The sequence below is a fragment of the Planococcus citri genome, chromosome 4 (assembly GCF_950023065.1).
Source record: "Planococcus citri chromosome 4, ihPlaCitr1.1, whole genome shotgun sequence".
Lineage (NCBI taxonomy): Eukaryota > Metazoa > Arthropoda > Insecta > Hemiptera > Pseudococcidae > Planococcus > Planococcus citri.
In genome coordinates this window covers 55,005,057-56,054,959 of record NC_088680.1, presented here as the reverse complement: position 1 = coordinate 56,054,959, position 1,049,903 = coordinate 55,005,057, and the positions used below count along the sequence as shown (strand labels likewise).

The 1,049,903-nt window shown below is 33.5% G+C and overlaps 54 protein-coding genes, 3 long non-coding RNA genes and 1 other non-coding gene across 87 annotated transcripts; 28 read left to right on the top strand and 30 right to left on the bottom strand.

The window, feature by feature from the left end:
* Nucleotides 1–3,965: 3,965 nt before the first annotated feature.
* Nucleotides 3,966–12,008, bottom strand: LOC135843662 (cytoplasmic dynein 2 intermediate chain 1). 2 transcript variants are annotated; one of them, XM_065361618.1, is made up of 17 exons: nt 11,624–12,008; nt 10,819–11,448; nt 10,531–10,751; nt 10,265–10,400; nt 6,645–6,785; nt 6,430–6,564; nt 6,246–6,347; nt 5,969–6,163; nt 5,706–5,869; nt 5,520–5,620; nt 5,329–5,438; nt 5,107–5,252; nt 4,884–5,026; nt 4,757–4,812; nt 4,505–4,662; nt 4,244–4,367; nt 3,966–4,152 (listed from the first exon to the last, which is right to left on the bottom strand). In XM_065361618.1, the coding sequence occupies exons 1-17, from the start codon at nt 11,663–11,665 to the stop codon at nt 4,069–4,071; spliced, it is 2,688 nt and encodes an 895-aa protein (XP_065217690.1). In that variant the 5' UTR covers nt 11,666–12,008; the 3' UTR covers nt 3,966–4,068. The 2 variants fall into 2 exon arrangements, with proteins under 2 accessions (XP_065217690.1, XP_065217691.1); XM_065361619.1 differs by having other exon boundaries at nt 10,939–11,448.
* A 10,400-nt stretch (nt 12,009–22,408) lies between these two features.
* Nucleotides 22,409–30,227, top strand: LOC135843305 (F-box only protein 6-like). Of its 2 annotated transcripts, XR_010558302.1 has the most exons (6): nt 22,409–22,916; nt 23,015–23,294; nt 23,399–23,537; nt 23,639–23,796; nt 25,706–25,837; nt 28,921–30,227. XR_010558302.1 is itself a non-coding variant. In XM_065361135.1 (5 exons), exons 1-5 carry the CDS (start codon nt 22,595–22,597, stop codon nt 25,734–25,736), a joined length of 930 nt encoding a protein of 309 aa, XP_065217207.1. In that variant the 5' UTR covers nt 22,409–22,594; the 3' UTR covers nt 25,737–30,227. The 2 variants fall into 2 exon arrangements, 1 of the variants encoding a protein (XP_065217207.1); XM_065361135.1 differs by having other exon boundaries at nt 25,706–30,227.
* Nucleotides 30,228–37,736: 7,509 nt separating this feature from the next.
* LOC135845572 (protein couch potato-like) lies at nt 37,737–198,219 on the top strand. 4 transcript variants are annotated; one of them, XM_065364207.1, is made up of 10 exons: nt 37,737–38,791; nt 165,942–166,019; nt 171,073–171,126; nt 171,431–171,493; nt 176,348–176,486; nt 182,629–182,765; nt 186,471–186,688; nt 190,470–190,644; nt 190,917–191,043; nt 195,668–198,219. In XM_065364207.1, the coding sequence occupies exons 1-10, from the start codon at nt 38,693–38,695 to the stop codon at nt 195,727–195,729; spliced, it is 1,152 nt and encodes a 383-aa protein (XP_065220279.1). In that variant the 5' UTR covers nt 37,737–38,692; the 3' UTR covers nt 195,730–198,219. The 4 variants fall into 4 exon arrangements, with proteins under 4 accessions (XP_065220279.1, XP_065220280.1, XP_065220281.1 ...); XM_065364208.1 differs by having other exon boundaries at nt 37,738–38,791; nt 176,351–176,486; XM_065364209.1 differs by having other exon boundaries at nt 37,738–38,791; nt 182,629–182,759.
* Nucleotides 63,402–64,554, bottom strand: LOC135845276 (uncharacterized). The gene is made up of 3 exons (XM_065363746.1): nt 64,405–64,554; nt 64,168–64,275; nt 63,402–63,956 (listed from the first exon to the last, which is right to left on the bottom strand). Exons 1-3 carry the CDS (start codon nt 64,477–64,479, stop codon nt 63,561–63,563), a joined length of 579 nt encoding a protein of 192 aa, XP_065219818.1. The 5' UTR covers nt 64,480–64,554; the 3' UTR covers nt 63,402–63,560.
* Nucleotides 88,274–88,347, top strand: TRNAT-AGU (transfer RNA threonine (anticodon AGU)). Its single transcript has one exon. It is a non-coding gene; the product is annotated as a tRNA-Thr (tRNA).
* Nucleotides 198,220–201,663: 3,444 nt separating the features above from the next.
* Nucleotides 201,664–204,467, top strand: Rpi (Ribose-5-phosphate isomerase). Of its 2 annotated transcripts, none has more exons than XM_065361256.1 (7): nt 201,664–201,968; nt 203,306–203,366; nt 203,452–203,588; nt 203,663–203,799; nt 203,899–204,040; nt 204,110–204,212; nt 204,289–204,467. In XM_065361256.1, exons 1-7 carry the CDS (start codon nt 201,831–201,833, stop codon nt 204,384–204,386), a joined length of 816 nt encoding a protein of 271 aa, XP_065217328.1. In that variant the 5' UTR covers nt 201,664–201,830; the 3' UTR covers nt 204,387–204,467. The 2 variants fall into 2 exon arrangements, with proteins under 2 accessions (XP_065217328.1, XP_065217329.1); XM_065361257.1 differs by lacking the exon at nt 201,664–201,968 and adding an exon at nt 202,916–203,238.
* Nucleotides 204,468–204,520: 53 nt separating this feature from the next.
* On the bottom strand, nt 204,521–206,013 carry LOC135843390 (LIM domain-binding protein 3-like). Of its 3 annotated transcripts, none has more exons than XM_065361259.1 (3): nt 205,809–206,013; nt 204,760–205,066; nt 204,521–204,690 (listed from the first exon to the last, which is right to left on the bottom strand). In XM_065361259.1, the coding sequence occupies exons 1-3, from the start codon at nt 205,818–205,820 to the stop codon at nt 204,656–204,658; spliced, it is 354 nt and encodes a 117-aa protein (XP_065217331.1). In that variant the 5' UTR covers nt 205,821–206,013; the 3' UTR covers nt 204,521–204,655. The 3 variants fall into 3 exon arrangements, with proteins under 3 accessions (XP_065217331.1, XP_065217333.1, XP_065217332.1); XM_065361261.1 differs by lacking the exon at nt 205,809–206,013 and adding an exon at nt 205,502–205,646; XM_065361260.1 differs by lacking the exon at nt 205,809–206,013 and adding an exon at nt 205,135–205,384.
* Nucleotides 206,014–210,326: 4,313 nt separating this feature from the next.
* Pi4KIIalpha (phosphatidylinositol 4-kinase II alpha) lies at nt 210,327–214,041 on the bottom strand. The gene is made up of 8 exons (XM_065364190.1): nt 213,535–214,041; nt 213,342–213,460; nt 213,059–213,259; nt 212,849–212,980; nt 212,480–212,734; nt 212,123–212,350; nt 211,903–212,042; nt 210,327–211,679 (listed from the first exon to the last, which is right to left on the bottom strand). The coding sequence occupies exons 1-8, from the start codon at nt 213,773–213,775 to the stop codon at nt 211,580–211,582; spliced, it is 1,416 nt and encodes a 471-aa protein (XP_065220262.1). The 5' UTR covers nt 213,776–214,041; the 3' UTR covers nt 210,327–211,579.
* A 342-nt stretch (nt 214,042–214,383) lies between these two features.
* LOC135845558 (signal transducer and activator of transcription 5B-like) lies at nt 214,384–251,178 on the top strand. Of its 3 annotated transcripts, none has more exons than XM_065364186.1 (16): nt 214,384–214,685; nt 219,545–219,684; nt 219,869–220,025; nt 237,572–237,661; nt 238,182–238,368; nt 238,460–238,572; nt 238,680–238,861; nt 238,952–239,119; nt 241,041–241,155; nt 241,644–241,789; nt 243,776–244,132; nt 244,220–244,369; nt 244,541–244,668; nt 244,889–245,053; nt 249,341–249,521; nt 250,013–251,178. In XM_065364186.1, the coding sequence occupies exons 2-16, from the start codon at nt 219,557–219,559 to the stop codon at nt 250,110–250,112; spliced, it is 2,367 nt and encodes a 788-aa protein (XP_065220258.1). In that variant the 5' UTR covers nt 214,384–214,685; nt 219,545–219,556; the 3' UTR covers nt 250,113–251,178. The 3 variants fall into 3 exon arrangements, with proteins under 3 accessions (XP_065220258.1, XP_065220260.1, XP_065220261.1); XM_065364188.1 differs by having other exon boundaries at nt 249,341–249,550; XM_065364189.1 differs by lacking the exons at nt 214,384–214,685; nt 219,545–219,684; nt 219,869–220,025 and adding an exon at nt 227,745–228,057.
* A 9,641-nt stretch (nt 251,179–260,819) lies between these two features.
* On the top strand, nt 260,820–284,972 carry LOC135843168 (signal transducer and activator of transcription 5B-like). Its single transcript, XM_065360949.1, has 12 exons — nt 260,820–261,243; nt 261,359–261,474; nt 261,629–261,810; nt 261,891–262,058; nt 267,473–267,581; nt 268,055–268,203; nt 269,269–269,634; nt 269,739–269,918; nt 276,884–277,011; nt 277,116–277,274; nt 277,864–278,107; nt 283,337–284,972. Exons 1-12 carry the CDS (start codon nt 261,042–261,044, stop codon nt 283,455–283,457), a joined length of 2,124 nt encoding a protein of 707 aa, XP_065217021.1. The 5' UTR covers nt 260,820–261,041; the 3' UTR covers nt 283,458–284,972.
* Nucleotides 284,973–305,050: 20,078 nt separating this feature from the next.
* On the top strand, nt 305,051–315,382 carry LOC135844103 (signal transducer and activator of transcription 5B-like). Of its 2 annotated transcripts, XM_065362215.1 has the most exons (12): nt 305,051–305,452; nt 305,577–305,692; nt 305,841–306,022; nt 306,098–306,265; nt 307,486–307,597; nt 308,089–308,198; nt 308,867–309,232; nt 309,338–309,517; nt 310,429–310,556; nt 310,657–310,815; nt 312,664–312,892; nt 314,772–315,382. In XM_065362215.1, the coding sequence occupies exons 1-12, from the start codon at nt 305,305–305,307 to the stop codon at nt 314,887–314,889; spliced, it is 2,016 nt and encodes a 671-aa protein (XP_065218287.1). In that variant the 5' UTR covers nt 305,051–305,304; the 3' UTR covers nt 314,890–315,382. The 2 variants fall into 2 exon arrangements, with proteins under 2 accessions (XP_065218287.1, XP_065218288.1); XM_065362216.1 differs by lacking the exons at nt 312,664–312,892; nt 314,772–315,382 and adding an exon at nt 311,452–312,024.
* A 2,411-nt stretch (nt 315,383–317,793) lies between these two features.
* LOC135844099 (signal transducer and activator of transcription 5A-like) lies at nt 317,794–332,805 on the top strand. The gene is made up of 13 exons (XM_065362208.1): nt 317,794–317,999; nt 323,349–323,583; nt 323,671–323,750; nt 323,907–324,088; nt 324,182–324,346; nt 324,494–324,608; nt 325,460–325,638; nt 327,870–328,217; nt 328,305–328,442; nt 328,602–328,735; nt 328,928–329,086; nt 329,300–329,501; nt 332,042–332,805. The coding sequence occupies exons 2-13, from the start codon at nt 323,391–323,393 to the stop codon at nt 332,223–332,225; spliced, it is 2,079 nt and encodes a 692-aa protein (XP_065218280.1). The 5' UTR covers nt 317,794–317,999; nt 323,349–323,390; the 3' UTR covers nt 332,226–332,805.
* A 5,279-nt stretch (nt 332,806–338,084) lies between these two features.
* Nucleotides 338,085–354,001, top strand: LOC135844100 (signal transducer and activator of transcription 5B-like). Its single transcript, XM_065362209.1, has 12 exons — nt 338,085–338,283; nt 344,028–344,308; nt 344,402–344,595; nt 344,708–344,881; nt 345,850–345,970; nt 348,674–348,831; nt 348,921–349,280; nt 349,379–349,525; nt 349,621–349,751; nt 349,870–350,025; nt 353,285–353,495; nt 353,585–354,001. Exons 2-12 carry the CDS (start codon nt 344,075–344,077, stop codon nt 353,727–353,729), a joined length of 2,031 nt encoding a protein of 676 aa, XP_065218281.1. The 5' UTR covers nt 338,085–338,283; nt 344,028–344,074; the 3' UTR covers nt 353,730–354,001.
* A 1,102-nt stretch (nt 354,002–355,103) lies between these two features.
* On the bottom strand, nt 355,104–375,279 carry LOC135844102 (uncharacterized). 5 transcript variants are annotated; one of them, XM_065362210.1, is made up of 12 exons: nt 375,111–375,269; nt 374,883–375,031; nt 368,924–368,963; nt 368,781–368,834; nt 367,728–367,891; nt 367,536–367,630; nt 367,232–367,441; nt 366,988–367,114; nt 356,520–356,575; nt 355,908–355,998; nt 355,697–355,827; nt 355,104–355,579 (listed from the first exon to the last, which is right to left on the bottom strand). In XM_065362210.1, the coding sequence occupies exons 3-11, from the start codon at nt 368,954–368,956 to the stop codon at nt 355,701–355,703; spliced, it is 957 nt and encodes a 318-aa protein (XP_065218282.1). In that variant the 5' UTR covers nt 368,957–368,963; nt 374,883–375,031; nt 375,111–375,269; the 3' UTR covers nt 355,104–355,579; nt 355,697–355,700. The 5 variants fall into 5 exon arrangements, with proteins under 5 accessions (XP_065218282.1, XP_065218285.1, XP_065218283.1 ...); XM_065362213.1 differs by lacking the exons at nt 374,883–375,031; nt 375,111–375,269 and adding exons at nt 369,151–369,221; nt 369,296–369,350; XM_065362211.1 differs by having other exon boundaries at nt 374,856–375,270.
* Nucleotides 375,280–379,463: 4,184 nt separating this feature from the next.
* LOC135844684 (FHF complex subunit HOOK interacting protein 2A-like) lies at nt 379,464–383,180 on the bottom strand. The gene is made up of 14 exons (XM_065362995.1): nt 382,870–383,180; nt 382,655–382,795; nt 382,362–382,589; nt 382,157–382,282; nt 381,982–382,077; nt 381,712–381,902; nt 381,553–381,640; nt 381,317–381,479; nt 381,097–381,236; nt 380,865–381,009; nt 380,738–380,795; nt 380,427–380,673; nt 379,889–380,136; nt 379,464–379,795 (listed from the first exon to the last, which is right to left on the bottom strand). Exons 1-14 carry the CDS (start codon nt 382,912–382,914, stop codon nt 379,696–379,698), a joined length of 2,016 nt encoding a protein of 671 aa, XP_065219067.1. The 5' UTR covers nt 382,915–383,180; the 3' UTR covers nt 379,464–379,695.
* A 59-nt stretch (nt 383,181–383,239) lies between these two features.
* Nucleotides 383,240–387,196, top strand: LOC135844685 (trichohyalin-like). The gene is made up of 10 exons (XM_065362996.1): nt 383,240–383,508; nt 384,375–384,491; nt 384,642–384,800; nt 384,873–384,950; nt 385,188–385,284; nt 385,379–385,581; nt 385,656–386,085; nt 386,157–386,365; nt 386,438–386,866; nt 386,944–387,196. Exons 1-10 carry the CDS (start codon nt 383,389–383,391, stop codon nt 387,070–387,072), a joined length of 1,971 nt encoding a protein of 656 aa, XP_065219068.1. The 5' UTR covers nt 383,240–383,388; the 3' UTR covers nt 387,073–387,196.
* LOC135844700 (DNA repair protein SWI5 homolog) lies at nt 387,058–387,733 on the bottom strand. Its single transcript, XM_065363015.1, has 2 exons — nt 387,580–387,733; nt 387,058–387,423 (listed from the first exon to the last, which is right to left on the bottom strand). The coding sequence occupies exons 1-2, from the start codon at nt 387,595–387,597 to the stop codon at nt 387,202–387,204; spliced, it is 240 nt and encodes a 79-aa protein (XP_065219087.1). The 5' UTR covers nt 387,598–387,733; the 3' UTR covers nt 387,058–387,201.
* Nucleotides 387,734–387,936: 203 nt separating this feature from the next.
* On the top strand, nt 387,937–395,910 carry LOC135844694 (ras-related protein Rab-8A-like). The gene is made up of 5 exons (XM_065363009.1): nt 387,937–388,533; nt 388,656–388,716; nt 388,963–389,167; nt 389,484–389,624; nt 393,907–395,910. The coding sequence occupies exons 1-5, from the start codon at nt 388,410–388,412 to the stop codon at nt 394,000–394,002; spliced, it is 627 nt and encodes a 208-aa protein (XP_065219081.1). The 5' UTR covers nt 387,937–388,409; the 3' UTR covers nt 394,003–395,910.
* A 3,925-nt stretch (nt 395,911–399,835) lies between these two features.
* LOC135844910 (uncharacterized) lies at nt 399,836–402,872 on the bottom strand. The gene is made up of 2 exons (XM_065363295.1): nt 402,524–402,872; nt 399,836–402,072 (listed from the first exon to the last, which is right to left on the bottom strand). The coding sequence occupies exon 2, from the start codon at nt 402,058–402,060 to the stop codon at nt 400,150–400,152; it is 1,911 nt and encodes a 636-aa protein (XP_065219367.1). The 5' UTR covers nt 402,061–402,072; nt 402,524–402,872; the 3' UTR covers nt 399,836–400,149.
* A 2,311-nt stretch (nt 402,873–405,183) lies between these two features.
* LOC135845350 (uncharacterized) lies at nt 405,184–417,007 on the top strand. The gene is made up of 4 exons (XM_065363840.1): nt 405,184–405,435; nt 409,059–409,223; nt 413,775–413,839; nt 416,873–417,007. Exons 2-4 carry the CDS (start codon nt 409,060–409,062, stop codon nt 416,998–417,000), a joined length of 357 nt encoding a protein of 118 aa, XP_065219912.1. The 5' UTR covers nt 405,184–405,435; nt 409,059; the 3' UTR covers nt 417,001–417,007.
* A 3,485-nt stretch (nt 417,008–420,492) lies between these two features.
* Nucleotides 420,493–421,357, bottom strand: LOC135843786 (RING-box protein 1-like). Its single transcript, XM_065361799.1, has one exon. The coding sequence runs from the start codon at nt 421,097–421,099 to the stop codon at nt 420,761–420,763; it is 339 nt and encodes a 112-aa protein (XP_065217871.1). The 5' UTR covers nt 421,100–421,357; the 3' UTR covers nt 420,493–420,760.
* Nucleotides 421,358–421,703: 346 nt separating this feature from the next.
* On the top strand, nt 421,704–423,535 carry LOC135844689 (mitochondrial ribosome-associated GTPase 2). The gene is made up of 7 exons (XM_065363002.1): nt 421,704–421,940; nt 422,017–422,163; nt 422,250–422,366; nt 422,433–422,654; nt 422,731–422,869; nt 422,938–423,170; nt 423,256–423,535. The coding sequence occupies exons 1-7, from the start codon at nt 421,791–421,793 to the stop codon at nt 423,439–423,441; spliced, it is 1,194 nt and encodes a 397-aa protein (XP_065219074.1). The 5' UTR covers nt 421,704–421,790; the 3' UTR covers nt 423,442–423,535.
* Nucleotides 423,536–423,764: 229 nt separating this feature from the next.
* Nucleotides 423,765–430,663, top strand: LOC135844690 (schwannomin-interacting protein 1-like). 3 transcript variants are annotated; one of them, XM_065363004.1, is made up of 8 exons: nt 423,765–424,064; nt 424,438–424,588; nt 426,643–426,775; nt 426,932–427,053; nt 427,125–427,442; nt 427,779–427,899; nt 428,025–428,124; nt 430,175–430,663. In XM_065363004.1, the coding sequence occupies exons 2-8, from the start codon at nt 424,472–424,474 to the stop codon at nt 430,314–430,316; spliced, it is 1,053 nt and encodes a 350-aa protein (XP_065219076.1). In that variant the 5' UTR covers nt 423,765–424,064; nt 424,438–424,471; the 3' UTR covers nt 430,317–430,663. The 3 variants fall into 3 exon arrangements, 2 of the variants coding, with proteins under 2 accessions (XP_065219076.1, XP_065219075.1); XM_065363003.1 differs by lacking the exons at nt 423,765–424,064; nt 424,438–424,588 and adding an exon at nt 425,297–425,534; XR_010558608.1 differs by lacking the exons at nt 423,765–424,064; nt 424,438–424,588; nt 430,175–430,663 and adding an exon at nt 425,245–425,534 and having other exon boundaries at nt 427,125–427,483.
* Nucleotides 429,804–433,570, bottom strand: mxt (Eukaryotic translation initiation factor mextil). 3 transcript variants are annotated; one of them, XM_065362998.1, is made up of 12 exons: nt 433,129–433,569; nt 432,886–433,050; nt 432,658–432,818; nt 432,413–432,590; nt 432,251–432,322; nt 431,897–431,957; nt 431,715–431,824; nt 431,514–431,635; nt 431,382–431,440; nt 431,217–431,307; nt 430,963–431,146; nt 429,804–430,888 (listed from the first exon to the last, which is right to left on the bottom strand). In XM_065362998.1, exons 1-12 carry the CDS (start codon nt 433,283–433,285, stop codon nt 430,653–430,655), a joined length of 1,596 nt encoding a protein of 531 aa, XP_065219070.1. In that variant the 5' UTR covers nt 433,286–433,569; the 3' UTR covers nt 429,804–430,652. The 3 variants fall into 3 exon arrangements, with proteins under 3 accessions (XP_065219070.1, XP_065219069.1, XP_065219071.1); XM_065362997.1 differs by having other exon boundaries at nt 432,251–432,590; nt 433,129–433,570; XM_065362999.1 differs by lacking the exon at nt 432,251–432,322 and having other exon boundaries at nt 432,497–432,590; nt 433,129–433,568.
* A 412-nt stretch (nt 433,571–433,982) lies between these two features.
* LOC135844701 (uncharacterized) lies at nt 433,983–435,881 on the bottom strand. Of its 2 annotated transcripts, none has more exons than XR_010558613.1 (4): nt 435,757–435,881; nt 435,282–435,430; nt 434,713–434,960; nt 433,983–434,637 (listed from the first exon to the last, which is right to left on the bottom strand). It is a non-coding gene; the product is annotated as an uncharacterized LOC135844701 (long non-coding RNA). The 2 variants fall into 2 exon arrangements; XR_010558612.1 differs by having other exon boundaries at nt 435,592–435,861.
* Nucleotides 435,882–438,615: 2,734 nt separating this feature from the next.
* Sas10 (UTP3 small subunit processome component Sas10) lies at nt 438,616–440,792 on the top strand. Its single transcript, XM_065359656.1, has 10 exons — nt 438,616–438,834; nt 438,926–438,999; nt 439,072–439,264; nt 439,339–439,466; nt 439,541–439,682; nt 439,759–439,876; nt 439,946–440,143; nt 440,217–440,350; nt 440,420–440,571; nt 440,653–440,792. Exons 1-10 carry the CDS (start codon nt 438,753–438,755, stop codon nt 440,743–440,745), a joined length of 1,314 nt encoding a protein of 437 aa, XP_065215728.1. The 5' UTR covers nt 438,616–438,752; the 3' UTR covers nt 440,746–440,792.
* Nucleotides 440,793–440,953: 161 nt separating this feature from the next.
* Arp1 (Actin-related protein 1) lies at nt 440,954–443,642 on the bottom strand. The gene is made up of 8 exons (XM_065359657.1): nt 443,184–443,642; nt 443,008–443,072; nt 442,613–442,939; nt 442,397–442,540; nt 442,150–442,321; nt 441,907–442,080; nt 441,769–441,831; nt 440,954–441,694 (listed from the first exon to the last, which is right to left on the bottom strand). Exons 1-8 carry the CDS (start codon nt 443,229–443,231, stop codon nt 441,551–441,553), a joined length of 1,137 nt encoding a protein of 378 aa, XP_065215729.1. The 5' UTR covers nt 443,232–443,642; the 3' UTR covers nt 440,954–441,550.
* A 135-nt stretch (nt 443,643–443,777) lies between these two features.
* Nucleotides 443,778–445,460, bottom strand: LOC135842280 (ras-related protein Rab-24-like). The gene is made up of 6 exons (XM_065359658.1): nt 445,169–445,460; nt 445,013–445,104; nt 444,818–444,944; nt 444,628–444,733; nt 444,475–444,528; nt 443,778–444,401 (listed from the first exon to the last, which is right to left on the bottom strand). The coding sequence occupies exons 1-6, from the start codon at nt 445,280–445,282 to the stop codon at nt 444,271–444,273; spliced, it is 624 nt and encodes a 207-aa protein (XP_065215730.1). The 5' UTR covers nt 445,283–445,460; the 3' UTR covers nt 443,778–444,270.
* Nucleotides 445,461–445,966: 506 nt separating this feature from the next.
* LOC135845208 (glutamate receptor 2-like) lies at nt 445,967–448,335 on the bottom strand. The gene is made up of 3 exons (XM_065363674.1): nt 447,148–448,335; nt 446,691–447,052; nt 445,967–446,243 (listed from the first exon to the last, which is right to left on the bottom strand). Exons 1-3 carry the CDS (start codon nt 448,333–448,335, stop codon nt 445,967–445,969), a joined length of 1,827 nt encoding a protein of 608 aa, XP_065219746.1.
* A 4,165-nt stretch (nt 448,336–452,500) lies between these two features.
* On the bottom strand, nt 452,501–460,641 carry Sur-8. The gene has a single exon (XM_065363000.1). The coding sequence runs from the start codon at nt 460,380–460,382 to the stop codon at nt 458,724–458,726; it is 1,659 nt and encodes a 552-aa protein (XP_065219072.1). The 5' UTR covers nt 460,383–460,641; the 3' UTR covers nt 452,501–458,723.
* A 163-nt stretch (nt 460,642–460,804) lies between these two features.
* On the top strand, nt 460,805–461,538 carry Sem1 (Suppressor of exocyst mutations 1). Its single transcript, XM_065363014.1, has 3 exons — nt 460,805–461,139; nt 461,213–461,309; nt 461,381–461,538. Exons 1-3 carry the CDS (start codon nt 460,995–460,997, stop codon nt 461,418–461,420), a joined length of 282 nt encoding a protein of 93 aa, XP_065219086.1. The 5' UTR covers nt 460,805–460,994; the 3' UTR covers nt 461,421–461,538.
* A 384-nt stretch (nt 461,539–461,922) lies between these two features.
* LOC135844698 (short neuropeptide F-like) lies at nt 461,923–536,171 on the bottom strand. The gene is made up of 5 exons (XM_065363013.1): nt 536,035–536,171; nt 470,184–470,241; nt 469,991–470,098; nt 463,156–463,301; nt 461,923–462,149 (listed from the first exon to the last, which is right to left on the bottom strand). The coding sequence occupies exons 3-5, from the start codon at nt 470,088–470,090 to the stop codon at nt 462,096–462,098; spliced, it is 300 nt and encodes a 99-aa protein (XP_065219085.1). The 5' UTR covers nt 470,091–470,098; nt 470,184–470,241; nt 536,035–536,171; the 3' UTR covers nt 461,923–462,095.
* On the top strand, nt 506,480–873,290 carry LOC135844693 (LHFPL tetraspan subfamily member 6 protein-like). 2 transcript variants are annotated; one of them, XM_065363007.1, is made up of 6 exons: nt 506,480–506,842; nt 570,790–570,892; nt 726,486–726,601; nt 806,813–806,979; nt 857,998–858,096; nt 864,517–873,290. In XM_065363007.1, coding segments are annotated over exons 1-6 (645 nt in total). In that variant the 5' UTR covers nt 506,480–506,840; the 3' UTR covers nt 864,675–873,290. The 2 variants fall into 2 exon arrangements, with proteins under 2 accessions (XP_065219079.1, XP_065219080.1); XM_065363008.1 differs by lacking the exon at nt 506,480–506,842 and adding an exon at nt 553,565–553,893.
* Nucleotides 546,229–550,115, bottom strand: LOC135843739 (uncharacterized). Of its 2 annotated transcripts, none has more exons than XM_065361716.1 (13): nt 549,797–550,115; nt 549,640–549,727; nt 549,456–549,566; nt 549,199–549,366; nt 549,025–549,113; nt 548,756–548,950; nt 548,475–548,670; nt 548,210–548,406; nt 547,871–548,123; nt 547,529–547,777; nt 547,242–547,456; nt 547,061–547,177; nt 546,229–546,981 (listed from the first exon to the last, which is right to left on the bottom strand). In XM_065361716.1, exons 1-13 carry the CDS (start codon nt 549,914–549,916, stop codon nt 546,670–546,672), a joined length of 2,310 nt encoding a protein of 769 aa, XP_065217788.1. In that variant the 5' UTR covers nt 549,917–550,115; the 3' UTR covers nt 546,229–546,669. The 2 variants fall into 2 exon arrangements, with proteins under 2 accessions (XP_065217788.1, XP_065217789.1); XM_065361717.1 differs by having other exon boundaries at nt 546,234–546,981; nt 548,493–548,670; nt 549,797–550,114.
* LOC135843396 (uncharacterized) lies at nt 708,702–715,298 on the bottom strand. The gene has a single exon (XM_065361267.1). It carries the CDS (start codon nt 714,975–714,977, stop codon nt 708,702–708,704), a length of 6,276 nt encoding a protein of 2,091 aa, XP_065217339.1. The 5' UTR covers nt 714,978–715,298.
* Nucleotides 757,047–763,929, bottom strand: LOC135843856 (uncharacterized). The gene is made up of 2 exons (XM_065361891.1): nt 763,200–763,929; nt 757,047–758,259 (listed from the first exon to the last, which is right to left on the bottom strand). The coding sequence occupies exons 1-2, from the start codon at nt 763,618–763,620 to the stop codon at nt 757,859–757,861; spliced, it is 822 nt and encodes a 273-aa protein (XP_065217963.1). The 5' UTR covers nt 763,621–763,929; the 3' UTR covers nt 757,047–757,858.
* A 16,546-nt stretch (nt 873,291–889,836) lies between the features above and the next one.
* Nucleotides 889,837–893,666, bottom strand: LOC135844691 (uncharacterized). Its single transcript, XM_065363005.1, has 7 exons — nt 893,278–893,666; nt 892,912–893,085; nt 892,638–892,840; nt 892,409–892,562; nt 892,050–892,324; nt 891,658–891,873; nt 889,837–890,574 (listed from the first exon to the last, which is right to left on the bottom strand). Exons 1-7 carry the CDS (start codon nt 893,306–893,308, stop codon nt 890,518–890,520), a joined length of 1,110 nt encoding a protein of 369 aa, XP_065219077.1. The 5' UTR covers nt 893,309–893,666; the 3' UTR covers nt 889,837–890,517.
* A 303-nt stretch (nt 893,667–893,969) lies between these two features.
* On the bottom strand, nt 893,970–896,817 carry LOC135844688 (beta-chimaerin-like). The gene is made up of 7 exons (XM_065363001.1): nt 896,527–896,817; nt 896,331–896,396; nt 896,058–896,256; nt 895,609–895,985; nt 895,284–895,535; nt 894,959–895,202; nt 893,970–894,893 (listed from the first exon to the last, which is right to left on the bottom strand). The coding sequence occupies exons 1-7, from the start codon at nt 896,561–896,563 to the stop codon at nt 894,716–894,718; spliced, it is 1,353 nt and encodes a 450-aa protein (XP_065219073.1). The 5' UTR covers nt 896,564–896,817; the 3' UTR covers nt 893,970–894,715.
* Nucleotides 896,818–896,905: 88 nt separating this feature from the next.
* Nucleotides 896,906–898,246, top strand: vnc (GNAT family N-acetyltransferase vnc). 2 transcript variants are annotated; one of them, XM_065363010.1, is made up of 4 exons: nt 896,906–897,060; nt 897,191–897,303; nt 897,380–897,832; nt 897,922–898,246. In XM_065363010.1, the coding sequence occupies exons 3-4, from the start codon at nt 897,524–897,526 to the stop codon at nt 898,168–898,170; spliced, it is 558 nt and encodes a 185-aa protein (XP_065219082.1). In that variant the 5' UTR covers nt 896,906–897,060; nt 897,191–897,303; nt 897,380–897,523; the 3' UTR covers nt 898,171–898,246. The 2 variants fall into 2 exon arrangements, with proteins under 2 accessions (XP_065219082.1, XP_065219083.1); XM_065363011.1 differs by having other exon boundaries at nt 896,982–897,113.
* A 1,205-nt stretch (nt 898,247–899,451) lies between these two features.
* LOC135844696 (lysozyme 1-like) lies at nt 899,452–901,286 on the top strand. The gene is made up of 4 exons (XM_065363012.1): nt 899,452–899,808; nt 899,996–900,184; nt 900,554–900,627; nt 901,045–901,286. Exons 1-4 carry the CDS (start codon nt 899,739–899,741, stop codon nt 901,177–901,179), a joined length of 468 nt encoding a protein of 155 aa, XP_065219084.1. The 5' UTR covers nt 899,452–899,738; the 3' UTR covers nt 901,180–901,286.
* eEF1beta (elongation factor 1-beta) lies at nt 901,273–902,419 on the bottom strand. The gene is made up of 4 exons (XM_065363006.1): nt 902,232–902,419; nt 901,910–902,153; nt 901,641–901,830; nt 901,273–901,564 (listed from the first exon to the last, which is right to left on the bottom strand). The coding sequence occupies exons 1-4, from the start codon at nt 902,294–902,296 to the stop codon at nt 901,410–901,412; spliced, it is 654 nt and encodes a 217-aa protein (XP_065219078.1). The 5' UTR covers nt 902,297–902,419; the 3' UTR covers nt 901,273–901,409.
* A 725-nt stretch (nt 902,420–903,144) lies between these two features.
* Nucleotides 903,145–906,344, top strand: ND-75 (NADH dehydrogenase (ubiquinone) 75 kDa subunit). Its single transcript, XM_065362994.1, has 13 exons — nt 903,145–903,315; nt 903,386–903,493; nt 903,561–903,784; nt 903,857–903,998; nt 904,067–904,288; nt 904,365–904,535; nt 904,604–904,769; nt 904,840–904,991; nt 905,066–905,251; nt 905,328–905,520; nt 905,591–905,766; nt 905,834–905,968; nt 906,054–906,344. The coding sequence occupies exons 1-13, from the start codon at nt 903,145–903,147 to the stop codon at nt 906,216–906,218; spliced, it is 2,211 nt and encodes a 736-aa protein (XP_065219066.1). The 3' UTR covers nt 906,219–906,344.
* Nucleotides 906,345–907,659: 1,315 nt separating this feature from the next.
* Nucleotides 907,660–910,145, top strand: LOC135842618 (BUD13 homolog). Its single transcript, XM_065360164.1, has 3 exons — nt 907,660–907,896; nt 908,484–908,662; nt 909,706–910,145. Exons 2-3 carry the CDS (start codon nt 908,536–908,538, stop codon nt 909,879–909,881), a joined length of 303 nt encoding a protein of 100 aa, XP_065216236.1. The 5' UTR covers nt 907,660–907,896; nt 908,484–908,535; the 3' UTR covers nt 909,882–910,145.
* A 1,064-nt stretch (nt 910,146–911,209) lies between these two features.
* LOC135842616 (hexokinase-like) lies at nt 911,210–914,056 on the bottom strand. Its single transcript, XM_065360162.1, has 9 exons — nt 913,495–914,056; nt 913,217–913,379; nt 912,999–913,141; nt 912,529–912,744; nt 912,355–912,451; nt 912,091–912,280; nt 911,854–912,009; nt 911,479–911,752; nt 911,210–911,375 (listed from the first exon to the last, which is right to left on the bottom strand). The coding sequence occupies exons 1-9, from the start codon at nt 913,624–913,626 to the stop codon at nt 911,304–911,306; spliced, it is 1,443 nt and encodes a 480-aa protein (XP_065216234.1). The 5' UTR covers nt 913,627–914,056; the 3' UTR covers nt 911,210–911,303.
* A 5-nt stretch (nt 914,057–914,061) lies between these two features.
* On the top strand, nt 914,062–932,812 carry LOC135842615 (protein unc-13 homolog 4B-like). Its single transcript, XM_065360161.1, has 22 exons — nt 914,062–914,373; nt 922,725–922,905; nt 923,089–923,253; nt 923,758–923,824; nt 927,204–927,315; nt 927,411–927,455; nt 927,545–927,629; nt 927,775–927,954; nt 928,061–928,282; nt 928,390–928,511; nt 928,634–928,777; nt 928,869–929,007; nt 929,123–929,170; nt 929,260–929,643; nt 929,933–930,007; nt 930,813–930,905; nt 931,063–931,278; nt 931,369–931,578; nt 931,652–931,973; nt 932,058–932,178; nt 932,271–932,443; nt 932,536–932,812. The coding sequence occupies exons 1-22, from the start codon at nt 914,210–914,212 to the stop codon at nt 932,622–932,624; spliced, it is 3,357 nt and encodes a 1,118-aa protein (XP_065216233.1). The 5' UTR covers nt 914,062–914,209; the 3' UTR covers nt 932,625–932,812.
* A 337-nt stretch (nt 932,813–933,149) lies between these two features.
* On the top strand, nt 933,150–935,658 carry LOC135842617 (uncharacterized). The gene is made up of 4 exons (XM_065360163.1): nt 933,150–933,299; nt 933,831–933,951; nt 934,337–934,465; nt 934,562–935,658. The coding sequence occupies exons 2-4, from the start codon at nt 933,839–933,841 to the stop codon at nt 934,770–934,772; spliced, it is 453 nt and encodes a 150-aa protein (XP_065216235.1). The 5' UTR covers nt 933,150–933,299; nt 933,831–933,838; the 3' UTR covers nt 934,773–935,658.
* Nucleotides 935,659–938,482: 2,824 nt separating this feature from the next.
* LOC135845737 (protein unc-13 homolog 4B-like) lies at nt 938,483–977,823 on the top strand. Of its 4 annotated transcripts, none has more exons than XM_065364535.1 (22): nt 938,483–938,863; nt 954,613–954,802; nt 963,880–964,044; nt 970,785–970,851; nt 970,928–971,039; nt 971,279–971,323; nt 971,503–971,662; nt 971,752–971,931; nt 972,028–972,249; nt 972,349–972,470; nt 972,568–972,711; nt 972,802–972,939; nt 973,126–973,177; nt 975,114–975,491; nt 975,587–975,661; nt 975,748–975,855; nt 975,953–976,168; nt 976,246–976,455; nt 976,537–976,861; nt 976,936–977,056; nt 977,168–977,358; nt 977,453–977,823. In XM_065364535.1, the coding sequence occupies exons 1-22, from the start codon at nt 938,781–938,783 to the stop codon at nt 977,548–977,550; spliced, it is 3,402 nt and encodes a 1,133-aa protein (XP_065220607.1). In that variant the 5' UTR covers nt 938,483–938,780; the 3' UTR covers nt 977,551–977,823. The 4 variants fall into 4 exon arrangements, with proteins under 4 accessions (XP_065220607.1, XP_065220608.1, XP_065220611.1 ...); XM_065364536.1 differs by lacking the exon at nt 938,483–938,863 and adding an exon at nt 947,191–947,349; XM_065364539.1 differs by lacking the exons at nt 938,483–938,863; nt 954,613–954,802 and adding an exon at nt 955,716–955,892.
* A 2,403-nt stretch (nt 977,824–980,226) lies between these two features.
* On the bottom strand, nt 980,227–990,950 carry LOC135843265 (uncharacterized). The gene is made up of 3 exons (XR_010558289.1): nt 990,707–990,950; nt 990,296–990,448; nt 980,227–990,224 (listed from the first exon to the last, which is right to left on the bottom strand). It is a non-coding gene; the product is annotated as an uncharacterized LOC135843265 (long non-coding RNA).
* Nucleotides 990,951–991,684: 734 nt separating this feature from the next.
* LOC135843261 (U11/U12 small nuclear ribonucleoprotein 35 kDa protein-like) lies at nt 991,685–993,011 on the top strand. Its single transcript, XM_065361081.1, has 4 exons — nt 991,685–991,962; nt 992,038–992,244; nt 992,311–992,524; nt 992,615–993,011. The coding sequence occupies exons 1-4, from the start codon at nt 991,942–991,944 to the stop codon at nt 992,749–992,751; spliced, it is 579 nt and encodes a 192-aa protein (XP_065217153.1). The 5' UTR covers nt 991,685–991,941; the 3' UTR covers nt 992,752–993,011.
* On the bottom strand, nt 993,009–1,015,724 carry LOC135843255 (E3 ubiquitin-protein ligase UHRF1-like). Of its 2 annotated transcripts, none has more exons than XM_065361076.1 (11): nt 1,015,524–1,015,724; nt 998,659–998,719; nt 998,425–998,582; nt 998,145–998,319; nt 997,760–997,973; nt 997,347–997,558; nt 997,124–997,267; nt 996,338–996,494; nt 994,418–995,542; nt 994,231–994,335; nt 993,009–994,150 (listed from the first exon to the last, which is right to left on the bottom strand). In XM_065361076.1, the coding sequence occupies exons 3-11, from the start codon at nt 998,567–998,569 to the stop codon at nt 993,989–993,991; spliced, it is 2,439 nt and encodes an 812-aa protein (XP_065217148.1). In that variant the 5' UTR covers nt 998,570–998,582; nt 998,659–998,719; nt 1,015,524–1,015,724; the 3' UTR covers nt 993,009–993,988. The 2 variants fall into 2 exon arrangements, with proteins under 2 accessions (XP_065217148.1, XP_065217147.1); XM_065361075.1 differs by lacking the exon at nt 1,015,524–1,015,724 and adding an exon at nt 999,040–999,468.
* LOC135845262 (uncharacterized) lies at nt 1,005,729–1,007,389 on the top strand. Its single transcript, XR_010558714.1, has 3 exons — nt 1,005,729–1,005,855; nt 1,005,940–1,006,108; nt 1,006,640–1,007,389. It is a non-coding gene; the product is annotated as an uncharacterized LOC135845262 (long non-coding RNA).
* Nucleotides 1,015,725–1,016,461: 737 nt separating the features above from the next.
* On the bottom strand, nt 1,016,462–1,018,087 carry LOC135843258 (ribonuclease H2 subunit A). The gene is made up of 6 exons (XM_065361079.1): nt 1,017,799–1,018,087; nt 1,017,523–1,017,721; nt 1,017,312–1,017,438; nt 1,017,036–1,017,225; nt 1,016,835–1,016,958; nt 1,016,462–1,016,748 (listed from the first exon to the last, which is right to left on the bottom strand). Exons 1-6 carry the CDS (start codon nt 1,017,974–1,017,976, stop codon nt 1,016,622–1,016,624), a joined length of 945 nt encoding a protein of 314 aa, XP_065217151.1. The 5' UTR covers nt 1,017,977–1,018,087; the 3' UTR covers nt 1,016,462–1,016,621.
* A 594-nt stretch (nt 1,018,088–1,018,681) lies between these two features.
* RpL26 (ribosomal protein L26) lies at nt 1,018,682–1,020,951 on the bottom strand. Its single transcript, XM_065361082.1, has 4 exons — nt 1,020,796–1,020,951; nt 1,020,523–1,020,692; nt 1,018,996–1,019,136; nt 1,018,682–1,018,867 (listed from the first exon to the last, which is right to left on the bottom strand). The coding sequence occupies exons 2-4, from the start codon at nt 1,020,688–1,020,690 to the stop codon at nt 1,018,733–1,018,735; spliced, it is 444 nt and encodes a 147-aa protein (XP_065217154.1). The 5' UTR covers nt 1,020,691–1,020,692; nt 1,020,796–1,020,951; the 3' UTR covers nt 1,018,682–1,018,732.
* A 78-nt stretch (nt 1,020,952–1,021,029) lies between these two features.
* Alg13 (Alg13 UDP-N-acetylglucosaminyltransferase subunit) lies at nt 1,021,030–1,021,797 on the top strand. The gene is made up of 2 exons (XM_065361083.1): nt 1,021,030–1,021,307; nt 1,021,374–1,021,797. Exons 1-2 carry the CDS (start codon nt 1,021,221–1,021,223, stop codon nt 1,021,788–1,021,790), a joined length of 504 nt encoding a protein of 167 aa, XP_065217155.1. The 5' UTR covers nt 1,021,030–1,021,220; the 3' UTR covers nt 1,021,791–1,021,797.
* Nucleotides 1,021,771–1,024,814, bottom strand: LOC135843259 (structure-specific endonuclease subunit slx1-like). Its single transcript, XM_065361080.1, has 5 exons — nt 1,024,542–1,024,814; nt 1,022,644–1,022,819; nt 1,022,527–1,022,578; nt 1,022,275–1,022,460; nt 1,021,771–1,022,192 (listed from the first exon to the last, which is right to left on the bottom strand). The coding sequence occupies exons 2-5, from the start codon at nt 1,022,814–1,022,816 to the stop codon at nt 1,021,833–1,021,835; spliced, it is 771 nt and encodes a 256-aa protein (XP_065217152.1). The 5' UTR covers nt 1,022,817–1,022,819; nt 1,024,542–1,024,814; the 3' UTR covers nt 1,021,771–1,021,832.
* On the bottom strand, nt 1,022,859–1,024,542 carry LOC135843257 (putative GTP-binding protein 6). The gene has a single exon (XM_065361078.1). The coding sequence runs from the start codon at nt 1,024,492–1,024,494 to the stop codon at nt 1,022,977–1,022,979; it is 1,518 nt and encodes a 505-aa protein (XP_065217150.1). The 5' UTR covers nt 1,024,495–1,024,542; the 3' UTR covers nt 1,022,859–1,022,976.
* Nucleotides 1,024,815–1,025,066: 252 nt separating the features above from the next.
* Nucleotides 1,025,067–1,037,547, top strand: LOC135843256 (E3 ubiquitin-protein ligase arkadia). The gene is made up of 13 exons (XM_065361077.1): nt 1,025,067–1,025,300; nt 1,025,942–1,026,133; nt 1,026,206–1,026,407; nt 1,026,492–1,026,754; nt 1,026,825–1,027,042; nt 1,027,103–1,027,589; nt 1,027,666–1,027,822; nt 1,027,896–1,028,187; nt 1,028,266–1,028,354; nt 1,028,435–1,028,546; nt 1,028,673–1,028,840; nt 1,032,512–1,032,588; nt 1,032,684–1,037,547. Exons 2-13 carry the CDS (start codon nt 1,025,953–1,025,955, stop codon nt 1,032,874–1,032,876), a joined length of 2,439 nt encoding a protein of 812 aa, XP_065217149.1. The 5' UTR covers nt 1,025,067–1,025,300; nt 1,025,942–1,025,952; the 3' UTR covers nt 1,032,877–1,037,547.
* A 4,278-nt stretch (nt 1,037,548–1,041,825) lies between these two features.
* On the bottom strand, nt 1,041,826–1,049,627 carry LOC135846041 (venom protease-like). 3 transcript variants are annotated; one of them, XM_065364998.1, is made up of 9 exons: nt 1,049,473–1,049,627; nt 1,049,185–1,049,381; nt 1,047,009–1,047,098; nt 1,046,549–1,046,842; nt 1,046,271–1,046,412; nt 1,042,624–1,042,790; nt 1,042,413–1,042,517; nt 1,042,180–1,042,337; nt 1,041,826–1,042,090 (listed from the first exon to the last, which is right to left on the bottom strand). In XM_065364998.1, exons 3-9 carry the CDS (start codon nt 1,047,082–1,047,084, stop codon nt 1,041,929–1,041,931), a joined length of 1,104 nt encoding a protein of 367 aa, XP_065221070.1. In that variant the 5' UTR covers nt 1,047,085–1,047,098; nt 1,049,185–1,049,381; nt 1,049,473–1,049,627; the 3' UTR covers nt 1,041,826–1,041,928. The 3 variants fall into 3 exon arrangements, with proteins under 3 accessions (XP_065221070.1, XP_065221069.1, XP_065221068.1); XM_065364997.1 differs by lacking the exons at nt 1,049,185–1,049,381; nt 1,049,473–1,049,627 and adding an exon at nt 1,047,348–1,047,621; XM_065364996.1 differs by lacking the exons at nt 1,049,185–1,049,381; nt 1,049,473–1,049,627 and adding an exon at nt 1,047,412–1,047,621.
* Between the last annotated feature and the right edge of the window lie 276 nt (nt 1,049,628–1,049,903).

Genomic DNA, 1,049,903 nt, shown 5'->3' with positions numbered 1-1,049,903 from the left:
AGTCATCCATTGCAGTAATTTTGCACTGGAATATAGATAGGAGTTCCATAAACAGCTTTACAAAAAAATAATCAGCAGTCCTATTAAAAAATTAAAGATCTTTACAGAAGTTCAAAGCTGAAAGGTGAGAGGAAAAAAATTTTAAAAATTTTCAAGCAAGAATCAATGAGAATCTCTCCAATAGATATTTGAAATAATACCAGAGACGTAGCAAATCAATTTTACTAGGAGGGAAAATAATCGAGAATTCCAACAACTTAGCATTTTTTCATGCATTCTGGAAAAATTGAAAAATATAGATGACAAAATGATGACATGTAACGTGATTTTGAAGAGTGTTTCGAAATTCAAAAATATTATGACTTTAGGGAATTACATTTAAAAAATAGTGGTTATTTCAGAGTTGATGGTTCATCATTAAACATGTGAAATCGCTAATTTTTGCCAAACTCCCAAAATGCCGGGAGGGGATGGGGGGGAGAGGTAGAACCTTCCTACCCCCCCCCAGTTGCTTCTTTCCTGAATGATGCTCGTAATACTTACTTATTTTTACAATTCTTTGAGCTTCACATATATATAACCTCTTCGATTCGCCAGAAAATCCCAAGTGCGTGGTAAATTTTCAATAATTAGACACACGAGCAGATTCATAGAATTATTATTGATAAAAAGATATTACCTACCCAGTACTAAGTATACCATTTAATATGAACTTGAAATGAGTTATTCGGAAGTGAATTTCTATTCTATTGAAAAAATATAAAAAATACGTTGCCTATCAAAAACGTTTCCAGGAAGAGCAATGATGTGTTTTCTAGTTCACATCTCCTCCCCTCACTCTATACAAGATTTTTATTTTTACCTAATCCCCCCTCTCCAACAGGGACATTAGTATGATGGTTAATGTCATTTGATAGTCTCGTATCATTAGTGCCCCACAATGCATGTAAAAATTTTGGCCAAAACTATACCTACTCAAACTCACCTAGTTAAACATTTTTTTTCAGCTAAAAAATATCTGCGTTGTTGGGCCAATTTTCAACTTTCATTAGATCTGAAATAGGTACAGATTTTTTCATTCAAATCCTCTTCTCCTTCAGCTCGCTCCAAGCCCCTTGTACCCAGAACACGATGAGAGATATCGGGGATAAGCCCCCTCCCTCCCTCTGCTCCTTATCTCTTTTCTAGTCTACTTATCAACATTTTCAAAAGTGAGAAAATAAAAAATATTATAATTTCAAAAACGTTAGACCATTTGAACTTTCCTTGGTCTGTGTTCAAAAATTTCAAAAATTTGGTTTTTGGTGTAGGTACATATTTCTCTCCTGTAGGCCAAATCATTCAAAAAGATTTGAGATCAAAAAATAATTTAGAAAAAAATAATACATATTTTTCCAAAATATTTTTATGCTGATTGAGCATCTCTTCCCCCAAATTGGGGGCTTTGAAAACGAAAATTGGAACTTTGCTATATCTTCAGTCTCAAGAACTCATCGAGACCTCTTGATTGAAAAAACCTTGTTTTTAGCTAGAACGAAATGAAAATTTGGAGAGCATTAAATAAGTGTTGGTTGTATTTCAGTTTTTCAAGATTTTGAAGAAACAGGTGCAAAAAAATCAAAAATTTGGTTTTTGTGGTATATCATCCTTCTCTGTAGGGAAAAATTAGTTCAAAAATGAAGGATTTGATATTCAAAATGATAGGTATAGAGATGTGCGCTTTTCAGAAAAGTAATTTTGGTGAAATGAAAAATGAAAAGTTCATTGAAAAGTGTGAAAAATTGTGAAAAGTGTGAAAAGTAAATCGTGTGAGTCTCATTTTAAAGCTCTCTGTAAGAGCTTCAAATTTATGTATTTTTTGCCTATCTAAAACACTCAAAAAAACAAAATCACTTTTTTTCCACCTATTTAATCAAAAGTGGCAGTTTTGAACATTTCTACAGCCTTTAACATTATTTTGGATTTTTCAGTTTTGAAAAAAATGTTATGAAAAATATCAAAATGCAATTTACGTATGGGTGCTGAATTGTGAAGGTGGAGGAGTTGTGAGAGCGAAACTTGATATTTGAGTTCATCAGTGAGGTCAGTGTTCTCTGATGAGTAAATTGGTTGGTCACTCGATTTTTTTTTTAGTGAAAATTGAAAAGTGAAATGAAAAGTAGGACCTTTTCTTTTCAGCTCTTTTCACTTTTCAGACTGCACATCTCTAGATAGGTAGGAATTCGGGAAAAAATATATTCATGTCGATTTTACCATCTTTACCCCAAACTAATAACTTTTGAAGATTTTCTTTTTTAAATATTAGCCCATCTATGCTTCGCAATAAGCTTCCCAATTCCCACATTAAAAAAAGAATGAAAAAACCGGTGATTTTGTTTACTTAATATTACATACATTGTCTAATTTCAAATTCCGATTTACTTTGTTGATATTAAGCCCTCCGGACCCACGATAAATTTCAAAAATTTTATGAAATTGAAGAAATCGTGTGACCTAAACGAAATTTAGGAGCTCATTGTGTGGTCCATAAGGCTCATGTTGAAAAAATAGGTTGGTAAGTAAATCTAGCAAACTTTTTGAAAAGTTTGGGCCTTAAAAGCAGGGATGGAAGAACGAACAGGAACGAAGAACGAAAGAACAACCAACTTTTGAAAGAACGAACGAACGAACGAACACCTGGAAAAATCAGAATTGAGAACAAAGAACACAAGAACAAGAACCGTTCTTCTGATTTTTTAACTTGTTCCCGTTCTTAATTCTTCTTTTCACTCTGTTTTCATTGTTTTATTTAGTTTTTTTTTTCGATAATTTTGGGATATTTTGGGTCAAAACTTGAGAAAAAAAGTGCCAAAATTTGGCTAATATGCAAAAAAAAATTGGCTTTTTATTTTTTTAAAATCATTTTGAGATATTTTGAGTCAAAATTTGAAAAAAAAAGTACCAAAATTTGGCCCATATGCAAAAAAAGTTTCAAAATTATCAGAACAAAAGAACACTGGGAACGAGAACCAAAGAAAAAAAACAATTTGAAGAAAAGAACGAAAGAACGAACCAAGTTTTGAGTTTTGAGACAGAATGAAAGACAGAACATATTATGAAAAATGAAAATTCATTTCAGGAACAAAAGAACGAAGAACGAAGAACAAAATTCTTTGTTCTTTCATCCCTGCTTAAAAGTACAGCTTTTTTCACTCAGGTTGATAATGAATCTCAAAACCTGGGATAATAAGTATCACAAGAATAGAATATTTCCAGTTTACTCTTTTTGGTACCTCTACCTACTTATTTAACACACTGTTCTTGAAAAATTCAAGTTTCCAAAAACAGTCTTTATTATTCTTCAGAGGGAGGTATCAACATGAGGTTTTGAAACGTACCTACCTATTTAATTGTTAATTTGTTACCTATCAAAATATGACCAAAAACCAAGTTTTCTGATGTAATATTGGCAGTTTAATTTTTTTCATCAACTTGTGCAATTTTTCGAATAAGTACCTATTTTGGAAAATTCAAACCTCTGCAGGACTCTCAATTTTCTAATAGGGTAGTTGGAATTTTTTCTGAAAAATTTTACGAGCTCCATATGCTCAAAAAAAAATACCCAAGTGAAATTTATGTCATGTCATAACTCTTTGAGATTCCAAGTTCGGCTTTCTTGACGTTATCATTACGATGAATTTTTCAAATTGTAGGTATACCTATTCGCATTTTTACAGGTTTAGGTAAGATAAGGAATTCGTGGTATAAGTTTATTTCGATTCGAACGTAAGTCAATGTTCGGATATCACTTTTATCCCAAGTGATTTACAATGATGACGGATAATTAGTACGTGATCTTTTGATCAATTCGGAGTGAGTAAGTAATTTCATTTGTTATGTTTATAGAAACGAGCGTAGTAGGTAAGTACGCTATTTGCGTTAACATTTTGAATCTTTTCTACGAAATCATCGAAAACACACGCTCGTTCTTTGAAAATTGCTGAACCAATATATTGCAGAAATAAACCATTACACAAGTAAAAAAAAAACAAATGCAGTCTTTAGATAGAATAATTATTGTTGCAATTATTATTCGTCGTCATCACTCGTCGTCTTATTTATCATCGCGTTGAATTTTTGGATCTCTATGTTACCTTTGTTTGATACAAGAACCTGTGAAAAAAATTAAAAAATTAAAATTTATTATTAACTTCTAAGTTCTATTATTAGATAGGTATACCTAAAGTCGAATTTCTCAACTTACCAAATATGGATTAGCATCTTTCATGTGTTCGACGAAAGGAGACACAACCACCGAATTGATATCTTCAATTTGAGCACTATACGTCAATGAATAATCCGCCGAAGAAAATCGATAAACGCATAATCTGGGATCAAATATGAGCAATGAATACCGGTATTTCTCAGCTTATTTTACTACCTATCTATAGGTTCTAAGTATAAAGCATAGACGTAGGTATCCAAGCTAGGTTTCGAATACGAGTAAGTATAGAAATTCACATACTTGAAGTTTAAATCTAATGACAATATGTAATTATGTTTATTCCATAGCCATTGTAATGATTGTACGCTGACCGATGAAACATCACGTTGTTCTAAATTTGAAACCGGTTCGCTGTAATTGTAATTGTATAATCGTATGTTGCCGTTACCATATCCAACCTAAAATTAATACAAAAAATTCATTCGTATTATTAGAACTAAAATGTACCTACAGTGATACATGGTAATTGATAAATCTCTCTGTAAGACTAACCGCGAAATAGTTTTCATCATAAGGACAGACTTCCAAGCAGGTAACTTTTGATTGACCTGAGAAAATAAAAATAATTTTTTATGTGATTGAAGTTCAAAAAATGATAGGAATGTGAATAGGTACCTACCTTTTACACTCGCGGATTCATATTTACTGTAAATTTTACATTTTTTATCGTACGAGCTGCATTTGAGAATTAAACCAGTATTCGTACCTAACAAAATTTTACTTTCTGATAAAACGTTCAAAGTTGTAGTTCGAAAAGAGAACCTAAAAAACAAACAAGTTGTAAATTTCAAGAGCACGTAAAAAAATTATCCGGCGATTAGTCGTAGCGTGTTTGTGTTTACTTTGGAAATAATCTAACTATATCGATAATTTGACTCGAAAAAAATTTTATTTTACTCCAAGGAGCTAATCCTATATCGTTAGAGGTGCTGTAGCTTCTCGAAAGACTCCAAATTATCAGATAATTTTCTTCTTCTATGCTGAAAACCTGTGAACAATTTTAATTAGTAAAAGTAAAATTATCTGAATAAGGTGTGCTGTGGTTCGAAGGAATGGGTACTCACAATTTGAGTTTTGAAATCATTCATCATCTTGGTCGAGTCTTCTTTCACAGAAGGAGTACTTTCTACTTTTATTACGCTGCTATTGTGATTAACGTTTTTCAAAATTTCAGCTGCAATATTACGTAAAAATAAATCATTGGACAGATCTTCGCAATGAAGAGACATTTATAAATAGGTAAACAATTACCTACCTGAATTATAAGACGGAGATCGAACTCGAACTTCGACATTACCAAGTTTTATTTTTTCCGAGTACAAGGAATTATCACGAAGATCCCAAACACAAAGAGAACTGTTTCAAATGAATAATCGTCAATCAATTCGATGAATTATTAATTACTTAGTCGTAAACAATGTAAAATCATTCGTAGTATTACCCATCTTTGTGCCCAGCAACTAAGAAAGAAGAATCGCCAGCTACAAAGCAGCAAGTTGTAACAGCTCCGTAGCTTCTCAAGATCATTTTCGGTATCGATGGCTGATGAATGTTCCATATGCATAAAATGCTGCACCTATCGTTATCATCTGGCTGTTGAGAGTACTGAAAAAACGCACAATTTGTTAGATACGGTAATGTAAGTGACTAATGACTAATTGTTTTCGATTTTTCGTGATGAAAATTCAAATCCTAAATACTCACTCCATGTGACGTTAGCAGACGAGATGGATAATGGGGATCAAAAATGGTCAACACGATTGGTCTAGAGTGCAGAAAATCATGAGCATTGCATTTAATACATGAAACTGGATCACTAATTTTAGTCAACGTGGCACTGGAATTTTCTGTTGATGGATCAGGGATAATGGATTCTTCTTCTAGTAGAGCTATTAATTCCTACGACAAAAAAAAAATTAATTAGCCAAGTAGGTATCCATAAATTACCACGATGATGAAGTTATAGCAGCGACAATCTTACCTCACCAACAGTTTTCATAAACTCGTTTAATCTTCTAGCACTAAAATCTGCCATATTTTGTTCAACATTTGAAGCATTTTCATCTCCTACTCCTAACATAACCTTTTTCAAAAACCATAAGTATTTTTGTAAACAAAGTTTCAAGTTTTATTACATGAGTAGTTGAGTAGATAGGTCTAGGTACCTGCTGTAAATTTGTATCTTCATTCAGCATATCTTTAGTCAACTCGACAGGATGTTGAGTCCATTTAGACTGAGACTGGATTTCCTCAGTTTGAATTTCTATCGACATATTATCTTCGTTTGTTTGCACAAAAGCCTGGAAATTATAAAAAATAATGTGTCAATATTTTTCGGGGGAAAAAATCAGCTGATGACGAATAATTACTCGAGACTTACTTGAGAGGTATCTTTACGTGCGTAACATCTCATAAAAATGTCATATGGAACAGGAGACATTTCGTGTAATGTATATTGCATTACGTCTAAGGTAACCATTTGCAGTAGTTTTTGTCCTCTGAATTTTATTCTATTGGAAATCTGAAAAGATCAAATTTACATTTTTTAAATAAAAAGTAATGAGAACAAATTAATATGTACACTAATTTGGTATAATAATCATGTACCTACCTAATTACAAGCACCTCCAAAAAAAAAAAAAAAAATGTACACCAATTTACGAGTATCATTTTTTGTCTACACGTTCTTTAAAGTTTTAGAGACATTGAATCAAAACAAACATGAAAAATTTCAGTGATTTAGACATTCAAATTGGTATAACGTTTGTCTTCGTTGAAGAAAAAGAGTAGAAATAAGGACTCAATGGAAAATTCACTAAATACGTAAATAGGTAGGTATTAAGTATCAAAAAATGAAAAAAAAATTCAAAGTCCAAAAATAAAAAATATGATTTTAAAATGATATGAAAAAGAGAAATTGATTTTTTACCACATTTATTGGGCGAGAGTAGGATTCAAGATCTCTTGAAATTCAAAATTTGGAAAAGGGTCACTTTTGGCATTTTTTCATTTTTTTGGTTTGGATTCTAAAATGAATGAATATCACACTACTTCTTGTCTCAAAAAAAGTGAAAATTTTTTTTTTAAAACTGCATGTATTGAAAATTTGCTACTTTCAGAAAATTTTTGGAACCACCAAATGCATGTTTTAGTACCTATGTAGTTTTTTGTTTTTTGTTTCATTTTTTAAAGCATTGAGTGCTGTTCCAATTTCTATTTATTTTCAACCAAAATATCATTTTATTCGTTTTTTTTTTAAATGAAAAGTTGTTAATAAAGTTGGTTGTCCCTGCAAAAAATTATGGCCAAATGACTTCAACAAGGCGTACAAAAAATTTCATTTTGAATTTTAATAACTTTCTTTGTGAAATGAGCTCAAGTTGATTTTTTGGGTGGGGGGAGGGGTTCAAGCTAGTGGTCTCCTGATGTCTTTAGTATTTTCATATTATATTATCATCGCGTTGAATCATGAGAAAAGCTTAAATTTATTTTTGGCAAGTTTAAAAGTTTAAAGCCCCATTGAAGGAAAAAAATAAAAAAAAGTTTTCAAAACATATGAAAAATTTTTAAAAGAGAAGTTTTTCGACATTGATCTGAAAATTTGAAATTTTTCCTGTCTTGTTGAGATCATTCAGGGTTGTACATGTTTAAAACACGTTTAAAACAAGTAAAAAAAAACAGAACGATGTTTTAAACAAAAAAAAAAGGTTTAAAGCCGTTTAAAACTGTGTTATTTTTTGTTTTAAACGTGTTTTTTTTCAACTCCAATTTCCTAAAAAAAAGTTGAAAAACACGTTTTTTTTAGTTTTTTGTTGAAAAAAAGTGAAATTGAACAAACTGTATTTTTAGAGACAAATTTTGTGTTTTGATTCCAATTTTTCAATATTTCTTGAGCTTTATAGCGTTTTTATGACGTCACATCTCAAAAATTGATGTCTGGTGAACCCAAAACAAGTGAATTTGTGTTTAAAACATATTTTAAACGTGTTTAAAAGTGTTTTAAACACATAGTTTTAAACACGAGAAAAAAACTGTTTTAAAACAAAAAAAAAACGATTTTGTACAACCCTGAGATCATTCGACCATGATTTTTTTCAATGAAAATAAAATTGGAACAAATTTCAGTTTAACTCTACCAAATTTCAAAAAAAAAAAAAAAATGAAAAAGTACTACCTACTCTAGTTGTTAATTTATTTAATGGTGCGCCAAAAATTGATGAACTAACAATTATTTTATAATTTTTTTCATCAACTTGGGTTCAGTGAAATTCACACACTATTTTTTATTCACTGTCCATTTTCTTGATAATTTTAAAATTAATCATAGAGGAGAAGGTACAAATATGGACCCCCTCTAGCTTTTTGGCTTTAAAGGGTAGAAAAAATTATCAAATTTTTTTTTCGAGTATACCATTCGAAAGGCCAAAGACTCTAGTATATTGTGTGAAAAAATTTATTTTTTTTGTTGAAAACTCACGGAGAAATTTGAAATTTAGAAAAGTGACATAAAATGGTACAAATATGGACTCGGGTACAAATATGGACCCCCCTCAAAAAATGAATAAAAAGTTCAGAAAATTGAACAAAAATTTATTTAAAGATGTTTTTCGATGCTTTGGACTTGTCTTCTTTATTTAATAACACTTTTCTCAGTATTCTAAAAACCATTGAATCAAAATTGGATGAAAAAAATTTAGGGGTCCATATTTATACCCATGCAAAAAATTGGCCAAGTTTATGAAAAATGAAAAAATCATGGTTCCATTTTGACACTTTGGACTTGTCTTCTTTGTTAATAACACTTTTCTCAATATTCTAAAAAATATTGAATCAGAATTAGGTAAAAAAATTTAGGGGTCCATATTTATACCCATGCAAAAAATCGGCTCAGTTTATGAAAAATGAAAAAAATTATGAAAATCAGTTGAAGTACAGACAAATATGAAAGTATATTTTGAAAGTACACATTGTAAGCTACTTACTTCGCTAATAATTTTTTTTCCAAACTTTATTTGAAGTTGATTTTTTTTTTTTTTATTTAACAAAGAAACAGCAGAACTGCCGTGAGGCATTCACCACATACAATTAACAGACACAAATTTACAAAAGTGTGAGGAGAAAAGAAAAGTGGACCAATGCCCAATTTTCTACCTATTCGGCATTTAATGAAGAGTTACACGATTGATGAATTACTGAATGAAAAACTTGTAAAATTTTCCATTGGCAAGAAAAAATGCGCAAACAAAAAACAATTGCTGATGAGAGACACCCAAGTTTGCATGGATCCAAAATAAGTACATGGATCATCGATACTACACTACTAGTATAATTTTTAGTACCCAGCATGACCGTAGCGCTAGTGGTTGTACACTAAACCATGGGGGGTCCATATTTGTACCTGGGTCCATAATTGTACCTTCTCCTATACAACTGAATTTTAGTCGTTTTTCAATACTCGTCCTATTCCCATTACAGAAAAAGAACACCTACCTAATTGAAATTTTCATTTTTTAAAAACATAATTTTTCCTTTTGATTTTAAAGATAGGCAACACTTCAATCTAACATTTTTTAAGAGGTTTATTACTTTGAGTGAGAGACTATACAGCAATTTTTTTTTAATTCAATTATTGGTTGCCATTTTTTTCAAAGTGACCCAAATTTGAAGACCCCTGCTTAGTCTCATGCGAGACTAGGGGGCTCAAAACTTTTCTGAGTAGTCTCCCACGTGCTAAAAGTATACTTTCTCACCAATTTTCATCAAAATCCTGGACGTGTATTTTTTTTACTATAACTAACCCTAATTTCTGTATCAAAATCTAATATCCCTCCCTTATCTTTTCAAGTGCAGAGTAGGTAATCTCCCTAGGCTTTTTGATAGTTCAAATTATTCAACAAATATTAGTACAAATGTATCTTCTCAAAATTGATTTTACCTATATGGTGTTAGTGTACAAAATAGGTAAGTACGTAGGTATTTAATCGAATTTCAAAATTATACCTCTAGATCACGTTGCCTCTTCTTAGCACTGGAAAAATTCTGTAAGCTCTTGGTATTAAAGTTGGTCAAAAAGTCGGCATCATCGTTATCGATTATTTTCTCTTCAATTTTCGCTTCACGATTTTGATATAATGGACTATAAATTTTGAAACAGAAAATAAAACACAATAAGTACCTATCTACCTATCTACCTATTAAGAAAATTCTCACCAAAAACGTTTTTCAAGAAGCTACCATCACTAAATTTTCAACAAACTGATAGGTACCTATTTTGACGTTTAACTTCGGTATTCTCTTTCTGCAATGCCTCCTTGATCACCTCGAGTTGATTCTTCTGCCTCTGCTTGTATAAATCATAGCTACCCGAATCCATTTTCTTCTCCTCTTCATTAGGAAATTTCTCATTCTCCAAATCCTGACCGGTTTCCATCTCACGAGACTCGGATTCGTTCGATTCGGAGCAAGATTCAAAATCCGATTCGTAATCCTATACGATAAAAACGAAAAGCATTCGTTAATGATCTCGATTAAATCCAATAATATAATTAAATTACCTCGAAATCATCCTCATATTCGTACTGAATATCTTTATTTTCATCAACTTTCATTTCAGTACGAGTATCCTTAATTTTAATTTCGTTTTCCATCTTCCCTTCAATATTGTTTTGCTTTACCTTGTCTTGCACTAAATTGACGAAGGTAGTAGAACTACGACGTGAACTCGACTCAGAATCTTGTGAAGTTCGTCTAAGTCTATGTTTATAAACATCTTCCATGGTTATTTTACCAATAGAGGTTCCTCGTTTTTCTTCTTGTAAATAAGTCGACGGTTTTGGTTTCGAAGCTCTGGGAGAGTCGAGCTTATTACTACTCGTAGGCTTACTAGTTTTTTGACTCGAGGTGCTGGTGGATGGTTTTGTGGACGGAATAGGTTTTGATTTGAGGACGGTTGTTTTGGATGTATCGTTGGTACTTCTTGGTTTAATGTTTTGTTGAGCTGGTACGGCTGTAACTCGATCATTGTTCGTTGATCTGAGCTTGGAACTAGATCGAGGCGATGTCGTTGAGGTTTTCTTTGGCGAAATTGTTGAAGTTGCGTTTGATTTAATTCGCGTTAGACGATCATCCGACGAAGCAGGTTTATTTGGTAATTTCTTAGGCGACAATTTCGACTTATTGTTCACCTATATAAAAAAAAGGAATAAAATTTTCAATTTATTTCCTCGAGTATATTGGCACAATTACCAAGTATGAGGATATAACAACTCATCGTGAAAGTCAACAAACATTGCTAGTGCGCTTCCTGTTTATGCGTGAAAATTAATCGTGCTATAACTTGAGTAGGTATAGTTTACTTACCGCTATGAAACTATTAATCTCCGTTATGCCTCCTTTCTTCATGCTTACGAGATTTTAAATACGTTTTTATCACAGTAATACGAGCATAATCGTGTCTAGATGAATAAAAAAGCGCCCAATTTGCGCTAAAAACAAATTAAACTGTACGCTCGGTGCAGTGTAATGAAAGCATGTGTTGGAAAAATCAATAATGTGCCGCTATCTGTTTCGGTTGCTAACAACTACATCGATTTTTACACACGTAGGTAACAGTTTTCTCGAACCGGGAGGAAAAGGAAAAACCGCAAAACAAAAGTCGTAAAATATTAAAAAAAACAAAGCTGACACTTGGCTAACTTTAAAAACGTTTTATTACCCTCATCGCCGACTCGCCGAGTAACTAAAATTGTGCAAAATAACCAGCAGCGGTAATAACCACGCTGTCGATATAAAACACACCAGACAACGTAAAATAAAAAAGAATTATTAACGTGTATTTTTGTATGTATAACTTAATGGGGAGCGACACGTAATTAGAAAATTATTCTTTGTTGTAATTTAGCGACGGAAATAAGAAATGGGAACTTTCGATTCCTCCAGAGTATAGTTATGTTTCATTAATGGTTTTAGATTTTCGTCAGAGTTGTTTGCCCAAATTCCCAGATGAGGATCGAGGTTCGAGATTCGAGATCTCAGCACGAAAATGTTTCCTTTTAGCCTTATATAGCCGAATACCTACTTTACACACTAAATTCAGGCGAATTCGTTATAAAATTTTTAGACGATTTCATTGTTTGGTTTTATGTATTCTACCTTCGCGATGACTGCGGGAGGAGGAGGGTTGTTCAAACGGGTTAAAATGTCGAACCAATTGTTTGAGCAATGGAAATTTCGTTACGAGGGCTTTTTTCTTCTTTATTTGATTGAATAAAAGTAAAAACGTGCGTTGAAAGTTGATTTTTTCAAAAAGTTATAGTCAGCTTGATTCTTTGAAAAATTGGGTTACTTACATCGGAGTTCGAGTGAAATGATTATCGAGGAAAAATTAGGTGAAAATTTCCAACTGTGTGGGAGTTATTCTTTTGCAAAGAGGGTGGGGGAGGGGGGTTAATCAGACAGTTATGTATCAAGCCTACTAGCTACACGTAACATGGACTTGAATCAGTTGCATTCGAGTTTTGAAAATTGAATTTTTAACAATTTTTTACTTCTTCAAAAATTATTTGATCCGGATAATTTTTTCGCTCTTATTTTGATAAGTTTCATGATTTTTGATAGATATTATTTTTGCAAAATTTTGAAGTTTATTTGTAGGTGTTTTTAGTGCTTTTTTAATTGTTTTATGGAGCTATTTTGAAATAGGTTAATAGGTAGGTAATTCAACTGTCTTAGGACCCATTCACGTGAATTATGACTACATTTTCATAGGAAGAAAGCCCCCGGGACCAATTCTCAATTCGTTCTCACTCCTCAGTTGTATAACCACTAATTTGAATTTGGTCCCTTTGAAGCTGCTTTCTGACCCAGTTTCTGTGTGACGAACTGACGACGTGAGTTTATTGAGCTCGTTTATTGGCGACATTTTCTCGAGACTGTTTTTTGGACCCTCCAACCTGGACGGCAATGGCGGAATCGAACAGGCTGGATGAAAGTATAGGCAACTGGCCCACAACAAAGACCATTGCTGTGGACTAATTTTGGGTCGTTGATTTCGAAAAATGACGATCGTTTTACACGCTTTTCCTCTGTGGGGCTTTTTGCGTGGTATGATTTTGAAAAATTATTTTTACCTACTCGTTGTAATATTTCTGAACAACTCTTTGTGATAATAATTTCGTGAATTTATTATGCATTTTTTCAACTGACGTCAATTTCTGACGGTTTGAAAACTCATTCATTAAAAGGGGAAAAAAATTGTTTACTTATTCTTGATACATGCTCTCTCATTTGTCAATATTTTATTAATTTAAAACAAAAAAAAAGTTCATCCCATTTCGTGGATTTTCTTACGTATCCAGTGTTTTCAGATGCCAAAGATAATTTCTCTAGTCTTGGAAACTTTTTAATTACCTAGCTTTGCATCAAAAATGAGTTTTAGAGAGTTAAAATTTTACCACCCACCCACCCCCCCCCCACCAGATTGTTAATGGCTTGGTGGAGTAATTTTGAGTAATTTTTGAGCCTATTCAATTTTTTCGAAGTAATGATTCCCACAAAATCTTGCCCTCAGTGAACAAAGGAGGAGTCCCGATAAGGCCATTTTTTGGCCCCCTGACAGTTATCGACTGGACCACTCTTAAAATGATGTAATAAATATCCAAAAAACGAATCGGTGGTTGGTTAACCCAAAATGACCATTTTTTGGGTTCCCAAAGTTGTGCAGATTACAAAAAGAATTTTAGGAACCACTGAGTATTATTTTCAAAACCTTTTTTAGCGTAAAATATATATTTGAACTCGATTATAAACGTTATGCGAGGTGATTTTCCTATTTTCGACCCTCGGGGCAGAAATTGGGGGGGGGGTTGATTTTTGTAAAATTTTGGAACCACCATTTTGAACCTACCTACTTCTTTGCGCCCAGCTAAAAAGCTTTTTACAGTTTATTAGTATCTGAGAGGCCTTCATCCTACCAAATTTTGAGCTCAATAAAATTTTCCGCTGGTACTCATCAAATCCAGTTTTACATTTTTTTGCAATTTCGAAATTTTGGGAACCCCTGGAAAACTAGAAACCTACGATTGGCGCCAAACGTAACGTTTTGAAGTATTCAGTTATCTTGATGAAAAAGTTTAATTAAGCTTCCTGTATAAATTCGTAATTTTGAACTTTTTTTAGAGCCCCCTACTTTAGGCACCCCTAAAAAAGGTGCTTAAGCACATTTTTTCGAATAAATTGAAGAATTTACATTTGAACCACACTGGCAAGTGCTCGATGATTTTTCATTTGATTTTTCCTGTACTTAACTTTCAAAATTAAGCTTTTTTGGGCCAAATTCTGATAGGTATTTTACTCTTAGAAAAAATGTCAAAATCACGTTTTCACGATTTCAACGAAGTAAAATCTCAGAATTTGACCCAAAAAAGCTTAATTTTGAAAGTTACAAGAAAAATCAAATGAAATATCATCGAGCACTTGCCAGTGTGGTTCAAATGTAAGGTCTTTCAGATACTAATAAACTGTAAAAAGCTTTTTAGCGGGGATTAGAGGGGTAGGTTCAAAATGGTGGTTCTAAAATTTTCCAAAATTCACCCCCCCCCTATTTCTGCCCCCGAGGGTCGAAAATAGGAAAATCACCTTGCATAACGTTTATCGAGTTCAAACAGATATTTTACGCTAAAAAAGTTTTTTAAAAAAATACTCAGTGGTTTCTAAAATTCTTTTTACAATCACCATTTGGGAACCCCTGGAGCCCAAAAAATGGTCATTTTGGGTTAATCAACCACCGATTCGTATTTTGAATATTTATTACAACATATTAAAAGTGGTCCAGTCGATAACTGTCAGGGAGCCAAAAAATGACCTTATCGGGACTCCTCCTTTGCGTAAAACTGGTCTTATTGAATTAAATTTTCACTGAGCCGTCCCCTCCTATCGATAGAAGTGTCTTGGGTTCCTTTTGAGTAATTTTGGAGCTTCTAGCAAATGTCTAGAAGTGATAATTCCCCCGAAATCTTGCTCAATTCCAGCAGTTTCATTTTATAGCCCCAGACAAAAAATTTTTAAAACAACAATTCCCACAAAAATTCTTACCAAAGTGAGTTTGGGCGCTGAAATTTTATCTATGTCCTATTTTTGAACCCCTTCTCTCCTCATCCTCCTCTTTGTGTTGATTGAAAGTAGCTTCGAAACGTTTTGAGCAGTTTTGGAGCCTCTTGCAAACTTCAAAAATAACGATTCCTACAAAATGTTGCCAAATTATGAAGCTACATAGAACGCTGAAACTTGGTGTTTTCAACTCTTTCATCCCCTCTCTCATTATCTTTGAATTAGAAGGGAGAGGCTTCAAGTAGTTTTGAAAGGTCTGGGATCCTATACAGCAAATTTTTGGAAGCTATAATCCTCACAAAATGATGCCAAATTGAACCTGATAAACGAAATTTGCAATGTGGGTAGCCTATCCTATTTTTGACCTCTTTTCTATGCCCTCAAAAACGTTTGAAAGCAGTTTTCAAGTCTTTTCGAGCAATTTCGAACCCTTTATAATTTTTTGAAAATGAAAAACTCCTACAAAATCAGCTAGAAGACTGAAATGCTGTACGCAACCAACAAAAACTGACTCTTTGAAGTACAGGATTAGGTTGAGCTTATAAAAACCAGAATTTTAAATGAATTTTCGATAAATAAACACAGTACTTGGAGATGATTTGAAGTCATTCTGAAGTCTCCAGTGCTTTTTTAGAAATTCCAGTTTGGTATAAAAACGTTTCAAAATTGAGAGGGAGTGAAAAATAGGGAATTTCAGTTTTCTAGTTCGATTAGAGGAAATTTCAGATTTTTTTACTTTTGACCCAACTTTGGCTAGATTGGTAGGTAACTAGTAAAATTCCTAAAAATTTGAGAAGTACCTAGATTTTTGCATCTGATATTTTGGCTGTAGGAGGGGGGGGGGGGGAGGTAAATGCTCTCTGAATCCAACTCATTCGGACTGGACATTTTTTTACCATTCCAGTTCAGATAGGTACCTACTTACCTTCTTTATTATCAATCAAAGCGACACAGAAAAACATGTTTGTTTAAAATATTTTTGCGTGATTAAATTCAAAAATCTCTCAAAACAAATCATGTTGGGAAATTTGGTCAAATTTTTGTGGAAATTGTAAAGAAAAAAAAACATTTGATATTAGAGGCATAAAATTAGTTACCTATTAAAATAAATTTTGATTTCAGAATTTCACAAGGGTTGAACCTCATTTTAATTTTTCTAGGTGGCTCTTCTCAGTCGTCATTCTGTCTTCAGAATTCGAGCTTTTTCAAATTATTATGTCAACGTCTTTTTTAAAATACTCACCTGCCAATATTGATGCTTCAAATCAAAAATTATTATTTCGGTAATAACCTACTTCACGTGTGTGAGTATAAATCATCAAAATTCTGTTTACAAGCAAGTGCAAACATTTACTATTTACCAATTTTTTCATGTGACCAAAATTCAACATACATATTTTCCAAATTAAAAATGCAAAAATTAAACAAAAGGTGACATTTATCGATTTAAAAAAATGTACCTAATATTATGTACCTAACCACCTACCTAGGTACCTATTTGATTTAAAACACAATATTAGGTACACAAAAAGCGACGAAATAATACCTTAACGATGAAAATCGTGCGAACGCATCGAAACAAATAATTTTTAATGGTCTTTATTTAAATACAATTTGCGTAATTTTTTATGGAATTAAGGTAAATTTATATAAATATTACAGAAAACGCATTTACCTACAACGACGATTATTATGTTGGCGCAATTCAAATATAGGTACGAGAGAAATTTCGTTCTGAATTATTCACGACATTTAGCCGTGTTATAGTACGTTGTTTCCTGCTGGTTTTATATGTATTATGCTCGTACTTTGTACTCGTGCAAAGAACAGAGGGTATAATTTTGAGAACCCTTTGCATTATGTAGAAAACGATACAATACGTAAACTTACCGCACATACATACGTTAAGCGTTACCGTATTTTTACTCGAAATAAAGAAGAATCATGCGATACCTACGATGTACTTGCTATATAATTATATGGAAATGCAATCACTTATTGTACCGTATATATAATAAAAAAAGGAGGTAACTATATTACCTATCTAGATATAGCTTCGTATATGCGTAGAATATTCCAAATTAACAATTCATACGATATGAATGAGTAAAAAAGTTTTTAGCCCTTTAATTCGTGAAATACGTAAACCAAGTACACGCTATATAGGCTAAGACATGGAAGTGCAAGGGTGAAGTAGAGGTTGATTTTTTAAAAAGATACGCAAGGTGAGATATAATTGATGGCTTTTGAAGATAAAGCACTGGTAAGTATGCCTAATGGCGATTTCGCCATTGCGAGTGAATTACAAAAAACATGTTATTTAATTATTAAGAATAGTAGCACAAATTTAAGTTTCTTTGAAAGTTCAGAAAAAAAATCACGTTAAGCATTTATGTATACTTACGTAGGTACCTACTTTTATTTTATTTTTGGCATAAAATTAATTTTTATGTGGAGGGGGGCAATAAAGTAAGCTCGAGCAAATTTGTGCGAGAATATTTAGTTTGGAATGATGAGTGAAGATTGAGATTTAAATGATACCTACTTGGATGTACCTACTCCTATTATCACCTTGCACCAGGTCCCAGATGCGTGGCAAATTCGCTGGAGGTCACAGCTATGCAGGAAGTAATTGGTGGATTTTAAGGAAATTGTCCAAGATCTAGCGAGGTAGTTTAAGATTTGAGGGGGGAAAAGGTGAATTCATGAGACAATAAGTGACTATTCTAACAAAATGTGATAACATTGGAAAAACTTCCCAATAGTCCGGCACATGACAATAGGAGTAATTGCAACCCCCCCCCCCGCCGATCCTCTGGGACAACTTTTTTCTTAAAGGGGACATCCTAAGGAACATTTTAAAGCAAACTTGCCAAAAAAAAAGTTGGCCTTACTTACAAAATGGCGGCCATTTTGATTGACAGGTCAGCCGAAATCGCAGATTTTGCGTTTTAACATAGGACTTGCACGAACTTTTTCAAACTTCACAAAGGTAGATCGAAAGATCATGCAAAAATTTATCACCTGTCAAAATTTCAAGTGCTAAAGTGCGTTTTTCGATTTTTGGTGAATTTTTGAAAATCGAATTTAGGCCAAAAATGAGGGAAAAAATCAAAATTTTACCAAATTGGCCAAGAAAGCTGAAATTTGGGATATACCCTATTTTCGACATGCCGAATCGATTGGAAACGGTTTCAACCCATTTTGAGCAGTTCTGGAGCCTCCAGAAGATTTTTGAAACTCGAAATTCCCACAAAATTCCATCAAATTGGAGTTCTAAAGCTAAAATTCATTCTAAAAACTCATTTCAATACGCTACGAAGTACTGCGGGTGAATTTCAAGTCGTTTTGGATCCTCCAGCGACTTTTTGAAAATTCCTGAAGCCTCCCGCAGATTTTTGAAACTTTAAATTTTCACAAAATTTCATCAAATGGAGATGGAAATCTGAAATTTACTCTTCACTCCAATTTTAACACCCTCTGAAGACGACTTCAGGCGGGCACAAGTAATTTTAGGGCCTCCAGCGACTTTTTTTGAAAATTACTGGAGCCTCCAGTAGATTTTTTAAGCTTGAAATTTCCCCAAAATATCATCAAACTAAGATGGAGAGTCGAAATTCATTCTACAAACTAATTTCAATACGCTACGAAGTTGACTGCTGGTGAATTTCAAGTCGTTTTGGAGCCTCCAGCAACTTTTTGAAAGGTTGTATGACGTTTTGTTGGAAAATTGAAATTTCCTAAAAGTAGCTGGAAGCTTCAAAACCATTTGAAACCACCATGCAGTCTGCGAAGCAAATTTCAGCTTGCCAACTCCATTTGATAAATTAATGTTGTGGAAATTTCAAGTTTCAAAAATCTACTGGAGGCTCCAGTAATTTTCAAAAAAGTTGCTGGAGGCCCTAAAATGACTTGAACCCACCTGAAGTCGTCTTCAGAGGGTGTTAAAATTGGAGCGTGGAGTAAATTTCAGATTTCCATCTCCATTTGATGAAATTTTGTGAAAATTTAAAGTTTTAAAAATCTGCTTGAGGCTCCAGTAATTTTCAAAAAAAGTCGCTGGAGGCCCTAAAATTACTTGTGCCCGCCTGAAGTCGTCTTCAAAGGGTGTTAAAATTGGAGTGAAGTGTAAATTTCAGATTTCCATCTCCATTTGATGAAATTTTGTGAAAATTTAAAGTTTCAAAAATCTGCTGGAGGCTACAGGAATTTTCAAAAAGTCGCTGGAGGATCCAAAACGACTTGAAATTCACCTGCAGTACTTCGTAGCGTATTGAAATGAGTTTTTAGAATGAATTTTAGCTTTAGAACTCAAATTTGATGGAATTTTGTGGGAATTTCGAGTTTCAAAAATCTGCTGGAAGCTCCAGAACTGCTCAAAATGGGTTGAAACCGTTTCCAATCGATTCGGCATGTTGAAAATAGGGTATATCCCAAATTTCAGCTTTCTTGGTCAATTTGGTAAAATTTTGATTTTTTCCCCTCATTTTTGGCCTAAATTCGATTTTCAAAAATTCACCAAAAATCGAAAAACGCACTTTAGCACTTGAAATTTTGACAGGTGATAAATTTTTGCATGATCTTTCGATCTACCTTTGTGAAGTTTGAAAAAGTTCGTGCAAGTCCTATGTTAAAACGCAAAATCTGCGATTTCGGCTGACCTGTCAATCAAAATGGCCGCCATTTTGTAAGTAAGGCCAACTTTTTTTTGGCAAGTTTGCTTTAAAATGTTCCTTAGGATGTCCCCTTTAAGAAAAAAGTTGTCCCAGAGGATCGGCGGGGGGGGGGGGGTTGCAATTACTCCTATTGTCATATGCCGGACTACAACGAATTCTTGAGTCTTGACATTTTAGACTTTTGAAAATTGAAAAAATGAACAATTTTTAAAATGTCTACTTGCATTAAAAAGACATTTTTATATCAAATCTGACTTTCAAGAACTTGGAAAAAATTATCAAATGCCAATAAAGTTATGCCAAAATCTCAAAAATGACATTCTAGCATTTTGTCAGACTTTTTTTTTTTTTAATTTTGGAACTCTAAACATTGAGTTAACGAGCAATAAAAAGACATATAGGTATTCATAATTCATAACTGACCTGGGAGAGGAGATCTTAATTCTTCTTTATTTTCAAAGCTGGAACATTTAAAAATTTTTAGAGGGTTCCCTCCAAGGCCTAAAAAGAGCACCTTTGCAACTCCGTCAACTCCGATCGGGCTGAAATTCGACTCATTGAAAAGGCATGTCATCCAGACCTCGAAACCAATTCAATTTTTGGCGAATTTTTGAAAATGACGAAATATCTTTTTGGTACCATACTTATTTTATTAATTTTCTACAAAAAGAGCGAATATTGAGATAAAAACCTGAAACTCGGTTTATATACTGGAAGTGACACCCCCCCCCCTTCCCAAGTATTCATCCCGCCAAAAAATTGATTGGCATCAGTTTTTAGCTGCTCTGGAGCCTGCGACGGAAATTGGATTTTCTCTAGCAAATTCGCTCCAGAAACCGTTGTAGGTAATCATAATCAATTTCATCGGCAACTCGAAATTTAATTCTATCATATATGTATTTCGAATTGATTAGGGCCGGCAAATCGAAAATCTCAGGACACGAGTTGTTAAAAATATTTTTTTAGAGTTTAAAAGTCTCTCAAATTTCAAAAAAAAAAACGCCCAAAATCGTCAATTTTTTGTAAAAAATTACTCAAAACTTCATCCATTCTCTAAAATTGACCCCCAAAATCGATTAGCATATTTCTCCATCCGATCTGAAGCCTTCAGCAAAAGTTTAATTTTCTTCAGCAACTGTCTATCGATTTTTTTTTTAGGGGGAGGGGGTCCACTTTAGGATGTGTAGACAAAATTTTGACATGATTAGTGCCCAGAATTGAACATTTTGGAATTTTTTTGTTTCAGATTTTTCAACTTGAAAAAATATGTCTACCTACATTTTTCAACTAGTCGCCTCGAATTTGGGATTCGCCTGTCTTAATCGATTCAAAAAATTGAACTTATATCATAAGATTGAATTTTCAGCAGTCGAAGTTGATTACAACGCCCTCTGGAACAATTTGAAGTTATACTGGAGAAAAGCCAACTTTCGGTGGAGGCTCCAGATCGGCTGGAAAATGATGCTAATCGATGGGGGGAGGGGGTCAACATTGAAGGTGGACAAAGCTTTGAGTGATATATTTGTAGCAAAAATTAACGATTTTGGATTTTTTTTTTTTAATTAAAGATTTTTTAATTCTTGAAGAAACACATTTTTCAACTCATCACTTCGGATTTGTAATTCACCATCCCCGATCGATTTGCAAAGTCGAATTAAAGATAGGATTAAATTTTCAGCTGCAGAAGTCGACTACAACGACTTCTGGAGTAATTTGAATTTGCTGGAGAAAATTCAACTTCTGCTGGAGACTTCAGATCGTCTGGGAAATGGTTCCAATGGATTTGGAGGGTCGACGGCTTTAGTATACATATAAACCGAGTTTCAGATTTTCATCTGTATGTTTGCTCTTTTTGTGGTGTAACTACCAATAGGCTACATTATTCATTTTCAAAAATTTACCAAAAATCGAAAAATCAACTTCGGATTGTGATATTTATTATGCTGTTTCAGTGAGCCAAATTTTAGCTCGATCAGAGTGAACATGGGGTAAAGGTTTCTTTGCTATCCAAATTTCAGCTTTCCACGATTTCAATGGAAGTAGATAGGTATAGATTTTTTCTTCGAAACTGAGAGGAAGATTATTCGAAAAGTCGCTAAAAATGGAGGAAAAATTTCATTGCCGGACACTTACAATTTACATCACTCTTAATCTGCTATGGTTTATGGTTTTCGAATTTCGAACAGAGTCAAGTAGAAACCTGCATTGCAACTCTTGATTACTGACCCGACTGCAAAATCTTATCGCAATACGCCGCCCAACGCCGGACAATCTTTTACCAGGTACTGATTAAATTTATCTCACTGATGGGGCCATGTCTGCGTCTGTACACACTTTGTATTTTCGTTTTATCAACGCGAACCGATGCGAAATGGAAATGACTCATGTATTCGTGGAAAATAATAGCTTAGGTGCTGCATCAAAACAAAAAGATAAAAACGTGATTGTGTATCTTATTTTGCATCGAGTTTTTAATTGATGGTCTGCTCTCGCGAAGTACAAATTTCGTGTTCATTTTTTAATTATATTTTTGTTCGTATTATTCAAAATGACTTTACCTAGTGCAGACAGTGATCGCGATTTAAATGGATTAATACTGAGTAATATTCCGGAAGAAGTGCTCGGTCTTATATTGAGTTACGTTGATCCAGATTCGTTAGTTTTTCTTTGCCGGCCAGTATGTAAATTGTGGAAAAATTTGATCGATGAAGATGTATGGAAAATTCGTATTCGGACATCTAAACAACGAAGTTTTTCCAAATTATCTCACGCAGAACGAATGACACTGAAGCTGCCCTGGTATATTTACTATTCTATTTTCACTGGCGATCCGTTTGAAAGAAATTTGATGAAAAATCATTGTGGACAAGGTAAGCAATTATATACAAGTATACCTAATCTTACATAGCTATTCCAATATTTATAAATTCTAGGATCTTTCTGAATACCTATTAAATATCAATTTCAGATAAAATGAACCATTGGTTTGAATTTAAGGAACGTTCCATACCGCAGCAGCCCATAGTTATGCGGCAACCCAGACTGGGTAATGCATTTTGGAAAATTGAAACTGTTCCTGAGGGTGGTTCTGATCCTCTACCTGAACACAACGATTTTGGAAATTGCACCACATGTTTTGTCAATTCCTTCCGGTTAGAAGGTAAATATCAAATCATTGACTTGAAAAGTCATCGTATTTCGCAAAAAATAATGGACAAATTTCAGCCGACTATCACCGCCAGTGAATGGTAAGTTGGTTATTTCAACCTTTCATGATTATAATTTCTATTTTTCATTATGCTCCTCAAAAAAAAAATGACGCGATATACAATGTTGTTGTTTTTTTTTTTAGGAATGCTGGTAAATCGGATTATGAGTACGAGTACCAGCTCACTGTAAGACTTCTAGATGAGCACAAAAACGTACTGCTGGAGAAACAGAGTCCAGTTAAAGTATTAATCGAACAATGGAAAGGTAAAGCTTGGAAAAAGGTGAGTAGATACCTAAGTAGATAATTTTTACTCAAAATTTCAGTACCATAAAGCATGCAGTCGATCAGATATTTATTAAATTGCGATTTGAAATGTTGCAGGTTGAACTTATCTTTGATAATTACGGTCCTGGTGTGAGATATATCAAATTTATACACGAAGGAAGAGATACACAATGCTGGAGTGGTCATTACGGTAGTAAAATGTCTGGAGCAGTAGTGAAAATTTCGTTGCCAGCGCCGAAAACTTCTGATTTTTGGTAAATAACTTAATCCTGTTGTGATATTTCATGTGTATTTGTGACTTTTTTTGTACTTTTCGGTTCATTAATTGATTATTAGTTCTAGATAATTTATCATTTGCTACCATTTTATACAAATTGAAGGCATGCAAGTTGTTATAGAACATACGAACATAGGCAAAATTTCGGACACCAATATTAAGGGCATTTTTCGACTTTTGGTAAACTTTCATTAAAACTACAGATCCAAAAAAAGGAAAAAAATTAAAAATTTTTAAAACTAACCTATAAAGCTAAAATTGTGCATACTATGAATCCTATATTCAACTTTTTAAATCTGTTGTAATGGTTTCGAACCATTTTGAGCAGTTCATGAACTCTTCAGAAGAGTTTTGAAAGTAGAAATTTCCATGACATTTTACTTGATGAAGTTGAGCAGCTAAAATTTATTTTAAAGCCTAATTTAAACTTGATAGGTTGATTGTAGGTGGTTTTAATCTATTCTGGAACCTCTAGTCGTGTTTTGGAAATTCCATATTTTCAAAAAAGTCCAACAAAAACCATTGGAATCAACTTCAGAACGTATAGATGAATCGTGATTGGTGGTGCGGGTTCAAAACCGTAGGTATATTTCTCCAGACATTCTGCTGTGACACTTTTTGAAAATCTGGAATTTCAAAAATATGGCTGGAGGCTCTAAGCACGAGTTGAAATACCTCTAATCGACCTGGCATGTTAAAATTAGGGTATAGATAAACTATCAAGTAAATTTCAGCTTTCCAACTTCATTAAATATAATTTTCTGGAAATTTTAATTTTCAACAATTTTCATTTTGATTTTTTCTCATTTTTGGCCAAAATTTTGTTTCGAAAAATTCACCAAAACTCGAAGCAATACACTTCAGCGTCTGAAATTTTGGCTGGAAATGTGACCTTGGGGTGTCAGACAGATGGGTCATTGACCTTAAGAGGCCAGACAGGCTGTCAGATGACCTCGATAATATTTGAAGAGCTCTATTCCAAAGTGGGTTAAGTCATGGTGCACATTTCGTTTCTTTGGACATAGAACCATTGCTTGTTGAAAAATTCACTTTGAAAAATCGATGACAACTCACTTTTGAAGTAAAAATCTCCGTAAAACGTGCATTTTTTTAAAATGACTTAACCCACTTTGGAACAGAGCTCTTCATTTCATCTCTCGAGGTTACCCGCAAGAAATACTGTGGTCTGTGGTATTGCGTGAAAATTATTTTCAAGTGTAAAGAATCAATTATTCTGTGTAGATACAAATGTGAAAATCTCCAAGTGGTTTTTTGATTATCCATAAACTCTCAAAAAATGTCAAATGAATTGATTTTAAAAAATAAGCAGGAATTTCTAAAATGCTCAGCTAAGGTTACAAAAATGCTAAAAATCACCTGTTGGTATCCCAGGAGGTCGAAAATAAAAAATAGGTCGAATTTTAGTTTCTATCTTGGTCTTATCTACCTACTGAATATCATTTAAATAAAAATGGAGCTTTGAATTTTTTTCAAATTATCCGAAACTCATGAAATGAAATCAGCTTCAAAAAATTTATCAAGGCGTGATTTTTCAGTGTTTTATTCCATCCGCCCAATTTTTTCCGTTTTTATTGGATGATTTATCTCAAAATAAACCTCATCTGTAAAATTCATTCAAAACAGCGAATATAGAATTTTTTCTGCCTACACTGGCATGTACGAGTATCTTCAGGAAATGACATATCATCGCATAATGCATACATAATACCTATAAATACCAACTTACATAGCATTCCATCTCAATTTACGTCTTATATTCTCGTATTTATAGAGAGCTCATTTACTCAAACTACATGCCTATACTTATGTAATGGAATATTCGAATATATTCATCACATTCCATATATCACTTTTCTTTTTTTTAGTCAAACGCTGAAAATATTTCAACGAACGTGAAATCACGAAGACAATTCCCTTTCTGCACTTTTCACCACATAATTTATACTTTCAATGGCATAGGTACTCGTACATTTGCATTCCCACACCTCGGAAATGAAGTAAGTCGGTCTCACTTTAAACGTGTTAATAGTAAGCATACATTGAGAAGAAAAAAACAAAAATTATTTGTGTGTTTCGTACATCTCATCTCCCGTTAAATATTTAAAACAAAACAAAACGAAAAAAAGAGCACAGAAAGTGCTTGTCAATGAGAGACCAGTATGTAAGTATAACACAGTAAAAAGTGGCGATATACTCGTTCTTTTATTCCCTGAGGAATACGCTGGCCGCGGTACCTACCTAATTCAGAAAAGCAAACATTTTAGGCACCTAATTTTCGAGTATTGTGTTCTCGAAATGCTGGAGTAAAAAAAAAAAAGTGGCGTTGAGATGTGTAACGTACATGCGGATGCTGAAAAAGCTACGTGGAAATAAATGATGTTTGTTCTTTGTGAATGATACAATGGCCGACACGACACGATGCAGTGGGCAGTGAGTTTCCTTGTGGCCGGTGTAAAGATAACTGGTGTGTTGGTAATTTCGCTAATATGGTAACAACGGTAGACGTTTCGAATTACACTTTACAGTGATCTTGAAATGTTACATGGTGCATATTGCATGTGGTTATTTGAAATTGCAAAATATCAATTGCTCTAGCTGTCATGCTACTGCGAGTCGTATAAACAGACGTAGTATGTGCAATATGCATTGATACACCTCTAAACAGGTCAATGAATTGTGTTAGAATGTTATCGAGTTGATTGACAGAAAAAATTGATTTATTTTTGAATATCTATAATTTCAATGACTAAGTCTTTGTACCTTACCCAAAACCTACAGTGATTGATTCCAAAAAATGTGCATCATTGAGGGTTAGTGATCAGGCTTTTGTTTGAAATTGACTAGAAAGAAATTCGAATAATTAGACTTAAAAAAATACAACGTACACAAAAATTAAAAATTTAAAAACTTGAATAGTAATTTTCTATTTTTGGGAGGAATGATAAAAAAATGTTGAATCTTTCACAGAAAATAGTCACCAGCAAGGAAGATAGGTAAGAATCTCAACTGGCAGAAATTTTTTTGAACTGGACAAAGCTACCTACCTCGAAAGAGCATTCAAAAGTGTCTGTCTCCCCTGTGAGCCATGTGTGAGCCCTTAAAGGTCATTCACCTGTTCTGGCTTCTCTATGTTATATGACCACGTGTCTGACCTCTCAAGGTCATTGACCCATCTGCCCGGCTTCTCAATGTTGTCTATCTGCCTGATTGACCTTCTCAAGGTTAGTGATGACCAGTCTGTCTGGCTTCTCAAGATCGTCTGTCCTCCTGTCTGACCTCCTAAGGTCATTGACCTGTTCGGCCAGCTCATCAAGGTCATCTGTCTGGCCTCTCAAGGTCATTGACCTATCTATACGGCTTCTCAAGATTGTATGTCTAGCTTCTTAAGGTCAATGGTTTGTCTGACTGACATCTCAAGATCGCCTGTCTTCCTTGTCAGTCTCTAAAGGTCATTGACCTGCCTGTCTGGCTTTTCAAGGTTATATGTCCACGCGTCTGGCCTCTCAAAGTCTCATTGACCCATCCGTTCGGCTTCTCGAGGTTGTCTGTGTGCCTGACTGACCTCTTGACTCTGGAGGTTATTGATGACCTGTCTGTCTGGTTTCTCAAGATCGTATGTCTTTGTCTACCGGGCTGACCTCCTAAGGTTATTGACCTGTTCGGTCAGCTCCTCGCAAGTTCATCTTTCTGGTCTCTCAAGGTCATTAACCTATCTGTCTGGCTTCTCAAGATTGTCTGTCCGTTTGTCCAGATTCCCAAGGTCAATGACCCATCTGACTTGCATATAAGGACCGTTTGTCTTCTTGTCTGGCCTCCTAAGGTTATTGACCTGTTTGTCTGGCTCCTCAAATGTCATTTGTCTGGCTTCTCAAGACTGTCTGTCCGTTTGTCTAGATTCTTAAGGTCGATGACCTATCTGACTAGCATCTAAGGACCGTCTGTCTTCTAGTCTAGCATCCTAAGGTCATTGACCTGTTTGTCTGGCTCTTCAAATGACATATGTCTGGCCTTTCAAGGTCATTGACCTGTCTGTCTGGCTTCTCAAGATTGTCTGTCCGTTTGTCTAGATTCTTAAGGTCAATGACCCGTCTGTCTGGCATCTCAGGATTGTCCTGCTCTTCAAGGTCACCCGTCTGTCTGCCTGGCTTCTCAAGGTCATTCACCCGGCTCTCTCGCCGCTCAAGGTTGTCTATCTGCCTGTCTGGATTCCCAAAGTCGTCCGTGCGGTCCGTTTACTTGTCTGGCTTTCCAAAGCTCCAAACTGCAAATTTAAATTTTGAAAATTTGAGACTATGCACTATATGCAGGCTCAAAAAATCAATAATTATATAAATTTTGTAATTTGGGAATTCCAAAAAATAATGTCCAATTTAATCATTTGGAGGCCATGATAGTTCCAACAATGAAATTGAAATTTCGTTATTTGGAGGCCATGCAAACTTTAAAGAATGTTGAATTTGAATAATAATCATTAATTGAGCAAGAAAGTTCTTCGAAAAGTGAAAACGTTCATTTCTTAGAACATCGCACTGATTCAATGCCCAAGAAAAACGACAAATTAAAATCGATTGCAATTCCAAACATTTGTACAAATTCAAATTATGCATTTTTCAAAATCAATCGAATCACTTATCATTACGAATGACAGTCTACGTAGGTAGCTATTCTCGGAACTATAAATTTCTCATGTAAGTACATCGCTGAACGTACTTATTCATCGCATCCTCCATCATAATATACGTATAACTGATAGGTACAATTAAAAAGAAGACACTCTATCGACACCTCATAATACGTATAAAGCAAACATCACACCATCGAACAATTAACTTCCACTGTCAGGTACACCTACCAAACATTAAGTACATTTGCACAAAACGCTTTGAATTAAACACCTAAACCGAATCTCGCTGCACAAAAGTCCATTCATATTATACGCACCTCACACAAAGGTTATTAAGTACATAAGTAAGTAAATCGATAAACGAATTTTCCAACCTTATAATACGCGGGTTAATGCACCGTAATATTAGTTTTGAGCTTATTAATGATATTTTAATCGTTAATTTCACCCCACCAGGTGCATTTTTAAAGCGCATTTTCAGTTATATCAACCTGGTGTTTATAATGTTCCAGTCCATAGACCAAAGTACCTAGCTGGCCATTTGTAAGGTAGGTAATACGTTATAATTTATATAACGCAGCTGTTTTTCATATCACACACGTGAACCGGATTACACCCAGACTTATAATAGCAGAACACGCATCGAGAATTTTCTCAACACAACATTTGTCAAAAAAATAGATACCTACCAACTGGAAAGGAAAAAATTCCCCATTCGAAAGCAATTTTAAAATAAAACTTGTGGGATGAAAAAAAATGGATGAAAATTTAAAAACATAATTCAAAAAAAAATTCAACGTACATATAAACAAGGTCGCCATAATAAATTAACAGAATTTCACCATCGCGTGTTACTTTAGCTTGGAATAATTGATGTCTATCAGGTAACATGCCTATCAGTAACTATAGTAACTAAAATAACAACAAAAGTAATCGAATTAATATCGCATATTGCCCCATCAAGTATTGAAATCAAGTCGCTAAATAGGTATTATTATTAGTTCTTGGGACGATATATGTACCTATTCATAATACCTTTTCTTATTATTTTATTGTTAACAATTTATAGGGATCAAAGCTCTGGTTTGCCCATTAAGTCGATAATATGGCTCCTAAAGCATTAATATAGCAATCGCCATCTTAATCTTGGCTCTTTCAATTCGTAAGTTCGGTAAAAAGTAATTTACCTATAGTCGAATTTTGATCGTTTTTTCAGTTTAATTTACGCACCATTATGGTCAGAAATTTATTTCAATTTGATTACATCTTCAAGTTGCGTTCACCCCTTCAATTTTCAAGGTATGCAACATGTTTAACCAGTTCAACTGATGATTCTTTCAAAAAAAAAAAAAAAAAAAAAAAATAGCATAGGTTCAAGGATCAAAAAATCGTTTGAATCGGTTTAAAATGACTTTGTAGGGTTTTGTCATACGAAAACGAACGAAAGGATTTAAAGAGTTGATTGTAATTATCTACGCATTCGTATACTTACCTATGTATGCCTGTATTTTGAATAAAACCTATAGTGACGACATTTATCTACGTTGCACATTATAATGCTCATTATGCAAGATGTGCTTATTTAAAAATAGATAGGTATCCTTTATTATTGTGTATCATTTGCCATTATGGCTGTCTATTTGTATCACAGATAATATAAGATAAGTATAATTAAGCAGCTATCGTTTCAATCTTGTTTCGGATAGTTGACTCTGTTAACCAGATTATCCTATGATGAGGAAATAAAAACCATGGTGGCTTGATCTGTTGTCGTTATACTTTCTCGTAACCTAGTAACTTGAAAATTGTAGTGATTTGTTGAAACACAGATACATTATTTTAAATATGAGATGTACTGCTACCGTTGTGCTTATACTGCCCATTGTACAGCTATAAGTCATGGTACTGATTTTTTTAATCATCCGATAGGATGATAAATTAATGCTATGGATTGGTGAGAAAATGACCAGTGTAAACCTTTTTTTTTTTTTTTTTTTTTTTTTACTATTAAATGAGGTACTTAGTTGAGACTTAGTGATGGAAAATCTTAAGCTCTGATTTTTTCAAACACACTAATTCTAAACGTCAGTCAATTACTTCATTTTCTTTTTTTTCTTTGGTCTTGAAAACGGTACCTAAGTAAGTTTTAGAAAATACGTAGCAGAGAAAAATAGTCGAATTCAAGATTTTAACTAATGTACAGTAGGCTTAAAATTACCTGATGAAACTTTACTGTTGTTATTTCAACTTCAACACACGATGAGCAAACTTACTGAAATACGAAAACATCTCTTATAGAATTACCAAATTGATGCCAACATCGCCTCGTATGAAATTTTATGGAAACAAAAATATAGCAATAGTAAAAGGCAATTTGAAGCGAGAGATGAATGTTTTTTGTGTTTTGTTTTTTTTTTTTTTTTTTCATTGAAAGTGCTGTCAATGGAATATCGGATAAAAATAGTGCTCCCTGAGCGTTTGTAAATGTAGTAGATGCGAGTGTTAATGTATTTACCAAACATTAAACCACGTGTTTTGAAATACGATGCAATAGTTTACGATGCACGAGTATAAGTGTGTAATGTGTGGCTATTTTTGAATAATTGAGCGTTGAACGAAGGAGATTTTGTTGGCGAATTTTTAGTTTTGAGGTAAGAAACTTGCCACGAGTAGGGTCGGGTAAAATCACGAAAAATATAATATACCTATTCCCAGCCAAAATTTTAGATGCTGAAATTCATTTTTAGATTTTTAGCGAATTTTTAAAAATTCAAAGGACCAAAATTGACAATGAGAAAAAATAAAAATTTTATTGAATCAACTTAGGAAGCTAAAATTTGGTTTGTACCGTATTTTTGACCTCTGGAGTCGATTGGTGATGATTTCGAACTGTTCTGAAGCGTCCAGTGAATTTTCGGATTCATTCAGTTTTCGAAAAAAAATGCTGTAAAAGTAGCTAGTGAAAATGAAACTCAGAACTTATAAACTTATATTTGCCATCTTTATAGTTTGTACCCCATTCAAACGATTCAAGCACATATTTTCAAAACATTTTTGTGCCGGTTCAAATCCAGAATTTTATCCAGTAAGTAGGTAGCCTTATTTATGTATTTAAAAAAAAAAAAAAAAAAAAAAAAAAAAAATGGAAAAAACAAAATCTACTGCAGGCTTCTTCAGAATTGTTTGAAACCATCACCAATTGATTCCGAAGGTCGAAAATTAATTTTAAAGCTTTTTTTCGTTGAAGGGTTCGGGAACGATGATTTTTTCATTTTTGTCAAAAGTAGGTATCTAAATAAGTACCTACTTATAATCATAGAGAAAATTTAGAATTTGAGCCTACTCAAAAATAGTTTGAAAATATGTGCCTAAATTGATTGGAAGGGTTACAAAAATTGTAAATTACAAGTTTACAGGTGGTGAATTTCATTTTCTCCCTACTTACTGCGTTTTTTTTTTGTTTTTTTTTAAGAACTGAGAAATATTAAAATTCATCGGAAGCTCCAGAACGATTCGAAACCATTGCCAATCAACTCGAGAGATCGAAAATAGACACAAACCAAATTTCATCTTCTTAGGCCAATTCAGTGAAATTTTGATTTTTTTTCTCCTTATTTTTGACCAAATTTGAATTTTCTACAAATTCAACAAAAATCGAAAAATGAACTTTCAGCAACTAAGAACTTAAAATATGTGAAAAAAAAAAGAGAAATGGAATTCTGTATAAATCGTCTAGATTATTCTCGGAAATCACCAAAAGTTGGTGAAATTATAAAACTGTTGAATTGACCTCGCAGTTCTTGAAAACTACCACACCTAATATTGCATAAAACTTTGTTCAAATGTCATTAATACAGTCGAAATCAACTAAAAATTGATGAAACGATTTCAGAAATTGAGAAAAAGATTGCAAAAATGCTAAAAACTAAAAAAATTATCGAAAATTATGAAAAATTGTTTAAATAATTATTCAAATAAATGAGATTGTGAAAAAAAAACATAAATTATCTCAAAAACTATAAAATTAGCATAAAAATCTTCTAGAAAATTGCTAAAAATTGATGAATTTTCAGAGAAGTTATTTGAAACTTTGCAACACAATGGCTTAATAAAACATCATAATATAAAAATGACAAAAACTTGATGATGGGTTCATTTTCAAATGGATTAAATATTGAAAAAATTAAATTATAAATGTCGTCCAGTGAATAGGACGATTCAATTTTTGGGAGAATATTTTCGATATGGAGATGGAGAAAGATGGGTAAAACTTGAGAATTCTCCAAATGAAATGTCAAATAAGTTGCATATCCAGTTTCTGAAGGGGCAGTGGCACATATTCGCGAATAAGAAAACGTACCTATGCTGTCTATAATAATAATGATCGCATAAGTATCGTGAAATTGAATTCCCAGGAAGGACGACAGAGATTATTTTAAATATGAAAATTCACCGAGAATAGTTTCGAAAACGACGCTTCTTTGGGAGCTGTCAGCGAATTGAAAATTTGATGATGCAAACAATCTAAATTGTCTCCAGAGAGTGAAACATCAAAGTTGAACGATTAAGTACCTACATACGTAGGTAGGTACGTATATCCTAAAGGTTTAGAACAACTTCACGTAAAAAGAAAAAAAAAAAAAAACTTGGTAGGTATATATGTAGAATAACGAGAGAATAAATATAAAGAAGAGATGCCGTTCTCGTTACTGGTGAAGCTAACGTGTGTAACGATATATTTTTAAAGCTCAAAGAACAACAACGCGACTTGACCTAGGTGATAAGTATTTTAGTTACGCTAATTTCATGTCGAATAAAATGGACGAGCGTTGTTGAGCATTATTCATCAAACGGCGTATTAAAACTTTTTACATTTCCGTACTGTGTTGTGTCTGAACTCATGAACAACTCTGAAATGATGAAAAACCATAAAGACGGAAAACCATCCACTTTATCATGTTGGTAAATTCTGTCACAATGTGTACCATAATTTTCGATGCACTTGGGGAAACGACGAAACAAGATGAATGCACCGCAAACAGCGACAAATGGTGAAAAAGTAGTAATTGGATGTAATTTCGCTTCGAAGTGGCTAAATTTCATTAATCTTGGCGATTTTCTAACGTTATACTGCTTCGATGGTTGTTTGGGTTGGGGTGAAGAGAAGGGAGGGGAGTAAAATTTATGGTCTTAGATTTTGTTATTTTTTCATACGTTAGACTCATATTCTCTTGCTGAAACTTTTTCATAAAAGTGTTTCAATTTTTATCTGGATCACTTTGAGATTAAGAAATAATTTCTAAGTGACGTCAGTTTTGAAGAATAAATAAACATTTTTTGCGTTTTAGATTAGGTATTTTCTCTTATTATTTCTATCCTAATGATTTTATATCAATTTCGATATATTTCTGCCAAGATCTCGAGCAAATTTGTCTACATTCAGATCAACTTGTACTTACCTATTATTGTGCAACATTTCACGTACAAAATTTCAATATTTTTGTCACCTTTAATTAACGATTTCTATGCCTCACTACTTAGCTATTTTTTTATGTTTTCCTATTCATATTCAGCCATTTTCATTAACGTTTTGTGTGAATTTTCAATTGTTCTTCACAAGGGAACCTCTTGATCGAGATGATCATTTTCTACAGAGGCGTAGCCAGGGGGGTCTGGGGTGGTCTAAATCCCCCATGGGCGCAGGATCGCTGTTAAAATTTGACAATTAAAATTTCTCCATTGCACATGCATAATATTACGACAAACCATATAGGTGGGTACAGTAATGAATAAATAGGTAACAATAATAAGTCAATAGCTCTGAACTACGATCAATTCGTATCACATTCATATCTTCTGGCTACTAAAATTCTCAAATGTTACGTTTTTTGTTTATTTTAGCTATTCCTAGGTACCTATTTTAAAATTTTCAGTCTTAAGAAAGAGACTTATTTACTGACTTTTTTGAAACTTGATAGCACATTTTTGAAATAGTTTGCTCTCACTTTGCTCTAGCTGAGTACAGTTTTTCTATTTCTAAATTTCTGCACCTGTTCAAGGTAGAGCAACCTAACTCTTGAAAATGTCGAATGAAATTACGAAATTGACTTCTTGTAAAAACATCATAATTTATTAGGTAGGTATTCAAACTCAAAAAAATGTGCATGTAAATCCAAAAATAAACTGCTCACATTAAAATAAATGTTTTTTACTTCTCAAAACACGACATTTCAAGAGCTTTTGCCCTCACTTTGTTTGGGCTTTTTTAATTTTCATTTCTGGACCTGAAATTTTTATTAAAAAATCGTTCAAAATCTGAAATTCTGAAGCATAAAATAATGAATCTCCTCCTATAAAAAAACATTTGTTCTTTTACATATCAAAACCATACTTTTCAAAAGCTTTGGCACTCGCTACGCTCGGGCTAGTTGTTTTTTCTCTCATCATGCAAAAAAATTGGACCTTTCTCCAACAACCAAACCCCTCCCCCCTCCAGATATGCTCTGGCTACGCCACCGATTTTCTAAGTATTCGAACAGGACCGGCATTTTTTCAAAAGAGTATGATCTCTTGAAACTTTTATAACCAAATTTTCAGCTGCTCAAATTGATAACCCGATTTTTTTAAACTTTCAAAAATCCAAAATTCAATATTTTTAGGGTTTTATTTTTTTTCTTTGCCATTATTAAGTGACGCCGCGTACGAAAAGGTTACCCCGAGAAAAAACGTAGTTTTTGAGAAAAACGCGTTTAAAAGTTTTTGAAACATTTTTTCCATTTTTCAAAAAGTATTTTCATCAGCAATATTTCAACGTATATTGAAAAAAAAAAACAAAAAAAAAATTTTTTTGCCGATTTTTTTTTGGAGCTACCTCACTTCAGAGCCATTTTTCACAGGTTAAACGTCAAGATAGCGAACTGGCGATGGTTTTATCGGATTGTACGGCTAATTTTACATAAAAATAGTAAATAAACCAAAAATCAATTTTTTTGCTCGGGGTCACCTTTTCGTACGCGGCGTCACATTAGTAAAAAATAGTCCAGAAACAAATATCAACTGCTTCGAACCAAATTTTACCATTTTCGGAAATTCTGGAACCTCCAGCGCGATTTTCGATTTTTTCTGAATTTTCGGATTTTTCCAGAGGGTGAGAGAATTGATTTGAGTAGCTATAAATCAGATTGTGGCTCAGATAGTCTCCCATTCTCGACTTGTTCTAGTTTTCTACATTTGAGCCAATTTTCAGGCGGACACCTCAATTGTGTTTTCTTTTTTGACCAGTATTTATTCACGAAGAAAAAAATGAAATAAAAATTTATAATTACCTATTCATCTGTTCGTAAAAACTTTTTTTGAAATTTGAACGAATTTCTACACCTAGCATGTCTAAAACTAACCTCTCGAATTTGAATTTTACAATTTTGATGTATTTTGGAGCCTCCAGCCTGATTTTCGATTTCTACAGAAGACGTGAAAAGTGATTCAGGCAGCTTCAAATCGATTTGTGGCTCATTTTCGACCAATTTAATAAAAAATTATTTTTGTTTACTTTTCAACAATTACCTATTGGCTATTAGCTTATTATTTTAATTTAGAAAATTTTATGTAAAATTTTTTGCAATTTTCCCACTTACAATTTGACACTTAATACCTACATTTCATTTTGAACTATTTTTTAAAGAATTTTTTAACATTTTTGAGATTTTTTTTACCATTTTCCATCATTTCTGTAAATTTCAGATTTTTTTTCGTTGTAATTATGTTTCTGATTATTTTATGTTTTTTTTTTTAACCATCTTCAATAATTTTGAATGTTTGAGTTTGGCTATCATTAAGTATGTCTATATCAGAAAATTTTAAATATCAAAAATCAGCATTGTCTTACAATTTGGCGGAGGATTTCAATTTTTTTTCAATTTTAATGATTTTTTGACCAATACCTACTTTCATTTCTTCAACAAAAAGTTTTATAGGTTCCTACCTATTACCTAGATAATGAAATAATTCTAATTTCCACTAGTGAATCTTTCGAACTGTAACTCGACAATTTGAACGAATCCCAGCTAGATCGAAATTGCATGTGCTAAAACTTCCAATAATTGAAATTTCAGATCTCGAAGTTCATTTTTGATTTTTGGTGAATTTTTTAAAATTCTGTTTTGAGAGCACATTTCAAACTTTTCCCTTGAAATATGATTTTTTCAAGCAAACTGAACCGAGGTGAATGATTTCAACAATTAAGTTCCCACAACATTAATAACTTTCTAGTTTTGGGTCATTCAGAGCCTCCCTCTATTTTATTTTTTATTTTTACCAAGATAATATATTTTTCCAGAATTTTAAATAACTCTAGAAAGGCAAAAAATGAAGTTCAGGATCTACAATTTTGATCGATGCTTATTGAGCACTCTCTCAGCCGTTTTACGTCGTTACTAGGAAATTCTAGGGGTGCCAATTCAAAAGTGAATTTTTGATCAATTTTTAAATTTCAGAAAAAGTAGAAAAAATCAAATTTTCAAAGAAAAGTATACAACGAACGATTTTTTCGACATGATATCGTCTGGTGTGACCACACAATCATTCGAATCGAAAGCAATCGTACTTTGTCCTTTTTGAAGGCCTCCAGCGAGTTCTAAAATTTCTCCAAAAATTTCAAATTGCTCCGGAGAGGCCAAAAATGAGCTTTAGGACCTATAACTTTGAGCAGTGATTATTTAGCAAATGTGCACCCTATAAATCTGCTCGTTATCCCTTCTATGAAAATTTGAATTTTTTCACTTTTTCTGGAATTCACAAATTGGTCAAAAACTGGCACTTGTGTTCTTTTCTGACACCTTTCGTGTACGAATCATGACGAGGATTTTCAGTATAATGATGGAAAAATGAGACGAGGGGCTAAAAACGAGCCCCAAAAAAGCTCCAACTCAAAACACAAATAAACGCGAATCCCAAGGCCACAAATATTTCCCGTTGCACCGGAAAATCGGTAACACTGTGAAAGTTTTCCACACGACTTGAGACAACGGTATTGTAGTTGTTGTATGTTGTGGAAAAGCGTTACAACAATGTTTATGAAAACTTTGCAGCTATGTTTTCATTGGGAAAACGCACACTGCAGTCTTGCGGTGCTGCTGTACGTGCTGCCATCTAATGTACAAGCACCTGCATGTAAGTAAGTCTCAAAGGGAACATGCGCATTGCCCAAAATTTGCTTTGGCGGAATACGGTGCGGTCGTAGCTCGGTGACGCGATCAACGACGACGGCGACTTTGAAAAATCCCTCAAGTCCAAAATACCGTCGTCGCTCTCTCAGTACCAATCGCGCTCTTTAACATTTCGGAACTGCCTTGAAAAACATATCAGATTTGTGATAACGTTTTTATTTCTCTCGTTTTCTATCCAACTGTGATAAAAGAAAATTTTCCTATCGCGGAGGCGTTTAGTTTCGTCTTACGATGTATATTTTTTTTAAAGAGACGGTATTGTATGAGTACTCGTAGTACGTACATACTTTAGTAGAACGAAAGAAGAATAAAAAAAAAATTAGAAAAAAGTAAAAAAAAAAAAATATAGTAATAAACCTGACAAAACCGCATTACCTAGATAACCATCGGTTTCTTGTACGTTGCGTGTCTTCGAAGGATTCCCCCTACCAATTCGGTTTCTATGTAAACGGTGCCCCGCGTGTTCCCCCACCTTTTTATTTCCTCTTCCGGTCCCATTGTCCACGAGGCCGTGACGTTTCGAAGTAACGAATTAAGTCACTCTTCAAGTGAGCAATAAGTCAGTATAGCGGGATCCAGTCCAATCGTAGTGTTAGTCTCGTAGCGATCGAGTTTGGCGCGTAAATTTTTGTTTATACCGGTATCGCGAGTCGCGACCACGCTGATAAGAATAAAGTCGCGTTTTTTTTCGACCGCTCTCTGTGATGAACAAAACACCAAGAAGAATTTTTTTTACTCTATTACCGTGTTAGGTAGTTGTTCGGTATATTCGTGTGAATTTTTTTCAATTTTTTTATTCCAAAAAATTGCGATCGAAGCGGTTTCGAAATCATCGTGATTTAATTCTACGTTATTCATAATTGTGATCGTTTTAATCATGAAAATCGATAAAATTTCGTCATTTTGAGTATATTTATTGATCTTAATTTCGAATACGTTGCATATTGAATGCACAGTTTAATCGAGTGATATTTTTCGGCTTTGTAAAAAGTAATCAACTCGTCATGAATATAGCCAGTTCTTCTCCATCCGTCACGGAACAAAACCAGATCGCTCTTTGTCAGAACATGGATTCGGTGGGAAATTTACCCAGCGAAGAAGAGGTAAGCGAGCGTTTTTTATCCATGAATAATGTCGAAAAAATCCCAACATGTTTGGAGAATTTTTATATATTAACCGTGTAATGTCTGGAAATAAAGAGCATTGGGATGGGTACGATTCGAATCGCTTTGCTCGTCTTTGGGTTAGTGATCGCAAATTTGTCTGCAATTCGACGTGTTGACTGACTTGTCCAGCCGTGGCATGTCAATCACATGTCTGAATAATGTGGATGTTCACGAAATTGCAGTGTTTTGAGACTCGATAGTTGATTCTATTTTTTCATTTTTGATGATGATTGTGGACATTTTTCATTTTGGTGAAAAAATTTCCATGAGTTTTCCTTCAGAAATAGCTAGTGGGTGGAATTTGCTATCTACTGAACCGTCATTACGTCTTTTGTGGTCACTTATTATTCAACAAAGATTACCTTTTGTGAGATTACTCGTTTCAAAATAGCTAATGCCAAGATAGAAAAGATGTACATACATCTACATATTTAATGTGAAAAAATTGAAGGCAAAAATAGCAGATGAAAAATCTCTAAACCTCAATACTTAGATGAATTTCTCGAAACATCCTCCTCTAAATTTTTTTCAATTTAGTTTTTATCCAAAATGAGCATTGAGCACGTAGAGAAAATCCAACAGGAACCTCATGAAATGTCCCCAAAGATTTGGATGGAAAGTGGTATCATTGGTAGCCCTTGGTCCAAGCATATAGTCGGTTTTTGAGTTTGAATCCCACAGTAAAATTTTGAATTTGAAAATTTTTGAAAAACCACCACCCCGACGCTCAGGTTTTTCCCACGGCGTTGTCGTGGGAAAATTTCGACCCACGCGCTTAACCAAGAGGCATGTTTTATTTTCCATTTCTATTAAATTTTTTGTATTATATTTTTCGAAGATGATTCAAATTCTTTATTTTCGATGAAAATTTGAATAATACTTGAAAGATGTTGTATGAAAAATTTAGTTGAACTGGAGAATGAAAAAAGTCCCTTGTGCGAGCACGTGAGTCGGAATTTTCCCACGACAACACCGTGGGAAAAATCTGAGCATCGGGGTAGTGGTTTTTTAAAATTTTCAAGTTCAAAAATTCACTCAAAACTGGCTACTAAAATTTTAATGGTGTGGTATTTGGGCCAAGGGCTACCACAGAGACCACTTTCCATCAAAATTTAGGGAGACGCTTCATGAGGACTCGTTGTTTTGAAAATATTTATAATTCATTTTGTAAATCGAAAATTCAATTTTTCCAAGTTTGCCATACCTAATCAGAATAAAAAATTTTCATTTTTTATTTTTTCCTATTTCCACCCAAAATACATACGAATTTAATAGAAAAATGAGTACAACTAAAACTGAAACTGAAAAAAAACTGAAATGTGTAGTTCATTCCTCTTTTTCCTAAAAAATTATGTAGTTTAATTAGATTATTAGTTAGTTTCTTTAAATGCTTCTTGAGGAGTTAAAATCCTGGCTCATTTTTATTCCTCTCCCCCTCCCTCCCAAAAAAGTAGGAATCAATAGCAGGAAAAGAATAATTTGAATCAAGTGTGCAGACTCTTCACAAAAAAAAAAGAGAGATGGGTCTTTTCAAGCTCGATTTTTTTTTATAAAAAAGTTAGACGTTGATCTCTATTTCAACTCTTTTATAAGAAGAATAAAACTCTCAAATACATCTCTTCTCCAAAAAGAGTCAAAACTCACTTGTAACCCTTTTTCCATCAAAAGAGTTCAAATTCTTGTAAATTCGTCTGAAAAAGTTTGAAACACTTTTTCATTATTTCCTTTTTTGAACTCATTTTTGAAAGGTCAAGGTGATATCATGCTTACCAACATCACGAAATCAGAACGCAAAAATTCTCCCAATATTTTTGAAGTTTTAACAAGTACCTACAATAAAATTTTAGCAAGGTACTTAGCTTGAGCAAATAATAATAAGTAAGCCCAATTGACGTCAAATAGAGTTTTCAGAAGAGTTTTTTTGAAATCTTCAGAACTTCAGAGCTCTTTTGTGAAAGAGTTTGAACTCTTTGACTCTTTCAAAATTTTTTTGAAAAAGTGGCCCAAAGTTTATTGAAAAGTTGGAGTCTCCAAAAACTGTTTCCATTCCTGGATTGAAAAATATGACCGCAGTTGCATCATTTTGAGCACTATTACGAGTATGTACTTGAATCATAATAGATTTTCTATAGGTTTGCTTGCTGAATAGTTGACAATTTCTCTCTCACGACTTCACAAGGGAGGAAAGTTGTGTCAACTAGCTTCTGAAAAGAAGGTAACTGATATTTTTTCGAATTACAAGAGTACTTCTTGGCCTCTCAGGTATTGATTTCGCTTAATTTTTGAAAAAAAAATAATAATAATAAGTGGAATGGAAGACTTAATACCCAATAATTTGAACCAAAAAATAATAAAATCAGCTGCCCAAACAGGAAATTCAAATTAAGAAGTCCTCTGAGGCTTTAATTTTCGAAAATAATTGTTGAAAAAATCGAATGTTCTGTTGTCATCTTGAAAACCCTCATTTCCAGTCACATAAATAACAATCTCATTTAGAAAAATAGTGGCTCACTTACTTACCTGTTTTTAGAAGCATTTTTTTTTTTTTTAAATAAGTAAAGTGCTGAAAAGTGTTTTTTTTGACATGTTGAATGATCCTCAGAATTTCTTGATTATTTGGGATGTAACCTGAGAAAGATACCTTGGAGCTTTTTTTTATAAAAAATTTGAGCTAAAACAGTTCAATTTTCTCTCACTTATGACGAAAGGGACTATCAAAACGTGGTGGGAGATGGTTCAGATATTGAGATCATGTTTTGATCTCTCAATAGCGATTTCAATAAAATAAATCAAATGAAGCAGTGCTTGGTGTAGTATATTTTCAAAATCTGAAGTAAAATTCCCAAAAATTCAATTTGGGAAGGAAGAGGAGGAGCTATTTTTTTTAATTTCAAAAAAATAATGATTTTAGAGATTTTTGGGAGGATTTTGATGAAAATACGTACTTATGAATGTTTTCAAAGTTTTCGAATCATTGAAAAAAACTCATTTTATTTGATGAATGGACCAAATAGTTGGACAAACAACTATTTTGGAAAATTGATTCCTTTTTTATTCATTTTTTTTTGTATCACAATTTTCTCAGCTGTAGGTATGTATTTTTCCTATCAAAAGATTTCCATTTTGATAGTTCTTAAATTAGTTTCTTCCAGTTTATAAAACACTAAAATTTTTAAATCTTAATATTTAATTTTACTTCACTTGTAATTCATTAACAATTCAATTTACAATGTACAGTTCTTCAAACTTCCCTCGTGTGCATTCCCAAAGTAATTGTAATCCTTCCAATATTTCATCATTGCTATTGCCTCAAAATTTCATCTCATATAGGTATATTTTCGTATATGTAGGTATTATGTAGGTTAGGTATAATGTAGGATTTTTTTTTTGGAATGGGTACCTTACCTTGGAAAAGTAGAAGTACAAGTGTTCGCCTCGTCCCTCCCTGCCCTATAATATGGTCTACATAATACACCCGAGTAGGTAAGCGAGGGGTGATAATATGAATAAAGTAAACGACGACACCCTATGTAAATAAGTATAACAGGTCAAGTTATAAATGATGTGTGTGTGGTAAAACGTTTTTCAGGTAGACACGTGCAAGTTGATTCAAAATAGTATACCTATACGAGTATATAATCGACTTTTGAACGATTCCAGCTCTCGCAGTCAAGATCTTAAGAACGTGTGTGGGATGCGTCATCTACAACATACTTACCTATGCAATATGTAATTTCCCAGAATCGACGATATTGTAGTGTGAAAATTTTTATCGTTCGCGTATTTTCTTTCCTACGTATGTTTAGAAATTGTTATCTTATCATTTACCTGGGTCTGTTTCGCGAAGGTATGCTGATTACTTTTTTTTTTCATTTAGGAACAGTGCTAAATGTATTGACATTATATGCTCTTATCTAAAATTTCATGAATCATCAAACATCAATATAGGTAATTCGAATACGGTAGAAATGGCGAGTGGGAGGAAGTGGATCAATTTTTGAGATTTTTTTGAGATTACGTGCTTTGGAAGGATTCATTTTGTGGACTCGATAGATCGAAGATCTATTTCGATCTATCTTGATAATTTTAGAAATTTTCAAAGGCTCTTTCTTGAAAATAATTTTTTTTAATTTGAATATTTCGATCTTAAATGATATTTCAAAAAGTGCAAAATTCCATCAAAATTATAATTGGCTCTTGGGTGAGAAAAATCTGATCCCCTTGTTTATAGAATAATCTCACGTTCTCGATACCTGATACTTTGGCAGTATATGACGAGATATTTTTATAGCCTATTTTTGTTTTTCTACGAGATTACGCAAAAATTACAAAAATTTATAAAACTTATCGCCCTGCAGTATCACCTGCGTAATTTTAAACGTTTCAAGTTTCAAAATAGGTTCAAAATAACAATATATTTCAGCCAGAATACCTAATATAAAAAATCTTCTCTCGTAGTCTCGTAGTAGAAAAAAAAAAGAAATCAGACCTCAAATCGAGTTGGTAACGGTTTTGAAAATGAATTTGATAGGATTATCGAACCTACGTAAGATACTCGACGTCGTTGGTACCGAAGACAACAGGTCTTTTCTCGTTATACACGAGAAGAAAATATCCTTTTAAAATTAGATTACGAGCTCTGCGGGTGAAATAACGTCTTAAGCAGTACTGAGAAAATGGATGCAGAAAAAGGCGAATTTAATTTTTACTATTTTTAACGTGCGAGCGACACAACAACGTGAGTCGCGAGTTTTTCCCCAGTAACCGAAATGTGTTTTTAAAGAAAATAATAAAAATACTTTGTATTCAATTATTTTCTTTTGCATAATTGACGCTCCCGTGGGCTTAACACAGCATAACACTTGTCCAATTTATTTTACGTAAATGTTGTTTGTGACACGTTAATCTTAATTTTATTTGACATTTTTTTCCTTTTTTTTTATTTTTATCAAATGTCACATCTACCTGTACCTATAAATTGAAATCTTTAACGAGGTGGTTTTTTTTCTTTTTCTCGAAAAGAGTTTCGAGATATCGATAATCGTGTTCGTGTGAGCTAAAAATTTGGTTGGAAAAAATCATGTGTTTTTTTAGATTTTTTCCTTTTTTTATTTGTTTTGTTGGAAAATTGATTCGTTCGATCGTGCCATTGTTAGTTGAAGTGCATATATTTGAAATATTATACCGGTGCCTTCTCTATCGTGGAAACGTGATACTACGTATCATTTACCAAACGAATATCACGCTTCAATTAAATTCTGACTTTGCGTTGTTTGAAATTTTATGAAATAAAAACGCGACTTTTATTCATGTCGTAGATAACGAATATGTAATGAAAATGGTATGATTTTCTGCTCGGTCGTGACGAGTAAACTTGGCGTTGGAGGTGATAAATGATCGAGGTGGGAATCGAACAACTGATGGTTGTGTTATCAGGTGAAGGATAGATTTTGATCTAGTTTTGCATAAACATCTCGAAGAATGATGCGAGGCTCGTGTCATTTACTGGAGTAATTTTTTGATTTGAAATTGGAGAACAAATTTTTCATCTGAAAAATTTCTTTCTCACTAGCTTCAAATTCTTGAAAAAATGCTTCGAGAATTCAAAAAACCTCAGTTCCCTCTAAAGGATCAAATAGATCACGATCAAAACTGCCGAATTTATCACTCCTATTTGTTTCTGTTTCGTTTTAAATTAATACAATAGACCATCGGTCTACTTGAATTAGTGCTGAAAAAAAATTTACACACGTAACCTTGTACTCGACACAGACCGCGTTACAAACGTCCAAATCATCTAGAAAATAAAAAAGTCGACTCCGTTTTGTATAAAACGCATATTAGACCCGTCCTTGAAAAGTGTTCGCAATGTACACCAGCAAAATTTCCATTAATCACTTTACAGCTAAATTAAAACTTTTTTGCCACCTGTAATCGTACCAGGTGGTCTGGTGGAAATTCTCACAGTGTATACCTATCCTATTCTAGTGTTTATTCTTTGGTATACGAGGATAGTCTAAATGTGTTTTGTAAGTGCGACATTACGGTATATCTACTGTAAGGATTGCCGGAAAAGCATTAGCCAACAAACGTACATTGGATTAGATTTGTTTACATGTGTATAGATATGGAAGTTATTTCGTCGTTGGTATAATAAGTGTATAAGGTGAAGATTTTATATCTACTCGTTTGTGTGTGTGTTCGAAGTGTGAATTAAAAAATGATCCAAGAAGTATGTTAAATGTAAACACTTTGTGAGCTTAATTCACAAATTATGTTTCTGAATTCCGATGGATTATTTTTTACTAACAAATTTTTTTGGTAAAGCAAGAAAAGTACCTGTAGTGCCCTGTCTTTGCCTATACCTTCCTACTTGTGCGGTGTTGCCAAGTTGTCCGGTTTACTCAATTATCACAATTTGAACAAAATTTACTTTCCTGATCGTGAACAATTATACTTGTGCATGAATTTCTGTAGCAAGCTATAAGAATTCCTTCAAAAAAGCTTCAAACTGTTTTGATTCCTAAGGACAGGGATTTTTTCAAAATGATCCCAATTGAAATTTGTCACAATTCGTTCACTTTCGAACCACAGTATAGCAAAAGTTGCCCTGGAAATTGTAAGAAAAAAAGGTATAGAAAAAGAAGTCATCGACATTTATGTAGATAATAATATAACAGGGTGTCCAATAAATCCTGATCCTGCAAGTTCAAAAACTGGCGAAAAATCCAGCATTTGACAAAATGGTGTTGAAAAACAGAAGATGGGAAGGGTAGAAAAGTTCTGGTAATTTTTTTTATTAGTGTCATTTTGTATCTACCAATTCAGTAATCAAAACAGAAAAAATTCTGATTTAGGGCTGAGAAAAATGTTCAGCTGGGCAAACCAGTTAAAATTCAAACAAAATTGTTGTTTTTATCTTCAGGAATCGCAATCAATTTAAGAATTCTCCATAAATGTGGATATTGAAAATAAAAAGCAAATACAAAGTTAATTATATCAAGGAAGTTGAAAATTATTTTTCTTAATGAAAAAAAAATGACTAGGTAATTTATTTTGTTTGAAATTTTGTAAAATGTCAGTTTTTCTGGTGGTTGGTGAAAAATTGAAAAATTGATTGGAGAGGGGATTCAATCTAAGGTAATATTCAAATTCAAAGGCATTTTTGTTGAGTATTTTGTCGATTGATTTTTTCCTCATTTTTTAAAATTACAGTTCTGTAAAAAGAAATGACTTTTTGATCTAGAAAATTTTTGACCTGAAATAATTTCAACTCCTCTCTTTTGTTATCCTACCTCTTGTTTTTTTTTATCAACACCTTGTATGAAAAAAAAAAGACAAAAACAGGCAAAAAATCGTTTTAAAATTTGAAAAAAAATGCATCACCTTCCAGAAAAGGACCTCACCAGATCTAATCAGATCGAGGTTTTGATCGGATTAAACCTTTTCAGACCTGATCAAATGTAATCATCTTCCTCTGGGATGAAATCTGGTTAGGTCAAATTACAGGTCCATGGAATGCTTGGATTTGAACAGATCCAATCGTTTTTCCATACACCTGGTAAAATAATATTTCGTTCGGGATATTTTGTAGGCCCTTTTTTAGAATTTTATGGTAAATGGTAAAAAAAATTGATAATTGAAAAAAAAAGCAAAAAATTTACAAGCATTGAAAATATATGAACACAAAGCAATTTTTTGATAGAGCATTATTTCTATATAAAAATGTCGTTTTTTTACAGAAACTTGTAAAAGTTGATACATTTTTCTGGTAGCTCTAGACACCTAAATGCTGATAAAAAAAAGAACACAGATAACCGCACACAATTTGCTGGAAACTTCTTTTTTAAAATTTGAAATTGGAAAAAAACCTGAGAAAAAAAATTTGAGGAGTAGGTACTCTTTTTTTCAAAAATACCTCACCAGGTGAAATATCAAGAGCTCAATTTCATCAATTTATTTATTTTTTTTCGGTGAATTTTTAAAAATAATTCAAAGGGCATCATTTCTTTTGAAAAAAGTTGAAATTTATTCAATTTGATGAAGTCTAAAATCTGATATTTGGTTTTGCAATCTTATATGTTCCTCTCTCATGATCGATTGATGGTTATTTGGAGCCATTCTAGAGTCTAAAATTGTTTTTTTGGTTTTTCAGTTCTCTAAAAATCTGAGAAAAAAATTGACGAGTAGGTAACCTTTTTTTCAAAAATACCTCACCTGGTGAAATATGAAGAGCTCAATTTCATCGATTTATTGATTTTTTTAATTTGTGGCGAATTTTTAAAAATCCAAAGGCCACATTTCTTTTGAAAAAAAAAATCAAAGTTTATTCAATTTGATGAAGTCTAAAATCTGATAAGTATTTGGTTTTGCAATTTTATTTTCCTCTCTCCATATCAATTGATGGTTATTTGGAGCCATTCTAGAGTTTGAAATGGATTTTCTCGTTTTGCAGTTCTCTAAAAATCTGAGAAAAAAATTTGAGGAGTAGGTACCTAAGTACCCTTTTTTTTCAAAAATAAATACCTCGCCAGGTGAAATATCAAGAGCTCAATCTCATCGATTTATTGATTTGTTTGATCAATTTTTAAAAATCCAAAGGCCACATTTCTTCTGAAAAAAATCGAAATTTTATTCAGTTTGATGCGGTCTGAAATCTGATATTTGGTTTTGCACTCTTGTTTTCCTCTCTTCATATCAATTAATGGTCATTTGGTGTCATTCTAGAGTCTCAAATGGATTTTCAGGTTTTCCAGTTCTCTGAAAATGCCATTAAGGATCGATTTGATTCTACAGAAATTAATTTTAATCGATTAAATAAAAAATGGACCTTTTTTGAGAAACTTTTTGTTAGCTGTAAAATCAAAAAAATTGCGAGGAATTCCAAAAATTGGCTAAAACAATCCCCAATAATAATTCAAAGGTCCGAAAACAAGGTATATATACGAGTATAACCAGCTTTCCAACTCAACTTGATAATCAAATTTCAATCTTTTTAAAAATGGAACGAAAAAATTTAATTTTTAAAAATTGAACCAAAAATTAAAAAATGAAATTCAACGATTTCTAAATTGTTCTTTCAATTTTTTACTTCTCGATTCAAACCTTTTTTTTGCTTGTTTGGATACTTCCTTTCTCACTATCAGTTGAAAAAATTGGAATCTATAAACTCGAGATTCCACTCGATTATCCCTCTTCCAAGTTTCCTTTCCAAGAGTACCTACCAAACTTCACCCCAGTCCATTTTGGACATGCAAGAACGAGGAATATTCCACTCGCACCAATCAAATGCTGCACTGCTCTTAGTGCTCTTACACTTCGTCAGCAATCACGTTTACCCATACACAACTATACAGACATGTCACATTCAACACTCCACGTTACAACAAGCTTCCAGTAGAACTAAATTTCACCCAAACCCTGCCCCATCATGTTTATCTCTTCCACTCACATGCAAACAGGTCAAAACGATAAATGTTCCAATACTCCTCCCTTCTCCTCCTCTCTTCTGAACACTGCACTTTGAAAATTTTGTTGGTTTATCCGCGAGAGTCGAGTCGCGGTGATTCACGATATTATGTACTATTGTTTTATGGCTATTTTAAATCGCAATAACGCGTCCTCGCACAAAATAGCGTTGGTAATTAAACGTTTTCAAAAGCCATTAACGTTGCAAGGTTTATGACGATAGCGATGTCACATATACGTACGCATATACGAAGAATGTACCGAAAGCACTGTGTGTTGTCGTGTACAATCCGCGGGTATAAAAACGTAAGAAAATTACTTTTAAAAATGCACCTAAGTATATTACATTTAACGGAAACCTCTAGATACGGTTAGCGTTATATGTTGGAAGTTTTGAAAAAACTAGCAATGGCTAATCCGTAATTGGATACACACAGCGTTTATATATTTACGATATGGAAACACCTAAATTACGTGCTTTGTCGAAAAGTACATACAAGATAAACATACGACGACGACGACGACACGAATACATACGGTATACTGTGCAATGAGCACCGAGCAGTATGGTATATAAGGTACCTATGTATGTAGAAGTACATAGTCCATCGGCCACATGAAACACACAGTACACACAGAAGTACTTGTAAGAAAAACTTTGAACGCAGAATAGACCTAGGTACCTAAGAACTATAAGCAGGCAAACAATAGTCTGAACGGTGACGTTAATATCCGTGCAGACCTTCCCACTACAATCCGGCTGGTTTATAAAGGCGATAACATTACATAACGCCGTGCATGGTTCAGCGATTTAGCTAAATAGCTCAAAGCCGATAGCAGGTTTGTACTGATTCGTTGTTGTTCGATGGTACCTCGCGATCCAAGAGTTTACCATCGCAGTCGCGAACGCCATCGACTTCGACGCAGTGTCCGTGAAAGCTCTCAAGTCAGCAAATGCGTAAAGTGTTAGACGTTATAGAGAAGCTGCGACCACGACTATGACTACGAGTATTTTATTTTGAAGTTTATCGACGACCATCGAACAGTGCACTGCTTGCACAGAGCACAGAGCAGAGCAAAGACCACAGCACAGGTTGCTCTATCGTTAAGGGACATCGTCTATATTATCGCGTTAATTATCGCGCAGTCGTGAGAACCAACTCGGATGAAATTTTTTTATCGTGTCGTTTTACGTTTTGACTTGGCGAATCAGTTTCCCTCTTGCTTCGCTTTACCTTTTTGAATTGTATCGAGCTGTGAGCTGTGGTGGGGTAGGGGCTAATAGGTCATCTTGGTCTGAGCTTACAGTCACAGCTACAGCTAATCTTCTTAATGAGTTAACGCATACTTTGTGAATTGTAGGTACAAAAGGGATGAGAACTAAAATGGTCAACAGAAGGTACCTATACCTACATACTCGTATCTGCGAGTACGAAACGAAGAGATCGAGGGTTTGATTATTGTGCTCCTATAACAGATCAGAATTTGCGATAAAGCTCATACAAATTCTGTGCTGTGTAATGTGTATCCGGATGGAATCGATTATTTGTTGACGTTTCTGTTATCATACATTCATCTCTTCCTCAGTGTTTGCTATGCTTCATTCTTGTATCATTTATTGTTTGTCAAGTGTGAAACATAACGACTGGGAACATTACATTTGAACTGAAGCCAGAGTTACAAGGAAGCAAAATTCTTCAAGTTTTGTTGACTCGCTAGAAGCTGTTTCTGCAATTTTGAAATGCTATGCTCTGTTAGGTAGTGTCCTATTTGCTATTGCACGATTGTCCCCCTCCCCACCCGCCAAAAATTGATGTGTAACTGTCAATTTTCTTGTATATTCTACCTATTGGATGCCTCATAACCAAATTTTGAGCAACAAAAGTTGATTTTTCGAATTCTGGTGCATTTTTGAAAATGAAGAAAATGTTCTCAAAAAAAAGAGTAGGGCTTAAATATTGAAACAAATCGAGGTTAAGTCTCCTTCTTGAAGAAATTTGAAAAATCATGGATGTTTTTTGCTTGAAACTTTATCATAAAATTAATAGGAACTTTTTGTAGAGAATTTTTTCCAAGTTTCCAAAAATCGTGACACAATTCTAGGAACTGAACAGGACTTCTTCTTCTGAACTTTCAAAAGCCTGCTAAAAAATTTGATCAGGGGTCTGAACAGATTCAATCCCATCAAAACTTTGATTTCAACCAGGTCAAATTAGATCCATGGAATGTCTGGATTTAATCAGATCCAATCATTTTCCGCAGGGATGGATTTTATCATTCGACGTTATAGCCATTTTGATGGCAACAGATTTTCTGAAAATTGGCTCAAGATAAAATCCAGCAACTACTATAAATTTGGTTTATTGTTTCCATGACCCTATATTCTATTGATCCAATGATGAATAATGTTCAAAATTCCTTTTTCCCAGTTCAAATTCAAAACTTTTTTCGGCAATTAAGGGTATTTTTGGAGCAAAAAAATAGACTAAAATTTAGTGTACACTAAAGGAAGAAGTTGTTTGAAATCTTGAGGCAAATCAAAGTGAATGAACAAATGTAGTATGCTTAATTGAAGAAATATATGTACACGGATAATGCAATAAGAGTAAGATCTGGAAACATGTCGGAAGCAAAGCAGATAGGAAGAGGAGTAAGACAGGGATGCCCAATTCGGACCGGGCACTCACACAGGGGCGCTAGTGAGCTGGCCAGAATGTTTATATTTTTCAGACAGGGCTTTCTTATCAGCGTTTACGAAAGCAATAATTTCAAGGGTTAAAACTGAAAAATTAATTCGATGTACATTATTTTTACGATTATTATTGCATATTAATCATGACCAAATCATATTTTCATTTTTAACTCGTAAATCCAACGTTTTGGTAAAATACGACTGATAAGAAAGGGTTAAGAAAAAAGCCCCGTCTGAACTCTAGAACAATGGGCACACTAGCGCCATCTACGTGAGAGACCGGTCCGAATGTCGTATAGCCTGTTCAAAATCTAATTCGACGACATGATTAAAGAATGGCTGAAAACCAAGCCAAAAGGGCTAGACATCAATGACACGCATGTTGATTGTTGATACCCTGTTATTCGCTGATGATCAGGTGGTGTTTGCTGACAACAAAGATGACTTGCAGAGAGCAATGTACTACCTTCAGAAAGTAGCAGATAAATACGGAATAAGAATCTTGTCGTCAAAAACAAAGGTGTTGGCCTTTGAGGGGAAAGAGCCAATACGCAGCAAAATTGTTGTAAATGGACTGCCAGTGGAACAAGTCAGAAGCTTTAAATATCTAGGATGAGAGCTATCTTATGAAGGAGAGGTTGATGCACAACTTAAGACCAACAAATTCCTGAGAGTAAGCGGGGCAATAAACTGAGCCAACCCTTTCAAGAAAAGTCAGAGCCAATACTTGAATAAAAATCTACAATACACTGGCAAGACTAATGTTGCTGTCAGGCCCGGACTCACCCACCAAGTTACCAAGTTCGGCCAATGAGGTAAAAACTAGGCCACTTGAAAAATTTCTGAATGAAAATTTATGCTCAGTGTCAAATCAAATCAAATCAAAAAACTTTTATTGGCACGTAATATACAGGTAAACAGTTACATATACAAATGTTCATCTCCGATGCCAAGCCCCCTGTCGAGCAAAAGTCTCCTTCAACCGAGCCCATTCGACCCGATTATCCGCTACTCTTTCGAAAAATTTATGTTTTAGAAGGTCAGTGATATCATCCGTCCACCTCGCCTTCTGCCTTCCAGGCCTTCTTATACCAGTCTGGAACCAGTGTAACAGTTTGTACCCCCATCTCCCATCCTTTACCCTACTAATATGGCCTGCCCATTCCCACTTTTTTCTTTTACAATCAAACACTATATCAGTTAGACCCCTAATTTTATTATAAATTTCTGATGTTCTAATTCTTTCCCTTCTCGACACCCCTAGCATTGACCTGACCATGGCATTCTGTGTTGTCTTTAGTTTTGAGATTAGACTATTTGTGAGTGTCCAAGTCTGAGATCCGTAGGTTATAGTTGGTGCAACACAGCTGTTAAAAATTTCTTTTTTATTTTTTGTAGAAAATTGACCCTTCAGAATATGTTTTAAGGACCAAAATTTACCCCAACCCCTTGCTATTCTATTGTTGATTTCTTTTTCCATACTGTTTTCTAATGATATGACTTGGCCGAGGTAAACAATTTCATCAACTTTTTCAATATGTTGTCCCTCAATTTTAACTTCTTCCAGGGAAGTGCATTTGGACATAATTTTTGTTTTTCCAAAGTTAATCATCAACCCTGCCTCCCTACTTGTCTTTGCTAGGTCCGATAACATTATAATCAACTCTTCAGGCTTTTCAGAAACTAAGACTATATCATCCGCAAATCGTAAATTATTTAGAAATACCCCATTAATTTTGACCCCCATACCTTCCCAAGATAGATTCCTAAAGATTTGATCCAGAGCTGCACTGAATAGAATGGGAGATAGAGGGTCCCCCTGTTTTACTCCTTTTTTAATGTCAAATAAATCACCCATTATATCAGTCTTAATTTTTGCTTTCAATTGTGTGTACATTTCTTGAATTAATTTAACATAGATAGGATGTATACCTTGATTTTTAATGGCATTTATCAAAAACTGGTGTTCCAAGGAGTCAAAGGCTTTTCTGAAGTCAATAAAGGCGAGGTGGAGGCTTGTTTGATATTCTGCACCTTTTTCAATCAGTTGGTTGATCGTGAAAAGATGATCCGACGTTGAGAAGCCCTTCCGAAAGCCCGCTTGTTCACAGGGTTGTTGCTGTAGAAGAGCCCCCCTGATGCGATTCTCCAGTAGTTTTGAGAAAACTTTGGCCAAAGTGGGGCTCAAACTTATTGGTCGATAATTGTCAATTTTGTGCTTATCCCCTTTTTTGTAAATTAAGATGATCTCTGATTCTTTCCATTTTTTTGGAATTGTTTGAGTATAAAGAATTTTATTAAAGAATTTTGTCAAAAAGCCTATCAGTATTGGTCCCTTCCCAAATTTTAAATGTTCGTTCGTGATATTATCAATCCCAGAGGCCTTGTTGTTTTTCAAGTTTGTTAATACCTCCTCCACCTCTGAGCTGAGGAAAGGAGCTGGTGTTTCCAGATGGTCAGTTTCTAGAATCGTTATGTTGTTATTTGATGAATCGTAAATTTCTTTGTAAAATTTGGTAGCCACTTCATTTATTTCTTTTCTGGAGTATTTTCTATTACCTTCCTGGTCACACATATATGTAATCCATTGGGTCCCAAGTGATCTCACCTTGTTTATTTTTTTTGTGCTTTTTGAAGACTCTAAAATTTTCGTAATTAGATTATGTTCCTTTTCTTTATTTTTATTTGGCTGATTAATTAAGAAGCCCAAAATTAGGGGCGCTAAAATGGGATATCTCAGTGGGCCACGTGTTCTTGGGTCTGGCCCTGGCTGCTGTATGGAAGCAAAACATGGGCAATGAGAAAAGATATAAAAAGCAGAGTAACCGCAGCGGAAATGAGATTCATGCTAGCCATGGCAGGATATACGAGATGTGATAGGAAAAGAAATGAAGACATCCTGAAGGAGCTAGGAGCTGAGCCAATCATCAGACAGATGAAAGATTACAGAAAGAAATGGGGAAGACATGTTGATAGAATGCCTGATGAATAGTCCCCTCGAAAAGTCAAAGAATAAACTCCCACTGGCAGGAGGAGCAGAGGAAGACTGAGAAAAAAATTGATGACACATTGGCGAGCAAATAGCAATTCTTCAACAGTTTCCCAGACAGACTGAACAGCCCACAGGGCCAAAGTTCAATGATTATGACTTTATTTGACGATTTTCAAAGTCAAATGTCAATTAGTACAGCCTTTTTGAGAAATCTGAAGCTTTCAGTGTGTTCACAGATTTTTCAGTTTAAAAAAAAATACTTCCCTAAATATGTATTATCTCCTAAAAATTTGAGCCAAAATTTATCTGAGAAGATGTAAAGACGATCAATCCCTCAGAGTTTATAGGTCATAATTGTCATAAGAATTTCACTTTGGCTCTTTTCATGACAAGTTTTCCCAAAACTGAAAAATCTCGTTGGAGACTGCGGAGCAATTTGAAAGCATCCTCAGTTTTCCATCTCAGTTTGATCAAATTTTGATTTTTTCATAAAAATTAAACCTTCGATTTTTTTAAAAGCAAAAATCAAAAAATGAAATGAAATTTCACCTTGCGGTGCCCTTTTTTGGATGCTCTTTCAATTTTTGTTGGTGTAAGGTTCATATAATTTTGTGGTCGATAGAATGTCTTTTTTGGAGGGAGGGAGGGAGGGGGAGGGTGTTATGAGGAAAATGTAATCAAAACATGAGCCTGCAAATAACCCACTCGTGAAAACGAAAGCTCAAAAATCAAAAAAACAAAAAAAGCACGTCTATTAAATGACTTCTTCTCCTCCTCGCCGAGGACTTACAACTCTACTCCCTTTAAAAGTACGGGGGGGCAGTAGCCCTACCATGCACAAATAGGTCTTATCATTTGGATCAAAAATTTTGGCAAGCCTAACCTTAGTATTAAAGGCGTTACTCGACTTTGAAGGTTTATAGCAGCGCTATCGTCACCATTGATTTCCAACGAAGGTGTAATACCGTTAAATGGACTGTTTGGCGGGTTCATACTCGACCGTTTATTAGATCAGAACACGCATCAATTCTTGATTAGATTTCTTATCGTTTCGTAACATCACCGTTATCCCCCAACAGGCCCCTGCTGGCCCTGCTTCATCGTTCTAATAATTCGATCTCCATCTGTTGGACGATGATGGTCAACTTTTATCACTTCTGCGATGACATCTCAGTCATACTCGAAGGTCTGCCATGCCAATGCTACATCCCTAATAATTCTGCAAACCAAAGTACCTATAGGTAGATAGAGATACCATACAAATTCCTATTTGCTGAAAAATGAAAAAATTCAGCTTGTTTTCCAGCACAAAGTATACGGCGACGGTGGATTTAACGCTTGAAAAATTTTACAAAACTGGTTATGGTTTTGACGACGAAGACGCCTGCTGTTCTTTGTGTACAAAGAAACGTTCCAATTGCTGAACATGAACTGAACAGATCAAAATGAAATAATATCATGCAATACGCTCCAAAACCAACGAATGGGAATGACTAAAAGCTTGTTAAAAAATTTATACATCAAGTTGAAACGCAGTTATTATAGTACATCTATAATGGCAGAAGTTCTATGTGTGCAAAAATTGCACGAATCGAAAACACTTGCATCTCAAGTCTACATGTACCATGTGCGGCGCGACTACTATAAAAACACAAAACTATAGCACTTATCAATTTACGATCTGGGTAAAAAGAAATACTTGATCTAAATCAACCGAAATAAAGTTATAACTCGAGACTCGCACGCAAAATACATTAAAGAAAAGATGCCTTGCCTTAGTAGCGGTTTGTTGTCGTCGAATAGTAAAAAAAATATAAATTGCTATGCGATGAGGGACGGGATTAAGAAAAAGCTAACACTATTCATGCCGGAACTAAAATTAGAATCATCAATTAAAAATAGCGTCATTGTAAACGTATTTTTTTTCTACCAATGTTAAAGGCTGGGTGCGTAGTAACAAAACCTATCTTAAACTATACAGTGATGTTAGAGCTGTCATTCTCTTATTCTTCTTATACTCTGGTAGATATCTGGACCATGTGCGGCTGTGAACTGTATGAATCTGTGTGTGTCTGTGTTCATCTACAATATAGGTAGGCTGCAGGTAACTTATATATGTAGATCTCTGCCATTACTAAATACAAGACGAGGAGCGCCGCGTGAACTGCGCTGCTACACAGAAGAAAGTTCTTTTTTTGAATTGTTTTGCACGGAGTTTAATTTCATTAAAGGAAAAGATCTCGTAATTTTGTACTGCGATGAGACGCGCGAGGCTCAACAAAATGAACAGTTAAATCTTTTAAATTTGTACAGGGCAGATAGCCAACTCACGGAAGTGTAGTGTACGCTAAAAGAGCACCTGCGAATCGTATATCTATATAGGTTTTTTTTCCTTCTTCTTTTTTCTTCAACCGAACAACTTCTGCTTTAAACGCATCGTTTAATACACTGCTTGTTCGTTGACCTTTATATACCATACTATACTTTCATAGTATATACTACGTACACTGGCGTACAAACCGTGAACGAATGCAAAAACAAAACAAACGGTAACGATATGCAGATGATTAGTTTTCAACCAACCTCGAGTACATCGTACAGTGAGTACTTTACTCGAAAAGTTGGAGTTGCGAACACTCAGCCGAGCCGGGGCGTTTTAATTTATTCGCAGATCATACCGTAGCATACGGTGTCAGTCATTAAATACTATTTGTTCGAGGCGCGAAATTATATCTACAAGAGTATTACCTACCTACCGAGACTAAGCAATGATGCGGTTGCCTCCGCTCCGCTCCGCGCCATATTTTCAAGTGGTCAGTAGATATAATTGGATGCAAGAAGTCTCTCATCACAAACCATACTCATCCATGTCTTACTCTTACGACTTACGAGTTTGGTTATACATGGCTGAAGGGGTTCGTTGCTTAATAACTGGCGTACGGGTTATGACGCAATGCCAATGAAATTCATCGATGAAAAAATATTGACATTCAAATGCCATCGTTTTTTTTTTATACACAGTAAATATTTACGTTTAATTGAGTTGCTGTTGCTGGTATGGTGTTTGTCGTATAGGTACCTTTGCTTCTACAATTTGGTAATGTTTCTAGCTAAAAATATCCTATTTCGATTCGCCTACAACATATCGGTTTCGAAAAAATAATACCAAGTACATCTCGTATCGTCAATTAGGATCATAGAAGGTGTATTTGTTTTGCGTGAAGGAGGTTTCCAAGACGAGCCTTATAGCATCAGTACTCTTCATGTCTATCAAGTTATACCTACCTACTATAGCAACTCGAGTACTTGCAATTCGTTCACAGACTGAGTACTTATACACTTGATACCTACACTTTGCTCCGATAAATAACAAAAACATCCGACAAATCTTCTAATTAATCGAGTCATTGTGGGAAATGAAGAGAAATCTAGCTCGCAAGAGATTTGGCAACGTTGCAATTTAGTATTGTTTTATCGAAAAATCTACAAATTACGCGAGAAGTACATAATAGAAAACACTTTGTCTGGGTATATTTTATGTCCAAATGTAGACCAGAAGGTTGTAGTTTTATCTGCGAAACAAATAGTAAGTAATTCGTTCACATGAGGTTGCCAATTTTTCAGTTTTTTTTTCTTTTCTGATAGTGTTACTGCTCTGGTTTGGGTGTCATAGCTTACTTTACAATGTTTGCCATATTATTCGATGCTGAATTAGTCAATTTTGTTATCGAGGAGCCCGCATAAGGATCTATTGCACCCCCCCCCCACCGTCGATCCTCCGGGACAACTTTTTTCTTAAAGGGGGAGTCCTAAGGAACATTTCTAGCCCTTGTACTCAAAAAAAAGGTGGCCCTACTTACAAAATGGCAGCCATTTTGATTGACAGGTCAGCCGAAATCGCAGATTTTGCGTTCCAAAGTAGGACTTGCATGAAATTTTTTAAAACGTACGAAAGTAGATCGAAAGATCAGGAAAAAATTTATCACCTGTCAAAATTTTAAATGCTAAAGTGCCTGTTTCGATTTTTGGTGAATTTTTGAAAATCAAATTTAGGCCAAAAATGAGGGGAAAAATCACAATTTTACCAAATTGACCAAGAAAGCTGAAATTTAGGATATACCCTATTTTCGATCTGCCAAATCGATTGGAAACTGTTTCAAACCGTTTTGAGCAGTTCTGGAGCCTACAGCAGATTTTCGAAACTCGAAATTCCCACAAAATTTTATCAAATGGAGTTGGAAAGTCAAAATTCATTCTGCAAACTAATTTCAATACGCTACAAAGTCAACTTCAGGCGGATTTTAAGTCGTTCTGGAGCCTCCAGCGAGTCTTTGAAAAATTACTGTAGCCTCCAACAGATTTTTGAAATTTAAAATTTTCACAAAATTTCATCAAACAGAGATGGAAAGCCGAAATTTACTCTGCACTCCAATTTTAACACCCTCTAAAGATGACTTTAGGTGGGTTCAAGTCATTTTGGAGCCTCCAGCGACTTTTTGAAAATTACTGGAGTCTCCACCAAATTTTTTAAACTTGAAATTCCCACATTTTATCAAATAGAGTTAGCAGGCTGAAATTTACTTCGCAAACTAATTTCAATTCAAATGGTTTTGAAGCTTTCAATTTTCCAAAAAACGCATTACAACCTTTCAAAAAGTCACTGGAGGCTCCAAAACGACTTGAAATCCTCCAGAAGTCGACTTGGTAGTGTACTGAAATTAGTTTGCAGAATGAATTTTGGCTTTTCATCTCCATTTGATGAAATTTCCAGTTTCAAAAACCTACTGGAGGCTCCAGTAATTTTCAAAAAGTTGCTGAATGCTCCAAAACGACTTCAAATCCGACCGAAGTTTTAAATATTTATTTATTGTAGCTGACAGTTTTCGCTGTATTACTTTGTAGCATATTGAAATTATGTACCTAGTTTGCAGAATGAATTTCGGCTTTCCAACTCCATTTGATAAAATGTTGTGGAAAATTCGAGTTTCGAAAATCTTCTGGAGGCTCCAGAACTGCTCAAAGCGGTTTGAAATACGTAGTTCCCAATCGATTTGGAAGGTCAAAATTAGGATAGTTATGTCCCAAATTGGGTAAAATGACCAATTTCTGACACTTCGAGTAACCTGAACATTCAACTCTTGATCTAATTTGATCTAATCAGATTGAAGTTTTGATCGGATTAGATTTGTTCAGATCTGATCATATCCAATAATTTTTCGTTGAGCAACTCCTTCCAATTGATAACCATCGTTATACCATTACTATTTTTTCAGATTTTTAAATCGTAGCATTCAACTTTTCATCTTGAAAGTTTGGATTTGAGCTTTCTAAATTTTGATTTAGTAGGTTCTGCGAGTTTTCTACCTTTCAATTTTGTTTAAAATCTCGCTAGCTGAGAAAAACTTGTGAAAAAAATGTGAACAAAATTCGAGTAGGTACCTAAACTTCTTTTTTTGATTTTGGTTCTTTATATCTATAAAATACGAGTAGGTACCTACCTAAATCAGATGTGGTCATTTTTAAAACAGAATTTGATATATGCCATGATGTTATTGAGTCAGTATACCTACATGTTGTTAAATCTAGCAGAAACAAGCAGCAAATGCACCGAAGTACATTTCATGTGCACTATATGGTATTAAAAAAGTAATTATGTATTAATCTACTCAATACTTGGAAATTTTTTTCAACTTCGTCGTACTGTAAAATTTTTATTTTCGAGTCACGAGCACATTACACACGTTATATTATTTTTGCGGCCAACCATGTGTTTTTATTGTTTCTGTGATGTGTGGATATTGCGCCATAAAAGTGACATTTCCATCAAAACTCGTCTTATCGATCAATGAAATAATACTGTAAAAACCATAATGACCGTCTCGTTGAGTTGGCCAAACCAAAAATATGAACTACTAGAAAGAGTGTACCTATAGGCCAGTTCTTTGCCTCCAGACAACCCTTCATAATATCTCAGGTTGTTTATCAATAATCAAAACTCTTTACCCTGCTAAAATCATAATAAAATACCTTCAAGGTAAAAAATGGTCATAGAGTCATGGTAGGCACTTGAAACGTTGAAAATAATTTTTTTTTAATACAGGTGAGCTGTGGAACGTTCTACATAAATAACGGAATCGTAGGTACAAAATGTTGACAATTTCGAGAGTTAAAACACGTCGAAGACATTATGCTGAATCATTTTTCCTTCGGTAGTTTCATTTTCGGTGACCTCTGTGTTCTCTCAAGTAGTAATGTCGTTCTTGTATTGTAATCGTTCGATGTCGCCGCGAGTTTATTATCAATTAAATAAAAAATCGTCGACTTTTTTTTTATCGCTTCGAGTAAGACTTGGCAGCAACGTGCGCTGCGTCGTTCTCTTTTTACTATTATTTCTTCAGGTGTAATTAAAAGAAATATTTTACGTGACAATGTGGAGTATTTTCTTTTAAAAATAATTTTGCTTTGCGTCGTTACTCAACCATTATTGTAGAAAAATTACTATATAACCGACGAGATGATAAGGGTCAAGTTGATTTCAAAACGTTTGTCGATAACAGATCATTGTGCAATGAGTAATTCGACTGAAGCTTGTACGTACACGTTTAAGAAATTCTTGTTGGTGGTGGTCACTTGTTGAAAAATTCTGCAAAATATTATCAATTGTGGTTGAAAATATATTGAAGATTGCATAGTAATTTTTCGAGGGGTTCCTCGCATTTGAATCTTTCCTCTGCTCGGAAGCATTGATCTGAACTATTGTTGTTGTTGTTGTTGTTGTTCAGATCAAAAAATACTCGTATTTAGGGTGGTTGGCCTCTAGTATCTCTTCTTTTATGCCAAGTTTTAAGTAAATTGGTCGAATACAGTCTGAGATGGCCTCAAAAATAGACTCCCTGTTTAAAAAATTGATCGTGATCAAAAATCGATCAATCGATCTCAAAAAATCGATCAATCAATCTCTAAAAATCGATCAATCGATCTCAAAAAATCGATCAATCAATCTCTAAATTTTCACCTCAAAAAATGGACATTTCGATCAAAAATCGATTAATCAAACTCCGAAAATCGATCTATCGAACTTCAAAAATCGAATAATTTGCGATTTTAGATTCCATGTGATCAATCATGTTCGAAATGAGGATTCAATATTGTAGTTTAAAAATAATGACTCCTGATCGAAATTTGATTATTATTAAAAATCGATCAATCGAACTCCAAAAATCGATTAATTTTGCGATTTTTGATTACTTATGAAATGATATTCTATTCAGAATGAAAATTCTGCAGTCCTAACCCTATAGATCTCCTGATCGAAAAATGATTATGATCGAAAATCGATTAATCAAACTCTGAAAATCGATTTATCGAACTTTAAAAATCGATTAATTTGCGATTTTCGATTCCATGTGATCAATCGTGTCCGAAATGAGGAATCAATTGTAGCTTAAAAATAATGACTCCGGATCGAAATTTGATTAAAATTGAAAATCGATCAATCGAACTCCAAAAATCGATTAATTTTGCGATTTTGCGATTTTCGATTACTTATGATCCTATTCAAAATGAAAATTCTGTAGTCCTAAACCTTTAGATCTCCTGATCGAAAAATGATTATGATCGAAAATCGATTAATCGAACTCCTAAAATCGATCATTTCTGATTTTCGATTTTTTATGATCGATCATGCTGGAAATTATCATTTGTTACGTTATATCTAAAAATTGACCAATATTGGGTATTTTTTTTGAAAATCGTTCCATTTTCGATTTCGATTACGAGGAGTGATCGAACTTTTCCCAGCTGATTGGGAGGACTACAGCTGCTCTACTAGCGCCTGGTGCCTTTGGATATTATTTTTTCCAATTTCTCTCCCCCCCTCACCCATCCTTCTATCAAAAGTCGAAACCATATCGATAATGTATTAAAAACTGATGAAATCATTTCAGCTTTTTTCCAATACTACTTCGAACTTACCTTAGTAAGTAAAGCTAAAAAGAAAAAAGATGGATTGAAAAAAAAAACACATTTCACGAACCAGCCTCGCCGCTGGTTTTGTTCGAAAAGCATTATGCATATATACGGGTAGATCTAGTAACTATGCATCCATCGTCCATTCCATACACCTTCATGATGCGTGCGAACCAAATCGCCGAACATGCTGATCCGCTATTGTTTGAAACGCAATCGCTTGATTTAATTACGGAAAATCACCTGGAATGGTTTTACGAAACTGAGAGCCGAGAAGAGCCGATACAACCGTAACTGTATATTTTACCAAGGTACTGAGAGTCGAGAGATACTGCATGCTGAAGTATAAGAAAACACATCGAACGATGAACAAGAAGAAAGATCGGCGTTATTACAGTTAATTCTCCGAGCAGCAAACGGTTCTAGCCGAGAAGATTTTTTTATTAAACCAGATTGCGAGCGTATAAGTATAAGTGCGTACCAGCAGCGTAGGAGGAGTTGGTAACGTCAATGCGTTCGCGGCTCATGAACCACGCATTTGTACTACGTCACAAGAAGAATATTTAGAGAATACCGACACGACGATGCCCAAGCCCGAGATGTGTACTCACTTATACTCAGACTTGATTCTGCTCTCAGTTCTGTTCTGTATCTGCGTTTGTGATTCGAATGTAACAATTTTTCGACATCGCTTCCACCAATTAAAAACCACGAATACGGTCAAGAACGCGAGTCGCGGACTTGAGCTCTATACAGTTCATAAACATCATGAAATGTTGCATCTGTGTTTACCATTACATATGTGCATCTCTCCTGTTGCACTCTGCACTTTTATCTGAGTCTACCTGCATCTACTTGTGGCTTATTACACATTTCGTAAATATCATCTTTATTCATCGGTGTGAAATTTTTCGTCTGCCAGTGAATTGAACGCGTGTACTTTAATTGAACCACAGTCGTGTGTTCCCTAAAAGGCCTTCGAAGGCTAAATATGCAGCGATGAAAACCATCCTCGCGACAAACACACCGAACGTAACGTACTAGGTTTGCGAAAAATTACGTGTAGGAATTTATCGTCTTCGATGGGTAATCGCTTGCGTAATGTATTTGTGTGCTCGTGTGATGTGATTTTGCGATGAATTCTAATTTGTTTTTGTGTATTTTCATGATGATACGTTCGAGTAAGTATGACTACATCAGGTTTGTAAATGAGATGATGAGGGATTTAGGAGTAGAAAGGGAGGATGCGAAAGTGAAGATGATGCAGTGCGTGAGGTTATTTGGGAGCTCTGATTAATCATGAGATCTGATTGGAGTATCTTTACGTTCCTTTTTTATTGGGCATTTAAAACTTTTTTTAAATGGAAATTTGACCAAAAAAATCAAAAGATATCGTTTTGTAATTTTTCATATTTCAAACAAAGGGATATGCTTTAAGAACGAATTTATTCTCCAAGTGACATCGGCTACCTACTTAATGAGCCAACAATTTATTGATTTAAACTTATAGTATATACTTAGATAATTCAAATATTTTTATAAAAATGTGCCTGCATTAGAATTATAGGTACTTAGTAGACAAAAGTCTAGTAGTAATAGTCTCTAAGCGCAAGCGCAGTTCGTAAACGATCGGTATCTGGATATTCTGAATTGAGAATATTTTCCATTTCCTCATCGCCATATCTGTACAGCCCAGGTATGTTGACGCCCAAAGTTTCACCGTAAAAGTTCTCAATTTTTGAACAAAACGAAAGTTCATCGATTTCATAACGTTCTAGAATAGAAATTAATTTCGGAACTTCGCGATAATCTGTTCTTCGCAATATTTTTCGACAATTTCCCTCATATCCTGTACCCCATTCAAGTACGGTAAGGCTTGTGGGTTCGTCGGTATCTGGTCTGAAGTGTTGCCAGAGTCCATCAATTTTCGATATGATTGCGAAAAGAAGTTTCACTGATTTCAAATCAGATTCAGTTTCTACCTGCGAGTATGCAAAAGAAAAGGCATTCAAAATGAGCAGTTTTAAAGTGGAAAGAATCTATTCTATGTACATGAGCTCAAATGTTTTTTAGTAGAATCAATACGATATTATTGATGCGAAAATTTGTATAGCTTTTTCTTTTTCTCTAGGTAATTGATCTTCATTGGCAGAGAAATAATAATCGTATAGGTAGAGGTAGGTAGGTACTTACAAATCGTTCTGCCAGAAGTCCAAAACTTCTTTCCCAATTAACAGAACTACGATTAAGTTCCAATAACTCTAACGCATGATCTACAGCTTCCACATCAATTGAATGATCCTAAAATAAACGAGTAAATAAAAAATATAAATTTGAATAAAATTTCGTCACACTTATTGTAGGTAGGTACCTAAACCTATTAAGAGGTGATAAGAATGATAAGTACTTATGTTGCTACTCCGTACTTACCTCGTCAAGGGTTGACAGATGAAATATCGACACGATTACATCAAAAAATAATAAAATTTTCATGTGCTTTTTCATCTTGAGCTCTTGCTAGTGAATATTGTTCGAATTGATCAGATTGATCATAGTCTGTCTGTATTGAGCAATGAAATATTAGATTTTTGAAATGATATTTTTATCTTTAAATTATAATTATACCTAGAAATGTTAAATTGGGCACGCGTTGCTAGTATTATAACATCTTATCTCATTCGTATTTATCTCTAAATCAATTATGATGTTTGCTAGTTTAATTTTGAACAGTGGGTAGGTCCACTTAATTTTCAACTCTTCAAAAAACCTATTAAAGTTAAGTTGCGATAATGGACTTTAATATATGCACCTATATACTTACCTTGAATCAAAATAAAATTGAATACTAGTAATCCAAAAAAAATTCTGACTTCAATCATTCCATTTTCGCTTGAAATATTCATTGGTTCTGATTTTTTAAACCATTATTACGAATTTCAAAACAAAAAGAAACAATTCGATAAGTTTTTGACAATTTTTCTTGGTTTTTTGAAATTTGCAATAATGACAAAAAAATTGGCATCGCTGCATTTCAAAATGTTTCCCCAGTTTCACAAATATAAACACCCCCCCCCCCCCAATCATGTTTTAATTTTTAATATTATGGAGGGTATTTTTCATTTCCTCGTCTTTATATGTACAATGATAGGGCAAAAACTGATTTCGAAAAAAATAATCTGTAATGCTAACTTGGACAGTTTTTTGACAATATGAAAATAGGTACCTAATGGCTTAAAATTTCTTGTAATCTACTCTCATGTTAAAATTATGATACACATATATCATGCTAAAATTTTATGGAAATTTCAACTCTTAAAAATTTGCTGGAGGTTCCAAATTTGCTCGAAATGGTTTGAAAGTGTTTCCAATCTATTAGAAAGATCGATAATAGGGTATATATCTACCAAAGTTCAGCTTTCTTGGTCAGTTTGGTGAAATTTTGATTTCTTCGTTTTTTTGGACCCAAATTTGATTTTCAAAAATTCTACAAAAATGCACTTTGGTGCCTAAAATTTTGGCTGTTATTTATTTTTGCTTCTTTTTTCGATTTAGCTTCGTTTAGTTCGAAACTCCTTCTGTCGGTTAGGCCTGTTTTCAAACATTATTTTTTGGCCATCTTATATCAAAGAATCTCTCGGTCACTCAATCATCAATTCCGATTTTTTTTTGGGGGGGGAGTCCCATCCGGTTGTATGAAGAGAGATCATCAACCCAATTGAAAAATTCAGATCCTACGAAGGCTTGAATTTTTCTTAGCCATTGAAAAATTGCATCAGGAGATCAAAAAGGTCTAATATGACCAGTAATATTCCGAGAAAATGTCATTTCTGATCAAATCGCACTGCAACCATGTTTCAAGGTTCAGTTTTGATTCCGGTGATGAAAATGGTGTTGGGGGGGGGGCAGATTGGCATATTTGTTGAGAAATAATTTAAAATATCAAAAAGTCTAATGGGGAGATTGCAGCATTGGAAATCACTCTAAAAATGTTTTGGTCATGTTTCAATCATCACTTTTTGTGACCTCCTTTTGACACATGATTGAGAAAAAGTATTTTTTGGAGTCGTAATCCCCTCCCTCCCTCCCTCCCTCCCTCCCTCCCTCCCTCCCTCCCAAAAAAAGGTAAATCTCGAAAAAGTGCAATTGGGTAGCTGTAACTTTCGAAATCTTATTTATTGTGGTCAAATTCTGATAGCTAATAATGTTTTGAGGCTCATTTTTAATTTATGGCAGAAAAATGATTTTTTCTCACACAGAGTTGCAAGAGATTATTCAACTTATAGGTAGGTAGCTAGGTACCTACCTGTTTTTTTTAAATTTCTTCCTTTGCTCGTTTATACAATTTTCGAGCTGTTTTAGAAAAATTCAAGCCCTTGTAGAACCATGAATTTTTTGACTGACCTTACCTGAATTGTTTTTGTGACATCTTGTGGATTCCTCACCGTCATCAAAATGTCGATCCTAGTTCCCATACTCCAGTTAAAAAATTAAACGAAATTTATGACCAGACTAAGCGACCGAAAAGTTCCCATGTTTGCCATTTTTCTCTCTTCCTTTAATCAAATGTACCCATCATTCCAAACTAAAAACTTCAGAACTGGACCTGCATGCGGAATATCACTGCAAACAAATATTTTATCTAAACATTGCTATCAGTATCAGCAAAAAGTACCGATATACACCGACACACGTATCTAAATATTCTCCTTGTGATAGTTGTGCAACTTCCCCAGCATGTGTCTTATGACTAAGGAAAACCCTGCCTTGTGGCTTGTACATCATCTGGCTACTTATTAAATTCTAATCACGAAATCGCAACGTTGCCAACTTGTGGGTATTATTCACCCGGAGATTTCCGGCTGAAATTCAAATCCACGGTTTCCGGATGAGATGTCAAGTCGCCCGATAAAGTCACAAGTCAGGGAGACTCATCTACAAGTTCTACAACGTGGTTAAAAGTGAGATAGAAGTAAGCTCTATCATTTACTCGTACCCTTTTAGAACATCCGATTTTTCAACAGTGAAATTTACTATAGGTGGCGACTATTCGATTAAATTGTGTTATTTTTACCTATTCAGAATACTGACGTACTTTGCAAAAAAAAAAAATCATCTTAATTTTGTCTACCTTAATCTCCTCCTGGCTCCTTGACCTTGCCGACTGTAAGCTTAGGTGTGCATTTTTTTCAACGATGAATATCAATTTATCAAGAATCCAGTAATCTACTCTATTGTTTCCATAAAATTCATGATGGGACGTGGGTTTTATGTAGATCATTGTTTAGAACACTAACTCTATAACCATTCAAGACGATGAGCGATTGTTATTGAACGGTTCATATTTCGACTTCCTTGTATGTGTACAAAGTATATGGTAGTATAGTATTTAGCTTATGTCATAAATGATAGCACACGCGTTTCGTCGCATCGTGCAAATAAAATACCGGACATAGGGCCAAGGGGGCAGAGGAGGGTAAAGCATTATTTAGCAATACTTCGCGCACAGACATCCGTATTATTTGAAAAAAATCACGCGTTCCGCCGTTATACCTACCAAATATTTACACAATTTCCCGAATTACTTACTACTTATAATACAGTACGACTCGGGTTTTTTTACACGGACGCAGAGAATTAATTGCAAAAGATATTCGACAAATCCTTGAATATTCCAACAAACTGCCAGAATATTTCATCGCTCACTGGAATGAAACGTACAAGAAAAAAAATACCTATCTCCCAACGCACCAGCATAATGCTTAATGCATATGATAGGTACCTAATATAGTTAACTATTCGAATGGTAAATGAACTTCGTGCTCTATCGAATATATAGGTAAAGAATATGTCATTCACCCGCGATCATGATAAATAATTATTATAGTAATTACACTATTGAATCGGGTTTATTCGGTATAGCGATGTGGAAAAAAAACACAGAGAAAGAATACCTACCTACTGAAAAAAAAATATATCTATAATGAGTTTGGCTGCTGGAACTGGTATATGAAACACTTGTTCGTTCACGCCGTAGACAATTGCACATCAGTGTCGTTTCACTTACTGTGTGTAAGATGACAATTGTAAACAGAAACTGAATAAATAGAACGTATAGAAATAGAATGCTCCCAAGTTTTGTAATACTTACATCTTGGTCCTATACTTACAGCACCTTTTGTATAATATGGTGACATGTACCATTATTGATTTTAACTTATGTAGCTCGTATTTTGGATGTTTTTTTCTCTCAGCTCATGTTTTTTCTTTAATCATCCCACAGGCCACATCCCATGTCTTTGATTAGAAAAAAAGTAGATAATGAAAGTCTATGAAAATCATGAAAAGTAGGGAAGGTACTAACGTTTTTTATGATATCGAAAAAATTTACAGGTATTCAAGCAAGGAGGCGATTAGGTTAGGCTATCAGGTCGATTTCAAATTTATAATTATTTTCTGAAAAAACATAACTGGCTAAAATATATCCAATTTGATCCCGTCCCGAATTTTGAAACTAACCAGTGGAACTGATTCTTCATGGTCCAGTAAAACAAACCGCTCCAAAGCTCCATTAGGGGTGAATAATTGCAATTTGACTTGAAAAGTACCTACTGGCCAGAAATTACTAGTAGGTAATTTACCAAAAAACACCAGGATTTTACCAAACAATTACTTGTAATTTACCAAAAAATTACTTGTAATTTACCCAAAAAATTATCTGTAATTTACCAAGAAATTACCTGTTATTTACCAAGAAATTATCTGTAATTTACCAAATTTACCAAGAAATTACCTGTAATTTACCAAGAAATTACCTGTAATTTACCAAAAAATTGCCTGTAATATATCAAAAAAATTACTTATAATTTACCAAATATTACCTGTAAATTGCTATTTAAGTAAAAATTAAATGACTAATAATTTACCATCAAATACCAGTAATTTACCAAAAATTCTCTCTGCATTGTGATTCAACAAAAATTGCACGTAAATTGTTATTTATCAAAATTACCTACCCAAATCGTTATTTATCAAAAAATACTTGGAATTGTAATTTACCAAAAAATTACCAAAAACATACCTATAATTTACCAACAAATTACCTGTAATTTACCAAAAAATTACCTGTAATTTACCAAAAAATTACCTGTAATTTACCAAAAAATTACCTGTAATTTACCAAAAAATTACCTGAAATTTACCAAAAAATTACCTGTAATTTACCCAAAAAATTATCTGTAATTTACCCAAAAAATTATCTGTAATTTACCAAAAAATTACCTGTAATTTACCAAAAAATTACCTGTAATTTACCAAAAAATTATCTGTAATTTACCAAAAAATTACCTGTAATTTACCAAAAAATTACCTGTAATTTACCAAAAAATTACCTGTAATTTACCAAAAAATTACCTGTAATTTACCAAAAAATTACCTGTAATTTACCAAAAAATTACCTGTAATTTACCAAAAAATGACTTGTAATTCACCACAAAAATAACTTGTATTTTACCAAAAAAATTGCCAGCAATTTACCGAAAATCACCAGTAATTTACCGAAAATTACCAGTAAATTACCAAAAGTCACCAGTAATTTACCAAAAATTACCAGTAATTTACCAAAAAAAAAATTTTTTATCAATTTATATCCGGTCAACATTTATACAGCAAATTCAGCGACATTTGTTTTTTTTTTTAGTCACAAAAATATTGTAGGTACATGTGTAGTTAGGTAGCCCAATTTACTTTTCAACAAGGTACCTACCTGAATACGTCTTATTGGTAATTTTCTCAGGACATTGCCTGCCTACTTACCAGAATGTGGTTATTAAATTGAGCTAGTTGTATTTGAGTAGGTAAATATCATTAAGTAGAAATGTTTAATGAGTGTGTTAAGGCAGGGCTTTGGTAATGTTACAACTTTAGAAGTAAGTAATAAAACTCCATATAATATTTGCGGTTATTCGCGATATTTTAAAACGTGTGACATCTTCATACCGATAACTACGAAAACATGGAAGTAAAATTTTCCCATTTGGCCTTGGTCAACAGAAAATTTAATCAGTTTAGAAACCGAAATTTAGTCGAGTGCAAAACATCGCCGGTACTATAATATTTTTCAAAGAAACCATATGTAACGTAGGTAATGGAAAGTGAACGAACGTACGAGCGGACGTTTGCTGTGTCGAAACTAAAAATGGTCAAGATCATGGCACGATTTCATTCCACGCTATATTTTATATAAAAACAGAAAAGTAAAACGAAAAAATTGAGCGAATGAAAGAATTACACACGGTGACATGTGTATGTACTTAGAGATACAAGTTGAAAAAATATAAAAATCATCTATATGTACCTACCGAGTAAAAAGATACTACTGGTATAATACCCTTTGTGGGGTAATTTGTCATAATGGCAACGGTTGAAACCGTTATTAATAAATACTTAATGAATTGGCTCTGCCTACGGTTAGTATTAATTTTACTTTTCGCGACATTATAGGAGTGACCGTTTAGTTTTCAGAATAAACAATAACTAGACATCTTCATGTGCGATATTGGAGCATATCCAAACAGAGTATGTGCAAGGTTTTAAATCTATGTTTCGGCGTTATTATCAAAGCTCCGGTGTTCCTTATGGTGTGACGTAATGGTATATAGCGCGCCGAGTCTTAACACATTCTACCAAATTAGCAACTTTAGCCAAGACATTCATTAAATCTTTCTGATTTAATTATATTACCGCTTAATCGCGCCGCTGACTGTATTTTGTATGCGTAATTTACCACAAGCTAACTTAGCAAAATGTCACAATTTGTATAGATATTATTCGTTAGAGAATAGAATAGAGATAGGTAGGCGAATATTAGACTTTGTGAACTTTTTTCGTCATTTTCAAAAGACAACGAATAACGATCGTGATACATACGTGCCATCGGATTAAAAAGACTCACACAGATGAACGTTGTCGTCGTCGTCGAGAGAGATCATTATATTTTTATCGGTTCCGGACAATATGATTTAACTTCGTGTAGTCTACCAGACTAATAAACCATGAATAGGATTTTTTTTACTCTGGAATGCGTGACACAGTGTATGATATTGTGGCTTTTGTTATACTCGTAATGTAGCAGTTTAGCTCAAGGATTTTGATTTTAGTTCGTATATACGAGTATTTTAAAACAATGTAGGGTAATGTAGGTAATTACCCGTAAGAAAATGTGGTTGAGTTGTGACTCTGATTTCTGATATCAATTCGTATACCAATAAGGAACCAGAGAAAGGCGAAAATTGGTGGTGGAAATGACCATCAATGAGATTAGGTACTAGATACCTATCTATTATGATATGTTTGTGTGATATTTTTTTTTATATATATATGTGTATGTTGTACCTACTTGGAAACTAATTTTTTGTTTTGTTTATGTTTCAGGTAAGTGAAGATGAAGATCATTCTAACATTATGATAAATTGATGTGTGAAAATGGACAATGAAAAATTTACAACAGTGAGTAATTAGTCAACAAACATAGTTGCTAACTTGCTAAGTTGAATTCTTGCGCTTCCTTCCTATTGTTTACACCTTGTTTTAATGCATTTCTATGGTTGCTAATAATTTTGTCCTTTAAAAAAATGAAAAACAAGACGTTGAAATGTAGGTAGGTACTAGGTACTAAATCCAACGTATGCGAATCGTATTTCGTTTTAAAAGTTAATCCTCTAACTGCTTGTTATGACATTTATTTAGGTACAGTCTGTTGAAAATTTATATAAAAATCTTTAAAATTAGGGTGCTCAAAAAATGATGATGCATAATGAAAAATCATGAAAAAATCATGAAGGCTTAATCAGCTCAATAACTCTGAAAATCGACGAGACTGGTTTTATAAGATTGGAATTTTTTCGATAGGTAATTAAATGATAATTTTTGTTTAAATAGGCAATTTTGCAAAATTCTTTTTGTGTTCAATTTTCACGAAAGACATGGTTTTTTTGCATTGAAAATGGTTTGAATCGGATGGTCTCAAGAAATTGCGAACCATAGAACTGATAATAATAATAAGGAATCATCTCTGTCATCAGTCGTGCGCAGGTGCCAATCTTTCTGTCTATAATATTTTTTAAAAATCCTTTGATGATGAAAAAGCTATTGGAAGAAATTTCTTCATCAGGTGGTATCAAAATCAGTATTAGAATAGATTCAGTGTTATTAAACCCACAAAAAGTGAAATCCAACCCTATTTTTTTGAAATTTTGATTTTTCATTCCCCAAAAATGGAAACCGTTTAAAAATTTTGAACATGGAGAAAAAAACCACAGAATAAAATGATTTCCAGGGCCGTATTTATGGGAAGGAATCATTGGCACGTGCCTAGAGTAAGTACGTTCAAAGTTTAAAACTTGATTTTTTGTGACTTATTCAAATTTTTCAAAAATCGATCAATTTTTTTAAAAAAATCAATCAAAAATTGATTATTTAATTGATTTTACCAAAGAAATCGTTGAAAAATTGTTAATCGATTAATTTGTCAACATTTTCTTATGCATGATTTTTTACAATCAGCAAAAATGAATTTTTTCCCCTTTTTTCAGGTTAAATAAATTGAGAGCAAAACACACAAAAATCTAAATCCAAACACATTTTATTGCAAGTTAGGAACACTCAAAAAAATTTCAATCTTTGTAATACCAATTTTCACTGTTTATTTTCCATCCATTTCAAGGACATTTTGTTACTTCTGTTTGATAAATTGTGATGTATTTTTTTACTTATTTTATTAATTGATACGTTTCCATTAAAACATTACGTTTTTATGAATGGCTCATTTTTTAAAATGAAAAGCCAGAGAAATCGGGATGGAAAAAAGGGAGGAGGGGGCAAATTTCTAACTGCCTAGGGGTGCGAAAATGTTGAATCCGGCCCTGATGATTTCAAAAAAATTTAGAAACTTTTTATTACCGATTGAGCTTTTGAGGAAAAAAACAACCATCACAAGAACCAGAACAAGATATTTTAATAAGAAGAACAATCAAAATCTCTTTTCAATTGAATTGGTTCTGTTTCGTTCTCTGATCATTGACATTCCTTTTTTTACCAAACTGAAATAAAAATTCAAATTTTTTAAAAGCAAAATGAGCGAATTAAATGAATTCTTTTCAAATTTTCAATTTTTTGCTGTATTTTGGATCATGGAATCATTTTTGAAACCGTTTTTCTGATCGGTGTAACCATCAGCAGGACACCAGAAGAAAAATAGAGGTCCAACAATCAGAACAACCAAAACCGTTTGAATTTTTATAAAAGATGAGAACCAATTGGGAAGAATAACCTGAAAGTTATACGTTTTGGAACCAGAACGGAATCATTTCAAAGCCACTACTGAGAACCTTTTGGGAACTGAAACCGGGAACCATTTATTTTCAAAAGTTCTGAAAACCACCACCATCACAACCAATTCAAATTCAAACGGTTTTCAACCCTGAGTAAAAATTAGCTCAAAAATGAATTCAGCGTTAGGACTCATGAAAAACATGCATTTTGATACCGAACACGATATTTTTCAAATAGATACCTATTTTGAATTTTGATCCCTCCCTCCTACCTCAGAAGGGGAATTCCCCCTGAGATGAAAATAAGTTCAAAAATGAATTTTTCACACCAAAAAACTCACATATTGACAATTCATTCTTGGCAATCTCAAAAATTGGATTTTGTGTGTGCTATAAATTCTCAGATCTACTACTGTATGCCACATCAGCTTGACATTTTGGTCTTCGTTGTTTTCTGATGCACTCAATCTCCTGTAGAGGAGAAGAGACATCTTCACAACGACCAAAATTTCAATATTTTAATCACTCTCTTCCTTCTAGCTCCCTCCTTCATTGTGTACTCTTTCGCAATGTCGTCTATATCACAGCCAAAATTACTTTTGAATTAGAAATTTTTCGAATATACTTTCCAATTTCAAATAAATTCAAGGTTATTGAAAATTTCATTACCTATCATTTGAAAAAATTCAAAATGAGCTGAATGTATTGACCAAACTGGAGAATTCTGTTGTATTTTATGCATTTTCTCCCCCAGTATTTTTACATATTTATGAACTTTCGTCCAAAACATATTTTTTTCGATTCCCTGTAAACTTTTTAAAAAACTTTCTTCAAAAAAATGGTATATTTGCACGATTTTGCAAACACTTTCAATGATTTTCTAGGGGGGGGGGGGGGGAATGAAACTTCATGCTATATTATTAATATTTTGTTTAAAATGCTAAAACAGAATTCAAGCCCATCTGAGAAGTTGAGAAAAAAATTGAAAGCGTAAATGTCATTATTCAATTGGGTACATTTTTTAAACTGTTACTAGTTTAACTGCTGACAACACTGATTGTACCTCTTAGGTAGGTACTTTACACCCATAAATACTCGACCCTATTACATCGTAGGCAAGTAAACGATTGTAAACAATTTTGAAAACTTCACAACAATGACACCAAAGAGCAACGAAAAGAAAGTCGTCAATGAAAGCAACAACGAAACCAAACGATTCTCATATGTTAAAGAAAGTACATACTTAATACACATCGGTCAACGGGGGGTAAACAATTAATACGAATACGATTTTCGCGCACATCTTCGACCATACATAAATAGAACCTATTACCTACCTATAGCTATACGATTACGAAACCTGTGCTTATTTAAAATGCATACATATACGTTCGTGTATCTCTAACTCTATAGCTCATAGTAATACCTTTCAAAGACTCACAATAATTTCTAATCATCGGATAATGGAGTCGTGGGGTTTATTCAAAGTAAGCATAGGTATACTCCGGTACCTACTATATCTCCGCGCTATTGAATGGGAAACGTTTAGGTGTACTTAGTATATCAGTATGAATTGTTAATTACCACAGGTATTGACTTTTTTGTAAATTAATATTGTCGGCCGTTTGAGTATTGAGTATACATGTAAAGCTCGTATGGAATACAACACACATATACTTAGATTTACATATATACAAATGATTAATCATCGTACATGTTACGTTACAAGTAGGTATACACTTAGTAACCCATGAGAACTAGATCACCTTCGTGATGACGGTGCTTTCGAGTACGAATGTACCTATTTTTTATGCACATATGAGGGGATCTGCTGAAACGGTACAAATTTCACTACGACAACCATCACCAGCAGTCTTCGAACACGTATAAAAAATTGTCGAGTTATCGTAAATAAACGTAGACAAATTCTACGATCGTTGGCACGTTTTTTTTTTTACTCTTTCACACCAATAACACTGATTCTTTGAAAGCATAATGTAATTACGTTGGTACTTGCAAGTATAAAATTTTCATCACGATTATAACATGACTCATTCGGTGATAGGCTACTCGAACATATTACGTAATCAACCACCATAGGTACATATTTAGTATACTCGAGAACAAATCCATCGTTTTGTAAAATTTTTCGCCAATCGAAACAATTCGTCATTCGACGAAATAATTTTCGGAATGTTGAATAACTCGTAATAAAGTAAATTTTATAAACCACTAGAGTATTTTTTTTCTTATTTTAACGAGATAATACTAACTCACGTAGGTACTCGTAATACCTTACATGCTTCGGAATTTGATAAGAGGTATTGCAGTGCGGATTATTCGTACCTACAATATACTCGTTGAAAACTTATCGCCAAGTATCCGCGTTTTCTACGAAGGAAAAATTCGCATCAGCGAATTAGTTGGTAACCGGTAACCTGAGAAAATTCTACGATTTACAGTAATAATATTCTCGTATTCATCAAAGCAGAAGCTAAGTTGCTAAGCCATAGTTTTTTAACGAGTGAAAAAAAAATTAGAGATGTCTGCTCGCGTTCGATGCAGTGATCAAACCCACTATTATTTTGCTCGCGTCCAATTAATTATAATATAAGTTACCAATGAGAGGTCTGTAATCAATGAAGACATTATCGAATCTATTTTAAAAATCCATCCAACCTGAATGAAAAACCTCCGCAAAAAAGTTAATTACAATTTGATTATTTTCTACGCCATTGTTCGAGTTGAAAATTTTTTTCAACCGATGCTAATTACCCGGCGTACATTTGTATACGACTCGACTCTGCAACGATAACAACAACTTATTGAAATTGACGTTATAATTCGAAATACCTACTTTTCCCATGTTCGTTTTCAATACACATCTATGCGTACAGACCACAATTACCTTTTGAAATTTAAATACCTAATTATGCATTTAGGTTACCTATAGAGTACCAGTAATGGAGTAATGGCGATACTACGCATGTATTTGTAACGATTAGTCGACTTCGAAATCAATTGTCAATTTTAATTCAACTGCTTTCTTTTTATAAAAAAAAAAAAAAAAAAAAAAAAAAAAAACGAAGGAAAAGCCACAAAAATGTACCCAGAGAGTTTCAATTAACAATTCACGAAATAAAATGACTTCATGTATGTACTTAGTTCGGTGCATAGGTAACGATTGAAGCAAAAAAAAGCCTCCAAGTATGTATAATTGCTGTTATACAATAGGTATTTATCCATCTCGTATAACAATATGCTATTTGCATACGTTTCCTATTAATTAAATTTAACAATGGAAATAAAGGAGTATTTTATTGATGTTTTGATTTCTTTATTCAAGGCGCAACATAATATGTAAACGGGCACGCGGTTCGATATGATTTTTATAGTATACACATACCTACTCTTATATACTCCTATTTTACTACTCTTACATTACAAAACTGTTCGGCTTTGTCGCATTATAAGTCGAAGAAAAGCTGAGTAGCCGGCCGTGGTAAAATAATAATAATAAAAATTGTAAAAAAAAACAATGATTTCGATAAATTAAATATTATAAGTGTACGTCGTATAGCCTACGATTAAGCTAATTGTTTATTACGGTGAAAAAAAAATCCTCTCAACGGGCAGTAAACCTACTAGACGGGGAGCTAGCTTAAGTGCCGTATGCACTTTGAGGTGCCCGCGGTTTGATGGCTGATTATTGTAGAGGACCTCTCCCTTGATTTAAAAAATGATGTTGTCGCTCCCCTACGTGGTCCACATTTTTGCTAGGGGGCTAAAACCCCCCCATTTTTCAGTTTTTCGCAATTTTCTCAAAAATGGTTGTATTTAGAGATGAAATACCTCAGAGAAAAAATGTAGAGTATCGAATTTCCTACCAAAAATGTCTTATGCATCTTTTCCTTATGTCTGATAGTTTTCGAGGTATTGTTGATTGAAGTTACGCGGCGAGCGCATACACGTTTACATGTATTAGGTAATGGTTACGCTATATGCGTAGTACAGCAAAGTGGCCATTCCATCTCAAACAAATTGCAGTACAAGTTTTATTTTAGTTTCATTTCTTACAAGAAAGCCCATTGTAATCATATTGGGAATTCTACACAATCCGCCCCCTTCCCCCTGAAGCCACTTTTTTAAGAACTCAGCTCTTGAAATCAAGTTTTTTGCATTCAGTGCATCGAAATTGTTACCTTGATACAAAGTTTATCTACTTACATGAAAAATTCCTATAAATAGCTGTTTACAATTTTTTCAAATGTCCAATAGGAGGACAGTGGTGGGGGTCTGTGAAGAGGCGATCTCACGAAGGGTGTTTGAATACATGTACCCATGTAATTATTTTGGTGTGCCAAGATCCTTACAAGCTTATAAATCTCAAAGCTTACGTGCTATGTATTCATGTTTGTACCTGATGACCAAAGAGTCCTCTCAGGGGACTGGTACCTCTCCCCTACAATCTTCTATTCCATTACAAAAACGAAAAAGAGCAATACTTTTCTCCTTTTTCTTGTACAAATACATGAATTAATGTTGTCCACAGGGCAGAGAGGCTGAGAGAAAAGTTTTAAAATTTGTAGCTCTTTTGCAGAAATCTTGGAATTCTTGGAAGAAGTTTCGTACAAAAAAACACATCTCACAAATCCCATATGATTCATTGAAACCAGTGGCGTAGCCAGGATTTTCTCAAGGAGGGGGCAAAACCAGATTTTTAGACATGAAAAATCGAAATGAGGGGTAATTTTCTGGAGATCTATCGTGATGTGTGGTGATTTCATGAAAATGAAGACAAAATTGGCTGCTCGAACGAAGCGAGAGCGACAATTTTTAGAAAAAATGGGTCTGAACAACGAAAAAACGTCCATTTTTGCATGTTTTCTTTCAAATTTTCGCTCGCAAGGGGGGGCATGGCCCCCTTCGCCCCCCTTGGTTACGCCACTGGTTGAAACATATTTCTCTAGCTATAGAATTCATTAAAAATGAATGAAACGGATTTTAAGGGGGTTTTTATTACGTAAAAATTTCAAAAGAAAGAAATTAAAAATCAAGAATTTTCGAATAAAATCGCAAATGGGAGGGGGGGTAAATGTACCAGCCTCTTGAGAGGACTCTTTGGTCACCAAGTACAAACATGAATACATAGCACGGAAGCTTTGAGATTCATAAGCTTGTGAGTGTCTAGGTGCACTAGGTATGTACATATATACATAGGTACATGTATTCAAACACCCTTCGTGAGATCCCCTCTTCCCAGGCCCCCACCACTGCCCTCCTATGGGACATTTGAAAAAATTGTAAACAGCTATTTATAGGAATTTTTCATGTAAGTAGATAAACTTTGTATTAAGGTAACAATTCCGATGCACTGAATGCAAAAAACTTGATTTCAAGAGCTGAGTTCTTAGAAAAGTGGCTTCAGGGGGAAGGGGGTGGATTGTGTAGAATTCCCAATATGATTACAATGGGCTTTCTTGTAAGAAATGAAACTAAAATAAAACTTGTACTGCAATTTGTTTGAGATGGAATGGCCACTTTGCTGTACTACGCATATAGCGTAACCATTACCTAATACATGTAAACGTGTATGCGCTCGCCGCGTAACTTCAATCAACAATACCTCGAAAACTATCAGACATACGGAAAAGATGCATAAGACATTTTTGGTAGGAAATTCGATACTCTACATTTTTTCTCTGAGGTATTTCATCGCTAAATACAACCATTTTTGAGAAAATTGCGAAAAACTGAAAAATGGGGGGGTTTTAGCCCCCAAGCAAAAATGTGGACCACGTAGGGGAGCGACAACATCATTTTTTAAATCAAGGGAGATGTCCTCTACAATAATCAGCCATCAAACCGCGGGCACCTCAAAGTGCATACGGCACGTAAGCTAGCGCCTGTACTATACACTCGAAGAAAACATGCATCTCTTATTAGAATGTAATTCTCATTCGTATGAGAGCACGTAACTGGTATCAACAGGTTATATTTTCATATCGCACAATGCAATACGACTAAAATTACAGTAAATTTCTCAATAAATATACGAAGGAATATTTTCATACTCGAGTATTTGTCCTATTTTTATTCAATTATTCTCTAGAATGAAATAGGTATAATGAGGCAATGAAATCTCTCCTATGATTGAGGAAATCGAATTGATGAAATAATCTTGAAACAGTTTTTAGAATCAATCGTCGTAGAAAATAGGTTTTTGCAAATTTACTCGAATTTTCCATTTAAAAAAAAAAAAAAAAAAATGAAATGTGCAGGTTTTTGTTGTAAAATTTTTTCAAATCGCATCGGTACCATTAAGTAATATTTTTGCTGGCATTCTTATTTTATTTAACGAGATCTCTATAAAATCAGGCAAAAATTTGTGTTCTGACTCCAGTATAAGTCTGGCAAAAATTCCTGACATTTTTGTAATAATTTCTCCATCGAATAAAAATGTTTCGACTCTCAATATCATAACCACTGACCAAGGTCATGGTAATATTTAACATTTTTGATTACTAATTTAATTGACATTTTTTTTAAATAAAAAAAATATTGATTTAAATTTATTCATATTAATTTTTATTTTTTTTTTATTTTTGTAGATTACAAAATAAATTGACACGTTCAATCGAAAAATTGAGACTATAAATATTGATGACAAATGATGGCAATTTATTTTAAGATCCAAAAAATAATTATGTTAATTAAATTTATATTTTAAAATTGATTTTTAATAAAAACAAATTAAAAACTTTTGATTACTAATTTAATTTATTTTTTTTAAATAAAAAATAAAAAAATATTGATTTAAATTTATTTATATTAATTTTTTTTCATTTTTTAATTTGTAGATTACAAAATAAATTGACACGTTCAATCGAAAAATTGAATATCTTGCAGGGGTCTAAATTTTCCAAAATCAGCGACGAAAAGCCTTAAAATGAAACTTCAGCTTTTGGCTTTTAGCTTGAAATTTCAAAATTAAAACTTTTGGCTTTAGCTTTCGGCTATCTCGATTTTTAAGGCTTGCTTTAGCCAAACTTTCAGCTTCCAATGACTTTCCCTTATATTTTCAATTTAATAGCTTTCAGCTATATTTCATTAAGCTTTTAGCTTCAAACTTTTGGCTTTGCGCTTTTGACTTTGAATTTTTAATCAATTCATAAAAAAAAGGGAATTAAAAATTAAATCAGCTGCATTCATTTCATAATTAGTGATAATGGAAAATATTCATTGCTAGAATTATTTTCTTTTTTTTTCATTTCATTAAATCGCATTAAAATAAAATTGAATGAAATTTTTTTCATTTTTTTGTTTCTTCTGAATTTAGAGAATTCAATTCTGCAAAAAAGCCTTTGAAAAAGCCAAAAAAATGAAACTTTTGGCTTGGAAAACATGAAACTTGCAAACTTTTAGCTTTTGACTGTTGTGCAAATCTGCTCGGCTTTCAGCTTTCGGCTTTAAGCTTTCGGCTAGCTTTTCATCCCTGTCCAAAATAACCCACCAATTGCATTAAATGGATGAAAAACCTATTGACAAGTGTTTTGAACCGAATAAGTCGTTTCTGGTCACATTCCAATCGCAATCACGTCTTGAAACTCTGTTCTGATATCAGTTAGGAAAATTAGCATGTCTTAAGGCCCAAATTTTTGAAAAAATTTACATTCATAGGTACTTCGGATTGCATCATTGCCATCTTGAAAATCTCCTATATATAAACCATATATATCGTGTTTTGAGACCAACTTTTCGACATGGATGAGGAAAATGAAAAATGTACTTTAAGGGAGCTGATTTTTTGAAAAAAGAATTTAAATGACTCTCAAAACTTACAATATGCTCAAAGAAAAGAATTCCTAAAACTGCAGCTCCACCATCGCATTTTTCAGGAGTTCATTATTTTGGGGGGGGGGGGCAAATTTAGCTAAAATTGTACCTCAAAACGTTTGTAAATGATGTGTGACAAAAATAAAATATTTTCAGATTTCTAGCTGCCTATCACATCATTTTTTTTTGATACTTCACACTTGTAGAAAAATTCAGAACCCCACCCACCCCCCTCCTTCCCAAAAATATCACCATTCTATTTCTAAGCTGAAATTAAAATTGAGCCTTAGAATACGTGATCATAGTAAAAATATGAACAGAAATGTAGTATTCTGAAGTAATGACGTCATTTGATTTTTTTTCATCTATCGTGCAATTTTTTAGCTATTTTGAGAAATTTAAACTCTTGCGAGCCTTTAAATTTTTCAACTGGAAGCTGAATTTTTTGTAAGATGTCCCCCATAAGTGACCATGCTGTGGTTAAAAAATAGCAAATTAAACAGTTTCCTTATTTTTTTTTTCATTTTTAACAGTAAGAAGGTATAACTCTAAAAGTTGATTTTCTGAGTGAACCATGCATTCTGCATTCACAAAATAAACTTGCAATGTGCAAAATCAATTGAAGAAGGTTTCGAGTTTCGAAAATATCCCTCCCCCCATAATTGATTTTCTCCTCAAAATTGAATTTTTGGGTGAAAGAAGGGCCTCCTTGAAACACTAAAATTCATATTTTTGGTACGATGCTATCTTCAGCCTCAATTTTAAAGAGAATCCCATAAACAATAAACAGGCAGATCATTCGTCAGCCCAAAAACATAATAAATAATTTCAGGGACGTAGCGAAGTGGTTTTGCAGGGGGGCAAAGATCCTAAGATTCCCAACTAATTTGACTGAAAATTCCCAAGTTGGATGAAAAAAGAGGGTATTCAAGTTACAAGTAGTGAGGGGATTGTATCACGACATTTTGTAGCCAAAAATTGTAACTTTGCCGACTATAATCAAAATTTTAACGTGCTGAACACTCTGGTATTAAAAATTTTGAAAAGCTATAGTGGTTCTGTTCCGAAAGAAATGAAAAATTTGAATTTTTTATAAGCTTTGAATATTATGAGTATTTCTGGAACTTTTCTGTTTAATCTTCATATTTTTAAAATCGTTTAAAGCAGGCCCGAGCGAAGCGAGGGCAAAAGTTTTGGAAAATTTATGATTCGAAAAGTAGAATAACATCAATTTTAATAAAAGAATTCGGTTTTTGTAATCTCAACATTTTTCAAATTCAATCATAGATTTTTTAAAATATTGTAACTTTGTAGATGAGAATCAAAATTTGGGCCGAGCGAAGCGAGGCCGAAAGCTTTAAAAAGTTTGTAGTTCGCAATGTAGAACAACATCAATTTTAATATAAGAATTCGGTTTTTCTGACCTCAACTTTCTTTTAATTTATCAATGGTTTTGTGAAATTCTTAGTGTGAAAAAAAGAACTAAATTGGCCCGAGTAAAGCAATGGCAAAAGTTTTGGAAAATATGCGACTTGAAATAGAAAAGTAGAACATCAATTTTAATAAAAGAATCAAGTTATTCTGGTCTCAATATTTTTCAAATTCAATCATACGTTTCTTGAAATTGTAACTTAGTAGAAGAGAATCAAATTGGCACAAGCGAATCAAGGCTAAAAACTTTGGAAAAATTGTAATTCAAAGAAAAAATTCGGTTTTTCTCATCTCAACTTTTTAAGAAATTCATTAATAGTTTCTTGAAATTTTCAAGTGTGAAAAAAAAAACAAATTGGCCCGAGCGAAGCGAGGGCAAAAATTTTTGAAAAAATGTGAATTTTAGTTGGTAAAATTATAAATTTAGAAACTGGTTTGGCTTCAAAAGTTGGGAAAGTTTTCAACTTTGATGATTGTAAAAAATTTTAATATTTGAAAACTCCAAAACTAAAATACTTACTGTCGGAATTTTTGTATTTTCCCAACTTTCTTGCATTTCTCACAATTTCCCAACTTTTCCCAACTTTCGCGAAACACTGGGGGGGCAGGCTGCCCCCCTAGCCCCCCCTTCGCTACGCCCCTGAATAATTTTGGAATCTTCGAAAAAATCTGCCTCATATTTTTGAACTTGTCATAAAAAATCCCTACGACTGGTAACACTGAATGAATGATCCTCTTTCCTCTCTCACGTGTATTATCCCACCTGTACCTCAAAGTTTACCTGTATAGGTACCTGTTGTGGTTCTATTGGAAATTTTCATTTTTATAGTTTTTTTCTCTCTTCGCGATCCTTAAGAAGATTTATTTTATTCGAAAATATTCTTCGAATATATCGTATCGGGTTGTAAATAATTTTCGACTATTTAATCGACTTTTGATGAGATTTTTTTTCATTCGTTATTGACGGTTTATTTGATTTTTTATACTCGAATGTATAAAACCGGTTTGGTAACCAACGTGTACCGAGAGATGTATTCGCTGAAATCGATTCACACTTCCTTTCAAGGTGTAAGTTCTTTTCTTTTGTTTGAGAATTGAATTTTACTTAGATAGTCGTATAGCCCTACGACGAAAGAGTTGGTGTTAGGTGTAAATGGAATACACACGTAGAGATGGAGTGTAGACAGACGTACATTCGAGTCAATGTTACCACATCGTCGTTGGACTGACTATATGAATGTGTATAGAGCCTCGTGTAAAAAAATTCAGAACTCTAGCGTTGAAATAGAAAGCGAGAGTAAACATGTTTGCTACAAGTGTAAAATATTTTTCAAATCGAAGCACATGTGGTAAAACGTTTACGCACTTGGTCGATAAGGTAAACCAAAAATAACTCCCGCTTTTGTTCGTACTACTACTAATATATGTATGATGGATATTGGATGGTGAATCGGATGAAAAAATTTTCAACCGAGATGTAATATATGATGGTTAGTTATTTTTGGTTTCTCATCTCAGTGTACGTGCTTTGCTATAGTACATCGACATACTACTCGTATGTATTCTTACCACTATTGGGTATCTCTCTAGGTACTTTTACAATTAGGTAGGCTACTATAGTACGTTCATAATCTTTGAAATAGATTATGTTCTACTTTTTACTCTATCTCTTTTTTTTTAAAAAAAAAGAACTCTCTAATGGTGTTTGATCTGAGCGCGGCAATTTAACTAATACAAGATTTATTAAAAATATATACCATGATGGAAAGAAAATAGCTAAGGTAATTGCCATATGTGAAATATCCTTGAATGTTACGTTGCTCTGTGCTAATTATGTGGGTAAAGATTCGATCAGTTGAGACGATGTTGCCACGTTGACTGACGACTTGGATACTTATGAGACTTGATGCGATTCGTGTTTATTTTTTTCCCATTTTTTTTTTTTTTTTTTACTCTGTGAACCCGCGTGTGTATTTTTCAACGTTTGTGTTCTCTCTCTCGTCAAGTGTATATGCCACGTGATTGCTCAAGGTGATTTGTATCTTTGTTATGTCAATTTCAGAGAGTTGAATTTTGTCATTTGCTCGAGACTTCTGTGTTTATATTGTGTAGGTATGTGAACTGCCCTGCCATGCGAGTCGAGTTGGAAATTGTCATAATAAATCGTTAATCGTTTGTAGAGAGTTCTTCTACGAGAGAAAACTGTTTCTAAGTTGACGAATTTGAATTGAAACAGAAGTACCTATCTACGCTTTGTATTCAAAATTGAATGTTTGGCAACACTGCTTGTTGATATTTTTGATTGTTTTTATGGGAATTGAAAAATTTGAATGGAATCTTCCCATAAATCATAATTTTTATAAACTTTGATCATTAAAGATTACTTTTACAATGTGTGTTAGAACAAATTCATTCCCAATTTAGATATTTTTGGCAACGTGTAAATTGATATTTTCAATTGATCTGTGAATTAGTTTAATTGTGTGTGATTTTAAATGTTGGAAAATAAGGAATTTATTTGAATGAACTTCATATACTTAAATCATATTTTTGTGTTTTGAAGATGGAAAACAGAGAATTTGATTAGATATGTGTCAAAAATCCATTCATATTGTACATTTGGCAACGTCTAATGATTTTATATCTTGAATTTTCCGGAATTTCCATGTTTTATTCCATCCAGACTCTGATTCAAGGACTATGAGAAGGGTGGAAGGGGTTTACAAAGAGTGTATTTCGAATTTTACCACATAATCACTTTCTCATGGGGCACTAATGAGCCAAGTGTTTTGGTTCAGAGGGACCAAAAAAAGGCCAGCATCTATCCTCAAAAGCAAAATGAACTTTCTACTGAAAAGATACAGTTCACGGGTATTAATTACTAGTAGGTAACGTAACAGTCCCTGGATTAAATCTATTCAGACTCAAACCTTATAAGATTCAGCTGGAGAGACCTGATTAAATCTGGTCAAATTAAAATTTTGATTATAGGTATGTATCAGATCTGTTCAGGCCAAATCAGACCTGATCAGAATCAGATCTGAAGATTCTTCTGATGCAATCAAATCTAACCGAGATGTAATCAGATAAAACTTGGAGCTGACCAGATCTGAAGAAATTTGATCAGACCTGATCAAATTCAGACATTCCCCGGATTCACTTAGGTCTGACTACATTTGGTCAAATTAAAGATTTCTTCGGATTAGATCTGCTCAGAACTCCAGACCAGATCAGGCCTGATCAGATCTGAACATTCTCTCGGATTCAATTAGAACTAACCAGTTTGGCCAGATTGAAATTTTGATCGGATCAGATCTGTTCAGACCCGATCAGTCGTGATCAGCTCTGAACATTCCTCAGAATCAGATCTATCCAAGATGTAGTCAGATCAGAGGATTGATTTGATTGGATCTGTTTAAACCTCAATGTATGAAATATAGGGAAGATCCAATTTTATCAGACCAAGTCCGAATGGATCTGATCAGACGTGATCAAATCAGGACATTCTCCAGATCCAATTTTAGATTTGACCTGGTGTAATCAGATCAGAATGTTGACCTCTAATTAACTCCTCTAGGATATGGGGCCTTTGAGTTTGGGAAAAAAGTGAAGGTGGCTTTTTTTATTGCTTTTGACATGTACAAATGTACTACCAGAATTATTACTCAGTTTTTTAAATTAAAATCTGATGTAAAATTATTTTTGCCCCTTCAAAAAAACGGATCGGCAACTTATAATGAAATACGAGCATGACTGACGGAGTAATCAGCATTGCATAAGGAGTAAGATTATGCAAAAACCTGGGGACTCCCTCAGATGATACCAACAACACAGTTTCTCTTTGTGTTATATTTTGAGCATTTGGCAACATCGCATCTAAAAATGTCCCATTCATGTGTTAATTTTCTGCTGATAATTTGTAGATTGTTCAAATTGTCTCATTTGCAGTTTTCATTGCTTCCCATATCAATTATTTAATTGCTGTTCTGAAGCTCATCAGATGTCTTCCATCACCCAGCTGTTCAAAATTCCTCAATTATGTGAACTCTTTATTCCCAAAATGAGTAAAAAAATTCCCTCGTTACATTTTAGGAATCCTTAATGAAGCGATTTTAGCCACACCTGAGCGTGTAATTTTGCCATCGTATAAAAAACGATTAAATTAGTTCACCGAATAAGTCTTTATAAAACGACGGCAATCGAATGATAATTTCAAAGCAAACGTAATCCATTCCATTTGATGAGTAGAGAAAAAAATTGACGAAAAAGCGTCGATTCGAACAACATTTTAACCATACAGCAACACAAAATTACATCACTGGAATTACCTAACTAATCGTTAAAATAATATAGGTATTTGAGTGTAAAAAGGTAAAGATTACCATAGTCGATAATTAGTTAGTTAAAAATCAAACCCAAAAAAAAGAGAGAACCGAGAGGAAACGAATCGAAAATAATCTAGCTCGAGCGAAAAAAAATCTTATAATACCGCAGCTAATCAAATAGAAAAGGTAAAAAAAAAATGGCTCGAACAAACAAAACTGCTGCGAAACTCATTAACTCTACGTGCTGTGGTAATTGATCGTGAATGAATTCAAATTCACATCCGTGCTGGAGTCGAAGAGTCACAGTCTCAGTCGTCCTCGTCGCTGCTGCAATAGTAGGAATGGCAGTCGGCAGTGAAGGGTTGAACCGGAGAGCGACGGACGCGATGGTGTAAAAGGACGAAATTGATACGAAATTACTAATAATCATGCATGTGTGAGTTGAGAAACGGTTGACGACACCGTGGAAAGGTACGAGTAGTTTGCACCTGTTTCCTTCCGGTTTTCGATACTCGTTCTGTGTGCATGGATCGGGTACCTACCTGTGTACCGTGTGTACCTGTAGTACCTATACGATGAAGCTATACGGACCAGTATATATGTGTGTATACAAATACATAAGTGTAATGGTTGATACAGGATGTATTATTGTTAACCGACATCAGCTGTCGCAGACAAAGCTCGATTCTCGTGGTAGTTAGATGATGATGGCGACAACGACGACGTGTACGTACCTACAACAACGGAAATCATGAAACATAGGTACTCCGAGTCAAGTACTCTCTCTGTACTATGCCGGAGTACTCGAAGCAGAACACCCCTTTGGGAGTGATTTGGAAATTACATTTTGATTTTATCATCGGATCGTATATACTGCTCAGTGCTCGTATATGTAGTGTGTTCGAGTAGGTAGGTATATTTTTTGGACGATGAATGTAGCAGATAGCCTTGATGCGTATTCTCATCACGCGTCTCCTATTATAAAATTATTTCGGTCGTGAGTCAACTTTTGACCGCGTAAATCGCGCCGGAATTTCGGTATCTTGAATCGCGCGCCAGTCGCCAGTCGACCAATCTCAACAGTACAGAGCTGAGTACCAATATATCGAGAATCCAGCTCATTACTCTGGTCAGTTCAGTGTTCAGTGAGCAAATTGAATGTCATCAGAAAATCGACGTGAATCGACTTGCATCTACATAATAGTTACTTATATCGTGAGAGGGGGGGCAAGGGGTAAAATTGATCTGATCCTAGATTTTTCTCAAAGGCTCATCCGAATAAAGACTCCCAAAAATAATATGTGGACGAGAACAGCTACGAGCTAATTGAAGACATTTAAAATCGGCGAAAAAACCGTTTTAGTGGGATGGGCGAGAGGAGGCGCCGTGGCTTAGTTGGTTAAAGCGCCTGTCTAGTAAACAGGAGATCGAGGGTTCGAATCCCTCCGGAGCCTAGGTTCAAAAATTTTTTTTTTAATTTTCCGATTGTATTATACGTAGATAGTATTAATTTTTGAAAAAAAATATTTTTAAGCAATTTTTGAATTATTCAAACACCAAGCACTAAAAAGGAAAAATCGAAAATGGGTGTAATTTTTCTTAAAATACGAGTTGAAATGATTTTTAAAAAGTTTCAAGTTCACAGTAAGAACCTTTCGTTATCCATTTCATATTGTAAGTATCAAGTCCAATTAAAAAAATTAAAAAAAAATTAAAAAAATAAAAATAAAAAAAAAACAATAAAACCTTAAAACATGCTATGATAAATAATTGATAATATTTATTTAGAAGCCCAAAATTACTTTCTATTTTTCCAGAGTTGTAGTAGCTACTCTTTCTCATTTTTAGACTTCTACAGTTTCTTAAAGAATTTGGATCCTAAAAAAATATGAAATTTCAGTTTCTAGTTCAAATGAATAAAATCTCTTTTTTCTTTTTTTTTTCATTTTCAGTCTGATTTGGTTTTCTGAAAATTCACCAAAAATTCAAGAAATGAACTCAAAGACTTGAAAGTGTAGCTGCTTGGATTATTTTGCATGTTCTTTTGATTTAGTTTTGTTTGGTTCGGGTTATACCTACGTACCTATCTTGTTAGATGCCTACAGTGTTGTCAAAAAATTGAACCTTTGCTCAAAAAAAAATTCTGAGAAAAGAGAACAAAAGCTGGATATTTTTTCGATTATTTAATTTTAGAGGGGCTGCAATGGTCAGCATTTTTTCAGATTTTTTTCATTTCTTGAAAAAAATTTATTTTGGAATTTTCTTGTTTTATGGAAAATTATTAAATTTTCAGATTATTACTTATCTTTTCAGGATTTTTTTTTAATAATACGAATTTCTAAAAAAAAAGTGAAAATAATTATAAAATCCCAAAGTTTGATTTAAAAGATGAAAAAGCAGTTTATTTCCCCATATATTCTAGTCTTTTTTAAAAGAGGAGGAGGTTAACATTTTTGGCAATAGTTTTCTTTCAATTCTATCCCCTCCTCCTCCCCCCAAAAAATATCAAAATTTAAAAAAATTGGAGAATTTGGAAAATGAAAAAGCAACACAATTTTCTCAGACTTTTAATTTTTAAGAATGAGGATGGGTGTTTAATTTTTTTTCAGATTCGTGTCTCTTAATTTTATAGCTGAAGATGGATTTTTTCGTAACCAAATTTTTAAGAAGTTTGAAAATTTACAAAAGGATGGACAAAATTTCATACAAACAGAACAACATGAAAAATTAGGAAAAAAAAACAAAACATTTGGAAAAGGCCTTTTTCTAATAAGTATATTTTTTTCAATTTCTTGAGACGTGGAAAGGGCTATGAAAAATTTTCAAACAAAAAATTTTAGGCCAAAATGTTTTAATTTTTATGGATTGGGAAGAATAAATTCAAATTGAAATTTCATAAATGCTAAAAAAATAACTTGGTATTTTTTTTCAAAAAAAAAAAAAAAAAAAAAAAAAAAAAAAAAAAAACAGAGAAGCTGGATTAAAACAAGATAACAAGACACATTAGCAAAAAACAAAACAAAAATTCTATGATTCCCATTTCTACGCAAATATTCAGCTTCTAAAAAAATTCTATCCCAAGTTTTATACCTATAATTTTCAGAATTTATTCCTTGATTTTTAATTTCAGTCACCAAACGGAAAAAATTGAGAACGCTGTGTGTATTTTTTGGGCTCAATTTTTGCAAAAAAAAAACAACTGAAATCTCAAAATGTGTGATCGGGTAGCTAAAACTGTAGAAATCTTTCTTTGTAATATTTCAACTCGATTTTTGGATCTCTTCTGAAGTGAGCTGAAAAAAAGTGATTCTGCTGGGCTCATTTTTTTCAAAAAAAAAATTACCTACCTGAAATCTCGAAATGTGAGTTGGACAGTTACAAATCAAAGTTGAGGGCCACTTCTGGAATATCATTGTTTTTTGAAAAATTTTGGGCCGCAGAAATACAAATTTCCCTGTTTGTGTCAAATATGGGTCTAATTGTAAGTAATTGCAATTTAAAGATAAGTATCTATAAACGAGGTTTTTTCGGGATAATAACTGACCATCAGATTTTTTTCATCGATTTATTCAATTTTTCGAATGCAGATTTTTGAATATTCAAACCCTGCAGGATTCTTAATATTCTGTTTGGGCAACTGAAATTTTTGGGAGAATTTTATCGAAAAAATAATTGTAATTTCATCTCATTAAATTGAAGCTCATTGAATGATGAAAAGTTACCAACTATCATTCTCAAAACGCACCTCACCCTGAAAATTGGACTGCAAAAAAAAATTAATAAGAAAATACAGAAAGCAAAACAAGAAATTTATCCTAGTTGAAAATTGTATTCATTACTTTTACCTATTTACTTCATCAGTCACCCACATTTTTAGCTTTCAGTAAATTTTCTTTGTATGTACTTCTCAATCTTTCATTTCAAAAATTAGTCACCCATTTCTGAAATATGTACCTACCCATTTTGAAGACAGAAATCTCGAGAAGGGAGTGGAGCTGCAACAGCTGTTTGCAGTAAATTTTCTTGAGCAGCTAAAACTCTGGAAATCTTCCTTTGTAATGTTTCAACTCGATTTTTTGGGTCTCTTCCGAAGTTAGTGAAAAAAAGGAATTTTTCTAGTCTCAATTTTTTCAAAAAAAAAAAAAAAAATGATCTGAAATCTCAAAATATGAAATTGGAGTGTTACAAATCGTGAAAATTTTGAGCCCCAAAAATACAAATTTCCCCGTTTGTGTCAAAGTGGAGTTTAATCGTAATTGCAATTTAAAGATTACTTCGAACGAGGTTTTTTCGGAATCATAATTGACCAATCAGAGTTTTTAATCGGTTTATTCAATTCGTGGACAGCACATGTTGTAATATTCAAATTTCAAAGCCTTTATCTTCTGTTTGGGCAATTGAAATTTTTGGGAAAATTTTATCGAAAAAATAATTGTCATTTCATCTCATTAAATTGAAGTGAGTGGAGCTCCAACAGCTGCTTGCTGTAAATTTTCTTCATCCCCAATTTTAAGGATCTCATTTCTCCCAGTTTTCCAGAGAAAGCTCCCTTCTTCTAGTCAACTCAGATAATAACACGATCTTCTGTTATGGTTCCACTGAACCATCGATAAGATAAGGTGATCTATGCGAATCCACTCGGCTGACCTTTAAATTAAATATGAACCATTTCCAACGGCATTATCCATTATTCTACCTCTCAACCTGTGCATTTTTTTTGGACATCGCCATCCATCGATCGCCGCACGCTCAACGGCCAGTTTAATTAGCGAATTGTTGTGGGACGCGCGGGCTTAGCGGATTAATTCATAACCGTCTTTAGAACCGGTTTACCGAGCCTCGGCTTAAACGCCCGACGATTCCGTATAGCATATTTGCTATAATAAAACTTATTTTCTTACATAATTCTTAAATGGTATTCACGACGAAGCGCAACTTTTGTATACCGCTGGTATACCTATAAGTAAGTGACGGAAACCAGTATTTAAATTGATAATTTCATTATCAACGGATGCAAATTTTCAATCCTGTCTCGAACTGGTTTGCTATTTGGAATACGTTTACGCACGACAATAATGAATGAACTATTGAGTCATTGACCCAGTTAAACGGTTGTATAGTAACTTTGCAGTAGTAAGTTTTGACCACTTTCTCAATGACCTTGAATGATGTTTTATAGGCATGTGGGACTAGTACATATTGTCGAATACCGTTTTCACTGGACTGGACTAGTATACAACAAGTACCTACATGCGATGATACCAGAATAGTGTTTGTTTTTGTAGGAAGGTATTTGGCGAAAAAAAAAAAGAAGAAGGAAGGAAAAAAAATACAACGATGGTATTTTAGCGTGAGAAACATGGTATTCTTTTCACCAAAGTACATTAGGTATACGAAGAGCTTAATGCTGTTGTCGAAACGAGTAGCTAAACATTTCATTTAATTAACTCATTTCTTTGTTTCCTCGAACACTCACCTTTCGGTTTTACTTTGCTGTAATCGTTTTCACGTATCTTATTACACACGGCGGCGGCGAAATGTCGAGTTAAAATTCAAACACGTTTGAAAAATTTGTATAATTTATGCGTACATTGTGTTCCCTTCGAAGAACATTTTTTACTCTTTTTCGATAACAAAAATAAGAGTAAAAGATGAAACATTTAATACACAACGATACCCTGCCAACCGTGAATCCGGTACAATTGACCATGATACGATATGTGTACGTTGTATACTCGTGTATCCTATTCCATTCCTCGTTGTACCTATCTCATTTGTTCTAGACCGTTTTTTTTCCTTTCTTTCAGCGCTTCTTGTAACTCCACCGATGACCCTATCTATAAGCTCGGTAATGCGTTCATTTAAATTCAATACTTACTCGTAAATTGTTTTATTACACCTTCTTTTTTCCCCTATCACGTGTAATTCTCGAATAAGTGTATACTAACCTGGGATGTTCATGTTCACGAAAATTAGTGTAAGTCGTGGTACTTTTTTTTTTCAAACCAACGAGCGTTGAATTACTTTTTTTTTTCATCATTCAGTCTGCCATCGAATCGTCCCATCGAGCTACCTAGTAATTAGAATGATGCGAAATGTTGATTCGATTCGACCATATGTTCGTTTGCGTAAATTATCCAGTGCCAGCGTACTAATGCTCCAAAGGATACAAGGTGACATTTTCACGGCGTTTCGGTTATGCAATTTTATTAACGTGTTTTGAGAAATACCAACCGCAGGATACGGTTCAATAGAAGCACAACACTGCAGCGTTGGTGAGATCTAGTAGTCCGTTTGTCGAGTGGTATTGGTAATAATTCTTTGGAGGCAGAGAGATGGTTTTAATTTAATGAGTTATGGGCTGCGTTTGTTGTTGTTGGACTGAATGCGAGGATGATGTTCGTTTACATGTTAGAATTTTTATACTTTTATATTATTGTTTCTGTGCGAATGTTTCTACAATTTTTTACTCTCCTGTAACGGTTTTCTAAAAATGTTGTTTAACATTTATAGAGATTTCGTTGTAAATATTTTCAAATACTCGAATTGTTTTGAAACAGATTGAGATATTGTTTGAAAATTGAATTAGGAATTTCGAAAATTTAAGGAAAATTGTCAAACAAATTACATCTTTGGGTTTGTGTAAACAGACACAGAGGTTGAACTGCTTAGTCGGTTCACGGTTGTGAAAGAGGTTTTTGCCCTGGAGCAATTTTAATTTTAACCTGGTTGAAGATGAATGATTTGAGAATTGGACGAATTTTACTGCTGTGATGAGAAAATTTTATCTAGGATGAATTTGAGCCTGTAATAAACATCTCTGACTTACCCTACCATCTTATCTACCCATTTACCTAAAAGTGTACGAACTGTGACTCTTTTGTACCAATTTTTCTATCAAATTTTTGTCTTCATTTTGTGAATGACATTATTGATTGAATAAAATAAACTAATTCGAATTTTATATTTTGTTTCAGGTGAGTACGAATTATTGCCATAAGAAAAATAGAATGGTCACTTATTTGAGTGTGAAGATATGAGTAAGTCAAATTAATGATTTATGCTACTAGAGAAATGACACGAAAGTAAAAATATCCAAGAAGATATGATTTGGACTCGAAGGGAACGGAATTATTATTTTTAGGAGCAAGAAAAGGGAATAACCTTGATTAAAATTTACCCAGTAAAAGAAATTTGGTCACCAACTTACTAAAAATTGAGAAATTTCTGATACCTAGTTTGAAAATTTGAAAATAGGTAGGATTTGATTAATTAGGATTTGTGAGTTTAAAAAAAATATATTTTTCCTCGTGCTTTCAATAATTTTAACAATTTTTTAGCTTTTATTATAATTCCAATAATTTTTTTGCAAAAATTGGAAAATTTTAAACCGATTAGGTATAGTATGTTTTTTTTTTGCAATTACTTTGTAATGATTTTCTTTCAAGTTACTCATACAAAAAAAGTACATATTATCTAAACTGGCAGAAAGATTTTTAATTTTGAACTAATAAAACAAATCAGCTAAATTTTCAGATGCTCAAATTGATTTTTTCAACTTATTTGACAACCTTTTTAAAATTCTTGGGAGAAAGGTAAGAGAATCAAATTTTTACCCAGCTATAATGCTGAAATTTGGAATGTAGCACCATTTTTATTTCTCCAATCAATTCGTAAAACAGTTTTGGAGCCATTTCAAGCAATTCTGGAGTCTCCAGCGACACGCGACAGTTTGAAAATTTTTGATTTTTTTCAAAATCTCATTTTTCCAGTAATTTTGTAATTGAAAAGTTGCATGCATTAAAATGTCGTTGGAGGCTTCAGAACAACGTGAAACTTCCTCCGATCGATTTGAGAAATTATTGAAAGTCTAGTTCCCACCAAATTTCAATTTTTCAACTTGAAATTTTGTGGAAATTGTGATTTCCAAAAATGTACTGGATGCTCTAGAACTGTTCAAAACGGCTGGAAACCGCTTCTGATCGATTACATGAGGGGGGGTGAGGGGTATTGAAAATATTATTTTTATATCATCAAACTCTAATTTTCTTGCTCAAGTGGGCAAATTTTTTTTGAGCTTTTGGCTGAAATTTGATTTTAAAATTTTTTCCACAGTTCGAAAAGTGAACTCCAGGGTCTGAAATTTTGGCTGACTGGGGTATTTTTTAATTCTCTTTCGATCTACTTAGTTTTGTTTGTACACGAAATTTTTCTGTTGGTTGGATGTTGGATACTTCCCTTGTCAGTATTATCACCATTTCATCTAAAATGCATCAAATTGTGCGACGAACCTTTTTTTTTTTTTTTTCAAAATTTAATCCCATTCATGATCCAACCAAACTTTCAGAAGTTTCCACTTTTCTGGGTGAAATTTTTTTTTTGTCTTTGGCTCAAATTATTTTGATTCTTAAAAATTTCCCGAAGTTCGAAAAATGAACTCAAGTATCTGAAATTTTTGCATAGTGAGGTATTTTTCTGTGCTTTTTCGACTTACTGTATAGTTATTTGTACCCAAAATTTTTGTTGGTTTGGATTCTTCCTCGTAAGTTTTTTTAAATCTTTTCTTCTAAAATAGATCAAATTGAGTGATCAACTTATTTTTTAAAATGTAATTTCATTTACAATCTAACCAAACCATCAGAACTATCAGACCTTATCATTTCCCAAGGATCTCAAAAAATTATAATTTTGCATGAAACTTTGAAGAAAAAAAAACTGTAGTAAAAACCGCATCTGATATTATAGTCTGATAGTTTGATGGGTTATTATTGGAATAATTTTTTTCGGTAGTAAATGCATTAAAAATGGGATTGGGTGCATTGGAATTCTGAGCAATTTTTCTAAAATTTTGATCAGTTACTTAATCCACCTAAATTCTATCCTTACTTTGTTTGAAAATTCTGGAGTTTTTACAGTTTTTTATGTGAAATTGATCAAGTATCAGTGCTGGGAGCGTTAAATCGTGATTCCTGGTTTTCCAAGCTACTTTGAATTTTTTTTACCAAATTTTTCATGTTGCACAATGTTTTGAGTGTAAAGGTCGAGATCAAGAATTTGCCAATAAAACGTCCTGCTTTAGCATTTTGCTATTCAAATTTTCTAAAAAAATTATTTTTATGGGACTTTTTAAATTTTTTTCTACTAAATACAGTGGTAAAGAAAGCAAGTCATTGAGGGTCTTCTTTCGAATGTTTTTTTTTTTTTCAACAAGATTTTTTGACTATTTTTAGAATATATTTATGGTAGGGAGGGGTCGTTATAGTTCAATGTTCGAAGTAATCGTCATCGATAATTTGGAAATTTTCATCAATATTAAGTGACTCAAAAGCTTGCCCAAATTACAGGGTGACATGAGAACATTCACCTTTTATTGTTAAAAAATTAATGCAAATTATTTTTCATCGCTTTTGAAGGTTTAATCGATTCAAATCCATTCATAATTTTTTACATCGACGAATTCATCATCGTCCCTCTCTTCCTCTTTTTGATGTCAATTTCTCGAGACTTTTTTTTCGCGTACAGATTGTATCTCAACATCGCTCAAAATCGTACAAACTCGTCGACAAGTGAAAAAAATCACTTCTCTTTCGTATAGAAGATTTCAAAATAAGCTATCGTATTTCACCGCAATACGACATTTGCGGTACGACCGGATGAGAATTACACGAATGGTTACAACATAACACAGCGTTGTGTATCTCAATCAATGTTACGTGTATACAAAATACTCGTACATGGTTTACACATAGAAGAATTGTACTGAGCGAAAACGAGAGATGAGGCTTAGCAAGACCAGTACCTACTAAATCTAACGAGATGAAGAGCTGTGTGAGATGCTGGCTATGGAGATGTGGAGATGTGTGTGTGTGTGAGGGGTTGTATAGACATTTATGCGAACAAGAGTAGCTGGTAGTTGGTAATACACAAACACACAAGAACACGAGAGCGACTAGCGAGCAAAGGGGATGATGAAAGACGAGACACGAGACTGTGTACGACTCCGAGGTCGGTAGTATAGTAGCGGCGATTTATCAAACCACCCTTTTTACTCGGCGCACGAGCCCGGCAATGACTTAACTATCGAAGACATTTAGTGGTAAATATTAACAAGGGTCAAAGGACGCGTGTTAACATAATTTGACAGTGGTGTGGTGTTGTGTTATGGTTACACAGACGATACGATACGATGGGATGGGATGGGATGCGATGGTGTTACGCACACAGCACGTGAGTCGAATTATTTCCAGATAAACGCTTATTAAGATGGTGAATACGAGGATGACATTCGAAGACACGAACAAGAAGGTAATGTAAAGTCAAAAAGGTCACCGTCGAGTTAATTGGTAATTAACCGCGTTTATAGGATTTAATGAATAAATTGTTTCTTATAGCGTTTGTATGTGGGAAGTGTAAGAAATCATTAATCATACCTTTTATTAAACGTAGGCAGTAGATAATTTCAAAAGATGGAATGGTTTTTTTTTCTCTTCTTCTACTTCGGTGTCTGAAACGACGAACGAACTGAGAACTACGCGAAGATGTGACTAAGCGTATTAGAAAATAAAGAATAAGAATAGCATAATAATATAATGGGAATTCGCGTAATTCGAAAAATAATTTTTCAACCTTCGCAGTATGGTTATTTGTTGGTCCGGCGCTTGCAATTTGTTTAGCTGCCATACTGGAACATGTACAAAAACCTATTATCGAGTAATTAATTCGGCTCGTCAAAATTCTTACTATATTCTATATAACAACGTATACCATTATTAGAAAGAGAATTGGACTAACTCGCTATACAAGTCGAGCTACAGATGCTGACGTTTGAGATGTTACAAGTACCATATCATCTGCATTACGCACGAGGCAACGCAAGAGCCAATAAAACGTACTTCTTGTATGTACCATTGAAAAAGATGCAAAAATAGTTCAACGTTGTGCTCCAATTTTCATACTAGTGATATAGGTAGGAATCGTTGGTAAGATGTACTACATCAATTAAAATTTTTATCATTCGCCTACGCTTTCGCTTTATTATAAAATTCATCATAGTTGGTCACAATGTGACTAATAATAAGCGGGTGTTACATCACGATGCGATGGCTCGAGCACTATACAATTTAAATTACACAAGGTCTTAAATAATTATTTGATGAGCTCGATGTCAATCGAAACATACTCTACTGTCTGTGTACAAGTTTGCTCTCGTTTTGAAATTTTCCTTTTCGTGTGAATTTCGTATGCACAAATTACCTCTCGTTATATATACATAATTTTGTGAATTTTACACAAACAGATGAGACGATTTCGTTGCGTAGACTTGTTTGCAAAATGTGGGTAATTTTTCATCAAAGAAATAGATTCCATTTGGACGACGATGACACAAGTACAAAATGTTGGCTCAGTTGTTCTCCGCGAGTCCGAAACACTATAATAATATGAATGCACATTATTTTTAAACACTTTTTTTTTGTACTTGTATGTTTCACCATTGTACATACATTTGCATCGACCAAGTTGAAACTCTCAAACCATTGTCGGTTTCTATAAAAGAATTTTTTATATTTTTTTTTAAAATGATTCATCGTGTGATTTGAATTTGTATAAAGTAGCACCTGAGACTGTGACATTCCCAATCCCTTCGTCATCAGAATTGAAAAAAAAAATCAAAATGAAACGGAAATACAAACAAGAGTGAACTCGCAGAGAACACTGTGATCTCAACGCCATATTATGATTATATAACATTCGGACATCATCGATAGAGATAATCGTATTGGCAATCTGATTATCGCGAGATAATCACACCTTAATCCTATCGTTGAATTAAAACTGGTTTCAATCGGTTTGTGAATAAACGAAAGTGATAAAAATGTACTATGGTATGTAGGTTGCCGGCTGCTTGCCCTGCCGATGCCGCATGGTGCATATGTAGATGTACCTACTACACTGCTGCTGCTGGTGTTGAGATGTAGGAGCTGGTAAACTTCATGTAGGAGGCTTTCTATATGGTCAAGTTGAAGAATTTGAAAATGGTGAACCGCTTTGTACATACTGTACAGTATATACAATATTCTGACGTATATGCTATGAAATTGTTAATGAACAAAATGAAAAACGTTTGCGGTTACGCTTTTCGACTTTGAGAGTAGGTTGATCATTAGAAGTATACCGAATCGTTAGAATATGCTTCTGGTTTTTAGATGTGATTTTTTTTTTCTTCTTCTCGGACTCGGACGATTTGAACGAACGCGTCAAGAAAAATGTAGGTATATGTGAAAGGCGAATAATAGATACGTATTCTTTTAGTCTTAATTAATATTCGGTTCGAATAACGTTTCTAGCTCGTTTTGTGATGGGGCGTTTGAAAATTACTCGAAAGGTGGGTGGCTGTATTTTTATATTTTTTTTCGAAAAGAGGTTGGTAATTGGGGCTTTAGTGCTTCGAGGGAACTTCATACGTTGTAGGCTCTCCTGGATGTGATTAAAGAAATAATTCTGTTCCAATTTCTAGACGCACACAAGAAAGAAGTAAACGATGAAAAGTAAAGAATGATAGGTACCTAGTTAGTCGGGGAGCCCGCGCAAGGATCTATTGCACCCCCCCCCCCCGGTCGATCCTCCGGGACAACTTCTTTCTTAAAGAGGTAGTAGTCCTAAGGAATATTTTTAGCCCTTCTACTCAGAAAAAAAGAGGCCCTACTTACAAAATGGCGGCCATTTTGTAAGTAAGGCCACTTTTTTTGAGTACAAGGGCTAGAAATGATCATTTGGACTCCCTCTTTAAGAAAAAAGTTGTCCCGGAGGATCGACTGGGGGGGTGCAATAGATCCTTAAGCGGGCTCCCCGACTAAGTTGAAGATTTAATAACAGCAGCATAGCTCAATTCTTCAAGGAAAAATTATTGGATCTGACCAGGTCTCATCAGATCTGGTTTGATTCAATCAGGTTTTTCGTATTGGACCTGATCAGGTCTAAACATATCTAATATGGGATCTAGGAAATGCCCGGATCTGATCAAATTTGTTCAGGTCTAATCCTTTAAAACATTTTTTGACGATTTTTTTTTAACTCTCGTTAATTTTTAGGAACTTTTAATGTACCTATGTATTTATTGCTTTTTTGAGTAGGTAATTTTTCTTATCATTTTAGCGCGTTTTTAACACGTTTTCATGAATTTTAAACAAATTTTACTAAAACTTCATGACTTTTTGGCCTACACTAACACGAACAATCAATACTAAACACCTACCCCGTAACTTTGCCCCTTCAATTCACAGAATCAGCAAATAAATTTACACTTATATAGTTCGGATTGCAGCGTTACAGACAGACCTCTCAAGTACAGAACACCCAGTACATATGTACTCTATTTTGTCTTTTAAAAATTTATATCCTCAAAGTTACTGTTTCTCTTGACCTCCAGACCGTTGAAAAAACACAAAACAGAGATACTCAACTACAAGTTTAATTATCTTCAACTTCGCGAAAATTTTGTTTCTTATCGTATTTCTATTGCCTTCTCGAAGAGCTGACAAAAAATATCAAGAAAAACTCAAATTCAGCCCCAGAGATCACTTCATTTAATTGCTACAACTTTTGGTAAACTTTTGATTAGAAAACTACTGCCATGAAAAATTCGTACCGGATGCTCCCAGTTTGAATTTGTTTCAATGATGACTGTTTTTTTTTGTTAAATTATTCTCATAATGCTTTTCGGTGAAAAAATAACCAAAATAACTTTCCATTTGTTGGTAGGTTTCCCACAATTATTAATGTCGAAAGTGCCGAATGTGAGCAGTAACACGTCACACAATGCGTATTATGTAGGTAGTATAAAATATACCATGGTTGCGACTGCGATTACCTACTCTATACTATGCAATCGTAGATTTATTTGAACATTTTATATATAATTGAAATTCATGTTCTATTTAACTCGATAATTATTTTATTTAATCGTACTGGAATCTAGTTAAGGTTACCTGTCTTGAAACATATATTTTAACTCGTTATCGTGTTGGTATAGGTCTAGGTGCTTCGATAATAATTTTCTTCTAACGATAACGCTGCACTAATGTACACGTGCTTGTAAAATGCGAAAAAGAAAAAAAAAACAATTATATCTTCGGGACGCGATTTCGCCGTTATAAAAAATGACGATAATGCGATCGAAGTGCATGATTTTAACATCGGAGGAGTGGCTGCCGGTGGAGGGAAATAGGAAGGAAGGTATAGGATATTGTAGATGCCATCAGCTAAGTTTTCAGAGCATCGTAGTACGTTAAGCGATATAACATTAACCCATATTAGTTTACATTGAGAGTATGGTGGGTCTGGGATGTAATGGGATTTTCGCCTGTGTGCCATTCAAGTGCACAATTTCTAACAAAATGCGTATTATTTGATAATTACACATTCAGTAGTCTCTAAGAAAGTTTTAACGTTTGTCAACAAGCCAAGTAAATTATTGTCCGGCAGCCAACTGCTAATGATACTTGCCGGCTTTCATACATCATTCCGGAGCACATGTACGATTAAACAGGCGAACGAGGGGCATTTTGTTATGTCGGTGATTTATATTATTTGTCGAAGGCGCGATTATAGCAATATAACTTTGTTGTTGAATTTATTTATGCATCGTACCTTTCGATAAATTCGTCCAATCGAATTCCTCATCGGTTGCAGGCGCTTTTACCTATCATAAACAACGCTCTCTGTGGCTGTTCGCCGTGTTCCTGTTCGGAGTCGAGAGCCATCAACCGGCGTGATGTTGGATAATTCACACAACACAACGTGTCTTAGCACGTGTAAAATTTGTTCCAAGGTTTTTGATAGCATGCCCGCGACCATTACAGCCTGCTGTTACAATATAGCTAAACTTCAACTCTCTCGTCGTCGTATTCTTTCGCGAATTTCTTTTCATTTTTCGTCGCCGCTCGCCGGCTTCTATTTTAAAAAGAAAAATGGTACCGTGTAAACTTCATTTTCATTTGTCGTAGAGAGTAATAGAGGCGAGAAGCCGGTCGTTTTAATGATCGCTTACGTAATGAGCTTTTGTAAAGGATTCGAGTCGTCTGTACTATTTTATATCGAATAGCTCGCGAGCCAAAAAAATTTATAAACGTAAATAATACACACTGGTCATTAAATGTGAAAAAGTCTTGTAAGGCAAGGTTATAAAACTTGTTAAGTGGACAATTAGCATTATCGTGTTTTTTCTCGAGTACGTTACGATGTAAACGTTTTTCTTACTCACCCATTATTTCCTAGAACTGAATCTTTCGAGTTTAAACAATACAATTCGTCGTGAGCTTTCGGCAGGGAATTCTTCAAATTTTGTAAGCTCGCGAGTGGAAACTTGAAGCGATGAATGATGATAGATGTCATGGAAAGTTTTCAGAGAGGTGACACGTTGTCATTTCGTATACTACTAACATTTGATTTATTTCAATGCACTTTTTAGACTCGAGTTATTCTTTATGACGATTTCTTAGAAAATGACTCGTGTGATTTACGAATTGCTGGGAGCTTTTATCTATAAGACCCACTTTTTGCTACTTCTTTGTCGGTTTTTACATTGTTTTTTTTCAATTTTTTCATCAACTGTGCTGACCCCCTCCTGCTGGCTTTCTCTCTTTTGAAATATATCCACGTTAACACCTGTGTTACCTCTTGAAACTCCGTGAAAACAAAGGTCACTAAATTATTTTATGAGTCATGGTTCTCTATCCAGCTAATGTTATTTTTCAAAAAAACATCCCATTCAACTTTGTGTGGGCGCGGACTCGAAAAACCACCTTATGAGATATGATTCTTCATCTAGCTATAATGCTGGTTTTCATAAAATACCCCATTCTTACTTCTACATCCAAAAAACCACTTTATGAGTCATGATTCTCGATCCAGATAACGTTGTTTTTCAAAAAAATTCGCATTCAAACTTGTGTGGATGTCAACTTGAAAAACCACTTTATGAGATATAATTCTCCATCCAGCTAATGCTATTTTTCAAAAAATACCCCATTCTTACTTCTGCAGCTGAAAAACCACTTTATGAGTCATGATTCTCTGTACAAGCTAACATTGTTTTTCAATAAGGTAAAGTACCAGTTGCGGATATCGACACCAGTTATGGATAATCATTTTGTGGCGCTCTATGTGACCAAAAAAAAAAAAAAAAAATGATATCTTTTTCTTTGTCATCAGGTTAGCATGTGTACAGCTTTACATCGTGATTCTCAACTCCGAAGTCCTAATAAAAAAATTCTGAAATAAAAGTGCAAAATTTTCGGTGATTTTCGAGGTGTTTCATTTTGTAAAATTTTGAAAAAATGGAAAAAGGTAAATAAATTTGTTATTTTTTGCGGTTGATGGACTATTCTGATAGCAAATAAGTCAAAGAATCCGTTTTTGAGGGTTTCAAAATTTTTCGCGAATGTTTAGTCACATTGGTACATACTTATTTGATGAGGTATAAAATGTGTGATAATTGAGCATGTTTTCAAATTTGGAAAACTAGTGTGGCTTAAACATTACTTATTTATGGTGTAGACTGTAGACTGTATTTCGGGTAATTTTTTTTCTAAATTTGAAAAAAAATTTCTATCCTCAAGCGGGACCTATCCGCAACCGGGCCCCAAATTTTTTAGTTCAGACCTATCCTCAACCGGGCATTCATTTTATCGATCAATTTAGAGAAAATAGACGCATTTGGGCGCTATGGCCAGTTGAAATTTGATGTTCATCATAGAGTATGCTGATTTACTCACTTACTTAAGTGTTCTAAAAACAATTTTTTCTTGATTTTTTTTTTTTTTACGTTTTCATAGCCTTGATTGTTCTTAATTACAATAAAACACGTTTTATAGCAAAATAGAACCAAATTTGAACTTATTCCAGATGGGGCCCGGTTGCGGATAATGGATTTTTCTATCCTCAATTGGTACTTTTTTTTTCTTGAAAAACTTGGAACCAAAAAATTTTTTTTCTGTTCGGACAAGATAGCATGATAGTTTAGGGTGTATTCAACGCGTGTATTTTTTTTTCATAAGAAATGGTTGAACTATCCGCAACCGGGCCCGAAGTCCGGTTGCGGATAATTTGAGGGTTTTTTGGATGGCTCTGTAAAATAGAGGTTTCGATAAAAAAAATTGTTTTTCATATATTTTGTGCAGAAAGCTTCACTTTACACATACAAACCATCAGATTGGAAAAAGGTTCAAAATTGGGCCCAAAAAAAATTGTTGAAAAAACCTATCCATAACTGGTACTTTACCTTAACTACCTCATTCAAATTTGTGTGGATGTAGACTTGAAAAGCCATCTTATGTGAGATATGATTCTCCTCCCAGCTTAAGTATGCTATTTTTTAAAGAAATTTCCCATTCATACTTCTACATCTAAAAAACCACTTTATGAGTCATGGTTCTCTATCCAACTAACGTTGTTTTTCAAAAAATTCTGCATTTAAACTTGTGTGGATGTAAACTTGAAAAACCACCTTATGAGATATGATTCTCCATCCAGCTAATGCTATTTTTCATAAAATAACCCATTCTTAAGTCTACATCTGAAAAACCATTCATGAGTCATGGTCCTCTATCCAGCTAACGTTGTTTTTCAAAAAATGCCACATTCAAACTTATGTGGATGTAAATTTGAAAAACCACCTTATGAGATATGGTTCTCCATCCAGCTAATGCTATTTTTCAAAAAATATCCCATTCATATTTTTACATCTAAAAACCCTTTTTATGAGTAATGAATCACATGAATGTCATGATTCTGTATACAGCTAACATTGTTTTTCAAAAAATACATTCAAATTTCTGTGGATGTAGATTTGAAAAACCACTTTATAAGTTTTGATTCTCCATCCAGTTAATGCTATTTTTCACAAAATATCCCATTCATACTTCTGCATTTGAAAAACCACTTAATGAGTTCTGATTCTCCATCCAGCTAACATTGTTTCTTTGGTTGGAGTAAAGGCCACAAAGTTGAAAGACAAAGAGGTGTTCAAGTCACTCCTCTTGTGCTGAGCATTGATAAATGGCTAGAAAGAACCTCAAAATCACCATCTGATTAGGAGGGTGATTGACTGATGTTTAAAAGTGGTATTTACTGTTATTTGCCACATATCGTCGTCTTAATATGCAAAGTGGCCAACTCCATTTTTGTGAATTGTTCAGGAAATGCGAAAAACAGCGTTATCAACTATTGATAGGTGTTACATTAAAAAATTTTTTCACTTGACACATTTTAAGCCACTTCGAGTGGAGTTAGATATTTTTCCCAACTTCAAACGCGGATACTACACCAATGAATTCATCTGAGGTAATTTTCAATGTCAGAAGTTGTTTATGAAGTGTTCACCTTTCAGATGGTGTACATAACTCATTTTCATGTAACGTAAAAATGAAACCATTTCGAGTAGCTAAATACACAGTGTGTTATCCTTTGGTGGAGTTAGATCATTTTCCCGACTTCAGCCACAGATAATAGACAAATGGACCTGCAAAAGCGTGTTTTTAAGATTTCCACTTATGAAATAAGTGAAGAAAAATCAGATGACGCTCATAACTCATTTTAGTCAAAACTTGGAGTTAGTCACTTTGCGTATTAAGACGACGATATGTAGTGAGGAATAAATTGCAATATTACAAATTGTGTGCCTTATGGGGTGGACACTAATTTTTAGATTAATAAAAAGCAAAGAGATGCTCAGAAAAATAAACTTTTGAAATTTGAAGTCTTCAAAAACGCCAAAGGAGAGAAAATTCTTCTGAGAAAATTGGAAAGCGGTTTGAAAGTTCCATACCTGCCTAATGAGCTATTTTACGACACTATCAACTACCTACATTGCGCATAAGGCCATGTAAGATCTACCAAACTTGACGTAATATTTCGCAGAATATTCTATCACACTGGCGTACATTCTCAAGATATCTTAAAACGTAGGTACGCCAAGATATGTGACAAAATGTATTAATCTATCAAGTAAGTAATTATTTCAGATTGTCAAAAAATAGGTAGCTGAAAGAATGTAGATTCCGAAAATATATTATATAGTTTTTTACATTATCTTGTTTCATCATTGAGAGAAAAAATATAGGGAATCTTAGTTTGTACTTATAATATGACTCTTGTACTATGATCACTTTTTCATAATTTTTCTGTAATTTGAGGCATTTATTGAGGAAATTTTGATGATTTTTGCACGATTTGTCATTTTTTCCCCATTTTGTGATATGTAGCTATAGGTAGCCCAAATTCCAATATAGGTACTTTTAATATAAATTCAATGGTTTTCGACACTTTGTGTAATTTTTGTGAAATTTCATCACTATCAGCACTTCTTTAAAATTAATTTCTGTATTTTTGAGATAACTTTGCTCAAATTTTGCAATGTTTCATCAACTTTCAACCACATTTAACTGCGTTCACAATATTCTAAATAGGTAAGTAGGTATTTTTCAAATAGGTAAGTTTCTGGTCCAATTGAATCTGTACAGGGTGAAGTTGGTTTTAGCTCAAGTTTTCTTCTGAATGGCCTTAGATGACACCCCTTGAATAGAAGATATTTCTCAAAAGTTTCTGACACCCAACCTCCACCCTTTCTTGAATTTTAGATCATTTCATTAAGGTCAGTTCACTATTTACCCAGGAACCAATGCTTTTTTAAGCAGCAGCAGGCTACGATCAATTATGTGTTTAAAAAAGATAGACCACTTGTTAGTATATTTAGTTTCCTGTATTACCATAGGTAATATCATCACATTATCGATCCATCACACTACACCAGTAATTTCAAAGAGCAATAAACTCATAAAATCCATTGTCCATCTTGTAGCAAATTGTTTACCTCGATCGAAAGCAGAATACTTTGATTTAATTATGCATTAAAAAATATCCTCATTAGTTTGATATTAAAAAAAAAAAAAAAATAAGTACACCAAATAGTTCTCCTAACTGACAACGATGAGGGACAGAGGGAACATTGTGCCATCATTATACGACTAGATATAATTTGTACAGTTCATAATTACACGTGGAATATACTTATCTACCGATTTCGAGGTAAAAAAGCACCCAGCTTGCAGATACCTAGTCTACTAGTAGGTACGTGTGAAAAAGGTCACTGTGGAATACATACTCACATCTAACTTAAGATGAAACAAAAAACCCAAGTTGAACTCGTGAAATCAAACCACGCGTAGTTCATCAAAATACTAGCTCTCTTTTCGTCACGTTCGTAAGACAAAATTTCTCCGGTAGGAAGTAATCTTTGTGGTACCTGCGAACGAACAGATGTTCTGTACGCAAAAGGTAGTTGAACTCATTAAGAATTACGTTAGTTGACCATGAAACAGCAGAAAATCGTATAACAACGAAATGATATAACGATTCAAAAGTAAAAAAATAAAACACCGAGTGAAATGTACCTACCTATCCAACCTAAAGCATAAGATCTACATATTGATTCTATAATAGTCGTACCTACCAATCGTTTGGATCAATTCTCATACATATAAACGATCGTGATTCGGCGACAATTAAAAAAATCTTAATCTTTAAATTTTAACTGTAACGTAGGTAACGTTTCAACATTATAGATTACACATCAGTATATGAAAGAAGAAAACAAAATAAAATTTGCCAACAGAGATATTCCCAAGGGAGGAATCAACGGCCATGTCTCCTACTGGGCGATATACACAAGCAAAGGTGAAGAAAGTCATCGAACAAGAATTCTTTTACACAGACTTACACTGCACGCAGACACGTTAACAAATCAATTTTTTAATATTTCAGCCATGTTAGAGAGGTACTAAATGCTTCGAGAATACAAATTAGTAATCGATAATACTCGCATGTATCATTTTACAAGCGGAGGAATTAAGTCGACATTTTTATTTTCTCTAGTGACAACATTTTTGAGGCTTCGGTGTTGTGTAACATCATCGCATCGTCGCTGTCGTCCAAATAATATTCGTCATACCTATCTTTACTACCTTTATCCTCGTGTACAAGTTATACTAAGTATAACGGATTCGTATTTAAATTCTTTTCCTCGGTCGTCTTTTTTTTTTTGCAATATTATAATGAAATTCGTTAGAATTCGAAATTACTACTACTACTACGACGTTGCCACAACAACAAAGGATCATTTTGATAATTTATTTTCGTTAAGGTTCGTTAATTCTGCATGTTGCGCTGTTACATTTTATGGTTGCATTGTTCGTCTGGTTCAAAAGTAACAACTAATTGAGATATTACGATTTTTTTTTCTCCACGTATTTTCCAATTCGAATACTCATATCCTCTGAGTGACTTTAAAAGCATATAAATTGTAATGACTGCAGGATGTTCGTAAATTTTGCACATGCTTATATATGATACCGATGCACACCTTTATTTCTAACAATTGCAGGGTGTTTTACATAGTAAATAGGCTAACATCATGCCCATATTTCACATCATGATATAGCCGAGTCAGGAACTTGCGAAAAAAATGCTGATAAAGCTGGAAAAGTCGAAAACATATCAGCGTGAGAGCATTGCTGATTAGTATACCTACCTCATGTCGTGCTGAGCTCGCTAACACCGTTATTAATGAGACGATTCCGTATTTATTGCAGCAGATTTTTACTGCCGAAAGTTTAAACGTAGACATTAACAGCTTAACACAACAACAATGATTCATAACGTACTCGAAATGAAATAAAAATCGACCATTTTGATCGAAGCCTAATTATTACAACACGTAGCTTAAGTACATATAAGACTGTGCAAGAGAGAGTAAAAACAACAACGTTCCATCTCATTGTACGAGTATACCAAAGTACCATAGATAGGAGGCATGATACTTGCGAGCAAAACGCCCTCAACAAATTAAACCCATTACACGCAGCGAGCCATCATTATTTACAAAACCTGTAATCGAATCGCGAGTACTGCACACCACACCGACAACCGAATAAAACTCGAAGAATATAAGTAAAATTGGCATCTGTATACAATTTGGCAACATAGCGACGCGATACGCTTCCATAGGAAAAATTCAACGTAGCGTTTAATTTAAAAATCGAATCATGACCAGGGTTTTAGAAAAACACGGTGAATTAAATATTTCGCTTTTTTTCCCTGTATCTTTACTCTTTTTATACTTACGTCTTGTAGTAAGAGAGTGCCATCATGTCTGCCAAACAGAGTTCAACGATACCTACCTCTAGCTCTTAGCTCATCAACGCGTATACATATATACAAAACCACACGTTTAATCAACGTTGCAAATCAGACATCGTATAATTTACATCCCTGACGAAACGTCTTCTCTTAGTTGACCGAGAAAATGAATTTTGCTTATTTATACTTAGGTATATAGTAAATATAGCAGAAGAAACAGCGTTGTCGCAAAATTATGTACACAAACACGAATGTACAATATATAAGTAGATGGATACCTAACCTACGCATGTAAATATTAAATTTAGAAACATGCACGTGAAAAATTTTAGAAATTATTTCCCCAACTAACGACGTTACGATAAATACTCGTATTTCTTTCTTTGTTCTGACTAAATCTGAACTGAAAGTGAATGTGATTCTATTTTGGATTTGCTTATACCTACCTACTTACTGTCCACAACATAGCAACTAGCAAAGAATTCATCGAGGAAATCATGAAGGGGAGGGGGAGAAGGAGGGAAGAATCGAACACTGCCAGCAACATATCTTCATCTTTGAGCTAAAAGTTCAATTTTTTAAACTTTTTAAAATCTATACTCAAAAATGACAATTTAAAAATTCTCAAAGTGGAATGTACCTACATTTATGCTTTTCGTGACTTTTGCAGAACTTTTCCAAGAGTTTGGCTTCACTTTTTACAAGATGGAACTTTGCAATGATCTCTATCTCGTAGAACTTCTTGCTCGTCACAAAAAGCAACTCCAAAAACCAGTACTTAATTTTAAAAAAATGAATCCAAGTTTACAAATTAAATTCCTCTGCCCCCCCCCCCCCATCGAAGTGAATAGGATTTAGAAAAATTGATTATCAAGTTCAATGTTTATACAGGGTGTCCGGTAAGTATACTATAGTGGTACAAACTTCAGATTTGGATTCAACCGGGTACGACTAAGAAAAAAGGTTATGTAAAGATGTGGTCTATCTTCAAAATTGAAGGGGCAAAATGACGTTTTCAAAATCTAAGAGCCGAGATCCAATTTTGACCATGGGGTTGCTAGTACATACTTTGAAAAATGAACAAAATTACCTAAGTATTATGACTTTCTGCTCAACTTGCAGATTGAAGGAGCTGCAAATGATTTTTAATTTCAAAAAATATGTGATGAAAAAAATGAATGCAGAACTGAATACTACGTAAAAAAAAACAAATTTTGTTATTATCATTTTTTTCCCTTACTCTAAAATTTAATAAGTTTTTGAAGCTCTAAAATTTTCGACTTGCTGAAAATTTCATAAAATTTACAATTTTTGAGCTTCAAAAACTTCTTAAATTTTAGAGTAAGAAAAAAAATGATATCAACAAAATTTGTTTATTTTTTGACGTAGTATTCATTTCTGCATTCATTTTTTTTCATCGGGTTTTTTTGAAATTGAAAATCATTTGTAGCCCCTTCAATTTGCAAGTTAGGCAAAAAGTCATACTAGGTAATTTTGTTCATTTTTCAAAGTACATACTACCGACCCCCATGGTAAAAATTGGATTTTGGCTCTTAGATTTTGAAAACGTAATTTTGCCCCTTCAATTTTGAAGATAGGCCAGTGGCCACACCTTCATAACCTTTTTTCTTAATCGAACCCGGTTATATCCAAACCAAATCTGAAGTTTGTACACATCACTTACCGGACACCCTGTATAATTATGTACTTACCGTGTGCTCAGTAACAGTTCATCGACCTAACAAAATTGTGTGAGTATTGATTTATGAAGGGACAATTTCGAGTTATTCAAAGTCAAATATTTTCATTTTGATTTGTTTTTTGAAAATTCGAAATTTTGCTTTGGTGGATTTTCTTTTATACAGAGACCAGAAGCAGAACAATAAAGCTTACAGTTAGCTTTAAGCTTTAGCTTCTGATAAAAATTATTCAAATTTTGGCTTTCAAATTATAAAACTTGCAAGAGAACCTCACGAGTGTGCAGTAACCGATTTGACCAGATTTTTTTTAAAAGTAAGAGAACCCCAAGGTTAGTTCACCATAAAATTTAAGCTGCTTAATCGCTAAACAACGGGCTTAAAATTTCAATTTTTTTTGGATAATTCTGCCAACAAAAAAATAGAGAATATAACAAAAAAAATTGAACATTGATCTTCATAATATATATCAAGTGTCAAAGTGTTCATTCATGTGTTTTTTAAAGTCCATAAATTTCGAAAAATTTTCCAAAAATGTTTAAAAAATTCGATAGGGCAGCTACAACTTTGGAAATCGTCTTTTCTAGCCATAAGTAGAGTTTCGTGAAGTTTGGGTGCAATTTCGAGTCTGGACATTCAAAAAAGTATTTTTTGGGCCCAAAATTTTCGAAAAATTTCCCAAAAAAGGGTTGAAAAATACGATTGGGGTGGTACAGCTTTGGAAATCATTTTTTCTAATCACAAGACGAGTTCATTAATGTTTCGGCACGATTTTGAGTCTGGGCATTCAAAAAAATATTTTAAGGGTCCAAAATTTTCAAAGAGAAATTCTCAAAAATGGTCAAAAAATGTGATTGATCAACTGTAACTCTAAAAATCGTCCTTTCTAATCAAAAGTCGAGTTTCGTGTAGTTTGGGTGCAATTTCAAGTCTGCACATTCAAAAATGTATTTTTTGAGCCCAAAATTTTCAAAAAATTCCTCAAAAAAGGGTTGAAAAATGTGAAGTGGGGTGGTACAACTTTGGAAATCATATTTCTAATCACAAGACGAGTTCCTTAATGTTTGGGCACGATTTCCAATCAGGGCATTCAAAAAAATATTTTTGGGATCCAAAATTTCCAAAAAAAAGTTCTCGAAAATGGTCAAAAAAATGTGATTGGGCAAGTGCAACTCTGGAAGTCGTCTTTTCTACTCAAAAGTCGAGTTTCAAACAATTAAAAAAGTTGTAGCTGCCCAATCGCGGGTTTCGGTCATTTTTGGGAACTTTTTCGAAATTCTTGGACCCCGAAAAATAATTTATGGGCTCGATGACTTTTTTGATGCTCGATATGCCATGCCATGAGGATCACTATTTTACTTTATTGGCACATTTCTCCTTTTTTTTTGGCGGAATTGTCCGAAAAATCAAAATTTTGAGACCTTTGGATCGCTGTAGGGTTCACGATTTTCACATTTTCCCTTCCAAAATCATCTTTTCTAATCACAAGACGAGTTCCTTAAAATTTAGGCACGATTTAGAGTCTGGGCATTCAAAAGGGAATTTTTTGGTGTCCAAAATTTCTGAAAGAAAAAGTTTCCAAAAATGGTGAAAAAATTAAATTGGGCAACTGCAACTTTGGGAGCTGTTTTTTCTAATCAATATGTAGTCGAGTTTCAAACAATTACAAATGCGTTTTTTGGTCATTTTTGGAAACTTTTTCAAAATTTTTGGACCCCAAAAAATATTTTATGGACCCTATGACTTTTTTATGCTCAATCACGTGTTTCCATTTTTTTTTTTTTTTTTGAGGAATTGTACGAAAAATGGAATCTCGAGACCTTTTGGATCCCTTCGGGATTCGTCATTTTCACATTTTCCCTTCCAAAACCATCTTTCGAATCATTTTAGCCACGAAGAAAAAAATTACCAACGAAAGAATCAAATTATTTAAGGACTCGTCGCTCCCAAAAATTCAATTTCAAGGGCTCCGTTCTTGAATATTTCAAGCTGTAAAATGATACTCTTACAAAATTAATTAGTTACAAAACATGCGAGGAAAAAAAAAGAAGAAGATAAATCATACATACGTATCGTATACACAGTCGATATTTCGTGATCGATAAATAACGCCTCAAGATGTATGGGTTCATATACTGACTTATTCGTAAGCCTAGCAGGGGATAATTGTCGACCTCCAGATGAAAGTGAAGGTATGATAATTGCTACCGTTGATTATCCGCTTTTTCCTGGAGGCTTCCATCGAAAGGGAACGCTGCAGCGGATCGCGAATTAAATCTTGTATATTTGGTGATCGATTTCGAATTCGATTTATCTCACAGTTATTAGCGTGTGTAATTGGAATGAAAAGTGTGATTTCTAAAACCGACTCATTTTTTAACCAAAATCTGCGGCCTTAATTTAATTTAGTGGTGGCGTTTTTATGTACTTCTAGGTATGAGCAATCTGTGTAATAGAATAAGTAAGGATGAAGTTGAAATGCGAATTTAATATCTATAAATCAACCTTAGCAACTTGTTTCCGATTCCGCTACCTATGACATAATTTTACCGTTGTGCAAGTAGACGTATCTACCTAGTACCTATCTACCTTGTCGATGGTCGTTTCGAAATGCGAAAAAGTAAATAAATCAGCGTGTACGTGTACGCGAGGCAAACTCGATGAAGTACTCGTATCTAACCAAAAAAAACCAAAACTCGAGATAATTACGTGCGAAAAAATTCGTCGATAAAATTCTTCAACATTTAAGTAAAATGACGTCATGACTTTTCGAGTAATTAGTTCCCGTGGGAAGAGTGTATGAAATGGAAGCTGTTGTTTTACAATACATAAGTATACGTAGATATGCAACGTATAGGTACCTACATAAGACAGTATACGATTCTTATTCATGTTTGAAATATACTCCGAATGATATATAAACTATCCTTAATTAGTATACGGTGTATATTGAAATACAATTATGTAGGTTTATTACACGTACGAGTATGTAGTATAATATAATCTCGTTCACATACGTCTATATCGTATCATATCGTACGAGATACTTCATTCATCTCGTCGTATGTATCAGATTGCAAATAATACCTCATACCATACCACACAGGTAAACAAGTTACGATACAAGACGATGGCAACAATGAATTCCATAATTTCACTTGTTTTTTTATTATCATTATTTACGATCCTGGACGTTTGGTTTTTCGAGCGGAGGCGCCGCGTATTATCCTTTTAAAGAAAAAAAGAAATTTGCATTTGTTTATGTAATAAAAATTACCATCTTCGTATAGGACGGTATAAAGGAGTTATGCGTTGTTTATAAATTCCGCAAGGTTATGACATACCGTACTTATTGAAAAATATTGAGTAATTAAACACCATCCACATATTCATTATTTTTTCTCTTTTCTTATTTGTTTCAGGTAAGCATTGATTATCATCATTTGAGAAAAAATCTCGTACGTGAAAATTCAAAAAAACAAAAAAAAAAAACAGACAAGTAAGAAGAAAAAAAACGCACTAATTTGCTTGAATAGGCTTGGAACTAACAAACTGAAAAGTCGAATAGGAGGACGTGAAAGATGTTTTTCAATACCTCGTCGTTCGAGTGTACGAGATCCGAGACCCTTCTTTTTTTTTGCGAACTCTCATTGTTAAAAATCCTGTTTACTTAACAAAGCGTAAGGAAAAACAAACTATGTAAGCCCTTTAACGACTGAGCAACCACTTAACACGCGTCAATATATCATCCCTTATTTTCTTTAAAAAATTTTATTGCTTTTTTATCATTTTTTTTCTTTGAAGGTTTTTGAAGAATTAATCCGACTGGGTTTTTTTGTTTTCATTTCTTTTATTTTACCGCTTGCATTAAGTGTTGTTTAATGGTGTCGCGAATTGTTATTATTATTATTTTGTCTTCTATGTAAAGATGCACCTGCATTGGTAAACATTTTCAACGTTTTGATTGTTGTTGATTTTTTCAAAAATTGCGAAAGGTGTTAATTTTTAGGATTTTTTCTTTCGAAATGAAGAGCTAAATAACCAAGTAGCCAATTGATTTTTTTTTTCAAGTTCTGAAGAGTTAAACTTGATATATGTTTACGTTTAGAAGTTTGACATAATTATCTTAGTTTGTTATTCATTGACTTTTTGTAAATTTCTGGTAATTTAAAACTTTTGGTAAATTTTTGGTAATTTTTTGGTAATTTTTGGTAAATTACTGGTAATTTTTTGGTAAATTACTGGTAATTTCTTGGTAAATTACTGGTAATTTTTTGGTAAATTACTGGTAATTTTTTGGTAAATTACTGCTAATTTTTTGGTAAATTACTGCTAATTTTTTGGTAAATTACTGCTAATTTTTTGGTAAATTACTGCTAATTTTTTGGTAAATTACTGGTAATTGAAACTTTTGGTAAATTACTGGACATTTTTTGGTAAATTACTGGTAATTTCTTGGTAAATTACTGGTAATTTTTTGGTAAATTACTGCTAATTTTTTGGTAAATTACTGCTAATTTTTTGGTAAATTACTGCTAATTTTTTGGTAAATTACTGCTAATTTTTTGGTAAATTACTGGTAATTGAAACTTTTGGTAAATTACTGGACATTTTTTGGTAAATTACTATTTACTGGTAATTTTTGGTAAATTACAGGTAATTTCTGGTAAATTACAGGTAATTTCTGGTAAATTACAGGTAATTTCTGGTAAATTACAGGTAATTTCTGGTAAATTACAGGTAATTTCTGGTAAATTACAGGTAATTTCTGGTAAATTACAGGTAATTTCTGGTAAATTACAGGTAATTTCTGGTAAATTACAGGTAATTTCTGGTAAATTACAGGTAATTTCTGGTAAATTACAGGTAATTTCTGGTAAATTACAGGTAATTTCTGGTAAATTACAGGTAATTTCTGGTAAATTACAGGTAATTTCTGGTAAATTAAAATTATTTTCTTTTTCTGGTGAATTACGGGTAATTTTGGCAAATTGCAAATTACATGTGATTTCTTTTTCTGGTGAATTACGGGCAATTTTGGTGAATTACGAGTAATTTCTTTTTCTGGTAAATTACTGGTAATTTCTTGTAAATTAAAATTACTGTTAATATTTGGTGAATTTTGGCAAATTTCTGGCTTGGAATTTTATTGGTAATTTATGGTAAAATACTCAGAATTTAGTTTTTTTTGGTAAATTACCGATAGTTTGGTAATTTCAAGTAAAATACTGGCAACTTTTGGAAAATCAACAAATTACAATTGCTATGTCAAACCATTGATGTGTTCATGAGGAAAACTGAGGATTGTGCAAAATTTGGACTTGGAAGTATTTCCAAACATTCCAAAAATATAATGTAACATCGATAAACTTATTAAAAATGCTAAGTGGCCAATTGAGTTTATCGTTTCGCTGTATTTTCATAAATTACCAGTAATTACCGTCAACGAAGGTTTAATCGATTTGGTATCTTTGAAATTACCTTGAACAATTGATATTTCCGTTCGGTGTATTTTCATCGGGCGGTGACAAGTCGCGCGTGATGAATTGTGATTATATACAGAAGACAATCATTCATGTTTCGAAATCATATTACTCAAATTTTCCGAGAAAGTTTTGCGTTATTTACGCAGCTATCTCCTCTACGACCTTCTTCTTATCGGTTTCTCTTCCGATGCTCCGGATTCTCCCCCCCCCCTCCCTCCTCACCTAATGGGCTTAATTTGCTCAATTTGATTTGTCGTAATGTTTTTGGAAAATTATGTTGATCTAATGACGATTTATACATATTTGTTGAAGTCCGGCTTAAATGACGCGTGTCGAAAAAATTGCCTACAGCTTCGTGTCTCCTTCATACTGTTCTAGATCCGAGGCAAATACGCCATCGCCATTGGAAAATATTTGAATTTTTTTATGTATTTATCGGCCGGATTTCCCGTCGTAAATACGAATAAGTCAAATTACTGCATTCAAATTCAATTCGCATAGCTCAATTTTTGAGAAATGAGGGGGTAAAGATGTTTTTTTACTTCTTTTTTTTGGAATTTCGAGATCTACGTCATATGTACGAGTACGAGCAAATGTGAATGGTTTGGTGATTTTTTTACGATGTCGTGAGGAATGACGATGAAAAAATTAAGCTATAGTGGGATTAGGGGATCATCAGTATACTTACGAGTAAGTACATATTTCACATTAATGTGGATGAATTTGGGCATTTCTTTTTGCTGATAAGAAATTACTTTCATATGTTTTTAATTATGAGATTTCGTATGATTATCAGTATGTTGTATACAATTTAGTCGTAATGTTTGCACCCATCTTCAGATATAATGGACTTTAATGTCACTCTCTAGAACAAAAAAGTGATAAAATGAAGATTATTATACTTGGGAAAAACTACTAGGAAGAAAATAAGATAAGGATTTAAATGTGTAAAAATTTTTATGTGAGTCAGTAAATTGTGTATGTGCTATTTTTTAAAGTAGTTTTCACTATTTTCAACACTGAACATTCATTTTCAATTTTTCCTGATGATTTCTGTACGAAATTTTGTATCGAAAGATATAATTTCTGAAACTGGAGGAATATTTTGGAACGCAGTGGTGCTAATTGTTTTCAATCATTGTGACTATAATTTCAAAAAAATTGTAAAATTTGATATTTTTATTTTTTAGTTATTTTTTTTCAATTCTTTGAAATTAGAAATAATGGCCAAAATATTATTAGGAAAAAAAAATTCAAAAACGAATTTCAACTGCTCAGTAGAACTGTAAAAGTGGTTTTGGATTTCGATGGCCATGGCTTTAGTTGACGCAGAATCTCAAATATTATTTTTCGAAACTAGGTCATTTTTTCCAAAGCAGGTTGGCTGGAGCTGGAGCGAAAAAAACAAGATTTTTTCGAAAATGACCTTTTTTTTGAGGATCCATGTTTTCCCTCCACAAACACTTCCGGAGCTAAAATTTTTTCTGAAAAATTTTCAATACAAAATAAAGATTTTTGCTAAATTTAGTCAACATTCTGCGACGTTTTGTTCCCACGGTCCTATCTTACCTAATAAAATTCATGTCAGGCAGGATTTTAAGCTTTTCCATGCTCTTCCTTCTAAAAAATTATTTTAAAAAAAATCAGTTTCTCAAAATTTTTTCAATGCTTTACTTTTAAAGCGAAGGTGAAATCTCGTGTAATTTTTTGAAATAACCAAAAGTTGATGAAATTTTGAAGCACTTTCTGAATATTAATTTGCCCATAGATACCACTTTCAGTTTCAAAAATGAAATATTTTGTAAAGAACTTTTTTAGAGTTCCATGAGGTGTCATTGTGGATACCTGAGGGCTTGCTTGGTCAATAGCAAGCCATAGATTCGTACCTTGAATTAACGATTTTGAATCCGATGTTGTTATTTTAGCTTCAGAGTGTGAAGCTCGATCAGCTCGATGATACATACTTACACTTAGTTAATTTGCTTAATGTATTTTGGGTGCAGGAAAGAGACAGGCAGAAGATGATTGACATACATTAAAGGTATTCATGACCTCTTGTTAAGATCGTGGTTTTCGTATTGTTTTTTCGAAGTAATTTTACAATGTCATAAATAAATTACTCATATCTTTCCCCCCTTACTTTACAAAAAGTGACGTAATAAATGGAATGATTTCAGCACATGTGTGTTAGTATTATTTGTGTTATGATATGAAGAGGAGTTGTACCTCCTTTGAAGGAAAATTTGTGTAGTGTTACGAGCTGATACTTGACTGTACGTATAACATCGATGATTACTCGTATGGTTCCTGGTATCGTTTGTACTTATGTTACTTTCTGTCATTGTGTGGGAAATGGGAACCAGGTTTACTTGGAAATTATGCATATTTACAATATTATTACATATATGCTTACTTAATAATACCAAATGTGGTAGTTTTCATATGTAAACAATTTACTTGGAACTAAAATAAGGGGGAAAAATCACGCGTCAGTTTATTTTGTATATGGATATTGTTTCGTGAAGAGTGTTTTTTTATTTGCAAAAATATTGTTGGTTGATTAACACCAAGTATTTGGTTATACATATTACCTTCTTCTTCTTTAAATAATTTTTTAAAATGAATTCAATTGAAGAGTAACACATATGAAAGTATGAGGTAGGCTGAATTTGTCGAATAGTTTACCTAACAAATAGGAATGATTTTTAAAAATATGGTAAATCGCCTTGGCCTGCAGATGACCATGCGAGTGATCTAATGCTTAAGTAATTTTGGCTAAACTAGATCATTAGGTACATAGTTATGAGTACCTACCTGAAAGAACACCTATATAAGTATTTATTCCAACCAATACGCACTTAGAGTAAAAACTCGGATACTCTGGGTAAATTCAAGGTCTCTGAGGAGGAGTGAAGAGCACACCAGTATACGATTAATACTACAAAAGACCAAAGCTGTAGAAGAATTCAAATCACAATGAAGTCATCCTCGTGTACTTCCATTTATTTTAGTCGTGACGTGGTCGCTTTTCAATCCAAACCAAATCGTCCAAGCCCAAGCCCCGTTCCTTTGAAATAGTTCACGTCTCACACATCGTGTCGAAGAATTTCTAAAATAATTTTTTTTCATTTATTATGTAAATTACTTACAATGTAAGCTGTATAGTGGGCTGGTTGAGGTATATTACAAACGTCGAAAATATTTATACCCAAAAATTGACCTTGGTTTGTACCTATCTCTGTAGGTAGGTACTCGGGAAAAACAAAAATTCTCGTATTCAAAGTACGCATATTGGAAGCAATTTGCGTTCTTTTTCTTTTCAAATTCTTGGGTTTTTTATCGTACATTTTTAAACCGAATTGGTATTTTTACCAACATCTAGCTTTATTTTACGACGAAACCGAAGGTAAATTTTCAAACCATCTGTTTCACCCGTCCCCCATATGCCCGTTTCAAAACTGGTTTATTTTTCGAAAGCAGTTGCTCGATATTTGTACCACTTTGCGAGGTTTTATTACTCTCGAAGAACTCGTACGTTGGTTTGGTACTTTTTTTCGGATCTTTTGCATATGTTGCGAAAAAAAAGTGTTGGAAAAATTCTCACTCGAGTTTGTCACCTCACAGTAGCCTACAGTTTGAGTTACACAAACTTGTATTAGATCAGGGTTAATATTACTCGTATAATATAAGTCTTTATTATTTAGTTAAACAATCGTTTTAACGAATACTTTTATATACACTTACATGGCGTAACGAATGAGCTATTAAAGAAAAAAAAACCTACTATCTCGACACCTATACTATATGTAGATTACGTAACCCTGTTAAAATATTTGGCCAGCGGGATCGAATCGCACTCCCAAATATGAAAATCGCAGCATCGTGACTTCTGAGGCGAGCGACAGGCGACCTGAACCTGGCTCTATAGATGGGGCTAATTTTCGATCAGGTATATTAATTTGTTGCAACATTTTTCTACCTTATTAAAAGGTAATAAAAATCAAACTAGGGTGTTATCGATATCAGCTGTTTTTGAAGCTGTGTGCGGAGGAGATATCGTGTTGATAACTCGGAACACAATCGTTTGTTTGGAAGACTCTTTCACTCCTTCTCTCTCTCACACACACCTATACAGACCATAGGGAATGAAGGAGGTATACTTACCTATAGTATAGGCCAGGTGACTGTACGTAATAGGCATTGACGGCAGGTGGTTACCGTCTTGTCTGGGCCTGGCACACGCCACATATAACACACTACAGCAATTGTACGTATATTATCTACGTAAAAAACACAACAACTACACAATACCTATTACGCTAACGCGTTATTACGACATCTGCTTTCCGCGGCACCGTTAAATTCTGTATCGCGAACGGCAGCCGCATCTTTAACGGCGGCGCCTCTGCCTCTCATACTCTCTGCTTTGATGATGTTTTAGGTTCCTCGTGCGAAGAAAAAATTTTTTTATATCGATAATTTGCGCGATATTAGTTCGTATAGTGATAGATATGTGTTACGAAATATTCTATGTATTTGTATAGATAGTATATAGCTAGGCGTTTGTTTATGTAAACCAGACGTTTCTATTCATAGATCGTTCAATGACTTTGTTTACTTTTTGTTCGATGCTTTTATTTATACATATGATTTTTCGGTTTGCTAGACTTGATATATGTACGTGATATATTGGTGTTTCTTGTCGAATGGTAAACAAGAAGTGTAATGAATGGGGAGGAGAGAGAGGAGGAATTTTTGTATTTTCAATAAGGGGATGAAGGAATCGATGAGCGTGCAAAAATACACTATTAGCCAAAATTTAAGGGACTGAAGTGCGTTTTTTGTTTTTTTTTGGTGAATTTAAAAAAATCAAATTTGGTCCAAAAATAGTGAAAAAATCAAAATTTTATCAAATTGACCTAGAAAGCTGAAATTTGGTATGTACTCTATTTTTGACCCACCAAATCTATTGGAAATGATTTTGAACCGTTTTGAGAAGTTCTGAAGCTTCCAGTATATTTTTGAAAGCTTAAATTTCCATAAAATTTCACCCATTGAAATTTGGAATACTAAAATTTACATTATACCCTGATTTCAAGCTGCTGGGTCAATTGAAGGTGTTTTCAAGCTGTTCTGGAGCCTCCAGCTGTATTTCAAAAATGATAAATTGACCAAAAAAATGTCACAAAAACCATAGAAATTGACTTTGGCACGTATATAAACCTGATTGGAGCTAAAATTTTGATTTTTTTCTCCATTTTTAATTTTCTGGAATTTCCAAAAAAAAAATCAAAAAAATTTTTTTGGCTGCAGATAAATGCTCTTTCCTTTGTCTGATTCAAAAAAAAAATCGCCAGTTGTCAAGTGGTTTTTTTTTGCAAATTTTTAGAACTTCTAAAAATTTGAAAAGGCTATTTTTACAATTTGGCATTTTGTTTTGGTGTTTTATGCAATTTTTCAATTTTTGAACTTGAAAATTGGAGCAGTTGAAATTTCTAGAAAAATTGAAATCTCATTAAGGGCTTTAGAAGGGTTTGGAGATTATTTTTTTCACGCTGGACATCAGCATAGATTCCACAGATGATAAAAGTTTCGAGTAGTTTATTACATTTAAAAAAATCAAATTTACATTTTGGTTCTCCAAGTTATTGATTCAATAATTCTAATAAAACGCTAGAGTTTTTTCAGTGGGGTTAATGATTTAATACTTATAAATGATTCCCCTGAAATTGTGTGATAAGGGCTAAAAACGTTCTGGAGATCTAGAGAGACCCCAGTAAACTCCAATTAAAGTAATGGACGCTCGAGTTCACTTTTGGTCTTTCTAGAGCAATTTGAAATTCCTGAAAAAATTGAGAAGAGCCCAAAAGAGGTTGTTTTTTAATCAAATAGAGTTGAAATGCAGAATTGTTCACGCTGCCAAGTTTCCTTCAAAAAATATAATGACATAAAAAAGTTGAAAAATTTATACCTATTTTTTTTAAATTTTCCAATTTTTAAAAAAATTACCAAAAATCCGAAATTAAACTTTCACTTTCTAAAATTTTATAGTCATTTTTACAACTTACAAGTGTTTTAGGAGTGCTTGTTTTTGTTCAAATCTAGGAATGTATCAGTTAAAGTAGTTTTTCCTTTTTTTTTTTTGAACATTTACCTATCTAATTTGTGGACAATTTTCGTGATTTTTGATTTTCAAATTTTCTTGACTGCGATTTGATAAAATAAGATTGAACTCATTTCTAAAAATACCTACTACTGAACGACCATAAAATATTGCGATTTTTTTTTTTTTTGTTGAAATGTCTGAGAAATCGACGAAATTGTGTTTTTTCTCCCCTAATTTAAAGATGGTAATTTTTTGTAAAAACATTCCCATTATGGTAATATGGAAACTTATTTTGAAATGTTTTTCATTTCGATCAACACGAAGATACGCGTATATTATTAGAAAGTTTTCGTGGTAATGAGACCTTTTTGTTCGGCGCTTTATAGCCTCATTGAAAGGCAAATGGTGTGAAATAAGTCTTTATTTCACGTTTGCTTGGTCGATAAAGGGTTTTGCAAATGTTCTTTTGTCACGAAATTCATTCAATCAGATTTTTATGTACGAGGTAAGGATTACGACCTTTTGTAATTTTGACCAAAAGTGAAAGTACTTTTTTCGCTATTTTTAGTTTTAAAATTTCTCAAGTTTTTGCAGAAAAAAATTGAGATATTCTGTTTCGAAATTGAATGAAAAATCAATTATAATTAAAGTTGATAATCGATTAATGCACCTATCCTAATTTTTTTATAGTAATCTTTCTCAAGTAATTATGTACTTAGTTTGTTACGAATATTTTTTTTTTGAATTTTCTTTTTTTTTTACATTCACGATATTTTATCGTCTATCTACTTATCAATATTTTTCAGAGTTTCAGCCCTTATAACATGTTTTGAACATATCTATATTCGAATGAAACTTCTGACAGCAAATAGAAAAGCTTCGACGAAAATTACATTATAAAGAATGACAGGTGATTGAATTTTAAAAATTCGAAAAACACGTACTTTTATTCGAATTTGATTTCATTTTCATCGAGATTTTTTCTTCTTTATATTCTGAAACCGAATAAGTAAGCTATTTATAATAAAAGTTTTTGTAACAACTTGAACAGGTAGGTATGATGATGATGATGTTGATGATAGTAAAAAGGTGTAAATAAAACACTCAATGCCTATCTTTCATTTTAAAGGAGCTGCCATATTACTTTGAAGTTATAAAGAAAAGAAATTCATTATTTTTATTACCTAGAGTAGACCCATTCATAGCCATTGTGATGTACCAGCTTTTTCGATATAAGTACTTGTAAAAAGATAGACATTTAAATGCATGTGACTTTTTTAGGTCATATCATGAACTTTATTATAATATCGAAACGCTTGAGAATTTCTACAAAGTGTAGCAATTTCCCAGCTATTTTCAAAACTCTATAACCTACCTACCAGCTGTCACGTTTTCAGTTCTAAATATGTATGGACTAATGGAGTTTTCAGTACTTTTCCATAATTTAAGGTGAATTTGAAAATTTTAAAAAATTATGTCAACTGAAAAGATAACGTTTTTATGAAAATGTTCAAATGCATTTTAGACATTGCTTTAATAAATGGACACGAACTATTTCCTTGATTACACAATAAACGTACATTACCGTTCGCAAATTTTTCAAGTTTTTGTTTTTTTTTTTGGACATTTTATTTGTCCACTATACATTTACTTGACGAAAAATTCAAATTATTTCGTCGAAAAAATGTGATAAAGAAAGACTTGAAATTTTTCAAAAAATGCAAAGCATGTTTTAACGTTTCAATGTTGGTATTTTAATTGAATTTCTTTATGAATAAATTCATGTAACTTACCATTGTAATAAAAGGAATTAAAACAAATGAATAATGAAAAAAGAAAAATGTACTTCAAAAAATCCCAAGCTGATATTTGATTTTCTATGTATCTCTCTTTCCCTTTGGCAATCCATTCATTTAGAAAATTTTCCATCATGCAAGTCGATAAATATGACTAAGTGTATGATCAACGGTGCAAATTTCTGTGAAGGAAAAGCAGTAACACTTTTCATTTCTTTTCAAGTCGTTAAATGTACATACAATTTTTCTGAGAAATTACCTCATTTAAACTTTTAAGAATTTGAAAAGATGCTTTTGTTCGAAGGAAATTTTAAAACCGGATTCGCCAGTAAAGTGCCTAATTAAGAATAGAGCCCGCTTTATTATTTTATTTTTGGTAATTTATGCAATAGATAAATATAAGGGTAGGTATAGGGTAGGCAGGTAAATTAGGCTCTTTTATTTTGCAACATCTGCAACAATCTCGTCTCTCGATGTCTCAATGTACCTATTGTATTTTCATTTAAATATATACATATTTTTTAATATTTGGTGATTTGTTATTTGAGTTTTTGAACGTGATACTAGAAAACTTATTTTAAAAAATTAAAAAAAAAACTTTCAAATTATGAATATTTTTTTGAGTTTGATTGAACAAGGAAATGAATACGTAAAAGTACGTATGATAAAAATTAATAATAGAGACTTGAATTTGATGAAAACTTTTTTTTATTTTTGGGAAATGTTGGAAAATTTTTGGATAGAAAAAAATTGTTGACATGAAATTATATATTCATCAATAAATTTTTTTAATAGAGAAAAAATCTATAGAGGTAACTTGAATATCAAAACATTACGATGAGATTTTTAAAAAAAAATAAAGGACCTGAAGCATTGAATCAAAACTTGAGTCATGAGTGAGAAAAATCAAGTCACTTGTTACGTTTTGTCTTTTGATTTTCGAAGATAATTTGAAAACGTTGTGAGAAAAGTTGAAAAATTTGAACAAATAATTTCCTTGCGATCAAAATATTTGGAAAATTTAGAGAAATTGTGCAACAATGGTACGAAAGCTCAGAGAAATTGTGACGAATGCGTATGAACTTCATTAAAAATGTAGAGATAGAAACAAAATTCAGCATAGGTATTTTTAACTGAGCACAGATGAGAACTTGAATTTTTAGTGTATTTTTTTAATGTAATTTTTCACAGCTTTGCTTCGTCTCATCATTTTTGTCGTACAGAACTTTTCATTCAATCTGCAGAGTGCCTCAAAATTTTCAGTTTTTCATTTCTCGAATTTTCCCATAGTCGAAATTCGCATTTTTTTGCCAAATAATTTTTTTTTTTAATTTGATGATTGTATTACAAATTTGGAAAAAAGTAGGTAATACATCTCAAAAAAATAAAGTTTCACAAAAGAACGATTTCCTTTTTTCTGAAAAAATAGGTTAGGAAGTACTTTTAGTTCATTATTTTCATCACTTTGTAATTTTTTCTGTTCAATCCAAAAAGAAAAAAAATATTTATTTCAACTGAGAAACTACATTTTGAGTTATTCTATAATTCAAATTAATTCGAAGGTGAAACGAAGCATTTCAGCTTTCAAGTGAAAAATGCATGTGCAAAGTTGTAAGTGAATGAAATATTCAACGTTCAACATTCCATTTTTCTAAACAGAGTGTTCAATTGTGTAGGTACGTTTTTTTAAATTTTTTTAAAATTATATTTTGAAAAATGCTTCTCGGAGGTATTAAAATTCACTAAAAATTTAAGATGCTGGTTTCATTGTTAAAAATGATCATCAGGATTCCGTCAAAATACAATTTCGTATTTTGTAAAAATTTTCCTTCGTTTCTATGGTCATAATTATTATAAATTTCAATATGCAGCTCCTTGAATTTCACAAGCATACAAAAATATTTACACAAATTGATTTCTGTTCATTTTACTTGATAGGTATTTCTATAAAATTAAAAATGGATTTACTTAATTTATACCTTTTTTTTTTTTTTTTTTTTTGTCGAACTCAATTTGTTTGAGAGATTTTAGACTCGTTTACCCCTTCAACACAACTATTAGACAAATGTTTCTACCACTTATCATAGCCCAAAATCAGTACCATATTTCTCAGTTTATTTAAATTTCGAACTTGCTTTCTGCGATTTCTTCGAAATAAGATCCGTAAATAGAAAAATAAAAATGGATTGCATACAATTTCGGTAAACTACAATAAACATTGTAACTCCATTTCGAAGAAGATCTGTCTGTGATCAGCAGTTCAGCACGACTTATGTACCTACAACTCAGCGATGCTGCATTATTTATTCTTTTGTTGGCGGATACCGCGAAACGGTAATTAAAAATGCTAAAAATCTCAAAACTATGCTTCGTCATTTCAAACAGCGACTTCACAAGAATAAATCACAATCTACGTACATCTATATTGTTTGTGAAATTCGTGTGGAATACAGAAGGGCTACGATGTAACGATTATCTAGTAGCATATTTTCGTCTAGTTGGTCTTGGTAGGTACTAGGTAGCTCTGCATATGCTCACAGAGGTACCTAGAACTTGCATTATAGTGATGAGTCATCGATGATTAAATATAAATTTATTTATCTTCGTATACATATCATCAGGTACCTATAAACCAACTATTTTACACGTCTTCTATATCGAAAAGAAAACTAACCACGAGTGATATTTTTTCGCGGTTTTGCATCCTCGATAACAGAAATTATTCGAGTTTATAGTGCAAATACGAAATCAATAATGTACCATTGCGGTGTAGGTATAGTAAGTGAATTACCTGCACCAGAGAGGTATATTACTCGAATCTAGGTAATTATAACGACGATTAACCTACAAAATGAAAAATAAAGGAAAAAGCGTAATTTTTTTATTCGTATACTTATTTGCATTACATTACAGCGATAGGAATCGTATAAAAAAAAATATACATAAAACCTGTTGGTAGGTAAATAGAACGAAGTAATTTTATTAAGTATTTTTCAATGAGTTTCTCAGAGCGATTTAAAATTCATTTAGAATTTTCCATACAATGGTTTGTTTTTCTTCCATATTTATCATTTTTGTTCGGTTTGTATTCGTTTTTTTTTTTATTTCGTAATAGGAAGGAACGTTAATTTAAATAATTCTTTATCAAAGAGATGCGTATACGTTTATAAGAATAAATATGAAAATGGAACACGTAAATTATGGTAAAACGTGAGGAATTCGCACGAAAATAAATATAATTTTTAATTCGAAAATTACTGCGACTCGATTGTACAGTTTTTAATTCGATTTACGAGCCAGATAATTGAGGAACTAAACTGACTGCGTTTTTGAAATTTCAATGTTGATTTATTAGCTTTCTTTGTGTCTCTGTCTTTGGTTGGGCACGTCTTCGTCGTCGTCATCAGTTGGTCTGTTTAGTGTCAGAATCATCACGTAGGTACTTACGTATATTTCAGCGACCAACAACGATTCGAGTCTTGAAAGCTGTTAAATGATGACGATCCGCGTAGATGACCAAGATCAATCGTTTATTTTGCTCGTTTTTCACAATTTACGTCAAAAATGTTGCGGTTATGACGAGTTTGGCCGAGTCGAATGAGTATCACAACTTACACAAGACATCAAGGCGGATAACGTTACTTAGATACAGACGATTGGTTTATCAAAGTACACCAACATAGAACTAGTTTGAAGGTTTTTTATTGTTCTTTTTGCTTTTTTTTTCTTCTTTCGAACCCGAGATGAAATCTCGGTTAAGGTAAAATTAAACCCGGCTTTAACACCTAGGATTACACTTTTTTTCCTCTAATAAAAATTTATTTCTAGCAGAGTCGACATAATCTGTGTTTTAATTTTACCTACCTAAACGTTTCGATCAATTTTATTACGTCGGCATGACTAATCACTAAAAGGGTGATTTTTCACAAATTCTCTTCCTATTCTTGATTTCCTTGATCGACGTGTTGTTGTGTACATTTTATGTATGGAATTGGTAGGATAGTCTGAATGTTGTAAAATTTTCAATGTGTGCTCTGGTCTCCAGTATGTATTAGGTAATTTATATGAATTATAGGTTATTTAACGATATTTGATGACGTGATGATTACCTTATCAAAAGCAACAACCAACGAGTTTTCTATACATAATGAGATATATTGTATTATGAAACTCGACGTAGGTACAGAATAAGAGATTTTTTTCTCTCTCATATCGAAGTTTTTGTACCATTCGCGTGTGATTTTGTGAAAAAAATTTCGCTAACGAGATACTTCACAGTGTTACAACTCGAATTTCGTTTTTTTTTTTTTTTTTTTTCGTAAGTATAATCGCTCTAATAAAGGCACAATTGCATGGGAATATCAATTTACCAGTGTTGTAAATATAAATGTAGGCAGTAGCTGTTGTCTGTTGTACCTCTATACTCGTGTATTGTAGGTAGATATACAATTCTCGGTGTGTTTTCAAGAGGAAGTTTACTTTTACATTTTTATCATGTTCACTCGAATTATGACAAGGTTAGGTACTAAGGGTTTTTGATGGGAGTACGTTTTTGTATCAAGTATAAATACGTTTTACCTTGTTTAACGATATGTATTTTAACGCATTTCTTTGCCGAATTGATGTGATTATTTAATTTGGAAACGAAACGTAGGTAGGAAAAATGTAAAATGTAATTATTGTTGAGATAGATTTTCTCACCGACCAAGGACGAGTTTGAAAATGATTATTTTACGAATTGAGTAAACCTAATGTTGTAAATGCTGCTACTGGTTTTATCGTTTGGTGCCCTGATGAATGGTGGATGAAATTTAAAACTTTTTTAGAATGTTTGTAAGGGTTTTATGCAATTATAGAGTGAAATTAGTTTTTTTATTTTTTTTATTTTCAAGAACTTGATGTACAGAAATCAGTAAAAAAATCCACTCTCAACAGGTCATACAAGTTCAATATTTTTGTTATTTTCTGTATTTTTTCTTCAATCAGGGGAGGGGGGTAGAAGAGAAAGGCGTCGTACGTATTCACGAAAACACCCTCGAAATCTATAGAAAAAAATCGCCAAAAGTTATTTGAAAATTTTGATCATTGTTTGGAATTAATAATTCAGCTAAATAGGCTCAATTTTTGACTTGACCTCTCAAAAATAGTCCTTGGCTGATTTTTCGAAAATTTCTGTGCTTAATGGTGTGGTGATCCCTTAAACGACATGCAGAAGGCTCCACCCTCCTGGGGTTGAACTTTTCTTGGGAGTAGGGAGTCAAACCGTCTCAAAAAGGGGGTTTCACTTGTATTTTCGCAGGGGTGCATTCTACGAAAAAATTGGTTAGATGTTCAAAAATATTTCTGACTGAATTTCCCATCCAGAGAGTTCAACATTTTTTCAAAAAAAAAAAAAAAAAATGCTGAATTGAGAACAAAAAATGTGAGGTTTTGTAATTTTTCAATTCTGAATTTTTTCATTCATTTTCATCTTTCGAAAAAATTGATGAGAACCAAAAATGCTCCTCTTGAAATTTATCATTAGGTGAGTTGAATAGAAAAAATTGGTTAGATGCTCAAAAATATTTCTGACTGAATTTCTCATTCAAAAAGTTCAACATTTAAAAAAAAATGCTGATTTGAGAACGAAAAAATGTCAGGTTTTGAAATTTTTCGATTCTGAATTTCATTCATTTTCATCTTTTGAAAATATTGATGAGAATCAAAAATGCTCCTCTTTAAATTTACTCCTGTGTGAGTTGAGTTGGATGCTCAAAAATATTTCTGACTGAATTTCCCATTTTATCGAGAACGAAAAAATTGTCAGGTTTTGAAATTTTTCAGTTCTGAATTTCATTCATTTTCATCTCTCGAAAAATTGATGAGGACCAAAAATGCTCCTCTTTAAATTTACTCCTGGGTGAGTTGAATAGAAAAAATTGGTTAGATGCTCAAAAATATTTCTGACTGAATGTCTCATTCAAAAAGTTCAACATTTAAAAAAAAAATGCTGAATTGAGAACGAAAAAATGTCAGGTTTTGAAATTTTTCAATTCTGAATTTCATTCATTTTCATCTTTTGAAAATATTGATGAGAACCAAAAATGCTCCTCTTAAAATTTACTACTAGGTGAGTTGAAAAATTTATTCAAATTGACCCCAAAAAGGAGGCTGTTCTGAGTTTCTGTTTTTCGTGATATTTTTAAAAACTTACTCTTCTTTCCAGGTTTAGAAAATTTTAGAACAAAGTGAATTTTTTCTTGGGATACATCCCTGCAAAGATATGGATTAAAATAGAGATGAAAATGAATAAAATTCAGAACTCTTGAAGATTTTAAAAGCTACAATTTTCTTCTTCTCCGAATTAGACGAATTAGCCTTTTTTTGAAAAAGTTTTGAACTATTTGGATTAAAAACCATTTTACTGAACTGAGAGGCACTGATGAGTGCATATGGCTGAGCATTATGAAGGAAAAGCAAAGGAATTGGATTAAAAAAAAAAAAAAAAAAAAAAAAAACATTCCCATCAAAATTGAGGATTTTTGTATCCAAAGATCAGTTTACGAAATTTTATAGAGGAAAAAAAAGAAATTCAAAATTAGTAATTCAAATTTGAATACGTACCTTGAAACTGAACTTTTTGAAGGTGTAAATCTCAGCTAAAAATTGAACTCTAAAATCTAGAATTTAAAAAAATTTCTGATAGAATCTATCACCTTTTTTTACAGCAAGCTTATTCATAAGATGGTTCCTCAACAGTCTTAGGAGCACTAAGGCCCTCAATTCTGACCATTCAAAATTATTATTCAAGAATAAAGTGCCTAGCGTGTGATTATGGGAAAATAATTTGCGTACAGCTCCTATGATTTAGTTGATAGGCAATTTTTATATCTTCAAAGCGATGCCTGCATTTCCCTGTATCTAAATCTGATATCGAATGACTTTTTCTCTCTTTTTTTGAAGTATCAATTAAGTAGGTACTGTTTGAAGAGTGTTTCCATTGTTTTATTTTCTTTTTTTCCAGAAAATTATTTTGTTCGCAATAAAATGGCTTTGATTTTCAAAATATGAAATTTTGTGAATCAATCTTCATGTCAGGAAGGTTCATATAGCTCTGCCCTTTCAAATGAAAATTAATTATTTAAATTTTACAAATTTTAGGCTCTCAAAAGAGAAAAACTTTTTTCGCAGTAGGTAACCTATCTTTACCAACGACCCATCTCATGTTGATTCTTTCACAAGTGAAAAAATAAATATTCGAGTGCCCAAAATGATCCCTCAAATGGATAATATTGTAAAGAAAGAAAAAATACGTAGGTAGTAGGTATAGGTACCTTACCTTTTTTCACAATTTTCTTTCTCACCTATGTAAGGTTGACATTCGAGTTGAATAATTATTCATGAGAAATATTCGCCATATCGTTTCGTTTGTGAAATATTTTTCTTTGCTCTTACAAAGATTAGTTTTATTACACGAGAAGGTATATTTTGACTTTGTAATAATTTACATTGCCATCAGAATGGTCGAAAAGAAAGTTCGAATGTGTTATATTTGATATTCGTGCTTTTTTTTTCTTTTTTGATGTGAGCAATTTTCGTTCCATAAAAATTGTAGGTATTATTTGAACAGAAAGTTGGCACGAGTTTGCTCTAAATTTTCATAGGTACCTATTTGGCCAACAAAAAAAAGTTGATTTACGAAATGGGGAGTATAAAGATATGAACTATGAAGTACGTACACGTTTCTTTTATTCATTTTTGCAGCGTGATGAACTTTAGAAAAGGTCATTTTTGATTTTTTTTCTGCCCTATTCTCTTTTTGATAATGGATGATAAATTAAAATCCATCTGTATTAAAGTCGTACGTAGGGTCTCTAAACACATTTTATTCAAAATTATTTCGATATTTTCGAATATTAGACTCGATACTGGTTGAATCTTTTGGACTTTTGTGCAAATTCAATCGTTAAAATTGATATACGACGAGACGTAGCCTTCGTATAATTCGAGTTATGAATCATTAAAAGCTGTTTTGATTCGATAAATCAAACGAATGATCGAATACACAACTCTAGGTACTGATGTTTATTCGTAGACCATGACATCATTATAGCCTATCTATGCCTAGAAATTCGCAAATTATTCGAACACATGACGAAGTTCCCTAAGTAACCCGTGCTTAGCTTAGATTGCTAATTCTATTCCTACTAAACGCAATTTTCGAATAACTAATGGTAAAGAGTAAGCAGTATAAGCGTAATAAGCGAAAACAAAACACGTTGTTTTTGAATCGTCGATGTAAAATTCAACTCCTCATCGTACAGCACGTAGAATAGAATTGTGTAGTTTTTTGAGAAATTACGTTATTCGGTACCGTAGTACGCGGTATACTGTGACGTCATCGATAATAATGTTAACGCCATTAGGAAGATTCTCGCGTTTGTACCTACCAATCCAAAAACGCCCTTAAGAACGTCCAACCCACGTTACTGGTGTTTTTGCCGCTTGCGCAATTTTATATATGGCAATTTTAGCTTTTTAAAACCTTACCAGTAGTATATGTAACGTATATTACTCCTTATACGACTAAGTATTTTTTTATTTCGCACATTTTACGGGGACCGAGTACATTTGCGAAAATATTTACCGGCTAATTTTCCTCACTAGGTATGGGAATATAGGCGCAGAGCCGCAGACGAGCCTTTAGCTGCGGAAAAGACGCGTGCACGTGTAGTCTTGTCGTAAAAGCGTGTTTGGACAATTTATTGATCGGTGTGCGTTTTACCCTACGACAATGTAGATGGTGAAAAGTTTAAAAGCAGGTTTGTGGGTTGCATGTAAACCGAGCTGGGAATGTTTTTTTTTCGATGAAGAGGATTTTAGGTGGAATTATTTTAAATATTGTCGATTGTTGAGTTGGATAGATCGTCGTTCATCGTTGGGTACATTTATCGAAGAATCTGGTTAGTAAATAGATTAGGTGTGAAAGTGAATAAGGGCGTAGCTGGTAAGCTGATGGTTTATAGGTGCCGGATTTTTTCGGTGTGAGAATGTTTTAAATGTTTCAACTCTACATAAGCCGTAGATGAGAGAAAATGAATGATCTAGGAGCTTAAAATATTGGGACGATTTTGTATTTTTCAGAAAATCAGAAAATTATGTGAAAAATAATTGAAGTTGGGTAATAAACTAGAAATTTAAACTCAAATGAAAAAAAAAAATTATACCTACTTATTAATAAATTAACTTGAACCTTCGTTTATTGATAATTCCAACTTCCTCACACTAAATTCAAATGAATGCCGGAACTGCAAAGGGTGCTATGTGCCAAAACGAAAATTTTACAGGAGAGCGAAAAACAGGTTTGCAATGTGTATTTTATCAAGTTAGAATTGTACTGTTTCATCGAAAGTGGTCTGGGTGATATTTTTGGTAACACTGCAGCACTCACAAAAGGTGCTAAGTGCCAAACGAAGTCTGGAACGCATTTTTTATGTCATTTTCATCTCGAATCGTCTTATTGTTATTACCAACACCATTTTCTCCGAACCTACAAATTTTTTTCTGAAAATATACTAAAATAAATCAACAGCAATTGAAATACGAGATTTATTCACGAAATTAAACATTACTCTTGCAATTAAACTTGGAAAATAACAACATTTTCGGACTTCGGCTAGTAATAAAAAAAATCAATCACTATTAACACTATCGCTCAGATCAGCTGTTTCATGTAAATTGGCTTGCTCAGTGAAAAGCTCTTCATAAAATTTTCGTTTCTCTTCCGGCAAATATTCGACATATTTCATCAAATCTTTCAATTTTTCGGCACTTATCTTCGGAATCTCAGTAACAGCAGTGATATTCAACAAGTTCTTCTTGAAGTACTCATCAGTTAGGCCCTATTTCAAAATTCGAACTTTCAAAAACGATTCTTTTAAATCATAAGTTTTTTTCGTTAATACAGAGGTAAAATCTGAATTTTGAACCATTTACTCTGATTTTTTTCGAGACAGCTCTTCGATTTCCACCTCGACGCTCAACGAACATGGATTCACTTCGCTTTTTCATAGTTACCAGATTCTGTACTAATTTATGAGCGAGTAAATTGTGTTTAACTATAAAAAAATACGAAAAAGCAAATTTTTTCAGGAGTTGTACAACTTTGACCTTTTATAACTTTTTTTCTATAGCGCGGAAAATTTTAAAACCAACTCTTTCTTCCCTAACAACCAAACGATATCGTTCCATGTCTTATGCAGAACGATGTCATGTCGCTCCTATATCTATACAATGGCAAAATGTCCGCCTATATCGCTAAATCTCTGTAAATCTGTCTATATCTGAACTATATTCAGAGACATTCAGAAATCTGATGAGCTATTTCTACCAGACATCGTACTGCTTTACTATATACCACATAGATATCTGAGGGATATAGTTTTGATATCCAGGGTATATCATTTGATATATCGCAGGATATCTAGCCTATGTCTGTAGATTTCGTCAGATTTCTAGTTGATGTCCATAAAATATATCGTATGTATATCTTTCTTGTGAATTTTTGTATAGAATTTTTAAAATCACATTGGTAATAGAATGTAAGTCTCAAAGAGAATACAGTGAGTTACAAAGAGTAATGTTTGATTTATGAAAAGTTTTTTACACTAGTGATATAACAGATAATTATTCACTTCAGTAGCTTTTCTTTTAAACAAAATTATTCTCTATAACTCACTGTATTAGCTGAAAGACTTGCATTCTACACCAATACAATTTTAATAATTCTACACAAGAAATTTACAAGAAAAAAGTACATACATACAAATTATTTCAAGAAAATCATATCATTTTTGAAATCAACAACCTCTCTCAAGCCTCTCACACTCGCTTCACATTACTATAGCCAAAAGGTTGCAGAAATCCAGCTCACTAAAAACCTAAAAATCAAAAGCCCACTAGCCAGGGACCCTCACTTAGGGGCACCACCGGCCCAGAGAGGAGGTGCCGGCGATGAATTATTTATTTCTTGTGCCAAGTGGGGTATTATGAAATAATTAGTTAAAGTAAAATAAAGTACCTCAATGAAATCAAAATTGTAGTCTAATTGGAATTCACATTAGTAACTTCATTTGGTTCCAAAATTCATGATTTTCACATTTTTAGTTACACAATCAAACACAAACACACATACACTAATTTAGAAAACACATCTTAAAAATTCCAACATCTTTAAAAAACAAAAAACGGACACACTCATGAAACACCCAGGTGAACAGTTTGAAAATAAAAAACCATCTTTGTCACTTTTCAGCCATCTTTGATAATAATTTATCTCTACACAAGGCACAAGTTACAGAAAACAAAAACAAAATTATAGAAGAAATCGTTCTATATCTTGGGAAATCTATAGGATGACCCTACTTTTACACAGAATCATCACAATATAGCAACAATAACCTGGAGATATTGCAAAACATATATCCTTTTCTAGATATCCAAACGATACCTACAGAAATCATGATAGAGAAAAAGGTGTTGAGGATATCAATAGATATACCTGCGACATAATCGATATAGGCAGACATACATACGATGTCATTGTACAAAACAGAATTTCATAAATCGTTTGTAAATCGTGAAATGCTATTCAGATATCCTAGTGACATAAAAACGCCAAGTTTGGTTTGTTAGGGTTGTAGAGAATTTAACGTAGATCATTTTCCTTAGATCAAATACCTATGTCCTCGATCGAATTTTCGAGTAAATTGCATTCAAACACGAGAACACAATATTTTTCCAAGGGTTTTACAATTTTGCACTTTCATAAACATTTTTCTATAGCGCGGCAAACTTTCAAACCAACTCCATCTTAACGAGAATTTAACGTAGATCATTTTTCTTAGATACCTCAAATACCTATGTCCTCGATCAAAATTTCGAGTAAATTGCGTTTAACTATAAAAAAATACGAAAAAGCAAATTTTTTCAAGAGTTTTACAACTTTGAACTTTCATAAATATTTTTCTATAGCGCGGCAACAGTTTAAACCAACTCCATCTTGTAGAGAATTTAACGTAGATCATTTTCCTTACCTCAAATACCTATGTCCTCGATCAAATTTTCGAGTAAATTGCATTTAAACACGAAGAAAACAATTTTTTCCAAGGGTTTTCGGAATGGCACTTAGCACCTTTTGATGAAATTAAAAATCATGGACATACACGCAGCGCTATCTTTGAGGCTAAAATTGAACTACTTGGAGGTGGTTTGGGAAACAGCTGATTTGCTGTGTGGATGGGCAAGTGGACATAGCACCTTTTGAGCCAAAAAAACGATTTTCAATTTTTTGGCACTTAGCACCCTTTGCAGTTCCGGCATTCAAATCTATTTTTCAGACTCCAGAGTGGATCTTTTCAATATTTCTAAAAGTTCAAAACGATAAAATTTGAGATAAAAATAAATTCTTTTTGAAAATATGTGACATCTTATTGAAAAACATCAAAAATTACCCAGCTCAACGGGTCCAAAATTTCTTCTCAACCTTGATACATCGTGTAGCCAAATTTTTCATCTAAAACCCCCAACTTCATTCTATCAATTAAGTAAAAACTAGCGCAGCTGTAGCAGTGTGCGTAGCCTATGTTGTTAGGGAAGCACAACATGATTTTGAAAAAAAAAACAATGCTATCTTGGAAAAAGCACAACACAATTTTGAAAAAACAGCACAACACGATTTTGAAACAGAAGCACAACACAATTTTGAAAAAAGCACAATGCGATTTTGGAAAAAGCAATCTGGATTTTGAAAGCAGAACGCGATTTTGATTTTGAAAGAACGAGACTTCAAAAAAAGCACAACGCGATTTTGAAAAAAAGCACAACACGATTTTGAAAAAAAAGCACAACACGATTTTGAAAAAAAAGCACAACACAATTTTGAAAAAAAAGCACAACGAGATTTTGAAAAAAAGCACACAACGCAATTTTGAAAAAGAAGCACAACCCAAATGAGACAGATAAGGGAATACAGTGGATCATTGAAAATTAATTTATTTTTCTAAAGGTTGTAAATCAATCAAACTGACGTCAGCTTTGCTTTTGATATGGCCCTTTCCCCTTTGAAATTTTTGAAATTGAACAATGCAAAAGATAACACTGTAGATAAGAAATTATATTTCTATTGCGCATTGTGTTTGCCGATCTACCTCTTTTATAAGTGTAACACCACAGGGGCCACATAACAAATTTTCAAATTTTATGTAAAAGTTTTCTATGGCCTATTGTGTTTGCCGATCGGCATCTTTTATAAATATAACACCACAGGGTCATGTTTTTCATTGTACAATTTTGAAAAATAAATTCAAAAATTGAACAATGGAAAAGATTTTACAACCCCCATAATGTTATATAAATTTTGAAATTTAACTGAAGTCGGCTTCACTTTTGATAAAATCTTTTCCATTGTTTAATTTTGAAAAATAAAATCAAAAATTAAACAATAGAAAAGATTTTACAACCCTTGTAGTGTTACATAAATTTTGAAATTTAACTGACATCGGCTTCGCTTTTGATAAAATCTTTTCCAGTGTTCAATTTTTAAAAATAAATTCGAAAATTGAACAATATCAATTTTTAAAAATAAATTCAAAAATTGAACAATAGAAAAGATTTTAACTCCTGTGGTGTTACATAAATTTTGAAATTTAACTGACGTCGGCTTCGCTTTTGATATGACCTTTTCCTTTTTTTATTGTTTTTTTAGTACAAATTTTCGTAATTAATTGCGATTACTCAAGAAGCTACTTGAATAATTACACTTAAAATTTTGACATTCCCTGCCTCAAGTCAAGTTAACCTTATTGACAAAATTATGCTTAAAAGCATGCGTAACAATGCGTGATTTTGGACTGGTGTAAAAGGCGAGCATTATCGTGTTATGCGCATTTTCGTGTTATGTGCATTTTCGTGTGCTAAACAGAAGCAATCTAGCAAACAAGTATTTTCTAAAATGCACCAGTGAGTAAACATTTTTATAAGTCCAAAAATTGATAACATTTATGCAAAAATAAACTCTAATCTAATAAGCTGCGAGGTGGCCAAGTGGGAGATCAATCCCGGCACGAGGCGGAAATTTTTCATTTTTTTGAAAAAATTATCTATTGGAATGTCTTAAAATTCACAATTAATCGGTAGATAGTATTGCCTGTGAGTTATGAGCAATTTTTCTACTAAAATTTCCGCACTTTTTGTACATACTTTTAGTTTACCTAGGTACTTTTAAGCATGCTATTCACCGGCTGAAAAGCATGTAATTTTTTGAAAAAATCCAAATTCACGCATGCGTGTGATATGCAAAAAAGCATGCATTTCAGCATGTTGTACGCCCAATTTTTGTCAATAGGGAAGCCTCACCTACGTATGAAAGATTCAAAAAAATTGACCCATTTATCTAAGAGAACATTCGAGCCAAAGAATTTTTCAACTTTCAGAACGAAAGTAGGTAATAGTGTGCTACACACACTAAAAAGACTGCATTTATGCAGGCAACTTTACTCATACAATCCCAAAGATCAGAGCCAGAGCACTTGAGAGAACCACAACAAATTGAAATATTGAGTAATACCTCGTACTACGCCTATGTGAGCATTGTAATCATTAGTCAATAGTACTTGTATAACCTATAAAAATACCCATACATTCCATGGTTAAATGATTCCTCCTCCGTTGAACCGATGAACGTTGTATAGTATGATTGTGCAGTTGCCTCCGTATATGTTATAAGCAAAATAACCTTGCTTCGAGAAGAAAAAAAAAATTATTCGAATTATCAACAACTGTCGCGTATACACACAATTATAAAATAATGCAACAGTCCGCGCCTCGTTCATGATCTTGTGATGCTTATACTCGTAGAGTGTGTGCCTCTGCCTACCTACGCGGATCAGGACCAATAATTCCAAACCAACCATACGTGTTTCTATTGATTAATTATGAAATTAATTTAGCGTTAAACGTTTCATTTAAAACATCGCTGGCAACAGGAAAAGCCACAGACGCGTTGCAGACTGCAGTAGCCATTCTAAATGAGAGTGTTCTCGTTACTTAAACGAAAGTTCGTTTTTCAAACACCGTGTACAATTTTTCAAAAAAAAAAAAGAGAAAAAAGTCAAGTTGTGAGTTAGTTTTATTTGGATCTTGCCTTATGCTAGGATAGCTGTTATCTGACGTACGAATCTATTAATCTGAGGCAGAAATTTTGGACGATGCGACCGTATAGGTGTCAGCTTCATCGTGGATTATATCCGAGTCTAATTATCGTTGGCAAATTAATTATAGTGTGAAATGATTTTTTGGCTTTTTCATTTCACGTGTGCTGTATGATTAATATCCAACTCGGCGTTTTTTATTTTCTATGATTATATAAATTTTTTATTTTCTATGATTATATAAATTGATAGCGTTTAACCTTATTAGCGACACATTTTGACGAATTGAACGGTATGTACTTATCGAATTTTAGACGATTTTACGTTTTTTTGATATTATCTTCTCGAATATAGGTACAGTATTCGGTAATGATGCCATTTTCATCGATGTATGTGGATTTTTTCAATGAGAGTTCTATCAGTGATTTGTTTTTCTGATCGAGAATGGCCTTACTAAAATAAATTTGAAGGAAAGCGGATCCTCGATTTTGACTTTGGAAATGGTTTCCTGGTTAGAAATTCACTCTAAATCTCGTATTTTAAAAAATTTTTAAAATAAATTCTAAATACTGTGAGACATAAAGAATTCTGCCTTCATTGTGTGAGAGAAAGGATAGGAAATGAGAAAATTTTTGTGTGGAATTTTTTTGATATCTAGCTCTTCAAATAGTCAAGACATTCTAACTGATTTGTTGAGTAATTAATAAAGCTCTAGTGAGAAGGAATTTTATGCAAAAAATTCTCGGATTTTGATCTTCAAACCGAGATGATGAAGGATGCAATAAACATTTAACACAGTCATTTGATAAAGAATGTAGACCTAATTAAAGTTACCTCAAAAAGTCGAAGAGAAAAAAATTATTTGATGAAAGCGACTCCAATTTTTGTTCTTTATAGTTTCAATTTTCCTAAAATTTCGAATCCTCTTCCCAATTTTCCTCTCATTTTAAACCTTTAAAATTGAGCGAGCATATTTTACAAGGGAAACTCTCAAAGTGTTTACTTCCAATCTTAACGAAGCCGCAATTTTCAGAAAGCGTATGGTCAGAAACCCCCTTCACTAAAATTTCAGTGGCCTGAAGTGATTTTTTGATTTTTGGTGAATTTTTAAAAATTCAAAATTGCCCATAATTATGATTTTTTTGTTGAAAAAACGCATATATTTTGTTATAATTATATTCGGTAGAAATTATGAAAATCAGTCCCGACATGAAACTAATTTTAACTCACTCGAACCAAATTTCAACATTTTCAGTCATTCTGGAGCCTCCAGCGAAATTTTCTATTTCTCCAGAAGACGTGAAAATCAATTTAGGGTGCTAAAAATCGAGTTGTGGGTTATCCTCGAACTGTTCAAAGAATTTATTCACATTAGAATTGATTTCCAGACAGACACCTCACGTGCGTTTTTTTGACCATAAATATTTTTTTGAGGAAAAAAATTCAAAAAATCAAAAACTTGTCTGTTTATAGGAAAATTTTTGAAATTCGCACGAATGGCTATATCTTGTCTGAAACTAACCTCTCTGATCCGAATTTTGCAATTTCGAGCCATTCCGGAGCCTCCAGCGCAATTTTTGATTTCTCCAGAATCGTGGAAATCAATTTAGGTTGCTAAAAATCGAGTTGTAGTTTATCCTAGACCTGTTCAAAGAATTTATCCACATTTGAGTCGATTTCTGGATGGACACCTCAAGTGCATTTTTTTTTACCAAAACATTTATTTCTTATGAGGAAAAAATTTCAAGAAATCAAAACTTTTCTGTTTGTAGGAAAATTTTTGAAATTTGCACGAATGGCTGTATCTTGCCTAAAACCATCCACTCTAAATCCTAATTTCGCAATTTCGAGCCATTCTGAAGGCTCCAGCATGATTTTTGATTTTTCCAGAATTCCACAATTTCTCCAAAAGGCGTAGAAATCAACTTAGACTGCTAAAAATTGAGTTGTGGCTTATCCTCGACCCGTTTAGAGGTTTTATCCCCATTTGAGTCGATTTCCAGGTAGACACTTCAAGTGCTTTTTGTTTTTTACCAAAATATTTTTTATGAGGAAAAAATTCAAAAAATCAAAACTTTTCTGTTCGTAGGAAAATTTTTGAAATTCGCACGAATGGTTGTATCTCGTCTAAAACTAACCTCCCTGATCCGCATTTTGCAGCTTCGAGCCATTCTGGAGCCTTCGGTGTGCGATTTTTGATTTTTCCAGAATTCAAAAATTTATCCAGAAGGCGTGGAAATTAATTTGGGTTACTTATCCTCGATCTGTTTAAAGAATTTATCCAAGAAACAGTGAAATTTTACTGTTTTAAGAAGACAATGTCGTCACTGAGATAAACAGTAAAAAAGTACTGCTAAAGTCAGTCATTAAAAATTTTTTACTGATCGATACACCAAAATATGATTCATTTTTACCTGATTAGTGATTACCTACCTAATTCAGTAAATAATGCACTTTTAGCTGATCAGTTCACTAAAATTATTATTTACTGAAAATCCAGCCAAAAATTACTGTTTTTTAAAATTCAGAATGTCGTCAAATCCTACTTTGAAGGAGTGAAATTTGACTGTTTCTTTAGAGAGTATCAGGAAAAAATTCAAAAAATTAAAACTTTTTTGTTTGTATAGGAAAATTTGTGAAATTTGCACGAATGGCTCCATCTTGGCTAAAATCAACTCTTCTAATCCAAATTTCTCATTTTTTTCCTGTACAAAAATTTCTTGAATCATCACTAATACCTATTGCGATTACACCCAGGCACAAAATCTCATCAATGATGCAATCAGCTCACCACACACCACGTGTAACTACAGCTCGACGTTCGTACATTTGAATGAAAATAAATTCAAATAAGCGCATCCGTTTGTTCAAAAAACTCTTTACATTTACATCAGAAAAACAAAAATAATTAATAATTTATTCCCTCAAAAAAAACACGCCACCCATTCAACCGTACGTACATATAATAGGTAGTTGGAATTTTCCAAACCATTTTGGAAGGTCGCAACTACGTTAATTTTTTCCTACATTAGCAAAAATCATAAAAAGATCTTTTCATTTAATTTGCTCCGCAAATTTATTCTAATTAGCAAGAGAGTACGAGCTTAATATACTCGTATCATATTAGACAGGTAACAATAATACATTATTTTCAACGTGGATGGCGTTTAATTTCATAATGGAAGACCCAAAAATGAGACAATTTTTTCGCACACACGAGACATACACTACCTATTTGAAAGTTCACGACTCATTTTCAACACGTCATTGTCATCAAATGTAGGTACTCGTAAGACCAGTACAGAGATAGATCTACCAACGCAACGTGAAAAAATACACGTAGGTTGATAAAATAATTTTCGAAAAAAATGAATAAATATACAGGAAAACTCGAACGAAATAATATATCGCACGTTTTAATCAATTAATCCAAGGTTTTCACGGACGAGATTGTGTATATTCAAGCATACAGATAGATAGACTCTATCTTCAATATAATATTAGGTACACTGCTAGTATAATGTACAGTGTGAGGTAACTTATCATTACATACGCCATGCCCATCGATCTTGATACTTTATATAGTATGAGCTATGAGTGTTAAACTTGGATGATTAGAAAAGTTTCGCGTTATTAGGCTTCCTACACACGTGCGTTCAAGTAGCATATCGTATTAGATGGGCTCGACATGGTGCGAATTTTGTATTTAAAAACCCGCACTAATATCGCAGGATCCTATATAAGTACTACATTTATACTACATATATAGGTTGAACACTATCTCGCAGCACAGGATACACTTTAATACGAGAAAATAACCTGGAGAAAATAATTAATGCCATGTTAAAGGCAAATCGAGTAATTAATTATTTATACACTTGCTTTTGTAGTATGAATGAGCTCAGTTCATTGAACATTCTGTACCATAAAAAGGGTATCATACAAAAAAAAAGGGGAGGGTGCGTATAGCAAAATAAGGGGATGTATTTAAAGTGGTGACAAGTGTACCTTGACACGATAAAGGCTAAGGCCGCTATTCAACTATAGACTACACCCTGTCATACCGTCAAACTGGCGAAAAATTATATACGAAATCTCCCTTCATCCTAATCCAAAGAATATACTTACGCATACGTCGACACGTACCTACCATTCCATTCCTTATAGTTCGGTGTGTTTGGCTCGCCATCGAGTATTCTTCATTGTTGTACTCGCGAACTCGTTAATAAATTAAGAATTTCCAACGATTCGGTAGCTTTTAGAGAGCCAGGCAAGTGGCAAGGTAGATGTGGGCATAACCATAATCCATAAACTCTACAAGCATGCAAAAGCGTTGGCGATACACATGTTGCTGGTACATTTAGCAAGGTGAAATAATCTCTAACGAGTGGTTCTTTTTTTTCACCGATGAACTTTAATAATGACAACCAACAATTCGCCGTTGATTAAAGAGAGATATACCCTGTCAACCAGTTCGAACGTCAGGCCGAGCTGATTTTATTCCGAATTCACCGAAGCGAAACTCCTCGCTGACGAATTCTAATTATACACAAGTAACAAATAAAAATTTATTTTAACAATAGACATCCATTTCCTGCATCCCGGATGTTACCTCCTAAAATGTTATTGCGTTGTAAAATGGAAAATGGGCGCAGAGTTTCCAATTATCGCGGCCAAACTTTGAAATTTCATTACATCATAGGTATGGCTGCGGCTCTCAGGGACTGTAGAGTTTTTCTTTTCATCGCCCAAATTGACACACCAAAAAACACACCAAGGTATATAGATTTCTCTAGCTATACAAATCATAACCTATGTACGACTTGTATGTGCTCTGCTCACGTCAACGATCCACACCCAATAGGTGTTTTTTTCCTTTTCAAATGACCAATCGATCGAGCAAACTGCCAAATGTAATTTTCTAATTTCACCGCATCTATTTCACGTTATACAAACGTGTATAAACGTTACAAGCGTGAATATTAAACCCTTAAAAGGTCACAAAAGTCGTAATCGTAGTCGAGCCCAAACACTTCTGACAAAAGTTATAAAGGCTACCACGACGACGACGACGACGACGACGTCAACCTGCGAAACTATATTAAGCTCGAACGTTAAACGAGTGAAAGCAATTAAGTTAATTAACAACGTTAAAAATTACATAGTTGGAAGAATTTTTACCATATCTGGTTTTACTATCAAACGTATACCATACCTATACAGTATTTGACTGTATGAGTAAGTACGAGTATTTTTGAAAAAAAAAACTTACGCGCCATTGTCGTCGACTGTCTCTCTTAGAACGTTAATAAATTTTATGACGCTTTTTGCACGAAGACGACGACGACGATACCGACGTAGAGGTAATGAAATTAACGTCGTCTTTCAGTCTGCACATAATTTTTAAGGTGTATGAAAAAACATCGCTAACGTTTTTCAAATTAATTTTGATTTACCGTTTGTAATTTTTTTTGATCAGCTTGGCGTCACGATGTCGTTCGAGTTTTAGGTCGAGGTGTACTCTTAATAGTTTGGTTTCATGCGATAGGTACCTATACTTAAGTATACACGGGTTTAAATTACGTCGCGAGTTCAACATAAAGGTGTAGGTAGAGTAAAATACGTAATGCTGAAAAAAAAAACGTCAAAAAGCACGACTTTTGCGTGACATTTGAGAAATGAATTCATCACGCTTAGTTATGGGTCTTTTTTTTTAAAAAAAATCAGAGTTCTTTATTGTGCCTTGTGTTAGCTCATTTCAGAAGTACGTGTGCCCCTAGTTACGTATTTACATGCATACAAATATTGCTGGGGAAGTAGGTAAATATTTTTGAAAGATTACAATCCATCAAAATAAGAAATTAATTAATTTCGTGCCGAATTTGTTTTAAAAACTGGATCAAAGTTATCATTTTTGTGAAAACGTTGATAGAATTTGAGCTAAAATTCAATTTTCAGGATCTACAGTAGGCTGAATTGTGAATTTTGATCGACTTGATTAATTGAGGGGTTCCATGGGAAAGGGGCTTTAGTCAATTTTTTTTGTTTTTCTAATTTTTATTATTCTGAATACATACTTACATTTAAAATTATTTTTTAAATTAATTTCACCATATTCAGTGACATTGAAGTGTTCTTCTGTGGGAAAAAAACGAATTGGGAAATGTTTGCTAATAAAAAAAAATTCAATTTTCAAGTCTATTTGAACTTGTAAAAATCAGTAAAAAAAATTGACAAAGGCCTCTTTTCTTTTCTATAAAGCCCCTCAATTATTTTCAAAATTTTTGAGCTAAACCCCATTTTTTTTTTTTTTTTTTTTTTGAAGTCATTAAGCTATAAACAAGACTTTTATATCACCTTTTTTTGAATCCTTATTCGAACTAAAATTTAGCCATTTTAATCTTCCAGCTGAAAATTGACATGTTTCGGTTCAAATGTATCCATGGGAGGAGGGAGAGGGGCGAGGATCAACAAGTCATTTTCTTAGCTTGCAGATTTGAAAAGTCATTCTTCAGCTTGAGACAAGTAACAAGAAATTGAGAAACAACTTTTTAAATCCTCGAACTAAAAACGTGACTTGGTGGTCTTTCCCCCTTTGAATATCTCTTCACTAAAACACAAATCACAATTTTTAAATCTTCAATCCAAGCCCATGATAACAGAATTCGTGTTACTTTTTTTTGAGTCAAGAAGAAGAAAATTCTTAAAGCTTCAGGTTAAAAACATGGTTTGCTGATTTTTTTCCTCCGGATGAGTAAGTATAATCATTTGAATCAAACAATTGAATTCAATCTAGGTAATTTTGATAAAAAACATGAATTTTTGCAACAAAAAAAAAATTCGTTGGTACCTAATTTGGGGGAAAATCTATTTTTTTTGTAGTTTTGATGAAAAAAAAAGGACACAGATTTTTTGCAATGAAAGACTTTCTAGAAATTCTGACTGAAAAATGAGTTTATTGTTCTACGATTTCAGCAAAAAAACAAACACGTAATTTTGATTTAAAAAAACAGGTCTTTTTGGAAGATTTTGACCAAAAATTCATCTTTTTTACAGTACGTATATTTACTAAAAAGAGTGATTTTTTGGTAATTTGGACAAATAAAGCAGATTTTTTGTGAAAAAAAACTTGAATAAAGCAAGACCTCTTTGAAAATGTGGACTAGAAATTTTCAAAATTTTGGCAAAAAAACGACTTTTTGTCAATTTTGACAAAACGAGGGTCTTTTTTACAATTTTCACAAAAATGCGGAACTTTTGCAATTTGGAAAAAATTTTTGGTAATTTTGGTAAAAACAAATTTTTTGCAATTTTGATTTAAAAAACAAGTTTTTGACGTGGAAAGACTTTCTGAAAATTTTGAACTTACAAAGAGCTGGGATTCCACAAACTTGACAAAAAACAACACTTGACCGCAATTTTGATTTTTAAAAAAAAATTGGAAATTTTGACCAATAAAAAATCTTTTTTCATGCTTTATAAACAAGTTTGATTTTTGGGAATTTTTGGCGAAAAAAGTAAAATTTTTTGGCTGGTAATTTTGATACTTAGTTGAAAAACTGATTTTTTTGCAATTTTGACGAATAAGTACTTACCTAATTAAAGCAGATTCTGTTGCGACAAGAAAATAAATTCTAGTTTTGACTAAAAAACATCAATTTTTAGCAATTTTGGCAAAACGTGGGTCTTTTTAAAATTTTTATTTTCTGCACTTTTGGCGTAAAAAAGACTTTTTGTAATTTTTCTGAATAATTATAGAACCAGTAATTTCAATAATTTTGGCAACAAAAATATTTTTCTTAAAAATTCTGATCAAAAAAGTGTTTTTTTTCAATTTTAGCAAAAAATGAAACTTTTTGGAAAATTTGACAAAAAACTATTTTTTGCAATTGATGTTTGAAAAAAAACAACAACAAAATCTCGTTCATTTTTATGTACCTAATTAGGGTAATGAAGCTCGGGAAAAATAAAATTTGAGAAATGATCATTCAGAAAAATGGCAATTCGAGATTTTTCCTTTCGGGGGAATGTCCGAAAAAAACTCCTCTGTATTTGATGATTTTTATATTTTTCATGATTTAGAAGAATTCTGACATCGCTGACGTTCAATTTTCATGGAATAATCATTGTATTGTTGAAGAATTTTTAGAAAATTTTCTTAAATTTCAATTTTTTTGTACTTAAAACTTCCTTTCCGTCTTCAGAGATCATATTTTGCTCCTTCTTTGGATAAATCCTGGCTCGCCACTGCACTATGTTGAATACCCTCCCCCCTCTCCCCATTAAGAAAAAATGATGACAAGAGGGCGTCTTTTTTTAATATATAGCTGAGGGGTGAAATTTTTAACGCGCCTCTGATTGAAGAAGCTGAAACAGTATGAAAAAATAAATAGAAAAGAAGCCAGCAGAAGAAATTAAAAACAAATCATTCAAATAAGCACATAAAAATATTGCCCTTTTGATTAGAATCTAATTTCAATAGGTAGGTACAACCCACAAATACCCTACAAGTGCCCGAAATTATCCGCTCAATTGCACCTTATGTATATATCGCTATCGCTTCTCCATCATCCACGAAAAAACCCACCCCTTATCGTATGTAGGTACTATAAATGGCAAAAGGTTCATACGCTTATCTCCTCGCGAGACTATTGCGAAAGGTCGGAACACGGAATTAAAACGTGAATAGAAAAAGGATGAGCAACATTAGAAAAATTACATTCGTAATGAAATTAGAATATAATGGGTGTAAAAATCCTTCCGTTGCGGATCCTTGCTTCCTGTCTACCCATAAAATGTGTATACGTAAACTACTTCAAAGGTTCAACCTAGCTGATAATTTACATAGTTTCGTGCTATCTCTATAAGGAAACGCTGGCGTGTAACGCGTAAAATTAATATAATTTTTTCTTTTGTTTCAGGTAAGAAAAGCAATGAGTTACAGACTACAGTTCTTGAAAAGTTGTTGCCTTGTGCTTGTAGTATTTTGTATCGTCCTACAAATTGAAGTGCATATGGTGAGATGATGAAGGCGAAATTCGTGAGTATTTTAGCGGCTGTATTAATTTAACGTCGTTATTTTCGTAGGTAAGTCGAGCTTTTAAAAATATAAGCCCGAGGGGATTAGGTAGGTAAAATAACTCTGGCTACTTTGAGCAGCGAGTACCTAGACCTGTGTACTTGAAGTACCTAATCATCGAGTAGGTACATACTTGAGTGTGAGTCATTGGAAATCGTTATCGTGCAAAGTGTCTACTGGTACCTGAAAACCAGTTAGATTGCGAAATGCTTCAATTTTGGGGGGGGGGGTCTTATTTCCTCCATTAGGAGCGTCCATTTTAAAAATGGAATAGTTTCAAAATAAGTAAATTTTTGTTGGTACTTGCATGTTTTTTTTTTAACACTGCAAAAGCATTTTTATCCATTACAAATTACAATAATGTACTTAGGTATTTAGTTTGAAATTTTAATACGAAATTACCCATTTAAATTAATCCTTTGTGGATTAGGTTTGACAATCTTTTAAAAAATAAAATAACAAAGTTAGATTTATATCTTCGATGGTAGGACGACGTAGGAATATGGTAAAACCTCTTATGAAGTTATAGTAAGTCGAGTCATACGTCGTCGTCAAGGTATACTCTGTTTGTCGTGCATTTACTAACGTGACTTCAGTCACAATTATTTAAGAAAAAAAGCCAGGTGGTTGGTGAGGGAGGGATGAGAAGGGCATCTGAAGAAATATTTTACCTTATATATTTTTTTTTGTGTGATATAGTTTTCGTGTCATATTCCATTTTTTAAAAACCCAACGTCGACTGCACGCTTGTGTTTTTTCTTCGTATATACTGGTACCTAAGGTATATACTTTATTGATCAAACGGTAGCGTGCTCCTCGCAACCGACGTCAAAATGACCTTTAATAAATTATTTTCAATTTGTTGGTATGGGGGTTTCCATGGTTATAAGACCGACAACAATTCAAATTCAAAAGGTTATAAAACGCGAAACGAACTATTAGCTCGGAGAAAATTTCAACTTTCCTTAATTTTAAATGCCTTTAAATTGATTAATGCCGCCCAACGATGTAAAAAGTGGAACAATAAAGGCGAGTAAGTGTAAACAAATGATTCGGCAAATAGTGCTCGAGCATCGACGATGCGGCGTGTTTGTTTATCATCGATGATGATAAAAAAAATATGGCGACATTGTAGAGTGTAGACTCGAAGTGATGCGGCGGTTGCCTTTCAGGTAGGTATAGATAAAGAGCTTTCGATAAAACTTTATGGTCGATGTGTAGGTGACTAAGTATATAAGAAAACGATACTTTGGCGGACAAACGTATTCGTGTGATAGGGTAGGTGGGTAATTATTCGGTGTTTGTAATTTCGAATAGGAAACAAAGCTGGTAAAAATATATATATGAGATTAAAAAGGTCACCGCGCGAAATATGTAGCTAATGAATTTTAGCTTCATATAGGAACGCGTCTAACACACAAAACCGAACCCTTAATGGTAATTGTGTTTCTTCGATATTCGCGCAATGAGGGTAGTGAGCAGGAGCACGAGAAGCATTGAAATAATATACTTATTAAACCCTTATACTTATCTGATTACGACTTCGAATTCCTTTGTGGTTCGAATTTCCTTTGTGATTCTAGCTGCTATATGGCGCGATGCCGATATATGTATGTACTTGAAAATGTCATCGTTTACGAGCAGGCACCTTAGGGATACTTTTTTTGACCGGATTTTTCTGCACTTGTGCAGCTTTCCTTTATGTACATATGTATGTATTTGATGGGTTAAATCGTTTCAATGCTCGCCATGGTTTTTTTTTATGAATGATGAGCGATGACGAGTCGTTCAAATTGGCGAAATCCGATTAAAACAACACGTCTTTTTGTGAGGGATTTGCGAAACTTCAATGCGTCTATGATATATAAGAGCATATGTTTGCTTTGTAAACTGTGTTTTTGAATTTAGTATATATCGTGCTAATAGAGTATAGCTATTTATAATTTAGGGGAAGAGTAAGAGGATTGGAAAAGGGGGTGTTTGTATGGTAAATGTCTGGTTTACGTTAGTATAACGAAAGTGAGAGTGTGATGTGTGAAATTTTCAGCTTATGTATGAGACGTGGGTAATTACGCGTAAATCTCTTTCTACAGGTCGTAAAAAATTACTTTATTAGTGGTAATTTCAACTTCTTAAGAGCTGAGAATAATAAAAACTTTTGAAATCCATTCGTGTGATGCAGATATTAAAATATTGTCATTGCCCTCTTATTCGGGTGTTCTCAAGTTCACTCATTAGTCATCGGAGTGGATTGAGATTTTTTTGGCTATTTTTTTTGTTTTCCTACTTAGTTTGAGGCTTGAAAAGGAAGAAAGTTTGATTTTCAAATGTTAAAATGTATTTTTCGATTTTAGGTGAATTTTTGAAAATCTTTGGGTCAAAAATGATGAAAAATCAGAGTTTTACCAAATTGAACTAGAAAGCTGAAATTTGAAGTATACCCTATTTTAGACCCCCTAAATTGATTGGAAACGATTTCGAACCGTTTTGAGCAATTCTGACGCCTCCAGCAGATTTTTGAAACTTGCAATTTCCACAGCATTTTACCAAATGAAGTTGGAAAGCCAAAATTCACACTGCACCTTAATTTCAACATTTTGAGTCGACTGGAGGTGACTTTAAGACATTAAAGAGCCTCCGTAGACTTTTTGGAAATTCCAGTTTTTCAAAAAAAAAAAAATTGATAAAATCTGTTCAAGTATTTTCAAGAAGATTTGGCACTTGTTTGTGACCTACTTGCCTGATTACAGACCATTTTGCCAAAATTGATGCGTTTCAGTTCGAAGCCATATTTTTGTTCAGCGGTTTTATAATTGAAAATTTCAGAAATTCACCCATTTCTCCAGGGTTTGACGTGTGAATTGCAGGTGCTTTTAAATCAGCCTCCAGTGACTTTTTAGAAATTTTAGTGTTTCAAAAAAAGCCAGAAAATCTGTCCTTTCTATAAGTGCTGGTTGGTGACCTATCCTTAAGAATAAATACTTATACGTGCTCAAGTTAATTTGGACAAATTTTATTTAATTTTTTGGAAAACTGGAATTCCAAAAAATGTTGCTGGAGGCTCCAAAACGGCTTGAAACCACCTTCAGTTGACTCAGCAAGTTGACATTGAGATGTAAAGTGAATTTAGTCTTCCCAATTGGAAATTTCAAGTTTGAAAAATTTGCTGGAGGCTCCAAAATTGCTCGAAATGGTTCGAAACAATTTTCGATCGATTTGGCGGGTCAGAAATGAGGCATGTCCTAAATTTCATCCTTCTAGATCAATTTCGTAAAATTTGAATTTTTTCTCGTTTTCTGGCTCAAATTTGATTCTCAAAAATTCTCCAAAAATCGAAAAATGCACTTTAGCCCTGAAATTTTGGCTGGTTAAAATCTAGCCTTTTCCGGTTAAAAAATTGTTGAGCTAGTTTGGATAGCTTTTTTGTTGGAAGAAAACTACTTCATCCAAATAATCTCAACTGAACTTTACCTATCTAATGAAAATTTATCACGTTTTGGAAATTTTTTGTTGAATTTTATAAAAATAGTAGGTAGGTATATGATAAATAGATTGTTTGGATACTTACTGATGAAATATCTGTTCAAATTATAAATAACTAATTTCTCATGAAAATGAAAAAAAAAATAGTAGAATTTGCTCAGTTTTGTAAAAATTGAAAAAATATCATTAAAGTTGTGAAAAAACTTCCAAATTTTCTTTAAATATCACAACGATAATTCAAAATTGTTATAAAAAGAATAAAATTTGAATAATTCGTATAACTTTCGAAAACTACGCAAAACTTGTAGACAGCCCAAAAAATTGATGAAAATCTCATTAAAATAGGTACTCACCATACTTTAAGAGTTCATAAAGAATTTCAAGAAATTAATTATTTCCCAGAATATTTTAAACAATTTCTTCAACTCTTTTTTTGTCTAAATTTTTTTTTCATTTTTTTTTCAATTTTAGCAGAATCCTGTTAATTTTTAAAATTATTTTCTGGTGTTTTCAATTATTTTCAAAAAATAATGAAGAATTTTAAATGTTTTCTTTTCAGAATGATTTGATAAAATTTAATGTTAATTTACTTAACTGTTTTTTATGAATATTCCACCGATTTCAGTGAATATATAACTTCAACTTATGATATTTTTTTCCAAAGTTTTGGCAATTTTTATGTTTATTTTCACACGAACATTTTTGTCAACTTTTTCTGTAATTTAAACAAATTTCGTCAAATAAAACATTTTCTGGGCATTTAGTTTTTTTTTTTTTTTTACAAATTTATTATCTATTTTTACAGCATTTGAAACAATTTTAATTCAGCTTACCAACTCTCAAACTTTTTGGAAAATCTTTTATGCAACTCTAAAAGAAGTTTCATTTAATTTTGCAAATTTTTTTGGAACTTTCAGAAACTTTCTTGAGGTTTTTTAGAATAATTTCAGTGAAATTCGCTCTATTTATATGTTTTTTTGAATATTTTTTTGCAATTTCTGTACATCATTCGAAACAAATTTCATACATTTTTTCAAAATTTTTGTTCAATTTTATCAGATTTTAATATGGCATTTTGAACAATTTTAACAGGATTTTGTAATGTTTCATGCTGTTTTGAACTAGGTTACTAGGTACTTCAGTAATTCAAGCAAAATTTCACATAGGTACTTTTTGAAACTTTTTTTTTGCAATTTTATGAATTTTTACACTATTTTTAATAATTTTAATATGTAGAATTTTATCCACTGTTAAAATATATTTCTTACAATTTCATTCAGTCTTACAAAATTTTGATACTTTTTACAAGATTTTGATTTACCTGGGCCTCTGCACTTTATATTTTTTAAAAATGGGTTTCAAATGGTTTTTGTGACAAATTTAGATAAATTTTTCAATTACTGTATTTTTTAAATGTTTGCTTAGGTATTTTTAGTGATTTTTTACAGAGTTTTGACAATACATACTCTCTGCCACTTCCACACATTTTATCCCCATTTTTTTTTTTTTTTTTTTGAAATTTCAATCATTTTAATTTTTTTTTGCAATGTATAACAAAAATTGAAGTTTGAAAATTGTTGCCATAGACACTTTCCTGTTCATTTTCAAATTTTTAAACCAAAAATATTCCGTTTTCCTTTTAAATTCCTACTCCTTGCAAACCTGGCGAAATGCAACTTTCAAGGTACAAACGCAAATCGAGCTGCGTATGGTGTACGCTACGCAAATTAGATTTACACAAAATCGAATAACACGGGCAGACGATTTAGCATGTTAAATAGATAATGACTCACACCATGCGCTGTTCGGTTGTCCTTGAAAGAAAAATAAAATCTCGCTCTCGTATCCAGTTTTGAAAACACGTGTATAGTAATTTCATTTGCATGGTAGCGGTGGAAATTAATTATTAAAATACGAATAATCCGAACGTCGAGAAATTCCGGCATTGTATTTAAATAAATACGATAATTAGATTATACAGAGTAAAAGTAAACTGAAATCGACGTGGTATAAGGGTCTTCACCCTTTAATGGTATTATATTTTATTAAACCGCGTATATATTCTACATGTACGTAGAGACGTACGTGTAGTATACATTTATACGATTTAGGTGCCATACAATGTTGTATGAATGTATGATGACGGTGATGGTGGCGGCGATGACGCCTGTACAGTTCCAAAAAGTGGAATTTTTTTCATATTGTTGTACACTATACCGTGTATAAGTGTAGTAAGCCTAAAGGATGTATAAAAAGTTACTATGTGATGTGGTGACGATGGATGCCGCAAAAAAGACGCGTATTTAGATTTTTTTTTTTTTTTATTAGTATGTTCATAAAGCGTTTCAACTAGGCAACCCTCTTGTACATAAGCTACCTTATACTCTATGGTGAGATGGTACACATCAAATAGAGTCACCCCTTTTTGAAAATACTCGTTCTCTCGATGTTTTACACTAGGAACATCTTCGACCACCCGTAAATTCGAGTTGAATAATGTTGTATCAACAACGCGGGGGTTACGAACAATACCAGCCGAGTGGTATATATTTTTAATTTACCGTGGCCCATTTTTCTTTTGTCTCAAGTGGCGACTTTTTTTTTCTTCTTTCCTATGCTGTGATTTAATTGATGCGCAGATTTAAACACGAATAGATCTATGTTTTCGGGCTATAATCGTCTGTGGTGTGTGAACCGACGACGCTGGAATTATGGTGGAGTATTCCCATCTTAAGTTGGCAAATGATGAACGAAAAAGTGATGTTAATTTGCTTGATGGGTGAACTTATTCGTGTGAGTGAATAATCTCTCGTAAGGTCAAAATTGTTCTTTGAAGTTCGATTTTATGTTTTTCGTCTGTTTTTTGGGGTCGAAGATGTCTGAAGGATGCTAAAATGGCTAAAAATTACTAAAATGGGGTACTAATGTTCAAAATTTTCAGGCATTTTACTCCTTTTCCTTTGGGTTTGTCTCAAAAGTCGGGATTCTGATGGATTTACTTTGAAATAGGTGCACATTATTCAAAATATAAAATTCGATAAATTCGCTAATCGACCAAGATTTTTTATTGACTAATAAATCGATAATTTATCTTCACTCCTTCAGCTTGAATTTGATCGATTATCGATCAATTGATCCTGATCACTAAACCGTTCAATATTTGCAATACTACTCGAGGTGCTGGCTGCTTATCAAATGAAATATTTCGCCTACTGAGTATGAGATTGTATCACTCGAAATGCACCTGTACATACGATTGCGATAAATCATGCTTACCTGTATCGCTCGTTCGTACTCGTATTATATCGACTATAGACAATGATAAATTGAAATTCCGTCCGGTACATCCGTCCTGCGTCGTTGATCGTCGTGAAAGTAAACACTACATATTATAAACAACGCACGGTGCGGTGGAATTTCGACGAGTATGAAATTATAACCTTGCTGCGTTGAAAATAAGATCGAATTTCTACGAGGTTTCGAATGTGGGACTATTCCCAGGTGTTAATTAGTTGCGGAGGTGTTTATGGCGCGGTTATACCAACGGTATTATGTCATAACATTGTAGTGCACGAGTATTATAAAGTCGCCGAAACCGAACTCGAAGGTTACTACATATTATCATCGTGTGCGACTCGACATTATAGATGCCTATGTATTTTTTTCAGTTTTCTTTCTACGAGTAGGTCTAGGTATGTCTTTAAACGTACGAAAATTTAACCATAATTGAGTCGAGTCGCGTGCAAATTTACCTATATTATTTCAAGTTAATATGGTTGCCTAAAGGTGGTTAGGAAGGAGCAAGGCGACGAGTATAGGTATGAGAATGGCGATGAAAGACGCTACGCACGATGAAGGTACCACCGGCACCATCCATCGACGACGTCAACGTGTGCGATGAAATTTGAGCCATGTAGAGGGAATATAGCTTGGAAACCACTCAAACGTCATCATTTATTATTAAGAGAAAATATAACGAAAATGGAGGGTATAAGAGTAACGAGAATTTATAAGCATAAAACAATCAAAAATGTAAAGAAAACCGTTACCGAAGGGTGATATTTTCAATTTATTTTGATGAGTTTATGTTACAGTTAGAATATTATACGTACCTACCTATAAAAAGGTAATCGTTATCGTGTAGGTAGGTACCTATTCGATTATTTGTCAGTTATTGAGTTATACCTATACGTGTGTTATTTCGGTATTATTATAACTTATGCATGACAAATTATTTTTTTAACGATTGGGTATACAATAAATAAGTTACAGAGGTATTTACTTGAGTACTTAAGTAGATATGTGATTAACTCGATATTTTGATTTTCTTGTTTTATGTTTAAAGTTGATCAAAATTTTATAAAATTTACTTTATGTGCTGATTTTTTTCAATTTGAATTCTACTATCAATTTCTTACAAGTTCTCACGGTAAATTACTAGGAATTTTCAGTTGATTACTGGAAATTTTTGGTAAATTGCTGGTAATTCTTTTGGTAAATTACTGCCAATTTTTTGGTAAATTACTGCTAATTTTTTGGTAAATTACTGGAAATTTTTGGTTGCTGACCACTGGACACTAAAATCTAATTTTTTGGTAAATTGTTGGTAATTTTTTTGGTAAATTATTATCTAGTAATTTTTTGGTAAATCACTGGTAATTTTTTGGTAAATCACTGGTAATTTTTTGGTAAATTACTGGTAATTTTTTGGTAAATTACTGGTAATTTTTTGGTAAATTACTGGTAATTTTTTGGTAAATTACTGGTAATTTTTTGGTAAATTACTGGTAATTTTTTGGTAAATTACTGGTAATTTTTTGGTAAATTACTGGTAATTTTTTGGTGAATTAATGGTAAATTTTGGGTAAACTATTGGTAATTTTTTGGTAAATTACTGGAAATTTTTGAATAACCACTGGTAATTTTTTGGTAAATTGTTGGTAATTTTTTTTTGACAAATTATTGATATTTTTTTAGTAGATTATTGGTAATTTTTTGGTAAATTACTGGTAACTTTTTGTTAAACTACTGGTAATTTTCAAATTCAAATTTATTTCATTTTTTCATTTTAAGAATACACAGTAACTCATACACAAATTAATGAGACCCCTATGCTTGGGCGAGCGGGGCCCAATAAACTACAGTAAACAATTGGCGAATTACTGGTAATTCTTTGATAAATTGTTGGTAATTTTTTGGTATATTACCGGTAACTTATTGGTAAATTACCGGTAACTTTTTGGTAAATTACCGGTAACTTTTTGATAAATTACCGGTAACTTTTTGGTAAACTACTGGTAATTTTTTGGTAAATTACTGCTGATTTTTTGGTAAATTACTGTTAATTTTTTGATAAATTGAAATTACTGGTAAGTACCTAATTTTTCTGGTAAATTATTGGTAATTTTTTTGGTAAATTATTGGTAATTTTTTTGGTAAATTACTGGTAATTTTTTGGTAAATTACTGGTAATTTTTTGGTAAATTACTGGTAATTTTTTGGTAAATTACTGGTAATTTTTTGGTAAATTACGGGTAACTTTTTGGTAAACTACTGGTAATTTCTTGGTAAATTACTGTCAAGTTTTTGATAAATTGAAATTACTCGTAAGTACCTAATTTTTCTGGTAAATTATTGGTAATTTTTTTGGTAAATTATTGGTAATTTTTTTGGTAAATTACTGGTAACTTTTTGGTAAACTACTGGTAATTTTTTGGTAAATCACTGGTAATTTTTTGGTAAATTACTGGTAATTTTTTGGTAAATTACTGGTAATTTTTTAGTAAATTGTTGGTAATTTTTTGATAAATTGAAATTACTGGTACTTAATTATTTTGATAAATTACTGGTAATTTTCTTGTAAATTCGGTACCGATAATTTTTTTGTAAATTACTGGTAATTTTTGATGTTTAATTAATAAATTTTTGATAACTTGTAATTTTTTGTGAATAACTGATAATTTCTAGTAAATTACAATTTTTCTGGTAATGTTTGGTAAATTATTGGTATGCTTTGATAGAAGAAAAAACAACATTTTCTGAAAGAAATAATTTTTTAAAATAAAGAATTGTGATTTTTTTATTATTTTTGAGAAATTTTTTAAAAAATGATTATTTTAAAATAGAATTTTGATTTCTAAATCAAATGAGAGAAGTAGTAATTCCAAGCAAAAGTATACAATAATTAGCATCTTCTGGATCAAATTTTCACTCTTACCTACTCCTTCTTCTTCTGATGTAATTTCAATACGTTATAGACTTAGGTATTTTAATGTTCGAAAAATTTCAATTCTTACAGTCCCCCAAAAATGTAGTTGTTTGTGGGTTTGTGTGATATACGAGTATATTGCAAATAACTTGATGATAATTTTAGTTATTGGAAATATTTTGAATGAAAAGAGAAAGGAAGAAGTAATGAGAAGATCCTAATTTTTCCTGCTTTTTTTTGGAAAAACTGTTCTAAAAAAATGGAAAAAGATTTTGAAAAAGTTCTGCACTCATTTGATTAAAAAATTCTACATTTTCCTTAAAACTAGTACAAAATAACGAAATCGAGTTTTTGTAAAAATTCTACATTATGATTTGATAATATGTATTTGTTGCATACAAAAGATTGATGAAGGGATGAGTTGAAAAACGAAAATTATTCTTGAATTTTTGCAACTTGGGATTCATTTCTCGATTTTTTCCACCGAAGAAGCGATTTCACATTAATTTTCAAAATAGATTTCAGTTTTTACGTTTTTCAAAGTAGATTAATTCCGTTCAAATTTTTTCAACATTGAATCCAATTGCTTTGAATCTGATATCTTGTGAGAAAAAAAATCAAAATTGAAATTCTTAATACGTATGCTAGCAATAATGAGATGAAAAAAATTATCAAAAATTTCACTTTGAGACAAAAAATTAGGAGAGAAAATGGTAGCTGTATTTCAAGTTGAAAATTCAAAATTTGAATTTTGCAAAATGTAGGTATCTTCAATCATTTTCTGTCGACTTGCCTCCGTTGAAAAGGCACATTATTGATTTTATTTCTAACGTCACAATTAACTGTGTACGTATTTTATGCGTTCAAAATTAAAAATCACATCAATATTATTGGAGATGGAGGAGGAGAAAAATACTTTTACTTACATTTTAAAATTTTCAAGAGGGAGGTTCCAGTGCAATAGAAATTTAGTTCCTCGATCATTCCCTGTAACTCTCGTGGAAAGTTTTTATAGTAATTGAGTTAAAAATTTATCGTTGGGCCGATTTCAAGTTCCTAAAATTTAATTTCAAACACCTACTTGAAAACACTCTTATTTTATTCGTATTATTCGAGTCTGAAATTTTACAAATTTTCAAGTCATCCATTGAAAAGGTTTTAGGTATGTAAGCATCCAAGCATCCATTAAAAATTTTCTATCTTTCGTGTTTTTCCTCCGCCTTTGTTATAAATTTACATCTTTTCTGTGTCCTAATTAGTTTATAGGCTTCTTTTTTATTTAAAAATTCCGGAAATTCGTAACACGAAACATGAAAATTTCCAAATTTGTGTACCCAGCTCTTTGCTATGCTTTTAACCTGAAAAAAAATAACGAAATTTTTTTTCGGCCTTACAAGAGTGTTTCTCTCCGCCTCTCCACCCCTCTGCCCAAATTGGTAAAAAAATAACGCTGGAAAATACTCTTGTAAAAAAATAAAACCCTTTTCCAGGTGTACATAATAAATTTTCTTTTTTTGAACCGTAGTAGTCGTATTTATATTTCAAGACGTATACGGCGGTAAAATACGCAATTTTCTTCGTGTTCGATAAATTGCGAAAAAACATACTGCAGAGAAGACGACGGACGTTTTGCTCGAGAGACGAGCTTTATGAACGATTTACAAACAGCGGCGCATGCATGCTACTGAAATGTTTGGAAAAGTCGTTTAAAAAGGATGATAACGTAGCGAGCGAAAACAACAGTGTTGCCGTATTTGATTCGTTCAAAAAATACGGATGTATAAGATTGGGAAAGTGTCAGGATTTTGAACGAGTGTATGTATTTATTTAAGTAGATGTCACATGAGGAAATCATTTTGAAAAATTTTCACGTTGATTGTTTCTCGTTATACGAATAGAAAAAAAATAATAATTTAACAATGGTAGATGAAAATTTTATAATATGAATATAATGTATTAAAATATATAAGATGAAGTTTTTTAATTAGATTATAACGGATAGAAAAATATTCCAGGTATCGTGTCTCTGATAGAGTAATCATAATGGTATTTTATCTGCGCCAAAAACGAGATATATATTTTTTTTACAACGTCGGTTATAAATTTAGCTTTTAATTTACTAAAACGAGTAAAAGTTGATAAATTTTAATACCCGGTTATTTAGGGAATTCGAGGAGGGCCTGCTACGAGGATATAAATTCACTCCAGACTGTTCGGCGCGATCGTGACGCGAAAGCTGAAAATTTGACCGGCCTAACTACCTACCAAAGGCTGGAGGAAAAATTCTCGTACGATAGGTATAATTTAAAAGGCACACGTAAATTAGGCTCGTGAAGATATTCGATATGTTTGATAATAGGTAAAAAGATATATAAACGTGGAGGAATAAATGGTGATGCGAAACGTGCGGTTGTAACGTTAAACCGACATATTATCTCGTAACGATGAAGAAGAAATAGCAAATTGATAAATTACTTTCGGTGTATGGTAAACAACGACCCTCGATCGGTTGGATTTTCTTGATGGGGTGAGCGTCAGAGTTGGTCAAAAAGTCTGCCTAAACGATCGACAGGGTATGTAGGAGGATGGCGCCCAATTTTCCGAAAAATCGTAATAATAATTTGAGATGGATGTGAAAGATGACGAGTACCTACGATTATTCGTGTATTGAGCCAATAATACGATACTGAGATACACCTCGAAAAGAAAGGTAGGTACGACTAGAAAGAAAGAAATATATAATGATGATGGGAGTTGGAGGTGACTAAGTTTTTACCTTTATTGATATTAGATTGATTGACCAGATAACACAGGGCTGGCAAGTTACTGTTTTTACCCGATGAATAATGTAATGAAAGTCGCTCGCCGGCTGTCAGTGTTGCCGTGTGCTGGTGTGTACTTTTAATACAGGTTATGGATATTATTAGAGGGGTAGTGGCGTAAGAGACGAGGTCCCTAGGTGGGCTCCGTATCGATCGGTTCCAGAAACTTTCCTGCAGGTCACAGGCGCCTAACCGTCGTACAACTGCGACTCCGCACTTCGTATCTTCGCCCTCTTTTGGAAAATTTACCGTACCGTATACTGCACGTAACGTATATACGAGCATTTTGGCCCGCACGTGATTCTCACGCGCAAACATACGCGATAGAAGAAGAATTTGTTGCAGCAAAATGTTAATTTACCTTACGCATTTGCCGGCTCTGGTTCTATATCTATGTACTCGTATACCACCAACAACGTCTAAATATATAGTATTCCTATCTACTTACTTGCCCATCTACCTACCTACCTTCCTTCCTTCCTATCTGTAAACTGCTATGGTTAAAATATAAACGAATATGTGCACATGTACGTACAATTTTAGGCCAAAAAATAGCGTTACATTTTATATAGATATACTCATACCATGTGCGCGTCTACAAAGTTCAGCTTCAGCAGCCCTCGCTTGTCGCGAAATTACCGCTTTAATATTTCAAAGTACACACTACCGTGCGAATACCTATTATGAGTATTTTATCGCTATATTTATATTCGCTTTAGAGTTAAAATAATGAAATTTTTTGCTCGAATTGTACACCGAGCACGTGCATGCCGGGTCATGGAGGGGGGGAGGGGGCTTGAGGGAAAAAATTCTAGTTGGTTGTTGGGTTAGAATTTCGTTGTGTTTTAACGACGACGATGCGATTTTACCTACCTATGTAAACGAGCGACGAGCGATGATTAAAAAATTCAACATGTTTCTCGGCGATCGTGTAAGTGGTACTGAAAATTCATATCTCTTAATGAACGTTTTCCTCATGGGTGCGTAATACTGTACCGAGACGGTCGTAATTCGAAAAACGAGCTCGTGTTTCTGAAATTTTCATACGTTTACTATATTATAATACGGCGAATGTCCCAATTTGGATTCGTTAATTCGGAAAGTTAAATGTCACAGGAGAGAAACAGTCTTATGAGAGTGTTTTTTTTTGGGATGAATCGATTTTGATATTTTTTTGGGCCATTGTTGGAGCTCATGGTGTAAAAAGTAGATAATGACGTACCTAAAAATAACGTGTGGTGCACATTCAAGACCTTGATGGGTTTGGTCCTCAAGTTATTTAATTTATGTACTTGAAGAGAGTTTGAAGTTTTTCTTCCTTTTTAAAAATTCAAATGATTTCAGAATAATAAATAAATGAAATAATTTCAAAAAAAAAACATTCTTAAAGGGAGTCTGGAGAGAAAGTGAAAATCTGAAAATTTGTATTATGATTGAGACCAACATCGAGTGTCCTTAAAAATAATTTCAGGCGAATTAACCTATTATTTAAAAATACATGAAAAGATGAAAATTTTTTAAAATTTGAAAATATCAATTTTTATGAAATGGTAGTACTCATGGTCCGTCATTATTTTCAGAGATCAAATTTTTCTCTCTCACAATATCGAAACTAAAATTTTGAAAAATTCATGTATTCATGAAATCTTGTCTCGTTGACTGTTTGAGGATCCTAAAACTTGAGAAATTATTGGAGATTAACATCAGAATGTATCAATGTATATTCATTGTTTTTTCTTTTACATAAAATTTGATTGACTGCAACAAAAAAAAATTATTGAAATTGAATTAAGAATTACTTACCTACCCACTAAATAAAATTTTAATTTAAAAAAATTGAAAAGAAATATTTTTTTGACTTTCCTAATTTTTTATTAGGTACTTTTAATGCTATTTTTTTTATTCATTTTTCTTTTCAAAAAATGATGGCTAGTTAAATGCATAATAGGTAAATAGGAAAAATCTCAATTTTTCGACAGTTGGTTTTTAAATTTTCAAATTTATTCGACATTTTTTTTTTTTTTTTTTTTTTAATTCAGATGATTATGAATTTATGATCCTTTAATGTCTTTAGTATGTAGATAGGTACTTGCATATTATCACCACATGTAGGCCAATTAGAAAAGCTCAAAGCTCTAAGCTCAAAGCTCATTTTTGTCAGTTCAGGAGTTCTCAAAATGATTCTAAATTTTTTCTTAAATGACAAGATAATTTTGTGATTATTTTCTCAAATTATGGTAAAGTTAAAATTGAATATCCAATTTACTTTCATTATACCTACACCTAGCCTACAGATGGACAATAAAATATCATTCCAAATAACAAAAAAATAAGAAACAAATTCAAAACATGTAAAAAATATTCAAATTCTTGAAAATTTTGAGCTTTCATGAAGAGAAAACGCAATTTTAGGAGAGCCGAACATTAACTCAGAAATTTAATTTTTTTTCCACATTTTACTGAGGGAATTTGACTATAATTCTAAACGATTTTTAATTGAAAAAAAATTAACTTTTAATTTTTGGTATTAGATATGCATTATCGACATCACAAAAAAAAACTTCTCAGGTGAGGAGTTACGTGCCCCAAAAATGTTAGGGGGTTCTGCGCCAGGAGCATAAGACTCCTGGAATCTCAGAAACTATTGAATTGAAAGGATTTTTACGCCCTTCCTGTTTTCAGAACAGTACGAGTTGGACTGAATTTCCCGCAGTGAAATTTCTAAGGAGCCCCATGTTGAACATAATTTGTATTTCATTAGGTATCAGATGCATTAAGCGAACCTCAGACAATAATCTTCACTTCGGTTGGAGATTTTTTAGGCGAGAAGTTATATGCCTCAAACATTTTTTTAAGTGGGGGTTCTGCGCCAGGAGCATATTATGTGATCATCGACAGGTGGCAGGAATCTCAGAAACTATTGAAAGTTTTTTTTGCGCTTTCCTCGTTTTCAGAACTGTACGAATTGGACCGAATTTCCCTTTCTGAGAGGCTTCATGTGTTGAAGATCAATTTTATTGTCTTAAAACACATTTAAAGAAACCTTGGACAATAATCTTGGCTTCATTGGAGCTTTTTATGCAATGAGATATTCTCCAAAAAAGTTTAAAAGGGAGGGGGGTTTCTGCGCCAGGAGCATATCAAGTAATTATCGATAGGTGCCTGGAATCTCAGGAACCACTGAGACGATTTTTTTGGATAAATTGGTTACATCAACCACAGATTGAAGGTAAACTTGGCCATTTGAAGAATTCATATTTTATTTTCAAACAATTTTTCCACGTTTACGTGTGCTTTCCTCTTCGAGTCACCTCGGGTTTTTCATGCTCTAATTCTGTTTCTAAAGTACCTTTTGAGTTTAATTTTTAAGGTAAAAAAATCTCATACATATTTCACAATACACTATTTTTATAAATTTTAGGACACCTAATGCCTCCTAAATCAGGCTCAATGAGGTTTAAATTATGCTCAAAGGTTTGCTTTTCATGTATTTTATGATTTTAGGTTCAAAAAATATCAAAGAAACATAAAATGTGCGAAAAATGGTTGAAATACTAACTCTTCAAATTTTGGGGATTTTTAACCCTTCCCCCTTCCCCTTTGATGGTCCCAAGACTCTCATGCTTCAATGTACAAGTAATTGAGAAATTAAGAAATTAATTTCATAGTTTAATCAACATTCTTCAAGAAAATTTTGGAGTTCGTGAACCCCTCTCCCCCCTCTTTGTAAATTGTCTCTTGAATGAAGTCAAATATTTCCTGATGTTCACCTCGAAGAAATTCTCAAGTGTGGAGTTACAAAAATCAACGAGACCACAATTTATCCATGAATGATTTTTTCCCATCTTATTATCACAGAAGTGGGGGGGGGGGAGAGGAAGTAAATCCTATAAAATTTTCATCTATTTGTAATTCGATGAACTTTCTTGAGAAAATGCGAGAATTCGGAAATCATAATTCATCATGCTCAATATACTCGTATGTTGAACTTTGAGGGCATTTTTTTCAACGAATTTTTTTCCAAATTAGTCTGGTCTAAAGTTTACAAAGGGTTTTCTAACAGTTGCCAGTTTGTCATCTATTCTAAAATAAGGACACCCTGCTGGTATTTAGCTAGTCTCGCTTGCTCTTTAATGCATGTAGGTAACATGCAAAAGTTCTTGCCTGGATATACGTAATAAAACAAACAACCAAGCAACTTTTTCTTTTTTTTTCTTTTAAAAAAAAAATAGATAAAAAAAAGTAGGGAAAAAACATTACAAAAACCACGCAATATGAATTACTCGCGAGTATAAAACTAAAAGTTAATTTCTAAAATCGATTTGAAAAGTGGCATTTAAAATTTTTACTCTTTACGAAATGGCAACTTAGGTAGCTCCTAGCTCCTAGTTCGTATAGTTATAGTAGTGAATCTATATAAGAGAAAAGTGCTCTATATATTACACGAATTGGTACCATAAATCATGAATCCATTTTTAAACCAACGTCCCAAAGTACTTTGGTTACGTTTACCACATCGAGTAAAACCGAATTCGTGTATAAATCGATTTATAAAAATGGAAAAAACATTTTCTAAGGTAAAATTGGATCAAACACTTAGCACGGCAGACTAACGTTAAACATTTTTCTTCGCATCTTATATAGGTACTACTATCTATATGTGTATGGTTCTCTATACAAGCAAACGTGTATTTGACTTTTTTCCTCTTTTTTTTTCTATCTACGAACTAGCACCGTGTGATGTGGACGAGAGAGAGAAAAAAAAAGGGAAAAAACTTGGGTAATATGTATACTCAGAGGAGACATAATGCAGTTAGCTTTTCCTCTATATGTTGAATATTTTGGTAGATTCGCCGTTCGTACCTACGAGTACGACTAAAATAAAGCAACGGTGTTGCGAGAAATTACGACTACCCAATGACGAATAAGATAACGCTGTACTGGATTTTAATTGTGATTGAAATGCTTAATGTGGTTTTTTTTCCTTTGCAGGTTAGAACGTTATTCGTTAGCGGACTCCCAATGGATGCAAAACCACGTGAATTATATTTGTTATTTCGAGCATACGAAGTGAGTATTCGATCGCCTTTTATTTTTTTTTAAATGTGGGGTTTTGTGCTGGAAAAATAGGCTTGTGTTTTGGTTGTTTTACTGATTTTTTTACGTGGCTGGAATCGTGCATATTTTTATGTTGACTGAATTGAAATCACTGTTGTTTATTTTTCCAGCAATCGAATCTTTTGATAGAATATAGAATTTATGTGTTAAATACTAATAATCTCTGTAGATCTGTCTGTTGATCTATATGGAAAGGTAGGGGTGAGAGGAGGATAGGAGAAGGATTTGCCTTTTGAAAATCTTAAATGCAAAAAACTTTACACCAGCTTGTTGAGGCACATATTTTATTTTTTTGAAAATTTTAGATATTTTTTTCATTGTTACTTTTTATAAATTTTGGAGAAATATACCTCCATTTAAAAATTTTAGCTTTTCTTTTTCCCATTGGTTTGTTTTTTAAAAAAATCCTACGGAATTGAAAGAATTCGTCAAAGATGAGCAACAAATTTGAATGAGAAAACATGTTTGAAGTGGCTTAAAAGTACTGAAATGACATTAAAATCATTAACTAAAAAATTAGGCACAAAAATACTTTAAAATCATTAAAATTATTGAAAATTACAAAAAAAGATAAAATTTTAGTAAAATTTGGTAAAAATCTAATGAAATAAGGAACAAAACATTAAAAATTTGTAAAAAGACATTAGAACACTCAAAAAGCATTTGAATAATTAAAAATTACCAAAAATTGATAAAAGTTTATCAAAATTTGTCAACATTATCAAAATGTTTGTACATGTAATAAACACCCCCCCCCCCCCAAAAAAAAAAAAAATCATGAAAACATGCTCAAAATGACATCAAAATTAAAAACACTCAGAAAAATTGAAATCCTTGAAAATTTTACAAAACTGATGAAATTTTAGTCCAATTGGGTAAAATTTAAGTATGTAGTTTTTAAAAATGCATTAAATTCGTTAATGAAAAATGTCTTTAAAAAAATTATAAGACCCTTGAAAATTACCAAAAATTGATAAAATTTCATCAAAAGTTGTCAAAATTGAGAAAATTATGCTTGAAACATTCTTTTTAATGTTTAAAATTGCTTAAAAACATTTTAAAATTCTTTAAAATAATCAGAAATTAAGTATAAAAAATTGACGAAATTTGGCCAAAATCAGCAAAAATTGCATACAATTTTATAACGATCTATTTTTTTGTCATTTAAACACAATTTTTACTAAATTTGGCAAATTCATCAGTTATTGATCATTTTTATTGATTTTAATACCTACATTTTAAATATATTTTTGGGTGTATTTTCAATTTTTAAAATAATTTTACAATTTTTTCATTTTTAACAAATTTCAGCAATGTTTTGTACTTTTTTTCTAAATTTCGCCGAGTATAAAATTTTTGGTGATTTTGAATGATTTTGATTTTTTTGCATAAAAATGTTTTAATGTTATTTTTGCATGTTTTGATCACGTTTTAGGAAATTTTATGCAACTTTTGATAAAATTTCCATTTGTTTTTTCGCAATTTTCAATGCTTTTAATATCTAATATTTTCGTGTTCAATTATCACTTTCATTGGATTTTAACCATTTTTTATACAATTCTGTGAAGTTTTTCCAAAATTTACTGAAATATCATCAGATTTTGGTGATTTGAATGATTGCAGTGCTTCTCTGAAAGTGTTTTTTTTTTTATGTCGTTTTCAACATGCTTTAATGTTTGATGCAATTTTCATTGAATTTTGACAAATTTTGCCAAATCTTTTGTAGTTCAAATTGAACATATTCACTCTCTGAGAAAGTGTGGCTATTTTAAAGCTGTATTATGCACATGTAATACAGCAGTTAAACTTTGCTTACTGCACTAAACAGTTTTATAATGAAATTGAACATCATTTTTTTTTTAATTTCTGCAAAATCAGTTCAATAAAACCTAGTAAAAATTGATAAAAATTACCAAATTTAAAAAAAAAACAATCTGATTAAGTTACTTACTATCAAAAATGTGGTTGGTAGGTATTGAAAATTTTATACATATTTTTCTATTTTGAAATCAACAAAAACAAAAATTCAAGTTGCTGATCATTTTTTATGATTTCAATATTTTTTTAATTGAACATGAAGCAATGTATAAAATTTTCTGACTTCCCACTGAGAAATTATTATTTTTTAATTTTTAATCGAGAAAAAACTTACGACGTAGCCATATTATTTTTAATCAATTTCAGGGTGTCTAACACTCCTATTTATCCTACAGAAGTCCTTTTTTTTGTCTATGAGACCTTTTTGTCCTTTTAGTGTCCTTTTTTTCAACAATTTTATCCACAAGTCCTTTTTTTTCCTAAATGACTTTTTCACATTTTCAATTTTTTCCCTTTTTTTCCGGAATTTTGAACTTGTAGAAATGGGCTCATTCGTTGACCTTTTTTAGAACTTGAAGACACACATTTTTGTGAGCTTCTGCCCTCGCTTCGCTCGGGCTGTTTGCTCTTCTTTTTCCGATTCAGTGACTTATTGTTCAAATTAAAGAAATGTTCAAAAATAATTTTCTCCTTCCTTACAGATTTTTTTTATTTGTACTTCTCAGCAAAACATTTTTCCAGTTTTAAATTTTCAAAAAAAAATCATAATTCAAATTTTAAAATTTTGATGCAAAACACGAATAATTCGTCACACATACAAAGATCGTTTTTGTATCTCTTGAACTCGAAATGATGATTTTAGAAGGCTTTTGCCCTCGCTTTGCTTGGGTCCGTTAGATTTTATTTTTCGGATTTTAAATTTTCAAAAAAAATAATTATTCGAATTTCAAAATTTTGAAGCAAAATAATATACCTACTTAGTAACTCATTACACAAGATAGCATAATTTTTTATATCTCCCAAAATACCTTCTAATTTTTGAGAGCTTTTGCCCTCGCTTCGCCAGGGCCAGTTTGTTTCTCTTTTCCTTAATTAATAAATCTGAACTTGACGGAGAAATCTCGCCCACTCCCACCCCCTCATAAAAAATCCCAAGTGTTCAAAAACTGTCCTGTTAAAATTCCTTTGGCTAAAAACTTGAATGAAAATTTTGAACCTCCTACCTTGAAAAAAAATGTTCGACAACCCCCCCCCCCCCCCCTACACCTCAAAAAATTCCATATGTGCTCGAAAAATGACCCACTAAAAGTCCTTTTTTTCATTTTGAAATAATGTTGGACACCCTGAATTTACTCTCATGAAGGATCCAAATTATCGAAAAATTTAAACTAAAATTTTCATAAAATGCATGAAAACTCCTATTGTCGTGGCTTTAAAAATATTTCTTAGAAATTTATTTTCATGACTTCACTTCCCTAATGCCAAACTAATATTTTAAAAATCAACTATCAAGTATTTATTGGCGGCTTGCTTCTATATTCAACCCATCCAAAACGCACCACATATGTAAATGAAAAAAAATATATAGGTATATTAAAAATTCACAAACAAATACAACAGTTACGATAAGCTGGTAATTTGAATTAAAAATTTTCCTCTCGCAAGTCGTAACCGCAAAAGAAACGAATTCAATTTCTTATCTATTGTACATCCATCGTGTCATTTTACACAAAAGCAAATTTAATCCCAAAAGGCGGAAAAATGCTGTAAAAATGTTTCCAAGATAACAAAACCCTAAAACAAAACAGTGCAAAAAAAAAGGTGAAATATTTTCCAATTCATCTACATAACAGATATTGCTTACCAGACCGGCTCCTAAGTGGTATCACGTAGCCGACTCACCCGCATATCTTCATTATCCGTTTGGCTTTACTCTAAAACGATATTTTCTTTCATTGAAAATAATTCTTTCGCTAACTAAAGAGCGTCGTACTTAATCCTGCTTTTTTTCGCATCTTTTAACCCTTTTTCTTTTTTTTTTCGCTCTATGCTTACTTATGCTTGGTGCTGCTGATGAGGAAGCACGTGGTTAGGTGGTAAAATAATAGGAACCCCAACAAGCCCTTTTTGTCACGACTGTGTGCTACACCGCGAGCAGAAGACCATGGTAACAAGGCGCGTTCATTAAAGCCCAATAAAAAAAAATACGTATAAAAAGGCGAAAAAAGAAAACTTTGCGTCGCATTAATTGAGTAATTCCTTTGTATTACACGCAGCATTATGCGTATTGACTAGGGTTGTCCACATTTACACAGCAAAACTTTTTTTGTTAGATATTCACTGTCTCACCCACTCATTTTTTTCCTTTAGGTGTAGGTAGTTCACAAAAAAAATTTCAGCCAAATCCGTGAAGATTAACCCGTGCCCCGGGGCCACTCAATGTCCTTATGGGAATTAACATAGGATTGTACCTGTAAAAAACACAAAACTTCAGTTTTGACCGATTTTCTTTGAAATTGATGGTTTGGACCTTAAAAAGCAATAGTGTAAACAACTTTAAAGTGTTTTGACGAATTTTCATTTCCGAGGGGTCCATTATTGAGGAGCCACAAACCCCCAAAAAACGCCAAAAACCGCAATTTTCACAATATTTGGGGGTTTGTGGCTCCTCAATAATGGACCCCTCGGAAATGAAAATTCGTCAAAACACTTTAAAGTTGTTTACACTATTGCTTTTTAAGGTCCAAACCATCAATTTCAAAGAAAATCGGTCAAAACTGAAGTTTTGTGTTTTTTACAGGTACAATCCTATGTTAATTCCCATAAGGACATTGAGTGGCCCCGGGGCACGGGTTAATCTTCACGGATTTGGCTGAAATTTTTTTTGTGAACTACCTACACCTAAAGGAAAAAAATGAGTGGGTGAGACAGTGAATATCTAACAAAAAAAGTTTTGCTGTGTAAATGTGGACAACCCTAGTATTGACATTAGGAAAAAATATGCTGCTGTAACGTGCCGAACCTAATTAACAATCATAATAGCGTGTAAAATATGTCGAATGTAGAATAATGCCTACCACCCTCACTCTCTACCTATCTGTATAGAAAAATATGGTCGTATAGAGTATATAAGAGAACGCATACCAAAGGATGTATAATAATTCGAATTTGTTTATTTTTTTGACAGGGTTATGAAGGTTCCTTATTAAAAGTTACGAGTAAAAATGGAAAAACAGCTTCGGTGAGTATGTAATTTATTCAAACGAACCGTTCTTCGCGTATTTTTTCTCATTCATTTACATACTAAGGTGGTCTTCCGAGTCGTTTCGTGACTCGCAACAACAATGCAATTATTGCATCGAAAAATAAGAATACTTTTACAAATTAGTATTGAAATGGCAGCGGCGAATAGGTACTCTTGGAAGTAAAAAAAAAATCACAATTGTACGACGCTGGCCATTGATATAGTTTTACTCTAATAGATGGAGTATCACGATCGAGGAAATAATTACGTAATTACGTTTTTCTTTTTTTTTTCCATTTAGCCGGTCGGATTTGTGACGTTCCAAACAAGGGCAGGAGCTGAAGCAGCTAAACAAGATTTACAGGTGTGTTATCGTTATTGTTACACGCTGTCAAGTGAATATAGCGCGGCGTGTACAGAAATGTACGCGCGGCGCTGTGGCGATTACTCCCACAGCGAATTTTTAATATTTTAAGGTTACGTAGTACTTTTCTACATTTGGTAATATTTGAAGGTCGCCACTCCAGTAACGTCGTCGTTCGTCCGTTCTCCCCTCATTCGATTCGTTTTCATATAATCGAGGTATACATACAAATATACGCTGCGAGTTCGCGTGTAGTGTATGATAAATTGAAATTAAATATAGATAAGGTGGGTTTACGTAGAACGATGGCGATGGCGAGCACGAGTGCTACCAAAATCAAGTACTAAGCAATGTTCATATGCCATCCGGCGAACGTCGCGGCGTATTAAAAACATGGAGTAGCCACTCGCATGATTGGCAGTTACGCGGAAATACACTCGCGGTCGAGGTACAAAATGCATTACTTAATCGTGGCTCACCTATATGACCTAGTATTGTATTTCCATGTACTGTACTGGTAACTGGTGATCGCCTAAAGTAATCGTAGTTGACGAGAAAAGTACTATGTATTGCGAAGAATGACTAACCCAACGTGCGTCTTCAGGGTCAAGGGGAAAATTTAGCTTTGAAAGGCCGCGGTAGCTTTAGTATAATGGTGATTTACTGACTCTTCGACTGAGTAGAATTTTCAACTGGTGATCCTCGGTCAGTATAGATGAGTTTGGTGCTGATTGAGGATGCTGAAATTATAGGACCGATTTTTCATCTCGACCTTGCGGGCGGGAAGATTAAGTACTGGGTGACATTAGTTGATGATTGTCAATTATTAGAGTACAACTTGAAGGGGATTTTGAGATGTTCGCTTTTGAACGCTATTAATTTTTTTTTCAAAATTCATCAATATTCAAAAGGGTGCCTTAAAAGAGTTCATCTTTGAACTTGAAGTTTTTTTCAAGTTGAAGAATTCATAGCTCAGAAGAAATCAATAGGATCTGATCACGTGATCAGGTTCAAGTTCAACAGTTTTGATCCGATCAAAACTCTGCTGATTAAATGTGTGGTCAGATGTATTTAAATCTAGTCAGATTCAATCAGGTCTCCCTATTAGGTCTGAACAGATCTAATCCGATCAAAATGCTGATCTGATTATGTCTGGTCTGATCCTAGCAGGTCCTCTTTCATCGGATGTTATCAAGTCTGAACAGATTTAATCTGATCAAAATGTTGATATGATCCGTTCTAATTCAGGTCAGGTCATAATGAATCCATGAAATGTCTAGATCTGATCAAATTCGATCAGATTCAATCATTTTTCACTTGAATGTCTGGATTTGGTCAGATCCGGATATTCCATGCGTCCAATTAGATCTGATCAGATCCTATAGGGGCTCCCTAATAGGGGAGGTCTGATTGGATTTGACCCGATCTGATGGAACCTGATTGATAATTCCTGATCAGATCTGATCAGAACGAAAAATTTTCCAGATTTAATTTTAGATCTGACCACATCTGATAGGAACCACGTTTTGGTTGAATTGGATCTGTGTTGACCTGATGCACTCCAATGAAGGAGACCAGATTTGATTCAACCAAATCTGATGAGATCTGATCAGACCCGATCACACCTGATTGTGTTCAAACATTCTTCAGTCTAATCTGATCTGACTAGTTAATGGTCTGATTAATTAAGTCTAATTTGGTCTGATTTGGTCTGATTAATCAAGTGTAATATGATCTGATCAGATCTGAAGATTCTCCTGATGCAATCTTAGATTTGACCCTATCTAATTAGATCAACGTTTTGATAAGATTAGATCTGTACTGACCTCATGACTCATGAGATCCTATAGAGGTGATCTGATTGGATAATTAACCACATTTGATGAGATCTGATCAGACCCGATCGGATCTGATTGTGTTCAAACATTCTTCAGTCTAATCTGATCTGACTAATTAATGGTCTGATTAATCAAGTGTAATATGATCTGATCAGATCTGAAGATTCTCCTGATGCAATTTTAGATCTGACCCTATCTATTTAGATCGACGTTTTGATAAGATTAGATCTGTACTGACCTCATGAGATCCAATAGAGGTGATCTGATTGGATAATTAACCACATTTGATGAGATCTGATCAGACCAGATCGGATCTGATTGTGTTCAAATATTTTTCAATCTAATCTGATCTGATCTGACCTTAATGGTCTGATTAATTAAGTCTAATGTGGTCTGATTTGGTCTGATAAATCAAGTGTAATGTTGTCTGATAAGATCTGATCAGATCTGATCAGAACTAGAGATTCTCCTGATGCAATCTTAGATCTGACCCTATCTAATTAGATCGACGTTTTGATAAGATTAGATCTGTACTGACCTTATGAGATTCAATAGAGGTGATCTGATTGGATAATTAACCACATTTGATGAGACCTGATCAGACCCGATCGGATCTGATTATGTTCAAACATTCTTCAGTCTAATCTGATCTGACTAATTAATGGTCTGATTAATTAAGTCTAATGTGGTCTGATTAATCAAGTGTAATGTGGTCTGATTAGATCTGATCAGATCTGAAGATTCTCCTGATGCAATCTCAGATCTGGCCCTATATAATTAGATCGACGTTTTGATAAGATTAGATCTGTACTGACCTCCTGAGATCCAATAGAGGTGGATCAATTGGATAGTTAACCACATTTGATGAGATCTAATCAGACCAGATCGGATATGATTGCGTTCAAACATTCTTCAGTCTAATCTGATCTGACCTTAATGGTATGATTAATTAAGTTTAATGTGGTCTGATTTGGTCTGATTAATCAAGTGTAATGTGGTCTAATAAGATCTGATTAGATCTGGAGATTCTCCTGATGCAATCTTAGATCTGACCCTATCTAATTAGATCGACGTTTTGATATTGACCTCATGAGATCCAATATGAGGTGATCTGATTGGATAATTAACCACATTTGATGAGATCTGATCAGATCAGATCTGAACATTATTCCCACAATCCAATGAGATCTGATCAAAATTTTGATAGGATCCGACTTTGTACTGATCTGATGAAATCCAACGGATGAGTCCTCATTGGATGTGATCAGATCGAAACAAACCGGATGAAACTTTATTGGTTAGATAGAATCAGAATTTAGATATGTTCACTCAAGGTGTCTGATCAGGTCAGACCAGATCTACTTAAATTGGATCAGTGAAATGTACTTACCTGGTCAGATACATTCCGGTCTGGTCAGATCCAATAAAATTTTCCCTATGGGATCTGATCATTTCTGAACAGATCTCAAAACATTTGATCTTACTAGATCTGATCTAGTCAAACTGGATCCATGGAATGTTTTGATCTGATCAGACGTGATCAGGTCCAACAATTTTCTCCTGGACAGATCTGATTGAATTTGACCAGATCTTAATAGACTTTTGATCTGATTTGATTGACCAGGACAGATCAGATCTGATCAGATATTCAGATTAGTATAGAATTAAATACCTATCTCTTCAGACGTAATCAAATTCAATCTTTTTCCTCCATGAAAATGAACTAGGTACATATTTTATTTGGCAGGCTCTAATTTGACAGAAATCAAGTTCGATCAAACGATTGAAGGAAATTAAAGCCTCCGTAGGTAGATAAAAATTTTTGGGTGCTGAAGTTCATCTTTGGATTTTGGGTGAAAATACAAAAAAAAATTGCTGAAATTTATTTAAGGTGAATTTTGGAAATTTTCATTGATGAATAACTTATTTTATTTTTATGAAACGAACCAATAGGAATAATTATTCAATTTCAAACTTACCATCTCAAAAACAAATCAGTTTTGAACCATTTCAGAACCCCAGAGAGTTTCAAAATAAACTTTGGTCTCCTGGTTCGTTACTTTAGGAAAAAAAAAATCCATGAAAAGTTGACCGTTTTGCCATCAACACAAGGATATCGAAAAAATTATCAAATTCTCATCCACCCCCCCCCCCCTCCCTTCAAATACTTCGAAGCACCTACACTTTTGGTTATGGGGAATTCGAGCATGCCTTTAATTCAGATTAGTTTCATTGGGACAGGAGTGCGGCAATTTTGTTCTGGAAGGTGTTAATAGTCAATTTTCTCATGCTCCAAGAGACTGAGAGTGATTGTATCAGTCAAATTTTTGAAGTTTTTTGAAATCCTCCTCTTCTGAAATCTGATTATCTGTTTATTTCTAATTTTTTTCAAAATTCATTATTGTAGGTTGAAATTTTCAAATTTTAGTCAATTGAATGAAAAATTAATTTTATTTGAATGCACGAATTGAGATTAATACACACCTGCTTACTAAAAAAATTGTGAATTTCGTGAAAAAAATTTCAATTGCAGAAAATATTAAATCATACGAGTAATCAAAGTTTAAGATTTTTGAACTTTTTTGAAGAATCCACATTAATTTTCAATGACTGACGTCTCTTTTCCTTAATGATTGCTTCGATCATTCAAGAGAGTAGATACTTACTTGGTCAGAAACTAGCAGGAAAAAAATTTCAAATCACGTTTAGAAATTTTTTTTCAAATATCCTTCCCACGATTCCACGTAAATCAATCAAACGCTGATAAAGAATCTTAAAACCCACTCTATCCACTATAACTGCCTAGATCGAGGACCACCGTTAAATTGAAAATTCCAGTCAAAGGTCAAATCACCTTACGTACTTATCTCACAATAGTATTTCGTTATAGCCATAACCTTGGCGGTAAAAAAAAATTGTAAATATTGTCTTCCTAACCAACCTATAAAGCCGAACTGAGGTGTTAACGCGAAAATAATGTTTGTTCTATTGTTGATCTGTGGTGTTTTGTTGACAGCAGGGAGTGCGATTTGATCCAGATATGCCGCAGACAATTAGACTGGAATTTGCCAAAAGCAACACCAAGGTTAGCAAGCCTAAACCTACAACAAACTTGAACAACACTCACCCAACTTTAATGCACCCTCTCACAGGACGTAAGTATATTGCTCACACTCCCCACACATTACCCTCACATCCTACTTCGCTTTGTATTTAACGTGGTGTACCTAATTTCCAATCTCTCCCAATTTGAGAGAAACAAAAAAAAATTTCTCTCAAACATCTCAGGCTATAAACTTTCGACTTGTTATCGATATGACGAGTCGGCATGTTCTCTTAGTACCCCTTACTCTTACCCAGCTAACTCGCGTCTAATACATGGTTTACTAAAAAGGGGTGATGGTAGCCGTAGATATGACACGTTCGCTCTAACCCCTGTCTTGAGTAATTCGTCATAGATACGGTGGGCTTGGGCTAAGTATATATGGCCACAAACGTCTAGATCGGTTCGCAAATACGATTACATTATGTTTTGACTAATTCTTCCTCCTCTTCTTCTTCGTGTGGCTATTCTCGCGATTAATACTTACCCGTTATACCAAGGTAATTAGACGAGTGAAAAATTACCTACCAGATCAGAAGTCACTAGCTGAGTGGCTGCGTCCTTCACGGTGACAGTTTACATAGGACTAAGTACCTTACCTATATACATAATAGGTACACCAAGTCGCTCATTTTCAACGTTAATATTATACGGATCCAATTACTTCATTACCAGATTATAGTATGTATTTGTATTAAACTTATACAATCTGCGAAGGCGAGAACTCGAAACCTTGAACCGATACACTTTAGATTCGCAGCCCTATTTTTTTGAATTACCATTTTAAGATTATTCGTGTAATTAGTTTTTTTTTCTCCTATTCGATTTGTATAGTATCGGAATTGATGCGGGGATTTCATTTTAGGCTGTGGCTGCCTCGTAGACTAATTCGTATTTTATTAATGATTTACTCGCGCGATATTGCCAAATAAACGTGGGTTTTTGAATGATTTCGTTTTCTCGATCGATTATTTTGCAAAGTGTTGTATATTTTTTTTTCTTAATGGAATTTTTTGCTCGAATTAGAACGCGGAGGTTATTTTTGGTATTGTGGTTTTGAAAATTATATGTAGTAGACTGAGACGAGTGTGTTGGATTAGGAATTAGGTAAATTGTTGTTCGAAAATTTAACGCGAATTGCTTGGATTTTGATTTGATGAGGGTGCAGATTTTTCAAAGTGTTTAAATTTCTGAACAGGGTGTCGTTAAATATGGAAGTGATGAAAATCATTGCTAAAATTATAGGCTATAAATTCATTTAAAAAATAATGATTACTAAAAAATAGTTTTTACCCCCCCCCCCCATCACTTGAAACATCTTTTTGCCAATTTTTTGTGAAAAAATTTTGGAGATCGAGCACAAAAAAAATTTTATTCAAGAAAATAAGGTTGCGTTTTTGAAGTCAATATTTAAACCTCCATTCCTCCCTCACCCTCCCCCTCTTCTGGTGAAAAAAAACACAACGTCTCAAAATTATCAGTTATTTTTTCAATTTTAAAAAATGTTATATTAAAAAGCAAAATTACCGCCAACCAAAAAAAAAAAAAAAAAAAAAAAACTTGCAAAAGGAATTGTCAACAAAAATTTGTTCATTAAGTAACTTTAATGAAAAAATTCATGATATCAAAACATCGCCAAGCAATTTTCATTCAGCAGTTGTGATCAGGAATTGATATGGAATTTCAAATTAATTTGGTACTTACTGAAATAAAATATCCATAAGTTTGAGAACTGAATTGAAAAACCGGACCGATAAATTCCGCCGGCGCTTGGCCCGGTTTTTCAATTCAGTTCTCAAACTTATGGATATTTTATTTCAGTAAGTACCAAATTAATTTGAAATTCCATATCAATTCCTGATCACAACTGCTGAATGAAAATTGCTTGGCGATGTTTTGATATCATGAATTTTTTCATTAAAGTTACTTAATGAACAAATTTTTGTTGACAATTCCTTTTGCAAGTTTTTTTTTTTTTTTTTTAATGTGTATATATTGTAAATTGTACTCCAAGAAGTTTAGAATATCAGATTTTTGTTGACAATTCTTTTTGTTTTTTTGTAAGTTTTTTTTTTTGGTTGGCGGAATTTTTGCTTTTTAAAAGTATTTTCGATTGATATCACGACTTTTTTTTTTTTTTAATAATGTACATTATCATAAATTATTTTTTTTAAATAATGTACATTATCATAAATTATTAATGGGAATTCGGGTACACTCCAAGAATTTTAGAATATTTTGTTAATTAAATCACAAAGTTTCTCACTAGAAGAACACTACCGAACCGATATGAGTCAAATTTCGTACATTGATTTAAATTAGGGTATTATTTCAAAATATAACGTTGGTTATTTAAAAAAATCATTTTTGACTCCCTTTTTCACAATTTTAAAATTGCTTTCCCCCATAAAACCCCCCAAAATTGAAAATTTCTCGTTTTACCGTAGAAAAGGGTCATCTACATTATATTCGGTATCATTTTGCAAAATTTCCAGCAAATCGGTTCATTTGGAGAAGCTGTAGCCTTGTCAACGGAAATTTAAGCATCAAATTTCATGAATATTTTCATTTTTCACTCTCAATCACCCTAAAAATAAAAATTGTTTGCTGTACCATAAAAAAGGGTCATCTGCATCATATTTAATACTACTGTGCAAAATTTCAAGCAAATCGGTTCAATTGGAGGAGCTGTAGCCTTGTCAACAGAAATTTTCATGAATTTTCATGCTGAAATTTCCGTTGACAAGGCTACAGCCTCTCTTAATGAACCGATTTGCTTGAGATTTTGCACATTGATAGTGAATATGATGTAGATGACCCTTTTTTATGGTACAGCAAACAATTTTTATTTTTTGCGTGGTTTAGAATGAAAAATGGAAATAGTCATCACGAAATTTCATGCTTAAATTTCCGTTGACAAGGCTACAGCCTTTCCAAATGAACCGATTTGCTTGAAATTTTGCACAGTGATGGCGAATATAATGTAGATGACCCTTTTCTACGGTACCGCGAAAAATTTTCATTTTGGGGGTGTTTTAGGGGGGAAAGAAATTCTAAAATTAAGAAAAAGGGGGTCAAAAATAATTTTTTTTCAAAACTGACGTTGTATCTAGAAATAACTCATTAATTTACACCAGTGTACGAAATTTGACTTGAATTGGTTCAGTAGTTTTCTCTTGACACGAAGATTAGTGATTTCAAAAATTACCCCAAAATGCTAACTTTGGGTATTTCAATCTACATCATTTTTTACCGTAGAAAGTTTGTAAGTATACCAAATTAAAGCTCTCGTTGATGTCAACAACATATCAAAAAATCAGATTCGTGCGTTTTTTTATTCGCGAGAAATTCATCATCGAAAATACGCTTAGTTGTTCAGGGAATGTAAGCAGTAAGTGGCCGGACTGTCATCGCGTTTGGTATTATCGTTTTTGGTTTTTTTTTTGTGTTCGTTTTTTTTTCTTGCTTGGCGGGGCAGTCCGACCGGACTGCTTGATTTTGAAAGACTCAAATGTTTTTCAAATTTCGATAATTTTCTATTTATTCAATTTTTGGAGGGGAGGGGGGGACAGGGTCTTTAAAAATGTAACTGTTTAGTGCTGATTTTTAAGATTACTAAAGTAAAGAATGAATTCATTTTAGTTCATCAGAAAACATTTTAAAATTTTTTATGAACAGCTTGAAAATAAAAATGTGAAAAATATGAAGTGTATAAATTTTTAAATTTTTTCCACGAATTTGGAATCTTGGAACTTTTGTGGAAAATAAAAAGGATAAATTTTCAAATTTTTTTCTCATCGTTTTGGGATTATTCAACAAAAATCGTACTCCCTTCAAATTCCATCCTTCATTCTACGATTTTTTAAAATTGTTGTCCAAATTTCGATCTTCTATCTCAAAATTTTGAGTGATGAAATAAAGGGGAGAGTGAGGAGGACTAATAGTTCCTTTTTCTTTAATTTTGTACTTGGTGAAAATGTTCAATCTCATCAATTTTGAACGCCTTCAATGAGCTTCTTTTGAAAAATCGAATTTCAATGTTTACTTTTCCCTACTTCCCCTACTCTTCTCACTGTTCCCTCTCTCTCCCCCTCCCTCCCACTCCCTCAAAATAATTTTAAACAAAGTTTTACTTTTTTTTTAAATTTTAGGTAAAAAATATGCCAATATTTGGCAGTTTAGCACAACTAAATATTTTCTTACAGAATTGCCATATTTTGGTTCTTTTATTCTGGTCGGATTAAAAAAAAAATAATGTAGAAAGAATTTGAAATTTTTCAAATTTGATTAAAATGATTCAAATTTTTGAAATCAATGTAATAAATACGGTCATAAAATATCAATATGAGTAAAAATTATTTTTTTTAATTGAAATATTTCTGAAAAATGATTCCAATGTTCCAAGCTTTGATTTTTACTTACTTACTCCCCCCTCCAATCTTAAAAAAAATCAAAAATCCTAACCTATGAAAATTAATCTTTGATTTCAGCAATTTTTAAATAGCCTAAGTATGTCAAAACATGCTCGTCAATTTTTTTTTTTTTTGATACCAAAAATTTGTGATATTTTAGCTAAAATTAGCAATTAATGAAGGGAGAGAGGAGAAAGGAGAGTGAAAAAATTCAATTTCAATTCACCAGGAAATAAAATTGGTCTTTTTTCAGATTGTAATTTTTCACAATTGCTCTTCTCAACTTTGCTGTATAATTTTATCCAATTTTTCAGAATTTTCAAAAATAAGTTACTTAATCGAGAAGAAGAGGAGAAAACTGAATTATTTTTAAATTGTCACCTTCCCTATCTCGTTCACCCTCATTCCAACTAAGCTACCTAATCCAAGCCCTGGTATTTTTAAAAAAGTAAAAAATTTACAAATTGAAAAAAAAATACATGTTTTTATTAATATAATAATCAACGATGTCCGTATTTTAATTACCTTTCCGTATTCAGAGAAAAAAAATCAAAAAATTAAGCAGCATTTTTGAAGATTGATTTGAGAAAAAGAGATGGAATTAATAATGGAACAATGCCTTTGTATTTGTATAATAAGCTATTTAGGTACCTACCTACTTAGCATTCCTTATAAAAAATATAAACGAAAAACAAAACTAAAAAAAAAAAAAAAAAAAAAAAAGGAAACTAACTGAACCGAAAAATATGAACTTTACCATCGTAAAAAATATGCTTTAAAATGGCAGGAAAAAAGGGTTCGTTTGGTTTAAATTTTCATTAGAATTAATACCTACAGCATAGGTCATTAACTATTCAAATGACTTCTTCCCGGCAGTGTGATTTTTTCGCTGGATAATTTTCGCATTTTGTTTAATAATACATACTTACCTAGCTAACTGATTAGAGGATTAAAATCCGACGATACCTACGTACTTATATAGTTTTAAGCGCTTATAATTAAACATTAACCAAATAGGCCTACTAACATTGTAAGTATAATAATAAGGTATAATGCTTGGAGACAAACTAACATATAGTTAACCTTCGATTTAATTTAGATTTAGCTGGAACGATGAAAATAATGGAATACGTAGAGCTATAAGCTAAAAGAATACGAAATGAAAAATGCACATGTGTAATCGGCTCACATTACCATGCATTAACTTTCATGGTAATACGATGTATTGTTGAAAATGAACTCTGGGACGCTGACATTATATTGTATTCGTATATTTTCGTTCGAATGATTTATTTATAATTTTTCAAAAGTATTGAAAGGTTACCTATAATACTGATCACCGTTGATGTGTTATGTGTGCTTTTTCACATTCTGGTCTGATATAGTCTACCTACAATCTACATAAACTCACGTTAAAAAAAGAAAACGAGTAAAAAAAAATTGCACTTAGCGTACTACGATGAAAGAGATAGCGCAATAAGATGGGTAGGACTTGAGGTGTAGTGTACGAGAGATGTTGTTAGATATGATAAAAATCGGTGTGTGAGAAATAATACGTAAAAACGACGCCTGCTTATCACACGAAAAATCTTTGTTGGAATATCAATATTGAAATTTTTCTGCATGCACGTGTACATTCTGTCTTCCAAACACTATCACGGTTTTTACAAATGAAAATTCTCGCTATAATAGTTGTACCTACACTATGACTACCTATATACTTATACTCAAATGTGATATGGTTTATTACGATCGAGTAATTGTGAATTTTTTTCTTTGCAGATCTGGGAGCTCCTTTCTTTCCTAGTGGTCCAGAGCTTTGGCATCATCCTTTGGCATACGCTACGGCTGCGCAGATACCAGAATCAGCATTACAGCATGCGACGCTAGTCCATCCAGCTCTACATCCACAGGTCCCCGTACGTTCCTATCTTTGACTATCTGCAGAAAAACCAGATACCATCGTGCCTCTTTCCTACAACCACCATGTAATTACGCAACTTGCTTTAATCGCCACTGTCTTTTTCCTTTTTCATCCTGCCTCTTTGGTTCAGCACATTGGAATGTTTTCTAAAACAAAAAAAAGCAAAAAAAAAAAGAAGAAAAAATTAAATCACGCGACGGCGACGATTCTTGAAATCGTGAACGTTGTTACGGCTACGTTTCGGTTTTACGGTTTTTTATGTGTAATCACGATGCTTTCAAGTTCAAGAATCGTCGTCTTGGTTTTTTGATCTCTTTTTATGGCATATTAATGTTGTACTTATATTACGAAAGAATCGAGGCAGTGAAGCAGTATCACTATTGTAGTGTTATTTTTTTTATATACGTATCGAAATACTAGACTAATACGCTTTAGCAAGCACGCTGTTTGTGTTGACGTATTTGCTTTTGAAAATGCCTTGATTTTAGCTTATTTAATTTTTTTTCTCTTTTTCTCTCTCTCTCTTTCTGTTCTCGTTCTACAAGTGGCAGTGGCGTAACCTGGTTCACTTGCAGTCGTGTCTGCGTTGTACTGTTTTTACAACATCGACGTGAACATAATATAATACTAAATACGAGTATTAATTGCACATTTGTGGGAGTTTTAGTTATCTACGTCGAAACGCTGAATTTTATAAATACTCTACCTATAGTTGATTCTACTTCAGAGTGTTACATTCGTAAAATTTATTTTTAGCCGGGTAAAATCATGAGAATGAGATTTGTAGCCTAGTGGAGAGGGCTCATAATTTTCATTCATTTGTGTTTTTTCTGTAAAATTGTCAGAAGTTGAAGGCTCGTATAGTTCTAGATCTAGATTGGTTGAACTCAAAGCATTTGACAGATTTTTAAGAAAATGAACAAAAAAAATTGAAATCAGTCTCCTACCTATGCAAGTTTTAAATCTCAAAAGTGACATTTTTAATAAAAGCTCAAATTTCACATTGAGCTCAAATTGAAAGTCAACATATTATATTTGATAAAATTACCTCCTGACATGGCCTTTTTTACTTCATGATTAATAAATTAATTCTCAAAATAGGTAGGGTTTCACGGTACTCTTGAGGATACAATGGCCAAATGGCCTCCAATCCCTCTATAGATACACCTACATGTCAAATTTCACCCTCCTACATCAATTTGGAAACTGGAAAGGTTCCAGAAATGAAACAAAATTGGAACCTTACAAAAAATTGCAATATCCACTTTTTTGTAGTTGTGATGGGATGAGGTGGGTGAGGGGTGAGGGGGGGGGTTAAAAATAGAAATCCTTAAAAAGCACATCTAGAACATCCTCCAGATGTAGTATGCCAAATTTCAACCTCCTACCCTACTTCTAAATCAATTGGAAAAGGTTCCAGTGATAAAACAAAAACAAAACCCGATGAAAAAATGCATGTGCAATATCCACTTTTTTGTATCTGTAATCAGGGGGAAGGGTTGAAAAGTAGAAACCATTAAAAGACACGTCTAAAACAGCCTCCAGGTGTACAATGCCAAATTTCATTCTCCTACCCTACTCCTAAATCATTTTGAAAAGGCTCCTCCAGTGATAACACAAAATCAAAACATGGTGAAAAAATGTACCTATGTACAATATCCACTTTTTTGTATCTTTAATCAGGGGGGAGGGTTGAAGAATAGAAACCCTCCAGATGTACTGGCCAAATTTCATCCTCCTACCCTACTCCTAAATCAATTTGAAAAGGCTCCAGTAATAGCACAAAATCAAAACCCGATAAAAAAAATTGTTTGTGCAATATCCACTTTTTTGTATCTGTAATCAGGGGGATGGGTTGAAGAGTAGAAACCATCAAAAGGCACATCTAGAACACCCTCCAGATGTACAGGCCAAATTACAGTCCATTTAGTTCAATTTGGGAAAGCTTCAGAGGTGAGGTGACATGGAATCAAAAACCGTTTAAAAAAATATATTATGAAAATCCACTTTTTTGCAGTTGTAACAGGGAGGGGAGGGATTGTAAGTTCTCCTCTCAAAAATGACATTTAGGACACCCTTCAGATGTGCTTGGCAAATTTTCAGCCTCCTTGGTCAATGTGGAGAAGCTCGAGTGATAACTGAAAATTGAAACCCGGTAAAAAAAAAGACGCAATATCCACTTTTTTGTAACCAAAAGGGGTAGGATAGGGTTGAAAAGTAGAAACCCCCTAAAAGCCCATCCAGGACACCCTTGACCCTCCAAGCAATGTACATGCCAAATTTCAGCCTTCTAGGTCAATTTGGGAAGGCTCCTGCAGCGATGGTACAAAATTAAAACCCGTTAAATAAGATGCAAAAATTCACCTTTTTATAGTGTGTAAAGTGGTGGGGAGGGTTAAAAAGGTGAAACCTCCAAAAGGCACATTTTGGGCAGCCTCTGGATGTATGTGACAAATTTCAGCCTCCTGTGTCAATTTGGTGGGGTGGAGGGTGTGGTTTAAAACCGGTTTTTCAAGGTCAAAAATATTTGAAAAAACCGGTTTTCTCCCCTCCAAATTGCTATGAGAGGCTTATTTTTGGATACGTAAGGCAACTTTTGATTTATTATTAATCAATTCCTATTTTGTCCTTTTTTAACCCTCTTCACCCTCTTCAGCTTCTCCTGAAAATTTAGACACTTGTGATTGTCAAGTAAAGGTCATCGCTCTCCATTAAGGCCCTTTCAATCCATCGCCTAACGAAAGCAAAAAATTATACTGAAAACGAAATTAAAAGTGAAATAGAATATCAAATTGTTATTAATTTGAAGATGATAATTTTAGAAAGTGACTTAATTTTTTGATAAATAGCCCCTTTATAAACCTAGTTTCTCACCCAATCAATCCAGTTGATTAGTTTCGATTTCAAAATATTTCCAATTTGAATATTTTGAGGGATTATGAGAATGAACAATGAACATTATTTTAAAAACCAAGTAAATTTTCACTCTGATGAATTTTTACATTTTTGAAAAAAAAGTTATATATCTCAATATTTAATTGTAAAATATTCCTTCTTATGTCCATTTCATGTGGAGAATTACATTTGAGGCAGGAGTAAAGAAGTATAGAGGGATTTTACTCTGAATTGGAATCAACTGTAGGTATTTTCAAATGAATAGGTAGGAGGTTTTTACAACATGTAAAATTATAACATTAAGGTGGTTGTGTTGGAAAATCACATATTGTAACATTTTAAAAAGAAAAGAAAAAAATGTTCGGGATATTTAAAAGCTTGTCGAAGAACATGATACATGAGTGAAAAGTTCACATGTTGAAGTATAATTTATTTTGTAGATATTCCAAATAGGTAATTCGTACCTTTCACTGTGGAAATTTTATATTACCAAATGACACGCATTGTGAAAACTCCCTTTTTTAGTCAAAAAAAAAAAAAGAGGCAAAAAATTCGTATTATAACCATAAATAAACTGTATAATATTTCCATAAAAGCTCGAGCTAAATTATAATATACAGTTGTGTCCTTGACGTAAGGATATAAAAATTTTCAAATCCTGATCCTTGAAATCCTTAAAATTTGCAGTAATCTGGTGTTCTCGTAGTTTTTCAAAGCACTTTGTATATTTTTCTTCACACGAAAAATATTCTCACTCGAATACTACGTACGTATTTATTTACCCGTATGTGTGTTTTTTTTACAGCCTCCCTTATCGATGCAGCATCCTACGGCAGCATTGACGGCGATGCATGCCGCCTCATTACCACATTTTATGCCATCACCAGCGTTAGCATCTCCGGTTGGATCGACTCCTCCATCGCAACCAACTGTGAGCATCAGTGCCGCGCCGTGTTCGACGTTATTTGTAGCAAATCTCGGGCAATTTGTTTCCGAACAAGAATTAAAGGAAATATTTAACAGGTATGTAGATCCGTCTACATGTAATGATCAACTTAGTATGTTAAGAATATCTATAATTTTTACACCTTGTGACTGTTTTGTACCATGTACAAATGAGCACGGCTTCTTCAGGAAGAAAGGGAACAACGAGCACGGTTTGCGTTGCATTTGCACACGTTCTGCAGGTGGTGATGGGAGTAAATTTCTTTTCACTAAGTGCCGGTTAAAAACTCCAATCTTGTGTATTTAAATAATAATGGGTTTCGGTATTAACATATGTGAAAATAACGTGCCAAAAATTCTTCCAATTGGGAATTACCTATACGAATGCATTGTTATTTAAATTTTTAAAAACTGCGTTGTGAAATTCGAAATGATTTTTTTTTTCGAGTGTTGGATTTCTTTTTAGATTTTTTTTTTTTTGAGAAGAGAATTGCGTTTTATGGTGTTACGAAATAAGTACCTATCTTATTATTACGTGAGGTGGAATAGCTGAGGAGGTGTTTCGTTTGAAATAATAGCTGGTCTGATTAGTCTTGAGCATAAAGTGTTGCTTATTAGATTTACTTAGACGATGATGATCTAAATACCTACAGCAGTATACCCGATTTACTCATCAAAAAGCTAGGTCATTTCATTTGCTAGGTGAATAGTTCTCTTTACAGCTTCTGCATTAAAAGGGTTCATCATTCGTACAATTTACTGCAAAGATTTCATCAGATCTGGTCAGAAAAAATTTTTGATCGGATTAAATCTGTTCAGACGCAATAGGAGACGATACATTGAATCTGAGTAGATCTGAATATAGACTTGATCAGGCTGGACCTCTCGATAATCTTTGAAAAAAGCGATCACTCCTCAAGATCGAAATCGAAAATGTGTTTTCAAAAGATCGACTTTAGGAAAAAAAGGTAGGTACTTTCCTAATTTTGATCAAATTTTTTCAAACTAAAATTAAAGACAAATTTGAAGAAATCGATCACTCTTCATGATGAAAATCAATTATTAAAAAATCGATTTTCAAGTAATTGAGGATTGAGAAGAAAATCCTGTAAGCATTTTGGTCAATTTTTTCAAACAAAAACATTCATTTTCTGGATTCTATAGATGAATTTATTTTCGATCATGATCAATAATTTTTGGCTAAGAAATCTATTTTTGAGCCCATTTCTCTTTCATTTTGAACATGATTGTGATTGATCATATAGGATCAAAAATCGAAAATAAATCGATTTTAGGGGTCAATTAATCGATTTTTAGATATGACAGAATTTTGGTCGGGAAGTTCATCTTTGATGCTGAAAATTGATTCTTCATTATGAGCATGATCCACCATATTATAGGGTCGAAAATCGAAAATAAATCGATTTTAGAGTTCGATTAATCGATTTTCGGGCATGAAAGGTTTTTGGTCAGGAATTCCATTTTTCACGCTGAAAATTGATTTTTCATAATGAGCATGATCGATCATATTATGGGGTCGAAAATCGAAAATAAATCGATTTTAGAGTTCGATTAATCGATTTTCGGGGACAAAAGGTTTTTGATCAGGAGGTTCATTTTTCACGCTGAAAATTGATTTTTCATTATGAGCATGATCGATCATATGTATTATGGGGTCGATAGTCGAAAATAAATCGATTTTAGAGTTCGATTAATCGATTTTCGGGGACAAAAGGTTTTTGATCAGGAGGTTCATTTTTCACGGTGAAAATTGATTTTTCATTATGAGCATGATCGATCATATTATGGGGTCGATAGTCGAAAATAAATCGATTTTAGAGTTCGATTAATCGATTCTCGGGCATGAAAGGTTTTTGGTCAGGAATTCAATTTTTCACGCTGAAAATTGATTTTTCATTATGAGCATGATCGATCACATGGAGTCGAAAATCAAAAATAAATCGATTTTGGGATTCGATCAATCGATTTTCTGTGACTAGAAATCGAGGTCTTGATCGGATTAGACCTGATCAGTGATCAGATCTGATTATATCTAATCATTTTTCTTTTGGAGTGTTAATCAAAATTAATAATGCAGCTTTTCTACCTTTTTTCCAAAAATTTTTCAACCATTGCCACTCTTTTCATTTTTTTGTGCAAAAAAACATGCACATTTGAAAATTTGTTCAGCTAGAACCTCATTTTCTCAACCTGAAGATCAATTTGCTTGCAAATTTTTCTAGTTTTTTTCATCGAGTGGAATTTTTTTGAGGCAGTCCTTGAATAAATTGAAAATTCTCTTCGGAAAATGATCGGATCTGATCCGGTTTTGACAGATCCAATCTGCCCAAAATTCTGATATACCTAATTGGATCTGGTCAGGTTATAGATCCATCGAATGTCTAAATCTGATCAAATCTTATCAGATCCAATCATTTTCCAGTGAGTTGTTCAGTTTTTACTTTTTTTTTTTTTTTTTTTTTCATCTTATACAATTGGTGCCTAATTTTTCTGAACTAAAAATAAAATAGAGAACCGTATTCATCTTAGTTACCTTCCTCGATAATGTTTCAATTTTTAAATCCTCCCATTTGAAATTCATCAACTAATACATTAAGCACAGAGACTAACTAAATTACCGAAATCATCTTGCAGAAATTTTTCTCACAATATCTTACATCCATTTCACACGAAATCATCGTCTTCCAGAGCATCTCTGCCTTCCAAGACCACCATTATGCAAACCTAAATACACTCTCGTCGGTTATATTGCCACAATCAGAACAGCTACGACGCTATCGTAACACAATGAAAATTACGATTTCATCATAATCAAAAGGGACGCGTAATACAACGCGATGAAAATTTATCTCGTCGTAAATTACTAATAATTTGTAGTAAATTATCACGAAGCTCGACATCGTAAATTTATTCCAGTCTCTTGTGGGAGAAACTATGAAAGTTTAGTTTGTTAGCCAAAGTTCGGCTCTATGGTACCAGCCTATAAGAAAATCATACACTCGTTCGTATAGTTCTCTATACGCAGATACTCTTGAAAATTCAATTTCGTCGAGTCTACGAAGTACCAAAAAAGCTCGATAAATTTTTAACTACAAATGCGTTAAAATCGAAACCCATTTTAGAAAATTTTCAAATCAAAATTAACTTACTCGTATAATTTTATTCCCCAAATGGGACGTTTTCTTTCGAATAACCGATCGTTAAAAAATTACAAAATTTCGGCATGAATTTGATGGTGCGTAAATTATACATAGAAAAAAAATGTAAGCTGGAAAGCTGTATTAATATTTATAAGCTGATCTTGAGTTACCTATCGAATAAACTTACGCTCTTCTTTATTCTTTATAACTACCTATTGTGTTACCACTTAGCACTTTAATATGCATTTTTTTCCATTGCTGCTTCGATTAACTGCGTAATTTTTTTTACACTAACCGAATATCTGTTCTGTATGCTTTTACGACTAATATGGATGTGATGAAGGGGGGAGAGGGGGGAATCTGACAACGAGAAAACTGACTCAAAAATTGATTTTGTTCACTCTATATTACTAAAGCTTTTGTGAGAAAAAAACCTAACCCAATTAAACGTACCTGTACTTTCACTTATATCAATGATACATATAATAATGTTGTATAATTTTCAGCAAAATATGCCCCTATGTGTAATTATAGGAGTATTTTTGAAATTTAATTTCTGTGCTCATGGCGATGAGAATGATCGCGCATGTGAAAATTATAGCAGGATCGCAGCAGCAAAGCACTAGGGACCAACTAACGTCTTCGAAGGCATTTGGTGTAGTTGCACAAATTTAGCACACTTTGTTAAATATGCACAGTTTCCCAGGCTTCTCTCGCCTACACATGTACTCCAAAGGTGGTTATCCTGTAGCGTTTGTAGAATTCACGGACGCCGCATCCGCTATTCGAGCGATGAACAGTCTTCAAGGATCTGTGTTGTTTACGTCTGACCGCGGTGGTATTCGTATTGAACAGGCCAAAAGCCACACAGAGGTTCGAAATAAATTAATCGTTCTTTCTATATTATATTTTATAAGGAATGATTATTTTTTTTTTAGTATTGTTTCCTTGGTTTTTATTATACATCTATATGCCATATTATATACCAACCAAGGGAAGAAACAGAGTTACTATAATTAGCCCATGTAGAATTTTTGTTTATTATTTTTGTTTTTTGATTAATTTTTTCCCATATTTTTTTTTTTTTTTTTGAAATTTTAATTCGAACGAGGCTTAATTTTCTACGTGTTTTGAATTATTTAAAGGTATGCGTCAAACTTATGAAAATCGATTTATGGTACATTGCAATATTCATTCATTTTTATGTATGGTGCGAATGCGCAAAATATGCATTCATCTTATTACAGTTGCATCGTAGAATATCCATTATAGGTAAAAATGTTGGCGGTAAACACTGATACAATTAAATACGGCACAGTTTTTGCATCACTGAATTTGTAGTTAGAATCACATGATCCACTGATTTTTTTTTTCATTATTTTTTTATTTTTTTTATTTTTTTTTTTGTACTAATATACTTACTCACTTTTTTTATACGATTGTATTTTTTTTTTTTTTTTACTAAGAGCAGGTTTTTTTCTGTGTCATTATTTGGTATATCGTATTTTTGTTTTGTTTTTTTTTTCACGGAATTACGTGTATTTGTGTTTGTTGACGAGTATGACGATGTATCTATATGTACTCAATTCACGGCGTAGATAACTAGATATGGTCTAGATTTTTATTAGATTAGAATCTATCGTGTTTGGCAGCACCTTAAAAACACGACTGATCGAATAATATAAGAGAAGTTTGGTCGCGATGGTCACACGTAGACACCATTAATGATGAAAATGGAGGGTTTTTTTTCATACTGTAAGGGTGTTTTGATAAGGGTAGGTACGTGGAAGGTTTATATATACAGGCGCCGTAAGTCATAAAGGTATTACATCCTGAAGGCCATACGTGGATTAATCTCTTTGCTCGAGCCCTTCATAATTCAAAAAGGATATTAAGTTGATAATTTGATATGGTGAGGTTGCTATGCCTGCTAACTGCTGTCAACCAAAATGTAAAAAATTTATGGTTTAGTTCCGCAGCTGGATAAAGTTCCACGAGTTGGTGGTGAGAGGTGAGGGGGGGTGAGGCAAAAAGCATTAAAGTTGTGTTGGCGTTGGTTTTTTTTTATGTTTGATTGTTTAGAATTACCTTATAGTAAGGCTGTGCGAAGTGTGAGACGCCAGGGTATACCTGGAAGATTTAAAAGCAGTCTAGCCCCCCTATTTAATAAAAGCTGAATAGGTAAATTTTTACTTTTAATTTATTTTATAGGTGTTGGAATCGCCTATAAAAAGGAAAAAGTTATGTATGGATGGATAAGTGCGAATTGCATATTGAGTTGAGGGTGTTTTTCATTGATTGGGATTTTTAAACGTTATCAGGCATGTTTGATACGTCGTCGTGATGAGCATGAGCAATATTAATGTGTTGATACATAGAATTTTGAGGTAAGGTACTCTTATTGGTCTCTGATTATAATTTAATGATTTGAATTTGTGAATCAAGAACTAAAAAAGGTATTTAGCTGTTGGTCGATTCATTTTAGGTGGTGACACCTTCTTCAGTGTGCCAAAGAGATGAATGTTTGCTCCATTTCGGACTATTTCAAAAATAAAGTGTGATTTTTTGAAGAAAAAATTGATACCAACTTATTTCACTTCAAAAACAAAAAAAAACAAAAAAAAACAATTTTTATTATAAATTTTGAAATTTGAAACCGTAGTGAGGGTTTGAGGGGATCCAACATTTCTTCTACAATCTTTTGATATCTGCCTGCAACTCTTTTTCGAATTCTTCCTTTAAATTTTAGAAAAACGACGAAAGACGACAGTCTGGTTTATTTGAAAAAAAATTAGGGAAAGCGTAGATTCGTAATTTGATTGAATTTATCGATCATTTTAAATAAATTTTATTGCATCAATATTCGAGGTAGAGTGAAAAATCGTTCAGGCTTGTTTTTCTGGTAAAAATTGTTTTCCGTCTAAATATTCATTTTTGAGCTTAATTATTTTTTTTTTAATTTCTCAAATATATTTTTTTTTTGACAGTTCTTAATTTTACGATTAATGAGATGAGTGAAATCTTTTTAAACAGTTTAACAGACGACTGACATACTCTTAGCTCTGAAAATTTTTTGAGTTCTCAATTAGAAAATAAAACTATCAAGTTTCAAAAGTTAACTGAAATTCTTCAGAATCATCGTAAATTTTTCTTGCAAGGAAATGGGGTATAACTTTTAAAAAAATCAAGTTTGCTGAATATTTCAACAAAAAAACCTACGAATGGATAAAATAAAAATATGGTAAAAAAAATGAAATCCATAAATTTCAAAAAAAAAAAAAAAAAAAAAAAATGAAAAACATTGTATCTATACCTGCATATTAATCTGTTCTTTATGAATTATGGACATTGGTCTCCTTCTTCCGAAAATGGTCACGAAACAATAAAAATGTCTAGCAAGCCAAATTAGAAGACAAAAAACTTCAAGTTGCTCAAGATTTTTCAAAAAAAAAAAAAAAAAAAAAAAAAATGAGAAAATTGTCAGAATTTAAAATAATTTAATTTTGGTTTTTTTCGGATTTTTCAACAAAAAATAACTTTTTCAAAGAAATGAAAAGCTCCAAAATAACTGAAATGTTTCATCAATAACAAGATAGAAGTAGATACTTGAAAAAATATTAATGAAATGATGAAAATTTCCATTTCAAATTTTCTGTCTTTACTGAAAAAACCTTTAGGTAGGTATTAAAGATCATAAAATGTTTAGGTAACCTGATTTTTTAATTTAAAAAAAAAATGGCTGGTGATCAGAGATGAAGGTCAGGGTTTTACACGTTTAAAACAAATGAAAAAAAAAAACAGAACAATATTTTAAACAAAAAAAAAAAACAGTTTGAAACCGTTTAAAACAGTGTTTTTTTAGTTTTAAAAGTGTTTTTTTTCCAACTCCAATTTCCTAAAAAAAACACGTTTTTTTTTTAGTTTCTTGTTGAAAAAAAGTGAAATTGAACAAACTGTATTTTTAGAGACAAATTTTGTGTTTTGATTCCAATTTTTCAATATTTCTTGAACTTTATAGCTATTTTATGACGTCACATCTTAAAAATTGATGTCTGTTGAATCCAAAACAAATGAATTTGTGTTTAAAACATATTTTAAACGTGTTTTAAACAAGAAAAAAAGCTGTTTTAAAACAAATTTTTTTTAAAAACACGTTTTTTTTGTTTTTTTTTTTGAAAACACGTTTTTTTTTGTTTTTTTTTTAAAAAAAACACGTTTTTGTACAACCCTGATGAAGGTAAAATGTGTAAATTTTTCAATAAAATTTAAAAAATTGAATTATTATAGCCGTTATAGGTACCTAAAGTATTTGAATTTTTGAACTATGATTTCATTTTAAAGAAAAATTTAACTTGATTTTGTCAAAAAATGAATTCATAAAAATACAAGTATTTTACTTTCATGAATTAAAAAAAAAAATAATAAAAAAAATAGGCAAATAGTTGAAATTTCTGATTTTAATAAAAAGTTGAAAATGATAAATTGTTTATTCTGATCTCAGTATATTTCTCCCTAGAAAATTCATATGAATAATTTTCAGCCCATGTAAAGAAGAGGAAAGAGGGGAAAATGGAACCTCAAGGGAAAAATGATTAGTTTGATCAAGTCCGAACAGAAATTTTCATGAAGCATTTTGTTTGTCAATATAGTTGGACTTTTTAATGCATATAGAATATGGATATTTGTTTAAAAAATTGAAAATTTCACACCCTGTCTTCAATTTTTTTATTTTATTTTTTTTCTATATCTGACCTCTTACTTGCCTCTTTTCAAACTACTGATCTATCGATAACGATAATAGTGTTTTTTTTTATACGTAAGTAGGTGCCTGTCTTGATAAAACGATCATAATCAACGTAATACGTATTAATCTTTATCATCTTTCAATATCAGTAAACAACATTCACAAATAGACGTAATTTCGATTTAAAAAATTCAGCCATTAGAAAATTTCCAACCGCGAATGATTTGCAACTGAACTGCAAAGACGTTAAAACACAAAGGCACATATTGACGCACTGTTTGATTGAGAGATGAATCACACGCTTATGATTTTTTTGTATTATTATACGTTTCCAGATGTGTAAAAATTTCGCACCTTTGCAACGAAGCTACAGAATGAAGAATCACCTTTTACATACCTATTACCTACATAGATAAACTACATACTTAAATAGGCTACTAGATAATACACGCACAAAATCAACCACAATGTATAGAATTATAAGATCTCGGATCAATTTATTTAATCGTAATAATTTATACGTACGAAAATCTATATATATGTGAGATGTATGAGATAAATACAAACGTACGAGTAGGTGCGTTATTTAATATCTTTGTACATCTTATATATACTTATTACTTATCCTACTTACTAGGATCAGCGTATTGGCCAGAATTACGCTGCGTTCCACTCTGTGCACTCGCTTTATACATTTTATTAACATTACGGAGCTTGGCGTTGATATGAGAATATGATTACATTGCACTATATTTTTTAATAACCATAGAATGACTAATATTTTTGCAAGCACCGAACGCACAGTTTACGCACCAGTCAGTTATACATTAAATTTTACTCGCAAAATATATATTTCTTATCGACACCGTGTGTGTGAAGTATAACCATCACTGCACTATCGTACAACACCGAATCGAATTTTTGATTTTTATTTTTCGCAAATTCGGGGACTGGGTTAGGAATTGTAAACAAGGTTGGAGATTTAACTCGAACGCTTTCTTAATCCGGTCCTATCGATGAAATCAGAATACCAAATAGTGAACGATAACGATAGCTTGATTTTTTTTTTCATTAAAAAATTACACTGCTTGAATTTGTGTATTTTTCATTCGAATTTACTAAAGTAATTTTTTATTCTCTTTTTCTCTACAGGGAATGCCAAGGACAGAAGAAACCAGAAAATGTTAACTTTACCTATACGCATATGCAGTTGAATAACACCTGACAAAGTCCGCTTCTAGTCAAAGTGGCCGAAACTTAGCCCTATATTTTTCTACTACCAAAGGATTAACAAATATATATAAGTTTACTAATTTAATTGTTATACGCGAGTTGATTTTTATGAAAATCATCCATCATCCCAAGAGGAGAAAAAAAGTATTGGCGTAGTTAGCGAACCTATTACAAGAGATACCTAAGTATTATGTTTGAAAAAAAAATGAATTTAGTTAATTTTTTTTTTTTACTGTGTAAAACCAAAGCGTGTACTTTTTATCAACTACTTATAATGCTAATAGTTGAAAAATGTTGTTATTTAGAAATACTATATATTTTACTTGTTAATACGATGTTATGTAGAATTATTATTGGCGTAGTGTTTGAAAATTTTATGTCTTCGCAAAAACACCTCGAATATTTTCGGGTGCTTTGGTGAAAATTTTTTCGGCGATTTGTTAAACGTTACCAGTTTAGACGTATTTAAATGCTGTATTTCCGATCATGTTGCGAAGAATCTCATAGATATTAATTTTAGTCATTGTTCGTTTTCTTTTTCTCTCTCTCTCTCTCTCATCTGTTTATTTTACCCCTTTTATCTTACATACCCGATCCCTTTCCTTGATCCCGGTTTTACCCTCAGATTTGTAATGTTTTTTAGAACGTGTTAGACAATCTTGTTTCTTGCTTTCTCGGACGAATCGGTGATTATATACCTATACTTTTTGTAAGCTCATTTTTCTAAGTGTCTTTCAATGAGCGAATTTTGTTTCTTTTTTTCTTCTTTTTTTTTCACTAAAAATAGGTATACTGTTTTGATTATATATTCTAGCTTGATAATGGATTACATTCCAATTTACGCGAACATATTACAATCTGCCATGAGGGTGTAAAATATTCATTCCAAAAATCACTATACGAGGGATGTGTAGTGTAATCGCAATATTGTTTTTATTTATTTTATATAATAAAAGTCAAGAGGCAGTAATCACAAATTGAAATGAGCTTATGTATTCTATAAAGATAATTTAAGATTTTTCGTTGACTGATTTATTTTTCGTTGTTTCAAAAAAACAAAAAAGTTACTGTTTAATTTTGATTCGGACGATTGTGTTATTTGGAAAGATTATATTATTGTATTACTTATACTTTAACGTAGCAATAATTTCAGATATTTTGAAATCAAGCAATATAACGACGCTCGTTTCAAAAAGGTATCGGTGTACCGAAGGGACCAAGATTATAATCGGAATACCTTGGAGTAGTCAAAAAAATACATATCAATTTGAAAATTTATATCGTTTTTATTATAATTATTATAGAAATCCATACAAGTTACTCTGGTACCTTTGAAACGATGCGAAAGTATGTAAAAAAAAAATGAATTACGATTTAAATGTTTGAATTTTTATGTAATCGAACAACACAGGTGATAATGATTTTAATCAGTTTTCATACTTACCATAAATTTTTAAAAAATGGGTATTTTCAATTTCAAGTACATATCAACAGAAAAAACAACATATCAGATCAATGCTTACATTTTTACTACTATTTTTACCTTTTTTTTTTTTTTTTTTTTTCTATTAGATAATTTACGTTTTTGAAATTTTTGGATTAGATTTTAAGTATACTTTTTGTATCTTGAATGATTTGAGCTTATACCAAAAATTTTTTATCATTAGGATTTTCTTGTTTAGAAAAATCTTTTAAAATTATTGATTATTTTAGTAAAATTTATGTTATAATTTGTAAAGAGAAAAATATTGCTTATTCGTATGTGAAATTTTATTATCAGTATTTTCCTTCTTTAATTTATTGTTTGGAATAGACAAGGTATTGTTTGTTGTAAGCTTTACTGTTATTTATTATAAATTAATATCTAATCATTGTTTTTAATTCTTAAGGCTATTTATTAGGTGCTGTATGAACTAAATTAATCGTAAGCAAGTTTTTTTTTCTCGATAGTTCTGCGAATGAACAAATGAAATAAACTAAAAAAAAAGTTCTATAAAACGAATAAAAAAAAATCTATATAAGAAGCAAAATACAAAACAAAATACCTAATTGGCTGCTTTTAAACTTTCAATTTTCAAAATATCGAAAAGTATTTACAAACTCACCTTATTATGAAAATTCGTCGTTGAAAGCGAATTTTAATATTTTTTATTGTTTTTTTTCTTTTTTTGTTTTTGTTTTGTGTTGTGTAGATACTTAATATAAATATTTTTTTTGCCCGTATATAATTTATTGCGATATTTTTTTTTTATTTTTTAGTTATTTTTTTTTCAAATTGCTTGTGACAATTTATATGATGTTTGTTAATTTGTTTAATTTTTTTTAAAACATATTTTCATTTTTTTTTCTTTGCTTGTATCATAATTCCGTTGTATCATTGTACCTATTTAAAATATTGTACGTTTTAAGTTTTATTCTCTAGCTTTATCGTTACTGTAAAATTTAATTACAAATAAAATTGTCATATTGAATGGGTAGTTTTTTACTTTGTTGATGGTATAAGTAAGTACGAGTAAAGTTGGAGGAGGATTATTCTGATCCATTGCAAATATGAAAATAATAACACGAATTAACGTTCAAAAAATCCGAGCCGAGCATACTTCGTCGAGTGATAGTTCCTGGTTTTATGCAAGTTGTGTGAAAAATATGTTAATAGATTTGCATAACCAGTTTGCCGTAAATACGAAGGGGACTCACTACGAGATCTGCTCTACACGTCAACTTGAACTAAAAAATGAAGACTGGTTGTTCGTTTCAGCTCAATTTTTCTCGAATGGATCTTCATGTGGTTTTGTAAAATAACCACTTTTTCCATTCTGAACCTCAACGGGGTTGGGGGGGCTCGTAATTAACCCGCATTGTTTGTGATATCTTGCAAAAATGTCAACCTTTGAAGACTTTATACTTCGGAATTGATCACATTTAGAGCAAATCTGTTTGCGGAGCTTTAAAGAAAATGGAGAGGAGATTCAAAATCAGTAATTTAAATTTTGAAAAAATCGAAATTGAAATTTTAATGATAAATACCGAAAACAAAAATTGTAGACCACCATTTAAATATTCAAAAAATTACATTTTAGACACTTTTTTATCCTTTTTTTTTCTCACAAACTAATTTTAAAAATAGAATCTTTGCGCCCCATGGGAGTCAAATGGTCCACATTTTTGGTCAAAATTGAAAAAAACTTTAAAAATGAAGTGACATATTGAGATTCTGGATTATCTAATTCATTTTAATAAGACATCTGCCTTTTTCTCAACATTTTGTGGCTAGGTAGTAGGTACCTACTTAGTCGGGGAGCCCGCATAAGGATCTATTGCACCCCTGTCGATCCTCCGGGACAACTTTTTTCTTAAAGGAATAGTCCTAAGGAACATTTCTAGCCCTTGTACTCAAAAAAAAAGTGACCCTACTTACAAGATGGCGGCCATTTTGATTGACAGGTCAGCCGAAATCGCAGATTTTGCATTCCAGCATGAGAGACTTGAACGAAATTTTTTAAACCGTACAGAGGTAGATCGAAAGATCAGGCAAAAATTTATTAGCTGTCAAATTTTCAAGCACTAATAGTGCTTTTTTCAATTTTTGGTGAATTTTTGAAAATCAAATTAAGCCAAAAATGAGGGAAAAATCAAAATATTGTCAAATTGACCAAGAAAGCTGGAATCTGGGACATACCCTATTTTCGACATGCCAAATCGATTGGAAACTGTTTCAAACCATTTTGAGCAGTTCTGGAGCCTCCAGCAGATTTTTGAAACTCTAAATTCCCACAAAATTTCATCAAATTAAGTTGAAAACAACTAATGTCTTTTGGAGCCTCCAGCAACTTTTTGAAAATTACTGGAGCCTCCAGTAGATTTTTAAAACCTGAGATTTCCACAAAATTTCATCAAAAACATTTGGAAAGCCAAAATACATTTTGTGAACTCATTTTAATAAACTATGAAGTCGACAGCAGGTGGATTTCAAGTCATTCTGGAGCCTCCAGTAAATTTTTAAAACTGTAAGTTTTCACAAAATTTCATCAAATGTTGTTGGAAAGCCGAAATTTATTCTGTAAACTAATTTCAATACGCCATTAAGGCAACTGCAGGTAGATTTCAAGTTATTTTGGAGCCTCTAGGGAATTTTAGGAAATTACTGGAGCCTCCAGTAGATTTTTGAAAATTGAAATTTCTACAAAACTTCAACAAATTTTGGCGTCTCCAGCGACTTTTTGAAAATTCTTGGAGCCTTCAGTAAATTTTTGAAACTTAAAATTTCCTAAAATTTCATCAAACGGAGATGGAAAGTCAAAATTTACTCTGCACTCCAATTTTAACACCCTCTAAAGACGACTTCAGGTGGATTCAAGTCATTTTGGAGCCTCCAGCGACTTTTTGAAAATTACTGGAGTCTTTCCAGATTTTTGAAACTTGAAATTCCCATAACATTTTATCAAATGAAGTTATGCATGATGGTTTCAATGGTTTTGAAGCTCCCAGCAACTTTTTGGAAATTTCGAATTTTCCAAAAATCGCCATACAACTTTTCAGAAAGTCACTGGAGGCTACAAAACGACTTGAAATCTACCAGCAGTCGACTTCGTAGGGTATTGAAATTAGTTTGCAGAATGAATTTCAGCTTTCCAACTCCATTTGAAGAAATTTTGTGGGAATTTCGAGTTTCAAAAATCTGCTGGAGGCTCCAGAACTGCTCAAAACTGTTTGAAGCAGTTTCCAATCGATTTGGCATGTCGTAAATAGGGTATATCCCAAATTTCAGCTTTCTTGGTCAATTTGGTAAAATTTTGATATTCACCTCATTTTTGGCTTAATTTGATTTTTTAAAATTCACCAAAAATCGAAAAAAGCGCGTGAGTACTTGAAAATTTGACAGCTAATAAACTTTTGCCTGATCTTTCGATCTACTTCTAAAAATTTCGTTCAAGTCTCATGCTGGAATGCAAAATCTGCGATTTCGGCTGTCCTGTCAATCAAAATGGCCGCCATTTTGTAAGTAGGGCCACTTTTATTTTTGAGTACAAGGTCTAGAAATGTTCCTTAGGACTATCCCTTTTAGAAAAAAGTTGTCCCGGAGGATCGACAGGGGGTGCAATAGATCCTTATGCGGGCTCCCCGACTAACTAGAAAAAATTATAAAATGCAACTGCAAAGAACAATATTTTAAAATTTTCTTGCAAATAATTTTTTGTTTTGAGTAGTCTTCTCAAAAGTCTGAAAAAAAACGTCGAAGAAATATCAACCTTTTTAACATCTATGGTTTGGAGATTAGGAAGACATTATTATATACAAATCACAAATATTGGAAACATTTTCATCAATATTTTTTGAAAAGTTTTAAATTCAGTTGATTTTGGAGCAAATTATTTTTAAAAAAATGTTGATCTCAATTTTAATCACCATGAGTGAAATTGTATACGCAGCATATGCTCAATTAATATAAATAAAAAGGAAACCTGAAAAAATTCAACAACCTATCCATTCTACAGAAACATTTAAATACCATAATAGGATTTAATAAACAGAAAAACGGGCAATGTTTCCATTGAAAACTATGCGTGAAAATTACTAAAATAAAGTGGTTAGCTGGTTACTCGATCCATTTCCTCGGAATTTCTTCATCAATTTACGTAGCATCTTGAAAATCCCGAACCATATTCCATTATAGAAACTTCGTTAATTTTTTGATTAATTTTCTCAATCGGATATATAAAATCTTGATTAAAAGTTCACTTACACATATTTGGACAGATTTCTAACATGATACGAATAGATGTTAATCGATTTACTACTGATATAACATCTCCACATCTCAAGATGAAGAGATAAGTTACGATTCGAGATAACGATCTACAAGTATATAATTTAAAACGTTTATCGTACAATTAGGTATACCTTTTCAAGTCATTGTGCGAAAATCATGTACGTCGTAAAGCTCCTAAAATTAAAGAATCTAACCAAAACCATATTTTTTTGTCGGTTAAAGTTGAAGACTTAGAAACGTTTTATAATTTTTTTTACCAATTTGTATTTTTCGTATTATTTATTTTTGTGTAATTTTTTAAATTTTTTTACAATGGAAGTAAACGTGATAGTATTGTTTATTATTAATGTTTTATTATTCATAAGCTATGGAAGAACTTTCAGTTTAAATTATTTAGAAAGAAATAAAAAAATTGCTGCTGAAAAGGCTGTTAGGGAAAGACAATTTGAGGTAAGCGGAAATAGAATTATTTACGTAAAATTAAGTAGATAGGTACCTATAGTTACGTATAATTAAGAAATGCATACTGCATAGTTTTCCTCTAGCTCATAGTGAAATTTGCTTGACATTAATTTACAATAGAATTTTGAATTTCATTTTCATAATTGCACAATGTGTCGAAAATAACTCATTATTTCGACTCGTCATTAATGAAATGAAATGAGGGCTTAAAAAATTGATAAAAAATGTGATAAGAGTTGCGATTTTTCTCGTAATTTGCTCCCAGTCTCCCACTTCATTATTTTAATGATCTCAACATCGATTTGATAATCGTTTTTCAAAAACGTTAGGTATAAATAATTTTAGTGACCAAAAAAGCGAAAAAAAATTTGGAAATTATCCAGAAATTGACCAGTAGTTCAATAAATATGTTTTTTTTTTAAATTTCGAAGTTGGGTACGGGAAGATCAATTTATTGAATTTCAAAAAACGTTTCTTTTCTAATCCTAAATTTCTAGAAAAAATTGTTTTCAATTAAATTAATACTCCTTGAATTTTGGAATTTTCGCCATTTTCGGAAAAAAAGTGAAATGAAATTTTAAACTCCAGCAATCAGAAAATTCAAACTTTCACCTTCAAAAATTAATTAAATAAAAATTTTAATTTAAATTAAAATCAAAATTCAAAACCAAAACTCGAAAAAATACAAATTTTCTTTAATAAGATTTTTCAAAAAAAAAGTTCCTTAGAAAAAATAACACGTTTGATTAGTAAATTCAAATTCCCATTTTTCGAAAAAATTGAAAATGAAATTTGGAAAAAAAATGGGCGCCAAAAATTTCAATTTCAAATTCCATTATCCAATCAAATTCATTAATCGCATCTCTTCCAAATTTCATCACCCACAGCGCTAGTATCGCATACCAATGCCATACGTGTAAAAGCGCCTTCCCTTATCAATCGAAACTCGAAAGTTGAAACCTGTCAAATCAAAAGCTGAAAGCTCTAATCAAGATAAAATGATCAAAGTTATCTAATTAACATTGCAAAAACAAGTTTAACAAGTCGAGAACTTCATAAGCACTCATTTAGCTATCTTTTCTCTTTAATGTTAAACGAAATGTGCGCTTTACACGATTTTCTCACCGATTTTTGATACGTGTTTGTGAAGTTGGTAAATTGGGTCCGATCAAAAATGGCTAGTGAAATAAATAAAGAAGATTTAGAAAAGGGTAAAAAATATGCCGCTGAAGCTGCAATCAAAGATAGACAATTTAAAGTAAGAAATTTACCGAATATTAGGAAACTTTGTGATAACAACAAATTTCATTTGTTTATTTCCACAGGGCAAAATGGTCATTGGAATTGGTAGTGGATCAACCGTAGTCTACGCCGTCGAATATATCGGTGAGTTTATCGAAATATTCTCCTAAATTGCATCAATAATTTTCACCTACCTGTATTACATCTAGAGGTGACCTTATTTTCACAGCTAATACTTTGAAAGCTCTCAAAAGTAGTGGCGAAAACAACGATCTCGAAGTAGTATTTGTTCCTAGTTCTTATCAAGCCAGACAGCTCATCGAAGAGCACAATTTAACTTTAGCTGAAGTAAATTCGGTGTCCAAGGTGAATATCACATTTTACAAATTTGTCATTTTATCGTTTATCTTCACCTGTGATTAATTCCTTGGTGTGTTTAGATCCAATGGACAATCGACGGTGCTGATGAAGTAGCTAAAGAAGATAATTTATTAATCAAAGGCGGAGGCGGTTGTCTTACGCAAGAAAAGGTTCTGGCGTGGATGTCTAATGAACTGTACATCATTGCTGATTACACGTACGTTTGATTATGAGAAATTTTACGTAATATGATTTTCAAACGATAACTATAAACGTTAATACATTTATAACTGTTGCGTATCATTTGTTTTAACAGGAAAGCGAGTGATAAACTTGGCCAATCGTGGAAAAAAGGTATTCCTATTGAAGTATTGTCTTTCTGTTATTCCGCCGTGAAACGAGAAATCGAAGAGAAATTCGGAGGTGAAACCGTTCTACGGATTGGAGTGAAAAAAGCTGTAAGTTCTTTATCTCTCGAGCTAAATCGATTACATAGCTAATATCTAATTAATCGTGTATATCTGTAGGGTCCTGTGATCACCGATAACGGTAATTTCATACTCGATTGGAAATTCCCTGAGGATATCAATGATTGGAAAAATGTAGAGGTTACGATCAAAATGATGCCTGGTAATTCAAAGTTCCTTACTTTTATTCTTTGTCGTAATAAAAACATTTTATTAATTTTATTTTTTTCAATTCGTAGGAGTCGTCGAAGTTGGTTTATTTTTCAAAATGGCTAACGCAGTATATCTAGGAAAACCCGACGGTGGTGTTGAAAAATTGGAGTATTCCGCTCGTTGAATTATCATGTTTTTTTTTTACCTTTTTTAAATCAAACATTTTATTTATTTTTTTCTAATAAATATTTTTATTTAAATCGTTCGTTACTCTTGATTTATTCCGATTAAAAAAAGAGAGAAAAAATGATAAATAAATACTGATCGCATCTATATTTAAAAAATAAACTTACACCTTAAAAGTACACAAGACAAATTGAATCATTCAAAAATTTTGAATAAATTTTTCCAAACTGGTTTATAATTTGCTGGCAAACGACATCTCGAATTTGACTACACAAGGACGTACGGATAATTAACAGCGTAGCCTGAAAAAATGAACATTTTAAGAATCTGTTCCGATCATTGGTTAATTTAGAATTTTGAGGATTACTCACCAACTGCCGGAGCTGCTTGAGCTTGTAACGAGTACAGACTGGGTACAGCTGCAACGGAGGGAAGTGCTGAGACAGAAGGTATTACAGCTGGTGCACTTTTAATGACTATTTGAGAAGGATGAGTTTGTAAGCTGGAGAAAGCGTTGTAACTGACAGCTACCGGAGGAGTGTAGACTACTGGGGTGAATCCTGGTTTAGGATTTGGATCTGCTGCTGGTGCTGGGGCCGGTGCTGGAGCAGGAGCTGGCTCTGGGCTAGGAGCTGGAGCTGAGATTGTCATTCCGATGGCGAGTGCCAAAACGATTGTCTGTAAAGATAATAGGTATCTTCGTAAATGATAGAAATAGGTACTAATTTTGAAGGGAAAAAAATCACCTGCATGGTAAAAGTGATTGCATAATATTGGGAAAATCGTTTCCTTTTCCATTTATTAATTTCGTTATCATTATTTTTCTATCGTAGAAAATTTCTCATCTGCGGTATTAATGTACCTATTAATACCTTTTTGATATAATCAACCTTTCTACAGTATGCAAATTATTTTTCATATTTTATCTCAAAATCTAAACTCAAATTTAATCGAAGTATAAGATCAAGATATTCAAATGGAACCTTATTACGCAATATGGTTTTATTTTTATCAAAAAAAAAAAAAAAAAAAAATTGTCGAGAAATAACTTCAACATTTCCTACGTTCGTATAGGTATTTTCCTACGATGAATTATGTAAGCAGATATCCTACTTTAAATTGTTTGTGTAATGTTGATATTAAATTTAAAGCAAACAAAATTACTCAATCTCTATATGAAAACACATCACAATGCAATTAAACACCGACTGATTCATCATCAGAAAAATATTTCTCACCAAATTAAACCATTATCAATTCAGAAAAACAATAATAAAATTAAAACTGAAAATAAATTATCTGCATAATAATCTCCAATAAAGCATAAGGTAATAACCGATAAGCTTTGAAAGAAACCGTTAGTATTATTGACGAAGCGAAGAAACAGATAGAAAAATAAAATTAATAAAAACAAACTTACGTGCGCAAACATTTTGATCTGTATAGAAAGATGATTTGAGAAGAAATATTCGCGATGCACTTGACACACGATACAACCAAAATGAGACGATTCTGTCAGGTCTGAGGTCTTTATAATAAAATTTTAGTATAAAAACCCCACCGGTAATTGGGAGTTCATTGTACAATGACTCTTTTGGATTTTTAGACAAAAGCATGGTTAGCATTATTGTATAACAGGTAGATATGTATTATTGCTTCTAAAACAATACTATATGCTGATTAATTAAAGCTATGTGCGCTTGTTTCTAAGGTGATTAAACCCGTACGTCTATTTAAAATTAAATTACAAAAATGTTGATGGATGTTGATAAGAAAAGTGATTCTTTTCAATCTTTTCGAGTTCTTGAACTCGTTTTTTTAAAAGTCATTTCGTATTGGAAAAGGCAATTTTTTTTAGGTTCGTTCACTCGTCGAAGATTGCATATCTGAAGATGGCTTAAGATGAATCGACAAATATGAGTTTATGCGAATTGCGAATTGGCAAATTTTTGTTAATTTATACATTTAAAAAAGTGATTTATGTTTCAAAAAAAAAAAAAAAAAAAAAAAAAGGAAATTAAAATCATTTTTGAAAAGGGAATACTTGACGAGCTTAGCTACCTCATGAGTAATCGAAGCAACTCTGTTCGAAATAAGTTCAGTGTACTTACCTATAATAATGAATTTTTTTGAGTGATGAGAAAAATTTTGTCGATTTTATTTTAATTGTGTTTTTTTTTAATTATTTCTTACATCGTTGAAGCCTTCGAAGTGGGTCTTTCAACCTCCTTTTTCCTCTTGGTCAACAGGCTCTTGAATTAACAGCATTAATTTAATTAACTAGAGGAATTTGCACATCGCATGTTTTCAAAATAGGCTGAATACCCTTTCATAAAATACCTACACATTCTGGCAAACCTGATGAGAAAATAGAAGAAAATATGTACCTATATTTCTTTCTAAGTTTAGTACCTAACATTAAATTCGTGTTACTCGATTTGAAAAATGACTTACCTATTTGATAGGTAGGCCTATCGGGAAAAAATGAGGCTGTCAGTGCAGGTATCAATAAAATATCACTCTGTTCACTCCTTTTTCCCCGATTCAAACCTTACCTAAAAAATTCGATAGACCTACACTTGTAACCTTCATTCTTCGTTTTCGTATTTATGGAGTACCTATTCACTCTCCAAGCTACCAACATACGAGTATAAATCATATGATCACCAGCTGTGATTGAAACACTGAAGACAACTCGATAGAAAAAATCAATCAAATGCTTCTGACTGGTTCTTGAACTTGATTAAGGTCGTTATTTTGCTGCAAGCTTTTTGCATTTCTGAGCACCTGCTGACAAACGAACTTCGAACGCATAATTCCACGTCGTCGTTCTCGTTACCTAACAGTTCATTAACCAAGTTTATTGTTTATGATTACATGAGATTTGATTGGAAAACAATTCATTGGTGCGGGAATTAAATCTAGAGATTCGTTGCGCTGTAATGAGCAGAGTGTGATGCATTTTGCGTAGTTTTCTAGGTACGAAAATTCGTGTTACATGAAACGAAAGAATTGAAAATAGGAAGCTAAATGAGTGAGAGTGAGAAAATATTGATAAAAAAATTAGATGTAAGTTTTTATTAAATATAAATTACGAGATAGGTACCTACCTATCAAATCAAGGAGATCGATGATTATCTGAAGATCTTCAGGCAGATACTTACTTTTCATATCTTTATGGTAATCTTTATAATCTGGACTTCTGCACCATTTTGCGTTGCTGATCATGTGAATGATAAGCTCTACAAAATTGGTTCTAATTCCAAGTTGATAATGGGACGTACAGTCACGTACCTACATATTTGATTGGAATTTTTTTCTGTTAACTTGGTTAGGCATTTGCAGTAGCAAAAGAACATTAAATTTTTCTTCAAAAAAATGACGAAGGAATTAAACACGCGTTTTTCCAGACTGAAGCGGTTAATTTTGTCGAGTTTTTCCCCCTCAAATTATACTCGTATCATCAAAGACACCGAAATACACCATCTACTTAAATTCGAACCAAATTCGTCAATTTTTCTATGTTTTATGATTTTTATCAAAGAAATTGGATTATTGCACCTGCGTCATTTTGGGAACTCTTGACACCCCATCCGAATGAACCACACTCCACAGGGCTAAAATTCATGTCCACACTAATTATCTACTCAAAATACTACACGTATTTCAATTTTAGTAAAATTATAAAATCTTCTATTTTTTTCTACTCATTTTCATTTATGAAATTATTTTCTCATTTTGAACCCATCAAAAATGTAGGAGAAAATCAAAGATTACTAGTTTTGTTTTTTTTTTGAAATTGAAATACCTATAAATGATGTATTTCGAGTTCATAGACATGAATTTCAGCCCTATAGTCACTCAAAAAGGATGCTAGGAGTTCCCAAAATGACGCAATGCCCAATTTTTCAGAATAAAAATTATGAAACATGGAAAAATTTCATGAATTTGGTATAAATTCATGTTGATAATGTTGCTCGATGAGTTTGATAATGAATTACGAGTGAAAAAAATTTTCGACCAAAACTGACCATTTTTAATGGAGCAATGGCCACAATTCGAAAAATTCTGAAAAAGTTACCAATGGTGGAAAATTGTCTAAAAAAAAATGTAAAAATAATTTTTTTGACTTTTTTCCAGGTTTTAGATTCCTTTTTATATTGATACGAAATTGTCAAAGTAGATTTTGAGGTCGTTACTTACTTGTATTTGGGTCGAAAAAATTGAAAAAATTCAGAGCCATTACTCTCAAATATCTTTACCTGCATACCAAGTTTCAAATCACGAAATCAATTGTATTATAACAGCCAGAGATCAGCACCGCCTAAAATCCATGAAAATTATTTTTTGGGTTAGAGGGGGGGGGGGTACCACCTCCTTGAGTGCGGATAGACTTTTTATCAATCTTAAGGAATTGTTTATTAAAATGAAAAAGTAACTTGGAAGCTACCTACTTCTGGTATTTTCCACTTGGAGATTTTTGAATCTTTAATTCGAAATTCTACAGGAAAAGGGGGAGAGAAATTTTCAAACTGATTTAATCACCGAAGTTGACACCAAATAATTTTCACATGCCCTGCCCCCTCAATTCTTGAATTTACCTTTAGCTAATTAATAATTTGTGCAACATAAAGAACTATTCAGAGAACGAGTATCAAGCTTCATAATTTGGGTAGATCTACATGCACCAATTTATGCAAACAAGTTGTATGGGAGCTTGTTTTTAGTGGGGCGATAAGACTGTTTGAAAAAATGGTTTTTGACAATTTTCAGCCATGAAAAATAAATGTAAATTTTAATCTAGAAATTTTAATATTTTTGAATAAATTTCGTCGAGATAATTTTTTATTGAGCAACAAAATTTGTAGGTGCTAATAACATTTTTTTAAAAAAATGAATTTTGCAATACTTACTGCACTCTATTTTAAATGTATGAGGCCCTTCTCAACTGGAGCACTTTTAATTTAATGTTGAATAAAGAAACAAAATTATGTAATTAAAAATTTCTTCCCAATAGTTAAAGCTCATGAGAAAAGTCTTGGCCGATTTTCTTTCAAATTTCAACGTGCAGAATGTTCCTTCACTTTTACAATAGGCAACATATTCATCCCTGGCTTCATTCCTAGTAGCATGGCACCCTAAACACGAACGCTGGGCAGAATCTCACAAAAAATCTGAGCCCTTTTCTGTTTTCAATAAAAGCTTGAAGCTCCATAATATTCAATTTTTTTTTTAAATCAAAGAAATAAAATCTTTTAAAAATGAATTTAATCATTAATGTTGATGCTTCCATCCAAATTAAGAATACATTTTTTTGAGCGAGGTGTACCCATGAATTTTTTTTTTTTTTCAAGATTCATAAAATAAGTACTTACCTACTCGATGAAAAATTATTTTAGTTGAGGAAATTTCATTCATTCGGCGAGATTGCACAAAGATATTACATATTTCGTTCACCTAATAATCTTCAGGTTTTTTGGGATAATTTTCCACTCATCCTTTTTTCAAAAGTATCCAGAGGCTGTGAAAACTAGAAAAAATGGTATTTTTCTCATTCCTTTAAAATAAAAATACGAAGGATGATGTCAATTCAACTAGAATTGAGTATTGGGTTTTAAAACCCTTTGGTGTCAATGGCAATGTTAAGTCATTATTTTCTTTCAAAATTTCAACTTTTTATGGCAGGAGTGGGAGTTGAAGCAATTTACTAATTAAATTCATTTTTTCAAATTGTCATACATGTAAAATTCTACCAACATGATCAAATTCTCAGAAATTTTTCAGCGGTCATGAAACATTCCGTTTCATTCGAGCATATTCAGTTCAACATTCAAAAACGTAGGTAGCTTGTCATCAATTTTCCAGAACTCCCAATTACCCAATGATCCAGTCGTCGGTTTTTCCCTAGAAAATTAGTGAAAATAAAAACTCAATCAAAATCAAAATCGAGTATCAACTCATCGAATTTATTTTAAAATTATATAACAAATACATAAAACGATATTAATTACAAATTACATACAAAGCTACCGTTTGTACACGATTACTTTCTTATGATGTCGGTTAAAATTCGAAAAAAAAAATTAAAACAGTGTGTGAAAGACATAAATTACGTTACTACAGGAATACAAAAATATTTTCAAGAGCCCGACAGGAATTACACGGTGCAATTATACACATATTATGTACACGAAAGGGAAAAAAATCAAGAAATCAAAATTCAAGAAACAAAAAATGCGCATAATGGTGCTCGAAAAAAAAATGAAACAGAAATACATTGGGATTTGAATACAAATGCTAATTATTTTTTGATTTGGAATTTCGATAAAATACAACAATGATACAATATGTACGAGGGTAACAACATGGGAATGTAATTTAAATCAACATTCGATAAGAAAACATAAATTGACCCAACTTTTGTAAAACATTTATTTTAAATTTAAATGAAAACAAAATCAATAAATAAATAAACTTTGAAATAATATGAATGAAAATGAGGGTTATATGGCATGAAGTCTGTACTCATTCACACGCATTACAATTATCCGTATAATAGACATAGACAAGACGTATTAATAATATTTGCAGAACAATCTGGAATCATTTCCCTTCATGTATGAATAATTCTATTCGATACGTATTATTATTTTCTTTAATAAAATAATTCGAAATAACCCAAAGTTTTCACAAGTGCTAGTTCATCAAGGTGAATAATAAGTTCACTGGTACCACACTAAAAAGTCTCATCGCGACCCAATCAGAATGTATAGGAATAATTACACCGAATAACTAGCATTTAAAAAAAATAAATTATCAAATAAAAAAGCAAAAAAAGAAAAACAAACGAAATAACAAACAGATAGAGAGAGGAAATTCAACAGAAAACTCATTATGGTAAAATGTAAATGTAATGAATACTCTTAATTTTAGGATGTCACGCTCTTAAAATATTTTGACTAGTACTTGACAAGAAAAACAATTCAAGAACGAAGTTTTAAATCGATAGCAATTTTTTCAAAACGTAGAATATATTTTTATGGTAGACAAACGAAACGATCGATAAGTCGTTCATCACATAACCCTCTGAATCGGAGATATTATAGTTAGATTAACTACCAATTTCGTTATAAAATAAGTAATTCATTTTCATTCGTATAACGATGCTGAAACCTTACATATAATACAAAATCAACACCACGAAAATACCGGGCTTTTATATTGGAAGCGCTGCGTGAATGTGTCGCTGAATGATGGAAAACGTGATGTTGTACCGACATGGCCTTTCGATCTGTAATATTAATTAATCTCGGATTAGTTGGAATTGGAAATACAGCAAAGTACAATGTATTTTAAAATCTATAAATAGTACGAAATCGAAGTCGTCACGATAATATTCCAAATACATGTGGCAACACTCGAGGTAATCATATCATTATCGCGACCAGTGATTTCTAAATTGCGATTATCTTGCCATAATATGAAAACAATCGGACAGAAATGATTTGAATTACCTTTCGACGATGACAGCAGGCATTTGAACAAGCTGCAAAGGACTCCTGCCATCTTTGAGAGCTTGAGTTAAATTTAGAATTTGTCCCCTCATAACGCTCATTTGACGTTCAAATAAATGACGATCGAAGCCTTTATCTTGCTGCGAACACATCAATAGCAACTTATAAAACCCTATATCAAAAATATACCCAGATTTGCGTGGAATATTTCATTCTTTACCTTGAATAATTGATATAAATCATCACACAGCTCTTGAACGAAGTTCATGTCTGATAATAATGGTAATACATGCGCACGTATCTCCTCACTAAACGGTATCTTGGCTAAAGGCAGCCAAGCCCAATGATAAGGATAAGCCCTCCAAGAATCCGGATGCTTGAATGGGAACGCTAAACCATTATCTATTGCAGCTATTTGAATATCCGGTCGTTCGATCACATTCCAGTCCTAAATTTGAGAACAAGAAAAAAAGCATCGGATTCAGCTCATATTACCTGGCCTTGGCGAATAATGAATAATTACGTAAACAATGCATCGTCGTGTTGTCGGTGCAACTCGACTTATCATATTACTCACAGAAACATTTTCCAATTCGTTTTCCTGTAACGACGAAGAACTGGCAATAGGAGAAACATCAGGTTGAACGTATTTAATCAACCAATTATCATTTCCTCGATCGGTATTACGAATTATGTAATCTAGGACTACTAAACGTTCGAAATATTGTTGGAATTTCTTTTGCAACGGCTGCGAAAGAGGTTGAACTTCAAAACGTCTAATCCAATACTCAGCGTCTTTGAATCCTTCGACGAATAATTGAAACGAACCGATCTAATTAACATATAAGATAAAGACGTATCACGATAGGTAAACGTGTAAAGAGATAATGAGTATTACGTCATAGACAAATAATGTATCTATCTAACAAAAAATAACGTTCATTACTTTAGGTTTTAAACCTAATCTATTAAAACGACGTCCCAGTTTTGGAAAATGCTCGTTAATATGTTGTTTCATTTTAGTTTTTCCTCGATCTATCTTAGGGTAATTGAACGTTTCGCTGACTAACTTGACCACCTGTAAACATTCGTTCATTAATGTAGATGGGATTTATAAACAATTATACTTATTATTTATGCGATTCGAAATACGTACTTTCGTTTTAGGAACAATATTTAAATCGAGTTTCGTATCGACGAGACTAGCACCAGCTTCTGATAAATAACCTTGATTCGGTATAAGACACGATCGTCCGAAACAGCACGGACAACATAATTTATGCATCCATTTAGTCCATTTAGGATTCAAACGACCATATGGTTCTTCGTTTTTCGGTTTGAAAACTCCTATTATTTTCTATTACAAAATAAACGAATACATTACACACACACATTATGCAATAAGTAAACATATACTGAGTAACAAAGAAGATACTTACACCAGAGGGATTTTTAACGAAATAGCTTCCACTCGAACCTTGATAAATTCGTTCAGGGTAAATGCCATTATCAATGGCAATTTCCGCTTGTTTGACAATCTCTGAAAACTCAGGATCATCTGAAACACGAATACGCAATTATTAATACGACAGCAAAACACAATGATTTCTACGAATTGACAGTGATACTCACCAGGAAACATATTACACATCATTTCGCACGGCATCCTGCCCAGAAGTGGTTGGTTTTCGCAATTTCTAGGTGAATCTACACCCGAATCGTTACCAGAAACAGATGCGAATTCTACTTCTGGAACGAAGAATGAATTTTCAGACGCGCTAGATGTCGACGCACAAGATGGTACCTTTTTATGGACTAATATTTCAGAACACGATTTAACCGATTTATTAAATTGTGTTTGCTCTTCAGGCATCGAGGCAAACGCCAGAGTTTAACAGATGTTGAAGTGATGAAATTGCTTAAAGTGCAGGATTGTATCACTTTCGCGTAACATGTAATGGGTAATATCGCGATTGGTTTTAATGCCACCATATAAAACTCGACCCGAAAATAGCTCAATTACCAGAAATTATTACTATATCGCACTAATTACTTTTATTCATCAAGTTTTCATAACAATCTCGATCACATCACAGGTTCACAGCCAACGAAAACAAATGGCGAAATTACCAACCAGACGAAGAAGAAGAACACGGACAGATAACACAATGCATGGCAGTGTTGCCATCGTAAGATTCGAAAATTTCGAAAATTCCGCTAGGAGCGCTACGTGAAGATTGGTAATTCGATGTGGCAACGTCCCATTTTCATAGGTTGCTTGTTCATATTTTCACAACATTGGAATCGAATCACGAACGATTCGTTCAGATACGATTGATCATTCGATTTTTACGTATTTAAATTTTCAAAGAAGAACGAAATTCGACATTCAAACTTTATCAGAACATTGCGAATAAGGATGCCGAAGACCAGTTGATAGGAATGGAGGAGAGAAGAGAGAGGTGTGTGAGAGTGAGGTGAATGAGAAACAACAGTGAGTTAATCATTCCGAAATTGTGATTCAACCACTAAAAATTCGTGTTAGCATTAAATTCTAATCGTTAAATTGCTGAATGTGACATAAGATCTTTCTTTAATTAACTCGAATTTATTGACATTAAAAGGGTATGTGAATGTAAATATTGACAACAATTCGAAGATCGGATGGTTAGCCCGCGAAGCGATGGAAATTATTTATCAATTTGTCCTTTAGTCGATCAAATTGAATTTTGAAGAATAAGTGACATTTGCGGAATATTATCTCTACATCGATCGTTTTACAGGTAAGATTAATCAACATTTAATGTAGTTTTTTAGCTAATAACGTTATCTTGAATTAACTTTACGTTCTCGAGTACGTGCCGATCTTGTGTCAGGTACTGATATCAAGCTAGTATTTTCAGGTGTTTCTTTTACAATATTGCTCAAAAATCGTGACAATACTGTCGCATATTTCACCTGATGTCTGGTTTATGCGGAATTTTAACCGGGTAATTAAACCCTAGAGGGAGTTTGAACGGGAATATGCACCGCGTGTATTGTTTTAAATAGCTGTGTACTTGAATGGTAACTACGAATTCCAAGAATTGTTAAAGGGGCATTGTGTAGGATGATCGCTTACAGGTTGTGCGGTAGTGGCATGTTTGCAAGCAGAAATGACTTGTTTATCGTGACGTTATCGTTGTGTCGCTGTCGTGGTTTTGTAATGTATTACATGATCATGTAATGGTTGAACTTTCCAAGTTTCAATGTAAAAAAATTACCCACCTTTTTGTGTTTGGCAAAATTATCTCACGTTGCGAATATTTTTTGCGATCCAAGACCCATCTTTACCTACTTGTACTAGTTGGGTGGCACTTTCAATCGAATTTTTTAGGCTCCTGTCAGTCTGGCTGACGAATGGGCGATGTTTTATGCTTGTGCCTACGTATTTTTGGGTATCTTGTAAAAGAAAGAGGTACCTACTTTGTGAAAAATACCATTATCAGCGAGCAATATTACTCGCTGTGAACATACACTACACACCACACAATCGGTATTCTGCTTCAAACGAACGATATAATACTTGGAATTGGTGTAGGTAAAGTGTTACCTGCACACTTCATTCGACTCATCAAAAGTAATACGTAAAAGAGAAAACTTATCTGTTTGGTCCTTTGTACGTAGACTTTGCTTCCTGGTGTTCTTATATATGAGTCTTCTTTTATGTGTTCGTCAATAATCAAAGGCATGTGTAGTTTGTCCTGGTGGTATTCGTTCGTGTTTCTTGTTGTATAATGGTTATTGGTTAATGGCCTTTGCCTTTTATTCGAGTCTTACAAAACCTCGGGTGGTCTGGTTTTTGCTTTTCTCGCAGGTATTTCCGGTAGCTCGAGTTGTTTGTAATGTGGTATACTCCTGAATTAGAAAGTTTTCTACCAAAAGTCGTGGTGTGATTTGAGACACTCTTGATGGTATTTTTTTTAGCTCTTACATATTATGCAACACCCTCGAAATCTATTTTGGGAACCCTTGGATACCCAAAATTTACAGTTCTTTCGTAAAACTGGCTGATGTGAGAATTAATTGAGAAATTGGTTTGCCTTACAACGAGGGATTCATTTTGAGAAGTGATTTTTATGAGACTTTTAGGAGTCATTTTATTTTTATTCAAGTTTTTCGAAATATGCGAGGTCACTGATCAGATTTCATTAATTTAGGTTTTGAATTCGATTTGAACATTCTTGGTTTTAGGCTTAGTTTTAGGCTGCAATGGTAAAATTCCATCCATATGCCTAGCTGCCTGGCTTTTAATTTTATTTTTTAGAATTGAAACAAATCAAATTCTGAAACAACCCAAGGTCAAAGGTGTGTGGATTACATATAAATATTTCAATGAAATCAGCCACGCTCTGCTACCACTTCAAGCCTCCGTATTTTCTTCTCAGTTTTCAGTAACGTGGTCGCACATTATATCTACTGGATTTGAGTGAACCACATGCTCTGCTACCATTTTACATCTTGAATACCTATGGTTCCTTTTCATTTTCATCAATATAACTATTGCGTTCCAGCATTTCAATCAAACCACGTGCTCTGCTACCCTTCACACTTCGTGTAACTGTCATTATCATGATTTGTTTTCACTTGTCATGCTTTGCTACCATGTTTCTTGATTTTCATCATCTGCTACCATTTCACACTTTAAGCAGACATGATTTTCTTTTCATCAGCATGTAGCTATCATGTTCTAGAATTATGACCAAACCACATGCTCTGCTACCATTTCACACTATTAGTACTCAAAATAACTTTGTTTCATATCAATGGATAGCTATCTTGTGTATTGGAGATAAATAAACCACGCTACATGCTCACCTATAGTTCCTTTTCATCTTTATGATGGCTATCTTGTTCCAGCCTTTTGATCAAACCTTATGCTCTGCTACCATTTTACACTTGGGCAACTATGGTTGTTTTTTTCATCATCATGTAGACCTAGGCTATTGACTCAGGCCTGTTGACCCAAAATAAACCATAAACCAAAACCGCTTGAAAACTTGCTCGAATTACACTCTAAATGAACTGAAACCCAAACTGAAATACAACCTGAATCCAATATTACTCTCAACCCACAACTGGAACCAACACCAATTCAAATCATTTCACTTTTGAGTTTTTGAAATTCACTATCTTAGTTGTTAATAATTAGTCCAGATGTTCAATTGTTCAGACATGAATTTTAGTTTGGTGGGGTGGTGCCCTGGGTTGGTCGTATTAAAAAGGAACTTGCTCAGGTATTCCTAAATTGTGCTAACCTTCATTTTTCAATGAATACTATAAAGCATCCGAAAAATTGGCAAATATGATCCCAAGAACCCAACTTGAAACCAAAATCCCACCAAAAACAACACAATTTTGTGTGAAACCGAAATAAATTTCCACCTGTTTCAAATCCACACTCTAAACTGAAACCAAAATCCAAAACATTTCAGGATAACAGCCCTAGCTATCGCATTCCAGAATTTTTTATTTACTTCATGCTCTGCTACCATTTCACGCTTTCAGTGCTCGTTATAGTTTCTTTTCACCAATAGGGCATTGAATTGTTATAGCCCAGTCAAAATGCAATTTGATCCAAACATAATTGGGATCAAAAGTTTTTTTTTGGTGAATATTGTCTAGGGTGGTATGCTGAACAACATACTAAAAGTACCCGCCCCTACCCCATGAGCTAACCCCCCCCCCCTCCCACAGTGGATGAAAGCCCCCCAAAATCAGTTTTTCATCAAGAACTCCTGAAATATTGAATTTTGAGTAAAATGAGCTCAGTGATCATTTCATCTCGCATCTCCTCTCCAATACCTATCAAATGAGCTATAGACCAACTCCCTAGCCTCAAGGGGGGGGCGCTCCGACCCCTCAAAGTGGCGTGATTTTAATAATTTTACATCTTATGACTTGGGACTTGTAACCTGTTCTAATTCATAAAATGAAGTCAAACTTGGGGAATGGGATTCTCTTCGGGAGCTAGAGTTGAACTCTGGAGTGGGGAGGGTCAAAGTTGAAAATTGCAGAAAGGTCATTAGTTGAACTCTGGAGTGGGGAGGGTCAAAGTTGAAAATTGCAGAAAGGTCATTTTTTTGGAGGGGCATAACATGACCCCAAATGGATGAAAAGGGTCCAAAATCATACCATCGGACAGTATTCCCATTGTGATCAACATATCCAAATTTCAGCTTCCTAGGTCATCCCCACCCCATTTAAAGCGGAATTAAGTTGAAAATCCCATTATTTTGCCCCTATTTTCGTTTTTTTTTTCATCTTGAAAAAAGTGGGGATGATCTAGGAAGCTGAAATTTGGATATGTTGATCACAATGGGAATACTGTCCGATGGTATGATTTTGGACCTTTTTCATCCATTTGGGGTCATGTTATGCCCCTCCAAAAAAATGACCTTTCTACAATTTTCAACTTTGACCCTCCCCAAGTTTGACTTCATTTTATGAATTAGAACAGGTTACAGGTCCCAAGTCATAAGATGTAAAATTATTAAAATCACGTCACTTTGAGGGGGTCGTAGCGCCACCCCCTTGAGGCTAGGGAGTTGGTCTATAGCTCATTTGATAGGTATTGGAGAGGAGATGAAATGATCACTGAGCTTATTTTACTCAAAATTCAATATTTTCAGGAGTTCTTGACGAAAAACTGATTTTGGGGGGCTTTGATCCACTGTGCGGGGGGTTAGCTCGTGGGGTAGGGGCGTGGACTTTTAGTATGTTGTTCAGCATACCACCCTAGACAATATTCACCAAAAAAACCTTTGATCGCAATTTTTTTCTGCTATTTGACTGGGCTATTATCGCGTGTACACTGTACAGAATTTAAAAACCACGTGCTTTGCTTTACCATTTTACAACTTGAACTTATCAATGCTTCCTTTTCATCTTTATGCGCAATGTTACACACATAGGATAGCTATTGTGTTTGTGTTCTTGCATTTTATCAATCCACCTGCTCCGTTACCATTCTATTTATCAACAGATAGCTATCGCATATTATATGTACAATGATTTTGTTATTTCTTTTGAAGAGTTTTATCTACTTCCACTTTTGAAATTTTATCAAATTTCTTTTATGTAGGATTGTAGGCCTAGTTGAAGCCATGGAGATTAAAATGCTCTATTCACTGTCAGGCATTCAGGAGCTAGTTTTTATCTACGTTTGAAAGTTCAGTTTTCCGGTGGAACTTTTATGATAAAATTTTTAAATACCTACCTATGACTCAGAGTCAGCATTACCTACTCATTTTTCCCATTCGAATTGAACTTGAGTTTTATAAAAATGATGGCAATCTTCAGGAAAACAGCAAGTGGACCAAGTGGTTGAATTTTCATACGCTTCTTTTTAGTTTCAAAAATATCTTCCATTTTTTTCTGAGTTTTACGTTGATAAATTGACATTTGTCGATATCTGTGGCTCGGCACAACTTCCATATTGCTAATGCAGACCTCAACATATCAACGAACTAATACTCTTGAATTTTAGTCAAATCTTACATAATTTGTATTACACATTTATGAGTAAATTTTTAAGCGTTAGAATTTATTTAGTATCCGGATATCATAAATTAATAAAAATTTGTATATATCTTTTATTCAGCAACCATCATTCATGGCTCTGTGGCAAAAAGCTCAACACCTTCTGCCCGAAGCTTTACCACAAGTGCATGGCATTTACGGCGAACACTTCCCAGTCGAAGTGAGACATTTTCTGGCTCCGTGGATTGAGGAAAAAATATGGTGAGTAGTATTTTAGGAACTCAACTCCTATCTAATCGCATATCCGCGTCACTTTAAAAAAAAATCACTCTAGTGAAAAAATTTTACGCGGTAATTAATTTTCTGGCTCAATATCAACTTATGGTATTGAAGCAGTGTTTGGCTTCCTAACAAAAAAATGCTAACAAATTTTTATTCTTCTTAGGTCGGACTTTGATCCAGACAATCCGCAAAATGAAAAATACGCTCTCGAATTGTTTACATCTTTCCTTCAAGAGATTGAGACCAAAGCCAACTCTATGGTAGGAACCGAATCTTTTCCTGCCAAATTGAAATTATTAGAAGCGGTCAACTCTTTTAAGGTAATTACATCGGCACGTGTTTGATTATTTATCTATACTACTTTGATTGCTCGGGTAATCTAGATAACTGCGCTAATTGATTTTCAATTTCTATTCGGGATGGTGTTATCTCTGCGAGATGAATCTTTGCACATGTATCTTCATACTTTGTTTACTATAGCACGCGAATGCGATTTATCTGATCGATTTTGTATTCCTCGAAATAATTCGAAATTCAATTTGAAATTACGTTTGAAATGAAATAATTTATCGATACTAGTCTACCGTGTGGTGGCGAGTATTTCTGCTTCGATGTGGAAAAATTAGCATTCAAATGAGCGAGTAGCTGGAAAGGTAATCTTGGAGGTGATATTATTCGGTAGTATGTATCTATGGCTGTACCTCGAGCCATGTACGTTCTCGTCTCGTACTTCCCAAACCTGATTTGAATATTCTGAATCATATCTACTTCTATGAATTCGTACCAGTCGTCGAGGGCCTTCTATTTTTAATAATATAATTTTATCAATTAAATGCAACTCAGCTTCGCTGTTAATTTTCCATCACGATCTGATAAGGAATTTTCGGCGAACATTTCGTCCAATTCTGTAATTTTATCGATAAGATAGGATACATAGTACGAGTACATACTCGTATGTGATGATGATTTTTTTTTTTTTTTTGAATCTCCCGAAGTTTATTAGATAAGAATTCGGATGACGTGAGCAGATATACGAATTGCTAACTTGATACCGGAACTGACGTCCAGACAGAGAAACTGATTAAATTCGGTTCGCCTGATAATATATTGAAATAAAGGTCGTCCCTCGAATTAATTAATCGCACGTACTTCAAAAAAAAATTCAATTTATGGTGTTTTATGGCATTAATTTTATACTTTTTTCTTTCACGATTTTTTCGAAAATTTCATTTTTCAGAACACCTATTTTTGGAGAAAAAATTACAAAGTTCTAAGTTCTGCGTAAAAATTGTCTAGTTTTGAAAATTATCACATTTTTTGCTGGTCAAAATAATTTTCCCTTCACATCAGAACGTGAGTTTGACTTGAGAAAAATAGAAATGATTCCAAACTTTTTCAATGCTTTTCTCATTACAAGGTGTAAAAATTATCATTTTTTGGTATGTTTCGAGGTTTTTTTTAGATGTTTTAATATTTTGATAAAATCTCTGGAAATTGGCAATGAGGAATCCTTGAACCGGTTCCTGAAATGCGTATCTCGTTCCAAGTACATCAATTTTTTTTTTTGAAAAACAGGTTTTGTGCTATTTTTAGCACTTATTGTATGGCGCAGTCAACCAATTGACTAAATTCGTAATAGGCATCCAAGTCCTATAGGTATTTGACCTAAGGTTCAGTTTTCAAATTTTTATACAATTCTGAATTGAAAAAAAATATTGCAGAATGTTTCCAAGAAAAAAGTAATGAAAAATTGAGTTTGAAAATTCGGATTAATATTGAATTGAATCGAATTAGTTTCATTTCATTGTAGTTTTATCTGTGAATTAAGATACATTATTGCTCATAATCTTTTCAAAAATATTAATTAATCACAGGTTGAATGAGTCATTTTGATCTGGAACATTTTTAATAATTCTAGTGCTCTCTCGTTTATTTCTATTTATCTTATCGAAGTTTCGAAAGCAGTTTCGTGTGTACCACTTTGAGATTATTTAGAGATTTTTTTTGGCCTTTTTTACGTAGAATTACCTATTATTTTACCTATATCTAAACTTCTTTTTTACTTGGAAAACTCCTCAGTTATCCAATAAAGGTCAATGATTTCATTAAGAATTGATCGAAATGATGCGTATAGGTTATTGCGAAATGCGAAATTCAATATTAATTAATCCGCGACCCACAGACCACAGTATCGGTTTTTCCGAATTGATATGAAGAAAAAATACAATGTATACTTCGTAATTGTTCGCATTTAGAAATTTAATGAGCCGACGTAACGCATGTTGATAAACTGTTGATACCGTTAATCAAACGTTATCGTATAATTTTCTCACCCCGCTCAGCTCTCCTATCAATCTCTCTTCGATCATCTTTTATTTATGGATTACGATTGAGTAATTTTTCGTCAAGTGTTTCACACACTACAGTATGATGTCTTGAAGTGGCTGGAATTATTGTATGGCTTATGATGGCTCTAGCATACGTATAATATGTATAGCGTTGAATTGTTGGCATTATTTTTCAATCGTGTTTGTATAGGAAGGGTAAGAGGAAGTTTGGATAATAGGAGTTTCTTTGTTACCGTCTACTGCATATATACTGCCGTACCTACTCTTGAATTTATTAATTAGTACACGTTCGATTTAGTTGAAATAGATGCTTCGTGTAGAGATACAATAGGTACTGCAGGTAGCTTAGGTATCTCATTTGTTGTTGGATGTAACTTGGAGAAATTCATCTCGAGGGATAGGTATTTATTATATGTACTTAGTAAATGAGGTAAAAAAAAAGATTTGTCTGTGGAAATTTTCGTATTGATGGATAGGCTTCAATTTTTGGCTGAAAAGTTGTTGTTAAACCCATCAACGAAGTACCTTTCTTTCTCTGCTAAAATAGAGAATTGCCAAATTGTTGTTACCTGTTCACCTTGACCTTCTCACTTTTCTTCTACCATATTGCTGTTTGTTATATAACTTTATACTATGACGCTGTGGCTGTATTATTAAAAGAACAGCAGTAAATATTTAAGAATACCTGCGTTGAATTTTTATGGGAGTAAAAAATTTAGCCTTTTTTATGCATGTACATACTAGTTTTGGACCATTTTTATTTTTGAAAGAATATTAAGTATGCGAAAGCCACGTAGGTAGATAAAGGTATAGATACAATGTATTTCGTTATTTTTCCAAAAATTACTTAACCTTGAAGTCGTTTTAGGAGAGGGGATTTAATGTACCTACCTATTGAATTAATCAGGAAGTTTTTCATTTTCATGTTTTATTGCCAACATATGCACATTTTCAACAATTTTTTTGTTTTAGCTGCTGAAGAAGGGGAAAGGCATACACGATGTGCCTTTTTATATTGCAAAAAATTTATAAATATGAAATAGCTTTTAGTTTCGGAATGGGCAAAAGTGATGGTTTATCGCTTGATTGGAGGGAGGGGGTGGGGGGTCATGACTTGTATTTAGATTCTCCTGTTTTTAAAAATTGGAAGTTTATTTTTTTTTGAAAAATTCGGGCGTTTCGGATTTTTTTAGCGTTTTTTGAGTATTATTTTCAATGTAAGTAGGTAACCAAAATAAATATTAAAAAAATTTTTTTTTTTTGAAAAAATATTTAAAAAATCAGAAAGCTTTGCTGTGAAATGTTATCTCTCTGCTTTAAGGCTCCCTATCAATATAAGTCACCAAACGTATATTTTTAAATTTTTTGCAATCTCATCAAAAAATTTCATTTTGAAAATGACTCGTATTGAAAGTACAGGTTTCAAAATACTAAATGATTGAAAATGTGATCAGATGAGACTTGAGACGATTCGCAAAATTAGAGTTGCTATTGCAGGCATCGTATCGGGTCACTTTTAAAGTAACTTAGTCACTTTTTTCACGAAGTCACTTCTGGTTACTTTTTTCACCAAAAGGTCACTATTGAGTACTTTTCTTCCAAAAAGTCTATTTATTTTATTTTATTTTTTTTCAAATAAAAAAATCGTTTTTCATCCTAATCATCTTTTTGTTCTCATTTTCAAAGGATTTTATGCGATTTTTTTTCATTGAACGATTTCAAAATTTTAAAAACACAAATTTTTACTTTTTGAAACACCAATTTTTGAAAGCTTTTGCCCTCCAAAATCAAGATGGAAATTTATTTTTTTTTAAATCCAAGTTAATTTTCAAGAGCTTTTGACCTCGCTTAGGCCTGTTCTGTTTTCATTTTTAAAATCAACTTCCTTCAAAAAAACATCATTCAAATTCTAAAATTTTAAAAGTAAAAAAATGAACCACTACTTGTTCTCACATTTGAAAAAAAACGGATTTTCCTGCGGGGCCTTTTGTTTTTCGATTTTTTGCCCTCCTAAAAAAAAGTTGATCACTTTTTTGGTTACTTTTTTCACTGCTGAAAATCACTAAAGATACTTTTTTTTTTGAAAATTTTGGCTATACGATGCCTGCTACTGCTCATTAAAACTTTTCGTCAAAATGCATGTTTTTAACAAAAAAAAAAAAATAGTTCAGAAAATATTCTGTTAGTCACTCAAGTTGAAGGTGGGCCTTAAACCTTCGGAATAATTCGGAGTCGAATAAAATTGCTCGAGACTGCTGAAATATGGAAAAATATGTTGGTGTCATTTTAAGAGTACCTATACATATAAATCCAGAGGAGTATCAAAAAAATTTTTCTAAAATTTTCAAAAATTCAAGGTTGAGCTTTTTTTGAAAGCTGATTTTTCAAAAGATTGCTTAATTTTAAAGCTACCCATATTTTTAAAATTTGAAAAAAAAAAATGCTGGGGACATATATTTTTATGTTAATTAGATTTATGAACTTTTCAATATAGGATTTGTTAAATCATGAGGTGTGTGGAGCCCCAAACTCAGATCTTGGTCAAAATGAAGTGCTGAAATGTTTTCGAAAATTCTAAATACGAATATTAGTTTAGTTTTTTGTTTTTGCCTCTTCTACTTCCCTAAACCCTCACTGACTTCTAAAAATTCCTCAAAATTGAAACAATTCGCAAGATACATATGGTTTATTGGATTTTTGGGAGTGTTGAATATACACTACTCGCAGATATAAGCTTGTTTTTTAATTTTCTAAATAAAAGAAACGAGGCATTTTGAGAGTTTCAGTTACCAGTATGTTGACTTTCGTCTAGCCAAAAGAAGATTGTTCATACTTCATAACATTTTGAAATCGATAGTAAATTCTTATGCTTAGATGCTTCGCGTTACCTTAATGCCAAATCCGAGTATGTCCATTCAAAAAAAGTACGATTTTACGCATCACTGATAAGGTTCGGATATGTTCGGAAGGGTTCGTTGAGTTCTGATTGAACATCGGTCATCTTCGTGCATCTTTTGTGGTGCACTTTTACTGCACTCGGATGCAAATTTTTCAATTCAGGGCATCCCAGAGTCTTATCAGTGACGCAAAAAGACGATTTTTTTTTTTTTTTTTGAATGGACATACTCGGATTTGGCATTAAGGTAAGTAACGCTTCGTGTATAATTTCGTTGAATTTTTTTCAAAAATTTTCAGATTATTTTGTTTATGACAATCAGTGTTGCTGAAGTACCTAAAACCTGCATGTAACCCAATTTTTTCAATTTTCGTAAAAAGTTCGAGGTCGGTGTGGGCGTTGAAAATGGTTGAATCCGAAAAATGTGTTGATTTTCGTATTCAGCGCTCCCATGACCTAAATAAACCATATGTTACACGATTTTTTCAATTTTCTGAAAAATATGTTGAGGATCAGTATGTGGGTTAGAGAAGTTTAGTCCAAAAAATAAGTTGATATTCGTATTCAGTGCTTTCAAAAACGTATGAAACGATATGTCACTCGATATTTGAAATTTTTTTACATTTTGACCAACATTTTAGGATTTTGCCCTTCCCATTGTTTTGCGAATCCCATTACGATATGTTCATCGTTGTAAATAGGTATCATTTTTTTTTCAAAATGTTTAATTATAGCCTTGAAATTCTGTAAGATTTTAAAAAACGAGATTATTATCCCAACTACTAGAAAAAAATCGCATCCCAGTTGCCCCAAGTATGAGGAACCTGCCTATAAATTTTGAGCAAAATTGACTGATTTGTATGAAATGACCCCCCCCCCCTCCTACCTAGATTATCTCAATTGCTAAAAATAATCGCACCCAGTTGCCCCAAGGAAGGGTTGGGGACTGGGGAGCCAACGGAAGTCCCAATATGAGGAACCTGCCTATAAATTTTGAGCAAACTGGATTGATTTGATATGAAATGACCCCCCCCCCTCCTCTCCCCCTCACCATGAAAAAATGATCAGCGGGTGTCCAAATACCCTTCCAGGACTTGAAGGTTTCCAAAGGTACTAAATACAAATATGACCTTATTTTTTTGAACTATCTTACCCCCCCCCCCCCCTTCTTTGTTCTCAATTTACGTTAAATCTCGAAAATGTTGAGAATATCGTGCCATTCGTCTCCAATATTTCATTTTGGAAGGTTCTAAAAACGTAAATTAAGACTTTATTTTTCGACTCGATTTTTTACAAGCTCTCTCCCTCCCCTATTCCTCCCCTCCATTCAAGTCAAATTCTGAAAATGTTGAAAAAAACATGTGCCACGTATCGAATATCATGTTTTTGATGGTGCTGAACACAAATATGACCTTATTTTTTCAATCCGACATCTTCCACACTCCTCTACATCTGGAATATTGAAAAAAAACTCCTGAAAATATTGAAAAAATATCGAATATTATGTTTTCGAAGGTGCTGAACACCATTACGACCTCATTTTTTCAATTCGACCGACTCCTACCACGTTCCCTAATGTGTCCAGGCAATGTCCCCAGCAGTCAGACCTGGAGACTTATTTACGTTGATAAAAATAGATTGAATCCACCTACTGGAAACTGATTTTCAAATTATTTACATTCTCAATTTATTTTCCTCGGGCTTACTACTTGGTTACTAAACTCGCCAATTTTTTCAAGGAGAATTAGTTGTCATGCAGTCTCGTGTCTCGTTTCATTCGATCTCGATTTTGTATCACAATTCGCCGAACTAACGAGACGAATAGACGAAATATGCTTCGTTGAGATTAATTTCCATATATTTTTCTAATTTAATTCAATTTTTTTCTTCATCTTCCTGGTACTGAGCAAAGTACTCGTATGATATCGGAGAAAGATTCTGAAGAAATTCCCATCGTACGATAACTTCGGTATTTCTGTTTCTATTACGTAATGATAACCTCGCTCAATCCCTGGGCAAATCATCCGCTCGAGTAGACTTGTTACTTGAGTCAATTTCGCCGAAAAAATTTCACGTGTTCTGATCAACTGCAGCATCGTGACAGAAACCACAAATTGTGTATGTGCATACTTCTCATACATATAGTGCATGGGTTAGATGAAGTATTCGTCAATCGTCATTCGTCAGGATAGGATGGCGGCTATAACACCTTAATGTGCTGTACTGTACACGGTGTACGTATGAAAATCACATTATAACCCACATTATCATGCTACGGTGATACGAATGGAGTAAACGTATGTACAGTCCTTGAACTCGCGGTATGTATGTGTATATATTTTGTATGTGGAGAGTAAAGCCAGAAAAAAAAACCTGCCAACCAAAAATAAAAATCCACCTTGTTAGTAGTCCACACTAATGATTTTTGCCATCTATTTGCATATACTCGCGAGCGCAATTATTTGGGTTTTATTGTTAAAAACGGTGCTGATGGACTGGTTCAGGAGTTCAGGTATATCAATACGTATAACAAAAGACGACCTTTTTTATCTTCTAACGAGCCTTACCCCCAATTCAGTACTCCTTTCATTGGCTTTGAAACAAAATATGCGTATGATTGTGTATGTATTATTTAGTCAATGTGAAAGCAACCTTTTTATCTGGCTACCTTTCTCTCTCTCTCGCCCCCCTCTTGTCTTGTACGGGGTAAAGTACAAAATTTTTCGTTTCAGTGGTCGATTCGCGCTGGTCGTTGGAAAAAATATACCTATTTGCCAGTTTAGCATTGGTCGTTTCAGAGACCGCAGTGAGCTTTAGGCTGGTGGCATCGTGTTACCGTAACATTTTTCCTAGAACAGAGGAAAATCACGCTTTCCTCTGGATCTGCAGATTGCTGATGGTCGTGTCGATAGAGAGACTCGCGTTCGGTGTGTTTCATTTCCTAGAATGTTCGCGTGATTAATTCGATCGAGTTTTTTTTTTTTTTCGTTTAGCAGTTTTGTTTTTTTTTTTCGAACGTCGTCGTCGTCGTCGTGATTCTTCTGGCTGCTGAATGTATTTGCATAATATTTTTTCGTCTACGATTACGATGTATTGAGCTTGGCTTGGGTAAGTAATTGGCAAACCTAACCTAACCTGTAATTAACGTCTCGGATATAAGTTTTTAAACATGTTATGATAGGTTTCGCGTTGTTGAACAATTTCTTGTGAGCATCGAGTATCTAGTGGTCACTTGTGATCACGTACGTGGTGGATGACAAATTGATTGATACTGATACGTTATTTGGGCGCGATAGCGAGCTTTCTCGAGGTCTCTTCTCTTCGCGTGTGATCAAAACAATTATTACACTGTTGAGCTTTGGCGTCGTCGCTCGTTAAAAATACCTTGTTTCGCGGATAGATAACTTCTTAATCGACTCGACGTGTTTTAATGTAATTACTGTTTTTTTTAACTCTGCTGCGTACTACAAATACTGAGACTGACTGACTGTGTTTAATATGTTGTATGTACATACATACTACAAACGTGATTCGTGAATTTTCAAAGATTAGGCTACTTGTTTAACCGAAACGAGTCGAGATATGTTTATTTTATCGATAAACATTGCAGGCGTTTGGTGTGTACTTGATACTTGTATACAAGCTCATAAATACCGCCGCCGTTCTTTTCTTATTCTCTGTTTTCCTCGCGTTTTTCTTTGTTTCTCGTCGCGGTGATTTACACCACCGCTGTCGAGTCGAATGCCCAAACCACCTACATCGACGACCTTGAAATTTTCGCACCAAAAAAAAAAAAAAAAAAACAGAAAAATCAACGAGACGATAGGTACATAAACGTAAACAGTCGAGATTGAAAATATCCATGTATCCGTTCTATCGTCGTCGTGGCGTTCCCGATCATAATATTATACGTACTTACATATTGGAACGAAAGCTCTTCAGAAATTTGTGTGAGAGGTGCTTGAGAAGGTCGAGTAGAAAGTTGACGTATCTTGAGTAGATACGACGGAAAGCTTGAAGGAAAAAAGATAATTTTTTATTTCAATACGCGTAATTTCGTTTTTTTGATGAGGAAGTGGGGGGAGGGGGACGCAGAAGTGTCTGAAAATTGATCTAGTTGAAGCGAGCCAAAATATATGTTGACAAAAAATGATTTTGATTGAAAATTTTTAGGCATAGTTCTTTCTCTGCTTAAAATATTATGCACTTGGATTTGATTACAAAGAGTGACTCAAGTGTAAGTTTCGCCTATAAAAATTTCTCATCAAAATTAATTTTTTCGATGTATGTTGAAAGTATTTGAAAAATGAGTCTTTCTCGAAGACAATAAATCACACTTCTCCCTAGTAAAAATTGATAAGGTTCCCCAAAAAGTCTCTTTTTTTCAAAAAATATCTTGAAAAATCTCGCTTTTTTTGCTACAGGAATTGTCTAGAATGGCCAAAAACAGAAAAAAATGATCGCTTTTCGACAAAAATTGCGGGAAAATGCCATTTTTTTGGCAATCATTGCCAAGAAGTCTTGCTTTTTCTAATAGGTAATTGACTGAAAAAATTCTTGAATTTTTTTTCAAAAATTGAGTACTTACACAAAGGTTAGCTTTTTTGCCAAAAATTACCAAAATTTTCCAATTTGGATCAAAAAGAAGCAAAATATTTATAGTTCAACTTTTTTGACAAAAATTCTTGCTTTTTAGCACGATTAGTTCCTACGTATAAAATTTTACTTTTTTCCTAAAATTATTTTGTTAATAATTCCCAAAAACTCCTGATTTTCGAAAAAATTATCGAAGTCTTGCATTGCGTCAATTCATTGCCCAAAATTGCTAAGAAACCCTGCCTCTTGCTGAAATTATTGTCAAAAGTTTCATTTTCTGTCAAAAGTAGCAAAAAAATCTCGTATTTTGTCCAAATTTCAAAGCTAAAGGTACATACTTCTTTTTTTTTTTTTTTTTTTTTTTGAAAAAAATTAGCATGAGTCTTTAAAATTTTATGCTTTATACTCGTACTTATCTACTCAGCCATTTCCCAAGTAATTTTTTTCGCAGAAAGAACCCTTGATTTTCCTCGAGGCAATTCTTTAGAAAAATTGGAAGCCTTAGGGGAAAAATGAAAAAAACAAAATTGTGAAACATGGAATTTTCCTCATCATTGCTAGTTTTCCATTTTCTGGAAACTCCAGAGAAGCTAAGGAATGTCTCCTTTGAAAAAAATCAGGAACAAAAATAAATGGTGTTGAAAAAGAAAAAAATTCCAAAATAAGTAAATTTTATAGAATAATTTAGCACACCACATTTTTGAGGATTTTCAGGTACCCCTACTCTCTTTCGGGGCTCAGTTTTGAATTTGGAGTAAAATCGACTTGAAAAACTGAATTAACGACTCAGAATATCAAACACCAATTTTCAAAATTTTGGTCAGCTTGATTTTATCAGCTCCCACTGTACGTCCTTTCCTCATAAACCTGAAATCCCTTCTTTTTCATCTCCCAGGGTACTTATCTAACAGGTAGTGGAAGTAGTGAAAAAAATAGTGAATTTTGTCAAAAAAGTGGTGAAAAAATGAAAAAATTCAAACAAGCGACACAAACCTTCAAATTATTGAAAAAAAGATTATTTTTGATGAAATTGGCAACATTGTTGGAATAAGTATGTGACGTCAATTTAGCCGGTAAATTTTCTGCCAATTTTAATTTTTTTGAAAATTTTCTTGTGAAAAATTTAAATTTATTTTTGTGTGCGTGTGTGGGGGGCAGTGGTGTAGCCGGGGGGAAGGGGGCCATTGCCACCCCTCTTTGCGAGCGTAAATTTGAAATAAATCATGCAAAAATGAACGTTTTTTTCATTTTTTGGACCCATTTTTCAAAAAATGTTCGCTCTTGCTTCGCTCGAGCAGTAATTTTATCTTCATTTTTATAAAATCATCACGTATCAAGAAGGGTATTCTGAAAATTACCTCTAATTTTGTTTTTTTTATGCCTAAAAATCTGGTTTTTCCTCCTCTTTGATAAAATTCTGGGTATGCCAGTGTGAAGAAGTGGAGGGGGGGGGGGGGGGGTAGAGTGGAGAGCTTTCTGAAAATTTGATTGAAAAAAGGTATTGAAAAAGGTAGTGGAAAAGTGGTGATTTTTTTCACAAAAAAATCCGTTAGAAACCATGTCTCCTTTTTCTTGCCATTTTAGTTCCTGAATAATCTAGTTTGTACTCATTTTGGACCTATTTCAACGCCAGAATTCTAAATATTGGGGGTTTCGTCCCATATTTTCAACTTTTTTGACAAATTGGATTGGAAAATGGCCTCATTTCGTCATGCCTTGTTATTTCTATCAAACGTTGTGAGTTTGAAAGAATGTGTGCGTATCGAAATGGGCTAAACGTTGTGGTCTTATCAGGTTGTAAAAAGAGTCGACAATCGATGACCATAAATTTTCTGTCGAAAACGAAAAAAGGTTTTCAGATTAGAGTTGCGTTTTTGAGGTTTTGATAAAGAGAAAAATCTGCAACGTAGCTTATTGATGGACACTCGTGGGAAAATATGTAATAACTTGGAAAGTCAGTAGGAGGAAGGTAAAATCGCGTGGATCTTTCGTAGCTTTATTTTCTACGTTTGTAGATTTTAAATTTTTTCTCGTTTCAGGTGCGAAATAAATCAAAATTGGGGATATGTTGGTTTTGATAAAGTTATTCTAGAAGTCATGCATTTTCCATTGAAACTTGATTTTTTTCGATTTATTTTTCAAAAAAGAAAAAAAGATCCTGTCAAGTCAGTTAATCAGTTATGATTTGATCAGGACATCAAGAGCATCGGTTCTTTTCTGAAAAAATTGAAGAGTGGCGAAAAACTGCTCCCAAATTTTGAGAGTGCATTTTTGAATAGGTGGTGGCTGGTGGTAAAGGTCAAAAAATAATATTTCTGTTAAATACTTCTCAGATTTTTGTAGTGCATTTAGTGGTGTCAGAGAGGGAAGAAGAGGGGAGAATTATTTTTCAACCTGTTGATTAGGGAAGAAGAAATACATTTTCGTACTCCTACTCGTGCATATAAATATGGTTTTAGAAAAATGTATATCTATTTCCTTTATGATAATTGATAAAATATCAGATGCCCACGCTGATGAAAACCGTTTTGACCAAAATCAGGATATGATAAAAGCTGATTAAATATAATGGGAATAACCCGATCACTATGAAGGATTCAAATTCCAGGATTTCCCTGCAAGGTACACGACAGGTTATCATTTTTTTCAGCGATTTTATCATTTGAATTTCGCGAATGTGTAGGTAGATGCGGATGTAACGATGCTACAATGTTGAAAAAAAAAAATGCTCGAATAATCAAATGAAAAATGAGTCAAATTGGCGTGGGTTTGTGTGCTGCATCGAACGTTTTCTACATTCTGTAGATATTTTTTCATTGAAAAAAATACACAGACATGTATGGCGTCGATGCATGATGAATTTCATGTAAAAACGTCTCGTATTGCGCTGATTTAACGTATTTCGGATTTTTTCCACGCATTGAACGGAACATAATTGGAGATTGTCTCGAATGTGAGCGTAGTTAGCGTATAATCAATTTATAGGGTTGATCATTAGTTTCAAGTGTCGAAGTTGATTGCTATTGTTATCTAGTGCCACTAGTGCCACTGCCAGGTGCATTCAAGACTCAAGTGACCAGAATGCGAATTGTGTGTGCGTGCGTCTGTCTGTCTGCGTTGTTCGTACATTATTGCAACTACCGTTAATTAATGAATACGAAATTTCCAGCCAGTTAACTTTTTCGCGAACTTGATCCTTTACCTCTTGTCAGTACAATACGTACCTAGATCTGTCTATTGTTGCAATACAAAAGAAATTAATACAGCGTCCTTAGAGCGTGTTTTCCTTTTCGTTCTATTATAGACACAACAAACCAGCTACACATGAGTTTGAACCCAGTGTTTTCTTCCCATCACGTCCATTTTCATTTCTAAAATTGAATATTTGGTGTTAAAAATGTCATTAACGTTGACACAGTTAAATTGGAAATATTGTGAGATGATTTGAAAAATGATCTATGAAAATACCTACAATATGTCCCAAAAGTTTGGATCGATCAGAGAGAATTGTGAAATAATTCCTTCTGATGAAGTTTTTTTTTTCTTATGAAAGACTGTTTAAATATTAGCCTTAAAAATTTCAAGACTATTGTCCTGAATGTCTTAAAAGAGCAGATAATGAAATTTTTGGGTAAAAAATCCGAAAATTTTACATTTCAAGATGTAACCTATGTATCGTGTTCTTTAAATACTTCTCATTTTCTAGTGGCCATGTTGGGTTAAAATAGGTATTTTTGTTGGGGAAGATTTATAAATAGATTTTTTAAATCTTTACTTACATGAATATTTACTTTAAATGGGATTTACTGTGCTTTCTGTTACGATTAGTACACATTCGTATTTCATTAGAACCAAGCAAAGTTGTGGTCTCGGTTTCATTTTTTGATGTAAAAGACAACCTTCTTCAACATCTTAATTTAATTATTAATTTAATTTTAAAATTCAAATTAGTCTACTCATCGATAACCGGTGTTGTAGGAACTGAATTGTTTTCTCAACCGCAATAGTTTACTCATCCAACGTTATCTATGTAATTATGCATATTACACATTACACGTTGGAATATTATAATCTATACTAATATACGAGTATTTGAAAATATTCTCAATTACACCATTTCTCTATCTCATTCATCTCGAATTCTTCTACGCACCTTTGTAGTCGCAGTTCCGATAAATACCTATAGACTATCATTTTTCATCTTCACTTCATGAGTCATCTCACCGATCGTACGTTGTTTTTACTCGTATTTCTTTCACAAACGCGTTATAACTATCGTCACGTGGTCATGAACAAGGTTGTAATAACGTAGTTAGTTGTTTCAATTTCGAAGAAATAGCCTACGTGAAAGGTGTTCGAGTCTGTGTTGTGGATGCTGCAGGATGAATGAATTAGTGGATTAGGTCATCGTGGGTTTTTTCCAATTTTTCGACTGTACTCGTGCTTTCTGTAGAGCGTGATGGTTGTAAGTTTAATTGTATTGTTTTTAGGGTTTCACGTGTAGAGTGTGCGAATGTTTGTACCATTTTTAGAATGTTATAAATGAAGAGTGTTTCGGTTTAATATTATCTTCAAATTTACAGATTTGCTAGAAACTTATCAAATAATTTGATAATTATGGCCTCATTTCGCCTGTTTTTATATCATATTCGAGTAAATTTACTGAAAATGAAATTTGAAGTCTATTAATTATTATCCACAGTTTGATTATCGATTCTGTTAAATAAATAATTATTTTTTTGAAAAATTATCGATCTAAAAATTAGTTAAAGAATCGATTGATCCTTCAACTTCGAGTAATTATTAATCACGAATACCTCTCTTTGAGTATAGACAATATTTCTACCAGTCGGTTCAGACTAGAATCATTTTCCAGCATTTTTTCAAGTACTAAACCCATTTTTAAACAGAAAAGTACTTAATTTCACTCGTACCAGGCACTCGCTACCTGTCCTGCTGCGAATCTATCAATACCTGTCCATGTTTTCGAATTAATGACCCTTCATGTGCAAGTGCAAAGCTTACCTACCACACTCTCAGTACAAACTACGAGTACATTCTAACTACAAAGTGCATTAAATGTGTTCAAATGAGCTCTTAGTGCATGAAGCATTGAAGCTTATTCAAAGTTTAAGGGTGGGAAACTTTTGGTCATCTTTCTGAGTAGGTATTTTAATTAAAGGTGTACGCCTACGTACCGATTTGAAATATTTACTCACTTTTTAAAAAATGTTTACCCTTTATTGGAATTTTTTGAAAGTTTCGAAACTTATGGTCTCTTTTTAAACTATCTATGTATCCTTTTTGGAACTTGATGAGCACTTTCGAGTTTTCTTTTGGTTACTTTCTTTAGTTCTAATAACTTTTCAGGGTTTTTGGTTACTTCTTGAGATTCTTGGGTTCTTATGATTTTCTAGTTTTGAGAGGATTTGGCCTTTTTGAAATTTTTTAGCCACCTTTTTGTTGTGTTTTAATCACATTTTCAAGTTTTTTGGGCACTACTAGAAATGTTTGGCTTTTTATGATTTTCTAGTGTTAAGATGATTGGACTTTTTGGAATTTTTTGGCCACTTTCTGTAGTTCTAATAACTTTTCAGGGGTTTTAGCCCCTTCTTGAAATTTTTGACTTTTTCTGGTTTTGAGATAATTGGCCTTTTTGGAATTTTTTAGCCCCTGTTTGAAATTTTAGTCACATTTTCAAGTATTTTGGCCCCTTCCCTAAATTTTTGGCTTTTTATGATTTTCTAGTTGGAGATTGAACTTTTTGAAATTTTTTGGTCACTTTTTGTAGTTTTTATCACTTTTTAAAATTTTTAGACTCTAAAATTTTTAGTCATTTTTTAGACCCTTGGTCATATTTGAAATTTGTGTATGTACAGTTTTGAGTTTTCATTACTTTTAAAGGTTTAGAGTTTTTTGGTACCTACTTTTTGTAAATTTTTCTGAATGTTTTGGTCACTTTTTGAAATAAGTGGAGTTTGTTTTTTTTTTTTCGTCAACTTTTGGTAGTTATAGTCACTTTTCAGGATTTTTGATCATGTTGAAACTTTTTTGGGGGAGTTTTGGTTGCTCTCTAAAGATTAACTTTTTTTTTAATCATCATTTTTCAAAATTTTTTTTTTGAAAAATGAGAAACAATTGAAAAAACGAATTACAAGTATGAAAAACTAAGTTGGAAGAAAATAGAAATAATTTTTATTAATTTTTTTAGTAAACTTGTGATCGATTTTCAAATTTTGTTCTACTGTTATTTTCTTATCGTTTTTCGGGGAAAGTATTTGGACTTTTTTGGGGACCGGGGGGGGGGGTGTTTGTAATGTCTTTTTGAAATGTTTGTACTCTTGGGAATTTTTAGTCACTCTCTGTATTCATAATTCTGGTCACTTTTCAGATTATTCAATTAATTCTGATCACTTTTCAGATTTTTCAATCACTTTTTTGAAACTTATGGTGATTTTAGAATTAGATCTTTAGACACTTTTTGGAGGTATTTTTTTTTTTTTTTTAGTTTTGGTCACTTTTAATTTGGGGGGGGGGGGGGTTGAAAAGTCTGTGGTGAAATTTTTGTTTCGTTTTTCAAATTGTCAGTCACTTTGAAATCTTTTTATAAGAGTAATAATTTTAGTCACTTTTGAGGATTTTGGTCGTATTTGAAATTTTAGTGACCTTTTAAGGTACTTCTTTTCGCCACGTTTGAAAGTATGGTGTTTTTTTTTTTTGGTACTTCGTAATTTTTTTTCAGAAGTTTTGACCACTTTTTAAGATAATTTCTGGCTTTTTTGGAATTTTTTTACCATTTTGAGTTTTTTTCGAGCCACTGCCGGAGTCATTTTTCCAGGATTTTTGGTCACTTCATGAAATTTTAGGTCATTTTAAAACTTATGGGAGTTTTGGTTGCCTACTTCTTGGAGATTCAGTCTTTTTTGAAACATCTGGTCACTTTTATAATTTTTTTGTCATTTTTTGAGATAAGTAGCCCTGTTTAGCCTCTTTAAAATTTTTAGTTGCTTTGTAAAATTCTAGTCAGTTGTCTAGTTTTTTGATCATTGTTACAAACTTGTGATAATTAGAATTTTGAGCAGTTTATGTCACTTTGTGGTGGTTTATGTTTTCTCTTAAAATTTTTGGTTATATAGTTTTTGTATTTTTTTTCAAACTTTTCTATTCGTTTATAAAAATTTCCTGTCATTTTTAAAAATTTTGATCATAGAATCTTGTCATTTTTTGAGAATTTTTGACTTTTTTTTAGAATTTTGATCTGTTTTTTTGAGATTTTTGGTCACTTTTAGATTTTTTGATTTTTTGTCTTGTTCGAGTTTTTTTTTCAAGTCGTTTCAAAAAATTTCCCATTATTTTTGTCACTTTTTGAGATTTTTTGACTTTTTTTAGAATTTTGATTTTTTTTTTTGAGATTTGTGGTCATTTTTAGATTTTTTGATTTTTGTCTTATTCGAGTTTTTTTTCAAGTCGTTTCTAAAAATTTCTTATCATTTTTGTCACTTTTTGAGATTTTTTGACTTTTTTTAGAATTTTGATATTTTTTTGAGATTTGTGGTCACTTTTAGAATTTTCAATTTTTTGTTTCGTTCGAGTTTTTTTTTTTTTGGACGAAAATTAATTTATTTTCCGTTTTACGAACAAATGGGTTGAATTGTGATATGATCGTTAATTTTTGTCCAAGTTCTCTTTTCAGTAGGTAATAGGTACATAAACGAGCTGACGCAATTCATTGCATAGCCCCCTAATAACTAGGCCTAATTTTCATAAACTTACATATTTTGCATCGAGTACTTAATGAAGTTTAATATCTTATCTAATTAGACCCACCGAGTATTCAGCCAATTTTCTACTCAACTTACGTAGTTATTTTATTACACTCGTACTTGTACATATTTACGATTTACATAAATTTTCCCACCAACAGCGAATATTATCAATTCTCCTTCTTCGTTAGTGTTATTTTTTATTTCGATATTTTGTTCGCTGCAGTACTTATTTAATTTTTCGTTTTTTCTTACATTTTCAGCAACGGTTCAGTTACAATCCAGCCGAGCTGTTTCGTCTGATAAGAAATTGCCTGCTGAGTGAAATGAGATTGGTTGAACAAGCTGAATCGGTGAGTTGACAATTGACATTTTTTGCGTTGGCGCGGGCGGTAGGTATCTTCGCCTGGTTCGATACGCTGCCGTTAATGTATGTTTTAGCAGTTTAGTTTATATATGTAAATGGTCGCGACTCGAGAGATAAGAATATATAAGTTGGTATACATTACATACTGTGTAGTGTGATGCATACGTTGACGTACACAATCATGTAAAATATACCACATAAATGGAAAGAGTGAGAGAGTGAGACAGAGACAGAGAGAGAGAAGAGCATATCAGAAGTGCGTACCTCTACCTACCTATTCGTTCATGTTCGCGGCTCGCGTTCGTTCGCTTCCGCTCATTTTATTCTATACACCGAGTACCTCTGGCTCTAACCTAACCAACTATACAATATCATCGCAACGACCAGGACGATATGACGTTAATTTGCTAATTGAGCTGGAAAATACGTACTTGTATAAGACTGTACGTACGTGTGTGTCCGACAGTGTTTGATTGATACATGCGTTGGTTTTTACTGTTACACAGATGTCACAACCTAACGGAATGGACCAAAAAAGGACTTATTTCATGGGTACGCCGAATTTCGCCCAGCTGAACACCAGCATAGATACGGCCCGAGCTCAAACCCAAGAAATATCCAGCAATATCAAAGCTCTCGACTCGGAACAGGAATCTTTCTCGTTAAATTTTCACGAATATCAGAAAATTAAAGGTAAGTTTTCTTTCGTCTTCGTGTAATCAAAATACCAGTACCACCTATCGTCTCATAGATGTCTAATTTTGTTATTTTGAAATATTCGCAGATAATTTGAAAAATATAGAAACCGTGCCAGAGTATCGAACGCCGGCTTATCTAGCCGCAGTACCAAAATTTAGAGCAACTAAACAGCAATTAGAAGTGATGCTTCAACAAAAGGTGAGTTCATTTTGTAAAATAATCAGTCGAGTATTCGAGATGTCTTGAATATTAACTAAGAATGTATGTGACTAATTTGTTTCTCGGTATGTTTGTATATTTTGCAGGAAAGGATATTAAAACAGTACCAAGTTCACATCATGGAGAAACTAAAATCCACCTATCTACACGTTAGCAATCTAATTCACGAAGTACACAACACAGAACTGGTAGCCTGGAAACGAAACCAGCAACTGCACGGAAATGGATCCGATTTCGATCCTGGACATTTAGATATTATACAATCTTGGTAACCATCCTATCCTGTACCCTGTTTGTAAATGTTTTTGAAAAAAATCATGTACTGTTTATTAATTTGCGATGTGTTTTTGTTTCGAAGGTGTGACAGCTTGGCCGAAATATCTTGGGCTAACCAGAACCAATATAAAGAGATGAAAAGATTGGCTCAAATGATCGGACAATTTATCGGTGAAACTAAACTAGTGACAAATGCTATTATTGAATTAGACGGAAAGTTCACCGAACTTTTATCTTCTCTGGTTACAAAGTAAGTAATTTTTTTTCAATATTGAAAATTTTTCTTATTTAATTATTATTTAGTTGCTTAAAATATATAGGGGGAATAATTTAACATTTTGGTTGCAAAAGTTACTTTTTTGAATCTTCAAAAATAATAGAATTTTTCCTAATCTTGCTTCTACTTCTGGTTTAAAAAGAGGAAAAAATGTTAATTAAATCAAAAAAATCAAGAGTCGAATTACATTGCCAAAGAAGTCTTATTTCTTGCCAAAAATTTCTAAAATGTCGCTTCTTTGCAAAAAATTCCAAATTTCTCACCGTTTTCCCAAAAATTGTCCAAAAATGTTGCTTTTGCCAACATTTTTCAAAAAAAGTCACTTTTTACCAGAAAATTGCAATTTTTTAAAAATTAACTAATCTTATTTTTTTTACCTAAAAATACCTAAAATTGCCAAAAGTCGTCGCTTTTTGACAAAAATTCAAAAAATTACTCAAAATTTTCGCTTTTTTATCAAAACTTACAAAAAAATCTCACTTTCTGCTGAAAAGTAAAAATTGCCAAAAAGTTTTGTTTTTTACCAAAGTTGCTAAAAATTATCGCTTTCTGAGAAAAATTTCAAAAATACTCGGAAGTTTCGATTTTTTGTCAAAATCTACCAAAAAATGTCAATTTTTGTAAAAGGTTTTGTTTTTTTTTTACCAAAAATTTCCAAACAAGTGCTGTCTATCGTTAAAGTTTTCAATAGAGTTTCATTGTTGGATTTTAATTAGAACGTTTATTATTTCGTATTTTTGTTTTTTTTTTTGTTTTTCATTTTTTTAATTGAGAGTTTGTTTTGTTATTGCTATGTTTTTTTTTTAAATTTTTTTTCTGCGTTAAAATACTCGCACTTTGCCCATGTCTTGTATTTTTTTTTTGGTTTATTTTTCGACCTTTTTTTTGGAAAAAATTGAGTGCAAGCCTTGTGAATTAATTTTTCGATTTCTTGGGGATTTTTGAAAATTTAAAAATGGCAATTTTCTTGCGATAGATGTGGTGTTTTAAAGCGTAGTATTTTACTGATGGGATTGACAAAGATTTTAAAAACCATTTCAACCATTCTGAAGTCTTCTGCAAAATTTTTTTTTTCGTTTTCTGTTTTTTTTTTTTTTTTGAAAATTGCACTAAAATTAAAAAATTAATCTGACCGGCTGAAATTTCATTACAAAAATAATTTTGAATCATGCTACTCTTTCCAAAAATGCATCTTTGGGTAAAATCAGAGATTCATTCATTTGGATTAAAATACCGATGACTACTTAATTCATGTAATTTATTTCTCATTATTTGCAATTTTTGCATATTCTGTGATACGCTCGAATAAGGAGGGGAGTTGAAATCTTATTTGTAAATTTTTTGGAACCAAAATTTCGAGAAAAAGGTGCATTTTTTACAATCTTTGGTAGGTTGTTACTTGGTGTCTCATTATGTTGGTGAGACATCTCGAACACGCGATTTTCTCCCCCATTAAAATCATTCAAAACGTATTTCCAATTTTATCAAAATGATTTATCCTATTTCTAAATGATGAGTAAAGTTGGTTAGACGTAAAAAAAAAAACACGAGATCCTGAAAGGAAATTATTAAGTGTAGAAAAATCCCCTGAGTTATGCAAATGTTCCGTGAAATCATACTTATATCTCTCCATATTATTACATCCGCTGTCGCTCGTGTGATACCTACATACGAATGATGTATCCTTTTTGGGTGTATGAATGTGATAATTTATGATGAATTTTCACCTAGGGGGTTTTTCAATTTTAATTTATCAAACGAACGATCGTTCGAATGGAATGAAATCATACATATTTTGCGGAAATATGTAGGCTACATCCTTTCAATGTATGAAAAATTGATTTTTTTGTCGATATACATATTGCTTACTAATTATTTACGTTTTTTTTCGCAGCACGTTTGTGATAGAAAAACAGCCTCCTCAGGTTATGAAAACCAATACCAGGTTTTCAGCCAAAGTGCGTTTATTGGTCGGTGGGAAGCTGAATTTGTATATGAATCCTCCTCAGGTACGTTGATCGTGAGAATATAAAATGTAGAAAATAGTGCATGGAAGCGTTTGGAGAGACTTTTACTTTGAATTGACGTATTATAAAATTTCTGGTATTCCAAATTCTTGTAATTTTTCAGCTTGAATTTTCAATGCAAACTATTTTATGAGACCCCCTCCTCTTATTTAATAACAAAAAATAAATAAAACAGCTATAATTCAAATGTGAACCTTCACAGGTTTTCATATACCATTATTTCACCCAATAAAATCCGTTCAAATTTAAAAAAAATTAAATCAAGTGTTTGAAAATTTACAGAAATGAAATTTTAATTTGAGATGACTCGATTCAACTTTTTTGATGAAGAAAAAAATTCTTCCATCAAAAATGAACCCATATTTTTTCAAAATTAAAAGTTTTTCCATGGTGTTTATTTTATTGAAAGATGCTTTTACATATTCAAGAAATAACTAATCTAATAAAATATTCCATGTTTTGTTGCACAGGTCAAAGTTTCCATCATCAGCGAACAACAAGCAAACATACTGCTTACCGAAAACATAATTAAAGGCGATGTCAGCGGTGAAATTTTAAACAATACTGGGACGATGGAATACGAACAAGCCACAAAACAGTTATCAATTACGTTTCGGTAAGTAAATATATTTTTCCTATTTTTCCATTGTGTTGAGAAAAAAGCGAATTACGTATTTTCCTGCACAAAATGGTTTGTATGAAAATCGTTCAGTGAAGGTAGGGTTTTCAGGGCTCGTTTTACGTTACTTTTTCAACATTTTGGTTACTAAAGTTACTGTCTTTTTTTTTACAATTTTCAAAAGTTTGATAAGTGATAATTATTTTGAGAGGTGGATAATTTGCGAAAGTATTCACTTTTATCATTTCCCAACTGGCTGCATTGCCTTTTCAGAGAAAGTTTCAAAAAATTGTCAAAGTATCTCGCTTTCTGTTGAAAATTGTCGATTTTTCGCCCTCCAAGAAGTTATTTTTATTTCAAAAATTATTCAGAAGTTTCGCTTTTTTTGTCAAAAAATGTCGAAAAATCTTATTTTTAAAATTAAAAAAGTTTTGTTTTTTTAAATCTTGCTTTTTAACATAATTGCTAAAAAAAAATATTTTTTCGAAAAATTATACTCAAAAGCCTTTTTTCTTGTGAGAAATTGCCTGAAGGTATATTTTTTCTGTCGATTCACGAGAAGTCCTACTTTTTGCTGGAATTGCCAGTCTTGCTTTTTGACAAAAATTCTCGCTTTTTCAAAAATTGACAGAAATTTGTCGTTTGTTGCCAAGAAATCTGAAAAGTCTCACTTTTTTCCAATAATTGTCCAAAAGTCTTGTTTATTTTCTATAAATTGCTAAGACTTCTTCCTTGAAATAAAATGATCACACGCTACAAGTGGGAAATTTCATACTCTGCACTTTTTTTTTTCATTTTCATAGTAGGGCCTTCGTTTTTCGCAAAAAAAAATTGTATTGAAAAGATGAAGAATACGCATTTGAATTTCTTTCATCTTTGCCTTGACTCAAAGAATCACAAAAACTAATCTGAAAAAACTAATCATACTTCAATTCTAGAATTTCTCCAAAAATTTAATATTAATTTCCAACTAAAAAGCAATTTTTGTCAAAAAATCGTGAAATTTGGCTAATTTTTGAAGAAGTAAACAACTTTATAAATTACGCAATTTTGCTAAAAAATTGAGAATTTTTGTCAATTACCTACTGACAAAAAGCGAAATTTTGACAATTAGCAAAATAAAAGACTTTTTGACAATTATTGGCAAAAAAAGATGCTTTTTGTAATTTTTCATCAAAAAAAGAGATTTTTTACTAAAATTATTGAAGTCTTGCTTTTTGATAAAAATTCTCCTTTTTTCAAAAATTGACCAAAATTTGTCGTTTTTTGTGAAAAAAAACCTAAAAGTCACACTTTTCCAAAAATTGTTCAAAAGTCTTATATATAGGAACACATATTATTATTTTTAAAAAAATTATTATTAATAATAAAAATAGCTCGTCTATTTTCCCAAAATTGCCAATAATTGTCAAAAAGTCCTTTATTTTGCTAATTGTCAAAATTTCGCTTTTTGTCAGTAGGTAATTGAGAAAAATTCTCAATTTTTTAGCAAAATTGCGTAATTTATAAAGTTGTTTACTTCTTCAAAAATTAGCCAAATTTCACGATTTTTTGGCAAAAATTGCTTTTTAGTTGGAAATTAATATTAAATTTTTGGAGAAATTCTAGAATTGAAGTATGATTAGTTTTTTCATATTAGTTTTTGTGATTCTTTGAGTCAAGCCAAAGATGAAAGAAATTCAAATGCGTATTCTTCATCTTCTTTTCATTACAATTTTTTTTTTGCGAAAAACGAAGGCCCTACTGTGAAAATGAAAAAAAAAGTGCAGAGTATGAAATTTCCCACGTGTAGCGTGTGATCATTTTATTTCAAGGAAGAAGTCTAAAAATGTTGGTAAAATAAAAAAGCTCTTCTTCATCGAACGATTTTTTGCGATCATTTATATCAACCGCCTCAATTACATATTTTTGTTAGTTTTTTCTGATTTATTGTAGGTACTCGTATTATTGTGTTGATTATTAATTTATGTGTTTTTCTTTTAGAAACATGCAATTGAAAAAAATCAAACGAGCTGAAAAGAAAGGTTCAGAATCAGTCGTCGACGAAAAATTCTCGCTCTTGTTTACCTCAAAATTCAAGGTGGGAGGTGAAATCGATGCTCACGTGTATACCTTATCGTTACCTGTAACCGTGATTGTCCACGGCAACCAAGAACCTCATGCCTGGGCCACCATTACGTGGGATAATGCGTTCGCCGAACCCGCTCGTAAACCTTTCATTGTACCTGATAAAGTGAGCTGGGGTAAAGTAGCCATTGCCCTGAACATGAAGTTCGCATCTGTGACCGGTAAACATTTATCCAACGATAATCTGAAATACTTGGCGGAAAAATTGTTCAGGTGTGTATTTTCATTGTTCTTCTATTGGTATAATAAATTTTCAACTCGATAATAATTCATGAAATGGACGATTTTTCCTATTTACAGAGTTCAAAGCGATGATTACGATTCGATGACACTCTCTTGGTCACAATTCTGTAAAGAAAATTTACCAGATAGAAACTTCACGTTCTGGGATTGGTTTTACGCAATCATGAAACTGACCAAAGAGCACCTGAAAACATTATGGGTCGATGGGTGAGTGTTGAAAAAATTCGAGTTTGTTATCCTTTTATAGTATTTCTTTTATTTTTATCTTCGCATCTGTAGTTAAGATTATTGTCTTGTGCTGAAGTACTCGTAGCTGTGTTGGTAGTAGTATCCTATAGTGAAGGTGTTTTTTTTCTTCTGTTTTAATGCATGTTGTAGTACGATTCATGGATTTGTACGTAAAAGGCAAGCCGAAGAAATGCTTAGCATGTGCCCTAATGGGACATTCCTGCTAAGATATTCCGATTCCGAATTAGGCGGTATTACTATCGCTTGGGTCGGAGCAGGTAATGCGATTGTTTTGTTTTTTCCTTCTTACCTATCTAGTTAGTTTAGCTAGGTATCGAATTCTTTTAGATTTTAGTTTTGTATGGTTTTTTTTCTATTTGGTATTCTTTTTTTTCATGAATATTTCGAAGCATGATTATGAAAATTTTGTAGTGTATAAAGTCTCCTTGGAGAATTATTTCGAGGATGTTTGATTGAATTTTTTTCGTATCTTTGCAGGCAATGGTGAACAAAAACAAGTCACAATGGTACATCCCTTCACGTCCAAAGATTTCGCAATCCGTACGTTGCCTGATAGATTGAACGATTTAGCTCATTTGGTTTACTTGTATCCGGAGATACCTAAGGAGAAGGCATTCGGCAAATATTATACGCCGTTTATTGGTAAGATTTTCTTATAGTCTATTTTATTTTATTTTTTTATTTTTTATTTTTTCCTACGTTTCATATACAAATATTCCGATAAATATTCTCCTTTTCTCCACTCCTTGCTTCCTTTCTAGTTGAAGTAAGTATTTGATGCAGTTTTTTCAATTTTTGGAAAATGGAACACGTAGAATTTTTTTTTCAATAATTATCTTTCCTGTGGTATTTTTTAGAAATACTTAGTTCTAAAAAAATTCCATCATTTCGGTGCTGAAATTTAATTACATATTTCATTAATGAAGTTTTTAATTTTAGGCGTTCTAAAATTTTTTGAATAATTTTGTGTGAATTTTTTTTTGACATTTTTAATACTCATTAAGTCATTATTGACGAAGGGGAGGAGTTCTGCATTATTTTCAGAGCCACTTTCCACTCTAAAAAGAAACTATGAAGGGTATTAAAATGGACATCATTTATATTCGAAGCAATTTACTATTTTTATAAGGGGGGGGGGGGGATAGAAGGCTTGACTTTAGAAGGAAAAGGGATCAAGTATAAAGCGTGCGTTGGAAATGATCGTTATTTTTGTGATTCGGTCATTTTTTTTGTCGTTTCTGTTAGAAATTTCAAAGTTTAAGTACTTTATTTTTTTAAAAAAAGAAATGTTGAAGATTTTTTTTTTTTGATTTTCAACACAAGGTGTCTTCCAGATCATCGAGGTCATCAAAAACTATATTCGTAAAGTCATACTTTTGGTTAAAAATTGAATGATAATTTGACACAAATGTAAAAATTAGTATAAAAATATTGTTTATAAAAATTACCCTAATTTGGTAAAAAAATTGGCATAATCGAGAGATATTTTTTGGGAACGTTGCTTGCAAATTTGCTGAAATGCCATAAAAATTGTCGATTGGGTGAAAATTGATGAAACGTTGTAAAAAAAAATGAGCAAAATATCGCGAAAATGCTCAGTTCTGAGAAAAATGAAGCAAAATCACAAAAAATTGTGAAAAAATCCACAAAAATCATAAAATTATCATCGAAATGACTTGAAAATTACCTAAAATTGATAGAATTTCGGTGATGATGATGAAACTCGTAGTGTCATCAACTCCGAAAATGTGAAAAATTCTGACGTAATGGAATTTTTTCATTATATTTTTCCAATGATGAGCGCGAAAAATTCTATAAGTCACCCATCAACATTGAATTTGAAACCTACCTGCGTAATTTTTAAAAAGGTCGTCCAAAAGTGAAATTTTAGTCATCTAAAAGTGATAAAAAAATCCTTTTTTATTTTTTCAATTTAGTATGTAGGTACCTTGAAAAATGTTTCTTTTGAATACGGATGTAATTTTGGCAGCAGGAAAAAAGTTGGAAAAAACTTGATGGTATCTTTTAAATATTGAGAAAGGGTTCAATTTTTTTCAAAACTGTTTTTCATCTTATTATTATGGAAAGATTTTTACTGCTTTTTCTCTTCAACTTGTTTCAATTTTAGATTCACATACTCGTAATTTAAAGAATGAGTTATTTGAAAACATTTTATGTAAGTCATGAAAATCATTAAAAAGTAAGGAATTTTGGTAGCTGGTCATGAGAGTCACGAAAAGTCATGAAAAAGTCATGAACTTTGCTTGAAAGTTGAAACACGCTTGAAATTTTTTTTAAAAACCCATAAAATGAAAAAAAATAAAAAAATGAAAAAAATTTGTTCAAAAAATCAGAAAAAAAGAAAAAATTGAAACACCTACTTACTTACAAATTTTAAAATATTTTCTCCCAGTTTCAAGTTATTTTATATTCTTTTCGGAGGGGGGGGGGAGCGAGGGTATTTTTATACGGTGAAAATGTGAAAAATAGGTCATGAAAAAGTCATGATCATTTTGTCTGGGAGTTTAGACACCCTGGGTTTGTACAGGTAGGTCAACATTGCTTGGAGGCTGGATAATTTTTTTCTTTTGGAAAATAGTGGTAGGGTTGGAAAGAATTTTGACGCAAAAATTAAAATATTTTTGATAAAATTTAGTTTGTAGTTTTTTTAATTTAGTTTTTTCATTTTTTTCAACCTTGAAGGGCGTCGCTCATATAGGGGGACTAATAATACTTGCAAAGGAGCCTCTTGAGGTGTCACACTCCGATTTGAACGGAACCGCGACTTTTGGAAAGAGCATGGTCTAAAACCCCAAAACAAAATTTTCAGCTGCTTAAGTTCATTTTTCGATTTTTGGCGAATTTTTGAAAATTCAAAATTGACTGTTTTTTGGCGATTTATGCTTTTTTTTTAAAAAGTACGTACTTGATCAGTAAAAATGGTCAAAATAAGTCCCAAAACTAATATCAATTACCCATGTCCAAATTTCACCATTTCTAGCCATTCTGGAGCCTCCAGAACGATTTTTCAATTTCTCCAGAATTTTGAATTTGCTCCAGAAGGCGTGAATATGAAGTTGGGCAGCTAAAAATCGAGTTGTATATTACACTCAACCTGTTTAACGAGTTTATCCACATTTGAGCCGATTTTGGGAGTGACACCTGAAAATGGTTTTTTGACCAGCTTTTTTCAAAATTGAAAAATTCAAAAGATAACCGTTTGTGAGGAAAGAAATTTGCACGAATCGCTGTATTTTGTTCGTAACTAACCCCCCAAATCAAAATTTTTCAATTTCCAGCCATTCTGGAGCCTCCAGCGCGATTTTTCAATTTCTCCAGAATTTTGAATTTGCTCCAGAGGGCGTGAATATGAAGTTAGGCAGCTAAAAATCGAGTTGAACATAATATATTACACTCGACCTGTTAAACGTGTTTATCTACATTTGAGCCGATTTTGAGAGTGACACCTCAAGAGTGGTTTTTTGAGGTGTCACTCTCGCTCCAAAACGGTTGGAAATTGTAGAATTTGCGCTCCGGGGGTTAGTTCTTGAAGAAATACAGCGATTCGCACAAATTTCAAAAATTTCCTCACAAACGGTCATCTTTTGATTTTTTGGATTTTTGAATTTCGAAAAAAGCTGATCAAAAAACCACTCTTGAGGTGTCACTCCCAAAATCGGCTCTAATGTAGATAAACTCGTTGAACAGGTCGGGTATAATACACAACTCGATTTTTAGCTGCCCAACTTCATATTCACGCCTTCTGGTGCGAATTCAAAATTCTGAAGAAATTGAAAAATCGCGCTGGAGGCTCCAGAATGGCTGGAAATCGTAAAATTTGGATTTGGGGGGTTAGTTTTGGACAAAATACAGTGATTCGCGTGAATTTCGAAAATTTCCACACAAACGGGAAACTTTTGATGTTTTGGATTTTTTAATTTTGAAAAAAGCTGGTCAAAAAGCCACTTTTGAGGTGTCACTCTCAAAATCGGCTCAAATGTGGATAAACTCGTTAAACAGGTTGAGTGTAATATACAATTCGATTTTTAGCTGCCCAACTTCATATTCACGCCTTTCTGGAGCAAATTCAAAATTCTGGAGAAATTAAAAAATCGTGCTGGAGGCTCCAGAATGGCTGGAAATGGTGAAATTTGGACTTGGGTAATTAATATTAGTTTTGGGGCTTATTTTGACCATTTTTACTGATCAAGTACGTACTTTTTAAAAAAAGCATAAATCGCCAAAAACAATCAATTTTGAATTTTCAAAAATTCGCCAAAAATCGAAAAATGAACTTGAGCAGCTGAAAATCTGGTTTTGGGGGGTTTAGACTATGCTCTTTCCAAAATTCGCGGTCCCGTTCAAATCGGAGTGTGACACCTCAAGAGGTTCCCTTGTTAGAATATTGGCTCAGAAATTGAGAATGTTATATGGAATTTTTTTTCATTACTTTTTTTGATCAGGAAAAATGTTGATTTTTTTAAAAATAATTATCTATTAATTTCCTTATTTTGGAGAAGTTTTAATTGGGCTGCTTTTTCTTTTATCCCACGTTTTTATTTATTTATTTATTTATTTATTTATTTATTTATTTCAACCTTGAGGGGCTTTCTACAGGGAGAGTATTATTATTACTTGGAGAAGTGTATTAAGATTGAAAAAGCTGTTATCTGAAGGATTATTGGTGTAAAAATTGAATTTCAAAAAAAAAAATTTTTAACACGGGGAAAATAAAAAGAAAAAAATATTGGAACTGCTGATAAGTTGTATTCCCACGATAATATAATTTTATTCCTTCTACGTTTTTCATTTTTTCCCCTTTATGTTCCTGTTTTTTTTTTTTTTTTTTTTTTTTTTTTTTGTTTAATAGATTTTTAGATAACGACTCAATTTTCTAACTAAATAATTCTGTTTTTTTTTTTTTTTCAGATTCGCCGAGTCCTTCTACCAATGGCTACGTGAAACCTATATTGATTACTCATCTACCCGGTTTTTCGCTCAATATTCAACCGTTGGGCATACACAGCGCTCCACAAACACCACAATCGATGTTCCAACCGAACTCTCCCAGTGACGTCGCATCCATCATCGGTGCTGATCTAAATCATAGGTATTGAGACGTTCAAAGCGCTTGTATAGGTATACTAAATAACACATTTCACCTAATGGCTGTTATTCCTAAACCTAAACTAACTATCGCTATATTCCTCATCGTTGATCGAATGTCATCTACTTATTCGTAATTTAAGCCTAATATCCCATATAAAAGTATTAATCATTCCTTAACATAAAGTATTATTAACATAGCTAACTAAATAAGTTGTATTATGCAAAAAATTCAACTCACTTTCGAGCTTCATCTTGGCGTGCTTTTAAAATTACAATAAGCTTAAGCATTTTTCTTCCTTAGACAGACACAGCATTCCATTTTTTTAGAATGCTATTTTACAATCGCTGTATTGCTTTTTTAGGCTGTTATTTTTATTTCTTTTTTTTTCCTATTAGTTATACGGGTTTGTTATGCTTATGCTAACGTAAGCAGATTATTTTAACTATTATTCTAGATTAATCTAATGAATGGTTTGTTGTGTCTGTCTTTAGTGTCAGCGACGTGAATGGTTCTGATGATTTCGCATCACTGATGGATAATAATATGGATTTCTCCTCGTATAACGAACTGGGATTCAACGGCATGCAATAGACCCGACGCCGACTTGTGAAATTATTTTGTACAGTTTTTTGTATTTTTTTTTTTTTTTTTTTTGTTTTGTTAATTTCATGTCTGCTTTTAAAAGTTTCAAAAACATAATATTGAGGAAATTGTCGATGACTCGAAATTCGATTAAAAGTAATTAAAAACAACATTTTACTTCTGCAACGAGTCCTCTGCGCGTTTTATTTACCTACCGCTCGAGCTTAATATTTAATGTGATGTTTAATTTTTTGCAATTTTTTATACTTGTATTTTTTTTTTTTTTGAATTATTAATTTTTAAAAATGTTTTAAGTTATTGATCTCCTCAATAGGGCCATGAAAGCTCGTTTATGTTAACACATTGTTTTTAACGCGCTGATTCTAATTTAGTGGAACAAAATGTGAATTTGATGTTTTTTTTTGCATTTAATTAAGTGTCGTTTTAGCATTTATTTTTGTTTTTTTTCTCTCTATTTCATTTTTCTGTTTGCATAGTATTAAGATACCTAATTTTATAAGTCGTGTGTGGTCGTGAATTTTACGTGCTTTTTAATGATTTTTAACAACGCTATTTCGCACAAAAGTACCAATATTTTGTAACGTTAGTGCCTTGGAATTTTATATTACCTGAAGTATTGTTAAATCGTTGTTGTGGTGTTTGCTCCGTATAGTTTCATTCGATGAGCATTTTTTTTTATCGTGTATGCGTTCGTCATTTTTAATGTTTTGGTTTGTCGTATCGTTGATTTTTATTGAAGAAGTGAGGAGGTCTTTGATGAAGGATTTGCGAGGATTTCTTTTTATACGCGAATTAATTTTCAAATGGTGAGAAAATCGTGATTTTTGTTTAAATGATGAAAATATTATTGACGGTGTGATGGAAATTTGATTTGACGATAACGAACACCTAACGAAACCCTTGTCAGGAGATGTTTACGAATTTATCAGGGTATACCAACCACGCTTTTTTGCGAATTTTATGTATTAAGAGTTTTTTTATGATCATGAGATTATTACTTAATTTATAGTATGAACCGTAAGCTATTTTGAAAATAAATCAGAATGTTTTCATATGTTTGTTTTGTTTTTATTTAAGTAATGTATTTTAGATCTTCTGGAATTGACGATTTACCTATGTTGAAGACGAGTAAATTGTTAGATAGGTAATCTATTATGGAATTTGAAGAGCAGGTTTTTTAAAATTTTGTGAAAATGACTGAAAATTACATTTTAAAATGGATTTTCATGACCTTGTTAAGGAAAACGTATTCATTTATTTTTTTAAATCTGCCTCCAGCTTGAGTTAGGTACTTGGACTTGGCTATTTTTCTCTACCAATAAAACATCAATCGAATCAGACGAATTCGCTTGGTTCGAAATTTAATTGAAAGTTTCTTCGAATGTGTTCAATGATTTTCATTTTTCATCGTCGCAAAAAAAAAAATTCGTCGTAGAAGATATGAAAAAACAATCGAATAACTTGGTGACCGTCGAAGTAATAAAAAGTAACGTGGCAGTTATAAGTAGGTACCTAATTTGTATCTACATAGTACATACATTTTTATTGTTTAAGTAGATGAATTTATATGTAGATTAACAAATCTAAAATTACTCTTTTTTTTTTACTTGAAATCGCCAACAATTGCAAAAAAAGTGTCGTTCTTTAATTATAATTTACTTGAAAAAATGCAAAAAATTCTCACTTTTCGATAAAAATTACGAAAAAGTGTCATTCCTTTGCCAATAATTCTCAAAATTGTCACATTTTTGCTTTTTGAATAAATTCTCGCAATTGCTAAAGATTTTCACTTTTTTCCAAAAATTATCAAAAGCCTGGCATATTTTTCAGACATTGCCGAAAAGTAAGTACCATTTTTTTGCCAATAAAGTTCCATTTTTTGCTAAAATTGTCATCTTGCTTTTCGCCAAAAATTTTCCACCTTTTTATACGTTTTTAGGTACCTACCATTATTATTATGTGCAATAAATCGTCTTTTTTTAATTTTTCGTTTTTCGGAATAATTCGGTTAGTAGAATAGCAACCACTCGAATCCGTCCCAACCCGATCACATTAAGCGACACCTACTGTAGTGATAAAGTATTTTGGAATCACCTAATGTTTGCTAATGGATAAAGAACCAACATTCTTGAATTCCAAACACTGAATTATCTAAATTCCAAACCAATCATGATCACAGGTACATTATGTTTTCCTCGAAATTCGAATATGGTGCCCAGAAATATCGAGTACCCCTAAAAAAGTTTTCTACCAAAATATTTTGGTTGGTCACAGTGAGAGTGAATGATATTAATGATAGCACCTCCCCGTAGAGTATAATGAGTCATATTGAAGTTTTAATATACGTAAATATATGTACTACAAATACATAATCTCATCTTAAAACGGAAATGTAATTATTAAATTGTGATTGTAGGTAGGTAAGTAGATTAATCAGAAACATTACAAGATAAGTTGAAAAACGTCCGAAGATAATGAGATGTATGTATATACATAAATGTATAGGTACCTACTTATCTAAATAATAATAATAATGTACTTTTAAAACAGTTCAATAATTTTTACATTATGTAGATTGGGACTTGGTTTTTCATTGACTACTTAGATACCTACCTATATTAATAATCAAAAAAACAAAATTAAGATTCATCGCAAGTTCCTTTGTTTTATTTTTACTAATTTTATTCAAGATTGTTTGATCAAAATCATATCAAATATCAACTAATATTTTTGAATTTGCTCTACTGTGAGAATGAGAGGAGTATACGTATCCTATTCGATCAACCGATTCAAAAATTCACCCACTCGGACCAAAGGGAACTTATACCAATAAAAGGTTGAGATGGTCGAATCGTTTTGATTTACTCCGCAAATACTGTATTTACGAGAAAAACTACCATGACAAGAAATGCTCGATAATTTGATACTACGTCCGATACCCATCCCTCAAAGGGGGTGTCTAAAAAATGGGGTGGAAAAAGTAGGTGTTTCAAAAAAGGTCGACACAATAAACTAATCAAAGTTACTACTTAATATCATTCGTTTTCGCTCAATTTTTTTTTTTTACAAACTCTACTCACCCAACTACTAATCAAACCACCGTTGATTGGTCTTCAACCATCCTCAGGTGTTGGTGGGGGGGTGCTTGATTTTTCAAGTAACACACAACTGAATCATGTATTTGAAAAACGAATCTGGACGTGCGATATATAAAATAGTACATATGTTTTCGAGGTCGCTGAATACGAATATGGACCTATTTTTTTGGTACAACCCCTCAAAGCCCCTCTGTGTCCCAAAAATGGGGTCAAAATTGTGAAAAATCGTGAAAAGTCGAGTGATATATCGAATGGTACGTTTTTGAGGTCGCTAAGTACGAATTTGAACTTATTTTTCCTTTCCAACCCCTCAATGTTCTTAAATGCCCCAAAAAGGGGCCCAAAATTTCGAAAAATCTTGAAAAAGTCGAGTGATACCTATATCGAATGGTATGTTTTCGAGGTCGCTGAGTATACAAATAGGAACGTATTTTTTGCCCCCCCCCCCCCCGAAGCTCATAACTACCTCCATAAAAGGGTAAAAATTTTGAAAAATTGTGAAAGGTCGTGAGGTATATCAAATGGTATGTTTTCGAGATTTCATTTTGAAATATTTGACGAATGTACGAATATTTATAACAAAAAAAACATTATAAATAGGTAATTCGTTTTTAGGCAATCTTAATTAATTTGACGTTTCGTCGTTCTTTACTATGAAAGAAATACTAGATAGGTTTTTTTTCAAGAGATTTCTTGATTAATAGATGAGTGATGAGTATCGTTTATCAGGTCTTAAGACTTTTATTTTATTTTATTTTTTTTTTGGAGAGAAGATGGAGTCTTATAAAGAAATTATGCCTCCTGAAAAAAATAACTCCAGTGACACAGTACCTTGACAAAATTGAAAAATATGCATAAACCAATTTGATGGTTGTATACAATGTACATCTTATTTCGATGATATTCAACAAAATGGTAAAAATCCTAGTTCCATCTTATTTTATATTTAAAAAAAAGTCAAAAACTGATAGGTGGGTAAACGTTTTAAAAAAATATGGTAGTGTAATATGTTTTTTTTTGGTTTTTTGTGAACAGAGCCCTCAAACTTTCTGAATAGCCAATCAACGGTGGTTTGATTAGTAGTTGGGTCGAAAACGAATGATATTAAGTAGTAACTTTGATTAGTTTATTGTGCTGACCTTTTTTGAAACACCTACTCTTTCCACCCCATTTTTTAGACACCCCCTTTGAGGGATGGGTATCGAACGTAGTATCAAATTATCGAAAATTTGAAGGGGAGCATTTTTTGTCATGGTAGTTTTTCTCGTAAATACAGTATTTGCGGAGTAAATCGTAAAAAACGTAAATCGGAACCGGTTTTAGCCCCCTAAAAAATTTTCTTCCAGGGGTAGGAAGGTCGGTTTTTTTCTGGTAGTTCAGAGGGTCCATCTGAACACATTCCCGAAGGAAAATTGATGTGCCAATTTTTTTCCTTTTTATAACCGCTATTTGCCTGCTCTATCAGTTTTATTTCACATTTCTTGTTAATTAGAGTACTAAGTAGGTAAGTACATTATAAATTTATTTGATTTTTTTGAGGTTTGAAAAAAAAATTCTCATTTATTAGACGTTTTCTTTTTTTCTTGATCTTTCATTTAAATTACGCCTCAACTTTTTTTACGAAAATGCCATGCCATGTTTAGAAATTGTACTTTACATTTTATTGTATTTGCGAATTTTACCATTTTTGACCCATCTAATCGATTTTAAATACGTAGTTTTGATCCATTTTGAGCAGTTCTTTTTATCCAACGAAGTTGGAAAAATAAAATGTACTTCATTGATAACACAGGTATGGTACTAGGTAATTATCATGGTCGTTGTGATCCGGGTCATTTTCTGCAGTAAGAATCGTGATCCGTGATCCTCTGAGGACGCTGAATTAAATTTTTTTGGTCATTTCACTTTTAAACTCAAACAAGATGAGGAGAAGTAAAAATCGGAAGTTTTGGTAAAATCATCAAAATGATGAAAAATGAAAACAAGAAATCTATGAACATGTTAGGTAGATAAGTATTGAAGAATCTTTTCATTAGAATTCCTAAAGATAAGGTTTATAAACGCGTCTTACAAAAAAGAACATTGGTCGATAACATGCAGGTAACTCGACTCATTTTCAATAATTAGAATTGTTTGATTAAATTACCTAGTACCTACGTCCGATTCGACGAAACAGGTACTTCATAGGTAATTTTATCGTCATTAACTTATAGGTAATTATGAGGGTTGTTACGAATCACGGAAATTTCATCCGAATCATAAATCACTCCAGAAAAAAATGACCCGGATCAAGTTTATCTACGGTTCATTTTTCGGATCATTACAAGGAAACTGTATGCTGTATAGTGTACTGATTGGTTTTTTTAGTTTCAACATCGAACAAAAACGAATAGTTCCCATTTAATTTTCAAAAAACTGCAATAACACATCATTTTAAAGTAGGTACCATCAGGTACCTTATTTTACGGTCCCATTAGCCTAGTTTTTTTTTGGTTTGCATTCCTAATATTAAAAACAAAAATTTTATTTCTTATCATTACATCAATATCCAAACAAATTAAGTTTCAAACTTTCAACTCTATTAATTTTCAATAAATTTAAATTTTCAAAGCAAAACATGCTGCAATGCAGCATTAATGGTGAAAAAAATGAACCTTATTGAAAAAATGATCTACGCAAAATTTTTAATCGGATCATAAATCACGAATCGTTGTGGTATAATGATCCGCAACGTAGGTTTTGAAATCTTACTCGATATTTTTTTTACAGATTTTGAAAGCATGAATCACTATAATTTGAAATTATCACAAGAAAATTAATTTGCAATCAGTTCCCAGAAAAATTATTGGAGTTCAACTCTGAAAATGAAAACACGCATGTCATTTGAAATCCGAAATCATTGCCGAAAAATTTATTTATAATTTCCACTACAAAAAAATTGATCGGTAAATCACTAGGGGAAAACGAAGGTACCTATTCTAAAACCACCTGAATAATTTATTAAAAATTACCGAAAAAATGTTCTTGTGATAACTTGCAAAAAATCTATCAGTTCATCACAAAAAAAAAAAAAAAAAAAAAAAAAAAAACAGATTGAAATCGCCACGAAAAATTCCAAGATGAATAAGTTAAGAGCGTCATCTGACGCGTTCATAAATCTTGTTTCGATTTTCTCAAGTGACCTACTCAAATCGATAATATACAAGTACTACATGCAATATGCCCCAAATCAGGGATAAAATTGCGAAATAATCCTTTCAATAAGTAAGTAGTGAGTACCTCTACCTACCATGAGTTGAGTTTTGTTTTTTTTTGCGAATCATGCGAATGTGATTCATCTTTTTGGAGATTTAATTTGTTTTTTTTTTTTTTTAATGGTTTCATCTGATGATTCTTATTAGATATGGGTGATAAGCAATTTAAAATGTGTTCTTATCGATGTACTCGTACATTGTAGAAAAAAAATCGAAACTTTGTACTTACAATTAGGTACGCGTATTGTTGTACAAAATTCATGTTATCGTTATAGGTACCCATTCTTCGAATTCAATTCGTTAATCGTCATAATTTCATTGAAATATGCAATAATTTTCAAGTATGAATATATGAAATTTCCAGGCATTGAAGGAATAATTTCACTGATAATTTCATTTCCTGTTCATGTAGATCGACTATCGACTAAAAATTGAAGTCTGGCTGATCAAAACTTTAATACCTAGATACTGCTTCTTTTATTATTTTGTTTTGAACATATTTTTTGGCAAATTTATGTGCAGTGAAATGGGCAAAATAATGTCAATACCGGAAATGTATTATTGCTGTAGAAAATGTTTTCGGTTTACCTATTCGGTAATAGATGGTCTGTGTTATTGAAATTCTACAAATTCGCAGCTACGAGTATATATTTTCAATATTTTGCTCAGTTTTTCGGTATCCCACCAATTCACTGGTAATGAAGATAGAGAAATGGTTGATATCTCATACGAGTGTCTGCCTGTATGGATGATTTATCTAATTACGTACAAGGAAACCTTTCGAGGTGTCTGCTTCCGATTTGAACGTGACCACGATTTTTGGAAAAAGTATGGTCTGAAACACCCATAACCAAAATTTCAGCTGCTCAAACGACCATTATTGCTAATTTCAAAAAATCGAGAAAAATATTCCAAAACTTTACTAAGTTTTTTCAGTTTTTTCAAATTGACAATAATGACCAACTGCGTTTCAAAATACTTCCACCGTGCAGTACTCACAAGGGAACCTCTTGAGGTGTCCACCTCCGATTTGAACGGGACCGCGATTTTTAGAAATAGCATGTTCTAAAACCCCTAAAACCAAATTTTCAGCTGCCCAAGTTCATTTTTCGATTTTTGGCGAATTTTTGAAAATCCAAAATTGACTATTTTGGTGATTTATGTTTTTTTTTAAAAGTACGTACTTGATCAGTAAAAATGTTCAAAATAAGTCCTAAAACTGATATTAACCCCACAAATCCAAATTTCCCCATTTCCAGCCATTCTGGAGCCTCCAGCGCGATTTTTCAATTTCTCCAGAATTTTAAATTGGCTCCAGAAAATGTGAATATGAAGTTGGGCAGCTGAAAATCGAGTTGTGTGTCATACTCGACCTGTTTAACGAATTTATCCACATTTCAGCCTATTCTGGAGGAGACACCTCAAGAGTGGTTTTTTGACCAGCTTTTTTTCAAAATAAAAATATCCAAAAATCAAAAATTTCCCGTTTACGAGAAAATTTTTGAAATTTGCGCGAATCGCAGTATTTCATCATGAACTAACCCCACGAGGGCAAATTTCGCCATTTCCTGCCATTCTGGAATCTCCAGCGCGATGTTTCAATTTCTCCAGAATTTCTAATTTGCTCCAGAAGACGTGAATATGAAGTTGGGCAGCTAAAAATCGAGTTGTGTGTCATACTCAACCTGTTTAACGAATTTGTTCACATTTGAGCCGATTCCGGAGGGGACACCTCAAGAGTGGTTTTTTGACCAGGTTTTTTCAAATAAAAAATCCAAAAAAATCAAAAGTTTCCCGTTTGCGAGGAAATTTTCGAAATTTGCGCGAATCGCTGTATTTCGTCCACAACAAACCCCCCGAGGCCGAGGTCCGCCATTTCCAGCCATTCTGGAGCCTCCAGCGCTACTTTTCAATTTCTCCAGAATTTTAAATTTGCTCCAGAAGACGTGAATATGAAATTGGGCAGCTGAAAATCGAGTTGTGTGTCATACTCGACCAGTTTAACGAATTTATCTACATTTCAGCCGATTCTGGAGGAGACACCTCAAGAGTGGTTTCTACCAGCTTTTTTTCAAAATAAAAATATACAAAAACCAAAAATTTGGGCGAATCGCAGTATTTCGTCCACAACAAACCCCACGAGGGCGAATGTCGTCATTTCCAGCAATTCTGCAGCCTCCAGCGCGATTTTTCAATTTCTCCAGGGGCTCCAGAAAGGCTGGAAATGAGGAAATTCACCCTCGTGGGGCTTGATTAATGACGAAATACAGCAATTCGTGCATTTTTCGATAATTTTCTCGCAAACGAGAAATTTTTGATTTTTGGATAAGTATATCTACATGAAAAAAGCTGGTCAAAAAACCACTCTTGAGGTGTCCCCTCCAGAATCGGCTCAAATGTGGACTAATTCGTTAAGCAGGTTGAGTATGACACACAACTCGATTTTTAGCTGCCCAACTTCATATTAACGCCTTCTGGAGCAAATTAAAAATGCTGGAGAAATTAAAAAATGGTTCTGGAGGCTCCGGAATGGCTGGAAATGGCGAAATTTGCCATCGTGGGGTTAGTTCATGACAAAATACTGCGATTCGCGCAAATTTCAAACATTTTCTCGCAAACGGGAAATTTTTGATTTTTGGATATTTTTATTTTGAAAAAAAGCTGGTCAAAAAACCACGCTTGAGGTGTCCCCTCCAGAATAGGCTGAAATGTGTATGAATTCGTTAAACAGGTCGAGTATGACACACAACTCGATTTTCAGCTGCCCAAATTCATATTCACGTCTTCTGGAGCAAATTTAAAATTCTGGAGAAATTGAAAAGTAGCGCTGGAGGCTCCAGAATGGCAGGAAATGGCGAAATTTGCCCTCGTGGGGTTAGTTCATGATGAAATACAGCGATTCGCGCGAATTTCGAAAATTTCCTCGTAAACGGGAAATTTTTGATTTGTGGATATTTTTATTTTGAAAAAAAGCTGGTCAAAAAACCACTCTTGAGGTGTCCGCTCCAGAATCTGCTCAAATGTGGATAAATTCGTCAAACAGGTCGAGTGTAACACACAACTCGATTTTTAGCTGCCCAACATTATATTCACACCTTCTGGAGCAAATTCAAAATTCTGGAGAAATTGAAAAATAGCGCTGGAGGCTTCAGAATGGCTGGAAATGGCGAAATTTGGATTTGGGGGGTTAATATCAGTTTTAGGACTTAATTTGAACATTTTTACTGATCAAGTACGTACTTTTTAAAAAAAAGCATAAATCACCAAAACAGTCAATTTTGGATTTTCAAAAATTCGCCAAAAATCGAAAAATGAACTTGGGCAGCTGAAAATTTGTGTTTGTGGGTTTTAGAACATGCTCTTTCCAAAAATTGCGGTCCCGTTCAAATCGGAGGCGGACACCTCAAGAGGTTCTCTTGTCAGAAAGTAGAACCCTAAAAGTGGTTTTGGATTTTGATGACAATAGCATACATAAATCGACATAGGATTTAAAATAAGTAGGTACCTGCTTTCACTTTCATTTGGGACTGAACTATTTTTCCCAGAGCAGGTTAGCTTATATCACCCCTACAAGAGCATTCTAGGGCTAAATTTTTTTGTAGTCAACGCGTTTAAACTCAAATAATGAAAGCCCCCGCTGAATTTGGTAAAAATCTACTGACCTCTTTTTTTCGTGATTCACCCTAATGTAAAATATTTTCAAATTAGAATATGTTGAGAAGTGATTAATAAAATGTCCCTTAATGGATTTTCCCCCAACAAATCCCATTGATATTTTGATAGATGTTTCACCGGGCAGGTAACTATAGGAACTTGACAGAGGTGCGCCGCGCTAGTGTCGCCTTGTTTATGATTGGCTGATGAAAGGTCCCAGTATAAACATTGGAATGTAATGTTGTGAAAATTGAAGGAAAATTGTTGAAAATTGTTGATAACAACGGGACCTTTCGTTAGTTCCAGTGTTTTTGACTACAATTTCCTAGAGCGCGACAGTTGTCTTGTCAAATCCCTATCGTTGAAACAATTCTGACAAATGATTAGCATTTCTGATTTTCTTTAGGGCAGATTAGTTTTCAAGAACAGATTGCAATAAATTTGATCTCTCGAATTTTTGTAATAATGCCATAAAATTATTGCGACAGTCATTTTCTTATTTTCCGATGAAAAGCCTTATTTTTTCAACAACCGATGATCTTTTCTGAAATGGAGTGATACGAGATTCAAAATCAAAGAGGGGAGCACTGCCCACAAGGAGCTAGAGAAGGGTACTACAGTAGGAGGGACCACTGCCTAATACCTGCACGCTGTAGGTAGGTACTTTTTAACTTGTAGGTATTCGGTATTCATATTTTCATTCATTCGTTTATAACCGCAGCTCGCGTTTGTTCGCTTAGTTCGCTTCCACAATCTCTACCGAGTATACGAGTAATAACCTAGTCGCCGCGAAAATGATATGAATGACGTCACTTTGCCAATTCAGTTGAAAAATTGGATTGTACCTGTAAGACTGAACGTTAGGCTGATAGTGTTTAATACAAGTGTTAGTTTTTTCTGCTGTTACAAAAATGTCACATCAAAACGGGATGGACCAGGAATGCTCTGCTTTCATATTGTACACGTATGCACCGAATCGCGACCAGTGGTACAACAACATAGAGTATGCCCGATTCTGGATCCAACAATTATGGAACCACATCAAATCTTTCAATTCGGATTGGATTAATAAATACTTGGTTTATTTTCAAAAATATTATCAGGAAATTATAGGTATGTTCTCTTGATAGGCATTATTAGGTCTAGTAATATGTACATATTAAAATACCATCTATCTATTATCTGCCATGTATCTATAATATTGTACCTACTTTTGAAATTTCCACAGCACCCGAACTAGCAACCAGCGCGTGGGATCATCTAATTCAAGATTATTACGCTCAAATAAATAACTCCCAACAAGCTCAGCAGCGTTCAGATCAAGATCAACAGTTTTTTTACAAGGTGAGTACTGAGTAACTACCTACTGAGTTGTATAGTAGGTAAAATATAGCGCAGTAGGTACCTATTTAAGATGTATTGAACAGGGTAATAGTAATATTACAAACAGGTAAACGTGTGTGGTTAATTATTGTTCTGGTATCTCTGTGTATTGTAGAGTGAAGAATTAAAGCAATACCTGGGTTTCATCATGGAGAACCTAGAAGGCGCCCATCTGTACGTTAGTAAGTTAATTCACGAATTATATAACACGGAACTGGGCAATTGGAAAAGGAATCAGCAAGCGCACGGAAATGGATACAATTTGGATTGTAGATGTTTAGATTTAATACAATCTTGGTAATTTTCTAACATTTTTGCGATTGTTTTTTTTCTTTTAATGACCATGTATTAATGAAGGATGTATTTTTGTCTCAAAGGTGCAAAGACCTAGTCGAAATATTATCGGAGAATAAGAAGCAGTTCAAGGAAATGAAGCTAGTGGCTGACACGATTGCTCGATATATTGGTGCAATAGAAGTCGTTAATAATGTTATCATCGAATTGGATGGCCAATTCACCAAATTGACACATTCTCTAATGAAAAAGTGAGCGAATTTTTTTAAGTCGATACTCAGGTATTGAGAAATTTTACGAATTTTATTGATAGTTGATCGCTTTAAAGTACATTATATGGTGAATGATTTACATTTATCGGAAAATTATACCAACCTATCTGGGTGTACCTGTAGAGAATTTCGTTCGTCAAATTTTCACTGACTAAATCTTATTGATTTTTCAGAATTTTCGATTTTTTTTTCATGCTTGAATTTTGAGCTCGTACAAAGTGCTCGTGAAAACTTTATTGAAATTACTTCTTCGTCAAAAACCGTATAATTTAAAAGTAAAAGTGAGCTTTTTTTCATCTTGCACTACACAAAGGTTGCCACCGCTGCTCCAAATATAGAAAAAATTAATCTGACCTGAAATTTATTTGATTTTGTTTTGGAACACAATGTGGTCAAAATTGCAACATTGGTTAAAATCGGAGCCAGTTGTATTTCATTTTGCAAGTAGGAAATTCCCTGTTTAGAATATTGACGTAAGAAAGCATCTCTCTTTTCGAACTTTACCCTTCAGGTGACGTAAAAATAAGATTCAATCGTTGGGATTACGATATCGATGACTGCGCTGTCTGCGCTAAAGAATAAGAATCATAAAAATTGTTTCTATATGATTCTATAATTGATAACAAAAAAATAATAATAATCTGTGTATTGCTAGTTCACTTCAAAAGCCAGATTCTTTTTGAAATAGGCAAATTTTTGTCAAAGAGTAAGAAAATCTCAGTAAAGTGCGCTTGAAGTACGATAAACTGGATATTCTTTGATTAATACAAAGTACAAAATTACAAAAATAGCACAAAACGTCATAGGAAAATTTGTTTTTTCAATTACCTACCCGTTTGAAACTTTTTCCTCCTTTGATTTTACGAGTATGTATGAGTAAGATTTCTCGATAAGAGAGAAAAAAATATTTTATTCAAGGGCTCAAGTTTAGACCTGATTGCCTGTTTTTTTCGAACATTCGTTCATTATCTTTCCATCATTTTCATGAAAATAATTACGATTTTAACAAAATTATTTGACCCATATTTTTGAATGATGAGTTTGTTTGGAAAAAAGATCATGGAAGGAGATAATTACTTACTCAAGTGTGGAAAATTTCTCGAGTAAATGTTCAACGAATACCTAGTCAAAGCTACCTACCTACTTACTTATGTTTCTCCATTTACATATTGCATAAACTTACATTCAAATGAGGTACCTACTACCTAAGTACCTACCTATCCCTTTTGAGTGTACGTGATATAAAGCGGGCAAATAGCGGTTTTAAAAAGGAAAAAAATTGGCACATCAATTTTTTCTTCGGAAATTTGTTCGGATGGACCCTCTGAACCACCAAAAAAAAACCGACTCTCCTACCCTTGGAGGAAAATTTTGTAGAGGGCTGAAACCGGTTCCGATTCACGTTTTTTGCATTTTACTATTTTTACTCCGTAAATATTAGGTTTTTGAGAAAAACTACCATGACGAAAAATGTTCCCCTTCAAATTCTCGACAATTTGATACTACGCTCGATACCCATTTCTCAAGGGGGGTGTCCAAAACAAGCGGTGGAAATAGTAGGTGTTTCAAAAAAGGTCAGTCCAATAAATTAATCAAAATTACCACTTAAATCATTCGTTTTCGCTCAAATTTTTTTTACAAAGTCTACACACCCAACTACTAATCAAACTACTATTGGTTTGTCTTCAACCCTCCTCGGGGGTTCGTGAGGGTTGCTTGATTTTTCAAGTAACACACTACTGAATCATATACAGGGTGATTCGGATAAGACCTGAAAAATTAAAACCACGTATTCTACTCATAAATTGGAGTAAAAAATGTTATATACACCACGGACCAAAACCTCTTCATTTCGGAGTTATTGACCTTTGAAGGGGGCCAGCTGTTTTCTTAAAATTGGGCATTTTGGCGTCTCTATCGAAAATTTTTGGGGGGTAGGTGGTGGAAAAAGTGAAGTGAGATCTCAGAAATGTAGAGTATCATTCTTTTCTGTTTTGGTCCATAACTTGATGTTTTGAAGTCAGAAATGTGTTTTATTAGATGAAAAACAATCAAAACTTGAAGTTAAATTAAATTATTTCGAATTTTATTAATTAATGTGGTAGTACTTCTCATTCTACACTCATTAAACTTTAATTTCTCTTTTTTGGTCCATTGGATGCTGAATAATCAAATTTTTCAATTTTGACAAACTCTCCGATTTTTTATAAACAAATGTTTTTGAAGGTTTCCTGTACTCAATTTTCAATTTTAAATACTTTTATGAAAAAAAAAAAAAAAAAAAAAATGCTATTCCTCAATAAAACATGATTTATCTCAACCAATATGCTCACTTTGGCAACATCGCAAAATTTGTCACGATAAATTACGATTTTGTTTCCTAAAAACAATAGAAATTGTTGGCTGGTAAATGATTGCACTTCAAATCAAAGTAGGAAATCGTAACTATGGAGCACTTTTTGATAACACTCTGATGTAACAATGCGTAACACATGAGCGAAATGTAAATGCGGTGTTGCCATATTTTACACAACTTTGATTGCGAATTCTTATTAAGGGTTGGTTTTTTAAAATTTTTGCAAAGGAAATTTTTTCTTAATTCGACGAGTAGAATATGTGGTTTCAATTTTTCAGGTCTTATCCGAATCACCATGTATTTGAAAAACAATTCTGGACGTGCGATATATCGAATACAGTGGAAATCGCTTACAACGAGATTCAAGGGACCGGACATTTTGCTCGTTGTATCCGGTCTCTCGTACTAAAAGATTTTGCATTTATAACGAGTATCTTGTAATAACCGGATATAAAGATCTTCTCATTATAAATGATGCTCGTAACACATGTAGCAAAAAAAATTGCCAATTTTACTACTATTTTTGACTTGTCAAATCGATTGGAAACAGTTTCGAATCATTTTTGAGCAGTTCTAAGAGCCTCCAGCAGCTTTTTAGAAAGTTATGTTTTTCAAAAAATGCCACGAAATCTGTCATGAATTTCAAAATGTTACCAAATTAACCTACGAAGCTGAAATTTGGGATCTAAAGAATGTTTTCTGCATGAACACTCGTTATAAGTGAAAGAAAAAACAATAAAACGAACCAAATTTCAAGAATTTCAGCTCGTACTATCCGGATTCCTCGTTATAAATGAGCTCGTTCTAACAGGTACCATATTGTACATGTTTAAATGGCGTTGTGCTCGGGACCGAGCATTTTGCTCGTTGTATCCAAAATCTCGTACTAACCGATCTCATTATAAGCGATTTCCACTGTAGTATGTTTTAGAGGTCGCTGAAAACGAATATGAACTTATTTTTTGCATACAACCCCTCAAAGCCCCTCTGTGCCTCAAAATAGGGGTGAAAATTTTGAAAAATCGTGAAAAGTCGAGTAATATAGCGAATTGTATGTTTTCAAAGTCGCTGAGCACGAATATGACCTTATTTTTTGGGCCCAACCCCGAACAGCTCCCAACTGCCCCAAAAAAAGACCAAAATTTTGAAAAAATGAGAAAAGTCGAGTGACATATTGAATGGTATGTTTTCGAAATCGCTGAGTACGAATATAAACTTATTTTTTGCATACAACCCCCCAAAGCCTCCTGTGCTCCAAAATGAGGGTCAAAATTTTGAAAAATTGCGAAAAATCGACTGATATATCGAATGGTATGTTTTTTTTTAAAAAACACGAACAACGAACTACAAATTTTCGATGTTTTCTTCCATCAAAAAAAAATTATTTCATTTTGTTTTCGATTGGTAGCCAATAATAAATGAAATCGAAAACTTTACAGGAAAACAATCGAAATGAAAACACTGAGAGAGAAGAAGATTATCTTACCTACTAAAGAAATTGAGGATAATTTTGGAGCGTTAGTAGGACGTTTGAATAGTAAAATGAGTGAAATATTAAAAGTGAGTGTACAGTCGTATTCAGCGATCTTGAAAACATACTATTCGACGTATTACACGTTTTTTGGTGACTTTTCGAAATCTTATCCTATTTAGGGGGCGTAAGGGGATTTTGAGGGATCGTAAGTAAGTGGAGCAGGAAAAAAGTGCATATTCCAGTTCAGTGTTTCGAAAACATACAAATCGATATATCAGTCGACTTTTTACAATTTTTCAAAATTTTGACCCTCATTTTGGGGCACAGAGGGGCTTTGAAGGGCTGTATGCAAAAAATAAGCTCATATTCGTACTCAGCGATTTCGAAAACATACCATTCAATATGTCACTCGACTTTTCACATTTTTTCAAAATTTTGGTCTCTTTTTGGGGTAGTTGGGAGCTGTGCGGGGTTGGGCCCAAAAAATAAGGCCATATTCGTGCTCAGCTACTTTGAAAACATACAATTTGCTATCATTCGACTTTTCACGATTTTTCAAAATTTTGACCCCTATTTTGGGGCACAGAGGGATATTGGAGGGTGGGACCCAAAAAATAAGTTCTTATTCGCACTCGGCGGCCTCGAAAACCTACCATTCGATATATCACTCGATTTTTCACGATTTTTCAAAATGTTGACCCCCTTTTTGGGCACAGAGGGGCTTTGAGGGGTTGTATGCAAAAAATAAGTTCATATTCGTATTCAGCGACCTCGAAAACATACTATTCGATATTGTTTTTCAAATATATGATTCAGTAGTGTGTTACTTGAAAAATCAAGCAACCCTCACGAACCCCCGAGGAGGGTTGAAGACAAACCAATAGTAGTTTGATTAGTAGTTGGATGAGTAGACTTTGTAAAAAAAATTTGAGCGAAAACGAATGATTTTAAGAGGTAATTTTGATTAATTTATTGGACTGACCTTTTTTGAAACACCTACTCTTTCCACCGCTTTTTTTGTACAGCCCCCCCCCCCTGGAGCAATGGGTATCGAGCGTAGTATCAAATTGTCGAGAATTTGAAGGGGAACATTTTTCGTCATGGTAATTTTTCTCAAAAACCTAATATTTACGGATTAAAATGCAAAAAACGTGAATCGGAACCGGTTTCAGCCCTCTAAAAAATTTTCCTCCAGGGGTAGGAGAGTCGGATTTTTTTTGGTGGTTCAGAGGGTCCATCCGAACACATTCCCGAAGAAAAAATGTATGTCTTTTTGCCACTGCTTTTATACGTTATTTTTCCCGCTCTAATACGTCTTTACAATGAATTTTTATCTTTGGGGTTTTCAATTTTTTGAAAATTTTAATTCATCGAATGAACGATTGTTCAAATGAGTGAAATTCATACATACGAGTACGTCAGGTACCATAGGCAAGATATTTTATCGAAAGTTGTAGCCTACATCGTCTCAAAATATGTTAGATTTGATCTACGAATAGGTATGTGTCGATATAGAATTATACATTGCTAACTCATAATTTTCATCTTTTCATTTTTTCGTAGTACTTTTGTACTGGAACTACAGCCACCCCAGGTGTTGAAAACAGGCCACAGATTTTCAGCCAAGATACGTTTATTGAGTTTTGAGGGCATAAAAATGAGTTCTTTACGGGTAAGTTGATCCTGAGAACAATTTGTAAATGTTTAAATATTGCATAGGTAACTTATAAAGAGACTTTTATTTTGAGTGAAGCATTTGAGAATTTTTTTTAAATGATGAAATTTAAAATCCGTGAAATGCTATATACTTTGACATTTTCTAGGAAGTTATAGATAGTGTTACCTATCTGAAAAAAGTCACTCGACTGTAACTCTTTTGGTTTTTTATAAAAATCCATCAAATACTCATTTCGTAGAATTTCATTTTATAAACATTTTCTACTTTTTAAAATTAGTAGGTACTTTAGGCATAGGCATGTTTCAAAATTCTAGATCCACTAAGTCACTATTTATTATCAAGTACATAGGTACATTTATTTTTACATACAACTTTGTTTTGAGATCTTAAAAACTTCCTCACCGACGCTTCTCACTTCTGTAGACATTTTAAAAAATAACCTGATTATTCCTCGTCTCGTTACGCAGGTCAAAGTGTCCATCCTCAATGCACAACAAGGTAATAAACTGCATACTCAAAACGAAATTGAAAAAAATGACGTCAGTGGGGTAATTTTGAATAATACTGGAACGATGAAATACGACCAAGCCAAAAACGAAGTATCTCTCACGTTTGAGTAAGTATAATTATACTTGATTAATTTTTCATTTTATCAATTCGGTTGAGAAAGGAGGCGCGAGGCGTTATAGCCCAACGAATATTATTATGCACCGTGCAGAATGGTTCATTCGAAAAGGTCGCATGAAAATTATTCAATCAAGTCAAGCTTTATACACGTTTATTCCAAATACAGTAAAAGCTCGATAAGGTGTCCGGACGTCCGGAGAGTGGTGATACACACTTCAGATTTGAAAGCAACCGGATACGACTAAAAAAACCGGTTATGTGAAGGTGTGGCCTATCTTGTGGATTGAAGGGGCTACAAATGATTTTTAATTTCGAAAAAATTGCGATGAAAAGATGAATGCGGAAATGAATACTAAGTCGAAAAATAAACAAATTTTGTTATGATCATTTTTTTTTTACTTAAAAATTTAAAAAGTTTTTAAAGCTCAACAATTTTTGATTTGCTAAAAACTTTACAATTTTCGAGCTTTGAAAACTTCTTAAATCAGACAAATTAGTTTTTTTCAGAAAAAATATTTCTGAGGTACCTACATAGGTAGTAGGTACTTATTTTAAGTCAGAGTTCAGAAAAATGTGTACCTACCTGTATTTTTTATCAATATCTTCTCATCACAGAAAACAAATTTTTCGGTTAAAACTTGAAACCAATGTAAGCAGATACTTTCAATACAAAACAGAAATGAATAGAAAAAAATAGCAGAGAATTTAATTTTCTATGTGAATAGGTAGTAGGTACTTGTGGGGTATGATGACTTATTTTTAGTAAGATTTTTTCTACTACCTATTTTGGTGAAAATTGAAAAACCAGAAAAACTCATCTTTATTGGACAATCTCCTGGTGATCTTTCAAACCGACCGGCCCCTCTATTTGTAATTTGGTTTATTCTGATTCGGTGTGTTATTATCATTATTATTATAGGCTCCTCGCCTCGCCTCTGGGCATAGAGGGGTCGACATGTACCAGAGATGATTGTATTAGCTATTGAATCAATAAATTTCAATTTCAATTTCAATTTAGTAGGTACCTAAAGATTTTTCATTTTTTTTTTTTTAGAAAAATGCAATTACAGAGTGTAAAACGATCGGAAAAGACAGATTTAGAATCAGTGACGGACGAAAAATTTACACTCAATTTTACTACGGAATTCGAGATAGAAGGCGAAAGTGGAAACGAAACTGCAAAAGCCTACACTCTATCATTACCTGTAACGGTGGTTGTCCACGGCAACCAAGAACCTAATGCCTGGGCCACCATCTTTTGGGACAATGCTTTTGCTGTGTATCCTCGTGAACTTTTTACTGTACCAAATGAAGTAAACTGGGGAAAATTAGGTACCATGCTAAACATGAAGTTTGCATCTGTCACCGGTAAAGGATTATCAGCCAATAACTTGAAGTACTTGGCTGAAAAATTACTTGGGTGTGTATTTAACGTGTTGCTTTTATTACTCTTCTATTGCTATTGATAAGTAAGTAGGTAGCATCGCAATAATTTGTGAATTGTGTGATTTCTCTACTCTGCAGGGTTCAAGGTAACGGCACTGATGACTACAATTCGATGACAATCTCCTGGAAAAAGTTCTACAAGGAGAAGTCAGTGATATTATTAGAAAACGGAAAGCACAAGTTGATCACGTTTTGGGAATGGCTTTATGCCATCATGAAACTGACCAAAGATCACTTGGAACCGTTTTGGAAAGCTGGGTGAGTGCCAAAATTAGAGTTTATCCTTTTTACTCGTAGTACCTACCTAGCTTCCGAGATGTGCGTGATGCTAACTTTTGAAAACTTGGAAAAAAATTCAGTTGATTTTTTAACCTAATGTCAAACTTTCAAAAAGTTGAGAAAAAAAATTGTCAAGATCCAAAATTTGAAGTAGGTAAAGTTAGGTGTAGTGTATCAATAATTATACCGTATTTTGTCTATAACTTTTAAGAACTTGGAAAAAATCACGATTAAATTCTGACTTGGAATTTGAAAGAAACGAACAATTGGTAGGTAATCATTTTTATGTCGTCAGATTCTTGAAAAATTGGAAGGAGAAAAGTTGGTTAGTTTCAATCAGATTTCACTATAATATTTTCTCTGGCCTTTTTTTGGATGGAGGGGGTGTTTTTACTTTTTATTTGCTATAGATTACACCTTAAAAAAATTTATGGATTTCTGACATTGGAGATGTCAGACAATTGGAAACTTTGAAAAAAGTAGGTAGTATAATTTTCTGAAGATATCAAGTTTTAAACTTGTAAAAAAATTAAAAAATTTGCTGACATTATCTCAAAATTTTAGAAATAACATAGGTACTGATACTTGGCCAGACTTTTCTGTTTAGCTATTTAGAAATCCAAACATTTTCTACATCTACATACATTTTTAATTTAGTAGCATTGTACCTACATCTGTACCCGGGTAATTCTCAAAAAAAAAAGTCATTTTCGATATGCGTAATTTTGAAAAACAAAAATAATTTTTTTTGGAAAATTTCAAGTGGGAATCATTTGTATAGGTGTCCCAGATCCATTTTCTAGTGTTGGCCTCAATTCAATCCCCCCACTGTGGGTCCTGACCCTCTTAAAACAGCGATAATTAGGATTCGACCCTCACAGATGACAGATGTGTAATATCAAATACATACCTATGTCGTTTAATATGTTTTCGAGGTCGTAGAATATTCGAATCTGGACTTTTTTTTGTAGAGGTGGAGGATGAGGCGTGGGGAGGGGGAAAATGTCAAATTTTGCTTATATTAAGTATGGTGTAGTATAGTCTATAGTATGGAGTAATATGGATCGATATGTTTTCGAGGCCGCAAAGTTTGAATCTGGACTTATTTTTTTGGTAGGGGTGGAGGTGAGGCGTGGGGAGCGAGATGCGAGGAAATGTCAAATTTTGCTTGTACTATCGTGTAATATCTCTACTAGCGTGATAAAAGTACACCTGTCTGAAATTTGGCCAGGTCACAAAGGACAAATGAGCATTGGACAAGCCGAAGGACAATCTCAACGTTTTTTTCGTTTCTAGCCTTACATACTGGACATTATTTGATTTTTAACACATAATAAATTTCTACTTATCATGTAGAATAAGGAACTGTCAACACTCTCACTCCACTCCTTACTCCCATCGTCGTTGTGGTTCCTTATCCTTTACAGGACATTGGAAATCGCATTTTTGTGGTACTCTAATAGGGTGAGGCGTATGCCTATTGCCACTGCGATTATTCTAGGGAATCGATGTTGTTTCGAGCTTCCACTAGTAGTTTCCCGTTGCTTTCTAGTGACATCTACACAAGCACCTTGGAGCTAGCCGGGTAGTTTAGAGACCCTGAGCTCCTCAGTGTTGACCTCTATAAACGCTCGAACCAGTTTCAGCTTTTTGATTCTGCTAACAGATGGCGTGCATTATCTGTTAGCTCGGCTAAACTGGTAGTCCCAGGGTACTTGGCGTGTAATGTTGATAATTGCACGAAAGATTTTTTAATTACACGCACAAGCTTGCCTCTGTAGCTGGGTTTGAACCGGGTACCTCGTGAACGGAGGTCCGCGGCTGTACCTACTACGCCACTGAGGGACTTACTCCCATCATTTTTCATCATTTTTCAGGAATTTTGACTCTACAGATATTGAGTGATTGATTATATCCATAAACTAAAGGTGTAAGATGGTAAAAGACGTAAAAGTATATCAGTAATTGATAAAATAGCCTAATATCATTGGCGATAATTATAATGAGAAAAACAGTAAAATAAACAAATAAAAGAATTGAAAATACGTGAGGAACAGCAACATTTTGAAGATGTAATTAGTCACAAAATTAGAAAAAAAAGAGGAGTAAGGAGTTTTGATTTGGCCCTACGATTGGGAAGTCAGCAAAAATCATTAAAAATTGCTCTAAAATTGGCGCAAAAACTGTGAGACAGTTTTCAAATGTGGAAATGTGAAATGTGAGCTTTCTATGAACTTGATATGGTGCAATATGCCTTCACCATTTTGGTGGTTATTATTGGCGAGTTCTCACCAAAGGTACGCGCTCTACAGTCTATTGAGGGAACTGGATGATTATATGATCGGAACTATTATGGCTATTGCTTTACCATGACGAAAATGGTTTTGGTTCAATATTTTTAGTTATTTTTTCCATAAAAATCACTGAAATGAGTAATATTGTAACAAAGGTGCTTATTTATGTGTTCAAAAAATTTTCAGAAAGGAAAAATTATTTGAGGGTACCTATCTTTGAGGATGAAGAACAACCATAGTGAAATTTTTAAATTCTATGTATAGAAGAAAATCCTAAATGACAATCATGTTTGAAGATGAAAATTAGATTCAGATGAAATTGACAATTTCCCAAATTTGCTAAGTAGGTAATCAAAAATTCAAAAAAATGCAAAAAATGTTGAAATTACATTGAAAAAATTATTAATTTTGGACTGAAGATATTTTTAAAATCGACGCCTCATTTTGAAGAATTTCAGAAACGTAATTATTAAATCAATTGAAAAATTCAAATTTTTTAAATATTAGGTAAATTGCCAATTTTGGAAAAATCTTCCCCCAAAGATTCTTCTTGCAAGATTTTTTTGCATATTCTTCTTATCTACAACTTTTTGTAGGGAATTCATTTCCATGTAAAATCAGTAAAATTCTTTCTCATGCAATGTTTTGGAGAACTTAATTAGCATTACTGAATGTATGATCCAAATTCCAAATTGTTTTCATACAATCTTTATTACATGAAAATATTCTTTGAAATCGAAAATGATTTTAGCTTACAAAAATTAAAAATTAAAAATTTTTAAAGAAACAAACAAAAATTAAAAATTAAAAATTTTCTTTGAAAAAAAAATTTGATACCTATTTAGATTTAAACTCGTAATTTTTAATTTAATAATTTGCTATTCAAGTTTAGAATTCTTGTAGTTCTAATTATTTTCCTAAGAAGTGAAAATTAATGATAAAATTTTACAGACAGATTAATTATGAGGGATAGCGAAAACACTGGAAGAGTGAGTACAACTTGCCACAAATGTACTTTACTTACTAATTTCATCGTCATTTTTATCCATGTAGTTGATTGAAGAACAAAATTACCTTTCCTTCTATAAAAGGGTGAACAGCATTGTGGAAATAATTTGACATCAAAGGCATAAGGTGCACCGGGGCAAGTCAGAATGATTTTTCGCAATTTCAACTTTGACGAGCTGTTACTCCCCTTCTAATGAACCGATATGGATCAAATTTATTATGTAGGTTCCCATAAGGGTTCTTAACCTATGGTAAAAATTTGAGCGCGATTGACACAGTAGTTTTTGCTCAGTGGAATAAAATATAAACTGTCCTGACTTACCCCAATTGGGGAGAAGTCAGAACAGGCTAAACTTTGCAGAGGCGTAGATCACAAACCGAGCGTCCTAAAAAAATTGCACAGAAACAAAAATGTAGAGAATTTAATTCTCTTTGAGATCACTCTCATCAGATTTTCACTAGGATGCACGGTTCGTCCGCTATATGCGAAAAACTAAGAAATAGAAAGTCTGTATTTTAGACCAAATTCAAAATAAGTTCAAAACAGCAACAAAATACAATTGAACCAAAGACATCTAAAATGAAACTGAATCGCGAAAATTTTTATGCTGTGATGAAGTAGGGGTAGTACCCTCAAGTCACCTTTAGTGGCACTTTGCCAGATATAAACCTCTAGGCGCTAGAGCAAGTTTTCTAACTTACCCCGAATTCCAACTTCCCTAGGTGCACCTTACAAATTAACATTTATTTCTTCATCAGTTCATCACTTTCATCACTCATTTTGGCGAATTCTTCCAAAAAATGCTTAAAAAACTTGAACCACAATGGTAAAGCAATAGCCATAATCAACTCCGATCATATAATCATCCGTATCTACAAGGTTGACACTAGCGCTCCAAGTTAAAGAGAACTCGCCAATTAGAATGATGTTATGGAAATGTGAAGTCTCATATGATGGAATGATACACATACACTAGAGAGAACTTCTAATAACATGGGAATTATAATAGGTATTAGAGCTGAAAACAGTACTCGCTGACAGCAGGTAACTACTGTACCTGTAATGTAAAGTCTCGCTCCTCGCTAGTAGCTGGTAGCGAGTTGAAAAAATGTTGCACCGGTTCACGATATCATTGTCATCAATCATGTCCAACGTCAATCACACATACAAACGACAGGTGTTGAAGCGTAACTCCTCCCACTTACGCATTATCAAATTTTTTGGGGTGCGTGCGCAGAGCACGTGCAAAAACATTCGGGTTGTACTCGCTATACGCTACTATCTGTATCGGAATCAACCTGATATAACCACTAGCGGGTTTAGCCAGTGTTTTAACCAGATACCAGTTAGCGGGTAGCGTAACCGTTTTCAGCTCTAATAGCCTAATAGGTATGTCTTGAAGGATGTTCTAAGGTCTCTTGGCATCACGCTAAAGGGATTTAGCCGCGATTCTCACTTCCCTATTGACAAAATGATGCTGAAAAGCATGCATAACAGTGCATGATTTTGGACTGGTGTAAAAGCATGCATTACCGTGTTAAAAATATACATTTTCGCATGCTAAACAGAAGCAGTCTAGCAACCAAGTATTTTCTAAAATGCACCACGGAGTAAAAAATTTTTTAAGTCCAAAAATTGATAACATTTATGCAAAAATAACCTCTAGTCTATTTAGCTGCGAGGTGGTCAAGTGAGTTAAACAGTCACACATTGCAGGAACCTGAGATCAATCCCCGCACGCGCCGGAAATTTTTTAATTTTTTTTTATTTTTTCGAAAAAATTATCTATTAAAATGTCTTAAAATTCACAATTAATCAGTAGATAGTATTGCCTGTGAGTTTGAGCAATTTTCCTGCTAAAGTTTCCGCACTTTTTGTACATACTTTTGGTTTACTTTTAAGCATGCTATTCACTGGCTGAATATCATGCGATTTTTTGAAAAAGTCCAAATTCACGCATGAGTGTGATATGCAAAAAAGAATGCATTTTAGCATGTTGTACGCACAATTTTTGTCAATAGGGTTGGTGCCTTGGATTACATTGGGAAGGTACTGAGTGTTAGATGCATTGCGCTATGTATATGCGAGTACGTAGTAAATACTTTTGTCATTCCTACTCCCTTTGGGTAGGTGATGTGTTTTAAATAACTACAGTAATTAATATAGGGATTGATCCCCCACCCCCATATAATGTTACTGTGTTTTGGTCTTTTTGGCTAATTTGGGGTATGCCCGGGTATCCTGAATTAGAGGGTGTGTTTATATTAAGTACCTTGGTTTTAGTAAAAGCAGCCATCATAGCCACTATTATTGGTGTAGGCAACAGAAAGGAGATGGTGAGATGGTCAGCAGTTGGTAAGTAAAGACTTACATGTTGGTGCCTCCACTAAATTAATTATATTATAACTTAATTAATTGATGAAGACTACATCTATAGGTAAATGGACAAAGATCCGCTACCTACCTGACTGGCTTGTGAGTATGCATTTTTGCCTATCTTAAATCATACAGATAATTTAATATTAGTCGTAATGCTGTGTAGTTATATTTTACAGAATTCTGCATGAATTATGGGTCGCGAAAACCATCAATTCAACCTACTTGAGGTATCATATTGGGACGAAGGATAATAAACTTATTATTTATATGACTCGTATGTAAACGTATTCCTCAATAAATATACTTATTTACCACGATAAGAACTGTAACTTGTGTACGACTTTTAATACAGTTTGACCTAGGAAATGGTAACATTTCCACGTTAATGTGTACTGTTAGGCAGGAGCATCATATTAGTCTAATGTCTCTGAGCAATTTTGGTATACGCTAAATCTCCTCCCTAAGGCATTGTTGATGGAAACTCCCTTCATTAGGATGAGTACACTGACACCTACACTCCTCAATGACTTATTCGATGCCTCGTAATTTAACCGTAACAAACTTATAGAGATTGTAATTTGCACAATAATACATGTACATTAGTGTTCTATGATAATGAGAATGTGTCAATTTTTCCAAAAAAAAAATAAATAAAAAAAATAAGGATTTCAGAACACTTTATAACATTCATTTTCAAAAACATGGTGTGAGACAGGCAAGTCGAAGGACATTTGGGGTATAAAATCAAATGTACGCCAATGAAAGGAGAGGCTGAACAGCTCAATATCAAGTGTAAAATGTGAGGGAGGTGATGCTTGTAAGTATGAACCAAAAAAAAATCATGCTAAAACCATTGAGAAATTTGCTGTGGACACAAAATTTACCACTTTTTGAGAATTACCCACCCATAAACGTTACTTTTAGGGATTTTTTGACTTGGTAGCGAATTTTTCTTCAATTTTTTCAGAAAACGAGTGACATTTTTTGTATTTCTGAAATGATAAAATACTATCAATATGTACTTGAGGGTCCAATTTTTCATAATCATAAACAATCTTGCTTTTAGAAATCACTTCAAAATACATTTCTTAATTAATCGAGCAATTCCTAAGTAGCATTTATTTATAAATGGCTCCAACAGTTTTGTAGTTAAATTGATGTCTCGTGGTGAAGTGCCTACAGTCTTGTTAGCTGTGCACTCAGTGGTTTCCTATACTGAAAAGGAGATTTTTCTTGTTTTAATGTGTGTTACTGTGTTACAGGAGAATTCATGGATTTTTGGATAAAAACCAAGTCGAAGGCATGCTTAAAACGTGCCCCAATGGTACATTCGTGTTGAGGTATTCCAATTCTGTTTTAGGGGCGGTACACGTTGCCTGGGTCGGAAAAGGTAATACATTTTGTATTGTTTCTTCTCATCCTATCCTATCCACTTTCATCATATTGTTGAGTAAAACACAATGTGTTGATGGATTTTTTCTCATAACTTTGCAGATACTAATGGGCAGAAACAGGTCACAATGGTGAATCCCTTTAAGTCTAAAGATCTTGAAATTCGTTCGCTATCTGATATATTAGGGAATATGGGATACTTAACTCACCTGTATCCTAATATACCGAAATGCGAAGCATTCAATTGTACGCCAGCTCCTGGTAAGATCTATTTTTCTAGTTTCAGGAATAGGCACATGAAGACCTTGAAAAAAAAATTCAATTGACATTTTTGATATTATGCTAAACTCAGATTTCCTTTCTGCTCAAAAGCTATTGATGTTTTTGTAGGATGCTTCGATCAAAAAGTTTTTGCGTATAAAACGTGTTTTTTTTTCAATTTCCTGAAAAATTCAAATATTAGCGTTGCAATTTTCACTGAAAACTGAGGGTGCGCTTACTTTCAAGTACAAAACACATTATCATGTTGCGTATGTAAATCGAATAAGTAGGTATGTATGTAGAATGAAGTACAAATTCTGAATTGGAATGAAATGAAATATTGAATAGAGTTGTATGGTTGAAATGAAATAGGAACATGGACGTGAACATGAAATTTAGAATTGAAAATTTGAATACTCCCTTGCTGTTTATTGTAAGCGTACCTCGAATTCTAAATGATGGCCTCGATTGCATGCAAATATATTGGCCGCAAACAGAAAATTTTCTGTTCAACTTCGGTGAACAGCATGTGAATGAACAGACTATAATAAATACCTATTACCTAATTTGTAATTTTGTTTGTTTTCAGATTTACCTATCAAAACCCCCCAAGGCTACTGGGGGTTTGATGTAATAATTCGCGTTCGTGGTGTTTCATCTACACCACCGCAAAGCCCACACAGTCTTTCGCCAACACCTGCGCAATTGGTGGAAAATCTAGGGTCAAGTACTTGGCCAGAAGTTGAACCGTCGAACTCACACATCGCCCCATCAACGCAATTGATGTCCGATTTTATATTCACATCAACACTGTCACCAGAATCAAATATTAGGTATTGAAACAGTATGTAGAATGTACCTAACTACCATGTAGCAACTCTTGAGGAAAAAATTAAATTCAGAAGGGTCGAATGATTGAAAAATTGACAAATAAAACCCCCCAACCAAAAAACCTGGATTTTGATACACTACTCGAATTTTTGTGACTTTTTCAAAATTTGATTTCAGTAGCATCTACCTTAGGGGCTGAGTGAAAAAATGACTTATGATTCGTGTTTCTTGACCCAAAAAACCTATATTTTGACATATCACTCGATTTTTTTAAATTTTACAAAATTTCGTTCTGGTGGCACCTCCCCAAGGGCCTCCAAGGGGTCTGTGGGAAAAAAGGACCTCAGATTCGTATTTCTCGACTCGAAAAACCAATATTTTGACATATATCACTCGATTTCTTTCATTTTTTCATACTTTGATTTCCGTCACACCCCACTCCCCCCTCCCCCAAGGGGTCGGCAAAAAAAAGGACATCGGATTCAAATTCCTCGTTGAAAATTACTATAAAATCACTACTTTCAACTCTTGATATGGGTCATAGTTTTGTTGTAGAACGGCATTGTGCGCCTTTTTTTGCCATCCAAGTCGAGTGGTGGGCCGGCCTCACCAACTTCATATGGCTGCTGTTTGTGAAAAACACCGCATGGCGCGCTGCAGTTTACGCCATCGTGCCTAGCAAATGTCAGAGATTGAAATTTTCATAAACTCCTCAAAAATGGCCTATCGCCATCGGTCGATAAACTGTTTCAAACTTTACAAAGGTAGATCGAAAGATCATGCAAACATTTATCACCTGTCAAAATTTCAAGTGCAAAGGGCGTTTTTCGATTTTTGGTGAATTTTTGAAAATCCAATTTAGGCCAAAAATGAGGGAAAAAATCAAAATTTTACCAAATTGACCAAGAAAGCTGAAATTTGGGATATACCCTATTTTCGACATGCCAAATCGATTGGAAACGGTTTCAACCCGTTTTGAGCAGTTCTGGAGCCTCCAGCAAATTTTTGAAACTCGAAATTTCCACAAAATTCCATCAAATTGGAGTTGTAAAGCTAAAATTTATTCTAAAAATTAATTTCAATTGGCTGCGAAGTACTGCAAGTGAATTTCAAGTCGTTTTGGATCCTCCAGCGACTTTTTGAAAATTCCTGAAGCCTCTAGCACCATATTTTAACACCCTCTGAAAACGACTTCTGATGGATTTCAAGTCATTTTAGAGCCTCCGACGACTTTTTTTGAAAAATACTGGAGCCTCCAGTAGATTTTTGAAACTTGAAATTTCCCCAACATTTTATCAAACCAAGATGGAGAGTCGAAATTCATTCTGAAAACTAATTTCAATACGCTACGAAGTTGACTGCTGGTGAATTTCAAGTCGTTTTGGAGCCTCCAGCAACTTTTTGAAAGGTTGTATGACTTTTTTTTTTTGAAAAATTGAAATTTCCTAAAAGTAGCTGGAAGCTTCAAAATCATTTGAAACCACCATGTAGTCCGCGAAGTAAATTTCAGCTTGCCAACTACATTTGATAAATTAATGATGGGGAAATTTCAAGTTTCAAAAATCTACTGGAGGCTCCAGTAATTTTCAAAAAAAGTCGCTGGAGGCCCTAAAATTACTTGATCCCACCTGGAGTCGTCTTCAGAGGATGTTAAAATATGGAGTGTAGAGTTAATTTCAGCTTTCGATCTCCATTTTGATGAAATTTTGTGAAAATTTAAAGTTTCAAAAATTTGCTGGAGGCTTTAGGAATTTTCAAAAAGTCGCTACAGGATCCAAAACCACCTGAAATTCCCCTGCAGTACTTCGTGGCGTATTGAAATTAGTTTTTAGAATAAATTTTAGCTTTACAACTCCAATTTGAAGAAATTTTGTGGGAATTTTCGATTTTCGAAAATCTGCTGGAGGCTCCAGAACTGCTCAAAACGGGTTGAAACCGTTTCCAATCGATTTGGCATGTCAAAAATAGGGTATATCCCAAATTTCAGCTTTCTTTGTAAAGGGTATTCCCGGATAAGATAGGTGAAATGCCCCTGTCCTCGGATTTTTGAAATTTCGATGAAACATTGTTGGGTGCCTTTAAAAAACATGTTGGAGCCAAAAAAATTTCTCCCACCCCACCCCCTTGCCCCCTGGGGCCAAATAACGCTTTTTTCGGGGAAAAAATCATACTTCAACGAGTTTTGAATGAAAATTTTTGAATTTACCCAAAATATGTACGGGACACATGGGTCTATCCACATGAATTTTTTCGAAATTTTTCAGCCCCTCGGGGGGGGGAGATATTGACAAAAGAAAATTTAAAACCGCCGTATCTCCGAACCTAATTCTTGCACACAAAATTTTTTTTCTGTCAAAAATATATCTGCATGAGTACTATGATTGGTATTTTTTTCAAATTTTTTCTCCAGGTGGGTCATCTTCAAAAATTCAAAAAACACTCAAAAATGCATTTTTTGTGTCATGGAACCACCAAAAAAAGCGATATTGCCAGTGATATAATTCTGAAATGTTGCATGCGAGCCTCTAAAAACAATATAAAACCAACCAACCTCTTGAAAACTTGATTTTGGGGCCATAGGCACCCCCTCCCCCCAATTTTGGGGCGAAAGAAGATCGACAATATGGGTATCGTTTTCATATGAATCGAACTTGCTGAACACGAATATGAAGTTAGATTTGCAGTTGGACCCTCCTGAGGGTCACATTGGGGGAGGGGGTTGCCTAAAAATTCGATTTTTCGTGAAAACATGCTTCAAAAAAAAGGTTGATTTTTACCAAATTTAGCAGAAATCGTCATTTTGAGTAGAAAGGTGTCCTAAAAGGAAGATATGGGCCCTCATAGATGGGCCATTATCGAAAAAATCGTGTTTTTCCACTACAGCCTCTAAGTACTCAATTAATTTGAGGAGCAATATTCTAAAACGCCCTATGTCCATTTTCAAAAATTTCATTTCTGATCTGGTAAATTGGCTATTTAGGTGAGTTTAAAACTTTATTTAGGTGGATTTATGATGTAGGAGTGTAGCTATACATTTCATCCACCAGATACCGCTAAAAAAATTCAATAAAAATGGACAAAGTGCGTTTTGGAACACTTTTTATTTTTTGAAAACGCAATTTGAAAAAATGGACTAAGGGCGTTTTGGAATATCGCTCCTCATTTGAAAAAAATAGCCCAGTCCCAAATGAAAGTATTTAAGATTCTGCGTTGATCTATGATATTGCCGTCAAAATCCAAGACCACTTTTAGCGTTCATTGAAAACGTCTAATCTTTGCGCAACCCCCTCCCCTAATGTGACCCTTAGGAGGGTCCAACTGCAAATCTAACTTCATATTCGTGTTCAGCAAGTTCGATTCATATGAAAACGATACCCATATTGTCGATCTTCTTTCGCCCCAAAATTGGGGGGAGGGGGTGCCTATGGCCCCAAAATCAAGTTTTCAAGAGGTTGGTTGGTTTTATATTGTTTTTAGAGGCTCGCATGCAACATTTCAGAATTATATCACTGGCAATATCGCTTTTTTTGGTGGTTCCATGACACAAAAAATGCATTTTTGAGTGTTTTTTGAATTTTTGAAGATGACCCACCTGGAGAAAAAATTTGAAAAAAATACCAATCATAGTACTCATGCAGATATATTTTTGACAGAAAAAAAATTTTGTGTGCAAGAATTAGGTTCGGAGATACGGCGGTTTTAAATTTTCTTTTGTCAATATCTCCCCCCCCCGAGGGGCTGAAAAATTTCGAAAAAATTCATGTGGATAGACCCATGTGTCCCGTACATATTTTGGGTAAATTCAAAAATTTTCATTCAAAACTCGTTGAAGTATGATTTTTTCCCCGAAAAAAGCGTTATTTGGCCCCAGGGGGCAAGGGGGTGGGGTGGGAGAAATTTTTTTGGCTCCAACATGTTTTTTAAAGGCACCCAACAATGTTTCATCGAAATTTCAAAAATCCGAGGACAGGGGCATTTCATCTATCTTATCCGGGAATACCCTTTGGTAAAATTTTGATTTTTTCCCACGATTTTGGCCTAAATTCGATTTTCAAAAATTCACCAAAAATCGAAAAACGCACTTTAGCACTTGAAATTTTGACAGGTGATAAGTTTTTGCATGATCTTTCGACCTACCTTTGTAAAGTTTGAAAAAGTTTGTGCAAGTTCTATGTTAAAACACAAAATCTGCGATTTCGGCTGACCGGTCAATCAAAATGGCCGCCATTTTGTAAGTGAGGCCAACTTTTTTTTTTGGCAAGTTAGCTTTAAAATGTTCCTTAGGATGTCCCCTTTAAGAAAAAAGTTGTGCCGGATGATCGGCGGTGGGGGATGCAATTACTCCTATAGTCATATGCCGGACTAATATATGTAACTTAGTATACACCCCTCGCTCTTGCTGTATTCACCAACATTAGAGTCTAACAACTATAGTACCTAGCTAAGTACATTCTTTGTCGATCGAATTTCAACTTCTGACTCAAAATTTGAGCTTAATAGGTACCTACCTATTAATCATACGTATTTGTGTATCAAGCATTATTAAAAAAAAAATCAACTTGGGAACGTATTTTCCAATTCCTCATCGCGTTAATAAAGTTATTTCTCCTGAACGAGGGTCGAAGCTCGAAAGTGCCTATTTCTAAACGCGAGGGTGGCAAAAGTAGCACTTTCAACCTGAAATTAAGGAAGCATTATTAAAACGTGTTTTTAGGCAGAACAGCTATCCATTTTTTTCGGCAGGCTGTTTTATATTGCTGTAATGCTTCTTTTGACTGTTATTTTCACCAGATTAATCTGTACAGATAGGTTTGTTGCGTCTTTCTGTTTAATATTTTCTTCTCAAAATATCACCAATTTTGAAAACACGAATTTTTGAAATCGGTAAGTGATATTGGCCGAAAAATAATCGGCACCACTTTATTCCTGAATATGCCCCCGGTGGTACTACAGCGAAAAAAAAACGTACTTACTCGTACCTACATACGATATGTAATTTTTTTCAAACCCCCTTTCTCTTTGCGGACCCATATGAGGCACCTCCGGAGCTGATATTTTTTTTTGCAAAATTGCAAGTGAATAAAAAATCAAAATGAAAGTCTCGTCCAATACAATATCTTCCGATACCACCCCCCCCCCCAAACACCTTGATGCTCATGCTAAGCGGGCTATTTTATGTATTTGATTATTTTAGATTAAACTAATGATTGGTTTGTTGTGTTTGTTTGAAGTGCTGGTGTTTGGAATTGCACTGATAATAACGTCATGGATGTCTCGGACGAAACCGGAATAGAAGATGGTACTGTAATGCAACCACCCCTCCACTTTGCGCCAAATCATTTCGACTGCTAGGTAGTTGCACCAGCCAGAGACACTCATAAGTGCACCGCGATCAGAAAAATCTTCATACAGCGATTCTTCTAGCGACTAAACCGGCGCTACTAATCAGTTGAACAGAAGCTATTAACAACCCGTAATCCCTACCTATATGAGGGAGGTAGCAGGTACATACGAGGTGTGATCAACTAGTTCTTGGACAATTGCTCCTATGTCGCGACTATTATAGTTAGGGATTTGCGCGAGGTGGCATTCGATAGCTTAATCCTTCCTCTTTCCAACGAGCTACTGGCGACCTTGTTTGGATGTTTAGTTTACAGTTATACAGGCGGTTGAATGAGGCAGTGACAGTATAGTTTTCGATTTTTTTTTTTTCGTAGTAAACATGGTGATTTTCGAAGAACGCGCAATTTTGTTTTTTGCTCAGGAAATCTTTCACCCAGTGTCTTGAAATGATGAGATTGGCTCCATTGTGATTCAGTGATGAGGGCTACTGTCCATTTTTGGTACCAGAAATTCGCAAAAGGCCACGATTTGATTGCAGATGATGCCATTAGGGGGTGACCTCAAAATGCCCGCTCTCCAGAGCAAATTTCTCGAGTAGGCACTTTAATTCGTTCGAATAGATGTTTAACAATTCGAGAATCATGTTCTTCCGTCAATTTGAGCTATGGGACAGTTCAAAAAATTCTCAAAGACAATTTAGAAACGACCAGGATTTGCATGAAAATGGTTCCGCGGAAACACCTGTTTACAGATGCGCGACCCCACACCCCACGAATACGCGAAGTGCTTCGAAAAATGGATTGTACGATGGAAGAAGGCGGTTGCATCGGAGGGGGAGTATTTTGAGGGTGATCTTAATGTATCAGATAATGTATCTCGTGATATTTTAGAATAAAAACTATTTTTTTGTGTGTTTATAGTTGTTTTTATAAAAATCGAAAAACTTTCCTGAGGTGACCTAATTAAAAGCTCATTAGTTTGGGAACCACTGCATGAAATTGGTTCGTTAACCGCTTGTTGGAAAGAGGAAGGATTAAGCTATCGAATGCCACCTCGCGCAAATCCCTAACTATAATAGTCGCGACATAGGAGCAATTGTCCAAGAACTAGTTGATCACACTTCGTATACAGGGTGCCCAGAAATATCGTGAACTCCAAGCAGATTCTTGTGGATTTATAAATCTGCCAAAATCCGTGTAAAAAGAACACATCTATTGACTATTGAGACCGAAAAAGGAAAATTTGAGGCTCGAATTTTGAAGGAAAAAAAATGAGGGGAGGTACTAATGCTACGTTTAGGGAGGCGCTACTCATTGACCTAGGGGGATCACCGCGCCCCTGATTAGGGTTTTCAAAAAAATTACAAGAGTTTTCCGAAACATTGGAAATATGTACTTTTGTAACTTCAGTGTGTCGAAACATTTTTGTGTGCATATGTAAATAATACTGGTACGTTAATTTCCAACTTTTGGATGTTATTTTTAATGATTCATTCAGTTATAAATATAAATGATTTCATTGTTACCTATGTGTTGGCTTGTTTCATTTTTTTAAAATCGAGTAAGGTAATGTTCATGTGATCTTCAATTCTTCATATATCGTAGGATCTAGAATTTGTTTCATGATTAGAACAGTTGTCTCTAAAACCATTCGAAACCATGTTATTGAAAACTATTTTCACGAAATTCTTCTCAAATAAATTTTATGCCTCGAGTTTTAGCTCAAAAATAGGCTACCTAATTACCAAAAGATTGGATCAGTTTGATGAATCTATAGGAATGAATTGTCCATGCCAAAAACTCCGTATCTGAAATTCCTACCTACTCAGTCTAATTTTTGTTCCTTTTTCTCAATCTTCATTCCATAGAAAAGAGCTCATTTGTTGACTTATTTAGAGCTTGAATTACACATTTTTGAGACCTGAGAACCTTATTGTTCAAATTCAAGAAATGTTCAAAGTTTGAATCAGAAAAATGGATTCCTCCCTGCATGAAGAAACTTTTTTTTTCACTTGTACTTCTCAAAACATGAATTTTTGAAAGCTTTTTGCCCCCGCTTTGCTCAGGCTCGTTTGTTTTTTTTTCAATTTTGAGTTTTTTAAAATACCTCTCAAAATACTGATTTTTGAGAGCTTTTGCCCTCGCTTCGTCAGGACCGATTAATCGAAATTCGAACATGCAAACACAGCAACAGTGTAATTTCAAGTTCGCAAGTTACGAATCTGCGAACAAGGTATGGTTAGTATTCGTAACACTATGAACCTGTATATGAAGCGTTCGCAGGTGCGCAAATTGGCCAGTAAAAATTTTTACTTCGTAACTTGTAAAAATTTTCACTGGCCAATTTGCGAACCTGCGAACGCTTCATATACAGGTTCGAGTGTTGCAACTTGCGACCCTACGAATATAGTACTACCCTCGTTCGCAGGTTCGTAACTTGCGAACTTGAAATTACACCGTTGCTGTGTTCGCATTATCGTACTTTGGACTCCTAAAAATTTTCACTCGCCAATTTGCGAACCTATGAATATAGTACTACCCTTGTTCGCAGGTTCGTAACTTGCGAACTTGAAATTACACTGTTGTTGTGTTCGTTTGTTCGTAACTTAGACTTGTAAAAATTTTTACTCGCCAATTTGCGAATCTGCGGACGCTTCATATTTCGTAGTGTCGCAACTTGCGAACCTACGAATTAAGTAACTTTAGTAACTAAAAAAGCGGCAGGAACTTTTTGACAGTTTTTGGCAATCGAGTGTAGTCCAGTAAAATTAGCATCGAATAGTGAAAATCCGAGGTTGCAAGCTGATTTTTGGTATACTGGTCCTTTTTGATGTCCTGAAAACGAATCTGAGGAGTCCTACTGTCCCGGGTTTGCTTTCCCCCAAATTGTGGATCTTAGCCCCCAAAATCAGTTTTTGGTCAATCTGGAGTCTTCACCAGATTTTTCAGTGCTCGAAAATTTCCATAAAATTTTTACCAAACAGAGATGGGAATCCAAAATTCACCCAGCACTCCAATTTAAACGCGTTATCAAGTCTACTGTAGGTGGGTTCAAGTCATTTTGGAGCCTCCAGCGACTTTTTGAAAAAAATTCCCAAAGCCTCCGGCAGATTTTAGAAACTTGAAAATTTCGTCAAATGGAGTTATATAACCGAAATTCACTCTATAACATAATTTCAACACGCCATGAAGTCTACTGCAGGCGGATTTCAAGTCGTTTTGAAACTTTCAGATATTTTTTTGAACCTTCATGGCAGATAAGGTTCCCGTTATTTGTTTCAAAATTGGTGTATTCCAGTCTCAAATATATTTTTGTCCATCAGTTTCATACTTCTTTGAAAATTTGAAAAATTATTCTTCAGCCTCTGCTTGAGAAAAGACAAAAATTCAGTTAACATTCCATTTGTAACATTTATCCAAAGTGAATTGCAGGCCATTTCAATCCGATTTGCTTCTGTTTTTTTTTTTTAAATGTCGCATTTTGCACCAAAACTTCATTTCTAGTCAGCAGTAGGTAGCAAAAATAACAAAAATTGAATCACGAATCACGATTTTTGAATCAGTCCATTGAATCCGATTCCGAATCGGATTCATTTGAAAACTGAATCGCAGATTTTGAATCAGATTCAATTGTTTGGGAGAATCGCCCCAATTGAACCCAATTCATTTTTTTTGTTAATCACCCCATCTCTGCTCTCATGGAATCAAAAAAACTTTGCTGAATGCTGCGTTGTGATTGGCCGAAATGGTTTCTCAAGCTTTTTGAACATTTAGCCAAATTTTTTGAACTTTCAATAATAGCCTGCATATCTATCTACACTTCACAAGCTTTCTATTGAGGGGTCTTTTTCGAAAATCGGTTGAGTACATACTGAGGTCTCCTGGGGAACAAAAAACCCAACATCATTCTAATCGCCAAATGCTGCGTTGTGATTGGCTGAAATGATTTATCGAGGTTTTTGAGCTTTTGGCCATCTGAGATCTCGTGGGAATCATACCCATAATTATGCCGAATGCTGCGTTGTGATTGGCCGAAATGATTACTCAAGGTTTTTGAGCGTTTAACCAAACTTTTCAAACTTTCAAGAATATCATGCAAATCTACACTTTACAAGCTTTCTATTGAGAGGTCTTTTATGGAAATCGGTTAAGTAGGTACTTTCTGAGATCTCGTGAGAATTATACCTATAGGCTATAATAATATGCCGAATGCACGTTGTGATTGACCAAAATGATTTCGTGAGCTTTTTGAGCTTTTGGACAAACTTTTCGAACTTTCAAGAACAGCCTGCAAATCTACACTTCACAAGCTTTCTATTGAGGGGTCTTTTATGAAAATCGGTTGAGTACTCACTGAGATCTCGTGGGAACAAAAAAAACGACATCATTTTAACATAGGCCTACGGTATGACACAAAAGTAGTGTTCGCTGGCATTTATTTCTAAGTGGAAAGAGCTAGAGAGATAAATGAAGCGGCGTTGAGTAGGAAAAAATAAGGACTTTCAAAAGCAATCTTGAAAATTTCAGGCCTATGCACAGGGTGTCCACAAATTGAAAAACCGGTTTGGTCAAAAAATTCAAACTGGTTTTTATTGGCGCAATGTATTCTACACACTAAGGCGACAAAAACGTGATATGAATTTTTTGAAACCGGTTCGTTGATTTGCAACCGGTTAACAAAAAATACCCAAAAATTGTAGATAGAGAAAAAAGTTTGAAACAAAAGTTGTAGAGCGTGAAAAATTACACAATTCTGACTAATCACATTTTGAAACCGGTTTATTGGTTCGCATTTAGCAACCACTTTTTGGCAATCACCTAAAAATTGAAGATAGAGAAAAATGCTTGGAACAAAAGTTGTAGAGCGTGAAAAATTGAACCATTTTCGCTGATCGGATTTTGAAACCGGTTCATTAATTTGCAACCAGTTATCAAAATTACCTAAAAATTGGAGATCGAGAAAAGGTTGAAACAAAAGTTGTAGAGTGTGAAAAATTACACAATTCTGTCTAATCACATTATGAAACCGGTTTATTGGTTTGCATTTAGCAACCAGTTTTTGACAATCACTTAAAAATTGAAGATAGAGAAAAATGCTTGAAACAAAAGTTGTAGAGCGTGAAAAATTGAACCATTTTCGCTGATCGGATTTTGAAACCGGTTCATTAATTTGCAACCAGTTATCAAAATTACCTAAAAATTGGAGATCGAGAAAAGGTTGAAACAAAAGTTGTAGAGTGTGAAAAATTACACAATTCTGTCTAATCACATTATGAAACCGGTTTATTGGTTTGCATTTAGCAACCAGTTTTTGACAATCACTTAAAAATTGAAGATAGAGAAAAATGCTTGAAACAAAAGTTGTAGAGCGTGAAAAATTGAACCATTTTCGCTGATTGGATTTTGAAACCAGTTCATTAAATCGCAGCAAACCATCAAAAGTTACCTGATTGTAAGTTAGTCATTTTCAAAATGCGGTCTGCACAAATGGTTCAATTTTTCACGCTCTACACCTTTTATTTCAAGCGTTTTTCTCTACCTTCACTTTTCAGATGATTGTCTAAAACTGGTTGCTAAATGCGAACCAATGAACCGGTTTCAAAATGTGATTGAATTGAATTGTTCAATTTTTCATTCCCCACAACTTTTGTTCCAAACTTTTTTCTCTATCTACAATTTTTGGGTATTTTTTGTTAACCGGTTCCAAATCAACGAACCGGTTTCGAAAAATTCATATCACGTTTTTGTCGCCTTAGTGTGTAGAATACATTGCGCCAATAAAAACCAGTTTGAATTTTTTGACCAAACCGGTTTTTCAATTTGTGGACACCCTGTGCATAGGCCTGAAATTTTCAAGGTTGCTTTTGAAAGCACTTATTTTTTCCTACTCAACGCCGCTTCATTGATCTCTCTAGCTCTTTCCACTTAGAAATAAATGCCACCGAACACTACTTTTGTGTCATACTGTACGTATAAGAGGATACCTTATAGGGTTAAGTTTAAGTTCAGTGTTGCCGTTCCTAAATACACGAAGGCTCGTTTATCTAACGAAACGGTGTCCGTGGCCATCATAAACGATTACATTACAATTCCAGCACTTTGTGCGGAAAGTTTTCGTGGAAGACGAAAATCTGCATAGATTAAATCCGTCCCATGTTTTGACTATCACTATAGCAAGTTTACACAAACATAGAATCACATACAATATACCATTAATAAAATCAACCATCATAAGATCATAACATTATTGGTATAGCCATACGTATATTAATAACGATCACAAATGAGGACAATTCATTTTTCAATGATGATATTACATGATAGCTGCCATTTTGAAATTCATGAGAGTGCACGGTGACATATATGTATACCTACCTATTGGACACTGATGAAGCAGGAGTCACTGGTGGGACGAAAGTAGGTACGTAGTTTTTTTTTTTTGCATTAGAGATTTGAGAATTTTCGTCTTCCTCTATACTGTCTTATAATTTACGGTCTCGTTCCGCGGCCAATATAGAAGAGGGATAGCCGTGATACGACGATATGTACCGAGTAATTCAGATGAGTATATAGGTACATGTAGGTGAAAAAAAAAACACTTATGAGTGAGGTTCGCTTATTGATGGGTAATGGATATACGCCAGAGATGGTACATTACTATGTACCATCGTCGTCGTTGTAGTCGCCTTCCTTTGTGGCTATTATACACTCCTATTTTCTTTAAATTCTAAAAAAATGTAGTACCCCTATGTAGTAAAGTAAGTGGAGTCTTTAAAAACAAAATTTGTCGTCAATACATCCACCTCAAATACATATATGATTGTCAGTTTTCTTCGACAAGAATGACTAGATGAACGTTTACGTAAGATAATTCGTAAAGGCAGCAGAACGCGCTTTTATCAGTACGAACGCGCGCGTACCTACAGCAAAAGACCCGCGACCCGCGACCCGCGTGTTAAAGAATTCTAAGTGCATCCGCATCGCGTATCGTAGTGATATATTTTCGAATGAGAAGAAAACGTGTTGAACTTGTCATACTTCCAGCAGTTTTTCTTCTTGCATTTGTTGTTGTTTTTTTTTCAATTTTATTTTCATTTTGAGCTCTGCGTTTTTTTTTCAAATTTGTTTTTCTGAGTCGATATTCGCGTCAAAACGTTCATTTCGTCAGTGTATAACTCAACTTCTGTTCTTACGTTGAAATTTTCAAGGATTTGGCCCGTCTCCAGATTGACAGAAAATTTCCCTCTGTACCCTATCTCCATTCCTTTTCGACGATAAAACCGTTGCAGATCAACAACAAGAACCACCGCAAAAGCAATAAGCAACGCCGGTATAGTTGATCGAGTATCTAGGCGAATAGCTAGAACCAAGCTGCAAGTGGTAGTTCGTACTTTTTTATTTGTGCATACAGAAAGATGATGGAACAAGCTCATGTTACCGAAATCAACGAGTCGAAAGATGCTAGAAAATTTATCGACGAATTATTTGATCCAACAGGCTGCTATTGCCGTTTAAAAATAGGCAGCCAACAGTATACATGTCTAGTCGATTCTGGGGCTCAAGTCTCAGTGGTGAAGAAGAAGTTTTTGGAAAAAATCATGCGCGAGAATAACAGCGATGTTGTGGAAAAAAAATCGTTAAGCTGTACTCCGCAAATAAGTGGCGCAGGCGGACAAAAAATTGGAAATTTGCATTTTGCGGTTGACTTAAAAGTTTCAATTGAACCAAATAAAAGCATTTGGCTTCATTTTTATGAGGTCGATGATTTGGCGGAGGAAATCATCATCGGGTCAGATTTGATGAAACGATTGCAAGGAGGTATACTTTGGAATACTCGGCAGTTCTATTTAACAGATCCATACACAAGTGTAACACACACTGGTAGCATATACACGTACAAAGCGCGAAATTTAGATAATTAGTAATCACCTCAATAGATCATGACCATGAGGGGTTGACTTGTACCGATGTATTGTACCAATTTTATCCATTTATATATTCATCATCATTTTAATCCTATCACCCCGCGCGGGGGTATCGTGAACATTTGAATTATGCAATCCTGCGAGTAAGCTCGCGCCACTGCTCCCTATACTGCGCGCTTCTCACGCATTCGGCAAAGCTGCAGCCCGTCGCTTTGCAAATAGAGTCAGTCCACTGAGTCGAAGATCTTCCTCTGGCTCTATCGCCTCCATGGCATACGCTCTCATCAGCCGTCCGAATTACTTAAGTATCCAACCAAGTACCACAGCTGATAGTCGTTTGGTCACACCAATTTCTGCGAGTATGGAGGCGTTCGTTCTTTCAGCCGTCCAAGGAACTCTGAGCAGCCGCCTCCATCACCACATTTCCATCGCATCGATCCGTCTCCAATCACATTTGCGAATGGTCCAAGTCTCCGACGCGTACAGGAAGACAGAGAAGACCAGCGCGTTGACGAGTCGAATTTTAAGGCTAGTAGGCCATATTTTGCGCTGACTTCTTCCAAGCACTTGAGCAACACTGACATGAACTCAATACTTGAGGCCACCAAAGTGGTGTCATCAGCGTACCGGAGGTTGGTGATCTGTCAGCTGCCTGTTAGGACACCTCCAGGCCATTCATTGGTTCCATCCAAGTTGTCCGTGATCTTCTGCAGTGTTTCCCGGATTATGTATTCTCCATAGATGTTGAATAGAAGCGGAGACAGTATGCAGCCTTGGCGAATATGTATAGACAAATATGTGTTTTATGAATAGGTATACCTACTTGCATACCCTAACGACAAAAATTGTGTGTACAACATGCTGAAATGCATGCTTTTTAGTTTTTTGCATATCACACACATGCGTAAATTTAGACTTTTTCAAAAAATCGCATGCTATTCAGCTAGTGAATAGCATGCTTAAAAGTAAACCAGAAGTATGTACAAAAAGTGCGGAAATTTTAGCAGAGAAATTGCTCAAACTCATAGGCAATACTATCTACCAATTAATTATGAATTTTAAGATATTCCAATGATAATTTTTCAAAAAAATTGAATAATTTCTGGCGCGTGCGGCCCGGTGGTGGCAACCTAGATTTCGCCTGGGTGTAGCGAAACTGGGGTTGTTTGAAAGAAAAAAGTGTTGATTTTTTCTGGGTGTAGCAATAATTTTTGAGGTTCTTAAACTGATTGAAAAATAACAAAAAAGAGAGCTTTTTCACTGTTTATCAACTTTTACCACAAAAATTGTGTCTGTGTTGGTAGCCAACAAGCAAAAAAGGAACAAAACGAATAGTTATTGCTAAAAATTTGAGTTATAACTATGTAAAATTGAAGAATAATTTTTTTCTGGGTGTAGCGAACTACTTTATGGGTGTAGCGAGCTGCTACATCCGCTATACAAAGGCTGCCACCGCTGCCGGTGCGGGGATCGAACCATGATCCCTGCGTTGTGGGGCCGCTCAACTCACTCGGCCACCTCGCAGCTTATTAGCCTAGAGGTTATTTTTGCATAAATGTTATCAATTTTTGGACTTGAAAAAATGTTTACTCACTGGTGCATTTCAGAAATGTACTTGGTTGCTAGATTGCTTCTGTTTAGCATGCGAAAATGCACATTTTTAACGCGATAATGCACGCTTTTATACCAGTCCAAAATCACGCATTGTTATGCATGCTTTTAAGCATAATTTTGTCAATAGGGTAAGTGATATGTATATTCTCCAGGGTGTGCAGAAATGATAAATATCGAGTACTCACCATCAAAACTAAAAATGCTAGATAGGTAATGCAAGCGAAGGGAAGTATTCAAAATTTCATGCTCTGTAAAATGGTGTGAACTGTTTAGCAAAAAATTGATTAAGTTACATCATGAGATTTTGATTGTTTTTCTGCCTTCGTTGTCCATGTTCTCTGAAGTGGGCTTGACTATGGCCTGTACTTCTGTTTGTTGTTTAGAGAGTTCTGAGTTCAGATTGTCGCGAATTCTTGATGCGAATGTACGTTAAAAATTCAAATTGAAAGGGAAGGAATATTTTTCAATTGCGTCAGTGAGAATTGTTACCTATTTTCGTGTTTTCAGGGGTTGGGGATTTTAGAAAACGTATGTTGAATTGTTGAAAAAATTATTTGGCAGGCGAGGAAAAGTTGGGTTCAGAGAACAGCCCGAGTGAAGCGAGAGCGTGATCCGGGGCCGGGGTTTGGGCTCTTATACATATACAGGGTGTTAAATAAAGCAACAATTTCAAAATTCAAATTTGGGGCACTCAAAATTTGGAAATTTTGAATCAGGTTTGCCTCTTCAATTTTGAAGATAGGCAATTGGACATAATAACTTTTTTTGTTTGTCCACTCGAGTACTATGAGTTCATTTTACAAGATAGGCAACTTATCATAATAACGTTTTTTGTTTGTCTACTCGAGTTGCATCTATTGTGAAATTATTGCCCACGCTTTATTTAACACCCTGTATAGATATACATATAGGCGATAGGTACATTACAATTTGCAAAATTATGAAAAAAATTCGTACTTTTTGCAATTTTGAAGGTCATTGCACGAATTAAGTTCCCAATCTGCAAAGATAGCGACTAGCGTTATGAACCCAGCGGTTACCTACACCTAGTTTAGGTTTCGAAAATTAGGCAAAGTTTCAAAAATTTTGGGGAATGGTTTTTGAATGCATAGTGAAATTATTACATTTTTGATTGTTTAATTCGTTTTATTTGCAGAAATGTTTTCAAAAATGCACTTATTCTACACTACCTATTCGTTACAAATAAGTAACTCAATTTCTAGGTTGGTTAGGTTAGTTTGATTAATAATTTATTTTATTGCATTTTATGCCATAAGTAATTTTATTGCACTTTCATCTTTTTTCTTCGTTTTTCATTTACATACGACATACGTAGGTATTTTTTTCTTTCGATTTAAGTTTATTTCGTTTTTAGGTTATCTTTTTTTCGGTTTCTTGTTATTTTTATTTTTTTTATTTGTCATTGAGGTTTTTTTTTTCATTTTTTCAAAATTATTTTTCATTGACTCTGTTTTTTTGTAGGTTCATATGTACCTCCCTATTTCATTTTCGTTTTTAATTTTCGTTAACGTCGTTTTTATTTATGTTGTTTTCGTTTTTCAAAAAAAATATTTTTTTCGTTTTTCGTTCAGATGTGCGTTTTTTTCTTGTTTTGCTGTCACTGAGTATTTTTTTCATCCCTGTTGTCATATTATTTAGTAGTAGGTATAGGTACCTACATACGGGGTGCCCAGAAATATCGTAACGTCGTTTTTGTATGTTGTTTTCGTTTTTCTAAAAAAAAATTTTTCGTTTTTCGTTCACATGTGCGTTTTTTTTGTTTTGCTGTCACTGAGTATTTTTTTCATCCCTGTTGTCATATTATTTAGTAGGTTTAGGTAATAGGTACATACGTACGGGGTGCCCAGAAATATCGTGAACCCTTAAAAAAGTTTTCTGCTAAATGTTTCGGGTGATCACAGTGAATGATAGTAATGATAGCGCATGATTGGTTGTTAGACTGAAATGATAAGGTTATACTGATATCATACCACCAATCATATGTACTTATCTATGTCACGTTGCCAACCTATATTTTTTAATAAAAAACGTTCTCTGGGGTTCACGATATTTCTGGGCACCCTGTACATATTTAAAATGAAATAAGTAGGTAGGTACCTACTAAAATGAATTGACTTTGTAGAAATCGTTGAAAAATGAACATTACGAACATAGTATCAAAACGGTTTCCGTATTTTGTTTTGCGTATTGAGCGCCTACATTGACAGCGAGCTTCTGCTATTTTAAATCACAAATCGTGGGTTTCTAGAAAATCTTATTAGTATATTGCTACATACGAGTATTAAAGTTGCCTAGGTGTGGTTTGCAGAAGTTTTTAACTTTTCCAAAATAACTTCTGATTTAGGTATCTTTTATGCTATTTGCATTCGCGTTGAATTATTGTATAATCGTAGGCAATACGAATTGCAGGTATGTATGACGAGTCCTCCGCGCGTTTTTTTACTGTTCGAGCTTATTTAATGTGATGTTTTTAATGTAATGTTAATTTTTTGTAATTTTTATATTTGTATTTTTTTTTTTAATTATTAATTTTTATAAATGTTTCGAGTTATTATCTCTTCAATAAGACCATGAAAGCGCGTTTATATTAACATATTGTTTTTGACGCGTTGATTCTAATTTAGAACAAAATGTGAATTTGATGTTTTTTTTGCATTTAATTAAGTACCTAAGTGTCGTTTTAGGGTCATTCCATGTCAACTCAACCAAAAAAAGGCGATTTTGAAAGTCATGTCTTTCGATTTCACTCAAATTTTTTTTACAATATGTACCCACCCAGTAAGTAAGAAAGCCGCAATCAGTTTGGTCCCAGCCCCCTCAGGGGGCGGGTGGGGGGGCTTCCATTATTTGCACATTGTCTCGAGGTACTCAACTTCAGCAGCCTATTTCTCCAGAACTATGATACTTTGATCAAAACTGATTTCACAGTTCGAAAGGGCATTGAATTTTGAACTTTTTAAGCATTCTGAAATTTTCAAAAGTTGAAAGTTGAACTTTCAATTTGAAAGTTCAAATTTCAAAATGGCGCTGTAAGTGGGAGCTACCATTTAAAATTTTGAAAAAATTTCCATAGATGTATATTTTGATACTTTTTTGAAATATTGAGGTTTCGAGATGGAACTCTTTGACGGAGGGGGAGCACCCCCACCCCCAATTTTGGGCGAAATTTTCGAAAGAAAATCTTGGGCATGTGATACATCAAATTCTATGTTTTTGGGGACGCTGAACACGAATATGACGTCAGATTTTTGATAGGACCCCATCCACGGCCCCCAGCACCTCCCCAAAGGGGGTAAAAGTTTAAAAAAGGGTTTTATTGTTCGTGTGACACATGGAATAATATGTTTTTGGTGACGCTGAACACGAATATGACGTCAGATTTTGGATTTGACCCGTCCACAGCCCCCAGAACCTCCCCAAAGGGGATGACCCCCCCAAAAAAATGGTCACATTCGTGTGACACATGAAATAGTATGTTTTCGATATCGCTGAACACGAATATTGCCTTAGTTTTTCGAATCGACTTCACCCAGGGCCCCCAGAACCTCCACCAATAGGTAAAATTCCAAAAAAAATGTTGGGGCCCCCTGGATGGGTCCAATCACAAATCTAACGTCATATTCGTGTTCAGCGTCACCAAAAACATACTATTCCATGTGTCACACGAACAAAACGCTTTTTTGAACTTTTACCCCCTTTGGGGAGGTGCTGGGGGCCGTGGATGGGGTCCTATCAAAAATCTGACGTCATATTCGTGTTCAGCGTCCCCAAAAACATAGAATTTGATGTATCACATGCCCAAGATTTTCTTTCGAAAATTTCGCCCAAAATTGGGGGTGGGGGTGCTCCCCCTCCGTCAAAGAGTTCCATCTCGAAACCTCAATATTTCAAAAAAGTATCAAAATGTACATCTATGGAAATTTTTTCAAAATTTTAAATGGTAGCTCCCATTTACAGCGCCATTTTGAAATTTGAACTTTCAAATTGAAAGTTCAACTTTCAACTTTTGAAAATTTCAGAATGCTTAAAAAGTTCAAAATTCAATGCCCTTTCGAACTGTGAAATCAGTTTTGATCAAAGTATCATAGTTCTGGAGAAATAGGCTGCTGAAGTTGAGTACCTCGAGACAATGTGCAAATAATGGAAGCCCCCCCACCCGCCCCCTGAGGGGGCTGGGACCAAACTGATTGCGGCTTTCTTACTTACTGGGTGGGTACATATTGTAAAAAAAATTTGAGCGAAATCGAAAGACATGACCCAAAAACGTTGGTTGAGTTGACATGGAATGACCCTTTAGCATTAATTTTTGTTTTTTTTCTCTATTGCATTTTTTCTGTTTGCATAGTTTTAAGATAATTTCATCATGCTTTTCAATGATTTTTAACAGCGCTATTTCGCACAAAAGTATGTACCAATTTTTATATTAAGTACATGAAGTAGATAAGTATTGTTAAATCGTTGTTGTGTATGCTCCGTTGTTACATTAGATGAGCATTTTTTTGTGTACATGCCTTTGTATGCCTTTGTCATTTTCCAAGTTAAACAAATCAGAATGTTATCATTATACGCGTTTGTTTTGTTTTTAATCGAGTATTGTATTGTTTGGTATGGAAAGTAAAGAGCAGGTTCTTCAAAATTCGAGATTCGAGAATGATTGGATATTACATTTTCAAATTAGATTTTCAAACTGAAATTTCTGCTGAAGAGTGTTTGTTTCAATATCTCATCGATCAACTCAAACTCAAGTATTGGCCGGATGTGAAATTCGAGTCGGAAACATTGAAATTTTTCATGTGAATTCGCGGAAGTTGTAGGTACATACGTACCTACATATTTAATACCTCGGCCTATGTAACATGAAAATACGTAAGTAGGTGAGTATTATTCTTAAAAACGTATCTAAGTATCAGTGAGTCAGTGAGTACCCCAGTACGCGAATAAGAGCCGCAAATAGCGCGTAAATTAAGCAAGTACATACATTATCCTTTCATCGCTGCAGACAGGCGCAGCAAGCATCGAATCCGCGCGTACGTAATATGTTCACTGTTCAGACTACGAACTTATGTAATTGGCTGAAATGGCCAGGAAAAACGGGCGGATTTAGCATTTTCGCACTCTTGGACAAACTGAAAATTTCCGCCCTCCAGAAAAAGTGCACCTGTTATCTGATTTTTTTTCCAATTCAGAATGCACCGAATTTCATTTTTTCAAGTTTGGAAAATTGAAAATTTCAATTTGACTCATTAATAGGTATCTATCGAAATCTGATACAATCGAGATAGAAAAGTGTTGGAGAGCAGGGTTCAGTAGTCGTGAAGCATGTAGTAAACTTCTGAGTTGAAATGTTATACTAATTCCAGCTCTTTCAATAATCAATTTCAAAGTTGCACAATATCACGAAATACTCAATATTTTTTGCTCGTCTTGAAAAGTCACATAAGAATGGACCTTTAAAACTGACAAAGATTCAACTTTCGAAAAATTTGAAAAACACTACAAAATTTTATTCTATTTGAAAAATATAATTATCCGTAGCGCCTTCAGTTTTATATAATATAGGTAATTTTATCATAAAACTTTTTTGTTCGTCTCAAAAAATTATGCCAGAATCCATGGTCAAGCATTAGATTTTCGAAAATCAACAATTTACTTGATTTTGCGAAAATTTCAAGAAAATGAAAAAAATGAGTTTTGATTTACCAGTCACAAAAATACAGCTTGGTTTTCATCAAAAGTCCTTTTACGAAGAAGCAATATTAAATTTTTCATTTTTCTTTTTCTTTTTTTTTATTTTGCAAATAAAAATGAACGTCAAAAAATTCAACAAAATAGCATAATTGAAGCGAAAATGAATCAATAAAACAGCAACGTAACATTCAAAACGCAGACGAGACGAGCATAACCAAGTGACGTTATTATAACAAGTTGAAAAAATACAAAAATTTTAACAATATTTTAGTTTCAGGTTTTCAAAAATTCAATTTTTTACACTCATGTAAGTACAAACCTATTTGATTATTGTTCATTTGCCGACAAAATCGCTGATTTATTCTCAAAATGCTTATTTTCAAAAAAAATCACAATTTCTCAGAAGCGAAATAAAAGTATAATTTTTGATAAGAAGTTTTGCATTTGAACGGTGGTGTTTTTTTAATTCTTCAATTTGTGCACGCGCGATTGAAATAAACAGAAAGTAGTAAGAATACAAGATGGCACATTCGTTTTTATAATTAGGTAGGTATACCTATCTTATAATTACCTCATAATTTCCCTGAATGAATGCTCATTTTTCAACATAAAATGTCTATTAGTATTCCAAGAATCGCTCGTAACAACATTCAACTCAACACCACGTGTTGGATCTTATTATCAAGCTATACCTAAACATCAATGTTAGATTGGTTGCATACTCAAAATGAGCCCTGTAATGAAATAGGGAGTAGGTATATGTTTTATGCTTTTTCTCGAAACTTACTTTTGTGACTTATTACATTTTGGAAAACCACGCTTCATATTACCTACATACATTTTTTTTAAATTCTGAAACAATATTTTTAACGCAAATAAACGAATAATATAGGCATTTTGGGTACCCAACTAAAATCATATTATGTCACGTAAAAAAAAATATATGATTGTACTTATATACCTATGCTCCTGGTAATCTGCATTTATGGCTCCCCACCCCCACAGAAATTTGACCTCAGGTGCGCCTATGAATCTATCTGAAGCAATTTCCCAATAGAGCTGTTGAATTTTTTACTTTCAAAGTGAGAAAGTACGTAGGACCGTAGGTATATAGCATAGCTAACATGAGTACAGGGTGCCCAGAAATATCGAGTACCTCAAAGAAAGTTTTTCATTAAAAATATAGGTGAAATAGATGCATATGATTGGTGGAATGTTATCTCTCCAGTCCAACAACCAATCATGTGCTATCATTATTATCATTCACTGTGACCAACCAAAGTATTTTAGTAGAATACTTTTTTAGGGGTACTCGATATTTCTGGGCACCCTGTACATGTACCTACATACTTGTATTACACAATGAGAAAGGTACCTATCAAATTAATTATAATTTACAACCTCCTAAAAGTAACACCGCAAGGGTTGTAAAATATTTTCTATTGTTCAATTTTGAAAAATAAATTTTTCAATTTTTCGAAAATTAAACAATGGCCAAAATGTTTTTACAACCCTTGCGGTGTTACATTTATACAAGTTTAGTACCAACCTATGCAACATAAGCAGGTGGCTATGCTTGAAGAATCAAATCCCACCAGTCATTTGTGATTTGGCTGTGCTCCAGAGAGGTGCTATCAGTGTCACATTATACTTTCAAGCTTTCGGTATTGTGCATGTGCATTGGATGTTGCATAGTGCTTTCGAGCTTTCGTTTTCGCGTTGTGCTTTCAATATTGCGTTGTGCTTTCAAGCTTTGGAACTTTCAGTATCGCATTGTGCTTTTTTTCAAAATCGCGTTGTGATTTTTTTCAAAATCACGTTGTGCTTTTTTGAAATTTTGTTGTGCTTTCAAAATCAAAATCGTGTTCTGTTTTTTTTTGAAACTGTGTTGTGCTTTTTTCAAACTTGTAGGTATTGTGCTTTTTTTTCAAAATCGTGTTGTGCTTTTTTTCAAAATTGTATTGTGCTTTTTTTTTCAAAATTGCATTGCGCTTTTTTCGAAGTTCTGCTTTTTTTCAAAATTGCATTGTGCTTCTATTTCGAAATCGCATTGTGCTTTTTTTTGAAGTTGTGTTGTGCTTTTTTTGAAATTTCATTGTGCTTTCAAAATCAAAATCCCGTTCTGCTTTAGAAATCCAAATCACGTTTTTTCAAAATCTTGTTGTGCTTTTTTTCAGAATCACATTGTGCTTATTTTTCAAAGTCGTGTTCTTTTTTTGATGTTGTACTTTTTTTCAAAATCGCATTCTATGTATTTTCAAAATGGTGTTGTGCTTCTTTTTCAAAATTGCCTTGTGTGCTTTTTTTAAAAATCGCGTTGTTCTTTTGTTCAAAATCACGTTGTGCTTATTTTTTTTAAATTGTGTTGTGCTTATTTTTTCAAAATTGTGTTGTGCTTTTTTGGAATTGGTCCTTTATTTCAAAATCGTGTGGTGCTTCTTTTTCAAAATCGCGGTCCGCAGTTCTTTCAGAATCGTGTTGTGCTTTTTTTCCAAAATTGGGCATTTTTTTGAAATTGTGTTGTGCCTATTTTTTCAAAATCATGTTGTGTTTTTTTATAAATTTCGTTGTACTTTTTTTTCAAAATTGCGTTGTGCTTTTTTTCAAAATTGTGTTGTGCTTTTTTTCAAAATCGCGTTGTGCTTTTTTTCAAAATCGCATTGTTCTTATTATTTCAAAGTCGCGTTGTGCTTTTTTTCAAAGTTGTGCTTTTTTTTGAAATTTTGTTGTGCTTTCAAAATTAAAAATCGCGTTCTAATTTCAAAATCCTATTCGCTTTTTTTCAAAATAGTTTTTTTTTTACAGTTTTGGACTAGTAGGTAAGAAAAACCTCTTTCATAACACCAGGGGATCACTTTTGGTAAATGTTAATTTTGACTCTAACCTAGCTCAACATGTGCTTACTTTTTTTTGTACCTATATACAGAAAATTTCATTGAACAAAACTTTTTGTAGCTATAAAAAAAGTACATGTTGGAATCAAAACTCACATTTGCTAACCCTCGCGGTCATGTGTAGCGCCATAACGCCAAAGCTCCAAATTTTTTCCATGAATCTTTCTTACCATCACCACAACCGCTAAGGTGTGATTTGGTTTGCATACTCGGTTGTAGCAAGGAAATAGTCGTAACAGTTTTTTGCATTTTATGTAAACAAAAGATTTTGGCAAAAATGTGAGTTTTTGAATCGATTCTAGGCCCTTTAATGTCTGTGCAATTTTTTGATAGGTATGTTATTCTACATAAAAAGGACTAAAACTGAGAATTTTTGAAGGTTCCAGAATGGCTCAAAATGGTGAAATTCGGATTCGGTGGGTTGGATTTAGGCAGAGTATACAGACATGCATGCAAATTTCAAAAATTTCCGTACAAATAGAAAATGTTTGATTTTTTTGAATGTGTTCCATGTCTACCTATGGTAGTTTTAAAAAAATTCACTCAAGAGGGTGTAATTCGCTTCAAGAAAGTTGGTATTATTTTTAGAACTAATTTTCACCATTCTTACAGGTAGGTATTTATGTATTTTCTTTAAAAAGCATAAATCCTCAGAAAGGTCGGTTAATTTTGAATTTTCAAAAATTCTTAGAAAATCTACAAATCAAATTGGGCAGCTGGAATTTTGATTATGGAGGACGCCTCGAGAGGTTCTCATGGAAGTAGGTAAATAATCAGTACCAATGTATTTTTGAACTATGTAAGTACTTAGTTCAATTATAGGCAGAATTGGATTGTAATTGACACGTTACAGAAAGGTGACCTACTCAGTGTGTCTTTGTTTTACACGAATAAATTTTTGAAAAATAAAATCTGTGAAAATGCATTTTACTCAAGTACCTACAATAAAATTACAATACCTATTCCCCAAATCAGGGAGAAGGTTGGGAAATAATCCTTCCTATGAGTACGTATAGTGAGCACTGAGCACCTGCTACCATGAGTTCAGTTTTGTTTCTTTTGAATCAAGTTGATATTCAAACAGAAATTTGCTGTTGATATACTGTTGCTCTACTTAGTAGAACACAGGCATTTTTTGTTATTTATTTTTTTGGTGATTAATTTGTTTTTTTACAATGTTTTCACGTGATAATTCGTATCTTAGGTAGGCGATAAGTACCTAATTAAATGTTCGTATGGATATAATTTTATCGATTAATATGCTATCAGGATTTTCGTCGAATACATACAATTAGATATCTAATCAATTGAAATACCACCTGAGTCAAATTTCTTCTAAATATGAATTGTTTTTTAAGTACGAAATTTCGTGGTATTGAAAAAAAAAACTTTCACTAATAATTTCATTTTCTATTCAAGTAAATGGACTAGAAATTGAATTCTGATTGATCAAAACGTACGTTAATACCTACACCTAGATATACTGCTTGTTTTAAGATGGTTTGCTTTATTGAAATTCTATACGAATTTGCAGGCTATGAGTATATTTTCAATGTTTTGCTCAGTTTTAGAGTTTTCTTGAAAAACCGCCTTTTTTTGGGCCCCTCACTCATCCACCCCTAATTAAGATAGAGAAATACATTCACAATGCAGTTAATTTTTTTCGACTCGAACTCCGAAGTTTTTTTTACAGTTTTATTCCAGATCATAGGTACCTATCACCTATATCAATTTTTTTTAAAATAAGTATTAGGTAGGTAGTAGGTACCTACTTATTCAACGAATGACTGATCTAGTTACGTACAAGGGAACTTTTCGAAGTGTCTGCTTCCGATTTGAACGTGACCGCGATTTTTGGAAAGAGGATGGTCACGAAAAAAACTTCAGCTGCTCAAATTAATTTTTTCGAATTCTGGCGAATTTTTGTTACCTAGTTCAAAGTTGACCATTTTGGACGATTATTTTTTTTAAAAAAAGATTTATTCGGATAACAACTCCTTTCACGATTTTTGGTTGCTCTATTGAGCCTCCAGAACGATTTTCGATTTCTTCAGAATTGTTAGATTTCCCTAGAAGGTGCGAAAATTAATCTAGGCGGCTAAAAGTTAATTTGTGGATTATTCTTTCTTTATTCTAAGTTCATGTTGAAATATATCCCAAGTTTCAAGAATGGTATCTTTTAATATTTTGGCATAAGCTAAATATTTGCGAAGACAAAAAGTTCAAAGTACGAATTTATCCAAAAATAAGCAATTTTCAAATTTTCAACCACTCAGTAGAATCCTAAAGTGGTCTTGGATTCCCACGGAAACAGCATAGATTGACGCAGAATCTCAAATACTATCATTTGGGACTGGAAAATTTTTCACAAAACAGGTTGGGTACTGACAGGAGCGAAAAAACCACGACTTTTTCAACAACGCCCTTCTTTCAGGCCTCATATCTTCCCTCCAGGAACACCTTGGCGGATCAAAATTTTTTATGGGTGACTCGACTAAAAATAAAGGTCTTTGCTGAATTTGTCAAAATCGGAGGATTTTTGAAGAGGGAGGTGTGGTTCACTTTAATGTAAGTATACATTATACTTAAACTACGAACTTAGTGAACCAGGTTCCAGGTACCTAATCATCGCAAACGAGATTTAGTGACGATCTCTTTGCTATTTTTTTGGGCATTAAGCCTATTACCAATTTGAAAAAAAATCGAGAAAAACAGCCAAAAACTTACCAAACTTTTTCGATTTTTTCAAATTGGCAATAATGACCGAAAAATTGGCACAATTGCGTTTGAAAATACTTCAACCGCGCAGTAGAACTCTAAAAGTGGTTTTGGATTTTCGACGCAGAATCTCAAATACCTACCATCATTTGGAACTGCTGTACCATTTTTTCCTGCGTAGGTTGGATAGCGACGATAGGAGCCGAAAAAAAAAACGATTTTTTCGAAAATTCTTCCTCTTTAAGGGCTTATATATTCCCTACAGAGCACTTTGGGGCTAAAATTTGTTTGTGGTCAACTTTCAACTCAAAATGTCCTTAATGGATTTTTTCTCACAACGAATCCTTGATATTTTTATAGCCTAGATAATGTTTCACCGGACAGGTACCTAACTATCATTGAAACAATTCTGGCAAATTATTAAGGCATTTTTGATTTTCTTTAGGGCAGATTAGTTTTCATGGACAGATTGCAAAAATTGATAAAATCTTTCGAATTTTTGTAATCCAATGTCATAAAATTATTGCGACAGTCATCTTCATATTATTTCCGGTGAAAATCGTATTTTTTCAACAACCGATGATCAAATGGAGCGGTATACACGCGCGTTTCCCCCAATTGTGGGGCAAGGTTCAAAATCTGAGACGGTGGCACGGTCCACAAGGAATGAAGGGGGGGTAATACAGTAGGGGGGACCACTGCCACCGGCAGACTGTAGGTCTAGGTACTTTTCAGCTTAGGTAATTCAATTCCATTCGTTCGTTCATATTCGCAACTCGCGTTTGTTCGCTTAATTAGTTCGCTTCCATTATTCTCTACCGAGTATACCTATTACCTACATATTACCTAGTCGAGCCGCCGAGAGTGATATTATGAATGACGTTACTTTGCCAATTCAGTTGAAAAATTAGATCTGTTAGACTGAACAATATCCTGATAGTGGTTAATACAAGTGTTAGTTTGTTCTGTTCTTACATAAATATCACATCAAACCGGGATGGACCAGGAATATTCTGCTATCATATATGTACCGAACCGCGACCAGTGGCGCAACGACATAGAATATGCCCGACTCTGGACCCACTTGAATTCAGATTGGGTTAATAAATACTTAGTTCATTTCCGAAAATATCAGAGAATTATAGGTTTGTTGTCATCTTGATGGACATTATTAGGCCTAGTAATACGTATTAAAATATGTACTACCTACTTATTGTCTGACATGTACCTATATAATATTGTACCTATGTACTTTTGAAATGTCCACAGCACCCGAACTAGAAACCAGCCCGTGGGATTATTCAATTCAAGATTATTGCGCTCAACTGAATAACTGCCAACAAACTCAGCAGCGTTCAGATCAAGATCAACAGTTTCTTTACCAGGTGAGTACTGAGTTATATGGTAAAATATAGTGCAGTATTCAAGATGTATCGAACAGAGACGGGGAACAGGGTAATAGTAATGTTACAAACAGGTAAACGTAGTCGTATGTGGTTAATTTGTTCTGGTATCTCTATGTTTTATACATAGAAAGAAGAATTAAAACAATACCAAGATTTCATCATGGAGAAGCTAGAAGGCGCCCATCTGTACGTTAATAATTTAATCCACAAATTATACAACACAGAACTGTACAATTGGGAGAGGAATCAGCAAGCGCACGGAAATGGATACGATTTGGATTATGGATGTTTAGATTTAATACAATCTTGGTAATTTTCTAACATCATTGCGATTGTTTTTGAAAAAAATGACCTATTAATGAAGGATGTATTTTTGTCTCAAAGGTGTAAAGATCTAGTCAAAATATCTTCGGATAATAAGAAGCAGTTCGAAGATATGAAGCTATTGGCTTTCACGATTGCCCGATATATTGGTGTAACAGAAGTTGTAAATAACGTTATCATCGAATTAGATGGCCAATTCACCAAATTGACACATTGTCTGATGAAAAAGTGAGTGCATTTTTTCAAGTACCTACTCAGGTACTAAGAAATTTTACGAATTTTAGTGTTAGTTGATCGCTTTAAGTATAGGTAATTATGGGTAAAGAGAATGGTTTACATTTATCGGAAAATTACCAACCTATCTAGGTGCACTTGTACAAAATTTCGCTCGTTCTGTTTTAAATTAAGAACCAAATTTTCGCTGACTAAATCTTATTGATTTTTCGGAATTCTCGAATTTTTTTTTCTAATATGTTTGAATTTTAAGCTACAAAGTGCTCGTGAAAACTTTATCGAAATTACTTTTCTTCGCCAAAAACCGTAATTTAAAAGTAAAAGGGAGCTTTTTTTTCATCTTGCTCTACACAATAAGGTTGCCACCGCTGCTCCAAATATCGAAAAAATTAATCTGACCCGTTTATATAATGCATTTGTTTTGGAACACATACGTATTTTCATAATTGCAACATTGGTTAAGATCGGAGCTAGTTGTATTTCAACTTGCAAGTAGCAAATTCCCTGTTTAGAATATTAACGTGAGAAAGCATCTCTCTTTTCGAACTTTACCCTTCCGGTTACGTAAAAATAAGATTCATTCGCTGCGCTAAAGAATAAGAATCATAAAAATTAAATCTATGATTCTATAATTGATGAAAAGAAATTAATCTGTGTATTGCTAGTTGGTACCTACTTCAGAAACCAGATTCTTTTTGAGATAGTCAAATTTTCGTCAAAAAGTAAGAAAATCTCAGTAAAGTGCGCTCGAAGTGCGATAAACTGGATATTCTTTAATTAATACAAAGTACAAAATTACAAAAATAGCACAAAACGTCACAGGAAAATTTGTTTTTTCAATTACCCGTTTGAAACTTTTCCCTCGTTTGATTTTACGAGTATGTAAGACTTCTCGATAAGGGAGAAAAAAATATTGCGCGGCTCTTAGCAAAAATATTTTTTTCAAGGGCTCAAGTGCTTGTGATTTTGAAAAATTAATCAAACGCCATGATATATTTATCAATGGAGAAAGCAGAAAAAAGTTTGGCCTGTATTTAAAAATAAAAATTTCCTATTTCTGAAATCGTGCGATTTTTCTCTTTTTTCTTGATTGTGTTTTCCGTGAAAAAACGTGAAAAAATTCTTCTTTTTTCGCTTCTTTTTTTTGCTTGGTATTTGAAAACAATTATACATTGCTGCTAACTCATAATTTTCATGTTTTCTTTTTTTCGTAGTACTTTTGTAATAGAACAACAACCACCCCAGGTGCTAAAAATCGGCAATAGATTTTCAGCCAAGATACGTTTATTGAGTTTTGAGGGCATAATAATGAAGAGTCCTTTTCGGGTAAGTAGATCATGAGAACAATTGTAAATATTTAAATATCGCATAACTAGCTATAAAGAGGCTTTTATTTCGAGTGAAGCATTTGGCCATTTGAAGATTTTTTTAAAATGATGAAATTTTGTTGCAAAGTTTTCCATCACATTTAAAATCTGCGAAATTTTACAAACTTTGAAATTTTCTAGAAAGTTATATGTAGATAGTTACCTATGTGAAAAAGTTTACTAGTTTGACTGTAACTCTTTTGTTTTGTTTTTTTTTTAAATCTATCAAAAACCCATTTCGTAGAATTTCATTTTATAAAAAATTTTATACTTTTTAAAATTAATTAGGCATATTTCAAAACTCCAGATCCACTAAGTCACTAAGAACATAGGTACATTTATTTTTACATGCAACTTTGTTTTGAGATCTTAAAAACTTCCTTACCGACGCTTTTCACTTCTGTAGAAATTTTAAAAAGTAACCTGATTATTCCTCGTCTCGTTACGCAGGTCAAAGTGTCCATCCTCAATGCACAACAAGCAGTCAGCGGGGTAATTTTGAATAATACCGGAATGATGGAATATAACCAAGTCAAAAACGAAGTATCGCTCACGTTTGAGTAAGTATATACTTAATCAATTTTTCATTTCATCAATTCGGGTTGAGAAAGGAGGCATTATAGTCCAACGAATTATTATGCACCATGCGCAATGGTTGATTCGAAAAGGTCATGAAAATCGTTCAATAAAGTCAAGCTTTATAGACTTCTATTCCAAATACAGTAAAAGTTCGATAGGGTGTCCGGAGAGTGGTGATACAAACTTCAGATTAGATACAACCGGATACGACTAAAAAAAACGGTTATGTGAAAATGTGGCCTATCTTGCGAATTGAACGGGCTACAAATGATTTTTAATTTCAAAAAATCGCGAAGAAAAAATAAATGCGAAAATTAATACTACGTCAAAAAATAAATAAATTTTGTCATGATCATTATTTTCTTACTCTAAAATTTAAAACGTTTTTAAAGCTCAACAATTTCCGATTTGCTGAAAAAATTTACAATTTTCGAGCTTCAAAAACTTCTTAAATGAGATAGATTAGTTTGTTTCAAAAGAAATGTTTTTGAGGTACCTACATAAGTATACTTATTCTGAGTCAAAATTCAAAAAAATGCGTACCTACCTGTATTCTATATCAATATCTTTTCATCGTAATGTTATTATTATTATTATCATTACTACGATTACTCAAGTATTACCTAATGATTTTTCATTTTTCTTTTAGCAAAATGCAATTACAAAGTGTAAATCGAGCGGAAAGGAGAGGTTTAGAATCAGTCACGAACGAAAAATTTACACTCAATTTTACTACAGCATTCGAGATAGAAGGCGAAAGTGGAAACGAAACTGTAAAAGTCCACACTCTATCATTACCTGTAACGGTGGCTGTCCATGGAATCCAAGAGCCAGATGCTTGGGGCACCATCATGTGGGACAATGCTTTTGCTGAGTATCCTCGCAACCTTTTTACTGTACCAGATGAAGTAAACTGGGAAAAATTAGGTACCATGCTAAACATGAAGTTTGCATCTGTCACCGGTAAAGGATTATCAGCCAATCATTTGAAGAACTTGGCTGAAAAATTACTTGGGTGTGTATTTTTAACGTGTTGCTTTTATTACTCTTCTATTGCTATTGGTATTAATTTTAGCACCACAATATAATTTACGAATTGTGTGATTTCTCTACTCTACAGGTTTCGAGATGACGTCACTGATGACTACAATTCGATGACAATCTCCTGGAAAAAATTCAACAAGGACAAGTCAGCGATATTGGAAAACGGAAAGGAGAAGAAGCTGATCACGTTTTGGGAATGGTTTTATGCGATCATGAAACTGACCAAACAGCACTTGGAACCGTTTTGGAAAGCTGGGTGAGTGCTGAAATTAGAGTTTATTACCCTTTTATAGTAAGAAGTAGGCACCTATATTTATTGACATGGGTATGTTTTTCACGCCGGGGGTCTTTCCGAAATTTGCATGACACTGATCCATGTAATGCTGACTTTTGAAAACGGAAAAAAATTTAAGTGACTTTCTAACATAATGTCAGACTTTTAAAAACTTGGAAAAAATTTAAATTTTGATCAAACAATGAGTATCTGTTTAAAATATAACTAGGAAAAAAATTCAGTCGATTTTCTGACACGATTTCAGGCTTTCAAAAGCTTGGGGGAAAATTTCAATATGAAGTATCCGACATTTAAAGTAAAGTTATCTGACTTTTAAGAACTTGGAAAAAGTCACAGTTAAATTCTTGAAATTATGATCAACTTGGAATTTGGCAGAAAGGAACAATTTCCAACATTTAGATATAGGTATGTCGTCAGATTCTTGAAAAATTGTAGGAAAAGTTTCAATCAGATTTCACAATATTTTCTCCGACTTTTAAGAACGGAAAAATTGATGAATTTTTAATATTATGTATGTTCAGGCAATTAAAAACTTTGGGGGAAAATGCAAATTTCAAAAAATTAATGAATTTGTTACAATTACCTCAACATTTTAGAAGTAACATTTTTATTTGAGGGTGCGATCTCTCATTTTAATCATAAATAATTTTGCTTTTAGAAATTGTTTCAAGATTAATTCCTTAATTAATCAAGCAATTCCTAAGTAGCGTTTATAAAATAGGGCCTTTGCATCAGTTTTGTATAGGTAGTTAATTATTGATGTCTCATTGTGTCTCGTAATGAAGTATCTATTATGGGTACTCTTGTTAGCTGTGTACCCAGTAGTTTTCTATACTGAAGGTGTTTTTCTTCTGTTTTAATGCATGTTGCAGGAAAATCCATGGATTTGTGGACAAAGAACAAGTCGAAAAGATGCTTAGCACATGTCCCGATGGTACATTCGTACTAAGGTATTCCAATACCGTTTTAGGGGCAGTACACGTTGCCTGGGTTGGACCGGGTAATACATTTTGTTTTAATTGTTCTCATTCTATCCACTTTCAGCTCGTATGTTGAGTAAAACACGATGTTTGATGGATTTTTTTCTCGTAACTTTGCAGATACTAACGGGCAGAAAGCGGTCAAAATGCTGAATCCGGTTACCGCCAAAGATCTTGAAATTCGTTCGCTAGCTGATAGATTAGAGGATATTGGGTACTTAACTCACTTGTATCCTGATATACCGAAGCGCGAAGCATTTAATTGTACCCCACTTCCTGGTAAGATTTATTTTTCTAGTTCAAGTAGGTAACGCAGTAAAACCTTAAATTTTTTGAAAATAGGAAAGGTTGGGATTCTGACATGGATATGTTTCCACGCCCAAAGTCTGTCCAAAATTTTTAGGACTAAAATCCGCGAAACGCTGACCCATATGCTACTCTAAAATCCGCAGGATACTTAATACTTACTGATTTGTTTGACGCTAAGTTTTGAAAACTTGAAAAAAAATCAGTTGACATTTTTTTGAATCGGTGAGAACAGAAAGGGGTTAAGTCCATCCATTTTTGCATTTTTTAGGAATAACAAAAAAACTGATTTATTTGAAAATCAAAAATTTTTGGTAAACATGCTTAAGGTCATTGAAAGAAGACCCCAAGACACAATTTTTATTTTTAACACTGTTTAGAAAAAAAAAATATTCACGTGCGCCGGCGCTGTTGCTGCCTAAACAAATGGGACTTACACCCTTTCTGCACTCAATCGCCAAAATTTCTCTTGAAATTGCTCGTGCACGAATGGGGCTTGATTCTACATCCAACTACATCACTTATACTGTTACTCCTTTAAATTGACCAAAAACCCCTTGAGGTATAAGACTTTTTGCCGAAGTTTTTATTTTTTTCGTCTTTTTTCAGTACAGAGATGAACTTGAATTTCAAGAAATGGTCTTCTCGAAAATGTTAGTTATTTTTCAAGGAATTCAAAAAATTTAACAAAAAAGTCATCAATGCGGATCCGGCCTTTTTCTGCACCCAAATACCACTTTCCCGGCAGTTTTACAGAAATCTGACATCACCAGTCGATCCGCCGTACTTTGAAACCCCCACATCCGTGAAAAAAAATGTCCGAAAATGTGACTCGGTCCCTTTCTGTTCTCACCGATTCATTTCCTTTCTTCTCAAAAGCTATTAATTTTTTTGTAGGATGCTCAAAAAAGATTTTTAAATTTTAAACTTTTAAAAATGTATTAGATACTTACTTAATTTTGTATTTTTTTTTTCAAATTAAAATTAAAACTTTCCGTTAAATACAAACTATAATTACAAAATATATATTTTTTTTAACAAGAATTTTAAATCTGAATTGGAAATTTTTTAAAATTTTATTCTAAAAGTAGATAATTATATGGTATACACATTATTTCTATATGTAAGTATATTTTCTGGCTGAAGTATTTCAAAATACACAATGTTTTTTTTTTTTTTTAATTCTCAAGGATCCTTCAGATAAATTATCTGTAGAAGTGCAAACTATACAAAATTCCTGTACCTCTACCTACTGCAACAATGTCAATAATTTTTGAACATTTTCAAAAATATTAAGTAGGTATCTAAAGTATGTAAATCACGCGAGCATCGTCCGAAGACATTAGCTGCCAAAATTCTGCTAAACTGTAGATGAAGCTCGTCACAACTTACATTACCTACCTAGTGAATGTACCTAAGTAGGTAGGTACCTAAAACATGCTAAAAACGGTTCGAAGCTATTTCTAATTTGGGGGGGGGGTGATGGTTGAAAATAGGGTACATATACATACCTATGACACATTAATTTCAACTTTGTAGGTCGGTTTTGAATACTTATGAAATTTTGATTTTTTATCCATTTGCTGGCATGTGACTTTCAAAAATTCACTAAAAATCGATGAACGCACTAATAGCGCATGGAATTTTAGATGGCGATAATGCATTATACCTAATCTTGTTAGAATTACCTACCTACTTTCAAATAGGAACCAAAAAATCGATAGATTTTACCATAGGTCATTTTTGTGACAGATTTCAGTGAACGAGTAACCTATACCTAATAAAAACTTATTTATTAATTTCAATTCTGTTTGTTTTCAGATGTACCTATTACTTCCCCCTATGGCTACGTGCAGATTAAATTAATAACTTTTGTGCCTGGGTTTCAAGGCATATTCAGTCTTTCGCTAGCACTTGCGCAATGGTTGGAAAATCCAAACTTCAATAAGCTGCCGAAAATTGGACCGTCAAACTCATACATTGCCCCATCAACGCAATCGACGTCCAATTTGGGATCTACATTAACGCTGCCACCGGAATCAAATATTAGGTATTGAAACAGTTAATAAAATTTATGTACAATTGCTTGTACATATGAAGAGCTCAATTCCAAAATGTGCTTTGTCCCAGATTTTTGTTTTTGGCAAATCAAAAACAAAATTTGTGAACACACAAAGATGTTTTAATGTCAATTTTCAATATCAGACAGTGTAGTGTAAAGTATTTCGAATATTTTCCCTGCAATTTTTTTTTTTCAAAATGACACCTATTTGTTCAATCTGTGTACGAAGTCGCCAAAAATGGGACTAAGCACGTTTTGGCACTGCATACAGATTATTTTCCAAAATTATCACGATGAAATGTAGTATTTAGCGCGTTTTGGGCTGGTACAATGTTTTGTTAGGTAACAGACTACTGCACCCAGTTGGACTTGGCACATTTTGGAGTGGTAGGTTGGTTCAATAGTGTTGAATAAAACAAATTTTACATAAAATTCTGCATTCAATGTACTGGATAGCGCGTTTAAAAACGAATTTTCGGCTATCTGACGTCCTACCTAACTGCGTAACAGTCCCATCTAACGGAATTCACTGAAAACGCATTTTTGAAAAAATTGGACAAAGCACATTTTGGAATTGAGCTCTTCATATATATTAAATAGGACACTACACCCCTACTATTTAGCTGCTATTCTATTCCCCAAAATTAGAATCTAACGACTGTCGCTGTATATTCTTCGTCGATCGAATTTCAACTTCTTACTCATAATTTGAGCTTAATAGCATCTTTGTGCATTAAGCATTATTGGCAAAAGATTCTACTTACCTACGTATTTTCCAACTCCTTAAATCTCGTTTTAATTAAAGTTACTTTTTCCTGAACGAGCCTCACTTTGTAGGTGAGATAGATTCTCAAAAATGGGACATTCTCGAAAAAGATGACTTTTTTTTTTGTAACAGCTAGTACCTGCCCAACCATTTGAAAATATTTTCTCCTCAAATATATCGCCAAATTTTAAAAACACATATTTTTTGAAATAGACGATATTGGCCGAAAGGTCTCTATGGAATACTAGGGGGCTCCGCCCCCTGGCCGCATTGCGGCCTCAACCCCGTACTCGTTCTTGAAACCCCCCTTTTCCCTCCTTTTCTGTCTCAGAACTCGTTATTTCAAGGTTGACCCCAAGTCCCTTTCCTTATACAACTTATCAAGCAAAATGAAAGAAATACTTACTCGGCTGAGAATTATAAGTTGGCTGTTGTATACTATTTTGATGATTTAAAAAAATTGCTTAGCAAATTGGAAATATTCGGCTGAGAAATTTGAAGTTCAAAGTTAAAATTGTTCAAAATAATGCTTTTTTGATTTTTAATTTTTCATGCTTAAACTAAAAAATTTTCAATTCAAAATGTTTTATAACATATCTACACGTCATAAGGAACATTTTAAAACAAAAATGAGCAAAATGGGTTCAGTTTTCATAAATTTAGAGAAGGGGGCCCAAAAATTGGTTTTTGGGGCATATCTCGCCCCCTATGGTACCAAATCGATGCAAATTTTGGAATTCGGTTCAAAATGAAATTTGGAAGAAAGTGTATTTCCAAAATTTTTTATGTTGATTTTAGCCCTCTTTCTCCGAAATTTGGGGCCCTTAAAATCAAAATTGGGCCTTCGCAATAGTTTTCGCATCAAGTACTCGTTGAGAGCTTTCTATTGAAAAAAAAATTAGCTTCCTAGCTACCATTGGGGCTGAATAAGAGCCTACTGAACTTTTTTGCTTGTAGATTTATATAGAGATAATCAATCTCAATACAATATCCACTATTATTTTTCCCTCACAATGCACCCTAATGCTTATGCTAAGCATTGCCATTTTACTTAATTGTTATTTTAGATTAAACTAATGATTGGTTTTTTGTCATGAATAGCCCTGATAATAACGCCATGGATACGTCAGACGAACCACCCGTAAACAACTACGAGTATGTGCCATTATTTCGGCAACTAGATAATTGCACCAGAGATACTTTGAATTGCGTCCAGTAGACAAATTTTCATAGGTACCCGGATATACACCGACAATGTACGAGTACATACCAAATTTGGCTATTCATAGATGCTAAGCTCAAATAAATGTGTTACCTAGGAAACTGATGTATTTTGATTTGAAGTTGGTAGATATAATTATTTGAAAAAGTGTTTTACTTTTAGGGCTACGCCGAGTCCTCTATTTCGTAATTTTGTTTTCAATTTTTTGCAGTTTTGATATACTTACCTACTAACTTGTAGGTATTTTTTAAGTAAGTTGTTTTTTTTTTTGAATTAATAATATTTATTCTAGATATTATAATTTTCTATTTGTATATATGTATAGTAGATACTTATAAGATGATTTAATATAAAACTCATATTTCTTCCTGAATTTTAGATGCGTTTTAACAACGATGTTTCGTAAAAAAAAAAAAAAACAATACTTTTGTAACTTTGGTGTCTGGAATATTTTCTGGGCTAAATATTTGTGGTTGTGATTTTCAATTTTGTACCTATTATACCTTACGTTATTTTTAATCAGTTATTTCTAAAATAAATAGGTACCTACTTATGAAATATGTTTTCATTACCTATGTGCTTGTTTGTTTTATTTTTTCAAATCAAGTATCATCTCTGAAACGAAGTTTTTGAAAACTATTTTCACGAATTCTTCTCAAATAAATTTTCTGCCTCGAATTTTAACTCAAAAATAGGCTACCTAATTTCCAAAAAATCGGATCAATTGGCCGTGCCAAAAACTTCGTATCTGAAATTTCTACCTACTCGATTTGCTATTAAAAAGTTTTCTTCTCAAAAAAAAGTGAGTATAGTTCTTTTTACCCTTCGATCGTTTTTGATATTTTCAAGTTTTCAAAAAAATCAGTATCGTATCAACGTGTTTTTTTCACGAATTCGATGCCACTGAGTACAATTTCGGGGTAAATTTTTAGCATTTGTTACTCCTTCATTAAAAATAGACAAACGTTTTCGGGAAAATCCAATTTTCTGAAAACCTATCAAAATTGAATTTGAAACATTACCTGCGTAATTTTAAAAAAGATCTTCTAAAAGTCATCAAAAGATCATCCTTCTTTAATTTTTTCGATTTACTCATAGTAAACAACTTTAACAGTTTTTCATTTTAACATTAATGTACAAATATGTACGTAATTTTGGCAGCAGGAAAAAGTTCGAAAAAAACATGGTGATATCTTTTGAATATTGGAGAAGGGTTTTAGTTTTATTTTCAAACTGTTTTTCATCTTGTTATGCGAAGATTTTTATTGCCTTTTCTTTCTTCCATGTAACTTTTTCTAAGTTGAGGTGCTTTGTAGTCTGTACAGGTAGATTAACAATTAAAAAATAGGTAAGTTATTTGAAGGAATTTTGGCATCATTAAAAATTGAAAATGTACTAAAAATGGTCTCTGGATTCTATTTTATTCATTGTATTCAACCTTGGGGGGGGGGGGGTTGTACAGGAAAGTCATCATTGCTCAGAGGCTGAAGAATTTTTTTGTTTTGGAAAAGAGTGTTAGGATTAGGAAGAATTTCGGCGCAGAAATAATGGAGAATATTTTTACTGATTTTTTTAAAAAAGTTTCTTTAATTTTTTCAACCTTGAAGGGCTGTGTTCAGGAAAATTGGCTCAATCATTGGAATTTTTATTTGGAAGGGCTTTGTTCAGAGAGCCTAATAATACCTACATACTTGGAAGATTGGCTCAGTAATTGGAATTTTTTATCTGGATTTTCTTTTTACATTAGTACTTTTTTTGATTGGGAAAAATGATTTTTTCAAAATAAATCTCCTTTTCCTTATTTTGGAAAAATTTTTATTGCTTTTTCTTTTATTTCATGTTTTTAAACCTTGAGGGGATCTGTACAGGAAGATTAGACCTACCATTATTACTTGGAGTAGTGGGAGATTAAAAAGTCTGATATCTGAAGAATTATTGGTGTAAAAATAATTGAATTTCAATCAAAAGAACCGCTTTTTTTAAACGCAGGGCAAAATGAAAAAAAATGGAATTATTTTCTCATAAATAAGTAAATAACTTTTGAAAAAAAGTTGAATTACATGATCGTCAAGTAGTGTGGAAAATCTGTTTGACCTAAAATATGCTTTATTTTGATGATGATTTGCTAACTTTAAATTAGTTATGTAGAATTGGAGTTTTAGATTGGTTTACGTAGGTACCTAATAAAGTTTGCAATCTCAATCCATTTTTTTTTTCTTTTTTTCAAGTTTTTCAAAAAAAAAAGATTTTTGTGATTAGAAAATGGAAAAAACTGTTATACCTACATAAAAAATCAACATTTGGAACAAGGGGCATTTTATCAATAAGAAAAAAATATCAATAGATACCTGGGACATACAAGATAATCTCTCACTGAAAAGCATCTTTGTGAAATAAATTGTACTTCGGGAAAAGTTGAAAAATTGAAACATGTTCTATTTTTATAATAAAAATTTCAACGCGTCATCGTCATTTCGGATTTGCAATTCAATTGCTCTAATCGATTCGGAACATCCAACTTCTGACAACTGGCACGAATAATTTTCAGCTAATTTGAAACTGCTGGAGAAAAGTAGATCTTTTCTGGAGGCTCCAGAACGGCTCGAAAGTAGTGGCAATCAATTTCAACCAGAATTTTATGCGTGTGGTTAAACTATGTAGTACCGAACCATGTGTACGATTTTCGATTTAAATTTTAATTATTAAGTATGATGCAAAGAAAATTTTTTTTTAAATCTAAGGACTATAGTTCAGAAGAGCAAAAAAACACCACAATCATTTTAATTTTAAAAACTGAATAGATAGCGCATTAAAATTCGGTATATAAGTGTTCAAATCAGTGGCAACATTGGGAGGGATTACATCATCATACGTAGATGCTACCAGTACAAAATTACTGCGGCCAGTTACAAAACAATATCCACTTGTATGGTGGATGACCTAAACAATCGGGATAATTTAAGATTGCTTAGGTTTTCTTCTCAATCGATGGTTGGGAGTGAAAACGTGTCGTTAGTGAAGTGATTACTTGATGGTTTCCATTAATTAGTTATTAATTTTTTTTTTAAATTTCGGTGCTCGTATTTACTGCATAAGATTGTCATAAGGTAATGAAGTGTTTCTCTTATATGGTAATTGCGTACTTGATAGGTAGGTACGTAATTAGATATCATACGATGAATATCTCAACTTAGTTTTAGTAGGTAGGTACCTACATATATTACCTACGAATAATTTTTTGGCTGAGAAGTTTTTCGATTTTTCTTTATTCGATCTTAAAATTCGGTAAGTCGCATGTCGTATTTTTACTTTTTGACGGAAGAAATGTCAAAATTAGCCTATTCTATTGCAGGTGGAATACAGAATTTTTTTTTTGTACAATACAGCTGAACTGGCTGAATTCAAATCAGTTCGCACCAAAAATGGAGGAAGTCGAAGAAAGTTTTACATTTTTTATAATGAGTAGTAAAAAAATTTTTGAAAAATTACATCGATAATGGATACTCTATAATTCTTAACGTTGAGCAATACTCGTAAAAAATGAGTTTTCAGTTTAATTTACTTACATAGGTATGTATAGGTATTTTTCTTCGAAAATGAATCGTCGACTTGAACGGTAGAAAACGTGTTATTTCTAATACCTAATGATCAAATCCTAAAAAGTCGCTATTCTTGAATTTCTTCAAAGGTCAGCAAACAACTTTTTTTTCTGCCTATCAACGAAGTGAAAAATTGATGACCAAAATGAGAGTGTTTGTTATCTACTTTGCCGAGCTGGCGTTTTTCACTCCTTCTTTTTCCTCTATTCATGAGGGAACGTTCACAATAAATTAATGTGTTGAGAGAAATAGAAAACGTCATTCTACGTATCTAATCGACTGAATTACTCATTTTGATACGTGAATTTTCACATCGGATCTGACCAGAACAATAGTATGTACATAATTATGTTATACTTAATAACAAGTACCTATGATAGACCAAATTTGATGCATCAATTAAGTATAGGTATTGGTACTGCATAGGTAAATATTCTGGTCGCGTGCAAAAGCAGAAAGCTTATAACTATTAAGCTACCTAGTACCTACCATCGTAAACTTAAAAGCTTTAAAATTGCGTTAGTAGGTACCTATAATGTAAAAAAGCCTCTGACTTTCAAAGCAGATATAAAGTGGTTTTGTTTTTTGCAAATGATGATTCATTTTGATTGCGATGAAATTATTACCTACCTACTTTGTTGAATTCAGAGTAAATTTATTTTTAAAAAATTCGTCTAAACGAGACTCTCATTATAGTGAAAACAAGTGCTCTCATTTATGATAAAACCTCTTTAGTTAATAAAATGGAAAGATTTTTTGAAAACATGTACATAGGTAGATAAACCTACATTGATTTCATTATCGCAAAAAGAGAACTTTGATATCGAGGCGATGGGAAAACCTTACAACACCTATAATATATATCTATATATATTGTACCTGTCATTTTTCAAAAAAAAAAAAAACAAAGAATCGAATGGTTTAGTGACCATTGAAAGTAACCACGTGTAGTAAAATACCACTCATGACGTGACAATAAATTTGTACACAAATACTTACAAAATTTTTTTAGCAAGTAAGCGATTAAAAAATTACATATTACGTATAGACAAACATTCGCCGAATTTGCCTATTAATTTTTCATCTTCGTTATCTCTTTAATGAGTTTGATTTCTTTCATGAATAAGTATTTTTACGTAGGTAGGTATAAAACGTACGGATATGTTCGTTGTTACCTATACCGTAGGTAGGTATAAAACGTACGGATATGTTCGTTGTTACCTATACCTCTATCTGCAGTTTACTACATACCTACATACATTATCAGTAATATGTACTTTCTTATAATAATGCCAATTAACTAATTTAAATTTCATCTTTACCAAACTTCGTTGAAATTGTATTGATTTTTAAAGATGAAATTATCGCTAGATTACGAAACAAAATTCAACGCTGCCACTGAAGAGCATTCAGTGAGAATAAATGATAACTTTCATTTAATTTATTCATGTTTAAGATTGACTGAAAATTGAAGTCAAGTTGACAGTTTGATTACCTATTGATTGTTTTGATTTTTTTTATGGCAAATCATTCATCACAAAAGTTGTTTCAGAATTGATTGCAACACTTTCAGTACAATAAGTATACAAAGTACATGAATATTAGCATAGAGGGGGGGGTCATTCGATGTCAAATCGCCATTGACGAGGGTTAACTTGAAAACTACTAATCGTATATAGGTACGTAATTTTTTAAATTTTTACCAGTTTGTGGGCCTATAAAAGAGATTTTTGGAGATGTGATGAAAATCAGTGCTACGACCTTTTTGAGCAGCAACTATTTTTTAATCTTGAAAAGATAATCTCTTCGTACAAACCAGTTTCCGAGTATCTGGCCCATATTTTCTCAGGTCCGAATTTCTTTACATTTCAGTACCTACTCGAGTTTTCACTTCTTTTTACTCAAATTATTTTAGCAGATAGGTACCTACCTATTAGGTCAATTATTTTTCTCATTAGAAATGTTTATTACGTTGAATTTTTTCTTCTAAATTTCTTCGTCTCATATTTTATTAAAACTTGAAAAATTACACCTTAATTTTCTTCAATTTCCATTTTTCTTTTTAGACGACAATTTTTATTTGTGCAGTAGGCCAAAATAAAATGACTTATCTACCTAGGTAATTCCATCAGATTCAGTGGTGAAAATTTGATTTTGGGACTGTATTTGAGTCAACATTTAAAAACTGCAAAAAATGCACTTTTTGGAATTTTTACTATGTATATAAGAATCTTCGAGTATGGCTGTTTTTTAAGCAACTAAAATGTGTATTTTTAAAAAGGAAAACTTTGATTGAACGACAGATTAAGTGAATTGCACGACAGGAATATCCCACGACGAAATCATAGTTTTTGAACGACAGCGATTTAACGACAGTTTTGGTCATTAAAACGACAGCATTGAACGACGGACCTCGAACGACAAACGTAGAAAATTCACAAAATACAAACAACTAATTTGGTGACTTCTGGTGAATCTGGCACTGAAAAGTCACCAGAATTCACCGAGGAGTCATCAGACATTCAGAAAAAATGTCTAGGGCAATGAGGACATTCTGATGATTTCTTCACCAACAATTTCGCCATAAAAATGACAAAACCCCCATTTGGTGACTCCTGATGAATCTGTCACCACGAGGAAGAGGGAGAGGCCAAGCGAGGTGAAAATCACTTCTCAAACCCAATTAATAATTTTTCATACTCTTCTTATGTAACGTTGGCATTTTTGATATTTAATAATTTTTCAAACGTTTAATTTTGTGAATAAATTCGTCGTTTTTATCTGAATTTCGTCTTTTATTTATCAAATTCGTCGATGCATTTCTTTCAATTCGTCGGGCATACTCCAGCGTGCACTTGATTTTTTTGGCGTGCAATGGTCAAAAACTCTTTCTGTCGTTGAAAAAGTGGTTTTAAGACGTTAGCATCTGTCGTGCAAATCACTTATTTTTTGTCGTTCAAATCATTTAATCTGCAATGCCGATAAATGGCACCCTTTTTAAAATTTTAAAAAATTAAAGAAAATATGATTTTTTTAAAAACTGATTTCGTTGTTATTTTTTTCACATTTTCTTCAAAAATGGAAGTGAAGATTTGTTTTGTATTTATGACATTAAAAATTTTTTAAACCAGCACCCTCAATTCATAGGTAGGTACTAACAATGTTTTTGGGTCATCACTAAAAATATATGAATTGAAACATCTGAAAAGCAGTGTTACTTTTAAGATTACCACCCGTCAAAATTCTATTTTTTTGTACTGAATTTTCTATAGGCTTGCTCATACCATTTGTAGTAAGTACAGTCTTACTTGAGTTAGAAGAAGATAATTGTCATTTGAAAAAAAAAAAATAATAATAATACTTAAGACAAAAACGTAAAAATAACACAAAAATAATTGAAAACAAAATTTTTAAATGAAAATTCGAAAGTTGACAGAGGGCAGATTGGCCCCACTGCCGAAGGTAGTGCTGAAGTAACATATTCCCTATAATACATAAATGTAGGTAACGTGTATAAATATCTTAAAAGAAGTAGGCTAAGTACACTATGTACTCGCGCATACAAGGTGGCACCCTTCTCGAAGAGAAAGGGTTCGCGAGCCGTTCACAGTTATGACTTGAGATAGGGATTCTTGGTGACATTTATAGCTCGAGATAGGATTTTTGGGCATAAATTAACAAAATCACATAAATTCTTCAGATTTATGTGTACTTAGCAATTACGCTATTGGTACCCCACTAATAGGGGTGGAGACTTGACCATCTCAAGTCTCTTTATAATACCGATCTTCGCACCGAATTCTTCAGAACGTTTTTGTCTCTTGTCTAGGTGATTCGCGGTCGTCGGTTCTTTAGCAGGACGTTGATAAAATTTATGCCATGGGAGCGCCTCTTACAAGGAGACCATGGCAAAGTTCTTTTGTTTTCTCCATCTCACTTGATGGTAAATAGCCTGCGCAAATTGTGTTAAGATTAATTGAGCATGTGTTCGATTAATAATTAGTGTACCTTTTTGATATCTTGGGATGTATCCGGACATCACCAAGATAGGCAAAGAATTAAAGCGCACCTCTTTTAGTTAAGTTCCATCGAACGCCTTAGTATTGGTTAGGCACCCAAAAGAGATGGAAAACGTGTACAGTTTGTCGTAAGTGGTGAGATACACTTATTTGTTTAATATTTTTACCTTTCGCATGGATTTCGAGCAAGGTGTTGTAATCCATGAAGATTAAATTATATGTTGTTTTCTCATGTAAATATTACCAAAAACTACTTATTTTCGCATATCCTATTCCTATTCTTCACAGGTGTTTAGGGTAAAATCTCATGTTAGATTATTGTCTCGATTTTTATGATCTACGCCAACACACGCATGGCGAGATCATCTCAAATTAAATTCATTTGTTTCATGTACTTTCTACTAAAGATTAGAGAATATTTTGTATGTCAATGAATTTGTGTGTAAAATGTAAATATACCTTGTAAATTGAGCAGAGACTTATTTATTAGGTATTCTTTTTAAATGATGTATAGAGCAGAATAGAAAAACTACACCCTTCTGAGCTATCTAGGTATTGGCAAATATTCCCTGCCGAAGGAATATTTCTATTTTTCACCACCATAGGTACCTTATAGGATCTTTTCCCACCTATATCTTGTAGTCCCTCTATTCCGCACTATAACAAAGTACTTAATAACATCGGTGGAATAAGCTAAGTCGTGCTAATGCACTCTATCATCGGTTACTTAGAAAATAAGTAACTATTAATAACATCGGTGGAATAAGCTAAGTCGTGCTAATGCACTCTATCATCGGTTACTTAGAAAATAAGTAACTATCTTAAAATTCTGTTTTAGGATATCAGGCTGAACTGCGCGCTCGCATTTAGTGCCATTGATATGTCACATCAGAGCGGAATGAATCAGGATCAAGAAAGGACTTTCTACGTGCCGAATGAGGCCCATGTGCAGATAAACCTTGGCATAGAAAGTGCTCGAACTCTGACTCAAGATATTTTCAAAAAAATTGAAATTTCAGACTTGGAACGGGAATCTTGCTCGATGAATTTTCATGAATATAAGCAAATTTTAGGTGAGCCGTCGGCATTAATATTAAAATACTACCTTACTTATTGAACATCTGGCAGGTGCCTAATTTGTTCTATTAAAATCTTCACAGACCCGATGTCGAAATATCGAACGCAGAATTATATCGATGAACAATATAAGAGAAATTTAGAAACAGCGCTTGCACAAAACGTGAGTTATTACACGTAGAATATCGTTAATGAAGTATTCAAAATGTCTTGAAGCAGAGCAGTGTGCCTCATGCTGTCCGTTCAGCGTCTTTTTTGCAGATACATCGCCGTAAAATGCTACTAATTTGATCTGGTACTTATCTCTATGTTTTTGCAGAAATTGAAATTACAAAAGTACCAAAGTTCTATCATGGATAGCTTGAAAAACGCCTACCTACAGGTTTACAATTTAACCAACTATGTACTATTCACAGAACTGCCAACTTGGAAAAGAACCCAGCAATTGCACGGAATTGGGTACCATTTCAATCCAGGATATTTGAATATCATACAATCTTGGTAGGTACCTATACCTAATTATTCCACATTTTTGCGATTGTTTTTGTGAAAAAGTACCTGCTTATTAATGACGGGTGTATTTTCATCTCTTAGGTATGCAAGTTTAGCCGAATTGTCTTTGGCTAATCAGAATTGCTGCAAAAAGATGAAGAATTTGGTCGACTCGATCGCCCACTGTATCGACGAAACGACAATCACTACACCTCTCACCGAACTGGATGGCAACTTTGACGAATTATTAAATTCTCTAGTCATAAAGTGAGTACCATAGGTAATTTTTTTAAATGGGCATTGAAAATGATTTGATCTACTTACTAGCTAGCATGTGTCGATATTTCCGAGGTATCTACCTACCTCTACCTTCCCATTACCCACTCATGATTTTACGTTTTCTTTTTTTCACAGCGCATTCGTGATAGAAAAACAACCTCCTCAGGTCATGAAAAAAGGCAACCAATTTTCAGTCAAGTTCCGCTCATTGCTTGGTGGGAAGCTGAATTTGATTATGGATTTTCCCAAGGTACGTTGATTATAAGAATAACACAAATTGTAAATGTTCAAATATTGTATAAAAGAGCTCAGAAGAGGATTTTACTTTAAATGGATCATTTGAAATCCATAAAGTAGCCTTTGATGAATATTTCTGCTATTTCTATACAAAATTCTGGATCTTGGAGGGTTTTGAAGGAGTTTACGTGATCGATTTTGACTACTCTTATCCAAAGTAAACTCTACCCAATGAAATTTTTCCACTTGCTGAAAAACATTTTTCAAAAAGTTCTGTTTCTGAGAATGCTGTTTTGGTTACAGCAAGGCTAGAAAAATTTAAAAATGACGGAAAAAAACGTCTTCGGTATTTCAGATGGCAAACAAATTTCTGAGAGCCTGAATTTTTTTCATTTCTAAGCTCAAATTTTCGGTGTGAAGTAGGTATCCTATGACCCCTCTTCACGCCATAATTTAATAATAGGTAATAAAAAAATGCAAAATTCAAATACCTACCAACATTCGTGAATTTTCGTATTCGTAAGTACATATCTGATGATTCATGAGATGAAATCCATTCATTTTTTTTTCAACACCAAATGTTTTAAAATTCAAATTGAATCCACTTTGATTAAACTTTTTCAGATGAAGAAAATAGGTTCTTCTACATAAAAACGAATCCATATCATTTTCCGAAAAAGCTCCAAATTCACTCCCTTTTCGTAACTATAACTTTGTTTTAGAATCCTAAAAAACGTTATCGCGTCATGACGAATTTTAAATTAGCACTGCTTTGTGTCGAAAGATGCTTCTGTTAGTTCTGTTTATATAGGTATTTAAGAAATAATTAAATAGGTAAGTAATATTCCTCGTCTCGTTACACAGGTCACAATTCACATCATCAGCGAACTCCAAGCCAAGAAACTGTTCAATGAAAAAAATTTAGATCGCATCATCAGAAGACAAAACGCCAACCACGAAGTTTCCTGTAGTGGGGAAATTTTGAATAATTCTGGGACAATGGAATATGATCAAGCCACAGGACAATTGTCCATCACGTTTCAGTAAATATTTTTTCAATTACTTTAGCACTTCGGTTTAAAGGGGAAACAAGCAATTCAACAGATTATCACATAGTAATACCTATATTACCTACCTATCCTACACAGGGTGTCTAGTGATTGAATGTCAAAACTTCAGATTTAAAAACGTTATGGACAAGTTGCCTACCTTTGAAATTTAAGGGCCAACTGAGCTTCGAAAAAAACTTGAGAAAAACGTATTTTTGACCTTGGGAATGAGTAGCACTTAGAAAAATAAACGAATTTTGTCACCATGAATTTTTGCCTAACTTTGAAATTGAAGGAGCTGGAAATATTTTAAAAGAAAAAATTCAGAAAAACGTGTTTTTGACCTTGGGAATGTTTAGCAGGTACCTTGGAAAATAAATAAATTTTGTCATTATGAATTTTTGCTTAACTTTGAAATTGAAGAGGTTAGCATTTTTTTAAATTCAGAAAAACGTGTTTCTGGTCATAAGAATGGGTAGTACCTACTTCGGAAAATAAATAAATTATTTTGTCATTTTGAATTTTTGCCTTACCCACTTTAAAATTGAAGAGGCTGGAAATATTTTAAAAGAAACAAATGTTTCTGGCTCCTTCAATTTCAAAGTTGTGCAAAAATTCATGATGACAAAATAATTTATCTATTTTCCAGACTACTAAGTACCCATATTTTCCAAGGTCAAAACACGTTTTTCTTAATTTTTTCCTTGAAATTCTATTATCTTTCAATATCGAAGATAGACAATTTGTTCATATAACGGGTTTTTTTTTCAAGTCGAACCCGGTGATATCCAAATCTGAAGTTTTGACATCCACTCACCAGAGGGTCATTCCACGTCAATGGACTAAGAAGTGATAGGGGGGTTCGGCGATTTTTTTGAAATTTTTCCTGTGGAAAGACCTTCCGAAGGGATGACCAATGGCTCAAATCGCAGCCCTCTAGCCCATTTTTAAAGGCAGCCAGGGGATGTCAAAGTTGTCAGTGATCCTAAATATCATCCATTTCAGCAGTGGATTACTCGATAACCGCGATACCTACAAAAATGAAACTTTTTCTCATAGTTAGGGGTTTTGAAAATCTTTTTGGTGAAAAATCATAAAAATCAGTGTTGCCACTATTTTTCGTACAAAAAATTAGCTCAAAAAGTTTCAAAACGTAGTTTTCATGTCGTTCCGACTCTCAAAAATTCTGAAAAAAATATGTTATGGACAACTTTTCATGCTGAACAACATGTTAAAAAATTGGGATGGTAACATGTTGCAAAGTCGATTTAACAAAAATTTTAAGTTTGCAAAAAAATGCTATTTTTTGATTTAAAACTTGAAAAAAAGTTTTGATAGGTGAAGTTGACCCATTTAACCCCTATTTTTACGTATCTGTCGAAAAAGTTGAAAAAACCCTTTCACTCGATGAAATGACTTCTTCACAAAAAAATCAAAATTCGAAAAGATTCAAAAAATGAACAAATTTTTATTGTTTTGTTTCGAGTGTAATTTTTATCAACTTTTTCATGAAATACGCCAGAAAGAGGTCAAAATAAGACAACTGATTAAATTTATAACTTTTTTTGATGATTGAAACTGAAAATTGAATTTTTTCGAATTTTGATTTTTTTGTGAGGAGTTTATTTCATCGAGTGAAAGCGTTTTTTCAACTTTTTCGACAGATACGTTGGGAATTTTGCCTACTTTTTTATTTTAAGGAGCAAACATTTTAGAAAAAAATTCGTATTTTCCATATTTATTGATATTTTATTTTTTTCAAGTTGAAGTTAGGTGGAATCATTTTGACTCCTCACTGACAATTGTTTGTCCATGTCCAACTTGCTCGTACACAGCAATTTGCCTATCCTTCTAATTTAAGGGGCAAAAAATTTCAAGCTTCTGGTCTGTACAAAAATTGTTCAAAAATTCCTGCCCCTTAAAATAAAAAAGTAGGCACTAGGCAACGTTCTGAACACGGCAAATGACCGGCAGGCGGCAGAATATACACCCATATGTACCAGGAGTCGTTACTACACTGTCACTCGGGAAGAAACCGGTTCGTGACAATTGTCACCATGTTGAGGGTGGTGGGTTAAGGAGAAAAGAAATTGCAGAGAATTCAATTTTTTATCTGTTGTTGATAAAAATTGAAAAAAATTGTTCTTTATATTTTTTAATCGAGTTTATTGCTACAATGATTACTTAATTGATTATCTGTGATTTACCTATCTTCTTTCTTTTAGAAATATTTTTTTGAAAAACATCACCCGGTCGGATAAGAGAGGAGTCGCGGACGAAAAATTCTCACTCTTATTTGTCACCAAATTCACGCTGAGAGACAAAATCGATGCCCAAATGTATACTCTGTCGTCACCCATATCCGTGACTGTTCACGGCAATCAAGATCCTGATGCTTGGGCCACCATTTTTTGGGATTCTGCTTTCGCAGAACCTGCTCGTATACCTTTTTTTGTACGTGATAAGGTGAGTTGGAGTGAAGCAGCCACTGCCCTGAGTATGAAATTCGCATCGGTGACCGATAAACCTTTATCCGCCGATCATCTTACGTATCTAGCTGAAAAATTATTCGGGTGCGTGTTTCGTAAGCTGTTTTGTATTGTAAATTTTAGCACCGTAATAATTCACGAATTGTAATGGTTGATTTCTCTCTTTCTCAGGGTTCGAAGTGATTACGATTCGATGACACTATCTTGGTCTCAATTCTGTAAAGAAGGTCAAAACGTCAAGTTCTGGCAGTGGTTTTTTTCCATAATGAAACTGATCGAAAAACACTTGAAAACACTATGGAACGAAGAGTGAGTGTCAAAATTCGAGTTTATATTTGTACTTAGATATTTTGCACCTGTATAGTTATAATTTTTTTGTCATTGTGCTGAAGTACCTACTCGTAGCTCTGTACTTCATGCGTTTCTTGAAGTGATTTCTTCATTTATGGATTTTAATGCATGTTGTAGAAATACTAAGATTCATGGATTTTTAAAAAGAAGCAAAGCAGAAGAAATGCTTTGGGAGTGCCCCAATGGGACATTCCTCCTTCGTTTTAGCGACTCTGAATTGGGCGGTATTTGTATCGCTTGGGTCGGAATAGGTAATATAATTTCTATTGTTTTTTCCCTGCTTATCTAAGTTTCTCTATAGAATATTTCTACACATTAGATTCCTGTACTTTTTAATCAATTTTTTAAAGCACAATAATATGATTATGAGGTTTTTGTAGTCTGAGAAATGTCGATTCGACTGCGATATTTGATAGATTATTTTTTTACCTGTAACTTGGCAGTTGAAGGACGGAGACAAGTCACAATGGTGCGTCCCTTAACCTGCAGAGACCTGACTATCCGTGCGTTGCCTGATGTATTGGACGATTTATCTTACTTGCGCTATTTGTACCCACAAGTACCGAAAGAGGAAGCATTTGGCAAATATTATGCGCCAATTGGTGAGATTCATTATTGTTGTTTACTTTTATTTTTTCTTAAAATTGATTCAAATACCATTTAAACAGAAAAAGGTCTGTTTTTAATTTAATTCGTCTACCTGCGATGACCTTTTCGGGATACCTATTTTTGTTAGAGTTACAGAAACCAAGAAATTGATTGGTTTTATCGTATTCGGTAGATATTTTTACAAAATAAGTTCTTTTTGTTTTCAGTTTCACCGAGTGTTTCCCCGAATGGCTACGTAAAACCTGGATTGAAAGCTTGTGTTCCCGGTTTAGACGGTTGTTCGTCAACTATTGAATCACCTAGAGCACAAAGTGCTCCTCAAACACCGATACCGATGTTCGATCAGAACTATTCTGGTGGCGTCGCATCCCCTTATGGTGCGAATGCAGTTGCAGATCCACAACCTAGGTACCTATTGAGAATTGCGAAGCGCTCTAGTATTCTAAGTTACTCGTCTCGTTACTAGATGTGATTCCTGAAGTTCTCTACTACCGCTATAAATTCCTCGTTGATTAAATTTCATCACATTCTCTCTCCGGAGGAGGGGCATAGATTTTAAAATATGGGGATTTTTGAAAAAGATCTAGTTTTTTCGCTCTAGCTAGTCCCTGCCCAATTTGTTTTGGGAAGAATGGCCCAATTCTAAAACGTGCTCGTGGTATTTTATATTCTGCGTCGACCTGACAAGGGAACCTCTTGAGGTGTGCGCCTCCGATTTGAACGGGACCGCGATTTTTGGAAAGAGCATGTTCTAAAACCCCCAAATCCAAATTTTCAGCTTCCCAAGTTAATTTTTCAATTTTTGGCGAATTTTTGAAAAAATCCAAAATTGACTATTTTGGTGATTTATGCTTTTTTTTAAGGGTACGTACTTGATCAGTAAAAATGTTCAAAATAAATCCTAAAACTGATATTAAACCCCCAAATCCAAATTACCCCATTTCCAGCCATTTTGGAGACTCCAGCGTTATTTTACAATTTCTCCAGAATTTTGAATTTGCTCCAGAAGGCGTGAATATGAAGTTAGGCAGATAAAAATCGAGTTGTGTGTTATACTCGATCTTGTTTAACGAGTTTATCCACATTTTAGTCGGTTTCGGAAGGGACACCTCAAGAGTGATTTTTTGACCAGTTTTTTTCAAAAAATAAAAAATCCAAAAAAATCAAAAGTTTCCCGTTTGCGAGGAAATTTTTGAAATTTGCGCGAATCGCTGTATTTCGTCCATAACTAACCTCTCGATGCAGAATTCCGCTATTTCCAGAAATTCTGGAGCCTCCAGCGCTACTTTTAAATTTCTCCAGAATTTTGAATTTGCTCCAGAAGGCGTGAATATGAAGTTGGGCAACTAAAAATCGAGTTGTGTGTTATGCTCGATCTGTTTAACAAGTTTATCCACATTTCAGTTGGCTTCGGGAAGACCTCAAGAGTGATTTTTTGACCACCTTTGTAAGAAAAAATCCAAGGAAATCAAAATTTCACCGTTTGTGAGGAAAGTTTTGAAATTTGCGCGAATCGGTGTATTTCGTTCACAACCCCCCCCCCCCCCCCCGAGGCTGAGTTCCACCATTTCCAGCCATTCTGGAGCCTCCAGCGCGTATTTTTAAATTTCTCCAGAATTTTTAATTTGCTCCAGAAGGCATGAATATGAAATTGGGCAGCTAAAAATCGAGTTGTGTGTTATACTCGATCTGTTCAACGAGTTTATCTACGTTTGAGCCGATTTTGAGAGGAACACCTCAAGAGTGGTTTTTTGACCGTCTATTTTCAAAATTGGTCAACAAATCACTCTTGAGGTGCCCTTCCCAAAACCGACTCAAATGTGGATAAACTTGTTAAACAGATCGAGTATAATACACAACTCCATTTTTAGTTGCCCAACTTCTTATTCACGCCTTCTGGAGCAAATTCAAAGTTCTGGAGAAATCGAAAAGTAGCGCTGGAGTCTCCAGATCGGTGGGACATGGTGGAATTCGGTTTCAGGAGGTTAGTTATGTACGAAATACAGCGATTTGCTCAAATTCCAAAAAAAAACTGGTCAAAAAATCACTCTTGAGGTGTCCCTTCCAAGACCGACTCAAATGTGGATAAACTCGTTAAACAGATCGAGTATAACACACAACTCGATTTTTAGCTGCCCAACTTCATATTCACGCCTTCTGGAGCAAATTCAAAATTCAGGAGAAATTGTAAAATAGCGCTGGAGGTTCCAGAATGGCTGGAAATGGCGAAATTTTGATTTGGGGGGGGGGTTAATATTAGTTTTAGGATTTATTTTGAACATTTTTACTGATCAAGTATGTACTTTTTTTTTAAAAAAAAAGCATAAATCACCAAAATAGTCAATTTTGGATTTTCAAAAATTCGCCAATAATCGAAAAATGAACTTGGGCAGCTGAAAATTTGGATTTGGGGGTTTTAGAACATGCTCTTTCCAGAAATCGCGGTCTCGTTCAAATCGGAGGCGGACATCTCAAGAGGTTCCCTTGTGAGCTACTGTCGTCAAAATTCAGGATCACTTTAGGAGTTCTGCTGAACAGTTGAAAATTTGCGAATCATTTATTTTTGGGTAAATTGGTGCTTGGAAAATATTTCCTTCTCAAATGTATTTTTTGAAACAGACAACGCTGGCTGAAAAATTAATCCCGATGTATTTCAGAATATTCCCCAAGCGAAAAAAGCACGATTTTTTCGAAAATTCTTCCTCGTTGAGGACCCATATCTCCCCTCCAGAGGGACCTCCGGATCTGATTTTTTTTTCAAGTGACTTAAAATTCAAAATAAAGGTTTCTACTTTCTACGGTATACAAAATGGTCAATATCTTTCAAGATTTTTTCCCCCACAATTCACCCTAATGCTTATTATATTTATGCTAAGCTAAGCAGGTTATTTTCCTCAATTTGTTATTTTTGACCGAACTAATGATTGGTTTGTTGTGTTTGTTTGAAGTGTCGGCTACATGAATACCTTTGATAATTGCACTGTTACGGAAAACACTATGGATGTCTCGAATTTCCAGTATGTGCCGGATTTCTCAAGTGTCTCGGATTTACTGCAGGCCCCGTATGACAACTCAATGCAATTTTCTTCGTCGAACAGCTGGATGACTACCTTCGAAGAAGATCACTTCTAGTGTTTTTTAAACCGATTTGAAGCAATTATCTAGAAATACGTTTTATGTATACTTTTACACCGAGTCCTCTGCTTCGTGCATTGCGCATGAGTTTACTGTTCAAATTTAATATTTTATCTGATATGTAATTTTTTGTAGTTTTTGTACTTGTATTTTTTTTATATCATTAATTTTTATGAATTTTTTAAGTTACTGATCTCCTCAAGGGACCATGAAATCTCGTTAATTTTGACACATTCATTTTAATTGAGAACAAAATGTGAATTTGGTTTGGTGCATTTTTGTATTAAATTGGGTGTAGTTTTAGCATGAATTTTTATTTTTTCATTCTAAGTACATATTTTATTTTTCTGTTTGCATTCATAGTACATATTTATAAGATTGTTTTTATAAATCGTGCGTTCTCCTTAATTTTACGTGTTCATTCAAAAGTACCCATACTTTTGTAACTCTAATGCCTTGAAACATTTTGCTGTGTACGTATATTTCTACGTGTTAGTCATATTAAATTTTGTTTATCATTTTCAATCAGTCATTTTAAAAATAAATTACGTCTAAATGTTTTCATTATAACTATGCACTTGTGTGTTCCATTTTTTTAAAAATCGAGTAAGTATAGGTACTGTTCATGCTTAATTTTCAATAGAATCTAAAGTTTATTTCATATACCTAGTTTGAAAAGTTATTCTTAAACTATTTTCATGAATTTTTCTGTCTCGAATTTCGGCTCGAAAATGGGCTAATTCCAAAAGATGAACGGATCAGTTTGATGAATATATGTTTATCTTGGGAAATGAATTATTTCCCTTTTCAAAACCCCGTATCCAAAATTTCTACCAACTCGAATTTCCTATTAAAAAGTTTTCTTCTCAAATACCTAATGTGAAATGTGAGCCTTGTTTTTTTTTCACCTTTTTTATTAGGTAATCATCTTTTCAGTTTTTAAAAAAGTCAATACGAACGTGTTTTTTTACAAACTCGAGGTCGTTGAGTTACTTACAATTTTTAGCACCTGTCACTCCTTCATTGAAAATAGCCAGAGTGTGTTCTGAAAAATCTCAATTGAGCCCCTATCTGAAGCTGACTTTTCTTTCTAATTTCCAATCTTCGGCAACGAGTTCGATGATGTGTTTTTCCTTGCAAGTTGAAATTACAAAAACATTTCTGAAACTCATTTCAGCTCAATTGGAGTTGATGAAATGTAAAAGTTCCCTCGTAATATGTATTTAATGATAGGTAAACTTAGGAACTATCGCTGTTGGCCACCGTCTTAGAGTTAGTCACCGTGTTACACGTTAAGGATACCTATACCTAAGCTATTTTCGATTGTAAGTTACCTATGTGAAAAGAATTCCCAAAATAAATATTACGCGTTATTTGAAAGATCGGTAGGCTAAGTGCAACGTTTTCACAGCCATTTCCTAATTGCATGCCAATCGAGCTCATGTAGAAGGCATGTTTTTGTTGTCAGCTTCGCTTCGATATTTACATAATTTTCAGCGAGAATGTAAAAAAAAACCAAATAGGTAACAAGAGATGCGATCTTGCGCTAGTAGGTACCTTTTTGTAAGCGAATAATCGATTCAAATATTGTACTTACGTCTTTCGCTTCTTTGATTCATGAAATTAAAAAGTAGGGATCTACTTACGTAAGTAAATAATGTGTAGATAACGTATTGTGTACGATGAATGATGCTTATTAATCGAAGAATTATAATTCTCAATGGGAATTTGAATGAGTTTGTGAATTACCATCACTTGCAGCTTTTATCAGAATTACTTACTGTCTGAACATAGTAAGTATACTTCTCAGGATTTATATAGATAAGGGAAACAATGTCCATTTTTTACTGAGGAAGATGATCAATTAAGATAGCAATTCCTCTAACTTGTAGTTTTTAACAAAAAAATGAATCATAATGCTAGCTCCGTAACTTTTTTCAACTTTATTAATTTTAATTCAATTTGTAAATTGAACTATCTGAACCCATGATTTGATAAGGCATCAATTTTTTTTAAGCTTCAACTTTTCAAATGTTCTATCTAATTGAAGGGGAAAAAAGGATAATATAGATTTTTTGGGTCCCAGTTCACAATTGTTCAAAGACATTTTCCAAAATCTCAAAATATGTAATGTAAGTACTATTTTGTATGATTGGGCAGCTACATTAACGAGAAGTATGTCTATCGCTTTTCAGTTTTCAAAGACCACTTTTAGTAGGTATGATTGAGCAAAACAATAGACTCCAATTTTTTCAAAAAAAATTTCCCGTGATCTTTAAATGTTCAATTGGGCTGCTAAATCTATAAGAATTTCTTTCCAGATCATATTTCCAACCATCTACCATCAGATACCTTTTCTATTCTGTTTTTCAAAGAAATGCTCCTAGACCAAGCAGAATTACTTACACTTTTTAAAAGCAAATAAGTACAAATGGGTCTAAAAAAAACGATAAATGGAATAAGTACATTTATGACAAAAATGAAAAATACTTATCGTTCTATCCTGCAGCAGTTCAATAGCAATTTTTGGCATTTCGAATAATTTTATGAAAAAATTTCCCACTCCTCGAAATAAATGCAATTTTAAAGCGCTGCTATTGATCAAATTTTAGTTAACTTGAATGTGAACTTTTTCAAAAATTTAGGTAATTTTTTATCCACTTTTTTTGGTTGGAAATTTAAACTCTATGTAGTACCTAGGTAGGATTCTCCTGCAACTTTTCGGTTGGGCAGTTGAAGTTTTTGTGACCCATCCTATGGGTTCCCATGCTTCAAAAAAAAAGTGATAGAATATTCCATGAATGAAGAGACGAGAGGTCAGCTTAGGTAGCTAAATAAACCATTCATTGAACGGAAGTAAGTAGGTATCTATACTTGTTTACGATATTTTCTTTTAATGAAATAGACCAATTAAAAAGTTTTCTAATAGGTTATTGAAAAGTTACGCGTGTTGGAATTATTCGTATAAAAAATCACTAATTATAAGCAGGGCTCGGATTTTTATGCTGGAGCATATTTTTTGTATGCATAGAGGATAGGGAATTTTTCAATTATCTCCAGGATTCATGAAATTTCAAGTAAAATGAGCCTAATTTGTTAGAGCATATTTTGGCATATTTCACCATAAAAGCATCTAAAAGCATATTTTGGCATTTTTTTAGGGAATATTTTGCGTTTTTAGAGCATATTTTACGTTTTTAGCGATTTTTAGGGAATATTTTGCTCAATTTCAAATTTTTGCATAAAATTAGTATTTGGCTATTTTTTATTTTTTCCCCTCAAAATTTGTGAAACTGGCAATAGCCCTCTTGTACCTTCTTATATTTTTTTTGTTCATTTTATTTGTTTTTTATTTCTTTAATAATGGAATCAGAATTACCTTTTTGTGATCTTAAAATGCTCTGTTTTGCATTCATGATTGTGAATTCTTGGTACATATTACACAACAAGATTAGAAAAATTGTATAGGAATTGATTTTTCCTGTAAAACAATTCCCATATCGTTAGGGAATATTTTTACTTTTTAGAGCATATTTTGGCCTTTTTTATGGAATATTTAAGCGCATATTTTGGGTTTTTTAGGGAAAGAATATCCGAGCCCTGATTATAAGTATGAAAAATCAAAAAAAATTAAACTTATTTCATAGTAAAACTAGTGAGTCATTATTAATTCTAAGTACCTAATCTATGTACTTACATAGGTATCTAAACTCGTCCGGTATTCGACACACCATGCCCTAGCCATGCTTATTTCATTTTAGGCAGAAATGTGTTGAAGAAATTATGGAACGTTTCTTCGAAGAATTCAAGGACTGAAATACCTACCTAATCGTTTTAGATGTGACTGTTTACGATCTGATCGGGACCGGAATTCTCAAAAAGCCTATAATCTGAAACCCCTATAAAGAAAATTTATTTTCAGGTTGATTTTTGGTGAATTTTTGAAAATTTTAGAATTGGCCATTTTCGCGATTACTGGTAATAAGTATGCTTTAAAAAAATCAATATTATTTCACCTTAAAATAGTTGGAAATTAGTCCTGATTAATACTCGTATCAACTCCCCCAAACTGAATTTCACAATTTCTAGTCATTCTGGAGCCTCCAGCAGCAAGATTTTCAATTTCTCCAGAATTTTAAAATTTAATTATAATTACCAACCATACACCTATCTAAAAAACGTTGAAAATAATTTGGACACCCAAAAATAAAATTTTTGACTTATTCTCGATCTTTAGGAGCTCAAATTAATGTTCGTCAGTCGTCTCACAGTGACTCGGATGACGAAAAAAGGCGCGCATGGCGTTTTACAACAAAACTATGACCACATCAAGAGTTGAAAGTGGTAATCTTGTAGTAATTTTCAACGAGAAATTCGAATCCGATGCATTTTTTTTTCGTCAGACTCCTTAAAGGAGTGGTACATACCAGAATCAAATTTTGTAAAAATGAAAAAAAATCGAGTGATATGTCAAAATATAGGTTTTTTGGGGTCGAGAAACACGAATCTGAGGTCCTTTTTCCCTCAGACCCCTTGGAGGCCCTTGGGGAAGTGCTACCAAAATCAAATTTTCAAAAATGAAAAACATTGAGTGATATGTCAAAATACAGGTTTTTTGGGTCGAGAAACACAAATCTGAGGTCTTTTTTTTCTCTCAGACCCCTTGGGGGCCCTTGGGGAGGTGCTACCAAAATCAAATTTTGTAACAATAAAAAAAAATCGAGTTATATGTTAAAATATAGGTTTTTTGGATCGAGAAACGCGAATCTGAGGTACTTTTTTTCTTCAGTCCCCTCGAAGGCCCTTGGGGAGGTGCTACCGAAATCAAATTTTGAAAAATCAAAATCTAGATTTTTGGTTGAGGGGTTTTATTAGTCAGTTTTTCAATCATTCGACCCGATATCGTCGGTTATTTTATATTATAACTTGAAAAATCGCACCTAATCGCAAAGTAACTAACCACGCCCAAATTCTACACACTTCAACACACATTTTCACGCAATCACGGTTTTGAAGGTAGTTGAATGAAAAAACTTATGCCTTATTCACTTACAATTACTTCACGTTAATTTAGTTAAAATGTATTCGCGTTTGAGACGAGATACCTCAAGAATGGTAGCACCTCTCCAAAGGCCCCCGAGGGGTCTGAGAGAAAAAAGGACCTCAGATTCGTGTACCTCAACCCAAAACACCTATATTTTAACATATCACTCGATTTTTTTCATTTTTACAAAATTTGATTTTGGTAGCACCTTCCCATGGGGTCTGAGGGACAAAAAGATCTCAGATTCGTGTTTCTCGATCCAAAAAACCTACATTTTAACATATCACGTTCGATTTTTTTTTTCATTTTTACAAAATTTAATTTTGGTACCACCCCCCTAAGGGATCTGGCGAAAAAAAAGGCATCGAATTCGGATTCCTCGTTGAAAATTACTACGAAATCACTACTTTCAACTCTTGATATGGTCATAGTTTTGTTGCGAGACGCCAAGCGCGCCTTTTTTCGCCATCCGAGTCACTGTGCGTCTTCTGAAGGAATTTTAAAGTTCTGGACAGATCGAAAATCTGGCTGGTCGAGGCTTCAGAATTGCTCCAAAAATGGTAAAATTTTGATTATTGGAGGGTTGGTTCTAAGCTGTGCAAATTTCAAATATTTCCCTACGAACAGACAATTTCCGAATTTTTCCCCTTACTTATAGATGAATACGTAGCTCAAACCAGGCATATGTATAATATGTTAGTTACAAAAACACACTCAGGTGCTACTATAGGCTACTGCTACATCATTCGAATAGTATTCGATCATCTCGAGTGGGATTCTCTTTACTATTGGTCGAGACTCGATAGTAAATTGCAAACGGTTAATTACACGAGCAGAGTACTTGAACTGCGCATGATCTATCCATTCGTATATAAAATATAATAGCCAATTTTTTTCTTCTCAATTTGTGGTTAAAAGTGAAGTCGTATCGGTAGTGATTACTCGAAAGCTTCGGTTTTTGAAAATTTCTGTGCTTGTATTTTTACATTCGAAGGTTGGCCTATTAGAACGGTGAGCATTTTTTTGTATAGCAAAGTACTCGTAGATAATTTGTAATTAGATATTATGTGATAAATATTCGTCACTTAGTTTAATTAATTAGGTAGGTATCGTTATTGTGAACTACCTACGCATAAATGGAAAATTTTCAAGTACTCGCCTATAACAGGTACCTACACTAATTTCTATCAATCTCGAGTACATAAACTATACGTAAGTATAAAGATGAACAGAGGTTTAATGAGCAGCTGACAAATTTTTAAGTCACACAGAGATTAAGTATCGATAGAGCATACAAAAATACGCTGACAAGCCAAACTTCTAATGCTGAATTTCATTTTTCAATATTTAATAATTTTTTGTAATTTAAACTTGACCTGCAGTTATTGTTCATCAGAAAATCAGAATGTGACGTAGGTAGGTAATCGAAGTATATAAAGATCAAATTTAGGTACCTATACCTTATGAATAGGCCAATCCTTTTTTTAATTTTCCAAAATCAATTTTTTGTAGCTTTGAGCAGTTCTAATTCTAGAACTTTTTACAGATTTATGGATTTTTTTAGTTTTGAAGAAAAAATGCTCAATTTTTTGGGGAGGGAGGAATAAAAATTTCAACGTAAAAAAATTTAAATTTTGAATCAATCAAAAAACTGCTGGAGACTTCAGAACAGCTCGAAACACCATCAATCGGTTTGGGATATCGAATACATAGTACATAGATACAAACTACATTTTGATTTATATTTCAATTTGACCAAATTTTAAATTTTTTATAGAAAAGAAAATGAGCAAAGTTTGAGTTTCAAAACGTTTATTAAAAATTGAAAGATGAATTGAGATTGATGTTGCATTTTTGATTGGTTTATCGATTTTTCTTCGTCCCCAAAAATTTAAGATGGAAGAAGCTTGAAACTCTCATTTTAACTTTCTGCATGACCGTCCAGCTTTTTATAATAGGTAAGTGTTGAGTACCTTGGTACATACAGAAAATGAAGGCCAATATTTGAAAAAATTACATCGATGTCATCCTTTTTAAATCTTCCTTACAACAATCTAATTTTTGAAATGGAATTTTAATTGGTACCTCAACCTTTTGAAGGCAAGGGAATTGTAACAGAAAGTTTCTTCGGATGGTAATCAACGATTGAAAATCAAACGCGGTTTAGCAACCATCAAAGCTATAAAATAACGTGGCAATTAATTTGCAAACAAATGCACTTTGTTCATAAATTTTCCTTCAGTCAAGATAAGAATTGATTGAATAGGTACCTACCTATACTTAATTTGAGTTTTTTTGGCTAATTTTCAAATTGGTTCAGTAACTTATCGAAATATGGATTTTCCCTCAATGTTTTATTTATTTTTCCTTGGAAACAAATCGCAATATGAATATTTTTTTGACGTCGATATCAAATAAAGTCTTATACAAATCAGCGTAATCGTTTGCTATTATAGATAAACACTCTAGCGAATATATACTCAATGATCTAATGATTCAAAGTCATACTGAATCATTTATATAAACTAATCTTTTTCAAAATATATATGATCATGATTTTCTCGAGAATAAAAAATAATAAGAGACTAACATTTGTAAGATTAGATAGGTGAATAGTGAAATTTGTTTGGAAAGTGAACGATTATTTGATACGTAGTTGATCGCTGAATATATGTACCTACCTATTAGTTAATAATTATAAATTATAATATTAATTTGGAATGATTAGACAAATTAATCAGGCACATGACGTAACTTGAAAAACGTCTAAATTGAAGATAGGTAGTAACACGTAGGTAGGTAGGTACCTAGTACCTACCTACCTATCTGGGTTGGTATGGATTTTTTAACCAGTTTAAACTTTAATTAGACATGGTTGGATAGTTTTTTTTATTGACGATGACGTCGATGACCTATGACTACCGCAAAAAGAAATATGATTCTCAGTTCTCTACCTGGAATAGGTTCCTATTTATATCTACTTTTAATATTCACCCACTGATTTTTCTAACCTTTGCTCTGACTGACTCTAAATATTCTTACTCTCATGATTTTAATCTGATGGTGATTTTTACAACTAGGTACCGAAAGAAATAGGTAGCTTCAAAAATAAGTTCCATCTCAATGAAACGATTTATCAACTTTGTTCCTAATTTTCTCAGGTAGCCTATACTCACTTGCTAGGTGTCTATTACCTACACTAGGATACGATTTTGAACTTTTTGGGTGTGTTTGAGTTGAAAATGGGCTTAATCGATAATTTAGACCCTAAAACAAAAAACAGAGTGGAGTTTTTCAATTCGAGTTGTTTTTGTGGTCAGGAGAGATGATCAAAGTTGCAAAAAAGGCCATTTTTGCCCTACTTCAAGAGTTTGTAGCGACATCAGTATTGTTTTGCGGAAAAAACCAATGCCATTTTCGGATTCTACGCACTTTTTTAAGTAAACTACTTTCCCCGATTTTTGATTCTCGAAGTTTCAAGCACATAAGACCAATTTTTCTAAATACAAAAAAGTCAATTTGAACTTCGGGTGAACACAGTTCCGCGCCACGATTACGTGGTGGAAAAACGCCAGCATCGCGCGCTCTGAGTTTTAAAATATTATGCAAATAAAAATCTTCCGTATGCCCTTGAAACTTCAAAAATCAAAAATCTGGGAAAGTAGTTTACTTGAAAAAGTGCGTAGAATCCGAAAATGAACTTGGTTTTTTTCGCAAAACAATACTGATGTCGCTACAAACTCTTGAACTAAGACAAAAACGGTCATTTTTGCAACTTTGGTCATCTCTCCTGACCACAAAAACAAGTCAAACAACTTAATTGAAAAACCCCACTCTGCTTTTTGTTTTAGGGTCTAAAGTATCGATTAAGTCCATATCAATAAAACATCGAATAATGCATCATGGAGGCAAATTCTAGGGTAGCTACAGCTTAATTCTATTTTTTGATTTTCGGTGAATTTTTAAAATTTTGGCTCATTTTGCAAGAAAAAAAATCAAAATTTGATCGAAATTATAGTAGAAAGTTTAAATTTGATTTGTATCCTACTTTCGACTCCCGAAATCAATTGGTGGTGAGATAGAGCTATTTTAGGTGAATTTCTCCAGTCAGGGAAAAAGTATTGAAGTAATCTTTTTGCCATTTGGCCTCAAGTTCCTATTTTTCGAGTGAATGTGTGAGAATATGGCAAAGGAGGAAAGGAGGAAAATCACCCACGTGACTGGCGCCCATTTCCTGTAGGAGAGTAGGTTCGAATACGAGAAATAAAGAGCTCTAAATTCTGAAAAAAATGCATTAGATAATTTTTTCACGAGTTAATTTTCAAGAAGGAGAGGAAGGTTAAAAATATATTTTCCTGGGCCTCGTGACGACTATCTGAGTTTCTGATACTTATTGAGTCAAGACTATTCAAAAAACTGGAAACAAATTATCAATTCTCAATGCTTATACTCATCTCTAGTAAATTCTAACGTTTAAAAACGAGAAAAATAGATGAATTGCTAAACTTAGGTAGGTACCTACGTCAAACTATCAAAAATTTAGGATAAAATGATGAATTCTGGAAATTATACGAAATACATTATTTAAAATGGGTTTTACAATTTTACCTATCATATTTTTTCTAGCATTGGAAAAAATCCTACCTATTGACTTTTCTGATATCACGTCAGATTTTAAAAACTGATGATCTGTTCTCGAAACTGAAATTTCACTATTAAAAAACTGTCAACAAAAAAAAGGTGGGTATATCCATGATTTAATTTTTCGAGAACTAAAAAAATTCATCAAATTTCAGTTTTTTATCTCAATCCTCAAATTTTGAGGTTTTCATTAAAAATAATCCAAATATGAATTTTCGAAATTTGGCTAAAAATATCTAAAAATTAAAGCCAAAGTTTATGAAACTGAAAGGAGGAGTATCGTAAGGCCATTTTTTGGGCCTGGACAGTTATCGACTCAACCTGTCTTAAAATGTTGTAATAAATGTCCCAAATACGAATCCGTGGTTAATTGACCCAAAATGACCACTTTTTGGGCTCCAGGGGTTCCCAAAGTTGTGAATAAATAAAGAATTTTAGGAACCACTGAGTATTATTTTCAAAAACTTTTTCAGCGTAATATATCTGTTTGAACCTGATAAACGTTATGCGAGGTGATTTTTCTATTTTCGACCCTCGGGGGCAAAAATAAGGGGGGGGGTTTGATTTTTTGAAAATTTTGGAACCACCATTTTGGACCTACCCCTTTGAGCCCCACTAAAAAGCTTTTTACCGTTGATTAGTATCTAAAAGTCGTCCATCTTACCAAATTTTGTACTCAAAAATCCATTTTTCCAATTTTTCGTCATTTCGATATTTTGGGAACCCCTGGAAAACTAGAAACCTGCGATTTGCGCCAAACGTAACTTTTTAAGGTACACATTCAATAATCTCGATGAAAAAGTAAAATTAGGCTCCCTGTATATTCGTAATTTTGAACCCCTTTTTTAGAACCCCACACTTTAGGCACCCCTAAAAAAGGCGTTTATGCATATTTTTTCAAATAAATTGAAGAATTTATTTTTGAAACACACTAGCAAGTGCTCGATAATTCTTCATATGATTTTTTCCTGTAACATTCAAAATTCAGCGATTTTGGGTCAAATTCTGAGATTTAACTCTTCGAAAAGACGTGAAAATAACGTTTTCACAATTTCAACGAAGTAAAAATGTCAGAATTTGACCCCAAATAGCTCAATTTTGAATGTTATAGGAAAAAATCATATGAAAAACTATCGAGTACTTTTGCTAGTGTGTTCCAAATGTAAATTCTTCAAATTATTTGAAAAAATATGCATAAAAGCCTTTTTTAGGGGTGCCTAAAGTGGGGGGATCTAAAATAAGGGTTCAAAATTACGAATATGCAGGGAGCTTAATTAAACTTTTTCATTTGGATAGTTGAATATATACCTAAAAGCGTTACGTTCGGCGCAAATCGCAGGTTTCTAGTTTTCCAGGGGTTCCAAAAATATCGAAATTGCAAAAAATTGGAGAATTGGATTTTTGAGTACCAACGTAAAATTTTATTGAGCTCAAAATTTTTGGTAAGATGGACGCCTTTTAGATACTAATTAACTGTCAAAAGCTTTTTAGTGGGGCTCAAAGGGGTAGGTCCAAAATTGTGGTTCCAAAATTTTCAAAAAATCAAAACCTCCCAATTTCTGCCCCCGAAGGTCAAAATTATAAAAATCATCTCGCATGACGTTTATCAGGTTCAAACAGATATATTACGCTAAAAAAGTTTTTGAAAATAATACTCAGTGGTCAGTGGTTCCTAAAATTATTTCTTTATTCGCAACTTTGGGAACCCCCGGAGCCCAAAAAGTGGTCATTTTGGATCAACTAACTACGGATTCGTATTTGGTATATTTATTACAACATTTTAAGAGTGGTCGAGTCGATAACTGTCCGGGCCCAAAAAATGGCCTTATCGATACTCCTCAGCTTTGAGCAGTCGATTTTTTTCTGCAAAAATTTTCCAAATTTTAAAAACATAATCCTCCTCATCCTTCCACTCCACATTTTTTCGACTAATTGGGAATCTCCCATCCGAACGGATATCCTCATTTGTTGGTAAAATGATGTGATATGGACTGATAAGTGATAAGCTATGACCGGATGAATAATTCATTCTAAGAAAAGCGTCCTACGGGAAACACCTCACGCGTTTTCATTATTCTATATTTTAATGAACGAATATCGATATTTTGTTTTAGTTGTGAATGTAATTTAATCACCGAAGCAGCCTTATAGTTTTATTAAAATGAGCCAGACAACGCCAGGTGAGCCGCAGCCGGAGCCACCCTTCCACAGCATAGCGGATTATGGGCATCATGATCGATGCGTTTATGCAGCTGATGACGCTTTACTTCGGACAAAATCTGCTCTTGAAAACTCGTACTGTGATTGGGAGGAGTTCCGTAGGTTACTGCCATATATGCAGGGATATGCAACTACTCCAGAATTGGCTCAAATGAATATAGAAATGTTACAAGTGGTATGTTTCAACATTTTTTATGGTAGGCTATAGGTAGGTATGCAGATAGTTACCGACATAAGTAGTTGTAATATTCATTGATGAAATTCTCAGATATCCAATTTGATCCAACACTTGTCGAACGTCACCGAAGAATTAACGCGTACTGTTAGCTTATGCGCCGATGTTATTGATACCCTTATCATTGAACTGAACAAAGATCTTAGCATATGGAAGAGAAGCCAGCAGTTGGCCGGTAATGGATACAGACAATTTAGCGTTAAACATTTGGACATCATACAATTAAGGTAAGTTACTATGATTTGCATTGCATTGAACCAGTGTTTGCTATAAGGATGTGTAGGTAAATCAGGTTCTTATAATATGAATGCTAAAGTGCTATACTTATTATTTTTGTAGATGTGATAGCGCAGGCAGGATAGTTGGTATGACTTCGAGATATATTAAAGAAACGGAAAGTATCATTGTTCATTTGACCAAGCACTATGGACAAGAGCCATTATTCAATGTTATCAACGTTTTACGTGAATTGTCTGCACACTTTAAAGCGAAATTATCTTTATTATTTGGAACGTAAGTTGATTGGATTTTATATTAGTACGTACTTCTATAATTATTTTACTTCTATACCAAATTTCTTAAGATCATAGGCATTTTTTTTTGCATGGAACAATCTCCGAAAACGAGGGAACCTTTGAAACTCGCAGTTTCCGATTTGGACGAAACCAAGCTAGATGGAAAAAGAATGTCCTAAAATTTCGAACGGTGAATTTCAGTTTTGAATTTTTGACAATTTTTTGACGATTATTTAAAAAAAAAAAAAAAAAACCGTTTTAAAGGTGATTTTCTAACTTTTATAAAGTAGGTACCTACAGGTTTTTTTTTTAGTAAAAAGAACCAATACCAAGTGTTTAAAAATCCCCCTTGAAACAGCTTTTTAAAATTTTTAAAAATTTGTTGTAAAATCCAAAAATGAATTTCAGTACTGTTTGCAGTTTTGGTGAGATTCAGAATCTGGCCTTTCGTTCAAATCGAAGAGAGTGAGCTCAAAAAGGATCTCTTAATGTAAGATTTTTTTCATCATTTGCCAGAATTTTCTGCTAATTGACAAATTTCTCCTACAATTTTGAGGTTGACTATTATGAAAAACAAAAAAAGCAATCTTGAATTTGGTTGATTTTGTAAGAATTTTCATCAAGACATTGATAATGTTTGGGTTTTATCAATGAAATTAAAAAGTACATCTTTGGGATTCATCAAATAAATTCTTGGTACTTATTAAAAAATGATGAATGGATTCAACATCCAACATCATCATTCAAAGAATTGAAAAAAAACCTTAATCAGAGAAAAAAACGAACCAGATCATTAATCACTATAGATTCAATAGTGTAATACGAGTATTAATTCTAAGAAATTACGTGCATTTATTGTAAGTAGACACGTCTTTTGATTCGGATGTATTTTTATAATCACATCCGGTATCACTTACTCATTGAATGATTCACACTAATCAGATATTTATTTCCATTTATATACAGCACGTTTCTCATCGAGGAGCAACCTCCTCAGATAATGAAGACGAATACTAGGTTCTCACCCCAATTGAAAGTACGTTGGTTGATTGGAAATAAGATACATGAGTATTTCAAGATGTCAGAGGTAGGTAAAATATTACTAGCTGACAGTTTAAAATAATTGCAGAAAAGATTTTAAAAAATTCAAGGTTTTACTTTTTTTTTTTTTTTGAACGCAAACTCTAGACCTTAATAATTTGTTATATCGCCGAGAAAGATGGAATAAGTATGTCTTAATACCCCCTTCCCCCATAGACAAAATTTCGAGTGCGATAGTTCTTTTATATGGATTTTTAAATATTGAAAAAAAAAATCGGAAAAGCTGCCATTAGAGCTGATTTTTAAACATTTTTATAAAATATTTGTGAATTCAATCAAAAAGCTCCTGTATCAATAATTAAATAGGTACCTAGCTTGTTTTGACCCTCCAATTCAAAAACTACCATTTTCAATCATTTTGAAGCAGGATGCAGGAATCTGGCGAATTTTTAATTTTCTTCTGAGTTTAAGATCAATTTTGAGAAATAGTGAGCATATTAATAATCAGAAAAGGTGAAAATATGCAACAAAAATATAGAGTACCAAATCCAACAGGAAAAAACGTCATTTAAAAAAAAAAAATGTGGATGAAAATAGTCGGGGAGCCCACTTAAGGATAAATTGCACCCCCCCCCCGTCGATCCCCCGGGACAACTTTTTTCTTAAAGGGGGAGTCCTAAGGAACATTTCTAGCCCTTGTACTCAAAAAAAAAAGTGGCCCTACATACAAAATGGCGGCCATTTTGATTGACAGGTCAGCCGAAATCGCAGATTTTGCGTTCCAACATAGGACTTGCACAAAATTTTTCAAACTGTACAAAGGTAGATCGAAAGATCAAGCAAAAATGTATCACCTGTCAAAATTTCAAGTGCTAAAGTGCATTTTCGATTTTTGGTGAATTTTTGAAAATCAAATTTAGGCCAAAAATGAAGGAAAAAATCAAAATTTTACCAAATTGACTAAGAAAGCTGAAATTTGGGATACACCCTATTTTCGACATGCCAAATCGATTGGAAACTGTTTCAACCCGTTTTGAGCAGTTCTGGAGCCTCCAGCAGATTTTCTAAACTCGAAATTCCCACAAAATTTCACCAAAATGGAGTTGGAAAGTTGAAATTTATTCTGCAAACTAATTTCAATACGGTACGAAGTCAACTGCAAGGGGATTTCAAGTCCTTTTGTGGCATCCAGCGATTTTTTGAAAATTACTGGAGACTCCAGTAGATTTTTGAAACTTCAAATTTCCTAAAAATTTCACCAAACCGAGATGGAAAGTCAAAATTCATTCTGCAATTTAATTTTAATACACTACGAAGTCGTCTGCTGGTGGATTTCAAGTGGTTTTGGAGCCTCCAGCCGCTTTTTGAAAGGTCGTATGGTGTTTTTTGGAAAATTCAAATTTCCAAGAAGTAGCTGGAAGCTTCAAAACCATTTAAAACCATTTAAAACCACCATGTAGTCGACTTCATATCGTATTGAAATCAGTTTGCGAAGTAAATTTCAGGTTGCCAACTCCATTTGGTAAAATGTTGAGGAAATTTCAAGTTTCGAAAATCTACTGTAGGTTCCAGTAATTTTCAATAAGACGCCGGAGGCTCCAAAATGGTTTGAACGCACCTGAAGTCGTCTTCAGAGGGTGTTAAAATTGGAGTGTATAGTAAATTTCAGCTTTCCATCTCCATTTGATGAAATTTTTAGGAAATTTGAAGTCTCAAAAATCTACTGGAGGCTCCAGTAATTTTCAAAAAATCGCTGGATGCCACAAAATGACTTGAAATCCCCTTGCAGTTGACTTCGTACCGTATTGAAATTAGTTTGCAGAATAAATTTCAACTTTCCAACTCCATTTTGGTGAAATTTTGTGGGAATTTCGAGTTTAGAAAATCTGCTGGAGGCTCCAGAACTGCTCAAAACGGTTTGAAACCGTTTCCAATCGATTTGGCATGTCGAAAATAGGGTGTATCCCAAATTTCAGCTTTCTTGGTCAATTTGGTAAAATTTTGATTTTTTCCTTCATTTTTGGCCTAAATTTGATTTTCAAAAATTCACCAAAAATCAAAAAACGCACTTTAGCACTTGAAATTTTGACAGGTGATAAATTTTTGCTAGATCTTTCGATCTACCTTTGTACAGTTTGAAAAATTTTGTGCAAGTCCTATGTTGGAACACAAAATCTGCGATTTCGGCTGACCTGTCAATCAAAATGGCCGCCATTTTGTATGTAGGGCCACTTTTTTTTTGAGTACAAGGGCTAGAAATGTTCCTTAGGACTCCCCCTTTAAGAAAAAAGTTGTCCCGGAGGATCGACGGGGGGGGGGGTGCAATTTATCCTTAAGCGGGCTCCCCGACTAAAATGGGTAAGTATGAAAATAAATTATGAAAAAAGTAGGTACTCACAGGTAATTAAACTGATCCAGAAAAGTTTTTTTTTTTTATCACTTATCCATTCTTTTGATTACTTTTAAAATTGGGATTTTTTAAACATTCATCCAAATTCTTTACAATTTACTTACAGGATATACAAATGAACTCATCTGATGAATATTGTTGCTAACTTTTTGATGTAGGTAGAGGTACCAGGTACTCAACCTACATCTAAATGCACAGTATCCTTCAATAATCATAATTTCAACTTTTCTCCCTTTAAAAGGCACCAACTCTTTGTTTTTCCCGTTATCCTAATTTCTTTTAATTTCGATTTAAAAAAACATAATTATCATAATTCATCTCGATTTAACGTTGTTATAGCCAAAAGTGTCGGTAATCATTATAAACGAAAATCAAGCTAATAATTTCGTAAGGACGAATAAAATACCATCACCAAATCTTTACATCGGTGAAATATCTGGCGAATTTGGAACATTGAGCTGTGATTTGAAAACAAATCAGTGTTCGTTGATATTCAAGTAAGTGCAGCAGAATTTTTCAAAATGAAAAGCACTGCACGAATCGTTTCTAACGAACTATCGTGAATTTTGTTCTTATTATATTACAGAAACATGCTATTGAAAAAGATTAAACGAGCTGAGAAAAAAGGCTGCGAATCAGTAGTCGATGAAAAATTCGCTCTATTGGTTTTTCTGCGCTGCAAAGTCGACGACAGCATAGATGTATTCGCGAGCGCGATGTCGTTACCGGTCACTGTTATTGTGCATGGAAATCAAGAAGCTCATGCTTGCGCCACGATTACGTGGGATAATGGAACGGCCGATCTGAACCGGCAAAAATTTTTTGATGTACCGGATGAAGTACCTTGGCCACTGGTGGCATCCTTTTTAAACATGAAGATGTACTCGGCTGTCGGTAGAGAATTAACTGAACAAAATATCAGTTATTTAGCGGAAAAATTGTTTGGGTAAGTGTTTCAACGGCTCGTTATTCTTGAACTGGGTATCTTTCCGAATTGAAATTTGTTTGTAGATATTTAAAACTGAATTTTTTTTCTCTGCCTAGGTGGAAACAAGATTACCGTTCGTCGACTCTAACGTGGAATAGATTCGCTAAAGAAGTGTTGCCCGGACGTAGTTTCACGTTCTGGGATTGGTTTTACTCCAAAATGAAATTAACAAAAGACCATTTGAAAGAGTTATGGAAGGAAGAGTAAGCGTTATGATTTCCTAGATTAATTTTAATTGTAGATATCTTCATAATGAAACTATTTTTTTAAATTAAATTTTCTGAACCGATTGTTACAGTAAAATAGTAGGATTTATAGGGAAACAACACGCCGAAGAACTGCTGCAAAGATGCTGCGTTGGCACGTTTATGTTGCGATTTTCAGATTCCGAATTAGGAGGTATTTCGATATCCTGTGTTACAACAGCTGGTATGCAATCATTTAAATATATTTTCAATCTCGTCTCCCTCTTATTATTAGATGGAGATTTTTCAACACATCAAATCGATAATTTACAAATTATTTACCTACCTATTTTTATTTGTAGAAAACGGGTTCGCAAAAGTCAAATCGGTGCTTCCTTATACCAACAAAGATTTAGTCATGAAATCTTTACCGAATAGGTTAAACGATCTCGATAATTTATCCTACTTGTATCCTGATATACCGAAACATAACGCTTTCAGCGATCACTATACTAAAGGTAAGTATCTGATAGACATTTGCCAGAAAATTTGACTGCCTAATTTTTGATATCTGCCAATCTGATTGAATTGATTTGCACCAAATTTCAATCCGATCAGGATCAGAACGATTAAGAACAAAAACAAGCTCTCAGCAAACTACCTTAACTACCCTTCTTCCCAACAATAAAAATAAACGCACAAAACAGTTATTATTATTACTACATTCGAAATGGGAAATTCTTATTTAAAAACTGGAGTTCTTCATCTAATTTTGAACATTGAATTAAAAATTTTTACGATTGAAATTTCATTGTTTCTAATCCATCAAGCAATCTGGGCTCCTTCTTCGTCCCTCGTTCCATGTTCAAAAAATGAAACATAGAACTCAAAAAAAAAATTTAAATGCAATAAAAGCCCAAAATATTGAGAAAGGTTCCATTTAGCAAAATCGTAATTTTTTCAAGTATTCAAAATAAAAGAAAACTTTAAATAGCTAGGTACCTATTGACTGGAAAAAATATATCGATGAAATTATATTGATGTGGTGTTTGAAAAAAGAGAAAAGTGAAATCAAAAAAATTCGTAAATTTCAAGTAGCTACAGTTAATTTTGAAATGGAAATTGAATTTTTGTTTCGTTATTTATTTAAAAAATAAATCAAAAGTGCAACGAAATACATAATACTATACGAGTACTTATCTAATATCTACTTGAAAAATATTATAAAAAAGAAGGAAAAATAACATGTAGGTAGGTAGGTAATTTAAAAATACAACCAAATACCACTAAAAAAAAAAAAAATGTTGAATAGATGAAAGTGTTGCCTACCTTTAAATTTGAAGGGGAAAATTACATTTTTCAAAATCAACGGTTAAATGTTGAAATTCATTTTTGTTTTCAGGGGTGGGTAGAACATCGAAAATTGTACAAAATTGTCCATTATGTATATCTTTTTGCCCAAGTTGTAAATTGCAGGGGCTATAAATGAATTTAAATTTCAAGAAATCGAAATAAAAATAATAATTGTGAAAATGTGTATCTAGTGCGTTGAAAAATCAATAAATGTGACGCGGCCAGCGATACCATACCATATGTCGGAAAACTTTTTTTTGAGATAATCGCGTTTTCATGGAAAAAGTCAGAAAATATCAAAAAAATTTTTTTGTCGATTCATATACTATGAAGCCTATACTTTGGAATGGGTGTACCCACCGATCTCAAACACGTCGTTTTAGTGGTGAAAAACCGGTTTTACAAAAGTGCTTTTCATAAAAAAATGTCAAAAAAAAAAAAAAAATTATGATGTAAAACCATTAAAAGATGAAGAAAATCAAAAAAAAAAAAAAAAAAAAAAATTTAAAAATGTTACAAAAATAACCCAAACTTTTAAACACGTTTTTCTCAGAATTTTGGTTTTTGAATTTCAAAAAATACGCAACTTTGAAATTTTGAAAATTTGTCAGATTTTAATATTTTGAAAATCTGTTTGCACCATTGAAAAGAGGAAGAAAAACACTACCAGAAACCACAATAAAACAAAAAAAATTTTTGCCGACATATGGTATGGTATCGCTGGCCGCGTCACAAATTTTGTTATGATCAATTTTTTTCTTACTCTGAAACTTGAAAAGTTTTCAGAATTAAAAAACTGCCAATTTAATCAAATTTTAGAGTGAGAAAAATTGATTATAGGTAGCTAAATTTTGTTTATTTTTGGACGCACTATTCATTTTCACATTTATTATTTTTCATCGCGGTTTCTTGAAAGTGAAAATTATCATTCATCAGTAGTCCCTTTTCAATTTGCAAAATGCAAATTAGGCGAAAAATAATAATTGTTCATTTGTTCGAAAAATAAAATCAGTAGGTACCTACTGATTATATTTATTAATTTTAATTTCAAACATTTTACTATAACTTTCGAATTTGAAGCTCTATAACTTAATCAGAAAAAATGAAGAACTCTCCAAAAATGTTGAAGAAGCATTGAAGTCCTTTTCACTAGCCCATTTCAACTTTCGAGTGCATAATAGTCTAAATAAAAAAGTACTGAATTACTAATCAATTGTTTCGTAATTTCGATATTTTGGGAACCCCTGAAAAAATGAAAACCTGCGATTTGCGCCAAACGTAACGTTTTGAAGTATATATTCAATTATCTAGATGAAAAAGTTCAATTAAGCTCCCTGTATATTCGTAATTTTGAACCCTTTTTTTGGAGCCCCACACTTTAGGCACCCCTAAAAAAGGCATTTTACCCATATTTTTTCAAATAATTTGAAGAAATTACATTTAAAACACCATAGCAAGTGTTCGATAATTTTACGTTTAATTTTTCCTGTAACATTCAAAATTGAGCTATTTGGGGTCAAATTTATCTGACATTATTACTTCGTTGAAATCGTGAAAACGTTATTTTCACGTCTTTTCAAAGAGTTAAAAATCTCAGAATTTGACCCAAAATAGCTCAATTTCGAATGTTACAGGAAAAAATCATATGAAAAATTATCGAGCACTTGCTAGTGTGTTTCAAAAATAAATTCTTCAATTTATTTGAAAAAATATGCATAAACGCCTTTTTTAGGGGTGCCTAAAGTGGAGGGTTCTAAAAAAGGGGTTCAAAATTACGAATATACAGAGAGCCTAATTTTACTTTTTCATCGAGATTATTGAATATATACCTTAAAACGTTACGTTTGGCGCAAATCGCAGGTTTCTAGTTTTCCAGGGGTTCCCAAAATTTTGAAATTGTGAAAAAATGGAAAACTGGATTTTTGAGTACCAGCGGAAAATTTTATTGAGCTCAAAATTTGGTAGGATGAAGGCCTTTTAGATACTAATAAACTGTAAAAAGTTTTGTAGGGGGGCTCAAAGGGGTAGGTTCAAAGTGGTGGTTCCAAAATTATCCAAAAATCAAAACCCCCCAATTTCTGCCCACAAGGGTCGAAAATAGGAAAATCACCCCGCATAACGTTAATCAAGTTCAAACAAATATTTTACGCTAAAAAAGTTTTTGAAAATAATACTCAGTGGTTCCTAAAATCGTTTTTTTATTCGCAACTTTGGGGACCCCTGGAGCCCAAAAAATGGTCATTTTGGGTTAACTAACCACGGATTCGTATTTGGGACATTTATTACACCATTTTTAGAGTGATCGAGTCGAAAACATAGGTGGCCTTATTGGGACCCCTCCTTTCTCAATTTTCCAAAAACTTTACACCCTGTTAGTTTTTTTTTTTAAATATAATACGTTAAATGTTATCTTGATAATTTCAGATCCACGTCGTACATCGTCAAATGGATATTACGGAACCGTACTGCACGATAAGATTGTTGAAGCAGGTAGTACTAATACAAACGCATTGAACCCTCCTATGCCCAACTTTGGAGGAAGTTCTCCTTATGGAGGTTCAAATGCATCGTATTCTGGTTCTCAGCCAAGCTCTCCCAGTGAAACAGTATCAGCGCCAGTAAGCAATCGAAATAGGTACGTACCTACATAATAGAAAATACTGAAAGCACGTTGCATTGCAACTTTAGAGAAAAAGTGTCCAATTATCTGATACGTGTTTTCAGCTACAATAGTATAACGTCAACTTCAACCCAAGAAGACCAACTCGCAGATCTCATGGATGTGCAGCCGAATTATACGATCAATGTCAGTCCACAGCAGTTAGAAACATTGATACAAGAGAGTATGAATATCGCAGATGGAATATAATACGATGAAGAAGTGGTTCAAATTATTCTTATCTCAATTTTCCTCCATTTCATTTAAATTATTTTACTGTCGAAGAAACAGTGCTCTCAAATAATATGTACATTCCCGTCAATTTACTTAATGGATAATATAAGTTTCCTGATATGTAATAGATATTGTTATTTTTTAATATTTGTACGCTGACGATTATTTGGATTATTTTATTACTAAGTTTTCTGATTCCTTCTATTCAACGTTTTTGTACCTACATAAAGTGTTTTTAAAATTTTAAAGCATTATATTATATTTAAAAAAAATTAAAATGTCGACAATTTTTTTCAAATTAGATCACGAACATTTACAAATTGCAAGGAATATCAATATATAAATAATCATGTAATGCAAATTTTCGATATTTGCATCATATGTAAAATTGAAAAGGTAAGCACAGATGACTGTTAGAAATTTTAACTGAACATTTTCGGGTAAAATTTACGACTTGGAGTTTTAAAATTTGCTTTTACTGGGAAAAATTAAAGATAGAAATACATATACAATAATACACAATTTTCTAAGATCCGGCCAAATAAATTTTAAATTCAGTTTTCATTCAAAAGAAAAAACTTCCAAATTTTAGGTGTGGTTTTGGAACCAGAATTCCAGAAATTTGATAATAGGTATTTTTTTTAAAGTATCAAATACATTATATTCTTTCATTACTTTTTAAATCTGAACTAAGTACGTAGTTATAAAAAAAAAAATCCATAAAAATTACCGTAACGTCCATCTCTTGAAACTGAAATATTAAAATTCGCGAAATTTCAAAAAAACACCCACACACGGAAATACGTCAACTTGAAAATTGAAGCCACATCACAATAAAACCATAAAATGAAAAACGAACTCATACAACACCAAAATTTCAATTAAAAAAAAACACGAAAAAACACGGGAAAAAACGCAACATTTCACACTTGGCATTCGACAATTTCATTTCAATCGAGATGAAGATGAATTGAAGAATTTTTTCCGACGCAACCCGAACTTCTTGTACTTTCATAACCATCTTTTGAAGTACAGTGACACGTGTAAGTATTCAGTATTCAACGAGTGAAAAAAAATCAATTTCATCTACCATGTTCTGTGAAACTAATTAAATTAAAAGATTTCTGAAAAAATAATTATAATTTGCCAAATTCTGAGAGCAAGGAGTGATTAAATTATGAACGTTTAATTATTTTATCGTTTTCCACGAATCGAACTCTATATTAAGCCTATCTGTTCATATCAATAATAAGTGAAGAAATTGATAAAATTTTCATTTAAAATAATCCATTTTTTAAAGTGAGGTAGATACTTTTAAAATTACATAATATTAATAAAAAAAAACGTACGACTCGCAAAAAAATAATTTATTCAAAATACGTCGAGACCGGAGAAATTACAAAAAATTATCCAAGTTGTTCGTAGCTTTGCTACCCATTTTTATCCTTAAATACGTATAAATCCGTTTAAAAAGGTACGAAAACACTGAGTCGAAATACATATAAAACGCTTTAAAAAATAAGTAGGTAATTAAATCTAAAGTTTCAAACATTTGAACAGGATACAAGAATACGCTCGCAAGCAGAGAAATATAAAATAAAACTAAAAAAAGAACACAATAAATTTTTAAAATGGCGAACAGCCGATATAAATAATAATAAAAAAAAACGAGGAAAAACGAGTAAAAAAATATTTACAGCGAAACGAACGAAATTTTTACAGATTAAATCTAGAATCAATAAAATTATATATACATCGTAGGTATTCGTAAAAAGTCAATTAGTCTTCTTCATGTATCCGGATTACGTTACGTCGAGATCATTGGTCTGTAAACAATAGAAAAAAAATCAAATTACGAATCCAATATAACCATAATACAAGATACACAAAATGATGATTCGATATGATCGTGTTGAACAAGTTTTCCATAAGTAGGTACTTACTCCATTAAGCATCGTTCAGTTGTTTCGGTTCTTCGTTAGTTTTTCGTCGCTTGTTTGCAGGGCTGTTTTTTTCTTGTTCCTCTTTTTGGGCGCCACCCGCACTGTCCGTTTCATCGGAATTTGCAGTCATTCTGTAAAATGCAAATATCTTATTAATGAAATGCTGAATTCAAGTCATAGATAAGTGATATCGTTGAATGTGAAATATTACAGGTAGGATGTCCCTGGAGACCACATGCTTGGCTGTGTGGACTCGTCGTGAATATTAAAATTCGGATTTTGGACGTTCTGGTAATCGGTTTCTGAAAGAAGATAGAAATTAAAATGAGATATTTTCAATTTATTTAAAATTATTCCTATTGAGAGGGGCTGATTTGGCAACGTAGTATCGGATCACAATTCATTTCACATCTTCTCTTCAATGAGTATAGGCACTTAAATAGAACTCGCGGAGAGTTCATAAATTTGGCAACCTCAGACTATTCTGTTGATGAAGGTTTTCAGTTCTCACTTTGTTTTTTTTTTTACGGTATGGTCCTAAACTTGACCTTGATCAACAGCGAAAAAAAGTACTTCTGTTCTCAGCCATAAATTTGGCAACCTTTCACACAGGTACCCAACTGTTTGTCTTTCTATTGATGAAGGTCTCTTTTCGCTCTTCAGGGTTCAGAATTAAGTAGGGGATCTTAGGCTTGACCTTGATCAACAGCGTGAGATCCTGGTACGCGAAAGATCGATCAGCATCTCACCAAATCGGTTGGAATAGGGTGCTTAAGAATTTAGCCTATCGTTATAGAATTAGAATTTTTGTTGTAAAATTTACCTGACTCTTCAACTGGGACATTGGAATGATTCTCATTTACTGTAGCAGTGGCAGTGCTGAAACACACATAAAAATAAATAATTAAAATTACGCAATGTTCACATTATTTTTAAACATATTAGGTACACTGAATGATTAATTATGAAACAAAACAGGTAAATAAAAAACTGAAAAGATTATATGCAGTTCTAAAACGCTCAAACATATTGGGGTGAAACAAAGAGAGGAGGGAGGATTGAGGAGGAGGGGGGGGGGTAAATGATAAAAAATATCAAATATTTCGAACCATCTTAAAGGAGTTTGAAAACGCGAATAAAACGGAGCAAAATGAATAATTCAAAAAATTCAGGGCAAACCGAAACGAAAAGAAAATACATATTAGATAGGAAGACCCAATTTCAAAGTTCATAATAACTGAACTGATGTATTTGAAAATGAAGAATCGGAATAAGAATCAAAATTTGATCAATTTCAGTAAGAGAAAAGAAATAAAACCGAATGTCAAAATCATTTTCATTATGAAACCTTTAAACGATGTCGAGACAATTTTTAAGCGATTACCCATTTTATTATTTTTTTTTTTTTAAATTACATAATTATATCAAAATTCAAAAATGTACAATAATTGCAACTTTCAATTTAGATTTGTCATTTGCACGTTTACGAACGAATAATACGAGGGTTTAAATTTCTATGAATAATGGGGGAGGGGGGATTTTCTAAAGCTGAATAAAAAATTATTTTCGGGGTTATAATTATTCGAGTATGGTTAATGCTTGAGTTTGTAAGTTGAATCAGCAAGATTCTCAAACATACAAAATTACACAGAAGTGGAAATAAGAGATATCAATGTAACCTGAGTAAGCACGATTTTAAAAAAAGCGCGAACTTCGACTCGATCCATAAACCATTCCACTAAATACTCGTAGGTAGCAATAAAATTTCAATTTTCTGGAAACTTTTGAAATATTTGAAGAAACTTAAGTATTTCCACCGTCAGAATTTTTGGACAGGACAAAAAAATTGAAACTGGAAAGAACATCTATAATACGAGATGTACTATCAGGCTAAATTTCAAGCGCAGAATACCATTTGTCGATTTTGAAAATTTAATGCAAAAATTCTAAGACCCACATTTTCCGAAAAAAAAATAATTAAAATTTGATCAAATAAAGGTGGAAAACTGAGATTTGGTTTATATTCTAATTTGTACTTTCAAAATCGAAAGATGGTGGTTTCGAGCATTTCTAGAGGCTCCAGCAGGGTTTAGATCTTCCATTTTTTGAGAAATGATCACTGCCAAAATGGAATTCAAAACCAATGGATTTGGATTCATCTTTTGTCGTTGAATCGTTTCTTGCTGCTCAAATTCATATTTATTTTTATTTAATCACTTTTCAAAATTAATTTTTTTTTGGAAATTAAAAATTTAAAAATCTTGTGAAAGCTTCAGTACAGCTCAAAAGAGCCACCAATCGATTCGAGAAGTAGGAAATAAAAAATACATCAAATTTCAACCAGCTTCTGCAAATGGATGACATTTTTCATTTTAAATGCAAAATATTCCAAAATTTGAATTTCTAAAAATTCACCAAAAATGAAAAATAGAATTTATCACCTGAAATTTGATTTGAAAGTGTAGGTACTTTTGTATAATCTTTCGATTTTTCTACGCCCAGTCTAAAAAAATTTCTGATTGTTGGGATACCCTTCTTCATTTTGAATGTTTTTCAAATTATTTTTTGAAGCTAGAGCTTTCAGAAAATAATTCTTTTTGGTGGTCGAAGTATTTAAAATGAACAAGATTCAAATGAAAATCGCACAGTTGAAAAAAAAATCGAATAAGTAATGAAAAATATTCTCTAATCGAAGATACAAAGAATTATCAAGTACCTTTAGAGATCTTTTCAATGTTTTAAAATTATACACTACCGAAGAGGTGAAAAATGGGATTGAGCGTAAGATGGCGCTTTTTAAAAACAAAATGAGTTATTAGGTAGATATTTAAAAAAGAAAAACATTCTACTTTTTTTCTACGTATCAATTACCGATGAACATAGATAAATTCATAGGTATTCAAACATGCGTAAAATCTCATCAATCTTTCACAAGCTTATGAGAATAATTAGTATTTTGCCTAACACTTACATACTCTTACAGAAAATACTTATTCTAAAAAATAGATACTACATGAACTCGTATCGTCTACGCTACGCCTACAAAAATAGGTACTCAAAGCTACTCGTATTTTTACTCTACAAAAAAAATCCTTAATAACTGAAACAGAAGATGAAAATAATTAGGTCTATGATTTAATATGTAAAAGTAGGTAGGTAATTAGGTATTTATAATATAAATTATTGACAAAATAATTATTTCATTATAAAATACTTGAACGTTTAGCCACACTGATCCAGGAAACGTCTAAAACGTTTTGGTCGGCCAATCTCAACACCGCCAAAAGTAAAAGGCAAATTGGAAATAGGGATACGCCCTATGAGCGCGCAAAAGCACAACTTTAGATGCTTTTGCTACCACTGACTTTATAAAGAGAGTGGTGATTCCCGCCTTTTTACTCGTCATAATGGCGGTATAGGTACTCGTAGGAGTTATATACCGGAGAATAAGTTTGCGTTTTTTACGAATTTCCATTTTTCAACGGAAAATATGAATTCTCGTTCTCCCAATAGAGGGATTAGTCGTAGAGTTAAACTGTGTCTGTGTTATGAAGCGTATAAAATTATCTGCGAATGTATTAAAATAAGTTATTAAGACGTATTGACGTATGGAATAAATACCTATATTATGTAGTTATATTTTGTATTAAAGGATAAGCGAAAAAAACTCAAGATGTTGATTGTTGAAGTTGAACAGGTATTTGGAATGAACACCATGATTCAATTCAGAAATGAAGTATAAGTAAAGTACTCGTAGTAGAAAAACTATGCACCTAATCAAGTAAATAAAATTAAAAGAAAGCTGAAGAAATGAAAAAAAAAAATCATTTAGATTGATTTATCTTAAGAGTTTCATTCATTTGAAGAAAAAAAATTATACAAATCACGTCATAAATTATTTTTTGTCAACATCTTTTTATTCGCAGTTGGATCAGCGCATTTAAACAAAAAAATGTTAAAATTACTCGTAAGTCGTACTTTAATTACCCACTGTTTCTAATTGGTATATTTTCGTTCCGTTTTTTTTTATTTTTTTAGTTTCAAAAAAGTATTTACTTATTGCAAGTTTTTTGATGTTTTAATAAAATATCATAATACCATGTTTACTAAATGCTACCTACATATTATCGCAAAAAAAAAAATTATATACTCATCAAATGACATTTTAAAGGTTTTTATTTTTAAATTATGTAGGTAGGACTGACTATTAATGGCTTTGAAAAAAAAATAATAATTAAAAAAATGAAATGATTTACAGTTTGAAAACATTGCCAATTTTTTTTTTAAATCTATTTTTATTTACTTAATTAGGTTAGGTATTAGGACTGCACACTAATAAGACGTAATTACCTTCAGACACAGAAATGATCACATTTTACTCCTCTTATCCTATGATTCAATTCTCCTATGATCTTCTGCTTATTTTTTATGCTGAGGATTCTATTCATAGTTTTTTTTTCTTCACACAAGTACACCTTACCTACAACTCTTCCACAAAATCTATTCTCAAGGTTCTCAACTGCATCGCATCGGGTTCTGACAACTTGTATGTACATATGTAGGTAAGGTACCTTCACAGACCTAATAGCTTCGCAATCGCTCTTGTTCGTGTTCCAACTTTATTCTCTTTCGTTCCACAGTCTCTTCAACGATATAACACACCTCTGATTCAATCCCATCAGAAAATAAAAAACAGGTATTTCTTCTTTGTGTTTTCACTCCGTTCTCCTCGTTCAATAGATGCATGCAGCTGTAGCATCGTTGCATCGTAGCATCAGGTGGTAGCTCGAGCCATCGATCTGTTATATTAACATCATTCACCTTATATGGTAATGAAAGCAGTATGAATCATTCTATTCGCTGTGATTCTGTTTGTTCTTCATCTCTCGCTGCACAAGCCTACTCAACGTACCTATTAGTCTCAGTTTTATATGTACTCATCTCTATCAAATTAATATTTGTATATAGAAAGTCAAATGTTATAATAATGGGATTATTTAGTCTGTATTTTATACTGACGTTCAATAACAAAAAATTATGGAATGAGAATGTTTCCAACGACGAAATGTCAAAATTGACATTAGGCTACTTGATATTCAATGTTTTAATTTAACATACGAGTATGATGGTTGGAGATTTCAAAATGACTTTTTCAGGAGGAAATAGTGATGTCATTTTGACATCAAGGGGTGATTTTCATCATTTCATTAAAAAAGATATTACGGAGTTCTTGAATGTGCAATAATTTATAACCTGATGCTAACATAAAATCTTTGATACACATAAAAAAAAATAAGGTAGGTAAAAACTCTCAAATTTTTTTTTTGTTTAGAGACCAAGGGAGGATGTGATATGCGAAGTTCAACGAATGTTATTGCGTTTTTGGAACATTCCTCCACAGTGTCGGAATTTTCAATATGGCGTTTCTTTTTCTCTCCAGTCTCCACATAAGCATACGTATTAACGTGCGTGAAATAACGAACCAACCTTCATCTCTCGTGCTTTTGTGAGAAATAGTCACTCATCATTTTTTTAAAACCAAGGTTATCGAATGTTTGAAAACATGGTCAATTAGTAGGTAAATATAGGTAAAAATGTAAGAATTTTTTATAGCGATGAAAAATGAAGTAAAACCATTCAATCAACGTTAAAATTTATTAGGTATAGGTAGTTATTGAATTTGGTTAGGTATTCAGAAAATTAAACGTCAAGATTATTAATTTTTTAAAATCACTGAAATTCAAAGAACATGGAAACTCGTAATTGGGAAAAAATATGATTGAAATAGAATTTTTCAAACGAGTTTTTTGGAATAAAAAAAGCTAATTCTCGAAAGTTGTTTTTTTCATTTACATTCATAAAATTATTTTTTATTAAAACTGGAAAAATTGTGAAATTAAACAAAAATCAAGTCCAGCTAGTTAATCATTCATTTTTTTCAATTTCTTGACTTTGATAGAAACGTTAATCGGCTTGCTCTCAAATTTTCTAGATAGATAAAAAATGTCTACATAAATTTCAAAATAATGAAAATTCAGGTGGACTTTATTAGCAGGACTATTGATAGAACATTTTTCAAACACTTTAAAACTTCTTTAGATGGGAGGAGGGTCCACACGTCATTTTTTTTGAAGGGGGGATGTCAAAAAAACACTTTTATTGTTTCAATTTTTCATTAGAAGGACTTTTGCAAACACTTTCAATATAGGTACCCATTTATTTATTTATTTTTTTTTTGAGAAGAAAGAGGTAAAAATTTTACACGTAAATTTTTTGATTTTTCAATCGTCTCCGAAAGAAGAACAAATTCGGTATTGACAATACTTTTACTAATTCAATTTTTCGTTTTATAAATTTTCAGACTTCTTCGAGCGTTTTTAATAAATTTTCCATACTTTTCCGATTCGTTTTTTCACTTTTTTCTAAAAAAAAGTGAATTATGAAATTTTTTGAAAATTGGAAATGGAGGAGAACATGACAAATTGTGGTTTCATAGCATTTTTGGAAAATTTTTTACAAGGGCAAAATGAGAAATTTTTTTTAAAAAAAGGACAAAAGCAGGACTTGTAGGATTAACAGGACTCTTAGACACCATGATTTATGTAACTTGCGTGGAATAAGAATTTCACTGACCTCGAGCATTTGAATAATTTCTTTTGTTTTTGTTTTGTTTTTTGTTTTGTTAATTGTGCCAGCTTTTGTTCACTGAATAGTTCTTCAAACACAGTAATTTGATATCTTTGATGTTCAATTTAGAATTCCTGATTAACGAGTTTCCATGCAGTTTTCGAATTTTATGTTATAGGTACACATTTGATCAAAAAACGTTAATATCATTTTTAGAACTCAGCCAATTAAAAATATGCTTGATTCACGACTTCGATATGATAAAAAATGGGGGGAAAAACACGCCTATTTAATACACATAAATCCCTATTCCCATTTTCCTGGATCATTACATCGAAAATGCAACTATAGGCCTACCTACACCCATACTATGGCTGATTTGATCCAAATCTTCAATCCAACACTGTATCTTCGGCCCGCGTCGCGTCTCACCCGTAATCGTTGACGAATTTCACCAATCCAAACGTCATCAATTGCGGAACAGGCTTCGCGTTTTCCAAAAACCAATTTTCTATACCTAATCATGCCTATTACCTAGTTATCTACATACCTACACTATACCTTACTATTTACTTCGCTGAAATATTCATCACAATTCAGTGCATATACGAGAAACACACACAACAAAAAAAATAAAAACAAAATACACATGCATCTGTTATTACGTATGAGGCATGAATAGCGGTATTATTAAAATTGTACTTGTTTATCCTTACCATTTCAAAAACTCCGTTTATAATTGGGGCAAAGAATTTTTTATTCTGGCAAACCGACCAATGCAAAATAAAACTGTCAGTCAGTTAGAAAAAATTCTCTGTGTATCTGAAACAACCTTTATTCGATCGAAATCATCTTTACCTAAGCAAGAAATGCAAACTTGTTCAATCTCTGCCTTTTTTCAGAATGATCAAAGGCCTGTGACAACCTGAGGTCCTTTATGATAACTAGGTTAAGAAATATTTACAGTGATTCCAATTTCAAATATGTGAGTACTTTCGCGTTCAATTTTTGGCCAAGGAACTCATCAGATTGAACGAAACTTGGATAGATAGAAATAGAATGCCAAGAAATTCTCAAAAGTAAATTTGCGAGAGTTGAAGATCATTGATAAGTGGTTCGTAAATAAATTACTTATTAATATTAATGCTTTTCCATGATTGAAGATGGTGTACCTATTTCGAGGAATTTTCAATTTTCGAACATCTTATTTCATTTAAGCTAAATCTTGAAAATTCTTTACAAAAATTTCGAAATATGAACCAAAAAATATTTTAAACCGGAACTCGTGCATTTTTAAATCGCTCGATTGATTTCTTGGCAGTCTTTTTCTATCTATCCAGTTTCGTTCAATCTGATGAGTTCCGGTTCGAGCAATTTTTTAGTAATCTGTAGTTCTGTACTAAGGAGATATCTAAGTACTCTCTCATTGAAAAATAAATCATATCCATCAAAATCGCAGCATCTCTTAGCTTAGTTTAGGACCAAAGTATGTGACAGGCCTAAGTATGGTTTAGGTAACTAGGTTTAAGAGTAATTTTGTATTTTCGCGACTTTCATAGGTTTGGGGAAAAAATTAATCAATTAAAACCTAAAACATATAAAAACAAAAAACACAGGAAAATGATAAAATTAATATATACCAATGCATAACGTATCTAAAATTTAGGCTCAGTATTTCTCTCATCATCAAAGGGCTCCTACGCCCTTATATGTTCTTAAAATGGAGCATTGATATAGCAATAATAAAAATAATACTTTACGAATAGGTATGCTTAAAATCATCCCAACCAAAAGACGTCGTGTATCAGTCAAGGGCCATATCATAGAACAAAACATCAAATCTTAAGAAATGCTTAAGCCTATAGTCACTAGTCAGTTTAGTCTACGACTCCGAGTCATTTTAATCCTATCAAGAAATAGTCATGAAAATCTTATAGCCTACATCTAAGATAGAAACTTATAAGTATAGTAAGTCACACTTAAGCATAACAAACTGTTTTGCTCTATGAAATAGTCCTATAAAAATACTAATTATGTACTTAAATAATCCGATGAATTTCTCGAAGACGATGGTCAACAAATCGATCACATAAGATACCTATTAATTGCCTCGAGTGCAATGCCCCCAAAAAGTATGCAAAAGGGGCTTCGTTGTGCAATGGCACAAAGTTTTGTCTCAGAGCAATGCTCCAGAAATAAATTGATGAAAAGGGCTTTCGTTATGCAATGGCATAAAAAATTGCCTCGAGTGCAATGCCCAGCACAAAAAATGAGATAAATGAATAAATAAATGAGAGGGCTGTCCTTATGCAATGGCAAATTTTACTGCCTGGAGTGCAATGCCCAAAAATTAAGTACAAGACATTGGATATTTTTCGTAATATTTTACCAGTTGGCAGAATTGGTCTAAAGAAATGAAAAACTATGCCCAAAGTGAAGGTAGGTATAGGTTTAAAAGATTTCAAGGCTAAATTCAGCATCACCTTGACCTACGTAACAACAAGGTGGGTTCAATAATCTTAGAATTTGTTTGCCAAAAAACAAAAAATAAATGAGTTGAGAAACAATACTTCCAGTGCTAAAAAATTCCAAAAAACGTTTAAAATTTCTAAAAACAAAAATTTTTTTACGAAGATATATTTTTACTAAAAAATACGAATATTGTCGACGATAATTTTTCATTCTCAAGTCAGCACTTTTTTTCACTAGGGAATTACTTGAACGAACACACCTTAATTTGTACGAGATCACAATAGATCGAAAGAGCATGTTCTAAAACACCCATAACCAAAGTTTCAAGTGCTAAGATTCATTTCTGAATTTTTGAAAAATGTTTAAAAATTCAAATAGTTGAAAAAAATTGTGATTTTGACAAATTTTCAACTTTATGATTTTTTTCCAAACAAAATGAACTATTGTAAATAATTACATGTTTCATTCTGGCTTTCAAACTCAAAAATAATTATTTTTAGACCATTCGGAAGCCTTCAGCGAGCTTTCAATTTCCTGCAGGAATTTCAAATCACTTTGAATGGGCTAAAAATTGACTTTGATATATAACTCGAGATAGAGCTTATTAGAAACCCTCTCAACCATTTCATAATGTTACTGAGAAATTTCAGGTGTGTAAATTTGAAAGAAATTATTTTAACCTACCAGTATAAATTCCAGAAAAATAAAAAAAAAAATCGAATTTTTGAAATGACACATCACTAGGGGTTTATTGCTTACTGTATCGTCTATTGGGTCTAAACATACTAAAATCAACCACTCGAATCGAAAACGACCACTTTTGAGCCATTCTGGAGCCTCTTGTGAGACTCTGGAAGGGTCAAAAGTATTTTTTTCAAAAATTAGGCGGTTGCATTGACCCAATAGCCGTTTTATGAACAAATAAACAGGAGTAATACGTCATTTTTAAAAATTTCATTTTTTTTGAAATTTTCTCGTAGGTCAAAAATTTACTTTTAAACCAACACACCCCGCATTTTTCAATAACTTCTCAAAATAGTCGAAGGAATTTCCAATAGGCACAAATCAAATCGATACTTGCTCAAGTTCATCTTTAGTCATTCTGTTAAGATAATTTGAAATACCTGAAAAAATCTAAGAACTCACCGAATGATCTGAAATGGACCAAAAACTTTTTTTTTGAGTTGTCAGGTTGAAATAACAAAGTAATCAATCATCCACATTAGTTTGTTTCGTCCGAAAATGTTTCATGAAAAAGTTGAAATTTCATCAAAATAAATTTTAAAAAAATTTTCGATTCCTCAAAATTTTTTCAAAAATTCTATTGGTGCCTAAAATTTGATTACGAGGGTTTCAAAATTCGCCCTTTCGACCTAACTTGGTTTCGCACAAATCGGATTGTTAGTTCAAGTTAAAAAGAAGCTGATCAACATTTCCTTTCGAACTTCTTTCAAAGCTGTAAAAAATGAGAAAAAAAGATTCTTGATAGATTATTTCTTGTAATGTCGTTTCAGATAAATGGGTATTTTATTTTCACGCATAAAAATGATCAGCAGCAATTATTCATCCCTATCTCAGTATCTCTCTTTTTAGGGGTATCTAAAATAGCAATGATAGTTTTAGATACTCCTAAAATAATAAGACAGAAGAGTAGGTAGTGAAAAATCTCTGTTATAATTTTCATAAGCAAAAATATTCATTCGAAGGACATGACAATGAAGCATTATTCAAAAACAATTGTTTCTCAAATTCATGAACTATGAAAGAGGTTTTAAAAAATTATCAATTGACTAGAATGTAAAATCACTTCTGGCAGTAAGTAAGTAATTTACAGTAAAAATATTTCAGTCAAAAATTTTTTTTCTGTAAAATTCAACTTTTTAAGTAGATTAGAATGTTCTTTGCCCCTCCCACCACCTTCAATAATTTCCAAGCTAAATCTACACATTTTTTTCATTTCTTTAGACCACTTTCACCAACTAAAAAATCATCACAAAAAAATATCACGTTGCTACAACAAAAATTACAATCTTCTGATGCACCCAAACAAGACATTCTACACAGCACATTAACATGGGGAAATTTAAAACCAAATATGTACTTCAAAGTAGGAAAATTTTTATCAAATTAAATTCCTATACTGTACCTTGTGATTCACAGTGTATAGATAAAAAATAAAACAATCGCATTACCTGCTTTCTGGATTGTCGAGGTGAAGGATGCGGTCTCCAAAAGGCATTTGAAACGGTATCGCAGTCGTTTTAGATTCAGGGCGTTCCGTTACTCGCAACTGAAACGAGTAAGCGACGCTTCCATTATCTGCAATAAAATCGTATAAGTAGATTAGTATCGAAATATACGTCATTAGTACTTAGTTACGTTTTACATGCTGAAAAAGAAATTTGCAAATCCTACTCAGAGGTAATTGAAACTTACCACTCCTTTGGCAGTCTTCGTATGATGGAGGAGGTAAAGAGGTGCCATCTCCACTCTGTGGTCTAGGATGGATACCCATTTCCTGCCACGAATCAGCAACTACGGCGATCGTTCGTTTTTTGTAGCAGTGCCAGCTCGCGAAAGCCATAAGGACTAGAACTCCTATTACAGTAATTCCTATGATCCAAATAGGATTTAAAACGATTTCATCTGTGAAAAAAAATTACATAAGGTAAGAAAACTATCACAAAAAAAACTCGAGATGAAATGTACAAGTGAGCAAAACTAAAGCTGAAATACCCACCTGAATCTTCAGCCGCTAACTGAGGTTGAGCAACTGTTACGACTTCGATGCATACAGTCCTTTTGTTCGGAACACTGAAACTTTCTTTTACGTATCTGTTGAAATAATTACACAGTCGTTAATAATGAAATAAATCAAACAATTTGACCATTTATCAAGAAGTATTTATTTATACGTGTAATAGCTACTAACCCTGGTAAACAAGGACCGCAATCCTTTGCCTTTCGAGGGCATCGTATACGCGATTGGTGGCGATGTGCCTCCTCGCACGAAAAGCATGGCGAACATATTTTATTCTCGAAGCAATGCTCCAATTCAGGACAATCTCTGTCCGTTTCGCATTTTAGATTGTTGCTCTGTAAAATTATTAAGAAATCAAAATTAGTTCACTGTTCACAGTGTTGAATCATTACTTACTACGAATACGACGTAAACAAAGAAGGCGATTGAATCATCTACGTATTTCTCGATTTCCAAAAATGAAATGAAAAAAAAACAAGTATAAAATGGTAATTAACAAAATCTTTGAACCATAATGCAGAGTTTTTTCAAAAGTTTCACAGAATTTTGAGATCAACTCTCCCACCTTCTTCTCTTCTTGAGTGCATTTTTAAAATTTGGAAACGTTTTGAAATTCTTATTAGATCTAGACGCAGACAGAAATATGAAGCAAAAATAAAAACGAACGAAAATTGTAATTTTAGAAAACCGACATAGATTGAAATGAAAATGCAAAACAGACTAGAAATTATTCCAACTTTTACCATGCATTTTCATCTTTCTACAATAATTTTGACATACCTAACTTCCTATCACAAAAAAAAATGGGATAGTTCTATTCACATGATTTCCTTTACGTCAAAAATTTCCAAAAAAAAGAAGTTTTTGAATTAATTGATTTACCATTATAAAACCTATCATACTTTTTAAATTCTAGTTTCAAACTTTTTTTGCATTTTTTTTTTATTATTTTAGCAATATGTACTTAATTGGGAATTTTAAATTGTTTCAAACTTTATTTCAACAAAAAAAATCAGTCACAAGGGAATTTTGAAATTAGACAATTTTTCAAATTAGAAACACTTTTTTTTCCATTCGGCAAAGATTTGTCAAATTTAACTCGTAGAATAAAATTTTGAAATGGTACCTAAAGTTTATAATAACGACTGTAACTAGCGAACTACCAATAATAAACTACTATTTCGTATTTAGGTACTGTAGGTACATGAGTTATTGAGCACTTACTTGTACGCTGCTGCTCTCAATATCGGCGGCTGATATGACAGACGCAAAAATCATCTGTGAAACAAAATATTTCAATTAGTATTTAACAATAAACCAAATATCTAGGCACTTGATAGATAATTGATAATAAAATCTTAACTCACCGGGGCTATCAACATGAAGCTTAAGGCAAACATTTCGAATCTGAAACAGAAAAACAATCAAAATGAATGTTTGATTAATTTTAGTATTTTTAAAATACTATTTCGGGATAGCATGAAAGTTAAAATAGGTGACATAAAATATAGGTAAGTGTTCGTTTCAAGAAAATGTGTCACAAATAGCACAAGCCATTCATTCAAAAGATGACTTCTTCAGAACGTCAACTCACCAGATCATTAAAAAAAAAAATCGAATTTCTTCCTATTAGGTCATCTTCCCTTTCCCCTCTCATTTCCTTACCTTTAAAAAAAATCAAAAATGAAAAACTATTTACGAAACTCATTTTTAGTAAAATAAAATGGCGGAAATTTTACCATAAAAAACTTATAAAAAATGAGGATTATTTTTAAGACCAACACGTATGCTGACCTAATGCAAAAAAAATGAGAAAATCAATCATACAGAAACCCAATTTTAGACTAATTTCAATTTCTGATAGGTACATAGGAGAATTATATTAATAAAATTACTTTCATATTCCATCAACAAAAAAAAAATCAAGCACATTCAATTTCACATGTTTTTAAAAAAATAATCACTTCAAATTAGTACCTAACAGACATTTTAACAGCAATGCTGTTTGTTCGACACTGAACTCGTCGTGTCATTGTTTTATCGAAGAAAGACGACGACACGACGTCAATGCAATTTTTTTCATACAAATGACGACGTACGAGAATCATTTTTTTTTTCATACAAATGATGACGTACGAGAAAAATTATCAGTTTAATTTTAACAATTCAAAAGTAGGTGCTGATTTTTTCATCGCTCTTCGAAGATATTATGCAAGCTTACGAAATGTACGTTATAGATGTCCGAGGAAAGAAAGGAGCGGAACCTTGAAAAATAACAGGGTTAAAAAATTGAAAAATCGGGAGGCCTCGTACTCAGTATACCTTTTCAAATACTTACATAAGTAGAACGACCTCAAAAAAACCACGAGAATTGAGGATATTTTACTAGATGGCTTGTGTAATTTGTATACTGTTTTTCCACAACCTTCTCTTCGACTTTGACTTTGTCGACCACATAGACACTAGACAGGCACCCACTAGGTGAGATAAGGTGGTTTATTTCGACGACCAGATGAACGAAAATTCGTACATATGCGAGCATAACGAACCAGAATTTCTAAAAACTCTTCAAGTACACTTTCTTGACGCCAATTTTGTTCTTACATACTTACTGTATGACGAAGGACGTACTATATATATTCGACACTGCAGTTTGTTATTCATCATCCGATGGTTCTCATTCAACGTCTCAACGACCCTATCATAAGGCTTATACAGCACAGTCATAGGCCAAATGACGTGTTTGACTTCAACGTCGTAAATTCACTCAAATGCTGGATGTCTCTGATATAATTATTTCATTTCAAAATCAAGTCCATGAAGCTAAGCATAAAAATACCGAATCAACGTAGGTCTAGGTATCTAGCTACCTACTTCACCCGAGAGAAAAATATTATCGATATGAATCACGTCGTGTATTTGAACTCTTCATTAAAACCAATTAGATTACAATTTATTGCTCGTCGAGTCGACAGAAAGAGATAATTAGCAAAAAAGTGTGTTATTAAAAATCAACAGTCGACGACGTTGTAGAAATTGCTAGGAAATACCAATTGTCCACCTTATCACAAATTATGTAATTCGAAGATAATCTCAAGTTTATCGTAATTAACAGCGGTACCTCATTGATTTGACTTTTTTTCGCTATATTTAAATTTTTGTTATAATGTTATCGCGAAAGTGTAACGTAAAACGTTATCTAGATAGGTAGTACTTTTTTCTACGCGGTAGTAGTTTTCACACAATACATTCAACATTTTCGTTATTTTTTCGATAGAATACGAGCACCGGAAACTGAAAATAATATTCTCGGACGTAAAAAAGTATGTACAGTAAAACACCAACATCATGAAGCAAGGCAAAGCTATACTTATGGGGAAATGACTCGGTTTATAGGTACACTGGTACACAATACCCTACCTTATTTGACGTACATAGGTTAGGTACCGAAACTATTTTATCATTTTCAAATCGAGTGAAACTTAAACATCGTTAATAATAAATTAAAATTATTATTTAGTATAGTTGAATGCAATAACTGGCCTCGACGCCTCGTGTTACAGTGTTAATATTTAGTCAACAACGACGTTGAACCTTTTGCATAGTAAGCAAAATTTATCCCAACAAAATGTACTTGATGACATTTTTAGATAAAATATAGGTATTTCAACGTTGATTTTAAATTTCAACCAAGTACATAACATTGGAAGTAGTTGTAGGTAGGTCTAGGTACCTATTTTCAAACTTGCAGATTTAATTAATGAAATTTGACTTTCACGAATTTTTGGACTTCTCAAAACTGTTGAACAGGCCCTAGATACTAAAATAAACCACAAAAAAATTCAACAGAATCGTCTCGAGTGAAAAATTGAAGGGAAATGACTCTAAACTCCTAATACTTTTTTCTTTTTTTTTTATTCCTAAATCTGAAATAAATGTTATATTTAGGTATGTATACTTGAGTAAGAAATAAAAATGATGAAAAAAATGATAATTTTTCACAGTAAACTATTGAGGAACGATGACAAAACAAGTTTTCCTACAAGCATATTTTTTCTGAAGTAGGTAAATAGGTAGGTAGAGGTAAGAGATGCACAAAAATAATCAGAGCATTCAAATTTGAAAATAAATTACAATACTGATTGAAATGTCACGTTTTTAGACTCAGTTCTATGGGTCCTTCCTTTCTTCCCCACCAAAAAATTATTCTCATAAAAGTCATCATAATATTATTATTTTCATGTTATTCGATTTTTCGCACCACCACCAAACGCTTATTAAAACAACGGAAAACAAAACAGAAATACCTAAATTAGTTTTAGTTATCAATTTGAAGTTTGAATTCTAGTTTAATTTTATTTGTTTTTATATATTTTTCTTATCCTTTAATTCTTTTTAAAATAATTATTTTATTTGAATTCGAATTTAATTTACCAATTAAATTATAAATTTTATTAACTTTTACAATTTGTGTCTGTGTGTGTGTGTGTTTTTTTAAAATGAAAATATCTTTATTTAAGTAAATTCTATTCATGATTAATTGAAGTCGATGCTGAAAATTCAAACGTTTTTTTCCGAAAAAAAAAGACTGTGGAACATAAAAATATCGAACAAAAATTTTGAAAACATTGAATGAACTTTTTTACCCACGAAAAACTGCCGAATTGGATATAGAAACATAGTACCAGGATAATTTTCAAGTATTCAGTAGGTATAGGTATTGAATTGAATTTATATAAGAAGTAAAAACTCCTTTACCCTTCAAAACTCGAAAAAAATCTAACAAAATAAAAGGTAGTGTGTGGAAGTTTTTGATTTTTAACGTGAAAAATTAACGTGTTTCTGTCCAAACATTTTTTTTCTTTGCATTTATACTTGAGAAATTTTCAAAATTTACTCTCTTTTGGGTAGAGCCAAAATTTTGAGAAATTGAATTTTTCGAAACTCTCTAAAAAATGTTGAAAAAGTAATCAAAAGTTAGTTTTAGTAATTTTCCTAACTTGGTTGATGTTACTCGTAGTTCAAATGATTTCAAGAATTTAAATAATTTTCACCAGAGAAGTCAAATGAACAAGCAGGTTGTGATATTTGAGTAAAAAAATTTAATTATTTGAGTGATCACTCATTTAGGAAATTTAGAATTTTCTGCAAACGATTATCTTTATATCCAAAGCCAAATTTAAATATACAGACGGGAACAAAAAGTCTAGTTGACAACTTTTTAATAAGACTCGCAAAGGGTTCAAAACACAAAATTTCATTCCTTTTTTTCATTTCAATAACTTTGAAAGCTCAAGAGGAAAAGTTTTCACATCATAACAAAATTGGACTGAAATAGGGTAAAATACCCCCGCCCCTCCTGGGTCAAAATTATTAAACGAAAAAATTTTGGTTTCAGAATATTTCTGGACTTGTATGGGAAATAAGATCAATTTGAATTTTCAATCTTTTTCAAGTATAATATATAATTATTTGCTTTCGGAATAAAATTTAATTTTTCATCAAGTTCTGTGATTTTTCAATTCTTATAATGAAACGGAAAACATCTTCAAGTACATAGATACATTTTATTTTCTCAGTAAAATTTCAAAATGAAATCTCAAGTAATTTTCAAAATTGATGCACTTTTTCTCCCTAGACAAAATTTTATTTTACTTATTAAAAAAAATTTTTTTATAATTCAAAACCTTGAAAATTTTATCAACTGACAGAAAATTCAAATTTGAAACGATTTTTTTTGAAATTGAAATTGCAAAATAAAATTTAATCGAAATTGAAAATCTCGCGTCATCTTAGCCCATTTTATTCGAATTTTGTTGCGATATGAACATTTTTCTTTGTGAGTTATCGAAGTTATACATATAAAATTATAGGAATCAAAATAATCGTTTGGAGAAAATCGAGGAAAATCTTCAAATTGCAAAATAAGTGATCACCCAAATTATTATTATTATTTTTTTTTTTTTGAAATATCACAATTTATGTATAATTGCTCAGTTTAATTTTTCTCATGAAAAATTCTTGAAATTTATCGATTAAACTTCTATCAAGCGTTGAAGAGTTGAGGAATTTTTCCAATATATCTCCTCCAATTATTCAAGAGTCAAGACACGAATATAGGTACGTAAAATTGCTCAACACGGTGATCTTTGCAAAATAACCCCAATTCGCGCGAGCACTGAACTTTCCACGACATTCTCGTGGAAAAGCAACGCAATCGACCGCGATCCGTTCAACACATTGTTATCAAGGCCATCAAAGGACTATTTTGATTATTCGACTCGCAAATGAAAATATTAATTCACCAATTCAAGGAGCACTTCGATAAACTCTTGAAACTAAAATTTTAATAATTTAGAAACGTACTCGTATTTTACAAACGAAAGCTCATTACTCTAATCACTTCAAACTCGATCAAATTTCGTATTATTCCAGGGAAAAAAGTAAAAACTCGTATCAGAAAATGACCACCAGATTTAGTTTTTGAAATGAATTATAGCAATTAGCAACATTAGCAACAAGGCACGTAAGTTTTATAAAACCTTTAATATAGGCTCGTATCTAATACCTACCCACAAATTCTCAATTCAGTTACCTACTTCACAAGAATAAAAAAAAATTCTAGAATTAAAAATTTCAAGACAGCTAGTTTAGAAACTGAAATTTTGAAATTAAGATTTCAATAAAACACTTTTCAGATTCCGAATAAGCATAATCACAACGTGTTTCATTTCAACGACCATCGATTACGTAGCGTTTCCCACGAGAACGTGGTGGAAAATATTGATCACTTACGCGACATAAGATTCGCTCATTCCGGACAAAATTTTCAAAAAGGGTTCTATTCCAAAAAAAAAAAATGAAGGTCTACACTAACTAATTTTCATTTTTCATCGTCGTCTTCATTATTCGATTAGTCGAGTAATATAGAACGAAACCGAATCGTTTTGGTGGGTGTTGAGAAAAACACATCAAGATGAGATTCTGTTTTCGTTATTGTTGAAATTCACAACTTCAAAATAGGTAGGTAGGTACCGAATATTTTTTACAACAAACGATGTTATTGAATTTATCGAGAGAAATACTGCAAAAAGTGTCAATTGGACATACAAAAATCAACGATTTGCCGGAACTAGAATCTCACAGCATGGATTCTAAACACGACTATACGAACACAAGAGTGTTTCTGAAAGTCGTAAACACGATATCGAAATACTTAGTTCACTAATTATCGGTAAAAACTTGAAACCCTCACATATACCTACACTAGAAATAAGAATTAATTCAATTTTCACGTACCTAAGAATTAATTCAATTTTCACGTACCTCAATCCAGAAAATCCAATCAATGAAAACGAGCACAAACACAGCACAAATTCACCGTTCACGTATAGTATCCGACTTCCGACTATTTCGAGTTCGACTTGACACGAAGACCGACCGCACAACAATGAAGTTTAACCCTTTCGACGAGACTGAGACGACAAATAAGATGAGATAAGATGATGCAATAATCTCCAATATTATGCACACTCGATTCGACGTTCGCGATACCTTTCTTTCGATTCCTCCTCCTCGAGATCTGGAGCCGGCACCTTAGTTAGTAAGGTACAAGGTAAAAAAGTACACCTGCAATGATACACATTACAGTACTCTTCGGCGTTTCCAGCATCACAACATCCATCGGTCAACTCAAAGAAGAGAACAAGCACCAATCAAAACGAAGCATAGAAGGAGATAGAACGGCTGTGATTCGTTGGCGCGCTGCGAACTAACGTTCCACTTCGTCCGCCACCGTGTATTGGAAAGGGTCTTGGGCTTGGGTGGGAGGTCAGCATGAGTCATTCGATGGACAAGTCTGAACTTGTCTGCAGAAGAATGTATTCGACGAAGAGCAAAACAACTTATACAAGGTGGTTATAAAAAAAATCGCGAACTCCAATGTACATGCCATCAAGTTGAAGGAAATACCTCATCGATGGTGTTGACCTATTCGAAAAATGATCCTAAATTCACGAAGTTATCAAGTTGAACGACGAAAAATCGACGATTCGCTGGAAAATTGGGCAAATTCGCGTCGAAAAAGTATCGATTTTTTTCAACCACCTTGTATAAATTTTCTTTAAAAGACTATTTTTAAGGTGTACGGCGGCGACTGCTCGAGGCTATTTAACCGGCTGACTTTCTAAATGGGATTCGGGGGTGTACGAGTACGACATCCATACAGATACTCGACGTGAACGTTAACGTTGTCGCGGAACAATAACCTCCCAGCACCTCTCCTGCGCTACCCTACACCATCATCGAGTTACTTTGGTGAGAATGAGGAGAAAAAAAAATCCCTTCGAAGTTTTTTCAACGAAGAGATGAAGAGAAACAAGAGGCTGGATTCTGAGAACCGAACATTCGGTACGAACGTACGATTTTGTTTTATATTCGCAGTCGAACACTAATGGAGTAGAATTACGTAGCGACTGCAAATGATTTTTCTCAGGTGGGCATAAAATAAAACTCGTCTCGATGAGATGCTGTTTGTCGGCCTATTTGATTATCATAACGACGATCTTGATTGTTCATAGAAATAGCAAAACGTGTTAATGTTCGGGAATATTTGCCGAACGATTTATTGAAATGGACATATTCGATGTCGACTGTATTAGGTACTTTTTTTTTTACCGGTAATAGCGGCGAGACGAATTAATTGCCAACGCTGTATGTGGCTATATAGATTGTTGTATGAAACGTTGTTGCGAGGTCAATGTCGACAGGACAGGATTACTGGAGACGTGATCTTGAAATGTGTGCCGAGCATCGACCGAGTAGAATATTGAAAAATTTGCAATACCGTCTTGTAAACGTACATGTGTAGTATATGTAAGTACCTATACCAGCCAAATGCCAGCTGTCTTCGGTACCAGGTGGTAGCGAACGATATGTACCAATTGCAAACGCACCATCGTTCGCATCCGTAATCTTTATTAATGATCATTTTAGTATGACGTCGTAGAAAAAAGAGCATTGAGATGAGTGGTTGTTATAGGTACCTAATTGTTTCAAGAAAGTAGACCAGGGTGATCTTTCCTTCGAACTTGTGGATAGTTACTATTTAATAACAAGCGGATTTCCTCTTTCTTTCTGTCCTTTTCTCCTCTAAAAGTTGCAGATTACCTCGCCTGTTCATCTACATAACATGAGAAATGACGTCTATCGTACGTTTTAAAAAAGTTTTGCTCAAGTATGACACATACCTACATATTCAATGTGGAACTGTAAATATGTACAAACAAGTTTTTGTTTTATTTACGATTTGATGCATTTTGTGACCTACAGTGTGAATGAAGGAGCTTTGAAACTACCTATTGAAATGAAACTATCTAAATATTTTATGATTGATCTTTGGCGATTACCCGTGGAGAAAATAAGAGCACCTCATGTTACAGTGCTCTTTTTTTTTTTTTTTGTTGGTAATTTTAGATCGTTTTTGGGATAAAATATTACGATAAAAAATACAAAAAGAATACGTAGAATCGTAGAAAGGAATCAACCGTTTTTCAAATTTTGGCTCCATCTACTCAAACAATCTCGCATTATTGGTATGTTAACATTCAATATTTTCCTAACTTTTTATGAGAGACATTTCAGAAATTCGACTGGAAAACAGTTACAATTTTGTAGATAACTTTTTCCAATCATATAGGTATTCCAATTGTCATGTCGTTTTGAGATTCTCTTTGAAGTTTGAACATGAATGGCCAAAAACGAATTTCCAGAAACAATTTTTTGGAATAAAAAGTTGATTGAACAGCTGCAATGTAACGTTGAGAATCGTATTTTTTGGCCTTACTAATTTTTATTTTCGAAACGTTTTATATTATGTAAGGTTCACTTTTGACACAATTAGCCAAGCCAAACAGAGATATTATTTTTAGCGTTTTTTTTTTTTTTTTTTTTTTTTTTTTTTTTTAAATGTAGAACGTTAAAATTTGAGCGTAGGTGGTTAGGTACCTACATCTATAACATTGCAACAGATCGTTTTTTCCTATCATATATTAATTCAATTTAATTTTTTCTTTTAGAAAGAGAGATCTGAAGTTTTCTTTTGAAATCAGTTACCAAACAGTTATTTCATGTACGTATTGAAAAAAAAAATGATGATACAAAAAATCTGTTTTTGAAAGAATAGGTACCTGTAAGTAGGTAAATATCTACCTGCGAAAAATGATTATCATTCATGAAAAAATTCGTATCGAAGGAAAGTAATGTAGCTGAAGCCATACTCGTAACGCAACCATACTTATTATTTCCAAAAAATCATCAATTTTTTGTTTTTTTGGTGTACGTATCGTTCGTATCATATTGGATGCAGAAAACCTTAAAAAATTAAATGTTTGATATAAAATGTAGATTTTGAAACCCCCGAAATAGCACTGCTCCTTTTCTAGACAATTTTTTTTTGTTGAAGTTTCTACCATAAATGTTTATTAGGTATTATTAATTAGGTGAGTACGGTTACCTACTTGAATTATCAAGTTGAATCCCTGCGCTAAATATGTAGGTAGTAGCTCAGAATGAAAAAATGTGCGTCTTTTTTTTCTGTAACTTTCCTAAATTTGACGCTGAGAAATTCTTCAAATAAAACTGAGATCTTTTTTCCAACTCTAATTAACTTATACCACTACGATTTAGTATTGTACCATTATGGTATTCTACAACCAATATAAAAACTTATAGCACAGATTAGTCAGGCTAAAATTATTAATATTGTTCATCTATTCGTTTTACTTGTTTATTTCCGAGCATTGCTCTCGTAAACTGGGTTCATCACGTAGCTGAAGGTTACATTATAGGCCTATAGATTCCAGATTTACCTTTAACGACAAACAATTCTACGTACATGTATGACTCATCGGCATTGCTCGCCGGTGCTTTTGTATGAACTGGTAAGGTAAGGCATTGCTTCTTTGTTATTTGCTTGTTAGAAATATCTAATGGATGGGATACAGTTTTTTTTTTTTTTTTTTTTTATCAAAGATACTTAGGTAGTTAAAATTTTGACAAAGGAACAACTCCTACCTTCCATCACACGAAGACACGATTTGATTCGATAAATTCTTGAGTATTTGGAAAAAAAAACATGTCGAAAAGAAACCACGTCTCAAATTTTAGCTGCCTTGAGTCATTTCTTGATTTTTGACAAATTTTTATAAATATCAATTAAATAAACCTAAATTAGATTTAATACGCAAATATGGCATAATATTGAGTTGAAAAGCTGGAATTTTTGGTTACCAGCTCTCGAATCCATTTCCATTTTTCACGGATTCCGCTCGTTCTCGAACCTCCAGCGCAAAATTAGGTTCTGCAAGGATTTCAAATATGTATTATGTAGTCTACTTCTAAAACAATCAGGGTATCAACATGGGCATCGAACATTTTGATTCGCATTTCGACTACTTCAACTAATCAATCGACGGCATAGTGCACCCTTCAACAGATCTACCTACAATTAAAACAGGAAAATTCGAAAAATTTGTAGAAATGAGCTGCATATAATGGAATCGGAATGAAAATAACGGAATAATTTCAACAATACCTAATGATTTTCTGGGTGCTTATAGTTTCTATAAATTTTTCAATTTTTGAAGAAAAAAATATGCAATTCTTTTTACTTGTATGTACATTTGGTTGCCTATGACTAAAGGACAACTGACAAGAGAATCTTAGATCGGGTGCGGGGGGGGTTGCCATTATTCAAGCATGTCAGCGCCATAATACCGAATGTTCAATGCAGCATTTTCTCATCTGAAAAACGTCTTGGATAATTCTTACATTTGATTCGTTTAAATTATTACTTTGGTACCTGCTACCTATACAGGGATGTCTCTAAAAATTATAAGAAAAGCCAAATCACCTTATCGAACGTTTATTTTTAGGTAACAATCAAATTTAGACTAGAACATAAATTTTTTTCAATAAACTCAGAAGTAAATCTTCAACACATAATTCCATATATATCGTACTTTAAATAAGACAGGAAAACAATTACATAGAAGGTTGGAAACTTTATGACTAGATAACTTTACAGTAGGTAAACGAAAATTAAACTCAGGTACACATCATAATTTCAATTCGAGAAGACTTAATGGAAATAAGCATATTTAACGTAAATGATGGCAGCCAACTCATTACATAATTCTTCCAGTACAACGCAAGCTTCCAAATATCGATCAATTTCTCCTCTGTAACGATTAAAACAAGTTCAAATAAATAACTCATCGAAAATTAAATCAAAATATATGTATAATCAATAATCATACGATATTCGTACGTACTTGCTATCAGCGTATTTACTCTCGTTTGACAGTCGTTCCCTGGCATTGTTCAATTCTAGTTGGAAATTAAGAATAATTTGGACTCGAGAACTGACGTCGCTCATAGCAAATTTCAGCGAGGAGAATAACGACTTGATACCATTTCTTAAGGGTAGAAATGGATTTAATAAATACTCGTGCAAGAACGGATGCGGTAGTAACGCCAGCTTTGAAACGATCGCAGACACTTGTAACATTTGGCAGTAATTCTGAAACATTACATATTTTTTAAAATGTAAAATGTTTCATTTTATGAACATACGTTGTGGTGTTGTAGGCAATTTTGGGACTGATTTTTGTTTTCAGTGTCATTAAGTGTCTTAAAACACATCAAAAAGTCCTTTTGGACGGTTGAAATTTCAGGGAGGGAAGTTTTGAAAATGATCTTTCCAAAAATTTGAACTGGGTCGAACATTTAATTTTAATGAGTCCTCGTAAGATCAAAAATCATCCATAAAATTGTCTTCGTTTTTTTTTTTTGAGTCAACTCGATACTTACCAACGTGTGAATATATTTAATTTTAGTAAAAATCATCCTCAAAAATGGTCCCTCGTAAAACCTCCTGAAATGAGTATCGACCTCCGGATTCGAATCATTACTCAAGCTCTCTACGTCTGAAACGGCTTCGGTAGGCCAATGATATTCAGCACATCTTTTTATAACTTGTTCGTAGTGTTTTTTCAATTGATCAATATTCTCTTCGGTGTTTTGAGAACGTAATTGAATTGGAGTGATATTGGAGAAGCTAAGAAAAATCATTAATTAATATCACGATTCAATAAGATCTACTCACAACCTGAGTTTCTCACCTCTGAATAATTTTATCGATATTGGAAGGTGCCAAAGTACGACTGGAAGATAAAGCCTCTGAAAAAAATACTCCTCGTCAAACTGCGATATTTAAAATCCTATAAATCTATTCGAATCGATACCAACCAGGACTACTGGAGTACTTCTGCCTTTCATCTTCTTCGTCACTCCAGGAAGCTGGTGCAGCAGATGTGTCGTAATAACATCTATCTTTCAAATAGCACAGGATTAGACATTGCAATAAACTGCCATCGCATTTATTCAGCACTTCCTAAATTACCAACAATTCGTCTCAAATTTAAATACAGACAAAATATAAATATTTCGAATTAAGTTTTTGGTCACGTGCTTCTCTTACCACGAAAAATTTCAAACTAAATACAGCAACTAGACTACTATCAGAAGAACAGTTATCGATAAGAGCTTTTAATAAGGAATTTGTACTGATTCCCGGAACATCCGGTTCATTCCCTTCGACAATAAGCCATTTATGGAATCCTAGAAAATTTCACCAATTTAATAATAGGATTATTGATACCATATATAATTTTTTTAATCATCAATCTGTAATTAATTACCTCCTAATAATTCTGGAGCAGTAATGCCGGAATAATATTTATGCAAAATGGCCATTGTTTCCGGTCGCGAAAGATTACTCATTTTGAAAGCTTCCTCTAAGAAAATATCGCTCACTGATTGTCTTATACTAGTCTTGATCGTAGGATGACTTTCTATCACAAGCTGAAACAGTAATAAATGGCATTACAACGCTGATATTTTTTTCATAAAAATGCACATGAACTTCGATACTTACTTGGTTGATAAAATCGAGCCAATTAAAGAAGACAACAGCTTGACGATTTTTATTACAGTTTGATTGAGAGTCCACGTGCACATCTAAACTGCAATAATGCCAATAAAATTAACAACTGTATCGAGTGATCGCGATAAAAATCCGATATTTTCAACTTACGCCCAACTAGCTTCGATATTTTCAAAATGAATAAAATCATTAGGAGGGATTTCGTAAAACAACGTGATCAATCTTCCGATCAAAAAATGATTCAATTTGAAATTATCAACGATGCACTGGGCGATCACATCATCTCGCATCGAACACAGTAAAATAATACATTGGCAAGCCTTTACTCGAATTTCACTATCCTGCAAAAATTATGTAAATAGTTTAAATTTCAATTCAACGAATGCGAAATTGAGTCTCAAATGTATGCAAAAAACTTACTGCACTATCGACGTAGGAAAGAACTAAATCCAAGATATTCATGTATTTGATATAATCTCCAGAATTAGTAACTTCTGTCAAATTCTTAATACTTTCCTATTGAAAAAAAAATTCAGAATTAAAAATTGAAAAAAAAATCAACTCTGTAATCGAAGATTAAAAAATTTCATTTTACATCTGAGAAAAATAACAACGATACTGCTTGTTGTTTTCGTAGAACAGCGCTTAGATGAAGTAAAAATTCGACTTCTTCTTTTTCACTAACCGAATGTAATAATCCATCACATACATTCATCAATCTCTGAAAGGGAAACACACACAGAATAAAAAATCCCACATCAGAATAAAAATAATCATAGTGATTCGTACAGAAAACTTACCACAAGAGGAATATACATAGCAGAATGGGCAATATTTGGTTCATTGAGTTGAGTCAACGTTTTAGAAAAAAACTTCAAAATGTACTGTTTCATTCCAGGAGGATCATCGGATATTGCCAACGTAACCAAGAGATCGAGTAAATTGAATTTCAACAAGTATTCCATACAAGGACCAACTTCCACGTTGCTATTTCTCTCTTCTATTTCGCAATCTTCGTTGATCAAAATCTGTAAAAATATATATACGAGTGAGACCATAGAAACAAAAATTTATAAAAATAGCTTCGTCTTACTTCTCGTAATCTATGCAAGCAAATCGGTAGATTAGTCAGTTCAGCAGCGGGTATATTTTCATGATCTGGATTAAGGTAATATTTCATAAACCGTCTCCAATGGTATATGAAGTCATCGAGCAGAGGAGGAGGTGGAGCTAGCTGTAATTTGAATTCAAAACATCAATAATGAATGGGGCATAAAATATATAAAGAATACCTCGTAAAATACCAACCGCATCCATTGTGGTTTGCATAACTTCTTTTAATTTATTCAGCATTTTTTTTCACTCCGATAATATCATTCGAATAAAAAAGAGGAATGATTACGACTCGACGTTGATCCGCAGTATTTTTAAAGACGCAATTTCATCGGTTACCTTGAGAGTTTTCAAGACACAGATGGGTATACTTTGAGCACTAGGAATGGACACGTTCGAAGAAATTATTCTTTTGTTAATTAGAAACGCTTTCCACTGGAAATAATTAATAATTAATGAGTAAACAGCATAAAAAACATAAAATTTTCATTTCTCTTATCTATTGCGTTATCTTTCCATAGCAACGCATGCGCACTACAGACGTAAATAATAAACAAAACTTGAATCAAACGGTTTTTTGGTGATAAGGCGATGGAAATTTTAAAATCGTGTTTGATCCTCGATGCAAATTTTAATGTTTCTGCATTTTATTACCGATGATTATCGAAGTTCTTTGCAGATTTTCGCAGAGAAGTATTGCCATCTTCGTGCAAAATGACGGAGGCTAAGGTACTCGTCGATATCGACAATTTCCTCGAAGAACATCGAAAGAAATTACAAGAGGACAGGAAAGTTCTGAATGAAATTCTCGATTTTTTAGATAAAAAGCAACAGGTTAGCGTATTATTCATTTATATTCACGTATAGTTAAAATATCTTTGTGTGGTATCTTTTTCTAAAATATTAAGGAACCCCAATGAAGCTCTTCACATTCCAGTTCAAATGTCGTGTTATCAGTTGACCAACTCACGCAGACAGAAGCACCTGAAAAAAATGTGGTTGATGTGAAATCAGCGAATCACATTTACTTTACGAATACAATCCACTGACGAATAAACACGTTCGTTTTATTGAGAAGTCCTGTATTAAAATTTACTGAAACATTGATCAATTTGACTCGAAATCTTGGGAGAAATTGACAAAATATTTCACGATAATCTGTTTTTTGTCTTTCGCACCTGCTGAAAATTAAGACTGAATAAAAAAGACACGATGAACGGTGAATTTCATTGTTATTTTTCGACACTTGATTTTCATTTTCTCGTAACATGGTTACATTGTCCTGCTTTGCATAGTTACTTGTCTATTACAGGTGTTATAATACAATAGCTTGACATAACAATACTCAGAAGCTCATTTATCAGAACATTGACCCAAAAGGTCTTCGCATAAGCTTTTTCCCCTTTTCAAGTAGAAAAAATTCGAATCCTAAATTCTGCTGAAAAAATAGGCATTTTTAAACGTACGTTTTCTCAAATTTGGTTTTTTATTGCTCTACAACGTACATGCAATTCACTCTAATTAAATGTGCCCTCTTTCTTAAATGTTGCAATAAGTAATCATTGTCTGATTTATGACGTGGGTGTGGTTTTATTCGTTTCTTCTTTCCTTTCCTATCACGAAATATTGATTCTTTATTTATTTAAATAGAGTGCCTTAAATTACCCCATTTTAGTAATAAAATAAAATGTGTTGAATAGGCTCTCGTGTTGGATAATGGCAGTTATTTGCAAGACAGTAGTTTAGATGAAACTGATCGAAAATCACCGGATTGCGTGGAAAATCACACTTTCGAATTGCCGGATCACTATAAAGATGTACGTACAATTTACATTACATATAGCACTCGTTTATTTACAAAAATTTAATTACGTTGAAGATCCTTGACTAATTTGAATAAATAACGGAATAAAAAAATTTATAATAGGTAAGTAAATCGAATGCAATGAATTTTTTTCTTATTACAGGAACAGCCTAGGGTTATGGTACGATATGGTGAATTTTCCCCTCTAAATCCGGTGTTTCGATCGAGCAGTAGACCCTTACTGGGTCTAGGGGAATATGAAGAAAGACGAAAAATTTTTCTGGAGAAGAAAAAACGAGAATATCAGCAGTATTTGTCAAAAGTAGGTATAATTTTTCGTTCTTTCAACCTCTTTTCGCTGCAAGTAGAATAAAACAATAATTTTTAATTTCAGGCAAAAAATGAAAAAGAGCGAGAGAAAGCTAAATCAAAATTACCCGATAATAATAAAAATGATGAAAATCATCCGAGGGTAAGATATAAATGAAATGTAATTTAGTTTTTTTTTTATTGATTGAAAATTTTTATAAAATGCGATTGAAATATGCGATATATCGATCACCTAGTGGCCTTGCACTGTTTGTAATTAATGAACTTTATAGTAATTAAAAATGCAATAATTGAGAGTTCAATTACTTTCTTACAGTCGTTTATTTTGTATTCTGATTCTCGTCTGATCGTATGTACTTTGTTGACTTATGCCTTTTAGTTGACGAATATCGCCGAAGCCGACAGTGCCAAAGTTTCACCTAGAAAATTGAATATGCCTCGTGAAGTACTTTCGCCTGGTAGAGGAATTGTCGAAGGTTAGTTTACCCGAATCAGTAGTTATTTTTTGAGCACCTAAGTAGAAAATTTTTGAATAATTTATTTCGATGTTTTTTTTTGTTCAAAAAAAAGCTGTTGATCCATGTTATGCTCGTTGGCAACAACAAGTGTATCGAAGAGAATTAGACAGACAAATTATCGATAAAAAGAAAAGAATGAAAGCAGAAAAAGAACGCGAACGATTGGAATGTGAGAAAAAACAAAAAGAAATGATGATGGAGCAACTCAAGCTTGCCAAATCCATAACAGATCAAATTCGTCGATACCAAATGACTGTAAACAAAATTAATTTGACCAACAAAAAATACATCATTCGAAAATTAACTAATTATTATTTTTTTAATTTCAGGAAATGTTTGAAGACGACGAATCTGCCATTGACGAAAAAGAAAACCAAACAGTTGACCACGAAAATCAAATTTTCATCGAAGGTGTGAATTTGTCTGAAGCTCCGTCGACTCCTGTATGCTCTCTTGGATTCAATCCTGTTCCTATGGTACTTGAATCACCGCCACATCAAATTACCAGTTCCATTTTCAATACCGCTTCTCCTCCTAAATCACCTCAACAAGTACCTCTACAATTAACCAGTTCCATTTTTAATCGTGCTTCTGATCATTCCCGTAAACCTACTCCATTTCATGTTGATATTCTATCAAAAGATGAGGTCGACTCTTCGAGGTTTAATTCTATTCCAGAGTCAACCACGGAGACAAAAATTGAATCTTCGGATCGACGAAAATCTAATGCGATCACGAATGGTTCTAATACAGAACCAGGTTCGTATGATAATTTCTCATCATATTTTCTTTACGATTAATTTATTATTCCGTGATTGTAAAACTTTCAGAACGCTTATTACGTCAAAAATCGCAGCAAGAAATCTATAAAAATGAGCTAGCTCGACAAATCGAAGAAAAGAAACGTTTAGAAATGGAACGCAAGCGTAAAGAAGCCGAAGAAGAGAAAAAAATTGACGCTAAAGTTAAAATGGAAGAAGAAAAATTACGACAAGAATACGAGAGAGAACAGGCTGAACGAGAATACCGTGCTTCTCAAGTATGATTTCTTTTCTTTCAAACTTTCAATTAAATTGATGTAAATTTTACGAAGATTATCATATTGTTATAGCGTGTACAACAAGAAATTCGGCTTCAAGAACAACTAACTAGACTTCAAAAAGAAGCCGAGGAACGCAAGAAAAACGTTTATCAACCTAGTAACGCTTTTGTCGCATCTAAACCTGCCATTTATCCTACAAATCACGGTGTTACTCAAAAAGGTGCCATGAGAAACGTATCGTTCGCTCCGAAAGCTTGCGTTTATTCTTTTCAGAACACTGACAACGGTGTTCAAAGTAATCAGATCACGTCTACTGAGAATCGTACCAAAGATAATTCTCAGATTATCGTAGAAGCACCTTATGTATTAGCTGTGAAGGGTAACGAAGTTCAGAATGGTGACCTGTCGTACAAAAATGGAAGACCGAGATCACCTCCTGTTCCTGCCCTAAGAACTCAGGAAATCTTGTCAAAATCTTTACCGGTGTCTGACTGTGTGGTAAGAGTTGTTGAACAGATTTTTTTTTTGATGCGAATCGTTTTTAATTTCAACGATTGTTCTGTAATTATTTTCAGATACCTTCTACTGTGTCTATGTCTCCTGAAGCAAGAGAAAGATTTCTTAAAGATGCCAAAATACTTTCTAATTTATCTGAAATACGCCGAAGATTATTAATTAAACATGCTGGCTTAGATGGCAAATGACTCGTTGTATTAGGTTTTTATATTACAGTTTTTATCTACATTTTCATTTTTATACTACAAAATATACAAGTTTAATTTTACCATAATACATAAGCGTTACGAAATAAAACATACCGAAAGACAATTCGCTTATTCATTCATAAGATCGTATTTTTCATGTAGTTCGGCTACAGTTACGCCGTGGAGGTTGGCTAACTGGCCTAATACCATTTGAGTAGCGTCTTTTATATCGTTGTATTCGTGCAGAGCTTCCATAATCTGTTTCCTTTCGGAGGTGACAGCTTGCAGTTGTTTCAACTTCTCGTCTAGCTGGCGTTCTTCTTCTTTCAGTTTTCTAAGTTCTTCCTTTTTCTGCAATCAACGATCAGTTATTTATTCCGAAAAAAATGACAGAAAATTTATATTTTATATCAACGAAAATGACCAGGGCAAATAAAATTACAACTCTTGAACTTTGGTGCATAATTTTCGAGACTCAACAGCTGGTGAAACAAAGTTGATACTTACATCGGAGTTAGAATCCATTGTCCATTATAGATTATTAAACGTATTTTCACAATATTACTTCAATATTACTTCAAATTAAACTCGAATGAATTGAAATTTTGGCTGAATTTTTTCAATATTACCGCCGGATTTTTCACCACTGATAAGAAAAACTGACTGATAACAATTTCAAAACATGAAATTCCGAAAATTTCAGTAATTCTCGTTAAATTTGTGGTATTAACGGTAATTACCGCGTAATTATCTGAATTTCACGAAAAATAGAGCCAGTAATGATCATACCTGGCATGCAAAACACATGGGACGAATAAAATTTATCTTGAAGGCCACACCTGGAAATTTGAAGGTTATTGATGCACGAAATTTTTTTTTTTCAACTTCAGTATTTTTTCTGTCAGTAGTAGTAGATGAAAACGTAAATTTATTCGTCGAACAAATTAACTAAATTATTCATAATTATAAATGGAAAACAATGTGACGGTATATCGCTCATAAAATCTGGTGTTTTGTGCCTTTTGTGTTACGTGTTGGTGTTACGTAGTTATCTATCTTTCATCACAATCACAACTTTTTAATCAGGGAGTACCAAATCTACTCACTCCCCGGGCAGAAGAAGCTACATTCGCAATTTCAATTCTCAAATTCTCGAGCAATGTTATTATCGTATTAAATTCGTACTGAAATGAGTGTTTGAACCGTTCTGTCGTCGTTCTCATATTGTTGTTTTAATTTATTTTAATCTTGTGCGAGTTTACGTGATTCGTGTATATATTTGTAATATTGGTCAATGTGTGTTATTTTATTTTAAATCATTTGCATATAATCAAATCATGGCTAAAACGTACGATTATCTGTTTAAATTATTATTAATCGGCGACTCCGGTGTCGGTAAAACCAGTGTTTTATTTCGATTCTCCGAAGATGCTTTCAATACAACTTTTATATCCACTATAGGTAAGTTATCATCTGATGTGCTACCGGAATATCTTTCTTTCGAAGTGATTTTCATCGCAATCGCACGAAATGCTGAAATCTTTCTATCGTATCTCATAATGTAAACATCTCTCTCGTTTCAGGAATCGATTTCAAAATCAGAACAATTGAAATGGATGGCAAGAGAATAAAATTACAAATCTGGTGAGCATCATTCAAACACATTCTTTGTTTAGTTACTGATAAGGCGATAAGATTTTTCTCAAATGTTGCCGTCGAGAATACTCAGATAAAAGCAATCTAATTTTAATTACTTTCTTTAACCTATTACTTAACGATGCTGAAAATTTACATTACTAGCGTGACAAATTGATTCGCATCCGTAACATTAATATCGACGCAGTAGAAAGTGCGATATTCAGTGCTTCTTAATTTTCGTTATTTTCGCAGGGATACCGCCGGTCAAGAACGATTCCGAACCATTACAACGGCATATTACCGCGGAGCGATGGGTATAATCCTGGTATATGATGTCACCGATACTAAAACATTCGAAAATATTAAAAACTGGATTAGAAATATTGAAGAAAACGCTTCGGCCGATGTTGAAAAAATATTATTAGGAAACAAATGTGAAGTAGAAGAAAAAAGACAAGTTAGTATTATTATCTTGGTGATAAATGATGATATATTTTATCTATCTGACGCCGCAAAGACTTAGCTCGGCGTTTATTTTTATTTTTCTTGTGTGCAAATCACCTCGTTCCATTCGCGGTAGATTTGTTTGAGAATTACAGTCGTTTGCCTTGAATCTGTGCGTATATTTGAACACGACGATGCGTCTAATTAGTGTTATTTTGATATCTCGTCTGGTGTATTTTTTCGATTTAGTATTTACCCGAATAAACGCATACATACGTACATGATGATAGAACTAGGAAGTGATTAATGCGATGCGAATATTTTTTCAGGTATCGAAAGAGAAAGGAGAATGTTTAGCGGTCGAACACGGTATTAAATTTTTAGAAACTAGTGCTAAAACCGGGACCAACGTAGAAGAAGCATTTTTAACACTTGCCAGAGATATTAAAACGAAAACCGAGAAGAAATTGGTACGTTGGTTTGTTGCCCATTTCAAGTATCATTACACCTTTCGAATATTTTGGTCGGGGACCTTGAGTTTACAAGTTCTACTTGAACTTGAGCTATATACGTGTTCGCGATTATGATTTTTTTTTTCTTCTAGTCAGCGCATTGAAAAATATTTATACCTATAGTATTGGGTACTTTTTTTTTTTTTAGATTTTTCAAGGCAAAAGTAGTCATTTTTTTCGAAAATAATTTCGATTTGCGAAATCGGATATGAAACCCGATATGCTATCCAATTCTTCAGTCAGATGTTAAAATATTTCGGCTTCTGTCGAATTTTGGAAACTATTCAAAAATGTTCTCATTATGAATATTTTCGTTTAATTGATTCGCTCAACGATGAAAATTCTTATCGCTATGCACTCGATTGTTATTTGTATTGCAAACTCGATGAAACAAAGTAATCCGTAACACGTGATCAGTATCTCGAGTTGTTTCAAATTTTTATTAAAATTCAACCCAATCAATTTATATTTGGGAAAAAATTTATCAAATTTAAGTTCATTGATAATTTTATGAATTATCGTAACTGAAGAAAAAAAAAATACACGTAATTAAAAACCATACGAAGCTATATAGTTGATATTCTTCATAATTAACGATTAATCATTTTCTTTTGCATTCATGCTTTAAGAAAGCAAAAATGATTAATCGTTCACGTGTTAACGTTTCATTTCCATTAATGTTTATTTGTTATATGTTTTATTTTCTCACTGCTTTTTCTCTGGTGTCGGATTTTCAACAAATGCAGAAGGTAAAAGGTTTATAATCTTTTGTGTTGTGCTTAGTGGTCTACTCTTGCTGGCTTTTTTTAACATCTGTTTTTCTATTTACTTATGCTGAAAAGTGTTTGTAATAGCGTTGCTTTGATTGGCTTATTTTTAATGCTAAAAGCAGGATAATTACGATTTTTCTAACCAAATTTTGTTATAAACTAAAAATGAATTTTTGTTTTTGGTTTTTTAATTTTGAAAAATCATGAATTAATTATGGTGCACTCTGAATCCTCTAAATTGCCTTGAGATCGCCTCTCCACCTCTTGATAAACCTATTAGATAATTGAGTTGCTCTAAATATCGAGTATTATACTTCGCTGCTAATTAGCAGAAACCCCATGTCAGCTTTCGTATCCAAAAATTCTGAAAATTTCTCATAATCTGAAAAATTGAGACCCGTACGAGACGTATTTAGTTCCTGGATCAATTAAAAGGGACTGTAGGCTGGTCAGTGTATCGAAAAAATGACGAAGAACTACTTAAAATTGCGTATATTTTTTTCTGTCGAGAGGTCAAATAAGGTTAATTAGGTTGCCAAGAAAAAAAATTGGACTACTTCCGTATTCTGAATCGCGGATTCTAATTTCATGAGTCAGCCAGTTGGAGAAAATTTCAAGCTGGTCAGATTATCAAAGAACATTTGAAAATTCCCAAAATTTGATTTTTTCACTCTGAAGGGGTTCAATGCTCTGTACATCTTACATTAGCATCGTCACAATTTTAGGTTTCGTTTTCTCAGACCAATTATGAAAGGCTGCTGGCTAAAATTGCTTTAAAAAATTAGAAGAAAAATTATCCTTTGAACCAGCTTTTTTGTTGCATAGTTTTAAACCGGTTACCAGTTATCAAAAAATACCAAAAAACTGCTACAGAAAACAATTCAAATCACTTTTTGTAGAGAATAGAAAACAAAACGTCATTTGTTTTTCATAATTTTGACCTAATTTCAGTTGAACGTTATTTCTTGAAACGGTTTCACAGTTTTGAAACCGGTTGTCGATTGATGCACAAATACCAAAATTGTTTGCAATAAAAATTTCTGAATCCTATTATGTGAAAAATTGGATGCTACAACTTGTCGTTTTTTTTTTGAGCCTACATCTTATGAACCAGTTGCCAATGTAAACAAAAAACCGGTTGCAGAAAGAAATCTCGAATCACTTTTATATTATAGAATGTTGAAATTAAAAACCAATAATTTTTTGTCAGTTTGACCTGATTTTTGTTAAAAAGTCATTTATTGAACCAGTTGTCAATAAATTCCAAAAACTGATTGCGATCAAAATGTTTAAATCCTGAACAACCAGTACCCCCCCCCTCCTTCTTCCCTCTGCCAACAAACAAATCAGTTATAGCAAAAAGTTTTCAAAGTAGTTCTTGAAAAGAATTGAAAACTACTGGTTGTTTTTTCGTCTGGTTCTTGAACCAGTTCCGTTGTTTATGAACTGGTTGTCAATAAAACAAATTCCATCTCAGAAAGATATTTTCAAATCACATTTTATAAAAAATTCAAATCACTTTTTGTAGAGAATAGAGAACAAAACGTCATTTGTTTTTCATAATTTTGACCTAATTTCAGTTGAACGTTATTTCTTGAACCGGTTTCACAGTTTTGAAACCGGTTGTCGATCAATGCACAAATTCCAAAATTGATTGCAATAAAAATTTCTGAATCCTATTATGTAAAAAATTAGAAGTTACAACTTGTGGTCTCTTGTTTTTGTTTTTGTTTTCTGAGCCTACATCTTATGAACCAGTTGTCAATGTAAACAGAAACCCGGTATTCAGAAAGAAATCTCTAATCATTTTTATATTATAGAAAGTTGAAATAGAAAACCAATAATTTTTTGTCATTTTGACTTGATTTTTGTTAAAAAGTCATTTATTGAACCAGTTGTCATTAAATTCCAAAAACTGATTGCGATCAAAATTTTTAAATCCTCAACAACCAACACCCCCCTTCCCTCCGTCTACAAACAAAGCAGTTATAGAAAGAAGTTTTCAAAGTAGTTCTTGATAAGAATTGAAAACTACTGGTTGTTTTTTCATCTGGTTCTTGAACCAGTTCCGTTGTTTATGAACTGGTTGTCAATAAAACAAAATCCATTTCAGAAAGATATTTTCAAATCTCATTTTATAAAAAATTCAAAACTATGCTCTTTTTGATTTTGTAAAAATATTTTGACATGGTTTTAGTACAGAGTTGCTACTTGAACCGGTTCCATGGTTTCGAACCGGTTGTCATAAAATTCCAATTTTAATTCTATGCTAGAAATGGTTCAAAAAGGTTTCCTGAACTGGTTTTCGAGGCTTTGGTAATATCCCACTTGACATAAAAACCAAGAAACCGGTTTGAAAAGTCGCTTGTTTTGATCTTATTTTCGATAAATTACTACTCAAACCAGTTCCATGGTTTTGAACCGATAATAAATAAATATCAAAAAAATTATTTTTTTCGAAATGAGAAATATTTGGAAAAAAATTCTGGAACCGGTTTTCAAGGATTGCTTAAAATGTAGCATTCACTCCAAAAATCAAAATCTACATTTTTCATTTGAATTTTTCAAAAAAAAAAAATTTCAATGAATAATTTTTTTAACACCTTGTACGAGTACAGCATTTTTCAAACACTTTCTAACGCATCATTTTTCATTTGCCTCAAAATAGTTTGTGTTTCTTCACAATTCCTTCTTATTTTTATGCATTTAGTAATTGATTTAGAAACCCCTGAACCTGTTTCTAGTTGTGGTTGAAACTTTCTGACCGCTAAATTGGAACCACTGAACCGGTTTCTGAAGCATATTTTCATTCAGTATTTATTTGTTATTTTTTGGACTGTCAATCCTGTATATTTATACGTAGAAATAATATTGGTATTTTGAGAGATCGATGTTCTCAAAAATAAACTAGGCTCTCGCTTTCGCTAATTCTTCTCCTGTGATTCACCCTATGAAACGAATTACGTCAATAAACCTAAATTACTCGGTTTTAGTTTTCACGTAGCCTATATGTACAGGTAAATTTCCCTACGGACGAGAGAACTACTCCGTGGAGCGGAAAAGTGACCCGAACAATGCCCTCTAATATATGGTTCGGCTAGTCTACGCTTTGCGAACTGCGAACTGATGTTTTGTATAATTTATCAAGCCACACTACAGAACTAATGGTATAAAAATTTTCAAAAATGAGTCACGTTTCGTTCTCGATAAGATAGAAAACCCATGCTACTTCCGTTAACACTGTGTTTCTATGTTGAAATCAAATTTTACTAGATTCATTAACACTACTAGTAGATAGAATAACACGAAATACTGTTACACTATTAACGCTTCGGTGATGTTTTTGCCTACATATTACACGTATTGAGTACTCGTATTTATTTATTTTCCTGACTAATCGGTTACCCTTCGATAATATAAGTATGTAATATCATCATCGATGGTTTCCTAATGAGTAATATTTTTTACAGGAGGCGTCAAATCCACCAAAAGGAAGCATCCAGTTGAAACAAACCGAACCGAACAGAAAACCAACGTCGTGGTTCTCAAAATGTTCTATTCTCTGACAATTTTATTACCAAACCAGTTTTACAATTATGGAAGTAAATCTCTATTACATGTGTAAGATGCAATAGCTCTATTCGTTCGTATAAGAGAATTTTTTTATAAATTAAATTTTGTATCCGGTTTCGAAAGCAGTACCGAATTTATGTTCGTAGAGGGAAAAAAATCAGTATTACTGAATATTGGTGGTGATCAAAGATGCCAACTTCCATATGATTTTTTTTTGTTGTTGTTAATTTTGAAAACTCGAAATCGGTACTGGCGACATACGTCGTCGTCTTTATCTAATATCCTTCCATGATACGACGGAAATACTCCCCTTATCGGTTGATTTTCATTTCCTATTCTTGTTTAGCTATAGTGAAATGGAAACGAGGAGATAAATGAGTGTTCATTGCTTGAAAAAAAAAAGAAAAAAATTATTCCGGTGTTTTATGAATTTTCTGTTTTCTCTCTCGAAATACCCTAACGAATACCCACATGTGAATGCATTTTTTTTTTCTTATAAGGAATTACGCTGTATAAAAAAAAGTTAACAAAATTGTTGTATTAGTTGTGATTTTATAATTTTATATCGCATATGTACAGTGAATTATAATGATGATAATCTAATGGTACACGTATAAATATTATTATTATGTTGTGTATAAAGTATAAATTTTTGAACAAAAATACGCTTTTTATATGATATGATAAAGCTACCGTTTTACATATTAGACGACTACTTTTTGTTTCTCTCTCGATATAGTTTTCTCATCTGGTACCTTACGTTGAACTGTGATCGGTATCTTCCACTTTTTCATTATGGCTTTTTACGATATTTCCGTCCTAGTCCAATGTACACAATTTTTGGGGGGAGGGGGTGCTGTTATATTGAAAATTTCCTAATGTAACATTGCTTAGTTCGAGCTTTGAGCGCTTTTTAGAATGTGTGGAGTTTCAAGTCTCGTTTTGCAACTCTGAACGATATTTAAATTGGATTAATTCCTGGATGAGAATTAATGAAGAATAAAGTATCATAAAGATGCTTCAAACCTATTGGTAATTTTGTTTTCACCGAAGCATGAGATTGATCGCTAGACTTGGAGTTGCATTAACCGAGCAAATTATTAAGAAATGGGATACTAAATTAAGTACTCATTTTTATCAAACGTCAAATTATTTTTTACTCCGTTTTGTATTATTTAAAACGCTTGAAAATATATTTTCGAAGTGTGCTGACTTTAAACCGATGACGATGCTTCGATCATTTTTACCAAACGAAAAAGAAATCTCGATAAAGCTGTGCTTTTTTTTGTAATTTTTTAATAAGCCTTGCCTATAGGAAATTAAGCTGCATTCGAACGAATCGTGTACCAAAGGGTGCTTTAAAAAATGGTGGTATATTTTAATATAGCCAAACATCACAATTTCATGGATGCGCGTAGAGATCAATGCTTCTCGGAGATTGTATCGGGTTTTAAAATTTTCATCTAAGTCGTAAGCCATTTTATTATGGAAATATTTGTAAGTTTTATACATAATACGTTTGTATTGGTCTTTTTTTTCTATTATCCTATTTGTTTACTCTGTTTATTTATGTATATTATAAGGACGAAATTTTGAAAATAAATATATTGTAATATTTTATCTGTTATCGATGTGTTTATTTTATTTTATCGTCGACCAACTTATATAAGTTATTGCTCATTGCATGATGGTACTATTTATGTGTGAAACGAATTTCTATAATGTTAAGATAATATCAAAAAGAAGCAAGTCTATATGCGATGGAGTTACTTAATCAACCAATAAATGTGTAATTGTTAATCGTTTTAAAATGACAATTGTAGTTTAAGTTTTTTCTCAATGTTGAAATGACATATGACATATCAATTTTAGAAAAATAAATTTTTTATGCGAAAGATGAATTATTGTTTGATTGAGAATTGATTATTTTGATTCGCTTAGTTTACATTTTACTTCTCATTCCTACCAACTCGTTTTATCACTTTTGTAATCAACATTGGAGATTGAAAAGTTTGAGGTTTGTTGGAAGTTCTGTTCGATGAAAAACTTCAATTTATGCTGCAAGCAGTCACCAATACAGTGGTACCCGAAAGTCAGTGTACGCCATCAAAAATCACATATAATTCAAGAACTAAGCCTCCTAAAGAAAAACTAATGACATTGATTGGATAGGAAATTTTATACTCTACAATTTTCTTCATGGTCATTTTTCTCTAAGATGCACCATTCGCCGGGAAAATCAAGTTTTATGTCAAAAAACGTGAATTTAAAAAAAAAATGAAAAAAATATGGGGAAAAAAATTTTAAATTAATTCAGCAGTCAGCTATTTTTAACATGATTCTCATAATGTGATGAAATATAAATGATCTTTTCAAAAAAAATTATGTCAAAAAATTTTTTTTACAAAAACGCCAGACCCTTGGGGGTGGGGGAAGGTGCTACCAAAACCAAATTTTGTAAAAATGAAAAAAAAATCGAGTGATATGTCAAAATGTAGGTTTTTTGGGTCGAGAAACACGAATCTGAGGTCCTTTTTTCCCTCAAACCCCTTTGGGAGGTGCTACCAAAATCAAATTTTGTAAAAATGAAAAAAAAAATCGAGTGATATGTCAAAATATAGGTTTTTTGGGTCGAGAAACACGAATCTGAGGTCCTTTTTTCCCTCAGACCCCTTGTTGGCCGTTGGGGAGGTGCTACCATTCTTGAGATATCTCGTCTCAAACGGGATTACATTTTAACTAAATTAACGCGAAGTAATTGTAAGTGAATAAGGCATAAGTTCTTTTATTCAACTCGTTACAAAACCGCGACTGCGTGAAGATGTGCGTTTGAGTGTGTAGAATTTGGGTGTGGTTTGTTAATTTGCGACTATAGGCGCGATTTTTCTGGTTATGATATAAAATAACCGACCATATCGGGTCGAATGATTGAAAAACTGACAAAAATAAAACCCCCCAACCAAAAAAAACTAAATTTTGATACACTACTCGAATTTTTGTGATTTTTTCAAAATTTTATTTCAGTAGCACCTCCCCATAGAGGCTGAGTGAAAAAAGGACTTCAAATTCGTGTTTCTCGGACCAAAAACTTACGTTTTGACGTATCACTCGATTTTTTTTTATTTTTACAAAATTTGATTTCGGTAGCGTCTCCCCAAGGCCCTCAAGAGTACTGAGGAAAAAAAGTACCTCAGATTCGTGTTTCTCGACCCAAAAAGCCTATATTTTAACATATCACTCAATTTTGTTTCATTTTTACAAAATTTGATTTTGGTAGCACCTCCTCAATGGCCCCCGAGGGGTCTGAGGGAAAAAAGGACCTCAAATACGTGTTTCTCGACCCAAAAAACCTACACTTCGACATATCACTCGATTTTTTTTTTTTCATTTTTACAAAATTTGATTTTGGTAGCATCTTCCCCAGGGCCCTCAAAAGTACTGAGGAAAAAAAGTACCTCAGATTCGTGTTTCTCGACCCAAAAAGACGATAAATTTTAACATATCACTCGATTTTGTTTCATTTTTACAAAATTTGATTTTGGTAGCACCTCCTCAATGGCCTCCGAGGGATCTGAGGGAAAAAAGGACCTCAGATTCGTGTTTCTCGACCCAAAAAACCTACATTTCGACAAATCACTCGATTTTTTTTCATTTTTACAAAATTTGATTTTGGTATCACCCCCCCCCCCAGGGTCTGACGTTTTTGTAAAAAAAAAATTTTGACGTGTTTTTTTTGAAAAGATTATTTATATTTCATCAAATTATGGGAATCATGTTAAAAATAGCTGAAATTAACTGCTGAAAAAATTTTAAATTTTTTTCATTTTTTTTAATTCACGTTTTTTGACATAAAAGTAATAAAACTTGATTTTCCCGGCGAGAACGGTGCATCCTAGAGAAAAATGACACGAAAGAAAATTAAAGAGGATAAAATTTCCTATCAGATCAATGTCATTAGTTTTTCTTTAGGAGGCTTAGTTCTTGAATTATATGTGACTTTTGATGGCGTAAACTGACTTTTGGGCACCTCTGTGCTGCTCTTCAATATTTACCTTAATAAGTGAACATTCATATAACTTTGATTTCTGAACAATTTTCTCCGATGGCGCCCTCTTGGAAACATTAAAAAATTTACCAATTTTAAAAGTAAAATTTTCATTCCTTCGAATAGCCCAGTCAAATAGCAGAAAAAAATAGGTGAACCCAAACATTATTGCGATCAAAGTTTTTTTTTTGGTGAATATTGTCTAGGGTGGTATGCTGAATAACATACTAAAAGTCCTCCCCCACGAGCTAACCCCACAGTGGATGGATCAAAGCCTCCCAAAGGCTAAAATCAGTTTTTCGTCAAGAACTCCTGAAATACATTGAATTTTGAGCAAAATGAGCTTAGTGATCATTTCATATTCATCTCCTCTGCAATACCTATCAAATGAGCTATCGACCAACTCCCTAGCCTCAAGGGGGGTGGCGCAACGGCCCCTCAAAGTGACGTGATTTTAATAATTTTACATTTTATGACTTGGGACTTGTAACCTGTTCTAATTGATAAAATGAAGTCAAACTTGGGGAATAGGGTTCTTTTGGGAGCTAGAGTTGACCTATGGAGTGGGGAGGGTTAAAGTTGAAAATTATAGAAAGGTCATTTTTTTGGAGGGGCATAACATGACCCCAAATGGATGAAAAGGGTCCAAAATCACACCATCGAACAGTATTCCCATTGTGATCAACAAATCCAAATTTCAGCTTCCTAGGTCATCCCCACTCCTTTTAAGATGGAAAAAACCGAAAATAGGGGCAAATATAAGGGAATTTTCACCTTAATTCTGCTTTAAATGGGGTGGGGATGACCAAGGAAGCTGAAATTTGAATATATTGATCACAATGGGAATATTGTCCGATGGTATGATTTTGGACCCTTTTCATCCCTTTGAGGTCATGTTATGCCCCTCCAAAAAATGACCTTTCTGCAATTTTCAACTTTGACCCTCCCCACCCCATAGGTCAACTCTAGCTCCCAAAAGAATTCCATTCCCCAACTTTGACTTCATTTTATCGATTAGAACAGGTTACAAGTCCCAAGTCATAAAATGTGAAATTATTAAAATCACGTCACTTTGATGGGTCGTAGCGCCACCCCCTTTGAGGCTAGGGAGTTGGTCGATAGCTCATTTGATAGGTATTGCAGAGGAGATGAAATGATCACTGAGCTCATTTTATGTAGGTACTCAAAATTCAATACCTATTTCAGGAGTTCTTGACGAAAAACTGATTTTGGGGGGCTTTGATCCACTGTTGGGGGGGGGGGGGTTAGCTAGTGGGGTAGAGGCGGGTACTTTTAGTACGTTGTTCAGCATAGCATACTACCCTAGACAATATTCACCAAAAAAACTTTTGATCCCAATCATGTTTGGGTCAAATTGCATTTTGACTGGGCTAGAAATATTAATCCAGTTATAGTTCTGGCTAAAAAAAAAATAAGAAATTATTCGTCTAATTTTACATAAAAGTTTGAATAATTACGTTTGGTAATTTTCAATTTTTTTCATGTTTTATTTTTTTATTTTTTATTCCACATTCTTTTTCAAAACATTAAAGTGTCCAATTCCTACAGCCACTTTGAAAATTTCAGCTGATCATTTGGTCAATTAATATACTTACTCGAACTATCGTCTAAACAACTTTTCTGTACACAGTTAAGTAGGTACTGGTTTTCGATTCTGTAAAAACGTTTACGCAATATTCCGAAGAGATGAAAAAAATTCTCCAGAAGGAAAGTAATGTGCTAAGAATTCAATATCGAAAGAGAAAAATTTAAATCACGAGTTAAGAACATTTATTTCATTTACCTAAATCATTAATTACACGTAGATTATACCAACTAATTTTCTAGGAAATTTTATAAAGGATATTAGATTATCATTACAAAATGTACAGGAGGTATTGTATTGCATAATATTAAAGATTACACGTAGGTATACCTATACCTATCACATATCTATCAGAGTACAAATTCTTCATTTTTGAACGATCCCAGGTAGTGGGATAATTATCTAGTAAGTACTTATCTAGATAGACTTACATCAAAAGTGATATTTCTTTTGAGTTTTGGTAGGTGAAACAATAAAATTATTTTCATGTCAGGTTATAGTCCGGTTCCTCGGGTTCCTCGTCCTCCGGAATGCTGATCCATCTTGCAGCATCTGGAGTATTTGGTCTAAACTCTTATCCTCTTCAATTGAATTTGGATCACACCACAGCTCAAACTTTGAGTTAAACTTTTGATCAAAATTCACGAAGAACCATATCAACTTCGCACAAAAAAAATGTTGAGAAAAAATTCGTTTTACGCGTTTCAGTTCGTCGTTTTGATACGTCGTTTCAACAATTTTTACTAAATCATCAAAACCACGACGGAGATTAAAGTAGCATTGTGGGTCATCAGCAGCGAACCCGAGAGGGGATACTAATCTTCGTTTCAATTGCAAAGCGCCTTCTACATCGTCTCCGAAAGCTTCTTCATTAAAGTTACAGAATTCGTTCCACAAATTTAAATTTGTAATTAGGCGAATCTCATCACTACCACGGAAAGGTATGTGGGGTTTGTACAATCGTTCGTACAAGCGGGCAGCATCTTCATGCAATAAGTAAGCTTTCAATTCGTTGTCAAACGTTTTAAGATTTCGAGTGGCAAATGTACGTTTTAAATATGTTGAAAATCTTAGAAAATCAATAACTAATTTCATCAACATCAACTGCTCGTCAGAACATGGAGTACGGCGGCGACTATCCAGTAATAAGCCTACGTTGTTCAGCAAATATAGATCGTGCCATGGCACAACGTCTTGGGTGGTTTTTTGCAACATCAAATTTCTTCTCGTTCTCAAAATTTCATTCTCCATGCAACCAGGCGTGGAAACTCGACCTTTAATGTAACTAGAAATGAACTCGTCAGACATGTTTAAAATGAAATAATTCCTCTGATGATCAGAAGCGGTCTCCCAAATCTCAATCAACGTTAACGTCGGTGTTCCATTGCACATCGCGTCACAAAAGAACTTGGGAAATTGTTCTACATCCATCTTACCTTTGAAGTGTTTCCACATCCAGAGTACAATTCGTGACTCGCGACTCCTCGTGGCAAAACAAATAATGATTTTGTCGGACATTTCAGACAATTCGGATAACAATTGTTTTTGCTGAAACCAGGACATAGCCGAAAGAATTTGCTTGAAAAAAGTACAGTCCAGGCTGTGACGAAGTCCATTACGAATCCAATCGATAACTACATTTACTTGATCATCGTTACTCAAGCGATACCAGAAAAATTTCTGGCTGAATCTACAATCAGAATATTCTACGCACCACCTGCCATGATCTGCGAGAATGGGATTTTCAACTGGCATTTTGTGAAGTTCATTTTTAAGGAAACAAATCCAATAAAAACTAGAACAATGAGCGTTAAAGTTCACTTTCTCAACGAATTCAAGTGGCAGCAAGTCCAACGAAAACTTTTTGATCTCATCTTCCATGCAATATTCACACATGATGAGAAATCTATGTAAATCAGTCAAACCGCCGATGTCTAGAATTTTCCTCGCACTTTTCTCGTAGTCGATTTTACCATTCGCTGACCAAACACACCATTTTGGATCAATGCCGTACATTTCGTGACTTCCCCTCAGACATGTATGGCGAAATACCATTTTTAGAAGATGCATAACCCAACGTTTAATCTCTTCGTAAAAGTTTTCAAAGCAATTTCCGAGTGTTTCAACACAACGAGAAACATTGGAATTGTTTATCATCTGTTTTATCTGCTGTTGCCATCCATATTCGTCGCAGTACCCGAGGAATTCACTAAAACGGATAATATTCGTTGCTTTTTCTTTGATAGGATGATTTGTTGATAGATTGCTGAGCCATATTTTGCGAACTACTTCATGAGACGCGATTTCTTGCAAGCTTGGTACATCGTATAGGTATACATAACGATCTTCGTAGCTCTTCTCATGAGGGCCATTTCTTTCGTGTTTTTGATCGGTGGCCATCTTGATGGTAATCTGTAAATTGAAATTGTCATACTAGATAGAGTGCGGAATTTTTTGCATTGAAATCTTGGAAACTACAAATATAAAATAGTTACCTATACCTACCTAACTTATAGTGTAGGGTTGATCGCGAAAAAAATTGACGAATTTTGACTCAAATTCATTGGATACCTTTATTTTGAGATGAGTCACTCAAAAAAAAATTTAGCTGGGGAGGTTCCCCGGGAGGGAAGATTAAAAATTTGCTCCCTTCAACATCCCTAATGTGTGAAATTGTGAATGTTTTGTGGGAGGAAAAAAGTTTAAAATTCATTTTTCAGGGGTGACAAATCAATTGTCGAAATTGTTTTTGTTAATTCGTGCGTAGCATTTTCTTTTCCGCCTGCAGCGCAGGGTATCGATCAGCCTTGTAAGGGATAATATAGGGCAGCCTAATTAAGAGAACATACATTTTTTTACTTACCTAGTCGCAGCCAAGGAAAAGAACCAGAAGAATCTCGAAGTTGGTGAAGATTTCAAACGAACGCACACCACACGACTACTCGTTGGATTTGAATCGCCAAAAAGACTTTTGTATGTAATTTGTATAGTTACAAACGCATCGCAGAAGACAACATCCGCGACACGAAAAGGAACAGAAAATATACTCGTGATCTCAAAGAGCGGTTCTAACTGCATTGTCTATCTAAACCGTTACTTTCTCAAAAAAATGCTTCTTATTGTTAGAGACACTGTCAGGGATGAATAGATTGAATGAATAGGTACCTGTCTAGACGTTAGAAAGAATGAGACGTCGAGCCGGTTGCAACGATTTGTTTTCAGGAACTCCATAACTATCGAAAAAAAAGGTCACACCTCACACAACAACGTTGGATCACAAGCATACCTATTTTATTGAAACTGTCGAGGAAATGTTGAAAAGAAAAGATGTGGCTGTGATACTGATGCTCATTTTGAAATATTTGCAAAAGATAAATTGAATAAAGTTTACAGCTTGGACGATTTTGTCAGGTAGGTAAGTTGAAATCAGGGCTGGTTAGCTAGCCGTTAGCCGTTAGCTTTTAGCCGATAGCCGATGCTTCTTTCACAATTCTAGCTAGCCAATAGCTTAGCTAATGAGACTTCGTTAGCCGTTAGCATTAGCCAATGCGATAGGCTAACCAGCCCGGGTTAAAAGATGTTTGAATCTTGTTTATCTTGTGAGGTGAAATGCGAAGGTTGACGAGCGTAAATGTATAATACATATTATATTGCTGTAATATGCATCAACGATGAGAGAAGGTTTTTCCTTTCAAATTGTATAATTTCAGCTAATCAAATTTCATGCCCAAAATCGGAAATACTCGTATTTAATCCACAAAAAAATAAAAACATTTTACAGAATGGTAATAGCTGAAATATCCTTAGCAATTCTTTCAAGTTTCATTATATTCTACCTATTTACTAGTTTTTTTTGGTAAAAATTGCTCATTTTAATCCACATTTTTTTTTTTAGGTTGAATCCGTGTTTATATTTGAGAAAAGGCTCAGTATTTCTGAAATACGTGGATCATATTCAATTAGACGTTTATGAAAATGGCATGTTTCAAAAACTAATGGAAGACTACAGAGATCTTCGTAAAAATGTGAAACTTTCGTAGCAATCAATTTTTCAAATTTTTTTAGATGTGTTTGAACGGCATGTGATATGTTTATGATGAGGGTGAAATATTTTTTTGAAAAATAAATTAGTCAAGTAAGTACCTATTTGTGAAACGTTCCCATGTAAAAATATACTGCTATTCATAGGTACCTACTAACATTGAAAACATTATTTTTCCATCACAAAGTACCTAATAAGTAATAAGTAATAGGTACGTCTAAGTATATCTTGTAAAATCTATGAAAACTGAATACCTAATAAGTACATTTTTTTTTTCTGAAAGTGCTTCACATTAAAAATAAAAAGATACATAATTGCATACCTAAGCAGATATCCACACAAACATTAACCGGAAAAAATGGTCATCAATAACCGTAACCTGAACCTTAACCATAACCTTTAACCGAAATTTTGAATTTCTTGTTTAATTTTTAACCGTAAGTTAACCTTAACCGGAAATATTTTTTTTTTGGTTAACAAGCCTGGTTTTTACTATTGATAGTGTTTTCGAGTGAAAATTTCAGTAGTTTTTACTAGGCTATCGATAATTTTTTTGATAGTAACAAAAACTATCGATACTATCGATAGTTTTTTCGATAGTTTTCAATTGTCATTAAAAACTGATAATGGGTGTGATTCCACGAATTTGGAGGTTCATTATTACGTTTTTTATCTGAAAAAATCAAGGGACATCATTTTGAGAGAAAAAAAACAGAAACAACACTTTTTTTAATTGAAAAAATGGACAATAGCCATCATTTTTTACAAAAATTTGGCTAAAAATTCAATAAAACATTGGATTTTGGATAGTTTGATAGTTCGATAGTTCCAAAAACTATAGATACTATTGAAAAACTATCGATAGTTTGCCATCACTATTAGGTAGTCAATGTCAAAGGTGAAAGGTATGATTTTAGTAAGTAGGTATAGGCTTTTTCACATTTAAAAAAAGAGTTACATACATTTAGCCCCTTCAAAAATGAAGGTGGGCAAACGATGTATAATACACTTCTCTTTCAGAAAATTATTTCCTATCATCCTGAATGTTTAAATTTATGATTAGAATGATTTTTCGATAAAATTGAATTTTTAATAAAAATGCAATTTCTCATATTTTTATGTATGCATGGTTGCCTAGGAAGACTAGATAGGGAGTCTGAGACCAGGTGCGGCGAGCTCAGCACCAGCTAGGCTACAGGTTGGTACGAGCAGTAGCTCTCCTTTCAATTCCATACCACTTAAGTATAGTATAAGTACCATATAGCCGGTTAAAATAACATGTTAAACATCAGATAAGCTAAAAGAGGAGACAGTTGAAAATCTTCGCTCGTATTTGTTTCATGGTACATATAAACACGTTTGAAATTTGAATGCTTTAGCGATGTTCATTTTATTCTGGGAAAAATTGGACTTGTTGTAACGCATAATGCAACATAAAGTCTCCCTTGCTCTTCGCTTTCATTTTCATAGAATACGTGGTCTTATCTCATTTTAAATAAACACCCTGCAAAGTGATTTAGTCTCAGTCGTCGCACGTCAGTCGATTACTTATGCATTTCATCAGGTTTAATTCGTAAATTAATTAACTTATTTTAATAAAAAGAATAAATTGGTGCGTATCGCAGTGTTTGTTTCTTTAACGGAACTCCATTAGCGTAGACTTCGAAGAATTGATTGAAGTTGTAGAAAATCTATAAGTACGAGTACAAGTACATCGATCGTTTGTCTATCACGTGAGTTTTCATCATCATAATTTGCCTTCATATTAATACTATTCCTCGTTTTAATTTCATAATTTCGTTCTATTTCAATTACTTGATATTCAGGTAGGATGTTTGAAATGAAAAAATGAGCAAAAAATGCATATCTTTCAAAAAAAAATTTAATAGGAAAAATTTGATTGCTTAATGGCTGTTGAATAAGGAAATATTTTTTTTTTAATTTACTTCATTCAAATTGAGTATAGCATTGAATTGATTATGAGTAAGTATACCTATACTATGTGTTTAGTTTTTAGTGAAAAGGTATTTGGAAAAATTAAGCGTAAATTTTTCCTAAAGCTTGCTGCAGAATAAAGACGAACGTTTTTCTGTGAGAATTCGGGAATCTATGTTGACGAAATTATATTCGTTCGATATACGTGTGTAATTTCAATGGTTTGACAGTCAGGTAGGATATATGGGACAAACTTAGTCCTATCTAATTTGTAATTACAAAATCGAAGTCCCAATAGATTCTTTCAAAAAATGCATATTTTCGAAATCTTAGGTATAACTTTACTGTAGTCTGTCGCACGAAATTACATGGTTCATAGATGATGAGAAAAAGAAAAAAATCTGTTACAACTTTAAAGTTATTGGGATGTATTCAAATTTTGCCCCAGTGTGCACTGGGAGATTTTCAGTTCCACTAGAAATTCTTTCGTGTAAATTTTATAAATGTTCTGAATTAATGGGAGGTGGTTCTAGTGGCGGTGTGAATCTGTGAATCATGATTCATCTTTAAAATGATCTATGCTGGAATTTCCAAGTGAAGGTTCTACTTTTACTTTCTTTAATGTTCGATGATCATGTCTTTTGAAGGCTCATTTTTGCCGAAATTAGTCACTTTGAGATAAAAAAAAGGTTGATTTGAGCGGATGCTAGTTCGCAGAAGAATTACTTTGAATGAATTTTCCGGAGATAGGTACATAGTAGGTATGGAGTTACTGAAAAATTTATTTCATGAATGGATCAAAATTTGATTACAATGGAAGTAAATTGCTATATTTTTTTTTACAAAATTCCAAAAATTTCAAGTTTTTTTTTCAAAATGAGGTACTCTAGATATTTATCGCCGCCATCTGAATAACAGTACACAGGTAGGGTAAACTGCCCAGTGCCCAGTGGTTGACACTTTAGCCCAGTCAAATAGCAGAAAAAAATGGCCGAACCCAAACATAATTCACAACGAAGGTTTTTTTGGTGAATATTGTTTAGGGCGGTGTGCTGAATAATATACTAAAAGTCGCCGCCCCTACCCAACGAGCTAACCCCCCCACAGTGGATCAAAGCCCCCCAAAATCAGTTTTTCGTCAAGAACTCCTGAAATATTGAATTTTGAGTAAAATAAGCCCAGTGATCATTTCATCTCCTCCCCAATACCTATCAAATGAGCTATCGACCAACTCCCTAGCCTCAAGGGGGGTGGCGCTACGACCCCTCAAGTGATGTGATTTCAATAATTTTACATTTTATGATTTGGGACTTGTAACCTGTTCTAATTGATAAAATGAAGTCAAACTTGGGGAATGAGATTCTTTTGAGAGCTAGAGTTGACCTTTGGAGTGGGGAGGGTCAAAGTTGAAAATTACAGAAAGGTCATTTTTTTGTTGGGGCATAACATGACCCCAAATGGATGAAAAGGGTCCAAAATCATACCATCGGACAGTACCCTATCTGTGATCAACATATCCAAATTTCAGCTTCCTAGGTCATCCCCACTCCTTTTAAGATGGAAAACACCGAAAATAGGGGCAAAATAAGGGGATTTTTAGCTTAATTCCGCTTTAAATGGGGTGGAAATGACCTAGGATGCTGAAATTTGGATATGTTGATCACAGATAGAGTACTGTTCGATGGTATGATTTTGGACCCTTTTCATCCATTTGGGGTCATGTTATGCCCCTACAAAAAAATGACCTTTCTGTAATTTTCAACTTTGACCCTCCCCACTCCAAAGGTCAACTCTAGCTCTCAAAAGAATCCCATTCCCCAAGTTTGACTTCATTTTATCAATTAGAACAGGTTACAAGTCCCAAATCATAAAATGTAAAATTATTGAAGTCAGATCACTTGAGGGGTCGTAGCGCCACCCCCCTTGAGGCTAGGGCGTTGGTCGATAGCTCATTTGATAGGTATTGGGGAGGAGATGAAATGATCACAGGGCTTATTTTACTCAAAATTCAATATTTTAGGAGTTCTTGACGAAAAACTGATTTTGGGGGGCTTTGATCCACTGTGGCGGGGTTAGCTCGTGGGGTAGGGGTGGGGACTTTTAGTATGTTATTCAGCACACCGCCCTAAACAATATTCACCAAAGAAACCTTTGTTGTGAATTATGTTTGGGTCAAATTGCATATTGACTGGGCTACTTGTGTAATTGCTTCGTTCAGTTTGATGTTCTGGCAATACTGATACTCACATGATGTAATTTATACCTTGCTTGTACTTCACCATAACTTGAAACCTTTTGCTCATTTCAATGTGGCGTCATTCGAGATATAAATTTTTATAAAAAATTTGTGAAATTTCAGCATCATATTTTGATGTGCAAGTACCTATTTTACAATAAATTAAAATTTCATAAATCAAAAAGTTTATTCTTTTTCTGAAAACTAATGAGATATCCTGAAAGGTATTGAAATGTAGATGATGTTGGTCAGTTGGTCATCTAGATATACTTCATTCTTGCTTTTTTATCAGAAATAAGCCAGTTGCCAATCACTGGATATCAAAATGCATAATTTTCCTGTGGTTGACATAGTGTAAAAACTAAAAAATATGAATTTTGTGATCATAATTCTTTAAAATTTCATGTACAGGTAAAAAATGACATTATCAAAGCCGAATAAAAGGAAGAAGTTTGAAGCAAGAAAAATTAATTACAAAATTCGCATTGCTTAGGTACACTATGTCAACCACTGGACAATTATGCATTTTGATATCCAGTGATTGACAACTGGCTTATTTCTGATAAAAAGCAAAAATTATGTATATTGAGATGATCAACGTCATCTACAGTAGTTTTTGAAGTAGGTAGGTACATGGTACATGTTTTCCTGCATACATATGTATTTCAGTACCTACCTATGTCAATCACTAGTTGTTGGTTGTCAATCACTGGGCAAAAAAGTTGATATTTTCAAAAAAAAAATTGAAGGTCACAGTAGTGTCCTTTTTTGATGAAATATAAGTCAAAATGACGGCAAGGAGTGGGGACATATCTTATACTAGGACATTTTCAAAAAAAACATATGCATAGGAGAAAAAAAATTTTAAGTGAAAAAAGCGCCTCCAAGTGTGTCAACCACTGGGCAGTTAACCCAACAGGTGAATGTATATCAACTCTACAAACAACGTTAAATGTCCCTAAATAGTAAAATGAATAGAATTATGACGCGTGAAGCGAAAGTAATATACCTAAAATTCGAAAAATTATTACAATAATACCGTACGTTTCGGCACTCTAGTTGCCTTCATCAGCGGCTAAACATGACTGAATCAATTGTAGTATGTACTTATGAAACCATTTAGGGTTGATCATGAATGGATTCGTCTAATTTATTCTAATTATCAAATTGTTTGAATTTTTGCAGAATGAATGCGAATGTTGATAGAAATCATGGCCCGCAAAGAATAAAAAAAGATCGTATAATTGTGACAACAGCACGATTTCTTAGGCGCAGATTTAACTCTGGAAATCGCCGAAATCGGTACACCGAATGGAACGTGAGAAAAATCGGAAATTCAATTAGAAATTTGTAAGTATTCATACACAAAAATTTGAACCATTTGCTCTCTTTTGCGCCGATTGTACGGCTGTTTTTGGTTTTTGCGAATTAATTTTGACATTTAGACACCTCCGTTGCAGTGCAAATGCCTTCGAATGTCGAATCCTTTTGAAAATTTTTATTTCCCAAGAGCTTCATCAACCTCCTTTATCACGACTATGTCTCCAACAGCTATTTCGACTATTTCGTTTCTCCATTTAGAGCGTTGTTGTAAAGAATGTATAGGTATACTCTTGACACCATTTTTCCCAGAAGGACTTTGTTGATGAGTTCAATTGTGCTCAACTTGTTGCCAAAAGTGTGCAAGCAGATGAATTTTCTAACGACTTGAAAAAATTGAAAACTAAAGGCAAGGTAGGGAAAATTGGAACCAGTTGCTCCCTTTTGCGCCGATTGTACGGCCGTTTGGCGTTTTTGGTTTTTGCGAATTAATTTTGACATTGAGACACCTCCCTTGCTATGCGAATGCTTTCGAATCCTTTTGAAAATTTACAAATTTACCCACTACCCTCCGGTCCAGAAGATGATGGAGATGGAACTTTTAGCATAAGGAACTGGACGGCTGGACCATAATGCTCAGCCGGTCACTTGAACTTGACTCTGTTCTGTTTTGCCATTCATTCGTTAAATATACTTGAGCGCGATTATTTGATTTTCAAAGCAAACTCAGTTTGAATTATTTTATTTCTATTTCCTATTTCGGTTTATTCTCGTAATTCGCAAATCGTTCGCGATGGCCAATAATTTCGATCAAGATATCAATCTAGAAAAATCTGATGACCAAAGCGAGCCGAGATCACCCCTTCAAGCCAAAGATCCTCGCAAGTAGCATGTATGTTTGGTTTCTCTTTCTCAAATTCTTTTTCTCATTTTTAAATAGGTTTAGCTCTTTGCTTTGCTTTCGTAGATGATTAATGAAGTGGCTTAAAACTAGTTAAAATTTCGTCTATTTGAATAGGAACCTATTCTACGTCTTAGTAGGTACCTATTTTACTTCTCGTTTGTCCGGTGATATTTTGTATTCGATTTGTTTTGCGAGTTAGCTCGCCGCCACAAGATAGGTATTACCTAGTTGACCATGCGAAATTTTATTCATCGTATTCCCTAAATTTCCCTGAAGCAGGCAGGGCGGATTGTAGTTGTACGACTCTCGTTCAAATCACGTAAGTTTAACTCATTGTTTTTGACGAGTTAAACTGAGTTCAACTCTTGAACGGAGAGTCGTACAAGTGGCCCGCAGTCGAGAAATCGAACCCTAACTCACAGAGAAACGTACGAAAATAGCCTAGTCGATACAAGGTGATTAAAAATAACCAATAAGATAACTGCTACAAGTACACGTTTATTTAAAATAAGTAGGTATAAAGTATGTGCATACAAAAATAAATAATACGTTCAATAATATTCGAACAGATGCGAGTAAAGTGCGATTAATTATATGAATAAGAGTAGAAAATCACGCTGCTCTTCGAGGAACCACGTCGTTTCATCGAATAATATCGGATTTATTTCGGACAAAGACCACCTCCATTTCCTGTAAATTAAACGAGGGTCAGAATACTAGATTCTGATTAAGAATGACTACCTATCTAAATCTAACTAATCTATTCACCTATTTCCCTAAAAGACCAGTACGAATTTCCTACAATGAGAGCCTTGAGACCAAGAAGACCAAAATTACATCGAATCAAATTAAAGCTCCTAACGAAAGTTCCATCAAGTAGGTAATACCTATCTTGTGGCGGCGAGCTAACTCGCAAAACAAATCGAATACAAAATATCAACGGACAAACGAGAAGTAAAATACCTACTAAGACGTAGAATAGGTTCCTATCCAAATAGACGAAATTTTAACTAGTTTTAAGCCACTTCATTAATCATCTACGAAAGCAAAGCAAAGAGCTAAACCTATTTAAAAATGAGAAAAAGAATTTGAGAAAGAGAAACCAAACTTACAGCTACTTGCGAGGATCTTCGGCTTGAAGGGGTGATCTCGGCTCGCTTTGGTCATCAGATTTTTCGAGATTGATATCTTGATCGAAATTATTGGCCATCGCGAACGATTTGCGAATTACGAGAATAAACCGAAATAGGAAATAGAAATAAAATAATTCAAACTGAGTTTGCTTTGAAAATCAAATAATCGCGCTCGAATATATTTAACTAATGAATGGCAAAACAGAACAGAGTCAAGTTCAACTGAGCGGCTATGCCAATACATATGGTATTATGTAGGAACATTAGTAGGTACCCGGTAAACACACCGAATGCGATTCGCCGGCGGAAATCGCAGTGGCAAAAATCGCGTTCGATTCGCCGGCGAATAGAACGCGACAATCGCGCTGAAAAAATTTGAAAAAACCACTGCTGAATCCGCCGGCGATACGCCTACGAATTTCGCAATGATTTTTTCGTTGTTTCCAGTGCGATTGTCGCCTTCTATTCGCCGGCGAATAGAATGCGAATTTGGTATCTACAGTTCCTTACTATATTTTTCTTGTGATGTTCGCATTTGATTCGCATTCCATCGAAGCAGAATGCTGAATGTTGTGAATTTCATCTTTTCGTTCGTGTTGATTTAAAATTGGTTTTCTGGAGGTTTTTTTTTTTGGTGATAATAAACAAATTTATTCGTGATGATTTTAAATGCATTTTTCGTTGTGATGTAGAATAAATTGTTTGGCGATGATACTGATACAGTTTGGAATTTTTTTGTGAATTATTTCAAACAAATTTTTCGTAGTTATTTTTGACACTTTTTTTTTTGGTGATTTTTGAATTTTTTTTGTGATTATTTCGAATGATTTTTTCGTAGCTATTTTTGACACTTTTTTTTGGTGATTTTTGGAATTTTTTTTGATTATTTCAAATGATTTTTTCGTATTTATTTTTGACACTTTTTTTGGTGATTTTTTAAATAACATTTTCACTATAGTGACTTAAATTAAATGTTTTTAAAATTTATATTAGAATTTTTCATGGTGATTTGATTTTAAACTGTTTTTTAGATGATGAATTCTGATACATTTTTTGCAAGTTATCTGTTGCAGAAGAATTTTTTCGTGATGATTTTAAATGGATTTTTTATGGTGATTTAGAATAATTATTCTAAATCCCCATAATTTAATTTTTTTAGTTTTTGGTTATTTTAATAAATTACAGTTATGACGTTGGTGCATTCTTGTGTTGAGCGATTTTGATTTACTCAAGTATAGGTACCTACTTCATTGTTTTTTCCTAATTTGTCCTCCTACATCAGAATCAGAAAGTATTCTTCACCAGTGCTGTGAGAACGCGGAAGTGCTCGTTCCCGTTCCCGTTCTTTGTTCTCACAATAAAGAACGCTGTTCTTTGTTCCTTATTGCTCCCAAATCCAACACCTCGTTCCTGTTCCTAGTTCTTGTGCTCCATAAGCAGAAGCGTTCCCGTTCCCGTTCTCGTTCTCAATCAAATTTCCAAAATTTACGTTCCTGTGTTCCCGTTCCCGTTCCCAATAGGGTTCTGTGGTACAAGTGAAGCCATTTTTGATGGAAATTTTTACATTTTCTTCAATTGTACCCAAAAACTACTAAAAGTTTGTGGAAAAAACATATTTTTTCCTATTTTTCAGAGTTTTGGGAGGCAATTTGAGAACCCTAAAAGAACATCTAAGAATGCCAAATTAGCACTCCGTTCCCGTTCCCGTTCTCGTTCTCACAAATTTAATGTTCTCGTTCTTCAAAAGAACGTTCTTCAAGAGGATTTGTGTGATTGTCCGTTCGTTCTTTGAAGGAAATTTGAAAAGTCGCGTTCTTTATGCGTTCCCATTCCCGTTCTCGTTCGTTCTCACAGCACTGTTCTTCACTTAATTTACTCGTTATTTGTTTTCTCAATTTTAAATTGTATAAACAAGTAAATCACTCGTAAATTAGTTGAAGAATACTTTTTGATTCTAATGTGGTAGAAGAAACTAGGAAAAAAACCAAAACAAACATCATTGCGATTTCCGCCGACGAATCGCCTTCGAATCGCGTTCTATTTCAACGCTGATATCGCTGCGATTCCCGCCGGCTATTCGCCTTCGGATTTCGCTGCGGAAAAATCGGACATTTTCGCCGGCGAATAGAACGCGATTCCCACCGGCGATCCGCCGGCTGCCAATACGATGGTCGCCTTCTATTCGCTGGCGTATTGCGTACTATGCTATGTGTTTACCGGGTAGACCTACAGGATGCCCAGAAATATCGAGTACCTACCCCAAAGAAAGTTTTTCATTAAAAATATAGGTTGGCAACGTGAAATAGATGCATATGATTGGTGGAATGTTATCTCTCCAGTCCAACAACCAATCATGTGCTATCATTTTATCATTCACTGTGACCAACCAAAGTATTTTAGTAGAAAAATTTTTTAGGGGTACTCTATATTTCTGGGCACCCTGTACCATAAGACCCTATCTGGAGTTGAGTTTGAGTTAACATGATTAAATTCAACCTTATTTAGTAGGTACATAAACATATATTGTATAATTTTCTGTTTTAGAATTCAGGAAGACTGGAATCCGCCTGCTGAGTATAGAATATACTACAACGACGATATTGATATTCGTAAGTTCTCATATGTATGTATAAGCAATCAATTCAATAATACTGAAATAGAGTCGTTCCAATCGAATCACAAATTCGATTAAATTACATTAGTCAACAGTCGTATTGTGAGAAACATTTTTATGAGAAAAAGAAAAAATAAAGATGCGATTATGTATAATTTAAACCTGAGCAACACAGTTCCCAAGATTTGTAAAATCATGATGGATTATTGTTGGGTACCTCAAAAAAAATTGCCGAATGGAATTATCGCCCCCCCAACCCACCCACCTTGGACGGTATAGCAACGCGTTTTTTGCCAGTGGGGAGAAAATTCTGGTATCACGCGGAATGTGCAGGAGAACGTTATAACGCTATACGCTGCACACTGGACCTTTCAACACAATTTTTTTCAGAAATTTTTATCAGTGGGATGTGTCTTTTTACAGTACTTTCTTTCTACAAATCTAAAAAATTGAAATTTTGTCTGCAAAAGGCTCATATTATTTGCAAAAAAAAATCCGCGTTTTTTTTTGCAAAATTAAGCGAAATTTGCGAAAATTGTATACTACAAAAAATAATGAAAACGTGTTCAAAAAGTAGTCAAAAGCTCATCTACTGAAGTTAGCAAGGATTGTAATCATGATCACTGAATTAAAAAATACCAAAAAAATTCAAATGTAGTTCAGAGCAATTCAGTTACAATTCTCACATTCTTTTCGATTTAAAAAGTGATTCCAAAAATAGCCGAATGATAAATTATACAATTTATATTTTTCGGTGGAAATTACAAACCATAAAAAATTGATTAACTCAATCCCAATTTGGCTTGACAGGAAGAGGAAAAAATTTTAGACCAAAATTGACCCATCAAGAGGGACAAATCGTTTGAAAAATAAATTTTTTAGCGTTTTTGCAGGTCCTTTACCCATACCAAATATTCTGAAAAAAGTATACGTTGTGTAGGTAGGTATCTTATCTAGGACTTTTTTGTGATGGGGAGGCAGGGGGACGCCATCCCCCTAAAGAAAAGTTCGAAATTATCGAAAAATTTCCATAAAAACTAAAAAAATGTACGAATTTGAAAAAAATGAAAAAATGAATAAATTTTGGAAACTTTTTAAAAAAATGTTGAATTGTCGGTATAGTAAAGTGCGAAAACGAGATTAGAATTACGATGAAAATTCGTAAATCTAAAATTTAGCATTCAAGTTTGTACCTCAGTACTTATCTTACACGTCGGGGAGCCCGCTCAAGAATTATTGCACCCCCCCCCTCGGTCGATTCTCTAGGACAACTTTTTTCTTAAAGGGGGAGTCCTGAGGAACATTTCTAGCCCTTGTACTCAAAAAAAAGGTGGCTCTACTTACAAAATGGCGGCAATTTTAATTGCGCCATTTTATTTGACAGATCAGCCGAAATCGCAGATTTTGCGTTCCAACATAGGCCTTGCACGAAATTTTTTAAACCTTACAAAAGTAAATCGAAAGATTAGGCAAACATTTTTCACCTGTCAAAATTTCAAGCGCTAAAGTGCATTTTTCGATTTTTGGTGAATTTTTGAAAATCAAATTCAGACCAAATATGAGGGGAAAAATCAAAATTTTACCTAATTGACCAAGAAAGCTGAAATTTGGGATATACCCTATTTTCGAAATGCCAAATCGATTGGAAACTGCTTCAAACCGTTTTGAGCAGTTTTGGAGCTTCCAGAAAATTTTTGAAACTCGAAATTTCCACAAAATTTCATCAAAATGGAGTATGGAAAGCTGAAATTTATTCTGTAAACTAATTCCAATGCGCTAAGAAGTACTGCAGGTAAATTTCAAGTCGTTTTGGAGCCTCCAGCGACTTCTTGAAAATTCTGGAGCCTCCAGCAGAGTTTTTAAACTTTAAATTTTTACAAAATTTCATCAAATGGAAATGGAAAGCTGAAATTCATTTCGCAGACTAATTTCAATGCGATATGAAGTCGACTACATGGTGGTTTCAAATGGTATTGAAGCTTCCAGCTACTTTTTGGAAATTTCAATTTTCCAAAAAACGCGATACGACCTTTCAAAAAGTCGCTGGAGGCTCCAAAACGACTTGAAATCCACCAGCAGCCGACTTTGTAGCGTATTGAAATTAGTTCGCAGAATGAATTTCGACTTTCCATCTCCGTTTGATAAAATTTTGGGGAAATTTCGTGGCTCCAGTAATGTTCAAAAAATCGCCGGAGGCTCCAAAATGACTTGAAATCCCCCTGCAGTTGACTACGTAGCGTATTGAAATTAGTTTGCAGAATAATTTTCAGCTTTCCAACTCCATTTTGATGAAATTTTGTGGAAATTTCGAGTTTCAAAAAAATCTACTAGAGGCTCCAGTAATTTTCAAAAAGTCACTAGAGGCTCCAAAATACAGAATACAGAATATTTATATTTAGCTTTTGTCTTTTACAAACAATATTTAGATACATTAAATGCCCCTCTATACCAACGAAGGTGAGCGAGGAGGCCGCAGTTAAACAAAACCAGTGAAATAACTTTGACATAAACGAGATTTTTTTGACAATTTAGGCAAAAACAGGAATTTTCAAAATTTTGGCTACTAACAAAGTGTCTTGGCCATTTCTGCAAAAAAAAGTTAGGACTTTTTGATAACTTATAAAAAAGGTATTTTTCGACAATTTTGGCAAAAAATGGACTTTTTTGGCAACTTTGACAAAAGTTGCGATTTTTTATAATTTAAAAAAAAACTTCTGTAGGTACAAAGTACAATTTTGGCAAAGATGAGACTTTTTGACAATTATTCTGCTGATAAGATTTTTTGAACATTTTGCCAAAAAAATGTGTTTTTTGGCTAAACTGTCCAAGAGTGGTGGGTGGAAATTCCTTTCGAAATTTTTGTTTGGAGGTACTTAACAATAATCCATCATGATTTTCCAAGGAACAGGGCCATTTCCCCTATCTTACCTGGGAATACCCTCTATATTTTTTCCCTATATCAGGCGTAAAATTTTCAGTCGAACCCCGTCCGTGACCCTGAAATGATTGTTCGATGATTGTTTTTCAGGCATGCCAGCCACTGAAGAAACTTTCGATGAACTTATGAACCTCTTAAGATACTTTCGAAGAGAAGTAGCTCAACATTATAGCGTAGCATTCATTCAACACTTAATGGAATACATTCGTGGATTTTGAAGTTAGATAATTATAATACACTTACGTATGTGTAGCAACTTTAGAAATAAAGTATAGTTTGATTTCGTATGGTATTTAAATTATTGCAAAATATCCACCGAAAAAATTTACAGAAAATTTGTACAATGTTGTGTTGTGTGGTTTTAAATATTTTATTTCACTGTCCTTTTTATAGTATATGTCTAGTTGACTACACGTTACAAAGGAGGTAATTTTTTCAATACCTACTTATGAAATTTTTCCCCTTATTTTCTGAATGAAAAGAGAAAAAATTTTAATTGAATCAAGAGTTTTAAAAGTCTATTTTTTACCAAAAAATTGATAAAAAATTATCGCTTTTTCGCAAAAAATTCCAAATATTTCACTTTTTTTCAAAAATATGTCCAAAAACCTTGAAGTACCAAAAATTGCTAAAAATCGTCGTTTTTTGGCAAAAATTGCTCAAAAGTCTCGTTTATACGCCAAAATTGCTAAAAAATCGTCGCTTTTTGACAAAAATTTCAAAAGGTACTCGAAAGTCTCACTTTTTTTTGTTAAAAATTAACCGAAAAAATGTAGGCTATACCAAATCTCACTTCTTGATGAAGAATGAAAATTTCCAAAAAAAAATTATTTATAATGATAGCCCAATGTCACAAATATTATGTGTTTTGTAGGTCTATAGGTAGTTGACTACACGTTACAAAGCAAGTATGTGCTACAGGTATCTTTCTCGTTGAATTTTCACGAATATTAGGATATTAAAGGTGAGTTGTAGTCATCGTAGTAGGTATTAATATCAAAATACCACCTATCATCTCCCAGATGCCTAATTTTGTTATTTGGAAATAGAGCAACTAAACAGCAATTAGAAGTGATGCTTCAACAAAATGTGAGTTCGTTTATTTTGTAAAAATGAATCAGTCAAGTATTCGAGATGTCTTGATTGAGGGACGGGGCGAGGTGGGTACGATACTGTGTCTGTTCAACATATCCTTTGCAAGCACATCAACCACGACGGCGTGTTTGTATTTTGCAGGAAAGAACATCAAAACAGTATCAAGTTCACATCATATGAAGAAACTGAAAACCATCTACCTATCTACTCGTTAGCAATTTCTAATGCAAACTATTCTATATGAGACCCCCTCTCCTCCCCTTTATTTAATAACAGAAAATATAGCTATAATTGAAATGTGAACCTTCATAGGTTTTCATTTCTATTGTTTTATTCAATGAAATCCGTTCAAATTAAAAAGAAATTGAATCAAGTGTTTGAAAATTTACAGAAATGAGATTTAAGAGGTGAATTGAGTCAACTTTATTGATGAAGAAAAAAAATTCTTCCAACAAAAATGAACCCATTAACCCATTTTTGAATAATACTGAGACGATGGAATACGAACAAGCCACGAAACACTGAAACAGTTATCAATTACGTTTCGGTAAATATTTTATTTTCTTATTTTCCCATTTGAGTTGAGAAAGAAGCGAATTACGTAAATTTTCCTGCACTGTGGTTTCATGGTTTGTTTGTATAAAATTCATAAAAATAATTCCGTGAAGTAGTGTTTTCAGGGCTAATACTCCCTTACTTTCCAACTAACTTGATCACATTCAATAAATTTCATTTTCTGAAGAAAATGAAAATGATAATTTCGAGAAGTGAATATAATTTGCGAAAGTATACACTTTTATTCCTTCTCAACTGGCTGCATTGTCTTTTTTCAGAGAAAGTTTCTCCTGTATTGTGCTAAAATTTAATCTCAAAGTCTCGCTTTCTGTAAAAATTATCATTTTTTCGCACTCCAAAAAGTAATTTTTTCTCCAAAAATTGTTCATTTTGTCAAACAATGCCAACAAGTCTTGCTTTTTCAACAAGAAATTGCGAAATAGTACTATTTTTTGGCAATAATTACTCAAAAGTCTAGCTTTTTTCTGAAATTGAAAAATCTTTGTTGTTGTATTGCCAAAAATTAACAAAAAAATATCGTTTTTTAACAAAATTGCTTTTAAAAAATTTACACTTTTCTAAAAATTACTCGAAAGCCTCGTTTTTTTGCCAGAAATAGCCTGAAGGTATTTTTTTTTTGACGAGAAGTCCTACTTTTCGCTGGAATTGACAAAGTCTTGCTGTTGGACCAGATTTCTTTTTTTTTTTCAAGTTAACAAAAATTTGTGGTGCCCTGAGCGAAGCGAGGACAAAAGCTTTTGAAAACTTGCCTTTGGAGAAGTAAAAAATGACGTTTTTCTTTCATCACAGGTCTTATTCAAAATTTACAATTGATCATTTTTTCAAAAATCCATGGATTTAGCGTGAAAATTACGAAATTCCCTGACTTTTCCAGTCTCGTGGACACCCTATACAACCAGTCCACCAGATACCAGAAGAGCCACTTGGTGGTTCAAAGTTCAAATCATGATACAGATTCATTCGTCAGAGAAATTTTCGCCGAATTCGTTGATTATAATATGATTGTATTACTCCAGTATATTCGAGTGACGCTAATAATCGTATGTATACATAGTGCGAGTCATGCTAAGAATGAATTGAATTCTATCGTGTTAGTGTATCAAACCAGGCATGGTAGGCGATGTATTTGGGGTCCAAGATGATATTTCAATAGAGGTTCATGGGGTAACTGTAAATTTTTCGAAGTCCTCCTGTTCTTCATCCTACAAAAAATATTGAATAAGTTTGAATAAAAAATGTAGGTTTTTTGTTCTTCATTTTTTTGCTCTCACCCACACATAAGTTAGCTCCCTTGGTGAAATATAAGTGGTACAGTTGAGCCTCCCTCCCCCTACAATTTAATCAAAATTGTGAAAAAAATAAACAAAATTTTCAAAATTGAAAGCATTTTAATCTAATTCCAAAACACCCAAGTTTCCCTACATTTTAAAAAAATCAAGTCTTATAGGAGATGGAAAGCCAGAGCTCCCTAATAGACCCGTTCGCGTACGAGTGTTGTGTGAATATAGTGGGTGTCTAAGCATTGTTTTTCTATGCAAAAGTTGTCCCGGTGAACCCGGTGAACCCTCACACAACGAAAGAAAAAACGCTTCGACTACGAAATATTAGTTAAATTCACGCTGTACCCGTACGCTTATTAAAACCGAATATCTCACCATGAACCGGTCTATTCTCCTTCATCCGTTCTCAAAAGTCAAAAGACAAAAAATTCCAAAAATCACAATGTTTACTTTTCACCCCCCCTTACTCCCAATTCAATCAAAAATAAGAAAAATCAACACATTAATTAAAATTTTTACCTTAGGTAGTTATTGCATTAAATCTTCAGAGAATTTCGACTCAAAATAAAAATGTCTCAGATAGATAGATTTTTCAAAAAATCGGGCTTCCAGCACAACTAAGCACATGCAACTACTTTCTCATCGTAGAGGACGGAGTTTACATTTACTACTTAGAATGGGAGGTGAAAAATTTTACGATGAAAAATTCAATAATTTCTCAATTACGTTAGAAAGAAAATAAAAAAATCAACTACAAAATACCACTAAATAAACGAAAAAATGTAATTATTTACCAATACAAAATACGAAAAAAAAATATATTAATTACAATTCAAAATATTCTCAAATGACAAGGATTTATGAGGAGTAAATTTAACACGCAGATCGTCCAACGCGAGCTTAACACTATAAAAATAAGAACGAAAAAATATTGTATGGAAACAGAAAAGAGCAGTTTCGCCAAACCAATCACGTAGGATATCTCTATTAGTAATATGTAGGTGGTTCGAACACGACGATCCAAAATTTAATGCCCGTATTTTTGAAACTCCCATTCACGATTATCCAAGGGGCATACTTGACGTGTTTTTAACCATCTCGAGATACAGTGGAAGTGAAAAGCGTGATTACAGACACCCCAAGCGACGGTGCATTCTTCGCTCGTAGCCGAAGCTTGGTTGGCTTGACATTCGATACACAAATCCATGATGTGGTTTCGGCAGATAGCACAGTTATCGACAACGATGTCCCAGGCCCATAATGCAACGGCGTTCCATTTTTTTACTTCGAATCGTTTTTTCTCCGTCACCGCTGTACTTGAGGACGGTTGTTCGTCGTCTTTAACGTCTACTTCCATCGAAGACATGTTCGCTGAGTGAATTTATAAGAAAGACTGTAGTTAACAAGAATGGCTTATCAGCAAAGAAATACTCACATTACGGGTTACAATCACGTAATGAGGAAACGTTGAGATCGTATAAATTTAACAAAAAGCACCGAACACTTGAGACTTTCACAACATAAAATCAAAAAATTAAAGAAGAAAGAAAGAATTTCATCAGAAAACAACGAGAAATGAAAACTAGAAAAGAAAAAGCAAGTAGGGTACTGAAATAGGGGGTATGCTGATAGGCCGGCCATCTTTGTTCAACGAAACAAAGTTTTCAGGTGGAAACGTTGGGGGGGAAATGTGAATTTAGAAAATCAACATTTCCCCCCCGACGTTTCCACCCGAAAACTTTGTTTCGTTGAACAAAGATGGCCGGCCTATCAGCATACCCCCTATTTCAGTACCCTAAAAGCAAGGGAACTGTTTTCATTTTTTTTTCTTGGAGATATCAGTCATGCTACGTTGCCAACTGGAACATTTCGGAAAAACAGTGCTGACATCTAGCGGTCGCATTTGAAAATATATTCAATTTGCACCACGTGGCAACGTTGTAAAGATTTTTTTTTATCAGATTTTGTTTTTTTGCGGCATGATTGATAAGAAAAATTCGAAAAATTCGAAAAATTGAAAAAAATGATTTATTTCATTTCAATTTTCTTCTAAAATAATGTCTTTTCGAAAATTTTATCGTTTAGCGAGTATTCTAGAACGCTATATCCATCCTGCGGCGAGGAATACACAATGGTGTGTAAAATATAACTATTCAACCGATGCGAAAGCACTTCGTAGTAAGAAGGGAAAGTCTTCCCTGAGATTCGTGAGTAATTTTTACTGAAAAAATAATTGTATGAGTACTTCAACGAACCATGGTAATAATCTGACCAATTTTTCAGGCTAGAGATTTCGTTGACTCGCGACTCGTACGTACTCGTGCGGGTAGCGGTGGAGAAGGATGCATTTCATTTTTACAATTATTTTGTAACGAGAACGCTGGCCCTGACGGAGGAGATGGTGGAAACGGTGGACATGTCATTTTCGAAGTAAGTAGTCTTCTTCGTAGTCTCATTAACCGCTGTGAAATCACTCCTACTATTACAATATTCATTTGTATTTGTTATTTCATCAGACTCATACCGACGTGCAAGGATTAAATCATGTTAAAACAGTTTTAGAAGCTGATGATGGTGAAAAAGGATACGGTAAAAGTTGTCATGGTCGAAATGCCAGTCATACGATAATTAGGGTAAATTACCCCTTAATTAAATTTCTTCGCCCTGTCTTCATTCACTATACGAAATCTTATATTTAGGTTCCTGTCGGTACCGTAGTCAAAAATGAATACGGCCGCGTTGTTGCTGATTTAAATGAAGAAGGTATGATGTTTTTGGCTGCTCGAGGAGGTGCAGGAGGCAAGGGTAACTCATTTTTCGCTTCTGATCTTGATCCAACGCCTAAAGTAGCTGAAATTGGAGCTGAAGGAGAAAACACCGTATATACTCTCGAATTAAGTAGCATGGCTCATTTTGGACTGGTTAGTCTCAGTACTTCCTATTTCTGTATACGAAATATAAAATCATTTCGATTGAAAACTGACGTATTTTTTTCAGCTGGGATTCCCTAATGCTGGAAAAAGCACTCTTTTGCAAGCTGTCACTCGAGCTAATCCTAAAGTTGCCGCATATCCATTTACTACATTAAAGCCTCATTTGGGTGTTGTACAGTATGACGACTACGAACAAATCACAAGTAAGTGTTCGTATTTAGATTCAAGACCTGTATTTTAACCGAATTTATAATCGTATTTTTTATTTCAGTCGCCGATTTACCTGGTTTGATTGAAGGCTCGCATCAAAACAAAGGTCTCGGAATTACGTTTTTAAGGCATGCTGAAAGATGTATGGGATTATTGATACTTTTAGATATGAGCGCATTAGACCCTTGGGATAATTTAAAAATATTACGTCATGAAGTTTTGTGCTTCAGTCAATCGTTGTGTGATAGGCCTCAAATTATCGTTGCTAATAAAATGGATGTACCTGGAAGTGAAGTAAGAATATGAGAGTTCATTCTCAGTATACTAACTTACTAGTAGACTCATTCTCATTATTAATTTAAAATATTTTCATTTTCAGGAAGCTTTGAAAGAGCTAAAGAAGAGGCTTCGAAATGAAATAATTGTACCAGTTTCTGCAAAACATGGTCTCAATTTAACGCAACTTCTGAGTGAAATGAGAAATATTTACGATAAGCAAATCGCCAGAAGAAAAAGACAGTTGGATAAGGATAGTACTCGTGCTTCTTATTTACCCTTGGGTTGAATAAATTCTATTTTTGGAACATTTTATGAATTATGGGCAGAATTAATTATTGTGTAATATAAAAACGAATAAATTTGTTGACTATTATCGTAAAGAGTCGTTAATTCATCATTTTATAGTTTGTTTTGTGTAGGTGCAGTTCATTCATTGTATTGTAGGAAGGCCCATAGGAACGTAAGTAAGTGAATGAGTACGTTGTATTGTACATATGGTACATACGTTTATTCTTAATTAGGACGTTAGGTACATTTTATATGTACGTACGTATTATTTTAATATTAATTCATTGAAGTCATCGAAGAACTAACGATTTCCAGCTTCCAGTCCAGCGACCAACGTCATAAGAAAATAAAGAACCGCCCTTTATTTGCGCTATCTATGGCCTTAAACCGTAACCCTTTATCACTGTTCAGGCTGAAAGCTGGAATGTTGAGCTTTCGCAGAACGCAGCAGATAATGAAATCAAGCTTCCAAAGTTTTAACAGTTTCAGTTTAGTTTCATAAACGAAGCTCAAGTGTAATCTAAGTCAAGTCACTCTCTCAATTATTATAATTTTTCATTTTAAAATTTATAGCCTAATATGATACAGTTCCTAAAACGTAGTCAAATTCATTAATTTACGGTAAGTTTTCGTGGACTTCTGTAATGATATAACATTTACTTATATACCCAACCACCCTATAATATTATCTTCATTAATTAAATTAGAATACAAATTGAATTAATGTAAAGTAGGTAATTATTCCAGTTCATCGTTGGAAAAATGTCACAATAGAAAATAAACATCAATTATTCATTTCACGAACTTTCGCGATATTTATTAACAAAAGGGGTGCTACCACCCTCTAAAAAATTGATATTTTAAACGCCTCTGTATGGAAATATTATTATGCTCGAGCATGGGCGTTATTTCATTATTCAATACCGTACGTTCGTTGTAGATACCATTTACATCTGTTTTTAAAATTTTCTTCACGTATTTCTCTGTTCTGCAGCAACCTAGACGTAGCTAATTTTCAATATTAAGAAATGGATGATGCTTACTTGTCCGACGTTACCGAAGATATCGGCAAAGAGTATCGGTTGTTTAATATTCACTATTTCAAGGAGAATCCTATTTTCAACGAGGATTATCGACTTAAAATGGTAATTGTATTATTATTCGTAAAATCAACTTATATAATTCGTATGTATGTTCTGCTTTTTAGAAAAAAATAAGTCGATTCGCAATAATGATGAATTTTTTCAAAATTATCATCTTGCTCGATGACTTCGGCTTATGTTGACTGAACCCCGAACAAATATGCTTATTAAGGAGTTCTTTATGCTTATTCAGTCTTTTTCCACGTACCTAACGTTATAATTAAGAAACATATTCATCGTTGAAATAACGCATCACTCTAGTTCTTCAATTTATAAGGCAAAAAATTAACACCTTTTTTTACGATACGTGTAATTCTATACCTACCTACGTACTTCATTACATCATGATTATGTAGCATAAATTCGTGAACGTACCTGTTCGTGTGTACCTAATCTCGTAATAAGATAGGTAACATACATGACCATAAAGCTAGCAATTATGCTGACGAATCATAATTCGCGAATTTTTCCGAAAAAATACTGGCTAATAGATCTACTTTATTTACTGTTAATGGCTCGAAATTAATACGACAAAAGATTATGATAATTGCCAGTTTCATGGATACCCTATCTCGTCGAATAGAGAACCCGTTAAACGCAATGCTGCTGAAGTTTGAAGGTAAATAGTCACGCTAGCGTAATGTGGTTAGTGAAAGCGGAACGAATAACTATACAGAAACCTATGTCGAAAGACACCGAAGATTTTTCAAATCAGTTCGAATGGTCACCGTGTATCCATCTGTAGTTAAAAAATTTTCCTTAAAATATGGCCGTTACTGTGATGAGTTGTTTTGATCAACATAACGATGGCCTCGATAGAAAAATTTTGAAAACTAATCGAAAATTGGATCGAAGACATTATAAAAAAGACTCGCGATTTGTTTTGGATTTATATACGTTAACTTACGATTCGCACGAAAGTTTAGATTCGTTGGGTGATTTATTCAACGTAAGTATAACTAGAATTTTTACCATGGTAAAAGGGTATACGTTGAATTAGTTTCCGAAGATTGATTGTTATAAATTAGCATTTTGTTTGGGCGTGACATTTGATTTTACCGTAGAATACTTTTTTCGTGTCAACTTGACAGTATATCGTACTTTCGTGAGCTTATATATTAATTGATTTTTCATAATGTGAAAAGTACCTACCTAGCGTTGTTATTTTAATAAAATATTTCGTTTAGCCTCTCCACTAGCTCATGTGTAAGCCTGAGTGGAAACTTACGTGATCTACATGCACACCTTTTTTAATGGTGGCATTTTTTTAAATAAACTGTTGCTCATGACGCGTGATAGCTTTTTTTTTTTAGAGAGAGAGAAAAAGCTATACCTATGTTAATAGGTAATAAACCTAATATATGAGCGTGTTCCTCCTATATGCCGTTTCCATGTTAATACTTTTGTTCAACGGAAAACTTCTACAATAGGTTCCAGTATAATTAACTCGTTCGATGTGATAATTTAATCATATTACGTGGTTTTTTTAAACCACAAGGGCGATACTTTTGAGAGATATTGGTTCATTTATGTAATTACAATCTTCGATTCGACGAATAAATCCTGAAAGAAATCGAATAAAATACCTAGTTTAAAGAAATAAATTCTATTGTGAACGATACGTACGAGTATAAAATAGTTAGGTAGGTAAGTAAAGTACCTAATGTGCCTGTACTGTGTAAAGTAAAGGTCACCCTAACGTAGGATTAAAATTCGCGAATAATTAATTTGTCAAGCTTGAAGGATATCTAATTTAGAGTAACCTTAATCGAGGTAAATTATTTTTAAATTCCCCAACGTTAACTTTAGTTAATTTTTTCGTGTAAAGTCTTGAGGAAAAAAAAGTAAAATAATGCCTATGGATTTAGATTAATGACGCAGGTACATTACACGAACGAGGACAACAAAGTTTCATGTGTGTAATACGAGCAATGGACAATTTGTAACGGTTGTCAATCGATTTGACGTGTATATATATAACGTGAACCCACAATTAATGAAATAATATTACTTACGTAATAATTAAAGGAAACTAATCATAGGGTATCGTGTTGCAGAGACGAAATGAAAAATTAGAGTTGAGCGAAGATAGGAATGTTTGGCTCAAGAACAACATCGGATATAGAAATAATAAGAATAATTATGGAAACAGATTTAGGAAACCTAGTTTGCAATCGAGGCTTCAAAATGGTAAGTTATGTAGCCAATTTCACAATTTGCAATTTTTTTTTTTAAACCGAAATCTCAAAGATTAAAAAATGAAGGAGAAAGGGGGTATTACTTGTTTGAAAAAAGTTTACTTAATTAGATAGGTAGTTTGTTCAACTACATATGTTTTAATTCTAGGCGGAAACCTGCAGTTATGTTTCGTCAACGAGCATTCCTCCGAAATGGACGACACCAATAATGAAAATGGCATATATTCGTTACCAGTGATATCGCAGTCGCAGTATCTACAACAGAAATTGGTACGTGTATTTTTAATTTTACTACTGGAAACAATTCAAGGCTCAAGTTCACCGTTTCGTTTAATTTTCAGAACTCGAACACGTTACCGACAGAAAAGGACGAAATAATGTCATTATCACCGGATCTAATACACCATACGAATCTAACATCGTCGGTGCACAGCATTAGCAATAAGGACGATAATAACAACAATAATGTCTCTAACAGGAGTAGCACAACCTGTTACAACGATAATCTGCAGAACAGCAAGTGGTCAGCGGATATACGAGACGAAGTCCGTACAACATTAAAAAAACTCTACAACGATAGTTATCGTAAAATGGAATTAGAACGGTTCCATCGTCCAGCTAGTCCAATCACCTGTACCATTAGAACCAGCCTTAAAAAGGTTATAAGCTATACTTGCTTCAAATTTAGCTGCAGCGACCGGTAATTGTTCAATGTTAAAATTTACCTACCTATCAAAAGTACACCGTGTTGATGATGGTGGTGGTGGGTTTGTTGAATGTTGAGCCTTATATTTTTTGTGGTGCTACTGCGGTTTTTTCATATCGTCGACGAATAATAAAACATCGCTGCATAGTCGCTAAAGCTATAATAGTTTAACGCTATGAATTTTTACCTACATACTGCTTTATGATGGTATCGTATGTTGAAGAATTGGTTGCGATATTATGGATACTGATTTTGTTTGATTTTTGGTGTTTCCTCTTTTTAAAAACAGGTTGGCGTGGAATCAAAAGAAGGATACCGTGGTAGAATACGTATGAATAGGCACATGCTAACCAAAATGAATACCAACCAGTTACAGAGTATTGCCGATGATCTCCTTACATTTGTTGAATGTAAGCTTAAGTACATACACATCTATCTGTTTGTAAATTTTAATGGATACATTTTTCGTTTGTGGTAGAGATAATTTTGCAAATCCATTTAAATGCTTTTCTACTTTTTATTTTTATTTTTTTAGATTTGAACGAGCAATTAGTTGAAATGTTGATGGAACGAGATGAATTACATATGAGTCGCGATTCCTTACTGGTTGATATTGAAGATCTTACAGCTCACTTGTAAGTAGTAAAAATCTATAGGTAGCTATTATAAAATTTGAGATACCTGCGCCTAATGAGGACATCATGATGAAAAGTTCTGAGTTTTTGCAAATTTTCGCATCCTCAAAAAGATACCTTTTCATTATACAGATCATACCTCTTCAAAGTTTGTCTCGTATTGGGGTCTTACAAGAATCAAGGGTTAGAAAGTTCAAATTTTGTCAAAATTGTTAAACGTCCTTTCTTTAGTTTCTTTTTGCAAAAATGCCAAAAATCTTGAATTTTGTCAAAATTGTCCAAAAAAAGTCTTTTTTTCCTGTCAAAAATTCCCAATTTTTGCCAAATGTGTTGAAAAATTCTACTTTCTGTCAACATTTTTAAAGAGTGTTGACTTTTTAATAAATTGTTAAAAAGTCCTAATTTTTTCAAAACTGTCAAAAAATCCTTCTTTTCTTATTTTTAGTCAAAAAGTCTCATGTTGGCCAAAATTGTCTAAAAAGTCCCTAATTTTTGTCAAAAAAGATCTTGTTTTTCTAAAATAGCCATCAAGAACTTGCCAATTTTGCAAAAAAAAGTACTCACTTTTATCAGAACTGTCAAAAAATCCTAATTCTGGTCAAAGAAGTCCTGTTTTTCACTTTTTCTTTTTTTTTTTCTTGTCAAAAATTCCTCATTTTTGCCAGAAGTGTTGAAAAGTTCTACTTTTTGGTCAAAATTTTTAAGAAGTGTCAACTATTTAAAAAATTGTCAAAAAGTCCTAATTTTTTTCGAAACTGTCAAAAAATCCTTCTTTTTTTATTTTTAGTCAAAAAGTCTCATGTTGGCCAAAATCGTCGGAAAGGTCCCCAATTTTTGTCAAAACAGTCAAAAAATTAATTTTTGTCAAAAAAGAAAAAGATCTTGTTTTTTCAAAATTGCCATAAAGAACAGCTGTTTTTTGTCAAAATAGTTAGGAAATTCCAATTTTGCCAATTTTGCAAAAAAAAGTACAATATACTCACTTTTATCAGAACTATTAAAAAATTCCAATTCTGATTTCTATTCTGGTCAAAGAACTCCTGTTTTTCTTTTTTTCTGTCAAAACGTCATACTTCTCGTCTTTTGCCAAAATTGTCAAAAAGTCCTTATTTTTAACGAAATTGTCAGGCTGCTTTTGTCACTCAAAAGTCAAAACTATTCGGCTTTTGCCAAAAAGTCACTTTTTGTCGATACTAGTAATTGTCAAAAAGTCCCTTAATTTTTGTGTAAAAAGTCCTGTTTTTCCAAAATTGTCAAAAAAGTCAAAATTCTTGTCAAGTCCCAATTTTGCCAATATTGTCAAAAAATCTTAATTTTAGTTTTGAAAAAAAGTCCGGTTTTTTCCTTTCCTGTCATATCTTTTGCCAAAATTGCAAAAATTATAATTTTTACCATTAAGTGGCAAAATTGTTGAAAAGTCTTTTTTCTGCCTCAAGTACAATAAAAAGTAAATATTGTTTTCATGAAGTTTGTGAGGGGAAAATGCAATCAATTTTGATTCTTTAGAGTCATAGGAGGTAAATTCTGAAGGGCCCAATCATTTTCCTCATGAAGATAGAATACTAACCGAATTGATAGGGAATGATTCATTAAAATATTTTAGGTACCTAGTTGAAGTAACCATTTGTTGGCGGAGCGAGGGGGAATCTAAAATAAATAAATATTCAAATAAAATCACATACCAATAGAAAACACTCGTATATTAAGATCAGAAAAATTTAACCAGTGGTATAATAAGTAAGAAAGTATAAAACGGTAACAAAAAAAAAATTTATCAATGGTATACAAAGTCTTTTCTTTTATCTCAGCTAAACCATAGTTAGTGATTTTGATAATTTGAAAATTCTCCAGTCAAATGTAAATATGTATTATAAGTAAATATCACGTACCACGGTCAATTAAACAAATACGTTAATATCAAAAAAAAAAAAAAAAAAACGAACAATTTGATAAAAAATAAAAAAATACCCAGTATAGATTAGAAATTTTCATAATACTATCAAAATGTGCAATATAATATTTGTTATATCTACAAACAATTTCGTTGCAGGGAAGCAAAACGGGTATACACGAAAGATACCAGAAAACTGGAAAATATTAACAGAAATATTAGCAATGATAACAACACAGGCATTAAAAATATTACATCGGGCATGCGCTTAATTCGTCTATCTTCGTATATAAAAAATTAAACGAGGCGATTTAACATTCGTTTAGCTTCGCTTTTTTATGTACAATACATTGTTTAAAAAAAATTTTGAGATAAGCTTTTGTTATAGCTGTTGCCAGAGTTGAAAAATACGCTTTTTTATATATCTAGTTTATAAGTAACTAACTATATTACTCTCTTTTGAAGAACAATTATACCCTAATTCCTATAGAAGGTACCTAATACATGGTTGTAAGTTTGGATGTGTCTAGTTTTACATAAGGTTGTTTTTCCTAAATATATACGAACAAGTTATAAATTTTTTTTGTTTTTTAGAACATTTCACTAAAATATTGTAAACGCATAAGCATAATAAATATCACAATGTTTCGTTTTGATTGTTATTATCGCTTTGGGTAGGCGATGATGACGATCTTCTGATGTTATTATCGCCTTTGCTAGGTGATGACGACGATCTTCTAAGATTCGTTTTCATCAACTTCGGGAACCTCTCTCGAACTCGATCGAAATTTTCCGGCTCTCTTTGGCATATAGGTTTAGTTCGGCACTCGAGTAAGAATTCTTTGGTGTAAACGTAGCGAGGAAAGTTGATATCTGCAAAAATATTACACAGCGTGAGACGAATTCGAGACCAAAGTCGAGTAACACTGATTAGTGATTATGTATACCGGTGGATGAAGATCCGGTGTCGTCATTTTCATCCAAAGAGTCTGAGATCGAAATGATCTCATTGACAGGACTAGATTCGGGTTCGATTTCGATACCATTTAATTCTTTATGCAACTGCTCCAATAATTCGTCTTCTTCCTCTTCTTCTTCTATTTTTACGTCACCAGCACCAAAATGCATAGCCTGGATGAAATCAATTAGTGAGATTACTCGACTAGATAAAGGAAAACTTTGATAACGATGGTTCATTTACCAAGTCTTGAATGGTTTCATCGACGTGAACGCTCGGTTCAAAGAATACATCATTTTCAAGGTAATCGTCAGCTGCACGAGCCAAATCATCACTGTCAGATAAGATTGGATTTTCAATTAATGAGGAAATTAGATAACTGATCGATGATATGTTAAGATTATTTACCTTTCAGAATACTTGGTACTAAGTTTTAAAAAATAGTCATCTAGGACCTCTTTAGCTAACTGTAAAAAAAAAAAATGATTAGAGAATTTATGGTATATGAGCAGAAAGAAAGCAGCACGGATGAATTCTTACAGTAACGTAATTGTAATCATTGCCAGTAATGGTTAAAACGCAATCATTGTAGGTAACCTTATGTTTATATTGACACGCATTAGATGACAAACTCCAGTTAGCTAAATTATCATCTTCAGGTACTGAAATTTTCAAACCAATGATGAGCGTAATACAGGACCATTTGATAATTAAATGAGCAAAATGTCGAGTCTGCGTTACCTTGTTTTTCACAAAATTCGTCACTGCTGAAACTAGACTCGGATCCACCGAGTTCTCTCACCGGAGACGCATTATTACGAATAGTATCTTCTATTAGCTGAGTAGCATACCTGGAAATTGTATTCAATGGTTAGATAATTAACTAATGAATCGATACAACTGTTTTATTTCAATCAACTCACGATATTTTCTCATCATTAGGACCGGTAATCTGCACAAGTCTTTCTTTGAAAGTTGGCTGAACTGTAAACAAAAAAAGTAGCAAATTTAGCTAGCGAAATTAAATCAGAAAAGAGCTATTAAAATTAATAAGGCGATAATCGCGTTACAATCGAATATTATAAAGCATACTAATTCTGCGATGAACGAACAAGTGAGATTGAGTTAGTATTCGATCAAAGCATTACATCCTTTTAGTGAGGAGAAATTAGGGGGAGGGGGAAGGATTACGAAATATTTTAGCAACAAACGGAGTTATTTTCAGTGCAAAAAGTTGGAAAAAGGCAGTGGGGGCAGCAGGACTTGTCACAGTTTACCTTTTTGAAAGGATATTATCGTATCACTTAATTGTTCTATCATATGGACTCTGCGTCCTTTGATTCCCATCACTGATAAAAATAAAATCGATGCGAGTGTGAGACGAAAGGTCGAAAGGTCGGTTTTCCAAGATCTACGGGTCGGTGCGCATTTACGCTTACCTTTGCCAGAATCGGCATTACGAATGATGATTTCCTCTTTGCAGTAATTTTTCGATGATTTAGAAGGTTTATCTCGATATTTACCTGAGCTTTTGATCACTTCGTCAGCTCCCAGATGAGTAGTGGATTCCGATTGATGAGTTGAAAGTTTTATTGTAGAGGAGTCTTCGTCTGAAGGCTGAAAACAGATTGGTTCGGTGATTTGTACCGCTTAAATAGAAAAATTATAGAAACAGAATACTTACTGGAATACAATTTTTAACGACGAGAGTTTTCGAATTTCTGCGAAGTAGCCAATTACATTCTCTAAGTTCTAAAATATCTAATAAATGAACTCGTGCTTCGAATTCCAGATTATTTCGTACCATTCCCTCTCGAAAAGTATGGAACGCTCGATCTAATTGACCTAATTAATGAGAACGATTAATTGACAGTGTACGAATGGTAGAAATGCGTCAGAAAAATAAATTTACCTCGATACAGAGATCCTTCCAATTGAGGCCCGAATTTTTTCAAGTTTTCGCATAAAATTACGATATTAGCTGTGAGCAAACTTTTGTTTTCAGGTTTTAAAGATAATTCGTCGGTGCTCAAAATACCACTAACGACGGCGTCCATCAGCAGTAGTAATTTCTCAGCTGATGAATGGAAAAGAAAGATTTGAGGAATTGGAATACAATTTCACGCTATATTCGAGAATAATCATACAGTTGTACCTGAGTCAATGGCTTTAGATGGTAGCACCAAAGAAGATGGTGCATGTTTTTTCGACTCATTTGATACAGCCGAGTTGGCTGTTTTCAATGGCCGAGGGGCTTCGATTTTACGGACAGTTCTAGTGCTTGAACCACGTCCTAATCCAGAACTAGACATACTTGATTTTGAAAATGTTAACAAATAGTATTTAAAAGTTACCGAAAGAGAGGATCACGAATGATTGCATCAAAAATTTGGAATATTTTTAGAGTTAGATAAAACGTCAGGTTTCCGCGAGTGAAAGTCGTGAATCAACTTGAAGTTTGTTTAGGAACTAAAATCACGTAATCGGGATCGAATTTTATAACATAATTTTTAAATTTAATTTAAAACAATCGCGAAAGAAAAATTATTATCGCAATCAAAGTTGCCCGGAAAAGCGGAAAATCATCACAGCTGATCACAGATAAAATTCAAAGAACTCCACTCAACTGGGGTTTGCTTCTGAAAGTTTTCAAAGTAACGTCGTATTTTACCACAGAAATATGCAGCAAATGAGCAAGTCGACACTTGTTTAAACTAGGTCTAAACTGGTTTCAGAACTTTCAGAAGTTTCAGAACGCAAGCAATGAATTATAGAATTAATTATCAAACTGTACCTAATACTGAAAAAAAAGTTCATTAATTCATTTTGGAAACTCTCAGTACTCCCAGTTCATTTCCGGCAAAAGTGGATCCTTCAAAACATTAAAATTACAAATTACAACTGGACTGAGGATTGAATAATTATTTGATTACGAAACATTCTGCATTCAACCGCAAATGCAAAATGAACTGTACACAATTCAAGGTTCAAGAAACAAACAAACAAACATTAGAACTTTGTAACAATGCATTTATAATATTCATTGATTCTACAATATCAACAGAAACTTGAGCACGTGCACGTTACACCGATGTACAAAAATAAAAGATGAAGTTAGTCTAAAATAAGGAATAAAAAGACTCATATTTTTCGGAAACGTATATCTATAACGTAAGTAATCATTGTAACACCAGCAGCATACTGTTCAATCTAAGTTAATTAAATAATCCCAAAAATAGGTAACCGCAACGCGAACATTTTGATTAAAAATTGTTACGTAATTGGGAAAGTTTGCTTTTGTCATGTGGCGAATTTGGAGTGGTGATATACCACGAACGTCGTCACTCAACACTGAAAACAAGGTTTCCATCTGGGTGGCAAACCAAACGTATTGTTTCGGATCATTATTCAGAGCTGATCTAATATCGCTTAATCCCATACACAAATGATCGCCGCCAGCAACCATAAACCATAACCATTTTCGGAAATGAACACCTTCGGTAATATCTGAAATCTCAATAGCAGGTTCGATTTTCTGTACAGAAGCGACGAATGAATCTTCAGTCGGAAAATTCATAGCACAGTAGTGCGTCTCGAACATGAAGATCTGTTCTTTCAGGTATAACAGAAATTCGGAGAGCTCAGCACACGCCTTAGTGTGCTCCTAAAAGTAGAAAAATCGTCTGTGTAAACATATAACAATACCAATCTCAAAAAAAAAAAGAATAACAAATTTTACCATTTTTGCTGAAAGTTGTCCATTTTCTGCACTCGTCTTCGAAAGCAGTTTCTGTGTATTCGAGAGAAGTCCATTAGTGACCCTCAAATCTGCTTTCAAATGAACGATCTGTTTATTCGATTCGATAATCTCTTCTTTCAATCTATCGATGTCCGCTTTCAGTCTATCAACTTCCGCAGGTGATCCTGTAACTTCAGATTTTATATTCTCTTGTGTTACGCCAACCATTTTAAAAAGATTTCGATGACCTACGAAAACAACAACAGGATTAAATTAATAATAGAATATTCGATTATGACATTAAAATATACAAGGATAAAAGAAGTGATGCTAAATTTATCGTTAGTTATCGATAAGGAGGAAAGTTAATTAATTAATTATCGATAACGACGATAACAATACTGTTTTGTTTTATTTTCTTGATTCCTCTAGTTACCTAGAATTGGTATCAAGATAGTTTCAATCGATAATCAACATCAACTCAGTTGAGATTACTACGTCGAGGAGATATTACAAATTCAACATGCTAATTAAATTACTTCTTCACAATATATTATGTACATACTTACAGCAGAACTATAGCACTTTAAGCAGTTGCAGTGTTGCAGAACAGACTTCTGGCGATGCTACGAAGTAAGAGCAGAGGGAATTGAAACACCAATCTCAGCGAGGGAATCGAGTAACGAAAATTGTTACGCAACCTTTCGAAATATAATCACTGAAACAAACCCATCAATCAGAAATCAACTGAGATGTGTATATATTATTATAACGATTATTTCGTAATCTAACTGTGATAGAAAACATTTCGTGTACTGAAACCGGACACGTATGTACAAATAGAATAGGTTAAATGTACTGTTTGGCTAACACAATTACCTGCAATTATTATTCATGAAGAAGATTCAGAAAATTGAAGCCATAGACAGATTAGACATTAATATTACGTATTTATACTATGTTTGAAACGTTACAAAACAACCACAACCATGGATGATGATATCTTACAAACAAAATCAAAAACTAACTACGAAAATATCTTACCCAGTTGCATGAGTGTTGTAAAATTTTATTGAAAATTTAAAATTTATGCCAGGGAAAGCGGAAAATACATAAGTGATGGAAATGGAAAATAAAATTCAAAAATAATTTGGAAAATTTTATCAGTACACAGCTGATGTCACGGATACGTGAGAAAGCCCAAAAAACATTAGGTTTAGTTTGTAAGAAATTTTACTTGTTATTCATTCTCGTTTTTACCTCGTTAATAAAAAGACATGAGAAAAGCATTTCATCATTTTATTTCTTCAAATTATTCATTATTTTATCGCGATTTAAGTGCGAATCATTCAATTTTTTTACTCTTGAGTCTCGGACTCAAGACATGGTAGCCAGAGCGCTTTAAAATGTTTTTTAGTGATGGTGTAATCGGCATTTTGTGGTCTTGCCGCGGCATTGTTCATGTGTTTGCTTTTTTGATAGTTTTTCACGCATTTTGCTAACATTCGTATGTATCATAGTTCTCAAAGCATTCGTTTTCACCTCATTCATCATGTCAATTGACACAGCATTGAATCCTGCATTCAACACTTGGTTGGAAAACCTCACATTGTCCACTGTAGCAGTTACAGCAGCGTTGGAAGAAACGCCTGTAAACATCATTTCACTCAACTCCGCATTCGATCAGATGATCACAAACGCATGTGAACTGGAAAAGTTCCGACCTCATTCGAATCATGTACCTGATTATGATTTCTGTACTGCATTACGTCCGTTAGCTTCAGTTAAACGCCTCATTCCAAAGTTAGAAAGAATCACAGGTAGAAAATCATTACCCATTGTTACACAACGTGCTCCGTTATCATTAGACATCACACCGCCGATTTCACCTCAAAAATCATCTGCTATCAACGATCCACCCTCACACACGCTTCCACACATCTATACATCATCCGAATCCGAAACGCCAAATTTGACTTCAGATACACTCGACACAACGCATTCACATACTGTCTCAACGGAATTGCATCATTCATTGGAAGTTTCATTGGAAACAACACATTCACGCACTTCGTTGATTCAACATTCTCATTCGTCTCCAGCTGTACCTGAATCAAAAACACCTACATTCGACTGCATTTCAAATCCTGTGCATCTCTTTTCGCCTGAAACGGAAAAATCACTCATCACATCAGATCAGCTGTCACATTTGCACGTAATTCCAACATCAACGATGATTTCTCCGCCGAGTTCACCTGATCTGATAAAATCAACATCATTTCATCCGGAGTCAATCGAGCCTGATAAATTTGCTCATCATTCGAAAGTATCATCTGTACGTCATCTAGATCCATCTCCGTTGGAATATCAACATAGAATCGATTATGGTTCCATTTCCAGTAAACCATTTGTATTTGATATATTATCAGTGTATTTTAATTGGAATTTTCATTTGAATTTTTCAATTTTATCATTTTATTTGATTGTTAGTGAATTTCAGTGTATTATTCGTTTTAAAGATCGTGATCGTTCATTGACCAATTTGTGTTACTCGGATATGCTCGTTTTTTATTTGTTCGGTTTGTTTCTGTTGTGTTTTTAACACTTCAATCATTTAATCATTAATTCATTTACGATTTTTTTAAAATTTTTTACAATGTAATCATTTAAGTTTGGTTCATATGCAATTTAGCATTTTATATTTTTATTATTCATTTTATTAATTAGTTTTAATTGCATTTAGTTGCAAAATGTTTCATTATCAGTAGAATATTTTTATCATTCTGTTTAGCATTATTTTTCAGTTTGATTGGAATTATCCGATCATTCCTTTTTTCCTTTATTTTTAATTGATAGTTTTTACATTTTGAATTTTGGTTTTAGCATTTAATTCATTTTTTTTTAAATTTGTATTTTTTACATTCAAAATTTTGTGAATTTTTGTCATTTTTTGTATCATTTTAGCATTTTAGCATTTCATTTGATTTAGTGTTGGGCAAATTCGCGAATATTCTTTTTTTGCTTGCGCATGCGCAAGAATATGCGCATATTCTTGCGCATATTCCGCAGATTCTTTTCAAAAAATTAGAAAATTATTGCCTAGTTTAGAGATAATAGGGAAAAGGTTTTGGTAACTTTCAAATTATTGAGGAAAATTGGAAATTTATAAAGAAAAGTAGTTGTAAAACTTGTAAATTGTGGAAAATTGTAGAAAAATCTTCAAATTTTTTGAAAAAAGTCCCGATTTTTATTTTTTTGAGAGAATATTCTCCAAGCGTTTGAGAATATTCGCGAATATTCGCGAATATTCTCAGATTATGCGCATTGAGAATATTCTCAGGCCAACACTAATTTGATTGGAATAATTGTTCTGATCATTTTTTTTATTTTTTTATTTTCAGTATCAATAGTAGAAATCTCTGTGGATTTCTTTCACTTTATTCATTTACGTTTTCATTTGTATTTTTTTTACTTTTTCAAATTCAGTTTTCATCTTTTCAAATTGTGACATTGTTTTTACTCATTGTGAAATTTAACAATTTTTTTTTAATTTTTTTTTCTCGCGCCCTGAATGTCACGGATACGTGAGAAAGCCCAAAAAACATTAGGTTTAGTTTGTAAGAAATTTTACTTGTTATTCATTCTCGTTTTTACCTCGTTAATAAAAAGACATGAGAAAAGCATTTCATCATTTTATTTCTTCAAATTATTCATTATTTTATCGCGATTTAAGTGCGAATCATTCAATTTTTTTACTCTTGAGTCTCGGACTCAAGACAGCTGATAACAGATAAAATTCAGAGAACTCCACTCAAATGGGCTTTGCTTCTAAAAGTTTTCAAAGTAACATCGTATTTTTCCACAGAAAATATTGACGCTATCACAAGTGATAACAAAATTTGAAAACTTTTTTCAGAAATTTTCGAAGTTTTTCACCATGTGCGATCGTCTTATTTTGTCGGATTGAATTTTCTGTAGATGTTAGAATGATATAAACCATAGTGAATTTCTCATCCTTGGATTAATTTTGTTGCGAAAAAATGAAAAAGACGAAAAAAATCGCACCTAAACCGTCAGCTGCCTCCGATGACGATTTAGATGATAGCTTAGGAGACTACCAAGGTAATATTTTACTACAAATATGAATTTTTTTCTAGTAATATTCATTGTAATTTATCTAAAATTGCTATATGCGATCATCGCTTAATTTTAGATATCAATAGCGACGGAGATGATTCCGACGAATTACTTGAACAACTGAATCATGAAAGTGAAGAATCCTCAGAGGTATGCAATAATTGAAATTGTGATTCAAACCGCAAACAAATCTTTAAAACTTGATACTGAATTCATTCGTAGGAGGAAGTGCTCCCTATTTACTCTGGCAGCGATTCAGAAGACGAAAACGAAAACGAGGAGCAATCTGACGACGAGAATGAAGGAATATCTGAGAGTGATATTGAAAATCCAGATGATGATTTACCTAGCACTAAAGCATGGGGAAAACACGCTAAATCGTTTTATAATACCAATCGTATCGATTCGAAGAAAAGTAAGCCATTTAATTGATTATCTGGATTACAAAGCTGAGGACTTACTGATTATGTATTTTTTTTTTTTTTTTAGAATATGATAATGACGAAGAGGAAGAACTTGCAAAAATGGAAGAAATGGAGGCTCTCAATATTCAACAAAGATTATTGGGTGAATTGGAGGGTGTGGATTTATCCTTAGATCTCATGTCCAGTGCTGTGGTGAGTTTTCATTTTATTCGATGTCCTTTAAATGCAGTTGCATGTTGTCAATTTGTCGATTTTTCATGTTTTAGGCTGCCAAACAAGCTAAAGAAGATGAATTTCAGGAGAAAGATAAGGTTGTTGTTGATTTGAGTCAAATGAGCGATTCTGAGAAAAGAAATTTACTCAAAAAAGATAGTCCAGAAATTTTGATTTATATCGACGACTATAAAAGTGAGATGGTTTCTTGGTTTTTTCAACTCTTATTTCGTTGCATTGAAGATTATTATTTTTTTAAAATTTTTCCTAGGACTGATGACCTACGTAAATGATGATTTGTTACCAATATTGCCCAAATTAAAGAAGAAAAATGTCAAAGACTCAAGTGCCGTGGAATTCATTACAATATTTCATCAATTAATTATGAAGTAAAATATTCACAATCTAAACACCCTCCATCGAAGGGAAAAGTTTAATTTTTTCATTTTTTTTCGCAGTTACTGTACCAATATCGCCTTCTACTTCTTATTGAAAACGCGAAAAACTGACACCACTTCACACCCAATATCTACTTGGCTTTCAAAGTACAAAGAAATATTGAACGATTCTGAGTCAATCTATTTGAAAACTATTAAGCCACAATTAAAGGCTATTCTGAGCGAAGCTCCCAAAACAGCTGCAAAATCTCAAAAGAGGTATTCTGTGTTTTTTTTTCTTTATAAAATGATCTTTTTTAAAATATCTAATAATTTTTGTTTCAAACTTCAGGAAACTTAACGACGAGAAATTTGTTGGAATACTAAAGAAAAGTAAAATTTCCGATGAAAAGAAAACCAACGGTGCTGTTACTAATGGATCAGTTCCTGAAAAGTTACCGCAGTTGTATGATGAGCAGTCTGAAAGTAAGTGCAGATCGTTTATTCGTTTTCTGCTGAGATTTTTCGGTGATTACTAATCAGGTTTATTTACAGGCGAAGAAGAAGAGAAAGAGAGTAAACGACCTATCACATATGCAATAGCGAAAAATAAAGGATTAACTCCTCATCGTAAGAAGGAGTTGAGAAATCCCAGAGTGAAACACAGAATGAAGTATAGGAAAGCTAAAATACGAAGGAAGGGCCAGGTGAGTGTTAACTGTTGTTTTGTTGGTCAATTTTTTTTTAATTTATCGTTTCCTTAACCTTGTGCATTTGTAATATTTCAGGTAAGAGAAGTGCGTAACGAAATGCAGAAGTATGCCGGAGAGATATCTGGTATCAAAGCCAATGTGGTCAAGAGTGTGAAATTTAGAACATAAATTGTAAATAATTTTTTTATTAAAAATACATGAATTTTGTAAAAGAAGACTATTTTTCTATTTTCATGCAAACTTTAATTAAAACTCAGTCTAAATAGAGGACTTTGGTCAAAATGTTATATTTTTGAGAAAAAGTTCGTCAGATTGCAACTCTCTTTCTATTCGGTTGAGTCATTTCAAGTTATCATTCATATTAAACAAATTGCGATTTTCACATGATCCAAACTTTCATTTATTTGAGAAGCTTATAAAAGAAACAATCGCGTATGATTGAAAAAAAATATGCGATAATAAAGTCAACACAAAGTGTTGCTTCATAATAATGCTTAAGTGAATAACAAATGTTACAAATTATTCGACTACAAATGCAATGGTACAATCGATCTGAGACAAGATTGCGTATTATAAATTTCATGATTAAGTACAACGCGTTAATATATTATTTACATTGATACGGGGCTATTACTTTAGAAGATAATAAATTAGAAATTTAGTCTCACAGCAGAAGTTTTCATGTATTCGAGTCATGATAGTAATTTTTATAAAAATGTTTTCAAAAGTTAAACAACAATAAGCTCAGTTAAACGAGCACGTATCGACGAAAATTTCCAGGTACCCTGTTCTGTAAAATTATCCTATAGAATGGAAGATCTATGGTTAAAACAGAGATGAAATTTTCGCCAACTGGAATGCTGAAAAATTATACGTTTTCAAAATGACCAAATGAGTGCCGAAGACAAAACAAAAGCAAAATATTGTACATCAAAATAAACTGAAAGACAATATTCTCTGAGTAAAAATTAAATTAAAACGTTTTTCTGTGAATAGCTCTTCGGCCTTCTTCTTCGAATTCACGTTTAGAAACCCACATTCTTTTGAATGTGTCTAACGAAGCTAAGATCGAACCTCCTATCCAAGTTGAATACAATCTTTCTTGTGGTGCTGATATCTGTGAACAAAAATTCACATAAGTTCGTACATAAGAATGGAAAATTCGTGTCATTCTTTCACTCGATAACTTACTCTTATTTTAATATCTTTTGGTGCTAGTTTCTTAATTTCTGATAACAGTCGATCACCAAAACCCTGTAAAATATAATTATTGGTCATTTTTGCTCGACATGTAGCTCAATTGGTACACTAAGATATAGCCAATCTCACTTTGTACAACGTTGATCCTCCAGATAATACAATATTCTGGAATAAAACTCTTCTCAAATCTAAATCTGACTTTTGAATTGAGAATAGCAGCACTTCATGTATACCTTCGTACTCTTCGCCAATTAAATCAGGCCTAAAGAGAACTTCAGGAGCGCGAAATCGAGCAGGGCCAATCTACGAATTAAAATAAACATTTCAGACGAACGAATTCTACGACAAATTACAAACGGAATAATCAATTACATCCAAAGTGCTGCCATCGGGAAGAGTATACTGAGTAGTTTCAGCTTCAGTAGCACCGGTTTCCTCTTTCTGCGGATTAATGGCTAAATAACAAGCTTTTTCTTTGATTGTTCTCACAATTTCAAATTCAGCTGTAGTTTTGAAGTTGACACCTTCTTTTCTCAATAGTAACCTGAAACGAGTACAATTCAGTAATACATAATGACCGTAATATCGTTTCATTTAACATATACCTGCTACAACTAACCTTAAATATCTGGTGACATCACGTCCGGCGATATCCACCCTCATAATACTGTGCGGCATAGCGAACCCTTCATAAATTGGTACCGCATGAGTAACACCATCTCCTGAATCAAGTACTACACCGGTAGTTCGGCCAGTAGCGTACCTAAGAATGAAAAAATTAACGTAGGCGAGACTTCCAAATAAAGTGAAATCAATAATAGACGAAATCACTCACAAACTAAGGACAGCTTGCATCGATATATACAACGCTGGCACGTTGAAAGTTTCGAAAAATATTTCAGCAGCCTTTTCACGATTCTTACGAGGATTATGGGGAGCTTCGGTCAACAGCACAGGATGCTCTTCGGAGAACGTTTGTAGTTGATCGTTACTATAAATATACTGCCATATTCTTTCCATATCATTCCAATCGGTGACGATGCCATGTTCCATTGGATATCGAATACTCAGCAAACCTCGATGTTCTTCGGCTTTAGGACCAACAAACAGATCTCCTTCCAAGGCTCCGGCCATAACACGTATGTGTTTCGGACGGCCGATACTGTAATAGAAGAACATGGGTCAGTGATCATGGTATTCTTAAGGGAACTGTTTTACTATTCTACTTACTAGTTTGGAAAACAACATTTTGGCACTTGGTCTCCAGCGAATCCAGCTTTAATTACTCCAGAACCCTGTAATCACAAGTCGACATTACGGTTATAGCACACTTTCTCGAACGTTTGATTCGTGAATTTAGCAATTATTAGGATAGCGTTGATACAAAATGAACAGATTGTACTTACATTATCTATTACAACCGGCTGATTTACAATTACATCGTAACCCTCCATTTGATAAGAAGCTATAGAACATCACCCAACGTTGGGAAAAGATGTACGTTTACTTCCACACAGATACTTATAATACCAAGCTCATATCACGAATAGACATTTAAACGATAGAATACCTCGATAAATTCTCAAATTTCTACAAATTAATTACAAATTTAACGAGAAAATTGCTAATGCATCAGTGGCAACTGGCAAAATATACATCAATGTTCTACAAAAGCAGATCGCGGAACAGGGGGGAACAGGGTTCCCAAAATTGTACATTGAAATATTTCATGGTAGGTTATTCGGTTTTGGGTTCACTGTTGAACTTTTCAAGTTTGGAGGTTTTTGACTCCGATGTTGGGCGTGGATTTTTTTTTAAAGATTTGGATTTTGGAGAAGAAAGTTTTTCGGTTATCCAGCTGAATTTGAGTCAACAGAGGAGAATAATAAATAATTGAGAAGATGGAAAAAATGAAGAGAGATGGAAATTGTGTACGTACTACGTACTGATACTTCACGAAAGAAAGCTACATTTCAAGTGTTACGAATAAAAGACAGAAATTAATAAAGAACATGGTCTAATTTAGAAAATTTAAGCTCTTTCAACATAACACAGCAGTATTTAAACGATGATGAGAAAAATCAATCAATAAAAAAATATAGGCTTGCATACACATTACACACACACAGTGAATTATTATAATAATTAATAAGGCATTTCCATCCAATAAAAATATTATAAATTGAGATTTTTTAAATTAGTAAGCATCGATTTCTGATGTTTTCAAACGTTCGCATGCAATTATCGTTTCAATTTCAACGAATTGAGCTTAGTTATTTGGGTAACAGCGAATTAACACACAAAATAATGCAATACAAAATGCGAGTAAAAAAATATCGAATCATTATACACATAGTTTTCATTAAAATCGCAGATTCTTCGAGAGTATTTAGGTATAAAATGGTATATAACATGGAAAAAATAATAAAATATAAAACTGAAAGGTAACGATGACGCCAGGTGCACAAAATCCTACGCGTATTAAATGCAATATTACGGTTTTAAAAACGTGAAACAGCATGGCCTAGCGGTGTTTCGTTGCCCCAAATGAATAGTCTCTCCAGCATTCAACTGATCTTTATTCAACTCCACGTAATCTTGAGCGATAGTGAGAAACATATTGGCTGAAAATCACGACGAATTTAGTCATTTCAATTGACCAGATACAAATGTAGAAAGAAAAATATGTACACCTACCAACGTTTTCTCCAGTTTTGCTGGAAGTCTCAAAATGTCTTTTAATATTCATACCTATTCGAGAGAAGAAATATATATTAATAATCGTTTATCTTGAAACCGCATTAAAGCGACGTAAAAAATACTGGATTGAGTTTTGAAAATGATACTTACTTTTAACATACATAGAAATAATACTCGGATCCATGGCTCTCTTGGCCGATTTCTCCTTTTCTTTCAACAGATCCATTTTCGTGGCACATAAGTATATCACACATTTCTGAAACACATAGGTACAATTTACATGAAACTGACATCACAGAAACACTAGAAATACATAAAATTGAAGAATAAGGAAACGAACTTCTTCAAACTGCCTCAGCTCTGAAACCCAACTTTTAGCTCGATTCCATGATTTGGCACAAGTGACATCATAACAGACAATGGCTGCATTCGCGTTTCGATAAAATGTTCGAGTAACAGACTCAAATCTGAGCACACGTATATTCAAATATGAATAACAATTATCTTTACCAAAATTCAGTCACCATAAACTAACTTTTCTTCGCCAGCTGTATCCCAGATACATAGCAGCACTCGTTTGCCATCTGATGAAAACACTTCTTTGGATATAAATGCTCCACCAATTGTCTGTAAGAAAATAAACTTTTACACGAGGATAATTACGAAATAGGCGATTTTAAACTGTACTTACGCTCATGTAAGCATCAGAACTGATGAATTTGTTCTCGACGAATCTTCTGACCAAGCTTGTTTTTCCAATTTTTGAATTACCCAGTAACACAGTTTTTATGTTGATATCAAGCATTTTGGTGAGTTTATAGTTTTTTTATGACTACTCATATCATAAATAAAGGTTAACATGAAGCACCAGAGAGAATTATCTCATTTTATTCCATTATTAATACAAAGAAAGTACGGAAACTACGCTGAAGACAGATTGATAAAAATAACGAAAGTGAATGATAAGTGATAAGAGAAACGCAACAAGTTCGTATGTGTTTCTATTTTAGGAACCCATTTTAATGAGTCAGCTCCTGTAATAATTATTATTATGGAGTTCAATTATTATTCACGTACTGAATTAACCAGACGGAATTTAAATGTACGTAGAAGATTTTTAATGAACTAATAGTAAAAATAAAAATAATAAAATAAATGAATGAAAACTGTTTAGCCATTAGCCTAATCCGAAGATAGATTGGGGAAGAGTTTTATTTCTGGGACATGAAAAGAAACCGAAGGAATCAAAATTTACGCAGTGATTTTTGATTTACAAAGTTCAATTTTCGACAAAGGTGATCAAGGTACATTATTGTTCACTTTTCAGTGTAAAAAATTCTACGCAATAAGGTTTTATTCCAACGAAACTGATTTTGGTAAACCAAATCTCTGCCTTCTCGGTTGGATTAGGCAACTCTATCGTTCCTTATTAATGTGAGTTGCTTATGAACTCATTTTAGGCGCTTACAATAGGTACATTTCCCAGTTTTTACATTTTAATTTTTTTGTAAATGATTTCCACAAAAAACGTAACAATCGAAAGGGATAATCCGAATAATAAAACGTAAAAAGATCCAGATAATTCTTGAAACATTAATGGAAGCACCTCATTGTAACTATTGCGTGAAAGTTTCTCATTTTTACGAAGATCTCTGTAGTCTTCCATTAGTTTTTGAAACATGCCATTTTCATAAACGTCTAATTGGATATGATCCACGTATTTCAGAAATACAGAGCCTTTTCTCAAATATAAACACGGATTCAACCTGAAAAAAATGTACAATTTTTACCAAAAATTATTAGTAAAATGTGGGTAGAATATAATGAAACTTGAAAGCATTTGCTGAGGATATTTCCATGGTAGTTACAGTATTAAAATAATCCATTCAGTAATTATTATTTCTGTGCCGAAAATTTTCACATTTAAAGTTTTCAACAGGTATTACCATTCTGTAAAATGCTTTTATTTTTTTGTGGATTAAATAATTCCCATTTTGGACTTTTTTTTTTTTTTTTTTTTTTTTTTGGTGTTAATAATTACAAAATTATTACACCCGTAAAGGGCATGAAACTTCATTAGTTGAAATTATACAACTTGAAAGGAAAAACCTTCTCTCATCTTTGATGCATATTACAGAATAATATTATACATTTACACTCGTTAACCTTCGCATTTCACCTCACAAAATTCAAACATCTTTTAACTTACCCACCTGACAAAATCGTCCAAGCTGTAAACTTTATTCAATTTATCTTTTGCAAATATTTCAAAATGATCAGCAGTATCCAACACAACCACATCTTTTCTTTTCAACATTTCCTCGATAGTTTCAATGTGATCTAGTTGTGGATCAGTTTTACTCGCCAACAGAGCTCTGAAATCTTCATCCATTTTACTACTGATTTGTGCGAATTGTTTAACCATGACTATTTTTAAATCAGTACGTGATAATTGTTTTAAGGTTCGTATCGGATCTTCGTACGCTGGCTTCGTAATAAAACTCAATAAAGACGAAGTATACACCAGCGTGATATGGAAATTATAGATTAGCCATAAAAAGAAAATGATACGGACCTAGAAAAAAAATAGAGAAAACACGATAACCATGGTTCTAAAATTAGTTCGAAAAAAATACCTACCTACCGAATACAACTCCCGGTATAACTTACCGCTTGCGACTTTGGTATGCAATTTGTGGAATTACCGAATGCGACTCCCCAAAGAATTAGAAAAGTATTCGAGAGTCGCCTGTAATATAATTTTTCGGCCTTTTTATTCAAATTAGACACGAAATACATTATGAAAGAGATTATCAAGTAAACCGCCACGATTATCGACCAAAATTGCGTAGAGAAGATGTCTATCATGTTTTTCCAGTGGGGTAGTTTGGATGGTAGAACCAAATAGAATTTCATATAAATAGAATTATAAGTGGTAGAACAATCGAAAGTATTCATTCGCATTATCGTCATCAAACTACCTCCAGTTGATATATCAGCGGTGGATCTTTGCAATAATCCAAGACCACCGGTCCACGTTCCATTATCAAGTTGCGATCCCCAACGACTTCCTTCTTCGGCACTGGCGTATTTTAAAGTTAAATTATGTTTTTCAGCCAATAAATTAAGCGCTATGTAATTATATCCGGCGCTAAAATTCTTCGTAATGTTGTCATAGTACACGTACGGTGGCCAATGAAATCCACCCATTGTGAAAACACATCCGGTAAATTTTTGTGGTATTTTTGTAGGATACAGATTCTTGCGAAATATAGGTCTCTTTTCGCCACATTCATCGAGTAAAGTAACATGAGCACGAGTTCTGCAATGATTTCTGGCACTGAATGGGAACCAAGTATAGGCTCTCGTTGAATGTTTACTATTAAGCAATATCAATACATCGGTGATATCGTAATCGTTTAAAATTATTACAATATCTTCGGCTATTAGTCTCTCATTAGAAGATACTACTGTTTCGGTAAACACCACCACGATTCTTTGCCTGGGGTACCAATTATAATGAGATACGTCGATTACATCGAATAATTTTCTCAAGTGGTGTAAACTAGGTGTAAATATTACGTAAGCAGAAGGTATCCTGCGATAATACTCGTTGAAAAATTTTATTATTTTGTTCGATATAATGAAACTTTGATTTGATCGATGTGCGATATTATGGAATAAATTACCATTCAGGTTTCCATCGTGCGAGAAAATATGAATGAAATTTCCATCGATGTTTTCCAGCGGACGAAGTGCAGAAATAATGCAGTTTCCGAATGAAATGGTCTCGGTTTTGTTGAAAGCAAAAGCTGATGAGAAAAGCACAACAAAACGAAACAATTCGTAGAACGACATTTTCATATAAATGAATTTCTACGACAATTCTATAGGTACCTACCTAGGAAGGCATACACAATTGAAATTCGAGTTATGGTCTAATAATTCGTCGATTGTTCGACTGATTAACGTATTGATACAATTGAAACGCAACATTTAAACAATCAGCTGTCATTTGCGTCGATTTCTGTCAAATATTTTTGTAATTTTAACAAATACGTTTTGGTAAACCTTGAAAGCTACACAGGCGTAGGTATTTTAGTTATTGTTTTGATTTTTTAATACGCCTTATGTTGGTAGGTATGCCATCTTTACCTGTTTATTAGCATACCTACTTAATATACTGAATACTGATCATTGATGATGGAGCAGAATTCGAAAATTGGAGGAAATAAGACGAAAAAATGTCAAAGACTGCCCAAGTAATTTTTCCAAGTTTTTGAAATGGTTTCTCAATTTTCTATCTACCTACATCATCGAAATTTCTATCTCAACATATTTTTGCAACAGTCTTCCAATCATTTAGAGGCGGATTTAGGTATGTAAAATGTGTCAAAAATGCGTCATTGAAATCACAGCAGGAAAACGGCACAAAAAGCAAGATTGGAAATGCAGTTACGAGTTAGGTAGGTATCTCAAAATCTCAGAATTAGGTACGTATAACATTTATATTAATAAAAAAAAACAACAAAAAAAAAAACAGAAAATTTTACCAAATTGTTCAAGAAAGCTGAAATTTGAGATATACCCTATTTTCGACATTCCAAATCGATTGGAAACTGTTTCAAACCGTTTTGAGCAGTTCTGGAGCCTCCAGCAGATTTTTAAAACTTGAAATTCCCACAAAATTCCATCAAATGGAGATGGAAAGCTGAAATTTACTCTACACTCCAATTTTAAAAGTGGGTTCAAGTCATTTCAGAGCATCCAGCGACTTTTTTGAAAATTACTGGACCCTCCAGTAGATTTTTAAAACTTGAAATTCCCGCAACATTTAATTTATCAAATGGAGTTAGCAAGCTGAAATTTACTTCGCAGACTACATGGTGGTTTCAAATGGTTTTGAAGCTTCCAGCTACTTTTAGGAAATTTCAATTTTCCAAAAAAACGCCATACAACCTTTCAAAAAGTCGCTGGAGGCTCTAAAACGACTTGAAATCCACCAGCAGTCAACTTCGTAGCGTATTGAAATTAGTTTGCAGAATGAATTTCGACTCTTCACCTCAGTTTGATGAAATTTTGGGGAAATTTTAAGTTTCAAAAATCTACTGGAGGCTCCAGTAATTTCCAAAAAAGTCGTTGAATGCTCTAAAATGACTTGAACCCACCAGAATTCGTCTTCATAGGGTGTTAAAATTGGAGTATAGAGTAGATTTCAGCTTTCCATCTCTATTTGGTGAAAATTTAAAGTTTCCAAAATCTGCTGGAGGCTTCAGGAATTTTCAAAAAGTCGCTGCAGGCTCCAAAACGACTTGAAATTTACCTGCAGTACTTCGTAGCGTATTGAAATTAGTTTTTAGAATATATTTCAGCTTTACAACTCCAATTTAATGGGATTTTGTGGCAATTTCGAGTTTCGAAAATCTGCTGGAGGCTCCAGAACCGCTCAAAACGGGTTGTTGAAACTCGAAATTCCCACAAAATTTCATCAATGGAGTTGAAAAACCGAAATTTACCCTGCGAACTAATTTCAATACAACACGAAGTCAACTGCATGTGGATTTCAAGTCCTTTTAGAGCCTCCAGCAACTTTCTGAAAATTACTGGAGCCTAAAGTAGATTTTTGAAACTTAAAATTCCCACAACATTTTATCAAATAGAGTCATCAAGCTGAAATTTACTTCGCAAACTAATTTCAATACAAAATGAAGTCGACTGCATGGTGGTTTCAAATGGTTTTGAAGCTTCCGGCAAGTAAATTTCAATTTTCCAAAAACCGCCATACAACCTTTCAAATAGTCGCTGGAGGCTCCAAAATGACTTGAAATCCACCTGCAGCAATCGACTTCGTAGCATAGGTATTGAAATTAGTTTGCAGAATGAATTTCGACTTTCCATCTCCGTTTGATGAAATTTTGAGGAAATTTCAAGTTTTAAAAATCTACTGGAGGCTCCAGTAACTTTTCAGACAGTTGCTGGAGGCTCTAAAACGACTTGAAATCCACCTGCAGTTGACTTTGTGATGTATTGAAATTAGTTCGCAGGGTAAATTTCGGTTTTTCAACTCCATTGATGAAATTTTGTGGGAATTTCGAGTTTCAAAAATCTGCTGGAGGCTCCAGAACTGCTCAAAACGGTTTGAAACAGTTTCTAATCGATTTGGCATGTCGAAAATAGGGTATACCTCAAATTTCAGCTTTCTTAAACGATTTGGTAAAATTTTGATTTTTTTCCTCATTTTTGGCTCAAATTTAATTTTTAAAAATTCACCAAAAATCGAAAAAGGCACTTTAGCTTTTGAAATTTTGATAGGTGATAAATTTTTCCCTGATCTGTCGATCTATCTTTGTAAAGTTTGAAAAAATTCGTGCAAGTCCCATGTTGGAACGCAAAATCTGCGATTTCGGCTGACTTGTCAATCAAAGTGGCCACCATTTTGTAAGTAGGGCCACTGTTTTTTTTTTTTTTTTTTTTTTTTTAGTACAAGGGCTAGAAATGTTCCTTAGGACTCTCCCTTTAAGAAAAAAGTTGTCCCGGAGGATCGAGGAGAGGCAATAGATCCTTATGTGGGCTCCCCGACCTACCAGGAGTGTTGATTTTAAAAAAAACAACAACACAATTTTCCTATCCATTGTTTTTATGTACATATGTGCGCAATTAACCTTTTAAAGGTAACTAGCAATAAAAGAAATTGTGTTGCAATCATATTGATTTAAATTTTCTAAAATGTTCTTCGATCATTACTTAGGTAAGTACGAGTAGGTACCTATTTGCTTCTAGAGCTTCAAAAAAAAAACACACACACACACACACACACACTTGGGTACCTATGAAGTAATTTTTTGGGCACTTCAATCCATTCTACTTTTTCTGGAAAAGGTCAAAGTGATAACAAAACACTTCAGATTTTTTCAGAATTTTGAGATTCTGCAGATGCGGTTAGCTAAAGATTGATTTAAAAATCACAAATTTTCCTCATTTTTTTCTGATTATTTCTAAATAATTTTTGACTAATTAAAAATTAAATTGAGCAAACTAAAAAATTTAGGTTCTTTTCGCATTTTCGACAAAAAAGTATTTCCAGATATGGTATTCCATGGTTTTATTGACTTTTGTATTTATAGTACGATTTAGTTGCTCACAATTTTCGTACACAAATGCATACCCTCTCAGTTTTTCATCATTTTCAGCTTCGTTTTTCCACAAAATTGTGTTTATTTCGACGAATCATTCCATCAACAACAAACGTGATTCTATCAACAACTTTATACTCTTTTCTTGAAAAAATAAAATTAATGAACTGGTGGGAGGTGAAGCCTGCAATTAACCGGACACCCGGTACAATAAATAGGTATTATACACCAACGTCAATTCAATTCCTCTACACCGGGTATCTTTTTAAATTACTCGTAATAAAAGCGAACGAATAAGTACGAGTACATAATATTATAGAGAAAAAACTTCGCACACGAGCAAGGAATTTACATTATATATATTTAAAATGCTGATAACTAATAACTCTTTTCAAAATACTTGTAAACATTATCACTCATAACTACGTGACAATTCTTCAATTCTTCCATAATTTAGAATAATCAGCCATTTAAACCACACAAAACATCTCGAGGTCAGAATATTATTATGTTTAAATTCCAGAACTCGAACACGAGCATGTTTCGTCGACATTACACATTTATAGCATTTGAAAAAACACACCTAAGCTACCTACTATTATATACCTGGCTATATAGCTGTAGATTTGCCACTGTCAAACGTAAAAAAAACGTATTGTTCTTTCGGCATGAAATTCTGTACACTGTATACCGTATTTAGCACCTTGATCGCGTTTATTTTCAACACGATAAATTAAAAATCTGTCACGATTCATTTTTAAATGCAAGCAGCACCTCGGTAATTTTATTTCTGACGTCATGACGTCCTGCAACGAATAACTAATTTCGTCGTTTTAATTTTTAAAAAAAAGTCTTCCCCGAAATAAACATACATTTTTCATTTTTCAAAGTACCAAATAGAATAATTTTTTATTTATTTTACTTCGTTAACACACATTCTGAGAGATAACAGACACGATAAATGTATACATCATCTAGGAAAATTCATACTATGTAATACCAAATTAGACCAACATAATCATTCGTCACGTGTATAATACTAAAACAAAATCATCGTGTCGTTTTTTTTTTTTTTTATAAAAAAAAAGATACACTCTTTTGATACATAGGTACTAGGCACCTTGCTACATCTTACAACCAATAATTATTGTCAACATTTCGCATTCTTTTTTTTTCATTCGATAGGTACTAATTAAATTTAGGTATTTAATTCCAGTAAAATAAATACTTTTTTTTTTGGTTTTAAAATAATAATAATAAAAAAAAGAAACACGCAACACATACATAGTTAATAGGAAATTAGAATGACTGTGCGGAATGAAACTATGTAATGTAATGAAATCGGAAAAAATAAAAATACACACAAACACACGAAGAACAAAAAAAAAATAATCTACATAAATGAACATATATAGTATACTTAATATTTCACACGGTAGGTAAATGTATTATTATTTTTAAGCATATCACAATTCAAAAATACAGATATTTTGTAAATGCAACATGATAAGACTCGCGTATATATCGTGATCATAATTTCATATTATGGAAGCTTCGTATATTTCGTTATATTTTGATTGAGAGTTTAAAAAAATATTTTCAATTGTAGAAAAATGCGTATAGAAAATAGAACTAATACGGAAGCAAAATTTGAAAATGACTAATCATCTACTAATATAGCATTTCGTAAGAATTTATAATTTATAAAAAGTAGGTATGGTATAGGTAATTTATAAAACCTACGATTTTTTAAATCCTAGTCAACTGATCTTTGATACCAATAATAAGAATGGAAGACGTAAATTTTGATTTATAACAAGTGTAAAACTTGTGTAAAAATATGGTATTTTGTTTGTAGGTAGGGTATTGAATAGGCCTTCATGTACTTTTTTCTGATATGGAACAAAAATTACTCGATAGTCACATAGTTTTGCATAATGCAGGATAAGTTCAGGTATACTAATCAAAAATAAGATCATTTTAGAAGTTTTTTCTATTTTTTAAAAAACTGATCTACGCACTAAATTCTTTTTGAAGAATAGAAAAAAAAAAAAAAAAAAAAAAATGCAAATCCAGGAATTAAAATTTTTCTCGAACGTTGAACAATTTCTCAACCATTCTTGAAACTATGGAGTGGTGACAGAACGATGGAGGAAAAAGTATCAAGTAGTTGATCATTATTGAAAAATTAAATAACAATTTAAATTCATAAAAATCTCAATATTATTTAAAATCACAGAAATTTTGTAAAATTGCAGCATAGGAAGAAATTGGTAGAAGATCACTGAAAAGAAATCGATGATCTATAGCATGGAAAATCAATGAAATTTCACTAAGAATTAGCGAACCATCACTAAAAACGAATTGGTAAAATAATACTGAAAAACTAGTTGAGGCATCACTGAAAGTCGGTGAAGCTTCGCTGAAAATTAGTGATAAACATCACAACGAAAATCAATGAAATATCACTCACTGAAAATTGATCAAATCTCTTCGCAAATTGACGAAGCTACACTGAAAATCGGTGAAATACAAACTTGAAAACGCGAATTTTCATTTTTCATTTTCAAAAAGTGATGAAACGAAACCCCTCTGAAAATTAGTGAAGCATCATTAAAAACTAGTACAACAAGATTGAAAGTGAAATATTTTCCACAAAAAGTTCATACATGTCACATAAATCGGCGATACTCATCAAAAAATTATCAGTGAAACATCAGTCAGTGATTCGTAATTGCCTACTAAAAATTAGTGAAACACGTGCTGAAAAATTATGTTCCTTTTTTATTTTATTAGAAAAGTAGTGAAACGTTATCAAAAATGGTTGAAACATTTCTGAAAATTGGAGAAGGATCACTGAAAATTGATAAAACAATGTTGGAAAACATTACAAGCGAAGTTTTTCTGAAAAGTGACGAACCATCCCTGAAAATCAGCGAAATCTCACATAAAATTGATAAAATATCACTAGAAATTAGTGAAACACGTCCTGAAAAAAGATGATTTTTTTTCTAAAAGTGATGAGAAACATTGTTGGTGAAAATGAGTGAAGCATCACTGAACAAGTGACCGCTAATGAAACAAGATCGGGAAACATTGTAAGCGAAACTCCTCCGAAAAGTAGAGAAGCATCGCTGAAAATCAGTGAAAAGCATCACAAAAATCAGAGAAACTGAAACGTGAAACATTACTCACTGAAAATCAGTGAAACAAGTACTGATTTTTTTCAGAAAAGTGGTCACACCTCACTGAAAATTTGCGAAAAAGTACAAAAAACTTGTAAAATAGTGAAAATTATCACATTTTTCACTGAAAATTGGTATAGAATTGACTCCTTGAAAATAAGTCGAGCAACACTGAAAATTAGCAAAACCATCTTGAAAATCGATTGAAACATCACTGACAGTATTCGATGAAACATCACTGACAGTATTCGATGAAAAACCATCATGAAAACAGACGAAGAATCACTACAATTAGTGAAGCATCAGTGAAAACAGGTGAAACTATGATGAAAATGCAAAACTACATTAATATTATTGAAACTTTTCACAAAAATTAGAAAAATATTGACCACTGAGAATTAATGAAAAATCACTGAAAATTTCTGAGCATCATTGAACATCAAAAAAGTATCAGAAAAACTGGTGAAAATACATAGATGAAACAATTTTCAAAATCAGTAAAGCATCACTGAAATCAATTTAACATTAACTTATTGACCACTGAAAATTAATGAAACATCACTGAATATCACTGATGCATCATAGAAAATTAGTTCAATGTATCACAAAAAACAGTGAAACATTAACCACAAAATATTTGATGTTTCTCTGACTTTCAGTGATGCACGGAAGCAATTTTCAATGATGTTTCATAGATATTTAAAATATTTATGAAACATCACTGAAAATTGCTTCCATGCATCACTGAAAGTCAGAGAAACATCACTGAAAATTGAGAAAACATTTTCAAAAATCAGAGAAACATTGGACAAAATTTGTGAAGATCTGAAGAATCACTGAAAATTAGTTGAACGTGTCACAAAAATCAGTCAAACATTAAATAGCAATTGACAATTTATGAAACATCACTGAAAATTTGAAAAACATAATTGAAAATCAGTGAAATATTGGACAGAACTTGAGAAGAATCACTGAAAATTAGTTCAGCATGTCACAAAAAAATCAGTAAAACATTAAATAATAGCAATTCAAAATTTATGAAACATCACTGAAAATTTGAAAATCAGTGAAATATTGAACAGAACTTGTGAAGAATCACTGAAAATTAGTCCAGTGTGTCACAAAAAAATCAGTAAAACAAGAAATAGCAATTGGAAATTTATGAAACATTACTGAAAATTGCTGATGCATCACTGAAAATTTGAAAAACATAATTGAAAATCAGTGAAATATTGGACAGAACTTGAGAAGAATCACTGAAAATTAGTTCAGCGTGTCACAAAAATAAATCAGTTAAACATTGAATAACAATTGAAAATTTATGAAACATCACTGAAAATTTGAAAATGTGTGAAATATTGAACAGAACTTGTGAAGAATCACTGAAAATTAATTCAGTGTGTCACAAAAAAAATATCAGTAAAACAAGAAATAGCGATTGGAAATTTATGAAACATCACTGAAAATTTGTAAAACATCATTGAAAATCAGTAAAGCTGAAGCATCACTGAAAATCAGAGAAACATCACTAAAAATGGAGAAAACATATCTGACAATCAGAGAAACAATAGGCAAAACTAGTGAAGCATCACGAAAAATAAAAATTGCTGTAACGTGTCATGAAAATGAGAGAAACATCATGATCAAAAAATTATAAAACATCACTAAAAATCACTGATGCATTACTGAAAATTGGGAAAGCATCACTGAACCATCGAGGAAAACTGGAAAATTCTCACTTGAAAAAAAAAATATTAAAAATAACATCTCTTGTTATAGCAAACATTGGTTATGTTTACCAATCAATTCAAAGGGGTTTTCCTATGCTGCAATTTTCACTGAATTAGTATGGCATGATGTCAAAGTTGTCAATAATTTTAGAGGCTTTGGTGACCTTTAGATGAAAAAATGATTTAATCAACTATGTATCAGAGAAAACAAAATCCATTCACTGAAATCAAAAGTTCAGAAAGGGCAAAGAAATTTTTAAAGCAAAATAAAAATACAATAAAATTTTTCTGAATTTATGCTCACAGGCAAACAGGTAGAGCTTTTCCTTTCAGCATCTTATAACTTGACTCAAGATAGAATTTCTTAGTCGATTTCGAATTGTTTAGCTGGAGTTTTCCTGCTGGATGGATTTTATTCCCTCCCTTTCTCCTCCTGTTAGCAACCATCAAAGAGAATTTTTCATCATTTTTTTCCCTTTAAAATTCAACTTGGAGAACTTTTTAGTGAATATTTTCGAAGTTACTAACGATTTGTAAGATTTCCAACTGGAACCACCACCTCATTAATTGAAAATTTCAAGGATGAGAGAGACATACAATTTATTTGAGCTTTAAAAATCCATCTCAGTTTTAAAGTAATCAATGCATAAAATGGGGATACTCAAAGCCAGTGGAAAAGAAATTCCTTATGATGGGTAAAAAAAGGGTGTCTGTTGAAAAATTAACGTTTTGTTTCGAATGTGATTTCTTTGACATGCCCATTGAATAAACTGAAAGGTCTGTCTGTGTACCATAGGCAAAGGCATGAAAATGACAATTTTTTGAGCCACCCATCACAAATATTTTTGAGAAACAATAGCACATCAGTATTCATTTCTATCAATACAGGTAACTCGACGAAGATCCGTACCAAAGACGAAGAAAAAAAGATGGAACAATTTAATAGAACATCACACTTCGATAGTTAATTCGCTATAGCGTGAAAAATCGTAAAAATTTTCCAATTACAAAAGGAATCGTAATAACTCCGAAAGTTAATTACTCGTTATAAAATTTCCAACCTACACGACCTCTTCCTCCCTTCGTGTCACCAATAATCTGACCTCAACGACGTCACAAATTCCATCGCATGTACTACTACTACTATTTGGTAAGACGTTAATAAAAAATGATTTCATCGTTACCATGACCTCATATCCATCGACGAAATCGTGTATAGTAAATGAACACTCGAAAAGAATTGATCGTCGGATTGAAAACTTCCTGCTTTAGTAATTCTAGGAGAGAGAGAGAGAGAGAGAGAGAAGGGGATTCATAAGCGCCATTCAAAATTCAGCATTAATCACTTTTTAAAAATATCTTAAACAGAGCGGCTCTTCAAAAAAAAAAAAAATTCGTTGTTATGGTTAATTACAAGTCACGGGTCACACCCAATTATGTCATTAAGATAAATTTACCACGAATTACACATCAATTGGCAGCGATAAGGTGATAAAATTTGCCCTCTCGATTGATCGAAAAAACAAACCTTTGCTTATACGCTGCAATTATATAGTACGATTATCATTTAAACTATGACTAGATTATCTTTATGTATGCAAAGAGGAAAAAAATTGCAGATGGCACAGGCCGTTTCAAATAAATGCAAAAATTAACCGCACGTTCTAAAATAATAAAAATAAATACTGTTTGCGTAGGAAGAGTATGTAACGAGAATTTGCGCGCGAGATGATTCGAATTTTTTTTAATAGTTGTGCTTTAGGTAATTTTTAGGTTTTTTTTTCTTCTGCGAGAATTATAACTAATCTTCTAATTACGCGTACTTAGAGCGTTTTGTTTTTTAAATGATACGTTTGTATAATCGATATTAACAATCTAACGCTTAAAATTACGAGAAAAAAAAGAGAAAGAAAAAAAAAGATCAACTATACAATAAAAGAGAAATTCAAAGGTAGGCTAAAATTGTACACACATAACAAAACGGTAACCTAGATGATCTTACGGTAACCATAAAAAAGAAGAAAAAAAAATATACATTCACAAACAGGAGAAAAAGACGTATAACCGATAAAAACGTACGTGTGAAATCTTTTCCTGCATCGAGAAAAGAAATCCAACTGGAACGTTTAATTAAGTCAATTACACGAAGACGACGGTTTTATTAAACGTTGATTAAGCATTTTCCTAAAACCCATTCTTCAGTCGTGTTTGTAAGGTCCTTCCATTTTCAAATACCTTATAACCAACGTCGGTCCGCCCATCAACACTTCCTTTGGTATTTGTGACAACGGACAGTTCTCAATTCCCATAATTTGTAATTTATTACATAATGCTAGTTCGTATGGGAGGTTAATCAAATTAACGTTATCGTTGACGTAAAGCGCTTCTAGATTCGAGATGAGACCGATTTCGCTCGGCAACGAGTACAAATTATTTTCGCCGACAAACAAATGCGTCAGATTGGAAAGAAAACCAATGGTACGAGGCAGAGACGTTAACTGATTCGAGCTCAAAATCAAACGCTGCAAACTTGACAGATAGCCGATCTCCTGCGGCACCGATTCCAGCTTATTTTCTTCTAAATCTAGACTTTTGAGTTTTCTTAAATTACCAACGGTGTTGGGTAATCGACGAAGTAAATTATTCGATAAAATAAGAACTTCTAAGTTTTGTAGATTTTGAATATCGTCGGGTAACTGAGTGAGTTGATTGGTAGCTAAATTCAACTCGACCATGTTCTGCCAACTGCCTACGTCCAATGGTAATGCGATTAATACGTTCTCTTTCATGTTTAATTTACGTAAATTTTTAGCTTTACTGAATATGCCATAAGGTATCTTATCGATTTGATTCTGCTCCATGTTGACAGTCTCAGCTACGGTAAATTGAGCCGGCCCACCAGCCGGATACAACGTGAATTTATTCCTGGCTATGGTAATATTCGTACATTCGGTCAAATTGGCTAGTAAACCTTCGGGTAACTCGCTCAACAAGTTGCCTTCGACGTTGAATTCTAATAAATGATGGCAATTGCTTAAAGATTGAGGTAGCGAATGCAATCTATTGTATCGTAGTCCGAACCGCGTCAACGATACTAAATTGCCGATCGTATCCGGTATATCGACTAATTCATTGTGCTGCAGATCCAACGTAGATAACTGCACGCAATTTCCAATCTCGTTAGGTAAATGCTCCAGATGATTGTGCGATACGTCGAAAGTGACCAAATTCACCAATTTACCAATACCTTGCGGTAACTCTTTGATTTTATTCTCTCGTAAACTCAACATGGTTAAATTCGTAAGATTCTGTATGTTCTCGCTTACTACTCGTATTCTATTGAATCGCAGAAACAGCGTAACTAACGAATTCAGTTTGTAAACTACGTCGGGTATATCGTTCAGCTTGTTGTGTCTCAAATCCAACACTCGAAGTGACTGCAGCATCGACAGCGAATCTGGTAACGTAGTCAGCGAATTCTCGTTCAAAGCTAAAGTCTGCAAATTAGTCAAGTACCCCAGCTCGGCTGGAAGCGTACTCAACTTGTTACCGTACAGGTATAGCTCCACCAGTTGAGTGATATCTTTCACAGAGTGAGGTAAACATGTAATGTTCGATTTACTCAAATCTAATCGCGTCAGGTTCTCGTCTCGACATTTTGCGAATACTTTATTGATATCAATGTTAGCTTGAGGTAATTTGCTCTTCTTCGGTATTGCCTTCGGTCTGCTGCAATCTGGATGCATGACTCTAACACTCTTAGGCCTCGTACTCTCCATACTGATACTACCTGATGATTTATCCGTGGGATGGTCTTTACCCAAATCGATACTACCGATGTCGATTTTTTCTGCCATTGAGAGAAATTTTAATTGCAATTTTTACACTATCAACGCGATCGTATCCATCATCTCGAGAAGAAACACAAACACGAACGAATACGATTAACGATGCTCAAGTTACGTGCTTCTCGCATAAACGATCGACACCAAACGTACGATGATTACGACTAATTAAACTGCACTTCATTAGTTTTACAAATTTACTACTCGACACTACTCACTCGAGAACGCAGAATTTTTTTTCCAAACGAAAAATGATTTTTTTTTATTTGGGAGAGATAAGGGACCTTCGTAATACGAAAGATACCTCGAAAAAAAAATAAAAAATTGAATTAGCAGTGATGTAAAACCAAAAACTCAAAAATCGAAATCAGAATTCATTCGAGTTGGCAGCACTGCTCAGAAAACTGCTTGAATTTTCACGACGCCAAGTCAACAAAATTAAAATATGATTAAACAACTTTTCAACTTTTCAAGTTTTCGAAACTTTCGCTGAACTTTTGCGTGTGATCGGATTATTTTTTGAAAAAACTAGTATTTATTCGTATTCGGCTGTCGGCGAATTGTGTTTTCTATTCGATATCCTTCTTTTAATCGTTCGAACCAAGTTTTATATTCGGAAAAACAATGACTCCTGCTCCAGAAACCAAGTCAGAGAAAGATATTAAAAATGAAAAAGATAAATCGTCGGATAAAGACAAAGCTGATAAAAAGAAACCAAACATCGGATCCTTAGAAGAAGACGATGAATTTGAAGAATTCCGTACCCAAGGTGAGGATTTTTCATTCCCCTATGTGTTGTATTATGATTGTGTTTGTGTAATAACGATGAGCTTTCATTGTAGATTGGACCAAAAAGGATGAAGATGAGAAAGATTTGAACGTCTGGGAAGATAATTGGGATGATGATAACGTAGAAGATGATTTTAGCGTACAGCTCAGGTATGTCTGTTTGTCTTTAATTTCATCCTGTATGATGGTTTGAATCTTTTAATTGGAAATATTCTTTTCAGAGCTGAACTCGAAAAACAAAACCTCAAACCGTCATTTTAATCGCTGAATGTTCGTATGTCATCCAACCAAGTATTTTGTAATTTATTGTTTATATAAGTTGAAATTTATTCTAGGTTTACTTTACATTATCGAATAAATGTTTTGTGATACTGCTCTACTTTTAAATTTTAATTGCCATTTTTTTATGTGATTGGTGTTATGTCCCAAAGAGCAAGTATGAGAAATATGTCGTTTGTGAATGTGTTTCGGATTCGGTCTTCGAATGCAATTAGCCTATTTGTGGTTTTAATAAACTGAGTAGTGAATACTTTACGAGAACAGGTGTAATTAATATGGAAAATCGTGTTGTAAAATATTTTTACATTTTGCCATATTCTACTTCGTAATTTCACGGTTGATTTTTTGTTCTCATCGTATTCGTTCGTTTCAATGTTCAAATCAACTTTCTGCTTGTTTTTCCTCGAAAATCGGGTGTAGTGATTTCAATGTTAATAAATTCAATACTCATAAATGTTGTAGTTGTCGTTGTTATGAAAATTAATTCAATGAATAAAATATATTCGAACAAAATGAACAATGAAAAAATTACTACACTGTTATTAACAATCTATCATTTTTTTTTATTGAAAGCTTTTATTTAAAAGCGATTATATATTAAGGGAATCTATTCAAAATAAAACATTTATTCTCTAGACTAATAAAAACACAATTAATTCAGTTCTCCGAAACTTCCGGTAAACTCTGGAACTGTTCTTCATTTGAATTCACCTGAAAAAAGAAATTATTAGTACTGGTTCAGAAATTTTGACGACAAATTGTAAGTAAAAGTAAGCACTTATATCTAAATGAGTTTTATTAATTCTATTAGCTTAAAAAAAAAAAAATGAAAAATCGTCACGAAGAAATTCATACATGAACTTAAATTTTGTATTTTAGGAATCACACTCAATGAGACGTTATATTACTATGTTTTCAGTCAACTCGAGGATCATTCAGATTTATTTTTATTACCATTTTTTTTTCTGACGAGTAAAAACATTCGTTTAAAAAAATTAAGCCCATTCGGCTTTTGTTATTTGAGAAATCCCATTTTCTCAAAAACATCAGCCAGTCAGCTTAGCATATTTTTATATCAAGCTTGTATTCTTGTCATGAATTATACTTGCGGAAATGAACGTAAAAACCGTCGACCGTATATAATGGACGAATAATTCAACGGTGAAAAAATGACAAAATGTGAAGCCTAGATTTTGGATGCAGAATCCTGGAAATCTTCTGCTCATGCGCCAAACATGACGCTTACGGTGCTGGTGGAGAGAGAGACGGTTTACTGGTTGAACGTGGGTTGAACCAGGGAACCGTCTCTCTCTCCGCCAGCACCGTAAGCATCATGTTTGGCGCATGTGCAGAACGTTTCCAGGATTCTGCATCCAAAATGTGGGCGTCATTTCCTGCCATTTGAATTATTCGTCCATTATATACGGTCGACGGTAAAAACTAAAAAAGGCAGTTCGCTCGTTGGGGTTTTATTTATCGCGTTGAAAATTCAAACGGTTGTCGACGGACGCTCGAATAATTACGTATTCGCCTTTACTCTTCTGCGTAATATTTTCTTTGTATTTTTATTGCGAAAATCATTAAGTTTGATTTTTTTTTCACTAGGTGAAGTTAACCAGAGGGAAGTTTAATTGCTATTATCGCGTATAATAAAGATACCTTCGAGTCGTAAATTAAGCAGTAAAATGTTGCGATGAAAAAATGTTTTCATTCGTACCTGATACATTGAGGGATCACTGCGACGTCCAAATCGTAACCTCAGAGACGGCTGTTTACTTTTACGAACGAGCCGATGCGATGGCTGAACGTATGCATCTGCCAGTAATTGTTTTTCCATTAATAATTCGTACAAATCTCGAACAGCTGAAACGAAATCAATCGTTATTCAGATGATTAACATCGTTACTTGGCATATCTACAATGAATGTAATATTGACGATGAAATAAAAAAAAAAGCTCGTCATTTTCAATTTTTAAATCGACATTTTTGTAACCGGAGACGAACTCGTATCTACCTATGTCATACTTTGTCGTTTTAAATTATTTATTAGTGTATGTAGGTACGTAGATGTGTTTTGAATATATTGCGTAGGTCTTACGTTCAAAAGAATACGAAGCATTGAAAATGGAACTTGAAAGTATAATTTTATTTGTTACACTTCAAACAAAATAACTTACTACTTATTCATAGCATTTTATTCGCTTTTATTCGCAACGAGAAAAATATAGGTGAGTATTTTGTATTTTCATTTTTTCAAAGAGCTGAAAAAAAACTGAATCGCCATTTTAAAATTTTAAATCTTATTTATTTATTTAGAAAAAAAAAAATATTAATAAATTGGAATTCAATTGAAGAATGACTGTTTCATTTTTAATTCAGGTTCACTCAAAGGAACAGAAAAATTGAGAACTATTTTCTTATGAAAAAAGAGCACCATTTGGGAATGAAAATAAAGTACACCTATCACAAAATCTGAAAATGAGAACCACCTGACATGCATCGTTCAAGTATATTTTAATCTTGTTTTATCAGTAAACTAATTAAATTGATGAATCAACTCGAGTTAAAATTGACAGTTTTTGAACCCTAACGGAGGAATTCCTAACGTAGGTATCGGATTCATCAAACGATCTAGATTAAAACACGATGAAGAATGAAAAACAATCAGAAATGCAATAGATCCACTTTTACTTTTGTATCATATGTGGGACAAATTTAACGTTCGAATTGTGTTTTAATCTAAGTAATGGAAATACCTACGAGCTATTTATCAAAATTATGTCCATACAGGTGTTATTTGCTCAAGTAGTCTATTCGATAAAAACACACGTCACTTATATCGTTGCATCGTGGGCTGACTGACTCGGCAATATCGAAACTATATACTTACCTACCATTCTACCTATCGATTACTTACATTTAAACTAATTAAATAAAACATTAATAAAAACTTGTAGCATTTTATAGATGAGGTTGAACATTTGTCACAATGAAACTAAAACCTTTAAACCGAACATCTGGGAATAAAGCCCATTTATGTTTAACCTACCTACCTAAAAATTTTATACTTACAACTTTTTTTAAAGCTTCGCGTTTCAACATTTGTTCTGGTCAAGTGATTTTTAAAAAGTAGGTACCTCGCCTTTTTTTTTTTTTGAAAGCGTAATAAACGAAAGTGAGCATAAAACTAATTGTCGATTAACATGGAGAAGTTTACAATAAAACTTTTGTATTTATCTCAAGCATTCTTTTCTAATGACCGCGTTGTACAATTTCTGAAATATTCGTTCGTGTGGTATTCTTTTTTTTTTCGCCAAGGTAAGCCGAAATTTTGAAAAGGATTATTTTTAATCTCTGTGCATACTGTGGTAGGATTTAAAATGGCATTTCTACACAATGAGCAGAACAGATTCTCTGAAGGTGGACGAGCTTTGCTGTTAGCTTAAACATCTTTTTCATCTACAGGTGAGGATTTAGTACAATGCTTCATGGTTTACGGTATATGGTGAGCTGTTGGCATTTAATTTGTCATCTTTGTTGAATCGAGCCTTTGAACTGAATTACAGTCGTGATTAATTTTAACACACCGAGGATGCGCCTAAGTTATATTTGATAGACCTGTGTGGTGTCTGGTTATGGATTAACTTATTATTCGTACTAGGTAGGTAGATAGGTTCGTGTATCTTTTTCTTTCTTTTTTCATATGTCTTGAAAATCACTTTAATGGAGTATGAAATAGTGACCTTTTATTTCTTGGTGAAATATCGAAATTCGAATGGCATAATATTATTTTGATCAAAGGTTTTTAGTTAAAATTAAAAATATTTCATTTTTTTTTTTTTTTTTTTTTTTTATTAAAAAATGAAAGAGTAACCGCTCAAAATTTCACCCGAAAATTTACTAACTCCGACGATTTTTCATCGAGGAACTTATCAAAACCACATGTGTACAGGATGTTTGTTAACTCGTCGGGTGTTTTTCCATTCCTTTAATATCGTTTCGTACTCTATTGACGAAATTGGTACACAAGGTTGACTTCATAAAAGAAAACCCACAACAAACGTTTTATCGAAACTTTTCCACCATTTTTTTAAACATATAGGTACACGAATTCATAAGCTATAATACCTAATAGGTACCAACGTAAATAATTTTAAAACGTTATTAGTCCATTTATATACTTTCGTAAATTACCAACAATGTTTTAGAACAATCAATTGCTACGATGAGTCTCACAAAAGCTGTGAAAAAAATGACAGATCGACGAAGGTATAAGTATACCTAAGTATGGCAATATGTCAAAATTAAGAAAAATATTAGAAATGCCAGATGTTACAAAAGTCATTAAGCAAAGAGAGACATCGACGACGGTCAACTTATCAATTGTATTTAATGAAGTGGAAAGCGTAGGACATCTCAATGCGTTGGTGAGTTTGGAAAATACTTATACGCTTGAGAGTTTCGTCTTCGCGTTGTTGCGTCTTTCGTCGAAAATCCCTTAGATGGTATTACAAAGTTATTAAGGCACAACTTTCACAGGTTTCTATTTCAAATCATATTTTAGATAGCGATGAGGTGGAGGAGGAGGGGGAGGAGTTAATGAACGATAATTCGATATTACTCGTAGAAATATTTTTAAGTGAGATTTGATTTTGATAGAATGCACGTGTAACTTTACTCAAATTAGTTTATTACTTTTTGGATAGGTAGGTAATTGAACATTGTAGGGGATCGTAATTTGGTGACGATACAAAAGTTGTAGTATTTTATTTTAGATTTTATCACATCTTTTTATAATAATGAACGATAAAAATTCAAAAATATGTTTTTAAATTTGAATGTAACTTGATAAAAATTTATTTTATTTTTTTGCAAGTGCTTCGCATTTATTTGAAACAACTTGTTGATTAATTTTGAGGTTGAATTTAGTTTTGGTTTTCATGCTTCAAGTTTCGTATTTTCACAGTTTTTTAACCAAAAAATAATTTATACCTAATAAAATAAATATTAACAAATCCAAACGAGAAGAAAAAAATTGAAAAATTAAAACTGAAGCTGAAATATATTCCTTCTAATTTCAGTACCAGTTATTTCAGGTTTTAATTTCAGATTTCACAAAAAAGTGGATTCTAAAAAAAAAAAAAAAAGTGGAAATATGAAAGATTGTATTTTTACGGCAAACTGAGTAGGCAATTTATTCAACACCACTTTTCAAAAAATCAAAAATAATTCTTATTTACGGCGGACTGATTAGGCAACTTACATATTTTAAATCATCGTTTTATAACGTAGGTTTTTTCATCGAGATGAATTTAAACGTTCCCTTCTTTTAATCTTTCAGGCAAATTATATTGTAAAGTTGCACCCCCCCGCCGATCCCCCAGGACAACTTTTTCCTTAAAAGGGACATCCTAAGGAACATTTTAAAGCAAACTTGCCCAAAAAAAAGTCGGCCTTACTTACAAAATGGCGGCCATTTTGATTGAAAGGTCAGCCGAAATCGCAGATTTTGCGTTTCAACATAGGACTTGCACGAAATTTTTCAAACCTTACAAAGGTAGATCGAAACATCATGCAAAAATTTATCACCTGTCAAAATCTCAAGTGCTAAAGTGCGTTTTTCGATTTTTGGTGAATTTTTGAAAATCCAATTTAGGCCAAAAATGAGGGAAAAAATCAAAATTTTACCAAATTGACCAAGAAAGCTGAAATTTGGGATATACCCTATTTTCGATAGACCAAATCGATTGGAAACGGTTTCAACCCGTTTTGAGCGGTTCTGGAGCCTCCAGCAGATTTTTGAAACTCGAAATTCCCACAAAATCCCATCAAATTGGAGTTGTAAAGCTGAAATTTATTCTAAAAACTAATTTCAATACGCTACGAAGTACTGCAGGTAAATTCCAAGTCGTTTTGGAGCCTCCAGCGACTTTTTGAAAATTCCTGAAGCCTCCAGTAGATTTTTGAAACTTTAAATTTTCACAAAATTTCATCAAATGGAGATGGAAAGCTGAAATTTAAACTATACTCCAATTTTAACACCCTCTGAAGACGAATTCAGGTGGGTTCAAGTCATTTTAGAGCATCCAACGACTTTTTTGGAAATTACTGGAGCCTCCAGTAGATTTTTGAAACTTGAAATTTCCTCAAAATTTCATCAAACTGAGATGGAGAGTCGAAATACATTCTGCAAACTAATTTCAATACGCTACGAAGTACTGCAGGTAAAATTTCAAGTCGTTTTGAAGCCACCAGCGACTTTTTGAAAATTCATGAAGCCTCCAGCAGATTTTTGAAACTTTAAATTTTCACAAAATTTCATCAAATGGAGATGGAAAGCTGAAATTTACTCTATACTCCAATTTTACACCCTCTGAAGACGAATTCAGGTGGGTTCAAGTCATTTTAGAGCATCGAACGACTTTTTTGGAAATTACTGGAGCCTCTAGTAGATTTTTGAAACTTGAAATTTCCTCAAAATTTCATCAAACTGAGATGGAGAGTCGAAATACATTCTGCAAACTAATTTCAATACGCTACGAAGTTGACTGCTGGTGGATTTCAAGTCGTTTTAGAGCCTCCAGTGACTTTTTGAAACGTTGTATGAAGTTTTTTTGGAAAATTGAAATTTCCTAAAAGTAGCTGGAAGCTTCAAAACCATTTGAAACCACCATGTAGTCTGCGAAGTGAATTTCAGCTTGCCAACTCCATTTGATAAATTAATGTTGCGGGAATTTCAAGTTTCAAAAATCTACTGGAGGGTCCAGTAATTTTCAAAAAAGTCGCTGGATGCTCTGAAATGACTTGAACCCACCTGAAGTCGTCTTCAGAAGGTGTTAAAATTGGAGTGTAGAGTAAATTTCAGCTTTCCATCTCCATTTGATGAAATTTTGTGAAAATTTAAACTTTCAAAAATCTGCTGGAGGCTCCAGAACCGCTCAAAACGGGTTGAAACCGTTTCCAATCGATTTGGTCTGTCGAAAATAGGGCATATCCCAAATTTCAGCTTTCTTGGTCAATTTGGTAAAATTTTGATTTTTTCCATCATTTTTGGCCTAAATTGGATTTTCAAAAATTCACTAAAAATCAAAAAACGCACTTCAGCACTTGAAATGTTGACAGGTGATGAATTTTTGCATGATGTTTCGATCTACCTTTGTAAGGTTTGAAAAATTTCGTGCAAGTCCTATGTTGAAACGCAAAATCTGCGATTTCGGCTGACCTGTCAATCAAAATGGCCGCCATTTTGTAAGTAAGGCCGACTTTTTTTTGGGCAAGTTTGCTTTAAAATGTTCCTCAGGATGTCCCTTTTAAGAAAAAAGTCGTTCCGGAGGATCGGCGGGGGGGGGGGGGGGTGCAATTACTCCTATTGTCATATGCCGGACTATTTCACTAGAGTCGAAATAATCCGATGAAGTTGAGCGATGTATCGAATGATGTGTTTTCGAATGTGCTGAATATGAATTTGAATACAGCTTTACTTTTCAGTGAAAACTGGAGGAAAGGGGAGGAGAAAGTTGAAAAGTATTTTTTTGTAGAATGAACATGAGATTACGTTTACGTTGAACCACAAAATACTTATACGTATACCTTCGAAATTCTCAAAATCTAACATACTAGACATTTTAGAGTTTCATTATCAATAAAATCACTATGGATGCCATTCATTGGTTGATATTTGCCCACTAGGAAGCGATAAATTATAGTAAAACTTTCAGATGTTGTTCGGCGTGATAAATGGAAATGGAAGCTTTTATAAAATTGACCAACAAATACTTCGGTACACAGTTAATAAAGAACAAGGTCGCGAAATATCACATAAACAACCCGAATGTCTTTAATTTTACCCTACTTATTAAGAAACTAAACGCCATAAAACTTGACACTTCATTGTGTTATATTTCTTTAAGAATTTGATTAAAAGTAGGTATTTATAGGTGGTATCCAATATCGAAGCACCTGCTACCTATATTATCTATACAAAATAACTCAAATATGCTGGAAATTATATCTGAGAGCTTCTTATTCGAAATAATAAATTATTTGATGTAATTCATTTACTTACTCAGATATTATTCATAACGAGTAGGTATTCCATTTTCTATAAAATTTAATATAAACGATGTTGATGCGTTTAATAGCGTTATCTGAGACTATAGTTTGTTCTTATTTTGACATGATGTTTTGTTGATTCAATTTATTCTCCTTTATTTTTTATTCCTATTCTTTTTTAATATCTAAGTATATCTCTAATTGTGAAGAAGAAATCCAAGAATGACGACAATACAAAAGCCTTTGAACGAATGGATAATATTTCTAATTTATTTTCCTTTCGTTGTTACCTATAGTTGTTATTTGCGAGCAAAATATTCGTGTTTCGTGTTTCCTAAAATATAATATATTTTTTTCGAAAAATATTCTCAATTTCATATCATTATTACGTCTCCGGTTAAATTTACTATATTAAGTTTCAACATTTTCCATCGTCAAAATATTGGTAGGTAATAATTTTAAACAAACAGGTGGGTATTTATTATTGCTGTTAACTTACAATCATAATCAGGAGAATATGGCGCTGCGCTGGTATGTGATAAGGTTATCAATATACACAGGAAAATTCCAAATATAACTACTGTTTGTGGTTTATTCATTTCGTACCCTGTAAACCGAACGAATAACCAATGTTATTTCAAAGTAATTATCACGTTATATAATATAGAAAAATAATCAAATTATTAACTCACCTGGATATATGTATATTTGTATGTTATATTCTAATTCTATAGGATAATGGTGTTGTTCCTATACAAACAAACAAAAAATAGTTCAGATTTTACTATACATAGGTACAGGTAGGTATTCGCAATATATAAGTAATTTATTACATTAAAAAGTAGCTAGCTAGGTACACAATGAATAGTCGGATTGTTTTTTCAATATTTTTCTGTGGCCCATAAATCGTTTCAAAAATGACATTCGATAATCCATCGTAAATATAAAAAAATTGCCCAACGTGTCGTTGTAATTAAATAACTGTAATTTTTGCACTCGAATTAGTTCTTGTATCTTGGCAATAAATTAAAACTGATTACCACGTTACGCAGGAATTTTCCAAAAAAATGTGACCGAAAAAATAGTACGGATGCGACGTTGCCAATACGTGCTACTCCAAAGTTTTGATTACGATTAGCTTTAATATAAATAAAATTCATCTGAGCGTATGCTTTTATTATATGCTACCTTATATTGGTATTAGTTAAGCGTCGAGGTAAACAGACCGAATGAAATCATGCACCCGTAAGAATTACACGATAATTTGATTTACTCGGTATTTTATTTTTTGAGATGAACCGCTATGAAAGATTAATTACCAAGTCTTCGCTACCTACGTCGTGGAATCAACTTAGGTTAAAGCTTCGAGGCAAAAAATAAAACTTTTACCAGCGAAGATCCAAGTTACACTAAATTTTATTACAAATTAATAGTACTACGAATAGGTGCTTTACACTTCACCTTATCGCGAAGATATTAATAAGGAACATATCACATTGTACTGTACCTACCTACGTATAATGAACGGAAAATTCCTAAAAAACAAATACTGACTGATAAAACATAGGAAACTAGATCTAGTGGTACTCGTTTATAATACTTAGAATCCTAGAGAGTAATTATTCGGGTAATATTTCAACTCATAGCGTTAATAATGCACGTTGAAGGAATGTTTCTAAAAATAAAGGTTACTTTGCACACCTATCAGGTAATATCGTACGTATGTAGGTAGTATGGATATTTTGTTACACGATGAGGAACAAAAAAAAAAAAAAGAACAAAAGATTTATCTTCGAAGAGGAATTTTTTGCCCATTCGTAATTATACAATTGTCTATGTGGGTAAAACTTTCTGATGTAACACGCGTGTTAAACTTTACACGCTGTTTTAATTTTTATACTTTTTTTTTTTCGCACCAAGACGAGAAATTTCACCCTCGTTAATTTAGTACAACGAACAGGAAAAATGAAATATTAACGAGGAATTTTTAAAACACCTAACCGAGCCTTGTCGTTTATTTTTTATTTACTTTCTCTTTTAAAATTTTAACCAGAGTATGGGTTCGGGTTGTTAATGAAATAATATACGCCTGGTAAGGAAAGATTTGACCATCAGAATAGGTATGTAGGTACCATTGTATAAAGGTGTTTGCTCTTTTTGATGTAGGAACCTTTGTGTAGAAGCAGGAAGATTTTTTGCTTGAAATGGCGAATTTAGAAGTATAAGGATATTAAAGTTAGGGTATATTTTCGATAAAAATGCGTTTCGCGACGATAGGTAAGTAAGTGGGTAGGTAACTATTGTAAAAAAAATTTTTGTTGAACGAATATTGAAAGTTTTTATCGAGTACCTGAACGCACTTTAATAATATTCGATAGAAACGAATATTGAAATTGTAATAATACCGGTAGGAAAGTGACTCTCGTCTGAACTGAAATGGTATAGACCTGTAGATATGTATTTGAAAAGGGAAAAATTTCGTGACGAGCAAACTATCTATGGGTGAAAGCCCGAAAGATTATCGATCTACATAATGCAACAATTTGTTGAAAATATGTTAGACTTGTTCTATATAGTTGGTTCTAAAGATTTTTTTTAGTCCATCTTTCGTAGGTGGTGAGGGGGGGCGTACCAAATTAAAATAGTGAAAATAAAATTTCAATTTGATTGACATTATGACGACTTACTTTATGCTATACGAAAGTGATTAGACGTGTTTGTTTTATATAAATTCTCACACTGAAATGATATACTGTATCGTGTCACACGAGCTTTTATCTGTACTTAATTAAATAATTTTTTTAAGCGTGGGTACGGGTACGAGTAGGTTCATTTTTTTAGATGAAAATTTCGAAAAAATATTTAAATTTTACTGATAGCCTTATAATGAATGAATAAATGAGACAATTTGAGACAATTTATAGCAAGCTGGCATGACCAATAAACAAACATTCTTGAAATTAGATACAACATTTTTTCTGAAAGATTGTTTTTTAATCATTGTAATGTACTTGAAGTTCAGCCAATTTTTAAAATTGAATTTACTTGTCCTTGTCTGCTTATAAGTTTTATGCTTTATGCACTTTTGACGTAAACTGATGTAATCAAGAAGGCTCCAGATTAGCTGTCTATTTCACTCGTAAAAAAAATCAAAAGTTCTCAAATAGGTATTTTGTACATTTTCATGTATAAACTTGAAGTACTTACTGTTTTTGGGTATTTTTTCTTAATATGAAGTATATGAAGATTGAAATTTTGTTTTCTGTTTATTTTAGAGTGAATTTCTGCTTATTGAATACGGGAGCTCATTGTTGAAATCACACGTGCAACAACAGAACTTTCAAGTCAAATTTGATCCTATATGAAATTCGTACTTCATTCGAGTAGGTAGTAGGTAAGTACATAATAACTGGAAATTGAAAGGAAGGAAAATAAAAAGCCCAACTATTCGTCTCAGTTCGCAAATTCAAGTGGATATAAATGAAACAAAATTAGCTCGAGTTTTGTGCAAATAACAATAACATCGGTTTTTATTGGAATTTCCTCAATTTTTTAAACGTCATCGTGCTTTCTATATGTCCTCAGCTAGCGCAGAATTCCAATGATCATTTTGACCGTGTTATTGCACAGATGATACGATTTTTGGTACACCCTGGAGAAGTAAGTTAGGATTAACATTCTTTTTCTTATCATTTTCTCATTCAATTTAAATTTTTCAAGTACAGTACATGAGTAGGTACAATAGGGAAATTATCAGAAGTAAAAATCGACTAAAAATCAAGTTCTGTAAAACAAGAATAGTTGATTGATATTTAAAAGAAAAACACCAATAAAAAAATGAATAAGTAGATCCTTAAATAAGTATCTACCTAAATGAAAAATAATCTTGTTCAATTTTGCAAAAAATTGATTTTTTATTCAAAACTATTAAATACCTGTATAAATATTCAATGGAGCAAAATGAGCTAAAAAAACGTCGAGTAAAATAAATCATTAAAAGTTGATGAGAATTTCCAACTTCGAGAAATGCTTAAAAATTTCAACTGACGACCTGAGTGGAACTTTTCAAAAAAAATTTGAAAAATTGACTGCAAAAAATAGCAAATTTCGTAGTTTTTACAACTTAGGTTGAAATTTTTCAAAAAAATTGAAAAAATGACAACAAAAATTATAAAATTTTATGATTTTTACAAAAATTATCAAAAAAATTGATTCTTCATTGCAAACATAATTGATCATATAAGATGAAAAAAAATTGCAAAAATTGCAAAAAAAAAATCGATTCTCGAATTTTGATATTATTTTTGATTTGTGCAATAATTCAATTAATCGGGTTATGAGATTCAATTATCGTATTTACGTTTTTTAGATTTGATTAATCGAACACAGAGTCTGATGTACAATTGAATAAATGTATCAGTGTCGATCAATTTTCTAAAATCATTCGATAATAATTATTCTGAACTCACATCGAATATTAGCGAAAGTAGGTATACTTGGGCATTTGTACCTACCTATCTAGAAATCCATTTTCTCCCAAATTTATTAAATTTAAGTCTTTTTGTTTCAGTTTCACATTATTTTGAAATTTAATTTCAAAATCATTTTATGTAACATTATCGAATCTGATTTACTTTTTGAAAACGCAAAATATCTAGTTACTTATGAAAACAATATGAGAAGAATCGGTAGACATCTGGACACCTTTTAACAATTTCTTTCCATAGATTTCGCTATAGCCCAGAGGTGTAACGATTATAATCGATGCTGCATCGATCATTTCGTCCCAAAATAATCGGACTAATCGGAGGATAATCGATTAATCGGCGATTATTCGGCCAAAAAAATTTGCTGTTCCATGATTGGTTGGAATTGAGTGACGTCAGTCATCACCATAAATGTTTTCTGAGCCATTATCTGAACAATTTTCAATTTCATTTTTTTACTCAAAAAGTAATTGTAATGAAAGGATTGAAGAGAAAATGAAAATATGAAACATCAAATAACAAATTAAAACCAAAAGGAAGACACAAAATCAAGATTTGGATTAATTTAAAAAAATTACAAATTACCCAAAGGTCCGATTAATCGATTACGGCCGATTATAAATAATCGGCGATTATTAATCGGAGATAATCGATTATAATCGTAATCGTTACACCTCTGCTATAGCCAGGGCTATTCGAATGTGGACATTTCACCTTCTGGCGTCCTCCTGGCGCAGAACTCCTGTAATAGTTTATACACATATTTTTGCCCAAAAAATGCTGTAGCTTAGTTACTTTCAAAACACCCGGAATATGAATAGGTAGGCACATCTTTCTTTTTTTTCAAAGCCCTTCCTCACTTCTTACTTTCAATTTTAACACACGAGAGGATAATTTTGAATTATGATGGTTATTCTATGAATTCCTGACGCAGAACTCCTAGTCTCGTTTTTTAATCACCTTATTGCACATTGAGAAGGCTCTTATATGAAACAACATAGCTCGGATTTCGTTTAAATTCACAAAGACAGTTTATACTTCGAGTTGAAAGTGTCCCATAAAAATTTCGAGACTCCTTAGATCAAATGAAGGATGTTCTAGAAGTTCCCAAAATGGGCTTATTTTCGAGAAAATGTGTGTTTTTTTTTTGATAACACCTCGCAACCGCATAATTTTGCAACTAGGATACCTCTCAAAGTGTTCGTCCCTGATTTGAACGAGAGCATGATTTTTGGAAAGAGCATGATCTAATACTCTTGTAGACAAAATTTGTCACCAAAGTTAATTTTTCGATTTTTGGCAAATTTTTGAAAATCTAAAATGTAGATATACTTTTTGGGAATTTATTATACTTCTTTCAAAAAAATAAAATAAAGTACATTTTATTTCACAAAAATGATCAAAATCAGTCATAAAAATCACCTCTCCTGAAGCTGAATTTAACTATTTTCTTTCATTTTGGAGCCTCCCGCTCAATTTTCAATTTCTTCGAGATTTAAAAATTTTCCCAGAAAGTTGGGAAGTGAATTTGGGATAATTTTTTATATTTTTCCACTCTCAAGTTTTACTTTCTCACATTAATTTATACCTTTCCTGGAGAAATTGGGAATTTCTGAAAGGATTGAAAATCACGTTGGATGGCTTCAGAGTTGCTCGAAGTCGAAGCGATGAAATTTAGGTTCTAAGAAGTTAAATTTCAGGACTGACTTTCTAAATTTTCACTAAATAATTGATTACACATTTTTTTCAAAAGCTCCCAATCGTCAGAAATGGTTAATGGCCAAAAATCTAAAAATCAATTGGGACAGCTAAGATTATTTCGGCTATGAAGAATTCAGAACATCATTTTTCCGAAAATCGTGGTTCCACCTCCGTGATGTAGGCCTTGTAGGGGCTCGAATTTTTTATAGAACGCTTCAGGCTCAAAGTGATCACTTCCATGAAAGTGGCCCAAATCTAGGGTAGGTAGTTAGATATGTTTTTTTGTTTCGACAGTCCTATTGCACATACCTATGTCTAAATTTAATATTTATCTACAAATACAGCAGTAAAAAGGGAGTTGTTATTTTCCAAACCTTGGGAGAGGAGTGAACGATCAGTTCGTACAAACGAACGATATTGTCTTTACTCCAGATCCGTTCCATATCAGTACTTCAGTACCACATTTTTATCAATTTCCCATTATCAGGCTTTTTTCGCCCTTCAGTTTGAATTATTTTATGCAATTTCGTTGAGTTTTGCTTCCATTCGTAAAAATTAAATAAAAGATGAATCCGGACTCCTGAGAATGAAAAATGTATTTCAAAATAGTTCATTAGTTCTTACGTTGATTTTAATTTCCGTAGTCTTGAGTTCTAAAAAAAAAATGAATCCCAAGAAGGAAGAAGCCGGATTCTCGGGATTTTCCCTTGAAACTTTGAAAACTGAACTGCGGAAATGGGTTGTGGATTCAAGTGTGGAAGTGGAAGAAGGTGGCCATTGGAAATTTAAAATACAGTGGAACCTCGAAACTGGAACACTCTATTTTTTACAAATAATCATTTTACATACAACATACATCGAATCTGTTTTCGGTACTTATTACTTATCTGGGATGTTAATTTGGCTAAGTTTTCCACTCGTGATGTTCGTATCGGTTTACTGCACTAACGTAATGGTATACACTTTAATTCCAGAGGTGTTTATTCGGTGCAATTTTAATGAAGATCGTAAAGATCTATTTTGTCGATAAAAAAAGAAAACCAATGCCACCAATGGATTGTAAAGCTGAAAGGAAGACGAAAAAAAAATGAAGTCCAAAAAGGAACGAATGAATCGATTTGAATGACCACCTCTCCCAAGGTGCGGAAAATAACAAATCCCCAGTAAAAATAGCAACACATGATTATTGGTTGTTCGATTGAGATGATAACATTCCACTAATGACAGATATCTATGATATATATTATTCTACTCTGTCAACCTATTTTTCTGAACAATTTTGTTTGGGGGGGGGGTGTTCGATATTTCTGAGCACCCTGTATCACTTTTAAGATGCTTTATATGTAGCTTTTCGTACCCATTCAACGCACAAATGAATAATTGTACTGTTCGAATTGCAGCAGTTAAATGTCCTCCTGGCGCAGAACCCCTATATGATAAAATTTTGTGTTAAATAATTTTTTTTAATCAAAAGATTTCTTTTGAGGTGCTCGATATTTCTGAGCACTCTGTATCACTTTCAGGATATCTTGTAGCTTTCACACCTATTCAATACACAAATGAATACCTAATATTAATGCCTGAATTGCAACAGTTCAATGTCCTCCTGGCGCAGAACCCCCCATGATCATTCCACCCATATTATCGCATCGATAACATTACTTTCAGAACACCCTATACATATAGGTACATTACTCTCGTAGTTTAATTATTTTATTTCGGACGAACTGTTGTACGAATAGGTAATTCTAATAAGCTTTAAAATTATTGAAAACGTCGCGCCATAACTCGCCAGCTCTATTCAATTTTATACATATTCAACAGCTTTCCGTTTATATGGCCGCGCAAACGACAAAAATGAACCTATATAGATAGGTACCGTACTGAGGCTTGAAATAATATTACATTTACTTGGTAAGTCGATATGTAAACGTTACATCTAGTGAACGTTATGTAGGTACCCTACCTATATAGAGGTACACGGATTCAGTTTCAATGCATGTAGGTTTTTTCGCGCATAATTAAACGTATACTATGGTGTTTCATTTAATGGATCTGTACACCACGTATAGAAAACCTAGTCTACCTACTTCATAAGAATGGATACCGAAGCACTATTCTTCTTCGTGGTAAAAATACTCTTCGCGGTGTTCTCGATATTTTATATTCTTCATTATACACTCGATATCAATTGCCGACGCGATGAAAACCTACACCTATTATGTCGATAAAATTGAAATCGTGTTTTGAGGAAAATTTTTAACGAACCGGATTGAATTTCGGAGTAGGATATTTAATTGCGAGATTTTTTTTACCGCAGGCTCTCATCGTAAAAAATATGTAGAACATCGCGAAGATACGGTTGAATTTTATTAAAACGTGAAATTCGATTTTCTACGATGAAATCTTAGCCACTTGTGCTGCGAACGAATCAAGCTATCCGCAAAGTATTTTCGTGTTGCTATTTTTCGAAATTTGATTTCAATTTCGTTTTTTTTTCTTCTTCTCCTTCTTTATACCCCGAAAAACTTCCATTTAATTTGTTGACTCGAGGTGTATTGTGTAATTGAATTTCAATCTATATCGAGGTCGCAGCCAAATGACGGTGATATTCTTCCTTCCTCTTTTTTTTTTTGTGTGTACGTGTAAATGTTACCTACGTATTCTGTGTATAAGATATAGCTATTCAAAGATTAAATACGATGCAGCATGCTTTTATACATGGTTTAGAAAAAAATATATGGTCCAGGGTTTTCATTCCTCTTCCTTTAATACGAATTACTACGTCAGCATCATCGTCTTAGCTGCGGAGTGTGGGTTACAAATGGCAATGGGAACATTTAAAATGAAATTTTTCAACTCGAAACTATTGTCTGAGGAAAAAAAAAACAATGAAATGTCGAGTAAAGGGAAAAATATATTATCAGTGGTACAAACGTTAATCCTCGTTCGGAGTTTTACAACGCAAAAATGTCATTTACAGCGTCGCTTATCTATATAAGAATGTGGCAATATTTGAAACTTCTCCCCCTTTCCCTAAAAAAATCAACTTTTGGCCAAAAAATGGTTACCTTTTTTGACGGATGGTTTTCATGTTCTTCTTCTAATTTATATCCGATTTTCAAACTCCAGCCCACCACGTCGACGTGATGAAAACCTGTCACGTAAAATATATTCAAAAATCATCGATTCGAATTCGAATTCGTGCAGTGTGAGAAAAAAATACACAAAACATGTCGAATATGACTACAAAATACAAAGAAACTGTGCACAAGAAGAAGACTTTTCGTGACAAAATTAAACGTCATTCCTCATCCTCCTCCTTACTGTGCAAATTCACGATGGTAAACATATTAAAGATGTTTTTAATTCCGTACATTTCCAATTGATAAGATGTTTATTTTATATACGTACTCGTAGGTACTTTTTCATCTGTATCGACAAATTGTCATCCGCGTGTATGAAAAGAAACGACATTATTGCAAGAAAATTGCATTCTCTGCGAGGTTTTTCCCCATTTTAAACAAATTCTCATCGCATGTAGTTTTTCATTACATATCCAGTAAAATAACATTTGGAATTTTTCAAGAATTTGTAAAATTCACGATTAAATATTAGGTGAGTACCTACGTTGAAATGTAAATTGAACTGACGACGAATTGATTCAACAAGTTTTCAAGGATTTTATTATCTACAATGGTATTTGGCTGCCTAATGCCAATTGTCGTCTTTTGAACATAGCGCTGATACTGAGAGGTGAAATTCAACAAGTAGAGGGAAATTTTAGGCTATAAATTCACCCAGTGGAGTAAGAACAACAAGAGCAGCAGCAACAGGAGAGATTAAAATTTGACACGTTGCCCGATCTTGGCAGACCAAGTTATCGTTAATCGTCTATTACTTACGTGTCGACACAAACGAAACGCATTTGTAGGTTGTCTTATTGTTGAAAACTTTCCCCGGAGGGTGTTTTTTTCTAAGTGGGCGCACGTTTCAAGTTGAGGTTATAAATTGCATAATAAAGGCGTTTTAATTAAACTAAAACGTAAACGTAGGTATCTAGCACCTACCCACCTATACCTACCTATATCTATCTCGACCAGAAACTGAATAAGCATGCTTTTGTCACTTTACTAATTCTTGTTTGTTTATCAGAACCTCGAGTATTTTTTTCTTGGGTATTCGATGCCTTGCTCGACGAGTCGTTCTCGTTATCGCGTGATAAAATTTATTCGAAAGGGGAGCGAGTAGGACGACTTTGCTGGCTTTCAAACTTTAACTGGGCCGTACGTTTTATTCGTGAAATATGACTGGATAGTGGATAGGAAGTGTTTTATAATATTTGGATGTAGAGCCTAAAGAGTTGATTAATTAATCGTTAATGTGCTTAGGTAGTTAGGTATTTGTTGTTCGAATTAAGTAATTGAGCAGATACTAAATGAGGTCGATCAGGTGTTAATCATTTGAGTTGTGAACTGACGGATAGATAATGATGAGAAGTATTAAGTAAGTAGGTGTCAAAAAATATAAAATGGTCGAGCCATCATATAATTATGTAACCGCCTACAAAGATCAGGCATTCAAAATCTATTGTACTGATAATAAACCAAGCAAAAAAAAAAAAAAAAAATCGCAAGGAAACCCAAAAATACACAGTACCACACTGAATTTCATTGGCTCAAATTTTCATGAAAAAAAAATCAAAATACATTGGGTCATTCCATGCCAAATCGGCGGATTTTTGCACGAGGGGTCTTCGATTTTTTTCAAAATCAGATCATTTGTAGAGGTCATCAAACGATGACGAATGGCGCAAACCGGACATTTTTTCGATTTTTTTTGACGGAGCTGTGGCGCTTCAAAGTTCTCCAAAATGGCCGAAAATGGAAAATTTCAGTTGCAAATTGCTCCGGTTGTACGTGGTATAGAATTTTGAACTTTTTTTCAAATTGTAGTACTTTGAGAGGGTAATCGACGAGTGATGTCAAAATCAGTGTTGCCACTTTTAAAAACCTAAAAAAATCGATTTTAAAACTTATAATTTAAATATAACCATGATGTCCGCCAGTAAAAATTCTGAAAAAATTCTCAGTTTTAGTCCTTTTTATGTAGAATAACATATCAAAAAATTGGAGGGGCCTTTTTTTTCATTTTCGAGAAAAAAAATTACAAGTTTTACAATTGCTGCAAAAGTACCATCAGAAACCTAAAAAATGAAAATTTTTGCATTTTTGAAATATTTTACCAATGTGTAGACGATAATGTGAAAAAAATCCCCCTCCCCCCATTTGTCAACGAATTGACATTTTTCGTGCTATAAATTTTTATTTCAAGAGTGAAATATATGCATTTTTCGTCAATTTGTCGACAAATTGAGGGGAGGGGGATTTTTTCACATTATCATCCACACATTGGTAAAATATTTCAAAAATGCAAAAATTTTCATTTTTTAGGTTTCTGATGGTACTTTTGCAGCAATTGTAAAACTTGTAATTTTTTTTTCTCGAAAATGAAAAAAAAGGCCCCTCCAATTTTTTGATATGTTATTCTACATAAAAAGGACTAAAACTGAGAATTTTTTCAGAATTTTTACTGGCGGACATCATGGTTATATTTAAATTATAAGTTTTAAAATCGATTTTTTTAGGTTTTTAAAAGTGGCAACACTGATTTTGACATCACTCGTCGATTACCCTCTCAAAGTACTACAATTTGAAAAAAAGTTCAAAATTCTATACCACGTACAACCGGAGCAATTTGCAACTGAAATTTTCCATTTTCGGCCATTTTGGAGAACTTTGAAGCGCCACAGCTCCGTCAAAAAAAATCGAAAAAATGTCCGGTTTGCGTCATTCGTCATCGTTTGATGACCTCTACAAATGATCGGATTTTGAAAAAAAATCGAAGACCCCTCGTGCAAAAATCCGCCGATTTGGCATGGAATGACCCATTATAATCAAAAGTTAGATAGAAAATTGAAATTTGGTTCATATATATACAATTTTTCCGTATCTCGAATCGATTGGCAGTGATTTTGAATATTTTTGGAGACTCCGGTGGATTTTTGAATTTTCCAGTTTGGGAAAAATTGTTATAAAAAGGGTTAAAATGAAATTCAACGTTTTCAAAATCAGATTAAGTTGAAATTCCTTATTTTTACCGAGATCAATTTGAATATACGAATTTTCAAAACCAAATTTGCTACCAGTTCAAACCCATATTTCAAAAAGTGTTGAGCAAAATCCATTATTTTGAATGATCGATCATTTGATTAGAAAACTATGAAATTTCAATAAAATTTGTCAAAATTGCACGTGTAAGGAAGTGTTGAAAATTTTGTAAAACAAAAATTATATAAAACATCGTTGAAACTTGTTTTCAACTCCAAAAAAATGATTAAAAACAACTAAAGCACCAAAAAATGAAGAAATATTTTTTTAAAAATGAGTTTGAGCCTTTCTGGAGACTGCAGTGGATTTTTAGATTTTCAAATTCAGGAAAAATCGTCAAAAAAGGGCAAAAGGCTTAAAATGAAATTCGACATTTGCAAATTAAGATTAAGTAGGTAAATGTACCTTATTAAGTTATTAGGTAATTCTTACCCAGATCAATTTGAATACACATTTTCAAAACTAGTTGCTGCCAGTTCAAATCCATATTTCAAAAAATGTGGGGCAAAATATATTATTTTGAATGATTGATTATTCGATTATCAGTTACAATATTTTGATAATCGATTACATACATTTTAATTATACGATGTCGAAATACCTGATCAATTACCTACGCCCTATTTCTGAAAAAAATTATCTTGAAAAAATGCTCAAAAAAGCATCAAAGTCGCGATAAATGAACAAAAAACGATGAATAAATTAAAATAAAGTTCGTCAAAATTTCAAGAGTATATGTAAGTGTTGAAAATTTTGTAAAATGATAGATATCTATTAAAAAATCCACAAAAAATCAATAAAACTTTAAACCACTGCAAATGCCCAAAAAATACCTAATAAAATTTGACAAAATTCAACAAAAATTATATACCTAAAACATCGTTGAAACTTTTCTCAACTCAATAAAATGCATCAAAAACACTCAGTATCACCAAAAATGAAGAAATATTTTTTAAAAAAAGATCAATTATTTTTGAAAGATAAGTATCCACACTCGATTATTTGCGATTAGGCACCAATTCAAATATTATCATAAAAATTGATTATTTTCGATTATTTTTTCGCAATTACCTGAACGAATTCAACTCTAATATTTTAGTATTGTTCGCCTCCAAATTTGATTCAAACGAAACCGCCATTTTTAGGAAGAGCATGGTCTGAAAACCAACACAACCATAAATCATAATTTCAGCTGCCTAAATTGATTATTCGATTTTTGGAGCATTTTTTCAAATTTAAAAACGACTGAAATTCGGCGATTTTATTTTTTTTTTTAAACGCACATTTATTCAAGAAAACAAGGAAACAGTAGTGAAACTAATGTATACGACATACGTATAATGTACTTACTCCCTTGAATTGAATTTAACCATTTTCTGTCATTCAGGACTTCAGGAGCCTTCAGAGCAATTTTCGATTTTTCCACAAACAGAAAGTAAAATTTCTCTAGAAGGTGTATAAATGAATTTGGACAGCTAAAAATCGAGTTGTCTTTTTTTCTCGACTTATTTAACGAATTTATGCAGATATGACGCAATTTCGAAATGGACACCTCGATTTCAGTTTTTTTATGACTAGCATTAATACCTATATTTAGGGAAAAAAAGTTCAAAAATTTGCAGCTTGTTGGAAAATTTTAAAATATTGCACGAATGGTTTCATTTTGCCTAAAACCAGCATCTGAAATTTGAATTTCACCATTTTGGGGCCTCTCTGAAGACCCAGTGTGATTTTCGATCTCTGTAGAATTTTAAAATTTTTCTAAAAGATCTATAGAAATTAATTTACATAACTAAAAATCGAGTTGTGGCTTATTCTCAGGGTTGGGCGAACTCTTTTTGAAAATGAAACAAATTCTATTCAGTCGATTCCACTCATTTTGAAGAGAACTCCACCTCATCTCTTTTAAAACTCTTTTTAAAAAGAATCACATTTTGAATCGATGACCTTTTTTCAAGTAGTTCTATTCTTTTTCAATTATTTTTCAACTCTTTCGTCAAATTTTTAAAAATTATTCTCCAACGCTTTGTTCCTTGTAAGTATGTACTTTTGACAGAAGCATCTTCCAAAAAAGAGAGATTAAATTCAGAAGTAGGATTTATCCTCCCTCCAAAAAAGCATTTTATTTTTTTTGACAACTTCAACAGCTTAGGAAATACTTTCATATCGCAAAAAAATTGGAATTAAACAAGGTTAAATGTCATGAGAGTTTTTGAATTTTTTGAATTTTGGTTGGCGTATTATGAAAATTTTTCATTTTGGAAGACTACTGAACTTGTATGGTAAATACATACATAAATTAAAATTTTTGATCGCTTTTGCTATCTACACAAATTTTTTTATTTAATCCAAAATTAAAATTCTCAAAAATCACAGTCCCGTTTAAATCGGAGGTCCTTCGAGATCTTCCCTTGTAATTTTTTTTTTCGAAAAAGGTAAAGTGTATCCTTTTTTATCACACATCTGCACAGCAAAACATAATACATCGACTAGATTTTTCAAAATTAACTTCAACATGGTCGAACAATTAAGCCATCCTCTGTGTATTTTAGTTAATATTAAACGCTTCAAAGAGCGAGAAGTTAATATGAGATTATTTATGTTCTAGTACAACTGTATAGATATTTTATACTACTCAACAGCGTATGTAGGTAGTGGTAGAGGTAGGTATATATACGTATGTACTTATAGTGGGCACAGGCAGATATTTTTATGCATGCTGAACGAATTAAGTATTCTTTTCTATATTTTATAGGTCTAAGTATAATACGTTTTCCGTTTTGTGTTGAGCCAGGAAATAGTATCATAATTTTTACAATACATAAAGGCGATAAAAACCTTTCAAAAAGGGATCCTTTTCAGCTTCGGTATTTAACTCATTAAGTAGCTACATACATTTTATCCCAAAAAATAAAATTACCTACCCACTCATTCTGGGACATTTCACATCGGACAGAAAAACTTTGTACAACCTAAAAAGAGGAGAAAACACTCGTGTAAGTACCTACTTTCAATTCTCAAATAAAATCACTCGTCGCACCTGCCTCGTTCAGATTTCACTTGCATACCTACCAAAGTTCATTTTGGGTAGGTGTGGGTGTAGGTATATAGATACATTAGCAAAAAACAAATCGATTTTCATTCATAGATAGGTACCTATACATGTAGATATATCTACGCATTTAAATGACAATCGTAGTCGAAGAGGACTTACCTAAATGATGATATATCCGACATTCGGATACGGATTTTTTTTTCACAATTTACTCAATATCCGTCATTTTACGTTTTATTTACGTATACGTGTAGGTATTTCGTTTCGAATAATACACGTGGATTTTGCTTTACCAGCATAAATGACGCGTAAGTTATAATGATGTGTTACACAATGACCATCGGATAGGGTAGGTAATGAAAAAAATACGTATTACGTATACCTACCTACCTACCCACCTACCTATGAGAACATAATGACGTCAAAAATTGGCACTTTGGCAGAGTTGATTTTCCAGATTATTTTAACGTTTGTATCATCACTTTACTATATGAAAGAGCTTTTCATTGAATGAACCGAAAAAGCGACGTGTGGGCTATAAAATTATATACGTGTGATAAGATCTGAAGATGAAAATTATACACCTAGACGTACATTTTCAAACAACAAATCAAGACTGAAAAGTTGACATTGTAGGATTTCAAATGTACGAGTAAATGATGATGATTAAATTGGTCTAAAATTAGGTTTAAGAGTAATGTAGGTACAATGAGGGCAAATGCGATGTTCGATTATTGGAATCAAATAGTAATCCGTGGGATTAAGGTATCTCTATCTATCTATATGTACTTGAAATATTATATGAATTTCATGAGGGTATTTAATTTCAAAGAAGGGTCGAACCAAATGGTGGAGTGAGGAGCATCTTTATAGATAACAAAACTGATTTTTTCGAGTCGATATTTCCAAATCAATATCTCCATCCTCCACAAAAAAATATAATTAACTGAAAAAAAAGGAAAAAATTTCACGTCGAATAGAGAATTTTTCAATATAACTTCTCGTTGGTTTTCCCCCCAGGTATCTTAGCAAATTTTTATCATGCGAGAGACTCGAACAAAAAAAACGTCATCGTCGCGCCGATTATCGAATATAATACCCAATTCATTTTCATTTAATTGCAAACCTTCGTCGGTAAAAAAAAAACGAAAACCAATGAAATGAATTGATAAATATTTCATTCGTATAGTCTACAAATCGCCCCAATACATCGGATACTAGAATAATAGCACAAATCACCCATAAAAAATTCATTCGAACGCCTCCACAGTCCACGGATCAAAAACTCGACTCGAATTCGCCTCCATACGACGTATGAAGACTAAAAATAAGCATTTTTTCCGTTTCGCTACCGTCACGAAGACGACGCGAATCCGAAATCCGAAGAAAGAAAAAAAGAAGCCTGCAGAGCCTGCTCGTAAACAAAGAATGAGGCGACCGAGCCGATGATTTAAACGCTTAAAATGCGAAATTCGTAGACACTGGGCCAGCATGGAAGGAGGTTTTTTGGTACATTACAACCCCAATCTGTTTAACTTTAACCAATATCGTTATTGACACGGATAAAAAGGGAAAAGCCATAAACAAGAGTAATTTAATTCCCAGATACAACAATCACGTTTCTCGCGATGAAAGTCATAAAATTTAGATACTTTGTTGACTTTCCAAATCGAATATCCAAAAAATAAATTAATTTTTGTAGCTAAATTCGCGCTGCTATCCGTTTTCGCTCAACTTGCACCTTTTATGTGTATTATTGTGCCAATGCGACTGCTAGAATTCGCCGCCTTTTAATGGAAAAAATCTCACTCGAGCATCTGCGAGTGGGCTCGACGCGAATCGAAGTTAAATTGCATTTCCCAGCGTTATTATTGCTCGACCTATTATTCGGGCGACTAAAAGATCAGCAAAGTAGACGGGTTAAAAGTACCTATACCAAAGAGAAACACAACTCTGATGACATAAGTGGTCACCACAAAGGAAACAGCATTTTACAGAGTTGAACGTAAGTATAGTAAGCGGTATGGCATTTCTATTTGTATTAAAGTGGTGAAAATTTGTTATATGTAAGACTTTTAGATGAAAAAATACCAACGAGTGTTATAGCATTTCTTTGAAAAAGAGTACCACTGTTCTGTATTACATCCGCAATAACGTAACTGCTTTAAATTGAAAATTTTTCACGAAATTTTCTCGCTTATGTGCACGAGAATACTTTTGTCTTCATTTTTATAATACGAAAATCAAATCTCGAACTACTCGTATATTTATCGTTGCGTTCAATGGAATTAAATTATACCCTACTTGAATTCATTATTTTTAATATTTTCAAGATGTTTGTGCAATTTTTTATCTCCTAAAAACACTTAATTTCAATTTTCAACTTAATCGCGAAGATCCACCCAGTTTTTCTTATTTTCTAACTACGAAAAATATGTAATTCGTATTAACGATAATGTACTTACATAATTCTATAATCTTTCTTCTCTTAATTTGTCAACTTGAAAGTTTGGAAACTATAATGTTTAAATCGATTTCTATTCTCGGAGTTTGGACGGTTTTTTGGTATGTGCGGAGATATAGATAAGGACGGTACCTATACTTTTTAATCGATGACAAATCTTGGTTGTTTACTGCTTCGCTCGAGTATTTCCGAATATAGAAATTTAAAAGGGTATTATACGAGATTTACCGAATAATCCGCTAATTGTAGAAAACATTATGTAAGAGGAAGTATCGATATCAGTTATCAAGAAGAAATATCGTCCACTACCGTTTTACCACACCCTAAGAACTAAGAAGAATGTCTTCATCTCGTATAAGAATACAAAACAAATAAACAAACAGTGTATTAGGTATTTAATATTGAAAGCTTTAGTAATTTTGTATAGATTTTCAGAGTCTTCCTTATTAAAAAAAAATCATCCAACTTGACCAAGCTAACAATTGCTTTACTTATTTCCTTCCTGTTCCTCTTCCTTGATAAACTTGAAAATTGATGAAAAATTATGAATTTAGACCCCAGCCCCCTTCATATTCTACATGAAACAATTCCAGAATTTGATTTTTTAATTTTGTTGCTGTCAAAACTATTGAAATGACTCGTACTTCTTCATCAAAATTGCCAAAAAGTAAGTATTGTTTTTTGCCAAAATCGTACAAACCCCTTTAATCTGGTCAAAATTATCAGAAACTCTCAAAAAATTTGTTTTTTTTTTGCCAAAATTGCAAAAAAATAAGTTTTTTTCTATTGTTTTCACCAAAATTACCAAAAAAGCTTACTTACTTTTTTGATCGCAATTTTTTTTTGTAAAATTGCAGAAAAATCCCTTTGAAATCGGTATAGGCCTTTTCCTTTATTAGATTAGATATCATGAAAAGTCAACTTTCAATAAAACTTGCGGGTACTGTGAAAATTTATGAAAACTACATCTGTTAATATGACTCTTTCCATACCTGATCTCAGAGGCGGACTAGCCACATAAGAGCTACAGTGTTGGTCACAACCACTGGTTTTAAGCAGTTTCTGCCACTGCCACTGGTCTTAAACAGTGTTTGTCACTACCACTGGTTTTAAGCAGTACCTGCCACTACCATCAGTTTTAAACAGTGTCTGTCACTACCACTGGTTTTTAACAGTATCTGTCACAACCACTGGTTATAAACAGTGTCTGTCACTACCACTGGTTTTGAACAGTGTTGGTCACTACCACTGGTTTTAAACAGTGTTGGTCACTACCACTGGTTTTTAACGGTGTTTGTCACAACCACCGGTTATAAACAGTGTCTGTCACTACCACTGGTTTTGAACAATGTTGGTCACAACCACTGGTTTTAAACGGTGTTGGTCACTACCACTGGTTTTAAACAGTGTTGGTCACTATCACTGGTTTTAAACGGTGTTGGTCACTACCACTGGTTTTAAACAGTGTTGGTCACTACCACTGGTTTTTAACGGTGTTTGTCACAACCACTGGTTATAAACAGTGTCTGTCACTACTACTGGTTTTGAACAGTGTTGGTCACAACCACTGGTTTTAAACAGTGTTGGTCACAACCACTGGTTTTAAGCAGTTTCTGCCACTGCCACTGGTCTTAAACAGTGTTTGTCACTACCACTGGTTTTAAGCAGTTCCTGCCACTACCATCAGTTTTAAACAGTGTCTGTCACTACCACTGGTTTTTAACAGTATCTGTCACAACCACTGGTTATAAACAGTGTCTGTCACTACCACTGGTTTTGAACAGTGTTGGTCACTACCACTGGTTTTAAACAGAGTTGGTCACTACCACTGGTTTTTAACGGTGTTTGTCACAACCACTGGTTATAAACAGTGTCTGTCACTACCACTGGTTTTGAACAATGTTGGTCACAACCACTGGTTTTAAACGGTGTTGGTCACTGCCACTGGTTTTAAACAGTGTTGGTCACTACCACTGGTTTTTAACGGTGTTTGTCACAACCACTGGTTATAAACAGTGTCTGTCACTACCACTGGTTTTGAACAATGTTGGTCACAACCACTGGTTTTAAACGGTGTTGGTCACTACCACTGGTTTTTAACAGTGTTTGTCACAACCACTGGTTATAAACAGTGTCTGTCACTACCACTGGTTTTGAACAGTGTTGGTCACAACCACTGGTTTTGAACAGTGTTGGTCAGAACCACTGGTTTTGAACAGTGTTGGTCACAACCACTGGTTTTTAACAGTGTTTGTCACTACCACTGGTTTTAAACAGTGTCTGTCACTACCACTGGTTTTGAACAATGTTGGTCACAACCACTGGTTTTAAACGGTGTTGGTCACTACCACTGGTTTTTAACAGTGTTTGTCACAACCACTGGTTATAAACAGTGTCTGTCACTACCACTGGTTTTGAACAGTGTTGGTCACAACCACTGGTTTTGAACAGTGTTGGTCAGAACCACTGGTTTTGAACAGTGTTGGTCACAACCACTGGTTTTTAACAGTGTTTGTCACTACCACTGGTTTTAAACAGTGTCTGCCACTACCACTGGTTTCAAACAGTGTTGGTCACAACCACTGGTTTTAAACAGTGTTTGTCACTATCACTGGTTTTAAGCAGTTTCTGCCACTACCACCAGTTGTAAACAGTATCTTTCACTACCACTGGTTTAAACAGTGTCCGGCACTACCTCTGGTTTTAAGCAGTTTCTGCCACTGCAACTGGTTTTAAACAGTGTTTGTCACTACCACTGGTTTTAAGCAGTTCCTGCCACTACCACCAGTTGTAAACAGTGTTTGTCAGTACCCCTGGTTTTTAACAGTGTTTGTCACTACCCCTGGTTTTTAACAGTGTTGGTCACTACCACTGGTTTTTAACGGTGTTTGTCACAACCACTGGTTTTAAACGGTGTTGGTCACTGCCACTGGTTTTAAACAGTGTTGGTCACTACCACTGGTTTTTAACGGTGTTTGTCACAACCACTGGTTATAAACAGTGTCTGTCACTACCACTGGTTTTGAACAATGTTGGTCACAACCACTGGTTTTAAACGGTGTTGGTCACTACCACTGGTTTTGAACAATGTTGGTCACAACCACTGGTTTTAAACGGTGTTGGTCACTACCACTGGTTTTTAACAGTGTTTGTCACAACCACTGGTTATAAACAGTGTCTGTCACTACCACTGGTTTTTAACAGTGTTTGTCACTACCACTGGTTTTTAACAGTGTTCGTCACTACGACTGGTTTTAAACAGTGTCTGCTACTACCATCAGTTTTAAACAGTGTCTGTCACAACCACTGGTTATAAACAGTGTCTGTCACTACCACTGGTTTTTAACAGTGTTTGTCACAACCACTGGTTATAAACAGTGTCTGTCACTACCACTGGTTTTGAACAGTGTTGGTCACAACCACTGGTTTTGAACAGTGTTGGTCAGAACCACTGGTTTTGAACAGTGTTGGTCACAACCACTGGTTTTTAACAGTGTTTGTCACTACCACTGGTTTTAAACAGTGTCTGCCACTACCACTGGTTTCAAACAGTGTTGGTCACAACCACTGGTTTTAAACAGTGTTTGTCACTATCACTGGTTTTAAGCAGTTTCTGCCACTACCACCAGTTGTAAACAGTATCTTTCACTACCACTGGTTTAAACAGTGTCCGGCACTACCTCTGGTTTTAAGCAGTTTCTGCCACTGCTACTGGTTTTAAACAGTGTTTGTCACTACCACTGGTTTTAAGCAGTTCCTGCCACTACCACCAGTTGTAAACAGTGTTGGTCACTACCACTGGTTTTGAACAATGTTGGTCACTACCACTGGTTTTTAACAGTGTTTGTCACAACCACTGGTTATAAACAGTGTCTGTCACTACCACTGGTTTTTAACAGTGTTTGTCACTACCACTGGTTTTTAACAGTGTTCGTCACTACGACTGGTTTTAAACAGTGTCTGCTACTACCATCAGTTTTAAACAGTGTCTGTCACAACCACTGGTTATAAACAGTGTCTGTCACTACTACTGGTTTTGAACAGTGTTGGTCACAACCACTGGTTTTAAACAGTGTTGGTCACTACCACTGGTTTTTAACAGTGTTTGTCACAACCACTGGTTATAAACAGTGTCTGTCACTACCACTGGTTTTGAACAGTGTTGGTCACAACCACTGGTTTTGAACAGTGTTGGTCAGAACCACTGGTTTTGAACAGTGTTGGTCACAACCACTGGTTTTTAACAGTGTTTGTCACTACCCCTGGTTTTAAACAGTGTCTGCCACTACCACTGGTTTCAAACAGTGTTGGTCACAACCACTGGTTTTAAACAGTGTTTGTCACTATCACTGGTTTTAAGCAGTTTCTGCCACTACCACCAGTTGTAAACAGTATCTTTCACTACCACTGGTTTAAACAGTGTCCGGCACTACCTCTGGTTTTAAGCAGTTTCTGCCACTGCTACTGGTTTTAAACAGTGTTTGTCACTACCACTGGTTTTAAGCAGTTCCTGCCACTACCACCAGTTGTAAACAGTGTTTGTCAGTACCCCTGGTTTTTAACAGTGTTTGTCACTACCACTGGTTTTAAACAGTGTCTGCCACTGCCACTGGTTTTAAACAGTATCTGTCACTACCACTGGTTTCAGGGGCGGACTGGCCATATGAGCTGCGGGGAAATCCCAGTAGGCTCTGGGAAGAAAGTTGGCCCTTGAGTAGAAAGTGGGCCCTTTTTGTGAAAAATGTGAATAAATTTTTGATAAAATTCAAAAGTATGCAACTTTTTTTGGTAATGAGTGAGAGTTTGGGGGCTCAATGATTGGAAAGTACTGAATATGGGCCCTTAATGTACAAATAGGCCCCAATTTCTATCATTTTGCGGTAGGCCTTTTGGGCCAGTCCGCCCCTGCCTAATCTTCTAAAAATGATGAAAATTCTCTAAATTCAAAATACATATTCAATGGAAGAAAAATGCATCAAACCTTCTTTGAAAAAAAAACCGATGCATTTAGCGTAAGATGACCGACTTTTTATAAAATAAAAATGTTTTACGAACGAATCGTTTCGTACAAGTGACTCGTTCGCGAACTAATAGATTCGTATGAGTGACTCGTTCGCGAACGAATCGATTCGTTAAAGTGACCCGTTCACGAACGAATCGATTCATATACTCAATTTTTTGTGAATCATTCACGAACGAATTGAATTATTTTTTGTGAATCATTCGCGAACGAATTGAATTATTTTTTGTGAATCATTCGCGAACGAATTGATTCATAAATTAAAGAATTGATCGATTCGTTGGCAAATGGGTTTTTCAAAAAATTGATCAATTCGATTACGAATGATTCATCGCCAAAAATTGAGGGTCGTATTAGTAAGTATAAATCTCATAATAAGGAAACCTGCATTTGCGGGAATGAGCGTATCTTGATCCCAGACCCTCAAAACGTAAAGAAAAGTCACTCCTCGACCCAACTCTCACTATCGCAACAAATACAATACACCACTTTTCTAACGAAAAGTCGGTAAAAAGCGTCGCATGAAAACGTCACACTAAAATCGTGAAAATGTCAAGAAAAAAATGAAATTTGCATGAAAAGATGATACATACTTGAGAATAAAATTCATGAAATCACGAATTGATAATGTTAAAAAAATTATTTAATGAACTCTGAACAATCGTCATTGTGTTTTTCTAGCATTTCAAGATGTCGACAATTTTACCTGATCGAAAAAATAATAATGAAGTAAGTAGGTATATTTGTTTTTCTGTCACTGATTTTCATTCATTTATGAATTTCTCGACAAACCTAGGCAAAGTTCAAACAAACTGGGTCAATGCCCTGGCTACCTTATTATGATATGACTGCCAAAGTACGTGCTTATTATTTCCGAAATGTTCTGTCAAAATGTTAAAAAGCAGACATTTTTATTTGCTTCTCGAAGACGGTTTTTCAAAACATTTTCGATGCCTTCACTTTAAGAAAATAAAGCAAAGCCACAATGATTTTTTTTCTTTCCTTTGTATTTCCAGATCTGTCTTCGACTTCTAATACTGAGGGGGTGGGGGTATTAGTAGGTCAGATTTCTATTCATTTTTTGGTTAAATTCCTTTCGTTTTTTAAACTCTTTAGCAGTAGGTAGGTAGCTCAAAATTTACCAACTTTATTTTTTTAAAATTAATTTTGAATTTAAAAAATGTTGCTATAGAATAAGTAAAAAAGATTGACCTTTTTGATATCCTCAATTGTCTCTAATTAGTTATCCAAGGAATAAAAGTGGAATTTTTAGAATCCACCTTTAATGTCAAGTTGCTATCAAGTGAAGAAAAATACGAAACCATTATTTTTCGTACATTTGGAACATCTTTCATGCACACATTTAAAACTATGAACAATTTACTTAAGTCAACAGATGGTTGATTTTGCTCTAAAAAAATTATCACATTTGATTCTCCATATCGATTAAAAAATTAAAAATTCGATTTAAAAAATAAGCAGCGTTGAATAGTGTGAAATGATGGGTAGGTTAAGTATACACCACTTGAAGAACTCAAATAATATTTTTATTCGACGAGTTGATTGAATTAGTAAACGGATTTTGGGCGAAATAGGCTAAATTGATCTTTTCAGGGCACAGTTATAAACGTTAACAAGTTATCGCTTAGCCATTTAATGGTCGGTCTGTTTCGGCGATGTAACTAATTATTTTATAATCACCGCGTAGAGCGAGCGTACACAGCTACACCTTCCGTCGCCGTCGTTTATCTATCTACTCTAGTATACACAGAAGCCGGATTCTAGACTATAGACGCAACAAGATGCGGCTAATTATAATTAATCAACCTAGTACTAATTCGTATTAAGTCGGATCTAGCGTACGTACGCAAGCATCATCGGCTGGCTGGTCCTTTAACGATTTTATAGCGTAATATTTTCCATGTATGTACTCGTACTTACGATTAGTAGGTAATTCATTCGCGCTCATTCTGTTTGTGGTAGGTAATTTGAGGTTAGCTTTAAAGAATACCGCAAACTGTACAGATACAGGGTAACCACGTTTTTGGTATATACTCGTAGGAATTGACAAATGAGAGATCGAGCCTATGTTGGCTGGTTTTTGGCCAAGAAAAACACCAGCGTGAGAATCGCTGGTATCACTTTTTCAGTATAAACATACCAAGACAAATGACGAGCAAAGATTCGTGTTCATTATGCAAATCTACGCTTTTCATTTATATTTCTCGGTTAGTTAGGAAGATTTGTATAGCTTACCGCGTCCCTAACGAGATTACACTGTGAGCATATTTCGTCCATGCTTCATATCGGGCCTACAATACGGCCACTGATCGAAATTTCGTCTTTGTTATCGAGCCGAAAACGGAGAATTGCCGCTGCTGTCTGGCTTGTACGAGTAAAAATCTATTCTCTTCGCGGTAACTTCCTCTAATTTATACGTCGAGTGAAAAATTTCCTTCGCAATATGGCGCATGTCAATACATCGACCCCGTCAGCCGTCGGTTCCATTTTTCGGATTTGAATTTATGATCAGAGTATCTCCCATAGAGGGAGAGAAATAAAATACCTACGTAAAAAACCCTGCAAAATATAAATTGATACTTTCGAACGAAGAATTGTTTTCAATTCAACGTACGCGAACGGCCACTATCAAAGTTTTTTTTTTTTTTTTTCTATAGACGACTTAATGAACACGACGAAATCAGGGTACCTATATACGAATAAAAGTGTAGTATATGGACCAACGACGATGTCAATTCGGTGAAAAGAAACCACCTCATCTGACGGCATGCCGCGCTTTAATTCAACTTTTTGTATTCGCGTTCATTTGAGTCGATTAAATGCGAATTTATATCGACGAGTTTTATTTATTTTTCAACATTTCCAAATTACTTCTTAGTCAGTTTTAAACCGCATTATTCGTCGGCGAAAATTCAATCAGCGTTTCTTAATTAGAAATTTGCACGATGAAAATGCGGAACATATGTACCTACCTATAATATTTGTTTGAAGGGATGGTCTCACAATATGATCATTTTTTAAAACGTAGAGCCGTTGACGAATTTCGTTGTAGAAAACATGCTGATTTTTTTGCTACAAATTAATAGATATTTGTGAATGGAGAATTCTGCTTCAGGATAGGTAGTCTGTTTTTTTTTTAATTTAACGAAACTTATTTTGCTTATGTCCTAAATCGAGAGCACCATGAAGTTGTTGATCCATCATAGCTGCTTAAATTCTCAAGTTGCACTGCTAAAATTTGAGAAAACAATCTGATGATGTTTTAAGGGTTCTGCAATTTGATATAATCATACCAGAGAAAGCCAGCTGGGTACCTAGGTAGGTAGGTACATAGAAAAATAAATGAAAACTCATTTTAAAAAAAATTTTGAATTCTAGATATGTACCTATTTATATTTTTGAAATTTGAAAAAAAAAATCAGTTTCACAACCTTCCGCTGAGCTCTGGTAATTTCCTTTTTATGATTAATTTCATCCCCCCCTAATATTTTAAGAACCCCCAAAAAGGTAAAAATACACAATTTTCATCAAAAACGTTGTTTAACTTTGTTTTGGGATCATAATTCCAACAAGTTTTCTTTTTTCTGATCTATATTTGGGAAGCCCTGAAAGAAGTTTAGAACTTTTTTTTTCAAATCAAAATCTTAAAAACGTTGTCCTATGTTTTTACAAATGAAGCTGATGGTTGGATTTTAAGCAAGTTTGTGAGTTGCTTAATTTTTGGGTGATGAATTCTTCGGTGGAAATTCGTTGATGTCATTGATCCATAATTAATCCTCTTGAATAAATCCACATTCCCGAATGCTTCAAAAAAATTTATCAAGTGGCTATTTTTCCAAAATTATTTAAAAATAATATCCTATCAATTTATATCTGCTCAGATATGGTCGATTTACTTATGTGATCAGTGATCAGATTCAATACGTGTGTTAACTTCCTCCCATAAAACTCTTCAAAGAAATTAAGGATCAAAATGAACTTTTTTAAATAGTCTCTATAGATTTTAAAAAAATGAGCTTGAACATTTTTTGTCCTTTAGATTCCTTTCTTGAAGAAAGGATGTCTGTTCAATCTTTTTTTCTCATCAATGGTGAAATTTTTAAAGAAAAATTTCCAAAAAACATGTGATATAGTGTAATATGCCCTCACCCTCTTGGTGGTTATTCTCAGAAAGATTACCTGATTAGGGGAATCGTCTTAACATGGGAACTATTTGTGAGGGCGCATACGGAAAGGGACCTAACGACCAAAAGTAAAATTTCACAAGAGGAGGGTTTAAAGTTTTGCATTATTTCCCTTGTTTTAAGGTATGATTACATATGGCTATTCCAACTTCGAAGGTCCTATACATTATCACACATTCACACACGCCCTCCAACGACTTGTACTGGCCAAATTAGGCACTACAAAGTTGATAAAGTGAGCAATTCTGTTGATATTATCAAGAATTTTAGGGTATTAGTTTCGATAAAAATCGTTTGCTGCTGATTGTGGCAGTGTTTTTTGGTTCAACTTGTGTTTTTTATATAGTTTCACATTAGAGTTAGTTATATATTGTTAAAAAATACATTTCGTAAATCGATACCAGTGGCTAGGTGTATGTACCTTGCCAAAAGTCTTCGATTCGAGTTCCGCTATCGGAAAACTTTTTTAATGATTTTTTCCACTCGTGTCTTATTAAAGTCACGAGTTTTTGTAAAATTTTCATTTTTGACGCGTTTTTACGTCTTTTTCAAATTTTTTGCGTCATTTTTCAACTTTTATGAATGATAAATGTATGCATGCTTCGCTTAAAAGTAAAAAAAATCGATGAAATAATAAAAATTGAGGCCTATGGAGGGTTTTACCCGATTTTTAAAGAGTCCCTACAAAAATTTGGTGAAGAAATAAAAAATTAATTTTTTGGTCGTAAGGTACCTTTTCGTATGCGCCCTCACATTTGTACTTACATAAATCATTATGTACATAAATCACTTGGTATGTGAATCTTACACAATACACCCATTTTATACATAGATCTGTCAATCATGTATAAAAGGGGTGAGCTGAGATCTTCTGGATCGTGGCTTCTCGCTATGAGGATTTGGCCACGAGCCTCACTTGTTTTCTATCGTCTGCAGTGTAAGGTATCAAGTGGCATTCACTCTGAGCGTGGTAATTACATATTGATTTACTCGATTATTGATGGACTAATTAACATAACTGTAATTATAACCTATCGCAATCAACCTATTATGCTTTGCGACTACTCGAGATGATTCCGGACATTATCAAGTAGGGCATGTGATACGTGTGTCTATCTTAGTTCAAAGCATCACCGTAGAGTCACTAGTATTGGGGTAGGCTCGGGGAAGAGGTGGAGAGACGGTCAGCAGTGTTAGATAAGTAGGAACTTACATGGTGGTGTCTCCACTAATTAAATATAATATTAGCATAGTTACTTAATTAATATCATCTGCATCCACAGGCCATGGACAAGGATCCTGACCTGTAGGTAGGTATATTTCTTAATACCTATTTGCTCGACACCAATACCATCTTGTGATGGCATTGATGTCGTTTGAACCACATGATCTGCTTAAATCTTATGTCAAAGAACATAGATTTACATATTAGAGCAAGAATCAATGATAGGATAATTATAAACACATTAATTATAATGGAATTGATGTCTATTGGTCTAATAAAGTTTATCATCGGAATAATAATACTAGGTGTTCATTTTATTATTATTGTAACAGTGAGTTGTTTCGTTGAACATCGGATCGGATACCCTTGTCTATAGGCATTAGTAGACATTGGCTAAATTCACCCCCCCCCTTAGGTAGTATCTCATGCAACCCCCTTTTTAGTAATAACAACTTACCGAATCATCCTATCCAATCATTCCAGATTTAACGATAATACATACATGTGTTTTAAAAAAATTAAGCAGGGTCTGATTTTATACATGTAACATTTGTCAAGTCTCGTATTTTTAGCTCATTTTAGTTGGTATTTGCTCATTGTGAAAAATTCTTTAAACGCAGAATTTTGGAGAAAATGAATAAATTTTAATTTTTCGAAGCATAACAAACTTCAGAGAATTTCACTTATTCCAGCTAAAAATGATTTATTCGAGTCACGAGATGGGAGAGGGATCACACAATACAGCTTAAAATACCGCTGCCTTCTTCACCCAAGTCTACAACTACCTACTTAATATTTCGCATATAATATAAATAAATTTTAGTGGCATATGTATCTACCTACCTTTATTAAAAAAATTTTCCAGACCCCGAATATTGCCACATGCGTAGGATTTACCTACTTTTGGCATTTTGATTTGGAAAATATTTCATTAAAAAAATTCCAACTGATGAGCCGTGAGCGATATACTCGTATTTAGCGGTAGATATTCGAAAGAATTTTACCAAGAAATTTGGATTTTCGCAGCGAAAAAGTCAAAGTCGCCGAATTTTTCACGTACTCGTAACTGGAAAAAGAAAGGGTGATTTTTTTCTCTCCACCTTTGCGTGAACTGGCATTTCGTTGAATGGATGTTTTCCTTTCATCGTTTTCTTAAGGGTCGTGTGTGTTTCCTCGTTTCTGTCTACTTCCCCTGTAGTCAGACGAATCTCACGGGCATATTAGCTCCAGTACCTACCAGTGTTTTATCGCTGGACTAGTTCGCACTTCGCACTTCGCACTTCGCACGTTGTTTTTGAGCAGTTATTTATCATCGGTGCGAAGAGTAAATTCGAGACTAAAAAAGTCTTAATATTCGCAAACTATTCGTAAAAGGTAAAAGGTACTCTCTTAATTTGAAACAGTGAAATTTTACTGCTTTACAGTCAAATTTCACTGCTTTAAGAAGGCAAAATGTCGTGACTGCAAAAAGCAGTAAAACAGTACTGCTAAAATCAGTAATCTAAAATTACTCTTAAAGACAGTAGTTTTTCACTGATCATTTCTGTAATTTAATTACTGATTCTGGCAGTACGTTTTACTGCTACTTCCAGTGGCGATTTTTTACTTTCTAGAAACAGTGAAATTTGACTGTCTTTGATGGTAGTAATTTGCAAAATGGCGAACGTGTTATTTATTGAAGTTTTCTACAGCTAAATTCTTTCAAAATTTAACAGATTGATAATTCTTTCAACGATATTCGCTTGAAATTTGCATTGAATACGAGTGTAATCAATATTCGAACTTCGAAGTTATTCACAAATATTTCCAACTGATATGTTATGTTCAATTAATTGTTATAAATATTGTCGAGCGTACAGAATGCTTTAGTACACTTCATAAGTATAATAGTTATGCTGATATCACACCATTCACTCAAATACTCATAATACTCATTAATCTACGAGTTCGAATATTGTATATGAACAGTTAAACATATCAATTGGAATATTTGACAATAACTTACCAGTTAGAATATGAATATTGGTTTCACTGTCGTCAATTCATGTTTTTGCAAGTAAAAGATTGTTGAAAGTTGATCTGTTTCACTTCTGAAGAATTATTTATAGAAAACTTCACCAATATAATAAGTTTTGAAAACACACATTCACCATTAAACTGCATTCGTGGCTATTGCACAAGTGTAACATCATAACTGAACACACGTTTGCAAAATTTACAACCTTCAACAATGATAAGAAAGCTAATCTACTGCTTTAAACAGTCAATAAATCAGTATTACTGCTTGAAACAGTAAATTTCTACTGCTTTAAACAGTGAATTGATCAGAATTACTGTTTGAAGCAGTAATTTTCACTGCTTAAAAACAGTAAATCAATCAGTTTACTGCTTCAAACAGTGAATTTCTACTGCTTCAAACAGTAAAATCAATCAGTTTACTGCTTGAAACAGTCATTTGAATTTTACATACTGGATTTATCAGTAGAATTTAATACTGATTGCAACAGTTAAATGATTAAGTTTGACTGTTGGAGGCAGTCAGATTAACTGTTTAACAGTAGTTTTACAAAATTTCAAATTTACTGAATAAAACAGTAATGAAATTGACTGCTTCAAATTTAGAGAGTAGCGACTAGCGAGCTCGTGCTCGTACATCACATTTCATAAATGAAAGTGAAATCTCACGTGAAAGATATTTGTCGTTGTTTTTCGTACACTGCGATGATACGAGAGTTGGCGAAAATTCGCTGAAAAAATATCAAGTAAAAGGCGTTTCCTCGTTTTGCAATGCTTGCAATGCTTTCTCCCAAGTAATCTGTCGCTCTCACATCATCTTGATACTCTCGGCTGGTCGTCTTCTTTTTGTACGTCATACGTCCTCTGTGTGTAGGTCTAGGTACACATTACCTATATATAGACGTAGAGTAATCTCTTAATTTTATCACGCTTTTCAGTCGGCATCTTAATTCGTTTTAAACGACGATTCAACAACATCTGTAGCAGTCAGCTCACAGCTGAGGTCTTTTTTTTTCTCAACGGAATGTTGCGAAATTTCAAATTATGTAAAACAATATTTTACGGATTTTAAACTTCACTGTTTCTTAGTCGGCTCGACTCAGTTCCGTGTAAATTTAATTATGTTAAAATGTTGCGTCAACTTTCGCAGATATACTTTTATACTTTAGCTATAGCTTCGCATCGAATATGTACATCATAGATTCTCAATCGGTTGGTAAATGTAAATTTCTTTTCATAAAGTTGTTTTCCTTTTTTCTGTTTCATAATCGGAATATAATTCGCAAGACACGAAAGGAAGGAGAGAAGAGAGATATTCAGATTAAATATAACATCGTTGGCTTTTTCACGTTTTCAAACCACCGTTTGTGGTTTTTCATTTTGATTTTTTAAAATACCTACCTACCATAAGGTAGTTCCAGCGTTAGTAATTCTGTCAAAATTTTCACGTATACATGACAAACGCCCTTTAAAACGATTGTTGAAAGACGTGAAAGATTTTACGTGAGATATTTGTAGTTCGGCGTTGGTGGTTTTTTTTATTATTGATGGGTAAAAATCAGAGAAAGAGAAAGAAAATAAAGAAAACGTAACTCGTTTAGAACTGCTGTCTTATTTGTTCAAAAATTGGCTGCCAATATTTGCCATTTTAATTCTACCATTTGCTCATTTCTATAAGGTGGTACTTTATTTAACCTCGAAGGAAATTTTTTTTTTAGCTTTTAATCAATGCATAAAAGTTTTACTTTAAGAAGTTAATTTATACGTCTTGGTAGCCTATTAAATTAAAAGGCAGTGGATCTTAACTGATACCCGTAGGATGTTTTCTTTTGAACGGTTTGTTTGATTCTAATGTACTTCGAGCCTACTGCATCAGCTCTAGTTTGAATATCGAAGCGTAAAATTTGACTGGATTATTAAAAAGAAAAATTATCGATGTTTTGTAATGGTTTGATAGATTGGAGGATGTAATGGTTTTTAAGATTAGATGCAACGTAGACAAATTGTATTAATTTTTCGCTGAAAGTTGAAAAGTTTCGAAATATTCTAATTGGTTTACCAATCTCATTTTTAATTAGGTATATTAGATTAACTACCACGTGTACCAACTTGATCGTCATAATTCAGCGAAAAAATGTTGATGTATTTTTAAAAAATTGAAATGAGTCATTGAATACCAGATTGGTAAACTAAAATATGTAAAATGTACATAATAAAAATAAAAGTGCTTTTAGGTAGGATCAAAAGGTACTTTTACAAGAATTGAGAAGAAATTTAAATACATTACCTAATATCTCTGATCAGACGGGCTTCTGCGTACACGGGTTTGATCAAATCAGATCAGATCAGATTCTAGCAGATCAGATCAGATTTGGTCAGATCAGATCCTATCAGATAAGATCAGATTAGATATTATATCAAATCAGATCAAATCATATCACACATGGACATCTTCTGGCCTCGATTTGACTTTATTTCATCAGATCAAGAAATTGGTCTGATAAGATCTGGTTGCATTTGATAAGACTTTGTATTGCATCTGATCAGATTGGTTTTTGCTTATACTGGCTTGATCCGATCCGATCAGATCCAACATGATCAGATCGGATCAGATTCAACATGATCAGATCAGATCAGATTTGATCAGAATCGATCAGATCAGATTTGATCAGAATCGATCAGATCAGATTTGATCAGAATCGATCAGATCAGATTTGATCAGAATTGATCAGATCAGATTTAATCAGAATCTATCAGATCAGATTTGATCAGAATCTATCAGATCAGATTTGATCAGAATCTATCCGATCAGATTTGATCAGAATCTATCAGATCAGATTTGATCAGAATCTATCAGATCAGATTTGATCAGATCAGAATCGATCAGATTAGATTCGATTAGATCAGATCAGATCATATCTCACAAGGACATCTTCTGGCTTCGATTTGGCTTCATTTCATCAGATCAAGAAATTGGTCATACATATATAAGCAAATTTGATAAAATCTGGTTGCATTTGATAAGACTTTGTATTGCATCTGATCAGATTGGTTTTTGCTTATATTGGCTTGATCCGATGCGATCCGATCAGATCAGATCCGATCAGATCAGATCCGATCAGATCAGATCCGATTAGATCAGATCCGATTAGATCAGATTAGATCAGATCAGATTTGATCAGATTTGATCAGATCAGATTTGATCAGATCAGATTCGATCAGATCAGATTCGATCAGATCAGATTCGATCAGATCAGATTCGATCAGATCAGATTTGATCAGATCAGATTCGATTAGTATCGATCAGTTCAGATTTGATCAGAATCGATCAGAATCGATCATAATCGATCAGATCAGGTCAGATCATATCCGATCCGATCAGAGTCATTGGTCATATCTAAGCGATAAGATCTGGTTGCACTTGATAAGAACTGTATTGCATCTGGACAGTTTGGTTTTTGTTTATACTGGCTTGATCAGATCAGATCAGATCAGATTCGATAAGATATGATAAGATCAGATCAGAATGGATCAGATTCGATCAGATCAGAACCATATCTGAGTATAATGGCTGATAAAATTTGATTGCATTTGATTAGACTTGTTTAATTACATTTGATCAGACTGATGAGGTTGCATCTGCTCAGATTTACTTTTGCTCAGGCTGGAACGTTTCCATATTTGAGCATATCTGATGAAATCTGGTTGCCTTATTGATTGAACTTCTTTAGATTCTTAATCAGATCTGCTTCTGCTTACATCGGTTTACTGATCTGATCAGATCAGATAACATTTTAACATCGCCCAGTACAAATTCTATTCCATCAGATTAGGAAATTGACTATATACCTGTGCACATCTGATAAGATCTGATTGTACGTGATTATAAATCACATCAGACCTACGGTAGACTGACCTGATCGGATCAGATTTGGATATTCTTTGAACCAATATTCAATCTGACCAAACCTATCGCAGATTATCAAATCTGATTATATCTGATCAGATCTCAATTTTGACCTGTTTGATCAGTTCTGATTACGATAATAGCTGTACATCAGAAGGATCCTACGACTACAGAACTAAACCGGGTTGAACTTAATCCATTTCGTTTGAGTGCTAAACATTTTTGAACATGCATTAAAAAGTTTATATAGGTAGGTGTAGGTACGATTTTTAAATTATTCAGAAACAAATTTTTAAAAAAATGATAAAATGATATTTGTTGAAATACAAAATTGAAGCAATTTTTTGTTTAAATGTTATCTGAAGCGTAAAGTACCTATCTAGAATAAAATTGTGGAAAAGAAACAGTAATTTTATTGTCCTTTGAAGAAAAATACGCAAAAAAAAACACGGAAAATTAAAATATGCCTAAATAAGTCCTTCACGCACAATGTTAGAAATTGCATAAATGAGATTGATGCCCACAATTTGTATTTTAATTTCTGGAAATTTCCAGCTTCGTGTTCAGTTGGAATCCTACACATAACAGAATTTTTACGTCACTAAATATACCTACTCGTAGAGATGTACATACACATAGTAGATACATCACTCAAGCGCCTCCACCTACCTACGTAGAAAAAAAAGTGCATCGTCTGAGTATAGGAACGTTGGCGCGTTTATAAGCGTAGAAATATAATCTTTCCGTACATAAGAGAAGATATTCAGTGTTAGCGAAGATCAACTTTTAAGCCACCACCTTCGCTATTATTCGCTCAACTTGAGCTCATCTTGTGTAGATTATTTCGCAAAATGAAAAACAGCGTTAATTAATTATATTAGTTACTACGCGACAGCTGAAACGTAGCAAAACATTGATAACAGTCACGAGTATGAGACAAGGTTTTATTTTTAAAAAACGTGCGAACAATATTTAAATAACGTTTTAATCAAGGGAATAGGTTCACTCGTCGGCAAAGCTGTGTAGGTACTTGTAGGTATAACTTGAAAGAAGAAAACTGTCACAAATATACTCTAGAGTTTGGTGAAATTCGACTACTTTCATCGCACGTTTTAGTTTAAAAAAAAACAGTACTGTTACCTTGCATTTTTTTTTTTTTTTTTGAAAAATGAATATAAAACAGAAAAGTAAAAAAAAAAAATCTATACAAAACACCGACCGTATTAAAAATACGGAATGACATGCATCCTAATCGAGCTACCGTGCAATATTTCAACAAAACGCATTTTTCAGCATCACAGCGCCATTCATTCGTATTTTCATAATATGATAACGTACAAAAGTTACTCTATTGAATCGCGATCAAATTTTACAAAAAGTATTTTCAAATTGTTTTAAAAACAAACGAAATACGTGAATAGTTTTTCAAAATGAAGTATTATATTATTATGCCAGACATCTCCGCCAAAGTATTCGCGTTTATAAATGTGACTGTTCAAATTTATGAATTTATGATGATACAGATACTATGTACTACTGCTAAGGTGAAAGTTTCAAGTTATAACGTTCGCTTATAATACCGAAGAGAGAAAAAAGCGTGGTCTGGAGCTGGAAGTTGTTCTTTAAGCATGGAGTCGTGAAGTCATCTCCTTAGTTTTGAGTATTCTTTGGGGATATAGTTGATACAGTTGTGAAAATAAAGGGGAAATGAATATTGTATTTTTTGTAGGTGGATATTGTTTCGAATCAAGTTGAAGAGAATGCTTTTGAATCTTCACTTGACCACAATTTTTATTAAAATACGTAGCCTATTAACAAAAAAACAAAGGTAAAGGTATAAAGGTACCAATCTATTAATGTTTTTTTTTTTTTTTTTTTTTTTGAAAAATGTCCAAGTATTAATAGTACTACGTACATAAAGTTATTTTATGTACTTACTTATCAACATTTTTTGAAATTTTAATGAAAACTTTTGAAATGTTTAAACTGAAGAAAAGAAAGTTCTTGAAATCAATGGGCGAGATTGCGAAAGAATTTTGTCAAAAAATAGTTTTTTTTAAAAAATTTCTTGCTTATTTTTTAAATATGTAGCTCATCAACTTTTTACATTTTGAAAATCATAGTGAAAAATAAACGAATAATGGAATTGAATAATTTCACTGATATGCATCAGACTTTCAATCTTAATTAAAGCAGAAATGCCAGTGCCAGTACCTATCTACCTACGTAGGTAAGGTAATTCTCTAGATTGGCACTTACTCTAAAAAATATTCTAAAAATGAAACATACCTAATTTTTAATATCCCAATTTCCAAGGAACTGGACTAGAAAATTACTTTTCGTAACGGAAACAGACATGACTCCTTTGATATAAGTTTCACAGTAAAAATTCAATTCTGAATACCATCTGATTAATTGGTAATTCCTCAGATGTAGAATAAAACAAATCAACGAATCCGTTTCATTTTTTAGAGGCTAAAAGGAAACAGAATTCGAAAAGATGACTAAGATGAGTACCTGTTGAAAATGTTCCATTTCATAACACGAATAGAAATTCTTCGTCAATCGGAAGTTTCTCATACTTAGTTCAAATCATTGTATTGTTATCGTCGCAGGTGCAGTTTTATCTCTTTCTCATAAGATTCCAAGGAGGGAGGGAGTGAAATTTTAATAGTTGACAGAGATAAGAGATGATTCGTTTCGTTTTCGTTAGGTATGTGCAGTGTGCTGTACTATTCTATATTCGCGATAGAGGTGAAGGGGGAGGATCGAGGATGGATCCATGAATCATGCCACTCGCCGTCTTCAAGACTTCAACATTATCGATAAAAGTGGGGTAGATTGGTGCTTGCAGTTGTTTTTTTTCGCATTTTGTCAATAATTTACGGACTAACGAATTCGCGTGATCTTTGATGATTTATACATATTTTTCTTCCGATCGCTGTGCGTTGGTTTTGTGAATGTGTTTTTTCGTTCGGTTGGTGACTAAGACTTCACGTTCATATAAATGATTTGAGTTATGAATTTTGTCTGCCAAATGAAATGAGACTGTCGCTGCCGAACATGTCCATTGTCCATAGATGATGTTTTAGTACATAAATGTAAGTACCGAAGTAGTTTGTGTTTCGTAGTTGTTTCTTGAGAGGATTATCTCAGAATGGTATACTTACTTATATAAGTACCTACATGTTTAGGTACAATTAAATCCATGTTAGATTCAATTGACTGATATGGAATTGAATAAGTATGTAGGACAAAAATTATAATTATCGGAATCACGGTGATGTTTGACTAAGACATATAGTCCGTCATATGACAATTGGAGTAAGTGCACCCCCCCCCGCGGATTCTCCGGGACAACTTTTTTCTTAAAGGGGACATCCTAAGGAACATTTTAAAGCAAACTTGCCATGGCGGTCATTTTGATTGAAAGGTCAGCCGAAATCGCAGATTTTGCCTTTCAACATAGGACTTGCACGAAAATTTTCAAACTTTACAAAAGTAGATCGAAAGATCATGTAAAAATTTATCACTTGTCAAAATTTCAAGTGCTAAAGTGCGTTTTTCGATTTTTGGTGAATTTTTGAAAATCCAATTTAGGCCAAAAATGAGGGAAAAAATCAAAATTTTACCAAATTGACCAAGAAAGCTGAAATTTAGGATATACCCTATTTTCGACATGGCAAATCGATTGGAAACGGTTTCAACCCGTTTTTAGCAGTTCTGGAGCCTCCAGCAGATTTTTTAATCTCGAAATTCCCACAAAATGCCATCAAATTGGAGTTGTAAAGCTGAAATTTATTCTAAAAACTAATTTCAATACGCTACGAAATACTGCAGGTGAATTTCAAGTCGTTTTGGAGCCTCCAGCGACTTTTTGAAAATTCCTGAAGCCTCCAGCAGATTTTTGACACTTTAAATTTTCACAAAGTTTCATCAAATGGAGATGGAAAGCTGAAATTTACTCTATACTCCAATTTTAACACCCTCTGAAGACGATTTCAGGTGGGTTCAAGTCATTTTAGAGTCTCCAGCGACTTTTTTGAAAATTACTGGAGCCTCCAGTAGATTTTTGAAACTTGAAATCTCCCCAACATTAATTTATCAAATTGAGTTGGTAAGCTGAAATTTTCTTCGCAGACTACATGGTGGTTTCAAATGGGTTTGAAGCTTCCAGCAACTTTTAGAAAATTTCGATTTTTCAAAAAAACGCCATACAACCTTTCAAAAAGTCGCTGGAGGTTCCAAAACGACTTGAAATTCACCAGCAGTCAACTTCGTAGCGTATTGAAATTACATAGTTTGCAGAATGAATTTCGACTCTCCATCTCAGTTTGATGACATTTTGGGGAAATTTCAAGTTTCAAAAATCTACCGGAGGCACAAGTAATTTTCAAAAAAGTCGCTGGAGGCACTAAAATGACTTGAACCCTGCTGAAGAGGATTTTTTACAACTGGCAAAATTGTCATTTCATCTATTATTTCACTTTAAAAACTCGTCATTTTATTCGGAAAAATGGAAATTTTTTCTCATGGCAAATTTTTTGTCCCCACCCCCCAAAAAAACATCTGTGATTTTGTTCATGTCAGGTTGACTAATTTTTTCAAAATTGAATTAAAAGACAAATTAAATATAAATTTGCACAATTTGATTCAAGTATATCCAAACCTGAGAAAAAAACAGGATAATAGGGATTCTTAAGGTGGAGGGGATAAAATTTCGAGGGTACCTAATCAACCCAGTCGGCCACTGCAAAGCAGATCCAACTCGCGCAAAAGTTTTACGAAATCTTTCATTAAATCAATCTTGAATTGGGTTAAGATGAAGGTTTTGAAATCAAGGGGTATAAATTAGCATCAGGTTGAGTTTAGTTGAGGTGCAGGTATTGTTTATTTATAGGTATACACAATAAATGAAAACACTGGAATGAAGAAAATATATAAATTTGACACAGATGAAATGAAAATGACAAGCAGCTACCTGGAGATCAAGAAAATGATAAATCTAACTCCAAAAGTCAGCTAGAAAATCTCTTGAGAAATTTTTCACGAATTCATATTCCAACTTGAAAATTGAAAAAACAAGTCGAACAAATGAAAAATTCGTTCATGATGCCATGTTTATCATAAACAGAGTGCAGTGAAAGTGACAAACGTACGAGAAAGGTTGAACGTTTGGTGAGATGGACTGACAAAAAAATATGAAAAATGATCATATAAGTGCTTCCTTGAAAAGAAAAACTAGCAAATTGAAAAGTTTTTGGATTCATGCAACCTAAAAATAATATAATAAATGTGTAGGTGCATAATTTTACAAACTTGATAAACAGTACCATAAATAAAATACAAGTAGGTACCTCAATTTTTTTCAGTCATTTTAGTAAAAATTTACTAATGATTAAATAAAAATTTATCAAATGTGGATTGCAGTCTAATAAATCTTTCATTCATACTAAAAATGGACTTCATTCTTTCCTCAAACGAATCATTGAATTAAATCACACTAGTTACAAAAATCACACACATGTACTACCAAATCGTATCAACCAGTTCTTGTGAATTCTATCTCATCATCAATTTGATTGAAAACAAAACAAATATGAATGACCTATAAATCCCATAATTATTACAAACTTTCTCAGTACTCAAGCTACAACTAACTGACTTTTTAAATCAAATCAAGATCTATGGAACACTTGAAAAATCCGGAAACACAAGTGAAACCACTCAATGATAATTAACACAAAGAATGAAGACAGATGGAACTCTCTATTTGAACAAATTTTCTACACATACCTACTCTAGTACTTTTTCTTACACCTACTCGAGTAAAATACCAATACAACGACCTGTAAAGTTTCCAAACACAATAGGTATTAGGTACCTACCAATGATACGGGTGCAAAGTGCAAATTGGCCCGAATTACAATCTATAGAAGCTTTTAAATTGGTTTGTTTTCCAATACCTACGTCCTACGTATTAGTGCGAATAAAAATAGCATATTTTATTTATATACTTTTTCGACGGATACACCCAAAGCATTTGAAAAGTTTGGAAAAAACAACGAATAAGTAAATGAATCTGGAATTTAATCATTGCGGCCGCGTACTTCATGGCCATATCGCAAGTTTACAACTAATGTGATTGAAAAGTTTTATGAAAATAGAAGAGAAATGAAATTCCCCTGAAAGACGTTTCAAATTATAGCCATAAATGATTAAAAATCAATTCTTCGATATAGCGTGTTCTGTTCACTTGGCTGGCGCACAAGCCACATCACCAAACAAGATTTTTATTAAAGCTAAAATCCGGCTCCATTGTTTTTCACACAATGGTATAAGAATTAAGTTAAATTATCTAAAAATTTACCCAACTTTTTGGTGGATTTTGAAATTTTAAATTGCGTTAAAATGTCGTTTCCAATTACGTTAATTTTTTTCACAGGTACGAGAGGTACTTTAACGTTCATTAATCTTACGTAGTAGAAGCACAACCATATAGCCTCTCAAGATATTTTTATACGCCAATTTTGCGCGTATTTTGGTAACATTTCTCAACTTTTTAATATTTTTAACCTACTGGCTGGGTTTCGTTATTGTTCATTATTAGAAACCGATGTTTTTTCAGTATCGAGAGTAAAAGAGCGAATCACTTAAGACTTCTGTTACCGCGTAGCCGTTAGAAGCACATCTGAGATGGATGATCGGAAATATCTATTTATTATACTCGATGAATAAAGCTAAACGAACACGCTGGTGCACTTATTAAACTTTTAATATTGTCGTGGGGCGATTGTGGCAATTAAAAGCATTCATTTATGCCAGATTGCGTCTTTATATTTGACGTATTTTATATTAAAACTTTACCGACGTAATTTATAGCTATGTTATTTTCCCGTTATCTACCTATACCTATTACCTACACCTCTTACCGTAAGAAATTATGTAGGTAGCGGGTACCTCATCTCACTCCCCACGTACATTAAATAGTTGCATAACAGCGCATTTTCAATTACTTAGGCCTATACCTACATATAGTACCTACATAATGATGAAATATTGAATCGAGCTTTACAAGTGGATTTAAATTTTAGAAATACTCGATTGAAAATAATAATTGTAACATTCAGTATACCTACCTATAGTTAACTCGTTCTGCAGCAACGAATCTACTGTTGCGTATAATTCAAATTGTAAACTCAGTGGTACCTGTGTGACACCTACCGCACAAAAAAGTTGATAATTACTTCTGTGCAATGTGGAATTGAATCGGTCAGTGCAGAAAGGTAACAAGTCACATTTTTGAAAAAAAATTTTTTTGCGGAAATGGGGGTTTCAAAGTATGGCGGATCGACTGGTGATGTCAGATTTCCGCAAAACTGCCGGGAAAGTGGTATTTGGGCGCAGAAAAAGGGCGGATCCGCATTTATGACTTTTTTGTAAAATTTTTTAAATTCCTTGAAAAATAACTAACATTTTTGAGAAGACCATTTTTTGAAATTTAAGTTAATCTCTGAACTGAAAAAGGATGAAAAAATTAACAACTTCGACAAAAAGTCTTAGAACTCAAGGGGTTTTTGGTCAATTTAAACGGGATAGCAGTCTAAATGATGTACTTAGATGTAGAATCAAGCCCCATTCGTGCCCGAGAAATTTCGAAAGAAATTTTGTCAATTCAGTGCAGAAAGGGTCTAAGTCCCATTTGTTTAGGCAGCAACAGCACTGGCGCACGTGAATATTTTTTTTTGGAAACTGCGCTAAAAGTTGTGTCTTGGGGTCCTCTTTCAATGACCTTAAGCATGTTTACTGAAATTTTTTGATTTTTGAATGAATCAGTTTTTTGTTATTCCTGAAAAACGCAAAAATGGACTTATGCCCTTTCTGCACTGACCGATTCAATTATGGATTGGAAAAGTACCTAGACCATTTTAAGGTTCGATGTTTCATTAAAAATAGCCTGCTGTATTACCCACTCGTATTTGTGATGCGAGTAAAGTTATGGTAAAATCAAAAATGAAAGTTTATTTGTTCATCGCTCCACTGATATTATCGCTATATAATCTCAGAATCGTATTCAAAGAGGCTGTGATATACACACTGTGCAAAAAACTAGGCGATTTCTATAAATAAAAAAAAGGTGGGTTTTGATGGCGCTGGTGGTGCCATACGTAGTTGGCATGATAGGCTCACCCTTAGAGATGGTTTAAGGAAAAGTACTCGAAAATTATCATAAAATAAATAAATAAAAATCAGATCATAATATTTCCTTGATACCTAATTCAATCATAAAATGAAAACTATCGTCACTTTGTTTTCATGTTGGTCGTACAAATTTTATAACTAGCTTTTACAAACAGAAAAATCGTAAGTAGGGCACATTTCTGAACTACTTAGATACTTGGTCTCAAAGTAAATATTATTATGCATTTGCATGTTCAGACTCAGTATACGATAATTTTTAAATCGAAATTATGTCTAAAATTTTGAGTGCATTTTATAAACTGTTTAATTTTTTGTAAAAGTTTTGAAGAAATTAATATTTCAGGAGAAAATCACAAGAACCTGATAAAACTAGTCGAACTAAGATTTTTTTGAACGATAATGATAAGTAGGTATGAATCCCTTGAAACCCAAATTTCAGGAGCACATATTGATTTTCAGATGTTTGGCAAATTTTTGAAAATCCAAAATTAACCAGTTTTTTTACAATTTGAGGAGTGCAGGGAAAGAACGGTGTAACCAGTTTTTTAAAATGAATTTTACAGGAGAGCGTTTTAATTTTGGAGTGAAAAGCGTGGAATTTTCTGACAGTTTCTTGAAATTCCTAGGAAGGACAAAAAAAGTAGCAATGCACATACAAGTTGGCTAATTATTTCAAAGATTGAACGAGTACATAAACAAAATATGCTCAGAAATAGAAAAACATGAGAACAAGAATGAGACCAAAGACATGTTCCAGAAAATCGAAACAATTACTCGCACCTTTGAAGCAAGATCACTCCCAGTCAAGAATCCAGAAGGTAAAGTGCTCACAAACAAGGAGAAAGTGAAGGAATGATGGCAAAAATACTGCAAAAAATTAATGGCAGACGACTCTCACTCTCACAACAGGGGTCACCAATAAGGTGAATCAGAGCCAAATCACAAGCTAGAACCTGCCATACTACGAGCGGAAGTCGAAGCAGCCATTAAAAAGTTGAAAAAAGGCAAATCGGCAGGAGCGGATGGAATGTGGCTGAAATGATAACAGCAACAGAAGAGGAAAGCATAACAGTGCTGCACAGAATCTGCAACAAGGTCTGGGAAGAGGGAAAATGACCTAAAGACAGGACTACATCCGTGTATGTACCTCTGCTCAAGAAAGGCTCAGAGATGGAATGCTCGAACTATAGAACTATATCATTGATATCACACGCAAGCAATGTCGTACTTGGTACTACTGGCAATCATACACGAGCGTATGAAAGTGTACACCCTGCCACAGATCCCACCAGAACAGGTGGGTTTTGTGCCAGGAAGAGCCACAAGAGAACAAATCCTAAATGTACGCCAAGTGATTGAAAAGGCAATAGAATTCAACAAGCCAGTGTACATGTGCTTCATCGACTATGTGAAGGCATTTGACAATGTGAAGTAGAAGATCCTCTCGCAAAACCTCAAAAAGCTCGGAGTACTAGCGCACCTTGTCAGTCTCATGGAGAGTCTGTATGAGGACAATGTGTCACAGGTGAGAGTTGAAGGAGAGCTCACCAATCATTTCTATACAGCAAAAGGAGTGAGACAGGGATGCATATACTCAGCCCAATTCTCTTCAACGCATACAGAGAATGGGTAATGAGAACTGCCCTACAGGATTGGGAAAAAGGAGTTAGAATTGGGGACTGGCAAATTGCATGTAGGAAATTGCACGTATGAATATTGCACGTGCGAAATTGCAAGTATACAATTGAACGTGTGTGATAATTGCACGCGTGTGAAAATAGAATGTCTGCGAATTTAACGTCTGAAAATGATTTAATGTGAGATTTTCACCAACCCAAAATACCGTTTCAAAACGTTCTGAGCAGTTCTGGAGCCTCCAGCGGATTTTTGAATGTTGTGGAACCTCCGGTTGTATTTTGGAAATTTCAGATTTTCACAAAGTTCCATAAAAACCACCTAAATTAACTTTTGAACGTTCCAAATATGGCTACCAGCTCCTAAACAGGTTGAACCATCTGAAATCAACCACATGTTAAATCTTTTTCATTTTTTCTAGAATTTACAAGCAGATAAAAAATTTACTTTTGAAATCGAACTCATGGAATTTCGCAACACCTCCTTAAAACAGTCGAGAGGGTGCTAAATATGCACTGACCAAAATTATAGGAGCTGAACTTCAATTTTAGCCTTTTCAGAGCAATACAGATACTTGAACGTAATAATTGAACGCTGTAAACGTTCTATTTTCACATGCGTGCAATTATCACACACGTTCAATTGTATACGTGCAATTTCGCACATGCAATTTCGCACGTGCAATTTTTCACATGCAATTTGAAACGTTCAATTTTCACCAACCTGTCAGAATTGGAGGAAAGACATTATCAAACTTAGAATATGCGGGTGACACAACCCTGCTTGCAGAGACACCAGATGAGATGAAGGAAATGCTCTGGAAAATTGAAGAAGCCAGCAATGATGCAGGTCTGAGGGTCAACAAAGGAAAAATGAAAATAATGATAACCAACTGGGAGCAAAAGAACAGACCTGAAATCTTGGAGATTGATGGTATAGAAGTTGTACAGGACTTTGTGTACCTTGGTTCATTAATAACGAATCAGGGAGGCTCAGCTGGAGAAATCAGGAGAAGGTTGGCTATAGCAAAGACAGAAATGGGAAAGCTCGTCCTAGCTTGACCGGATATGGAAAAGCCACAACATAACAATGGCCACAAAACTGAGAATTGTAAAAACTCTTAGTCTTCTCCATCTTCCTGTATGCGTCAGAATGCTGGACAATACACAAGACAGATCAAGATAAAATTTGACTCATTCAAAATGTACTGCTACAGACTCATGCTAAGGATATCGTTGGTCCAGAAAAGAACAAATGCGTCAATTCTTCAACAACTGGGTGTAAATGAAAGGCTAAGCACAGTCATCAGGAGACGAATCACGCTACTTCGGACACATTGTGAGACAGTACAACCTGGAAAAACTGACAGTCCAAGGCCACATAGATGGCAAGAGGGGAAGGGGAAGATCACCCACCAATACAGGGACTTAATCAAGAAAATTGCCAAAATGTCACTGGGAGAATGTACAAGAAAGGCAGAGGACAGAGATAGCTGGAAGGAACTGGTTGCGGGGATTTTGTAGTCGCAATGTCCAGATACGGGCAAGCGAGAAAGAAGAAGAAGTAGTTTTCTTGGGATAGGCGACGAAAATATACCTTCATAAATATTCTTCGAAAAATACGTAGGCATGATAGAATGTAATAGCTACTACTACTTGTACGAAGTCTAACGTTTAGATATTCTGTGAGGGATAAGTATAGGTATGTATAACTTTACCTAATGGATTCGATTAGCATGCCTTTTACGTTCGTATACACATAAAGCGATTGTATTGAGACGCTTTCGACCATTGAAAAAGGTCTACCTATTTTTTTCGCGTATAATATTTCCAGCTCAGGAGAACGAATATCTTGTTAAGTACAAATCTGTCGCGGGCAATTTATATCCTGCGGATCGATCAACGTTAAAGTCAAATTCAAATAATTCTCGATGTTTTGATTTAATTGTTCACACGACCCAAGTTGACAAATATTAGCAACATGCTCATTGCTCATCGCTCACCCTTAATTAATTAGAAATATTTTTTCTCGTCGATGTTTTATTATATATTATGTATTAGTGTAATTAAATGTACCTACCTAATATATTCACACGATAACCTGCGACTGAAAATTTCATACAGCGTTTGACTTTGCACGCTACTCTCTAACTTCAGTTGAAATATTTTTCCAAAGCTCGATCTACTAAACGTAGAGTCATTTTACCGCGATGGGTTTACTTATCTGTGAAAAATGAATACGAGCTCGAAATGGACATGACGCCGAGAAGCTTGTTTGTGTCGTGTCGCGTGTCTTAAAACGTATTAGTCATTTTTCTATCGAATTTTTATTTTTTCTCTGAACGGAATGGAAGAGGATTCCTCCATTTATAGACATTACAAACACATTTGACCAGTTCACCATTATAGGTGGCAGTTGTTGTCCTTAAGTTTATTAAACATGCCAAAATAAAAAAAATGTAATAAAATGAACATGATAGGTAGGTACTTAGGTGCTTAATTGTACAGCACTTTACAGTATTTTAACTCGTACAATTATTATGTTGAAAAAAAAGAGACATCAATGACGCATATCTGCTGCTTTCCATTCCTATAAAATACTTACGTAACTTATTGTTGGGTAACTTTTTTCGTTACAAAGAAAATATAACTCTACTATGATAGCGTTTTTATTGCGACGTTTAGTATGGAATCTTTTTTAAAAAGAAAAATTTCAATTATTGAATAGTTCGATTCGAAGGTTCTGAGTTTCTTTTCATTTTTACCCTTTTTTTTCGCGTATACTCGTACAATACCATACGAGGATGAGAAAAATTGAAAAATGTTTTTAGTCACCGAATGTGATTTGAAATGTAGAACGAGTTTTAATGCAGTAAGCATTTTTGATTTTGAATGGAATCAAATTCTTACGTGTAGGTTGAACAATAATTATTAATAAATATTACAGGTACCTATTATGTAGGTACCTAGACCTACCTATGTATATGAATGTCTACGACAGATGTTCATCCTAACTTCTAAAATCTTGTTAATACAGCCATATGTGAGTAAACAGTGGAGTGGACACCCTTAAAAGTGCAAATTTTCTCGTTTCGAATTGAAAAATTTAAACAAAACAATGCCATGAGATAGATACAAGATATCATGACGAAGTCTTTTAGCATCTAGTCAATTCTAGAAACTAATTCACATTCATCCTACAAAACTGCAACGTGTAAACTTTAACACCAATTATCATACCTTCACGTTGAAATTCCAATACAGAAACAAAGCAAAAATCATTCGCGTGAAATAATTTCCATATTTAATTAACTCGCGTATTTAAAGTGTTTTAATTTTTGATCGCGAAAACGAATACAGAACAGAATAGAATTCAAAAACGACTAGGGTGTCCGCCCCCTGGGCTGCTCCGCAGCCCCATCCCAGCTCACGACCCTCCCCCTCAAAAAAGTTGAAAATATTTCCCCTGAAAATTCAAAATTCTCAAGGTTTCCATTTTTAGTTTCAGTTTTCAATTCAATTTCAGTTTTTCTTTATTTAGATGTCATTCAATTTTCTTTGTTTAAATTCATATTTATTATTATAATTTTTTCTTTTTTTTATGTTTTACTTTCAATTTTTTGTCTTCAGTTTTATTTTTGCACTTTTTCTTGATGTCAGTTTTTCATTCAATTTTATTTTTTTCTTGTTTTGATATCTTTCAAATTTTCTTCTCCAATTGTTTTTACATTCATCATCATCATCATCATCATTTTTTTTTTTGTTTTTATTCATCAATTTTCAACATTTATTCTTCTTCATTCCTTTTTCATATACATATCTCAGTTTTTATTGGATTTATCAATTCCCATAACTTTTCTGTTATCATATTTTTACTGTTTTATTTTTTGTTCATTTTTTTGTTTATTCATCATAAATTCATTTTTATTCCTTTTCAACCATATTTGAAGAGTGATATTCCAAAACTCGCTTTGTCCATTTTCACAACTTTTCAGGAAAGAGGAAAAACAGTTTTCCTTTAAACGGGTAAATTGGCTTTTTAGGCGAGTTTAGCACTTTATTTGGGTGGATTTATGATGTAGGAGTGTAGGTATACACTTCATCCACTAAATACTGCTGAAAAAAATTTCAATAAAAATGGACAAAGCGCGTTTTGGAACATTATTTTTTTTTCAAATTTTTAGTGAATTGGCTATTTAGGTGAGTTTAACACCTCATTTTGGTAGGTTGATGATGTAGGAATGTGAGTTAATACTTCATCTACCAGGTACTGCTGAAAACCCAACTTCGATAAAAATGGACAAAGCGAGTTTTGGAATATCACTCTTCATTTGTTTTATCTCACTTCAATACATTTTTTTGAGGGGGTGGTGCATTTTTTTCTCAGCTTTTATTTTAATTTTCAAATATTTCAATTTCCTTCATTTCTTTTTTTGTTTTTTAACGATTGAGTTTGTTTATAAAATGTTAACTACGGTTTTGTTTTTACATTTTCTTTTCTTACCTACAATTATTGTTTCCTTGTTTTGATTTTAATTTGATCTGATTTCTTTACATTTTCATTCAGTTTTTTCAAGATTGATGCGGTTTCAATTTAGATTTTGTTTAATTCAATTTGTTTCTTTTCTTTTATTCCTTATGCATTTGTTTTCCATTACTTTTCGTTCTTTTTTTCATGACTTTTACCTTACTTTTTATTTTTGTTTTCAATTTTTTCAAATGTCCGTATTGATTTTCGTATCGAGGTTTTCATTTTGTGATTCAGTTTCATTTTATTTCTTTGTTTTGAGGTTTTTCAATTTTCTTTGCTAATAGTTCTCAGTTTTATTATCATCATTTCTTCATGTTTTTATTAGCCAATTTTTGTCATTTATTCCTTTTCATTCTTTTGTTATAATATATTCCATTTTTTATTGGATTTATCAATTCTCATAATTTTTCTATTCTTATTTTTTATTGTTTTTTTTTGTTCACTTTTTCATTCATTTGTTATAGGTGAATTTATTTTTTATTTATTTTCAACCCCATTCATTTTATTTTACTTCAACACATTTCTCCTTTTTTTGGGTTGGGGGGGGGCAATTCATTTTTTCTCAGTTTTCATTTCACTTTTTGAATATTCAACTTCCTCCATTTTTTTTTTTTGTTTTTTAACGATCAGGTTTGTGCCTAAAAGTGTTGACTATATTTTTGTTTCTAAATTATTTCTTTTCTTACAATTGTTTCCTTGTTTTGGTTTTGATTTTTGTTTTGATTTCTTTTGTTTCCATTTAGTTTTTTCAAGATTGACTTTCATTTTTAGGATTTTAAATTTTGTTTCACCACCTTGTTTTCTCATGTTAAATTTTGGTTCTTTTTCATTTTGAGGTTTTTCAACTTTGTGTTTTGTTGTTGTTGTTGTTGTTAGTTTCTGTTTATATTTTTGGTGTTTTCATTTTCAATTTTTTTGTGCTTTAATTATTTTCTTGATTTTTGTTTTGAGATCTTTGAATTTTCTGTGTTCGTTTTTACTTTCATTATTTATTTTTTACTTTTTTGGTTTTAATTTAGGTATGTTTTCGTTTCATTTCATTTTTTTAAAATTCATTTTCCGTTCCTTTTTTTTAAATTTTATTTTCCATTCTCCTTTTCATTCTTCATTTCATTTCACTTCAAGTAAATATATATTTGAGGATTCTTTTTTATTCTTTTTCAAATAGGTATTCAATTTCCTCCATTTCTTTTTCTGTTTTCAAACGATCAGGTTTGTTTCTGAAGTGTTGACTATAATATTTTTGTTTCTAAATTTTCTTTTCTTACAATTATTTACTGGTTTTGGTTTCGATTTGATTTGATTTTCTTTTGTTTCCATTTAGTATTTTCAAGATTGACTTCATTTTTAGAATTTTAAGTTTTGTTTTTCCACCTTGTTTTCTCATGTTCAATTTTGGTTCCTTTTCATTTTGAGGTTTTTCAACTTTCAGGTGTTTTCATTTTCAATTTTTTGTTTTCGATTTTATTTGTGCAATTTTTCTTGCTTTTGGTTTTCAAATCTATACATTTCAATTTTTTTCACTTTTTGAATTTCTATTCAGTTTTTTTACTCGTACAATTGATTTTCATTTTTTATTTATTTTTTGGTTTTAATTTAAGTATGTTTTTGTTTTGGTTTCATTTCATCATTTTTTTTGTTTTATTCATGAATTTTTTCATTTCTCTCACTCGTCATGCATTCATTTTCCATTCCTTTTCATTTCACTTCAAGTAAATAAATATTTTGAGGGAGAGGACTGCTGATTTTTTTTCTCATATTTCATTTTTGTTTTCAAAACCCATATTAATTTTCTCCATCTTTCTGTTTTTTTCTGGTTTACTTACAAATATGTTCTCAATTTATTAACTCATAGGTACCTACCTACCTACCTACTCTATTTTTAAATTTCGATTCACTCTCAAGCGCTATCTTTTTCCTTTGTTTTATTTTATTCAGTTTTCTCACTCGGCTACAAAGTAGGTGTAGGTTGTTTGACGTTTTGTTTATTTGATGCTGATGATAAGGAAAATGCTTAGCAAAAGAGAAATATTCGGCCGCAAAATGAAAGCTCAAACTTACAATTGTCCAAAATTGTGCATTTTTAATTTTTTGGGCTAAAACTAAAAAATTTTGGATTCTAAATGTTTCATGACATATCTACGCGTCATAAGGAAGATTTTAAAACAAAAATGAGGAAAATCGGTCCACTGGGAGAGGCACACGGACTGGACAAAGGTTTTCAAAGATCTTTTAATATATATAGATTAGATATTGAAATTACCATAGCAAACGCGATGAAGACACGAAAAGAGTAAATCTAATTTAAAACATTATAATTGAAAAATATCACTTGACAAGTTTAGTTTCCATTCGAGAAACACAAGTAGGAAGAAGGAAGAATTGAAATTTTCAACGTTGCGTTGCTTAAATCGGTAGATATGATTTGAATTATTCAAATACAAAAAGCATTTTCAAGATTGGATTAATTTTCGTATAGATATATCTACATATGAATAATTACGTTCATGTAGTATAGGTTAGGGTAGATGTAGGTATACAGGGATGGGAATGTTCATAGAAATACACGAATATGTTGTACTAATATCGAGTACCTACCTAAGCAAAATAGATTCAGCTATGCGCACTTTGAGAGTATACACATCTTAATCCCATGATGACGTACGTCTTACCTATAGATATTCTTAATTCACGAGTAGTCTATCAAAAAAATCAATCTCACATTAGGTACCTATAAATAAGTTCAAAATTTAATGAACATTATTCTCAGCCAGAAGAGCTTTCACTCGTACCTTGTACGTACAGTACGGTAGACGAGTGCAAAAAAAAGCCAAAAAAATACGTTCGTTCGTCAAAATTCCCAGTCATAGATTCTAAAACCATGTGCTGTAGGAAAAATCAGTGACGCGTTGCAATGTACGTGAGGTAGGTAGGTACATTCGGTTAAATAAGTTTCGTCAGAATGAACTCTACGTACATGTTTAAAAACTTTTCGAAATTTAAATTAAATCCGTTACTTTTAACAATTTGCTGCAGTACATAAACGAAGTACCTACCTACGTATGTATGTACATAGTTACTGGGTGAATTTTATCTCCAGTATTAGTAATTTTCCGTATCCTATTTGGAAAACGTAACACACATATAAAAATATATGTGTGTAGTGTGTAGGTACCTTATTAACTCAACAAGCCAAGTTTTGCTCTTATTAAAGAGGCAGCGAAAATTTATAGTTTTTTTTCCTCCTTCGACATTCGCGTAATAAAATTTTCGTTACAAATTGCCATTTTTTATAAAGCTTTTAAAAGTTGTACTATGTACTTCGTAAGTACCTACGAGTATGTTGTAGTAATTTGGTCACAATATGAAATAATTGCGCTGGTACTCGTACTCGTATCTGGTACTACGAATCTGTTCGTCGTCGCCTCGGCTATAAGTTATATATAAGATAATAAACTGATTATATTTTAACAAAATGCTAGGTCCATCTGAAGGAGTGATCTATGGCGTCACATTTATACGTACACACGCATCGATGCCAAGAAAATTTCCGGCGCTATTCTTTTTAATCCGATTAAAGTATATTGTATTACGATGGTAAACCAATTTCAAAACTGTTACGGTCATCATTCATTGTTCATGCGGTTTTGTTTTCCCTATCAATTCGGAAACGTTAAACTGTTATTTTTAATTTCGCAACCGAGCGTGAATAAGACAAGTTATGCGCCATTTCTTATGCCTTTAGAACCGCCTACTGACATTTTCTCAGCACACAATACTATATAAACGTGTGTATAATAAGGTTGCCCAGGGTCTAGAATTGTTTTTAGTATACTACGAGTAGATACGATATAAAACTGCATTCTTTTATGTAAACTTACCCTTGCCTGAAACTCATGCGGCGTAAAACGTTTGATAACTTGTCTAACTTCCGTTATGGTTACGCGGCCGAATAATGTAACTACGAGTAAGATGAGAAAAACAAAATTTCGTGTCAAATTATCAGTCGAGGTTGACGACTGACGTCTTCTCTAACGCCATTTCACACTGTGAAATTTATCGCGGAAATTTATTCGAGTATTACGAGCTAATTTTTCATAATTTTCGAATCAACAAACGAACGTACGTCGGTTGCAAAAAGTCATCAATTTTCTTCTTATACCTTCGAATACCTACTTTGGTAACCCGAACCGATTAATTGTCAATTTGATAGAGAATAAGGGTTGATTGAAACACGAAAATTACGTTCCGCAGTTATCACTAATTAGCTTCTTGTTGTTTTTTTCTTTTCTTTTTCGTCGTAATCTTGGCTGATTTAATTTTAATAATGTTTTTCGAACGATGAGAATTTTACTCGATTGGAAAATTTGTTCAGAAGTCGACTGTTGGTGGTTTGAGAATCGTCAGAATTAAATTATGAAATAACATGACGTATGGAATTTTATGTATTTTATCGAATGGCTTGGATTCTAGTTCAAAATCACGTATCAGAATTTTCGTCAAAAGATTATTTCATTTAAAAATTGTTGCTGATATTTTGGCTGAAATGCTGCGACTGATAAATTCAAAAACGCGAGGTTTTGATTCGAGAAGAGAGTCGTGGGAGGGGGGGGGGGTAAATTTTTTTCTCAACTGTTTTGTCGTTCGAACATTATTTTAGTGCTCCGATTATTAAACTTGAGGAATAAAATATATGAGTACATCGCAATAATTATACTCCTTTTGATTTTCGAAATTGAATTAAATTCGTACATGTTAATAAAATTGCCTAACCTGTTTGCCGTGAATATGAATCTGTAGTCAAACTATAACGATGAAGAAGTATGGTCCTTCAATTTCACTCGGTTCTTCTTGATCATGAAATTCATAACATCAATTAGTTCGGTAGCTATTTGCTTTTGCTTATGGTTTATCTCCATAATTGGTTTTGGGTACAGTTCTTGGTTTTTCGTTCTTCAATATTTTTTCTCGCCACATTGTAATGTAAAACATTGTGATTTTCATGTTTTTTCTGCTTTTTTTCAAAAATAATTGAAAGTATTAGGACGTGAAAAAATCGAAATAAATAAATGAAAAAATTAGAAAAAAATTATAGGTAACTTATTTCAAAATTCAAATCAGAGTTCAGTTAAGTACCTATTTAAATTTTCGAAATGGCAAAAAAAAACACTTACTTATTATGCTTGAGAAGACCGACTTTTCTTCTGATAAAAATCTTTTACGAACGAATTGATTCACTTTTTTTGAAACATTTTGTATCATTTACGAACGATTGGTGATTAAATATAAACAGATCGATTTCTTGACGAATCATTCGCAAACGGATCAATTAATTTAGATTGATTCGGTTTTTGTGAAAGTATTGTATAGGAATTGATCTGTTTTAGTGTTTTCTAGCGAAGTGAATCGAATCGAATCGAATCGAATCATTCACAACCGAATGGCGATTGAACAAATTGATTGATTTCTGGGTGAATCATTCGCGAACGAGTTGATCAATAGTTACTGAATCATTCGCGAACAAATTGATTCGTATAAGTGACTCGTTCGCGAACGAATCGATTCATTTACCCAATTTTTGATGAATCATTCGCGAACGAGTTGAATAATTTTTGGTGAATCATTCGCGAACGAATTGATTCGTATAAGTGACTCGTTTGTGAACGAATCGATTCATTTACTTAATGTTTGGGAATCGTTCACGAAGGAAATGAATAATTTTTGGTGAATTATTTGCGAACTAATTGAATAATTTTTGGCGAATCATTCGCGAACGAATTGATTCATAAATTAAAGAATTGATCAATTCGTTCGCAAATGGTTATTTCAGAAAATGGATCATTGCAAAATCCAGATCAGAGTTCAGTGATTTGAATTTTCGAAACGAAAAAATGAAGGGGAAAAACAGAAAATACCTAGACGAAAAATTACAAGAAAAAAATCAAAAAATTGGCCAATTATTGAATTAAATTATTATCGGTTTGGTCAATTCGAAAAACATTATGGATAATTTACGGTTCTTACTTTAAAAAAACATTTTTGGTTACAAATTTTCGTAAAATACTTGGTTATTTACTAGTTATTGGTTAATGGAAACCCTGATTTCCATCCTAATCCTTCAAAGGGCCAGAGTGAGGAAAATGGGGTTACGAGCATCGTGATTTCCACGATTTGGCGAATTCCTGCGAAACAAAACGACACTCTGAAAGCTCATACTCGTATCATAAGACTGACAAATCTTGGAGCATTTTGTATTCAGGGTTTCCAAATTCAAGATATAGAAGACCCAACCATAATTAAATTTGAAAAGCTCAAAGTGAAACTTTCATCGTGAAAGCTCAACTTTTCAGGATAAATACAAAAATTGAAAGCCGACTTGAAATTTTTTTTGAAAATTCTAAAAATGGAATCTGAACCGAAGACAAGACAGAAAGACCTCCAATAAATCAGTTCATTTAAAAAAAATATATATAAATAGGTACCTAACATAGCATTTCGGTTGTCACGATTTTTTTTTTTTTTTTTGATACAATCATCGTACTCATTAAACTATTAAAACTCGATCTTAAAATGTTATTTTAGTGATAAGAGGTAATAAAGAATTTGTTTCATGAAAGAATTGTTAAATTTTGAATTAAAATTTTACTAGATTTTCAATTTTTAAACTTCGAGTGGAAATTGAATGTAGGTAAGTACCTACATATTTGGTATTTTGAAAAAAAAAGTTTCAATTAATAAAAAATATGGTTTAACGGGTCGATTTCAAAACTAACCTGAGGATACTGAAATCAAAAATTATTTACTTTTTGGGCTCATTATTTCAGAAATCAAGTACATTCCATCCTATCCTGTTGAATTCGAAAAAAGCGATTCGAATCACGCAATAAAATTGTCGAATCATTTTTTACTCGTCATCATAGTCATTATCTACGTGTTATCTCTCAAAATTGAAGGTATGATAATGAAATTGAAATCCTTTGAAAACTTCAACCAATCGAGCCCTTCTCAATAAATTACTGGTCTCATATTCGAGAAAACCATCTCAACATCTGAAAAGAGGATTATAATTCTTACGAAAATTATGTCGCCTTATATAAAAATATTTTAAAGCAGCGGGTGACCAAGGGTACGAGCTTAAAATACCGGAAAACGCCGGTCATGTTTTTTTATTTCGCTTCGAAGACACTGCGGGAATTTAATTTTTATTGTTTTTATATTGGATTTTTTCGTAATGTTGTACACATATACGAGTACTTTAACTAGTTACATTTTGTAATCATTTGTTTGCTGGCCTTAATCCAAACAAAAATATCACTTTTCAGTTTTCTTATGCTACGTAGAAGTATAAAGTTTACAATGTAGTTTACAACGTGGTACCTATGTATCTTATTGGTACTCGAAGGGGAACATAATATGCAAACACGATGCAGCTTTTTAAGCACCTATATGCCGTTGACTTTTGGTGAAAATTACAACGCTGCTGGTATTTCGGTCAAACGAGCATCGTATTTCATGTTAATTAATTAACCATCACGTACTCGTAAATAAATTAAATAGCGAGTAAACGCGTAGGGAAGGGGGAGGGGAAGCGAGAAAAAAATTTATACAAGCCTAAGCGAACGAACGTAGATATTCTCGAATAATTCATCGAATACCATCCTGACGTTTTGTAACGTCTACGCAGCAACGCAACGGTATCTCTGAGTATAATTTACCAACTAAATGAAAGAATTTAGTGACATATTTAATAAGTGACGAGTTTTCAGTCAAACTCTGTATTATACGGCGTGTTATTTCCACATAGATAGGAGGAGAAGAGAAGTAGAATATCATCTCCAGAGACTGGAGTACATGTAGGTATCTAATAATAATAAAAGATGCTTAAATTATAACGCAAAGAATATTACAATTATGGCAAACGTAGGCAGGCAGTTCAAATTTATACCATAGGTATGTTATCAGTTCGCGAGATAGGAGTAGGCTGATGGAGTAGGCAGGTGCTAGGTAGGTAGATACTTATATCATGAAATCACATCTTTGTAATTTGAAATAGGTACCTATGTTTACTGCTTAGCTAGTCTCCTACATGGTTTTGGTGTTACTTAAAAGCCAAACTTATCAAAAATTCACGACTATGAAATACATCACGACATAGGTACGGGAGTTTAACCTTGGGTAATTCAATTGTCTTCAGTTCTTTTGAAAATTTTATTTTCGGTTCACATACATCAATAATTATGCGAAATGCTCACTATAGAGCTAAAATATGTACCTAAAAGTAGGCCTTGACCAACAATTTTTTTTTTGGAAATATCATTTACCGTAACTGATCAGAAATCAAAAAAATAAATAAAATAAATAATTGAAAACAGCTGCTTTTCTTTTCATCTGTGGGTTTTTTCAATGTGATTTGTAGTGATTTGAAATTTAATCGAAAAAATGATTAAAAAATGAAATAAAATAACGTGAATAGAAAGTTCGAAAAATTTGAAATTAGTTGCATCATACCTATTAAACTTTTGGAGCTCTAACTATCTTTGAACGATATCTTAGTGATAAGAGATAATAAAGAATTGTTTCGTGAAAAGATTGTTGAATTTTGAATTTAAATTTTACTATTGTTTCAATTTTTAAACTTCAAGTAAAAATTAAAAATTGTAAAATTTCAAACGCAGAGAAAAGTTTTGGAATTTTTCAAATTTACAACTATAATTTTAACCTTAACTGGAAAAATTATTGCCAAAAATTGTAACCTTAACCTTAACCGTTAATCAAAAAAATTGATCACCAATAACTTCCGAACCATAACCATAACCTTAAAAAATGAATAACCAGATTTTTTTTGGTCAACAAGCCTGCTTTTGAGAACCATCTGATTGTGAGATGAACATACGATAAGTTTGTCAATAATTGGTAAATAAATAAATGGTGGGTGGTGTCTTGGATAGCAGTGGTGCCAATTTTTTTGAGTAATTGCCACTTTTATATAAAATCGACTATCGAATTTTCCTGTAGTTTGAAATTTGCAATAATTTAATGACCAAAAAATTGGCACCAATGCATCTCAAAATATTTTCCCAGCTTCAGAAATGATACCTTTTGATATTTCAAGATAATTAATGTAAAATACAGGATCTTCCTGGAATCTTCTGCCAAAATTCAACTACTTGTACACACAGTAAAAGTCGCTTTATGTGTTCCCGGGGAAAAAAGTTCCAACTTGGCCATACATGATCATGTATGGTGGATGAACTCGAGCATACATGATCATACATAAACCGAAGTTTCCACACATGCTCATGTTACAAAATTGTCCCCCACATGATCATACATGTCATATATGATCATGTATGATCAAGTATGATTTAGTGTAACCATGATCATGTGTAAATGCGGGGATTTTTTTTAACATGAACATGTATGATCATACTTAAAATTCGAGAATTTATGAATTTTTATAATAAAAATATTGTCAGTATGAAATATATGGGATGATTTGCTGAATGGTATAAGTACATAAGATGTGCTAAAAATGCAAGACAAATGTGGATAAGTGAATTTCAGACATTTTTCCAGATTATAGTCACTTTTCTAGATTATAGAATAAAATGTATGATATAAAACATGCAATTTCATACAAATGATCCATACATGAGCATGTGGGGGACAATTTTTTAGTATGATCATGTATGAAGTCGTCATACATGATCATGTATGGCCAAGTTTGAACTTTTTTCCCCGGGTTATAACGTTTGTCCCAGCCCAATTTACAAGTAATAACATAAAGCGACTTAAAACACAAACCAATTGAAAAAAAGTGAATTTTTTTGTCAACAATTTGTACATGATCTATTTTTTACTGAATACCTATATGTATGTACCTAGTCATTGAACTAAAATTTTGCAAAAATTGTGAGAAAAAGTGTTGAAAATAATATGTTGAAACTTGGAAAAGGTTGCGAAAAAAGCACCTTATTGAAAATGATGTAAGTTGAAAAAAACTTCTGAAATTTTAGAAAAATTAGGCAAAAACTGGGTGAAAAAGTGTTAAAAACATTTAAATTAAATAAAAATGCGAAAAAACGCATTAAAATCAGTTATAAATAATAACATTATCCGATGCTCCAATCACAACAACTGATGGAATTTCATAAAAGATCGAGACTTCGAACGATTTTAATAACTTAATAGATAGTACTGGAGGAGACGAGCAAAAATCTTTATTATGCCTTGTTGCAGATCTCGTGAATTGAAGGAGCCACGTGCTTCGCAAAACTCGAAATTCACTAATTTTGAAAAAAATCATCAAGAATAAGAATTGAATAAAAATGTTTGAATCATTCAAATGATGCCCATAACCCATAGTACTCGAGTAGACGAACGAAAAATGTTATTATGGATTGTCTATCTTTAAAACTGTAGGAGTAACCTCTATTCCAAATTTCCAAATTTGTCCTGTGTAGATTTTGAAAATTTTGAATTTTTAAATTGTGCTTGCCCCTTCAATTTTGAAGATGGGCAATTTGTCATAATCACTTTTTTTGTTCGTCCACTCAAATATACTATGAGTTGGCGAAGGTCACTTAAATTATTCAAACATTTTCTCATTTTTGGGGAATTTTTCAGAATTAGTAAATTTTGAGTCGTCTCCTCGAGTACTATCTATACTAGGGTGGTTCATGTAACATTTTTTTTGAAATCTTAAGGTCTTACCTCCTAATTTTGTTTCTTTTGGTGAAAAAATGTCACCATAAAAATTTTGTTGAAAAATAATAATATTTAGAGGTCGCGCACGAGCGTTGAATATTGAGAGCTACGAGCGCGCGCAAGCACAATACTTCCCACGACAGCGCCGTGGGAAACGCAATGAAGCTTGACGGGGTTGATTCTACTCAACTGTACTGAGAGTGGCATCCCCACTACAACTTATTAAATGATACCAATTTTTTGGGGGGTTTTAAAACAACTATTCCAAAGTATTGATTATAATTTTTCGGCTGTAGAATTTATTTGAACCCAAATTATGGAACTTTGAAATCAAAAAATTCCATTTTTACTAAGTAATAGCTCTTAAATTGATAATAGGTAGGCCTAGTTGATAAAACATCAACTTGTAGTGCTGAATCTAATAAAATATTCATATTTCAACGTAAATTTATCCCATAAATTTTTTCTCTTTGGTTTCCAAGTTGAATATGAATAGAATAATACATACAACCTCAAATTCATACTTGTACTTTTTTCTTTACTTTTCAAATCTTTTGTATGTATTTTCACCCTTCAGTGATCTTCGGAATTGAAAAATATTGTCATTGACTCATCATTAATAACATCTTAAAAAACCCTCCAAGGACTAGACTTACTTATCATGCATTGTAGAGGGGATAACGTGTTGAAATTTGCTTCGATCCAACGAGGGGACGCAACGCTGCGATCCCCAGCGCGCAACTGTGGGAAGTTTTCGCTCAACGCGCTCATACCTTTTCAACATTTAACTCTCATGCGCGACCTCTAAATATTATTTTTTTGACCTGAAATTTTTTGTCAAGTGTTTTCAGACCAAATGGAACACTTCTAGGGGGTAAGCTCAAAAAATTAAAACATAAAATTTTTTCTATTGTTTTTTGAACCACCCTAATCTATACGGTTGTTGAATTTTGGCAAACGATTCCCGGAACATCCTGTATTTGGGACGAATAAATTTTCAAAACATGAATTGTAAAAATTTATTTCAATCACTCAGCAGAACCCTACAAATGGTCTTGGATTTTGATAGCAATGGCCTATGCTCGATGCAAAATTTCAAACACCGCCTACTCGTATCTTTTGGAACTGGACCATTTTCCCCAAAGCAGGTTGGATAAAATCTAGAGCTAAGAAACCACAATTTTTTCAAAAATGTCCCCTCTTTGAGGGTCCATATAATTATATCTTCCCTTCAGGTACATCTCTGGAGTTGAAATTTCTTCTGAGTGACTTTCACCTCATAAGTCAAAATGTACGTAGGTCTCCACTGAATTTGGTCAAATTCCTCTGACATTTTTCAGCTTTAAAACATTCCGAAAATTTCAATGAATCACAGCTCCTTAAATTTTAATATTGGCATAGAATTGATAAAAACACGTTTCGTGCTTTTTCAACACACGGCTTAATCTTATTCAATCTACCCGTGATATTTAAAGAGTAATCTTGAACAATAAACTCTCAATACCTACTTCCAGAACTTTGCACCTTTAACTTCTATTGCAAGATTTTTCTTTTTGGTCAATGACCATCTAAATCACAGCCTATCTTACTCTTTTCCTTCCAATCAAAAAAATAACCCGTTCTCAGCACCACGTGTTTATAAATTTATTACCCACGATAAATAAAACGAAAAAACCAACTCGGTCGGGATTTTCACCCGCATTGTTAATTCATTAATATACCGGAAACAGCGGGTCAAAAGCTATAATTTTCTTCGTTTGATGTTTCTTTTTCGCAGCGCGAGTAATTCATCACGATGGCTGTATTTTATCGTCGACTCTGTCCTATTCCATAGTGGTAGCCATCTGTTGAATTTGCACAGATTCTACGTAATTTTTAAGCCGTTCATTAATCTCATCCTTGGGCTTTTGTAAGGATTTTCTGTACACGGTTGTTTTCTCAAAGCTGCATAATGTTTGTAAAACATGTTCCAGTCGAATTGACTCGATAAATGGCGAGTAGGTTTTTTCCAAAACGAAATTGATATTTTTTTGAATGCATTTTTTCCTGTATCGTAGGTAGTTGTACTTCTGGGGGCTATGCTATATGTTAGTTTTTGTGTGTACCTATTCGCGATAAAAACATTCGGTATTGTTTGTTTAATCGCGATGTTTATTTAGCAGACGTTCATTTAGCCCGCAGAATTTTACATACGTTGGGCGAGTACTCGTATACTATACATATAAACATTTTTTCGGAGTTTAGATAGGCGTAAGGTTGAAAGGTTTCCTTGTGAGTCTAAAAGTTCTCATCAAAGAATACTTACTACATAAACAATAAAAAAAAAACAGTGCAAGGAAAAATCTTAAAAAGATTTTATTAGTGAAATTTTACGAAAAAGAATCATTTCGACTTTCAATAAATTTTTCTTAAATGAGTAGGTACCTACTTTTAATCATTTTTTTATCCATATCAAGGGTGAAAGTAATGTTTCTTTGTTTATCTTGTATGTACGTTGCTAGAAAGAAAAAGGGGTTGGTAAACATTTATTTTCATATAAACGCATCGCATATCACAAATATTAGACGCGAATTCGAGTGTACAGATAATTTCATACACAATAGATTATGCTTTCGCACGTGGTAGGTTTTTTTTTGTATAAAGGCAAACAAATAGGCAAACACTCGATGGTGTTTTCTCAAGGGAACTTAATCGATGTACGAGGATTTTTTTTTTCTTCCCAGCTCACTCAAGATGTCGCTGGTTTGTTGTATTATAATTTAGCTAATTTTAAAATTTCTCCAGTCTTTTTGCGTTTAATGTTAATAAACAATGAGCAGCTAGTGAACACCCTCAAAGTGATACTGTTGAAAGGCATACCTTGGAAAATTTTCACAAACGAGAATTCCGTTTCTTTTTCTTCGTTGCAAATTCCGTTCTAAAAATAGTACGGAAATGAATATCTTAGCGAGTCGTCGAATAGAAAAGGCAACCGGGGGAATTTTTTCTTAAAGACGTCCCGAGTCCGGCTGCACAACTCCTCGTATTAGGTATTCTGAAATTTTAATTTGCAAATGAGTCGTTAAATGGAGAACGTTTCGGTGGAATATTTTTTGGCGTTTGATTTAGGTATCTACTCGGAGTAGTTGGATTTGAAAAAAGAAAAAAATTCACGTAAACGTGGAGTAGGTAACTGGAAAGGATAATGAAGATGATTTATTTCGGATTGGAAATTACCTGTGCTTGGATATTGTAGGCGGAAGCTTCAAGAAATTAGACTTTTATGGAGTTTAAAAAAAAAAAAATCAATCTATGTAGGTGGGTAGTTTGTGAATTGAAGTTTGAAATGAGAACAAATATTGATCGACTTCAAAGCAATAAAATTCATAAAAGTATTTCGAAAATGTTGAATGGACATTTGAAATTGTGCTTTTAACCCAACCAAGTAGGTACCTAATGATAAAGTACACGGACAAACATATTATTTATAAAAATTGAAAAATAAAAATCCAACAAAATTTCAATAATTTGATAAATCGGAAGGATATGATCATTAATCAATTTAATCAGCTGCTTATCTTCTGATGTAGACGGCAAAAAAGAAACGTTGAAATTCTTTTTTCCAAGATTTTGGAGTTCCAAAATAAAACCTTTGCTACACATCGCAAGAACTTTGAATAAAACTGTTGGGATTTGATACTATTGTCTTATGACGTCATACAGAGTAATGACGTAATCAACTTTCTTTGTTTGAGGAAGAAAAAACCCACGTAGTCAAGGTGCTTTGAGCCGCGACCGATAACAATTTCTATTGAAGTTGACCTTTGAGGTCCAATTTGGCGACATTCATTAATTTCACATTTTAATGATTACGTTTTTTTTTTTTTGGTAAAAAAGTAGAGAAAGCTCAATGCGGAAGTGTTTCAATTTTTCTGCCTTTGTAGGTTTCTTGTCATTAAATTTTTCTGAAATTTATCAAGTTGTTATTAAAAAAAAAAAAAAATTGAATTGGAACTGAAGGATCGGGTATGAAAAATGTGATGAGCTGATAAGCTGATAAGTTTCATTTTTTTAAACCATATGCACACAGAATTTTTGAAACCACCAAACGCGATATTTGGCTTCGATCTGCATGAATAAGGTGGAAGTCTGAAATTTTCTGTATGTTCATTTGAGCTCATTAGGCCACTATTAAACTCTTCTCTCAACAAGGAAACTTTTTGACCCCCTCTCCTACATTTGGTTTTGAAAATTACAGACATTTTGGATTTATGTATTAGCAAAGTTAAGTTCCTACTACCCAATCCTTTTGCATTTTTTATGTTTTTTTTTAATTCCAAAAAAAATCGAGTAAAAAGTGTTTTTGGACTAATTCGAAGTCATCGAGTCCGAATCCGGAGTACTTTTTAAGCCTCGGTCTCTCTTTCATCAAAATAATACGATTTTTTCCCACGAAAAATGACATTTTCTCGAGAAGTGCCAAGCTGTGCTCAATTTGGGCTTCATATTCGTGCTCAGCGATTTCGTATTAGTCCAGAAATTGTCATAAAGAATCCAAAAAAATTTGATAACTTTTTTTCGGATGAATTTTGGGCCTCAAAATGGATCATTTCAACAGGATGAAGGGTGTGCTGTGGTGAGAATCTGACACTTGGAAATGAAATTCGGTGTCTCGAAAACTTTTGCTCAATTTTTGACTCGATCGCTATGAAATCTAGGTTTTCTTCTTTGGAAAAAATAATCTTCGTACTCGTATTTACGTAAACTGGTTATTCATTCACGCAATCGAGGTCACCGAGCCCAAATCCGGCGTTGGATTTCCGTGTTGGTCACACCTTCATTATTGAAGAAATTACATTTTGATTCGAAAAAATACTATTTTCTGGCCAAAAAAATTCAAATTTACTTCCCAAAACACACTACTTTATAAAAATTAAAAAATTAAAAAAATGATCTATCCAATTTTGAGCAGCTAGTTTTCTTTTTACTGATTTTAAAAAGTTTAATCTATCGTAATTATCTATTCAGCATGAAAAGTTCTTAACAAGGGATCTATTTACTCGAGGAGCTTCTTTGATTTGAGCTCAATCATTGATTTATGAAAAGAACATTACTTGAAACCTCCATAACCAAAATTTCAACTGCTCAAATTGATTTTTCGATTTTTGAAACATTTTTGAAAATCCCAAATTAGTTATTTTTGACAATTTAGGTATGCTTTTTAAAAAAAAGTACCTACTGTTGGCATGCAAAATACATTTAATCAGTAACAATTTTTAAATTGGTTCTGAAAGTGATAAAAACCTTTACCTGAACCAAATTTTCACCATTTATGGTCATTTTGAAGCCTCCAGCTCAATTTTAGATTTCTTCGGAATTTTTGAATTTCTCCAAAAGACACAGAAATCATTTTGTGCGTCTAAAAATCAAGCTTTGGCTTGATCTCGACCTTTTTATTAATGAGTTATTTTCATTTTGATCAATTTTCTGCCTCACAACTTGATTGTGGGTTTCTTGAAATCAGCTTCAAGTACTTACATATACATAATAAGGCAAAAAATTCAAAACATCAAAAATTTTCTGTTCGTAGGAAAATTTTTAAAATTCGCACGATTGACAGTACCTTGTCTAAAACCAAACCAACGGATCCAAATTTCACCATTTTGGCTCATTCTGAAGCTTCCAGCGTGATTTTATATTTCTCCTGAATTTTTGAATTTCTCTAGAATGCACAGAAATTACTTTGGGTAGCAAAAAATCGAGCTGATGGCTTGTTTTTGACCGGTTTAACAAGTTTATTCACATTTTTGCAAAGTTCCAGGTAGACTCCTCGAGTGCTTTTTTTTTAAACTGTGTGGGTAAAAATTCGAAAAATCAAAAATGGCTAGTCAAAGGCTCTAGAATGATCAGAAATGGTGAAATAAGGTTTGAGGTTGTTTGTATTAGTTCAGGGCTAATTTTAGTCATTTCCAAAAATGGTCGATTATGAAATTCAAAAATTTTCAAAATATCAATCGAGAAACCAATTTAGGCAGCTGAAATTATAACTATGGTGGTTTTGGATCAGATTCTCTCCAATTATAGGTACCCTAAAAAACCTAAATTTGACCACCGAAGCAATAAGTAGGTAATAGATAGGCAGGTATCCAGATGTGCAATTGCAATTACAAAATTTCGTGGTTTTTTTTCAATCAACAGAACATCTTCAGAAAATTCTTGTGAGAAAAATTTCAAGTATTACCCAATGAAATGAAAATGAAACCATGAACTGTTTTTTTTCTACATATTTTTTCAACATTTCTTTCAGAAAAAATTTCTCCAAGATCGTAATTTGTCAAAAATACTTATGGCATAAATTGAACTTATTGAGCCTTTTTTTTAGTTTGAGATAGGTATGCATTTTATATCCATGACATTTACCTAGATAAACATTTTTTGTTTAGAAAACTTATGAATTTATTCACCTTGATATTTTTACGAATACCAAATACGTACAAAATGTTGAAAATCTCCTTTAACATATTTTTACCTGTTGACTCGCACATAATTTATAGGTACCTATGTACATATCTTATGTAGGAAACGTTTACCTACGTTTCTTAATAGGCATATTGAAACACTTCGGCGATTCACAGGGAATTTTTGTAGAATAATTGCCTAAAATTTTCGTACGCCTAAAAATGACTTAAATGAAGCGAATGCCCACAAACTTCATTTGAAAAGTCCTAATTTCAGATCTTAGGCATGGCAGTTTCATAATCACGTAGGTAGGTATTTCAAATGTCGCACAATTAGTTAACATTTTTCGCGTAATATATGTGATTTTTGTATTCCGGTAATTCTCTCGTTTGCAAATGGTCACTTGGAAATTTAAATTATCACAGTAAAAGTACCCACTCAGGAACACAGGGTAATTTTAAATGTAAAACGTTCCAGTTCCTCTTAACGATTCGTTAACTTAAAACTGGAATTATACAAAAAAATTCCGATTTCAACGTAATATTCGTTAAAGAACACGACGAATAAAAATCAGCTGTTAATATTAAATAAAATTTTGTTGGAAAATTTCAACAAAAACTTCGCCAAAAAATATGATGTGTAATCCAACTCACGTGTACCTATTATCTAAGTTCTACTTCAAAATACTACTAATTCTTTCGTAAAAAAAATTGATAAAAAATGAAATAAAAAATACGAATGCATAACTGAAAATAAAAAATAAAACTCATCGAGTACTCACCGAAAAAATAACGCTGCGAAAGGCCCCGAATGCGAACTAATTATTATGATTTGGACGAGTTGAAATTTCAAAGAATTTCACGGAACGAATGGATGATACTAACGATATTGTCTACTTATATAGCAATATAAGTCGGGGTTAACGCATCGCACCTCCCTTTTTTTTGGCACCACTCAAGTGGTTAGTCCGTACAAATCAGTACAAACAACCTGATACTATTTACCTCTACTCCTCCCCTCTGGAAAATCGTGGTAAATTGAAAGATTTTTGTGTACTCGTGTATTTACTTTTTTGACGACTCGGTTCCGTATTTTTTTTCTATTTTATTTATTTATTTTTTTTCTATATTAAGTATTGGTTTTTTATCCCTTACGTCTAGGCTATATTTAGATAGGTACTTATAGAACTGCCATTCCACGTGTGTATCAATAACCAATGTTTCTATAGTATTTTATTAATCTCGGTTTCATCGATAGAAATAGAAAATACTCGTATATATATCCGGTAGGTAATGAAAATTTCATTTGCTTTGATTTCGTCCTTCTCAAAGAGACACGTTCGTATTGATAGGTATGGTGTGTTTATAATGAACATACAGCAAGTGAAAACTTAATTGCTCGAGTACGCAGCAATCAAGATTCAATAATACCTACGTGTCGAAGATTTGATGATATGTTCACTTTACATCCCTTATCCTATACACATTATCATCGGTTTAATTGTCTTCCCCTCTGTCCTCTTTTCGATGCATTCTATCCCCGATTATCGCGAATTTTTCATCTTATACCTATCTATATATAGCACCAAGTTTCTATTCGAGTGAAAAATTTAATTTATATGAGTCAATATTGGCCGTTTCATTTTTCATTTTTTTTCTCTTTTCTCTTTTTTCATCAACGTGCGTGTTTGTTTTCTTTTAAACGTGCGGACCTATCGCTGGGAACGAGAGAAAAAAATAAATGAATTTTTGAACAGGTATTCTCTGGCTTTGGCTGGAGTATAGACATTAAAAGTAAATACTTATCGATACATCGACCGCGGCGCAAAGGGATTAAAATCGCTACCTCGAATCATAATTCTGGTTTTCCTGGTTATAAGCTGTTAAAAAAAAAAAAAATCGCGTGGGAAAGATAACAAAAAGAGATGGAATTTCTAAATAACGCTTTAACCCTTTTGTTTTTTCATCGTCTGACGATGATTTTCGTATCGAAAATGACGACCAATTAAGTGACGATAATTCTTTCTAGTCTGTGGAATTTTTTTTTACGAGGGGTGAGATCAGGGGAAGGAAAATTGGACGAATGCTCAGCTGTCGTATTGGTAAACATTTAGACAATGGTCTTCTATGTTATAATATTTCATCAAGAACAAGAATAGGTTACTTATTTAGACGTGTTTTAAAAACTTGGTGAATGATAAATCTGTGCTAAAATGTTGTGAAGTGTGTCAATTTTTTGCTAAGAAAAATTTTTAATGTTTTGTTTACGTTCAGTTGAAATCTTATGGTGGTGTGATTTAGATTATGAATTTTTTTTAAAAATGCATTGTTCTTGAATTATTTTTTCTGCTGAAAAAATAGTTTTTTTTGTACATAGGTAGAGGTACTTAGCTATTCCTTTTCTTTCTATTTTCATGAATAGTTCAAAAGGAAGTCAGTTTGATCTGATCTAATGTACATATCTACATGCAATGAAGGTTCAAATTTTCATTTTTATTTATTTATTTTTGAAACTTTTGTGTAATAATTTTCATTAGATTTTGAACACGTGGAAAAATCTTCAAAATATTACTCCAGCATGCAGCAGGTTTCTGATTTTTAGAGAGGCTTATTTATATCATTTTAACCGGCTGTTTATTTTGTCTTTTTGTTTCAGGTGAGTAAATTCAAACTTTCATCATTATTCGTAGGTAAGTTAATTAATTTGCTGAGATTACCACACGTGAAAAAATTCCGGAAATTTTGAAGAATTAGCTGAAACATATTCTGGCATAATACATAATATGTTTTCACTTTTACTTACCATGTTTTTTTGGTGTTTTTTTTTCTTCAAATTTTGTGAAATACCTACGTTTCTTATGATTGCGACATGATGGTTTCTTACTCTGCTCTGTGAGATGGCTTTCGGCGAATTTCTCCATTACGCGGACCAACTTGGCAAAATTCGATAAAATTCTGTCAAAATATTTCTCTCCTTTCTTAGGCTGACGTATTGAAAGTACAAATTACCTACCTATAGTTCTATATAGATAAATTTTTTGAAAAGAATCAGAGGTTTTGCCAGCATGAGAGAGAGAAAAGTTGCAAGAAGAACAAGAGGAGGAGGAGGAGAAAGGTGGAGAGGGGCTAAATACATTATGTAGATTAGGAGATCGCGTATTTTTATCACGTTTTTTTCAGCTTATCGATAATTTTTTTTGTTTTAAATTTCAAAATCGCAAAATTTTAGAATCTTAATTTTAAATTGACGTTTGAGAAAATGTTGAAAATTTAAATTTGCTTGATTTTGAATGAGAAATAAACCAAAGGCGTGACAAATAATTTTTGTGATACCTATCTAAGTAGATTTAATCAATTTTTGTAACTGACTAAGTATTTACAACTTCTCAAATCATTTCAAACAATTTTTACACATTTTTCTTGCGACCTTAAACTATCTTTACATTTTAGAGAATCTGCTTTACAATTTTGTTAAATTCCATGCTGTCTATTGTTAGAATTTTTTGTTAATTTAATTAGACTAACTTTTGATTGATAGGTTTTCACTCGCACATTTTCTCCAAGTTTTGTAATTGTCTACCTTTTTTGTTTGAGTTAGAATCGCGCTTTTTTTATTTCAATGTGGTTTCAAAGTTTTTTTCCCCACAATTTTGAATATTTGTAATTTTCTTTGTATTTTAAGCTGGAGATTTTCCCTTCATTTTAAAAAATTTATGCACATTTAAATCCAACCAATTTTTTGCATTTTACTTACTCACTATTTTTATGAATTTTCACTTGATTTTCAGTAATTTTTATGCAGATCCAATCATGAATTTTTTGATTTCTAATTCATTTGTCAACCATTTCAAACAATTTTTACTCAATTTTTTATGCTTTCTTGAGTCATGTTTACAAAGTTTTGATAACTTGTTCACAACATTTCAACCACTTTTTAAAGCAATATTATAAATAATTATTGTAATTTTTTTCCAATTTTTGTTCTCTACATAATATATTTTATGATTTTAGCCAATTTTTATTCATTTTTGTGCCATCTCGAGCAATTTCACCATTGAAGTTTCACGTTTCAAAGTTTTCCGACATTTGTACTAATGTTTTGTAATGTATTTCAATCAGTTTTTGTAACTCTGCCAATTTTCAATTCTTTCTGCCCTTTTCAGTGTTATTTGATCAATTTTTACCAATTTAAAGAAATTTTGAAGTAATTCGTTGCTTTATTAGGAAAAGGTCGTAACTACAATTTTTTAAAAAAATGAGATAGTGGTACCATTGGAAAGAGAATTTTGTCCTCTACATGATGCAACACTTGAAATTGAATTTCGATGTTTTTTGTTCTCGTAATAGCCGAAAACAAATGGTTTTAAATACACGTTTTCAAAACCGTTACAATGAAAAGGTTCTAAACGATATTGTTTCTCAGATTGAACCTATTTCTTTTGATTTTTGTAATTTGTTGGTAAGAAAAGTAATTATAAACACATAATTTCACGTAATTTCACTGATTAATTGCAGAAAATTAACCTCATCACCTTAAGGATATCGTTCCTGTGTATTTCTTATGGGCTTTTGATGAAAAAAGCTTGACTTAAAGGTGAAAGTTCCTATGTTGAATTTTACTTTTTTCAGTTCAGAGTTCCTCAAATAAAAAAATGAAAAATCAGTGCTACCAAGATGTTTATTTTGAAAATTAGCAGGAAAATGATTGCAATAACCAAATGTTCTCTTACCTCATCTAAAACTATCAAGTGTACTTGATAGAATGCTCTTTGAAAATTAAAATGCGTTTTCTGAGAAATGAACTTTCATGTAGTTACGACCTTTTCCTAATAAAGCAACGAATTTTAATGAATTTCTCGAATAATTGACCGTATTTTATTCTATACTTTGGCAATATTGAAACTGGTTTTTATGCTTTACCTACTTATTCATATATTTTTGATAATTTTGAACAATTTTTATTCATTTTGTAATTTTTCCAAACGTTTACGACATTCATACAAACTATTTTATGGTATTTTAGTAACATTTTGTGGTTTTGTGCCAATTTCTTAATGTTTTGAACAATTTTTTGCTATTTTTACAAATTTTTCAAGAGTTTTGATAGATTTTCATAATGTTACATTCACAAATTTTTATTACGTTTCACTCAATTTTTGTAACCATAATACCCATTTTTTAATATTTTGATTTTTTTCCTTTTTTTGGTGCCATCTTCTGCTATTTTCATAAATCTTTACCTACTTTTTTTTATCGATTTCTCAACATTTTGAATAACTGCGTGCAATTATGAACTATTTTCACAAGGTTTCTAAGAATTGTGATAGCTAACTTGAAAGAGGAGAAGAGGATGAGTTGGTCATTTCAATTCACTTTGTAATGTAAAACTAACACGATTCCACTTCGAGAAAAATCCAAACAATCAAACACTAGATAGATACATAATATACTAATAATTGTAAGTAGGTAGGTGAGGTTACAGTTCTTAATGGGATGCTTCCATGTTAATAGATTTGCATAACCAGTTTGCCGTAAATACAGCAAGATTCACAATCAGCAGAAATGAGTTCTGTTCTTTTTAATGATTTTGTCAAATAGACTAGCCAATCATTATTTTCGTCTTACTCTTAGTCTAGAGAGGATTACGAGGGAGGGAAAGGTCTCACAATTTTTTTTCTCGCGAAACTGCCAAATTCTGAAGAATTGGTTAAATTAAATGGATGAGATTGAAGATTTAAATATCGTTAATAATTGAAATGTGAAACGCTTTCAAACTAAACATTCGAGTTGATAGCTCAACTTTTGGCGATGAATGCAAGATCTGAAAGCTGAAGTACTTCGGCATTTTTTTCGATTCAGCCCCCTGAACCTCAACCTGTGACCTTTAACATGGTCAAAATATCAAAAAATCAATAATTATTTTCTGAACACAGCTCCTTAGAATTCTTTTAGCCCCCAAATTTTAAAACCACTACGTTGAGGAAACTAGTTTGTCTTATTCTATGACAATAATTACCAAAAAAAAACCTCAAGTTTGATTCTTCATCTGTAAATACGCTGATAATTTCCCTCCTTCCTCTTTCATTTCCAACCTTTCTCAAACTTTTTCAATGTTTCAATACCTATCTACTCGTATACGAACACAAAACAGCGCAACTTCACTTCTACAAAATTAACGAAAAACAATGTGACAGAAAAGCTACACCGCGGCACTTTATTAACACGTTGCGCTGATAAGATGATAGAATCAAATCGTAGGAGGCAGCTATATGCTCATTTTAAACGTCAAACGGTCTGAAGGAAGATACAGGTGCAAAGAGAGCTTTATCTCGTCGAAGTTTGAAAAAAAAAAACAGATAAACCTATCTATATAGCTTGGCATACGTCACCGATTTCAAATACGTTCTACTCGCTGCAAAAAGGCATAGATATTTCGTACTTTCGTAAAATAACGCTTAAGCGTCTCGGATATAATTCATTGCACCTTTCGTTCCCTTCCCTTTCCTATACCTACACACTATAAAATACCTACTCGTATACTGTTACCGTAGGTATACGCTTTTAAGAAAGGTATTCGAGAAGAAAAATCAACTTGGAAATAATTTCTCTTTTACTCGAGTTAGTAAAATGAAAATGGCACAAATTACGAGTACCACGTCACTGATCGTGAAAATGTACATTTGTTGCGGATTTAATAGAGATTGGATATAATTTATTCGCGAATTTTTTTCCCCTACTTGCTATTTACGCGGTTATGAGCAGTCAAATTAATATAGGTTTAATTTTATCGATAAAATAGTTCAATTATTTATGGTTGTGTAGTTTTATATCCGCGTATAGCGTTATGTAGGATAGGTACATAAAAATTTTAATATTTCACCTATTAAATGGGTTGTTGTTGCGATAAAATATAAGGATATACGAGTATTCTCGAGTCTCGTCTTGAGACCGAAACAATATTAGGCCTATACATGGTTCGTTCATCGATCAGGGTGAGTGAAAATGAGCAGCAAAATATCCTCAAGAGTCTATATAGTTAGGTATATTGGAATTTTAGTAGGAAATTTTAATTAACATGTATAGAAATCCAACGTATAGAGTTTCTTTAATTATGTGTTCGAAGTAGCCTACCTATGTACGAACGAGTAGGGTCACGGGTGGTTAGTTGTCAATAATTGTTAGTTGTCAAATTGCGTTTTTAAAAGGATACATGAACGCTATCTCCACGAAACCTTCATAATAACTTCATGCTATACCTACCTATGTTCCAACATGCAAAATTGGCAACATAGCTTTTTATTTGGGGATACAATTTTGAAAAAAGTGATTTTACAGGTGCGAAGTTACACATGTTAAATTGGAACTTTTCGTTTTTAAACATCAAAAATTTGTCAAAAGTAAATAAATTATACATCAATTTAAAGGAAATTTTATCACGGATTCAGTAATCACATGTTCAATTACAAAAAATTTTGAAATGAATAACATTTTTTGGTACAAAGTTGAAAAACGAGAAGTTGTTAGTTGTCAAAAAAGGGAATATTGTTAGTTGTCAATGAGATAGTTTACCAAAATATGCATCAAAGTGGAAAAATATTTTTAGAAAATTATCTATTGCATTATTGAATCATTTTTTTTCTGCCCTTCATTCTATAAAACGAATAAAAAGTTGAATTGATCGTTTTACCTACGCAAAAAAAAAATTCAAAGAATGACCACTCAATTTTCAAGTCGTTTATGGATATTTTTTCAAATTTTTGGGTTTATCTAAAAGTTTAGTTCTTCTCACGTGTTATCTTTTCGAAAATTTTCAAAAATTGAATTGTAAGGTTTTTTTATCAATAGTGAATGCGTGTTTGACAACTTACAACAGGGGTGGTTGTTAGTTGTCACAAAAAAGTATCTCACTAAATCCACCATTAACTATTCATCACATGAACCAAAATTCAATTTTAAAAAAAGAAAACACGCGCAAAGAATCAAGCTTTCAAATGAGCCCAAAACCGCAAAAAAATATTCATAAATGGCTTCAGAATCTTCAAAAAACTTTTTTTTTTTGACAACTAACCACCCGTGACCCTACCTATTTGAAAATATTCAAAGCTCGATTCTCATTCTCGAGCAACACATATCGAACCAAGTTTTAATTTCGAGCGACCACACGAGCTCTAAAGAATTAAGTAAACGGTATTAAAAAGATTAACCCAGACGAGATGAAAACAATAGATAAATTTTAAATACGCCGACGTATAGAATTTTCTTTTTCTTTACACTAGGACCTTTTAAATTTGGTAGTGGCGAAAGGACGACACTGAACGATGGCTGTGATACGTGACTATAATGCATTGGATGTATTAAATTTCCTACGTTCGTGTTGTACGTATGGTACTCTAAAAGTTCTGCTACCTTTTCCCACGTGCTCGACGAGTATGTTTTTTTACTCTCTAGTTTTTTCCTATCTCTTCTGACTGTGTATTATACTATACGTTGTGTATCCTACAGGTGATGCGTGATGCATATTTTTAGAGAATTCCTTTTCGCCTAAAAATTTGACGAGTTGAATTTTTCAATTTTGATAACAAACGGTTGATCTAATTCCTCATCGTCGTCGTGTTTGAAATAATCGAGTTTAAAGCGAATATCAATATTAAAGATTTAACTCTCATAGTATAAACCACAACATGATTATCTCGAAAAGGGGCTAAAAACTCAGACATTGTAGTGCTGTAGATGCTTTTATCAATCCATATCCTCTTTTGTTTTGCAGCTGATGACGAATAAATAATGAAAAATCGTTATATCGAATGTAATGTCGAGCTTTATATAAGCCTATTCGTTCAACGTGAAAAAAAAAAAAACACACACAGAGAAGGAGAGAAAATACATATCGAACAAGAAAACGGAAACGTATACATTAGATTTGAATAAATAACTGAAAGAGATGGATTACTTTTACCAAATGGTGTATTCGAGCACAAAAAAATCAGATATTCGAACAAAGTCGTGACAAATTATCAGTAGTTTTTAAAAGCAATTTAATTTTTCCCCCTACAAATTAGATTATTCTTTAGAGAGGAATAATCACGGGCCGCAGGCAAATTATTTTTATAAAAGTCTTGAAATTAGATACCATTGTAAAAATTCTACCCACGCGTGGCACGTTATATATTTTTGCAATACGTAAAGCGTACTATTTTTTCTGCAGAGTGTTTTCGAGAGTTGGAGTTGGAAGAATATAAAACTCGTGTCGTCGAGACATTAAATTATTATACGTAGGTATATCATTCATATCGCATCGTATTGTTGTTATAATAAATATTAACCTCCTAATTGAATTTTCATTAATCTAAGAAAGAATTATATTTTTATGTACAGACTCTACAGCTGAGTAACCGTTTAAAAGATGTCACGTATTTTTTAGGATTACGATTTCATTCTATATGGTACCGACCTACCTACTTTGTAGCGTCACGTGGAATGAAAATTTCCTAAAATTTTACTCCTTGTTTCGTTTTACTTTTAGGGTACTAACTTGAGCTAAAGTGAGTGTGGAGTGTGGATTGAGAGAATCCAAATCGTGTTGTAACATCGAATGAGGGGATTATTTTTTCCAACTCTTTGAAATATGTAGAGAATTAGACGAGATGGAAGCGAAATCTGTCCCGTGAAAGGCGAATTGTTTGGCTGAAAAGTAGCTTTAGTGAGCTGAAAAAACTGTAGATGGCCTGAGATATGGTGTATGGCTGTTTAAAATGGTGCCAGAGTGAGACACTGGGCTGAAATTTTACAGATGAGATCGTAATATTGGCAAAAATCATGTTTTAGATCAGTTTAGAAGAAAGAAGTTGGGAGAAGGACACTAATAATCACTCTTAACTTGAGAGAAATCCGAGCTTCCAAAAAATGCACTAAATTTTTTAAACTTTTTTAGGGAAATTCACGAAAATCCAAATTTCTAGTAAATTTTCTACTCAACTTTTAAAAATATTTCTTATACATTTTGAATTTTTTACTCATCTTTATGCCATGATTTTTTTTTAAATTTTAAGGAGAATTTTACAATTTTTTAAAATGTAATTTCTGCAATATTCTAATCAATTTTTTTGATCAATTTTCGACATTTCAAAATTTGATTTTATGTCATTTTCATTTTATTTTTCCATTTTAAAATGTTTTTTTTTTTCAATTTTTAGCTACATTTTGACTTATTTTTACCTGCTTTTAATCATTTTTTGTGCATTTTGAAACCAGTTTTTCAACAGATCAATTTTTGCGATATTTTGAAATCGATTTTTTGCAGTTTTTTCAATATTTTTACATTTTTTATTTGTTTTTTCGTTCGTTTTGAACATTTTAACCAATTACCTGGTATATTATTCAACATTGCAAAAATTTTCACTCGATTCCATTTTCGAGAATTTGAACAAGTTTTAACTAAAATTTTTTTCTTCATTTTAACAATTTTGACAGCATTTTAATCAACTTTTGTGGCTTTTTAATAATTTTTGGAATGTTTTAAACAATTCAAATTTCATTTTTGAACCATATTTTTAGCTGATTTCTCAAAATTTTCATGAATTTCGATGACTGTTTCTCAAAATTTCTCAGCGTTTAAATAATACCTGATTTTTGGAATATTATCAAGATATTTGCTTTTCTTTTTCATTTTTAAAAATATTGTTACACTCTTTTAACGTTTTTTGGACATTTTGAACAATTGTTATCACATTTTTAAAAAATTTCAATCAACTGTTTGGAAGTTTTACTGCATTTTATTAAAGTTTTGTAAAATTATTTTAATCCTTTTTTTCAACGATTCTTCTATTTCTCCCGATTTTTGATCAATCTTTTGTAGGTAATTTTTTTCTGTTTCTTTGCATATTTTGGAAGTTAATTTTACTGGTTTTCACGTCTTTTTTTTTAAAACATTATTTCAAAGGAATTTTCATTAATTTCAAAAGAAAGTTGCATTTTGTCTCAAATTTTGAGTAATTCAACCGCAGTTAGTAATTTGAAAAGTTCAAATACCTACCTCGTAAGAGTTTCAATCAAGTAATTTATTTAGCGTATAAAAACATTTGTTTGAAAAACAATACTTAATATTTTATTTACGCAGCGAGATCAAAATTGTCAAACTGAGAAATCAATGAAGTATAAAAAAGAGAAATACAAAATTTACAAAAATAATACCTACCGGAAAAATTCCATTACAAAATTTACACATTAATACTTTTCTAAAGAAATACTGAATTTACAGTAAAGGAAAACAAATGAAAAAAAATTAATACATAAATATTTCATAAAAACACTGGATATAAACTAATTCAAGAAACCGACGATGGTCACAAGAAATAACAATCTGACATGGTAACATAATAATACAATCACACTGTATGAATATGTGAGATATGAATTATTCATTTACACTGTTTCAAACTATCGAGTACTTTCTTAATAGCGAATATCGCTGAGTTAATTTCTTCGTCGGGTACGATCAAGTCTTCCTTTGTGATATCAAATTTGGTAGTACTTTTTTCATCTTTCAATTTACCTTCCAAAGTTTCGTTCAAATAGTTTTGAATTTCATTCAAAGTTTGAGCGTAGAATTTTTGGTGTTTGATTAAAAGTTGTCTGAGATCGATGGCGACTTTACGAGTTGTTTTATACTTCTCGTATATTTTGTCTATTTCTAGTAATAGTTTCTCGTTTTTATCGTTCGCCGTTTTCAACTGGAAATTAAAATAAAATAAAATAAAAAACTAATTGAATAATAATAAAATTAATACATACTCATTCCTCAATAAATACCTGCTCTTTCCATTCCTTCAAGGAGTTGTCATGTTTGAATTTCATTCTATCTATTATTTTGTCACGACTTTGTAATTCTTCCCTGGCACTTTCAAGCTGTTTATTTAAAACTTCAACCTAACAAGAAGACAAAATCAGTGAAATTTGTACGTAATGTAAAAAACAATTGTATGTTTCTTACCGATCTACTTTTATCGGTCAGTTCAGTTCGCAACCGAGTCATTGTTTCGGAAATATCGTCGAAATGTTTTTGAAAAATATTGGATAAGTTTTTAATCTCTTCGGTAGAAACCCTCAGTACGTGTTCTTTGAATTCAGTTTCAAACTGATTGAATTGTTCGTGATGTTTGGATTCAGCTTCTGAAAGTTTTTTAACGTACTCTTCCTCTAATTCATCTGTAACATTTTTCGGGTATTGAAAAATACATCTCGAATAAAACAGAAATAGAATAATGAAATGCAACGAACTGAGTTGTTGCTGATGCTGAGCTTCGGTGCTGGAAATATAATCTCTTATGCCAATCTGTAGTACATCTAATTGTTTAGCATGCTGAATTCTATCCTTTTCTAACTGGTCTTCACATTCTTTCAATTTTTTCTTCAGAATTTCCAGTTCTATATCCCTATCTAAAGCGAAGTCGGGATTATGAGATGAATCCCTTATCCGTAGACATTTTTTCACTGAGCTATCGTCATGCACCGGATTAAGAAGCATCTCTGTAAGAAAAAAACATATAATGACCAAAAAATAATAATCAACATAATGTTTACGTTTAGCCTTTTCGACTTCATTAAAAACCGAGTTCTTACTTTTCAGTTCGTCAGCTTGAACTTGCAGCTGTTGATTTTGAAGCAATAGTTTTTCATTAGCAGAGCAAACTTCAAAATACGTGGTTTTCGTTTTATTACACTGCTCTTCGAGCATCTTTAATTTTTGGCTAACATTTTCATCATCGGAGTGATCAACGATACTTTCTCGTTCCACGTTTAGTTTACTGTTTCTCAGCTGCTGATTTTCTCGAACGAGCTGCTCGTTTTTGGCTTCTAAATTGGCTAGTTTCTCCTACAAGCAAAATAGAATAGGTAATAAAGGTGTAGATGATCGAAAATACAGACAAAATATAAATTAGCGAAGTGACAAATAATTACTTTTAGAGTACGAATATCTTCTACATTTTGGCATTCGGTTTCTTGACCGGATTTGATTTGTTTTATACACGATTTCAATTGTTCTTGCAGAAATGTAATTTCGGAACTTTTTTCTTTGACGGTAGCATAAGCTTGAAATAATTCTTCGAATAACTTCGAATCGTGTTTCATATTGGCAGGTAATGATTCGCGAGATTCTGTTAAAAATAATAAAAATCAAGAACGAATGCTACATGAAAACGTGCGAACGAGTTATTAAATTTACCGAGGAGTGCAACGTTACCGGAATTGTTCTTGTCCAATTTACGATTGAAATTGAGCATTAATTTTTGACACTGAGACTGGCAAGTTTCCAAGTTGCTGCTTAGTTTCGATATCACATCAGATTTTTCGGCAATAATCGATTTATGAAGCTTCTGTAATTCTTCAAGTTGTAACTCTGAATCTTGACATTTCTTATCCTATTTCGAAAAAACAGGAATTTCGTCACCGAAATACTGAACTCGCAATCAATGCTAGAAAATTATGGAAGTAATTTATTCGTACCTTGAGAGCCAATTTTTCATTTAAATTTTTAATCTCTTCTTCGTAACAGGCAAATTTCTCTTCGTCATTGTCGGAGAATTTTTGTTTCAAATATTCAACCTCTTCTTTTTTGGTTCGATTTTCTTTCTCTTGAGACCTTAAACGTAGCTCCATTTCTTCGATCGTAAGTTGGCATAGTCTGATTTCCTTCAAACCCTATGATAAATTCAAAGCAAACGATATATACGAGATTTTACCAACGATAAGTCGTTCAAAATACATTTACCAACCTCATTTTTTTCTTTTTCAGAAAGCTCTAATTTTTCTTGATAATCTTTCAATTCATTTTCTCGTTGTAATAACATAACCTGAGCTTCATCTAAGTGAAAACAAGTAGGTAATTTTACAAATGAAACCGTACGAAATTGTATCACTCAACGCAGAAGTGATTGACCTTTACTAACCAAATAATTTATGAATTTCTTCGTGTTTCTTTTGAGCCAACTTTTTTTCTTCTTCTTCAGCGAAAAACTTCTTTAACCAAATGCTTTTTTCTTCCTTGAATCGTTTCTGTAAATCGTTAAAGTCTGATTCTAATTGTTGAATTTTCGTTAAATACTGCTGTTCGTTTTCTAAAAAAAATTCGAAATTTATGATTAGAAAAAAATTTAAATTTATATTTGTACATTGAATGATCATTATAACAGAGTTTCAAATTTACCAGTGTGAGTGTAATTCTGATTATTTAGAGAGGATAAACGATTTCCATATAAATTCGGATTATGGTTCCAAGGCGAAGGTTCGGAGTACGTAGTTTTACTATTACAACATCCTGCAGATATAAGAAAACCCATTTGAAATATTTCAAAGTAAAACGACAATACTTTCTTGAAAATCGAACGTACCACTCAGAGAAGCTAAATAAGAACTGCTGTTGACTGATTGATAATCTTCATCTAAATCGTCGAAAGCATTATGCATCATTTGCTTGATCTATCGAAAAGGAATATTATAAGTTTTTATCGTTTTGTGCAACGTAATTATGATAGTTTGAAAAGCTACCTCTTCGTTTCGACGTATTTCATCTTCTTCAGCTTCTAATTCTTCTGATACGAATGAATTGCATTCTGGAGCTCGATTGCAATTTGATTTCGCAAATGAACTGAACTCGTTAGTATTCATTGATAAACAGTTTCATTCGGTTTCTATTCATTGAAATAACTCTGAGAATATTTATGCTTCATATAATTAATTAATTAATTAATTAATAATTAATAATTATAATGAAATCGATCGAATTCTGATTCTATAATGATAAAAAGTGCACCACAACAATAGAATTTAAAAAAAAATAACCGTTGAGTGATAATACTCCAGCATGGATTTCCAGGGATTTCCAGCAGTTGCAAATATCCGGATAGCGTTATTTCCCCCTCCATCTTTGGTAAACCGTAAAATACCAACCGTATTACGAATTACGATATTCTCAAAATTAATTTAAAATAATTAATAATTAATTAATTAATTATAGGTAATTAATTAATGAATTATTTCAACTTCATTCAACTTCTTGTCCAGGGATGGAAACCGAAATGAAAAAAAATATCGGTTATATTTTTAGCGGTTATTTTTTTCAAAATTTTTTATTATGGTTATGGTTAAGGGCAGTGTTGGCCATAACGATATTTTTTTTCGTTCCGTTATTTCGTTACGTTACAAAATTGATATTTTTTTAGTTACGTTTTTCGTTATGGTATTTTGTAACGAAAAAATTGCTGTAACAGTATTTTTCGTTACACTGGTATTTACATTTTTTCGTTACGTTATTTTCGTTATTTCCGTTACAATTTTTTCGTTACAGAAGTGTTCTTTCAACGTATATTTTGATGTAAAATGCATTTGTGGCGGAAAAAATGTGAAGAAAAATAACGAAAATAACGTTACAAGAAGGTTCAAATACCAGTGTAACGAAAAATATAGCGTTACAGCACTTAAAATCAGACAAATGAAAACACTGAAAACTCATTTTTTTGACTTCACTTCAAATTTTCATAGCTACAGCTAAAATTATTCACAAATCAGAGTTTTTTTAAGGGTTTCTTTTTTAATTTGTAACTAAAAAAATAACAAAAAAGGTAACAAAATTTTACCGTTTTTCGTTACGTTACTTTCAGAAAAATATCGTTACGTTACTTTTCAGTTACACAACATCACATGATCAAAATAACGTTTTCGTTACAGTTCCGTTACCTGTAACGGAAAAAATTTCGTTATTTTCGTTTTTCGTTACAGTTACCGTTACGGTACGCCAACACTGGTTAAGGGTTATGGTTATGACCCAAAAAAATAAAGGTTACGGTTAAAAATAAAGGTTACGGTTTTCTTTCATTTATCAAAAATTAATTGCACTTCTATGTCAAAAAAGTGCGCCTGCGGCCAAAAAAACGAAAAAAAACGCAATTTTACAGTCATTTTTTGAGTTTGAAGAAAATTTTAGACAAATTGAGCCCTTTTTTCTCAAAAATCATAATAAATGTCATGAATTTTACACGAAAAAAATGAGATTTTTACTCAAAAAAATAACCGTTATGTATTTAACCAAAACACAAAAATAAATGGGTTTTTTTTAAAAAAGACAAAACAAACAGTTTTTTTTGTTTAAAACGTTTTTTTTGTTTAAAACAGAGTTTTAAACTGCTGGATTCTCATTTGTTTTAAACGTGTTTTAAACATGTTTAAAATGTGTTTTAAACACGTTTTTAACACAAATTCATTTGTTTTGGATTCAGTTTTTCAAATATACGTTATCTAGTCATCAACTTTCAAGATGTGACGTCATAAAATAGCTATAAGGCTCAAGAAATATTGAAAAACTGAAATCAAAACACAAAATTTGCCTTTAAAAAAAGTACAGGAAGAAGAATGAAAATCTAAAAATTCAGTTCCTTCAATTTCACAACTTTTTCAACGAGAAATTGAAAAAAAAACGTGTTTTTTTTAGGAAATCGGAGTTGGAAAAAAAACTTGTTTAAAACAAAAAAAAACCATTTTAAACAGAATTTTGTTTTAAACACTGTCTGTTTTTTTCTCGACGTTTAAAACACTGTTTTAAACGTTTTAAACATATGGTGCTGTTTTAAACTGACAACACTGGTTAAAATTCATTTCGGTTAAAAATTTCGGTTACGGTTTCCATCCCTGTTCTTGTCCTTGTCAGTTGTTCAATTCATTTCAATTATTATTCTTCACTTCTTATCGTTAGTTTTTCTTTGTTCTTCGTGTTTAAATTTTTAAAACTTTAATTATTAAGCTAGGATCATCATTCATCATATTTCATATTATTCTTATTCATATTCAATAACTTCGTACGCATTTATTAATTCAACACAGCACAGGGAAGGGAACAAAACATAAAAGAAAGGCAACTTCACTTCATGCTCTCTCTCGCTGATCGTTCGAATCGTGCTTAGCTCATTGGTCATTGAGCTCAACGATCAAGCATGCATATGTTTAGGGTTAGGTACATCTTTTATTTTCAATACCTAAAAGTACCTACTTTTTGTTTTTTATTTTTACAAGGGAGATCAACTGATCAAGTGCTGGACTATTGTTGTTCTTGTTATGTTAGTTTTTTCCCCTCCCTGTTCACTCTGGTTGCCTCGTTTTAGTGACCACTGACCACTGGATAGTGGATACGAAAATGAAAAATTCTCCTTGGTTTTGAACTGAGTGGGTTTTGAGTTTTTTCTACTCCAAATTGCTTATAAGAAATGAGCCTCAACATTCGTCAAAAATCATCTGTTGACTGTTATCTTCCAAGTTGAGTAGAGTAAACTAGAAAAATTTCATTTCAACTTTGTGGATTTTTAATAATTTTTATTAAATTTTGAAGAATTTTCCAATTGTTTTATTTTTATTTTTTACCCTCCGTTGCCACCACAATTTTCAACGACTGTCATTGAATAGTGAACTCTCGTAGAAGGCAGAACACATACAATTTCAATTTCTTCGTTGATTTTGATTTTTGAAGTACTTACTATTCTGCACATTTTTGCAATTAATTAGTACCTTAATTAAATAGTAATCTTCCAACATTTTTTCTCAATTTTTTTGCCATTTTTAATGATTAGGTACCCAATAATGCGTACCTACCTTCATATATTCAATTATTTACTACTGGAAATTATTGTAAAAATAAAATGATATCATTGATTAGGTACCTATTAATTACTTAATTATTCTGTTCAAATATCCAGTATGTTCCATTTTTGCGGGTATATGTTTTACTTCGGCATTATTACACCGATTTTCAAATGAGTGTTTCTATACCAATTTTCAGGCTATTTTGTCGATTCCTTGAGCTAATTTTTCATATGTGATAACCTTATTTACATAGGTAATATAGAAGTTTATACTAAATTCTAAAACAAACCTTTGATTTTATGTTTTTCTTTTTCATTGTGGTACTTATGCGGAATTGGGCTTATTTTTTGACTTCATTAGGTACAGTACAGGCTACAGGGTGTCCTAAAAATACATATCATAACACGTGTTTTTCTCAAGAAATTCAAATAAAAAGAATGTTTGCATGCGTATCTGAATGATGGAAAAAAGATTATAGGTGATCATTTTTATGCTTACATAAATAGTAATTAATTGCTTGTTTCTAATTCTGAGCATAATTGCACCAAAACTAACCGAGGAATAGTTGAAGCTAGTCTAAACCATTTTAAAACACCTTATGGCAGCACTGACATTCTGGCGCCGATTTAAAATAGCGCCGATTTTACCACGAGGTTTGCCGGGTGTAATTTTCAGTAGTACGTTTGATGATATCGATGGCACGTGTATCCTGTATTTCTCATTACCGTATATCGTCCGCGTATTTAAATTTCATTTTTAAAAATGTGATTTGAAATTTTTAAATCGTTGTGTTAAATTGAAATATCAACCAATTTTTCCACCCAGTTCGGAGTATTTTTATTGCCAATAATTTTGAGAAGAAAGGTGTAATTTTTTGTAGTTTTTTTTTGTTGTTTATTCAGTTTGTAGTTATTGATAGTGTTCGTACAAAGTTTAGTATATTTTTATTAATGTTTCGCGATATGAAAATTTCGATTGTGTGTGAATGTTTTAAAATCAACTGAAAAATACACCAGGTAAGAAGGAAATTGATTATTCTATAAAACGTATAATCCTTCTCTTTGAAAATACTTACCTATTACTTTGTCGGTTAAAAATGCAAACTAAAATTGAAAAATATTCATCAAAGCCAATAACTTTGAATACCGTCAAAGAGAAGTTTTCAGTTGTACCGCAATAATTAAAAACTTACAGCTTTTACAGCCTTTGAAAAGGTGGAAAGCGGCAAACTTTATCGTAGTACTCAAAGTTTAAAATTTTCTTCGTATATGTCGATGAGCAGATGAAAAAGACGAATAAAAATTAAACTCTCGAGTAGGTAAATAACTCGCGAGTTCCTAAAAGATGTAGAGGGGTGGTTTTATTTTTAAATCGTACGTCATGCGGTAGATTTACTATCTCTACGTATAGGTGAGTTGAACGTGTTTGTCAGCGTGATATTATGTGGAAGTCGATGTACGAGTATGAGTATGTATTCAATCTACTCTCACTATTTAGTCAGCGTGTGTTTCAGTGACATCTACCTAATGAAGATTTCGTCATATCCGGTTGATGCAGTTTGTTTATAGAACTGATTAGGGTATTTTTCCAATTTCCGCCAATTCTTGGCAAATATTTTGCTCAAATTTTACTTTATTGATAGGTAGGTAGCTAGGTACATAATTTTACTAAAAAAAGTAGGTACCAACCTGAATAATCCAGTTCTTTGTGTCTTGAGTATCCCCAAAATGTTGAGAATTTTTGTCTCAGGGACACAACACATTAACAGATGCACGGAAGGATGAGTAGGAAGAAGAGAGGGAGGGTAAAGCTTCAAAAATACAAAATGTTAGCAATTGACACAATCAGCATCGTGTAATTGAAAAGGAATTGAAAACAAATTAATTTAAAATGTTGAAATGCAGATTCAATTTCAGATGATGATAAGACGAATGTAAGAAATTAACTAATAATTTGAGAAAAAGCGAATGTTGTTTACATTTTTTAAAATTTTTTTGAGAGAGGTTCGAAAAGGTTCAGTCTTTTTAAGTTGATTTTTCCCCTCAAAATAAATCAGATGGAAATTCGTTTTTGATGGGAGGAAGGGAACAGTCCTTCCTGAGAACATGATTATACTTACATTTTTTCATTCATTGATGAAACTATACTGATTCCTTATTGTCGCATTCCCTAGCTCATTGCCCTTCCCCCCTCTCCCCCGTACACAAATTTTAATCGATCGAAAGAGAGTAAGTGCTACTTTTGAGCAGATTATTTTAAACGAAGAAGGCCATTGAGTGCCAAGTATATATTTTGTCTACCTGCTGTACAGTTCAAAAGTGCTCAAAAAATTGTTTTTTTTTTTTCACATTGAAAAATGATCAGGTAAAAAAAATATTTAAATCTAAAATCAAAGAAACGTAATAATTATAAGTAGCTATTCTAAATTTATCAGAGTATTATTGGAAGCAATTTCGCCGAATATTTTGAAAATTTTACCAATGTACTCGTATCTTCAAAAGTACCTACGTAAAATGAAGATTTTTTGAGTTTTCAAAAAATGGAAACGTTGTTGGGAAATAGTGTTTTTTATTGATTTTTAAATTTCAATAGCTATATAACGCGCCCCTTCATCACGATCCAACTATTTTTCAAGAATAGCTGCCCAAGAATTGTATCTTTTTATACAGGGTATCCGGTCCCAAAATAATCCCCTTTCAGAAGTCAAAAAATTGTGTAAATTTTTTAATCACATTACGTATATCGTTCTATTAATTTTGGCCAGTTTTTGAGAAGAAATAATCTTACTGAATTTTTTTGAGGGTGGTTTTTCTGAATTCTGTTTTTCGTGCATAACTTTGAGAATTAAATTCCTAGAATTATGAACTGCTTTTTTAACTTCTCCTTTTTTTCTTATGATAAATCAGCTGTTGGGAAAACAATTCAATCATGAATCAATCGTTTTCTCATTTCATGAATATTTCTCTCATGCCATCGTATTTGAAGAAACCATAAGTTTACGTGTACCTACCTATGATTATTTTGATTTACCTATATATCAGAAATTTACCAATTCCTGAAATTTCGATCATTTCAAAATTCCACTGAGCTATTTAAAATGTTGGCATTTTTTCACTTCTTTTTTGGGGACACGCTTATTCCCAACCCCCCTCCCTCCTGAAAAAAAATCATTTTTGAATTGAAATTTGACAGGTTGATTCAAATTGTGATGTTTTTCAATTTTCAAAATTAGCACTTTGATAATCTAATTTTTTTGATGGTATTTTTTCACTTCTTTTCTGGGAACACACTTATTCCCAACCCCCTCCCCCTCCTAAAAATCCATTTTTGAATAGAAATTCGACAGGTTGATTCAAATTGCGATGCTTTCAATTTTCAAAATTAGCAACTTTGATAATCTAATTTTTTGAAGGCATTTTTTGACTTATTTTTTGGGGACACGCTTATTCTCAACCCCCTCCCTCTCTCCCTCCTAAAAAAAACATTTTTGAATGGAAATTTGACAGGTTGATTCAAATTGCGATGCTTTCAATTTTCAAAATTAGCACTTTGATAATCTAATTTTTTTGAAGGCATTTTTTCACTTCTTTTTTGGGGACACAATTATTCTCAACCCCCCTCCCTCTCACATAAAAAAAATCATTTTTGAATAGAAATTTCAAATTTGACAAGTTGCGATTCAAATTGCGATGCTTTCAATTTTCAAAATTAGCACTTTGATAATCTAATTTTTTGAAGGCATTTTTTCATTTCTTTTTTGGGAACATGTTTATTCCCAACCCCTCTCCCTCCCTCCTAAAAAAAATCATTTTTGAATAGAAATTTGACAGATTGATTCAAATTGCGATGCTTTCAATTTTCAAAATTATCACTTTGATAATCTAATTTTTTGAAGGCTTTTTTTCACTTCTTTTTTGAGGACATGCTTATTCCCAACCCCCCTCTCTCCTAAAAAAATCATTTTTGAATAGAAATTTGACAAGTTGATTCAAATTGCGATGCTTCCAATTTTCAAAATTAGCACTTTCATAATCTAATATTTTGAAGGCATTTTTTCACTTCTTTTTTGGGGACACGCTTATTCCTAACCCCCTCCCTTCTAAAAGAAATCATTTTTGAATAGAAATTTGGCAGGTTGATTCAAATTGCGATGCTTTCAATTTTCAAAATTAGCACGCTTTGATAATCTAATTTTTTAAAGGCATTTTTTCACTTCTTCTTTTGAAATTTCCTCCCATATCCTTACAAAAAAAAAAGCCCCGAGTATATCCAATATTTTCAGTCCAACAGATCACTTACGAAACACCCTGTACCTATCTCAAATGCGGCATCGAATCAGTTAAATGAGTAATCTACTAGACTAGCGCCAAAATGGGTATAAAGGGGGTAAATTTATGGTAAATTTGGATACAATTAATTAAACTTGGCTGGAATAAATTCGAATGCGCTGCGTAAAACTACATACTTAAAAATATCGAATTGAAAAGATACTTCGGTCGTCACGGACGATGTTTTACGATGCAATTAATTCAAACCGAATGTTATGAATTAACGTAAATGTTCGAAGGGTTTTAAACACGTCTGAAAGCTTAAATTTCTTAAAGGAAGTGTGTACGCAGTACGTACTTCTACTTACGTAGTAGGGTGTTATGTCGACGCTCTCGACTTGTTGTGATGCTATTTTTAATATATCTATTTGTCTGCGTCTTGTGTCTCGAATTTACTTAATCCTCGGTGGAACGATAACGAGGTTAAAAATGTCCGCATAATCAGCTGTTCCTATCTCACTCCGACGATGCTACTATAAGTACTCGATGTTCACGTAGACTTTATGTGACTCGTCTGTCGCGAGATCAACAGCGACTTTATTGTTTATTTCGAATCTAAATTTTTATACTCTCGGAAAGTATAGAGAATAAAACTAAAATACGACGTTATTCACGCGATGGGTTCGAGTTCGGGTATTTTCCATCCTGAATTTCTCAACTCCACAGCTAGCTACCAATGAACGATGCGGTGTAAGGTTTCCGTGTGGCAAAAGTCTGGTTTTGTGAATTAATTAAAATTTCAATATTCGCCAACGTTGACTTTTGATCGCCTATGTTACACTGCTGCGCCCTCCACTACTCTTCCCTGGCGCCGCCTTGAAATATTAAACTTTTAGTTTGATAACTCTCAACTTGACTCGACTCTCGACGAAATAATTTTTCGAATAGTTTAGCGAGAGAATCTCAAAGGGAGCGAGAAACCTCTACCCCAAAAAGGTGGCATTTGGTAACTTATAAAAATCGTACGTACCTCATCTACTTACCTATTCTTTATAATTCTCGATATAAATATTTCGACGCGAATTGTCGCAGCATAAACGACGACGAGAATTTGCTTAATTTCAAATACCCGCCACGAACTTACTACCTAAAGGCTAAAGGGACAGAGGGAAAAAGAACCAGAAACGAGGAAAAAATTACGTTCCGAAGACTGCTCGAAGAAGACTCGTAATTCCCAACGTGGAAAACTTTTTACACCGATTATGGCAAGTAAAAATCGAACCAATGTCGTCGTTTTTTTTTTCACTCGCCGGATATACAAAAGGTCGTCCACTTTGGAGACTAAAAAATCCCGCTTCACTTAACCCTATTGTACGTCTTTTTACATATTTAAGTACCGGTGCCGGTGTCTGACTCGTCGAGTTCAAATATACGCCTGCCTGAACATGGTCGTATACGTATTACGCTATGGTACACGTTGTACACGTCGTATAACCGAAAATTATATTTCACGCCGTCGTACATCTCGCTAGATATGCTGTGGCCATAAAATATTAGCTTTTTTTAAGTGCACACGACGATTTAAACATCCACCGAGACCTCTCTATACGTACCTATAGGTTAGCTATAGCTACCTACCTATACCTCTCATGGTTACTCGCTAAGGGATCAATTTTCATAGGTAAACGAGCGACCGGCGACGGATTAAAAGCTTACGTTAGAAATGGCTTCTATGTACCTCTCTGAAGAGGACAAGACGACGAAGGAGAAGAAAAAAAAAACTTTCTTCATTCGTCACAAAATGTAGATACGCGAATCGAATACCAAACTACGTGAAAGAGAAAGATGCCAGCAACGAAATGGATAAAAATGTCATCGTCGAGGATAAATTTTACCCTGGCCTTTTTTCCCTTAAATGTTCGCGGTGCGCCCGTTGACCAAGATTTTTTTTTCTCGACCAATTTCCCGCAGCTACGATTCTCTATATTGTAGACTTTGTGTCGCGTAAGTATACGGAACGCGAACGAGAAATAAGAGCGAGAGAAAGAAAGCACGATCAAAAGCGAAAAGAAAACACTTTTTTATTCTCATTTTTTGCACCGTTAACGTAATAAGATATTTCTATTTTGATGGAAAAAGTAAAATGCATCGACATCTCGCTTCGCATATACTCGTACATACATATATGGCTTATGTAGGTAATGTTACCTTTAGAATGTCATTACAAAAAGCCTTCTAATGTGTCTTTCAAAAGGTATTACTTACTTTTGGCGAAAGAATACACGTAAAATGTACCACACCATACTGCGAACCTTTTTCTCGTTGATGTTTTACCTACTTAGTGCGCCATCCTATTTTGTACATGTGACCATAAGTGAGTGCATTGTCATCGTAGTACAGTGTGATAAGAAAGTTTTGACCAGTTCTTATATGGCTGTATGGAGTTTGACTATAGATGAATCATGTCTGAAGGTCCACGAGAAGCGATGAAAATTCAGAGAGGTCAAATCGAAAAAACGAGACATTATAATTTTGAATTTTTATCTAAATTGAGAGCCTTTTTGCCTCTCAGGAGTGTTGAAATTGCATTTGAAAAATTACTTTGTGACAAATTCGATGAAATAGGGTATTCTCTGTATTTTTTTCAAATTTTAAAATTACTATGAGAGCTAAGTTTGATTTATATTTAGAAAGTTCAGTTTTGAGCTTTTCAAGTTTTGACGGCACTGACCGCAGATGTTGAATATCTACTAATTCATGTAATGCAAAAGTGCACGAAAACATCTGTTCCAAGTTTAACCAGTGCTGAAATATGTAGGAGCTTTCAAAGTTTGACTGTTGCCAAAGAAATCACAAATGTGTGAAAATGATACCTAATAGATCACTCGTGAAAAAATGTTGGACAGAATCAGATGACTTGAACTTGAATCCAAAGCTGAGCTGATTTGCTGATTTGACATGGGGTTATGATTATGAATGAATCATTGACTCTGAAAAACAATTTTTGATATAATTTTTAATTTAGCATGTCTAATTCTGCATCTTTGATTTTGTGGATTGAGTTTAGGTAATTTTCAAGATATGGCCACTTTTTCTTACCTTTTTTTTTTTATACATATAGCTATTCAAAAATCAAACAAAAATTAGAAATGATAACGGTTGAAGACGAAAGCAAATTTATAGCTAGGTACCATTGACGTTTAATAAAATGCAGGAAATGAATATCTATTCAAAAAATATCAGAAGAACTATAGGTAAAATTGGTACCTGCAAAAATTCTTACCCAAGTTACCAAAAATTGATAAGATGATAAAAAGCAACCAAAAGTTGAGCTAAAGTACCAAAATTTGAATAAAATTGTGTAAAAATCGCTTTGCATGTATAGTAGGTTGATCAAAAAGTACTTACATATTTGCCAAAAATTCAAAAAGTAGGAGAACAACTATTGTTAAGTAATTTCATCTCAGTCCTTGTTATCAAAATTTACTATGAATTGATTTTTTTTTCTTACAGTAAAATTGAGCAGTATAAACTGTTGAGAATTACGAAACATTGGTCCCATATAAGTTAAGTTAATGCTCAAATAAAATATACTTGCGAAAAAAAACACCTAAAGTACTTACTCATCATATGTAAAAACTGCAGCATTGGCATAGATATCACTTCAAAGTTACTAAAAGTTGATGGAATTCTTGCGAAATTACGAAAAAATTTGCAAAAATTGCTTTAAACACCATAAAAACTTGTTAATAAAAACAATAAAAACTTGATATCTTGTATTGTCTCAAAATTTGAGTAAAACCTTGCAAAAGTCACCTAGATGGTTAAAAGTTGTTGAAATATTTTCAATCTGAATAAAAATCTGTCAAAGTTATAGATAGTGTTATAAAATTGTTTTAATGAATCATTCGCGAACGAATTGATTCGTATGAGTGACTCGTTCGAAAACGAATCGATTCATTTACTCAAATTTTGATGTATCATTCGCGAACGAATTGATTCGTATAAGTGACTCGTTCGCGAACGAATCGATTCGTATAAGTGACTCGTTCGCGAACGAGTCGATTCATTTACTCAAACTTTGATGAATCATTCGCGAACGAATCGATTCGTATAAGTGACTCGTTCGCGAACGAATCGATTCATTTACTCAAACTTTGATGAATCATTCGCGAACGAATTGATTCGTATGTAAGTGACTCGTTCGCGAACGAATCGATTCATTCACTCAATTTTTGGTGAATCATTAACGAACGAATTGAATTATTTTTTGTGAATTATTCGCGAACGATTTGATTCATAAATAATGAATCATTGGCAAACGAATCGACTCATATGATTACATGCTTTCAAACGAAGTTGTAGGGTTATTATTTGCATTTTTAGCATTTTTCGAATTTTTTTTTGGGCAGATCTTGCAATGACTGTGTATATGTCGGATCTCGCAATGTACTCTAAGACAGTATATAAACCTTATATAAGGAAAGATGAATTTTCGGGAATAGTCGTATCGTGATCCCAGGCCCTCAAAACGTTAAGAAAAGTCACTCCCTGACCCAACTTCCACCATCGCAACAAAGACAGTACTCGACTTTTCAAATTATCAATGTTGTCCCTACGAAGAGAACGAGGAGCAAAAAAATGACTCGTGAACGTGAATCGTGGCTCGTTATTATATGAATCATGAATTACGTCTGAAAAAAAAAGATCCATAACGAAATTTTTGATCTGAACTGAATCGTGAAGTGGTTCGAATTGAATCAAATCCTGACGAATTGCTCATAATTCTGGTGCAAAAAATTTCCTCAAATAACCAATACCTAATTTTGTTGACTGTTCAATAAATCTTAGTTCAAATTACTTATTGTTGTTTGGAAGAGTTGAAATTTCTCACTGTGGAGGGAGGGGGAGGGGGTGTCTTCAACTTTTTAAAAGGAAAATTCAATCAATCAATCAATATTTATTCTCAAAAATACAACTTCGAAAGGACAAGGGTTCGATAAAAAGTCGTAAGAGGACCTTAAAAGACTACAGGAAAAATTTTGAACCCGTGGGACTTGAATGATCAGTTTTCTGTCAGCTATCTCCAATTTTAAAATTTACGTTGAAAATAAAAAAAAAAGTTTTTTTGTGGTGATAATAATTAATCATTAGATATACCTACACCTACCTATCCAAAATATATTGAAGGTGAGAAAACCGTTTTTTTTTCACATTTTTCTGGGGTTTGCATGACTTAATAATTCAATTTTGGAATCAGGTATATTCAAAAGTCTTGTAAAAAACCTGAAAAACCGAAAAAATGCTATCAACCATTCATTACAAAAAAAAAATCAAAAAAACTTTCTAAGTACCTATTTTTTATTTTTGATGTGAATTTTAAAATTTGAAACCTCGGTAGAAGAATTATGATTCAAGTCAGGGATCCAAATCCTGCAGTCTTCACTTTCATTTTTCCCAACAACAATAGATTGGCAAAGAAGCATACAATTTTTTGGATTATTTACCTACTATGCACATGTAAAATTGTACTCTTGATCGTACTATTCCTGCACAAGTTGATTTTCAGCGATAAAATCGAGAAAAGAAGCTTCAGAAGGATGAAATAAACAAAAACTAGAGTTCATTATAGTTTATCAACATCAACAGTTGAAGGGTATCTTGTTTTAATGTTGTGTAAAATTCCAAGTTTTTAAAAATTTCATTTTTACTTGAAAGTGAGGCACCGTCAAGTGGGGTCGCTTTGATAAAAAAAAAAATGTTTTCTGCTCCGTACGGCGTAGAAAGATGTTTTTGAAAAAATTGCACCACTCAGTGTGTAAAGTACGTCAAAACGCACCGAATGACCTTTTTGTTTTTTATTTTTTGTTTTTTTTTTGTGCCTCAAAATTGCCCTCAAAGGCCGTATCAAAGTCACCCACGAGATGGGGTCACTTTGATAGGGGTACTTTTTTTTTCAAAAAATGATTTCTCATCACCTTTAGACATACCATACAAAATTTCATCAATTTTGACCGAGAGGAAGTCATCATATTATTGAAAAAGCGATAAAAGCCCCTGTATTTCCTAAATTTTTTATAAAATTCAGTTTTTTAGCAAAATTTTTAGATATTCAATAAAATACCTTTGCGACCTATCAAAATGGGATGAAATTTCACACTGAATCCGAAAATGGCATTGATTTTCACTTCAGTCTCAAAACTTAAATTTTTAGCCTCAAAAATGAAAAATTGATGACATCCCCACTGAGAACAATGGGCCACGGATCGGAGGCACCTCAACCTAGAAACTCGAAATTTTTGAACATATTTCCCAAAGGGGTGTAGCTTTACGATAGACTATCAGCCAATGTTCTATTACATATCTGAAAATACTATAACATCAACTTTTGTTGAGTGTTGAAGAATCTTGAAAAATTACCACTTTTAAAAAACTCGATTAAAAGCAGGGACGAAAATAATTATTTACCAACTCAACGCTGTTATCGTATCAATTCACCATCAGTGTAACCACTTCGCTCGGAAAAAAAATGAAATTCGACGTTTTACTCGCTCTACAGATCAAAACGTGCAGAAAAATAAGCACTATCAAAGTCACCTCGCGAAATCAAAGCGACCCCACCTGACGGCATTTAAAGTATTCAAAAATTGAAAAATCAACTCTAGTAGCTGAAAATTTTACTCCTATAGAGGTTTTTACACGCCGTTCATAAAAACTAACCATCTGTGATTTTATTTTCAAACCAAATTATTTCGTTCGAATTTTTCAAAAAAAAATCAGATTTTTCGATTTTTTGAACACCCTGTACAAGTGTATACATAATACCAAAACTCTAGCAAACCCATTAAAAGCTGCTGTCATAAAAAATCAAACCCCATTCTGTATGAAATAAAAACCACGTCGAGTCGGGACTTTCACATCACAACTGTGTATACTTTTACTTTATACCGCAGTTTGACCGAAAAGAGAGCAGACACATTGTGTTTTCGTCTTATTAAAGTCCATCTCACACAGTGTATAAGATACTTTACGCTTTTCAAAGTATCATTTAGATTTAATGATATCGTCGTAGGTACTTATATTATTGTTGAAGCTAAAGGTCTACTATTTTGGTATTTTATTCGAGCAAACTTTTCATTTATACAGATGTTTGTGCCCTTAACTCGCAAAACTTTTATTCTTTAAACGATCCGAAGGTCCTATACAGTAACATATGTGTTAGGTAACCTATCGTCTCCGGCCTCGCACACCTTATGCTCTTTATCCGGATATAATTTACGATAAAGTCAAACACGTTCGAGTCACGTTTCCATTGGAAAAATGAAAAAGCTCGTATGTTACTTTTGAAATTTAAACACACCATCGTCACGGCCATGCATGTACCATAAAATGAAGAATAATATAATCTAGGTAAAGGATTAAAATAGAATGCTTAAGTAGGTACCTAAACCAAACTATAGACCTATCCAAAACATATGTATAGGTGAAATAATACGTACTCGTACACTATACAGTGTACATTCAGGGTTGCAGGTAGATCGTATAGTTATGCGGATATTTTTACCCCTTTTAATCGAAATTCAGATACGTACCATACCTACCAAAAATTGCATAAATTAATTCTCGTAGTACGTATTATACGACCACAATATTAAAGCTACGGGTCATCGTTCGTTGCCATCATATCTCTACGAACTATTACGAGATGATCTGTTCAATATAAATTTTTCAATTAACGTGTAATGACCGGTATATATATCGACGCCAGTCTTTCAAAAAGTCCTCACGCTGCTAACTTATCGCAGTAGCAGTAATTTTTATTAGGTTGTTTATCGTTCTAATATTGCCAGTCTCATCCATGTGCAGAGTACAGACTCTGTACTTATACTTTGAAATAGCCCGGTTGATTATCTTTATTACGTGCAACTTGACTTTATATTCTCTACCCTTGCTTATGTTTATTACCACTAATCGAATATACTGCTTTAGTTATTTGATCTAAAGGATTTATTCGGTATCTGGTCTAGTCGTAGAATTGCGAGTTGATGGCTGTTTTAATATTCTTACGGGTTGAAAATATTATTTATTTAATCGTTTATTTATTTAAAAAGATGTTTTTTTCATTCGTTCGTTCGTTCGTTGGCTGCAGACTTGTATACCCGAAAAAAAAAGATAGGTACGCTGAGGAATGAAATGAAACGATGCACAGTCGTATTGAATTTTTTATTACGCTATGTTACCTTTGTTGGATTCATTTTCGATCATCTTTCTTCTTAATTTCGTTATCTGGATAAATATCACGTACTGTTTTCTATACCTACCTGTATAGTTTCTGGTCAATGTGTCTATTCCCTGAGGTTCTTATTCAACACTATTGTTTCAGAACAGAATGAAATTCCCGTAAAGGTTGGGTCTATAATTCTCGTGATGGAAATTTGGGCTATTGTGTAATGAAGGTCCTTGAAAAAAAAATAAATAAATAAAGTATTTCTCTTGAATAATTACTTTGTACATAATTAAATACCTACCTAATATCAAAAAATGGGGCAGACCTGCTTCATTTTTAAAAATTTTGTTGATATTTTTACCTATGCAATTTTTGATAAATTTTCTCAACTTCGGCAATTTTTGTGGCGATTGGTGGAATTATAAATGCAATTTTTCTGCATCAGAATAAGATGGTAATTGGTAGTAAGAATAAATAATAAATAATGTGCATGGAAAGTTCCTGAATTATAAGTACCTACTTAGATATATTATTCAAAACGGCTAGAAATTCATAATCCTTTTTTTCTCCTCTCTCTCTGTCAAGAGTACAAAATTGTAATGATTTTTGAGCAGTTTTAAATTATATCATCCTTTTAAGCTTTTAAAATCTTGTTAAGTAATTATTTTAAAAAATACTATACTTTATAAAAGCCTTTAAAGGCAACTTCTTCTTCTCATCTGCGTTCTCTCTTTTTCTTGCGGACGGGATAGTCTAATATTATACGGTTCATTTCGAGACTTTTTTTTCGTTTTAATTAATGGTTTATTATCTCATCGTCTAATAAGATGAGAAAAATTTCGTTAAACGGATTAAGATGCTCGAAGGAAAAAACCCCAAGTAAGTTGAGTTGACAGCCAGCCTCATTTCTTATGCGACACCGAAATACGAAAAATTTACAAACAAAAGTGTACGTATTTGGAATGTTGAAAACTTTTATTGCAAATGGTTGCGTGGAAATGAGCCAAAGTATGATCCTGAGTAGTGAGAATTTAAAAATTGTATCCCTGTTTATATACGAGTACTCGTGTGAAACTTTACAAAATAATATACAAAAATGCAGGCTGAATTTTAGAATGTGAATTTTATTTTTAGATTTTTGGCGAAATTTTGAGGGATTGAAATGGATTTTTTTTTTCAAGAAAGAAAAACAAAATTCGACCAAATGAGGATAGATATCTGAAATTTGATTTGTAATGCAGAAACGAAATTCGATAGGTCTCTTTTAGATGAACTCAGATTTTCCACCTTTGTACTGCTTTCGATCAATTTTTACTCAAATTTTTGAAATCAGTTTTTGTCAGTTCAAATTTAACAACTCGAAAAGGAGGCCGAATCGAATGTAAACAGAATTTCTGCATTTTTACCATTAGAATAACTAATTAGATAAAATTTTCTTTTTTTTTTCATAGGAAATGAGTCAAGTTTGAATTTTCATAAATTCGCCAAAAAATTGAAAAAGGAAATTGAGCTGCTGAAATTTGAGTGGGGGTATATTTTGGGATAAGTACGCTTTAGATTTCTCTGTGTTCAACTCAAAAATTATTCTATTAAGCAGGGTTGTGAAAACTGAGAAAACTGAAATGAAAAAAAATAAAAAATAAAAAAATAAAAATGAGAAAAACCGTAAAACCTAAATTAAAAAAAAAAAAAAAAAAAAACGAAAACGAAATTTGAAAACGGAAACTAAAACAAAAACTGAAACTTTTATTTTTTTAGCAAATTTTTTCTGCATTTTTCTAACAACACTTTTCGGAGGTTCGGAGGTAGTATTATTCATTTTCATTTTTTTTTCTTCGAAGGTATCATTTTCAATGTAAAATCATAATTTGAGAATGAAAGCTCACTGGTGGAAGGAAATTGAAAATTGAAAACGAAATTAAAAACCGTAAAACCGAAACCAAAAACCCTAAAAACTGAAAAAAAACGGAAAATAAATGGTATATTGTACGTATAATACCTAATAAAAAAAAAATAATAAAAAAAAAACACCAGAAAGCTGAAACTGAAACAAAATTTGAAAACTGAAGAAACAGTTTCAGATCAGAAAAAAACTGAAAACGATCTGAAAATATTTTTTCATGAACCTAGACCTACGAGCTCGACACCTTCAACTCTGAGATTAGGCAACCATACATATGTGAATTCCAGATGAGTTGCCTTATGTTACTATTTTATATTGCTATGAAGTTACTCTGACAATGATATTAAATACCCGGTATTGTTTCATTGTTTTTATTATTTTTTTTGTTGGTGCATATTTTACAAGATGTTTATTAAAAGATTAAAAATTACTTACATAATTGAACCAAGAATTATTATCTATCCATCGAAGGCTTAATCCAGGCATATAGGCGAATGGTATGGATCTGGAATTTTGTGCTTTTTTCTTTATTTTGTTTTTTGACCTTCCATAACCAAAATTTCAGCTGCCCAAATTAATTTTTCGATTTTTTGACGAATTTTATAAAAATTCAAATTGACTTTTTTTTGGTGATTTATGCAATAAAAAAATATAATATTATTTATTCTGTAAAAATGATGGAAATCAGTCTTGAATCTAATATCAACTCCTTCTCGAAACGAATTTCATAATTTTCGATCATTCTGGAGCCTCCAGTGAGATTTTAGATTACACTAGAATTTCAAAATTTCTTCAAAAGGCATGGAAATAAATTTGTGTTGTCAGAAATCGAGTCATGACTAATTCTCGACCTGTTTAGTTATTTATTTACATTTTGGCCGTTTTATAATTCACCAAGTAGGTACATACAAAAAAAAAAAAAAAAAAAAAATGAAAAATTTTCTGTTTGTAGGGAAATTTTTTGAAATTTGCACAAATGGCTGTGCCCTTATTGTCTAAACTAAAACCAACGTCTTGAATCTGAATTCTGAATTTCACCATTTCTAACCATTCTGGAACCTCCAGCGCGATTTTCAATTTCTCCAGAGTTTCGAAATGTCTCCGGAAATTGTGGAAATAGATCACAGGAGCTAAAAATCGAATTGTGAATTATTTTCAACTATTTAACGAGTTTATTCACATTTAGCTTTATTTCCAGGCTTCCCCCTGGAGTGTGTTCTTTGACCGGTATATTTTTATAAGAAAAAAAAATTAATCCAAAAATCTATAGTTTTTTATGTTCCTTCTTTGCAAAAATGTTGAAATTTTCACGAATGTATCTTGTCTAAAACTAAGCTTCTACCCTCATCCAAATTCTACCACTTACAGCAATCCTGGAGCCTCCTGAGTAATTTTCGATTTCTCCAGACACGTTGGAATGGAAATTATTTTGGTCAGCCAAAAGCGGGTCCTCGAGAGTGTTTTTGAAACCAATTATGTAGGAGAATGCTGGTCAAAAAATATACTCGGGGGGGGGGGGTTCACTTAGAAATCGGGTCAAAAGTGGATAAACTCATTAAATACATCGAGAGTGGGTAATCTACAACTCGATTTTTAGCTACCTGACGTAATTTCCACACCTTCTTGAGTTTAAAAATCCTGGAGAAATTTAAAATTGTACTGAAAGCTCCAGGACGATCAGAAACAGTGAAATTCTGTTCGGAAAATTTGATATTAGTTCGGAACTATAATTTTCATCATTTAATTTGAATAAATAGGTGTGTAGGTATATTTTTTTTAATGCATAATAATCTCCAAAAATAATCAATTTTGAATTTTCAAAAAATTATCAAAAATTGATTAATGCAGTTTGTGTAGTTGAAATTTTGTTTATGAGGGGGGGGGGTCGGGTCAAAGCATGCTCCATGTCCAAGCTGGAGGCAAACACCTCGAGAAGTTCCTTGTAAGCGTACCTATATCTACCTAGCACTGCTCTACCTTTTTATTAAAATTTTCCCCAGAAGTACTAGATAAGTTGGTAAACATTTTTAAAAGTGGATTTCGAAAAAATTGACTTCGGTAGATAGGTATCGTTTGAATGTTTTCATTTTTTTTTTTTTTTTTTTCAATATTTCGAAACACTAAGGCCTTATGAGTCCCACATACATCATAAGAGATGTGAAACCGCATTTAGTTTCCAGCCTTTATTCATTATCTACATTTTGACCCCCCTCCCCCCCAAAAAATTACCAATCTTCTGCACAGATACAAAATTACTCGTACCTGGTTTAATACGACACGATTGTATGGCTTGTAAATATTTTTATCGGTTTTGCATTGCGCGATTTATACGTAATTTTAACGAATAATACTGGAAACGCGTACAGCAGAAAATTGTGTACGCGAATAATTTACGAGGACGCGTTTAGTATACCAATAAAGTTTAATATCGAGTTGTAAATCAAATTAAAAGGTATCGTTAATGTTTGGCTGCATTGTGCGAAGAATTAAAATATCGATATGTTCGACTCATTCGCGTCCTGTACTCGTACATATACATATAACGACGATGAATGTGCAGCAAGCAGTGGCAAAGTTCACAAGGGTGGTTTAACATGCAAGTAATGTACATGTACTATTTTTCTTTGGCGGCGTTTATACACATTTTACAACATACTCGTATAAAATGTAGTTCAGTCTCCGCAGTGCAGCAAAATTTACAGATAATTCGTTCGACCTTCGAGAGTGTCTACTATACTCGGGGATATGTCATTGTACTATATGTGTGTGGATGAAATTATGTATTAAGATTTAAGTATACGTAGTACATACTACATATAGTATAGTACGCCAAAGCACGTCGTCGTCGTGTCATTTTGATGTAAATTTCGTGTTCGTCGTAAACACGTAATTTTTCAGTCGTCTGATGATACCTACGATGATGATGACGCTGCTGTGTAGATATACCTACGTACCGTGAAGTTCATTTTTTGGCCACACAAATGAAATTCACACGCGTGAAACTTTCACGGCCGCATTAATATATAGCGCGTTAATATACGACGAGCGCGTCTTCTCTGGCGTTTTCACAGCCCCTCGATGTTCTTTGAGCACAGAGAGTGAAAGTGAAAAAGTGATCTGCGAAAGCTAGATAAAAACTTGCACGAAGTGTTAACCTAACGCCAGACTAGAAAAGTATAAAAGTAAAGGGGTTTACCGCCTCGTGCGAAGTACCCAAGTGAAAGTTTAATGAATAACGAATCCGTATTTTCACAGTTGCGAAATCTTTTCGAAAGAGTAAAAAGTTTCTAAAGTACGAGTTCAAATCTGAGCAGGCTACGTTTTAAATCCTTTAGCTTCGGATAATACTGTGTGTTATTTTAAATTCAACGTAATCGTATGATATATGCGAGTTTAACATGTAACCTCGCGAAGCGCCGCGCCAAGCTTTTACTTTTACATACAGCGTCGATATAATACATATATTTTTTTTTAAAACGATCGTCTTCATAAATTGTGCCTTTGATTGTTACAGGATGACCAACACTCTTTCGGGAGTCGGAATGTGTTGGGCTTTTTTGTCAGTTACCGCTTCTGTGTTATGCTGTTCTGGATACTATTTACCATATTGGATACAGGTATGTGATTTTTTTTTACCCTTAGTTGGGAATTATTTTAAATGGACGTTTGAAAGAAGATTGGATTTAATCAATGTGCTTAGTGAGATGATTCGATTTTATCAAATTTTGTTTCATTGAATAATGGTACCTACTCAAATAATCAACGTACCAACTGGGTTTGATAACTTCAGATTCGTGTGGGTGTGACTTTGGCAAATCACACGAGTGCTGATCAATAAATCTCTTTAAGCTCCTCTCCTCCCCCCGCCATAATTACAGTAACTTTCACTGATTTTTTTTTGATTTTGGTAAGTTTTCGCCAGGACTACTTCTTCAAGGCAAAAATGCGACACTGTCCATTTTTCCTTCATAACTTCAAAATTTCTCTTCAAAGAATGCAGATACAAAATTGATTTGGTTAAGTAAAAGATTTGAAAATTTCGCTTTCATCTGTTTTCAAAATTCTAATTTAAAAATTCACTAGGTAGGTACAGGTACCTATTTTATGCAGAAAAATTTCATACAGGCACCTATATGAGCTCCTAAGAAGTTGAAAATAAAAAAATTGAAATTTGTGACAAAATTGCTCTAAATAATTTCAAGTCAAAAATTGGGGAAAAACATGAAATGAAGTACTTATTCTAATGTACCTACATTTTTCAAAACGAAATTCCTCTAAAAATGACATTTTTGTTGGTAAATCTTGTCTATGATCTCTTTTGCAAATTTATTTGCTTAATAAATATTGAAAAGATGGTTGAAAAATATTCGCTCAGTTTTATAACGGCATACTCCCCCCCTAATTTTACTTTGAAAGCTCCAAAGAAATGGTCTAATAATATCGGTTTAGAGAACCGAAGGGAGGAGGGTGGTTCTTGGAAATTGAGTTATTTGAATTCTATTTTTTTCACAACTTTGTGATGCTCTTTCCAAGTTGACAACATTAAGTGGAGGACGTGGGACAGGAGAATTCTTGTTGTTGTTGTTGTTGTTTTTTTTTTTTTTGAAAAGAAGGTCATATAGAGTGAGCATGTTGCCAAAGTGGAAAAGTTATGGATGATTTTCTCTGACTTTGAAAATGTTAATAATTCACGTTAAAATTTTTTTTTCAAATGGGACCGAATTATTTTCTCAAAAAACTCAACAATTTCAGGATGTGAAAGCCAGGAGCAGATTCATCATTTTTGTGTCCCTGAGCGGAGTGGAAATTGCTGCTTCTCCACAAAAAAATCGTTGCTTGACCTATTCTGTTCTGTTTTTTTCAGTTTATAATACACCTTAAAAATTTTCAAAAAAATATTTGTGTGACTATAAAATTAAGAAGTTTTTTTTCTTCAAATTTCTTTCAGGAGTCTGAAAAAAAATATGAATCTGTAGGTACTCATGCCAGAAAACTGTCCAAAAAAAAAAAATGTCAATGGAGAAAGGGCTCAACACAGTCATTCTATGTACAAGAAAATCGTCAAGAGCACTTTTTCTTCATTTCGTTCTCACTTTTGAATTTTGTCCAAAAAAAAAATGTTTTTTTAAGCATCTGAAAACAATTTCCAACAATTTTTTCAGCACCATCACCACCCTAAATTTCAGAGACTGAATTTCATTTCCTAAATTCGGGCAATCATTTCAACTTATCTAGTATTAAAATCCGATCTAATTGAGGTAGAAAGCTGCAGATGTTGGAATTTAAACCCTAAGTATATATTTTTCGATTGGGAGAAATTTTGATCCGCATTGGAACCTCTATAGCTGATTTTCAGATTCACATGTAAGCAAATAAAATTTTAGGTGCTCGTACCTACTACTTGGATAAATTACATTCGCGATCATTTTCGTCAATTTAGGAACGATTTTCCAAAATTCATGATTATATTTCTTCTTCACTTGACTATTAAGTATAACTTTGGACAAAAATAAAAAATGTGTCTCAATCTAAACGCGCGGGCAAAAATGGGGTGGAAAATTTGTAATTTTGCTTTAAACAGTTTGATTGTCACCTCTCATCAAAAAAATTTGTTGGATTTAAATTTTCAAATTTTCATTTTTCTGTAAGTAACTTAACTTACCCAAGTGATTAAAAAAAAAATGAATTCATCTTAAAAATTGCTGACCCCTGAAATCTGCCTCTCTGGTAAGAGCTCAAAAAAGAAAAACTTTAAAATGAGGATCAGGGAACATCCCTTGGAATAAAATTTAAATAAATAAAAAATTCGAAATACCTAACTAGTGTTTTATGGCATAAACCTTCATCATTAGGAATGAACCAGTATGTGAATATGTACCTTGTTCTATTTTTATTTCAATCCTCCCAATCTGAAAATAACAGCTTTTGAGCCATTCTAAAGATTTCAGAAAATTTAAATTTTTTTCTGAATTATTTGAAATAATTTGCTTTGGAAGAATCAAAAGTGAAATTGAGCTTTTATAACTTCGGTTAGTGCACGGGTTATTCCAAGTGTGTCAATTTCAAAAGTGAATTTTGATCAACAGGTGAATTCCAAAGAAAAATACTTATAAAAAATCTGATTTTCCAAGAGGATCTTCCACAGGTGGCAAATTCGTTTACGGTTTAAATATATTTAGGTACTTGTACTGAGTCTACACATATGATCCCTCGACTGAGAAATAATCAATTTTTCGCTTTTCCAGAGCATTCAGTGGGTTTTTGTTTTTTTTTCAAAAATTTTGAAATTGTTCTGAAAAGCTCAAAAATTTGTAATCCGCAAAAAATCTTTGGCAAAGAATTCTAACCCCCCGCCCTCCCTCCAAGGAAAGTTATTACAATTATGAAAATAGAGGTTGGAAATGAAAAATTATTTTCAATAAAATTAATAATAATAGTATCAAAATTTATTGATATAAATAGAGTAAATCCCCGCCATTCAATACATTACTGCATAATTTAAGTATGAATGTACATTTTGAAAATGTGGTTCAGTTAAAAAACAATTGTAAAAATGATGCATTAAGTAAGTGTCAATGGAGATAAGATATTTTAGAGATGAAAAATTATTGAAAAAAATAATGATAATTAAAGTAACAAAATTTAATGATATACAGATAGAGTAAATCCCCGCCATTCAAAATATTACTCAATGATTTGAGTATGAATCAAGATTTTGAAAATGAAGTTTGAAGAAAATGAAATATTTTATATAATTTGACTGAGAAATGTATATGATTGAAAATGGTAATGCTTTAAGAAATTTGCAGTAATATTCTCTTGGCAAAAAAAAGGGCGGACAAAACCTTTTTCTAAATTTTTTTTACTCATCATAATAAATTGCTTCCCTTTCATTATGAATTATAATTTAAGAAATTTGTGGTTTTGTCCGCCCTTTTTTTTGCCAAGAGAATATTACTGCAAATTTCTTAAAGCATTACCATTTTCAATCATATACATTTCTCAGTCAAATTATATAAAATATTTCATTTTCTTCAAACTTCATTTTCAAAATCTTGATTCATACTCAAATCATTGAGTAATATTTTGAATGGCGGGGATTTACTCTATCTGTATATCATTAAATTTTGTTACTTTAATTATCATTATTTTTTTCAATAATTTTTCATCTCTAAAATATCTTATCTCCATTGACACTTACTTAATGCATCATTTTTACAATTGTTTTTTAACTGAACCACATTTTCAAAATGTACATTCATACTTAAATTATGCAGTAATGTATTGAATGGCGGGGATTTACTCTATTTATATCAATAAATTTTGATACTATTATTATTAATTTTATTGAAAATAATTTTTCATTTCCAACCTCTATTTTCATAATTGTAATAACTTTCCTTGGAGGGAGGGCGGGGGGTTAGAATTCTTTGCCAAAGATTTTTTGCGGATATCAGATAATTTTTTTAATGCATCTGATAACCCAATTGCCAATTCTCAAATTCACATTACACATTCATATTCCTATATTTTGTTTTATAGTTTCTCAAATTCACATTACCTACTCTCTAAATTTAAAGCAGTCAAATTTCACTGCTTAGCAGTCACGACATTTTGCCTTTTTAAAAGCAGTGGTTTTTTACTGCAAAACAGTGAAAATCTACTGAATTAGTCAGTAAAAAATCATTTTGACTGACCAATTCAGTAGATTTTCTACTGTTTTGCAGTAAAAAACCACTGCTTTTAAAAAGGCAAAATGTCGTGACTGCTAAGCAGTGAAATTTGACTGTTTCAAATTTAGAGAGTACTGATTCATATTTCTATATTTTGTTATATATATGTGACCCTCTCTGACAAAACCGACCGTTTCGACAAAAAAAAGTGTCCAAAATAAGGATGTTTAAAATGAGTTTTAAGGGTTGAAAGATCAGATTTTTGAGAAAAAAACATTTTTTAAAATTTTGTCGAAATGGTCGGTTTTGTCAGAGCGGGTCACATATATGGAACTGGTTTTAGGATAAAGGCCCTTGTGTTGATATTTAGATTTTTTCAGAATAGAGAAAAGTAAACATTGAAGTGCTTCAATTTTTTCTATTTTATTTTATTTTTTTTTTGATTTAAGGGGGCAGTTTTGTCTTATTCATAGGTTGAATGAGAAATTTTTACAAAAGGAGGAGTCCCGATAAGGCCGGTTTTTTGGGCCCGGACAGTTATCGACTCAACCACTCTTAAAATGTTGTAATAAATGTCCCAAATACGAATCCGTGGTCAGTTAACCCAAAATGACAATTTTTTTGGGCTCCAGGGGTTCCCAAAGTTGTGAATAAGAAAAGAACTTTGGGAACCACTGACGATCAATTTCAAAAACTTTTATAGCGTAAAATATCTTTTTGAACCCTATAAACGTTATGCGAGGTGATTTTTTTATTTTCGACCCTCGGGAGCAGAAATTGGGGGGTTTTGATTTTTGGAAAATTTTGGAACCACCATTTTGAACCTACCCCTTTGAACCCCGCTAAAAAGCTTTTTACAGTTTATTAGTATCTGAAAGACCTCCATCCTACCAAATTTTGAGCTCAATAAAATTTTCCGCTGATACTCAAAAATCCAATTTTCCAATTTTTCGTAATTTCGATATTTTGGGAACCCCTGGAAAGCTAGAAACCGGCGATTTGCGCCAAACGTAACGTTTTGAGGTAGGTATACAATCAACTATCCAGATGAAAAAGTTTAATTAGGCTCGGCTCCCTGCATATTCGTAATTTTGAACCCTTTTTTTGGAGCCCCCCACTTTAGGCACCCCTAAAAAAGGCGTTTATGCATATTTTTTCAAATAAATTGGAGCTTTCCAAATCCATTTTCGTGAAATTTTGTGGGAAAAGTCGGATAATCGATTTTTTGATTTTTTTCAATCCAATGGACACTTTTCGGCGTATTTTTGTTAACTACTTTACGGTTAAATTTCACTTTCTGATTCATCTCAATAAAATGAACAAATTTAACAAAGAACAAAAAAAATAATAAGTAACATTTGACAACTGACTAGACTAAAAAAACAATAAGTGATTTGAACCCACCTGAAGTCGTCTTCAGAGGGTGTTAAAATTGGAGTGTATAGAGTAACAGAAACACATACGAATTCCGATGAAAAAAAATCTCCCAACAAAATCATGTCTGCCAAACTTGAGATAATAAAATTACAAATAATTCACTTTCTACTTTTAATTAAATGCCTAGCAAGAGGGAAACTTCAATAAATAATATAGAGATATTTTGATTGCAAATAAATCAACACTGATTTCATACAAAATATATTCTTTAGACAAGGCTACAGGGAAAACTATAAGTTGTAGAGAGCTGAAATTTTAAATATAGGTACCTTGAACATAGGACTAGTGCCTTTTGTTATTTTCGGGAAATTTTAAACATTTTTAGGGGGTCAAAAACGAGAAAAAAGAGTGAAAATTGAGAATTTTAAAATTCTGGCGACGTTAGTGTCTTCATTGAGATGATTCATAACAGTATTCAAAATTTCATCAAAATCCGTCATTAGTTTTACCATAAAATCGCTTACTAAAAATTCTACAATAAATTTAGGGTAAATGCAAAATGTGATTTCGTATCTAAAAAACTATTCAAGATACAATATTGGTTTTTATGTACCTAGATAGAGCTCGTGAAAATAAGCCTAGGTACAATTTCAATGTACATTAAAACCATACCATTTACGAAATACATAATTTTTTTAATAAATTTCTAAATGATTACAGAATATATAAGCATGCACGGTCGGCCGTATATCGGACAATCTCGGCCTTTTCCGCGGATTTCCATGGAAATCTCGGAACGGGAGGGCGGGGGGGGGGGCGTCACTACCGTGCCGCTCAGATCTCATCGTAAAATTCCAGGTTGACCAAATACCCCCCTCGCCCACCAAAATACACAATATTAAAGTTAATTTTTTACTGTTTCAAAGGAACTTGGAATTCCTGGACAAGATTTAAAACTCGCTAGAGGTTCAGGAATGACCTATAAAAGTGGTATTTTTCAAGTCGGTGGTCTAAAATGTCCACTTTTACCAGAAAAATTGAGAAAAAATCTACTAATGGAATGAATTTGACTCGTACCTACGGATCTATTAAAAATACACATTTTTCTCATAAAAATGACATAAGTACGTACATATGTGACGCAACGCGACAAAATCGACCTTCGAGCCGAAAACAAGTTTTTGAGTTATGGGGGGTTAAAGTTTTCAGTCCAGTTCTGCTCGTTTAGCGGAAGTGCTTGCGTTCTAATCAGGTTCTCCGGCTAAACTGAGCTAAACATAGTCTTGGATAACGTTTCTTGCCTGTTTTGTGTGAATATCACTGGGTAAAATGGTTATTTACATTGATACAGGGGGCTCAGTCGTGATTGCGCTCATTTTTTCAATTTTTCATTTTATTTTTTCATTATTTCAATTTTGAAATCGATCTGGAGGCGAAACAAAGCGTTCTACGAGAAAAATACATCGAGCAAAGTTGTAGAGAATTAAATTTCCAAAAACCTATAAGAGGTTTATTTTTCTCCTAAATGCATAGTTTTTCTGTTTTTCTCAAAAAACAGAAATTTTATGGTAATCATCATGAGGTTTTTGTTTTTTGAGAAAAACAGAAAAACTATGCATTTAGGAGAAAAATAAACCTCTTAAGGTAAAGTGGGGTAATTCCGATATGGGGTAATTCCGATAGCAAGCCCTAGCTTTGTTGCAAAACACTTTTTGGCACAAATGATGAAGAAAGTAGGTAGTTTTAGTGCTAACCTACACCCATTAATGATCAGATAGTTCATCTGCTCTGTTTTGTCAAGTCTGTGCAGTGTTCAAAATCTGAATGCCCAAATCCTTTGCTGCAAAAAACAGTGCACTTTTGAAACTCGTTTTTATCGTTTAAAACTTGTTGAAAAATTCTGTTTAGAAGCTGATATTTGATGAATACGTGTTAAAGTGTCAGTACCTCTTTTGATTTTGCTTTTATAATTATTTGTTTGGTGGCATTGAATTATTAAACATGTAGATCATTTTTCATGCCGCGGGGTAATTCCGATAGCCCCAGCAAAATTGTCTTGCAATGTTTTTTTCTCTGTTCTGATGTATTATAGTTTTAGGGGGTCAAAATTATCAAAGAAAATCCTCAAAACGGGGCATTTTTCTCTAGTTGGTCTAGTTTTCAAAAATTATGCCTCAAAAATGCCTATTTGTAAAAAATTTTTAATTTTTGTTCTAATGATTCAATTTACATGAAATAAAAACCTAAATATGCAATAAATGGTATATTTCAACATTACTGGCTCGGAATTACCCTGGGAGAATTCCTTTCCTTATAAAACTCGTTATCGGAATTACCCCATTTTTAGGGTAATTCTGATAACTCAACCTTCCAAAATGTTTTTTCAATTATATGTATGAAGCCTTTACACAAATCACTCTTCAATATAGTCAATGTGTAGCTGAAGGATGTAGGAATAAAGTTGTTACATCATTTTTGCCCCAAAATGTACAGGAAATCCAAAAAATGAGAAATTGCTAAAATTTTGAATTTTGCCATCGGAATTACCCCACTTTACCTTATAGGTTTTTGGAAATTTAATTCTCTACAACTTTGATCGATGTATTTTTCTCGTAGAACGCTTTGTTTCGCCTCCAGATCGATTTAAAAGTTGAAATAATGAAAAAATCAAAAAAAAATCAAAAAAATCAAAAAAATGAGCACACTTTTGACTGGATTACCATGTATTTGGAGCTATGCAAATCATAGGGACTTCTGGGTGGTTTTAAATGATTTTTGAATGTCCGAGTACCAAAAATCCGTCAAAAAGTGAAAAATAATTTTTTAGGTCCGAAGGTCGATTTTGTCCCGTTGCGTCACATATTATGAACATGCGTAATTATACGACACCTACCACCATAAAATGGAAATAATATCCCTATCTAGAAAAAGATCAAGGTGGCATAATATATAAGCTCAACTATACCAAAAACTATAGATTTTCCGCTCAATTCCATACACCAACCACATATTTCCAATAATAACCATAAAAAAGTCGTCTACAAGGAAACGGTCGCCTAAAAGGTCAATTCGAGAATGGAGAAATTTTTAAATAAACATCCTTAGACGATCTTTCTCTCTTTCTCTCTCTTTCTTGGTAACTACATACGTCTACGCGTATATAACGATATCCATTCTCAACAGTTCACAAACGTTTTATACTCGTACGTCGCTTTTTAGGAACACATAAACGCGACCTATAAGATACCACCATTGTACGTTGTTTTTATACACATAAGAACGAAAAAAAAGAGACTTTATTTATAGCGCTATTTCGGGTCCACTAATACACATTTTCTAGTAAAACGAAACAAACGCAAACGCGAACGCGAAAGAAAAAAGCACGAATTTGGGTGGAATGAGAGAGTAAGTATGACATCGTGTTTAGGGCACTGAGTTTAACTTTTATAGTATATAGTATGCGAAGAACCAAGAACCCATATGTGTGTATGGTGCATTTTGGAAGAGAGAAATCTGTCGTATAGAAAGTACCTCAGAAATATACCTAGAAAGAGCGAGAGAGTAGACGGATAGAAAAAGCTCATAGTACAATAAAATAAGAAATAACATTTGATTATTAAATGGATCGCATTTTAACAACGTTTTTCGCCAGATTTATATTATATAGGATGAGGCTGGCACTATACCTATTACACGCACATGTATAGGTAGGTATATGAGACAACGCTATAGGTATAAAGTTTTTATATATAATAACAATTCGCGCGAGCTTTGCAGCTAGGCTGAATGCGAGTTGGAGGCGGCATAAGGGAGGGAAAAGTTATAACCTCGTACTAAGAGAAAATTACCTCGCGTCAAATATTTTTTACGTTATTATTTACGATTGAAACGATTGCGCGTGGTAAGTTTTATAGTAGAAACGGTGCGAGAGCAGCTGTTTGCAATAAAAATTACCTTTCGACGAAGAGATAGGTTAAGGCGTTCGCCATCTCTCTTTTTTTTCGCCAGCAATAGGTATACGTGGGTACCTATTTGCACCGATGTACAGGTCACTCATTTCAGACATTTCGAATACAACAGGCCTACCTATATAGAGCCTAACGTCTTCGTAATGAAAAGCTGGCCCGGTGCCAAATTGAATTTCAGCAGGATATGTCTCAAGAAGTCTCTATACGCTCAAAACAATCGCATCGTTTGGAAAAGTTTAAACGCGTGAAAACTTTTAACCACTTTGAACGACATATGGTGACGGTTTGGTACATGTGACAATTATTATGTATTATTTATCGTATACCATTTTCCCTTTCTACACTTTCGTATATATCTACCCTGTTCACTTTTCTGGGTCGATATATATTATGTACCTACCTAAACCTATACAGTACTATATGTACATAGAGATGGAAACTGAAACTGAAATGAAAAAGTATGTAGAAAGAATCGTAGTAGAGCGGTATATACACGAGGAGGAAATATCGTCGCGATAATTATAATAAACGTTAACAGATATATCTTGTGTAAGCCATTGAAAACGCTCAAGCTATTAATAATAATAGGTGTCTAATGAAAAGGGGAAGTAACAAATGGTAAATGACCTCAAGTATACTTGGCTTTAATCCAATTGCTACTTTATGATCTGAAATGCTTATCTTTATTACCTTATTCGTATTTTTCAATAAATATCGATATTAAAAAATTTTCATGCCATGAATATGAATTCGTCGTGTAACGTACAAGTCAGCGAGGGTCTTTATTTAAGAGCCAATTCTCTCTATCCTCTTCGCGAGATGATATAATTTTGGCAACAAACGGTTCGCTGGTTGGTAATTTTTTAACGTGAAACGAGATGGGGTAAAATTAACATTTTTTCAACGTATTAAAAAAGGTAAAGTAAAGCAAAGCAACGTCGTCTTCGTCGTCGTGTTATGAAGAGATTACTTACTCTTTTCCCCCCTCCCGCCCTTTCTGCAGTGTTGAAGAATGTTATCATTTGGAATTCTTCAACGTTCAGGGGTTCGAAAAAAATAGGTTTATATAACTCGAAATGATACGTATAAAAATTTCAACTTCTCGTTCCGCGTTTTCAAATTTGAGCGACGATACGTCGTCATTTTCTTATTCGCTGCTGATTTATAATTCAGCTATTCGTGTTTTTTCTTCTTTTTTTTTTGGAATCTTTGCAATTCTGGTCTATAAATTTATTCGAAAATGACCCTTTCTTTCGGTCTGATAACCTATATTACAGTTAGATAGAAAAAACCAAACGTCAAATGGAATCGCATGTGGATTATGTTTTATAGAAATTGACAAATTGTGAACATTTTCATTATTTGTGATGAATTTTTATTCACTGGTAAAAAAAAAAGTGATTCAATAGCTGATTGGATATGGGGATTAGCTTGCGGTAAAAAGACCTTTAGGTACAATGAAGGAAAATTATCGAGAAAATGAAAATTTGAAATTTTTCAATTTTCTTGATCGAGACAAAAGTTTTCCCTTCATTCCAGACAATTCCTCCAAAATAGAAAAATTTATCACGTTAATCAAGAACCATAACCAAGCAAACTATAATTTACCTCCTCATGTAGAGGTGTAATACTTTAGTAATTAAACCACCCCCCCCTCAAAAAAAACCTATCAATTAATTTGTATGCTTATTGGTACAGGTTTTTTATTCTCTTGTCCTGTTGGCTATACTATCTAAATTCCCTTCTTGTACCAGTATTTGAGGAACTTCTTACCCTCATCATCAATTATCTGGTCCAGTTTGTCTGCGTCGAAGTCACCATCTTAATCGACACTTCAAAAGGTGCCTGTCTTTTTGTACCTTACCTTGCCACATTTGCACAGATCATCATCAGCCAAGTGCCATCTGTATAGGTTGGATTTTGAGCGTGTTGTTCCACTTCTCATTCCGGATTTGACAGTGTTCAACTTTGGCAGGAGCACTTGATTCATTTACTGTTCTCAGGAAACTGGGTCAGGATTTTAGTCTGCTCTCTGGTAATTTGTTGTAGCCATGCATGGTGTGTAGGGGGTTGTGTATTGCTTTAGTTTTTTCTGCTCTGGCAGCCACCTGCCTACATGCGTGCCTCCAGTGGTGCAATCCCTGTGAGACAATGCAGAGCTGCGAATGGAGTTGATCTGAGGCATCCTGTCACCAATTGACAAGCTTTGTTTAGGGGTAAGGTGCACCGGGGTAAGTCCAAATTCCTGCTCTAGTGCCTAGAGGTTTGCACATCCCAAAGCACTACCCAGCAATGACTTGAGGGTACTACCCCTTCTTCACCATGACATGAAATTTTTTGGAATTCAGTTCCATTTCACATGTTTTTGTTTACTTAAATTTTGTTGTTGTTTTGAATTTGTTTTCAAATGGGTACAGATTTCCTATCTTTTAGTTTTTCACATATACCGGACAAACTGTACGTCCTCGTGAAAATCCAGAGAGAATTAAATTCTCTACAATTTTGTGAAGATGAAATTTTTGTAGGACGCTCTGTTCTTGAACCATATTTCTGGAAAGTTGAGCATGTTCAGACTTACCTCAATTTGGAGTAAGTCCAACCACTTTATATTTTATCCCACTGAGTGAAAGCTACTCCCTATTGACAAAAATTATGTGATAGCATGCCAAAACGCATGCTTTTATGCATAGCACAAGCATGCGTGAATTTGGACTTTTTTCAAAAAAAAGCATGCAATTCAGCCTGCGAATATCATGTGTAAAAGCAATGTTAAAGCATGTAAAATAAAAGAAAAATTTAAAAAATTTTCTGCCCTGAGCGGGAATCGAACCCGGGACTTGCAGTTTCTATTTTCCACATTTCCTAACCAACTCGGCCACTTCACTGCTCGCAAAGAGTGGAGTTATTTCCCCATAAATGTTTGCAATTGCACTTTTTGGACTTGGGAGAAAAATTTAATAAGTTGACAACGCACAAACATTTATGGGGAAATAACTCCACTCTTCGCAAGCAGCGAAGTGGCCGAGTTGGTTAGGTAAAGCGGAAAACCGAAACCTGCGGGTCCAAGGTTCGATTCCCACCCAGGGCAGAACATTTTTTAAATTTTTCTATTATTTTACATGCTTTAACATTGCTTTTACGCATGCTATTCGCAGGCCGAATCGCATGTTTATTTTTGAAAAAAGTCCAAATTCACGCATTACGCATCAACACGCCTATTTTTATGCATAATTTTGTCAATAGGGCTGTGTTAATCGCGCTCAAATTTTTACCATAAGTAAAGAACCCTTATGGGAACCTACATAATAAATTTGAGCCATATTGGTTCATTTGTTGGAGAGTAACAGCCAGTCAAAGTTGAAATTGTGAAAAACCCATTCAGACTTACCCTGGTGCACCTTACATCTACTTTTTTAGCATGCACTGATCGTCCCCATACTGGGCATGCATATTCTGCAACTGAATAACACAGGGCTAGCACTGATGTACGCAGGACCTGTGGTTTAGCTCCCCATCTGCTGCCTATCAGCTTTAGTTTTAGAAGAAATGACCAATATTTTACTCGTATTATTGATAAAAGTGATAAACCTATGCATGTAGATACTTCAGCTATTTTAGATGAATTTTTAAATCTTGATTATGATGATGCAACTATTGATAATGATATTTGTTTAGAATTCAAATATTTTTAAAAATCTGACAAAATACTTACTTATTAGAAAAACATTTTTGAAAATTTTTAAGTTATAATTTCATTGGCGCCCCCCTCCCTCTCAAATCTGATACAATGCCAGAAAATCAACAACATTTTTTTCCTTTGAAAAAAAAACAAGTTTCCAGAATCTTGCTTTTTTGTCAAAATTGCCAAAAGATTAGTTTTTATAGTCAAATGTACCAAAAAATTTCATTTTTCAACTAGGAATTTTTTTTTATTTCCAAAAATCCAATAATTGAAATTTTTGGAAAAGTTTTTTCTGTCGAAATTGCAGAAACCCCCTTTTCATTCAAATTATTTGCCTAAAAGCTTTAGTTTTTGTTTGCTAAAATTGCAAAAAAAAATCAAAATTACAGAAGAGACTAGTTTTTTGTCAAAATTTCCCAACAGTTTTGGTTCGTTACTCATCACGTTTTTGAAGACTATTTATTTCGGGGGAATGGTCATTCAGGAAATAATAATTCGCAAAATCAATTTCATTAATTCAGTGGCCAGGAAAAAAATGTTTGGAAAAAATTTATCAGAGAAAATAGTTACCTATTCGAGATGAAGACACTTGAGGATTGTTAAAAGGGTAGTCCGTTAAAATGTAACTTAAATGGGGATGAAAAAACTGCACTGCAGCTAAATTTATCCTCTTATGTATGTACCTATTAATAAATACCTACCTACTTATAATGTTCAAAATAAAAATCGCATTTCAACAGCTCAACCAAATGAACTTTGTTTTCATCCACGAGTACAATCAAAACCCTACAAACATTCGATATAGATATAACACGATTCGAATTCCATTATCGACGTAATAATTGCTTTGTCCAAACACTCGAGTATAAAGAATACGTTGAAAAACATCTTTTTAAAAAAAGGGAAGTAATCCGGTGCCCTAAATTTAACCATTTGTTAACTTTTCCCCAACATACTCGACATGTATAACTGAATTATATAGAACGCTCGAAAAGCCAGAAAATTCCAAACAAACTTTTTTATTTAATTTTTAACTTTTCGAACGCGATATAAAAAATTTCATCTTTTGATTTCCTTCTTCTTCATATATATATCTACAGTATATAACATATGACGATAGAAAAAGAAATGACAAGTACACAAAAATCGAACTCAAATTGGAAAAAAACTGAAACCGTAACCAGATTATGTTTTCATCCAAATGAAAAAAGAAAAAGAAAAAAAACCTCGATAGAAAAGCCTTCTACGTAGGTAATTGTTAAGGAGGAAAAAGAAAAAAATCGACAAAAATCCAAACGAAAAAATAAACCAAAGTAAACAACGCTCGCCACCGTACAAAATAAGTATCTAAAGCGAATTGAAAAGTTTGAAATTTAGGTGATTTTTCTCCAACTCCAACCTGATGTGATAATTGGCATTGACAGATCTATGCTATAGAAAAAGTCTTCGATAAACCAACGTCGTATTTTTTTAAAAGAAGAAAAAAAAAGACTCGATTTATTAATCAACAAGGTTTCCGTTCTCTTTTTATGTTTTCTTTGGTAGGCGGTTCTAATTTCCTCATTTTTGTTGATGAAAAAGAAAAGCTGAAAAAAATTTCGTTCAAATTAACAACACTAACGAAAGGGGACAGGAAAAGGGTGAATTTCGAATCATAGGTATCGAATAAATGAAACCCCGAAAGGAAAATGAGAATCTGGGAATTTTCGAAAGGATTTCTAACGAGTTCGTTAATTTCGATGGAAAAAACCACAACAACAACAACAACAAGAGTAGGTCCTAATGCGGACAGCTCACAATCAGAAACATCGTAAATCCTAAACCGAGTATACTCACCTGCCTTATTATACTCCATCGAAGATGAGCTTGGAAAGCTTGAATAAGACAACAAACTGACCGCAAACACCCCAAAAACATGACAATTGCTTTATGAAACAATTACACCGGGTTTCCGTTCGAAATGCAATTTAATCGTAAAACTCTTTCATCCGTTATTGTACAGTGTAATCGACGAGAGTCAAAAATTCCAAACAAAGAAAATCCCCCTCGACAAATTAACAATCAAACATGCAAAGCATCGTGCTTAAGTTAGCATTTAATTAATATGAAGCAACGTAGAAGAGACCGAGCTTCTACTAAACAAAAACATTTGCACCGATAAACTAATAATGTGATTATAGTAGTTCGCCAACAATAAACCAAAGACATCCTGGTAATAGTTCCCATTAACGAGTAAGTTTAACAAAACAAAAGCACTTCGGCACAATAGTCGATTCAATTTGAAGCTTCGTTAAGTTCGCCTTCTTTCCTATAAAAATGAAAACGTGTATCAAAACGCTTCATTTAATTTATGCTCGTAACCTAATTCTCGTTGACAACTATTTGTCTTCAAACTTTCGCCAAAGTTTTTCAATTTTTCAACTCGTTGTACGGTAAATAGAAGTAAATATACAGGGTGTTCTGTAATTCGTCGATGCGATACTTTTTGAAACAGGTAGGCAATAAGCATTTCTGCAACGATCGATGATACTTTTGGGTAAAATTATTTGCATAATCGACGAATTTCAGGAAAATTAAACATTATTATATACTTAGGTATTTTTTTTTTTTTTTTTTTTTAGAATTAATCGTGGTTTGATTTTTGGAAATGTCAAATGTGAAACTTCTTATTCTGATTTTTTACCAATTTATTTAAATTCAGGTGACTTGAAAGATTACTACTCCAATTTCGAGACATTTCATCAAGTTGTGGTCATTTTCAGACGTTTTTACGTCATTTTAACGAGTTCAAACCATATTTTAAGCATCATTGCATAGATTTGAGCAATTCCGAAAAAAAATCCATTAATGTTGTTAATCATGCTACCGCACGTGTTCAAATTTGAAACCATTGCTAATATGATTGTGTAGCGTTGCATTCGTCTATGTTGTTTTACACGGCGCTGCGTATAGGCAATTTTACATATTAACATAACGTGTCACGCGCTGTGCTCGTATAGACTCGACGTACTACTAGTTTGGCTAAGTTTTGAGCAAAAGAATCTATTAAATAGGCCTATTTATGTATTCGTATCCCATCCTGGGCTATAAATTTTTTATAGCAAATTAAAAAAAATTACGCGCTGCTAAACTATTGAAAAGTTGGATTTTGGCGATAAATCGTCTGACGTGGCATGGCGTTTACGAACGAGCGCATCAATAACATTTTTTTTTCTTAATAAAGGATAAGCTTTGGAGAACGATTTGCATGAAGGAAACTAGCAGTAGCAAGTAAAAAAAAAACATATTGCCGCGATATTTTAAAGATACACGTCGGTTATTTTTTTTGTTTCGGGTACTCGGTTTAAAAATCTTTTTCCAACATACTGTGACATTTTATAGTATCCAAAAACTATACTGGAGAACAAAATACATTCCACTTCCTTTTTGTACGTACAGAAATGTGTACGGTACGGTACGCGTATGCGTTTGTCTTGCAGTAACATTTTTAGTCTCCTTTTGTAATGAATTGAAGATGATTTTACAATACATCTTAGTTCTTTCCTCCGAATGAAATATTATATCCACTTTACTTTTGTCGAGTTCTAAATCTTTTCATTCTTTCGTTTCTGTTTTTGGTAGGCTTAACGTAAGCGAGCACATAAATTAGGCTGATTTTCACAGATAAAGATAATCTTACATGTTATCCGGTGCTGGGATCCTGGTGCATCAAAAATTTATCACTTTTGAGGCCACATCCACCGGTACATACATATAGACTGAGGGGAGGAAAAACGCTTGTTGGCACCGTGTATTTTTCCTCTCCTCTTTACCAACTCGATTTCGCGTTAGGAAAATTTTCAGATTTTTTTTCTTCTTCTGGAGTATAAGGGGCTGGTTGTTATACGATCGTCAAAATATCGTATATTTATGTAGGTCGTTCTCTGTACGGTATTAGTTTTCGCTGCTACTACGAAATTGATACCGTGTATGGGTATTGGGTAGATGATACGGGTAGGAAAATGGTAGATACCTGCCTCGCCTGTATCATTCCTATCCTTTGATTATGTTGAAAATCGTTCGTTTCCTGTTTACTTATACTAGCTGCGTCAGCTGCGTGTTTGTTTTATCTTGAAAGATTTGTGCTGGGTTTATTCGTCCTCTCGTTGTGGGTTTGCGGATAATTTTTGGTCTATAAATGCGAAGAATGGTCAAGGAACAAGGAACGAGAAATTATCGGGTCTTTGCCTGGTTTTCGATTATGTATTTGTAGTACTGGCGGAGGAGAAAAGAAAACCGCAGCTGGGCCATAATCAAGATGTAATTTAGCCAAGGTATGAGAATCTACAGGAAACTGGATTACAGATCGACACTTCCAAAGCTTTATTTCAAACTTGAAATTTTGCAAAAAAACCTATCTGTTATTAAGAATGCCATTCTTGTTATAAAGGTCTCATGACTATTGAGATTTTCGACTTTATGTGGAATGCATAGCCTCACGCGAATTTGCCTGTCAGCCCAGTGAGATAAGAACACACCTGAAATCAACAGAATTGGACAGTTGTAGGTATTTGAACGTTTAGATACTTTGGCCAATTTTCAACATTTTCGAGTATACCTATCAACCCATTTACAAAATTACCAGTAATTTACCAAAAAAAATTACCAGTAAGCTAGTATACCAAAAAACATCACCAGTAATTTACCAAAAAACATTACCAGTAATTTACCAAAAAACATTACCAGTAACTTACCAAAAAAATGACCAGTAATTTACCAAAAAAATGCCAAAAATTTACCAGTAAATTACCAAAAAATTAACAGAGATTTACCAAAAAAATTACCAAAAAATTCAGGGCATGAAACCGATTAAATATCACTTTCGTTTCAGTTTTGATTTTACATTTTTTGAGAAAATAAAGGTTTTGGCTTTTGGTATTGGTTTGGTTCCCATTTTCAAAAATATCACTATTCACTTCCAGTTTTGGTTAAGGGTTTTGATTTCAAAGGAATTGGTTTTGGTTTTTTCCTTTTTTCTCCATTTTTTAAACGGAAAAAGACCAAGAAGGTGATCACTTTTTCAAATACTTTATGTAGTGACTAGAAAGCGGCACTTTGGCACTGCCAAATTTGTCAACTTTTCATATTTTTTTACCAAAAGTGCAGTATTAATTCGGCTAATTACCTAAATTTGAAAAACTCCAAAACCAATTTAGCTTTCTATCGTTCAAGGTTTTGGTTTTGGACTTTGAATTTGAGAAATAACACTCCTGGTTTTGGTTTTGAATTTGAGTAATTTCAATCAGTTTTTGGAGGTTTTAGTTTCGGTTTTGGTTTCGGTTTGCATTCGAAGACGTCATAGCAAAAAGGACATATGTGTGAAAGTTGTATTTTGAGAAAAAACTGTTTGAAAGTTTGAGTGCTTGTGAAGTTTAGAAATGTGCATATTTGAACATGGTGACGATTTTATCTTATTTTCCCTCTATCTAACTATATGAAATGCTATGCACCATCAGTCTGGAGGAAACTGTGTGTTAACGGTAAGCGCTCAAACATTTCGAATTATATGTCCTTTTTGAAGTGAAAAATTGGCCAATTTTTTTTTTTTTGATTTAAAAATGTTTTTGAGCAAATTTTTGGATTTAAGCCAGGTAAATAATGGTTGATAACACAAAATCGACCATGAGTAACCCATTATCTATGAAAAAAGATCGCTATGTTGAGTAAAAAAAAGACAAGTTTTTTTGGCCAATTTTTTTTATTGATTTAAAAATGTTTTTGAGCAAATTTTTCGATTTAAACCAAGTAAATAATGGTTGACAACACAAAATCGACCATGAGTAACCCATTATCTCTGAAAAAGTAAATTTTTAATCGACTTCGCAGTTTTAAAATGGTGATATCTCACTGGTTTTTTGACTTTGTGAAGTGGGGTTGGTCTCACATGATAGAGGAAGGTCTGAAGAATAACAATATGGATTCGTCTTAAAAAGGACATATGTGTCATATAAACCCCTTTTTGTTACGACGTCTTCATTCCCTTCCCTGAAAAAATGACCAAAAGTTTACAAAAAAAATTGCCAGTAATTTACCAAGAAATTACCAGTACCAGTAATTTACCAAGAAATTACCAGTACCAGTAATTTACCAAGAAATTACCAGTAATTTACCAAGAAACTACCAGTAATTGAAATTTATCTAATACACAAAAAAAAAAGTCGTAGCAGTCTGCCGCTACGTAAGAGCCAAATTTTTGTGCCAGAAATATTGAGGGCTCTTGAACTACTCGCACCCTCGCTTCGCTCCTGTGCTTCGCCTGTGTTGCCCCCCTTGAGCTTCGCCCAACTACCTCCTACGCATGTTTTTTTTCATGTTCTGCGCTCCGCTTAAACTACTCGCACCCTCGCTTCGCTCCTGTGCTTCGCCTGTGTTGGGGGGACTTTGTCCCCCCTGCCCCCTTGGACTTTGCCCAATTACCTCCAGCAGATGTCTTTTTTTCATGTTCTATGCTTCAGTTGAACTACTCGCACCCTCGCTTCGCTCCTGTGCTTCGCCTGTGTTCGTCCCCCTTAAACCCCCCTTGGGCTTCGCCCAACTCTCTTCTTCCTCCTTCAAAAAATGTGGTAACAAACCTGTCTTGACCCTGAAACAGATCAAATGAGGTTGGAAGGTTTGAACTGGCAAAAGGCACTTCTGGTACATTCTCCCAATGCACTGTGAAAATTTGGACCCTCTAGGTCAATTTGGAGGGGCTGTAGGTTTGGCTAAACATCAAAATTTTCAAAAAACCCGTATAATTGATGAAAAACTCCACTTTTTTGACCCTGGAGAGGGGTCTAATGAGGTTGGAAGGTTGAAACCTGCAAAAGGCACTTCAGGTACATCCTCCCAATGTACTGTGAAAATTTGGACCCTTTAGGTCAATTTGGAGGGGCTGTAGGCTTGACTAAACGTCAAAAAACACGCAAAAATCCACTTTTTTGACCCTGGAGAAGCGTCAAATGGGGTTGGAAGGTTGAAACCTGCAAAAATCACTCAAGGGGCACCTTCTCATTGTATGCTGAAAATTTGGACTCCTAAGGTCGATTTTAAGGGTGAGGGGGTCAAAAATAGGGGTCAAATGTGGTTTTTCTCACCTTAATCAGAGTGGGGATGACCTAGGAAACTGAAATTTGGATATGTTGATCACAATGAGAGTACTGACCAATGGTATAATTTTGGACTCTTTTCATCTTTTTGGGGTCATATTATGCCCCTCCAAAAAAATGACCTTTCTGTAAAAATGAGGTTGGAAGGTTTAAACATGCAAAAGGCACTTCGGGTACATCCTCTTATTGTACTGTGAAAATTTGGACCCTCTAGGTCAATTTGGAGGGGCTGTAGGCTTGGCTAAATGTTGAAATTTTCAAAAAAACACATTAAATGGATGAAAAAATCCACTTTTTTGACCCTGGAGAGGAGTCAAATGGGGTTGGAAGGTTGAAACATGCAAAAGGCACTTCGGGTACATCCTCCCAATGTACTGTGAAAATTTGGACCCTCTAGGTCAATTTGGAGGGGCTGTAGGCTTGACTAAACGTCAAAAAACACGCAAAAATCCACTTTTTTGACCCTGGAGAGGGGTCAAATGGGGTTGGAAGGTTGAAACCTGCAAAAAGCACTCAAGGGGCACCCTCTCATTGTATGCTGAAAATTTGGACTCCTAAGGTCAATTTTAGGGGTGAGGGGGTCAAAAATAGGGGTCAAATGTGGTTTTTCTCACCTTAATCAGAGTGGGGATGACCTAGGAAACTGAAATTTGGATATGTTGATCACAATGAGAGTACTGACCAATGGTATAATTTTGGACTCTTTTCATCTTTTTGGGGTCATATTATGCCCCTCCAAAAAAATGACCTTTCTGTAAAAATGAGGTTGGAAGGTTTAAACATGCAAAAGGCACTTCGGGTACATCCTCTTATTGTACTGTGAAAATTTGGACCCTCTAGGTCAATTTGGAGGGGCTGTAGGCTTGGCTAAATGTTGAAATTTTCAAAAAAACACATTAAATGGATGAAAAAATCCACTTTTTTGACCCTGGAGAGGAGTCAAATGGGGTTGGAAGGTTGAAACATGCAAAAGGCACTTCGGGTACATCCTCCCAATGTACTGTGAAAATTTGGACCCTCTAGGTCAATTTGGAGGGGCTGTAGGCTTGACTAAACGTCAAAAAACACGCAAAAATCCACTTTTTTGACCCTGGAGAGGGGTCAAATGGGGTTGGAAGGTTGAAACCTGCAAAAAGCACTCAAGGGGCACCCTCTCATTGTATGCTGAAAATTTGGACTCCTAAGGTCAATTTTAGGGTTGAGGGGGTCAAAAATAGGGGTAAAATGTGGTTTTTCTCACTTAAAATGGGGTGGGGATGACTTAGGAAGCTGAAATTTGGATGTGTTGATCACAATGGAGGTGTTGACCTATGGTATGATTTTGGACCTTTTTCGTTCATTTGGGGCCATATTATGCCCCTCCAAAAAAATGACCTTTCTGTAATTTTGAACTTTGACCCTCCCCACTGCAGGGGTCAACTCTAGCTCCCAAAAGAACCCTATTCTCCAAGTTTTATCCCATTTCATTCATTAGAACGTCTCTTGATTTAAAAAGTAAAAAATTCAAGTTTCGGTGAAACTTCTATATATGTAAATATATAAATATATATATAAAAACTGACACACCGGGAATCGTCTAGTTTGAGCTCAAAACGTCGAGAACTATCAAAATTTTTCATCCCCGACCTTTTTATCCAAAGTTGGGCCTACCGCAATAGCCATCATTTTTTACAAAAATTTGGCTAAAAAAAGTTAATATTTATAAATTAACCAAGTACCTAGTGGCAAAGAAGAGAAAAAAAACAAACAAAAAACACACAAACTAATGTTTGAGGGGAGGAGGCAGAGAGTAAAATGGTAACAAGAAAAAAGTACAAATACTTAGGTAAGCCAATACAGCAAAACTTACATTAATTTTTCACGAGGTATTTTTTTATGACCCTGTCTCTCAACCCCCTGCTAGCTATCCCTCTGATCGTTGCTGGTAGTTTATTATACATCTGTGGTCTCCTAAAGCTAAACTGGAAGGGATTTCCAGCCAGCCAATAGCTAAAAGCTAAAAGCCAATAGCTGATGCAAGCCAATGGTATTTAAGCCAATAGCCAAAAGTTAGCTTAGTAAAAAATTGCCAGCCAATAGCTAATTGCCAAAAGCGAATGAACTTGAAGTGATTTTCAATTTTTTTTTTCATATTATTATTATTTTTTTCACTCACGACTCACGTCTTACACTCACTGACACCACAGAAATGAAATTGTCCTGTTTAACAATCATCTAGGCATCATAACGAGTATTTTGAGGGGGTCACAAGTATTTTTGTTTTTGTAAGCCAAAAGCCAGCCAATCACCAGCCCATGAAATTTTGCCAGCCAATAGCCAGCTTTATTTAGGCTAATGAAAATCAAGCTAAAAGCTGATAGCCAAAAGCCAATTGATGATTGGCTGGGGGACCGGCAAATTGCACGTATGAAATTGCACGTAAGATAATTGCACGTGCGAAATTGCACGTATACAATTGAACGTGTGTGATAATTGCACGCATGTGAGATTTTCACCAACCCAAAATAGAGTTTCGAAACGTTCTGAGCAGTCCTGGAGCCTCCAGCAGATTTTTGAAAGTTGAAATTTTCGCAAAATGTTACTCAAAGAAGGTGGAAAGCTAAAATTCACTTCAACGCGCTGAGTCAATTGGAGACGGTTTCAAGGCGTTCTGGAACTGGAACCTCCGGTTGTATTTTGGAAATTTCAGATTTTCTCAAAGTTCCATAAAAACCGTCTAAATTAACTTTTGAACGTTCAAAATATGGCTACCGGCTCCTGAACAGGTTGAAACTGCCTGAAATTGACCGCATGTTAAATTTACGGTATTAAGTACTTGAATTTTTTTCATTTTTTCTGGAATTTATGTGCAGATAAAAAATTTACTTTTGATTTGAAATCGAACTCATGGAATTTTGCGACAACTCCCTAAAATGGTCGAGAGGGTGCTCAATGTGCACTGACAAAAATTATAGGGGCTGAACTTCATTTTTAGCCTATTCAGAACAATACAGATAGTTGAACGTAATAATTGAGCGCTGTAAACATTCTATTTTCACATGCGGCAAATATCACACACATTCAATTGTATACGTGCAATTTTGCACGTGCAATTTGAAATGTTCAATTTTCACCAACCTGAATTTACCAAAAAAATAACCAGTAATTTGCCAAGAAATTACCAGTAATTTACCAAGAAATTACCAGTAATTTACCAAGAAATTACCAGTAATTTACCAAGAAATTACCAGTAATTTACCAAGAAACTATCAGTGATTTACCAAGAAATTACCAGTAATTTACCAAAAAATTACCAGTAATTTACCAAAAAATTACCTGTAATTTACCAAAAAATTACCAGTAATTTACCAAAAAATTACCAGTAATTTACCAAGAAATTACTAGTAATTTACCAAAAAATTACCAGTAAGTAAGTAGTTTACCAAAAAATTACAAATATTTTACCAAAAAATATCAAAAACTTACTAAAAGTCAACAGTAAGGTAGGTAATTTAGTATCTAAATTAAATTAGCAGTAATTTGCTAAAAAGTACCAGAGCTTTACCAAATATTACCAGAACTTTTATAACCAAAAATAGCCAGTAATTAACCAAAAATTTCCAAAAACTACCAGTATTTCACAAAAAATCACAAGTAAGGTGATTTACCAAAAATTATCAGGGATGATGTAAAAACAAAACGAAACGATTTTTTTTTTTGAAACAAAACGATAAACGTAAGTGTAACAAAACAAATCAAAAAATTGAACGAAAAGCAACAAAATAACGAGACAAATAAATGATTTTTGAAAATGTTTCTGCTATTTCTTCAGTTTTTGGCTTTTCATGGCAAGGTTCAAAAAATTTTGATACCGAACAAAAGTTTTGAAATATTTTGAAAAATGAATCTGAAAATTGTTATTTATGTACTTAGATCCTTCGAAATTTGAATTCATCAATCAACTACTCCCATTTAACGATTCAGCAGAATACATACGTTTTCAAAATCAACATGGCAAGAGTTCTTATTAGATAAAATGTGGATATTTATATGTAGGTACATTTGAGATGTATTTCCTACCTAATGGATTATATAGGGCGTTTTATTTTGAAACACCCTGTATAGTAGGTATATATTCACCTGAGTAGAAAAAATGACTTCCATAGATAATATGAAAATCTGAGTCACAAACCGCGTTTCGTTTTCTTTTAAAGGCAAGTAAAATACATATATACACACGAATAAGAGAGAGAGAAAGCAATCCTACGTAGGTATATAAACTGAATATCCTCCAGGGTGTCAATTTTAAAGAAAAATTTCCTCCGTTATACTGTAGGTAATAGGTATACTGTAGTATATATTCGCAGACTTTTGAAATATATTTTTTAGGCCGGCTTGTTTATCTTTTATCTGTTTGACTTATGTAAGGAAGTAGCGGTAAGAGGCGAATAGGGAGATGAAAAGTGGAAACAGGTTTTCCGCGCGAATTGCTCACCGTTTCGTCGTCGTTGCTTAACTATATTGACATTGTTGAATATAAACTGCTTCGATTCTTAATTCTGTTTACAATGACGGCGTCGCCGTCGTCTTCTCTTCATATAATAAATATTTAAAGAACAAAAATCTAATGCTTCCACTTCCAGCTACCTACCTACAGTTTAAGAGTAAAAGGCGAACACATCTGTTAGCGGGGTACCGGGGGAGGGGCTGAGGAAGGGGGCTTACAAAAGTAAAAAGGAAACAGGCTGAATAACATTTGCGAAATTCGTCATGTGCGTGATAAATTTCACCTACTTTTCTATTTGCAGTCGTTATACGTATGTAGAGGTAATAGTACCAGTGCCTCGCCTACCTATACGCTAGTACGTTGCGTACCTACCTACCGCGCGGTGCACAGAAGCTTAAATAAATAGCGTCAATCGTAAAGGCATTAAGTGTTTCACCGGCAAAATAAAGGAAATAAATTCCATTGCTTTTTTGGAAGAAAACTCTGGATAGAATTTGCATATTGGTAAGGAGCCAAGGCAAACACACATCGTACCTTGTTAAAGTAGATGTACGAGTATACCGAACCCTGTGTTTTCTATTACGTTGAAAATTCGCCCATTTATTCCCTCGTCTATACCGAAGAAGGTTTCGCCTTCGCCCTTTTTGCCAGCAACATTCGGCCTTGCTGTACAAATTTTATATTACTAAATCTGCAGCACCGACAAATGGTCTTTCACTTCGTCATTCCCAGAGGTTCGAATTACACCCTGTTGTATTGACTCCGTTTGTAATTCCTACCGATCTCTAATCTTTTACGTCAGATTCCCATTCCTGCCTATTAAATGCTGTTCAATGATGCTGCTTCTGTACCTATCTTCGAGCTTGAGCTAATTTTATGGAGATATTCCGACAAATGTGTAATGTCTATCTTGGGGACGTGATGGGGGTTTCATTGTTGGTTGAGATTGGGGAAGAGTTTTCCTAATTAGTCGATTTAATATTCGATGTAGTAATTTTTTAAAAATCATCATGGGGGGGGGGATTTTGAGCCAATTTTCTCATGTTCAGTTAGTGCTATTAAATAACTCTGAAAGCTACCATAAAATTTGATTATTTCAAAACACAATAGATCTACATTAGAATACCTACTTATTTAATGGATACATCTCGAATTGCCTACCGAAATCAATTTGCACACATTTAGTTGGCTTTATCCTACAAAAATTGGTTTTATTTGATCTTAATACTTTTGAAAGTTCTGTTTACTTAAAAACTTTAAAAGAAAGATAAGTAAATTTATGCGTTTGAAAAAAAAAAAGAAAAAACACTTCAGCTTCGAAGTAGGTGCTACGATAATATAGGTATAGATTTCTCGAACATCGGTGAATACCAATTTCGAACTAGACTCATTATTTCGGTCGTGGTGAAATTACCCTCTCGAAGAAAAAAAAACACCAAAGAAAAGACATTTTCGCTAAAGTAAATAAGACGCATCAAATTAACCTCGGTTAACAATAAATAAAAGGGTTCAGCTGCGGAATTGAATTTGAAATTGCAAAAACTTAAAAAACATAGTACTTAATTATACTTTTACTATAGCAACAGTACAACTGAAATTAAAATGAAAAAGTTGTTTTTTCTAAGCTTTAATTGCATCGCTATGTACTATATAGGTATAGGAAATAAACTGGTAATTTGGATTCCGCTCGTAAATTTATACTTCACAATCGTTTTATTCTTTTTTCTTATTCCGTTTGTGTGTTATGGTTGCAGGGTGGATACTGTAGGTACTATCGAGCATCGATGCTTCGCGAAACAATTTACATCTTTAGTAGCTACTTTTATTGAAAAAAGTAATTAGAAGGTGTAGTTTTTCGCTGAGCAAGATTTTCTTGTTATCATGATCGTATTGCATTAGATATAATGGAAAATGAAAATTATTCAATACCCCTACCTACAGATGAGGGCTTGCTTCTTTTTTCTTGTCTCTAGCTTTTATGATTTACTTATTTGAGTACCTAGGCACTTACTACCTACCCAAGTTATTATAGCTGATACAAATTTCAGCCCTCTTTGCAATTGATCTGAATTTGAAAACTTTTGTCATGTTAATTTTTGAAAACGTATTCAACTGAATCATTAAATGAAGGATGTTGTTTGATGAATATGATTTTCAGATTCATTTCTCAAAATTTAATTTAAACCTTTTGTTGGGTATCAACATTTTTTTAAAACACTATGTCTGAATAAGACATCACAACTTTGCCCAATCAGTTTCGAGGACCACCGCAATCATGTATTCTGGGTTGTTATTGTTGATTACCCGATGGATCTAATCAAAATCTGGAAATTTTCATTTTTCATTGACAAAATGCAGATGAGAAAAACTCTAGATGCATGAGGTGCAACAGCAACTGTAATTGACTGAAATCTGAAAGAAACTTGCCATGAAAAGCCAAAAACTGAAGAAACAGAAACACTTTCAAAAATAATCATTTGTTTCGTTATTTTGTTGCGTTTTGATTACTTAATTTTTTTGTTTGTTTCGTTACGTTTCTCGTTATGTTTCCAAAGAAAAAAAGTTATCATTTTGATTTGTTTACACAGCACTGGTAATCTTTTGGTAAAATATCGGTAGTTTTCGGTAATTTTTGGTAAATTACTGATCATTTTTATGAAATTACATACAGGGTGCCCACTGCCCAGAAATATCGAGTACCCCAAAGAAAGTTTTTCATTAAAAATATAGGTTGGCAACGTGAAATAGGTGCATATGATTGGTGGAATGATATCTCTCCAGTACAACCAATCAGGTGCTATCATTATCATCATTCACTGTGACCAACCAAAGTACGTATTTTAATGGACAACTTTTTTAGGGGTACTCGATATTTCTGGGCACCCTGTACTTGCAATTTTTGGTAGAGTTCTGGTACCTAATGATTTAATAAATTAGTGGCAATTTTTTGGAAAATTACTGGTATTTTTTTGGTAAATAACTGGTATTTTTTGGAGAATTACTGGTAATTTTTCGGTAAATTACTGGTAATTTTTTGGAAAATTACTGGCGAATTTTGGTAAATTACTGGCGAATTTTGGTAAATTACTGGCAATCGATCGTAATTGGCCTCATCGGTTGTTATTTTTTTTTGGTTTGCAATGCTTGAAAATCGTAATGAGCGTAAGGTATAATAATGATTGTGGAATTTTGCGTCCAAAAATTAAAATTACATGGTTACTTACAAGTAAAAAATGTAAAAGTTTTCTAATCTAATTCGATCTTTGTCCATTTTCATTGGATTTTCAATTAATTTCATTTTCAATACGCGATCAGATGCAATTCAATTTGAATTTAAAATTTCTAATATACATTTTAAAAAACGTAGAACGAGATATAGATATGAAAAAATTTGCCACTCCAGTTTCATTTCAAGCAGCCAACAATTTCTCAAAAAAAAATTTATCATTATTATCAACTTTTCAAGCATAGCAGTTTCCCAATACGACAGTTCACGCCGTTTTCGTCAAAATTTTTATTACGACCGATCACACTGATAAAGCCGATTACGAATTTCAAGCATCACCGCCCTGGTGATTTTTGGTAAAATATGAGTAATTTTTTGAAAAATTACTGGCAATTTTTTGTAAAGTTCTGGTAATTTTTTGGTAAAATACTGGAAACTTTTGGTAAAGTTCTTTTTTTCTTGGTAAATTACTGGTAATTTTTTGGTAAATTACTGGTAATTTTATGGTAAAATATGGGTAATTTTTTGAAAAATTATTGACAATTTTTTGTAAAGTTCTGGTCATTTTTTGGTAAAATACTGGCAACTTTTGGTAAAGTTCTGTTTTTTTTTTTGGTAAATTACTGGTAATTTTGTGGTAAATTACTGGTAATTTTTTGATAAATTACTGGTATTTTTTTGATAAATTACTGGTAATTTTTTGGTAAATTACTGGTAATTTTATGGTAAAATATGGGTAATTTTTTGAAAAATTACTGGCAATTTTTTGTAAAGTTTTGGTAATTTTTTGGTAAAGTTCTGTTTTTTTTTTTTTTTTGTAAATTACTGGTAATTTTTATTTAATTTCTGATGAATAAATCGCAGATATTTTTTTAGGTTCAAAATTTTTTGGTCATGGCATTACTTTGTTAAAATAAGTAGGTAGTAGGTACCTAGCGAAAAATTTTTCACTTGAATTAATTTTTTTAATGGAGCACATTAAATACAATTCATCGAATTGTTCAGGGAAAGGGCCGGAAGGAATGTGTAAGTAGGTATAATAAAACGTAGCCTAATGCCATACACTACGTACAAGAAAAAAAATCTAGAAATCGTCACGAATAAAACCCATACACGTTAGGTGAAACAAACAATAAGAATTTGTTTTAATGAGTAGAAGTAGAAAGCTATCATATGACACTTACAATTAAGGCGATCATCTATCACGCAAACCCATTTGAGAAATTTGCCGGCTATGGTGTTTTTCTTCACACATTGCTCGTCTATAGTATGTATAGGAACACTACGTAGGAAGGACGTTTGCGACGACGAGGGCAAAGAGAGTGAAAGTTTTCGTTTGCAAGGGCCGTGGCAAGAAAACGTTACACCCTGTTCGGCTTTTTCTCACCGCTCGACAACTTATCACTCATTCGTGCCGAGTACTGATATATTATCAACGGGCGTGATATATTAACGAAATTCTACCCCCTAAGGCTGCTTTATCTGGGACGTCAACCGGCCTGCAGCGTACCGTAATGATAGGGCCTTGACGTAGTACAAGTGCCTAGCCTTTCCCATTAATCCATTAATAAATAGCTACGAATACGCTTTCCACCATAAATTTCCAAATAGCCGGCTAACCTCGGATGTCGCCATAACGTACGGTTTGTTGTCGGAGTTTTATACGTACGTATACGCTTTATACGAGTATACAATGTGTTTATATAAATGAACCAGATGAAGAAGACAAAAAGAAAATAGGAAGGAAAAAAACCTCAAAACGAAATCGAATCACTCGTACCACTTTACTTATATACTTACTCGTATAAGCATAAAAACGTTTTTCCGTTTCATAAGTTTCACATACTCCCGGACTACTTATCACTGTCGCGAACTAGTGAAAAGTTCAAATCATATAAGTTCGTCCCGAAAACTTGACGGATACAGTTTTTAAAGCTGTCTGAAAAGTTTACCACAATATTCTTCTTCGACTATACATATAGCAGTATTATATGCATTGCGTATATGTATTTACAATCAAAAATAAGATAAAAATTGTGCATTTGTCGTCGAGTCTAAAGTGTCGACTCAGCTACATATGAGTTTATAGCTTATTCAGTTTCCACGATCCCCACAAAATGCTGTATGTGCACAGATAAAAATTTCTATGTATAAGGATACCTACCTATAGCAAAAACCTATATAATAACGAATCCAAATTTATAGTAATTCGTATTCTGAAAACGTTATTATAATGAAGCTTTCGAGTGTTACGATTTTCAGCCTCATGTACGTACAATTCTTTTTACCATGTAGATATACCTACCAAATATGCGAGCTGATACCTACAGTTTGTTCGTCGACTTGATGATAAACTTTTCAATCATTGTTGATTTACTCAATGAACATATTTTCATAACTCTTAGTCTACTCCATGTGGTATATCGTCCAAATTGCGCGTTATATTTGTTTAAATTTCAACATTTTTCGGTTTATACGTTGATTTCTATCCTTCTGTATTTTTATTATAAAATCACTCGTCGAACCAGAGATAACGAAGTGTTTACATAACGTAGGTATTATAATTTTAGAATTTTTCCAATAGGTACCCTAAATTTTTTCCATCGGGTTTTTTCAGTCACCAGCCTGAGTTATAAATATGGTAAATTCTCAATGAATTTTTTTGTATAGGTATCAAAAGGTTCGACAGATGCTTTAAATACTTATATAGTATACCTAATCCTACGTGGGTAGAGTTACGTAAACTATAGGTACTTATATAGGCTCGTCTCCTGTTTAAAAAAATTCTGCTGAATTAATAAATACTGACTCAGCTTATTATTTAAGGATACCAAGTCGTAGAGTTATAAAATTTCTTAAAAGGTCGAGCTCTTTCATCTTTTCGAAAAAGAAAATAAATATCATTAGGTGGCTTTAATATAAGTAAACGCGCCCTGTATTTATTTTTTCTTCTTGCGATAGAACAATATCCTTGGTCTTCTTTACAAAAGCGTCTTCGTAGGATGATATAAAGGAAGAATTTTCAAATTTTTTCTCTTCGAAATTCATGATTGAAAATTGTCATCCTGTTGTCATCCGCAACTGACTCCCACACTTAGAAATTATGTTTGATGAGTTTCACAGTTTAAATCGTAGGCGGTTCAAAGAAGTTGGGATTAAGATGATGTATTTTACTTGGGGCTTACTCCCCTCCCCCCTCCCACCAGTTTAATTCTAAATTTCTCCTTAGGCACAATTATGTGGACATTACAATTTTCAGAAATCTGTCGGAAGCTCCAGAGCTGTATAAAACGGTTCAAATATATATTTAATAGATGGAGGGGGAGGGGGGGTGAAAAAAGGATATTGCCAGATTTCAGCTTTTTTTGGTAAATTTGGGGAAATTCTGAAGTTTTTGTATTTTTATAGTCCAAACTGTTTTCCAAAAATTCACAAAATTATTAGTTCGGGTTCTGTTGACCAACTTTCCATCGTTATTTTGGAAAAATGTTGTGGGGATTTCAACTTTCAAAAATCTGTTGAAGGTGTCAGAACTCGATTTCAAATCTGTTTGAAACATTTAGGATTGAAGACATGGTGTACGTATCCATGATTTTAGCTCTTTAGGTCAATTTCGTAAAATTGTGATTTTTTCACATTTTGAGCCGAAATTTGTTGTTATTTGTTTGGTTTCTGTTTTAAATTTACCAAAAATTGAAAAATTACTTCAGCTCTTGAAATTTTGACCAGTGCTCAAAAACATTCTATAGTCCTACCTACCTGATACTTTGAGTGCTTTAAATTTCATTTTTAAATTTTTGAAATATTTTAAAAGATTCGAATTCGATTACAGAAAAAATTATTCATAAAATTGAGGCAGAACCAAAGTTGTCATTTCACACGTAGAATAATAACTTATTCTACGTCTGTTATTATTCTACGTCTGCGTGTAAAATAAGTAGAATAAGTAGAATAAGTAGAATATCAACGTAGAATTGTACGTAGAATGTAGAATATGTAGAAAAAGTTTTGATTGACTGCTTATACCTGATTAGAAGTAACATGAAAATTAGCTCAAAACTGAGTCAATCTTTTTGATAAAATTAACCAAAAGTTTATAAAATGAACAAAGTGATCTTGAAACGTATCAAAATGTGTTAAAATTTCACCAGATATTTCAATTTTTTAACAAAATGTATTTTTTCAGCATTTATGGAGAATTTTGAGCTCAAAATTGAGCCATGATTTCGAGATAATTGAAAAAAAAATCTTGCATGCAACTTATTGAAATGGGCCGAAAATTCGAAATTATGCGAGGAATTAAAATTATTTTGATGAAAATATGTCTTGAACATTTCCGAAGAATTTTGAGCTCAAAATAATTGAGTCATGATTTTAGGAGAATTTAAAAGATGAAGTCATACAACTTATCGAAATGGATCAAAATTACCTAAGGAGTTCAAATATTATGACGAAAATATGTTTTGAACATTTCTGGAGAATTTTGAGCTTGAAATTGAGTCATTATTTTGATTTTTGAGATATGTAATGAGATAATTGAGAAATTGTCAGATGGACTCTCAAAATGGGATGAAATTACACGAGGAATTCAAATATTCTAATTTTTCATCAGAATATTAAAAATAATGGGTACCTAATTTGTTTGGGGAAAAAGAAAAATTGAGCTTCTTTCTAAACTTTTTTGAACATTTTTGAAGAATTTCAGTATTATAATGGTAAAAACGCAATTAATTAACCATTCAAAAGCTATTGAAGTTCAATTTTCTAGCTAATTAGAACATTTTTCACTTTTTTCAACCCTTAGGAATTGCGAAGTAGGTTCGTAAAATATTCTTTATCGTTCTTGGAGATGTAGATACACCAAATTTTAGAGTTTTACTTCAATTTCATGAATAATAAAAAATTAGAAATGAACTTTAAAGCGCTTGAATAACCAGGTAGGTAGGGCTAAAATGTTTTTGAAGGATCTTCTGATTTTTGGTCTGTCTACCTACTTCAAAAATTTCTCTGGTTGCCTAGTGAAGAATGTTCGAAAGGCTGTATACAAAATTAGCCTTTACCATTCCACTATTCTTCACCCTTTTTCAGATTGTTGAAGATATGGATTTTTAAATTTTTATGTCGTCGTAGGTAGCTGCTTCAATTGATCTAGAGCTACCCTAGTTGATTTTACACTACTTTGTAGGGATGAAATCCTACAATTATTGAGAGAAAGGTAGTTGACTCACAACTTCATGGAATATCTTTTCCACCAATTTTCAATTCTTCACTTCTCCACGTGTCACAGCCTGAAGGTTGAAAAAAACAGGCAAGTGTGTGGCTATAGGAAAATGCAATGTGTACTTTAGCCTCTTCAGATACTCAAAAATGAGTTGGACTTTTTCCACAATTTTTCTGAAAAATTTAAAAATCTAGCTCAGAGATTCGTTTGGCAAAAAATTTAGCATTAAATTTAGTCTTCTGAATTGTGCGCTAGTATACTAAGTATAGTAAGCGTTGTTTTGAGAAAATGAACCACTAACGTTCGAATGTACAAACACGTATATAGTTTAATAAAATCAAACGTGAACTTGACAACTATAAACACCATGGCTTAGCACTTGCAATTAGCTAATTTTATTAAGGTACCTAGATAAAATATTCACTCGAATGGATACGCTTTACAGAGTTGGTGCGTATAGTCATCGTAGACGTACCTCTACCTACCTACCATTACAACGTGTATATTATTTCGTTTAAGGAGAAACATGAAAATTAATATAGTAACAGTTGCACACGAAGTTTAATTCATCTCTTATACTACAAATATATATTAATGTGATTATATGTACCAAAGGAATTCATCAACTGCACGATGAAGCAATATTTTAAAATCGGTATATTGTTATTTGAACGAGCATATAGGTTGCTCTTGCTATCTAGTATGCAGTCTTCGATGTTTTAATTATTAACAAAATGAACGACGATGAACGCGAAAGCAAATATCTGGAAAATTGCTTTCAATATCTTGTACGAAATATTGAATTATTAATTTATTAGTGTTGAGTAAGATTCCTCCGATGTAATTCATGAAATAGGATTATTAGTTTTGGTAAGAATATATTATTATGTATTATTCATCGGATGGGAGGGGAGTGAAGAGGGAGAATAAGTAGCCTCTGGTGGAGCAGTGTTTCTTTACAAAAGTTGCTCTTGTGTATCTACTAAATTGCAAATGATATTTCCTATAATCGTTGAACCCACTGAAGTAGGATGTCCAAATTTTTGAGAGGTGGTAGAGAGGGGTGAAAAAGACCAAAAAAGTCAAATCAAATGTCAATGGGTAGGAAATCGAACGTTGTGCCAGATTAAAAAATCGGCCTCCTAGAGCAATTTATCCAACTTTTCAGCTTGGAATAATTTCTTCCTAAACTTTGGCACCTTGTGCAATTTTCTGTAATTTTTCTTTTAAAAAAATCATCAATTCTATCGAGAATTTTCTCATCAAAATTTCATTTTCATATTGGTTTTTAAAATTAATTTCTCCGATTGTTTCAAAGCAGAACAGGGAGGTCGAGAAGAAGGCAATAGATAACTGAAAACAACAAGGTCAGATTTTGTCAATTTGACCCATTTCTCGTGAAACTTTCAGTTAAAAGACTGTGCCAGTAAAAATATCCTATTTTTTCATTGTTCGAGCCATCTCACGAGACCAGCAGGGGGTCATCTTATCCCTAGATGCGAGATTTTTTCAAGTAGATACGCTTCCACATATTCAAGGTAAAGATATAAGTTATGGAAATGCAATAATGTACAAGAGCACAACATCGTTTGAAATTTATTACTTACAAAAAACTAGAGAGCGAATCTTTGGCCGGAAGGAGAAATTAAATAAGCCAAGCGATGAAAAATAGTCGAATAAATTGAAAAATAAGAAAATTTTTATTTACCTGTTTAGTTTTATTGAAAAAATTGACTAAACGATAAAATATATAAAACGAATTCAAAAGACAGAGATCAATTTTTAATAAAAACCGAAACTGTACACACGTTATTCTCGCTCCTCTTGTCTGGTTTTTTACGTTCCGCTTTCAGCCTTAATATGTATCATCCTTTCGTCCAAGCGGATAAAATTCAATTCGCTATTCCGTTTGCAAGGTTTTTGAAAACAAAACGTTTCCGGAATCAACGTTGAATTTTTCTCTCTCCTTATCCATCTGCTGGTGTGTCCAAAGCAGAATGTACCTACCTCTGGTGGTAGTACACTTGCATTCGAGAGAATACAGAAAACCATAAAGCGGAAATACATTTTCGCCTGAAAAGAGTTTAATTTTGATTTTAAAACGTAGCCGAACGAACGATGGAAATTAATTTTTAAAAGAAATTTATGCAGTTTTTTTGCATACGTACATTACACGGAGCGAGCTTTGATGTCGGCGTATAAACGAAAGCTTTCGTGCTTTGGCGATGAAATAAACGAGATCTGGTATTTCGATGCTAGACGAGACAGAGGGTGAGAGAAGAAAAGAGGTAGGAGAGTGAAAAGGATTGATTCAAAGCGTGAAAACGACAGCACTTGTAGGTAAATGCAGTTTTCATACAATACAAAGAGGTAAGTACCTTGTACTTGAGTAGGTAAAATGCAATGTGGACATTGGCGAAACTTGATCGAAATTTTCCAAGCTTTAATACGTATCTACTAAAAAAAAAAGATAAATGAACGAAGAATGAATATTCTTATTTATTCGGAGACGAACAAAACAGTAATTTATTTAATTTTCATGATTTTTTTTTCGTTATGTCCCGAAAACAGTCGAGGTCATCGCAATAACTCAGCAGCACTCGGAGTGCTGAACTTGTTCTAAAGAACGTTTAAAGGATTAAAACAATAGGATATGCTTTGTCTGAGTCGACGAAAACTGAAATATTCCTTTTCATGCAAATGCATTCGCTGATATTATTAATTTCCTTTGGACTAAAACAATAAACCGCTTGTTGTTTATCGATTTGCCCCAGGGTCATATGCTATGTGGCCATTATTATTCCAAATGCTGCTATAATAATTTGGTTTGCTGAAATTTTCACCATATTTAAGAAATAATATCAACGAGATGACCGTCGTGTGATAATAGAAGCGTATAGTTTTCGGTGTTAATTTACGATTAGGTACCTATTTAGTACTAGGTACATGTTATAGCCAGGGTTTAATAAACATATTTTGTATAGCTGCTTAAAAGATCACAGCAGCGTTATAGTTTATTAAACTAAGGGTTTAAGTTGTAGGTGAACAAATCTGTAATCTGGAGACTAATCTGTTTACTACGTTTGGTTTTCTCCAAAAAAGCTGTTCAAAATGAAGCAAACAAATATGTAATTTAAAGACTATAAATTCCTGTTCATTTGGTTTTTTTTTCCCAGAAAAATCTGCTCAAAATAGCATCAAATTTCCTTAAATTAGCTAGGTTTTTTTGTGAAGAATCTGCTCAAAATAAAATGAGGTTTTTTTGGTTGGAAAATCCTGCTCAAAATGAATTTGGTAGGTACATACATATATATCTAAGCAAATCTGTAACCTGGAGACAGATTTGTTCAATTCAAATTTGGGTGTATTTTTTCCTAAAAAAAATCTGCTCAAAATAAAGTAAACAAATAAAAATGTTTTTTTTTTTTCGAAAAAAATTGCTCAAAATAAAGCAAACAAATCTATATCCTTGGAACAGACCTGTTTACTTCAAGTTAGGATGATTTTTTCCCTAAAAAATCTGCTTCATGTAATACAGCAATAAAAATGTGTAAATTTGAAACAGATTGATTCACTTCAAATTGGGGTGTCTTTTTTCCGAAGAATCTGCTCAAAATAAAGTAAATAAATAAAATGTGAGTTTTCGGAAACAATTGATGAAAATAAAGCAAACAAATCTGTATTCTTGAAACAGATCTGTTTACTTCAAATCGAATTGATTTTTATCCTGAAAAATCTGCTCCGAAAAAGTGAACAAACTAATGTGTAACTTTGAGACAGATCTTTTCAATTCAAATAAGTCTTTAAAAAAAATCAACTCATAATAAAAGAAACGAATAAAATGTGTATTTTTTTCTGTGAAAAATCTGCTAAAAATGAATGTAAACTAGTCTATTCTTCTGCTTTAAATTGGAGAGATTTTTCCCTTCAATAATCTGCTCCTCCAAATGAAGCAATCAAACGTGTAATTTTGAGACAGATCTGTTTTCCTTAAATCGAGGTCTTTTTTAATGAAAAATCTGTTCAAAAATGAAATGAACAAATAATTTTTTTTTTTTGGTTGGAAAAATTTGCTCAAATGAACTAAACAAATCTATGATCTGGAGATAGATTTTTGTTCAATACAAATTGGGGAGGGGGGTATTTTTCTTGAAAAATCTGATCAAAATAAAATGAAGAGATGTTTTTTTTTTCAATTAAAAAAAATCTGATCAAAATAAAGCAAACACATCTATTCTTGGAACACATCTGTTTGCTTCAAATTGAGGGTTGGTGAAGATTGAACTTTTGAAATTGCACGTTTAAAATTGAATGTGTACGAAAATTCAATTATCTGGTTAGTAATTTCGAATTTTTTATTTTAAAAAATCAGTTTTTGACTAAAAACTATTGAAGTTGAGTCTAATTTTCAAATCATCCCTTAAAAAAACGAATCACTTTGCTAGTAGGAAATTTTACGCTCACTACATATATTTCATTTTTTTCATTTTTTCCAACCAAAGTCATTGAATTTTCTCAAAAGTAGTTTTTGTTTTTTTGTAATCTTGAACATTTCATCATACGTAAGTCAGTTGAAACCGTAGAACTCAAAGGGCTTCCAGTGCCACATTGGTTGAAAATGAGTTATTGCTACCTTAATTTGGTCTGGGCCAGCTCACTATGAACCTACCTACCCATTTGCCCGATTCCTACTTTCAAATACCTAGTTCAAAATGTGCTCTAAAAATGTCGTTTATCATAAGTAGGCTATGTCCAGCTTTGAAATCAGAACATTAAACGCGAATAACTCGAAATTTACTTTTTTGCACTTTGAGTCTTTTGAATTCTACGGTTTCAGTTTTTGAGAGTAAGAACTGTTCAAGGTTGAGTGTTGACTCGAATTTTTGAATTTCAGAAATTTCAACTTTGCAGGTAGGAAAAATTTATGATTGACAATTTTATATATTTTCATTTTTCTCTAGGGCCCTTCGTGGGTTTCTCAAAGATCATTTTTTTAATGATTCCAAATTTTTCATCACAAAAAATGATCAGTTTTTGATCTATTCTCAAGTTGAATTTTCAAGCTTTTGATCAAAAATATCAAAAAAAAGCCCCTACAAAGAAAAAAATCGTCCTACCAGTGGGAAATTTTGTGATTTACAATTTAATTTCTTTTCGTTTTTGTCCAGAGCCATTTAAATTTTCTCAACTGTTTTTTTTTTTGTAATTTTAAACTTTTTCATAATTACCTAAAATAGCGTTTGAGCAAAAAGTTTTGAATTTTTGCTTGAAAATTTCAGAGTTTATTTTATTCCTTGTAATTAATTATAATTAGATATCAAGGGTTGCGAGTAGTTTTTTTTATTTTATTTTTTTTAAAGGTTACCATCGTAATGTTTGAGCTGATAACGAAGTTGGAGTTATCCTGAACATTACACCCAACTAATGAACTGAAAAAAATCGAACTGTTCAATTTTTCGAGTACTCTCGATATAAAGTGACGACTTTGAAGATCAAAAAATGTAATCAACGAGAGTTATAAATTACCTATCTGAACTATACAGCAATAAGTAGATATTGAGAAAATATCAAGATAGCACAAAAGTATTTCGACGGTTCAAAAACGAAAAAAATTGCTCTAAAATTGTAAAATTTGCGACGTGTCAATAAAACTTCAGTAAAACTTTGCTATATATACTGCACATTGGACGAAATTGTTGGGCATTACCGCCGCCGGTGCGGTGTATGTATACCATAGTACCTACTATCCTGCAATCTGCAAATTATGCAGGGTAATTTATTATCGTATTTATCAGGGCGGTATAATGTACGCAAACGACGAGCTGATTCGAATGCAGAATAAAATTGAATGTTATTTTTCTATTCAATTCATCGAAGCGTGTAAAATTTGAAAAATACCGCAATTACTGTAAAATTTATTAATCCTATAAACTTGCATCCAGCGAAATACACTATTTTGTTACGGAATGAAGTTGTTGTTGTCGGCGCTGGTTATATCGTTTTCAATTGTACTCGTACGTATACTACGAATATGGTACGGTATCCTTGGGTCAGCAATCGGACACGATAAATTCGCAGTGAAATAATTTCATTAACAGTACCCCAAGTTTTTGAAAAGTTCACTTTTGCCCAAGTTGTTGTACGAAGTACGAGTACGTTATCGCAAAACTGGCTCCTGTTCCACCTCAGCTCGTTTTGCTTGCGCACATTTTTAAGTGAAAAACTTTCTTTTTTTCATCCCCCCCCCCCATCCTTTTCTCGTTCGTTCTTCTCAATAGTATACGCAATATTTTCACGTATAAGAAATGTTTGGAATTGTTTTAATAAAATTGAAAACGACGAATTCCGGGCCAGCAAAGTCTCGTTCGCGTTGGTTTTTGTCGAATTAAAGCACTAAATTAAGACACGTCTGCGGGAAAAGGTTTTCGCTTTCGCGGCGCAAACACGACGTTTCGTTCCATATTTCGCGAGCGCAGTTAATGAATTCCAATTTTCTAATTTCTAACTCATGAAAAATATGTCAAACACGATAACAGATCAACCGTAAAAGCGATAAAATATTAATGACCGCCGAGCTGAGAGTCGAGATGAACGAAACGTATTTGATTAGCGATGTACGTTAAATGGAAATATTTATCCGTTTGTTACGTATACGGCCGGATATTCCCAATATTTCCAAATATACTCGGTTTCCCTGGCGATTTGCGCCAAAAGCTCCCTAAATAACTATAATCATATTAAAATACGTTGTTGTTTTTGATTCCGCGTATGGCTTTAATTACTCTGTAACGAAAAAGCTATCCCTCATCAGTCGTTCATGTTAACATCGTTTTGTTTCCGTTCCATTTCACCCAGAAACCAATCTATCCTTCGTTTGCATAATTATCGTCGAAAACTAACCATTTTTTTTAGCAGTATAGCGCTGTGAGCAGAAAAAAAAACTACCCAAAATAATGGCTTTGGCAAATTGGTATGTGATGGCGCGTCATTGTGTGGTTTGTATGTTAATAAGTCCATTAAACCTAATTTCATTTTCGTTACAAAATCTTCCTATAGTTTGGCTGAAATTTCTCGTATAACAAATTTTAGGAGATGCTCTAGATTGCAAAAAAAAAAAAAAAAAAAAAAAAAATGAAAGTTAAAATTACACTGATCTAAAATCTTATTGAATTGACAAGAAACCTATCTCTCCTGTATTATTTAATTCTAAAACACTTCAGAGATAATTATTAGATAATGATTCGATATTCCCCAACTGATAAAATTGATTCAGCTTACGTGCATCTTTACGACTAAATTCCCTTTCACCATCTCACCTTATAAAATAATTCAGCTCAATATCCGGCTCAGGAAACACCTTTTTTCTATAATTTTTCTCACCTCAACGACCACTCATTGAATAAACCACTTCTATCAACCTGGTATGATTTCAAATACTTACTGAAATTCAATCAATAATTTTATATAACTTTTGACCCATCCTTTGCCTCGCATTGCCCAATGCCCATACAACAAAGCTTAAAAGTATAGAAACTCTAAAGAAGCACGTAAAGCAGAACCAACAAACGTTATTTTCCCACGACGACAACTAGAAATAAAAAATAAAAAAAGAATAGAAAAAAAAACAAGAAGAAAAAAATCCCAACTAAATCATACCAATCGGAAAAAGTACACACTTGAAAGCTTTGTGTCGTGTCAACGCAACGATTGCATTACTCGACCGGCCAGTCACCGACATCTTTAAAGGCTTACTTCCTATAAGATCGTTTAAATTTTCATTTCAACTGCTATATACGCGTACGCGACAAGAAAACAAGACCACAAGACGGTACCTACCATAGTACCTCTACGTATACGCTCTAGTCGATTTTTCTATATGATTTATTTGGTATATTTTTCTGTAAAATAGAAAACACATCTAATAATAGCTGTAAAACCATTTCGTTACCGGCAAAAAATCACAAAGGGCATTCTCTATCATGTTTTTCGGCGAAAAATACCCGTTTCAATAAAGTCAAAAAAAAAAGTAATTTTCTGTTTCATCGCGTTTAACTTTATTTTCCTCATCGACAACAATATGATTTTTTTTCCAATTTTTCGCGAAATTGTCGGTTGTCGGCTGTTGAATTTCTACCGATAATAAAAACCTTGGATTATTACATGTATAGATATACCAGTGCTGTATTGTCGTAGTATTACTTATGCTCGCAGTAAGTCTAAACCAACCATGTGTACGTCTATATTCACTCCCTGCACTCTTACAGATTTTTATGCTGCAGTAGATCCTATGGATGAATCCAACAACATAGCAATCTCAGCTGCATAAGTGCAAATTGAGTTGACGATCCTGAGAATTGAAGGGATCAAAGGTACCTACCCTTCTTTCTTCAATACATTCTATTAAATGAGCCTAAAACCAAATTTTCAATCATTACTTAAAAATTGAAGAATTATATTTGATAGGAATTCATCTCAGGAGGAAAGTTTCAGACCCAGTAGGATCCAAATTAATCCATGTTTCAAAAAAAAAAAAAAAAAAGTCACCTAAGTATAATCATATTGTTGGATCAAAATTGAGTATATTATTGTCAGTCTCGTGAGGTCCAATCAGATCAGATTTGTCCATTTCAGTCCAACCGGATCTCATCAGATATGAGTATCTTCAAATCAAACATAATTTTCCATTTTAAAATTTTTTTAGAAAAATGAAAAAAAATTATTGAAGGTCTGGTGGTGAACGTTGAATTGTTTAATTTCGCCTGAAGGTAGTGTTTCAAGTCACAATTGAAAATACTGAAAAAAAAATGTCAGGTCTTCTCCCTTTTTATTTTTTGATGTAGGTACCTACAGTTTTTGAGAATGTCACTTTTGACTCCAAATTGAGATTTAAAATCGCCCAATGCCAAAGTCTTACAATAAACGACTGAAAATTATTCGTTTGAGTGAACTGAAAGTTGATTTAGAATCATATTTTCAGAAATCTAATCCCATTAAACCTGATTACATCTAGTCAATTGTATTTAAGTTTATCTAAATCTAGCCTAATGAAATGGATCCAAATATTTTGATTCTATTGAATCCTTTTTTTTTTCAAAACCTATCAATTTGGATTCAATTGTCGGTGTTTAGAACATAATCTCTGTTTAAAACCGTTTTTATTGTTTAAAACATGTTTTTTTCAGGCCTTGTTTTTTTTAATTGCCCAATTTGTCCATAAATTACCAAGAACTTTTCTAAAAATGATTAGGTACCTAAATAATTTATTTGATATCTGTCAAATATAAAATATAAAACATTGAAGGTGACATATTTTTCGAATTTTATTAACATTTTTGATTGAACAAGAACAACAAAATCAAACTAAGTTACAAAGTACCAAAAAAAGTCTAAAAAAAAAAAACGAAAAAACTGAATCTAAAATTGTTACACATACTTGAAAAATGAAATTTTTTGCTTTAAACGTGTTTTAAAAACGTTTAAAACACAACAGGCCAAATCTTACACTTGAATTTAGGTTTAAAACAAAAAAAAATGTTTTAAACACTAAAAAAAACAGTTTTTTGTTGTTTTTTTTTCAACACTGAAAATAATTTTACCCCTCAGATTCCCAACAAGGGTTGCATCATCGCGAAGCGAATCATTTGAAATCACTATCAACAGAACACACCCACCTTCTTAATTTTGAGCAGATCTCTCAAAAAAATTAAAAAATTTAAAAAATTGAATTAAAAATTAAAATAGAAGCAAAAAAGATCTATTTGCAAGTTACAGACTTATCTACTGCATTTAGAGCAAAAAAATTTCAAAAATGAAGAAAAATAAAAAGATTTTCTTGAAAATAGGGCTCCATATAAACCAGGTGTGTTCGTCTGCCATTTTGTTCCTCATTGGACGAATTCAACATTGCGGTATACGGGAATTCAGCGAACTATGAACCCAAAAATACATATAATACGCGTTTGGAACTTTTCTACTAACATTTTCGAAAGAGAATTGAAAGATTTTTCCAATGATTTGCTGTAGGGTAGGTAATACGAGTACCTAGGTACTTACTTACGTCTTAATTGAAGTGAATTCATTTTTTCTTGATTTTCACTCATTTTTCAACATTTTTATTTTCAATTTTAAAATGGTTAAAATTGCGAAATTTAATTTTTTTATGAAGAACAAAATGTCAGATAGTAAACAAATCTGTTACTAAATTATGGTTTTGCCTACCTACTTCGGTACTTCATTTTGAGCAATTTTTTTCCCAGCACAAAAGCACCTGAACTTGAAGTAAGTTTACTCGTCTCTTGATTATAGGTTTGTTAACCTTACCTCACTTTGAGCAGATTTTTTTTCAAGTATCGTATTAATTTTATTTACTTCATTTTGAGCAACTTTTTCAAAAAAAAAAAAAAAACACAAAAATTAAGGTATTGTAAAATGAGATAAATTGGCACGTTTTTCTAAACAATTTTGACTTCACAACAGTTTTTGATTATACGTATGTCTATGTACCTCTTGAAAATATGTAAGTAAGATTTTGTGTTGCAAGGTCCTGGACTTCTCAAACAATTTTGAAATACATTCGAATCGGTTTAAATCAGGGAGAGTCAAAAGTAGAGCGAATGCATATGAAATTTGAGCTTCATTTGGTTCAATGGATATTTTCATTCTCAGCCAAAATTTGATTTAAAATTTTTTCAGAAATTCGAGAAATGGACATTGGTACCTGAAATTTTGACACATACGACACGATGATACGACAGTAAATTAGACATCAATAGAAAGGAAATTTTAACTGGCTTCAAAAAAAAAAAAAAAAAATCAAAAAAGTCGTAGGTAAATTTGAGTGAAGAATTTTCTAAACTGTTTGGAAGTTGGATTTTGCAGGAAAAATTTTACTTACCAAAGATACCTACCTTCTTTCATGGAAAGTTAGTTGCTTACTCTCCGGCTTGAAGAAGCTAGAACGATTTGTTACACGGTATACAGTACCCCCATACTTGAAAAAAAATCACATTAGGTAGATAAAATACGTTTACGTACGACTTTTCATAATATTTGCAATTTTGCTCTGAAAATTGACAAAAATGGACCGAGAATGTTTTTGAATAACCCTAATTTTCATCCTCCACGAAGTGATTTTATCAACTCAAACACAAAAAATTTCCAATTTTTGTAAATTTTCCACATCTTTGCGATCTTTTCGAACGACTTTACATAATTTCCTCGTTATTCTAAAAAAAGTTGCGAAAATCAGCACCTCGTCGACGAAAATACCGAGTAGAAAAAAAATCGAATTTCATTTCAATAATAAATTTAATTTTGAAAAGAATATTTTTGTACGAAAATCTTTAATAACTCGAATAAATACGACATCGCGATGCGGTGTTCCCATTGGTCTATCTATTTGGTCTTCAACATAGCGCTGAAAACAATGTCGCTTCTTTTATCTTATCTTTTGTTAATAATTTATTCGAGAAAAATAGCGATTTTAATTTCCGCTTTGTATTTTCGTACCCTTCCTTTTTTTAAAAAATATATTGTTATACGTAAATAAAAAGATTTTCACACCGATGGCGGATAATTTTGTTTAAAAGACATTTTCTCACGCGATGTTACAGATACTTTTAGATGAAATTTCATCGTAAGTATAATTCGTTGACCGCGTGTTTTATTAATACGAATTTATCTTTATCACTCTTACTTATAGTCTGATTAATGTTGCCAACGTAAACAAAATTAATTTCTTGTTTCGTAATATGTAATTGTCGTCGTACTAGACAACTTTTTTCTCGCACTCGGTCGTAATTATTATTTTGCACATGTGGCGTTAATAGAGAAAACTTTTTTCCAGTTTTTGTGTCCTTTCTTATTGTGTTTTGGACGTGAAGAAAAGCACAACTTTTACCGATATCGAACCTCGTTCCAAGTTGTGTTTTGTTGTGGCGTATTTTTATTTATGTTCGGGTAAATTATAACAGGATGTTGTGTACAGTTTTATTTGATATGTGTTTCGAAGTTATAAGGAGGAAGCGGATGGCAATACGAACGGAAAGTGTAAGACAAAGTTATTGGTTCGGTGTTTTCTCGAGTGCTGTAAAAAATCCAAAAATCAAAAATACCTCTCAAAAGCGTATTTTTTTGGAGGTTGATCGAATGATTTATATTTTACAACGATGTATTTTTTTAGAAATGTGTTTACCTATAGGTGTGTGAGAGGTACGAGTATTTTTTTTTTTTATTTCGTAGACTTGCTAATTGCTTTGCAAACAGATTATTTTCTCGGTAGACGATTCGATTGACCTCCACCGAAGTATTCTTTCAAATACGCAGTCTTTTGCTGTAAATTTTTCACCGTCTTCAAACATACGATAGAATTTTCGTCTGCTAATTAAAGATTGAAAACACCAACACGTATAGAACAAAAGAGGCTCGACGAATTAAAATCTTCTAAACGGATTGTTTTTCTCGATAAACTCCAGATAATGTAATTTTGCCTCTATCCTGAGACGAAAATCGAGTACCTATATAAGGAGGAAAAAGGAATAAGAGAGAAAAAAAAGGCAAGAAAATAGCGTCGTCATTAGGCATTAAGTAATTATTTACCGCAACCTCGTGCTTTATTTCTCTTTAACTTATTAATTAGAGAGGCGCTGTATTTTTTGTCTACGAGAGAAGAAAATTTTTCTCGATGGCATTGGCTGAAAAACGAAACCCCCGTTAGTTTTTATCTGGGTCGGCAATTAAATAGCTCCTTGAGACGCGAATTGATCTTTCGCCATCTTATTAATCATCTCTATGGGGACCGTAAAGTTGATCAGAAAATGGCGATATACTAACTGCAGATATAGTAGAGGAAAACGGTCACAGCTTAATCCATTAAACTAACCATTCGATTCGAAGCTGATCAAAAAATTTTAAAACTCCGGACACGATTTTATTTTTTATGTCTTTATTATTAGCACACGCGTATCCCAAATCTTCACTTTTATCTCTCTCTGTATTGCCAAACTTTCGAGTGCGTCCCCTTTTTTTCTTTCTATTTTTTTTTCCTTCTGCTTCTTCTTCTTTTCTAGAAAACGAAAACTTGACCAAGGTTGTGTATACGTATACCGAGAGAGAATCGACAAATAACCCAATGCCAATCGTTGGTTCGATGGTTACGCGTCATTGAACTCGGTATTCGCAGAAATTTCTGCGTTATGCGGATATTCCGTTTAGAAAGTCTTTTCCTATTATGTCGACTTCGTTAAAGCAGTCGAGTTAAATTTGCGAATTGATGTTTCAGCAGGATTTTTCTTTTCTTACGCAAAAACCCGACACCGACAAAAAATTTACCAAATTGGATTCCGCGCTTCTGCAGGTACATTTCTTCTTCGTCGTCTTACTGTACCATGTTCTGTCTGCAAGAGAGATGTCTCGAAAATGTATACGAAATTTTTCCATCGTTTACGATGCGAACATTTCTATTTTCGTGATTATAAGAAAAAAAAAAGAAATAATGGAATTAGTTTCGAATTCTGCTCAGCTTACGAACGTATATAGTGTTCTTCTTTAAACAACTATAATCATTCAAATGTCTCCTTTTCGTCTTTATTTTCTTGTGGATTGAAAACGAAAGTATATTTTTATCTCGAGCTCCATTTTTATAGCGGAGAATTACGTCATTTTATTAATTTAGTGACACAAAGGTCGGGATTTCACTTTCATTTCGTGTGAAAAGTCACTGTAGTGGGCCTACGTAGTATTTAAAAAATGCAGATGATGAATTACTGTATGTAGATTGCCCATCTTGAAAACTGAAGGATCAAACGACATTTTATGGGTAGATAAATTTTCAAGTGAGTTTCTGATTATGCAGATAAAAGATAGAGAAAATCTATAGTTGTTGGTACGTCAAAAAAATACTTAGATAAATAGGTACCTACGTACAATTTTTAAAACCACATAATCATTCAAAAAATTGTGTAAAATGCTTAAAAATGTTACTGGGTGACCACAACGTTCTCTCTTTTTGGCCATATAAAGTTGGAATAAGGCAAAACTAGCTTAGCTGCAAAGTGTGCGTAGCTAGCTGCCTTTTCTACAGCTATAACCGCTATTACTCGTACATATCTAAGTAAGTAGTGCATGCCTCTAATTTTTCAGAATTCTCATTATCTTCATATATATTACATACAATAAATTCATATCATTTTCAAGTTCACATATTATCTACAACTTATAGAACTTTTAATCAATTTTTGGAATTCTCAGTGTCTCTAAATGACAAATTTTCATATTTTGTTTAGAATTTCCATTGTCTTCAAATTTATAAAATTTCAAACCAATTTTCAGAATTTGCCTTTGATTCTAAAATTATTAAATCATATAAAATATGTTAAGAATTCGCATTGCCTCTAAATTGCACAAAAAAATATGGGTAATTTTTACAAAAAATTTTGACTACATATTTATCACAATAACCGGATCCCATTCAAAAATACATAATATAAGTATGATAAAATTTGTTTTGAAAATCAGTAATTTCTAACTGTTCAGTTACAATAATAATTTTTACTGTAATCTTATAGTAAAAATCATAATTTTAATAAATTTTGCTATAACATTAGTAAAAATCATTTTGTTTTAATAATTTTTACTGAATCATGATAATAAAAATTACATAAACCAAGTTGTGTAAGAATTACTCATTTTAAAGTAATTTTTATATCATAAAAAGTAAAAATTACTCATCTTAAGCCTTAAGGTAATTTTTACTGTACTTACGGTGCTATAGGTATAGTAAAAAGTATTTGAATAAATGAAATGAAAATTCATTTAGCAAAATGATATCATCATATTTCATAACTTTGTTTTTATAAATCAAAATGAGGGGGCTACAGGGTTCAAAATTCGTTTTTTTTTGCACCAGCATCATGTACTCACTCCACAGCATTTACCTATCCAATATTTCCAACGAAAAATCCGTCACCTATACCTACCTACCTGATGGGGATTCGAACCTGGGACCCTACAATTCCTATTCCTACCTACATGCCCTAACCATTCGACTACGAGTTCACATGGAGTGTTTGGGCATTAAAAGAATATATTTGTTGGGTAAACGCCCCACCAAACCACTCCCACTTGGAATATACAGCTAACAGATGAGGGGTGTAACAGGGTACAATGAGACAGCTGATTTGAAAAGCGGAGATGGAATAGACTGGGGGTATAGCAGGGTACAATGAGCGGCAGGTGTTTTGCAAGTCCCCTTTCTCCTTTTTTAGGAATTTATGCATTAAAATAATGAACTAAAATTGCAATTACTCAGCAATTACCCATCCGAATTGAATGAAAAATAATCTATTCCCTCCGCCTTAATAATTCTCAAATGGTGTCCAATAGGTACAAAAAACGGTTGGATAGTTTAAGAGAACATTCATGTATAATGAAATTTGATTTCTCAAAGCGAAACCAATAGTGTGCTACGCACACTAAAAACCGGTTTCCCAGAGTTGGGATTGCCCAAATGGTAATCTCCACAATTTTATGGATTTTTTTTTTTTTAAGAATTTGGTACTTACTTTTTCTCACTGATTTCAAAAGTTGACCTAAAAGTGAAGAATATTTTCAACATAGAAGGTTCCCAGAGGTGAAGCATAAGGGTTTCAAGTTTTCTGAAGAGACAGGATTAGAGCTCCAAAAACTTCTTTTTTCTCCCTCTTATTGAAAGTGAGCCTCAACCAGACACACAGGTCAATGATCTTAAGAGGCCACACAGACAGACAGCTTTTGGAAGTCAGACGAGGACCGGCCTCAAGGAAGGCAGGGAGGAGCTTCCCCTCTAGGCTTCCGGAAAATAGAATAAGTTGGCAAATTGGCGATTCTCACGCGTCAGTTAGCAAAAGGATCCTAATTAGAAAAAATGAAAATTTTGAAAATTTCAGCTTGAATTCCAACATAAATAGCTGCAAACTGGATTTTGAAATACCAACTGGAAAAATTCAAGGATTTTTCCAATAATTATTTCTTAGAATTTGAATTACACATTTTTGAGAGCTTTTGCCCTCGCTTTGCTTGGGCTATCTGCTCTTCTTCCAAATAAAAAAATACATGTTCAAATTCAAGAAATGTTAGAAGTTTGAATCAGAAAAATTAACTCCTCCCTGCATAAAGAAACTTTTTTTTACGTCTCAAATTTTTGAAAGCTTTTGATCTTGCTTCACTTGGTCTCATTTGCTTTTCTTTTTCATGTTCAAACTTTTTTTTAAAAATCATCATTCAAATTTTAAAATTTTGAAGCAAAAATAATAAACTCCTTACTCCTTTATTTATCTGTAAGATGTCATTTTTGTTACAAGTATATTTTGTGCGTTTCTCACACTGTTTTTGTCATCTTGGTGCGTTTGGCATTTCCGATACCTCCTGGGGTGTCGCCTCATTGAGCAATTAGTGGCTGTGTGTTTTCTATATATTTTTACGATACACAGATACGCATATAGACTTATATGAAGCGCACATTTATTATGAGGGGTTATCTTAGCGACCATGGGTGAAGGAGGCAGGGGTTCTCCCACTTATTTGAGTACAAATATACCAGCAAAGAGTTTGGCTGAGCACAGAGATCTCAGTCATTATAAGACTGTGTTGAAGTAAAATGCCTGTGCTTGTTGCTGCTGTTTTCCCTGGTCATCTAAGAGATACCTGCTCCATTGATGCTGTATTGACGTTTATAAATACGATACCAAGTATTACGCGAATATGTAAGTTATCTTACTGAGTACACTGATAAGGTGCACTGGGGCAAGTCAGAATGATTTTTCACAATTTCAACTTTGACCAGCTGTTACTCCCCTTCTAATGAACCAATATGGATCAAATTTATTATGCAGGTTCCCATAAGGGTTCTTAATCTGTGGTGAAAATTTGAGCGCGATTGACACAGTAGCTTTCGCTCAGTGGAATAAAATATAAACTGTTCTGACTTGGGGGAAGTCAGAACAGGCTAAACTTTGCAGAGGCGCAGATTACCAACGGAGCGTCCAAGAAAAATTGCACTGAAACAAAATTGTACAGAATGTAATCCTCTTTGAGATCACTCTCATCAGATTTTCACTAGGACGCACGGTTCGTCCGCTATATGCGAAAAATTAAGAAATAGAAAGTCTGTATTTTAGAACAAGTTCAAAACAACAACAAAATACAATTGAACCAAAGACATCTAAAATTGAACTGAATTGCGAAAATTTTTATGCCGTGATGAAGTGGGGGTAGTACCCTCAAGTCACCTTTAGTGGCACTTCGCCAGATATAAACCTCTAGGCGCTAGAGCAAGTTTTCTAACTTACCCCAAATTCCAACTTCCCACGGTGCACTTTACATGAATGCTTGTTAGAATATATTTCGCTTTAGTTAATTGAATGACATCGACCTTGCAGCTTAATTCAGTTCGCTTTATGTTCACTTCTTAATAGACCAACTGTGCAATGGTAATGAAATGGCACCAACATCTCACCACTACTAACACAACATTTTACAAGAAGTGTAAGGTACTGGGTTTGGGAATGGAAATGGTCATGCGCCAGTTACCCTAGGTTACCCGCTTGGAGAGAGGGGATGATAACCAACACAACAACATCAACTACAACGACAAACCAGATGACGCGCCTCCTCTCGCCTCTTCTTCTTAAGTCACACATGCGCATTGCCATTCCCAAACCCAGTACCTTACACTTCTGTAAAACTTTGTGTTAGTAGTGGTGAGATGTTGGTGCCATTTTGTTACGTTAGAATCCATATACACAGTTGGTCTATTAGAGGAGGCAACAAGATTATTTACAAGGTCGATGTTAAAGTGATATAGAAAAGACTAGTGTGCGCACTCCCCATAAGACCCAGTGTTAAATGATCGGCCGAAAAACGCGTCACGCCAAACTACACCACCATGCAGCGCATTTCGAGTAAATTGTATTTAACTACAAAAAACACGAAAAAACCATTTTTTTTCATGAGTCTTTCAACTTTGAGCTTTCGTAACTTTTCTTCTATGGCGCGGCAAACTTTCAAACCTACTCCATCGTGTAGAGTTTTTTACGTAGATCATTTTCCTTACCTCAAATACCTATGTCCTCGATCAAAATTTTGAGTAAATTGCATTTAACTACAAAAAAATATGAAGCTTGTATAGAAAATAATGATATTCCTATGGCGCTAATGCTATCAGCGCTACTATAGTGATAAATTATCCCAGTGGAGGCTCCGACCCATGATATTTTCACAGTGCGCACACTAGTCTTTTCTATATCACTTTAGTCGATGTTGAATGATATCATGGTGCATTGCGCATGCAATGTAACCAAGTATATATGATTCTAATTGGGACAGTGATTGTGATTAGTACAGTGGTCACCTTTTGATATGCTCATTATACATCTTATCAGCGAGTCAGGACCCTGCAAGGGACTCAAAGAGGTACCACTATGCAGTATGTGTGACTAGCCATACAAACGACGATGTGGCCTCTCAGTTAAATCTGTGTTGGTGCCTAGGGCGTCGCTGAACAGTGCTGCTAGTTGGCCATTGAAGATCATTCTGTTATACTGACACTGATGGGTGAACCACAGGTTACATTGGTACTTGGGTCCGAAGCATCCCCACAGATGGCCGTGGCTGAGACTGCATGGCCTGAGATGGAGGTCTTTTAGAAATGATTGAGATTGAGATATTTGCGAGTTAGCTACAAGTTATTTACGAGCCTTGCATGATCTACAAGTAGTACATGAGTGTGTACTCGAAAGCGATTATTTTTATTACAGATCGCTTATCATTAGAGCTCAGATTTTTATGCACTTAAAAAATCATTTTATGCGCATAAAATATGCATTTATTTTGATCAAATTATGAAAAAATATGCCCTTATTCATCAAAATATACACTTTTATGCAACATCAATATGGGTATCTATAGAAAGGATTTTTCATTTCAAAGGTGAAGAGAAGGCTAGAAAATTGAGAAATTCAAAAAAAAGGAGTTAAAGTCTTCAATTTGACTTTGAATAATCAATTTTAGGTTAACTGTAAATCGATTAAAAAAAGTTTTTTTTTCAATTTTTTTCCACTTTTTCAATTTTTAATAAAAAATACTACCAAAAATGGATTTTTTGGCCAAAATTTCCAAAATATGACTAAAAAATGGAAAAAATGGCCAAAATATGACGAATATGCGCTTAAAATGTCTAAAATATGCATTTATATGCATTTATACCCAAATTATGCAAAATATGCGCTAACAAGTTGGGCTCATTTTACTCAGAATTGTATGATTCACATAAATCCATAGGATATGCGCGATCTTCTGCAAAGAATGAAAATATGACAAATCATAAAAATCCGAGCTCTACTTATCATTCATCCAAGTTCCAGCCAAGCCAGAACTCCGGACCTGACAACCTCAATTGATTGATTGATCGATTTACAATATCTGTGCTTGGTAATGGCTATTTCCTGACACATTTTCAAACGAATTTTCAAAACACACTCTTTTACATATCACACAAGTTAAAATTGTTTTTATTCCTCCGAAATATTAGGTAATTTTTGAGAGCTTTTTGCTTTTGTATTTTCAAAGAACTTTTTGAAAAAGTCATCATTCAAATTTCTAAAATTTTGAAGAGATATAATAAACTTCTTTCATGAAGTAACTCATCACACAAAAAATATTGTTTTTTATACCCTTGAAATATTGATTTTTGAGAGCTTTATCCTTGCTTTGCCAAGGTCAGTTTGTTTCTCTTTTCTGTTGCGAGTAAGTTGGAAATTTTTGATTACACCTACATCACTTATAAGAATTATCAATGTTGATGTTTGAATAAAAATAAGTTTTATTTGCCATGTGTACTTCATTCTTCAAAAATTTTGAGTTGGAAATTTCAAGGCAAAAAAAAGTTACGAGTCGTCATTTTTATGTTCTCCCTCCCCCCTCCCCCTGGAAACCCACTTTGGTACGGCCCTGAGCCAGACAAACGGGTCAATGACCTTAAGAAGCCAAACAGATAGACGACCTTGAGAGGCCAGTCAGATGGGTGAATGACCTTAAGAGCCATACAGACAAGCGAACGGCGCGGCCCTGGGAAGTCACACTGACAGGTCAATGACTTTAAGAGGCCAGACAAATCAGAAAAATTGGAAAAAATAACGCACAAAATTGCGAAAATTCGCTAAAAATTGGAAAAATTAAGGCAGAAAAATATAGAAGTTTCCAATTGATAATTTTCACATTTTCATCACCGCTATAATTTTCCTTCAGTTCGTAGAGTAAAAATGTTAGTTATTACGTGCAAGGTACTGTGTACCTATCTATTCGTACCTATTCATGTACGTATTCTCGTATGTGTTATCTTTATCTTGTTGAAATATATTTTACTCGTTTGTTGGCCATGCCACGGTGTGGTTCTATTCTTCTTTCTCTCGTACGTATATATCTACGTTGGTCTCTCTCTCGCATATTCTAACATGGTAGCGAGCGTTAACTTGTTTTAAAGTGCAACTTTTTGAACTTTTCGCGGTTTTGGCGAGTATTTTGTGAATTTTTGCAGTTTTAATATGAGCTTTTTGTAAGTTTGAACTCGTTTTACGCGATTTACGTATTGGTATTACTGTGTGTCGCGATATGTCTCAGTCAAACGACAGATCACCGGTTCCTCTTTTCGATGGCATTGGATATTCTGCCTGGCGTTTTCGTTTGGAGCTGTTTCTTGAGGAAAAAGAGTTGCAAAAATGGCTCACTGAGGCTCCTACTTCGGCGGACGATAAGAAGGCGGACTTAAAGGCGAGAAATTTTATCGTAAGGTTTTTGTCAGATAATCTACTAGAGCTAATTTCGAACGAGTCAACTGCGTTTGGTATGATAACCAGATTAGATGAAGTTTATCAGCAGCAAAATGATGCTCTTCAGATCCTAGCTGTCCATGAGCTAAATATGTTACAATTTTGCCCGGAAAAAGAAACTCCCAACGATTTCGTTGCCAAGTTCAATACGGCTGTAAATAAAATCCGAGATGCTGGTAAACCTATGGACGAAAAGTCAAAGCTCCATAGCTTTATATTAAAGTTACCAGATTCGATGGGCCATATTTCGGATATCGTTGATGTTTTACCAGAGGGAAAATCGAAGTTGTCATATGTCCAATCCAAGTTTATCACGCACGGCGCAAAGTTACTTACCAATGAGCCAAAAGAAAAATCAAGTACACCAGTGTCGTCTATATCTGCGGCCAAATCAGAAGTTGAAGAAAGAGTAGAAGGTGCCGAGGTGTTTAAAGCTCAAAGAGGCAGATCTCATCAATCGAATCACTCTAGTCAATCCGGTAATCGTGTTTGTTATTATTGTCATAAACCTGGTCATTTAAAGAAAGATTGTTGGCAGAGGAGTAATTCTAATCGAGGTAACAATCGGAGGGGTAGAAGTAATAATTATCGTGGTAGAAATTTTGATAATAGTAATAATGGTAGAAATTATGATAATGGTAGAAATAATGATAATAGTAGGAATAATTACGATAATAATGGTGGAAATAATCGTAGAAGGGAACCTAGAACGTTTTTGGTTGAGGTAGGGCCTCATGATGTGTCTAATAATTCTTGTGTCGTAAATTCTAGTTCAACTGGCCAAATGAAATGGCTCTTGGATAGTGGGTGTACGGATCACCTTGTTAATGATAAAAAGTACTTTTCAAAATACATTGAACAGTGTTGTGCGTAACGATATTTTTTTTCGTTCCATTATTTCGTTACGTTACAAAATTAGCATTTTTTTCGTTACGTTTTTTCGTTACAGTACTTGTAACGAAAAAAATGCTGTAACAGTATTTTTCGTTACACCGGTACTTGAACTTTTTTGTTACGTTATTTTCGTTATTTCCGTTACAATTTTTTCGTTACAGAAACGTTTTTTCAACGTAGAATTGATGATATTTTCAAAGAAAAATGCATTTGTAACGAAAAATTGTAACAGAAATGGCTAAAATAACGGAACCAAAAGGTTTAAATACCAAAAAATACCGTTACATTTTTTCGTTACAGATATAATCATAATACAATTATGTTTATTAAAAAGGGAATTTTTGAAAAAGTCAAGCTTGGAAGGTAAAAAATCTCATTTTTTGACTCAACTTGAAAATATTGTAACTAAAAAAATAACAAAAAAGGTAACAGAATTTTTTCGTTTTTCGTTACGTTACATCAGGAAAAATATCGTTACGTTACGTTTCAGTTACACAACATCACATGATCAAAATAACGTTTTCGTTACAGTTCCGTTACCTGTAACGAAAAAAATTTCGTTATTTTCGTTTTTCGTTACAGTTACTGTTACGGGACGCCAACACTGACATTGAATTAAAAACACCTATCAATGTAAAAATGGGTGACGAATATCCGTTGAGTGCCAAAATGATAGGCACAATTAATGTCGAATTTAGAGTAGGTTCCGAAGTAGTGCCATGCACAGTGAAAAATGTTCTGCTTGTTGAAGAAGTGCCTTATAATCTCCTTAGTTCTGGTAAACTCGATGATGCTGGGTATTTTTGTTTGACTGGTCAAGGAAAAGTGGAAATTACGGATGAGAATGGCGAGATGGTTGCTATTGGTCGGAAATCAGGGAAACTTTACGAAATCGAGTGTGATTATTTTTCTGATTTGGATAGTTGTGTAAATGTTGCGTCTGTGGAAAAAGATAGGAAATTTTGGCATAGAGCACTTGGGCATGTTAATTTCTTTGATTTACGAACTTTGTGTAGGGAGCAAGCTGGTGATGGTCTTCCTGATGAAATTCCTAGCGATTACGTAAACTGTGATATCTGTGACAGAAATAAATTGAAAAAATTGCCTTTTAAAAAAAATTGTAGGTTTCGAGCTCGTCAAGTTATGGAAATTGTTCACACAGATGTCAGTGGTCCTCACAGCACCCTCGGATACTTAGGTCAGAGATATTTCGTTACATTTATAGATGATTTCAGCAAGTATGTTGCTGTGTATACGATTAAGTCGAAAGATGAAGTTTTACAGTGTTTTCAGCATTATTATAATGCTATGTGTACTCTGACTGGAAAGAAAATCAAGTATCTGAGGTGTGATAACGGTAGGGAATATATCAACAAGCATTTCTATTATTTTGCGAAGGAGAAAGGTTTCAAAATTCAGAAGGTACCTCCATATACTCAAGCTTTGAATGGTGTAGCTGAGAGATATAATCAGATTATTATGAATCGATCTATGTGCCTGTTTGATGAGTCAAATTTGGATAGAAAATATTGGCCTGAGGTTGTCAAAACGTCTGTTTATTTGGGTAATCGAATAATGGCAAATTCTCAATTGAGTGTGACTCCTTATGAGATAATACATGGTCGGAGGCCAGATCTCAGCAATGTTGTATTGTATGGTTCGTCTTGTTTTGTCCGTGTACCTGACCAGAAAAGAGTTGATAAATTTTCGAAAAAAGGTGTACAAGGTACAGTTGTTGGGTATGGTGATACTGGGTATAGAGTTTTAATTGCTGGTGAAATTGTAATAAGTCGTCATGTGAAAATAATCGATAGTAGTAAAAGTAGGATCGTCTATCTTGATACTGATGATGAGGAGGAAGAAAGTGTACCTAAATTGTCTGTTTCTGGGGAAAAAACGCCAAAAAAAAGATCAGAGAGTGAGAATTCCGAGCTGAGAAGGTCTCAACGAGAAAAGAGAAAACCAGATTGGTATGGAGAGCCTGTTGCCTATTTCATTGAAGTAGGGGCACCTCAGACCTATTCACAGGCTGTTGGTGATGAAAATTCGGAAAAGTGGCAAGAAGCCATGGAGAGAGAGTTGGAAAATATAGAGAAAAATGAGACTTGGTCGTTGGTTGATTTACCTGAGGGAAAGAAAGCTTTAGGAGTGAAGTGGGTTTACAGTCGTAAGTGGAATGGTAAGTACAAGGCAAGGTTGGTGGTATTGGGATATCAGCAAGAGGAAAACGGAGAAGAGAGTGTGTATTCGCCTGTGGCTAGTATGACAGCAGTGAAAAGTGTACTGGTGCTTGCTCAAATAAATGGCTGGGAAATTGAGCAGTTAGATGTTGATAGTGCATTTCTCAATGGTACTGTAAAAAGTGAAGTTTACGTTGAACAGCCTAAAGGTTTCAAAAAACGAGAAGGAAAAAAAGTGTATAGGCTATGGAAGGCATTGTATGGTCTTAGAGAGAGTCCTAGGTGTTGGTTTCAACATTTAGATGAATATCTCAAGTCATTGGGCTTTCGTAATTTTGAAACGGAAAAATGCGTGTATATTTTGGTAAAGGATGGAAAGGTGGTTTTTCTTGTCATTTTCGTTGATGATTTTCTGGTAACTGGTGATAGTGACGAATTTATTGAATACGTAAAGTCAAAGTTGTGTGCTAAATTCTCGATGAAAGTAATGGGCAAAGTTAAAAATTATCTTGGTATTGAGATAACAAGAGATTCAAATAGTATGAAATTGAGCCAACGTGCATACATCGAAGAGTTGGCAGAAAAGTACAGGGTTAATGGTTCTTTATTTGGTCGTTTCAATACTCCGATGGAAACAGGTTTAAAATTGGTTGCTCAGGTTGATTCGGATTGTGATTTGCCCTATAGAAATCTAATTGGTGCATTATTGTACATCTCTGCAGCAACAAGACCTGACATCGCTTTTTGTACTGCTTATCTTAGTCGAATGCAAGCAGGTTATACCAAAGAGCACTTTGAATACGCTCTACGTGTACTTTCATATCTGTATCATACTCGAGCGTTATCTTTGAATTATTCACGTCGACAAGATGAGGTACTTGATGTCTTTGTAGACTCGGACTTCGCCGGAGATATAGGCGATCGAAAGTCCACCACAGGGTTTGTTATTCGCCTATTTGGGAATCCTATCTCTTGGAAATCGTTGAAGCAGGGAGCAGTGACACGTGCTTCAACTCATGCCGAGTATTACGCACTTGCGGATGCAGTGCAGGAGGTGGTATGGGTCAAGTGGCTGATTAGCGAATTTGGTCTTGGTGATAGGATAGGAAAAATCAAAGTCTACGAAGATAATCTAGGTGCAAGACAACTAGGTAACAATGGTAATTTTACGGGTAAAAGTAAGCATATTGATATTGCTAAGAGATTCGTTGTAGATTACGTTGAAAAAAAGGAAATTGTAATTAGCGAGGTGGCGTCTATTGATAATATCGCTGATACTTTTACGAAACCCTTAGATAAGAATAAATTTGTTAAATTTAGATCCGATTTAGGTGTATATTGAAATATCTTATCTGATGTACTGATTCGTTGATTTGTTACCAATTTATTTATCTCGTTGTAATTTTATCTTGTCGTATGTACCTATTTGTGTAAATTTTATCCCGAATTGTGTTATTATTTTATCATGTTTTAACTGGTTTTAAATTGTTTCAAATATGTTGTAATGTATTATTTTATTGAAGTATTTTAGCATAAAAGTTCATAAGCCACAAACTCGAGGTGGCGTGTTAGTTATTACGTGCAAGGTACTGTGTACCTATCTATTCGTACCTATTCATGTACGTATTCTCGTATGTGTTATCTTTATCTTGTTGAAATATATTTTACTCGTTTGTTGGCCATGCCACGGTGTGGTTCTATTCTTCTTTCTCTCGTACGTATATATCTACGTTGGTCTCTCTCTCGCATATTCTAACAAAAAAAATCGACCAATTCGATGATTACGAAAAACGATCAACTTTCTCTAAAATAATCGTATTAAAAACTGCGAGCCTGTCGTCGAAATATTTATAAGTAAGTAGTTTTTAAAGTAAAAATACAAATCGCAAAAAAGGAAGAAAAAATTACCTAGCTAAAACGGAGACCAAGACGATGGGATGCGATGCGAGATGCGATGTAGGTACCGTAAACTGGAAAATGCGTCTCGTAATAGTAGTTTTGTAAATTTTGTATACGATATACTCGCGAAAATCCATATAAACGCGTTTTCGTTCTTACATAGGCGGTCGTACCTACTTTTAAACCCATTAAGAATTGTAGGTCGGCTACAATTTTAGCCTATGAAATTATCAGCGAGAAAGTTTGAAAAGAAACACGATTTGATAATTTGAAAACTACATTTTAAACTTTTTTTTTGCCATTTTTATTCTTACTATATATAACTTCCTCGTACAGCTTTATTGATTTTTGTAATCGAAAATTTTGTAGTATTTTTTGGTCCACCTTTTCCTAATAATGTAAACGTATCATGATACTTTGCCACACATATGAGTACTTGGAAAACACACATTCGGCTACATTGGCTTAAAATCCAGGCCATTTTACGTTGATAACGAAGACTTTGATGACGCATAAGAGAAGGAGGCGACGCGGAGGAGGAGGGTGCAAAAAACCGTGATAATTTTCAGCATTCAATTAATTACACGATTAAGATAAGGAAGAGTATAAATTTACGCCGGTTATACTCTTACTATATACTAAGTATAAATTGCGAATAGATCGAGTCGAGACGAACTTCTTAAAAGTGTAATCCTTCGGGTGGAAAGTTGAGAGCGTAATGTTGCCCTATCGCGCAGATAAAGCGCAGCCGGCAGATCCTCATGTAGAAATAAATTACGGCCCAGAAATCACGGCGGTTAAGATAATTTTTATTGTTTTGGCCAGTTTAATGTACAATTTGAAAATATAGTCGAGTGTGCGTTAGACACGTCCACCTCATTATTAGAATTTAATTTTCAGTTAAGACAATTTTCTTTTTGCCAATTTTTTCCGTCCGAAAACAGATAACCTCCTGCTGTAGCATCGATTCTTATCTTCTTCCTTCTTCTTCATCGCTTTTCTGGGGCCGTATCTTTGCTTATATTTTTGGCACCGTTCCCGTACTTTTATCGTCTACGAGCCGACTATACTGTGCTGTATACCGACGAATGTGTTTCCTCTTCGTTTTTTTTTTGAAATCGAGAATTCGCTTTTTAAAAACAACGCCGCCGCCATGTACCCTATGTATTTGTAAATACGAGTAGACTACAGCATCAGATTTTCTGAAAACCGGCGAGCTTCCGCTTTACGTCCGTTGTGGTTAATTTGTGGATTGAGAGAATTTGAATTTTCAATATCTAGGTATATATTGTAGAAAGAGTCCAGTCTGTATCGGGGTTAAACGTAGGTATATAGGTACCTTATGTAATTTTGTGTTCCATAGAATTAAACATCTGATAAATTTTCAAAGAATAGGTTCTTTGATGATAGTTCGAGTAATAACACCAATGTTTTGGTTGAAATACTCATCAGTCGAACAATACGTTTCGATTCAATAACAATAAGAGATGTTTTGTGCTCGTAATTTAAGCTGCAGATGAAACTTTGTCTGTTCGACTTTCTTCACATTCAGCAAAGCTTCATTACAAGTATCGAGTACGTCTTTTTTTATTGCTTTTCCCGTGCTTGAAAAATCGTTAACAGAAAAACACCGAATGTTCTTTTTTTTCCTAATGAAGAAGTTTTTGGAGAAACAAACTCGTGATTAGAGATTTTTTTCAATCTGGTGAAAGCTCGGATTAACCTGTGATTTCACAATGGTGTACTTAGTGTTATAAAATGTAAGTAATTTTGTCATCATCTGTGGTCTACTGACTACCTAACGAACATTTATAAAATGCGTACCTATAGGTCTAAGACTAGCAGTACCTATCCGTTCTCTAGAAGGTACCTTACCTATCGTACTACTATACAGGGTGCCCAGAAATATCGAGAACCCCTAAAAAAGTTTTCTATACTAAAATACTTTGGTTGGTCACAGTGAATGATAATAATGATAGCACATGATTGGTTGTTGGACTGGAGAGATAACATTCCACCAATCATATGCATCTATTTCATGTTGCCAACCTATACTTTTAGATAATGAAAAACTTTCTTACGAGGGGTGCTCGATATTTCTGGGCACCCTGTATCTATCTCACAAATGAAGTATTCAAAGTTGTTGTTGGTTTTTCTTTCTCTTGAATAATTTGTTTATCTTTTCGTAAATAAAGCCAAGTTTGTCATGACATCTTCACATTTCATGTTTCATCAGTGATTCAGTCATTCGTGAACAATTTTTTCATTATCAAGTTGATCACTCACGCGAACAAATCTTCTTCAAAACTATTTAGTGGGTTGATTTGTCGAATTTGAGCAAATCGTTCGCGAACGAATTGAGTCCAATTTTTGATGATAGGTTTGAAACAGTCGAGTTTCAGCATTCTATTCATAATTTGATTTTTCAGTTTTCAATAATCTATTCGTTCGCGAACGATTTGCTCAGAGGAGAAAAATCGTTCGCGAACGAATCGTTCACAATTTTTATTGCTAAATTAGAGAATTCAGATGATTTTTCGATTTCGAACAAATCGTTCACGAACGAATTAAATCCAGCTTTTGATGATAGATTGATAGGATTTAACCTGGTAAGCCTCATTATTCTCTGCATAATTTGATGTTTCAGTGATTCATTCGTTCGCGAACGACTTTTCTCGTATGGGCAAATCGTTCACGAACGAATTAAATCCAGTTTTTGATGATAGGATTCAACTATTAAGTTTTGTTATTCTATGCATGATTTAATTTTTCAGTGATTCATTCGTTCGCGGACGATTTTTCCCAACTGAGCAACAGCAAATCGTTCCCAAACGAATCATTCACAATTTTTTATTCAGCCTGGAGATTGTTATTCTTGTCGTGTTCGATTCTCAGCAAATCGTTCACGAACGAACTAAATCCAGTTTTTGATGGTAGGATTTAAGTACCTACCTGTCAAGTTTCGTTATTCTCTACATAATTCGATTTTTCAGTGATTCATTTCATTCGTTCGCGAACGATTTGTTCTAAGAAGGAAAATCGTTCGCGAACGAATTTAATCAAATTTTTGACGATAGGATTGAAATTGTCAAACTTTGTCATTCTAGGCATAATTTGGTATTTCAGTGATTCATTCGTTCGCGAACGATTCTTCTCATCAGAGCAAATCGTTCACGAACGAATTAAATCCAGTATTTGTGACGCGGCCAGCGATACCATACCATATGTCGGCAAACATTTTTTTCGTTTTATTGTGGTTTCTGGTAGTGTTTTTCTTCCTCTTTTCAATGGTGCAAACAGATTTTCAAAATATTAATATCTGACAAATTTTCAAAATTTCAAAGTTGCGTATTTTTTGAAATTCAAAAACCAAAATTCTGAGAAAAACGTGTTTGAAAGTTTGGGTTATTTTTGTAACATTTTAAAAATTTTTTTTTTTTTTTTTTTTGATTTTCTTCATCTTTTAATGGTTTTACAACATGATATTTTTTTTTTTTTTTGACATTTTTTTATGAAAAGCACTTTTGTAAAACCGGTTTTTCACCACTAAAACGACGTGTTTGAGATCGGTGGGTACACCCATTCCAAAGTATAGGCTTCATAGTATATGAATCGACAAAAAATTTTTTTTTGATATTTTCTGACTTTTTCTATGAAAACGCGATTATCTCAAAAAAAAGTTTTCCGACATATGGTATGGTATCGCTGGCCGCGTCACATTTGATGATAGGATTCCACTATCAAGTTTTGTTATTGTTATTCTATGCATGATTTAATTTTTCAGTGATTCATTCGTTCGCGAACGATTTTTCCTCATCTGAGCAAATCGTTCGCAAACGAATCATTCACAATTTTTTATTTAGCCTAAAGATTCTTATTCTTGTCGTGTACGATTCTCAGCTAATCGTTCACGAACGTATTAAATTCAGTTTTTGATAGTAGGATTTAAGTATGTACCTAACTGTCAAGTTTCGTTATTCTCTGCTTGAATTGATTTTTCAATGATTCATTTCATTCGTTCGCGAACGATTTGTTCTAAGAAGGAAAATCGTTCGCGAACGAATCCAGTCCAATTTTCGACGAACAGGATTGAAATTGTCAAACTTGGTCATTCTATGCATAATTCGGTATGTCAGTGATTCATTCGTTCGCGAACGATTCTTCGCATCTGAGCGAATCGTTCGCCAACGAATCAACACCAATTTTTGTTGATGAAAGCAAATAGATTTATAATGTCAAGTTTCGGTTTTAATGGTCTATAATTTTTTTTATTGGGTTTGATTTTAACTGTCGATAAACAATTTAAAATTTAATGATTCGTCTTGAAAAAAAAAAAAAAAAAAAACACGAAACGCCTATATAACGACAATTGTTTGCAATATCGACAAAATTTTGTACATACATATAACATAGCCTGTAAAATCGTCCGAAAAATCAGTGAAATTGACAAAAAAAAAAACAAACAAACAAATAGTTTAGAACTCGTAAAAATCTGAAAATTTTTAAATGAGGTACTAAGTAATTGTGCAAGATTATTTGAGAATTCATGGAGGCTAAATTTACAGAAAATATACCCAAAATGAATCAGAATAAAATAAAATGAAATGAAATAAAAAAGGTATACGAAAATGATAAAAAGTTGGCGTAAATATGATACAAAAATTAATGAAAATTGTGTGAAAACTCGAAACAATAAAATTTTAAGGAAGTTCGGCATAATTTTTCCCAATTGAAACCAATTTCCTCTCAAATTTTCAAAAATTTACCTTTATATACCTACACCTAATCTTGACCGATTTGCTGATGAACTCACTCTACGAATTTTTTCATATTGGGTTAACAGGCTTGATTTGAACAATCCCATGCGTTTAAAATCGTGCGTCCCAAAATTTGTATGTTCAGACTCTGACCCCCCCCCCATACGCCAGAGTTTGAAACTTTCAAAGTGTCAAGATGTGTCAAGAAATAATTACTAGTAGATACATATACATCTAGAAATTCCAGTGCCACTTGAATTCAAAATTGCAACAAAATTATTTATAAATTTCATTTAGCGTACGAGAAATTTCTCCACATTTAACAATGCAATCACTCGTATGAAATTGAAAATCAATGAGCCATAAAACAGTCTCAAAATATATTCTCTACAGCTCGGTTAATTTTCATTTTGGATGGCATGATTTTGATGTCGAGGTTGTCCGGTCAAGATATCAAAAGATGAGCTACACAACACGTAAAAAAAAATAGAAACGAAAATATCGAACAAATGTACTATAATGTCTTAAATTTTACAAATTCTCGGATTCGTTGATAATCTCGTTTCGCCGTCAAGAGAGAGAGAGAGAGAAAAAAAGGATGGAATTTCTGTAAAATGATTTATTTACGGAAATGTGAAACTTTAAATGAAATTCTACGCTCGAAAATTCTCTACCCATGTTGCCTTCCAATTGCGGAAAAATAAGGAATTAGAGGAAATGTCAAGTTGAATTGAGATGAAATCATCTAACTGGAAATTATCTACTGCTGATTATTTCATCGTAACTTAATTTCATTTTTAATTTATACCCAGCGATGTTTATTCATTATATAAAAATCATACTTAAATCTACGTAGATACGAGTACCTATCTAGGTATTATATAATTATTTGTTCGTAAATTAATTTTTAATCAAGTATTTCATTAAGTAATTTTTTTATTTTTTCACAAATTCAACTGATTTGTTATTTTTTTTACATGTTAAGTACAGGTGAGTCAATATATTTCGAGATTTTGGAATAAATCCAGTCAGCGAAAATGATCATTTCTTATTCCCTCGCGATGATGTACCTGCTTCGAGCAATTTCTTCGACGAACGTAAGACACGAAACACTTTAATTTTATCAAGCAAAAGAGAAATAACGTTACAGTGCGAGAGAAAAGAGAGTGGAAAAAAACACGAGTGTTTTTCCCATTCATCCTCATACACGCACATCGTTGGCAGCAGTCGATTATTAAATAATCGATCTCAATTTTTAGACAAGTTCGAACTGTTGCTCTTCGACGTTGAATTTTTTCACCATTGATTGATAACGTTCCATTTCATTTATCGCGATTGTGTATAAAAAGACTCGATGTAAGAAGATGGGGATTTAAGAATTTCTATGTTTCGACTTACCGTATTAATCAAAGTCTGCTAAGATCAATAAATCCCTTTGGCAAGGCGTATTGTCGAAGGATTTTATTTCATCGAATGTACTTACGAGTATCAAGCTTCTACTTGCTGTATACTAAATTGCCGCCAGTTTAGAGAAAATATTTTTGTAAACCATTACTTACGTATAAGGTGGAATTACGAGGATGTAATTTTGAACGTATTTCGGTACCTGAGTCCTCATATAACTCATATATAAGTAATCTTTAGTTCCCATTTTTTTAAAAATATTCAGAAAAGAAGGGTGCTTGAGTAAGTATTCAAATGCTCATTTATAGATGAATGCCTTTTTCAATACTTAATTTGATTGAAAAAATTTCTAATGCTCTTGTAAGCTCGCTTTGTGTTGTGATTGTGAGTTTTGATTATTCATCTCGAACAAATTTCCCCTTCGTATTGATGGATTTTCACTTTAGATATCATAGTTAGATACTTACTTACTTGTAATATTATCGTTGTTCGACGAATTCGTCAGTAATTTCAACTGATTTATGGAATTTTCGATGATTTCAAACGAACGTTGTTGTTTTTCGGTATCATTTTAGCGAGGAAAAATTCATCGCCCAGTTGTTCAGACAGTTCGTAATCAATCAAACAATAACCACGATTTATAATACAGCATGGAAGAAACACTCAGAATCCGCCCAGACTGTCTTCTCTCCGTTCGAGAATTTTTTTCGCTTTTGCCAAAATAATAGATATGACGACGTCGTGTTTTAAATTTTGCGTTCGTCGCTTACCGCGTGTATCGTGCGCACAAAAATTGCGAAAATTTCCCATCGAAGACGTTGAAAAATTGAAAAGGAAAAATACCACGAAATGATACATTTTATACTCGGTAAAAATATACATACAGGCTTATAACATACATATAACATTCAACAAATAGCAATAAAAAGTATGAATTCGAGGTTTTTGGGATGAAAAAAAAAAAAACCGAGAGAGGTCTATATTTTATTACTTACGACAATAGAATAAGAAGGAGAAAACTTGAAATGAAAGCCGCAGATAAAAGAATAAAGTTGAATGACATGTTATATGGAGACGGGATAAGGCTAAAAAAATGTAATCGATGGAATATCTTATGGAATTATGTGTATTCAATGTGTTGGAATTGGTGGAATTTTTTACTCGTAAAGGGGCACGATATGTCAAATTTTGAACGTTGAAGATGATTTTTATTTATTTTTTGTTGTAAGTAGGTATAGGTAATCTTGAACATCGGATTCAAATCCTGAATTCCTGAATCAATTTTTTTCTCATGGAAAAGAATTTTAGAATGCTCACTTTCTTGGTAAAACAAAAATCTGAAATCAAAAAAAATAAAAATAATTCAAAATTACCAGTAATTTACCAAAAAGCAAATATTTCCAGTAACTTACCGAAAATTACCAGAAAATTATCGGAAATTACCAAGAAATTACCTGAAATTACCAGAAATTTACCAAAAATTACCAGGAAATGACCGAAAATTGTTACCAGTAGTTCACCAAAATTACCAAAAATTTACCAAAAAAATTACCAGTAATTTACCAAAAAATTACCAGTAATTTACCAACAAATTACCAGTAATTTACCAACAAATTACCAGTAATTTACCAACAAATTGCCAGTAATTTACCAAAAATTTACCAAAAATTTACCAAAAAATTACCAGTAATTTTAATTTACCATAAAATTACCAGTAATTTACCATAAAATTACCAGTAATTTACCAAAAATTACTAGAAATTGATCAAAAATTACCAGGAAATGACCGAAAATTGTTACCAGTAATTTACCAAAATTACCAAAAATTTACCAAAAAAAATTACCAGTAATTTACCCAAAAATTACCAAAAATTTACCAAAAAATTACCAGTAATTTACCAAAACATTACCAGTAATTGACCAAAAATTACTAGAAATTGATCAAAAATTACCAGGAAATGACCGAAAATTGTTACCAGTAATTTACCAAAATTACCAAAAATTTACCAAAAAAAATTACCAAAAATTTACCAAAACATTACCAGTAATTTATCAAAAAATTACCAGTAATTTACCAAAAAATTACCAGTAATTTACCAAAAAATTACCAGTAATATGCCGGAAATTACCAGTTATTTACCAAAATGCAAAAAGGATTAGAATTTTATGGAGAAAGTTAACAGAAAGTCTTACACAAAGTGAAAGATTTACCTATGCAAGTTCTCTAAATTCAGACAATGAAAATAAGTGTTATATTTTTTTTCCAAGTTTTTAAACGTTCAACATTGATTTGAAAAATTCAACAATTTTTCCAAATTTTCAAAATTCAACGTGAAATGGATTAGTGTTTTAAAAGTTTTGGACAAGCCCCTGACACAAAAAACATTTATGTCAGAACTTGTGATTTTTGTTTGACATTTTTTTGTGGTGCAGCTGTCTCATTAGTTTATTTCTATACCTATTCACGATGTTCTATTTTTCAGATTAACTCAATGAACATTTTCAAAACTCTATCGTTATACGAGAAATGATATAATAAATCTATGAGAATATCATGCGATATACATAAATTAAATCTGCCTAAAATTTTTAAATCTCTCTTTTGGAGAGTTCGTGCGGTTGTTTTGAGTCTGGTAACATGGTACGTGCCGGGTCTAATATTTCGTAGCCGACTTTAGGCGCGTCTGGTACTTTGGCAACATCTGGTGTCAAATTTGAACACGTAAAGTGATACACTTTGTGCAAAAATCGTCGTATTTATATAACAGGCTAAAGGTTATGAATGTTGGCGCTGGCAAAAGAGTAAAATAGAATAACAGCTTGATGGGTCGCGAATAAAAAAATATATCTAGGTTGATGAAATTGAAACATATAAGATAGGTAAACTAGGTGTAGGTATACCAAGCTGCTCGTTTGTGCACTTTTTTTTTTTAGTAAATGAAGAAGTCTACCTTCTAGAAAAACTGAAAGTTTGAGATTTAATACCTTCAAGTATTTAAAAATTATTGATTTTATAAAAATTAAAATTTTATTAGCATTAAAAAAATTATTCAAAGAATTTTAAAACGAAAAATGAATTTTTTAGTCGAAACAATCTCGAGAAATTTGATTTTTAATTCAGCGAAGACTTTTTCTGTGGGGATTTCAAGCAGAATTTTTCCATTTTTTGTGGTGTTTTTGTGTTGATTTCAGATTTTTAGATTTTTGAATTTCAAAATTGATTCCGAAATTCTGAAAATGATCCTAATGCCTGCATCTGTCACGTCTCAAGGTTTCAAGATCCTAGAACGAAAAGCATATGGTACATCGCATGAGAATTATACATGAAAAGATCTATTCGCTGATTTTAAGCAAGATTTTCAAAAGGGACCTCGAATGCTTTGAAAATTTTTGAAAAATGCTTCTGATTTTCTTCAAATTTTATTTCTGATTACGATTGTCGAGACAGCAAATGCATAAAAAAATCCATTTAAAATTGAAACAATACTTATATAATTTGGTGATCATTTTCCAGCCCTTGAAATTTAGACATCACGCAATCCACACGTTTCAGAATTTCTGTCAATGTCTCCCATTGGAAACCCTTGCCATTATACAGGAACACCCTATATGTACTTACTACTCACCACATCCATAAGAGATTATTATACCTAACGGTGAAATTATTTCACACTGGCGCTGCAGCGTGCGATATTCTGTCGTTTAAACAGTTTATATATCGATATATCGGATATTATCGAGCAATTATCGACATTAAAGTGAAATTTATTTGCAATTTTGCCAATGGGTAAGTTACCCTTTTTAGTAATAGTCGCGCTATACATGCGATTTATCGCGGCGAGTTTATTTTCAACGAATAAAAGTCTTTTAAATGTATTTGTTGTTTTTGAGCATCATTCGCTGCGTCCAAACTGCCTTACTTTTCTCAGCCGGCACGATGCCAAAACACTTTATTTTCTTTACATTTTTCATTTCCGGCTTTTTTTCTCTTTCTTTGCCGACCTTTTTTTCTTATAAATAGCGAGTTTTATACTATAGGGCCAGTATAACAATATCTTTAAGGCTGTGTATTTCCTTCATGTACGTTTCCATTTTCATCTCATCGTTTTGCAAACCCTTCTACCCTGTTTCTCTCTTCGCTTCGTTATATGTAGGTATACGTACGTATATTATTCTTACGATTAATAAATTAAATCGTGTATTAGGCTTAAGTTTATGTGAGTATTATATCGTATTCGTGTATATAGCGTGTGGTATACCGACTAAGTGGTGTCGTTATATATGTGTAACAGTAGACCCGAAGCGGTGCCGATGCCGGTGCTGGTGTCGGTAAAAATTCATTCTAGCAGGCAATTTTCTTAATGATGGCAAAATGGTTATATAAGCGAAATTTTATTTGATCGTTTATCGCGAACGAGCGTAAAATTAGGGGTATGCTTTTATCCGCGAGACGTCGGCTTGTATTAATGTCGGAAGTAATTATAGATTTACCATCTCGTCGTATATTGGCAACAGTTTTTTATCATTTTGTGTACTGTATGTATTATAGTTAATACTTATTACATTAGGTACACTCTTTGGTAATCATATTCTGACAAAATGATGTAATATTTTCAATCACACATCGAAGAATTTGCATGCCTAAAAAAAAAAGAGAGAAATGAAACAATCCGATGAAAAGAGTTCACATTTTCTCTCTTTTGTCAGCGATGAAGAGAAATTTTCAGCAATCGCGAACCCCTGCTCGAATAACTTCCGCATTAATTACTCGAGCAATGACAAGAATATCGTTAGAACAGCTGCAAACCTCGCTTTATACTTTGATATCACCGATGACAAGAGACGCTGGAAGCGTTTCTAAAATTAGAAGTCTTAATTTTATACCGATTCGACGTCTCCTGCATACTCACAAGTAGTACATATACATGCAAAGGTACTCATCGTCGTACAACTTGCGGTATAAGGTGTATCAAAAAACACGCTATAGATACAACCATAACCCGGAAGTGTACTTGGTTTTAAAAATTTCAACCATATACTTTGTCTAAAACTTATTGGATTTTAATTTTAACATAGCACAGTAGGTATACCTACTCTACTTACAGTGTATACGAAAGTGTTTTCAAACTATTGGTTTATTTAGCTTCGAATACGCGTGTTTATAGATCAAACTTCAAAAGAAACTTTCAATAATGGCAGCTTTCTTTGTAAGGCAATCGAGAATCCAATATTTTTACACATTACTTTATGCATAATATAAAATAGGTAAGAAAAATTTCCATCGCGTCGAATTCTGCCAAATTGATAGAGTCTGTAGCAAAGGTGTAAAGGTACCTACCTACTTGTATTTTAGTCAATCATCCAAAATTTTCAAAAAATATGAAAGAAGCAGTACTCAAAATCGAGTTAATGTGAACGTTTTTGAGAATTCAAATTTTGGGCTGAAAACCAAAAAGAATTTAGATACTAAATTGACCTAGAAAGCTGAAGTTTGGTTTGAACCCTGGTTTTGACCTCCGGAGTCAGTTACTGACGGTTTCTAACTGTTTTGCAAATTTTTGAAAATTCAAATCTTGAGCTAAGAAATTGGATAAAATTACAATTTTACCAAATTGACATAGAAAAGCTGAAATTTGGTTTGTACTCTATTTTTGACTTCACAAGTTGGTTGGGAACGGTTTCAAACTGTTTTGCCAATTTTTAAGAATTCAAATATTGGGCCAAATGGGAGGAAAACAACTATAATTTTACCAAATTGACCTAGACAGCTGAAATTTAGTTTGTGATCTATTTTTGGCCTCACAAGTCGATTGGTGATGGTTTCAGAGTGTTTTGAAAATTTTTAAGAGTTCAAATTTTGGAGTGAAAATGAAAAAAAAAATCATGATTTTATCAAATTGACCAAGAAAGCTGTTTAGTTTGTGCCCTTTTTGCAATGGACAAATTACTGAACAACTTAAACGCAATAAATGAATGGTGTCAAACTTGGAGAATCAAAATCAATGGTGAAAAATCGAGCTAAGGGTGAAGTCGCCTAAAACTGACCACTTTTTGTAAAACTGCCACCAATCGAAAGACTGGATAAAGTTGCCTAAAACCGACCACTTTTTGTAAAACTGCCACCAATCAAAGACTATTTCACTTCAAAACGTGGTAAATGACTTGAAAGATAGGTTAACCCTTCCCCTACCTCATATCAAAATTTTGGCATAAACAAATAATTATTAATATGTTTTTTAATTCTTTCCTGCAACTACTCAAAAATTATTTTTTTAATTTTGGTATCCTAATCCCAACCACCCTAAAACGCGAGGTATCCTAATTCCGACCACATTTGAAAGTGCAGCAGCCATTAAAATACTATTTCACATGAAAATACAGTAAATGGTTAAAAAGATAGATTGAACCTTCCCCCAACTCATATTTTGGGGTTATATGTAGAATAATTCTTTATGGCTTTTTGAAATTTTCTTCCGAGGCACCTCAAAATGACTGTTTGAATTTGGTACCCTAATCCCAACCACCCTGAATTTATATGATCTTATGGGTAGTTGGGATTGGGAGGCCCATATTGTTTTACACTTTTGTAAAAATTTTCTATACATACCTGCAAACTGTGATTGATAACAAAAATGGCAATACCATCAAAATATCACTTTAATCACAATCACAAATCATATTTAACACCACAAAATTAGTTAAGTAGCTATAACAAGTTGAAAATTTTTGGTGATAAAAAATAGTGAAAAACAATTTTTTGATCATGGAATTTCTTCAAATTCAATTTATTTCGCGAGTTTTGGCTTTACAGTTGTCCGGTTGATCTTAAATTAATTGTCTGTGATAGAGGAACCACTTATATCATTTTTCAATAGGTAGTGCTAATAACAGACTGAGATATACATGGTGGTTGGGATTAGGCACTGTGTGGAATAGGGGTGTTTTACCCGTACATTCTTTTTACTAGAAGAAAAGTCGAAACAACTCGCTCACCAATGTTTAATAACAATGAAATAATTCAAACAAACGTCGTCAAATATCTGGGATTACACCTTGATAACCATCTCACATGGAGAGATCATATTCTGAAGAAGAGAACTCAACTTGACAAAAACTCAAATCACTTTATTGGCTTCTTGGAACTACTCATAATATGCTGAACCAACAAAACAAGATCTTTTAGGTATACAAATGTCTATTCAAACCATGGTCATATGGTATTGAACTATGGGGTTCAGCTTGTCGTCGTGGTTCCTTGTCCTTTACAGGACATTAGAAATCACATTTTTGTGGTACCCTAACAGGGTGCGGCGAATGCCTATTGCCACTGTGATTATTGCAGGGAATTGACGTTGTTATGAGCTTTCACATAGTAGTTTCCCATTGCTTTCTACGCTATCTACAAAGTAGCTCATACATCACTAGCCAGGTTTTTACAACCCCACGAGTTCTGTAATCACTGCTAAGTACCTATGGTTGCTCAACCAGTTACAGCTTTTTGATACCGGCAACAGATTGCATGCATTTCTGTTGCCTCTGCTGTTCTGGTGCTCGGAGCTTAACGTGTAATAGATGTTAAATGCACTGCAATGTATACATTACACGTTAACGACTGTGTCTCTAGCAGGATTTGAACCCACGACCTCTTGAATCCAATATCCTGATTATCGAAAGATTCCAGAATAAAATTCTAATAAAACTTATAAACGTGCAGTGGTATGTGAAGAACAACACAATTCTCGAAGATTTGGAAATACCTAGTGTGAAATCAACAATAACCATAAGAAGTAACATCTATCAAGAAAGAATTTCTAACCACGACAATGTATTAGTAAAAAAATCTTTTGAATCGTGATGAAGAAATACAATAGACCACCATCTGCATAGATGTGATGTATTGACCTACCAGTGAGATTGTGATCTTAATCACGTGCAAGATAAATGTTACTTTTTGTTCCTTCAATAAAATAAACTAAAATGATTTTACCAAATTGTCCTAGAAAGCTGAAATTTAGTTTTTAACCTATATTTTCGGTCTCACAAGTCAATTGGTAATCGTTTCAAAGGGTTTTGCAAATTTTTGAAAATTCAAATTTTGAGGCAATAAAAATGGAAAAAAGTCATATTTTACCGAATTGACCTAGAAAGCTTAACTCTGATTTGTATCTATTTTTGACCTCACAAGTCGATTGGTGACGGTTTCATACTGTTTTGAAAATTTTTGAGAAAACCAAATTTGAGCCAAAAATGGGGAAACATCATACTAATTTTAACAAATTGACATTATTGGAAGCTAAAATTTGGTAATGGTATGTACCCGCTTTAGACCTACCGAGACGATTGGTCATGGTTTCAAACTCTTCTGGAGCCTCCAGAGAATTTTTGGATTATCTAGTTTTCAAAAAAAACGCGCGCTGTAAGTGGGGGTGAAAATGAAATTCAGTACCCATCAACTCCAATTTTATCATCTTTTTGACTCATTCGATCGATTTAAGAACATATTTTCAAAATCTTTTTGTATGATTTGGCAAAAAACTTCAAACAAAAACAAAAATTAATGAAATTTCAGTAAGTTGAGCATAATTTGACAAAGTTGCCACAAAATATCGTTAAAACATGTTAAGGTAACCTTAGTCTAAAAGCTATTGAAAACAACTAAAAGTAGACGAAAACACCCTAAAGTATAGTTCAAGTTGAATGAAACAGAGCAGGTAAGTCAAACATTCATTAATGAACTCGATGAAATGCTGCCTACGCTCTTGGTGAAAGGTTCTCCTCTTGAATGCCAAACACAAAAACAACGAGCACAACCTGCTCGGATATATTGGTTTCATTTTACTCCGGCACGCATTTCTCACCAGAAGCTTTGGAAAATGAGAACAGTGAGGAGCATGTGTGGTTCGAATTTGATAATAATAACAACACAACATAGATCCTTAATCGAAAAGGACACCACCGAGGAATTACCTACACTGCTTTGAAGTGTTAACTTTTCGAACCGCGTAGTACCTTACCTACCTACTGGTTAAAAGCTTAAAAATTAGGAATCACTAATAGGGTTGACTTTTGGTTTCAATTTTCAAAGATGACAAAGTTTTTTCCCCCTGTTTTATTTTTATTTGCAATGTTGTGTTTTCGTTAGGTTAACAGATACCTATCCGTACTGGCAATTTTCGTGTAAGTTTTAACCCTGCAGGGACGTTTTTCAAGACGATGAGGAAAAAAGTTTCGTTCGAAATTTATACATTTGGATAAGCCGCCGCCTGTCGTTTCACCTGCATGTGAATTCGAGTAAGTCTGTAGCAAGCTGTGCGAAAAGTATGTGTATCCGCGATCCTTCGTCCTCAGCTATTCGAATAAATTTTTCAGATAAGAGAACAAATATTTAATAATGTTTATTTGTTTTATCCTTCGGGTTCGTTTGCAGTTTATATCGAAGGCTTGTTATAATTTGTGTTCGGCGAAAATATTTTTATTTGATCATCTTTTTTTCTCTGTTTTTCAGGAAGCAAAATTTTTTAAATTTTCTCAATTAAAATAAAAATTTGGCTAAAAAAATACAATCTCGATGAGTTTTTGTTTCACAAAAATCAGCTTAGGTAATTAAATACCGTGTCCTCTTTGAAAAAGAAAAAAAATGAAAAACTCGATTTCCCCCCCCCCCCCCCCCTAAAGACGACGATAATTTAAATAATGCGTTGATAACACAAAACATGACTTTATAAATTCCAAATTTATATAAAATATTCTCATTCTATTTATAGATCACGATACCTTTACCTACCCACCTGCTCGTGAAAGAAAAGAATTCAAGATTACATTTTTCATTCATTCGGGAATTTCAATTGATATTGGCAACTACAACCTACGCAATTTTTGCGATTTTCAACATTTCTAGTTTCCATAACCTTTTTCTCAGAAATAATGGAAATTCATGTAACCTCAGACACCCACCTAAAAAAATTTACGAACTTGTTTTCTGAATTTTTCATGAGAATAGGCAAAATGTCGTCACTGCTAAACAGCGAAATTTCACTGTTTCAAATTTAGAGAGTAGGTAACGAAAATTGCAAGCTGGTTCTATTTTTCAATAGTGACTGCTATTGGACAAAAAATTATTTTTCAAAAAAATATATCACCACTCCAAAAGTTTTTTTTTGCAACATCAAACACAAATCCGCGAAGGGGAAAGGTCAAAGTGTATTTTAATATAATTGGGGGGGGGGGTGGGTCAAAAAGCTTCAATAGTATTTCCGCAATACAAGAAAGAAAATAAAAATTGTACCCTTATTCTGGTAATTGGCGATTTACCTTAATTTTCGCATATTTACTTATTACCTACTTATTACCTACATTCATTCCTATAATTCCATTCATGTTTGAGAACGTTCTCGATACTGTAATGAAATCAGTGAGAAACTAATAATAAATCCTTTGTAAACTGTATCGTCGTTGATAATTCCATATTCTTTTACACAGCTTTAGCAAGTTTACAAAAATCAACCGTCATCGTACGGAATTTCGCTGATAAGGCGAGAAAAATCATCGCGACGAATACTAATTGTGTCGACAAATGATGGCTCGCTAAGAGTTCACCGAGGGTTATACTCGTATACTTAGTTACGAAATGACAAGACTGATATAGAAAAGAAATACCTATCCTGAGAGGTAATCTATTTGCGCCTCGTGGAATACTCTTCAGTTCTCAGTTCTCAGAGAAAGAAAATCTGCCGAATTGGAAATAGCGAGTTTATTTTTTTTCTCGTATTAATGGTTCGTCGAGACGAAGAAACCAAATCGCGAAAGAAAAAGATAAAAATAGTTACTTTATGCTACACAAATTTAACGCAGACGTACTTTTCTGCTTTAAATGTCACAAGTAGATAAAGGGGGAAAAAATCTCGGAAATCTCGGATTATATTTCACGAGTGAATATTTTCTCGAGATCGAGAACGCGAAGGATTAGTTAATAGAATAAGTATAATGTAGGTAGGAAGTGGTGTTGGAAAATTTGACCATAGTTTCAGCATTAGAAACGCGAGTTGAAAACTCGAACAGAAAATATAAATAACGTATTCAAACAATGAAGAAACAGTACGACGAGACGTTTCATTCAAGTTCAAAAAAATGCAACTACGAATAAAACTGCTGCGATTGCTATATATAAAATACCATAAACGAAGGTAGGATGAGAAACTTTCAAATAAACACAGCCGAAGGAAAGGAGGGAGGAAAAAAAGAAAAATGATTAAACGAGCCGAAAAAAAAAATATGGCACTTCGAAGACGCATTAATTACGGTAAAAGCCAGGTACGTGATGATCGTCTTGAGAGATTGAAAAATTTGCAGCTACAATCACACCTCCTCACTGCCTGTTGCCGAAAAACAAGCCAATAAATTCTGCTCGCACTTACAAACCGGCTACGATTCGGAAATGCGGGCTTTGTACAAAAGAAAAAAGCAACGTTGAGAGAAAAAAACTTCTCTCTAACCGAACCGAAAAAAAAAGTGAAAAAGGAAATAGGAAAAAAGTGTGCGAAAATAGGTGCTTCATTTCGCGGCCTCGGTTTTTGTTCTTTTATCGGGACTGGAGTTTTCCAACTTAAAACTAAAACTAATTGCTTTTTCCGTTTTATCATTACTTATGCAACTTTCTTAATGGCTTTTTCTGCGCGAAAAACCGAACCTCTTAAAGTTATCTTTTATTAATTTCCGGACTAGCGAGCATACGGTGTGTTTTCTCTGCAACACATACTACAGATATAGAAAGACTGTCGTCACCGAGAGGCTTTCCTCGGCTGTGGCAGTGGCACTGATGGCAGTCCAATCATTTAAAACGATACGAGCGATGCTTGCTGGTGGTAGATACGTATTTTTGTCAAAATCTTAACTCGTTTAGTGGTAGTTTAATTTATTCGACGTTAATTAGGCGCGTTTAATTTTGCGGAAAAGTTTATTAAAAGGGTGTAGTAAATCGGCCGAGTGTTGTAATTTGAATTATAGCGAAGAATACGAAGACTACGTCGAATGAATGGTAGTAGGAAGGTTGTGGGGGAGGGTGAAAATTACCTGTATTTGTTCCTATATATTTTCTGGTGAACTATAAAGAATCGACTATCTGTCCTAGCTTCACCTTATCGCATATACGAGTACGTAGATCTACACACTGTAGGCGTGCGATATGAGGACTTGTAATTTTAACAAGAATGCGAATTACCCGAAAAGAAATTTCTCATTTTTGCATTGTCAAACGCTTCCGTCGTAAATTATTCACATATCGGCGTGAAATAAAAGGGGACAACGCAGATGTGCTATAAAGTATTTGCAAGATGTCATCCAACATGTATAAAATGGAATGTAATTTTTTTACGCCTTTTGCCCCGTTAATAATATATTCTTCGGATATGTTACCCAAGTCATATAACTCTAATGCATAGCAAATGAGAGGGAAAAAACTAATATCAAAATCTTCAAAATTATCTCGAAAATAACGTGTAACCGAGCTGCTTGTTCTCTTATTGCTATATGTATGTCACTTGTGAATAAGCTTCAGTAAATTTATACTTCGTGTTTACACGAATGATTATCTAGGTACCTCGAAAGGTTTTAAAAAGGGTGGAATTTTTAAGATGGATTTTTTTTTTTCGAATATCATTTTTCAATCGTTTCTATGGATGCTTTTTAGGCATTTATAGCCAAAGTTCGACTGGGAGCTTTCAATTTGAAGTTCAAATTTTGTGTTTTCGCAGCCAAGTTGATTTCCTTCACTTTCAAACAATGTTATACTTACTCTTTGCCAAAAAATTTGAACACGAGTCGATTATAGATGGAGGAATTTTGATCGAATTCGGTGGAGACCTTTTTTTTTGAGCTGTAAATTACTCAGGAAAAATTTTAGCCAGGCGAGATAAGTAATGGGTCCTCAAACAGGGAGCATTATCGAAAAAAATCGTTGTTTCTTCGCTCTGTTTCCTACTCAACCATTTTGGGAGAAATGACACAATTCCAAGAGATATACCTAGAGCTAGACCTACCAACATATTTGAAATTTTGCTTCGATCTATGGCCATAAAAATTCGAAATCAATCGTCTCATTTGTCGTTCGTTTTTTTATTGAGTCGTGTAATATATATATGTGCATTTTTCAATGGTGAAATAAGTAGGTACCTACATTTTTCAATCTTGCAGTCCCTTTTTTCGAAGTGAGTAAATTATTTATCGTGCAATAACCCTCATTTTTCTTCGCAAATAATTAGGATCAATGGTCCTAAAATATCAAATGATATCATTTCTGAAACTGGGAAAATATTTTGGAACGCAGTGGTGCCAATTTTTTGATCGTTATAGCCAATTTCAAAAGACAGAAAAATGTCATCACCTGTCTTAAAATTTTTTTATTCGAAAATGCCCCCTCTTTTAGAACCCATGAGTAACCCCCCCCCCCCACCAGAGCCCTGATGCATTTCCTGGACTAGACAATTTTTTCTGACAAGGAAACCTTTTTTTGTCAACTCGTCACCTTCGATTTGGTTGAAATTTGGCTCACTGAAAGTTCTTGTCACCCGCAATTTCCACGAGAAGTTTTTATCTTTTTAACAGCATGAACGATAAATTAGGAGATGTGTGCTTTTTGAATGTTCTGGGCCAAAAACCCACAAATTTCTTAGCAATTTTGGAAAAATTACGATTATTCAACCATTTTATCAAGAAACTACTTCCTGAGAATTTTGACGAAAAAACATTACAAGTCAATTATTCATCATCATCAACTTGCCAAAAATTGGCACTCTCTGATTACTTTGATGAAAAACGGGAATTTTTTGATAATTTTTGCAAAAACAGGATTTGTTGAGCAATCGTGTCAAGAAGAGGGCTGTTTGACAATTTTGGCAAAAATTGGACCCTTTTGACAATTTTATCAGAAATGGGATTTTTTTTGAAAATTTTGGCAAAAATAGACACATTTTTAACAATTGTATCAAAAATGGGCACTTCTTGACTATTTTACCAAAAATGGTCACTTTTTGACCATTTTCCCAAAAATGGACACTTTTTGACCATTTTCCCAAAAATGGACACTTTTTGACCATTTTCCCAAAAATGGACACTTCTTGACCATTTTGCCAAAAATTGATACTTTTTGATTTGAGCAAATTTGGCAAAATACAGGACTTCTGTTTGGCAATTTTGAAACATAAAGAGAACTTTTTGAACGCGAAAATCAATTTTTGTTGTTGTTTGGCATGGGGATGGAGAGGTTGAGGGGGTACAAAAAATTATGGACTTCCAACTTTCGAGAATTAGTGTCCCTTCCAAAAAAGAAGTGACCGAAGAAGGCTTGCTTATCTCACAGAGAAATATTGTTGTGTCAACGCCTTCTTTTATCAATGAAAATTTTTTCTATTGTTTAAAAATGCTGTACTTACTTACCATCTAAATTGTCGTTCTTAAGTAAACCACTTTCTATCGTTCAAATGACTATCGTGCTAACCACCTTTTTTATCGTTCAATTACATGTAGGTATATACATTTCCCTTTTGGGTTGAAAATGGCTGAAATACCTAGCCTATTTTACTGATGACAAGGTTTTCATAAAAATGGTAAACCGCCAGATAAAAATCTGAAATTTGGTTTGATTATACTAAGTCGACCTTCCGAATCGATTGCAACCGTTTTTGAGACGATCTGGAGCTTCCAGCAGAAATTAGTTTTTTTCAGCACACTGGAATAGCTCCATAAAACGCTGTGATTAACTTCGGCTGCCGAAATTTTAATCTTACCATAAGTTGATATTAATATTTTCCATCGATCAGTGCTTTTTTTACAAGTTCCATTTAAGATTTGAAAACAAATTCTAGAACCCCCGTGTTATTTCTGGAGAAAATTGTCCAAAATATTGAGTACACGACAGATAGTTTCTCGTTCAAAATCTAGGTTGGCAACATTGAATTGATATCTACATGACCAATCACGAATCACCATTCGACATTTTTGTTCACTGTGACCTACTTATTTTCAATTCAACACAAAAATTGTTTAGGATTGCTCGATATTTTTAAATATGCTACAGAAATAATGACTCAAAGTGATACAATTAAGTAGTGCATGTAGTGTAGGTACGCCTATTTTGGAAAACTAATGCTAAATTATTTAGAGATTTTTTTTTTTTGATTGAGTGGGAGGAGGAGGAAGCTAAGTTTGGTTCTGAAAAAATGCACAAAACCAGTTACACTGAGAACTAAAATTCATTCGTCACTGGATGATTGACAAAACTTGAAGACGAAAAAAAGGTCATGAGAGGAAGTCTCGACGGTTTAGAAATTTGTTGTTGTTGTTGCTGCTTGTTGTTGCTGTTGCTGCTGCTGCAGAATTTGACCGCTCGACTTCGCAGACCTCAAAGGAATTCGTTCAAAACAAGTGTATTTATCTCAATGTGCTTTCAGTAACGTGTGCAAAATGATCGGTCATTCAAAAAATAAGCTATATTATTAGAACATACGTGAAGAGTTTTCGTACACCATATTGGATAATTTATTGTCTGAAAAATTTAAAATCAATGTATGCGATTGAAATTGTTCAAAAATTGTCAATATCAATTCAATTTGCTTCGTCTTGAAATATGTGATTATAATGCTATGCCTGTTGTTAAATTACCTCGTTATCTGGTTCACATGCATGAATCATGAACATTTTAGATAAAGATAAAGTCCTCTGAAAGAAAAGTGAGTGTGGTTGCCTAATCGCATAAATAACAGGCTGAAGGCTGAAACGTATTTTGTTTACTCGTAGTATGATTTTTTTCATTTTATTCGTAAACCATATTGTGTATTTTCATTTTTCTGATTTCTCAATATCTTGCAGCTTTTTTGTAATTTCAACACAAATTTTTTCAAAACTATCTACCGAGATACTATAAAATGTTGAAAGCTCTTATCTCGAAGACTGCAGCTTGAATTTACTTGCAAAAGTAGTATTCTAACCGAGAAAATAGTTCTTGAACTGGATAAAGCTAGATACATTACCGCAGCTGAAATTTCAGGTGCTTCAGTGCATTTTCGATTTAAACATACAATTTTATTAAATTGAACGAGAAAACTGAAATTTTATAGGTATTTTACTCATGCTATTGCTGCCTCACCCCCTCCCCCCTCCTAATAGATTGGAAACGGTTTTCTGGAGATTCATCAGGTTTTTTTTAAGTTGGAAGGGATCGTATTTATTTGGTGCAGTTTTTCACTATTTTCATGACAGTGGGACTTTAAGAAAATTATAAATTTATTTCACAATTTGACTAATTTTCATTTAGGTATTTTTTTTCATTGATTGGGGCATTTTTTGATTTTTTTTCAAAATGTTTGTCATGTTTCATCAATTTTGATCACTTTTTAAAACTTTTTGAGATTTTTAAAGCAATTTTACAATTTTACAATTTTATGTTTTTTTAAAATTTTTTGGCAAATTTTAGTGATTTTGACGCTGATTTTCAGTTTTTATAAAATTTATGAAAAGCCCTGAGGAGGAAAACACCTAATTACCCTGATTTACCAAACATGTCGGTTCTAAATTATTTTACTAAGCGTGTAGTTACCTATTTGCCAACTTTTCTCTTCTAATTTTTAAAAATCCCGATGATCACCATAATCCATAATAAAAAAAAACTGGATAAAATTTTGCAAAAAGGTCATAGGTGAAGTCGTTCTATCTTGGGTTGATTAGCTTGCGCATGATCAATGGATTTTTCGTAGGTTTTGCAATTTTTCAATTGATTTCTTTGTGGCCTGATTGCTTATACTAGCGAGCTACTGCCAGTCTGATAGATTGACTTCGCAGACCTCGAGAGAATATGCAGCGGATTTATATATTTATACCAGATGTGACGGAACGATGTTAGTGAAATGAAAACATTTTCAGAATCCGTTGGTGATCAATTTAGTATCGGAAGACTGGGTATTTTCGATGTTAAGGTTTTTTTCTCAGTTCTATAAAATCTTACAACAGATTATCACCAACAAACATTAAGTTGAAATCATTAATGAGAATAATTGGTCAGCCATTTATCAATAGTGAAAATAATGCTATGCCTGTTGTTAAATGAAAGTTTGAAATCCGCTTACTTTGATTGTAATTTTATTCAGTTTTTCGCCTTTCATCTTTCAATTTTGCATCCCTCCCCCCCATCCAAAATGGTATTGTGAAGGAAACGTAACTGATACAATTTTGTTGTCCCTAAATTTATGGAAGTTGGGGGGGGGGTCTATTTTTACTTTTACGATGTTTACCACAATTATTCAACTTGGCAGACTTACATACATAACAAATAATTGGTCTTCTAAAACTGACGTGTTCAATTCGTCAAAATTTTAAAAGTTTTTAGAAGAACTTTTGTACGAAAAGTTTAACTTTCTGAGATGGTCAAAAAAGTTCTTCTCAGGTAATTTAAGAATTTGTAGGCATAAAAATCAATATCTCTATTCTCTATCTTGTAAGAGGTAGGCAATGTACCTATTTCTGATGTTTAATTTTTGTTTTTTTTTCTTACAGGGGTCCACAACTTGAGGAATAAAGGGGGGGGGGGGATTTCAGACAAAATGTTAAAAAATTGAAATTGTCATGCGACATATCGTTTGTCATGTTTTTTGGGGTGCCTAGTTGAAATATCAATTTATTTTTTCGATTCGATTCCACCTACTTTATCTGTGGGTATCCAAAGTTGATCATAGAAAAAAAAAAATTAAATCAAAGTGACGTACCATGCCATGTGTACCCTTACGTGCCACAGTGGGCTACGAGCACCCTCAAAACGCCTGTAATTCAAAAACTTACAATGAATCCTAAAACAATGGTACAATAATATCCTCCCTTATGTTTTTGGGGTCGCAGAATACGAATTTGAGAATATTTTTTTTTGTAGGGGAAGAGGGGGGTGAAGGGGGCGAAAAATTCAAAGTTTGACAATAATGATGTGTGATATGTCGAAATGTATGTTTTTAAGGGTGTAGATCACGAATCTGACAATATTTTTTTCGTAGGGGTGAATGGTGGGGGATGAAGGGGGTAAAAACGTTGAAAATTCAAAATTTGACTATAATGATGTGTGATATGTCGAAATGTATGTTTTTGAGGTCGCAAAATACGAATTTGACATTATTTTTTTTCGTAGGGGTGAGTAGTGGGGGATGAAGGGGGTGAAAAATTCAAAATTTGACCTTAATAATGTGTGATATGTCGAAATGTATGTTTTTGAGGGTGTAGATTACGAATCTGGCAATATTTTTTTTGGTAGGGGTGAATGGTGGGGGATGAAGGAGGTGAGAACGGTGAAAAATTCAAAAATTTGACCATAATGATGTGTGATATGTCAAAATGTACGTTTTCGAAGGTGAAGGAAGGGTGAAGGGTGAGGGATGAAGAATTTTATGTTGGGGAGCCGTCAAAGTCCCAGTAAGAAACATTTAAACAAAATTCACTATGATTTTTCACTACAATAATTGACTGTGGAGGTCGTTGGGTCACTATCGGTCAAAGATGGAAATTGACATCTTGAAATACACTATCTCAAGTATTATCAGCCACTGGAATTTCTCGTGCATCTACGTGCAAAAATTTTTTCTATTCCAATTTATGCAGCCAAGTAGGCAAAAAACAGAGTTTTAAGATGAATTTTATCTCTATTATCACTTTATCAAAATTAAAATCCAGTAAATTGATGGAAAGAACTTACTTTCAGTTGAATTATTCATACTTGGTACATTTCGACATATCACGCATCATTAACTTATAGTCAAATTTTGAATTTTTCACCGTTTTCACCCCCTTCATCCCCCACCATTCACTCCTACGAAAAAAATATTATCAGATTCGTGATCTACACCCTCAAAAACATACACTTCGACATATCACACATCATTATTGTCAAATTTTGAATTTTTCACCCCCTTCACCCCCTCACCCTCACCCTCATCCCTCACTCTTACAAAAAAAATATTGTCAAATTCGCATTCTGCGACCCCAAAAACATAAGGGAGGATATTATTGTACCATTGTTTCAGGATTCATTGTAAGTTTTTGAATTACAGGCGTTTTGAGGGTGCTCACAGCCCACTGTGCGTGCCCTGTTCGTGATCGTTTCTTCAGTTTATGGGACGTTATTGAGTTTGGATGGACAATTTTTCCAATTCGACTCTCCTTGCTATTTTCACAGCTCACTCAGAATTTTTTCAAACCAAAAAAAAAATTTAAAAAACAACAACAACAACGACAACACTAACGGTGGAGTCAATTCAACTGAAAAAAGTGCATTTCTTTTTTTTTTCTTTAGAAGAAAAAAAAAGATTGAATTTGGAGGAAAACAGAATTTGAGAATGGTGATTAAAATTTCAATAGTTTGGTGGAATTGAAAAAGAAAAAAACTTAAACAAAAATTTGAGTGAAAGAAAATGTATCCTCTCTTGTTATCAGATTCTCAAAAATTTACCAAAATTGAGAATTCTGCAGAAAAAAATGAGACAAAAAACCACCAAACGGTTAGTCGTTGATATTGGTTGATTACAAGGTCACCTAAAATTTATACCGATGCAAAAATGTATCATCCATAAGGTAGCTACGCGTTTTGCAAGTCGAGAGGGTGAAAAACAAACAATTTTTATGTTTCGATAAAACGTACCGCATGCCTTAGCAAACAAATCTTGCAAAATATACGCCTGCGAAGGTTAATATTCCACCAAAAAAAATATATATATAATATATACGAGTGTATTCGAACCTTTCCTCCTCCGTGTTAGCTTTTTAACCGCATCCTATTCCTATATTTAGTTTGGTGTAGCTTTAAACGTTGCGAGAAATTTTTTTTTTAAGCCGCGTATGATAAAAAGGCGATTATTTTGCGCGAGATGTTTATATCGTGGCAATGGATTTGCGGAAAATTCAAAAAGATTTTATATTTTTAAGTGCGTATTTTTCATGAAAACTGGCGGATAAGAAGATAATAAGGAAAATAATGTTTTTGAAAATATTACAGGAAAAACTGTGGAAAAGTTCCAATTTATAAGAGATATGGGTAACAATAACATCTTCGGAATGGGCTTTTTTCTCTTCTTTTGTATCAAGTTTTACGCTAGACCTATTTAAAGGGTGAATTTCGGTTTAAGAATTTCAAATACTATAATGTAAAAATATAATTATCACGAAGAAGCAAAGGTTATATCACGCCACAGCGTTTGCAAAGTCTATAATGTTCTTGCTCGCTCTCTCTCTCTGAACATCGTGTCAATTTTTGATACAAACCATGGTTCCTTTATACTCGTAGGCTACATAGCGCATCACTGTTGTATAAAAATTAGTCTCTTATGGTATATATAGGACTCGAGCTACCGGATAACTCGTATTATTTGATAGTCGAATTCGCATCTCGTCGCTTTTACGAGCCTATTTTTGTAACGAAATCAAAAGAATTTCTCACAAAGAAGCCGGAATCGTTTCGCTGAAGAAAGTCTCATTACTTTGGGCGAATCTTTACGCGCTAATAAGTTTCAGTTAAACAAGCTTCAGCACCGGTGAGAAAAAAAACAATCTCAATTTCTACTCGTATAATCCGATTAACTCGGCTCGTCGTGTAACCGGGGCTAACAAATTTTTGCTAAAGTTTCATTCTAAATAAGCCGATTCCGTGTTCATTTTCGGCGCGAAAATTCCAACCTTTTAAAATTGACAACGAAAAATTCGAAAATCCGACGAAAAAATGTGATAAGTAAGTTTCTCGCATATTTAATTCGAACAGCTGAATTTTCACGTTTTGAAAAAAGAAAGAGAAAAAAAAGACGAAAATATTTCAGACGAAAGTAACAACCATCTCAAACGTTTGTCGATTTCTTTTTTTCTTCCCTCGTCGTTGCTCCTTTGCGTGAAAAAATTCGTTTTTAAACGCTCCGTCAAAGTGGAATTTTCTTCAATTTGAATTTTATTTCCATTCGCTTATGTTTACCATTTGCTGCATCGATGTTTCCAGAAATTAAAAATTTTAAAAAAATTGTTTTTCGTTCGCGAGCAGACGTTTTATTTGACGATGAAGCGTTCGTGACATCGTCCATTTTAACAATTAAACCAGATGGCAGAATTTTAAATGGGGAAAAAATTAGCCTATACCCGGAGTAAAAATAAGGATTCGATTTTGTGCTACTGCATAATCTGAAAATTACTTTTAAATTACTTCGGCTGTGTTAAAGAAAACAGCATAATTAAAACATGTTAATTTTACATTTTCCGGCTTCTCTTTTATACTGTGCTACGTCTTGTATTCGATACTTACTCTTGCTATAGCGAGAGATTTCTTTTTCGAAAGCATTCTCGTTCGAAGAAGGCCTATTTCTGAAGTCCATCTTTTTTTCACTAGATAACTGCAGAAACTCTAGTGCCTGATAATTATTTTTTTTCGAAAAATTGGGCAATGAAATTTTAATAGGAAATTTGCGAGTTCATGTTGGAGTAAAGAGAACCTGCGCGTGTATTGGCAGTTGCTACAGCTGGGGGCCTGAAAGTAGTAGAGTGAAAAATACCTAGATAAAAGTTTATAAAAAAAAATTGCAAAAAATTGATTAAATCTTATTGAAGTTAAACGAAATCATAATTATGAAGATTGGTGACAGATTCACCAGAAGTCACCAAAAGTGGGTATATTGTCTTTTTTATGGCGGATTGTTGGTGAAGAAATCACCAGATTGTCCTCATGGCCCTTGAAAATGTTTTTGAATGTTTGGTGACTCCTTGATGAATCCTGGTGACTGCTTGGTGACAGATTCACCAGAGGTAACCAAAGGATTTATTTTCCATTTTAAGACGAATTGTTGGTGAAAACACCACTAGAATGTCCTCAAGGCCCTTGAAAATGTTTTTGAATGTTTAGTGACTGCTTGGTGACAGATTCACCAGAAGTCACCAAGTGGATTTATTGCCTTTTTCTAAATGAAATGTTGGTGAAAACATCACCAGAAGGTCCTCAGAGCCTTTGAATTTTTTTTGAATGTCTGGTGATTCCTCGGTGAATTCTGGTGACTTCTGGTGAAAGATTCACCAGATGTTACCAAGGGGGATTTTTGTCTTTTTTGGTGAAGATATCACCAGAATGTCCTCATGGCCCTTGAAAATGCTTTTGAATGTTTGGTGACTCCTTGGATGAATCCTGGTAATTGCTTGGTGACAGATTCACCAGAAGTCACCAAGTGGATTTATTGTCTATTTCTAAACAAATTGTTAGTGAAAACACCACCAGAATGTCCTCAGAGCCTTTGAAAATTTTTTTGAATGTCTGGCAACTCCTTGCTGAATTCTGGCGACTTCTTGGTGAATTCTGGTGACTTCTGGTGAAAGATTCACCAAATGTTTCCAAGGGGGATTTTTGTCTTTTTCAAGATGAATTGTTGGTGAAAAAACCACCAGAATGTTCTCATGGCCTTTGAAAATTCTTTTGAATGTCTGGTGACTCCTTTGTGAATTCTGGTGAAAGATTCACCAGAAGTCACCAGATGTGTTTTTTGTCTTCTTTATGGCGAATTGATGTTGAAGTTATCATCAGAATGTCCTCAGAGCTTTTGAAATTTTTTTGAATGTCTGGTGACTCCTTGGTGAATTCTGGTGATTTCTGGTGAAAGATTCACCAAATGTCACCAAGTGGATTTATTTTCTTTTTTAAGAAGAATTGTTGGTGAAAAACCCACCAGAAGGTCCTCAGCAGAGCTGAAAACAGTACTCGCTGACAGCAGGTAACTGCTGTACCCGTATCATAAATTGTCGCTACTCGCTAGTAGCGGGTAGCGAGTTGAAAAAATGTTGCACCAGTTCACATTATAACGTGTAGCGAGTTGAATGCGCAGCCCGTACTGGCGTGACATCATAAACCACACCCAATTGTCACGTGGTAGATGATTACAAGTCAGTGGGGGAGCGGCATTGTGTGACAAGTGTTGCGATGTGCGTTATAACTCACACTGTACGAGTGCTGATAAAACCTTGTCGTTCTCGCTTTACCCCAGTTGGGTGAAAATCTGCTCTTACGCGACATAAAAATGTGGGCAGGAGATCTAACACTTTCGCCAATGCTTTTTCTGTCCATTAATCGGCACGTATTTTATTTACGCGTAAAAATCTGCCATTGATCAATATTCTTGAAAAATTTTCTGGCACCAGCGGGGATCGAACTCGAGTCCCCGGATCTGTGAGGGGAATCCTTGCTACCTACGCCACCAGAGCACTTGGTAGAAACGACTAAACATTTACGTACTAAGTTGAAACATACGCGCAAAATACCACATTTAAGCATGTTTTTCAGCCAATATGTGAATAAATACGCTACAAAATATTTGCGTAGCGTATTTTTGTGACTGGTTTTTTCAACGTGCAAAAATACGCCGCATAATTCTGTACTCCAATGCAAAAAGGATGGAAGTCCTATGACCTGGCATAAGGAAAGGAGGTTAGTGTGTTCAGTGCAGTTTTGAGAAACAGGAATTTCAAATTTTGAACTGAAAAGTTTAAAATCCCTGTTTCTCAAAACTGCACTGAACACACTAGCGTCCTTTCTTTATGCCAGGTCATAGGACTTCCATCCTTTTTGCATTGGAGTACAGAATTAGAAGCGTAGAGGCTTTACGCGATAAAAATACGCTAAAAAATATTATTGTGGCATGTTTATCAGCAGAATTTTTTTCTGCTGGGCAGGAAATGTGACAACCTAAAAAGTCGCTTCAAATTACACCGGTGAATTGAAGCACAATTTTGAAAACTGTAAAATCTGCTGCATGGCAGCAGTTTAAAGTTGCGTTGAAGTATAAAACGCCAATTAAACTGCTCTTTACTGCGTATTTATTGGCAGAAGGGCAGATTTTCATACAACTGGGACAATACTATCTGGTATCTGACTCAACTTGTTACCTGCCGTAGCAGGTTCAGCTGGTATTTTATCCGGATACCAGTTAGCGAGTAGCGTAACCGTTTTCTGTTCTAGTCCTCAGAGCCTTTGAAATTTTTTTTGAATGTCTGGTGACTCCTTGGAGAATTCTGGTGACTTCTGGTGAAAGATTCGCCAGATGTCACCAAGTGGGATTATTGTCTTTTTTATGGCGAATTGTTGTTGGTGAAGAAATTTCCAGAATGTTCTCATGGTCTTTGAAAATTCTTTTGAATGCCTGTTGACTCTTTTGTGAATTTTGATGACTTAGTCACCAAGTAGATTTATTGTCTTTTTCGAAACGAATTGTTGGTGAAAACACCACCAGACTGTCCTCAGAGCCTTTGAAATTTTTTTTGAATGCCTGGTGACTCCTTTGCGAATTCTGCTGACTCTGGTGACTTAGTCACCAAGTGGATTTATTGTCTTTTTCAAAACGAATTGTTGGTGAAAACACCACCAGAATGTCCTCTGAGCCTTTGAATGTTTTTTTGATTGTCTGGTAACTGCTTGGTTAATTCTGGTGATTGCTGGTGAAGAAATCAACAGAATATCCTCATGACCTTTGAACATTTTTTTCGATGGCTGGTGATGCCTTGGCTACTCTGATCTAATCTGATCTGATCAATCAAGCCTGATCTGCATTTGAATAGAAAACTCTTCCTTAGAAAATGCTGTAAAATGAATATCGATCAGATGTGGAACGATCCCAACAAACCCCCCCCCCTCCCTTCCGTGTTGATTGAGATCAGGTGTAATATGGTCAAAGATTAGTCCTATTTTAGATCTGTGCTGATTAAATTGGATCCATGGAATGTCTAAATCTGATCAAAAGCATCCAGTTAAATCTCCCTTTGAGAAAAATTGGAGAAACTCACGTGCCCTCAATTGACTTCTGAAACCGCGATAAAATACTATAATGAAAAATTCTGCACAGTAAAGTCTCACTTCTTTTATACAATTTACATGCGAATAAGTCTAGCAAATGCGCAAAATTTGAAGCCTGAAAAATTGCCTGCTATCAACATTGCAGTCATTCAGTCAAGTACATAATTCAAGGTTACACGAAAAACACATCATAGTTTTTCAAACAATCACTTTTTTTCACGAAAAATCTCTCGATTACATGACAAGACAAATAATATTTCGAAAATATTTCCAACGCACACAGCATAAAATTGTGTAGCAGGTAAAACGATTTACGTGAACGTGAAAAAAAAATTTATCGAAACCTCACACGCCTAAACGTCGATCGCCAGAATACTTATTATATTTTATTTCCCGGCGGGACTCGAAATAACGACCTAGATTTGATAAGTATCTGTATTGAATGGCAATTTGGACCGAAATAGGGGTAGATTTAATTTTAATTTTTTTTCCACATACATCAAACGTGTACGACGCGTATTTGCTTTATTTGAATAAACGCTAGGGTATACCTATTTTTACGTAACGTAGGTATTTTCATCGACAACTTCGCCATTTCCGACAGTCTAATCAAAATTCATTCGATACTCGTCGCAAGAATGTTACAGCGAGTCACAATAAAGCCTTTGGGCAAGTGCCATTTAACTTGAGAAACATTTGAGAAATTCAAATTCATACTACGAATCAGCGAGGTTTTGCTCACGTTTTATCGTTGGTATCTTTGTATAACAAATTTATTTACTGTGTCTGACAATGAAATCAATTTTTCTCTTAAAGCTGAGCTAGTGTACATTTTTGTTTCTGTTTTGTTTCATTTTTTCCCTGCTCTTCAACGAGATATTAGTCATTTATTTCGAGAAGGAGAATACTCGTGCATCTCGCAAACATTTATTCGTTTATGAATCGTTGCCAAAATTATCCCTCATACGGTATTTGGGAAAACGCAGGGCCGCGCCGCGTCGAGAAAAAGAGCATATACGTACGAAGTGAAGACAAAAAAGAATATAGTATGGAGAAAAAGCTTCGAAATCCGCCAAAAATAATGAACGTAATTTATCACAAGGTACTCTTCTAACACTGACATACATTTAACTAGCGTCAAATAAACGTGGCGTCGTCCGCGTCGGTGGCCGTCTTCTTTATTACCTTATTTTATAAATTAATTTATATTACACGGTGAAAAATCTAGCCGTGTTAGTCGCGCGTCTATAGGTGTTTGTAAAACGTACCCTAATGAGCATCTAATTTACAACGAAATTAATTTAATGTTTATTTTGAAAGGAAAGATTATACCAAAGAATCGCCATGTCCGTTGGAAATTCCATTTTTTGAAAATTTTTACTCGCGCTGTGACTATATGACACTCCCTTTCCCTTCATTGCCTGTCTGTACAGAGTGATAGATTGTGAACGAATAAACGTTCTTTTTACTCACCAGGTCAGAAATTTGCTCTCGGTGTTAAGAGAATTAATTTTTTTCATATTCGCCGAGCACGCCGGACAAAAAAGTTCATTAGATCTTTTTCGCGTAGTCTACACTTAACAGGTGCTTTCTCATTTACTAACACAATGCTCCTCTGCTGTGTATAAGGTTAAGAGTACCTCGATATACCGAGTTGTTATTAAAAAATTCTTCTCGTAGGGTTTCTCTCTTTTAATTTTTTGCTCGATCGAGGTGACATGAAATGAATAAGCGAGCAGAATGTTCGTCGAGCGAGACGAAAATTTAAAGAAAAAATTCTACGTTGCCACGTTATGGTGCTACCTTTTACCTTCATTCTGCTTAATTATTCGACATTTGTAATTAAGAGAATATTTTGAATAGAAGACATGATAAATTTATAATTATTAGGGTGTCAGAATTTGACACGAAGAGGTCAATATTTTGAGAATTTGAGCGTGTAATTTCGTGTTTTTCTAAATTATAGGTTAGTAGCTGATTTCTAATTTTTGAGGCAATTCATTAATACCCAGAAGTTCAAATATTCAAAATCAGTAAATTCTGAAGATGATATTTTAAAAGTACATGCCTACCTATAAAAATAAAAAGCAATTACAAATATTTTTTCTCCTTAAGTGCTTCGTGATTTGAAAAAGTTTTCCAGTTCCACGATCTAATATCATATCATAGTTCATGATGACCTCATACCTATATCTACGTAGCAGAAGCTCCTGTTCTTTTTATGAGAAAATTTGTCCAGTGAACTTTAATTTGAAAAAATTAAAATCGTTAAAAATTGAGAGACTATTAAAAATATGTAGTTGTAACCTTAGTGAAAATTTCATAAATTATAATCAGTCTTAGAAAATGACTAATCATCGAGTTATTTTGTTTTATTGTGTTTCAGGTGAGTGTGCAGCCATTTCCCCTCAATACGATACAAATAGGCACAAGGTTAAGCACGTAAGTTACCTATTTTCAATGTTTTATTAATTATTGATCTAAAAATTCAACGATAATCTGACGTTTAGATATCGCTTGGATTTTGATAGTCGCTTCTTCAGTTTTTTTTTCAAGGCAGCAGGAAATTCCCTTTTCTTTATTTTTTCTGCCAAGGTATTTTAAAATGCATAATGTACTACCTACTTATGAGAAAACCTCCTGGTCACTCAATCACTGATTTTCCTCATTTAAAAAAAAATACAGTATTAGGTAGGTTCATAGGTACTTAGTCCTGAAATTGCACGCATTTGATGAATAATTGGGGTAAAGTCTCCTTAGCAAGGAACGTTTTTGATCACGAATGTTTTTTTGTTTCATAAACTTGAGCATTTACTTTTTGTTTTCAAGTTATTGCTGAAGTCACACTTTTATTAAAAAGTTTACTTCAATGCTTCTGAAAAAGTCAAAAATAGACCACTTTATTCCAAGTTGTTAAAAGCCTCACGCAATTTTGAAAAATCGACAATTTTTTCAAAACTTTCCAGAAAGCAAGAAATACAACAAATCACAACTGATTTGAAGAAATTTACCAAACGTGACGAGTAATTTTAAATTGACCGAGAATTATCATTTTTACTACCTGGAAGGTACCTAACCATTGTCAGAGATATACAAATCGTTGCCTGTATATTATTGAAAATCATTGATAATTTGCCTGAAATTTATACAAAATTCAGGGGTGGGAAGCTAGTCGAATGTTGAAAGCTAAAAGTAGACGATTTTTAGAGATTTTTGAAAGCCAAAAGCTAACGAAAGCTGTATTATTTAAAAACTAAAATCTAACCAAAGCTTTATTCTTCAGTCATCTTCAAGTTTTTTTTTTGCATGATTATTTATCTTTCTGTTTCAGTTTCCGTTTTATTTATTTGTCAATTTTCACTTTTTACTTTTTTTTTCCTTTTTCGGTTTGCAAAAAATTGTGAGGTTTTGATACATGATCTTGCAAATCAAATGTAAACTCCTTTCCTTTTTCTCATTTGAAAAACAAAAAAATAATAAATAAATACGAAAAGCTAAAAGTCAAAAGCTGAAAAGTACAATTAAAAAGTTGAGGATTTTTGGAAGCTAAAAGCTAGCTGATGGAAAGCTGTGTATATAATACGTTTAATTTTGAAAGCCTATAAAGCTAAAGCTAAAGTTTTACAACTTTTTAGAAGCTAATAAAATCTATAGCCAAAAGTTTCCCTCCAAAAATTTCCAGCAGGTAACTTATTGTCAGAACTTACCAGAAGTTAGCTATGTACTTGTAGGTACTGATAATTTATCAAAAATTACAGAAGTAAATTACTGGTATTTTTGGATACCTATGTAAATTAATGATAACTTTTGGTGAATTTGTGATAATTACTCGTATTTTTTGGTAACTTACGTATCAACGATGTTTGGTAATTTACTGATAATTTCTGAATAATTACTTCGTCAGGTAGGTACCAAAAATTACCTGTAATTATCAGTGATCTACCAAAAAATAAAAATCAGCTGTAATTTCAAAATTTATTGAAAAAACAGTAATTTACTAGAAATTACAAGTAAATTGCGATATATTACTGGTAACTTACCGAAAATAACCAGTAATTCACCAAAAATTACCAGTAATTTACCATAAAATGACCAGTAATTTACCATAAAATGACCAGTAATTTACCATAAAATGACCAGTAATTTACCATAAAATGACCAGTAATTTACCATAAAATGACCAGTAATTTACCATAAAATGACCAGTAATTTACCATAAAATTACCAGTAATTTACCATAAAATTACCAGTAATTTACCATAAAATTACCAGTAATTTACCATAAAATTACCAGTAATTTACCATAAAATTACCAGTAATTTACCATAAAATTACCAGTAATTTACCATAAAATTACCAGTAATTTACCATAAAATTACCAGTAATTTACCATAAAATTACCAGTAATTTACCAAAAATTACCAAAAATGACTTTTTGATATTTCGTCTGGCTTTTGAGAAACCTTGAAAAAAAATAGTTACATGTCAACGTAAGAATAGAAAACAAAATTTTTGAATATCTATTTTGAGGACACTTTATCGACGCTTTTCTGTTTTTCTTCGCGTTATTATACCAGCATGCTAAGTAGTTATAAAAGAAACCTCGAGTTACGAAATGAAGTATTTAGGCGTTTTTAAATCCATAAAATGGGTACCACGTTATTAGGTACACGAATCATTTAGGAAATATTTTATATTTTCGTTTCCTTGTGCTCACCTTAACTTTGTGCCTGGTAGGTATAAATGTTGCAGGTTTGCTGGGTACTTGTGGATATCTACTCTCTCCAACATTTTAAATGTCTTTGAATACCTACAACATATGTTTTCATACCAGTTTTATTCGTGAAAAATAGGTTTTCCAAAATTGGACCGTATAGTACACCTACAAATATAACAAAATAATGAAAGAAAAAAGACACGAAGAAAATTGTGCTCGTGCGAGTAAAGTGTTTCCAGCATCGTCGATAAGACAAGTGCTAAATTTCAAGCATACCTTACCTACCTACGCTGACGCAGACGTAGACACAAGCCACTCTCACGATTATCATAATAACTACTAGCATGTTTTATATTCGTATTCAAACGAACAACAATATTTAAAGCAAACCGAATACGCGAGATCATCCGCACTGTACCAGCAGCCCAGCCCAGCCCAGCATCAGTCGAAATATGAAAAATGCTATGTAAAATTCCAAGAATGAAAATGGAATTTCCCATTAGAACTCGACGAAATTTGTATTTTCGATGTTTTCGAAATTCTCGCATTCGTATTATCTTATACGTTAACTTACGTTTTTCGGGGTCTTTCGTGTCTTTCGAATAACATAAATTTGCAATTCTTCCTTTTATTAAGTTGTTCATTTCGACGAATAAATAATTTTAAACGGTATGCTAGAAAAGATTTGAATTCCAACCGAGCTATAAAATTTACGACGCATTTAACCGTAATTAAGCTGTATGCGCTGATAAAGTTAGCAGCAGAAATACGTTTATGTATATGAAACGAGCTTCTAGTCATTAATTACGATTAGAGACGACGACGCGACGCTACGCGAAATTTGAAAATTAAATCAAAATTGTGTCTTTCAAGTTCACGCATGCAAGTTTTCGTATATGAGTAGGTATGTATTGAATTGAACGTCTATGTATGAGTAGGATAAAGGATGAATATCGTAAAAAAAGATGCCGGGCATGAAGAACGACTAACGCGTATACTAGTAGATGAATTTTCCAAAATATTTACAGATTTGTTTTCATTCAGACGAAGATAAAACACAGAATGAAAACTTCGACAATTTCTCTTCTTTTCAAATAAGTATTTTATTTACATTTATGTGAATTATTATTAGAGTGAAAAGGGGATATGCTTACCTATCTATTTATGTTCTTAATCAAATTTACTCAAATCTTACTTTCATCTTCGATACGCTATACACTAATCTGTTATCAGAAAAGTAGGAGGGAGAAGAGGGTGTAGTCTCCTACTCAGACGGGCAAATGTTAAATTATAAGAAATACAATTTTCAAACGTACCATGGTGACTCATAGGTACCCAGCAGATCAGATACCTTTGTACATAAGATTCCAGCAAAAATTATTCATTTATAAGCGAACTTTCTAATTTCTGCTCAAAATAACTCACAAACAAAGTCTTTCAAAAAAAATATCCTGCTTTACTGACAAGTGACAAGAAATTTTATACATATTTTATAAATAGGTACCTATCTAATTATTATACTCTTTTTCCTCTTCATTCTTAGCATAAGATCCCTGATTACTTATTCAATTTCTTTGTGGCACCCAGATGATTTTTGTAATCGATAAAAAATTTTTGCGTGTCAATTTTCCATTGGAATTGGACCAAATTTTAATTTTCAAGTAATTAATTTTATTTTACGATTTTTGTAGAATTTTTCAGAATCTGAATTCGGTTCACCTATTTATTCTGGAAATATCAAAAACTGGCAGAAAAACTCAGTCCATGCAACCTGAATTCATTTTGAGCAATTTTATGACAATCTTTTTGAGCTTTCGAATCCAGAAATAGTCTAGAGATTCAAAGAGTAATTCCAAACTTCTGGTACGAATACGAACCAAATTTCAATTTTTTTAATTGGAAATTTATATCTACCAAAAAATTTTAAAATTTATTTACTAAAAGTAGAAAAGTGAATTTAAAGTCTTGGAATTTGGCTTGATGATGCTCGTGGCGCATTTTTGAAAGCTTTTTCGACTTTTTTGTTCGGTTCAAAACGCCTTATGGCAGCTCCGATACCTTTTTATTCCCTTGTATGAGATGAGGTATCATAAACTTATCAAATACCTATTTTGAAATTTGTTAAATTTTTTCAAATTTTTCTTATCACTGCGAAATTACTTTGAAAGTGGTTTTCAGCATTCTGAAAATTGCTCTGAAGGATGCTCATTTTACACTTTCTAGTTTTTTTTTTCAGATTCAGAGCACTCTTGAATCGATTTCAATCATTATTTTGCCCACTTACCTTGATTTTACACAGGGAATGCACTTATGCTGATGCTCTCTGATTCGATCGGAACAAAGCTAGATCAAAAAACCATCTTCTAAAACTTCTTCAACTAAATTTTTCGGTGTTAGAGTTGATTTTTGAGGCATTTTTGTGGTGCAATCACATTTTCTATTTCTAGAAATTTGCATCATCGAGACCAAATACGTATAACTTAGCCCCTTTCATTTCTAACAACGGAACCTCTTGAGGTGTCCGCCTCCTCGAAATTTGGCGAACGTTTGAAAATTCAAAATTGACTAGTTTCGGTGATTTATGCTTTTTTCAAAAAAGTACGTAGGTACATGACCAGTGAAAATGATTGAAATGAGTCCTAAAACTGATATTAATTCCCCAACTTCAAATTTTACCATTTACAGTCATTTTGGAGCCTCCAGCGCGATTTTTCAATTTCTCCAGAATTTTTAATTCGCTCCAGAAGACGTTAATATGAAGTTGGGCAGTTGAAAATTGAGTTGTAAGTGTTATACTCGACCTGTTCAACTAATGTATCCACATTTGAGTCGATTCTGGAGGGGATACCTCAAGAGTGATTTTTTGACCAACTTTTTTCATAATGAAAGTATCCAAAAAATTCCCATTTGCGAGGAAATTTTTGAAATTTGCGCGAATCGCTGTATTTCGTCACGGACTAACCCCACGAGGCCAAATTTTGCCATTTCTAGTCATTCTGGAGCCTCCAGCGCGAATTTTCAATTTCTCCAGAATTTTGAATATTCTCCAGAAGGCGTGAATATGAAGTTGGGCAGCTAAAAATCAAGTTGTGTCTTATGCTCGACCTGTTTAACGAGTTTATCCACATTCGAGTCGATTCGGGAAGAAACACCTCAAGAGTGGGTTTTTGAGCAACTTTTTTCATACCTAAAAATATCCAAAAAATCAAAAAATTCCCATTTGCGAGAAAATTTTTGAAATTTACGCGAATCGGCGAATCGCTGTATTATTGTCATGGACTAACCTTACGAGGGCAAATTTTGCCATTTCCAGTCATTCTGGAGCCTCCAGCGCGATTTTTCAATTTCTCCAAAATTTTGAATATGCTCCAGAAGGCGTCAATATGAAGTTGGGCAGCTAAAAATCGAGTTGTGTGTTATACTCGACCTATTCAACGAATTTATCCACATTTGAGCCGATTCTGGAGGGGACACCTCGAGAGTGGTTTTTTGACCAGCTTTTTTCATAATGAAAATATCCAAAAAATCAAAAACTTCCCATTTGCGAGGAAGAGTGAGGGAGATTTTACGAAGTAATTTCGTCTACCTAATGGTGAATTAAACATGAGAAACACCTTCAGATTTTCATGGAAAAAACTTGTAAACATCGAATTTTTTTCCTGCTGTGAAAAAGGAAACTATCCCTGCTCTCAACACAAAATATGCATTTTCTTATTGAAGCATACTAGAGTACCTACTCATTTGACCCAAGTTTGACATCTAATGCCCGGAAGTGAACCGATATACTAGTAATGCATTAATTTCTACTCGTTTGAAATTGATTTTAATCCACCGAATGATGAATTACGTGACAATCTACTCGTAAAATGGTACTATGTAAGTATGTACTCGCCGGTTTCAAGATGCCCCAATCAATCAGTCTCAGGGTCGACGTAAATTTACATATTATGGTCAAAAATATCCCCATTCTCCATCGTATTGAAAAAAAAAAGAGCTCGTATATACGATAATAATACCCTATAACATACACTAAGTGCCCTAATGTAACAAATTCCAAACCAAAATATCCGTTTATATATTTCAGCAAAACCGCGAGGAAAAAAAACAACAATAAAACCAACACACCCCTCCACTTAATACGCTTTATTTATAACGCGTCCGTTACAAACAAACGCGACCGCGACGGACGCTGCGAAATGATGACGATGCTATCACCAGGCGCTTCGCAGGGCGCTCAAAGGTCGGCTCACACAGCCTTTCGAATTACACGCTAAATATTTGATTACATTACAGTGTACGTGTTTAAAATTACAGACACGGTAATCCGGAGTAGGTACAGCGTTGTTGCTGGTGAAACTCAGCCTCGTACTCAACGCCCAGAGTACCAGATGAAATGAAAATTTCACAGGTATAGTTTAGGAAGCCCTAAATTATAACGAGCTAAATGTTATAATATGACAAGATACGCGCTTATGCCGCCGAATATTTATGTTTTTTGCATTGCGAAGATAATACATACCGCATGCCCCTCAACTTCCCCTCCCCCGTTGTTTCCCCACCATCGACGCGGACGCCCAACTTATAGCATGGCAATGGCTTGCAAGCTTTTTTGGTTCTATTTCACTATACAGTGGCATTGCCGCATTTATCTATAAGTGGCATTTTTATACGCTCTTATACGTTGGTTTTAGAAGGATTTTTCTCCATGAAATGAAGGCTATTGGGATAGATCAAGTGCTAGAATGAGGGAAGGGAGCCATTTTTTCATGTTTGGGGACCCTTGGGCCCAAATTTTGTTTTTAAAATACCAGGTGTTTGGAAGAGGATGGTTGTAGTGAAGCTTTGGGCCCTCGTTATCTAAATAATAAGTAGGCAAAGATAGCTCGATGACCTGGAAATGCAAGTTTTGAAGATAATGCTACCTGTGAACTTGTAAAATTCATCATCGAGTTGAAAACTTACCTGCTCAAAAATTTCCCCAAATAGAAATCCGCCTCTTACATGGCAACATTTCCACCATTTTTTTCATTCTGCCACGTCTGCCATTGCCCCTTTTAATTCTTACCCTTTTTTATATACACTTGATGATATAATTTGTAGCGTGAAATTAAAACTACCCGGCTCATAAACGAGTGAAAGCTTATACACGCGAAGCATACGCCGCGCCGGCAAAGCCTTTGTAAAAGATAAAAAAAACACATACACACATTTTTACAATGCTGCTAAAGATTTCACGAGGATATGTTGTACGTCTCGTATCCTTATACACATGCACTATATGTATACTACACTTTGTATCAAATGAAAAATTATTTCAAAAATTATTATTAATGGAAACATCAAAAAATTTCTATACATGTAACGCGAACATTATGTACGTGTATTCATCATATCATCGTTTCAGTCGTCTTTTATCGCATACCATTAGTAAGAGGCAAATTTTCAACTTGAGTAGCTTTTTATTATTCGTCACATATACCTACTTGAAACATAGAAAGGCGTTTTAATAAATGATTATTACGCCGTTGCGCGGGTGACTTGGACGAGAAGTGCACGAATTTCGGTGCAGAGCGACTAGTTTTTGGCTTTGAAAAAAACTTCGCACCGGAGTCTTTTTTTTCTTCTATTTTTTTTTAGTATACTTGCGTGAAATTTTCATGCATTCGAATAAATGGATGATGTACCGACCTATGTACCTACTTAGTGATGGAAATGAATTACCTTGAGATGATTTTTGTTTATTATGGATTTTGTGTTTGTTTTATTTGGATAGATCCACTGCTGAAATGGATGATACCTATTTTAAGTTCACTGAAAACTTCGACACCCCCTAGCAGTCTTTAAAAAAGAGCTAGAGGGCTGCGATTTGTGCCATTGGTCATCCCTTCAAAAGGTTCTTCCACAGGAAAAATTTCAATAAAATCGTCGACCCCCCCACCACCACCACTTCTTGGTCGAATTGAAGTGGCATGGCCCAATAATTTTAAACTTTCCTTGTAGAAGAGACTTCAAAGCTATTTTCTTTACAAAGGTATCTCAACTGAGAACATTTTTTGAACCGAACGAAGCTAAATTGAAAGAGCATCCAAAAATACTTACACCACCAGTTAAATTTGAAAATTTAGACAAAAATTCGAAAAAATCGACATTTTATCGAATTGACCGAGAAATCTAAAATTTGGTACCTATGTTCTTTACCTCAAACTCGTTGACTTACCCTCTTACTCCATTTCTGCCCGTGTCTCATTCTTTTTCCTTCATCCTATTTATTTAAAGTTGTACGAAGGGTGTCCCTTAAAATGCAAAAGTGAATATTTTTTAGGTCTGACCCCCCCCTAATTTTTTAATTACATCACATAGTTCTCAAATCCGAAATATTAGCCCATTTGAAGGTCATTAACCCGTGCCGACTTGGCGTAGAAGGTTTAAATGGGATTTATTAACATAGGTTTGTAAGTGAAAATTGCATTCAAGTTCCTCTTATGAGCTTAAAAAATAATTCCGAGAGTTTTTTTTTGCAATAAAATGTTGCAAAAGCATGTCAAAGACCTTGTAAAACAATAACGGGGTCATGGGGACCCCCTGCCCCCTGCCCACCCTGGAAGTATGTAGTGCAAAATGACAATTTGGTAAATTAAAGATTTTTCCCCGCAGTTGGCTGGCAATTATACGTTTTGAGCTCCCCTCCACCTCGCTCAGCCATTTTCCTTCTTGCTATGTTACCACGAGACACTTTCCAACCCCCTCCCCCGAATCCCTTAAAAGTGATAAGAAAAAATTTGGCAAATTGAAGCCTTTTTTTTAGAGATTTTGATTATTACTTGTCAGACTCTCTTTTTTTCGCAATAAAATCCTGCAGAAGCATGCCATAAAACAATAACAGGGTGATGGAGGACCCCTCCCCCTCCCCCTCCCTGCTCTGAAAATAGGGGGAAATTGATGGCTATGAATAGGTCGACCCAGGATATGCTCTTTTTGGCATAAAACATATAATATGGGTACCATTTTACTTGTCTTGACCAGCACTACATTAAAATTGTTGTATCATTGAGTTGTACGAGTATTTTCTGAAACTTGTACATTACCTATTCACAAAATAGAATAAAGTGATCGAATGAAAATTGCATTTCATAACTTCAAAAATCATCAATCGTTTTGAGAAAAACAGAATGTATTTCAAAATAAATCAAACTTTCGCAAAAATGTTTGAAATATGTATTAAAAATATTTCAAAATCGTATTTGATACCTAAATTGTGAAATAGGCAAGGTGGCAATTTTAGACGATAATATTCAAATAGCAATGGAATATGAAAAAATATGCATTTTAATTGAAAATAATCGAGAAGAAGTTGGGCTTATTTGAAAGGAATTATTCTTCAACATAAAATAATATTGTTACTTGTAACCAGCATCCCACAAAAAAACGTTAAAAAAATTTCTTGGTTTACCAAAGTTTTGATAAAACAAAAATTCTCAGAGATTGTTATTTGAAGATTCGACAAAAATCGAAAACATTTCTCGAGCTACAGAAACAAAATTTGAGGATGAGGATTCATTATTACCAGGATCAGTCCTCTTAGACTACACACAAATTGCATAAATATGTATTGTAAATCAACATTTAAAGTTTAAGAATACATTGCATTGAAGTTTTTGTTTCAATTTTTTTTAAAGGGTATTCACAAAATTTCAATTTTCCCCCATATATCAAGGGTGAGGGGGAGGAGGAGGGGTCCTCCATCATCCTGTTATTGTTTTATGGCATGCTTCTGCAGGATTTTATTGCGAAAAAAAGAGAGTCTGACAAGTGATAATCAAAATCTCTAAAAAAAAAGACTTCAATTTGCCAAATTTTTTCTTATCACTTTTAAGGGATTCGGGGGAGGGGGTTGGAAAGTGTCTCGTGGTAACATAGCAAGAGGGAAAATGGCTGAGCGAGGTGGAGGGGAGCTCAAAACGTATAATAGCCAGCCAACTGCGGGGAAAAATCTTTAATTTACCAAATTGTCAATTTGCAATACATACTTCCAGGGTGGGGAGGGGGCAGGGGGTCCCCATGACCCCGTTATTGTTTTACAAGGTCTTTGACATGCTATTGCAACATTTTATTGCAAAAAAAACTCTCGGAATTATTTTTTAAGCTCATAAGACGAACTTAAATGCAATTTTCACTTACAAACCTATGTAAATAAATCCCATTTAAACCTTCTACGCCAAGTCGGCACGGGTTAATGACCTTCAAATGGGCTAACATTTTGGATTTGAGAACTATGTGATGTAATTAAAAAATTAGGGGGGGGGGTCAGACCTAAAAAATATTCACTTTTGCATTTTAAGGGACACCCTAAATTTTCGATTCAATCAAATTGACAGGTACCTATCAAAGATTCAAATTTTAAAACATTCTGGGATTCATTGTTGTTCGTGAGTAACTTCAAGTAGGTAAATCATCTCCAACAGAACCGCATCAGAATTCTACACGAATGAAGAAGTTATACATTTGTTAGTCTGTAACTTTTTGCCCCTTCAATTCTAAAGGTCGACAAAACAATTTACATATGTGCAATTCTGATAGTCGTATGTAGCATTTGCAGGCAAATTTGAAACTATGTATTAACAGAACACCTGGTATACCTACATGTGTGCTGCTATCAATGTACGCAACTAATACATGCGACTTTTTTCACATTTTAACATATGCTTTAACAATGTTGCACCTGCTTTGTACAATTTTACAAAAGTATGCGCGTACCTTAGCACGCGATGATTGTCTCCCTGGGCGATAATTCCACGTCGCGAGTGTTGACGATTTATGTTTGAAGATGTTTTCAGCATTACGTATTTCGCTAATACAATTACTCGCTGAGTGTAAAAATCTGAAACTCGATATAAAGCTCGTTACATATTCAAACTTTTTCCATTCGTTTGAATCAGTTGGAATAAACGAAGGATTTCCAGCATTTCGCAGTCTGGTATCTTCATCTACATTGGTTAGATACATACTTATTCGTTGGTGTGTTGTGTATCTACGCGATATTTTTACCCCACTTTTCGGTCACCGTCATCCTCCTTGTGTGTACTCAACGTTATGACGATAAACGTCGAAAATTCGCGACCGTATAATTTCGCCGAGAAAAAAAGTATACACACGTGTGCGGTATTTTCGTCGAATACCTACTTTATTTTCACATTTCAATGATATCTATATCGTTGTTTTCATTTTCCACTTATTCGAGCATTGTCTCTCGCCTTTTTTCCTCCCCCTCCCTCTCTCTCTGTCCCTCCCTCGTTTATCCAAAAATACGCGTGTCACCTACAGAAGGGAAGCCGGCGTATACAGCTTCTTTTATTTGATTTCAATTTGAAAAAAACACGAAGAGAAAAATTTAATATAGCGAATGTTTTTAAACAACGATACCGTGCCGCACATCGTTGGTACCAACTTGAAGACGACGAGGATGATGCGGTGGTGTGTTATTAGTTGAGAGAATTTTTTCATAATCCAAAATTTCACAAAACTCGGTATTTCTACTCCGGTTTAAATGACGCATAAAGCAAGTTTCAAAACCATCGGTGCTAATTAATCATTTTACTGTAACGAACGCCTTATATATTTTGTATACGACGTGGTTAACAAACTTAAGCAGCTGTATCTCTCCATGAATAGTCAATAAAGTTAGGTTAAAATACGGGTTTCATTAGGATACCCCGAAAAATACCGCCCTCCTACGTCTTGCCACTCGCTCTATACCTGCAAATATTCAGTTTTCATGCTTAACGTGAGAAATGAAATTCGCTTTATCATTTTACATAGTAATTGCCTTATTCGGTCGCGTTTCCACATAGAGAGAGTGATAAAGGGTCAGGTGTTTTGTAATGTGGTAAAAGATCTCTGTGATTTGCAGGTAGAGGTATAGTATACGGCTGTGATGGAATTTTTATCGGCTACCTATTCAGGCCTTTTCAGCAGGATTGACGTGTTAAAATTGATCCTTTAGAAAATCTTCACCATGCTCTGTGGTCGTCCTCGAAATGAGTCGTGGATTGCTATGGATTTTCATTATGGTCTCGTATGATGTCGTGGAAAATTTCGGTTGATAAAGTCAAGCTCAAAGCTACCTACCGAAAATCTGTGAAATTTTTTTATCAAAATTCATCGTAGGTACCTTTTTGAAATTATCGTTTTGGGTTTACTGTTTAGAAAAGGCTTAAAGCGTGAAATTTACTGTTCATTTACCGACACGATGATTTCATTTTTACTTCGGAGATGCATATCTCCATAATCCTTTACTTGACTAGCTCTTTGATGAGATTGAGAGGTTCTAAGTGGAATGTGTATGAGTTGCAGGCCAATTTTGATATTCATGCAGAGTGGCGGTGACTTTGAACGATTTTTTTCATGATTATTTTGATGGTGTTTTTTTTGTGGTGATTTCAAAAACTTGGATTTTCTTGTTGTGGTTTTGAATTTATTTTTTTCATGGCAATTTTAGTGTAAACTTTTTAGATTTTAGAGGTTTCAGAGGTGATTTCAAAATTTATTTCCAATTCAGTGAAGAATTTTTCTGTGAAAATTTCAAATGGAATTTTTTTCATTTCAAATATTTTTTTGTTTTGATAATGACGAGTAGGGCTTTTAACAAAAATAACAATCTTCTCATAACTTGAAAAGTTAAAAACTAAAAGGTAACTTCTGTCTGGTGGTTAGCAGCTCGGTTTCCTCTCCATCCACTTTGCTGCTTGGATCTGCTTCTGACTGGTTTGGTGATTGACTGGTTTGGTGGTTGACTGGTTCTGGTATTTGACTGATTGGTAGTTGACCATTTTGGTGGATCTGCAAGCTCAGCTTCATCTTTGTCAGCTTTGCTACTGGGTTCTTCTTCAATGGTGCGTTGATTTGTAAGTCAGGGTAGCATGCCTGGCCCATTCACCTAAGGTGCACTGGGGGAAGTTGGAATTCGGGGTAAGTTAGAAAACTTGCTCTAGCGCCTAGAGGTTTATATCTGGCAAAGTGCCACTAAAGGTGACTTGAGGGTACTACCCCTACTTCATCACGGCATAAAAATTTTCGCAATTCAGTTTCATTTTAGATGTCTTTGGTTCAATTGTATTTTGTTGTTGTTTTGAACTTATTTTGAATTTGGTCTAAAATACAGACTTTCTATTTCTTAGTTTTTCGCATATAGCGGACAAACCATGCGTCCTAGTGAAAATCTGATGTGAGTGTTCTCAAAGAGAATTAAATTCTCTACAACTTTGTTTCTGTACAATTTTTCTAGGACGCTCGGTTTGTGATCTACGCCTCTGCAAAGTTTAGCCTGTTCTGACTTCCCCCAATTGGGGTAAGTCAGGACAGTTTATATTTTATTCCACTGAGCGAAAGCTACTGTGTCAATCACGCTCAAATTTTTACCATAGGTTAAGAACCCTTATGGGAACCTACATAATAAATTTGATCCATATTGGTTCATTAGAAGGGGAGTAACAGCTGGTCAAAGTTGAAATTGCGAAAAATCATTCTGACTTGCCCCAAATTTCCAAAACAGACTTTGTGCAGTATTATTCGTCATGATAAAGCTTAAAAACGGACTTGCGTAAATTATACATCGTGAAAATGACGTGTTCCAAAACACGCTTTATCCAGGTACTCCTGTTTGCAGCTATGTTTCACACCGAATACGTATGGTAAAAAATTTTTTTATGAAGGGGTTCCTTCCAGTGAATGGTGTACTAGAGAAGTACACCATCGCCGATTTCTCACATTCAACACGTTAGAAGGGGAAATGTTTTTAGTCCCTCCCCTCCTGAAAAGTTGCGAAAATGGACAAAGCGAGTTTTGGAATATCACTCTTCATTTATAGGTTTATCACTGTTTGGGAACACCAAAACTTGGCACTTCAGATGCAATCTATGAACTAGTCAACACAATTTCTGACATGGTACAAAATAATGAAAAACCTATTGGCATATTTTGTGATCTCTCCAAAGCTGTTGACAGAATAATACAATCATAAGGTGCGTTCATGATTGTCTGTAACTAACCGTAATAAAAGTTACGGTTTGTTACGGAAAAGTAAAATACAAGAATTCTTATGGCGTAGTTCACGTTGTCCGTAACTGTAACTTTTTGTTTTACAGAAAAGAACAAAGAAAATTACAGAAAAGTAAAAAAATTTTTACTTTTCTGTAACAAGCCGTAAGAGTTACGGACAATCATAAATGCACCTATAATGTCCTTGTGGCTAAATTGGAACATTATGGTATTTGGGGTGTCACCCGTCGACTGTATATACATAGGACGAATAATTCAACGGTGAAAAAAATGATAAAATGTGATGGCTAGATTTTGGATGCAGAATCCAGGAAACCTTCTGCTCATGCGCCAAACATGACGCTTACGGTGCTGGTGGAGAGAGAGACGGTTTACTGGTTGAACATGGGTTGAACCAGTGAACTGTCTCTCTCTCCACCAGCGCTGGTAAGCATCATGTTTGGCGCATGTGCAGAAGGTTTCCTGGATTCTGCATCCAAAATGTGGCCGTCATTTCCTGCGATTTGAATTATTCGTCCATTATATACGGTCGACGGTGTCGCCAAAAAACGTATAAAATCTTACCTATCCCAAAGGACTCAAAGGGTAAAACTTGTTTCAAAAGAAGGGATCGCAATATCTGACCCAGAATATGTTACAAAGGGAGTACCACAAGGATCAAATCTAGGGCCATACTTTTTTCTCATATATGTAAATGATTTTCCCCACTGCACAAAAAATAAAACTATACAATTTGCAGATGACACCATAGCAATAATAAAAGGAATAACTTGGACCCTAGCATTTGAGGAAGCAGAAAAAACCATCCTAGAAATGCAAACGTGGTTTATAGTCAACAGCATGGAATTAAATCTAAATAAAACAACAATTATGCCATTTTGTTCAACTAACACCCAACCCTCAACTTTGATCTCTCCAGACATCTCAATTTATCTTGGTCACACCCATACTTCAGAAAATACTACATGCCTTAGCACTGTAGTTTCTAATAACCTAAGGTGGACAGTACAAACTGACAAGTTAGCAAGTCGTCTCTCCACAATATCATATATCATGACCCAACTACGTTGCTTTTAGTGCATTCAAAAATGTGTTTGGTTGTGTAATCTGAGTTGGTCAAAAAAAGTTTGCAAGTACCACATTATTTGCAAGATTATTCAACAATTCATTTTATTTATATGTACTTCTTTTTTGTCATAATTGAGCTTTTTAAACATCATCTTTGCCTGATCACCAATGTGAAAATTGAAATGTGATTCTAGAATTAGTGAAATCGATCATAGCCAGAAAAATGGTATTTCTCGTAAATTCATCGTACTGGAAAATTAGGGAGGGAGGGGATTTTTCACATTTCCGTCTACATATTGGTGAAATATTTCAAAAATGCAAAAATAGGTATTCATTTTTTAGGTTCCTGCTCTTGTTCAAAACAGCGGTGAAGTTTTTTCAATATGGTTCACTCTTAAAATTATAGCACAAAAAATGGAATTTCTCGTCAATTTGATGACAAATTACGGGGGAAGGACATTTTTTCAAATGTTCGTCTACACATTGGTAAAATATCTCAAAAATGCAGAAATTTTCATTTTTTTGGTTTCTGATGGTATTTTTGCAATAAGTGCAAAACATTGTGATTTTTTATTGTTTTTCTCTAAAATGAAAAAAAAATGCCAGTCCAATTTTTTGATATGTTATTCTACGTAAAAAGAACTGAAACTGAAAATTTTTCAGAATTTTTACTCTTGAACATCGAGGTTAAGTTATATTTAAATTATAAGTTTTTAAATGTATTTTTTAGGTTTTTGAAAGTGGCAACACTGATTTTGACATCGTTCGTCAACTTCCCTCTCAAAGTACTACAATTTGAAAAAAAAAAGTTCAAAACTCTATACCTCGTACAACCGGAGCAATTTACAACTGAAATTTTCCATTTTTGGCCATTTTGGAGAACTTTGAACTTTGAAGCCCTATACATGCTCCACCAAAAAAATCGAAAAATTTCCAGTTTGCGTCATTCGTCATCGTTTGATGATTTCTACACGTGCTCTGATTTTGAAAAAAATCGAAGACTACTCGTGCAAAAATCCGCCGATTTGGCAAGGAATGACCCTCAGTAATTGAAATCATGAATTCTGAAAATGAAATATGACGAGTAGGTACCTAGGTAAGTATATCTGATTCGAGTTCACCCCAGGTGAAATTATTCCCCTTACATAATAATATGTTTTTATTGCCATAAAATAGAATAATCGATCTTATAACATCTTTCTTTTTTTCTTTCTCCATTGACAAAATAAATCAGCTGGAATATACTTATCGAAAAGAGAATCGAGAAAAATGGTCCTATCGATGGCTACTTTTACTAATAAAACCATCACAGCTCGTTGGTATAAACTATCGCATCTAACCGGATGTTAAAAACTAAGATATACGTAGTACCGTACACCATATATACTTAATCCATATATACAATCGAGCCAGTCCATAGGGAAAAATCAAACGGACGGGAGGACGGGGCAACAAAAGTCCTTTAAATTCGCACGACCAGATCCTTAGGTCAAACAAAAATGGCCGTATAATTCATTTAACAAGTAGCACGAAAAACGAGAGCACTTTAGCCAGGCTAACAAAAAGCAAAGAATGGAAAGGATATGGCGAGCTTTTTAGCGCAGCATAGTATACGTATAAGGACTAGAACTTGGCTCTTGGTACGCTATAAAAACGCGTCTAATCTTTATCGTTTTCGAAACCATTATACAAATTATCGAAACACATCTAATATTTGAGCATGCTGCAAAGCAAAAACCACCACACAGAAGAAAAGACAAATCGAGGAGAGCGGGGATCAAAGAAAGAGAAAGAGTATATAAGAGGAACCTCCTAACCTACGAGTATACAAGAGCAGCGAAATGGCAATCGTAACTGCGAGTTGTTTTTTCGAGCAAACAAGATTTTCGTATATCTATTTGATACACCGTGACGAGGATGATGTAGGCGGATGAGGGAAAGAAAAGCCTTACTATTAGCTCGCGTATATAGTAGGTATTTACTTAACAAATGGAGCAAAAATCGCGTAACAAAAAAATATATAGGTAACTGATTTTAAGTAGTTATATTCGGTTTATTTTTTCACATCGCTTGAGAGATACTTGATGGAGTTTTACTCTGTGGTTTTTTCCTCAACATAAACCAGCCCATTATCGACACGAGTCGCGAGTATAAGCTCGCGCTCCTCGGCACCTGTCTCAAAATGAACATCGAATTCGTTTCATACATACCTAACTATACATATAACTAATGCATGATTTTGACAAGTTTCATTTTATAGTTTAGCTCTGTGTGTGTTTCGGTTTTAAAGAACGAATGACAACCGCTGAAAGCGGAAATAACAGATACAAAAGGATTTTATGCAAATAGGAAAGAATGGGTTGTTAATTTTCAAACGAGGGTATTACTTTGTTATGCTGATTCGAATTTTGACATTTTCTGTTTAGTGTAACACATGTTACTTTTTTCCCTGTTTTTTCAGTTTTTTCTTGATTCTTTGTAGCACGTCAGTTCGTACGTACCCTTTTCGTCCTCCAGCGAACCTAACCAAACGTGCAGAGTTTTTTTTCCACCATTTGAAACGGCAACGTGTACGGTGACATGTCATTGGCATAATATTACATTTTTTTTTCCCCACATTCTATAAAATGTATAATGTTAATCGAGTTTTAACTCGCAACTTTCCCCATTTGGTTTTCTCCAAAGGTACGGGGGTAAAATACCTATACACAACAAGGTAAAACGAGTGTATTTAGGTAGATTTTGACGCCTCTTTTAAACTATATAATATATATAAACGGGTTCATTTGATTGAAAATTATAACCGTGTTCACTCGTACGATGCCTTTTCACCCGTGATCGTCCTAGTCGTCGCGAATACACCATTAATTATTTTCTTGTTTCCCCCCTTCTTTTCCACTTCCTCGCAGATTCAAAATTTCCCCGCAGTTTTAGGTATACTTGTGTGTGTGTGTTTTTTCCTCACTAAATTCCATCTTTTTCTCTCTGTTTGAATAAACTTCTTTATAAATCAAAGTAAAAAACTAACGCTAGCAGCGTGATATTTCTTAAAGAAATTAAGATTGTCACGTGAAAAACTTTTTTAATAAACGTTATTAAAAAACTTCTTTGCATTATTTTAGAGGAAAAAATTCAATAAACATCTCGATAATTAGTTTTTGAGTATAGGTACTTTCTTTGATTCGTCGTCGTGATGAAATTTTGTTTAAAATCTTAGGTATAGCTTTCTTGGTGATCAACTTCGCATTTATGAAATTGTATCCTGTATTATGTGTATTAAAGTTTCTATATAGCTGTAGTGTATATCGACTTACACTACTGAGAATATATTTTTTTTTTACCTTAGCAATCGAATTAATGTAGTTTTTCGAGGGAAAAAATATAAATTAATTTTCAAAAGTTAAACGCTATCAAGTTGGATTTTACTTGGGTTAGGTACATTTAATACCTACCTACTGCGAAATTGATATTTTTCCGGCTTAAATTTTTGTATTCTAGTTGGTAGTTGGTGTAAGCAAATCGTAGGTAGTATACGTGAAAGTATTTTTATTTAATTAATTTCCAATATCACCTTGGCCTACTTGTACTTTTACAATCCATGCAGATAAAAAGTTTAATTTTGAAAGATTTCCCATTATACTTTTTACATTATTTGAAAAGTTTTATAATTGATGAATTTTATAAAGAAAAAAAAATTTCGCCTCGATAAAAAAATCTCGCAACGTCATTCGTTCATGGTACATAGAAGAAGGTAACAGGAGACAGCCCACGGCTCGAGATTCGAAATACCTACTTTATGGCTGGTGGAAAAAAGGGCACAGTGTGTAACAATGGCTGATGAAAATCTATCCGCGATAATCAAATATAAAAGGTGTTATTAATAAGTATACACACATCTTGAAGCTGCACCCCAAAAAGCGATCCAAATCGGTCTAGCGAACTTTAATGTATCAGCACACACCGAAGCTGTTCGGTGAAAAGTCATTTATTTTCAACGAGACATTGAACATAAACAACGTAGGTAACGCTAGGGATCCGATCGTCGAAAGAAGAAATAAAAAGGATTGCATAACTCTCCTTTCGAAGGCATAATTCCCATTAATTTCCTAAAATGTACGTATATCTTCGAACTTTTCGCACGTTTGTACGTGATTTTTTTCTTCACACAAAGGATAACGTTTGGGTATATAGGATGGTTTGAGTTTTTGGTGGAAAAAAATTATCCTACCACCTTATGCATCCGATATTTGGAAAGAAATGTCGTTGATATCATTGCATCTCTCTGTTTCCTCTACCTTTTTGATCATCATGGTGCTATAAAGGGATTTTATGGCAATAACTTTCTAATCAAGAGTCTGTCGCCGGAATAAATGAAGTTCTAGCCATGGCTTAGAAATAATTAAGGGAGTGAGTGGGGTATTTTGAGTCTGTTGAATGACCAAAATGAGCTACGTAAATGAATCATATCATGAATTTCGTCAAAAAGTGGTGAAGAAGTTTGCTTTGAGTGGGAGACTACCCAAAAAATTCAAAGCCACCTGTTGTGCATGCAACAGACTATGCCAAGGATCCTCATACTTGTGCCAATTTTGACATTGGCGAAGCCAAAATTTTTCTGATAGGAAAAAACCAAATTTTCAAGAAGTACCTAAGTATAGAAAAGTTGAAAAGAATTTGAAGAAATTTTCTGAAAATCTTTCGTAGGTAATATATTTTGTACCTAGAATTAGAAATTTAACGAAGATGAAAGAAATTATTATTATTTTTTTTTGAAAAAATTGGTTTATAAAGCAAAAACCGCCGAGTATTGTGGGTTCTGTGTTGAGTGGGTGGGAAGAGGAGAGCAGAATGTGATGATTTTCACCCCCCCCCCCCACCACGAGAAAATTATATTTTGAATTCAGCACTACAAAAACTCATTTGGAATTGGTTCAAGAACATTCACAGAACACCCAAAAAAACTTTCAAATAAAAATAATTGCATTCCAAATTACCATCACACAAAAATTCTTCAATAAACTGAAAATAGAACTCAGTAGTTGTCTACTTCAAAAAAACCTTTTTGAAATTAGCTTGAAAAAAATTCACAAAATGTTTGAAAACCACTACAAAAAATTCATTAAAAGTTACTACATAAAAAAACAAAAAAAAAAAACACTCACGCATTAAGAAGACTAACTTTTCTTCAAATAAGTACAAATCTTTTACGAACAAAAAAATTAGTTGCTTTTTTTGAAACATTTGTATAGCAATTGATCTTTTAACAATCGAATCGAATCATTCACGAACGATTGGGGATTGAATAAATTGATTGATTTGTCGGTGAATCATTCGCAAACGGATCAATTAATTTACGATTGGTTCGGTTTTTGTGAAACTATACGTATAACCTTATTGTATCTATAGGTAGGAATTGATCTGTTTTCAAGCGAAGTGAATCGAATCGAATCGAATCATTCACAAACGATTGGCGATTGAACAAGTTGATTGATTTCCAGGTGAATCCCTCGCGAACGAATTCAATATTTTGGGGAATCATTCGCAATGGCTTGATTCGTATAAGTGACTCGTTCTCGCGAACGAATCGTATATTTACTCAATTTTTGATGAATCATTCGCGAACGAATTGAATAATTTTTGGTGAATCATTTACGAACGAATTGAATAATTTTTGATGAATCATTCGCGAACGAATTAAATAATTCTTGGTGAATCATTTGCGAACGAACTGAATGATTTTCAGTGAATCATTCGCGAACGAATTTATTCGTATAAGTGACTCGTTCGCGAATGAATCGTATATTTAGGTACTCAATTTTTGATGAATCATTCACGAACTAATTGAATAATTTTTGCTGAATCGTTCGCGAACGAACTGAATAATTTTTGGCAAATCGTTCACGATCGAATTGAATCATTTTTGGTGGATCATTTACGAACGAATTGAATAATTTTTGATGAATCATTCGCGAACGAATTGAATAATTCTTGGCGAATCATTCGCGAACGAACTGAATAATTCTTGGTGAATCATTCGCGAACGAACTGAATAATTTTCAGTGAATCATTCGCGAACGAATTGATTCGTATAAGTGACTCGTTCGCGAATGAATCGTATATTTAATCAATTTTTGGTGAATCATTCACGAACGAATTGAATAATTTTTGGCGAATCATTCGCGAACGAATTGAATAATTTTCGGTGAATCGTTCCCGAACAAACTAGATAATTTTTGGTGAATCGTTCGCGAACAAACTTAATAGTTTTCGGTGAATCATTCGCCAACGAATTGATTCGTATAAGTGACTCGTTCGCGAACGAATCGTATATTCAATCAATTTTTGATGAATCATTTACGAACGAATTGAATATTTTTTGGCGGATCATTCGTGAGTAGTATATGGGGCACTTGACTGAATTTGATGCGGACCATCCGGGCAGGATCCGGGCAGGGTTGCGGACGTTGCGGACCAGATGCGGGCCGTTTGTGGATGTTGGGTTGGGGGTTTTTGTATTCAGTCAAGTGTCCCGGTGCCCTCAGAAGGGCATTTTAAAATTTTTTTGGTGTTAGTAGTTAGGATTAAATTTAAGTTAGATATTTTTGTGGGTTTTGAATTTTTTATATTTTTTTGGTGACTTATAAAATACTTAGAACTAAGTAATGCTAAATTTTTTTGGGTTTTAAATTTTATAATTTTTTTTGTTTTTTTATTTTTAAAACTTAAATTATTTTGTAAGTAGGATGATGATTGCCTTACCACGCAATCCTTGATAAACCAATTTCAAATTTTCTTGAGCATTCCATTCGTCAAGTTGTTCGTCTGTTGCAAACAAGCGTTGGTAACGTTGAGGTAGATGGAAATTGCATTCTTCAGTTTCTACTACCACAGATGGACCATTAACTGTTTTGCATCGGAAGAAACGTTTCACTTCAAATGTAGTATTTTCAGGATAGTCTTTAAAATGAGCGAATGGTTTACTTTTGTTAAGATCGTTGAAGTTGTTAAGTAAAGCGTCCATCTTGTAAGAGTACCAAGAGCACAATGACCAAACTGAGGAGCTATACCTATATTTATAGAAAATTAAAAGTGGTGGGGGTAAATTTAATACCATCTACATGGATATTCATCATCATCATCACTTTCGTGACATTCCTCGCATATAACACACTGTTTGCAAAACCAATCAAATCTATCTTCTCTGCCATTACATTCAATGCATCGCTCAAACATCCATGACGACTCCGAAGTTGAATACCCTGAATCATTTGCTAAATCAACCAATCTTTCTATAATGTGTTTAGGTAGAGGTAAAGTAAAGAGTTTCTCTTCAGGTACATTATTAACAATTACTTCTCCAGCCATAAACTCCAATTTCCAAGGTTGATATGTTTCCATTGCTCTAATTTACCTAATTTTGATTGTTGTATTTATACAATTCAGATGGTAAATGCGCATGCGTTATATTGTATCGAATTTTATTGTAACAGATTTTAACTAGATCATTGTATATTTGTATTGCAACTAATTTATCACTATCCGAGAATGTAGCGAATATAAAAGTTCCAGAAGTTTCAAATTTATCAAGGTTATTCATAAAAATATCTAAAGCCCCACTACCTTTCTTTTGGAATGTTTTTGTACCCCTTTTAACAATTTGATTAAAAATTGCTCTAGCTGTACCAGAATGAGACTGTGCTGCCAAATTGAATGATCTACTAATTTTTATCAAAAGATCTGACAAGTTGAGGTTATCCTGATATGTTAAAGTGATACCTTTAATCAGAATAACCCTTTTATTGTTTTCCCCAACTGTAAAGCGGACTACATTGTTTTCGAATATTTTTTCAGTACCTTCTAACGAATCCTCACCCTGAAAGTACCTAATAATGCTGTAATCCCAAGTAAATTCCTCTAAACTAGTAGGACTTGAGAATATGCAGAATGGTTCGAAATTATTTACCAAGTGTATGGTTGGTGTGAAATGTATGTCCTTTGTACTCAAACCAACCAATACATCTATAGTATCTCGCAAATGAAATCGTTGAACAGGAATCATTGTGTTATGTTCACTCAAAGACATCATGATCAACAATGAACCACTCTCCCTCTCACACCTACTTATATAGCCTCCTACTTGAGATGCGCACCCACTCACAGTTAATACTCAGAGCAAAAGTGTGCATTGTTATAATGACATTCCTTACATTAACCATTTTCCATTATATTTGTATGGATTCCTTACAAAATTGTAACTTTGTGGCATCTCATCATAATTTTTACAATATTCCTGTTTGCATTGATCACAACATTTTGTTTTTGGTCCTGTCTTACAACACTCACAATTGCAAACACAATGACCATGACACCATTTACAAACAAAACATATGGATGTAGACCATGGACTAAGAGGAAAAAAATGTTCATACTCAATAGCATAATAAATCAGATCATTAATTATTTTTTCAGGTAGGATATTTTCAAAAGTAGGTTTAATTTTGTGAGTAATTAGTACTTTTTCAAACGAAAATCGTGTAATATACTGTATAATTTTTCTACAACATATGTGGTATAATGGATAAGGTACGAGTTTATATGTCAAGCACCATATATTTTTAGTGTTATTAAAACTTTGAATTTTCTGATATACATAAGTATTTTGTTTTATATTTAATGTAACGTCAGAATTACTAAGATCAAATAATGAAGTCATTTTGTATAAGAAGCTATCTAATAATCTATTCTTCTATTTATTACCTAGTTTGGATGTGATATTATGACGTATGAGTTCAGTACATTGATGTGTAATGTCAATGAATAATTTTGATACCAGTAAATCGTCAATATAGAAATTTTGCTGTAATACCTCCGAATCCAATAGTTCAAAACAAGTACTAAAAACCAAATCAATATTTTTTGTGTTGTTTATTTTAAGAAAACTCAGACCTTCATTAACCACAAATTCAAATATTTTTGCAACAATGTTAGAATGTATAAACACTGTATGGTATGCATTCTCAATAGGTTTAGCCAACAAATTAATTTTCTCAATAACAGGTATGTAATAATCAACATCAAAGACTGCTTGGTCTGGATAGAATGTATGCATTCTGTTGTATAACAGTTCAGTATTTGATTTTATATGGGCATTACCCACAAATACAGTGAACATATACACATTTGGGAAAGACAAAATTGGTTTACCATTCAGAGCTAAACATAAGCAAATTTTGAATTCAACTGTTGATGGATCAAGTCCAATACGTATTTCAAAACCATTGATCAAATTGTAAGATGTAACACAGATCAACTCTTTGTTAAACACTGCCAGCCAGCGAGACATCTTGATCAATACTGAGGTATATTCACTGATAAACTTACTTATATAGATTCTTTGTTAAAATTTGGTCCTTTGCAGTTCTTGCTTATAGAATTTCCCTGACACTTTCCCACCATCCAAAGATTGTATACTATATGTTATTGGTTGTGTTAGGTGTACTTTTTGAACAACAAATATTTCACTAGTCCATTTCTTTGAGTACTTATTTCCAAATGTGTACTTGTAGGCTGTTATTCGAACACGATCACCTGCTTTCAATACTGGTTTGGATAGTTTAAAGTTCTTCAGACCATACATACGTTTGTAAATGTCATTTTCATTTTTCTTGTTTACGCCATCCGGGGTCATACCAATTGTTCGATGAATATCTTTTGTGTTGTACTCTTTCACTAATTTTGGTAATAAGTCTAACCAGCAGTGATTTTTGTTTACTTCAAAATGTAATTTTAGTTTTTCATTTAGCGTACGATTGAAGCGTTCAATCATGGAAGCTTTAATTTCACTGAAAGTATGGTACATAACGATCTGATGTTTTTTCAACATATTCTTGAATGTAGCATTCACAAACTCTTTTCCTTGGTCTACGTGTAGTAACTCAGGTTTACGTTTGAGTAGTTTTTCAAATGCACTACTCACCTCTTTACCAGATTTACTTTTCAATGGTACACACCAGGCGTACTTGCTAAAACAATCTATCACATTAAGTATGTAACCATAACCTTTATTTTCCTTAGTGTATTGAGACATAATTAGTAAATCAGCTTCCCAAATGTGGTCAATACCTTTGGTAATAATTTGTCTGGTTTTAAATTTTTTAATTACAGGTTTATGTAATTCACGTGCTAAATCCATTTTTCAACAAAAATTATCTACATCACCACTTATATTTATGTAAAAATTTCAAACATAGGTGTCCGCATATAACTTGATTCAACTGTTGATCTTGTTCGTAATTGTACACAAGTAGTACTTTTTCCCCAAAATACTCGATCAATTCAGCTGGAGGTGCTACTCCAAATGAGTCGTAATAATCTACAAAATTACCTTTTTTCACATAAGCAACCCAATGAGTACCAGGACCATCACTACTGTCCAAATTCACAATTCCTGACTCGTTAGTACCCACCTTTGAAGGTAGACGATCACGCATAAACACACCTCGGAAATAAGGTACCTGTAACTGTGCTGCATACTTTGTTAACTCAATGTTATTTAGCGGAGTATCTTTTTTTTTTCAAGAGTTCATTCAATAGACTATTACCAGAACCAGTGGGTTTCTTGTTAATGTACACACCTTTACCTTTGGTTGTTTTACATCTTTTAACAACACCTTTACCTGTAGGTTTTTTATTGATGTATATACCTTTACCTTTAGGTTTCTTATTTCTGGTAACTTTACGTTTTTTAGCCACACCACTGCCTATGGGTTTTTTATTGATGTATACTCCTCTACCTTTACGCTTCAAACCACTACCATCTTTAGATTTTTTGCTTTTAAATGCATTAATCAGGGCAGAAACAGTTCCAATAGCTGCAGGAGCAAGTTGCAACATTGTCTTTAGGTAACCTCCAGATTTGATTCTTTTAACTTGTGCTACAGAGAGTTTAATGTTTTTTGAACCATTTTTACTAGATTTGAGCATTTTTATCTGCCTGGCTGTTAGTGGTAGATAAGATTCATTCATCACTGACTCTTTAGTACACACTGTACTAATTTTCAGTGTGACAGATTTTTGATTTTGTACTGCTTGTGCTAGTTTTTCACACTGTTCAGCATCCAAATTAACTGGATGTTTTTTCAGTATACCAGCTCCAAGTGCTCGTTTTGCTTTCATTGCAGTTGTGGTCAACCAACCTACAGCTTTCTCACCTAAACCTGCATCTTTGGAAAGCACACGATTCCACTCACCTTCTTGCAGTGCATAGTCTGCTGCGTGACGGTCTGCTAAATTTTTAGATTTTGAATATGCAATATCATGTTGCATTGCCAACTCATCCAGTTTATTGCTAGGTTTACAACCTTGTTGCAGTCTCTTTTCCAACTTGGTACCAGGTCCAAGGTAATTGTAACCTGGCATATGTAGTTCAAATGGTAAATTGTTTATTGCTGAATTAAGAATACCTTTACCAGTTGCAGTATGTCCACCTACTGGTACTGGCATAATTTCTAAGCATCTCAGATACCTTTGTTGACGATAATCCATTTTTAAAAATTGTTACGTCATCATTAAGGTACTTCTATTTATAGATATTTACAGTTCTTTGAATTCCTGTATGATGTTGACAATTTCATTGAGTAGAAGTGGGTTGGTGTTCCCAGACTGAACTTCACCCCATAAGTGGCACAATCTTTCAATGAGTTCGTCAACAGTGTTCCAGTGCACATATTCCACATCGTGATTAGTGTGTATTTTACGTAGACCTGACCCTTTTTTGCCATATTCTCCCGCATCGTAGAATTCATCATCATCACCGTCACTGGTATATTTCAATGGAATAACTGCTGTAGGTTTGGCAGATTTCAAAAGGTCATGCTTTGCTAAAATTGGTCTAATAAAATCATTGTATTTCGTACTTCAATTACTTTTAATGAATTTACTGTTGCGATCATTATTACGCTTATAAGCATACGTTCGTAAAATGATCTGTTCGTAGTTACTCAAATCCGAATCGTCATAGTTTTGAGGATTTTTTGAAGTAAGTAACTCCCACAAACCTTGTGTACCTTCATAAACACTCTTATCAGACTCCAGGACAAAATCATTTGCAGGTGTGAAGTCAATTTGAGAATTACCAACATACAAACCAGTAGATATAAAATGTATTTCCTGGCACTGGAGTAAGAATTCTTACAATACTTTTTAAATTCAAAAGTATGTGGAAACTTATGTGAAAAATTTCACATAAACCTTCACATAGTTTTTCATTCAATCAAATGCAAAAATATTTACAAAACTTAGATATTGAAATGAAATGCAAAATTTTTTGCAATACTTAAACATTTCAATCAAATGCAAAAATTTCATCAAAACTTGAACATTTCAAACAAATGCAAAAATTCATTCAAAACTTAAACATTTCAATGAAATGCAAAAATTTCATCAAAACTTGAACATTTCAATGAAATGCAAAAATTCTTTCAAAACTTAAACATTTCAAACAAATGCAAAAATTCATTCAAAACTTAAACATTTCAATGAAATGCAAAAATTCATTCAAAACTTAAACATTTCAAACAAATGCAAAAATTTCATCACAACATTACCATTATACCACTAGTTAAAGAAAACATTATCTCTAATAAAGCGGTAACACAAACACCAACACCTTTATCATAGAAACTGATTCTTTTAACTAATGCACCCACCAGATGTGGAGGTTGTTATTGAAGAGAAATTTTTGCATTTGATTAAAACAAATTGTCATTTTTTTTTCTTTCTATTATAAAATAAATAATGAACACTATTGAAAAGAGCCACCTTGAATTAATAAAAGATTATGTTGATTGGGAGGGAATTTCAGAATATCAAAAACTATCAGAAAATTTCATAAGAGAATTTAAAGGCAAAGTAAATTGGAGTGCAATTTCAAAATATCAAACACTATCAGAAAACTTTATAAGAGAATTCAAAGATCAAGTACATTGGAAAAAGATTTCAAGATATCAAGATCTATCTGAGTATTTCATAAGAGAATTCAAAGACAAAGTATATTGGGAAAGGATTTCATGGCGTCAAAAACTATCAGAAAACTTTATAAGAGAATTCAAAGACAAAGTATATTGGAGTGAAATTTCAGGAAATCAAGCACTATCAGAAAACTTTATAAGAGAGTTCAAAGATCAAGTAGATTGGCATTGGATTTCAAAACATCAAACACTATCAGAAAACTTTATAAGAGAATTCAAAGATCAAGTTGTTTGGGGAATGATTTCAAAACATCAAACACTATCAGAAGATTTCATAAGGGAATTCAAAGACAAAGTAGATTGGGGAGGAATTTTATGGCATGAGATGCTATCTGAAGATTTCATGAGAGAATTCAAAGACAAAGTAGATTGGTATAGAATTTCAAGGTATCAATATTTATCAGGAAATTTCATAATAGAGTTCAAAGACAAAATTGAACTGTAAAAATCATACAAAACTTTAACAATTATACCACTAGTTAAAGAAAACATTATCTCTAATAAAGCGGTAACACAAACACCAATACCTTTATCATAGAAACTGATTCTTTTAACTAATGAATTTTTTCCACTGTGAACGAATTTTTTTGCATTTGAAGTACACCATCTTTTAGAAATTGATCCATTAGTTAAAGAAATCAATTTCAATAATAAAATGAATAACTATAATAAAATGGATAACCAAGCACCTTTAAGAACATGTGAGAAGTGTATGTGTAAAATTACATACAAGAACTATGCCAGACATTTAAAAACAAAGAAACACAATGAAGTCAAGATTAATGTGAAAGAATTAAAGACGGAATTGAAGTGGTATGGAATGAAAAATGTTGATAAAATGAAAAAATCAGATTTGTTAGTGAACAAAGATAAAATCAAGGCTATTAATATTGATAGAGAAAAATTGTTGAAATTATCAAAAAAGAAATTGATTGAGTTTATTCAGGATAACAATTTCAATATTAATAAACAGTTGAGAAAAGATCAAATAGTAGAAAGGTTACTCGATTTTCACTCAAATAAAACATTACCTCTGCCCAAATGGGAATTTGTGGATGAAAATTTTAAATCAAGACATGCTCAATTTGATATGAAAAATAACTGGGATATTAAAGATATGTCAAAGTTTTTAGATTTTATGAAAAAACATGTTAGTTCTTTACTTCAAGAATGGATGAAAAAGCATAGTGGTATTAAAGTGAATTTTTGTGTTTCTGCAACTTATGTAGACACTCGAGATGAAACAAAAATTGCATACAAACATTTGCAAACTAAGAATGATAGAATTACTAATAGAAGTGAATTAACAAATGGAATTTCAACTTTAATGAAGAGTGTACTTGATAGACATGAAAATATCATTGATGAATTAACAGGTAGTCCATGGCGAATAATATCAATCAATAGTTTTAGAGTAAATATAAACAAATATGACCCGCTTAGAGCAAGTTCCTATATTGATCTTCCAAAAATTTTAAAAGATAAGAAAGCAATTATAAATGTTAAAAATACTGATAATAAATGCTTTTTATGGTCACTTTTAGCATGTTTATATCCTGCAAAAGATAATCCACAAGAAATAATAAAGTACAAAGCATATGAGAAAACTTTTGATAAAGCTTTGAAAGATATTGAATTTCCGATGAAAATTAAAGACATAGAGAAATTTGAAAATAAAGTGAATGAATTGAAATTGGTAGAAGGTGGATTATCTATTAATGTTTATCATCATGATGATCGTTATAAAATTTATCCCTTACATATTACTAAAGAAGAGAAAACAAAACATGTTGATTTATTGTATTTATGTGAAGAGAGTAATGATAGAAATACTCACTACTGTTGGATTAAGGATCTAACAAAATTGATTAAAAGTCAATTAACCAAAAACACTCAAAAAATACATTTTTTGTGCAAAAGGTGCCTTTGTCATTTTTACAGTGAAGTTAAATATTTAGAACATAGAGAAAGCTGTAAAGTACATGATCCAGTTGCAGTAAAACTTCCTCTTAAAAGTGATAACATTTGTGAATTTACAAACTATAATCGATCAATGAAAATTCCTTTCACAATAATAGCTGATTTTGAGTGTATACTTAGAAAACTTGAAAAAACTAAAGTAGAGGAAGATGCTAAAACACAAAAAATTCAAGAGCACGTACCAATTAGTTGTGTTTATTACATTTTATATGAGAATGGAGAAATATCAGAGAACATGTTTGAATATTTTGGAAGTAATACCCCTCAAGTATTGTGTGAAAAATTATCAGAAGATGCAGTACGTATTGCTAATGAATACATATATAATTGTAAAAAAATGAAGAAACTGACCAATATACAAAAATGTGAATATAAAGAAGCAACAATATGTCATATTTGTGAAAGAAAATTGAGTGATTTCCCACCTATGATGGAAAAAAATATTAATAAATTGAGAAAAGAAATAGAAATTACTTCAAATATTTTAAAGTATCATGATGATCAAACACTGACTGATAGACTAGAGAAATTAGAATTAGATTTGAAAGAGAAATTAGATGATGAAGAAAAAAATAAAAAGAAAGTTCAGGATCATGACCATATAACAGGTGAATATAGAGGTGCAGCTCATAGTCTTTGCAACTTGAATTACAATGTACCTAGTTTCATACCCGTCTTGTTTCACAACTTTTCTGGTTATGATTCCCACTTATTAGTCAAAGAATTTGCTGGAACTACAGATAATTTAAAACTAATTCCAAATAATGAGGAATCTTACATCAGCTTCTCAAAAGTTGTAAAGTTTCAACACTATTCAGGAAAAGAGGGTAAAATAGAACTTAGATTTTTAGATTCATACAAATTTCTATCTGAACCACTTTCTAAATTGGCTAAAAACTTGGAAATGTGTCATTTCAAAAATTTAAAGAAATGGTTTGATAATACAGTACCACCTGGAAATGATTCATTGTTCAATTTGTTGACTGAAAAATTGGCTTACCCTTACGATTATATGGACTCATTAGAAAAATATGATGAGGAAGAGTTACCATCTAGGGGAAATTTCTACAACTCCTTGAATGATGAACATGTAGATGAACAGGAATTTTTACGTGCTCAAAAAATTTGGGAACATTTCAACATTAAAAATCTAAAAGAGTTTACAATGTTGTACAATAAAATTGATGTACTCTTGCTAGCAGATGTGATTGAAAATTTCAGAAAAACTGCACTTGAAATTTACAAGTTAGATCCACTTTGGTATTATACTACCCCCGGATTTGCTTGGGATTGCATGTTGAAAACAACAAAACAAAAATTGGAATTGATAACTGATGTAGACATGTTGTACATGTTTGAAAATGCCAAGCGTGGTGGAATTTCCCAATGTTCAAATAGATATGAAAAAGCCAATCATAAGTACATGGGTGAAAAATTTGATAAAAATAAAGAATCAACATTCATTCAGTATTTGGATGCAAATAATTTATATGGATGGGCTATGAGTAAACATTTACCATATGGAGGGTTTTGGTGGGCAAATCCAAACGATTTTACTTACAGTAGAATTTTGAAAATGAGAGATAACCAAAGCAAAGGATATCTGTTTGAAGTTGATTTAAGCTATCCAGAAACATTACATGATTATCATTCTGATCTACCTTATTGTGCAGAAAATATTATTGATGAAAATAGACTTCCTAAATTATTCACAACATTATATGATAAGAAGAAATATGTTTTACATTATTTGAATCTTAGACAGGCTCTTGAAGCAGGTTTGAAATTGGAAAAAATTCACAGAGTTATTCAATTCAACCAATCAGATTGGATGAAAGTATATATTGATAAAAATACAAAGCATAGACAAAATGCAAAAAATGAATTTGAAAAAGACTTTTTTAAATTGATGAATAACTCGGTGTTTGGTAGAACAATGATGAATGTGCGAAATCATGTGGATATAAAATTGATTAGTGAAGGTAAAAAATATACAAAGTATGTTTCAAAACCAAATTTTGTAAAATCAACATTTTTTGCAGAAGATCTTGCAGCTGTTCACATGAAAAAAACTCACATCAATTTCAATCAACCAATTTATGTGGGTGTTTCTATTTTAGATATTTCAAAAACATTGATGTATGATTTCTATTATAGGTTGAAGAGAGAATATAAAAATGATGTTAAACTTTTGTATACTGATACAGACTCATTAATTTTGTCAATAAAAACGCCAGACTTTTACAGTGATATGAAAGGAATGATTGATGAATTTGACACATCAGACTATCCTGAGAATAATATATATGGTATTCCTCAAGTTAATAAAAAAGTTATTGGTAAATTCAAAGATGAAATGAAAGGAAAAAGTATTGAAGAATTCATAGGGTTAGCTTCTAAATTGTACTCCATCAAAGTATTTGAAGAAGATGAAAAGAAAAGAGCAAAAGGAGTGAAGAAACATGTAATCAAAAATCAAATCACCCATAATGATTATAAAGAATGCTTAGAGAAGAAAATAACAAAGAGTTTCAAGCAGAAAATTATACAAAGTAAAAATCATAATATTTACACAATTGAACAAGATAAAAGAGGTTTATCTCCATTTGATGACAAGAGATGTATATTTGACAATGAAACTTTACCTTGGGGACATTATAAACTAGAAGTAGAAAGACAGAATTTTATCACACATTTGAAAACTCTCTCTTCACTAATATAAATAACTTTGGTTAAAATTTTTTTTTTCCTTATTATAAAATAATAATATGATCAATAATGAAAAGGGGCATCTTAAATTATTACTCTCTCATGTAAATTGGTATGATGTTTCAAGTAATCAGGAACTATCAGAAAATTTAATCAGAGAATTCAAAGACAAAGTATATTGGTTTGCAATTTCAGAATATCAAAAACTGTCAGAAGATTTCATAAGAGAATTCAAAGATCAAGTAAATTGGGAAAGGATTTCAGAATATCAAAAACTATCAGAAAATTTCATTAGGGAATTTAAAGGCAAAGTAAATTGGAGTGCAATTTCAAAATATCAAACACTATCAGAAAATTTCATAAGGGAATTCAAAGGCAAAGTAAATTGGGAAGAAATTTCACGTTATCAAGAACTATCAGAAGATTTCATCATGGAATTCAAAGATTGTGTAAATTGGCATTGGATTTCAGGTCATCAAAAACTGTCTGAACATTTCATTAGAGAATTCAAAGATCAAGTAAATTGGCATTGGATTTCATGCCATCAAAAACTGGCTGAAGATTTCATTAAAGAATTTAAAGACCAAGTATGCTGGGAATGTATTTCATGGAGTCAAAAACTGTCTGAACATTTCATTAGAGAATTCAAAGACAAAGTAGATTGGAAAGAAATCTTAGAAAATCAAGAACTATCAGAAGATTTCATATGTGAATTGAAAGATTGGGTATCTAGGAAAAAAATGTAATAGTTAAAAGAATTGTTTTCTATAATAAAATGAGTTCTATTATAGAATTGGATAATTTTATAACAAATACTTTAAGGAACAATATTCAATTATTTCAAGAATCTAAGCAAAGAGTGAAAACATACAACATTGAGGATGCTCTTTCTCCTGAAGTTGTGAATGATTTTAAAAACATGGACAAGTTTCAATTTTCAGAAAGCATATTGATGTTATATTTGAGAACGAGAGAAAACTTGATGAAAACAAATGTGAATACATATTTGAATGAAATGAAAAAAATCATTCCTTATGAGATTATGAAGGAAGCTTCACAGAGATTTGGTCTCATATGCAATGTATCAAAAAAAGAGTATTATCCATCCAAAAGGTGTCAAAACTGTGGAAGTACTCGAGAATTTTTCAAAGATCGAGATAATATTTTAATATGCAAAAAATGTTTTGCCGAGGTAATTCACTACAAACATAATTCTAAACCTCATTGCTTCAAGAAACAAAATTCAAACTACAATAGGTTAAGTAATTTCAAAAAGTGTTTGGAGAAATATCAAGGAAAACAAACTGATTTTATAAGTCCAGAGGTTTATATACATTTACAAGAAGCTTTATCTACATTTGGACAAGTGAAAAAATCAACTGTTTTTTATTTCTTGAAAGAACTAGGTTATCATAAACACTATGACGATTATATTCTAATTCATTCTAATTTAACAGGGCAGAAACCAAGTGATATTTCCCATTTAGAACAACAACTTCTAAATGATTTTGAAAAATTTTCCAATCAATTTGATTTGATAAATAGCCATAGAAAAAACTTTATAAATATGAAATTTCTTTTACATAAATTAATGTTGAAAGATGGTCACAATTTTGATCCAGAAGATTTCATTTCACTTGGCAACAAGAGGGAATGTGATGAAATATGCAGAAAAATATTCCTTTCTTTAGGATGGAAGTATTCATCTAATTAACTGCTTTGTTCTTTTAGAACAGTGTTCTAAAAGATATTACCACTTTTTATAATTTTTTGTAACCACTAAAGCTGTATAAAACTCATTGTTTGGACTCACACATCTGTACGCATTTTGATCTGTAAAAGTTAGATTTTTGATTTCAATAAACAAGTCTGTGGTACGAATTCGCTCATTAGAAATGATGGATTCATTGTTATAATTGAACCACTTATTATTTGACTGAAATTTCTCAAAATTATAAACACATTCAATTTTTGTATTGACTCCCTCTGTTTCCATAAGCAATTTTACCCAAGTTTTTGTCACCAAATGCTGTTGACTCTTTAAATTTTGCTGCGACACTACCAAATAATCATAGTAATAGTTACTTGAAGATTCACCAAATTTTTTTGTTCTAATTCGACACATGTATTGTCCTTCATTTATAACTTTCAAAAATGATACAACCTCAACCTTTTTCTTCGATGTTGAATTCAAATATTCAAATTTATTGATACTTAAACGTTCTGGAATGTCAAAAGGAACATCTTTAAGCCATTCCAGCTGATACACAAATTCTTGTTCTGAAAATGTAACATTACAAAATAGTGTAACCCCATCATTGTTGACTATTTTTTGAGATCTGAAGAATAAATCATGTTCTTGTAAAGTTGATACAAAAAGGGTAAACAGAATAATACCAGCACACTTCATTTTATAATAGGAAAAAAAATTTTTCTACTATAAATGAGCAATAATTACAATTTAGTAAATGAAAATGTTAATATAAGAAAGGAATTGAAGGCAATGTATCAGGCAAGTAAAGCAGGTAAAATTTATAAGCAAGAAGTATTGGAAGAACAGTTTAAGCCAATCATTACACCACTAGAAAAAATTAGAAACCAAATAACTCAAAATGTTCCAGAAACCTTCCAAATACCTTCCCAAAATCTTCCAGAAACCTTCCCACAACCTACCCAAAATATGCTTGAGTGGAATAGTTCTCATGAAAATGTTCTTGGCGAAATAGCAAAACAATATTTACAATTTTATGCTGCTGATGATAAAAAAGAAATTTGTGATACTACTTTTGGGATTCGATATGATCCAGACATTAATAAATGGATGATTGGCAATGAAGAAATTACTTTTAATGGTAATAACATCAAGTTTAAAGGTGGTATTGAATTTAAAGGAACTCATGGTTTATGGCAGTTGTTGACATTGAAAAATCCAGATCCAAATCAGTATGATTCTGAAGATTTAAAGGATTTTTGGGAAATTATTGATAAAACCAGTAGTTATAAACAAAATAATAATCCATCTTCCAGAGTGAAATCAAGTTGTGGAATCAAATACATTTCTGTAATAAAACCTTTGCTAGATAAATATCTGAAAAAGGGAGGAGGGTTGTATCAAATTGATGATATCATAGATAAATATCTGAAAAAGGGAGGAGGGTTGTATCAAATTGATGATATCATAGATATTTATCTAGAAAAATTTGTTACAACTTACTTAAAGATTCGAAATGGATCTTTAGATGGTAAGGCAATAGTACCAATTTTAAATCATCTCAAAAAAATGAATTTGTATGCCAACACATCTGGGGATAAATATATTTATTGGGATAACTTGCCTGAATTGTTTGATAAATTAGTTGTTTTGTATGGTGAAAAGAAAGCTGGAAATTCCAACCCTCATTTAAGAAATGAAATTGTTAGGATTTTGCAAGAACTTAAAGAACTTTGAAAAAAAAAATTTCCTATTATAAAATGAATAGTGACTCTCCATGTAGTAGTGAAGGAAATAATTCTAATACACAAAGTGGGAGAACAAGCTCCCAGCATCAAAATATGAAAACATGTATTTTCTTGATGACGATTCTCTTGAAAAGTATTTGGAAATTTAGAAAAAAAGTGATTAGACGCAAAAAGAAGAAATGATATTTTTTTTCTGTAATAAACATGAATAGTAACAACTTTAAAACTATATTGAATGACAAAATTCGACAAAGAATTCCCAAGGTGATGTTTGATGGTGAAGTGAAAGAAGGTAGTGGTATGTTGGGTACAGTTGCAAATTGGGCAATAAAGAAGCTTCCATTACCTCCCATGCATTTAGAAGATCATAATTTTACTGGACCCTGGACAAATCCAACTTTACAAATATTGAAAGGAGTTGAACCAAGAAATAAACTGGATTATGCATCTAGGAGACATGATGTTGCTTATGAATTGATGGAAGATCCTGCTGAACTTCATGAAGCTGATTATATATTACAGAGAGAAGCTTCAAATATTGCACGTGATAAAGATACAAGTAAAAAATTGGAAAAACAAGCTCAGCTTGTGGATGCTGTCATGGGTGCAAAAAGGTACTTTGGTACCGGTATGAAAAAGGAAAATTATGAAAAAATTCCTGTCAATTTAGATGAAAAAGAGCAACTGTTAATTCTAGAGGGAATAAAGTTAGGGAAACCAATTACTTTAAACTTGGATCACAAACAATTGATTCGAACAAAAAACAGTGTGATGAAAGAAACTTATTTACCAGTGACAACATATCAAAAGAAGGAAATCAGCAAAGCGCGTACCCAAAAGAAATCAGTCAAGATAAAGTTGTCTGCAAAACAATTGGAATTTATCAACACAAATAATAAAACTGGAGGTTTCTTACCTGCTCTAGTTGCTGCTTTACCAGCTATAGCTGCGGCATCATCCATAATTAAAAATGGTTTTGATGCCTATAGCAATCATAGAGCAAACAATCAGTTAGTTGAAGAAGTTAAAAAAAGATATAAAGAAGAAAAACCTCTTCACAAACAACTAACTGATATACTAGAGGAACCAGTAAAGTCTGGTACAGGTTTGGAAAACAACGAAAAGGTTTTGCAATTTATAAATAATTCTAAAGATATCAAATTAGCTATGAAGAAAGTAGGAAAAGGATTATATTTGAATCCAACTTCTCATCGAAAACCTGTTGAAGGTGAGGGGTTATATTTAAATCCAGCTTCTCATCGAAAACCTGTTGAAGGTGCTGGGGTTAATGTGAAAGCAAAAAAAAAAAAGAGGAAGGGAGGTTAATAAAAATTCCTATTAAACCCTTATCCAATATGGAACTAGAATTATATGCAAAGGAATTGTGTATACCTTATTTTAGGGGAGTGTTTATGAAAGATCAACTACCAAAACAAATTGGAAGAAATGAAAGCATGATTATCAATTTAGATGATTCTATTGGACCGGGATCTCATTGGGTTTGTTTTTTCAAGAAAGATGATTATATAATTTATTTTGATTCTTTTGGTGAAAGACCTCCTAGTGAAGTACTAAACTATTTTCAAAAGAATGTATATTATAATGTTGACCAAAAGCAAAATTTCAATCAAGTTATTTGTGGACATCTTTGTTTGAAATTTTTAGCTGAGTTCTAAGTATTTTAAGAGAATTTCTCTTAAAATTACATTTCTCTAATATCCAATGCTACATAAATTTTTTCATCACCAAAATCCAACAGATTACCATCTTGATCTACAATCTGAACTACAATTTCCCTGAAAGAATGTGTATTTATTTCATAGTATAAGTAGTGATATGGGATTATCCAATATTTTTCACCTGTTGGAGCTGACCAGGGGTGGGAGTATATTACACCACCTCCTCCTTCTCCATTTTCATAATTTGTATTCACTAAATTACATTTTACTTGAATAGCAGTAAGAGGAAAAATGTCAATCATTCTATCTGAATGATGTGTTACATCTTTTTCTAAAACCCTTTCACTATAACCCAAAACTCTACAAATAGAGTTGGGTACACTAAAGTCAACTTTTTTACCTTCAGATATTATCTTTACTTTATGAGTATATGGTGTTAAATTCATTTTCAATTTATCTGCTGCACACCTTCTCTCTTTAATTGCTTGTAAGATATCTTCTACTTTGTACTTATCTCCAGGAATGTGAATGTAATGACGACACTCTTTATCTAATAACTTATCTAGATGTAAATCTTCCCTTTTTTGTATTATTGTACTTAGTTTATCAAATTCCTTTGCTTTGATTGTACTCTCTAGATTATCTACATCATAAATTCCTTCTGGAACTGGAATCATCTTCTTTTCATCTTCTGAAAGATCAAATCGTATATTTTTTCTCTCAACATTATATAAAGAGTTGAATTTTTTATCTCTTATAGCGTTGATAATATCCGTAACTTCGTAGGCACCTTCTGGAATATAAATTTCCTCGTGATTTCCTTGATCATCTACAAGATCAAACCTGTTGTTATGTTTTCTTACATTCATTAAAGAATTAAAGAGACTAAGAATGAGTAAACAAACTCCATAGAGTTTATTAGAACACAGATTAACTCTATTTTTAAATATTGTGTGAATGTAAGAAGATAAAGTTTCTCCTTTACGTTCGCCTATTAAATCAAATCTCATATTTATAATACAAAAAAAAAATCCTAATATAAATGAAGAAAAAACGTATTATAAAAGTAGTTAAAAGTGATATACCTATTGAAATTGAAAATTATGATTACAAGGAGGTGGGTCCACGATATAATAGAAATTTTCCAAATGTAATTCGAGCTGGTATATTTGGTCCATCAGGTTGTGGTAAAACCAATCTTTTAATTCAAATTCTAATGGAAATAAATACATATACCCATATTTATCTTTGCTCAAAAACATCTCATCAAGAAAAATATATTCGATTGAAAAACATAATAGATATTATCAACAGAACATCGCCAGAACAGAACATTGGTTTTAGTACTATATTACCTCAAGATTTGAAAGAACCTGAAGAAATGAAACCAAATTCAGTTATAATTTTTGACGATGTTTTGACAGACCCTCAAGATAAAATAGCAAATTTCTATCTGAGAGGAAGACATTACAATATTTCTTGCTTTTATCTAGCTCAATCCTATTCAAAATGTCCAAAACAATGTATAAGAGATAATTTTAATTTACTGGCAATTTTTATGCAAGATCTTAGAAATTCGAGACACATTTACGATAATCATGTCTCGCATTTAGTAACATTTGATGAATATTTGGAAATGTGCAATATTTGTTGGAAAACTAAGTATGGCTTTCTAGTAATTGATAAAGATTGTGATAATGTGAATGAAATTTTTAAACAAAGTTTTAAAGGATTTTTTTATATACAATAAATAAATGGAAGAAGCTAAAGAATTACATGCACCTATTAGGAAAAAGTTTTGTAAAAGAAGTATTGTAACCAAAGGTATTGATGATTTATGGGCAGCTGATTTATTAATTATGGACAAATATTCCAAAGAAAATGATGGTTTTAAATATATGCTCAATGTTGAAGATACATTTTCTAAATTTGTATGGATTGAACCTTTGAAGAATAAGTCAGGTAAAGCAGCTACAGATGCTTTTGAAAATATTTTGAAAATCTCGAAAAGAAAACCCAATTTACTTCATGTGGACAAAGGTGGGGAATTTGTAAATCAAACTTTCAAGACAATGTTGAAAAAACACAACATTAAAATGTATCATACCAATAATGAGGAAAAGTCTGCAATAATTGAACGTTTCAACAGAACATTAAATCAAAAGTTGAAAATTTATTTTGAGATGAGGAAGAATTTCAGATGGATTGATATTTTACCTAAAATACTAGAAGAATATAACACAAAAGATGTTCATAGAACTATTGGTATGCCACCTATTAAAGTTGATAAGGATAATGCAGAAGAAATTTTGATGAAATTTAACAAAAATAAACCCAAATGTAAATCGAATCAGAAATTTAAGCAGGGAGATAGAGTTAGAATTTTTGCATATAAAAAAGTTTTTGATAACAAGTACAAGAATAACTGGACTAAAGAAATTTTTGTAGTTGATGAAATATTTCACACAACTCCTGTAACTTATTCTATTAAAGATACTGATGGTGAAGAAATTGAAGGGAAATTCTATAATGAAGAACTTTTAAAATCCAAGTTTTAATAAAAAAAAATTTTTCCTATTATAAATATGATACAAAATTACATTGAAAGTGAAGACTTTGTAGTCTACAGACCCTCTCCACAAGATGATATAAATAAACCAAACAGTAAAATTCGTATAAGAACATACAATGAAGATGTCATTACCCATCCACATAGAAGTGGATTACTTGTGAAAGGAATTGTTACAGTGACTAAAAATTCTGACAAGAGTGCTGTAGCAGAACTTGATTTGAAAAAAATATCATTTGTTACTAATCCACTACCACATTTATTTTCAAAAATTGAATATTTGGAATGTGATAAAATAATAGATTCAGTTGAAGAGCCAGGTGTGGTTACTACTATGAAAGGAATTGTTTCATTTGGTTCTGATTCGATTTACAATGATGGAGGCTGGAATATCTCCTCTCCAAACTCAAATGTTCTGAACAAATCTGGGTATTTTACTTTGTATAATTCTTTAGAAACACTATTTGGTTATCATGAGGATCACAAGGATTATGTATTTCACGTCCCACATGAATTAAGGTTAACAAAAACCCATCTCAATAATTATAATAATATGTTTCAAGTTGATAGTACTTTTGCAAATGAACATACTATTACTATAAAATTTACAGATGTTGCACTAATAATGTCACAGGTAAAATTGAGAAGAGAAATGGAAAACAAATGTCTAAAACAAATACTGGCTTCAAAAGATTTACCACAAATTTTTAGACATTGGGGATATGAGTTTAAAACTGGTATAACAACAAAAAAGTATACATGTGAATATACTTGTGATGGGAATCCAATATTTATTCTTATTGGGATGCAAAAAAATAGAAATGATAACATCAAAGTGGATAATAGTCAATTTGATTTATGTGGCCTTGAAAACGTTCAAGCTGTTCTCAACAATAATGAACATTATCCTAAAACTGAACTAAATATAAATAGTTCAGAAAATGATTATAATAAAATTTATCAAATGTTTAAAAATTTCAAACTAGCTTATTATGGTAATGAAGGGAAACCAATTTGTTCTTTAAATGATTATGTCAACAAATATCCCATAATAGCTATTGATTGTACCTGCCAACCTGAAAGCATAAAGGAGAGTACCACAAACGTAAAATTAAAATTTAGATTCAAGGAAGCTCTTTCTGCTGATACAGTAATACACATTGTAACTATTTATAATGTTGTTTCTACTTATAACCCTTTCACAAATAGAGCTGTTGTAAATTAATCTTACATCTTTTATGAAAAAATTTTTCATAAAAAAGTTTTTTATTCACATCATTAAAGTCTGACAATATGAATATTACTTGAGTCTAAGTTACATAAAATATGTTCAATTAAGCCTTTTGAAATATTGCGATTTGCTATGTCTTTAAGTTCTTTTGGTAGTTTTTCATTTTCTGAAATTGCGCACCAATTTACTTTGTCTTTGAACTCTATTATGAAATTTTCTGATAAATATTGATACCTTGAAATTCTATACCAATCTACTTTGTCTTTAAATTCTCTTATGAAATCTTCAGATAGCATCTCATACCATGAAATTCCTCTCCAATCTACTTTGTCTTTGAATTCCCTTATGAAATCTTCTGACAGTTTTTGATGAACTGAAATCCATTTAAAATCTACTTTGTCTTTAAATTCTCTTATGAAATCTTCAGATAGCATCTCATACCATGAAATTCCTCTCCAATCTACTTTGTCTTTGAATTCCCTTATGAAATCTTCTGACAGTTTTTGATGAACTGAAATCCTTTCCCAATTTACTTGATCTTTGAATTCTCTTATGAAATACTCAGATAGATCTTGATATCTTGAAATCTTTTTCCAATGTACTTGATCTTTGAATTCTCTTATAAAGTTTTCTGATAGTGTTTGATATTTTGAAATTGCACTCCAATTTACTTTGCCTTTAAATTCTCTTATGAAATTTTCTGATAGTTTTTGATATTCTGAAATCCTTTCCCAATTTACTTGATCTTTGAATTCTCTTATGAAATACTCAGATAGATCTTGATATCTTGAAATCTTTTTCCAATGTACTTGATCTTTGAATTCTCTTATAAAGTTTTCTGATAGTGTTTGATATTTTGAAATTGCACTCCAATTTACTTTGCCTTTAAATTCTCTTATGAAATTTTCTGATAGTTTTTGATATTCTGAAATTCCCTCCCAATCAACATAATCTTTTATTAATTCAAGGTGGCTCTTTTCAATAGTGTTCATTATTTATTTTATAATAGAAAGAAAAAAAAATGACAATTTGTTTTAATCAAATGCAAAAATTTCTCTTCAATAACAACCTCCACATCTGGTGGGTGCATTAGTTAAAAGAATCAGTTTCTATGATAAAGGTGTTGGTGTTTGTGTTACCGCTTTATTAGAGATAATGTTTTCTTTAACTAGTGGTATAATGGTAATGTTGTGATGAAATTTTTGCATTTGTTTGAAATGTTTAAGTTTTGAATGAATTTTTGCATTTCATTGAAATGTTTAAGTTTTGAATGAATTTTTGCATTTGTTTGAAATGTTTAAGTTTTGAAAGAATTTTTGCATTTCATTGAAATGTTCAAGTTTTGATGAAATTTTTGCATTTCATTGAAATGTTTAAGTTTTGAATGAATTTTTGCATTTGTTTGAAATGTTCAAGTTTTGATGAAATTTTTGCATTTGATTGAAATGTTTAAGTATTGCAAAAAATTTTGCATTTCATTTCAATATCTAAGTTTTGTAAATATTTTTGCATTTGATTGAATGAAAAACTATGTGAAGGTTTATGTGAAATTTTTCACATAAGTTTCCACATACTTTTGAATTTAAAAAGTATTGTAAGAATTCTTACTCCAGTGCCAGGAAATACATTTTATATCTACTCAAACCATCTTTACCAATACGTATACCAAACTGTGAGTCTAATTTCTTACCTGAAGCTAACATTTCTCCAAGGTATGGTGGAACAGTACCTTTGTTTGTCACAACAGCGGCTGTAGCAGCAACGGGTTTCAAGTTGTCACGTAGTTGAGATAGTTTTTCAGTTATTGGTTTGAACTTTTCAACCATCTCCTCACACCTAGTTAATTTTCCAAACTTCAATTCATCAAATTTTTGTTGCAATGCTCTGCCACTTTCAATGTATTCTTTAATTTTTCGATCCATAATGATCAATACACCACACTATTACTAGGTTTTATTTATATTTTTATTCACTTGAGTGGCCTAAAGCCTAGTGTTATAGATATTTGTTCACCTTGGAAATCAACAATATTATCATCCTGATCCACTATTCGTAGGTGTAGTTGGTAAATGCTATCAATACGTGTAAGCGGATAGTAACATAATGTTATTGGTCTTTCAATTATTTTCTCACCACTTTCTACTCTCAATGGAAACTCATACAATGTATTGTCATTTCTCTTCATATTATCAATGTTGCATTTAATTAGGTTGCATTTCACTTTAATGGTTTGTACAGTGAAAATTTGTACTGGTAGATCTGATTCATGTTTTATATCTGGAGGTAGTAGTGCAGGACTGAATCCCAATGTTCTACCAATGGAATTTGAACGTGTGAAGTCAATATGCAGTGGACTTTTAATCTCGAGCTTAAATGTATTTTTATTTAGACGTAAGAAAGTTCCTGATTCAGGTAGTTTTTCAATATTTTCCACATATTTCACAATATCTTGTATCTCATACGTGCCTTTAGGTATTGCATATGAGTACTCTTTTTTGGTCTTTGGTCTTTTTTCAACATGAAGCCTATGTAAAATTGGTGTTGTTTCATTACTTTCAGTATTGTTATTTATATCAGTATTATATTGGTAAGTTTCCATTGGGATTTCATTTTCCACTTCTTTACCAACAAATGTGATATTGTTATTTTTTTCAGTTATGTTTGGTATGTTGTTATAAGTTACAAAACTCTTTAAACACATTTCATATGGTCCACACAACTTAATACCATCACCATACTCAAAATTAAACACAGATGAATTTTGTGTAAGTGAAATTTGAAAAGCCATTTTTATAATAATTTTTTATCCTTTTCAACTCTATTTATATTTTTTTTGTTAGTATCCATGAGTCAGTAGCCAAGCCTTATAACTTAATGCTTTGCTCAAAGAACACCTTTTTGTTTTGTTAACATGATTTTCACATTTTACCTTTACAGTTGTGTCACAATCATCCATAAAATGGTCCAAATCCCTCACCACAATCCTAGGATGTAACATGTTCTCCATAAATTTTACACGTTCACTACCTTTAATGTAGACAGTATTAGCACATAAGTTTAACACGTCTGCAACATAAGCCAAAACATCATCGCTATCTAGTTCACCTGAGTCCCACCTAAGACCATGGATGTGTCGAGTTAGGAAATTAACACGCTTTTTCATTTGAGGAGTGAGTGTGAAGTAAGGTTGTGGTGGTTTAAGTAAGAAATGCATTTCTTTGTTACCATGTATACGTACCACAGACAACTCTTTCACAATGTAGCTATTGCCAATACTTTTAAAACATTGAAAATCAATAACAAAATCCATTGCAATAATTATTTTATCCATTTACTGTACTTCTATTTATACTAATTGTAACCAAATGGAAGAGTATCAAAATTAGTACGAATGTATCTTTTGTCAAAACTAAAACTATATTTCTTTATTAGGGGTTTGTTAACTAGTTGTTTTGTATTGTCATCTCGTTTGATGATGTTATCGAATGTGAGAACATTTGGGAATTCACGATCTATCAACAGTTCCATCACAAGACCACAGATTACTTTGGTATTTTTGTAATGCATAGTGAATCCTTTCATTTTTATCTCCTCTTTACCTGTGTTTGTACGGTAATAGTATGATTTCGGACCTGTGGTAATGAACTTCTCGATGTAAGCTCCGTTCAACTCATCTGTCCATTCACCAAGCAGATCACCTGTTTGTACTGTATTTGTACCATTGTCCACATATATTACAGAATCTGTATCGCAATACAGCACAGCCTCACCCAACCTGTCCAGCATATCGTACAGTCTGAGTCGTGCATTAGCTGTGGTGAAAGCAGCTATGTAAATGTTGGTGTTGAAATTGTCCTCTACAAAAGTATCTTTGAATTTGTAATCTACTTGGACCATTTCTTCAGAAATATAGTTAACATGGAGATTTGTCAACTTGTCATCCAACAATAGGTCATATAACCTGGATGGCTCTGTCACAAACTCCTTATTACCCATATTGTCACGTTGACCAAATTTTCCCCACAGCGAATTCAGACACATTTTCGATATGGCACGTCTTCCTGGATTAGGTTCAATTTTACCTATATCCAAGTCAATGCCATAAGAATATTTTATAGCATCTGCATACGCTTGGTTGGTTGGGTAATTATGAGGGCTAGTTTCCAACTTGATTTTCATAAAGTTGGTCACATAACCTTTCCACAACTGGTTAGTACGTTCAAAATTCCAAACTTCGAACACTTGCAATACTTTGTAACCTTTTTCAATGGCTTTGTTCAGCTCAATACTGGACCATGTACCATGGAATTCACGTTCAGCATCAGTATGTGTACAGCTCTGTTTACTTTCAACTGTACATTTCAAGCAAAGAGGGAAAATCAATTTTTCAGTTCCACCTATCTTAGCCCGAACAGGTAACACAGGTATGTACAGTTTAAGTGGAGCTAGTACACGACACTTCACAAAACCAAACCAATTGGAATTGTACTGTGTGGGATTCACTATTTTTGTTGGATGCCCTTTGGGAAAGTCATCATAGTACATTACAGTTGGATACAAAGAACAAACATCTATGTAACCAATACGTTCGTTAACACCATCAACAGTTTTCTTCAACTTGAAAACTTCGGTTCGTCCTCCAAAGAATGCATCACGGGGATTCAGTGGGTCAGTTATTTTAGCACCAAGTTCGTTTCTACATCGTCGGTAAGCAGCTGTTTTCAACCATTCACATTCCCATATCTCAACAACATTGTACCCAGCTTCTTTCAGTTGTTCAGTGAGAGCCATGGTCTTATGGTTCAGATCACCCATATTTTCTTTATTTACTTTGTTCTTTGTATCCTCGTGGTAACATTCCAGACACCCGTGCCAGAAGCATCTGTGAAACTGATATACTGTTTTTGTTGTGCTATCAAATCCATCAACTTTAGCACCACACAGTTTCACTTCACAACCATTACCTCCATGCACAATGTTAGGATTATTGAATGAGTTCAGCCAAGATATCGATACCTTGGAGAACTGGTCTTTTATGGCCTGTGTTATTACTGCTATGGTTTCTTTCTTTAGGTACTTGGTTCGGTGTGTTGCCATACAAACACTAGCAATGGTAATGTATTGACTGAAAGGGTCTATATTTGCTATTTCAAGGAACTGTTCTCTGAACTGTAAACAACCTCGACGTAAAATATCTACATCAGACCTACAGTACTCTAACAGCTCCTTCTTCATATCGAATATGTACCCTTCAGCTTTTCTTGCATCATGCCATTCAATAAACTTTTTACGCGCTTTAGGAATCATCTTGTCACAACCATATAACTTTGGCTCTGGAATGTCCCCTACATAATTTGCATTTGCAGCTGTGTTGAAGAAATGTGGGAAGTAACCTTTCTTCAACTCATCCAAACCAAATGTACTAGGGAATGCTGATAGAGGCGAAGCAATAAAGTTGTGACTGTTGATTAGACGTAAGTTAAGGTTTTTAATGGTCATGATCATGATTTTACTGCCACTGTATATAACATCAGGTTCAATTGTATTTTTTACACAATACTGCATAATGAAGTGAAAATCGTATCCACGTCCATAGTGAGCTATGGCCACGTGATCTTTGTGTTCTTTTCTTATGAGCCAAGCACAAAAATCATCATTGTTATAGAATACATTTTCATTGTTATGGTAGTCACGGGTTACAACTAAGTTAGGTATGTGTGTTCCAGTCTCTTGTTGGCATTCATAGTCAAAAAATATGTATTTTTCAGTATATGTACAATTCTTGGCAGCCTTACGAGTAGAGGTGGGATCACAATTTTTACAACCATACTTACACTTACCACCTTTTGGCTGCTGCTTCAACATGTAACACTTGTGTTCATTTTTGTCCACAATCTGTTTACAATTTTTACACTCCTCAAAACCACACTTGTGTTCTGAACTTTTTTCACGTTTTACTTCTTGGTTACATTTCTTACACTTATACCATAATTTGCACACTGTCTCTTTGTGTACACGAAGGCAGTCATTGTTTTTACAGTACCGATTACAATCCTTACAGTATACACGTTGCACGGTGTCATCAGCATGTTGTGGATTGTGGCACAGGAAGCAAGTTTTCTCACCCGTACAGTTTGTATGACCATTTTTATTCTTATAAACTTTGAAACATTTATCACAAAAGTAACTACTGCCAAAGAAAGCTTTCATTTTATTTATGTTATCATAGTGGTCACCTTGTTTGTACAAGTAAATTTTTATCTCTTTATCAGCGTACCCTTTATACAATACTTTGTTGAACATTTCAGCATTGATGATGATAATCTGAATGTCCAACAACAACTCAACTTTCTTAAAGTCTTCTAGTATGAATCCAGTTTGAGTGTAAGAATCCATTTGTGAGCATAAATTTTCAGCCAGTTCTGTTTGCATGTTACCACGACCACAACGTATTGTATTGATTTGAGCATCAGTGTACACTGTATCGAGAATGTTATTTGTATGATATGTAAGGCCCACAATAACAGCTCTAGGCCCACATAAGTTATCGTCATTTACAATCTTGTTGATGCATTGTTTTGTATGTGTGTCTTTGCGTAGATTCACTATTTTTGTTCTTTGACCACCTCGTGGCATTGCAATGGTATGCACTTGAAATAGTGACTGGAACACATCTACTGACTCGTCAGATGTCAATATCTGCATAAGTTTCTCTTTCAGTGACTCCACATGATCATCTCGTTCGTAACCTGTTGTTATATGGCGTCCATTAAAACCTGGATTAGTAACACCTAGTTCTATTTGGTCACCTTCCTGCACATTTGCACGGGACTTGGCAAACTCTAACATTTCCTCAAGAGCTTTGGTGATGAGATCTACCATTGGTAGTTGATGTACATTCTCCTTCAGTGAAATGGCATAGTCTCGCATTTGCATTTTGAATTTTACACATTCCCGCTTACTAACTTCCTTCACTGTAATGTACTCCAACTCTGTGATCTGGCCACCACCACCAAAGTATATGTTTTCTTCATCATCACTTGAGGTATTGTCACCAGTTGTACTATCAGTGTTACTGTTACTGTTATTTTGGTTTCCATCTTCATTATTGTTGTTTTGGTTTTCGTTATTTTCATTTTCGTTATTGTTGTGTTGGTTTTTGTTATTTTCATTTTCGTTATTGTTGTGTTGGTTTTCGTTATTTTCATTACTGTTATTTTGGTCATCATCGTTATCATCAGAACTATCATCATCCGAGCTACTGTCATCATCCGAGCTATTGTCATCATTAGTAGAGTTGTCGTCATCTGAGCTACTGTCCTCATTGTCAGAACTGTCAGAATCATCATCGGAATCATCGTCAGAGATCTCATCATCCGAGCTACTGTCATCATCAGTATCATCGGAGCTGTCATCTGCATTTTCATCAGGTTCATTGGAGTTAGCATCCAAATCTTCCACATGATCAGCAGGAACAGCTTCATTGTCTCTAATTGGGTTGTCAATTTCAGGAGTGTCGAAAATTGAGCGCACATAACTACGTCTTGGTATAGGAGTAATTTGTGCAGGTTCTATTTCAACTTGGTTGTCATTATCTGTGTTATCGTCATCATCAGTGGTATCATCGGACATAGCCAAGTCTTCCCGGAGTTGTTGGAGTTGAGCTTCACGAGACATTGGTGCAGATGGAGGAGGCCAAACTACATCATCACCAGCATTGTCTTCTTCGTCAGAGGAGCTCGAAACTACCAAGTCATCTTCCAGTAGCTGTGTCCTTGTACATGGTTTCAAGTACCTATCCAACGGCATAGGCCTAGTGGGCTTTCGACTTATGAATTGATCAAGTTCACTTGTCGAAGGCCCTAGGTCATACTTGAATGGTGGTGGATAGGGTACAATGTTACGAGGAGGATGGGTTACATTAGGATAATATTTGGTATACACAGGTACAGGTCTATTGAAAATCATGCGTTTCTTAACAGCCATCGAAGAAGGTTGCACTTCTTGTGGTGGTTCATAAAAATGTTTCAAAAACTTTGCCAAAGCTTTCTGACTCAACTTATGATAATTTTTAATATTCAAGTCGCGAGCGTAGATGCGTAACTCAGACAAACATGCTGTATCTAGGTTAGCATCACGAAATTTAAAACGATATATATCTTTTACCTGGATCTCCGGGATGGGCTGCTGGGGCTCTGGTGATGCTGGTGGTGCTGGCTGAGATACGGTGATATCCAGTTCATTCACTAAGTTGGCCAACTTATCCTCTTCAGTGTTGGTGATGTCCAGTTCACTCACTAAAGCTGCTAATTTGTCCTCCTGTGGTTGATCTGCTGCTACTTCAGGGATGCTGGCTGGTTGTGGTACTGGTATCTGGATATCCAATTCTTTGAGAATGTCTGCAAGGTTGTCTGGCTCTGCTACCGGCTCGTTGAAGTCCATTTCATCAATCAACTGTGTGAGGTTGATTGGTTCCTGTGGCTCTGGTTCTGGTTCAGGGTCTGGCTCGATGAAATCTTCCATGTCTAACACATCATTGATGGCTTGGTGAGCTGCTTCAATAACTTCATCTTCGCATGGTGATATTCCATTGGGCAGTTCCTCCACTGTGGGCTCTTCATCTGGAAATGGTTCCAAAGGTGGTCTCAAACTGGTCATTTCTGTCAAAATCTCCTCCACAGACGGACCTGAAACATTAGAAACAATATACTTATCTAATTTTAAAGGTTTAGTATGCTTACGTGAAATCATTGAAGTGAAAACGAAGTCTTCATCCTCTTCATCATTATCCACTGGCAAGGGTTTCAATACTGGTGCTGGGGGTGGTGGTGGTGAAGGCAGAGGTGTTGGCGTTGAAGGCGGTGGTGGAAATGTAAATTCTTCATCTTCTTCTTCATCTGGTTCAGGTTTCCATACATCTGCTGCTGCTGCTGGTGTTGTAGGTGGTGGTGGAAAAACAAATTCTTCATCTTCTTCAGGTTCTTCATCCATGGGTGGTGGTGGTGGCAGCCATTTGAATCCTTCATCTTCTTCTTCAGCTGGAGATGTTGATTTTTCTTCATCACACTTCAAACTAGCAATATACAAAGCAAGTCCTGGTCTTACCCAACCATTCCTTATTTTACTCTTATTAAATAAAGCAGCACTAAATGGAAAAATTTCATGCAATTTTATATTTTTTTTGGTGTTAGTATCACTTGATTTTAAAGCAGCCTCTAAAGCTAATTTATTTAACTTATAATAATATTTAATTTTTAATTCCTTAGCCTTAATACGTAATTCTTTAACAGTACGGTTAGTAGAAAGCTGATTATTTACTGCAGGGCGTGGCATATTTACAGGGGCAATATTTACATTAGAAGTACTTGCATCATTGGTAGGCAAAAACCTGGTTAGATTATCTAAACTCATCAAAGCAGCAATTAAATCTGCTTTTTTAAGTTTATAATAATACTTAACCTTTGCCTGCTTACCAATGTTGCGTAACACACTCACTGTTTTGCTCTTTAAAAGAGCTTCTTGCACCAAACACATGTTAGCATCCATAGTATGGGTTACACTGCTAGCATTAGATGTATTGACAAGCATGGTATGAGAGTTCAATAAAGTAGCACCTTCTTGTTCCATAGCTTTGGCAAAACTGATTTCACCTAGGTACTACACCTCTATTTATAGTTGTTTGGCTACACTGGTTGTCATCCAGTACTGCACATATGCGCGAGCACCCTCCTCCCCCCTCCTCCTATTGAGTAGTAACCACTTGCCATGAGTATATTACACACCATGCATAAGCATCAGCATTTTTGTTTCCAGCACACACTTGCATTCCAGTATGTGATATGACCATGCTAACTTTTTTTATAATGCCTATGCTGAGATTTTTTTCAATCCCTTTGCACCGTACATGTTAGCCTTTATGAGGTGAAAAATGAAACTTCACCAAATTAGCATGTGTGACATATCAAAGTATAGGTTTTGGATGGTGCCGATTCCATTTTTGACAAAATTTTTGGGGTAGGGTCGAGGGGTGAGGGGTTAAATTTTGAAAAGGGTGAAAATGGCATGTGACATATCAAAGTATATGTTTTGGATGATGCCGATTCCATTTTTGACAAAATTTTTTGGGTAGGGGTTGGGGGTGGGGGGTTAAATTTTGAAAAGGGTGAAAATGGCATGTGACATATCAAAGAATAGGTTTTGGATGGTGCCGATTCCATTTTTGACAAAATTTTTCAGGTAGGGGTTGGGGGTGGGGGGTTAAATTTTGAAAAGGGTGAAAATGACATGTGACATATCAAAGTATATGTTTTGGATGGTGCTGATTTCATTTTTGACAAAATTTTTTGGGTAGGGGTTAGGGGTGGGGGGTTAAATTTTGAAAAGGGTGAAAATGACATGTGACATATCAAAGTATATGTTTTGGATGATGCTGATTCCATTTTCGACAAAATTTTTTGGGTGGGGGTTGAGGGTGGGGGGTTAAATTTTGAAAAGGGTGAAAATGACATGTGACATATCAAAGTATATGTTTTGGATGATGCTGATTTCATTTTTGACAAAATTTTTTGGGTAGGGGTTGGGGGTGGGGGGTTAAATTTTGAAAAGGGTGAAAATGACATGTGACATATCAAAGTATATGTTTTGGATGATGCTGATTCCATTTTCGACAAAATTTTTTGGGTGGGGGTTGAGGGTGGGGGGTTAAATTTTGAAAAGGGTGAAAATGACATGTGACATATCAAAGTATATGTTTTGGATGATGCTGATTTCATTTTTGACAAAATTTTTTGGGTAGGAGTTGGGGGTGGGGGTAAATCTTGAAATCAGCCAAAATAACATGTGACATATCAAAGTATAGGTTTTTGATGGTGCTGATTCCATTTTTGACAAAATTTTTGGAATATCAGTTATAACTAATGTAGTACATAATCAAATTCTCATTCTTGTGTAAGACAGCATTGTTCTTACATTTTCATGTAATGATAGTTACTTTCTACTAAATTAGTATAAATAGGTCTGGTAATTAACTGGTTAATGATGGTTTGCATAATGAATAAGTTGAAAAATAGCATTGATGTTATAAATTTTGATAACCAAGTTAAGAAAGTGACTAGGAAAGTAGAAATGTTTCCAAATGTAATTCGTTGTGGTATGTTTGGTCCAAGTGGTGCTGGGAAATCTAATTTATTACTGACAATGTTAGTACATGTACGACCATTTAAAAATTTGTACTTGTGTTCTAAAACAAGCTACCAGGAGAAATATGGTACTCTAAGAGAATTGATATCCAGTCATAACCAGGGAAAGAAAAGTAAAAAACAGATGATTAATATTCACGAAATACAGGTTGAATCTTTACCTGAGCCTGAGGAGTTGGAAATGGATTCTATTGTTATTTTTGATGATGTACTAACCGAAAAGCAAGATAAAGTTGCAAATTTTTTCTTACGTGGTAGGCATCGAAATATATCTTGTTTTTATTTGAGTCAGGCTTACACAAAAATTCCTAAGAAGACAGGTATTAGGGAAAATTTCAATTATGTTATTCTGTTTAGGCAAGATTTGGTGAATTTGAGACAGGTGTTCACTGAATATGTAACAGATATGAACTTTGATAGATTCCGTACCATTTGCAACAGTTGTTGGACTGAACAATACGGTTTCTTGGTTATTGATGTTGAAAGTGATAAGTGTAAATACAAAAAGAAGTTTGATTCTTGTATAAATTACCGATACTTGTCCTAGAGAGCTCATTATGTTACAATGGCTCGTCCAGTATACTACACTGCAAATTTACAATGTGAATTGGACCTTGAGTACATTAGCGCATATTACGGTACAATTTATAGAATGGTAAACATCTCATCAGATTGCTTAGAGGTACATGTAGATGCACCTGAGTGTGTTGTGAGTGTATATGTAACAGGTAAGTTGATATGTTATGATGAAAGTGGTGATTCCACAACATGCATTATAGCCTTGAAAATAGTTGATGAAATAATACAAAATATAGGTTATGATACAAAATTGACAGATTTGAGAGAGTTCAAAATTACTTATCCTACGGTGCAAAACATTGTAGCTACAGTGGATTTAGATTGTGTGTTGGATTTGCAGGAAATTGCATCACGATCTTACAATGTAGTATACAATCCTAAAAAGTTTAATGCTGTAACCATGCGTCTGAGAAGTCCACAAGCTACAGCAAACATTTTTACTTCTGGGAAAATGGTATGTTTAGGTACTAAGAGTGAGGAGTCTGCTAGAATAGCTTGCCGAAAATTTGCACGTATTATTCAGAAACTGGGGTTTCCTGTACGATTAAAAGAGTATAAGATTTCAAATATAGTAGCCAGTGGTTCGTTGGGATTTAAACCTAATTTTGAAAAGTTTTATTATGAAAATTTAAACAAGGTATTTTACAATCCTGAATCATTTGCTGGTATGTGCTACTACAAAGGTGACATTACAGCAACTCTGTTCAGGACAGGTAAAATCAACATGACAAATATTAGAAACCTACATGAGATGCATGCTGTGTTCAAGGAAATCTACGAAAAAAGTATAAATAGCAGTACATAGTCATGTGTTTGGACATATTTTAAAATGGCACCTAGCACTGAAAGTATTGAAAATTTCATTGAGCGCTATGATTATTACGATTACAAACCTCCAATGTCTGAGAATATTAACCAATCTGGTGGTGAGTTCCCTATAACAGTATACAATGAAGACGTTATTACACTGCCTTGCAGGGATGTTCCGTCAAATAACTCGAGTTATTTTACTGTAAAATAACTGTGTAAAATAACGTAATTTTACATTGTCAAATAACTCGAATTGTTTGACACATGTCAAATAACTAAAAAAATGTAAAAAAACTACAAAAATGCTCAAAATTGAATTCTCACAAGCCAATTAACAAGTATTTGATTTTGAATTTTTGATTGAAGTTTCTGTTTCTTTGAGTTTGATGTTGAACTGAACTTAGTTTGATTTAACTCATTTGCGTTGATTTGAAATTTGAGTTTGAGTATAATTAGATTTGAAAGTTTTGTGAAAATAAATGTGAAAAGGAATGAGATGAGACCAAAGGGTACTGTTGGAAGAGCAATGATTGTGAAAACAAATCCGAATAATGATATTATGAATAAATTTTCATTGACTCGACTGTGAAGTGTGATTTTGTGTTTTTAACGTTATTTCATGAGATGAAATGAAAGTGTTACTCTTTGCAGCCTTACTGCAGGTGGTAATTTATTTAAAATTTTTCCATTTTGAACGAATTTTGACTCGTAATCATTCATAATTCATTCTTAAGCTGAAAAATTAGTGAGTTATCAGTTGTTATCAGTGAATTTTCCTTGTCTGTGATTGGCTGAATTATTTTACATTCTCAAATGTAATTTTACATGTTATTTGACACTAATAGTTATTTGACATGTAATGTCAAAAAAGTTATTTGACATGTCAAGGAACATCCCTGCTGCCTTGTGAAAGTCAGTTGGTGTTTATCGGTCAAATTACTGTTAATGAACTACAAACTGATGGTACTTCAAAATTGGTTACAACTATTGATGAAAATGAGATAGGTTTTGATACAAATGGTATTTTACATCGTTTTGAATTCATTGAGTATAAAATTGGTGAAAACAAAATTGATGATGTTCGTAAACCTGGTATTGCTACAACCATGAAAGGGTTAGTATCATTTAAACCTAATATGGGTCAAAGTCTGTCGGGGTGGAATCTATACCCAAATGCAAATACTCTGATCTCAACTGGAGGTCACTTTTGTGTAATAAAACCACTTCGTGAAGTGATGGGCTTTTTTGAGGATTATAACAAATGTTTGGTACGTGTTCCTCAAACGTTGGTATTTCACAACACAACCACAGGCGATAACAATGTATTTTATTCTAAAAACGCCAAGTATAGTGTGACCATGAGTTTGACAGAAATTATCTGGCGCATGCGTCACGTTAAATTACGTATTGATAAGGAAACAAAAATACGTAAAGAGGTGCTAACTAGTACAAATTATACAATGTTCTTTTGTCATTGGTTGTATCAGAATACCACACTACCGGCAGGTACCACAGAATACACTTGGGATATACCTGTCTCCCATTCAAAAGTAAAGTATGCTTTGGTGGCTTTCCAACGAGATGTGAGTGGTAAACTAATGAAACAGTCCAGTATGTTTGAGTTTCTAGATCTTGAAAACGTACAATTAGAAATTAACAACTACTTATGGTATCCAAAAGACCGCATGAATCTCAAGTATGAACACTGTAAGGCTGGTGGTGCTTACGAATCATTCAAGTCATTTCGAAAATCATACTATGGCATTGTTGAAGAGGATCCCATTTGCGATTACATTCACTTTCTAATGAAGTATCCAATTTTTGTGATTGATTGTTCACATCAACCAGAAGTGATCAAAGATTCACTCATCAATGCAAAACTTCATTTCAATTTCCGTGCTGGATTCCCTTTAAATGCTATTGTACATCTAGTTATGATTATGGATCGTAAAGCAGTGTATAATCCATTGAGTAATCAAGTTATTGGTTAAATAAATAAGTAAGTGTATAAACTTTGTAATGTATTCGATGTCAAAATGCGTGTAATTCACCGCCTCTCTTATAATACTAACTGTAAGATGACAATTATTGCAGATTATTGTACAGATGAGGTGTATGTAAAATCTGATTTCATACAACACTTGTTATCTGTATCCAAAAGTATAGTTGAAAATGTGTTGAATGTCGGTAAACATAAACTACTCATGATACATGGTGAAAAATTCATTCCTGTAAGGTACATTGAAAAAATATTAAAAATTTTGGCATGCAGTGATGAGAGGATGCGCGCGTTTCTTGATTGGCTGACAGGTGTTGAGGAAAGACTCATGGAATAGTCTATAAATACAGGTAACGTAGCTAGCTTTAGTCAGTTGTTACGATGGCTTCCTCAATGAAAGTTGGTATCTTTGGCTCCGCCAATACTGCCTTACAAATCGATGCGGTAAAGCAATTGTTACAGTATCATAAAATGCTTGATAAAAATGTGTATGTGGTTTCATCACGTCATGAGCAAATTAATTTAGACAATACCGCATTCAAATGCAGTAAGGTAAAAGATATGCCTACTCCTGTGAATGATTCTGTTGTGATTCTTGATAATGTAGGTAAGTCAGTAGTTAAATTGTTCAACTGTGAAGATTTGAATTGCATTTATCTTACGAAAAAATATTGGAACATTCCTGAAGATTTAACTTTCAATCTTAATTACAGTATATTGTTCCCAATGAGTGATGCTGAAGTTAGATTGTACCATACAGATCACATTTTTGGTATGACTCTTGATGTTTTCGAAGATATGTGTGAGTTTGTGTGGACAACAGGTCCAACTGATTATCTGGTTGTTGACATGCAGCATTGGGTGTACATGAAAAACTTCAGATTCTCCGTAAGTATATCCAACAAGTGTCACATTATTGATTTAGGTGAGTAAGTTGAAAATAGTATAAATACAGGTTGTGTAGCCAGATTTAGTCAGTTGTTACAATGGCTACTGAACTAACAGCACAGAGTTCGGCAACTTTAATTAAAAACACCCCTTTTCAGAGTTACACAGTTAAAGAGCTTCGTGATGAAGTGAGAAAAAATTCACTTCATTTTTGTGGTGCTGTGCGCAAATCAGACCTCATTCAACTTCTTGTCAATCAAAACATACAACCAGATTTAGAAAAATGTAGGAAGCCTCATACTGCATCTAAACCTAAAGCACCTCCCACTGAATCTAAATCTAAAACAGTCACTCTATGCTCAAGTGATAAAAAAAAGGTTTTCATCAATACAGAATGGTTAGAATCACTTATAGGTTCTCCTGCATCATCCTTACGGATTCAGCTGGGTCCATCTCTCATAGATGCATATCCTGGATTGAAAGCATTATATGAACATGTCCCTGTACAGGAGGGTGCAACAAAACACCAGTATATTTTAGCTATTCGTATAAGCCGAGGTATTACATCAGAAACTGCTTTTACTGAATTTTCACACACAGAAACAGACATACCATTAATGATAGATTTTATATATCGGTATTCAGAAAAAAAGTGGCCTGGTTTCACACCTGAGATAGTAGTAGATCGTGGTCGTGATGATAGTATATATCAAATTGCGGATGATATGAAACAGCCACATGTAATATGGTGTGTTGGTAAGAAACTGAAACTTTTTGAATGGTATGATAATAGTTATTCAGGCTTTTTGAAATTCTTGTACAGAGAAGATCAAAAGAATATGCCAAAACTTTTTTGGTAATACACTCCAACATAAAAAATAATAAATATAGGTTTTGTTCATGAAATGTAAATTTGAAATGACTAATTCATTGATGATATGTTTTGATTTTATTATAAAACGATTTAAAAGAAAAAAAACACCAAAAATTATAATCTACACTTGTTGTTGTGCGAAGTGTGACGTCATTATAATTTGTAAACAATGTAGGAAAAAAAGTATATAATTAGGAACACTTGAATTAGAAAGTCATTCCAATTCTGGAGCTCTTACTGGCAACATCAAAATGGCACAGCTACTGAGACATTGTGACTTGCCTGTACCTGCTACTCCATACATTGAGAATGAATATGAAATCTTAAAAGTTAGATACATATCAGCAGTGAAAGCTATAATTTTTTTCACAGAAAATTTTTGCTGTATGGTACCTCGGAAGTGGACTAAAAAAGCTGATCTTCATTTCTTGGCAGATTACTGGGATAAATTACCCAAAAAATATCTTAGGTGTAGTTGGGTGGGTGAACATACAGTATGGTGGGAATTTACTTCTTTAAATTCACTTATTGGTCATTGGAAGATTTACTTAGGCGATAATGAAGATTAGGTTTCTATAAATAAGTAACCATTTCACATTTTAGTCATTGTACTCTAACCACTCTTACAAGATGGCTGAGGATGACTATAACTACTATAACCCTATGAATGATTCCAAACCTTTTCCTAGTATATTTGAGTTGAAATTTGAAGATGAAGAAATTGAAATAGATGAGTTCATAAAGTGGTCCAAACAAGAAGTACATGTTGATACGAAAAAATGGGGTTACTTTATCTTACCTCCAGTTGAAAAATCCATCACAAAAAGAAGAACAGATTTTTGGAATAAGATTGATTCAAAAACCATGCACATTAAATACATTGACTTTGGATGTTTCAAATATACTTTATATGGTGAATATGCTAAGAAAAGAAAATATGAAATCGGCTGGTTTACAACTCAACAACGTCAATTTTATTTTTATGAAAAAATGGTCAGAATTTATTAAATTATTATTTTAATATTAGTTTTAAGTTTTTAAAAAATAAAAAAACAAAAAAATTATAAAATTTAAAACCCAAAAAAATTTTGCATTAGTTAGTTCTAAGTATTTTTTAAGTCACCAAAAAAAATTAAAAAATTCAAAACCCACAAAAAATATTTTTACCTTTACTTAGTTTTTATTTCAACACCAAAAAAAGTTTAAAATGCCCTTCTGAGGGCACCGGGACACTTGACTGAATACAAAAACCCCCAACCCAACATCCACAAACGGCCCGCATCCGGTCCGCAACGTCCGCAACCCTGCCCGGATGGTCCGCATCAAATTCAGTCAAGTGCCCCATATACTACTTTCGTGAACGAATTGAATAATTTTTGGCGAATCATCCGCGAACGAATTGATTCATTTGCTTAATTTTTAGTGAATCGTTCGCGAACAAACTGAATAATTTTTGGTGAATCATTCGCGAACGAATTGAATAATTTTTGGTGAATCATCCGCGAACGAATTGAATAATTTTTGGTGAATAATTCGCGAACGAATTGAATAATTTTAGGTGAATCATTCACGAACGAATTGAATAATTTTTGGTGAATAATTCGCGAACGAATTGAATTTTTTGGTGAATCATTCACGAACGAACTGAATAATTTTTGGTGAATAATTTGCGAACGAATTGAATTTTTTGGTGAATCATTCGCGAACGAATTGGATAATTTTAGGTGAATCGTCCGCGAACGAATTGATTCATAAATTGAAGAGTTGATCAATTCGTTCGCGAATGGTTCTTTCAAAAAATTAATCAATTCGTTCTTGAATGATTCCCTTAAATGAATTGATACCTACTCTCACGCGAACAATTCACTCAGAATTGAATCACTTTAGACGCAAACAATTCGTTTGAAAACAGATCCACTTGTTAATAAACGATTCGTTAGGAATGGTGGAGGCTTTAGGAGATTTCTAGTTTCATCGAAATCGGTTCAGCCGTTTTATAACTCATTAATGAGTTGTATGTAAAAAATGTCGAAAAAGAAAATTTTGTCGCTCGATAAACTTGGAAGCTTTGATCTTTTGGAACTTGATGATATTGTCGAAATGCCTGGCTGGTAGCCTAGTTGTAAAATTTCAAATTTAATCAAAGTCGGTTCAGCTGTTTCTGAGAAATTCAAATTCTTAATGAATTTTGTGCATAGTCACCCCATACAATTTCCAAAAGATCAATTTTGTTTGTGATTACGCTCGAAAGCTGCAAAGTTTTGGGCTTGTGAGATTTCAACCAATAGGTAACATAAATAGTAAAAAAATACATACCTACCTGCATATCTATGCTTTAAATTTACGATGAGCTCATAAGGATATTATTGAGTCTGTAAATGATGTAACTTCATACATATGTACTCAAGGTGGGTTGCCATACATATACGAGTATGTCACCAATGAAAGCTGAGACACCTTGTAAGTATGTACTATGTACAAACGACTAAGTATAGGTATACTTCTTTCAATCTGAAAATAAGGGAGGAGGAGTACAAAAGACATGCATTTTGTGCATATGTAGAACTGCAGTAATGATTTAGCGAATCTCCTCATGCAGATTTTCAATTGACTCGAGGACCATTGCTATAGTTTAAAATTTATTTCATCGAACAACGCGACACGTTACGACGTGATAATGACATGCAAATGTAATCTCAGCGAAATGCATTTCGGTTACTGAATTTCATCGTGTTGAACTGCAATACTCACCCATAAATGTACTCGATACTTACTGAAGACAGAATAGTAGGTAAAGGTAGGTATATACTATATACTTGTCTACATTTCACACGTATAAAACCTTTTTAACATGATTTCGGAAGACACCTTGGAAAAAAGCTATACTCGTACACTCATGAATAATACGGTATTTAAAAGTCTCTTTATTAGAATATCCAGCACGAATTTCAAATGCTGTTCTTCTTCTCGCGAGACGGAATGAATTTAATTAAATAGTACGCCTCTTCCGCCCGCGCCTCTTTTATAGTATAGTAGGTACTACCTACTGTCGCTGCAGCACCGCACGTCGAAATGAACTTCGTCGCGAGTTTATAGCGTTAATCTGTAAATTATTCGAGTCAGAATTAGAATTTCATTTGGGTAAAATGTAAAATTTAAGAAGTTAAATATTTCACACTTTTTGATACATTATATTTGATAAAGTTGCAAGTCGAGAGACGTAAATGAGTTTGAAAAATATTAGGTAAACTAAGTAAAATATCGCGTTATTTTCAATGAAATATTCAAAAATTAGATAACTAGGTATACTCAGATGATATTTCAATTACAAGATTACCTGAAATTGTCATTATTATATAAGTGGGTAGATAAATAAAAAAAATAAAAAAACTGTAACTCGACGAGATAAACTACTCGTATGTACTTTGGAAAAGTAAGCTTAATAACGACCAGTTTAAATGTACCCAATGTATTATTCAAACTAATGAAATTCGATCGAGTCAAATTATGGTCCAAGACAGATTCGTCGGTCGGCAGTTTATGTGTACATCGAATAGTGGACAAATAATTAATGAACTCGTGCCGCAGCTCCAAACCGTATGGTTATACTGATGGATAGATTTTATCCTAAATAATGTTTTATGTTAATGAAAAAAAAAAAATCTCTTTGACAAAAAAAAAACGTCGAGCGAGTAATTATTAATTATTTAGGCTTCAGTCTCACTTTGAAACTTCTACAACTTTCAGTCGCTAAAGTTTGAAAAATATTCTGGGCACGGGTGTATTTTTTTCATAACTTTGATGTTTTTCAAAACAAGATGGCAAATTTTCACATCACAACCTCGTGGCTTCGATATCTGTAGAAAAGTGTTTTCCCCAATTTGCGATTTTATTAGTGAAATGAATCGTTTAGATGAGGATATAAAAATGAATTTGAGTGCTCAGTAAATGAACCGTCAGTATTTTTTTTTCAGGGAGAGAAGGGAAGGGGATGAGATGATTTAGGTCTTATACCTACATATTAAGATTAACTCATCATGAGTGAAAAAGGAGGACGATTTATGATCGATCATCAAAAATTATAAGTACCTATTCTAGTTTATTTAAAATCAACTTTGGAGAATTTTGCCTGGCAGAGGTAATATGCGAGAAAAATCCAAAAAAGTGGTCTCATATATTGCTTAAAACTCGTAACAGTAATTTTTAGCTATTGGGTTTTCGCAGTTTGAAAACGAAACGCACGTTTTAAAAATAAGGCGCAGAAAAGCGAGAAAAAACGCAGCATGCCTGACATATTAGCGAACCTTATACAATGTAACTGATATTCATTCATAGATATAAGTAAGTAGTTTTTCGCTTGTAGTTTCGATTACAATTAAATTTTGTTGGCGAATTAAATTTTCCATCACTATAGGATACGAAAAACAAATAAAAGAATCGTTAAGGAAAATCCCATAGCTTAGTTTTGTTTTCATGGTATCGCCAAATATTTACCCAGAACCCATTATACTTATACGTTGTGCTTTTAACGTATCCTATTACCGTGTAGAGTACATACGCGATGATGATGATGAGAAAGTGAAATACAAATTCACTGACGAGAAAATTCAAATTGAAAACGTGTTATACTAAAAATGGCATCTTATACAGCCGTTTCATTCTATATACCTAACCCACCTATAAAATCATCCTTTATATGGTACCCCTCCTAAGTAAGAAAAAGGGATCATTTATAGAGATGGTTTAAATTTTCAATATTTCAAAATATGAAATTTTTATGTTCACAGGGAAGATTGTTCGGACGAGCAGACACATACTTTGGACCATTCAGAAGATGTAATTACCCAAAGGTGAACTCGCTCGGCCTAATCGACATCATCTACGAATGTGGTAGATATTCTAAGTAAGTTGAACAAATTAACTTTGTCTGAAGCTCATTATAAACTTTATAATTATAATAGTTGAGTCGGGTAACTGGGGACTTATCTTTATCTTCATTTAAGCTTATACGTATATACGTAGGTAAGGTACCTCTAACCTACAGATGCAAATTCTAAACCGAATTTAACCTCATATACTCGAAAGCGACGTCTCGTGTTGCGTTTGTTTTTTTTTGCCTAGCTCGACTTTCGAGGGTTTGAGTAGATGATATGCGAATGAGGTACTGTCGTTTAATTAATATTATGTAGTGTCGTCGATGTTACTGTACCTACCTATCTGAAATATAACCAACGAGGTGAGGAAATTATCATTTTATTTTTAACACCCTTGTAAAGATATTTCATCCACACTTTTGGAATTAGTTCATCGCTTGAGGATAGGTAGGTAATTAGGTAAGTATATAGATATTCTTCTTCTGAAAATTTTTGTTGGAAACCTCTCCCCTTCCCCTCTTTCAATGAAAATACAGCTGACAAAAGATGTAGAAAAATTCAAAACAAAAAAAGTATATATATACTTACATAAGATTTCTCCACTCTCCATCTCTGTAATCAGTATTCCTTGATGTTTTTTTTGGTCCAGAAATTTTTTATTTTGGAAGGAGATGAATTGAATTTTAAAAGGTTCTGGCCTTGCCAGCGGTCCAATAAGTAGGTATTCATACCAGATTTTTTTAATGCTGTCATGTTTTAAAACCTCTGAAACTAAAATTTTTGATTTTCAAATTTTTGGTGAGTTTCTGAACTTTGAAAAAAAAAAATTCAAAAAACGTACTTCAAAGGTCTCTTTTGGGAATAACAAAAAATGTTGAGGGTCTTTCGTGCAATAAAGACTTCTCGTCCATCCCATTGAGGTAGCACTCAGTCGAAAATTTATTCAAAATGAGCTGTACTTGCTTTGGTGAAATTGAGAAAAAATTTCCAAAAATTGATTGCAGATTTGTGAAAGTGTTATGAACACAGTTAAAAATGAACAATATTGAAAACGTTGCAAAATTTGAACAAAATGTCGCAAAAATGCCTTCAATTGCAAAAAATTGTTCAAAATGCAAAACTAATCAAATAATGGAAAGTGAAACCTACAGTTCAAATGGCTAAAAAATTGGCAGTAAAACCACCGAAATTATCCAAAAAGTAATTGCAGATTGAGAATTTGCAAAAAATGTTTTAAATTTTAAAGAATATTGATTAATTTCTAAAAAAAAATTGTATAAAATGTTGCTAAAATACATTAAAAAAGCTTTGGCTAAATGAAAAATAATATCCTATAAACGGGTTTTTGAATGTGTATGCTTATTTGAAAAAAATTTTAAAAACAACGTTAGCAGAATTGAGAATCATAACTCATTAGATCGTTCTTCAAATGAATATGTTTACTGAGGCATTTTTTTTGAAAAACAATGTTAGTTATAGGATAAATCATGATTGATAAGGTGGTTTTCCAAAGTTATGTGTTCATTGGTAATAGGTACTGAGGTATTGAAAAACAACGTTAGTTAGATGATAAACCATAATTGATAAGGTGGTTTTTCAAGTTCATGTGTTTATTAGGAATAGGTAGATAAGTACTTATGTAGTTATTGAAAAACAAAAGATTTTTCAAGTGTACACGTTCACTCCGAGTATTCCTAGAAAAAAAACGTTGGATGGATAAAAAATCATAACTCATAAGGCGGTTTTCAAAATTGATGTGTTTATTTGGAATGCTTCATTTTTGGCGAACAACGTTAGCTAGATAAAAAATTGTGATTCATAAAGTGATTTTTCAAATTTGGATCTTGACTCGTTTTTTTTTTTTAAATAAAGAACAGCGTTAGCTAGTTGGAGAATCTTGATTCATAAGGTGATTTTTCAGATGCACATTTTTGCTAAGAATACTGTTTGAAAAACAACGTTAGATGGATGAAAATTCTTAACTCAATACGGCGTTTTTTAGATTCATGTGCTTATTGAAAATGGGTATTTGGTTTTTGAAAAACAACGTTAGATAGATGAAGAATTGTGATTCATTAGCTGGTTTTTCAAATTTACATCTAAGTATACTCATTTTTTTCTTCAAAAAACATTAGCTAGATGGAGAATCTTGATTCATAAGATGATTTTTCAGATGTAAGTACATGTTTGCTCAGAATACTTTTTGAAAAACGTTGTTAGATGGATGAAAAATCATAACTCATAAGATGGTTTTTCAAATTTATGTGCTTATTAAGAATAGCCCTGTTGACAATTTTGCTAGATCAGTATGCTAGCATCACTGGCACCCATTTTTCCACCTTTGCTATCATGTATGCTAGCACACATATGCTTGCATCAGCATTTAAGCTTCACTCTATTATGACAGCCTCGTTATAACACTGAGCATGATACTAGCACATTGCTAGCATTGTCTTCTCTTGTGATTTACTTTCCTTATTGACAATTTTAAGATGGGAAAAAGCTAGCAAAATGCTAGTGTGCTTGTGCTAGCATGTGTGCTAGCAAAGGTGGAGAAAAGTTCCCAGAGATGCTAGCACATTGTACTAGCACATGGTGCTAGCATTTTGCTAGCTTTTTTTCATCTTAAAATTGTCAATAAGGAAAGTAAATCACAAGAGAAGACAATGCTAGCAATGTGCTAGTATCATGCTCAGTGTTATAACGCGGCTGTCACAATAGAGTGAAGCTTAAATGCTGATGCAAGCATATGTGTGCTAGAATACATGGTAGCAAAGGTGGAAAAAAGGGTGCCAGTGATGCAAGCACACTACGCTAGCATCCTGCTAGCAAAATTGTCAACAGGGGGTGCTTGGTTTTTGAAAAACAACATTAGCTAGGTGAAGAATCGTGATTCATAAGGTGGTTTTTCAAATTTACATCTTAACTCGTTTTTTTTCTTCAAAAAAGATTAACCAGATGGAGAACCTTGATTCATGAGGTGATTTTTCAGATGTAAGTATAAGTACCTACATGTTTGCTCAGAATACATTTTGAAAAACAACGTTAGATGGATGAAAAATCATAACTCATAAGACTGTTTTTCAAATTCATATGCTTATTGAAAATTTGTACTTGGGTTTTTAAAAAACAACGTTAGCTAGATGAAGAATCTTGATTCATAAGATGATTTTTCAGATGTAAGTAGTAAGTACATACCTACATGTTTGCTCAGAATACTTTTTGAAAAACATCATTAGATGGATGAAAAATTATAACTCATAAGATGGTTTTTCAAATTCGTGGGCTTATTGAGAATAGGTACTTGGTTTTTGAAAAACAACGTTAGCTAGATAAAGAATCGTGATTCATAAGTTTTTTTTTCAAATTTACATCTTTACTTGTTTTTTTTTCTTCAAAAAACAACATTAGCTAGATGGAGAATCTTGATTCATAAGGTGATTTTTCAGATGTAGGTACATGTTTACTATTGTTTACTCAGAATACTTTTTGAAAAACAACGTTAGATGGATGAAAAATTATCATAACTCAAAAGACTGTTTTTCAAATTCATAATGCTTATATTAAGAAAAGGTGCTTGGTTTTTGAAAAACAACGTTAGCTAGGTGAAGAATCGTGATTCATAAGGTGGTTTTTCAAATTTACATCTTAACTCGTTTTTTTAATTTTTTTCTTCAAAAAACATTAACCAGATGGAGAATTTTGATTCATAAGGTGATTTTTCAGATGTAAGTACCTACATGTTTGCTCAGAATACTTTTTGAAAAACAACATTAGATGGATGAAAAATCATAACTCATAAGACTGTTTTTCAAATTCATATGCTTATTAAAAATTTGTACTTGGGTTTTTGAAAAACAACATTAGATGGATGAAAAATCATAACGCATAAGACTGTTTTTCAAATTCATATGCTTATTGAAAATTTGTACTTGGGTTTTTGAAAAACAACGTTAGCTAGATGAAGAATCTTGATTCACGATGTGATTTTTCAAATTTCCCTTTCCCAGCAGAAAATAATCGGATCTAATCAAATTCAAACATACTGATCTGATCAACGTTTTAATTAGATTAGATTTGTTCAGATGTGGTCAGATCCAATAAAGGAGAAATGATTGGATTTGATCATTTACTAGATGTAATCAGATCAAATTTTTTATCACAATAGTTATCTCTTCAGACCCTGATCTTATCCTATTGGGGAGACCAGATTGAATCTCCTCAGATTGCACCTGATCTGCAGATCTGGACATTTTCAGGGTCCAATCAGATCTGTCCAAATTCAATCAGATCAGAGCTTTGATCAGATCAGATTTCTTCAGACGTGATTAGACCCAGCAGAGAAGAACTATTGATTGAATCTGACCAAATCTAATGAGGTCAGAGTTTCAATCAGATTGGATTAATTAAGGCGGACCGGATCGGATCTGATCATTTTCTTCTAATAGGGTTTCAAATTTATATACCTACTAGAAATGTACATTTTTTGCAAGATTTTTTGCATGTTGATGATATTAAGGAGAAAGTGATTGAATCCGGTCATGGTCTGATCAGACCTCCGATTAATAAAACCTTTAATCAAACTCTGTAATTTTGATTTTTTCCAATATAATCATCAATTCTCATTAATTTTCAACTATCTTCATTGCACTCTAACACGTTTTTACCCTATTTCCCAAAAATTTTGCTCAATTTTCTCAATTTGATGTCAGTTTTATAGACATTTTGACATCTTATGCCATTCTTGCAAAATTATTTCATTCACTTGATTATTACCTATAAATAACTCTGAGTAGGCACCTACCTATCAATGTCTTACACGATGAACAACCGATGGGAACGATGAAGGAATGTACAAATCGGCTTGATATTTCGACCATTTTCGCAAAGGTAAAGAATACCCTGAAGGCTACATATAAGAGTATGATTTGGAGTTAACATTTCCCAACCTCCCGAAGGTATATACCATATTCATTATACGAAGCGCATGTATTCGTATTAATAAGGTATTTTTGCTTTTGTCAATAAAGCTACATATTATATGCTTGGGAAACATTAAAACTAAGCCACATAGAGCATCCATCTCAAAAATCATGCGTATAAAATGTAATGATCGTTTTTGCCAAACGCATTATCGTAAATTGAAAACATATTTTGTTCTCTGCTCTGCTCGTATAACGTGAACGCCTTCCAGGCATTTATAAGATTTATGAGAAATACAAACCTATACGTGGCTTCATACAGGCTATGAACATTAAGTAGGGAATTTTTTCCATGAGATTAATACGATAATATAGACTTACATCGGTTCAAATTTTTTAAGATTTTTTGAGATTCGATTTTTTAGGACTTTGTAAAATACGTTCTGCCTATCTTTCCTTCTCTCATCTCGAAGCAAAAAATGTGAAAAGGGTAAAACTGACATGATTATTCAAAGAATAAATTTTGGACCGTTTGAATTTTCAACTTTGACAAAGCATGAGAAGAAAGAAAAGAGGCAAACTAGCTAGGTAATTTTGTGGAACTTTTCAACATTTGTAAAATTGGATGTACTTACTTTGAAGAAGTTACAATAGGTACAAATGTATAAAAGAAATGACATTTGATATTAAATAACATTTCCCCTTTGAATATCAAAAGTCTGCAAACCTACTTACACTCGTGTATGGTTCAAGTTGGCGTAGATATCTTCGAGAATACAGTGAACTGCGAATGACACCCCTTATAGAAAAAATAATGTCTCTGTATACGTTATTCCTACATAAGTATACCTAAAGGTAAACCGATGCTTATACTTACAAAGAAACAAACGTTTCAATCGTTCATTTGGACACCTGCAGTTTCATCGTTCATCTGGGAGTTCTACGAGCTCGAGCATTTTCATCTTCTGGCACATTTAACCTTAGATATATTCGCGCTTTTAAATGTACAAGTTTCGCTCTACACGCTGTCACAAGAGTACAAATTTTTGAAAACAATATATTTTCGAATTGGCAAAAGAAATATGTCTCTGTTGAGAAAATGACGTATCCGGTGATTTCTCAAATGATATCAATTTCGGTGACATTATTTTGGAAAATTTCAGCCTTACGAAGAATATGCTGTTAAAATATGACACCCCGGTATTCTTTTTCCGATACGAAAACGTCACGTATATAAATGATTGCTACTTGAAGATTCCGCCATGTAATTACTATATATATACGCGTTGCAAGAAGAGAAACAATATAACGCGCGTTAACGTTAACTTTACGCAACACTGTATTGTTCCATATTCTACGACGGAAACAAATAGGTACAAAAGAATTCTAGTCTTATTTTAAACTTATACACGAAAGACTGAAGAGACTCCGCATTCGCCGAGCTTTTACCCGCAGACTTACGAGTAGATGTGAACGGCATAGAGTAAAGTTCTCGAATGGGATTAGGTAGTGCGCTCTCTCTCTTTCTCTACTATGCTCGTGTCAAAATTTACCAAAAACCACACTCGAAGTTTATCCAAATAGCTGAGGTGGTAACGTTGGATAAACTGGGTAAATATTTTAAAGTCGTTTAATTCTCTCGTTGGATTTTCATTTTGTGTGTTTTTGTAATTTTATATTAGCACGTGTCGTCCGACGATGAGATGAAATTAGCTGCGAATGATGCGTCGTCGTGACTGAAATTTGACTCGGAAGTTGATATTTCTATCGTATTGGTGACACGAATATTATACGTTGATGCGCGTGTGAATTAACAACGTTTTAAAAATTTTTTTTCAACGAGTAATTTATGGGAAGACGGGGATCTTTTGCATAACCTATTTGGAGAGGTCACTACAATATTAGGACTTTTACGAGTGACATTTCATAAACCAATTTTAATAGAATTAATTGAAAATTAAACCATTCAAAATTCTTTGAAGGTGCCAGAAAGGCTCAAAAACGTTATCAATTGACTTATTCGGAGGAGGTAGAGGGGAGGGGTCGAAAATTCCAGTGTTTTTTTTTCGGTATTGAAGTTACAGTAATCCAAACTACACTAATGTAAATCTGGTAGCTGATCTTGGACATTGAAGGAGGAAAATGATGGACATTAAGTAGGTGTTCCGGTCTTCAAGATTGTGTCTATGATTTCTCACCTGAATATTGCAAATGTTGCAGAACATTGAAACGAATCCAAAAATTAAACATTGAACACACTATACTTATGATGATTTTCCCCCATCATTACTTGAAATTATTCTGACTATACTTCTCGATCATCTTTGGAAAGATCGATCACTCATGTTTCAAAATCAAAAATTACAAAATTAGATTTTCAAAGGATCGATTTTTGAAAAGAAAAACGTGTGTATGATTCTGATCAATATCAATTATTTTCGACAAATAAAAAGAAAAATGAACCAATACAAAATAAATATTTTTGAGCATTGATTGATCATCACAGTTGAGCTGTGAGCACCCTCAAAACGCCTGTAATTCAAAAACTTACAATGAATCCTAAAACAATGGTACAGTGATATTCTCCCTTATGTTTTTGGGGTCGCAGAATACGAATTTGACAATATTTTTGTTGTAGGGGTGTGGGTGAGGGGGGTGGAAACTTCAAAATTTGACAATATTGATGTGTGATATGTCGAAATCTATGTTTTTGAGGGTGTAGATTACGAATATCTGATATTATTTTTTCGTAGGGTTGAATGGTGGAGGGGGGTGAAGGGGGTAAAAACCTTTGACTATATATACATGGACTACTATCTTCATTGTTGCCGATGAAGCCGAAGTAATAGAGGTACTAGATCGGGAGCATCGGGAATTTTCATGCGCGCGCAGGAATCCCACCCACCCTCGCACCTTCCAATCACGGTGAACCACGGAGCGACGAACACCCTCCTACGTTCCAACAACCGCTACGCTCGTTGCAACGAAATCTCGCGCATGCTCAGAGCCCATGTCCCGATCTAGTACCTCTATTGCTTTGGCTTCACGATTCCCATTCAACAACAATAGGAGATAGCAGTCCATGTATATATAGTCAAAGGTAAAAACGGTGAAAAATTCAAAATAAATTTTTGCACGTAGATGCACGGGAAATTCCAGTGGCTGGTAATACTTAAGATAGTGTATTTCAAGATGTTAATTGCTATTTTTGCCCTAAAGTGCCCCGGTGACCTCCACAAATTTTCTCTTACTGGGACTTTAACGGTTTCCCAACAGAAAATTCTTCATCCTCCACCCTTCACCCCTTCTACACCTTAGAAAACGTACATTTCGACGTATATCACACATCAATATTGTCAAATTTTGAATTTTTCACCGTTTTTACCCCCTTCACCCCCCCCCACTATTCGTCCATACGAAAAAAAATATTGTCAGATTCGTGATCTACACCCTCAAAAACATACATTTAGACATATCACTGTCAAATTTTGAATTTTCACCCCTTCATCCCCCACTATTCACCCCTACAAAAAAAATACTGTCAAATTCGTGATCTACAACCTCGAAAACATACATTTCGACATATCACACATCATTATAGTCAAATTTTGAATTTTTCGCAGTTTTTACCCCCCCCTCCCCACCATCCCCCCACCACCATCCAATTCTACGAAAAAAATATTGTGATCTACACCCTCAAAAACATACATTTCGACATATCACACATCAATATTTTCAAATTTTGAAGTTTTCACCCCCCCTCACTCCCTCACCTCCCACCCCTACAAAAAAATATTGTCAAATTCGTATTCTGCGACCCCAAAAACATGAGGGAGGATATCATTGTACCATTGTTTTAGGAATCATTTTAAGTTTTTGAATTACAGGCGTTTTGAGGGTGCTCCCGTGGAATCGTTAATCGCAAATAAACGAATATATTGAGGCTAAAATTGATTTTTCATTTCGAAAATGATCGAGCATTATGGAATCGAAAGTAGAATTAATGAACCAATTTTCGGTTCTGTGATGATCAATTTTTGATCAAGAGAGGTCGAATTCTGACAATACACATTTTATATACTAAAATATCTTCCCTTTTTTACACGTAAGTAGTTTTTTTAAAATTTCATTTATGAAGCTTGATTTTGAAATTTAGAAAGGAAAAGATTGGGGAAACACCAATGCACGAATTCTGCAGAATTTTGAAAAATTTAGCATTGTTTGAATTTCTTTCAAAATAATAAGTAATTTATTACTTGGTAGGTCAATTTTTCTGCCACGTTGTCAAATTTTAGCGATTTCTTGTAACTCATCAATATTTTTGACTATTTTAAGTACATTTTTTGGGCTTTTATACACTTTGCTGTTATTTTCTACTACCTATTTTGCGTGTGAACTCGGTTTATTTTTGTCCTTTTCTGTCATTTTTCTTTAATTTTACTAATTTTTATCAATTTTCAGATAATTTTAGTTTTGTAACTTTTGAAATATTGTTTGAAATTTCATCAATTTTTTATGGGTTTTTCATCATTTTTTCCTGCAATTTTTAAAATGCTTTGGAAAATTTAGTCCTCTGGAAACAGTATGTTTTTCAATTTTTATAAACTTTTGTTCTATATTTCATGATTTGTTTTTTGGAACGGGGGAAGAGGGGGGGGTCACCTTTACCAATATTTTTGAAATTTTTAGAATATTCTGTGGAATTTTATCAATTTTGAAAAAAATCACTAATTCACTCTTTTTTAAACAGTTATTCTCATTTTCAATGTTTTTTGTGATTGACTTTGCCGAAGTTTTTAATCATTTTCAAGCCAATTTGTTGTATTTGTGGTTATTTTCGACCATTACTGAACTAATTTTAGTAACTAGATATTTTAAACCGAAATCGATGCCTGGTCAATTTTCGACTTGTTTATGGAATTTATAACCGCAATCAGGGTGAAAAACTCAACATGTCAGCTCAAAAATCACCATAATTTGTGAATTAACTCGTTAAACAGATGGAAAATAAGCAAGAATTCTATTTCTATCTATTAAAAATTCATTTCAGCAACTTATGGAAAAATGCAAAATTTTTGAAAAAATCTGAAATTGCGCGAGAGGCTCTAAAATGGCCGAAAATAGTGAAACTTGGATGGGTGGGGGGAGGGAGGCTGGAGGGTGTAAGAAACGGTCATTCTGGCGAGTTAAAAAAATTATTTTACGCGGATAGAAATTTTCTGATTTTTTGAAATTTTATTTCATAAAAATTCCTACTGATCAAAAAACATACTTACTACTGAAAATGTTCGTCTGGAAATCGCCCCAATCGCGAATAAACTGGTTGAACTATAGTTGAACTAGTCAAAAATACGAGTAAGCCAGATCTCGATTTTTACCCAGCTTTTCAAATTATTTTCTGTGTATTTTGAAGAAATATAAAAATTATGGTAAACTTGAAAATCTCGCTGGAGGCTTCAAAGTTCAAAATGAGTGAAAATGTAAGAATTTGATTTAGGTCTATCGATAACATAGCTGTAAAATTGGTTTTCATGATTTTTTGCTGGTAATTTAGGTGCTAGGTACGTTGAAAAAAAAACATGTGGAGTTCAAAACATCGAAAAATCAATTTTGGGCAGCTAAAATTTTGATTTTTACGAAGGTCTCGAACGATGCTCTTTCCAATTATTTACATTCTGTGTAAATCGTCAGAGAAGATTGTACCTCGGAGACTTGAAAGTTGCAGTACCTACCTACCTACCTACCGACCTAAGATAAGACTACAAAAACCATCGGTTTGTTTTCATTGAGCACCTTAAAGAAAAAGAAAACAAAGTAAAAATATAATTACTAATAAAATTGATTACAAAAGTTTTCGCAAGTCGTTATCTATCTCGAAGCTTTACAGCTTAAAACAGTCAACTTAATGTTTGGCCTGAATTAACGGTACATTTGGTAGGTATATTATTCGTTCGATCGGGTAGATATGCCTAATTCGAGATGAAAAATTAACGAGAAAGAATTATATAGTAATGGAACATATCTAGAGACTATACTAATTAGAGATGAGTTAATGCCGCCATTCCTGACCTAATATTTATCTCGTATTAAGATCATAAACTCAAACGATACGCTCACGTTTTGGAAAACCGGTCCCAAAAAGCGGAGGAAGATCTGTACCACAAATTCATGGTGGTCGAATGAATTCATCTCTAAGGAGCAGTACGATGTTGGTAGTTTTACGTACGTATAACGGTCGAGTCGAGTACGTAAAGATCACTTTTCTTTTTACTACATTGTCGCAAAGAGACCGACGATGAGACGATTACATTACTACGTGAGAAATTCAGCGTTCGGAAAACTACCAGGAGGAAGAATTGGTTCGGTTCATTCTGCCAGGCAGCTTAAACGTTCGCCGTTCGGAATACCTTCGCACATTTTATTCAATAACAGCACACAAAAGGATATCGAATAGGGTAACCTATAGCGCCATGCCTTTAAAGAACCGACAACAAGCCACTAAAAAGGGGAAAATGACCGTTTTAGGTAAAACGTAGGTAGACCAAGGCTGCTATACGAGTATACCTATATGCCGCAGAGGGCTATATCGCGCAAAAGAACATTCCTATCCTTCTCTCTCACTCTTACTCTCGTAGCTAAAGCACACGATGTTAATCGAAATACCAAAACCATAAAGAACAAATAAAGAAAGAACCGCGTAAATCAAACGTCGTCGTCGTCGCAGCACCCGTAACTATGAGCACTATTTCTATGAACTCTTTTGAATCGCATCCTTTTCCTGATACCCGAACCACGTAACATTCCAACGCAACAACCATCTCTTTCGTATAGCCGATTACCATTGAGATAAAAATTTCCACCATAATGGTGCGGTTATAGGGAAAACGTTAATTTTACCCTCGGAATCTCGATCTGTCGACATCTTCGCACTACACTCTCTTTCTCTCTTCGGCCAGTAACAAATTTAATTTTCGTCTTTACATAAAAACGCTCTTCGACGAAGAGGATTTTGAATAACTCGCTCGCTCTTCTGCGAAACCCGACGATAGGCGACGACCGACGTGGACGTGTCTCCATCTACCAATACAACCGACGACGTCACGCTCATCGCGTTATAAATTTTAATTACACAACGTTTTTCGAATCCGTGTAAACATGTCCTAATGACGACGGGTCGACGTCGTTGTCGTCTTCTTGGGTCGAATTAAAATTAGAAAATAATTTATCAAACGTTTCAGCATCATTGCCAAGGTGTTCCTCTTCCTCTTTTCACTGATATGATTGTCCTGCAATAGGACAGCCGAGTCGTAGGGAAAATTTTATCAGGCTTTTCCTGAATTCGCTCCATGAAATTATCAATGTCTAAACTTGGCGTATTTGCAATTTTTTTTAAATTACTTACTAGACTTTTTGTTTGGTAAAAAATTTGTCATAATGAAATTCTGTTACCTATTATCATCTTTTTTTTTTCAAAATATAATTTTCAAAAAGGTTGAAACCACATACCAATCAAATGCTAACTTCCTAATGCAGCATTCGCCTGAATGATCACAAATTCATTTCAATTTTTTTTTTTTAAAGTCATAAATACCCCTTCAATTGTCAAGATAGGCAGCTCATTCATTTAAAATTTTGTTTTAGTCGGAGAGTCCGCATAAAGATCTATTGCAGCCCCCCCTCAATCCTCCGCGACAACTTTTTTCATAAACGGAGGAGTCCTAAGGAACATTTCTAGCCCTTGCCCTAAAAATAAGTGGCCCTATTTACAAAATGGCGGCCATTTTGATTGACAGGTCAACCGAAATCGTAGATTTTGCATTCCAACATAGGACTTGCACGACATTTTTTTAACCGCACAAAATCAGATCGAAAGATCAGGCAAAAATTTATCACTTGTCAAAATTTCAAGTGCTCAAGTGCCTTTTTCGATTTTTGGCGAATTTTTGAAAATCAAATTTAGGCCAAAAATGAGGGAAAAAATCAAAATGTTACCAAATTGATCAAGAAAGGCTTAAATTTGCGATATACCCAATTTTCGACATGCCAAATCGATTGGAAACTGTTTCAAACCGTTTTGAGCAGTTCTGGAGCCTCCAGCAGATTTTTGAAACTCAAAATTCCCGTAAAATTTCATTAAATGCAGTTGGAAAGGAGAAGTTTACTCTAAAACTAATGTCTTTTGGAGTCTCCAGCGATTTTTTGAAAATTACTGGAGCCTCCAGGAGATTTTTGAAACTTGAAATTTTCCAAAATTTTATCAAACGGAGATGGAAAGCCGAAATTTACTCTGCACTCCAATTTTAACACCCTCTGAAGACGACTTTCAGGTGAGTTCAAGTCATTTTGAAGCCTCTAACGACTTTTTGAAAATTCCTGGAGTCTCCAGCAGATTTTTGAAACTCAAAATTCCCACAAAAATTTCATCAAATGGAGTTGGAAAGCCGAAATTCACTCTGAAACTAATGTCTTTTGGAGTCTCCAGCGACTTTTTGAAAATTACTGGAGCCTCCAGTAGATTTTTGAAACTTGAAATTTTCCAAAATTTTATCAAACGGAGATGGAAAGCCGAAATTTACTCTGCACTCCAATTTTAACACCCTCTGGAGACGACTTCAGGTGGGTTCAAGTCATGAAGCCTCTAGCGACTTTTTGAAAATTCCTGGAGTCTCCACCAGATTTTTGAAACTTGGAATTCCCACAACATTTTATCAACTGAAGTTGGCAAGCTGAAATTTACTTCGCAAACTAATTTCAATACGGTACGAAGTCGACTGCAAGGTGGTTTCAAGTGGTTTTGAAGCTTCCAGCTACTTTTTGGAAATTTCAATTTTCCAAAAAATGTCATACAACCTTTCAAAAAGTCACTGAAGGCTCAAAAACGACTTGAAGTCCACCAGCAGCCGACTTCGTAGCGTATTGAAATTAGTTTGCAGAATGAATTTCGGCTTTCCATCTCTATTAAGCCATTAATTGATGAAATTTCCCAAAATTTCAAGTTTCAAAAATCTACTGGTGGCTTCAGTATTTTTCAAAAAGTCGCTGGAGGCTCCAAAACGAATTAAAATCCACCGGTAGTTGACTTCGTAGCGTATTGAAATTAGTTTGCAGAATGAATTTTGGATTTCCAACTTCATTTGATGAAATTTTGTGGGAATTTCGAGTTCAAAAATCTGCTGAAGGCTCCACAATTGCTCAAACCGGTTTAAAACAGTTTCCAGTCGACTTCATATCGTATTGAAATATTAGTTTGCGAAGTAAATTTCAGCTTGCTAACTTCAGTTGATGAAATGTTGTGGGAATTTCAAGATTTAAAAATCTGGTGGAGACTCCAGGAATTTTAAAAAAGTCGCTAGAGGCTTCAAAATGACTTGAATCCACTTGAAGTCGTCTTCAGAGGGTGTTAAAATTAGAGTGCAGAGTAAATTTTGGCTTTCCATCTCCGTTTGATAAAATTTTGGAAAATTTCAAGTTTCAAAAATCTACTGGACGCTCCAGTAATTTTCAAAAAATCGCTGAAGACTCCAAAAGACATTAATAAATTTCGGCTTTCCAACTCCATTTGATGAAAGGCTATAGGTGGATAAGTATGGTGAATTTGCCCCCGAGAGCTTCAGGGTTGATATTTGCATGGAAGGTTGGTACCCTTGAGCACCTTCCGTCACGAAAGTTTCAGACCCCCCCGGACCCCCCGTTTTTGAGAAACCCCCCCTTTTCTAAAATTACAATAAATTTTTTTTTCTCAGCCCCATGTGAACCGATTTTTTTAATTTTTTGGTATGTTGTGAACATCCATAAGAGGCATCCCCACAAAAAATTTCATCCCCCTCCCCCCAAATTTTCCCCTCAAAATGGCGTTTTTTAGTTTTGTTTGCCCGTTTTAGCAATGATCATGATTCGGCACAAAAATGCGAATAGCATTTTTAAATGTATTTTTGACTCCTACAAAACATATATTTTTTTCAAAAAAAAATTTTTGGTGGGCCGTGGTCAAAAATTGAAAAAACCAACAGGGGGGTTAAAAATGGATTCTGGTGTAAATCATTGTTTTTGGTAAACAAGGTGTCGTTTCCATATGAATCGAACCCCCCGAACACGAATATGACGCCCAATCTTATGCTACCCTCATCCACACCCCTCCAGCGCCTCTGCCCCCTTCTCAATTTTTACTATATCAAAAGTTCAGCTATTTTCGTAATATTGGTGTCGTTTCCAAATGAATCGAACCCCCCGAACACGAATATGACGTCCAATTTTACGCTACCCTCATCCACGCCGCTCCAAAGCCTTAGCCCCCTTCTCAATTTTTACTATACGAGTATTAAAAGTTGAGCTATTTTCGTAATGTTGGTATTGTTTCCATATGGATCGAACCCCCCGAACACGAATATGACGTCCAATTTTACGCTACCCTCATCCACACCCCTCCCCAGTGCGTCTGCCCCAACTCAATTTTCACTATATTGAAAGTTCAGATATTTTCATAATGTTGGTGTCGGTTCTATATGAGTCGAACACCCCGAACACGAATATGAAGTCCAATTTAGCTCTACTCTCATCCATCGCCTTTCAGGCTGCAGCCAGCTCGACAATTTTTATATTATTTGAAATGCTAAACCTATTTTCATAATGCTGGGTGTCATTTTGGCACGAATGGAAACCTGGAAACTTGAATGTTAAAGTTTGAACCTTGCGATGGTCATTGTTTTACGAGTTTTCAACCTTCGCGAAACATACTTTTAAAAGTAATAACAACCCGAGTAATTATTTGTAGAAGATTGATCAGAGTTAGTGAAAACATTTATGGTTTAGGTGAGGGCGGAGGCACTGTATAGGGTTGTGGTTGAGGTTAGCATAAAATTGGACTTCATATTAGTATTCGGGGTGTTAGATTCATATGGAAACGACACCAACATTTTGAAAATATCTGAACTTTCAATATGTAGTGAAAATTGAGTTGGGGCAGAGGCACTCGAGGGGTGTGGATAAGAGTAGCATAGAATTGGACGTCATATTCGTGTTCGGAGTGTTCGACTCATATGGAACCAATACCAACATTACGAAAATATCTGAACTTTCAATATAGTGAAAATTGAGTTGGGGGCAGACGCACTGAGGAGGGGTGTGGATGAGGGTAGCAAAAAATTGGAATTCATATTCGTGTTCGGGGTGTTCGACTCATATAGAACCGACACCAACATTATGAAAATATCTGAACTTTCAATATAGTGAAAATTGAGTTGGGGCAGACGCACTGGGGAGGGGTGTGGATGAGGGTAGCGTAAAATTGGACGTCATATTCGTGTTCGGGGGGTTCGATCCATATGGAAACAATACCAACATTACGAAAATAGCTCAACTTTTAATACTCGTATAGTAAAAATTGAGAAGGGGGCTAAGGCTTTGGAGGGGCGTGGATGAGGGTAGCGTAAAATTGGACGTCATATTCGTGTTCGGGGGGTTCGATTCATTTGGAAACGACACCAATATTACGAAAATAGCTGAACTTTTGATATAGTAAAAATTGAGAAGGGGGCAGAGGCGCTGGAGGGGTGTGGATGAGGGTAGCATAAGATTGGGCGTCATATTCGTGTTCGGGGGGTTCGATTCATATGGAAACGACACCTTGTTTACCAAAAACAATGATTTACACCAGAATCCATTTTTAACCCCACTGTTGGTTTTTTCAATTTTTGACCACGGCCCACCAAAAATTTTTTTTTGAAAAAAATATATGTTTTGTAGGAGTCAAAAATACATTTAAAAATGCTATTCGCATTTTTGTGCCGAATCATGATCATTGCTAAAACGGGCAAACAAAACTAAAAAACGCCATTTTGAGGGGAAAATTTGGGGGGAGGGGGTTGAAATTTTTTGTGGGGATGCCTCTTATGGATGTTCACAACATACCAAAAAATTAAAAAAATCGGTTCACATGGGGCTGAGAAAAAAAATTTTATTGTAATTTTAGAAAAGGGGTGGTTTCTCAAAAACGGGGGGTCCTGGGGGTCTGAAACTTTCATGACGGAAGGTGCTCAAGGGTACCAACCTTCCATGCAAATATCAACCCTGAAGCTCTCGGGGGCAAATTCACCATACTTATCCACCTATAGCCTTTTGTGGAAATTTTGAGTTTCAAAAATCTGCTGGAGTCTCCAGTTTTGCTCAAAACGGTTTGAAACAGTTTCCAATCGATTTGGCATGTTGAAAATAGGGTTTATCCCAAATTTCAGCTTTCTTGATCAATTTGGTAAAATTTTGATTTTTCCCCTCATTTTTGGCCAAAATTTGATTTTCAAAAATTCACCAAAAATCGAAAAAGGCACTTTAGCACTTGAAATTTTGACAGGTGATGAATTTTTGCCTGATCTTTCGATCTACCTTTGTACGGTAAAAAAAAATGTCGTGAAAGTCCTATGTTGGAATGCAGAATCTGTGTTTTCGGTTGACCTGTCAATCAAAATGGCCGTCATGTTGTAAGTAGGGCCTCCTTTTTTTAGGACAAGGGCTAGAAACGTTCCTTAGGACTCCCCCTTTAAGGAAAAAGTTGTCTCGGTGGATTGACGAGGGGGGGGGGGGGTGCAAGATCCTTACGCGGGCTCCTCGACTATTTGGTAATAATTATGTATTCGATTTACATCCAAATTTTCAGTTCGATCACGTACAAGCTCTGTATGAATAGATTGAGCTAAAAAAAAGTATGTATCGTTTTCATGTAAAATAGAACAGATCAAGAAAAAATTACAATTTTTTTCATACTCAAATAAGCTTACAGCACATAAGAATAGATATACGTACCATACCATAAAAACCATCTTGACTACAATGGTAGTCTTTCCACGTTAAACCGCAAAAAGCACACAGCAATAGTATGAAAATCACTCACGTCAATTCGACGTAAAATTCCCCATTTCCTTTACGAAACTTTTCAAACTTTTGCAAAAGCTCGATAATTTCCGCCACTACCTATCTAAGCTTTTAAGTATGGGTACATGTATTTTTGAAATCATATACTCGATATCGTCTTCAGCTCCACCTTTGCACCTCTCAGAGACTGCATTTTCGACCCTACATAGCCTAATTCGTGCACCGAAGCTTTAAGCTTTCACCGCAGCGATGTCGCCAGAGAAGCTGAACGTGAAACTACCACCCTTAATATATATATATTTAGTATGCTGAAATCTGCCACAGCTATTTTAAATGTTGATAGGTTAGGTGCTGTGTAGGTATAGCCTATAGTTGGGTACCCTGCTCTGAAAACAGTAAATGACTCATGTTATTAATACAATATTGGGATATCAAACGCATTATTTAAATGAATTCAGCTGTGTACGATATTGTTAATGTGAGAGGAAAAGTGTCATCATTCAACGAGCTAGTATAGTATATTTAACGCCTACACCGCCACGCCTGTTTCGGTAATTTTAACCTAGCAATCTGTTACTGTGTGGTATATTTCCTGTTCGACTCCTCTCGTTATATTATATAGCATTTTGACGTCGCGACTAATTTATCTTTTTCGTAATTAGTACCGTAGAGGCGATATTTAAAAATTGTCGAGATTTTTTTTTCTTTTCGTCTTTTCGAAGTTTATTTTCGTCGATTGATGAGGTTATAAGTAAATTGCCTCTCGTATGTGTATAGAAGAGTCGACAAAAAGAAAATTCAAAAGACATTATGTAAGTGCACCACTGGTCAATAAAATGTATCTTCACAAGAGATCCATCCGAGGTACTCGCTTCTTTGACGATTTTCAGTGCATATCCTGAAAAATATCTGCTACTTTAGGTTTTTTTATGAGAGTAATGATAATGAAACTCAAAACTTGCAACTGAAATTTTGGTGGTTTCTGTTCCTACAGAGTAATGGCTCAGAGACTATTACCTGAACCATCTTTCAATGAGATCTTTTTGGAACAGTTCATGAGAAAAAGTAGTCTTATGTTAGCTCATAAAAATTTGTAGGTCTCATTAATTAACTAAATTTACATATAGTCGAACGAACGGTAAGCACAGAATTGTGGCAATGCTTTTGAAAATTGAATCATCGTTCTTTCTACTCTACAGAAAAAATTCAAGACACTGTCCTATTCTACCTTAGGGCAAAAAAAAACATCGAAATTACGCCTGAAAATTTAAACCAATTAAACTTTTCAAATGGTAAATTACTCACTACGAATTACAAAGTAATTATTCATTGCCTCGTGATTACCATAATGTTGAACATCTCGTATAAATTTCACGTGTACCTACCTATGTCTGACAACATCGTTTTATTTATAAATACAAATTTTGAACGAGTTACATCATCGTATTGATGAATTATTCAACGGAAATTGTGCTGGAATTTGTTGAACTTACAATGAGCATTCTAAAGCTTTTTCACCATCATTGCTACCTATCGTGATTCGTCATATGTAATTTCATAAATATTGTGAGCAGGTATTCTCTCGTGGTGTTCCTCCTACCTACCCCGCCACTTTTAACAGTTTCTCGTGAGACTCAATTGACCAGTTCGTCTCCAGAAATATTTTACTTTTAACATAAATCAGATCTCATTTTCCACAAATAATTTCATCGATAATGCCCATGAGACGAGTGCGCATTCAATACAGCAATAAATAAAATTGCATATTATGCATCTAATAGCCCTATACAGGTACCTAATGTAAACGGATTGACCTATAATTCGACTGCTGTTGTCACAGAACTCGGTCAGAAATGTAGAGATGTTTATTGACAAAACATCGCTGGTCGTATTGACTTATCTCATCGTATAACGCGAAATTCCCAACTTAATCTTCGTAGGTACCTATATGTGAATTATAGAAAGTACCTAAGGCAAATAAGCCATACACGACGTACCTATATAGTTCCATTCATAGTTTATTTTGTCATACTCGTATACTAATTGCAAGTGTAACGCGTATTTGACATCAAAGAGCACTTCCATTACGGAACTACTGGCGCGATTCGCGTTTTTAGCAATTCTGCCAGCAGTCTCTCATATAGCGATACACTCTATAAGAACAGGTAGATTTGAGAACGAAAAATGAATACCAATTTCATTTCTATTCATCCCACGTGAACGCTGAAGGCAAAGCTCAACCAACCAATTCACACCTACTACCGTACCCTATACGTAGTAAGTACCTACCTACAGTACCGCAAAGTGAGCACCCATCACGACCTACACTCTTATCAAAAATTAAAACTGAAAATTTCGCGAATACGAAATTTTTTATAGGTTGTGAAGATATGCGGTACATCAACGAGATGTTTTAAAATTCACTCGCTATAAGCTACGATATAGGTACGTGGTAGCAAAGTCTGCGTAAAGTGCTACACAGATACGTGTTTGGAAAACACAGTTTTCTTTATAGTATTGTAAAGCATTAACGAATTCGGTGCAAATTAGAATTGATTCGTTCGGAAGACTGCGGTAACTTTTCGACGTAAATAATTAAATATTGCATGAATTAATACGTCGATCATGATGAAATTTTCTCCATGTTTTCATTCTACCTACCTATTTTGTAGATAATGCTGTGTTTACTCAGAAAGTTGATTTACACCGATGTTGAATATTGTGTTTTCTACAATATTCGAATCATTGTAGTTCGATACCCTCGTTTGCGTTTGAATCAAATAAAACGTTTCAAATATTCGCGTTCGTTTGTGAAATCTTTACTTTATGAAACAAAAGTTTACTTTCGCAAATATGCAGACTGGTTGATTTGGTAATATGGAATTTTTGCCACGTAGACGATAAATTTTTGTTTTTTCAATCTGTATCACCAACTTTTTATATGTTATTTACATTGTAAGTACTCCATATGCCATTACTCACCTCATCCCTTCTAGAAATTAATTAGACGCCTTCGTGAGTAGAATAATTGAAGGTTAAGACTTCTCTCCAAGGAAAGTTTCAACTTTCAAGTCATGAATATTTATCAGCAATTTACCAAAAAATTACCAATATTTCGCCAAAATTACCAGTTATTTACCAAAAAATTACCAGTGAACTTACTTGTAATAAGTACTTACATTACATCAATGATGATTATAAAAAATTACAAATAATTTACTATAAAAAATTACCACCCAAGTACGTACTATAGTTAGGGAACTACTGTAGTGAGTTTACCAAAAAAATAAAAAAAAAACACCATCCTAATTTACAAAAAAAAAAAAATTATATTATATCTATCTTTTATTAAAGGGCATAGGTGAGTAAGATGGGTGAATCGGCCCCCGGCACATTCAGCGATGAAATTTTGGTGGTAGGCAGATACCATCAAAATACTTTGATCCGCCGAGTTACGGACCTGTATCTTGAGTGGCTCTTGAGTAATGGGTTAATTACTCAAATCGGCCTCAGACCTTTTTCTCCAGATTGGCTCGACCGATTTTTTTAAAACTTGGACCGATGTGTAGCTATATACGAGGGGCTTCCATGAAAAAATTTTGAGCTTCCCCCCACTATTCTTCCCCCCTCAAATACTCTACTCAAAATTTGAGTGCCTTCCTTACCTATGAAGCATACTCGGCACAATTTTTTAATTCACGTTTTTAGATACCTTATTGACCCAAGAGTAACATATTTTTTTTTCAGAAGTGTATCTCATTGGGGCCATGGTCAAAAACGAGGTGGAAACCAGACATGATGAGCAAAAAAAGCCAAAAAACCCAATAATCGTCAACGTAACTGAGGAGCTGAAAGTCAATTATTCAACAGATACTTACTTTTTCGAGACACAAAAAAAATACTACCAATAAGCACGCAATAAATCAATTGGACCCTCGATTGAGCTGCTGTGACCCCCCTCCATCCTCTTTTTGGGGGTTCAAAATAATCAAGGCAATATGGGTGTCATTTTCATATGATTTAAACCGCCTGAGCACGAATATGGTGTCAATTTTTCGATTAGAGGACCCCAAAGTCAATTTAGTTTCAGATTGGGCACTGTAGCCCTCCTCTCATCTTTTTTTTGGGGGTCCGGATACTTTTTAAGCAAAGTGGACGTCATTTTGTAAGTATCTGTTGAATAATTGACTTTCAGCTCCTCAGTTACGTTGACGATTATTGGGTTTTTTGGCTTTTTTTGCTCATCATGTCTGGTTTCCCCCTCGTTTTTGACCATGGCCCCAATGAGATACACTTCTGAAAAAAAAATATGTTACTCTTGGGTCAATAAGGTATCTAAAAACGTGAATTAAAAAATTGTGCCGAGTATGCTTCATAGGTAAGGAAGGCACTCAAATTTTGAGTAGAGTATTTGAGGGGGGAAGAATAGTGGGGGGAAGCTCAAAATTTTTTCATGGAAGCCCCTCGTATATAGCTACACATCGGTCCAAGTTTTAAAAAAATCGGTCGAGCCAATCTGGAGAAAAAGGTCTGAGGCCGATTTGAGTAATTAACCCATTACTCAAGAGCCACTCAAGATACAGGTCCGTAACTCGGCGGATCAAAGTATTTTGATGGTATCTGCCTACCACCAAAATTTCATCGCTGAATGTGCCGGGGGCCGATTCACCCATCTTACTCACATATGCCCTTTATCAAAAAAATGTGCATAATTTATCGAAAAACGACCGTACTCGTATTGACCAAAGAATTACCGTAACTTACCAAAAAATGACTATACTTTGTCAAAAATGACAAATTACCATACTTTATCAAAAATGACAAATTACTGTAATTTACCAAAAATGACAAATTACCGTAATTTACTAAAAATGACAAATTACTGTGATTTACCAAATATGAAAAAATTACAGTAATTTACCAAAAATGAAAGAATTACAGTAATTTACCAAAAATGAAAAAATTACAGTAATTTACCAAAAAATGAAAAATTACTGTAATTCACCAAAAATACATAGAAAATTACCATACTTTGCCAAAAATGAAAAAATTACAGTAGGCCTAATTTACAAAAAATGTCAAATTACCGTAATTTATCAAAAATTACAAATTACCATAATTTACTAAAATCAACAAATTACCGTAATTTACCAAAAATAACAAATTACTATAATGTAACTTACCAAAATCAACAAATTACCGTAATTTACTAAAATCAACATATTTCCGTAATTTACCAAAAATGAAAAATTACTGCAATTTACCAAAAATGTCAAATTATTGTAAATTACCAAAAATAGGTACATAGAAAATTACTATACTTTGTCAAAAATGTAATAATTACAGCAATTTACTAAAAATAACAAATTACAGTAATTTACAAAAAAAGACAAATTACCGTAATTTACCAAAAATGACAAATTACCATAATTTACCAAAATTGACAAATTACCATAATTTGCCAAAAATGAAAAAATTACAGTAATTTACCAAAAATGACAAATTACCACAATTTACCATTGCAGTAATTTACTAAAAATGACAAATTACTGTAATTTATTAAAAATGACAAATTACTGTAATTTACTAAAAATCACAAATTACTGTAATTTATCAAAAATGACAAATTACTATAATTTACCAAAAATGACAAATTACCGTAATTTACTAAAAATGACAAATTACTGTAATTTACCAAAAATGAAAGATTGCTGCAATTTACCAAAAATGACAAATTACCATAATTTACCAAAAATGACAAATTACCACAATTTACCAAAATTGCAGTAATTTACTAAAAATGACAAATTACCATAATTTACCAAAAATAACAAATTACCATAATGTAACTTACCAAAATCAACAAATTACCGTAATTTACTAAAATCAACATATTTCCGTAATTTACCAAAAATGACAAATTATTGTAAATTACCAAAAATTGGTAAATTACTATACTTTGTCAAAAATGTAATAATTACAGCAATTTACTAAAAATAACAAATTACAGTAATTTACAAAAAAAGACAAATTACCATAATTTACCAAAAATGACAAATTACCATAATTTACCAAAAATGACAAATTACCATAATTTACCAAAAATGAAAAAATTACAGTAATTTACCAAAAATAACAAATTACCACAAGTTACCAAAATTGCAGTAATTTACTAAAAATGACAAATTTCTGCAATTTATTAAAAATGACAAATTACTTTAATTTACTAAAAATGACAAATTACTGTAATTTATCAAAAATCACACATTAGGTACCATAATTTACCAAAAATGACAAATTACCGTAATGTACCAAAAATGACAAATTACCATAATTTACCAAAATTGACAAATTACCATAATTTACCAAAAATGACAAATTACCATAATTTACCAAAAATGAAAAATTACAGTAATTCACCAATAATGAAAAATTACAGTAATTTACCAAAAATGACAAATTGCTGTATTTTACTAACAAGGGAGGTGCCCCAGGTGACATGCACCGATTTGAATGATTCTTGCACCATTGGATAGAGGACATCGAACATAGTCTACCACGAAATTTTCAGCTGCTGAAGTTAATATTTCGATTTTTCAGAGCAATTTTTCGATTTTCACATAGCAATTTTGAAAAATTGGCCAAAAATAGTCGGCGGAGGTCGCATACCGAAACCTTTAATATTATTTGAGTATCTCAATACATATGATGAGACTAGCCCACGGTGAAATTTTCAGCTGCTGAAGTTAATATTTGAGCCCTCCAGGGCGATTTTTTGATTTTCACGTTGCAATTTTGACAAATTGGCCAAAAATAAGCGGCGGAGGTCGCATACCGAAACCTTCAATATTATTTGGGCATTTCAATACATATGATGACACTAGCCCACGGTGAAATTTTCAGCTGCTGAAGTTGATATTTGAGCCATCCAGGGCGATTTTTTGATTTTCACATTGCAATTTTGACAAATTGGCCAAAAATAAGCGGCGGAGGTCGCATACCGAAACCTTTAATATTATTTGGGTATCTCAATACATATGATGAGACTAGCCCACGGTGAAAATTTCAGCTGCTGAAGTTGATATTTGACCCTTCCAGGGCGATTTTTATATTTTCGCAAAGCAAATTTGAGAAATTGGGTAAAAATAAGCGGCGGAGGTCGCATACCGAAACCTTCAATATTATTTGGGCATTTCAATACATATGATGACACTAGCCCACGGTGAAATTTTCAGCTGCTGAAGTTGATATTTCAGCCCTCCTGGGCAATTTTTCTACTTCTCAAAATTGCCATGCAAAAATAGAAAAATCGCCCTGGAAGGCTCAAATATGAACTTCAGCAGTTGAAATTTTCACCGTGGGCTAGTCTCATCATATGTATTGAAATGCCCAAATAATATTGAAGGTTTCGGTATGCGACCTCCGCCGACTATTTTTGGCCAATTTGTCAAAATTGCAATGTGAAAATCAAAAAATCGCCCTGGAAAGGTCAAATATCAACTTCAGCAGCTGAAATTTTCACCGTGGGCTAGTCTCATCATATGTATTGAGATACCCAAATAATATTAAAGGTTTCGGTATGCGACCTCCGCCGCTTATTTTTGGCCAATTTGTCAAAATTGCAATGTGAAAATCAAAAAATCGCCCTGGAGGGCTCAAATATTAACTTCAGCAGCTGAAAATTTCACCGTGGGCTAGTCTCATCATATGTATTGAAATGACCAAATAATATTGAAGGTTTCAGTATGCGACCTCCGCCGACTATTTTTGACCAATTTCTCAAAATTGCCATGCGAAAATAGGAAAATCGCCCTGGAGGGCTCAAATATGAACTTCAGCAGCTGAAATTTTCACCGTGGGCTAGTCTCATCATATGTATTGAGATACCCAAATAATATTAATGGTTTCGGTATGCGACCTCCGCCGACTATTTTTGGCCAATTTTTCAAAATTGCTATGTGAAAATCGAAAAATTGCTCTGAAAAATCGAAATATTAACTTCAGCAGCTGAAAATTTCGTGGTAGACTATGTTCGATGTCCTCTATCCAATGGTGCAAGTATCATTCAAATCGGTGCATGTCACCTGGGGCACCTCCCTTGTAAGAATGAAAAATTATCGTAAGTTGACAAAGTTGCGGAATTGAACAAAATTGCAAGTATTGTAAGTAATAGGTACGTAATTTGTACTTCCACTCTAATTGGAAATCGATTAATTTGTATCTGAGTTATCAAAATGTCCATATCGTTCATCTTATCGACCAGGGTGACACGGAACAGCTTTTTAATAATTTTTAGACAACCCCGCGCAAAAACACACTCACGTCAAAAATTCTCAATTTTACTAATTCTGACAACTGAATCCTCCATCTTTTCCCAATCGAAGAAGACCAGAATCATTATGCTCAGTCTGCGATCACTCACGAAAATAAGTACATACCTACTCGTAGGTAAATCTCGATTTATAGATTTTCCAGTACCTTTTCCTCTTCATAATATTACAAACAAAGTATAAGTAAGGAGAAAGAAGAAAGGTCCGAAACGATGATCAGGGCTCGTAAAATTATTAATTTTGTTTATAGCATTAATAAACACAGGTACACTGTTTACACCCACCACTGCGCCGTAATGGAAGTTTCGGCGCGCTCAAAAATGCCAGCCAGAGGTACTATGCTAACGTTGATGGAATAGATTAAATATTTATGAACTGCGAGGCTGTAAAGAAAAATAGAAATACAACGTGAAAAAGCTACACAAACGGTGAAAAATTCTATCAAATGGCGTCGTAAAGATCGTCGAATTAGGTTTTAAAACGCTGCGACGTGCGAATAACGACAGCTTAATTTTCGACCGAGAGTAATGCTCGATGTGTTTTATTAACGGGTGTAAATTATCTACCTGGCCGCCGGTCTCTCTACTGGCCGGATTCGCGAGCTCGTCTTCCTCTTCGGTGCTGTCGGGTCCGAGTAGCTTGTTTTATACTTACTAAAGCAACCTCTTTAGAATTTAAGAATTACGATCGTAAAAATATGTGTAAAAATATAATCGCTCGTTTGAAATGTTGCTATAGGTATGAACATATCAAGTCAAAAAAGTATAGCTAAGTACTTACCTACATAAGAAAATTTTCTTCGACAAGATTCAAATTTTTACAATCATGAGGATTTTCTTTGCATACTTTTTTATGAATGGAGAATTTCAATTTTTTGTTTAGAAATTAGAAACTCTTGTAAAATTCTTATGAATGAAACCGTTTTCAAAAGAAGCAAAAAAATACCTACTTACTCTAATACGAGTTGAATTCATCTTTCATTCATAAAATTTAACGAATAATTAATAAGTATTTCAAACGGAAAAATACGTAGGTAGTCTTTAATTCTGTATCTATAAATACTTACGTTAAAAAAATGGGAGGTTTTCTGCCTCGACAGTGAGAATACCTAGAATTTTGAATGAATATTGAGTGTTCTTTTTTTTTCTAAAATTATAAGAATATTTTTTAAAGTAGGTATCAATAAACAGACTATGAGAAAATTATTTTCAATTCAGTAGGTAATTTTTCGAGTTTAAATTTGAATAAATGAGCAACAAAGTTGAATCAGAATTATTTCAAAAGAAGCCGGAGTTATGGAAAAAAATTAATTTCAAAATTATACGTGTTTTTAAGAAAAATAGTTTTTATTACCTTCGTATAGTAAAATTTTACTGGTTATAAATTTCATTTCATAAAAATATAAGTGATAGGATAGGTAGGAACTCAGACCCTGTTTTATTACTTACAAAGGTACTTAAATTACTTAATGAAATGAAAAAACACAATTTCAACTTGCGAGATGATCCTTGTCGCTTCCTCCTCTTCCTCCGTTGAATCATTTTGTGTAAACGTTTTACTTGCATATCATCAGCTCTTAAAGATGATCTGTTACGTTTTCATCTGCTATAAAATGACGTCATCAGTCTGATCTTGTTTATTACGTGTATGATAACTTGTTCCATTTTAAGGCCAATAGGTCATTTTTGTTTGAATTCGCCGAATTGGATCGCTACGTACTTAGAATTTATGAAGATGTATTTCTTCGGAGGGAAAACCCCAAAACTAACTCTAACCTACTGTTTTTCGTTTCAAAAGTAAACCTTCTAGTCCGGCATGTGACAATAGGAGTAATTGCACCCCCCCCCCCGCCGATCCTCCGGGACAACTTTTTTCTTAAAGGGGACATCCTAAGGAACATTTTAAAGTAAACTTGCCAAAAAAAGTTGGCCTTACTTACAAAATGGCGGCCATTTTGATTGACAGGTCAGCCAAAATAGCAGATTTTGCGTTTCAACATAGGACTTGCACGAAATTTTTCAAACCTTACAAACGTAGATCGAAAGATCATGCAATAATTCATCACTTGTCAAAATTTCAAGTGCTTAAGTACGTTTTTCGATTTTTGGTGAATTTTTAAAAATCCAATTTAGGCCAAAAATGAGGGAAAAAATCAAAATCTTACCAAATTGACCAAAAAAGCTGAAATTTGGGATATACCCTATTTTCGACATGCCAAATCGATTGGAAACGGTTTCAACCCGTTTTGAGCAGTTCTGGCGCCTCCAGCAGATTTGTAAAACTCGAAATTCCCACAAAATGCCATCAAATTGGAGTTGTAAAGCTAAAATTTATTCTAAAAACTAATTTCAATACGCTACGAAGTACTGCAGGTGAATTTCAAGTCGTTTTGGATCCTCCAGCGACTTTTCGAAAATTCCTGAAGCCTCCAGCAGATTTTTGAAACTTTAAATTTTCACAAAATTTCATCAAATGGAGATGAAAAGCTGAAATTTACTCTGCACTCCAAATTTAACACCCTCTGAAGACGACTTCAGGTGGGTTCAAGTGATTTTAGAGCATCCAGCGACTTTTTTGAAAATTACTGGAGCCTCCAGTAGATTTTTGATACTTGAAATTCCCGTAACAATAATTTATCAAATGGAGTTGGCAAGCTAAAATTTACTTTGTGGACTACGTGATGGTTTCAAACAGTTTTGAAGCTTTTATTAGCTACTTAGGAAATTTCAATTTTCCAACAAAAAAACCGCCATACAACCTTTCAAAAAGTCGCTGGAGGCTCTAAAATGACTTGAACCCACCTGAAGTCGTCTTCAGAGGGTGTTGAAATTGGAGTGTAGAGTAAATTTCAGATTCCCATCACCATTTTGATGAAATTTTGTGAAAATTCAAAGTTTCAAAAATCTGCTGGATGCTTCAGGAATTTTCAAAAAGTCGCTGGAGGCTCCAAAACGACTTGAAATTCACCTGCAGTACTTCGTAGCGTATTGAAATTAGTTTTGAGAATAAATTTCAGCTTTACAACTCCAATTTGATGGAATTTTGTGGGAGTTTCGAGTTTCAAAAATCTGCTGGAGGCTCCAGAACTGCTCAAAACGGGTTGAAACCGTTTCCAATCGATTTGGCATGTCAAAAATAGGGTATATTCCAAATTTCAGCTTTCTTGGTCAATTTGGTAAAATTTTGATTTTTTCCCTCATTTTTGGCATAAATTGGATTTTCAAAAATTCACCAAAAATCGAAAAACGCACTATAGCACTTGAAATTTTGACAGGTGATAAATTTTTGCATGATCTTTCGATCTACCTTTGTAAGGTTTCAAAAATTTCGTGCAAGTCCTATGTTGAAACGCGAAATCTACGATTTCGGCTGACCTGTCAATCGAAATGGCCGCCATTTTGTAAGTAAGGCCAACTTTTTTTTGGTCAAGTTTTCTTTAAAATGTTCCTTAGGATGTCCCCTTTAAGAAAAAAGTTGTCTCGGAGGATCGGCGAGGGGGGTTCAATTACTCCTATTGTCATATGCCGGACTAATAGATATATAGAATCGGTCTTCCTGATACACAGTCCTTCGTCCCTCTTACTTTAGCATCGTACAGTGATCCTTAAAGACATTCAATACGAGGAAAATCTTATATTACAAAACTTCAAGACAGTTGAAAAATCATTAATTAATCTTCCTCTCAAAGCGAATAAAGTATAGAACCAAAAACAAAAACTTTCAACAAACGAGGTATACAGGTATACTTACTTCATCTAATACAAACCGTAGATTGAAAAGCTGCGAAAAATCCGAATTAAAATCCATATTTATGAGAAGAATTCGAATTTATTCGACACCTCTAGCTCGCCTCATCGTCAAACGAACGACATTCGAAGATGCCGAACAGAGGGAGCGAATAAGTAAAATTTTCGTCTTGGAAATCTTTCATTCTAACATAGGTATACCTATTCGAATTTAAAACTTGCACCGTTGACATTAATTAAACTCTTTATTCGATGCATTCCTTTTATTTTCTCCTATGCTTCACTCAATGTCAACAAAGTTCTAAAATAGTTATTTCGAGTTTCTCACAGTATAAAGAATAGAGAGAGGTACGTAGGTAGGTAGCTACCTCGGTAAGTAAATTCCAGTAAGTTTCTTTCGCTGAATTTTACTTATAATCATAAAAATAACTCAGCATATTTCGACTGTATTTACCCATGAAATATGTAGTACCTACAAGTACAAAGTGCAGCTATATAGTCAACGTAGAGAAGACGACGAAGCCAAGACGAGCGTCGTCATTAAAAGTTGTGTGAATTTTCAACAAACAACTCAGCTCGCGTAAGCATAATATTAAACGGTGTTGAAAAAAATTATCATAATTACGTTTATTAAAGTCAGCTTAATATATTTTGTATTTACAACTTAGGTACAGTAAGTATATATACACAAAAAGGCGAGTACCTTACCTATAATACAAGTAATGAAAGCGCGAGTGTAAGATTGGAGGGAAGATGGGAGAAGTATAAGGAGAGGGGGAAAATTTTTACACATAAAGGTAAAGGGAGAGAGAGAAAAGAGAAATAACTCGAACGCTTAAAACTTCTTAAAGAGTGTTCGTTATAATTAATTTTAAATTCGAACGAGTTTGTAATTACATGATAAACAATCAAATATACATATGCATTAGATGAGCTTTAAAGTGTATAAAACGAATTTCATCATACAACGAGAGAGAGAGAGCAGAAATGTTTTAATAAATACGGCAAACTAAATTAAACTCAGTGTTATTCTCGAGCCTTTGAGAAATACTCTCGACATTTGATTTAAAAACGGCTAAAAATTAACATAAATCTCTCTCCGCTTGTCCACGTTTTTCATACACATCGCTAATTTTGCAAAATGCAAAACTGGGAAAAATTTTTTGATGACTTTGTTAATTAATTTTTCCGTATGGTTAGAAACATGGACACGCGGTGCACCTCGATTCGCTCCGCCACATTTTCTCTTCTTTTTTCTCTGTCTCTTTCTCTCTCTCCCTTTTTAAAAGTACATACATATAATACACAATACACGTAACATGTAGTAGGTAGGTATAGCTGTGCATTCGGAATCGAATCGAACTTGGAACTCGAAGCTGCACAACACAGCAATTCGACGAGTGGTATTTTCAAACGATCTCTCATCACCGGGTCACTACTTGAACGGCATTGGCATTTGTAGGCGATTCGTGCCAATTAGTTTGATAAACATAACCGGATGAATGACCAGGCCAACTATTGGAGTGTTCGATGTATGGAGACGGACGATGGTTGTAATCGTCGGATAGTAAAGCGTGCACGTGAACGTGTACTGGTACGTTTCTATTTAACGATTCGCTCAATTCGGATGTTCTCCCAACGCCCCATAGTTTCGAGTACGTATGAGTGTTGGCCAATATTAACAATAGTATAAGGAAGCCGATAATTAAGCCTTTTAGAGACATCACCGTCAGCACCAGCAGCAGAGTTACGATTACACCCAATTTAAATGATATCGGTAACATTAGGAACAACTGCATTCGTCTTCTTATGCCAAATGTTCGAGCTGGAACATAAACAGAGTAAGAAGGATGTAATGTAGATTGTGATAGGTACTGATTCAAAGTCGAGGATATTGTGTCAACTTGGGCCTTTGTAGTGTGAAAATGAACTCGACGAGTTGATCGTGGTAAATAAATACAGCCAATTTCAAGTTGAAATTGAAATGGAGATGATCGAATGAGCTAGAGATGTAGGTCTAGGTTTAGGATTTCATTTTGAAATTATTTCCGTGGTTTTGAAAGCATCGATGTGGATGAGATGAAGGTAAAATCAATATTTTAAAGCCCGGTAATGGGATCAGGTACCTACTTAGTACATATGTTTAGGTCATGCGTTTGATATCTTCAAATTTTTAAAGCACTCAAAAGAAATTGATTTGTAAAAGCGACCAAAACAGTGAGAGCAAGTTTTAAAAATAAAAAAACATGAACCTACAATACCTAGGTACATTAATTTATGAAATGTTGAAGGATTGAAGCTTTTTTCCAGTATTTCTTTCAAATGTTCATTGACCTACGTCCTACACACCATTAGATATTTTGTAAAACTACACTAGGCAACGGCAAATTTGTGTTCGGGTTTAAAATGGGCTTAAATCGATACTTTAGACCCTAAAACAAAAAACAGAATGGGGGGTTTTTCAATTTGAGTTGTTTTTGTGGTGTCAGGATAGAGATGATCAAATTTGCAAAAATGGCCGTTTTTGCCCTACTTCAAGAGTTTGTAGCGACATCAGTATTGTTTTTCGAAAAAAACCAAGGTCATTTTCGGATTCTACGCACTTTTTTAAACAAACTACTTTCCCCGATTTTTGATTTTTGAAGTTTCAAGCGAATACAGAAGATTTTTATTTGTATAATGTTTTAAAACTCAGAGCGCGCGACGTTGGCGTTACTCCACCACGTAATCGTGGCGCGGAACTGTGTTCACCCGAAGTTCAAATTGAATTTTTCGTATTTAGAAAAATTAATCGTATGCGCTTGAAACTTCGCAAATCAAAAATCGGGGAAAGTAGTTTACTTAAAAAAGTGCGTAGAATTCGAAAATGACCTTGGTTTTTTTCGCAAAACAATACGGATGTCGCTACGAACTCTTCAAGTAGGGCAAAAACGGTCATTTTCGCAACTTTATTGACAGTCTCTGCAGTTGACCACAAAAACAACTCAAATTTAAAAAACTCACTCTGTTTTTTGTTTCAGGGTCTAAACTATCGATTAAGCCCATTTTCAACCCAAACACACACAAAAAAGTTCGAAATAGTTGCCCAATGATACCTATCAAAGGAATTGTGGTACGTCCACCTAATATGTACTTGTACATTTCAATGTAGAAATCTGAAATTTTAAAAGCCTTCTTCTTCTTCAAAAAAATCCACTCCATTTGTAAGAAATACATATATCTATTCTCATTGCTTGAAAATTGGTGGGTTTGAAATAAAAACCCCTGAAATTCCATTTTTGTCTCACAGCTGCGGCACAAAGGAAGGTATCCAAAATTGCAGAAATAGGTACGAAAAAGCATGCTAAAAAATGTCAGCTGCAATAGTCTATTTTAATCATGTTGGATAAGTTTTGAAAATTAAAGAGTAGAAAATGAGAAAATTAGAATAAAAAATTTTCTAAACTGAGCTAGATCAAAGACTGAAATTGCTATCTCATTCAACTGATCTATCTAACTATGCAACCTCTCAAGGTACCCACCTACGATTTGTACGAGACCATAATTTTTTGGAAGAGCATGGTCTGAAACTCCCAAGTAAAAAATTTAAGCTACCCAAATTAATTTTTCGATTTTTAAGGTACCTATGGTCCTTTATTGGACCAAGATTTTTTGAAAGAACATGGTTTGAAACCCCCACAGCAAAAATGTCAGCTGCCCAAATTGATTTTTCGATTTTTGACAAAATTTGAAATTGACTATGAAAATGTATCTATGTGTATGGTCCTCGTACACATTTACCTATAGTTAAAATTGAGTTTTACGGAAATTACTTGCAGTCTTGACGTATAATGTCAACTCCTTCAAATTGAATTTCGTCATTTTTGGCTCTCTGGAGCATCCAGTGCAATTTCCAATTTTTCCAGAATTCCAAATTTTCTTAAGAAGGCGTGGAAAATCAATTTGGGCAGCTGAAAATTGAGTCGAAGCTTATTCTTTACCTGTTTGAAGAATTCATCCTCATTTGAGCTGATTTTTAGGCGGACACCTCAAGTGTGTTTTTTTGACCAAAATATATAATGAGGAGAAAAATGTAAAAAATCGAAATTTTTGAAATCTGCACGAAAGAGGTATCTTATCTGAAACCAACACCCCTTCCCCATCTGAATTACACAATTTCTAGGCTTTCTGGGGCTTCCAGCGTAATTGTTGATTTCTCCAAGAATTTCAAAATTTCTCTCGAAGGTGTGGAAATAAATTTGGGCAGCTAAAAATCGAGTTGTGGCTTATTCTCGACCTGTTTAAAGGATTTATCCACGTTTGAGTCGATTCTCAGGTGGACACCTCGAGCGTGTTTTTTTAACCATACGTTTCTAATGATGGGAAAGTGGACGATGCTGACCAAAAGGAAATCACTTCAAATGTGGATATAATTCCTTTAAATAGTTTGAGAATAAGCCACAACTCGATTTTAAGCTGCCCAAATTGATTTCCACGCTTTCTGGAGAATTTTTAAAATTCTGGAGGAATCATTTTCAGGACAAATTTCCATAATTTTCACAGAATACCTATCTATACATTTTTTTAAAAAAAGAATAAATTTATCAAAAGTGGTCAATTTTGAATTCTCAAAAATTCTCCAAAAATTGAAAAATCAATTTGGGCAGCTGAAGTTTTGGTTATTATGGAGATTTCAAATCATACTCTCTCCAAAAATTGTGACCCTGTTCAAATCGAAGGCAGACACCTCGAGAGGTTCCCTACGTTAAAAACGTTTTGACTTCACAAATTAGGTATTGATTGAAGGTAATTTTGAGTCGTCAGAGCCTTTCTTTTTTTTCTACACAAGAAATCATTTCCTTTAACTAAGCTACTAATTTAAATACCATTTCTGACCCTCCCCTCCCCTCCCCTCACATCCCTTCCCCTCCCACCACCTTTACAATTGATTATGAGAGAACTTTTGAGTGAATTTAGTAGTTATAAATGTATGTATGAATCTTTGAAAACTACAATTCACACCAAAAAAAAACTCATCTTATTGACCTGCTAAGTGAGTTAGATATTTAGCTGAAATTTTGAACATATCACATTTTTATAACCTCACAAATCGATTGAGCGTGGTTTCAAGTGATTCTACATGTAGAGCTTCTAATTTTTTTGTACGAAATCACTTTTCAGACTATCTCTTCCAACCGATGATGCTTGAAGGAAAAAAAGAAGCGGAAAAGGGTCAAAAATTAATTACACACGTTGTACGTATATCTCAACTTTCTTGCTCCAATTAATTTTGTTTTTCCACCTCATTTGGCTCAAATTCAATTTTTGAAAAATTCCCCAAATTTGAGAAAGTACATCGAGCTTATCCATGATCTGAAAGCTTTACCTGCAGGCAGGGTATTTTTACGTGACCTATCGAATCATTCTAAAATGTAGAAGTATATCGTTTAATTTTCTTGCGTTCCTTTTTTTTGGATGTTTTGTGTACCTACCTGCATACTTCGTGAATAAGTATCTCATTTTTTGGTCATTTTTTTTTCAAATTTTCATAAATTTTTGAACAATTTTTCAATTTTACAATTTTTTTCTGAATGCTTTTTAATTTTTTTTAGTTTTGTATTGATTTTTTCTTCTTCACAGTGATCAATATTTTTATAAGTTAGTTGTTTTTTTTTTCGAATTCAGTGTTGCCTGTATAAGATCATGAAATCTATTACAATGTTATAAGATAGTACCTTTAGCCCAATCCAATTTTTTGTCTAAAAAGGCACAGTATAAAATTCAACAGAAACTCCAGAAAAAGCTCAAAAAATTTTTAAATTTTTGTTGCGATTTTTTATTTTACCTACCGCAGCTAACGAATAGTAAAATTTCAAAACTCATCAATTAACATGCCAGGAAAACACGGTTTGAAAAATCATTTGGCTGGCGTCGGTTTTGCATCGTGGATAGAATTTTAAAAATCCTTTTGATTCCACTGATTTTTTTTTAAAGGAAATATGTATCTATCTACTTATAAAGATTGAAAAAGTGATTCAAATCTTTGTAGAAATATTTTCAGGTATTCCACAAAAAATATATATTTTCCGAAAGAAAAATAGTTCTGTTTGATCGCAAATCCGCGACTTAGCTATTTTTTCACGTAGGAAGGTCAACATTCAATTTACGAGAAGAAAAAATCTGCAAACATTTCATCGCTTATATTTTTTCTCTCACGAATACTCTTGTTTTTCGTCAACAAAAAAATAAATAAACGAAAAACGACCAAAAAAGAGAGAAAACTTAATAAAACGATGAAGAAATAACAACGATGAAAACAACTTGTGTTGGGTTTTTGAAACGAACAAAAGCTGTTGAAACAATTCTTTTTTGGGTAGATGTAAAGAGTATAATATAAGGTACCGTCTAGTATACGTCTAGTCATACACGAGGGAAGTTTTTTCATTTGAAAAAATTTTGACTGAATCTTATCCAAGTGAGTTTTATATACGTTGTACTCTCGTATTTCGGCGTAAATGAAATTATTTTCGCAACAAAACAAAAAATTAATTAAAACTTTTGCGTAAATAAAATAATTGAATAAGAATAACGCGTTAAAAAAAGAAGACTATTGTCGAGCTACACGTAGCTCCTAAAAAGCAACGTCAAAGTAAAGTATAGGTACCATAAAGGTGGAAAAGGTAAAAAAGGTTGTAACAACGTGAGAAATCTTGGCACACGTAGAACTCGTCGAGGTCCATTTCGTATAGGTGGAAGAGGGTGTAAATTTAATAAACATATATTTACCTTCATTTTGCACTTCTTCTTGCTGCTGGACGTGAAATCGTTTCGATATTCCATTATCGAGATGATTTTTGAGCGGCGAGCTTTCGGAAGCGCGATCGGAATTCCAAATTTTGCGCAAAACGAATAAAGCTTTTTTAAGCGTCAGTCTGAGTACATCGAATGACTTAAATTGCTTTTTAAGACGCGACCAAATAGCATTACCGTGTTTAGAATGTGGTTCAGTGATCGACTGACCAAACAAGGCGTTTTGCTCGGATACGGCCACAGCCGCAGCCAGCCGCGTATCCGACGGCTGGCTGGTAACATTATCGCACGTATTTTCGCATTTACTCGTACTAGTACTAGTACTATAACCGGTATGCCGACACGAGACCAGATTCAGGCAAATCACATGCACAAGTAGACACAACCGAAGGTACATTTTATAAAAAAAGAATCGCGAACCGTAGGTAGATTACCAACATTCGGATTCGGTCAACGACTAGTAAGTCGTATATTGTACCTACTACCGATCCGATTAACCTGCCCCGAAGTCACGATCGTGTACACATGACCAAAATACGTCTCAACAACGAACGCGTCCGCCGTCGTCATACTCACACACCAAATACCTAATTACTACTAAAGGATTCACGGAATTCCTCGACGCACAATAATACTTTAAACGTACGTAGGTCTAGGTAACTAATAGGTAATAATACAGGTATAGGTTGCAAGTACATGAACCGTGTTCATTGTAACGTGCTTGTCTCGAGTGTAGGTAGAAGTATAAGTTTTCATTTCAGTTTTCCCACCTTTCTTTCTGGCCGCGTCTTCTCTGTCGTCCAGTCCGATGCCCTTTGCTCCTCCGGCTTATATGCACATGCTGGATAAAAATTATCTACCGTTTGGTGGATACAATACACCATACACTAGGGCAACGTCGTCACTTTACAGCTAGACATACGTTAAACCGGTTCAACCGTTAAGCATATTTGTCAAGGCCGGTCAAACTAATCTATCGTACAAGTTCACTTTTTGTTCATTCAAGAGTATAACTCATCTGAAGAGGGTATAATGACTAATATGAGTACCTATTTGGTTTCTTCAACTTGTTAACTTAAATTGGTACACTTGTAATGGTGGAACTCCAAGCCAGTTATACTGGTCACTGGTGGGTCGAATCGAAAGCGATGGCTTTGATAGCAATTTGATAAGATGAACAATGAGAAGGGTTGAACTATTAAAATGTTGGTGAATTTTAAACTACCTACCTAATATTAACACCTTTAATGAATTATAAGGCCAAAAATACATAAAAATTTCAGTAACGGAAATGGTAGAAAATTGAGTTTGCATTTTGTGCAATGAAATTTGTTTTTCTCTATCTATTCGTCACCCCTCCCCCCCACGGTTCTATGAGCTTTATTTTGAGACTTTGATAATTTTTGAGCAACCGTAGAACATAAATGGTTCGATAGATTTTACCTCAAACAACTTTTTACCATGGGATCCTCCCCTTTACTCTTCCATTTGTCTAATTTTTTCTCAGTCAGTCGAATAATTTCAGAAATATCGAATCTTGAAGTACCTATAGGCCCAGATAACAAAAAGAAATGGACGATAACTGCTCCTAATAAGGTCACTTTGAAGTTTGAGCTAGTTTTCAAGAGACTTCATAGCGACAAAAATTGTCAAAAAATTGGATGGTTGAGTGGTTTAATGGGAGCATATTGCGTTTGATGACCATCTTCTCGTTTTCTGATAATACTACTTATTGGTAGGTACCTATCATATTATTTTTACCTGCTTAAAAATCAAAAAAAATAAAATAAATAAATAAATAGAGGGGAAAGTAAGCAAATATGGACCATTGGATCCCCTTCAGATTTTTGGTTTTGAAAGGTAGAAAAAATTATCAATTTTTTTTCTTCAAATAAGCCATTCAAAAGGCCAAAGACTCTAGTTTATTGAATAAATTTTTTTTAACGTTGAAAATTCACAGAGCCATAAGAAATTTTAAAACGTTTCAAAAATTGGTACAAATATGTACCCCTTCAGAAAATTGCTAAAAATGGTAGGATATTGCAAAAAAATTATTTAAAGACATTTTTCGGTACTTTGTACTTTGTCTTCTTTGATAATAAAACTTTTCTCAGTATTCTAAAAAACATTGAATCAAAATTAGATAAAAAATTTAGGGGTCCATATTTATAGTTTTATAGCCATAAAAAATTGGCTCAGTTTATGAAAAATGAAAAAAATTATGAAAATCAATTAAAGTAAAGACAAGTATCAAAGTACAGTTATATTCTGAAAGTACGCATTGACAGCTACTTGCTTCGATAATAATTTTTTTTTCAAAGCTTCATTTCAAGTTGTCCATTTGCTGAATGAAAAAAATCATAAAATTTTCCAACTCGAGGCAAACAAAATGTGTAGGTAAAAAAAACAACTGCTGATAACAGACACTCAAGTTAACATGGATCCGAAATTTTACTCGGATCGTCAATACTTACACTATGTACTGGTAAAATAAATAAATGAAAAATAAGAAAAAATTACAAAAAAGTCATTTTGAAAAATTAGCAGCTAATTTGGATTTGATTATAAACAATTTCCCACAAACTACTTTTAAAAAGATCAAAGGCTGTTCATGAGTAGCTATATATCTATATTATTGCTACCTAAAATATACTTGGTGAAAGCCCAATTTAAATTTTATAAACCCCAAATTTGAGGAAGAGGGGCTAAAATAAACATTCATTTTTTTTAAAGAGATTTTTTTCTAATTATTTTTTTTTTGTAAAAAATTCAAAATTTAAACCGATTGGTCTCATAGCGAAAAAAATACCCTCCAAAAACAACCTCCAGAATTTTGAAAAAAAAAACGAGCGAAAAAATGTCTCTTAAAAGCAATTTTAAGCAGATCATTGAGAATACTAGATTTTTTTGCATCCATACGGGAGAATAGATTAATTTTTATATTCATTGGTACGAAAATTGAAAGAAAAAAAATCAAAATGGAAAGAATTCTTCAATTGTCCCTAAGCCAATCATTATTTTCTGAACCCTGTTGCAGAGTTGTAGATTATTGGCAGGAATGGCTCAAAGAAAATCTTGTTTTTGTCCCCTTTCCTTTCCCTACCTTCAATGGCAAATAAAATCTCGTTGAAAATTACTTTTATGAGGGATTGTTTGAAAAATGCACACAAAATTGAAATTCTTTGAAGAATTTTGTAATCAACAGCAACAAATGGTTGATGAGTCATTATTATTTTTAATTCTTTTTTGATCTAGAAGCATCAGTAGATTTTTGGATTTTTTAATCTGTTGAAAAATTGTTATAAACAGGGTCCCATAAAATTCATCTTCTTTCAAAAATAGTTAATTCAAAAATGTACTGGAGGCTCTAGAACAGATTGAAAATATGTACCACCAAATCAATTTTGGAGGTAAAAAAACACACACACACAAATTCAAGATTTTCATACGAATGAGTTCGTGAGTCCTAAATTTTTTATTTTTCCCAAGTATGTATAATCGATGGAGAAAATTTGAATTCGAACCCTATAGAAATGGATTATGAAGATTTACTTCTGAATTTATCAAAGTGATTATAATTATGAGGACGGTAAATTGAAGTTGATGAGTACTGAATCTAATTTATTCATTTTTCATGACAATTTTTTAAAAACTGAATAATCCAAAATGCCTTGAAACCACCACCAATCAATTTGAAAGGTCGAATGTTATAAACCATAGTTTAGAGTTTTACCTATTAGTAGGTGAATTTTGATTTTTCAATGGAAAATGTCCAAATTTGAATCTCTCTAAATCAACCAACATAATTGAAAAATGAACTTGAGTAGATTTCTGAGATTTTGCCTTGTGGCGTATTTTTGTTGATTTTTCCTCATTTCTGTTTGGTTGAGATAATTCTTTTGTAAAATCGTTGTCTTCAAAATATCAAAAATTCAAGAACTTTGATGAAAAATGCCAAATGTTGGTTCTATCTGCAAATTGTGTCTACTGAGGGGGGAGGGGTTGGTATTTTTCTTTTTTTTTTAATTTTGATGAAGCCTAGCAAAATTTTTTGACCAAATTACCTTCCTCGATAAGACGCATAAAAAATTCCAATTTTTTTGGTAAACGTTTGCCCCCCTCCTCTCCAGCTTGAACTCGACGTTTTCAAAATTTAAATAATTTTCAATTGTTTCAATTTCAATTCTTTTGAAAGTTCATCAATTTCATGTAGTTTTCTGATGAGTTACCTTCAAAAAATTTATGGAAGAAATCAATTTTTTCTATGTGTGGAAATTGTAAAATTTAGTTTCAATTTGATTATTAATTTGTATATAATTCACAGCGAGTATTTTGTTATTTTTTGCGATAAAGAATCATCCATTAAAACACCGTTGACCTGATCAGCGCACGAAAATCCTTATTTTTCTCGATGCGACTGATGGGTATTATTTCTATCTGCAACTCCGTGCAAATTAGTATTACTGATACAGGGTAAAAAACGAACCGAATATCTTATACTTATGTACATATTATAAGAATCTTTCTAATACCATATTCTCTTACATAAGGTACCTTTTTTTTACCACCATAAAACGTGAAATTACGTTTCGTTTGAACCCCTCTCCTCACTCGTCCCGCCAAAAGAATCATCAAAGAATTGCATTTTTCATATCTACGAGTACGTAACCGAACACCGCGAACAGTCGAACACGTATGCTGTGTGTACTTTTGAGTTCGCCTAATCCAGCATACTTGTTTAATTTCTTTTTGAATAAGATGAGAAAAAAGGAATAGAGCGCATAATCGCTTTAATTTTATGCGGAATTGGCTAAAACGGTGAGGATTACGTTTACTTTCTTCTCGTGCAACGTACAAGACCGAGGGCCGAGGGGTATTCGCATCTGTTATTAATGGTTTTCTTAACTGCGCTCCACTATTCGAATTTTAATAGCGAAAGCTCTCGCGAGTGTGTGCAGCATAAAAGTTGTAGTTGTCGGTTGCTTTTACTTTATATTTCAACGATAGAATGTAATTTCCAGGATTATTTTAAATTTCCACATAGACAGCACGTTTTACGTGTTTTTTCTCCCCTTTCCTTTTTTTTTCATCGCGCACCGTCGCGTCCGCCTAGTCTAGTAAACGGTCACATAAAAAAGCTCAGGTTAATTTTGCCCAATCATCCAATATTCATGTACGCGTTTCGTCCATTAAAAAGTGTTTTTTTTTTTTTGCACTCTTCTTTTTCTTGTATTAGGTACATTCTCTTTCTATGTACCTATAGTTAGGACCAGGTACGAAAATGTATGGTGTAGTATCTACAATACGCGAGTATCTATCGGGCGCAGAATCGTACAATGATTATTCATTGGCACGTGCACGGCCCATGAACTTAATGGTCACGTTTATGAACGAGTAGATCCTGTTGATTGAAATTTTTTTATTACTGCTCGACAATGTCCATTGGTAGAACTATTAACGTGTATCTTCGAGAGTATTTCGTACTATATTTGTTGTATTGTATAGATCACACACAAACGCACATATTTGAAACTCTTCTATGTCTTTCCAGATTGAAAAAAACTTACCTTATTACGAATAAAATACGTAGGTAGGTATTATTTTCACCTAAATTAACGAATTCTTGTCATCGTTTTCATTGCAGACCTAATGTCACGTGTTTTTATTTTATTTTTTGTTCCTCAAAAAAGCAAAAACACATTGCAAATGATATTGTTATTACCCAATTGTTTTAATGGTTCGATTTTTTCTGTCGCGTCAAATCCACGAATTCATAAGTTTCACTTCTCTAAATGCAATGAAACGAAAATTTTCATCTTGGTTTTCATTCTATCAGGGAAAGCCGTTTGATGAAGGACGTTTCGTGTAAGTAGTCCAGTGTCATCCAGACAATGGACATTTATCGATGAGAAATTGAAATGAGGATTTAGATATGAAAAGTAGAGAAGGAAATTTCCAATTTTTTAAAATGAAAATGACCGTGAAAAAAATGCTTACAGGGGAGGTATCCCAAATATGTAGCATATTTAGTGGAAATGTCAAGTTTCGAAAACCTCCTTGGAGGCTCCAGAACTGCTGAAAACGATTCGAATCTTTTTTGAATCGAGTTCAGGGGGTGTAAAATTGGCTATGCAACAAATTCAAGCGTTTTTAGGTCAATTTGATCATCATCATCATCATTGAACTTTGGCCCAGTGAGCTATTCAGCCCGTCTGGGAAACTGTAGAAGAATTGCTCACCGATGTGTCATCAAGTTTTTTCGTCGGTCTTCATCTGCTCCTCCTGCCAGTTGGAGTGTATTCTTTGTCTTTTTGAGGGAACCGTTTGTCAGGCATTCTATCAACGTGTCTTCGCCATTTCTTCCTGTAATCCTTCACCCGTCCAATGATTGGCTCTGCTCCTAGCTCCTTTTCAGGATGTCCCTGGTTGGCAAAACGCAATTTTTTAGACAGTGCATAATGACTGCGGATCTGACCACATAGCAGTCAGAATGTAATTTCTGACGAGCAATATCTGACTGTGGTTTCAGATCCACACTCAGATCTCCACTCAGTCTTCTAACAAGTCACCGCCATCTTGGAATATCAAAAAAATACTTGTTTGTGATTGGTTTATTGTAGTCAGACTACAAATCTGACTGCCAAACAACAATTTCTGACTGCATAAATGAGTAGTCGGATAACACCAGAAATGTGCCAATTGGGTCTTCATTCCTTTTCCTATCATGTCTCATATATCCTGCTGTGGCTTGCATGAATCTCCTTTCCTCTGCTGTTACTCTACTTTTTATATCCTTTCTCATCGTCCATGTTTCGCTTCTATTCAGCTACATTGGTCTTGTCAGCGTATTGTAGATTCTTATTCAAGTTTCATCTCTGACTTTCCTTGGAGGGATGGCTTGATTCATCACCACCCTTATTTACCCTCAGGAATTTGTTGGTCTTAAGTTGTGTGTCGACTATAGTGGTCCAAAGTTATCAATATACATCAATGTACATCAATTTAAGAAGATATCGATGTGCATTGATGTAACATTTCAATCATCGATGCGCATCAAAATTGTAAAAATTTGTTGAAAATCCGGTTTTTTGAACCACAGTTTTGACTTAATTTTATAAAAACCAGAATGCTTTGTAGAAAAATTGTACTTGACTCATGAAAACAGCAAGAAAAATACAGTTTTGCTAGTATTTTACGAATTACGTTGTTTCATCTGTAAAACATGCCCAATTTTCTCAGATTTTTCCTCTAAAAAAACGTCACCTTTGAATTTTGATTGTATGATCTTTGATGTAAGGTGCACCGGGGGAAGTTGGAATTCGGGGTAAGTTAGAAAACTTGCTCTAGCGCCTAGAGGTTTATATCTGGCAAAGTGCCACTAAAGGTGACTTGAGGGTACTACCCCTACTTCATCACGGCATAAAAATTTTCGCGATTCAGTTTAATTTTAGATGTCTTTGGTTCAATTGTATTTTGTTGTTGTTTTGAACTTGTTTTGAATTTGTTCTAAAATACAGACTTTATATTTCTTAGTTTTTCGCATATAGCGGACGAACCGCGCGTCCTAGTGAAAATCTGATGAGAATGATCTCAAAGAGAATTAAATTCTCTACAATTTTGTGTGTGTGCAATTTTTCTAGGACGCCCGGTTTGTGATCTACGCCTCTGCAAAGTTTAGTCTGTTCGGACTTCCCCCAATGGGAGAAGTCAGAACAGTTTATATTTCATTCCACTGAGCAAAAGCTACTGTGTCAATCGCGCTCAAATTTTCACCATAGGTTAAGAACCCTTATGGGAACCTACATAATAAATTTGATCCATATTGGTTCATTAGAAGGGGAGTAACAGCTGGTCAAAGTTGAAATTGCGAAAAATCATTCTGATTTGCCCCGGTGCACCTTATCAAAAATATCGATATAAGCTCACAACAATAACTTTGTACCACTAGCGTCAACCTCTCCTTCATATTAAGATAGCTCATGCCCGAGATATTTAAAGCTTCTGACTTGTTCTACTGGCAGTCCATTTACAACAATTTTACTGCGTATATGCTCTTTCCCCTCAAAGACCATCACCTTTGTTTTTGAGGATGAGATTTTCATTCCGTATTTATCTGCTACTTTTTGAAGGTTGTACATTAGGGTGGTTCATGTAACATTTTTTTTTGAAATCTCAAGGTCTTACCCCCTAATTTTGTTCCTTTTGATGAAAAAAAGACACCATAAAAGTTTTGTTGAAAAATATATAATATCGAGAGAGGTCACGCACAAGCATTGAATGTTGAGAGCAACGAGCGCGTGCAAGCACAATACTTCCCACAGCGGCGCTGTGGGAAACGCAAAGATGCTTTACAGGGTTGATTTGGTGCAACTATATTGAGAGCAGCATTCCCACCACAACTTATTAAGTGATACTTACTGATTTTTCTTGGATTTTTTAAACAACCATTCCAATGTATTGATTATGATTTTTTGGCTGTAGAATTCATTTGAACCTGAATTTCGAATTTAGAAATCAAAAAATTCCATTTTTATGAAGTAACAGCTTTAAAATTATAATACCTAATAGTTAATTAAACATCAACTTGAAGTGCTGAATCTTATAAAATATTCATATTTGAACGTAAATGTAAGTAAAAAAATAAAACTTAAGTTTTTTCTATTATTTTTTGAACCACCCTATTGTACATCGCTCTCTGCAAGTCGTCTTCGTTGTCAGCAAAGACCACCTGATCATCAGCAAATAGGAAGGTATTGTCATGGGTGCCATTGATGTCTAGCCCTTTTGGCTTGGTTTTCAGCCATTCTTTAATCATGTCGTCGAAGTACCTAGATGTTGAACAGGCTACATGACATTTTGATGAAATTTAAATTTTCTACATTTTTGGTCCAAATTTTGATTGCTAAAAAACCAAAAGAATGTGAATGGTAGTCTTGAAATCCTAAAGTTGGCTCAAAGATATCCCGTTTGCTTTTGCTTGAAAAATTTTCAAAAACTGATTAAATTAGGTATCACCTACCTATTTTAGAGAAGCAATAATTGAAGAAAACTATGTAGTTTAGACAGTTGCGGTGTAATGCATTCTTTTCATTTACTAAAAACATAAAATTTTGAATCTGATCAATTTTTCAGTCAAATTATAATTTTTTTTACATTTATGCACCTAAAAATAGTTTCATAGTTACAGAAAAACATTTTCCATGCAGAAAAAAAATTTTTAAGCTGTAAGTAGTTATAGGTTCAATTTATTTTTGAAAATACAGTAGTCTACCTTCAAAGTGTTCATCGATCATCAATCAACGCACTCAATTCTCGAAACTCGATCAAAAATTTTTTTCGCCCCAAAAAAATGCATAAATCCTTAGCGTTTTCTCGTCATCTTTCTTTTCGTCGGCCAATTTTAAACGACCAGTTTAAAAACTAGAAAAATTATTCTTAAAACGTGCTCGGCCATTAAATAAAAGCATTTTTGCCTCGCAGCCTGCGACATTAACTATGGTAGTAAGAAACTACACTGTGGCGAAAAATTCTCCATCTTGGTTTAAAAATTTAGCCATTTTGTTATCTTTTATTGTTTTTATTGCAGTTTGAAAATTTATTAGTAATTTTAATTCGAACAAAGCGCGCCGAGAGAGTTTTTATTCTGACAAACACTCGACTAATTTAAAATGATCGAGTTTGATTATGGAAATCGTATTTATTGCACGCGTCGAAACCGAATAAATTTCACTGGAATGAAAATTTTCAGGAGTACGAACGTATATCGGAGCGCAGGGCACATTGGCGAGCATAAAAATTTATGCATATCAAACTCTCGGCGCAATTTATCGGAAAATTTTCAAGGTTAACGCGTCCTATAGGTTGCTTTCGGAGGTTTCACGATGCGAAATGTATTCGGTACGCTGGTCTCGTGCTCTATTGAGACAACTCGCCGGGTGGAATAATAAAATAGGCATAAAATATGTCACATTTGTATTATGTTTATGGAATAGCTAGGCTAACGTAAGTAAGGCGAGGCGAATTTGTCGTCAAGATGTACGTTCATTAGGCAAAAGCCCCAGTTAGCGTATGTACGAGGACGAGTAGGTAGGTTAGGTATACGGTGCGGTTTTAGCTTTTTAAAGGAGAGTACCACACAGTATATAGGGACAAAAGCCAACGACATATAAGGCCGTTAAACGTGACAACGATATATTCGTATATATTTTTGTTTGCAGCGTTTTAAAATCGGCCGCAAAAGGCGTTCGTATATAGCGGCAATTTGCGCTTCTAAAAGGCACACGCACACACGTGTATTAGAAACGAAAATATAGCAATTTGAATAAAAGCGTAATTTTCGGCTGCTAATGGCGTTTTGCTCGATACGCGCGCCACACAATTTTCATTCTTGGATCGTTGATAAAAGCAGAACGAGAGTCCGACTCCGAAGTAACCATTTTATTTGTTTCTTCATATTCTGGCACCGGCCCCGCGCTCTCATAAATATTTTCCAAATGACCGTTTCTGCCATCTTCACGCTATCCGCAGAACGGATATTAAAACCGTAGACTTTTCCCTAGGTTTTTTTTTCGCTTTATAACTCGGTAAGCTCCCCCTGCTTTCTCGTGGCGTTTCTCTCTCTCTCTCTCTCGACGAAGAAAAACAGACTACGAAACAAGTGTTTTTCGAGATCTTCTCTCTGTTTTACCAGAAAGTAATAAAAAATAAATTTCGGTTTTGTTTTTAGCAGAATTTTCTCGTGGAAAATATTCGCTATTATATACTTAGTAGGTGCTTATTTCATTTTTTGTGATGAAAAGAATTACGAGTAGGGTCATTCCATGTCAACTCAACCAACGTTTTTGGGTCATGTCCTTCGATTTTGCTCAAATTTTTTTTACAATATCTACCCACCCAGTAAGTAAGAAAGCCGCAATCAGTTTGGTCCCAGCCCCCTCAGGGGGCGGGTGGGGGGGCTTCCATTATTTTCACATTGTCTCGAGGTACTCAACTTCAGCAGCCCATTCCTCCAAAACTATGATACTTTGATCAAAACTGATTTCACAGTTCTAAAGGGCATTAAATTTTGAACTTTTCAAGTATTTTTAAATTTTCAAAAGTTGAAAGTTGAACTTTCAATTTGAAAGTTCGAATTTCAAAATGGCGCTGTAAGTGGGAGCTACCATTTAAAATTTTGAAAAAATTTCCATAGATGTACATTTTGATACTTTTTCGAAATATTTATGTTTTGAGATGGAACTCTTGACGGAGGGGGAGCACCCCCACCCCCAATTTTGGGTGAAACTTTCAAAAGGAAATCTGGAGCATGTGATATATCGAATTGTATGTTTTCGGCAACGCTGAACACGAATATGACGTCAGATTTTTGTTTGGACCCCATCCACGGCCCCCAGCATCTCCTCAAAGGGGGTAAAAGTCCAAAAAAGCGTTTTGTTCGTGCGACATATGGAATAGTATGGTTTTGGTGACGCTGAACACGAATATGACGTCAGATTTTTGATTGGACCCGTCCACGGCCCCCAGCATCACTCCGAAGGGGGTGACCCCCCCCAAAAATGGTTACATTCGTGTGACACATGCAATAGTATGTTTTCGATATCGCTGAACACGAATATTGCCTTAGTTTTTCGAATCGACTTCACCCATGGCCCCCAGAACCTCCCCCAATAGGTAAAAGTCCAAAAAAATTGTTTGGGGCCGTGGATGGGGTCCAATCACAAATCTGACGTCATATTCGTGTTCAGCGTCACCAAAAACATACTATTTCATGTGTCGCACGAACAAAACACTTTTTTGAATTTTTACCCCCTTTGGGGAGATGCTGGCGGCCGTGGATGGGGTCCAAACAAAAATCTGACGTCATATTCGTGTTCAGCGTTGCCGAAAACATACAATTCGATATATCACATGCCCCAGATTTCCTTTTGAAAGTTTCACCCAAAATTAGGGGTGGGGATGCTCCCCCTCCGTCAAGAGTTCCATCTCAAAACATAAATATTTCAAAAAAGTATCAAAATGTACATCTATGGAAATTTTTTCAAAATTTTAAATGGTAGCTCCCACTTACAGCGCCATTTTGAAATTCGAACTTTCAAATTGAAAGTTTAACTTTCAACTTTTGAAAATTTAAAAATACTTGAAAAGTTCAAAATTTAATGCCCTTTCGAACTGTGAAATCAGTTTTGATCAAAGTATCATAGTTTTGGAGGAATGGGCTGCTGAAGTTGAGTACCTCGAGACAATGTGAAAATAATGGAAGCCCCCCCCACCCGCCCCCTGAGGGGGCTGGGACCAAACTGATTGCGGCTTTCTTACTTACTGGGTGGGTAGATATTGTAAAAAAAAATTGAGCGAAATCGAGAGACATGACTTTCAAAATCGCCTTTTTTTGGTTGAGTTGACATGGAATGACCCAGTAGGTAGATACTTTTTTCTGTCATTATTATACGATAGGTAAACATGAATGATATTGCAATAAGGCTCATTTTTGAATTAAGTTTAATTCTTTGGTAATACATAAAATGATTTTTTTTTTCAAGTAAAAAATTGAAGACTTTTTTGGTGTGGAAATTTTAAAAATTTTCTATGCATCGAGTTTGAGTTCTGTTATTCTCAATTTGAAGGATTTTAAATTATGTGGATTGAAAATGAGCGACAATAAGTAAAATTCAAGATATACCTTTACCTACCAAATTGAAAAAAAAAATAAAAAAATCTACTCTATTGGTTTCCTTGGGTTGTTTTTTTTTTCTATTAATTATTTCGAACATTCTTCCTCCCCTCCCTGCCTCCCTTTATTTTGATTTTTAGCCATCCCATATATCTAACTATATAGAAAAAAATTGATATTGATAATTATTATTAGAATGTTGATTATTTGTAGTGATCTACCTAAGTACGTAAAATTGGAGGTAATGGATGCCAAACACTTACGGATGAAATCGAAATTTTAGAGGTATATGGGTAGGGGGAGAATATGGAAAAAATGATGTGGTAAGACGCACCAAAAATTCAAAAAAGGTGGGGCAAGCTTCAAGTAAGACCAAAACCCTTCCTTCATCCTCGATTCTGTAATGCATCACTACAATCTACATATCAACTTTCTCCCTCCGTTTTTCAATTTCTCATATAAAATGTCAAAATTTTGAGAAATTTTTCAAGAAATTCATCATTTTTATAAAAATAGATAACATTTCAAATAGGTAAGTTGCGATGCTAAAATTTTCAGAGATTTTTCCCTAACAACTGGAAACTTTGGGAAGTGGGAGTAGAAAAATCGCAAAAAAATCACAAGTAGGTAGAAGTTTTTTTGTCAAGATTGCAAAAAGATCCTTACCTTTTCTTACCAACATTTCCAAGAAAAATCCTGTTTACTGCATAACCAGAATTTTGTGAAAAACGTAAAAAAAAAGACCAATGGCTGGTCAAAAATACAGAAGACGCTGTTTTTTTTTTTTTACATTAAAATTTCCAAAAAGTAGATATTGTTTTATTTTGACAAATTTGCAGAAAAACTTTTTTCGGTCATCAATTTTAGGAAGTCTCGATTTTTGTCGCAAAGAAAATTGTTTTTTTGGTCAAAATTCGCCTAAATTACATATTAAAATTGCTAAACAAAAAAAATTGTTTGAAGAAATTTCAAAAAAAAACTTACGTTTTAGTAAAACCTGTAAAAAGAACCCATTTTCGTCAGAACTGCCCAAAAAGTCTAATCTTTTGCTAAAATTGCTAAAAAAAAAAAAAACTCATTTTCTTGTCCAACATTTCCAGAAAGTCTGAATTTTTTCGTTTAAAAAATCTGCTTTTTATTTTGTCAAAATTTCAAAAACAAAAAACAAGTTTCAACAAAATTATCAAAAAATTTTGACACACAAAGTTGTCAAAATTGCATGAAAGTGCCACTTTTTTTGTGAAAACTGAAAAATATAGGCCCATGTTCTTCCAAAAATGAAAAAAAAACTGTTTTTCAAAGTCAAAATTGCCAGAAAGTTTGTTTTTTTTGCCAAAAGTTTCCAGAATGTCTTACTTTTCTTGTAATAAAAAATCTGATTTCTTATCAAATATTGCAAAAAATTCAGTTTTTATCAAAACTGCCAAAAAATCCTACTTTTTTACCAAAATGAACGGTTTCTTATCAAAATTACCAAAAAATCCAGTTTTTTGCCGAATTTCCTAAAATTTTGGTTTTATGTTACAAAACACTTGATTTCTCGTCAGAATTTCAAAAAAATATCAGTTTTTATCAAAACTACTAAAAAATCTTACTTTTCTGCCAAACTTTCTGAAAACTACAAAAATAAGACCCATTTTTTAAGGCCTGTATTTTTCCTACCATAACGTTCCTAAAAATCAGTAAGTAGGTACATTTTGTTTGCGAAAATTGTAAAAAAAAATTAACTTTTTTATAAGGTAAAGTACCAGTTTTAGATCATCTTTTCTAAAAAATTCGGTAGGGCGTAAATTTCCACATTTTTCAAATTTTATCATCAATGTTTGTAAAGGAAACCTTCCTCCACAAAATATTGGGAAAAAATATTTTTTTTCGTTCGAAACTGTAGTCTGGGGGGCTGTTCTTCCACCCAATCATACAATTTTACCCATACATCAATAGAAGATAGCTTCCATAACAACCTATCACTGGGAAAAATTTCAATGTTTCACGGATAAAAAGTTACAGGGATAAAATCTAAGACCAAAAAAGTACCAAATACGCATCAAAAATTTCCGATCCACAAGAGCCCTTATAAATCAAGGATGCATTTTAATGGCAATTTTTTTGAAATTTTTCCAATTCAAGGTTAATTATATGTATTTGTCCAAACTTACGTTTAGCTTCACCGATTTTTATATTCATACCTATTGCATTTTATTCGAAATTTGAGAGAGTAGCTGAAAATTTAATGAAAAAAATGAATACCACTTACAGATCAAAAATTTAAGGGCCCAGTTGCGGATCAAAAATTTTAGGCCCGTTTGCAGATCAAAAATAAATTCATGAAATTCCAATCAAATGCAAATGATTAGATATCATTGCACATCATCAAACGATAAGTTATACCCTGGGTTTGAAATGCATTGACATAAATGTGGCGAATTATTCATGAATTTGATCGTGTTGGAACAAATGCCTATCAAATGGGTCACGTACATTCTCCACTCATGAAACATTGAAATTTTCAAAGAGAGCACTGCTCACTTCCCATTGAATCACTTTTTCAGAAAAAAATACCACATTTTATATTTTTAAAAAATTTTTGAAATTACACATCGAAATTTTTACCCAAAATTTTTCACAGAATTATCAATTATTATTTTTTCCGCGCCCAAAAAACTTTTTTCTGTTGAACTTGTTGTTTTTGTGTTGTAATGATGTCACAGAAAAAGATATCACTTCATAACGCCACAAAATGAAGATCCATAACTGGGTATGGGATCCACAACTGGTACTTTACCTTAAACAATTGCAGAGAAGACTCGTTTTTTATAAAAATTGTCTTAAACGTTTGTTTTGTTGCTAAAATGAATTCAGTGATCAGGAAGAAAATTTTCGGGAAAAATGTAGGTATTTCGTTAAGTGCAGGTCGATCATTTGGAGTCATGGAACTTTGGGATAATAATGGATTTGTGTGATGGTCCTAGAAACTTTATATGAAAATACTTTCATCTTTGACGACGAGTACCTACTTATGTATGTAAATGACCTAAAGACTTTCGTGTCATCCAAAAAAAGACCATTTTTCGCCAAAAAATCTCAATTATTCGGAAAATCCGACCGAAAAACGCTCGCTGCCTGTCCCGAAGCTTTTTTGCTCACCGCAAATGGCGAAAATATTCGCGTACGATTTTTTAGCGTTAGTATACGAGGCGTTTATAATCCGTTTGTGAAAAATGAGTATTTACCTATTCGTTTATTCGTGCTTAGTGTGCCACATCGCGTCGTCGCTGCTGTCGCTGTCGTCGTCCACAATAAATCGTACACCAAATCATCGCCACACGTCATTTAACATTGTAGCAATAACTTATAGAACGTATATAATGCGTCCAGTACCTATTCGTTATTACAATGTAGACGTGATTCGAGATACATTTTTAAAACGTCGCTCGGTTATGGTGCGGATTTTCTTACTTGTCCCCCTTTGGCTGTGCGGTCCTCTTCATCCCCCAGTGCTAGTTGAATTGAAATAGCACACGCGACAATTGCACACAAGTGCTATTCTTATTGTTTAGCTTGTAGTACGGGTATAGTTATAAGGAGGAATTTTATATGAATAAAAGAACTCGTCTGGAGGAAAATCTGTTAAGGAAATGTTGGCATTGCGGCGCCACCGCGTAAAATTCAACTCGTAATTTTGTTTGGTATTTGAGCTGTAAAAAGCTAAAAATAACGAACCATTGTATAAAATTCATTTAAAACGAGGTTAAAATGTTTTTCTTTGAGTATACCGTACCGTGTGATGCTGTGGTTCATTCCTATACTTATACTATAAGGTGCTTCTCCGTCTCTCTAACTAAAGTACGAGATATACGTTTGAGGTAAGAGTGAGGAGGGAAAAAAATCCAAAAACAACGTTGTTGCTGTTGTTGGTTTTTTTTTATAAGCGCATTTAGTGCGGTCGGATGTGTAAACGGCGCGAAACTCATAACAACCTCGAATAAATAAAATTTTCGAATATCTCTCGAGAAGCTAAGATTAGCGTTAGTGTTGCCGAAACGCCTCGTACTATAAAACGTTCTCGCACGTAACAATTTTCCTCACTCTTATAGCCCCCCTTTCTTTTGTCCCTTTCCTTTCGCCTACTCAACTGTCAAACATAATAACTCGAAAATAACCTAACAAATTTTAATATTCAGACACGAAAATATAGTCTAACATGCACCACCATGGTACTGTACCACATAGTACACACGTTTCACCAGCAGCAGCGAATATAAATCGAAATTTTCAGTTAAACATCCAAATTGTACGTCATAAATAACGCCGTTAGTTTTTCCGAATAGAATAAACCCTCTATTGCTCCCAAGTACATTAAAAGACGAGTTATAATGCGGTATTTGTGCGCTGGAAAAAAGAAAATAAAAAAAAAGAGAAACTATGATAGATGACTTTAACCACCTCCGATGAATTAAATTATCGAAAAATTTGTATTTTCATCGTTTTATTATTACATCGCACGATGGCTGGTTGCTTGGCTTGGCTTGGCTCGTTCATCGTTGTTCGCAAGCTGCATCGTATAGTCGAGTTTTTGCGAATTCATCTTGTATGGAAATGTACTATACTACGTATACAGCTATAAGGATGAAGAAAATAAGGACTAGGAGAAGAACGCAGGGTACATTTTAGAAACGATGTTTGTTTCATTATATAAATACGCGAAGAACAACGCGGTCGCCGCGCATCGTTCCCTATACGCTGATTAATTTTTAATTTCCAATTCGATAGCAGAAAAATACCGATTCGCCGACATATAAAAATAATAGCGTACACGAAAAGGTTCGCAAAAGTTGAGCCGCGTGCACGATCTCGTCCTAAAGTATTGCATCCGTTGGGAATTGTCTGAAGACGCCTCCGAAGCCTGGTTAGCTAATAGCTATGTACGAAAAAGCTCGGCGATTTATGTCAAATGAAACGAATATTTTTCAAGGCTTTTTTCCGCACAGATACAGAGCAGATATGGTTGTGGTGGTGGTGGCGTTGAAAATTCATCGTTTTCTTTCTGTGCAATCCTTTTCATCCCATTTCTAGCCTCGTCGTCGTCGTCTGCTGCCTGTAGATATACGATGATGTTGTATTGATTCGCCCAACCGACGAAAAAATAATCGACGTGATTTCTCTAGATTCGAAAATGAGTTTTCTTCCGTCCTTCTCGCGGCTTGATGATTCGAATACACGATAAAATTGGTGGAATATTTTTTACGTACCACGCTAAGAACGCATATCGGCCCTGTTGTGATGAAAAATTCGTCGACTGGAATCCCCGACAAAATGATTTATTAGAAAGTTGATGCGAACGAAGAAGCAATTTTTGGCGGAAAAATGAAATTGAAGAAGAGAAACTATAGTGTAGCTGACAGTGGAGCAGCTTGAAAATTGCTTGGCGAATGTAAAATTTTGATGGCAGGAGTAAAAACCTTGGTAAAAACAATCTTTCTACTATATTTTTTTAGAGCAACTTTTCCAGTACCTGCCTAACAAGGGAAGCCCCCCCCCCCACATGAGAATCCCCGATGTGAATTAAACTTGGACTGTTGGAAAGAGGACCTCAAAAAACACCCATTCCCCCAATTTTCAGCTGCTCAAGTTGATTTTTCGATTTTGGGCGAATTTTTGAAGTTTTGTGTACACAGGAATTAAGCTGTTCAACTCACAAAATGGGAAAAACTACAAATATCCATCTCTCCCGCGTATCGACTTCCGGAGCTCAAATTTGGGCTGAAGGTAGTATTTTAGATACCTGATCGACTGATACCACCATTGCCCGGATCCGGCCTTCCGATCAGAAAACAGAATTTTTTACTTTTTTTCTCATATTTTTGGTGAATTTGAAAAATGGCTGTTTCTCCCCACCACATGAATTTGAGCAGCTAAAATTTTGGCCGAAGGGTTTATGCTTGATACCTAATTGATTAATACTACCGTCGGACGACATCAGAAAGCATATTTTTTGTCCATCTGGTTTTTTATGCCTGCAGTCATTGGAAAAATTGAAAAACCTGTTGAAGCAGCTCATCTAATGCACTTCCAGGGCTCAAATTTTGGTCAAGCGATCTGTGCTAGATACCAAATCGACCCATGCTACCATTGGCCGGATCCGGCCTTCCGGCTAGAAAACATAATTTTTTACTTTTTTCTCATATTTTCGGTGGATTTGAAAAATGGCCGTTTCTCCCCACCACATGAACTTGAGCAGCTAAAATTTTGGCCGAAGGGTTTATGCTTGATACCTAATCGATTAATACTACCGTCTGCCGGATCTGGAATTTACATCAGAAATCATATTTTTTGCCCATCTTGTTGACCTTGGCATAAAAAACCAGATGGACAAAAAATATGCTTTCTGATGTGAATTCCAGATCCGGCCGACGGTAGTATTAATCAATTAGGTATCAACCATAAACCCTTCGGCCAAAATTTTATCTGCTCAAATTCATCTGGTGGGGAGAAACGGCCATTTTTCGAATTCACCAAAAATATGAAAAAAAAAGTAAAAAATTCTGTTTTCTGACCGGAAGGCCGGATCCGGGCAATGGTGGTATCAGTCAATCAGGTATCTGAAAGACTACCTTTAGCCTAAATTTGAGCTCCGGAAGTTAATACGCGGGAGAGATGGATATTTGTAGTTTTTCCCATTTTGTGAGTTGAACAGCTTTTCCTGTGTACACAAAACTTCAAAAATTCGCCAAAAATCGAAAAATCAACTTGAGCAACTGAAAATTGGGGGATGGGTGTTTTTTGAGGTCCTCTTTTCAACAGTCCAAGTTTAATTCAAATCTGAGATTCTCATCTGGGGAGCTTCCCTTGTAAGTAATTAGGTAATTCTCACATAGGGATTCTCGTATACCCACTCAGCGGATAACGATTTGATCTAATCAGATCCGGATCCGGAAAATTTCTAGATCGAATTTGACGTGATCCAGACCTAACCAGATTTAATTATAGGTACTTGCTAAGATCACAGTTTTGATCGAATTACATCTGTTCAGATCTGATTAGGTACAATATGGGGAGTCCTGATTGGATGTAATCAGATCTTGAAAAGACATGATCAGATCGGGACATTTTCGGGGTCCAATTGGATCTGATCAAATCCAATATGGAGGATCTGTTTGGATCTAACCAGATCTGACTACATCTAATCAACCTGATATGATCCAATCATTTTCCCATGAAGAGTGTGGGCAAAATTCTGCGAAAATTGCATAAAAAATAATTAAAACATATTAAAAATGGCAAAACTCTACTTGAAAAAGCTTTAAAATCATCAGCGTTTTCATCGGTAAAATGAGTAAAAAGTACGTAAAACATTGTTGTTGTAGAAAGTGTTGTTAAAACAATTGAATAAACATTCAAAATCATTCGAAATTACCTATCAGAATAAGGTGAAACTACCTAGATAAAAATTGCATAAATGCTTATTTAAAAAACTCATTAAAATAATACATTTTGAAACAAAAATAATATTAAAATGTCATTAAAATCATTGAAAAATACCGAAACCAAAAACCAATGAAATTTTAGCAAAATTTGAGAAAATTACACATGAAGTGTCTAGAAATAACACAAAACCAACGGCGTTCAGAACGGGGGTGAGGGTGTGAAGAGAGGGATGGGTGTGATGGGTGTGATGAGGGGATGGGCTCCTCCAGACAGAAAAATGTTGGCAAAAGTTGGGGATTTTTGAACTGAACTGGTCGAGTTGGAAAAACTTGGGAAACTTGGAAATAGAAAGAAAAATTTGTGCAAGTTGGAAAAATCAAAGAATTACCAAAAACCATTGAACAAATTGAAATTGTGAGTAGGTACCTGTGGTTGAGTCAGACACAGTTTTTGAATCAGTGAGATGTTTCCAGACCCATGTGAAGACCACTGAGTTGCATAAATCGTCATCAAAACGTATGTACATATACCTAAGAACTGAAAAAACATTATAAATCACTGATAATTTCTCAAAGTTTTGAAATTTCAGGGAACTCTGACAAAATGTGGCAAAAATTGTACGAAACATCATGGATGCGATTTTTCAGGAAAATACATAGATTCTTAGCTGACCATTTACCTAGGTAATTTTTTTAAAATCAGGTGTGATGGTACTTACTTAACTTTTTGTATTTCCGTTTTGAAGGGAGGGGGTAAAATGATTCAAAATGACATACAACGTTATGTGACTTGTCAAAGTTCTGAGATCAAAAATTAGGTCAAAAAATTCAAATTCTGGAAAATCAAGCTAAGAAAAAGCATTTTAGAATAGTTTAGCTCGTTGAATAATGTGACTTTACCGGCAGATTTTCTAGGAGTAAAAAAGTTATTTTTTATTGCAGATGTTTTATTTTTAAATGTGAAATAATTTTCAATTTTTGGAACTTATTTGCGGAATTTTCTTATTCCTTGCCCAAAAAAATGACTTTTCAATTTCAAATTTATAAATATTCAATGTGATTTACATTTTACAGTGCTCTGAAACGCACTCTTTTGCAACTATTTGGCACAATTTGCATGAAAATTTGTTTCTTAGAATTTTCGGTTAATGTTTTTAATTTATTTTCTGTATCTGAGTATGTCACAAAAATACTCAAGTTCTTGGAATACTTTTCGAGATTTATACAAAAATATTTTTCTCTCAATGTAGGTGTAGGTACCTAGTACTTCTACTTACTATCTTTTCCTTGGATTGTAATTCAAATTACCGAATAAAAAAAACGACGCAGTATTAAATTTTCAATCTGCAAATCTGGCAGAATTAAATACCTATTTAAATGCGAGTATACGAGTAAAATAGAAACGAGACGTTAAATGCAATCGAAATAAAGCTGAGTAACCTTTGATAAGTTGACATGGCAAATGATTTACTACACTCAAAAGCATCTCTTCGTCCAGTTGTTTGTTCAGTTTACTTAGTTTAAACTTATAGTACCGAAAAAACGCTCGTATTTGCATGCTTTATTTGGCATAAAATAGGATAGGTACCTACGTATAGTCAAATTGAAGACATCGCAGTCGCGAGTTTGAAAAATAAATACAGAAAGTTGCTATTTTTCTTTCGTTTTTTCCCGCCGTTTGTTGTCGAATCGAGATTAGAAACATGAAATGCGCGAACTTGAAGCAGCTTGGTCGTTGGTATTTGTCGTCATGGCGTAAACGACCATACAAATCACGCGCTAAAAGTACTAACGACCTGGATAAACGTTCGGTACACTTTCTTCGACGTCTCTAAATTGTTTACCGAACTGATTTCTTATTCGTGGACAATACCTAATGGACTACGACTTGCCAGCAGTCGGGGTACCTGGTACTCTCACTCATTAGAACGTGTCGGCGATTCATCGAATTCGATTAAAATATCCGAATGGGACCGTGCTGTGGCGCGAGGCATTTTGAATTCAAAAAAAAAAAAGCAATCAGATCAAACGGATTTATCAAAGAGTCGCGTAGATTATAAATGTGTATGAGAACGAACTCGTCACAAAGGTTATCGAATTTTCATCGTCATCATCGTTATCCGCGCTCTCGTCGCTCCAATACGACTGCATTTTATTGTTTTTGTACCGCGGGTTATTTATAATTACTTTCACGTACGCCCGTACCATAAATTAGATTATCGGATCTCGGTATCTAGGTACAATAATGCCATAACACTGACCTATGTTAGGTCGCTTTTGTTATATGTACCTATATGCTGGCGTATGTGATGGGATAGTTTTGGTTTGGTTTTGTTATGCTTTATTTTTTTTCATTTTTTATTTTTTCAAGCTCAGTTGGACGCGACATTGTGTTAAATAGGTTGGTCCAAGTCCGCCATATAGTCTCTCTATACAATATATACGATGTAGTTCTGTCATTCAATGTGAGCGAAAGCTGTCCTATGTTGTTATATGTGAGAAATAATATTGAAGATCAAAGTGTGAGCCTTTTCACTGCGATCGATGAAAATATAAACAATTGGTCGAGTGGTTCTTTTGGGATCTTTCTTATCAAAATCATTTGAAACTGCCAAAAACCGATAAAATTTCATTGAGAGGATTCTCACAAAATTGCATAGAATGTTGTTAAAACATGTTAAAATAATAATTATAAAACATTAGAAAAATTATAAAATTATTAAAACTGACCAAAAATTAGAAAAATTCCACAAAAATGAAACATAAATGACCAAAAAAAAAAAAATGGTAAGTCATTAAAAGTAGGGAAATATTAATGTAATTTTTGAAAAATTTGGCGAAATTCAATGAAAGCTGCGTTATAAATTTTGAAAAGCTTTAAAATAAAAATTATAAAAAAAACTGGCAGATTTCCAATGAAGGGCAAAACTTTTCCTAAGTGTTTAAAAATCCTTTGCAACATGGTTTTAGGATGGTTTATACCTTACCTATACCCTACCCTACATTTGATTAAACTTGGCCGAATGTTACTGGGTCATTCCACCTCAATTCGACCTACGTTTTTGAGTCATGTCAGAAACTCGCAATCAGTTTGGTCCCAGCTTCCTCAGGGGGTGGGTGGGTGGGGGAGGGGACTTCAATTATTTTCACATTATGCCTCGAGGTAATCAATTTCAGCAGCTCATACCTCTGAAGCTTTGATACTTTGATCAAAACTGATTTCACAGTTCAAGAGAGCATCGAATTTCAAACTTTCCATCTTACCTACTTATTTTGAAATTTCAAAATGGCGCTTCATGTGGGAGCTACCATCACCCACAAGAAAAGGAGAAGCGGAATAGCATACATAGGTATATGTGAGGAAAAGATGGAAAGTAGGTACTGTGTTAACAATCAAGAAACCGAAGAGGTCTGGATCAGCTACATACAAGAACTGTATGGAGATGATACATGTCCGGCTGAAATGGAAGTTTCATCCACAGAAGAGGCACCATGAATTGAAATGTGGGAGCTGAGGAATGCGGTGAAGCGAGCCAGAAACCACAAAGCAGTGGGGGAAGATCGCATACCAGCAGACTTGATCAAACGTCTAACACCAGAGTATGAAAATCAAATTTCGAAGGATCTAAGTACCTACATAATAACAATTTTCAGATTCATTTTTCAAAATATAAATAATTCAAAACTTTTGTTCGGTATCAAAATTTTTTGAACCTTGCCATGAAAAGCCAAAAACTGAAGAAATAGCAGAAACATTTTGTTTCGTTACACTTACGTTTCTCGTTTTGTTTCAAAAAAAAATCGTTTTGTTTCGTTTTTACATCATCCCTGATAATTTTTGGTAAATCACGGTACTTGTGATTTTTTGTAAAATACTGGTAGCTTTTGGAAATTTTTTGGCTAATTACTGGCATATGATGTAGGTATGCTGCCTAAGGACTTCAAAGCAGTAAATTTCGTACCAATACCAAAAAAGAACAACTCGCAAAAATGCTCTGAATATAGAACCATCGCACTGATGAACCATGCACCGAAGCTACTACTCTCCATCAATGCCAGAATTGAAAAGAAGATAGATGAAAATCTAAGTGAAACGCAATATGGCTTTGTAGCAAAAAAAGGGACGAGAGATGCAATTTCCCTGCTGAAAGTGATCATTCAAAGAGCACTGAATGCAAATAGGGAAATCATTGGTTGTTTTGTCAATCATGAGAAAGCATTTGATTGTGTCAACCATGAGAAGATGTTGGAGATCCTGAAAAAATACAATGTTGATGACAAAGACCTGAAAATAATCAAGAACCTGTACTGGGAGCAAAGCGCTAACATCAAGATTGGAACTGAGTACTCGGAGAACGGATGTGAAATGAAGAGAGGTGTGAGGCAAGGATGCCCCCTCTCACCCAGGTTGTTCAACGTGTATGCAGAAGAAATAATGAGGGAAGTGCGAATCTAACGTATGGGATTCAAGATCAACGGCAAGAGAATAAACAAAATAAGCTATGCAGATGACAAAGTGATCCTTGCTGGGACAGAAGCGCAGATGCAGAAGATGATCGACCGAATTAACAGCGCAGGATTAAAATATGGAATGAAAATAAATGCAGGCAAGACCAAGGTGATGAGATTTACAAAAGGAGACGATAAAGAGGTCAAAATCAACATCAGAACATAAGAAATTGAAAATGTAAACCAATTCAGATACCTTGGAGCGCTGATAAACAATGATGGTAGAGATCATAAAGAAATTAAATCACGGATTGGAATGGCAAAAACTGCTTTCAACAACCTTGCTATAATGTGCTGGGAAGTCGAATGATGAGTATAGATCAGAGGAAGAGAATTATGCGATGCTACTTATGGACTGTTCTGAAGTATTCCTGCGAAACATGGACCATGAGTGCAGAATGCGAGAAGAAAGTATCCGCTTTCGAGATGTGGTGCTATTGAAAGGACTTCATTACCAACAAGGAAGTATGTATGTATTAGCAAGAATAGGAGAAGAGCAGAAAGTTATAGTTGAAGATATCAAAAACAGACAGCTAAAGTACATTGTATATAGCTCATAAAATACGCGAAAACGGCATTTTCATGCTAGTGGTACAGGGGAAAATCCAAGGAAGATCGTCGAGAGGGAGGAAACAATCGGAGCTGTTAACAACAAACTCACCAGCCAACTCTCCCTGTAAGACCCTGAAAGAAACGATCAGATACGCTAGATACCGGCTAATATACAAAATATACGTTATCTCATGTAAAGGAGTGCAACTACGACAACGACGACCATTTAAAATTCTGAAAAAATGTCCATAGATGTGCCTGAGATGGGATCTTTCAATGGAGGGGAGCAACCCCTCCCCCAAATTTGCGCAAAACTTTCAAAAAAAATCTGGGGCTTGTGATGTATCGAATTGTATGTTTTTGGTGACGCTGAACACGAATATGACGTCAGATTTTTGATTGGACTCCATCCACGGCCCCCAGCACCTCCCTAAAGGGGTAAAAGTCGAAAAAGTGGTTTCATTCGTGTGACACATGAAATAGCATGTTTAAGATATCGCTGAGCACGAATATAGCCTTAGTTTTTTAAATTGACCTCACCCATGGCCCCCAGAATCACCTATTTTAGAGAAGCAACCAAAGAAATCTTTGAAAAAAACTAGTTTGTGTATGGATAGTTACGGCGTAACATTATTATTTTTATTTTTTTAAAAACATAACAAAATTTCGAATCCGATCACTTTTTAATCAAAATATATTTCAACCCCTAACTTACCAATACATTTTGAAAGCAACTTTTAACAAGAACAAAAAAAGTGCACCTAAATCTATGAATTTTTGAGCATTCAAAATCCCGTGGGACTTATAATTTTTCGTTTGAGCATCTGAAATTATTAGAGGAGTGTATGATCTTGAATTTATTGATTAAAAATTAGTAAATACGTGAAAGAGAAAGACTGGTTGATGGTGTTCAAAAAACGTTGGAAAGGAGGGTTTCCAGAGACATGGGAAGAGAACGAAAGTATAATTTATAAAATCAGCAGGAGAATTTCTCTTCCTTCCCCCTGGGTATATACGACTATTACCTTCTGTAATCGCTTTTTCAATGTCAAGTTGTAAATGAAGATAATCCTAATTATTAGAGCTAGGTACTCAAAGTCGTAGATAGTGCTACAGAACATGGTAGTGTATCATGATTCGTTTCAAAGAAGCTTTTAAGGACGAAAAGTGACAAATCTCATCCCAAAATATACGTCTACTGTAAAGAATTATCATTCTCATTACAAAGAATCGAAACTTTAAAAGGATTTCTGAACCAAGCCTGGATATTGGCTGGTGCCTAAGTCTGTCGCGTAGAGGTACCTACTCGTATACGACGCACTGTGCATGATGGCGGGTTAAATCAAGACGTTTTCAAATCACATTACCCAATACCTTGGCGAGAACGAACTCAATAGAACGGAACATAGAATTCATTAACCTGGAGACGTTATATTCGATTCTCTTTCGCAGATTATTCGAAATAAAGATCGGAGTGTTTGATTTTCTAGCGGAGTAATTTTCTACCCCATAAATTCCCTTGATAGACATTCACGGATTTTCTAATTTAATGGCTGGACTATTTTCGACGCAAATGCGAAAAGTAATCTTTCCCTGCTTTTTTTTTCGACGCGTCTTTAATTGAAACACTTTTACCGAATGAAATTTATTACGTCGGAGTGAAAAAAATTTTATGCTTTGTAGACTAAGTACAGTATTAATTGAAGCGGGACAAATTTACTAGCGCAAAAAGCCTACCAAAGCTTTTTAGATAATGAAATAATACGATTTCAAGCAACACCCCTCCCGTCCGGCGAGCTCTTTTCGGCGAAAAAGAAGTGAGCGCATCTCTCGCGAGTAATTATACTTTTTAAAAGCGTAATTTTTTTGTTTTTCTTTTTAAACGACACGCTTCATAAAGCACGTACGATTGTCTGTCTCCTGTCTCTGTAAAGTATACATAACTTGGAACGATGACGAGAGAGAACTGCAGTGTGGTGAAAAACTTTACAACTTGATACTCGTACAAAGGGAAATAGCTAACGTTCGTCGTCGGTCGTATAGTTATGTGTGATGCTTTCGAGAAAACATGTTGGCGAATTGTACTAAAAAAAATACATTATAACGGCGGGTTTTTTTTTCAACGTTTTGATGTACCTATTTTTATGAAATAAATCAAGCTCTTTTTTTTTCAGTCTGTTGATAAATTAAAATGAATGAAATATTCGCCAGCGTTGATTATAAACTCGGTGAAAAATATACACACGTTAACGAGTTTTAAATTCAATTAAAAATTTCACCTAATGTGTAGGTACGCGAGTTTGGTAGACTAGATAGGTAGGTATTTACCTATATCTACATACACGGTGCAATAATCAAGTTTTTTTTTCATATTTTATTTCATCAGCGGTAGTAATTTTATGGGTTACCAACTACAGAGTGCAAAATCATAAAAATGGAAGGGAAAAAGGTATACGTGGATTATTATTTATTATTATAATATACTTTGTCAAAGTAAAGCTATCATTCAATGTAAATATTAGGAAACCGGAAAAAGTTTGCTCATTTTCCAAGTTATAACCCTTAAAAATTTCTACGAATCAAAAGAGCTTAATTTTCATTAGCTTTCCAAACTTTTTAACTTCAAAATAATGTACTACGGTGGAATGATCCAACAATACAAGAAGAGCAAAGCATTGGTGAAGTGGAGCGTTTTTTTCCCTTTCTTTTTCTTGCTTTCGTTTTTTTACTATACTACACTTCTCGGGTGAATATTTATTTTAGAAGTTTGACTCGAGATAATCCTGTATATTTATTTGGTCGGAATGCAAAACCCCCGAAGATGGGTAACGTGGTTGACATTTTAGCCATAAATTCGCAAATTATTGCCAAGAAATTCGCAGCATTAGCGCTGAAAATCAATTTTCTTCGAGGTTCGATGTTTTTTTTTTGGCGGTACGATTATTTGATTTTTGTGGCGTGCGATATCATAACTCGAAATATTGTGTACCTGCTGCGAAATCGTTTAATTTTTCGTATAATATAACGAGCTAGAGCTGGTTAGATTTTTCCAAGGTAAAGGTTGAAACGTGCTGAGTGTTTTTTTCCAATGTACAAAGTTTGATAAATTGAATATTTTAAGGCGAAAAATTTCCCGAGTGTTTTATTCGAAGAAATTTTGAAATTTAAGAAATTTATTCCACAGCTAGAAAAAAACTAATGAGAATATTTTCATCGAAATACCAATTTGTTGAAATAATTTAACTTTGAAAGTGGTGTAAACAATTATTTAGATTTAAAATTGGATATCATACATAATTTCTCAAAGAAACGCCTGTTTAAAATGGTAACGAGTTTTCTTGTGATTGATATAAATAATTTTTAAAAGACGTGATCGCGGGTACCAAGTTTAATTTTTGGAAAAAATACTCGAAAAATTAAATATTAAAATTCAGTGTCACATGTTATTTGTACCTACTGATTCGAGCTCGATAAGTTCAAATGCATACCTGTAAATATTCATTTTTAAAATTTAATCTCTTGATTTGTTGAAACACACCATTATTTTTGGGGGGAGGAAGGCACTTGAATACGTTACACTCTCAAAGAAAAGTTCAAAAATCTGCTTCTCCAAAAATTAAATTAAATTAAATTTTCATTGCCTTGTGACTCATGCAAAAATTAAAAAATCCAAGATTAGGTAAGTAGGTAATTCATTAACAAAATTATACTATTTGATAGTTCAAAATAATATTTGGCTACCCAGTAGAAAATTATTGGGATCTGATCAGATCAGATCCGGATATTCCTTGGATCCAGATAGACTTGAACATATCAGTTCAAAGTCTTGATCGGATTAGATCTGTTCAGACGTGATCAGATCAAAAAGAGGAGACCTGATTGGATCTAGTCACCCAGGTCTGATCAGTTTCGGACATTTCCCAGCGCACATTCAGATCAATGTTTTGATCGAATCAGATTCATATGGACGGGATCACATTCTCATCATTTTCCCCTCAAAACCAGTGGTAGTGACAGACACTGTTTGAAACCGGTGGTAACAAACACTGTTTAAAATCGGCGATGACAGACTCTGTTTGAAACCAGTGGTAGTGACAGACACTGTTTAAAATCAGTGGTAGTGACAGACACTGTTTAAAACCACTGGTAGTGACAAACACTGTTTTTAAAATAGAGAAGGATTCTGTTCAATTGACCACTAGTGACAGACACTGTTAAAACCCGGTGGTAGTGACAGACACTGTTTAAAACCAGTGGTAGTGACAGACACTGTTTAAAAACCAGTGGTAACAAACACTGTTTAAAATCGGCGATGACAGACTCTGTTTAAAATCGGCGATGACAGACTCTGTTTAAAACCAGTGGTAGTGACAGACACTGTTTAAAATCAGTGGTAGTGACAGACACTGTTTTTAGAATAGAGAAGGATTCTGTTCAATTGACTACTAAAAATTGAGTAAAAATGATTAAAATATCATTTTAAAAAAAAGAAATTGAAAAAAAATGTCTTATTTGTGATAATTTGAAGTTACATTTTTTTAATAGAAGATTGATTCAAGAATTTTCTGTGTGAGAGAAATTTTTTAAAATTTGAACGAAGTGACAGGCATTGTTACAAAACCAGTGGTAGTGACAGACACTGTTGAAACCCACTGGTAGTGACAGACACTGTTTGAAATCAGTGTTTGTGACGAACACTGCTTAAAACCAGTGGTATAGTGACAAACACTGATTAAAACCAGTGGTAGTGACAGACACTGTTTAAAATCAGTGGTAGTGACAGACACTGTTTAAAACCACTGGTAGTGACAAACACTGTTTTTAAAATAGAGAAGGATTCTGTTCAATTGACCACTAGTGACAGACACTGTTAAAACCCAGTGGTAGTGACAGACACTATTTAAAACCAGTGGTAGTGACAGACACTGTTTTTAGAATAGAGAAGGATTCTGTTCAATTGACTACTAAAAATTGAGTAAAAATGATTAAAATATCATTTTTAAAAAAAAGAAATTGAAAACAAATGTCTTATTTGTGACAATTTGAAGTTACATTTTTTTAATAGAAGATTGATTCAAGAATTTTCTGTTTGAGAGAAATTTTTTAAAATTCGAACGAAGTGACACGCATTGTTACAAAACCAGTGGTAGTGACAGACACTGTTGAAACCCAGTGGTAGTGACAGACACTGTTTGAAACCAATGATTGTGACAGACACTGTTTTTAAAATAGAGAAGGATTCTGTTCAATTGAGCACTAGTGACAGACACTGTTAAAACCTGTTGGTAGTGACAGACACTGTTAAGAACCAGTGGTAGTGACAAACACTGTTTTTGAAATAGAGAAGGATGCTGTTCAATTGACCACTAGTGACAGACACTGTTAAAAACTGGTGGTAGTGACAGACACTGTTTAAAACCACTGGTAGTGACAAACACTGTTTTTAAAATAGAGAAGGATTCTGTTCAATTGACCACTAGTGACAGACACTGTTAAAACCCGGTGGTAGTGACAGACACTGTTTAAAACCAGTGGTAGTGACAGACACTGTTTAAAACCAGAGGTAGTGACAGACACTGTTTAAAACCAGTGGTAGTGGCAGACACTGTTTGAAATCAGTGTTTGTGACGAACACTGCTTAAAACCAGTGGTAGTGACAGACACTGTTTAAAACCAGTGTTTGTGACGAACACTGCTTGAAACCAGTGGTAGTGACAGACACTGTTTAAAATCAGTGGTAGTGACAGACACTGTTTTTAGAATAGAGAAGGATTCTGTTCAATTGACTACTAAAAATTGAGTAAAAATGATTAAAATATCATTTTTAAAAAAAAGAAATTGAAAACAAATGTCTTATTTGTGATAATTTGAAGTTACATTTTTTTAATAGAAGATTGATTCAAGAATTTTCTGTTTGAGAGAAATTTTTTAAAATTCGAACGAAGTGACAGGCATTGTTACAAAACCAGTGGTAGTGACAGACACTGTTTAAAATCAGTGGTAGTGACGGACACTGTTTTTAGAATAGAGAAGGATTCTGTTCAATTGACTACTAAAAATTGAGTAAAAATGATTAAAATATCATTTTAAAAAAAAGAAATTGAAAAAAAATGTCTTATTTGTGATAATTTGAAGTTAGGTACATTTTTTTAATAGAAGATTGATTCAAGAATTTTCTGTGTGAGAGAAATTTTTTAAAATTCGAACGAAGTGACAGGCATTGTTACAAAACCAGTGGTAGTGACAGATACTGTTGAAACCCAGTGGTAGTGACAGACACTATTTGAAACCAATGATTGTGACAGACACTGTTTTTAAAATAGAGAAGGATTCTGTTCAATTGACCACTAGTGACAGACACTGTTAAAAACCGGTGGTAGTGACAGACACTGTTTAAAACCAGTGGTAGTGACAGACACTGTTTAAAATCAGTGTTTGTGACGAACACTGCTTAAAACCAGTGGTAGTGACAGACACTGATTAAAACCAGTGGTAGTGACAGACACAGTTTCAAACCAGTGGTAGTGACAGACACTGTTAAGAACCAGTGGTAATGACAGACACTGTTAAAACTCAGTTTTTGTGACCATCACTGCTTAAAACCAGTGGTAGTGACAGACACTGATTGAAACCAGTGGTACCCCCACCCCCCCCCCAGGAAGGAGATACAGAAAATGCCTATTTTTATGTAGGTAGGTTTTACTATTTTCAATTTTTGACGACTTTTTTCTAAATTTCACCGATTATTTTTGTTTTCAACCAATTTTTTAAAAACTTTTTCCATGTTAAATTTGAAGCATTGCATCAATTTTGCTGATTTTTTGATAACTGAAAGAACACATTTTTGTCAAGATTTTGTGGAAAAGCGATATTTTAACATGAATTTTTTTTCTTGGTTATGCTAAGTTTAACGATTTTCTGATAGTTTTCAAGTACCTAAGTAGGTAAGTTTATTCAGCTTTTTTCTTCATTTTTACAAAACTTTACAAAATGTTAGGATCATTTGCAGTGATATTTTGTCAATATTTTATACAGTTTTGGCACCTTGAATCATTTTTTTATTTTTCAAAGCTTTAAAACTTATTCGAGAACATGATTAGAGGAGAAGGTACAAATATGGACCCCCTCTAGCTTTTTGGCTTTAAAGGGTAGAAAAAATTATCAAATTTGTTTTTCGAATATACCATTCGAAAGGCCAAAGACTCTAGTATATTGTGTAAAAAAAATTTTTTTTTGGTTGAAAACTCACGGAGAAATTTGAATTTTACAAAAGTGACATAAATTGGTACAAATATGGACTCGGGTACAAATATGGACCCCCTAAAAAAATGTCTAAAAATTGCAGAAAATGATGCGAAAATATATTTAAAGACGTTTTTTAACTTAAGTATATGAAAAAAACATCGAATGCATGACAATAAACATCAAATACATGAAAAAAATCGAAATTAAAAAAAATCGATTTTCATAAAAAAAAACCGAACTTTCTGGATTTTACTATTTTTACTTCTAAAATGGCCCGTACTATACTTTCTTCGTCCCATTTCGGTTTTTTAGGACTTCTCTTATTTGTTGATTGCTTTTTTCTCAGCATTCTAGGAAAAATTATATGAAAAAATTTAGGGGTCCATATTTATACCAACGTAAAAAAACTTGTCAGTTCATGAAAAATGGAAAAAAATACGAAAATCGAGTAAAGTAATGACAAGTATGAAAGCATATTCTGAAAGTATACACTGAGAGCTACTTATTTCGCTAATAAATTTTTTTTTGAACGTTATTGAAAGTACATCAATTATTAAAAGAAAACAGAGTAAAATTTTCCAATGGCAACAAAAAATCACGAAAAAAAAATCAAATGCTGATTGCAGACACAGAATTTTGCATCGATCCAAAATATGTAACTAGATCGTCAGTACTACACTACTAGAACAATTTTTAGTACAGACCGTGACCGCAGCGCTAGTAGTATTCTCTAAACAGAGGGGGGTCCATATTTGTACCTGGGTCCATAATTGTACCTTCTCCTCTACTATATCCTTTTTTTTAAATTTTCAATAAAGTGCATTTTTAGTTAAGTAGGTAGGTACTTATTCGGTGAAATTTTCAAAATTTTGGAGCCAAAAATGCAACAAAAAAAAAACGAAATTCTATCAAATAGACCCAGAAAGCTTAAATTTTGAATGTAGGTGCTCATTTGGACCTTCTTTTACCGGATCAATGGGACCAGTTTTTAAATCGTTTTGAGCAGTTCTGATGCTTCCAGAAAATTTTTGAAAGTTGACCAGTGAAGTTGATAATCTAAAATTCAACATATTGAAATTTGAGCTCAAAAAAATACCTGCTTTCCAACTTCATTGGGTAAAATTTTGCGAAAATTTCAACTTTAAAAAATCTGCTGGAGGCTCCAGAACAGCTGAAAACGATTCCAAACCATTTCAAATCGATTCCGGAAGTGAAAACGGGTCTAAGATAGGACACATACAAAATTTCAGCTATCTAGCTCAATTACATGAAATTTCGATTTATTTGCATTTTTTGGAGCCTTAATTTTTAAAAATTCACCAAAAATGGAAAAATGTATTTTAGCATCTGAAATTCTGATTGGTAGTATTTTTTTGCATGCTTCTTCGATTCAGGTTTGTCAAATTCAGAATTTTTTTCGTCATTTGGGATCCCCCTCCCCCTCCCTTGTTAATTAGAATAATATAGAACGAAAAACAGGACATTATATCAGTGCAAACATGGGCTATAGAATTGCGTTTCTGGAACAAAAAATTTAAAAAAAAAATGTGTTTCGAAATAACCAACGTGGGACCCAGTTTTCTATTTTAGAACTAAACATCTACGCAATGCACCAAAATAACAGAAGAAAACACTAATCATAAACTCGAAGTAAAATGAATTTTCAACTCCCTCCTCTCCAAAGAAATACCTTTGAAAAAATTATCATCAAAATTTAACCAATACAACGCGTCATTTGAAACTTAAAAACCCCCATATGTATACACTTTCGCAATTAACACGGTAAATTGAATTCGTTGTAGCCTAATTCACTTTTCATCTCGGTAATACTGACTATTTTTAAAAGCAGCGAAAGAACACGAAACAGCTTAAACTCGTACCTGGGTAATTCATATAGTATATACGCAGTCATTAAGTAAGTATACATATTTAGGGTAAAACTGCACCTAAATAGGTACCTTGGTACATGGCAATTTAGCTTTTAAAAACAACGCAACACTGTTACAATTTCATCATATAATAAGCAAAGAGGTTAGCATCATGCTAGTTCGTTGAACAAAACCATTAAATGCTGCGGAAAATGTGCCAGGAATTTCACGACAGGCATAACCGTAAAAAATGTTTTTAATTTAAAATAGCAAAATTCTGACCATAATTTTTTTTTCTTCTTCGTGTAGTGTACGTCATTGCCACAACGTTGGAGATTTGCAAACGTGCCTTAGGTACCTAGTTAAATAATGAATTCATCAGTTTCTCTATGTCAAATTCAACGTGAAACGGATTGCATAATATTAAGCCTATTGCGAAGAAAATGTCACTTTGGGAGTGAAAACTGGACTTTAATGTTACATAGTTTGAACAGAATAATGATTTTTGTCTCCAAATAAGAAGTACCTACCTAGTACCTACTTCCTATAGCTCGTGGATTTACATATTCTAAGGTAAGCGAGAGGCTGAAAATTCATCTTTTTTAATGCATGAAGAGTGATGATGAGAGATTGCAGCCTATACAGCTGATGAGAATCAAGATGAAGGACTTGGACTTATCTTATAATTCGAATCTATCCAAACGTATAATATTTTCAACCTCATTTTATGAAATGCTAGTTTGCTCGAAATTGCCAAAAAATGCGAACGCTGTTTCGTTTTGGTATGAAAATAACATCGCCAAAGCGACACTTTTGGAATCGCAATGAATCCCAGCCAACGGAATATTTTCTTGTTTTTACGCAGGTATTATATGGAAAAAAGAATCTCACACCTAACCCATAATAAAAAGCGGTTAATGTTCTGTTCTTGCTGGTGAAACTTTTAAATAGCGAAAAACACAGGCCAAAAAATACGTACTATACCGAAATACTATAAAAATTTATACCTCGTGTTCCTACGACGACGACGACGACGACGACGTTCCAAAACAGAGGGCTTTAGTAGTATCAACATTTCATTTTTTTTCTCGCCTTAACTTGTTAATTAAGAGCGAAAAACTCGCGTTAACGTATTAATTAAAGAATCGACACTTTTTCAAGTACCTGCCTTCGCCAAAGGTAACTATCTCTCACTCGATACTCGAGTATTTTTCATAATTTTCGAACCCTTTTATAAGGAGTATTTTTTTTACCTACTCGTTATACCGGCGCGTGCTTTGCGGAAAAAGCTGTAAAAAAACACATCGAACACGATTTGTCGATTTATAAAAAATACAAATAACGGAAACAAATCGGTAATAAGAGGTTGAACGAAAGTACCTATTCGTCGTTGGTACCTATATTGTTGAACTTGTTGCTTGATTGAATCTTTTGATAAAAAAAGAATCGAATTTTTTTCACCAGTACGTTGGGAGGAAAAAACATGTCATTTTCAAGTACCAAAATTGATTTCACGTTTTATAGTTTTTTACCGGTATTTTTTTCCAGAGCTGGTGAGAGGTAACCGGGGGAGTATTTTAATTAAACTGAAATTCTTTACAATTCGTCGTCGACTCGTCGAAGTTTAGGATACTCGAAAATTTTTACAGCGGAGATATTTAATTTAATAAAATTTAATATAATAAAAACCAGGCACTCGAAGGTAATTTTAAAAAGTAGGTATCGTTTTAAAATTTGTAAGAAGAAAGGTGAAACTGTGTGAAATTGTTTTTGACATATAGCTCGACTCATTTACACGTTTTGCTCTTGAGAATCGGTTAAAGTTTGCGGTTTATTATTTACGTTGACGCGAATAGCTTTAGGATGATATTTAGAATTGAAATGGCAAGTATAATTCAATGCGAAAATCCTTAAACGTAGTACCGTTTTGGATTTGAATTCATCGTCGCATTTCCAGCAAAGAGATGATATTATCTCTGCTACGAGAGTATTGAAACGAGCCAAGTATACACGGACTGTTATTTCCTTTAAATTCGCTCTACTCTGGGTTCCCTCTCGTCACTCTCACCTTCGAGTCGGTGCTGCTTTCTGGAGGATTGTGGTTTTAGGAGTTAATACGATGTCGTAATCCGGTGTACGCATTAATGGTATAGCGATGAATGAGAATCATGTTGCAGATTTTTTTTCCACTATCGGATTAAAAATATACTTATACGTAAAGGTGATGTGTAGCATATAGCGTACCTCGATCAAGAAGATGATGGTGTTGAGAATGTGTGGGTAGTTCTAGAGAGGTATCCTGGGAAGGTGCTGGTATAGATATATGAATACGAAACGAAATTCATCAATTTAATAGTGTCTTCGTTATGTCTGTACCTCTACCTATACCAAGGTACCTACTTAATTTGAAGAAGTGATTATTCAATTGTAAATCTCTTTAGGAATTCTACACACATGAATTGTTGGTTTATATTATTTTTGAATATATTATATTAGGTACCTATGTAGGTGGGTATACGAAGACGACGACGAGGACGACGTTTTAAAAATTTAACCATAAATATACGTTAAAATGAAAATAAACTTCACTTTTACTCGCAAAGACATTATGTAAAATAGAATATAGTTTATCATAAAGGTACAGCTTTTAGTTCAAGTTTCGTTCATATTTTGGAGCAGTAAAGCTGCAGAAAAAAAAGAAAGATTTGACCTGTTCTGAAAGTTAATTTATATAACCGTAGGTGAATTTTATTTACTGCGTCGTGATTTACATACGTGATACGTTTGTCATTCAGCCATGCAGGTTTCCAGGCCCGTTTTATTATTTTTTTTCAATATTTTTGCATGCAGGTATTACCTACATATTTATACTGATTTCGATTTCGTTTCATTGTTCCTCTTTAATTTTTTAGTTTTAGGTGTGGTAGTTACTTATCAAATAAAGCTATTAATTGGTTGAGGGAATGGTCAGAAATAATGGTTACTAATTATTTCATTAGAGAATCAGAGATGTACTAATGGTTTTTGAGATTCTGGCCCTAGCTTCAGAAATACCACTCATCATTCCTTTGTCAGATCCCCTCCTTCTCTTTCTCAAAATAAAACACGATTTCGAAATTCTATCACTGATTCTGAGCTGCATTAAAATAATCTAAATTTTGCAGTAATTCTTCAAAAAAAAAAATCAGGACTTGGAAAAACAATTTAGAAAACATACATTTCTAGTGTACTTGCCCAATTTGATGATTTTCAGTCTTTGCGTGAATAACTTCTAAGGTGTTAATTGAAAAAAAAAAATGAAAAACTGGAGAAAGAAAAAATTGAAAATAAGGTGGGAGGTAGAGAGTGTTACAAATTCTCAAAATTTACTCACAATCAGTTGAAACGTAAGAATAATACATTATTATAAATATTGTATTTACGGCAAACTGGATAGGCAACTTATTTCACTCCATTTTTCTAATAGGTAAGTGAATTCTTCCTAAGAATCAATTACACTTCTTTTTCTTAGGGGAAATATTTTTTGCACGACGAAATAGGGCGTCATCACGACAAGCATTTTTTCGTTCATAAAATATGAATGAACGACAAACAATGATGAGGTTTCACGCCAGATGAAGCCCGACAAAAAAGTATTTTTGAACGACTACAATTTAAAAACGAAATAAGCAGTATTCACGCCAAAATAATTTCATACACGATACACGACAGAACATTATCAGTTCGATTATGGTTAAATTAACGACTTTACAGTTACAATTTTGTACAAATTTTGACAAATAATCAACGGAGGGTTTCTTTCAAAAAAATTTGAGTGAAATTGTAACTCAGTAAAAGAGAACCAAACTGGCCTAAGCGAAGCGAGGACGAAAGTTTAGGGAAAAAATGAGAATTTTGAGGGTACGATCGGTGATTTTGTCGGCAAATGAACGATAATTTAATACATAATTGTAAAAAATTTGAATTTTTGAAAACTGAAACTAAAATATTGTTGGAATTTTTTATTTTCCAAACTTTCTGGAATTTTTCACAATTTCCCAAGTTTTTCCTACTTTTGAGGAACCGGAGGGGTGCTTACTGTCACCCCTTAGCCCCCTTTCGCTTCGTCCCTGAGGTCAAAAGAGGAAGAGGGGTCGCCCATCAAAATCCATAAAACATTACTTCTATAAACAGCAATTTTCTACATACCTATGTACCTACTTCGTTTTTTTGGTATCATTTTAATATTTTTTAAACGTTTATTTATGTCGGTAAAATACATCTTTTTGACAAAAAACTTTGTCGTGCATGGCCTTTATATGGCAGTTGCGAAATTATCCCCTTAGGTCAAAAGAGGAGAGGGGTCGCCCAACGAAGTCAACGAAAGCTTTACTTTAAACACTAAACAGAAATTTTTCTAATAGATACTTCGTTTCTTTGTATATTTTTCAATGTAATTTTTATATTTTTCAAAAATTAATTTCTGTCGGTGAAATGCCTGTTTTTGATAGAAAAATTTTGTCGTGCATTGCCTTATATAGTAGTTGAAAGTAATAAAATGTCGTGAATTTTTTAATTCGTCGTTTGATACATTATTTTGTCGTTGGAGTACCTTTTATGTCGGGGTAAGCTATTTATTGTCGGGAATTTCCAATTTAGTCGTGGTAATGATTTTTCTGGCGTGAAAGTGCCTATGCTTGTCGTGCTGACGCCCTTTTTTGTCGTGGTATTAAATCACACCCTTTTTCTTATCTTTCGGTGAAATATTCCACATAAAATTTTGTTTTTGAAGTTCAGCGAGTGTATGGAAGTCGAAATTCATTACCTGAATATTTTTCATTTTTCTCACCATATTCAACACTGAGTTTTCACATCATTTTAGCACGTTTTCAACACTTTTTCATCCATCTTTGGCCATTCACTGAATTTTCATCACTTCTTTATGTTTTTCCAAGGTTACAATATCTACTTTTTTAGCAATGAAAATTGCGAGGTACAATTTTTGGATGTATTTTTGAACCCTAAGTATCATAGGGTTATATTTTTTTGGAAATTTTTGTTTTGATGCGTCGTGGGAAAAAATTGAAAAAAGGTGTCGTAGCGGTGACAAAATGAGAATTTTGGGAGAATTAAATATTAATGAATGGGATGTCGTTACCGCATGATTCGATACCGCTGAGAACGAATAAGGCGTCAGATTTTCTGCTACACTAACCTAACCCCTCCGGAGCCTTCAGCCCCTCTCCCAATTTATTTGTGAAATAAAGTTATTTTGACGATATTGGCGTCGTTTTCATATGGTTTGAACCTCTCGAGCACAAATATTGCATCTGATTTTGTTTCACACTTACCCGGCCCTTCCATAGCTTCAGCCTCCTCCACAAATTCTACTACATATTTTTGAAATGCTGCTACTTTCATAATATTCTTTAATGTCGTTTCCACGAAACCTAAACGCAAATACAGACGTCTGATTTTGTTTTGGTTACACCCACCTTCTCCGAAGGGGCTAAAATCTGAAGTCTGTATTTGCGTTTAGATCACTTGCAAACGACGCCAATATCATCAAAGTAACTTTACGTATTTCAAAAATATATAATTAAAATTGAGGGTGGAGGCTGGAGGCTCTGGAAGGGTTAGATTAGTGTAGCAGAAAATCTGACGCCTTATTCCTTCTCAATGGTATCGAATTTTCATTGCTAGTAAATAGCAAAAAATTAGTTGAAAAACGCAATTTTGAGGGGTAAATATGAAGGGAGGGGGGTTGAAAATTCTTGTAGGTATATGTACCTCTGTTGTTCACCACGCCACCCTAGAGAATATTCATCAAAAAAAATGTTGAATGCACTTATGGTATTTCAGTAGGGTTCTAAAAAAAAATCAAAGATTTAGAGCGTGCGATAGATGAAGTTTTCTCACGGTGGCGCCGTGGAACAGTGTTGACAAAACGCGCGGTAGTACGGGAGATACGTGTTTTTTTTCAAACTTTGTTTTTTTTGACCATGTTCCACCCCCCTTTGGGACCTTGGGAAAATTATATGTTATACCTTAGAGTATGAGCAAGTTTTGAAAAAAAATTCAGCCATGTATCCCCCCAAAAATTTTTTCTGCCCCCCCTTCGAAGTTTTCAACCCCCTGAAAACCTAGGAAAATGGTGGGAGAAAATTTTCAAAAAATTACTGTGTGTACCCCTACATGATGTACACAATCTGTGAAAATTTCTAAATTTTTCATCAACCCCCCTCCGAGATAAAAATCTTTGAATTTTTGATGTTTAGGGGGCAGTTTCTCCAAAAGGGGAAGGGGTGGGAGGTCAAAAATTGTTATGGAGAGTTTTTACATCAAGGGTGACTTTCTGGACCACTTTCGATCCATTATGGATCAAAGGCCGTTTCACCCATCTTATAGGGGAAGGCCCTTTTCCTGAAACACCATTTCTTCGGTAATGTTTTGTGATTTTAATGCTTTTTTGAGCGTTTTTACCTAATTTTAACCCTCTTTTGAGTGTTTTTACATTACTCTAACACTTAACTCTTTTTTATACATCGTTGTCAAATTTTACTGAAATTTCATCAATTTTTGTATATTTTTAGTGATTTTAATGCCTTTACTCAGGACTTTTTTTAGATCCGTATTTGCGACAAAATTCAATAATATTCAATGTAAATTTTCATGGAGAAAAAACCTTCATAGAATGAGTGAGTGAATGAATAAACTTTTATTTAAAGACGACCCAAGTTTTATTCTTGTATATGTATATTGCAGGTTTCAGTTGAAGGTTTTCCTAAAAGAAGTTTTGGTTCAAGTTTAGGTTTCTATTTTCATTCAAAATCAGTCAGCTATTTTGGTTTTCGGTTTAGGTTTAAGTTTTCAGTTTTCCATGTCTGGTTTACTTCTTCAGATTATTTTTATTCGCTTTGTTCATCGACTTTTGTAGCATAAAAATTCCAAAATTTATAAAAATGAATTCAAAAAAATTCAGATTCAAATTTGAAGCATAAGATGTTTAATATAGGTAGATATTTTTTCAAGTGTCGGGCCGAAATTTTTTTTACATAGGTACGTCCCTACGTGTACTTACTTACCTATTAAAAAAATATGTAAATTTAATTCTCTACAACTTTGGTTTTTACAGCTTTTGTCGTAAAATGCTTTGTTTAGCCTCTAGAGCACCTCAAAATATTTGAGTGCTCCGTCTCTAGAATAGCCCTAAAACCGAAGTTACTTATTTATCTAGTTTTTCCAATAAATAATCCCAAATTGATAATTTTTTTTTGAATGGGAAATTTAAAAAAAAATTTGTTTACCAGTATTTTACCAAAGAGCCAGCTGTTGGGTACATAACTTGAAATAATCTAGATTCAGGAAAAAATGATTGGACCTGACTTTAAGGTCCGATTGTATCGTTTTTTTTTTTTTTTTCGTTTTATGCAATTTTATTCGATTTTTTTTTCATTTGTTCTTTAGATTTTAGTAACATTAGGCATTTGAGTTTACTTTATTCATGTATCTACCTATCCAGCTCGCTTACCTACCTACCGGTAAGAAAATCACGACTCAAATTCTATCCATATCCAATACCCTGGAGTCTATCGACTCTGAAATTTCTTTCTTCGGTGTAAAATTTTCTCCATTTCAATTAACGTCTACCCACCGAACAAATTTTCGACTGTGTTGTCTCGGGAATTGATTTGGAAACGCGACGTGGAAAAAAATCGAAAAAGAAAACACCTTCGAGAAAGAAAAAAAAACCCTGACATGGCAGTGTAAATGAAATGATACACGAAATGTCACTGATGACGTGGAAATATATTTCACATATGTGTGCATTTTGATACGAAGAAAAATGAATATATTTTAGGAAATATTTTCGTATTGCTCGCGAATACGTATAGAAGAATTTATTATCAGTTTGCTATTTTCGCAAATACCCCAACAACCAACTTATAGTGATATTTTTTCATACTTTGATCGTTTTCTTTTGCAATATATGTTCGAAAATGTTCTCATATACTGTAGACATTTTTTTATTGAAAATTGTTTTGCTCTTCTTTTTTTTTTTAATAAATTCTAGTGATACATGGTCAATCATACAGGAATAAATGGAATCGATGTTCCTTCGTTGACGATATTTTTACCATATTGTACACACAATGGACGACAAAATTCAATATAAATACATACATATTTTCTATGCTTATATCCTTATTCGATGAGTGTGTGCTTCTCTTCTCTGTTATCGCATACGTAATGCATGTGTGCAATTTTTTTGTCGTTTCGGCGTGCGCTGTGAGCTTCCAAGTTGGGGCAATAACTCAATGCTTCGCTGGAGACGAATTGCACGGATAAGTAATAAGTATACCATGTCGAGTTTTTAATACTGATCCGAGTGAGTGCAAAAAATTACTAGAATTGAGATGAATGATAAGCTGTGTCTGCAATTTCTCGCAAGAGCCGAGAATATTTTACAATTATGGTATTCGTGTAATATATGTATTATGCAAAAGTACCTGTGATTTTGTATGTACCTACTCTTGTAAGTAGAATGAATCGTATAATTCGTTACAAGCATTATCGTTTTCATTGTTCTTTTCACGAGTTTTATCGATGATTTCTCGCTTTTGCAAACGTTTGTTTAAATTTTAGTAGAGTAAGTAAATGTTTTTAGAATTTTCGTTCAATTCTTTCTCCAAAATGCTTCCAGTTTTTTCAATCTTTTACAAAAAGTAAGATGTGAGGAAATCAATAATCAAATCGGGGTATTTGTGGTTTGAATCCTGACTCGAATAATCAATCTCGATTCGAATCGTCTCCAACCCTGTTGTACGTATGTATGTAATAGCAGACCATCGAAGGAAACTTGTAAAAAAAAATGAGCAGAAGTAGATTTGAAAATACCAAATAGGTACCAAAATAAGTTTTCGTATTTACGGCAAACTGATTAGGCAATTTTATTAACATGCACGAATGCAGTTCGTATTTTGTAAGGCAGTGAAGTGGGCAAATGAAGTACTTAATCGTTATGCTCTTTTTTTTTCGAATTGAATAAAAAGAAGAGAGTAAACAAACGAAGTGTTTTGACCTTTACATTACCGAAACAGGCAAACAGAAATTGAATAAAATCGCGGAACCTCGGTTTATTTTTCAGGCGAGGAAACAGCCTTAAGATATGAACTATTAATTCTTCGCATTTACAATAAATTGAAAATGCAATAGAATTATAAGCATTCCTCTCTCAACCTTTGGAAAGATATCGACCCTCGTCTCTCTCTCCATTTCATATGTAAGGATGTTTGTAAAGACGAAAAATTTAATTTACCTACATTTTTTTTTGTTTTGCAGATTCAGCGACATTCCCAGCATTTGGTGGCAATGTACTACCATCCTCGTAGGACTCGGTTGTGCGTTAACCTTATTGGTAGCGATCACAGCCACATCAGCGTGCTGTTTTTCACACATAATACAAAATTCAACCGCCAAAGCAGCCGGAGTTCTTCAGCTAATAGCTGGTAAGTAATTAAGTACCTATAGCTTACTATATATATCGAAATCTTACAGCGTGATTTTATCGAAAAGGAATCGTCGAAGTAAACAAATACTTCCGATATCAGATACCCGACTGAAAGATTTTCAAGGCAAAAGACGATATAGTGTTTTACCCTTATGTCAATTTTAATAGTCGATCGGTGGGATATAGCGAGCCGAAGGAGGAGGAGTAGTAAGGTCGAAAGTAAAATATTTGAACTGTACTATCGAATTTAATAAGCCATCTTGATCCTTTATTACGGTTCCGGTTCGAGTGAAGGTTATGAAAAGATATATTTATAATGCGGTTAAAATGGTCGATGTTGCGGCGAAACACTTGTAGACTTATTCGACGATGCGGTTAATGAATTTCTCTTGGCTTCGTTTCGGATTATAGGTAAACATAATTTCATCCCGAGTTAACTTAAGATCAAGAGGTTATCGTATAATACTACTAAAATATACGTACTAGGTATATACGATAAATAGCTGCGGTGCAGTGTGTGCTTCATCTAAGTATATTTATATGTACTTTGCTTACCCGGCAGGATGTGATGTGGCTGCGATGCCTGCAGCATACTTATGCTTACTGATAACGTAACAGCAATTAGTAAATGAAGGTGTAATTGTTGCAGGGTGTAAGACGAGTTTTAGCTACGTACGTATAAAAGGGGAAGATAAATTTATGTAGAAAAGGTACATATTGATATTGAAATCTGGCTGAATTTTAATTTGTAAAAAGGGCGTCACGTGTCAAAAAAAAGGGCCAAGAATACGTAAGTTTTCCTCTCTTTTCGAATTCGGCATCGGGCTTTATGTTTGATTTTTCATTTTACTTTCAAATTACCTATACCTCCAGCGCAGTATAGCGAACCGAAAATAACCATTTTTTTCCCCTCGATAAATTCCTCTATTGTGCCATAAAACTAATAATCGTGGTATTTCAATAAATTGTTATAAGTAAAATTTCAAGTTGGCTTTAACGAGGATTATTCTAAACTGTATTAATAGATTATTAAATATCCTAACATCTGGAAAAGCTAAAGCATTACGAAGAATAGATATAGACAGGTATCTGGCTTGGTATACGAGTAGTACATATATTGCGATGAATATGTATTAGATTGAAATTTAAATACACAGTTCATTCAAAACATGCTGGAATATTGTATTTCATATTAAATCATCGTTTCGCTTATTACATATATACCTACCTACACCGTACTCTGGTATATCCCTTATTCTACCGTTGATAAACTCTACCTACTCGAGACGAATTTACTCGTATCTATTTTCTCTGTATGTGCTCTTTTTTGCTAAGCAGATTGCTTTCTACGTAAGCTCTTCTCGAGCGATTTGATTACGTTGAAAAATTAATCAATAAATTAAACGACGATGCCTTAATTCGTTTACGTTTGTATCGTGATTATTTCTCTATTTAATGCGAGAACAGTTATATTTATTATAATTATATAAGTGCCTAATGTGCGGTATATTTTGAGGTTTTCATTGCCACGAGCATAAGTACTTATTATAGTTGCGTGAAATTCAGCTTTTGTTTTGTGTGTACGAGATAGAAGGAGGGTCTCCCCTTTTATAAGGATATTGTCTATTTATTCTATACATACTCGTGCCACAGTTTGAAAGTGAATTTTCAAATAATTCTACGTCTTATGTGAAGTAATTTATACGTTTTGCCCGCTCCAATTGAACAGTGATTATGGCACTTTAATTCTTAGATTTTCTTGTTCCGGATTTTGTGAATCGAAATTGATAATCTGTTTATTTCAACAATAGTGTTTCTGCATATGGAGGTTCTATATAGGTATACTTCATGCATATGTTCAAGTATCTACCTAATTTGCTCGTTTGCCTTTCTATTGTTTACTGATTCTTTTTTTATTTTATTTTTCATTTTTAAGAACTCTGCTTCTATGAGAATTATAGAAATATTTCAATAAGTAAACAACCCTTCCAAAAGATCTGCTTATAAATCATAGCAATCATCCTGAAGTTGTTGATATTGTATTCAAAATCGTAAACAAAAATTTTAGAATTCAGGTGTTTTGGGAAAATTTTGAGAACATTTTTACCGAATCTCAAAAGTTTGAAATTTCAAGGCAATTTCAACATTTAAAGTTATGATACTATAGGTACATATACAAATTTTGAGGAAATTTTAGAATTTAAGAATATTCTGAAACATTTTTTTTCAAGCTAAGGCATTTAAATTTCAAAGTTTGAAAATTTCAAAGAAAATTTACAACACAAAATTTTAAAATGCATTGGTACAAAATTTTTTAAAACTTTTCAAAAAAATTTAAACAAATGTAAACATTTTACAGTTTATAAAAATTTTGTTTTTACATTGTAAAGAGGTGAGTGAGAAAGATCAGAGATTGTAAAAATTATCGAAGTACTGGGTAGGGATTTTCCAAGAATTATTCCCTAGGGAGGGAATATTTCTCTTCTACCTGACTAGCTCTGAGAGTAGGCTTTTAGATAGTTCTCAACTACATCAGAAATGTCTCAAAGTGAAATAAAACACCCTGACAGAACAGTTTATACACATTTAACGATGTAATTATGAATTATATAGATATACAGTTCAGCTAACAATACCAAATAAATATTAGTTGTAAATAATAAATATTCTGTATGTGAGCAAGGCGAATAATTCCATGCTTCTATGGTCAGATGCCAATCTGACTTGACAATCAATCAAAACATTCGCAGGAAAACCTGGCAATTGCATAAGAAGGTATGGCAGATTAATCAGAGATACATTAAAATCATATCTCTAGTCCAAATATCGAATTAATGACTGTTAAACACTCACCATTTCAATATTTACCTGATTAATTTAGGATGGGCGAACGCAACCTAAGGGAAAGATATCTCAACCTACCCCTAACACTGTACCAGTGGCGAAGCGTCCATGGAAGCAAGGGAAGCAATGCTTCCCTTTAAAGTTTCCGAGTTGTAGAAAATTATATTAATTAAAAAATATCAGTACAAATTGACTATAAAATATCAAAAAATATTTTAAAACAATCCAAAATACTATCTTGTTCAAATGTCATCCAATGCATCCTTTCTATTACCTACAAAAATCATAAATCTGTGTGTTGGAAGCAAACTGTACATTGCTTCCAAAAAACCAGTTTCAAGGGAAAAAAGAATCATGTTTGCCATCCTTAACGCGTGCGTTAGAGCGTCGAACGGTGATTCTTTGGAAGCAACTTGCTAGTTGCTTCTAGTTGTTTGCTAATTCATATTTACGGTTCTGCGTTCTATGCGCATGCGCGTGTTCATAGCTCTGTAAGATCCGAATCGAGAGCGATGAGACGAGTTGCAATTGTTACTTTTTTTTGTTATACAAATTACCTTGATTTAAAAATTATAGGCTATGGAAGTTTCAGTATGTACTTCATTTTTTGAAAATTGTCACTACAACTTTGCTTCCCAACCAGTAAAACTCACGCCTCGCCACTGCACTGTACACGTTGACTGCTGCTCCCTTGCATCCCCTAATACTAGGTGCAGTGGCAGCTATTGGTAGAAAGACAACATGTAAAGATTGGGTACATCTCTTTGTATGCCCGGGTAAAAGAGAGATGATCCAAGAAACCATAAATCAAATCAACATTACGTTAATTTTACGTTAATTCAAACACACATTAACAAATAAGTGGAAACATCAATATTAGGAGACAAAGGGGGTGGCCTTTACCAGCCTTTGTATTTTCAGTTTTCACCATTGACAAAAAGCAATAGCTTACTCGAGTCGCTAAACTATAAGTGGTTCTCATAAGTTGTAGATCTTTGCATCGGACCGAAGACCTAAAGAATTGAACACATTTACCTACCTGTTTTTCCCACTCTTATAGAAGAATTACACCAATATTTCCCATGGAGGAATTACAACATGAACCACCTATGGCAGTTAAGGCATGCCTGCTCATCACAACTTCTGAATTTTTTGAAAATTTTAATATGTACTTACTAGAGCTGAAAATGGTACTCGCTGACAGCGGGTAACTACTGTACCCGTATCGTAAATTCTTGCTTCTTGCTAGTAGCGGGTAGCAAGTTGAAAAAATGTCGCACTGGTTCACGTTATAACTAGTAGCGCATTGAATGTGTAGCCGCCTTGTGACGTTATACCACCCAGGGCTGCGATTATGAACTTTCGTTACAGTTAACGAATTCGTTAACTCGCATATTTTTTCTGTGACCTTTCGTTAACTTTTCGTTAAGCCATGTCAAGTTTACGTGAGAAAATATCTCTCGTTAAGTTAACGAATAGTTAACGAATTCGTTAACTGTAACGAAAGTTCATAATCGCAGCCCAGGTACGGTTACACGGTGGTGCGGGAGGTATAACATCGTCACCTGGTACGACATCATTTTTCAGATTCCGGCACGCGCAGAAGCCAAACCTCGACTAACTGATGAACTATTTTTTCAAGACCATTGGCTTATGTACCGCTGGCGCTAGCAGTCCATATCTAAAAAGTCAGTGGTTTTAATTCGTCAGTTGTAAGATAACACGTGACTCTTTCCAAATTTCGACAATTACCTAATAAAATGGCGAATACGAACAGGAATTGTTGAAATTTTCAAATCACAAATCATCATCATTTCATTTTGGCGATTCGAACCAGTTCGAAACGACAATGAATCCTGAGAATTGCTTTAAAAATGATTCAAATCACGAATCCAAAAAACAAAAGAACGTCCATTTTTGCATGTTTTGTTTCAAATTTTCGCAACAAGTAGGTACATATCCAATGCTTGCATAAAATTAAATGAAAATTTTCATGCATTCGTTTAGATGATATGGATTTTTTGACCAAATCTTCAGAATTTTCTCAAAATCGTCTCAAATTATGACTGCTTTAATAACTTGAAAATGCTATCTTAAAATCTAAAGAGTTCAAGAATGTTTCCACCAAGGTAGTTTACTCACACTCTTTGCAGCGCCACATTCGTCTCAATTACCAACAATGAAATATAAACACTGTCATAATTATCCCAACAAAGGTGTCAAATTAGCTCAGATAATTGTTTCACCCGAAGTATAAGTGAGTAAGATACACTTGCAACCATCGCATCCCACGAACATAACAATTACCTTAACGAACCGCATTATTGATTCGAAATACGAGCAAGAAAGGTGTTAATTCATCCGGCTCTCGCTACACACAATAGTGATAATGTGTTTTTAATCTGCGAGTTGTGTGTGCACCGAACATGTACCTATGGCACACGAACGGCGGATACTCGTATGTTTACAAAATAACATGGCGCTTCGGTATGTATTAAATGGAATGAAATACCCTCTTGGGATACGATTTACTGTCACGTCGAATTATGTGTGCGGCCTTGTGTACTGTGAAACGTACATAATACGGCGTTTTCCACTCGCAAATCGTATAGTAGTAACATACTTCCACATACACAGGCTAGGTACCTAGCTAGTTATTTCAAAGTATGAACCTTTACCTTTGTCCTAATGAATATAATCCTTCTCCTTAGGTGTTCGTCTCCGCCGCCCTGTTTGCGAATCGAATTGCGACTTATTAAAGTCGAGAAAAGTTATTCGACTGGACATGCTTGTACATTCTTTTTCTCTCAGCTTTAGTATTTCAATGGTCGAGTCGTCGAATTTACCATTCATAGAAACTTTCAAAAGAACATGCTTCTTATATTTGTCTCGTGGGAAATCAGCTTACGTATCAAAAAATAGTTATTTTCTGACGTGGATTGTAGGTGATGATATAGTTTTTCTTGACATCTTCATATTTATAGAATTGTTAACCCTGCTTTTGATGTTATATATGGTTATATACTTTGAGATTATAAGGATAAATTTTGAGTTTTTTAAAAAAAATATTTTTTTGACTGCGAGGTGGAAGGGAAAGGATACACTACGTAAAATTGTGTGGAATTTCAGTTTCTCCAGAAGGATTATTATGGCATGATTGAAGAGTACCGGACAGACAAATGCAATTTTCATGAACATACGAGTACAAATAGGTGGTCAAATAAGTAGATACTGGCGTTATTTGGAATCAAGTGCAAAGTTGGTGAGAATATTAAAATTGGTGGAACCAAAAATTATTATTATTTTTTTTTTTTTTTTAATTCAATGTTTCATATAATTATGAGCTTTCCAACTCTCCAATTTCAACTGATCTGAAATTTGGCATTTTAAAAGAACATCATCGCCTCATTTCAGAACCAAATTTTGAGCTGCCAAAGTCGATTTTTGGCAATTTTTGTTTAACATGATGGAAATAAAAAAATGAAAATATGGAAACAGAATTCAAAAATATATTCCAAACGTTGGGCAATAAATCTCATTTCTAGTTCATTTTCCATGAAAAAAAATCAAAATTTAATCAAATTGAGGTAGAAAATTAAAATTCAGTTTATACCCATTTTCTGACAAACCAAATTGATTGATGGAGATTTTAGAGCTATTCTAGAACCTCCAATGGATTTTTCGATTCTACAGATTTGAAAAATCATCACGGATTTAATTTACATATTTTTGCAATATTAACGGTATAATTTGTTGTTGTGGACATTTTCAAAACTCAAAAACTTTTGTTATGATTGTAAATTTCTGAAACTAAGTATGTAGGTACATACTTATTACTCGTACCTAGAGATCATCATTTTGTAAAAAAAAAAATGATTATGAATATTCACATTAAATACTTACTTCCAAGGGGAGTTTTGAAAATTTTATCAATAATTTGTCGCGAATATTGGATCAAAAATGGTAGACAAGCTGTCATGAAAGTGTTGGATGAATGTGTCAATTGCAGACGAGTTAACAGTGGCCTGTTTATCATTCCTGATCTTCCTCCTTTTCCTACAGAATGAGTCTCAAAAGTTATTCCTTTCACTTATGTTGTTGTCAATTACTTTGGTCCTTTGTATGCCAAGTGTTATGGCAATGTAAAGAAATTCTTCGTCATTATTTTCACTTAACTGTCAGAGCTATTTATTTGGAACTTGTTGAAACTGTTGAAAGTATGAAAGCTACAGATTTCTTAACCTCCCTTCCCCAACATTCAAAAATGTCATTGACTAATAAATTTTCCTGCGCCAGAATCATCAACCATATAGACGATTTCAATGAAACGTCACAATGACGTCACTTGACGGACAGCTGCAACGTGATTGGCTAATGGTATAGCGACAATTGTTCGAAAGCGCTTTTGACAACGTTTTTGGCCCTCAATTGGCATTATGTTAAATGGGGAATTTAAAATCTATAAAGAAATGAGGAGAAAGCTTGTATGATTTTAGGGTCTTTTTCAACGCAGAATCCGAATTTTACAAGCGTTTTCCTTATTTCTTTATAGATTTTAAATTCCCCATTGAACGTAATGCTAATCGAGGGCCAAATTTGTTTGTTGATAATGAAACCGACCAATCACAGCACAGCTGTCCGTCAATTGACGTCACTGTGACGTTTCATTGAAATTTTCTATGCAATGGACGAATATTTCAATGTAAAAAAAAAAAAAACGGTCGAAGTTGAAGCCGACTTTTTGGATGCAGAATCCAGGAAACCTTCTGCTCATGCGCCAAACATGATGGTTAAGGCGCGTGGAGAGAGAGACGGTTCACTGGTTGAACAATTGAACTGTCTCTCTCTCCACCAGCGCTGTAAGCATCATGTTTGGCGCATGAGCAGAAGGTTTCCTGGATTCTGCATCCAAAAAGTCAGCTTCATATACGCTGATTTGAAATATTCGTCCATTATATATGTGTACCGATATTTCAAAAGGACCCATTTGGTCAGTGCCGAGAAGGGTATAGATGTTATTTTTCAAAAATCAAAATAAATTTCCAGTGTTCTCCGGTGGATCTCAACAGTGTTTGAGTGTGAAGCTGTCCATGAAAGCTTCACATTCGGGCGCCGTTTAGATCAATTGGAAAACTTTGGAAGATTGTGCCAATTTTTGAAAAATAAAATCTACACCCTTCTCGGCACCGACCGAATGGGCCCTTTTGAAATATCGGTACACAATGGTTGATGGCCAGAACAAAATATGGTATTGCATGGCATTGGGATATCCAGAGGGGGTGTGTAGAGGTTGCACCATTAATTTCTCATGTTGAGCATTTTGCTTACTTTTTTATTCTAAGGGGCAAACTTTTTTTTTTAATTTTGTAATTTCCACATTTATCGATTCTTTATTTTTTTAAAACTTAAAAAAAAATTAAAAACAGGTGGACTGGTGGAATCACTCTGACTCATCACTCACTGACAATTGTGCATACTTGTTGAACTTGCTCGTGCACAGCGATTTGTCTTTCCTTTCAATTTAACTTATTTAAGGAGCAAAAAATTGCAATCTTCTGACCTGTGCAAAAATTGTTTAAAAATTTGTACCCCTTAAAATAAAAAAGTAGGCAACCTTCTCCACATAGCAAATGAATGGCAGAGCATACACGCATGTGTACCAGGAGTTGTTACTGCCCTATCACTCGTTTCTGCGGAGGGATCGCAGGAAGAAACTGGTTTGTGACAATTTTCACTATGTTGTGGTTGATGGGTTAATCATTTTTTGCCATTTTATTGCAGAGAGAAACATGCCTGAAAAGATCATTTCTGATAATGCTGCACAATTTAAAAAATTTAAATCATTCATTGATCACGTTTGGAGAGTAAATAAGAAAGAACACCGAATTTGTTTCCTTCCTGCTGAAAAACAATATTGAATTGAAGTTTATTCCTGAAAATGCTCCCTGGATGGGAGGTGCCTTTGAACATTTGATTCTGTCAGTGAAGAAATGTAGGTACCTATTGATAAATTAGTCTCTGGCATGATTATTTTGAAAATTTGAAAACAACTTTAAAAGAAATTATTGAAAGCGTATTAAACTCAAGGCCACTAACATATGTGTCTGGTGATCTTGAAGATGTCATTACTGTAGCTCATTTCATTTGTAGGTAATTGAAGTCACATTTCAGTCAACAACGAATTGGGTATTGTTAATACGAGATCTAAATTATCCAACATTTGGAATTCATGTAAAAAGATTTTACAATTGTTTTGGTCTATTTGGTGTAAAGATTACTTATCCAATTTATGTAAAAAGGACAATTACAAATGTTTGTTGCCTACCTAGTGTCAGAGAACCAGTATTAATAGAAGAGGATGTTTTGAGTGGAAAATGGAGATTAGGTGTAGTGTAGTTGATCAGCTTTATTGTTAGCAGTGACAGCAAATGTATACTTATTACTTATGTGTAATTATCCAACTATTTGAATTTTATTTCAGATTAAAACTCATTTGTTCTTAAGTGGTTCGATCAGATCTGATCAGTCCTGCACTCATCTGATCACATGAAGATGAAATTATATCTAAACACAGAAAAGTGATAAGATTTGATCATGCCTACCTAATTACCTATTTACATCTGTTTCATCATACGAGATGATATACAACAATTTTCCTGTGGGCTGTTGAAACATTGATGCGCATTTCATCCAAATCTATCTGCTATATCGGAGATAATTTTGTTCTTAACTTTCTCACAATTATGAACGAATGAGTGATATCTTACTTAGTTCAAGACATGATTGCTGCTAGGTTTGAAAATTCAGATTATCAAGTAGGTAATGGAGGTGTGCCAATACTTTACAGATGTGTAAATTAATAACGCCTGCAGCACTCTCGAGCCAAAGTTCAAATTTGCTTCTCTAATATGCAGGGTTAATACTTTGTAATTTTGTAGCACGCATAAGTATATTTTCCAAAAAAGGATAGATTTTGACACTAATTATCAGTCTTGTTATTTTTTTGCCTTAGATGTCTAATTCTACTCGTTGGTTTGAGTAAAAGTATATAAAAATATAATATAGCATAACGGCTGGGTAAACGACGAGTAAATTTGACGACTCGTCGATAAAGTGGTACGTCGTCGTTGAGTTGGCATTTTATCTTGTTATTCGGCTTAGTCCTCGTTAAAGCCGTATTCCCCTCGGAGTCACGTTTAAACAATACCCTGGAGATGAAGAAATTTTTTAAATGGGTCACGATTTAGAATTTACCTGGCGTAAAAGAAGAAAGTTTCGCGAAGCTGAAACTAGCTAGCCTTTGGCAATTTATGATTTCAATATACACGCAGAATTCCAGCGATATTTTACAATAGTACGAATTTAATTAAGTCTTTCGTTTGATACGACGACGGAGATGGGTATTATTTATGATCCACGGCTTTCCCGCTGTTTCGATGAAATTATTCAGCGCGCTACGGGGTGGCCGCGTGTAGAAAGTTGGGCGTATATATATACCTACATTTCTCAGATATTATCCCTTATTTATTGCTAAATATTTTCTATACTGTTCGATGCAATATGTGTGCTGCTGATGATAGAGCTACCTGTTGGAAAACCTATTTCTCTCGTTTAAAATATGCGCTACACTTCGATTGTACACCACCGACGATCGACCGGCCGCTTACCGACCAGTCGAGATGTAGCACGTATGAGCAGGTAGGTATAGGTATCTCTGTGTACGCGTTGTATAGGTACCGACTTATGTTTGCGAAATATACATATAGAAAAATTGTTAATAAAAATACCACCATATCGCCAGGTGCCCTCGTCGACGAATTAATTAACTCTTTTAATTGAATTTTCCAACGTTCATGTTGAAGAATATAGTGTTAGCTAGGCGACGTTCGTTGTCGTCGTCGTTGGCAATGCCTGCGAAAAAAATATACCTACGGGTTTGGTGTACGGTACTGGGTGTTTAATAAATCAGAGTTCTTCTTCAAACCGTCAAAGATACCTGGGTTGATTAATTCACAGAAATAATTTACTTAAAGTTTAAAATGCACCATAAAAAATTTGAGATCAGGTAAACGAAAGAAGGAGCTCCTAAAATTAGGTCAAACTCTCCAAAATGACTTTCTAATATTGGTAATATTTATGTACCTTGAAAACCGTGGAAAAATGGCACTGAGTTCTTAAAATTATGTCAAACATACTATCAAAATATTCTCCGACATTTTAATACTATGTATTCTTATCCGAATTTTATTAAGAAAAAACAAGAAAAATGGATCAAATTTACAATTTTCAGAGCATTTATCTGACTTTACAATATTTGATCATACTTTTAAGAACTTGGAAAAAATTGCATTCAATTCCAGACATTATATTGTTGACTTTTGAGAACTTGAAAAAAATTATTTTTGAAATTTTTACTTGCGTTAAAGTGGACTTTTACATACCAAGCCTGACTTATAAGAACATGAAACAGAGTTTCTAAATTGCTGAGAGGCATGATAGGTACACAGATGACCTTGAGAAGCCAGACAGACGGGTCAACGACCTCCAGAGACTACACATGCGAGCAGACTACCTATCTTGAAAAGCTAGATAGACTGGTAAATGAATTTAAGAGACTAGACAGGCAGACAGACGACTTTGAAAAGCCAGACAGACAGGTCAATCCCCTTGGAATGACTGACAGGCTGTCAGACGACCTTGGGAAGTCAGACAGACGGGTCAATGACCTTTGAAGGACAGACAGGTTGACGTAAATGAATTTAAGAGACCGCACAGGAAGACAGACGACTTTGAAAAGGCAGACAGACAGGTCAATCACCTTAGAATGACTGTCAGGCTGTCAAACGACCTTGGGAAGTCAGACAGACGGGTCAATGACCTTTGAAGGACAGACAGGTCAATCACCTTAGAATGGCTGACAGACTGTCAGACGACCTTGGTAAGCCAGACAGACGGGTCAATGACCTTGGAAAGACAGACAGGTTGACATGCGACCTTGGGAAGCCAGACAGGAACACACACAACCAAGAGATCAGACACTCAGGTCAATGAACTCAAAAGATCAGAAGAACGGGTTAATAAATGACCTTAAAAGGCCAGACCAATGACCTCGAGAGGCAAGACAGCCGGGTCAATGACCTTGAAAGGCCAGCCAGAGGACCTTGAGCGACAATATTGACGTGTCAATGACCTTAAGGAGCCATACAGGAAGACAGACAACCTTGAGAAGCCAGACTGGACTAGACGTTAAAGTGCACTAGTTTTTTTTTCCGGTGCAAAAACTCGGAAGCCGTCGGGTATTGTCGGAGGTACTTCGTTCAACTTGTATTTATCATTTCATCGTAAGGTGCGATGATTTTATTATTTTTATCAATGATGATCTTCCCTGACACTGGTTTTTCAAATTCAAATTTTTGATGTCAAGTATTTTTCCACAACTAAAGCATACTAATGATGTTCATATGAACTTACTCGATAGTTGATGTTGATTGAAAAACCACTGTCACTGTAGAGGCGAAGATTATTGACATAATCACCGCGAACTGAGAAAGAAAATATGAAAAAACAGTAAACAAGTTGAATTAAGTAGATTATTACGTATTTCCGAGCTTTCAACAATTGTTTTTCAACTCATATAATCCAAATTTGCGTACTTATGTGATATGATATGTTTTGTGGAGTATGTACAGTTGGTGAACGATATGTATCACCACTGTCGGGCTTAACTTTATTAAAAAACTACCTTGAAGTGATGATAATTGAACCATCTAACGATTAATAAGTATTATGGAAATGTAGTACGTAATGGAATGTTAGGTATATATTTTTTATTCATCTTTATAAAGCAGAACAGAGTTTGAGTTATCAGTTATCACACTAGAAAAATAGAACAAGTCGAACGAAGTATTTCCGACTGTACCCGATGACTTCCGAGTTTTTGCACCGGAAAAAAAAACTAGTGTACTTTAACGTCTAGTCCAGACTGGTGGGTCAATGACCTTGGGAAGCCAGACAGAGGTGACCACAGAGGCTAGACATATGGGTCAATAACCTTCAGTGGCCAGACAGGCAGACCACCCTGGAAGGCTAGACAGTCAGATAGACAATCTTGAGAGGCCTGACATGCAGGTCAGTGACCTTGAGAGGCCAGGCAGCTTGAGAAGTCAGACATGAATTTTCAAGCTTTCTTTTAAATTGATTTTTTAAAAATGTCTTTTAAACCAATTTTATAATGTTTTAAATTCCCAATAATTTCCTCCTAATTCCTATTTTCTAGTAATTTATCACTGATTTCTCAGTGAATTTTTTCAAGTAGGTACTTACTTGTATGTAGTTTTAATTTATTAGCCAATGTTTCATTGATTTTCCATGAATGATTCTTAAACGAATTTTCACTGATTCCTCAATGATTTTTTTTCAAGTATTAATTTAGTATGTAGCAGTTTTGTTACTGATTTTTTTGAATACGATTTTTAAACCAATTTTGTGGTGATTTTTTCCAATGATTATTTCAAGATTTTTGAGCATTTTTTTTTTGGTTTTTTACTTAAGTAAGTATTTTCTAGTGTTTTTTTTTCGATAATTTCCTGTTGATCTTATCTGATTTTCAAATTGTAAATATCTAAGATATGATTCAATATTTTCCTATCAAAAGGTACCTAACCTACGTAGGTACTAAGTAGGTACTCTAAGAGTTCAATTTTATTTAGTTTTTCTTTTTGTTTCTTTTTCAATTTTGCATTGTTTTTGTTTTCAAAAATTTTTCAAACCAATAAAATATATTTACTTACTTTTTTCAATGGTTTTATTCGACGTCGCTCGACCTTACAATCATTTATTTTATATGTATTTTGTCTTACGGATTTCAAAACTTGTTCGAGATGATCCGTTTTCAGTATTGTTTTTTCCCCCTCTTTTCTGAAATTTGTGTTTTTTTCTTTATTTCATTAGCATAATTAATTTATTTGTTCCATGAAAAATGGTAAATCGAGATGAAAATCCGCGAGTATCACATAACCTGATGCTTCCTATGAGTCATTATTTTATTCATATATTTTTTCAAAATTTAACCTCAAAAAATTTTCACCAAGAACGAAATTTTAAAATGTCAACATGTCATTATGACTAAATTTCAGCATAAATCTCCCTTCTTTTCTCATTTTAGTATTTATTTACGTACCTATATACATATTTAAGTATGGTTTTTAAAAAATGAATATTCAAAATCAAGATCAGGATGACTTGCCTATTCTACACCACGAAGGATCTCTATCACTTACGAAACACCCAGTATACCTACCTTCTCGTCGCAGAAAGACCGTACCAACGGATCGTGTCTCTCTCTCGTAATTTCTACATCGGGCCAATTTCGTTATTCGTCGTAAACTCTACCCTATACCCTGTGAAAAATAGACAGAGAGAGAGAGTCTGTAAGCTCCTTACAATGACACAGATTTAGAGACACGTCCTGCTTTGACGGATAAATCTTCAAAACATCGGAATCGTGCATCAGCACTAGTTTTAAGTGTTGTCACTTAAGCATAATATTAGCATAAGCAAGTTTTCCTTCAGCCTTTTCCGAGCCACAAGATAACAAGTTACTTTGCGGTGTCATTTGACATCTTGAAACAATGTACTGGTGGAATGGCTGACGTTGCATAGGTCAACAAAACTACTTACTCTTTCCGTCAATTTAACGCGAAAAAGGTCATTTTGCCAAGTTTACGCGAGAGCTCTCTCTTCACCCTTCACCCCGTACCACCCGCCCGTTCTATTTACATAATCTTCGAGATGAAATTGTACTCGCCAATTTGTGCGAAAAAAGAAAAACTTGCTATAGTTTGGTTCGTTCTCGCGTTCTCGCGCGTAGTAGCTATTTTATTAATAAAGGGCCAGAAATCAATGTCCAAACATCGGCTTGGATTTCGCCCTCGTCTCTGGCCTGTTTTCAGTTTCGTTTCATACTTAATTACCTTTGTCGAGTGTAAATTAAAGATTATAAATGTACGGATAGAAGAACTGCCCCACTTCGTTGCCAGACTTCGGATTACCAGCTCCTTTGTTTGTCGGCAGTCGGTGAAATATTATACGAGGGTGAAAAATCGCTCTGCTTTCTGGCAGATCACCCGGAATAAACGTAGTTTGCTCCTCAATTATTACCAGCCGAATTAATTGATACTTGAAAGCGTTGCTGTGAATTCAAGATGAATGCTTTATGACGTTAAACGGGGTCGATTTTCGGAATAAATTAACAGATATGATGCCTTTTTAGTCGTAATTTTTTTTCTTCGCTGTTCTCTGTGAATTACTAAAAGTGTTTATCAAAAAATTGTACGTCGAGTTGGAGAATTCGGGATCACAGCTCTTGCCTTTTTACCTTTCTTTCTTTTTCGATGTGAGACGTGATTCAGATGTTTAATATTTTGCCCAATCAAGCTATCGTGATGTTGGACAATTTGCCAACATCAACGCCTTATTCTACATTAAATAAGTAATGCTGCCTAACTACCTAACTACCTGTTTCTAAACTTACTAAAGAAAAACGCGAGCTTTCGTACGAGTACAATAATAAACAATCAGTTAACAACTCGATTAAGATTATCTCGATTACAAATTATACTCGTGGGCATATAATTTGCACGATATCAACATTTAAAAAAATGGTTTTAAAAAAGTTTAATGCTTTAACTCGGTGGCTGCATTGCTCGTAGTTTCTGCAGCTACCTTAAGGATTGCATTCAACGTTCAACGATCGAAAACCATAACTAGCGCATGCAAAAAGTGATGCACTAAAAAAGCAAATGCAGTTTTATCGGTGTCGCAATTTCATTAATTTTACCAGCGAAACAGTAACATTACTTAATCGAGCGTACACAAGTTGTTTAGATGCAAACGGGGTTCGGCTAATTAAAAGGTACAGCGCCAGTTTTCTATGCGAGCACGTAACCGGAAAAATATTGCGCTGCATGAACAAAATAAACGTTACACGAACCTTTTTTGCTGGTGTAAATCTTTAAACCTGCACACGAACACGATATAGGCGTTTTATATTTAAGGGCGAAGAAAGAGAGCGAGGATTCGAACTACATACAAATTAAGAATATTTCCAGAACGATGACTTATATTCGCTGAGCTTATATAGGTAATAATAATTACGATATTGTGGTACATGGGTTAGGTTTTGTGCTATGATGTAGGTAGGTACTTAATTTTTTCCCGCAGTATAAAATGTATTTAGCCACCTTGCTTTAGGGTGAATCGAGTTTTTCCTGTTTTTCTTCCTTTTTTTAAAAGTATGAATGGTAAAAGAAGAAAAGAAGAGTTTAAACATGGTGTTTGGGTTTCTAAACGACGAAATCAAAATCCCTGCATTCCATTTTAGAAAAGATTCACTTATACCCTTGTCATCTATTACACATAGATAGAGATTGAAGCTCTCCTGCTGACCAAATTTTTATGAATAAAATGAGCATACACCTTCTTCTCCTTCTTGCTGACTTCTTGCTAGAACGTTGTCATCACGATTTCTGAGTACCTAATTCAGAATCATTAAGCACGAAAATGGAATCTAGTTGAGGTTTTGCTTTGTGATTTTCAAGAATTTAAAATTAAAATTTGTTAAAGAATTTAAATTTTTATGAGCATTTTGTTATTATAGTTCACAAAAAACTTCAACTCTTAGATATAAAAAATTCAATTATTTAAAAATTTTTATATTTTCAAAAACTTTTTTTTTATTTTTAATTTTTATCTCCTTGAAAATTACAAAGCAAAACCTAAGTAAATTAGATGCCATTTTTGATGCTTAATTATTCTAAATTACTCGGAAATCGTGACAAAAATGCAATTTTTGAAATTGATTTTTGTTGCTCAATTTTGAGTCCTAATACCTAATTGTCAATTTCCAGCAGAAGGAAATCGCTCTGGAGTCTGAACCAAATTCAGAGCTAGAAATAAATTCTCCCATACCAAAAAAAAAAAAAAAACAACCGAAATTTTCTTTTGATTTGCTCCCATATTCAGAAGTCTGTTTATAAATATGCCCATTAAATCTATGGCAAACTGGTTGGCGCCCCACGTTGGGCGCCATATTAACATTTGTGTGGTATAGGTAAGGTATACAGGGTGCCCAGAAATATCGAGTACCCCTAAGAAAGTTTTTCATTAAAAATATAGGTTGGCAACGTGAAATAGATGCATATGATTGGTGGAATGTTATCTCTCCAGTCCAACAACCAATCATGTGCTATCATTATTAATTTATTATCATTCACTGTGACCAACCAAAGTATTTTAGTAGAAAACTTTTTTAGGGGTACTCGATATTTCTGGGCACCCTGTAGGTTTTGATTATAGGAATTACAGAAAAGGGATTTTCAATGAGATTTGGCGTGTAGGAAACAGTGATAGGTAAATAAAATAGGAAACACATGAGAATTTCAGGGGAATAAGATTATTACAGGAATTTAAAAAGAGGAACCTGCCTAACCACATAATATTAATCATCAAAAAGAACTCGTTTCTCATTATCAAAAATCTGGGGAATATTTACAGAGATAGGTATCAACTTATCTAACCGAAAGAGTGAAACATTGGGGAATGTATCCCTTTTTGAGAGTTACAAAATTCTAATTGATAACAAAAAGAAACACTAATTAATAAATTAAGATGGTAAGTATGTATTTAAATATTCTAAAATACTTTGATTAGCTCATTGATCACTTAAATTCTAAAATTTCAACTTAATGAGTTCTTACATGAACTATTTAATAATTTAAAGAGAGATCTTTACCTTGACCATACAATAAAATATTTCGAGACATTAGTCTTTTACCTTGACTATATTGAAGACTCAGAACTCTAATTCAAGAAGAGTAATTCACACCATTATGCCACAGAAGATGAACAAGTCATCTCTGGGCTGGCACACCAGATTTAATTACGATTCGCTCCATATTATAATTCATTATTCAATTACTAAAATTCAGAATTCATAATTCGCGAAATAAACAACTCGAAAATCGATTCAAATCAACCCATTATAATATCAAAATATTACAATAAAAACATTGCAAGACTTGTAAAATTGTACTCGAATACACAAACGCAAAAACGGCTGTTCTCTTTATCCTTGAAAATACCTATATAACAATCATCCTAGTTTAGGTAGGTAATAGGTATCCACCTAAACTAGGATGCAATCTTTTTTCCCCACTCTCATGACTTTCAACATCCATCAGTATAGAGATCAGATATGACATACAGTTAATCTAATCTCATATTACTAGGCATAATATCCAATACCTATACATCATTTTTTTACAACTTTCAATCGATAAATAGCTTATTATTGACCTGTTAATAACATATCCTCATCCAATGAACGTTGTTATCACAATTTCTGAGTTATTCAGAATCATTAAGCACAAAAATGGCATTTACAAGTGAGTAATTTAGGTTTTGCATAGTAATTTTCAAGAAAATTAAAATTGAAATTTTTATAGAAGTTGAAGCTTTTGTGAGCTTTTTGTGATTTTAGCTCACAAAAATTCAATTCTTCAAAAAATTTCAATTTTTTTAATTTCAATATGTTTAAAAATTTGGTACAAAGCAAAACCTAAATTAGATGCCATTTTCATCCTTAATAACAGTGAATTAGGTAAGTGCTCAAAAATCGTGACAAAAATACAATTTTTGAAATCAATTTTTTCCCCCTCAACCTTAAGCTCTATAATTGTCAATTTCCATTAGGAAGAAATCGCTTTGGACAGAATCTGGAGCCAAAAACGAATTCTGCGTGCCAAAAAACCCTCACTCGAAAAATATGCCCATCGTATTTACGGCAAACTGGTTAGGCAATTTTATTAACGCCTGTGTTGTTCGTCCAATGAACGTTGCTAATTTGCTGATTACGTCGGAAGAAGTTATTTTTCCCAATTCGAAAGGTTTTTCCAGACTAATTTGAGGTCACCAAATTTGATTCCGAAGTCAGTTTTTCGCATCGGTCACTCTTTCATTAAAGAATTTCCAATTCATTTCAAAAAATACGATTTTCTTGCTATGTTCGATCCCTCTGTAAAAAAAAATTGATTTTTTTCGAAAACTTTCAATTCTCTGCAAAATTGAAGCTTTTACAAAAAATTTTGATTTTCTCAGAAATTTCATTTTTTTTAAAACTTTAAATTTTTTCGAAAATTTTTCATTTTTATTTTCTTTAGTACCTAGTACAAAGCTGAACTTGAATGAAACGCCATTTTTGTGCTTACTAACTCCTTTTAGTCGGAAATCATGACCAAAAAAATGCAACTTCGGAAATTGATTTTCCTGCTCAATTCTAAGCCCTTAAAATCTCCAATTTCTAGCAGAAGAAAACGCTCGAGACGGAATCTGGAACCAGAAATGAATTCACTTTGCCAAAAAACTGCCATATTCGAAATTTCCATTCGAAAAATATGCACATCGAGTTTATGGCAAATTTTCCTTCTCAAATGTTTCCCATTAATTGAGCCGAAACTTCAAGAAGCATCATTTCTCAAACTGAGGAAATATTTTGGAACACAGTGGTGCCAATTTTTTAGCCATCATAGTAAATTTCAAAGAATCAAAAAAATTAATATCCAAAAACTCATCAATTATTTATGGTTTTATTCTCATTTTTTTTTTTTTTTGAAATTCTACAATATCAATCAACCAACTAAAATCAAGCAATCAATTAATCAATAAATATCTTATTGATTATATTATTGATTAATTGAGAAAGTAGATTTTCGAAAAACATTCTTTTCAAGTGATGTGGAATTCAGACAAAAAATCTGAAGAAACTTTGACGCCCTTCTCCCCCACCATCGGTTTAAAAACTGAAATTTTTGAAAAAATTGTCTTGGTTTTTTATGTTTCAATTGAACTTTAATTTTTTCCATTTTTCCCCTCCTCCTGCTGGATTTTGATGTATTTTTTCTTTGCTAATGAGCAATTGAAGTCCTCGAAAATCACTCCATATTGCTTCAAAGTTGAGAAATTGATAATCTAGTGCTTTAAATTGCACAATCTTTGGTTCTTTCAAGAGCTCTTATTTTAGCAATGTGTTCAATTTAAATCTCATATCGAAATTTTAGCTTATTTTTCTGGAGGGAGGGGGGTCCAAATTTTATACAAATCATTACCGCGATGGAGTGATTCCTAATTTTGATCCCAGTCCACATACCTAAATTCAACATCACACAAAGCTACGAGTATAAAATTACTCGTACATGTACCCCATGCAGTTTACACAACTTTATTGTTTATTTCCTATAGATAATTACCAGACTCTCGAGCAAACAAACAAACAGAGAAAAAAACTAGACTAAAATGAAAAACGCCCCTTGTAAAGTTTTCGAAAACGCTAGATAAGAAAGTTGAAAAAAAAAGACTAAAATTTCCATTCGATAAAGTCGTTTTTAGATAGTAATGTTCTATGATGCGTGCGAAGTTGATAGCCTGTAGAACGAACTTTCACACATTACCAGCACAAATGCCAGAGCGATATATTCGTTTTATTTAAAACAGTTACGATACACTCAAGTGCTACTATACCCCTGCTGTATTAAATGACTTTGTAGATGACTTTAAAAATCGCTCTCCTTTTTTTTCACTTATTCGACGGCGGCGCTGTTTCTCGGAATGCGAAAAAACGCCAATTCGCGCCGACTTTGTTGCAAAAAAAGGAAAAACCAAGTGTGTAGGACGACGCGGCGTTTGAAAAGTCTTGGGTGAAAAATCACTTTAATGATGCACTTTTCGAGTGCTTCGCGATGAGTTTTTTTTAACACGTTGCCGCGTCATCTATTAATTCGCGTAAATACCGGCGTTCATTGAATTGACGCAGAAAGCTTATACTATAATGTATAAGAGTATGTAAAAAGGCAAGGGGGCTGGCGATAGAGAGATAGAGGAAACGAGAACTAAAGCATTAAAAATCGCAAGTACCCGAGATAGGTGTTCTTTATACGGCGACAAAGGGTGCGAAGTGCGAAGTTCGCCAGAGAGGAAAAAAAATTGTTCCCGAAGTAATATTTTAATTGGAAACAAAAGCATTAGAAAACTAACGAGAAGCTGTTTTTTTCTCTCGTTGGCTAGTTCTGCAGCTCGGCGCAGAGAGAAACGCGAAAAAATACTCCAAAGTGTTGGTACATCAGGACGACGTAGGTATAGTAGTGGGGTAACGAATGGAAACAATATCCGCATTTTTATACCGAAACACAATTCGACAAAAGATCCTTTTAGAGCTTTTTAGCATTTTTTTTTTTTTTTTTTACTACCCTGCCAGCCGAGTATTCAGCTCAATACCCGTTATATTGGGCTGACTGCCTACGTAGCTAGCTAGGTAAAGGTATAGGTATTTTGGCGCATAATAGGTCCACAATGGCGATTATGACGAAGGGCGCTGTGTTCAACGCCAAGTATTTTCATAAATCAAATAACACCTACGGTCTACGGTAGGTACCTAGACCTACGGTGCGTTCGTCATGATAAATTTGTAAAGCTCTTTCGAAAAGGGCTTTAATTGTCGAACGAAAACTTTGTCTTTAGTACCTACTCTCGAATTTTCTATACGTGATATTTAAGAGCGCCCCATTCAGTTCTCTTCTCTTCTCTGTAGACGTCGTGTATGCTGCGTGTAGTATACAGATAAGATCCGCACAAGTTTTCGGACTAGGTACTCTTCTTATACATAAAACAATACTTGGTAAAGTTGAGAACTGACGTGAGAAGCGCTTTCTCGGCGATAGGAAAAGCAAAACGATGCGAATTATCTTCATATACGCAAGCACACACGACACACACACAAATACAGGCTTGTTTTCAAATTACCAATAGATGGATAGATACGAGTATGTCTGTTTGAAATCTGATTTATTTTAAAATCGATGATTTCAACTTGTGTTATTGGAGTGGGCTGAATGTTGCTAAGAATACCTTACTATTTCTTCGCGTTCAATAAGGAAAAACGGCGGCTCAAAATTGTGTTAAGTAGGTACCCATGAACTACGGTATATGTTAAAATTTCAGAGACCTTAAATTTTTTTGAATGCCTGGTGACTGCTTGGTGGATTCTCGTGACTTCAGATGAATCTGTCACCAGAACTCACCAGATGAGTTTTTGACGTTTTTTAAAAGAGTTTTTATGATGATAAAAACACGAGGATGCCCTCAGAGCCTTTGAAATTTTTTTTGAATGCCTGGTGACTCCTTGGTAAATTCTGGTGACTTCTGGTGACAGACCAGGTGATATTTTTGAATTTTTTTGAAGGGTTTTTAAGATGATAAAATCACGAGGATGTCCTCAGAGCCCGGCCCTTGAAATTTTTTGAATGCCTGGTAACTCCTTGGTGGATTCTGCTGACTTCTGGTGAATCTGTCACCAGAACTCACCAGATGAGTTTTTGACTTTTCTTTAATAGAATTTATGATGAATCACGAGTATGTCCTTAGAGGCCAGAGCCCTTGAAAATTTTTTTTGAATGACTGTTGACTTCTGGTGACAGATTCACCAGAAGTCAACAGATGAGTTTTTGACTTTTCTTGAGGAGTTTTCATGATGAAAAAATCACCAGGATGTCCTCAGAGCCTTTGAAAATTTTTTTGAATGCCTGGTGACTACTTGGTGGATTCTGGTGACTTGGTGACTTCTGGTGATAGATTCACCAGAAGTCACCTAGTGTAGGTATAAAATTTCTCAAATATGGACACTGCTTGGTGGATCTGCCACAAAAAGTCACCAGGGTATAAATAATGACTTTGCTATATTCTGGTGAATCCTGGTGAATTCTGGTGAATTCTGGTGAATCAGTCACCAAGATTCACCAGAAGTCACCAGGTGTATAAATCGCTCAAATATGGCCAATGCATATTGAATGTGTCCCCAAAAAGTCACCACCGTATAAATAGTGACTTTTCTATGTTCTTGTGAATTCTGGTGAATTCTGGTGAATCAGTCACCAAGATTCACCAGAAGTCACCAGGTGTATAAAATCGCTCAAATATGGCCAGTGCTTGTTGAATTTATCACCAAATAGTGGTTACAAAATATGACTTTTTTATGTTCTGGTGAATCCTGGTGAATTCTGGTGAATCAGTCACCAAGATTCACCAGAAGTCACCAGGTGTATAAAATCGCTCAAATATGGCCAGTGCATATTGAATTTGTCCCCAAAAAGTTACCAGGGTATAAAATATGACTTTTCCATGTTCTGGTGCATCCTGGTGAATTCTGGTGAATCAGTCACCAAGATTCACCAGAGGTCACCAGGTGTACAAAATTGATCAAATATGGTCACTGCTTGGTGGATCAGTCACCAAAAAGTCACCAGGGTATAAATAATGACAATATGCTATATTCTGGTGAATCCTGGTGAATTCTGGCGAATCAGTCACCAAGATTCACCAGAAGTCACCAGGTGTATGAAATTGATCAAATATGGCCACTGCTTGGTGGATCTGTCACCAAAAAGTCAACCTAGTATAAATAATGACTTTTCTATGTTCTTATGAATCCTCGTGAATTCTGGTGGACTCAGTCACCAAGAATCACCAGAAGTCACCAGGTGTATAAAATCGCTCAAATATGGCCAGTGCATACTGAATTTGTCCTCAAAAAGTTACCAAGGTATAAAATATGACTTTTCCATGTTCTGGTGCATCCTGGTGAATTCTGGTGAATCAGTCACCAAGATTCACCAGAAGTCCCTAGGTGTATAAAATTGATTAAATATGGCCACTGCTTGGTGGATCTGTCACCAAAAAGTCACCCGAGTATAAATAATGACTTTTCTATGCTCTTGTGAATCCTGGTGAATTCTGGTGAATCAGTCACCAAGATTCACCAGAAGTCACCAGGCATATAAAATTGCTCAAATATGGCCATCTGCCTGGTGGACCTGTCACCAAAAGTCACCTACGTATAAAATATTACTTTCCCATGTTCTGTCGAATCCTGGTCAATTCTGGTGAATCAGTCATGAAGATTAACCAGAAGTCACCAGGTGTACAGAATTGCTCAAATATGGTCACTGCTTGGTGGATCTGTCACCAGAAAGTCACCAGAGTAAAAATAGTGACTTTTCTATGTTCTGGTGAATCCTGGTGAATTCTGGTGAATCAGTTACCAAGATTCACCAGAAGTCACCAGGTGTATAAAATCGCTCAAATATGGCCAGTGCTTATTGAATTTGTCCTCAAAAAGTTACCAAGGTATAAAATATGACTTTTCCATGTTCTGGTGCATCCTGGTGAATTCTGGTGAATCAGTCACCAAGATTCACCAGAAGTCCCTAGGTGTATAAAATTGATTAAATATGGCCACTGCTTGGTGGATCTGTCACCAAAAAGTCACCCGAGTATAAATAATGACTTTTCTATGCTCTTGTGAATCCTGGTGAATTCTGGTGAATCAGTCACCAAGATTCACCAGAAGTCACCAGGCATATAAAATTGCTCAAATATGGCCATCTGCCTGGTGGACCTGTCACCAAAAGTCACCTACGTATAAAATATTACTTTCCCATGTTCTGTCGAATCCTGGTCAATTCTGGTGAATCAGTCATGAAGATTAACCAGAAGTCACCAGGTGTACAGAATTGCTCAAATATGGTCACTGCTTGGTGGATCTGTCACCAGAAAGTCACCAGAGTAAAAATAGTGACTTTTCTATGTTCTGGTGAATCCTGGTGAATTCTGGTGAATCAGTTACCAAGATTCACCAGAAGTCACCAGGTGTATAAAATCGCTCAAATATGGCCAGTGCTTATTGAATTTGTCCTCAAAAAGTTACCAAGGTATAAAATATGACTTTTCCATGTTCTGGTGCATCCTGGTGAATTCTGGTGAATCAGTCACCAAGATTCACCAGAAGTCCCTAGGTGTATAAAATTGATTAAATATGGCCACTGCTTGGTGGATCTGTCACCAAAAAGTCACCCGAGTATAAATAATGACTTTTCTATGCTCTTGTGAATCCTGGTGAATTCTGGTGAATCAGTCACCAAGATTCACCAGAAGTCACCAGGCATATAAAATTGCTCAAATATGGCCATCTGCCTGGTGGACCTGTCACCAAAAGTCACCTACGTATAAAATATTACTTTCCCATGTTCTGTCGAATCCTGGTCAATTCTGGTGAATCAGTCATGAAGATTAACCAGAAGTCACCAGGTGTACAGAATTGCTCAAATATGGTCACTGCTTGGTGGATCTGTCACCAGAAAGTCACCAGAGTAAAAATAGTGACTTTTCTATGTTCTGGTGAATCCTGGTGAATTCTGGTGAATCAGTTACCAAGATTCACCAGAAGTCACCAGGTGTATAAAATCGCTCAAATATGGCCAGTGCTTATTGAATTTGTCCCCAAAAAGTTATCAGGGTATAAAATATGACTTTTCCATGTTCTGGTGCATCCAGATGAATTCTGGTGAATCAGTCACCAAGATTCACCAGAAGTCACCCGATACACAAAATTGCTCAAATATGGTCACTGCTTGGTGGATTTGTCACCAAAAAGTCACCAGGGTACAAAATATGACTTTTCTATGTTCTGGTGAATCGTGGTGACTTCTGGTGAATTAGTCACCAGGATTCACCAGAAGTCACCGGGTGAGTTTTTGATTTTTTTAATGCGAATCTATGATGAAAAAATCACGATGATGTCTTCGGAGCCTTTGAAATTTTTTTTGAATGTCTGATGACTCCTTGGTGAATTTTGGTTACTCCCTGATGGATTCTGGTGACTTCTGGTGACAAATTCGTCCGAATTCACCAGGCGAGTTTTTAACCTTATTTTTAGGGGTTTTTATGATGAAAAAATCACGAGAATGTCCTCAGAGCCCTTGAAATTTTTTATCGAATACCTGATGATTCCTTGGTGAATTCTGGTGACTTCTGGTGATTTTTTCATCATAAATTCACCTAAATGCAGTCAAAAACTCACTTGATGACTTCTAGTGAATCGGTCACCAAGAAGTCACCAGACATCCAAAATAATTTTCAAAGGTCATGAAGTCAATTTGGTGGTTTTTTCACCAATAATTCGCCATTATTTGCTAAATTTCATAGAAGACCCGGTTGAGTTTTTGAGCAAACAGTTTCAAAAATGAACTTGACGAGGGCTTGAAAAATTGTAAATTTCTTTGCCCACTCGAATCATACATTTAAATGGCCCAGAACCATTCTGCAAGTATATTTCAAACAATATATTCTAATTACATGCGAATATAGGTCAAGCAACCCTATAAAAAAAAAATACACACAAATCAAAACAGAGATAAAATTGAAATTAAAACAATCGGCGGCGACGCGTACAGAATAGTGGCAGCCGTCCTGGGAAAATACACGAGAGGAAAAAAACACATTAGGTTTTTTCATTCGGCAACAATTTGTATCGAGAGATTTGCACGTTCGGCTTTTTTTCTCATGCTGCGATTTCTCCATCCCCCTTATTTCTCCTCTTCGCGTGCGCTAATATCGAACGCAAATCGCTTCATAATCCAATCTATTACCCTGTTTTGATTTTTAATTCTATCGGCGCGCGTTCGACGTAATCCATTCTAAATTGGCATCATTATTCTTAATTTTTGCACGGAGGTTTTGATTTTTTTAAATACCCTGTGGAACGCTCTTTGCCGCATTGGCACTGAGGGCTGGGAGGTCGGGCGGGGTCGTACCTACATACGAGGCTACGGCGTATGCGGATTGCGGAATCGAAAACGCTATTTATAAATCAATCTGGCCAGTTGAACGAAGATTAATAGGAAAATACGCTGAAATCTAACTGATAATAAAAATAGAATGAGTTTACCGCATCGAAAATCTAATGAAAGTACGTGAAAAGAGATACCTAAAAGTGTGCGAAAAAATTCTCCAAAAAGTACGAATCTAGGTGCTCGTATTTCATGGAAAATGTGTAAATATGTGCCTAAGGATAATTATATAGGGGCAACTACAGCAACGAAGACAACAGAGACAGAAGCCCATATCCAATTTTTTTATACTACAATAATCAATTGAATGAGTGGCAATTTGCAATTTCTTATATTGAAGTCACTCCATTTTATGGAAGAAGCACTAAAACAGATACCTGCTTATAGCTACTGAATGAAACTCGCTGTAGTAGGAGGTGAAATAAAGCAACTCAAATGTAGGGACCTATCAATTAAAATGTTAAAACGGTTGATTTGATTTTTCAGCAAAACATGAAGCTATTTATGTTGCCTTTATTGTACATTCGCCAACGTGAAAACCAATAACAATTTTTCCTCCTCCATCGCGTCTATTCTCCAGAGAGAAAAAAGTTCGCGAAGGAACTTCGTAAGATGAAAATTTGTAGGTATTTTTTAATCATTCGTTATGACGTGAAATTACACGCTCCAGCTCCTGTTAGTTGCAAATTCATTTTAATAGCAGAGCTTTAAATATTGATAAGACATCGTTTCGTACAAAAAAAAATTTCTGTTTATTCAACGCGAATGCAGAATGGAGAAAACAGTACCGAGGATAGGTTAGGGTAGGACGCAGAGGGGTTGTAAGAGAGGGTGAAAATCTCTTATACGAATGTAGAAAGTCGTTTGTATTGTAACTTTTCTTGTGTGTCGCTGCTCCTTCGGTTCTCGAGATTTTTTCTTATTTCGGACGAGCTTTTTGTTAAGCGGTAATGTTTTTTTCTATTTTTAATGAATTTCTTTTTGCGCCGATGAACGAACGGTATTTAAAAATTCACCGCGTGGACGTCGTTACTTAAACTGCAAACGACGAATAATGAAAAGAAACAAAGCGTGTTTAATTTGAAAAACTTGGTGACTTTTGAACGCGTAAAATAAACGCGTGTAGATAAAAAGGGGCTCCGGTTTATTTTACATATGTTTCATTTTTATATGTATACGAAAAAGGGACGCGACCATAAGCAGGGTTAAACCAACAATGACACGTAAAAGTTTACTCTCGTTTTTGGTGTCGCAGGCCTTTGCTTTTCTATATACATGTATGCGTGCAAACAGGCGAAAGTGTGTGTGTCTGTGTATGGTACAGTGTTCGGTTTTCGAGGACAGCTTTTTTCATTCAACAAACTAAATCCGTATACTTTAAAAAACGATACGAAAACCCTAAACGCGTGGTTTGGCGATGTTGGCGAGCGGCGGGGTAATTCGAAATTTAATTATTTAAGCTTTTTCGGTTCGGTAGGTATATAAAGTATGATGCGTGTAGTGAGATAGAGATAGGTACGTACGTACGTGTGAACGTGTGAACGATGAAAAACACGATGGTCGTTTTAAATACGATCTTGGAAGAATCAAGACGAACGTACCAGCTTTCAACCTTCTTACATATTTTATCAAATCGAATATCAAAAATTCCATTCGTCGTACCGGCACGAACGATGGAATTTTTTTATTAACATGACTCTTCGTATACTTATACATAAAGGTTGCGATGATGAAATTGAGAAAAAAATTTACGCCGTTTACGATGAAGATAAATTTATCGAATAGATGATCGATATAAAGAGTTATTTTCCTTATTTATCGTTGGCGAAATGAATGGACGAGTACGAAAATATAACTTTCGAAGCTTTTTTTTTTTCATCAAATATTTGAAGGAGAATGAAGATTGGGTATAGATAGATCTGAAGGAAATATGAGATGGTAGAAAAAATCGCGTGGAAATGTAAAATGATGAAGATTTTTTTACATATTTTTTTAAACGCGAATTCTTTGAAGAAAAAAATTGATGTTTTTACAAAGTATAAAGAATATGAAGTAGAGGACACTGGTACGGAATTTTACAGGGGATGGAAAAAATTCAACAAATTTTGACTAATAACTCGCTTTTAAAAGGAAGATATTCGTAAATTGATAACTCTTGTTTATTTTATGGGGAGAAGTTTTCCTTTCTTCTGCATTTCAGCCATAAAAATAGGTAAATACCTACTCATAGGTACATAGTTTTTTTTGTGTTTTTTCAAAACAAGCACAGAGGTATTTTTCCAAAAATCGTTGTACATAATATTATTCTACGCACACAATGCTACATACTTATAAAATATAAATAAGTTTTATGTGTTATGATACTTATGATTGATTATCAATTGATAAATAATTTATTTTGTTTCTCTGTTTTAGGTGAGTACCAAATTTTTGTCGTAAAAACAAGGAAAAGTAGGAATACCTACGTAGGTGAGTTATGTTTTAAAAATGAAAATATGTATAATTATTGTATAATGAAATTCTACACATATTCGTTCCAAGTTTTCGACAGCATGGAAAAATATCAGAAAATCATGGTGTGCTTGACAATTTGATGATTTTCAAAAGTGGCCAGAAATTTAGCAAAAATAGGAATAAACGTAACGTCTCCTCTACAAGGAACGTTTTAAATCAAAGATATGTTTTCTGGTCAACCTGGTCTCGAGCCTGATCCGGACCCAGCCGAATTCTCTGATTAAGTCTGGTCTGGTCTAGCCTAATCCCACAGACCCAGTTTTCAACCTATCGTCTGTTTACCTGTCGAGCTTCTCAAGGTCGCTCGTTTACCTATCGGGGTTCTCAGCAATTCACTAATTTTGTTTCAAGTTCTTATTAGCGAGATTTTGTATCTAAAAGTCCACTTTAATACAAGTAAAAATTTCAACGATTTGTAAACATGCTTCTTTTCAAGTTTTTAAAGATCTACATATCATAACGTCTGAAATTAAATGTAATTTTTTCCAAGCTATTAAGAGTCAGAACAAATATGTATTGTGAAATTAGATAAATGCTCTAAACACTGTAAATTGACCTTTTTTTCACATTTTTAAATGTCTGATAGTGGTAAAACCCCCATTTCTTTACTGGACCCTGTGGACATTTCCTGAAAAAACTTCTTTGAAGGCTCCAGAAAGGTTCGAAACTATCACAAATTGACTCTGAGATCCAAAAATGGTACAAACCTAATTTCAACTTTTTATGTTAATATGATCACATTTTGTTTTTTTTTTCATGAGAAATAGGTGACTCAATGTTTTTCCCCATGTACCTATTTAATGCTTTTACTATTGAAAAGAAAACATCTAAAGCATAGTATTGATTGTTGAGCAGTTCTAGAGCCTCCACAGCTTTTTAGAAAGTTCTAGTTTTTCAAAAAATGCCACAAAATCTATCTGAATTTCAAAATTTTACCAAATTAACCCATAAAACTGAAATTTGGGATTTAATGAATGTTTTCTACATGAACACTCTTTATACTTAAGCGGAAGAAAAAACAATAAAACGAACCAAATTTCAAAAATTTCAGCTCATACTATCCGGATTTCTCATTATAAATGAACTCGTTCTAACAGGCGCCAAATTTGAAATTGTACATGTTTAAATGGCGTTGTGCTTGGGACCAAGTATTTTGCTCGTTGTATCTGAAATCTCATACTAACCAATCTCATTATAAGCAATTTCCATTGTAATTCAACTAAATTTTTTTTCAAATGTCTTGTTACATCTGGTGCAAGGAGAGGTTCTATTTCATTAGTAGGCATGATTTTGAAGGTGGTATGAATGCCTAGTTGCAAACTGTTGTATTTCTTCAGAAATATGTAGTTTGCGTTTGTAAGTACCTATTAGAGCTGAAAATGGTACTCGCTGACAGCAGGTAAATATTGTATCCGTATTGTAAATTCTTGCTACTTGCTAGTAGCGGGTAGCGAGTTGAAAAAATGTCGCACCAGTTCACGATATAACTAGTAGCACATTGAATACTTAGCCAGTGTACCGGCATGACATCATCTTTGTCATCAATCATGTCAAACGTCAATCACACATACGAATGACAGGTGTCGAAGCGTAACTCCCCCCACTTACGTGCGCTGACCAAGTGCGAAAACATTTGGGTTGTACTCACTATACGCTACTATCTATATCCGAATCAACCCAATACAACCACTAGCGGGTTTAGCCGGTATTTTAACCAGATACTGGTTAGCGGGTAGCGTAACAGTTTTCAGCTCTAATACCTATGTGCATAAGTCATGATGAAGCTACATATGTAGAAGTTTGTTCTAACGCAGAAGCTTGATCACAATTCTTACACAAGAGGCAGGTTAGTATCTAAGGTGCACTATTACAACAGCCAATTAAAAAATGGCCCATCAGGGCTCGGTTACCCATAAATTTTGATTCAAAATTTATATCGCACCTCGGGAGTAATAAGGTCACATCTCAAATAAAATCGATTTTGATGTTTTTGCATTTTTGGGATTTGCATGACCCCCTGCAACCAAAAATAACACTTTGAGTCGGGTATGCTGCTTAGATCATGTAAAAAATGCAAAGGGCCTAACTCAAAATTTCTACAACATTGCAAGTTGTTTGGAGTTATAAGGTCACATCTCAAAAAACTCCTTCTTTGAGTAAAATTCGCACATACAAAGTGTCAGAAAACAGTTTAGATAGTTTTGAACGTTTTTAAGATGTAAAATAATCACAAGGAGTGTATTTTTGGTAGGTTTGTTCCAAAACAAAAAATTTTTAAAATAGAACATTTTTCAGGAAAATTAATTTGCATGTATATTGAAATTTTAGTTTTTTGAGAAAAACTCAAAAACTAAGCACTCTAGAAAAAAACTAACGACATTAAGTCGATTGGAAATTTAATTCTCTACAATTTTGTTATCATGAAATTTTTTTTGGACGCTTTTTTCCGCCTCCAGATCACTTTTTATGAAAGGTTATAACTCAAAATGTTTTCCAAACATTGAAATATTTCCTCTTTAAGAGTTTATTTTTCAAAATATTCTTATGCTAAATGAAGGTAGGATACCCAATCTTCAAAATGACATGCTATTCATTCCTCACAATTGATTATAAGTTGATGAAAATAATGAATCAAGTTTTTAAAAAAAAGAAAATCACTCTCCTGTAAAATTTCACTTTTTTGAGATGTGACCTTATTACTCCCGAAGTGCGATATGCAACCGAGCGTTGATGGACCATTCAACATTAATCGGCTGTTGTAAAAATGGACCTTACATTTTTACAAAAAAAGTAGAGTTCTAGACTTTTTGTCATAATCTTAAAAAGAAAACTGAAAAGTGAAATTTTTCAAAATTTTAGTAAGCAACTGATCACTTTTTGGAAAATCTGGAACAAAAAAGCAAGGCTTTCTGGAAATGTTGATCGCAGAAAACAGTTTTGTAAAAACTGACCTATTTATATTATTAGGTATAGCAGACCTCAAAATCAAAGTAAAATTTCAGAGTTTTTTCATTTCTAACTGGAACAGTTGTTCAAATTCTGAATAAAATTCACATTTCCACTTCTTCTATTACACTCTTTTTGCTATTAAAACAAGAATTCGCGGTATTATGCTCATCAGCATTAAGATGAGACTTTTGCTTATAACGCGTTTTGGCTTATAACGCTCTTTTCTTTTGTTACTTAATTTAGCTTAACGTGCAAAGAGCCAGCTCATCTTTTCAAGTTTAAGTTTCATTTCATCTTGTCTTTTCTCAATACGTGTTTTCCATGTTAATGTCTTGTCAAGGTGAATTCCCAAATATGTATTTTGTAGACTTCTTTTGTGGTATCATCATGTTGTTGATGGTAACTGTTAGATTCTTCAAAGTAGTGAAGATTACATGTTCAGGTTTGGATTCATTATAATTTTGATAAACCATTTACCTACTTATAGCCATCTTTGTAAAAAGTTAATGGAATTTTGTAGGTGGGTGGTGGCAATTGTAATGTCTTTATGTAAGGAAAGTATAGCAGTGTAATCAGTAAATGTGGCTGCCAGTGTTTCATTATCCATTGTACATACGTAGATTAGGGGTACTACCTAAGGTGCACCGGGCAAGTCAGAATGATTTTTCGCAATTTTAACTTTGACCAGCTGTTACTCCCCTTCTAATGAACCAATATGGATCAAATTTGTTATGTAGGTTCCCATAAGGGTTCTTAACTCATGGTGAAAATTTGAGCGCGATTGACACAGTAGCCTTCGCTCAGTGCAATAAAATATAAACTGTTCTGACTTCCACCAATTGGGGGAAGTCAGAACAGGCTAAACTTTGCAGAGGCGTAGATCACAAACGGAGCGTCCTAGAAAAATTGCATGATAACAAAATTGTAGAGAATTTAATTCTCTTTGAGATCACTTTCATCAGATTTTCACTGGGACGCACGGTTCGTCCACTATATGCGAAAAACTAAGAAATAGAAAGTCTGTATTTTAGAACAAATTCAAAACAAGTTCAAAACAACAACAAAATACAATTGAACCAAAGACATCTAAAATGAAACTGAATCGCGAAAATTTTTATGCCGTGATGAAGTAGGAGTAGTACCCTCAAGTCACATTTAGTGGCACTTCGCCAGATATAAACCTCTAGGCGCTAGAGCAAGTTATCTAACTTACCCCGAATTCTGACTTCCCCTGGTGCACCTTATATAAAACAAACAAGAATGGCAAAAGTACACTTTCTTGAGGAACTACACCTTTTGATTTTTAAAAAAATCATCAAAGCTCAAAAAACTAATTTTGGTTTCTGAAATTTTTGTTGGTAGTGATAATGTTTCTTGAGGCATTTTTTCAATTCTCCTTCGTCATGTTCAAAACGTTTTGTGGTGATTAGAATACTTTTTTTGTGACTACAGACAAAAAATTGGTAGGTAGATAAAAGTAGATACCTTATACCTACTCAATGGTTAAAATTATAAAGCCATATTATGTATTTAAGAATATTATTCCACATCCTTTAGATTCTATTCTGACCGCAGTAGGAAACTTTAGTAAATACTTAATATATCAGAAACAGATCTAAGCGACGACCTTCTAAAAGAACGACCTTTCGAACGCAATAATTGAAAATTCATTACCGAAAACTGACACTACATTTTATAAAATTGAATGAAACATTTTGAAATAATTTGAAAATTCCAACGAATTACATAGGTACAAAAATTTAAAAAGTTTGAATATTCTTATTATTTTCATTATCAAAAATTTACACCAAATTTTTTCAGAGGAGAGAGGAGAAATACGATAATTTTGACAGTTTGAATCAGTAATTTTTAAAATAGTAATTGCATAATTCCTAAATTAAAACTTTATTTCATTACACAACAGTAAAAATCAACTCTCATATTTTCTTACTTACAACAAAAAAAAACACATTTCAGCGCATTAAAAATATTTATCCAATCTCGTAAGAAATTCTCGATCCGGGCCCTAATAATATTGGTACTTTCTCGTCCTTAGTTTGTTTATTTTCCACAAGCCAATAAATCTATTCGGAAAAAAAGGGTAAAAAATACACGATAATAGGATATATAGCGATTTTTTTTTTCGGTCACACCGTAGATAACATTAGAAGAATTTTACGTGAATCATGGAAAAGTGCGTTGTAAAAGGAGGAAAAGTCTGATCCTGTAAAACCTTCCGGCTACGACGAATTTAATCACACGAAGGAAATGAAACTATGTTTACAAACGCATAGACTACATACGAGTACGCAGTATAACGTCGCCCGTCGGCTCGGTGTGTGCGAGTGAGAAGGAGAGAAAACTCTCTGCGAATCACATATAGGCTCGATTTTAGGGCGCGAAAATGAACGGAAAATGGAAATATATAACGTGAAATTAGAAAAGATGTATTTTGTTTAACGTTTACTGTGTATATAGTGTATGGTACACCTACCTACACTCTACAGATAGATGATATTATCATCACACATGTACACCCCAATTAGTTACACAGTTGGTTATAAATTTCACTCGAATACGTTGCTAGAATTAGAAAACATACAGCTACTGCTACATACTCTAAACACACCGCACCGAACTATAGGCGATGAAAAAGCAAAAAATTCAAAATCAGCACGCGCGTTGGTAATTTCAACGATCGAAGGCTTAAAATCATTCATGTTGAAAATGCGCCCAAATTGCATAAAACCTTTACAATGTACACGATTAATCGTTAGGTAAAAGTTTACCTTTTGTAATTTCGGTTAATTCGTGGTGTTTCTTTCTATATTCTCTCTGTGTGTAAAGTGCCTAACGTTTTCGTTCAACCGAAAAGTAAATTTCCACGTTTACAGGCGCCAACACCTCTACCTACACACCAAGATACCTAGTAATTCCTGGCGCAGAAACCGCGCACTCTATTTGAACGAAAAATATGCAAATAATGCTTTTGGATGCTCGTTGGCGAAAATTTTATTCTTTTAATTTCGCAACTTTTGTTTGATATAGTATTTTAAAAGCGTCTCTAACGCATCCGAAATCGTTTATGCCTTACTTTGAATGCATGAAATGGCCAACCTGTGCCATTGGTATGGCTTTGTCGTGTCCAACGCCCGAGCTTTTCGTTTTTATTCTTTACAAGCATATATGGCTGTGTAGTTTTCGGGTATATCTATGTAACTTCGTTGAGTATAAATGTTTACGCCGACAAAAATCGCTAAAAAATTTTACAATGTGGTTGAAATTTTTGCCACTTTTTTACCTTTTTTCTTTTTACCGTCGAGGATGACGTTTGAAAAATATTGGAAACGTATTTTTAGCTTTTCTTTTTCCAGATAACTTCAAAAGAATTCGCGTAGGTAGGTATAAATTTCATAAAATTGTAATATTATACGAAACAGCCTAAACATTGGAATTACCTATTGCTGAAATTTTCAAATCGCAAAATGAAAAAAATAGGTACTATCATTGAGTTCAGAAAAAAACTTGAAGAAAGTCACATTTTCATCAATCGATTTAATTTTAAAATTTTGTTTTTTTCGTTGGCATATTCGCAAACAATGAATTTTTCCTCAATTTTCTGTAAATGGCTGGAAAAAATGTTGGATTTGGAAAAGGCACAAAAATACTTTGAAAATATGTGCTTTAATGGATCGAAAAGTCAACAAAAATGGTAAATGTGAGTTGCTTACAAATGCTGGATTTCATTTTCACCCAAATACAGCTTTTTTTCAGAAACTAGAGAATCCGAAAAACAACTGCAAGCTCCACAACAGTTTGAAACCCTCATTAATCGACTTGTCGATCAAAAATACTTATAGTCCGGCATATGACAATAGGAGTAATTGCATCCCCTCCACACCTCCGGGACAACTTTTTTCTTAAAGGGGACATCCTAGGGAACATTTTAAAGCAAACTTGCCAAAAAAAAACAAAGTTGGCCTTACTTACAAAATGGCGGCCATTATGATTGACAGGTCAGCCGAAATCGCAGATTTATGCGTTTTAACATAGGACTTGCACGAACTTTTTCAAACTTTACAAAGGTAGATCGAAAGATCATGCAAAAATTTATCACCTGTCAAAATTTTAAGTGCTAAAGTGCGTTTTTCGATTTTTGGTGAATTTTTGAAAATCGAATTTAGGCCAAAAATGAGGGGAAAAAATCAAAATTTTACCAAATTGACCAAGAAAGCTGAAATTTGAGATATACCCTATTTTCGACATGGCAAATCGATTGGAAACGGTTTCAACCCGTTTTGAGCAGTTCTGGAGCCTCCAGCAGATTTTTGAAACTCGAAATTCCCATAAAATTTCATCAAAATGGAGATGGAAAGCTGAAATTTACTCTACACTCCAATTTTAACACCCTCTGAAGACGACTTCAGGTGGGTTCAAGTAATTTTAGGGCCTCCAGCGACTTTTTTTGAAAATTCCTGAAACCTCCAGCAGATTTTTGAAACTTTGAATTTTCACAAAATTTCATCAAATTAATGAAGATGGAAAGATGAAATTTACTCTCAAATGGAGTTGGCACCCTGAAATTTACTTCGCAGACTACATGGTGGTTTCAAATGGTTTTGAAGCTTCCAGCTACTTTTAGGAAATTTCAATTTTCCAAAAAAACGTCATACAACCTTTCAAAAAGTTGCTGGAGGCTCCAAAATGACTTGAAATTCACCAGCAGTCAACTTCGTAGCGTACTGAAATCAGTTTGCAGAATGAATTTCGACTCTCCATCTTGGTTTGATAAAATTTTAGGGAAATTCCAAGTTTCAAAAATTTTCAAAAAAGTCGTTGGAGGCTCTAAAATGACTTGAAATCCACCAGAAGTCGTTTTCAGAGGGTGTTAAAATTGGAGTGTAGAGTAAATTTCATCTTTCCATCTTCATTTGATGAAATTTTGTGAAAATTCAAAGTTTCAAAAATCTGCTGGAGGCTTCAAGAATTTTCAAAAAGACGCTGGAGGATCCAAAACGACTTGAAATTCACCTGCAGTACTTCGTAGCGTATTGAAATTAGTTTTTAGAATAAATTTTAGCTTTACAACTCCAATTTGGTGGAATTTTGTGGGAATTTCGAGTTTCAAAAATCTGCTGGAGGTTCCAGAACTGCTCAAAACGGGTTGAAACCGTTTCCAATCGATTTGGCATGTCGAAAATAGGGTATATCCCAAATTTCAGCTTTCTTGGTCAATTTGGTGAAATTTTGATTTTTTTCCCTCATTTTTGACCTAAATTCGATTTTCAAAAATTCACCAAAAATCGAAAAACGCACTTTAGCACTTAAAATTTTGACAGGTGATAAATTTTTGCATGATCTTTCGATCTACCTTTGTAAAGTTTGAAAAAGTTCGTGCAAGTCCTATGTTAAAACGCAAAATCTGCGATTTCGGCTGACCTGTCAATCAAAATAGCCGCCATTTTGTAAGTAAGGCCAACTTTTTTTTTTGGCAAGTTTGCTTTAAAATGTTCCCTAGGATGTCCCCTTTAAGAAAAAAGTTGTCCCGGAGGATTGGGGGGGGGGTGCAATTACTCCTATTGTCATATGCCGGACTATTGCGGTGCATACTAAATTTCAGCCTTCTAATGCCAATTTGGTGAAATTTTTTTTTGTTTCTAGAGAAATGACTCAAATTTGAATTTTTAATAATTCACTAAAAATCAGAAAATGAATTTTAGTATCTGAAATTTTCGCCGGTGATGTATTTTTGAGTCTTCTTTTGATCCTCACCAGTCAAGATCAAAAATTTTTGCGCCGTTTGGGATTGAGACACTTTCCTTCTGAAATAGATTTAAAAAGTAATTGGCAAATTTTACAAACGTTCACTATGCAAGTTGCACAAACGAAAATTTGAATAGGTACAGAAACGTACAAAGCAAGTAATAAGAATAACCATACAGAGATTAAAGTTTTCAAACTAATACATACATGAAGCGAAAACATGGTAGAACAATGCATCGCAATTTTACGAGAGAAAAAAAAACCTAAAATAAAAATCCAGTCTGCCAGAAAATAACATTTAAACATCTAAGAAAAGTTTACAATACTAAGACTAGCAGGGGAGATGAGGGAGAAAACGGCATGCCAGCGAGCCCGAGCCTCGGCGTTAACGAAAATTTAGGATGGATATTACAGTACGAAATTCGTTTTACGTTTGCTCAAGTTGTTCGTTCTTTGATTTCAATTTGATAACTTGTTCAAAACTTAACCGAGCTTTTAATCTAATTTTAGTGTTCTATATTAATTATTGGGTAAACGAAGGGCGAGCGCGATGGCAATTTCGTCCGTGAAATTCGCTTAATTATCGCTTTAGTGGCAATATTTTCTATTAATTGAAATAAACACTATTCAAATAGCACTAAAACGGCGACTACGAGCGGCCTTTCTGCTGCCTCGTCGTGTTGTACCATTTCGAATGGCTTTAATTTGCATTTTTCGAATTTTTCGTATACCCTGTTCCCTGGTGCAGCGAAATGCGCCTTTATGACGCTTAAATTGTTAATTTCATCGAAGAAATAATTTTCAAACCGTTTATCAGAGGTTATTCGTGTGTAAGAAGATGGTGTTTTATTTTTATGCCTTTTTTACTCTCCGCAAAAGGGCGAGGAGACGACGATTTACATGAAATATTGATCATTCGCCAAGCAAATGTAGGTACTATACGTACGTAACATACTTATTTATGCGTATAAAATTCACCTGGTGGTTTTTTTTCACCCAGCTTGTAAGTTTATGACAGTTGTCTTAAGGGTGTATCGTAAATTATAACGATATAAAAATGCGACATTTCTTTCTTTTTTTTTCATTTTGTGAATTTCCTCAACGTCGAAACGTACCTTACCTACGATCGCATGTGTTTGGGGTAAAATTACCGCGAGTAGTTTATTCGATTTCGAGGTTGTTTTGAGAAAATTTTCCTACCATGCTGTATGCGTAATGTACGGTTTACATAGGTTCAACGACTCGGGAGAATTGACTTGTTATCTGCGTTCTATATGTTAAATATTGCGAAAATCCCGAGCTCTGTTCTTCTTTAATCGATGAGCGTGCTTTGCCTCGATGATTTCACACTAATAAATGGCTCGTTTATCCCATACACCTTAGTTACCTACCCGTATCCTTATACATGTGTTACTTTAATACATAGATGCACGATAACCTTTATAGTGAAATCGAAACAGCATCCAAAAAAACATAACTAAGCCAGGTAAAGTTTCACGAACTGAATTAATTTTTTCGATTTTTTGTGAATTTGTAAAGTTTTTAATTTGGCTCATTTTATGTGAAAAAAAATCAGAATATTAGGGTGGAACGTGGAACGAGGCAAAAATTACATGACGTGTCATGAAATGAGCATCAAGATACATGACTGAGATTTCTAAAAATTGATGACATCTCTAGCAAAATTGAGGTAAACTTGGCAACAATTGCTTGAGACATTAGGTTTTGAGTAATTTTTTGAAAACTGTACGATTTTGAGATTTTTTAACTTATGAAAAAATACATTATGTATATGTAATCGCTTTGGAATATCGAACTTATGATATAATTAAATTTTCAGCTCTAGAAGTTGATTACAACGTATTCTGCAACAATACAGGTCCTTACTTGGGTCTGAACACTTGAAACAGTGTCTATCTCAACCACAGATCCTTACTTGTGTCTGAATACACCCACAGGTTGAAACAGTTTCTGACTCAACCACTGGTGTTTTCATTGGGTCTGAACCCACTGATTTAAATAGTGTCAGTCTTAACGACAGGTCCTTACTTGGGCCTGAACACACCCACTGATTGAAACAGTGCCTGTCTCAACCACAGGTCCATACTTGGGTCTGAAAACACCCACTGATTGAAACCGTGTCTGTCTCAACCACAGGTCCATACTTGGGTCTGAACCCACTGATTTAAATAGTGTCAGTCTTAACCACAGGTCCTTACTTGGGTCTGAAAACACCCACTGATTGAAACAGTGTCTGTCTCAACCATTGGTCCTTACTTAGGTCTGAATGCCCCCACAGGGTGAAACACTGTCTGTCTGAGTCAACCGCAGGTGTTTTCATGTCTGATTGTTTGATTTTGGCAAAGAACGCATGGAAGAATGAATGGAAGAAAGAAAGAACAGATGAATAGGTGAAAAGGCAAAAAGGCAAAAAGACAAAAAGATGAAAACACGAAAAGATGAAAAGGCAAAAAAGTGAAAAGGTGAAAAGGTGAGAAGCCGAAAAGGTGAAAAGCCGAAAAGGAAAAAAGATAAAAAGATGAAAAGATGAATAGACGAAAAGACAAAAAGACTGAAAGATGGAAAGACTAGGTGAATAAATAAAATATAAATGAATGAATGAATGAATTCTTCTTGCGTCCGGGACATTTGGATCTCTTCAAATTCTCCCCTTCCATCTCTGCACCAGGCCTCTGTGCAATTGTTCATTTCTCCCCACAGCTCTTCTCTGGTGTATGCAGTGCCTGTGCCCTGTGCCACATACGAGGAGGTGGTCATCAGTCTGTTTTTGTCTGCAATCCGGACACTTCACATCATCCTGAATACCCCATCTAGTAAGGTTTACTGCTGTCCGGGCGCATCTGGCTCGGATCTGGTTCGGATCTGGTTTAGTGTTAGCCACTCTACATATCGTCACCTTAAAGGCAACGGCGTGTATGTCCAAAATTTTCAATTTTGAGGTTTTGGTATCACTGGAAAGCTGAGACTGAGACGAACCTAATGGTGTCACAACAATATTCCTAATTAGACGAGAAAATTATCAAAAATTAAAATTAAAATCATTTTTTGGTTTGAGTATGTCCAGCTTATCTGCGAAAAGCGAGTATGTCCATGAGTATGTCCAATTGTCCATAACATGAACCCAGTGTAAAATTTTGTTTGATGAAGTTGTTCAACATCAAGTTTTTTTGTATTAGGTAGGTAAGTAGGCAATATTGTGTAGTTTTTACAGTAGGTACACCTTTCAGACTGGCGTTACATTGGTTCCAAATTAGTTTTTTTTGCGTTCAGTTGATATCAGTGATTTTTTTCTAAATTTGGAAATGCACAATTTTTTTTTCAACATGCACATCGATTTTTTGGAACTACACAATATGTGTGGAACTACTCGTTAAAATGGGGACTGTTTTATTGCACAGTTGATTAATTTTCATTCAAGAAATATGGACATACTCGTTAATTACCTCTTGACATCATGGACATACTCAAAATAATATGAGTATGTCCATCTTTCACAATTTAAAGTTAATTTTACTGCACAATAAACATCGTTTTTCTCAAAAGTGGTCCAGACATATTACTCTAAGTTAGTTCAGCTACGAAATTTCAAAATTTCATCGCTTGATATCACCTTATGACTTAGTAATCACCATTCAAAGTTTAAAATTGCTCTAACTCAAAAAGTGCTTTTTTAGACATACACGCCGTTGCCTTTAAGGTGACAATATGGCAGTTTGTGTCCTAGGGTGGTCCTTATTTTCGAATTTTCGAATTTTTTTGATTCCTCCCCCCAAAGTTGTTCCCTTGTATAAGAAAATAAATCCCTGAAAATTTTAGCCGGATCGGATAATATTAACCCGTGCCGCAGAGCATCTGAAATTTTAGAACTGGTAGACGGCGTAGCCGTTGATTTTCCCACAAGAGCTGCGCGGCATTGTTCGTGTTTTCCTCTAACACGCATATTCCATAGTTTTATGTTCGGCTGGATGCAGTGAAAAAATTTTTTTTGATAAGAAGGTCTCCTTTGGCCCTCAAATAAAGATCCTAGAGTATAATCGGCATCAGAAAATATTTTGAGGTGATTGAGATACAATTTCTGAAAAATGTTCAAAATCAACATAAGAAAATTTCAACAATTTTCAATTTTGAAAATGTAATGCCAAAAAAAGGATACCAAACGATGTCAAAAGAAACTCTAAACCAGTGTTACCAATTTTGGATTGGCCGCCTGTTACAGCGATTACATCATTGCTTATGCAGGAATATTTGTTCATTATAAAAAATTTTGAGGGACATAGCCTTTTGGCATGATTTTGACAAATGTCACCCCTGCGAGCTATCAGGGAGCAATCTAAAATTGGTAACACTAGTTTAGAGTTTCTTTTAACATCGTTCGGTATCATTTTTTGGTATTACATTTTCAAAATCAAAAAATTGTTAGAATTTTTCTATGTTGATTTTGAACATGTTTCAGAAATTGTATCTCAATCACCTCAAAATATTTTCTGATGCGAATTATACTCTAGGATCTTTATTTGAGGGCCTAAGGAGACCTTCTTGTCAAAAAAAAAAATTTTCACTACATCCAGCCGAACATAAAACTATGGAATATGGGTGTTAGGGGAAAACACGAACAACGCCATGCAGCTCTCGTGGGAAAACACAACGGCTACGCTCTCTACCAGTTCTGAAACTTCAGATGCTCTGCGGCACGGGTTAATATTATCCGATCCGGCTAAAATTTTCAGGGGTTTATTTTCTCATACAAGGGAACAACTTTGGGGGGAGGAATCAAAAAAATCCTAAAAAATTTTTTTGATCATATAAATAAGGACCACCCTATTGTGTCCATTTGCCAGGTTCTCGTTACATGTGGTCTTTTTCAGATCCAACCATCTTTTCTCTCTCTCCTCCGCTGGATCCATTTTCATCACATGGGTCTCCTTCATAAAGCTCCTCCTGGACTTCAGCCTTGGGGTCACCTCCTTCTGGTTGAACATAACATGGCGGGGGTCTTGTTCTTTTTTCGTTCTCTCTACATCCGCCACCACATACCATCTTATCCCAGGGGGTGCAATGCCACATATTCTTGGTAGGTGTTTAACACTGGTTGGTGTTGGGCAGCCAGACACAATTCTCATGGTGTTGTTGAGAGCAACGTCAATCTTCTTAACATGTGCTGATTGCCCCCAGGAGGCACATCCATACTCTGCTGTAGAGTAGCACAGTGCAATGGCTGTTGTCCTCAGTGTCTTTGGCTTCACGCCCCATCTAGTTGATACTAGTTTCCGCAGTAAGTTGTTTCTTGCTTCCACCTTCATTTTTGTATTCTCACAGTGTCTCTAATGCATGAATTAAGTTAATAAAAAAAGTAAAAGAAAGTTTTAGTATCGAAATAAAATATACCTACCTAATACCTGCAATTTCAGTATTCAGTTCAGTATTTTAGTTATGTAGGTATTCAATTCAGTTCAGTTCACTATTAAGTTCAGGTCAGTTCTGTACTGTATTTTGTCCAGTTCAGCATTCATTTCGGGTTCCATTGAGAGATGTTTGAGGGTTCAAATAAAAATTTTAAAAAATGATGTTTTTCCATCGCTTGTTGGGTTTTAAAAATGTTTGAAATATTGAATTTGAAACACACGCTGTGTTTGTCTCAACCAAAGGTCCATACTTGGGTGTGAACACACCTACTGATTGAACTCAATATCCCAGATAGGCAGACAAATGACCTTGGGAAGTTGAGCAAGTAGGTCAGTGATCTTGAGAGGCCAAATACACGAGCAAATGACCTTGAAAGGTCAGACATGAAGATAGACGACCTTGAGAAGCCAGCCACAGCAGCCCAGTCAATGATCTTATAAGAGTCTATGCAGGTAGACAGATAACTTTGAGAACCTATACTGAAGGGTCAGTGACCTTGAAAAGCCAGACGAGCAGATAAACGGCTTCGAGAGGATAGATAAGTAGGTTAGTGACCTTGAAAGTCTAGACAGACAAACCAATGACCTTGAGTGGCTTGACAGGAAGACAGACAGATAACCTTGGTAAGTCAGACAGGCAAGTCAATATGCTAAAAACGAAATCTGGATGATCAGATCAGACTGCGATCCGGATGATCACATCTGATCGAGCATTGAGTCAACTTGACCGAAAAACATATCCATGATTTAAAAACTTTCATTGGAGAGGAGACTTATTTACACCCATTTTTGGTATTATCTGCAATTCTCCGTGTTTGCTGGCTTTTTTTTCCAAAAATTAATATACTTACCTACTAATAGATAGAATATTTCCGTCATTTTCAAAATTTCACCAAAAATCGAAAAACCACAAATTCGGCAGCTGAAAATGTTTCTTGAGGTCTGGGTGACTACTCTTTCTTTAAACCAAATTCCTGCTCGATGAGTATTGACGTGTTGTAAAAGTTACCTTATCAGTCAAAGTTTAATTTTAAGAACTACATATATAGGAACCTTCATTTCAAAAGGTTGTAATACCGTGTCCGTCTCACAAAAAAACACTACCGTACATTTTAACATAAAAATTTCAAAATGAAAAGAATTAGTTCACATCACATCATTTAGTAAACGTTCTCGTTTTCCTCAGTGATTTACGTCATTAAAAAATAAAAATAAAAAATACGGTAAATAATTAAATAAGATAAAGAAAAAATGAATGAAAGAGTTCTCGTTTTTTCCTCGTTTGGTTTTCTAAAATTTGTCTGCTTTCTCAAATAAGAAAATCTTTGGCTTCTCATTCATTTGGATTTTTTAAATGAAATTAATTTTATGAAATAAGAAATTATAAAATTCTCACTTTACATTATTTATCCCTTTTCCCAAAAATCCCCATTCACTTTCGTGACGTAAGAACAAATACGTCCAACTATACAAAATCGTCAGACTGGATGAAAGAAAGAATTTTCGTAAAAATTACGAACAAAAGCTATACTCGAGAGGGTATAATATATTCATCACGATTATTACAAACTATACGTACATGTCTATAGTACGAAATAGTACATAAATATTGAAAAACTGCGAAAGGGCAAAATATGTCTGTCTTCGCAATATTCGTCTCATTTTATATAGAACAATGGTCACGCGGTCGTGTTTGTATTTTTCATCACATTTGCGAATTTTTTGACTATTTTTTCTTTTTTCTTTTTTGTAATATGTTTGTATCGTATACTTTATATAAGTATACAATCGAAGGAAATCTTGAGAAACCCTACGAAGCTTGTACCATTACACGGAGAGATGAAACGTTTTATACGAGGCTATATCGAAATATAAACGTGACCTTTTTGCGGGATAGAATTCGTGCAAAGGGTTTAGCCGCGTACGAGATCACATTTCATTTTACATTCAACGGATACGCCTGGTTGTTTGTCTCGTTAATTATTCAAAAGCCAAGTAAGCGCCTCAAAGTAACCGCTAATTCTAATAGAAAGTTCTAATTATCAATCTTGGATTTTATACCACCGATATCATCGTTATAACACGACCTTAGATTTAAATCTCAACGAATAATGCAGCGACTTTTTGATCAACATTGAATTCCTTCCCTTCTCCCTCGTTCGAAAAATTGAGCTGTGAGAGAGATCAATCGAAGGAAAGTCTAAATCATCGAAATTCGAATTTAGTACGAGACGAACATGCAGAGTCTGCAGAGATGGCAAAGCACTCGTAAAATATTTCAAATTTTTTTCCAACTCTGGAATTGCTTCAATTATTTCAGTAAGGTTGAAAACCTAGAGTATCTAACGACCGAGATCGTTCACCCTGTTTGTAATGCTCTCGACGAAATTTTCTTGCATTGCATCGTACTCTACCTGCTTTCGTGTTACTTTGAAAATATAGACGGTACCCGACCGCCAGCACCGCGACGAAAAATAAAGCTTCATAATTAATCCAAGTATCAGCACTCTGCACACTCGTAGTAGGTATTCGAAAAAGGATTTATTCTTTTCAACCTAAGTATACAACATAACCGCAAATACGCGACAAGTAAACTCGACAAACGTAAATTCACTCTTTTATTTACCTAACCCACCCACCAAAATGTAAAAAAGGAAAAAAAACACGAGGAAATCTTCTCATTTGCTAAAAACTCTAAAGCATGGATAGGTACGAGTATGCTTGGCAAAAATATCTACTACACGTTATCATATCGTTCGAATTGAATTCTCAAACAATATTCGGTTAATTAAAACGTCATCCAGAAACGTGATCCTTTTCAAAATATATTCGCTATTTTAATCCAAACATCGGTCGATTCACTTTGCATATACCTAAGCACACAGTTCGACGATGGTTCGAACGATATTATTCGGGACCCGAAGCTGGACCAACTCAATGCGGTCGACTCAGTTTTATTAATAGTTGAGATTATTGCCTATTTGGTTTATAAACCACCAAACATCAATGGAAGCAAATTCACATATGAATGTAAAACATACGATACTATGATGGGTAATTTTTACAAAAATTTTGAATATCTATCCTCTTATATAAGCAGTTTACGTATATTTATACTAGCGTTATTTTAGCTCGAAATAAAAGCCAAATTAATTTCCAATTGAATATCTATCTAGGTGCTTATACCGAAAGAGCATAAACTACCTACCTACCTACGTAGTTGGAATATAATTTTCGTAATTTTCAAAGCTACTATAGTTAACTTTCATAATGGGAAATTTAATTTTACATCAGTCGAATACCTACTACTACGATAAAACATTTTATAAAAGAATCGATAGGTACGCCACTTGGTTTACTACCAAGTCCTTTCTTCTTTTCGCTATTATACATGAAAATTAAGTATGGCGTTAAATCGAATTGTTCTGTTTCAAAGAAACGTTATGCTATCTATACCTACAACTTCATAGGTAGCTATAAGCAATAGATAGTGATGTACTTTGTGCCGTGAAATGGATTTTTAAAATGCTTAAATGTTTCTTTTTGTTGTTGCTACATGGTTTTGGAAAAAATAAACTAAAATAAGATATTGGATCTGTAGGTAGGTACCTAATCTTCACATAATCTGTAAAGATGCCAAAATTCAATAATGATTTCATTCCAAAATTATCTATGTATTATCTCTACGTAACAGTCACTTTGCTGTTTTTTTATTTTTTGAAGCTTGTTTATTTATGCAGAACACCAGTAGCAATAGGTACCTAATAAAAATTTATTCCGTTAATATTCAGTTTAATACCAACTCGTACAAATTGCCATAAATTACTTACCCATTATTTTTGAGCAACTTTCAACCTGAATTTCTCAAACATTTCAGAATAGATAATACTATCTCTTTGTTTTTCATGGAAAACTACCATATGGTAAAAAATTTTTAAACGATGAACAGTTCACACCTTCGTGATCCTTGTTTGAAAACATTTAATGATGGAGAGAGTCAAAAAAATTAGAATTTAGAACTAGTAGGTACCTATTAAAACAACAATTTTCCAACTCATGATCCATTATTTTGCTTACGAATGGATTCATTTAGCGCGAATTCTTCGCCTATGAAATGATTATTTGATCAATTGATTAATCAATTCGTTCACGGAGGAGTCACTTATACGAATCAATTCGTTCGTGAAGGATTTACCAAAAATTAATTGAATGAATCGATTTGTTCGTGAATAATTCACTAAAAAAAATTATTCAATTCGTTCGCGAATGATTCAGATCCACAAAAAATTATGCATTCCATTCATGAATGCTTGACCAAAAATTAATTAAATGAATCTATTCGTTCGTGAATGATTCACGAGAAATTATTCAATTCGTTCGCAAGCAGTGTCGGTCACAAACACTGGTTTTGAACAGCGTCAGTCACAAACACTGGATTTAAACAGTGTCTGTCACAAACACTGATTTTTAGACAGTGTCTGTTTCAAATACTGGTATTAAACAGTGTCTGTCACAAACACTGGTTTTGAACAGTGTCTGTTTCAAACACTGGTTTTAAACAGTGTCTGTCACAAACACAGGTTTTAAACAGTGTCTGTTTCAAACACTGCTTTTAAACAGTGTGTCTGTCACAAACACCAGTTTTAAACAGTGTCTGTCTCCAACACGGGTTTTAAACACTTAAACAGTGTCTGTTTCAAACACTGGTTTTAACCTGTGTCTGTCACAAACACTGGTTTTAAACAGTGTGCCTGTCACAAACACTGGTTTTAAATAGTGTCTGTCACAAACACTGGTTTTAAACATTGTGCCTGTCACAAACACTGGTTTTAAACAGTGTGTCTGTCACAAACACTGGTTTTAAACAGTGTGCTTGTTACAAACACTGGTTTTAAACAGTGGGTCTGTCACAAACACTAGTTTTAAACAGTGTCTGTTTCAAACACTGGTTTTACAAAGTGTCTGTTTCAAATACTGGTATTAAACAGCGTCTGTCATAAACACTGGTATTAAACAGTGTCTATTACAAACACTGGTTTTAAACAGTGTGTCTGTCACTACCACTGGTTTTTCATTTCCGTTTTAGCACAAACCCACTGATTTAAATGGTGTGAGTGATTTAAATGGTGTGAGTCTCTACTACTGGTTTTTACGTGGGTTTGAACACTATCAATAATAAAAACAGTGTCTGTCACAAACACTGGTTTTGAACAGTGTCTGTTCCAAACTCTGGTTTTAATCAATGTCTGTCACAAACACAGGTTATTTACATCCGTTTCAGCACAAACCCACTGATTTAAATGCTGTGAGTCCCTACTAATGGTTTTTACGTGGGTTTGAACACTGTCACTGATTAAAACAGTGTCTGTCAGGTTTTATACAGTGTCTGTCACAAACACTGGTTTTAAACAGTGTCTGTCTCCAACACTGGTTTTAAACAGTGTCTGTCACAAACACTAGTTTTAACAAGTGTCTGTCACAAACACCAGGTTTAAACTGTGTCTCTCTCTAACACTGGTTTTGAACAGTGTCTGTTTCAAACACTGCTTTTGAACAGTGTCTGTTTCAAACACTGCTTTTGAACAGTGTCTGACACAAACACTGGTTTTAAACAGTGTCTGTCACAAACACTAGTTTTAACCAGTGTCTGTCACAAACACTAGTTTTAACCAGGGTCTGTCACAAACACTGGTTTTAAACAGTGTCTGCTTCAAACGCTGCTTTTGAACAGTGTCTGTCACAAACACAGGTTTTAAACAGTGTCTGTTTAAATGCTGCTTTTGAACAGTGTCTATCACAAACACTGGTTTTAAACAGTGTCTTTCACTAGCACTTGTTTTTCACTTGCGTTTGAAAACTATCACTGATTTAAATTGTGTCTGTCACTATCACTGTTTTTCAAGAAGTTTGAACTCTCCCACTGATTTGAATGGTGTCTGACACTACCACTGGTTTTTACTTCTGTTTTAGCACAAACCCACTGATATGAATGGTGTGAGTCTCTACTACTGGTTTTTACTTGGGTTTAAACACTATCACTGATTAAAATGGCGTCTGTCACAAACACTGATTTTTTACTTCCATTTTAGCACAAACCCACTGATTTAAATTGTGTGAGTCTCTACATCTGTTTTTTACTTGGGTTTGAACACTATCACTGTTTAAAACAGTGTCTGTCTCTACCACTAGTTTTTCGCGTGTGTTTAAAAACTACCACTGATTTAAATTGTGTCTGTCACTACCACTGGTTTTTTACTAGAGTTCAAACACACGTCCACTGGTTTAAATGGTTTGAGTCTCTACCACTGGTTTTTACTTGGTTTGGGACACTACCACTGATCTAAGTGGTGTCTGTCACTACCACTGGTTTTTAATGAGTTTGAAGTCACCCACTGATTTGAATGGTGTCTGTCACTACGACTGGTAGTTTACTAGATCTATCCACATAAAAAAATATGTTTTTAAATTCCCAACCCATAATGCAAAAATCTGATTAATAATGAATGTATGCCATCCTTCCTCTTTCCCACTAATGGGATCCTTGTTGTATGAAGTCGACATTATTCTCTGAAATTGGCACTCTTAACAAAGCAAAATGAACGTCAGGAAATTTAAAGTTTAAATAATGTAAGTAGGTAAATCAAGATGTTTCATCTTGGCTGGAGAGTACTGAAGCCGTTTTAGACATAAAACAGGTGACAAAAATAGGCAGAAACACTTTAGCAATGAACGAATAAAATTGTAGAAATGTCGCAATATGAAGATAAAGACCAAGCGCGGTAGTACCTATATACCTTTCACCTTGACAAAACTAACTGCATCTACGTGAAATTACTTAAGATTTAAATTCCCCATCAAAAGACCAAATGCTCGAGAATAGCTCCACTAATTAAAACAGTTACTTATTGCCATCTTCGAGCACGAATTATGGTAACGATTATCTCGTGTAATTTCAAGTCAAGTTGCTACGTAAACCTTTGTGAAGTAAACTGTAGGTAGAGGTACACAGAAATTACAAACCATACAGGTGAGATAACTTACATTACGCAGTGTTACCTCTTAGGAAATTCGTAGGTACCTATATTAAAGGGGTTAAATTTTGGTGAAAATATAACCCTTCTTCGTTGCTTCTTAAACTCATACACGTAAATCGTTTTATACCAAGCGAGGCGTTTTATTTGAAGAAACCTAGACGACGAGGACGAGAAGAAGAGCACAAAAAAACACCTCGTCGACAATAAGAATATCATTCGTCGTTTCGTGTTAGTAACAATACCAAAGAACCGAAAAGCAAAAAAAAAAGGCAGGGTATACAGAGGAATCCACCAAGACGCTTACGTGGTAAAAGAAAAAGTCATAACTTTAAATTAACTTTTGTAATGTCCGTGGAGTAATTTTTTATTTGTTCGAGTAAATTGAGCAAAGTATATGGTTTTAAATTCACCCAACATAGATCGGATTTGTATGGTAGTATTATATAAGAGGAGACAAAGTGCGGTTTTTTTTCTGGTGTGTGAAGAAAAAAAAAGACCAAAAGAAGGAATGATGAGGGGGAAAACCGACGAGGAAGAATGACCCAATGAATATACACGAATAAGAAAATCCCCGACAGCAAAAAGCTGAAAGTAATTCGTATTACACGAAAGTATACGCTGTATACACGTATACACGTATAGTATAATGCAATATATATATAAATTAACGACGCGTATTATTTGTTATAATATAAAGCTGGTAAAGTTATACGCTTGTGAAGTAAAAGTAAATTATAATTTTGGCGAATGTTTTCAGCTTTGCTGGTGTGCGGCGGCGGCGCTGTGTATCCCGTCGGTTGGGATAACAGGGAATTAAAACAATCTTGCGGGAATTCGTCTGCAGTTTATAAGCTCGGTAAGTAAATTTGCAGTTTCCGTTTTTGAAAAATATTTTTCCGTTTGCTCGTAAAGCCAGGCGACGACGATGTTGCTATATAGTCTAATATTTTGAACAAGGCGGAAATTTTTTCCAGTCGAGGGTATAGAGGTAATTATTGCTGTATGCGGAAGAGAATCGAGCCAATGAGAATTAGCCCGCCGAAAAAAAAGAGCTCGAAAGGAATTATTTGTAGCTTATAAAATTGTAAATCAACCGTGTAACATTTGTTAGATTACGATTGCAGCTTTGGATAAGAAACATCTTAAGAGATTGAAATTCGACCCAGTTATGAATAATGAACGGCAGGGTGGAGAAGGGGGCGTGAACAGAACGTAGTATTACGTTTGCTTAGATTGTATGGTTTTTAGTTCGTGAGCTACAATACGATGCTATTTTCTTCTCACACGTTTGTATATACGCGAATTTATCGTATGTGTACTCGTATTTGCCAAGGCATATAAAGAGCTGCGATTCGCGAATTACCGACGCGACGAGACGTTCATACACGTTCTCAGAGCTGCTGAGAGAAGAAAGAGGCAACATTCGGTTCGGTGGTTCCTCTTCCTACGTATACTCAAAAAATTACACCCGTAAGAGCTCGCAGCCAACTTTTGACGTAGCAAAATCGAACCCTAGAACGTGTTAAAAGTCCTCCTCACGTCATTAAAAATCGTGCAATTCATTATAACGAGCGAACGAGCGAGCAGCGCAGGGAGAGAAAAAGCAAGGCAGATCTCTCATCTATGTATTGTGTATATCACACCAAGTGTAGAACTATTTGAAAATCTTTAAGAGTACCTACTTCGAAACAACGAATAAACTTCTCGTTTCGTTGAATAAACTTAAACTTATAGTATATACCTACCTACTCCTACATATACAGACTACAACAGAGAATAGCGTAGTAGTGACGATTTATAAACGTCTAAGGCGTTACAATGCGACTTTTTTCTCTGTAGTATTTTCGTCTTTCGTTTATTTCGCAATTGGGGGTTTTATTTCAGAGTTATTAAGTAATTAAATGGCACGGTGGTCGTGGAAAAAACCGACGAGTATTAAGATTGCCGGCGATATTTTCATTTTAAATTATTTTCGTCGACGTAGATTCTCGTCTTAAGTTGGTAAAATTATACCACACTGGGGGCTCGTTACTCGACAAATTTAAAGCGCAGTTTTCATTGCTAGGCGACAATTATTTTTCAAATGTTGCATCGAGAAAAAAATGGAACATCTCGCACGTAACTTGGTCGACTATCTATACCTATAGATCTGCCATTCCTTAGCCTGAAACTTTCTGTGAACTGGGGCAAAAATGCCTTGGATTTTGAATATTTTTGAAACAGATGTTCATTTTCAATTAAAACCCTTTTATGTATAAATAGGTAAATTATTAACCTCTTGTATAAAATAGGGTAACGTTGGCTATAGATTCTTATTTATTCCTGGTGTAAAAAAAATCACATTTCTTCTGGACGAACTCCGTAGGAATTTTCAGCTCTTTGAGACCCATATTTAATTATTTCTCAAAAACCTTCAACTGCAACTATTTCCATCAAAACTCTCCATAGTGTTAAGAAGAAGAGGGAATGATCCTGGAGATTTCCATCGGGCAGGCGTGAGGTGTGATTTTTTTGCAAAACTATATATTTTTTTTTTTTTTTTGAAAGCTCATATATTTGAAAAAGTTACATAATCTACTGTGAGAGCGGGAAAGTAAAATCAATTGAGAAAATAAAAAGGTACATCCTCTTCTTCGAAAAATAGAGATGAAAAGAATAAAATCATCATTGGTGATGTTTTCCATTTTAAATATCTCCACAAACCCACTTTCAGAAAGGTAATTCGTCTCAGAAGGGAGAGAAGGAAATCATTATTAACCAGTCGAATTGAGGTCAGGACACCGTTTAAATGCACCCCTTCTCTCTTATTCAACGCTGAAAGAAAAGTTCAGGAAGGTTATCTTGGCTACCAGTACCTACCTGCTTTACTGCCTTACAGGAACGAACTGGGATGTTTACATGTTAATAAAATTGCCTAACTAGTTTGCCGTAAATATGAATGAAAACCTATTGTGTCTGTCGAATTGAACCAAAAATGAAGTCAAGTTCTTCGGTTTCACTCACATTTTCGATCTTGCGAATTAGTGACCACTATCTTATTTTCCATCTTGACCCTCCGGAGGGTTGGAGTAGGAAAATCTTGAAATTTTCACTCATTCGTGATTTCTAGCGAAACTGTCAAAATTGGCCGGAAAGCTCATATTTGTACCTTAAATACATATGTACCTATGTTTTGTGGGCTTCTAAAGTAAATGGATTGGGTGTTCAAAATAAATAATTCAAATTTGAAATGCTCAAAATTTGACTTGAAAGTTGAAACTTTGAAAGTGTAAGCTCAACTATGACCGGACATTTTCCAAAATAATACCATAAATCTACCAAAATTATCCCATGAATTTACCAAAAAAAATACCACAAATTCAACAAAAAATTGACCAGTAATTCACCAAGAATTACCCGTAATTCACACAAAAAATTATCAATTATTTATTCCTACAAAATACCATAGATAAGTAAATAATTTACCAAAAAAATACCATAATTACTAATTTGGCAAGGAGAATTGGTACATAAATCACTAAATCAAATTATTATGTATCAAAAAATTATCAATACCTACACATTGTATGTAATTTGCCAAAAGAAATAGGACTGATTCACCAAAAAATATGGGTAGCCTATGGTAATTTACAAATTTTCAGATACACAACTCACCAAAACATTAGCAGTAATTTACAGTCTCAGAAATTGCTGATTTACTAAAGATTACTAATTTACCAAAAATCATGAGACTTTTCAAAAATTTATGGAGTACTTGCCCAAACCTATGGATAATCTTCCAAAAATTACAAGTAATTTGCAAAAAACTGCAAAAACAAAAAAGAAACAAAAACTTGCAAAAAATTACTGGTAATTTGCAAAAAAAAATTGCTGGTAATTTGCAAAAAAAAATTGCTGGTAATTTACAAACAGATTACTGGTAATTTACAAAAAAACCATTGGTAATTTACCAAAAAAAATACTGGTAATTTACCAAAAAATTACTGGTAATTTACCAAAAAAAATTACTGGTAATTTACCAAAAAATTACTGGAAATTTACAAAAGAATTACTAAAAAAGTGCTGGTAACTGGGGTAACAAAATTATCAAAAACTACCCCACCGTCACTCGCGGTAAGGTCATGACTTTCGTCGCCAAAATCATTCATCTCGTGTAGAGTACCTAAGTTGTTTAATGAGGGATTTCGCGACGATTTTTTACTACCTGCGTTGCTTGGTTTGCGACCTTGCAAGTCTCTCTCGTTTAGGCTTCTTCTAGGCCTATTTCTTAGTCTGTCTTAAAGTTCCGACATACGAGCGATATCTTGGAACAAGTATTGAAACAAATAAAATTAATAGGTCGTAAAACTAGAGGCGTTGACAGACAGCACAAATGCTTGAATGAGTCACACACTCACCGCAGATATCGTTATACTGTCTGGGACAGGTTTCGCGCCTCGGACGTTGTACAGAGGTTCCCCTCTGAAATCAAGCGTGACGAGGTCAACTAAGTATGTAGACGCGTTCGCTCCTTTTTTCACACCTAATTGTACACGTTTACAAATATACAAATACCTACACAGGTATTTGCTATCTGAAAGCGGAAGCGAAGCACTAATTAATTAACTTTAAACAGATTACAGTAGCTAACTGTATATTAGGCGCGTTTTTCCGTAAGGAAAATCAAGCTCACTTTGCATGCAATAAAGATTTGCGTTGAGGCGCCAATGATAAAATAATATTGTGTCGTAGATATCTGATAAATATACGTGAGTATATTCGATACCTACTAGGAGTTACCTACTAGAATAAGCAGGTAATCAATGACGGAAATGCACTACTGTAATGATATTAAAGCTATCACTTACCTCGGCTATGGGTTTTACAGTACACTACCGAACACAATAAAATATCATAAGACAAGTTCGTGTCAACGAATATATTTGTCAATAAAGACAACACATAAAACCGACTCGGAGCACTTGAAGGGTTCAACACAACGATTACTCGGGGGGAATTACAATTACGTTAACACTAATTATCGATAAATTAAAACTATACAAAACACTTTTAACCTAGGGCCGGAGCTCTAAAGATTTAAGGACATATTAACTTGGCAACTCGTATACTCGCGGATTCGAACTACGAGTTGGTCCAGTTGCCAAAGAAGCTGGAAGGCTCATTTGACACCTTGACCACTCATTGTTACCAACCACATCACCGAACGGTGCTGGAAGGGTTAATTTACCTGTTTTACACGTATGTGTTACCATTAAGGCATATCCATCTAACACATGCATATTCGCTTTTGGTCACTTGATACGCATCAAGCACCTACAAAATGCTCCATGTTCACAATTGAAATTATAAAAGAATGCTCCAAATTATAATTTGAAATTTTTTCAATTTTCACGCGTTTTTCATGCATTTTGAGCCAATTTTACTAAAATTTTAAGGTTTCTTGGTAATTTTCATGTTTTAACATAATTTTTGACAAGTTTTTAAGCATTTTCATGCATTTTTGGCCAATTTTACTGAAATTTCATGATTTTTTTTTATAGCTTTCAAAGTTACCCAAGTTTGAATATTCTTTTTTTACTCCTCAGGGAAGAACTTTGAATTGAATAGAATTGAATTGAATAAATCTTTATTCAAGGACGCCTTAGAATCTAGGCCTTTTAGCATCCACAGTTTGTTTATATAATTTTTTTACATATAATATAGTGACTCAAATGAGCAAGGCACATGAACAAATGCGTCAATTTTTAGTCGGGAGGTGTAACAACACATCTGTAATGTCACTTGACTCTTTATTTGAAAATTCAAAATTCCAGGCACCAAGCTATTCAGGTTAATAAATTAATTAAAACGGCACATTTTCCACTTGATTTTATATTGGTGTTGGAACCACCAGTTGAAAATGATAAAATAGGAGATAACCGCCAACGTGTACTCTACCCATTCCTGGTATCAGAATTGCTCCATACTTCATAGTTCCACTGCCATGGACCTTTTCAATGTTACCCCAGTTTACAATAATGGTGATTTACCAAAAAAATTACTGGTAATTTACCAAAAAAATTACTGGTAATTTACCAAAAAAATTACTGGTAATTTACCAAAAAAAATTCTTGTAATTTACCAAAAAATTTCTGGTAATTTACCAAAAAAAAATACTGGTAATTTACAAAAGAATTACTGGTAATTCACCAAAAAGCTTACTGGTAATTTACCAAAAAAATTACTGGTGATTTACCAACAAAAATTACAGGTGATTTACCAACAAAAAGTGGTATTTTACCAAGAAAATTACTGGTAATTTACCAAAAAAATTACTGGTAATTTACCAAAAAAAATCACTGGTAATTCACAAAAAAATCACTGATTATTTACAAAAAGCCAAAAAGGTGTATGGTAATTTACCAGAAATATACAAAAAATTAATTGCGAGTTATTTTGTAAAATTTGTTGATCCAAGTACCTATCTCAGAATGCTGGTAGATGAGTGACAAAGTATCACAATTTTTCCAAGATTTTTAATATGTATCAGTCAAAAAATGTTTTCAAGTTTTGAGAATTTATCGTGATTTTATCTTCCAATCTCTTAAAACTCTGATAATTACCTACTCCCTAATGTTAGGAATTGATCAAATTTTTTTTGAACTTTTTAAAAGTAGGTAAATATGACATAGCATCGAGAACCCAACAATTTTTTCCCAAAGTTTCAAAACACAAAGAAAAGTCAAATAAATACCAAAAAACATACACCAACACACCAAACTACAGAAATATGAAGTTTAGGGTAATTTTCCAAGAAAACAGTCAAAACTTAATCAAGCTGAGGTTAGAAAGTTCACATTTGCCTTATACTTACTAGTATAAGTATAGAGCAGTGATAAATTTGTGCCATATTTCTGCGCGAATTTTCAAGTTACACACCCCTTTCTGGTCTCATTTGAAAGGTGAGTATGAGTACCAAAAATTCATTGTTGGAGTTGAGTTTCAATTTCATACCATTTCAGATATAAGTACTCAATGTATCTACTTATTTTATTTTTCCTCAAAAATAACTCCACTTTACGTATAATGAGAATCCATATCTTCAACTTCCTTTATTCAAGGATGTTGAAAATTTACAACGAAAAATTTTATGTAACTCAAGTTGAACGCCCTCCTCGTTAAAGGTCAATACCCGAAAGCTTATTTTTACTGCAGCTTAATACGTAATAATAACTTATATCTACATCTACTGCTGAAAAGTGAGAATAAAAATTAACGAACGTATCTTGTTCCGCAGGAACCTGCCAACTTTCATGGAGTGTGTACCTACTGGGCTCAGCGGTAGCGCTATTACTTTTATGTTTCGCCTTGAGCTTTTGTTCTGCAAGAGAACCCAGCGAACACCCGTCATTCCGGATGTCACCTTATCCTGATGGAATAGCATCGGTAACCTGACAACCGAAACACACCATCTGTTGTATTTAGTTGTCCATTTATACTTACACGAAAGTGAATTCCATATTGAAATTTTTGTCACCCTTATACTCCTCCGGTTGCGGCCTCCGGATCCCTTACATGTTTTGTATACGTTGACTTTTTTTTCTCTCTCTTTATACTCGTACCTTTACCTGTATATCTAATGTTAGTATGTTTGTGTGTGGTTTTTCTCCATGTGTGTGCGTTTGTGTGTGAGCGTGTTTTTTTTTTTAAATATTTATTTTAATTGTGTCGTACGAATACCTAGATACGTAGGTACCTAACTATTCTTTGTGCGGTCGAATGAGTAGATTTTTTTTACCTACGACGAATACATTCAGATGTAAATTCAACTCGAGCGCATCAAACAGCACCGAATAGGTAAAGTTTTCATTTGTCATATTTCAAAGTATACCTACCTGCGTGAATTGAAATTAATGACTAGGCGGATCGCAAATGATAAATTGTCTTTTTTTTTCTTTTTCAAAAAAAGGTAAAAAATGTCGTCGAATATCTTCATTAAAAATAATTGTTGTAGCGAGAAATGTTTAGTAATTAAGTTACCCGAGTAATTACGCAGTATCGTAATTACCGTTTTGTATTTTTCTATTTTTTACCCCCCTTTTTTTCGAAATACCTACGATTTGCCCCGATTTTTAATGTGCCCTATCCGTTTAGCTGTGTACGTTATTATTTTTCTATATACGTGATGCTGCTTTAGAAACCTTCCCCTCCCCCTCCTCCCGTCTTCTTTTTATTCGTTTGGGTTAGAAAATGGGGAAAAAAGTAATGATAATCAAAAATAGTGAGATTTACGTCTCGTATATCGATTCTTTGCTCGAAGGTTTCTGGCAGAAAAATATTTCAAACGAAATTTTTTAGAAAACATTTTTTCCCAAAATTTATCTTTGTGTGATTTTTTTTCTCCAGCCATTTGAGTGCGATTGAAACAGAATGATGATTCGTTATTACAAAGCTCTGTTCCCTTCCCATCTACTCCCTTACTTTGACCCTCAGAAACAATACCCACTGTTACGGAAAATTGACAATTCCAAATTGTTTGTTTGCTCTGTTACAATTTCGAAAAAGAAACAGAAGGAGTTCATCTCAGGAGACTTTTCTTTTTCAAAAACTGACACAGGTAGGTTGAAAAAATACAGACGAATCTCGGATATAACACGTTTTCTAACCCCCTTACGCGACAATTCCTCGTTGAAATTGCGTTCATTTGGTATAACAACTCGTTTTTTGAGTGTACGAGTAGGTAATCTCGTAACACAAGATAGAGATTTGTTTACACACAACGAGGGGACGAGAGGTAGAGAGAGAAAGAAAGAAAGAAAATGCCTACTACCTACGTCATGCGCCATCGCGTCGACAATGTATTTTTAATAAAATCTTGAAAATCCTAACATATTGGAAAAAAATTTCCTATCGTCGAGAGAGAACGAGAAAACGAGTGAAGAACTCGACGCTATCGAAATTACAAATTAGAAGTACACCACTCGAGAATGAATGTGAAATAGGGCACGTGAGAAAACGCGCGTCAAACACCTGCAGCGAACTATTTCCATACACGATACACCCCTGTGTAGACTCTCTCTCTTATCTAGTCTCGGGTAGGTAGGTAGGTATTTTCCTTATCGAAATCGAAAGGCAATTGTGTATTTGGAAAAAAGCTCGCACGAGTTTCATTAAAAATAAGCGAGGGGAGTTGGATGAGGAACGATTCGCCTACAATGATTTTTTCCCCCTTTGGAGGATGGTTGTCTCGTCGTTCTCCGTGTGTATGGCGAATTGAAAATGGAATTTGCGAATTTGGCAATAAAAAATACACGTCTATTCGATGAAGGTTTAGAAGCCTATGATGAAAATTAATCGAATGAATGCATTCGAATGAACGGAAATGAGTTTTTTAGTAAAGGGGTGGTGTGGTGAGGTGTCTAGGCATATAGTGGGTACAAATTAAAATGCGAAAAATGACGGAAGTACCTGTGTTGAAAATGATTGCTAGTTGATTCAATGATATTAACTACCTAGCGTAGAAGTGGAGTTGGAAATAGAAAATCACTTGATGGCGAAAAATGATGAATTAAAGTTCGGCATGCATCTAAGAAAATCAACTTTTTTAAAAATTTGCCCATTTAGGGGAGAGAATGTACCTGATGAGATCTGACAATTGGGTGCAGGTAAGTATCTCTGCATCCAGATCAAATCATATCTACTTGTTGGGAAATGATCAGATGTGATTTTTAAGATTTATTTGATCGGGTCTGATCAGACCTTTTTAGACCTGTTTGATAAAGTTTGGTTAGATCATTAATCCAGGAATTTTCTACATCCAAACAGATCTGACCAAACTTGATCCGACTCAATCATTTTCTCCCAAGAAATCATTTATGCCTACGTATTTAATGCTTTTGATTCAGTTTTGAATAATTACAGATAAATTACCTACTTACTCTGCGATGAATCTGATCATTTGTGCCCAATTAGGATTTTCCATATCTAATCAAATCTACCTAATCAGATCGATGGTTCTGATCAGATCAGACCTTTCAAGATGTGATTAGCTCCAATAATGGTAAACCTGATTGGATCTGATCAGACTAAAACAGATCTGATCAGATCCAGACATCTCTCAGACCCAAATAATCTGACCAGATCAAATGAGATCACAGATTTGATCGATTTGGTCTGTTCAGATCTGGATACGACTAACCGTAAGAAAAAAAGGTTACCTATGTGAAGGTGTAGCCTATCTTCAAAATTGAAGGGGCAAAATACTTTTTCAAAATCTAAGAGCTAAAATCCAATTTTGCCCATGGGGGAAAGTAATAATTTAAAAAATGAACAAAATTACCTATCATGACTTTTTGCCCAACTTGCAAATTGAAGGGGCTACAAATGATTTTTAATTTTGAAAAATTGCGATAAAAAAAATAAGTGCGAAAAGAAATACTACGTAAAAAAATAAACAAATTTTGTTACCATCATTTTTATTTTCACTCTAAAATTTGAAAAGTTTTTGAAGCTCAAATATTGTCAATTTAACAAAAATTTTAGCAAATCGAACATTTTTGAGCTTCAAAAACTTTTTGAATTTCAGAGTAAGAAAAAAAAACACTCACGCAAAAAAGCGTGAGATAACCGGCTTTTCAGAATTAAAAAACGTATTAAAATATTAAGCGTGAACAGAGACATTTAAAAAGTTGTATTCTGAGAGAATTAGAAGCCATGTTTTTTATATGCAAGGAGTTTATTTTTTGGCTTTCAAAATTTTAGGATTTTAAAGATTTTTTTTAGGATAGGTATTGAAAAAGAAATGAGAACAGGCCTAAGTTGAGGGATGGAAGAGGCATCAAAACAATGCTTTTCATGTTTCGCACCATATTCGTATTCAGCGTTACAAGAAAAATACTATTTCATGTGTCGCACGAACAAAACACTTTTTTGAATCTTTACCCCCTTTGGGGAGGTGCCGGGGGCCGTGGACGGGGTCCAATCAAAAATCTGACGTCATATTCGTGTTCAGCGTCACCGAAAACATAGAATTCGATATATCACATGCCCCAGATTTTCTTTTGAAAGTTTCACCCAAAATTGGGGGTGAGGGTGCTCCCCCCCCCCCCGTCAAAGAGTCCCATCTCGAAACTTGAATATTTCGAAACAAGAAATAAACTGAGAAATCGTTTGGGTATTAAGACAGACATTGGCGATTGCTAAGCAAAACATTTATGCTTTTAAAAAAATATGTAGATGTACCAAAAACAAAACTGATGAGGAAGTCTGCAAAAGTCTGCAAAAATGCCACCAAAAATCAATTAGGCCTACCTAAGCTGAACTATCAGAGGAACACGTGAACCGACTTTCCATCGAATTCCTAACAATAAATAAACTGAGAAATCGTTTGGGTATATTAAGACAGACGTTGCTGATTATTGCTAAGCAAAATAGTTATTCTTAGAAAAAAATAGGTATACCAAAAACAAAACTGATGAGGAAGTCTGCAAAAGGACGCAAAAATGACAAAAAATATCACTTAATCTGAAATATCGAGGGAACGCCTGAACCGATTTTAATAAAACTCGAAATCTCAAAATTTCGACAATACACCAGTCGGGAGGGATAAAGCACTTTGTTCAAAATTTCATAGGTTTCGAGTTTACTCTGCCACAAATTTGGTACATAAACACATATATATCTATAGTATAAAGCTACAAGCAAAAAAAAACACTCACGCAAAAAAGCGTGAGATAACCGGCTTTTCAGAATTGAAAAACGTATTAAAAACATATTAATTATATTTATATCAGTATAACAGTTTTATAAATATAAAAAAAATATCTACATCGTAATCAACTTCGGGTCAGTTATTTATTCACTAGTTTCTCAAGTATTACAATAGCGTAATTAATTTTAAATTTGCATAATATTTCAATTCATTGAAATAAAGGGTATAGGAGGATTAGGTACGGTTTTGGGCCCAGAAATGGATTTCGACGAAATTCACACCAAAGGTTACCCATGATGAGAAGATACGCTCAAAAAATTTTCAGACCCCCAGACCTTTTTTTCAGGGGGGGAGGGGCCAAAATGTGTTTTTTAAACTTTATTTTCCAGTGTTTCGCCAAAAGTAGATAAAAATTTCGCGTTTTTTTGTATCAATTCTTAAGGGTAAGGGGAAGCCCCTGAAATTTTTTCAAAATTTTTCGGACCATTTTTCACCAAACTGTGGCGTTTTGAAAATTTTGAGCGGCCATTTTGTAAAGAAGTTGCGGAGGTACAGTCACCATTTTTTTTCCTAAAATACGTTATTTAGTCAAGATTATACCATAAAAGTTTCAACGAGTTTGAGTTGGTGCAACACTGTCAAAAAAAATAAAAACTGACCACGCGTCATATTTGCCGGGGGTTGGGCATGATAGTCCACGGCGCTATCGTGGGAAGTTACGTAGCGTTCGCGCGCGTTACTGTCGTTCGTGGTTGTCTCATAGTCCAGTCAAATAGGGGGGAAAAATGGGTGAACCACATACTCGTTATTCCAATCAAATATTTTTTGGTGAATATTGTCAGAAATGTCAACCTCCTCCCTTCATATATACCCCTCGAAATGGTGTTTTTTCGTCTTATTTCATGTTTTTTAACATTGAAAATTGCGAGGAACAATTTTCTAAACATGTTTTTTGGATGTATTTACGACCCCTCAATATCATATATTTTTTCAAAATTTTTGTTTTGGCAGGTCCGTCATGGTGAAAATTTGAAAAAACGAGTCATAGAGGGGGTAAAATTAGTATTTTGGAAGAATTAACTATTAATGAGTGAGGTGTCTTTTCCGCATGATTCGATACCACTAAGCACGAATATGACGTCAGATTTTCTGCTGCACTCATCAAGCCCCCCCCCCAGTGTCTTCACTCCTTCAGCCTCCTCCTCAATTTTTAATATTTTTGAAATATAGTTATTTTGATGATATTGGTGTTTTCATATGTTTCAAACCTACGGAGCACAAATTTTATGTCAGATTTTGTTTTGCACCTACCTGGCCTCTCCAGGGCCTCAGTCCCCTCCTCAATTTCTACTGTTTTTTAAACGGAACTACTTTTATAATATTTGTGTAGTTTTCAAGTGAACCGAACTACCTGAATGGAAATACAAACGTCAGATTTCGTTTTACTCGCACCCAGCCCCTCCGGAGCTTCTACAGGGGCCGGGTAAGTGTAAAACAAAATCTGACGCAACATTTGCGCTTGGGAGGTTCGAACGACACCAGTATCATAACGTCATTATGAGGGGGTAAATATGAAGGGAGGGGGTTGAAATTTCTTATGGGTACACCCCTTACAAATGTTTACAACGTACTTAAAAATGAGAAAAATCGGTTCACATGGAGCTGAGAAAATAATTTTTATTCCATTCCAGAAAAAGGGTGTTTTTCAAAAATGGGATGAGGGGGTCTGGAGATCTGAAACTTTCAATGCGGAAGTTCCTCGTTAAGTACCTTTACCTACCTAGTACCTACCTACCTAACATGCAAATATCAATCCAAAAGCTCACGGAGCCCATTTCTAAAAATTACGTCACTTCGAGGGATCGTAGCGTCACCCCCTTGGGGCTAGGGAGTTGTTTGATAGATCATTCGATAGGTATTTGAGAGGACATAAAATGATCACAAAGCTCATTCTACTCGAAAGTTGATATTTTAGAAGTTTTTAACGAAAATCTGATTTTGAAGGGGTGTGATCCACTGTGGGAGGGGTCGGGGGGATTTTAATATGTTGTTCACCACACTACTCTTGACAATATTCACCAAAAAATATTTGATCGGAATAACGAGTATGTGGTTCACCCATTTTTCCCCCCTATTTGACTGGACTATGAGACAACCACGAACGACAGTAACGCGCGCGAACGCTACGTAACTTCCCACGATAGCGCCGTGGACTATCATGCCCAACCCCCGGCAAATATGACGCGTGGTCAGTTTTTATTTTTTTTGACAGTGTTGCACCAACTCAAACTCGTTGAAACTTTTATGGTATAATCTTGACTAAATAACGTATTTTAGGAAAAAAAATGGTGACTGTACCTCCGCAACTTCTTTACAAAATGGCCGCTCAAAATTTTCAAAACGCCACAGTTTGGTGAAAAATGGTCCGAAAAATTTTGAAAAAATTTCAGGGGCTTCCCCTTACCCTTAAGAATCGATACAAAAAAACGCGAAATTTTTATCTACTTTTGGCGAAACACTGGAAAATAAAGTTTAAAAAACACATTTTGGCCCCTCCCCCCCTGAAAAAAAGGTCTGGGGGTCTGAAAATTTTTTGAGCGTATCTTCTCATCATGGGTAACCTTTGGTGTGAATTTCGTCGAAATCCATTTCTGGGCCCAAAACCGTACCTAATCCTCCTATACCCTTTAAAAAACAAATAAAATCTCAATAAAGCATATTTGGATATTTCATATTGTTCTTTTTTTCGAGGGTGTTCATAATTCAATTATGACTGGAAAATTTTAAAATTTCTTGGGTTAATTTTTGATTGTGATTTTAAACATTACCACGTCGTAATCAACTTCGGGTCAGTTATTGATTCACTAGTTTCTCAAGTATTACAATAGCGTAATTAATTTTAAATTTGCATAATATTTCAATTCATTGAAATAAATTTTAAAAACAAATAAAATCTCAATAAAGCAAATTTGGAGATTTCATATTGTTCTTTTCAAATAGAATTCATAACAATGTCTTTCAATATGCAAATTTTAGTATTAAATTGCTTTTAGAATTTAATAGATAGAAAATCTGACGTCATATTCGTATTCAGCGTTACAAGAAACGTACTATTTCATGTGTCGCACGAACAAAACACTTTATTTAATTTTTACCCCCTTTGGGGAGGTGCCGGGGGCCATGGATGGGGTCCAATCAAAAATCTGACGTCATATTCGTGTTCAGCGTCACCGAAAACATAGAATTCGATATATCACATGCCCCAGATTTTCTTTTGAAAGTTTCACCCAAAATTGGGGGTGGGGGTGCTCCCCCTTCGTCAAAGAGTCCCATCTCGAAACTTAAATATTTCGAAACAAGAAATAAACTGAGAAATCGTTTGGGTATTAAGACAGACATTGGTGTTTGCTAAGCAAAACATTTGTGCTTTAAAAAAAAATAGGTGTACCAAAAACAAAACTGATGAGGAAGTCTGCAAAAGTCTGCAAAAATGCCACCAAAAATAAATTAGGCCTACCTAAGCTGAACTGTCAGAGGAACACGTGAACCGACTTTCCATCGAGTTCCTAACAAGAAATAAACTGAGAAATCGTTTGGGTATATTAAGACAGATGTTACTGATTATTGCTAAGCAAAATATTTATTCTTAGAAAAAAATAGGTATACCAAAAACAAAACTGATGAGGAAGTCTGCAAAAGGACGCAAAAATGACAAAAAATATCACTTAATCTGAAATATCGAGGGAACGCCTGGACCGATTTTAATAAAACTCGAAATCTCAAAATTTCGGCAATACACCAGTCGGGAGGGATAAAGCACTTTGTTCAAAATTTCATAGGTTTCGAGTTGACTCTGCCACAAAATTGGTACATAAACACATATATATATATATATATTTGCTTGCGACCAGACATGTCAACTATGCTTGGCATATCAATACCACCTATAGTAAAAGGCCTGAGCGCTGAATTCTTATCAGCTCTGACGTCACCACAAGTAGATGACTCGATTGTGTTTACCATTTGAATTTTAACGTATGTTTAAATGGCGAATTCGTGAAATTGAGTAAAACTTTCGTTAAAAAAGTTATTTAAATTATGAAATTCAATTATTATTTGTCATAAAATGTGTTCTAGTAATGTAGTACTGATGTTTTCAATCACAGATGGTGTTGGTTTATTTGATTTGTGTACAAAAATGAATTTTTTGCGACTCATTCGTGTTGTGTAATTTGAATGAATAGTGATGTAAACTGTAGATTAAAATGAAAATTAATGTGTACTAGTGTGTTGTACCGGAATGATGTTGTAATGAAATAAGTAGTTAGTGAACAATGCAATCGCATCAAGTTGGAGAAAAATCTACAATACATTTTAATTTTCAAATCTACTTCTTAGACCAGCCATGCTAAAGCTGCTATGATGGATAATGGATATTAAACAAGAAATCATCAGTATCTCAAACCAATTGAAGCAGCTTTAAATTCCAATCCAAAATACTTAGGATGGATTTCAACAGGCATAAATACAATGTTTGCAAAGAATTTCGAATTTTCGAGAGAAATCTCCGTCATGTATGCAATGTTTGGTGATCGTTTTGTATACCTTAGTCTTTGAGTTGGAGATTATGTTCGCGTATATTCGATAATATTTACAATAATTTGTATGTGTTGTACTTCTTTGCTATATTCCTCATTGTCAGCTGTCATCCTCCAGAGTTTTTCTTGATATTCTTTTAGAAATTAGATCATAAACGAGTGTAGTTCTCATCTTTAATGATAAAAACAGTGTTGATTATGAGCTTATATTTACTTATTTTTCCATTCAAATCATTCCCTCTTGATCTCAAATTGATTATTAAGTATCAGAATGTGATTCAAAACGCAAAATAAAATGTTCTCAGTATTTATTTCATTATAGTGCATTAATATTTCATTCATTTCTATAGCGTTATCGGAGTACATACTATCTATTAGTGATGACGTCACAAAACAGCGCTCAGGCCTTTTACTATAGGTGGTATTGGGCATATATGCAGAAAAGTGAACAAAATTTTAAAATTGGTATAATTTCTGTTCTAAATCACTTATTAAAATTTTATTTGCAGATTCAGTCTAATATTAAAAAAATCTATGTTTTGAAAAAAGTAATCAGATTTTTAGGCTAAATTTTGAAGAAAATTTTCGAAAATGGAGTCAAAGTAATTTGAATTTTGAGAAAGTTAAGACACCAAAAGAAAGCTTAAACAGCATAAAAATTTTTGATGTTTTTAAATTTTCCATAGGCCAATAAAATACTGAAAAATTTCAAGTCAAATTTGTTGTCATGTACACTCAGGATCGATGTATCTGCATACATCTCCACCAGCACATCACATTCTACTCACTACAAATTGACTGTACACCCTGCGTTCGTCCTCGCGCCTTGATTTCTAAGCCATGCGCCCTCTGGTGGAAGTTTCTGAAAACTCATAGTTGACTTGTATAGTAAAATTAACCCATGACTTGTCAACTATAGTTGAGAAGTTGGTCAGTCCACTTGTATAGTAAAATTAACCCATTCAATAGTTGACATGTCTGGATACTAATACCTATATATATGGACCTAAGTATCCTCGACGTCACCGTACATAAACAGTACCTTTTCGTCACCAGGCTTTAAAATGCCTCCGGCGGTGTATTTATAGCATATTCTTAACCAGCACAGTTGTAATAGTGATTATACTCTTTTCCCCACTTGATTTACATGCTTTAAGCTTATACAAAAAAAATTTACGAGAATGGTACCAATTTGCCTCCGACTATAAACTGATCTCTTCCGTGACCTTGTGTATTTAAAAAGATATTGACTATACCAAATTGTCACCTGCTGCCTTGCCTAATAGACTGCAACTGCGCTGGCTACGAATACGAAAATATAACACAACTGGAAGCATTTAACAAGCGGTGACCAAAAGGTACTGTTTATATACGGTGACGTCGAGGGTATGTCTGTGTTGATGGAAAAAAATTTTTAAAATCTGTATACAGTAGGTGTATACATGACCTTTTCGTCACCGGACAAAGTTTTGCCCTTTTACGTTTCAGGGGAAAACAAACCGTTTGAACTTGTTATACACAGGGAAACGTCTTCGTCACCGGCAAAACGCCTCCGTCACCGAATTCGGTGACGAAGAGAACGCGTGAGTATATAAAATAAAAGGTGACGTAGAGGTACCGTTTGCATATCTAGGTATATATATATAAACTTTAAGGAAACCTGAAAAAAAACTAATGGTCCCACAATGATCCCAACACCCCAAAACGCAAAGAAAATTTACTCCGGACCGAAACTGTCACAGTTGAGACAAATACAGTACCTGACTTTTCTACGAAAAGCCGGTAAAAATGATCAGAACAAAATTTGTTTATTTTTTGACGTAAGTAGGTAGTAATCATTTCCGCATTCATTTTTTTCGTCAAGAATTTGTTGAAATTAAAAATCATTTTTTGCGCCTTCAATTTGCAAGTTAGGCAAAAAGTCATAATAAGTAATTTTGTTCATTTTTCAAAGTACTTCCAACCCTCATGGTCAAAATAGGATTTTCGCTCTAGGATTTTGAAAACGTATAGTATCGTATCAATGAAAATTCAGAAATTGAATATGTAGATTTGAAAGGGGGATTCAAAACTGGGGAATTGAAAATTTGGGACTTGAAAATGCAGGAATGAAAATCCGGCAATTGAAAGATTGGGAAGAAAACCCAGGACTTGAAACTTTGGGAATGAAAATTTGAGAATTGAAAAATTGGGATTTGAACACGCGGGAATTTTAAGATCGGGAATTTAGAGATCGGGAATTGAAAGACTGGAAATTGAAAATTGTGGAATTACAAATTGAGGAATTGAAAATTTGGGAATTGAAAGTTAGGAACTTGAAACATTGGGAATAAAAATTTGAGAGTAGAAAACCTGTGAATTAAAAGATTGGGAATTGAAATATCAGGAATTCAAAGACTGGGAATAGAAAATTGGGAAATTGAAACTTTGGGAATGAATATTTGAGACTAGAAAATCCGGGAATTAAAAATTTAGGAATTGAAAGATAGGGAATTAAAAGATTGGGAATTCAAAAACCCGGGTATTGACAATCTGGAAATTGAAAACTCAGGACTTAAAACCTTGGGAATGAAAATTTGGGTTTGTGAAAATTGAGGAATTGAAAATTTGGGATTAGAAATCCTGGGAATTAAAAGATTGGGAATTAAAAATTGGGGAATTGAAAATTTGGGACTTGAAAATTCAGGAATGAAAATCTGGGAATTTATAATCTGGAAATTGAAAATTTGGGAATTAAAAAACTGGGGATTTGAAAACCCAGGAATTGAAAATCTGGGAATTGAAAGATTGGGAATTCGAAAACTCTGGAATTAAAAATCCGGGAATTGAAAGATTGGGAATTGAAAACCTGGGAATTGAAAATTCAGGACTTGAAACTTTGGGAATGAAAATTTGAGATTTGTGAAAATTGAGGAATTGACAATTTGGGATTAGAAATCCCAGGAATTGAAAATTTGGGAATTAAAAGACTGGAGATTTGAAAACCCAGGAATTGAAAATCTGGGAATTGAAAGATTGAGAATTGAAAGCTTGGTAATTGAAAAATTGGGAATTGGAAATCCGGGAATTGAAAAATTGGGAATTGAAAATTTGGGATTTGAACACCCGGGAGTTCAAAGATTGGAAATTGAAAATTATGGAATTGAAAATTGAGGTACCTTATTGAAAATTTGGGATTAGAAACCCCGGGAATTGAAAGATTGGGAATTGAAAATTGGGGAATTCAAAGATTGGGAATTGAAAATTTGGAGTTGAAAAATTAAGGAATGAAAATTTAGAAATTGAAAATCTGAGAATTGAAAATTTGGGAATTGAAAATCTAAGAATTGAAAGATTGGGAATTTGAAAACCCAGGAATTGAAAATTCGGGACTTGAAACTTTGGGAATGAAAGTTTGGAAATTGAAAATTTGGGCTTTGAAAACCTGGGAATTGCAAGATTGTGAATTGGAAATTGGGGAATTGAAAATTGAGGGAATGAAAATTTGGGAATTGAAAATTTGTGACTTGAAACTTTGAAAGTGAAAATTTGGGATTTGATAACCCCGGGATTGAAAGATTGGGAATTGAAAATTGGGGAATTGAAAATTTGGGACTTGAAACTTCGGCAATGAAAATTTAGGATTTGAAAACCCTGGAATTTAAGGATCGGGACTTGAAACTTTGGGAATGAAAATTTGGGAATTGAAAATTGGGCAATTGAAATTTTCGGGATTTATTGCCCCTTCAATTTTCAAAATAAGCAACTTGTTTATCTTACAGATTTTTTTACTCAAACCGGTTACCTATACCTATATCCAAATCTCAAGTTTGTAACACCACTCCCTGGACACCCCGTATACATGTTTATTGTTTTCAAGTGTTTCAAACAATTTTTGCTCAAGTTTCATTTATTGCATAAAAAGAATCAGATTTTATCAGAGGCTGAAAACAAGTCGTTAATCAAGTTTTTTCCAATTTCCAATGAATATTATTTTCATGTCACGATTGGGTACTCAACTCGAACATCGTGATTTTCGGAATAGGTGGGTTTTTTCAGTTTTTTGCATTTACCCAAACCTCACACGTTAAAGGGTGTCTGATAATTAACACTCAATAGAGACTTTGATGTCTTTTTGACATATCTTTCCACACCTTCTGAAATGTACCTTGAAACCAATAAACAGAGGAACAGGCGCCTCTACCTATTACCAAAGAATTTCTCAGATGAGTTAATCTTCTTGGTGCAGGACGAAAGTAAAAGAGGCAGGGGAGAGAATAAGACAGACGTGCTGTAGGTATTTTCCGCCGTTTTTCCTACCAACTGCGGCTTCAAAAACCGTACTTTTTCCGACCAAAATTAACGCTACTGGTCAACGTGGAATGTGATATGATTCGTTTTATTGGTAGACGAGCGAATGTAAGATGAAGAATTTAAACGATGTTGACCTAGAAATGGTAAAACTCGGATTCTACAATAAAATTGCGGTTTATAACCGTAGGAGATATGATAGGAATTTTGGATTGAGTCGAGGAGGATTTTTTCATTTATTCGTGTTACACTCCTCAATACGAAGCTCAAATGTGGAGAAAAGGGGCTATTAATATACAAAATTTTTACTTGTTTCGTTTATCTGCCTATTCATCGGGCAACGTAGCAAAAAAAAAAGAGGAATTAATTATTCTGCATATTTTTTGATTATCATTACTTTTTTTTTGAACCTACCCATTATTTTTTTTTTTTAGAAAAGTCAATCGAGCCATTTGATGGTTATAGTAAGGTAATTTCTCCTTCGAGGTACAATAAATTAATGTAGGCGGAGAAAATCAGATTGCAAAGTTAATGAAACCTTGTTGAAGTGTAAAAATTTCACACTGCGATTGTGTGAAATCCGCCCGTAAAGCAATTATCTACCTACACCTACCTTGAGTAGTGAAAACTGAAATCAAATTTCCGTGTACCTTTTTCACCCTATAGAATATTTTGTAAATTATGTATCCCTTACGGTGTAATATACTATGTTATAATTAAGGTTTCCAAAAATTCGATTTTGTATAAAAGTTCCTGTTTCTCTCAAGCTATATAATTCTTCATTTATGCTACATTTTCTAACGCGTTTTTAAATGGGTTATGCATTTACGCTCAATATCGAATAATACTACGTAAGTTAATAATCGCGGTTATAAATACAATTTTTACTAATCGTACCATTTAGATGAATATTTAATTAATTGAGATATTTAATTGTTATAAATATTTTTTTTTTATATAAAGTGATAAATTCCGATTCGGTATGTGAATAAATGTTGGTTTATAAAATGTCTGTGTATTTATTTTACAATATTAACTACCTTTGGTGGTAAGATTCAGCAGATAAATTCCATCCCCATTCGTATCGTCTCGAGTCATCTCTACATAGGTACCTAGTTAGTTTTCCAAAGATCTACTACATACACAGGGATTGTTATAGAGTGACATTTTCAATGTACTCGTAATGTCCTCCACATACCTCGTTATTTTTCTCACCACGTTATACTCGTATTTTGACATGACTTGATATGACACAACATTAGACGAGCTACCCAAAGCAAGAAGACTTTTCTTTAAAAACCTGCAGGTAGTATACAGAGTATAATATTTTTATTTTTATAACGTGGTAGGTAGAGAAGATACGTACGTCCATAGACATTATATGTATATACCTTTTTATGGTAAAAGAAATACCCCTATAAAGTTGATGATTTATGAAACAACACATATACTTTACTTACTTATTATATAGCACCAGTAAGTAGCTTTATATTACGAGTTCGTCTCGAGTAAGTAAGTAAATCGATCAAAAAATGGTAAAAATTTAAAGTTTCTTCGTGCAGAATGAGATTAAAATCTCTTCAACGTAACAACCAAAAACAATGGCATTTTCGTTAGTTTTATTTGCTCTATTAAACTTTGACACTATTTTCTTCTTTTTTATGGTATTTTTACGCGTGCTGGGTTTTTTTCCTTATGCTTCTCGAGTATTAGGTACAGTGATACTTACTTTCGTCTTTGGAAATGTCGAATAATCTGTCGTAAAAATTACGACAATTTTTTTAAAAGTAAAATACGAGTAGTTGTGTGCTTTTCGATAAGTAGGTATAGGTAAGGTAGGTACTTGTGTTACGATTTGAATAAACTGTCATACGACAGCACGTTATGGGTATCTATAAGCTTTGAATTATGGATCAAAATATAAAATTGTTTATAACAGGAACAAAAAGTGAGTGAGGGATATTTTCATAGTCGGTTGTGTGAGAGGAATTCTGGAATTAATGAGCTCTTCGTCTTCACGAAATTTTATTCGAGTTCTGGAATATTTCATAAATTTCTCGTGCGTTATTTTCAATTGTTTCTTACGTATTTTTACGAAATTCTAACGCAGTCTTGCTCAATTTTACCCACATTTTATCACTTTTTGATGATTTTCAAAAATTTAAGTCCGAATTGAAGAACTATTTCGGGCATTTTTTGCTGATCGGGGGCAAATTTAATTAGTGTTTGGTAATTTTATTGAAGTAATGTTTTCTTTTTCAGTGTTTTTATGTCATTTTAAGCATTTTTCACGAGGTTTCATGCAAATTTAGCTCAATTTTGACAAACTTTCAAGTTTTCATAACTTTAGAGCTCTTTACTTTTTTTATTTCATTTTTTTTCTAATTTTATTATAAACACGTTTTAATAATGTATTTTGGGCATGCAGATTTGTTAATTTGGTAAAATTACTTCAGCTTTAATTTATTAATTGTAATGATTTTTCTAATGTTTTTTTCTAATGTTTTAATGTCAATTTAGGTAGGTACTTGACATGTTTTGCTCTAATCAGATTTTGATGAATTTTGACAAATTTGTTTTGCTTTAAACAAGTTATTTGAACAGTGTGTTATGGTTATGACACTTTTTTCAAAAACTCTCACAAATCATGACCAATTTTGGGCTCAAAATTCTGAAAAAGTACTCAAAGAAGATTTCGACAAAAAATTTTGATTTTCTGCCAAAATTTAAACCCATTTTGATTGGTCGCATGATAGAATTTTGACAATTTTTGTTACTTTAAACTAGGTAGTACTAATTTCAACAATATTTTCTACAATTTTTACTAAATTTCACCAAATTTTATTGCATTTTTTTCATGATTTTAATGCTTTTCAAGCATGTATAGGTATTTTTATACTTTTTCAACGTGTTGTCGTCAGTTTTTGACAATTTCTAATGATTTTGGAGGAATAAAAATTTTTAATATTCTGCTCCTGCCAATCATGTCTAATTTTGGGCTCAAAATTTCAAATAAAAATGCTCAAAAAAAATGTTGATATAATTTTTGATTTCATTTTGATTGGTTGCATGCGACGTTCGCCTTTTTCAAAGCTCATGCGAATAACCAAATTTTGGCCTCAACTCTTTGATCATTTGCATGGCGCCTTTCTCAAAAACACGCGTAAAAGACGAGTAATGTCCCAATTTTGAGCTCAAAATTGATTTAAAATGTTTTTAAAAAATTAATTTTTAATCTGCCAAAATTTCAACTTATTTTTGATGAGTTGCATAAGGCTTTTTTTATACCTAATCACAAAAGGTCAAAATCTAATTTTGAGATCAAAATTCTTTTTAAAAAATTCAATAAACATTCAACTCGAAATGTTTTAATCTAAAATCAGGACCCAATTTTGGGCTCAAAGTTCTTCAGAAATGTTCAAAAAACATTTTCGTCGAAATACAAGTAATATGTACTTACCTACTCGTATATTGATTTTTGGAGGAGATTTCAACTTAATTTGGCGATTTTTATGATGTCTTTTTTTAATAATCTCAAAAAAATCATGATCAAATTTTGAGCTCACGATAATTCTTTTAAAAAAAATTCAATAAACATTCAACTCGAAATATTTAATCTGAAATCAGGACCCAATTTTGGGTTCAAAATTTCTCAGAAATGCTCAAAAAACATTTTTGTCAAAATTATGTACTCGTACATAAGTAGATATTAATTTTTTTCGCGAAATTTTAACTCAAAATTGATAGTTTGGAGGACGTTTTTCATAATACATAATCCCAAAAAATCATGATCCAATTTTCATTTCACTCAAAATATTTGATCTAAAATTAAAACCCAATTTTCGGCTCAAAATTCTTCAGTAATGCTTAAGAAACATTTTCGTCGAAATATAGGTATCGTTTTTTTTTTGCGAAATTTCAATTAAATTTGATATGTAGGTAGTTTGCATGACGTCTTTTTCAAAAGCCCACGTAACGTAAATAATATCCCAATTTTAGGCTCAAAACCCATTAAAAATGTTCAAAAAATGTACCAATAAAAAAATAGTCAATTCTGTCAAAATTTCAACTCATTTTGATTAGTCGCATGACACCTTTTTTCAACAATCCCAAAAAATCATGATCCAATTTTGAGCCTCAAAATTCTTTATAAAAAATTCAATAAAAATTAAACTCGAAGTAAATTTAACTGAAATCAGGAATCAATTTCGGGCTCAAAATTCTTCACAAAAGCTAAAAAATCTTTTTCGTCGAAATAATTTATTATGTCTTTTTTCAATGATCCCAAAAAATCATGATCAAATTTTGAGCTCAAAACTCTTTTTAAGAAAATTCAATAAACATTTTACTCGAAATATTTGATCTAAAATCAGGACCCAATTTCGGGCTCAAAATTCTTCAAAAATGCTCAAAAAACTTTTTGTCAAAATTTATTGATTTTTTCGCGAAATTTCTACTCAATTTGGTAGTTTGCATATGACGTCTTTTTTCAATACCTAATCTCAAAAATCATGATCCAATTTTGAGCTCAAAATTCTGTATAAAAAATATTTCAATAAGAATTTATCTCGAAATACTCGTATTTAATCCAAAATCAGGACCCAATTTTGGGTTCAAAATTCTTTAGAAATGTTCAATAAACACTTTGTCGAAATTCATTGATTTTTTTGCGAAATTTTTAGATACCCAATTTGATAATTTGCATGACGTCTATGTTTCAATAATCCCAAAAAATTATGATCCAATTTTGAGCTCAAAATCCTTCAAAAATGCTCGAAAAATAGTTTCGTCGAAATACTTACCTACTAATTTTTTGGGAAATTTCAACTCATTTTGATAGATTCGAAGGTTACACTTTTGAAATTCTGTTACAATACCTAATTCTTTTGTATGTATGTATACCTACTCTTGTGCGACTGACTAGACGAAGAAAATATTCAGAGCCAGGGGAGGTCCTCTATTGACCAGTAAAAAAAATTGTTGACAGTGTACTGTTGGGCTGAAGCCATTTTGAAAATTAGGGGATTTTAGGCTTTAGCTCGTATCTTGGGTGGGCCACAATAATTCTAGCCAAATTCGATTCCTGGAACGTTTTTTGGCAGTTGGATTGCAGACTACACGTAGGTATTGAGAGAAATTTGACTTCCCTGAAAAAGCATGCCATTCAAACCTCAATAAAGACCACTTTGCGAATCATGAAAAGATTAACTAAATCAGATTAATAATTCATTGATTTTTCAGCAAATAAGTACTCGTAAAATAGCTCTTTCAGTAGTTTCAGTTTCAATCTGTTAACTCAGCTCCCTTCAGAACTCCAGACAGGCAAACCAATTTACATACGCGTACGTTTTGAGGAAAATTATTTGGAACGATTAACAGAACACCAAGTATGCCAGTATACGTATAGCAGATTATAAAGTAATTGATGAACTAAACGATTTAATCGTTGAGAAAGTTTGGTCTCATGTAGTAAACAAAAAAAAAATCATCGTATAATACGATCAGGTTAAAGTTACACGCCTATACACAAACGCACTTTATCCAAAGTGCTGTAATTTTTGGCCCAATCAAGATTACATTTTGCGGATGGTACATGATAATGAAGAAACTTGGGAGCTTTCTGATTAAGCAACGATGTTAAGTTTTTGGGCCAAGTTAGCATGTTATATGGGACGGAACAAAGTCGATATATTTTACGGGAGTAACTATCTACGCTTAAAACCGTATATACTGCTGTGTACGTTGGAGTTAACGTGACACAGCCACAAGTGGAAATTTGTCTGCGAATAAGGCATCAATTTTCAAAAGCATCTCATCGTCGTCGTCGTAACATCGAAAAGTCTATACGCGTGTCGTATCGTGTCGCGCCAAATCGTATCGAACTCGAACCTGAAACTACGGTGAAAAAAAAGTTATAATGAAGAAATTCGATTTTATACCGAGTTAGCCTCGAGTAAATAAATGACGAAAGGATTTTTTTTGTAAATTTCATTTTTTCCCGTTATTTTCGATTTATTTTTATTTGCTTTATAAGCGTATTTCCCTTTATCCTTATGTCGAGAATTTTTCTACGTTATATGTGGAATGCGCTGTGTGACGAAAACGATAAAGTTAACAAAGGAAGCTTTCAAGTAGATATCTTGTGCTTCTGCTTGTGCTTCTTTGTCGTGTGCGTTTTTGCTGCTTTTTCTAGCATCCCACATCGTACTTACTCTCGATTGTAATACGTATTTATACGTGTACGTCAGACTCGTCTCGTATATACTATTCATTTTCCCTATTTCAACTATTTCGACTGCGAAATTTAATCAACTTCAAGATTCGCCAGTATTTTATTGTAACGTTTGTAAAAATTAAAATATATCCGAGTTATACCGCCCTAAGCAGCGACGTATCGAGTTTTACAAGGGAGAAAAAAAATCAAATTTAAAATTCCTTACGCGTGCTCACTGCTCGAAGCAGAGTTAAGAATGCTCGGAAATCAAAAATGGAACAAAATTTCATCTCGCAGTGCCTATAAAAAAAGACTAGAATATCGTTCTGAAATTATAAATTTCTAAACAATTACAATACGAGTGTGTGTGTAGCGTACCCATTGGTCATAAAAACATAAAAGTGTTCAAATTGTAAAAAATTCACGTGTTGTGAAAATTCGACTCTTCGTGATTTTTTTCGCCATCTGCATCGTTCGCTCCAACTTGTTGGCAATTTGAATGTATCATGAGCGAGAGATATTTATACAGGATGAATGAGAGCTTTCGTATACGGAGGATGTCTTTTAATCATTCACATATACGTATAATGGCAGTACATCCCAGCGGAAATATTTCTGACAAGTCGTCTCTTTTTTCACATTTGAAAGCGTTTCAATTTCAAAGACCTAATTTAAAAAGTCGTAATATTTCTGCATCCCTCTTCAGTTTTTTTTTACTGGGTTTTTATTTTATACTACGTCGCGTCATCGGTATTTTTGTTTCATTTTCAAATACTTGTGCTGGGTTTACGTACTGACGAAATTTAGAAAGGTATTTAATACGTGCTGGCGCGTTTTTAGATGTAGGTGTATTCGTCTACACGAGAAAGGAACTTGTTTTCAATGGCAAACGCGAATTTTTTCCTCTCAGATGGTTTATTTTTACCTAATTTTTACCTTTTGTGCATATCGTGGTGTTGATAAAAATGTAATTAATCATTTCATATTTTTCTCATTCGTTGCATTAATTATAAAAATTGAACTTGGTATAAGAGAATTATCTGATACGTACCTTCTACCTAGCTAATTTAAATAAGTGGAGGTGGTTTATCTATTCGAATTATCAACTTGATTATTATTTTTCAGCTAATAAAAATATTATCAATTTCCTGCATATTGGTATAGGTAGGTAGGTATTATATAAATTAAATTCGAATAGGGACCATTTTGTTTTACAAGTTTATTTTTTATGGAGGGTCTAATAAAATAATCACTCTAATTGTCGTGCAATTTTCCTAGACACTTAGAGGGCGGGATACTTATTGTTTTGGACCTTTTCAGACAATAATTTCTTCAAAAATGTTGAGCTTATCTACAATCTATTTATCGAGTGGAAACCTAATTCATTCAGAAATATGCGAGAATCGCTTAAAATATGGATATGGATAGTTAGATACCTATTGGATATTCTTTGGTATCCTTAGATACAGTGCCCACGTCCAGTAAAGGGGACCTTACGGTATAAATGTTAATTTTACAGGAGAGCGGTACCTATAAAGTTTACGTTTGATTTTTCAGGTAATTTTCGAAACATGTTGCCCAAGTTACCCTGTAAGAAAAGTAAAATTTGAACAAAACCTTAAAATTCCATTTTTTTAAAAATTTATTTTTCGACTTTAGGTACTCACTTAAAACGTGTGTATTTCGCTCTAAAAGGACTCTACGGGTCTGGGACCAGTCTCATTCGAATTTCGATAAAATTTTATATCAGAATCAAAAAAAAATAAAAATAGCCAAAATTACCCCAAGGTCCCTTTTACTGGATGTGGGCACTAGGCCTTTTGGCACAATAATCGAAATACATACATACAATAGGTATTGCATCATCGAAATTAGATTTTTTCAAATTGGAAAATGATAATTTACCTATTTGATATGAAATCAATCAGTCACCAAGATTCACCAGAAGTCACACGGTGTACAAAATCGCTCAAATATGGCCACATCTTGGTGAATCTTTCACTAAAAAGTCACCGGGGTATGAAATATGACTTTTCAATGTTCTGGTGACTTCTGGTGAATCAGTCACCAAGATTCACCAGAAGTCACCAGGTGTACAAAATCTCTCCAATATGGCCACTTCTTGGTGCATCTGGCACCAAAAAGTCACCAGAGTATGAAATATGACTTTTCAATGTTCTGGTGACTTCTGGTGAATCAGTCACCAAGATTCACCAGAAGTCACCAGGTGTACAAAATCTCTCCAATATGGCCACTTCTTGGTGCATCTGGCACCAAAAAGTCACCAGGGTATGAAATATGACTTTTCAATGTTCTGGTGACTACTGGTGAATCAGTCACCAAGATTCACCAGTAGTCACCAGGTGTATAAAATCGCTCAAATATGGCCACATCTTGGTGAATCTTTCACCAAAAAGTCTCTGGGGAACGAAATATGACTTTTCAATGTTCTGGTGACTTCTGGTGAATCAGTCACCAAGATTCACCAGAAGTCACCAGGTGTACAAATTCTCTCAAATATGGCCATTTCTTGGTGAATCATTTACCAAAAAGTCACCACGGTATAAAATATAACTTTTCAATGTTCTAGTGAATTCTGGTGAATACTGGTGACTTCTGGTGAATCAGTCACCAAGATTCACCAGAAGTCACCTGGTGTACAAAATCTCTCAAATATGGCCACTTCTTGGTGAATCATTCACCAAAATGTCACCAGAGTATAAAATATGACCTTTCCATGATCTGGTGAATTTTGGTGACTTCTGGTGACTTCTGGTGAATCAGTCACCATGATTCACCAGAAGTCACCAGGTGTACAAAATCGCTCAAATATGGCCACATCTTGGTGAATCTTTCACCAAAAAGTCAGCGAGATATGAAATATGACTTTTTTATGTTCTGGTGACTTCTGGTGAATCAGTCACCAAGATTCACCAAAAGTCACCAGAGTATAAAATATGACTTTTCAATGTTCTAGTGAATTCTGGTGAATACTGGTGAACCAGTCACCAAGATTCACCAGAAGTCACCAGGTGTACAAAATCGCTCAAATATGGCCACATCTTGGTGAATCTTTCACCAAAAAGTCACCAGGGTATGAAATATGACTTTACAGTGTTCTGGTGAATTCTGGTGACTTCTGGTGAATCAGTCACCAAGATTCACCAGAAGTCACATGGTGTACAACATTGCTCAAAAGTGGCCATATCTTGGTGCATCTGTCACCAAAAAGTCACCAGAGTATGAGATATGACTTTTCAATGTTCTGGTGAATTCTGGTGACTACTGGTGAATCAGTCACCAAGATTCATCAGAAGTCACCAGGTGTTCAAAATCGCTCAAATATGGCCACATCTTGGTGAATCTTTCACCAAAAAGTCACCACGGTATAAAATATAACTTTTCAATGTTCTAGTGAATTCTGGTGAATACTGGTGAACCAGTCACCAAGATTCACCAGAAGTCACCAGGTGTACAAAATCGCTCAAATATGGCCACTTCTTGGTAAATCTTTCACCAAAAAGTCACCAGGGTATGAAATATGACTTAACAGTGTTCTGGTGAATTCTGGTGAATTCTGGTGAGTCTTGGTGAATTCTGGTGACTTCTGGTGAATCAGTCACCAAGATTCACCAGAAGTCACCAGGTGTACAAAATCGCTCAAATATGGCCACATGGATAATGTTAGTTTAGGAACCAAAGCTGTTTTTGAAGGCCCGTTTCACACGGAAAAAATAAGTTTGAGAAACATTTTTTTCGCTCATGTGACTCGCCGTAAACTATACTATCCGAATCCATGCCTATCTCATTCACTTTGGAAAATAAGGATTCCCTTAATTTCTTCAAAGCGATTACCTATGTTGATTTCCAAAGGCAAATTTAAAGATTCAGACGCAAACAAACATTTTAACAATAGGTAGGTACTGAAATGAGATAAAGCCAGACATCTGGAGTTTTTGATTTCGAAAATTTTTATTACAGAATTTCGTAATTCAGAAAAAAAATTATTAAAAACTGAAATTATTGAAAATTTTTGAATATGTATGTGTCAATTTTTCAAGTTTAGTAAACAATTTTTTACTAAAGGGTTCGTGCAGTAAAAGGTGATTTTTTCAGTAATTATCAAATGTGCGAAAAAAGTGATCAAAAATACGTTTAAAAAGTTTTAAAAAAAAAAAAACAGAAAAGAAAATCTGAATATTTCTGAATAGTGGATTGGGAAAAATTTCCACTTTTTATAGAAATAAAAATTCGTGTAGAGAGAACAAGCGTTAAAATTTTGAATATTTTATTGAAATTTCATGTTGGAATTTTGGTTTCCATGTAGGTATAAGCATTAAAAAAATAGCAAAATTTACATTCAAAGTCGAGTAGTCTCCAAAAATGAAAATTTTCTCGGTGAGAAATTTTTGATGCCGCATAAAAACCGTATACATAATATACTCACTCAAATCTTCATAGACTACTTTAGTCGAAATTCCAATAACTCCGAAATTAACAATTTTTTAAATCAACCACCCCCTCCCCGCCCTCCACAACATTTGACCCTATTTCATTCTGATTTTGTAGCGAATAGTTTTGTAAAAACTTTTCCCTGCAAGCAGCCGAAAGTGTAAAAAAAAATGAATGATGTTTGGGGCTTTGGATTTTCCTTTTCAGGTCCTTTGGGCTTTGTTAGGGGGTTTAAGGGGTAATTATTTGAATTTATTTTCGAATTTGATCATTCTTTTTTGATAGTGTTTCAGAAGGCTGAAGTGCAACGGAATTGGAAAATAATTTTATAAAAATTGTGCGAAAGAATTAGAAAAAAATCAAACTTTTGAAAAAGTGTCATCGATTTTGTGTTCGATTCTTCTTGTAAAAAGAATTTTAAAAGAGTTGAATTGGAGCTCTCTCGAAGTCAAGTGAAGAGTTGATTCACTTTTTCAAAAGTTTTGAATTGAAAATATCTTCAAAACTAGTCGAATCGACTGAAGAGTTGATTCGCGAAGGTCAAATGAATTTTTCGGTGAGAAAAAATTCCAGCCTTTGAATATTTTATTTTGGTTGGACTCAAAATTATTCGTACAATCGAGTTGACGGATTGTGAATTTTCACAGGCATTGGTTTATATGAGTAGAATGTAGAGATAGATATAATAGCCCAGTAGGTATACTGTATGAGCAGACATCCCACCAAATGGAAGATTCCCGCGCCTAGCAGTTTTAAAAATCCGACAGTAAATCCGTAGAACGAATTGTGATGAACGAGGGCAAATTTCAGCACGACCGTAAGTAATATTTCTGTCTTCTGTGCACGTTAAAATATAGTGACGTTGGAAATTCATTTTGAAAAAAATTCCAAATCGTTCGAAACAAGGTTACACTTTATTTACGCTTCCTCGATAGAATACCGTTCGTATTATAGAATTTAATATGTGACGAAAAAATATGATTGATGATGGAACAGGTGTTTTGAAAATTGTAATCTATCATCATATAACCGGCAACGTTGTTTTTTTCCTTCAATATTGTCATCTTACGTACAAGATTGCGATGAAATTGCGTCAGTATAGGGGGTCATTAAGAATCGCAAATTATAATATAACTATGTGCAAATACAGGTGAACGTTTGGAAATTCAACCACGTTCGGTGCAGATTTTTCATTCGTACGAATTGCTCAGAATTGTGGTCGTACCTAAAAAAATTTATTGATAGATTAATTGATTTCAAAAAACAGTAATTCTCAATCCTGAAGAAATCACCGAATTCGTGTTGATTTTTGGTCACTTAATTGAAGTCTATTTCGATTTAATAATAACAAACTTTTTTAAAAAATACATATTTTATTACCATAATGAAACGTGGCACAGGAAGAAAAGTACAACGCGTATTATATGAAAGTACATAGACTAGCTTACAATACAATGGTAAATACATATAGAAAAAAAAACATATACGATCGAGATAGAAAAAAAAACGCGAATAAACTCAAAAAATCGGTAACGGGAAATAAAGACTTTATCGATTAAAAATCATACAAACTCTACGATAAATCGTTGAACTGTACAAACGCCAGTATTATATACCTACCGCAAGTGTCATTAACAGGCTTAGGCAACACTCTCATACCGTTAATTTGTTCCTTTATGGTACCTATCAACGTAATAAAAACAAAGAATAGAATTTGGTCGTTGAATGCAATAAAACCGAGATGAAACCATTGACGTGACAACCAAGACCTTGAAAATTCACTAACGACGACCGACACTCAGAATATTAAATTTATAATACGTTTTCAATGCACAATACACATCACAAGTACCTATTCGAAAAATACGCGACGTGATGTAAAAAAAAAAAAAAAAAATAGAAGAAAAAAACGAGGTTGGGTGTAAACAACGCTTTCGTGTATCGGAATCGTTAAAGTAGTGTATTTTCTCTGGTTTCCAATGTGTTTCGTGTTGCTTTAATTTTAACGAGTATAAAAGTTGCCAACTTGCGTTTTCACTCGGAAAGGATGCCACTTGGGAATAGGTTTCTTTTCGAGTAATCTTTTACAATCTGTAACAAAAAGCATAGAATCTTAATTACTGTGATTTCAATGGGGTATTTTTACCTATGAGAGGTTTGCACAAGTTAAGACAGCAATTAACTAAGCTTTTAATGTGTTCTGTAATGTATGTAGCTCTTTCTTGAGATGTTTATTTTTTAAATAAATAACACTAGGCAACGGCATGCTTGTGTTCAGGTTGAAAATGGGCTTAATCGATAGTTTAGACCCTAAAACAAAAAACAGAGTGAGATTTTTCAATTTGAATTGTTTTTGTGGTCAGGAGAGATGATCAAAGTTTCAAAAATGGCCGTTTTTGCCCTATTTCACGAGTTTCTGGCGACACCAGTATTGTTTTTCGAAAAAAAACCAAGGTCATATTCGGATTCTACGCACTTTTTTAAGTAAACATCTTTCCCGGATTTTTGATTTTCGAACATTCAAGCTCATTACGGAAGATTTTCGTTTGTAACACGAAATTTTTACTGCACGAGAACCTCGCCCGCGCGAACACGGTTCCGCGCCACGATTACATCGTGGAGTAACGCCAGCGTCGCGCGCTCCGAGTTTTAAAATATGTTACAAACAAAAATCGTCCGTATGCGCTTGAAACTTCGAAAATCGAAAATCCGGGAAAGATGTTTACTTAAAAAAGTGCGTAGAATCCGAATATGACCTTGGTTTTTTTCGAAAAACAATACTGATGTCGCCAGAAACTCGTGAAATAGGGCAAAAACGGCCATTTTTGAAACTTTGATCATCTCTCCTGACCACAAAAACAATTCAAATTGAAAAATCCCACTCTGTTTTTTGTTTTAGGGTCTACACTATCGATTAAGCCCATTTTCAACCCGAACACACGAAAAAAGTCAAAAATTGTTGCCTAGTGTAATATTCAAATTAATTTTCTCTCGGAAGGTTTGAAATGGCTTGTCTTATCTCGACTTTATCAAACTTTAGGTTGTGAATTTTTAAAATGGAAAACAAAGTTACGATCATTCGCAGAAAAAACTACCACAGAACGAAAAAAATTTACCTAATCAGACGATTTAAAAATATTACCGAATCGTATTCGAATAATTTAAATTCAATACCTCGACAACATGTTCTTTCGTAATCTTCGGATGGGTCAAAGTAAATCCTAACTGAGCTAATTTAGTTCCGTCCAAGTACAAATGCTTGTTATCGAGTTCCTCTTTATGCAAAAACGACGAAAGCGGAGTACTACTGATATTATTCTTTTCGCATAAATGAGCCCAAGGTGACGAGTGTTTGTCGTTGATATCTTCGGCAATTGCATCGAGATCCAGCTACATATAAATGTAAAACAATACACACGTAAAAAAAAATACTGCAATGAATACAGCGAAAATTGACACCGAAATACTGATGAAAAATATTCGTCGGTCGTTTATCGCATCCGGGCCGGAAACGCAAACAAAACTGTTTCGAATATTAATACCAGCTACAGGATTGTAATACCAACCTTATCTTTGAACATGGAAGTAATAATATTATCGATGTACGATATTTTGATGTTGAATATTTTCGAAACGATATCGTTTATAATTCCTTGCGTCGTACACCCTTCATCGACTACGTTGTAGACTTGGCCAACTGCTTGATCGTTTTGAGCAACGAAGCATATCGCTCTACATAAATCATACACGTGTATCGTGTTAACTGTAAGGTCTTTATCCCATAGGACTTTCATAGTCTCTCCTAAGAATCGGTAAATTGCAGCTATGACCAATCTGGGAGCTGAAAAACGTAGAATAATGTAAATTGAAAAATATCGTTAGCGTTAGCTGAGCTCAGACTCAATGAGATAGGTATCATACATACTTATTCCAGTTTTATCTCCAACTCCATAGACAACAGCTGGTCTCAAAATAGTAAATTTCAAATTCGGTATCGTAGTCAGCGTTTTTTCAGCCTTTAGTTTAAAATTAGCAATCGGTGTCCATGGATCAGTAGAATCGGTTTCTTTGTGAGGCATCTAGAATCAAATACATTTATTACTATCTTGAGACATTTCATTTCTCGACAGATCAATAGCAAAAGTAATTTGTACCTTGGAGTTGGAAGCCATACAACCGCTGGATATTTCGATGAATCTTTTAGCATTATATTTCGCTGCGAGTTTCGCACAGGGTACGGTTAAATTGAAAATTCCATCGTTATATATAGCATCGGTCAATCCATAGCGAGTTTCACCGGCACAATTGATGACGAAATCAAATGGCTCTTCACTTTGGAATACTTTTTCTTGAGAATCTATAAAATAACACATCGAGTAGAAAATATTATTCAAAAATGGGTAATTTTGACTCAATGAAGCAAAATACCCTTGTTCAGCAAATTTGAGCTGACGAATTCGACAATCGGGTTCGAAAATGCAGCATCGTGTGATGGATTCAAATACGCTAATTTCGGTTGCAATTTATCTGCTACTCTAATTCTGCTGGCTAAATCATTATCGAGCAAATATTGAACCAGGTTTCTCCCAATAAATCCACACCCTGAAACAGTAACAAAGGAGATGATAAAAGTGTTTTCTTGGTATTTCAGGTGTGTTTTTTTCAATAATTATAGGAGAAAAATAGAACGTAATTGAGTCAATATTGAGTAGAAAAACTATTCAATCGTTTACACCTGTTGAGTAATGAAGCATGAATGTAATTATATCAAATCGTAATGAAAAAAATACTCACCTCCGAGAATAAGATACGACGATTTGGCCATCGCGGATCACTCAATTCAAACACTTTCACGTAGTATGAATAACACGAATTGTGTTACGGAGAAACGTACGAATACTGAATTACTATAGCGATGTACTCATCGTGCATGAATGACTAATTTGTTATCTATCAAGTGTTCTTTGAAATACGTAAACACGTTAGCGAAGTTGCATCGTTGCGAATATATATAAACATACATTACACATTTAACGAAGTCAATCGTGAATGAGCGGCAAAGCAGAATGAGACGGTTGCTGTGTTTTTACTTGTTTATCACCTGTAAGTATAGAGAACTGGGCAGGTAAAGCACAAAATACTTGAATAATACCGATGGCCCAATGAAATTTTCCGGTGCGGTAGCTTTTTGAGCTGCTCAAGCTGCTGACGGATTCGATTTTTTTATGCACTGTAAATGTGACAGGTATGATCTTTGGGTCAAGCTCAATGCTCAACAACTGCTCAGTGCTCAAACTCAAACCTTCTCATTCCTTACTCATGAGTTCAATGGCTCAATTCTGTTTCTCAATCTCAATAAACCTCAGTAATATACCTACACACAGAATACATTCAAGCCTGAGCCTTCTGATTCCCATACTGAGCTCAATTCAGTCAATTCCCTTTCTCAATTTCAATAAACCTAAATAAACCTCAATAATACAGAATACATTTCATGAAATATATTTTAAAGTTTTACAAGAGTAATAAACTTGGAAATTGGAATGCTTGATATGGAAATGTCAAACAGAATATTCTACGCTTTGCTGAATCACGAGTTGCCAATATGGCCAAATCATACCCGAGTATTCGATATTTTCAACTTATGATTTGGCTAAAAAAGTGAAAAAGAAACCCAGCAAAGTGTTTCATAATCTTTCGAATAAAATAAAAAAATAATGGTGAAAAATAATGATATAAAAAATGAGTGAAAAAATTCTACAAAAAATCATATAAAAATTACAAAAACACGAACATAAAAATTCAAATTATCACACGTTAAATTGACAAGCCCTTCACACACAATTTTTTCAATCACAAAATGAGATAAAAAAAGATAGGAATGTCGAAGTACACTATACATTTAAAAAATGAAAACCCCCCTTGGTTGATGTTTTTGACTAGGGATGAATATTATCAAAATCGTTTTTAACGAGGCATTAACTTTTCATACCTTTGAAATGATCGAAATTAGGCAGTGAGCACTATTATAGAAAATAGTTTGATTATTCGATATTACATATTATTAAACAGTATCACAGTTAATTCAAAATCATGCAGAAATATGAGATATTGCACTTGTATAGTAGTTAGTTCCCTGGGTGCTATTTTTTCGAAGAAAAATTTAATTGCTTCAGCGAACTTTAATTGGTCACGCCTTGCGTTTTTCAAGTACTGAACCTTAACCATTAGTTCAATTAAATATCATCTTATTATGAGTAATGAGAAGTTGTAAAGCTGATATTTCGTTACACATATCGGGAATATTATCGCCTATTTTGCTAAAATCTGGCGGAGGCATGATAGAAGGAGCGAAAACAGTACCTAAATTTTGCGCCGTCATTTTATTCTCGCCGCTGCGTTGAGTAACCCTGCGATAAAAAAATTCTTTCAGTAAACTGGACGTTAATTTTAAGCGTAATTACGTGTTACTGACCTGTATAAATGTTCCATTAAATACTTCAAGGTATTGTAATGAGCTGGCGGCAAGACGTCTAAAGCTTGTTTCACTTTGTTGATTTGTTCTTTGAGCGAGGACGCTTGTATGGATTTCAAAAGGAGAGGGTGAGCGTCGTAAGTGATTAAAGGAATCGGGAGCAGCCTGAAGTATAATTTCAAAATACTCGCGATGACGTTGATGTTGTCGTAATTTTCACAATTTATAACTGCTTTTTCGCCATCTGTAAGTGGTAAAAGAACAAGGATAAGTAAGTGGGGGATACGTAAAATACACGAACGTGTAGCTTTTGCTTTGACATTACCTTTTTCAAAAGCCATTCTTAAATTATCCATTTCTTCTTGATAACCAGAAACACGATATAAACCTTCGGCATCCAATCCACGAGCTTCAATTTCTTTGATACATTTATCGATGACGAACGGTCTAGTAATTTTATGAGCTTTGACTAAAGTTGTCAAATCGATACCGAATACACCACGTAATTGTTTCAAATCAGGGCAACAATCCGCTGGTAATTTTTCCGAACATCTGTAATGAGCGCTGAATCCGCAATCTGAAAAAAAAATACACAAATTATCGAGGATATGTGAAAATATAACTTCAATTACACGAATCATTTCACTCACCCTCGCATTTCACTCCTTGAGCTATAAATCCCCAAAGGAAATTTCCACAAAATTCACACCAGTAGAAACCTTTGAAGGTGTGAGGTTTGAAAGCATGTTGTTTATCGTAATTGACTACGACGTCTGGAAGGCTTTCGACTTGTTTATGTTTATCGAAAGTTTTTCTTTTAATTCGGTTCAACGTAACGTAAGGACTTTTCTCATAGGATGGAATATCGTGCATTAATTTTATATAAGAGCCAGCCTTCCTCTCTAAGTACAATGTGATGATGCCGTCCATAACTAAATCTTCAACCTTAGCGAACCGTTTCTTTTCATGAACGTAATGTTGACGACCATCGTAGTATAACTTGAAATGATCTATTATACCACATAACCTGAAATGAGTTCTCAAAATCAGATCTCTCAGAAAAAAGTTGAAAGTTTGCATTTATGAGGTATTCCATTACCTCAATGAAAGCGTATGAAAGTTATCTGAATTCGGACTCAGTCTAATAAGATATTCTCCATCGTTTATTAATAATTTAGCAGCTTGTTTATGACTTATAGGTCCATGGTATTCACTGCCGAAGAAATTGGGAGCTCCATCCACCTTTTTAGAACAACGAATCGCTCGACATTTTGGAGCTTCTTGCTGGAGCTTGAACACTTTACAAACAAAATTTGATCAATTATTGTCATCGAAGTTTATAAATAATATCATAAGTTATTATTCAGCTTACAATCAGGTTTCCACATCGGTTCTGCATAGATCTCAGTTTCTTGAGTATTGCCCTCATTATTGACTACTGGAACATAAAACATAAGAGATAAATTTTGCAGTTACGATGAATTCAACACTGTTTACAGGTAACAGGTAAGTCTTGCTCGTGCACTTGTTTACAAATAATTCACTTCGATAATGATAAAACAACTCACTTCGTAATTTCTGTATTCCGAAACTATTATTCTCCATTTCTTCGAACTTGGAGATACTAGCACGATGAAATCATTGGGTAATTATACTAAGCTGTTACTCGAAGAGTGAAAAATGACTTTGGTCGTTTAGTGCGCATTTTCAAAGAAATCATTACTTACGCAAGGAAATAATTCAAATTGTTTCAATTCATCAGATTGAAATTAAGAACAATTAGATTGAAATTGATTAATTATTGGAAAAAAGAATAGAAATTGAGCATAAATAAACAGCTTTATCAGAAAGAGTGGGAGGGAGAGGAAGTGGTGCATTCATCGAGGAGGATGAAGAGGCCGAGGGGAAGAAAACAAATGATAAAAAATTTATGTTTCATAAAATTACCTGTTGGAACGCTAGCTCCGAACTGTTTCTGTTTTTCAATTAATTTTTTTGTAACGTCAACGAGGCAAACACTTTGTTATTTCGTGATAAGATTGAGATAACTCCATGTGGAACCCTGAAAAATTGAGGAAGAATTTTCAAAATTCTCGTTCGAGGTAAGCTAGAATTTTAGAAATTATTCTATTAGTTATGTTCCCATTAGTATAAGGTACAGTATGACATGATATACTTTGTATTTCGTGATTAATTTGCTACCATTTTGACGATGGAACTTTGTGTTGACAGGTATCCCAAGTCAGCCGTTTCAGTATGTTAAGTTATGAACTTTACTGAACTTGCATTGGCTATTATATCATTCTTCTGTTTCCTGGTTACTGTTTTGATCCTTGTGATAATTGGTAAAGTAGATCGTATTTTACTCTTTATAGAAATACGTTCAGATATACGTTAATTTTGTTTCGTTTCACGATTCAGGTTGGTATTTTGTTTGGGTATTGTTCTTATCACGATTCCGTTTCGTTCGAGAGTTGTTGGGTGGAATGACAGATTCTCCCAGTAACGAGAGCAGAACAATTAAAAGCAGAAACTTCCGAAAAGATTGAAAATCAAACATACACCATGAATATCCGCTGTGCCCGTCCGAACGACTTGATGAATATGCAGCATTGCAACTTGCTTTGCTTGCCTGAAAATTACCAAATGAAATATTATTTTTATCATGGTCTATCTTGGCCTCAACTCAGTTACGTTGCCGAAGACGATAAAGGTCGAATAGTAGGCTATGTTCTTGCTAAAATGGAAGAAGACAGCGAAGACAATCCACACGGACATATTACATCGTTGGCAGTAAAAAGATCGTATAGACGTTTGGGACTTGCTCAAAAACTAATGGAACAAGCAGCTAGAGCGATGGTTGAATGTTTTCAGGTGAGTTGGCATTCGTATCTGTACGTGGCGTGTTTTGTAATACGCTGTACCATTGAATAACATTGGTTGATTTTGTAACTTTTTGTTAGGCTAAATACGTTTCGTTACATGTCCGTAAGAGTAATAGAGCTGCTTTAAATTTATACATGAATACTTTACGTTTCACTGTATCGGAAATCGAGCCAAAGTACTACGCTGATGGAGAAGACGCGTACGCTATGCGTAGAGAACTGAAATCATTCGAAGAGGGTTCGTCGACCGAACCGACCAAGTCTGAGCAAGAGAACAAATCCACTTCCAGCGTTGTAGGATCTGAAGTCGAACCAAATGGTTATTAATGTATAAAGTATCCTTATCTGTTTAATTATGCTTCATATTCTTTCCTTTAAAATATATACATGTAAACAAGCAGTATATTGTGTATTTGAATTACGAGTATTATTCAGCGTGAAGTAATTTGATCGATTTTTATTTTCAATTTTTAAAAGTTGTCTGCGAATTGATGAGATGCTAAAAATATTAATCGAGTTATTCAAATATAGATCGAATAACTATAATTTCGGTAATACATGCAAGCTGACGTGATAGATCTATAATCTAAACGTTTCACAAAGGCAGCTGATTTAGACGAAGACTATAATTTTTTTTGAATTTATAGAGATGAGTGACGTAGGTAGGCTACTCAATTACAGATACAGACAGCCTAATCATCGGTTCACTAGAATTCAAAACTACCTGTAAAATTCTTGCATAAATTACTTCACATTGCGTAGGAAGTTCGTAAAAAATTTGCCAGGAAACAAATCATTAAGTTGAGGGCATTGTTTCACCTCCATGTTATCGCTTCCAGCTTCGAATCTATGCAATGTACATATTTGGTAGCTTCTTTACTCCCAGTTGAATTTTTTTTGTTTTTTGTATGAAAAAATATTTTCACTCAACTGATGAATAAAACTGGACAAGGGAAGCAAAGTCACTTCTGAGAAGAAATCAGGGCCTCTCAAAGTGTGTACTTTAAATCCCTTGGAGCAATATTTTGAATGATGCTTGATGAAGCCTATAGATGTACGAAGGCCCTAGGCACTAAAAAAAGTGCATACCTAACGAACAATACAAAACATTTTAATTTTCATCAGTTCAATATGAATTTTCTACGTAGGTAGGTAGATAGGTAGGTCGATAAGAGTGATTCATTCATAGAAATAAGTCGATGTCCATCTTTTAATATTAATGCTATTAAGGCAGATAGTCAGTTATCTCATTTCGGACATACTTTTACTCCTATACAGCTCGCATACCTCTCGGCATGATGTTTACTTCATCGGTAAAACCAATAATAAGTAAATCATTTTAGGACTGATTTCAATCGGATTATGTCATACAGCAGATGGAACGTATTATTCACCACCCAAGTTTATGTCAAGGTTATGAGAGTTTCCCCCGCACTAAGATCCGATTTAAATTAGGTACCTATACTTACCTTAAATCTTTTTATTATAAAAATGTATCATGATGAGGTATTATCCTTACACTAGAAAAATAAATCCATATTCATCTAAAAAAAAACGTGTGCATTTAAAAGTTAATAACCAGAACACATTAATGATAATAAAAATATAATAAAACCGGTTTAACATATGTAAATTAACTTTACCGCATGGGTAGTGCAAAAATGTAAAAAAAATTCATTCGTGTGTGATCCAATCATAGCTTATATCAGCGTGTTAACAAGAGAAGACAGTGATATACGCGATTTTTATAATACTCGTGTACTTCCTATAGTGATGATATCGCTCCGAGGACGATAGTAATTTTCAATGAGTGATTGTTAAAACTATTCGCCTAATTATATCGTAATTAATAAGATATGCTGGCTGTATTCTGAGAAGTTGGTTCAGTGCGTGAAATGAAACACATGTGTGCGTTTTATGTTTTTACTGGCGTGCTATTGTTATTGAAGATTGTGTATGCACAACGTAAGTAATATTTTTTTCAAGTACTTGCCTACATGTACCTATTTTTTTTTTTCAATTTTAAACTTTTAAATGGTATATTTTTAATCTAAAGTTCAGACCTAAATTCATAGGAAGCTTGGAGGTTGATTGAATCATTTTTTGAAAGAAATCTTCTTACCTAGACTGATTTTTTCTGGTCTTTATTTAGAAAATTCTCAAGAATGGCCACCAGGTTGGACAGAAAAATGCATAGGATGCATTTGCGAAGCAGCTTCAGGATGTAATCAAACTATAGGATGTTTGGGTGAATTTTGTGGAATGTTTTTATTCAGCAGATCGTATTGGGTGGACTCTGGAAGTCCTGTCATACTTGGTGATGATCCGAATAATCAAGATGGTAATGTACCTATCTAATCAAAAAAAGGAAAATAACACGAGTTCGTCAATTTTCTTGTTCGAATCAGAGTCGAAAAATGTGGAAAAGGAGAGAGGAAGATTGCTTCCATACCTACTTCAATGTTGGAAAAATTGATAGACAAAATAAATTATGATCTTTTCTAGAAAATTTCGAAGCCTATAGCTTTAATGAGTGATTTCACGTTGAGCTGGAGAAAATCTGATCGATGATGCATTTTTTTGTTCTGCTCCTAAAGCTAATTTGATGATGAAGTTTTTTTCCTACCTTCCAAAAATTTTCTTTCCACTCGTCTCTGAATCGAATAGGTATTCATTACTATATTTCCATTTCAACTTGATTTTTTTTCAGCATTTGTTCGCTGTGCAGTAGACTCCTACTGTGCTTCTAGAGCTGTAAATCAATACATTCAAAAATTCATACAAGTGAGTAAGATTACTGGATAAGTACCTATTTCCAATACTCATTCGCTTCGGGTTGTTGATAAAGAATTCGAAAATCAATCGTAAATAATTATGTTAATGCGGTTTTAATTTACTTTAACCTTGGTGAATTTAAAATCGGCTCGTTTTTTGGAAATTTTTCTTCCGAGAAAATATTTAAATCGTCGAATCCCCAAGTCACGAACTCACGATTTAATATTTTACGAGGGAACCTATTAGGAGGAATTGACTTGGAAAATTTATTTATGTCTGAAATATACTTGAAAATTTGGCAAAACCACAAAACATTCGTTAAAACATCTTAATTGGTTATTTGAGACAACTCCACTCAAATGGCGCCACTCATCTTGTCAAACCAGAACCTATACGTAAGATTACAATTTTACTATTTCGTTACAGGATTGCAATCACGATGGTAGCTTGTCATGCGACGATTATGCCAGAATGCATTTCTTCGGATTTGTTCAATGCGACAGAGCCATTAACCGGACGCCTTATTATCGTGTTTTTCAGAGATGTTTCCAAAAGAATTGAATAAGAGCTGATATCGAATATCCCGTTATGTCAAAAAAATATTCTATCATGTGCTTTAGTTTAACACCAGGAAAAAAAACTGAAATATATTCGTACACTGGGTAAAATTACTGATTTAATCAAAAAATTATCTCACATATTGACAACTTTCACAAACAAATGAGTAGTTAATTTAAACAGAAAAATATAAAAACAAGATAATTTCCAAAATGAAAAACCGGACAAGGAAGTTAGATTTTATTAAATGCAGCGATATCGACCGACTGTACGTAATCTTCGAATTCTTGAATTTTTTCTGCTAAATCATCAACGGAGACTTTATCATCTTCGACGACGCACATAATTTGTAATTTTTCAATTCCGTAACCGACCGGAACTAATTTGGCTGTTGAAGAAATAAAAATATATTAGCGTAATATTATTTTCAAGCTTCGCACTATCGTGAAATAAGTGATACTTACAAGCTCCCCACACTAAACCAGCCATTTCGATGGTTCTAACTTGGGTTTCCATAGCTTTCATATCGGTTTCATCATCCCACGGTTTAACATCTAAAACGATGCTAGATTTAGCGATAACTACTGGTTTCTTCGATTTCTTTTCAGCGTAAGCTTTCAGTCTTTCTTCTTTAATTCTCTCGGCTTCGGCATCCTGTAAAATTAAACTAGCTTGAAACACAATATTCGAAACACACACACTCCAAGGGTATGTACACAATCGATCAACGTACATCTTCATCTGATCCGAAAAGATCGACATCGTCGTCATCATCGCCTGCGGCAGCTGCTGAGGATGGCTTATCATCTAAAAATTTAGCTACTTCGCTATTCAAACTTTTTTGAGCAAATTTCTTCTTCTCATCGGCGTTGAAAGATTGAATGTGCGTGTACCAACGATAGACATTAGGTGTTGCCTTGGTGGGAGCAGACTTAAGGGCAGTTAAAACTAAAACATCGGCTTGTGACGGTTGGTATCTGGAAATTAAGTAGAGAAAAAACATGAAAACGTGAACGTGTCTAGTGTTAGACGTAGACTGAAAAACACTTTCTTACCCTTCGATGTAACTCCTTTCTGAGAGGTAGTTTTCCAAAAACTTCAAGTTCTCTGAGACGGTCATTTTTCTAAGTGTTTTTGAGCTATTTAATCGATTTTACTACTAAAAATTACGAATTGTAAGCGGAGAACTCGAATTACAGCTGAGAAAGAACGACGATCGTGTCGGAAAAAGCGATTTCAGGAATTTTTCAACTTTTTTGGTTTACTGATAACACGTTTTTGAAAACATTGGAAAAAATTGATAACGAAAATTTTGAACTTTGAATCGACGATAATTCCTATTTTTTTGGTGAAATCGTCCATAAAAATTGATTATTTTGCTTTTAAAATATTCTCGTTGATATTTTAATTTGAGAAACATGGAAATTTTTCAAAAAAAATTGCTCTATCAATAGAAATTCATTCAGCTTTGATGAGTACAAGTATCACCTACCAACAAACATTACACCTATTTCAAGGAATTTTCAAATTTTTTTATCAAAAAATCATGGCATTGTCGGAAAAGGCGTTAGCATTGAATGAAAATAATTTTTGTTTGCGAAAATTTTTTGTCGAAAATTTCACCTACAAAATTAAAATAATTGATAATATTATGATATTTTAATGACCCATCAGGTATTGTTTTATATTATTCATTTACGTGTTCATTACTTCACTTCACTTCACCGATCACTCCTCTAATTCGCTTGTGTTTTGACAGATCTCTTTCAGGAAAGTCGGTAACACCTCTGATGGGTTTGTGATATTGCTGATAAACCAATGACATTCTTATGTCTTCAATCTTCGCCTAATATCAAACTTCAAATCTAAGGTAATAATTCATTTAGAAGCTACAGTTTCTCTTTGAGAACTACGGTTAACGAAAATTAATCGCTTTCGATGTTCGCAGATTACAGTTGTGTTATCAAAATGTTACGCAGTACATTGCAAAAAGCAGCTACAGCTACTAAACGATGCGTTCATATAGGAAATCCTCCGAATTCGGCCCAAGCTGCCAAACCGGCAGCTCAGCAAAACTTACTAGAAGTGTTTATAGATGACAAGAAAGTATTAGTCGAACCTGGAACCACAGTATTGCAGGTACGTTGCACCAATCTATTTTCAGTGATACTAGTTACAATAGACTAATAATTATACTTCTTTGCGTTAGGCTGCCGCTATGGTTGGCGTTGAAATACCAAGATTCTGTTATCACGAACGTCTAGCAATCGCCGGTAATTGTCGTATGTGTTTAGTGGAAATCGAAAAATCGCCTAAAGTAAGCATCTTATTATTGGAATCAAATGGTGTTTGATAGAACGATCGATTAAAAATTGAAATTTCAGCCAGTGGCAGCTTGTGCTATGCCAGTTATGAATGGTTGGAGAGTGAAGACAAATTCGGATATGACTCGTAGAGCCAGAGAAGGCGTAATGGAATTCTTGCTCGTAAATCATCCTTTAGATTGTCCCATTTGCGACCAAGGAGGTGAATGCGATCTCCAAGATCAAAGCATGGCTTTTGGAAGTGATCGGTCACGGTTTACTGATATCGATCATTCGGGAAAAAGGTAACAATTTACAATACAGACTTATATTAACTCATTGGTGTGTCATGATGATTATTTTACCATTTTTTGCAGAGCTGTCGAAGATAAAGATATCGGACCTTTAGTTAAAACGATTATGACAAGATGTATTCACTGTACTAGATGCATTCGGTTTGCATCTGAAGTAGCCGGTGTTGACGACCTAGGTACTACTGGTCGAGGTTCCGATGTGCAAGTACGTTTCGTGATTTACTCAGCTAAGTGTTTATTATTTTGGTTTTTGTAAATCGTGTTTTATTTCAGGTCGGTACCTATATCGAAAAAATGTTCTTATCGGAATTATCCGGAAACGTCATCGATCTATGCCCGGTCGGAGCTCTTACTTCTAAACCATATTCCTTTACTGCCAGACCATGGGAAACGAGAAGAATCGAGAGTGTCGATGTTTTAGACGCCGTAGGCAGTAATATCATCGTATCCATGCGTACGAACGAAGTGATGAGAATCTTGCCTTTGTTGAACGAAGTGCGTAATTTTCAAATCGAGACCATTTTGTTTTTTTTTCGTGTTATTAATTTTATCGCATCGATTTTTTTAATAGGGTGTGAACGAAGAATGGCTCGCCGACAAATCTAGATTTTGTTACGATGGCTTGAAAAATCAACGTTTAGCTTTCCCCATGCTAAAAGACAAATCTGGTCAACTCGTCGCTGTGGAATGGGAAGACACATTGAAAATTGCTTCTAAAGCATTAAACGAAGCCAATGGAAAGGTATAAAGATCATTTTTTTTCTATATGAATGTGGTCATTTAATATCAATTCTTCTATTTCTTCATTAGATCGTTGGAATTGCTGGTCCTTTCGTTGATGCTGAAGCTTTAATCGTGTTTAAAGATTTATTGAATAGATTAGGCAGTGAACACGTCTACACCGAAAAACCATTTCCTTTAGAAGGAGCTGGTACCGATATTCGGTCTAATTATTTACTGAATAATAAAATCACTGGTACGTAATACGTTTTCTACGTGTTGTTACAGTTTAGAACAATTATATGTAATTCGAGTATTCATTTCAGGTATCGAAGAAGCGGATGTTGTTTTATTGATTGGAACGAATCCTAGATTCGAAGCACCGCTTATTAATACCAGATTACGTAAAGCTTATGTACACGGTGAATTAGAAGTAGGCCTCGTTGGCCCCAAAGTTGATTTAACTTACGAATATGAGGTAAATTTACAAAACCGTACAACACTATAAATTAGATATTTGGAAAAATAATGAATTTTGAAATTTTTCTGCAGCATTTAGGAGATTCGACTTCGGTTTTGAACGATATCTTATCAGGAAAGCATCCATTCAGTAAGAAAATTTCGGCCAGTAAAAAACCATTAATCATTTTGGGTGCTCAAGCATTCAGCCGTTCCGACAGCAGTGCTCTATATTCTGTAGTGCGACAATTAGCGCAAAAAGTATCGCAACATTGCAAGGTAAAAATTCATCGCTCGAATAATTATTCTCATTAAGCTGCGGATAAAATTATTTGATTACGATTGTTTTCTTTAGACCGATCCCAGTTGGAAAATATTCAATGTTTTACAAGAAGCCGCATCTCAAGTAGCAGCTTTAGATTTAGGTTATAAACCTGGTATCTCTGATTTGAAATCGTTAGCTCCAAAAGTAGTGTATCTATTGGGCGCTGATGACTCTCCCGTATTGAAAGAAAAATTACCCGAAGGAACCATCGTCATTTATCAAGGTAACTTACAACCTCTCTTCGTAAGCTGAATATTTTTCGAATCGAATTTCTAATTCGTGAAATTTTTTAGGTCATCATGGAGATAATGGAGCTGAATTAGCCGACTTCATTTTCCCCGGATCTACGTATACTGAAAAACAAGGAACTTATGTAAATACCGAAGGTAGAGCGCAACAAACCCTAAACGCTGTAACTCCCCCTGGATACGCTCGTAATGATTGGAAAATTCTGAGAGCTTTATCAGAGGTAAAAAAGATTTAAATCAGCGAAATTGAATTCTTGAACGCAGAAGCTTGATCGAATAAATTTACAGGTCGCCGGACATACTTTGCCATATGAATCATTACAAGAAGTACGAGATCGACTTCAAGAAGTTTCGCCTAATTTAACTCGATACAATAAAGTCCAAGAAGTCAGCTTCGATAATAAAGCTGTTGAGCTAAGCCAGGTTATTATTCGTTTGACTTTGGTAATCATTGTTCTATAATGTAATTCAAATTGCTAACTGGTTTGTTTTTCTATTTATTTTACAGCTCGTTAAAGCAAATTTAGGAAATGCTCCAATAGACGTAAAACTAAAAAAATTGGAAGATTATTATATGACTGATGTCATATCGAGATCATCGGTTACCATGTCTAAATGCGTTCAAGCGGTTTTAAAACAAAAACAAAACAAATATTACGATGGTAAAGAATGAAATGAAAAAATTATTTCGTTGTAATGTTTTATTGAACTCGATTTCGCTTTCGTGTACCGCTCGTGTATATGTAGAAATGTTTCTAATAGTTAATCTACACGATAATATATTATTTGTATTGTTTCATTTATAATGAATATTATTAAAATGTTGAGATATTTTAAATTCAGAATGCTAAAAATTTTGTTGCCATCGCGAGGTCAAAATTGCGTCCTTAAATAATTGAATTGAAAATGAATTGAATTCCACGTGAAAAATGAACATACCCCTGCAAAAATCACGATAGACGACCATATCAACACAATGACACATACTCCGAGCGCTATCTATGTTTTCAAATGGAATTTTGAAAAATCAACCAGTGCACAACTTCCCAAGTTTTCACCGCCATCTGTCAACATGAAACGAAACTTCTATTTTTCTGGTACTCAACTTCAAAACACAATAGGTAAAGGATGAACCAAATTTCAGCTATTCTGGTGGAGTCAGCTTGGTTTTCATGGGAGGGGGCTAAAATCGTCATGAGAGTATATTTTACTCAAAAGGGGCCTTTTAGAGACGATGGAACTCAAAATTTTAAAATTTTAAAAATTTTTCTTTGAATTGATTTTTTTTTAATTTTTGAAAATTAAGGGGCCCACCGCAACCCGAATTTTTTGAAAATGGAAAAAATAAAAAATAGGGAATTACTTTTTCACCAAAGGATACCACCTTGTGGGGTTGGGAGGAGGAAAGACCAAAAACAACTAATTTTAGGACATCCCACATAATATACGAATTTCAGCTATTCTGGGGGGTTAGCTTGGTTTTCATGGGAGGGGGCTAAGATCGCCATGAGAGTCTTTTTTACTCAAAAAGGACCTTCTAGAGATGATGGAACTCGAAAATTTTGAAAATTTTTTTTTGAATTAGGTTTTTTTTTAATTTTTGAAAATTGAGGGGCCCACCGCAGCCCGAATTTTTCGAAAATGGAAAAAATAAAAAATTATTTTTTCACCCGAGGTCACCACTTTAGGGGATGGGAGCGGGAAAATCCCAACTTCCAAAATAAGAACCACCCTAATGTGTACCATGGTACACAGCGGCAAATTTTGAGGAGCAGCTTGAACGATTTTTTTTTTCAAGTTAGAAAAAATGAGAAAGTTATTAAAACGTTCATAGCGATGAGCGAGATATTTTTCATTAATTTTTTGCTTCGAAAAGGCATCGATAGTAATCACTGTGATACGCTGAATTTCACATTAGGAGATAGGTATGAAACTTATGGTACCTACTACCTATATGAGAACAAATTACATCACTCATTGCTTTCTTGCCACTTCTAAAAATGAATATGACTACCAAATTTAAATGTGCTTATCGCTTATTGATTATCAAGAGAGACGATCATCTTCAGTCACCGTCCTCTCCCTCTTCGCTCTACCTATTGATTTTATATTTTTTTCTCCTAGTAAAATAAGCACACGCAAAAAAAAACGAAGCAAGCTGCTGTTATTTTTGTATCGATTAAGCACCAGTAAGTTTACAAATATAGCGTAGCTAAATAATCATACAAGCATACGGTGATTTATGGTGCATAGTGCTTAGTGGAATTTTAAAATATGATGTAAATTTGTATACCTACCTAGTTGAAAATTCGGATGCTTGTGTTCTAACAATTTGATAACTGTTTCAAAAGGTAAGATCGACAAATTACTTACATATTCTAGATAATTGAACAAATTTGAGAAATCACAATTTTTCGATTTTTCTCCTCAGCCACATCAATGTCTTCTTATAATTTTCAAAGTTTTCCACAAAAAATGGAGGGGGGAGGGAATTACTGAGGATGATGGAGCGGAAAACATTGTTATGCACACAGCGGAAAATAATTAAAACCGCCCCTGCAAGGTATGCATAGGTTTACCTACTGCAAATTTCGACAATTTTTAGTTTAAAGTTGACATATGTATACCTATGTAGTATGAAAAAAGCAGTAAATACTTGAATAAAGTATTCATTAAATCGTTAATTTTCCTTTAAATGATGAAAAATTAGTATCAATCGATAGGGAATTTCATTGTCTTTAATTTAAGACTAGGTAATTAAAAGTTCACCCAAACTCGCGAACAATTGAAAAATTTGCAGTTTTTTCACGAAAAAATGTACCTACGCATTCTTATGGCTGATAACGTCCGTTACGGTAAACTGGAACCATTATGGCGTATGCCAGTCTCTTCCCTTTATAGCGCTTTACATAATTGGAATGATTTTTTCTTCTTCCAGATTAAAACAAATCGAAGAGGAAAACGAAAAACTGGCTTACAAATCGCACGAAATGTCGAAGCCTCTGGCTCGTTATGCGGACGACAAAGATTTAGACAAACATTTAAGAAATAAAGAACGCGATGGAGATCCACTAGCAATAATAAGGAGAAATTTGAACGATGATAGTTCTGCTGATGGTTAGTTACATTCATAATTTCAGAACGTTGAAGCTCTATTATACAGGGTGTTAAAAATAAATCGTGGGCAATAATTTCACAATAGATGCAACTCGAGTAGACGAACAAAAAACGTTATTATGATAAGTTGCCTATCTTGTAAAATGAAGGCGCTACGTGCTCCGCTAAACTGGAAATTTACGAATTTTGAAAAATTCATCAAAAATAAAAAAATTGTTGAATCAGTCAAATAATGTCCGTAACCCATAGTACTCCATTGGATGAACAGACATGTTAATATGACCAATTGCCTATCTTCAAAATTGAAGGGGCAAACTTGATTCAAAATTTCCAAATTTTGAGTGCCCCAAACTTGAATTTCTAAATTGTGTTTGCCCCTTCAATTTTAAAAATAGGCAATTGGTCATAATAACATTTTTTGTTCGCCCACTCGAGTACTATGGGTTAGAGACATCATTTGAATGATTCAAACATCTTCTTATTTTTGATGAATTTTTCAAAATTGGTAAATTTTAGTCCACTAATGGGGTAATTTCATCAATTTGCAGACAGTAAAAAAATGTTTGTATTATTTAAAAATGATGCCCCTAACCCATAGTACTTGAGTGGATGAACAAAAACCGTTATTATGACCAATTGCCTATCTTCAAAATTGAAGGGGCCAGCACAATATTAAAATTCAAATTTGGGGCACTCAAAATTTGGAAATTTTGAATCAGGTTTGCCCCTTCAATTTTGAAGATAGGCAATTGGTCATAATAACTGTTTTTGTTCGTCCACTTGAGTACTATGGGTTAGGGGCATCACTTAAATGATTCAAACGTTTTCTTATTTTTGATGAATTTTCCAAAATTTGTAAATTTCAAGTTTTGCGGAGCACGTAGCACCTTCATTTTACAAGATAGGCAACTTATCATAATAACGGTTTTTGTTCGTCTACTCGAGTTGCATCTATTGTGAAATTATTGCCCACGATTTATTTAACACCCTGTATTTTTCATATGTATACATATTATGTATTTCTTTGTAAAATTCCTTATCAGGTGCTAAGCCAAAATACAAAGGAACTTATCCTCAAAATCGTTTTGGAATCCCACCTGGCCGTAAATGGGATGGAGTGGATAGATCTAACGGATATGAAGTGAAATCGTTGGGTAAAGGAAAAGCTGAAGAAGCGGTCAAAGAAGAAGCATATAAATGGAGCACTGAAGATATGTAAAATAGCGAGATTCCTGCCAGCGCCATCGACATCGAGCTGACAATTTACAAAATGTATAATTTTTATAAGTAGTGTTTCCAATACTTTTGTGTTGTGGATCGTAATGAGCTTTTTCAAAGAGCTCATTTAACGTAGGTATTAAAAAGTTTTATAAAAAAATTTTCTGAAATTCAATCCCAATTTTCAAATTTTGATTTAATGTCTAATGAAGTAGTAATGACATTGACATTTAAAAAAAAATTAAAACTCAAGTCTCAAACCTTCTCCTTCTTCGCATTTTTGATATAAGAGATAGCGCTGCAGTCGCGAAAATGTATAACCTGTTCTTTGGTTTGTACATTTTGATTTTTTTGAGACCAAATTGATGGTACGAAGAGTCGAAGTGTGGGATTTTTGACACGAGGAATTCGACTGCCGGGTCTATTTCAGCATTTGATTCGTATTAAATGTAAAAATCGTCTTTTTGTGGCAAAAAATTGACAGATAGGTTTTTCGACTCGGCGAGTTCAATAACGTTATCATTTTCTACATAAAAATGTCCTCTGTCTGTCTGTCGGACCTTTTGAGGTAATTGACTCGTCTGTCTGGCTTGTCAAGTTTCTAATATCGTCTATCTGTCTGTCTGTCGATCGTTCTGTATAGCCTCTTAAGGTCATTGACCGGCGTGTCTGGACTCTCAGGGTCACTGACCTACCTGTCTGGCTTCGTCTAAATTGCTCTCATGGCATATCCTCTGTGTTTTGAGCTGCATTTGCAATTCCTGTAAGAATTTTTCGTTTTTTAAAAAGAAATCTTGTACTTTGAAATTTATTTTCGACGTATTTACCATTAAAATTCCATATCGCGCATATTGAAGTCAATTTGAATCAATATTTTAAAATTTATATCATTTTTTAAATCAATTATTATAAATCTTAGGTGTATTTTATGGGGGTTCTTAATGTTTTCAAAACAGATTTACATTTAAATCCATTGCATTATTAGGCATCTATCGTATATTTCAACTCTCTTATCGTGTAATCGATCAAATAATTTATCGTATTCGTCGAAGTAAGTTGCTTACGAGTATGTTTAAAAGATGAGCCTCATATTTTTGCATTAATTCGGTTAATTTGAATTGCATATCGTCAAACTACTCGAGTAAAAAGGGTTGAAATTTTTCTCATTGGAACATTCGCGTCAGTGAAAATTTTCAACAAGATAAATTATAATTAAAAATAGAACCCATGCTGCGAAAATTTTCTATGAAAAAAAATCTCTACTCTGTTAGGAAAATGTTAAGTCAAGAAAGGATTTGCATAAAAAAAGATGAAAAAAAAATAACAAAATAAAATAATCTTCGTTTATTACAAAACTCGTTTAGTGATTAAATTAATACTAGCGACAACATTTTACATAATTTTGATCACGCAGACGATGAGATTATTCTTTCAAACCGACTACAGCCAAAGCTGCTCCTCGACCACTTCCATCTTCAGAAAGTACCAAACTGAACTGAAATAATAGAAAAATAAAATGAACTTATCAACAATGAAAAAGTAACGAAGGAAGTACACGTGTGTGCAGGTGTGAAAATATGTATGTATAGAGTAGGTACCTGAATATTTGGATTAATCATGCATCTAATTTTTTCTGTAATCATTTCGGAGTATTTCGAATGGTTTCTGTAAAATCCGCCATCGATACCGACAACGGAAGGCGTTACCGACATTTTATTAATTATTGTCGCGATTGCTGCTGATAATAAATGAGCTGATCGTTTACAAATAGTGTGAGTAATATAACGAACGTTTACACAGTCTTGAATAGAGACATGTTCACATTTTAGACTTTCGAATAGCCCCATTGTTTTACGTAAATCGGCATCATCGCTGTAAATCGTCAAATCGTCAATTAAAAAAGGGATATAAATTAATAAAATGATAAAAATAGCCACATATAAGATGAAAAGGATAAAAGGAAAAAATCTCACTTTTCTATACTGTACAAATAATCGGGTAAAAATGATCCTTTATTTTTTAATGTTTGGACGACTTCGCCACCGAATAAATATTTCATTTCGGTACATTTCACAATGGATAATCGGATCAGTTCGCAGACATACATAACGCTTACCATTTTTTCAAAGCTGGAATTCGCAATTTAAAAAAAATTTTACTTACAATGCTACTATCCTTTGGTGTAATTTAAAATGATATCTTTCACTTACGTTTCACTTCCAGGTCTTAAAGATCCAGTATCGAGTTGACGATCGAATTCGGTGATTATATCATTCAATGATCCATCAGCGCCAAAATTACCCCATTCGGTGTTTATCACCATCCCTGGTTTATCTGGTTTTCCATTATACAATTCGATATTTTCTCTTTTTTCGTAATAACACGCATTCGTACCAGTACCTGATAAAATTAATAAAATTGAGAAAATTTTCGAGTAGTTTGGATTAAAATTTTGTATTAGTGAAAGTAGGTACCTATGATGACTCCCACTCTACACGTTGGTTCGCTCCAAGAACACGACAAAAGACACCCTGTGGTATCATTCAAGATAGCAAACGGTCTAATAATCATCTAGATAAACATAAAAATTCTATCAATTGGACCCACACAAGTGTTTCTTTTTTTCAAAACAAAAAATAGGTACTTACGTTTTGTCTTTCTAAAGCTTTTTGGAACAATTCACCGACGTCTTTCCCCACTGCGCCTTTTATATTGAATCTTTTCGACCATCTCGTCAAAATACCAGAATTTAGACTTTTTTGTTGGACTGGAAAACTGAAACAGAATCCGAGTGGTAGTTTTTCTTCACCCAAGTTCAGTTCTTCTCGAAATGTTCTCAAACATTCTACGATGTAATCGAAAAACTGTAATCAAAAAAAGTCACACGTGTGTTACAGATTTTTACAAAAATATGTAAAATAATTTGCCTGTTTTCTTTTTACGAAGGAGCTCGTTCGTTGACCAGCCAATTTGATCATCTTTTTTGAGAATTTGAAGGTGCCTACAGCGATATCGTTAGGCAATTCTAGTGACTTACACGTACTGATTCAACCATTGAGAATTTGTAATCGTTTTAAACTTGTTCATTTACTCGTCGTAGTAAACATTTTTGACGTACCTCGTCAGCATTTCCTTCTAATTTTTCATCAGGAAAAACATACGTTCGAGAATCAACCTTATACGAACGACCTTTTTCCAACGTAATCACCAATATCCGGAAATTCGCTCCACCAAAATCAATTGCCAAAAATTTACCCGTTTCTACGAACAAAGATGCGATATTCAGACATGTTTCAAATTCAAAAAGCTGAACTCATTTGTTCACAAATTGCGTACCATCTCCAGTTGGAAAATCGTAAATATACGTTTGATAACATTTGACTGGAGCATTGGTATGAGTATCCTTCGATAAACCTTGATTGATGGAAGTCAAAAGTCGATTCATTATACTGCATAAGGTTTCATTTGATAATTTAAATGGCGCGAACATCTCTTTTATCTGAAATACACGATGTCGTTAGAGTATTTAATTCAGATAAAGATAACGCTTTGTTTGAGATTTTCTCAACAGGATTGAGAAGGTATCTTCAATTCCTCAGATGGTAGATACTTACGACGCAGCTTTTCTTCGTTCCTACCGCTCGAACCGCCATATTTTTAATCAAATATAACCGTATACTGTGAATTTTTTTGAAATAATTTTCTCTAATTGTAAAATACCATTTGTGTAATCGAATAATCACCATTTATAGTTTACATTCGTAAATTATCTCAGAATTGTCGATGATTTCATAAATTGCTAACCGAGTATTTCCGATCAAATGACAATCGCTAACTTGGTAGGATAAATCACATTTCTCCATGACTGACGTCATTTTAACCCTATTTGAAGCGATGGAAAATTACATGATGAGTAAATTGATAAGGATTGGTCTCAGATCGGTAGGACAAATCACAATTCTCCATCAATGACGTCATTTCGACCCTATTTGAAGCGATAGAAAATTATATAGGATGAGTAAATTGATAAGGATTGGTCTCAGAGATCCTAGTTCATATATGCGAATGAGTATAGATAAATTACAGGAACGAAGCGTGTCGATGAGTCAACATTTCACTCTGTAGTGAGTTACCCATTTCCATTTTTATAATGGTAGGTATAACCTACGCAGTAAACGAAATAATATAAAAAAGGGAAACGCTCGGTACAGATCACTGGATACATTTCCTTTGTGGTAATTATTACATTTGCACGTGGATTGTACGCTGGTCGTGAGTTGGTCGTTTGTGCGGTCTGCTTCTCCAGGCAGGTGTTGCGAATTCTCTTATATGGAGAAAACCAACAACGAGCTGGACTGCGTTATACTACAAGGAACAAATACGGAAGAAAAGAATAAGTTGAATATTATTAGAAGGAAATTGCTTAAAAGTACAGATTTTTTACGCACCGGGTATCGAAATCGACAACGTAAGAAGGTCGCTCCTCTAATAACGTAAGTAATGGTTTTTGTTTAAATTGAATTAAGTTTGTATCTGCTTTGCGGTTATTCTAACGTCTTTTCTCTTGAGACAAGGTCAATGAACTGTATAGTTTTTTCAACTCAAAGAAAATAAGATGAAATACATGTGAGACAGGCAATATCCATACGTTCAGACACATTATAGGTACCTACTTAAGAACTATAAACAAAAATAGGTAACTTTTGAAAGGAAAAAAATATAACTGTATTTTTTTGGCATTGTGTTTTTGATGATAAAGCTCTTTCAATGTTGGCTAAAAAAAATTTAGGCTCAAAAATACTTATGCTCTAAAAATCGTGATGTGTTTTTCCTGGAATTCAAACAGGGAGGGGTAGGTTAGGCATACTACTGGTAATAGGAATTGAATTAACTCTGTTGATGAATGAGTCATACATTTTTTAGCCAGACTCAGGTAGTGCTTCTTAACCACTAATCAGTTTCATTTCAATAATTCCATTCCCCAAAAATGAAAAAAAGTGCGCAGGCTCACTAAACTTTGAATAAAAGTTTTGAAGTAGATATCGATTTTTAATGTGCAATTTTTTTGATATAATATAATTAGTGTATAAAAAATATAAATTACCCACAGTCTGTTCTAAAAATTCTATTTAAAAAAATCAATCAAAATAAAAAATAGCAAAATTCATTTCAAAACTCTTGAATTTTGCATTGAAATAAAATAACACATTGCTTCTTGACCGAACATTTATATTTTTTCAATCACCCCCCCCCCTCTTCCCCGATTTAAACGAAACTGAGCTACCAATAAGTATGATTCAAAAAGGCAGATCCTAAAACTCCTCTATAATTACAATTTCTGAGCATTAAGTCAATTGCTTTGCTTTCAGCAAATAATTTATACCATTTTCATATTTTTTTAAAATTTATTTTCAACAAAACAAAACCAGAACGAGTAATACGTAACTTCATGTCAATCCTTCAATTTGTAAAAAAAAAAAGATGAAGATTATCAAAAAAATCAGGTACCTACCTATTCATAAATGATCTCACAATAAATCATAATAATTATTTGTCCGCTTTGAGTAGATGCTCATAGTGCCATCTTGTTGTTTTCCATTCCCTAAGTTTTGTTTCAACATTTTTTTTTCAATGTATTTCAAATTTTCTCTCCTTTCTTGGGGGAAGGGGGGGGGGTAACAGGAAAGGTAAAATTGATTTCATTTTTTAAAAAAGAGGATTTTTGGACGTGAAAAATCATTGTACACTAACCTATCATAAAACTAAAAACAAACAAACACACCCTAAAAAATATTTTTATGTTTCTATTAAAAGTTGATTGGAAAAAAATGAATGGAAATAATTATATAGGTACCTACTTACATCAACAAAGGCATTTTGTAGAATTTCTTTCACAAAGGAAGTACCCCAATCAACAGGAAAATTTCAGATCCAACTAAAACCAGATCGAAAGAACATTCAAAATACCTACCTTATCAGCCAAAATTTCAGATCCTTAAATTCATCAAACGTCCAGCTTTTCTAAATTGATTGCATGATTCGTCGAATTCGTGATTTTCAAAAATTTGTTGAAGTCTCCACAACAGCTCAAAATGGTTTGGAATCGCTTCAAAATGATTGAAAGGGTGCCAAAAATATGATACATACCAAATTTCAACTTAATATTCTGTAAAGGTAATAGTAGATTATGCAACTAGGGAGATAATGTGATTTTCAACAAAGAAGGAGGGTCATTATGGGCATTTTCGTGCCCCTGGCTACTTCGAGACTTGAATGGCATTTTCTTATAGGGGATGGTCCCTAGTATTAATATTAGGCGATATTTTCCCAGAAAAGCCCATAGGGGGGCTGTGGGGTGGCCCCAAAGCCGAAAATTTCAAAAATTTTTAGAACCACTGCTCGAAAATGTAAAAAATTAAAAGTAGCGAATATATGTTGCTTTAAGAGTAAGCAATGCAGCACGTAACGCTTTTTTCATTTTTGACCTTTTTGGGGGTTGTGGTGGGGGTATTTCTATTTTTGAAAATTTTGAAACCCCCTTTTTTGACCCTTCCCGTCGAGCCCCGCTAATGCCCTTTTCATGGTTTATTGCTACTAGTAGTAAGTTCAATTGATATCATTTGCAACCCCCTCACCAACTTGGCTCATATCGAAAAATTCAATTTTCAACTTTTTTTTGAGGTCCATATTTTGGGAAACCATGAAAAGCTATCGAGGTCCGGTTTGCGGCAAATATGTTGAATTTTACTTCTTAATCGACTGGCATGCTTGAATTTTTATTTCAAGTCAATTTTTGACCTCATTGTTGCAGATCACTTTTGGGGGTGGCGAACTTTGAGAACCCCTGAAAAAAGTTCTAAAGTGAATTTTTTCAAACTTTGAGCTGAAATGGTCTTAAATACATGTGTTTAACCAAGATAATATGCGAATGCGATATTTCAATACAATTTAGTCATTTTGGGTGATTTTATCAAAAAAAGTAGTGTTTTAACAACAGGCATAGCTTTCCGGCAAAAGTTAAGCTACGTGTATTCGTGGTGTAGTCCAGTCATTAAAGACATTTTTGCAGGAAAAATTAATATCGAAACGATCTTTCACAGATACTGTTCACAGAGGTCCCCTCAACAATCTACTAAAAGTCCTGGCCCCTACGGGGTCCGGAACCCCCTCAAAGGGGGTGGAACCTCCCTCGAAATCAGTTTTTCGCCATTTTCTCCCCCGCATTGCATTTTAGCGAAAAATATGTGGCTAGATAAAAGAATCTATGTCGAATTTCCGATGTAATGATGTATCAACTTTCCCTGTATGTTCAAGAGGGGCGAAACTGCAACCATTCAAATGAAGGGGTTCTCTGAAAAATACATAAAGGCTATAGGCGCCTAAGAGGGGTGAAATGGTCACCGAAATCGTTCGAGTTGATATTAGCATGTGAGGTAGGTACCATTGAGAAACTTCCGCGTGGAAAGTTTCAGATCCACACCCCCTCCCCTTTTTGGAGAGCCCCCCTTTTCTGAAACTTCAATAACACTTTTCTCAGCCCCATTCCAACCGATTTTGAAAATTTTTCAGTATGTTATGTATATCCTTATTAGGTATCCCCACAAAAATTTTTAACCCCCTCCTCTCATATTTAGCATTCAAAATGGTGTAAAAATGTGTCATAGGGAGGGTTGGGGGTAAAATGGGAATTTTAGGGAAAATAACTAAGAATTAATGAGTAGAGTATAGTTTTCTTATGATTCGATACCGCTGAGCATGAATATGACGTCAGCTTTTTTGCTACACTCATCTAGCCCTCTACAGAACACTTGGCCGCCTCAATTTTTATTTTTATTATTGTTAGAAAAGCATAATATTAGTTGAAATACGCCATTTTGAAGGGTAAATATAAGGGGAGGGGGTTGAAAATTTTTGTGGGGATACCTAATAAGGATATACATAACATACTGAAAAATTTTCAAAATCGGTTGGAATGGGGCTGAGAAAAGTGTTATTGAAGTTTCAGAACTTTTGCCGGAAATGCTATGCCTGTTATTAAAACACTACTTTTTTTGATAAAATCACCCAAAATGACTAAATTGTATTGAAATATCGCATTCGCATATTATCTTGGTTAAACACATGTATTTAAGACCATTTCAGCTCAAAGTTTGAAAAAATTCACTTTAGAACTTTTTTCAGGGGTTCTCAAAGTTCGCCACCCCCAAAAGTGATCTGCAACAATGAGGTCAAAAATTGACTTGAAATAAAAATTCAAGCATGCCAGTCGATTAAGAAGTAAAATTCAACATATTTGCCGCAAACCGGACCTCGATAGCTTTTCATGGTTTCCCAAAATATGGACCTCAAAAAAAAGTTGAAAATTGAATTTTTCGATATGAGCCAAGTTGGTGAGGGGGTTACAAATGATATCAATTGAACTTACTGCTAGTAGCAATAAACCATGAAAAGGGCATTAGCGGGGCTCGACGGGAAGGGTCAAAAAAGGGGGTTTCAAAATTTTCAAAAATAGAAATACCCCCACCACAACCCCCAAAAAGGTCAAAAATGAAAAAAGCGTTACGTGCTGCATTGCTTACCCTTAAAGCAACATATATTCGCTACTTTTAATTTTTTACATTTTCGAGCAGTGGTTCTAAAAAATTTTGAAATTTTCGTATTTGGGGCCACCCCACAGCCCCCTTATGGGCTTTTCTGGGAAAATATCGCCTAATATTAATACTAGGGACCATCCCCTATAAGAAAAGGCCATTCAAGTCTCGAAGTAGCGACAAAATGGTTGAAGATCACATTATCTCCCTTGTTCCATAAAATATTTTACGTTTTTAAGGGAGAAAATCGCTAGTTTGTCTACCGAGCGATTAGCGAGCGGGAGATAATGTAGTAGATTACCTCCCTAGAAACGTAAATTAAATTTTATCAGCATACAAATTACCTGCACCTAAATTTAATTTTTTAAAGTTATTCAAAAAATTGAAAAATGTACTTGAGTATCTGATATTGTTTTGGGAAGAGAGGGGGTTATTTTTCATCTAAGTTATTGCAAAATATTAATCCACTTGCCTATTGTTTTGCTGCTTTTTGTAGAAGCATGGTGTTTTGCATCAAAACACTAGAATTTTTTTAAAATCTGAAAATGAAGTTTAATTTTGAAAAAATTAATTAGGTACAGAAGGGTCATTCCACGTCAATTGAACCAAGAAGTGGTTGGGGGATTCGGCGATTTTTTTGAAATTTTTCCTGTAGAAAGACCTTCCGAAGGGATGACCAATGGCGCAAATCGCAGCCCTCTAGCCCATTTTTAAAGGCAGCCAGGGGGTGTCAAAGTTTACAGTGAACCTAAAATATCATCAATTTCAGCAGTGGATTACTCGATAACCGCGATACCTACCAAAATGGAACATTTTCCCATAGTTAGGGATTTTGAACGGCTTTTTGGTGATATCATAAAAATCAGTGTTGCCACTTTTTTTCGTACAAAAAATTAGCTCAAAAAAGTTTCGAAACGTAGTTTTCATATAGTTCCGACTCTCAAAAATTCCGAAAAAAATAATATTATGGACAACTTTTTATGCTGAACAACATATTAAAAATTGATGAGATGATTGAGATGGTACCATGTTGCAAAGTTGATTTTAAAAAATTTAAAGTTTGCGAAAAAATGCGATTTTTTGATTTAAAACATGAAAAAAAGTTTTGATAGATGAAGTTGGCCCATTTGACCCCTATTTGAACGTATCTGTTGAAATAGTTGAAAAAACCCTTTCACTCTATAAAATGAACTCCTCACAAAAAATCAAAATTCGAAAAAAATTCAATTTTCAATTTCAAACATCAAAAAAAGTTTAAATCAATTTAGTTATATTATTTTGATCAATTTCTGACGTATTTCATGAGAAAGTTGATAAAAATTACACTCACAACAAAAAAATAAAAATTCGTTCATTTTTTGAATCTTTATTTCGAATTTTGATTTTTTGTGAGGAGTTCATTTCATCGAGTGACCGTGTTTTTTCAGCTTTTTCAACAGATGCGTTCAAATAAGGGTCAAATGGGTCAACTTCACCTATCAAAACTTTTTTTCATGTTTTAAATCAAAAAATCGGATTTTTTTGCAAAATTTTAATTTTTTTAAATCAACTTTGCAGCATGGCATCATTCTAATTTTTTAATATTTTGTTCAGCATAAAAAGTTGTCCATGATATATTCTTTTCAGAATTTTCTAGAGTCGGAACGATATAAAAACTACGTTTCGAAACTTTTTTGAGCTAATTTTTTGTACGAAAAAAAGTGGCAACACTGATTTTAATGATATCACCAAAAAGCCTTTCAAAACCCCCAACTATGGGAAAACGTTCTATTTTGGTAGGTATCATGGTTATCGAGTAATCCACTGCTGAAATGGATGATGTTTTAGGTTCACGGAAAACTTTGACACCCCCTGGCTTGCTTTAAAAATGGGCTAGAGAGCTGCGATTTGCGCCATTGGTCATCCCTTCGGAAGGTCTTTCCACAGGAAAAATTTCAAAAAAATCGCCGAACCCCCTACCACTTCTTAGTTTAAGTGACGTGGAATGACCCAGAAGTTATTAAACTTCTTTTCTTTTTTTTCATTTTTGAGATTTTCGGAACACCCTGTACAAATATGAAATAACTACGCTCAAAATAAAAAAAATACCTCTTCCTGTCTCTGATTTTTATTTGTACTCGTATAGGTATAGGTCACATTCGAAAAATGTTGCTAATGGATATTTTAAACCAAAATCTCGAGCTAGGTGTAGATAATAGGTAGGTACCTATGTGTGTTTTGTTTCTGACTCAAAGATCAGTTCTCTATCTCTCCCCCTCAATCATTGAAGCATGGAAAATAAATTATACTGAAAAGTGTGACTAATCATGTAAGCTCACATTCCTAAAACGGTCCTGAATCTAATAAATACCTAACTCTTCGTCAGAGAAAAAGCTCGAGTTTTTCTAAAATAATATGGAATTTAATTTTTTATGTAGGATGTGTAAATGAAACGATAAATTTCCTGAAAAAGATAACAAAATGATGGGTATTCTCATACTTTATCATTTGCAATCAACGAGAGTGACTTATTTTGATAATTTATAATTCGTCATTTATGGTAGGTAGTAGGTACTAGGTACTTACATATACGAATGTAGGTAGGTCCACTCATTATCTACATACATACAACGTTTTTTCCCTCATGGTATTTGTCTGCGTATAAATTCATGACCAAGACCAAACGCAGAATTGATACCCATCGATATAATGTATGAATGTATGTACTTAATAGGATTATACATATTTATTTATTTATTCATTCATTCATTCATTTTTTTCAACGATCATCAAGTGGAAAATTTTTATAAATATTTGATTATTAGTTACCTGTACCTAGGTACGAGTACATTGAAAAATCTCTAAATCTCTGATGAAACATGAAACATAAATACTTACTTATGTAAGACCAGTTTGTTTAATTTATATTTGTTTACAAACGGAAACGAATTTTAGCATCGTTAACCACAAATTTAGGTACATGCATAACTTATTTTCATACATATACAATGTAAAGAAAAATGAATCATTGCAGTGCAGCTCGTATATTGGCGAGTGCGCCAGAGTTATTTTAAGTTACGAGTAGGTAATTGTATATTTTGCGATGAGACATCGTCGGTGCAACTTGTAATAATAAGTAATTATAAAATTATATTCTTGGAAAAAAGAATTATCGTAGTCATTAGATGCGAAAAATTTGCAAGTTTTTAAAAATTGGTGTAGGGCGAAGTGTTGAATGAATTTTATTATTTACCTACTTATGTACTAACAAAATTCATCATGGTAAAGACCCACACAATTATCATCGTGTTCGTGTTCATGTATTGTATTCATTTACTAGGTACTTACCTAATGTAATATAGGTTGACGTGATTGATGTAAATTTATCAGCATAATATTGTAATGTACTATGAAGTGATAAAATTTACCAGGCAACCTAATGAAATGAAAGAATACAAATTTGTATGGTTTCATTAAAATTTAAACGAAAGCAAATGATGTATCACAATGAGAGGGCATCTGCGTGCAAAAAGTTCAATAGTTTCGGGAATTTTATTTTATGTGTAACGTTAAACGCATGAGTAAATTTAGGTAGGTAGAGGTATAAAAATAAAATATGTAATATGGATATCGAAACTCGAAAACATTACAAGAATGCAAGAAAATAGCATCAGCAATAGTAAAAATTTGATTGGTTAATTTAATTAATGAAATCAAAAAACAGTCTAAAGATCGATCCAAAATATTATAGACTTACGATTCAATTTTAATAGACCTACACAAGTATAGGAAATCATATCGCACTCTAAAATATTGGTCGTCGAAATAAACCCTTTAGAGTACCTACTTCCTGTTTTGAAAAATACAGACACACCTGTCCGAGTCCGAGTGCATGCCTACCCAAACAAAGTGTGCGCTCGCTGCCATTGACCCGCTTGCGACCATCGAAGCGGATGGCAGGCGTGTGTACAAGGTATCGCATTTTCCGCTCAATGAGCACGCTGATAAGTTGCGAAGTTCCCAGAATTTGGAGAAAGAGAATGGGTTAAGGAAGTTGTGTGATATTGAAACGTACATATTTCGATTACGTAGCTTGTATCGTTGAAGGGTAACGCGAAGGATGAGATAAAATTGTTTCAGGAATAAGTTAAGTAAGTAGGTCTCATCCTACCTAATCGAGGACTTGAAGCAGAAACTTCATCTGTCGAGATAAAACTGACAGATATAGGAATGGACTTTAATTTGATTTTTTTTCTCAAATTTTCTTCCTACAGAACTTCCAAACAGAGTGAACTAATTCGAAAAACAAAAATGAAGAATAAAATCAAATTAGAAAGGAAGAAAGCCATAAACACAGAAAACGTTCAACTTCTTGTACAAAATGAAAGTCGAGATGATAGCAGTGAAGAAGAAGACGATTGGGATTCGTCATCTAATTCCAATGTAGAATATGAAGTAATTATTCCTATATCTTTACGTATTATTAACTCGAAAATTCAATAAGTATATAGAAATTACAGCTCCCCAGCTCCTATACATGTTTTTTCCTGAACTGCACAGCTTTACCTGATCTGCTTCAAAATGTTCAATTCTAATCTATAATAATAAATACCTATTATAAATTTATTTTTTTTATAGATTGAACAATTATTTCGCGAAGTTTACCAACGATGCATAAATTTAGTCGGCCAAGACATCAACAACAAAATAGGAAGAAATACCATCGTCAGTTACTTGAAACGAGCCTTCGAATATTCTGATCATCGATCAGAAATGTTGATCAGGGATTCCCAAAATAAACAAGTAAATATACCTACCTACTAAGGAACTTGATGGAAAGGAGAGGTGATCTGATAAAGTCTTCTGCCTCCCCAACTCTTACTATCATTTATTCTTTTTTATTAACCTTGAAATCTGACTAAGTTCATTTTTTTTTAATAGATGGAAATTTCATCAAGAAATCGTTGTCTTATTTTATTAAAATGAAAAAAATATTTTAAAAATGACAGTTTTAATGTCATACGCATCAAGAAGAAAACCAGCATAAAAAATGACCATTAAATATAGTTATTTTTGATTTGAATCAACTTTACCCCCTTCCCTCCTCCTCCCAAAAAAAACACTTTTGTAAAAAATCATTGTTTTCTGATTTTTTTCCAACAATGACTTGATTCAATTCTATGACTAATCAAAATTGCCAGATCATTTCAACATCCAGACTTATCTTTTATATATAGATATTAAACTTTCAAAAAAAGTGCAACAGATCTCCACTTCAATTTTGATTTTATGTATGTATTTTTCCAGTATCCAAAATCAATACTGAAAGTGAATGTTCTCAAAACCAGAGATGTTCTCCCCAAGGATGTGTTTAGTAAGTACCTACCTACCTGCTTCCTACATGCATAACTCGAACTAAAAATGAGATCAAGTTCTATAATCATTTTGAACCGGACTCTCCTGAGAATTTTGAAAGACTATTTATTCCAAAAATTTGTGATTTTTTGCTAAATTGACAATTTTCAAAATCGTGCCTGTCCCAATCCTATTTTAAAAGCACTGATTTCACCAAGAGTGCAGTGACAATTGACAGTGAGAGATGAAAATCCAAAAAATCAATAGAGATTCGAGCTCAGCGACCTGGAGATGATATAACTCATAGGTACCTTTACCTGTGTCATTTCACATTTTCATGATTTACTTTTTTCAAAATTGGAGTGAGCCTGAGAGACTTGATTTTTTGCTTTAAGTAGATAAGTAATTTAATTGATTACCTAATTAATTTTTTTTTGAATTTCAATCAAAATTGACGAAGGTTCTTGGGTCCTCAGGATTGTTGAGATCGTCATTTTGAAAATAAGTTTGTTGAAAATAGAATAAAACAAGGTCTCACCCCTGTCATATTTTTATTCTTCTTCTTCCTCGCTTACCCATATCCGGACTATAGACACTGTACCTGGGGGAAGACAACGAACTAGCGGCCATATTGGCTACATTCTGTGTGTCATGCCAATTTATCCCGCTGGGTGCTTTTGGCTGCGCTGGTGTCGAATTCTTGAACGAAGTACCATGCGAAGTAAAGCGTGCCGGCGCGCGCAGCCAAGAGCATCCAACGGATGAATTTACTATCACTACCATTCCTCTTCCCTGTTGCCTACAAACTGAGTATAGCGCAGCCAAAAGCACCCAGCGGGAGAAATTGGCATGACACAAGATTTTACTACCGTCCCTTTTCCCCGTTGCCTGCAGTTCAGTGTCTTACCCGGAGGGCACAGGTACAGTGTCTATAATCCGGACATTGCGACTACAAAATCCCCACAACCAGTTCCCTCCAGCTATCTCTGTCCTCGGCCTTTCTCGTGCATTCTCCCAGTAACATTTTGGCAGTTTTCTTGATTAAGTCTGTGTATCAGGTGGGTGATCTTCCCCTTCCCCTCTGACCTTCTATGTAGCCTTGGACTGTCAATTTTTCCAGGTTGTCCTGTCTCACAATGTGTCCTAAGTAGCATAATATTCGTCTCCTGATGACTGTGCTTAGCCTTTCCTTTATGCCCTGTTGTCAAAGTATTGACACATTTGTTCTTTTCTGGACCCATGATATCCTTAGCTAAGGAACTAAATACCAGGTATGGAAATACACCATCTTTGGTTATAGAAAAAAAATTTAAGGACTCAATTTATTAATAATACCGCAAATTCAGGGGTGCTAACCGTAACCGCAAAAAACCGAAAACCGTAACCGAAACCCAAACAAGAACCATAATTTTAGCCATTTTCAAACCCTAACTGAAAACAAAAACCGAAATTTCATAGTTTTTTTAAAAACTGTAAAAAACCATAACATTAATAATGAAGCAGAGTGAGTGAAACCGAAACCCAAACCGATATAATTTATTTCGGTTTTTTTCGGTTTTCAGTTTGGGTTTTTTCATTTTTTTCAATTTTTTTGGGGGGATTTTTTCACATTTTTGACTTTTGATTACAAATTCATGTATTAAAAAAATTATATAATTATTGTTTTTGAAAAATATATACTTTTTTAGAATTATTATGGAATTACTATACTTTGTTTCCTGAAATTGAGAAATTTTGAATTGAAGATATTTGAAAAAAAAAATTATGTAAAACCGAAAAAAACCGAAAACCAAAACTGAAACCGAAATTTTTGTAAGTAAGATCAAAACCGAAACTGAAAACCGAAATTTTGAATTTCAAAACCAAAACCAAACCGAAAACCGAAAAATTTCAAGGAAAAATTGGAGTGAAACCGTAATCGTAATTAAAATAATTAAGGTTAGCACCCCTGCGCAAATTCACGTTATTTTTTTACTTCATATTCATTTTAATACACAAAATAAACATTTTCCCACCATTTTTTTGATTCCATTTCATTATACAACTGAAATGAAAAAATCACATCATCGTCAAAACTACGAAATCTATAACTGAAAATGACTGACGTATTTCCATACCTGGTATCTAGTTCCTTACCTTAGCATGCGTCTGTAGCAGTACATTTCAAATGCGTCAATTTTATCTTGATCTGCCTTGCGTACAGTCCAGCATTCTGACACATGCAGGACGATGTGGAAGACTGGTGTTTTTACTATTCTCGGCTTTGTGACCTTTGTATGTTGTGGCTTTTCCAGTATCCAATTGAGCTTTCCCATTGCAGTCTTTGCAATGGTCAACCTTCTCCTGATTTCTCCAGCTGAGCTTCCCCAATTTGTTATTAATGAACCAAGGTACACAAAGTCCTGTACAACCTCTATACCATCAATCTCCAATATTTCAGGTCTGTTCTTTTGCTCCCTATCGATTATCATTATTTTATATTTTTGTTTTTCCTTTGTTGACCCTCAGACCTGCCTCATTGCAGGCTTCTTCGATTTTCCTGAGCATTTCCTTTATCTCACCTAGTATCTCTGCGAGCAGGGTTGTGTCATCTGCATATTGTAAGTTTAACAATGTATTTCCTCCAATTCTGACTCACTTTTCCCAATCCTCTAGGGCAGTTCTCATTACCCAATCCCCCCTTATGTATTGAAGAGAATTGGGCTGAGTATGTATCCCTGTCTCACTCCTTTTGCTGTATGGAAATGATTGGTGAGCTCTCCTTCAACTCTCACCTGTGCCAAGTTGTCCTCATACAGACTCTCCATGAGACTGACAAGGTGCTGTGGTACTCCAAGCTTTTTGAGGTTTTGCCAGAGGATCTTCCACTTCACATTGTCAAATGCCTTCTCGTAGTCAATGAAGCACATGTGTACACTGGCTTGTTGAATTCTCTTGTCTTTTCAATCACTTGACGTACATTTAGGATTTGTTCTCTTGTGCCTCTTCCTGGCACAAAACCCGCCTGTTGTGGTGGTACCATATCTGTGGCAGGATGTACGCTTTTATACGCTCATGTATGATTGCCAATACATAGTACCTTGCTTGTGTGTGATTCAATGATTAAGTTCTGTAGTTCGAGCATTCCATCGCTTATTAGGTACTTTTGTATTCAACAACTATTCATAAAAAAGTGAGCTTTTTTTACTTTCAATTTCAAAGTTCAATTTCAAGTGTTCTAAATTTTAATTAGCAAGACCACACACAGTGCAGATTTGTGTCCAAATACAGTCAGCTTTGAGATTTACACATATGAGCTTTCAAATTTAAAACCATCTCTTAAGAAATACTTATCTACCTACTCGTAACAAAATTCAGGAGAAATCGATCTAAATGAAATACTATTTCTTTTGTGGCAGGTGTAGGTGATTTATTTTTCATAATTTGGATCTCTTCCGACCCATCGAAGTATTACACTGGGAAAATAACGAAAACCAAAGTGAATCCGAATAAAGATCAAACGTTCAAGCTGTAAGAATAATATCCTACATAATATGATTAATTAGTGATAATGGGTTGAATTAAACTTGAAATCATTAATTCTATTTTTTAAATGTATTTTGCAGACCTTTTTCATCAAGTGCCAAAGACGTTTTACATTTAGAGCTAAGGTAGGTAAAACTATGATATTAAAATCGAATCATTTTATAGCATTTAATAAACTTATTTATTGACGCAATGTATACCTATTTAAATCTAGAGATATCATTCCATCTGAAGATAAGTCCATCGAAGAAAGTGAACGTATCTCGGAGCCTATTGGATCTGCACAAATAATGCTAAAAGTATGTTTAAATTATAGTAAAATAAGTAGGTATGCAGTCTAGGTTCTGCTGAACTATTTCTTCGTACCTACCTATACAGCAAAAACTAAGAGTTAATAAATTTTTAAGTAGGTAGGTAGGTGCCTAATAAGAATTCTTTTTTCAGGATATATTTTCTGCTGGTCAAACAAAATGGATTACACTACAAAGACCTTCCCAGAGTACCGGGTTTGGTAAAATTCAGTTAAGGATGATGTTTAGTTCTGAGGAAAACGTGAAGCTTGCCTTTGAACGACATAGATGTTTATTGAAAATACTCTTTCGACGCTTGCTAATAGAAAGAAATGTAAGTTAGGTACCTACCTAGACAAATAGACATTTCAGCGTGCTCATTGAAAGTTGAAAACGATTACTTATACCTACTTATAATTTATTTTTACCTCCTATTGCAGGATAATTTGAATGGCTGGAAGGGAACTTTCAGTCCAGAAGCTGAATTAATACTGAAACAGCATTTCATTCAAAGTAATTTAACCAGCCAAGATGACCTTTTTGCCAAATGGGCAGCGTACATTGATGTAATTGATAGTGAATCTGTTAATTTTGACACTTTTGATATATTGCTGGATGACTTGCTGTTGACTTGCGATATAAATTCTACAACTAAACAGAAAGTAAGCAATAGGTACCATACCTATCTATATTTTAAAGATGTTTGAATAGGTAAGTAGTTACATTTCCATTTTATTCGTTTTATGAACCAATGTTTTTTGTTTCTTAGAAGAGATATTTTTGGAATGCTGTGAAAAAGTTGATGCCATTATGCTATGAACATGTGAAAAATTTTAGGAAAGCTGGACTTAATGAAAAAGAAACGTTTGGCAAATTGTATGCGATTTTAAGGTAGGTACTTTACCGACTTCGATCCTCAACTTATCTACTCACATTACTGGAAATTACATAAGCGTGTAGTTACTTACATTATGACATGAGATAAAAATCAATTTTATTTTTTACTTCAATAGCATCCTTCATAACATCTCAAACTGTAAAATACCTGCCAACCTGAACCTTTTTCCATCTGAACTCTACACGTGGATTGAAAACACTAAACGTCTAACTTTCCAAACAGTATTACACGAAGCTGTTGTTCAAGGAGCTTGTGAATGGTAAGAATAGCCAATGCCAATTTAATATTATCGATCCAGAAAATTATTCAATTCATAGGTAGATTTATAAAATAATTGGAAAATTCTGTAGGTTCGAGTTTCTAGTGAATGACAACAGTCCTGGAAATGATTCTGATGAAGCAAAATTAACTCAGATGAACAAAGTAGCTGAAGCTGTGGTACAGGATCTCGAGGATGGAATGGATTTTCATGGAATATTTGCAAAGAAAGTATTCTTTTGACTGTATAACTAGAGGAAAAATTATGCCTATTAAGTTCATATGTACCTATTTGAAGACTAACGATGAACTTGCGAATAATTCATACCTTTATTCTTACAGGAAACAAATCGTCTCATTCTGTAAAACAATTTTTTGCGTTTACGAAGAAAAGGTTTGCAAATAAGCATGATGTATTTCTATTATGGTATTGAAATTACCATTTTTTTTTTCATTCGTTCTTTTTTTTTCGTATCTACGCAGATTACTGAAATGATGGAAACATCTGTTCCAAAAATATGTCAAGGAATAAAACAATTAAACCTCACAGAATGTTACCGAGGAAACATGGACTATAATTCTTGCTCGCTGGGCAGTTTAACGTGCGACTTGTTCTTCAAAATTCAAAAATTCCATAAAATTGGAGCCGATATTTTCTCTATTGATGTCGATACCCTTGAGAAATTTCCCTCGCGTAAATTATTTCACAAATGGTTTTTGTCGGCGGTTAATACGTGGTTGGATATTGTCATTTTAAGATCCATGCGAAAGATTGAAGATGCAGTTGAGATGGAGTATTTCGTTCCAGTTGATGAGATGGTTCTGCACAGCAGCTCTGCTGATGATGTGTTGAATGTTGTGTATCAAGTAAGTATTACGAGTATGTACCTAACAACCTAACCTATCAAGAAATCTCAATTTTTGGAACTTACCTATTACTTTGACTCTTTGATTTTACATCAGTAAAATTATATTTGGAAAATTTCGAACACTGGATGTAAATAATATCAAAACCACTTAAATTAAAATACTTACTCAAAATAAAATTTTGGGATTCCTTTAAAAAGAAAAAAAAATTGAATAAGGCTCAAATTCAATTTAAGTAATTATGCCAAGTAGGCATTTGCATCAAAAGCTGTGTTGCTTTCGGTTTTAGGTGAAAAAGTTTTGGGATCAGCTGGAATGGCCAGATGTGAAAGACTCCTATTTCTTTCTAGTCAAAATAATTCAAGTAAGTTGATACCTACCTAAATACATAGTTGGTTCTGTTTTAAAATCTTCTTCACCTCAAAAGCAAAAATTTTAAAATGTCAAAATTGAAAAATAATCTAATGAGAGAGGTATCCCAATCTGCAGAAAAAGTCCAGCCAAAATTTCCAGTATTGAAGTTGATTTTTGAAGCTTTATTGAGGAATTTTCTAAATCAAATTTTATCCATAAAAAGACAAAAAAAATCAAAATTTCATCTAATGAAGCTAGAAAGCTGGAATTTGGTATGCATCCTATATTCCTTCCACAAAATCGATTGAAAAATATTTCGAGCTATTTTGAGCAGTTCTGGAGTTTCCAGCCAATTTTTGAAAATTAAAATTTCCTCAAAATTTCTCCCTATCAAGTTAAAAAAGATACTCAGATTCATATTATCTTTTTTTGACATGTTGAGTTGACTGAAGGTGGTTTTGAGCCATTCTGAAGCTTCCAGTAACATTTTAAAACTCTAAGTTTTTCAAAAAAAAATACCCTAAGAACGGTTAAAATAAACTTTATGTATCTGAAAACACCTCCATTCGACTAAATTGAAAAGTTTTTGGGTTTTATTGAACATTTTTCTTTGAGAAAAACTTCCTCCTTTCTGGACGACAACGCTTATTCATTCATGCATCTTGAGTAGGTACCTATATTATCTTTTTGAGGAGTTACCTGTGTTTGAATTCTGAAAAACCAATCTTATCAATCTTTTTTACCTTTTCTTAAATGAAAAAGCACACCTATACCTACCTAATTATAACCTATGCACCTCAATTAATTTTTTAAAGGATGTCTCTGCTGCTGTAATGCATTATGCTGATCTCACTATAAATAAAATCAACAGTGGGGACAAAGAAACAAAAACCTATTCAATCAACGATGTAAGTACAAGTTTATAGTGTCTACATACCTATCTAATTATAAGTATACATTAGATAGACTAAATAGGTACCTAATTAGACCTACCAGCACAATTAATACGTATTTTAAGTGTAACTATGTGCCTCATCTAACAAAATTTCATCCTATTTTCCTCAGTGGTGTGTAGCAATCATTAACGTTGACTTCGTATTCCATGAAATTCGACCTCTGGCCTCAGAACTAGGAGCTGATAAGCTATTACACTCGTTATCCGATTACAGCAGTATGACTGCTGCTGATCGTTGTCAACGCACTTTAGACGAAATGATTAAAAATTCGTTCGAGGGTATAAATAAAAAAATAATCAACCTGCTGGAAACATTTTCTAAAAAAGTCAGTTTACAAATTTCGCACTATTTTTGTAAAAGTTACCTACCTAATTTGATCATGTAGGCATTCATTTCAAGATGATTTTTTTTGCAGATGGAACCATCGATCGAGAGATTCCTTCAAGAAGGTGCCGAGCTATTACATCAGCAACCCAAAGTCATCGATTATTTGAAAGAATTTTTGGACGAGAATTTAATAAATTTAAATTCGAAACTGAATTCAGAAATTTTCCACCACTTACTGGATATGCTATGGGAACAAATATCAGAGATATTGGATCGTTTGATTGAAAATGGAGAAGAGGTGAATAACTGCAGGTCGAGATCACTATATCGAAATCAATTGTACATTAAAATCATCTTAATCCCTATTTCAGAAAAAACAACCAACCTCGTACTTCTTGAATTTAAAAGAAACTCTTCACATCCTAATTGGATTTTTCAAAATTGAAGAAAAAGTTCCCGAAGAAGAGATTGAAAAGTTGCGAGGTATTTTAGCCAAGAACGAAAGAAGACTGACTCTTCTCAGCACCAATACGGCACGTCTAATGCATATGTATCACATGGAACGATGGCAAGAGCAGGAGCAACTGGAAGATGCCAAAAATGGCATATTAACGGTGGAAGTGCAAATTGAAGGCGATAATTTGAATATAGAAATATTAGGAGCTTCTAATGTTATTCCTATGGATTCGAATGGTAGGTATTGCTTACTTGGTTTTATAATTTTCTATAATGAGGATCCTGATGCAGCAGATTCTAACATAGGTAATTTCTTTGCAGGTCAAAGCGATCCGTATGTTCGCGTAGAACTATTACCCTTGCACAAATTCTCATTTTTCAGTTATAAAACGAAAATACTCAAGAAAACATTGTACCCAGTGTTTGAAGAAAAATTCACAGTGTAAGAGTTTCGTTTCTATAACTTCATTAATTCGTGATTGCCTACTTAATCTCAAAAAGGAGTGGCTGATTAATTTGTTTTTATCATTGCAGCCCTCTTACTAAAGATCAACTAGGATTGAATAACGCTTTGATTAAGTTTATAGTCAAAGATCACGATCTGTGTAAAAACAGATATATGGCTGATGCTTTCATACGTCTGACTGATGTTATTGGTACAAGTCAACCCAAATTATATAATCTGAAGTTGAATCGTCCAAATCCTGGTAAGTGAATTATCTTAATGAGAATTTCAGGTAGGTATCCATTCTAATGTGAGCAACACATTCTAACTAGGTACCTATTTAATTTTTTACAGAAAACGATATTTTAAAGTTGCTGGATGCGAGAAAAATTAATGATAAGCTGGCAAGAATTTTTCTCAAAAAAGAAAAATCCAGAGTCTAGATATTGACTCAATAGTTTAAACGGTTGCGAAATAAAATAACTGTTGATTTTTTTTTTACAAAAACTCGTGGGCTTTATTACATTATTATTGTGATATTTTTATTTAGAAGATGTTTCTACTAGTGATTCATGAATTATTTTTATACCTATTGTTTGTATTTTTATTTTTATCTATAAAATAAAGCTAATTCCTGCATTTAAATGTTCATTTCTTTCCTTTTTTTTATACTACTTATTACATTTGTAGTTAAATATTCATATGTACATGAACTATTTTTTCGATGGTACTGAAATTACCGAGGAAGTACATTGAAAAATATTGGAATCAGCGAAATTCAAAAGTGCAAGAAACTCGTCGCCTATCTACATATGATACCTATTACCTACCTACGAGTCAAAGGGTTAATACGTTTCCGATTTTTCTCCTTCAAAATAATAACTAATAAGAAACGTCTTTAATTCTTATCTAATTTATGCGTTTTCGCGTTGATAATATAAATGAGAGGAAAACCCCATCAAAAATACGATATGATTGTTCAATATAAAAAAGTTTAAATACCAATTACTAGGTAGCTGATTATGATAGGAAAATAGTGAGTAGTTGGTTGAACTCGTCATTCTGATTTTTTTGTTCGTGATTTTCAGCATATAAAAGTCGAATTACGTGTAAAATAGGTAAGTTTATTTCTTTTAATTAAAATATAAATTTTATTATTTCTATACCAATTCACGATGTAAAAGAAGTATATAGTTGGGTGCAAAATATGCCTATTTTTATTAATATCTGTGAATAACTTCAACGTTTAAAACAAATTTTGTTACACATCTTTCGTAAGTACAAAGTAGAACTTTTTGGGGAAAGCAATAATATTCTTTGTGATTTTTTTATTTTGGACTTGTTTTTATTTTTCAAAAAAATACTATAAAATCGATAAAATGATTAGGTAGGTGCAACACGAATTTTTCAATTTGTATAGGTAGATACTTGACTTATTTTTCAACTAAGTACTTACTTATTTTTACAAATTGATTTTTTTTTAAGAATAAAGATGAATTATTTTGCTTTTTATCATGAAAAATCTAGCCATTAGATATGATTACTTTAATTGAATTTTGGCCTTGATTGTAAGATTTTTAGAATGAAAATAGAATATTGTTCTTCAGTACATATCTTTGAATTTTTACGAATATTTCTCTTTTTTTCAGCGAGAAAAATGTCGAACATGATGCAGTTTTTCCGAATTTCCTTCTTGATTGTAGCAGTATTAGTATTGACAACCGAAGCTTTTCCAAAGAAATCTGATTTTGTTGAAGAGCTTTCAAGCGGGTAAGTAACTTGAACAATTACATATTATGTACATCTTGAAGAATAATGCATTTTTCGTAATTCAAAGATTAGGTAGTACCTACCTATTAAAATTTGTATTCAAAAATATGAGGTATGAGAGGTACATATCTTCTTACAATTTACTTAACAAATACTGTCAAAATTATCCCAATGTTATCTATCCTGAGAACAGACAAAATTGCATAGAAAATTATTATAAGCACCTAGGTGACATTTTCATTGTGTTTTGAGATATCACAAAAATATTCCAAAATGTGCCCATCGGAAATTTCAATCCTCCGAACTACCTATCTAAAAATATTAAAACCCGAATCTCAGCATATACCTAAGTACTTACCTAAACGTTTCTCATGTTCTGTCGCAGATCAAAATACGTAAACGTAGATGAAACAATCGAAAATAATTTTCAAATTGCTGACGCTGAGAAAAAGATCGTGAAACGTCAAGTTCGTCCAGGCGCAACAGGTCCTGGTCAATATGGAGGAACCTGGAAGTAAGCTTTTTTGCTCAACTACATAGGTAGTTATGCAAATGCAACAACATTGAAAAAAAGTAAACCTTCTCATCGACAATTATTTTCAATTCACAGTTCACAAAACGGTAAAACAGAGGTTAAAGCCGGAGTAGATTTTAATCGAGCACCTCAATTAGGATGGCATGCTGATGCTAAACATCAAATTTACAAAAATCCAAGCGGAAAAGTCACCGTCGATGCGTTTGCTGGAGCCAACCAGCAGTTTAATCAAATTGGTAAATCACATCCTAATGTTCAAGGTGGTGTTAGGGTGAATTTCCGTTGAAACCAGAATAGAATTTGGTACCTACTACCTACTTAAGTAAATGTAAAATTTTGAATTGTATTTTCTTAAACGAGATTTCAATTACTACGTACTTACACGTAATTTATTTAACAGACTATTTTTATCATAAAAGTGTATTATTGCCTATGATTTAAATAAGTAGATATAGGTATCAGAATCAAATAAAATTCGAAAAAGAAATCTACAATTTGATCTGAATAATTTTTCACTAGAAACTATGCTAGAGAGGTGAGTTTTACTCATAAACTCAGTTAAAATAGAAATATGGCCAACAAGTTAATTCAAAAAATTTTCAAATTTTCCAAAAACAAAAATAAAAAAATTAGAAATACCTACCTGTGTGGTTATTTATTACTCGAATTTTCACTCTCCTAAGAAAGTTGAATTCAAAAAAAATTCCACTGATATAATCTGACAACTTTGAGAAAAATTTGACGGAATTTGATGAAATTTGCATAAAACAAAATCAAAATAATGCATACCTATGTTTAAAAATGACATCAAAACACTCATGCGTGTAAAAGCACATTTCAAATGACCAAAAACTGATAGAAACATGCTTGAAAACCTATTGAAATAATATTTATGCAAAAACATGAAAATCATAAAAAGGCCCTAGGCAGATAAGTATATGCATGGTCGAGCGGCCCCCGGGACCTTCGGAGGTGAAACTTTTGTGATGTATAGGTACCCCCAGGATAAGTATTTTCCCCAAGCTTTGGACCTCAACTCTGAGTAGTTCTTGAGTAATTCCTCAAAAATCGAAAATCGTTTTTAATTTTTTTCTCAGGATAAATAAAGTTGTTACTTTCAGCGTTTGACATTTTAAATAGAAGAAAAATGTAATACAGTGTTTTGTGTACAAGTTATTTTTCTTCTATTTTTTCTCAGGATTGACTCGACCGATTTTTTTCAAACTTGAACCAAAGTGTACGTATGCATAAGGGCTTTTCCCAAAAAAATCAACAGCCCCTCCCCTCCCTTTTCCCCTACAAAATTTCGATTCAATTTTTTGAGGCCCCACACTTTTTGAAAAATATTTTTTAGATACAGTATTGATCCTAGAACAACATATAACTTACCCAAAATTGTACCTCGGGTGCGCCATAGTCAAATTCGACCAAAACCGACACCCCCTCACCTGTAATAAGGTTAATATTGTACCTACGCCACTGCTATTGAAGTAATTTCTGGGGTATTGTTTATAATGTTGTAATTTTCAAATGAAAATGATGTTTTTGAGAGTCGTTATTCACAAATTCCGATTTAGGGGCAGCGAAGCACCCCCTCCCTCAAATTTGGGCGAAACTTTCAGAAAGAAACCTGGGGCATGTGACATGTGACATATCGAATTATATGTTTTTGGTAACGCTGAACACGAATATGACGTCACTTTTCTGATTGGGCCCCACCCACGGCCCCCAACACCTCCCCAAATGAGGTAAAAATTCAAAAAAAAAGATTGTTCGTGCGACACATGAAATAGTAAGTTTTTGGCGACGCTGAAACCAAATATGACGTCAGATTTTTGATTGAACCCCATCCATGGCTCCCAAAAATGTTTTTGGACAATTACCCATGGGAGGTGGTTTTGGGAGCTATGGGTGACGTCAATTTGAAAAACTGTAAGGTTATATTCGTGTTCAGCGATATCGAAAACATACTACCTATTTCATGTGTCACCTGAATGAAACCATTTTTTTAGGTTACTCCCTTTGGGAAGGTGCTGGGAGCCGTGGATGGAGTGTAATCAAAAATCTTACGTCATATTCGGCTTCAGCGTCACCAAAAACATATGATTTACAAAAAATTACTAAAACATGTTAAAATGACACAAAATTGTTAAAAAAAAAAAAAAAAAAGGTAAAGAATACTTGAGAAGTACATATTATAATTATGAAAAATAAACTAAAAATGGATGAAAATCTCAGAAAAATTTGGCAAAATTCAATCTGGTTTTTGATAATTTTCAATGATTCTAATGTGTACCAATTATTGTCTTTTTTGGCATATTTCATGACGTTTTATATAATTTTCAAGTATGTACTAAATTTTAAAAGATTTTTTTTCAAATTTTTTTGATGTCATTCTAACACGTTTTAGTACCTAATGTTGTACAATTTTTTTTCAATTTTACCAAAAATCACATTTTTTCAGATTTTTGGTAGTTTTGAATGATTTTAATAAATTAGATATCTATTTATACATTAATGAAGGAGCAAGCAAAAATTCAGCAAAAACTGCATTAGAGTTTCAAAATGACTGGAGAAATGAGAATAGGTAAAATGAAGAAGCATTAAAAACATTCAATATCACAACAAAAAATTTGTTATCTGGTGCATACTTGCATTTCCTTCAATTTAAGTTCAACAAACTACGAAAATATTGAATGAAACGTTGAAAATGTATCATGTTGTATTCCATCCATTACTAGCAGACAAACAAAAAACATTTTTATGATAAGTTGCCTATTCTGAGAGTTGAAGGAATTATATTTTGTCCTCCGCAAAACTGGTAATTCACTCATTTTGAAAAATTCATCAAAAATAATGTCCATTTAAAACCCACTGTAGGTACCTATTACCTACTCGAGCTCGAGTGGCCGAGCAAAACATGTTATCATGACAAATTACCCATCTGTACAATCGAAGGGGCAAACTCGATTCAAAATTCCCAAATTTGGGATACCCTAAATTCTCTTATTATGCCTGTCCCTTCGATTTTGAAGATAAATTTCAATGAATTTATGAACTAAAATAAAATTACAACAGGTACTCAGAAATTCTCTATCAGAATTTTAAAAAAATTAGTTCTGAACCTCCCCTTCAACGCTTCTCATATTTTGTCAAATATGCCAGCCCGCTCAAACCCAGACCAACAATTTGCCATGCACACTAAAAAATCACAGTAAATTTCCACAAATTCAAAATAACACTACCTAATCTAAAACACAACACAGTCACAAGCACTGCCGAACTCGTGACATTAAATTGGCTTAAGCCAGTATCTTTATTATTTATTGGTATTAAAAACCGAATCACCATACGTATAGGAATTCAACATCATAATCTTCAAATTAAATACATATTTCCACACATTAATGATACATAGAAATCCAATTCATAATCGTGAAATTATTCATGGGTGTGTTTTCAATAAGTAGCCTTGAATTTTTTTATAGGTAACCCCTTCGGTTAGCTGGATTCAATGTTTGAAAACATGGCTCACTTTATCAACAATTTTCCCTTCCCCTGTCCCCATGTCCCCCTACCTAATGTTAATCCATATAATGTATATAAACAATCCTATCTTACGTTAGTTAGGTATCTGCTATTCAATGCTGGCGCACCTGAAGATGAAAAATAGAAAATTCACCAACTCGAATGCATTCTAGAAAAATATGAATCTAGCTCTTGAGAATGTTTTGAAAAATACTAATAAATAATAATAATGGAAATTTCTAATCACCGGCACATTCTTGAGTACATAAATCCAGATCTACTTCTACTTGTTTACCTATGTTAAGACACTAGATAGGTAATGCTATGGGATGAACCAGTTCGAAGGAACGTTAGTTTTGACGAACTGCAGACGACCTTGCACCTCTCTCTCTCTCTCGATTCTACTGGTTGGTACGATAGCCTACGTATGTACTCTACAATTTGTTGAAGAAAATATGTGTGTGTATATTTGTATTTGTCAAATGCACGTTTAACGTAGCGAACGCGAGTGACGGTGGCGGCAGCGAGATAATCAACGAAGGATATCGCGGTCCCATCTTTTGCTTCATTAACGCGTCCGCGTATGCATGATTAGTTGGTAATTGTATACGCTTGTTAGTGGTTCGTATGTAATTCGAAAATTAATGCAATAAAAGTGCGTGTTTTTAATGTAAATTTTCGCGATTTGTATGTACTTATTATGATTAAATCGTTTATCGAGTGAATTTCATCGAGTCGACATTTTTTATAATCGTCATTGATCGTAATGGCTGAAACGGAACCCGAACGCTTGGAAGAGCCGCAAGAGCAAGAAGAAACTCAACAAGATGATGTTACAGATGATCCGAAGTTAGTGCCAATTATGTTTTTTTTCCGATACCTATACTTTTTTAGTAGTGTACTCGTATACAGTGTACATAAGTACATTTGTGTACATTCGCAGTGATCTGGTGGTTCACCTTTTATTATTTTTGGCAATTGATAAACGTTCAAAATCGACTATAATTTTATAAATATAAATGAACTGTTTGGAATAGCGTGAAAATGGAGGGTTTGTGTTGAACTGCACGTAGATGTAATGCAGATGCTCATTAAATGGCCAAAGAGTGGTCAAGTTTATAACGTTTGTATATATTTTCCTAAAAATAAAATTCGTTTCGTGATTTTAATCACTTTTTTCGAGAATTTTTTTTCATCTATTTTTGAAATACACGAATGGTACCAGCACGACCTACATTTGGTCAATTAATCCAAGAGGCAGAGGCAAATTCCACATTGAAATCACAAGAATTGACTTACTAAAAATGAGAGCATAGATTAGGGCTTTAAATCATCAAATAGGCTGTAAGATTTTTGAAAATATGAATCTCATTTCAACAAACTTCCCTGCAAATTCAAATTTTTATAATGTTTTTTGAGAAACATAAAGAAAAGTGCTGACTCATCATCAAAGGTTAAAAAGGTTTCAAGTAGGTAGATATAAAATATGACTATTCTTCTCAATACAACTTATCTGCAAATTGCAAATCATTGTTATATGATTCATGGACAGGTATAAGTTAAATTTAATTTTGCCATAAGAGAAATCGTGCGATGGTTTCTCGTGATGAAGGTACACCTACGATCACTGCGAGGCACGAACAGGGCCATGAAGTTTTTCGAGCTGTTCTGCTGGAGCTGGTGGATTTTTTTATGGACGTAAAATGAGTATCTATCTGAGAGAAAGGAGAGGCGCTATTTAAGTACTTATTAGGAACATTGTACGATGTACGAGATGATAAAAAAAAAACGAACTGGATTGTATTTATCTCGATGGATATCCGGCAGTGCACATATTTTTGAAAAATATCATATCGCACGAGATAAAAACAAAAAAAAAGAGTTGAATTTAAACCCAGTGATTAGGTACGACCTTCCATTCCATGATTTGAACCTCATCCAATAGCGTAATGATTTAGTGACAAATTTTTATCAAATAGAAATTTTAAATTTCATGCACACGTGAGACACAGGGTGTTTAAAAAGTCATGAAAGATGAAATTTGCTACGTGTTTAGAATAAAATGGCAAATTGGTCATTTTTTTTTGTTTGATCGATGCGCAAGCAAGCAATAATTACAGTGCCCGGCTATATGGCTATGGCTATACGGCTACAATTTGAAACACATCCAACTAGACTAACATTTATGGAAACCGGTTGAAAGGTTCACAACCGGTTACCATACGGCTGCTACGTATACTTATATACGTAAAATAATAAGATGCAGAATTATATAGACGTGAGAGAGAGAAGAGGAGGGCGATTGCATTCCAATTTTTTTTTGGTCTTGTGTACATTTTCGTTGCCGGTACCAAAAATCGGAGAATCGAACTGAAAGAAAATACCAGCGTGTTTAATTTGCTGGAATTCCTGAATAATTTTTTGCATATTTAAATTACCCATCAAATATTTTACCATTTCTTTTTTTTTTTTTTATGAATTTTTGGAAGCCGATTTAAAGCCAACTAGGTACCTAATGATTTAGCCATTTGAATTTCAAAACATAGGTAGTTGTCATTTTAGTGAAGTTCCGGGTGATCTAAAAACTGTAATAAATTGATGATAAATCAAACAACTAGTAATTATCACCAAAAACCATATTTCTGGTCGAATTTGAATTATAATTAGTTTTTGTGCCACAATTTTGACACAAATGGGAAATAGCATGGTACCTACCTACTTTCTTGACCTTGATTTTCTTTTTCAAAAATAGCACTGAAATCTCAAAATGGGTGACTGTAAAATGTAGACCTAGGTACTTTTACTAAGATTTGTAAGTGATTTTTATTACACTTTGAGGTAAAAAATACTAAAAACCATGTAGGGGGCAACTTTACTACCGTTTTTCTAGTTACTTTTCACTTTCATAGGGGAGAGACGCCAAATATGGAATGTTGCCTAATATGGAATGCGACAATATCTCGAATGTTTACCATCGAAATCTACTGGCGATGGTCAGAATCGATTAAGCTAGTGAAATAACCAGGCTATACAAATTTTGGTGGTGGTCCGTAAAGTTATCTGTGTTTAATTGACAAAAATGTGATTTGATAAAAAAAAAAAATTTCCATGAAAAATTTTGAATTCAAAAATTTTAGCAAAAAATTGTGCGAAAACATTTGTATGAAGATAGCTTCTAGAAGTGAAAAGTGGGTACTTTCAGAATATTTTATCAGTTTTTCTCGAAAGCTGCAAATAAAGAAGTTATGATCGTTTTTTATTCAGATTCTTTGGGTAGCCTATTATGGAATATGTTGTGTTTCTTATTTTTTAAGTATTCTTCCGATCACACATGTTCAAAACGTTAGTAATTATGCATCTTACACGTATTTTAGGTCTCAAGTCAAATAAATTCGATTAAATACGTAATTTTATCCATTAATTTTTGAAAAAAAATTTTCCTTTCTAAGTCAGATAATTTTACGTTTTAAATCGATTAAAATGTTAGTTTTATCAACAGTGAACATAGCTTTACTTTATTATTGCATTTCAAATCGAATACATTTGGTTAACCACATCATTTTTACCAATATTTTTTGAAAAAAAAAACCATTCCATATTTGGAGACCATTTTTTCAAAGTCTGAAAATGACACTTTCTACAAAATTGGAAGTGGGGGGAAAAGTTTTTGGTTTTGAGAACTGAGCTTTTAGGGGGTGAAACTAGAGGGTTGCAGCTACCCATTGGTTGTTTGAGATCGCCCTTAAGTTGATTTGGGGCTGAGCAATCTCAATTTTAAAGATGGCCTTCCATATTTGGCGTCTCTCCCCTACTTGTATTTACTTATTTAAGACACCATACACCAAACACAGAAAGACATTTCTGATGAACTGATCTAGGAAAAAAAATCGATATTGAAATTAAACACAGCTCACAAAAACATTGAGAATAAAACTTGACGCAAAAAGCAATGTACGATTAGCATAACACACAAAAACTTCGAGGAAAAGAATAGAACCGTAAGAAAAAAAATACAGTTCACCCTATACACAAGAACTGTGAGAACGAGAAATTGAATTTTTCAGTAAATAATATGACTGACGCAGCCGGCAGCACACTAAAACTTTGAGAACAAAATAAAATTTTTTGGAAAAAATTATGATTCGCACAATAGGTATGCAAAAACTTTGAGAAAAAAAATGATTGAACGTTTTGGAAAATAACACTACGCCTGCAAACTTTGAGAACGAGAAATAGAATTTTTCAGAAAATAATATGATCAACACAGCACACAAAAACTTTTGAGAACAAAAGTAAATTTTTTGGAAAAAATTAAGATTTACCTACACAATATACAAGAACTTTGAGAAAAAAAATGATTGAACTTCATGCTCAATCATGCACAAAAACCTGAAATGCTCAAACAAGGTGACCCAACTCAAGTGCATAGTATTAGACTATGCTTTTTAGTACATTTTACTGCATTGCATTATTTGCTGTGTACTAAATGTTTTGCAGTATTTACGACCTACATTGTAATTTGTACTAAACTGTTTGGTAATTTATGAAGAAGTTGACAGCACATTCTACTTTTTAAGTCACTTTTACTAAATGATTAAGTAGTACGAGATTGCTCAACAACAAAGTTGAATGTACTTTTTAGTTCTCTCAGTGTAATTTGGAATTAATTACCGATAATTTCTAGTAAATTACTGGTAATTCCTCGTAAATGTGGTAATTTTTAGTAAATTTTTGGTACGTTTTTGGTAATTTTCCTGTTAATTACCAGCAGATTACTAGTAATTCTTGGTAAATTATTTCTGGTAATTTTAGGTAAATTAATGACAATTTCTGGTAAAAGAGGTATTTTTTTTGGTAAATTACTGGTTATTTTTGGTAAATTTATGATTGTTTCTAACTTTCTAGTAAATTAAGGGTAGAGACACCTATTATGGACCACTTTTTTTTTGAAAGATTGCCATTTTAAAACTATAGGGAGTAGAAACCCCCATCAAAGGCTTCAAATGAAGCTCCATCCTACCACTAACACAGTACAAAACTTTAGGGTTGAAGGTCAACTTCAAGTATGCTTTTTTTATTGTTAAAGTGAGTAGTGACGAGTGTCAAAATGACAGTTCGAAATTTTGGACGCCTAATATGGACCACCTATAAAATTTTAAAATAAACATACTTTCACATTTTTCAAAATGTCATAGGTACCTACTTATTTGTAAAAATGAACAAAAAAATGTATTTTAAGCAGTGCAGGTTAATTTTGAATATTTTTTTTAATTGTTGAATGACGAGTGTCAAAATGACAGTTCAAAATTTTGGATGCCTAATATGGACCACCTTTAGAATTTCAAAATAAACACATTTTTACGCTTCAAAACATCATATTTATTTAAAGAAATGTACAAAAAAAGTATTTTAAGCATCCTCCTTTTCAGCGACTGTAAGAAATGTTGAAAATGAGTAAAAAATTCAATATCACAGGCGGTCCATATTAGCGCACCCCATTAAAAAAAAACTTTGCACCAAAAATTTCTGTACATACGCTCATTTTTAGCAAAAACTGATCACTCCAGCAGAAACTACATCCTTTTTTAATATTATAAACGTCAATAACATTCAGAAAATTACACCACATATATATTTTAATAAAAGTTGAAAAACGCTAAAAAAAAATTTCAGTGTCTCAAAACAGTTTTTTGTAAATTTCTCAACGAGTTTTGATTTTACAGTTGTAATTTTTGTCTCATTCGTCTTTTTGGTGAAAAATCCATCGGAAAACATTTTTTCCCGAGTCCTGATAGATTGCGCGAATTACCGACGAGATCTGGCGCTGGTCCATATTGCGGACTGGTCCATAATTGGTGCCCTTACCCTTACTGGTAATTTCTGGTAGTTTATGAGTAAAACTTTTCTTGCAGAGGAGACATGGCTACGTAGATGTTAACTATTACCAAAACAAAACCGAAAACCGTAACCGAAACCGAAAACTGAAATTCATAAGTGTTGTAAAAACCAATTAAAGCAGTGAGATTTCCCATTCATTTTTTTGGGATTTCTTAAATTTTTGAGACTCAAAATCGAGGAGAATCGACAATTTTGATCATTGATATTTGAGTACCTTAGAGTCAAACCCAGAATTCTCCACTTTTCACCATTTTGAGAAAAACGCAAAAAACTGATGAAAGGTGGGAATCAGTAGTAGCAGGTTTCTAATCTCGCCTATATGACAAAAAAAAATTTTTTTTCAAGTCTTACCATAGCAGTAATTCACAATACCATTTTGGAGAATTCTGGTTTTGACTCCAAGTCTGTAAAAAATACCTATCGAAAATACACGAAAACGCATGATAAAATGAGGGATAATTCTAGATTCAAGTCCGTTGAAAGTATCTCAAGGTTGTTTATAGTCGACTAGAATAAAAAAAAATTTTTTTTTGAAGTATTTTTTTCAAAGTTTGACTCGAACCTGGTACTTTGGATCCCCTAACCATCATGGTATCGAATGGGGTAAAATGTTAAATGGCAATTGATGCGTACCTACTAACTGTACCCAAAACGACCATAATCTCATTTTTGAAAATTTTGGACATTTTTCGGAATTTGACTCTGACCCAGTACTTTGGACCCCCTGATTGTGTAATTGTGTCAGATAGGTAAAAACGGAGAATGGCAATCGATGCGTACCTACTAACTGTACCCAAAACGATCATAACCTCATTTTTGAAAAATTTGGAGAATTCTGGGTTTGACTCTAAGGTACTCATTTTATTACTAAGATTCAACTATAAAATCAACCACTCATTAGTCATTTTATAACAATGAGAAATTTTGAAGAAATTTGAGGAAAAAGGTAAAAAAAAAACAACTTAAAAATATGTAAAACTGAAAAAAACCAAAACCGAAACCGAAATTTTAAAATTCAAAACCGAAACCGAAACCAAACCCAAAAAATTTCAACAAAAAAATGGGAATAGGTAAACTGTAATCCTAATTAAAATGTAATAGGTACCTAAAGGTTAATACTCCTGATTCGTGCTCCAAATTTGCATTTTCAGTTTTTTATTTAATCTGATTAGTCATCAACATTCAAGGACGTTTATCTGTGATACAATTCATCTAACCTATAGACAGTGTAATCTAACCATAAAAAGTGATTAGAACTTTTTGTTGAAAATTTCAAGAATAGCAATTTTATTTCTGACCATTTTCTTGGTAGGAGGAGCTACATTTTTGAAAACAAAAACGTGAAAGACCTATATTTTCTAGGAGACTTCAACGACCCCCTTCCCCCTCCCCGAAATGACGCTCATCACCATTCGCGGATGGGTATTTTCAGTATGAATTGGGTAGGTATTCAGGATTGAGGATTCCCTACACATTTGAAAAAAAAACTGCTGTTGAAATTTTTTTGAGTAGGTAATACGTGAAAAAATATTGCCTAAAATGACGAGCTGAGGGGAAATTCTGATTTTTGTTTGTGTTTTTTTTGTGTTTTTTTTTCATGAGTAAGTAATGATAAGGGAACACTTTTGAAATTCAAAGTTACTTACATAAGTGCATCACATCAACGTCATTCAAGCTGTACACAAAAATCATCAAATTTCAATATTGAAGTTGTATTTCTTTATCAGCTTAAAAAATTGTCCAAATACATGTGCTTACTCAAGTTGAAGTTTGACCAATTAATTAGTGTGCGAATTATCAATCAAGTAGGTATTTTTCAATTGCTAATAATAAATAAAAAATTACTCAAATTCGCCGCTTTTATTCTCTCGCTCATATTGTTATTCGACTGCATAAATTTAACCTTATGATAAAAAATTTTGATGATAATTTTTTTTAATGTTGGTTCGATAAGTGAATTCCCATTGCTGAAAATTTGTTTGCTACCGCTAATAAAACAATTATTGCTTCGAGGAAGAATATCAAAACATCACGAGCGAAGCTCGTAGTTTTTAATTATTTTTATTCTAGACATTACTACTCGTAGTATTTATGTGTTATGCTTCATTGATTCGATAAGTTATCTAGTCTTCGAATTTTTGCTTATTTTGAAGAGTAATTTTTAGAATAGGTACGTAGTAAAATGTTTCTATGAGGTAGGTCTAGGTATCAATGTTTACAATAAGAAAACGTGCAAATGTACATTGTAGGTACACATGGGCACCAGCTAGAGTAGGTAGCTGGGTACCCCTACCCACTCCATTAAATAACTCTAAACGTGGTACATCAAATAAATATTTTCATTCGAGAAGAAAACCGGTTCCCATTACATATTACTCTACGTTTATATGTATTTTTCCAACTACGATAAAATATAAAATAAATTCACTCAAAGACTATCGAGTTGGGTACCTACCAAAAAATTTGATTTCCATTAATATTGCCTGCGTGTTTGATCAAACCCCGCGTTTAAAAATTTGTACCTTCGAGTAAACATGGTTGTTATCACGTATGTGGTATGTTAAGTTTCCTTGGATCATACCGTAGGTAATCATTGTTCGCCGAAGTGAATCATTAACGTGGGAAACTGTATTAAAAAATATGAATTTTAAATACCACTATGACTTGGCACATCCTATTGTAACCTAATTGATTACAAGACAGAGTACATCAACGGAGGTAATTAACTGCTGTTTAATTACAGGTATTACCTCCGAATGGTGGAAATTTCTAGCTAGGAAGTAAACCTTTATAAGGTCGTTTTTATTTTTAGTTCAATTTTTTTTGGAAGCAGGGAAACTGCAAAAACTATAGGTATAATTTTCACGTGTGTTTCTCATTTCTGCGCCTGCGTTTATTTTGACGCAGTTATCAAATCTTGTTGTATATTAAGTTTACTGGTATATAGGTGTATCATAAATTTATGATAAACGTTAACCTTTGTGAGGTAAAAGTCAAGGTGCCTAACTAATGCATGTATTCTGAGTAAAAAGAGCGCAAGACATGCGAAAATTTTATAGCATATTTTACAGGTCATTGAAAATCCCAATCGTATTATAAGCAAATAATTGCAAAATGAAGTACGAGAGTATGTATACTAGTACAGTATCTATAGATACCTAGGTATCGAAGTATTTAAAATAAAATAAAGAAGAAAAAAAAACATTATTATTGCGGCGCGAAGCGATATGACGTCGAAACGATCACCTTCTGACACTGTACCAATTAAGATCTACTTTTACTTTTAGTATAAACTTGAACGTGCTGTACTAGGTTTATACCTAAAGTTTTATAGATGAATTCGAACTGAGTAGTGGATAAAAAATGATTTCCTTTTTGACGAAGTTTGTTAGAGATCTGCCTGATTTGCCACAATATGTTGGTATTCACATACATAGGTAAGTACACTCAGAACTACGCAATTCTATAAACTGGTTTCTATCTAGTCTCGACTGTATAATTTGGTGGGATTAGGCAGTATAAAAAATAAAAGCATACTTCGTGTAGGTAGACAGATCTAGGTATCAATATACTAAGAACCAAAAACAGAACCGAGATTGCCTCTATATAGTGAATACATATATGTAACTTTGCTCATGCAAATTAAGTCACGTAATTCAAAATATGCGGTGTTTTTTTTGTTCATTTTTTTTTTTAAATAACCAGAGAGAACAAAAGATGATTGAGAAATGGACAAATTTTCTATTGAACTCGATTACTAACTTAATTGTGTGGTGTTCTGTTTAGTTTTGGTAATACTCAAGATAACTCTGAAAGATCAATAGGTACCTACCTAGTACTTCGTAACAAAAACGTAAAATTTGTTGTTGGAATGAATTACTCGTATTTAGCAAATTCTAGCTTCTTTCAGACTGTAAGAGAATTGTAGAATGTAGATAGGAAAGGTTCATTCATCGTACTCATTTTGTACATAATTATAGATACCTATGTACAAAATGAACGCCTGAGCGGCATACGTGTACAAAAAGTTGGAAAATCCACAAGAACTTTTTTAATTTGAGCAAAACGTTTTCAAGAATTCGAATTTAAGGTTTGGCAAACAGATCGCGTTAACTTCAAAAATCTCATTAAAAAAAAATAACGAGAAATCGAAAATTCCATTCTAGCCTACATTTGAAAAAAAAATTAAAAATAAAGTGAGAAATAATAAAGATTTTTGTCAAATTTATTTCATACCTACTTTCTCTGGGTCTCAGCGAGATGCCATGAGAAAAAAGTGCCTGCAAATCGTAAAAGTTATGTTAGGTATTTAATATTTTAATTGATGAAAAAATATTTCAATTTCTTCAATAATAGTTTGATTTGAAATACCTATCAAGTTTTCAAAATCCTTAATTTTTTCATAATTTCCATCCATTTTAATACCTAATGCTTCTGATGGACTTCGAAAAAAAATGAAAATAAAGATTACGAATCTTGAGCATTTTTTTCAGTTTATATTAAAAAAAAAAAAAAAAAAAAACGAAGTAGGTACCTACCTACTTGGAGTGTAATTTTCAACTTTTGTATGTACTCGGCCAGTATTATTAGTAATATTTTGAAAGTTTAGTGAACTCTTTATTGTATTTTCACAAAATTTCAATTCAGACTAAAAGGGGTGAGACTCCAGAGGCAAAAATAAATTTTTATTTAATGTATAAGAAAGTATTATTTTATCATCTTCAAACTCATTAATTATTATAAAACATCAAAAGACATCATTCCTGAAACTGGGGGAGTATTTGGAAGTACAGTGAATGTCAATTTTGTGGTCACTATTGACAATTTTAAAAATTGAAAAAAATGACCAAAAACTTATCAATTTTTTTCAAATTTTTGAAATCGGAAAAATATGTAAAAAATTGGAATTCCTGCGTTCTAAAATATTCCTCCAGTTGCAGAAATGATATTTTTCAATATTTTTGCACAAAACGAATGAACCTACTCAAAGATAAATGATTTGTAAATTTTCAATTGCTGAGTAGAAACCTAAAAGTGGTGTCTAATTTTGATGCCAATAACCTAAGTCAACGCGGAATCTCACTATATCTTTTGGAATTCGAACTGAACCAGTTTTCCAGTAGGTATTTTTCCCAAGACAGGTTTGGTAGAGGTTAGAGCGAAAAAACCACAATTTTTTCGAAAATGCCTTCTCTTTGAGGACCCATATCTCCTCTTCAGGGGCACTTCCAGAGCTGAAAAATTTTCTGAGTTATTTTATAACTTTGGTCTAAATCTTTCGACACCTTTTTTGTTCGCGAACCACCCTAATGTATGTACATATAATAAAATAATAATATTATGTACAAGTAAATAGCCCAATGCCAGTTATATTATCCATTATTTAGAACAATGAAATGCCATATTGAAATAGGTACCTTTATCCTAACTCTTCTCGAAGAAGAAAGATACGGATCGTAAAATTTTTAATTTATATTGCAATATTATATTTATATTTTTTAATATCAAAAGACGAGCTATGGTACCTACTCTATAACTTTAATTGTTTGATAACGAAACGAAAAAAAATAAATAAAAGTTACCGACATCAGACATCTGCTTCTTGATGAGACCTTGTACCTTTTATTTTGTATTGTTCTTAATACGAATTTTCAACGTAGTAAGTAGCAATTATCTAAATTCCCAAATTAAATAATTACTCACTTTTAATTGCTGTTCCAAAAACTTCGCATTAAGCTACACGATACTGCACTACTGTCTATAAAAATTGAACGCTGTTCTGTTCTTGCTTATCAGTCTTGTTGTAAAATAATTGTCCTGAAAATGAGAGAAAAATACATTGAAATCAAGAAAATTTCAAAATTGGAGACAATCTGTTCATAATTGTTTGAAATTAAGTAAAATTAATGCAGACAGCCATGCGAAAAAAAAAACTTTTTTATAAAAAGTTAGGTAGATAAAATACAAAAATTGGGTACCTCTCAATTTTCAAGATGTGATGTCATAAAATAACTTGCTATGAGGCTCAAAAGATATCGAAAAATTGTAATAAAAACACAAAATATATCTTTAAAAAAAGGATCAGGAAAAAAATGAAAATCTAAAAATACATTTATGTCTGTCATGTTCCTATCGGAAATGAGAGTGAATAAATTATGAAATGAAGAGCAAAAAGAGAAAAATGAATAAGAGTTCTTTTAGAAGCAGTGTAAAATACAATATGTACCTAAGTACCTAAATATTATGTACGTTATAGTCCAGGAAAATTAGCATTCCATTGGGAAAAGTGAGGTAGAAAGCTGAATTTTGGTATACTGGTCCATTTTTATGTGCTGAACACGAATCCGATGAGTCCCCGCTCGTCCCTGGTGAGCGTTCTCCCCTATTGTAGATCTAAGCCCCCCAAAACCAGTTTTTTGCAATTTTCTCCCCCGCATTGCATTTTAGCGAAAAATATGTGGTTAGATAAAAGAATCTACGTCAAATTTCCGATCTTCCTTCTGCCCCCAAGGGAGCCGGAGCTAAAACCATTCAAATGAGAGGGGTTGTCTAAAAAAAACAAAAAAACTATCGGCGCATAGGAGGAGTGAAACGGCCCCCGAGTGCGTTCGGGTTGATACTAGCATGGAAGGTGGGTACCATAGAGAAACTACCGCGTGAAAAATTTCAGATCCACGCCACCTCCCCTTTTTGGGGAACCCCCCTTTTTTGAAATTTCAATACCACTTTTCTCAGCTCCATTTCAGCCGATTTTGAAAATTTTTCTGGAAGTTATGTATATCCTTGGTAGGTATCTCCACAAAAATTTTCAACCCACTCCCCTCATATTTACCCCTCAAAATGGCGTTTTTTTCATTTTTTTTATGCCTATTAACAATCAAGATTGTGAGGTACAATTTTAGAAACACGTTTTTTGGACGTATTTTTGGCCCCCAAACATCATATACTATACTAGAAATTTTTGCTTTGGTGCGCCGTGGTGAAAACTTGGAATAATGTATCGTGGGGGGGGGGGTGAAATGGGAATTTTGAGAAAAATATTTATCAATGAGTAGGGTATCGTTTTCATATGATTCAATACCGCTGAGCACGAATATGACCTCCGATTTTCTGCTACACTCACCTACCCTTCTCCAGAGCCCCTCAGTCCCCCCCAATTTTCACGATTTTTGAAATAAAGATATTTTCATGACATTGGTGTCGTTTTCATATGATTCGATATCGCTGAGCACGAATATGACTTAAGATTTTCTGCTGCACTCACCTACCCCTCTCCAGAGCCCCTCAGCCCCCCTCAATTTTCACGATTTTCGAAATAAAGTTATTTTGATGATGTTGGTTTCATTGCTATGGGAAAATTTCATAAGTTCATTGTTATTGTACATGAAATGTCTCCTAGAATGAGCTACAGCACATGGCTCCCCCTCATAACATTCTTTACTTTTTTTTATCAGTATTTCGTTACCATATTTTTTTCTTTGGGGGAGAAAATTGCAAAAAACTGGTTTTGGGAGGCTTAGATTCACAATAGGGGAGAACGCTCACCAGGGACGAGCGGTGACTCATCAGATTCGTGTTCAGCACATAAAAATGGACCAGTATACCAAAATTCAGCTTTCTACCTCACTTTTCCCAATGACCCTTTTTTTTCGTCTAATTTTCCTGGACTAACCCACTTGACAATAAATTCGCCGCTTTCAGCCGAAACGCCGGTTGTTTTTGCATAACTGCCACTTAAAATGCGCTCAAAAACGACAGTGAATTTGCCGGTGAAAAAAACGCCGGCTACTTTTAAGAAAACAGCTACTTAAACAGCCGGCGAATGGCAGTTTTTTTTTATTTGCCGAATCGCCGGTTAGCCCTAGTAAAAAGTCGCCGGCTACTTTTATAGAAACAGCCGCGTGTTGATTCGCTGATTACAATGCACATGCGCAACGTATGTTTCACAACTCATTTTCACAAAATTTAAAGGAAAGTAGGTACGAAGTGCGGTACATGTATACCGCTTGAAAACAAATATTGTAACGTTGCTGTGATAGCTGAATGGTGAGCGCTCTGGACTTCCACGCAGGAGTCGTGGGTTCGATCCCCGCTTGGGTTCAAAATTTTTTGTAGTTTGGTAGATTTTTCGGCGTTTTAATGAAATAAACAGCCACTTTAAACGGCCGGCGTTTTTTTACCAGCAAATTTACTGTCATTTTTGGGCCGGCTTTTTCACCGGCTTTTCAACCGGCGAATCTATTGTCAAGTGGGAAGTATTACACAAGTTTATAAATCCACCAGATCAGCAACAAATTAACACAATTTATCGGAACAAAATTACTATTAGAACAATAATTGGATGATTTCAATCAGGGTCGGACCCATAGAACACATGGTCTACGGAGATCCCATTTTAGCCTCCTGATTTTGGGCTCCTCAATTAATCATCCAAATTTTTTTCTCTCCTTTTTTAAAGTGCTGGACACTGAGCATAAAAACTCATTCAGAAATTTTTTAAGCGGCCCAGTTTTTACCTCATCGGTCCAAATGCGTCGCGGCCCACCGAGATTTTCTCTGTAACTCGGTGGGTGGATCTGGGCCTGCTTCCAATGTATGATCTTCATGTATAACTTCAAGTTACTTTAACAAGAAAAGAGTTACAATATAACATGACACACAACAATTATATGAAACAGAGAACAAAATTATAAGGGTACACAATACGAGGTCTGGCAATTAAGTTCCGGGAAGGCATTCTGAGAGGTAGAAGATACAACACTGGTGTGCTCGCAAACACGTTGTTGTGTAGATTAGACCTTCCTTGGTACGAGTTTTTCAATAGTGACTTTTGGTATGACGTCGTGAAAAATAGTGTTGCAAATTACTTTTTGAGGAATGGTCACCTCCTCAAGATATCTTAGTGTCTCCTCACTATTTCTACACCCCAGATTTGATTCCTAGGGACCTTTACTTCATTCTCAGAGTTGGTTTTCACCTGAGAATCAACACCCATTCCATTTTTGAGGAGGACTCAAAAACCTCCACTCAAATTTTGAGGAATTTACCTCTGAGAGACTCAAAATTGTTTTTTAAATGGGAGCATTGAGTAAAAATACGATGCACTGAGTTGAAGGAAGACTACACTAATGACTTATGAGGTCAATCTCTTTTGAAAATTATTTTTTACTCACCTCAGAGGACATTTCCTCACAGTTACTTGGCAACAAGAATCTCATGGCCTACTTTTTGTGAGGTTTTGATCACCTGATCTTCCTCAAACATTTCCTTAATTTTTTTAAACACCACGTTTGACCTTTTGAGACATTTACCTCAACCCCAACTCAAATTCTGATCTCCCTGACTCAAAGATCCTCCTCAAGTCACTCCTTAAAGTTTTACGACGTGACCTTAAAAGATCGTTCACTTTAAACAGCTATAAATCCCGCAAAATTCACCCAATCAACTTGAAATTTTGCAAAGTATTAGAGGAAGGTCTACCATACACAACAACGTGTTTGCGAACACTCCAGTGTTACCACATCACCCTCACCGAATGCATTCCCGGAACTTAATTGCCACACCTCGTATAGACAAGACACACACGATTAGAAGGGGATGTTACTCTTTGGACAATTGGCCATGAACTGAACTAGGTAATTGATGACTAACCACAGTTTTCTTATGTATAAGAAAAATGGTGGTGCCATAAGTCTATGGTCATAAAGTTGTCAATTAGACAGAATTTTGAGGAAAAAGGGTGACGAATCCATGTACTTGCTGGTCTCTTATGAAGGCACCAATCAAGTCATAAATTGTCTGCATAAAAATTTAGGAAAAAAGAGAAAAAAGAATATATGTAAAGGTAATTAGAAAGTACATATTGATCGAGTGTATTGAAAAGACTAGAAGTTACCAACTAAGAAAGTAGGAAGTAAAGTAACAAAAAATTCAAAAGTGCATATGTAAGGTACCTATTCATAAGGTAACCTATAAACATACAATTTTGAATCTTTTGTTAGCCACTTTAATTCCTATTTAAATGTAAAAAGTTGAAAATTGAGTCAATTATTTTTATTAGGTAGGTATTTTTTAGGTTAACTTATTACAAAGTACAAAGCACCTTACAATCGAATCGAAGTAATAGCAATAATAATAGCATTATTCAATTTAAAGATTCAAAAAAAAAAAAAAAAAGAAAAAAAAGATTCTGGTGCCTGAAGCATCTGGGTGTAAATTTAGTCGTATGTAGGTATTTTCAACCGCTCAGTACAGCCCTAAAAGTGGTCTTGGATTTTGTCGGTAATATAGCATAGTTCAACGCAGATGAGGAGTAAAAAGAACACAATTTTTTTGAAAATGCTTCCTCTTCAAAAATTTATATCTCCTATCCAAAAGCACCTCCGGAGCTAAAATTATTTCTGACCAACTTCGAACTAAAAATGATGGTCTCTGCTGAATTTGGTCAAGCAGCTGACCTTCCTGGAGGAGAACTTCCCCTACCTACATTGTAGGTATACATATTTAAAAAAATGAATCTTACGATATAAAAATGGATCAATATAGCTTGATACCATACATATATATTTTCTTTCTGAGAAAATGTCAACTTTTGATCAATCATTCAAGAGATATTCATGTTACTTATCTATGCAACATTGAACCTATTTATTCCAAAATTTCAGCTTTCAACTAACATTTTCATTTTTGAATTTTTACAGCGAAGTCCACGAAGAAGAAGTACGTTTCGAGAATATCGTACCCCAAGCCCTCGATCCGGAACAATTAAAAAGAGCTGTGATCGAAGAAGATATAAAAGAACGTGCTCAATATCTCGAACAAGATGACAGTACAGAAGACGAAGGAATCGCATCAGAAACTCAATCTGTGTCAGCTGTGCCCGAATATAACGTAAGTTTTATTGCTTTTGTTTCTACTGAATGTAAATAGCCAATAGGTAGCTGTAAACTGTTAAGTACGACGTATACAGCACGTTTTTTTTGTTATCTTTTTAAATACCTACTTGTCTTAATTATTTTCCGCACTTATTCAACCAGCACGCGAAGGTATTTTCATTTTTTTTAAATTCTTCGTTGTGTGGTTCTGGTTAATTCTGTCATCATAAAAATTATACTTTGTACGTGACTCATTGAAAATTTCAACGTGCTGTTTGGTACGTAGGTATCCATCTGGACACTTATTACGAGGAATTAAAAACGTGATAATGAATGAATCGTAATGTCACATACGAGTACATGTATGTTTTTTACCTGAAAATCTTCTCCTTTCTTCGTATTTTAATGCGGATGTGAAAAATTACGAATTATTTGGATTTTATATGTACATATTTACGTAGGTAGGTAGAGGTATCTTTAACGTCATTTTTCGCGTTCTGATTAAGTACAACTAATTCGACAACGACGTCGAAAGATGCAAGGAAATACCTCTCTATACTCATCGCTTAAACCCTAAAAACCGGTTGATTCGTTTCAAAATTCAACCGAGTTATTTTTAGCTCAAAAATTGTTTTTCCGCTATTATAAGTACATCAATATAAATACCTACTTATGATCGCGTATGATGATTTCAATTACCAATTACTTACTGTTGAACTTAACTTTTCAATGCCTATTTTCCGACTGGCGGACGTTGAAGACGTCATAACCGGTTCACACGGTTTAGTGAATTTCCCCAGATAGGTAAGTTCAAATACACGAGGTTTTTTGTCCGGCTAAACTGGAAGGGATGAACGATACGATAGGTTAGTTAGGTGACTGGATGCAATTTACATAGGTAGATAGATACTCACTGCGTGGTCATTACTCAGTTTTATGCGTGGGTTATAAGTGTGACCTGTGTTTCGTGTACTATGACTTTACAAGTGATACAACAAGTTCCATTCAACGAGTTCGCGATTAATAGTGTAACAGAGGCAGAGGCCGAGAACAAAACTTACCGCAAAACTTCCATCAATGTACCTATTCAACGAGTTGATTTATCGGTAATGAAACGTTATGCATTTCAATATAAACAATAAGCCCGCGTATATCGAATCGATGATGTAAGCTATTGAGGATATATTGGTCATTGGTACAGTGTTTATATAAATTCAAGTTCATTAACTCGATTTGTCGATAATCCTATTTTTTTCCCCTTCGTCATTGTACTTTAATTAAATTTCATTAACATATTGGTGCGGTACGGTATAATCGTGTTTATAAGTTAGGAACTAGTGCCAATAATATTTCATAATTTATACGAACGATCATAATATCAACAACAATCTAATTGTACTTATTAGCTGCACCAGGGGTGCAAATGGAACCAACAGCTACGAGGTTAGGTGAACGTATGCAGTAGAAGAGGAGTGGAGATGGTTTGTTTTGTTTTTGTTAGATAGTAATAACTTCCGGATTTTTCACTGTGTGAATGTACTGAACGAGTTCTAGTTGCCTAGACAATGAAAAAAAAAATCGATTTACGTACGCGGGAAATTGATTTTTTCGATCCATCCAGAATTTTAATTTCTTTGATTATACCAATAATAATCTATTTTATTGGCAATTTGACAGAGTTTCGTGTGCTGTTCGAAGTATTTTTTTGCAGATTGGCATTATTTTTTGATTTCTAATTTTAGTTGCATAGTTGCATTTATTTCATTCAAATTTCAAGGAAAATCTATTCTTACTCGTCAATTTTCTTTTTGAATTGAGTTTTTCAAATCGCAATTCTTTTTAGCCCTGCCTTTGACGTGAAGGTTTTATCAAAATTTTTAATTTTTTAAAACAAGCCTCCTTCCTCTATTAATTTAGGTAGATAACGATGGTGATATTTTCGTTCGTTTTTCACTGTGAATGGTAGATTAGGCACATTAAGAATAAACGAAAATAGTGAGTATGTGAGTGTAAATATTGATAGCCTATTTATTAACTTACTTAATTGATTCCTGGTTTTTTATGAGATTGTGTTACTTATTCGGCGTTCGTGATATCAATTTTGTTATCATTCTGCAGCGTGCGTAGGTAAAGGGAGAGGAAAGTATAATGGTCAGAACTCCCAAACAATGTACAAAGTTGTATGTAGATTACGAATGTCTGTATTTAATTGATAAGAAAATTCAAAGCAGTTAGATGATTTTATTGCCTATACTGTTGGAGTTCATTGCTTCATGTTATTATAGTAAAACATGAGAAATGCAGTGTGCCTCCTTCTGATATGAGTTCAATCGAATCGAATCCCCTTACATTCTCTTCAAAGTAACGAGAGAATACAAATCGCACTTGACAGCAAAGTAGTCGCCATCTAGCGGTCGAAACAGAACTACAACGAAACTAGGATATAATTTTTCGTTACATGTATTCTTATGGGAGATTTGCGATTTTCAAAAATTAATTAAAAATCGTGTAATTATCGTAGGAGTGTAATTTTTACTTCAAATGAATGTTTAATTCTTCTACTTTTTGAGAAAATTTATTACAATCTCTTAAACATGGTTTTTCTTGCAAAAAAATTGCACCGCATTTACAACGTATTTGCATTGTTTATTGTATCCTGAAATGCTGAAAAACATAGGAAGTGCAAAGCAATTTTTTCACAAGAAAAACAATGTTTAAGAAATTGTAATCAATTTTCTCAAAAAGTAGAAGAATTAAACATTCATTTGATGTAAAAATTACACTCCTACAATAATTACACGATTTTTAATTAATTTTTGAAAATCGCAAATCTCCCATAAGAATACATGTAATGAAAAATGTTATCCTAGTTTCATTGCTCGTAGCAGCGCGTAGCAGCGCTATCTATTGGGACTGTCAACTGCGAAAACAGGATTAGGCTATGACTTTTAATTCTAACTAAATGAGACATTTTTCTTTTGTGTGTGTGTGTTTTTTTTCACGTAAATAATATTGTTTTTTTTTTGGTACCTACTTACTCGTATTTTGAGTACCTACCTAAGGTATCTAATTCTACCTAATTTCGTGTTATCCCGGGCGTTATTTTTAAAATGCAATTTTTTCTGTACTTTTCAACGGTGGTAAGTAAAGTATATGTACCTATACTGCCTACCCATAAGTATTTTGTACCTATCAATTTTTCCTCAATTTTCAGTCACTTTTGTGTTACCCCTAATTATGATGATTTTCTATTTATTCGAAGCAATAATTTGTCCAAATTTTGAATATTCTGAGCCATATTTTGCAAAAGTGTTACATTCTTATAAATTTTACAAATTCTTTACTGCTTTTACTTAATTTTTATGTGTTTTTTTTTAGCAAATTTATTCATTTTTTGATGACTATACCTATAGAAAATTTTATCAATTTTTGTGATTTTTTATGTATTTTTACATATTTAATTTTTTGGCACTTTTTCATCAACTTAATGGAAAATTGTTTCAAGTATGTATTAGGTACGAGGGTGGTTCAAATATAACCTGGAATTTTTTCATAAAAAATTTTGCTATCCACCTACAGAGCTACAATTTTGTACAGTTAGGTATTCTTGGTAGTCTCTCTCATATGGTGTGTGCATTTGCCACCTCTTTGGGAGCTTTATAATTTTTTTTTTGCAAACAGTTCGCGGTGTTTCAAGTGGCCATTTGCGCAAAAATGATTTTAATTTCATATGATCGGAAAATGAGTAGTTTCCTAGGCAGTTTTGCGGTTGGAAAATACGTCTTTAACACAGCCATCTAAACATGTGCAGAAAATAGTTACTTTCCTCCCTCATGTTTACAAATTGAAAATTAACAATTTTTAAAAATTTCAGCATTTATTTTCCTCTCATATGAAATTAAAATAGTATACGCGACAGGATTGGACAGTAATGCGATTAACTTGTGCGATTTAAGTCGCTCGGCTTCACCTCGCTCCTTAAACTTCGCACTCGTTAATCGCATACTTTCCGCTCCTGTCACGTAATGTACTATTTCTGAATTATTGCCTTTGAAGTAATGTTTACTCAGTGCGTCTATCGATGGACCAATTTAATAATTATCAACAAGGTGTCGAATCTAGACTATAAGGAAGGTGTTCTGGTGTTTCTCATCCCAATTTGTTCAATTTTTTAGTCATAAGCCAAGCTGTATGCGCCCTGGCACTGTTTTGTAGCAATTTCACACAAAGAATCGTGATTTCTCGTCGTTTTGATCAGTATGGGAGGATTTTATTGTGCTTCTTAGAAGGCTACTATGTTACAGTGAGTTCATAGTTGGTTTTTAAGGCAGAAAATAACATGAGATTACCCCCTTATGTCCTAACACACTGTATACACCACCTTCCCAGCTGACACCCTGACCATTGCTTCAATTGGCGCTCCCTTCATCATCACTTTTCCGCTATTTCCGAAAATGGAACACCATTCATACGCATGGTTCTCATAAAGGTACTCATCCACGAACTATTCGTGTAATTTTTGATAAATTTCCGCGGATTTTACATGATTTTTGACCAAAAAACAAAAAATGATGTGTTGGGCAAGGGACATTAGAACTTCATTCTTGCGGATGGCTAAAAATACACTAAAAAGTGAGGCTTCGCGGTTCCAGCTGTTCTTTACGTTTCATAACACTCCAGTCTATCATCCAGTGCAGCAACTTTTTCCAAACTCAATTTCTCACATGTCTGTGGGAAACTTCCGGGTTATATTTGAACCATCCCTCGTACCTATCTATTTTAAACAATTTTTACAATATTTGATGAACTTTTACCTCATTTTTTTGTAACTTTCTTGTAAATTTAGCCAATTTTTCAAAAAAGGTGATTTTTTAAACATTTTTGCACGATGAGCAGTATAAAGGAGGAGTCCCGATAAGGCCATTTTTGGCCCCACGACAGTTATCAACTGGACCACTCTTGAAATATTGTAATAAATATCCAAAATACGAATCGGTGGTTGCTTAACCAAAAATAACCATTTTTTGGCCTCCAGGGGTTCCCAAAGTTGTGATTACAAAAAGAATTTTAGGAACCACTGAGTATTATTTTCAAAAACTTTTTTAGCGTAAAATATCTGTTTGAACTTGATAAACGTTATGCGGGGTGATTTTCCTATTTTCGACCCTCGTGAGCAGAAATTGGGGGGGGGGGTGATTTTTGGAAAATTTTGGAACCACCATTTTGAACCTTCCCCTTTGAGCTCCCCTAAAAAGCTTTTTACAGTTTAATAGTATCTGAAAGACCTTCATCCTACCAAATTTTGAGCTCAATAAAATTTTCCGCTGGTACTCAAAAATCCAGTTTTCCATTTTTTCGCAATTTCGAAATTTTGGGAACCCCTGGAAAACTAGAAACCTGCGATTTGCGCCAAACGTAGCGTTTTGAGGTATATATTCAACTATCTTAATGAAAAAATTTAATTAAGCTCTCTGTATATTCGTAATTTTGAACCTTTTTTTTTAGAGCCCCCCACTTTAGGCACCCCTAAAAAAAAGTGTTTAAGCAAATTGTTTCAAATGAATTGAAGAATTTACATTTGAACCACACTGGCAAGTGCTCGATAATTTTTCATTTGATTTTTCCTGTAACTTTCAAAATTAAGCTTTTTTGGGCCAAATTCTGAGATTTTATTTCGTTGAAATCGTGAAAACGTGATTTTGGCGTTTTTTTAAAAGAGAACCCCTCGCCCTCCCCTCCTCATTTCTGCCCACGAGGGTCGAAAACAGGAAAATCACCTCGCATAACGTTTATCAAGTTCAAACAGATATTTTACGCTAAAAAAGTTTTTGAAAATAATACTCAGTGGTTCCTAAAATTCTTTTTGTAATCACAAATTTGGGAACCCATGGAGCCCAAAAAATTGTCATTTTGGGTTAACCAACCACCGATTCGTATTTTGAATATTTATTACAATATTTTAAGAGTGGTCCAGTCGATAATTGTCGTGGGGCCAAAAAATGGCCCATTATCGGGACGCCTCCTTTATTCTGAATTTTCTGTCATTTTTAGTAGGTACTTAGGTATGTTTTTTTTTTGTTGATTTTGTGCTATTTTTTAGTTACTATATTGTATTAAGAATCCTCTTATTCTCTTCTCTTCTCTTTTCTTCCAGAGTTTTTCAAAACTTGAGTATTTCACCAACCAATTTTTCAGTATCTATCTATTTTTTCAAATATTTTCAAGAATTTTTTAAAAATTTTACTTTAACTTTGGCCATTATTCATCAATTTTTACACAATATTCATTAGTGATTTTGAAGGTTTTTTTTTTGTCAGCAGTGGATGGATTTTTAGATACCTATTCAATATGCAATTTGGCAATCAAATTTAAGAATTTTTTCTTCATTTTGAGAAAGTTTTATGAAAGTTGTGTTGCTAATTTTTCATGATTTTTTGGAACAAATCTACTCATTTTTTGCATTATTTTCCACGATTTTAGGTAATATAATATTTTATCAATTTATCATTTTTCGAGGCGTTTCAATTTTTCATGTTTTTTTAAAGGAAACTTTCGCATTTGCTGATTTTACGAAATTTTAACATGATATGTTGTACAATTAAGTACATATCTCAATTATAAATTTTTAAAATTATTCTCTCTTTCTTTCTTTCTTTCTTTTTGGAATGATCAATAAATTTAGTGCTTTGCAGTTGAATTTTTAAAATCTTGTTGTTATTTTGTTGGAATTTTTGCCATAGTCCATTTTATGAATTTTGATTTATTTCCATTTTTTTTTTTTTTTGTAAGCTTGTGCAATTTTGCAATTTTGATGATACCTATTTCATCAATTTTCAGTGTTGATTTTTATAATGAATTTATCGATTTTCTGATGATTTCAAGCGATTTTGTTCATACTTATTTTATTCTATTTATTACATTTTTGTTTAACATTTTACCAATGTTTATGTTGTCTCAGGTACCAATTTTTTTACATTTTCAACAATTTCAATATGAGTGTTGCTATTTTGGCTGGTTATGAAACATTTTGTTGGATTTTTTTGCAATTTCCAAAAACATTTCATCAATTTTTAGCTCTCAAATAAAAATCTTTACCCACATTTGATCATATCTGACAGATCTAATCCGATCAATACTCTAATTTGATCTGGTCTGATTAATCAGTTTGATCAGATCCAATTATTTCCCCTGGGAACTTGATTTTTAATTTACATTAGGTAATATAACTTATAGTTAGTTTAGGTAGGTACCTACCTCAAGTGTTTAAATATTGTTTTGATTTTGACGATCTACTTTTTCTACATTTTCAACTAATTTTCCGCCAACTTTGCCAAGCGAATTTTTGAAAAACTTCGTTGATATTTTGTGAAATTTTAGCCTCATTTTATGAATTTTTATTTAATTTTCAATGATTTTTGCCCAAATTCAGATAATTTTTAGAAAACTTTTGCATCTTTTTATAAACTTTTTTTCAATTTTAAACCAATTCTTTGCTAATTTTGTTAACTTTCTAGTGATTTTAAGCAATTTTATTAATGTTTACATCAATACATCGAAACATTAGCACTATCCTAATATTTTTCCGATTTTCTGCACCGGATTTTCAATACCTAATTTCAAAGAAAATCTTTTTTTTCTTTGTAAAATTTTTATATTTTTGTCCTTTCAGAAATTTTATCAAGTACCTATTCTTATTTATTCCCTAATTAACAAACTTCCGCCAATAGTTATTTGCAATTCTCTGATCCTTGATTCTTGTGCACCTTCAAAAAAAAAAAAAAAAAAAGAAGAAGAGAGAAAGATAAGGTAGCGTAACATAAATACAGAATGAAGATGAAACCCATTACCGCCAATGCATCGTCGTACTATTCGTCCATCCGTGTTTCAAGCTTTCGGTAAAAATAATATAATCGAGAATAATTTCGTACATTCGTAACAAGCCGAACTGAAGATCTGAAATATTCACGAACGATAACAAAATCTGTATATTTAAACAGAGCAAAACTGATGGAAAAAACAACTCTGGGTTCTTTTCGTATTCGCATTCGTGTAAATTTGAATCTCGTGGCGAATCTAAATTTAGAATAGGTAACTGACCATGCACCTAAAGTAAGATCGGGAGGACGGTTTTTAATAGGTCATTCGATGAGATTCTCTCGCATACAAAGCTAACTAAATCATCGTTTTGCATTTTTTTTTTCAAGTTTATTCTTGTTCAATACGCATAGGAATATACCTACCTACCGAGTTATCATTTTTACCCTTATAGTTTTCGTGTTCATTTGAGCGCGATGTACCGAGACGATAGGTTATCCGGCGTGGTTCGATTGTGACAGTATAATTTTCACCTAATCTGTATCACTGTGTGTATTTACGAGTGATGTCGAATGATAGTGGTCCTTCTAGTAGGATACGGAATGCATTCAAAGGAGTCAATAAAGAAGAACTGTTGCGACAAAGAACACTTTGTTTGCAGTCCATAACTGTGAGTTGTAGATGATTTAATTATACGCGGTGGTGTTTGCGAGTCTGTGAAATGACGCGCGAATAAAAAAGATGCATCATAATTTTTGTCGACGAATCGCGTATATAATGTCGTTTATTGCTCCGATGGTGACCTTATCTCGTTAACTTCCTTCCATAAATGAGATCGGAGAGAGGATAATGTATTAATATTGACGAAAAAAAAAAAAAAAAAAAAAACGAGTTGACTGAGGGACAAAAATATCTATCTACGTAAATATACACGATTCGTGGAAGTGATTAACCGAGTATGTATGTAGATAATGTAATGGAATAGGTATATCAAAAATTATGGGATTTATATGGAATAAAATTCTTCATTCACTGACATGTAATTTAATATGTTTATTATCGATATTCAAATCTAATCGATCCAATACTAGGAATACCAACAACACCTGATCATTGCAAGCTGCAGCATAAATTTGAATATCAATTTTTACAAGAATAGATAAGCGAGAACGACTTTCATTTTTATATGTTTTTCCATATATTATTTTATTGTAAATTGATAAAATTTATGTACTTGGAAATGTTCTAACTGTTTTTTTTTTTTTTTTTTTTTTTCAGACTGAAGATTTATTTTGCGATGTATACTATCAATGCACCCATTTGGTTGGTAAAGATGCATCGGAAGGGTTCAAGAAGGATGCTCTACTTTCCTACTTGAAAAATGTTTTTGAATTCGACGACGCTAAATGCAAATCGCTGATCGATGGCATGAAAAATAAACAAGTGAGTTGATGTAATGATTTAGTACCAAGATGGAATAATAACACGAAGGTGTCAATTTACTCGTATTTATGGGAATTAAGATCATTTATGTGTTTTTTTGTTGAAAAACATTTACGTAAAGTTAAACAGTCGTCCAAAGCGGATGTTTTTGAAGACAAAAGTATAATTGAAATGAAAATTTTTTATCGTTGCATTAGACACTTTCTTGCAGTATTCTGTTTTTTTTTTTTTTTTTTAATATCAAAATGCTATCACAATCTTACTGATAATTTGGGAGGAGTGAAATCGATGTAGGGAGCAATGACCCTATGAACATTTTTTAATAGACCAAGAGCATAAGAATGTCATGAATATTGGACATGTTTCGTTGCTGTTTCTAACTTTTTAGTAGAACGTGAATCTATTAATATTAAAATTTCTTTAAAGAGTGAAAATATGAATACTAAATTTTAAAATGCATCAGCGAAGAAAAAATTCTTATTTATTTGAATAAAAAATTACATTATTAGAATAACATCAACTCAACAGGTACCACCTGCAGGTTATTTGCAAAGAACCTAACTGAATTTTTCAAATTAATCACGCGAACTATCTTCAAGGATTTATAAATTATCATCGAAAAGGGAAATTACCGACGCGAATTAATTATTGAAAATCGAATTCTTCGAAGAGTAATTTTAATTTGAGTTGATTTTCTCATTTGATGAAGGGCCATTCCAACTTTTGTGAATCATTATTGATCCTAATTCATTATCATCGCTGTTTATGACGCTTTGTATGCAATTAGAGCTGATTTCATCAAGTTGAATACCTAATTTTATCCGAGTCTGTGATTAAATGCTGATAAAATCGTTTGTTTTAATAATAAGTCATTGCAACGGGTTTTCCATGTAGTAACTCTTTTAGAATTTTTTTGAAATTTTGAATTTTAAAACAATAGGGGAAATTAATAAGTTACTACATTCCTAAAAAAATTGTATTCATAAGGTGTTTTAGATATTTCTATAGTACTTTGGACATTTTAAAATTTATTTTTGAATTAATAATTTTATTAAAAATTGAACGTGAATAATGTTGAAAAAATCAACTTTTAATTAGGTAGGTAATGCACTAATTCAATACGAGTTCATTCCACGTCAATTGGACCAAGAAGTGGGGGGGGGGGGGGGGTTGGCGATTTTTTTGAAATTTTTCCTGTGGAAAGACCATTTGAAGGGATGACTAATGGCGCAAATCGCAGCCCTCTAGCCCATTTTTAAAGGCAGCCAGGGGGTGTCAAAGTTTTCAGTGAACCTAAAATATCATCAATTTCAGCAGTGGATTACTCGACAACCGCAATACCTACCAAACTGGAATTTTTTCCCATAGTTGGGGGTTTTGAAAGGCTTTCTGGTGATATCATAAAAATCAGTGTTGCCACTTTTTTTTCGTACAAAAAATTAGCTCAAAAAGTTTTGAAACGTAGTTTTCATATCGTTCCGACTCTCAAAAATTATGGACAACTTTTTCATGCTGAACAACATATTAAAAAGTTGGGATGGTACCATGTTGCAAAGTCGATTTTAAAAAATTTCAAGTTTACGAAAAAATGCATTTTTTAAATTTAAAACATGAAAAAAAGTTTTGATTGATGAAGTTGACCCATTTGACTCCTATTTTTACGTATTTGTTGAAAAAGTTGAAAACCCCCTTTCACTCGATGAAATGAACTCCTCACAAGAAAATCAAAATTCGAAAATATTCAAAAAATGAACGAATTTTTATTTTTTTGTTGCGTGTGTAATTTTTATCAACTTTTTCATGAAATACGTCAGAGAGAGGTCAAAATAAGACTACTCAGTTTTAAACTTTTTTTGATGTTTGAAATTGAAAATTGAATTTTTTCGAATTTTGATTTTTTGTGAGGAGTTCATTTCATCGAGTGAAAGGGGGTTTTCAACTTTTTCAACAGATACTTACGTAAAAATAGGGGTCAAATGGGTCAACTTCACCAATCAAAACTTTTTTTCATGCGGTTATCGAGTAATCCACTGCTGAAATTGATGATATTTTAGGTTCACTGAAAACTTTGACATCCCCTGGCTGCCTTTAAAAATGGACTAGAGGGCTGCGATTTGCGCCATTGGTCATCTCTTCGGAAGGTCTTTCCACAGGAAAAATTTAAAAAAAATCGCCGAATCCACCTACCACTTCTTGGTCCTATTGACATGGAATGACCCTACGTATAAACTTTATCTCAAAACCTAACCTTTTGGTCACTCAGATTTTTTTCTACATATTTTTGCTTATGGAACTCATAGGAGACAATTATGGGTTCTAAGCTATTTTCTAAAATGTGGATTTTCATGTTTTCTCTGCCTTTTTTGCGTATTTTCCCCTAATTTTGAGCCTAACCAAAACACCAAAACGTGATGTATGTAGTCGATAAAAGAAATGCTCCAGGTAGATAGGTAGTTACCCAGAGGATTTCCAGTTGCAACTGCCCCGCCTCACTTTTCAAGATTTTATGTTTTTTTTTTTGTTGAAAGATTTGACTAAAAAAATACACTGATTTCTTCGTGGACTCCCATGCTTCAATTAAAAAAATGCCTTTTTGGTGCTAAAATTATCTGAAATGGAAAAAAATAACCTAATCCAGATTATCAACAGTGTTTTTCCAGTCGAATTAATCGCTACCTCTAGTCTAGTCCCTTTCATGATAATTACGAGTATAAGAAACTCCGAAAACAGCACTCGAACAAAACTGGAAGGTTCAACTCTCAACCAACCACAATATATTTTTTTTAATTCAATTTTTCTCCAATGAATATCTACCTGTTTTATTTTATCGTCATCTTGCCTTTTCATTGGACAGCGTCAGAGAAAAATGACAGATTTTGAAAAATAAGGCTTCTACAAAACTTCACGTGCAATTGATCCCCCCCCCCCCCACAAATAATCGTATGTGTACTCCTCGCAACTTCCACATCCAATTATACACTGGATTGAGCAATTGCTTGTGGAAGGTGTCATTTAATTACTCCTTTAATGATAATGACAAGTTCGTCGCATCGATGGCGCAGATGCATTCTTAAAAAACGTCATTTGGAAAATTTGCATCAAATATTCGCGTTATTTCCCATTGGAATAGCGGTCTAGATAAAAGAGTTAGGTCGTTGGGAAATGTTAATTTTTAATTTCATCTCAGGAGACAAAAATATTGTTGATTATCATCATCTACCTTTGACAAATGAAATACCAAATTCGTTTTATTCGGAGAAATTTGCCTAGATATTATACATATTCGCCAATTACCATAATTTTCTAATTTCCCTAAACAAAAGAACTAATTTATTTTGTGCATCATAAGTTTGTTTACACCTAATTTCCAATTTTAAATTATACAAGTACGTATGGGTACCCGATTTCGATAGCCAAAGTGAAAGCAACCCTGAATTCATTTGACTACTAATCAGACTTCTGCTTTTCAAAATTTGAAAAAAATGCAAAAATGACCTTCAAGTAGCAGCAATATTATTGAGGAATATTTTCATCGACTTTCCACAAATTTATTTTGAATTTTTAAGTGAAATGATTTTTGAAAAAATATCCGCGTGAAGAACCAAGAAATGGAATTTCAACTAGAATCAATTAAATTTTGATTTTTTAGATAGGTAAACTGCTTCAAAAATACATTATCAAATTCTAAAATGAAAAAAAAATCAAAATTTGGAAATTTTGTTAAATTTTGTCAAATTTTTCCTCCCTGCGCTAAATTTTTTTTGAATTGCCTATTTGCAAATCAATGATAAAGAAGCTCTTTCATGATACTTGAACGTAAAATTTTTATAATAAAATCCTAGCATGACTTTTTTCTTTCTTTTTACTTAAAAAAAACTTATGTCGTTACAAAAATTATTTTTCTTCATGAAGACTTAAGAGTCACGGGCAATTCAATTAAGTAAAAATTATTTTTTTAATTTAAATTTTCAAAATGTGTTGAATTGGATTTCTTGCTCATGAATATTAGTGTTGGTATAAACTTTTGAAGGCGAACAAAAAAAAGACCCTAATGAAATGGCCTTATAATAGGTATATTTAAAATTGAATGAGGTTGAAAATGAAAGCCAACGTTTTTGAGTCATGTCTTTCGATTTCGCTCAATTTTTTTACAATATAAACCCACTCAGTAAGTAAGAACCCCGCAATTAGTTTGGTCTCAGCCCCCTCAGGGGGGTGGGGGCTTCCATTATTTTCACATTGTCTCGAGGTACTCAACTTCAATAGCCCATTTCTCCAAAACTATGATACTTTGATCAAAACTGGTTTTCACAGTTCGAAAGGGCATTGCATTTAGAACTTTTTAAGCATTTTGAAATTTTCAAAAATTGGAAGTTCAAATTTCAAAATGGCGCTGCAAGTGGGAGCTACCGTTTAAAATGTTGAAAAAATTTCCATAGATGTTCCTTTTGATGCTTTTTTGAAATATTCGAGTTTCGAGATGGGATCTCTTAATAGAGGGGGAGCACCCCACCGCCATTTTTGCGCGAAACTTTCGAAAGGAAATCTGGGCCATGTTATGTATCGAATTCTGTGTTTTTGGTGACGTTGAACACGAATATGACGTCAGATTTTCGATTGGACCCGTCCACGGCCCCCAGTACCATTCCAAAGGGGGTGACCATGGCCCCAAAAAAATGGTTACATTCGTGTGACACATGAAATAGTATGTTTTCAATATCGCTGAACACGAATATAGTCACAGTTTTTTAAATCGACTTCACCCATGCCCCCCTCCCCGAACCTCCCCCAATAGGTAAAAGTCCAAAAAAATTGTTGGGGCCGTGGATGAAGCCCAATCAAAAATCTGACATCATGTTTGTGTTCAGCGTTACCAAAAATATACTATTCCATGTGTTGCACGAACAAAACACTTTTTTGAACTTTTACCCCCTTTGGGGAGGTGTTGGGGGCCATGGATGAGGTCCTATCAAAAATCTGATGTCATATTCGTGTTCAACGTCACCAAAAACATAGAATTCGATATATCACATGCCCCAGATTTTCTTTCGAAAGTTTCGCCCAAAAGTGGGGGTGGGGGTGCTCCCCCTCCATTAAGAGATCCCATCTCGAAACTTGAATATTTCGAAAAAGCATCAAAAGGTACATCTATGGAAATTTTTTCAAAATTTTAAACGGTAGCTCCCACTTACAGCGCTATTTTGAAATTTGAACTTTTAATTTGAAAGTTCAGCTTTCAACTTTTGAAAATTTCAAAATGCTTAAAAAGTTCTAAATGCAATGCCCTTTCGAACTGTGAAACCAGTTTTGATCAAAGTATCATAGTTTTGGAGAAATGGGCTGTTGAAGTTGAGTACCTCGAGACAATAATGGAAGCCCCTCCACCCACCCCCCTGAGGGGGCTGGGATCAAACTAATTGCGGAGTTCTTACTTACTGGGTGGGTATATATTGTAAAAAAAATGTGAGCAAAATCGAAAGAGATGACTTTCAAAATCGCTTTTTTTTTATTGAGTTGACATTTGAAAATTTGAGCTTATAATTGCTCCTTCAGTTTTAAAGATAGACTGTTTTATTGTAAATTGATTTTTTCATTTTTTTTTTCAAAAATTATATTGAAATTGATACTAAAAATTTCAATTTCGAAATAAGCAACTTATATTTTTAGCAATGAAGAAAATAATTAAGAAATGAAATCAGCAGACGACCAGACTCGACCAAAAAAAAAACAGCAAATTCTCTATGCAACACTCATTTTTAGAACGACAAATACTCGTACATTACGATACATCAAACCAAATTAGGATATTTTGTGCATAGGTATTTTTATCTATAGAAAAAACGTGAGTTAGAGGCGGATAGTGGATAGATTTATAACCTTATGGTGACGATGATTCCAAATAACGTGGGGTACCATACCATATAGTCGCGTCCATTCCACATCGAATGTGACTCATCGCTATTCCAGTACCCACAAACTACCGAAAAATAAGTACGGCGCAATTGTAACCAAGTAATTACTCGAACGAATTGCTATAAAAAAAATTTTCACTGGTATATGTAGTTGGACAATTGTATGTAACAGAGTACCTACATCGGTAATTGATGGTCGGATGAGGATGAAGGAAATCGTATATAGGAACGAGTTACCATTAAAATGCGTAATTATCTTCTCGAGTGCTCGTATATGTATATCTGTGTACTTGGATCATGGTGAGGGTTGGGAGTTGGAAATTACGTGGTTTTTTGCGTAAAAATTAACTTCGTGTTTTGGGTAAATTATAATGCGAGGTGGTAGTACTTGAAATCAGAGAACAATGGAGATTGAATTACGAATACCTGCCTAATAATCGCGTTCACCTGAACAGTGTTGGGTTTATGAGGTACTTTTATGTACCTACCTACTTCATGTATTGTACTTTGTAGGTATTACTTGAGGTGTCATCCGAAAACGTACAGTATTATAAAAATGCGAATTATATTTGCACTGCATGATGACGCATAGAAGGGAAGGGGGGAGCTCCTCATCGTGATACAAAATACGAAAAATATCGTTAAATTGGCGTGACGATGAATAAAAAAAACCACATCTGAAAAAATATGATATGTATAGCGAATAATGTGTACGTCTTGTAACTTCTTACATCTTGCGTAGATCTAATCTAGGTCTCAAAAATTACATAGATACTTACATTTACTTTGCTGAATTATATACTAATGTAAAAAATATATTCGTTACAGGTTCCCAAAATGGTACTAAAAGTAGACGTCATCGAAGCTAAAGAGTTAACTCCCAAGGATGCTAATGGTACTCGTAATTGTTCTCAACCAAACGTAACAAATTTCACCGAAGGACATCGATTTCATCTCGCATTTAATTTCAGGTCTAAGTGATCCTTATTGCACGTTGTGGATTTCATCGTCTCAAACCAATCGTTTTACAACATCTGTGAAAAAAGAAACCTTGCAGCCAGTCTGGGAGGAAAATTTTAAATTGTAAGTGTGAATTTTTTTCTCTATACTAAACGTTTGTATTGCTCCAAACACGTGTTTGTATACGTTCTTAGTAGGTATTGAATTGATTAATTAACGATTTATGGTTCCATGACGTGGTTTTTTTTTCTGTTTAAATACTGAGTGCATATCCATGTAACTATGTTGTAATTTAGGTATTAGTGTTATTTATTTTCTCATCGAGAAACCTTGATGTTAATATTTGTGTTCTTTCTATACAGACCTGTTGCTTCGCCTACTCAGGATGTGCTGCATTTTGAAGTATGGTGAGTATTATCGAAAATATGTTTACCTACTTCAATGTATAGGAATATTCGATTAATGTAGCATTTTAACAATTAAAAAAAAAAAAAAAAAAAAAATGAAAAAAAATGTAAGATAGGTAATGAAACATTAAAACATTTAGTAAGTAGGTACGTAAAATTTATGAATTTTTAATTCACAGGGATTTCGACGCTGCTGAAAGCTTGAAAGAAAAAGTGACTAAAATTTCAGACGTTAAAGGTTTTCGAGGCATTAAAAAATTTGTTAAAGAATTCGCTCAAACTGTTGCAAGTGGAAATCATGACAATGAACTTATTGGATCTGCTCAAATAACATTAAAAGTAAAATAATACAAAGCTACCTACATTATAATTGAATAATCACTCATTCGACGTTTAATATTAAACATATTTTTATTTGTTTGCCGCAGAACATACCAGCCAATGGTCAAATGGCTTGGTTCAAGTTACAAAAACGAGGCAAAGGTGCCGGCAAAGGCATGATCTTGCTGAAAATGATTTTTGGTTCTGAGAAAGACGAAGTCGTAGCTCTCGAAGAGCATCGTTATTTAGTTAAAACTCTTTTACAACATCAAATGAAACAAGAAGGGGTAAGAAGACACTTTAAATACGCTGCTTACGTCAGCATTTTTGGGTTGCTTTTGATGAAAATATATAATTAAGAACGATTATTTGTTTCAATTTAGTTCGAACCGACGACATGGGACGGTGTTTTCTGTCCAGAGGGTGAAATAATTTTAAGACAGCATTTAGCTCAATGTAATTTGGGCCTTACAGACGATCTGATCGCTAAATGGGTCGAGTATGTGAATATTCATCAAAATAAACAGATTAATTTCGGAGTTCTTGCCAATTTGTCGAGTTTGCTCGTGAAATCGATGAAAGATCAGTTGCTTACTGATACTGAGGTAGGTTTTGGGCTTCGATGAATTTTTTTTTTTTTGAGATATGCTAATTATTAATTTTTTATCTTTGCCAATATTAATTATTGAACTTTTAATATTTAGGTTAAACATTTTTGGAACGCGGCTAGAAAAGTTTTACCATCGTGCTATAATAATATAAGAAAAATTCGTAAATCTACTCCAAGTGATAAAGCAGTTTTGGCACAATTAGACGCTATTTTAAGGTAAAAAAATACGATTTTTTCATTTCAAAAAAATATATATTTATATGTACCTATTTAATGTTTAATTATGATAACTAATTGACCGATTTTATTCTAGTATAATTCAAGATCTCACTAGCTGTAGTGTACCGTCGGACTTTAATTTATTCCCACCCGAATCCTATGCATGGGTTGCTACAATAGATAACCTTACCGTAAAATCTGTGTTACACGAGGCTGTGGTCCATGGAGCTTGTGACTGGTATGTTACAATAATTATAAATATTTCAAGATCCACGAATAAAATAAAATAGGTAATATCTAAATTAATCAATACTTTGAAATGTCGTAGGTTTGAATATTTAGTAAATCATAACCGTCCAGAAAGCAATACCGAAGACGCACAATTAAAATACTTGGTGAAAGTAGCCCAACTGATCGGTTTAGATCTTGATGGTGCGAGGAAGTTCCATGAGATGTTATTCAAAGAGTAAGTTTTATTATTTTCTTCCTGATTTGAAAACGAAGCAACTCGAACAGAACGAATGTCGATGAATTTGCCTATTTTGATACCGAAAGGGGCGAATAGTTTAAACGTAGAAATGAACCTCGCTATCTTATCAGTGCATATTTTCTAAAAATAGGTATTTTCAAGCTACGTAATTTATTTTTTCAGGAGACTGAACTTCCCTTATGCAAAAACACTATTCGCAGTTTACCAATCGAACGTAAGTAGCATTTTACATTGCCTATTTTCAACTCTATTAGGTATTAGTACAGTCATTTTGGCACGTTTTTCTGCTACATCGCCGAAATTGAGGGTCGGAGATAAGTGACTGAACTAAAATTTGACCTAGACGGATGAAATTTGAGATGTATCCTATTTTCAACCTGCCAAACCGATTAGAAACGATTTCAAACCATTTTGAGCAGTTCTAGAGACTCCAGCAGATTTTTGAAACTTGAAATTTCCACAAAATTTCATCAAAAGCAGTTGGAAAGCTAAAATTTATTCCGTAAACTAATTTCAACACGCTAGGGAGTCGACTGCAAGTAGATTTCAAGTCGTTTTGGGGCCTCCAGGTACTTTTTGGAAATTCCTGGAGCCTTCAGCAGATATTTCAATGCTCGAAATTTCCATAAAAATTTACCAAACAAAGTTGGAAATCCAAAATTCACTTTGCACTCCAATTTTAATACGCTATCAAGTCGACTGCAAGTTGGTTCAAGTCATTTTGGAGCCTCAGCGACTTTTCGAAAATTCCTAGAGCCTCAAACAGATTTTAGAAACGTAAAATTTCATAAAAAGCAGTTGGAAAGCTAAAATTCACTCTGTAAACTAATTTTAGTACACTATGAAGTCGACTACCGGTAGATTTCAAGTGGTTTTGGAGCATCCAGCGACTTTTTGGAAATTACCGGAGCCTCCAGTAGATTTTCCAATGCTCAAAATTTCCATAAAATTTTACCAAACAGAGACACTTCATTTTTGACATTATTCTGAGGTGGATCGCAGGCAGTTTCAATCCGTTTTGGAGTCTCCAGCAGATTTTTAGAAACTTCTGTTTTTCAAAAAATGTCACAAAATGTGTCCGAATCAACTTTCAGCTTTCCAACTCCATTTGATGAAATTTTGTAGAAATTTCAAGTTTCAAAAATCTACTGGAGGCTCCAAGAATTTTCAAATAGTCGCTAGTGGCTACCAAATGACTCAAACCCACCAGCAGTCGACTTAATAGCGTGTATAAATTGGATTGCAGCGTTAATTTTCGCTTCCCAATCTTATTGAATGAAATGTTGTGGGATTTTCAAGTTTCAAAAATGTGCTGGAGGCTCCAGAATTGCTCAAAATGGTTTGAAATCGTTTCCAATCGATTTGGCAGGTCGGAAATAGCGTATATCCAAATTTTCAGATTTCTAGTTCAATTTGGTAAAATTTTGATTTTTTTTTTCTTATTTTTGGCCTAAATTTGATTTTTAAAAATTCGCCAAAATCGAAAAATATATTTTAACTGAACTGGTCTTGCTTATAGGAAATTGGACGTTGAATAATTTTAGTTCAATCACTTTTTTCCCTTCGACCACCCTTCATTTCGGCGATATAGCCGAAAAACGTATAGATTGACAAAGGTTAATGACCTCTTGCGGGGGGTGGCCGACAAGTTGCAGTGTGCAACATAGGTCAAAATATTTTCGGGTTTACCGTGAATCGAGTTCACATTTTAAATGGTCGATTTTCATTTTTAAAAACAATTTTCATAAAATCAACAACTTTACCCCCTCCTTAGTAAGGTTGGAATTGGAATCGCCATTTTGGGAAAAGCTGAACTAGTCATGCTGGTAGTAAATTTAGCGTAGAACAATTTTTGTTTGAACATTTTCCCTCTCGGACCCTTCATGTCGGTAATACAGCCGAAAAACCTGTATCGGCAAAGGTTAATGACCTCTTGCGGGGTGCAACTTTTGATGGGTTGTTTTATAGACCAATCTGAACAAATAATGTGAAATTCAGCTTTCCCCTAATTTTGCCAAGGTTCGATTAAAAATTTTGCGAAAATGACTGTACCTATGTCCTATACTATAGTAGGTATATAATCTTTATCTCATACTTATTTAATCTAATTCTTTTCATTTTTTTTTTTTTTTTTTTTTTTTTTAACTCAGGTTGCCGAACTAGTCGAAGGAATCGTAACTGATATGTGCATGATGATGAAACCTTTGGATTTCGAAAAACGTAACGACAAAGATGCTAATAACGATCCTCTCTCGATGGGCACCACCATGTTCGAGTTGTTCTTGGCACTCCAGGCAATCGAAAGAACTGGAGCTACTCTTTTCGATAATGACGATGTTTTTGAAACGTTCCCGTTACGTAAATTTTACTCGTGGTTCTTCCCTGGGGTTGTCAGGTGGTTGGATATAGCTGCGTTTAAGGCTTTACAAAGGATAGATAAAGCAGTTGAATTGGATGATTTCATGCCGGTTGATTCGACTGTTCAATACAGTAGCTCTGCGATCGATACGATGGGTATATTTCAACAAGTAAGTTTGATTTTCTAGTGAACCAGATAATTACGAACTCCGAATGAAATGTACTTATATAAGAAAACGTTTAATAAATGAAACTGTATTTTTAGGTTAAAACATTTTGGGAACAGTTGGCATGGCCTGATATTGAAGGCTCTTACACATTTATGGCGAAAATTATCGACGTAAGAATTTTTTTTTCTCTTAAACTGCTCTGAAGAAATGATTAGGTAATATCTACGATAAACTAACGAATATTATTGTGATTTAGGATATTTGCAAATCATCGATTCATTATGCAGATCGAGTGGCTGCCAAAGTAGATGGTATGGGAGAAACTCAAACTGCTTATGAGAAAAAATTTGAAGTCACATCTGAGGTAGGACCCGCTCTATTTCGTACCTATCACCGAAATCACTTTAAAATAAAAATTGTTCTTATCAGATTTCCTAATCATCGATTTTTTTCTCCCTCAGTGGTGTGTAGCCATTAATAATATAGACTATATACATCACAGTATTCATCCGTTCGTCAAAGGATTAGGTTTGGATAAACTTCTAAATTCGTTATCAGATTTCAAAAGTACAGCGTCAGCAGAACACTGTCGCCAGACCTTAGAACTAGTGATGTCCAACGCTGTGGAAAATGTTGGTCATAAAATATCCGAATTATCGGAAACGTTGACTACAAAGGTAACAATACGATCTCATCTTTTCGTCGTATTATAAATTTAAGAATTCGTTGAGCTGATTTTGTAATTTCCATTTAGATGGAACCATCAATGACGAGATTCCTTCAAGAGGGAGCTGAATTATTACATCAACAAACCAACGTTATTGATCGTTTGATGTCGTATTTGGACGAGAATTTAACAACGTTGAATTCTAAACTGAACGCCGATAATTTTAATCGTTTTTTGGACGTTATTTGGGAAAGAATCTCGAATGTTTTATTCGCTATGGTGCAAAATGGTATCGATGTAAGTGAGCTTTAGTTACCTATAAAAACAATCTCTTTGAACCATTGATAATAAAATTATGAATATTATTTTCCATAACAGAAAAGACGACCGCCTTCGTACTTCCATAATTTACAAGAAACGCTTCACATTTTGATCGGATTTTTCAAAATCGACGAGAAAAACAATCAAGAAGAAGAGAATAAAAAATTGAACGATATCTTGGGCAAAGTTGAACGAATTTTGACTATTTATGGTATGGAGACGCCAGAGCTGATACATCAATATTATATGGAACGATTAGACGAACAAACGAAATTAGAAAAGTCGGAAGATGGTATGATGACGGTGCAATTACAACTCGATCAAGATAAATTAATCGTCGATGTTCTGAATGCTTCCAATCTTCGTTCAATGGATTCGAACGGTGAGTTGGAGACAGTTTTTTCATCTGATTGATTTTTTTAAAATGAATTTTACAAACCGTGCTAATTTTTACAGGTTCGAGTGATCCATTCGTCAGCATTCGACTGATACCTAAACATAAATTCCCTACTCATAAATATAAGACCAAAGTTCATAAGAAAACTTTATTCCCCTTGTTTGAAGAAAAATTCACCATGTAAGTAGAAGATTACCTATCTCCTTACTCCTTTTATCATCTTTGAACTCGGCTAAATACCTATATCTACATACCTATACTTAATATTTACCTTTTTATCCTTTCTTCCAGAACACTTGCAAATGACCAAGCTAAAATTAAAGATGCACTAGTAATGTTTGTGATGAAAGATCAAGATTTATTCGGCGCCACTAACGATTACATGGCTGAAGCATTCGTACCTTTGAACGATGTCGATAAAGTAGAACCGAATAAATATCCAAAAATGAGAAACTTGAAGCTAAATCGTCCCAAAAACACTGGTAAACTTTACGCTTTGAAATTTTATGCTACATATTCATGTCATCAAATTTATCGAAACGATTATGATTTTTCATTTACCTACCGATGTTACAGAGAGTGATATTTTGAAAGCGTTGGATTACCGAAGCGGCGATAAATTAGCCAGAGATTTTGTGAAGAAACAAAAAAGCAGGATGGAAGTTCCTCATTGATTAAAATAATGACTCTGAATAATTTTTTTTTAACGATTACTCTTTTTTTTCTCTGTTAATGTATGTAAGCTAAGTATTTTTTATCGTACTGAATTTTAAATTTTGTGAATTTTGTTACTTTGTGGCATTTTTAAATAAGATATAGTCCTATATGTTTTTCATTTATATTACTATAAGATGTTAGCCATGCACATGATTTGTGTGTTTACCTAACTGTGTTTTTATTATTATTATATATTTTAAGAAACAGACGAATAAATTCTTTGCTCGTAATTCCGTGGTTGAAATGTGTACTTATGTAGTCTATGTTTTATTGTAAATATTTTTTGATCGAAAACCAGATCGAGAAATTTCGCAGTCATTTATCATCTTCTGAATGAAATTAAGTAAATGATCTTATCAATGACAATTTTTGAAAAAATAAAAATTTTAAACGAAATTCTGTGTTGCAATTCATTGCGAGGAATGTTTTACCTATCTTAAAACATCTCATTCGCACATCACGGATCATAAGATCACGAACTGGTAGTACGTCTAACGCCGAGATGCTCATGTGTTAGTTAAATTGCATACACGGTTCGCCGTAAATACGATACAATTGCATCTGACTTCGTAAACAGGATTTCTGTTTTTACTCTAATCCTTCTCGACGACTCGACGCACTCTCGACATGTTTATTTTTTAAAAGATGAGACTTTTTTTTTTGAGTCGAACGTATTTAAGTCAAAATGTCTTGAATTATTTAAAATATTCATTTTCAAATTTTTCAGAATGTTCATTCGCTTCTCCAATTTTTTTTCTAAATTTTGGACTAGGATTGTGACCGGTTCATTAGTACAGTCATTTTAGCAAAATTTTTTGTCGAACCTCGGAAAAATTAGGGGAAAGCTGAATTTCACATTATTTGTTCAGATTGGTCTCTAAAACAACCCGCAAGAGGCCATTAACCTTTGACGATTCAGGTTTTTCGGCTCTATCGCCGACATGAAGGGTGGTCGGAGGGGAAAAATTGATTGAACTAAAATTATTCTACGTCAAATTTCCTATAAGCATGACCAGTTCAGTTAAAATATATTTTTCGATTTTTGGTGAATTTTTGAAAATCAAATTTAGGCCAAAAATGAGAAAAAAAATCAAAATTTTACCAAATTGAACTAGACAGCTGAAAATTGGAATATACGCTATTTTCGACCTGCCAAATCGATTGGAACCGATTTCAAACCATTTTGAGCAATTCTGGAGCCTCCAGCCCATTTTTTAAACTTGAAAATCCCACAAAATTTCATTCAATAAGGTTGGGAAGCGGAAATTAACGCTGCAATCCAATTTATACACGCTATTAAGTCGACTGCTGGTGGATTTGAGTCATTTGGTGGCCACCAGCGACTTTTTGAAAATTCTTGGAGCCTCCAGTAAATTTTTGAAATTTGCAATTTCTACAAAATTTCATCAGATGGAGTTGGAAAGTTGAAAGTTGATTCGGACACATTTTGTGACATTTTTTGAAAAACAGAAGTTTCTAAAAATCTGCTGGAGGCTCCAAAACGGATTGAAAGTGCCTGCGATCCACCTCAGAATAATGTCAAAAATGGGTGTCTCTGTTTGGTAAAATTTTATGGAAATTTTGAGCATTGAAAAATCTACTGGAGGCTCCGGTAATTTCCAAAAAGTCGCTGGATGCTCCAAAACGACTTGAAATCTACCGGTAGTCGACTTCACAGTGTATTGAGATTAGTTTACAGAGTGAATTTTAGCTTTCCAACTGCTTTTTATGAAGTTTTACGTTTCTAAAATCTGTTGGAGGCTCTAGGAATTTTCGAAAAGTCGCCGGAGGCTCCAAAATGACTTGAACCAACGTGCAGTCGACTTGATAGCGTATTAAAACTGGAGTACAGAGTGAATTTTGGATTTCCAACTCTGTTTGGTAAATTTTTATGGAAATTTCGAGCATTGAAATATCTGCTGGAGGCTCCAGTAATTTCCAAAAAGTCACTGGAGGCTCCAAAAAGACTTGAAATCTACTTACAGTCGACTCCCTAGCGTGTTGAAATTGGTTTACGAAATGAATTTTAGCTTTCCAACTGCTGTGGATGAAATCTCGTGGAAATTTCAATTTTCAAAACTCTGCTGGAGGAATCAAAACTGCTCAAAATGGTTTGAAACAGTTTCTAATCGATTCGAGTGGTCGATTTTCATTTTTAAAAACAATTTTCATAAAATTTACAACTTTACCCTCTCTTTAGTAGGGGCGAAATCTCCATTTAGGGAAAAGCTGAACTGGCCATGCTGCTAGTAAATTTAGAGTAGAACAATTTTTGTTTAAACATTTTTTCTCTCGGACCCTTCATGTCGGCGATAGAGCCGAAAAACCTGTATCGGCAAAGGTTAATGACCTCTTGCGGGGTGCAACTTTTTATGGGTTATTTTAGAGACAAATCTGAACGAATAATGTGAAATTCAGCTTTCCCCTAATTTTGCCGAGGTTCGACTAAAAATTTTGCTAAAATGACTGTAAGTATGTGATGTACTAATACGAATAATGAATAAAAACTTCCAACTTGAACTTACTATAAAACGATTTATGTCACCGTTTCATTTGACAAAAGCACAAGCACAACTACTTCCGATTTGTAGAATACCTAAGTCAGTCATTTCACACGAAGACGTAAGTAATAATTTCAACAAATATGAAGTTATATTAATTGAAAGGAACAATATGCTTTACTTATACACTAGGTACTAATTACCTACTCCAGAAGAATATTACAACTTAAGATATTATCAATGGAGTAAAATTATATGCTTGCATAATTATGTGCAATTCGTAATTACTGTAAAATGAGGAACTCATTTACTTCAGATTGGACTCTGAGAAAGTGAGAAATACATCACTCTTATTTAAACACTTCTTTGATTACCTATGTATTCATATTTTATTTTCCATAAGTTCAAAAAAAAAAAAAATGAAAGGTCCAACGAAGGAAAGTTACAATTAAATTATGGTAAAGATGGGTGGAATGTTATCCAAAACCTTATGTAAGTACCTAAATATTATTCAGTAGGTAGCATAAGAAGTGATTTTTATGTACCTATGCAGTGTTTTATATAATATTGTACAACATTTTTCTTATTCTAGAAGATTGTTATTATAACTATGTATTCATATGTGACCCGCTCTGACAAAATCGACCGTTTCGACAAAATTTCAAAAAATGTTTTTTTCTCAAAAATCTGATCTTTCAACCCTTAAAACTCATTTTAAACGTCATTATTTTGGACACTTTTTTTCGTCGAAATGGTCGATTTTGTCAGAGCGGGTCACATATGTTATTTTCCAAAAATGAAAGGCCCAATGAAGAAAATTCAGAAATAAATTATGGTAAAGATGGGTGGAATGTTATCCAAAACCGTAAAATAATGTAAGTACCTAAATATTATTCAGTAGCAAGTAATTTTTATGTAGCCTACCTATGCAGTGTTTTATACTGTACAACACTTTTATTATTCTAGAAAATTGTTACTATAACTACATATACCTAATATATGTTATTAGGTAAGGAACATTTTTATTGGAAATTTTTTTTCATGGGAAAACAATACACCAGTTACTAATATTGGGTGGGTGAACCCTAGAAAAATGGGAAAGGGGGAGGAAAAAATGGACACTGTGACGAAATTTCTTTGTAATAGTGTCCAGAATAGGAATCATTCATACACAAAATCGCTTTTTCAACAGCTTGATCGACTGGAATGCATACATACTAGTTACTACTGAGACCCTTCTAACCATTTCTTCAATTTTTCATTACAATTTCACATTGACTATCTCCTACTTGTATTAAGGCTTTCATTTTTAATTTTTTGTTTTCAGTTTAATTAGGTACTTTTTGCATTTTTGGTTTTCGATTCAATTTTATTTATTTTTTGTTTTGATATTTTTAAATTTTTTCTTTGTTTGTTTTCACTTTATTAGCATGATTTCTTCTTGTTTTCATTTATAATTTTCAATTTTCTGTTTTCAGTTTTATTTTTGCATTTTAGTTTTCAGATTTAATTTTGGTTGTTTTTTTTTCATTTTGATGTCGTTATTGTCGTTCAATTTTCTTTGCTGATTATATTGTTTTCACTTTTAATATCATATTTTTTTATTGTTTTATTCATCAATTTTTTTCATTTCTTGTTTCTCATTCCTCTTTTATACTATAGGGGAATTTAATTTTTTATTGGATTTATTAACTCCCATAATTTTTCTGTTTTAATTTTTTATTGTTTTTTTACTCGTTTTTTCATCCTATACACCCCACATTCATTTTTAATTCTTTCTCAGCAGTCCAACTTGGCAACCAAATCAAACTTTTTTGATATGTTTGCTGATTCCAGCCAATAACTGAGCAACGTACTACTCATAATTTTCGTATCATTGTGATGAGGTTGCTTGTATGTAGCTAGTTGCCAGTTCCATCTATGAAGCACTCATTGGGTATTTATGGAGAGAATTGCTAGTAGTTTGTATTAACCGAGTTAGTTAAATATGTAACAGATTCCCCCCTCCCCCCCCCCCCAAAAACGAAAATAATAGGTACTAATACTCCAAAAGAATATTACAACTTAAAATTATTAATGGAGTAAAATTATATGCTGCATAATTATGTGCAATTCGTAATTACTGTAAAATAGGGGAGTGATTTACTTCAGATTGGGCTCTGAGAAAGTGAGAAGAGAAATACATAACTTTTATTTAAACACTCCTTTGATTGAAACAATATGTATTTGTATTTTTTTGAGAGGGGGACTGGGTTTACTAGGATGGGTAGGGGTATGGGGAGGGATGAGAAAAATTATCGATATATGTATGGCTCTTTCAAAAAGTGATTTTATTCTGAACACATTTTGTTGCGTTAAATTTTACTCTATTTCTAAAACGTTTTGTAAAATCGCAAAATAAGAATTTTAACGATTTTTTTTTGTGAGAAATGGTTCGAATTTGATGGAAAAGGAGAGCCTGAAATGAAAATTTTCTACGAACCGAAATTGTAGATTGGAAAATTTTTTTCATGGGAAGACAATACACCAGTTACTTATATTGGGTGGATGCATCCTAGGAAAATGGGGATGGGGAGGAAAAATGGACTCTGTGACGAAATTTCCTTGTACCTAGTAGTGCCTATAGAATGAGAATCATTCATAAAATCGCTTTTAAAAGCTTGATCAATTGGAATAATGTACTACTGAGACCCTTTTATTAGTCTGGGCCACATAAGAAGACCACCGTTTTAACTGCTAAGTTTCTGTTTTGCGACCAAGTACATGGTATTTGTATTTATTCATCCTTCCATAAACAGAACACTGGAGGTGCGTCACCACTAATTCCAGTGTTCGTATACTATAAAAAAGAAGAATAAACGCCTCATTTGAGCATTATTTTTGTGTTTATAAATATAGGTACCTATCATATAAGTAATTATGATCAAACTAATCACTCCACTAGATTTTTCACGTCAAAACCTCCCATTTTTTAGACCCCTGCAAGGTCCAATAGTGAATTTGGGCTCAAAATTGGTTGAAAATTGAAATGAAATTCCCGAAGGCCGAAACCGAAACGGATTCAACCCAGAACCAAAACCCGAAACCGAAATAAAAATTTGAAGAACTAATCCCGAAACGAATTCAATCCCGAAATGAATTCAATCCTAAACTGAAAAATTTTCAATCCCAAAACCGAAATCCTATCCCGAAATCGTTTGGGTCCCACAGCTCTCTGATGTTAATGAATGTTTGGTTGTGATTTGTTACAGATGCCTTCATTTAATATAACAGAAATACTCATAACGCAATTAAATGTACCACCAGAAGGCATTTTCTGGGCATTAATGTAGTAGCAATATTATTCAGTAGCAAGTAATTTTTATGTAGCCTACCTATGCAGTGTTTTATACCGTACAATATTTTTCTTATTTTAGAAAATTGTTATTATCACTATATACTAATGTTATTAAGGAACATTTTTATTGGAAATTCTTTTTCATGGGAAAACAATACACCAGTTACTAATATTGGGATGGTGCACCTCAGAAAAATGGGAAGGGGGGAGGAAAAATGGACACTGTGACGAAATTTCTTTGTAATAGTGTCCAGAATGGGAATCATTCATACACAAAATCGCTTTCAACAGCTTGATCGACTGGAATGTACTACTGTGAGACCCTTCTAACCATTTCTTCAGTTTTTCATTACCTACATTTTCACATGTACTATCTCCTATCAAGGCTTCCATTTTTCATTTTTTCATTTTTTGTTTTCAGTTTACTTTTTGCATTTTTGGTTTTCGATTCAATTTTATTTATTTTTTGTTTTGATATCTTTAAATTTTCTTTGTTTGTTTTCACTTTATTATCATGATTTCTTCTTGTTTTCATTTATAATTTTCAATTTTCTGTTTTCAGTTTTATTTTTGCATTTTAGTTTTCAGATTTAATTTTAGTTGGTTTTTTTTTTCATTTTGATGTCTCTCAATTTCCTTTGCTAATTATTGTTTTCATATTTAATATCATATTTTTTTATTGTTTTATTCATCAATTTTTTTCATTTCTTGTTTTTCATTCCTCTTTCATACTCTAGGGGAATTTCATTTTTTGTTGGATTTATTAGGTAATTCCCATAATTTTTCTGTTTTTTTTTTTTTTTTTTTTTTTTGCTAATTTTTTCATACATACACCCTACATTCATTGCAAACTGTTTTGTTATTTTTCAAATAAAAACTGTATTCATTTTTTTTAAAAATTTAAATTCTGGAATTGCGAAAGTAAAAATTCTACCTCCCAAGCAACTCTTCGTTTCAATTTCAATATTTCTAAAGATTCAGACAACAAACTCAATTAAAAATAATAGTAAGTAATTAATTTAATTTTTAATTTTATTTAACACGTAATTGTAGACATGGCGGCTGCCGCCCGACTAGACTTCCAAGGCCCCAATTATAGACTTGGCGGCTAGGTAGCCGTCTATAAGTATAGTGTGTAAATGGTTTTTAAAAAAATCCCGGGTATGGTCACAAAATCTAATCTATTATTTTACCTACGTACTTATACAGAGTAGGAGTGGCAGATAGATAGTTAGATACCCATGGAACACTCATTTACAATATTTACATGTGAAAAATTTGCAAGTTTTCACGCATGCGCGCTGACGGGACCCTGAAGGGAAAACCGCCCAGCACACAAAAGGCGAATACAAAAACTGTCAAAAAATTCAATTTTTCACAAAAATAATATAAAGTATTTACTTATTCATTTTTCAAAATTCAAATACGAACCTCCTCTTCCAGTATTGAAAAAAAAGTAGGTACGAAAAATTGTATGTACATAATAAGTAATGTGAAGTTACCTATTGATTCCTACCAATTTCGGGCCTTCAAGTTTCAGAATCGATCTAAGCGGCACGCTCGTGCCCCCCCCCCCGCCCTCCCGTTCCGAGATTTCCATGGAAATCCACGGAAAAGGCCGAGAATGTCCGATATACGGCCGAGCGTGCACTGCTTATTATTCTGTAATGATTTAGAAATTTATTTTAAAAATTATGTATCTCGTAAACGGTACATTTTTAATACAAAATGAAATAGTACCTAGGCTTATTTTTACTAGCTCTATCTAGGTACACCAAAACCAATACTGTATGTTGAATAGTTTTTAAGATACGAAAATACATTTTGCATTTACCCTAAATTTATAGCAGAATTTTTTGTAAGCTGTTTTATGGCAAAACTACTGAACGGATTTTGATGAAATTTTGAATACTGTTATGAATCGTCTTAATCAAGACATTGTCGTCGAGAAAATTTTAAAATTCTCAATTTTCACTCTTTTTCCTCGTTTTTGACCCCCTAAAAATGTTTAAAATTTCCCGAAAATAACAAAAGGCACTAGTCCTATGTTCAAGGTACCTATATTTAAAATTTCAGCTCTCTACAACTTATAGTTTTCCCTGTAGCCTTGTCTAAAGAATATATTTTGTATGAAATCAGTGTTGATTTATTTGCAATCAAAATATCTCTATATCATTTGCGGAATCTACCCCCTTGCTAGGCATTTAATTAAAAATAGAGACCAATAGTTTGACAAAAATGAAATATTTTATATAATTTAAATGAGAAATGTATATGTAGTCCAGTAACTTTAGCAAAAAAATAGGGGCTATAGTGAATCTCTAGGCGGCAAGCTGATTTTTGGTATACTGGTCCATTTTGATGTCCTGAAAACGAATCCGAGGAGTCCCCAACTGTCCGAGGTGAGCTTTCCCCCAAATTGTGGATCTGAGCCCCCCAAAATAGGTTTTTGGCCAATATATCGAAAAATATCGACTCTAGCGCAAAAATGATTGAAGAATGCTGTTCTACGTTAAATTTCCGATCTATTGATATATCAACTGTCTTTCTCCCCCCAAGGGGGGTGGAACTACAACCATTCAAAAAAGGGGGTTTCCTGAAAAATACATAAAGGATATAGGCGCCTGAGGGGGGTGAAATGGTCCCCGAAAGCGTTCGAGTTGATATCAGCATGGAAGGTGGGTCCCATCGAGAAACTTCCGCGTGAAAAATTTCAGATCGGCACCACCTCCCCTTTTTGGGGAACCCCCCTTTTCTGTAATTTCAATACCAATTTTCTCAGCCCCATTTCAACCGATTTTGAAAATTTTTCAGTATGTTATGTATATTCATAGTAGGTATCCCCACAAAAATTTTCAACCTCCTCCTCTCATATTTACTCCTCAAAATAGCGTTTTTCAACTTATTTCAAATAGTATAAATTGAGGGGGCTATGTGCTGTGGAGAGGGCTAGATGAGTGTAGCAAAAAATCTGACGTCATGTTTGTGCTCAGCGGTATCGAATCATAAGAAAACGACACCCTACTCATTAATACTTAGTCATTTTCCCCGAAATTTCCATTTTACCCCCAACCCTCCCCAAGGCACATTTTCACACCATTTTGAGGGGTAAATATGAGGGGAGGGGGTTGAAAATTTTTGTGGGGATACCTACTATGAATATACATAACATACTGAAAAATTTTCAAAATCGGTTGAAATGGGACTGAGAAAATTGGTATTGAAATTACAGAAAAGGGGGGTTCCCCAAAAAGGGGAGGTGGTGCCGATCTGAAATTTTTCACGCGGAAGTTTCTCGATGGGACCCACCTTCCATGCTGATATCAACTCGAACGCTTTCGGGGACCATTTCACCCCCCTCAGGCGCCTATATCCTTTATGTATTTTTCAGGAAACCCCCCTTTTTTGAATGGTTGTAGTTCCACCCCCCTTGGGGGGAGAAAGACAGTTGATATATCAATAGATCGAAAATTTAACGTAGAACAACATTCTTCAATCATTTTTGCGCTAGAGTCGATATTTTTCGATATATTGGCCAAAAACCTATTTTGGGGGGCTAAGATCCACAATTTGGGGGAAAGCTCACCTCGGACAGTTGGGGACTCCTCGGATTCGTTTTCAGGACATCAAAATGGACCAGTATACCAAAAATCAGCTTGCCACCTAGAGATTCACTATTCAATGCTAAAGTTACTGGACTAATGATTGAAAATGGTAATGCTTCAAGAAATTTGCAGTAATATTCTCTTGTCCAAAAAAAAAGGGGCGGACAAAACCACAAATTTCTTAAATTGTAATTCATAATGAAAGGGAAATGATTTATTATGATGAGTAAAAAAAATTTAGAAAAAGGTTTTGTCCGCCCTTTTTTTTTGACAAGAGAATATTACTGCAAATTTCTTGAAGCATTACCATTTTCAATCATATACATTTCTCATTTAAATTATATAAAATATTTCATTTTTGTCAAACTTAATTTTCAAAATCATGGTTTCCTACTCAAATTGTTGAGTAATGTTTTGAATGGCGGGGATTTACTCTATCTATATCATTAAATTTTGTTACTTTAATTATCATTATTTTTTTCAATAATTTTTCATTTCTTACCTCCATTAACAGTTATGGACCATTTTTACAATTGTTTTTTAACCAAACCACATTGTCAAAATGTACATTCATACTTAAATTATTGAGTAATGTATTGAATGGCGGGGATATATTCTATTTATATACATAAATTTTGATACCTACTGTTGTTATTATCAATTTTATTTAAAATAATTTCTCAATTCCAGCCTCTATTTTCATAATTGCTATAACTTTCCTTAGAGGGAGGGCAGGGGGGTTAGAATTCTTTCTCAAATATTTTTTTGCTTAAATTTTCTGGGCATACCATTTTCAGCTTCAAAGATCCCTCCCTCAGTCTTGAATTTTCGAACATCTTCTGAAATGCGCGAATGATCAATTTTATTTGAAATGAAAAAAAAAAAACTTGAGAGAACATTTTTTCAAGTAGGTATAATGACTAAATCCAAAACTTGAGAAAAACTGGACGTTGTATGTAAAATCACTCAAATTCCATAAGGAAATGAGAGGGAGGATAGCATGGTAAAGATAGGATAGGATTGATGTATTTTAATAAAGACAAAGAGTATTGGATTCATAAATCATAAGAAATTTGAATATTGCTATAATTAATAACCTCACCGTCTTCATCATTGTAAGTATGAAGTACAGTATGCTATATAAAATAATTGGTTGACTTCAAGTAGATATTGATATTATGTTACTAATCAGAACAAATATCTTCAAAAACGGATGCAAAATTTTTCAAAATTGAGCACCCTGTTTCCCTGATTTGGTCATTTTGTAATGAATTAAGTTTGGCCAACTAGGGAACTCTAAAGAATACAGTCATATGGTGAACAAATTTCTATATTCTTATTTTAATTTAAAATTATTCAATTCTGATATTATTAATTAATTTTTATTTTTCCTTGGAAGATTATCAAAAAATCAAAATGGTTTGTTTTTAGAAATAACCACTGTTTTAAATGACGCCGCCAGAATGTTTCTGATTTAAACGCCGTATACATACGTATACAGCGAGTGCTTTAAAAATTAAGTCATTATAAATTATTATTTTTTAACCCATTTACATTTACAAAGCACGCTTGGAGCTTCTGAACTCGCGAAATTTTCTTTGAAAATGAATTTCAGTTCCTTATTTTAAGCTCCCAATTCGCTGAAAAATTGCACTTTTTATCGTATTGCGAAACAAATAGGTATCTGAAAACTGTGTTCTTGTTTCATTTCGTATTATCTGGGTATATTTTTACTTTTATTTATTAAGAACTTGACACGAAAATGCCCCAGTTCATTTTAAGCATAAATTTGAAATTTTATAGAATCTTCGGAACGTGAACGCAAAAGCCTTTTACGGAACAATGAAAAATTTTTACCAAATAGATCACGTAACTGCAGCTCACAACAGAATAGAAATGGATATTAGCATTGTACCTGTGTAAGTATGAAGTGCTTATAGTATGTATGATATATAAAATAATTGGTTGACCTCAAGTAGGTATTATACTACTAATAATCAGAACAAATATCTTCAAAAACGGATGCAAAATTTTTCAAAATTGAGCACCTGCACCCCCTTTCCCTGACTTGGTCATTTTGTAATGACTTTTAAGTTTGACCTGCCAGGGAACTCTGAAGAATATAATGGTGAACAAAGTTCTATATTCTTATTATAATTTAAAATAATTATTCAATTCTAATTACCAATTACATAATTAATTTTTTTTGAAAGATTTCTAAAAAATCAAAATGGTTTGTTTTTAGAAATAATGTTTTAAATGACGCCTCCAGAATGTTTCCAATTTAAACGTCGAATGTAAATGAGAGTGCTTTAAAAATTAAGTCATTATAAATTATCATTTTTTAACCCATTTAAATTTACAAAGCACGCTTGGAGCTTCTGAACTCGCGAAATTTTCTTTGAAAATGAATTTCAGTTCCTTTTAAGTTCCCAATTCGCTAAAAAATTGTACTTTTCATCGCATTGTGAAACAATTATGTAGTATCTGAAAACTGTGTTCTTGTTTGATTTTGTATTATCTGAGTATATTTTTATTATTGAGAGCATAATACGAAAATGACACAGTTCATTTTAAGCATAAATTAAAAATTTTATAGAATCTTCGGGACGTGAACTGACGTGAATGCAAAAGCCCTTCACGGAACAGTAAAAAAATTCTACAATAGATCACGTAGCAAAAATTGTAACTGCTCGCAAGAGAATAGAAATGGAAATTCGCCTTCTTGCTGTGTTAGGTATAAGTACTCGTTTAAATTTACATTATTACATACTGTCAAGGAGGGGCTATAGGCCTACTGAATTCAAGGGTATACTCGAGCTCTTGATCTTCACGAAAGGCTCGAATTAACAATCGTCGACACGCCCAATAAATTATTCAATTTTCACTCACTGTTTTTCAGAAACAGAGTAAGAGATCACAAAAGAAACTCGTTCAGCGATCGTAGGCTTAAGAGATCTCGATCGTCTCGCAGAAGTGTGTCCATAACACTTACAATAAACAATATTTATTAAATTAATCTCGAGCTAATTTGTGACTATTTACTTATATAATGTCAAGATCGGCATCACGACAATAGATCATCTAGGGAGAGAAACACCTCCAGATCTGATGAAAGACGATATAGGCAAAGGGAACATTCGCATGAATCAGAACTGAGGCAAAACGAAGATATGAGCATGATGGCTCTGAAAATGTAAAGAAAAATATTAATTTTGAACTTAGATACTCAAATTCACGAAATTTAACAAGTACCTACCTCTAATTTGAACATTTTTTCTTTTAGCCGGAAAATAACGAAGATACCCTTACGCCAAATGGAGCTATTGTTACTTATGTAGTTAGACCTCCAATCCCAATGTATAGGCCTATGTTTTTTCCTCGGGCTCGGATACCAATCCATTTCCTCCACCTGCAATATATTTTGCGAGTTAGTGAAAATAATGCACATTTTTTGTTACATAGAGCTCAAATCAAGCTAATTATTCACAATTATCATTATTTTAGAGGGCCTACTCTACCGCCATGATGGCCACCATAGGCCTATAGAAGATATTTCTAATACTAAAGCATGGCAGCTGATCTCATTGAAATCAGTTTCCTCAATATGTTTGCAATTATTTGCATTAATATGAATAGATTTATTTATGCCTATCACCAAATTACCTACCTGCTGATTTTATATTTTAAAAGAATGTTAATATTGTCGAAATTGAAGTACTTATATTAGTTAAAACCACATACAGTACGTATGATTTGAAACTAACAATGACCACAGTTGAACGCGAACATTTCATAAGTAATAAATTGTAAAATTTTTCCAAAAATCGTTGTGAATAATTTCTATTTTAATTATGTTTTAATATTTTAATTAATGTGTTTGAAGGTTAAAACTCGTGAGATTTAAAACAAAACAAACGTAATGGTATTTTCACAGTATTGTTCTTTGAACAACTTCAAATTCGCTTTCATTGTGCTTCTAAACTGATCGGATTGAAAAATAATCATTAAAATACTAATTTTAAATTAAATCTCGAGTAGTAAAACAAACGAAATAATTTCAATGAAGTGTACAATTTATGCAGATTTCACTTCTTTCCTTGCATGCAGGATTGTAAGGATTTATTTTACTTTTAAAAACGTGTGCACCACTGCCACTTACTTTGTAAGTAATTTTTAAAAATATTTGAAATTATGTTTTTCATCGTGGTTGAACCTTTGTATTGTATGAAACTTTATGATGAAAGTAACCATCGAATTCGAATGATTATATTCCGCTTCCGGTAAACGTATTCACTGCATAAAAATGCGTGCACCACTTTTATTTAATTATTAATTTTGAAATTATGTTTTTCAATTTTCATTGTATTGTGGTAGAACTTTTGGGATCATTATTTTGAAAAAAAAATACAACATACCGAACATACGAATACGATTAGTTTAGTTCAATTATTTTTGGTAGATAAATAAGGAGACTCGTGTCGTTGAAATTCTTCCATCTCTTCACCTCCTGAAAAATTCAACGTACTTTAAATTCGACCAATCAGAGTTTTCATCTCCTGGCAACTAACCAATGAGAGCCTTCTTCTTCCGAAAAAACACGTGGTCTACGTGATTTGCGATTGGTTGATTTGTTTACGATCCAGTTTAAATTATTTTTATTCTTATCATTGTTATCATTTTTTTCCCTGTTCATTTCAAAATCAAAATTCGTTTCTCGTTTCTTGATGGCAAGTTAAGTTAAAATTGAGAAAATCAACATGATAACCGATAATTATTTGTCCTAAGAACATAATAAACTATAAAATAACGATGACGAAGACTTAATTCGAAGCGTAAGAATAGAACGATTTTGTAGAATACCTTTCAGTGAATGAAAATACAGACACCAGTTTGAACCTTCAAATGGCTGAAAACCCACCCAAAGTAACAACATTTATAACTTGTTTATGTATTTTTGAAATCCTAATCCCTATTCAAACCAATAATCTTTGCATCCAGGTCAAATTTTGGTACCCCAGAGCAGTAATTTACGATCCTCTGAAAGCCGGCAGTATCGATGGAACCGATACCGAACCTCACGACAAAGCAGTTGTCCGAGCCCTGAACGCCGAATATAAACCGAATTATAAAGTAAAAGGAGTACCTGAGAATACTATATTCATCTCTCGTTTAAATCGAAAAACATCGGAGCGAACTTTAAAAGAAGTACGTTTGTAAATACACTATCATCATCTAATTCCATATTGATGTTTATCGAACTGAATTTTTCAGGAATTCTCAAGATACGGAAAAATTGTACGATGTCGTTTGGTTCGAGACATAATTACAAATTTTTCACGAGGTTACGCTTTCATCGAATACGAAACTGAAAGAGAAGCTAAGAAAGCAGTTGATAGAGGAGACAGAAGCGTTATCGATGATAAAACTGTATTCGTTGATCACGAATGCGAACGTTTATTACCTGGCTGGGTTCCTCGTCGATTGGGTACAGTTTTTTAAAATTTTCAATCGTACCTATCGCATTTATACAGGAACATGTTAGTTATTTCATTGCCTTCGTACTCTTACTTTTTAGGCGGTGGATTTGGAGGTAAAAAAGAATCCGGTCAGCTTCGATTCGGTGGCAAAGATAAACAATTCGCAAAACCGATTCGGTTAATGGAAGAATACGAACTGCGTAATCAACTTACTAGTAAATCATTCAAAAAATGAAAAGTTTTTCTGTCAAAAACAAATTCTATGGATTTGATAAATGCTTTGACTTCTCCAATTATTCAAGCTGCGTTGAAGTGACTAATGGAGATTTTCATCAAAGACTTGCGCATTTCATCGCTTGATGTTGCTGATCTGATGCAACCATAATTTGACGTATTGCTTTGTTTTCTACTCTTCGTCAAAACAATGCGCGTTTCATAACGTGAAGTAATACTGTACTTAAACTGAATTTGTAAACGAATAAAGAACTCGTGATAGTTTTTCGTTTTTATTAAAAACACACAGCATTAATAATTAATAACTAGAAAATTATAATATTTGATTTTTTTAAAAAAAAGCGCTAACAAAAAACTGTATTTTTGTAGATGATATATACCCACCGGCTACGAAGTAAAATTGGAAGAATCAACGGAAAATCATACTCTGGGTTACACGTATACTATTTCTAAGCACTTTTTGAATGAGAAAAAAAAAGACAGCCTTGATGAATGCTTAATCCTTAAGATTCACAGCAAAATATTGAAAATACAAATCAAAAGTGATGAAAAGGGTGGAAGAAATCATAATCCGATAAACTGTTCTGCGCTTAGAACTTATATTTTTAAACACGTAAACTTAATAAAATGCATAACTAGTAACTATAAACAAAAAACAACTGGAAAAAGGAATAGTCATCATGTTGATTCAAGATACACCAGTTGAAAGGCTCGTTTAAAAAATCACTATTCTTACAAAATCAAGTTTTTCAAGAGGTTAAAAAATTCGTAAAAAACATGGTTTCTTTTTGAAAACGTAAACAAAAAGGTAAATTTTCACTAGTGATTTTTTAAATCAGTCCCCTCGCTTGAAACATGATTTAAATTTTTAACATGAATAATGCACTTGACTTATGGTAAGATTATGGTAAAATTAAAACATGAAAAATCTAATCAACCTCAGCACCGTGAGTAATAGAAATCCTAACATTAAACACGATTTCATAATATAAAACTTAATTTCAAATATACCAAAACGAATCTCACTCTAGGGTGCGAAGATCAAATAGACATCTCGTCGAGAAGTAAAATTAAAACAAACAAAAATAAAAGAAAAAAAAACAGGAAAAGCTTCTAACATTCAACAAACTTACTTCCCTTCCCCCGAAACGTAAAACTACAACTAAACCGACTTCAAAAAACGCGAGTTAGGATACTTCCGACGGAAATAAGATGTTTACAAATTAAAAATGTTCTTCTTAAACGGAATAAGATAATTCTAAGTTATTATCTGGAAATAATGCCAGTAAAATCGACGATAAAGTTTCGTTGATTCGTAATTTCGTCGACGGACCGAACAATTCCTGGCATGATGGACACGATCTAGCTTTAAAAACGTCAAATCGATGAGTCATGCAGTTCTGAAATTAAATCGCAAGTATTACAAAATACATTTTCATAGGGATATTTCATCTAATAAAAACATCAGCAAAAAACTTACGAAACAAGCGTTATGTCTATTATCACATTTTAATGTGACCGGTTTCTCAGCTATTTTATGGCAACAAGGACACGTGAAAATTTGGCGAACATTTTCGATGAAACTCTGCAAAAAAAATGGAAAAAACACGTTTTCAATAAACATTGCTAAATTTACAGAAAAATGTTTTCATCAAAATGCTACTCACTTGTTTTCCAAGAGGTAAGTACTTCTCCAAGCACAAATCCCACCAACATTTATTCAAAATATCCTTGCCAATCAGGTCTTTGATATGATCGCTTAATTCGTAAGCTCCGTTCTCTTTCGTAACGGACATCGGTGATTTTTCTTCATCATTGGTTTCGCTTGCGGATGTCGTTTCCTTCGGAGGTGACTCTGGCACAACCGGATCGGCAGGTTTCAATGAAATCGGTTTACTTAGCTTGATTCGCTTAAAACCAAAGTCACATGTATCATTTGTAGTATCCAACGAACGTACATTTGACACGGTCATTTTCAACATGGGAAGCGGCTCCGGAGGTTGGATGTAATTATTCGTCGGGAAATAAGTTCTTTCGTGGTTTGTGAATGTATCGTTAATACTGCTGGTCAGGTAGGTAGGTGGCATGTACGCGTTATCAAGATAACTCATACGGGACATGGATTGCGTAAATTCAGTCGACGTCGAATGCACACTTTGAATACAGCCGATTGAAAAACCTGGCAACATCGGTGCTCCGGTGCACGTTGGGTTCGATACGCACGAGCTTTCATCTGTAAACGAAGTCATCTGTACGCTAGAATTCGCGCCGTCATTTGTATCGTCGTTTTCTACTTTTTCGCACTTTATGGCAGGAATCGGAGGAGTCGTTGGATCGTGCAATTGAGTCGTTAGCTCGAACGATGGAGTCGTTGGCTGGTGCGAAGGAGTCGTCGTCGTTAGCTCGAACGAAGGAATCGTTGGCTCGTGCGGAGGAGACGATTTTATGTTTCTGATAAGCGGATATTCGGAAACATCTAACGATGGTCTGGGTATTATAGGTTTTACGTCTTCGTACGATGTGTTGAACGAGGTTGGAGAAGGAGGAGGCGACAAACGTTCTTCTTTAAACTTCGTCGTCGTTGTAGTCGTCGAGAACAGACTGGTCGAAATTTTCACTTGTGACCGTGTTCTTGGAGAAGATGAAGAACGTGTTTCAGTAGTACACAAATTTGTAACTTTACACCGTATGCGTTTAAACTTCTTCTTAAACGGTTCGGCTTCGTTTACTTCCAGTTTAATGGTCGTGTATTCGTACTCTTCGGCTTCCTCGATGATATCGGGCGAGATTTTCTGTTGACACACCAAAAAAAAAAACTTTAAAAATCGTGATTGTTACGGTGTTTCTTACTGTAATTATTCGTGCAATAAAAATATTCTGAACGAAAAACGGGGAAAAGGGGTAGTTGAGGGGGGAGGGGCATGTAAAGCAATTTGCTAATAAGGCTTTTGACGTATTGCGGGTTGCATATCGGTTTGCCTGAACTTTATCGGTTTGGTGGGCATTTTTATCAGTGAGTATCAAAATTTCATATTTTGAGCAATTTTCACAAGGTGTTTTTGAAATTTATAGCTTTTATTTAGTTTTTCCTTCAATTTTAAACACTGTTAAATCTTGTGATGGAAAAAGATCCGCTCTTTGTCGAGGTTCAACGACGTTTTGTCAAGTTCTTTAAAACTCGACGAAGAGAGGATCTTTTTCCATTACAGGGTTTAACAGTGTTTAAAACTGAAGAAAAACTAAATAAAAGCTATACATTTCAAAAACACCTGGCGAAAGTTGCTCAAAATATGAAATTTTGATACTCACTGATAAGAATGCCCACCAAACTGATAAAGTTCAGGCAAACCGATATGCAACCCGCAATACGTCAAAAGCCTTATTATGAGTCGCAAAAAAATCTGAACAACGTCGAAAAATTGCCTATAATCTCCACCTTCTCCTACACAGAATTGTACCGGTGATTCTCAGGGACGTGAGGGGGTGATAAATTTCGTATTAATTTTACGCATAAAATTAAGAACACTTCGAAAATCGTAAAATTCTCACAAATACTTCGATACTCAAATTATTGCAGCGTCACTTACAATAATTTTCAATCCAAGCTGCTCTATCAATTGTTTTCCTTCGTCGGTCCAAGGAGCCGGAGTAGGATCGTCGCGTCTCAACAGATACTTCCATATCATAAATCCACTGGCTCCTTTTTGAGGGAAATATTTCACAACTTTGTAAATGCCATCGTATCTGCAAAAGAAACATTCGTACGTATTACAAAATATTACATCATTTCAAATGCGCATCAAAGGTAACTCGAGGATTACGAGTCGTACGTTTTCTTATGAAACTCAGTTCTAAATTTCAAAAATGGGGTCATGTTTACGTAAATTTTTAAAAACCAAAATTCGTAACAACTATTCAAGGATAACACTGCCTGGTGCAGAAATAATGTCATTTTATATACGAAACAGTGCATCAATTGTTTTTCAAGGATAAATAAAATACAACCCAATAGTGGCCCCATTCGTAGTAAAGTAATCCATAATACGAAAAAAAAAGCTTTCAATTCTCATTCAAAAGATGCCCTGAGAAAGAATACAGATCGCTACGGTTTCAATCTCGATTCTAGCAGCGAACATTTCCACATTTAGCCTATTTGATAGCGAAATTCGATGAAACACTTGCGAGCAATTTCATCATCGGCGAAAAAGATTACGTAACTTCGAGATGAATTTACACTTTCTAGTGCCAAATAAACATGTAAAACAAGGTAGAAAATCGTGCAACTCGTTACTAAATCATTACACACTATTTAGGGTTGATTTTTTTATAAAGCGATCCGATCGAAGAGATATTCGTACGTAAAATCAACATACCGATTTCCCTCAGTCGGAGCATATTTCGAAAACTTGGCTAATTTATAATTTCGGATGACTCGAACGGGTTTTCCAGCTCTCCAATTTTTAGCCGTACCGCCTTCTCTGTCGTTCAAAGGACAATCGCAACACAACGCCAAGGCTCTGAAAGAAACACACAACGTTACGTTATTCAAACAGCTGTTTACGTCGAATAATTCGATGAAAAAGTCGTAAAATTTACTTGTTTGATTTGGTCAAAAGTTGATTACGAATTTGAGCGCTTAAACGTTTCGATGGATCACTGGCTCTTCCTCCAGACCCGGAGTAGAAGAATTCATCGCCGTTATCGAAGTCGTCCGCGTAACAGCCACTGATGACAATGCTGTACGCGCCTTCGTTTTCTCGGCCATGAATTCCGGCTACGAGAGGACGATGAACACCGGCTTCGGAAGCCTGAAACAGATACAAAAAATTCACATTACTATTATCGGATACGATAAGAATACGCGATTGATAAAAATAATTCTCGCTACGTTTAACACGATTCTAAGTACAAAGAAATGTACGGTCAGTGGTTCGAATTACTCGAAAAAATGATACTAAAAAATGTTAATTAGCAATAATATGGAGATAACGAGATAAAAAAACACTCACTTGCAGTCGATATTCCCAGCAAGTTCCCACCGGTATATTCGGTATAGGTCCAAAATGGTTCGCTGGAACTATGGTACATTGGCTTGTTCGTGATGCATGATGCATCTTCCGAATAGGACGAATCGCTATCTGTCTGTTGGATTTATTAACCGGTACCAATTCTTTGCCACTTGCGGCAAAATCCTTTGCCGGTGGTAGGCAATTGGTGCATTGCCTGTAACACGAGCGAGACATGATGAGTACACAGCGTACGTTCGTTTCGCGAATTCACAACCATAACACTATTAACTCGCTTTAGAGAACGAATGTTTCATTCGCGTACGTACGATAGCACGATAACGCACCACCAGTACGTCACAGCACACTGTATAAATCATCAACATACCAATGATCCGACGCCGATATATTATCCGAGATGTTTTGGCACCATTCGTGAAACACTTTTTTGCATGTGTTGCATCTGTAGCGTTTCGCAGCTCGTGTCTTGTGACCACAAATTTGACAAGTGCATTCGATGCACTCGTAGTCAGGTCGATCGTTACAATGGATACATTCGTCGACTGCGGAAAAGTAAACATAAACGAGATTGTGAGTACAAAAATAGAATTTCAGAAACGTTATATTTACATAATTTACTTTGTGAAAAGTGCGCAACTTATTATTACCTGTACGATTCGAATTCGACTCTGATAACGGATAAATTGAATTTCGATCGTTAAATCCTTTGAACGATTCCAACGGACACAGATCCATCGATGATTCGAAATATTCCATTTTGTAATGGGGCATAAGAGTATTACAGAATTCCATGCCTTAACGGTAACTGTACAAGATAAACATGTAACTCATTAGATAAACAATGCAACGGACGCCTTCTAGAAAATGTCAGCGACGCCTACCTAGGTAAAATATCTTTGGTTTTGCCTCTACTCCAAGAGTTCGGTAATATAGGATTGGATCCTGAAAAAATACAAAAACAAAAGTTTCCGAGATAAAATAACGACCAAATCTGAACTGATCTCAATTCGGTTGTAACCTAGCTCAGACTTCGATTCCAAAAACGAAACCGATTACTACACGAGACTGTAACATGTTTACTAAGTATGTTGAGTTCGATCTAGAGATAACTTTACCCAAAGTAATGACAAAAAACATAAAAAAAGGAGTAACTAGTTGAGCCTAGATGAGAATGAAAATGATGTTCATAGAGGTGTACGAAACTGATAACAAAATGATCGAAATGCGCGTTGCACATTTTTTCTAAGAATTGAAATACTTGCCTTCCATCGTGAACGAAAATTACAACGATTCGGTACTCGACAAGTGTTGAAAATATTTTATAGCACTTACAAAAAATCACGACTAATATTGAAAGTAAATATATCCCGAAAAAAAAAGATGACGAAACATGCACTGTTCAAATCTCTGATTCAGAATAAACTTCTTTATCTGCAGGTTACAGCGTAAACTCCAAACTCGTTTCTTGATCCCAAATGCAGAATTAGTTCAGCGCGCGTAACGACTTTTACCATGGTTAACCTTCCCCATCCATCGTTGTGTATCGTTATCTATTATCTGTCTATCGGCGTCTCCGTCTAACAATATTAATTTTAAAAATGACCGTTAGAGTACGCGTGAAAATTTAATTAAATCAATTTCGCGAAAATTCAATATTCAATCCATTGCATAAACTACCATAGCGCGATCAAAATTTATTCAGTTTTGAATTATTATTTTACTACGGAGATTCTTCAAGATTCTTCGATGGCGGCAACGCGGAATTGGCGGATGGATGTCACCATATTACGTCAGTAACTGAAATCTAACAGTTGGTTGTAAGGGGTGCGTAACCTACGTAACATTTGAGAAAGGTTTCTTAAAATTTGCGAAGTTCGAACGCTATGTTTAAAAAGTTTTTTAACAAAAATATAATTATTTTTTTATACCAACTCGGTTTTTTTCACATTTTTCAGCCAGATTTACATTTTTTAATACCTATTTTAACTTTTAAGCTCTTTTTAAAATTAAAATGACCTTAGAAAACTACGGAAAAAACGTAGACAGTTTCCGTAGTCTATTTAATCGTAAGAAGCTTCGGCAAAGTAAAATTAATTGTACTTTGCCGTAAAAAAACACTTTGAAATTTTGTTTTCAACTGTCCACGTTTTTTCCGTAGCTTTCTACGGTCATTTTGAAAAGAGCTTTATCAAAAAAAATGTTAAAAATTAAAAATTTTAAAATTATTTGTTTTTTTTTAATTTTAAACAAAAAAAATTTTAAATTAAAAAAAAAACTTTCTTTCCAAACCCTGAAAATTTGAAGTATCTACGTACCTATTATCGAACTATATTTTGTTAGGTATCTTTCTTTCTCAGTAGTTTATTCATATTTCAATTTTCATTGAAGTAAGTATACTGAATTACTGATGTATTACAAATCAGATTGAAATTTCGAAGGTCATGCTTATTAAAGATAGACGGCAGGAGGGGTAATCGGTGGACTTACGCGATTCATCTAAAAATAAATGTGACCTGTTATGCCGAAGGTGAAGGTCTCAGGGGTTCCTAAAACTTTAATTCCTTGAACGTAAATTTTCTGTTTTTATTTTTCTTTTCTTAAATTCTTTCTCTCTTAATTAATCACGATTTTAGAAAAATGAAAATTGCGCTTGTTATCAAGTAAGTTGCACTATCAGGTACTTATACTCGAAGCTTCAAAGAAGATATTGAAATACTTGGGCGTTGGGTGTACGCATTGTCTATCTCTTTCTCTTCCCTTGCCTGAAACTTATTTTCAAATAATTGAACAGAAGTTTTGTTTTGATAGCTCACTATTCCCACCAACCTATAATTTATGAAATATCACTATTACTAGGGACGAAGAACACATTCTTTTGCATAGGTATATTTTTCAGAAAAAGGAACCTCTTGAGGTGTCACGGTCCGATTTGAACGAGACCGCGATTTTTGGAAAGAGCGTAATCTAAAACCCCCAAAACCAAATTTTCAGCTGCCCAAGTTCATTTTTCAATTTTTGGCGAATTTTTGGAAAATTTAAAATTGACTGTTTTTGTCGATTGATGTTTTTTTTTTTTAAAAAAGTACGTACTTGATCAATAAAAATGGACAAAGTAAGTCTCAAAACTAATATTAATTACCCAAATCCAAATTTCACCATTTCCAGCCATTCTGGAGCCTCCAGCGCGATTTGTCAATTTCTCCAGAATTATGAATTTGCTCCAGAAGGCGTGAATATGAAGTAGGGCAGCTAAAAATCGAGTTGTATATTACACTCGATCTGTTTAACGAGTTTATCCACATTTGAGCCGATTTTGAGAGTGACACCTCAAAAGTGGCGTTTTGGCCAGCTTTTTTCAAAATTAAAAAATCCAAAAAATCAAAAGATAACCGTTTGTGAGAAAATTTTTGAAATTTGCGCGAATAGCTGTATTTCTTCAAGAACTATCCCCCCGGAGCGCAAATTCTACCATTTCCAGCCGTTTTGGAGCGAGAGTGACACCTCAAAAAACCACTCTTGAGGTGTCACTTTCAAAATCGGCTCAAATGTGGATAAACTCGTTAAACAGGTCGAGTGTAATATATGTATAACTCGACTTTTAGCTGCCCAACTTCATATTCACGCCTTCTGGAGCAAATTCAAAATTCTGGAGAAATTGAAAAATCGCGCTGGAGGCTCCAGAATGGCTGGAAATTTTGAAATTTGGATTGGGGGAGGGGTTAGTTACGGGCAAAATACAGGGATTCGCGCAAATTTCAAAAATTTCCTCACCAACGGTTATCTTTTGATTTTTTAATTTTGAAAAAAGCTGATCAAAAAGCCACTCTTGAGGTGTCACTCTCAAGTCGGCTCAAATGTAGGTCAACTCGTAAACACGTCGAGTGTAATATACAACTCGATTTTTAGCTGCCCAACTGTATATTCACGCCTTCTGGAGCAAATTCAAAATTCTGGAGAAATTGAAAAATCGCGCTGGAGGCTCCAGAATGACCGGAAATTGTGAAATTTGGATTTGGGGTGTTAGTTTTGAACAACATACAGCGATTCGCGCAAATTTCAAAAATTTCCTCACCAACGGTTATTTTTTGATTTTTTTTTGATTTTTCAATTTTGAAAAAAGCTGGTCAAAAAACCACTCTTGAGGTGTCACTAACAAAATCGGCTCAAATGTGAATAAACTTGTTAAACAGGTCGAGTATAATACACAACTCGATTTTTAGCTGCCTAACTGCGTATTCACGCCTTCTGGAGCAAATTCAAAATTCTGGAGAAATTGAAAAATCGCGCTGGAGGCTCCACAATGGCTGGAAATGTTGAAATTTGGATTTGGTTAATTAATATTAGTTTTGGGACTTATTTTGACCATTTTTATTGATCAAGTACGTACTTTTTTAAAAAAAGCATAAATCGCCAAAAACAATCAATTTTAAATAATTTTCAAAAATTCGCCAAAAATCGAAAAATGAACTTGGGCAGCTGAAAATTTGGTTTTTGAGGTTTCAGACTATGCTCTTTCCAAAGATCGCGGTCCCATTCAAATCGGAGTGTGACACCTCAAGAGGTTCCCTTGTCAGTAGTTTATTCATATTTCATTGAAGTAAGTATACTGATGTATTAAAAATCAGATTGAAATTTCGAAGGTCACGCTTATTAAAGATAGACGGCAGGAGGGGAGAGGTAATCGGTGGACTTACGTGATTCATCTAAAAATAAATGTGGTCTGTTATGCAGAAGGCCGAAGGTGAAGGTCTCAGGGGTTCCATAAAACTTTAATTCCTTGAACTAGTACAGTCATTTTAGCAAAATTTTTAGTCGAACCTCGGAAAAATTAGGGGAAAGATGAATTTCACATTATTTGTTCAGATTTGTCTCTCTGGCTACCCCCGAAAGAGGTCATTAACCTTTGCCGATACAGGTTTTTCGGCTCTATCACCGACATGAAGGGTCCGAGAGGAAAAATGTTCAAACAAGAATTGTTCTACGCTAAATCTGCCACCCCCTCCCTCCCTGCAAGAGATCATTCACCTTTGGCAATCTACGTTTTTCTGCTATATCGCCGAAATGAAGGGTGGTCTGAGGGGAAAAAGTAATCGAACTAAAATTATTCTACGTCAAATTTCCTATAAGCATGGCCAGTTCAGTTAGAATATATTTTTCGATTTTTGGTGAATTTTTGAAAATCAAATTTAGGCCAAAAATGAGAAAAAAAAAAACAAAATTTTACCAAATTAACCTAGAAATCTGAAATTTGGGATACACGTTATTTTCGACCTGCCAAATCGATTGGAAACGATTTCACACCATTTTGAGCAATTCTGGAGCCTCTAGCACATTTTTGAAACTTGAAAATCCCACAACATTTCATTCAATAAGGTTGGGAAGCGGAAATTAACGCTGCAATCCAATTTATACACGCATATTAAGTCGACTGCTTGAATTTTAGTTTTCCGACTGCTTTGGATGAAATCTTGTGGAAATTTCAAGTTTCAAAATTCTGCTGCATGGAGGATCCAAAACTGCTCAAAATGGTTTGAAACAGTTTCTAATCGATTTAAATGGTCGATTTTCATTTTTAAAAACAATTTTCATAAAATTGACAACTTTACCCCCTCCTTAGTAAGGGCGAAATCTCCATTTTGGGAAAAGCTGAACTGACATGCTGGTAGTAAATTTAGCGTAGAACAATTTTTGTTTGAACATTTTTTCTCTCGGACCCTTCATGTCGGCGATAGAGCCGAAAAACCTGTATCGTCAAAGGTTAATGACCTCTTGCAGGAGTAGCCGGCAAATTGCGGGGTACAACTTTTAATGGGTTGTTTTAGAGACCAATCTGAACAAATAATGTGAAATTCAGCTTTCCCCTAATTTTTCCGAGGTTCGACTAAAAATTTTGTTAAAACGACTGTACCTCTACCTACTAAACGTACATTTTCTGTTTTCATTTTTCTTTTCTTTCTCTCTTTTAATCACGATTTTAGAAAAATAAAAATTATTATTCTTTTGCATATGTATATTTTTCTGAGCTATTAAATAGGGAATATCCAACATATCTTTGCGATTTGAGAGATGTCGAGTCGAATAAGCCCATGTTACTATGCATATTTCTGCATATTTTGACCATAATAATGCATATTTTAGCATATTTTTAATACCCTTTTTAGCGCATATTTCAGCATATTTACTCAATTTTTACAGTTTTTCTCTATATTTTTAGGAAATATTTTCAAAATCTTCAAAATTCAATTTTTTTCATAATTTTTTGAACACAAATTTTTTTAAATGGAGAAAGTTATTACTGTATAAATTTGATATAATTGAGGAGCTTGGTTACAAAGTTAGACAAACGCCACAAGGTTGATTTTGAGAAAATCTATGTTTTTTGTTACAAAAATATACAGCATTGTAGAGGTGGGGGATTTTTGACAAATTGTAGTGATGATACTGAGTAACAAAAATACAAAAAATATCCTTCCACCATCACCCCCCACCACTAATAAAAAGAACCTGAAAATGCACTTGTCTGATTTTGAAACCAAGATGAAGATAATTTGAAATGGAAGCAGTCTAGATCAGTTTGGTTTTGATACGTATAGGATTTTTAACCCTCTTTCCATTTCTGAGGTCCCTCAGTTTCAAAATAGTACATAAAAGGTCAAAAAACGCGATCAAAGTTGCGCCTTAGTTTCAAACACGGACATGTGAACTTTATCTTAGTTTCAAAATGAGACATATCCTATCATCTTAGTTTCAAAAACAGACATATCCTGGATATGTCTGTTTTTGAAACTAAGACAGTTTGCACATGTCTGTGTTTGAAACTAAGGCAAAACTTTGAGCGCGTTTTTTACCCTTTTTATGTACTATATTGATAATAACAGACCTCGGCAATGAAAAGAGCATTAAAAATCTTATAAGAATCAATATCTAACTCGATTTTTGTAGAAGTGGTGTTTGTCTAACTTTGTAACCATCCTCCTCAATTCTAAACTTCAAATTCCTTATCCTTACAAATATCTTCTTGAATTATCATTTTATCAAATTATCAAGGTTACATGCCTTTTGTTTTTCCTTGTAAAAAGTTACCCATATCGTGTAGGAAATGCTGGGAATATTTTTGCATATTTCGACTTTTAGGGAATTTTTTAGCATATTATTTTCATCAGAATAAACGCATAAAATAACTATGCGCATATTTTCATTTTTTAGAGAATATTATCTATCTTGTTCATATGTATTTCTTAAATAGTGAGAATGAGTGATGAGTAAAGTAAAAATTCCTTCGTAATATTTGGGCTGCCCTGCCTATCTAATTTAAGAAACCCTGTTCGCATTTCTCCGAGGAACTCCGAGGTAGAAAGAATTTCTTCGACACCCTCAGGCTTTAGTCGCTGTCGCCGTCGCCGATACTGATTTTTTTTCTTTCACTGTCTGACTTGTATCTCAGACAATGTTGAATAGACTATACTGTTATATTTCTCTCCCCTATCAATGATTTAGATAAACAAGAGGGTTGCAAGAATGGCCGGCGAAGAATGATGAGGACAGCGAACAAAGAAACATGGAATTCATTCTGAGAATCCAACAAAACGGCAAACGTTTCGAAACCTATTCACATTTTGTGAATGACGAAAGACGAAAGAACATGAACACTATTAACACTAAACATTTCTCACTGGTTCATCACATTGTTCCCGTTCTAATTTAGGATTTTTGGCACCAATTCCAAAATATTCGCACTGTTTGTATACCTACCTACGATTTTTGCCATTGTTGCGAAAAATTGACTGTTCTTAAATTCGAAGAGTAGGTACATATACTTAATAGCAGTATTCTGAGAAGCATGAAACAATGGAATTTGAATGATGATTTTTTTTTTTTAAATCTAAGAAGTAAAACAGAAAAGCAAAGAGCCCGAGCAAAGCGAGGGGGAAAGCTCTCAAAAATCAGTATTTCAAAAGGTATAAAAGACTATGTATCCCAGCAAAATATCATCGTTTGAAAATTTCACTATAGAATGTGCCGCTCCTCCTGAAAACGACCTGTGTTTATCATTTTTAAACGAAGAATTATTCGGACAGGTTGAAAAAATTCATCGTGTTGTAATAAACTTAGTAGGTAGTTATTCAACGAAAAATATTCATCGGAAATATTTTCCATTTTAGTGTCACCCGATAGTTGATCCGCTCAAATATGTCGATTTATGTCATAATTTCACTTGTAGTGGAGTCGATCATTGCTATGCTTTGGAATCTTACGCGTCAGAATGCCAGAAAAATGCAATTTGTTCCCAATGGCGGTCTGCTAACTTATGTCCCTATGTTTGTCCGGAAGGTAGGCTTCTACAGAGCTGGTTACCTACTCAGTTGCATCATAATACTGCATTTTGTAGGTTCCTAATTAAATTAAGGTACTGTAACCCGGGTATGTCAGACTCCCATTTTGTTCCTCACGAAAAAAAATTGTTGTTTTTCGATTCAAGGTTTTTATGACGGAATTCTGGCATAGAATGAAAGTAATCATTGAATTAGAGCACATGCTGTGAATTTCACACAATTTCAAACTATTTTTAACCCAAAAATGAAGTGCTGAAAAATGACTGAAATTCAAAACAATTAAATGTATTTCAATTGATACATGTAGCATACCATTGGAAAGCTCGTTCAATTCTCTTTCAAAAATGTTATTATGAAAAAGTTGTAAAAATGCACGGTTTTGAAGATATACGCGGTTAAAGTTTGCCGAATTCCCATATACTGCAATGCTAAGTTCGTCAAACCAGGAACAAAATGGCCATCTGACATACCTGGGTTACAGTTCCCTAATTAAATACGAGTATTTTCAAAATAATATCTTCGATTTTAGGATTGGTTTACGAAGCTTTTGTAGCATTGGATGCGAAATTACTTGCGATAACAACCTACATAAACAGTTCAAGAAAGATTTGCTGATGTTTTCCTTGAGGCTTGAAGAATGATCGACATTTTCCTAAAAAATCAGACTTTTCGACTTTTCGAGATTTTCATTTTTTTTCAAGCATGTAAAGATGACGATAGTGTTTTTTTAAAAAAAAATTATTTTTCTTACATAAATACGGCTTTTGCGCTGGGAGGTGGCAATTTTGAGTGGGGGGGGGGCACATGCGGCGCCTTGTGCTTAATAGGGGCGTTCAAACGCTCTTAGCTACAAAATTTACAGAAAACGAGAAAAATTAGAATTTTTGAGCACTCTCATGAATGAGTTATGAAAGACTCAGAATGGACTGCAGAATGCAGGCTTCTGTATACTTACCTAATAGAATTTTACAGCATACCTATATTATAAAAAATGTTTAGATTTTCAGTATTTTCTGTAGCTCTCCTTAGATTGCTGTAAGCGCTTGAACACCCCTATTCTTGATATTATGATCAGGTACCTGTTGAAAATATGGAATGTTTGCTGGAACACTGATTGAGTGAAAATGAGAAAAAAAGTGGAAATTTCAAGTTTTACTGCGTTGTATCAAAAATACATTCTGACTTTTTTGTCAAATTTTTGAAAACTTTTGGAAAATCCCCATTGAATTCCTGAAATTAGATCCTACATCAGATATACCTTCTGCCACACAGCGTTCTGAAAACGAAATGATTTCGTTTTCGTTTTCAGTTATACAAACATTACGTTTTTGTTATATTACGTTTCGTTTGGTTACTTGAAAAAGCGTTTTTTTTTTCGTTTATAACGTTGTTTTCGTTATTTTTTTTCTTTTTTAGTTGCACTAGTTCCAGTCATCTAAAGATTAATTTTGACCAAAAAAAGTACATATAGAGAAATGAGAAAACCGTAAATATATGTAGTACTTCAAAACTATTAAAATACAAAACAAATTCAAAAACAATGAACAAATCATTAAAAAAGTAAAATGACTATACTTAGGTACACATGGTATCTAACAGATTCTTTCTTGAAAAGAAATCACTACTTTTCAGTTTTTATTTCACTACCTTTTTATGTAGTTTCTTGAACCAAATTTTTGGAAAGCTCTCCGCTTGAGTTCTCCCTCTCCAGTCTCCACACACAAAAAAAATTAACAAAGTCAAATTTTTGGCAGGAAAATTTTCAAAAAAATTGAAATTGGAAGAAAATTTGTTGAATTGAATTTGTGCACAAAGGATTTTCCAATTTCAATCAAAATTTGAAATTATCTCTCTATATTAAAAAATCAAAACCGGTCCAACAACTTCTGGAATAGGGTTCTCGAGCGCAAGGAAATGTTAGTGTTGTATTTACACAGAAATCTGTGTTTGTGGTAGTGCTTCTACCCACCCTCCTATCTATGAATCGCGGATTCGCAGGTAGTGGATGAGCAAATGGACTCGAAAGTTGGAGAAGCGTTTGTAAGGCGTTAACAAGACACTTACAAGACGCTGTATGTTTGTGGTAGTGAGAGTTGAATTGAAATACACTGAAAATGTTCCGAGTGGTGGAATTGCAACGTGACGTGTATTAACATTGTACTGTATTTGTAGTGGTGAGCCTTACATTCAAGCATGTTAGGCTGTTAGAGCTGACATCACAACGAAATGCACTGATTTTTTTTGTTTTTATAAAGGAAGAAAAAAAATGTAAGGAAAGTAAAATTCTCTACAAAATTAGGTACCTACGTTTGACAGTTATATCAGAGCGATGGAAAAAAAATTATAAATGCTCAGAATTGTAAAACTCTTGGAAAAAATTGTTTTTTTGTATTTAAAAAAAATACAATTTAAAACGAAATTTTGAGTGAGAGGTAAGGAAATTTTTTTTTTAGATTTTTAAGGTATTTCTTTACTGGAAGCTTATACGTACGAGGGTCGGTAGAAAAGTAAAGATCCCTATTTTTTTTCTCAATGAAGAAATCAGATAAAGTAAAAAACTAATATATTTTCAGAAACTACATTATTTCAGCTATTTTTTGACATATTAACTTAAGCGATTAACACATTTTGTCACATCTTGATGAGAGTTTTAAAATATCTCCTCCACCAAATTTTCGTCCAATCCCATAAGGCTCACAATTTTTAATATTGCTATTTTTCCCCGCTATGTGGCGAATAAGTGCGAATAACGCGTCTAATTCACCAGTAAATCACCCTCCAAATCAGACACAGTGATTTTGAAGTTCTTTCTGACCATTTTAGCACAAGTGCATCTGCCAGCCCAAACAGACAACCTGGGCGCCTTTTTGTCTTTCAACTTTATGGCCCTTTCATGGACCAAAGACCACCACTTACGCACATGTTGAACACTTGTACCCTTACATCCATACCTCTGGGCCATGTGTGGATGAATTTCAGTTGGGGGTTTGCCGTCAAATTTCAAAAATTGGATGATACTGCGAACTACTTCGTTGGACGCAAATTCTGTGGAGGAGATATTTTAAAACTCACATCAAGATGTGACAAAATGTGATAATCGCTTAAGTAATTATGCCAAAAAATAGCTGAAAGAATGTAGTTTCTGAAAATATATTAGTTTTTTACTTTATCTGATTTCTTCATTGAGAAAAAAAATAGGGATCTTTACTATTCTACCGACCCTCGTACTTGGATATCTTTGATTTGTAATATGTAATTATGCTTGAAAAATAAATTGTTATTTTTTAATGGTAAACTCAAAAGTGCATGAATTTATACCTATGCCATAAAATTGTTTTTTTGTTAGACAATAGCATTTTTGACGCAGTGTATGTTTTGTTGTGCTGGAAAAAGAATGAGAATGTGAGCGTGTGTTTTAGAGCATAGCTGATCAGTGTTAAAGGGGGGGATTAAGGAATGGTTGACGGGCCATAAGGGGGGGGTTTCGCCCAAGAGGAATGAGCCGGGGGTTGGGCCGCGAAGCGGTAAGGGGGCGGAGGCCCCTAGTATATTAAAAAAAAAACTATACAAATGAACACATTAAGTAATGAATTTTTTTATTTTTTTACCCTATTTTTTCTTCTCACGTAGGAAAAAAAAAAGTAAAAACGAAAAAAAAACGAAAAATTTATTTCGTTTAACGTTAAATTTCGTTATAAAAAATGAATGGTTTTCGTTTAACGTTATGTTTATTTCAACTACAAAAATTTCGTTTTTTTTTTTCATTTTTCGTTTTCGATAATATAACGTTTTCACAACGCTGTCTGCCAGACAATTTGATTTGAAAAATTGAAAAAAATCATCTAAAGTTCCTATCAATGACATTCCATGATCAGTTTCAAGAAGGAAACATAGGTATCCAAGGTTTAAAACTTTTCGTAGAAATAAAACAAACCGTGGCAATTTTGATTCCAATAGGTTAATCTAAAAACATCAAACCATTGAACAGATTGAACTGAACAATGAAACCATCAAAACTTTGTCCGTCGATCTTTCACCTTTGATTAATTTTAATCGATTTGGATTCAATCATTTATTATCATGGACATTTTTATTTCAATGTCTGAAGACTATGTAATCATAACTGAAGAAATAATGAATGGAAAGTTTTATTCTATTTTTAATATACCTACCTAGGTAGGTACCTATAATAACTTCGTCAATATTTTGTGCTTTGGTCTTTAAGCTCATGAATTTTCAACTCCAATAAAAACCTTTCATCTTTGACGTTATCAATACTTTGACCTTTATCTTTAACAAACTTTTGATAACTGCTTATCAATATTATTTCTTTGAAAAATACCTATAATAAATCCGGCAACAAGAAATATTTTTATGCTTATCTCTAGACGATGACATAATCCCCCTCTAATTAATCGAAATTTTATTACATTAAATTTTATTATTTTTTCTTTACATTTAAATGGAATTTCTTCAATTTTGAGATCAATTAACTGTATTTCCTCTATTTTTATTATAATAATAATTAATTACATTTATATGTATTTGATCTATTTTATTATCACAACTATTTTATTAATCCTTTCTATTCCAATTAAGTACATATAGAAATAATAAAAACATGGAAATGTCTATTCCAATCACCAATCGAATCGTGACCTTTTTCTTAACAATTAACGTACCTACTTACATAGGTCTGTAATCAAAATGAGAGTAAAGTCACTAAAGTCTCCTCCCTAAGGAAAGGGCTAAATTAAATCATGGATACCTACGAGTACATCATATTTTTTTGCTAAAGTAAACTCAAATCATTACAATTTCGGTTTTTTTAAAAAATCTGACAATATATCAAAAAGTCATTTTTGAAAGTTTGACATAGGTAATTATAGCATTCATTATTTTTTGAAAGTCAGATTCAATATCTAATCTACATAGTACCTACATATAAGTAAAACCAAGTCCACATTAAGTAAAAACTTCTGAAATTCGTAAAGGAGGAGTATCGATAAGGCCATTTTTTGGCACCAGACAGTTATTGACTGAACCACTCTTAAAATGTTGTAATGAATGCCCCAAATACGAATCCGTGGTAAGTTAACCCAAAATGACCATTTTTTGGGCTCCAGGGGTCCCCAAAGTTGCGAATAAACAAATAATTTTTGGAACCACTGAGTATTATTTTCAAACACTTTTTTAACGTAAACTATCTGCTTGAACCCGTTAAACATTATACGAGGCAATTTTGTCATTTTCGACCATCGGGGGAAGAAATTGGGAGGTTTTGATTTTTAGAAAATTTTGGAACCACAATTTTGAACCTACCCCTTTGAACCCCGCTAAAAAAAACTTTTTACAGTTTATTAGTCTCTGAAAGACCTCCATCCTACCAAATTTTGAGCTCAATAAAATTTTGCGCTAGTACTCAAAAATCCAATTTTTCAATTTTTCGTAATTTCGATATTTTGGGAACCCCTGGAAAACTGGAAACCTGCGATTTGCGCCAAGCGTAACGTTTTGAGGCATATATTCATTATTCAATTATTTAGATGAAAAAGTTTAATTAAGCTCCCTGTATATTTGTAATTTTGAACACCTTTTTTAGAGCCCCCCCCCCCACTTTCAGCACCCCTAAAAAAGACGTTTATGCACATTTTTTCAAATAAATTGAAGAATTTACATTTGTAACACACTATCAAGAGCTCGATAATTTTTCATTCGATTTTACCACTAACGTACAAAATTGAGCTATTTTGGATCAAATTCTGATTGTGGTTCCAAAATTTTCCAAAAATCAACCCCCCCCCCCAATTTCTTCCCCGAGGGTCGAAAATGGAAAAATTGCCTCGTATAATGTTTAACGGGTTCAAGCAGATACTTTACGCTAAAAAAGTTTTTAAAAATAATACTCAGTGGTTCCAAAAATTATTTTTTTATTCGCAACTTTGGGGACCCCTGGAGCCCAAAAAATTTCCATTTTGGGTTAACTAACCACGGATTTGTACTTGGGGCATTTATTACAACGTTTCAAGAGTGGTTCAGTCGATAACTGTCTGGTGCCAAAAAATGGCCTTATCGATACTCCTCCTTTTTTTCAAAGGTTTCAAAAGTCAGACATAATCTTGTTAATTCGTCACCATTTTTTCCACGTTTTTGAAAGCCTGGCATATTACTAATTTGAAAATCACTTATTCTTCCAAGTTTTCACTTTTCACTGAAGGTCTCCTTCAATCTAGCTCAAAATGTCTGCAGAAATTCGTTCAATTTTTTTCAAAGTTTTTAAAGGTCTATAACTTGTGTCAATAAATTCCTCGTATTTTTTTCAAGTTCTCAAAAGTTGGACAAAATATTGTAAAATCGAATGAGTATAAATCTACTCTTCAAAAATCCAAAATATCACAATGTGGTCATTTTTGAAATGTCAGACATAATGACAGGAATAATTCTAGAATTCAAGAATTTTTTTCAATCTTTTTCTGTTTCCTACTGTCTGCTATTCACTACTCAGAAGCACATTTTCATCCAATTTCAATTGCAAGTAGATCTAGGTATACCACTGGAAATTACTGCTTTTATGTTCGATAACCGAGTGTTTAGATTCGGATTGGGTATACACAATATAATTCATAAAGTTGTTTCACCCTTTCGCCCCTTTTTACAAAATCATCTTTTATATTGTTAGTCCTATTTTACACAGGAGCGGTTGGAAAGTCGAAACCTTCGTCAAAAAGTACACCTGGGCTCCTGGGGTACTTTCTAAATATGAACGCCGAATCGCCAAATCACAGCTTTCTGCGTTAATCTGAAAGTGGTGGGGATCATTAGATCAGCATTCGAACCGCGCGTTTGAACAAAATGAATTCACCGAGACGTTCTTGTTTTTTTTTTTAGACGAGGGGAGGTGGGTAAATATATAAGGGGGAAAATCAGGTATACTTAGAGAGAACTTTAAATACCAGCTTTTGTGCGCAGTCTCGTCCAGAAATTTGCATAAATAGTTCTTCTAAAGGTACATATGAGGTACCTAACTAATAATAGAAATGGTAAAACATGCTCATGCTTTAGGCATCTCACTTTTTTCCTGTAGGTAGGTAAGTATTTCAACGAACGAAATTCATTAAAACACTAGAAAAAATGTATTTTTCTAGCTAATAATATCTTCAGTTAGTAGATGGTTCGATGCAACGCTATTAATAATCTACTTGAAGATAGCACTACTTTAGGAACCCATTCTACACCTATAGGTATTTTTGCTGGATAAAAAATTATCATTCATTACGCTATATGATTGAATGATTCATCATTTCAAGCGCATGTAACTAAATGTTCAAGAGATTGCACGTTACGTACGTTTTAACAAACTAATTAAATACCTATACCTATAGGATAGGTAGATAAGTATTTTAAAAACGATAAAACAATAGGAATACAATTTTGTTTGTTAAAAATGACGAACATTTTAATTAAAATATCGAACATGAATTATTTATGCGTGATAATAAAATTCTCCATTTCTTTGGACAGCAAATCTGGCTACTTTGTATAGTAGCTGGCTAATATAGAATAATATCTCTGATTATCTAATTTTATGCGGTAAAGCTGGTCAGATTGATAAGTCGTGAGCATCCGTTCAACTTATATCTAATCTTTGGAAAAAAAATAATCGTCCAAAATAAGCATCGAATAAAATTACAACGAACAGAATAATAAAATTGGCCACAACAGCGAAGGTAGAATCAATAAAATGTAAACTCGAGAAGTACCTAACCTAACGAAAGCGAGAAATTATGAACAGGAATCAATCTAACGAGTGCGCAACTTACTCTGATCGTTACGAACTTACGAATAGATGCGAATTGAAAGAGTAAAAATTTTAAAGCGAGCTATGGCTATGTCGTTTCTGATTTCTTACCCTAAAATATTGTGCGTTTCCTACTTTCTTATTCTTATGGCGTCTGGTCTGTTAAGTAACGTTCTACCAACCTCAACAACAAATATTATTGATTGTGCTGGGTCTTACAACTATTTGTTGAGCACTTGAGCTTTCTCAAATGTGAAATTCAGGGATCAATATAGCAAAAATACACCGATATATATTTTAAACGTAGGTTATCTACACATTTGTAGGCCTGTGACGAACAATATAAAAAAAGTTTTCACAGGAGGAACTCCGCCGCATGAGTACTCGTATTTTAATTCGTGTAACAGTTGCAGACCAGCGTGAATAAATTATAGTTAATTGAACGTTTTAATTCCAGATAGCAAAAAAAAAAAACTAAGTAGGGAAGGAGAGATTGAAAGTAACCCGTTGCATAGGATTGTTTATGATCCCATATTATATACTCTTATGTTCAGTTCAATCTATTTTTTTTCAACGAGAATTCATCACACAAGTATGGCTAACATAACATCTGCTGAAATTCTCTGTTCATTGCGACTACAACCAATAAAAAAAAATTTTAAAACACCATCACTATATTTAAAAAATAAAAAATCAAATCCTTCGTTTTAAAAATTAAATTCCAACACGTCACAACCAATTCTCTCGTAATTAGCAATCTGTCCCCGAACTAAAAAAAATATGAATAACTAATAAGGGAGTAACGATTTCGTAAACAAAATTCTCTAACCAAGACGCAAATGCAAAAGCTCCACAACATGTAGCTCTATTGACCAGAAAATCGCGTCTCAAAATAACACCACAACAAGCGAGAAGATTGTAAATACCTACACAACGTGTACAACTCGCTTCAACCCTTTCGAAAAGCAGAATAAATAGACAACGTCTTTAGATAATAAAACCAGAGGGGGGGTACGTAGTATATCCCTGTCATATACACCCTTTTCGCGGCATTAATAATAAAGTATGAAATCAATAATCAAGGCTGCAACGGCGGTGAGCTTTTATGACAAGTTCCTTTGAAGCTATGGGTAAAAACATTCCGGTGAAAATTTTATCCATTTTAGTCTCCGGCAGCTTTTAAAACAATAATACCTAAACACCGGCGATCTTCGACTTTCGTCGCTTCGTACGAAGGATAAATTCGTCCCTACCCTAACAACTTTCGCTAAGCGTAAAGGGAATGAAAAAAAAAGCATTGACGTCTGCAAATAGCAGCTGGGAAACGGAAGAGGGGATTGTTTGAGGTTTTTTTCACGAGACAAGTCTCAACAAGCCTATTCATTTAGCACGTTAATTTTCTTACGAACAATACGGTTCATTGTAGTGTGACAAAGAAGAAGCAGGTGAAAAAATTTCTTTTGAAATTACCTACACAAATCGATGGAATTTGCGAGCGTATAATCAACCAACAGATTGTACCTCGTGTTGAAAGAATATTTCCGTGTGAATTAAATACATCGCGAAATAGACCACGGCTAATGGAAAACTACAATAATTACGTGAAATTTCATACCTTATAGTGTAAGAATATTCATTTTGCTACGTGTAATTCACCACACAACATTGTAAATTCGACTGAAAGCATCACAATTTGAATTTGAGTTTTCAGATTTTCTTAAGCACAAAGCAAAAGGAAAAGTTTGCATTTTTTTTTCTTCTCTTTAACCCCTTCTGTCGTCAATTTTTCATGTAAATTTGCGCGAATCGAGTTCGACGTGCAAGACCGCAAGTGAGTTACTGAACAGGTCGCGAAAAACGTAACGAATCTTGCCAACCTTTTCAGCCCTTTCGTTTCGCGAATCAAGTGTGACGTCATGTGAATAATTCTGAGCTTGTTTGAGCGAAACTTTCGAAGTATTAACTACCTTCAATTTTTGATTTTCATCGTGTGACGATCTTCATTATCATTTAGCTTTACTACATAAACAAGTAGGATTAGAAGGAAATGAGTTAAATAAATTGAATTACTTCAAGTTATGAGCAAATTAATTGGAAAAATAAATTCAAACGAATTATAGTAAGCAAGCCATTGAAATGGATTAGAATTTTAAAAAAAATAAATTGAATATCAATAATCAAATCAAATTAAAGCAAATTGAATTAAATTAAAATGAAATGAATATTTGAAATTTGAATAAATAAAGTTAATGAAATAAAACTGAATAATTTTCGTAAAATCTGCTTTCTCATTTCGGACACTAATTCGACCACTTACTAATCCTGAGTTACCCTACTCTGAGGAAAATTGTTGGATCTGAACAGACTCGATCGTATCAACGTTTTGATTGGATTACAGCTGTTTGGGTCTGATCAGATCCAATAGGAAGGATCTAACCAGATCAGACCTCCTCAAATCCGGACATTCTCTGGATCAGATTAGATCTGTTCAGACCTGATCCTGCCTGATACTTGAAATGTTCCAGTTTGACATTCGGAATTATTTACGCAATATAAAAAATGATTACAAAGTTTCTATTTTTATCACGATAATCTTACAATTATATTCACAGTGTTTCAGAAACATTTAATTGATGTCTCTAGTATTCTTTCATTTTATAAAAAAGTTACCTCAAAATAAATGATTTTTCTCATTCCTTTCACGCGTCAATCTTCATAAATATTCTACCGTTTCTAAATTACGATCGGCGAAAAAAGAATGTTTTTGTATTTTATTAGGCGGTTTAAAAAACGAAGTTATTGTCGTGTTTGTTTTATCAGTCTCTTCCTCGTCATCGCTCCTGAAAAGTACAAAGAAAAAAAAATTCTCCCAGGGTAAATTATACTCTAGACCACAAAAAGAAAACAAACAATAAAATTCACTTACCATGATACAGATACGGCGCTTTCTTGTAGAATCGTATCAGCAGTCGACCAACTGAACCTGACGATTTGTGGGAAACCAAATACGGAATCTAGATTGTCCGAGAGAAATTGCTTTGTGACTGGGTCTGAGATAAGATAAAAGGGAGATTAGATTTATTCTTTTTGTATGGAAACGTGAGATACAAGATTTTAAAACACTTACCACCAGGATATCCGCTACCCCAACCAGCTTCTTCGTTCATTTTAATGCTTTCGGGAAATATCCAATTTTTCAGTGCAAAATCACGGATTACTTTGGCACATATACTAGCTGCACTGACGACAGGAAATAACGAATCGGCTTTCTTCGATACTTTTATTTTGATATGGGGGAATATTTTGGATAATTTTTCCTACAGAAGAATAAATAGACATATTTCATTAAATTCTGAACAAATAATTGTACATGAATCAGAATGAAATAAATCAGAAACATTACTTCGTATTTTTCAGCAGGTCCAACTGTATCAACATACACTTCGGATACGTTGACTCCGTTCTTTTCGAGTAATTTTATTAAATCTATGGCTGACGTGTGTGATATTTCATTTAAGGAAAATTTCTGTCTGAAATCACGAATAACAAAACGTATTATTACGATTATTCTATATAGTGAGCATCGAAATCGAAACGAACAAATATACACGTACTTTCTCAGCATACAGTTGCTAATACGAGTAGGAGAAATAACGTCGACAGCCCAACCTAAGGATTCAGTTTCTGCACATAATAGCTTGAAAATATCTTCACGTTTTTCTTCCGTAAGACTTTTAGAATCAGCGCATCCGAGTGTTTTTAGAATTTCTTCATTTTTCTTGACGCAGTAGCATATACCATAAACCATTGGACCTATGGCAAGCAATTCTTAAAGTATTATCTATTATCTTGATATTGGAAACTTTTCCAATAGGTGAATAGGCACTTACCCAAAACAGGACCTCGTCCGGCTTCGTCGATTCCTACGATGCATTCTTCAGATTTGCACAAGTCTGGAACTTTGCATCGAAACACTGGACTGCTTTCATCTGCAGTGAGGTGAGTTTTAACAGCTTCTAACGGGGTCGATAAGTCATTTAGGACCGCACAATCGTCGGAGGAATTCATTATATGAATTATTAATTTCAAAAGTATAAAAAGATGACAGAAACTGACAAAACCGAAGAAGTAAGTATTTCAGCAGCCAATTCAAAAATGCCGGGAACAATTTTTTGGTCTTTGTGTATATGAACTGATAAGAATTGACCTTGAGAAAAGTAGATAAGGAAATCATGCTTCAGGAAAGAGGGAATGAGGGGAACAAAATTTTTAATTTTTTACACGATCCAAATTTCAATTTGATGAAAATTGAAAATAATTGACAATTCAAATTGAAAAACACCTATGCTTCACTTTTCATTTTATTTTCATCAAAATTAGTCTCAACTTGTCTCAAGAGATCGATTTTTTAAGCTAGGAGGACGATCGAAGGAAAAAACAATTTTCACGTTTCACCAAGTCGCCAAAATGAATTTCAATTCATCTTTCCCAATACAACAGTACCTTTCGCACCTAAAAGCGACATTCAATTCCTTGTTGAGCTAATTTCAGCAACAAGTTAATAACGTATCACGTTTCAATAATTCTGGCTGAAGAGCAGCAACGAATTGAGTATTTTAACCATACACGTGTCTCATCTTTCAAGACTCAAATCGCTTCAAATACCAATCACGATCATTTATTTCGCTTTAATAATAAATAAAAGCATAAGAAACTCGAGGTTTTCAATGAACTTGCAACAAGTCGAAATAATCATATTTGAAATACAAAGGATACACGCTTATAAGAACGAATTTATTTATAAAATAGGTCAACGCATTAACATTACGACGTTTCCATCGCAATCGTATCTTCAGAATGTTTGCCTTTGCCTTTACTGAGTGCAAGTTCTCTTCCTTTCGCTCTACGTTCCAAAATCTTTTTACGGTCCTTATCTAATTTCAATTTCACGATGACAGTCTGAAAATTGAACACAAAAATATTAGTCTGAACAGCTAATTTCACCATATAAATGCAGATATCCGCAACAATAATAATCATCATAAGTGTAGAAACGAAGCAAAAATCCGAATCGAATAACTCCTCACCTTGGATGGATGGATTCCCACATATACCGTCGTTCCATTGGCTTTTTCTCTTTGAATACGTTCGATGTAGATAGCGAATTTCTTTCTGTAAACCTGGACGATTTTTCCAACTTGTTGACCTTTATAATGACCACGTACTACCTGTAAAATGAGCACATGTATTAATAAAAATGCCATAAATATTTTTTCATGAAAAAATTATGTATTTAATCAGAGCCATAATTTCTGCATCAACGTGACAAAATTTCGGCAAAAATAACAACGTGAAACGGTATTTGCTTCATCCCTAATCCACTCAAAAGTGTTTCGGTTACCACAAACATCGAACGAAGTTACCAAAGACCTAATCATTCGTCGACGTTCTCTGTGAATGGTTTGGTTCATCATTTCAAACGACTTAAAACAAAGCTTAACAATTATCAGAGCCATATCTTCTGCATTAACGTTGATAAAATTTCGGCTAAAAAGTAACAACGTAAAACGGTGTTTGCTTCATCCCTAATCCACTGGAAGTGTTTCGGTTACCACAAACACCGAACGAAGTTACCAAAGACCTAATCATTCGTCGTCGTTCTCTGTGAATGGTTTGGTTCATCATTTAAAATAATGGTAAATAAGCTGTAATTATCAGAGCCATAATTTCTGCAGCAACGACGATAAAATTTCGGCTTGAGCAACAACATAGGATGGTGTTAGCTTCATCCCTAATCCACTCCACTCGAAGTGTTTCGGTTACCACAAAAACCTTCCGAAGATACTGAAGACCTAATCAATCGTCGTCGTTCTCTGTGAATGGTTTGGTTCATCATTTAAAATAAGTGGTAAATAAGCTGTAATTATCAGAGCCATAATTTCTGCAGCAACGACGATAAAATTTCGGCTTGAGTAACAACATAGGATGGTGTTTGCTTCATCCCTAATCCACTCCACTCGAAGTGTTTCGGTTACCACAAACACCTTCGCCGAAGTTACTGAAGACCTAATCAATCGTCGTCGTTCTCTGTGAATGGTTTGGTTCATCATTTAAATTAATGGTAAATAAACTGTAATTATCAGAGCCATAATTTCTGCAGCAACGACGATAAAATTTCGGCTTGAGCAACAACACAGGATGGTGTTAGCTTCATCCCTAATCCACTCCACTGGAAGTGTTTCGGTTACCACAAACACCTTCCGAAGTTACTAAAGACCTAATCAATCGTCGTCGTTCTCTGTGAATGGTTTGGTTCATCATTTAAATTAATGGGAAGTAACTAAAAATCATCAGAGCCATACTTTCTGCAGTAACAAAGGTAAAATTTCGGCGAATGTAACACCGCAAGATGGTTTTATCCCTAATCTACTCAAAGGTGTTTCGGTTCCACGCACTTACGATGTTCCCTCGAACCTAATCATTCACCTTCGTTCTCTGTGAATGGTTTGGTTCATCATATGAAGCTACTGACAACATGATGTAACTAAATAAATGTCCCATCGAGACAGTCGAGTAAGCATTACGATGGACATGCAGACGAGCAGATAACTCACTTGAACTTCATCGTCTTTGCGAACTGGCATCGTACGAACATTATATTTTTGTCGGAGTTCTTTTGACAAAGGAGCCGACATCAATCTCCTACGAATGTGGGAAGGTGCGGTAAAATGAGCCTTACGATTTTTCCTGCGCGAGGAAGTCACGAATTTGTTGAGCTTCATTTCTGAAATTGATAAGAGGAATACAAGTGAAAGCGATACGTACAATCGTTGGATAAAAGAACACGAGAACATTATACAAAGTAGCTGAATTAATTAATATTTTACCTGAAACTGAAATTAGTAGATGTAAAACTAATAAAATAACTGCGTGTCCGACGGAGAAGCGTTTTTTACATCACGTTTTCCGAAAAAAATTGTCGACTGGATTGTTGCTATTTGACTTTGTGCAAACGACGTTTTGTATGAGAGGTTGCGGTACACGTTCACTTTTGTGTACGAATGTACACTAAAATCAGGTACACTTTGTCACGTAGTCTTTTCTTATCAGTAAAATGAAGTTATCAATTTTTCACTTCAAAATTTTTTCGTCAATTTGAATTCGAATTTGATTTTTGATTCGAAAAATTCAATTTTAAAGCATCGCTGACGATTGAATAAAAATTTCATGTGCTGCAAAATAAATTACATCGATATCTAGCCAACTTCATGCGTTTGTGATATTACAGGAAAGTGAAATTTCTTCAGAAAATATGGAATTTAAAAACGTATTTGTTACAGTAGGAACAACAGAATTTCAAAATTTAATCGATACCGTCACTAGTCCCGACATATTACAGGTATATATTAAAAATCAGCCTACTTAATTTTTACATTTCTTTTTTCTGTAATAATTTCAATTCAAGATTCTGAAGAGAAAAGGCTGCAAAAATTTGAAAATTCAGTACGGATCTGGTGATTGCTCGCCCTCAATCGACGATGATGTGATTTTCATCGAATGCTACGGGTACAAAGATTCTCTACACGATGATATGTCAGAAGCAGATTTAATTATTAGCCATGCTGGAGCTGGTACTTGTTTAGAAGCTCTCGAATTACGTAAACCTTTAATCACTGTGATAAATGATGAGCTTATGCACAATCATCAAACAGAATTGGCGGAGAAATTATCTGACGAAGGATATTCTTTTTGTTGTACTTGTAGTTCGCTAAGTGACGTTTTACAGAATTCCAAATTCGATAACCTAAAAACCTTTATTTATGATAATGATAAAAAATGTGCAGCATACGTTGAAAAACTACTTTGTAATAAAATCATTTAAAACTTTATTCGTTGTGTTGGTTTACAATTTTGCTAAAAAAATTTAAAAATTAACCTCATAATCATCGTTCTCCGCTAAATCTTTATAACAGCCTTTTTTCTTACGAACTAAATCCCCCCAAAGTAAATGCGCTTTGCATGAGGGACAGTCTCCTTCAATAGGAACAAAGTCGTTTGAATCACAAAAAAAATATTCGGAGAAACATACAATGTGACATTTTATATCACATTTCGGATTAACGCACATCATTAGATCATCTTCTCCAATAATCGAATGACATCTGAAGCACTGTTCGATGGTAAATATTTCAGGAATGGTTTCTAGCCTAGTTTTTGGTGGAAGTTTTTTACTAGTTACAGGTCCATAGACGATGGGCATATGAAACGGAGGTGCCAAAGTAGCCTAAAATCAATAATTCAATATCAATGATACATTTCTCTCTCTCTCGAGTCAGCTACGAATACTTTCATTTCAAGTTAGGTACCGGAAAATCTCGAGCATATTTTTCATTCAGCCAACGAATAGTGAGGGGTAATCGTTTCCAAGGCCCTGTGCGAAGCATCTCTGACAGAACTCGTAGTGTATAGTCGTACGTTTTTTCGCGAGCTTTTTTCGGAGCTATATTCCTCAGCCGTCTTGATTTTATTGGATTTTGCCATGCCCACTCGAACTACGAAAAAATAACATATTGAGACTTCATTCCAAAGAAATAAATTCAGTAAACATTCATACGTACTCTCAAAGCTGAAATTTCATTGGGGAAACCGTGTATTATGAGCACCATTTCCCTGAAAAAACATGTCTCTCGTTACAAACTTTTCACAGAATACAGAATACTGGGTCAACTCCTTACCATGGGCCTTTGTAACTAGTTTTACGAGCTCCACCATATCTCACGCCTTTGTTATGCTGATTAATTCTTCTATTCGGATCAACCGTGAAACCAATGTACACTTTGCCCTTGTATTTTTCACTCAAATTGTACAGTAAATATACTCCATAGAAATCTTCGACAAGTTCAGTCATTTTCTACAACAAATGAAATTTCGATTTTTTAGAAAGAGAACATTTTTATTTAAAACAATATATTTTCAATGAACACAGAACAACAGGAAATTAAAAATTCTTAAATAATAAACAAATCAACCAATTAGAATAATTTTAAAACGAGACAATATTCTTGAATCTATTTTTTGGATTTCGAATAAATAAACGTTCGTTTAAACTTATCCAGAGTCGATTCAGTAATCAATACAGATAGCAAAGAATAATTCATATTCTTAGGATCTGGCGCTGCATCAGCAACAGTAGCTTCACTTCGTAACCAAGAATCTTCTTCACTTCCAGTCCTCGCTCTAATCACCATATGCGATCGCCCTGTGGCTTTAATTATTTCATCTTGCAATCTTAATTTCAAGTCATCAATGCCTTGAAAATTGAGACACGAAGTTTTCAACGCATCGGAAGGTATCAACTGGTTTTCTTCATCGGTTAAACGATCAACTTTATTACCAACAGTTATCACATGACCCAGTAATTTTTTCTCTATTTTCAATTGTTCTAAAGTCTCAAAAACTTGATCATGTTGTTTTTTCCAGTCTGGGTGGCTGATGTCTTGGACATGCAAGATGACATCGGCTTGCATAGCATCGCGTAACGTAACCGAAAATGGTTCGATTAAATGAGTAGGTATATCCGAAATGAAACCGACCGTATCTACGTAGAATACTTTCATATTACAAGGCAACAAACCGACGTGAAATGTTACATCCAAAGTAGCGAACAAGCAGTCTTTAGGTGTAAGTTTGTGCTGACCGGTTAAAGCTTTGATAATGGAAGTTTTACCAGAATTCGTGTATCCAACAACTGCAACGACAGGATGTTGATTCATTTGTCTACTACTTCTAGACATTTCTCGATGTTTACGAACTTTCTCCAGTTCATTTTTCAGTTTAGATTCGTATTTATGCAATATAAGCTTTCGAGTATCAGGAGTCGTGAAAATTGTGGTACCGCTGATTCTCTTAGCTGAGTCACCAATTCGACCGAGAGAACTATCTTCAGTGTATTTCATTCTCGAATACATATATGGTAATTCGGCCAACGCTATTTGTATTTTAGCTTCCTTAGAGACGGCATGTTCTCGAAAAATCTGCATCACGATTAAGTATCGATCGTAAACCGGTACACTGAAAAACTGCTCTAAAAATTCATGCTGCGCACGATTCAGCATTTCGACACTTACAAACACGCAGGTAATGTATTGATTCTGCTGAACGGTGGCTTTTATTTCAGATAATTTTCCTTTGCCGAAAAAATACTGCGATTCGAAACCATTTAAACCGACGATTTCTTTACCAACCACTTTCCAGTCATTCAGCGTGTTTATAAGCGATACTGATTCTTCCAGTTGTAATTCTGGAGTAGTGTTACGTTTTTTCAGAGGTCCCCATTTGATATACGGTTGGATCACCAGGACTTGTTGACCACTAGTCAAGTTCTGAAATGCTCGCTCTATTAATCCGGATACGTTACTTTTGAGCCCAATATCTTCTGGTGTTCCATCGTCGAGAAAACTGAGATCTGTGAGTTTCCAAGCTCTGTACTGAGAGGTTACAGCTAACGTTCGATGATGAATGAATGGTTTTTGTACGATCACCCGATTCAATAATCTTATCACCGGTAACTTGAAGAGGAACTTCATGGTGAATAACTAACGGTATTTAAATCTATCAAGAACATAAGTCGTACCGGTTGCAAAACAAGTTGAGGTTACCAAAATGAGAAATTTTGGCTGCGGAAACCGCGTTCTCAGAACGACTTGTGAGATGTAAGCACCGCAATATGATAAGGAAAATACGCTAATTGTGTTCAAAAAACGGCGAACTGGTTTCTCGACCGCGGTAACGTTTAAAACCATATTAATCAATAATTATAAAACTACTACACTCATTGTTGAATTTTTAGAGGTTTTTGCAATTTTTGAGAAATTCGAATTCGAAAAAAAAATTGATAACAAAAACAAAAACACTCGAAATGAAAACACATTTAAAATATTTAAATGTAACGTCAACGAGACCACATGTTGGCAGATATGCAGTGCAAAAAATAGATTTTCATTTTTTACCTATCAAACCATTTTTTTTACCTACATTTGATAAATTCTGTAAAAAATTGACTGTGACTTCGAAAATTCTGATGATTCCGTCATTTACAATCTGTGAGATCAGGTGTTCTCTAACTTTTACTTTCCCAAAATTCGTCATCAAAAAGGGAAAAACGTAATTAAATGGGAATTATCCCTCTACATACCATCACTGAATGAAATGGCGTAGGTGGAAATTACGAACAATTTTTTCAGAGGGGGATATCTTTCCTTTGTTATTATTTTAACAGTGAATGTTATTAAAGTTATTAAAAATAAAAGCGAGAATTAAAAAAATGCCAACAATTTAAACCTACAAAAACGTTTTACGGGTAATGGCAGAACGCTATACTTTCGATTCTGAGGTATTTATTTTCATTTCATATTATTTTTGTTTCGACTGCTTTTTATCATATAAGTGAAAACATTGACCGAATTTGTAACATTATCAGCTTTCTGTGTGCATCATTCATCGTTGTTTTAATTTTTAAGCATCGGATTGATGTTCAAATTCAAGTACGCAGTTCAAGTAAAGTCCTCTAAAGTTATATTGGTTCAGTTTCTGAAAACATGCGAATGATGGAAATTTTCACTTTATTGTGTCGTGTGCGTAATTTGATACAGATAGAGCAATGATTTACTTATAATGGTCAAATTATCATCTACGTTCCTCTTCGATATAATATTTCTGAAGCCGAAGTAATCAACGATGACTATCTAAATTATTCCGCTGATCGTACAATCTCGGTTAATGTAGTATTCCCTGGCATATTTTAGCAATATTTTTTCACCCTGTCTGTACATCACGAATGGAATATTGTTGAGATCTCATGTTGTAACTTTCTACGCTGTAATATCGAGTATTCGAGGGTTCTTTGAATACTTCAGTGATAATGCATTAGTAGGTCTACTTTACGGTGACATGAATTATTAGTGTACTTGGCTTTCCTGTCGTTAGTTTCCTTAATGACGTATTTCTAATGTATTATTTCTGTGTTTTTCTTAGATTTGTACTCTATGGCCGAAAAATTAATAACAAATGTGGGTCAAGAAGAACACGTAGCATTTGATAATACTTGCAATCTAAGAAAAGCTCATATTAGCGTTGAAGAAGATTCGGATGTTTCTCTGAGAGAAATTTTAAATACTGCTTTTACTTCTACTGTCGACCATCAAGATAATGTTGCCTTCGAAAGATGTAAGTGCTCGGTTATTTCATCTTCCTTATGATAAAATACGATGTTTTTTCAACTCCTGCGATGAATTTCAGCTGAAATGGCCGATGATGGATTACTCGCGGAAAGTGATGTAGAAAATGATTCGAATTTGTTTCACCCAAGTTCGTCTATAGAAGAGAATACTGCTGCTCAAAGCTCGTATCCAAATACAGGCACTTCGTTTCATCAAAGTTACTATTTGGATCATAATTACGTGTCAGGTCCTACGTCAAATTCTGTTAACAAACGAAAGAGGTTAATTTTATTTCAAGCTGTGGTATTTATATTGAAAATTCAACGCATTATGTAACGTAAATTTTTTATGTTTCATTTATTTAGATCCTCCATTGAAAACGAAATGTCTTTCTCGTCTCGCTTAAGGATCAAGAAAAATATCGCGCTGCCTATCAACGAAAATACCAATTTATTTGCGAATAATTATTTCAATTCGGAACGCAACTACACGAATGGCCAGATTCGTGGTTCGATACCTGTCACTCATGTTCGACGTCCTCAGCAGTCGGAAAATGAAATACAAACACAATACTCGTCGATGAGTTCTAATGATATTTCAAACACAAACGTCGGCTGTATCATACCGAGTACGTAACGAGCTCATTTCGCTGGCTTCGTTAACAATACCGTCGTATTAAATCGAAATCATGTTTTTAGGTGGGTCTTCTCGTTCGGAGGATGGCGACGCTGGCAGCCTTAGAGTGGAATGTTCATCTTCGGACGGAGATGATGAAGAAAACGGTATCGATTTGTTGAGCTTACGATTCGACACGAACAGAGAGGAGAACGGGTACGATTTTGCCGCATCGTCGTCAACGATTGATCCAGCTCCATCCACGTCTTCGGGCACAGTCAGTGTGAACGCGAGTATAAAAGTAAGTCGACTCGAGACGATGATTTTGAATCCGTTATCAAATTCTGCGTCACGTTTACAGGAGGAAATCGTACCGGTGGTTGATTTAACCGAAGAAAATGGCGATTTCGTCGATGCGCAAACTCTACAGTCTCCACCCGAAGTCATCTACACGGCGATAAATTCCGAATACGCTAGACAAAATGTGAATCACCCGCCTCACAACGGCGTCAACATACCACTACCTCAGCAGCACTTTCCAATCCACGTTAGCGTAACGATTCCTCAATGCCCTTATTTGCAGTCGTGGGAAATCAATCGTAATGTATCGCCTGGACCTGCTCAAGAAATCTTAGTTCCTCCGCTTCCTCCACCACCTCCTCCTCCTCCGTCAACTATTTCGATAATTTCTCCATCTACGGCCGCTTCGCCTGCTCTGACACCTCATACTATTCCTCCGACTACGGTCGCCGCACAATGTAGCAATTACACCACTCCGTCGCAGCACCATACAACGTTACCACCACCACCGGCTCATAGTAATAATATTATATACCCTCATCATATAGGTGAGTATCGTGTTTATTCCGCCATTGTCGATGATGATAATTTGCCGAAATTATAACGTAATCTGTGTAATTTTAGGCCATTACCATCATACGCCTCTTGTACCAAATATCGTCGGACCTCAGATGCCTCCTCAACCTCCAGCTAGGCCGTATCCAGTGCATCAGCGTTTGTGGCAGTCTCATCAACGTGTACAAGAATTAAATCGTCGCAGAATGGATCAGCATTTTTATAGGTATCTGATTTCACGTTCCGAACTGCGTAGTATGGTTTTCTATTTTGCTTATCGTGCTATTTTTTCTCTATAGCATGCAAGGAAACGAACCATGTATGGGAATTAATACTACCGCTTCCACACAAACGCCTCCAAATGCGCATCTTAATTCTTCCGGATTCATGCCATTAGGCTTGATTCGTAATGCACCTACTCCGTCGACATCGGTAAGACCACCGCCTCAGAATGGTCATTACCATTGTCCAATACGCCATCAACCGTTGCCGGCTGTCCAACAGCCAACCGTATTTAGCCATCCTGAAGTTGCCAATCCGCATGCTACCATTGGTATACCGCGAATACGTCGTGCTAATCGAACTGTATTGGTGAGTTTTGGCCTCGATGAAGTCAATTTACTCTCTGTGTAACTTGATAAGGTATAATATTGAATTTTGATGTTTCAGCTTCCGCAATATAATGCTGAGAGTAATGAACCAAGAGCTCAACCTTTACTTGTCCAAAGCGAAAATATTTCCTCGTATAATTTACCCGGGTAAGTTTTTGATCAATTGTGAAGATATTTTTGATGAGAATAAGAACTGAAAAATATCAAACGGTCGTATTCTGTTTCAGAAATAACGAAAGTAATCCCAATATTCAATTTATTCATCATCATCATTATCACATGAATCCGTTTCGATTGCATCATGTGCATATCAACATTACTCAACCAACGGTGGTCGCTGTGAGTATCATATTATTGGTATTCTTTCTGTATCGAAATTTTCTTCGAAATGAAGAACGATTCTCTACTAAACTATTTATTCGAAATGAAATCAACATCGATATCTGTTTTTATTTTTCCTTGTAGCCAATCGTTACTGCCGAAGTTGGCTCAATTCAGCCTTCTTATCGTAACTTCACCGCGTACAGACTCGAAGATTACATGCGTTTCTTGGAACGTCGTTCTAATAATATGAATAGAGGCGCTTCTCAAGATACTATCGAACGTTTCACGTTTCCTCATAAGTATAAGAAGGTAAGCGACTGATTAAAATTAAAAGAGAAAAACGAACGGAGCCTAGAAGACGTACATGTTATGTTCGTTATTTTATAAGGACTCTGGAGTAGTTTTATAGCTTCGTAAAGTGAGGAAAGGCCACATAAATGTGAATTTTTCATATTACATTGTAATGGCTTCGATGGCTCGAGGTACTAGGGGTTGTTTGATAACTTTGAAGTACGTGATATCGTATTTAAAATTGAATTGTTTTTTTTAATGCTATTTTTTAATTAAAATTATTCGATTTTTGACTCGACGAATTCGTGAAAATGCAATAAGAGGGTGAAAGGCGAGGATTTTGTTTTTCATTTTTTTTTTCACCGGATGATTCTCTGAATTTTAAATGATAAGAGATGAAAAAAGGCGATTAAGAAATTTAATTTATTTAAAAAAACGATAAAATTTATTTTTCCAACGAAACACGAATCATGGAGTGTGTAAAAAACCCCTATCACAAAAGTAAGCCTGGTCTCGTCCAATTAAAAATATTTAAATCGATTTATTTCGCTGTTTAATCGTATTTCTCTGCGGTACGTAAGCAGTCGACCTTTACAATTAACATTTCTTCTCGAGAAATTAAATAATAATGAAATAAAATCATAACAAAATAACGTTTCTCGGTTGTAATTATCACTTTGTTGCAAAGTGTTTAATGATATTATTTTTTTGTTTATCGTTTTATCGAGCTGTGAACAAGTTTCTTCTCTCGTTCGTCTTCGTGGCGATTTTCAAAGACGATGTACGGTAACCTATGGTCTATGACGTATTTTTCTTTTAAAAATTATAATTTTGAACGAATCTGCTCGATTTTGAATGAAGAGAAACATAATCGCTGTGAATTCTTACATAATTCTGCAGAAAAAGGTTCAAAAATTCGTCATGAGGTTAATGGATACTCGTAGAAAGGGCCTATAAACCACAACCACATTATTAGGTATAATTTTTTTAGAATATTCATGGGAACTCGTTTGTCTATTATAAATTCTTAATGAATAAACTCGTCTCAAAAACAGAAAAAATATATTGGGCTGAAATAAAAACCAACGTCATCAGTTTATCTCAAACTAACGTAAAAATTGCGTCAGCGAATAAATTATTTTTATACTTTGATTCGATATTATTTTTGGCCTAATTGGTTGCAAAAAGGTAACCATTATCAAAAGAGTTCATGGAACTTTTTCAAATTCTGATGAGTTAATTTGGTTAAAGGAAGTTTTTTCAAATTAGATGTGAACGAAAGTGTTTTGATGAGCCATCGTGTGTCAACATAATCGTAATTTTTCTATGATTTTTTTTTCGCCCTAAGCTTGTGTGATTTTATTGATCAAATTTTAGTCGAGATTTGTTAGATGATTTTTTAAATTTTGTGAGTTTTCTTTCTCCCCGATTTGGTGATTTTTCGTTTGAGTTTTTGTAGATTTTTCCCAATTTTGGCAGGTATCATTCTTTTGAATTTTCCTGAGTTCTCTTTTTTTAGTTTTTCGATGATTTTACCAGAATTTACATTTTTTTTATTCTGTTCAAATTTTGGTGAAGTTTCTCCACTTCTCTAGTTTTGGCAGACTTTTTAACTATGAATTTTCACGATTTTAGTTTTGGTCTAAATTATGGTCATTTTTTGCCTTATATTCGACTGTTTTTTTTTCATTTCAACGTTTTTTTTTCGAGTCTCGTGCTTTAAAAAAACTAGTCATTTTTTTGTAGAATTGCGATTTTTCTTCTTCCAAAAGTTACGATTTCTTTTCAATTTTGATCATTTTTTAGAGCGAAAAGGAAGCTCCTTCAAGATTTGATGAGGTTTTTTTTTCATTTTCACTTTTTGTGGTGTATTTTTTTTTATCTTGATATCGTCTTGATATCTTTCATTCGTTGATCACGCTCTCATTTCCCCTTCCCTTCCCTTCCCTTCCCTTCCCTTCCCTTCCCTTCCCTGCCTTCCCTTCTAATTATGAGGAAAGGTCCTCCGGATTTTCTCTCACTTTGAACGATTTTTTTTCGAGTTCAAATCAGTTTTGCTTGAAATTTTTCGATGATTTTTCTCAGAAATTTTTTTGATTTTTTGTAAATTAATATTTCATACTTTTAATTCTCGTAAGTTCTCTGTTCTGAATTCTCAGTGATTTTTTTCTGAACTGAATTTTCGAGTTTTCCATTTTCATCATTTCCACGATTTTGTATCAAATTTTATTGATTCGTTTTTTGCCAAAATTTTTGTTCTAATTTCGGCGAAACCTGTTTTCTTGAATTTTCGCAGTTTTTATAAAATTTTCTTTCTGCTTAAATTGTTGTGGAATTCTTCTTTTTACAGATTTTTTTTTTTGATTTATTGAGACTTTGTTTTGAACTTTGAGACTTGATGGTTTTATTTCGAATTTTTTTTTCATGTTTTATTCTTTTGAATTCTCATAGATTCTATTTTCCGAATTTTCAACGATTTCACCAAATTTTCATGTTTTTTTTGGTGCTTAAATTTTTCCAAAATTTCTGTGATTTTTTTGAATTTTAAAAAAATTTATGACGTTTTTTCTTAAATTTTAGTGCTGTTTACTCTGATTTTTTCAAAGAAGTTTTTCTACTTTTAATCGAATTTTTATTCTGGATTCTTCGTGATTTTTTTCCAACTATTTAAATTTTAGCAGAATTTCTTTAATTTTTGGATATGTATTTTCATTTTGAATTTTGCTCCTTGAGTTTTATTCTCAGGGACGTGTGATTTTGATTTTAAAAGATCACAGAAAGAGTTTTCGGCATTATTCTTTGACTAAATTTTTTCTCTCCAGATCTTGATCTTTCCTTTGCTTTCTGGTTTTTGGTTTGGTGATTTTCTCCCAATTTCAATAATCGTATTTTTTCCATTTTTTTTTTTTTTTTTTTTTTTTTGAAAATGCCAGGTTTTAATGTATTTTTCTCGTGAATTTGAGGATTTTGTTTTCTTTTGAAGCACAGTACATTTTTTCGTATTCGAATTTTTGAAAGGATTTTCCCAAGTTTAGATTACAATCTCCCACCTCCCTCTTTACCTTTGATTTTAATGAGTTTCCCATTCGTAAACGACTCTTCTTAATTTCTGCAATTTTACAATTGACATTTTTGTGTTTAATTTTTTTAATGATTTTAGATAATAGATTAAATTTTGTTCCTTCAGTTTTTTTGTGGTTTTTATTCGAATTTTGATGATTTTTTTATGTGTTTTTTGAAAAACCTGCTATCGAGCTTTTCGTCAAGTTTTGTTCTTTTTTTGTTATGTTTGGATTAAGGTTTTTTAGTCGCCTCTTTTTTTTTTACATTTTTTCGTTTTTTTTTTTGAGAAAAATTTGAGTACAGTCTTTGTATTGAACACAAATATGGATTTATTTTTTTTTGAACCGATCATTTCTCCTCTCTCTACCTTCAGTTTCCTGTGCTTTCGAAAAATTTGTGTGGAATAATGGTGGGAAAAGTAGCGTTGGCATTAAAATTATAGTCTCAGATGTTTCATGGTATGTTTTTAAAACTTATTTAAATTTTGTCCAATTTGACGAACTCAAGCTCTACTCCAATGAATGATCCTTAACTACGGTTTTTAGCTACCTATTTTTTTAAAAAAATCAAAATTCATCCTACACATAGGTATTAATTATTATTTTTTTGTTTTTGTTTATTTGCAGGTTAAACAAGAATCAGACGAGGAAGGAGATAAATGTACCATTTGTCTTTCGGAATTCGAAGATTCAGAAGATGTGAGGTAAGCTATCAGCTCTTCGTATACATGAAGTGCAGATACTTTCTGTTCATCGGATTTGTAAACATATTTCACAATTCACCTTTATGTATTTTCAGACGACTGCCCTGTATGCATTTGTTCCACAAAGCCTGCGTCGATCAGTGGTTGTCTTCCAATAAACGTTGTCCTATATGTCGCGTCGATATCGAAGCGCTTCTAAATAAAGATTTCAACGGTGCCAGTTCCGTCAACAACGAACCCTCGAGTACTACGTTTCCCGAGATCGCACTCGTGCCTTATGAAAATTAGCAGCACTATATCACTAAAGGAGAAAATCCTCCACGAAGCGAAGAAAAACCATCATCGTTGCCATTTTTTCTTATACAAAAACCTGCTGCGATCCCACAACGTATCCAGGTTTTTTTTTCCAAATCGCAGTAAGATGCTTTTCTCCTGCGCCCTCTTCCCCCTCCCCCCTCGTCGAAGTGATTGATGAAGTCGAGCATGTGGTTATTCGTGTGGCCTGCCTGTGCACACTTTCTCGTCACGTACTGTGATTTACACGTATCCAGGTACTAAATGAGCGAAAATTGCAAATTGATTTTATTATTCAAGGTGAAAATTTTAAAGTCTTTTTATATTTTTACTCGATTTGTTGATTTTACGTCGTTATGTGTATCGTTATATATTTTTCCCTCTGTCCTATCCCCTTTCTTTCCCCCCTTTTTATTTTATCCGAGATTATCTACACCATATTTATGTCCACGTTATTGGCAAATTTTTTTACAATGCCTCTAATTACGATAGTATTTATTTATTTATATTTTTCTCTTCACTGAAAATTAATTACTTACGCATATAAACGTGCGATACGAGGTTTTCGTTAATTATTTTTTATGTAGAAAAAATTAGTTCGATGGGTTGTAATAATTTAATATTTTAATTCAACGCAACTTCCTGAGGGATTTTTTTGAGACATTTTTAAATATTTTCGTATGCCTTCCATTTATTACTATTTTGGTAAAAGCCTGTTCTTTTATTTTATTATTAATTCGTTTTTACCCTAGAAGAGCTGGTCTTGGTGTTTTTTCTCTCCTTTTTTTTTTGTCGTCTCTTATTAATCTAAGTTACGTAATTTTTTTCTAAATTTTAATCACTCGTATTGGTTTCTCGTACGCATTTATGTGCTGGTTAGTGATTTTTGAAGATTACGAGAAAGATTATTTCTTTTTTTTTTTTACTCTATGAGATGAAACGAAATGCACTAAAAAGGGTGAGTGATCGATGGTGGGAAGAGAGAGAGATGTGTACGATGCGCGTATCCGAGTAAACTGCTGGAAAGTGTAGATTTCATTTAATTGTATTTAACTTGCTGCTACTTAGTATGTGTGTGTTTGTGTGATTTTTTTTAAAAACATATTTTAAAACTTTTAGAATACCTATGATTTTTTTTTCGTATTTTAACGAGTAAATTGAATTTTAATTTCTAATTTTAACATTTTGAAAATTTTTCATTTTAACGTGGCAATTTAACTATTTATTTCATTTAGTTGTTTTTTTTTCTCTTTACTTACTCTTTGTTTACGAGAAAAGAGCGAAGGAAAAAAATTCACGTTTATTGGGAAGAATACTAATATGGTTTCGAGAATAATATTGAAATCGAGTTTTCTTTTAGTATTTCGATAAAATTCTAATTTTCTACATTCCGACGCTTAGGTATTTTAATTTTTTTTTTTTTGCCAATATCAATCTACTTTGTTATAATTTTTTTTTTCAAGTTTTCAGCTTTTTGATGGAAAGAAAAATAATAATAAGCGAGAGGTTGATTTTTGCAATGCTGCGGTCTAATCTGTTTTAGCAATTTGATTAAGTTTTAATTTACTTTTTTTTTTAGTTCGTTTCACGGTTTTTAATTTGTTTTTAAGGATTTTATTTTTGACTAATTGTTTTTCTTTTTTTTGTTTCAAATTCTATTTCGATCTGTGAAGTGTTTCACGTTTTCTTTTTTTTTTTTTCTGTTAGATTTTTTCCAAGTTACGTTTTGATTATTATTTTAATACGCTTTTTAGATATGAAAAATTTAGGTTTTTGATTAAAATTAACCTAGTTACAAAAAAAAATTCACAAAAAATGTGTTTAATTAATTTTCTCTGTTTTTAATGTTGGCCACAGTACCAAAACCTGTGCGCGACTTTTTTATTCGTGTTTGTGTGCATGTGTGTGTGTGTTTTTATTTATACATTCCATTTTACAGTGGAAGCTTAGAGTTTTATGAGTTGTGAATTTTGTATACGAGTGTTTTTTGTTTTTTTTTTGGCTTACCCTATTTTCATATACCTATTCTTTTACTCGATACGTGTGGTGGTTTTTTTCCTGTAATTTTTATCCTTTTTCCGGTTTTCTTCCTCACGGTTTCTTTTTTTTTCTTTTTTTTGTTTTGTTTTATATTTTTAACAAAGCTTTTCTATTTTATCTGTGATGTGAATAGTGTCAATTACTTTGTTTATCGCTTTTAACGAATATTTTATATTTTAGAGGCGTAGGTGTGATTTTGCAACTTTATTTATCGCTTTAACGAATGTATTTTATATATTTTAGAGGCGTAAGTGTGATTTTGTTTTGGATTTGCGAGTATCTAAAAAAGTGTAGCGAGAGTTTACCTATTTAATTAATGTGTTTTTGGGTTTAGAAATATGAAGAAAACTAACGATTTTTTGAATTTTATTTTTTTCAAAGATATTACCTAAGGTAAAAATTGCTATTTGGGTTTGGTTGGAATTGTTTTGATATAAAGCTTGAAACTTCGATTACAATTTGAAAAAATTGGAAAAAAATCAAAAATTTCTGAAAATTACAAATTTTTGGAGTTGATTTTTCAATAAATCCTTTTCTAGCTTTGAGGTATTTCTTGAACTTTTTTTTTTTTTTTTTTTTTTTTTTTGAAAGGGCAGAATGGTAACTTTTTTGTTATTTTTTTAATGGACCTTCTTATAAAACTTGAAAATTGAAAAAATGTTAGCAATAATTTTGAATTGAAAATAAAAAGATTCCATGTTTGCTAAAATGACCTAAGTACAAAAAAAAATGAAAAATACTTGAAAGTAAAAAACAAAATTTCGAGAAAAAATTGATAAATTCGATCATTTTTTTTTTGTTTTGACAAATGGAATTTATGATCATGCTTAGAAAGTCAAAATTTGAAAAAATTATACATATATGTTGAGCAATTGTTTGCATTTTTTTTTTTTTTTTAGTCGAATTTTGTGTAAAAGAAGAAGAGGATTTAAATCATTAATTTGGAAGAAAATATTTGTAGTTATTTTCAGGGCAATTTGTAGCTTATGTAGTTTTTATCAACAATTAATTCATTACATTTGCGATTACTTACCTCTTTTTAAATTTAAATTGAAACATTTTACGATTATTTTCACCATCGAAGAATTACTCCATTACTCGCTACGTTTTCATAGCAAAAAAAATACCTCTATTTTTTTATTTTAATAGTTTTCTGTGTGTTGTGTTTTCTCACTTTTTTCTCTTCGATTCGAGTAGTACTCGTATGTACGTATTTTAGATAGGTAGAGCTTGCTATGTATAATTTTTAGGCACTCGCAGCTTGAATGGTGTTCCTTTTTTTTAATACAGTGTGTGTATTTTTCCGCTGTTATATATTCACAAAGCTGGATTACGTATTAGTGTGTGATGATTTATACATTATACTGATAGTAAACGTGTGTGCATAGACGATGTAGAGGAACGAGGCTTGGATTTTTTTGGTCGAGAAATGTAGTATTAATATATTTTTGGCGCGAAAAAAGGACCATTAGTTGATAAGGTTACGCTCCCTTCCCCCTTTTTAAATTTAATACTTGGTACCTGCAAAACAAAATGTGTTTATGTGTAGTTATTTTTTTTCTTTTTTTTTTGTGAGTTTTCGTGTATGATTATTTATTAACTAATTTCACGTTGCGTTTTTACACAAATATTTAGCACTAAAGTTACCTAAAAAAAAATTTTCTTATGTATTTTCTGTGTTATTATTTACTTTATTAATTTTTTTTTCTTTCTGTAAATTTTAAAAATATTTTTAAAAAACGAGGAACTATTGCAAAAAAAAAAAAATGAAATACATACGCTCATTCTTATCGCAAAATATTATAGTACTGAATGGATTTTGTTTTCAGTTCTTTTCTTTTTTATATACGATTGTATTTGTACGGGAAATGATAATTTAATAGTAAGATGGGTAATATAATAATTTATATTAACGCATACGATTTTCCTTCTTTTTACTACATAGGTTTTTAATCGGCTTGTGTGACTTTTTTTCTTTTTTTAGTACGTATATATTTTTTTTGTGCTTATATCGTATATGAATATTCCTGTATACTACATTATTTTTGTTGTTAATGTGTGGAGCTTATTTATTACTTTAACGTATTTAATTTTACGAGTACTGCAATGGGTTTAATATTCGGCGTTTAATCTTATAATAATAATATCTACTATTTTATTATATCAAAGGTTTTTCTCGAATATATATACTTTTTTTTTAAAAAAATAGTGTGGTTCTCAGCGAAACATGCACTTTTACGTCATTTGTAGTTTTCCATTTGTTATACCAGTAGGACAATAATGTTTACAAATATTTTTATAAATTTTGTACAAAATAATCTTGTTTGTCGGCAATTATCTTCAGTGTTTCATTTTTTTAAATGTTTCTTTGCACTCTTTATTTACTTATTGGTGTTTTTATTGTTTTTTTTTTCAATTTTTATTTTTTTTTTAATTTATATTTCTCTGGTTATATAAAAAGTTTAGCATATTTTAGCGCAACTTATGTCATGTGTTGTGTTTGTATTATTTACGTGTTCATTTATAATATTCTGTAATCTTTCAAAGTATTTATGTTACTATGTATTTTATGTGATGTAACAAAACATTAAAGATTGATAAATATATACATATATGCCAAGAGTATTTCGAAAGTGTTTCCTTTTTTGTGGAAGGGTGTGTAGTGGGCTTGTGGAGAACTAGTTGACAAAAAAAAATCTGGAGAGGACATGTCTGAGAAGATGAGAGCTGTAGGTACCTACTATTTTTTTAAATATGTTTTTTGTACTCGTAGGAGTTAGATCGCATGTCGACTTGGGTGCAAAAGAAATAATTTTATGAGTTTTTCGGAGAAGTAAATTAAACGTAATAAGTATCGGTTTCTGATCAGTTGAAAACTGGCATGGCCGAAGAAGTGAAAAAATTCTCCAATAGTACCTACACGAAAGTAATAGGTATCATTATTGAAATTAGCTGATAAACTCCTTCAATTCATTTCTGCTTGAAATTCAGTCAGAATCATGGTACCAGATCAATCGAAGAATGACGAGTGCTTGGTATTGAAAGTGAAGATGAAGATGAACGATTTCAAAACCAGTTATAAGCGAGTTTAAAAACATGAATTTGATTTTAAATCCGCGTTAATTTTAGGATATTTTGAATTTTTCTCCTTATTTCTCGACAATTTTTTTTCCAGCTCGTAAATATAATACGAGTAAGTACCTATTTTAGTAACATGTTATCAGAGACAAACTCTTGTTGAAAAACTAATACGTATTTGAGAATTTTTAATAGCGCCCCCTCCCCTCAGACCATCCTCGGGATTAATGCTACTTTTTTTTTTTTTTTTACTGGATAGATTCAAGAAATAGACTTGAAAAATCAACAAAAATGTAGTTTTTCTTCGCATATTCATCTTAATTTTTTTAAAATCAAAATTTTGGACCAACGATTCGAAATCCTCCTTTTTACCTTTTGAAACATAATTTGAGTTTCAATGTACATATTAGAGGAGCCTCTTGCCATACTTTTCCTTTCAAAATCTTTTTTTGAGTTTTTTGCCCCATCATCTTCGTTTAGTAAAATTTCAGTAGCATGTGCATTTTTTTTTTTTTTTTTTTTTTTGAAAACGTTAAATTGTTTTATGTAAATTTGATGGTATTTTTAGACCACCTCCTTCATAATAATCAAGATTTTTATTTCAATTTGGTGACCTTTTAGTTTAGTCAATTCTTCACAGGGTTGTACAAAAACAAGATCTTTTAAAAAAATGTTTTTTTTAAAAAACAGACTTTTTTCTTGTTTAAAATGTATTTTCAATACAAATTCATTTATTTCGGATTCAATTTTTCAAATATCCACTATCCAGTCATCAATTTTTAAGATGTCGCATCATAAAATTGCTATAAGGCTCAAGAAATATTGAAAAGTTGAAATCAAAACACAAAATTTGTAAAAGTACAGGGGAAAAAATGATAATCTAAAAATACAGTTCATTCAATTCCACTTTTTTCGTACAAAAAACTGAAAAAAACATGTTTTTGTTTAGAAAATTGGAATTGTAAAAAAAATGCGTTTAAAACACTGTTTTGTTTTTTTTTTAAATTTGTTTTAAACATGTAACTACAACCGTCCCTGATTCTTCAGCCAATTTTTAATGCATTCAATTAGGTATTTGAACAATAATTATAGAATTTTTTTACAAATTTTTCAACATTTTAAGCATTTTGGTAGGTATGTGTTTGGCCAATTTTTCACATTTTTAATGAGATTTTATCTTTTTTTTTAAATTTTGAGTGATTTTCCTCTCAATTTAGCTGATTTTCAGTGAATTTGAAGTCTTCAAATTTTCAGGCAATTTTGATTAAATTTCATTAGGTAGGTACTCTTGTTATTGTAATTTTCCGTGAGTGTTTCTTTATTCAGAAAACCATAATTCAGAACAATTTGTAAAGTTTGCTATTTACAAAATTTTAGTAGGTATTTATTTTAGTGTTTTCTGTTTGATCTTTTTTTTTTTTTTTTTTTTTTTTTTGTAGTTTTAGTTTCAGTTTCAGTTTTTATTCCACTTTCAGATTTAGTTCCACTACTTCCACTTGTTTTTCCATCAAATTTGTAATATTTTGGAATTTATTGTTTAGAAAAAATGAACAATTTAAATTTCAGTCTTGCTTTTTTTCAGTTTCAGTCCCAATTTCACCGAAATTCCACTACTATAATAATTATATTTTTGTAATAATCAATACCTAATTTCATCTTAACGGTGTTTTTTTGTGTCAACATCTGCTCATTTTGATGAATTTCAAAACAATTTGTAGGTATAGTAAAACATTTAAATGCTTTTAATTTCATTTTTTTAAACTCCTGTCAATTTTACCAATTACTACATAGGTAAGCTGGTAAGCTTAGGTAGGTATTATTTTTGTAATTTTTTATGATTTTAGGTACCTATCTTGATTTTTTCGGCAACATCGGTCATTTTGATGAAATTCAAAACAATTAGAGCAATAAAAAATTTCAGTGCTTTCAAATTCGTCTTTTTTTCAAAACTCATACCAATTATACCAAAATTTTATCACTATTTTTATAATTTCCAATGATTTTAGACATTTATTTTTTTGTCAACATCCGCCAATTTTGATGAAATTCAAAACAGTTAGTGACTCATGTCAACTTGACCAATTTTATTTGTCACAAATTTTAAGAATTTTTTTAAAAAAATTTCTACGTAGTTAGATATTAAAATTCAGGGCCACGTGAAATTTTTTCGTATTCTCAATCTTACTCACGTTTGTATTAAAAATGAAAACATACTTTTTGGGAGGATTTCAAATAAGTTATAAAATCAAGCTAGTAAGCTAGATACGCCATTTTCTTAAAACTGAACTCGGAACTCCTCATTTTCCAAAAAAAAATCCTTAGATAAATATTTAAAATTTCAGATTATAGTGATTCAGTTTTATTTACCTACCTACATTTTTATCGAAACGTTTCGAAAGAATACATATATTTACAACGATTAACGACAATTCCAATGCATGTCGAATGACGTAGATAGCTGATTATACTATCAAATCGAAAAGAAAATATTTTTCGCCAAATTTTTATACGGGTCATTTTTTGGCCAGAGTGCCAAGAAAATAATACCATCACTATTCACCACCATCTTAGATACGGAGCGATTTAATCAACCGAAATCGGACTACGATGAAGTATTCGTCTAAATTTTTTTGGACGATACACTTTTTTTAGTTATTTATTGATAGGTACCCTACCTAACCGTCAAGGAGAACGAGGAAGATTTAACGTTTTGCGAGCTTAATAGGTATATTCCTGTTTTGTGCACCTTCGATGAATTGATTGCGATTGGTTTATATAATGATCGTATTTAACTCGGCGAATCGTTGTTCTTTGACGTCATCATCGTCAAAGATGAAACTTTAATAAACGTCATAGTTTATGTGGTCTGAAACGGTTTCGAGATGGTCATTTATTGACCTTTTCATAAAAATATTGCCTATGTATGTACTTATCTACATTAATATTCACAAGACTCTACAGCTCCTTCTAGTTTAAATATATGCAACTCTTTTAACAAAGTAAATGGATCTGAAAATTACTGTACAGCTCTCAGAAAATTATTGGTAAGATAATAAACATTATTCGAAGGCAAAATTTATACCTACTTTACAAAAATATTCATTAAAAAAAATAAAAAAATAAAAAATGAAAAAAATCAATATGAGTATGTACTTGTACTAGATAGGAAGGCAAATATACATAGGTATTTAGCATGCAAATTTAAACACAGGTATCCATTAAATTCGCAACTATTTTTAAAAATGGTTGCCTACAACTTTCCCCTGAGATAAGAACCACATCAACTTGCAGAATACTAATTATTTGAAATAAATTTCAATATGAAACTTTGTAGTTCATTCGTAAATACTTATCCATAGCCCAATAAAAATGTCTTTTCTCTTCAACTTGTTTTGAAGATGACGCGATGGCGATATTATACTCATTTCCTCATCGTATCGTCGCGAATAAGTTTTTTACGTTCTTTAAATAATTTGTAGCTACCTAACTACGGTTCATCGTAAATTAAACAGAATAAAAACTAATTTATCGCCTCGTGTATCCGAAGATTCAATTATTATCCCTCGTAAAATTGCAATATCAGGGTTATCTATGACCTTATCAACTAGACAACCATTATTCAGTTTTTTTTTTTTTTTTTTTTTACATAAACCGCAGAATGATGATCTCAACTTGGATCAAATTAGTCAATAATTAGTACATTTGAACTCGAATCGTAATTACGACTGTTTGTACATATTTTAGGTACCTATACTACCTACCACAATGTTCGTAGCTTCGGGTTAAATTTTTAAAAACTTGTTTTCTGAAAAAAAAGTCAATAGCAGTTGTTAAAAAAAAATTTATTTCACGTATAAAAAAATAACACGAAGATTAGATTATAGGAGTAAATTCACTAAAAATATAGAACATCTTTTAAAAAAAAAAATTATTTCGCATGAAGTCTTATCCAGTCCATATACTCGGCAACTTTCGTGTAAACCCCAGGATACCCTGGTTCAGCACATTTATAACCGAATGAAACGATACCAATGAGGTAGTACTTTGAATCGTACGAATTGATCCACATCAGTGGGCCTCCAGAATCACCCTGTAAATTACAAATAATTTTTTTTTGTTTTTATTTTTTTTTTTAATTTTAATTTTACGTACCTATCCAATGATTGATTGAAAACTAACCTGACACGAATCCTTTTGTCCTTGTAAATATCCAGCGCAGATATTCCTATCGTCTACGTACGATCTTGGAATCGTTTTATAGGCTTGTTTACAAACATCGATTGGTTGAATAGGAACACGCAAGTCTTGAAGATGAGAGCTGAACGAGTTTGTAATAGCTGCAACAGGTAGATGATTTTAAAAATTTACCTACTATAATTTCAAAGTGCTCGATAATTGTTTTTTTCACTTACTGAATGAAGTTTTTCCCCAGCCAGCAACAAAGGCGTATTGGTGGTCTAAAATATTCTTACTTTTGAAATCTTGAGCCGCCGGAAGACATATTGGTTTGATTAGATCTGCGTCAAAATATAATAATTACGATAGGTAGGTAGGTACTGGTACATACATTAGAGCCCAGTCAAAATATTGAGACTGAATGATGAGAAATAAAAATTGATCTACCTGTATATTGCACAGCATATTTCAGTTTGACCAGAGCAACGTCGTTGGTTATTGGAGAACTAGTGTATTTTTCATGAATCAGTGTACTTTCAATGGGAATATCCAAAGGTGTAGCGCCATCGTTGACTGTACTGTTCAAGTTCACGTCTCCTAATCGAACCATATACCTGATAAATTCAATAATAAAAATAAGATACGTAGGTAATTTATTTTTAATGATAACTTAACCTAAACTTATTTCACAATATGCAGACTCAAAACCAAAAATGTGGTTGGGTTCTCCGATTTAGTTTATTTTTTACGAGTGTTTTTTGATGATCTAACGATTAGAGACCCAAAAAATGTGATTTCTCGCGAAATAACGAAAAATTTAAATGGTCATATCTCAAGACTGGTTGAATGCTTTGTGAGATTTTAAAACTATGGGTGATGAAAAATTTGAATAAAGTTAACAGTTGTCACTTGATTTGAAAAAGTTGAAATGAATAAGAACACTGTTTTTCACTTTCTTGATCAAAATTCAAAAAAAAAATTGAGTGGCTCGTTGAATGTTGATTGTGGATGCTTAGTTCGAATAATATCGGTCAATTCAATCCAACCCTTCTTGCTCCTTCCCCTTTCTCACACCGATACCCCTAAAAAATGAAGATTTTGAAGAACAATAGACATTGAGTTCAAAATGCCCTTTTTTTTTGTAAACGATTTCTTTTTTTCAAATCCTACAATTTTGAAAAAAAATGAGACATGGCATCATGATTTTTTAGATTTTTACCAATTCAAATCTGCTAAGAAGATAATCTATCTATTTCTTGGATGAGAACCCTTTCCCCTTAGTGTACCTAATTGCCTTCATCGTCTCATTATGAAAATTCTACAGGTTTAGTAAATTCAACAAGCAATTTCAATCTTAAAGGAAAATCGTTTTTGTTGGCAATAAAATGCTTAGAAAAGAACTTGAAGGATGAATAGGTAAGTAAAAATTATGCTGAGTATGAGATAAAAATGAAAATTTCTGCCAACACCCTTCACCTGACAAATGTTACAATACAAACAGGTTCTTCTTCTGCTGCCATTCTTTTACACCGTTGAGCATGTTGCTTACTTTATCATTTCAGGGGGGGGGGACATTTTCAAAATAAATTCAAGCAAGTAAAGCGTTTTAAATTCTTAATGTAGGTACCTAGACCTACTCAAAAGCTGAATGGATGTGATCTCAACCTACAGAACAATTTTTGAACCGAACAAAGCGAAATCGAAAGATCGTGCAAAAATATTACATCATCAGCCACAATTTTACGAGCTAAAGATCATTTGGGGGGGGACTTTTGAAAATCAAACTTGAGTCAAAAATGGCGGAAAAATCAAAATTTTACCAAACTGACCCAGAAAGGTTAAATTTGGTAAGTACACTGCTTTTGACCCCCCCCCCGAATCGGTTGAAAGCTGTTTAGATCGGTTTTGAACAGTTCTGCAGCCTCCAGTAGATTTTTGAAAAGCTAAAATTTCTACAAATTTTTACCAACAAAATTTGAAGGCTAAAAGGCTATAGGTGGATAAGTATGGTGAGTTTGCCCCCCTGTTTTTGAAAAACCCTCCTTTCTGAAATTACAATTAAAAAAATTTTCTTAGCCCCTTGTGAACCGATTTTTAAAATTTTTTAGTATGTTGTAAGCATCCATAAGAGGTATCCCCACAAAAATTTTCACCCCCATCCCCCATATTTTCTCCTCAAAATGGAGTTTTTTTTAGCTATGTTTATCTGTTTTAGCGATGTCCATGATTCGGCGCAAAAATGGGAATAGCATTTTTAAGTGTGTTTTGACCCCTAAAAAACATATTATTTATATTTTTTTCAAAAATAAATTTGAGGTGAGTCGTGGTTAAAAATTGAAAAAACTTACAGAGGGGGTAAAAATGGATTCTGGTGTAAATTATTGTCATATTGGTAAACGAGGTATCGTTTCCATATGAATCGAACCCTCCGAACACGAATATGACGTCCAATTTTATATTACCCTCATCCACACCCCTCCAGTGCCTCTGCCCTAACCTCAATTTTTACTACCTATATTAAAAGTTGAGCTATTTTTATTCTGTTGGTGTCATTTTCATAAGACTCGAACACCCCGAACAAGAATATGAAGCCCGATTTTATGCTACCCTCATCTACACCCCTCCAGTGCCTCTGCCCTCATTTCAATTTTCACTTTATTGAAAGTTGAGATATTTTCATAATGTTGGTGTTGTTTTCATATGAATCGAATACCCCGAACACGAATGTCAAGTCCAATTTTATGCTACCTCATCCATACCCCTCCAGTGCCTCTGCCCTCAACTCAATTTTCACTAGGCATATTATTGAAAGTTGAGATATTTTCATAATGTTGGTGTCATTTTCATGACTCGAACACCCCGAACACGAATATGAAGTTCAATTTTATGCTAACCTTATCCACACCCCTAAAGAAAATATTGTAGGTACCTACCTATAAAAAAAGTGGAAAATGAAAGCACAAAATTGTTCAATTTTTAACAATTAGGTTCCTATCTTTACCTTTTCAAAATTAGAAAGAATATTTGTCATGGGGGGAAAACTCTTTGACTTGCTTCAATGTGATGCCTGAGTCTCAAATTGCGGGAACAAATGATTTTTGAGAAAAAAAAAAACAGCCCCAAACAGAGTTTGGCTAAAAGAAAAAGGTTGAATGACAATGATTTTTTTATGAAGCAATTCATCTCAGACTAATTATTGTGAGTGTCAAAATCGAAGAGCTCATCAATCGTCCCAACCTGATGTCAATTTTTCAAAAAACCATGAAAGATTTCAGTTTTTATAGATTTTTTGTTGGTTGAAAATTTGATTTTGAATAAATTATCGCTCACGAGTTTATTTTTTTATAGCTGGAAAATGGAAATGGATCAAAATGTTGTTTTCTCTGGACCTACTTCAGATTTCGGCGATTAAGTAGGTACGGACTGATAGCTCATTTTTGATGAAGTCACTGACCATGAAAATGGAAAGTATAAATATTAACTTGTATTGTTAGAAGGTGGATTTGTTCAATAACAATACGTATTTTTTCAATACAGGTTTCCCTTCATTTTGAACGATGATCATTGATCATCTTCATCTTCTCCAAATAATATTTTTCTCAGTCGTTTTTCAGACAGTAAGTACCCTAAGAAACTAAATGATACACAATATTAAACCTTACAAAAAACCTTTTAAGTGAGCTCCTTATTTTGAATTCATTTAAAATTTTAGTAGTTTGACAAATAAAGATTGGTAAAACTTCTTGTTGTCTGCTCCTCGTCGTCCCCCCCCCCCCCCTATCGAAAAACGTTGAAAAATGACAAACATTGAACAAAGATAAAAAATTCCACATGAACCCAAAACATTGGGAAAATAACCATTTTCCAAAGTTAGCTGCCTGATTTATTTTTTCATTTTTTGCGAAATCATATCATAAATATCCCTTTGAGAGCTTCAAAAATGTATACAAAGAACCTCAAAATATTCGCCAAGGAATACCTTTGAATCAATACTCCTTTGAAAAATCTTCTAAGAATCAAAATGAAGAATGAACCCCGTAAAAAGGCCCCTTATTAAAATAAATCAATATAGGTAGACAAAATTAATACGTTACAATTCCCATGGGCTGATTCCATGAAGACAATGGGACGCTGTCAACACATATCTGCTGCTAATCAGAGTTCCACCGCAAATCCATTCTGGTCCAGCATGTTTCCTTCTTCTGTATCCTAACGCAGCCATCCAAGGGTAATCTCCTGTTCAATTTAAATACACAACTTATCAGCATTTAAGATTACGAAGCAGGTACCTACTCATACATATTGATCTTTTTAGAAACAGATCCAGGAAATACGTGTAGAAATTTTCAAAAATTGCACTCAAATAACATACCCAGAGCAACTCCTTCTCCGCCAATGATTTTTTGAGATACATCGGGAATTCCGCAAACTTTCGAATCAGAATCATCTTTAGGTGGTGATGGCGGCGGTTTCGGATTATTTACAACTCCAGTACTGCAGCATACTTTTGGGTTATTGCCAGCTACTCCACATTGCGATTTACGAAGAAACTGAACCACTCTGGGATCTTTACCTCTGTATTCGAGTAATAGAAGTAAATCTTTGCAATCTCTAATGCTTATACATTTTCCTACGTAATTATCCGGTGTAAGGCACTTGGAATTGGCTGAAAAGTGAAAATATTTCAATAATAGATTAGCAATTACCCATTACATAGATTAGATGTGAGTTGAAATTGAAGAACAAGTTCTATATGGTACCTACTTAGGTAAGTATTTTTAACATTGCATAATTACTTAAGTGTAAACACTAAATAGGTAGGTAATATTTACCAGATGTGCTTTGACCGTAGGAACAGCTTATTTGTATTACTAATAATACGCTAATAGTTTGAATCACTCCATTCATATTCACAATTCAGTCTATTAAAAACATAAAACAACCACCGAGAATTAATTTCTGAGCAATTTAACTCGAAACAAAAGGATTTAGTGCGTAGATTATTTTTTGTTTTTCAGATCGAGCGTACGATCTATAAAATTTACAAAAAACATCTCAAAGTTCATCTCATTATTACGTTACGTAACATTCTGATTATATATCGAAAACAATAGGTAGATACTAACGTTTCGATGTTAAAAAGACACATTAAATCAATTCGGATGACTTACCAGCCTTTTTCTTATAAAATTAAACAAGTAAACCGAGTAAATACGCAGGTAAGGTACCACAAACCTTTAAATTAGCCAAAATAATTGACATATTTTATGAACACAACTGGAAAACAAATCAACCTTTGCGGAAAAAAGCAGCAACAGCGACCAAGATACACTTTTTCGTAAACTTTTTTTACAACAGTGATAATCTGATAACAACTAATATCTGTCTTCTTCCGTGGACGAATTCAAACTGGCTAATTAAACGGTGTAGTATGCATAAATAAATTATTCGTTTTGCTTGGGTTATCCAAGGAAACGAAGATTAACCTGTTTGTATAGTTTATTACTCACTGTAAAAACCTACACATTATTGATACGAGCTCAGGATACGAGACCAATTTCTCGAACCTTTTTTCGAATAAAAATCGGACCCTTTTTCTCAAATGATATCATCGTGTAGCTTTATACACTCGTATTTGTGTAATTTGAAAAAAATATAATGATTGTTTCGAAATTTTCATGGTTTTAGGATGATTGGTAAGTTTATGGTGTAGAGTTGCTCGAATGTGCCGACAAATGTGTACGATTATTGGCCGCAAATTTTACTGATTTTTTACCTGTCTGTATCACATGGTTATAATGTGCCTAAATGATCATGGTTCGGTTCGGATGGAAATCTATATATTTAGCATTTCGACGGGATTTAATTTTCATATCTTCGTGAACTGATCTGATGGATTGGTATGAATTTGTAAGTTCTATTCCATGTTTATTAAAAATGGGTAAATAAGTAATGGGAATACACATTTTGTAATTCGTTTTCATTCTCATCGTAATTACTAATAGGTAAGTAATAACCGATCATCATCTATGGCTCGATGCGTAATAAATGCAGAAAATTATCACCATTTTAAATGATAAAAATAAGGTGTCTAAGCGGATATTTAATACGCTCATTGCATTTATCGACAATGGGTTTTTTATAATTTACCTACTTCGGAAGATACAGTGACAATAAATATACCTACGTGAATCACCGAATAATATTTCTACGAAATCTAGGATTTTGATTTTTGAATTCTTTGCTCGATCTACCTGGATCAAGAGGTCTACAAATACACACAATGACCGTTCGTGTGGTCAACGATTGAACCATTTTTCAAGCCTAGACTGCCTAGAGGCAAATAAGCAAAGGTTCCTTGTATTTGCTGTGGTGACTTAAAAGTACCGTTGATTGTGTATAGGTAAAGTTAACGCCTCTAGAATAATTTTAATTTTTTTGAATCTGAATTAAAGTTTGTAGGCAAAAATATTATAGGTATACGCAAGAAAAAATATCTATTCCAATAATCCTTTTGTAATCTTATTAATGGAATTAAAAATACACTGCTTCATTATAATTGTGCTTATTGCTGACCGCAAAATCGCAAATTACATCTGTAGGTACAGGTAGGTATGAGCAGAAGTATTTTATTGTTCAATCGTGTTACTTTGGTTGTATATAATTGAGAATGAAGGCGTTGGTTTTGATGCTATAAACTTGGGCGTTTTTGTTTTTTTTTTTACAATTTAATCAATTATTTAGAAAATTTTACTCGAGAAATGGGCTTATTTTATTACCTATATTTATGAAAGTATTCAAATAGAAAATTTTTCAAAGTAATTTTATGAAGAACTCTGAAAATTATGCTCTGTAATTTATTATAATGACGAGACGCTAGGATACATATTCGTGTACCTGAATATTTTTCTACAAGGTCATAAGCCCATTGACCTTGCTGGGCGATAGTTTTTTATATTTTTAAGTACCACATTTTGTTAATGGGATTGATTTTTTAGATTTTCGTACCATAATATAGACCTGAAGTCATCCGAACTGACTCATTTTCCCGGGTAAAGTTGGATTTTAAAGGTTAGCAATTTGAATCCGTTCTTGCTGCAAATATTCCTGGAGGGATTTTTCGAGTAATTCATCTGCAATGGCTGATGGTTTTGATTCTATTATGATTTTTTAGCCCCATTTCGGTGCTTTCAATAAATGATTTTCTAAAAAAAAAAGTAGATAGAAGTAAAAATTAAAATTTATTGAAAAATTTTTTTAATAAAAATGTTCCTCAAGTAATTCTTACCTACCTACCAATCAAATTCATCCAATTATTCCTCGTTTTAGACGATTCTTATTGGATTTCATCTTCAATGATATGATGTTTTGATCTTGAATTCTTCTTCATATCACCTTAATCAAGTGCATCGAAGTAGTCCAATACAAAACTTCTCTGAGATTTGCGAAAAAATCTGCAAAAATAATTAAACAGGTAGGTAAATCTTTATAACGAAAAATTAGATAGGTAGCTCATCAATTCATGAACACTAGGTGTTTGATCTTGATTAAAACAAAAACGACCCAATTCTGACATTTTGATATCATGTCATATTCTCTGATAGGTACCTGCCTACTTTAATAATATATCAGACTATTAAAAACTTGAAAAAAATTGATCAATTTACAATGTTTGGAACTTTTAATCGAAAATCGATTGATCGAACCCCGGTAGTCGACTGATTTGC

What these genes read in the sequence shown, in the direction of transcription:
- LOC135842617 (XM_065360163.1), top strand. Translation starts at nt 933,839, where the DNA reads ATGTCGAACATGATGCAGTTTTTCCGAATTTCCTTCTTGATTGTAGCA. An exon ending in GTTGAAGAGCTTTCAAGCGG is followed by an intron (nt 933,952 to 934,336) that starts GTAAGTAACTTG and finishes GTTCTGTCGCAG; the next exon opens with ATCAAAATACGTAAACGTAG. An exon ending in CAATATGGAGGAACCTGGAA is followed by an intron (nt 934,466 to 934,561) that starts GTAAGCTTTTTT and finishes TTCAATTCACAG; the next exon opens with TTCACAAAACGGTAAAACAG.
- RpL26 (XM_065361082.1), bottom strand. Translation starts at nt 1,020,690, where the DNA reads ATGAAGCTCAACAAATTCGTGACTTCCTCGCGCAGGAAAAATCGTAAG. An exon ending in GCAAAGACGATGAAGTTCAA is followed by an intron (nt 1,019,137 to 1,020,522) that starts GTGAGTTATCTG and finishes CTCATTTTACAG; the next exon opens with GTAGTACGTGGTCATTATAA. An exon ending in TGGGAATCCATCCATCCAAG is followed by an intron (nt 1,018,868 to 1,018,995) that starts GTGAGGAGTTAT and finishes TTCAATTTTCAG; the next exon opens with ACTGTCATCGTGAAATTGAA.
- LOC135846041 (XM_065364998.1), bottom strand. Translation starts at nt 1,047,084, where the DNA reads ATGAATGGAGTGATTCAAACTATTAGCGTATTATTAGTAATACAAATA. An exon ending in CTACGGTCAAAGCACATCTG is followed by an intron (nt 1,046,843 to 1,047,008) that starts GTAAATATTACC and finishes TTCACTTTTCAG; the next exon opens with CCAATTCCAAGTGCCTTACA. An exon ending in ATATGCTGTGCAATATACAG is followed by an intron (nt 1,042,518 to 1,042,623) that starts GTAGATCAATTT and finishes ATTTTGACGCAG; the next exon opens with ATCTAATCAAACCAATATGT.
- LOC135844689 (XM_065363002.1), top strand. Translation starts at nt 421,791, where the DNA reads ATGTCTTTTCGAAAATTTTATCGTTTAGCGAGTATTCTAGAACGCTAT. An exon ending in GTGGACATGTCATTTTCGAA is followed by an intron (nt 422,164 to 422,249) that starts GTAAGTAGTCTT and finishes TTATTTCATCAG; the next exon opens with ACTCATACCGACGTGCAAGG. An exon ending in CCAGTCATACGATAATTAGG is followed by an intron (nt 422,367 to 422,432) that starts GTAAATTACCCC and finishes TCTTATATTTAG; the next exon opens with GTTCCTGTCGGTACCGTAGT.
- LOC135842616 (XM_065360162.1), bottom strand. Translation starts at nt 913,626, where the DNA reads ATGGTGATTATTCGATTACACAAATGGTATTTTACAATTAGAGAAAAT. An exon ending in AAGCTTTAGAAAGACAAAAC is followed by an intron (nt 912,452 to 912,528) that starts GTAAGTACCTAT and finishes ATGTTTATCTAG; the next exon opens with ATGATTATTAGACCGTTTGC. An exon ending in TGATTAATCCAAATATTCAG is followed by an intron (nt 911,376 to 911,478) that starts GTACCTACTCTA and finishes CTATTATTTCAG; the next exon opens with TTCAGTTTGGTACTTTCTGA.
- Rpi (XM_065361256.1), top strand. Translation starts at nt 201,831, where the DNA reads ATGGAAGTAAACGTGATAGTATTGTTTATTATTAATGTTTTATTATTC. An exon ending in TACATCATTGCTGATTACAC is followed by an intron (nt 203,800 to 203,898) that starts GTACGTTTGATT and finishes TTGTTTTAACAG; the next exon opens with GAAAGCGAGTGATAAACTTG. An exon ending in GGATTGGAGTGAAAAAAGCT is followed by an intron (nt 204,041 to 204,109) that starts GTAAGTTCTTTA and finishes GTATATCTGTAG; the next exon opens with GGTCCTGTGATCACCGATAA.
- LOC135843856 (XM_065361891.1), bottom strand. Translation starts at nt 763,620, where the DNA reads ATGTACCTTCGGTTGTGTCTACTTGTGCATGTGATTTGCCTGAATCTG. An exon ending in AGAAGAAGTGCAAAATGAAG is followed by an intron (nt 758,260 to 763,199) that starts GTAAATATATGT and finishes TTTATGTTCCAG; the next exon opens with CTCGAACATTTGGCATAAGA.
- LOC135844688 (XM_065363001.1), bottom strand. Translation starts at nt 896,563, where the DNA reads ATGGAGAATAATAGTTTCGGAATACAGAAATTACGAA. An exon ending in ACCGATGTGGAAACCTGATT is followed by an intron (nt 896,257 to 896,330) that starts GTAAGCTGAATA and finishes TTGTTTGTAAAG; the next exon opens with TGTTCAAGCTCCAGCAAGAA. An exon ending in TTAATGGAACATTTATACAG is followed by an intron (nt 894,894 to 894,958) that starts GTCAGTAACACG and finishes TTTTTATCGCAG; the next exon opens with GGTTACTCAACGCAGCGGCG.
- LOC135844099 (XM_065362208.1), top strand. Translation starts at nt 323,391, where the DNA reads ATGTCACATCAGAGCGGAATGAATCAGGATCAAGAAAGGACTTTCTAC. An exon ending in TTAAATTCTCTAGTCATAAA is followed by an intron (nt 324,347 to 324,493) that starts GTGAGTACCATA and finishes TTTTTTTCACAG; the next exon opens with CGCATTCGTGATAGAAAAAC. An exon ending in TATCGCTTGGGTCGGAATAG is followed by an intron (nt 328,736 to 328,927) that starts GTAATATAATTT and finishes GTAACTTGGCAG; the next exon opens with TTGAAGGACGGAGACAAGTC.
- LOC135842615 (XM_065360161.1), top strand. Translation starts at nt 914,210, where the DNA reads ATGGAGAAAACCAACAACGAGCTGGACTGCGTTATACTACAAGGAACA. An exon ending in GTTTTACATTTAGAGCTAAG is followed by an intron (nt 927,456 to 927,544) that starts GTAGGTAAAACT and finishes ATTTAAATCTAG; the next exon opens with AGATATCATTCCATCTGAAG. An exon ending in TGTTGAATGTTGTGTATCAA is followed by an intron (nt 929,644 to 929,932) that starts GTAAGTATTACG and finishes TTTCGGTTTTAG; the next exon opens with GTGAAAAAGTTTTGGGATCA.
- LOC135843255 (XM_065361076.1), bottom strand. Translation starts at nt 998,569, where the DNA reads ATGGAATTCTGTAATACTCTTATGCCCCATTACAAAATGGAATATTTC. An exon ending in GTCGAATTCGAATCGTACAG is followed by an intron (nt 998,320 to 998,424) that starts GTAATAATAAGT and finishes ACTTTTCCGCAG; the next exon opens with TCGACGAATGTATCCATTGT. An exon ending in GCTCCGACTGAGGGAAATCG is followed by an intron (nt 996,495 to 997,123) that starts GTATGTTGATTT and finishes TTTCTTTTGCAG; the next exon opens with ATACGATGGCATTTACAAAG.
- LOC135845737 (XM_065364535.1), top strand. Translation starts at nt 938,781, where the DNA reads ATGGCTGAAACGGAACCCGAACGCTTGGAAGAGCCGCAAGAGCAAGAA. An exon ending in GTGCTGCATTTTGAAGTATG is followed by an intron (nt 971,324 to 971,502) that starts GTGAGTATTATC and finishes TTTAATTCACAG; the next exon opens with GGATTTCGACGCTGCTGAAA. An exon ending in AGTTGCTTACTGATACTGAG is followed by an intron (nt 972,250 to 972,348) that starts GTAGGTTTTGGG and finishes TTTAATATTTAG; the next exon opens with GTTAAACATTTTTGGAACGC.
- LOC135844693 (XM_065363007.1), top strand. An exon ending in AGTTCTTCAGCTAATAGCTG is followed by an intron (nt 806,980 to 857,997) that starts GTAAGTAATTAA and finishes GAATGTTTTCAG; the next exon opens with CTTTGCTGGTGTGCGGCGGC. An exon ending in GTCTGCAGTTTATAAGCTCG is followed by an intron (nt 858,097 to 864,516) that starts GTAAGTAAATTT and finishes CTTGTTCCGCAG; the next exon opens with GAACCTGCCAACTTTCATGG.
- LOC135844685 (XM_065362996.1), top strand. Translation starts at nt 383,389, where the DNA reads ATGACGGAGGCTAAGGTACTCGTCGATATCGACAATTTCCTCGAAGAA. An exon ending in TTTTAGATAAAAAGCAACAG is followed by an intron (nt 383,509 to 384,374) that starts GTTAGCGTATTA and finishes TGTGTTGAATAG; the next exon opens with GCTCTCGTGTTGGATAATGG. An exon ending in TGGTAGAGGAATTGTCGAAG is followed by an intron (nt 385,285 to 385,378) that starts GTTAGTTTACCC and finishes TTCAAAAAAAAG; the next exon opens with CTGTTGATCCATGTTATGCT.
- LOC135842618 (XM_065360164.1), top strand. Translation starts at nt 908,536, where the DNA reads ATGTCGAAGCCTCTGGCTCGTTATGCGGACGACAAAGATTTAGACAAA. An exon ending in CGATGATAGTTCTGCTGATG is followed by an intron (nt 908,663 to 909,705) that starts GTTAGTTACATT and finishes ATTCCTTATCAG; the next exon opens with GTGCTAAGCCAAAATACAAA.
- LOC135844910 (XM_065363295.1), bottom strand. Translation starts at nt 402,060, where the DNA reads ATGGCCACCGATCAAAAACACGAAAGAAATGGCCCTCATGAGAAGAGC.
- vnc (XM_065363010.1), top strand. Translation starts at nt 897,524, where the DNA reads ATGAATATCCGCTGTGCCCGTCCGAACGACTTGATGAATATGCAGCAT. An exon ending in CGATGGTTGAATGTTTTCAG is followed by an intron (nt 897,833 to 897,921) that starts GTGAGTTGGCAT and finishes ACTTTTTGTTAG; the next exon opens with GCTAAATACGTTTCGTTACA.
- LOC135843390 (XM_065361259.1), bottom strand. An exon ending in TCAAGCAGCTCCGGCAGTTG is followed by an intron (nt 204,691 to 204,759) that starts GTGAGTAATCCT and finishes TCATTTTTTCAG; the next exon opens with GCTACGCTGTTAATTATCCG.
- LOC135843396 (XM_065361267.1), bottom strand. Translation starts at nt 714,977, where the DNA reads ATGGAACAAGAAGGTGCTACTTTATTGAACTCTCATACCATGCTTGTC.
- LOC135845208 (XM_065363674.1), bottom strand. Translation starts at nt 448,335, where the DNA reads ATGTCGTTCTACGAATTGTTTCGTTTTGTTGTGCTTTTCTCATCAGCT. An exon ending in GCATACCAAAGTCGCAAGCG is followed by an intron (nt 447,053 to 447,147) that starts GTAAGTTATACC and finishes TTTTTTTTCTAG; the next exon opens with GTCCGTATCATTTTCTTTTT. An exon ending in AGCTTGGACGATTTTGTCAG is followed by an intron (nt 446,244 to 446,690) that starts GTGGGTAAGTTA and finishes CATTTTTTTCAG; the next exon opens with GTTGAATCCGTGTTTATATT.
- LOC135844698 (XM_065363013.1), bottom strand. Translation starts at nt 470,090, where the DNA reads ATGAATAAACCACAAACAGTAGTTATATTTGGAATTTTCCTGTGTATA. An exon ending in ATATTCTCCTGATTATGATT is followed by an intron (nt 463,302 to 469,990) that starts GTAAGTTAACAG and finishes ATTTCGTTTCAG; the next exon opens with CTGTTCGAGATTTGTACGAA. An exon ending in GTGATCCCTCAATGTATCAG is followed by an intron (nt 462,150 to 463,155) that starts GTACGAATGAAA and finishes TTCTTTTTTCAG; the next exon opens with GTGAATTCAAATGAAGAACA.
- LOC135843168 (XM_065360949.1), top strand. Translation starts at nt 261,042, where the DNA reads ATGTCACATCAAAACGGGATGGACCAGGAATGCTCTGCTTTCATATTG. An exon ending in ACACATTCTCTAATGAAAAA is followed by an intron (nt 262,059 to 267,472) that starts GTGAGCGAATTT and finishes ATTTTTTCGTAG; the next exon opens with TACTTTTGTACTGGAACTAC. An exon ending in TCACCAGAATCAAATATTAG is followed by an intron (nt 278,108 to 283,336) that starts GTATTGAAACAG and finishes GTTTGTTTGAAG; the next exon opens with TGCTGGTGTTTGGAATTGCA.
- LOC135842280 (XM_065359658.1), bottom strand. Translation starts at nt 445,282, where the DNA reads ATGCTTGATATCAACATAAAAACTGTGTTACTGGGTAATTCAAAAATT. An exon ending in GTTCTGATGCTTACATGAGC is followed by an intron (nt 445,105 to 445,168) that starts GTAAGTACAGTT and finishes ATTTTCTTACAG; the next exon opens with ACAATTGGTGGAGCATTTAT. An exon ending in CAAAACTGGAGAAAACGTTG is followed by an intron (nt 444,402 to 444,474) that starts GTAGGTGTACAT and finishes CGTGATTTTCAG; the next exon opens with CCAATATGTTTCTCACTATC.
- LOC135845350 (XM_065363840.1), top strand. Translation starts at nt 409,060, where the DNA reads ATGAATGCGAATGTTGATAGAAATCATGGCCCGCAAAGAATAAAAAAA. An exon ending in GGAAATTCAATTAGAAATTT is followed by an intron (nt 409,224 to 413,774) that starts GTAAGTATTCAT and finishes TTTCTGTTTTAG; the next exon opens with AATTCAGGAAGACTGGAATC. An exon ending in CAACGACGATATTGATATTC is followed by an intron (nt 413,840 to 416,872) that starts GTAAGTTCTCAT and finishes ATTGTTTTTCAG; the next exon opens with GCATGCCAGCCACTGAAGAA.
- LOC135844696 (XM_065363012.1), top strand. Translation starts at nt 899,739, where the DNA reads ATGAAACACATGTGTGCGTTTTATGTTTTTACTGGCGTGCTATTGTTA. An exon ending in TGATCCGAATAATCAAGATG is followed by an intron (nt 900,185 to 900,553) that starts GTAATGTACCTA and finishes ATTTTTTTTCAG; the next exon opens with CATTTGTTCGCTGTGCAGTA. An exon ending in ACATTCAAAAATTCATACAA is followed by an intron (nt 900,628 to 901,044) that starts GTGAGTAAGATT and finishes ATTTCGTTACAG; the next exon opens with GATTGCAATCACGATGGTAG.
- LOC135844684 (XM_065362995.1), bottom strand. Translation starts at nt 382,914, where the DNA reads ATGCTGAATAAATTAAAAGAAGTTATGCAAACCACAATGGATGCG. An exon ending in AATATCGAAGCTAGTTGGGC is followed by an intron (nt 381,641 to 381,711) that starts GTAAGTTGAAAA and finishes GCATTATTGCAG; the next exon opens with TTTAGATGTGCACGTGGACT. An exon ending in AGTAAATACGCTGATAGCAA is followed by an intron (nt 379,796 to 379,888) that starts GTACGTACGAAT and finishes TAATCGTTACAG; the next exon opens with AGGAGAAATTGATCGATATT.
- Arp1 (XM_065359657.1), bottom strand. Translation starts at nt 443,231, where the DNA reads ATGGAGGGTTACGATGTAATTGTAAATCAGCCGGTTGTAATAGATAAT. An exon ending in AAATGTTGTTTTCCAAACTA is followed by an intron (nt 442,940 to 443,007) that starts GTAAGTAGAATA and finishes CTTCTATTACAG; the next exon opens with TATCGGCCGTCCGAAACACA. An exon ending in CAAAAGATATTAAAATAAGA is followed by an intron (nt 441,695 to 441,768) that starts GTAAGTTATCGA and finishes TTTTGTTCACAG; the next exon opens with ATATCAGCACCACAAGAAAG.
- eEF1beta (XM_065363006.1), bottom strand. Translation starts at nt 902,296, where the DNA reads ATGACCGTCTCAGAGAACTTGAAGTTTTTGGAAAACTACCTCTCAGAA. An exon ending in GAAAGGAGTTACATCGAAGG is followed by an intron (nt 902,154 to 902,231) that starts GTAAGAAAGTGT and finishes CTTAATTTCCAG; the next exon opens with ATACCAACCGTCACAAGCCG. An exon ending in TTTTCGGATCAGATGAAGAT is followed by an intron (nt 901,831 to 901,909) that starts GTACGTTGATCG and finishes TTAATTTTACAG; the next exon opens with GATGCCGAAGCCGAGAGAAT.
- Pi4KIIalpha (XM_065364190.1), bottom strand. Translation starts at nt 213,775, where the DNA reads ATGCCTGAAGAGCAAACACAATTTAATAAATCGGTTAAATCGTGTTCT. An exon ending in TCGTTAAAAATCCCTCTGGT is followed by an intron (nt 213,260 to 213,341) that starts GTAAGTATCTTC and finishes ATTTTGTAATAG; the next exon opens with AAAATAATAGGAGTTTTCAA. An exon ending in ATTTATATCAATTATTCAAG is followed by an intron (nt 212,043 to 212,122) that starts GTAAAGAATGAA and finishes ATGTGTTCGCAG; the next exon opens with CAAGATAAAGGCTTCGATCG.
- mxt (XM_065362997.1), bottom strand. Translation starts at nt 433,285, where the DNA reads ATGTCTAGTTCTGGATTAGGACGTGGTTCAAGCACTAGAACTGTCCGT. An exon ending in CGAATTTTGTGAAAAACAAG is followed by an intron (nt 431,636 to 431,714) that starts GTAACGCAGACT and finishes TGAAAATTTCAG; the next exon opens with TACCTGAAGATGATAATTTA. An exon ending in CACCGGATCTTCATCCACCG is followed by an intron (nt 430,889 to 430,962) that starts GTATACATAATC and finishes ATATTTTTGCAG; the next exon opens with ATATCAACTTTCCTCGCTAC.
- LOC135844690 (XM_065363003.1), top strand. Translation starts at nt 425,352, where the DNA reads ATGGCCGTTACTGTGATGAGTTGTTTTGATCAACATAACGATGGCCTC. An exon ending in AGTATCTACAACAGAAATTG is followed by an intron (nt 427,054 to 427,124) that starts GTACGTGTATTT and finishes TTTAATTTTCAG; the next exon opens with AACTCGAACACGTTACCGAC. An exon ending in TCTCCTTACATTTGTTGAAT is followed by an intron (nt 427,900 to 428,024) that starts GTAAGCTTAAGT and finishes TTATTTTTTTAG; the next exon opens with ATTTGAACGAGCAATTAGTT.
- LOC135843786 (XM_065361799.1), bottom strand. Translation starts at nt 421,099, where the DNA reads ATGTCTTCGATGGAAGTAGACGTTAAAGACGACGAACAACCGTCCTCA.
- LOC135844102 (XM_065362211.1), bottom strand. Translation starts at nt 368,956, where the DNA reads ATGTTTGCCTTAAGCTTCATGTTGATAGCCCCG. An exon ending in TGCGGTCCTTGTTTACCAGG is followed by an intron (nt 367,631 to 367,727) that starts GTTAGTAGCTAT and finishes TTATTTCAACAG; the next exon opens with ATACGTAAAAGAAAGTTTCA. An exon ending in GTTAGCGGCTGAAGATTCAG is followed by an intron (nt 367,442 to 367,535) that starts GTGGGTATTTCA and finishes TTTTTTTCACAG; the next exon opens with ATGAAATCGTTTTAAATCCT.
- LOC135843739 (XM_065361716.1), bottom strand. Translation starts at nt 549,916, where the DNA reads ATGAATACTAACGAGTTCAGTTCATTTGCGAAATCAAATTGCAATCGA. An exon ending in AAATACGTCGAAACGAAGAG is followed by an intron (nt 549,728 to 549,796) that starts GTAGCTTTTCAA and finishes CCTTTTCGATAG; the next exon opens with ATCAAGCAAATGATGCATAA. An exon ending in CGGTAACGTTGCACTCCTCG is followed by an intron (nt 548,407 to 548,474) that starts GTAAATTTAATA and finishes TATTTTTAACAG; the next exon opens with AATCTCGCGAATCATTACCT.
- LOC135843305 (XM_065361135.1), top strand. Translation starts at nt 22,595, where the DNA reads ATGACTTTACCTAGTGCAGACAGTGATCGCGATTTAAATGGATTAATA. An exon ending in GAAAAATCATTGTGGACAAG is followed by an intron (nt 22,917 to 23,014) that starts GTAAGCAATTAT and finishes TATCAATTTCAG; the next exon opens with ATAAAATGAACCATTGGTTT. An exon ending in CCGAAAACTTCTGATTTTTG is followed by an intron (nt 23,797 to 25,705) that starts GTAAATAACTTA and finishes TCTTTTTTTTAG; the next exon opens with TCAAACGCTGAAAATATTTC.
- LOC135843256 (XM_065361077.1), top strand. Translation starts at nt 1,025,953, where the DNA reads ATGGCCGAAAAATTAATAACAAATGTGGGTCAAGAAGAACACGTAGCA. An exon ending in TAATGTTGCCTTCGAAAGAT is followed by an intron (nt 1,026,134 to 1,026,205) that starts GTAAGTGCTCGG and finishes GATGAATTTCAG; the next exon opens with CTGAAATGGCCGATGATGGA. An exon ending in CGTCGGCTGTATCATACCGA is followed by an intron (nt 1,026,755 to 1,026,824) that starts GTACGTAACGAG and finishes TCATGTTTTTAG; the next exon opens with GTGGGTCTTCTCGTTCGGAG.
- LOC135845572 (XM_065364207.1), top strand. Translation starts at nt 38,693, where the DNA reads ATGAATATAGCCAGTTCTTCTCCATCCGTCACGGAACAAAACCAGATC. An exon ending in TGTTATTTCGAGCATACGAA is followed by an intron (nt 166,020 to 171,072) that starts GTGAGTATTCGA and finishes TTTTTTTGACAG; the next exon opens with GGTTATGAAGGTTCCTTATT. An exon ending in AGGCCAAAAGCCACACAGAG is followed by an intron (nt 190,645 to 190,916) that starts GTTCGAAATAAA and finishes AATTATTTAAAG; the next exon opens with GTATGCGTCAAACTTATGAA.
- LOC135844694 (XM_065363009.1), top strand. Translation starts at nt 388,410, where the DNA reads ATGGCTAAAACGTACGATTATCTGTTTAAATTATTATTAATCGGCGAC. An exon ending in AAGTAGAAGAAAAAAGACAA is followed by an intron (nt 389,168 to 389,483) that starts GTTAGTATTATT and finishes ATATTTTTTCAG; the next exon opens with GTATCGAAAGAGAAAGGAGA. An exon ending in CGAAAACCGAGAAGAAATTG is followed by an intron (nt 389,625 to 393,906) that starts GTACGTTGGTTT and finishes TATTTTTTACAG; the next exon opens with GAGGCGTCAAATCCACCAAA.
- Alg13 (XM_065361083.1), top strand. Translation starts at nt 1,021,221, where the DNA reads ATGGAATTTAAAAACGTATTTGTTACAGTAGGAACAACAGAATTTCAA. An exon ending in CTAGTCCCGACATATTACAG is followed by an intron (nt 1,021,308 to 1,021,373) that starts GTATATATTAAA and finishes TTTCAATTCAAG; the next exon opens with ATTCTGAAGAGAAAAGGCTG.
- Sem1 (XM_065363014.1), top strand. Translation starts at nt 460,995, where the DNA reads ATGACTCCTGCTCCAGAAACCAAGTCAGAGAAAGATATTAAAAATGAA. An exon ending in TGAAGAATTCCGTACCCAAG is followed by an intron (nt 461,140 to 461,212) that starts GTGAGGATTTTT and finishes CTTTCATTGTAG; the next exon opens with ATTGGACCAAAAAGGATGAA. An exon ending in GATTTTAGCGTACAGCTCAG is followed by an intron (nt 461,310 to 461,380) that starts GTATGTCTGTTT and finishes TATTCTTTTCAG; the next exon opens with AGCTGAACTCGAAAAACAAA.
- LOC135844691 (XM_065363005.1), bottom strand. Translation starts at nt 893,308, where the DNA reads ATGGCCAAATCGTCGTATCTTATTCTCGGAG. An exon ending in CTCAAATTTGCTGAACAAGG is followed by an intron (nt 892,841 to 892,911) that starts GTATTTTGCTTC and finishes GTTATTTTATAG; the next exon opens with ATTCTCAAGAAAAAGTATTC. An exon ending in TGGAGATAAAACTGGAATAA is followed by an intron (nt 892,325 to 892,408) that starts GTATGTATGATA and finishes TACGTTTTTCAG; the next exon opens with CTCCCAGATTGGTCATAGCT.
- LOC135844100 (XM_065362209.1), top strand. Translation starts at nt 344,075, where the DNA reads ATGAGCCAGACAACGCCAGGTGAGCCGCAGCCGGAGCCACCCTTCCAC. An exon ending in TTGGACATCATACAATTAAG is followed by an intron (nt 344,596 to 344,707) that starts GTAAGTTACTAT and finishes TTATTTTTGTAG; the next exon opens with ATGTGATAGCGCAGGCAGGA. An exon ending in CAGCGATCACTATACTAAAG is followed by an intron (nt 350,026 to 353,284) that starts GTAAGTATCTGA and finishes TGATAATTTCAG; the next exon opens with ATCCACGTCGTACATCGTCA.
- ND-75 (XM_065362994.1), top strand. Translation starts at nt 903,145, where the DNA reads ATGTTACGCAGTACATTGCAAAAAGCAGCTACAGCTACTAAACGATGC. An exon ending in TCTTGCCTTTGTTGAACGAA is followed by an intron (nt 904,289 to 904,364) that starts GTGCGTAATTTT and finishes TTTTTTTAATAG; the next exon opens with GGTGTGAACGAAGAATGGCT. An exon ending in TTCTGAGAGCTTTATCAGAG is followed by an intron (nt 905,767 to 905,833) that starts GTAAAAAAGATT and finishes ATAAATTTACAG; the next exon opens with GTCGCCGGACATACTTTGCC.
- LOC135845558 (XM_065364186.1), top strand. Translation starts at nt 219,557, where the DNA reads ATGGCTCTGTGGCAAAAAGCTCAACACCTTCTGCCCGAAGCTTTACCA. An exon ending in AAGCGGTCAACTCTTTTAAG is followed by an intron (nt 220,026 to 237,571) that starts GTAATTACATCG and finishes TTACATTTTCAG; the next exon opens with CAACGGTTCAGTTACAATCC. An exon ending in CGAATATCAGAAAATTAAAG is followed by an intron (nt 238,369 to 238,459) that starts GTAAGTTTTCTT and finishes AAATATTCGCAG; the next exon opens with ATAATTTGAAAAATATAGAA.
- LOC135843258 (XM_065361079.1), bottom strand. Translation starts at nt 1,017,976, where the DNA reads ATGAATTCCTCCGACGATTGTGCGGTCCTAAATGACTTATCGACCCCG. An exon ending in CGGACGAGGTCCTGTTTTGG is followed by an intron (nt 1,017,722 to 1,017,798) that starts GTAAGTGCCTAT and finishes TGCTTGCCATAG; the next exon opens with GTCCAATGGTTTATGGTATA. An exon ending in AGCAACTGTATGCTGAGAAA is followed by an intron (nt 1,017,439 to 1,017,522) that starts GTACGTGTATAT and finishes TCGTGATTTCAG; the next exon opens with ACAGAAATTTTCCTTAAATG.
- LOC135843259 (XM_065361080.1), bottom strand. Translation starts at nt 1,022,816, where the DNA reads ATGACTGAACTTGTCGAAGATTTCTATGGAGTATATTTACTGTACAAT. An exon ending in ACTAGTTACAAAGGCCCATG is followed by an intron (nt 1,022,579 to 1,022,643) that starts GTAAGGAGTTGA and finishes ATGTTTTTTCAG; the next exon opens with GGAAATGGTGCTCATAATAC. An exon ending in ATGAAATTTCAGCTTTGAGA is followed by an intron (nt 1,022,461 to 1,022,526) that starts GTACGTATGAAT and finishes ATTTTTTCGTAG; the next exon opens with TTCGAGTGGGCATGGCAAAA.
- Sur-8 (XM_065363000.1), bottom strand. Translation starts at nt 460,382, where the DNA reads ATGGCAGAAAAAATCGACATCGGTAGTATCGATTTGGGTAAAGACCAT.
- LOC135844103 (XM_065362215.1), top strand. Translation starts at nt 305,305, where the DNA reads ATGGACCAGGAATATTCTGCTATCATATATGTACCGAACCGCGACCAG. An exon ending in TTAGATTTAATACAATCTTG is followed by an intron (nt 306,023 to 306,097) that starts GTAATTTTCTAA and finishes TTTGTCTCAAAG; the next exon opens with GTGTAAAGATCTAGTCAAAA. An exon ending in TAATGAAGAGTCCTTTTCGG is followed by an intron (nt 307,598 to 308,088) that starts GTAAGTAGATCA and finishes CTCGTTACGCAG; the next exon opens with GTCAAAGTGTCCATCCTCAA.
- LOC135845276 (XM_065363746.1), bottom strand. Translation starts at nt 64,479, where the DNA reads ATGAAAAAGCACATGAAAATTTTATTATTTTTTGATGTAATCGTGTCG. An exon ending in ATCTGTCAACCCTTGACGAG is followed by an intron (nt 64,276 to 64,404) that starts GTAAGTACGGAG and finishes CGTTTATTTTAG; the next exon opens with GATCATTCAATTGATGTGGA. An exon ending in GACTTCTGGCAGAACGATTT is followed by an intron (nt 63,957 to 64,167) that starts GTAAGTACCTAC and finishes GCATACTCGCAG; the next exon opens with GTAGAAACTGAATCTGATTT.
- Sas10 (XM_065359656.1), top strand. Translation starts at nt 438,753, where the DNA reads ATGAAAAAGACGAAAAAAATCGCACCTAAACCGTCAGCTGCCTCCGAT. An exon ending in AAAGTGAAGAATCCTCAGAG is followed by an intron (nt 439,000 to 439,071) that starts GTATGCAATAAT and finishes ATTCATTCGTAG; the next exon opens with GAGGAAGTGCTCCCTATTTA. An exon ending in TTTCATCAATTAATTATGAA is followed by an intron (nt 439,877 to 439,945) that starts GTAAAATATTCA and finishes TTTTTTTCGCAG; the next exon opens with TTACTGTACCAATATCGCCT.
- LOC135843257 (XM_065361078.1), bottom strand. Translation starts at nt 1,024,494, where the DNA reads ATGAAGTTCCTCTTCAAGTTACCGGTGATAAGATTATTGAATCGGGTG.
- LOC135843662 (XM_065361618.1), bottom strand. Translation starts at nt 11,665, where the DNA reads ATGAAGAAAGGAGGCATAACGGAGATTAATAGTTTCATAGCG. An exon ending in ATCTCCGTCTTATAATTCAG is followed by an intron (nt 5,439 to 5,519) that starts GTAGGTAATTGT and finishes GTAATATTGCAG; the next exon opens with CTGAAATTTTGAAAAACGTT. An exon ending in TGAATCCGCGAGTGTAAAAG is followed by an intron (nt 4,813 to 4,883) that starts GTAGGTACCTAT and finishes TTATTTTCTCAG; the next exon opens with GTCAATCAAAAGTTACCTGC.
- LOC135843261 (XM_065361081.1), top strand. Translation starts at nt 991,942, where the DNA reads ATGGCTGAAAACCCACCCAAA. An exon ending in TGGCTGAAAACCCACCCAAA is followed by an intron (nt 991,963 to 992,037) that starts GTAACAACATTT and finishes CTTTGCATCCAG; the next exon opens with GTCAAATTTTGGTACCCCAG. An exon ending in CTGGGTTCCTCGTCGATTGG is followed by an intron (nt 992,525 to 992,614) that starts GTACAGTTTTTT and finishes CTTACTTTTTAG; the next exon opens with GCGGTGGATTTGGAGGTAAA.